This window comes from Lepisosteus platostomus, chromosome 14 (genome assembly GCF_059453375.1).
Source record: "Lepisosteus platostomus isolate fLepPlt1 chromosome 14, fLepPlt1.hap1, whole genome shotgun sequence".
NCBI lineage: Eukaryota > Metazoa > Chordata > Actinopteri > Semionotiformes > Lepisosteidae > Lepisosteus > Lepisosteus platostomus.
The window spans coordinates 17,234,390-18,386,095 of NC_142624.1; the positions used below are offsets into that span (position 1 = coordinate 17,234,390).

General features: G+C 37.3%; 15 protein-coding genes and 3 long non-coding RNA genes across 47 annotated transcripts; 6 read left to right on the plus strand and 12 right to left on the minus strand.

The window, feature by feature from the left end:
* The first annotated feature begins 5,609 nt into the window (after window positions 1–5,609).
* tmem169b (transmembrane protein 169b) lies at window positions 5,610–14,223 on the plus strand. 6 transcript variants are annotated; one of them, XM_088607273.1, is made up of 4 exons: window positions 5,610–5,952; window positions 6,950–7,106; window positions 7,426–7,769; window positions 9,316–14,223. In XM_088607273.1, exons 3-4 carry the CDS (start codon window positions 7,475–7,477, stop codon window positions 9,951–9,953), a joined length of 933 nt encoding a protein of 310 aa, XP_088463399.1. In that variant the 5' UTR covers window positions 5,610–5,952; window positions 6,950–7,106; window positions 7,426–7,474; the 3' UTR covers window positions 9,954–14,223. The 6 variants fall into 6 exon arrangements, with proteins under 6 accessions (XP_088463399.1, XP_088463400.1, XP_088463394.1 ...); XM_088607268.1 differs by having other exon boundaries at window positions 5,611–5,952; window positions 7,367–7,769; XM_088607274.1 differs by lacking the exon at window positions 6,950–7,106 and having other exon boundaries at window positions 7,423–7,769.
* A 1,677-nt stretch (window positions 14,224–15,900) lies between these two features.
* On the plus strand, window positions 15,901–42,976 carry LOC148648909 (DNA repair protein Ku80-like). 2 transcript variants are annotated; one of them, XM_088607276.1, is made up of 21 exons: window positions 15,901–16,015; window positions 17,597–17,710; window positions 18,151–18,334; window positions 18,818–18,866; window positions 19,107–19,229; window positions 19,890–20,072; window positions 20,633–20,747; window positions 21,449–21,587; window positions 22,795–22,907; window positions 23,456–23,518; window positions 23,751–23,888; window positions 29,024–29,114; window positions 31,801–31,928; window positions 34,364–34,554; window positions 34,681–34,771; window positions 35,258–35,327; window positions 36,733–36,842; window positions 38,620–38,716; window positions 39,371–39,438; window positions 42,065–42,139; window positions 42,481–42,976. In XM_088607276.1, exons 1-21 carry the CDS (start codon window positions 15,998–16,000, stop codon window positions 42,493–42,495), a joined length of 2,175 nt encoding a protein of 724 aa, XP_088463402.1. In that variant the 5' UTR covers window positions 15,901–15,997; the 3' UTR covers window positions 42,496–42,976. The 2 variants fall into 2 exon arrangements, with proteins under 2 accessions (XP_088463402.1, XP_088463401.1); XM_088607275.1 differs by having other exon boundaries at window positions 42,065–42,976.
* LOC148648910 (D-serine dehydratase) lies at window positions 41,044–61,815 on the minus strand. Of its 10 annotated transcripts, none has more exons than XM_088607282.1 (9): window positions 61,705–61,815; window positions 58,411–58,482; window positions 54,306–54,463; window positions 53,037–53,317; window positions 52,154–52,334; window positions 49,833–49,954; window positions 48,686–48,875; window positions 47,149–47,254; window positions 41,044–45,673 (listed from the first exon to the last, which is right to left on the minus strand). In XM_088607282.1, the coding sequence occupies exons 3-9, from the start codon at window positions 54,452–54,454 to the stop codon at window positions 45,584–45,586; spliced, it is 1,119 nt and encodes a 372-aa protein (XP_088463408.1). In that variant the 5' UTR covers window positions 54,455–54,463; window positions 58,411–58,482; window positions 61,705–61,815; the 3' UTR covers window positions 41,044–45,583. The 10 variants fall into 10 exon arrangements, with proteins under 10 accessions (XP_088463408.1, XP_088463404.1, XP_088463409.1 ...); XM_088607278.1 differs by having other exon boundaries at window positions 54,306–54,478; XM_088607283.1 differs by lacking the exon at window positions 61,705–61,815 and adding an exon at window positions 61,426–61,680.
* Window positions 61,816–68,521: 6,706 nt separating this feature from the next.
* col6a2 (collagen, type VI, alpha 2) lies at window positions 68,522–119,936 on the minus strand. 3 transcript variants are annotated; one of them, XM_088607289.1, is made up of 29 exons: window positions 119,732–119,932; window positions 114,257–114,348; window positions 112,448–113,052; window positions 110,484–110,504; window positions 105,748–105,813; window positions 103,332–103,385; window positions 102,682–102,726; window positions 102,289–102,315; window positions 101,303–101,329; window positions 101,136–101,180; window positions 100,423–100,476; window positions 99,818–99,880; window positions 99,338–99,400; window positions 98,505–98,558; window positions 96,614–96,649; window positions 95,103–95,165; window positions 91,530–91,592; window positions 91,022–91,084; window positions 90,290–90,352; window positions 89,904–89,954; window positions 87,877–87,912; window positions 86,314–86,376; window positions 85,546–85,608; window positions 85,197–85,232; window positions 85,055–85,100; window positions 84,657–84,809; window positions 83,528–83,980; window positions 83,117–83,155; window positions 68,522–70,627 (listed from the first exon to the last, which is right to left on the minus strand). In XM_088607289.1, the coding sequence occupies exons 2-29, from the start codon at window positions 114,324–114,326 to the stop codon at window positions 70,026–70,028; spliced, it is 3,024 nt and encodes a 1,007-aa protein (XP_088463415.1). In that variant the 5' UTR covers window positions 114,327–114,348; window positions 119,732–119,932; the 3' UTR covers window positions 68,522–70,025. The 3 variants fall into 3 exon arrangements, with proteins under 3 accessions (XP_088463415.1, XP_088463414.1, XP_088463417.1); XM_088607288.1 differs by having other exon boundaries at window positions 114,248–114,348; XM_088607291.1 differs by lacking the exon at window positions 68,522–70,627 and adding an exon at window positions 70,831–76,765 and having other exon boundaries at window positions 114,248–114,348; window positions 119,732–119,936.
* LOC148648912 (uncharacterized) lies at window positions 95,200–96,607 on the minus strand. Its single transcript, XR_015926563.1, has 2 exons — window positions 96,306–96,607; window positions 95,200–95,736 (listed from the first exon to the last, which is right to left on the minus strand). It is a non-coding gene; the product is annotated as an uncharacterized LOC148648912 (long non-coding RNA).
* A 59,526-nt stretch (window positions 119,937–179,462) lies between the features above and the next one.
* col6a1 (collagen, type VI, alpha 1) lies at window positions 179,463–245,190 on the minus strand. Its single transcript, XM_088607292.1, has 36 exons — window positions 244,920–245,190; window positions 237,665–237,794; window positions 236,485–236,685; window positions 230,214–230,373; window positions 229,468–229,590; window positions 228,872–228,892; window positions 228,757–228,777; window positions 227,924–227,968; window positions 227,182–227,235; window positions 225,622–225,666; window positions 225,310–225,336; window positions 225,021–225,047; window positions 224,871–224,915; window positions 222,637–222,690; window positions 220,358–220,420; window positions 219,131–219,193; window positions 214,389–214,442; window positions 213,756–213,791; window positions 213,131–213,193; window positions 212,256–212,318; window positions 209,634–209,696; window positions 208,971–209,033; window positions 206,158–206,208; window positions 205,879–205,914; window positions 201,094–201,156; window positions 192,682–192,747; window positions 190,205–190,240; window positions 189,241–189,277; window positions 188,327–188,335; window positions 187,521–187,654; window positions 187,001–187,110; window positions 185,608–185,788; window positions 184,738–184,740; window positions 182,465–182,636; window positions 181,709–181,738; window positions 179,463–181,259 (listed from the first exon to the last, which is right to left on the minus strand). Exons 1-36 carry the CDS (start codon window positions 245,005–245,007, stop codon window positions 180,655–180,657), a joined length of 3,042 nt encoding a protein of 1,013 aa, XP_088463418.1. The 5' UTR covers window positions 245,008–245,190; the 3' UTR covers window positions 179,463–180,654.
* A 59,091-nt stretch (window positions 245,191–304,281) lies between these two features.
* Window positions 304,282–347,075, minus strand: LOC148648914 (E3 ubiquitin-protein ligase MARCHF4-like). The gene is made up of 4 exons (XM_088607305.1): window positions 345,166–347,075; window positions 326,522–326,677; window positions 324,213–324,405; window positions 304,282–304,906 (listed from the first exon to the last, which is right to left on the minus strand). The coding sequence occupies exons 1-4, from the start codon at window positions 345,670–345,672 to the stop codon at window positions 304,479–304,481; spliced, it is 1,284 nt and encodes a 427-aa protein (XP_088463431.1). The 5' UTR covers window positions 345,673–347,075; the 3' UTR covers window positions 304,282–304,478.
* Window positions 347,076–347,143: 68 nt separating this feature from the next.
* smarcal1 (SWI/SNF related, matrix associated, actin dependent regulator of chromatin, subfamily a-like 1) lies at window positions 347,144–374,939 on the plus strand. 4 transcript variants are annotated; one of them, XM_088607297.1, is made up of 18 exons: window positions 347,144–347,234; window positions 350,677–351,000; window positions 351,603–351,972; window positions 352,480–352,530; window positions 352,638–352,898; window positions 354,188–354,238; window positions 355,075–355,258; window positions 356,351–356,501; window positions 359,183–359,344; window positions 362,797–362,862; window positions 364,576–364,716; window positions 366,125–366,343; window positions 367,351–367,421; window positions 368,400–368,502; window positions 368,964–369,146; window positions 371,162–371,262; window positions 371,398–371,494; window positions 374,624–374,939. In XM_088607297.1, the coding sequence occupies exons 2-18, from the start codon at window positions 350,692–350,694 to the stop codon at window positions 374,843–374,845; spliced, it is 2,742 nt and encodes a 913-aa protein (XP_088463423.1). In that variant the 5' UTR covers window positions 347,144–347,234; window positions 350,677–350,691; the 3' UTR covers window positions 374,846–374,939. The 4 variants fall into 4 exon arrangements, with proteins under 4 accessions (XP_088463423.1, XP_088463421.1, XP_088463422.1 ...); XM_088607295.1 differs by lacking the exon at window positions 347,144–347,234 and adding an exon at window positions 349,534–349,648; XM_088607296.1 differs by lacking the exon at window positions 347,144–347,234 and adding an exon at window positions 349,534–349,648 and having other exon boundaries at window positions 350,680–351,000.
* Window positions 374,515–410,731, minus strand: LOC148648916 (thioredoxin domain-containing protein 6-like). Of its 3 annotated transcripts, none has more exons than XM_088607303.1 (20): window positions 410,458–410,731; window positions 410,141–410,184; window positions 409,664–409,721; window positions 408,801–408,904; window positions 407,738–407,809; window positions 406,695–406,811; window positions 406,311–406,386; window positions 405,910–405,992; window positions 404,942–405,034; window positions 403,820–403,974; window positions 403,086–403,285; window positions 402,691–402,835; window positions 397,910–398,017; window positions 395,867–396,018; window positions 390,591–390,735; window positions 388,535–388,773; window positions 387,681–387,734; window positions 386,768–386,845; window positions 386,413–386,505; window positions 374,515–374,795 (listed from the first exon to the last, which is right to left on the minus strand). In XM_088607303.1, exons 2-20 carry the CDS (start codon window positions 410,171–410,173, stop codon window positions 374,791–374,793), a joined length of 2,010 nt encoding a protein of 669 aa, XP_088463429.1. In that variant the 5' UTR covers window positions 410,174–410,184; window positions 410,458–410,731; the 3' UTR covers window positions 374,515–374,790. The 3 variants fall into 3 exon arrangements, with proteins under 3 accessions (XP_088463429.1, XP_088463430.1, XP_088463428.1); XM_088607304.1 differs by lacking the exon at window positions 410,458–410,731 and adding an exon at window positions 410,310–410,451 and having other exon boundaries at window positions 386,768–386,839; XM_088607302.1 differs by lacking the exon at window positions 410,458–410,731 and adding an exon at window positions 410,310–410,451.
* Window positions 381,896–384,563, plus strand: LOC148648917 (uncharacterized). The gene is made up of 3 exons (XR_015926565.1): window positions 381,896–382,041; window positions 382,449–382,547; window positions 383,566–384,563. It is a non-coding gene; the product is annotated as an uncharacterized LOC148648917 (long non-coding RNA).
* A 90-nt stretch (window positions 410,732–410,821) lies between the features above and the next one.
* On the plus strand, window positions 410,822–798,699 carry vps8 (VPS8 subunit of CORVET complex). Its single transcript, XM_088607294.1, has 46 exons — window positions 410,822–411,008; window positions 414,647–414,715; window positions 414,843–414,973; window positions 415,513–415,609; window positions 418,851–418,883; window positions 419,122–419,176; window positions 420,446–420,570; window positions 427,651–427,737; window positions 429,253–429,320; window positions 444,533–444,686; window positions 445,832–445,891; window positions 447,601–447,708; window positions 450,374–450,454; window positions 451,852–452,022; window positions 455,270–455,344; window positions 458,377–458,412; window positions 460,311–460,401; window positions 468,477–468,523; window positions 468,628–468,717; window positions 470,658–470,704; window positions 480,836–481,058; window positions 489,961–490,050; window positions 496,905–496,956; window positions 499,211–499,253; window positions 505,780–505,852; window positions 530,274–530,393; window positions 530,920–530,991; window positions 540,738–540,857; window positions 541,283–541,339; window positions 544,638–544,720; window positions 546,846–546,930; window positions 547,623–547,721; window positions 548,020–548,109; window positions 558,455–558,501; window positions 590,534–590,678; window positions 593,141–593,230; window positions 594,888–594,930; window positions 595,282–595,394; window positions 596,739–596,820; window positions 602,579–602,661; window positions 641,084–641,164; window positions 667,344–667,513; window positions 674,794–674,965; window positions 705,846–705,899; window positions 737,179–737,259; window positions 798,479–798,699. The coding sequence occupies exons 1-46, from the start codon at window positions 410,937–410,939 to the stop codon at window positions 798,620–798,622; spliced, it is 4,209 nt and encodes a 1,402-aa protein (XP_088463420.1). The 5' UTR covers window positions 410,822–410,936; the 3' UTR covers window positions 798,623–798,699.
* Window positions 798,700–865,502: 66,803 nt separating this feature from the next.
* On the minus strand, window positions 865,503–866,118 carry LOC148648919 (uncharacterized). The gene is made up of 2 exons (XR_015926462.1): window positions 865,997–866,118; window positions 865,503–865,965 (listed from the first exon to the last, which is right to left on the minus strand). It is a non-coding gene; the product is annotated as an uncharacterized LOC148648919 (long non-coding RNA).
* Window positions 866,119–867,340: 1,222 nt separating this feature from the next.
* On the minus strand, window positions 867,341–901,749 carry LOC148648920 (UPF0524 protein C3orf70 homolog A-like). 2 transcript variants are annotated; one of them, XR_015926564.1, is made up of 3 exons: window positions 900,511–901,749; window positions 867,531–870,099; window positions 867,341–867,450 (listed from the first exon to the last, which is right to left on the minus strand). XR_015926564.1 is itself a non-coding variant. In XM_088607293.1 (2 exons), exons 1-2 carry the CDS (start codon window positions 900,692–900,694, stop codon window positions 869,468–869,470), a joined length of 816 nt encoding a protein of 271 aa, XP_088463419.1. In that variant the 5' UTR covers window positions 900,695–901,749; the 3' UTR covers window positions 867,341–869,467. The 2 variants fall into 2 exon arrangements, 1 of the variants encoding a protein (XP_088463419.1); XM_088607293.1 differs by having other exon boundaries at window positions 867,341–870,099.
* A 15,492-nt stretch (window positions 901,750–917,241) lies between these two features.
* ehhadh (enoyl-CoA, hydratase/3-hydroxyacyl CoA dehydrogenase) lies at window positions 917,242–956,993 on the minus strand. 2 transcript variants are annotated; one of them, XM_088607300.1, is made up of 7 exons: window positions 956,375–956,993; window positions 955,543–955,646; window positions 954,491–954,660; window positions 953,783–953,894; window positions 947,248–947,352; window positions 930,322–930,663; window positions 917,242–919,308 (listed from the first exon to the last, which is right to left on the minus strand). In XM_088607300.1, the coding sequence occupies exons 1-7, from the start codon at window positions 956,446–956,448 to the stop codon at window positions 918,056–918,058; spliced, it is 2,160 nt and encodes a 719-aa protein (XP_088463426.1). In that variant the 5' UTR covers window positions 956,449–956,993; the 3' UTR covers window positions 917,242–918,055. The 2 variants fall into 2 exon arrangements, with proteins under 2 accessions (XP_088463426.1, XP_088463427.1); XM_088607301.1 differs by lacking the exon at window positions 955,543–955,646.
* A 35-nt stretch (window positions 956,994–957,028) lies between these two features.
* On the plus strand, window positions 957,029–972,429 carry tmem41aa (transmembrane protein 41aa). Its single transcript, XM_088607306.1, has 5 exons — window positions 957,029–957,395; window positions 962,960–963,113; window positions 964,687–964,848; window positions 966,318–966,456; window positions 966,611–972,429. Exons 1-5 carry the CDS (start codon window positions 957,232–957,234, stop codon window positions 966,829–966,831), a joined length of 840 nt encoding a protein of 279 aa, XP_088463432.1. The 5' UTR covers window positions 957,029–957,231; the 3' UTR covers window positions 966,832–972,429.
* A 5,414-nt stretch (window positions 972,430–977,843) lies between these two features.
* igf2bp2a (insulin-like growth factor 2 mRNA binding protein 2a) lies at window positions 977,844–1,079,237 on the minus strand. Of its 3 annotated transcripts, none has more exons than XM_088607309.1 (16): window positions 1,078,697–1,079,233; window positions 1,077,456–1,077,516; window positions 1,010,891–1,010,939; window positions 1,007,526–1,007,577; window positions 1,002,144–1,002,207; window positions 1,000,743–1,001,033; window positions 998,663–998,797; window positions 997,809–997,931; window positions 996,124–996,259; window positions 993,774–993,908; window positions 992,832–992,900; window positions 990,209–990,325; window positions 987,735–987,809; window positions 987,123–987,254; window positions 986,917–987,030; window positions 977,844–983,739 (listed from the first exon to the last, which is right to left on the minus strand). In XM_088607309.1, exons 1-16 carry the CDS (start codon window positions 1,078,869–1,078,871, stop codon window positions 983,644–983,646), a joined length of 1,824 nt encoding a protein of 607 aa, XP_088463435.1. In that variant the 5' UTR covers window positions 1,078,872–1,079,233; the 3' UTR covers window positions 977,844–983,643. The 3 variants fall into 3 exon arrangements, with proteins under 3 accessions (XP_088463435.1, XP_088463434.1, XP_088463436.1); XM_088607308.1 differs by having other exon boundaries at window positions 990,209–990,328; window positions 1,078,697–1,079,227; XM_088607310.1 differs by lacking the exon at window positions 992,832–992,900 and having other exon boundaries at window positions 990,209–990,328; window positions 1,078,697–1,079,237.
* A 9,678-nt stretch (window positions 1,079,238–1,088,915) lies between these two features.
* tra2b (transformer 2 beta homolog) lies at window positions 1,088,916–1,100,669 on the minus strand. 2 transcript variants are annotated; one of them, XM_088607312.1, is made up of 8 exons: window positions 1,100,525–1,100,669; window positions 1,097,194–1,097,345; window positions 1,096,845–1,097,010; window positions 1,096,155–1,096,343; window positions 1,095,604–1,095,719; window positions 1,095,308–1,095,460; window positions 1,094,949–1,095,022; window positions 1,088,916–1,090,646 (listed from the first exon to the last, which is right to left on the minus strand). In XM_088607312.1, exons 1-8 carry the CDS (start codon window positions 1,100,555–1,100,557, stop codon window positions 1,090,636–1,090,638), a joined length of 894 nt encoding a protein of 297 aa, XP_088463438.1. In that variant the 5' UTR covers window positions 1,100,558–1,100,669; the 3' UTR covers window positions 1,088,916–1,090,635. The 2 variants fall into 2 exon arrangements, with proteins under 2 accessions (XP_088463438.1, XP_088463437.1); XM_088607311.1 differs by having other exon boundaries at window positions 1,095,308–1,095,463.
* A 25,111-nt stretch (window positions 1,100,670–1,125,780) lies between these two features.
* senp2 (SUMO specific peptidase 2) lies at window positions 1,125,781–1,149,718 on the minus strand. Of its 3 annotated transcripts, none has more exons than XM_088607314.1 (18): window positions 1,149,228–1,149,718; window positions 1,148,518–1,148,573; window positions 1,147,904–1,148,019; window positions 1,142,724–1,142,808; window positions 1,141,603–1,141,681; window positions 1,140,880–1,141,039; window positions 1,140,437–1,140,543; window positions 1,136,635–1,136,672; window positions 1,136,356–1,136,413; window positions 1,134,614–1,134,695; window positions 1,134,374–1,134,460; window positions 1,132,809–1,132,961; window positions 1,132,485–1,132,616; window positions 1,129,215–1,129,418; window positions 1,128,365–1,128,444; window positions 1,128,020–1,128,104; window positions 1,127,836–1,127,931; window positions 1,125,781–1,127,739 (listed from the first exon to the last, which is right to left on the minus strand). In XM_088607314.1, exons 1-18 carry the CDS (start codon window positions 1,149,395–1,149,397, stop codon window positions 1,127,677–1,127,679), a joined length of 1,851 nt encoding a protein of 616 aa, XP_088463440.1. In that variant the 5' UTR covers window positions 1,149,398–1,149,718; the 3' UTR covers window positions 1,125,781–1,127,676. The 3 variants fall into 3 exon arrangements, with proteins under 3 accessions (XP_088463440.1, XP_088463439.1, XP_088463442.1); XM_088607313.1 differs by having other exon boundaries at window positions 1,132,809–1,132,964; window positions 1,149,228–1,149,716; XM_088607316.1 differs by having other exon boundaries at window positions 1,132,809–1,132,964; window positions 1,149,243–1,149,714.
* Between the last annotated feature and the right edge of the window lie 1,988 nt (window positions 1,149,719–1,151,706).

The following is a 1,151,706-nucleotide window of genomic DNA, read 5'->3' on the forward strand; positions in this document are numbered from 1 at the left end:
AATTACAACAATTCTGCAAAGATGAGTGGGCCAAAATTCCTCCACAGCACTGTAAAAGACTCACTGCCAGTTATCGCATACGCTTGATTGCAGTTGTTGCTGCTAAGGGTGGCCCAACCAGTTATTAGGTTTAGGGGGCAATCACTTTTTCACACAGGGCTATGTAGGTTTGGATTTGTTTTTCCCTTAATAATAAAAACCTTCATTTAAAAACCTTTGTCTAATATTTCAATTTGTTTGATGATCAGAAACATTTCAGTGTGACAAACATGCAAAAAAAAAAAGAAATCAGGAAGGGGGCAAACACTTTTTCACACCACTGTACATTCTCTCCCTTTCTTTCCCTCACATATGTCTTTTGCATCCCTATACCCCATCTCCACCTCTGCAGTTCTCCCTCGGTCAGTCCTGCATGGAGGTCCTAGCCTCCTTGTCGTATAGCCAGGAGGTAAGCTCTCAGACAAGCGAGTTAAGCCGAATATATAATGACTATAACACTCAATAAATCTTTCAATGTGCTTAATTCTTGAGTGTTAATACTAATGAATATATCTTACACATGCAAATTTCTCATTCTTATTTTTTTCCCTCAGTAATCTCAAATACTTAAAAAATATATGAAATAAATAAAATGAAATAGCATTACATTGCATGAAGTTGTTGTCTTATTAAACTGAAATAATCAGGCTTTGCAAATCAAACAGCTAGGCCTTGACTCACATATGCTAAGCACAGTAACATACTGAGAAAATGTTACTAACAGGAGCACATGATACAAACAGGAAAGGAGGAACAAAAGGGAACCAGAAGGTAGACCACAGGATGCACTTGACTGGGTTCTCCAGGATAAGATAACAAATAGTAAAAACAACTGTTAGAATGAATAGCCTTTTGTAGAATGAGTAAGCATTGTGACTTAAAAAAGGTGTACCTGAGCAGCTGCGTCTGCTTTTGAATTTTGAGGTGTTAGTTTAATGGGACCTTGTCGCTGATATTCTCTCTCTCTAGAGAGTGAATAAAGCTGGTTCTCAAGTTTCTGATTCTTGGTGTGGATTCTAAAGCCATTAGAAAATAGTAGAATCTAATGAAATACAAAAGTGTAAAGATATTGTACATAAAATGTTTTATGTCAAGGGTATGATATATCCATGTCCTAGAAGAGAAATATACTTTGCAGGCAGATAAAGACATAACACATTACACAATACCACAATAATATACACTTACCTGTGTATGGTGCCTCAGTCAAGTTTTTGATATTAACCAAACATTCAACCTTGAAGACTAAGGAGCTTTAAAGGCAACTCAGGGATAAAGTTCTATTAAGACACAGATCAGGAGAAGGGCATAAAACATTTGAAAGAATCTTAATATCTCTTTGATTATGGTGAATGCAATCAGAATTGTCACGATCGCTAACCCCTCCTCTTAAGGGTGCTCCAGCCCTTCCTTGTTCACTCCCATTGTCTGTATCTGTTCCCTTTTCCCGCTCCCCCTTAAAAGCCAGACGCGGACCTCACTCCTGGTTCCTCATTGATTTCCGCATCATGAGAGCCTGGGGTCCTGCTGTGTCTGGCTCTGTTATGGTTTTAACTTTCTGTTCCTGATCCCCTGCCCCGCCGGTCCCGACCCGGCTCATGGTTTTAACCCCTGGATGGATCTCCTGGCTTTGGACTCTGCTCTCCCGTTTGGATTCCTTGTTTGGACTTTGGCTTTGTTTGTTCGCCCGGACTCACTTCCCCAGGACACCAGCTCACCTTGGACACGCCCCCCTGTACCCTGACCCTTTCCTGCATGTCTTTCTCCCTCGTGGATCTTCACTATTCCGGATCGCGTCGTCAGCATAGGGCCCGGAAGGAACTGCTACGTGACAAGAATGAAGCATTCCTTTCAAACGAAGCGGCCTGACAGGGAGGAAAGTGGTTAAGGATGCCTCTGTGAGGCCCATGATGACTTTGAAAGAGTTACAGAGTTCAGTGACTGAGATAGGAGAATAACAATGGGACAACAATCACAGTCACTCCATGAAGTTGGCCTGTGTGGAACTGAACAGTAAAACTTCTCAAATCCCACAAGGAGACTGTAATACTGAAAAAAATGAGGCAGAAAGTTTTGTGATCAGACAGCTGACTAAAAAGTGTAAATACATGGTCTAAATGCAAAAAATTTAATCTGACACAAACACAAGATAGTGCATCACTTAGTCAAGACCATCTTTTTTGTCAAGCACAGTGATGACAGTGATGATTATGTTACAATTCTGCTCCTCATTGGCAGAGACTGGGAAGCATCTCAAGACGTAGATGGAGCAAAGTACAGGCAAATCGTAGAGGAAAACCAGCTTCAGACCTAAAACTCTGTCAAAAAACACCTTTCAGCAGGTTAATGTTCCAAAGTATAAGGGCAATGCTACACTGGAGTGGCTTAAGAATAACAAAACAAAAATAACTTGAGTGACCCCGTCAGAGTTCTGCCTTGAATCCTATTGGTCCATAAGTGATACCCAAATCATTTTAGAAAGTTTGTGCAAATCTGCAAAGACAAATGGGTAGAAATTGTCCAAGCTGGTGTGCAAAGTTGGTAGAGACTTACCCAAAAAGACAGAGGTACTTTCACCAAATATGGAATCAACATTTTTCAGTGTTTTCTCTTTAGTTTCTTCTGACATTTACTGTAACTTAGAAATATTTATCTTACTCTTTATTTAGTTTGAGCATTTTGGTTTTTAATAAAATATTGGGTCATAAAAATGAGTATGCATTATTTTGTAATTTCATAAAAATAGAACACCATAGGATTGGTACTTTTGCAAGGTACTGTATCATATAATTTTATCATATAAACTGACTAAGAATCCTTTATTACTGAGGTAAAAAAATAGATGTTAGAGAATTCCTGTTTAATGTATTAGAAGTAATCCTTATGTTAGGGATTTCAATTTATTATATGTTGTGTAAAGAGAGCAAGGGCAGTGTGTAGCTTTAAAATGTACATTTGAAATGGAACTTCTTCATTTCTTATAAAATCTAAAATATTATTTGTGTTTTAAATCAGTACAATAATTCTGAAAGCATAATTGGAAACACTGAAAGAAAAGTTTCTTGATCATGGTTAGTACCTCTGTTACCTGTGTAGGGGTTTTGTGCATTTACTGGGACAATTATTAATTGTAGCAGTAAGTCACAAAATGATTCTTTGATGGCTATTAGAAAACCGATCTTTTAACTCGGCAACACACACACACGGATACTAATACACGACATTACATTTATTAATACATAAAATGTGCATATAAACATACCAGACCTTAAGAGTGAGGGTTAGCAGAATAAAAAAGGTATATATTCAATAACAAAGAGTTACAAACCAAGAGAGACATACATTCAGTATACTATTCATTTATACCGTTTCGTAAATGAACTTTGATTACAACTTCTACACTAGATACTCAAAGGCAAGTACATCACTCATAAGAATTAAGTTGATATCAACTGGGTTGAGGTAACAATTGAATTCTCGAGCTGTAATGCAGAATGTTGAATACTCATCCAACCTGTGTGGATTCAGATCTCCAGCGGAAACAAGGGAACAGCGACAGGCTGTTGCTGCGTCCAATCGGCATCCTCTGGCCTGGTGGCAGGCAGTGCTGGGTCGGCATGAGGTGTGGGAGAAGGAGGGAGAGAATTCTGCTGCGGCACGCTGGCAGTGGGCTCTCTTAAGACCGGCTAGTAAGTCCCGGCTTAACTAGCAGAGATTGTGCACATGAAAAGTGACTGCCGGTTCAAGCAAGTCACACTCTTTAGATGAGAAGAAGACCGGTTCGTTCCCGATGTAGTGCTAGTCCTGAATCCTGAGATTCAGCTGTTGACAGTTCCGACCGTAGTTCACTCGTTGATCAGGCAAGCGTTCGCGTTGGGGTACTGGCGGTTCACGAGGCTTGTTGCTGGGCTAACCTCGGGCGGATCCTTCGGTCTCGACTCTTAGAACAAAGTAAAGTCCTGGCACTCGGACACACTGGCCGTCACGTGATTGTCCATCTGAGTCTGAGAATGCCCTGGAAGGGCACTTTCTGGGCCCTGTGCTGCCTGTTTTATCTGGAGGAACTACAGTCGTTCATTGGTTGAATGTTCTGCGGGCATTCAAGACCCACATGGGGTTACCCAGCCCTACCAGTTCCTGATTGGCTGATCAAGGTGGAGAATGAGTAACCATGCTCTCTGACATTAGGGTTGTAAACAACCTGGGATGAAACTCTCCCTTGGAATCTCCCAGACAGTAAGGCGCCAGAGATGGCCATTTATTAGGGTGGCTGGAGAATCTCAGCCTTGGGAGTTGTTCCTTATCAGGAAACTCCATCAGATAGAAAAACACCTCAAATCTGCACCAAATGGAATGGCCTCTCTGTATCCAGCACCACTGAGATGAAGGAGAGAGGGACTGGCAAGGGAGCAGCAAACTTAATACCTGTATTATTAATAAGCCTTGCTGCTACACCTGGTATACAGTAGAGCCAAAGGTGTGAGTAAATAGTGGTGCTAGTCATTCAAGCAATTAAAAACATAAATAATGTGTTGCCCTGAAATGTTTATGTCCTGTAACTGTCAGTCATCAATGGGTTAATTACAATGTGGCTGTATGTTAATATATCCAATATACAGTATGTATGATCCGAATAAGGTCAAAATTCAACTGAAATAAAGTACAGAATGAAGAGTGTTCTAAAATCCATAGCTGTTTATGGCATTGTAGAATGAGTGCAGTTCCAGCAGTTTGTTTCTTGTGAAACAACTAAATTACAGTAAACCACAGTTTATTGAGAACATTTTAGAACTGTATTATTATATAATAATAGTCACTTACACTTATATAGTGTTTTTCTGGACCCTCCACTCAAAGCACTTTACAGGTAATGGGGACTCTCCTCCACCACCACCAATGTGCAGCATCCACCTGGATGATGTGACGGCAGCCATAGTGCACCAGAATGCTCACTACACATCAGCTAGAACAGAGGAGAACAGAGTGATGAAGCCAATTCATAGATGGGGATTATTAGGAGGCCATGATTGGTAAGGGCCAATGGAAAATTTGACCGGGACACCAGGGTTACACCCCTACTCTTTTTGAGAAACACCCTGGGATTTTTAATATCCACAGTCAGGACCTCAGTTTTACATCTCATCCAAATTGCAGCTCACACGTGCTTAGCATCAGTGGGTTATCAATTGTGAGTTGCAGAGTGATATGACTGCTGGCATAAATTAAGTGTAACTGTGAAATGGATACATATTTAACCACGTGAGCCTCAAGACGATATTTCTTAATTCATTTAATAAAATACATTTATAATGAATACTAAAAAATACTTTACTTATAATACTATTGCATAGGTGCAACGGACGGACTCGCGATCTTTAACGTTGCAATATACTGTATACCTTGATTTGATCAAATACCTAAGGAGAGCACAATATAATTAGAATAATTGTTTTTGTCATTTGAAACGTTCTTCTGGTGCATTATCTAGATAAAAACAACGATTTTGGAAACAAAGTTTAGGTTTGAATGCCACCTGCTTCTTGGACCGAAATTCCAATTATGGGGGACTGCGTTTATAAATAACAGCTTTCAAAAGACTTGATTTTTTCTTCATCTCCAGGCAGACACATCCCCGAGCCTCGTTATGGAGTACATATTTTTTTTGCACAAGATCTGCGTAACTACCCGATTGGGCAGGACCAGGGGTCGGAGAGTATGAGGGGCGGGCTGAGCACGACCCTGATATCCGACTCTCGGGCTCCTTTGTGCGGCTACTTACAGAAGCTTGGTTCGGAGGCGGAGAGTATTCTGGGTGTTGCTGCATTTCGTGAACTGTTTGCGGTCATAATTAAATGAGAGTGACAATACAGCTGTCAGACCTGATTTAATAGAGTACCTCGCATTCTTTTTAAGGTAAGATGCTACGCTTTAAGTAGAAATGAAAAAAAAAGTACTGTTTTTCATCTACCCGAAACAAAAGAGTGGATGTTGGGGTGTGTGAGAATGCTTGTGAGGGGGAATCAGATGTTGAGATTGCTTTAATGTTGTCTCAGATAATCTTTTAATTTCCCATTTATCCCCGTATAAATAATTAATTCAGCCTTCACTAATTAAAGGAGAAATACGTAATGAATTGCTTATGTATTTTAATTCTCACCATATATAAAAATCTTGCGTTTGTCAGATCATTGGGACTGTATTTCGGGGTTTTCTAACATAACCTAAAAAAATTACTGTACCCTCCATAACATTGATAATGAATTAGTTGAAAGAGGCTTGGGCTCATCTACTAGTTTATGGTTTAGAGTATATTGCTGTATAATGAATGATAATTAATATGTTGGTTTTTGCGTTAGGCAGAATATTACGCTATTTTAAACAGCAAGATTATCTCACATACTCCCATAATACCTTGTAGGGATGCGTCGAGATGCTGTCCGTCACGTTAACAGTCAACAGAAGCCTAAAACGAAATGTGTATTTTGGAGAAGCTTCGGATTACATGAATTGCGATATTTAATATTAAAGATTGGATATATCTGGTGATTTCAGTCACTTCACAGGAGACGGGACAACAAGAAAGGATGCGGAAGCGGTCTAGTGTGCAGTGGACCCGGGGGGAAGATAGGTTATGTAGAATGACTAGTTGTTAGGTAGAAGAGGAAGAGTTCCCAGTTCTATTTAATTTTTCTGCACTCTTGTTTCTGTAACTACGAAAGGGGAAAACCTGAAGGGTTTTGAAAGTGGATCATCTTAAAACTGCTGAACACTGACATACTTTAAAGTGTTTTTTGGAAAAATTGCACTTTCACAAAGATTATAATATAGTTTAAAGCTGCTCTAAACTATTTTGTTAAAATAATACCTTCTTAGCTTTTGACAGAAAATTGGCAATGTCTTTGTTTTCCAGAACATGGAAATGCTTCTCGTAGAATTGCAATACTGTTTGGAATTCCTCTGCATCTCTTTTGGGCATTCAAATTGATGAATCAAATTATGAGGATGGAAAGACGCAGAAGGGAAAGAAACACCCCCTATATGTTTGTTGCTTAGGATTTCTGGTGCTAGTGAGTTTTTACTTGTCTTGCAGAACATTGTAAATCACTAAATATGTGAAATAGAAAATTAATTGATTACTTTAAATAACCTTGCATCTGTAGATATGAGAATATGAAGTAATATTTAAGTGGTTTTCTCCTTCAGATTCAAATTGTGTGCAAGCCTGTGGATTGTAAGAGCTGAAATTAATTTAATAAGTTTTATTGCCTTTCAGTGCTGTGTGGAAAGGGCTCCTTATGAATGTCTCTTATTGTACATTGTGATACAGCATGTCTGTGAATGGGCCAGTAATCCAGTTGTGCAGCTGTGCACTTTGTGGTCTAGCAGGATGGAGCCTGCTGCTGTCCACTACACTGCTTGAGAAGTTGGAAAGGCCATGAGGGCAGACACGTCCCAGGGGGAGCTCAGCATGGAGCAAATGAGTCGTCGGGGTGCTGAGAGTCCCAGACTGGCCTCCCTGCGGAGATCGGAGGCCTCAGGGTCCCTTCCGGAGGAAGAGGATACTGGCACAGGGAGGAGGAAGAGGAGAAAGAAGGAGCCCCGGCCAGAATCCATCATTGTGTACCGTTCAGAGGTGGAGAAGGACGCAATGGAGGGCCAAGAAGCAGAGGAGGGGGCAGAGAAGAACTCAGAGGAGGGGGCAAAATTTCTTAGCACTCCTAGTGGAGAAGGTAAGAACAGTATTTTCCTGGAGCCTGTGGCTTGAGAACTACATGGAAGTGAGGAATATTCCCATTTAAGATGGCATACTTCAGCAACTCTTCGTAGAACTTATACTGCTTTTGGAAGAGTAATAAGGGAGGGCAGGTGGGAGCACCAGACTATATAAATGCAGTAATGTCTTAGTAAAATATCTTTTATCTTTGGGAATGTTGGAGAGTATATGTAGATGTCATCATTTTGTTCATCCTAAACAGAGTAAATATAACTTTTGCTCACCCTCATATTTATTTGTCTTGTGTTTTTTGTATTTGTAAATTGCATTGCAATTGTTGAGAAGTTTATTCAAAATGGGCACCAACTATTGCAAACATTCCAATACTATTTCATTTTTTCCCTTTATTTCCTATCTGCAGACAACTCTTATAAAATGGTTCTTCCTGCCAAAAGTTTGAGTCATTACTGTGCTTCACTACTGTTTGCCACTAATTGGTTCTCTTTCTATCTCACTTGCAAGCAGAACATTATGCCTGGCAGCTACACGATTTACCACAGATCTCTCAGAACTATTAGAATTCTTAATTAATTTCAGTCACATTCTCCTTTTTACCAAACATCGTCAATGGAACACCAATTTTAATGTATTATTAATGTTTTACATTATGGCCTTTTGCATTTCTAGATAGTTGGAGTTTGGATTTATTGATGAATTCCTGTTGTGATTTTGCTTATAGGCTGAATTGTAAATGGATACTTTTCTGTGTCTTGTATACATGCTTGTATTATTTGGAAGAACAAGCATGAACAAGTTCACAATATGTGCAGATGGGTGGAGAGAAAATAGTACTTGGCTTCTTTTCTGTTGGTTGACTTGGTAATTGTTACATACCGAAGAGGCAATAAAAGGCACATAGGTCATTACTATTTCTAACAGTAATTCTAACATGACCTACCAGTTGAGAAATGGTCACTGGGTGGACATTAAAAGAATGCAACATCTTCACACCCAATGGTATTTCATTAAATCCAAGCTGTTTATCAGAATTTAGAAACAACTGACCATTTTTTTTCACATACCAAAATATCTGATATTCTTATATTCAGACAGAAAGTGAAGATTTATTGCATAATTTCCAGGTGAGTCATTAGTTTATCTTTCCATATAGATGAGGCTGAAGAAACTAGAACAAAACTTTGACAAAACACTCCAGAAAATTCCCTCATCTAAAATATTTTGTTTTCTATGCACCCTCCATGGGTATTTTTTTCTGACACAATTTATGAATAAAAATTAAAATATATTTTTCTCATTTAGTACTTAGAAAACAGTAACACCTTTATTTTTCTCTCTTCAATGTCATCTTTCTTATTTTTCTCCGAATTAAATGGAAAATATGTAACTACATGTAACCATATTGCTTGGTTGTGAAGACTTAGAAAAGCCATGGTCTTTCTCAGTGTTACTACATATGAGAATGGCTTGAGAAGTTCCCAATCTACACAGAAGAGACTTACTGGAGTCTAAATGGTGATAAATGGTCTGCTCTGTCTCAACAGGAGGCTGGAGCGTGCCACCTGATAGCCGCTATGTCACTTTGACGGGCACCATCACCCGTGGGAAGAAGAAAGGTCAGATGGTGGACATCCATGTCACGCTGACTGAGAAGGAGCTTCAGGAGCTGGCCCGCTCCAAGGAGACTGCGAGGGGTGAAGGAGAGAACGAGGGTGGTCAGGGCTCCAAGCGCTCCTGTAGGGTGGGAGTTGGGCAAGGCCCTCACGTAGTACTGTGGAGCCTGTCCTGCGCCCCCGTGGTCTTTCTGCTATCCTTTGTCACTTCCTTTTACTATGGCACCATAACCTGGTACAACGTGTTCCTGGTCTACAATGAGGAGCGGACGTTCTGGCACAAGATCATCGTCTGCCCTTTTCTCATTATCTTCTACCCCATCCTCATCATGGTGGTTTCCCTGTCCTTGGGGCTTTACACGGCCATCACACAAGTGTCCTGGGCCTTTGGTGAGTGGTGGGTGGCTGTACGGGATCTAGAGAAGGGCTTCTGTGGATGGGCTTGTGGAAAGCTTGGCTTGGAGGACTGCTCCCCTTACAGCATTGTAGAATTGCTGGATTCAGACAATATTTCAGGCAGCCTGCAGGGGAAGGTTCCTGCACAGGGTCTTCAGACCTCTTCTGTATGATAGAGCTGAGCTTTGGAGCACAGCCTGAACATCTTCTGTTTTGTGTTCACAATGAACTGAGACCCAAGCCAAATAGCTGGCTTTCACTTTGAATGTCATCCCAGTTCTACTAGCAATCCACCAGGCTCTCAGGCTACCTGTATCACAGTTGAACTGAAAAGGGTGGTCTACCATCTTTATATGAATCAGACATTGTAACTGAAAGCAATTTCCAACTAACATTTTTCATCCACAAGCAGAATCCAAATGCATTTTAAGTTCACATCTCTGCTTGGAGTTGATTTGTGTGGTTATTGAAACATACATGGGAGAATTATGTCGATGAGAGAGAGTTGAAAGCCACAAGGTGGTGTCATGGAAGTGCTTCAGGGTACTAATGACTACATAGGTTGTTATATTTCAACCACACATAGAAGCTGCATTGTCTTTTCCTAGTGATTCAACCTTGATTTTTAGCCTCTTAATTAAAAAGAATTACGGATGAAGTAGGCCTTTGATTCAGTTAACAATTTATGCCACACATCTCATTCCGTCTCACATTGACTGGCAATAAGGAGACATGGGCAAATGAGGAAGAAATCACAGTTACCAAATTTATATAGATGACTTTTTTGGTGCTGTGAAACTGAGTACTTGCATATTTCAGAATACAGATAAATTCCAATTAGAAAACAAAACTAATGTGAAAGTAGATGTTAATATACAGTATTTATGTCTAGACTTTCAGCTAGGAAACTGAAGTGCTAGGAAAGATTTATTGGTTCTCCATCATAAGTAAAACATATCACTTTTAGTTTTTTTGTTGAAGATACCCTTTCACAATAACAATATTACCTTCGCTTTGAGTGTCTTGGAATGATACAATAATACCTGTTACAAGCTAACAATATTTAAAGAGTTGTAAATTGGTCATATTCAGAAACTTCTGTTTTAACATGAACTACAATTATGTGTCATTACTCATTGTCACCTTAGCAAGGAGTGGTTGAACAGTTCTAGAGAAATTAGTAAAAAGCTTTATAAAGTAGTGAAAATACAGACACTTTGTTTTCATGATGAAAACACGAGATCTCTTTTCAAACGGTTTTTCTCATATATTTTGATGCCATTGAATTCTATCCTTCAGGAGCCTGGATAACACTTCAAATTTCATTAGGACTACTCTACATATTTAACACACTTGCAGATTGTAAATAACATGTTTTTGTATATATTGAAGGGGGAAATGCTTTTGAGAGCACATTCCTTGGGAGTTTTTTTCATGGAAGTTTTTTTACATTTTATGGACGTTATTTATTAATGTACATTGTAATGAAACTTTGAGTATTTTTTGGTTGCTTTCTCCATTGTGAAAGTCAATTAGTCGATTCCTGATGAGCTTCATAAGGAGTGAGTTCAAAGAGAGGCGTTTCATAATTTGTCCTGTGCTGTAGCACAACACAAGTAAAGAACAGGATTACAGCACAAAGTACTTATGTGAATGGAGGATATCCCTCTAATTTATGTGAATAAATGCAAATGCAACTGTACATTCACTTTACATAAGGGTTGCTTGAGGGTTGCACATTCTGACACAGTGGTCACTTGCACTTTGGTTTTTATAACCACAAATAATGGCACCTCTCACCCTAAAACCCCACCTACCATGTTATTTAAACCCAAAGCTTTTTTTCATAGTGTGTTGTGGTTTTAATTTTCCCTTTCTTTTTTTGATTCTGTTTGGTAAAATTCTTGTGTGGATATTATTTAATAAAATTGTTCCATTATAAGTCATTTTGATTGTCTGCTAAGGGCAGTGATTGATAAAGATGTTACCTTTTGTGAGATTTTTGTGTTCTATGTTTTTGATAAAAAATGGACTTGTTTTCTTTTGAAGCCTGGATATTCCTTCCAATTTCACAAGATACACAGACTGAGCTGAGAGGCTGATCTTGGATCAGACCTTGATTACTATGTTGCACCAGAGTTTAAGACTTGCTCGTGTGAGTTTCACTCCCCTCAGCCTGCTGTTAACGTACAGTGGGACAATTTAATGTTTCACCTAGGAAGAGAGATAAGTTCTTTATCTTTAATGTAGTCACTGCACAAATGAGTGCCAGTATGGGACACCTGTGATTTATATGCTTGTCAGCAGTTGGTGTCTTGAGGTATGAAGTGAATTTGTTTTCCTAACCCCAGAAAACACCATTCCTTGCCTTTTGTTCTTGAACAAAAGCTTTGGTGGATTGTTCCTCACAGTGCTTCAAGAACTTCAATAAATGTTTGCTCACTTGACATTTTACAGACTCTCTTTGAAGTTGTATTTTCAGATAAATGTGCTTTCAAAGGAAAGAAAGGAAATGGCCAAAATAATAAATATATTAAATATTAAATCATATACTAAATAATTATATATATTAAATTATAGATTTAATATAAAATCTTTCAAATCTGTTTCCAAAATTTTGCTTTTACAACATTAACAATTGAAGAATTTTAACTTAAAATCAGTGTTTAAGAATGAACTTGATTTTAGATTGGTTATTGTTTTAATACTTCAACTTATAAATAGCTATTGAGATCAATCAGTATATGAATACGGTTGTTATAGTGAAATAAGACAAAGAAGTTCTGACATTTAAGTCATTCCTGGCTTTCGTTATTACAGCAAGCCAGAACAAACAGGATTGGAAAAATATAAAAGTTTGCTGGGTTAAGTCATATTAACTCAAAATCCTATATTTGGAGAGGTTATTCAAAAGGAAATAGGCGGCCTTGCAATGAAAGTGTGTTCAGGAGCTCTAGTAATTGTAGCTATTACAGTATATAGTAAAATTCCCCTGAGAGGAAACAGTTTACCAGACATCATCTTCCAAAGCAATCTGATATCAGATATTTAAAATTAAGAGATAAATGGGGCCTTTCTTTTTTAATGCTAACAGGAGCTCTGATTATTGATCTTCAGTCCTCTGGAGAACTATGTTATCTTTTTAGGTACTTAAACTTAAAAATTCTGGAGAAGTTGGTATGAACAAACAACGATTAGTGTTGCTAGAAGTTCATGTTCATGCGTGAAGAGAGATATTCTTTTTCTCAGCACAAATTATTTCCAAATTACATCACCATTTGAATTTCAGACTGACTGACGATATTTGTTTTTACAGTATTTATCGTTTTCTCATTACTTCAATTTTATGTTACATCTCTTTTTTCCCCATTTAAATTTCAGGATTGTAAATGAGGTGTTTGAAATAAAAAGAGTGAAAGGTTACTTAATCAAAATGCGTTTGGAAAACCAGAGGCACTATAGGCCTGATATAAGGGGTTTGCCATCAAGCTATGACTGTAGTGTGAAAGATATTATACAAACATTTTAAGCCTGAATTCACTTCCCATTATCAATTGGACTCATTTGAAAGATACCAAGTAAAGCAGACTGGATTTGGTTTTTGGCTTCAAATAGTCACAAAAAATGATACCTATAATAAGCAAATTTGAAACTACAGTAGGTTTTCTATCGGTTTGGATAGTAGTATGTCAGAACCCCTCAGAAAGGTGTACCTCTGAAAGGAGGCTGTTTCCTCTTTTTTTGAGGAGATACAGAAAACAGATTTATCCAATGAATATGCAATCAAGGAGTGGCAAAAGTGACTCCTCATTCCATCACTTTGATGGGTATTTAACTAATTTGCTGTGCTACTGCTCATAATGCTGTATTGCATGTAAGATAGGAATCTCATGATAGGATATCTGCATTATTAGTGAATATTCTAACAAAGTACCGTTGTCACCCTGACAGGGATATATTTTAGATGAACAATTGTGCTCAGTGAGAAATTTAGAATGCAGGGAAACTGCAGTAATTCTTTACCTACCCCTTTTAAAAAGGATTTTGACCAGTTAATATTTGTACCATATACCATAATGAAACTGAAGAAATTTACAAAACCTGTCTCTTTCATTGTGTGTGTATACTCTTGATGCATTTTATTGCTCATATGACAATGCTGAATCTCAAGCTATCCTGCTTGGATAGTTGCGCCTTGACAGCAACAGTGCAAATCTAGTGCAGTAAGATATTGTAGCGTCTATGCGATGCTTGGTATAGCAAATGTACTGTATTGTTTTCACTATGCACGGCTATGGTAAACTGCACACTGATTCAGTCTGCTTTTTAAACAGTGGAGGGCAGCCCATGCCCTGCCCAGTCTGTTCATTTGAACTACTGTACTACAACGTGAGTGTAATTTTATTGATAAAAATGGGAAATAAAGCTAAGTTTAAGCCCACAGTGATATTGTTTTTCTTCACCCTATTTGTAAATAGCACAAATATTTAATTCATGCAATAATCTTTCACTGAGAAGAGTATGAAGTGTCCATGATTTAGCCTATTCACAGTTTCTGCTTGTTCTCACACAGTTTCTGATGGAGCTGCACATCCCATTTTCATCCATAAATGATTCTTAATCAATATGCTCATGCTTTTTTCAATTAAAACTTTATAACAACTTTCATAGCTGTAAAGCTTTTAAAGCTTTACAGTGTTAAAAATATTAAAAGAAGGGAAGCATGGTGGTGTGGAGGGTAGCATTGCTGCCACACAGCTCTGGGGCCCTGGGTTGAATTCCAGGGGTGTTATCTGCATGGAACTTCTACAATATGTTGCCCCCGTCTTCACAGAGGTTGTCAGGTGATCAGGTTTCCTACCACTGTCCAAAGACATACTGGAAGGTAAATTGGCTGCTGGGAAATCTGGCCCTGGTGTGAGTGCTTGTGTGTCTGTGTTTGTAACTATGTACCTGTGGGTATATCCTACCTTGTGCCCATTGCTTTCCAGGCACCAGCTCCCCTGCCTCCACAAATTGGATTAGGTGGTTAGAAAATGAATGGACCAAAAATGAAAAGTGAAAATTAAACTAGAACTTAAAACTAATTAAGACTTAAGTAATTGAGAATATGTGAACAAATAACTAGAAAGCTTGGTTGAGGAATTCCAGAGTTTGAGTGCTTAACATAAAACTCCTGCCACTTTCTGTAGAAATGGGACACCTAGCAAACTGGTTCAATTGTGAAATTACAGGGGTGAAGGAGAGCCGTAAAAAAAAAAGAAACAGATTGAACCTAATGACATGAGCAATAGAATTTATAGTCTGTTCTGAATCTCCCTGATATCCAGTGGAATTGGACTATTGTTTAGGTTGCAGGATTTAGCTTGTGTTTTAATAAAAGACAGACAAGGGTATTCTTGACAATACTGACGGAAGTACCAGACAGTACCGATGACAATGTTCTGACAATACCAATGGAAGGAACAGACAAACAAGCAAATCTAATTAACTAATCTGAGTGCTTGAAATGATCTCCCATCTGCACTGACAAAACAAAGTCACCACATTGACATTTCCAAACTCAATAAATTATTTCTAATACTTGTTGAAATCTTTGTCTGAATAATAATTGGTACTGTGTATATTAGATAAGACTGGTTTAATTTGGGCCTTGGAAGGCTGGTGTGTGTATGTATGTTTTCATCTCAACACTTAATGACCTGAACTAAATTATTCCTAAATTAAAATTAAATGGTCCAATTTACCATTACCTCGCTCTTCGAGTGCTGCTGCATGAAATAGACCCAAGAAAACCTGCTGACGCCTCCTCTCTTGAAACAGGATTGTTGACTATTCAGCTGCAGTCTGCATCAATTTTAATTCACAGTTAATAAAGAGCAGACAGGTTCCGGAATAATTTGTCATCCAATTTTTATTTTTTAATTGTTTTTAAAATATAAACAATGAATTGAGCAGCGAGGTCAAACAGTGACCGTAGATGCTACCCTTATATAATGATGTCAGATTCTACCTAGTCATGATATACTGTACATTACTATATATCCAGTCATCTCGCTAACCAATATATATCCACAGGCAAGTTAATATTTTTTGGCTTTGAAAAATAATTCCACAATCGGTATTGTAAACGTCATTGCAGTCCAGGCGGTCCTATTATCATGACGAACAGTGTTGTACCCCGGATTCAAAACAGAAAGCACTCCAAAAAGTAAACATGGCGCGATCCAATAAGGTATGAAGTGAATGTCGACATTAGTTTAATTGGTTATATATATATAGTTTCTTTTTGACAAAGACAAATAGCAACATTACTTTGCATTAGAATAGGTTTGAATTTGTTTAAAAATGAACGGGAATTATCAGTCTTTAACGTGCTAAGAAACTGGAAGCAGTGTGGGCTTAAAATGCACGAATTGGTTAATTTATATCGGAACGATTTATATGAATAATTTACTTAAGATACCGTGTAGTTTGAAACCGTACATAGCGGTGTAGCTCAATGCTGATTTAGAGGTTTAGGACGATTATAGTAGTATACCGTCTTTTTGAGCAGCTTTTTGCTCATCAGTGCTGAGTTTCGCTTTATTTAGTATAATTCATTGAAACAGCCTCCTTTGATGATAACTTTCGCTGTTTTTACTGAATCAAAGTTCAAAAGCTTCATGTGAACAAAAATATTACAAGTTTCATACCCTTTTGACTTTGCAGATTACTGTATTTTAGGTTTATATGAATAGTATTTTCTGACTCGAAAATGTAGAACATTGGTGGTGCAGTGGTTAGTGTTTAGTTGCTGTCTCGTTGCGTTGAGACTCTGGATTCAGTTCCAGACCTGGGGTCCTATCGGCGTGGAGTATGTAGGTTCTTATTTGCATGGGTTTCCTCTGGGTTCACAATTATATTTTTGGACTGTGGCACGTTAATTGGCGTTTTGGAAAATTGTTCCTAGGTGTGAGTGTGTGCGTGTTTGTGTCTGTGTATCTGCCCTGTGATGGTCTGGCATCCCATACAGAGTGTACCCTGCCTTGCAGCCATTGCTTGCCGGGATAGGGTTTGGCTCACCGGCGGCCCTGAATTGAAAGAGGTGGTTACAAAATTGATGGATAGATGTTACCAAACTTAGGCTATATTTTCCCCTCAACAGTAACGAATTTCACATCTTACAGCCTTCCTTGCTGTAGCTGACAAGTCCCAACATGTAGCAATGTTTGCACCTGTTGACCTCGCCACCTCGTGGAACAAAACGGTATATCAAACGCTTCAGTTGTGGAGTTTAGTCTTCATGATCATGGTACTGTTGTAATAACCTATCTATGGGTTTGGCACCTCCTTTGAACACACTTAGATGAAGGTGATTTGGAATGTTTTTAAAATTGGACCGAACTTCTATGATTTCTTATTCCACTACAGGTTCAAACAACATCCATCCAAGTTCTATCTGCTTTTTTAATCAAGGATCGTGGGGGAGCTGGAGCTATGTTTGCAAGCAACGGGTACAAGGCAGGGTACACCATGGACAGGACAACCAGTGCTTCTAACAACACATGATGTATTTTCATATAAAACTAAGTCTACACTGACCTCTCATATCTGTAGACAAAAATCTTCATCCAGTTTTTGATATTCATAACACAAGTTGGGACATGTGAGACAAAACGTACTGAAACAGTAGAAAGCTTAATGAGGTATAAACATTGTTGTATTTTTGGGAGATAACGTAAGATTGTGTACAGCAGCTCTCATGTCATGGCAGCTAGTGCTTACTGAATTGTGTCTCTTCCTAATGTCTGTTGTTTTGTGAATATCTTTGTAGTCTGCTTTAGTGCTGTGTATGGATGTGGGGCTATCTATGAGTAATTCTGCCCCAGGACAAGAATCTCCTTTTGACCAAGCCAAGAAAGTCATTCAGAAGTTTGTACAGCGCCAGGTAAGCACTCTATATGTGTTACTCTAGGTTTTGTTAGAGAGGAAGGACGCTTATGCATGAAGATGCTATGCAAAACTCTTAATTTTATTTCGTTTTGGTCGAATGGTTCACAGCATAATATTATTGGCTGCATGAAATCAGGGATTAAGCCCTTAATTTGGTATTTTTACTGATTCATTAAACAGAATTTTTAATATTTAAGAACAGAATGTTTGAAAACCTAGTCAACAGGGATTTAGATTAATTTGATTTCATACAGTACCTTTTAAGATACAAGACAGATTGAAATGAAAATCAAAACTTATCATTTTAAAAATAACTTTCAACCTTCTCTGTATAGTAGACCTTAGCTGACCAATGAAATATGTATTTGTCTATGGATTTTCATTGCGAGGGCTACTTTATGTGACATAGTATGTTTGTGCCTGTATCCTTTGCAGGTGTTTGCAGAGAATAAGGATGAACTGGCTCTGGTGCTGTTAGGAACAAACCAAACCAAAAATTCTCTGGCCTCTGATGGTCAGTATCAGAACATTTTTGTTCATAGACACCTCATGATTCCTGACTTCAACCTGCTAGAGGAGATTCAGAATGGAATTCACCCGGGGGACCAGCAGGCTGATTGTATCCTTAACACTGCCACTCTATTGTTCAACTAGTAGAACAGGCTGTAGGGGTGCAAATTCTCAATAACATGGCGATCCTAGGTCTCCAGTATTTAGAAAAGTTAATGTAATCTTGTGTATAGCCTACTTCCCAGTGTCAGTGTCTGTATTTGGAGCAGGTACAGTAAAACATCAACAGGTACAGCAGGTACAGAGACATTTTGGAGTTCCATTTAGTAAGTGTTTTTTACAATCTCATGCAAGCAGTGTGATTTATTTGTGTGTCTCTGCTGCAGTTCATTGATAATTAATCTTTTTGAAGAACAACATAATGCCCCTTGTGCAAGATCCTCTACTAGTGCCTTTCATTTTTCTCTAGAAATTTCTTTCATACGGTTTAGAAGACGTGCCTCTTGAGGGAAGGAAGGGAAAACAGCGAAAATAAGGCAGCAAAAATAAAATGACCTTATTCACTTAAATGCCTTGACATGCTTTTTTCCAGTTCTTGATGGCTTGATAGTTTGTATGGATCTCCTGCAGAAGGAAACACTGTAAGAGTGCTGGTTACATTCCAAATCTGTAATTAAAAATGACGCTTCCTTTATTTTATACTTTCTATATAAAGTTGTTTTCTTTCACACTGAAAGCACAAATTGAACAACACAAGACTGGTCTAACCAATAGGTTTTTCAATAAACTTAATAATCAGCAAATTACTCTTCTAGATTTACTGAAAAAGGCAGTTGTAAGTGAATATAACTTTTGACATCTTTCTGCTTTTCAATACACAGTGGGAAGAAGTATGAGAGGCTGAACATTGTAATGCTTACAGACCTTTATAGCCCAGCTAGCTCGGACCAGCTGGACACCATCATAGAAAACTTAAAGAGAACTGGAATCACTTTGCAGTTCATGTATGTATATAATGCCCTTCTATCATTGCCCTACATGTGCTCTCTAATAGGCCAAAACTATTCTTTGTGTATTTTGTTATAATCTAAATTTCTCCTTCAATCAAGTGTTGCAGTTCTTCTGGTACATTTTCTCTGGTTTTGTACCGAATGTAGTGAAGAGATATAAACATTCTTTTCTATTATGTCAAGTACATTTTTACCAAAGGAAAACCATCTTTTTGTCTAAAACATCTTGCTGTTTCTTAGTAAATGTTTAAGACCCTCAAAAACTATAAAAGCTACTGGTGACTAAAAAAGTGATAACATGAAAAGTTGTTGTGTTACCAGTAAATTAGTATCTGGTAAACAGAAACATTATTTTAGAAAAAAGAAAAACTGCTAATTTGGTATGTTATGCAGACTGTCCTGTTTTGAGTGAAGTGTGATCACCCTGTTTGTAGTCTCTGTGTTGATTTTACTTTTAATGGCTTGAACATAGGTGGGCCGCTTGTATCTAAGACCCCTAGATTCTCCAGTGCTTTGATTTAGTTCCTTTGGCCTCACATATAAAGGTGCTTTTCCCTTTTGACTTTAAATGTAAGTTTACAGTCATTGGATTTTTATGGTAAGGGAGTCGGTTGATTACAAAAAGAAAACTAAGATCCCCACTTCTTCCCTCAGCTTGCCATTCCCTCTTGACTTGGAGGATGCGAGTAGAAGCAGTGGGGATGCAGGGGATCCCAGGTCTCCTCATTACTCTGGGAAAGGGTTGACACAGGAGCAGAGAGAAGGCGTGAAGATAGTGAGACAAATCATGACCTCTCTGGATGAGGAAGATGGTCTGGACGAGGTTCATACCTTCAGGTATGAAAAACACACCAGCCGTCTGGCAGTCACTGACATGTAATCTTGTAAATAAATGTTTTCGATTTCTCAAATTTATTTTTCTCAAATTTGCTCTGCAAAAATATGTATATACTAATTAATTCCAATGCTCATTGGTTGGGTTATTAATGCCTGTCAGTGTATGTTACTAAGAGTAACAGGTTTTCTAATGCATGGGGAGGAGGCAAGCAAGTAAATGGATTTTCAAGATCATATTGAAATTACATGCTTAAAAGATTATAGCACTCAACATTGTTACCATTTTCTGATTTTGCAGAGGATCGTATCTGCTGTGAAAAGGAATAGTAGCGTGACTACTGAGATCAAGGAGAATGTATAAAAAGCTGTCTTACATCTTCCAATTCTTGTTTTAAGCATTTTCTGTGTTGACTGCATTTGTAATAAACTGTCTGGCCCCCAGAGTCGAAGGACTGCTAAATGGACAGTCAACTAAGCCTACACTTAAGGCTACACTTAAGACTTTCCTTTGATTTGGAAGGTGACCCATTGGTGACAAATCTGTTTCTGTTCCCTTACAGTGAGGCTATAGAGCATCTGTCTATCTTTAAAAAGATAGAAAGGAGGCCGATGGCTTGGCCCTGTCAACTCACTATTGGAAGCTCGATCTCCATCCGCATTGTGGGCTATAAGGCGGTGAGTTGCATGAGCCACAGTTTGTCACAGTCAAGAATTAAAGACTCACTGGACAAAAGGCTGGTATTATAGAGAAGTGTTTCTTTGTCAGGGTTTATTATGAACGTTATACTCCCATCAGCTTTGATCCAGGGAACTTCATGTTTAAAAAAAGTTTAAAGTCTGTCTGCTTTCACACAAGAGCAAGCCACTGAAACTGCACACAAAAAGCAATGTTTGCCTTTTTGCAGTTTTATTGGCATATCATGTCATTTATAAGTCAAAAACAGGAAAAATAATAAATGGAATTTTAATTCCATTTGGGGCAATTAATTTGCTGTCTACATAAGCTAGAGGAGATATGTTCTACCTTCTGCCTACCCTGTTAGGCACTGTGTAGACATTAAACGTAGAACTGTTTAAGTACTTTTTTTCACATCTGAAATGCAGTAATTGTGCTAACATAATGAAATCTTTGTTAATGTCAACTTGGACTTAAAAATCAATGCTTACATAACTGGCTTAGTCGTTTTATGAAGATTTCGGGTCACTGTTATTTATAAGTGCAGAAGTGTTGCCCTAGTAAAATGCTCTGCTTTATAAATGAGGTCATGATTGTAAATGTGAGATCTAGTTGACTTGCCTGGTTTTCTAAAGGTTTATCTATTCTTAATATTAATGAGGAGTACGGAAGCTGTGTTGAAGACTGTGTATGATGGCAGGTGACCGAGGAGAAGATTAAGAAGAACTGGATGATAGTGGAGGCTCAGACACACAAGAAAGATGACGTGAAGAGGGAGACTGTGTACTGCCTCAATGATGACCAAGAGACAGAAGTTGCCAAGGATGACACTATACAAGGTGGGACCCAGTGAGCTTCAGATTAACTGTAAAACCATATTGTTCTAAAGCAGTAATTAGTTCCTTCTTTCTGCCTTACACTAGCAGAGATACAAAAACAGTAGGATCATTTTGAATTCTTTCTTCCTCAGTGTTTAAGTTTTGTAATATGTGCCCTGCATCATTTTTGTGCAGTGTTTAGGTATGCTGACCTCTAATTGGTCTGTTCCCTGTTCATTAATATGAACATGTTTTATTCATTTATCCAAGAGAGCAGCTGTTTGTCATGCTTTGTGGGTGGGTTATCTATAAATCCATCATGACTAAAGATCTGAAGACAATAGGGGTTTAGACTAGTTATCTCAATTATTAATTGATGATGTTAAGTGATCCACTGGAATGTGAAGTAAAAGAACCAGTAGCTAGAAGTGGTTTGCCCTAGGACTGGTTATTGCTGTTTTTGAGAGATTAGAAAAAATAATAATGTTTGTTGCAAGAGAGTGGCTTGGAGGTTTGTGCCTCACAAACAGTGTCCAGGGTTTGAATCCAGGCTGCACTACATGAAGCTTACATTTGTTCATGTGGATTTCTCTGGGTAATCCAGTTTCCTCCCTTCTTCCAGGCTCAAGCAAATTAGGCTGCTCCAGTGTGTTTGTTCCCAGTGTGATCAAGGGGTTTTATTCCCAACATAATCAGACTTTATTTGATTAGAATAGACGAAGGTCAGCATGAGGAGCCAAAGGGCCCTTTCTAATTTGTAGCCTTTTTTATTATTTTTTTAGGTTGATGTCTTTTTCAGTTAAGGATGAATTTCTCAGTTTATTGAGCTCTCCTTAATGGCATCATTGTGTCATTGTTATTTTTTTAACTTTGGTATTTTTGTTTTTACACTCAAAACAAATTGGAATCTCTGCTGTTTTCTCTCCAAATGAGCGCATATGCTCATTAAAAGTTTGAGGAGCTCCTCTTTCAGGCATATTGAAGATTTTTCCATTTATAGTGCTTTCATTTGTAAGGTCCCTAAAGTAACCTTCAAGATACTAGCCCTTAAGGTCCTTAGTGTGCCAGTGGTGATATTTCATGTATTACTTGTGACTCTTCAAAATAAAGTAGAAACTGTGTGGTGCCTTCCTCAAACTTCATGTGAAAGTTTCTCATACCCTTAATAATGGGATTTGTACAAGAGATCAAATCTTGTGTTATATATACCCTCTGACTCTCTCTGCAGGTTTTCGTTATGGAAGTGATATTGTTCCCTTTTCTAAGGTGGACCAAGAGCAAATGAAATACAAGTCTGATGGAAAGTGCTTTGCTGTGTTGGGGTTCACAAAGCAGAATCAGGTATCTGTTATCCCTAAGGATTTTGAAAGAACTGTGGTACAGCCCGATTTGGGTTGGTGTGTAAGAGATAAGGTTGAATGGTTTGTTTTGTTTATTCAGTGAGATACTGTAAAAAACATCTCAACAGAGTTCCTGGATCAGTAAGTTGCTGGCTTTCATCCTGAAAATAGTTTGGTGTTTGTTTTGAAAGGTATAAAAACAAGGATATGCCATACCCCTTCCAGGTAGTTGTATTGTTTAATAATGTAGCATTGTAGTAAAGGATATCTAAAGCTATTTTTTCTGAACCCGATTTTAAAGACATAATATTCTTGTACCTAAATCAAGATGATTTTTGGATTGCTTTATTCCTTATGAAGCCAGCCAAGAAATAACTTAAAATCTGTTTTTTCCTGTGCATGGTCATCAAGTCTATAGCAGTCGGCATTGCCAGTCATATGTTTATGATTAATGCATATACATTTCCTGCCAGTTTTCAATTTTTTTCCTGTTAGTCTCAATAAACCACATTAAAACTCTTTATTTTCTTTCATTATTTTCTCATGCAGTTCCAGCGTCACCTTTTCATGGGCAGTCAAGTCATAAAGGTGTTTGCACCCAAGGGTGACGAGGTAAGAAAAGGGAGGTGGGAACTTTTTGCCTTGAATCATTTTTATATTGAAAAATTATCATTCAGAATTGTATGACCAAAATTACAGCAAAGAGTTGTTGAAAACTCAGGATTATTTTAAAGAAAGTAACCTGTCTGTTACTTTTTACAGTATGTGTGATTGGGCTGTGTCTCCTAGTCCCTGCATATGTTTTCATGTTGGGATTTGTGCTGTCATGCTTGTGTGTCCTCAGCATGCTGCAGTAGCTCTCTCGGCCCTGATCCATGCTCTGGATGAGCTACAGATGGTGGCAGTGGTTCGCTATGCCTATGACAAGAGGGCAAACCCACAGGTTGGCGCAGCGTTCCCCTGCATTAAGGACAAGTATGAGGTGAGCAATCACTTCTGGTTCTTTCTTTACTTACTGCTGCCTGTAAGCTCCACTCGAACTGGGAAATGCAGTGTCTTCATGAACAAAGGAGTTTTCTCAGAAATCTTGGAAATTGTGCTAAATTGGCTAATCAAGCTGGTAATTTTTTACGTTTTTTAGTCTTCTGCTGTGAGTGGGGTATGTACATTTCTATGTAGGAAATATGAAAATGGGAATTAATATTTGGTTAATACTGCTTTGGGGGTTATATGCAGAATGTAACTTACTCTTACACTTACAGATGCAGCCATTCAAATTGCGTGGTAAAAACTCGTACCATGCGAAATTATCTGCAGAATAGCGCGGGATACTGCAGTATATCATTGGCTGTCCAAAATAACCAACAGATGGTACTTGTGGTGCATTGGTTGTTAGTGAAACGATTGCTTCATTTAATCTCTTTACTGTGCTGCTTTTAATCTCTTTAAATCTGCTTAATATTGAATATTAAAATGGAATTTTACAACTAAAGGGAAATATTGGTAGCTGAACATAAAAATAAGAGCATTAAGTCTTTGAAAGTCATAAGCGATATTAATTTAGGAATATAAATATATTAGCAAAAAAAGAAGAAAGAAAACACAACGTTTCGGCCATGGAGCCATGGCCGAAACGTTGTGTTTTCTTTCTTCTTTTTTTCCAGCATGGAATAAACCTATTACTTGTTCCTTTGCAGCCTACGCATGCTGACACAGCTACCCACCTGAACTACTTTATTAAAAGCTATGAATACATGCGCTTGTTATCCCGGAAAAAAACAGCATACTTTTTAGAATCTGCTTAATAGGGAATATAATATGGAATCACGCATCTTAAGAAATTCATAATATTAATTTAAGGATCTAAATATATTTATATAGCTCAAAGTATTACCGTAGTCCACTTTCTTTGTAAACATCTGCATCAATATGACTGATTCATTTGTGATTACTTGGAAAACTTGCTTGTCCTTTTCAGCTATAGCCTAAGTTGCTGAGCAGTTTGTCAGCCTAATGGCTTCAGTGCGTGACTCGCATTCTGGGAGCTGGGGTTCGAATCCTGCTCACGGCATGAGTTCTCCTTTAAGAATTACGTTACGGTATTTCTCAATATCGTAACGTGTTCAAAGTTAAATTAGATCAACAACATGAATAGGCAATTGTGTATACTGTCAACATTGGGAGTAAGAAGCAGTTCAACCGGTTTCATTCAAGTCAATTCCAAATACCTTATTCATTGGTGGTGAGCGTTCTGGCGCACTATGGCTGCCGTCGCATCATCCAGGTGGATGCTGCACATTGGTAGTGTGGAGGGGAATCCCCATTACCTGTAAAGCGCTTTGAGTAGCATTTTCAGTAGCATGCCCCTGTTGTGTTTGTCGCTCTTTAACATAAGGCAGTCAGCAATCAAATTTCCTGTTGTTTCTAAACACTTGTTTTTCTGTACTGTAGTTTTAAAACTTGAACAAAGACATGCCACATGCAAACAGCACGATCCTGTATAGTTTTAAGGGCACTACAGTACAGCTTGTGGGAAATACAATTATTTGTACTGTATCAAAGTCTAACTTGTTCACAGCACCCATTACAAACTCTGGGCGTTTCATTGCCTATTGCAACCGTATCGACAGCAGTGTAGTTAAAAGGAACATGTCAAAATGTTTCCAAAATAACCACAAGTGAAAAAGTTTATTTGAGGGAATCAATAATAATAGACAAATTATATAAAAAATCCCAAGGTGTTTCATAAAATTATTAAATTATTATTCTTGTTGCTGCTGCACTGCTGGGCTTCAAGCTTTGAGTCGCCTACATCTTCGACTAGCTTGCAGAGAAAGTCATATTTTTTATTTTATTTATTAGCACACTGAAAAACAGAACCCGTTGATTTGCTATTAGTTCTTGCTTTGTGCTCGCTGTCTGCTCCTGAGGCTGGGACAGGAGATCACACACTGCTTTTTAATAGAAGCGCATTAACTTGCTAATGCGTCTGTCACATTTCCTGGTGTATTGTCAATTGTCAGTGTTTTGGTATGTTTGATTCAGAGAAACTTTTCCCAGATATTTGCTCATCAGTACAGTACACTGAATAATGGGGACTCTCCATTATAAGCGTAAATATAAAGACCCAAAATAAACACAGTAATAAATAACACTGACCTTTTTATTAAGTGATAGACAAAAAGCAGGGCAATGACTTTCTCTGCAAGCTAGTCGAAGAAGTAGGCGACTCAAAGCTCGAAGCCCAGTGGGTGCAGCAGCAGCAACAGCAATTAATAGGGTGTATTCTTATAATTATAATCGAGAATAAAAAAACGGTATTAAAAAGACAGCTGAAACTTAAAAAGATGCGTTATTATAGTTCAGAGTCAATTGTTTTCTCTGGTTTTCATAACCTTCGCTTATTAAAATGACTATGAGACCACGATTTTTCAGATGTCAATAACTTCACGAAAAATGACACAGAGCCTTCAAACCACAGGCATTTAAAAGATATCGATTTGTGAGAATTGTCACAGCTTTTATTTAAATGATATCCAGTACCTGGTTGCATATTTGGAAACCTTAGTTTTTAAATAAAGCGGATTATGCTACATATGTGTGCATCTGTTGAAGCCTTCTGAAGTCTCTCAAAAAACATAAAAATGTAACGTAATTGTAAATGTAACCTCTATGACTAAAGTGCCAAAGAGGAGTGGCTTAAGAATTCCTTAAGCCAGAGCCGAAAAATACAGAGACGAAAAAGTTTGGTGCCGTTTTCTCTGCTTTAAAGTTACTGTAACACATACGGCCGACAGACACTGTGTAAGAGCCGGCTTACCAGAGCGGTGACTTCACCGCCCTTCCCTGTAATAGCAGGACCACAGCCGCTAGGCTGGGTAGAGATCTCTCTTTAGCTCACCAGGCTGGGTCCCTGTTGAGTGACACAGGAGTCCTGGGTTCGAGCCCCCAACGGTGCGGGGCCGACCTGATGCAGCAAGGGTGCCCGCCTGAACCCCGTTGCGTTACAGTACCCTCCTCGTGGAAGAATTTTCACTTCGAACGTTTTTGCCCACCAACTAACACGCAGACACAAACTGAATAACACTACAGCATGTATTTGCAAGAAATAGCGATTACAAACATTTTAAAAAACGTTAGATCACAGTAATACACTTGTATTAAAACTAACACTCTATGGGCACTACACTGTGACTTCACGGGGGAAATGTCACATAGCTAAATCACAGCTAGATACAATTTTATGTTGCTTCTTGAAACCGAATATCCAGACATATCAACATATTTACTAAAATTATCCATCTCAGTAATCTCACTGTGCGACCCGGTGCTAACTCAATTCTCACACTCCCATTATAATAAAAAACAAGAGCAAGGTGACTTTCTGCTTAAAACTACAGAACAGTCTCTCGTGCAAACTCAACAAAGGTTTATTTTTATAACGACAACCCATCCCCCGGGAGTCTCACCTCCCGCTTTTCCACACACACCAATCACAGGAAGTCGGATACACAGATATACTGACACAGTAGCGCACACGCCAATGAACGGCAGTGTGATGTATATTGTAGAAATATACTGTATATACAGTATGAGACCGTATGGTTTCAAAGCCACTACAACAATACAGTATTTGTGAAATATTTTCTTTATCCAAATTTAAAGTTAAATTACTCGTTGATGAAATTTATATTAAGACAAAATATAGATTTTCTCAATGTGAATGTAAACCAGTGAAAGAGGCACATCGCGGTCACAACAACCTATAATAGTGGGCTATTTTTATAGATTCAGCTATGTAAGAAACAAACTGAAAGTAATGCGCTGATCGGGTTTTGAACCGCCTGGGTACAGCGCGCTACTTTACAGTCCATGAGCGTTCTATTGTAAATTACCACTATAAGGACAATAAAAGTTTTTGTTAAAAAAACAAATGTAAAAATGTTTCCAAAACAACCACTTGTGATATTTTAGCTGCTTAGTTACATGATTCCATACTAATTTTATTATCAAGTGGTATTAAATCAGTACAACCTTTTTTTTTACAATAACAGCAAGTGGTATTCTTACTAGGTATTCTTAGAAAAGGATAAAACATACAATAACTTTTTATGAAGTGCAGTATATAAACTGTAAAATGCCTGAACAAGCACATTGGAACCATAATTCACCGTACGTCATCATGTTAAAGACTTTGATGCAAAAAATATTTATGAAGAGGGTGGAATCCTGTTGTGTACGTTTTCATATTTAGCCATCACTACCATCTACTGTGTGTACATTAGGTATGTATTACATTACAGTATTGTTATTTGCCCTTGGATTTTCTCTATGTGGATGTAAGCATGAAAGAGGCACATCACATTCACAAGCTCCAGTATAATACCAGTTTAAAATTAATAAGAGTCTAAACAGTGTACAATTTAAATTCTATCATTGGAAAAAGATTGTTCCTCAACAATGAGCGGGATTCGAAACCAGGCATTTTCTGATGACAGCCCAAATGCTCCACACACCACGATCAGTTTTCACAGCTCCACCTGGGCGTTTTAGAAAGTAGCGCACTCACTTGACTGAAAATTTCTAAAATGCTGCGGTCTACCGCAATCTGCTGCAGTCTCGTGCAGTCTCACGCAGTGGCTGGACTGCAAACTACTGCAGCATCCCTCGCGCATTCTGAATTGCTGGTTATAGCTCTTTTCTGGACCCCACACAAAGCACTTTAGAGGTAGTGGAGACTTCCCTCCGCCACCACCAATCTGCAGCCCCACCTGGATGATATGACGGTAGCCATAGTGCACCAGTTTGCTCACCACACAACAACTGTCAGTGGGGAGGAAAACAGAGTGATGAAGCCAATTCATAGATGGGGATTATTCGGAGGCCATGATTAGTAAAGGTCATTGGGAAATTTAGCCAGGACACCAGGGTAACACTGCTACTATTTTGAGAAATGCCCTGGGAGTGAGGACCACAATTTTATGTCTCATCCGAACATCTGGACCAGAAGTGCTGTTACTGTACCATTAGCTACAATAAATGTGATGTGCTTTGATATCCTTTGTCATGGCTGTTGCTTAACATGGTGCTGCTTGTTGCATCTCTCTGTTTTCTCAGTGCCTGATGTACGTCCAACTGCCATATATGGAGGATCTCCGGCAGTTTATTTTCCCATCTCTAGAGAACAGCAAGAAGTTTGCTCTATCAGGTATTAACCTTAGACCAGTGGTTTTCAAGCAGAAGTACACAGGACAACTGTTATGACCCCAGGTGTCTAGGGGTAAAGGGGTGTAACATTTAGGATGGGTTTGGATGCAGGTGGGTTTCTGGTGAGGGACTTGGGAAGCGTGACAACAAAAGTTTGTGCAAAAGTGATTTATTTAAAAAAAGTGAATAAGTGAAAGTACGTAAACAGGACACAATAACACACAGGGAAAATGAACTTGAGCAGTGCCAAAGGAAAGAACATAACAAAACTAAACGGTTGTTATAACTAATACAATGAGGTCTAACCTAACTAACCAAAACTAACTAACCCAAACAAACAAAAATAAAAGGGTCTTCGGCGTCTTCACGCACCCTAGCTTCCCTACACTGAACTACCCAGAACCAAAATACACAAGTGGCACACGCCTCTAACCTAGTGTGTCTAGACAGAAAACAATCCTATGAGTGAAATATATATCCGATGATCTTACCTGTTACCTTTTCCCCAAGTGTACAACAAGTTCACAGTTAAACACAAACACGAGTGAGCAAATTGCACAATGGAGGAAAACAGGTAATACGCAAATACACAATACACAATCCAGGAATGCGGTATAATGAGAACAAATAAGGAGTAATAAGCAAGGTAATATAAACACAAACTAAATAAGCAAAAACAAAGCCGAACATAGCAAAACAAGCAAAAGCACGAGCAATAAAGATTTGTAAGTTGAGCCGGAGCTCTCGAGGTTGGAACTTCTTCGATATTGAAACTGTAGATCTTGGGTTCTGATTGGCCTGGAGTAGAGATGATAATGACTTCACAACTGCAGCAGTGGTGTAGTGATGGACCAATGGGGGGGGATTACCTGAATACAGGAAGCGAAAAAAACAAAACAAAAACACGGACACGCACGGGGACGTAACAACAACTCGGTACTGCCAAAATGAAAACATATTCAAAATAATAAATATCTAATAGAATGTATAGAAACCACTAGCATATCCCGTGAAATAAAATGAAATGAAAGAGTCAAACAGTGAGTAATTAAGGTAAAGGGGATGTGAAAAAGTAAGTGAAACCTTAGTTTCATTATCTCAGTTAAGGGAATAATTAGAATGAGATGTTTAAGGTAGGCCTTCGGGGCTGTGTTTGGAAGGCCCCACCCTATGTAAAAATCAGAAACATTGTGAGTTTCATCTTCATCATACGGATGTGTGGAAACAAGTAATACCATGACCTAACTAAATCTCTGAGGACTGAGGACCTAGAAAAAGAGTTATTGATGCTCATCATTCCAGAAGTGATTTCTAAAATCATATCTAAGGATCTGGGGCTCCACCAATCCATTCTCAGTGTACAAATGTAGACGGTTTAAGACCATTTATCAATCTCTTGAGAGTGGTTGTCCTTCCAAAATCTCTACTAAAACAAACTGGAAAATCATTAAGGAAGAACTCCAGAGCAACATCCAAGGAACTGCAGGAACTACTCTCACCTTTGGCTAATGTGACTATTCATGACTCAACTTTTATCAGAAATCAACTGGAAAAATGGTGTTAATGGAAGCATAGTGAGGAGAAAACCACTGCTGTCCAAAAATAGCAATGCTGCCCATCTGAAGTACATCAAGGAATGCCGAGATGATCCATAAGGCTTCTGTATCTGTGTTCTCTGGACAGACCATCATCCCACCCATCAAGCACAGCGGGGAGAATGTGAAGGTTTGGGGTTGCTTTGCTGTCTCAGGACTCGGATGGCTGAGCATCACTGACACAACTATGAATTCTGCATTGTATCAGGTGATTCTAGAAGAAAATGTCTGGCCTTCTCTCTGTGACTTGAAGCTGAATGGAAAGTGAGTCTTGCAGGAAGATGGTGAACCTAAACATACAAGTACACCTACAAAAGAAATTCCAGGTTTTACATGGCCTAGTTAGAGTCCAGAACTAAACCCTATCAAAATATTGTGGCAGGACTTGAAGTGAGCTGTCTAGGCCTCAAATGTCATGGAGTTGAAGGAGTTCAGTAAGGAGGGATTGTTTAAAATTCCTCTAAGCCAAGGGATTGTGAGAGACTGATAACTGGTCAAGGTGGGGCCGCCAGTTACTGAATCTAAACATTCACATACTTTGTCACATATATTGAATGTTTTATCATTTAAAGATAAATTACATTGCTTTTGTCATTTGTTTCATCGGGTTATCTGTTCCTAGGACTTAGAGTATGATCTAATAACATTTTAAGTTTTAAATATAATAGGATTGTGTCTACTTGATCTGAAATTCTGGGACAAAATGGGTACAGCTTTAATAAACAATTGAAAACCCTTGCCTTTGAAAGCTTTGGATTGCTTTAAGTACACTGGACATTATCAAAGCTAATGGGGAAAAATGTCTGGTCCAGTAAACATCTATCTAAATCTTTATGGAAATAAGTTTTTCAATAACTTTCCATACCATTCCGTACCAGCGCAATGTCCTAGCATTTTATTTATGCTGCACTTTTTAAGCTGTTTTTTTATGCTACTGGTATATACACCTTTTGCATCTTGACCAGATGTGATTGTAAGTCAGTGTGTAAAGAAGTGACTAACAAATTACTGTGAGTGAATGATGTAAAGAATATGGTATTTTTCATTCCTGGCTTAGTTCATCTTCATGTTTCTTTCATTTTTTGTTTTCAGAGGAGCAGCTGTCTGCTGTGGATTCGTTGATTGACTCCATGATGTTGGTTGAGGAAGAAGATGGGGAGACAGCAGACCTTTTTAAAGTGAACAAAATGGCAAATCCACAATTCCAGAGACTCTTCCAGGTACACCTTTAAATCCCTAATTTTGTGGAAGCTACTGGGGGGAATTAAATGTGACAAGCTGTTGAGAGGGATGTTACAACCTTGAACCTACGATACAATTGAGTTCTTTTCAGATGAATGGTATTATTTAGTACATATGATTTTAGGGATAATTAACACAATCATGCCCAGGTTTGTACATTGGTAGCATATTAATATGGAATTCATAAATTATTCCACATTTTGACAACCTACAGCTGAATTTTAATCACATTACAAAATACAAGACATCTTTATTTTGATTGTATAACCCTGATAGGGGTGATGTCATTGAGGCTGAGCATAAGTTGTATCACAGTAGAAAAATGTATTCCTTTAATAGTTTCTATACATATAACAGCATCATATTAAATATTGATTAAATATTAATATTTCATACTTGTCAGGCTTCCCAATATTTTAACATGATTCAAGTGTTTTCCAAAAATTGCATTCTGGAGGGAAATGTGAAATGAATCTAAACATAAGCCTGTCATTACAGCGGTTTAAGACTCTCGCTATTCCTGACAGGACCAAACTGCTTCATGGACTGTGACATTGATGTATTGACCACATACAGTATAATATTGTTGATTCCTATATATGGATAGATTGGTGGTGTCTGTACTAGAGGTCACAAGTTCATATTCCATGAGGCAGTTAGGTCCTTTAAAGGGAAACCACAGTGCTATTTTTATTTTTTGGGGCATTGAGTGCATTTCAAGTTTGAAAAAGTAAAATGTACACAGTAATATCTAAAATTTCAAATTTACATAGCAGATAGACAAAAGTTCCAGGTATGCATATTCAGAATGAGGCAACAAAACTTCCGGTGATGTGAAGTGGTCTTATTACATTGTAAATTAGGAGGCTTTGTGACTACATCTCTTTTTAAATCCAATAAAAATATTGCACTAAACTTTGAGATGTTTTTGCTGACAAATGCAACTTAATTGTTAACTCTGCATGCAGATCACTTTGTAACATTTCTGCAGTGAAACGTCTGCTGCACAGCTTGTATGTATTTGCTAGTACATCGCATTGCGTTAGTCTTTACAGTGACTAGTGAGGAGGAAGGGCTGCTTCACGCTGCAATTCGTTTAAACTCTTGCTCTCACCTGTGGGGAGTCCGGAGCTTTTTGACAGCATCGCGACTATCCAGTACTTACACAAAGTTCCTGATTTTGAGCTTAATTCGGTTAAGTTTCTAGCCGACTGTGATTGGGATTCCCCAGCTGTGTGTTGAGGCCAGAGGTCTTTCAGCTCTCAGTGACACAGCAAATACCGTGTGTGGTTACAGCATTCAGCCTGAAGCAAGGCCTGAAAACACACAGGTGGTTATTCAAAATTGGGTGGGTTTATAAACAAAATAATTGGAAATCAAAAGTCATCAAAATGACACGTTCATATTTAAAATTATAACTTTAATTAATAATAATAATGCATTTATCATTAATAAAAAAGAATAGTAGTTATTTCAATTTATTATAATAGTTCCTAATAGTTATTTAAATGTAAAATGTGCCTCCAGAGTGTAGATATTTGGATGATGGTTGAACCTTAAATCATTAGAGGATGCAAACAAGTAAGAAAATGCATTTAGTTTTTATTTTATGTAATATTACATTGATAATTTATGTTGTTAATATTGATACATTGAAATTTAGTGTTTCGCTCGACACTCTGTTATGAGGCTGCTAGCTGTAATTAGTACTAGTAAAATAAAAATCTACATGCAAGATCTGTGTTACAAATGATAATTATTCCAAACAGAAAGCAGGGTGGTGCACTGCTGTCTTGCAGTGCTGCGGCCCTGGGTTTAATTTCAGACCTGGGGTGCTATCTACGTGAAGTTTCTATGTTCTCCCCATGTTTGCTCCAGGTGCTTCAGTTTCCTCCCACAGTCCAAAGACACTGGTAGGTTAATTGGATTCTGGGAAAATTGGTGTGAGTGTGTGTGTTTATATCATTTTGGGCCCTGAGATAGACTGATGTCACTGAGGTACATCGTGCCTTGCTCCCCCTGATGCTTGCGGGATGGGCTCCAGCTCCACTACGACCCTATATTGGATGAAGTGGTTAGGAAATGAATGGAATGGTGAATCCACAGCAGTTGTTTAAAAACATGTTCTAGTGAAATAAATGCAATTGCCTGACCTGAAGATTGAAAACGTACATCTTTTCCGCATAGAATTAATATCCAAATGTTCAGAAATGTCAGTTGTCGGTATTCAAATTTTCCACACCTTTCTCCATCTCGGCCTCTGTTTTTTCTTCACTGCTTTCTTTTTTCTCTTCTACTTCCTTTCCTTTGTTTCTTCCCTTTTTTCTTGCTGCTTCTCTGCTTACTCTGTCTCTCTCTCTTCACCTTTACCTCTGTCACCTCTCTACCTTGGCCCTTTCCACCCTTTCCCCAGTGTCTGCACCACCGGGCCCTCAACCCTTCTGCTCCGCTGCCCCCTGTGGAGCCCTGGCTGCAGGAGGTGCTGGAGAGACCCCAGGCTGTGACCGCTCGCTGCCAGGCCTCTCTGAAGGAGCTGCGAGGCCGCTTCCCGCTCAAGGAGGCCATCCGCAAGAAAGAGACCAAGACCAGTGCAGATATATTCGGGTACAAGTCACCAGCCTGTTAGATGGCATATCATACAGATAGTCCTGTCCCATTTCTGAGTTGTTCATGCTGTGTGTTTGTGGCATTTTACATTTTCTGATGACAACACACTATTCAATCCTATAGTAATGAAGAGGAGCCTGACTCCAAGAAGCCAAAACTAGAGAAGGATGAAGAATTCAAACTAACTGAGATATCAGATGGGACTATTACTGCTGTAAGTAGGAAGAACACTGGTTCTTACAGTACAGTGGTTTCTAAACAAATAATGTATTTTCTCCTATGTTGCCATTGCCTGTAGGTACCGAAACACCCTTTGAACTTTCTAATAGCACTGCGTAACTCTGCTATGGGGCCAGTGGAAATGAGCAGTGGTTTAAATCTACAGCTACACACCTGTACCTAGGGCTCAGTAAGGTGGTTAAGAGGAGATGCTGATGGAGAGATTTAAATAATAATAATTGCTTATGCTTATATAACACTATTCTGGACACTCCACTCAAAGAGCTTTACAAATAATGGGATCTCCCCTCCACTACCACCAATGTGTAGCATCCACCACCATAAATAAACTCACATGCTTTATTCTCCTCTAATGCAAAACAGTTGGCAAATAGCATTGCAAGTATAATTAATAGCAAGACATTGAGAATGTGATGCAGATCCTGTGTCTTACTGATTCCTATTCTCTTGCTGTGCTCAGGTTGGCAGTGTAGATCCGGCCCGGGACTTTCGTTTCCTTGTCTGCCAGAAGAGCCTTCCCTTTGGCCAGGGTGAGAAAGTTTAATGGACTTTGTTTTAATGATCTTAATAATGGAAAAAATGTGCTAAGGGGGAATAAAAAAATACCAAAATAACAAAACTGTTGTCTCCTAAAGCAGTAGCCTGAAAACGGGCTGGATTTATTCTAAAAAATACTAATTGCATTTACAAAAAACAAAGACGGTAAAGTAATGTGAACTAAGATGAGAAAAATATGTAAGTAATTTCAGTAAAGTGCAAAAATGATAAAACATCTTTGGTAAAACATACCCTTAAATATATGTTAAATGTATTATTATCTGGGGTACCTTAAAGGAGTAGGTGAATTGCTTATGATGGGTGTTTTTGTTTGGTACGCTTTAGCAAATTTGAACAAATACACTAAAATGCTAACAATGTAAACAAATGCACCAAAAATAAAACGAGGTAAAAATAAAGACTACAAAGGATAAAAATTCAGGAATATCAATGGTGCCCCATTGGGGTAAGTTAGTAGCTTATGAGGTAGATGCTTGTGAGGTTGTATATGTATGATTAAAAGGCAAATTAACAATTTCCATTGAATGTGTTGATTGCAATTGCAAAAATCAAAAGTCAAAAGATCCAAAAAGTATATATATATATTGTTTTGGGGTTGAAAAACATAATTTGTGATTAAACAGACATTCAGCATTACAGTTACCCTTTCCACTGTATTAGTCCATTTAACCAAGGATTAATTGTACTGGAGTGCTTGGACATGATGTTGCAGACAGGAACATATATGGAGGCCATTTGGTCCATGTTGCCTGTTTTGCATTTGGTAGCTAATTGATCTGAAGATCACTTCCAGCGTTTTTCTTGATAGAAACCAGGGTTTATGATCCAACAACATGGCTGAGTAGACTGTTGCATTCTGCAACGGAGTTCTTCCTGTTCTGAGTTAAATGCCCTTCAACATGCCACCTGTTCTGGTGAAGAATTTTACAGGCTGTAAAGAATCTACAGCACTAAATGCCAACAGTGTAGTGCTTAGGCTGAAAAATTTACAGAAAGCATAAGACAATAAAGATATTAATTATAGAGTCACAATAATCTGTATTTGGATTACAGATCTCTTTTGGGTATAGGTGAGAGAAAAATGACAGAGACGGACTACTGTGGAGAGTCCAACTTTATTGTCAGAATAGTCAATGCTGCACATAAGAAAAACAAAATATTACCAACATTGCAAGAAAAAGTTTGTGATCCCTTTGGAATTACCTGGACTTCTGCATTAATTACTCATAAAAATGTGGTCTGATCTTCAAGTTTGACTCTCAACTGGCCTATCAGATGAAAATAAAGGAATAAAAAAATATTCCCTGTTTAAAGATAGGATGACTGATCTGTGAAAAGAGTGATTATCTTTTTCTTTTGGCTTGATATTTTCTGCAGTGTGTGAGCAATTGACGCACAGGATTGAGCAGCTGCTGTGCAATAAGAGCACCCAGCTTTACTTGAAGAGTTTTTCCTGTATCCAGGCCTTCAGAGAGCAGTCTATCCAGGTAATCATGGTACAGAATTGTAATTGACCATCAGCGGAATACAGGAGCTCATTGTAATAGGACCATCATTTCATCATCCTAAATTGTTGTGTTGTCACATTTTGATGGTGCTAGTATACAGTATGTTTTTGTTAAATACCAGACCTTAAAATCTTATTCCTTTTACAATTGTGGGATTTGCAGGTGTTTATTGCTTGATTGTCTTACCAGGTCATTTAATGTTTACAAGACGTTTCTAATAAAGGATCTGCAGTATAATGGACTGGATGATCCAGTCTTAATCAGCCTGTGGAAGAGAAATTGATAGGCGAGAATCAATAAGTTCTATATCTGTACTCAGTTGAAGGTGATGCTAGCTTCTTGATCCTTGTTTTGAGAATCCTGTATCCTATATGAATTTCCTGTATTCAACAAACCACTTTTTTACAGTGAGAACAAAGATGTCAGTTTAGAAGATGTTTGCTGAGCAGTTTCAAAATGTGGCAGAAGACACTGAGAAAAAGAAACAATAGCAGAGAATGGACATCACATACTTATGACGTAAAAAAATGAGAAGGAAATAGTAGATGGTGTAAAACATCTCTGTCCTGGGTGTGTGTGTCCTCTGATTGGAAGCAAAGTGTAATCTTTGCTGTCGCAGGTGGACACTCCCCTGCTGTCCTGGATTATAGACTATCTGACCTGCAGGCCACAGTATGCACGGCTACAGAGCTGTGTGTCCGAACAGATTGTTAGCAGTACAGGGGCTCCACAGGGGACTGTCCTTGCTCCATTCCTGTTCACCTTTTACACCTCTGACTTCAGGTACAACTCTGAGACATGTCATCTGCAGAAGTTTTCAGATGACTCTGCAATTGTGGGGTGTATTAGAGAGGGGAGGGAGGAGGAATATAGGAGCTTGATTACCAATTTTGTGGAGTGGTGTCATCTTAACCACCTCCAGCTTAACACCAGCAAGACCAAAGAAATGATCTTCGACTTTCGAAGGAATAAGTCTCAGCTGAACCCTGTTTCCATCCAGGGTGAGAACATAGAGGGCGTACATTCCTACAAGTACTTAGGGGTACACCTGGATGATAAGCTGGAGTGGTCTGGTAACACTGATGCCCTGTACAAGAAAGGTCAGAGCCTACTCTATTTTCTTAGGAGACTCAGGTCCTTTGATGTGTGCTGCTACACATTTTTTATGAATCAGTGGTGGCGGCGGCCATCTTCTACGCTGTTATGTGCTGGGGCAGCAGCATCATGACAAAAGATGCAAATAGGCCCAATAAACTTATCAAGAAGGCTGGCACTGTGTTGGGGATGAGCCTTGACCCCATGGAGGTGGTGACTGAGAGGAGAATGCTGACCAAGCTCACAGCCATCATGAACAACACCTCTCATCCGCTTCATGGGACTGTTACTGGGCAGCGGAGCACATTTAGCAATAGACTGCTCCAGCTACGGTGTTCAAGGGAATGTTTCCGCAGGTCTTTCCTCCCGGCGGCTGTTAGCCCTTCATTTGCTCCTCTATGGACAGCATGTTTACTCCATTGTACTTTTTGGACAATCAGACAATCTGTATAAACCTATGCACATTTTGCACATATTTTATTGTTTTTACAGTGACTATGATCAGCACATTTTGCACACACCTATGTATTTATTTTTATTTATTTTGTTGTCTTTTGTTTTATAACTTTTCTAATTTCTGTTTTGCTTGTCTTGGGCTGGACTGCTGTAACACATCAATTTCCCTACGGGATTAATAAAGTATTATCTATCTATCTGACAGGTTGGGGAGCCCACTATCTATAATGACTATCTGCAGTCCCTGAAGAGAAGCATCCAAGACAGAGGCCTTCAAGGCTTTTGGGAGCTGCTGGTTAAAGGTAGGGAACTTGTGGGATATTTGGGATAATCTGCAGTAACTGAGTGAAGAGCACCATCATTATGAAAAGAGCTGTGTTCAGCAATTTTTGCATGGGAGCAACTAGATCATGCAAGCAAAGCAATATTCTGCAAGCCCGTGCAACTAGATCATGCAAGCCCGTCTACATTCTATGGGTGACAGGGCCTTCTCCTGTTATGCCTCCAAGCTCTGGAACTCTGTCCCCAAGGATATCAGAGAGTCACCTTCTCTAAACTCCTTCAAATCCAGACTCAAAATCTTCTTCTTTAGAAGAGCCTTTACTTAACTGGTTCCATTCTTTACCCCTCTGCTCCTACTATACTGTACTTAGTACCACCATCCACAGTCTCCTCTGTGTATTGTAATTGTGTTTTATCTTGTTTATTCTTATTTATTGTTGTTGTCATTCTGTAAAGTGCTTTGAGAAGCCACCTTTAAAGGTGCTATATAAAATAGTTTTTTATTATAATATTAATTGATAAAAAACATTAAATTTTATATTAATATATTAACATTCAGTTATCAAATGGAACAGTCTGTCCTATTTCATGTCTTGTACCCATTTTTTGTTTTACTTTCCCAGTAGAGAAAATATTGATATCACTCTTTAGAACTCCAATATGCTTATTTGCAGATAATATCTCCCTGATCAGCAAAGATGAGGTGGAATGCAGTGCAGTATCAAAAGCAGAAGCTGATCAGGTACCGAACACATTTTCATACTGCTGTAAATGTATTATCTTCTCATCCTGAACAATGTCACTTCTTTAAGTACAGTAGTTTGTTAAATAGTACTTGTTTCAAGGAGGTGCCAAGTACATAAAGGCTACAAACAAAAAGAGACTATTTAGCCCATCTAGGTTATTTGCTTAGCAGTAGCTAACTGATCTCTGAATCACATCTAGATATATCGGATGACAGCATATTGATTTTAACAACATGGCTAGGAAGTTCGTTATTAACTCCTACTACCCTTTGTGCAAACAACTGCCTCCTTTCTCCATGCTGGAGAAATCCATTACAATTACTAGTTAGGTGTGTAAGACATTTTTTAAATAAGCAAATTGGAGAAAGTGCATTATAGAGAGAAAGTTTTACTTTACATATTCACCATATACAGTACACATAGATCACAATAACTGATGACGTTTTACAATTTTCCCCCAGCTTCTTGTAAATTTTAAAAGTAATCCCTTGTAACTTGTGAAGTGATTCAAAATTGTGAAAGCATGGTTGTAAATAGCAGGTCCAATCAATCTTTATTTTCTATAATGGCCTTTGCAACAGTTTGCCACAGAGAACTTTATAGAATCACATAGTAATTGACTATATTGTGCAGAAACAGTAGACCATGTGGACACTTGGAAGACAAATAAACATCTGGAGGTACCTAATTAATTTTAAAATTTAGGTTAACTTTTTTCAGCATCGAGAGTGACAATAGTTAATTACAATTGTTATAGCAAATGCACGTATTAGTTTATTTTCTGTCCTGTGTTGAAATATTGTCTGGTTGTGTGAATCAAGCAACTTGATACACTAGCACAACACATTGTATTTACATATTGAGGCTGAACCTGTAACAATTTATATATATATATGGAAATCGTTCTTTCTTTAAAAGTGTAATCTGTGTTTTGTATTAATTTTCATACATTTTTGATGTCAGAAGGGCAGGTTATTTATGGCTGAATGGGGCCTGATAGACAAATACGGCTGCATGTCATAAGCATAAGGGAAAATTTACATGTTTCAGGATATGTCCCCTAGAGAGAACATATAGAATAAAGACAACATTGTGTAAGTCCAACAGCAGAGCCTTTTGGAACTCCACATGTAACTTGATAAAAAAGAGTGTCTATCATTTATCTGAATGCATGGGGATATGTTTATTAGGACACAGCTAGAGAGGCTGCTAGCATTTCTAAATGGTTATTTGATGGACATTGGTGTAAAAGGCTGTACTTAGATTCTTAGTATAAGAATATGAACATAACTGAGGGGTAGCTTAGAAACTACAGTATGTAGGCAGAAAAAGTACTATAGTCCTGTAGACAGCAATGAGTTGGACTGAAAGTTGGCATTTAAGCTGAAGCTTGTGCGTTTATTGGTACAAATGGGGGGTTATGAAAATTACAGAATAGAAAATGACAGAGCTGATAAATCAATAAGTAAAATAAATGATCATAACGCCTAAATACCAAGGATTTTGCTAAGAATATACCTGAACAGTTGGTTAGTTAGAATCATGCAAGTTCTTTGTTGTTTGGCACAACTTTGGTGAAAAGAGTAATAATTCAGGCACACTTGGTTGAACAAATATTTATTAAAAGTGACAATACACATTTAACTACATACAACTAAACAAACACAACACACATTACTCTTTACAAGTTTGCAGAAAAGGCGTTCTAGAGACCTACATGTAAAACCACCCAGAAAAACCCCAGACTGCTCCAAGTATACAAACTCAATGCCAGGTCCCATTTTTCACAAGAAAAGAGAACAGCCTTTGAGGTTATGACTTTTGAGTTATTTTTAATAATGATAATCATCATCATAATAATTCATTCCTTACACTTATATAGCATTTTTCTGGATACTCCACTCAAAGCGGTTTGCAGATAATGGGGATTCCCCTCCACCACGCATCAGCTATCAGTGGGGAGGAGAACAGAATTATGAAGCCAATTCATAGTTTGGGATTATTAGGATGCCATGATTGGTAAAGGCCAATGGGAAATTTGGCCAGGATGCTGGGGTAACACCCTTACTCTTTTCAAGAAACGCCCTGGGATTTTGAATGACTACGGAGAGTCAGGACCTCACTTTTACATCTCATCTGAAGGAGTGTGCCTTTTTACAGTATAGTAAAAAGTCACTATACAGGGGCTTTAGGACCCACACAGACTATAGGGTGTGTGCTCCATACTGGCCCCACTTCCAGCAGCAACCTTAGTTTTTCCCCGGATGTTTTTCCCCACACCTGCATAGCTTCAGTGGGGTGTCAGTTGCGAGTTGCAGGGCTATTTAGCTGCTGGCCATATTGAAGATAGATTGAGTGTATGTTAAAAGGTTCTTTGTTGCTGCTTGGTAACCAACAGTTATACTAAAAAAAGCTTTAGAGAAGACAGACAGAAGACTGAATGTAAATATATATAGTGTTACAGCACATCCTGTTTTTATAATACTGTTCTTTCAGTACCATTCTTACTGTTTTTCTCACACTACCAGCTGTGACCAGCAGTACACTGGAAACTTCAGTGTAAAAAAGCAAAACAGAAATGCAGTCCTGATAGCTCATCTTGCTTTGTTTTTAACCTCACAGTTCTTGGCGGCAGAGGAGAAGCCAGCTCTGGAAACAGGACCTATTGCTGAAGAAGAAGGAGATGTGGATGATCTGGTGAGTAGAAAGTTCTGTGAAGTATTCTTCTGTGCCTCTTCTCTGCCTTAATGACTACATTTTGTTTAATAATTGCTGTCATTCTTTAGTGCTGTACTCGATCTGTGCTGGAGTTAAGCTACATGTCAGGAGTTCCTCTGCAGTTTGTGAAGAAAGTAATTGAGCAACTAACATATCAGACTTTTATGCTCTTTGAAAGGGCATTTGATTAGTATTTTCATACATTTAAAGTTTGCAAAAACAAATTCAGTCATTTGTTGTATTGTGCTGTCCAGATGAGCAGAAAATTATTTCTATTTTGGAGGGGTATCGTGTTCTGATGTGCTCTTCTGTCTCCACAGCTGGACATGATGTGAGCCAGAGAGCGATCTGAAGAGATGGGCCCCCAGACCTGCTGTCATTAAATGGCTTTCTAATGTCTGCTTTTCCTGTACTTTCCTACAGCTTTCTCATTTGAAGGTTTCACATCTATAGTTCTGCTGAAATTTAGAGAAATTACAAACACTTTAAACACTATATATAGTATTCAGTGATGGTACATTAAATAATAAACAGTGTATCTCCATGAACAAGACGGATTAAAATAATTTCTAGAATGAGTTTCGACTGGCATATTTCTCTGGAGATAGCAGGACTATAAGAAACTTTTGGAAGCCGAAGGCTTTCTTACTTCACTCTTTATTTTCCTTAAATGTTTAGTTGGGTGAATTTGTCTGTAAATCTTGTAATTTTAGTTATTGATGGTGAAAGTTTTCAATAACTTTCAATAGCATTGCTGGTTTAAACAATCAAATGAGATGTATTTTATATGAGTTAATAAATTTTTTTTCACAAAAAGCATTCTCTGTCCCTTATTTGGTGGAACCTGGCTCTACAGATAGTGAACAGAAAATGAAAACTCCAATGTGATGTCACCAATGTAAAGTTTTGGCCACCACATGTTGCCAGTACAGCTTGTATGCAGAATGGCAAGAAGTCTCCTGGTGTCTGAATTTCTGCAGGAGCATCATTAATTTTATCCTGGTAGAATCAAATTACACTTGGTTGATTCCTCATCAGCAACATTCAATGTCATTAGGTGCCATGCCAGAATATCCCATAAATGCTTGTTAAGGTTCAGCTCTGACTAACAAAGCCTGTAACATGGATAACATTGCTCATCAAACCTATGGTCAACCACACACGTTCTGAGGAGGAGGGGATTATCATTTTGGAAGAAATGGTGCAACATAGCGTGTAGATATTTATTCAGTACCACGAGGTAGCCATTAGCACTGACCACGTCTTCCAAAGGAATGAATACATCCAAACTATACCCATACCCTTCACTGGTAGAACCAAGCACCCAGTGTTGTTGAATTCCTTAAGCTGGCACCTCATCTGTTTATCACAAGGTGAAGAATGGTTCATCTGACCATATAACATTTCTCCACTGCTTGGTAGTCCATAGTCTGTGCTCTTTACACCACTGTACTTGAAAACATGCATTACTAGTGATGAGTGATTTATGGACTGCTAAATGCACTCCAGATTTAAAATTGTAATTCTTGATCTGCACCTTTTTGCTTGTTTTGCTTTCACGTCAAATTAATGTACAGATACCATGTTGTTCATGAAACATCATTAAGTTCAGTTGCTTTGATCACTGTACCCACATTATGCCCCAACAATCACCCTCTCACAAGGTCTCCGCTTGCTGCCATCCAACCATAATAACAGGCAACCAGGCCTGTCCACTATTTTTATACATGACCCTAAGCATGCTGGATTCAATTAGCCACACCTACAAATATTGCATTCAGGCACATGGCAAAGACAATACAAGCCTTAAGTTGCTTCAATTGAATATTTGCATTTTGTTTCTAGTCATAAGTGTGGGATTTGACTTCCCTTAAAAAATACAATGGTTAAAGCTCCAACATTTTTAAGAGCTCAAATTAATCTTAAATCAATGAAGGATTTGATTGTGAAGGCTCATTTGGAATAAAAACCAACAGGTATGTGGGTCACCAGGACCAGCATTGCGAACCCCTAGTTTAGAGTGTGACACATAGCAGATAACATAGCAGACATACTACACATGCTGGTGTGTCAGTTACAGTTACAAAAGAAAGTAAGGAAGTTAGACATTTTTCAACAGTAATAATAGTAAGTCTATAATATTTATTTACAGATCCAAGTGCTCATTTTTCAGTCCTCGTTTGGGTTTGCATAGTCATCTGGGTATATAATATAATTTTGACTTCAGGACATTAGTAAAGTGGCTTTAGTACTTCTATGCTGGACAAGTCACACATCAAACGGCATGATCATCACCTATAGTATTAAGCATACAGTAGAAACTTTAAACAATGTACAATATTTTAAAATGTCAAAACAAGGAACTGAAAGTATTAAAGAATATTTGAAAAGGTTAAATATATTTAATTATGTTTCTCTAATTTAAAAAAAATAAAAAAGGTAATGTCAGCAAATAATGTAAAAATTAGTACTGGACTAGCATTACTAAATTATAATGGCAGAGGCCAACATTTACAGGACAGTGAACCACAGGGAAAGGGTTCTGTCTGTATGATTTAATGAGAAAGTGAGCCATTATTATTTTAAGATTCAGAATGCTTATATCTTCAAAAACATTTATTTTAGCATTAGCTGTAGAAAAAAGACGAGAGCATGTTTGAATGCTTGCTTTCTTGTGGAATGTCTGTTTAAAATTAAAAGCTATAGTCATCAACAGTCTATATAAAAGTATTAATGTGGTAAAGGGATAAAGTAATTTCCATTTCTATTTTACCAGGCCATTATTGGTCAGATATTCTTGTGAAGTGTTACAATGTAGAAAAATATTTTTTCACTATTCATTAACTGCTGTTTCTTCACCAAAAAGCAATTCTGATTATTATTTTATATACATCATGAAATATTAAAAACATTTTTATGGTGTTATAGACCAGCAGTGTTTAGAGTTCACGACTTATGTTTAAGCAGTACATTTCACTCAATGGAAGTGGAAGGCTGTGGGTTCGAATCCATGCTGAGTCACTACTGTTGTACTCTTGATCAAGGTACTTCAATTCAACTGAGTGAAATGTACTGCTGTGTAAATCCGTACAAATGTAAGTTGCTTTGAATAAAAGAATCAGACAAAAAATTAGTAAACATAATGCTTTTTAAGAGTAATGCAAGTTTTGTAGTCACAATTTCTGTGTTAGTTCTTAATTACTTTATATTTTAATTAAACTGTAGTGGCGGCAGGGACAGTGAGATGAAGACAACAGACAAACAGGCAACCAAGTTGCCTAAATATAACATGAACTCATCATCATGAGGACATCATGGGTCAAAAGGTTGACAGTTTTGTCATTTACATTTACAAAAAAAGATTACTCTTCTATGTTTATCAGCGTTAAGTGGGTCACATGCTTTTCGCACTCTCACATTCATTTACCATCCCCGAACTGGTGCCCATGTGTCCACAATCTTATTCTCTGACTGGACAAAATAGACAGGGTGCATTGCGGCTGTGGCACATGCCTGTAAAGACACACAGAAGTGGAATTATAGTACTAAACGTCACATTAGATTAAAGGTTAAGAGAATTCCTAGGCTGAAACTTTCAATATTGGCCAAAAATGGAATATAAATTTACACGAGTTAACAGAAATATTTAAGCCAAAACAGACCTTCCTTATTTATCATATTCTCCCTGCTAGTTTTATTCTATTAGCATAGCACATTAATGTTTTACCAATGAGAAAACATTATAATTCAGCCATCCTTAACTAGTTTCTTTCAAGTTGAAAATACTGATTCCATATCGCATATATCTTAGTACAGGAGCCTGACATGCTTCAGTAAGTTCAAAAATTGTATTAGAAATCTGAAAGCTGTAAATATTTACAGTTTTTTAATTGTTTTGGCTTTTATCTTAACTGTAATTCCAAATAAACTCAGTGTAACACATTAAAATCAAGAAAGAATAAGATTTGGTATTTTAAGTCCCAAGCAAGTATGGCCAACTAATGGAGACAGGTGTGCTTTTCTTACAGACTTGAAAATCCAAGCGCAGTATTCCTGTAAGGGTCTGGAAAAAGTCAGAGGCAGACATAGATAGCTGAAGCAAAATGAAGAAAGATAGAGATTGTGGAAGCAGAATGGAAAGTGGGTTCAGACAAGACTGGAATGCGAGCACCGTTTTTTCAAGGGCAGGTGTAGACATGGGGCTGTGCTGATATACAGAAAAACTGGCAGGAAATGATGCCACTTGTCTGGTGCTGAGAAAGTAACTGGCTGCTGAGAGGCAGAACAGGTTCAGGATAGACTGCGAGCCTTTTGGATGGATTCAAGCAGAGTATCCTTTGGTGACGTGCGTTCGTTTTGCTGAATGCACTACTTACATTGGAAGGTAGCTCAATGACAGGGCACAGTATCAGTGATAGAGCAGGGTTTAGGTATTGTGGGCTGATTGATAAAGTACCTATTAATTGGTTGAAAGGAGCTGGGGCAATCAGCTCAACTGAGTTCAAACAGCATTCCTTCTGGTTTCCAAGGAAACTGAGGTCTGCCAGCTTTGGCTCAGGCATAACGGTGTCAACAATAATAATGTTTTCATGTAGCTTTTTGTAAAGATATACTTTGTATTGCGCAATACTATGTGAAATTAATTGTTGTTTCTGTTCACTAGAATGCTAAAAGACTCATTTCCTGATACTTTTAAAATTTCATTATATTAAAGTCATAATAACAAGATGATAAACCATGTACTATAATATATTACCATAATGTAACAGAAAAAAAAACTATTTGCTTTTGACTAAAGTCATAGTTAAAATTAAAATATAGACTTTACCAGGAGCAATCCCAATTAAAAATGCACTAAAAACACAAATAACAGTGTTCATTACGAACTTCAATTATTAATAGTAAACACAAAGCTTAGCTCAGGTCAATGTAAAGCACAAACAAATATTAAAACAAGGGAACAAATATCCTTCTAAAAACACACTTACGTGGTAGGGGATAATATAGAGAAGGCTGCCCAAAGGAAATTTGTCAAAATCCAGTTTCCCAGAGATTGGTTCTATCCTCCCATGCTCCTGGGTCATTGAAAGCAATCTACATAAAATAAAAATGAGATGAAATTACCTTCAACTACTGTACATAAAAAGCCATTTGGCAACATTGTCAAAGAACAAAGCAGTGTAAGGCGATCTGTACATTGATCCATACACAGAAAATGCAACAAAATGCAAGAGTCTAGGTTTCAAATCAGTAGCTAATTGGGCACAATGTTATTTAGGAACAAGCAAAAGGTTTATTCCATGTTGAAAAAAGAAAGGAGAAACAATGTTTCAGCTGTGGAGCCTTCATAGGTTGTGTTTCCTTTCTCTTTTCAGCATGGAATAAACCTTTTGCTTGTTCTTTTGCAGCCTGACACAGCTACCTACTTGAACTACAATGTTATTTACATGAGCACACAAGTTTGTTAACAGCAAGGATAGTACTGTGCCTGGTGATAACTACTGAGTCTAGCTGTTTCAAAAAACATTAGGTGCTTAGTGCTATGTTTAGAAAAAATAGTGTAATCAATACATAGCTTTATTTTTCACTATGTCTCACTTGAGTAATGAAAAGTGCTAGTTTGCTAACTTTGTTCCTCCTCTATCCTCCTCCATTTTCAAACTGAATTGTCGCACAGTAAAATGAGCTTCACTGGCAAGATCAAAAATGTTTTGAACATTTCGAAGGAGCGATTTCGTAGACTGCCTGAGTACTGTGTCCATAAGAACAAACTGGCCAGTGATGTTATTAAATCGGATCCTACTGTCGTAGTACCCAAACATGGCTGCATAACCTACAATCATTTATAACCATTATGTTCTTAGGCAGCTCACGAAATTTGAAAATGATGACAACTTTGTTTGAATTTTGAACATATTTTTTCAATTTATTTGAATATGAATGGAATTCACAGGTTAGCAATTCTACTTTGAGATCTGCCAAAATTAGAATTTATAACAGATTTGAACACTGACTTGTCAAGATTTTGTTAAAATAAAAAAAGGATAATTCCTCACACACTATAATATGCAAAACCCTAATTAAAATAGAACAAAATAAAATGCAGACATTGCTGTCACAAATTACAGCAATTGATGATTTTCTTCAGATCTAGGTTACTTGTATAGCTCTGAGTATTACAATGGCTGCGTGTATAATCAGCTCAGTTTATAAAAGCTCTTTCCATGTTTTTAACATGGGCAGCTGTGTTTGAGAAAGAATCAATAATGTGTTCATATAATTGTCAAATTATCTCAGGGTATAGTTACATTAGCAATGTAACTGTGCATTTAGTGCACCGTTGAATCAAGTATTCTTGAACTTTAGATACCCATGAATCAATTTAGGAGGTCCAACATCTATGTAAATGTAAACTGTGGTAAACTTATATGTGACCTCTTATTGTGTCTAACATTTGCTCTAATCTTCCCATTCACGGGTTTAACACATCTCTCACTTCTGTTACTGTACACATGTGGTTCTTACTTCAGTTCGGGATGTCCTTCAATCACAGCATAGCCTGTAGGCAGGCAACCCCGGCTATCAAGACTTAGAGCTGCCCAGCCACAGTCCACCAGCAGCTGATTTCTGTGAGTGTAGTGACCTATGACCCTGGTCAGCACTCTTACTGCTATATCTTCCATCTTACAGGATCCTATTACAGACTGTTGCACATCTAGGGTTAAAAAAAGAGCAAAAAACATGGAAATAAATAAGTCACACTTCACAGGAGTTTCAGAAATGATTTCAACCAATTTTACAATTATTTTAATTACTAATTGCTTTATTACAACTTATTATTATCCATCCATCGATTTTCACTCCACCTTTCCTGGTGAGGGTCGCGGTACACCTTATTATTATATTTTTTAGAAATGGTAGACTTATTGTATATACAGTAAGTGTACAGTATTTCCCCTGAGTGGATTATCAAATTTCCTGCAAAATCAGACAGTTTCAGAAGAAAATCCTTAAAGAAATGCAAAAACAAATTCACTGAATTAAAACTTAAACCCTTGGATCTATTAGGGTTTGGTGATTCAGTGGCTCACATGATAATGCTTTCTAGATAATAAAACTCAAAATAATCCATTTAGACCACACAAACAAAGACTATTGCAAGGAACTGTGCAACCAACATGCACATGAAACTTTCATGTTTCTGAATGATCTTTGTAAAATACAAATACAAATCAAAAAGAAACCTAGAAAATAGCTTGTTGGCCAAAAGTTGTGTTTCATTCCACGATTAATTTTCTTTACTTAAAAGCAAGGATGTTATGGCAGAATGGATGGATGAAAAATCATTTTTTACCCACCAAATGTAATCTAATAATACTGCTACATTTATGGTTTTTTTTTAAATCATTGTGCAAATGTAGTCATCCTTAAAACAATGGGCATTACTTTCATATTATTTACCAAAAACCCATCCGTACATGTCTTTTGTAACTGGACTCCTCAAGGCCTTCATATTGCCATAAAAATATAATATTTTAATCTTATTCTTAGTCTAAAATCTAGTCCTTTAAGACTTGATACAAACAGTACACATTTTAACTAGTTCTGAATCCTGGAGCAAATGAAGAATAAACTGGATTTGACAAAAAATGAAAGATGGCATTTAACCCACCATAGAAGATATAATTCCCAGGATGCACCTCACTTAGTAAAGCCATGTCTGAGACAGGGTGACTGCAGGAAGGAGTAGACCCAATGCTGGATTTAGGACAGGGAATTCCTGCAGCCTTGAGTCTGAAACATGGAAATATCACAGAGGACACTGAGATAACACATATTTCTATGTTATTAAAAGAAGCTCCCTCATACATATGAAAATATTCTGAGACCAATAGATCAAAAAGTTAACTCTACAGTTATCTTCATTACATGAGTCTAAGGAATCCTTTATTTGTATCACTTGCATCACACCTTTCCTCAGTCTACATTCAAAAACTTTCCTTTATTCCCAATGGTTCTGGTTAATACTGCCATAATGTTAGTTTCCTGATATCTAGATTGATCTTTCCTAAATGACCTATCACGTAATGCAAATTAATGGAATGTCTTGTCCAAGCACGAGAAGATCAAGTGGCCCATGTCACCAAAGGTGACGATTGTAAATTGTAAATTGTGTTATGCTAAATGTAAGGTACTCCCTGTGTTCTCGTGGATTGTCTTTGTGTGCTGTGATTTTACCAAATGAAAACCAGTAAGTTTGGAGGTTAACTGGTGTCTCTAGACTTTTCCTGTGTACAAGTATATCTGGATCCTTCCCAGACATTTGATGTCTGTGCAAGTGTGTCTGATTTGTGGAGATCTTCATTAACTGTCATTCCAGAAATACGGATGTTCTAAAATTCAAAATCTTTAAGAAAGCAGTTCCACTCCACCAAAAACAATATGCAAAACAACTGACAAATCCAATTAACTTTTTAAGACTCAACAGGGAAACATGAACTAGAGGTCACCAGTGAAGTGGAATTGTATTTAAATCTCAGGAGGCATTTCTTTACATAAAGGTATGTTGGAATATGGTTCAAATTATGCAGCCATGTAGCTGAAGCCAAAATCCTAGCTTCTTTCATGAAAAGGCTGAATGAGATCCTTGGAATAATTAGCCACTAAATACGAAATGGGCTAGAAAGGCCATATGCCATTCTATTGTTTGTAACCTTTTTATAATGTCACAATAACTGGATACCGCACTTATTGAGATGACTAGACCCACACAGGGCTCAGAGATCGGTGAAAAAGCACACTTTTTCAAGGTCTATAAGGGGAAAGGGACACAATCCACCAGATAGCATGTGCAGCTTGGTGTAAAACTTACGTTAGATGCACAGCTTGTACTGCTTTGGTGGCGATACATCCTACTAGCATGACTGTGGCTTTCACAGTCTCACTTTCACATACTGATTGGCATCACTGATGATACTGCTGTTGCATGTCTTTGTTGTATGACTTCCTATGAGGTCCATATTCACTATTTACTTGCTGGTTTATCGTCACCGTCATCTGGGTTTACCATCATATATGCATTTAGCATCTTCATTTTTGTTAGAAAACTGAATAACAATATTGTGAATAAGCTGTAATCTTTTGATAATGTAAAGGACACAGTGTTTGTGTTTTCTCTCTTCTCTTTTCAGTATGGAATAAACCTATTACGTGTTCCTTTGCAGCCTATGCATGCTGACACAGCTACCCACCAGAACTATTTTGATAATGTATTTGTGCATCACCTGTCACAAGGTAACACTAATTACTTAAAATTACTTGTGTAAGATTACAGATGCCTCAACTCTGGTTAAATAGAGGTTTACTGTCCATCAAGAGGTGCTGGGAGTGGAGCTTAAGGTATTTAAACTGGCACACATGGTGTAGCAGTCGGTTTCTGTCAAGTTAGTGTAACCTGCTCTGTATGCTAGGCCTGTGAATCTTAAAACTGTTTTTAAAGCAGTCCTTGCAGAACCTACAATTTTGGTATTTGTTGATTGTCTTTTCTCTGTATTTAACTTATGGAACACACAGAACTTCATACATGGTGGTAGGATCACAACCTGCATAATGAATTAACTTACGTCATGTCTCCTTGGTGAGATTTCAGTGGTACAAACCTAGATTTTGCCATTTTCCTGATAACTTTGTTAATCTGTTGCAGTTATAAGTGCTAAGTACTGTATCTTTTGTTACTTAGTTTATATAGTAATGTACAGAATAAATTTAAAACACAACTTCTGGTACTTTTTTTTTTACTGAAACTTAGAACTTTAGTGCTATGGATAAATGACAGAATTTTTTTTTTACTGTAGTTTCACAAAAAAATAATTTTCTAGAGCCTAAATTCATTATATTAATGAGCCAAATATTCATTAATGGGAGCCTTCCTCATTCATACAGTAATCCTGAACTGTTTAGGTTATGCAGCAGGTAAAGAACTGCAGGCCTTACTTCTCCATGAACTCCAGTGTAGCGGTCGTGGTTGCCTGGGCAACTGCCTTGATTTCATGTTCTCCAGTGCAGTGGTATGTGTTCCCACAGTGAGCATAAACCCCAGTCAGCTCTATGCCCTGGCTCCCGGAAATGGCTTTGGCAAGATGAAGAGCAGCAGGATCACTGTAAGGAACTCCAGCTGTAGAAAAACAGTAGCAAGAAAATAAGACATTTAAAAAGGCTGGGGTAATATTTATCTCTGGGACTACACACTGATGTCTTCCACATATTCTTAATAGTATTAAAATATGAATCTCCTCAGGTATTTTGATTCCAGTTGACTTTATCTAAATGACTCCTTAGTACAACAACAATCATCATCATAATAATAGAAAAAAAAACTACCATTTATTTACAGTGATACAATCATGCTATATGGTAGTGTTAACTTCAATAGCCATTAGAAAAGTTTTACATATACAAGTCTACAGTTTAATAAAGTACCATACTTAAAGAAGTCTTTGTTTTACAGATGTTCTTGATCTAGCTGATGTACAAAATACTGTTTACTTTTATTCTCAGTGGATTCATAAAGAATTTAAAATGCTTTCTATGGTGTAGGTAGTTGTAATAGTAGTTAAGTATCATGTTAATTGTTACTAAAATTAACATTAATTTACAGCTTTTGTGGACAAGTATTTTACTGTCGGTTTTTGCAAAAAAAAATAGAAACTATTTTTTAAATAGTTTAAAAAATAGTTTTGCAAAAGATAGGTTTGATTTAATTTAGTAGTTGATTTCTTTCTTTTTTCATTGTGTGTGTGTGTGTTACAAACAATCACTTGCACTGGTGTGAAACCAGTGATCTGGTTTACAGTTGATAAAATTCTCTGAACCTCACCTCTCCCGTTCTCGCAGTCCAGCTTCAGCCAAACATGCCACACTTTCCCTGTGCTCAGAGGGCAGCTCCTCAGCTGCTCCAGAGCTGCCAGACTGTCCACCAACACATGGAACAAGCTGAGGTGCTCAGACAGCTCTGCACACTTCTTCACCTTGTCGAAGGGTAACGGGTAGGCGTACAGGATGTCGTCGTAACCGTGCTCGGCGTAAAAGGATGCTTCCGCCAAAGTGGACACAACGATGCACCGGCGCGTACCATTGGTCATGATGTCCCCACCCTCACTGAGACAGGATTGGTGGAGGCTGATGGGTGCTAGTTCACCAATGTGTCAGGTTTTACATTTAGAAAACTCAAGTTTTGGTAGTTGTATCATTGTAGTTTCGAGTTTTACAAACTTTACTTCAGTTTGTCTTAAGGCTGTATCCACCAGATATTCCATTTCAGTTTGACACTTTGTTCAGTTTGAACTTCGCTTTAAAAAAATCACAAATATCCTTCTAAACCAGTTCAGATTTGTGATACACATGCAGTGGTTTTGGCATAAAGCTATAAAATACTGCCCTTTAAATCGCCATTACAACGTTTTAATCTCTGCAGCCTAAATAATAGTTATGTATTTATTGCAAATCATTAAAAATTTAAAACATCACAATTGTGATTGGAAAGGAGCCAACACAGCTATTTTAAGATGGACTAATGTGCCATCGTTTGTCGTGTCTGGCTGGATGCATAAGAGAACAAAAAAACATGGATACACTTGAGGCAAACTGGGCGAGTGGAGAAACAAAATACAAGTTAAACTGGTCTATGGATCATCAACCAATCAAATGTTTTGCCATTCCCATACATTTGCCACAGAGGATTTTGTAGTTTCATATAGCAATTACCAATAGCTGACTATTGGGCATAGAGAATGGGGAAAAAAAGAAAACTTCTTGGCATCTCAGACTTACTAAACAATGCTTCCTTATTCCCAGATTTTTGTTGTTTTAATTGCAAAACTGAATTAGCTAAAATAAATAATAAAGGAGTCAATCAACTGCAAAATGCAGAAACCAAAAAAGCCTCTATTACACTTTATAGATGTTAGGATTATTTTTTTGCAGACTTGCAATGCAAATTACAAAAAAACATTCCAAGTTGAAACCAAAAAAGTCAATTAAGACATCAAAACATTTTGAGGTTGTTTAACTCACATCCAGTATCTTCAAATATTATTAAACAACTACAGCAAACTACATAGTGCAAAAATATTTCCAGATATCTTACATAGTTTTGTGGGTTTTCATGTGGGGTCGAAGTTGGACTCCTAGTTTCTTAAATCTGTCCATCATCACCTGGGCATTTTTCTTCACTTTAGGAAGGTCCACTACAAAGGCTGGAGTTAGGAGGTCCTGGGTCGCTTTTGGCACTGCCATTGTGAAGCACTGTCAACAAAGAAACTGTAAAACAATTATCTACTTTATTTAGTGTTATTTAGCACTTTTACTGACTGGTAAGTTGCTAGTTATTTTTTCACATTTCTTAGCAAGACACTTTTTAAGAACTGGTAAAACTGATCTGGCATCTGATAAAATAGCCTTAATCCCATTTTCAGTTCTTTCTTTGCTTGCTAGAGCTGTGTTCATTCTCATTACTCTGAGTTAATCCAAATGAGAATCATATTTATTCACGAAGTAGATTTAATGGACAACGAACTTACTCTGAGGTACCTGGTGCTGCAAAAAATATATACCTTACACAAAAAAGACTAATAAGATAATTAAGATCACATAACAAGAAATTCTGGTTAAGCAAGGACAACCCTAGGAAAGAAGTTGTTCAAATACCAGATGGTTCTGGTTTTAAGGTAGTCTTTCTGAGTGAAGTTTATTAACAAACTGAATGAAAAAAACCCTGTTCCTACTCCCAGCCTACAGAAGACTTCTCAAACGCACCAAGGCTTCAGTTATAACTGTAAAGACATGGACCAAAGAGGCAGAATCAATGCTTCAGGACTGTTTCAAGTGCACAGACTGGAGTGTGTTCAAAGATGCAGCCTCCCACGGATCCCACTCTGATATTGACATGTATACATCATCAGTCACCAGCATTTGCTGATGTGACGAGCGTTAAAAAGATACGCAAACTCCCAAATCAAAAACCTTGGATGAACACTGAGATCCGCTCCCTGCTCAAAGCCCGTGATGCAGCCTTTAAATCTGGTAATGAGGAAGAATTGAGAGTAGCAAGGAAAAAATTAAGAGCTGGCACAAAATCTGCCAAGAAACAGTACAAATCCCAGATAGAACACCGTTACAACACCAACGCTAACCCACGACGCATGTGGCAAGACATAAATACAATCACAAGCTACAAGAACAAAACAAGCCCTGTAAGCGCTCTCTTCCAAACAAGCTTAACACCTTCTACGCACGCTTTGAAGCTCATAACCCTGAACCAACCACCTGGACCACTGACTCCCCTGCCACCCCAACCCCCACACTATCCAAGCTACATGTGTGGAAATCACTAAGTAGAGTGAACACACAAAAAGCTGCTGGACCTGATGGTATCCCTGGCCTGGTACTCAGAACATGTGCCTGGCAGATAGCTGATGTCTGTACTGACATCTTCAACCTGTCCTTGGCCCAGGCCACTGTACCTAGATGCTTCAAGATGAACACGATTGTGCCAATACCACAAAAATCAGCACCCACATGCCTGAACGACTACCACTCTATTGCACTCACCCCCATCATAATGAAGTGCTTCGAAAAACTACTTATTCCATACATCCAGCCAGCATTCCAAAAACACTTGATCCTCTCCAGTTTGCCTATTGCACAAACCACTCCATGGAGGATACAATCTCTATAGCTTTACACACCACACTAACCCACCTGGATAAAAGGAACACCTATACAAGAATGCTATTCATTGACTTTAGCTCAGCATTTAACACCATCATACCCATAAAACTTTCTACCAAACTCAGGGCTCTAGGTTTAGATACCACCCTCTGTAGCTGGATCCTAGACTTCCTCACCAGCAGACCCCAGACTGTCAGGATTGGCAACCTCACCTCCAACATGCTCACCCTTAACACTGGTGCCCCTCAAGGCTGTGTGCTCAGCTCACTGCTTTACTCCCTGTTCACCCACGACTGTACAACCAACTCCAGCACAAACACCATCATCAAGTATGCTGACAATACCACAGTTGTGGGCCTGATCACTGACAACGATGAGACTGCCTATAGGGAGGAGATAAAACAACTTGCAGACCGGTGCTGAACCAACAACCTATGTCTCAACATCAGCAAAACCAAAGAGCTATTCGTTGACTTCAGGAGACAAGGAAAAGTCTATTCCCCATCTACATCGAAGGGTCTGTGGTGGAGATGGTGAATAACTTCAAATTCCTAGGTGTTCACATCTCTAAGGACCTCACATGGGCACTCAACACCTCCAGTCTCATCAAGAAGGCACAACAGTTGCTGTACTTCTTGAGAAGGCTGAAGAAAATACGTCTGCATCCACAGATCCTCACCAACTTCTGCAGATGTATGGTGGAGAGCATACTGACCAGCTGCATCACAGTCTGGTACGGCAACTGCACCGCATCCGACCATAAGGCACTGCAGCAGGTGGTCAAAACTGCCCAACACATCATCGGCAGTGCCTTACCATCCATCCAGGAAATCTACAACACCAGAAGTCTGAAAAAAGCCACCAAAATTATGTCTGACCCCACTCACCCCAGTCATAACTTGTTTGTCCCCCTACCATTTGGCAGAAGGTTCCAGACACTCCAGTCGCACACAACTAGACTCCAAAATAGCTTCTTCCCCAGAGCCGTCAAGCTGGTGACGCCCCCACTACCTCCCATCATACTATGATCTCTCCTCACTTCTTCCTGTACCTACAATGACTGTACTCCAACACCACTACATATGACAGCTGAATGTTGTCTTAACTGAATTGTACTTAAAACTGTATTAGTTGTAATATCTATTAATCACTGTACTATTTCTGCACTGTTCCCTGAATTACTTTTGTACCTTTTTTTGTCCTGTTGTATTCTTGCTCTGTTTGTGTATTTGCAGTTTTGATTACACTGTTATTACACTGTTATGTTATTGTGTTACTGTCTATTGTCTTATCTTCTGTTCTATTTATATACTGCACCTGAGTGACTAATGAGAAACACGTTTCACTATACTATGCACCTTTGTAAGTATAATGACAAATAAAGTTGAATTGAACTGAAATAGGTGGTAACCTAGGTGGGAGGGGTCATTTGCACTCTTTCCTGTACCCTCTCTGCAGAGGAAGCAATACACTGCAGTTTGTCTTTGGAGTGGGCAGATGTGTTGCCAAACCAAGCAGTTATAGAGGCAATCAGAATACTCTCAATAATACTGCTGTATTGAATTTGTTGGGAGAAACCAAAGTTTTTAAGTTGGTGCTAAATGTACACTGTGTGCTGTGGTTTCTTTGTGATACTGGTGATAATTACAGTATGTCCCATTTAAGGGTATGAGAGATCATAATTCCTCAAATCTTAAAGGGAAACAGCAGTCCCAATTTCTCAGACTGGTTATTAAGTCTCTGAAACAAAAAAAAAATTAATCGATGGCATCACAACATCCGACAAATTCCGCATTAAGCACAAATTGTGAACTTCGTAAAAGTACTGTATGGTCACTATGTTGTGACGATTAATTTTAGAAATAGAAAGAATTAATATAAATGAGTGCATTTCAAACCACAATAAAAGAAAAATGTATCCAATAATGTAGAAAAAAAACTACATCACAAAATAGACTATATTTCCAGACATACGCAGGGCCATATTCTGCAATTCAGAATAAGGCAACCAAACCTGTGGTGAGGTGAAATGGTCCTCTTACATTGTTAACAGGCAGGCTGTGAATACATCTTTTTCAATACCATATAGAAATATAGCTCCCAACTGGTTTGCCGACAGATACTTTTAACATGTTAATACTGCATGCAGATCACATTGGAACATTTCTGTAGTGAAATGTCTGCTGCACAACCTGTGATGACATTATGTCATCACAGTAACTAGTGAGCAGGAAGGACCACTCGCACTTGCCCGTGGCGAGACCAAGGATTTGCGATCATATGGAAACTATACAGTATTTTCACATGATTTTTTCTTAATTCGGAATTTGCAAAATTTTGTAAAACCATCAATTCCTAATTTAATAAGAATTTAATAAGCAGTCTGAGAAAATGGGACTGTAGTTCCCCTTTAATATATCAGTGAACACTGGGCTAACAGCTCTGCACAATACTTCAATGAAGCAGGGGAGACCAGGTCAGGTCCAACAGTTCTCTGCCTTGCAAAAGGCTTTTGTACTTACCGTTTTTGATAATTAGAGGTGGCTGTCTTCAGGACAGGAGCAAACTGAGAACTCAATGTGTGCTACTTGCGGCTGAAGGGAAGAGAGAAACAATGAGGTAGTAAAATTTGAAGAGGTCATCTGAATACATGAACTATGATCATCATTATGGAGCCGCTGTTTTTCGACCTACAAAGAGAATTGTTCAGTCTATCTTGCAGTTACAAATCAGCTATAACACTGGGAGCTTTTTAAAATAATTTGTGATAATCTGATGGCTCCTCCAAAGAGTTGTAGAACAATTATTTGCCAGCTGCCATTCTAAAGTTTTCCTATAATGGACTTTTGCATGTCTAATAGCTTTGTTTACTTGACATTTAACTCTTCTGTAAATGTTTCAGTAAGATTTGCATCTCCAAAGGTTCCAAAAATTAAAAATGTTATTTGACAGCATTCACAATTGCGTAAAGAAATGGGCAGATGACATTTTAAATTGGCACATGTGGAGTGCGCACAATGTATTAATATATTTGTATTCAGAACGATAAAAATATATTGCTGCTCTAGAATCAGTGCAAAATAGGACTGACAAGGTACATTCTCAAGCTTAAAGGAAAATCCATCTGTCAGGCTAAAATAAACATTTTTGACAAAGTAAACCAATGATCTTCTTCAGAATCAAAAGTGAAGTATGAACTAGAAAACACAAGTATGAAATTTTAAAACTGAGAACAGAGTCATCCCCATATATTTTGCAGTACATTTCTTGAAACAATGAGGCTGCTTTGGATGAGGTGACAAAAATTTGTGAGGCCCTGCTTTGAGTCTCACTAGTGTGAGTAAGATACCGAATACTGTCTGATGAATGACCAAAACTGGGAAAGGGCATTTTTTTCCAAAAAAGAATGCGAGAGTCTTAGCAAAGTTATCGGAGCCAATACTATAACTTATTCAGAAAACAGCTACATTATGATTCACAGGTCAGCTAGCAACTGAAAATCAAACTGACTAAGGATGTCTGCCATTTCAGTTTCAGCGCCTAATGTCCCGGTTTGATTTTCCCACTCCATGTGAGCAAAACAAAAACCTCCCATGACATCCAGTTCTTTCTTTTACTTTAGAACGCTTCTTTTTTTCCTGCTACCGATCCATATACAGATCCATATGTAGATTCTGTGAGCCTTGATTTAACAAAGGATACATTTCTACAACTAAACCTCTCCCACTCTCTATATGCCATGCTTCTGTGATTCCAGTTATGTCGCAATCCCATTCTGCTATCTTCTGGGTCTTGTTACAAGTACAAGTAGGAAGCTGCATCAGCATGCCTTGGCTGCAAGGGAACAAGTAAACAAGTACAGGCTTATTCCATGCTGAAAAGAAAAGAAACATTTCGGCTGAGGAGCCTTCTTCGGGTGTCCCACACGCCCAAAGTTCACGAGGAATAACAACACCCCAAAATCAAAGCGTGGCGAACTATTGTGGAGTGAATATTTGGCTTAACCCGCTTGGCTGTGGGCCGACCTCCTGGCCATAGGACAAGGAGGCCAGGACCCCCCCGCGAGGTAACCAAGGGGCAGCTGCAGAGGTGGAGTTGGGGTGGAGGTGGGATGCAAAAGTCTCACGCGAGGGAGAGAGATATCATATTTGGTATTTATAGTGTTCGGTGGAGGACGGACGAAGGGAGTGATTGCTAATTGCTGATGGCTGGAGAGGATTGAGAGTGGTTGCTGTCATCCCTCCAGAACTTTAGTTAAATAAACTCCATTTGTGTTTCTTTTCTTCTCTTTTTAGCATGGAATAAACCTTTACTTACTAATATTTTACTAACACTCCATTTATTTACTATAAGCACACTTACTTGGTACTTTTTACCTCTTGCCCATAAGTTCTTTTTCTGAGTTCTTTTACTTTTCTTGTTTAAATACACCTGGTTTAAACTCTGCACAGACAAGATGAGGGGCCTTTAGATTTTGCACTTCATGTTACAAAAACTAACACTGTACCTTTCTCCTAAATATATTTTTGTTTGCTCAGTGTGAGCATAAACTATCTCAACCCAAAAATAAAAAAAAACACTTTCAACTGCCATATTTCAAATTACGTGGCATGAAACCATATCCACCTACCAAGCCAGGACTATGAAATATAAATTAAAAAAAAGTTAAGCGCATGGTTTCTTTATAGAATTACTACAACTGGTTTGCTGTGTTCTTTCAAGAAAATTAACGTCAAGAAGGAGTACATTTCTGTCTGGCAGCAGTCTTATGAAACATGAAATAACAAAATAAAAAATATGACTATTTAACAGTTCCTTATATTAAAAGATATCATTTAAATAATAAAATGTGGATTTTAAAGGCAATTAAGTTTATTATACCCCATGCCCAGCTTTAGTTTTATGTTGTTCCCTGGCATTGTTATGAAATAAAATAACAAGTGATCATACTAGCGATAACACTGGGTTATCTGTATAATGTAAGTGGAAAGGAGAACAACTGAAACGATTGGTACAGATTTCTAATCCATAAAAAGCAAATGAATGCCTCGTCTGGCGGCTTTTATATTTTTGGCATTATGACAATACAGACATGTATACTTTATACAATATTGTAGTGTATGTGCATTTACTTTACACCTGATGCAGACGTCCCAGGAGTACGCGCACTGATATACTGTAAGATTGAGTGTTGTAAATTGGGCAGTTGTATGTTTTAAATTTTCCAGTTGGGCTGCAGATCAGACTCTCTGTACTAATTAATGTGGTTGTATTTAAGAGTATAAAACACAACAAATATCATAATTCGGTTATCTCCTTAAAACTAGCGAGGAAAACGCTGTTTCATGTTTACGCTCAATCCTGCATAGTCAAGCATAACAACTACAATATTCCAAATTATATATATATATATTTAAAAACGCATTCATTTTTAGTCGCTTACACAACGCAAATTGCTATGCGATTTATTGTCTACCTGCCCAGGTCGTTCCTCCGATATCCATGATACCAGGATTCTTCATAAAAGAATTACGGACCCCTCTGTCATTATTCCTGCTCCGCAGCGGTGAAGCCTGATGTGTTTGGGTGTGACATTCTTTTTAAAAATAACTACGATTGTAGGACACTTAGGCCATTAGGTAGCTACCACAATAATATTTTAGCTGTCAGCTGTTTTTTTTTTTTTTTTTGGGGGGGGGGGGGTGTCTAATAATATGTTTTTAAATAAATGTTAAAAATGTGTTACAAACGTGATTAATTTTACGGTTGTTTGTCGTGGTAAACAAAACATTTAAAAAAAGTTACTTTTTTCTTACCGGAGGTAAAACATGGTTTTTCAAGTTGAAACAAATGAACTGAGCATCTGACCTTTGCATTAATAAAAAAAAAAACAGACCCACTGAAGTTCCGGCTACGGCAAGTCCAAATAGACAAACCAAACTATCACTCCACATTTAGAGAAGACAAATTATTGTACATCTATTGTGCTCAGGTTAAACTAATTACAAGAATTGTGAGTCTTTGTGTCCTTTTTGTTGACAGAAGTATTTTATTTTTTATATTTTCATTTACATCAGCAATTTATTTTTTTAAATTTAAGTACTAAACACAGTATCAGTTTTTGCAAAGAACCCCAGAACAAAGAGAAAATACATTTTAATTGCTTCTAAGCTGTCTTGTGCACCAATGTAACACAGAGACCAGCTGCCAAAACAAATCCTTCAGGATTTTTGAGAGGTAGCCCAAAATGGTTTTGGACCCTGTAGGTGGTTGCCTTGACGTTTGAGGTTTTGGCGTTGAAAGAAGTTTGTCTTTTTTTTCTTCTTACTCTTTAACAATTGGAAAAATCTGCCTATTTGTTTCCCTGTCATAACGCAGAATGTTTTGGTTGATCCATGCTCAGATTTTTATCTTTGTCTGGCTAGTCAGGACATGTGGCAGAACAAAAGATAAAAGCATACAAAAAGGCATGAGCCCCACAATCATAGCTGTTTCTTTGAAGTGGAAGGTCTGTATTATTAATAAGCATTGCCACTACACTGTAAAAAGGCACTGTCCTTGGGATGAGATGCACAACTGAGGTCCTGACTATCTGTGGTCATTAAAAATCCCATGGAGTTTCTTGAAAAGAGTAGGGGTTTAACCTCGGCGTCCAGGCCAAATTTCCCATTGGCCTTTACCAGTCATGCCCCCTTAATGATCCCCATCTGTGAATTGGCTTCATCGCTGTGTTATCCTCCCTACTGATAGCTGATATGTGTATTGTGCGCACTCTGGCTGCCGTCACACCATCCAGGTGGGGCTGCACAATGTGGTGGTGGAGGGGAGTCCCTATTACTTGTAAAGCACTTTGAGTGGAGTGTCCAGAAAACGTGCTAAATAAGTGTAAGGAATTAATATTATTAATAGCTTTTTCATTTGCCAAACCTTGATAGATGGCTACAGGTGTTTTGTTTCTGATCTGAAATCTTTTCCAGGGCTGCTGGATGTGCTTCTGATGTTCTGATGTTCTGTTTCTTTCAGTGTTTGTTTTCCATGTTCCAGTTTCAATGTGGTTTCGGAAGGAATGCACAATGTTTACCACTGTACTGAATAGCAACGTACCGTAACAGGCAGATTTGACATACAGCTCAGAAGCATGTTTATAAAACTGCTTGTGTTCCCCTTTTACCCCAGAGTTCATCTTCTTTACTTTTGGTGCTGAATGGGGTAAGTATGTTCCTTGATTTAACCAAGTGATGGAGTCTGCAAACCAGTCAGTCCACTTCCTTTCTTTGCCTGCAAATGAATACTCAGAAATGTCATTATGTTGTAAATGGGAGGTGCTTTTGCAATTCTGGTTGTGTCCGCATGAGTGTATATGGTATATGTGTTACTAAATAACTTAATAAGTGTTCTTGCAACACATACAGTATACCGAGCTGTAATCTCCTTTCAAAACGTGTTGATCACTTAGTTCAGGCGGAGACTTTTCACTTTAGCTTTAGTCTTCCAAGTCATCTATAACTCAGAAAAAGTCAGAAAAGTCAGTCTTTAGTTCTAAATTCTTCAAATACAAATTCTTTGATAACTGTATGTGATTATGCCTTATTAAACAAGAAAATAAGTTAAAATAATTCTTAAGGTAATAAAATGATCAAAAATGTTCCATAGATTTGTTGACTACTCTGTATATAAAAATAGTTATACTATAATAGTTATATATTATGAAGACATTTGTGGTAGAGAGCTATTATTTGCAAGGCAGCAGGGTTTTACATTTACCCTACCCTTAATTGATTTGCTTTTTATTTAATTTGAAAATAATAACTCTAAAATTAAATTTTGTACACTGGGAATTTTGTACACCTCATCTGAATCCTAATAGGAAAACTGAAGTGTTTACAGTATGAAGAAAAAAAAGCAGACCACACATTGCTGATAGAAAATGTGAAAAACATTGGAGATGCGGCCAGTTTCACTGGAGTGGAAATGTTTAACAATAAGATTTTGAAGTATATAAGCTCCTTGTGAACATCTACATGTACACCGGATAAAGAGAGACAATTGTGTGACTCTGTTCTTTTTGTTCTCCAAAGAAGCTTTTTTGTAAGAGATTAAACCTCTTTCTAAACTTTCACTGAACTGTCAATGCTCCATTAATTTTCCAGGCCCTCATGCAGCAAGGCATCGCCATTGCATGAATGATGCAGCCACCGCTTGTTTTCTGCCATTCTCCAATGAAACCCTGATATGTGAAGCACCTGGTCGATCATTGTTATATGCACAGTTCTTTCCCATCTAAGCCATGGAAAACTGTATCTCCTTTAGATTTGTCTGGTGGCCTCTGTGACTAATACTCAGATACTGTATCACCCAGATACTGACTAATATCACCCAGATACTGTTTTTTGGAGGATACCCTGTTCTATGCAGATTCACAGTTGTGACATATTTTCTCATTTCAGCTTTTGTTGTGTTTTGTGCGATATCCAACACTTATATTCAACACAGGAACTTTTCTTATACCCTATACCTTCTCCTAGTTGGTGTTTTTCAACAACCCTATCTTGGATTTGTTCTGAATGCTCCTTTGTCTTCATGATGTAGTTTTTGTTGGAAGCTGTACTAATCAATTCTGGGACCTCCCAGAAATAGGTATATTTAACCTGAACTGATGTTAAACACCTTAATTGCGCAAGGTGGATTCCTAAATTGTTTGCACTATAGCTTAATTAAGTATGTCATAGCAAAGGCTATGTTTGTCATATGTAACAATTTATTTATTGCTTTATATTTATAATTAAGGAGGATCTGTAGAATTTTGTTTTTTGTTGATCAATGGCAAAAGATCCCAATTAAATGCAAATTGATTCCATATTGTAACTGTTATGCTGCAGCCCAATCGCAGTTCTCAGTGCACTAAAGATGTTTCTATAGAAGCGGCGAAGTAAATTCTACTGAAGTAGTACTACTGAAAACTCTACTGAAGTAAATTCACTTTCTATTCTTCTAATCTAGGTAACCACAGTGTCATTAAATGAATAACCTGCGGAGGTGAACTTCTCATATAAAACACACAAAGACATTTTTCTCCAAATATATCAAACTGCTCACAGAGCAGTACAATTTATATGGCAATGAACCTAAAGGAACGACTGCACTACATTCACAGATTCACAGGACTTTTATGTGAAATATGTACTTTATGTTTTTAAATGTAACAGACTTCCAAAAATTGAGAGTTGGTAGGAATCGAATATATTGTTGGACAATTTGGATATAAATACATATTATGATGATTTACATAAACCAGTACTAAATCTCTTTTTTATAGTTTGTCCATCCATCCATTTTCTGACCACTTTATCCAACACAGGGTCTCAGGGGAGCCAGTGCCTATCCCAGCAAGCAACCTGGCAACACTGAACAACATACCAGTTCTTTGCAGGGCACACATAGACACGGTCACGCACACACTCACACCAGGACAGATTTTCTCAGAAGTCAGTTAAACAAGTATGTCTTTGGACTGTGGGAGGAAATCTGTAGCTTGTTTCTTTCCATATATATTATTGAGGAGCAATATCGGTAATACAGGAAATGTCTAGGTGACGTCATTGCTGCCCAAGGAAACACCACTAGTCACTGAATTTAAGGGTTCATGTTTATTCACACAAATATATTTATGGTTGTATTGTTTGTTTAAATAAAAGAAATCAAAACATATTTTATGTCCTTGTGTTATATGTTTAATTAATCGATCTTCATTTTTATTACGACTTTAATGAAGATCTATTTATGTTTTTTGTCTGAAATATATGAGAATGCAGAAATAGGGGGTTCACATACAGTATGTTTTCTGTTATTTTCTGCAGATGGGAAAACACACATATAAAGCAGCAAACCTGGACCAATGAATTGCATATCTTGATAGAACTCCAAACTATCAAGCATAGTTAATGATACGGCAGTGATTTGGAAATATGGTCTAGAATAAAAGAACTGCATAGAATGATATATAGTGTTAAATATGATTAACTATAACATGAGAAGAAGTCAGACAATAATGTACAGCTTGTCCTAAATGATCTTAATCTTCCAAAATGATTATAATCAATTTAACCAAATGTAAATAAAAATTAAATGATCACTTTGGAATAGCCATCTCAGACACTTTTTTCTTATTAGGTCACTGTGGAGCTACCAGCTATAGTCAAATATCATACATGCAACCTGATCCAACTTTAGAATGTTTGCAAACAAGATTGCACTAATGTATCAGCTTACAGATGTAGTGAACTAAGAACACCTATCACAAATGTACTACAGCTATAGTTTAGGGCAAAGGCAGTCATGCAAAAGCTGAGCTTTGTAAAATTTATTGCAGATACCTGTTCACTATGGCACCTATTGAACCATCTTTATAAAACTTGCTTCTTGTGTAATATTAAATTGACTGACCCACTTAATAAAAATAAATCAACTTCCTGATGAGCACAAAACTCTTAGTTTAAATTAAGAAGTAGTGGTAGCAAGTCGTGGTTTCTCAGTGCACTAAAGATGTTTCTATAGAAGCGGCGAATGACCAGACCAATAATTAACAGGGAGATCTGATGCAGGCAGGAGAAGGAAAGACAGTCTGTTTAGATCTAATGTAATGTAAGAATGTTTCTTTATTAGCCCTATACAATTTCTTGCATTAGGAATTCATCTTTTTGCATACCCCAGCTTTTCTCCATGGAGACACAGACAGGGAGAGAAGCTTGGGGTCAGAGTGCAGGGTCTGCCATTGTATGGTGCCCCTGGAGCAGTTAGGGTTAAGGGCCTTGCTCAGGGGCCCAACAGAGTAGGATTCCTCTGCCAGCCATGGGATTTGAACTGGCAACCTTCCAGTCACAGGCGCAGATCCTTAGCCACAGAGCCACCGCTCCGCCCCTAACTCTGTGTCTTTGAAAAAAGAAAAGGCTCCCAGCCAAAATAAAAAGCAGGAATAGGCTGGCAAGCTGGGGCTGTAATAATTTCAAAAAAATAAAAAACAAAAAGGCAAAGAAAAAATATCAAAAGTAAAAAGAAAAAACTTGAAGGGGTATCTGCTGGATCGTTGCACAGGAAAAAAGTGAATAGAATGTAGCTGATTTACTAGCAAAAGAGAAACGAACACTCGCACAAGTGGTGAGGCTCTAATGACGGAGCAACAATACAGCGGTTTGGTTTGATTGAAAGGTGTCCCGATCTAGTTTGAGTGGCAAGTTGAAATTCAAATGGAAATTTCCCTGTGGAGATGTTCACCAAAATATTACAAAAAAAGCTCAGCCCAATGGAGAAGGTGCCCAATCATCCTGAAATGCGGATACGAAGCAGCCCAGATACGTTTCAAGGTCCTGATTCACCCGTGCACTGTTGGTCTCTGGGTGGTATCCTGATGAAAGGTCAACTCTTATTCACAATTTTCAACAAAAGGCCTTCCAAAATCGGAAAATGAATTGAGGCTCCTCCTGTCAGATAGATTCGTAGATGGGAATCCATGGAGCCGGAACACCTTTTTGGTGAAAATTTCAGCCATTTGAACTGCAGATGTTAGTCTATGCAGAGGTATGAAGTGGGAAGTTTTGACAATGGTGAGAATTATGGAATACCCCCGGGAATGGGGAGTAATGAAATCCGAAGAAATGTGCTGCCACGGTTGATCAGGAATGGGCAAAGAGAGTAGTAGTCCCACTGGTGGTCATCTGGAGTCCTTTGCCTAATTACACACTGGGCAGGCATTCTCATAGGGAGTCACGTTGGTTCTCATGGACAGCCACCAGAAATACCTGCGGAGGAGCTCCAGTGTATGGGTACAATCAGGAAGTCCTGCCTGTCTAGAAGAATGACCTTACTGAAGGACATCCTGTCTGGCTTGTGTCAAGACATATTGTTTATCAGGCAGAATGTTTGAGGGGGCCGGTTCAGTGGCCTGGGCTTCAGTGAGTTTTTGTTCAACTTCTAATAGTGTCACTAGAACAATTCGATTAGGAGGAATGATAGTGGCCGGTGCGGGAGGAGCATCTTCAGAGGCATGCATGCGAGAAGGGGTTATCAGCTTTAATGTTTTTGGTGCCTGGTTGATATAGAATCAAACAGGGATAAGAAAAGGAACACTGCAATATATTCAAGACTCTTGTGGTCAGTATATACTGTACCACGAATGGATGTTGTGCTCATTCCAGCAGGTGTCTTCATTCCTCTAGGACCATTTTTATTGCAAGAAGTTGTCAGTTACCATCATCATAGTTTTGCTCCACCAGGGACAATTTTCAGGAGAAGGTGGCACATGGATAGTGTTCGGTTCAGATCCTAGGTGCTAGGACATACCTATGTCTGAGGTATCTACTTCCACTTTGAGGCTGGGAAGGGTATGGATCTTGGAACACAGGGGCTAAAATAAACCACTTTTTCAGCTCTTTGAAGGCCTGTTGCGCCTCAAAATTTCATTTCCCTTGATTTTCGAGGGAATTTCGAGAGAAGATAACAATATCAGTGAGACATGTCACCACAAATTTTCCAGGTTTCACCCAGTCTTGTGTTGTATAATTAAGAGTGTCACCCATGTTTTATTTCAAATATATTAACTTTTAACAGACACGGAAAAAATCTTGAATTTACCATATCTTATTGTTTTAAAAAACGTGTTTATTCTGTGAGTGCAAACATGGTCAATGTTTGCAAAAAAATTAAATGTGAGGAGTACAGGCTTCAGATTGTATCAGTTACATATAAAAAAACAAATTCTTGATGTGTAAGTTTTGTAAGTGCTTTTCTTGCTGCAAAAGAATAAGTCTAAAAAAAGACCCAGAACCAAGAAAAAAATAAAATCCTATACAAAGATGCCCATATCCTAATGACTTAGGTAAATGTTAGCTATTTAAAATGCTTTCAACAGTGAATGCATTGATAATTATATTATTAAAAATTAAAGGTAGGAGGACTGTATGAATGCATATCTGTAATTTTCCAATGCTGGAGAGTAATAACCACTGAGACATGCTGAACTCAATGTGACATGAAACCAAGGTCAAAGTGAATGAGTGGTTAACTGCTTTTAAGATTAATCTGGTAAATATCATCATTATGAATTATTAATGTAAATCAGTTTGTATTTCATTCTTTGTTGAAACTCTGGACTGGCGGCTTTCCATGGCAATGTTTTCACAACAATGCATTTTATACAGTTTTATGTCTTTCTGTTAACACAGGCCAAATAAACCTTGTTAAACTGTGATATGCGACTTGCATAATTTCATGCATATGTTGCTGGTTTCAGTCAAGCAGTGTATATTGCAATTGTGCCTATAGCATTTAAATAAGCACTTATATAACCATATAATCATGTAGTACAGTATAACACAAAGATACTACAGGCATAATAACAAAAAATATAATTACCACAGGGCACTTTCTTCAGCTTTCCAATTAATTCTGTGATTTAAAACTTATTTCAAGTGCCAAGCGCTCAAGAAACAGGAATGTATGTTAACATTATTCATGTCCAAGGTGTATTCATGCTTTTCTAAAATTTACAAGATCCTTGTATTACTAAAACATTCTTATCTGAAGATTTATCTTAAGCACACTCATAAAGCAGCTCCTGTCCATAATTTTAGCTCATTATCAGTGCATGAATAAATTCATAATTCAATCATGTTTTATATATGAATATCTGAAAATGAATCTTAATATGTTTCTGTTATCTTTAAAAATCATAGCAGAACTAATGACATTTTCTCTCCAGAGAGCAGGAATCTCTTCTAAAATGCTGTCTAGGTAAAAAGCTGTAAGCAAAACCTATCCATTCAAGAGAGTGAATTACTTTTTCACAAAAAAAAAACAATTATGGAAAAAAACTATACATCGATGTATTAGTGGTAAATTATGTATATGTTTATGGAGAAAAACAAAGTTTACATTTACATCTCCAGTCTTCCTCTACCATAGCACCTCAATGAAAGTATTAAAGAATAATTTTAAGGCACTGAACAACCCTAAAAGCTTGTAATATTTTCCTTTGACTAAAAAATCCCTACAAAATATATTTTAGAAAAGGGTATAACATGGGGAGTGTTATTCTGTGCATATTTCTTTCTTGCTTAAAAAATGCAGGTTGGTGATTTTCACACTAACAGATCCACCTGATGAAACGGTCAAAGAAGTTGGCGTTTGAGAGCTGAGAATACTCCTTCTCGTGGAAAATGGCCGACCTGTCTCCCAGTCCAATTTGCAAGAGCACATCATTATCCACATCGCTACCAACAGCAATCACTGTGGGCACAGCATCTGCTCGCCTCATGGATATCTCGGCCTCGGACAGGCTTTTCTTGCCTGTGAAGCCGTCAGTGATGAAGACGAAGGAGAGCTCAGCGTTGCGTCTTGACAGCCGGCTTCCCTGGCTGTTCACGATATTGTTCATGGCGTAAATAATGGCAGTGCCCACATTAGAGGAGGACTCCAGGTACTTCATCTGACCAAGGCTGTTCAAGATGGTTGTAAGGTTGTAGGTCAGAGGGAATATGGTCTGTGTCTCATTCTCTCTGCCGTACTGCATCAGGGCCACTCGTGCGTGCTGCTCATCATTGTCACGACTGGCCAACACTAGACTGCGTGCCACTCTCTCCACAAAGCCACGAGCGTGCTGGAAGTTCTTCTCTCCAATCCTTTCAGAGCCATCCAATAGGAAGACCACATCCACAGGGCGCTGGGTGCAGGCCGATACCGCCATTTCTGAAGGACATAAACAGGGTTAATTTTTGTGCACGTATGACTGATAACTATTAAGAAGCTGGAACTTTCATTTAATCCTTTTAAACCACTTAAAGAAAAGTAATCTTTGAACAAACAATACCACCACAATGCCTACCACTTTGCAGATTTCAGAGGGATGAAAAATGTACTTTTAAAAGCACATTAATATAAAGTAAAACACATTTTTGATTTAGGCCTTTATTCATACAGTATGCAGTCATACAATATATTAAAAAATATATAGGTCTAAATGACCATTCTACACAGTTTTTCAATAAATGTTTTTCAATGAATAAACATTTGTTGCAGTCAAGGACATTTTAAATCATTCAATATACATAACATTCTAGACAGGTTGCAACATGCTATCAATATATTAACATAATCTATTTGATTTTTTTTTTAAAGTACTGAAGTAAATTCACTTTCTATTCTTCTAATCTAGGTAACCACAGTGTCATTAAATGAATAACCTGCGGAGGTGAACTTCTCATATAAAACACACAAAGACATTTTTTCTCCAAATATATCAAACTGCTCACAGAGCAGTACAATTTATATGGCAATGAACCTAAAGGAACGACTGCACTACATTCACAGATTCACAGGACTTTTATGTGAAATATGTACTTTATGTTTTTAAATGTAACAGACTTCCAAAAATTGAGAGTTGGTAGGAATCGAATATATTGTTGGACAATTTGGATATAAATACATATTATGATGATTTACATAAACCAGTACTAAATCTCTTTTTTATAGTTTGTCCATCCATCCATTTTCTGACCACTTTATCCAGTACAGGGTCTCAGGGGAGCCAGTGCCTATCCCAGCAAGCAACCTGGCAACACTGAACACCATACCAGTTCTTTGCAGGGCACACATAGACACAATCACGCACACACTCACACCAGGACAGATTTTCTCAGAAGTCAGTTAAACAAGTATGTCTTTGGACTGTGGGAGGAAATCTGTAGCTTGTTTCTTTCCATATATATTATTGAGAAGCAATATCGGTAATACAGGAAATGTCTAGGTGACGTCATTGCTGCCCAAGGAAGCACCACTAGTCACTGAATTTAAGGGTTCATGTTTATTCACACAAATATATTTATTGTTGTGTCGTTTGTTTAAATAAAAGAAATCAAAACATATTTTATGTCCTTGTGTTATATGTTTAATTAATCGATCTTCATTTTTATTGCGACTTTAATGAAGATCTATTTATGTTTTTTGTCTGAAATATATGAGAATGCAGAAATAGGGGGTTCACATACAGTATGTTTTCTGTCATTTTCTACAGATGGGAAAACACACATATAAAGCAGCAAACCTGGACAAATGAATTGCATATCTTGATAGAACTCCAAACTATCAAGCATAGTTAATGATACTGCAGTGATTTGGAAATATGGTCTAGAATAAAAGAACTGCATAGAATGATATATAGTGTTAAATATGATTAACTATAACATGAGAAGAAGTCAGACAATAATGTACAGCTTGTCCTAAATGATCTTAATCTTCCAAAATGATTATAATCAATTTAACCAAATGTAAATAAAAATTAAATGATCACTTTGGAATAGCCATCTCAGACACTTTTTTCTTATTAGGTCACTGTGGAGCTACCAGCTATAGTCAAATATCATACATGCAACCTGATCCAACTTTAGAATGTTTGCAAACACGATTGCACTAATGTATCAGCTTACAGATGTAGTGAACTAAGAACACCTAACACAAATGTACTACAGCTATAGTTTAGGGCAAAGGGAGTCATGCAAAAGCTGAGCTTTGTAAAATTTATTGCAGATACCTGTTCACTATGGCACCTATTGAACCATCTTTATAAAACTTGCTGCTTGTGTAATATTAAATTGACTGACCCACTTAATAAAAATAAATCAACTTCCTGATGAGCACAAAACTCTTAGTTTAAATTAAGAAGTAGTGGCAGCAAGTCGTGGCTTCTAAATATCAAGGCATTGGTCATCGGTTATTATATGAATATTAAAATCATTATAGAATGTTCAAAACGCAGCAGCAGGAATAATTGGTTAGGGTTCTGGACCCGGCTCTAAAAAGATGTGGACTCAAACCCAGGTGAGACACTGGTGTTATTCCCTTTAGCAAAATACTTCACCCAATATACTTCAGCTGTTTAAAAGAGTGCAAATATAATTAACTTTGTATATATAAACCAATAACTAAATTTAAAAAATCATCTGAATAGATTATAAATTAAAGTCAGGTCTTGAATTGGTTCCTTAATCACAAAAATGTTTTATACTGTATATTCCTCTAGGGTAATTCAAATGTCTGAATTCCCTGATTTGGATTATGCCACAAAATAAGCTATAAGCCTTGACTAGGAAACTACATGGTGGTACCAGGTACTACACTCTGCCATAGATTCATAACTAGTGAATCTTAACACACCCATCTTTGTGATTTTCACTTAATCTGAATGGTCTGCATACTTAACAAATGCTTCACTGTCTTATAGAATGGTAGGTTACAGATCTTTAACTGGAACTCCCTCTTGTCTTCAAAATTTACTAAAGTTCATTGTGCCTTTTTACATTTTAAAAAGTAATACTTTTACCACATTTAATAAAATCTACAGAGTAATACTAAAATCTACAGAGTGAACTAAAAATTATCCACAGTTGTACTAGATGATATTTTCAGTTGATTAAATCTGTTCTGCCTGATACTTGCACTTACACATCATGTTATGTTATTAATATTTGTATAAAATAATATTGTTATAATACTTTGTTAATCCTTCACTGTTTTCTGTACATCATTGCCATACACCTCTTGGCCAGGTTATTATTGTAAATTAGAAATTATTCTCAAGTGCTATATCTTTCCCAATAAAAGATTCAACTAAAAAAGAGATCAAGGATGGCCAATGATGTGCTGCTCCTTGGGGAATCAGTTTTAGCTAACAACAGAGGCTTAGACGTGAAGTGGCAAAGTCTGGAGAACAGAGCTCAAAGTATCTGACACAACTTCTTCAAGGCTCTACTGCTCCTGCCTACAAGTCATACTTTATTAACATCACCCCAGGAGATAACTTTTTATTTTTAGTGTGGACTTAATCGCTGCTTGTTCCGTTGCAGCTTGTATACTCATGCAGCTGAGCACTCTAACCTCTTTAGTTTTATTTATATTTATATTTATTACAGTATTACTTAGGGTCATCATTTTTTTCATTTGAAGAATGTAATAGTAGTTATTTCTTGTTTAATTGTACTTAGTCCAAGAATGGAATGAAAGCTCATAAAAAAGCACATTCTGAATTGTGATCTCTTTGAAATTTGTAACATGTTTAGTACTTTCTTGAGGCTACTGTCATTTAATTAATAGTTATCAGGTGAAGGAAATAATACATTCATGAGCAATTATACTGAGATGTTAGGTTTTTCCTAAAAATGTTGTATTTTTACTTTGTGTAATGTCATCAAGTGGAATGTTAGTGGGACTTTTGCTTCAGTAAAAAAAAGATTGGGATATTTCTGCAAAAAAAAAACAAAATTATGTTTAGTCAGTTTTACATTTTCATGATAAGATGCTAAGTTTGATATTAACAAATTGTTTTAATTGGAGAATCCAATCAAAAACACATCTGAATAAATATATTACCCCCAAAACATACATTTAGCCCAGGGATGCCCAACCTTTTATAATGTAAGATCTACTTTTTCATTTGCCAGTGGAGCGTGATCTACCAGTGTGAACTTGAAGCTCTGATATAGGAAAAGCAGACTGTGGGCACATCAGTACAATAACAATACCCATCACTAAAGCAACAGCAAATAAAAGCAAGTGATTCATGCTACAGTGAACAAGTAATGTTTTTTAGAAAAAATAATATCCTACCTTAATATGAGCATTGGCACTAAGAACCTTACTTGAGAACACTTGTAATTTTTTTTAATGTGTTGACACTGTTGATCGTGTCAATTTTTATTTTGTCCCTGCAGCTCGATATTCAGCAGTTCAGTCAAGTCTGTGAGGACTGCTAAGCCCAGAAGCCACTGGTCATCCTCTAATTGGGCATATTCACCATGTTTAGATGACTTGAGAAGATTTCAGGCAACAGCTGTCTGAACCTGCCAAAAATGTTTGTTTTTTAAATCTCCAAACAGCAAGTCAGCAGCCTCAGCAAATGCATTTTTTATTACTTCTCAATCCCTGAATGACTTTTTGCATTTATCCAGGACATGGCTCACACGGAACGATGCGATGATTGCGGCTTTCCCTCTTGTATTAGGCCTTGTGAAAACCGACTGCTGCAAGTTGAGATTTTAATCCTTCCACTTTCTTTTCCCTAACTCAATTTTAGCTGTAATTTTTTTAAATGTTGTTCTATATTTCCCTTTTTCGCTTAGACGCTAGAATTGCAGATTTTAATGCAAAAGTACAAAAAAATAATCATGCTCCCATTCCTTATGGGTTTCTTTGCTTCATCATTTTTGTTCAAACACTACAACTATCAAAAACTTATCAAACTGTTTGGCGAATTTGTCACGGCCTGTTTCGCTCCACTATGCACTGTAGTGAATGTGGGGTTGGTGAGGCAATAGCCAACAGAAAGATCTTGGGTAGCGAACACAACACTCTTCACTTACGGAGCTCCTGTAGCCCTTTTTTCCAGTGTCAGCCAGCCCTCAGGGACGACACTTTTACAACCCATTCGACGAAGGTTAAACCCATACAAGTGCAGTAAAATGTAAGGCCTTACACGCACAGTTCTGAATGAATTTTAAGGCTATCGAAAAAAATAGGTCAAATAGCTCATTTATTTTTTTGCCAAACATTCTTGCGATCAATCGACTGTAATCTTTCTCTCTTCCTGTCTATATACTTCCACATATGGACACAACATACTGCTGATTACCAAGTTGCAAACAAATTGCATATAGGGCAATTTTTCTTTTTTCCTAACTCTGATCTCTATAATATCCATGTTCATACCGTACATCCTGAAATACCTTAACAAGCTGCAAAACTATTCTTTTAATTACTTCAAAGACTAAGATGTATAGTACAGTAGTACTGTAGCTTCTCCACAGGGAAAATATGTTCCATCTGAGAAATCAGTTTAGCTTATTTTCGAAACAAATGCTAATTTCTCTGAACATTTAAACGATTGTACTGTATGAATGCTTTTTTGAAAATGATCTGTAAAATCTAGTTTTCTGGTATATGAATGCATCTTATTTAAAATATAAATGCAGAATTATATTTTAAAATTCATTGTTTGCTTTACTTTCCTGCCCAAAGTAACTATATTTATACAGGAATGGCACCAACAAGCTCTTCTGGAAATACTTTTCTATTTGGCAAGGAACAGGACAATGTTCTAATGGCATTTAGTGGACAATAATAGAGATGTGTTCAATTTTCTACAAGATCCTAAAGGAAAATATTGTAAATACAGTAATTTGAAACAGGAAGCATATGTTCAGAGAAAAAATGTTTACAGGCCAGCTTTCAAATTTTTGCTACTGTACAATGTGTGCTTTGTAGTATCACCAAGTAAAAGCTAGGATAAACTGTGAACTGTTTCTAGAGAAAAAAAATGCTTAAGTTCTCTTTATTTTGCTCTTCAAAATATTTAGAGCGGTTTTCTAAAAACTGAGACCGAATTTGGCTATGGGGCAAAAGGTTTTTTTCTGATTTGGTTAAGCAGTACACTAAGAATTTGGTAGCACCATCGATGGAAAATATCAGATTTATATCAGAGGCCATAAATTTAGAGAGAAAGATTACAGGGAGGATGTTCACCAATCTAGCCTTTCTCCATCTAACATAAACCTAGAGCCACATCTGGGTCCCCCATGATGTCCCCATATGCAATTCTGAAAGTGTCAATGAACAGATCTGTCCATTTCTGCCTCTCTTCTCCATTGGCGAACTTGGCTCGCTGGGCTGTATATGCCAGGGTGGCCACCAAAATGGGGTAGTTGTCTGGGTCCTGGCTGGTCTTCAGGGAACTTAGCAACTGCAAGACCGCCGGTATGGAACTGGGGACAGAGGTGTTGATCCCCTCCTCCGGATTGAGTTGAAACAAGGGGTACCCATTCCATGGGGTCTCCACATCTGAAAGTGAGTGTTAAAACAATAGTTTTAAGTTTCCTAACACAGCCCTCCCCCACCACTGTGGAAGCTACTGACCTGTTGCGTGGTGTTGACAGAGGCATTTATGTTATTTTCTGTTATGAATCTGCCACAGGGGTTAACTAATAATGTCTGACTTTGTATAGATTTCAAATTTGTTTTGGGTTTTGCCATTAATACAAAATGATGGACTATCAGGTGCAAGTCGAACTATCAGTAAGAAAAAGCAGCTCTTAACTTCATGCAATGATTTATGCTAAAACAGTAAAAGGTTGTAATACCAGTAATACAGATACTGTATGCATCTGAACAAACAAGCAAAAACTGCACATCTCCATTTAGTTGCAAAAAAAGTGACAATAAGTAGAGTCATGCTACCTGCAGCTGTAAAGCAGGTTGAAGAAAGCAGCAGAGCTTTGTTGCTTTGAGCAAAGAAAAACTGCTGTGTTCTGCTCAACTAGTTTATAGGTGTTATAACAGGTATGGGTTTTACAGCAGCATGCAAAGTCCAAAGTCTTAAGAACACATCATAGAGTATGTGCATAAACGTTAGCCCTCAAGGATAACACTCTGTGATCCTGGAGTATTCATGATTTCTCTAAATCCTTAGCAGAGGAAGACATTGAAAACTGTTTAACTGATTCAGTTTAATTAGTAATTATCTCACAGAGGCTAGTAAGAACTGAAGTAGAAGGAAAATTTGCAGACACCAAAGACCTTTCAGAGTTTTGTATCACTGCCTTTGGTTATAGTTTGACATATTAATGAAAATGGTTATGTTAATCACTAATTATGATATACAGTAACACTAGTACTGGCATTTCATTTTTTGTTCATCATTCAATAAGGTATTGCTTTTACCAGAGGAGGAAAAGGACAAGGCCATTCCACCCATCCAGTTGGTTAATTTATTAGTAGTAATTAGTAGTTAATTGATCCAAGGATCTCCAGTTGTTTCTTGAAAGAAACAAGGGTATCAGCTTTGATGACAAGGCTGCGTAGGTTGGTTTCATACTCCAAAAGCCATTGGAATAAAGAAGTACCTCCTGTTCTCAATTTTAAAAGCACTTTCGTGCAATTTCCTCTTGTGTCTTTTGGTTTGTGTTTCACTGTTCATTCTGAACGTATATTCTGAGCAGACTTTGTCAATGCCCTTGAGGATGTTGAATACTGGTATCAGCTACCTTGTAGTCTTCTCTGTTCAAGGCTAAAGAGGTTCAGTTCCTTCAGTCAGTTGGTGTAAGACATTCCCTTAAGTCCTTGAAAGTCTCTGGTTGCTGATTTCTGGTTAGCTTCTACATCAACAGCATCTTTTCTATAATGTTGCGACCATTAATGTACACAATATTCTAGATTAGACTTTATTAATGTGTTATACAGTTTTAATACAACAGCGCTTCATTTAAATTCTAGGCTTTTAACTGTATGACCTACCTTTTATGCCTTTATAATTGATTCCCGACATTGTATAGAAGATATAAATGATATGTTCACAAGAACACCTAAGTATTTTTTAATAAATAGCCTCTTCTAGCTCTGCATTTTGTATTTATGAATTATGTTTTTACTAACTGCATATGAAACCATACACTACATTAAATGTCATCTGACAGATTTAAGTTTTATCTAAGTATAAGTTTTATCTATATATTTATTTATTTTCACCTGCTTCTACAGTGTATTCCTAATTTGATACTGGCTGTAAATCTGACTAGTTCACTAATTGCCAGTACATTAGAATCTAAATTACTGAAATGTAGTTCTAGTGCAGAGCCTGTCTTTTTATTTTTTTCTTAATCTAAGTATTGGAGACAGGATATCACATATTCAAATCAAGTGTAAAGTTTGGTGTACATGCACATTCATATCTGTACTGCCAGCAATAATTATGACAAAGAATGTATAGAAAAGTAATATAATATAGAGGATTATATTTCAGACATATTCAACAATTTTTGCTGCCAGAAATCTAGTGATTGAACCAATTCACTTGCAACTTATTTGTTAATAAACATTCAACATTATACGAGACTGTATAAACAAACATCAGCTATTCTGAAATGGGGTATTCTGGAGACTCAATGTAATAAACTGAATGAACCAATTTGAAACAACCTTTTGGTGAGGTTCACCTACTTTTTGTATTTCTGCCATCTGTCGGCTTTCCTGAAGTAGTAAAACTTAGCTTTGATATTTGCTGTGAAGTTTCAAAATACACTTCAAAGTATATCATATTATGTGTTTTCACCTCTGCTATTTTTACTCTACCATGATTTGTCTGAAGATAGTTTGTTCAACACAGGTGTAAATGCTAGGTGCTCTAATAAATTCAATATACCAGCCATTAGCCATAACCACCATTTCAGTTTCAGCTGATGTGAGGGGAATTAAAGTCTCCCAAGATGATAACTTCTTCTTTTGAAGGAGTGTTTTTAATTTATATCTGAATTTAACAGATTCTAAACCTACTCTCAACACCAGGCATTTTAATTACTTTGGGAAATCTAACCCCAAAAACCCTTGAGAACCTTAATTCATCTAGGTTACATTACTGTAAATGAATGCACCTCTTTTATTTTGTAATTGGGTTCTCAGTTTTACTCTACAACCTGTTTTTCTCCATGTAGGTTGTTTTTTACTCTCCTCACTTTCCATTCTAGTTTAAATGTTTTTGAATTTCTCTGTGGATTACTGATGTCCAATTGAGGCCCCGGAGAGCTGGTGTATTTAGATGTTTTTAGATCTCTTTAAAACAACAGAACAAGAAGTGCTTGGGTACGTTGTATATCATGCTTTTCATCTTGTTTCCAAGCTCTTTGAATATATTCCGTATAGAAAGTGTACCGTTTATGGGATCATCGTTTGTTTCACCATGAACAAAAACTGGTCTTTGGGCACTCTTATAACCACCTCAGTTTAGTGAGAGAGAGCATCATTTGCTTAGTAAGGTCCTGGCTGCATATTTCACTTACAATGAGAACAGTGTCTTAAACAGCCACCAACTTTTGTTTTTCTCACAGTTTTGGTGGCACAGGCACTGTTTGAAATTGTTGTGGCAGATCTCTGAACTTCAGCATCTCTAATAGCCTTGGGCTTCCAGGTCTTGAGCTTCTGAGTTCTGGAGTACACTTGTTTGTAAATATGATCTTAAGTAGTAGGCACTTATTCAAACTAACGTAAATCCCTATCCAAAGTCTAACTGGTATTACATATTCAATGGGACGCATCAATTAACCTGATTCCTCAATTAATAATGCCACTTAATGATCAGAATATCTTCCTCTAGGAATGCAAAACTCTAAACTACAGCTCTACCAACAGTAACAGTAAGATTTGGTGAACCCACAAATGGTTTATAAACCATCTAAAACAACAACAGAACCTGTTAGACCTGGACAAATTTAAACACAATTGGTATTCATCTACATCATACCCATACTAGTCATGTGCAAATTACTGCATTGATGATTATGATTTAAATTAGCTGATTTGTAAAGCAGGTAAGGACATCTCACCTACTAATACACTGTTGGTCTTGATTTGGTGTTAATGTACAGGTACTTAGGTTGGTTGTGTTATAATTACTGTGCCTATTCTGATCTGTAATACTTATCCCTCATTTAAAAAAACGATGAAAATATAACTAAACCACATTAACAGAATGAAAAATGTCAGTCATACAAAGAGTCAACTTACATGTAACACAAATTAACTAAATTTCTCATTGGTTAATATGTTCATGCATAACATATTTATCTCCAATTATGCATCAATCATCTTTAACCTGCACTATAATAATGGAATATGTATGCATGTTCATTTCTTTCAATTCATCTCAGTTTTATAGCACCATATACATTTTTTCCTGTACGACCAAGCACTGTCCATCTGTCATTAATCAAACTGGCTTTCTAGTGAGAACAAACATTAACTTAAATGTTATAGATTGTGAAGGCATGGGTCTAGACTTCATTTTATGCAGAATTATTAACAATACTTTTTCAAAAACAAATTAAAGGTAGGACATTCACAAAGGCAATTCTGTCTAACCTATGTTTTTACATTCTAGCTTTATTGCTTCTGGAAAACTCACACAATACCAAGGCATATACAATTAGCTTTTAGAAATTAAAAATATTTTTTTGAATTTAAATAACAGTACAATTTCACTCAATAATGCAAGGATTGAAGTTTGAATACATAATGTAACCTTTTATCCCTATTTTTCAGTAGAAAAATGTATCAGAATATTTATTATAGCATGAGCAAGGTTAAAATAAGAGCAGCAACATTCACAATTCTCATCAACAAAACAGAAGCCAAAAGTTTTCAACATTACAACAGCAGCAACAGCCTTGCATGGCAACTAATAATTAATATATTCTCTACTGAGAGTACAATACATTATGTCTGTAAACCAGACAGTTTTCTGAAAGCACTGGTAATGCTCAGAGTGTGTTTTATCCAGAGTGTGCATGTGGATAAAAGTAGATAATTGCACTGTAATATGGACAAACCTGAAAGCAACACACAACAAGCACATACAGTCACGTACACAAGTAGTGAAATTAAACTGCTCCACATAATTCTAAACCATGGTCATGCTGGCTGTCTGTCTACACAGAACTTCTAGAAACTGCTATTTGTTTTCAAAAAGACAGGTGGTGATGTAGTGGTTAGGGCTATCAACTCATGTGCAGGGGCTTGTGAATTCAAATTGGTCATGGAGACATGCTGCATCTTTACTTCATCCAGACTTCTTCAGTAAATGAACAATAAGAGAAGACAATGACCATTTATGAATGTGTTCCCACCCCTTATACAAGACCAACCAACATTTATAAATGTGTGCATCTTTCAATAACTCGGTAAATTAGTTATCAGTTGTCAACAGGGAGCTTTTTTACTTTACTATTTGAGCAGAGAAACAACCGATAAAGTAAAAAATAAAATAAAAGAGTTATTAACTGTGTATTATTCACAAATAATCAACATAATAAGAAATATAACTTTAAGGTGCTAACCACTTTATGCAATACAGGCTCACAAGGGTGCTGGAGCCTATCAAGGCAGGATACACCCTTGCCAGGATGCCACTCCATTGCAGGGCACACACAGTCAAACCAGAGCCAATTTTCCAAGAAGCCAATTAACCCCCCCATAGGTCTTTGGACTGTGAAAGGAAACCCATGCAAACATGGGGAGAATATACAAACTCCAGGCAGACAGAAGCACAGGAATTGAACCCAGACCCCCAGCACTGTGAGGCAGCGATGCTATCCACTGTACCACCATGCCCCACATTTTGCAAGCCTTCAAAAAGATATTCTTACCTTGATTGATTAAAAGTAAATAAAACATTTGCCACAGCTTTCATTTTAAGCCACTGTTCATTCTGTAGGTTGGTGATGTGTGCTGTTGTTTTTTCTTTGGGGCTATTGGTAGTGTGTGAATCCATAATTTATACATGAACATCCTATATATGTAACAGAGACTCTTTTACTTTCTGTCCAGCCATTTTACCATTCCAGATGAACTTCAGAGTACCAAATGAGCTTGATGAGCCAAATGGGTTCAGCTCATCTGTGTTCTTTCTGATGTTTTAACTTACGTGATTTCTTTCCAGAGACCATACTGTCAACGATGCAATGATTTGGATTTTTGAAATGCACTTTTTGTTTTGTAATGAGTTCATGTATCTTCAGGTGACGCTGCAAGGTTTTGGACCTATTTAAGAGCCTCAGCACCCTTTGTCTATACAGTATGTCTGAAATCTCTCTTTTTATTGTGTTATTGTGTGGTCAGTAACATTTGATCATTTCAGATAAATAGATACAACAAATATGCCCATTAGGCATTAGGCAGGTAAAACACATAGTGCCTCACATAGTTAGTGAAATAACACGAAACCAACAGAAAGCATTAGTTAGACTTTACCCACTGCTTCCTGCTATGATTTGTCTACTGAAGCAGTTGCACTACTCTTTAAGCAAAAGTGGTGTTTATATCAGATACAACTACAGTAGTTATTTTGATTCCAAGAGTATTTATCAAATTATTCATCCAAGAGGGATTTACCTTAGGAGGATTTGTAGATTTCTTTTCACTTTGACATTATATAGTGTTATGATGTGTTGGAAAACAATTCCACTTAAATACATTATGATTCCATATTGTAATTCAACAAAATGTGAAAAAGTCCAAGGGTGCTGAATACTTTTGATAGTCACTTTATAACAGATTGAAGACAGTCCAAAAGTATTTTTTTTCACTTGTCTTTAGCAAAGTAAAGTTGTATGAGTACCAGTGGTCATGAAAAGTATTTAATCTTACCTGTTTTGCAGGGAAGGTCTGGACAAACAACATAAGGATCTAAAAAACAAATGTTCACATGCGATTTTTAATAAGCCTCTGGTCTAAAATAAATTGCATGAAATTAATTCTAAAACTACTCTTGTAAATTTCGACATATTGACATGCATAGCATATAGGCTAGGAGCTAAAAAAAAATTCCAAATAATGAATTAAATTTGAGTAAAGTGAATTTAGTATATAAACTGTTAAATCCTTTAATTTATTTAATAAATAAATACATCTGATTTATTATTAATTCTGCATGTTTAACTACTACTCAGGTATAGAAAACAACAAGCAATGATATGATAAAAAAATGACTTAATGTACACAGCACAAAGTAAAGGATATGAACCGTCTCTTATCATTTAAAAAAAAACAGTCCCCTACCTGGGCACAACACATCCCCCATCTGGTCAACAAAATCTTCTGCTACCAAGTCTGCAAACAGGTTCATCCCAGTGACGCGGCTCTTGTCCTCACAGGCGATGGACACCAGACTCTCGCTCTCCTGCCTGCGGTGGAACATGTCTCCAATGCCAATGGCATGGACAGTGATGTCATTGCCGCACAGAGAGCGCAGGAGGGTATCGTCATCCCGCGGGTCGAAGCGCCCGTCGGTAATGACGACTGCGGACACTTTCGCTTTGGCTCGCCTGCTGCCCTTAATCAGGTTGTCATAGGCGAACTTCAGGGCAGAGGGGGTCCAGGTGCCCCCGGCGATCCACTCCAGTCTCTTCACTGCATCCTTGAAAGAGGCAAGGGAATCGATCTTGGAGTCGTTGAGGTGGATGGCCTGGAAAGTGCCCTCATGGCTGTACTGGACAATGCCAACCCGGGTTCCTGATGACACATGGAATTGTGAAGAAAAGCAACTTCAGAAGTCATTGATCTGTTTTATCTCAGCCTTTCTCTAATACACAGTGGGAGAATAACAGGCAATGCGTCATTAAAAATTGTTTGTAATAGGAATTACATTTGTGTTTCTGATAAATGTGTAATCATAAGAAGATGAATACCAAATGTATTATAAAAGAAAACAGAAATAACATCCACTCATAATCACTAAATGCTTATCCTTATGAAAGCTGCCGTAAGCCAGTATCTATCCCAGATGCGCAGAGTGAATGGCAGGAATGAGAGCACATGGTTACTCACATTTCTGGATGCCCGGATATCGCTGGGTTACTGAGAGAGGGACAACATAGACTATGCAATCAATTCAAGCCAGCATGTCTTTTTGAAGGAGAAGAAAACCAGAGTACTGTACCTGGCAAACACTCCTAACAATAGGGGAAACATGCAAACTCCACAGAGACAGACATTTGAGACAGGAATTGAACACAGGACCCTGGGGCCATGACGCAACATCACTAATTGCAGCACACAGCAAAAACATTATGTGTTTTATTCTAAATTTGCAATTGGTTTTACTTTCTTCAACAACCCTTTGATTTTCAATTTGCTGTTAACCTTCGAAAGTAGTCTAAATAAGTCCAAGAGGTGACTCAGTTCTGACCTGCTTCAGAATTGGGATCTTTGGCAATGGACCCTAGTCTGCTGATGACATTGATGACAAAGTTCTTCTCCAAGGTGAAGTTGGTAAGTCCCACACTCTCCGAGCTGTCTATCACAAACACAATGTCCAAAGGCCCACAGCGCTTCTCACAGTCTGTTAAGAAATTGAGATTTTTATTTTAAGAAGTAAAATAATAAGACTGTGACCATGGCAGAAGTGCTCTACAGAGGTCCTATAGTCTAAAGTCTTTGAAATGTATATAATAATGTGAAATAACTGAAAGAAGTAGTAAAAATCAACAATTGGTAAAACCAGTAAAGTGTGCATTTTTCCCTGTTGCAAAAACAGTAACTAGACCTTCTGTAAACAGGCCAATGACCTGGGCCAAACAAACTCACCACAGCATCCACATGTCTCTCTGACGTAGGTCATGACATCACATTCCTGAAATAAAGTACAGGAGAGCTCTTTAGTACCATTTGTTCTGTGCTTTTAATTTGTTACGGACTTACAAATTGAAGCATAATACTGCTGACTCACCGTGAGACCAGGGTCACCTTCAGGACCAGGTTCTCCCTGGAAAAAGAGAAGAGACCATTATGGTCCTAAACTTGTACTGCACTAATCTGTAACACTTGAAATTAAGATATGTCCTTATTCAGCCTTTCCTAATTTAATTTAAAGTAACTTGGTAGCTCAAATCAATGGGAGCAAATACTATCAAACGTAAGCCTCATTACATGTGGCCTGAAGGATATAAATAGAAATTCAACTTGTTCTGATTTTCTGGTGCACATACAATACAATTTGGCAAAACATTAATTGTTTATGACAATGAGCTTAAGAGCCCAGTGTCCTGCTGTTAAGTACTGTATACCACTGAACTTACATCTGGTCCTGGATCTCCTCCGATGCCTCGTTCACCAGGCTCCCCTGCAGAGCCTGGGTCACCCTAGGTAGGAAACACTTAATGACTTAATGGCCACAAATCGCCAGTATTCAGTCAGCATTACTGGCTCTTAGAATGTTAAAAAAATTAAATAAGGTCAAACCTATATGTCTTTATGACTGGACTGTTATCTTAAAGGATATTGGCAGTATATGTCTTTTTACTCACCAAACAAAAAAATAAATAAAAACAACAAGAAAAAAGTGACAAGTTTACATTTGTTCCCTAAATTAATTTTTAATATATATATTTTTTTAATTCTTCAACCCCCACTCGAATCTCTCTTTCTTTAACACACAACTTTCTAAAGCCAGCATGTCTATGTGCTGATGAACAGTGAATAGCTGGGGTGTGACTCATTTTGTTTGCCATAGGAAGGGATTTGAATTATAATGCAAGTAACATTTTTTTCCTTCTCTTGTAAAATGTAAATTTTTGCTTTGAAGGTGTGGAGTAAGTTGTATAAATAACAAATATTAATTGCTTCTTCAATGTGTCATGACTGCAAGCTTTAAACAACAGAAGGTGAAAAACGTGCAAGGGTCAGAATACTTTTTACAGCAGTATGTATGTCTATAGCTGCTGTCTGGCAAACTATCAGTTTGCCAACCTAACACAGTACCTAGACCTAGCAGTGCCATATGCATAGAGCTAATCTGACCTACAGAATGGGAGAGGTTTTAATTTTCACTTAATGCAGTATCTTACAAGGTCTCCTGGAGTTCCTGATTCCCCAGGCAGTCCTTTCGGCCCATACTCCCCTCTTCCGCCCTAAAGAAATAATGTTACATCAGGCCACTGGCATGGATAATTCCATAGTAAGTGAAGTTAAACATATTCAACAGACATTTGAGACAAAACAACTTTGGGCTCTTGAACACAACAAAATAAACCTCATACTATACATTTCATTTTTTAAAATCTGTTAGTCTTATGTTTCATTTCAGGCAAAGCCATCTAGGTTCTTTTTGTTTTTATTACTTTGCTTGGCCATATTTCCTACCAACTGTACCTTCACCTTTAATAATAGCAAATTATATATAGATTCAAATGCAACAATTGCAACACAAACAACACAACAAAAGCAACAAACATTAGGTGTATTTGTATTAACATTGATCATCAAAATCTATTTCCAACAAATTTTAATTACATATGATCATATTTAAAGTGTAAGTACATTAAATTCTCTCCTGCTTTCTGTCAGGTCCACCAGTGCATGTCAGCACACAAATTTTAAAGTATTTGAGTTAGACATAGGGAACTACAGGGTCCCATGGAACTGGATATTAACAAAAACAATTGGATTACATTTTTGTAAGTACTCATAACGCCTGTTGAACCAACAGCACTTACTGCTGTTTTAGGCATTATACCCTACAATGTTTCCTGTCTGAATCTTTTGCTGCACTTGGTGCCTGGCTTAGATTAATTGGAATCAAGCTGCCCTGCACATCTATGGTGATGGGCTTAGAAATATGAAGCAAACCACAAAGACAGTGAATTTAAAGCATATACTGTAATTTGCATGGACATTGTGGATGAATTCTACAACTGTGTCCCCTCAATACTTTTTGAACTCATAAAACGAATAAAAGGAATGCCACAAAGCAATACACACGCAAAAAGTTTCTTAGTTACTAAATTCATTGCAGAATTTGATAAATTATTTTCATATTTTATGTATTTAATATTTTGTATTTATTTTAATAGCATTTAATAATTAAGAAAAATAATGAATTTGCTGTTATTCTGGACTGATGTGACCAAGGGAATGCTCAGAAAGCAGTAATCAAAATATAATTAATTTTGTTACTTGTAGGCTCATAGCAGTATTTTACATTTACAGATCATAATAAAGACTGTAAATGAGAGACTGGGACCATCTAGCTCATTTGGTAGTTAAGAGTTAATTGATCCATGGACCTCATCCAGCTGTTTGTTAAAAAAGTGGCTTCAAAAAATACACTTCCATACAGTTTTCACTTGTGTTTCACTACTTACTCTGAAGTATTTCCAATGAGCAGACATTGACAGTACTTTTGACTATTGAATACTTGGATCAGGTCTCCCTGTGGTCTTCATGTTAAAAGACTAAAGAGTTCCTCTTCCTCAGTGGTTGTCAGTGTAGTACATTCCCCTTAACTCTGGAATGTATCTGGTTGATCTTCTCTGGACTGATTCCAGAGCAGCAGTATCTTATCACATGGATTGCTCCATCTTTCAATTCATCTAGATGCTTAAGGAGAACATTATGTATGTGTCACTCACCTGTGGTCCTGGACTGCCTGGTTCACCCCGATCTCCCTGCAGATGAAGACATGTAGATGTTACTTAGTTGTTAGTATCAGAAGACATGGTAAGCTGCATATTATTCAAACAGAGTATCTCATGTGTCTAACATCCAACCCAAGAGACATTACATGTAAGAAATTTAATAGAAACCTCAACTTAAAATTACTGGAATTTTTTAAATGATAATAAAGATCCATGTACTGTATCTGGGTCTCTTAAAATGATGTGACTCATTTATTATGTTTCTTTTTTTACAGTATATCCTAACAATTGACAGCAAAATATGGGCAATCATTGACATTTACAACTGTAAAATACATAGCCTAGCCCTTTAGCTATTTGCACGTGTCATAGTTGGGGAATTGTTAGTGACATCTGCAACATTTGCAAATTTGCTTATTCACAATTCAGTCTGGCTGACAGGGTCTTGGATGGAGGAAAAGCAGAGTGGGATGAAACTGAGCTGAAGATTGTTAAGAACGAAATCCAAATTAGCAGTGCAACAGACTAGGATCATGAGATAAATCTAGCTAGTGCCTCTACCTAGCAGCCTCGCCCTGCCCCCTGTCCACTGCCCCACATCTGCATCTCGCCGTCTTCTTGCTTTTGTAATGTAGAGATCGCTTCCAGTTCTATGTTGGCTGCATGGCGTAAAACTGGCTGGAGAGGACTATACATGCTAACTGACAGTTTTACTGGCCATTTAATTACATGGGATGTGCTAATCACAGAGCACGGTATTAACTGTAAAGGCAGAGGGAATGTGAAGAATATATGAGGAATATGAATATGCTGGATGCAGAGAAAGGATTCATGTAGTTAATTGTAGCTGCTTAGCAAGTTTGAGATTACTGTTGTTTGTTTTAGTTGATCAATGTTCTTTTAATCAACTTAAAGCCAATTCATTAGTACTTTTATTATTATATAAGGAGTGTTACTTATGCCTTTTAGTTATACATACTTTATCCTATAGTACATTATGCGACTTGGTTATATATGCAAATGTGTCTGCTTCTGCACCAAAGTATAATATACACTGTTCTCCAATTTTCTCCATAGATAGATACTTTATTGATCCCATGAGGGGAAATTGCCTGGTTGCCACACACCAGAATCTTCTGCTAAATGAGACTAAATTCTTTTTGGTTAGAATTCTTTCAACAAGTTTTAGCAATTTTTTTCATCCTGTTTAAACTTTCATTAAACATGTACTGGTGAATTTCTCTTCTGAAATACTATTCCTTGGTTTATTCTAGAGATCTAGTTTATTATGAAAGGACTGAGTCTTTTCCAGACATTTAAGAATAATTCCTTGCATGAAGTCCTTTTCCATAGAAACCCAAAGCACTTTATATACAGGAGGGGCCCCACTTTATCTAACACTGAAGTGCAACAACCAGCTATGTGAGGACCAGCAGCATTATGTGCAGCAGCATTATGTGAAGCAACACTACAACACCAGAAATCATGTAGAAAAGACAGAAATGGATTCACCTGTTGAATTAAGATGCAGCTTTAGGAAGGTTAACCGTATATACTCAGAATTGTGTTAAACAGACACTAGAGGAACTTTCAAATTACCATGAGATCTTAAATGAGCAGGTAGTCAGGACCTTAGCTTAACGTCTCATTGGAAAGCCAGCACGTCCTACATCACACTGCCCCTGGCTACCATACTATGGAATTGCAGTTCCTGGTCCGGAGGGAAGAGTGAAACCTACAGGTCCACAAACACCACTTACAACAGCAATCTGATTGTCCTTAGAGGAGAACTCTTAAAGGAACTCTACTCCACCTTTACTGACTGGACCCAAGCTTGCTTAGCTGCTGTGGTCTAATGAGATCAGGCTTCATAGGTGGCAGTGCTCCTAGTGCCTTCTGTGTCACTGATTTTCTGTACTTGTATTAGATGTACTATATGTGCATTTTCATCAGTTAACGGTTATTATTCTTCAATTTAAGCACAGTAAATTAAATAATAAGGGAGACTAAAATGACTGTACCGGAGGTCCTCGGGATCCTGGATAGCCAAACCCAGCTCTTCCTTTGTCTCCCTAAACAGAAGAGAGACAACCTCTTTACCGATTAAACAAGCTAATTCACAATCTCTCATTCCTCAATCTCAAACCAAATCTCAAAAGCCTATAGAGTACAAGTATAAGAAATATGTATCATAACATCAGTAGACGTTTTCTTAACAAAATTATTATGATCAATAATTGTAATAATTAGCCTATTAAATGAATTAATGCAGGCTGAAAAGAGTCTCTTCCATAGAGCTAAATTTGATCTCATTCTAACCACATTTGAGATGAAACTGCAAACACATTGGAGAATAAAAGTAAGTAAAACTTCTGCTCTGGTCTGCACTGTAAATCAGTAGATGAACCTTTGGTCCAGATGCTCCAGTCTCTCCCCTTTGTCCTGCATCACCCGGATCTCCACGGGAGCCCTAAAGAACAGGCAGAGCCACACTGCTGAGTTAAAATCCATGAGTTCTTCATTACAGTAGTCAAATTAAAATCACATTATTCTGAACAGTAAATCAGTAATAGTAATCTTTGTGCTTTATTACCCATGTTTATGAAAACAATAACCAGCTGCAACACAAGAACATTTTAAATGACTTGCATTCCCTTTTAAGTGCTACAGTAAGTAACTTTTTTTGTCTACATGGGTCTCACTGATACTGTACATTAAGGATATGGACTGAAGGCTAATCATTCAAATTACATGTGGTTGAGCTTGCTTTAATGTAATGTTTTTGCTATAATACAATTTTCACTTTGGCACAAATAATCTGAGACTATTTGAACTGTAAAGTGTCATTTAACTTTGTGATAGTTCAACCGCAATGTTTGGTGTGCTTGTAAGTGAAAGAGCAGCAGTGGGTTCTGTGTAGTCCATACTACAATGAATGAGTTCCTAAATTCATTGTTTCATTATTTTTATTCCATGTCTTCTATTTCATTTATATTATCTTCCTTTTCCAACATGGATTTGAATAGTAATCTCAGAAACAAACCAACAGAACCGAAGCTGTGTTTTTCTGATAAAGTTTAAGGAGAGGCATGTTGTCCATAGATAGTGACAACTGACAATTTTGAATGTTTTGACTCACATTCTTCCCACGCTCCCCGAAACCACCTGGGGGCCCCCTGGGTCCTGGAAGTCCTATTTCTCCCTTTTAGCAAAAAAGTAAGGAATAGAGAGGAAAAGATATATTACTTCTTTTGATTAGGTAAAGTCTCAGAGATGCCTAATTACCAACAACCAAGTACCAATGTATCAGTATACACAGAAGATTTCTTCAGCTTTACTCAATCATAGACATTTGAAATTCAGCTACAAGGCCTTTGCACAGTAGTTTTCCCCTGCAAAGAACAACATCATCACCACTTGGCAGGTAGATTTTGTTGGCCTTTCATAAAAAATGTATTTATTTGGTGACATTCCTTTAGTATAAAATAAATTATCCCACTACACTTTAACTGGCAAACAAGTCTTCCGTTCTTCAGTAATTTACAATGCGGTTTTTATGCCAAGTCAGGCACAAGAACACAATCTTTTCATCCCCTGAAAGATCAGACAAAGCCTGCCGAGTCCCCACAATCCTGGTGATATTTTACCTTACTTCCTTTGTTTCCCATTTCACCTGGAAGCCCCCTCTGTCCTTCAGGCCCCTGGTCCCCCTGTAAAAAGACAATTAAATATTTAAAGCTCATTTAGAGAGATCCAGGGCACAATGAAAACATGTGTCAGTATATGGCAACAACTTGGAGAGCATGAAGGGCACTATTGCCATCGATGACTAAGGGGCTTATACAGTATATGCAAAACCTCTGAGGATCATGTCTAATATTTAAGTTATTTCTATATATTGTATAGATGTATAGAAATATTTAAGTTATTTCTATACATATATAATATATGTAACATAAAGCTATTCATGTGTGTTACCCAGGGGTACTCATTTTTTGTGTTTGAAACATTTACTTGTAAGTAGCACATTTGGAGCAAGGTAATTCACCTGACATATCCCAAGTAAAATTTAAAAACGTTTACTCAGTTTGTACATACTGTAGGTGTTTGTGACTTCAGTCTCCTCTGCTCATAAACCAGATAGTTTTATTAAAGTTAGAAGTTCTTTTCTAAGGTTAGTGAGTTACTGTATGAGTCAGGAAGCCACTGAAAGAGTAAGGATGGGGTGGAGAGAAGGGTGTGAGAAAAGATATGCAAACAGATGTTCAGGTGGCGAGATACTTGCAGGAGATACAGTATATGTGATGGACGTGGTTATAATTTGACCTCCTCCTAAAAGTCTGTTTAAAACAGCATTTAGCTGCACATATTTAAAAAGATCTTTAGCAGCAACTTTAAAAAAATGTAGCGCAATTTTTAGTGCAACAAAATTCTTTATGAACTCTGAGCCTTGTAAAATGATCCTCTCCTCTACCAGTGACAAACTAAATAGCTAAAATTAGAATTTTCTTGAAAACATGAAATGCTTCAATATAGTTAATTCCAAAAGGTTATTAATGGTACTGTTATCAGTTTTGAAATCATTATCAAGGTGAATGTTTTTTGTGATCAACATTTTTATTGAATTTTCAAACAGATTTATGATCAAAAAACAAATAAGAACCAAATCTAAGTTCATAGTTACTCACATTGAAATGTGAGTATCAAGTATTATTTGGTAAATTTTCTGGGTTTTTACAGATTTATAGAATTGTTTTTTTCACCACTGTTTCACCCCCAGCCCAAATTAAAGTAGTTAACCAAATAATCATGTTCTAAGAAGCGCAGGCAAGGATCTGATTGAAATGTACACCAATCAGCTTGCCAACATAGTACAGACTTTAGTCCAAAGGTTGTTGATAACTGGACAATCCCATAACATGTGACACCCAGTGCCTACAGAGGTGGTCTGACACATTGGCCCATTCTGAATTATTTGAATGGTGGCATGTCCTATGAATTAATTTAAAGTGAAATCTGAGATTTTGTACAGTTTGTAGAGTTTAAAATCATATTTGACTATATTGTTTCCCAGTCCAAGTGCAGTCCACACCTTTCCATCTCCTTCTCCCATGTTGTTTCTATTGGCTGTTTTTTTCATATATTCTCCGTGAGAGATTTCCATATGCTTATTACTGATCCTTTTGAATTGCCAGGAGAATCAATCCAACTTCCATTTGATGTTGTTTTTTGGTAGGGCATGTTCCATGGTACCTCATTATCATCGCATTATAATCTCAAATAAAGGAAATTAAAAAAGCCTGAAAGATTGTATGCATTTTGTGCTTATTGAAATGTACTGTATGTAAACTGGTGTCATCATAAACACATTTCAACTTGCATATGCCCTTTGAAAGCCTTGATGTGAATATGAAAGGCTTTTGAATCTGAAAGTTGACATAATGGTTTGATGTAGTAGTTCAGGTGGGTAGTAAATACTCCAATTTCAGGGCACCGAATGCTACATTTTTACCATGGAGATCACATCTCTTTACACCGTCATTGCCCATAATGACGGCCTTACAGCCCTCAAGCACACGCTGGACAAACGCACAGTGCTTGATCCACCCACCCACACCCTGGTACGCCTTGCAGAATTGGTCCTCACACTGAACGCATTCTCTTTCAATAATCTTTTTTACCAACAGGTGAGTGGAGTTGCCATGGGCACCAGAATGGGACCTAGCTATGCCAATATTTTTGTCGGCAGGGTAGAAGAATGCTTCTTCGCTTCCTACACTGGCTATGTCCCTGACCTCTACAAGCGATATATTGATGACTGCGTCGGTGCCGCCACATGCTCCAACGATCAGCTTGAGTGCTTTCTGCACCATTTCACCAACTTCCACCCGTCCCTCAAACATATCTTCCACTGCTCTTCCGTTTCTAGACATCAACTTCTCCATCAACTACCCCCGACTCTCCACTTCAGTTTATTACAAACCCACTGATTCACACAGCTATCTCTTGTATAGGTCATTTCACCCCAAACACACTAAAAATTCTCTCCCTTTTTCACAGTTCCTTCGGCTACAACGATTATGCAGCGACGACATCGACTTCAAGAACCAAGCCCTCAAAATGTACTTTTTCATCAACAGAGGATACCCCAGCAGTGTTATTGACAGGGCCCTTGCCCAAGCCAAAAATACCTCTCAGACCATCAACCCAATCAGGAACTACCGCCGTAACAACTGCATTCCTTTGGTGCTTCCCTACCACCCTAACACACTTCCTATTCCCAGGACTATTAACGACAACTTTTCCATCCTACAGGATGATCCCTCCATTGGGGACCTCTTTTCTGACAGCCCATCATCTCATATCGCCGAGCACCTAATCTGCGCAACCTTCTTGTTCACAGCTCCCTTGACCGCCCTCAGCAACCATCCACACCAGCCAGTACACATCTAACACCGCACTCATTCAAGGCCCTTCAGGACAATTCTGGATCACCCAGAGGGCATCTTGTACCTCCAGCAACCTTATTTACTGTATCTCTTGCAGTAAATGCTCAGCCATCTACATTGGAGAAACAGGAAGGAGACTCAGAGACCGCTTCAGAGAACATGTCAGGGATGTGAAGATTAAAGATCTCTCCAAGCCCACAGTTTCTCATTTCACCTCTGACGGCCACGACCACTCTAATCTCTCCGTCTGTGTTCTCAAAGACGGTTTTCCAAATTCATACATCAGAAAGACTACTGAAACCAAACTTATCCTGGAGCTAGGATCACACATTCCCCCTTCTCTTAACGACAGACTACTCTTCTTTAAAATTTTCTCCATTCATTGGAAGTTTCATTTCACACCTCTCTACACCTATTCTGACTTCACACCTCTTGATTGGCCTCTCTTTCTGTCCCCGGCTCCCGCCTCTCACTCATCCTCCCTCCCAGCCTTTGTTCTCCCGCTACATTACCTTTGCTTACTGCCTTGTCTCTCTCACACCTGAAGAAGGCTCCACGGCCGAAACGTTGTGTTTTCTCTCTTCTTTTTTTCAGCATGGAATAAACCTATTACTTGTTCCTTTATATTGGTTTGATTTATCCTAATCTATTTGTGTTACATATGGTTTTACTGCCAACACCTGTACAATGGAGGTACAGTATGTGCCATTACATTATATCCCTCTTCCCTCATTTATAGATTCTTTACACTTTTTATATGTTTATTGTTACCTTTTCTCCTCTTGGGCCGACTGTTCCAGGGCTTCCCTTGGGCCCGAAATCCCCTCTTCGTCCCTAAGACCACATTAAAGACAAAGCAAACATTGAGTTTTTCATCTTTCTGTTCAATTAAATGACTGAGATTAATTAATTAATTAGAAGGAATGCCCTTGATACAGTTCAAATTAAAAAAGCCAACTAAGGTGCAGAGATTCTGTAGTACATGATACATAATGAATGTTAGTGTGTGTTGATGTTTCGGTACAAGATTAGCGAAAAAGGAAGCTACAGGAAACACACATTGCAAGTTAAACTAATGGACACTATATTCAAAAATCTTCCAAAACGTTTTTCACTCTAACACAAAGCAATTAGAGTGAGATAATTACTTGTTAAATTTCTATTAAAGGACTGATGACTGATTGCCATTGGTCTGATTACCATCAACAAGATAACAACAGTTAAAGTAAAAAATACTTGTTATGACATTGCTTATAAAATGAGATGCTCTGCTTTAACGATCATCAGACTTGTTTGCAGACACCAAGAAAGCAAGTGTGTTAAGAGATTGATCCTATCCAGGAAGGCACAGGGTGGCCACCATATGTGACTACAATGTTCATTAGATGCCCCTCTAAAACCATATCTTGACTGCTACTACATGAGAAACTCCCAGAAACATAAAATCAGTGGAAAGACCATTTTAAGAGACACATTTGAATGAAAATTCCACTGCATACTTGGTGACAAACCAGGGTAAGTATTTTGTAGGTTAAACATCAAAATAGTTATCTTTTGTAGAACAGGTAGCATTTGAGATAATGACATGAACAAGTGCACCAAGACGTACTGTATGCAGAGTTTTATTTCACTAATGCACTAGTTTGGCTCTTGATATACCCAATGGAAGATGCACTTGGAGATGCTGCACTTAACTTTTGAGAGTTGCATCATCCAAGTTAATGTTTGAGGTGGCAGAAATGTAATAATGTGAGTCGTTATCTATTTTAATGCAAGAACACCCCTACTAGTCCTAAAAGGCAGATTATTTGATAGTGATATATTATTGTTTTCATTCTGGCTGTTTTCCATTGTTTTTATTGAAAAATATCACGAAATAGCCATTCAAATGTAACTGTTAGTGTTACTGTTACAACATTGTTTATGCATTGATTATGCTCACAAATTTGTTGAATTTATGTAACAAAATGAAACAATGCATGATGTCACACTTTCATTTTGTATCAGTACTGAAATAGGAAAAATAAAGTTCTTGCTATGTTATTACTAGAGCTTAAAAAATAAATAAATCTTCCCTTCCTCAACATTCATGTGACAAATAAAAATAAAAATGCTTCAACATAATCTGAGGAAAAAAAAAACTAACATTTAAAGTAAATACTGTTATTTGTGAAATGGTTCAGGTTGCACATACAACAAGTATGTTTATGGTACTACTACCAAAAGGGTAAAAACACAAATCGGTAAAAGTTATAGTTTGTTGATTTAGAATGTCACCATACAGGTTCTCCCCTTGGTCCAGGAGTTCCTACAGTTCCCTGGAAAACAGATAATTTAATTAACAAACAGATTAAAACAACATGTATAATTTATGCCAAGTCTAAGTCTATATTCAATTCAATTCAAACTTTATTGTCCCCTAGGGGAAATTTGTTTTACGGCACATTCAAACACAACACAATGACAAATAAACATCATCAAAAGGGAAAAGAATACAGTAGAGTTACAGGAGAAAAGAAACAAGAGACAAGAAAGTTACTTTGTATTGTTTAAGAGTGTGATTGCAGTGGGAATGAAAGATTTCCTGAGACTGTTGGTTTTACACCTGGGGGCACAGAGGTGTCTCCCAGATGGGAGAAGTGTGGTATTCGCAATGGAGGGGGAGAGACACACATTCCATGATGCTTTTCGGCTTTCTTAGTCACCCTCTATTTGTAAAGGATGCTTAAGCTGATTTGATTATTCCCGATTATTTTGCCACTTATATTCACTAATTTACCCAGCCTACTACAGTTACTGGTACTTATGTTGCCAAACCAACAAGTGAAGCAATATGTTAAGACACTTTCAATGAATGTGTATATAGCTTGCAATACCCCCTTGTGGCTACGCTGTCTTTGGTAGCAGATATCTTTAAGCATATTTAACGATGCATGAACTGAACTGTGTTTGTCCTGCTCCATCACATTAGTGAATCCATTAAACATTTAATTTCTGCAAAGCTCTTATTTCATTTACGGCTTTTAGTTCAAACTCTTCTGATTACTTTGAGTAAATGGACTATATAATATAAGGCAGCATTAAGGTTGTATTCAGATGTTTTTTTAAAAGCATTGAAGGCAGGCCCTACATTATGTCTGGTCCTTGTGGATAGCAGTCTTGAAGGATTTGAAGCCCTTCAGGAGAGCTATTTAGAGTTTAAGTTTAACCCTACTGTATTGTTCTGAAGTGATTTAAGGAGATCCATGAACCTGATTGACAGTGGCTTTTGAGGACTGTACCTGGGTAGCCATTATTTATATCAAGTGGTGTTAAAAGCTCACTATCAATAAATTGGCTTAATTGAATATTATTAAATTAAACTGAAAACATCAGACTTGTACTACAGTACAACACCTAATTATCTGATTTGTATCTGCCTGTGCTTTGGTTTCAAGAGTCAGATATCACATCAACCTATATAGGTTATAATATTTATAATAATAATTATATAATAATATTTAACCAGGGATTTCATGCACTTAATGAAATATTTTTATTTAATGAAATCTCTGGTTAAGAATTTTGAGGATTTAGTTAAATCAAGGTGGGTGAGGTAACTGTCCAAAACCAAATTCTACTGTTGAAGACTGGCATAGTCATAGATATGTGTTCCGTTCCATGGAAAACAATTCCAATATCATCAGTGTTGTCTACTGATACACGCCTACAATCTTTACAATTCAGTCTGTCAGTTCAGGTTCATCCATCTCCTCCATTGTGGCAGCAGACACCGGTCAATTTGGCCATATTTTATTGCATTCACCCCTCCATCCTTTTTAAAACCCTCACACTAACATTATTCATGTACATTTTTCGACTGCATACAACTCGTAGCATATTGCACAGTAGCTCTCACAGTGAATGTGATATGGGTTGACACCTTCAATGACTCCTTTTCTCATTCCTAAGTCATTAAAAATGTATTTCACTAGTCACTTCACCATCTGATGTAGAACAAATTGATTTCACACTAATAGTGACTTAACCTCTTACTCTCATATGTGGGTAATTAGATCAGGGAAAACAACTTCCATGAAAAACAATTAGAAATTATAATCTATATTGTTAAAATATTTTGATAGAAAATGTCCATACTTATTTATGTCCATGCTAACTGAATGAAGATCTTACCTTTGTGCCTTTTTGTCCAGGTAAGCCAGACATCCCAGGACTCCCTCTTTCACCCTGAGTAAAAAACAATATTCTGTTAATGCTAGAAAGTAGAAACACAGAAAAATATGTAGTACATTTTAAGTTTAGAATAAAGAATTATTTTAGTCTTACTCATTGTATTTGCGATTGCCATTTGCATTTTCTTTTTGTCTTGGTTTGCAGTTACAAACTACACAACCGCACAGAGGGGGGAGTGAGGAAGTGTTGGAAGACTCCTCCGACATGTGGACATTTGGACCATTGTATCTGTGATGTCAACATGTCATTGACTACACACCCTTGTGCAGGAGGTTGAGTGCTTAGTAATAGGACTGCAGGCTTGCATGCGCCTGGGATGCTGTGGGGGTTGTTGTGGTGCTGAGAGCCAAATGAGCCCTACCTGACCACCCTGCTTTTAATGGATCTGAGCTGAGACGGGAAGGACATTGCACAATCACCACATGACTCTTTCAACATTGTACTGTCATGTTTATTTCACAGGAGACCTGTTTATCACACTAAACAGATTCCACCAATGAATATCTCTTTTGCTCTTTTAAAAGAACAACAATTAGTCTGATAAGTCAAACACTAACACAAACACCACACAAGTTTGGGAGTATGCTGTTTAGTTTTCAGAACATTTTGTTAATGCCACTTCTTTTTAAAAATATATTGCCCATATACTTTACTTACTGCAAAAACAACCATTTTTCTCAGTATAAAATTAAACAATTTTAGAATTAATCTCAGCTGTGAAGATCAATATTGTTAACAAATCTGAACAATTCTAGTTCACACAAATTTCCTACACTTTGGCCTGGTTCTCCAGGTTGGCCAGGGGGTCCTGATTTCCCAGGTCGGCCAGGATCTCCCTGAAATTCACAAATCACAACACCTGTTAATATCAACCTTGCTGACAGACACAGTGAAACAGATAACCACTCAACACAACAGGGACATGTCTTTATTCCATAATGCACGTGTAAAAGTACTCATGACGTAAAAAATATTCAACTAGATAACCTTTCAGATTGACCTAGCTAAACATCAGCTTTTACAGAAGGCATAACACATTATATCTAAGAACGAGAAGGTAATCACTGCTTAAAGAATTCACAATACATGATTCTTTAATTGTTTTACCATATATTTAAATCTGGATTCTTAATTGTTGAAAATGCATAAGTCTTCTTTCCATTTCCCTTGTGGTCAAAATGCCTGTTAAATAAATTGTAACAATTAAGAACTGAAATCTCTTGTGCTTGAGCTGAGAGATTACATTGACTGACCTTGAGACCACTGTCTCCTGGAGGTCCTCTGTCACCTGCATTACCAGCATGGCCAGGAGCTCCCTAGAAAAGCCAGAAAAATATAAGCCAACTTGTTACATTTATATTGTGCAACATTTAAAATATCCAAAACTTTTCCTGCTTTATCCAATACAGGATCGCGGTGGAGCTGGAGACTATGACATCAAGCAAGGGGTACAAACCAGGACCCACCCTGGACAGGACACCAGTCCACTGCTGGGCACACAGACACGAACTCACACACACAGGGACAATTTCCCCAGAGGCCAATTAACCTACCAGTATGTCTTTGGACTGTGGGAGGAAACCGCTTGAACGCTTGAAGAACATACAAACTCCATGCAGATAGAACCCCAGATACCAAGCGAGGCTCCAAAAAATACCTCAGAATGAGGCAGATTCTAAATCTTGATAATTATTACCATTAGGAGCATTACATACTAATTTTATCATCCATAACTTTGCAGTCAACATATTGGAGTTAATTAATTTTAGAAAATTAAACACATCTTTTTTCCCAGTAAAGGGACCTACTGCCTTTGCCTTAAAATCAATTTTCAGACAAAAATGTTTATTTCACATACTTTGTCTCCGGGATCTCCTTTACAGCCTGGAGGTCCAATGCGCCCAATTTTCCCCTGAAAGACAACAGGGAGAGAAGGTTACATTCCAAGACAATGGAGTAAAATGCAGGTACATAAAGGATACCAAAATGTCCTGGCTTCCTAACCTCACCTCCCTTGAAATCTACAAACATCAGGGAAAGTGCCTTTTGAGTCTTACCTGAATGACACTGTCTATCTTAAGATTCCCACTCTTGTTATGGACAGGAACATTCCATAAACGACTTAAGCCAAGCATTTTCACTGGGAGTCATGATAAAATTCTCAGCTTTTTTTATCCTGAGACGTTTCCCCTAATCATTGGAAGTCATTTTGATGAATTTAAGTGTGAACAACAACATACACCTTATAGGTGAACCTAACTGAGCTAACCTACAGTTACAGTCAGGCATGAGGCTATTGAAGTGTTCAGTACAAATAAGTATACACATTAAAAACAAACTCACCCAGAACTATGGCCAAATTACATGTTTAAGTGCCACACAGAAAACTGTTTTTCTAGTTTGGAATGATACAGATATGAATGCACAGACAACAATTAGACGGGCACTGCAAGATAGTCAGGTCTTTGTCTCGTTTGAATGAGACAGAGTGTCCACTTCAATGCAGTACATTATCTACTGCTAGTGCTTGGAAACTAGATGTTTATTATCACAGCCACTTGAAAATCTCACCTTCTGTCCATCTGTTCCATTACGCCCCGACAGGCCGGCAACACCCTAATTAGATAACAATGAAATAAAAATTAATTAAATGCAAATTAGCAGATGTATAGTATGCAAACGATTAAGAAAAAGAAAAACTGTAATATTTGAAATTCAATCTATAACAAAAGTCTCACCTTTTTGCCTTCTGATCCCAATTCACCCTAAAATGACACAAAGATAAGAACAGATTACCAACCAGCAATTGAATAAAAGAAAATAATTTTAAATATGAATAGAAGCATAATGCTATCGACACTACATATATTTGGTCTATGTTGTTAAAATTAAGATTAAAAACATATAGATATGTTTCTTAGTTAATATTTCTATCAACATTTAAAATAGTATTTATGTTAATGTTCAACTGTAAAAAATAGTGAGTATATCCTACAGTACTATAGACAAGCAGTACTACTGGTAATGACGGTGCTTTAACTGTAACATAGATTGGCAAAAAATTCAAAACATCAGAATTTTGGATTTTGGGGTCTACTTCTGACATTGCTCATTTTCTAGTCCTACACATCTTGTTTTCAGCCTGCCTTGTTTCCACTGTGGTGGTGGGGGGGTTAAATCTCCAAAGCATGGAAAGGAGACGAGATTGGGAGCAGGATGATCCACCTTACCAGCAGCCAGTTTTGTGTTTCAGTATTATTTATTGTGCTTAATGTTTTTACACTGTAACATGACATTTTGTTTACCAGAAGTACATTCTTTTAGGATCAAAATCTACTATTGTTTTAGAGCATGTCATGTCATATACCGAACAGCTTTATACCATATGGTGTCGCGGGAAGCTGGACCCTACCTGGCAAGCAACAAGCGCAAGGCAGGGTACACCCTGGACAGGGCGCCAGTCCATCGCTGGGCAAGTGCAAGCCAATCATATATGGGGACAATTTGGAGGCCACAATTAAGGCTGAGGGGGCAAATTTGGCCCGGACAACAGGATAACTCCCTACTCTTTTTGAGGAATGCCCAGGGATCTTTAGTGACCACTGAGCATCAGGACCTCGGTTTAACGTCTCATCCAAAAGACGGTTGTTTTAGTTCTCATAATTATGATTTTTACACTTTTACATTTCTAGACTTTTTTTTTACAATATGAAGGACATCTTACCTTTTCGCCTTTCAAACCAGGGATACCCTAAAACAACACAAGGAAATAATATGAAATCAATGTACTGTACATCTAATATTTCCTCAAAAATGTATCTTGAAATTCAGAGAGTTCCAGGCTTAATTGTATAAATATTAAATCATATTGTTGTGTTTTAAAAGTAAAAAAAAAGTTCTAAAACTGCACTGTTTAAGATGTGTCTATACATCTTCCATGTAATTATATGGTTTTGGTTAGTAGATACCCTTATTTAGGGCAACTTTCTGCATTTACAATGTTTCATATTAAGTGTATTATCTTCAAAAATATCAAAATAATTCACTGCATAACTCATTAAATGTTCAACATATTATTTATGCCATTATAGTTATTCACCTAAGATTACACACTCACCTTTGGACCTGGATAACCAATAGGGCCCTCAATACCTTGGTCACCCTGGAAAATAAATGCTCAGGTGTTAGAGGCCAATAATATTCATTAAATACAGTACTTTCCATAAAATCAAGTAAAATGTTTTTCTTCCTCAGAGAGGTTTCTATCATTTTTTCCTGTATCTTCTTAGCTTGTGTGGAACAACACAAGTGAGCTCAATATGTTACACAGAAAAAGTTCAATTTTTAACTATTTTATTGCTTTTTTGAAAACAAACAAATAATGAAAAGGACAGGTTTGGGAGGAGATTATATTGTAATCTCACCACTCTGCTCTCTTACATATAAAAACACTCATAATTGTGCCTGCTGGAGCACCTGTTGTGTACATCTTTTCCAGCACCCCTCCTTCCATCCTTCACTCACACTAGTTCATTCCCCATAAGTGGGTTTTGTCTGCCTCAACCTTACAATCTGGGCTGGCACTTCCATCAGCCAGGAGAGCTAATGCCAAACATCAAAATATTATGTATGCTATCCCGTTACATTCCTCATTTTGTTGTGTTCATTAACATTTGACCAAGCTACTGAAGTATAATTATTTAAAAATCGACAGCATTCTGTGTCCGGTGCAGTTTCTAGACAGCGGACTCTGAGGAAAGAACTTACCTGTCGACCCTTTTCACCTTTTGGTCCAAGTCCACCAATATCTCCTTTTGCTCCCTAGAGGGATTGAAATAATAAAGACTGATATGAGATTGTATCTCAATCCTAATGACATACTGTAACAATACAACAGATTACGATAAGATTTCAATAGTTACATACAGGTTACTGCCAAAATAAAGGAAAAGACCAACATAAAATGTAATAGGGTGTTGATCCACCATGAGCCACCAGAACAGCTTCAGTGCACCTTGGCATAGATTCTACAAGTGTCTGGAACTCTATTTGAAAGATGCAACACCAATCTTCCACAAGAAATTCCATCATTTGGTGTTTTGTTGATGGTGATGGAATATGCTCTTTTAGGCGCCACTCTAGAATCTCCCACAGGTGTAGAAATAAGTTGAGATCTGGCCACTGGAATGGCCATGGCATATATTTTATCAGTTTTCATGCTCATCAAGCCATTGAGTGACCACTCGTGTCCTGGATTCAGGATAGAAATGCTTCACCACAGGATGACGTGATCACTTAGAATGACTTTGTATTTATGGCATTTACCTTGCACCAGGGGTTGAGTGGACCAAAACATATGTTAGGAAAATGCATCTCACACCATAACAGAGCCACAGAACACTTCACTGTGGGAAACAAGCAATTGAGCCTGTATTCTTTTGTGCTGCACCCCGAATTTTTCTCCTGCAGTACATTATTATCTGCTGAAATGTCATGTTTGCCATATCAAAGAAAAAGCATATTTATACCTTTGTGGGTCAGCACATTGGTTCAGTGTTTAGCATCACTGTCTCTCAGTGCTGGGGTCCTGGGTTTAACTCCTGCCTTGGCTATCTGCCTGGAGTATCTATGTTCTCCCCATGTTCACATGGGTTTCCTTCAGGTGCTTCAGTTTCCTCTCACAGTTCAAGGACATACTGCTAGTTTAATTGGCTTCTGGGAAAATGGGCCCTGATGTGAATGTGTGTGTCTGTGTTTGTGTCTGTGTGCCCTGTGAAAGACTGGCTCCCCTCTAGAGTGTATGCAGCCTTGCAGCCATTGCTTGCCGAGAGGGTCTTGCTCTCCTGTGATCCAGTATTTGAAAAAGCAGTTCCAAAATGGATGGATACATACAATGTGTATAAATTGTACATACAGATAATTTAGTAATTTATATTTCCAACACAGTTAACTAACCCTTTAATGTGTGGCAGCTAATAATAATTAATAGTTGCTTACACTTATATAGCGCTTTTCCGGACACTTCAGTCAAAGCTCTTTACAGGTAGTGGGGATTCCCTTCCACCACCACCAATGTGCAGCATCCACCTGGATGATGCAACGGCAGCCATAGTGCGCCAGTATGCTCACCACACATCAGCTATTAGTGAGGAGAACACAGTGATGAACCCAGTTCATAGATGGGGATTATTAGGCCATGACTAGTAAAGGCCAATGGGAAATTTGGCCAGGATGCCTGGGTAACACACCTCTTTTCGAGAAACATCCTGGGATTTTTAATGACCACAGAGAGTCAGGAACTCAGTTTTACCTCTCATCCGAAGGACGGCGCCTTCTTACAGTATAGTGTCCCAGCATTTCTATACATGACCCTAAGCATGATGGGATGTTAAGTGCTTAATATACTTAGGAACCTTACCTGTGTGAATCACCTTTCATATCCTTCATTTAATCAAGTGTTTCCTTTATTTTGGCAGTTACTGTACCTGTTCACAATTCAGGAAGTTTAGCAAACTTCTCAGATGACTTTTCAGTCAAACCTACACACCTGTACAGAAAACAACTGAACTGATGCTGTGCTTGTGTGAGAAATGGACAAAAACAACATAAAAAAGCATTGAAGGGGGAAATCCTTGTGAAAGTTTACCTCTGTAAATGTGTTTCAGAATTTTTACATTTTTTGCTGTCTTATTTTAGTGCTACTATAGTTGTATCATTGTTTCACTGTGCCTTCATATACAGTACACTTCACTGTAAACATAACAAGAAGTAAATATTCCTCAGAAACATTTAACAGGATATTCCTATCTCCCAATGTAGTAAAGAACTACATTGAAAAATACTGTATTAACTTGATGAAGAGGAGCAATGCCAAAGTCCTCTCCAACCCTTCTGCTATGACCCACAGAGTACATTTGTTCGAAAATGCCTTTTTCTAATCAAACTTTTTGTGGGTTATTCATTTTCTACTGGATTTGGAATGAAGAGTTCAACTTTTAGAACCCTCTGTGAAGGATATTTCCCTTTAGTGAGCATTATTAGTTGAAGGCATTTAGGTTTGTGGCTTTTATGCAGTACCCAGAATTCCTACACACCATGTTATTCAATTGAGCAGTAAAGGTAAGCAATCTTAACCCATTATACTTTGTTGGACTGCAGTGAAAAAATCAGGCACTGGACTTACCTTCTGACCTCTGTAACCCTTTGGACCAGATGGACCGGGTTTTTCCAAGCACTGTAGTCTGTAACACTGTAAATATGTTTAGGGAAGACAAAATTAGTTAAACTTAGTTAAAATTTATTAAGTTTCCTGTGTTTGTGTACAATTAGACTTAATTTATTAGGATATTTATGGATACTTATTCTCAAAAATCTAAAGAAAAAATAATTCATAAATTATTTGGTACAGTATTTAATTGTGCACTAAACTGGAAAGCCTTTATCTTAACTTATCTCCTCTGTATGAAACAGTGAAGATTACACTTCGCTGTAATCTTAATTTGAAATTAAGGGGTATTAGACCCAAACAAAATTCTCCTTAAGCCTTCTTAAGACTGCTGTGAACATTTAAATTAATCAGATATTTAAACATTTTACTTAACTTTTTTCATTTTTAATTAAAAAATAATAATTAACTTTTTTTAACCTTAGGGTTGCTTAGGGAGTTCAGGTATCAACTTTTGAGCATTTTTTGTTAACTTTATCAATCTTTTTTTTTTAGCATTAGCTGTGACGCTTTGTTATAAATGCAGTGTCTGCTATTTATACTCAAAATTAAATTGTGTGTCTTAGGGAAGTGCAGGTGTGTTATAAAATACTGAAGTTTAAAAAGACATAGATGTGTAGGTTAGACCCAGATTAGCAAGTGAAAACTACTGACATAAAATTTTGACCTAATGTGAATGAAAGTTAACTGCTGCAAATGTAGACCGATTTTTCCCTTCAGGTATTCTGCATGCTTTTAAACCTCTTACATTTGTTTTCATAGTCGATCTTTATAGAGCAGAAGCAGTCTGCCTTGCCATAATAGGAGTTTGTGTTAAATTAATTAATTGATAATTAATTGTGTAATTAACACAGCTGCTGAAGTAATGCAACAGAGAAAGCTATCGATCAGAAACTAAAAGACTACTGTATATTACATTGACATACCAATTGTAAAATTACAAAGATACATTGTGTCTTGACCTTATGACCTTAGAAAATATATTCCTTATTATCCTGGAAGTATAGGGCATAAAGTGGCACAATTTCCTAGACAGGTTACCAGTACATGGCAGGGCGTAAACATTCACACACAAAAGCCCACAGGAATAAATTTAGAACTTGGCTACTGAACTTGCACATTCTCCTATGTAAAACATCAAACTCCCATCAAACCAGTGGACAAAGGAGGAGCTGTTGTGGTTTGGCAAAAAGACCTGTACATTAAGGAAGCCTCCAGACAATTAACTGATACTTCTGCCTACCATCCTCTCCAACAGGATCCTTCCACTGACTACCAGAAGGAAGTGGTATCCAATATGTCTCTTCTTATCAGCAACCAGGAGCTCCCCCAGGAGGTGAACTGTCTCATCATCGAACATCCCCAGGTATCCCAATTCTATCTCCTTCCCAAAATCAACAAACCCGACACCCATGGACACTCCATTGTCTCAGCATGCGATAGTCCGACCACACTCATCTCTGCTTTTCTCAACAGCCTTATGAGACCGCTGGTTGAAATGCTTCCCTCATATATCAAGGATACTAACCATGCCCTCTAACTTTTCAATGATTTTCAATTTCAGGGTCCAGAATGCTACATTTTTACCATGGATATCATTACTCTCTACACCAGGGGTGCCCAACCAGTCTATCGAGATCGACCAGTCGATCGATCGCAAGAATGTTTGGAAAAAAATAGATGGGCTATTTGACTGTTTCTTTTTTTCAATAGGCTAGAAATTCATTCAGATCTGTGCATGTAATGTCATACATTTTACTGCCCTTATGTGTGTTTAACCCTTGTTGAATGGGCTGTGAAAGTCTCTTCCCCGAGTACTGGCTAACACTGAAAAAAAGGCAACAGGAGCTCCGTGTATTGTGTGCTACTCAAGAACGTTGTGTTGGTTATTGCCGCACCAACCCCCCATTTGCTACAGTGCATAGTGGAGTGAAACAGACTGGCTGTGACAAATTTGCCAGCAGTTTGTTAAGTTTAATTGCCTATTTGATCGTTGTAGTGTTTGAGCGAAAATTATGAAGCAAAGAGGCCGAAAACAAACCATTACCACAAGGAATGGGAGCATTATTATTTTTTTGCACTATCACATTCAAATCTGAAATGCTAGAGTCTATGTGAAAAAGGGAAATATAGAACAACATTTAAAAACTGCACACAAAATGTATGATGTGGACTTTCCTAATAGTGAGTTACGGAAAAGAAAAGTAGAAAAATTAAAATCTCAAATAGCAGCAGATTTCATGAGGCCTAATACAAGAGGGAAAGCAACAATCATCATCGTTCCATGTGATGCACGTCCTGGCTAAACACAAAAAATCATTCAGAGATAGAGAAGTAATAAAAAGCATTTGCTGAGGCTGCTGACTTGCTGTTTGGAGATTTAAAAAACAAACACGTTTGGGGAGGTTCAGACAGCTGTTGCCTGAAATCAAAGAGTTTCTCAAGTCGTCTAAACATGGCGAATATGCCCAATTGGAGGATGACTAGTGGCTTCTGGACTTAGCATTCCTCATAGACTTGACTGAACTGCTCAATGAGCTGAATGTTGAGCTGCAGGGACAAAATAATAATGTAATCGATATGATCAGGAGTGTCAACACATTCCAAAAAAATTATACATGTTCTCAAGTAAGCTTATCAGTGCCAATGCTCACATTAAAATAGGATATTCTTTTTTCTAAAATGGCGAACATTACTTGTTCTCTGTAGCATGCGTCACTTGCTTTTATTTGCTGTCATTTTAGTGATGGGTATTGTTATTGTACTGATGTGTTCACAGTCTGTTTTTCCTATATCAGAGCTTCAAATTTACACTGGTAGATCATGCTGGACTGACAAATGAAAAAGTAGATCTTACATTAAAAAAGGTTGGGCACCCCTGCTCTACACTGTCACTCCCCATCACGATGGTCTTACAGCCCTCAAGCACATGGTAGACAAACGCATAGTGCTGAATACACCCACCCACACTCTAGTGCGTCTTATGGAATTGGTTCTCACACTTAATGCATTCTCATTTAGTGGAGTCGCCATGGGCACCTAGGATGGGACCTAGCTATGCCAATATTTTTGTCGGCAGGGAAGAAGAATGCTTCTTTGCTTCCTACACTGGCTTTGTCCTTGACCTCTATATGCATCGATGACTGCATGGTGCTGCTACATGCTCTAATGACCAGCTAGAGCACTTTCTGCATAAAGTCACTAACTCTCACCCGTCCCTCAAATATACAGTTAACCACTCTTCCATTTCTAGATGTATACTTATCTATTAACCATCCACTACTCTCTACCTTGGTCTATTACAAATCACAGATTCACATGGCTATCTCCTGTACAACTCTTTTCACCCCACTCACACCAAAAACTCTCTCCCTTTTTCACAGTTACTCAGGCTACGTTGACTGCAGTGAGGACATGGATTTCCAGAACCAAGCACTCAAAATGCATTCGTTTTTCATCAACAGAGGATACCTCACCCATGTTATTGACAGGGTCCTCACCAGGGCCAAATACAACCCTCGGATCATCAACTCGACCAGTAACTCCCAGTCTCACAACTGCATTCCTTTGGTGCTTCCCTACCACTCTAAAACACTTTCTACCCTGGGAGCATTATTAAGAACTACTCCATTTTACAGGACGATCCCTTCATCGGTTCCCTTTTTTCTGACTGCCCAACCATCTTTTCCGACCACCCAATCTAAGTAAACTTCTTGTTCACAGCTCCCTTGACTGCACTCAGAACTCATCGCCTCCAGGCACCTTCCCCTGCAACAGTACTCGCTGCATCACCTGCAAATACATATCTAACAACACGCTCATTCAGGGCCCCTCAGGTCAATTCCGGTTCACCCAGATGACATCCTATACCTCCAGCAACCTCATTTACTGTATCTCTTGCAAAAAATGCCCAGCTATCTACGCTGGAGAAACCGGAAGGAGACTAGGAGACCGCTTCAGAGAACATGTTAGGGCTGTGAAGATGAAAGATTTCTCCAAGCCCATAGTTTCTCATTTCACCTCAGATGGCCATGATCACACTGATCTCTCTGTCTCTGTTCTCAAAGAAGGGTTTCTCAACTCCCATGGCAGAAAGACTACAGAAACTAAACTCACCCTGAAACTAGGTTCACACTAAGTTTTGACTTTACACCTTTCTTCACCCCTCTCCACTTTGCGCTTCCTGAGTGGCCTCTCTGCTTCTCCCCCCCCCAGCTTTTGTTCTTCTGTGCTATTTAATCTTTGCTGTCTGCCCTGTCTTTCTCACACATGAAGAAGGCTTCACAGATGAAACATTGTGTTTCTTCTCTTTTCAGCATGGAATAAACCTATTACTTGTTCCTTTGCAGACTATGCATGCTGACACAGTGACCCACCTGAACTATCCTCCTATGTACACCATTTTACTGTGTTACTGCGACCAATCTCTTAATTATTTAAATGATAATTAGCAGAACACAGAATATTAAAGAGCAGGTTGTATTAATGTACACCAATGAAATACATGGGACCGCAAGTCATGTTTTCCCAAATTACACACAACAATTATTTAAACCAGCATGTTTTTGGAAGACTGGAGGAAACTGGAGTACAGCAAAATACATAATGAAATGCCACAGAAACTGTACCACCACACACAAAATCACTTCCTGCCTTCACAGGCACACACACTCTAAAAAATTATCATCTCCTACCTCAGAATAGGCTTCATGTTGCTGTAAAAGAAAAAAGATATATAGTGTTACATAAGTGTATACCATTCACATTTTTAACATAGTTGCCAATTTTTCCAAATTTTAAACCAAGGAAAAAAATCAAATGAGCTAGCTAAGCCTGGAAATAGTATTGATTCACTTCAAAATAGTCAAAATCTAGTGTGTATTACATCAATTTTTCTCCCCACTGCAAAGTTATCTAGAGTTTTAGAAACAATAGTAACAGGTAAACTACATTCCTGGAATGGCAGATCTTTTATAACTTTTTAATGTAAATTATAAATCATGCATCAAAAATGTGAAATAGAGTAATTTTAAAGCTTATTTTATATATATTTGTATGTTACAGTTATAATTGAGTCACCAGAGAGTGAACACACTGGAAAATCATTGAATCTACTTAAGCCTCTTGTCGTGAAATATATATAAAATAGAAATATATATAAAAAGAAATTGAATTTAATTAAATTGACTTAAGCTATAAATCCAAAGCTATAAAAATGCAATTCTACCAAGGTTCTTTGTTAACAAATAAAGTATAAAAGTTCTTAATCTCAAACTGTAACTCATTTTAGTCAAAAGCTATTTCATTAAAGAATTGCTATTATTGAGAAAGAGCATTAGTTCAGGACATTTTTCAACTGTCCTCACAGGGTGTTTAAGTCATATCCAGGAAAAAATGTGAACTTTTCACCTTATAAGAAGTGTGTAAAACCAATACTGAAGGCTGGTTTGATTTAGTTATGCATCCAATTTCTAAGCCTAGAATGAATCCATATTTCATGCAGTTCAAATAATACTTTTCCTTGTTAACAAGTGAAAAATTATTATAAATAGTATGCCTGCAAATTACTTATGTATATTACATATAATAGAGATTTAAAGTTGCTAATTAATCTTTGAAAAATGTAGGCTTAATCATATACACTAACACTCTATAAAAATACATACTCGTTTTAAATTTCTTTTGACTCATAATTTCTCCCTCTTCATTTGCCAAAAAGATTTGTTTATCCATCATTCCTCTCTTTTATACTCTCAAAGTATCTCTATTCTCACACGCTCCTCCTGTCTTGTTCAAACAGCATCTACAGGATCCACCCATTCTTGACAACTTCCTGGTATAAGCCCTTGTTCTGTCTAGACTGAACAAACTGAGATCTCTCTAAAATGGCCTTCCTGCTTAAATACTCATTCTCTCCCGCTATTCGAGAACAATCTAGAATCTTCATCTGCTGCCTAATTCTTCTCACAACCAATGTAAGAACATCTGTCCTTAGCCTTCACTCTCCTCGTCCCTGTGGTCCCTTCTGTCTCACTTGTCTTTTTATACTGCTTCTGAGTACACTACTTAGCTGTTTCTTGTCTTCATCTTCCTACCTCTCAAGCCAGTTTGTTCTCCTCCCATGCACAACTGCACAACTTAAAATTGAACCTATCATGAACTGCACCTATAGTTAAACCTGTTAAATATTCTCTAAAGGTTCTCTTGATTGCTTTTAAAGCTAAGGAAATATCACAAGATCTTTACATGTTAAATTGTGTGTAAAAAGACCCACCAGGTAAAAAGTTGCTACAATATATGAAACACAAAGGATACTAAATGTAGTTAAGATACAACACTCTTATTATTTTCCACTTATTTAAATAAAGTGTTATCTACAAACAATACGACAGTGAAAGTACTGCAAAAACAGAAAAGAATCAAATCCTATCCCATAAACTAAAAACATATTTTAAGCATTTACATTAAAACCACTGCAAATTGTCTATTTCAGGTAAACATGGACTTCTCAAGGTTTCTGAGAATTTTTTATTCTTTCAAGCTTCTAATCTACAACAAGATTAAGTTCTAGACTCTAATCAGATTCTAATAGCATCTTAGTACAGATGAAACTGCACAACATCAGGTATGATAACTTTACGTAGCATTCTGCACTTACCATGACTTTAATGATCCGATCCATGGTAGCTTCATTAACTGCCAGTGTTGGACCATCAATGGCCCGATAAGAATTGCGGTAAAGTTCAATTGGAGTATTGGCAATCTCTTTAAGCCCAGCTTCATCATATCTCTCATTTCCTGCCACTGAAAATAGTCTGATACCCTGGTCTCTAGCCTCTTCAGCCTTGATTTTCATTCCACGGCAGGGGCTTCCTGTCACATGACCATCAGTAATCACCACAGCAAAGCGAATGCGGTTATCCTTGGATGCATGCTTAACCACCTGGTCTGTCATGTTGGACAGAGCACAATCAGTGAAGGTCCCCCGGCCCAGGTATGAAATACTCTTGAGACGCTGGATGAAGGCATTGGTGTCACTGGTGATCTGGCTGAAGATCTCAACTCGATCGGAGTAATGCAGCCCTCCTAGTTCCCATTTAAACTCGACAGGCCCTCTAGACTGCAAAGGTTCCAGTTTTCGAACAAACTTTTCTGTGAACCTTGTAATGGAGGTTACCAAACTGCCAGGTGGTGGAAGTTGCAAAGCAACGGTCTCAGAGGTGTCGATGACAAAATACACGTTAATGGCACACTCAGTCTTTTCTAGAGGAAGATAAAATAATGGCAAACACTTAGTTCCTTTACCAAAGTAATCTTCTTATTTTTATATTCTTATAGACAAACAAAAGCTTGACAAGCATAACACTGAGCCTTTAACACACAAAGATGCAATTATTTTAATCTTAGTTATTGCATAATGAAAATAATACATAAGAATGAAACAAAAAAACAAAATAGACGACATCAGTTGTGGCAGAAAATTAGAACAAAGTAACAGATGAGGTTTTTGTTGAAATACATACTGTATGAATTTAAACAATAAACAAAATGTATAAGGAAAAGATAATTAAACAAGGAATCTTTGAGTGAGACAGATGAGAAGGAATTGCCCTAAATGAGGAATAAAGCACTGCATGTGCTCACAGCAAAGCTGAAAACAGTAAATAGCTATTTATTTTAATTGACAACTTCATAATTGCCTAGGAATGCTGAGTTTTGTGCAGTCTACTTCAGAGTTTCCCAGACATGGTCCCTGAATCTTTTTTCAAACCACCCGAGCTCTAAATTTAAATAGGCTTTGTTGTATTCTTATATATGTACTGTACCTTGACCGTTTACTCAATGGAACCCTGTAGTCCTAAGAATGCTCAGTGTAGAAGTGCGTTACACCGCGCCATTCCCACTTACACAGCGCCCGTGCACACCATTAACTAATAACCAGTTAAGAGCTCTTTAGAAAACTATGGGTGAGCAGTAATTCTGAGACCATTTAAACTAAATATTGTTTCTAGCACTTCTTAACAACATCAGAAAAAGTAGAATATTTTGATAGTAAGTACTGAGTAGAGAAAATGCTTAAAAATAATACAATTATTTTGATTAAAGTTCCTATAAAGTCTAATTGATTAAGAGCTCAGATGGAATGGAAATTGAAAGACACAGGATCAGCAGGACCAGTCCTGAGAAATCATATTTTATAGTATTTCGTAAATATGGATTGCCTTTCCTTTTATTCAGATCATCTTTATTCTACTTACCATCTTTTTCTGTCTTCTTTTAATCTTCTATTTTAACAATTGAATCTTACTCAATATTTGCCAGATCAATATTCATTTTACTACTTATCATTTTATTCTCACAACATTTACTTCCAAATCCAAGCACATGAAATCACAATATCACACACTTAACCCACTTTTCTGTTTACCGACAGAATCACAAAGACCAAAGTACTTACTGCTACAACCTTGATTGGATGCCTGGCCATGTGTCACAGCTCCAAACAGGAGACATGTTAAGATGAATTTTAATAGCATTGTTCGCCGTTTTCCTCCTTTTCTGATGGATTTAAAAAAGAAATAAAAAACATAAGTCAAAGGTAAGGATACAAATTGGAACATATGAATATTATAGCTTGTAGTCCACTGTTCCTGTGTTGTGTGCTTCCTGATTCAAGTCTTCGTTTTACATAATTTCTGTCTTCTTTGTGGCACTTGAGCATTGCTTTATCTTCTAAACCTTTTTTCCTTAGTTTCCTTCATTTCTATTTTTCTTCACACTATTTCAAGAGGCCTGTACTGAACCTATATTATTCTCTAGCTCTCCACTGGCAGTCTTTACCATCTTCATCTGCACTGTACCAACGGTCCTCAAAACTGCTGCCACATTGTCTCTCTTAATGGGTATAGGTCTGAAATTTGACTTGTTAAGTCAAGTCTGGTGTTCCTCAGGGGTCAATACAGGTCCCCTTGCTCTTCAGCATTTACTGTACATGTTTCCACTTGGTCAGCTTTTAAGATCACATGGCCTCAGCTATCATTTCTATGCTGATGATACTCAAATATACATCCATACCAAACCTGACACTGGTGTGGCTGTCTCTATTCTATCTAATTGCATCTCTGACATAAAAATTTGGATGACTCAAAATTTCCTTCATCTTAACTGCGACAAGACTGAAGTCATGCTTATTGGCACCCCCCATCAACTTTGTAAAGCCAATCCTGTAACCCTATCTGTAGATGGTTCTGTACTTGAGCTTCAGTCTAAATTGAAAAAACTTGGGGTTATATTTGATTCTGGCTTAACATTCGACCCACATGTGCAGCATATTGTCAAAACATATTTTTTTCACCTCAGAAATATTGCTAGACTATGCCCTATGCTATCACTAACTGTGGCTGAAAAGCTGATCAACACATTTGTGTTCTCTCGAATTGACTACTGTAATGCTCTACTCGCTGGGGTATCTATCTACTCTGAACAAGCTGCAGTATGTCCAAAATTCAGTAGCCAGTATCCTGACCAGGTCTAGTGCAAATGATCACATTACCCCTATCCTGGAGTCCTTGCATTGGTTTCCTGTCAAATTCCGTGTGGACTTTAAAATCTTCATGCTCACCTACAAGGCTCTGCATGGCTTGGCACCTCAGTACCTGTCTGAACTATTATCGCCCTACTCCCCACCTCGCAACCTTCGCTCTTCTAATTCTGGTCTCCTTACTGTCCCCCAAGCCCGTCTACATTGTATGGGTGACAGGGCCTTCTCCTGTTATGCCCCCAAGCTCTGGAACTCTCTGCCCAAGGCTATCAGACAGTCACCTTCTCTAAACTCCTTCAAATACAGACTCAAAACCTTCCTCTTTAGAAAAGCCTTTACTTAACTGGTTCCATTCTTCACCCCCTCTGCTTTTCTTAGTACCACCATCCATGGTCTCCTCTGTATATTGTAATTGTGTTTTATCTTGTGTATTCTTTTTATTTATTGTTGTTGTCATTCTGTAAAGTGCTTTGAGAAGCCACCTTTAAACGCACTATATAAAATAAAGTTTATTATTATTATTATTATTATTGTTATTATTATTATTATTATTTTTCTCTCCTCTTAATCTCACTCTGTTTTCTCAAAACGCCTTCCACCTCTCTCTACTTGTGCCCACTCTTTTTGCTCTCTGTTCTAACCCTAGAGGCCTCTGTAATTACCACTTTGGCATAAACATAGAGTTTGATTTCTGCTTGTTAGCTTGCATTACAGTAAGTCACAATGGATAATGGTGTCTACTGATAATAACAACTGCATATAGTGTTAAACAATATTAGCTACAGGTGAATTTAAGCACTGTATTTTAAGAGGAAACAAGGAATGAGGGAGTTAAGCGATATTTATTTTAACTACCATAGCTCATAAAAATATTTTTTTCCTCAGGTACTTTTTTTTATATGACTGACAGATCTTTTAACAGCATAGACTACCAATGGTCAATGTTTTGGGGTATATTTTGTACGTACTAAAGACTGCACTGTACAAGGTCAGGAAAGAGCACATTTGCAAGAATCACTCCACTTGACCTAAATGACACAGCCTAAGCAACCAGATACCAGTATGTGTTATTTTTTCTTTGTTCTGACCTTTGTAGCCAGAATATAATATAGTAGGAATGTAATATTGGTGAATGCAAGGACAATTGAGAGGTACAAATCTTTATGTATGAAGTGCTTCCTATTTCAGTTCTACAAGGAACTTCCCCTTGCCTTCTTTTTTCATAACAGGTTCATTGTTGGCCTGTTGCTGAAGCACAGCAAGAGGAGTCAACAGGAGTCAACAGTGATGACACTGCATAAACTTCTAATTGCTATTCATGGTTTCCATTTTTAGCCTTATTATGCAGTACATCTGCTTTACTTGCATGAAATACCCTAAATTCTACCTAAAAATGCATTTGCAAATTTCATATGTATTTCATATAGCATTTGGAAAGGTTTAGCAGCCTGATGAGATTTTATGAGATGGTGACCTGCTGGCCAACACACACACTTCAGAGTTCTGGTGGATGACTAATAAATGCCTACAAGTTAACTGTAGGTTTTAGCACAAGGACAAGCATAATAATAAACAACAGTAAAAACAATATTTGTTGCCCCTTGCACTCCTTCAGATCTACGATAACCATAGTGACACAGCATTATATCTCTCCGTTTGGGGGCTTGAGGCAATGAGTCCTAGCTTTGAAGATTCCCAGGGCTGAAAACCCAGTAGATGCATCACTGTAAAGAATGAAGTACCACATCTACCAGTGCAACATTAGGTACCCCAGCATCAGAAGTTGGTTGCTGACACTAAAATGCCTTGATGGTAAGCTTCTGTCCTCCATTCCCAAACCTTCTTGAAGACAAAGTAGATGGATGTGCTGTAAGTATATGCTTTAGTCTGTTTCTATGCTTGGTGCCAAGTTCACTTACAAAAGTAGATCCTTTCTACATTGTCCTAGTTTGTGAAATTACAAAATGATGCATATACAGTATGTGGTTTTAAACTTAACTTAGTCTTAAGGTTTAAATACAGTAAATGTCAGCAAAACTAAAGAGAAAAAACTTAAATATCTTCACTGTAAAGTTTAACTATTCAGACTCATTAACTAAATATTTGATAGAAACACCTCTAGCAGCAATTATAGTTGTAAGTCTTTTTGGGTTAGTATCGACCAAATTTGCACAAAGGCTTGGTACAAGTTTTGCACTTTACTCTTGGTAGATTTGCTCAAGCTCTCTCAAGTTGCCTTGGGATTTCTTATGGACAGCAGTTTTTAAGTTGTTCCACAGATTATTAATAGGTTTCAAGTCCTATTACCCCTACCTCAGGACTTTCACTTGGCCACTGAAGAATACTTACGTTCTTATTCTTAAGTCACTCCATTGTAGCTCTGACCGTCTGCTTTAGATAAATATCTTGCAAAAAGCAAATTTTTGTCCCACCCAAGTTTTCTAAGATTTGCCAGTTCTTTATTACTGTACATCTATATTTTTATCAATCTTGACATAGCCCCCAGTCATCCCTGCTGATAATATACATGCTACTACCACCATGTCTGACAGTAGGGATTGCCACATGATGACCACAAAACCTTTTGCCATAGTCACATGACTTAGGAGATTTGTTGCAAATCCCATGAGCAGTATGATATTTATTCCAGCTCCCTTTAAGCCCCAAATGTGGAGTAACAAGGATATTGACCCATGGACATTTTCTCCCATGTCTTTCAAAGTCACCATTGGCTTTACAGTTGCATCCACAATGGACGTCTTCCCTGCCTGCAATTAATATCAAATATTGTTACTTCAATGTGTCATGACTGCAGCTTTGAACCCACAAAATATAAAAACTGTTGAAGAGTCTGAATACTTTTGCAAGGCACTGTAAAAAGTGTAGATTTCTGTGCCTTTTCATGTGATCAGTTCCAAATGTAGGTGTTTGAAAATAAATATTACATGGATCCCTTCTCTTTGCAGTTTTATTTGTCTGCAGTGTTCACAGATACTCATAATTTGTCACTATCTGGTTTTGCTGTGACAGATGAAGCCGTGGAACTGACAGATATATTTGGCTCTGATCCTTCTTAATTCTGGACAGAGGAGAATTCAAACTACCGCATCACTCTGTCAATGGGAAATATTAAAAATTAAAATATTATTTTTTTGGATTCAGTCTTACATTTCTGATTATAGAAAGAAGGTTTGAACTAAATGGACACAGTATTCTAAAAGAATGTCATCTATGGAACAAATGATGGGAAAAGGATATAATTTGCAGCAGTGCATAGATTTTTCATGTAGAGTCCATAATATAAAATATGATTCAACAAGAGGTATTCCACAAAGCAGACAAAACTCTGAGACTACCACGCAATTAAAGATTGATTAAATATCGCCAGGCCCAACAAGTACTAAACAAATACCAAACTAGACATTAGTGAAATAATATGGAATATTTAACTGCTGAAGATTTTTCAGGAGCTTATCATCCATGTCCAGCATCTCACTTTCTTAAGGAACAAAGAAAATCTTAGCAGAAACACCTCCATGTCTAATAAACCAAAATGTTACCTTCTTTAATATCAAGTTTTTGTATTAATTTCAACAACAAAAACGCCAAAAATAAAATATGTATTGAACACTTCTGAATTTGTTTATCTAAGTTGGTTTTGGAAAACTAAGAACTCCTTTTTTTAAAAAAAATACACCTATATATTATCTAGGTCATAGAAAAATCCAGGTTAATTGAAGGAATACTGAAATCGGCTTTCCGATTTTTCTATTGGTAATACCCATTTTCACAAGAAAAAAGATTCAAATAAGTCAAAATGTATCGTTTTAAAACTATACAGTAAAAAAAAAATCCAGCATTTTTAAACAGCATCAGCAACAGTCATAACTTTGATGGCTTACTGAAAATTAATTTTCTTACTTTTGATATTCGTTTAGATTGTGTATATCTGTCTGTTAAAGTCTCTAAGAAAGAACAATTACCTAAATTATTTTAATGGGCCCCAATAATACTCAACGTAAAAATTCTGGTTTCTCTGCGACAGCGTTAATAGACAAGAATAAGGCTTTAGCCGCGAACGCATTAAAAACTACATTGTAAATATACGAATTTAAATGCACAGAAACATCTAATTACAAAGAAGTAGTATTTTAAATGCATTTCTTAAAAGTAGAGGAAAGGTTATCAACACATACAGTAATAACATTTTGAACAACATTTTGAACAAAGCCAGCAGCAAAACAGTGCATTCTAGAAAAAAAAAAGTTTTCTACAATGATTAAGAATAAAGTTTGTTTTTTAAAAGACAAGATGGCTTAAAAGTTCAGCAGGTTTTTAAAAGGGATGCTTAAAACTAAAGTCAAATAAAAGCCAAAAAAATCTATACATATATACACATACCTGCAAAAAAGGGAAAAAAAATCTTCCCCCAAAAAGGAGACCGAAAATTCTTGTTCAATGTGTATTAATTTTAACTCCTCATTCTGCGAAAGTGTTGTAGAAGTTAGGGGGAAAAAATAAAAAAGAGAGAAGCAAGTCTGGGAGTGGTTGAGGCTTCTCTACCGAAGAGCGCCTCTGTCTTTACTCCGTTAGAAACTACTTTTCTCGCAACGGTCCCTCCTCTTGCTGAGCGCCCCCAAATTTTTTCAATATGTATTTTTTGATATGCTCATCATCCACGAGGGGGAGCTGTGGATCTACTGTTTTGAATGCGATAGAACCACATTGCTAAAAATCGCATATCCTGTATCAGTATTTATGCCGCACCAATCAAAGAAAACGTCGAGATTAGCAACAGGGTCTTGATTCTCTTGAGACCAGAATCACAGAGAAAATTTAGAAATAGAAAGGCTGTCCTTTTAGGGAGAGCTGATCTGGCCTCTTTAGGAACTTCAGTTGAAACAACAAAAAATAAAATAGAAGTGTTCAAGAAATTAAAGGACCTCCTTCACAAAAGTTCTTCTGTGATATCTTATTGCACGGGAAACTTTTGTGAATGTGTGCCATTAAGTGGTCTTTTGTGTATGTTTTACTTCAAGGTTTTACTTCAGATATTTTGGGAGTGTTCACTCTCAAATAATTTAGAAGCAGTATGAGAACAACTTAATTTTTCTTGCTCACTTCTATGTCTAGTCAAATGTGACATGTTGGGAAACTGTAACTTAGAAATGCTGAAAAGCTTTTAATTTAAGTAATCATTTGGTATTTCATATGCCTTGTGGGTGTGGGGAAAAAGGTGACTACATTAAAGTGGGATTAACAGTGAGATATGGGTAGACAATATTCTGGATATACTGCATATCCTCTTAGCAGCATGTGGTTTCTGTCATCACATCAAAAAAAGAACACTGACTCCAGACTAAATTAAGCTAGTTTTAAACGGATTTTAATATTCATGCCATTAAGGACATTTCTGTCCTAAAGACAGAAAGCGTGGCAAAGTCAAAACGTACACTTGGAAAGCACACTTAGTTTGCGAAAACTAAGCAAACTGATTTATTGCTGCCATTACATCAGCGAGACAGGAAGAACACATAAGAGCAGGGGGGATCAAAGATCTCTCTGTAACTGATCATTCCCCATTCCACCTCTCCATATTAAACCTGTCTTTTTGTCTATGTCGGTCTTTTGTCTTTTTACAAAGTTCCAAGACATCAGAAGCCAAGATGACCCTCAAACCTGGAACACACCTTTCCACTTCTCTCAGTTTTAGACTAATTTCTTTTTTGAACCATCCATTTACAGATCTCATCTTTTCACAATTCTTCTCTAGATTTCCAGTCCTATTCATGTGTTTAATATCTCTGTTGAGAAGGCTCAACAGCTGAAACATTGAATTTTATTCTACTTTTCAGTGTGGAATTAACCTCTACTTGTTCCTTCTCACCAAAAATGCCGTTACTGCAACAGCCATTGGTTTTGCCAGTAAGAACCTGCTAAAGCACAATACATGTCCAGCATTAACCTGATTAAAGCATGAATTCCTGAGACCTGTGGTATAGAATTGAAAAGAGAAGGCAGCCTTGGTGTTCTTGTAACTGGCATAGCAAGAGAGAAAGGGTGGCCAACTAAACTCCTGATCTAAATGAAAAAAAAATGCTCAGCCACTCTTTCCTTTGAAATTCTTGTTTGTGACTTTTAATTTTCTACAAGAAAATGTCTTTCAAATGGGTTAACAAGTTGAATCAAGATGTTTTATATAACTCTATGCTAAGCATGTTCCAAATGAGTTACCTTTTAATAATATATGATTTACTCATTTTAAAATAAAAAAAAATGATTTTTTTTTCAAGCTGTTTATTTCTTACTATGGTTGAGAACACATGCTATTAATTAAGACCTTAAGAAGAGACATCCACGCTCTGTTTTTGAGGCATCTGGTTTTCATCTCTGTTCATTACACAAACTAGTACTAGCTAGATTATAAAACATTAGAATAAAATATTACCTTTTCAAACTGACAAAGAAATTGACTGGTAAAATTCACAGCAAGAGGAATAATTAACTTGAATACCTCTGCTTTCTCACCTTAGTTTATAATTGCTAGGATGCTAAAAGCCTTTTTTTGTTGTGTGTACAAGCAAATGATACGTTAATCTACTGTTTTCATCAAAAGTTGATGAAAACGTTCTAAAACATTGATCATTATATATAATACTGACAACCTAAGGCCCATTTCCCACTTTAAATGAACAAGTTATTATATACATATGCTAGTTTAAAATACTTGTTTGCTTCTGAGATTCCGAGATCTGTCCCATTTGTTTCTAACAAAGTTTTCGGAGGGGCTGAAGCCTATCCCTGCAAAGCAGAATACACCTGGGATGAAACACCAGTCCATCACGTACAGACACAGACAGTTACTCCAGGTCTAATCTTCCCAGAAGCCAATTAACCTACCAATACTGTATATCTTTATACTGTGGGAAACCTGAACACCTAAAGAACATAAAATCACAGATAAACACCCTAGGAACTGAACCCAGGACCCCAGCAGTGAAAGGCAGCAATGCTACCCACTGCACCATCATGCCACTTCTACTTCTGCTCATTAATGTTTTAATTGAGATCTGCTGAAATCTCTAAATACATGGCAAAAGATCTTGACATTTCTTTTTAAACTAGTGCCATTTCTGAGATTTAAGCCTAGTTTAGAAGTGGTTGGCAAATGATGTTACCAATGATCAGAAAGTTGTTTCTAAAGGATTTGGGCATGTCGAACACAAAACACGAAATTCTTTGTTGTTTTTCAAGTTCTGATTAAATATTCAAAATAGCTGCCAAACTGAAATACAAACACAGATTATACTGAAAGCTAACGTCTTCTTAATGCAAGAACCAATCATATTCTCATGTTCCTTACTGAAAATTGTTCTTTGAATTAACTGTTAACTGTACAGAGACCTCAAGTTGTAGGATAGAGCCCACCTACTCAAGGCTGACTTGGTTTTTGTGATGCCAATGATGCCACCTCCTGTCACGATCATAATCCCTCCTCTTAAGGGGCGCTCCGGCTCTTTCACATTTTGCTGATTACATGCACCTGCCACCAATTCTGCCCCTTCTTATTTAAGCCTAGCTTTCTCATTATTCTGGGCTCAGAAGTGGGAGATGGATGCCCAGAAGCCCCCCTACCAGCAGGTCCAGGAGAGATTAAAATGCTTGGAACGCCTGGCCTCGTCATCCTGTTTTTATTCCCTGTCCCTGTACCAGATCCCGTTCTTGTTTTTAACCTTGTCTTGTTTTCGTCTCAGATGAATTACCCGGTTCTGGACCTTGGACTTTGCACCGGATTTCCCCCCTGGACTCCTTGGACTTGTCTGCCTTGGCCCCTCCCCCTGAGCACCAGTTCACTGTTGTCATGCCCCACAGTTCGTCAGCCTGCCCTGATCCTCGTTGCCTCCTCCCCATTGTCCAACTCCACTTACTTCTGGATTACACCATCTGCATAGGGTCCTGAACTATGCTTCATGGGAACCTGGACCGGCTCCCGTTACACCTCCCTTCTTTCCAGTGCTGTTTAGCCACTCTTGGATTTGGTCAGGGTCCACTTGATTGAATGTCTGCTTTGACCTCTTCACCACAAAGTTCCCATTGTTGAACTCTGCCTGATGTCATCTGTAAGTTGGTGCATCTCGCTGATGAACACTGTGCCCCATCGAGCGTAGTTCATGTGATTACACCTCATGAACCATGGACGCATCAGCTTGAAGGCTTGCAAATGCAGTTCCCAGAGGCCATCTCTCAGTGCGTTGGTGAAGAGAAGAAGAATTTGTATCACCTGCATGTACCCCCACCAATACTGGACGTTTGGGCTGTCACAGCTTGCTACAAATGCAGGCTGTGTGTCTTTGAATTCTTTGTTTGCAAGCAGAGGGACCAAGCCATCAATGTCATCTTTCTGTGTCTTCACCTACAGTATATTTACTTGTACACGTCTTGGTTCTTGTCTCTGATGAACTCAACAAGTTTGGGGACCAGGATCCTCCACATTGTCACGACTATAGTCCCCCCTCCTTAAGGGTGCTCCAGCCCTTTCACTAAAGACTTCATTCCATGCACCTGCGCCCTATTCCCTGCCCACCTTATAAGCCAGGCGCTGACGCTCTTCCGGGCTCTGCATCTGATTTCCATATCGTGCGAGTCCGGGACCAGGAAGCGCCTGGTCCCGTTAAGGTTTTAATCTCGGTTCCCGTTCCTGTTCCTTGTCCCTGTCTGCCGGTTCCGACCCGGCCTTCGTGGTTTTTAATTCCTTCGTCGGATGGATCTCCTGGTTTTGGACTTACCCTTGCGTTTTGGATACTCTATGGATTACTCTTGGATCGTTCGCCTCGGCCACACCTCCCCCGTGCACCAGCGCACCTTGGACACGCCCCCTGTCTTCAGCCCTGTTTTCCTGCATGACGTTTCCCCAGTGTTCCCCCACTCCGTCGGACTGTGTTGTCCGCATAGGGTCCGGAAAGAACTGTTCGTTACAGAATGCAGAGCCTACACCTGGACCCCGCGGACGGCACCCTGGCAGCCTGGATTCCATCGGTTTTTTTTTCTCCCTTTTTTTTCTTAGGGCTTCGGAGCCGCCCTGAAAAGGAGGGGCGTACTGTCACGACTATAGTCCCCCCTCCTTAAGGGTGCTCCAGCCCTTTCACTAAAGACTTCATTCCATGCACCTGCGCCCTATTCCCTGCCCACCTTATAAGCCAGGCGCTGACGCTCTTCCGGGCTCTGCATCTGATTTCCATATCGTGCGAGTCCGGGACCAGGAAGCGCCTGGTCCCGTTAAGGTTTTAATCTCGGTTCCCGTTCCTGTTCCTTGTCCCTGTCTGCCGGTTCCGACCCGGCCTTCGTGGTTTTTAATTCCTTCGTCGGATGGATCTCCTGGTTTTGGACTTACCCTTGCGTTTTGGATACTCTATGGATTACTCTTGGATCGTTCGCCTCGGCCACACCTCCCCCGTGCACCAGCGCACCTTGGACACGCCCCCTGTCTTCAGCCCTGTTTTCCTGCATGACGTTTCCCCAGTGTTCCCCCACTCCGTCGGACTGTGTTGTCCGCATAGGGTCCGGAAAGAACTGTTCGTTACACACATGGCTTGCAAGGAGATCTTGTGTGTTCCCATGTCTCTGTCGTAGGATTTGCCTCATAGCATCTGTTCTGCAGTTTGCAGTCCCAGTATGCCACTCTCTATCCAAGCTTCTTGCAGTCCTGAAGACTGAACATGTTTTCCTATGACCTCTCGGAAGCCCAGTGCAGTGTGCAAACCACCTAACAATAAGAAAGTTCTGATATTCAACTTGAGCCCACGTGAGCTCCATCAGCTTGCAGAACGGTGCTTCGTCAACAGTCAACACAGTGTTGACCAAGCTGTCTGGCGACAAACTTGCACTGCAGAATGACTGTGTTGAGGGTGTCAATTTCATGTGCAGGTGCCTGTACTATTGGCATGAAGCCAACAATTGTCATTTCGGGATCAATGTCATGGTTGAGTTGATTGAAATGTGTCCATCCTTTTTCTTTGCAGTCATTGCCATTCTGTCATTTCAAGAAGAATGCCATATCCTTTGCAACAGCCACGACTGCCTGCTTACTGTCATCTTCTGACTCTTGAAACCATGCTTTGTTTGTGTTTGCCACTGTTGCTGGTTGTGCTTTCCTCTCTGTAACATGTGAAGGGATGTGAAAATTTTCTCCATTACTGCAGGGGCTTGTTTTCTGTGAAGGCTCCAGAATTTCCATTCCCATAGGTACCTCTGGAACTGTTGTCAGCCAGCTACTTGAGTTGCATTGAAGCTGTTTTTACCATCAAAGCTTGTATCATTGATGTCTATATTATCACAGGTGAAATACACAAACCTGTTGGGTACAAAGTTTGGTGGTATTACTGCACTTGTGACAGTGTTAAGAGTGCTTTCAGCCAGGGCTGTATCCACTTGCAAAATGTTTCTGTAGCTGATGATATGCCCTGCATTGAGGAACAGTTTCACAAATTCTTTTGGTGTAGAGTGCTTGCAAGACCAAGATGCTTTAGGGTCCAGTGTTTGCCATCACTCACATTGTAGGCAAGTTCCTGGGCTATACTGAGCATTCTTGTCTGAAACCTTGCTTCCTTCAGACTGGAGTCGCCACACTCTGAGTCATCTTCTTCTTCAAGATCATCCTCCAGGATGCTCTGACTGCAAAACATGAACACACTCTCAGGTACAGAAGACATCATTTTGTCTTCACTGACAACAAATCCTCTACAGATTGGATGAGAAAGGATATCAGATCTCAGTTTTAAAGCCAAATGCACCATCTCAAGAAAGCTTTCTTCTGGGTTGTATGCTGGAATGTGCAAAGTCTCTTGTTCTTCAGACATTAATGCTGAAAATGGCACATTTGCAAACTGTACTGGAATAAACAGAGTCCGGGTCTGGCTGGGTTATGCAGTGGTAGATATGTAACTGAAGCTTGTTCTTGAGTGTAGTTCTCCTGCTTTTGAATGACTGGGGTATCTCTTCATCTGCTATTTCAGCCAAGTGACAGTACTGATTCCACACTTCAGACCATTCAAGTACTTATGCTTTTTTAGCATTTTCCTTCAGTTTTCCTATCAACCATTCCGTGGCCAAACCAGTTCTCTCACAAGATGTTCATTCTACTTGTGAAGCTTTTCTCTGAAACATTATGTGACATGAGAGGTGGTATTTACCTTCACTTGCTATAAGATCATTTATGCCAGAAAAAGGCACATGCGTTGCACTTACAAGCTTCCAAAATGTAGTTGCTCATGTTGAAGCCATGTTATCCTAAATTGCATGCTGTCTGTACTCCCACCTCTAGTTCACCTCCTGTACGGACTCAGGTTCTCTACCACACGGCATCCCATCAATCACATTACTTTTCAGAACCAGATATGAGTGTGACAGTGTGAATAGACAGAGTATTGCAACAATCACTAGACCTAGATTAAAATTCAGACATTCCTTTAGGGGCTCCTGTGTTGACAATTTAATCTGCATTCCACTGGTAAACCTAAATCAATTAAAACATGAAACAACCATAAAATGCTCACTATTAAATGTTCGCTCACTAGGCAACAAATCAATTCTGGTTAATGATATGGTGCTTGACACCAACCCTGACCTGTGCCTACTAACAGAAACCTGGCTTAGGCCAATGACACTATTCCTTTAGTTGAAGCCTCACCTAATGGCTATACTTTTTTAGAGAAAGCTTGTTGCTCAGGGCGTGGAGGTGGCCTGGCAGACTTCTTCGGTAAATCTCTGAGAATTGAATTAAAAACTATTAATGACTTTAACACATTTGAAGCAATGCTCCTTAAAATAGCATCAGAATTATCTACATACATTCTTTTAGTGTACAGACCCCCAGGACCCCATTGTTTCTTGCCGAATTTGGTGAACTGCTCTCTGATTTAGTTATTAACTTAGACAAAGTTGTAATATTGAGTGACTTTAACATACATATGGACATACAGACAGACACCTTCAGTGAAAAGTTCTTGTCTCTCCTTTACTTTGTAGGTTGTAGTCAGCATATAACAGAACCAACACACATATATAATCATACACTAGACTAAATTATCACTCACAGAGCTGATATTCATCATGTACTAGTCCATCCCATCAATAACTCTTTTTCTGACCACTCTTTAATTACTTTTAAGATTCGACTGCCCTTGATAGCTGCCAAGGAGGAGACTATTACAACTCGACATATTAACGGGGGTACTTCAAGACTAAGGTAGTCAAAACCACTAGACACTCTCCATGGTGTAATGATCATATACGATCCCTTAAACAGGAGTGCCACAAACTAGAGCACAAATGGAGGTCTACTGGTTTGCAAGTATTCAAGTCAGCACAAACTGATAGCCTGCAACAATATGAGAAAGCCCTATATAGAGCTCGTTCAGCTTACTGCTCTGAACTTATAGATAGCAATAAAAATAACCCTCGGTACCTATTTAAGACAATAGCTAATCTAAAAACTAAGACAGATTCTATAGCATCATTTAACTTTAGTAGTGACGATTTCATGAACTTCTTTTAACGATAAAATTAACACCATCAGACTTCAAACACAATCAAATAAGCCGCAAAGAAATCTGGTACAGACACAATATGAGCACCTCTTTAGTGTTTTTCAATTAGTTAAAGAACAAGAACTCAAGAAATTTATTTTTAAGACAAAGTCAACCACCTGTCCGCTAGATCCCATCCCCACTCAGCTAGTCAAAGATTCCCTCGAAGTACTGGCAGGACCTATAATTAGTATAATGAACATGTCCCTTACATCAGGTGTTGTACCTGACTAATTTAAGGTAGCGGTTGTTAGACAGCTCCTTAAAAAGTCAAATTTGGATCTGCAGGTTCTTAACAACTACAGGCCTGTTTCAAACATCCCATTTCTATCTACAATTCTTGAGAGAATAGTTGTGGCCCAGCTGCAATCGTATCTGGATTTACATAATATACTTGAGAAATTTCAATCTGGTTTCCGCACAGGCCACAGCATTGAAACTGCATTAACAAGAGTTGTAAACGATATTCTGTTAGGTACTGACATGGGGAATGCAACAGTGCTTGTGCTTCTAGATCTTAGTGCTGCCTTTGACACTGTTGACCACTCTGTTTTGTTACACAGGCTTGAGTTTGAGGTTGGCTTATCTGGAACCGTCCTTAAGTGGTTTACTTCATATTTAAGTAATCGTTTTCATTATGTTCAAATATCTAATAGTTGTACTGCTTTATCAATGTCACCAGTTCAATTTGGGGTACCATAGGGATCAGTGCTGGGACCAATATTGTTCTCTCTTTAAATGCTGCCGCTAGGTAGGATAATATGAAAACATAACATAACTTTCATTCATATGCCGATGACACGCAAATATACATTTCGTTTACACCAAACAACAACTCTTTGTCACGCCCGACATCCCTCCCTAGATAGCGCTCCACTGCTCTCATTATTGTTCGTGTCATTTAGCTCTCCAGGTGTACCCTTTTAGTGTTATTATTTAAAGACCAGCTCCTCCAGTCCTCGGGGCTCATCATTAGGGTAAGATGTCGCGAGGCCCGCCTAGCACCAGGAAACCCTACGTCCGTCTCCTGAGGGCATAGGCCTCATCCCCGAGACCTCCCGCTTCCTGAGCCCGGGGTCTGGAGGATCTCGCCCCATCACCCTTGGACCTCCATGTTTCATTTGTCTGTGTGCTCCCCCCTCCCGATTTTGTCGTGTCCCAGGATGGATTTCTAGCTGATGGACTTTCAGACTGTGCTTTGACCTGCCCTTGGACCCGTTTGGATTTGGATGACCTGCCCTTGGACCTGTTTGGATTTGGATGCCGTTTTGTCTTCCCCATACACTGTCTCACGGAATGTCACTATTATTTTGTGCACTATTAAACCCCTGTGTGTTCCTTTTACCACGCCTCCTGTTTTCTCCAGCTCCTACTGCATCGCATAGGGTCTTCTATAAGATCTGACACGGATTCCAGTCCGTGTCTGTTACACTCTTCTATTATCACTTTAGTTAATTGCATTAATGAAGTAAAGACTTGGATGTGTGAATACATTTTGTTACTTAACTCAGTGAAACAATACTGATAGGCTACTATAACTTCAGCACTTAACTCAGAGGATTTAAAATTTGCCTCAAAGACTCAGCACATAACCTAGGTGTCATATTAGACATAAGGCTCTCAATTAACTCTCATGTTAAAACAGTATAGAAAACATGCTTCCTATAGTTAAGAAATATTGCAAAACTACGGCAGTTTCCCTCCACTCAAGACGCAGAGAAATTAATACATGCTCTTGTATACAGCAGGTTAGACTAATGTAATGTCCTATTATCAGGGAGCACCCACCACTCTTTCAACACCTTACAGCGAATTCAGAACGCAGCAGCTAGAATTGTTACAAGGAGCAGAAAGTACGACCATATAATCCCTATACTTAGCTCACTTCTTTGGTTTCCTATCAGGTACAGGGTGGACTTCAAAATCCTTCTATTTACTTACAGTATAAGGCTCTCAGAGATCAGGCACCTGTCCATCTAATGGTATTTTTTAATGTATACAATCACCCGCTTAGATCACAGAATGTAGGTCTTCTTCATATTCCACGAATTAATAAAAAAACAGTTGGCGGTGAAGCCTTTAGTTACAGGGACCCTAGCTTATGGAACAGTCTCCCACCCCATATTCGGGATGTCGAGTCAATCTCAGTATTCAAATCCAGACTGAAGACCTATTACTTCAGCCTAGCCTACTCACACCTTACATCATAGCCTACTGCACCATGGCTGCTGGTGCTGCTCTACATGCCATTGTGTCTCTATGTTGGCCCACCTGGTAGATACATCTGTTCTGACCAAACTATTCTATTCTCCTCCCCACATGTCCAGATGGTGCCCGGGCTGGGTACCATCTGAGTTGGATGCTTCATCACTGCCATGGATCCAAGAGAGACATTGTGGATATAGCTGTCGTTTAGGAGGAATTTACTGGTCTACAGAGATCTGTACACAGAAGACATGATGGCTGGATGGATTAATAATAATAATAATAATAATAATAATAATAATAATAATAATAGCATACACTTCTATAGCGCTTTTTTCTGGACACTCCACTCAAAGCGCTTTACAGGTAATGGGGACTCCCCTCCACCACCACCAATGTGCAGCACCCACCTGGATGATGCGACGGCAGCCATAGTGCTCCAGAACGCTCACCACACATCAGCTATCAGTGGGGAGGAGAACAAAGTAATGATTCCAATTCATAGATGGGGATTATTAGGAGGCCAGGATTGGTAAGGGCCAATGGGAAATTTGGCCAGGACGCCGGGGTTACACCCCTACTCTTTTCGAGAAACACCCTGAGATTTTTAATGACCACAGAGAGTCAGGACCTCGGTTTTACGTCTCATCCGAAGGACGGCGCCTGTTTACAGTATAGTGTCCCCATCACTATACTGGGGCATTAGGACCCACATGGACCGCAGGGTGAGCACCCCCTGCTGGCCCCACTAACACCTCTTCCAGCAGCAACCTTAGTTTTTCCCAGGAGATCTCCCATCCAGGTACTGACCAGGCTCACACCTGCTTAGCTTCAGTGGGTTGCCACTTGTGAGTTGCAGAGTGATGTGGCTGCTGGCTCGTAATACCCTCATTGTTTCCTTTTTTAAATTATATAATGTTAGCATGCCCAAAGGGGCTGGGCAACCAGTTGACCTTGGACCCCTAGAGGTTTTTTCTGTCCTTACTAAGGAGTTTTTGGTTCCTCTCCTCCGTTGTCTTCTGGTCTTCTGTTCTGTATTGACAAAATGTATCGTCAATTGTATTATTAAGCACCGTGGGGCAACCTTGTTGTGAAAGGCGCTATATAAAAATACATTGAATTGAATGTTGCAACAGATTTCACCCTTTCTTTGACATTGCTCTTGAAAAGACATGCATAACTGTCAGTTAATAGCATCAGCAGAGCTTCTCAGAACTCTGGAAGTGGATGACTGGCTCTTTTCTTCAGAATGGCTTGTACTGCACTGATTTGACCCCTCCAGTGTGGCCAAATGAGTCTTACCTGAAAATGTGGAATAACATGATTTGTGATTCAATACATCTGAGTCACAAGAACAGGCTGCATCAATGCGATCAGTCCCGCTTCTGTTTTCATAGTGTCTCAACTTTGTTCTAGTCCTTGCCGCCAATTATAATACATTTCTCCCTGCTTCAGTACATTTCGAAAGTTCTTTCTGGTGCTTTCCTGACATATGAAGCAGAGTTCACTGGCTACTGCTTTTATCCTTTTTAGGCTGCAAACAGGTTCCTGTCACACCCTGTATACCTAGAGGGTGCTTCTCTTCTGTCCTGTTCCTACTGTAGTTCCCTGTGATTATTCATGTCTTTCCGGTGTGTCTTGTTGTGGTGTCTATTTACTTCCTGTGTCTGGTCTGCTCCTGGCTCAGCATTGAGGGGACGGATGTCATGAGACCCGCCTAGAACCAGGTCACCCCATGTCACCCCGTGGCCTGAGGGCATAGGTTTCTATACTGACATCGTCTGACCCCCTGAGCCTGGGCTAACCTCCGTGTTGCCCCTTTTGCTGCTACGTATAGGGTCTCTACTGCTCTCCCTGTCATTCCACTGCTTGCCCTACGGAAATCCGTGACAGTTACATTTTAATGTTTGAAATATCGCTTCAGTGATCTGCAAAAAGCATCGTCATGATCGGGTTGTTAGAAATATATTCATAAGCACAAAGTTGTTGCTTTTCTTTACCTTTTGGTCTGAGTTACACAGTATAACAAAATATATACTAAAAGCATATTTATATTAATGTTTTGTAGCTATAATAATTATTTTAGCTTTTTTGTGTGCTCAAGTGTAGAATCTCTGGTTTCCTAACTCAGCCTCAGCCATGTTGGATTTCTGGTTGCCCTGGAAAACCTACACATTTTTCATGTCATACAGCAGAAATGGATTCAGTACAAATTAATCCTTTAGACAAGCATGCATGACAGCTGGTAACACGAAATGCCCAACAGTTCATGTTTTTCAAAAAACAGCGCTAGTCTATATATGCTTATTTTACCTTTATTCAAGTAAAACATCACAAACCTTGTTTTCCCTCTCTAAGATTAAATAATGTTTGTGAAATTCCTGTTGACACAAACCAGGGAAGAGTTTTGCACTGACAATGTGTTACTATGCCTGGGGAAACTCAAAACGTTTACATTGGTACTATACAATTGTTTTTTTTTTTCAGAGCAGACAGGATTTTCCAAGTTACTTCTTCAGAAAGACAGAAAGACTTGTGATTTTGTTACCTCAAAATGCCCAAATGACCTATTGGTCATTTGAACCAGATCAGAGAGTCCTTAGGCAACAAAATATTTTGATATCTATATATTAAATGCAATAGAACATAATTTCTTATAACCCTGTTTAGCAAAGGTTTTGCCATTTCCACAGCAAAAGGAAAACAACATTTCCAAGAAGGTTAGTATACTTCTTTTATCCAGCTTTAAAGCAACATAATTTATGCAGTGTAAGACTGTCTGCAGACAGGAATAATACCAAAGGCTGCTTCCTAATTCATCTCTTTGGACATCAGAAACTGCCTGCATCTATCTCTGAGTGGTCTAATCTGAGGGTGTGCACAGTTTGGCATTTACTGTGTTGTTTTTTCCAGGGACAAGAAGAACTCTGGGCACTTGAGTATGCAGTAGTTTAAGTTCTGCTAGGAGCTAAATAAATGACTGATTCACAAAACTACTTGGAAAATCTTGCTACCACTTGAATTGCTTGTCAAAGACAAGGGTTTGTCTGTTATATGGTTGCTGAATGTATAGATTGTATTCTGCCAATTGAAACCATTGACAGAATTGTGCATTTTTCTTTTCTGACGTCTTTTTCTAAGCTCAGAATTTCATTTTTTCCCCCCAAAATAGCTTCTTCATTAAACTGTAACTATATTGTTTCTTATAGCAACAAATTAAAAACCAAAGATTTGTACAACTAAATATTCATTTTATAAACCTTTACCAAATATAATGACATAAATTTCTAAATATGTGATGTGGAAATGTACTCATACACATTTATTCAAACATATTCAAACAGTATTTTGCAAACCCCTCCTTTGATTTGATGAAGACCTATCACTTGATTTTTGTAGGTTCTTAAACTACTAGTAATTTAACATCTCAGAGTACGCTGAAACAGGTACTTTGAGTTAAACCTGTCCAAAATCATTATGAAATAACTCTGAATAATGTTACAGCTTTTTAAAACAATATGTATACTGGAATCTCAGTAATACATACACGTACATATAAATTTCACAAAATGTAAGATACAGCTACTCCATTCCTTCAATATTTGCTTAAATTGAAATTTTAAATTTGGAGACTAAGTGAGAAAAATCTATGCTTTCTCATTAAACTATTTGCAAGTTAAAAAAACAAACAGAAAATAGGAAATGTTTAAGACATGGTAGCAATAATATTATAGTATTGATGATTTACAATCTAGTTCCTCTAGGCTTTATGTGCTTATGATCTTTTTTAGCTCATACCATAAATGTTTGCTAGAGACTGTGTTAATCAATCAGGTACAGTGATTTTCATGCTCTCTTAAACTTTTGTTTGTTAAATTTGATGTATGCTATGTACTGCATTGTCCACTTGGGATCAAATTAGAGCTTCATGAAGGAACCACATTTTGGGTGCAATATACTAGTAAATATTACAATTTATTTATTCAGTCCTTAACTAGGACACCTGGCCCAGAGCATGCAAACCAGTTTTGAAGGGGAACAGACCCAGTTATGTTCTTCAAAGAAGGAACTGCATTCCCTTTAAAACATTCATGTAACAAAAGCATTCTTTCAGGACCCTATGCAGACAACACAATCCGGGGTAGAGTGAGGAAAACATGAATGAAAACAAGGGGCATGTCCATGGTGCGCTGGTGTTCGGGGGGGGGTGTGGCTGAGGCAAACAGTCCAGAAGTGAGTCCAAGGGGGAATCCGAGATGAGGCAAAAGTCCAATCCGGTCCATCCAAGACAAACGGGATTAAAAACAGTCCTAGGTCGGGACTGGCACGGGAACAGGAACTAAAAACTTGACGGGAAACAATGCAGAGCCCGGAACAGAGTGAGCGTTTAGCTTTTAAGGTAAACTGAAAAGGGGGCTGGAACAGGGAGCAGGTGTGGGAGATGAGTAAAAAACAAGGAAGGGCTGGAGCGTCCTTAAGAGGAGGGGTTTACAAATGTGACACTTCAACTTTGAATTTTCTGGCTTAATCATGTTCCTACTGAGTATTCACAGACTCAGTTTGCATTTCATCCCATCATATCATGTTGTCCATTTTACTTAGGCATCAATTAATTGCTGGTTTGCAAATTTACATCTTTTTTTACATTTTACACAAAAAAGGGTACACAGTGACAGTGCCTCCACCACTGAAATTTTCCGATTCAGAATATTTGGGTTTTGGTTTGAAAAACACTGTAATATACAGTAGGCCTGACTGGTCAAAGAAAAGGTCCACTTAATGTGTGTTGTTGTTTCTTCTTCTTTATACTGTACAATATGTGTAATTGGCTACTTTAAAAAATATAACAGTAAATAAGATAATTCTATTTTTTCAGAGTTCTACATTTTTCTACTTTTTTTTCTCTTGTAGTTAACATAGATAAAACACAATGAAGTGAGTATGAAGACATATGTTTGTCCAGAAAATGTATAGCCTATTCCACACATTTTCTGTCTAGCCCACCTCAACACCACCGACCGACTACAAAGAGGCTGGCACTGCATATATTGCCATGGAAATCTGTCAGATTAATCAACTCAATCACTTTAATTTAGCTGTATTTCTGTGATGCCAGTAACATAATAATTTAGCCTTAATGTGGTAACTTCTATCTCTAACATTTAGGTATAACTACTTAATTACCTTGTCCACTGTTTTGTTTTTCCTCTTGAGTTCTCCTTTTGACTTTCTTCCCCATGTGTGTTTCTTTTGGATTTTCTTTGGTTTCTGCATTCTTTCATTCTTGTTAAATGTTTCTAAGTCATTGTACCCAGACAAAAAGTGTCTTGACAGCTTTGAAATCTATTGCACAGCTCTGGCCTGTTTATCATTCTGCTGTATCTCTTTGATCGTATTTATCAGGTTTCCTAGTCAGGCTAACTCTCTTCTCTACAACTGGTCTCTACAGGCATCCCACAAGGGATAGGGAGGAGATAGGGACAGAAATAAGATGGGTGGAAAGGACAAAAAATCTAAAATGGGTTTAAAAGGGTGCTAAAAAGAAATTCCAAATGAAGTGAAAAAGGTGTCAATCTATTTGTAATAACACATTAGTGTTAGATAGATAAATAAGACTGTATTGATCCCGAAGGAAATTGATGTGTTTACAGCAGTCCAGTCCAGGACTAAAATTATACAAAATAAATATAAAATAAATTAAAAAAAATACATAGGTCTGTGCAAAATATGATGATTATAGTCACTGTAAAAACAATAAAACATGTGCAAAATATGCATAGGTTTATACAGATTGATTGTCCAAAAAGTACAATTGAGCAACATGCTGTCCATAGACTAGCAAATGAAGGGCTAACAGTCCTAGCCTAGGGCAGCGTTATACACCCTGACAGCCGCAGGGAGGAAAGACCTGCAGAAACGTTCCCTTGAACATCGTAGCTGGAACAGTCTATTGCTAAAAGTGCTCCGCTTAACCAAGTTTAAAGATAATTTTGGCTTCTGATGCCTTTCTAATATAGGAAGCTTTGAAACATTGAATCACTGTAATTATGACTACAAGAGCCTGTTTCAAATTGTTGACTGAAAAGATGTTCACTGCTCTGACATGTTCTCTGTAACATGTACAGTATGCCTGTCTTCTTTCAGTTTGACCAATATGACAGCATTTCTGCACAAAATGCAGTAAATGAGAAAGGCTGGACAAGCATTATCTCCTTGAATCTTGAAATGGCTAGTGGGACTATTCTGCACAGATTATACTGCAAAGGAAGTGGAAGACTTGGATAGTAGCTGTGGCCTGTAATAATAATAATAATAATAATAATAATAATAATAATAATAATAATAATAATAATAATAATAAACTTTATTTTATATAGCGCCTTTAAAGGTGGCTTCTCAAAGCGCTTTACAGGATGACAATAACAATAAATAAGAAGACTACAACAATAAATAAGAAAATTTCACAAGACAGGACACAATTATAATTACAACAATACAACAATAACAATAGAGGAGACCGTGGAAGATGGTATTAAGAAGAGCAGAGGGGTGAAGAATGGAACCAGTTAAGTAAAGGCTTTTCTGAAAAGGAGGGTTTTGAGTCTGGATTTGAAGGAGTTTAGAGAAGGTGACTCTCTAATATCCTTGGGCAAAGAGTTCCAGAGCTTGGGGGCATAGCAGAAGGCCCTGTCGCCCATACAATGTAGACGGGCTTGGGGGACAGTAAGGAGGGCAGAATTTGAAGAGCGGAGGTTGCGAGGTGGGGAGTAGGGCGATAAAAGTTCAGACAGGTATTGAGGTGCCAAGCCATGTAAAGCCTTGTAGGTGAGCATGAGGATTTTAAAGTCTATGCGGAATTTGACCGGAAGCCAGTGCAAGGACTCCAGGATAGGAGAAATGTGAACACTTGCACTAGACCTGGTCAGGATTCTGGCTGCTGAATTTTGGACATACTGCAGCTTGTTCAGAGTAGATTTAGATACCCCAGGGAGCAGAGCATTGCAGTAGTCAATTCGAGAGAATACAAATATGTTGATCAGCTTTTCAGCCACAGTTAATGATAGCATAGGGCGTAGTCTTGGGATATTTCTAAGGTGAAAAAAAGATGTTTTGACAGTATGCTGTACATGTGGGTCGAATGTTAAGCCTGTAAAGGCCACTGTAGCCAAGAAGAATGTGTAGAATTCACACAAAGCTGATGTTTCAGGGTCTGTTTCTGCCCAGGTCTTCTCAGTGTTGTGCATTTCTTGGAGAGAATGTCCTGTCATTTGCTTTGATGAAACATGAAGAAAGCAGGGAACATGTCAGAGCAGTTAAAATTAAATATCCCCCTTGGCAAATATCCCCCATTTTACACTCCTGATCATAATTAAGCTGAACATTTTGTCTTCTTGCTTTCACAAGGATTCAAGAACTCCTATATCAGAAAAACACCAGAAGCCAAAATTATAAACATATTTGTCATATTCATCCAGCACTCAACAATTGACTAATCACTTTCTAATCCCTCAGTTAATTTACAGATTGCTGTGTCAGAAATTAGTCGCAATTTCTAGAATTAGTTATGCAGATCTAGAGATCAATTTCTTTCTTTCCTCTTCCCTCCCCCACCTCTTTATCTGATTGTTCAGCTCTCCTGCTCTCCTCTACAAATCCGGAGAAGCTGGCTTCACAGCTACAACATGTGTTTTTGTATTTTTCTTAGAGGAATTAATCTCTAATTTTCCAAGTGAGAATAAGGCTTGAAATTTTCTTTCATACACTGTTTTCATAATGGCTGTGATTTTATGGGTTTGAGTTATACAACACTATATTTTTCCACTATGTGCATGAGGAATGCAACAATCACATTTTCAGAGACTTTAAAGTAGCTCACTACATGATTTAATTAATTATCGCACTTCTGCCTTTTTCAAATACTTTTCCATCCCAAATGTGATAAACTACGGACAGTTTTAAAAATATGTGCTTAGTTCTGCAAAGCTTTCCAAGGTGTGTTTCAGTGTGTTTATCCAAAAGTTATAGCAGACTAATCAAAGTTTATATTTATGGATGAAACATCATGCAAGATTTAAACCTGGAGGTGATAATACATGAAAATGTATAAGAAGCTTTCCACACACATCAGTAGAACAGTGCAAGCAAACTGTGTAAGAACTGGGATTTTGGTATTTCACCAAAGCAAGGGTTATGCCTACTATTTTTTTTTAAGTTTTCATGGACTTTGAAAAATATTCCAGTATAATCTTTCTATATTGTAGTGGCCACAAACTTAACATCTTCCAGTTATTACCACAAAATGTGGCTTTGTGTTTCATTGCTGCAGCCTCCAATGAAAAATGGAAACAAATTGCATCATGTTGAAAAAAAAAAATTAAGCACTGAAATGTACTGTATTGAGAACTGTTAAGGTAGATAACTCGCGCACAGGGTCCAGATGATAAACCTCTGTAAGTGGCATACATTTGTCTCTTTTAATTTAGAAAAGTGATTATGAAGTGGCACAGCATCCAGACCACAGCTGTTAACTGAAAAGAAAGGACTGCTGTTAAAATTCAGTGTAAGTCAGCCAGATTGTGCTCAAGCAGCATATGATTTATTCTTGTTTTCATATTTGGCAAAAGGGTATGGATTTAAAAAAACCACTTCTTCGGCACAAGCCCTTCTATGATAAAGGGGCCATTTGCCATAAAAGGCAGTTTGTTGGGAACACACAAGGATGACTCAAGTATTAGGAATGACTAGAGCTCTGTTATAGACTACACTATGCCAAGATACATAAAGGTATACAGTATGAAGGAAAACATTGCAATTTTGTATCTACAGAGGGGATGAATATAATAAAAAGAAAAAGAACATCATAAATGTTAAAAAATAAGAGGAGACTTATTTGGGTGCTAGTACCTATTTGACCTCACCCTGTCCCTCCTTGAAAAAAGCCAGGGTTCAACCACATAACTTGAGAGCTTGTTCTAGATTCTCACATCCCTTTGTGTAAGAAGGTGATTGTAAAACCTATGACATCATGACAATATTAATAATAATTACATGTTTTTATACAGTGCCCTTAAAAGCAATCTCCTGAAAGGAATATATAATAAAAACAAAAATCTTAGAGCATGGAAAAAATCGAAAACTGATATGGGGAAAACTATAAATAATGTTATATTTATGAGATGCTTATTTATATACAAATAAGAACAACTTATTTTTAAAAATATTTTGACACAAAGGTACTTTAATTGAGGTATGTTTGATATTTGTGAAGAGCTTCAGTTTATTATATATTCAGTATTTCATTGAAAATTAGTAATCTGTTCATTCTAAGGTACTTTCTCTGGAAAATATTTAATTTGTATTTAATTTATACTTTTAAGATATCTAAAAGTCCTGTTCAAAGCCAAGTACGAAACAAAATAAATTCTAATGATCTTGTAGGAAATAATTCATTGTTGTCTTGTTCAATCTAACATGCTGTACATGTACAGTATGTTGAATTTTCTATGTATTATGTTAAAAAGCTTTAGATTAAAATGTTCCACTGAATTAAAAATATTTGTAAAATTGGATTATATGACTTGATAGCGCCCTGGATAATTTTTTTCATAGGAAAACACTTCAAGCATAGAGTTGATAGTATTTCTAAATTCATTTATAGTATTTTTAAACATAAATCACGCTTATTCATCAGATGCATGAGCTATTTGCCGGATCATAAGTGAATGAATTACATGTAGATTCCTCCATCATTTCAGCCTGCAGCTGAAAACTGTTACAGTCATAAGGACAGACCCACCCCCAACTCTTTTCTTCCATGAATATACTAACTTTGTTAGAAATAAACAGTGAGATATTTTGAGGAACAGGCTACATGACTGAATCAGAGGAAAAAAGTACCTAACTAATGACAAAAATCTGTGAGCAACTGCTTGTGTTTATTCAGTGGAAGTGACGAAAGAGTTCCCTTGATACAGTAAACAACATTAAGTGTATATATTTGTATCCAAGGGCACGCCTTTTCCACAGGAATGGACATATGAAGAGATTACCTGTAGACCTCTTGTCTATCAAATGTATCAAAGATGAATGAGCTAGTTTTAGAGGTTAGTGTTAATAAATTCACTAAGCACTTAAACTGAGACCCCACAGGCTACATGTCCAAAGAAATATACAACAAATATATTATTTCCTCAGTGTGACTTTCTTCAGGAAAATAACCCCAATGCCTGTTGGAATCATATGCTGAGGTACTTGGCATCTTAGCAGCGACTTGCATTTTTTACAATCAAGTGGACCAATTAACAGGGTATGAGCTATGGGTACCTTAAGATTTGGACATGGAACTATTTATGATAGAATTATTATTACATTTACAGAACAGTTCTCCTTTTGTTCTCGTTGGATTTATTTTTTATTCTAAACATTTAATTTTAAATGTAAATGTTCTTTTAATTGACAGAAATAAGAAGAGGAACAGAAGGAGTTACAGGTACTGTATGTACTAATTACTGTATTTCAGCGTTGTGATGTTTGAAGTTAATGCCTATTTTACAATTGATTGTTCATCTCTCCTATTACATTGCTTCTTTCTGCTCAAATTGAACATTGATGTATATGAAAGGAATTCGTGAAGAAGGCTCCACGGCCGAAACGTTTTGTTTTCTTTCTTCTCTTTTCAGCATGGAATAAACCTATAACTTGTTCCTTTGAAAGGAATTCTTGCCATTCTTAACATTAATGTGATTCAAAGCAGAGATAAGGGGCAGAGTGCTTTCTCATTCTACACATGGGCTTCTGTTGTAATTCCAGTGACACCTCATTTGCCATATCTGCTTTTAATGTCAAACTCTGGCTTCTGCATTCTTACCAGTTCTTCGTTTTATTTGGAAGTTTTTGATAGAGTAGTTTTTGCAGATTAAGGGAACTAAAAATAGCCTTTGAGTTCTATAATGTAAAAAATGATTAATGAGATGTTAATTAAGTATTATATTTTAAAGCTCAAGTAGCAGTATTCTGAAGAATACAGTTATATGTACATTATCTTAACTGTCTGAGTAACATGCCTGACATTTTTCTTTCTGTTGTTTACAGTGAGAGTTGAGGTCTAGGGCTGGCTTCCAAATTGGCTGGAGGACAAGTCACACAGTATTTTGTTAGATTGGTTTTCAGTTTTATTTATTACAGAGCCATTCTTCATGAGCCGTATTCCCCACTATTTACACAGTTTAGAAATATGTTTCTTTGTGCTATATGGTGGTAGTGTGGTTTAAGCATCTTTAAAACTAGTCAGTTTAAGGGAGTGTCTGTCAGTTTAGGGGAGTCCTTAAAAGATCTCTGTTAAATATATTTATTGGAAATTAATGTTATCAGCTTATTAACTTTCATTTTGCTGATGAGTTTGAATATCATTGAAATATATGCATATGTCAGAAGTTTATTTACTGTAGGTGGGCATAGGGATAAAGACACTTGACAAATAGATTTCAGATCATTCTGTATTGCCAGTATGCTACTGTACCAAACATCCTTTCCCCACTATCAGCTTGACTGTCGAAATCAGTATTTAACATCAGAAAGAACAACATTGATGAATCATACAGCCCAGACAAAATAGAAAGCAAAAAAAGAAGAAAATGAAATAACAGAGAAATGTAAGTCACAGAACATACTCTTTTAAATCCTCAACGTGTTTAATCAAAACATAATTTTCACTGCTGAACTGTTGGAAGACATTCTCCAAGTGTCTTTGGTAATTTTGCCGCCTTAACCATAATTAACCATGTCTCTTTCTTGAAAGAAAATGTAATCAATGTAATCATAGGAGCTTCTTCTGTAAATATTTAATAGGATGTAATCAGTTCTGTAAATATTTAGAGCGATGCAGCCTCTCAGCCTATTCTGACCACCTACTGATGCTCTGTACTCAACACTCTTGAGTAAGGTATAAGAGTAAGTATAAGAGCGTAAGTACAGTGCGGAACAGCAGCAAGTTCTACCCTACTTTTTTAACCAACTTTACCTCTGTTGGCTTTTCTCAATTCATCTAAAAAAGGTCTGAGTGAATCAGGACCTTGAAACAAGAATGACCAGATTCCTATATTTGTGGTTTTCATCCAGCTGAAATCATTCTTTTTCAATGCAGATGCCACTGCTTAAGACTAGACGTATTGACTAAAAAGGACTTCTTACAAGACTGCTCCCAGTTCAAGCCCTTAATTTGCTACTGGCTTACTTTGCATTACTCTGAGAAAGTTACTGAACCTCCTTATGCTTCATCTTTATTGCAGACATAGACCTAGAAAGTCACAGTAGTCACTGTTTGCTGGGAAAACCCCAAATAATCCCAATCTTGTCCCTTTTTTTTGCCACTACTGTAGGAGTCACCATGATCCTGGTTCAAACTTTAGAGACCTGCGCTTTAGAACTTAGTCTATTCATTTACTTTATAATGCTTTTCTGAGCTGGTATAACACAATCTTTGAGGTGTGTTACTTTCCCTGAGGTCTTACAATGTTTTAAAACTTTTTCTCTATCCAAGGTGGCTGACAGGACATGCAGCTCACAAGAGGTTAGATGCTGGCAAGCTTTGGAGCAGGAATCATCTGTGCACCCTGCTCCAGCCCACATACAGTACATGGAACACTGAACCAAGAAGAGAGAGATATACAGTAAGTGGGAGAAGTCAGAGCATGAGTGACACAAGATTGCAAGGCCTCAAATCAACCTCTACCCCTGCACCTGCTGATACACTGCTAAATCAGACTCAAAGCTGAAGATGTCAGCTACACCAACTACGATACCAGTGCCCAGACTGAAGACTGGCTGCTTGCTACTACACCAGCCATGCTAATACAGTGCAAGCTGCTTATGCACCAATATAGCCACAGGGATGAGGAGTCAAGCCACTCGGCTGCCTTACAGGCCTAAGGGCTGAAGACCAGCTGTGCTGCTCCCACACCAGCAACGCTAACAAAGTGCCTGCTATTGCTTCACAATTCTAGCCACTAAGCCACCTGGCTGCTTTACAAGCCTTCTGGCTAAAGACTGGCTATGCTCCTACCATGCCAGCCATACTAAGACAGCTTAGGCTGCTGACAGTCCAGTACAGCCACAAGCTAAATAAATACACTGATCTGTTTGATAAATGTTTGGAACTGAGTGTTAGAAACAACTGTTAATGAAACTGGACAGTAAAACTGGAAAAACTGAAGACTGGTGTTAACTTACAAACTAGTGGTTCATAATAAACCATTGTATATCTTGAAAATATTGAGCTGACTGCTCACTACAAAATTCTGTGTATGTACACTTTTCAATAACCCTGTAAGGTGTGGCTTGTAGTATGAGCTGTTCACAGCTTAGCAGTCGAAATGGTTTGGCAGAATGGAAATGTGTCATATGCTTAGAAAAAAGAGGCTTTGAAAAAGAAAAGGCGTTGTAGAGAATGAGGTGCATATGAATAAGAAACTCTTAAGGTATAAATAAAATAAACGAATAAATAAGACAATTGTGATAGGCCTACAGCTAACCAAATGGTTCATGTGACCTGAACCCATGGAAATCACAATGGACAGCAAAGAGTTTGTGCTAAAAGATTTCTATTTCTAAAAAACTTCTCTATCAACAAAGACACGTTCTAAACCAACCCAACACCGACTAACACCATGAGTCCTTTTGTAAAACAAACTAGTCCCAATTAATCCCATGTGATAATGTGGCTCTCAGCCCTTTACCAATTAACTAATCGATCATTGCACCACAGGTGACCTACCTGCATAAGACAATAGGTCTTAACAAATGGTAGTGGCAGGTTAGTTGAAACTACAATCCTAATTAATGGTGGTTGTTTTCCTCCCACATGTAAAGTAACATGTATCCGTGCAGATAGCGGGTTGAACAGGAACAGTTCCTGTGCTTTCCCCCAGGTTTGAATTTCCCCCAACATAAATCTTCCCTTTTCTTTTAACCCACCTCCATCCCCCCGACTTTGGAGGACTTCTTTATTTTTATTCTTATTTTTTTCACTCTCTCATTTTTGTTCTTATTAGACAATAAAAAAATTCACACAAAAAAATAATTTAAAAAACCTACTAATATTCTTAACATCCAGTGCCATTCAAGTAGGTCTCTAATGGGCCCCAAACATTCCTATACTCATTAAGTTTTCCCAGTAAATTGTGTGAAATCTTTTCAAATTTAACTTGTGATACAGCCTCTTTAACCCATTCTTTGTAGGACGGTCCTGTACTGTCCACCCGTTTTTGCAATCTTATTTTTTTAGCAATAATACAGAGAGTCAAAAAAGTATTTTCATATACATTTTATATAACATAGATCTTCCTGATGAAGTCCACAAATCCACTGTTGGCCTCTGGGGGATGTGTATGGTTCACCCTTGCACTGCTGACTGGTGTCCAGTATGGTGAATGCAGGGAGATCACCCTTGCCATTTGTGCAAGCCTTTCCCTTTTGGCAGAGAGTGCAGGAAGAGTGCCATTGTTGTCCCAAAAACACTATCTACCTGACTAGTAGATTAGTGTCATTAAAGCCCATCTGGAGAAAGAAAGACATTCTTGCTAAGGGATAATGTTTTAATATTCTGATGTGCTTAATATTTCATTTATAAAGAAATATAAAGAAAAGAAATGATGTGGTAATATACAAAAACTGAAAATAAATAGTGAAAAAAATAATTTGCCAACTAATTAGAAAGACTTTTCCATTTGTTTCTTTGATGCTCATATTAAACATTCTGGGCTACTGTACAGTATATCTCCATTCTCTACCCAGTGTGCATTTAACTTCTTTTTCAAAAAAACAAAACAATGCTTCACCGCCCAACACAGTAGAGCCACACTCAGGGGATTTTCTAAATTAGGGAAAGAGTTTGGTTGTCCACGAGGAAAGCTGTGGACAATAGTTTATGTACAATGAAGTGGACGTTTTGGCTGCAGGCTACATAAGGAGCAAAATATTGATTAAACATAGAAATTGCTGACCTTAAGGAATGCTTATTTCAGCATGTGGAGCTGAAGTTGCAAAGGGAACCGTGTTTGGCTAGAAATGTGTCCATGATTTGAATAATAGTCCTAACTGGAACATCTTTATAAGTCTACAGTACACAGTCTAGTGGGCGTTGCTCTTTAGCGACTGGCAGCACACCCCTTTCCTCTCTTGTTTTCATTTACTAAACTTCTGAGGGATAAATGTTTTGATAATCTGATATTCTCTCTCATCATCCAATATACTTTATATTTAATTTGTAGAAAAGCAATGATGTGTTAATAATATACAAAAATTAAAATAAAATAGTGCACTACTGCTCAAAGCTTCTCTGTTTTTTAATTATAATTCCTTAGTGCACACAATCCATGCTCCCACTCACTGCAGATATGTTCCAGGTGTCAGCATTCCAAGAGCTGAGGCTGCAGCTGGGAATCGTTAACGAAGTGCTGTTTGCCAAACTTTTTTTCTCTGCCAAGGCAGTTAACAGAGGCAGAGTTTCCATCTGCAAGCCTTCCATGGGGAGAACAAACTTATTGTAGACTTCCAAGTGAATCTGAGAAACCCAACATGTGACTGTAAATGGGAAACAACACTTCTCAGTAAGATCTAAGCTATATCGCACATGCAAACTGCAAGAAGCTTGTTTTTGATCATGTCTTTATATGTTCACGTCAGATAAATATTGCAATCATTTTGATAATAACAATAATATATAGCTTTGTGCATTTGGAAAAATAAATGAGTTGCAACACAAACTTGTCTCCAGTCAAATCTAGTACAAAAAAAGACCCTCTCACACACTTAACAACTGCCGAAGATCACTTACCTCTCAGTAAAGTAAGGCATGCACAGTGCTTAAACACAAATTAATAGAATGCAGAGAATAGGTTATATTGCTTATTTAGATTTTTTAATGACCTGATGACAGATTTTATCTGAGGTTTATACAGATTTTATACAGTTTTGTTACTGCACAATTCAGTATATAAGATAAGATCACTTCATTAGCCACATACATATTTCTTGCATTAGGAGTTTGTCTTTTCACATACCCCAGCTCACTCTCCATGAGACTCACAGACAGAGAGAGAAGCTTGAGGTCAGAGCACAGGGTTACCCATTGTACAGCACCCCTGGAGCAGTTGGAGTTCAGGGCCTCACTCAGGAGCCCAACAGAGTAGGATTCCTCTGCCAGCCAGTTAAGGATGCAGATCCTTAACCACAGAGCCACTGCTCCATCCTATATAAAATGTATATAAAATGTTAACCAACTTTAATTTCAATTGAAATCAGTGTGAAAAAAAATACTTTTGTGAGAAATAAGAGGCTTCCTGAAAGGTCAGAACTGTTTTTTTAACAGAAAAGTACTTTTCTGTCTTTTGCCATACAGCTGCACTAGAATTTGAGTCATGCTTACAAGGAACTAGAGACTTTAATCACAACTGGAATTCAGCACTCAGAATCTGTGCACCATATAGGCTCTTCAAAAATTTTAATTTATAAAATGAAATTTAGCATTCCTCCTAGAATAATGAATTTCCAGAGAAAATGAAAGTAATGAAATCCCCTAAGCTGTCACAATAAACAATTTATCCAAAAAGCCTCAGCTAGCTTCCTTATAAATATACTGTTTCTTAAATGATTTTTTCTTTAAAGAATTTTGGCCCATCTGAGTAATAACTGAGTATCTGCCTTTGAAGTACTTTCATTCTTAATCAATAAGACTCCATCAAATCTTCATAGTTTAGAATATCTTTATTAAATATGGGAGATTAATGAAGTGATGTTTTTGTAACGAAAACTTGCCTTGTCAATGTTTAGTGAAAATAACTGCCTACTGCAACCTGATTTTAAATTGCATAATGGACTATACAAGCTGAGCTGGTAGTACACTTTGTAATGTTATTCTCTCTCCTTGTGAAACCCAGGTTTATAAAATACAAAGTCTTTGTGAATTTTGTCAGAAAGTGCAAATTAAAACACAAAGAAACCCTTAACCTACTGTATGGAATACAAATCTTAATTACCAATTTTCGTAATTACCATTTTCTTCAACCCTTCCTATTGATATAAAGTCCAGATTTATTTCTTTTTGAAAGTACGCAAGAGGCCCTCTTTTTTATCAATTGCCTTCATTCAGCTGTGTGCTAGGTGTTTGGTTAAGACCTAAACATTTATTAAAATACAAAGAACTGGCTGTTAATCTGCATTTTGACAAGTATCTTTTTTTAAGTTTCAGACACCTTTGAATTTTTCCAAAGACATTTTTGGAATAATAGAAAGCTTCACTGCATTTTCATTTGATCTTAACTCTCACTTTTTGGTCTTACAGTAATACAATCAAATCCCTGCTGTTGCTTCTACTGAAATCTGCTTGCCATTTTACCTAGTTATCCTGACTTCTCTAACACTGCCAGGTTTCCAGGGAAAGAAATGTAGCGATACTCCATACGGACAGTTCGCTTGGAGATTGAGAATTTTTTTAAATAATGATCTATTGCTCCATATCATTTTCTCTTGTTCTCTGTTGATGAACATATTCAGATGTTTGGTTTCACTGGAACACATAAAAGGGCAAAGCAAAACAAACATCCATTTTGTTACTGCTTCATTCAATTCAGGGTTGAGGGCGAGCTGGGGCTTATACTTGCAAGCAAAAGGTGTCAAGCAGAATATGCCTTAAACAGGATGACAGTCCATCGCAGGGCACACACAGAGACACGCAAACATTCACAGCAGGGCCAATTTTCCCAGAAGTCCTTTAACCTGTCAGGATGTCTTTGTACTGTTGAAGAAAACTGGAGCACCCAGCAAATACCCACATGAACTTGAGGAGAACATACAAACTCCATGCAGGTAAATCTCCAGGTCCAGAAGTGAACCTAGGGCCCCAGAGTTCAAAGTCTGCAATGCTAACCATTGGACCACTTGCAAAACCAATATATAATGAAAAATATAAAATTACATGAGAGTGTAATTTTGTGTAAAAAAATCCTGATCCTCACTAACATTGATGTATCAGTCGTTATTGCAATTACAGCTACATCTTATCTATCTTTAATGTTTTATACAATGTTATAAACTACTTAATCTGTTTTTATATATGGATGTCTGTGGAAGTGAAATTAGATTAGATTTCTGTTGCACTTTTCTTCCCTAATGAACCCGTGCAGAATTTAAACATCAATTATGAAACAAAATGATCATAATGTCCAGCACCTGGATTTATCTATAATTACGATTCATATCAGAGGATATTAATTAGTGTATTGATCTTATTAATCAGATTTGTTTTCATGTAAGACAGTGTTACCAAACTCTAATTTATAGCTGAAGAATTATGTTGTGCATCAAAGACAGCAAAGGTTTACTCATTTACTTTGTGGACACCTGAATTGTGAGCACTTTATAGATGAGTAAATCTTAGTTTTTCTACAGGATGTCTTTAATAGTGATATTTTGTAGGATTCTTTATAGATATTCATTTGTTTTCTTAACTCCAGCTGCAAATAATTTAAGAAACCAGTTATATTGGGAGAATGCCAGTTTGAATTGAAAAGAGAAATGTTTAAAGTGTTTAATGTAAAATTACCATTTCAAAGATGCCCTGAATTACAGAGAAATGGTTTTAGCATGAGCAAATACAATTAATATATAATGCATTGTAATATATAATTAATATATAATAACATATAATAACATTTCTTATAAAAAAGTTTACCAACAACACATCATACCAGTAAAACATAGCTACAAATAAGCTGGGGACATGTTTAGGCAAGTAGGAAATAGAGAATATAGAAGGAAAAATAAAAAAAAGGTAATTAAACCGCAATATATCAAATATAGTTATAATTTGAGACGTGAGTTCTAGCACAAAAGATCTTTATTCTCTGGCAAACCTCTCACAACAGTATAATAAATCGGACAAACAGGACAAACAAATATTTATTAACAAAAAGAAATACACAAGCACCCAATGTTACAAACAGACAAAATAAAAGTTCCACTAGTTACAAAACAAGATATCTCAGAAAACTAGAAAACCCAGACTACTTGCCTTGTAATCTGAACTCATACATAATACCTAGAGGCCAAAAAGAGAAATACCCTGCATTGTAAATTAACAGAACATGACCCAGTGCTAAATATCCATTCTTAAAACCTGGATGCCCAAATTTGAATGGGAATCTACTGTATCTCCCTATTCCAAAAATGCATCAGAGACTAGGAGAGAACATCTTTAGCCAGAGGATTTCACAATTAAGGAAAGCGATGACAAGCTCTCTTAAAGAAATTACTTACCTATACATTTGTCTCCAAAACTGATCAGGGCAAGATCCTCTTACCTGGAATGTTTCTTCTCTCTTCCGCTCCTCTTTCTCTCTTTTCTTCTTTCTGTTCCCTGTCTCTTTTATGCTGTGTTCCTGTGTGTTGAAGCTCTAATGATTTACCAAGGAGATAATTATATTGAGTAATTCACCGGAAGCATCTCTTTGATTCTGGCTTCTACTCCTTGTCTGGTTATGGTTATTATTGTCTGGAAAAAAATATATTGTAAAATGTATACAGGTACTCCCGAAGTTATGTAAAAGGTTACATTCTTCACAAACTTACATAAATTGAAATTTCTGTAAGTTGGAACACATTCTTATAGCGTACACTCATACACTCACACCACTTTTATCATTATCATTACATGTAGCATTCCACCCCCCCCCCCCCCCCCGTTCTGGGTTTTTAACCTTCCTTGTCCCAACAAGCTGGTCACTGATACCATTAACAATATTAATCCTAAACGGAGCTCTTGGACTCCCCCTTCCAGCCGTTTCCCACCAGTTGATTATTTTATTAACCAATGCAACATTCAAGTTCCCAAGACTCTTTCCACACCCAGGAAACACAGGTCTAACCTCACCCAAGGAGAAACTCAGGCGCTCCAATCTCTCCGCAACAGGGATGATATTGTCATCAAACCAGCAGACAAAGGAGGAACTGTTGTGGTGTGGCAAAAAGACCTGTACATTAAGGAACCCTCCAGACAATTAACTGATACTTCTGCATACCGTCCTCTCCAACAGGATCCAACCAATGACTACCAGAAGGAAGTGGTATCCACTATCTCTCTTCTTATCAGCAACCAGGACCTACTCCAGGAGGCAAACTGTCTCATCATTGAACATCCCCAGGTATCCCAATTCTATCTCCTTCCCAAAATCCACAAACCCGACACCCCTGGACGCCCCATTGTTTCAGCATGCAACTGTCTGACCCCACTCATCTCTGTTTTTCTTGACAGCCTTATGTGACCTCTGGTTTTAATTCTTCCCTCATATATCAAGGATACTAACCATGACCTCCAACTTTTCAATGATTTCCAATTTCAGGGTCCAGAATGCTACATTTTTACCATGGATATCATGTTTCTCTACACCAGTATTCCCCACAGTGACTGTCTTATAGCCCTCAAGCACATGCTAGACAAATACACAGTGCTCGATCCACCCACACACACTCTAGTCTTGTGCGTCTTGTGGAACTGGTTCTCACACTCAATGCCTTCTCATTTAATAACCTTTTTTATCAGCAGATTAGTGGAGTCGCCACTGGGGACCAGGATGGGACCTAGCTATGCCAATATTTTTGTCGGCTGGGTAAAGAATGCTTCTTTGCTTCCTATACTGGCTTTGTCCTTGATCTCTACAAGCGATACATCAATGACTGCATCGGTGCTGCTACATGCTCTAATGACCAGCTAGAGCACTTCCTGCATCAATTCACTAACTCTCACGCATCCCTCAAATATACAATTAACATATCTTTCACCTCTCTTCTGTTTCTAGACATTAATTTATCTATCAATCCACAACTCACATCCTCAGTCTATTATAAACCCACAGATTCACACAGCCATCTCTTGTACAGCTCTTTTCACCCCACTCACACCAAAAACTATCTCCCTTTTTCACAGTTCCTCAGGCTATGTCAACTCTGCAGTGACATGGATTTCCAGAACCAAGCACTCAAAATGCATTTGTTTTTCATCAACAGAGGATACCCCACCGACAGGGCCCTCACCAGGGCCAAAAACAGCCCTCGGATCATCAACCCAACCAGTAACTCCCAGTCTCAGAAATGCATTCCTTTGGTGCTTCCCTACCACTCTAACACACTTTCTATCCCCAGGACCATTAATGACAACTACTCCATTTTACTGGGCAAACTCTCCATCGGTTCCCTTTTTTCTAACCACCCAATCATCTCATACTGCCGACCATCCAATCTATGTAAACTTTTTGTTCACAGCTCCCTCAACCACACTTGGGAATCATCCCCACCAGACAACAGAACTTGCTGAATCACCTGCAGATACATAACTAACAACACGCTCATTCTGGATCACCCAGATGACATCCTGTACCTCCAGCAACCTAATTTACTGTATCTCCTGCAGAAAATGCCCAGCTATCTACGTTGGGGAAGCTGTAAGGAGACTAAGAGACCACTTCAGAGAACATGTTAGAGCTGTGAAGATGAAAGATTTCTACATGCACATTGTGTCTCATTTCACCTCAGACGGCCGTGATCACACTGATCTCTCTGTCTCTGTTCTCAAAGAAGGGTTTCTCAACTCCCATAGCAGAAAAACAACAGAAATGAAACTAGGTTCACACCATCCCCCTTCTCTCAATGGCTGACTTATTTTCATGTAATCTTCTCTATTCTCATGCAGGTTTTGCCTTCACACATTTCTTCACCCTTCTCCACTTTGCACTCCCTGAGTGGCCTCTCTGCCCCTCCTGCCCCCTCTCCTTCTGTGCTATTAAATCTTTGCTGTCTGCCCTGTCTTTCTCACACCTGAAGAAGGATTCACAGCCAAAACATTGTATTTTCTCTCTTCTGTTTTCAGCATGGAATAAACCTATTACTTGTTCCTTTACAGTAAGTACATATTTGACAAGTAAATAAATATAAGTATATAAATACAATAAATGCTCAAATCTGGAGTTAATATGTTACTGTTCATTACAGTTCAGACCCTGAATTGGATAAAGGGGTTAGAAAATGGATGGATGAATGGATAGATGGATAAATACTTGCACTTACATATCTTCAATATAATCTTTTTGAAAAATAATATTATCCATTTTCTGTTTGATAAGGATTAAATTTGCTGTCTTAGAATAGAAGAATTGAAGACCTTCATCTTTCATTCATATTCATCTCATTTGGGATGTGTTCACTATTTAATAAGGAAGCATAAATAAAAGATGCCCATCTATTCTTCTTCTTGAGAAGAAATTAGCTTCATTCAGGTCCAAGAGGATAGTGGAAAATTAAATTTATTCAACAATTTGAGAATATGAATTTCTGTCTACAGTACAATTAGGATTGTGTCACACTATCATATGAACATTTGGATTGAGCACAGGAAAATACAGACCTTATTTATTTATAGCATAAATCTTTGGCACAAACCTCTCCAGTCTTTGCAGATGTAGGATATTAAAAAACTGTTTTATGTGATCTGTGATGCATTTCCTTTTTCCACTGAATTTCATGAATCTTAAAAGTGTAATCTTTTCTTAAGCATTTTTTTGTGCTGTAGTATGCGTTCTAGTGAATTCACATATGTTTTCCAATGTGATTTATAATTCTAAATCATTCTTTCAAAAATAAGAAAAAATAATTTTACATACTGTTGCTCTGAGGCCTGTAGTATTGTTTTAAAACCTTAAATACTTTACCTCTCAGAAAGAATTTAATGTACTTTGCAAAGAAAAATAACAGAAAATTATTAGGTTTCTTAAAAATACTACTGGTACAGTAATGTAACAAAGGTGGCTATAGCAAAACAGAATTTAAAAGACTCAGTTACAGCAGTTTCAGCAATCAATTATACTACATATTTTTTTACATATGGTGATTGTAAATAAATCATTATACTATTTCCTTTAAATATAAAACATCTTCAGTTTATATAACCTACAAATAATAAAATCTAATGCACGCTCTTCAGAAGCACATTTACTTCTAGAAACAAACAGTGCAATAGCAAATCAATATTGACTATACATACTTCTTATTTTGTGTTTTACAGTATATACCCCTAATAGAATAAATTCTGCTTTTGTAAAAAATATCAAAGTAAGCTTTTATTGTAATCTTTCTTAAGAGTAACCTTGCAATGTGCCTTTATTATCAGAGAGCAATTTCTTATTGCAGATGCTTCTTACCTTGAATCTCCTAGAAGTTTTAAACAGCAACATCACAGTGAACTTCCTTCAAAAAAAGAATTGATTAAGATTTTGAGAATCCATATCATACACATTTAAATCTAAGTGGCCTCTTCACAAAAAGCGGGTTTCTGTTGACTTATGAACTGTCTCATGCTTCAGTGCAAATTGATTGCTTGCTATTTATGCAATTATTCCCCTTAATGTAATAATTACTGCTAAAAAAATACAGGTGTTAGCTGCTCTGTTATGCCAATTACTGGTGTTGAAGCTGATCATGAAATAAAGTCTGTTTTAACTTAGTTACTAAGGGCAGTTCTCAGTTTGAAGAAGGAAATATAGGGTTAAAGATGATGGGTAATTTCAAATGTTTGTTTTTCTATTTACCTGTATTTACTTAAAATATTTTTTAAATAGATAGATACTTTATTAATCTTGTGAGGGAAACTGCAGTGCAACAGCAGCCTGGCACAGTCAACACAGCACAGTGTAACGAAATGATACAATAATACACAATACAATACAGTAAGTACAGTCAGTGAGAAGTGCAGTAAAAAGGTTTTTAAAAAAAGTATACAGAATTGCTCACATTACAGAAGATACAAAACAAACCAGAATGTACAGTACACAAAAGATGTATTGCACATTATAAATATATTGCACAAATCCCTAGCATATGTTGCACAAAAATCAGTTGTAAACAGGAAAACCCTCTGTAAACGGAGAAATTCATGTTTAGTCCAAAAACAGGTCAATGTTGCCCCTCTATCACAGTGGATGAGTTGTAGGGTCTTATGGCAGAAGGCAAGAATGACCTTCTGTAGTGCTCCCTGTCGCACCATGGTTGGATCACCCTATCGCTGAACGTGCTCTACATTCTCACAAGCATGTCATAGAGGGGATGGGAGATGTTGTCCATGATGGCCATTAATTTGGACACCATTCTCCTCTCAGGCACTAGTTCCACGGGGTCCAGATCAGACCCAATTACAGAACTTGCTCTTCTGATGAGCTTGTTCAGCCTGTTAGTATCCCCTGCTCTAATCCCAGAGCCCGACCACACCACCGCGTAGAAAATGGCACTCGCTACAACTGTGTATGAATATGAATATGAATATGAATATATGAAGCACCTTACTACACACAATGAAGGACTTGAGCCTCCTCAAGAAGTAAAGTCAGCTCTGGCCCTTCATGTACATGGCCTCAGTTTTCCTAGTCCATTCCAGTCTTTCATCGATGTGAAAGCCCAGGTACTTGTATGAGTCAACTATCTCCACGGTACTCCCATGGATGCAGACAGGAGTATGTTGGACACTCTTCCTCCTGAAGTCTATCACCAACGCCTTCGTCTTTGCCACATTCAATTGCAGGTGGTTCTCCCCACACCACTCCACAAAGATGTTAATCAGTCCTTTTTACTCTGCCTCCTGCCCACCCTCAATACATCGCTCAATTGCAGAGTCATCTGAGAACTTCTGCAGGTGGCACGACTTTGAGTTGTATTTAAAGTCCAAAGCATAGATGGTGTAGAGGAACTGTCCCCTGAGGAGCCCCTGTGTTACTCACTACCTGTTCAGACACACAGTTCTGCAGTCTCACAAACTGTGGTCTGCACATCAGATAATCGGTGATCCATGAGATCATGAAGGCACCCACTTGCATCTCCTCCAGCTTCCTACCTAGTAATAAGGGCTGGATAGTGTTGAAGGCACTGAAGAAATCAAAAAACTTAATTCTCACAGTGCTGCCAACCTTGTCCAGGTGGGAGCAGGCCCTTTGCAGCATGTAAATGTTTGCGTCATCCACACCAACATTGGGCCGGTAGGCAAACTGCAGGGTTTCCAGTGATGAACTAACCAGGGGTCTCAGGTGGGTCAAGACCAGCCTTTCCACTGTCTTCATGATGTGAGAAGTTAGTGCTACCGGTCTATAGTCATTGACGATGGTGGAGCGCCCTTTCTTTGGTACCAGGACCAGGCATGATGTTTTCCAGAGCACAGGGACTGATCAGCACAAGCCCTCAAAACTGTGGGACAGACGTCATCTGGTCCTGTGGCCTTGCCCTGGTGAAGCCTCTTCAACTCTTCAACAGCCATGATGGTCAGACTGGCCTGGGGGATGGTGCTGATAGCAGTGTCAGCACTGCCAGTGCTAAGGGGGGAAGTGTTGGAGAGTGGCAGCTGTGGGGGATGGGGGAGTGAGTAGCTGTTGGGGGTTGTAACTTTAAGTGACTGTGGTTTTGGGGGGAGCATGTGGCTGTGGGGGAATGAACGGTGAGCCACAGAGGGCCCTGAATCAAATCTATTAGAACCCTCACACCTGAAGAAGGCTTCACAGCCGAAACGTTGTGTTTTCTCTCTTCACTTTTCAGCATGGACTAAACCTATTACTTGTTCCTTTGCAGACTACGCATGCTGACGCAGCTACCCACCTGAACTAATAAAAAACTGGTTCAGCTCATTGGCCATCTCCAGGTTCCTGTAAATAACATCCACAGTCTGTCTGAAGCTAGTAATCTCTCTCACACTGCTCCATAAGTCCCTGACCTTATTCCTTTGCAGCTTGTCCTCTACCTTCCTCCTGAATGAGTCCTTGCTCTCTTTAAATGTATAGCTCAATCTAATAGAAAACAAAATATATTTGCTTGGGATTTCCACATGATTATTCGAAGCTCTAATATCAGAGTTCAGATCAGTACACAACATTGTAAAATTGTGCGCTTTCATGCATCATTTAGTGTAATTTTTGTTAAATTGTAAATGTCTATTCTGTCTCGAACAGCATGTGGTAGCAATACGGTACTTACAATGCTTCACAGCTACTTTACCATTTCTCTAAATAATGTTAAATGTAGCAGTAATAATGCCAGAACACAATGCAGCAGAGATTATACAATATTATACTGCAAAAAAAAATTATTGTTGAAATTGAGGTTATAATTAAAGCTCACTTCCATTTACCTAAGTATAAACTTTCACAGTGTTTGTTGCCTTGCACTTCATTGTACTGTGCAATGCATCCCATTGCCAGCCACTGGTTCATTTTGAATTAAGACACTTTTTTGCTTCAAGATCCCTTCTATTTTCCTCCTATTATTGCACACCCAGAACCTTCCTTAAAGTTGGGTTCCCTCATTTATTGTTGTCTCCTGACCTCAGTCATAAGCATGGGCTTGGGAAATGCAGGTTTTCAAGAAATCTATTCCCCTTTCAAACTTCAGCTCCCTACGTCACCAGGCCTACAGCTCAACCCACAGATTTCCTGAGACCTACTTTAGATCTGCTTTCTGTTCACAGTTACCCCTCCACCCTATTGTCACGATCAATGTTACAATAGTAACATTAAGTTCTCATGTATGTTCATTTTACTATACAGTAGATTCAAACAATATAATTTATGACCATTTATTTCAATCATATTACAATCAAAACTACTGACTGAAACAAACAAAAAAAGAACAAATACATGTAAGATATACAGGTGAGTTTAGTAATGTTGTTGTGACCTACCAGAGTCTTAGTAATTTTTCATCAGAAAACAGTTGTACTTATTGGTACCTCTACCTTGTCTATAATAATAATAATAACAACAACAACAACAACAACAACAATAATAATAATAATAATAATAATAATAATAATAATAATAATAATAATAATAATAATAAAATAAATAATAATAATAATAAAAATAATTACTTACACTTATATAGCGTTTTTCTTGACACTCCACTCAAAGATAGATAGATAGAAACAAAAAGACAACAAAAAGACACAGAGCTGCTGTAGCAGGCTGCCACTAACACGGCGCCATCTTGATATACGCTATATCAAGCGCTTTATAGGTAATGGGGACTCCCTTACACCACCACCAATGTGCAGCATCCACCTGGATGATGCAACGGCAGCCATAGTGTGCCAGAACGCTCACCACACATCAGCTATTAGTGGGGAGGAGAGCAGAGTAATGAAGCCAATTTATAGATGCGGATTATAAGGAGGCCATATTGGTAAGGGCCAATGGGAAATTTGGCCAGGACACCAGGGTTACACCCCTACTCCTTTCGAGAAAAGCCCTGGGATTTTTAATGACCACAGAGAGTCAGGACCTCGGTTTTACGTCTCATCCGAAGGACGGTGCCTGTTTACAGTTACTATACTATAAGTTACTATAAGTAGGTTCCATCTTTCAGAGAAATTCTTCATGTGCAATCTAAACAACAAGGTCATCTTTTCCATCACATATTTATTTTAGTACTGACAACCACTGCCCTCATGTTGAAGCGTTCTTTTTAAACCAATGTTGTGTAATCACCTTTTTTTAAAGCTAATAGTAGCATTTGTCTGCTTTGTTGTGTGAATAACATCTGGTTTCACCCCTAGTATGGCAGTTATAGGGTCTGTTAGAAATTCTGTTGAAAATGTCACTTATTTCTCACACCTGAAGAAGGCTCCACGGCCGAAACGTTGTTTCCTTTCTTCTCTGTTTAGCATGGAATAAACCTATTACCCGTTCCTTTGTAGCCTACGCATGCTGACGCAGCTACACACCTAAGCAGTGATATGTTGTTTTTCACCGTCAGTTTTTGTTCTTATTGTGCTTAAATTGTGCTACTAAGACAGTTAAAACTCACATTCAAGAATATTTGCTAACAACACAAAATAAATATGATTTCTGAAAACCTTATACTAGCCATATTTCTGGATGCCAGAAAAACCTGGCATGAAAATGAAACAAGGTCCTCTCAGCACTAATTCCCCAAGCTGGCAGTGCCTTATATTAAAATATGATCATATTAGTATTCATTGTGCCACCCTACTTTCATTTAGCATCTTTTAGCAAAGTCTTATGCTTGATTATTAATATTTTATTTCAATTTTAAGTATGTTAAATTTGTATTGCAACCAACTTTAACACAACCCCATTGTCTTTGTAAGTAATGGTCCATTTGTGAGTGCTAAAATTAATCATTTTGAAAAGGTTGTGTCTATTGTATTTACTTTTTGAATGTCTAACCCCCTTTAAACATTTAATTCTGAGTGAGGGTTTAGATTTAGATTTTAGGTTTAAAATAGGTTTTTAAAATAGTAAATAGACTTGGATAAAGCTGTGTACCTGACAACACAAAGCAACATGTTGAACGTTTCATATTTATGCATCAGACAGACTTCAGTTGTATTCCATCAAGCTGTTATAACATTACAGTATGTCCAACAGTGAAAAATAAACAGACATCCACCCACATTTAAATTAGTCTAATCATAAAGTCATTTCTTTTGGTTATGGCATTTAAAGACCCTGACTCAGATCTTCCTGAAACTCACCACAGAAAACAGGAAGATTTCCTACATTCATGATTTATTTGAATTGCTCTTTCCTTTGAAGATAAGATGCATGGCTCTCATAGTTATTTACATAAAGTATATCTGAAATGTTGGTTAAGTGGTATCTCTGGTACTATATGTGAAATACTGTAGAGGCAAAACAAGAAATAAAAGAAGAAATTCATAAAACATTCAGTATTTTTAGGGATTGAGATGGTGTTACTGTTTTTAAAGTCTGCCATTTCAACAAGAATGGAAAACAGATAATGACACTGCAGCCATTGCCGACCAATGATCTGAAATCTTCATTTGAATACTTCAAATTACGAATATTATATCTGGTCAGATACTTCAAGATTTTCTTGACTAGCTGTCTCATGCTTCTTTTCCTGTTTTGTTTCTTTTCCATGAGGTTTTTGCATTTATTTTTATTGCTAGTATTTTTTCTTAGTTAAAAATGTAATTACAAAAAACCTTATATCTACAAGCAGTCCTTTAATAATCTTTTTATATTTTAAGTCCAAACCTTCAATCTCACATTGCCCATAGTTTCCAAACATTGAAGAAAAGAGAATTGTTCTAGAATAGATGGCCATATTTCAGAAATATATTGTTGGGGGTTCAAAACACATCCTGAAAAAAATGCAAAAAAAATTATAGTAATATATAATGATGGCCTTAAATGAACCAGTTAACAAAATTGACAAGACATTTATGGCAGTAAAGGATGTTACTATTCGCTTACGTTAAGCAATTAGCAGAATGTAACCAAACACCTTTTTCTTACTTAGTGCTAAAGAGAACATGGAAAGTGTCCAGAGGATGAAAGTAAAATTGCAAGTTCACCAAATTATGTTTTACACAGAAACAAAGTGGTGCCACAGATCAAAGAAGGACAGCTCAGTTTTGAATTATCTTGATTTAAAAGAGGCTGAAGTAATAAAGGAACAGAAATGTCCAGGAGCTGGGAGGCGCCTTCTAATTGGCCTTGGGGAAACAGGGAATCATATTCATGGACTATTAACTGGGATAGTTCTACCAAAGACTTAAGATAGAAATTGCGCCCACTGAATCCAGAATTGAAAATGTAGTACTTCTCTGTATAGAGGGGGAAAAATAGAATCAGCTAACCACAGACCAATAAGTCTTCCCTTACAATACAGTACATGCAAAGTCATAGAGACAGTATTTAAACTTAAACCACAACATTTTTGTGTCATGTGGTGTCTGGATGATAGGTGTTATTCAGCATGTACCAAACAGTATACAGTATGACAGTAGAAAAAGGTGACTCATTTAGTAGCGTAATTGTTTAATGGCAGCAAAGGACGCAAGCTGACATTTTTATACAAGTTTCCAAATTATGTTTGGCAAGATTCCACACTAAAGGTTCATTCATAAGTTATTAACTGTTGGAATCAAAGGAAATATATGCAACTGGGCTGGAATCTGGTTGGTGTGTGCAGAATACAGAATATACTAATAATGGAGTGAAAGCTCTAATTTGAATTAGAACTATGCAATGGTGAATGCAATAGTATGATTGAAAAAACACTTTGTAAACTGCAGTTAATTTACCCAAGAGCAAAGTAATACAGCCACATAAATATTTACTAGCTAACTAATACAGTGTCGATCGTAGTCTCCCTCCAGCTCATGATACAAAACCTTGACTTCATCATTATGGGTAATTATAGTTGCATCCTGAAAAGAAAAGAAAGGAAATACAACTTTTCGGCTGTGGAGCCTTCTCCGGGTGAAGAAAGCTCCAAAACCGAAACGTTGTGTTTCCTTTCTTTTCTTTTCAGCATGAATAAACCCATTACCTGTTCCTTTGCTGCCTATGCATGTTGATGTAGCTACTGTACCTACTTGAGCTATTATAGCTTCATAGAGTACCATTGCACTATATTTACTTCTTAAACAGATTTTTTTTTTATCAATTTGAAACTTTCCTAGCAGGACTTGAGTGAAGTTTTCAGAGGGTCCATATTTTTGTTGTACCTGGCCAAAATGAAAGAAGCACTGGCTACTATACAAAGGGGTTGATAATCAGATTACTTAATTGTTGGGGGTTTACACGTGACATCACCCTTTACAGAAAAGGAGATCCCAAGCTTCTTGCATCTCTGTTGTACAATTTGCTCCCTTTAAAAATGTATTTGGGCACTCTTGGATGGTGTAAGCATACAGACTGGATATAGCTTTAGGGGTGGTGGTATTATAAGTCATTTGGACTGAAACACAGACCATACAACACCATACTGAGCCCCTGAGTCACTCACTCTTTAAATTTCCAAGTGGTTTTAATTGGCTTATTGTGGGAAGCAAGGTTTCCTTTCATTCGCCTCATCAAAGCCTGGGGCTCTAAAGAAGAGTAAAAAATGCAGACTATTGTGAATCTACAGTTTTTTTTTATGGTCAAGCAGGGAAACAAATTAAAACAGGCAGTGTCCAAACATTTCAATCTTGTCACAAAACTTTGACTAAATTAGTAGTCATGATTTAAAATAAAATACATTGCCTCTTGACATCATCAATGCAATTAGTATAAAAGCTGTTTGATTCTCTAGGAACCTTTAAGAAATTAATGGCATTTGAAATGTGTATTAGCAGTCAAAGTTAAGAAGAGACTGAGACAATTGTACTGCAGTACAAATAATAAAGGACATTCTTAATTTGCATTCTTACTCTGTTGCTTTTGCTACTAAATGGTTCCACATGATTGGTATTAGTAATCTGGAAACAGAATGAGCCGCCCACATACACTCACTAGCTAAGGGATGTCATGGACATTTACAATTGAATTTTAAAAAAGAACACAAAAATTCACATTATGTGGCTCCACTGACAAAAGTTTTGTGAAGTGGCAGCCCTTTATATAATTTTCCAAGGTTCCCTGTCAGACTATTCTGTTTTCTCTTTTTCTTCCACAATTTATTAGCTGTATACAGTAACCCTATTTCCTGAGCATTCAGGTTTTGATTATAAGAATTTACTTCAGAAATATTTTCAATTTAGCTTCATTTATGTATTTTGTGTATTTGCGAAGGCTTCAAATACACGTTACATTTCTGATGGTGTTGCATGAGCTCGGTAGAAGAAGCCTAACGCTGCAAAATGTTTTGAGTGTAATTTATGACCAATTAAAGCTTTGTCTCACAGTGATGGCTGTGATGAATTCATTTAGAATTCACATTTATTTGCTTAATGTTGAAATGTATGTATATGAACATTTAATGGTTTTATTATGTTGTTGTTTTTTTATTTTTTGGTTTACAATCCAGTTAGTCTAGCAAATATAATTTGTCTGGGGCCTCCTGAGTGGCTTGGTAAAACTGCTTACTTGATTGCAGGTTAAGCTCTGTGATCATGGGTTTAAGCCTGACCTATTAATAAAGTATTATCTATCTATCTATTATTATTATTATTATTATTATTATTATTATTATTATTATTATTATTATTATTATTATTATTATTATTACACCTCACCTGAAGAAGGCTCCACGTCCGAAACGTTGTGTTTTCTTTCTTCTTTTTTTCAGCATGGAATAAACCTATTACTTGTTCCTTTGCAGCCTACTCTTGCTGACACAGCTACCCACCTGAACTACATAATAATAATAATAATAATAATAATAATAATAATAATAATAATAATAATTGCTTACACTTATATAGCGCTTTTCTGGACACTCCACTCTAAGCGCTTTAAAGGTAATGGGGACTCCCCTCCACCACCACCAATGTGCAGCATCCACCTGGATGAATACATCGGGTAGTTAGCCATGGCTTTCTTAGCTCTCAGCAACACATTAATTCTTGCACCTTCCTAGGTGCTTGTCAGTGCCATACGTTTCTTCAAGTGTGTGGGTCTGAGGAGTCTGCCTACACTTCCACATTCCCCCCTTTGTGCAGTGTTTGGGTGGACAGCTATATAAAATAGTATATGGTTATAGTATAGTAACTGAGACAGGAAAAACACACAAATGACTATTTCACAGGGGTGGTATAAAACAATAATGAATATATCTAAGATAAAGGTAATTGTTTTTTTTCCCTATCAAAAAGGACAAAAATCAAAAGGCTTTTGAAGCCACAAAAATTATACTGACATGACATACTGTACTGTACTGGCAGGTTAATTGGTTTATAGGAAAACTGGCCCAGGTGGGAGTGTGTGAGAGTTTGTGTCTATGTTTGTCTGCCCTGAGATGGGCTGCCAGGTGCATCCTGCCTGTTACTTGTTGGGATTGGCCCCGGCTCCCGTGTGACCCTAAATTGGATAAAGTGGTTAGAAAATGGATGGGTGGATGAACATATTCAGTCTTTATTAATTTTGTTTGTGCTTGTAGAATGTAAATACTAATGTTAATACCTTCAGTCTTTCAAAGAGTGTGAAAATGTGGGTACTTGTCCTCTGATGTCCGTAACAGATTCAATTTAAATTGGCCCATCAGTTGAACAGAAAATGAAAATAGAAAAACACAATAACTATGTCAAACCATGAAACTAATCAGCTTCATTAATTTATGGTAAATATGTCACAGAATGTGGGCCGTTGAAGCAGTAACAGGCCCACAACAGATTAATCGGGTTGTGTTGATGGTCAGGATTATGTAAATGTGACAGCGGAGCAGGGAACAATTACAGTAGTAACAATGGTCACACCCAGGTCGTCCAGGAATAAATTAGGTACTGATGCACGGAGGTGTGAGGGGTTGCTGACCCAGTTTGTCAGACCTTGGGCAGAGGGGGGGGAGTAAAGCAAACAGAGAAGTGAGAAGTGCACATGACACCTAGGACTCCCAGTTCTCAAATGTTCCAAGTTTCCTCCTGGGCACACCCGCCACTGACTGAGACAATGGGCAAACCCCTGAGGGGGGAATTTCTAATGGAAGGGATAAAAATAAAAATCTGAGCCTGAACAGAGGCAGCTCTTGATGAGCCCCTCAACACAAGACAGGCAGTGTAAGGAAAGCCGTAGCCTGCAAGACCACAGAAAAGATTGTCCCAGGAACTGCAGACCAAGGGAGATATGAGCAGAGGAACGGAGGTGCAGAGATGTTTAATACTTGGAGGCAAGGAGCAAAGAAACTCCCCTGGTGAGTTGATACTGAACCAATGTGAACGCAGTGGAGCCTAAAGGAGGACTCCTGATAATCCCAAACAGCCCAGAGATTGGAGAAATTGGACTGTGTGGCATCCCTCTTCTATGCATTGCTGTCCTGCTCTGTAACACCAACTTTCTAATGCCCTCTCCTCATCACCTAAAAGGACAGCTGATCCTTAGGAAAACATTATGACCCTTAGAAATACCTTTTGTTGCTGCAAATACTGTTTTTGTTGTGTTTTGTGGTGATAATAAATGTTAATGTACTTAAAAATCACCTATATGATGCTAATGCTTGTTGCTGTGCGCCCATTGGTGATTCTGGGAGATGAACAGACCCTGTGGTAAAGCCAGCAGCCATATCACCCTGCAACTCACAACTGGCAACCCACTGAAGTTAAGCAGGTGTGAGCCTGGTCAGTACCTGGATGGGAGATCTCCTGGGAAAAACTAAGGTTGCTTCTTGAAGAGGTTTTAGTGGGGCCAGCAGGGGGCGCTCACCCTGCGGTCCATGTGGGTCATAATACCCCAGTATAGTGACGGGGACACTATACTGTAAACAGGTGCTGTCCTTTGGATGAGACATAAATCCAAGGTCCTGATTCTCTGTGGTCATTAAAAATCCCAGGGTGTTTTCTCGAAAGGAGTAGGGGTGTAACCCTGGTGTCCTGGCCAAATTTCCCATTGGCCCTTACCAATATGGCCTCCTTATAATCCGCATCTATAAATTGGCTTAATTACTCCGTTCTCCTCCCCACTGATAGCTGATGTGTGATGAGCGTTCTGGCACACTATGGCTGCCGTTGCATCATTCAGGTGGATGCTGCACATTGGTGGTGGTGGAGGGGAGTCCCCATTACCTGTAAAGCGCTTTGAGTGGAGTGTCCACAAAAGCGCTATATAAGTGTAAGCAATTATTATTATTATAAAGTAGAGGGGCCCTAGCACCCCATTTGTATTGCAAAGTGGCATAGTCATATACGAGGCAGGAAATCATTCTTGTTTGAGGGGTCACATCACTGTGAAAAATACCTGCAGCATGATTTGCTCTGTGAAGTCCCAGAAGTCTGCAATAGGTTACTGTACATAAAATGTACAATACATTAATATTTTTCATAAGCTTGATTGGGTAAAGGCATACACATTTCTTTGTTTAATACACCAAGATTTATGAAAATCAGCATTAGGCTTCCCATGGAGCTATATTTTGTTTTTTTACACAAAATCAAAAATCAGACTTGATTATTTATGCTCATAATTTCTTTTTAAATATATCTATTTTCAGACCTTTTAGTTTCGAGCTTACAAAATTTATGTTGATCAAACCAAGCGAGATGGATGCCATTAATCAATCAAAATAATTTTTAATAAGGTGATATGTGAATAAGAAAGTTACTAAATATATATATTTTGGATTCCCTAAGCATAATATGCTGTTAAGTTTCCTAAAGGTAAGAAATGACTTTTATGTAATATAAGGATAGCAGTGCAAGATATTTCATATTTGAAAGTGGAGAAGCTTGAAATTTCACAAGTCATTTACAGCTGGTACAGGGAACCTAGCAATCACAGGATATTCAACACGATATGATGTTTATCATACATTGACTAACCATAGGTATCACACAAAACTTACAATACCATCTCAGGGTACTGAGTCTTACAATTACAAATACCTGTTTCTATATAGAAGAGAGAAGTCAAGAGCCTGAACATGAAACTTATTTTGCTAGTGTTACAGCCTTCAATGTGGACTTTTTTTGGGCTGTAATTTTGGCAGTCCTTTTGTTATTGGAACTAAATATTGCATTATTATGTTTAATTCATTAACAATAAACAAAGAGAAAAGAAATTACACTATGCACCAGCAACATTCCATCTTACAGTAAATGAAATGTCTCATGGAGGTCTTCTTTTTTAATTGTTTACTTGAAGTTTTCTTGTGTGATACTGATGCATGTTAAGATTACAGCTACATTATTGAGCCAGGAGACTGATGATAAAGGCACATTGAGGGGGATTCTTAAAATTTGCAATTTTCTGGCAGAATGAAGAAGAAATGTTCACCACCTTCAGCAGACACAATGACTCCACAATTGAGACTTCTAGATTTTTATCTTGCAAGGTGTCTGAGAAAATGTCATGGTGTAGTTTCAATTTGTTCTTCTATAAGTCATGTGCATAAAAGTCTATTACCTTTTTTACTTCAACCTTGTTAATGTCAATTGCACAATTCTTCATGTACTTCAGACTAAAATCTTAACTCCAGAACACTTGGTATATTGAAATTTTGTTGAATACATCCAATGCATACAGGTGTAGCGAAAACATTAAATTATTTCCTTCACCAATTCCTTAATGCTTTTATCATACTGGATGTATCAAACACTTTGCTCCAGGCTGAAACATCTGTCCACAGATCCTCAAGTCCATAGTTTCTCAATTCCCAAATTGTCTCATTCCGAGATAAAATAAGTCTGCGAGCTGCATGAAATTTGTTAAGCTGAGTAACAAATCTATGTGCTGTTGTTACAGTGTCTTAAGACATAGATAGATAAAACTTTATTGATCCCGAAGGGAAATTGAGGTGTTACAGCAGCCCAGCCCAAGACAAGCACAGACATCAGAATAGACTAAAAATTAAAATAAGTACAGCAATACAAAATAAAATAAATAGAGTTAGGTGTATGCAAAATATGCTAATAGTCACCATAAAACAATAAAATATGTTCAAAATGCACATAGGTATATACAGATTGAAAGTATAAACAGTATAAACAGTATGACATGCCTCAGAGTTGAAGTCAGAGGTGTAAAAAGTGAACAGGAATGGAGCAAGGACAGTCCCCTGTGGAGCTACAGTACTGCTAACAACCTTTTCGGACACACAGCTCTGTAGCCATACATACTGTGGCCTGCAGGTCAGATATCTATAATCCAGAACACCAAGGGAGTGTCCACCTGTGCCGTCCTTAGCTTATCTCTCAGTAATGGAGGATGGATGGTGTTAAAGGCACTGAAGAAATCAAAGAAATTAACTCTCACAATGCTCCCCATCTTCTCCAGGTGAGAGTTAGCTCTGTGTAGCAGACAGATTACTGTGTCCTCCACCACCAAGTGTGACCTATAGGCGAACTGCAGGCGGTCCAGTGCTGTACTCACCAGCATTCTGAGGTTGTCCAGTAAGAGCCTTTCCAGAGTTTTCATCAGGTGTGATGTCACTGGTCTATAGTCATTCAAGACTTTAAGGTGCCCCTTTTTGGGTACTGGCACCAGGCAAGATGTCTTCCAGAGCACTGGATCCCTTTCTAGTCTCAGGCTCAGGTTGAAGATGTACTGCAGCACTCCACCCAGTTGGTCCGTTCAGATCTTTACCACCCTAGAGCTGACACCGTCAGGACCTTCTGCTTCCCTGCATGGAGTCTCCTCAGCTCCCTTCTGACCTTGTCAACTGTGATGGATAGGCCGAAGAGGGTAGGGGAAGATGGAGTAGGAGGGATTTCATGATGGATGATGGGGTGACTGAGGACATGAAGAGGGTGTCTGGGGTGAAGGCTTGTGAGGTGAATTGACAGTGGACAGCTTTTATCCGGAGATCTTCCTCATGCTATTCCACACTTCTCTCACATTGTTCTCTGTCAGCCTGTCCTCCATTTTCCTCCCGTAAGCCGTCTTGCTCTTTAAAACTCTCACCTACAGCTCTTTCTGCACTCGCCTCAGCTCCTCCTTGTCACCTGCCCGAAAAGCCCTCTTTTTTAAAGCCCTCTCTTATTTAACAAACTGACTAAAAGTAGGCAGAGTAGAGGAGAGAGAAACATAAGTAAAATCACCAGTTATGAGGAGCAGGGCTTGTGGGTGGTGAGTTTGTCGTCCAGCTGTAACACTGTGTATGACGTCATACGCTGATGCTACGTCGCAGAGGGCGGGACATACAGTACACCAACACAACAATAACATGCGAGAACTCTTTAGGTAGGTAATATGGCCGCAGGCTAACTGCTAGCAGCTCAATGTCTGGGGTGCATAGCTGTTCTTTTAGCAATATGTACAGTAATATGACTAAAGGTACACCATCTGTTATTTACAAACACTGCCAGCCATCATCTTCTCTGTTTACTACTCTCCTTGATTTTCTGATCTGGTGGCACCATCTGAAAACCCTCTATTGTAGCATTAGCATCTGGAACCAGTTCGTTCAACCAAGTCTCTTCAAAGCACATAATACAGGACTCACGATATTCCCACTGGCTCCTCGTCAGCATTGATAGCTCCTCCACCTTGTTGGCAAGAGATCATACATTCCCTATTATGATGGAGGGTAAAGGAGGTTTATACCTTCTTTTTTTAGCCCGACACGTTGCTCCTGATCTACAGCCTCTACTTCATTGTATTAGTTGTCTGGGGATCTCACCCGAGAACACTGCTGACTTCTGTAACATGAAGAACTGGTTTCTGTCAGGAAGAGTTATTTATGACATTTAAGACCCCATGCAGATGACACGATCCAGGGATTAGTGAAGAAAACACAGGGAAAAAGTCATGCAGGATATGGGAATGAAACAGGGGGGGGTGTGTCCATGGAGTGGTGGTGGTCAGGGGAGGTGAGGCCGAGGCAAACAATCCAGGGATGAGTCAAGAGGGAAATCAGAAAACAGGGCAAAAGTCCAAGGCCAGGCAATCCTTCCGGGACAGACGATTTAAAACCAGAACCGGGTTGGGACCGGCAGGGGAAACGGAAACAGGAACAGGAACAGAAACTAAAAGCATAACAGAGCCAGGGGCATCCAGGTCCCGGGCTCGCATGATGCGGGAACCAATGCAAAGCCTGGATTAACGTCAGCTTCTGGCTTTTAAGGGGGAACTGAAAAGGGGCTGGAACAAGGAACAGGTACAGGAGATGAGGCAAACAAGGAAGGGCTGGAGCGCCCTTAAGAGGAGGGGTTTGCGATCGTGACACTCTGGTGTAAACAAAAGAGCCCAGTTTGCCCATAGTACATGCCGGTTTAAAAATGTTGCTCAGAGACTGTCATAACTCCGAAAAAAAAATTAGAGTAAACGATATTCAAAACTAAACTATATAAACTAATATAAGCTACAGGTAGTAAACAAACAAAAAGACACACAAATCACAAAGTAACAAAGTAACCGGAGCTGCTGCAACAGCCTGCCGCACTCATGGCGCCATTACATGTTGAAACCTCATTGCTGTCTATTTCATCCAAAAATATTATCAGCATACTGTCGTTAAAAATATACCAATCTCTGGGACATCAGCCACAGGCACAATCTTTTACAGCTGGAAAGTTGAGTAGCAGACACTGTTTTTTTTATGGATTCAAAACTGGACAATTTTTTTTAAAGAGCTCCTGGAGAAACTGATCAGCTATCATATTAGGGATATGTTGCTACTGCAATATTTGTTGCAATACATCTTGCAAAGCATAGCTTAAGAAGTACATACACAGCCCTTGATTTTTCACACTTGAACATAACTTTTACAGTGTTATGTTACCTTAAAAATACCTAGCTTAAATCCTGAACAGCAGCACACCATCCTTCACTATGCAAAACATTATATGATTATGAGTGAGAGTTGTCTCCTAGATTAAAAAAAATAATGCATACTTAGGTGCTTAACAAAATCGTCAACTATTTCTCCACTTACGGGTGCAAAAGATACACTTTCTCAAAGAAATGTACAAAACTGTACATCACTTTACATCAAAGAGAATATTCCATTAATGAATACATTAAATTTCCATTTTCACAGGTTCTCTGCAGCCATATTTTACATTTGAGTACATCAAGATGGCAACAAATATGATGAAAATCTTTCAAGTGTGTTTTGACTGCTAATGACTCGTTCTCTCTATGTGTAGAAGGCACAGTGTTTGCCACAGCTGCTGTTTTACAGCACACATAACAGGAAACATGATCTTTGGGACTACTGTATTCTATCCATGTATACTGCATGCCTCATCTCTCTCCAAAACATCTCCTATTACTTTGGTTTTCTTCAAGGTTTGCGTTGTTCATTGGCACTAGGACATGGTAGTTTCCATTGTTTATTCATCTCTGTTCACAGCAAGTTTTCTGTGTTTTCAGTTTTAATTCTGTGCACAAATTCAAAAGGAACAGCAACACACAAGACTCCTATGCTTTGTGAATGAGTATTTTAGGTAGGATAAGGAACTCCCCAAGGAAGTCGTTGTCGTTGAACATCCTTATGTAACGAACAGTTCTTTCCGGACCCTATGCGGACGACACAGTCCTACGAAGTGGGGAAACACTAGGGAAACGTCATGCAGGAAAACGGGGCTGAAGACAGGGGGGCGTGTCCAAGGTGCGCTGGTGCACGGGGGAGGTGTGGCCGAGGCGAACAATCCAAGAGTAATCCTTAGGGAAAGTCCAAAACACACGAGTAAGTCCAAAACCAGGAGATCCATCAGAACAAGAATTAAAAACCACGAAGGCCGGGTCGGAACCGGCGGACGGGGAACGGGAACGGGAACAGAGGTTAAAACCTTAACGGGACCAGGCGCTTCCTGGTCCCGGACTCGCACGATATGGAAATCAGATGCAGAGCCCGGATGAGCGTCAGCGCCTGGCTTTTAAGGTGGGCAGGGAATGGGAAACAGGTGCAGGGAATGAAGTCTTTAGTGAAAGGGCTGGAGCACCCTTAAGGAGGGGGGACTATAGTCGTGACAGTACGCCCCTCCTTTTCAGGGCGGCTCCGAAGCCCTAAGAAAAAAAAAAAGGGAGAAAAAAAAACCGATGGAATCCAGGCTGCCAGGGTGCCGTCCGCGGGGTCCAGGTGATGGCTCTGCATTCTGTAACGAACAGTTCTTTCCGGACCCTATGCGGACGACACAGTCCGACGAAGTGGGGAAACACTAGGGAAACGTCATGCAGGAAAACGGGGCTGAAGACAGGGGGGCGTGTCCAAGGTGCGCTGGTGCACGGGGGAGGTGTGGCCGAGGCGAACAATCCAAGAGTAATCCTTAGGGAAAATCCAAAACACACGAGTAAGTCCAAAACCAGGAGATCCATCAGAACAAGAATTAAAAACCACGAAGGCCGGGTCGGAACCGGCGGACGGGGAACGGGAACGGGAACAGAGGTTAAAACCTTAACGGGACCAGGCGCTTCCTGGTCCCGGACTTGCACGATATGGAAATCAGATGCAGAGCCCGGATGAGCGTCAGCGCCTGGCTTTTAAGGTGGGCAGGGAATGGGAAACAGGTGCAGGGAATGAAGTCTTTAGTGAAAGGGCTGGAGCACCCTTAAGGAGGGGGGACTATAGTCGTGACACCTTAGGTATCTCAACTTTATCTCTTCCCAAAAATCCAACTCGACACCCCTGGACACCCCATCATCTTAGCACGCAACTGTCCCACAACTCACATCTAAGCTTTTCTTGACAGTCTTGTGACCACTGGTTGAAGGGCTTCCTTTATATATTAAGGACAGTAACCATGCTCCGCAACTTTTTAATGATTTCCAGTTTCAGGGCCCCAATTGTTTTATTTTTACCATGGACATCACATCCTTATACACCATCATTCCCCACAATGATGGTCTTGCAGCCCTCAATCACACACTGGACAAACACACAGTGCTTGATCCACCTACTCACACTCTTGTATGTCTGACTGAATTGGTCCTCACACTGAATTCTTTCTCATTCAATTACCTTTTTTTATCAGCAGGTCAGTGGAGTTGCCATGGGTACCAGTATGGGACCCAGCTATGCATATATTTTGGTTGGCTGGTTAGAAGAATGCTTCTTCACTTCCTTTTCTAGCTTTGTCCCTGACCTCTACAGGCAATAAAATGGGTGACTCTCATTGCTGCCACTACTCTTCCATTTCTGGACATGAACCTATCCATTTATGACTGTCTACTTCTGTATATTAAAAACCCACAAATTCACACAGCTATCTCCTGTACATCTGTTGTCACTCCACACATACTAAAAATTCTCTCCCTTTTTCACAGTTCCTCAGACTCTGACGATTTTGCAGTGACAACATGGAGTTCCATAACCAAGCCCTCAAAATGCACTCTTTTTTCATAAACAGAAGATACTGTACTCCACCCATGTTATTGACAGGGCCCTCACCAGAGGACTCACCAAAAAGAGTCCTTGGATCATCAACTCAATCAGGAACTACCAGCCTCACATCTGCATTCCACTCGTGCGTCCTTACCACCATAACAGCCTTTCTCTCCCTAGGACCATTGACTACAACTTCTCCATTTTACAGGATAATCCCTGCACCGGTACCCTTTTTTTCTGACCATTCCATCAGCTCATATCACCAACTACCTAATCTGCATCACCTTCTTGTTCACAGCTCCCTTGACCGCCCTTAGCAATCATCCGCACCAGGCACTTTCCCCTGCAACAGAACTCGCTGCATCATCTGCAAATATATATCCAATACTACGCTCATTCAAAGCCCCTCTGGACAATTCTGGATCACTCAGATGACAACCTTACTTACTGCAGAAAATGCCCAGTACTTTACATGGGTGAGACAGAAAGGAGACTGGGTGACCATTTCATGGAACATAACGAGGCTGTGGGAATCAAAGGTTTCTCCAAACCCCTAGTTTCCCATTTCACCTCTAATGGTCATGATCATTTTGATCTCTCCATCTGTGTTCTTACAGAGTGGTTTTAGAACTCTTCTTTCAGAAAGACATCCAAAACCAAAATTATACTGAAACTATGATCACACCTTCCCCCTTCTCTCAACGAAAGACTTGTTTCCTTTTAATCCTCTCTATTCATTTGCAAGTTTTGACTTCACACCTCCCGTCACCTCTCTTGACTTCACATCACCTGAGTGTTGATACTGATTCTCTCCTACTCCCACTTCCTCCCCAAATTAAAACACAACTTTAGTCGGTATCCATGGTACCCATGCAATAATACAGGCTACTACAGTTTTAGATTCACTTTGTAATGCAAATTAAAGACACGTCACAAAATGCTTTTTAGGGAAAAACATATCAGAATAATTAAACAGGATGTAATAGTATTCAGCAAGTTTCACAATATCAAATTTAGTTGGAACATTTTTAGATAAGATTAAAACGGAGTGTGTACAGTATGTGAAAAGTAATGAAGGTTTCAACTTCCTTTGTATTCACTGGAATGGGGACTGATGCAGCTGGAACAATTGCCCCATTTTCAGTTGTATAGTCCCCACTGGAGTCAACCTGAAAGCAACTGACCCCTATTACTTGCCAGACAATCTGAGCTAACTGGGGAAAAACACATTTCCAGTACAGTCCAAACAACAGTTTTGGGTGTTCCTTTCTCAGAAAACACAGACTACTAGCGAGGTTATTGCAGTGAAATGTAAGTGAGTAAATTACAATTAAATTAAAGAATTGGTACTTATCAGAATTCTTGCAATAGTTTGTGTATATAAATATAATTTTTCTACCTGGTACAGACAGTATCATTTTTTTTATCAAATAAAAGACAAATGCTTGTTTGCAGTATACAATATATGATTTAAAGTCTTAGGAAAGGCTACAAAAAGAGGACAGCATTTGGCCCATCTGACCTATTTGGTCTGTCCCATTTGGTCTTTTTTATGTAATGAGAAGTCCACTGCTCATCTTAAACTCTTGCAAGATTGTTTCATTTTCTATAATGTGTTTCAGGAGCTTTGTTATTTACCTATGGTCATTTCGTTTCCTTTATTCTCTTTTCTCAGTCTTGGATCCACATTGATCCACATTCAGTGTGCTCACTCCTCTGTCTTTTGATTTCTTGTCCTAGTTAAATGATAGTATTGACTAACCTCATTTGCTCACCCAGATATGTTAAAAGAATAGGATGTTTTGGGCCATTGTGGGACAGTAATTTAAGCAAATGAAATGATGGACATGGTAATTCCATCTCTTCGTGAGTTTGTCTACAAGATTATATTTTATTCAACCAGATTTCCTGCAGATTAAAAGATAACAAACCCAATACCCCATTCCAGAGTTATGCAAGGCTCAATTGACTTTACCTAACCCCCTGCCTTGGGTCCCATAATTAAATTTTCAAGATTAAAAGAAGTTACATTACAAGCATTAAAAATGTGTAGTGTGGTAAATTCCTTCCATGGATGAGAACCATTAAGGGACGATAAACCCTGTGAGATTACTGGAAGTCTGATCTCTAGTCCCTCCTTCCACATTTAATATAATGAATGGTAATTCTCTATGTGTATTAACACAATGGCTAAGAAAGGGTCACTTCCCACTTACATGGGAACCACTCCCGTATGTGACCTGGGGAGAGGGAGCAATGAAATGCTGTGATTAAAGGACACTAACTTGCAACTTTGAATAAATCAGGCACAATAAAAAAATAATTCATAAAAAAAAAACTTTATCACAACATTTTACAGGTTACTTAAACTAAAAAATAACTAATCCCTAGAAGTATTTTAAAATAGGAGTATGAATTGAATGCCTGCAGACCTGAAATGGCATTTCACAAGTAATACCATCAGTATTTCATTTTTATATTCCATGTTCTGGTACTGTACACAGCTACTGTATACTCCTGTTAAAATGAGGGAGCTGACAATCATTGTCACAAATATTGTTTGTTGCTTCACTTGTTTTGGCATCATCTGTGAAATTCAGTAATTTATTTCAGTAATTTATCATTAAAAATACAGAACACTAATTAGGAAGAGCAGTGGTCATAATACAGACCACTGTTGTATTCTACTAATGGCATCACCTTAATTGGAGCATTTATCTGTACTGCATCTGTTTTTTAACTTGATGAACCAAAAATTAATCCAAACACACACATTTTCTTGAATGCTTACTGCCAGCAATTGATACATATTTTTAAACTAAAATCTCTGACAACACAAAAATAATTCTAATGTTAGTTGAGCAAGATTTACCATTTCTAAAACAATATGATGCTTATACCCTAGAATTCAATTTCCATATACTTATTTCTCTAGTTTAATCATCATTTCCATAATCCTAAAGTAATACTACTAAGATGTATGGGTCTGTGATTGTTACCCTATTTATGAATGGGTATGTCAATGGTAGCTTCCTAATCAATGGGTATTATTGGCTGTCTTGAGTATGTGTTGTTTATGCTACTTTTTGCTAATAACAACATCACTTATTTCCTTAAGTATATTTGGTAAAATTCCATGAGGCCATGTAGATTAGTTTTAATTTCCTGTAGCACTTTAATGCTACAGTAATATAATTTAATATGCATCTAAGTTTGTCCTTCCAGGATGTTGTTGGTTTCATCCTTGGTAAATACAGTACCTGAATGAAAATCTTATTAGAAGAAAGCTTCTATCCCACAGCCAAAGAACTCCTAAACTCCATCGCTTAAAATCTCCTACCCCTACTTACATCCATCAGTTTTGCACTGAATTTTCTTTGTCAATGTTATATCATCTGTTATGTAATTTATCATGTGAGAAAACACAAGTAAGCATTTCATTTTACTCAGGTACATACTGTATAAGAATAAACTTGAACTTGAATTTGGTTTTAATTTAATTAAAAGTTATGTACTAAATGCACATGGTAATTTGGTCAGTGTGGTAAAATGTGATGGTTGTTACCCTTCTGTCAAAATTTCACAAGTCAGGCATTAAAATTAAATTGTGTTTTTAAACAGAAGTACAAGAGTAGGGCAAATTCTAACCACCCACTTCTGCTCTCCTATGGATAAATATTTCACTTGCTGACCACCTCCTTTGTGCTTCTTTCTTGCATGTATTATGATTTTGCATTTGCCACTTGCTCTCAGATGACACAGACCTTACCATGCTTTTCTCCATGGCTTTTCTTTTTCTTCAGCTTCCATCCTAAGGAAGCCAAACTCTTGTTTTCTACAGTCTATGTAAGCCATTGAGCTCCCACTGATTTGAAACTAAACTGAAGGTAACAAACACATTCTTGCCTGTTTCCCAGCGGCTGGCCAACAGTAACCTGTTCTTATGGGGCTGCAGCAGTCCACTCTGAACATTTCCAGTAGCTGAATCAGACCAGTATCTTTTTTTTCAAATGCATCCTTTTTACCAAAGAGGCCTATTTAGTCAAACATGCCTGTCCTTCTCTCCTGATGTCCTTTTAAAGTCATTCCTCATGGAAGCGCCAGTGCATCTGTGCTGTTAGATTGCAGCCCTTCCCCTCCACGATGCTTGCTGATGCCTGCTTCCCTGTGTCATAGATATTGACCCCTAAATGCAGGAACTGCATTTAAAAGTTAGGTTTGTAACTGACTACAATTTTACCTAGCAAATTAGGGTGCCAGGAGCCATTTTTCTCCTTTTGATCTGTCAGAACCACAAGTGCATTCACAGACCTTAAAAGACAGTAATCTTAAATAAAAATCATTTTTTACAGTCTTCCCATTACCCAAGACCATTGAAACAAATTATCCACAAGACACACACACACAGACTATACAGTATGAAGACCCTCATGGATCTCAGTTACTAAGACCCAAAAGTCCTAAAAGAGCAGTCCAGCTTCTCCATTCTCCAAGAACATGACCTGACACAACTCCTTCTACTGCAGCAAGAAATACTGTGTAGTGCAGATCATTCTCTTCAGTCAGAGCAACCAAAACAATGTGGTTCTTCATGCTCACCCCACTACCTTATTTTTCCAAGTCTAGCTATACATAGTGGGCTGAAGGAAGACAGTGTTAAGGCCTTCTTTTGCTTCTCTGTAGAGTTCTTAGTGTCTTAGTCCTCTTCTGTGTCCACTTTTGCAATGTATGTTCCTCTCAGTTCTTTCCTTTCAAATTGAGACCTCCTGACTGGGGCTTATAAATACCTCCTAGCCAGGGCACAGGACTTCTTGGTGGAGTAGGAATGCCCCTTTGATGTCCTAGGTGTGGGCCAGCTAAAGGCTCTATATCAATTTAATTTAACAATGCATTGTCTAACCTTTCCTTGTTCTGGAGCCTGTTACAGTACCAGCATCCAGCCACCAGAGGGCACCTACACGGTTATGGCCTACTTAATCCACTCTCCCCTTCAGCCTACTTAAACCCTGCTCTCTGTTTCTACCTTGCTCAGTATTGGTTGTACCTGTTAAGCTATACATCAGAGCCTCCTTGCAACTTTCTCTCTCCATGCTAACCGGACGAGCTTTGGAGTGGGCAACCACTCTGTTGGAGAGAGATGCCCCCGGAAGTATCTGACTTCGATCTTTTTCAGGAACAACTAAAAGCGATTTTTCACCATGCGGCTCCCAGACAGCATGTCGCTTACCATCTTCCTACCCTTAAGATTTCGGGCATCACCACCTCTTCATCCTAGTTTTTTCCAGGGAGTACTTTGCGTCATCTTCTGACCAACCCATGGAACTCAGTCATGCATGATTATCCCCCGAGGAAAGGGAAAGGCGCGGAAGAGAAGGTTGCTGTTTATACTGTGGCTGCTATGGACATTTTTGGGCCCAATGCCCAGCTAGACAGAGACGGACACAACACTCCCCAACCAAGAAGGAACTGCTGGTGAGTGAAACCCCTCTATGCACTAAACCGCCTGAAGGACTCTTTATCCCCACCACTCTCTGCTTTTATTGATTCAGGGGCAGCCGGGAACTTTTTAGATTCAACTCTAGCTTGAGCCTGGAACATTCCTTTGGAGCCTCTGGATACTCCTTTACGTGTTCAAGCCTTGGAGGGTTCTCCCGTGACCCCAGGATTAATTAACTGGCAAACAACCTTACTCACCCTGCAGGTTGGGGCCACCCACTTCGAGAGTATTAGCTTTCTACTTCTGGACTCTCCGACCCATCCCCTCTTACTCGGCTTTCCATGGTTGAGCTCACATGAGCCGCACATTTCTTGGGCTCAAGGTGAGCTACTAGCGTGGGAACCACTATGTCAACTTAATTACTGTTGCCTTCCACTTAAACTGGCTCACACGTCACTAAGAGAACACTCCGAGATACCTCCACAATACACCAATTTAGAGAAAGCTTTTAGCGAGCAAAAGGTCACGTCCCTATCTCCCCATCGACCCTACGACTGCACAATTGATCTTCTACAGTGAACACTGCCACTAAATGGGAAAGTCTACCCACTTTCACGTACTGAATCAGAAGAGAGAGTCCTCTCAGTCTGTGGCCTCGTTAGAAATCTTACAATCCCATATCCCATGTCACCTCTGAAGTGTGTGGTAAATAACAAGTATCTATGAAAGGAGCAAATTCAATCTATGGAAAGACAAATGCACCAACCCTTAACGTAGACACTGGTCATTCAATATAAATTTAAATTCAACATAATCCCTGACATCTTTTCCTCCCACACCCTTTTTTTCACGCCCTTGTCCAGTTCATTCTTTGTTCACATTGGAATTAGCATTCTAAGTATAGTCACATGTATCTCTCTACAACTATTGCTAATAACTTTAAATGTATGACCATCATCCCTAAGTCTTGGCACCACACGGGTCCGCTGGCAATTTACGGTTGCCACCCCAACATTTTCAGAAGCTATCAGCTGGATATTCCCTCATTTAAAACTTCCTTTTCGTCTTCATTTTTTGTGGGATTTCTTTTATTGAGGTTTTGCCCTCTAGAGTTCTTTCAAACTTATTGTTTTCAGAGTTTCCTTCACAGAAAGAAAACATGCTTTCTCCCCTTTTTTGAGGTTTGTAGAGATCATATTCAACTCTAAAGTTTTATTCCTCCGTGCCACAAACCTGACTTTAAATAAATCTTACCTTTTCTTTCTGCTTTTATTCAATGACTTTAAACATTTTCATTCACTTAACTAGGGGGTTTTCTAATCTAATTTTCTTCTGCTCTCCTACGCCTGTCTCTTCCGGTGAGTATCCGCATTGTGCTTCTTTCTTGCACATCTCTTTCCACCCCCATTTTCACCCATACAGCACCTTCCTGGTTTATTCCTCTTGATGAAAAGGGAGAGGAGTCCCATCAGCCTCAACATCATGGGCACGCTGCCTTTCCCTCAACCAGGCAAGTTACACAAAATAACCTTTTAATATTTTTCCTCTGTATATCATGTTACAATTTCTCTGAGATACAAAATGCTGATTTAAACAGCATGTTGGGAAGAGGTCAAATTCTAATTACATTTGGAGGTACACACAAGCTTTCTCCCATATAGTAATAATAATAATAATAATAATAATAATAATAATAATAATAATAATAATAATAATAATAATAATAATTTTGGATTCACTGATCTCTACAAAACCTCTAATTCTTTTCCAATGAATGGAAGACAAACTTCTGTAGAAAATACAGCTTCCAAGTAAAAGCATGTGCCGTCTTTTGAATATTAAGGTTTGTATTTACCAATTGACAACCTTAACGTCTCTTGTCAGATTTGTGACTTTGTGTTTTGTGTTTTCTCTAGTTAAAATAAAAGATGAAAGAAAACATATACTTTTAAGATTCAGACTCCAGAAGTAATTTTTATGAGATTTCAAATATTAAATATTTAAAAGCTAGAAAATGCTTGGGGATGTGCATAGCACAGTGTACAAAAACCTTGTAAATAAAACTTGTTAAACTTTCCCTTAGAACCTTAGAACACATTACTTAGAACTTTAGAATCAACATCTGTGACTGAGAACATTACAATACACTGCACAATATATATTTGGTGAAGGAACTTTAATTGTTTATTTAGTTGCAGTAACAAAGGATTTACATAGAAAGGTCTTTTCAGTGACAAATGAGCTGTAAAGTTTTCACTGTTTCTAATGTCTTAAAAATGTTTAAAATGTGTTTAAACTTCAAAACTTAATCTTTGTTAATTTAGTATTTGTTTTAAAGCACCATTCAAATCCATTTTTATTATAAAAATTAAAAAAACAGGGAACCCTGAAGTAGCACCAAATATTCTAGTAACAAAATGCAAAATGTTTTTGTCTCTAAAATGTAAATACAGGCATATAGTGTGCAGAAATGGAAAAAATGAGTGGGAGCGAAAAGCTACCAGGCACAATTAATCCTATTGATTCTATATAATTGTAAATGATTTCATAAGTTCTGGTCACAGCACTGTTTACTCACCATCAGCACAGAATGTATCGGAAGAAATTTACTGTATAGTATGTACTGTACGTAGAAACACAAAATAGTACTGTAGTGTAATTTCAACAAATAGCTATTGAATACAATTATACTACAAATCAGGTAACTTTTGGAGTAGAAGAAAAATATCCTTGTAATAAAAAAACCCACAAATAAATGTTGAAACAATTAAATACAGCATAAAAAGTCTCATTATTTTCCATTTGTTTTTTCAACCTACATTTGAATTTCTGCCTTCATTAACATACTGCACATGGAGCTCTGCATTGAACAGAAAATAATTTCTTTTTGATCAGCAATGCAGGTTTAAAACAATTAAAAATCATCAGACTCCTTATGACTTCTCTTTTAGTCAAATACTATATAAACTGGTTTCAGACGTGTTAAGTCTCCCATTCAAGGAGAAGTTTCCTACTTTCATATTGCCAAAATACTCACATAAATCTTTAAATTCTGTCACTCCCTTTTCTCAGCTCCTTCAGATAAAATGTATATGAGTTTATGTGTACCATTAGCAAGCTACCCTTGAAGGATGCTTTGATCTGCTTAAAAATAACTGGTTACTTAGAATGATTTCCATATTTTGTTTTTCTTACAGACATAAAAAACCCATGAATTATACCTTTTTAATGTTTGCACAAAATGTGTAAAAATAAAAGAAAAATACACAAAGTCCCCTAAAGGATCTAATTATAATTTGCACAGAAAAGCTTGTGGTCAACTTCCCCCCCAGTCTACCCAGCCTTCAACCCTCTCAATTCAATGACATTTTTCTTGACACAGTTTGATAAAACACCCCTCTCAACAGAGAAGGATAGTCAGGAGCCCTGAAGAGGTGACGCTGGGCATAGGCAACATCGTAGGGTCTCCCCCGGCTGACTAAGTGGCGCAGGTTTGCCTCATTCACTTGGTTGCCAACTGCTAAAACATACAATGTGATCCCTATTGCATCAGCTTCTCGCACTCGCTTCTCTATAATGCTTTCTGTGATGCCTTGGGATCGCCCGTCGGAGAAAATAAGGATCTTCTTTTTGACCCCAAACCTGCTCCCTGAATACTTTGATATCAAGAAGCTGAGGGCCTCCGAGACATCTGTGGCTTCGTTGAGGAACTGGATTTCATCAATCCTGGCTGCTATTTCGGTGAAGTTCTCCGAAAAGGGGACTTCAATTTTCTGCTCATCCCTGCCACTGTACTGGCCTATAGAAACCCGCACCTCAGCATTTGACTGCTTCTTTGCATTGAGGAAACGCTCTGCCAGACGCTTCACAAACTTCTTTTTGGTCTGAAAATTGCGGCTTCCAACACTGGTAGAACTGTCCATCATGATAGTGATGTCTGCATCACTGTCAAAAGCGACTGCAATGAAAGGGAAGGGGGACAATTTGACTGTGGCATCACAATATCTTTGATGAACAAGGAAGGTAACAATGCTTTATGAATGAAAGTTTCTATAAAACAAGCCAATAAGCTGGTTCAAATTAATTGGTGCACTTTTGTTAACAATGTATGCAAACAAAACTAGTGATTTATTCTCAAACAACCATTAATGGATACCCTAAAAAATATACAAAAAAATCACAGTTGTATTTGTTAATCAGATTGCACTAATTTCTATAAAATGTTGCCATATTTTATTTTTTGTCACTAGGGAACTTGAATTCCAATATTGTCTCTCTCAAATATGAATTGATTATCTCATTTCTGGAGATTTCAAAACTTTATTTTTGTGTTTTCCTGAAACTGAAAATTTTAAGATATATTCATGAGATTGAAGAAGGTACTGTATATGCAGGAAATATTCTTACTTGGACAGGTGTAATCTGGGCATTTCTTCTCTGTAAAAAAAAGAACAATGAAGAACAGAAATCATTACAACCAGGGTGGGCTATTCATGGTTTTGCTAGTGATAATTTAAGTAATGTATCAGTACGTCACAATTAATTTATTTGCAAAGGTTTAAAATATGCATGTGTTTTTTAGGTTAATTTACTCAGATTTATCAATCCCAATACCCACAACAACCTTTCAGGCTCAGTTGAATACATCTGGGAACTCTAGAGTATTTACAGTGCACCCAAAGCTCCCAAATTGAAATAATAAACATATGCAGTCTTGTCAGAATGCACTTTGCAAAATGATATCCACACAGCATAGAGGAAAAGGCCAAAGCCACTTACCTTCATCCATTCTGGTTACTGAACACTAAAGCCATCAAATAATGTTTGATATTTGTTTTCCCAGCTAGAAGTGTTATGATCCCTCATTTTCATTTAAATTATTTTCTTAAATGAAATAAATGTCTTTGGATATGTTAAGGTAAGATTAAAATATGAGAGAACGGCATTAACAAAGTCAAACCAGCGTTTGTTCTGAATGAACAGTGAAACACGAACCAGTGGGAACAAGTGGAATTGCATATTTCATATGTTAAAGTGAAAGGGAAGGCAAATCTTGAACACACTTGTGCATTATTCTAGTTCATCTGGCAATATCTTCTGGAGCTGGGGTAAGAAAGTTCTGATACTAAAATATTTTGAAGTGAAAATGCACATATGATTTACCTTGACAGATGTGTGAAGTTAGGTTCAGTAGGAAGGACTCATCCAGAAGCTCCGCGTAGTTGTCTCTTTGCAGAGTGATACCAGGTTTTGCTGCACTAGCACATGTCATTTGGCCAAGTTGTTCTATGTTGGGTGTTTTCCGGAAAACATCCCCTACACCGACACCCACCACCTTTAAATGAATAATTCAAAAACATTTAGGTAAAATTTAACACTTGGCAATTAAATAAGGCAAAAGGAATTTAATATACAGTGCCTTGCGAAAGTATTCGGCCCCCTTGAACTTTTCAACCTTTTGCCACATTTCAGGCTTCAAACATAAAGATATAAATTTTTTATTTTATGTGAAGAATCACCAACAAGTGGGACACAATTGTGAAGTGGAACGAAATCTATTGGATTTTTGAAACTTTTTTAACTAATAAAAAAATGAAAAGTGGGGCGTGCAAAATTATTCGGCCCCCTTGCGTTAATACTTTGTAGAGCCACCTTTTGCTGCGATTACAGCTGGAAGTCGCTTGGGGTATGTCTCTATCAGTTTTGCACATCGAGAGACTGAAATTCTTGCCCATTCTTCCTTGCAAAACAGCTCGAGCTCAGTGAGGTTGGATGGAGAGCGTTTGTGAACAGCAGTTTTCAGCTCTTTCCACAGATTCTCGATTGGATTCAGGTCTTGTCTTTGACTTGGCCATTCAAACACCTGGATACGTTTATTTGTGAACCATTCCTTTGTAGATTTTGCTGTATGTTTGGGATCATTGTCTTGTTGGAAGATAAATCTCCGTCCCAGTTTCAGGTCTTTTGCAGACTCCAACAGGTTTTCATCCAGAATGGTCCTGTATTTGGCTGCATCCATCTTCCCCTCAATTTTAACCATCTTCCCTGTCCCTGCTGAAGAAAAGCAGGCCCAAACCATGATGCTGCCACCACCATGTTTGACAGTGGGGATGGTGTGTTGAGGGTGATGAGCTGTGTTGCTTTTACGCCAAACATATCGTTTTGCATTGTGGCCAAAAAGTTCGATTTTGGTTTCATCTGACCAGAGCACCTTCTTCCACATGTTTGGGGTGTCTCCCAGGTGGCTTGTGGCAAACTTTAGACGAGACTTTTTATGGATATCTTTGAGAAATGGCTTTCTTCTTGCCACTCTTCCATAAAGGCCAGATTTGTGCAGTGTAAGACTGATTGTTGTCCTATGGACAGACTCTCCCACCTCAGCTGTAGTTCTCTGCAGTTCATCCAGAGTGATCATGGGCCTCTTGGCTGCATCTCTGATCAGTCTTCTCCTTGTCTGAGCTGAAAGTTTAGAGGGACGGCCAGGTCTTGGTAGATTTGCAGTGGTCTGATACTCCTTCCATTTCAAGATGATCGCTTGCACAGTGCTCCTTGGGATGTTTGAAGCTTGGGAAATCTTTTTGTATCCAAATCCGGCTTTAAACTTCTCCACAACAGTATTACGGACCTGCCTGGTGTGTTCGTTGGTCTTCATGATGCTCTCTGCGCTTTCAACAGAACCTTGAGACTATCACAGAGCAGGTGCATTTATACAGAGACTTGATTACACACAGGTGGATTCTATTTATCACCATCAGTCATTTAGGACAACATTGGATCATTCAGAGATCCTCGCTGAACTTCTGGAGTGAGTTTGCTGCACTGAAAGTAAAGGGGCCGAATAATTTTGCACGCCCCACTTTTCATTTTTTTATTAGTTAAAAAAGTTTCAAAAATCCAATAGATTTCGTTCCACTTCACAATTGTGTCCCACTTGTTGGTGATTCTTCACATAAAATAAAAAATTTATATCTTTATGTTTGAAGCCTGAAATGTGGCAAAAGGTTGAAAAGTTCAAGGGGGCCGAATACTTTCGCAAGGCACTGTAGATCCTGTATAGGTGCAGATTTTTGCATGCTGGTAGTAAAAACAATCACTAAATATTAAGAGGTAAACACTGAGCTGAAAGAGCTATGAAAAGAGCTATAACTAGAAGAGCACCGAGCTATGAAAAAGCCCTCAATGTTTATATGTACACATTGTTTTCATTTTGTATACATTTTCCTATAGGGAAGCAGTAAAAAGTAAAATGTTACAATGTACAGATGAAAGGACTAAAATCAAATGATTTATAATAAAATTGGTAATGTACTAGACCTCATTTAGAATACTGTGTAATTTTTTTTTCACCACATTAGAGAAAAGGTGTTGTTGTGTTAGAATCTGTCCCAAGGGTTAACTTGATACATTCCTGGGTTTAGGTAATATCCTATACCAACAGGCTGAACTGAACATTTTTAACAGAAGAGACTCTGAAGGGATCTGCTGCAAGTATTCCAAATCCTCAAATTCACTGACAATGTCAACCCAGGTGCTACAGTGAAACATGAACCAGAAGACACAATTGGAAACTACATGGAAGTACATTTTAAACTAAAAGAAAGGAGACACTTCTTTACTTATAGATATTGAACCATAAACCCTACCATGTTGTTGAAGCCAATACTTCCTTCAACTAAGAAGATGAAATCTTTGAAACCAATAGCTACTAGCTACTATATGAAACAGGATAAAGGGACATATGTTGCATATTAGCAACAGTTTAACCCTAATTTCCCTTCACACTTTATTGTGTAAAACAAATGCTATCAGCTGTAGATATGATGCTCTGTACCCTGTAGCATTCCTTTTGCTGTGTGGAGATCTAACAAAATGTCGCAGGACATTTTCACAACACTTTCCATGTTAGAGGTCTCTATGGCTTATACATGTAAAATCTTACCAACAGTTTTAACCACCTTTCTAAATTAAGGAGTGATATAGTAGTTTAAAGATAAAATATAAAGTCTGTTATAAATACAACATTTGATGTACATTAAAGCACTAACCCTGGTATAATTTCGCACTTTTTCATTTTTTAAGTGAAACGGTAAAATGAAGATTTAATGTATCGCCTGATTACTGTCAGATTATAGCTGGAGTCCCAATAGGTAGGAAAAAGGTTTCTATTTGATTTTCTAACATTAAGACTTGTTTCCTTTTGTTACTGTATATTGTGATGAACTAACTGTGGTTGAACACATGTTAAGGAATAAACCTCCTACTAAGTAATAAGGTGCTTGGATTATAGTCTTTTTTTGTACCTGGACATTATGGTCACACAACACTGAGAGCTTTGTGGGGTCTCGGCTAGTGTCAGAGCGTCCATCGGTCAACACCAGGACCACCCGGTTATCCTTCTGTAACTGAACAATGAGGTTGTCCAGTGAGAACTGAAGTGCTGATCCAGTGTAAGTGCCGCCAGCTATCCACTTCATATTCTTCACAGCTCTGAAAACACAGCCATGTTTTTTAGTGTTAAATATTTAGTGCCAGGGTTTGTCACCATTTCAGCTGATGAGAACCCAGTTGTGATACAAAGTGTTTTGGTAACGCTAGAACACTACCTGCTGTACTTCTTGATTGCATTACTTAAACAAATGCCACCTTGATGGCAACATTGACTAAAAATGCTCTTGGCTGTAATTATTACAAAGAATCATTTGGAACAAACTATGAAAGAACACCACATTGCAGCTGAGCCTTCTTCAGGAGAGAACACAAAATCACTACCTTATTTTTCTTTTTGTGTTTTATCTTGTGGAATTAACCACTGCTTTTTCCTTTGTAGCCCTCATACTGAGACTTTATCCATCAAATATCTCAACTAGTAGGAAACAATCACATTTCACAACTATTGTGGAATGAGACAGTGAGAATCAAGCCTACAGTATAAAGCACAACAGTTTGCATACTTGGCCACAGAAACAAGAAATTGACTTTTACACATGTACAAATCCCTTGTAAACATAACATTATTATATTATTATATTTTATTAAATATGATGCTATCTACAATATGTGCATAAACAGTACATCTCATACCCACTCAACAAAATTATAACAATTAGTATACTGTACATTCAAAGTTGAATTAAACAGTGCCTCAATATTAAATAGATTTTAAGAGTGCATCAATCATAAGTTAATCAGAAGTTTTTTTAATTTAAAAAAGGAGACAGATTTGGACTAATGTGTACACAGTAGTTTATCCTCCTATAAAACCTTTTATTGTGTATGCTTTAGCATGCTACTCTGCTTTTCCTTTGTCTCCTACAGTGTGTGTTTTACAATGGATAAAAATGCTTGGTCATTACGTGAATATTGTATACACTTAGCTACCTTTATGCATGTTAATGCAACTAATGACATCTACACAGATAGTAGTTATTTGTATTACACCACACAAAACATTTTATTGTAGAGGAACACAATCGTATTAAATACGAAATGACAGTACTGAACCCTCCCTCTCCAACACAAATAATGAGACAGTTGTTTCAAAATTTCATTCAAAATTTGCACTCTGTGAAGGGGGAATTAGGAGTGTTTCATGTTTTTTTTTTAAACGCCATTAATATTGCATCATTTCACTTGTACTGTAAATCAGACTGGATATCCAATTTCTCACACAATACAAAAGACAACAATACATTTACTTACGCTTTTAGTTCTCTGATGGATGTAATGTTAGCATCTCCCAATGTTATAAGTTCCTGCGTATATTCATGGCTGTATTGAACAACGCCAACACGGGACTCCTGCCCATCAAACTGGAAGATTATTATAAATCAAGTTAGGAAAGAGGTTTATGTGCTGGGGCATTATATTGTCCCAGTAGTGTTTGTTCCTTGTTTGCAAAAGTAACTCCTACGTATTGTATATACAAGATAGCCTATCTGGCCGAGATTCTAGCTCAAAACATCTGCATGTACTTCCACATACAATTAACCTAGTCAGAGGTTACCATAAATCCAAGGTTAAGTGGATTCTAACCAGGTGAGAAAATTCCTCCTTAACATGAATAAACATATGCATCTGGACTAAACGGTGCTTTATATTTTAAAATAGTTTTTACTGAAGGTTATTCAACAAATTAAAATAAGACTGTATATACTCACCCATGTATTAAACACTTAAATTAAGACAAGCAACACAGATTGATAAAAATTAAACATTTCACCTTGACTCGCTCATCCTTGCTTAGTCTGTCAATGACCTTGACAATGAACTCTTTAGAAAGCTCAAAGTTTTGATGGCCAATGCTCTCTGAGCTGTCTACTACAAAGACAAGGTCAATGGGTCCACATTTGCATTCTAGGAAGGAGAAAAAAAAAGAGTTTCTGAGGCATGTGGTAATTTGTGGTTAACATCTGAATTTGTTTTTATACTGTATATGTTGACCATTGTTCTCCATCTCAGTTTTCTTTGACAGTGCATAGGTTTCATATTACACTTTCACATATTAACATAAATCAGAAATGGTTTCTTTTTTTCCCTCAATTTGTTTATGACTTCAGTACATTTAACCAATCATTATATCTGAAACAATAAATGTAATTGATTTCTTTTAAAAGATGTAAAACGACTGGCAATTTTTTAAAGATTTCCAATACAAAGCACGACTTAAGAATGTATATAAATACAAACACTGAAGATTGTCATACTAACCCAGTTTGGAAACTAAAGTTTTGATCACTATTTGTTGATTTATCTTGATTGCAAAGTGAAATAAATAATGTATGGTAGGCACAGACAAAATGTAATTTCTTTTCTGAACCAGATTCCCCACTGCTTTCTGGGGAATATGGTTCCCCATCTTAACCAATCTTACCAAACTCTTTCAATACCTATGTAACCTGGATATTATTGTCACCTCTTTCATATACTACAGAACTCATGAATACATATTGCTCTTGTAACATGTAATTTTATTAAGAAATTCAGAGTGTGCTGATTTTAAGACTTAAATGAAAAAATGTTACTCACCACAACAAGCTGTGAAAAAGGAAACAAGATACAGTGAAAATGTTGTAAATTTTTGTAACACAAATGTCAAAAAGTTATTTGAGGTATCACAGAGAATTTAATACCTATAATTACAGTATATAATATCATATTTATGCTGTATTATATCTGAAAATGATGAATAAGAAAATGAAAGGTTAATATAATTAACGTATTTATGTAAATGCTTATATAATGATGTACATGATGTGCTGTGCAATAGAATAAAATTGATAATTCTAATTTGGTTAATTTGGTGACTGATTTTGGCAATCACATCTCATATACTGTTGTGTTATATATATATATATTTTTGATGGTCTGTAATTTTAACACATTTTTCATAATCTCTGAGTGATACCTGCTGTGATGTCTATCACTCACCTTAGGAAAACTTAGATTAAGAACACATTTCACAGTTTCTGCATTAAGGAATGCAAATCAAATGCAAGCTGAAATAAAACAGGACCATGTTTTTTTCAGATTTTGTACCAGATTAAACTGTTAATAACTAAACTAAAGGATAATGATATCATGGTGTTTTATGTTTCCGAGTGTCCTGCCTTGTGCCCTTTGCTTTCTGGGATTGACTCTAGGCTCTCCCACGACCCTGATGTGGGTGGAGTGGTTACAAAATAAATGGATGGACATTTTTGAGTGCTTTCTCATTAGCATGTGATTCTTAAAAATCACAGCTTTTAAGACAGTCCAGCTTTTAATGTCTTTTAATGTCTTCAGTCATTGCAGGAAAATTTAGAGGAATACTCATACGTTCTATATTAAAAGAAAACAAAATGGCTTTCTCACATATAGTGTAAGGCTAGTAGTTTTTTTTGCAAGAAAACAGTGGGTAAAATTAGAGCCCAAAATAAGGAGGTAAACAAAATAAGACTCACAGCACATCTTCATGATGATATCCAAAACTTCACATTCCTATAAAAGAAAATTATTAAGTAAGAAAAACAAAAAATGCCAATTATTTATTAAGAACATTTGTTATTCTGTAATTATCTTAACTCTTAAAAACATTTATTGGCATTACCACATATTTAGACTAGATGTATATGTCATCCAAAAGGATATGATGGAAGAATATCGAAGTTGATCTTGTTTTTGTGAATTCATAACCTGGATTCCGTAGGTATAGTATATATTCCCATGAAGACCTCAGGAGGTAAGTTAAGACTTGCTGAAACATTAAGCAGCAGTTGGAAGATTCTGCAGCAGGAATTCTGAATTAATGCTTCAGTATGGTATTCGGAGACACTTCAATGTAGGTGGTCCTATACTGTACTTTATCCTTTTCACTTTTGGCAATATTCATAAAAGTAAATATATGAACTCTGGTCATCTAAGTATATTTTACTCAGATATGTTTAGGAAAAAAAAAGTCATCTTACACATTTCGCCGAATCAAAATTATTGCCTTTTCTTTCTCATTGTGTGTTGTATCTCAGGATTCCACATGTTCTGTAACTTAAAAATCCCAGGACTCACTTCATCCACCATTTTGAGATCCTACCTGCCTGCTGCACTGCAGGCAGTTTGCACCAGCACCTCACTATACAAGTACATAAGATGGAGCTGTGTTGAATGACTTCACTAGTTAGACTGGGGGGAGTATACTATATTCTAATTAATTTTACAGTAATGCATACAGTGAATGCCATTAATGAAGCCTGATTTTGTTAAACTGTCAAAAATCTACCTATTACTGCAGTGTATGTTTTTGTTTCTTGTTTCCACTCTTTTTGTTCTAATTTCTATAATGTTGTGCAGATCTATCAATCTTTTATTTTCTAAAAGTGTAGGGTTTGCACATGAAGTGAAAATTATTAGTTATACAAGCGGTATACTTACATCAGCACCTGGAGGGCCAGGAGGGCCAGGTGGTCCCTAAAAAACAATTAAATTACTTTAGCATGGAACAAGATCAACATAAACCAAGACAGAGCTGAGCAAACCATTAGGGAACTGGTGTATACTGAACTCCTCTCAGATAAAAGATATTTTGTATTCCTTCATTCTGTGATTCAGTTGTTAAAAACAATCTAAATTACAGAAATTCTCATACATTTTTCACTACAGCTCTTCTAGGGAGCTGAGATACTTTTTCTTGTTTCTTCTGCTACTCGGACCTCTGTTTCTATCAGGGTGCAATGCTGATAGCTACAGAGGCATTGTTCTACACGCAGGACCAGCTGATCGCACTAGTGCGTCTGGCTCTACTCACTGGAGAGAAGCCATTAGTTCCGGAGGAGCTGAGGAGGAAAAGCCGAGGCTGTAGGGCTGGTGCGACACGAAAGGCGAAGAGAAGGAGATTTAAACCCTATTTTCCTTCGATCATTATGGGAAATGTGAGGTCCTTAGCGAACAAGATGGACGAGCTGGAAGTATTGGTGAGGAGTCAGAGGGAGTACAGAGTAATGCAGTATCATGTGTTTCTCCGAGACGTGGCTGCAGGAACTCTTTCCGGACTCGACTGTTACCATTGGCGGCTTTCAGACGGTGCGGGCAGACAGAAACACCACCGAGAGCGGTAAGAGGAGAGGAGGGGGGCTAGCGGTGCTTGTCAACAACAGATGGTGTAATCCTGGACATATTCATGTTAAGGAGTGCTTCTGTAACCCGGACACTGAACTGGTTGCCATTGGAGTGCGTTCATACTATCTGCCGCGGGAGTTTACATGCGCAATCTTTGTTGTTGTTTACATTCCGCCCACGGCAAACGCAGAGGCAGCATGTGACGTAATACACAGTCACAGCCAGGCAACAAACAAAGCACCCTAGAGCTTTTATGGCTATTTCAGGGGACTTTAATCACGTCTCTATTTCCACCACTTTGCCTACTTTCCACCAGTTTGTTAAGTTTGTTGTGGCGAGCGCCATTTTCTACGCAGTGGTACGCTGGGGATCTGGGATTAGAGCAGTGGATTCTAACAGCCTGAACAAGCTCATCAGAAGAGCAAGCTCTGTCATTGGGTCTGTCCTGGACCCCCTGGAGGTAGTGGCTGAGAGGAGAATGGTGTCCAAACTAGAGGCCATCATGGACAATGTCTCCCATCCCCCCTATGACATGCTTGTAGAAATGAAGAGCACATTCAGCAATAGGCTGATCCATCCACGGTGCGACAGGGAGCGCTACAGGAGGTCATTCTTGCCTTCTGCAATAAGAGTGTACAACACATCCACTTTGCGTCTGGGCAGAGGCAACATTGACAGTGACCTGTCTCTGGACTGAACAGTAAACTGCTACATCTGTTCTTTTTCTTTTTCCCATTTACAACTGTTTTTGTGCAATATATGCCAGGGACTTGTGCAATACATTTATATTTATATTGTGCAATACAACTTTTGTGTACTGTTCTGTTCTTGTTTGTTCTTTGTGTGTTCTGGACTGTGAGTAACTCTTCTTAGTGCACTCCTCACTGAAGTGATTGTATTGTATGTATTGTCTTATTATTATTGTATCATTCGTTACACTGTTGCTGTGTTGTATGTGTTAAGCTGCTGTTGAACTGCAATTTCCCTTAAAAGATCAATAAAAGTATCTATCTAATTATTGTGCAACATTTTGTAGGGAGCTTGGGATCCAGTCAGAGGCTTTTACAGGTAAAGTAATGGTAGTTTCATTTTCAATTTAGGAATTTTCAGATCACAAAGAGGTTTCTAGATATGAATCACGGGTATAAAACGAGGGATGTCTGCATATAATTTTTATTTTAAAAATAGAACTTGGCAATATATGACCATAGGTTTTACACGATTTCATCTTTTAAAATTCAATCAATTCTTATTCTAATATCCAGAGTGGTCAAAATGCTTAACACATCAAGTTTACTCTTAAAGAGCAAGAAGAAGGGTTTATTAAAATGCTGTCTTATACATCACTTTTTCTAAAAATGTAAATTATAATTTTTCTTTTCATTGTTCAGCATAATAGTTTAACTCACTTTCAAGATGTTACTATGGACTATGCCCTTAAGGACATTAGGAGGACATGAGGAGGACATGAGGATTGTATCATGATACTTAAAGCTGCAAGAGTAACATCGTTCTCCAGACATAACATTAATAGGAACTCTTTTAGTGGGTATTTCTTGAGCCAATATAAAGGACATCAGAAAGAGTGAAACCTCTAGGAAAGTGCCACGAGCTATTTAAACTCAAGTCTCTAGATGTGTAAAAAATGTGAGGCAATTGTGCATTTATTTCCAGAATCACTGCTTCCATTTCTTGGTTTCTTTTTAAGTTATCTCTTGTGTGTGCTGCTAATAGCAGTTCATGTGAAAAGGACAACTGAAACTCTGAATACCAGATATACTCAGATTACTTACAGGATTCCCCTCGGGTCCTCTGTGGCCCTTTGGTCCATTTGCACCTGGAGGTCCAGGGATATTATTCTGAAAGATAATATGAAAAAGATTATATCAGCTTTTAGACCACTGTACTTATAGATCGAGTTCCCAATATTAAATACCAAATAATGGTAGGATACAGTTTAAAGTTTTTGCATAATTCAGTCAGCACAACAATCAGTCAGGTGACTGATATAATCTGTAATGTATCACTTTGTGTGTGGGCCTTCCAAAATAAATAAAGAACTATTAATGTTAGATTCCCAATTATAAGATAGTGTTTAATTGGCTTGCTTAACTCTACAGAGGAAAAAAAAGACAGATGAAGCCATCTAGAATGTGTATGAAATCTCATGTTAAGCAAACTGTGACAAACCACTGTTTTGCCCAATGTGCTGCAATCAGCCTTTCACTGATCAAAACAGATCAATGGGTGGCAATGGTGTTGCATTAGCTGTTACTGAAATAGCAACTTTGTTTAGTCTAATAATCACAAGTCTGGAAAACATATTTTATATGTCATATAAACATAAAAAAGACTAGCTACTGTTTTAAAATGAAGAGTATAGTACAGTATTTTTGTGTACTGTACAATACTGTACAGTATTTGTTTTTTCTAAAAAGGCATTACATGCCATGAACAGAGACTGCATTGGTGATCAATTTCTTAATTTGCCTGGTTTTATAGAAATTCTCAGAAAACAAAAAATTTCATGGAGTAACTATACTAAACATCTGAAATTGCTAATATTGCAAATTGCCGTTATCCTATGAGGTAAGCACCACTGAAACAGTTAATTTTATTTTAATGATGGCTTGCAAAACAATGGTGTAAAACATTGCATGTATATGAAAGCACTGTACATAAACAGTGGTAATACTCTAGTTAATGTACAGTATGGCTATCTTTCATTTTCACAGAATTTTTCAACCTGTGTGGGACTTCGTGAAATGTAGCTTTTGGTATGCAATTATTTGACTCATTTGGTGCCACATTAAGAATTCCAGTACAGTACATGCTTTTCTTGGTACTTTTCCATTTTAAATAAACCCTTAAAAAACATATAATTTAATTATTTTAGAAATGTAATTAATACATGTAAATGTCATTCACAAAATCCAAAGGTATTTTAAATATTTGTCTTTTGTTTTTGCCCTCCCATCTCAGAGCTAGTACTCAAAATAAGGGTTGGATCTGCAGGACTCAATGGAAGCCTATTAGCACCAGAGAAAAAAAGATTAGATTTAAAGTAAATGCAATAATTATTGAGTAAATAATATTGCCCTAATATTCTATATACAGTATATACTAATATATGTTGAAATATATAGTATGCAATAATATCGCTGTAAAGTAAATGTAAAGTTGCATTTTCAAAAAATATGTTCATACTCCCCTTTGTGCAAATTAATCAGTATAAAGGAGCATGTCTAGTGTCTTTAGTATATAATACATAAAGTATAACACTCTGGGGATATTTCAGAAACCAAGATTACTCAGTTAACCAAATGTATAAAAAATTACTTTATTATATAGTCTGTTGTGAATGTGATAGTTTTTTTTTTAGGTTTACAGACATATTAATATAATTTAGATTTTGTCTTAATGCTAATTATACAATCTAAATGATAGAAGGAAACCAAAATAGAGATGAAAAGAGTTTGTACTTAGTTTTCGTCAAGTCATTTATATCTAAAGGGAAAATTTGATACTGGGAATACAGTTGCCTGAAACCCTGTTACTCTACTTAGCATTACAAACCTGAGCACAGATATGAGAAAAACACTGGATCTTGAGTGTGGGCAGGTTTTTCATAATGAGCTGTATTTCATGGTCACTGGATTAAGATGCATTTTCCTTTGCTGTGGTTTTGCTGGTGTGGATGAAAGATTCAAAGCTTGTGTACTAAGTACAGTGCAAATGCACAGTTATTCACATTGTTTATGCAGGAATAGCTTTAACTGGATAATTTAAAACAGGGTTTGCCTTTGTGAAAGTGGAGTTATCCTAAAGTAAATTTATCAGGTTAATTTAATCTGGGGAAAACCTTGAACTAGTTAAAACTGCTTCATGAATTAGCTCACATGTGACTGTCTCTGCAGAGTTTATATTTTCTGCCTGTTCTCCCTTCAACCTATTAGCTCCTTGGTATGAGTGCATGTGCTGTGTCCTTAACCAGGACATTCTGCTGGCTGTTTAAACCAAGTTCATCCTATGTAATGCATTGTAGATATCTAATGAATTTGAATTAAAAAATGTTCTTCTGATTTTTCTGAGTGTAATATCAGATACAGTGCAGCCCCAATACAAATGGTGAAGTACAATAGTTTCACACAACAGTGCGAAATGCTTCAATGAGATGGGCAGTCACTACTCGATTGCAGTACATTTCATTTGATTTTTCATAGCAGCTAGTGACAAGGACATATTTTTTCAGGAGAACTTTGCAAAGCGCAAAAAAAGCTTAGAGAGCACCAAAACCCTTTACAGTTTGGTGAGACTTTTTATTTGAATAATACAGTTTCAGCACACAGTGTTTACTTGAATTCACTTTACATTCACTATCTCTTAAGCCCAAGGCTGCTACCAAAAACCAAATGCATGCACCACAGATGCTCCACAATTGACTAACAGCTGCCCAGTATACAGTAATTTCAAAATACTGCATCTCCATTTGTACTGGGGACATATCAGAATTTTTCTTTCAAACCACTGATGTTTCAATGACCACTATTTGTGATTTTTTTAAATACTAAATTGTATATTTAAATTAAATAACAAATTTTATTTAAATAATATCTATTACATTCATGAATTTACGTAACCTTAGCTGTTTGTTTCTGCACAATTACATATATGCTAGAATATTGTGTAACAGCAATGTACATCAGTTCATAGTGCAAGAATGGCTGTTCAACAGGTATTTATGCAAATGACCTTATAAATCAGAATATCACAAACTCAAAATACTGTAGATTACAGTTACTTCTTGCATCTTGTGTAAAGATCTAACCAGCTTGGTTCTCCTCCCTCCCCTTGTTTGCCCGTTTCTGGGTCGAAAGTAGAACCCACCTCACCTATACCCCTAGCTTACATATGTTTTTTATGGAGGCTTAATTGTTCACCCCCATGCTGTCCTCATCTGTGCCTAGGCAGCTGCAGTGAAGGGCTGCCATCACAGTTTATCTTTCCTTTCAACTGGCGTCCAATTGGTCATGTATAGGCCTTCTGCTCTTCATGAAGCTGTATTTTGCAAGCAAAAGCTCTTGTCAGCATTATAGTACCAGCCTGCTCTTCTGTTTTCCCAGAGCCTTTTGCTGCCCACCACAGAATTCCAATCCAAGCTAGAGTAGCTGGTCCTGCAACTACTGCTAGCTGACCTAACATTTTCGTTAGGTACACGCAAGTTCTGCATGGTTCCAGCAAAACAGCAGCCAAACCGTCTGGTCTAGTTCTAACATTAAGCTAAATGTTAGCAGTCTGTGTCTGTGTTTTGGGGATTCTTTTGGGGGGATTTCTGCGCATAGATAAGCAGTTTCATCAGTGTCAGAGTTTGACCAAACAATTGAATTGGGGTTAAGGGAAATGCATTCATTTTGTAATAAAATGATTCTATTCAAGGGTAAAAAAGTATTATGTTTATAAAATAAGATTTTTTTTGGTTTTGAAGATATTTAGTAAGACGAAAGGTAGCCAAAACTTTTACCCTTCATTGCAGCAGCCACTGATTTTTTTTTCTCCTACAAAAATGAATAAGACACCAACTAAGCTGTGATTAAAAAGAACATCTTGTTGACTTTGTCTTGATGTACCATCTACAAAATAGAGAGAAGATGAAGGCTTTAACATTTTGACATCTATTTATTTTGATTGTTAGGTTTTAGATTTTGAAATTTATTGTACCATTCCTTCCCAAAGGCAAGACATCAGTACTTTTGGAACTGTTTCTCTGAAAAGGCTCCACTGTTCCATATCTTTGCTTAAACCCTGGCAAGCACTAATGAACAACCATTTGAATTTATTTTCAAGTTACTGGCCACCCTTGGCATACAGTACATGTGAGTGGAACAGTAATATACCTCTGCTGAGAGTGTGTGTGGCCCCTCATTTCAAAAACTGGCAGTAAATATCCATGTTTCTAATGAAGTGTAATCAAAATAGAATGGAGTGTTACAGATCAGAAATAAGCAGTTTAGCAGCCATCTTGATATAAGCAGGTATCTATTTCTTCTTATCCTGATCTATGCTTTTCAATAACTTTATCCTTGACTTACTTTGAAAGCATGGACTGTCACAGATACAAGTGTTTTTATTCTGAAATCATGAGAACTACTATAATTGCACATAGATAGCAATTGTGATTTTTCAATTTTCTTTCACATTAATTATCTATTGACATCATTTTGTTACTTGTTTTGCATGGCTGTTTATAGAACAAATATGAATTGCTACTTCAGAGTGCCATGACTGCAAGCTTTATAGGAATAAATTGTGAAAACCTTTATAAACCAAGGGTCTCAAATTTTTTGTGAAATGCAATGTATATGCAAACTTTAAAGGCACAAAAAATTAATAGCACACAATTTCCATATTTCTCATTTCTTGTTAAAATTCAGCAAGTTCTATCTCATACTAAGCAGCTGCTGATTTTCTCTCAACTTGGTGCATTTTTCAAGTTCTCTGTTTCTATTGAGGTCTTAAATCAGAGAAGCAAATTATACTTTAGCTTTATATTATATTTATGATATTTACAAGCCAATGTGTGAAACTGTGCCATGCCTTTTTTATCTAAAGTATCTCTTTAAGCTCCAATCTTGCCTCTTTTTGAGACTCCATGGTTGACTTCAGACTGAAAATCTGGGGGTGTACAATCTTTCATAACATCTGTTAAATGACTGCGGCCATTGCCAAACAAAGATCAAAGCAGTGTCTGGATATAAACCATATGAAGCATTTCTTCAGTATGTTAGCTAACATCTAGAAACTGCCCCAAAGGAATAGGACAAAAGAAAGTGTTCATGTTTTTTTATAATTAGACTACTTAAGCTAGATGTTTCTCACACAGATCCATACTGTGATTCAAATAATAGGAAAGTTTGCAAAGCTAATCAAATCCTATTTTATTTCTTTATCCAAAAAGTCTTTAGTTTTCTAAAATTGTAAACTTGTTTTCTGGTTTGCTAAATGGTCCACCAATCAGAGCTAAATTACTGAACATAGGTAAAATTCTGACTGAGCCAGATCTTCCAGGACCAGATTTTCATACACAAGTACAATTGACATGATGTGTGATTGATGATACTAGTTGTCTTTGAAACTTTATAACTATACACACTGTTTATGTATATAATGGAACATGCAGTACATATTGGCCAAAATATATTGAGAGGCAACAAAATACAGTAACATATTATTTAATGAAATCATGTACCATTACACATCTTTTGTCACACATCAGAATTAAAACTAAGGGGATGTTTTGCATGTTAAAAAATGTTCTGTCTGTATTTCATGGTCACTGGACCATGAAATACACTGGTAAAAAAACTGGTAACAGGTGTGCAGCACACACCAAATGACAGGTACATTACAATCATATTTAAATAATGAATATCGCCATTTATCAGTAAGATTCAACAACAATGATTGCAGAGGGAAGTCTAGCAGGAAGTTGGTTGTACTGTAAAGTATATAATTTAACTGTCAGCAACTATTTCATGTCTGTTAGACTGTTAGAGTGTTGGTAGTATAAATTAGAATTATAAATGATCAAAAATCATGTAAGTGATCACACCTGAAGAAGGCTCCACAGCTGAAAGGTAGTGTTTCTTTTCTTGCCCTTTCAGTATGAACTTTGCCACCTATGCATGCTGAAGCTGCTCCCTCCAATGTCATAAAAAATCATCCTTGTCCTGATATCCTACACGTCATCACAATTCTGAAACTACCGGGGTGTCACATTGTTTTTTTATGTTTTAAGTGGCCTATCTTGACTTCTACAATATTCCCCTCTCTGGGAAGACAGCACAATACTTCTCCTTCTACACTGTTCTTTACTTGGCTCTACTCACATAAGTCACTACATCGTTTCATCAACTCTTCACTCTCAACTTTTATTAATCATCAGGCACATCAGTATTCAACTCGATTATGTCTGCACTGCTCAATTTCTAAACTTCACTAAAATCTTCACTGCCACTTCCTCTTCACTTCCACTCTTTATAAACAATCCATACATTTTCTAATTACATTTAGGTTGCTCTTTACTTTCTGTCTCATATCATACTCTGAGGGTGCTCATCTGTACACTGATGCTAGGCCACAGGGAATAAGTAGTTGATGCCATCTAGACCTCTCCTCAGCCAAGGCATTAAACTGAGGGGGAATCTAAATGAGAAAAAACATCATGTTGACAAAAGATTCTAATTTTGTATCCATCATTCCTTCAGTTTGAAAATGTAATATTAAAAATTACTTTTTTATTTAAACTACTTAATCAGACTAACAAAGAAAAAAATACAATTCTGATTTATAATGATGGTCTTGACTGTACCCATTTATTCATCAGGTTGTTTTACAGGAACATTTTGAGTGAAATCTTCCTCAAGATTACAATAGCAGTGCTCTACCCATGATTCAGGCCCATAAACTTACCAGCCACAAGCTCTAATCAGTAAACTCTTGGATAGCATTAATTATCAAAGGTTTTGGTGGTAAAAAAGGGATAAGTTGAACTTTCAAAATCTAAACCTACAATGTGATTGATTTGTTTATATTTACTAATATAGCTATATTACTATACACACCTCCTTCACTCACTAATAAATTTGTAATGCTTTCCAAAGCCATATGAGATATCAAGGCTGCAGGGAATGACATGGAATCGAATGAATAAGGCACAAATCGCAGTCTACTGCTTCACTGAAGATATTTTTAAATTGCCCTTGATTAGAATGTTGCATGCATCTTATTTTCATCTTGTGGCTGCTTATATTTAAGACTATGACTCCATATTGTGTGTTTCACTAACATGAATATAAAATAGGGAAAGACAGGAAAACTCTAAAAACAAATGTAAAACCTGGGATTTTCTTTCACATATGGTACTGTATTTGTTTCACAGAATATTCTTCATTTAAAACCCTGCAGCATTGTTTAAATCAGAAACTGATGGGTATTAAACGTATGGTAACAATTAAAGGCTTCAGGGCCTATTGGCGCAAAACAAGCCTTTTGGAATTATAAAAAAATAGCAAGAGTGAACTTTTCATCTGCCTGCTGAATGCATAATGCATTTCACAGAAAATCAACTGACTGAAATAAATTAAAATCTTGGTTTAAACATTATAAATTGAAAACTGAACGAGCTGAAGTAAAGCTGATCACACTTCAATGGAGTAAATCAATGTTTATTGAGAATAAGTTATAAGGTTTTAAATCCAGTACACAACCTATTTAAAAAGAATACCTCATGGTGCCCTAGTTTCAATTGCTTATATAAAGTTTCATTTTGCTGAAATTAGTTGTATGTACTGTAACATTATTCAGTAAAACTGTTTTAAAACAATACAATAAAGACAATGAGAGTGTCCTTGGCTAAAAACTACAATCATATGTGTAAAATAAACTTACATTTTCTATCATGAAATCAATCAAAAAAGTAGTTCACAACTTATATCTTCATTATACTAATAACTGTTAACTTGAACACAAAGCATTACGAACAGTAAATACTAAGCTGTGTTGCAATCCAAGTCTAGCATTAATTTTTAGTATTTAAAAAAAAATAAATTTCTGCCTTCTTTTTCAGATTCAGATCAAAGTGCCTCAGAAAAGCTTTTTCTTATTGAGGTCTTTTTTCTGTTTGTTTTTATAGTGTATAAGTCAATATTTTTAACTAAGGATAAAAAAAACCTCTTTCACCAGAAATGTTCAAGATCATTACTCTAAATTAAGATATTATTGCATAAGATATAGCACAAACAGTGACAAACAATATTAGCTGAAAATGGTAGCATAGAAAGATGTCTGAACTACCCTATCTAATCAAACTTTTGAGCAGGCTGTGTAAAAAGGAGGAAAAAGGACATTCTCAAAATTCCTTGTGTAAGAGAGAAGGCCCTCCTCTTCCTTTCAGTGATCCAGTTTCTCTTATTCCCATGGAAACACAACATACACAACTCCATGAGCTAAGAGTATTGCATTACTAATGGACACTTACCTTATACAGTGGATAAAACAGTGAATAAAAATAGATTTTGCTTACTTCTAATATTTAAACTTTGTGGGAAAATTTCATTTTATGAATAAGTGTATTTAGAACCCAACGATGAGTCATTTAAACTAAGTGAGTCAAAATAAACTAAAGAACAATTTAATTCATGACTCACATCTTCACCGGGGACTCCTGGCTCTCCTTCATCTCCTTTTGGTCCAGGGTAGCCCTTTGGACCCTGAGAAAAAATAAACAAATAACGATGTCTGATCTGATACTTCGAACTTTGTTGTGGTTTAACAATTTCCGGATGACCTACTGAGTTCTAGAAATAGCTGAACAATCCTCTTGGGTTTGGAACGCTTAAATATCCTCATAATAAACAGGCAATGAAGGTTTTATCAAGCAGTCTAACATGAATAATTGTTCATATACTAAAAACTGGAACTAGATGTACATGTAATTATATTTCTTTCAAACCACGAGAGTTTTAGAGAGGCACGCAGGTTGACTTATTCACGAATGGAATAGATCAGGTAAGATGGCTATCTTCTATTCAGCAAAATATTTTTTTAAACTTAAATTTGAGTAGAAAATGTAGTTGGCCTTCTTGGTGTAGTTTGGACTGCAGTACAAAATTCCTATCCAAGTTGTCTGTAGTGTCTGTAGTTGTATTTCTACCTAATCTCTCTAACAGTGTGCTTGGCTAAAAACAAGAAAAATAGGTGTGAAATAAACTTACATTTTCTATCTAATTGACTTAATTATTGGTTTAACTTTCAATGCACCACCTTTTCCTACTTATTTAGGTGTTGAAGCTATAAAAGACCTGCTGGACTATTGCCCCCAGGACTTGAGTTCTGCACATTTGGATAATGTCCCAGAAGTTTCCTGTGAAGCCTGGAGTTAATTCTGTAGTGAAGTCTGTAGTTTAAGAGGAGCAGTTTGAAAACCGAGAAGAAAAAGTAGCTCAAGATTCATACAAGATCTTTAATCTTTTCTCATATTTTTAATTCTGTTGTCCCTGGTCCCTACTTGTTTTTTCAAGTGAAAAAAAGTAGGTCAGATGGTAGTCTTGATCATGTTTGCCAGTTTGATTGCCTAAACTGTTTTACAATAGCAGTGGTTAGATTTTTAAAAATAGGTCAGTAGATTCTTCTGGTTTAAGGAAAAGTCTGATGATATCTGCGATGTGTAGATAAGACTGAAACTATTTTTCAAAACATTCAATCAAGAAATGGGTCAGGGATCCATCCTGATTAAAAGAGAAATGACATATCTTTAATTTTTAATGTAAGTGCCCAAGCGATGATTCCTAGCCACATCTGCAACTGACTTTTATCTCTCAGAGCTTGCCCCATTAATGAAACCTGTACAATTTGTAATTCCATCAAGTATTTCTAAATAAATACGTTGTGATTTTCTAAGAAAAAGTACTGTAATTCAGACAGCCATTTTGTTTTACTCTCTCAGGGAAGATGACTGCTAAGTTTGGAAAGGATTATCTTAACAAGTTTTCAACAAAAGCTGTTGGGGCACTTTTCTGCCTTCCTACCCAGTGGCTGATTTAATTGGATAAACAGTAACCTCTAGAGGATAGGTCTTCTCTCTACATTATTCTTTTTTCATATCTAAGGTCAGTACTCTCCCAGTCATGCTTAAATGAGAGTAAAAACGAAACAAAGTTAGACTGTAGTCTAGACTGATGTGTGGTCTGGGAAAATACAAAAATGGGTATAAAAGTATTACCCTTTATTTAGTTTTCCATTAAATATAATAAGAGGCTTTACTTTCACATTGCTGATTTTTTCCTTATAACAGTTCAGCAGATGAGCTAATTAGCTAATTCATTTTAAGTTTTCTACACAGAATGTATATAATGTCTCACTGATGGCTTTTGGAATAAAATAGCTCCTTTTCTTCTCTTTCCTACAGACAAACTGGAGGTAACAAAGAGGATATTGAGAAATAGATGACTTATTAATTAGGGGTGCTAGAGAGACAAAGAGATAGGTATACAGCAAGGGCCACATGGAAATGAATAAACAGGATAAAGATTTACATCATGGTGTTTATGTGTATATAATATGTATGTGGTTTCAGTGTGTATGCTTATGGTATGGAAGTCATTAGTTCACCAGCAGATTTAGAGAATCAAATTTTCCAGTTTGATTTTTATGTAGGGTGTGTTTCTTTCCATGCACATATATCACATACAGTATGTTCTATTAATATATTTAACCATTGGAAAATGGATAGTTGGTCTCTGTTTTTCCAGTACAGAAATATTGTTTTCTTAGCGACGATTAGGGCAGAGTTTAGGTGCAGCATTTTTGTCTGGGTAGTAGAATGCCGAAAGATCGCCCAGCAAAGATAGAGAAGGGAATAGAGGGATGCTTAATTCAAAAGATAACTGCTGAACTTCTGGGCAAAGCCAGATGGCATGGATGTAATAACATTACTCATAGTAATTACCGTACATTGTGTGTATCAGTATTGGTAATTATATTAAATGTATTTTTGCAGATTTATTGCAGAGAGGAATGTTTTCAAAAAGACAGTTGACTTAATGTTAGTTTAGAGTTTATACAGTTTAAATTCATTACAATTTTTTTCGATAAGTGGAGGAGATTGGAGTGTGTTGCTATCTATATCAATTTTTGCTTTGATCTTAATTTTAAGTTGAAAATATTATAGATATTGTTTTCCCTCAGTACCGTATCTCTGGACCAACTTTTGAAAAATAAAGAATGTGATTTTCTGAACAATGTTGCAAATGCATAATGCCCTTTTGTTTCAATGGACTGAAGACATATTGGTGAATTTTCATAAGGGGATATGATGAAATCTTTGATCTTTTTATATTAATTCTCTAGCTGGCTGTCAGTTGTACCAATTTTTAACAGTTGTGGTGGTTAACAATTTTTACTTAAAATGGTAAATCTCTGATAGATACTTCCCTGCATTCAGCTTGTCCATATTTTATTGTCCTGGTAGGAATTCAACCATTTGGTTGGATATGGGTTGACAGACAGCAATGAAGGCAATCAAGGGCCTTAAGGTGTCCATAAGCTTAGTTTGTGTGGGGTTGATAGCTTTTATTCTTTTCCAATAAAACTTTGTTATGATAGAGCTGAGTGTGTTAAACCAATTGGCTGTGAGTTGAATTGTAATCCTTATGAACAGGTAATTAATTTTGGGTAGTATTGCCATCCTGACTGTGGCAATAATTCCAGTGATTGAAAGAGGTAAATTCATCCAGCAGTTTAAATCATCCTTGATTGTTTTCAAGAGTGAGATGAAATTGAATTTAAACAATATAGCTAAGTTGGTGTAGATATTTTTGCCTAGTTATGTGATGTTGCTTTAATTGAAAGCATGGGATTTTGAGCTGTAGCATTTCAGTCATTCCCACACAGGAGTAACATTACACGTTTATTCCAATTGATAGAATAATTACATATACTTGAGTAACGACTGATAGGTTTAGTGATACCTGGCACTGCTTTAGTTGGGTTTTGAAAGTACAGTAATACATCATGTACATTAAGGCTGATTTTATGTTTTGTATCATTTATTTTAATACTGGTAATATTGTGCCAGCAGCAATTATATCTGCCAGCAACCATATCACCCTGCAACTAACTGGCAACCCACTGAAGCTAAGCAGGTGTGAGCCTGGTCAGTACCTGGATGGGAGACCTCCTGGTAAAAACTAAGGTTGCTGCTGGAAGAGGTGTTAAGGGTGCCAGTAGGGGGTGCTCCCCCTGCAGTCTGAGTGGGTCCTAATGCTCCAGTATAGTGACACAGGATACAGGAACACTACTGTAAAAAGGTGCCATCCTTTTGAATGAGGTGTAAAACTGAGGTCCTGACTCTCTGTGGTGCTACACATTGGTGGTGGTGGAGGGGAGTCCCCGTTACCTGTAGAGCGCTTTGAGTGGAGTGTCCAGAAAACCGCTGTATAAGTGTAAGCAATTATTATTTTCATTTTGGTTTATTGCAGTGGCCAAGGGTTCAATAAATAATGCAAATAATGATGGAGAAATTAGGGTTGTCTGATCTCTCTGTATAGTGTGAAGCTTTGTGATATTGTGCCATTGGTAGATATTGTAGCCTTAGGTAAACTGTATAATATTTTTATCCAATGTTATTGTTGATTTCCTCAAACCATTTTTTTCTATGTGTCAAATACGAATGTCCAATTTACTTTTTTAAATGCCTGATCTGCAATTAAAGATAAAACGACATAAAAAATTGTATTATGCTATCATAAGCCCCTTAAAATTTTAGTTTAGTTGAGGATATTTGTCAGGATCAAGGACAAGTCAAACTAAAAATGAAAAGGTTCACTTTGGAAGAATTAGACTGTATCTGTGAGTCTATGATTTCTTTATACTACTATTATATCTGAACATACAATGCTGTAACAGACTCTAAAACAATTTGCATTGTCAGCATTATACTGTATTGTAATACGCTACTTTTTATTTTCTCATTCTTTATGACGTTGTCTTCTATCCAACAATTGTATAAATCTCACTGCAAATGATAATTTTTTTCAAAGAAACAAAATTGTATAGCAATTTCTTCTGAAATTTTAATCAATTTAATTTAAGATAACAGTAAAATCTTGACTGATTGATTTGTAGAATGTGTTAAATGTGATGGAATAGCTCAAATAATGAAAGTTCATGTTATATTGGCTGTTCATGCACTGTTTACTTAGGATAGTTATGTTTCAGTTTAATTAAGGCTAATGGAGACATTTTAGTAAATTTCATATACTCCTTAAAAACAGAAGTGTTTCATGGCACAAAAGTAGCAAAGTAGCATTCTAACACCTAATAGTCAGAAGATGTCTAAGACTTTTGCACAGCATTGTAAATATGGATAGGGCTTTACAAATTAATTTTTCTACTAGAATCATGGTATTTGAAAAACATAATTGAAGACTTACTTCTAATCCTTGTTCTCCTCTACGTCCTGGATAACCCTGAGGAGAAAAAAATGCTCATTTAAATTATTATTCTCTAAGGATTTTTATAGGAAATACTCAGGCTTTCATAAAATTTCAAACTTGTCAAATGTTAAATCTAACACTCAGAGGTGAACATCATCTACTAAGATGATGCAAGAAGCTAGAAGACTCAAGCAAACAAGAATCTATCATCAAGCAACACGTTTAAAATTTGATATAAGGGCGCTGCAGTTTAACCCAAGGCAAACAAAATTTTACCTGGAAGCCAGGGAATCCTTCTGTCCCAGTGCCTGGGGAACCATCTTCTCCCTAACATTAATGAAAATGTATAAAGATTTTCAAGAATCAAGATAATGCTCACATATGCTTTACTCCCACAAGAGCTGTTATAGTCCAAATTCATTTTGCTAATACAGGTATCTAATGATCAAAATTGCAGTTGGACACATTTTTATGAACACAATTCCATAAAAAATAAACAAAAATAAATTAAAACCCAAGAGGCAGGATGAAGAACCACCCTAATATTCCACAGCTCTTGCCTCTTAAGATGAGAAAGCTCAGATACATTTAGTTTTATCTAAACTTATTTCAGTTAAGAAAGTATCATGTTTCTCTTCCCATTGAACTAAAAAATGAAATAATATTCACTAAGTGGACTACCCTGTCAAGATAAACCAGTGATAAGCAGTATTTGATTTCAGTCACATTCAAAAACAACTAGACTATTTTATTTCATAGAGCGTGTTAATTGTGTGAAAAAAATACTTCTAGAGTGAACGTTGTTGTTCATGAATGAAAAAAACATGTTTTCTCAATAGGGTGGCATGGTGGCAAAGTCGTTATGACTGCTGCTTTGCACCTCTAGGGCCCTGGGTTCAGTTTCGGACCTGTGTATGCCCTGCAATGGTCCAGTGTTCTGTCCAGAGTGGATCATGCCTTGTGGCTGTTGCCTAACTGGATAGGCTCCTGCCACCTTGAATTGGATGAAACGGTTAGAAAATGAGTGGATGGATGTTTTCTCAATAAACAACACAGAGTGCCTTGTATTCATAAAAAGTATTCAGACCCTTACATGGTTTTCACATCTTATTACTTTAGAACTCACAGTCATGACACTCCAGAAGTAGCTATTAATATTTGTTAAGGAACAAGCAAACGTTTATTCCATGCTGAAAAGAGGAGAAAAGAAACACAACGTTTTGGCTGTGGAACCTTCTTTACCTGAAAAAGGCTCCACAAGCCTTGAAATAAAATGGAATAAACCATCACTTTGCATCCTATACATGCTGACGCAGCAACCTACTTAATATTTGTTATATACAGTACCTACTTCACACATTCTAAGCAAAATAGAAAGATAAAATGCAAAAGTCATGCAAGGCTGTATAAGTATTAGAAATCTTTGCTGTGGAGATCCTAAATTAAACTATTTTAATGTATTTATTTAATTTATTTTAATAAAATTACCTTAACAAACCACACAATTACTGTAGTTAAGTGGCCTCTCTCTGTACCTCTCAGTAATAATGGTCACAGACCTGCCTTTGAATGACACCTCAATTGGGTAGAAAATATTAAGTAGAGATTTAATCATGAAAACCAAGGATCTTTCAAAAAAACATTCAGGATTGAAGCTGTAGAAAGGCACAGACTAAAAGAAGGGTATAAAAAATTCAAAGACTCTTTGTGTGGGTGATTTTGATCATTAAGAAGTGGAGAACACCTAGACTGCCTAGTGAGCAATCTAGGAGGAAACTGTTTATGGATGCCATGGTGAGGCCAAGGGTGAATTTGAAAAGGCTACAGAGTTCAGCAGCTGACATACAGTAGGAGAAAAAGTCAATGGGTGAACTCTATTACAGTCACTTCACAAAAGAGGTTTGTATGCAAAGCGTTGCATCTGAAGAAAAACCAGCATACTGTATCCTTCGGTCAACACCAGAACTACTGTCAAATATGGAGGCAGCAGCATTAAGTTATAGTTTTGCTTCTCATAACTGAGACTGTGGAAAGATTTGTGGAAAACCTTGAAACCTTTGTCCAAGCAACTTAAAAAAAACAGCCAAGAAGAATGGGCAAAAATGCAGTATACAAAGTTGGTATAGACTTACCCAAAAAGACTTGCTAAAGAGCATCTTCGAATATTGAATTACTGTAACTGGTCTGATTCACAACATTACAGATTTTTCTTTAATTTTGGCTGACATTTATTGTAACTTATCTTACCTTTGATTTATTTACTTTGCGCATTTATGTTTTGAATAAAAGGTTATATTTAAAAAGTGTACAGTATATGCACCGTTTTGTAATTTTGTAAACAGGATAAGATGGTTCAGAATACTTTGCAAGGCATAGCAGTTCATCAAATGTATCAACAATTAAAACTTCATTTTGCCTTTATCCATCCATTCATTTCCTAACTGCTTCATCCAATACAGCGTCGTGTGAAGCCACAGCCTATCCCAGCAAGCAACGGGCACAAGGCAGGGTACAGTCAGGACGGGACACTAGTCCATTGCAGGGTACACACAGACAAAGACACAAACACACACACAAACACCAGGGTCAATTTTCCCAGAAGCCCATTAACCTACCAGTATGTTTTTGGACTGTGAAAGGAAACTGGAGCACCCAGAGGAAAACATAGCAAACAAAGGAAGACCATACAAACTCCACGTGGATAGCACACTAGGTCTGGAACAAGGCAGCAGTGCTATCCACTACATCACCATACCGCACTATAGTGCCTTTAATTTTTCATTCAAACACACCTTTTCAAAAATGGACCTGTGTACTTCAAAGAGGTAAAACGTAGTTTCTGCAAACTACATTTTTGTCTGTGTTGGACTTATTCAACCTTATAATTTTGTAAATAATTACTAATCAAGTCTGTAAAACATGCAGACTAAATAATTTGCATGAGTGAATTTTTTAAGCTGTCATTCTTTTGATTTTTATTTTACAATTTTAAATTTAATTTTTAAATTTAAAATTCAGTTTTTGATTTTCTTTTTCTTTTCCGTTCATCGCTGGCAAGCTTTTGGTGTGAGGCCTATTCTGATACTTACTCTTTGTCCCATCAGTCCAGGATCTCCAGGGGTGCCTTTGGGTCCTCTTGTTCCTTTCAAGCCCTGAAATAAAAATGGTTAAGATACGTCTTAAGCTAAAAAAAAGTGATTTGGAAGTCTGTTTCACTTCTAGAAAAATCACAATTTGGAAAATCTTGGAACTGAAAAGCAAGACATTTTTTAGACACCTTTAACAAGTAGACTTAGCCCTGCTGTTATTGGAAATATCTTGACATCAGTATGAGAATTTGTATTATTTGAATGTGATTTGATTTATTTTTAAATATTAAATTTTAATATTAATTTTAAATATTCTAATATTTGGACAAATGCAGACAATATTTCTATTAATTATTATTATTAATAACAACAGTGTATTATAAATTCAAAATATGGAATGACATTATAATGGCAACATTTTCATCAAAGAAGTCAACCCAGTGGATAGGGCTGAATAAAATAAGGACTTATTTGTCCAAATTCAAGCAGAACAGTGGTGTGTGAAAGACACTCTAAGGCCTTGTTGTAGAAATGAAGGCCTTTGAAGAAAAGTATCTGGTTCCTGTTTCCATGACATACTGTATGATGTGTTTTCATTCCAATCAGTTCACACGATTTAAAGAGGATGTAGGAGGCTGTGTAATGTTTTTTTTAATAACTTACCTCAGGTCCTGCAGGTCCCTCATCTCCCTTGTACCCTTTTGGTCCTAGGCGACCAGGTTCACCCTATAGCAGAAAGGAAATATTCCTTTATAAAACAGGTATTTTACTAACAGTACTATGAGCACATTTATATCCTTTATTATCTGTTTGTTTTTAAATGCAAAACATTTATTTTGCCTCAGCTGCATAACATTAATTGTTGCTATGGATCCTAAGATGATAATGGAGCAGACAGTTGAAGCTGTTGGTTGAATGCTACTGTATACTGTATACAGTAGCTCACCTGAATTAATGATCTCTGAATGGTCAATTAATGCTTATAGTTGTCAAGGCCTACAGTCTCCAATAAAAAGTACCACAGAGACCCCACATGTATCTAAACTCCATGCATAACGAGCCCTGTGTGTAATTTTTAGCAGTTTTTATAATGCCAAACTTAATCAATAAAAACAAACTTTCTTTCAATCCATACTCAATTCAAACTGTTTTTCTAGTTTTCACTGTCGACCTTTGTCTGTTCCTTCTGTGGACTATTTAGCACTGGTTTATATTTTATATATCCAGTAGTAAAGGAGATTAATTAACATTTAAAACACACATCAGTGTCCTACATTGCACCGTCTGTTTTGGGGGTAGGTGACTGGTCTTACAGGAAATAATGGTGTTCTTACAATGTATGGATACATTATATACACACACTAGTGCTAAGATTATTTTTAAACTCACCTTGTCTAAATAAACAGCTAACTTAAGATGTTTACTTTAAGTAATGAATTTTATCACCTGTATAGGTCCACTGTTAATTTAATTAAAGTTAAAAAATGAGTTGTGTTTTTTAGAGGGAGTGTGCAAGAATGGAGTAATACAGTTCTCAACTTACATAGACAAAATAAACCCAGAAAATACCATAGTGGGAGAGCTGTATGTTTTTAAGAATAACACCTGATGATAAAATTCTGTTTAAAGGTCATAACGCTCGAGGGTTATCGCTATGGTTCCTTTCTCTCTTTTCTTCCTGTCCGGATATCAATGTTGAAATTTATACCTACAGTAAAAGCTTTACTAAACATTTGGTACTTTTGTATTGAGACTTTTGTATTAGTGTTTTCACATATAAAGTTGAACCTAGTTGTCTACTAGGCCAAGTGTACCCAATTACAGTGATTACTATTCCTTACAGACCTTACAACTTATTGTTTGAGAAACTGTTGTGATAATGTGAATTTTAATTAATGACTGTTAACATTTATTTAATCACACAATTGCTAGCAAAATTTAAATGCTATAGCACAAAGTCCCTATATCTCCTTATATCTCTATTTCACGGTTAACAGGAGAGTTTACAGAATCATATGAATAACAACCATATGTTGCTCTTACTCTTGTATCTGACACTATAGCTTTTGTCTAAATTTTAAAATTATCATAAAAGTTTTTTATCACATGATCTGTTTCCTGTTTTCCTGTTATTTTCCTCAGATGACAGAATATTATATTTCTCTCCATTGGTGTAGTGAAACATAATACATTTTCATTTCAAATTTATTTTCTTTTAAATAGCCTTTTTGCTCTATTGATAGCTTTCACTTCAGCTTTTGAATCATGTTAAACTATTTTATTAAAATGTATAAACTATCACACATACTGTACATAATAAATGAGACATCAGCTACAGTGTAATGCAAAAGAAAGAGTCAGCTATGATCAAAGTGATACACATTTCTCTGTAGTAAAAATACTATGATTGATATGATTTAGAAGTATTCTCCAGTTTAAGGGACTCTACCTATAATCAGTAACTTTCTAAAAAACACAAAACTAAAAACAGAGGTCTGTTATTGGCAAGCTAACGAACAGAAAATAGAGAGATCCAAAAGATCTATTTGTTTCCTATTAACATCATTTGTTTTATTTTTATAGTGATTTTTTAAAATGTATTTATATTTGTAACACAAATTATTCTCCATACCACAAGATAAATCTCACCTCCGCATTATATGCTGTTATTAACAGCCTGTGCCTTTAAAGCATTACATTTCCTCCAGTTTTATTATCTGATATGCTTGAATATCTTTCAGTAACCTCTCAGTGGTAACTAAAAGAGTGCCAAAAACTCTAAGCATAAACATCTGCAATGTGTGATAAAGTTGTGATGTTATGTTACAAACTAATACATCTGTAAATGACAGCAGCATTTTAACTGTTTTCAGTTGAACGCATGAAAGGGCATAAGTTTGAATGCAAACATATTTTATTCAAATCTACTTTGTTGGTAATTGCTCACTTCAAAATATAAATGATTACTCAAAACACATGCTGGTATTCCTGACAATTCTGGTAAAGTTAGTCATTTAAAAGCAATAAATGAAGCAAGTATTGTTAAATAAATCTCCCATTTCAAAAACCACCACACAACAAAATCCAACAGAATTAATTAATAATACCCTAGCTGTGAACTGTTGAACAGGTTTGGTAGAACTTCCTCACAGACACACAGAAGCCTGTTTCACTCACTTATTCAATGAATAATAGGACTATACTCTAACAGGCTAAAGCGCAGTGTTTAAAGAAGAAGGGCTGTACTTACAATAGTCAATTAGTTTTGTAATAGCAGTCTCTTACCGGGTCTCCATTTATTCCCACTGGTCCCTCACGCCCTGGTTCTCCTGGGTTTCCTTTGTCACCCTAGGTAATACAAGGAAGTAAAATACGTTCATTGTAGACATTTCAATGACTAGCATTTTGAAACAATAACCCTCTCCTAAAACATCTATTTCTTTGATTGCTCAAACACACTCACCTAATGCAAACAATATAGGTCTCCACCCAAAATATAATAATAGTTTTTCATTACTGATGGGCATGTATGACATATTATATATTGAATAAAATTGGAAATGTGGAGATTTGGGGAGTCTGGGCAGTGCTTTCCATTTTAAAGGTTGTTGCTCTATCTACATTATATACTGCACACTCACTTTCATAAAGACCAAATATTTTGGGGGGTGTTCTCAGATTGTATATGATGAAGGTGCCACCAACTTATAACAATATGGTAATTGTTAGGGTATCCCCCTCCAAAAAAGGTGGGCACTCATGAAATTAGACTGGTGGTCTACCCTAGGTTTGTGAGTGATGGCATTACACAAGCTTTCCACACAAGTGAAGTTCCTCTGGGGCCAGTATTTGTGAAAGAAGACAGGAAAAGATTGGCATTTTGTGCCTTTTCACATAAAATATGCACATACATTCATAGCGAATTATTCTATATATAAAAAAAACCTAAAAAATTTAAAAATCTAAGTAAGTGCAAAGTACTTAATCACACATTGCTAGTGCAGAAGACAACTGTGTTGCAGAGCTGAAATAGGGTAATGAGTTCAATTAGGCCATTTGCCATTTTCTGCAATAACATTATGAGAGCACAGTATAATTTCATTTTTGAGGAGGGTTTCATTTTTCCTTGAAATAATGGAAAAGGAAAAAGACAAACTCACAGGCTCTCCTCTGGGTCCCCTGACTCCTGGACGCCCCTGTGGTCCATTCTCCCCACGGCCACCCTGAGAATTAATCATGACTCAGATTACAAGACAAAAAAACAGCCTTATCTTTCCTATCAATCTTACTCCCTAGTAAGTTATTCATGTTATGACAGCTGATTTTTGGTATGTTGCCATTGTGTTGTTTCTCTCTCAGTAAAGCCAAATTTTAGCATACAACCCAAAAGCTGTGTGCTGACAAAATGAGATTTCACAATGAGTTTTAGTATCACACCATCACATTAATTAAATCCCTTTGAATATGGAAACAATGATTCTAGCAAGTGAGGTCTCTGCACATTTCACATGTAAGAGCATAAGGTTAAATTAGGGAAAATAACATCACTTACACTGAGAGGATCCATTCTGCTGTTTTTGGATTCACAGGAAAAGGCTGTTTTGTAGTTTTAAATATGCTTTGTAACTTTAAATATCTAAAACACTTCATTTGTTTCTCAAATGGTAATGAATTAATAATATACTTTTACATTCTGATAGGAAGAGAATGAACCAAATGTAGGAGAGACTTTACAGACTTAAGGAGGGATACTATTTACTATCTATTTTTTAAATTGAACTCTACCTTTTCTCCAACCTCTCCATCTGGACCAGGTTCACCCTAAATACATGAACAAACGTGTTAGATTAATTAGAACTCTTCAGATATGAGATAAGATGTATATGTTTTCATTATACATTTAATCTTTCTCTCTTTGTTAACATCTGGCTATCAGGGGACATATTACAAGTATTCAAAATCCTCAGATTTTATATCCAATGAGTTATGGGAATATGAAAGAAGCTACTCAGCCATGTTGTTGATGCTTATACCCTGGCTTATTTCAAAAAGCTACTTTTAACTACTAAAGTAAGTAACAAGTAACAAGATGAGACTGAATGACCTCTCTTTTGTATTTGTTTTTATGTTCTTATCAAATAATCTAAAAACATACAAAGCATATACACAAGCAGAGTTGCTCAGTTACAATGCAAAATATCATAATCTGACAACTCATTAAAAAATGCTATCATTCACAATAATTATGGTATGTAGTAGTTCAGGTAGGTAGCTGTGTCAGCATGTGTAGGCTGCAAGGGAACAAGTAATAGATTTCTCCATGCTGAAAAGAGAAGAAAGAAATGTTTCGGCCGTGGAGCCTTCTTCAGGTGTGAGCACCTAATTATGGTATGGATCACATCCACAAAGACCACTTACATCATCCCCTCTTTCTCCTTTCTCGCCATTACTTCCTTTTGGTCCTGGCAAACCCTAAATAAAACAAAATACCGGGGATCAGGTTTAAACAAGGAAGCAAGGATGGAAGAAATTTAATATATTAAGTGTGCTTTCTAAAGCATCCAAATTTAAACTTGACAATTCTCTTTCCAATATATGATAGAAACCAATAGGTGGTGTTCTAGGGGAGAAGCGGGGGGTGCTCCACCCCTTCCTCTATCATTCAATTATCTCTTTCCTATTTAAACTCTAACTCTGCTAACACACACATCTAGAGTTTAATTCAACTTACTTGAATTCGGAATGCTAGACCTATAATGGCTCGAAGGCCTAATTCTCCATTATCTCCAAACTGCCTTTCTGTTCTCCACCACCTTGAAGATTCTCCACACCGTTTGTTTTCCGCTGTTTCGCCATCTCGACCTTCTAATTTTCAACCCAATCCTCCTCTCCCCCGTCGCCGGTGCTTCTGCTTCTCCCATCCAGCCTCCCGCATTACGTAGTTCAAAACACCACCGCACCACCTCGGATATGCCAACGCGTCTCTTTTACAAGGACTGTTTTTTTCCAAGGTTCCTCAGATCACTGTTTGACGGATGTATTCCTATTCCTCCTCACTCGCACCGTTTAGCCCCTTTTTTTCTACTTTTATGCAATTTCTTTCCAGCTCACCCAGTCCTCCATCCTTCTCTTTCTACAGCAGTACCTGCAGCTCCACCTTCTCTCAACTCTCCAATTCCGCCTCCTCCTCCTCCACAGCTACCCAGCTCTTTCTCTTTTTCTGCAGATTCCCAGCAGCTTTCTCAAACTCTCAAACCACTTTCTCGCTCTGTAGCCAAAATTAACTCCCGTCTGTCCAGGCTTAAAAATTCCCTTCATTCAGCTCTGCCTCTTTCAGCACCACCCATCTCCAGTCTCTTTTTTTATCCCCCACCCTCAGTACAGACAAAGCCTCAGACTCTAAGCTGCTCTCAGGCCACCCTCATTTTTGCCGCCAAATCCTTGAAGGTGAAGATGTCAATTACGTTTCTCTCATCTCTGATCGCAATTACTTAGCAGTGGAATCTGGAGATCTCCAGTTGTTCTAAATCATGGAATCCACGTCTTCTTAAGTTTCACTCTTGGCAATTTAATTTTGAATTTCTCCAATTTTCAGGGATGCCATCTGTTCTTCCCACCCACTCTGGTGCCACTAGTGGACTTCTACTGCTTATCTTTGTCTGTTAAAGTGGCCCTTTATTTTGCCGAATTAAATTTTCAGTTTGAACCGATTTCAATCAATTTATTTTTTATATAGCACCTTTCACAACAAGGTTGCCCCCAAGGCGCTTAACAATGCAAGTAACCATACATTTTGTGAATACAGAACAGAAGACCAGAAGACAACAGAAGAGAAGAACCAAAAACTCCTTAGTAAGGAGAAAAATAACCTCTAGGAGTCCAACTGGCTACCCAACACCTTTGGGCATGCTACCAGTATATAATTTAAAAAAAGGAAATAAATGAATGAGGGATTAATTCGCATTCATTTGTAATTTATCCACTCTTCCTGTCCTAAGGCACGCCCCCTTTTAAATATTCATAACCTAACGGTCTCGCCCTCTCTAGAGTGATCCATCCTGTTGTTCCAAAATGATTCTCTTCTTTCTTCTAAGTACATACACCCATTTTTATTCCCATCCTGAAACGCACCCTTCAGGATCTTCGCTCCCTTTTTGTTAACTACCTTCTAGATATTCTTCAACATGTTTCAACTGGCCCATTTTCAATTCCATCTTATTGTTGTCCCAATCTTCCTACCTCTACTCCTGAGCTTGAGATGATTGGCACCTTTATTCAAGCTGATCTCCATAAGGTTTTCTTGGTGGCTCCTTCCTAGAGTCTCCTCTTTGTCATTCTGGACCACCCCTTTTGGTATTGGTTTTATGTAAGCTTTGCAGCAGAAAAGCCCTATCATTTAGATATGGTTAAATTCGCAGCTCACCTTCCTCCCTCTTTTCTTATAGAATTCTGAAATTCTCACTAATATGATTTGTTATCCTATTTGGCGCATTAAAATTATGATATCTGCATTATACCTCAAGCCAAATCTTTCTCCCATCTTCTCGCTTTCTACAACTTTTGTCTCTTAATGCCCACGTTACTACATCGGCTGACATTCGGATGGATATGAGACTGTGGATCTCTACTCCGTCTTCAGAACTGCTTATCTCTTCTACAAGAATTGGTATTCTACTCTGCATGACCCCCCCCTTCTCTCTAATGCTTTTGTCAGTCTTTCAGTAATATTCAATGTTCAGTGGTTTTCGCTCTCTCCCTGTATAATCGCCAGCCCTTCTAGAGCTCTACCCTATTGTTGCTGCCATCCACATCTGTGATACCTCAGGACCAGTGATCAATCTTATTTCTGATATCAAATCCACTACTTCCATTACCGATAAAGGAAGATCCTCTTCCCCTAATTTCAAGTTTCCTTCGCTGTCTCACCTGGATTTCCTTCAGCTCTAGCAAAGCTCACCTCCCTGGCCTTTCCAATGCTACAACCAATGCTATTTACAGTTACCCAAATCCCTCATCCTCATACCCATCTCAGCTTTTTTCTGCTTCAGGTTCCGAGTTCCACATTCTTTTGTCGTCTAGAATCAAATCTCCACCCAGCTTCAATGGACATGTTACTACATGCTTTATCCCCATCTGCCCACACAGCCTACTCTTCTGCCAGGACTGCACACTCTACCTATCCCCCATTCCACCGGCTGCCTTTTATTTCCATTTTAACCTCGCTCTTCTCGCTGTTTTCCAAATGCAACAGAATCTTACCTCTGGGATTAAGCTCTCCCTCACATTTCAGTCTCTTTAATGTCCTCACTGCTTTCTATTCCAGCACTCCATCTTGCACTTCTTGGAATCCAGAGACAGCACCTCTAAGTGTTCCTTCCATGAAGCCTGTCTCCTCCAACATTCTCCGCTTAATACCCGAGACAAGGCCATTTTACCCCTTCAAGGATGCTTTTATGGATGCAATGTGTTTGACTGCCGCAGATTCTAAGAGCCGCAATTTACCAGTTTGTCTGTATTCCGTTTTCCAAAATTGAGTGACTTGACAGCCTCTCACTTTTTCTATGCTCTTCAAACTGATCCACTTTGTTGTGGATACTTCAGTACCCAGATACATGTTTTCTCCTCAGTTGTGAGTTTCAATCTCCAACACTGGTCTCAACTCTCAGTTTACACTCCTCGTTTCCTCAGAATTGGAGCTGCCATCTCCACTGCCCAAGCTATCCCGGATATTCAACTTATTTAAACAACGGGCCAGTCGTCCTACTCTGCAGTCCACCTTTACATCAACACCACTCTCTTAGGCATTTCAGCTACTCATTATCTATTGCTAGTATGCCCGGAGTGGGGGTGTCTGTTCCGCCGGGGCCACCAGAGGTTTTCCCCTAAATTGGCACAAAGGGTTTTTTTCCTCTCCACTGTGCGGTCAGGCTCACACATAGCCTCTTCACCTTTCTTTCTTGTTCTTTTCTCTTGTTTGTTGGCAAACACTTTGTCTGTCCTCACGGGTGTTAGAAGGGAAAGTGTTGGTCCGGGGTCCATCTTTGTGGGGTAAGTGAAGCTCACTTCCCCAAACTTAGGATGACAGCGCCACCTTCACCTTTTCTGGGGTTCTCAAGCGTCAGCCAGAGGGGACCCCCAGCCACATTATTCTCAGGAACTAACTAACTAATTATTGTTCCCTCGGTCCCTCAAGGGCTCATCCTAGTAGCGAGGCAGCGCCTTAAAGCAACTCTCCGGAAGTCAGGGGACTGCTTTCACTTTCTTCTTGAGCAGCTTTTTCTTCATTCTCAACCCCTCGAGCAGCGCCTCTTAAAGTGATTCCTCCAGTCAGGGGTTCTTTTTCTTCCCCCTTAAGGGATTCGTTCCTAGTTCTGAGGCAGCACCTCTCATGCGACTGTCAGCGAGTCAAGGGGCTATCTCTTCCTTCCTATCCCCTGAGGGCAGCGCCTGGTCGTGAGGCAGCACCTCTCAAAGCGACTCAGCGAGTCAGGGGAGTCTTCCTCTTCCTTCCCTACCCCGAGGGTCTAGCTCCCAGTAGTGAGGCAGCGCCTCTCTACCGACTCTCCGCAAGTCAGGCGTGTTCATGTTTTCATGCCTCGGAGGCTGCCGAGTCAGCCAACCCAGTCGGCCACCAGGGTTCCCCCGTGCGGACTGGGTGCTCTTTTCTCTACTTTACTAACCCCTGCTTCTCCTCTTGAATTGTTTTTGAAGAATTCAGTGTTGTATGGTAGTGTAAGCTGTGTTGTGCGGTAGGGCACACAGTACAGTAAATTTTCAACCCATTTAAACCTGCCAACACATTAAATGTTCTTTAACTGTCAAGCTAACATTTTATACCTATTACAGTACAGTACAGAATCAATGTCTTCTATGAGTAGAAGTTTATTCTAGAAAATCTACGTATTGTAAATATCTGTAATGTACAGTTTCGTGGTTGTTTGCCTGTACAAGGCTTTTGTAGTGTTACTGGGTCTTAACATAATACTACACTTCTATACACTATGTTTTATAATAATGAACACAGTTGTATTTCACATTTAAACTACTGTTGAACTGGAAAACAATTTCCTACATTTCTTCTTCATTCCATTTTATTCTTCATACTTTAATAAATGTTTGGTGTAGCAAACTCCAAAACTAGTAGCCATCTTTCCTTTTACCTTGACTCCAGGTGCACCGTTGTTTCCAGGTCTTCCCCTAGTTCCGTTTCTCCCAGGCTCACCCTATATAGGAGGATACATTTGGTTTGGTGAGGACAGTATTTATATCCTGTTTGACATCCCGGTCAGTTCCTAGTGATCTGCCACTCTAAAAAGTAGCTCATCTTCTTTTATTTTATTTATTTTATATGTCAAACTGCATGTGAATCAAACTGAACTCTGTGAACATGACTGTGCAGTGTCCTCAGTTTGTCAGGTATTTTGGAGTTTACAGCCCACACAAGCAGCAGGCAGACTCCCCTTTACAACAGTATGGCCACTCACTGCAGTGGACTGCAGTGGAATGCAGGAAGTGACATCACTAGTACAAAATCACATCTAATAGCATGATATTACTCACAGCTACTGCTTCTACAAACACCTAATTCAACCAAATTCTGCCCATAGATGCAAATGAACAGGGGAAAGGTTTAGAAAATACATCTTAGATCCATGCAGCATTTATTTTGGGAAAATGTCCCCATTTGTGACTATAACATTCTTATCGAAACCCAAGAAAATGAAAACTGTAGCCCATGGAAAAATGTTAGTAAATCATACTTTTTCCTATCTTGAATATTAACTGTGTAGTTGGTAGCACATTAAGGTACATGTCCTTTTTGCATATTTTGCAAAACTATTTGCAGTAATAACTCTACAATTGTTGGCTTTTAAGCAATCTATACCATTTTTATATACAGTATAGATGCAGCAGCAGGATACAGCCATGTGCATGCAAGTAGTGTGCTTTTTTTCTTTTCTAAACAACCAGGAAAAATGGATAAATATTGCCACAACATTACCAATACTATAACACGTTCCATGAAGAGACACTTCCAAATGATTAAATGTAATAATGTTCCTGTCTTTAGTATAAATCAAGAAGCAGTATGTGCATTTTCAGAATAAAATTGTACTGTACATTGACAGCACAACCATTACGGAAGTTATGTTCCTCATTGGATTTTGATTATATCACAAGATAAATCATGTTGCTTCCCAAGGAAAAATATTTGTTTTTAAATGCCTTTTCCTGAGCATCATCATATACCCTAGCTTGATAACTTAAAAGCAAAAAATCCTTTTGAAATTGAAAAACAATACTGATATCTTTTATTATCATGCACATAACATATTACTAAAAAGGAGAATACATGAAGGTGAGATCATAATCAGAATCATCCTTACCCTTTCTCCTTTTCTGCCATAGGGCCCGGGATCTCCCTTAGGTCCTGGATCTCCCACCTCACCCTGCAGTTGGGAAAAGAAAAATGTTTTCAAATGACTCCATTTCATCTGTCTATTAGTCCCTTGAAGGGACTTATGCTAACATATGCTAGCAATATTAACTGTATGTTTGTCCACCCAAAACAACCTCAAATGGTTTCTCTTTATAATAGCATAACATTAGTACTGGACTGAAAAAGTAAATTAAATTAAAAAATGTGATGTTTTTTTTGTACAGAAGAAGCTTTCACTGTCTCCAAAACTATTTATAAACATATTTTGTTATTCTTCCTTTTATCCATCGATTTTCTAACTGCTTTATCTAGCTCAGGTTGCCGTGGAGCTGGAGCCTATCCCAATATCCTCATTTTATTGGACTTGTTTCTTTATATCTTGACTTAAAGCAGCCACTCTTGAACAGAGAATTAATTCTTTTTTTTCCAAAGTGGAAAGATAGTTTATCTTTTTAGCTTTTTATTGTTTATATTAATTTTGAGTAATTAAGTTACTTTTAGTACAAATATATAAATATATCATATGCTTAAATACAGGTATGGGTAACTTTATTTACAAAAACTGTTTAATTGATTGATTGTCTCTGGCTGTCTATATGCCGGACACTGCCTTCAACAGTGCCCATCTGTAGTCCGTGTTCCCTGCGGCATCACAGTATATATAAGCAGTAAGTCAACTTTGTTACTCTCTGCCTTGTGTTCATTTGCACTCCACTTATTTTTCAAACTCATGTCTTCTTGTTTGTAAAAGTACAACAATTCCAACAACTGTGTGTGGCAAAAAATTATTTACTATTTAGGATGCATATCCTCACACGAAAATAGACTTTTCCTGACTGAGAATAAAACTTCCAAGAAAAAAGATCAGCAGGGCCAGACGTGATACGCTATGCTTTTAGCAGGAGATATTTTCTAATGTGAGAGCTAGAATCTGCTAATATGGAAAAAGAGCAGTTAATGATTACAACATTGTTCAAAAGCATTTCTCAGTGAGCTGGATTCAAACCTCAGTGTATCACACAAATGCATCTTGAAATTATTGTGCACAGTGGAAACAGAACTGAAACCAGAACAAACACCTTTTTGCCACCAAGGAAACAGACAAAGAACATAGTTCAGTTCTAAGTAAAAATAGACCAATAAGCCAGATTTCTATTACTCATAATATTGGGAACACAATATTTAGAACTAAAGGGGATGATCATCTAAAATAATTCTAGGACCACTGTTCTTGCTCATTTATATTAATGATCTTGGCATAGATAGTAAAGTAGTTAAGTTCAAGAACAGTACCTACATTTGTTGAAATGTTGCAGAAGGTAGGTATTTTTAGGCCATAAAGGCCAAGGGGGGGAGTGGGGGGCAAGGGCCACCATTTTTCTCGACCATCCGACACTGGAGCTGGAGGTGAAGGTGATGTGGTTAGCATCATGCTCCAGCTGGCCTATTACCCCCAGAAGGATTTATCCCAAGTACTTATTTGGAAAGCAGGCTGAGTGACCTGGGAGCCGTCTGGAAGGAATCAGAGCAAGCTACGTTGCATGCCCCATCCTGGGATTAAACCTGGGACCTTCTAATCAGGAGCTAGACGCCCTTGCCATCTGAGCTACCACTGCTGCAATGTTGCAGAAGCAGCAGATAAAATTCCAAAAGGTATCTAATTTAAAAAAAGATCAAATTCAAGACTGAACTTGAAGAGGCTACTTATTATTTGCATGTTCTATACAATTCGGAGAAACAATACTGTGTACAAATACAAAGTTAGGATATATTGTATATTTAAAAGCATAGAATTTCAGTTCATCAATTTGTTTATGTTAAATCATGTCAAAATTGCATTGCAAAATTGTGTGTATTGTAAACTATGTTACAGAAAAATATTGTTGCTCTGGAATCAGTCCAAGATGCATTCCAAGACTGAAAGGAATGTCTCAAACAGAGAAGAGTATGAGGTTAACCATATGGATTTCTTTAGAATCAGGAGTGAAACATGAACTAGGGGACAAAATGGGAAACCGAAGTGCATTTAAAACTGAGAAAAGGTGGTACTGTGTGACACAAGAGAATGTAGAACAAGTTACTGAGCAATGCTGTCAATACCCTGGCTTCTTTGAAGAAACGGTTGGATGAGATCTTCAGATTAATTAGGTACTAACTACCAAATGGGCAACGTGGCTCTCCTGTCACCATTCTTATGTTTGTATGTATTTAAACACACTGACGTACATCAGGTCCCGGAGATCCTTTGCATCCAGAAAGTCCGGGGTATCCAGCCTCACCCTGAAAAGAAAAATATTTATTCACCATGGATATGTTTATTAAAATATTAATTCTATGGATAAAACTCACATGCTGAATATAAATCAATATCAGTTATTTGTCTTTCTTTATATGAGTGAAACCAACTGGAATCCAACAAAATATGCCATATATTTTCTTCACATAAACATTTTTAGTCAACCTTTCTTACAGAAGGACTACTGTATGCTGCTGAAGTAGATTCCTAGGATCCTACAAATAGATGGATGATACTGTATGCTTATCCATTAGCTATTTGCATCCAATGGTCTTCTCTCTTTTGCGACCATTCATCAGTTCTTTAGGAATATAAACCAGCCTTCCCTTGATTCCTGGACACCTAGTTTATGATTTTTTGCTATAACACAGCTTGGATTTTTAAACCTGTTTTTTCACACGTGTTCTACAAATGGAATTGCCATAGAATGCTCACACATTTTATCTGGTCGTATATCTTGTTAAATACAGTACAATGATGACTAGGGTTTTTATCATAAACAAACAATAGTGTTCTTACTTTGATTTTCAATGCTCTGTCATGGTATGAAATAAGACCTTCAGAACAAATCCGAAGGTTTTACACGTAAATTGAGGTTTTTGTTTACAAATTTTCATCTTATGGCTCTTTTTTGAGAAGCAAAGTATATTTGGAAATTGAGGTATGGGATATATTGTCCTCTAACATAAAGGCAACATTTTCTTGTATATGATTATGAAAACAAAAAGCCAATAAATAACAATGAAACCAGTGACAATAGTTCAGTGAGTCCCAATTATATGTTAGGGTATATGTTACTGGAAAAGTAGTGACTTTAAGTGAAACAATGTACAATGGGGAATTCTCCCCCATAAGAATACATGTAAATACCAGAGGTTAGGGACATTAAGGTGATTATTTCTCCAGTAAGAACAGGTACCCATATTTACCATGTCCTTAAATCATTTTCCTTTATATAATATAAGCTATTTTATATATTTATGAGCAATGACACACACAGGAAAGCACTGTATTATAACACTATTATTAATATAACTATTAAAAAGTATTTGTTGTAAAAAACAGAGACACTTTTAATGCTCAATAACTTGCTATGGTTTCAGAAAACGTCAACTGACATCAAGACTCTTTAGAGCTTTACAACATTAACACAATTTCTTACTTAAGCTGTTTTCATTGAAGTGTCTTATTTTCCCAACTACTTTTTGTAGGTCATTGTACAAGCTTTTGGCTTTTTCCCAAAAGAGGGCTAAGCTGATCAGAGTTTTGATTTTGGAGACTTTCAATTCATAATGATGGCAGTTGTTCATTTTTTCCATTTTCTGACTCCTGTGCTGAGATATTTTTACTTCTGCATGATTTAAAGTATGCTTAGCCTGTCACGCCCTCTGCAGCCAGAGGGCGCTCCTTCTCTGTCCTGTCCCTAGTTTCCTGTCTGCTGTCCTTCCGGTCCCTCTCTTTCTCTTGGGCTATATATTTCCGGGTCTTTCACTCTGTCCTGGCTCAGCATTGTCGTTCGGATGTCCTGAGATCCGCCTAGCACCAGGGTGCCCCACGTCCGCTCCCTGAGGGCATAGGTTTCTATATGGCATTCCTGAACTCTTTGCACTAATGAGCCTGGGCCTTTTTCCCGTCTCGCCGCTACGCATATGGGTCTTTTTTCGCTCTCCTGCTCCCCACGGTTAGTCCCTTTGGACGTCCGTGACATAGCCTTACTCTCTATTTCAGCATTTTAACTGTTGTTAACTGTATTATAACTACTAAATAGTTATAACTATTGCAAACGGAAAATCCAAAGTGGAAATATCCTGGGACAACTGGTGACTTAAACGTGGGAAAGATTTGTGTGAAACTCTGTACAAGAGGGAGACTTCTAACAGGGATCATCTGTAATGTTCTGAGATTTTAATATAAAAATTCTTCTTAAAAAATATTGGGTGAAAACCTGTACTAAGGCATTTGTGTTTGCTTTCTCATTTCATTGCAAAAAGCTGTTTTTTATCTCATTCCGTATATGTAGTACAAATTGAGCACCAAGAAATTAAAAGAGATATTATTTACTATTGATAGTAGAGTTCTGTGCTAAGAAGCCATTCCAGTACAGTATATTCATTTTTGCCATGTCAGCTGATGCCAGGGCAAACAAACTCATAAGATTACTGACCTTTCCGCCATCGACTCCATCAATTCCATGTCTCCCCTTGTCACCCTAAATAATCAAAACAAGAGAGGGTGTTGATTGACATTTAATAGGTAAATGAAAAAAAAGACATAACAGCATGTGTAAGCAGGACTTAAGATGCACATTACTTACTTTGTAGCCCTTGGGACCCCTTTCTCCCTGGAGAAGAAAAGCAAAAACAGTGAAGACAGTTCAGTACCACTGTGCCACAAGGACCTTTTTCTAATGTCAAGTTCTCATTTGCTATTTGTATCAAACTGGAAAGATGTAAAAGATGTGCTTTGAGACTTCTGAAATGGCAGAAGAATTAACTATCATTTTTTGCACCATATAGTATTATTATTCTATGCCTAACCAAGTAATCCAAATGTTTTACTTAAACTGTGAAACACAGACATTTACATATTTGCACAGTACTTACCTTGTCACCACGGGAACCTCTGTCTCCCTGTAAAATAAATAATCAGAAGTTCTTAATATATCCAAATTAACATATTGTTGTTACAGAATGACTTTGTGTCTCTCTGTTTACAATATATTCTCGATTATATTTTAAAATATTTTTCAAAGTATTTATTATTTTACATAATACCACCTTACAGTACAGTATGTCCAGTTGTGTCTCTTTTTGGATGCTAAGCTCTGTTCTTTTTCTTATTGTTTGTCTTTGTTGTGCATTGGAAACAAAGTTTTACTTTTACTATATTTCATAGAACAATGAATTAAAACATACCTTCATGCCTTGATAACCAATTGGTCCAGGATCACCAGGTCTTCCCTGTTAAGATTCAATTAACAAAATTTAATAAATGTATTACTGCTCTTATAAAAAGCGACATTATTTTTACTCAGGTCCACATACATTACTGAACCACTCTTGGTTTGCTCACAAACAGGAAAATAGTTCAACAGTGATAGTTTAATGAACAGCTATGGATTACTGCAAATAAAGGCTAAGGTTGTCCTAGTTTGTTCCTGTAAATAAACAGAGAGACAAAGTGATAGTAAAAATGTAACTGATCACAATTAATTTCTTATATTCAAGAAAGAAAAGAATCATAGCCGTGATCTAGGAATAAATCCAAAAATCCACTTCACGATCTAATGTACATTAAAAACTATCATTGCAGGACAATCTCCTGTCAAGCAGAAAATCGTTAATTTGCAATTGGCTGGTTAATTGATGTAATCGTGAATTCAGGCCCTAGCCTGTTTAATTAGAAAGCCCACTTCCTTCCTATGATTAGCTCATTCAGCAATGACAAGGAAGGTTATATCTTCTTTTAGCTTACACAGTCATTAAAAAGGTTCAAAATGTTGCTTTACTAAAAATGCCTGATCTACAAAATCCAAATGTGCAGCAAACCTGTTAGTGGTATGCCTAAAGACCTGTGGTCTAATTTGAAGAGTTTCAATACTCTTGAGAAAGCAGCGTAAGTTATGACAGTATATGTGCAATACGCTCATTATGCACAATAAGATCTGTTACACTCTTCTGCAGCTTATACTTCCTCTGTGACCAACAGATGGACCTGATGTCACACATGAGGTTAATTAATTAAATAAAAATGATAATGTCCATGAAAGTCATGGATGAAGGTCAGTCCTTTATTCTTTCAAGCTTCTAAAATAAAATGCTTATTGTTTTGTTTAATAAGGCTTTACTACCTGCTAATTGGTTGAGTGGTTTGCACAATTGTAGGTCATGTCTGTGGTATTAGTTAAAAAAGTGAAGATAACTCAAAATTGGAAAACCTCTTGCATTTTGGATTGTTCAGCACATCAAAATAAGCATTTTAACATAACCCTACCAATAACATTAATGTATACAAGAGGACTTCATTGTGGCATTTGGTACATAGTGCACATAAATATTTAAGATAAGCATGTATATTTATTTGATTGTATTTATTCTATTTATTTCTTCATTACATTTTTAGAGTATAAAATGTACACAATCTTAATTTGATTGCATAATTCAGGTGTTAATTTAATATTTAATAGATTATTATACAGTACATGCATACTTTTATTTAGCTAACATTTAAAACAGTTATATAGTGCAGCAGTGTTCCATACACTCTTTCCAACAATATGTCCATCTACTGTACACTAGAAGTGGACAGAGGAATTGTCCCACCCCAACAGAAGGGCACACTTTTGGGGTATAATGCACTACTGGCACTACTGTATTTCCTCAGGAACACTTGCTTTTCTCCAGAGGGACTACTGCCATCCCAGGCACTCAGTGCCTTACAGCAGGAAAGACAGAAAGGGTAGGAGTGTTACTTACCGCTTCGCCTACGTCTCCCTTCTCTCCAGGTAGTCCAGACCTCCCTGACTCACCCTGGTGAAGAAGGACACATCAGTACATCTGCTGTTTATCTCAACTCACATAAAATGCATAATTTCTACTGCATTTCTACAATTTAAATCTTCCCTATGACCTGTAAACTTGTTTTTATCAGCTTTGGCTGAGCACTTATTTTCTTTACTACATAACTGTATAACTGTATGATGTGCTTCATCATGTTGCATTCCAGGCTTGGTCCCCTCTGACATTAAGCATTAGGTTTCTGATGTTCTGATTATAAGCACTATGGATTTCTTCAATCAATTTATAATTAAATCATGTTTAATTAGATATATTATAATATTATCTTTTATTATGAGATGCCTTGGATAGAACTATCAGTCATAAATGCTATTATTGCAAATTGTATTGTTATGCATAATTGATATTCCATAAAATCGGCCAAATCTGTTGAATCAAGGAGATCAGTCTACATAGCACAAACGTTCCAGGCCATTAACATAGGACAATAAAGAAGTAATTCAGCAACAGCTAATATGACTTTCCAAATTTAACAAGGAATCAAAGAGAATTCAGCAATATGGACATTGTTGGTTGCCATAAAACACAACATTTTTGTTATATTTTAATAGGTTTGGGCATTCAGGGAACATGGAAAGATTTTTAAGGTATTGCAGAACACTCATTCTGCTAAAAATATTCTTGTACTTTAAGCACTCACCTGAAATCCTTCGTCTCCTTTATTTCCAGGAGTGCCTCTTTGTGGCTAAAAACAAATTACAATAAAGTGTTAGTACCTGCTAACGCAACTAGACTATTCAACACATGACAGGTGTGCTGTATCTGAGCCTTTGCTAAGCCTTTGCTGGGACTTGATCTCACTCTCTGACAAGCTCAGTACATATCTGGATACATCTAGCCAGGGTATACTGTATAGAGCCACTCCCTAGACAGTGAGCTCCAGTACATAAAATGACCAGGTCCTCAGGAGAGTCCAACACTGTCTTGAAGATGTCACTTTTATAACATGCTCGTAAAGTAAATACATACACATTTAAGATAAGCAAGACTATTCAATAAGAAGATTCATTACATTGATAAAGTACAAAACATGTTAATTTTATTGTAAAATTCAATTAATATTTAATGCATTATATATACATACTTTGATTTTGCTGACATTTAAGATCACTTAGTGGAGCAGTTTTCCATACTCGTCATCCCAAGATATGTCCATCTACTCTAGAAGTGGATGGAGAACACAGTGCACTGAGCACTGTTATACACAGGGTGTGATTTAGTCACTGCCAGCAGAATGACAGACCAGACAGGGCTACAGTGGGTCAAGGTCTTTTTCTGGCACAAGGACAAAATCAAAATACACTATGACACTGCAGCAGTAATTCAATGCTATCCTGAGTCCGACACCCATATGGTAAATTATTTAAAGATTGACTTCTATTTGTTCAGTGATATTTGGGCAGGGAAACAAAGTTCATATAGTTTCTAGCTTAAGAGAAAAGACCAGTCATTTTTCCAAGTAAGAGAACGTACCTGACACTCAAAGGAACAGCACTGCAAAGAGAAAAGAGAACACAACACATTAGAAAAACAATGAATAAAGCAAATATTGTAAGGGACACTGTTAAAAAGAAAAGTTAAGACATACCACTTGTTCTGACTCCTTGACCTAAAATAACAAGAGAAAGAAAAAATTAGCATGACAAAGTTATAATTAGCAATTTAATGCTTACACATGCCTTGTATATGACTCTTGGATCCTTGCATTCATCTGTTTCTCTTTTAAACCAGGGAGTACTTTGACACTTTCATTCAGTGTATCAAAAAGAATCCTTTAAATGAGAAAGTAGGGTTTAAACTAAAAAACGTCTGATTCATACAGTAGTTGGGAAATGTGGCAAATTAAATGATATACTTGTTATATAGTGCTCTTCTTAAAACCATATGCTAAGCACATATAATGAGAATATTCTACCATTTTTTCATAATGAAGCATGAATGAACATAAAACCAGGTAACATTTAAGCACAAAGAGCTGTATATTCAGTAAGCAAAAACAAAGGATATTATTAAATACCCAGTGAAAAACAAGTGTTCAGACACTGCCAGAAACAACTATTTGAGGTAAATCCTTAAAACCTCTGGCTTTCTGCTTTGTGGTACAGAGCCTACACCTGAGAATCGTGTTTTTTTAAAACAGAAAAACTATACTGTTGCTTGGGATAAAGACAAAACAATACTTGCCATGGTGTCAATAATGGTTCTAATTGTATCTTTTTGATCCTGTAGAGGGGAACCTATGGGACCTGCTGCAGTGAAGTTCCGTCTGTAGTGGTAGTCAGTTGCAATAATGTTGAGCCTTGTTTCCTTCACAAAAATAAAGAGCGTTGAATGTAAAGCTATATAACTTATGGGTAGAATTAAACTATCTGTATAGTAGTAAACAGGTCACTTTATCATCCTATTTAAGCTCCTGATCAATTAAAATATTTTTTATTGTATTTTTAAGTTTTTTTTTCAGTAACATTATGAAGATTAAAGATTCAAGATTTCTTTATTTGCCATATACAACAAGTGTATTGGAATGCTTACTCGTTCAGCTGTACCCAGTAACATTACAGAAATTAAAAAACGTATTTAATAATAATACCTGTATAGTTAATAAAAACATTTTAATCTGAAATCGAGGAGCTTCCATATTGACACTGCAGCTATGACTCTAAACAATATATGAATAATTTAAGCATACATTGAACCTAGAAAAAAATAAGACTTTAACTTCAACAGACAAAATATCAATATCTACAGCAAAGACAAGTTAAAAAATAGAATTTTTAGAACATTCTCTACAAATTATTAATGTTTTATCTGTTGTAGAAGTCTGAAACAATAATAGATGGTAAGAAGTCTGTATATTTTCGTATAAGTCTGTATAAGTCTGTGTATTTTTCCACACCACTTCACCCAAATATACAATATGAAATCCATACCAGGTGATCAGGTGAGATGGCCACAGCAAACACTTTTATTCCGAGGTGTTTTGCTTCATTGGCAGCCTCTTCCAAGCCACCACAGGGCTCTTTGTAGCCTTCAAGGGGATGTCCATCAGTCACCACAATCATGTACTTGTTCTCTCGATGATGAGACCCCCTGCCCCATGGCACACAAATACACTTCTTTTAGGCTCTGATTTAATGTGGTAGAAACCCAGAGATGCAAAGAATAAGCACAGTATTCCCTTCTTATACGAGCTTAATTTGTTCCTCAACAACTGCTCATAAGGTGAAAACTTGGATAACAGACATTAAATTCCCATATTTCTGTGTTATAATCATCAACTGGATCCAGAACTCACAAATATTCCTTCAAACAGTCAAACTTCACTTTAATACAGAACGATATCTAAGTATGAAAACAATATCATTCCTGGTTAATTATTTGAGTAACATGCTTAAAGTCATTAGTACAGTAGATGCATAAACTAATACTCTTTCTCATTTATGATCCAGTATAATACAGTATTTACATCATTATAGTTATTAGCTAATGTATAAACATGAGGTTCTATACTGTAATATATGCACTTGACACACACAAGTCTTTGTCAGAACAAAGTTAAATTACAATAAAAATTAAAATGTAAATTCCTCATTCGAGAAAAGAAGAATCTTGGAAATGCTTTAAGAGAGCCCAGCTCGTAAGACTCAAAATCCACTTGTTTAATCACAGGAATTACCACATCTCGCTTAAATGAACCCTTACATATAGTAAGTATAGTAGTTATGTATAGTAGTTTCTCATACAGGATCATACAATAAGGATTACTGTATTGACAACTGTCAATCTTCCCATGAGTTGGTAGGCAACACATGTCTGTTACCTGTACTGTTCTAACTATTTAACAATGTTCAGCTGCATCAAATGTCTACTGCCAAATTTAAAATAAACTCGCTCAAATATTATTATTTCCATAGGAGTAAGCTTAGAAAGTTGTTTTACAGAATACTGGTTGAAAAATTCTTATTTATTTAAGGTTCTGCCAAAAATCCAGTTTAAATGAACGGAATTAAAGCTGAAATGATAAGTACTATAGGATAGTGAAAATGCAGCTAATCCAAAATGGTGGACTGCACATGATGGAAGTAATAGAACAGCTTACAAATATATTATTTCTCATGACAATGTGTTTAAATAATTTACACCAGCTTAATATACAGTATGAGATCCTTCTTTAAAGCTTTTAATATGGAACTTGCCCTTCAGGTTAATGGCAGTACTTTCCATAAAGTGCTGACTGACACAATACTAGCCATGGTTTAAAAAATCATAAAAACACCTTCAAAATAAGTGTTTTTGTATAGGGGGACTGATGTTGTCAATATTCAATTTATACACCATTTAAACACAAGTGATAAAATCAACCTTAAAAAACTTGATGAAGTTCACGAACAATCTAGCCTCTGCATCTGTGTCTGTTTCAGGTCCTGTATGATGTTGCTTGCCCTCACATATCAGACAAGGCTTGTATGTACATCTGTGTGTCTCATACATTCTGTGCTTGTTGTTGTGCTGCATAGTGGATACATGTTGACTCTACTGCATGTTTTTAAAATATGGGAAGTCCATCATGAAGTACAATCACACATCAGTTTTAATCTCTTTGGGTTTTCTTTTCATTCTGAGCTACAAGATATACTATATCTAATATAATAAGTACTTTCCTTCCTTTTGTTTTTTCAAATGATGACATTGAAAGTTCACAAGACCATAATAACCAATTGCATTATTTAGAAATAATATCCTTCAAAATTCATAGTCAGTCTAATTATTTGTCCTATATGATGTGCAGTTGGCTTCCTAGTCAGTTTGGTCATAATACAGGCTAAAGATGGAGTCAGGACTTACACAGTTCATTACGCATCTTTGGGATCACAGAAAGTTTCTCTCTACTGGTGACACCAATGTCAAAAAAGTCTAGCACTTTTCATTATTTATTCCAGGGAGTGGAATTATTTGTCTCAGACAAATTCCCTTGATTTCCCTTTTTGAAGTGCTCTGTACTTGTAAACACTTGGGAGAACCCTTAAAAATATGATGGATCTGCACGTACCCTGGCAAATTCAATATAGGCAGCATGGCCAACAACTGGGTTTAAACTTTTATATATCCACCCAAGTTTTCATTCTTTTATTATTTACTTTTTATAATTTTTTCCCTTTATTTCCCTTTTTCTCTGTCTTCTTTGTTTTTATTTTTTTCTTCCCCTACATACATAACCATCTACGGGCAGGGGTGCCCAATCAGTCGATCGCGATCTACCAGTCGATCGCAGAGTGCTTGCCAGTCGATCGATCGCAAGAATGTTTGGCAAAAAATAAATGGGCTATTTGACTATTCACTTTTTTCGATAGCCTAAAAATTCATTCTGTGCATGTAATGCCATACATTTTACTGCACTTGTGTGTGTTTAACCCTTGTCGAATGGGTTGTAAAAGTCTCTTCCCTGAGTGCTGGCTGACACTGGAAAAAGGGCTACAGGAGCTCCGTAAATGAAGAGTGTTGTGTTCGCTACCCAAGAACTTTCTGTTGGCTATTGCCGCACCAACCCCACATTTGCTACAGTGCATAGTGGAGCGAAACAGACCGTGACAAATTCGCCAAACAGTTTGATAAGTTTGATTGCCTAATTGATAGTTGAAGTGCTTGAACAGAAATGAAGCAAAGAGACCAAAAACTTACTGTTACCACAAATGGGAGCATGATTATTTTTTGCATTCAAATCTGCAATGCTAGCGAAAATGGAAATATAGAACAACAAATTGCACACAAAACGTGTGATGTGGACATCCACTAAAAGTGAGTAACAGAAAAGAAAAGTGGAAAAATTAAAATCTCAACTTGAAGCAGTCGGTTTTCACAAGGCCTAATACAAGAGGGAAAGCGGCAATCATCGCATCGTTCCGTGTGAGCCATGTCCTGGCTAAACGCAAAAAGTCATTCAGGGATCGAGAAGTAATTAAAAAAGTGTTTGCTGAGGCTGCTGACTTGATGTTTGGAGATTTCAAAAACAAACAGTTTTGGCAAGGTTCAGACAGCAAGTTTCAGACAGCCTGAAATCAAAGAGTTTCTCAAGTTGTCTAAACATGGTGAATATGCCCAATTAGAGGATGACCAGTGGCTTCTTAGCATTCCTTACAGACATGACTGAACTGCTGAATGAGCTGAATGTCGAGCTGCAGTGACAAAATAGAAATGTCCTCGACATGATCAGAAGTGTCAACATGTTCAAAACAATTACAAGTGTTCTCAAGTAAGCTTCTCAGTGCCAATGCTCACATTAAGGTAGGATATTCTTTTTTCTAAAATGGGGAACATTTTAGTGATGGGTATTGTTTTTGTTCTGATGTGCCCACAATCTGTTTTTCCTATATCAGAGCTTCAGATTCACACTATTAGGTCGCGCTGGACTGGCAAATGAAAAAGTAGATCATACATTAAAAAAGGTTGGGCACCCCTGATCTATGGTAACCCCTTCATGGTGCAATTGCTCTACGAACGGACTTCCACAGTGACTGATTCTACTGCCGACTACTCACCGCTGGAATTGTTCAATTGAGGACTTTTTAACCACCTGCTACTGCCCTGATTCAGCATTTCCTTCCAAGTTTTTGTAGCATCGTCATTATGTGACAAAAAAAAAACACCACCAAAATGTTTCTAAGGTACTCCTCACAGCAGCTAAGATAACTGAAACTTAATTATTTCCTTGAAAGAACCAGATATGATTACTGCCATAATATTGGGATCCTGCGACCAACACATTACATTCACTGCAGCACGGGATGCTGTTTCATTCCTTCGTCCACCTGTGGAGTGACTATCCCTGCCTCTCGGTGCAAGGCTGCAAGATCATCCCGCATTGGCACTGACCTAAAAAATTTACTCTCTCTACCATGCGTGGAACCCACTCCGCTGCCCTCTGGCCCACATTACGAATAATAAGGCTCTTAAAGTGAGGTTATTACAGAAAAAAAAACATGACTTTCTGTGCTTACCCGAAACCTGGCACAGACAAAATAATGGTCTCCTGTTCAACCAACTAGTCCCCCAGGGTACGGCTTGTTTGACCTCCATGGTTTCATGGGTAGAGGTGGGGGCATTATTGTTATTTACAACCTCCTGTACAGCTTAAGTCCTGTAACTGTACCTCTGTACCTCTGCTCTCTTCTCTTGAAATCTCTGTCTCCGTTCCCCACTCTACTATCATCGCCATGCTCTATGGACCCCCGAAACCTAATGAAGCCTTTTTAGGTGAGTTTGCCAATATACTTAGGTTTAAGAGGATCCCTATTCCTGGTGACTTTAATATTCATACAGTATTGACTTACGGTCTTTCAATTTAGTTAAGGATTTCTTAGCTCTGTTGGAATGCTTTCATCTAACCCAGTTTGTTCTTAGCCCAACACACAACAAAGGTGTTAATAATTAATAACTGATTTAATTATTGAGAATGACTCAATTGTTTCTCATTTTTCTTCCCACAAACAAGGCCTCTGATCACTTAACTATTCTCTTCAATCTAGAATTACCTGTTTATAACATCTCCAAACTGCCCTGCCACATTACTTGCCTCATCGCAACTTTGCAACACGTTTTTAGATTTCTTTAGCTCTGAGATTGACAACATCTGGCATTACATTCTCTCCACAATGCATGTCACATCCTCCCTGCTTGCCTAACTTTACTGGTTTCCTTCTCTCCAACTTCTCTCTTCTTGACTCTGTCTCCATTAGTAAATTGGTTTTGCATATGAAATTCACCACCTGCCTATTAGATCCCATCCCCACCACTTTATTTCAATCCAGTTTTACTACTCTCTGCCCCCTTGTACTCAATATAATAAATGAATCCTTGAACACTTGTGATGTACCAATGGTCCTCAAAACTGCTACCATGAGCCCTGTGTGAAAAAGCCAAACATAGCTCTAGAAAATCTTAACAATTTTTGCCTCATCAACCTAACCCTTTCTTGCAAAAATTCTAGAACGCGTTCCTGCAAATCAGTTCTATAAACACCTCATCGCAAATAACCTTTTCAAACCCCACCAATCTGGTTTCTGACAACTTCAAGCACAGAAACTGCCCTGGTCAAAGTCACTAACAATTTTCTAATAGCTTAAATTCTGGTTCCTCATTCTTCTGGATATCAGTGCTGTTTTCAACACTGTTAACCATGATATATCACTTACTCATCTTGAGATGGTGTTTGGAATCACTGACATTGCTCTTAAATGGTTCAAGTCTTACCTCACTGATCACTGTCACTTTGTCTTTCTTGGCAGATTCAGCTCTGAAATAGGACTTGTTAAGACTGGTGTTCCTCAGGGTTCAGTACTGGGCGCCCTACTTTTCAGCATTTACATGTTTCCCCTTGGTCAACTTTTAAGACCGCATGGTCTAAATGATCATTTCTCTTCTGATGATACTCAAATCTATATCCATACTAAACCTGACACTGATGTGGCTGCTCTATTCTCTCTAATTGAATCTCTGACATAAAACATGGATGACTCAAACTTTCCTTAATCTAAACTGCGATAAGACTGAAGTCATGCTTATTAGAACCCCCCATCAACTTTGTAAAGCCAATGCTGTAACCTTATCTGTGGATGCTACTATACTTGAGCTTCAGTGAAAATTGAAAAACCTGGGGGTGATATTTGATTCAGGCTTGACGCATGAATCATATGTGCAACATATTGTCAAAACATCTTTCTTTCACCTCAGAAATATCATCAGACTATGTCCTATGTTACCGCTAACTGCTGCTGAAAAGCTGATCAACACATTTGTCTTCTCCTGAATTGACTAATGTAACACTCTAATTGCTGGGGTTTCAGAAGCCACATTGAACAAACTCCAGTATTAATCAAAATCCTCATGCTCACCAAAAGGCTCTGCCTAGCTTGGCATATCAGTATGTGTCTGAGCTACTATCGTCCTACTCCCTACTTCGCAACCTTTGCTCTCTAACTCCTATCTATTCCCAAAGCCAATCTACTCCCTATGGGTGAAGGAGTCTTCTCCCGTAACACCTCAAAGCTCTGGAACTGTATCCCTAAGGATATCAGAGAATCACCTTTCCTAAGCTCTTTCAAATCCAGTCTTAAAACTTTCTTCTTCGCTGAGAGATAGAAACACACAAAGACTTGTTGGAACTGGAATTGGTTATAGAATAACAATCATTTGCCAGCCACTTACCCAATAAGCAGCTCTTCAATACCACTCTTGATGGCGCAGTCAGTGTGGGTGCCCTTCCCGATGTATTTGATGTTCTTCACATTTTGCTTCAGCTGCGATTTTTCACTCGGCATTGAGCTGAGTCCTTGAATGACTTCTATTACATCACTGTAGTGTAAGGCTCCAGCATTCCACACCAGATTCCGATCACAGCGGTAGAAACTGGCAGCAACACATCAGCATTAACAGACATACAGTAGAACATTTTTTCAAAAGTCCCTTCAGCTGGGCAGTTCTCATACAATCTAGAATGCCACAGCCCTTTTAGAGTAGCTATAATTCTAAAGGCACAGATGTCTATTGCATTAAAATCAAAGGTAATATGATATAACCATTAAGGAAATGGCTGGAAAACTTTGCCACCCTGCATGATAAGCATGTGACTGAATGTAGATTAAAAAGATTATTCACAAACATCCTGACATTCTATTTCATCTGATAAACCCCTTATTTAGCAAGATGAATACCTGCAACTTATACATTTAAAATGTGTTTAAAAGAGCTTTACAACCTTGGCAGATAAACATGATACCAACAAACCCAAAATTCCTGAAGTGACAGTATTTAGTGTGCCTCTTTCATAACATACAGTATATATCTTCCCCAGAAGAGCTCTATACATTTTTTATGAGAATTCATAAATCTGATGATGAGAAAGTTTTTGGAAGAAGGTATATAAACACAAATCAGTTCAAGGAAGCCCTACAAAATCCCAATAATTATAAAAAATACATATATTTGATTTTATCTTACTGATAATTTAAATGAAATGCAATATACCCAATTTAAAATATGCACAACTAAAAATGAGTACTTGCAAAGACCCAAACAATCTCCATTCCCCTATTGATACCTTAATGAGCCTTAATAATAATTGATCATCTAGCTTCACTCAGAGCCGGAGCTTATGTGGGGCAGTGTGCCACAGAACAGGCAGCCTGGGAAAATGAACAACAGCCTATCCAAGTACACGAGCTGTTATGGATGAAGGTATAACATGCCCTCTTTTTATAATCATTGAAATTGGTCTTAGCAATCACATAATTGCTTCAGTTTCATTTTTAGCAGCATTCTGTTTTGTTTTATATGTTGTTTTACATACATAAATACTCCGAGATAAAAAACACTATTCAATAGATACCTTTGTTGTAGCTGGTCGATGAAAGACACAGTGAAACCTGTAATCTGGCTGATATAGTATTCTGGAGGTTTGATCCTCAAGGCCACACTTTCAGATGTATCCAGTACAAAGAAAAGATCCACAGGACAGTCTGAGTGAGAAAACAAAATTGTTGGATTTCTAGAATGCAAAATAAAGCACTTCAATGTGGTTTACTCTGCAGACATGCACTAATGTACATATACGGTATGAAATGTGTCCTGATAAATTAATTAACTCTCGGCATGATCTATTTTTTATCGCATATTCATACACTGTTCCCAGCAGAAAAACTAAACATCAGAAAAACTAATTGTGCAACATGATTATGAAGATATGGGCCTCAAGATGAACTAAAAAAATAAATTAATTAGACATCTACCACATTTTCACACCCATTCTAAACTTCGAGCAGGATTAAATAATGCTGAGGAATGCACAAGATATGAAAAGTGACCTTTATCATAATAATAATGAATTATGAAAAGGTAATATTGTTGAGCTGTACAACACACACTTTGATTGATTGAATGACAAATGCACTACCTTCCATGAAATTTGGTCACTCCACCAATCTTAACAGGTATACTGTATATCATAGATGTATTAATAACATTTAAATGTCTACAGCACTTATAACAGGGATATAACAGGTGTAACGTGTGATATTGCAGTAAAAATGTTTTATTTTGTTAATGTTTTCTAAATGTAAATTTTCATTATTTTGTGTTGTAAAAGCCTACATAGTCTGTTATGTTTTCCATATGACAGAGGTAGAGAAATATGCTATGATTTCTGGAAAAGAGTAGTTATTTTTAATATTATCTTTAATTCGTTTTTTTTTTATTCTTTGATGTTATTCAGCATTTTATAACAACCTCATTATGAAAGCTAGAAACGAAGTCAGTTATTATCTATTATTCTCTTTCCTAATCATACCACAATGAAACAAGCAGTTTCAATGGGTTCTCATTCAGTCAAGACTGAGTCTTCAAGACTGGTCTTGAAGCCAACGTTTTAGCCAGCCAAGCTTAGCAATACCTGCAAGCATAAGGTTTGTCTTATCTTACAGTATGTGAATAACCGCATTATAGTTCAGTACCCTCCCTGTTTGTTGTATTAGAATTGTAATGTTCTACCTATTTCATCTTGTCTTATGACTACTGCCATGTTTTGTAAGTCTTGTCACCTAACTCCTTCCCAGTATTCTCATCTGCATTTGGATCCATCTTTGCATCCTTTGCTTTCTGTGTGGAGTGATTAATTTATTTATTAAAGAATCAATAGCACCTTTATATAGACATAGGATAATACAAAATGTTTGACAACTTGCAAGTCTAAATTTCTCTGCTGTCATAAAACACATTAGATTAGGTTTGCAACAGAAAAATTGTTGTTAAAATATCCCTTCAGCTCTTTAGTTTAGTTTTTAACAAGGAGCATGTGAGGGATGGCTTTATACTGTAAATGAGCCAGATGTGAAAACTCCTGCCATGAAAGTCAATGCCTTTATTTCTTGAAAGAAGCACCCCTTCACCCCTTTTGTCATCTTGTGCGGGACCACAAGCCATAGAGCAGGATCCACTCCAGAGACTCAGTGCCCAAAATGTCCAGGCTTGTAGACACGGCAGCTACAATATCATCGCTTCTGATTTATCCTCGACCCACTCCAAGCTCTGAGAAATGAGGATAATGGCTTTACAACACCAGCAATGTGGTATAAAAATACCACTACTATGTCTCTGAAGACAGATAAGTAAACACTGATGCTCTAAAGGTGAAATGAAATATTTTCTTTTAGAACCAAGGTCCAAGTGGTGTATCAGAAATGACAAAGGACCAGTCAACATTATTATTACAGAGGCAGTTTGAATTGTGTATAGTAGGGGCAGAAGTGTAAGGACATACAAGGTGACTGTTAACAAACAGAAGTCTTTCCCACATGTGAAGGGCATTTGGTGGTAATACATTTAAAAGCAGATTAAATACATTTATTTTATTTTATTTTATTCTGATATTAAACTCCAGTGTATTTCAATGTATTTTAATTGAATTCCTATATTACAGTTCTCTAGATTTCTCTGATGGGCAGGGTTAGCTGCTTCTGACAAAGCATCATAATATTGTTCCACTGTATCTGAGCTTGTCTGTAGGTCATTAGGCCCAGTCTCTTTAAAGACAATGGAAATCCACTTCAGGTGGGCATCAAGGAGTTATAATTCATGTTGTAGTCATCAGATTTTAATATCTATCTTTGACTGGATGCTATATTGGAGGTTTAGAAATGGCACAATGAACATTCAGTGTCAGAAACCTCAGCTATTTTTTATTAACTCCCTTTTTAAAAATCTTATATACCTTGTATAAAACAATTTGCTTATGGTTCCAAAAAAGATCAATTCACTGCTCAGGCTTTATTTGTCTTTAAAAATTAGAAGTTATGTATAGACATTATAGAGACTAATGTTTGCAAAATACCTCCTGATTTCCTTTGTGGGACATGGACAATCTAGTGTTTAGGCTGTTTATATACACACCAAAATAGCTTAAAGGTTAGGCTGGCATAGAAACCAATAACTCAAAAATTTAAAGATAGCATCTGTGCAGAATTAGCCTAATTTCTGCAAAGTACAGAATTCAAGAGAATGGCAGAATGAGGAAACAGTGAGTCATTTCAAGAAACCCAAAGTGAACAAGCACATTCACTTCGGTGAACTGTACAGTTTTAGAGACCACTAAATGCAAAGAACTGATATGATCTTTGACATCATCAAGAGTAATGGTGCTTCTTATGACCATGCAGAAGATTTCTTGATGATTTCTGTTGAAATGCCTTAAAGCATTTGCATACTTACCTGATGCTCTGTTTCAATGAAACAATCAGTAACTGAATACACTGACATGGGATCATTACAATGTAAAACAACATCTCCATTGCTTTCTAGCCACAGAATCAAAGGAAAGAATAAGACTGCCACACTGCACAAACAACTCTGAATATAGAGCACTGGAGCCTTTTTGCCTTCTCTGATGAGTCATAAAATGATCTGCAAAATGAGCCCTTGTCTCTTGAAGATACAGTTGTGGCAGTGATAGATTAACGGTATTAAAAAGGATCTTCATGACTTGACAGAAGCCAAGCAAACTTTTTTCTACATTTTGCAATCTGCAGTCACTGCTGGTTGGAGCTTTGTTTAAATGGTGGTCCTAACAGATCCAACAACATTTCTGAAGATGCAGAAATACACGACAGACAGACTGGCCAGCAATACCAATCCCAATGAACATGAACTGTTACACTCATGGCAGTGAATACATGGAAGTATTCTGACAAGCTCAAGTTCATGTTTATGTGTCTTTCTAGCCATGTGCAAGTATACAGTGGAAAGAAATATCGTTCCTCCTGGTCCGTGGTAAATACAGACAGGACACTGACATAGACATTGTAGACAGGATACACATAGTGCAAAGTGCAGATAGTGCAAATTACTAAGGCAAATACATAATACAATATACACAACACACTGGGGGGATTTAAAGCCTGTTTCTGGAATTGGGGTGGGTGTTAGTAGATTCCAGGGTTGAGGAGCCTGACTGCCTGTGGGAAGAAGCTGTTACAGAGTCTGGTGGAGCTGGTCTGTACACTGTGAAATCTTTTCCCAGATGGTAGGAGGGCAAAGAGCTTACGGGAGGGGTGTGAGGGGTCATCTACTATACTGGGGGCCCTGTGTAATCAGCGTTTGTGATAGGTTACAGAAATCAGATAGTCGCTGCCAATCAGTGGTGGCAGTGGCTATCTTCTATGCTGTTGTGTGCTGGGGCAGCAGCATCATGGCAAGAGATGTAAATAGACTCAATAAACTCATCCATAAGGCTGGCTCTGTTTTGGGGCTGAGCCTTGACCCCCTCGAAGTGGTGGCAGAGAGAAGATTGCGGACCAAGCTCACAGCCACCATGAACAACGCCTCTCATCCACTACATGGGACTGTTATAGGACAGAGGAGCACTTTTAGTAACAGACTGCTCTAGCTACGGTGCGCAAGCGAACGTTTCCACAGGTCCTTCCTCCCGGCGGCTGTCAGGGTGTATAACGTTGTCTTTGGCTAGGACTGTTAGCCCTTCATCTGCTCATATATGGACAGCATGTTGAACTAATGTACTTTTTGGACACTGCATTAATATACTATTTATAGTGTGGTACTTTCAATCTGTATATACCTACTGTATACCTACTTTATACCTACTGTATGCAGATTTTGCACATATTTTATTGTTTTACAGTGACTATTAGCATATTTTGCACACACCTAACTCTATTTATTTTATTTTGTATTGCTGTACTTATTTGAATTTTTAGTCTATTCTGATGTCTGTTTTTGCTCGTCTTGGGCTGGGCTGCTGTAACACTTCGATTTCCCATCGGGATCAATAAAGTCTTATCTATCTAAATGGAAGGGAGGGAGGCTCCAATGATCTTTTCAGCAGTTTCCACAATTCGTTGCAGGGTCTTGCGGTGTGAAGCGTTACAATTCCCAAACCAAACAGTGATACAGCTGGTCAAGGGGCTCTCAATGGTGCTTCTGTAGAAAGTGGTAACAATGGGCGGGGGCAGGTTTGCACTCCTCAGTCACCACAGGAAATAGAGACGCTGCTGTGCTTTCTTGGCCAGAGAGGTGGTATTGAGGGACCAAGTGAGTTCATCTGTAATGTGTACACCAAGAAACGTGGTGCATCTAGGGAAAGTAAATTCCCTAGAAGTAACTCCCCTGAGAGAAGACTTTAAACAAATTTCCAGAAGATCCTGATTGGGAATCTTGTCATTATCAGGCTTGTCCTGAAACTTAGGTTTACTTATGTCTTGTCTCATTACAAATATGGGCAAATATTGATTTCAAATATGGCTTTGGACAATCTAAAAAGAAAATCAGCCTTTATGAAACCTACCTTATCTTTCATAAATTTTAGAATGTGTTGTAGCAATTCATCCATCTCATTGCAAACAACCTCTTAAAAGCCCTCCAATCTGGGTACAGATGATTTCAAAGCACTGAAACTACCCTTGTTGAAGTTATGAACAACCATTTTATGGCAAGTGATTCCGGTTCTCTTTCTGTCCTTACTCTTCTTGACATCAGTGCTGCTTTTGACACTGTTAACCATGACATCCTGCTTTCTCATCTCGTCTTGTTTGGTGTCTCTGACATGTTCTTAAATAGTTCGAGTCTTACCTCACTGATTGCTGCCACTTTGTTTCTTTTGGGATTTTCAGTTGTGATGCTGAGTTTCCTACAGTAAGTCTATTGTCAGAGCTCGATACTGGGCCCCTAACTATTCAACATTTACTAGTTCCCAACTAGTTACTAGTTTTAGCAATTAAAACCACATGGTCTTGAATTATCACTTCTACATCGATGATACAGTACTCAAATCTAGGTCCATAATCAACATTACACTGACGTATTTGTTTATTACTCTCTAATTGCATCTCTTACATAAAATCCTGGATGACTCGAAATTTCCTTTATACTGGGTCAAGACTGACAGTCTTCTGATGCTTCTCGGCACCTCTGCACTAAGCCTATCACTGAATGGCACTGTACATGAGTTTCAATCTCAACTAATGAATTCAGTGGTGATATTTGATCCTTGCTTGACCTCTCACCCACATGTGCTAAATATTGTAAAAACAATATTCTTCCATTTCAGAAATATTGCCAGACCATGTCTTATATAGTCTCTGACTGTAGCAGAAAAGCTGGTCAACAAAATTTGTGTTTTTCAGAATATATTACTGCAATGCTCTACTTGTTGGGGTATTTAAATCTACACTGAACAAACATCAGAATGTACAGAATTTGGCAGCCAGAATCCTGACCAGGTAGAGTGCAAGTGATCACATTACTCCTATCCTGGTGTCACTGCACTGGCTTCCTATCAGGTTTCATGTTGACTCATGCTCACCTATAAGACTTTATATGGCAACTCAATACCTACAGTATCTGACTTCTTATCTTCCAACTCCTCTTCTTGCAATCTTCATTCATTAGACTCTGGTCTGTGGTTTGTCCCCCAACATTGTTTACATTCTATGGATGACTTCTTATTATACCCCAGATCTCTGGAATTCACAGAGTCACTTACCCAGAGCACAGTTAAATCCAGACTCAAAACCTTCTTTGGAAAGGCTTTTATGTAACTGATGTGTCTTGCATCTTCTGCTACATTTCTAATCCCTTGTGTTTCAATATGCCAATTTTGTTATTTCCTATGTATGTTACTGTTGTTGTTTGTGTTGACTGTGTTTTTTTTTACTTTTCATGTAAAGTGCTCTAAGTATATATTTTTAAAGGTGCCGTATAAATGAGGCTATTATTATTATTATTATTATTATTATTATTATTATTATTATTATTAGGTGGGCCTCAACATAATACATTTCCTTAATTCTTTCGTCAGGAATAGTTTGGTATTTAGTACTCCTTTTTCCACTCCTCATATCTTTGAGGTTTTTTTAGGAATTAATAATCTGCAGTTTCTATATACAAATCTACGCATAGTGAGCACTCGGCGTTTCCTTATACTCGACTACCACTTTAAATTGTTAATTATCTGCACTCAGATCCACCATTTCCTTTTCTTTCCTATGATTCTTTTATTTTGAGTAGAGTTACAAAAACACCTTATCGATTACCCGATTGTTTAGTTGTGTATGGTTTGCAAAGCGATCACTTCCATAAGGAAAAACAAGATACTAATTTAAATCCTTTAAAACATATTTGTCACACTGCAAATTAAACTTGTTTATATTTTTATAAATGTTTTCGTTCTTAGTTTTTAATCTTTTTAATTTGATTTAATTTTTTATTTTAATCAAGTATTTCCCTGTTCCCTATACTGAGATATTATTTGCAGATTTGCAAATACGTAATTACTTCATCGTTAAAAATTAAAGTTTTTTTTAATTATCATGTCTATAGAACGTTGATTTTTTAACGATTCCACAGACTTTGTTTTAACCTTTTTTACCTTTTTGTGAAAATACAGTTATTGCTAAAAATTGTGGCAAGCAACAATCCAGGGTTAAATAAAATACAGACTTCACAAAAGACTACAACAAATATTCATAGAAAAACAACTTGAACGAATCCATATCTTTATCAATTTAGTTTGGTTTCAAATTGAATTCAAATGTGGCGTCAGAACAAAGTCAGTGACAATGTAAGAATGATTTTCTTACCTCCATAAAACGTTTTGGGAAGGACCTCTTGAGTTAGCGACCCTGCCCAAAAGCCCAAAAAAGTTAGAAAAAATGTCGAATAAGTCATCTTTTTTCAGTGGTCCTCATGCAAGTAAGTGGTGAATTAACCTACAAGACGGTTAAATATTCTTTTGAAAAAAAAAACTTAAAACTAAAAAAGGATAAGCATCGGTTTCAGCCTCTCCGTTTGCAGTAGGGAGAGGGAGACAGAAGACGCTACTTGGGAGAGGAGGTCTGATCGTGAACTTCTCAAACTACAGAGGGCGGAGGAACAAGTCAACTTCTCCAAGTGTTGTATTCAGGATGAGCTTTCTCATACATAAAAGCGTATCCTTTTTTTTTACAAAATAGTGTATTTTACAGATAGTTAAAATGAACTAAACAGAACAAATTGGTACTCAAAATAACTCACAAATTCACCAGATGCCTGACATTGTTTTAATATAACAATAGTATTGATTACACTCTCGATTTAACATTCTTTTTATGTTTTATGATATAATGCCACTAAAATTTAAGATGGGATGCTTATTGGGCATTCGTATTACTTGTACACAATGTTAAAATGAATTAAAAAATTATTTATGTAATTATTCCTTTACAATTAACCACACACACTTCAACATGTTGCAGCACCAGTATTTATTACAATTACAAAAAAAAAGACAAGCAATAACAGTCTGAAACTAATGTGAGTGACTGAACACACTACACAAATCAGACCAGTTTTGCAACTCATATGCTTTAACTATGGGAACTGTCAACACAAATTCAGAAGGTATGATTTAATCTACAATCTGAAATCACACAGATTCTATTTCTGAAGCACAGAAGGCAGAAAAAAGAATGATGTTTAATAACTTGTGACAGACTATTTCATTTAACATCAACATTCACATCACCAAAAATATGTATTTCTGATGTTCTTAGTTTGCAATTACTGTTCATTAATGATTTCCTCTAGTAATCATGATTTTGTATGGTAATGTTAACAACACAAAAGTAAAAAAAATCCTGTTTCCAATATTGTTATGCATAAAGAGATCAGAATATTAATAACCTTAAAGTTAAAAGGGAATCAATTGTATTGTTGTCATCACTGGTCAATAAACACAGTCTAAGATCATCCCTGCTATATTGAAAGTGGAGATCTGGTAATCTTCTGAGGAATTAATTGGTCAGTCTGGTTCAGTGAGGGTAAGTGCTGTTGTCCATTTGGATAGGACAGAACACAAAAACATTGCAAGTAGGAATGTTTGTTCTTGCATTATTGCCCAGTTACCCACCTCTTATATTATATTGATTTTAGGAAACTAATTTTGTCTTCTTTGATGTAATAACAATGAAGAGTACAAACATATGACATGTCAAAGCCTGACACTTTCTACCCATTTTTTCCTGCAGTAAAGATGTGGACAAATTACCCATATTGTTTATTTGACCATATTTTGCCACAATGTGAATGTATAAACTTAATAAGGTTGATATAACAAGTTTTAAATGTTCTGAAAACCAAAGTTAAAACTTGAATATACCGAAGCAAAAGAAATTTGCTGAATATCCATGTTTCTGCCGGTCTTTAGGCTGAATGGTTTTCCATGTGTTCCAAGAAACATCATACTAATTTTTGTAAAACAATTTAATGAGAGCGAGATTTAGTGTGCATATATTCCATGGATGATTTTACCTATTGTACACCTGATCAGGAAATGTGTTGTCCTCATATGCCCTTTTCTTTTCTATCTCAGTAAAAAAAAAGTAAAACATGGAAACATACATTTTTATTGCAGTAGTTTATGGTTGACCCTAACCTCATCTCCGTGAAATATAGTGGGAAAAATCAATTTTGTAGTAGGTTTTCCCAGTCATATCTACATATCAACATATCAACCTAAAATCAACATATTGACCTATTCTTGATTATATACGGTATATATGTCAGAATTACTTGCAAGAAAAGGGAGTACAAAGATATCATTTAAAAGATTATAAATATTTCCTTGATTAAGAATTGTGTGTTGCCTTTTGGAATACACCATGTTGCCTCTTGTATGAGCTACTGGTCAGAGAATGTTACCATCATGGTACCATTTCCAACAGCAAAGGTCAATCTGGGTGAATGACCACTGCAGCTCTATACCATTATTCAGACATTTGTCCAGTTGGCAATTACTGAGACAGCCTTCATTATCTCTTAACAAGGGAATTATTTTAATTTGTGCCACTGCAAAACAATCCATTGCTGTATATCTCTCATGAAGCTGCTAATATCATCAGAGGGTCCACCTCCATTATAGTAAAATGAAAAAGGTCTGAATGCACATCTCTTGTTTTCTGAATTTGGAGTTACACTTACTACATATTACCTTTATGTAATACTCATCCACACTTCTCAGATTAGTTTGGCAAGCAGTAACAAATGACAGGCTGTTCATAGAATAGTGTGAACATAATGAGTGATAGTAAGTAGGACATGAGACTATAGACCAAGTGTTTTCAGTCCCTGTAATGCAATTATGTGAGAATAATGTTTCCAAGAGGGAATCATACTCCCAATATCCCCGTATAATTTGACCATGTGTCACATTAGGAAACATTTTTGGTGTCTCTTTCACTGTATTAGCCATATTACCACCCATATTAGCTACTGAAATTCTGCAAAACTGTATCAAAACCCTTTACAAAATAGGTATAAAACAGTTTTTTGCTTGAATGCTAATAATCTATTGCATTTACAAGCCATACATATAATTACATACAAGAAATGTTACTGCTTGCTATTTATTAAATCAATTAAGTATTTTTTGTGAAATTCTAAATTTTTCTTCTGTGCATGAGTAGAATATGTTGTTTTGTCATGCTTGATCTTGCATGCTGTACCTCTGAGTGTCTAATAGAAACAGCTCAATAAGCAATGAGGCCACCTTCTCAGCTTGCCAGAGGCGTTTCATTGTAATAAGCTCATTGTACATAAATATCTCTGATATTAACAACATGTTGATGTGTCACAAGTGAACAAATGAATGAGCATCAGGAAAGCCAACACTCTTCTGCCTGTGCAGTTCTAATGTGTGAAATGTCTGTATAAGTAATATAGATCCTTACTCATTACACTGCTCTGAATAGTCCCCAACAAATTAAGAATTATTTGTTTTAAGAATTAAAACTGTTTTGTCAGGTGTATTATCAATACCATTTATGATAGAGTTGAGGTTCATTTCAGTGGTAGTGTTAAAAGGTTTGCAATTAGTTATTTAAAACCTTAATATATTTAAATTAATTTGGTGCTGATAACAGCCTCTTTTCTATCAGCCGTGATCTTGGGTTGTTAGGAGTAGATTTGTTTGTTGCTTATCCAAGTTCAGCTTATCTCTTTAAACCATGAAGCAAATTTTTGAATTTAGAAATCTGAATTAGTGGCACAGCATCCCTTTGGGCTTTCAGTTAAATACTTCCGGTCATATGGTAAAAGTAGCTTTTTACCAGTTTCAATCGCAATAGGACGTGGAAGGGAACAAGTAAGAGGTTTATTCCATGCTGAAAAGAGAAGAAAGAAAACACAACGTTTAGCCTGCCGAGCCTTCTTCGGGTGTAAGCAGCGAAACGTTGTGTTTTCTTTCTTCTCTTTTCACCATGGAACAAGCCTATTACTTGTTCCTTTGTAGCCTAAACATGCTGAACCCACCTGAACGACAATAGGACTTGAATTCCTCTTTTAACTCTTTTGGTAATTTTTTTTTTCAAAAGAAAAAGAACTATTTGAGCATGCCTCTTAAAAAATCAAAATGTCACTATAGTGCAAATTCACAAACACCCATGGCTATACAGGGTAAATGATACACAGCTTTCACTTTTTAGACAAATCCACAAAGTAAAATATGGGACTTTTCAGAGATGTTGTGAAATCCCAGGGTACACCGTGACTCACTGTCATTTTATTTTTGGAAATGGAAAAGAACTGGAAAAATATTCTAAATTTAATCAACAGTCTTGCAAACTAACAGTGAGTATATAACTCTGGGTTTCTTCTTAACATCTAAGTTGCATAAACAGGTTAAATAAAAAATGAAATTGTGCTGCCATCAGTTACACACAGGATCCAGTTCCAGAACAATAATTTAAAAGCCACAGCCCAAAACATTTGTTGCACTAAAACACTATAGCAGACTCTTTTGATAAAGAAAATTCATTTCAAGAGAGAGCTGTGTAAATGTTGTCACAATGCAGTCTTTTCAAAGAAAAAATACAGTCTTTATTTTTATTAGCTTTTTTTTTACAAAAATACAACATTACTGCTCAGTTCAACATCTTCAAAGTAAGAGGAAATCAAAGGAATGTCTGAAGCACAGAAGATGCAGCAACAAAGAGAAAGGATTAGAAGGTCTTATAAAATGGCTGATGATAACCTCCTGTTTTTCCATATGTGTCTGCCGTCTATGGGGGAGGCTTGTGAACATCTGCAAAATTTCAGCAATAAATGCCAGAGTAACAGCGTGACCCCCAGCTTTGCCAGAAAAAGAGTGCTTGCATCTCATGCTCCGTTTTCTGAAAGAGAAACAGTGCCATCTAGACAATCCACTGACTCACTGACAGTGCAGAGCTGAGTTGAAGATTGCAATGTCAACAGCTGGGAAGTTGCACATGTTCATTTCTTTTTAATTTTTATCTATGTGAAATACGTCTCCATAATCCCTTGATATTGGAATGAAACTAAATATAACTGAATTAACTGGTCCAAAATCAAATTTGTTTGGAAAAATGAAGATTTTTAAGAACAAAATCAAGATCAAAAGTCAGCAAAAGGTTTTTTTAACAGAAGGCTGTCTATATTGAGAAAATAACAATAGTTACAAACAAGATGAGACCACAAGACATTTCTTTTCAGACAAGGTTGCAAGGTATCAACTGTGTAGAATAGAGTCTTGCTAACCAGCTCAACAAAAAAATAATCAGCAAAAATTACTAGTTTTCTAGTGTTTTAACCAACCTTGGAGATAAGTTGTGTTTTGTTTTAAAGTTTGAAATGTACATTTATTTTTTTAAAAAAATATTTTGAAATAATACTTCACTTAGAATAGCAAGATGTGTTTTGTATGCATATCAGCTCACACAGTTTCAAACCCCACTACCACACACAGGAGAATGAAGAGGTGTAGGCAGACTCTTCCACACTGCCCACATTTAAGCCATTTGTCTGCTAGCACATTACATGTTCATATGGTAATTGGAGGTGAGGCACATTCCTTACTAACAGCACCACCTGACTGCAATTGCACAGGAGACAGGTTTTAATGTGCTGTTAAAGCCAGCATCACACTACACGACTTTTCCTAGGATTTTCAGTCATAGCCTTCATTTACATAATTGTAAGAAAATCACAGCACCTGTTTCTGTCGGTTGTGTAGTGTGACACCCACAGCAACACAGTCATAGTGCTCTTAACAGCCCTAAGACTCCTTGCGACTCACTACGATAAAATTAAACTGGTTTGATTTTCTCATAGCGAGTCGCAAGTCGTAAGGGTGGGCTCTTGTGTCTGCAACACTCAACAGCCAATGAGCGCTCAACTGGAAGTACAATGCATACAATGTGGCTGCAAGGAAAGAAGGAAAGGGAGTCTTTTGGACTTTGCAAATTGAGGAGAGACCCATCGAACTTTGGAGTGACCACAGATGTGTGTTCGATGTATCGTGTTTGGCGTTTTGTGTTTGATGTTTGATTACTTTTGTGTGGTGCTCCTCTTGTGTTCCACATTGATTGGCTGCCAAAATGAGGTGACCTCGCAGTATTTTCGCGGCGCAATACGAGATTTGGAACCACAATGAAAAGTCCCGAGGGAATCGTGTAATTAGTCACCTCGAGATTCAACAATTTTAGTTATTAAATTTGACATGCTCTCCAACTAGAAGTCGTGTCGAGTAGTGCAGTGTGACAAAGGCTTAAGAGTGGCTAATCCCCAGCCTACAGTACCTAAACAGCTCTCAACAAATTGTCCACCGCTGCTTAGAGAGTCCAGGCCACAGAGAGTTGGTGACCCAAGTTTAAACTCTTGATCATAGAGCTCAGCTATGGAGAGCACCTTTAATGTGGATGAGCCACTAAGGTGTGGTTTTCAGCTACAAATATAAATTGCAGAATATTTTGATCAACAGTGCTTGATAGTTGGAATAGCATTATTTTTTTACAAGAGTAACAAAGGTGTTTTTAGATCTCTTGCTCCTTTGATATTTGTGCTGCTTTTTTCTTTATTAACAGAAATATTATATTAATCCAGGTATCATGCAGTTTAATGGCTATAAAACGTCACACTGAAATAATAAGAAGATCTTGAATTAGAGCACATTTGTAAAGAAAGTTTTAAAACAGTTTTAAAATAGTAATAATAATAGCAGGTGTCTTTTAATTTGTCTTTCTAAACTTTATAAGCAGGACAGGGTCAAAAGTAGTGGTGAACTTTCCAAATTATGAAAGTGGTAAACAGAATAAGAACTCTGTGCAAATTATGAAAGTAGACAAATGTGTCAAAGATTAAATTCCATCTTAAACTATTATTTGTAATATTCACAATATATTACTAACATTTCGTAGCCAAAAGAGAGGAGCCGATGTGGGCTACACTGGAAACTTGAGGGAAATTGGCAGATTTTTCCCAGAAAGCCAGCACAGATTAATTTCTATCAAAGTTCTACTGAATGAAGAGCAGCTTTGGTTAAGCTTGCTGCATTTTTCCAGTGATCTCACTTAGACGTTTTTTTTTTAATTTTATTTTAGATTTAACAAAAGAACATCTGGAAATAATACATCTTTAACAACCTCATCTCACTGTAAATCTAGGAAATGAATTGGCTGTGTTTCAGTGGATGGTGGAATTAAATTCAGCTGGGGAACTAAGCGGCTGTGTTTATGGAAATGAATGACGTTAGAGCCTCTTGAACTGTGAGCTGTGCCCAGTAAAGAAAGGGATTCTGGGAAAGAGCTCTGTTACAAAGTAAGGCTGTCTCCAAATCTTTGAGTATAGAAAACCATAAACTCTAATCCTTCAGTAGCACAAAAAGTTCAGTTACTCTGAGTCCAAAGCCACATGTACTTATAAAACAGAATGTGAGCGATTTGCAAATAACACCGTAAATGGCATGTAGTGAACAATAGATCTGTAAATAATACACTTTTACAGTACTTTTTTGGACACCACACTCAAAGCACTTTATAGGTCATGGGGACTCCCCTCCACTATATAATGAGTGGCATCACAAGCACTAGACAGTTGGGCTGTATGGTACAGTGGGTTTTGCTATTTTACACAGCTAAGGCACAGGGTTTTCCGGATGATCCAGATTTGATGAGAGGGGCCAGTGTGTGTGATGCAAGTGAACAACAATCTGGCTGCTGGTGTGGCAGGAACCCAAGCATTGATTAATAAAGACAGAGCCGTCCCTGGCTAAGTGACATAGTTAATAATGATTGGGTGACACGGAGTGAGTCATGTGAATGCTCCAGTGTCTAATTAGTGAATGAGGATTAGGGAAGATATACAGACGTGTTAAAGAAAGATCTGGGTGGGTGAAATCCTGAGAGAAGAAGAGCAACAAACATAAAACTATGCAGTCTTCCCTGAGACCAGCTAAAGAGCTAGGAGCCTGGAGGCCCGTACGAGAGCAAATATGACATACTGTACTATTATTTCATAGACATGGAAAATTAAGATAACACAAGCATGGCTGTGATTATAGTGCAGAATGTGCTGATGTTACAGCCCCTCAAAAAGACACAAGGATATTTAGAAGCTTCACTAGAAGAATTTCCAGAAATAATACTGGCCTTTGCTTTTGGTGATAAATTAGTTGAATAATCTTACCAAAAGCAGTAAGTAGTTAGTAAGTAGTCTTCCATGTATTTTATGTGTAAAGCTTAATAAATAGCACACAGTACCTTGAGTTATTTTAATCTATTGTATATACAGTACAGCATCCTCAAAAAATGAATAGAACATGTTCACAGATATTTTAAGTGCCTTGTCTTGTTGATCTTCCATGTGAATTTTAAAACAATATTCTCTGTATCTCTTTGTTTCTTGTATTATTTGAAGACATGTCGATCTACTATAATACCAGAGATTTGCAGAGTATAGTCTATTTCAGGTGGTTATGAAATACAAGCATCTGACTCTCGATGGACACACTGCCAACAACACTGCTGATGAAGCCAACGTTCTCAGATTCAGCAAAAACAAATACTACACACTAGAATCGGTAAACTGGATTTACCAGTACAGGTTCGTACCTATGTAGAACTTGGTCAATGCAGACTTTTATATATGTACACAGTAAAAACGTTAAAAAATTTTCAGAAAAAATAGTGTTTGTCATGTATTGAGAAATATGCCTCTCATGAGATATTGCATGAAATTGCACAATTGTCAGCTGTACTGACAATTCATTGGAATCCATTATTGTACAAGACCAAAAATGGATTCCAATGAACATCACTAGTTTTTCTCTATTTAATTTCAATTCTGTTAATATTAGATGAAATGGTTGTGATTTCAGCATTCTTCAATAAACATATTTTAATAACACTGCAGTCCAAGATTTTGTATTTTGTAAAATTTCATAAGCAATTTTTTAATCTATTGATCTGTACCTCAAAGATTGTAATACATTTAGAAGCAAAACTGAATAGAGTTTATAACGATGGAATTTATAGGGAACATGTAGCAGTGTGAGCAATGTTTGAGTGTCTAATGTAATATTTTCATGTATTTCAAAATGCATAAATACGGGAGGGACAAATAAGTGTGTCCAATTTGCTGCTATCAAATACAATCAGCTATTTCAATTAGATAAGAGTACATATGCAGGGTCAGTTTAAGGTTTGCAGTGACTCAGAAGGAAATTGAATGTTTTTGCAAACATGATTGCATTTCCTGGTGAGCTATTGCCTTTCTAATCCCGATGGATATTTTGTAATGTCTCCACTGTTAAATAACTTTCCTGACAACAGTGTTCTTGTTTGCTAATTTTTTTTCATAATCATGAGCAGTTAAGATATAACTATGATAAAAGTCTCTTGTTAAAAAAATCTATTCTCTGATTTTAGAAACAAAACAAGAAAAAAATGAAAACCCTATAATTTTGATAAAGAGGCACAACACAGTTGTCTCCCCATTAATAAAAAAGGCTAAGCTTTGAAACAGGTTTTGACCTGTTCACATGACCAATGCTGCAAGTCAACAGTTTCTCCAGACCAAAGTCATTTTTCAGGTAAAATGTATGTCCAATTAAACACAATGACTGACATGCTAGTGAATCATATCTTGAATAACTGTTTTGATAGATCAGTGGGCCTGCATAAGTATATAATAATATGGAGTAGGCTGTCTTGATGTCTAATTAATACATGTCTTGTTCAATTTCTCATACATACAGTACCACTTACATCACTCTCACAATGTCTGGGTCTTAATAAAAACGTGAGATGTTCTAATCAATGGGACATCTAATCCTCAAATCACGATCTAGCAAATTTCTTCTTCTGCGCTGCAAAATGTCTTCATCTTTATTACTCAAACCAAATCCATGTGAAAGGGAAAAAAAATCTATTTTATGACAAAACTATTCATAGGGAAGAGATGCATTACTTTTCGCCTTTTAAAACCTTCTAACGAAAATTCATTTGACACCCTGCAATGTCTTTAGTCTTTAATGGAATTGAATGAGAAATACCTGGGATTGGATCTTAATTAAAAGAACAGTAATTCAATATTTTTTCACCGTTCTTTTACAGCTCTGCAAAACTACAAAATCATTTTACTATTCTGCTTGCAAAAAAAGCCTTTACAGTGTAAACCTCAACAACAAAGAGTGAATTATTTAGCCGCTTAAGAACTTCCTGGGCTGTTTCAGCGGGCTCTTTTCACTCATTGTCTGTTTACTCGTACAGCCAGTCCACTGCTGTTAGCTCTCCAATTCTGCGGTTTGGACCTCTGGCTGGCTTGGAAAACCCTCAGCGCACATGTGTTTTTGTTGAGTATGCAAACACAGCATACCAGGAAGCACAGTGGGTTGTCAGAGCCAGCATGAAAATATTTGTCCTCTCACCTACCTACAGTACACCTACTGGAGAGACCCAAAACATTTAATAAGGAGGCGGCCAGCTCTCAGGTGTGAGGGAGCATAACTACCGACAGCTAGCTCCTCTCAGGCAGTGACTCATGTTGACTTCCTGTTATGGTACTGGATAATACATTAGTGCAGTCACAGCTGTATTTTAATAAACATGCTAGATGGTATGATGTACATTACTAAGTCTTGTTACAATTAACCAGGGACAGATTGCATAGCCAAAAAGAGCTTAAAGCAAAGCTAGGCATTCTGCTGTCAGTAAAAGTTAATAGATAAAAGAAGAAACCTTGTTTCCGCCTTTGAGTCTTCATCAGAAATGTTGCCTCTTCTTTTCAGTGTGCCGTTAACCTTTACTTAGTGCTTTCCACACTCTGCACCTCCATACTCTGCAATCAGTCTTTGTAAGTTTGATGCAGATGTACTGTACTTCGGGGGTAATTCAAGTTACTGTACAAAGCCCTTTCTATAGTCATTCTGGCCTTTTTGAACAGATGTTATAAATTAGTTAAACTAATTACTGTTATGCCCCAATGAGCTCCAGCACTGCTGCATTAGCTCCATCCGCACATGCTGGAGACTCAATGGGGCCTTCCTCAACGAGATCAGGCCTGGCCTATCAGGCCAATTAATGAACCTCGCACAGTATTTAAGGATTCCATCATTCCTCAGGGCTCAGACATTGACCGTCTCCGTCTCCGTCTCCGTCTCCCAGAATGTATGAGCCACCCAAGTCTAGAGCCAGGAGGCGGCAAAAGAAATCAGGACGCATCGCCACTGATGCAGCACAATCCCTCAGAACCCTGCTCCAGGAAATTCTTCCAGAGACTCCACAGTTAACTCCTTCTGCCTCTTCCATGGATACGATACCCTCTGCCTCAAGCCCTGGGCCTCCCCAGTTGCCAAGCCAGCCCACAAGTCAGTGCTCACCTCAGGTGGTCTCAGCCTTTCCTCAGCAGCAGGTTCCAGGTTTCCAGATGCCAGGGCCTCACTCACACCTCGGAACCCGGATCTTTTTTGCCCCAGGGGGATTTGCTTCCCAGCCTCAGCCCCAGATTCCAGCTCAGATGCTGCCTCAGTCTCAGGATACAGGTCAGTGGCCATCTTTCCCACCATTTCCTGCAAGAGGGGATGAGCCAAGATTGCAACCTCCAAGCCCTTTCTCTGGGGCTCCAGACCAGTGTCGAGGCTTCATCACGCAGTGTGAGATGGCCATGTCTCTGCAGCCCTGAGCATTTCCAAGTGATGCCTCCCAATTAGCCTTTAGGGAAGAGCTCTGGCATGGGCTACAGCATTGTGGTACCGAGGAGACCCAGTTTGCCAAAATTATTCGGCCTTTATGCAAATGCTGCTTCAAGTTTTTCAACCCCCAGGGTATGCAAAAAGGATGGAGCATCAACTCCTTCAGCTGTCACAGGGCAACCTCTCTGTTAGTGATTATGCTATTATATTTCAGACCCTAGCCTTGGAAACTAGGTGGAATGAAGAGGCCCAGTGTTCATATTTTTATCATGGCCTCCTTGAAAGGATCAAGGGATGAACTCCCGGACTCCCTGGAGGAGCTCATATCACTTGCAACTCAGCTTGATTCTGGGAAAAAGACTCGGAAAAAACTCTGAAACGGGTGAGACCAAACCTTCACTTACCACTTCTAACTCCCTTGCCTCAGACTCCACTCTTGCAGGCTTCAGACTCGGAAGGGCCCATGCAAATTGGGAAAACAAGACTCTCGGTGGAGGAAAGAGAAAGAAGATATCGAGGTAAACTTTGCATGTACTGTGGAAAGGAGGGCTATTGGAAAAGGAGTTGCCCTAAGTTATTGGGAAACGGGGTCCGCTCAGTAAAAAGGGGAGGAGCCTTGCTGAGCAGAGCCCTTCAGTCTCCTCTAGTCACAGATAAACTTCTGTTACTAGCCTCTCTCCACTGGGCAGACGGTCAATTGCATCTGTCTGCATTTATAGACTCTGGGGCAGCTGGTAACTTTATTAATGAAGACACCTTAAAAAGATTACAGATTCCTCTAGTTCGCTGTAATTCTCCCCTTAAGGTCCAAGCTCTAGATGGCTCCCCTATTGGGTCAGGCCGAATCTTTCGACAGACTATCCCACTATCCCAGACTATCAAGTCTTCAGATCGGCTCTTTCCATCAGGAATCTAAGCAATTCAATCCAAAGTCTCAGCAATTCAGAATTGGCCTACTCCCAGTAACTTGAAACAGATCCAAAGTTTTTTCGGCTTTGCTAATTTCTACAGATGCTTCATTAAAAATTTCAGTTCTCTCATAGCTCCCATTACTGCCCTGACGAAGAAGGGGACAACGGACAAACAAAGGACAGTGGAACCCCCAGGCTCAAGAAGCCTTCGAACTACTCAAAAGAAAATTCATTTCTGCACCTATTCTGCATCACCCGGACCCGGAGCAACAGTTTGAAATTGAGGTGGACGTATCTGAAGTCAGGGTAGGTGCGGTGCTCTCTCAACGGGTTGGCTCGCCCCCAAAATTGCATCCCTGTGCCTTTTTTTTTTCCAGAAAGCTCACACCAACCGAAAAGAATTGACATTGGCAATGGAGAGCTCCTGGCTATAAAGCTGGCACTGGAGGAGTGGAGGCATCTACTGGAAGGTGCTAAATACCCATTCCTCGTGTTCACAGACCATAAGAATCTTGAGTATATTCGCCAAGCCAAGAGGCTAAGTCTGCAATGGGCACGCATGGCACTCTTCTCGCGTTTTGACTTCTCAATTTCCTACAGACCTGGGAGTAAGAATGGAAAAGCAAATTCCCCATCTCGAATTTTTCTACCTGAACACCTTCCAGAACAACCCAAAACCATCATCCCGGTGGAGAAAGTCATTGGAGTTACCATCCTAGACGTGGAAAGGACTGTCTGTGAGCCACTCCGTGGCACCACCCCTCCTCCTGAAACTCCACCAGGTAAAGTTTTTGTACCTCCACAGGCCAGGACAGAGGTACTGAAATGTGGGCACTCTTCTAGAGTGGCTGGACAACCTGGGGTCAAACGGACGTTGGAACTCATCCAGCGGAAGTTCTGGTGGCCTTCAATGCGCACGGACATGGAGACCCTCATCTCCAACTGCACTCCCTGCCTGATGTCGAAGGACTCCAGGCAAGCCCCAGCTGGACTCCTCCAATCCCTCCCACCCCCAGAGCGTCCGTGGGAATCCCTGTCCGTGGATTTCATCACAGGCCTCCCTAGACCCCGAAGACAGTCAGTCGTCCTCACAGTATTGGATTGATTCTCCAAGGCAGCTCATTTTATCCTACTGCCCCATCTGCCGACTGCTTCTAAAATGGCTGACATTTTTATTAAGGTGATCTTCCGACTACACGGATTCCCTAAAAACATCTCGGACAAAGGTCCCCAGTTTGTCTCCAGATTCTGGTGAGCCTTCTGCTGAACATTGGAAATCAGGACTGACCTGTCCTCCAGGATACCACCCGCAGACAAATGGAACGGGCGAACCAGGACTTGGAAACTTACCTCAGGTGCCACGTATCGGCATTTCAGAATGATTGGGTGCAACATCTGCCCTTTTTAAACCACCTCTCCTTCAGATTTCTGCCCACAGCTCTGGAGTACCTGCCGCAGACCTAAGGACCAGAGATCTGGAAGGAGTCTGAAGACTTGTGCAGGCAAATCTTCGGAGGGCCAGCCGATGTCAGGAAGCCACTGCTAATCGCTGCCAAAGACAACACCCTCCACTCCGGGTCGGGCAGCGGGCCTGGCTCTCCACTAAACAGCTCCAACTGCGGGTACCCTCCAAGAAACTGGCACCTCGGTACATCGGCCCTTTTAGAATCTTGGAGCAGGTGAATGCTGTCACTTACCGCCTTGCGCTCCCCAGGACACTCAGCTCAAAGACCTCAACAGCATTCCATGTTTCTCTACTGAAACCTGCACCCGCACTAGCGATACCTGGTGAGTTGCCCACTCTCCATCTGGAGGATTTGGAAGAACCCTGGCCACGGGAATTCTTGACTCCAGATGGGTCCAAGTAAGTTTACAATACCTTGTTCATTGGCGGGGGCATGGAGCTGAAGATCGGTCCTGGGTCCCAGCGAGACAGTTGACAGCTCTACGACTAATCCGGGCATATCATGCGAGGTTCCCCAGAAGGCCTGGTCCAGTGCCCGGAGGTCCCTCCTTCGAGAGGGGGCACTGTTATGCCCCAACGAGCTCCAGCACTGCTGCATTAGTGCCATAAATTGCCATCGCTCATTCCGCACATGCTGGAGACTCAATGGGGCCTTCCTCAATGAGATCAGGCCAATTAGGGAAACTCGCACAGTATTTAAGCCCTGAGGAATCATTCCTCAGGGCTCAGACATTGACTTGCTTACTCTGCTTCAGTCTCTAAGTCTTCGCAGCTATTGCTCAAGCTGTTTTCTTAGTTTCAGCTCTGTTGATCCTCTTCAGTGCTGCCACCAAATAAATTACCTTGATCGCCACATATCTTGGCTCATCGACTAATTTTCACCGAGCCCGTCTCAACCCCTTGTCGGGCCCGGCATAACAATTACATACTGTAAGCAGAAAACTTTTCTTAACCAGTTTTGAAGAAAACACAATAAATAACTTACACTATAAACAAGAACAAGGAGCACACATTTTGCAAAGATATCATGTATTTTAAATGGAAAGTAATATTGTGAAAGGTGAGTCTGTTAACTTCTAATAAAATACCTTACGTAGTTTACGTGTCTAGCTAGAAAATGTGGCTTGTCTACCATTCACTTATTACATGGATCTGACAGGCTCAAAATCAAATGAAATACAAATGCATTATTACAGTGACTTGATTTTGTATACCTCTGTTTTGAGACTGCTTATCCTGCTCTTTTTTTCTGTGCTTCCTTTTCTCAGCTCCTGATATACGGTAAGTCCTTTTGAAGGACAATGTGCATTTACCATTTGGAACGACATGATTTTGTTTTACAACATAATTTGCACACAAGTAAAAGTTCACTTGCATTGTTTCATTATATATGCATTAGATATAATTAAAAAAAAAGATCATTATATAATTTTCCAGGTGGGTAGCTGCATCAGCATGCATAGGCTGCAAAGGAACAAGTAATAGGTTTATTCCATGTTGAAAAGAGAACAGGTGTGACCCACCTCACACCTGCAGAAGACTCCACAGCTGAAATGTTGTTTTCTTTCTTCTCTTTTCAGAATGAAATAAACCTATTATTTGTTCCATTATATAATTTTCTACTTTCTGAAATTTAATGAACAACATCGGTGTAGTAGCTCCTGAAACCACACTGATATTGTAATCTTACAGTGATGATGAGAGTCATTTACTACTATATATTAACAGTGAAATAAACCAAGACATTCACAGCTAATAGTATCATAATTTATAACTAACAAACGTTAACAGCCTAGATTAGCACAGCAGCAACTGAAAGAGCTACTGGAAGGAATTTCTGATTCATATTTGAATGTGTCAATTAAAAACATATGTTCTGTTGCACATTGAGGGGGGCCCCTGGTGGCGTCGGGGCCCTAGGCAGTTGCTGAGCCTTCCTAAGCCAAGGGCCTGCCCTGCCTGTGATAGACTTGTCTCCTCCAGGGTGTGCCCTGTCTTGTGCCTTTTGCTTGCTGGGCTAGGCTCCAGCTCTCCTGCATCCCTGTTTTGGATAAAGCAGATGAATGGACACAAGTTAAATGAAATGATAAACAGGTACAGGCAGGCTGCCATTTTCACAGTAAATTATATTAATTAGATGGGCACTTGGACCATTGTTTTCCACCATGGAAAATCTAGTCCTGAAAATAGTCAACTTATTTATTTACAATTTTTTAAAAGGCATTCTTGAAGTCGTTTTAGAGTGTTTGTAACATTTTAAACCTTCTTTGTGATGTTTAAAAGAAGTTCTGAATGTTTTATGAATATGAGTAACTGACTGTACAATGTCCCTTTTATTTTAGATCTCCACATCAACAACTCAGTCCTTAGTTGTGTATGATGCTTGTTGGAATTATTTTGATTGGAATTGAGCCACGAATGGTAGTACAAGTCTGTCCAGCCACATGTGTTACATTTGTTCCAGAAATCAGGAAGGAGATTGTTCTTATTTGCTGTTGAAATAATGATAATGCTTAAAGCACGTGAAGTTGAGGTTCGGTCTAGACTTAAGAAGAGCAGTTGGTTGACTGTATTTTCTACTCTTTGGAACACAGAAATCCATGCATGCGTTACATCTTAGTCCTCAGGACAGCCTGCTCGCATGTTAAAAAGATTTTGGGATACATGTGTAGTTGTGTGTACAGTGGAGTATAGAAATTCTCTCACAGGGTAGAAGAAATATATCACTCATGACTCATGAAATCCTTATTAAACAGTTCTATATCTTTAAGTAATAATACAGTGCAGTTATTGAGGTCTAAAGTCCATAAACTCAACATGTTAGATCCAAGTGAATGGAACTACAGAATCCTACAGAATGTAGCTCTGATTCAAGATCTTCGACATGTATCTCTTGCCCTTTATCATGTTTATGTCAATTTTAGGCCAGAGCTCTTTATGGTATCTTAGCACAACTTATTCCCCCTAACCCAAGACTGAGTGCACCATAAGAAGCCTTATTTACTGTATTTAGATGAGGGAATTAATGAACTAATAATGCACACTTAATGCTATCTATCATGTGTGCCCCTTTGACTGGGATACTGTACATCTTTTCATATCATGAATCATGGGAAACCATGGGAACAGGGTCACAGCCTGGGAAGGCACTTTGGTGCACCCAATCAAACCTACCCCCACTGTCTTTGTGAGGTGGGAAGTCTTGCAAAATTCACCACAAAAATGCTCCAGGCCTAGACCCGGAAGACTTGTATATAAGTTATACATTTAAGGTAATAGTCACCAAGCTACCATGCCACTGTCAAGTGGAAAAAAAGGAAAAAAAATACACAAACTATCAATGCAACTGTTACGGTACGTCTTTCAGGACCCTATGCAGACAGCACAATCCGGAAGGGAGTGAACAGACATGGGGAGCAGATGAGGAACTGGGCAGATAGACAAAACAGGGGGGGCGTGACGAATGTGCTCAGGGGGGCATGGTCCAGGCAAACAGTCCAAAAGGGAGTCCAAAGGGAAACCAGTGCAGGCAAAAGTCCAGAGCCAAGTGATCCATCCAAGACGAACAAGACAAAGGTGCACAAAATCAACTAAAATGTGAATGAGCCGGAGGGCCTTTAAGTGGGAGAGATTACAATCGTGACAGCAGCACACTTTTCTTGTTTTTTGATCCACCTTGGTTTCATTGTAGAAGGGGATGAAATGTGCTTTAATTAAATAAGCAGCAGTGCGTTCCTGAAATGTATGGAGATCTTTCCCTGCCCAAGATGGCAACCATAGCTACTGGTAAGTAATAGAGTCTGGAGCAGGTGTGCACCCGACTCCAGTCTAGATAAATAGTTTACTGCACAAGCAAGTGGCGATGGCAAAAGTACAAGGGTGAAGCAGGAGCTCAGGCCTGTCAGGGAGGTCGGCAAGACAGGGGCTCTTCACTATCAGCTTTAGAGATGAGGAATTAAACCACTTAGATATAAAATAAGCAGCAGTTCTACTGCCAATGCTGCTGTATTACAGCATAAACTGCTATATTCCAAGCTTAAGGTTGAAATCACAATCTGTAAATTACAAGGATAAATGTTGAGACATAAATGATAAAAAAGCCAACAGAAACATTCTTGTTTCTTAAGAAACTCAACTATTTGAGAGTAGATAGAGCTATTTTAACACTTTTCTATTGTTTATTGAAAGTGTCTTAACTCTCTCACGTACTACAAAAAAGGTTGTCTAGATGGACAAGAACATTATGGAGTGTGTGTCTCACTCCCTCTATTGTGAATTTACACTACTCCCATCTGGGAGACAACTCTGTGTCCCAAAGTGTAAAAGTAACAGACTCAGGAAATCTTTCATCCCAATATCTGCAATATCTCTCTCAGACAATGTAAAGTAACTCTCTTATCTCCTGTCGCACTATTGTATACTATTGTCTTCTCTGTTGGTAGTATTTGTCTTCCTTGTTTTTATTGTCATATGGACTGTGCTGTAAAACAGATTTGTCCCCAAGCTTGAACTGAATTAAAATGACAAACTCCGCAGAGATAAAACAAGACTTATGAAAAAAAAAAACTAAGTCTGCAAATGTTTTCATGAAATTCATCCTGAAACTAGCCTTCCCTAGGCTTCCTCCTATGAATTTTTGGCCAGCATTTTCTAAAAGTGAAAAACTAGGTAAAAACCTCTCAGGAGCCAATTAGTTCTCCATGGTGTGATCAATCTGGCAGGTGGAAAAGCATGGACAGAAAGACATCTGCCAGGACACAATAGGATATCTGGTCAAAGCAGAAAAACAGACAATTAATAAGATACTTTTTATGTAGTGTTGAATTGTTTGCTTGTTGGCCTCTGGCCTAGGGTTCTGTTCACTCTTTGCACACTGGGATTTATTTGTGCACAAAAAACAGCTGATAAATTACTTTTGTGATTATTTTAACAGCTTGCAAAGATATTATGAATACTTTATTAAAATTACAGATTTGGATGCTATGATACAGTACATTGTACTGTAATTTATGTCACACATTTGGTTATAAACATAGCCAGTGATTGGCTGCCAGTACAACAATCCTGCTCCTTAACATATCATTTATAATATAGTTTAGAATTACTAAACAGTCATTGGCTGTTTGTGCAGATGATTTTAATTTACTTATCATTGATTTTGAAGAAAGATGTGAAGACGGGGGTTTGAATTTAATCCTTTCTGTATGGGGTTTAGACTTCTAAGTCACAAGCTGGGGTTTATGGCAGGAAAGGTGTAACGAACAGTTCTTTCCGGACCCTATGCGGACGACACAATCCGACGAAGTGGGGAAACACTGGGGAAACGTCATGCAGGAATACGGGGCTGAAGACAGGGGGGCGTGTCCAAGGTGCGCTGGTGCACGGGGGAGGTGTGGCCGAGGCGAACAATCCCAAAGAGTAATCCTTAGAGTATCCAAAAACACACGAGAAAGTCCAAAACCAGGAGATCCATCAAAACACGAAGTTAAAACCACGAAGGCCGGGTCGGAACCGGCAGACAGGGAACAGGAACGGGAACAGAGGTTAAAACCTTAACGGGACCAGGTGCTTCCAGGTCCCGGACTCGCACGATACGGAAATCAGATGCAGAGCCCGGATGAGCGTCAGCGCCTGGCTTTTAAGGTGGGCTGGGAATAGGAAACAGGTGCACAGAATAAAGTCTCACGTGAAAGGGCTGGAGCACCCTTAAGGAGGGGGGACTATAATCGTGACAAAAGGGGGTTAACTGATAAGGATTGCAGATGCAAGCTAGGAACCCCCCTGGGTGTAATCTTAAACTGACCATTTGTCCAGAACATCGTAAACTGGCCAAATTCCATGAACCCCCCTCTTTACCATCAGACCGAGTGACGTCAGAAATGGAGAAGAAGACACTATATAACCCAAAAGTTTGTAACAGTACGGGGAACAATACTTCGGTTTTGTTGTTTCTTGCGGGAAACAAGACTTCGGCTTTATTGTTCCTTGCATGCAATAAACTCATCTGTTATACTTCATCTCGGGATCAAGAACCTTATTCGTTCTGTTACAACAAATTTGGCGTAGTCGGCGGATGCTCCAGAAGGCGCGGAACTTCCCATCGGCAGGAGAGACGGTCAGCGCGCACATTACTAAGAGGTAAGGACTCCTCTTTTATTTAAAAGTCCCGACTCTCTCTGACCGATTGGGAAGTCTCTGCTCCCTGCGAGAATCGCCCGAGATGACAGAGTAAACGTGAGTTCCAGAATTCCTCTGGCCCGGGGAAGACACCGGTGTATGTAATGGGTTGTTTGCTGTAAGCCCAGAATTTAGTCTGGCAGGCGGTCTGCGGTATTGTGTACAGGCGTTCGAAGCTGGTGTATGCCTTAATTGCGCGTGGAGTTTTTGAATGGGTTTTGGACCCTTACCGCGAAGTTCAGGACTGGTGTGGGCCTTAATTGCGCCCGGAGTTCTGAAGGTCAGAACTGGTTTGGGCCTTAATTGCGCCCGGAGTTCTGAGGCTCAGGATCGGTGTGGACCTTAATTGCGCCCGGGGTTCTAGAGCAAGTGGTGCATTAAATGCACGTAATTCAGGACTGGTGTGGGCCTTAATTGCGCCCGGGATCCTGAGATTAGCTACGCCTTGATCGTGCACGGATTGGCGTGGCGTGGTTTTTTGTTTTAAAGGGAACAGGAGTAGAAGAGATACATATGTATGTATGTATGATTTTGGTGTTTTCCTTGTTTGTGAATACATATACACACACACGACACTGACATAAACACACCTCATAATAAAAGAGCAAAGCATTAAGTAGCAAGATTTAAAGGATGTTGAGACCCGAGAATCGCCCTGATTGAGCTCAGTGCGTAAGTCCACCCCGGGGCAAAAGCAGCGATGCTGGCGTTTTGGGAATGGTGAATTACTGATCAAGAAAGGGGGTTTTCGAGGTCTTGTTCCTTACCTGTGAACAGTGTGGTGTAAGTCCTCTCTAAAGTCTCTGAGAGGCATTTAGATCTGGAGGTAACAGACGCCCTTAGCTGAATGAGTGCCGTAATGCACAGGTTTTTCCAAGTGAAAACATCCCCCTATTGAATGAGCTGTTACCTCACACACGACAAAAGTAAATCTTAAAGAAACCAAACATGTGTGCTAATTGGGTGTTTGAGAAAGTGGTGGAAGTATCTGATTACATATCAGAAAAGTGTAAGTTAACTGAAAGGGAAGAAAAATATAGGAAGAAGCTGAGTCTGTCAGAAGGAGTTTGGGGCGAAGATGCCTGTAAAAAAGCGTATGAACATTGGAACAAAAACAAAGATTTAGCTGCAGCCCTGGTGATCGGCCGACACCTGAGGTGGCAGATTAGCATGAAGGAGAAATCAGAATGGGATAAAAAAGAGAAGGAGTTCACAGAAAAAATAAAAGCGTTAAATAAGAGGAAAGATAATTTATTCGCGGCAAAAGAGGAACTAGAAAAAAAGCTAAAAGAGGCAGTACAGGAGAATGAGAAACTAAAGAAGGAATTAGCTCCTGGTCACGCTGCACTGGTTAATGTGCTACAGCCGGCGACTAAGTTATATCCTGCTCTCCCACAGGGGAACAAACAGGCAGGAAACGAAAATAATTGGGATCAATTCCCACAGTGGCCATATGGAGAAGGGGGGACTGATTGGGATAACACTTGGTATGAGTGTGATAAAGACGGATCAGGGTCTCCCCTGTTAGGGGGAGGGCGCCCTCAGATCTGTACTCTCACTCGAAGTGGGAAAGGACTTGATGTAGCAGGGGCTGGCGCCGTTGATGACAGCGCCACTCTAACTCCGTCTTGCACCCCGCCGAGGGGGTCCGTTCTCGCACCTACCTTCCCTGAACCCCCAATACGATCAAATCCAAAACCGGAGGATATTGACCGGTGGGCTAGAGAAGTACCGCACCCAAAATTAGGGATGCAGCGAACCTGGAGTGCGCTTCAGGAATTAAAAGATACTTATGGTTTCTCCCCCCTGACTGCCGCTATGATCCTCAGAAGGACAGGGGAAAAACGTGTCGGAGAACTTAAACAATTGTGTGAGGATAACGGCAGGGGAGGGCGATGGGAATGGGTTTGGCGATGGCTTAAACAAAATTATCCACCAAAGACAGATTGGAAAAAGATATCTGCGTGTCAGCAAAAAGAAAGCGAGGATGTGGCTGACTTCACTGACCGCTTCGTCACACTCTGGCTGGAATGCTCAGGACTAAGTGACTAAGATGATGTGAATAGCGACGCCTCTGCTGTGATTAAACAAATTTATTTGGGCGGTCTTAAGCCTGATATAGCCAAAGCCCTTCAGTTAAAAGAACCCGAAATAGGGCAGGATACGAACAAACAGTTTGAGGAAATAGTTAAAATGGCATGGCAAATCGAGAGAAATATGTATGCTAAGGTGCGGGCAATACAAACAGGGTGGACACCCCCCATACTGAAGGGTGGAGCTGGCCCTGACACCCGACTAAGTCCAAAAGGCGAAATTACAACTCGGTGCCATTATTGTAAAAATTTCGGACATTGGCAAAAGAATTGCAAAAAGCGATTAGCCAGTGAAGCCAGGATTGGAAGATACCGCGATCCCCCTTTCAATCCCTCAAATCGAGAGGGGCACAAAAGCCTGTTGTCACAATTACAGGATTTGAGCGAAGCAGACAAACGCGCTATCAGGGATCTTTTAAACTAGGACTCCCCCTAGTGGCCTCCCTACGCCTATCTCAGGAGCTGAGTGAAAAAGAGCTCAAATTACAATGCACGATTAATGGGATTCAAATGTCACTTGTATCTTGTTTATCTGAACAGTCAGCCAAACGGTGTGGTGTCATGTTCACAGGGAGGGAGCTGGAGGCCACTGGTGTAGGGGGCAATCGAATAACACTCAGAGAAACTCAAAAACTCAAGATTAGACTAGGAGATGGGGAGGTAACATTTAACGCTGTCATGTGGGTAGGACCTACCCCAGATCTGTTGGGATGGGATGCTCTGAAATACTGTACCTACAAGGGTTTACATTAACCGTACATGAGGAGAGGGTGGAGGTAAACATCTGGTCCCTCCAAAAAGAGGAACTAAAAGGGCATTCAATTTGGACTATGGATAAGGACGAATGCGTGCTTCTGGATATGGAACCCGCCACATTTACTGGGAAATCCCCGCCATACACAAAGCCATATAAAATCAACAAAGAGGCGGAGGAAGGGGTTCGACTAGTAATACAAAAACTATTGACTCAAGGCATTGTACAAAAAACACATAGTACAAGCAACAATCCAATATGGCCCGTAAAGAAAGCCAGCAGAGCATGGCGATTCACGGTTGATTACTCAAAAGCTAATCAACACATCAACCGTCTCACCCCCTTGGTAGCAGACCCCTCTTTTCAACTACTGACCCCTGAACACCTGGTGTTTTCAGTAATTGACATGGCTAATGGGTTCTGGTCTGTTCCTCTACACCCAGAGGTACAAGATTGGTTCGCTTTTGTTGTAGATGGAGAACAATATACTTGGACCAGGTTACCACAGGGGTTTCATAACAGCCCCACCGTGTATCACATGGCACTTCGGAGGCATCTCCGGGAGCTGCCTCAAGTGTCCTCCGCCGTTATCCAATATGTGGATGATATTTTAATCGCGTCTCCTGACGAGGAAACCCACAAGAAGGACCTCCAAATTATTCTCGACCATTTGGTTAAAAAAGGACACAAGGCTAGTTATAGAAAAGCACAGTTATGCCTAGACACCGTAATTTACTTGGGACAGAAGATTAGTCAGGGAAAAAGGGAATTGACAGAAGATCGGGCCCAGGCAATCCGAACACACCCTAGTCCCAGAGAGGACACTCCCGAGGCCAGGGGCAATAAGCTGGCAGACTGGACAGCACGTCAAGCTGCCCTGGGGCAATGGGGGGAGTGGTCTATAGAAAAACCTCTTCAGATTATTTCAGTTTGCACAGTGAACATACAGGCACTCCGGACGGAACAGCTCAGCGAGCTCCAGGCCCAGGCCCCAAAGATTGAGAAATGGACCTGGATGGAACGCAATGTGGGGCTGCAGAAGGATGGGACCTGGAGGTGCCAGCGTACAGGCAGACCCGCCTGTCCCAAGCTACTAATGCCCTACCTGGCACTGCAAATACACTCCACAGGGCACCCAGGTGTTAGCCAAATGACTCGACGCTTTGCTCAGAGCTGGGTGGGCACAGGCTTCACACCCTTCGCAGCTGATGTGGTACAACGCTGTGGAGAGTGCCAAAAAGCCTCTGGAGCACCGCCGGTTCGGGCTCCTAATCTTCGACGTCCTGCACCCGAGGGGCCCTTTAGACACTGGCAAATAGACTATTGTTCACTGCCACCCTGTAAAGGGAAAACAGGCCTCCTAGTGATGGTGGACCAGTTTTCTAGATGGGTGGAGGCTGTCCCTGTCAAGCGAGAGACTGCGCAGATAACTGCCAAATATCTCGTGACTGAAGTAATTCCCCGATGGGGACACCCGTGTCGCATAGACTCAGACCAGGGCACACATTTTACTGGAAAAGTGTGTCAGGTGGTGGCAGACCTACTAGGGATCAAATGGGACCTGCATTGCCCTCATCACCCGCAGTCCTCCGGCATGGTGGAATGGGTGAACCGGACTTTGAAAGCCAAATTGACAAAGTACCACCTGGGAGGGATCCCCTGGGTGGATGCATTGCCCGCCGTACTGTGCAGCATCCGGGCTGGGACAAATCGAATAGTGGGGCTGAGCCCGTTTGAGGTGATCACGGGGCGTCCCATGAGACTGAGTGACTCTCCAGGACATGACAGAGTAGGCTTGAGTATACTAACTGATTCTCTGTTACAGTATTGCAAGTTGCTGACAGAGGCCACCCAAGGAGCCCGCGAGCAGGTCCTGGAGGCGTGCACGACCTCATCCCAGGAGAGTGGGTGTGGATCAGGAAATTTCCCTCACAGGTTCTCCAGCCCAGGTGGGACGGACCCTACCAGATCCTGTTGACAACCGAGTCTGCGGTTCGAGTGGAAGGAAAAGATCGCTGGATCCACGCGTCACACTGCCGACGAGCCTCATCCCCAGTTACAGACTCTGAATGAAATCATTTCTGTTAATAACGATAATTGTTGCTGTAGGACTATGTTCCACAGGGATTAATGATCATCTCTCCCACAAAGGAGAACATGGAATTAATTCCTTTTTAGGCCTCTCCTATCTGACAGCTAAGAAAACCAACCAAAGTGCCTGCTGGGTGTGTGCCGCATTACCCAAATATGTACAGGGTGGACTTCCTATGGGGGCCATTCCTTGGCGTCTCGAGGAAGTCATAGGCATGATCATTTGGAGGGATAATTTAGGAGATTTTAATATGACAAACTATGGGGGTTGCCATAACACGACTTTAACCTGCACAACATTACAATATCTACAGGAGCGAGGCTTAGAGCCCACGAGTTTCACAGGCTCTTACGCTCCTAAATATAACAGAAGCCATACACCACCATACCTGACTCTAAATAAGGAACGTGAGGGAAACATATGTTTTCAGCACACTAATGGTCTGCACTTGGTTGGATGGAGTCGTTGCAACCTTACCATCGCTGCAAATATATCCACCTCTACCTTCCAAATTCCAGGATGGGATCGGCACACCCCACAATTCGGTATAAGCTTCTTATTTTCAGAGGCATGGGGAGCGCCAAACGTAACATACTTCATTTGTGGAAAACGAGCCTACCCATGGTTGCCAGCCCAGTGGTCTGGCTCATGTTATTTAGGATATGTGGTTCCTCATATCCGTGTTCAAACCCACAGCCCCTTCGGACCTAACCACAGACCACAAAGAAAATTGGCTGATTGGGAATATTATTTAGGTATAATATTTCCACAAGCCGGCAAGAACTTTCTGAGTCGAGAGTTAATTCAAATGGCCTCGACTTTAGAAGAATTAGCAAATTCTACCTCATCTAGTCTGAAGGCTGTTAATGATGAGATGGTAGCCCTCAGAACAGTGGCCATGCAGAACCGACTAGCTTTAGATTATGTACTGGCGACCCAAGGAGGAACTTGTGCAGTAATTGGCACTGAATGCTGCACATATATTCCTGATAATTCTGAGCACATCTCAGATCTGGCCCAACACATTTACAATGAGGGACAGAAATATCAGGACTATTATACTGAAAATTGGGGAATTGGGTCTTGGGTAAAGTCTGTGTTTGGGGCCTGGGGTGGAACCTTTTTACAGTGTTTATTTGTAGGAATAGTATTGTTTATATGTATAATTGTAATCATCACGTGCACAAAAACATGTATCGGCCCTGACATTGTATGTATAAAAATAGGCTACACTGACGTATGCCATATTTTATAAGGGGGGAATGAAGAAAGATGTGAAGACGGGGGTTTGGATTTAATCCTTTCTGCATGGGGTTTAGACTTCTAAGTCACAAGCTGGGGTTTATGGCAGGAAAGGGGGTTAACTGATAAGGATTGCAGATGCAAGCTAGGAACCCCCCTGGGTGTAATCTTAAACTGACCATTTGTCCAGAACATCGTAAACTGGCCAAATACCATGAACCCCCGTCTTTACCATCAGACCGAGTGACGTCAGAAACGGAGAAGAAGACACTATATAACCAAAAAGTTTGTAACAGTACGGGGAACAATACTTCGGTTTTGTTGTTTCTTGCGGGAAACAAGACTTCGGCTTTATTGTTCCTTGCATGCAATAAACTCATCTGTTTTACTTCATCTCGGGATCAAGAACCTTATTCGTTCTGTTACAACAAATTGATGAGTTACACTTTTCCTACTGCTTGTTTTCTGTTTGTGAGAATATTGAGTAGATTTTGGCAGTGAAGAAGATGATGCAAATCCCTATTTGTCCTTCAAAAAAAGTGGATGTGTATCACCACTATACTTTATAAAAGATATTTAAGTATTAAGTATTTTCCTGTAGTGAAACACGATTTTATTCACCTTGGAAGGTATACATTATATAGAGAATGTACAGTATTAACATTATACTGTATATAAAACATTGTATGTACTGTATATATAATGTTATATAGGAGCGTGAATGTTTTACAAAGGAATATATCCAAAAGCCATTTAGTAATTGGTCTAATTTTATATTTTGCTTGGCTACACTTTACCACAAAAGGAAAAATCCAAATGAACAATTACTTATCTAAATTGTTATTGTATTACTACTCAAGGAGAAGTTTTAAGTTGTGAATTTATAAAAGTATCAGTACAAACTGTCATGATCGTAATCCCTCCTCTTAAGGACGCTCCAGCACTTCCTTGATTTATTCTTTATCTCCTGCACCTTCCTATGGTTCCTGCCCCTGTCCTATAAAACACAGACGTTCCTGCCAATCTGGGCTCAGCTTTGGAAGATGGATGCCCGGAAGCCCGCCTACCCGCGAGTCCAGGAGTGACTCGACAGGATAGGCTTCACAACAGCGTACTGACCATCTGGGTCCGGGACTTGGAGCACCTGGTCCCGTAACCCCCTTTTATTTCCTCCGAATCTTCACTGGATCCCACTCCGGCTTTTGACTTCGTTTGTCTGTGTCAGGATGAATCACCCGGCTTTGGAGATTGGCTTTCCCAGGATACTCTAACAGACTCCCTTGGACTTGTTTGCCCGAACCCCCCCCCCGAACACCAGCGCACTTTGGACACACCCCCTGTTATTCTTCCAGACCCTATCCTACTCTTTTTCTCCCCCTGTTTTCTCACTCCTTTCCGGATTGTGCTTTATGCATAGCGTCCTGAAAGACGCTTTGTGACACAAACAAAAAACGGCCAAGCTGTAAAGTTTAATTCATTGTTATTCTTCAATTTGGACGATACCTTTATCCAAAGTAACTTATGTTCGTTATATAGTATTTATACCTGAATATTTTACTGAAGAAATCTGAGTGACATTGCTCAAGGGAATAACAGCAGGGCCCCCTCACAGCGGGGAATTTGATGCCATAACTTTCCAGTTGCATATCCACAATTCCACATCTTTGCTATAAATGGCTCTACATTTTTATATTTATATTCCACGTATGCTTAGTCATTTCTAAAATTAACACTATTTTAATATGCCATTATCATCACCACCCCCTTTGAAAATGTGTACTTTTTGCTGTTTGACACTCTGAAAATAAAAACACATTAAATTAGGCTTGTTCCATTTTTATTTACACACAGTAACCCACAATAGCCAAGTGAAAATAAAATTCTAAAACATTCTGAAAATTAATTAATATCACAACAGTAAAATACCTTATTTGGATAAGTGACAATTGTAAAATTGTAAAATTGCTCAGGTACTGTATAACCAATCACCTTACAGATCACATAACAAACTAACGGGCTCCCACCTGTGACCAATTGTGGTGATTTTGATTAGTTCAAAATAAAAGCATCTGTTTCTAGAGGATTCCACTGCTTGGAAGTGCATTTCAAAGCAAAGGATCCACTACGGGTGGAAAGATGCTTTCAAAAGAACTTCGAGTTGTGGAAAGGCACAAGTCAGGAGATGGTTATAAAAACATTTCAAAGGCTTTAAATATCCCATGGAGCACAGTCAAGACCATCATTAAGAAGTGGAAGGCGTATGGCACCACCCAGACCTTTCCTAGATCAGGCTGTCTCTCCAAACTGGATGACCGAGCAAGAAGGAGACTGATCAGAAGGCTACCAAGAGACCGATGGCAACTGAACAATCTACAGGCCTTTATGGTAAAGACTGGTCATCACAAATGCTCCACAAATCTGGTCTGTATGGGAGGGTGGCAAGAAAAAAGGCACTCCTTAAAAAAAACCCCATGAACTCTCATTTATGTTTTGTTAAAAAGCACCTTAAAGATTGTGTGGCCAAGTACTGTGGTCAGATAAGACCAAAATCAAACTCTTTGGCTGGAATGCAAACCGATACGTCTGGGGAAAACCTAATACATCTTGCCATCCTGAGAACACCATTCCTACAGTAAAGCACGGTGGTGGCAGTATTCTGTTGTGGGAATGTTATTTTTTAGCTGGGACTGGGGCACTTGAAAGGATAGAAGGTAAGATGGATGGTGCAAAATACTGGCAATTCTTGAAGAAAACCTGCAGCCCTCAGCCAGGAAGTTGAAAATGGGAAGCTTGTTCACCTTTCAACATAACAATCACCCAAAGCACACTGCTAAAGCAACCGTACAGTGGTTGAAGGACAGGAAGGTGAATGTCCTTGAGTGGCCTCGTCAGAGCCCCAACCTAAATCCCCTCGAACATCTTTGGAATGACTTGAAGAGGGCAGTCCATCAATGGTCACCACGTAGTTTGACTGAGCTTGAACAATTCTGTAATGAGGAAAAATACCTCTGCCTAGGTGTGCAAAGTTGGTAGAGTTGTATCCAAACAGTCTCAAGGCTGTAATTTAAGCAAAAGGTGCTTCCACCACGTATTCACTAAGAGGGATGTTCTCTTATCCAAAATAGTTATTCTACTTTTTTATTTTTATTTTTTTTCCAGAAATTTTGGTTTCTTTTTTCACTTTGATGTTGCAAGTTTGCACATTTAATTTGTAAAATTAAATGTAAATGTAATTTATTTAATTTGTAAATAAAACTGTAAAAAATTTGATTTTATTTCTATTTGTAATTTAGGGCAACAAAAGGTGAACATTTTGAAATGGGATGTTGACTCTCTATATCCACTGTATTCTTAAAACTTTTTTTCTGTATTGAACAGTATACAATGTCCAGATACTGTATAAACAGATGACCTTTTTTAAAATAAATATCCATATTGACATCCTTATTAAAATCCTAAATAAGATTCTATATTAATCTAATTTAGTGATACTTAATAACATTACTGATGTTATTTTAGTCTATGAAAATAGGATCTCAGTCTTATATTTCACCCCCATTTGACGTAGGCACAAGGAGGTTAAGTACTGTAACTACACTTGTAGAGACAGGGATTAAAGAAGCCCTTTACTTCAGACACTGAGCCGCCTAGTTTAATGGAAACCAAAAAAATGGTTCGACAATGAAAGGTTGCCATTTTGCCCTACAGTATATCATGCTACCAATGATGTATGGAAAAGTAGAAAATGTAACATTCAATACAAATAACCTCCTTGGGATAGATTATTGTATAGTACAATTGAGAACCCCTAGATTTGGAGTAAAAAATATAAGTAGAATTGATGTTAATATACCATTATGTGATATTCATACTTTTTTATTATAAGTTTATTGTCATTATTTTCATACACAGGTATATGGTATAAGAAAATGCTATTTAGCTAGCTCTCACATAGTAACTAGTACAAACAATAATACAATTGTGCAAAAAAAGAAGACAGAGACAACAGGCAATGTGCAAAACAACAACAGGTAACAGGTTATGTGCAAAACAACAACAGTTGTGCAAAATCATACATCAACGGAAAGAAAAAAAGGATACAAAATTATGAGAGTAAAAGTCTTGACATGTGAGGTAAAGGTAGAGAGAGGCTGGGAGTTTAATAGTTTGATAGTTTTTACCCCTGCACTGTCTCCAAGTCTGGTAGTCTTGGCCTGAATCCTCGGCACCATTTTCCATATGGTAGACGGTCAAACATCTGTAGCTGGGGTGTGTGGGGTCTTTGATGATGCTTAGATCTTTCCTCAAGCACCGTCTGTCATAAATGTCCTATATGGAAGGAGGGCAGCCCCAGTGATGGAATGGGCAGTTTCCATCACCCGCTGTAGGGCTTTGCAGTCAGAAATACTGCAGTTGCCTTACCACACTGTGATGTAACCTGTCAGTGTGCTTTCTGTAGTGCATCTTTAAAAGTTAGTGAGGATCCGAGGAGATATCTTAGCCTTCTTCAACCATCTTAGGACATACAGGCACTGTTGTGCTTTCTTAATTAGACAAGCAGTGTTGAAAGACCATGTGAGGTCCTCAGTGATATGGACGCCAAAGAATTTAAAGTTACTGACCCTTTCCACTTCAGTCCCATTGATGTGGATAGGAGCATGACCGTTTTGCAGTTTTCTGAAATCAAAAATCAGTTCCTTGGTTTTGCTGATGTTGAGGGTGAGGTTGTTGTCCTAACACTACATTGTAAGGAGATTGACCTCCTCCCTGTAGGCCCTCTTATCATTGTCTGTGATCAGACCTACAACTGTGGTGTCATCTGAAAAATTTATGATGCGGTTGGTGTAATGTTTGGCCTTACAGTCGTGGGTGTAGAGGGAGTAGAGCACTGGACTAAGCACACAAATCTGTCGGACCCCAGTGTTCAGAGTTTGTGTGCCGGAGATGTGGTTTCCAAGCCTGACAGTCTGGGGTCTGCCTGTCAGGAAGTCCAGAATCCAGTTGCAGAGGGTAATGTCAAGACCCAGTGCACTGAGTTTTTGACTAGTTTCGCTGGAATGATGGTAAAAGCTGAGCTGAAGTAAATGAATGGTAGTCTTGCGTATGTGTTCTTTTTATCCAGATGGGATAGGGCATTGTGTGTGGCAATGGTGATTGTGTCATCTGTGGATCTGTTGGGCTGGTAGGTGTATCGGTATGGCTCCAGTGTTTTCTGGAATGGTGTCCTTAATGTGCCCCATGACCAGCCTCTCGAAGCACTTCATGATGACAGGTGTTAGTGCCACCGGTCGGTAGTCATTAAGGCATGTCACCTTAATGACTACCGGTTTTCTTGGTTTTCTTTTGTTTTCTTCGGTATTGGGATGATGGCGGTTGTCATGAAGCAGGTGGGGATTACAGCTTGGGCCAGGGACATGTTGAAAATGTCTGTGAATACACCTGCCAGTTGATTGGTGCAGGCTCTGAGGACGCAACTGGGTATGATGTCTGATGTCTAAAAGTGTTTGTTGATTGTAAGTTATGTACATTGGGGAGAGAGAAACTGAGAACTAAGAACAGTAACAATAAAAAAAACAATAAAAAGATCCATCTGAGAGGGCTTGCTGGGCTGCTGCCTGTGTGGGCTCCGCCTCCAACTTTTTTGGAGGTCTCCATTTTTTTATTTCTTGTTTATATTGTTTTGAAAATAATCCTTTATGGATGATAAATATCTCTCAGAGCAGCATCATATTTCTAGAGGAATATATTTTGCTTTAGTACTGCTCGCTTGGTTCCTTTATGTGTAAATCCACTATAAGGGTGAACAGACATCCCCAATTTAAAATAAATCTTTCCACTGGTGCATGGTAGTTAATTGGAATTGATTTAGTTAAAGGAATGTAACAAATATTGTGAAATTACAAAGGGTAAAGGATAAATGGTTGCATTTGCAAAATGTTTATTCTGCATTAAATGTATTCTGATTTTGAAAAGGAAGAAACAGACTTGTAATATTATATAACTAAAAAAGAAAATATTAAGCTGTTGTACAACCTCTTGAATGATCTTTCTGTAAACTGTGCTATTTTTTAACTGAGCTGTTTCTTTCTAGTATAAAAAGAGGCAGCAACAACAAAGTTTATAAATACAGCTCCTATTCTTAACAATTAAACTTTAAGTTTGCTTCAAGCTAACCAAACTCACTGTGTCAAGGCACAGGCATTAAGACACGCCAGAGCTATATAGCCTTTAATTTTAACAACCATAGGTACCATAGAAACTGCATGAGAGTGGCCACTTTGGGAACATTAAACACCCCTCTGCTAGGACAAGATGAGAGCTTTCCCAGTAAAGGAGGCTGGAAACACCATGGTCAAGTTCATGTTATCACCAACTAGATTCTTTCCTTTTCTTTGCACCATAAGCACCTAGAGGGACCCAAGTATCACATAGAGTCGGCTGACCATGACTTCCAGGAGTTAAACTGGCTCCAGTTAGGAAGTGGATCAAAGAAAGGGTAATGTCGGTAGCTAAATTTCCCTCCATGACTCACCACTTAGAAAATTAGAGACCAATTAATTAATTATTTCTATTGGTTGACCAGGACTTGATATATTTTCTGTTCTTGATTTCATTTTTGAGTTTTAAATACCTAATTTTGTGACTGTGGAGCAGTAGTTATGTGGATGTTATAACCTCAAGCAGGGTGACATTTATTACAGAATTGTATATTTCTCCAAAATTCCAACCAAACCTTTTGATTATTTTGGATAAACAGTGATAAGGACAGGTGTTCTTTTTAAAGAAGATTTACCTTTTATTGTTGTAAGAGTTCTGTGAATTTACTGGGATAATTTACAAATTGTAACAGTAATTCACATGGTGGTTCTTTGGCTATTAGGATTCAATCGTCACAAAAATCAGCAATACCCACATGGGTTCAAATACACAAAATACATGTATTAATACATAAAATTGTGCATATAAAAACATATGACAGTCTGCCTGGATACAGACAGCAGAACGTATTGTGAAGGTTACCAAGATGCAAAATACATCACAATAACAAAGAGATACAAGACAAGGAATTTGCATTTAGTAAAGGAACAAGTAATAGGTTTATTCCTTGCTGAAAAGAGAAGAAAGTAAACACAACGTTACGGCCATGGAGCCTTCTTCAGGTGTGAGGATTTGCATTTAGTATACCATTCGGCTATACTATCTCGTTAATCGGTCTCATTAATACAGATTCTACATTAGATACTCATAGGTAAATACATTACTCATACAAATTAAATTGATATCAATCTGTGTTGAGATAACAATTGAATTCTCAAGGTCATTAATGTCGAATATTGATTTATACTCATCCAGTATATGGATGCGTAATCTCCTGGCACGGACAGCAAAAGAACAGCTGACAGGCTCTGTCAAAGCAATATCTAATCCGTAATCTTCTGGGTTGATGCCCACCAGTCCTGGAGTGGCTCGAAGTTGTGGGGAGAAGGAAAGAGAGTGTTCTACTGTCAGCTTTGCACTGGACCTTTGTTACTCTCCAGGGATCTGCAAGTTAACATTGAGCTAAACTATTGGATGTCTGTGCACAGAGATGACTGCATGGACTGCATGCAGAGCAAGTCATTCTTTGTGTGGAGAAACTTGGTTTGCTCCCGGCGTAGCGGCTAACCATATTGCTCCTTTGATCAGGCGGATACAATGGTAGTTGCTAGCAGTTCACGGTCCTGCTGCAGGCTTGACCTCGGGTAGAATTTACGTTTGGGCTCTCTCTGGCTCACCACTTGGGAAAAAGTCCCAACACTCAGACAACATCATTGGCAGTCACGTGATTGTCAGACAGCCAAGCTGCTCAAGCAAGTCTGAAGGAGCGCGAGAGTGAACGGAGGAGAAATCTCAGAGATCTGTGCAATGCCTTTTAACTGGAGGACATATGGTTGGTGATTGGTCAAGAGGTTGCCAGACAGTTGGGGTCCCCATACCTTGCAGGTTCCTGATTGGTTGGTCAATTTTAGGAATGATTGACCATGACCTCTGACTCTAGGACCACAATCCAAATGTGGTTGGGGTTTCACTAGACAACCAGGCGCCAAGAGAGGGCATCTATCATGATAACTGGTTGCATCCCAATCCTGGGAACTGTTCCTTATCTGGAAGACAAACATCCCTAAATCAGTGCACAAACATGAAAAGCTCCTCTGTGGCTTGGACTACAGAGATGAGTGAGATGGGCCTCACTGGGAAAAGCACAGCAACACTTAATTCAGTCGTATTAATAAGCATTGCTGCTACATTGTGTACTTGCTACTGTAATTCACTATATATAATGAAGTTTGTTTCTCCATTAACTGAAGAATTTGTTATAATTGGGAGATTAAAAAATGGAGAATAAGCAGGAATTGATCTAGGGGATTAGTCAATAAGTAAAATAAATAATCATAACCCCCAACTTGTAAGGATTTCTCCAAGAATATACCCGAGCAGTTGTTATGGTTAGTGATGTGAATTCTGTGTTCTCTGAGTCTGCTGTGGTGAAAAGAGTAATAATTCAGGCATACTCAGTAAAACAAATATTTTAATAACAGTGACAGTGACACACACCACACTGCACACAACATAAACATACAACACACGCATTTCTCTATTTAAACAGTATGTATAGACTAGATGTTTCAGAGACCTACGTCTAGACCACACAAAAAACAAAAGACTGCTACTCTTAAATAATCCCTACAGAGGCCAATACAGCCTGCAGTTAAATCTCTCTCTGAAAACCTGGAACCAAATAAATGGGAAGCCTTTCTCCTATTCTAAAAATGCACCTACCTGGCAGGAAAGGACGTTTTAAACCAAGGTATTCTCCACTCAGGAAATCCAAGTAACCTAAAAACACAAAATAGCAAGCTCTCTTTAGCAAGGTTCAAATACTTAAGACAAGGAACTCTCCCATAGTGCAAGGTTCAAGATCCCCTCCTGTCTCCTCTCTCTTTCGTGGTCTTTCTTTACTTGTCTTTCTCGTCTTTTCTTTACTGTGGTCTCCTTCTGTTTCTCCTCCCTGTTCCCTGTCTTGATCTGATCTTATATGATGTCTTTGTGGTTTGTTGAAACCATTTAATTTAACCAGACTATACTTAACTAAGGTAAAGCAGAAGATTATTTTGATCAGTGTGTCTCAGGCCCAGAACAACTAAGTAAACACCCCTTATATGAAGCTGTAGGAAGTGGAAATGTTGACACAGTTAGGTATTACCCATTGTGTACAGATCTCCCTAGTCATCTACCTCAGCCTATAACAATATTAATCATGAAATTTTGAATGTTTTTTATTCATGACCTAAAAGGCTCTTTGACTTTTCTTTTCCAGTAAAATGTTACTTGGCCTAAAACAAATGTTTAAATCCCACCTTATAAGAACGTAGGTGGTTAGTAAAATACACATGAACCCTGGATGTGACAGCTGTGATTTTAATCTTCGGGATTTCAAAAAGTTAAGAATGGCCACAGAGTTTCTCTAAAATCAAGACTAAAGAAAATAGGGAAGTCAGCCAATGTCAGATTGTTTAATACTTTATGATCTCAGCTGAGAATCTAAATTTCTCTTCTGCACCTAAGAGATATCATAGGAGATGGAGGATGGGTTTCAGTAAAAAGCAAGGCAACTTTCCATTAACTTGCCCTAAATACACAAAAATAAGTGAAACCTGCCCCCAAAATCATGAATCTCAAAATATAGTCATGTCTCTTACTCCTGTTGGGTGATGTTGAGAAAACTATGAAAGTGCATTGCTCCCACCAAGGAAAAATAAATCTTGTAATTACAAGATAGCAAATTAGCTCTTAATTACAAGATGGCAAGGATAATTTCACCTACAAGCTGTGGGCTTAGTGTTCCTGACAAAGTGCAATGCTGCAAAATGTGCACAATACTTTCCGCTCATACCGTACATCATCTCAAATAAGAACAAGTGTGCCCTGGAACAGATTCTACTGCTTAAAACTGAAAGTCAGATAATCATAATGTAGATATTGTATTATAATTGTGCTAACATGAGATCATGTGTGTAACTTGAGATTGTATATGTTTAACATGTACTGTACACCTTACCATATACAATACTTGGTATACTTCATTGTGCTTTGATATCCAGTCATTATAACCACAAAATGTAAAAATAGCGTTGCAGTTCCCTTTTAAGTGTCACACATCTGCTTTAAGAAATTTGGTCCATATTTTGCAATGGTTGCTCCTCAACTCTTCTTCTCTTCTAAAGAGATAAAAATAACGCAAGGTTGAAAAACAAAATGATGACACACTTTATGAAATGATATGTGCAAATAAATCTATAAGATTGACTGTAAACACTTAATAGTATAAAGAATATTAATATACAGTTGTAATTCCCAAAAAAAGTACAGCAGAATTCAGTGACCAGTGCAAAAGCCACAAGCTTTTTGCCAACAGACGATAACAAAAAAAAGAGTCTGACATCTAACATTGTATTGTATGTTTAAGATTTTTTACTGCATGACTGACTTTTGGGTCAGCTTCAGTTAACTAAGGCTAAGAATGATCTGGTATTTTACTCCAGTATGCATGGTTACAATTCATGGTTACATTAGTAACGGCAAGCCATCTGGGTACTAAGGCTACAGACAGCTTCAATTCATATTACCATCATGACCATGCTTGATGGTCAGGATGTGGTTCTTACGTACAAAGGAAATTTTGAATTTTCATCTCCAAATGTTTTATCATTCTGACCAAAAAGTTCAAGTTTTGAGTTGTCTTTCCAGTCTTGTGTCCAGGTGTTCTTTGGCAATCTTGAGACAGGCAACAATGTTCTTTATAGAGAGCAATGATTTCTTTCTGGCTGTCCTCTCATGAAAGCCAGACATTAACTGATATACAGTGAGCTGCAGAAGACAGAGACCTTGAGATCCTTAGACATTATTCTGGGCTTCTTTGTGATTTCCTAATTTATTTCCCATGTTGCTTCTGGAGAAATCTTGACTGGTCCTGGTTGCATTACCTTGGTCTTGAATATTTTCCACCTATCTGCTAGTGGATGAATGGAGCACCATATGTTTAGAAGAGGGTTTGAAGCCCTCTGAGCATGAGCTAATCCTTTTTTTGATATACTCTGAAATTACTTTTTGATATGACACATTTCCACTGTGTGGAACACCACTTTCTGGGGTTTACTGAACACCAAATTCACCAACGTTTTTGACATTTATTTACTCTAGTACCAGGATACCCACACTCGTCCATCTTTTCTTGTTACAGGATGATTTAACCTCCTGATTTAATTAACCCATTAATTAAACTAGCTGTTTTGTTTGGGGGTTTTTTTGGAGCTGTGGTAGCTCAGATGGCAAAGGCATTGAGCTCCTGAGCAGAAGATCCCAGGTTCAGTCCCTGGTAGGAGCAAGTGATGTAGTTTGCTCTAATTCCTTGCAGGCAGCTCCCAGGTCCACAGCCTGCTTTCCAAATGAGTACCAAGGGTTGATCCTTCTGGTGGTAATAAGCCAACCAGAGCTGACCACATCACCTCCATGTCCAGTGTCAGATGGTCAAGCAAAATGGTGGCCCTTGGGGTTCCCCCCATGGGCATTTATGGCCTGAAAAGGAACTGACTTACCTAAAGTTGGTGTTTTTATGCATTAATTCACATATACAGATTCTTAATTATTCACTTTTTCCCACTTCAAAAACAATGTGTCTCAGAAATGTTGAATTTATTAAATATAAACCAATTTTATTATTTAAGAAAAGATCCGTTTGAATTAAATGAAAAGATTCACAAACACTTGCTCTGCACTGTAGCCAAATGTAATATAATGTAGGAGTGATGCTTTATTTCAACAAGAGGTACAGCACTGTATTTCACTATGTTGAACTGTGATATGCTCCGTTGTATTACTTAGCATTATACTGTACTGTATGTACTGTAAAGAACCTTCGAGAAATTAATGGGATCACTACAGATCTAAAGATAATAATTTATAGAGTATATCACTCAAGCCAGGTGAATACTTTTATCTACTGGAGTAAGAAACAATTTGCCAAATAGCAGCCAATAATTTGATATGTTTGCAAATAAAAAAAAATGGAATTAGAACAGCATTAAATACAACTGAAGTGTGTTAATGCTGTTGGGAAAGTATGTTTGCACAACAGAAAGACTGACATCCTTTAGAACTAATTTGTAGGTCAAAGTGTAGCAGAAGCAGCACAGGTTTTTACTGTTTTAAAAAAAAAAACTATTTTCAAGTATACAAATACTGATACATTACTTTTAATACTTTAATACTTCAAAAAAGAAAGTGGTCCTACAACCAGTGATCTTTTTAATATACTGTATACGATGTGGAGAATCCTGGAGGTACTCTAACAGCCAGACTACATCTGTAGTGGCTGCAAAAAAAAATCCAGATCCTACTTGAAAAAGTTAATCCACTGGAGAAGTAACTAAAGGAATTCAAAATGTTCCAAAGAATTGGAGAGTTGGCAAAGCCAACATTTAGGGAGGTGTGCATTGTGGTCAGCACAGGAAGAACACAAAAAAACAGACTGAGAGAAAGTCCCAGGTGGTAAAAGAAAATAATTTTCAAAACGTCATCCAAACAATAGCACCTACAGTACCATTACATCACAAAATAAATTTACTGCACTCCCTTGATTGAGCTAATGGTTAGAACACCTCCATCACTGACCTAAAATCTCAAATATTTGTAAAATGATTTTAAAAAACCAACAGGATCAGGTTACAGAAAAGAAGAACAATGGATTGCAAGAACAGATAAAAATAGACATTATAGTTTAGGTGGGTAGCTGCGTCAGGATGCATAGGCTGCAAAGGAACAAATAATAGGTTTATTCCATGCTGAGGCTCCACGGACACGCTCTTTCTTCTCTTTTTAAAATAGACATTAGGCCATTTAAGAGGCCCATCAAGAGGAGTAAGGGGTGGATCTTATAATATGTAACTAAGCATTCATTGTGTAACAATTAGTCTTACTCTTTGATATTGAATGTAACTTTGCCTTTACTTTTGTGATGTTATATCTTGGGTGATAATAGACCAATATTCTTAAAACTGCTAACAAGAAATTCCCAGTAGAAAATGCAGTTTGTTCTTTTGTAAAGATTTTTTCTTATACCATATCACTTCAGTTAATGTTCTTAGGGCTATATCACTAAAGTACAAATAAGTGTTATAACAACAGCTGATGATTCAGTGCCTGACCAACTACAGGCTTCTATGTGAGGTTTGACGCTCATAATACGGACCCTTCACACAAAATGCCCAGTGAGACTATGGAATTTGTGCTGCAGCTGTCTGAACAGGAAGTGCAGAGAGCTTTCCGAAAGATGAAGCCACGCAAGGCTGCCGGCCCTGATGGCATCCCCTCCTGTGTTTAAAAGGCATATGGAACACAGCTGGCTCCTGTCTTCACTGTAATATTTAACATGTCACTATCCCTGTCTACTGTCCCACTGTGCTTCAGAAGGACTATTATTGTGCCACTGCCTAAAGCAACCAAGGTGTCATGTCTGAATGACTACCGCCCGTTGGCACTCACCTCAGTAGTCATCAAGTACATGGAGAAACGGCAATGGGACACATCAACAGTATTGTCCTGGACTCCCTGGACCCCCTGCAGTTTGTTTATAGGAATAATAGGTCAGTGGACGATGCTGTCTAATGGGCCATTCACATCACTCTTGAGCACCTGGACAAGAGGAACACCTATGCCAGGATGTTATTTATTGACTTCAGCTCAGCCTTCAACACAATTGTGCCAGGCAGGCTGGTGGTCAAACTCAGGGGTCCCAGATTCCCAGTACTCCCTGGTGTCACAAACAGTTCTTTCTGGATTAGTGAGGAAACACTGGGGGAAAAGTCATGCAGGATACGGGAATGGAGACAAGGGGCGTGTCCTTGGTGCACTGGTGTACGGGGAAGGTGTGGCTGAGGCAAACAATCCAGGAAGAGTCCAAAGAGATTTCCAAAAACAAGAACAAGCATGGGTCCATGGCCAGGCGATCCATCTGAGTCAGGAGGTAATAAACAGGAACCGGGTCGGAACCGGCAGGGGGAATGGGAACAGGAACAAGAACGGAAAGTTAAAAGCATAACGGAGCCAGACACATCAGGACCCAGGCTCACATGAAACGGGAGTCAATGTAGAGCCTCGATTATCATCTGCGTCTGGATTTTAAGGGGGAACTGAAAAGGGGCTGGAATAAGGAACATGTGCGGGGAATGAGGCAGAACTAGGAAGGGCTGGAGCACCCTTAAGAGGAGGGGTTTGCAATCGTGACACCTGGTTGATGTCTCATTGGGCTAGGGCAAGATTAATGGATATAGAGCCAATTACCTGAATTCTTGGAGGAGCACTGCTCTTCTATAGTACACAGTTACATTTTGTCTTGCCCTTTTAAAGGGTCCAAGGTTATTATCTCCATAGAAAGAGGTAGAAAGAGTGGCAGAAAGAGTCTTCTTGAAGAAATCTTTGAGTGGCTACAGCTCAGGCAGCTTGAGCCCTGAATGCTATAATCCTCTTTCCAGGCCACCCACCTTCAGGAACCTTTCACTTGCTCCATCTCCCATTGACCATGCTGGGAAATAACTATGCTATCCCTTTGGTAGCCCTCCTTGCAACTTTACTGGATAAAGTCAGGAGACACTGGATGATAGTCCTTCTTGTCAATCTAAATGGGCCAGTTTTGCAGGTCTGCCTTCGTAGATCCTGCTTCAAGTGTACATGTTGTCACTGGCATTAGGAAGATAAAGACCAAAAAATCCCACCATGTGGATTTGACACATGAAAATAATTCATTTTTGGCTCTTGATCTACTGTGAAGCTCCATTCTTACAAGAATATTATTCATATTTGTGGTGTGTAAAAAGTACATTTAACTGTAAAAAAAGTACATTGTTAGCTACCATTGTCATATTATTAGTTCAAGTAATAGGTTTCTTCTTTTCTTTTCTTCTTTTCTTTTCTTTTCTCTTTTCGTGTTTTCTCTTTTCTTTTTTTCAGCATGGAATAAACCTATTACTTGTTCCTTTGCAGCCTACGCATGCTGACACAGCTACCCACCTGAACTACTACATATTATTAGTACACCTTGTCATCAGGGAGACACAACAATTTCTCTCCTGAGGAGATTTATGATCCTGAGTGCTAAAAGTGGGGATTGCCTGTTTTATGAGGGTATAGCATGCCATGCCATATTCTGCTCTTCATCCACAACAATACTATAAAGCTATTTTATTCTTGCAGAGCCCCTCCAGTGGGTTGAACAAATATAACAATAAACATTCTGTTGTTTTGTTCCAGTTCTTTAAATAATATTTCTGTATGTTTTTGTCCATTATAGTGACACGTTTGTAAGCGTAGACCTAATAAAGAGCAATGGTGTCACTTTTAAGATGTTAGACTTTCTTCAGTGACTACATGTTCAGCAGGATGCTGTTCGCCTGATGTAATTTGCAGCCAGAGAAGTTACAATTAACAAGAGCTTCTATCACATCAAGGTGTATAGAAATGCCATTGTCAAGTGACAGGAAGTGATGTAAGATACTTCTGCCTCAAGTACACAAGCATGCTGCCCATGACAGAAGCCATTATTTCAGTGTAATTACACTTTATATCTTACAAAACTTGCCAGTGTTAATTAGATTAATTAGGATTAATAAGGATAATTATACTTAAACATATTGCCTAAACAATTGTAGCATTATGTAGTTAGATACTGTATTTATGGAACTCTACCACATGCTCTGTTTATAGGATATACTTTACTTTGTAAAAAATACATTTGGAGGCATTCTTCCTATTTTTATTAACTAAATGTATTGTAAGCCAGATTATGTGTGTGGTACAGAAAAACAGTATGTCTAAAACTCCAGATGAAATTCTGTTTTTAAAAGGAGAACAGGACGGTATTTAGGAGAATAATCCATTAATTTCAACAAGAGTTACATTTTTCTTATGGTGTAATGGAAAGCAGTTTCAGGCACATTGTTAAGCCTTGGCTCATTTATCAGCTACCATTTTTCTTCAAATGTGTTACCGATAGTAAAATCCAAACTCTGCAAACAAAGAGTTTAAGACCTAATCAAGCTTTCGCATTTTGAGACAAAATTTATAATTAAATCCAGATTAGTATTTTTTAAACCACTGCCTGCACCATGACAGTGTCATCAATCTTGTTGCCAAGGCCCCAGATGGAGCACATTAACATAAATAATGTTCAGTTTAAGGCCATTATTGTTTTTTCCTATTTTGATACCCATATTCTGTTTACAGAATTTCCACACATGTGCATTGACATGCATAGTTCTTTGCTTTGATTTGTTTAATGCACAGAGTAAACCTCCATTTCATGTTAAACGGAGGCTTTGCGTTTGGTATTTACTTGTTTGTTTTCAAAGCTACATTCAGGAAATGTGGTGGATGGTCAAAATAGCCAAGGCATTCCAGAACTATAAGACTAAAGCATTGATTACATAGTGTTTTAAAAAATCCAGTCTTGATGGCCTTAACTGGTTATTAAATTAGATAGCATGCCAAGAATTATGCACTGTATCCAAACAACATTAATTAAAACAATGTGTGAGTCATTCTAAGTAAAAATGTGGTTTTAATTGTGTATGACTGTGATTGCTACTGAACTAAAGCCTCAAATTCTGCTTTCCCATAAACTTTTTGTTTTTGTGTTGTGTGAAAAACAAAAAAGTTTAAGTTACTTGCTAGAGAAAAGATAATTCACTTTGTACTGCTGTTTCCAAGGGGTTCTAGGACTCCCTTCTTATCCTGTCTTGGTGTAGAAGGCATTCGTGAATGTTACATTTAAGATGTTTATGTCTAGTACTGGAAAGTTTTTTTCTTTCTTCCTCTTTATCTCCTTTTTCAACAGCTTTAAATCTATTCCAGGAAATGGCAGAGTTCCAAATCAACTCTTATATCAAGGCAAACATGCCTGGGTTGAACTGGATTTGGTAATTGGCGTAAACAGTTGTGATTAATTTCCTCTAAACTTCGGCACAACCCTGTAAAGCAAACCCCCGGTATATTCCACTGGCCATTTGGGAAGCAAACCTACAAGAAAGGGAAAGGGGGACCTCTAGTGGTACATATGTTAAAAATCAGAGAAAATATTAATGGCGATTTCACTCTAGAGCAAGTGTCTGAAGCCCTGGTCCTGGAGATCCACGGTATTGAAGGCCTTAGAGGCAGCCTTCAATGATCAATGAACAGAGATCTGGAATGCATGTTAACTCCCAATAATTAAGACACTAATTGATCCAGTTATTTAGAGCAGACAGAATGTCAAACAAGAAAGTACAGTATTGTGGCTTTCCAGGATGGAGTTGCAGACCCCTGTTCTAGAGCATATTTTGCTATTGGTTTGCTGAAAGGTTTTATATAAATGTCAAGGTACAGTATACATTAGGTAGAGAAACATATAGCAAAGGGATTCATCAGAGATTAAAAACGTGAACAAAATTAATTCTGTATCAGCCTATTATTGGGAGGGAACTTTAAGTTACAATAAAGTTATCCGTTTCCTATGGGAATGTTTGAAAGTATTTTGCAGTGTTATGTAATGTAGTGTTCATTACAATTTTAGTAAATACTATTGACACAGAAAGGAAATGTATTCAATGTCAGTAGAGTAATATTGTACATTCTCAATATACTTTGGATGTCTTGAGATTAAGTTCTGATGTTGCCAATATCTGCCTTGCAACTGGAACAACTATTTGCTTTGTACACACCAATAATTTTTTGTCTCAGCTATGTGTCACTTTAGACCACACATGCACATTTGTTGATTTAAACCAAACCTTCATCTTTTCATTTGTAGTCATGAGGAAGGCTTTGTAGTGCTGATCTTCTAAAAAACACCCTAACGCTCCTCCCAATCAATGTGGTTGCACTGTATTTAGAAATAGTTATGTTAAAATATCACCTAGACAAAGTATTGAAAATTTTAGTTTAAACTAACTTCTTAATATGAGGAAACAATATAATAAAGTCTTTGTTTTGTTAATTGTCAGATTTTGAACAGTAATTAGCTATTTCTTTAAATGGATATTCATAAAAATCTCAAATATTATTTTCTGCAGGAGATATAGATCTGGTTTTAGGCCACTTTCTTTGTGTTTGTATGTATAGATTTGTATGCTGCATATACATTATATGAGAGAAAAATTGCTTTTTTTTTTCAAAATAGAGTCTGTATCTTCCATTGTAGGACATTCGTGTGTGCCTGTGTAGGACTTGTCCCTGTGTGCGTGTGTCTGGAGATGGACTGAGGTCTTGACTATGGTGAAGACCAACTTTGCACTCTATGATTCTGATATAAGTTATATTTGCCATAATTCTCAACAGGAATGAGCAGCTTTCTGATAACTGATAGATAATCCCCCCCCATCCTTTGTGCACAAAATTATATGGTTTTAGATCATGAAAAAAAAAAACCTGTGATGGTCAAACAGAAAGCACATCCAACAGAGATTATATTTTAATATTTCCTCACAGAACAATACCAAACAGAGCAATAAGAGGGTTTGGATTAATAGGTTAACCACATAATTTTGGAACAGGTTAAAATATTGATTGTTGTATAAAGTATTTGGTTTGGCCAAAAAAAAAAGATAACCTACAGTATCAACTTTAAGCTGAAGTAAGATGAACTGTAAGCTGAAGTGCAGAAACCTAGCCTTGATATTTGTGGCTGTTGTTGTATTTGTTATCAAGGAGTATAACTGTATCATTCTTTTGTGTTTTGTCTGTGAAGGTAAAAACAACATGGCAGGACATATTGGCAGAGGAGATCAGGCAGGTTGCCACTCGTGAAATTAGTAAACCATTCAAAGATAAGACCAATGAAAAGAGAATCTGTGTGGCAGCATTTGTCTTCGACATCAGTTTTCAAGGTCATAGCAGGAATGAAATCGAATACTGAAAACTTGTCATCAAGACTAGAATATTCTTCCATTTTAATAAGACCTTATAAGTTTGTATCATGTGTCTAACTGTGCCAACTCATGACCCTACTGATTTATTTATCCTTCACAGCTTGATGCCTACAATGTGCCACAAACTCACAAATGGGATTGAGCATTTTCTTGTAAATTAGAGTCCCCATTGTGCATCTCCTACAGTGGTGAGAAAAGTCTGTGAACTACTTAGGTTTGTTCATATTCTTATATATATTAGATATGAAGATATTCATGCAAGTCTTAAAAGGGCAACCTGATTAAACATAAAACAAAAACATATTTGGATTATTCAATACAATGATCCAACAGTGAAAAAGGTGTGTGAGCACTTACATTCAGTTATAATTGGTGGTACTTCCTTGAGCAACAATAAATTCAACTAGATATTTCCTAATGTTGTCTATCACCAAGACAATGATTTACAAGAAGAATAAGAAGAAATTTTGCATTCTGGATTGGCCCAGTCGAAGTCTGCACCTTAAGTACAGTTACAGGAATTGTGTGAAGGCATTGCTTCTGAATTAGGTGCAACCAGTAACTGAATGTTATAATTTACATATTTATTCACATGAGGATATACAATATACAATATATACGGATCCTTCCGCTAGGATTCAAAAAGCTAGAACAAATAAATGGCAGTCAGTAAAATAAATATTTTGAGATTAAAAATTGGCAATGTTTAAGGAGAGATTATGTTTAGTTCATGTTACATCCTCTCTGCAGAATAGTTATCGTTCTGTTGAAGTGTTCTAAATCCTCTCAGTCAGTTTTAAGAAGAGCTTGCTGGAGACTTGTTTACAGAAAACAGCAAGTGAATCATTAAAAACTCAACGGGGGGGGCAAACTCATGGAATGCTTGCTGCACGTTTTTGAAAAAAATAAAAGTAAGAAAAGATAGAAGATAGAAAGGAACAGAGCAAATAATACAAAAATAAATGTTCAAATTGGGCTTTTAAATGAATAGAGTGACAGATGTATTTGGCATAATGCTGATTCACTGTGATTTTTTTTTTTGTAGGAATACAACTGTGAGCTTAGTGAAGGTGCAAATATTTGTATGTTGTGGCCCAGGACCTGAAACAGGAAAGGAATGAATTGAAAAAAAAATGCTAGTATGGAAGACCCAGTGTTGGATACGTGCTGTCTGGACCTGGGCAAGGTAGGGAGGCCTGCAGTAACCTGCTCTCACTGAACTGAAATGATTATTACACTACCAGAAGATTGTTCACTGCCCTGTGCACTAAGAAGAAAATAGCGTCCTGGAGGAGCTGGTTCCAAGCAGGAAATATATATAAAGATGTTCAATATGTAAAGACAATCCACCCTGTTCACTAAAAAGCTCAAAGACCATTAAGCATGAATGTACATATGTATGATTTGTCTAATTTGCAATCCTTTGTTTCTACTGTGTACCTGATTGCAATCAAATCTGTCTTAAGAGGCAAATCTATTGTATCAGTTTAAGGGTTTTTAGAGCCCCTGCTGTTTAATATATAAAGGTGAAAATACTTGTAGGTTTTGTAAAATTTTTCTGTGTATTTTGGCTACTATGGCAACCATGCAACCATTGGGTATTGATCTGAGAACTGAAAAAATAACCAATTAATGAATTATTTCTTGTTGAAACTTTATAATGATGAATAATACAGTCATCATAAACTCATTTCATATTGTAAGGCGATGGGTTCGGTGAGGATGGAGACAAGAACTAGGCGCTTTATTAGTTGGAGGTGAGTCCGTCACAGCAACAGCCACAAAAGAAGTAAGACAAGACAAAGCAGGGTACAACACATTAGGGTCATTTCGGGTACAGGTACGTGGGTATAGGGTGGTAAGTGGGTACAGGTATAAAAGGGGTGCAAAACTGGGGATAACTATTTAACACAGTGTACACCCGTTCAGGATGGTCAGCGGCACTGGCCAGTGGCTCCCCTAGTCCCCGTCCTGGCTCCTACTTCTGTCCTGCTCTTCGGCCGCAACGCCAGGCGAGGGCGCCACAATATACAGCATTTTTAAATGTTTTTCTGTATTGTATGTTCATTTCATCAAACCTTCTCTGTGAAATAATTAGGACATTATAAATCACTCAAATACAAAATAGACATATTAATACCCATTTCCTGGAAAATGGCTGATTTTCAGATTTATAGATTTGAGCAGGTTCCGGCAAGAGGAAATTTGTTAAGAAAAAAAGAGACCTATCTACAGTATCTACAGTATAAAACAATACTATTATTAATTATATTAATGAAAGAGACTACAGGTTATCAGATCATCAGTGACCTTTTGCAACAAATTCCCTAAATTACAGTAGATTCAAGGTATTTCCAGAATAAAATGCATTCTTAAAGTTAATCTAACATTTACAGAACTCAGTAATCTTAAAAAATCAAGAAAGATCTTGACAGAAACCTTTCTTGTTTCAATCCTTAAGATATAATTACCATTATAAGCTTTTTACAGTGTTGTCCCACTTAGGAGAAGCACAGTAATGTGAGCCTCATGAAAACATTTGTCTAATAATGCTTACATTAGATTTTCAAAGTCAGTATAAAATACATTGAGACATGTTTGCAGAATAATTTATTCTGTGATTTGAAAGATCTACAATCTGGATGGAAAACTACTGTCAAAGTGCTTGAAGATGTCAAAAGGACATTTAATCTCATTCCACTCATTTCATGCCATTGTCTCTGTGCCATTCCAGCAGTTTTATGTGGGCATTAATTCACTGACAATTCAGGGAAAAACAGAAACAGTCAAATGAAGTTTAGTGATGTTTCTGAGTAGCAGGACATGTGCAATTGTAATTTATTAAAAAATCCAATCTGTAAATTGTAATTCTGGACAGTGAAATATTTGCATATTTTTAAGTCTTTCTTGTTGGCATGTTTGACATGTACACTGCAATTGTATTTGAGCGTATTCCATAGGGCAGGCATACTGTATGACCCTTATTTTTTGTATCTTCATTAACCATCTGCAAAAGATTTAAAGGAAGAGGATTCCCCAAAAAATTACACATGCCTTCCATTTCTTGCTTTTACTGAAGGCTATGCACTGGTCAACAACAATAAAAAAGTGTCAGGTTTTTTAATTGTCACTGTGAATGATGGGAGAATTCATGAAGAGTCTTGTTGAATTCCTTGTACCATTAATGTACTAATGAGCTGATGAATCAGATTAGCCAATCTGCTTACTTTCATCTCCGTTTATGATTTCATTATATTTTAGTTGCCTCCTTTCATGCAAAAACTGTACTTTCTTTACAAAGTACCATTCACTAGGAATAACAACACCAGTGAATTAAGTGTACTGAAAGGATTATGGAGTGCTTTAGTCAACATTTGGCTTAACCTGATTGTCATATTGTAATACATTGCCTGGAGGTTTTTGAAGTTTGCACAGACCCATAATGGCTCAAATGAATGCAGACAATTGTGTGTTCAAAAAGATCAAAGTGCCTTTTTCTAATATTAAATTTCCCTTTAGCCTGTTAGGAAGATTGATTATAACGTACAATACACATAAGGTACATTGCATATGCAATACAATCTGTCAGCATATCAAAAATTGGCCTGAAAAATATAGGGCACTTTTATCAGGTAACTTACAGCCCCCCCAATCTATTTTTAGTAATAATAAACTCCTAACATATAAAATTCAGCATATACACTTTTAGGACTATTTTGAGATTTCAGTTCCACTTTCCTATTTTAAAAAATACAATAGATTTAAAAAATAAGTAGATTCTTATTATGAAGTGGAGATGTCATCTCTTCTTCATTGGCTTAAATTAAGATCAAACATCACTGTAAAGATTTGTAAGCTAACTTAATGTTAGTAGAAAAATATAATTAGGAATTTTCCATTCACTTTATTTCAGTCAAAAGCTGTTTCCTGACCTGACATAGTGCTAGCTGACAAACACCAAGCTTATCAGCAGGTGAGAAAGTAGGTAAGAGAGAATAAGACATGTTTTTCTGCATGGTTCAGACTGCAGCTATTTGTGTGTACTGTTCTTTTATTTGAAATAACAGACTGTCATTTTGCTGTCTCACAAAACTACAGTAAGCTACTCAAGGTTAGTTAAGTAGCTGAAAGTAGGTTTGATTTTTTCATACCTGTTATTCTTCAGCAGCATCACAGGTACCTCAGTGGTCTGTAGTAAGATATTGACCAGAAATGATCACATATGGTGTATTCTTGAGATTGCAAATGTGGCATCTTGGCCATTACTTTTCTTAATGGCTCTGAACAGTAAATTAAATATTAAACAACAACAAAACTCTTGAGTGGCCTTGGGAGGTAAGGTAAGAACAGTTAACATTTCTGATAGTTTCCATTATAGTTTGATGTTTATGCCTTCAAATTCACACTTTATTCTTAACATGTAATAAGAAGGAAACTGAGAATGCGTTCTTGAGCAGTGCCTGACAGCAGAATTTCCAGAAATCATTTTGAATGCAAAACCTAAAAAAGTAGGTCAGTTACTGAATAAAGTCCTTAGAAGACAAATCTGTATTGATGATATTCAACATTTGCTGGCAATTCATTTTGTCCACTGTCTGTATTCGTTATACTGTATATTTTCTAAAAGCATTTATAATGTATTAAAGCATTATGCTTTGCAAACAGTCTACGCAAAATCTTTGTGAAGAATTTTCTGTTTGTTCATGGGTTTGTATGTGAATTAGGAAAACCAAACAGTTTGTTGTAATAATATACTGTAGTGAGATTTCAAGCCCAGAAAGAAAGGCACAATCTACAGCAAAAACTGTCCTGGAAAAAGAAAAAGCACCACATTATGATAAATCACAAGTTGTTTCAATATACATACATCCTATATAATGTAGAAGGTAATTTTTTTTTAATGTTAAAAATGTGGCTTGTTTAATATTTAAATGTGGCTATTTCCTCTTACTGTCAAGTTGGATATTAAACGGCTTGGCACTTCTGTGAATGGAGTGTATCACTAACCTAGCCAGAAAAATAATGGGCCCCACAAATATTTTGAGAAACAGTAACAGCATTTATTTCCTGTTCATCTGTAACAGCAATTTCTTGAAAATAAACTGTGTTCAACCTATAATGAAGTGTAGTAGTTAAAGTATATTTCAGAACAAGAAAGAAAAAAAATACATACCAACAAACTGATTGTGATTTTTGTATTAAATTAATGTCTTACTATTAACAAGAACACCACTCAGACTGGGTGAAGTATTGATGTGTTAACTCAAAACACAAATTAACCTACAAGTATCATGAAAAGTCACAATAAATAAAAAATATATAGGAAAAAAAGATGAATCAAGCTATTCTAATTATTTCTTCAGGAGCTTTTAACCTGTATGAAGTGTGCAATGTGTTTCATGTGCACTACAGTATATGATTAAAACAGAAAGGAGCTGTGCAATTCTATGCACAAAAAGATTAGGTCATTAAACATTGGGTCTGAAAACTACTGCCAACCCAGATCGCATGCAGTGAAATGAGTGTTGATGATGATGATGATGATATTATTATTATTTTCTATTTCATACAGCTCCTTTAAAGTGGCTTCTCAGAGGAGATAGCAGATTGGGGTTTGGAATACAGCAGGAAAGCAAAGGAGCAGACCAAGGTCCAGTTAAATAAATGCACTTTTAAAGAGAAAGTTTTGAGTCTAAGTTGAAAGAGCTCAGGAAAGAGATCTGATATCCTCTGATATCCTTAGGGATGGAATTCTAGAGCATTAGGACATAGCAGGAGACGTACTTGTCACCCATAGAGTTGAGACTAGCTTGCGGGACAAAAGGAGACCAGAATTAGACTAACTAAGGTTGCGAGATGGTAAATAAGATGATAGTTACTCAGACGGGTACTGAGATGCCAAGCCATGTAAAGCCTTATAGGAGTGCATGAGAATTTTGAAATTGGAAGTCACTGCAAGGACCTCAGGATAGGGTTGATGTGATCACTTGTAGTAGATCTACCTGGTCAGGATTCTGACTGCCAAATTCTGGGCATATTGTAGCTCAAAAGCTGGTTAACACTTTTGTTTTCTCTTGTATTGATTACTGTAATGCCCTACTCTCTAGGGTATCTAAATCTACATTGAACAAACTACTGCACATGTGGGTCAAATGGACCTCCATGCAATGGACCTTTGTGGTGTAACAAGCCATACCTAAAAAGGACATAATAACCTGGTAATTCAATTTCTATAATAATAATTTAATTGTTTAATTGAATCTATATGCATGTATTAAATGTATATATACATTCCACATCCCATGTTATCATATAAGGAAGCATTCACTTCATCCACCAATGAAGTGCAGCACCTACCCCATTGATGCCCAGTGACCATTACGTGCCAGCGGTCATACTACACTGTAGGTCAGGTAGAGAAGTGACAAATACCTTCATCACCCGAATTTAGGACAAACTTTATATTAGCCAGATTGTCCAAACCCAGGGTAGAACATAGCTAGGACACTAGGTTTAACATCCCTACTGCTATGAGCAGTGCCATGGGATTTTTATTGACAAAGCAGTTAGCACCCCAGTTTAACATCTGATCTGAAGGATAGTCTGATATGCTAAGCAAGTCTAGAGAGTAACTCAATGGGAGACCCTCATAGAAAATCAGGTTGCTATAAGTAATGTTGCTGGAACAATAGGTGGCGCTCTTCACTCTGGACCAGAATTTCCAAGATCACAGTGCTCCAGTATAGAGATCAGGGACACTGATGTGGGAGGTTCTGTCCTCTGTTTGATGTTAAACCAAGGTCCTGGCTACCTGGTCATTAAGGAGCCTATGGCCTTTATCAGAGGGTGAGTAACCCCAGTGTGCTAGCTAAATTCCACTCTGGGCAATATACTGTAAGTGAATTGTTTTGGGATCCTTTAGGATGAAACATGGGGGATGAAATATAATTATTATTAAACACATACTGTATCTGTGTCACTGGGCACTGCAGATAGAATGTGTGTCACGTTTCTTTGTGGTTTTCCAATTGAAGATCCATTTGACATAAAGTTTATTATAATTTGCTTGGAGAATGAAGTAAAGTAGATTGTGTTGAAATACATTCTCATAATTGAATTTCCGAAAATAATTGCTAAAGGTTTGAGATTTAATATTTAAATAACTTTATCTTGAACAGCATTGTAATTGTAACTGTTATATTTGATGTTGGTAAAGACCATAAACATTTGTACTTCATCAAAAAATAAAGTGAGAAAATGGATTCAAAATACATTGGTGAATATAAGGAAAAGTGTAGACAATATAGTTTATCACTCAGTTTCACTTTATGTAACAACTTCTATTTTACACATTTACAAATGTAAACACAATAAGTCCACCTTTGTTGTGGTCTCACCCATCTCTTGCACAGTCTGCACTAGGAACATTTTTGGCTTGATACTAAAGAATGAAATGTATTGTAATAACCACTGAGAGATTTTCATTGGTTCGGTTTTTGGTGATGGAAGTACCAGTGACCTTTCAGAAGCTATCGTGTGTGAAAACAGAGGAGACAGTTTCAAGCAGCCCCAGATTTTCGAGATTTTGCCTGGTCTTGAAACACAATCACTGTGCAGTGAAGATAATCCAGAGCCAGATTAAAGTGTGATACTCTGGTCTCACTTCTCACTGATGTCTCTGTACTAACATTGCATCTCTTGACAATGCAAAAATATCTAGAAAAAAGCAAATGTAAATTCTGTCACAGTACCTTGTTCAGTATAACATGCAGAAACAAAGATGTTCCAGACCTTTTTTTTAAAAAAAAATGTTGGTTCTTCTGGAAGCTCTTGGACAATATGGGAAGCAATGTTGGTTTGGAGACGGCATTTGTGAATTTGCTTGAGTGTTCCATGTGAAATGCCATTTTGTAAAGGTATTGAACCTGCAGACTAAATGCAATGGCAATGGTATAGAATTTAAAATAATTTGTGGCACCATGAAGAAGCTACTCTGACACTTGCATTTTATTCATAATGCAATAAAACTGCAGTTTTACTCAGATAAATGTAGTCACCAGAGTTGTCATTTATTATACCATCTTATGATCTCTGTATCTTATTCTAAAAACTCAAATATTTGTTACTGTGCTTTCTCTCCAACATCACTTTTAAATTTAATTTGTCTTTCATTCATGGTCGTGCAATGAATGAGGACACCTTCAATATTTCAGAACAACTGTTGATGGAAATGGCAAGGCCAAAAAGCAATTAGACAATTTCTGTCAATAGTATGACATTTATGAAAAGCAAGTGAAATCTAATGTATGAAGTAGAGAGAGAAATTTGGCCCACATGACAGTGTTTGTAGCAGAGAAAGCTCTTTTAAAGCAGCAATTAAAATTGCTCTTCTGGAAATGATTTTAGAAGAATTTGTTTTATGTTCTTATCTCAAAGTGGTAGAAGACGTTTTAAAGCATGTATAGAGTCGCACATACAATATGGAGTTTCTAACAGTAATTCAGGAGATTAGGTCAGATCCTCCAGCTTCCACTCTCTTACCTTTATGTATACAGTACATGAGATACTTTATTATCTCATGAATGTTCCCCTTGAGCCATTCTCACCCTCATCCAGCAGATCCCCATCTCATTCTTCACAAAAAAGCGGGGGGGGGGGGATTCTGTCAGGCTCATCCATATGGTTAGCCTGCTGTTCACTCAATTAGCTAAGTTATACCAAACGAACTGACTGTACCATACCAAACAGAAAGAACTACTGAATTAGGGTTTGATTTTAAAATTCAGCCCTGCACTGCACTGGTTTACGCTCTTAGACTTAACACCTTAATTAAATTCTTAAATCTTTATAAAATATTTCATAATTTTGAAATGCTTGGAGTGTGCAGAACAGGTTTCCATTGCTAAGGTATACTATGAAAATAGTAATACTATTATTCAAAATGGGTTCTCGATGGTCCAAACAGAGTGAAATGAACACAATTCATGTCCATTTGTTAAATCATTCTACCATTCTCAGTCACCCTAAATGCCATGACTTATATCCGTCTCCATGCAATACAAAAAGAAAAAAAAACTCCTCTCTCTGTGCTCTTGTGTGTAACCTGAACCTTTTCATCATTTTGTCTTGTTGTCTCAAGGTGCACGGTGACAAAGACAGTATGCCAAATTTGCCTTGCAAGGAACACAGTTCAATCCTCTCCCCCATGTATCAAATGCCTTGTTATGAACCTCATTCACATTACTTTATGCTTATAGAACTATCCATTTAGGTTTACAAAGGCACTAGTTCTGTGTTTACATGCCTTTGTGAAAATACAAAGTGACAGTGCTGGCTCAGCATTCTGTGTTACCTTTTACAGCATTCTGGACTGAACCCCCTGGATAAAAATAAGATAGGTTCAAATTAGAGGAGCCCACTCAGTCATTGTTTGGTTTCTAGTAGCTAATATACACTTGAATACACCAGAATTCACTCATATGGTATGTGGCTTGTTTACTAGACCTTTGATGAAACTCTTATTTCCACATTGTTCCACATTTTCAGTTCTAGCTTCAGTTTCAGGTCTAGCTCCTCCTTAAGCACGACTCTTTAGTGCCTTGAAAAGACACACTGTGAACACCCTAATTTTATTAAAAGTCCACTAGAAGATGAGAAAAGAGAGTAATCTACACTAATTCATCCAAAGCAAAATTTTTATATTTCTCACAAATATTTGGAAAATTGGATATATTTAATCGTTCTTCCAATGATGTACTCCCCATCAAAATTGGCAAATAATAGTTTAAATTATTCAAAGACAGAACTGAAGGTAACCTGACTTTAATTTCCAGATATTACACACATGCTGCAAAACCCTGCTGCGGTATTCGACAGGCTTTAAAAGATTCTACAGAAGTACTGTCATTTTTGAATATTTGAAAATAAAAACAAACTGCAGTGTTCACATTCTGGGTGGGTGCCATTCAGTACACACTTGATTTTGCTATACAGATGTTTTCAGGGATTCAAATAATATGTACATCTTTTAGATTTTTTTTCTAAATAATGTTTAGACATTTTTGTACCAAGAGAATATTTTTACAGAAATTTACAATATTGTATCAATATGTGGCATAAAGCATATATTTGCACATTATTGGAGGGAAGGTATTGATTTAATGACGTGGACATCTAAACAGCAAAGAAAGTCAAGGAAATTAAGCTTACCATGTACTAAACACTATACCTCACCAATTCTCAGGTCCTTGGTTTCTTTGCCTTGACCCAGATGAAGGGTCACAGGTGACTCAAAATAAACCATGACAAAACACCAAGCAAGTCTCACCTTCCAAGGACAGTTTCTCAGAAAACTGTGACAAGAAGTCACGACAAATAGTTAAAGAGGGCACTCACTTGCTGTTATCTGTATTTGTTTGTCTTATTGCTTCAATATTCTCAGCCAATTTTTTATTGGAAGATCCCAGTTCTGGCAACGTGGCTTTGTGATTTTGATCCAATTGATCCAACAACTCTTTCTGTGCAGCATTGCCTTCAATATCAGCTTGACAATAGTTTCACTCAATTTCGCTAACGGGGTGGAGTTCTGTCCAGTCCCTAAGTTAAATATTTTCAATAAATATATAATATTTTATTTTAAATAAAAACCAGAGGGTTATTTTTAATAATATTTCAAAAGGATTAAATTTAAACTTTGGTGTGAAGTTAAATCAACCAGTTCAGAAAGTTCAGTGGCTTTTCTATTACACAGGTCTCTGCAAGTAAGCCTAGGTAGTGAATTGTGCATTGCTGGATATTGAGCAGTGTTAGGTCCATATGATGTATCTTCCAGCTATTAGGATGAAAACTATTAATTTAAAAAATGAAAGGAAAATTACTGTACTGTATTATGAATACAGCATATGTATACTGATTACTGATCAACTCATCCAAATATCTAAAGACCTTGACTGTTGAATGGGGAGAGGCATGTGGAATTGATTACATTAATAGGTGTTCATAGTGAATAGACTTAGAAGAAATACCAAAACATTTAAAGATGTTTCCTGAGATACCACTAGACTACTGTATTGAGTGGTAAACCCTGAAAATAAGCAAGGATTCTCAGAGAACTTTTTGGTAGGTCCAGAATTAAAAGTAACAGTAAAAGCACACCAGGCTGAATTATATGGCAGTGGTTTTGCTCTGGATGGAAAGCACCATTAGAGTAAACTTGAAGTAAGACTTCGTAAAATGAGATTGGGAGTTCCATTAGTACTCCCAAGACACACAAGCAGCAGCACTGAAGTAGCTTTCACAGTAAGCGGTAACATATGTAAAAAATGCATTAAGTCTGAACAACTGGCTCCAGGGATACAGGCCTTGGTAACAGTGAAAATGACCTAGTTCCAGTGTTGAGGGATATGAACTAAACATTACAGGAAAGAACATGTTTCAGGAGGAGCTGACTGATGTGTTCAAAATCCTCCAAAACAATAACAAGTCAGCAACAATTAGTCATAAATCCATAAAAAAATCATAAAGGAATATGAGCACCTAATATAACGATATTATGACAGTAGGCACTTTTACACAAAGGGTAAAAGCAGTTGTTGAGATCAATATTCAAGATCCACTGGAACTGTATAACAATTTGTTCCTAACATTCATCAATAGGTGGAATGCTCTCCTTTATTCAGGACAGATTTATTAGGACAGTCTCCCAAAAAAAATTCCAAACAGAATTTGTTAAAAAAAATAATAATTGTGCTGTGTGTCATTCAAGATGCTGTTTTTTACCTTCAGAATCTATTTCTTCTTCAAGTCCAATCTTTCTCAAAACACAGGTGTGGCAAATGTGTGTGTTAATCTTTCTGGACCATTCTGGACCAGATCCACCATTGTTCCCCAATTCATTTAGAAAACATCCAGTACTTTTTTGTACTGTATAAGGCAGTGTTAATTCCTTAGCAGATTGAACCTTTACCATTTGTTGTTTTAAGAATTCAGTTATGCCTTGGCATCACAATCTGGTTATGTACCAGCCTTAACAATAACCTGTTTCCCCATCAACATGAGTTCCCTTAACTCAAGTATTATATAGGCGTTATTTTAGCAAAATGGCCATTTTATGTTTTTATCACTATATTCCATGTCCCAAACAGCTCTTATTTACACATTTGAGTTGCACTGTTGTGTAAAAGGCAGACATTGGACTCTTACTGTATTCCTTGTATTGTTCTTTCACACTTTTTCCCTTGAACCTGAATTGGGTCTTCATTTTGTTATTTTTTAAGCCCTAGTTAAAAAAAAATATTAGAGGGAGTAACAGTAAATATCCAGTTTTAACTTAGTCCTGTTGTTTTGGAATGCAGTTACAGATGCCATATACTGTAGCTATTGAGCAGATAAAATAAAACCCTGAATTTGTCCCTGTTTTCCACCAAAGAGCTCTGACAAATTTATATTCTTAAAGAAATTTAAAAACTGAAACTTGTGCACTGTGTAAATTATGCACTGATTCAAGATTATATACAGTATAAGAACCTTTAATCAATTTATACCTAAATAATGAAAACAGAGAACTGAGCATTTAAAAAAACAGTTTGAAAATCAAGCCTTCTCATCCCAGGGCTAAGTCATATTAGAAATTATAGGTTATGATAGGTTATTTTCACAGGAGAAAAAGCATTAAGTGTCTTCAATCAGGTGTTTCAATGCAGAATCACTACACATACAGTGCAAGTATTTAGTGTTAAGAAAGGTAGACTGTATTCACAAGAATCCTTGCTGATTTAGAATTAATTATTGTAAAACTAAGCAAAAACAACTGGGTAATATACATGCCATGAATATATTGGCTGCAGTCCTATCTCCCACGGGAGAAATGTGATTGATAGCATTACAGAACTCTTCCCTTTTAAAAGAGCTATAAAAGTACTGGATTTCACTTAGAGTGTGTGCATCAATGACTATAAGTAAGTCAGGAAATTTTGAGATTAAAAAAATTCTGGTCTACTGCTGCTGTTGGAAAAAAGTGATGAGATATTTCTAGATGATTTGTGCATTTTGTGCTTTATGAGCAGGAGAACATTTTGACGGGAGAATTAAATTACATATGATTCTTCAGAAATTTCATTAATGTAAAAAAGTTAAGTATTGGTTACCATCTTCTCATTCGGTAGAGATCTTTAATATATGATCTATAATATGTGAACTATTATTGTTACCTGTGTTCATCTGACATTTGCTCATAAATTTATTTAATTGCTCATTAGCTAATTTAACTCCGGTTGCATTCAGCATAAGTATTCATAGAGCTGCGATACCTATCTAGTTTTTTGTGTGTTTTCAATTTGGCAAGGACGTTGTTTTGGGCATAACTAGGCAAATGTCAACTTTCATGGTCACAAACTCCATAACAACTGCTAGTCCTAGAAAGGAAAAAAAGTTATTTGTGAAGGCTGCAATATTAATGGAGACTAAAATTTTGTCAGGAATTTTGGGGGTCTAATTGAAACTATTTTAAAATGTTCAAAGAAAAAACAATTCCACAAGTACAGAAATGTGAACTTGTTCCCCATTGTTCTAGCTACTGTATGTCAAATGGTAATGAAGTGCAGGCTTCAGGCACAGTGAAACTGCAGTCTGTCTAGAACTACCATTTATGTATCTTGAGGATTTACTGCAGTATTAAAGGTGGATGTATCTGAAATATAACTGAACAGTTAACACTGATGATGGCTCATCAGGACATTGTACAGTATACTGAGTTTTGAGTACAGATCCCAAATATGCTTTTCTTTTTCTTGTTAAAGTAGGTTAAATCATTATGCTCTTAGGAACAGCATTTTCTTGATGCACGTTTATTACAAAGTTTTTGCTACATGTATTTTCAGAGACTTTGAATTTTTTTGTAAATTGCAAAAGAAAGGCCAACATCTTTAAGACAGTTTTTGTGCTTTGAGACTAGAACAAAATCAGTGTCTTGGAACTTCATACAGTATGAAATAATGGGTAGCCTTGGAACACAAAAGGACAGCAGTCTTTTTGAACACACAGCACGATAGGAGAACCATAGAAAGACACTACATTTTAGAACAGCTATACAAACTGCCACTAAAGCTACAGTTCCACCTGAATTATTTGAATCCCTGAACCATTTTAATGTGACCTTATTCAATGGACAATTACCATCGGAGGTCATTCAGCTTTTCATACAACCTTGGCACAAAAATGTGTAAAGCTATAGCCAAGCCACTCAGACACAACAATTCAGTACTCCTCAGATCTTCATTTTTATTTCACTGAAGCCAAAAATTCTTCATCTCCCATTTTGCCATGTTGTTGTGTTCCCTCCTCTTATTTAGCCTTCCTCTTTTTATTTCACAAAGCAGGGAAAAGAGAACTTTATCCTGGGCGCCCTTCTCTCCCCCATGTATTATAAGGCCTCAATGGAAAAACAGAATCCTCAGACTGTAGTTACTCGCATCACCAGCTCCCGATTGCTGTTGCTGGGCTGGCCCCTGGGCTCCTGCTGCCTGAGGTGGCTGAGGAGGTGCAGGATAGAGTATGCACAGTGGTGGTCAGACAGGGATGGCCCATTGCCTTGAGAAGAACCATGGGTTAGCCCCATTGTCATAGTGGCAGTTGCCGTAGGGGTTGCAGAGGTGATGGGGGCAGCAGTGGCACCAGTATTTACAGAGGAAGTAGATGTGGAAGCAGCCACAGCTTGGCTACTCCCTTGTGTGGGCAGTGACAGGGTCCTTGTGCTGGTCCCAGTCTTTTGGTCCTCACTGTCCTTCATCTTGTCATAGTTCAGCACCTTCCACTGCTGGTTGACAGCCTGCCAGCGATTGAATATGCGGTACACCGAGGGACCTTCATGGATGATAAGAGCTGAGGAAAAAACAGCAAGGAAACATGACACAGACTGGTATATTCATTAACCGAATTATAATTGTATCAGTACCATGATTTCTGTAATATGCAAGAACTATAGTAAGTTTACTGATTGTGATGATACAAATTATTTTTATACATGCAGAGCTGCATATAATTTGCTTAGTATTGTCAAGAACGGACTGGACAGAGGAACCCCCTGTGGTCCCTTGGGTTTCCAAACATACAGTACACTCCCTTATCTTTTCCCTCTGCTTTCATTATCATATGTAGCTGTGATTGAAGACTGTCCTAATGAATTGAGCATAGCTACCCCCTTGAATAACAGCTGCTCCTCACTATTGTGTTGCGAGCTGCCCTCATGGCCTTATTACCGAAGATAACTGAAAACTACAGCCCTTCTTGAAATATATTGAGCTTATTGCTCATTACTACCAACTTGAATGCCAATAAGAACATTGCAGTCCAGAAATAACTTAATATAGGTATTTCATGTCAAAGATCAAGCATTGTGATATTAGTAAATTCAAAGTTCTTAAAGAGTATAAGCTCATTTAAAATATATGACATCAACATTTTGTAGTGCAGCTCGCTTTAAAAATATATAGTGGCACCTGTGTGTTTTTTGGAGAATGAGATCACAGGCGGCTGTTTCTTTCCTTTGTCGCTATCCAATCAATTAATGGAACAGCAAGTAAGGTATATTGGAATGATAAAGCTTCCCATTCAGCAAACTAAAAAATTAATATGATGGAAGCTGGCTTTACATTTTAAACATGTGTATTCAGTTCCTGACTGGTCTAGGCAAGTATTAATAGCAGGGACCTTGACAAATGGCTGACAGTTGAATCATGTATTTTTTGTGATACCACACAACAATTTATTACTTGCTCTAAATCGATCTTTCTTCACTTCTGTTTTTTTTTCCAGGTTTTGATGCAAAACTTTTATGTTAAAGTGATAAAACATAGACCAAATAAATACAAATTTCTGTAATATGCAAGAACTATAGTAAGTTTACTTACAACGATACACTACAACACAATACAACAAAGCTTATGAAATAAAGTCAAAACAAAAAATAAAATCATTAGTGTGTGCTGGTCTGATGTGATCAGGCCACTAATGTCAAAAGTTTAAATATTCACAACGAGATTTTCCTTGGTAACCTCCTTACCATCTAAAAATTGCATATTGATTTCTACCACTGAAAATCAGAAAGCTGGAAAATTAAAAATGAAAAAGAAAACATGCCAATGATGTTACTCATTATTTTTGTCAAGCGTCCTCCAAGTCAGCATGTTTGCAGATATGCCTTTGTAACAAGCAACCATCTGCTATTATGTTAAGATCAGAACCTTTTCAACATTTACCTCACAAAATCTTTCAGATGTCACCTGGATTCATTCAATTTCAAGTCCTATCAACAACTCTTTTATTATGTAATTATTTGTACAGGGGAGTTAAATTCAATTCAATTTATTTTTATATAGCACCTTTCACAACCAGGTTGCCCCAAGGCAAATAAAATTAACAGATGGAGTAACATCTAGGAACATGGTGTATGGAAAGGACTTACTTACCGTACTTCAAGTTGGGATTTTTTGTTCAAATACATTGCAATAATATCTTAATCATGACACCCCTTTAATTTGAAATAATTTATTACATGGAAATATTGTTGTTTTTGATTTTGCTTATAGACTCATGTGGTAATTGTAATATCAGAAGATAGGGAAAACAACATTTTCATTAACAGGCTTTCTGTGTAGTTAAAAGACTAGCTTATGAGATCAGAATTTTCTTTTTGTTGCATTTCTTACCCCTACCATTAGCCATATCAAACTCTGGAAACCATCGTGTTTAACTAGATAGTCAGAATTCTAAGAAATAAACAATTTCAAGTTGCCTCATGAAGAAATACTTAAGAGGGGGGAGATGATGAATCAATGCTCGGATCCATGGCTGGAAACAGTAGTTATTGTAGAAAAAAATCTTTGTTTTATCCTAAGAGTAAGAGAAAGTATAAAGTTTACCAGACTACTAGGATATACATTTATTTAGACTAGGGTCAGATATAAAAACCTCTTTAACAGTCTCCAAATATTCCTAGATCTTGTACTGAGCAGTTGTATTTTAAAGCTGCTGTAAAGGATTATGTTGGAAACATTGCATAATAAGGAGTCATTCAGTGTATAGAGATTTGTGGACATTCTTGGAGTACCAGAAGACTTTGACAAGTGTTAGGTGTGCAAATTGGGAATATGTAGCTTGTAAAGCGTTGGAGAGATGAGTAGTCTTTATAGGGGCTTTATGGAGAAGATTCGCTATATTTACAATGAGCTAGAATGATGAATTTATTCCAGAATACTTCAAAGAAATCAAGTCAATGTGTGAAAGCATAACAACTAAAGGTTGACAGAGATTTTAATATGAATTCACATTTAAAAACAGAATACATATACCCATAAAATTCTAAACAGATAGTAAATATTTTGTAACATGAAACGTATGACAATCAAATACTGTTAAAATACCTTACAGATTTACAGATAATATCATCTAAAGGGTTATGCAGAATACTGTATACCTGTACAGTAAGTAAAATAAAAACTGAATATCAAGTGACTACTGAAAGTTTCTAATGATATGTCATTGCCTGCTGAATTACATTCTACTCATGCTTTAACCTAAGTGAATAATATCGGTATTATCTTTATGAAATTATGGAATCATATTGGAATGTGCATTTATCTTCCCACACACTACTCCAAATGGGCTGTTTCATAAATGGCATGTCTTTACTGTTTACATGTCTCCTAGGATATACTGCATCAATACTCAGAACTGTGTCTTCTCTTTCCTGAGCGATGATATAGTGAACTAGCCAGTCATTTTCCTAATCACTATGTGGTGACAATTTAATCTCTGTAAAGTGTGGATTTAATGACAGTGCAGTCTGTTGCCGTCGCAGACAACACTCAATAAATCTCTTTTGTTTCGACAGATGCTTAATCAGACTTGCACTTTCTCCTATGTTTTAGAAGAACCACATTACTGCTATTACTTGAACTCTAAACACACACACAAACATCCATTCATTTTCTAACCACTTCATCCAATTCAGGGTTCCAGGAGAGCCAGAATCTACAGTAGCTTAGCAAGCAAAGGGCACAGAGCAAGGTACAGCCTGGATGGCACACCAGTCCATCATGGGGCACACACAGACACAAACACGCACACACTCATACCAGGACCAGTTTTCCCAGAAACCAATTAACCTACCAGTATGTCCTTGGACTGAAAGACTTGGAAGAAACCCACGCAAACATGGGGAGAACATACAAGTCCATACACAGATAGCACCTCAGATCCATAATTGAACCCAGGGCCAAAGTGCAATGAGGCAGCAATGCTAACCAAATGCCAACCATATCACATCATGCAAAGCATACACAAGTTAAAACATTGAAGCCACAGACAACCTCCTGATCACCCTACAAACAACAAAACCCTACATTCAAGTCCCTGGCACTCACAAACAATGATAAACTAAACTACACACATTGCTGCACCCTTATAAATATCCCCCACACATAATTACATCAGCAAAGGAAAAAGGAAAACTAGGTTGTTACTGTAAGAAGTGTGTGTGAAACAGCAGGGGGAACCTGGAACAGATTTTTCAAACCATTTCCCTAGTACAGTATGTCAACAATGGTTTGTAGGAGGCACTGTCCTTTGGACAAAATGTTAAACTTACTACCTTTTCATTAGGTAATGTTCATAAGAGTAGGGGTTTTAACTTTGGTGTCCCAAGTAAATTTCAACCTGGACATGGACAGTCTGTTCTACATCAATTCCCCTTAAATGTATTTTGTAGAAGAAATCCTCATTTCGCTACCTGATCTGCATTTTCTGGGAATGCTGGCACAGAATGCCTTTTTTAACTGTTTCCTCAGCCAAACTAGTGAATACCAGGCAATCTAAGAACTCACCATAATTCATCCAATTGCAAATTGATAAGGGGTTTGTCTGATCTACAGAACTCACTGTTAAACGAAAAGGAAAAATTGAGCCCAATATATTTCGATTTAGTTAAGTACCACATAGGATAATGAGAAGAAAAATCTATATAGCTTATTCTTTCTTCATATTTATCATGATATTTGGCATAGTTTATATACTACCATATGTAGCAATCCTTATTTATGAATTTGTGTAATTCTGGATATTTTGGGCAACATTGTTGTAAGTTTGGTATTCATGCTTGGGGAAATGACAGTTATTGAAAAGGGTAGTAAATCACATATTTTTTGTCTTAACGTTCATGACTTTTTAAATTAAAAAATCCCAATCAACAGGCATGTGCAGATGTCCACAGATGGACAACACACACCCATCTTTCCACTACAAGTCGCTCTGATAACAATAACTCGACTCGTCTGTGTTATTTAAAAGATGGTTATGCAGTTTAGCTGAAATGGAAATCATTAATTTGCTCAACGGTGGAAACGATTTATGGAGTGATTCTCCATGTTGCTGTTGCAAAAACATCCCATTTGATAAAATGAAGAGATCAATAAGAAGCTTCCTGATTGAGCAAACAAGTATTGAGTCTAAGTCACGTTTTGCACATCCGTGCTCTGAATGTAAATGTTTTATGGTGGTTTTATCTCTTGTTTTGTGAAAAAGTTTTCATGTTAGTGTTTGTCATTCAAAGAGTAGAATCATTGACAGCACCTCAGTCTGATTGGTTAATTAATGCATTACACCTGAGTGCATAAACAGCCCTTCAGCTTGTTTGATTACAACAGGAAGGAGCTGAAGAGATGACTAAGGGCTCTGTCTTGACTTCTGTGCTGACCCCTGTCTTTGTATATTTGGAACTGCGAGAGCTGCTGTTCGTGTTTAATTGACAGGGTAAAGAAATCCCGGACTGGAGAAACCTACTTTCCAGAACCAGTGGATCATTTTGCATTCATTTTTTCATCCTTTAAAGAGATTAGTAGCCACTAAGTAACTCTGAACAAACAATGTTCTATTTAGAAATGGTAGATTTTTTCAATACCAGATCTTCTGTGGCAACTAATGGATATAGATTTGCAAATTTACTATTAATTCTTGTTGCATAATTTTGCTACATTAGTTAAAAGCTGACACCACTCAAGATAAAGTCTGAACTCTGAGAAAAAAATCAGCAAGATGACAAAAAGAATGGCTTAGAATTAGTTTCTGACAAGTAAGATTTGTTCTTCTTCTATGCCACAAATAGAAGCCGTTTGAGTTAAATATATTAAGAGTTTCTGCCTTTCAGAATGACATCACATCTCCAATTAAAAAGTACACATATTTTACAGAGGGGGTCTCATTGTTGAATAACACTTAACATCAATAGGGGTACAGTGAAAATCAGGTGATTAGTGTGAAGCCACCATTGGAAGTAATTCAAGCTGTAAGTCTCTGATGCATACTTTGCACTAGGTTGCAGATGCAGTCTTATAGAATTCTGTCCCATTTATCTCATCAAGTCTGAACGAGCATGTGCCTTTTCTCTGCTCTCTATCCTAGATACTACAACATATTATTCCAACTCATCCTACAAATTTTGAATGGGTCTCATCTGGAAAATATAGCATGTGTTTCAAGCAGCATGAGGAAATATATTGCCATGCTGGAATGTTGTCATATTTGATTAACACAAAGGAAGGGCAGAAGGTGATGTCTCAGGACGTGATTAATGTAGTTTGGAATTCAATAGAATCTAGAACCTCCTGCCCAGGCTTGGATAATGATGTATTGATCTTAGAGAGGTGTTATGACTAGTGATCTTCCAGATAATAGCGTCGTAGATCCACTGTATAGATAAATTCAATATTTATCTGCTTTGTCTTTCTAGGTTAGAAACCACTGAACCTTTTTTTGTTCCCAGATGGTGAGCAAAAGTTCACTTGTTTGGTCAGACGTATGACATAAATGTTTCACACATCAACTCTTCTAGTAGTTAAACCTGTCTTCAGATCTGTCTCATCTCCACGTGCAATTTTTTCCATAGAAAGCCTTTCCACTCTGATTGTTTTATGCTATGAAAACAACCTGCTTTCTGGAGCTGCCATGATGCCATTCTCCATGCTGCCTTCCCTTGTTCCTCATCCTGTCCTGAACACCATTCCTCCTCAGAGCTTAAGTACACCTTCTCCTCCAGGGCCAACTTTTGCTCAACTCCCTATGCCTATCTTTTGTCTCATGCCACCTGACATTCCACCACTAGGAGTCCTTTCTTTCCTGACCTCATTCTGCCAGAAATGAGAAAGAACACTGTAAGAACATTTGCACTATCCTTCATGTTGTCACCAGAAAACTACAGTATAGCGCTGCTTCTTCTTTTAATTGCTCGAAAGAAACCAATTACTCCAGTGCCCATGCTGAACTCCAGCCTGATTTGAAATTATTAACTCATCATTAATAATTTTCTGAACTTTTTTGTCAATTGTTCTTACACCTCATAGAGTGTACTGGTAAGGTAAGTATTATTTCAAATTCTGTCTCGTTTGCAACTGTTGCTTCCAATAACCTCTCAGAAGCGCTTTGCTGAACCTTCCTTCCTTTCTCTGACTGATACTCCTCCCACTAAGACTCAATTTTTCCAGATGGCTGAGTTTCTTCAGACTGGAGAAAACCTTTCCTTTCCTTTGAGTCACTAGGGATCATCCTTAATTCTAACCTTTCCACACCTGCTTGCCACAAGCCACATTTGTCTGCATTAAAACAATTATCAACACTTCCTTTCTCTCTTATTCAACTTGACCTCCTATACCTCAGTCAATTAATGTACCATCTCTCAGAGTTCACCTTTATTTTTCTATTTGACCTTGCTTCTTCCAATGTATATCTACATCACTATGTTAACCTAGATACCAGCTGCACAGGGGAAATTAACACTGTGACTCCTGCTCCCAGAGCAAAGGAATGGCATAACATTTCTACAATGGCTGACTTCTGTCCCATGAAAGACCTCACTCTTTTCACTGGACCCACACCGTCCAAAGCCCTTTGTGTCATTCAGAAAAAAATAGTTATTCTGGCTCTGATCCACTTAAGGTCAAATTCTGCCATCACTCATTCAATTGTATATCCATTGTGCACATTAGAAATAAGGGTTTCCCAAAGTACTTTAAATCTTTGAATATTGTGAACCTATTGTGAATCTTCCCAAACATCACACCTGGGTTTCTATCTGTAAACCATTAAAATTCTTCTTTGCAGGAGCACACATTCCAGTTCACGAGGAATGACAGCAGCCGAAAGGTTGGGAGAAATTAGAATCATTTATTGGGATGTGGAGATTTGGCGTAACCCGCTTGGCTGAGGGCCAACCTCCCGGCCGTTGGACGGGGAATATAGGACCCCCATGCGACCAATTGGGCAGCTGCAAAGGTGGAGCAGGGATGCAGAAAACGAATTTGATATATATGGAGACCGGTTGTTTACGTCAGAATTAGTGGGAATTGCAGCAGCTGTGTCGAATGAGCTCGGCTGCCTTCATTCCTCCCTAACTTTCATAAAACTCCATAAATTCAGGTTGTACAACTTTTCAAAAGTCATATTCTAGTATCTCCTCTGCAGCATCTCACTCCAAACCAATTAATGACTTCTAATCAGTCTCTGCAGTCTTTCTAAACCTCCTTATCCCTACGATCAATTACACTCATCTCAGACAGCCATCCCATCCAACCCATTACTTTCCTGCAAATTGACAGTGAATTGCCACTTCATTCCTCAAAGTCAGTTTCAACAACACAATATTTTATTCATTAAGGGTGGAGATTCGCAGCCACTACCTTACAGATAGATTGAAGTTTTCCTCAGCCAGGTGAGTTACTTACTGTATAAAGATCCTTCATTAAAAGCAAACCTCTTCTCTGTTTTAATTAGTGTTTAAATAGAATAATGAATGATATATTGCTGTGTCAAACTTTTCATGTAGACTTCTAGGTCAGTGTATATTGTATCAAACTCTGTCACTGACAAGCATTGGGTATGATTTCATGAATAAAATATCACATTTTTAAATTTGTAAAAATTTGTAAAAGCTAAAACAAACTGATAAATTCACTATAATTAATAATTTATTAAGAAGAGACAAGTGAAATGAATAATTTCTATGGTAGATCTGAAGTACAGCACTTAACATACCTCTAGAACCTAACTCTTCCCCCCTACCCCCATTATCATCTGTGACTCCTCTGGTAGGGCTAATAACACAAAATGACAAACCTCTGGACAGGAAGGAGGTCACAGTGTAAGTAAGCTGGAGCAGTCAGAACTATCTCCTGCTCAACCAAATAAGTAATCTTTGATTTCAAAAGGGACAAGAATAAACTGTAACCTCTTGTGATTGATGGATAGTGGAGAGGGTAGATACTTTAGTTTCTTGGCAAACAATCTCCTCTACCTTGAAATGGGAGACTAATGTACACCAGATAATGAAGAAAGCCCATCAGAGACTCTTTTTTCTCAGGCAACTCAGAAAGTGTGGTGTGTGGTGTAAGAGGACCAGAGGAAGGGTCATCCAGGACAGGTATTTTAGGAACGATCTGCTCACTATACTTGACTTAGACCTGACCAAGATGGCCGCTAAGAGAAACCAGCTGACCTGCAGATGGAAAGGGTTCAGTCTGAAAGACAACGAGACGCAGGTGGGTCTCATCAGGAATCAAAATATATATGCCCTGGAAACAGTGAACTGTCGCGGTAGCCAGTAGGTGAATGCGTTTTGGAGGAGATAGTGGAGTTTGGTTGGTGTGGATAAAGATTTAAGGACAACGGATTTACGGACTAAATAAAGGATAACGGTATACGGCTTGTGATTTGGACTTGGCGCGGATTTGTGGGATTTTACGGACTTTTGGAACACTGGCTGAATAAGGATAGAGAAAACGGATTGCAGACTGGTTTGGAAGATGGACGAACGAAAGAAAAGGCAAAAACTTCACGAAAATAAAAGAAGAGTGTGTGGTATGAGTACTTTCGTACTTATTACATTTACCTATTCCCCCGGAGACACCACAATTGGTGGAGGATGCGGGCAACCCGCTGATCGGGACTAAGACTTGTGGAAATAAAAAGTTGACTTTTTTTTTCTCTTCTCTCTCGGTTTGGGTGTGAACTCTCGCTAAGAACAATGGAACAATTGATACAACAATTGTCCCAAGCCACCCTAACCCAGTTCCAGGCTTTAAAGGGACAACAAGAAGCCATACAGGCACAGCAGGAGGCTAATAAGATTCAAACGGAGACGAATCAACTAATTATAGAAGAGCAGAATTTGGTGAGAGAGGAATTGCAAAGATTAGGAGAAGAAATTAGACGGTCCTCAGTAACAGGGAGAGAACCCAGTAAGATGGAAGAAATTGGGCTTCAAAAGATGACAGAGCTTGATGATGTGGAAGCATATTTAACCACTTTTGAGAGAACAGCTGCCAGGAATGCATGGCCCAGAGAGCAATGGGCAGGGAGAGTAGCGCCTTATTTAATTGGGGAAGCCCAGAAGGCTTATTATGATTTAAAAGAAGAGGATGCTGAGAACTATGGAACTCTAAAAAAGGAGATTTTGGCAAGATTAGGGGTAATCACAGCGATACGAGCAGTCCAGTTCCATAACTGGAAGTATCAAATAGACAAGCCCACTAGATCTCAGATGTTTGACCTGGTACATCTGGCGAAGAAACCAATAGACCAGGCGGTTGATTTAGTGGACCAACAGCATGCCACAGAAGCCTTGATTAAGGAAGAGAGAGGGGAAAAAATGTCCCACTAAAGTACAGGGACCATCGAGGTCCTCCACAATTTACGACATCTTTTCAGGAAAGATCGGTTCAAAGGCCCCAACCATGGAAAGAGTCCCATAAATGTTTTAAGTGTAATGAAGAGGGACATTTGGCCAGTAATTGTCCCACCTGGGGTGAACCTATGCAAGTGGACACCAGAGAGGAAGCCAAGTGCAACTACCTCACGGCGAGCGTCCCATCCTGTGAGGCTCCCCACATTGCTAAAATCAAGATAAGGGAAAAGCCTGTCGAGGCCCTGTTAGACTCTGTAAGTATGGTGACCCTGGTGACCTCTACAGCACTACCTTAAGGAACCAAGGACAGGCAAGTGGAGGGGATACCTATTACGTGCATTCATGGGGAAACTAAGGTGTATCCATCTGTGAAAGTTTCCATTATTATATAAATGGGAATGTATAGTTCGACTGTAGGGGTGGTTGAACAATTGCCTTACCCTGTGGTGTTGGGACTGTCCCCACTTTCTCCAAATTTTGAATACTGTCCAGTTGGTTAGGCAAGATCCGCTCCCCTGTCCAGGAGATTCGGACGATAACACAGATTCCCCTGGAGAGGCGAACCAACCAGGAGAAGGCTCAGAACTTGGAGATGAGTTCTTAAATATAGATTTACTGGACTGGGAGCCACCCGAACATCTAGGTAGGTTTGGAACGGCCCAGGTGGAAGATGGGAATTTAAGACATGCATGGGGACATGTGAGAAAAATTGAGGGGGAGTTGTGTAATAATAATAGTCCCTGAATTACCCTTATTTTATGGTAAAAGACAATCTCCTCTATCAGGTGCAGAAGAGGGGACAAAAAGAAGTGGAGCAACTCCTCATTCCCCGAGCCTACCAGTCGAAACTCCTCAGCTTGGCCCATAGCCACCTCTTGGGAGGACACCTAGGCGTGAAGAAAATGGCTGAAAGACTACTTTCTCGATTTTTCTGGCCTGGAATATACCATCAAGGCCATCGAGAGATATTGTCGGGAATGCCCAGCATGTCAGAAAACTGCCCCACAAACTTATTATAAAAACCCTTTGATTCCCCTCCCAATAATAGATACTCCTTTTGAGAGGATTGGGATGGACTTAGTGGGACCCCTGATTAAAACTACAAAGGGACATCAGTATATACTGGTGATAGTGGACTATGCCACGAGGTACCCCGAAGCCATTCCTCTGAGGGCAGGTATGGCCAAAAACATAGCTAGAGAGCTAGTGCAAATTTTCTCTAGAGTGGGAATCCCTAAGGAGATCTTAACCAATCAAGGGACTCCTTTTATCTCAAAGGTCATGCAAGACCTAAGTAAGCTTTTGGGTATTCATCAAATCAGAACCTCAGTTTATCACCCGCGAACAGACGGACTAGTGGAGCGCTTTAATAAAACCCTGAAAAGCATGCTGAGGAAGGCCATGCAAAAGGACGGCAAAAATTGGGATCAATTGCTCCCTTATCTAATGTTTGCTATCCGAGAAGTACCGCAGGCCTCGACTGGGTTCTCTCCTTTTGAGTTATAATACGCTCGGAGACCACGGGGATTATTAGACCTGGTCAAAGAGTCCTGGGAGCATCAACCTTCACCATTACAGACTGTCATTGAATATGTGGAACAAATGAGGGAAAGAATAAACATTGTTGTTCCCATTGTGAAGGAAAATCTGGAGAAGGCCCAGGCGCAGCAACAGCAGATTTATGATAGGGGAGCTATAGTGCGAGAATTTCAGCCAGGGGACAAAGTATTGCTATTGGTCCCGACACCCGGAATGTAAATTCCTGGCCTCCTGGCAGGAGCCTTATGAGGTGGTGAAAAAAATGGGTCCGGTCACTTACAAAGTTAAGCAACCTGACAAACGACGACAGCATCAAATCTACCATGTGAATTTACTAAAGAGATGGCATTCTGCTCACCCACTTCTCCCCTGACCCTTTGGAAGAAGAAACGGGTGCTGTCGCCGTGTGGGGACCTGGCTCCAGCGCAGAAGCAAGAACTACAAGAGTTCCTGTCGCAAAACAAAGATGTTTTTTCCCAAAGTCCTGGTCGAACCCACCTCATTCAACATAAGATTATCACGGAACCAGGAAAAAGGGTAAGGCTGCCCCCTATCGAGTACCTGAAGCAAAAAGGAAACTAATTAAGGAAGAGGTAGAAAAAATGTTAAGAATGGGGATAATAGAAGAATCCCATAGCAAGTGGGCTAGTCCCATAGTACTGATACCCAAGACTGACGGAACTTTTAGGTTCTGTAATAACTTCAAAAGATTAAATGAGATCTCGCTGTTTGACGCATACCCTATGCCTCGTATAGATGAGCTAATCGAGCGATTAGGTAATGCCTGATATATCAGTATGCTAGACCTTACGAAGGGATATTGGCAAGTACCCCTAGCCGAAGAAGCTAAAGCCGAGACCACGTTTGCCACCCCGGAGGGGCTATACCAGTATCGGGTCCTTCCGTTTGGTTTACATGGCGCTCCTGCTATGTTTCAGCGATTAATGGGCCCAATACTCAGACCTCATCGAGATTTTGCGGCTGCCTACCTGGATGACGTCGTAATTCATAGCATGACTTGGGAACAACACCTACTACACTTGGGAGCAGTAACCGGAGCTTTGTGAGAAGCAGGATTAACCGCTAATCCAAGCAAATGTTGTCTAGGGACCCAGGAAGCCAATTATCTCGGTTATATGATTGGGAGGGGAATGATCATGCCACAAGAACAGAAGGTGCAGTTAATTAGAAACTGGCCTAAACCTTCTACAAAGAAGCAAATAAGAATGTTTTTGGGATTAGCAAATTACTATCGCTGGTTCATTTCAGGATTTGCCTCCATTGCCGCCCCATTGCACGATTTAACAAAGATGAGTTGCCCTGAAAAAATTAAATGGACAGAAAGGGAAGAGAGGGCCTTTCAAGAACTAAAAAGGACTTTATCATCTCAACCGGTCTTACAGGTACCTAACTTTAACAAAACATTCATGGTACAAACTGATGCATCTGACACTGGGATTGGAGCCATACTGTTGCAAGAAATTGAAGGATTGGAGCACCCTATTTTGTATATTAGCCGTAAATTAAGCCCTGCAGAGAAATATTATTCCACAATCGAAAAAGAATGTCTTGTGATAAAATGGGCCCTGAATTATTTAAGATATTATTTATTGGGAAGACGATTTATCTTGTATACTGACCATGCGCCACTAACCTGGTTGTTAAGGAACATGGACAAAAATGATCGGATTACACGATGGGGGTAATGTCGTTGCACTCTCGCGAATGCATTGTTTCTTTTCCAGACAGCCCGAGGACGGGGCTGATCTCAGAGGGAGGGTATGTAAGAGGACCAGAGGAAGGGTCATCCAGGACAGGTATTTTAGGAACGATCTGCTCACTATACAGTACTTGACTTAGACCTGACCAAGATGGCCGCTAAGAGAAACCAGCTGACCCGCAGATGGAAAGGGCTAAGTCTGAAAGACAACGAGACGCAAGTAGGTCTCATCAGGAAACAAAATATATATGCCCCGGAAACAGTGAACCGCTGTGGAAGCCAGTAGGTGAATGTGTTTTGGAGGAGATAGTGGAGTTTGGTTGGTGTGGATAAAGATTTAAGGACAACGGATTTATGGAATAAGGATAACGGTATACGGCTTGTGATTTGGACTCAGCGCGGATTTGTGGGATTTTACGGACTTTTGGAACACGGACTAAATAAGGACAGAGAAAATGGATTGCGGACTGGTTTGGAAGACAGATGAACGAAAGAAAAGGCGAAAACTTCACGAAAATAAAAGAAGAGTGTGTGGTATGAGTACTTTCGTACTTATTACATTTACCTATTCCCCCGGAGACACCACAGTGGTAAGATGTTTCAATCTGTTCTGGAAGAGCATCTACCCTGAGGTTATTCGGTCTCTTAACTCAACAGCATTATAAAAATATTTATTATAGTATTTATTGACTAAAACTATAATAAATAGTAAATATATTATATAAATATAATAAATAGTATTATTGATTTTTTTATTCTATGTGTAGCAATGTAGCATAATATTGTATTTTGTTTATGATACACATTATATTATTTAAGGTTTTTTCTTTCTCTTCTTGTAACTGTCTTTTTCAAAGGGTTGGTTTAGCAATAAATTGACTTTGACTTGAAATATGAAAAGAACTGTTGTTTAAACACTCATTCTTCAGAAAATTTGTCTGGCAAACTTGTGCACTGTAGGAAGTGTTATGCATCCCACTTAAAGTGACTTATCAGTTTCTTGGTGACTTTCCATGGCAAAAACCTCTGGCATTTAGATAGATGTATGAAATTTGCAGCTGGTAGGTGGGTGGCCTGGCTTTTTTATTCTATTCATTTCTGGGTTGAGGAAACACAAAGTACATTCTGCACCATGGCCCATCAAGTCAATATCTGGACCCACCTTCTTGTTGGAATTTTCAAACCTAATACTGAATGGTTGCTTTTGTTAATCAAGGAGGGTTCTTGAATATACTCTACATAAAGCCACTGTCACATACTGTTTCGATGGCCAATGAGAAACAAGATAATCCCTCAAATTATGGTAAGAAGTGCTGCATAAATTGAATTAAAATTGAATTGAATTCCAATATATGGAAACAGTAAAGAAAAGTATTTAAAGAAACCTGGCAATCTGTCCATGTTCCATATATTTATCCAAATCACAGTCCAGTGATTCTCGAGGAGCCAGGCATCTAGTACTTTCTCCTGGACCTTTCATTGCTTAATGTCTTTCTTTCTAGTGGGCAGTAGGAGTTCATAAGACCTGACAAGATCTTGCCAACTTGGTTAAAGTAGAAAAATAAAGAAAAAAAGAGCCAGTCAGAGCCAGAGCCAGGTCAGATCTTTATTTCAGTTTTCTTACTTTTATTTTTTTGTGCCACACTTTTGTCTTTTGGCTTGGTGGATGGAGTCATCCGATTTCTGTGGTGCAGCAGCTACTGGGTGCTGCAATATTAAGGACTTATCTTTGATGCATATTAATGTATTTTTCACCTACTGTGATGCCTTATTTGTTTAAATATTTTTTTTTCTTTCAGAGGTTTGATTAGGAAGGATAAGAGTAAAAATGCTGGAGAGAACTGTTTGGAAATGTGCTGTCTGTACTCTAAGAGGGGGCATTGGTGTTATGACTCCAAGTCATGATGGAGCGTTAGACAGAAACAAAATGCAATGCCAAAGGTGTATTAATGTATATTTATAATTAATAACTAAAAATATCAAATTATATAGTTGTCCTTAATCTTGCTGTTTAACATACCGCCAACCTGCTACACAAAAAGACACGAAAAAAAGAATAGGAACCTCGACTAGGAGCACCTATCAAATCCCTTCTCCATGCCCAATCTGACTAACATGCCTAATTATTTTGTGTTGTCCTGTAACTTATGCAGTCTAAAGTAATTTACACAAATATTTTCAGATTTTGTTTTTTGTTTTCAGTTATGCTACTACAGATTTTAATAATCTCCTAACTATGTCACTGCTGGAATTCACTGATTTTGATATTGTATTAATGCTAATATGAATCATATACTTAAGGATTGAACACTCTGGTATTGACTTTAATGAGAAAACATGTGTTATTTTGTGTGTGTTACTTTGTGTGTTACAGAAGGTGTTTTACTTTGTCTGAGTGCTTCACCTCTCAAACAAATAATTTTTAGATATAGACATAAACAAATCTCCTGAACTGAGTATTGTTTTCCCCCGGCATTTTTCTGTTATGCACTGCAGATACGTTACCTACTGTATGATCATACATATCATTCTCAATGCCAGTTTCTGCAGGCTTGTTTTTCTTGATGCATTTGTGACTAGTGCAGCTCTGCTCTATCCCTGCCCAAGGTTTCCTACAGGCTTAGAGCCTACAGAGTGCCTTTGAGCAGTAAATATTCTACAGTACTGTACCTAGGCTTCGAGAGAATGATGTTACTTCTGTAACATACTAAGTAACACTGAGTCTTGCTAAGAGTCATGAACTCTACAATTCAAAAAGACTGGGTTATCAGCCACAGGAGAATTCTACTTTGCCTAAGTTTCATGTGGGTAATGTTGCTTCTGTAACATGCTCACACTCAGAGCCCTGTAACACACCCTAGTGCCCTACAGCACTTTTAATACAACTCTACTGCAAAATGAGACTTTCTGGATGCAGTATCAAGCTAATTGAAGGAATTTCTTCATTTTAACCACAGTTTAGTCAACCACCTAGAAATGTTATGTGATGTAGTCATTTTTTAAAAGATACATTATACTATACTTGCCTCACAACTGTATAAATTACATCTTCAGAAATTACTTAATTGAAAAGTTGGTGTTTCTATACAAATTGATTCTTCTAAGGTCATGACATTGAAAAGCAACATTATAGGAAAAATAATTAAATCCACTAATTAGACATTGCTGTGCATTTCTTATACATGAATCTAAGCAGTCTTATTTAATGGGCAGTTCACCATAGCAATTACAAGCTCCAGGACTCCACACCAATGAATGTTTTCCTGTTATTTCTATGATTAGATCAACATTACTGAAAAGGGATAAAGATCCTGACTTTTTGCAAACTCATCACATTTCACTGATTTGCTAGGAAGCCAAGGTGAAGGCTTTTGATTGTCTTAAGTTTGGTTTTAGATTATATGGGTATGGGACCAGGTTTAATCAATATGGTAAAACAAACGTTAAGGATCCTGTGATCATCAAATTAAATGCTTACAATTAAAATAGATCAGACTTTGAAGGAATAAAACAGTTTAAGATAAGTAGATACAGTATATACAATGGATAGCAACAACTTAAATTCCTCTTCAAGCACAGAACAAATGTATCATGAGAGTAAGTAAATGAAAACATAGAAAGTGGCGGTCTAAATGGTTCTATATTTCAATTAGGAAAAATATGTTAATAAAATATCAATAAAAATAGTTAAAAATGATCCAGTAAAAAATAAAGGAATACTGTATAATGAATTGCATAGTCAAGAGAGGGAAATATTGCAATGGAGTATAAAACTAATAAAAGATTATTTCCGCATTACAACAGAAAAACAGTGAATGCACACTGATCATTGAAGCAAAATATATCTGATATAATGTGAAACTTCTAGACCTTGAAAGTAAAATGGATGATGTATTAAATTAATACTTCACTCAAGTGTTTACTAAGGAAGAAATCTACAATAAGTCTCTTATAGCAGTTGTTCAAGAGAGGGGTTGTACCCTATGACTGGAAAATTGCTACTAATGCTCATCCATCCCAACCATTAGTAAACTGACCCACGTAATTATAGTTGTACTTCTGTTCCATGGAGAGTTATGGAAACAATTATTAGAACTAAACTAAAGGGTAATTTAGAAATAAGATCTAAGCAACGATAAACATAGAAAAGGTAAAGTAGGTCTTTCTTAATCAATGAAGTCAAAGTCACCTATTCCATTGTCGCATTTAATTTTTTTGGGGGGGGTTCCTTTTGTTATGGGTGAGACCATTGTCTATTTTCCTTTTTTCATTTTTTTCTAATATACGATGAGTTAAAATTATTTAAAACGTTCACAAAAAATAAATGACTGAAAAAGATTTTATTGGCAGCCATGAAGAATTGAAAAAATATATTTAATGAATTTAATGAAGAGCATATGACAGATTACTAAAATGCATACCATAAATGAGGTCATTTCAATGTCTATTTGGTATCTTAACTTGCATTACATATTCACATTGTGGCAATGCATTTTCTTAATTATCCCAAAAGGTCAAAACACCACTTTATTACAATCTGTTTTCCAGAGTTGGTCTAGGAAATGCTTTTTTACAGAAGTGAGAGTCTACACTGGCCAAGGCTCCTTGAGCCTGTAAAGATAATGGGCCTCTGGAGACAAAACAGTATTGAAAGCAGTGGGCTGAAGGAGACAGGAAATGTAGGCCTCACTTCAAGGTTGCTACAAATACTAATAACTGAAGAGTCAATACTCCAGCTCCTGACTCACCTCCTGGGATTTAACTATAACGAAAAAATTAAACAAGAAACAAGAAATTTAAAGTCCCATATAACATGAGGAGTATGCCTGAAGCTCTTTTGAAAGACAGTACATTGAACCAGTGAATTGTGTGGCTTAACATGCAAGAAAATCAATGTTTTGGACAAGGAGGATGACTCATAAGACTTGGTCTTCTTATGCACTCAATAAGTGACCATAATTTAGGAAACATTTCTTTTCACCATATCAGTGATGAGCAGGGTCAACTCTGGGAACTCAAGGCAAACATTAAATATGTTCCTAGAATGGGTTTAAAAAATACATTTATCTCAGTAAAATCACTAGTACTGTGCATTTCACAAATATACAGTACAACTCAGGCTGAACTTTGTGTAATGGCCCTTCCAGTTTCATGCCCTCATTTGCTTGTGTTTTATTTAATTGTGAATGTCAATTATTGTCTTTGAGAAACAAATGCTGTTTCAGGAAGAGTACCGTTTTGAAGTTGTATTGCCGAGACCTACAGTAGCAAGTCCTGGAAGAGGAAATCCTTTCTGCCATTATTCATTTCTTTCTTTTTTAAAAACAAGGTATGATCAGCAATCATTTATCTGTTTTATAGTCTCCCAATTTGGAAATGACTAGCTATTTACATAATATACTAGACTGACCATTGCCACCTCAACTCTGAGGAGAATGCATTTCTTCAATGTTCCAGTTTTCATCAAACAACACATAACCTTATAGAAGATCTACAGTAGCACCGATCTGAAGAGTGATACAGGCCACATTGGATTTCTACTAGCTCACAGGTGCCTTGTAAGACTCAGAGGGTAGCTACGTCTACACAAGGAAAAAGATCTCTTGCATCCATCCTACTTTACCAAAACTTCGGCAATTGTAAGCCACTGCTTCAGATTTCCCAGTCCCCGCTGACATAGCCCAAGCCTAAACTAGTGAGATTTAAACTTAGTGGCTGAATAAACGAGTAGTGTTCTGAATAAATGCCTTTAATCGGCAGTCCCAACTGAATCTAATGAAGGCTCACAGACTGTGATTCATAGCACCGAGGTTGGTGACTCCAGTTCCTTGTCCTGACTTTTGGTGTATCTGAGCTCTGTGATTTAAGTCTTGATTCAAAAACGGAGATGACTGGATTTTATTTTCTTCTCTTAAAACAGTAATGGATTTCAGGTTATGATGATAAAGAGTTGTTTCAAGTATTCAACTGCAATAAACTGTCTAGTGATAAAACTGTTACAAGAAAGCTTAATCACAGTTATCTAATAATGGATGCTATATCTTTAATCAGGTATGCACTCAGCTGGAACAAGAAACAGGATATGGGGAATTAAAAATATTGTCTTAGAGCCAACATTTTCTGGGTGTTTCCTAGGTTATTTTTTCTACTCTGAGCATCCGCATTCAGAGAGTCCCACAGCAGATAGAAAAATAGCTCACCGATGCAGACAATGTCCATGAAGCCATACATGCCATAGCAGATCTGGAACAGAAGGTCCTGACGCTGCCACCTGGCAGAGGGGCTGAGGGATGACCAGATGAGCCAAGAGATGCTGGCGATGAGGAACAGAGAACCCAGAATGGCAGCCGCAATTTGGACCTTCTCAATCACTGTCAGAGAGATAGCCTGCCACTGAAAAGGCACAGGTCCACGATCAGTGTCAAGGTCAAGCAATAAAAATGGATTGCCTTAGTGAACCTTGAGTGGTTCTCAATCTTGGTTTTTAACCACCGAGACCCTAAATCAGCCGTGCTTATTTCTATCACTAATATAGATTTGCTTGCTTGTTTAGGTTTTTTATTAACTCAGGCCTTGGTTTAAACAATACCCTTGTATAGTGATGCTCCTTTGTCCTCTGGGTTTTGTATAACTGAATTTATAATCACAGGTTAATTTATTTCAACTCTCTGTTTGAGGCTTTTTAAATTTGTTCACAGCTCATAAAAAGTTAAATGATATTTCTAAATGGTATGAACCCTGTGTGGATCAGTGAGCTTCAGGACTGCCTTCATTCAGGTGTGTCTACTGAAATATAAACCATGAATTCAAACAGAAGGAAAAACACTGATTTACTAAGGAAGATGTCTGATGCAGTGTCAAACTGCCCATGTCTGCTTACCATCAGCTGAGTACCTTTTAAGTTGAACAGTTTAGCCACAAATAAAGTTTAATTGAAAATTGGAAGAGATAATATGAAGTTATGTTTGCTGAAGCTGTAGGAAATAATGCATTTGGGGGTATTTTTGAAATCAAGGACTGTATGCATTAATTAAAGGTTAAACAAGCAAGCAGTTCCAGGCAGCAATTAGCACTGGTAATTAAGGCCTGGCTGGAACATAAACATAAACCAGCAGACACAGGGCTACTCCAGGACCAGGACTAAGAACCACTGCCCTAGACAAAGGAAGGGAAACTCTTGGCCCAGGATCCTCTGGTATTTATTTCCTGGGGACTATGATACCAGTCTGGTGAAATGATCTGGATAAGATGTAAAATTGTTCTTCCAGTTCTGAAGCACATACAGTACTCATTGAAGATATTTCTTATGTTTTTATATTCTAAGATGAATTACTTAACATGAATAATTAACCTGGAACCTACAGTAGGTTTAGGAAAACAATTGACAAGAGCTATCATTTTTGTAGATGATAAGAAGTTTGTATGCACTGTATGTAAAAATTCTTCAGTACCTGTATATTTTGATTCTACTGAAAGCTGAACTGGATGTTGTGAGGAACAAAATGTGAAAAATAAAACAAATTGTTGCTTGCACTTATTAACAATGTTGCATGTGTTTCATTTAAATGTAAAGTCCTTGCAGGACCTGACTTGTGTTCATTCTAATTTTACTCTTTGCAGAAAAATGACTATTATACAGTATGTGACATTTTGGGATTAACTGAAAGGCAGAGATAACTTCAGAAACAGATGTTGTGTTATGTGTCGAAATTTTGTATAAATCATAATGCACATCCAATGAGCACTTCATAGTAACATTAGAAAGTGATCAGAGCTATACTCCAGAGCAGTGTTATAAAAACTACAAAACCTTTCTGAAAACTGCTTGAATTCAGGGGACCACAGGAGGATGCACTCTATTTTTGTTTTGGGTGCTCTCTGAAAAATAGTCTTTTTTCATAACAAATTCAATCTCATTTAAATCCCCCTGAACTGTGCTGTGACTTCTTGCATCCTCTACATCCTAAGCTCTGAAAAGCAAAGTGGTCATATTATGTCTGTGTACATATGTATTTGGAGTCATTAGCGATCATCATCATTTCTCATGAGAAAGTTTTCAGAGAAGTGCCTGAGATGTTAAGGATAGAACATTAAATATTTGTAGCCAATAAACATTGTCCCAGAAAAAATTAAAATGATCATATGCTTTCAAAGGTTTCCGAAATATTACTTATTACTCAAATATTCTTATTTTTTCATTTCAGATCTGTTTTTTATATTAAATATTACTGGTAACTTTGCCAATGGTTGTTAAAATAAAACTGTGCCTATTAAATGTTGAGTCAATGCAATGTATTTGTAAACCTAAGTTTTTAGATAGCCTCCTCTCATTTTTCTAAGTGTGTAACAATTAAACACAGATATACAAGCCTAAACATTGAACTAAACAATGGCATAATTTTGTCAGAGAAGTCTTTTGAATCTAAGTGCAAACCATATTTCTGCTGACAACAGTGACCAGTTTTCCACACTAAGTCTTTAATCTTTCATGTTTTCTTGTGTCACTGACCTGTAGTGGGTTCTTAGTGCTGATAGCGATGACCTGATACTTGTAGTAACAAAGCTCGCAGCTCCAAGATCCCCTCTCGCTGATCCACTTGATGAGGCAGGGCTGGTGTGTACAGCGTACCGACCCACTGCAGCGGCATGGGCTCAGCAGCTCCCCCTACAGACAGAGACACAAAGTGTGCAAACTGTGTGTAGAAGACTTAACCCTGTTACTAAATGATCAGGTTTTCTATTCTAATCAGCACTGAATCATTTATTGTAGAATTTTTACTCTTCTGCTTTAAACATTAACAAATTCTGGACCTTTTATTCAGAACCTAACTTAAGAGTACTTAAATTAGGTATTGTGCCCAGCAGTCTGTGTAACATTGACATTATTTTTAGGAAAAGTATTAAAAACGCAGGCTTTGCTTCTGATAAGAGCAAAGAAAATGTAAGCTTTCAGGCAATGATATTCATATTCCTATTTGCACTTTCTTGTTGTTTAGTCTTTTTTAGTTTGTGCTGGTTCACATCTATGCCCATGCCTGGTAAATTCAATTTGACTTTTGATTCTGTTACGGATGTTGGAAGGGCAAGCCGTGGAATGGCCAGGAGAGCAATAGAAACCCTATGCATAGCGGTAAAAGGGAGCAACACGGAGGTTAGCCCAGGCTCAGGGGGTCAGAAGATGTCAGTATAGAAACCTACTAACCTAACCTACACTGACTTGGGGCGACCTGGTACTAGGCGGGTCTCATGACATCCACAAGACACACCGGAAAGACATGAATAATCACAGGGAACTAGGAACAGGACAGAAGAGCAGCGCCCTCTAGGTATACTGGGTGTGACAGATTCATATTAAAGGAGCTCAAGAAAGGGTTTTTCATTCACAGGCATTTAAGAATAGCACGCTGCCTTTTCTCCATAACTTAAAATAATATGGATTAGTTGTTTGCGAGTAGTAAGTCATGATTATACACATATTGGTTTTCTGTTACTAAATGCTTTTGTAATACCTCTCTTCTTAATAGTTCAAGTGGGTAGCTGCGTAGGCTCCAAAGGAACAAGTAATAGGTTTATTCCATGCTGAAAAAAGAAGAAAGAAAACCCCAGTTTTCTGGAAAGAAAGAAAGAAAACAGTGTTTTCTTTCTTCTTTTTTCAGCATGGAATAAACGTATTACTTGTTCCTCTCTTCTTAATTATTGTGTATGCAGAAGCACATTTACATCATATATTTTTGTTCTGATGAAATCTTTAAAGTGTATTGTTTTTTGTCCTATCAAAATACAATACTCCATCCAAGAGTACTCCAAGAGTCTATCACTCTTAAAGTGAAATGTGGTATATCTAAACACTATTTATATTAAAGTGAGTCACCACTCACTTTCAAGATATCAGCTTGTATTTGATATGGCTTTGAGTCCTCAAGGCTAGTGTCTGTCAAATATCAATCATGAAAAGGCCTAATAAACATCCTGGCACACACAGGCGCTTATGTCTCATCAAGGTTTCAAGGAAGACAATTTCCTAGTAGCCGATATTTGGATATCATACAGAGACCTGTCTTGAAGACACCACTCCTGCACCCAATTTTCTGATACTGTATCTGAAAAAATTAACATAGTTGACTTAAAACAAACATCCAAAGACAAGCCCAGATCAGAATAACATAAAACACTAATAAAAAAAGAAATACACTGTCACTTAAGTGTTTCTCTGCATATCAGTACACTTAAGAAAGCTTTTAATATTGCAGTATGTGGTCTTAAAGATAATACATTGGTGATGCACAAAACCTCCCTCAAGCTAGTCCCCTACTGGTTCCTTTTTCATTTAGTCATGATAATTCAGACCATTAATTAATATTTTGATTTCATGGACAAAAACATGGAAACATTAATTAGAGCACAATGTAAAATACATTTTACTGCATCACAGATGAAACTGTGAACAATGTATGTTTACATATGCTTTGCTATTGGGTATGGGACATGAAAATCATTATTCCAGATGATATGGTAACCTTGGATGAGAAACTCTGTGTTGAAACCACTGTATTGAAGAGTGATCATCCAGCCACAAAACTTTCATATTAAACAATGTAAATAACTCCAGCTTGAGTACTACTCTTGAAAGAGCAGAGAGAAAGACCACAGGGAGTGTATCAGAATACATATAACCTCAACAACTGCTGGGACAGAGCTGGTAAGTATTTTAATGAGATGTGATTACTGCTGTGAAATTAAATTTCTTGCTGCCGGAGTTGGTTGCTAATAGACTGCAAGCTCAATCCTCTTCATAAAACCAAAGGCTGTCAATTTTGAGTTTCATGATTCCAGTTCATGGAAAGGAAAGCCATGTCTTTGTACTTTGGCAGTCTGTGGCTGTCAGAAGCAAGAGCATTTAGGTAGCAATTATCACCAAGAAGTTGCAGGGACCAAACCAGCAAGCACTTGTCAGTAAAACCAGCCATGTTGTCTTCCATGAGATTGTCCTGCCTCAATTCCTGCCTGCCCCAATTCAGGGGAAATTCTGAATTGGACAAAGACAGCAGGACCTCGAGCCTATCTTGGCAAGCAATGGGCAGAAGACGGGGTACACCCTGAACAGGATGCCATCACATGTCCATTGCAGGGCACACACAGACATAAACACAGATACAGTATGTACATTCAGACCAAGGCCAATTTTGCCAGAAGGCAATTAACCTACCAGTATGTTTTTGGACTGTGGGAGGAAACCAGGGCACATGGATGAAATTCACATAAACACAGGAAGAACATACAAACTCCATGGAGATAACACCTGAGATAGCACAGATTGAAATGAGGCCCCCAACATTGTGAGATAGCAGTGGCAACCATCTTACTGCCCTCCCAAAGCATTGTTTGATTTTTTTTCTTCAATTCTGACACTGATGAAGTGAGTGAGGAGGCATAAAGAATATCTGTTTTACAAATCATACAAGGTGACATTTCTAGTACAGTGCCACACCTCACATCATATATATATACAATACTAAGTTTTGTTGCCAGAATATTGTTTATTTGAACGTATATTCATTACTGACATTAGAAAAAATAAAACTATGATTTCTGATATCTACAGTCTAACTGGTTCATTGTAATTTTAAAAAATACGTATTTTTCACATGAAACTTTTAGTAAGAGTAGTAATATTTGTCAATAGCAACATAGAGATCTTGCTTCGAATCGACTGATACAATTGTATTTTTATAATCTTATAAATCTGAACTTAAAAATATACTATTTATAAGCCAAGTTCAGATGACCATGCTGAAGCATGATGAAAAGCATCTGTAGCACCCAACTCATAAAGATGATATGGTTAAAAACTACAAAAGCTGATCTACTGTACATTCCACATCAACTCCACAGTGCACACTTCACATGTAGGAGACTACAATGCCAAAGTATAATTATGTTTTGCCTATTAAAGGTAATTACAGTTCTGAGATAAAGATAAGGGTGAGGAACTGACACATCATTAAATCTTTAGATTTGAAGATTTAGTCATTTTAATGTGCGTTGATACCTTGTGTAAACCTTCTGTAAAGGAACTGAACAAGCATCAGAAACATACTATACACTGACTTAAAAACACAATACAAGTCTTGTTTGTCTCAGAGCTAAACTGAATGAAAGACAACAGTTAAATCAACATAAAACATGCTACATATTCACACAGATGTTCTGTGAAAACATTTTTATCTCTTGTACCTTTCCAAGCATTACTTTTTTCAAGTCATGAACACTGTAAGTATTGCTCCAGAAAGATGTCTGTAAAAGTACAGTATAAAAGTCCTGGGAGATCTCTACAGTCATTGATCTAGATACTGTAGTAAATGTGAGCCTTCCTGCATGTACTTTTCAGTGTGAAAAAAATTAAACATATATACTGTATACAACATAATTCAGGTGCATAGCTGCGTCAGCATCCATAGGCTGCAAAGGAACAAGTAATAGGTTTTTTCATGCTGAAAAGAGAAGAAAGAAAACACAAAGAAACACAACGTTTCACTGCTTACACCGGAAGAAGACTCCACAGCCAAAATGTTGTGTTTTCTCTCTTGTCTTTTTAGCATGGAATAAACCTATTACTTTTTCCTATATACAACATAGACTTGGATTTGTTCTCCACTGCCTCTCAAAGCTATCTTCTGTAAATTAAAAAGAAGAAAACATTTTTTCAAACATCCTTCATGTTTCCCCACTGTTTGTTGAATAAACAAACAATAAAGCTAAACCTTGCTATCATTAAAATTTTAAATGTGTTGTAAATAATATTTTGTACATTGTTCTAGAATTCCAGCATTCCATTTTATTAAGAAAAACTTTTTACTCCATTCAGCATAAACACGTTGTAACGAACAGTTATTTCCGGACCCTATGTGGACGACACAATCCGAAGAAGTGGGGAAACACTAGGAAAACGTCATGCAGGAATACGGGGCTGAAAACAGGGGGGTGTGTCCAAAGTGTGCTGGTGCACGGGGGAGGTGTGGCCGAGGCAAACAATCCAAAAGTAATCCATTGAGGGAATCCAAATACACAAGAATAAGTCCATAGCCAGGTGATCCATCCAAACACGGAATTAAAAACACGAACCGGGTCGGAACAGGAACAGAGGTTAAAACCTTAACGGGACCAGGCGCTTCCAGGTCCCGGACTCGCACGGTGCGGAAACCAGATGCAGAGCCAGGATGAGCGTCAGCGCTTGGCTTTTAAGGTGGGCTGAGAATAGGGATCAGGTGCACAGAATTAAGTCCAAAGTGAAAGGGCTGGAGCACCCTTAAGGAGGTGGGACTATAATCGTGACACATGTGTTCATTTGTCAACATGCAGGAGTACCCAAAAAAAACAAACTCTAAATATTAGATATCAATTCTTCAAATTTTTTTAAATTACAGTAGAGCTGAATCCACCAGAGCCTAAAAGTTTTACCACAATATAAACAAAATGTCCATGAAAAACTTTCACCAATTTGTTTCGGAAATAGGTACAAACAAAACAATATATTGTAGCACTCTCGGGTTTACGTGGGTATATGCCCTCACCCCTGCCGCCTCAGGTCAGCCTCCCAGCCGCTGGGAACTCAAACCCAGCCCTCTGGCATCACTCAACAGGGACCTAGCCTGTTGAGCTAAAGGGAAATCTCCCGTCAGCCTGGCAGCTGCGGTCCTTCCTATTCACAGGGAAGGGCGGTGACGTCACATCGCTGGTAAGCCGGCTCGCACAACCTCTAATGTCAGCCGTATGCGTTACAATATTAATTGATACAGCGCAGCATTTATTGATGTCCAAACACTATGAGAATAACATATCCAGGATTAAATTCAATCTTTCACCAGTAATTCTGTCTGATATAGAATTTAATTTGGCTTTCCTGATAATATCCAGTTTTTCAGCAACACTTTTACTGAACATAATCCTAGAAACCCTAATATTGATTGGAAAAGGAACAGGGCCATACTGTACTACATGGATCTGAAGTTAAAGCACTAAATTAATGAAGTGCTGTTTCATTCTTTCAGTTTCAAGAGAATTATACAGTAAATGAGACAAGAAATCCCTTGCATTCCCAGGTATGTTGTTTCTGCAAGAATGCCAACAATAGTTTCGTGTTTGAAGATATTATTTCTGATGGCATTTGGTTTTTATGAAAACTTTTCTATAATAGCACCAACAGAAAGAAAGGCACCATTAATGTGCTTGCTAAATTTACATCTGCTCTGTGTGAGATGTCCAGGCATGATGGTCTGAGCATCCATTGTTATTTGTTTTGACTGCTAGTTTGAATCACACTAATTTCAGATTTTGAAACTTACAATAGGTGCAAACACTAATTTTTGCACAGCTTCTTTTAGCTCAGGAAACCTGGATGTGACCAGCCTCTCCAATAACCCCTCACATCAGTCATTCACATACAATTTAAATTGGTGGGTCAAAGATGTCACTAACTTTGAACCAGCAAGTAAGAAGCAGATACTGTATTTACATTCATACACAGAAGCTGGTGTCGGTATATGATATACTGTGTTCATACAGCTGTTAACTTTGTAGAAATCAATTCAATGCTTTAAAGATCTTCATAGGTTCTTTAGTAGCCATTTTGTGTTAGCATACCAAAGAGTACAAAGAAGAAAATCCTTTCTTCTTTAGTGATTATTTCTACACATTTTCAATTCTAATGTTGACCCAGATCTTAAACATGAAATGCAATTATCAGGATATTATCATAATATGTATATTACTGTACATACAGTACAGTACCAATTTGTTTCTATATGATATGCATTCAGTAAATTCTTATATACTGTGCATATTTACCTTGGTGGATAACTCTTCCCAAATTATTTATAGATAAATAATTATTTAAAATGTTTTTCATATCTTTTCAATTCTTCATCATTTCATCTTAAATCTGGCTCATAATTCAAGGGAAAATGATATTTAGTTTTTATTATGTTCCAACATTTATCCAGAACTGTTTAATACATATTCTTATTTTTTATTTTATTATATTTTTGTTTGTTGACACATTGTACAATTGTGTTCAAACTACGAACTAGTGCAGACCTCATCCCAAGGAGTATGACATCCCAAAGAACAAAAGAATTTTACAAGTTTACAATTTGAAAACCTAAGTAGGATATTCTATTCACAATCCACTCAGTAACCACAAAAAAAACATAAAAACATAAAGAAAGAATAAGTTTTGCATTTGGCACTTGCTCTCATCTAATGCTATCTGGTGATAAGTGTAAATCTGAGTGTGAACTACAGCTAAGCACCTTTGCAGCCTATCAGCATGGCAACAGGGATGGAGAGTAATTTATGTCTGACTAGGGGGTGACTCATGTTGGGAAAAAAAAAATACATTAAATTTTCATTCCAGAGAACCGCCTTGGCATGAAGATTGCCAGTGTCTTAGCTGTTCTCAAAGAACATTAAGAGATGAACAGTGACAGACTTGCTAATTGTTCCCCTGCAAACACCCAAAAGACATCCACTAGGTGCTGTCCCTTTCACTCATTTACTATAGAGGGCAGTTTATCTTCAGGGCAGTGCAAAATAAAAACCTAGCTCTTCAAGCACCCCCAAAATTTATGCTTGTGTAGTAAGCCTGTTTAATCTTTTAGAAAAGATATTTACTACTTTTTTCATGTTTTGTTCTATTGTTTCATACTACAATCATACAGAATGTTTGTTCAAATTCTGATGTCTGATGCCATTTGTGTTCAAATCATGTTTGCACTATTTTACTGCTATTTAATCTTATAAACAGATGAAAACCACATGAATACAAAAGCATTTTCTTTTTGTTGATGAGTGGTGGCATCTGGAGAGGCTGTAATGTGGAATTTATGTAAATTTGACACACCAGCTCTTTGAAAACCATAGGAGAACTATATTGACAGCAATGGTAAAATGAAACCTTTCAGGTATTTTCTTTTTGTCAAATGCAAGCTACAGTTTTAGGGTTGCACAGTGATACATTACAATTCATAAGTGACAGAAAATAGTGACTTTTACTGTTCAGTGTAGTTTTGCTATGCTTCATTAACAACCATCATTGTTGCTCTTGTTATTATTAGTAGCAGTCCCTATTGCAATCAGCATCTCTGATCCCTTACATAAGGGGTTTTAAACCCTGTTCCCAAAGCAGTCCTAAATCTTTATTTTTATTTTTGCATCTAAGCACTCAATTTATATCTCATTGGGGGTAATACTCTGCTTTAACCAAGCCTTTTTAATGATTCAATATAAAAATATGTAGTTCAATAAGGTTCAATACAGCTTCATTCATAAGTCTGAATAAAAAACAAGAACTCCTGGATTTTACCAACACACACAATTACAGGACTGCAAACCTTTTCTCCAGTGCAGCTCTGTTTGCAGTTAGTCATTTAATGTCATTCAATGAAAACCTCAGCTTAGCCAAGCAGAACAGTTTGATGGAGAATGCAAATCTTCCTCTCAAGGTACTTTAGGAAAGAAAGAATGCCAGACACTCTTTATAAATGTATATAATTAAAGAGAAAAAAACGTTGTTTTGCAATCCTTGCTCTGTTCTGAAATCTAGGGTGAATGTGCTTTTGACTGGGGAACTGCTGTTTTTTTACATGAGTCTAGAACGCTAAATAAAACTAAATGCTGATCTGAAAATTGAATAGTTGGATGCAAAATAGATGAAATCTAAAAAAGTGAGTTTTAACCTCATGTCTACCTTGGATTTATTCATATAGGGATTTTCTTTGTAATTACAGTATCCTGTGTGTTAAAGTAGTTATCTATAATTTGAGCTCATGACAATGAACTCCAAATTCCAACAAAGACAATCTGCAAAAAGCATTGTTATATAAAAATGATCAATTGTGAGCAAAAATGTCATTTACTGAAATGTTTGATTTAGTACATTTCCTCTTTACTGTTCTCTAGGAGTATCTATTTCTGCTTCCTTAAAAACAATCGAAGCAATAAACTAAGAGAAAAAACAAAACACACTTCAGGAACATACTGTACTGTATACCTAAAAGCTAATGTAAATAAAAAAGCTGAGGGAAACACTACACGTGTGTCAAGTACTTGTCCATTTCAAGAAATACATGCAGTTCTATTTCGGGCAGAGAAACATAGCATGTGAATTCACCCATTTAATATTAATACAGTACAGTATATGGGAGGTTATACTTAAACGTCCTATAACAGTGTATTATATAGTGTACCTACTGTATAGGGCTCAATATCGTAGATGGGGTGTTTATCAGAGCTATTAAGACTTATGCCCTACGTGTCAAAGCTCATACGTTTAGACCTACACTCATGTTCACAGTGTTAAAATGATCCCAATCACGTCTCAATAGTTTTTGGTTTAATAGAGTTACTATCCAAAACACACTGTGATGGATAACTTGCTGGAACCCACCACTCTTCACAAAATCTTAGTGCTTTTCTTCTTTGCAGCTCTATGTAGTTATGGTAAGGGCATGAAACATTTACAGGTTTTGTGAAAATATACACCTACTGTACAAAGGTATAAATTTGACTACACTGATATTCATATTAAATCAAATCAAAATCCAGGGTGAGTATGAATTTAGGGAAATAACTGGATACACTATAGTCAGTGTCTGCTGTGTTAACACCAGTGTTTATACTGTATAGTTAATTATAGTGAAAATGTCTTAGAATTAATAATAATAATAATAATAATAATAATAATCATAATAATAATAATAATAATCATAATAATAATAATAATAATAATAATAATTAGGCATCTCCTTGTCACGAAGCATCTTTCAGGACCCTATGCAGACAGCACAATCCGGAAGGGAGTGAGAAAACACAGGGAAAAAGACTAGAATAGGGGCTGGAAGATGAACAGTAGGCATGTCCAAGGTGCGCTGGTGTTCGGGAGGGTGTGTCCAGGGCAAACAAGTCCAAGGGAGTCCGTAAAATAATCCAGGGAAAGGCATTGTCCAAATCCGGGTGATCCATCCTGACGCAGACAAATGGAGTTAAAAGCTGGAGCGGGATCCGGCGAAGGGTCGGGGGAATAAAAGGGGGTAACAGGGCGAGACGATCCCAGTCCCGGAACTAGATGGTCAGGACGCTGTTGTGAAGCCTATCCCGTCGAGTCACTCCTGGACTCGCGGGTAGGTGGGCTTCTGGGCGTCCATCTTCCAAAGCTGAGCCCAGATTGGCAGGAACGTCTGGCTTTTATAGCACGGGGGCAGGTGCAGGAGATAAAGAATAAATCAAGGAAGGGCTGGAGCGTCCTTAAGAGGAGGGGTTTACGATCGTGACACTCATACTCTGACATTAAAAATAACAATTGACACCTACTGTATACCAAGATAAATACTGCAAAGGAATAATAAAATCATATTGAAAATTAAATAGCTTTTAATTGTTTTCTTCCAATTTGTAACTTAGTTTTCAGAATATACAGCACTTAGAACTCAGATAATAGGAATAACAAACCTACCTTGTGTTTGTATGAGTTTTTTAGTCTTCGTTTTTTTTTGTGTTTTGTGTTTTTTTGTTATTATCTGATACATTATTTATTATGCTGATAATTATTTCACAATTAACTTGCTATATAAAAACAAGGTGCTGCACTGAAGATTTCATGATAAACGGTAGGTTATCACTTGCTGCTATTATAAAATAAGAATGATGCTATATGAGTAATTTCAACAATAATAAAATTAAAATATTAATATAGTCTAGATGTCTGGCTTACTTCTCTTTCATTTTTTTTAATGGATTCTCCTACTAAAAAATATACCTTTCTGATTATGCTGCTGCACTGTGTCCAAGCCAAAAATAATACATTCTAAAGCTCAACTTAAAATAATTATAGGCAAATAAAACTCCTTGTCACAGCCAGCACTACTCTACTAAAACCATGACATACCAGAAATAATAATAATAATACACTTTTTATTTCTCTCGAATGTATATAATATCCTAACTACACACTACACACCACACAAAACAATAAAATAGGCCCTGTATCATCCATGCATGAATATGAAGTTTTATGATGTACAAAACAATGTAGTGCATTATCCAAAAACAGACACTATTTAAACATAGTTGAAACTCTACAAACAGCAATGAAAAATTTACAATACACTAAATATCATCAACTTGTATATTTACAGTACTGACTAAATTTTGTTGCGTGTGCATCATTAAACTGATCTTCAGACATAGATATTTGATGTATAACATTAGCAGCAAACCTGAATAGATTATGGTTGTTTGTACTGTTGTTGCTGATTTAGTATGTTGATTTGAGAAGCACAACATAGATAAGATATCAAAGCATTAATAAGATAACTTCATTAGCCATATACATTTTCCTGTATTAGGAATTTGTCTTTTTCACATACCCCAGCTTGCTCTCCATGAGACACACAGACTGTCACGGATATCAGAAGGGACGAACCGTGGAATGGCAGGAGAGCGGAAAAAAACCCTCTGCGAAGCGGCGGAACAGGGAGTTAGCCCAGGCTCAGCAGTGCAAAGAGTTCTGGAAATGCCGTATAGAAACCTATGCCCTCAGGACATCTGAATGTCAATGCTGAGCGAAGGAGAATCAGTGACCCGGAAATATATAGCCCCAGAGAGAGAGACACTGGAAGGAGAGCAAAGCACAGGAAACTAGGGACAGGACAGTGTAGGGGTGCCCTCTGGCTGCAGAGGGCATGACACAGACAGAGAGCAGTTTGGGCTCAGAGTGCAGGTTCAGCCATTTTACAGCACGCCTGGAGCAGTTGGGGTTAAGGACCTTGCTCAGGGGCCCAATGCAGTAGGATTCTTCTGCCAGCTGCACGATTTGAACTGGCAACCTTCCAGCCACAGGCGCAGATCCTAAGCCACAGAACCACCACTCCACCCCAATAAGTGATAATAATTGAAAGAGCTGTAGGAGACAGCAATAACCTGACATGTGCCCACTTTTGATCAAAAGCAAAAGGTACAGGAGAGCAAAAATATGACAGCCTTCTTCAGCACAGGAAAGCTTAAAACAATTTTGTTTCCAGAACCTTATTGTGTTGATACTCCCATTGAAGAGGCAGCTATGACCAATGTGTGATCACTGGGGTGCAGAGAGAAGATCAAGATTTGGGAGCATTTGAGCTTCTGCCTTTTATTAATTCTCATTCACCACTGGGAAAGTCACAGACAAAAAGCATTTTCTCCACTTGTATTCCATGCAACCAGCACACAGAATTAGGGCATCCATCAACAATAAAGTATCTGATTTGTAATCTTTTTCTTTTTTCAGACTTCAGAAAGCTTTCTGAATCAGTCATATAACCTCTCTTCTCACTGGGGTTCCCCAGAGTGTCATGGAGTCCAACGGGTTCATTAGCTTATTTAAAGCAACACAGCATTTTCCAAACAGGAATACACATGCCAGTAATAGGTTAACAATGCCATGAAGGCGCTCTTCATAATAATGATGATCTTATCTAGCTAAGGTCTCGGCTCTTAACTAAGGTCTCAGACCTGTCCAAAATAACAGACCTGTTCTGCTATTATCCTCTTTCATGACTTGTAAGTCCTGGATTTAGTTTTGACTGTTAGCCTTTTCTGCTTCTGACACCTGGTACTATAAAACTTGGACTACTACCTCCATAAGGATATCATAATGTATGACATTTGTAATTCCCTCATTGTATTTCCCAAACATCATTTAACTACATAATTGATTAATTATAATAACCTTGGGCAGGTGCTAAAACAATGATGCCTGCAATCTCTTTTGATGAGAGTCAGCAAGCTAGGTGAGGACACAACAGTCTTTACCTCCTTAAAAAACCTTTTACACTATCTTTGTTTCTAGCTTCCCTCATTAATTGGTCATTCTTGATATTGATCTTCAAATACTACTACCATTTTCTTCCATTCTTACTAACGTGAATTAAAATTCAACTGTTTTGGTATCACACAGTTTGTTCTCTATCCAACAGATAACATCACATTAAAGGTCACACCTTGGACTTTGAAATTGAGTTATTGCAAAGGACTCTTTGATTCCATACATTTTTATGTTGAACTTGGTCTTTCTGATCACCTGGCTGTTCTTTTTGATCTAGAATTTCCTATCTCACATTCTTCAACTTTACATTCTGTTCATTTTCACAACTGGCGATCAGTTGACCAGAATAGGATTGCTTAATCTGCTCTTTCTCCATTGTCTTGCTTTCCTGTCTCTGACACTCTGGATGACAAATCTTTAATAGTTCTCATTTAACTACTCTTGATACCTTAGCTCCCCTTAAAACTCAATCCATCTCCTAAACTCCTATACCCCAAGGTATACTGACTGCATTCAATAAAGGCAGTCTCGTGCAAATTGGAACATAGTTGGCATCTTTCTGGCTTGAATGTATATCCACAGTGTTGGAAGGAGTACTTGATTGAATACAAAGATGCAATTGAGACTGCTAGATTCAACTATTTCACCTATATCATTGAGCATAATCAAAGCAATACCAGATTCATGTTCTCCATCATCAAACTACATTACAGTACCTGTCTCATCTCAATGTCTGTCTATTTTTGCTGGTTCTCCTCTTTCTTGATTTTTCAACCCTACACTGCATGTCTTAGTATTATTTTGCGTATAAAACCCACCACCTGTCTAATAGATCCCATTCCTTCTGTTTCATTTATTGTATATCCTGTTTTCCAGCCCTCTTCTCTAATGCCCTTGATATAATAAAGCACTGGAGTGGTACCAACAGCCTTTAAAACAGCTTCAGTCATGCCTGTGCCTAAAAAACAAACAATGGCTCTCCATAGTCATAGTGCTGCAACGCTAAGACATATCCCTCACTAAAACTGGGCTAGAAACACTGATAGACTAGGACTGACCATACAGTAGCATTTTATCGTTCTCAAGAGGAATACAACTTTTACTAATGTTACCCTGATAGAAAGACTCCTGAATTTCAAAATGAGACAGGGTATCATTGAAAGTGTTTTTTAACAATTCTACTAATTTAGTAGCGAGTAAGGCCAAAGATGTTTTAAATTGTTATTTGGGCCCAAGGGCATATGACAATAAAGGGGGTCACTCACTAAGACTTTTACTTTTGTCTTTGTGATTCAAAATGACCTAAAGGAATGGCTTATATGATTTGTTATTAGTCCTCCAATTCTGCTGCCACAGGTCCCACTCGTAGGCAGAAGTGCATTCTTCACTTAATTCTTTTTGATCTATTTTCCTGTGATTACTGGTGTTCATGGTGCCTTGCTTTTTCACTTGAAAGTTCACAGAACTCACTAAGGGACTTCTTCTTTCAAGCGCAGTCTGAGGCTAATATTGTCACACCCTCTGCAGCCAGAGGGTGCTCCTTTTCTGTCCTGTCCCTAGTTTCCTGCTTGCTGTCCTTCCGGTCCCTCTCTTTCCCTTGGGCTATATATTTCTGGGTCTTTCACTCTGCCCTTGCTCAGCATTGACGCTCGGATGTCCTGAGACCCGCCTAGCACCAGGTCGCCCCACGTCCGCTACCTGAGGGCATAGGTTTCTATACGGCTTTCCTGAACTCTTTGCACTAACTAGCCCGGGCCTTTTTCCCGTCTCGCCGCTACGCATATGGGTCTTTTTCTGCTCTCCTGCTGCCCTCGGGTAGTCCCTTTGGACGTCCGTGACATATATGCTCTTAAATATCTGCTGGTCAGGCTTCTTCACACAGACTAGTCTCTGTAGTATGATGAACGGGCATTACACTTGATGTAATTCAATGGCTAGGAACTGATTTCCAGTGTGAAAGCAAAGTGTAGCTGTAATATGACTGATTAATCACTAGATTGTTTCCTTCTAGAGGAAACAACTGATGAAACAACTTCATAACAAATGTCTGCAGGTTTTATAGGTCTCTTTAAGCTGGGAGAAGCTGGTAAAATGGACACTAAGGAAATGAGTCAGGTCATTATGAACCAAGCTGGACTGAACTTTGTACATACACCAGTCTTCCAGGTCTAGGATTGGGAATCCCTGATACAGACAATACTCTTAGCAATGCTCTCAGTATGCAAATACTTTCTATAGTTAGAGCTGATTTATGATTTTTATACTGTAGAATCTAATTTTAATTTCATTTAATGGCTTTTAAGCCACAAAGAAAGTAACATAACCTCCCTCAATAAACTAGGTGTGGGGGTGAGGGAGTGAGTCTACTGTATAGTATGTGGATTTTGAAAGAGCTAAAGCTTGATTTGCTCCCGCAGTGTTTTATATTAACAGTCCAAGTGTGAGTAAATACCCTTTTAATATGAAGCTCACCAAGTGGCAGTTACATTAAAAAAATATATTTTGGGATTAAGTGACAACATTGCTGTCTGACCTGCAAAGCTAGAATGAACTGGCTTTGGAATTGGAATTGCAGCAAAAATAATATAGGACAAGGCACACCACAAAACCCACCAGATTGAGTCGAAAATTTCCACTCATTTGTTATACAATTACTGTACCTGGCTAATATAGTGTTTGAAAACTCAGTAGATGCACATCCATGCTAGATGTACATTCTCTTCTTAATTGTATATGTCAATGAGTGCATTGTTCCTGAAGAGCATTTTATATTCAATATTATCAGTTGGCTCTGAAGATAGTCTTTTTTTCTGTAGAACTAATTACAGTCATACTCTTGTTTCATGTATGTTTTAAACAGTATATCACTTGAGCCACTCCATCCAAAAATAATTGATTGTTTCCATAAATAAAGCTGTAAAAGACAATTATTTGGATTTTGTTTTTCTTGGGGGAAATTAATAAACTTGACTTAGATAATAAATTTTGCAAACTGAAGAATACCTGCAATACTTATAATTGGTAACTCAGAGATTTTGTTGAAAGAAATGGTAGGAAGTGATTCTCTTAACAGCCTAGGGAAATATTTTTTTAAACATTGCCATGATTTCAGATATTATTTCCTGCTATTGTTAAAATACAAAATTGGTTTTGAAGCCACAAAGTAATATAACTTGAGTGCATTAATTGAAACAAACTTACATTAAATACACATGAACATCAGGACAAAACAACTTCCAAGTAGATCAGTTTTAATAACTTCTTGAAAAACAAAAAAAAATCAAACAATCATACTACACAAGTTCTCAAAAAAAAAAAGACAGTACAGGTATATCTGGATAACACGGTGAGATCCAGGCACATACTGTATTTTCTTTGTTAATTGGTTTCTGAAATCAAATTGCACTTTGAATGTTAAACTATTCTTGTATATACTGTAAGCAAACCAATATCAAGGTTAAGAATGATATTTTCATATAGAGGGTTTAGTGAAACTTTGTAAAGCCTTTTTTAGGGGCTTATGTGAACAGAGCTTTACCAATCGACAAATTCACTTCCTATCAGACTCAGCAGGAGCTTTAAGAATCTGCTTCTTGTGCCATAATTGGTTAAAATTTAATGATTCAGTTTAGCTGTAGACTCTATATTGAACTTCTTCTCTTGAAGTGGAAGATAGAAAAAGGTACTGTATGTGAATAATGCCAAAATATAGTAACCAAGTAGCAAGCAAAGAGGTTAATGAACATTTAAGAGATGAACTGAGTATTTCAGAGGACTGACATAATTCTCTCTATCTCAAAAATTTCCGAAGCAACTGTGCCACAAATTAACTTAAACAATTCAGGGTTATTCTTTGAGGACTGAAACCTTACATTGATTTTTGAGCACTGAAGAGATGAGAAGTAAATTTAGAAAGAAAAGGAACTGTGTTTTTTTTTAAATATTTGAGTAGATATTTATTTCAGTACCTGCACTTGGGCTGGCAGTACTTGAATCTCTGGGATGTTTTATTTGGCTTAGAGAAATGTATCAGAACCTCCCTCAGTTATTAATGTAATAAGGTTAATCCATCTTTGAGGGTTCCAGGGAGGGTAGCTTTCAACTGAAAAATACCAGGAATCTGGTACCCCCGTTGTACAGTAGATAACACTACTTGATGCACTTGATATTTAACATGCAATTATTCTAAATAAACCTTTGCATTTCAAACATATGTCTTATTTGTTATGATATCATTAATCTGTTCCAGGAGCCATGTGGCTATACAGTCCTTGGAATCTTTTCTGACTGCAGGTGGTGTATTAACTGTAATTACCTGTTATATTTATTAAAAATGGTGTCAGGATACTACATTTTAAAGCCTGCTAGTTATAACATTTCACATTGGAGCTCATCCTAATCCCAAACACACCAACCTAATATGTACAGTACCACTCGATGTTATATATTTCTCTAACTCATTGTCCCAAACATTCCAGTATCATTGTAAAGTCTCCTATACATGCAGAATTGTAAGTTAATGTTATAAAATTACTGTCTTATACAGTACATTATTCAATTATATCAAACCAATAGTTTTTCAGAGGTATATAGCCGTCCTCATATGAATGGCACTCAGGTAGTGGCATACAGGTCTCACCCTTGTGGTACATATTAGTAACACAGGTGAAAGAGCTTGATAACTACTTATTTAGTGTGATTTTTTGTGCTTCTTGTTAAAGTCCTCGGTCACTGAGAGGCTGCTGTTATGAGGATAGCTTGAGGTCTCATTTATTGAGAACTTCATTTTTATGGTTTTTGGGAATATCAATCTTTTGAACATCAAAGCAAAAAAAAAGTTGAAATGTCTACCACTGAAACACCTACAGATGATGAAGTGCTGTTTCTCAGTCCATGTAAATGTTTTATCAAGTGCTGCAAAAGTTGCTGACATGTTAAGAGAACAAATTAAATGATCCTGATGAGTGAAGCTCTGAATTTTCATTTGTTTGTGTGGATCTGAAATCAAAGCTCAGCCAACCCTACAGTCAGAATTACATTAAGTCAAAGTAGTTTATATTCAAACCAAGTAATTGGAGCTATAAAAGTGGAAGTAAAAATGAAATAATATTCAATAGTAACAAAATTTTCTCAGTGACAAACCATACATATACATTTGAATTAAAACAAATAATATTTGTCATGTTATTACAAAAATGTATAATGTTCCACTCTTCAGTTTAAAACATATAATCCTTGAGGGAATACAAAACACTCTGTAATAGTGAGTTGATGATATACTGCACACATGCCAAGTGATACTTTTCGGAAATCATTCTGAGTGAAGTATTTGACCATTCAACTGAAGTGCTTTAGTTTACTTAAGACAGGATCAATCCATATGTTCCAAAGAAGGTTATTTTGGCAGTTTAATTTTAAATTCTCATTTATCTAAAAACAAGCTAGGATAATTTACTGTACTTTTATCTATCTGCTGTCAATATAACACAGAATAACACATTATATACAGTAGTCTCCCATTTTACACTTTATGAAATTTTCCTTTGCAGAAAGATTAAGCTAGTGTACTTCAATTACATCCTGTGAAATCCTAAGTATGCTTCCTAAGACCAGAAGCCTCTACTTTTGCAAGTGTTTCAGATTTATGCTTTGCTTTATCAAGCTCACATAGACACCATTATTTTCTTAAGAGATTTAAACTGAAAGGTAAATAAGCCAAATGAGATTCACACCACACGAAAAACAATCAGTCAAAATAGTAATTTTACTTTATGACAGTGTGACTTATTACTTCCACTTTTTAGTATTGTAAACATATAACCACTATGATTGATCTTGATGGACTTCTCTCAGATATAGGAATCTCAGTCAGAGGCTTATCAAAGGACAATGCCTTGCTCAGAACCTGGGATATGAAGTTTCAAGGCCATTCAGAGAAAATGTTAAGGCAGTTTTATCCTTAGAGTGTACAGTAAGTCTTCTTCAATTTATTAAAGAAAGTGTTAAACACCACAAGGACCTGGTTATAACAATATTTTGAACAGATATCCAATTGTATTTTTTTCTGTTTTGGCCACAGTAAAAGCCGGTACAAGTAATAGAGTAATCAATGTTTTCAGTGGCAGAATGACAAATGACAAAATGCTCAAGAAAACATTTTCCGATAGAAATTGATTGCTTTTTGTTGTATGCTACATGTAACATAGTTTGGTATTATATTCAGACTGCCCATGACAGTTTTAACAGTAACCACATGTACATATACTGTTGCTGTGCGCCCACTTTCCCCGGCATACCTGCTCCGGTCCCTGAAAGCATATCCTGCATACGGGTGTTCTGATGCCGCTGTCGGTGCAGCTTTCTAGAGAGAGTCGCTCATCTGATTTCACCTTGGAGAAATCATCGGAGGAGGTGCTGCTCACAAGGGAGACCGACTGCTCTGGCGCTGTGCCAGCCCAAACTTCCGTTCTTTCGTCCTCTTCTTCTTCCCCCTCCGGTGCAGTGGCTCCCCCTGCTGTCTGTGCCGTCCAGCCCTCTGCCCTTGGGACACTTGTCAGCGTGTTGTTGTTGTCCCCGACGCTGCTGGCGCCAAGGAATCCATTCACATGGCTTTCCGTGTCCCGGCTGTTCATGGGGAGGAAGGAAGGTGGCGGGGCCGAAGGTGCAGGTGGCCTGAGCAGGAAAACCTTCAGGTCACTTAACAAGACGCAGCAGCGGCCCTTGAGCAAGCCCTGGTGGCGCAGCATTTGTCTGTGACTCAACAATCCACAGCACCATAAAATGATACCGACCGCCAACAACATGTGCACTTCTTGTTTAAAATTATGGATACAAGTTTAGTTTTGATGAACACGTGCCATGCACGTTAAATAGCTCAAATCCAAATCTCGAGTGAGAAATCTTTTCGAATCCGATACTTTTTTTCCCTGTCAGTTATAAGTTGGTTTTGTTTAAATTGTTTTCGAACGGCATACTATTTGGATTTAAACAACGTTCTTAATTCGAAATGAAACTAAAAGTTTAGTCTTTTACACCAATAACTGTTACTTTTCCGACTAAGTTACCACGGTTGTGTAGTGTAAAAATATTCTGAGGTTTCATTCAGACAACAGAATCAGTGATGGAAACAGATATGTATTTTAAGTTTTTCGTGGAAGGTTTGGGGGAGGAGCCACGTAGGCTACCGGTACATTCACTTTTAAAAATCATATCCGACTGGTAGACTAGTGGTGTGTTGTAAGATAAAATACGTAGAATCCACACTTAAAATCGGTGGTTAATGTAAGCATAATAATAAAAACCTAGACGTGAAACCATATACCTAAATAATCAAAACAGCAGCGCAATTGATGGCAAATGAGAATGCCACTCCAAAAAGCTCTTTTCCCAAAGGTACTATGTCTTTTTCAGCACATAACCATTTAAACATGTCTGGATGTCAGAAACACGCATCGTCCCATTTTTGTATTCCAATGCAGGTTTCGTTGCGTATTTACAACGGAATTACTCCACAATCTGTTTTAAACAATGATTTTTTATTTGTATTCCAGAAGTGCCAAGGAGCTCTTGCCATTTGATCACCGCTCATTTTCTTGCAGACGTCTTAAAAAGATGCCAACATACTGTAGCACGATTGAATAAGATCGCAACAAACACAACTGTTCGTTTTCGTAAGCATCCGTTACTATGATGGGAAGATCATTCTTCCGTAATTTTTATCATTTTTATATAGTTAACCTTCCGATTTGCCTGGGATCGCTTACCGTCACCAGTGTCCAGAAGAGCCCCAGTCCCATTCTGTTCTGAAATGCCAATTGTTTGCGCCTCTCTTTCAGTCGTTACCTTCCTTGAACCCAGTGGTCGATATTATTATTCTTGCTGTTTCCCAGATCGTAATTATGTTTTACCTTGCTTTCACCAATATATGTCCACGCTTTTGATTCCTGTAGTGCTACAAAATATAAACCAGGTCCGTTGCAGTTGACCCGGAGTTGTTGTCGGTTCCCAGGGTAGTCGATCATTTTAAACATAACATCCTCTGTGAATTCGTTAAAATGCTAGACAAAACAAAAACTGCATGTGTATCCACTTTACTGAATACCGTTAATTTTCAGGCAAGACTGAAAAACCAAGACCAGTCTGTTATCTGTGTAGTGTTTGTTATTGGCGGTAGCTGGCGGGTGCTGCAGTTTCAGCACCATGATTCCTGGGACAGCTCCCAAGTACGGCCGCGTCACACAGCAGAGAGGTGATGCAATGGGGGGGCTTGAATGGGGGGAAATTTCGGCTTGAAGAAGCAAATAAAAAGCACTTAAAAGGACACTTAACATCAAGGAGAGAACATAATCAAGGAAATAGTCTAGATGTAAGTCCTCTGGAACAGGTATTCTTTTATATATGTTGTATTAGTGAACCACACGACAAAACTGAGAATTGACTATGGAGGAGGTATTTGCTTTGGGGATGGAAGCCAGAGACAAAACAAAAGATATAGATTATTTATGATAAGAAGTGTGTTTCTCAGGTAACTCGTGTTTTGGACCGGACAAACATGTATTTTAATATGCTGGGGACAGAAAAGGTTAGAAAATGTAACATACACAAAACCAAATTGAGCTTTCAATAGCTGCGCAAAGTGTATTTGTTGGTGGAAATGTTTATACTGTATAAACCAACTGATAAAGAGCTACGTTAAAAACTTCCATCATTGTTGTTATAAAACATGGATGAACTGCACCGGGATGTCGTGACAGACTAAAAATACATTTCAAAACCTGATCGATATCCTCAATGCAGCCCGCGCTGTATTAGTTTGAATGCATATATTAAGCAGCATTACACCCACACTAAAATGTGACATACCTAACAAACACCCTATATTATTATGTGGAAAGCAAAACGGCAGTTGCGATTTCTAAACATATAAAGTATCTAACTAAAGCAAATAAGTTGTTATGTTGTATGCAAAGTTAAGATAATTAATAGCTCATAAATATCAGAGCACCAATACACAGGCAACTATATATGTAACTACGTAAAAAAATTAGGATGATTATGATCAACTCTGAACATATTATTTAGAAAATTGTCAATAAAGTAATACTGCAACTCATTAGTATCCCTCAGATTGTTTTCTAAGCATCATAATCTGTACCTTAATTCAGTGATGCCAATATAAGCAGGGTCGATTTTAAATAAAACTGTGTCCAATGGTAATTATAATAATGTAGAAAGCAGTTTCTGTCTTCACGTAGCCATTTACATTTTGCCCTATAATTGTATGAATCAATGTTGCAAAAATACAGAAATTATGGGGACAGTATAAAAAGAAATCACCACTGTTATTATTATTAGAATGAATTATACCTCATTATGTTAGGAAATAGCTGTCTCTTTTTGTGCCTGCAAGATATTGTTAGTATCGCTATTTAGCGACTAATGTGATCTGTCAGCTGACAAAGTGAATTCCCAAGAATTCGGCTTGACATCCCAGAATATCCAATAAAGTCATATCAATACAGTGGCGGCTATCTGCATAACGTTTCACATTGAGCTATCATGCATTATATCCTCCTGATAGCCAAGAGTCAGGATTACAGTATAACTTCACGTTAACTTCAGCACTCTGGCGAATTGTACACAGGATAAGACTGAGGTTCAAATGGGCCTGCGATCTCAAATAATACAAACTTAGTGGCAGCCCCTGCCTGTATTATACCCTCCCCCAGCGCCACCCTACTCCATACACATACAGTTATCTAATACATATAATATTATTATAATAATATTTAATAATAAATTGTATTAATATTGGTAAGGGGTTTGAGAATCTCAATACACTTCAAGCACCAAGAGAGAACGATTTTAGCATGTTAGCTTCGTAGCAACTTGTCCTAAGCCTTTTTAGCACGCCAGTATTATAAAATCACAAAGTTTTAAATGGTAGAGGGATCTTTAATACGTTCAGTTAAATATGTATGTATCCTGTATGTCGTATACTGTATATTACTTTAAACAGATGACGCAGTAAATAAAACTATAAAAATATGTATGGATTTTAGCGCAGTTGGATTCAAAATATGGTCTATTGTACTAGTTTTTCATGCAAGAATTCATACGCGAAAGACCATCTGAACTGTGAAAACATCTCAGCGGCTCCTTCTAGGCATTCTACATTGATTTCATAATTAGAAATGAACGCCCATTTTGATAGAATTATATTCAAAACTTTCATCGAAGGTCGTGGAGAATAATATTTTACGGTTAATACTGCAATCTGATTCACTGTGATGAGGCTTTTAAAATGGTCATAAAATGTTCTGCCTCAATGAACAATAGTCGCGTTTTTCAAGTTTAACGTACACATCGAATAAACGGAGAAGGTAAAGCTATTGCTTAATAGGCTGTCATAAACAGTACGACCGAATTCTTTCCATTTTGGAATTATAAATATAAGGTCTGCTTTAGACACTATGTTTGCATTGTGCTGTAAGTGTAAAAGCCAATGATCAAACCGTTTTGCTTTCCGTACGTTTTAAAGCACACTGTAGGTTAACATTTTGTCGAAAAGTGTACGTAGTTTGTCATTATAAATAAAGTTCATTTAAACCCTTTCTTTCTATTGGCTGCAATATGTGCCAATTATGCGATGCAGCTGTTTTCTGGATACGCCTCATCCTGTTTTCTCGTACTGGAGTGGTATGGCGAAATTTGGTGTTTAGCTTTTACGGTGCAGCATTGACTTAAACTTAGTCACAATGGCTTCGCCCAAATATTGAGGTATAGACATTAATTTATACTCCAGAATTACAAGGGATTGTATTTTGCATGATTGTATAGTTCACAGAATGTCTGCCGATCAAGGCGCCAAGTTTAAAAATGATTGGATTCCGGGTTTTTGTAAACACGTTTTTTTTATTGAATACATTTGGAAAACAAGTTTTCTAGCGCTCTGTTGTGGACTCCCATCAATAAGCTTTATTACATTTTTTATTTTGTTTGTGTGTAACGATCTTTATAATATAGTCAATTTTTAGAACGTTCGTATGCCTTTTGGCAGGTATAAATTGTGACTGTTTACATTTGTCTTCTGTAGCCTACAGTGAGAGCTGCTGTACATGGAAGATATTTTAGAAAAAATATTTTTCTATTACTTATTGTAAATACTGTAAGTTCCAGCGCAGATTTTGTACAAAGTTAAGCAATAACGTTATCTATCAGGTTTTTTGATAAATGCAAAAAAAAAAAACAGAAACGGAACTTCTGAGTATATTTATTTTAATATAACGCCAAGTCACTGTGATCACTTTTATTTGAATAAAACTCCTTGGGATATGTTGATCCCTCAGATGCATTTGACGTAATTAGAAATTATTCATCTCTAGTGTTTTTCCCATTGAAAGGTAATTGTGAGCTTTCAGCTAGAGTGACATCGTGGTGGGCTGATTCATCTTTCAGTTTAATTCTTATCAATTAGTAAATTAACGGATTAAGAGATAATCGGTACGTTCTTAGAATCTGTTTTTTATATAGCTAGTAAGACTGTGTCACAGTATATAAAATGACACGGAGCAGATGTTTGCATTTACTGTAGGATACACATGAATTTGTTATTTACTGTACGTTCTTTAGGAATGAAATGGTACAGTAGATTAAAGTAACACAACTAGAGTTAATCGTTTAATGGTGAAATTAAGTTACATCTTAAGGAGCTTCTTTAGATTGTAACTGGTGACATGCTGTTCATATAAGATTCTCAGAATTAAAAGTCACTGATGTACAATCTTTATGTTTGGTTTTAAATACAGTAGTTTTGGATCCATATGACACCTGCAATGTCAGACTGTCTGACAGACGAGCAGCAGAGGAGGATAGAGGAGAATCGACAGCGAGCTCTGGCAAGGAGAGCTGAGAGACTAGCCCAGTCACAACAGAAGCACTATGGCCCTCCAACTGGACAGAGTGACCCTTGTGTCCCTGCACAATCCAAAGGTCCAGCTATAGGGTCAGGTGCTAACCCACCAAAGCTACTGAAACAGACTGCCAGTCTCCCACAGACTAACGTGGGAGGCCACAGTGCACTGCGAGGAACAGAAGAAAAGGCAAGCAGAGAGACACTACAAGCACCTTGGGTAAATGTATAACAAAGATATCCTCCTTTTTTTTTGTCTTAGGCTCTTGTCGTTTTAATTCTCGCAGCCCCACTCTCCTGTATTTCTAGATCAAAATGATTTTGTCATTGTCTATAAGAACTGACAATTTAATGGACTGAAGTAATCAGTAATGTGTCAAAGGTATGGCTTAGAATATATGACCAGCACACTAATATTTCTGTGTATAAATTTGATTCAATTCATCTTGTGTTTTTCTTTTAAGAAAACAGTTCGTAATTAAGCATACTGTTGATTGTAATAATGATAAAGCTTTAATTATCTTTAATTAATGTCCTGTGAAGCATGCTGTTATTGACATCAAGCAGACTGGGCAAAAGTAGGAATGATCTGGGGACCGCAATGAACAATTTTGACTCATTGAAAGAAGTAAAGAAATCGCCAGCAATGTCCTGAGGTAAAAATTTAGTATTGAGGCTTCTCTGGAGACAAAGATTACAATTAAGATGGATTAGTGAGCCACTTTAGTTATCTATCAGTTTTCTCAATAGGTACAGGTATTGAAAGATGGTAAGTGAAAGATAGTGTTTTTTTCTTAGGTCTAACTGTTTTACTTCTTTCAGGCTTCCCAAATAAAAGGTAATGGCATCTCAAAGTTAAATGCTCTCAACAAAATGGACTCCAAGGAGGAGTCCTCTACAGCTCTTAATTCCATTGAAACGAAGACTGAGATGGCAGCACAGGAAGCAGCTGGCTCAGGCACACAAGCGACCAAGTTTTATGGGACAGGGGTGAAACTGAAAGAAATTGTCCTCAGCTCTGAGCAAATTTCTACTACCATTAAAGACAATGCAAGCACTATGGCTACAAAGAAACCTGCCTGTCTGGTGAAAGGAAAGTGTGTTGCACACACATCTGAGCGATTTCGAGTAGAAGTCAGCTATAATGCAGACCTTATCATGGTGTTCAAGAGCATGTCCTCCAGGAATTATGGTAAGCAGGGGTATTCTTGTGTAGAATAGACCTGTATTATAGATTGTTTTCGGTTTTGCATTGTGTACTTATTATCATCATTTTAATGTTCATACATTTTCTCCATGAATGCACTCCTAGAGAATGTACTGTAGAGTCTAGTACAGTAGTGTTTTTGCTTGATTTGGTTTCTGTGGTTGAAAAAAGATGCGTTCAATGGCAATGTTGTAATTTTAGTATGCTTTGGTGTGCTTTATATTTGTTTTACAGAAAATAAAAAATAGTTTTTTTAAATTAAGAGCCCACAAAATGGTGAACGATTTTAATACAGTTTATTGCCATTGCTGCAGTGTGTTTTTGCTGCATAAATCTATTGTTTTGCATAAGGATGTGAGACACATACTCCCTAACATACATAAGGGTTATCTAGTCTACAGCAGGAGGACAAAAAGCTCCAGTAATGCTCTCAGAAACACATTTTAAAAATTTAGATTCAAAATCTCATATTCGTTATTTTGCTTCTGGTAGATCCAGCAACAAAGATGTGGAATTTTAACCTGGAAGACTACACTAATTTGAGTGAGTATTAATCCTTGCTATTGATATCAAGGGTTTTCAACCCAGGGTTTTGTTGTCTTACTTCTTGGTGAATGTGCTGATGCTGAACTGAGCTGTCCTCTGTGCAGTGGAGGAGGTGAACAAGCTTCCCTTTGTGGCGCTAACACCCCTCGAAGGAATGGAAAATGTGGATGTCAAGGCAGCAGTGGGCAAGTCAAGAGATGCTGCTGCCCTGGGTGCCCTCCTGAAGTTATGCAGCAACTGGCAGAAGCCTGGTGCCACAACTCGGGGCCATTGTGTGCTGGTGTCGCGCACTCGCTTTGAGGTGGAGGTAGGCTACCAGGTGGATGTCATTGCTGCCTTCAAGCAGATTCATTCCAAAAGCTACGGTAAGAATGGCAGGGGCTCCTGCTGCTGCACTTTAAAAAAAATCATGAAATAAAGCTGCCTTGTCCTTGTGTCACTCAGCTCTTTTAACTTGAGCTTTTTCAGTTAAGGACATGTTTCTAAAAAACATTTCTTTCTTATGAATAACAAGCTAAGAAGCACATATTGTGTTTCTGATGATCATAAGTACTATAGACTTGTGAAGGGAAATTAAATTGTAATTTCAAATCAACAATTATAATGTCTTATAAAAGTGTGTCTAGAATTTAGAATTTAGAAGTATTTAGAAGATGTGGCTACAACTGCATTGATGCCAGTTCAGGTTGTTTGGCCCTCTCAGTGCATTGGACCTAAATAGTTATACTGTAACATGATAATAGAAGTTCTGGAAGAAAAAAATGGCTATTTGAAGACTTTCATAAGTATATTCTTCATAAAAATATTTTATTTATTTCCAAATTAATATTTGACAGCAGTTGGTTATATTATATTTACATATAATTTTTATATTGTGCTGTAAATGTCTAATAATGTTTACCTGCAGTCTTCTTCATTAGAGACTTACTGTAGGAGACATTTATTGTGGTATCACTAAAACATATTTCTGATTGGAAAGGATATGTCTTCACTTGATTGCTTATGAATGGAGTCAATAAAGTCAGACTTAAATTTCCTCTTTGTCTTGTAAATGACATGAGGTTCCCTTGAATGGTGTCAGTTTTGGAATCTGTTGCATAATTTCTCCCTTGCTAAGGTAACAATACATGTTATTTACCCACTGTTGCCAATCCCTTGTGTTAAAAGGACATTTTTTTGTTGTTTGTGCTGCCTACTGTGTCATAGAAATGATATTCTTAATCGTACAGTATCTGGACTCCATTTTGCCTTTGACATATAAATATTGATATGTGACTTGTCAAAGATAATGCTAATGATAACGACAACTGATTGAATGCAGTAGCTTTAAAACTCTTTTCCATATCAGGAATCTTAATTTTCTTTGTTTTGTTTAAAAAGGGATAGATCCAAAAACATTCCGTTGCATAATTAAAGCAGTTCCTATTGTTGAACGTACAGACAGAAGTAGTTTTGAATTCACTTCAAAAAGTATTTGCAAAATAATTTTCAATTACATATGTGATACATACATCAAAATACATGTCAAAGTGGAATCTGTATTTTAAGTTAAAATGGGCTATGTTTAAATTATGAAGCAATTATGTATAATCATACATATGATACATTTCTCATATATCAGTGTACACTATTTCTTATATATTGAATTTTTTAGACATGAAGACCAGAAAGTGGAATTTTCTCTTGGAGGATTACAAGGAGCTAAGTGAGTATATCTGAATGCTCTTCCTACTTTTTGAATTAAAGGAAACAAAGTTTAGCTGTTGAGGGAGGAGAGAGTCTTTTGCACATAAGGAATAATCCGCTTTCCCTTGCCTAGGGAAAGTGGATTTACACTTTACATCTACAAGAAATGGATCAGCAAATGTGATTAATAGTTTAAAAAAAGATGTCATTCAAAATTCAATATATGTTAAATAGTATTAAGCTTGATGTTAGATTACTTTTTCATTATTGATATATTTTCAGTTTGATGGTAATCCATAAATGCCAAGGTGTAAATCAGGTGTACAGAGTAGCGTAAAATCAGCAAAATCATCCACACGATTGTTCCTCTAATCGTTTATGGCATCCAAGCTTTTTTCTGTTTTTTAGTTAAAAAAATATCACTCACCTTACCCAGGGCAACTTGTACATATGAAATGAAAAACTTGCATTCATGATGATTGCAAGAATTTAATTTTCTGATTTTTACTTAGTAGATAGCAGATTTGGATTTAACCTGAAACCTGGAAGAATGTTTACAAACCTGTTTCATTGTTGTATGCCCTCATTTATTTACCACAGAGATGTGGTTGTTCCAAGACATGTGTTTTAACGTTTTATTGATTTATTTGACGTTAAATTTGATTTATTGTACAGGTGTGAAAATAACATGGTCTTCATAAAGCATAACTGTGCACATCTCTTCATAGATATAGGGGTGAATTCATAGGGATGAACTGTTGCAGTCCAGTTCCGTTCTGGTGTCCTTGCAGTGGGAAGTGCCTGTGTGCAGTGCAATGGCTCAGTGGGTAGTGACTGTCTCTTTGCTGTGTCTAGTGGAAACCTTGTCCAGAATTCCAGCTGTGGAAGTGGAGCCACTGCCTCGCGCTGTCCTGCAGACCTTCAGCCCCCAGTTTGAGCGGAGTGTTTCCAGCTTACCAGAGATTCCTGAGGCGGACTTGTCTTCTGTCGACTCTAGCCTGACACGTAGCCTCATGCCCTTCCAGAGAGAGGGGGTCAAGTAGGTTCAGAGTTGCAGCTTTTTAACCATCTTTTAAAGCAAGAGCCAAGGGGAAAAAAAGACTTATTCTCCTGTTGTCTTAACTCCCTTTGATTAAGGGAGAATGATGGGGCGTTTTTTTCAGACTTTTTGTCGACTCAATGGAAGTTCTAATTCAGAAATAAGTTTTGCAGGATTTTTCTTCTGGCTCCACAATTCTGAAGTTTCTTTACTGTATAATTTTACTGTATAAAGTCACAGTGTCTGCTTGTCATATACAAATGTAATACGTATTTACATTAGTATAATTTACAAAGTAATTGATTGGACGAATCTGCAGAGTAAGCTAAAAGTATCCATCTTGGTATCTGAAGTCATTTTCAGTTTTATTCTTTTCGGCCCGCTGTTTGAACTTAACACTGCCATGTTCTGCTCTGTTATGTCCTGTTATGTTAGTTACATTGTGTTGATTGTTCTTTTTCTTTCTTTCACTGGTTTGCTTTTTGTTTATCAATGCTGTTATGGTCACTGCTTATGAAATCAGTGAAATGGTGCCCATATATGACCTCAGCCATTCTGATTTTAACCATTTTCCTTTGTAATTATTTGTCCATGGGAGAAAATATGAATAACCAGCTATTAAGGAGACAAAATCAGCCCATTTTGTACCCCCATTCCTACCATTAGACATTCATACTCTCATCACTGATAAATGTAGAAGGGTGATATTGTGTTAAAATGCCAAGACAGAGTTGTTAAAATATTGTAGTTGTGTTAAAAGAATAGTTATGAAAGTGGTAGTTTTGGACCTTTCACCTCACTTATCTCAAAACGCTTCAACTAATATTTTTTTCATTTTTGCATTACTTTATCTTTTCAAACCAGTCCTTGTATGTGGACTCCCCATGGTTTCTATGAAGCTGACATATTAGAGAAACCAGGGTTTGTGTCATGGATTGGTTCTTTGTTGAGTTACCTGGTTGAGATGTGCATTTTCTTTGAATAACTATGACAGCATTAGTTTTGATCAGGAATATCATTGAATCCAGACATGTACAGTATGTTTTGAAGTGTAAGAACAGGTGTATGACAGCAGCTGTTTGTCTCCTGCAGCTTTGCAATATCAAGGGAAGGCCGCCTGCTCCTGGCTGACGACATGGGCTTGGGGAAGACAGTACAGGCTATTTGTATAGCAGCATACTACAAGAAGGAGTGGCCCCTGCTGGTAGTGGCCCCCTCGTCTGTGCGTTTCACCTGGGCAGAGGTATACTACACAAAACCACATATCCTTTTGAAATGGATAAGCTATAGATTTTGATAAGCCATACTTAATATAAATTACAGCCTTGATCAGGTGCTCCTCATTATACCTCCATTTGGGATATATCGTGGGAATTCTCAAGTCCCCCAAGGCAAGTATGTTTTATTTCAGTATAGATGGCAAAGTCTAAAGACCTCTACAAGTGGGTACAATATGTTGGCTTCTCTAGTTTTGTTATTGGACTCTTGTAATCATCACTTGCAGTGTCCTGCAACAGCAGTTTACAGCTTTAAACAGCACCATTTTAGTGGAGATAACAGGAGTACACTGAGATTTATTAACCCACTCAATCTCTGATAACTCTGGCATCCTGCAAAATATAGAGCAGGTGCTGAATTGAAGAGGCAAGTTGCAAGGATGAGGATACCTACCAGGTTGTTACATAAAAGGGCTGAATGTGGCAAATCAAAGATGGCTTATTCAATGAGTGTGGAGTTCCAGGAGGAACAGAGGTGCATGTATGAAAGAATAAAAAATATGGGTTAAGGAACTGGGCTGGGTGGAAGCTCTAGTTATGCAGCACCTGAGGGAAGAAGAAATCGCAGATTTTGTAAACAGTGGGGAATCAAATGACGAACATGAAGTCACAGATTGAATCAGAGTATCATGGCGATGATTCCTGTAAAGTAGCAGTAGCCAAACTGAACGAAGTTCTTGAAAATGTTAATCAAGTGATGACCTTTTTTAGGCCATCAGATAGACAGTGAAAAGCTTCATAAATTGTATTTGACCGGTATCAAGAAAAATGTACTGAAAAAATGCTGTCAGGAGTTTTGGCAAACTAAATAGTCTATTTGAAAAAGATTCAGAAACTTTAAGTACATTACAGTAACCTTATTAGAAGACTCAATAAAATAAAAGGGGAATATGCACTTTTAATAGTTCATGTGCTTTAGTCGTTGTTTACTCATATAGAAAAAGAAAGGGGTTCTGAAACTAGGTACAGTAAATTCCACTTACTTAGTTCCATTAATAATGCAAGTAGCTTATAACAGAAGTGTATACTGTAGGTTTGTCTTGTCACACCTGCATTATATTAAAGTTGCACTATATAAGCGCAATTTAGCTTTTTTGACAGATCTCATAAACATATGCAACTGATCACATTAACCAAATAGGTCAGTTACTCATTTTTCAAAAGATCAACAATAAGCTCTCTGATTATGCAAAATTTAAAAAGTGTTCTTTCTGAGAACTGCCTGCAAACAGTTTAAAAGTTACTAGTTATGAGCATTTCAGTTTTGTATAATATGATTTAGAAGTTCATTTATATTAATAAGAGGTGCTTTCATCTATGAAAGTCATCAGTTGTCTTTAGTGTAAATCGGAGAGGCAGGGAAGGGAATCGGGAATGAGTAATAAGATGTAATTATTTGAAGGAAATGGAAAGAAATGCTCTGAAGCGTGGAGCAACGAGTTTCCCTGTTTGGCCTTTTGTCACAACAGTGTAAGTACACACAGAGAACCAATCAGTCACAAATAATAATGGCTACTTTATTGAACTAATTTTTATGCCGTTTCGTATATCTTAATTTGTAATTCAGAATTTTTCATAGAAAGCCAAATATCATCTGAAGTCTTTGTAAAAAAATCTCACGTTAACTTGTGCATGCACATGTAGACTGCATCAAACTATTTTCTACTAATTTTCCTTTTCTGAACAGCGTCATAATATTATTTTGTACCTTAGATCAATTCTGGAAAAGACAGAAAGCTTACCTTTAATTTTGCTTGTTGGTGAAAAGGGCAGATTACTCACTACATGGTATATAAATTAGTTAAGCAACTAGCACAAGGCAAAGATCATTGCCTTCTTGTTTTATACATATTTGAGAAGATTAAGCTAGACACCAAAGGTTAGTATTTTGGGCTAAAGAAACATTAGTAAAATAGGTTGCAGCCAACTGTTTAAAATGTTTCAATACTAATCTGCTTATTTTAAAAGTAAAGGGAGATCTCTTGTCAAGAACCTTGCCAAATTAATTATTTAAAATAACCTTAACAGCAAGAAAATGAACTTTGTTTAGCTCCCACTATTGTATATAAGTGGTGGCTCTGTGGCTAAGGATCTGCGCCTGTGGCTAGAAGGTTGCCGGTTCAAATCCCGTGGCCGGCAGAGGAATCCTACTCTGTTGGGCCCCTGAGCAAGGCCCTTAATACTAGCTGCTCCAGGGGCGGCGTATAAATGGGTGATCCTGTGTTCTGACCCCAAGCTTCTCTCCCTGTCTGTGTGCCTTTGTGTCTCATGGAGAGCAAGTTGGAGTATGGCAAAAAGACAAATTCCTAATGCAAGAAATTGTATTTGGCTAATAAAGTGATAGTATCTTATCTAAGCCTCTATAGAAAATTACCTTTGAGTTTCTTGCACACGTTTTTGTTTAAAAATTGAACATCCACTTCAAATGTCATGTACCTCCCAAATGATTTGGTTCAGTATGACCATGACTGACTTATTGTCGTCAGTGTAGCGTGTAGGGCTTTTTGCACCAACTGAGCTTTTCTAGTGGACATTTCAAAGCTGCTGAATGTAGGAAGGTAGCTATTTTCTTAATCTTGGTAAGTCTGATGCAAACTATTAATTTCTTCAGTTTTGAACGTCATCTGCCCTTTCTGTTTTCTTTCAGGCGTTTCGGAGATGGCTGCCCTCTGTGAACGCAGACCGCATCAACGTCATAGTGAAAGGCAAAGACAGCCTGAGCTCCGGACTCATTAACATCATCAGCTATGACCTCCTCAGCAAAATGGATAAGCAGCTGCCAGCGACCTCCTTCCGCATCCTCATAATAGTGAGCTTGCATCTCTCCTTCAGTGTGCATTGCAGCAATTAAAAATACTGTATATAAACCAACTATTACTGTACAGAGGTCAAATCAATCAAATCATCATATTTTTTTAATCAATATGTAAACTTCTGTTCAGTATATGGTATAAAATACTTTTTTGTCTTTCTATTCTCAAATTTTGCTCATCAGCTTCAATGTTTTAGACTTTGTGATATCAGTGTTGCAGAACTGCAGTTTGTCTGAATTTAACATTTTTGTTTGGCCGGTTTTTAAAAAAACTGCATGCACTGTTTTTACTTATCTTTTTGTTGAATGTGAATGCTTTAAAGAAACAAATGCTGCCTTCCTGAGAAAGAAGCATTGTGAGAATTGGTGCTTAACAGATGCAACTATAGCATTGGTTCAGTGGGTTGTACTCAGGAGTGCAATTTCATATAAAAGAGTGAGAAATGGGGCTTGCATTGGGGTATTGACATTACTAGTACTTTTTAATAATTAAAAATACATTTTTACATAAAATGTATTTTATGTGAATACTGTACATCTTATGTATTTAAGGGCCATATCACTATGCAGCTCACAACTGAGTACAACATTAAGCCTAAGCAGGTGTGAGTCTGGTCAGTACATGGATGCGAGACCTCTTGGAGAAAAACGAAAGTTGCTGCTGGAAGAGGTGTTAGTGGTGCCAGTGGGGGGCGCTCACCTTGCAGTCTGTGTGGGTCCTAATATGCCAGTATAGTGATGTTAACACTACACTGTACAAAGGCGCTGTCCTTTGGATGAGACATAAAACCAAGGTCCTGACTCTCTGTGGTCATTAAAAATCCCAGGTCGTTTCTAGAAAATATTTATGAATTGGCTTCATCACTTTGTTCTCCTCCCCACTGATAGCTGGTGTGTGGTGAGTGTCCTGGCGCACTATGGATCCCGTCACATCTTCCAGGTGGTGGTGGAGGAGGGGAGTCCCCATTACCTCTAAAGCGGTTTGAGTGGAGTGAAAAGTGCTATATAGGTGAAATGAATTATTATTATTATTATTATTATTATTATTATTATTATTATTATTATTATTATTATTATACAGGAGTTTATTTTAAAATTATAGTTACAGAATACATAACATAGTCTTAGTGTGAAGCTAAGGCACAATATACAGTGCCTAAGAGCTACCGTGTAATCAGCCGTAAATCAAATTTTGAAAGTCTGTATGGAGAGACCAGATTTTCTCTAGTTTTCCAATACAGTAGATGCCTTGATCAGTGTTCAAGCTCAAAGACAAAAGCATCCTGCAGACCTTTCATGTTGAAGAGTGTGGAATTTAAAATACGTGCAATTTTAAAATTCTTATTAATAAAATTCATATACAAGTTAATGGGAGTAATGTAGATATGGACTAATTAATGCCATATCCTGTTAGACCACCAAAAGTATGAAAACATTGTCTGCATATAACAATATCCCATCTGGGTGGTGCAATATTGAGGCATTATTTTAAGCATAAAGGGGCTTAAAAAGTAGGTTGAAAGATGGTCTTACTGTATGTAAAGGTTCAAAAGAGAAGTCAAACAATAAATGGGAAAGTCGGTTTCCCCTAGAAATATCTAGCTTAGAGGAACACTTGTTGCCCAAGTATTAGCATATTAAATTTTTACCACATTAATGAAACTCTGATCTCAAGTTCATAAAATCTAGACCAAACCATAGATTCTCTCACTCAAACTGATCAGAAGCCTTCTTGGCATTTATTGAAAGACTGGTGCAAGGGGAAAAGTAAATTATTTGGTTTAGTGATCATAAATACATTGCAATCACCACACTGAGCTCAGACATACAGTTTTTCAGGGCCGTAGATGTATGTGACTGGCTATTCATCTCCATCAGCTTTGATTTGTCAAGTATATGATTTATGATCACATTCATGTCTGAGCCCAAAATATAAAAGTCAGCTAATTCTAACAGGAATTCAGACAGGAGATGATAAAATTGGGTTTTAAGCATGAGAGGTGCATAAACTGAAATGAAAACAGTGTTTTGCCTGAAATATTTGATTTTTAAATGTCAGTCTACATAGTTTAAAACCCCCTGACCCCAATATAGAAATTTCAGAATTGCCTTACCATGTAATTAAATCCCATTTTGTTTTGCTTTCTACTGAAGGTGTTGCTGCCACATTGTATTAGCAAATCTACAAGCATCCAAAGCTTCCAATGACTTGTTTGTATCATGACATTGTGTATATTTCTCCTATGCAATACATCTAAACAACTAGCACTTTTGGTGGGAGAGTTTAGCCCTTCATATATTCCATGACTACATTGAAGTCTTACAAATAAGTATCGGAAATGAATTCAATAGTTGAACAGTTAATAAGTTTACAGCAGAATGTAAGCTACAGTGAAGAATGATGAAATGAAGAATAAGGAGAAAAGGCAAAATTATTAGTTTTGCTTTCTAATAGAGTAGCAATGCCCCCTTCCTTCCCCCAGTGCAAACCAATTGTAAGAAGAACGTCTCCCTGGCACTGATGTGGATGATGCTGTGGGTTCACAAGGCAGGATTGGATCCCTCACTGATTTCCTCACGCTTGCAGATCTGTTTCTCTGCTGGGCTGGAATGTAATCCAGCTAGAAGTGTAGCATGGATATGTTTGCTGAACAAAGAGGGCTTTAGGTTCTTTCAAAAAGGAGCTGTCTGTCAGTATACTGGAGAAAACTTAAAAAAAGTACTCTATCTGCTATCATACTACAATATGAATGGCAGGTATTCAAGATAATGCACGTTTTTGGATAAAGAATTACAAGTAGTTAATGGGCAGGAAACAATTCATAGATAAGAAATGAGGGCTCTACAATAGAGGGATGGTGTCTACAATTTTGGGCCCCAATACTTCACACTTTACATAGGTTACTTGAGTCAGGTATTTAAAATTTTCTAAAGTAGACGAAAAACATATCACAGGGCACATTTGTTATTGGGATTGATCCCCTGGCTTTTTTCAAGAAGCAAGTGTATGAAATTCTCAGAATCTTTCTCATATTCTTGAATAAGTCTTGTTGTGCCAGTATTGGAAACCACTTAAGGATTTCTTTGTTCAGGAATACAACCAGGTCATCCTATCCCTGGCTCAGATCCATCCAGTCAGCTCACAGTTTGAGTGTTCAGTCTTTGATTTCTCCTCATGATTTTTGCTTTCTATTTCAGGCATCTAGTATCTTTTTTGTTGTGAATGACATTCTTTCAGTGTTTTCGTTGTTTCAGAAGAAGTAGGGGAGAGAAAACAAAGTGTGAAAATACAATACAGTGGTCGTTAAACTAACTGAACTCTGCACAGCAATATCCAAGAATTTCTGAAAAGAAGTTTATTTTAATATTTGATTCTAGGGTTAATAGCTATCAGCCAACAGTTAAGTTATTGTTTTGTCTTTTCATAATATTGTTTTTTCTGGCTGCAGGATGAATCCCATTTTCTCAAAAACATGAAGACTGCTCGCTGCAAAGCTGCTCTGCCTCTCCTTAAGGTACTGCTGATTTATTTCCCTTTCTTTGAAGACTCTCCCTCTGTTTATTACCATGTAGAGTAATGGAGCCATGCTCTGGATAACTTATTTTATTGCAATACTGTCTAATAATGATTTTATAACTTTCTGTTTTGTTTCAGAAGAAACATTTATTATGCACAAAATAACATCAGGATTGATGTTGATGTCTTTGATGAGGATTGATGTTTTCAACATTATATGTTTATAAAATCCTGTAGTTGTCTAAAAGATTTTATTAAACTTACCTTATGGTGGCAAAAATATAGCTCATTCGAAACCCTCTTTTATGAGTAATCTTGTTTTATGTAAAATGAAGTCTTTTTGCCTATTGACAGTAAGCTTTTTAAAGCCAATGCATTTTAAAAAATGCATTGATGTTTGATGTTTTTATTGAAGAGCAAGACGCTGGCCACAAAATACAACAGTGCCTCAAATAGCGTATCATAGTTCCATATTAACTGATTACTAATATTGTATTAGTTTATACTGTCTGTTTTCTTATAGTTACCTGATTTTCTTTGTTTTGTATTGCCGAAAAATCAGAAATAAAGGAAGCACTAGGTGAAAAAGGAATGGATTAGGTACTGTAGTTTGTCTTTTCATTCTGTGGAAAAGATATCTATGCTTTCTCTCCAATCTGAACTTGTCATGATCATTGGTTAAAATTTCTTAAATCCATATCCACATGTTAATCTTTAGATTTGGTTCTATTGTATTTAATGGCTTGACTTGCATAATAGCTTGTTTACAGTGTGGTGCCTCCGGGGAAAAGGTTTATGTAATAGGTACAAAAGTACTCAAACCACACACTCTCTTTTATTTTTCGGGAAGTTTTCTCCCTTCCTCCCGTTTGTCCGTCTTCCAAGCCAGTCCGCAATCCGCTCTCTCTATCCTTAATCAGTCCGAGTTCCAAAAGTCTGTAAAGTCCCACAAATCTGCGCCGTATCCAAATCACAAACCGTAATCCTTTATTTATTCCAAAAATCTGTTATCCTTAAATCTGTATCCACACCAACCGAACTCCACTATCTCCTCCAAAACACATTCACCTACTGGCTTCTGCACCAGTTCACTGTTTCCAGGGCATATATATTTTGTTTCCTGATGAGACACACCTGTGTCTCATTGTCTTTCAGACTGAGCCCTTTCCATCTGCGGGTCAGCTGGTTTCTCTTTGCGGCCATCTTGGTCAGGTCTAAGTCAAGTATAGTGAGCAGATCGCTTTTTTTAAATATTCTGTAATGACATTAAATGAGCCCTGAGCCTTGTAAATAAGATGTCTCATATGATACAGATTTTCCTTACAGTGTCAGACATAAAAATAAAAAGGCTGCACGCAGGCCAATGCTGAACCTAGGGAGTAACAGATCAGCAGTTTTTCTAGGCCACTCTTTAAAATAAGCCATTTTTAAAGGCTTTGAAGAAATTTAACTTATCATCTATTTAATAAGAAAACTGTTCCCTTCAGTCAGAAGTGGACAGCTGTGGATGTGAAAGCCTGTAAAATACCCATACTTCCATTCCAAGTGATAAAATTAGCTTGCTAAATCACTTGCCAAAGTTGCCAGTATTTTTGTCTCTGTAGTGATAGATTATTTAAAGATGACTTACTAATCTTCTCTCTCCAAGACCAAAACAAGTAAGCAATCTCACTCAGGATGTTCATGCTCTTGGAGTGACTGTTCCTATCAGGTTGCCAAAAGGGTGATCCTTCTCTCAGGCACTCCAGCCATGTCCAGACCAGCAGAACTCTACACGCAGATCCTGGCTGTGCGACCCTCCTTCTTTCCACGCTTCCATGAGTTTGGGGCACGCTATTGTGATGCCAAACAGGCATGTTTTTCATTTATTCTTCTCTTGACAGTAATAATATGACAGTGTTTATGCCAATTGCAAGTTTTATGCTGGAAGGTAGCATTAAAGCACTAAGTTCTGTAGATACAGGTTATACATTCCAGACTAACATCGCTGCTTGGAGAGTTAAAAATTTCATTCTAATAGGAGAGTTTGGGGCATGATTGGGTTGCCTTTGTGAGGGGTTTAATCCACCAGACAAGACTACTATAATTCAGTTTTGTATAGAGCTGAAACTGTTACTTCTCTTGAGAAAATTTTGTCATTTAATTCATATTAATCTCACAAATTGACAACAGCATTAGCGAAACTGCATATGTGCAGCCTATGTGAAGTGTTGTAATAGCTAATCTATGACATTTACCACTCAAGTCTAATTGATTGTCAGGTGTTCCTCCTCATTAACATCATATTTTCCTTTCCAGAAATCTGTAGAGCTACAGTAAATATTTTTTGTACTACAAAAAATGAACAATTTTAAAAGAAAAAGCTCAGTCGCAATGGAAGATCACCATAGAATTGTTTCTGTGTAAAGGAAAGACAATCAGTGAAAAGAGAAGAAACATGCTTAATTTAAAGACCTTTGCACAGCCGTTTATATTATAAAGCTGGCACATCACATTTTCCTAAATTCTTATTCAAATTAAAGTCTAAAAGTTACACAGCCTAAAGAAAAGGGCATTGGTGTACATGCACATTTCTTAGTCTTTGCTTTATAGCAGCAATTGAATCACAGCCCCTGGGGTGGTTTTCCAATAGCCAATTAGCAGCAGTAGCAATAAGAGACTCTGTCATAATAAGGCTGTGGAGTCTTTCTTTAATTACCTAGATTTATAAGCCTTTATTTTCAACCCTGTTGCACAACAAAAATGAATGATACTCAGATAAAGCTTTACTGATTGATGGAATAGTTTTGATTGTGTAATGAAATAATTTTTCTTTAGAGAATTCCCTTAAGCTGAAAATATTTTTAAAATATAGCCTTTGATTTTTCCCAAGTTTCTTTGGATGCATATATTAATAAGTAAGCAACAGCATAATTTAGTAATGGGGGGGGGGGGAAGTACATTTAAAAGAAAAACAGTTCAATTTGATTGCTTCATTGTTGGAATGCTCAAAATATTTGCCAGCTATGAAGTTTCTTGTTCGATCCTCAGAAGTAAAACATGAATGTAGATTCAAAGAGTAAAATATTCAGTGAAGATTTAATCAGTTAAACAGAACCATTCACTGGTGAATGTACTGTAATTAATCCAAGTGATCTAGTGACAAATTGATCAGTAAAAGCTCACCATCCACTACTGAAAGGAATTGTTTCGTACAGGTTGGGTGAAAGATCAGGACATCTTGCTGACTAACATGCATCTCTGCTCTTCACTTGCCACAGCTTCCCTGGGGCTGGGATTACTCGGGCTCCTCTAACCTGGGCGAGCTGAGGCTCCTGCTGGAAGAGTCAGTGATGCTGCGCCGCCTCAAATCCGACGTGCTCTCTCAGCTCCCCGCCAAGCAGCGTAAGGTGGTAACTGTGACCACCGACGGGATCGCTGCCCGGGCCAAGGCTGCGCTGGCGGCTGCCGCCAAGGAGATGGCCAAAGGGCACAGAAATGTACGTTGGGCATGCCTCAGTGTGATTTTGGGTCGCAGCTATAAAGAGTAACCATGGGTCATCAAGTATGTACATCTAAATAAAAGTTCTTCTTTTTAGTTTTGGATTAATACACAATGGGAGTGTATCCCACACTGTAATTTCCCTCACGGGATCAATAAAGTATCTGTCTATCTAATTGTGCATGTATAAAATATTTGACACTAATTTTTTGTGTCCAACATAAATTTCATGTTTCACAATCAATCAGAAGGCATGGCAGGTTGGATTCTGTCCTTGCCGTTGTTATATTATGTTGGGGAATGCTTTCAGCCCCTTCCAGACTTCAGCCATGGCCTTGGCCTTCTCACCAAGCAGGCCCTCCCTTTGCGCTTCAGTGATATTGATGTCTTGACTCTGGACAGGGTACTCCATCATTTGAAGGACAGCTGTATGCGTATCTAATGAAATACAGTGAGAAACTGTGCTCAAAAGCAGGTTGACATACCAGTTTGGGTACAAAAAACAAATTCTGCATTCTGTATTTCTACTTATTTTAACATCCGTCAGACTTCATTTTTATGATAAAAAGTTGTGTTCTCACATACTTACACCCAGCATATCTTCTGAGCTATTCTGAGCTGAGCTATTTCATCAGAAAAGAAAGAAACTGGCCTCTGGTAGAGATTTATGGCTAGTAAATATAACCAAGCCTGCAGGAGAGTGATCCCTCTAAATGAAACCACTGTGAGCAAAACATACTAGAGTTGCTAAGTATTGAAACAGCAAAACAAATACTGTATGTTCATGAAAATTGCCTTAACTTAATTGCATTAACTTTCCTGTATATTCATAGTTATATGAATAAAACAGTAGTTTTTTAAACCAAGATTTTTAAGGTTTGTGAAAAGGGTTTCATCTTTGGCTGTTTACGTCATGCTAATAAGTCTGTATTGCCTGTATCATGGATTGTTTTGTTTCCTTTCAGATTTTGGCATATTAACATAAAAATTATTTTAAATCTGCAGAAGCAGCAAGAGAAGGAAGCTCTATTGATCTTCTACAATCGTACTGCAGAGGCAAAAATCAGAGCCATTGTGTGAGTGTAGACCCAGTGCCGAATTAATGTGAAGCTATAAAATAAAATGCATCACAAAATAGATACTGTATGCATTATAGAACTCAACTTGGTATTTCTAGTACCCTGTATTTCTACCACAAGATGCTAATATAGCCTCTTCGTAAAGCAACCAATTGAGCCATCATTAACAATCATCCCATTGCTTTATTTTAATCATCTCAATTAATCATACAGTGACTGCAAATTGTGTGTAAATGTAAAACATTTGGTGCATATGATTACTGACATTTGTCCAATCATGCATCTCTGTTAATTAATACATTTGGTTCAGTAGAATTTCAGAATATGTCAGTTATTGAAATTAATTTATTTACCATTTCTACACACATAATTTAACAAATAATTAATATTTTAAATAGATTTCTTATTTTCAGCTTTGATTGCTAATTTATATATAAATAGTGAACTGAATATGTAAATGCTGTAAAATGTTTAAATTGCACAGTTTATACCTAAAATGTAAACAATTAATTATTGATGGTTATGGCCATGTGGAAAAATTACTGTATAAATGAGTTAATAACTGAAAAATACCTTTTAGCATTTCATTTTAATCAGGGAAATTTGTCTGTTTTATTCCCACATTCAATGAAGGATTATCCTTTTTCTGTTTTTTTTTTTTTTACTGTACAAGTGATAGACATTTGACAATTTCTGATTTACGATCAGTATCAAACCTTGGAAAATTTAATCTTTTAACTGGAGGACTTTTAGTTCCAAACTACACACTTGTTTTAATAACCTGCTGCCTTTATTGAGTCATAAACTTTGAATACAAGCTTTTTTTGGACTGTAATGATTAGTCAGTTTTTCAGAAATGTCATGTACGGTTTTAATCTAGTTTCCTTTAATTTTAAATTAAGACATAGGAAGTACCAGCGTTCAGGAGGCTCCCTGTGTATCTTCATTTTATATCTGTTTCATTTGTACTTCCAGGGAGTATGTTATAGATCTACTGGAAAGCGGCCGAGAGAAGTTCCTGGTTTTTGCACACCATAAGCTTGTTCTTGACAGCTTAACGAAAGAACTGGGAGATAAGGTGAGAGCAGAGTATTAGTGTGAATGGAAACAAGTCTGACAGCAGCTAAGAAAGACTTTGAGGAATTTGTTTTAACACTGACATGCTTACCATAGATTCAGATACTGCAGCTTCTTAAATATAAACATAGGATCTTTAGAAAAAGAGGCACATTTCTGCAAAATGCAGACTTTTGCTTAGGACAGTGGTCTTCTGTCCGTTTTGAGGCTGCAGAAAGTTCTGATCCTTTGTATTTTCTGTTTTTTCTTTGCTGAGTCTAATTTGTCTTCAAGGTCTAGTTTCTAACGTCTGGCATTTACATATTTCTTTCTACCCTTCTCAAGGATTGATATCCCTCTTAGCCATGTAATTTATCCCTCTAACTCAATCTCTCTCACCCACTTCCCTTTTTGTCTATATCCAAACCCTCCAGCAGAGAGTATTCTCATTATTAGTTAACTTTATCTCTTTGTCCCTTCCAGGGGATCAGCTATATCCGAATTGATGGCTCTACATCCTCAGCAGATAGACAGAGCCTCTGTCAACACTTCCAGTACTCTACAAAGAGCTGTGTGGCAGTGCTCTCCATTACTGCTGCCAACATGGGACTGACACTTTCATCTGCTGATCTGGTGGTCTTTGCTGAGCTTTTTTGGAACCCAGGGGTAAGACTGACTCCAACTGTATTGTAGTGAGAATCTTAGCAAAGATATACTTAAATATATACTGTGGGATATTCTTAAAATTAATCTTTCAAACTCATACCATGTTCTGTTACTGGCAGTGAAATCTGCATTTTGGCACCTCTAATCTGTCACCTCATTTTTTAAGGGTTACACATGCTTACTCAGTTTTTCATACTGTATACATAACTTTGATAGTTTTCTGTTTCTGGGTGATTGCAATTCATGTTTTTGAAACATGTTAATATTTTTCATTTCAAGACATTTTTGTTTTCACATGTGTACCAAACACATTCTTTAGGATAATACCCTGCTCACGCAATTTATTTAATGTGAAGTGGCCCTTGGTATGATAATGATGATGATTTACACTCCATGAAGAGCCCCAAGCAGATGTGAGTGCAGTTGAAGAACAGCTGGTGTTTGTTTCCTTTCATGCTGGCTTCTAGGCACACTCTGTTTCCAGCAAAGTTAGCTATTTATTCAAAGAGGTTTGAGAATGAACATATCAAACCACGGTCTTCCACATAGAGGTTTTTCAAATGAAGTAAAAGTGGTTGTTTTATTAGACATGGACCTCTAGTTAACCTTGAAGACTTTCAATTGCAATTAGTTATCTATCCGCCCCATTAATTTCAATTCACAGTGTGTTTCTGAAGAGCAGACAGATTTCTGCTTCTTCCTTGAGGTCTATTTTTAAAGGTCTCCTTTTTGGTGGTATAAAGTATTGTCCTAACACAAAACCTTTCAAATATTTTTTTACATCTCTGATCCATACAGAATCTGAGACTCTTGATTTCCCTAGTGTTCCTGAGACTTTCTTTGAATGGTGTTTCATCTCCATCTCTTCAGTCTATTCTGCCCCTCCAGAACTCCCTCCAGTGTGTCTCCATTAATGTTGTGTTCATCTCCATTGCAAGGATGGATTATTAGTTGTGCAAGTTCCTCAGATTGAGGGAATGTAACTTGGCACTACAGTTGCTAGTTACTTTGAATTCATAGAAACCACCCTGGTTTTGTGATCTTTCAAACAAAACTTTTGCACCAGAAATGATTGTGTTGCCATAACAAAGGTGTTGCATACTTATGCAATTGAGAACCTTATGATTTTCTTTACATGCCATCAGCATATTCTGCCTTTATAAATTTAGATTCAAAATATAAATTCGTATTTAGTAGTGTCATGATTGCATGCTCTAGTGGTAACTTAATGTGAACATTCTAGAGGGAATGAATACTTTGTAAGTTAGTATAGACACAAATCTGGCCCTGGATCTAATGTAGAAATATAGTCACTTAGAAAAAGTTTCTTGTTCACAGCTGAATTGTGTTAGTTAGTTAGTTCACTATTATTGTCGCCCCCCATACTATTGTATACTGTATGCCCACATTAAAAAACAAATGTTTTCTGCTGTTACATTTTAAGATATCTGAAGTGATGTTGGTGGGTTTGCAAAGACTTTAGCTGAAGTTTTACTTCCATGGGTCTTAAAATAATTTGCTTCTGAAATAAAGAATGTGAATGGTTTGATATTGTGATGTATCCTCATCTTATCTTACAGATATTCAGTCTTTAACTATTGAGCCTGTAGTTCACAATAATAAAAACAACATTCTTCAGTTTGCAGTATGTTTGTGCTTTAAAAAGAATCAAATATCATGGCTAGTTTTCACCAAGTTTCACTCAAATCCAGTATCTTGAAAATTTATTTTATTTTAGATTCTTAACTGGAGAACATAGTATGCCTGTCCCTTATACCGCTGGACTCTTTAGGTTATCTGTTTCTTCATATACCGCTACATTGCATTGAAGATGGTCCACTTTCACCTTGTATAGCAAACAAGAAGTTCTTTGCCCATGCTCAATAGAAGTTCATTGCAATTTAGAAAATGTGTTAATTTTAACACATTGTTGTTACAGCTTTGACATACAGTAAGTATTGTTGTTAGCCTAATTAAGCAGATGCTGTACCTAAAGCTTGTGTCTTATCCTTCAGGTCCTGATCCAGGCAGAAGATCGAGTCCACCGTATCGGACAGACCAGCAGCGTTAACATTCACTACTTGGTGGCCAAAGGGACTGCGGATGACTACCTCTGGTAATTACAAACTAGTGCATACATTCAGGTTTCTGTTGAGCTAGCTTCAGGATATTTTTCTTTGTAGGATCAGCAGGAGTCAGCAGCTGGAATAATGCTTTCTTTTATCCCTTTCTGTCTCCCTCCTCATCCCAGGCCCATGATCCAAGGGAAGATGAATGTCTTGGAGCAGGCTGGACTATCAGAAGCCAACCTTTCCGAGAATGCTGAGTCTGCCAGTTTCTGCTGCAAGGTATAATTTCAGATTTAGTCTTCTAAAGAAGGCCTTTGAGGTGACCCTGACCATTTTTAGATATTCTAATTTTTTTAACAGAAAAACAGTTTCTCATAAGCAAAACGTGTGTTAACTGAATTATCTGGTTCTTAGGAACCTAATGATATGGAAAGATGTTCCTAAGAACAACGCCAGCAACTCACAACTGGCAACCCACTGAAGCTAAGCAGGTGTGAGCCTGGTCAGTACCTGGATGGGAGACCTCCTGGGAAAAACTAAGGTTGCTGCTGGAAGAGGTGTTAGTGGGGCCAGCAGGGGGCGCTCACCCTGTGGTCCATGTGGGTCCTAATGCCCCAGTATAGTGATGGGGACACTATACTGTAAACAGGCGCCGTCCTTCGGATGAGACGTAAAACCGAGGTCCTGACTCTCTGTGGTCATTAAAAATCCCAGGGCTCTTCTCGAAAAGAGTAGGGGTGTACCCCGGTGTCCTGGCCAAATTTCCAATTGGCCCTTACTAATCATGGCCTCCTAATAATCCCCCTCTATGAATTGGCTACATTACTCTGCTCTCCTCCCCACTGATAGCTGATGTGTGGTGAGCGTTCTGGCGCACTATGGCTGCCTTCGCATCATCCAGGTGGATGCTGCACATTGGTGGTGGTGGAGGGGAGTCCCCATTACCTGTAAAGCGCTTTGAGTGGAGTGTCCAGAAAAGCGCTATATAAGTGTAAGCAATTATTATTATTATTATTATGTGCTTCTAAGAAATTTAAGTTTGTCGTGCGCTATGGATTCTTTCATTCACCGATGTTGTTATGGAAGTCTATTTTACCTGTGTAAACGGGGAAACTGGGAAATCTGAAAATATTCACACAAGCACAATTTCCCATGTTTTTGGTATTAGAGTTTATGTTCCAAAAATTATTTTACTTAAATTAAGATCACTCTGTTGCAACAACATTAACATTTGAAGCTTAAATTGTCAGACCTTTGTTGATAAAAAGAACTATAACTGTGTAACATTTTTGGCTTTCAGAGAACTTAAAGATCAAGTTAATTACAAGTTCTTGAACTGAAGCTCTTACACTCTGACATACACATTTTGCTCTTCTTACAAAGCTGAGTTTGATTAATCAAAGAGAGCTTTTCATGTGCTGTAATGCAATATATTTATAGGTTTTACCAATACTAGTGTTACTCAAATCTGCATACTTCACCCATGCTGTTAAAGGTTACATTGGGTTGCAATTACACATAAACATACTGTACTGTACATCAGGGGTGCCCAACCTTTTTTAATGTAAGATCTACTTTTTCATTTGCCAGTCCAGTGCAATCTACCAGTGTGAATTTGAAGCTCTGATATACTGTAGGAAAAACAGACTGTGAACACATCAGTACAATAACGATACCCATCACTAAAATGACAGCAAATAAAAGCAAGTGACTCATGCTACAGTGAACAAGTTCCCCATTTTAGAAAAAAGAATACCCTATCTTAAAGTGAGCATGCACTGAGAAGCTTACTTGAGAACATTTGTCATTTGAATGTGTTGACACTGCTGATCATGTGGTTTACATTTTTATTTTGTCCCTGCAGCATGACATTCAGCAGTTCAGTCAAGTCTGTGAGGAATGCTAAATCCAGAAGCCACTGGTCATCCTCCAATTAGGCATTTTCACCATGTTTAGATGACTTGAGAAACTCAGGCAACAGCTGTCTGAACTTCGCCAAAAATGTTTGTTTTTGAAATTTCCAAATAGCCAAGTCAACAGCCTAAAGCAAACACTTTTTTTAATACTTCTCGATCCCTGAATGATTTTTTGTTTAGCCAGGACGTGGTTCACACAGAACGATGCGATGATTGCGCTTTCCCTCTTGTATTAGGCCTCATGAAAACTCGTGAAAACCAACTGCTGCTAGTTGAGATTTTAATTTTTCCACTTTTCTTTTCCATAACTCACTATTAGCGGGAAAGACCACATCACACGTTTTGTGTGCAGTTTTAAAATGTTGTTCTATATTTCCGTTTTTCACGTAGACATTAGCATCACATATTTGAATGCGATAGTACAAAAAAAAATCATGTTCCCATTCCTTGTGGTAAAGGTAAGTTTTTGGTCTCTTTGCTTCATTTTCGCTCAAATACTACAATCAAATAGACAATCAAACTTATCAAACTGTTGGCGAATTTATCACGGCCAGTTTGTTTCACTCCACGATGCACTGTTGCGAATGTGGGGTTCGTGTGGCAATAACCAAGAGACCGTTCTTGGGTAGCACACATGACACTCTTTATTTACGGAGCTCCTGTAGCCATTTTTCCAGTGTCAGCCAGCACTCGGGGAAGAGTTTTACAACCCATTCAACAAGGGTTAAACACATACAAGGGCAGTAAAATGTATGACATTACATGCACAGATCTGAATTAATTTTTAGGCTGTCGAAAAAAGAAACAGTCAAATAGCCCATTTATTTTTGGCCAAACATTCTTGCAATCCATCGACTGGGAAGCACTCTGGGATCGACTGGTTGGGCACCCCTGCTTTACAACATATGTACAGTAGATCTTCAGATCAAGCATCATCATGAAGTGATTACTAAAAATGGCCTAATGGAATTTAATCTCAAAGCCTTGCCTTGTGTCACTTGCACAAAGGTTTGTTGTGCATCAAATACATGTTTCTACACAGACATTTGGACTGCTGTGAACATGATTTTGAGCCAGTACATGCCTTAGACATAGCTTGCAGTGTGGAGTTGAACAGTGTTTTATTATATCAATATTATTTTGACAGGATTTTGCATGTACTCAAAGCATAAGCTGAACATATCACATAAGATCACTGTAAAGTGTTTTTCTTATTTTGAAGCAGATGAATTTAAATCAAATGGCTAATGAAATTATTCAAGTTCACATCAGCAATGGATCATATCACCTATACTTGTTGCTCCCTACTGATTTTGCTTCATTCTCTCAAAACACCTTTTCAGTAGAATAATCATCTCCAGGAATGAGACATTAGAGTAAATTCAATAATATATTTTGTACTTTATATCTTAATATACTGTAATGTTTTAGGTCATCATACAAAAAAGGCTCACTAGGATCTTTAAATAAATTTTAATTTTAACTTTCCTAGGACCCTCTGCAGAAAAGTATTGCAGAGATGTTCCAGCGGTCCTTTTCAGAGGAGGGGGATGACATGGATGAGGCTTTGCTGCTGGAAGCTGCTGGTCCATGGGAAAGTGATCCCTCTGGAAGTCCGTCACATGCCTCCTTATCCATTGAGAATCACCCAGGAAGCACTTACTCTGAAAGTCCAAGCAAAAAAAGACGCATTGAGGACTACTTTGGCAAATGACCTTAAAGAAGGAGAACCCTCAAGAACAATTAAATGTACATTTATTGTATTATTTTTCTTATACAAAATATAATAAAAAAGTGTTTTACTACTATTCAGTTTGTAAACTCCTGAGTGATAATACATTTCTATGTTCTTAGAAAAGGCATTGTTTTCTGACTGAAGCAAAATACTAACGGTTTTCATCTCTCTGGATTTTTTGTGCCCCTTGGAAATATATTTCAGTATCTTGATTTTTGTAAGGCTTTAGAACAAACAGCCTTTTCTATAGCATGATGAAAACCAATGGCTGTTCTATTGTGTTCTTGTTCTTCATAAAAACAAAAGGAACTAAATATTGGTGTAATGGTGTAATTAACAATAATTGAATTTGTTTATTGCTTTCCTTCCCAAATGATCCCAAAGTTCTTTACAGTATAAGCACTTTTCAGCACCTACCTGAGTGACACACAGCAGCCCCACTACATGACAGATCAGAAAGGCAAGCGAGAAACTTCAAAGAGGAAGTTTATGTAGTTCAAAATGAACTCTAGAGTTAATGAATTAACACCCCTAATATTTAAGACTTTCAAGAACACTGAGACTTTCAATGACCTAGTTGTCAGGACTGCAGTGTAACATCTCATCTGAATGTATGTCACCATACTGGGCCATTGATTTAGAAATTGTGCTCCAGAGGGAAGAGTGCCACTTGCCATTCATGCTTGTTAAACCTTTGCAAGTTCCACTTTATAATCACGTGTTGGGGCTGCAAGGTGTTGAGGAACTTATTGAATTTTGGGGGGAAAACTTCTTCACCATAGTAGCACCATACAGTCTTTACTAGTTTGTAGAAGAAATATTTTTTTTTACTGGAATTGGGATTTGCTATTGTAAGCTTGAATTGACCCGATCCATCCAAGATGTACTGTGGGTGTTTTTTGCATGCAGGAAAACTACCAGCATATGGAAGAATTTTATCATAATATTACCTAGTTTTGCCAATATATCCTAATGTTCAGTTGACAATGTCCGCTGATTAAAATGTTACTTTCAGTTGCTCTGATTCCAAATGCCACTGGATTGAGTTTTTCCTGGTGAAATCCACTCACAAGTTTAACAGAATCTGGTTGTCAACCATGTTTTACATGTAGCTAGCTAGGATTTTACTGTAGCTTTATAATACACATTCCAAGCCCACTACTGTAGAAAATGGAGTGATTCAATCATCAGTGATAAAATGCCTTTCAGTTGTCTTTTGATAGCATTAAAGAAGTAACTAGGATGTTGATTTATCACTCTAACTCCTGGTATGTGTTTTGTTCATTAATAGTATGTTTTGGGGGTAATTTTACAGACAATAATGTATAGCAACATCATGAATTGAGTAGATCTCTAACCACGAGTCTAGATGAATAAAATTTAAAGCAGTTGAAGTAGGAATTTGTGAAAAGGGTAGGCTTTCTACAAAGTATGTAACTGCTCTGTTGAATTCACTATTCACTAGAAATTTTCCCTTCACATGTCAGAAAATGTGGTAAAATTTAATTTATAAATTTTCAGTTTTTTTATTTTTTTTAAATAGTGTATATATGGAAAGGCATTAAAATGCAAGGATGACTTTTGCAGCTAATAATAATTGTTGTGTTTTGAATACCTTTTAGTGTAATTTACATTGACATTATGAAAACCCTTTTAATTACTGTAGTATTAATAAGTTTTTAATTTGTATTTTATTAAATTTAAATTAAACCATATGTTTCATGTACACTTCAAAGCATGATAAGGTTTTAATGGTCAAAAAGGCTATTGTCCAGGCTATTGTAGTGTCTAATCTAGTGTTAAACTGTATACTGCTCGGGTTAGTGGTAAAGTCGGAGGCAAAATCAAGGGCTCCGAACCAGCACAAAAGCGATCTACATCTGCTGCGTTTTCTAATCATATTAGACTGTCTTATATTATGCAAAGGAACAAGTAATAGGTTTATTCCATGCTGAAAAGAGAAGAAGGAAAACACAACATTTTGGCCATGGAGCCTTCTTCAGGTGTCAACCACGGCGTGTGTTTTCTTTCTTCTCTTTTCAGCATGGAATAAATTTTACTTGTTCCTTTGCAGCCTAGGTGTGCTGATGCAGCTACCCACCTGTCTTATATTACACAGTCTTTAATTTAATACGGAATTATTAAAAATTAACTGATGACTGCAACTAAAATGAAGCAATTGTGACAATTTGCATTAAAAGTGACATTTCAGGAGCAGAAGGTGGAGTGCCAACCTGTGATATAAATGGAGTTTTGTGGAGTTTGGATTCACACTGATGAAGGCTAGGGAGCACCTGTGATGTTAGTGAAAGCAACACTTTCAGGTGAGCTGAGAACGAAATCTGTACAGTGCCTTGCAAAAGTATTAAGACTCTTGCACAGTTTTCACATTTTGTTACTTTAATGTGTTCAAAGGAATTCTTGACTTTCTATTTTTGGGTCGGGTATGATAAATTAAGAAGACTAGTACAGTATACTTGAAACCCTATTTTAGGGAAACAATTCATTATTTTCATTATTTTGTTTCACTCTTTTCACTCTTATGATGCCTTAACTAGATGTTTTTAACATCATATCCAATTTCCCATCAAAACTGACTTTCATATTATGAGGAGCACTTTTAAAAATCTTAAAAATCATGTGCATGATGTATCAAAGTTGGTGAAGAAAACTACCAATGGCATCTACAACACCGAGAACTGAGAAATCTCACCTTTTCTGAGGCCTTGGCATTGGAAATCAACCTTGAAAGAAAATAATTACAGTAAATTCACTACTTAGTCATTTTGACTAACATTTATACTATATATGTTAAATCTAGATGGAATTGTTTTAACGGCAGTCTAACTAGCTATATACTAGCAGTGAGTCTCTGCAGCTATGGATGTTTTACTGTTATTAGATCACCACAGGACTCCTGAGTATATAAATTCCACATTTTGCATAGTGTTTCTTTTGTTGAGGCAACTATACTGATGGCAAGTATATTCCCGTCTGACTTGAAGAAGGTAGTGCTGTACATGCCAAAGAGTAAATCTTCTGGCTTTAATGCCATTCTTCATGAATTTTATCTTAATATGTTGCCTCAAGTTTACTTATCACAATTAATATTGAGTTTTTGCTTTTTGGAGAGATATAAATACCAAATTTGGCATCTGATTTGCTTGGAAGATAAAATGTGTGCTGAACTACAGGTTTAAATGACCAACATAGTTCATCAGACACACTTAATCAAAAGGCAGCTGCCATCTTCTTCACATTATGAAAGCAACAACACTGTCTCCCCCAGTGAGGTTGTTTTTGATGTACGTGTGACATTAAATGTATTTAGTTTTGAGGGCTATATTTACTTAGAGTACACCTACAGTATAATATCTAGTGTTAATGGATGCTTTTTCCCTTTAATCAAGGTCTCCAGGCCTAACTGGTGCAAACAGTAAAGCAGGTGCCGATTAACAAAGGTTGAACTGCACTGCCCAGAATTATGTGTTTGACTAGATACCCATTAATAACAAAGTCAGTAAGGTTGCAGAACAGACTTTAAGATAACCTGGGTGGTGGATACAGGGAGGAAGCACTAGAACAAAGGAAGGAGAGACAATGCATCACTACACCTGGTCAACAGCATGCGGTCAGTTCATTAATTAGCCCCCAATCGTTAGTCCCGCCTAGACCCCCTGTAAGCTCCAGAACACTACTGCCCCTTATTTGAGTCCTGAGCTCTGTCCATGAACGGACTATATAAGCCTTAGCCAGGAGGAGGAGGATTTGGATGCAAACACAGATTGCACCACTGGACACAGGGGCTGACTAACAGATGAAAGGGAAGGCTCAGGCATCTTCTTCCTCCCCCTTCCCTGTATTGGTTGTGGAGAGACAGGGTAGGGGGAACATAATGAACCACATTGTTTGGGATTGTCAGTTCAGAAGAACTATCATGGGACTAAATGGAGTTTCTTTCCATTGTTCACTGTCACGAAAGGAGACACGCCAAGTTGCTGGATGGAGTCATTTCAGAAGAATATGTTACTGAATTTCTCTTTGGTTGTGGATTACTGGGATCCAGTCTATGTGACTTTGTGAGTATGTCTGCCGCTTGTAAATGGGTCGTTTCTTGTGTCTGCGAGAAAAATAAAAAGGGCAATTATGTAGCATAATGGTCATATACTGGTCTACACTGGTAGTTCTGGGACATACAAGGAACCTGTTGCATGGAGAAGGGCTGTAGAACCCTTAAAAATAGATCCAAATTTCCTGCAATTTGGGGTCACTATCCGTCACACTGGCTGGAATTCTCTATTTCCCCACAATCATCCATCCATTCATTTTCTAACTGCTTCATCCAATTCAGAGCTACAGGGGAGCCAGAAAACCAGAGCCAGAGGCTTCCCCCTGGATGAGACACCAGACCATTGCAGCACACACAGACACAGACACACACACTCTCACACCAGGGCCAATTTTCCCAGAAGCCAGTTAATCTACCAGTATGTTTTTGGACTGTGGGAGCATCTATAGGAAACCCAAGTGAACACAGGAAGAACATATAAACTCTATGCAGGTCCAGAACTGAATCCAGAGCTGCACAGCAGCAATGCTAACCACTGTGCTAGTGTTACAGGCATACCCTGGTATACTTTGGGAATTTGTTCTTAAAAAGTGCACCATATAATGAATCAATGTACGACAAATACATTCCCTTATGGTTTAATATAAAAGAATGGGGTTAGCTTCAGAAACATCAGGGGCAGAGAGGGGAAAACCAGGGCCGAGTTGGACACCGGGAAAAGAGCACTGAACACAGGGTCCAATATCGAGTTTGAAAAGCAAGACCAACATGAAACAAAAATAATATTTTTTTTTGCTTTAGCTTTCCAGCTTGTCTGGAGCATAGTCCACGTATAGAATTAATGCAATAAAAAGTTATGTGAATGTGACAGAAGAAGCGTGTTCTCATTTGTTCTGTCTAGTACTGCCTTTCCTGCTTGCTGCGCGAACATACTGAATGCAAAAAAAAAATGTGAGGCAAATACAAAACCAGAAGTGTATTGTTCTTTTTTTTTGTTCCATCCTGTTTTTTTCTTTCCCATTTGTTCTTTGAATCACAGTCCATGTAATAAGTACAAAAAATGCACAAAAGTTATATATATCAAAAGAATGGTTGCAATGATGATGAATGATGAATCACAGTAATGACTGCAATATAAAACAGCTGGGCAAGATTGGCTTGTCGTTATCCCTCCGAAACCTCAGTTAAAAGCATCCATTTGTGGTAAGGTAATAATTTTATATGATAATAAACATACACAGGGCATTAAAATGAGGGTGAAATTAGGTATACCTGATTATGTAGATAGCTCAACTTCGGAGTTGTTTGCTTACTATTTTTAATGATATTGGTGATCTGCTGGGGTATAAAATCAATGCTGACGAAGTCATCTTTATATCAATTAATTTGTGCAGTGCACAGAACCTCCCTGAAACTATGTCACTGAAACCTTGAGGTCCAGTTGTATTCTTCTTCACATGCTGCCACAACTTGTAACAGTTTTAACACTGACACTGAACGGCTCAATTCAATTTGCCAATTCTCTTCAGGCTAGCATCTCTAATAAATATGAATGTGGTTTCTTGTTTGAATCTTTTTAATTTCAAGATTTTGCTCCCTTTAAGCTACTGGGATAGATTAAACCCAAAAATGTCTGTGGAAATGAAAGCAACCTTTATTAAGATCACTACCGAAAACAGCATGAAAGGTCTGTGGGAGACTGGCTTTGAAAAACTTTTTTTTTATTTCTCTGCTTTGTTTTGTGAATGCTGTCTTGTTTAACCCTGTCACTCCTGTATCTTATTGTCTGCTTGAAAAATGTCTGATCTTTCACAGACTTCAAGATTTGATTTATATGGGAATACCTCATAGACATTCTAGATTATCCACACACTGTAACTATACTATAAAGGTTTGGCATTCAACAGAAAGCTTCACACAATGATAGAAGACATGGCATGGCTTTCTCCTATTTTTGTATTCTATTAATAGTCATTAGTTACTTACTGGCAATACCCTTTTTATTTTTGATATTGCAGTGACAAAAGAATTCACACAAAACATGCATTTTCAGTGAATCAGTCAATACTCCGTCCAAGACTTACAGGGAACAATATAACTGGCAGTGGCTGTCCCCTATATACAGTATAATCAGTTTGATTGACCCCCTTGGGGTCAAGAATAAACTTTCCAATTTTTGATTATATAAAACGATACTGCGATTGCTTTACAGGGCCTAGCAGATAATAAAAATCACAAGCTTATAAACACCTCTGAAACCATCCATCCACTTTCTAACACTTTCAGCCTGCACAGGACAGCAGTGCAACAGAGGCCACACACAGACACAGACACAAACACAGACACACACATGTACACCAGGGTCTGGTTTCCCACAAGCCCTATCAATGGAATGTGGGAAGAAACTGAAACACCCAATGAAAACCCATGTGAACACAGAGAGAACATACAAACTCCACGCGCATAGCATCCAAGGTCCAGAATTGATCCCAGGGCTCCCGATGGATGGAAGGAAGTACAAGAAGACATTTTGAAACCATAGATTAAAAACTTAGGAAATTCTGCAAATATTCCTTACTTTTGTATAGAGAGGATCTTTTTTCAAAAGTAAATCAAATTCATTGTTCTTTTTATTAAGAAAGGCTGCTTCAATAAAAATGCAATAAAAATGTTTATTTCTGTATATTATATTGATTAGTTTATGTTTTTTTTATCTTTGTATGTAATTCGTACAAATTCTGATCTTATGTATATGTAATATACAGTATGGAAATAAAATTTAATTGTATAATAGAAAACACCAAACTGACGCTTCAAAATTATTATATTTAATATTTCGCTCAAGACTCATGAAAATGAATGACTGTTGCATGTCATGGTTGGAGACACAAGTTTTAGACGAGCCTGTCCACCATTAGAAAAATAAAGAAATCTTGAATTCAACTCGTCACACCGCGTGACCAGTCTTTTCCAGCGGCCGCTCGAATTACAGTATGCGCCTGTTGTCACGGATACCACAGTGGACTCGCGGTGGCACGTGAGGGTTCGAAAAATGACATTCAAACAGTGACCGGTTTTGTCGGGGGCCTAACTAAGACGCTGCGAGGTACATTTTGGATAAGTGTTTTGCCTGCATATCTAATTGGGCGAAATTAGTTATCTAACTTAAAGTTGTGTTTGGCTGGAATACGCGCTCATTCTCTGTTTTATTACGAATATTTTCTAATTCACGTACTGTACGTAGTCATTGCTTCACACGTATTTAACAACTGAAGTTATTTCTATATTATGTTCTTAAGATTAAACAATATCAACTTTTAAAAAATATTTACCATTTTAAATTCATTTTTTAAAAGACAGTTTTATTGATAATAACATTGTCTGAACAGCTGTATACAATTCAACTATATAAATTCTAATTAGAAAATAGCTTTGCTTGAAAAAGTACGTATTGCGAACATTCAAATTTGAGCTGTTGTGCCTACCCTTACTAAAAAAATAATATTTTGTCAGATTTAGGTATCTACGCTGACATGTCTGATAAAATTCAGCAGGCTCGCCCTTGACAAATTGAGAAATTAACCATTACTGCAAAATTACTGCAAAAATCAAGTAAGTGTAACCATGAAATAGCAATCATGTAAAAAGGAATATAATAAGATTGTAATCTTACTCGTTATCCCGTTAATAAATATCTTAAGTATGCCTGACATTTTTTCCTTGTGTCACCTTTGCACATAAAATGTCAATCACATTTAAGACCAACATCAGACTACCGAAACTGCAAATTTGATCTCCAGCACCCTTTGAAAGGCAGCTGGGATATTTAATATATATTTATGTGCCTGCTCTTCCTGTAACAATAATAATAATAATAATAATAATAATAATAATAATAATAATAATATTTTGGATTACTTTTACAATTTATATACAGTAAGAGATTAAAGAATAAATGACAAAATACCTAAGTAATTATGTTTAATGGTTTTGAAAGCGTAGCCATCTAACCACAATATCTTACAATTTCCAGTAAACTATTAAAATACTGGCACAAGGAGCTGCTTCTGAACTCACATGAAGTACCTTGGAAGATCTCAGGGAAATGGCAAAAATTTGGTTCACGAAATGCAATTAGCTCTGATGATGGGCAAAGTTTTTCTGCAAAGGTTTACACTTGTATTTTCCTACTTGTTAATTTTGTTCAGTAAAACCTAGATCTGCTGTTATTTCTGTATCTTGTATTGTTTCACTTTATTATATTTTGTTGAAATATGAATTTGTGTATTATACCACTTTAAATTTTGTGTTCTGTGTTAATTTTTACATTTCAGTAGTTGTTTCAAATGTAAGTAAGCTTAGAGAAAGGCATCAAGTACAATACATTATTAATTATCAAATGCCTATTACACTTCAAATGCACTTTAATATAAAACACATGGAAAATGCTTGGACCCTAAGCCAATTAAACCAGATTTTCCTACTTTAAAACCTACAGTATATAACCAAGATTTGTAAATTCTTCCAAATGACATAGATTTTTTTATGTTTGATGCTTTTTCTGTAGTACCTTCAGATAAGCCATCACTAATTGTGCTACTTCAATGAAAAACTATTGTTGTTTCATTAGACATATGAAGAAAAGACATCAACTCAGCAATGCTACCAACAGAAATCAAATACCTGTACAACCGTCTCTTCGCAAAACTATCAGATGAAGGATTCCAAGATGTATGGAGTATTGGCGGATTTATTGTTGTCTTTATATTCTGTACCCTGGTTATCACAGTGACGTTGGGAATAATCATCAGCTGGTGCTTCAGTGAGGGCTACAGGATTCTGTCTAAGAGTAACAGAGTTCAGGTGCAGAGCCGTTTGCCTTTTGAAAAGCAAGAGGCCATCATTGAGGAACGCAGATATGTGGCGCAGGGACTCAAAAAGAGTGCATACAAGAAGACTAAAAGCACTAAGCTGGGAAAGGAGGCAGTTAAAAGCACTAAAGGGAAGACCCCACCTACCTACCCTATCAAATCAAAGAAGCCAAAACATTAGATGGTAACCTGAGTTACTGAGAACCTGGGTGTACAAATGAAAAAAATAAAGTATTTAGATAGTTACCATATTAAAACTCTTTTAATATTATTTTGTGAGTGTTGGATTGCCCATTACTGTATTTACCATATTTCCTTAGTAGTTTTTTGGGAGTAGAATCTAATTACCAAGTTCTAAAACATACTAAACTTTTTTGATCTTGCATTTTTTATTCTCATTAATGTAATTGTATATTTATGATTTTCAAGAGTTGAAATGATTTTCAGCATTCTCATTGAATTCAAGTAAAAGGAAATAATTCAGTAAGTGGCACTTGCCAATCCATAAACAGTGTAACACAGCCTTTTCGATTCCATTACAGAGGGTGGCAAGATTTCAATTATAGGACAATAGGATTTTTGGTTCCACCATATACTGCAGTAAAGCTAAAACAGTAAAAACACATAAAAATGTTTCAGCCTTTACTAGATTGTTTCACTTAGTTCAATTACTTTGTTAAATTTTTGTTCCAATTCCATGCTTTGATATATAAAGAATGTGACTGCATAATAAAATTAAACCTTGTTTATAGAATCAGCTCTACTGTATGTAAGTGAATTCTGATATACTTATAAAATTTTGTTTTACATTGAGACCAAAATAATGTCAGTTCCTATTATATCCAAAATAATGTACAGTGAAGCAATATTTGAGGAATATAATATAATTATAGTACTGAAGTTGTCTTGTCATACTGTACTTATGATCAGCAATATATCTGCATTTCCTTGTTAAAATACTGTGCATAAAACTAAATCCTACAAATATGCAAACATACATTTTTAAGTTCAGTACTGATTTTACCTTTAATAAAAAGAACCCTCAAATATTTTCCATTAAGTGTTAAATATTGACAACTTTAAATGACAAAAGGAACTATTAAAATTTTCCCCAGAGCTGGAGGTTATTAAAAATGTAAGAGAATATTTGGCTGATTTGCTCCCTTTTCTTTCAAAGACAGGCTCAAGCTGTCAATCTCAAGAGTGGCATTCACATTTCAAAATACATTTGTAATTAAAGTACATTCATCAGCTGGTCATCATAAGATTATTCTGCTTATTCATTCTGATTATAGCTCTTTTAATGTACTTTGAATACAGATATAGTCATTTCAGGGGCAAAACCATCAAAGACTGGCATATAATGATTTAAACTTAATACTTAAAATTCCCATTGGTAGTAAAAAAAATCTGAAATGTCTCTGTGTGGGTTGGGACCTTGGATTTCCTAAAACTAACTTATCAAAAGCAGAATAATGCATTCAAAAAAGTGTCTGGATGATTACAATATCGCTTTAACAGCACAGTTTCAGTATGAAGGTTGTGGTGTTTTAGGATCTTATTGTTACGATTGTTCTGTACCTATAATATAAAAAGAGATCTGGTGTGAGCTTGATTTGAAATGTCAGCATTCATGAAATGGCAGAAGGGTTACTTGCATAGTTTTTTTAAAGGGCTACTGGGCAATATATCATAAAACATTAAAGCATTAACCACATGTATATATATATAATTTATTAGCAGTATAAAAATAGCCATTAACACTTTCTAACCTGATCTTGTCAGCTCCCAAAAGCTAAGCATTACTGGTCTGGAATAATGGACCTATACAAAAACTAAGCTACTGTTATAATTGGTGTTGGTGGACCAGTAGATGACATTCTTACCTTTGTACCAGAGCTTCCAAACTATAGACCCATATGGTGACCAGATATACCATGCAATAAGAGGTGCAATGCTTTAAACAAGATGTTAAGCATCTCACAATGACAGCAGTCCTGAGTGCCTGGTCATTAAAGATCCCTGAGGCACTGTTGGTAAAGCTAGGGATATTAACTCTGGTGTTAATTTCTAACATTTCCTGTTTGTTTTTAGAATAGAAAGAGAATAGAGAGGTTTATTGGGGGGGGGGGGGGGAGTGTCCTTTTCTGGCATCAAACAATTTTGTAAATTTTGAATTTATTAGACAATCAAAACTCCAATCTTCAGGCAATGTTATATTTATAATAATTCAGTAGTGAGCCCCAATAAAACAGCAGAAACAGCACAGGATCTTAATACTATCAATGATATTGAGTGGTTTATGTTAATATTTGAACTTTTATTATATAGTGCTTGATTGTGTTCCATTTAATAAAATCTACCCAGCTAAACACTGTATATTTTCATGGTCTAGAGATAGCTGTTGTTAGTTGGAACTAAGTTGCGAAAATTTACTGTAGAAATAGTGAGATAAAATGTTGCCCTAACATTTTGTAGATACTGTAAATACCATATTTACATGTGCTAATTACGCTGAAGGACTAACATCAAGAAAATCACCCTCGATCACAACCACTGATACTGCTGTAATGTAAAAAAAATCATATTCTAATAAAATTTCTTACCATTCTCAGTGTCAGTGACAGGAGGAACCAGTGCCTCCTCATCTTTTGCATCCTCCTCGGTAGGAATATGTGTTTGCTCTGTAGTCTCTGCTCCTATCAGTCAAGCAGGGTAATGATATCAAAATGACCAGTCATTATCGATTATGTTTTAATTTTATGGTTATAATTATAATATTGATTACCACCCTGTATGAAAAGCAGTATGAGACAGAATGGAAAACAGCAAGGACTTGAATAAAAATTTAATTAAAGGTTGATTATATTGATTAAAATATAACATATGTCAATTCTTTCAAAGATTGACAATGCATAAATTTGGCTGAAAAAAGATTATTTAGAGAACCACTGTTCTGACCTTCTTCACTGTGGCTCATGGTGTCCTGAGGCTGCTCTTTATCCTCTGTGGGCATTGGTTCATCTCTGTCCTCTGCACCTTCAAATAACAAAACAGAAATGTAACCTAAAACAGTTAATCTTGACAAAGCTTAAATGTGTTATGATTCCATCTTCTATCCGTCAGAGAGACCTCAAGAACTGGCTACTGGCAAGGCTGTGCAGCGCAGCAGAGGTGCAGACCATGCAGACGCCTGTAACCAATCATGAGCTGACCAGTGTACCTCAGGCTCCATGCCTCCCTCCCTCAGCTCTATATAAACTATGTTCTCATTCCCTTCAGTGCTGTGGTTAGAGCTTGGGATCTCACTTACCTGGTTTTTCGAGAACCTTGTGTCCTGTCTTATCTTACTCCTGTTCTATTTTAGTCCTTGTTTATTTTCTTGTTATTTTTTTCTCATTATTTTCTCCGAGTTACTCCTAGTTTCCTTTTCCTTCTTGTGTTTTGTTTCTCTTTGGAATGCCTTCTTGGTTCCTGAATTTGGCCTGTTTCTGGACTTTGAGTAAAGATTTAGTATTTTGGTGAGTGTTTAGAAATCTGTCTGTTGGTACCTGCACAGGGTCCATTCCCCTGTTCACTATAGCTGTCTAGGCAGATCCTTAGAAAATTGTTTCAGCTTCACCAATTTCAAGTATATAAGCCTACTTTACCTAAACATTCTTGCTTAAAATTCTTTTACTTCTGAACTGCAATGAACATTCACTCAAAAGTTGGTTCCAAAGATGATTCAAGAATGTGCAGATGAAGTCTTGCATTAATTTTGACTAGTTTATGTAGACATAATTGTATTTAATGTGTGCTCAGTTGTCCCTCATCTTTTGTTATTCCAAAGTAGGATATAAAAAATATTACACTATCCTTAGGTTTAGATTACCATTCCATAGGGCTTTTTCCAAATGATCCACTCTCTCAAGTTCAGGTTCTTTGCCTGGAAAGAAATAATGACAAAAGGAGAAAACAGAATCTTCCAGTGCCACCTAACTTAAAAAATGGTTGAATATAATTGGTAATAGCATTTTCTCTTAATGTGGACTGAATAAGAAAAGTAAAGTCAGGTGGACATGTCAATACATAGTAGGTGAGGATTTACAGTGAGGAAATGCTAAACTACAGATCAGAGAAGATTAATATACAGGAGGCTTCTAACCTGCTCAACAAGTAAAGGCATTCACTCAAGCGCATGTTCAGCTCTATGATCACAGGTTACAAACCTGGATAATGTCATCAGCAGACTGTGCCCAGGTTTCTTAAAGCAATGGTGCACAATTGGCTGCTTACTGGCGAAGGCAGGGTGAGATAAGTGAGCCCTGCAGCTTCCTTGGTAATTGTAGCTATTCAGTAATATCAGTGAGGGCTGCATTCTCCCCCCAGACACAGCTGAAGTTCTGCTACAGAGCTTTATAACCTGTGATGTATTAGAAAGTTTGACTCTTGTGTGTGAGTTGAGAACACTACTAGCTATTCTAAATTAGGTGGCTATTACAAAAAATAATTGGCATTTCCAAACAGACTTTAGAACTTGTTAGCATATTTCTCCATTTTTAGCACATTCTTGTTTCTAATAAAACCCAGAAATGTTAGGAATAAGTCTTAAATTTGCAGAAAAAATGCCTGTATACTGCCTGTAGTGCTACTCTTTAAAATGCAGTTTAATTGCTATGTACATTAAATATTAGGATTGTATTTACGAGACTGAAAGGAAACATGGATAGTATCCATTGGAACTACCTTGGAGGGGCCTGTCCAGCTCCTCTGTGATGTCGCCAAAGAAGAAGTTTATCTTTTCATTTGCATGTTTCTGGTTGGAGGAGCCATGGACAGAGTTCTGCAGTATGTCTTTGGCAAAGCGAGCCCTCAGTGAGTTCGGTGCTGTCTGCTGGGCTTCCCTCGGGTCTGTGGGACCCATCATGGCCCTCCATTCCTCCACTGCATTCTCTTTGCTCAGAATCATCACCAAGCATGGACCTCTGGGGTGCACACACAACAGAAGACTTTTTGGAAAAACCAAACCTAGTTTTATGCTCTTAAGTGAGTGCCTTATTGCACCATGCTTCTGTTCTCACTATGTTCACTTTGTACTGCACATTATTCTTTTTTGTACAGGTGAATTGACATGATAAAAGTTATAGAATATTTGGCTATAGAATAAACAGCTATAGAATATTTGGGTTGTAATAAATTGAATACATTTTGTGCCAAGTGGCCTTTCAATTCAAATTTAAAGATATATGTAGTATAGTTTATCACTTTCAAATGACTGAATGAGCAAACAATTGTAACAAGCCCACATGATAACATTATTCATCAAAGAAAAGAAGCAGAAAATATTATGCATTAGATGTAATATTTTAATAGCACAGTGGTATAAATTTTATTGCCCAGTTCTTAACAAGCTTGTGACAAGATTCGACAGATGAAATAATGTTTTCCAAAACTCTTGTGTGTTAGATATTGTTGTCCTGCAGCAGACTGGATTTTATATGGTGCGCTAAATCTTTAAAGGTGCTGGTATTAATTACAATAGCTATCTCTTCATGCAGAAATTCATTTAATCTTGGTTGGCAGTTCCAATTAAAGAAAGCCATTAGAAGACAGAACTTTAAATGAAAATGCCAAACTTCCACAGTATATTGTGCCAAACGTATATAACAATCTTCACTGTGAATGGAAATGTTATGCACAAGACAAATATAGATCCTATACTGAAGCTTATTAGTACCACGGAGACTAAAAGCCTTGTTTATTCAAATTGCGTTCATATGAGAAAAGTATCTTTTTTATAGGAGAAAATTATTGCATTTAAACCCAATAGTTAATTTGTGAACAATGAATAATATTGCCCCATGCATAGTAAGAGTGACTTTAAGAGCAGTAAGAACAATAGAATATCGTCACACTCCTCTTTTTGGGAAATAAATAATCTAAAGGAGAACGTGTTCTGTCTTTTGTTTTCATGTCAGTTTTGTATACTGTGTCAGTAAGCAATCACAAGTTAAGAGGGTATTGTTTATGCCGTTTCTGTGACAAGTAGAAATACCAGGGCATTCCAAACGTGTTTTTCTTGATGTGAAGCTGCAGAAACATGTACTGTACATGGGTTTTTGCCGACTCTTTAAACATTGAACGGAATACATTTCCGATGACTTGACAATCAGCTTCACATCAAGAAAAAAACATACTGTACGTTTGGAAAGCCGTGTCATTTCTACTTGTCACAGAAACAGCAACAAATACACTTGTTTAACCTGGGAATGCTTACTGACACTGTGCTTCATGTATACAAAAGGACAATATTACTGGGGCGGAGCGGTGGCTCTGTGGCTAAGGATCTGCACCTATGGCTGGAAGGTTGCCAGTTCAAATCCCGCAGCCGGCAGAGGAATCCTACTCCGTTGGGCTCCTGAGCAAGGCCCTTAACTCCAACTGCTCCAGGGGCGCTGTACAATTGCAGACCCTGCGCTCTGACCCCAGGCTCTCTCCCTGTCTGTGTGTCTCATGGAAATTGAGCTGCTGTTGGCTGTTGTGAGATGTTTGCCAGAGAAGGCAAAATTGGAAATAATAAACTAATTGTTGAGAGTTTAGGGTCGAAACCTCATTCTGGTCTTTCTAAAAACAGAAGTCTTTAAGTCTAGAAGTACAAGACCCAAAAATTAAAACTCAATTGCTAATTATACTGTATAGGCACTCTCAAATACAGTGCATACCATAGACACATATTGCATTGAGTCTTCAAAGACCTTACACGTTCAGCAACCCCAACATGATCATTAGCTACAACACTCACCGACACATGAAGTCAACCAGCTGCTCAAAGAAAGGCTTGCCTCTGTGCTCTTTGTAGAACTCCTCAGCCATCTCTTTGGATAACATGGTCTCTTTCATCTGGGAGATTGTGAAGCATTCCTCTTGAATTTTTCCTAAGATTTCATCTGGAAAATGAATTGCGCCATGGAGATATTGGGGGTTACATAGTTATATTGTAATTTTAAACTAATGATTTCATCAATCACACAAATACATTAGGTGATCTTAAAATAAAATGTACTTCAAAGAACTGTCAAATTTAATCCAGCTCAATTTAAAATGATCATGAAATTTAGAAGTGAATCTTCACGATTTAGAATGATTTTAAAAAATCATTTACATAAATTCTGAATCCATGATTGATTGTTATTTATTAATTTACATGCCTAAGGACAGAATAACTGAGGTTATTTCATTACTGCACATCTCTAGCCTAGGCAAAATTCAAACATACAGTATATGAATTAGAATGATGGACACTGATCAAGTCAGTTGATTCTTCCAGTTCTGAAAAAAAAGAATGGAAACTGAAGACCACATTTGTCTTCCAGAGAACAGGCATATGATTGAAATGGTTGATCTTACAGGTGCCTGCTCTGTCTCCTGGTATCTTAATGCAGTTCTCACCTTATATGTGAGCAGTATGGGAGTCATCACAGCAGACAAAGGCTATGCCAGATTAACAGCTTTACCAGCTTTACCAGACACATCCCAGAGGAAAAGTACTGTATTTCAAATAGTAGCCCAGTCTTACAGAGGGGAGGTCATTAGATTCACTGTCCAACAAAACTTTAAGACAGTTCCTAATAAACCAATTACCATGCACATGAAGTTCTGCAGCACTGAGATCTGGATTGATGGCAGACAGGAGAGGCAGAGCTCTGATTGATGACAGCAGTGCAGCAATCTACAAAGTCAGGATTTATTGCTAGTACTTGCAACAATAATTTTAACTTAATCATTTTTGTGCCCTTTTTGTGTCTTTTGAGCTACATTTGGATAAACTAGTTTTCTAAATTTTTAAAAGTGATAAATAGAGGACCTACAGTACAGCCAACATTTTACCTTTATTATTATTTTTACAGATATGGTTTTATAAGGTGTAAATAATGGTAGAACAGACTTTTTCCAAAAAAAGAGAGACATAACCTTGAAGATTCTGGCTTTTAGAAAATCAGACAAAGAACACTGATGTCCAGTCACTTAATAGGGTGTTGGGCCACTACGTCCAGACAATACGGTCTGTATGAACCATGGCATAGAGTCTACGAGTAGCAGGAATTGTGCAAGACGGATGTGACACCATTCTTACATGAGAAAGTTAATCAACACACGCCAAGTTAATGTAAATAGAAAATGCTGTCTCAAGCATTGTTCCAGAATATCCCATAAATGATCTATTGGTTTAGATGTGGTGACTAAGAAGGCCATGACATTTGGATAACAGCAGTATCATGCTCATCAAACCATTGCATGACCATATATGCACTGTGGATGGGGGCATTGTTATCCTGACAGGAAAAAAAGCTGCAACACAGAGTAGTGGTTAGCACTGACCTTGCCTTTTAAGGGAACGACTGCACCCAAACCATGCTAGAAAAATGCATCCTACAACACTATAGAAGCACCAGAAACCTTCAGTTTTGGAACCAAGCACTCAGGAGATGTTTTTAGATTGACACTGCATCTGTTCTCATGTGTCAAGAACATTGTGAAGGATTCAACTGACCATATCATACTGTATTTTGCCACTGCTTGTTAGTCCATATCCTGTGCTCTTTGCATCACTGCACTTGCAAGTGCACAGCCATGTTTGATAAGCAGTTTGTGCACTGCTTATCAAATTACATTTAGTATACAATAGGAGTATACGCTTCTGACCAATGTTGCTTTCTGCTAATGTCTTCCCCTTTGATTGCCATGCTAACATCATCTTAGACACTGTTGCTCGTGAAATATCAGTAAGTTGAACTGGTTTGGTCACTGACCAAACTGACCTCCTTCTGCAACTGTCACGCAGCAGCAAGCTGGAGCTAGTAGGACCCTGTGTATAGCGGTTTCCGGTGAAGTCCGATCAGGAGGTAAATAGGATTCCAAATAAAAAATTAATCCAAAATGAGAGGCAAGGTTGAGGTCAAGTACAGTAACTAGGAGTCAAAAGCCAGTAGGGACAGACGAGAGAAAAGTAATCTTCAGGAAAAGGCAGTTGAAGAGCAGCTTGGCGAGGAAAGCCTAATAGTGAGCGAGGTCTAAAAGGAGAGTGTGGAGGCGCTTGTGTGTCTACGTGCGGTTCGTGACTGCAACTGGATTCTGGACTTTCTGACTGAGAGACCTCAGACAGTCCGGATTGAAAACAACATCCCTAGTACCACCATACTGAACACCAGAACCCCCCAGGGCTGTGTACTCAGCCTGCTCCTGTTCATGCTGATGACTCATGACTGCACTACTAAACACAGTGCAAATCACATCATCAAGTTTGCTGATGACACGAAAGTGGTGGGCCTCATTAGTAACAACGATGAGGTACCATACAGAGAGGCGGTGGAGCAACTAGCGGACTGGTGTTTCAACAACAATCTGTCTCTGAATGTCAATAAGACAAAAGAGATGATAATTGACTTCAGGAGGGCCCACGCTGATCATTCTCCACTGCACATCAACAGCTCCCCTGTGGAGACAGCTAGAAGTACTAAGTTTCTTGGTGTGCATATCACAGATGACCTCACTTGGACCTTCAACACCACCTCCCTAGTTAAAAAAGCACAACAACATCTCCACTTCCTGCGGCAACTAAGAAGGGCAAACCTTCCCCTCCCCACACTATCCCTATTCTATAGAGGTACAGTACCATCGAGAGCATCTTGACAAACTGTATCATTGTTTCGTTTGGGAATTGTAAGGTCTCAGACTGCAAGTCCCTGCAACGAATTGGCAATATGGCAGGAAACGTCTTTGCCCTCATACCATCTGGTAAAAGGTATCGCAATATACTGGCCAGCTCCACCAGGCTCCGTAACAGCATTTTTCCACAGGCTGTCATGCTCCTCAACAAGCTCCTGGTACCTACTGCACCTACTCCAAATCTGGACACTTTGGCCTAATGTCAGGCATACTGTCTGATGTATCCTTTGCACAATCCTCTAAAGTAAATTGCACTATGCACATTGCACTTTATGTACCCTGTACCCTGTCAGAAATGTCTATATTTACATTGTCTATAGCATTGTCTTGTCAGTGCCTGGTCTGTATTCGGACTGTAGACCTGGAGAATGATATCTCGCTCCTCTGTATACTGTCACGATCGCTACTCCCCCTCTTAAGGGTGCTCCAGCCCTTCCTTGTTCTGCCCCATTACCTGCACCTGTTTTAGTTCTCGCACCACCTTAAAAGCCAGACGCAGGCCTCACCCCGACACTTCTCATTGAATCCCGATTCGTGAAAGCCCCGGGGTCCTGCTGTGGCTGGCTCCGTTATGCTTTGAACCTCCTGTTCCTGATTCCCCCCCGCCGGTCCCGACCCGGCTCTTGGATTTTAATTCCTTCGGATGGATCGTCTGGCATCGGATTACTCTTCTGTTTGGATTCCCCATTTTAGATTCGTCTTTGTTTGTTCGCCCCGGACTCACTTCCCCTGAACACCTGCTCACCTTGGACACACCCCCTTGTCTCCAGACCCTTCTCCTGCATGACATTTTCCCTATTTTTTCTCACCTATCGGATCGTGTCGTCCGCATAGGGCCCGGAAAGAACTGTACGTGACATATACTGTATATAGCTAGAATGACAAATAAACTTGAACTTGAAGCTCCTGTCAAACGCAATCCATGAATCGCCATTATTTCAAAGTTATTCGGGTCTATTGCATCTATGCTAATTGTAATTATAGGCAGCAGTCCTGTCAGGACATTTTCTACATGACTCTAGGCATGTTGGGATGTAATTTGCTTAATCAACACCTGTGTCTGCATTTTATAGACTGGGTGTCCCTCATTTCCTTAAGTATTTATGTATATATGTAGTGTCTATATGCAAGTGCAATTTGGTGAAAAAGTAAGTACACCCCTTTAAGAGTTTATTGTTTAACATATCTAGACATACGTGACCGTAAACTAATCCTGATCTAGTCTTAAGTGTACAGTACATAAAGCTAGCCTTATTTGATGCATCCTTAGTTCTACCATGTCAATTGAGAGGGTATGTAGAAATAGGTTCAGCAAAACATTTGCAAATGATTAGTTGATCCTCAGTGATTTCCACCTGTATATAAAATCAGAAACTTTGTGTGTTTGGTCTTAAGTACTCAGGTTTGTGGTAACACATAATGCCCAGATCAAAATAAACAGATCTGAGAAAGAATTGTTGTGGCTAATCAATCTTAAAGAATTAAAAATACATTTCCAAACAATAAGAAGTGTTTCATGCCATGATAAGAAAGATAATGTACAAATGGAGGAAATTCAAGATCAATACCAATCTGACCAGGAGTGGCTGTCCTACTCTCCAAATTCTCTCCAAGATCCATGGGGTTCCCAAATAACTCCAGGGCTACATGCATGGATCTATAGGCCTCTCTCACTATGGTAAACGTCAGAGTTATGTGTCCAGACAATATGTTTTGGACAGATTACTTAAAATTGGAATTATCAGGCCTATAATGCAAAATTTAGCGAACACCAAACATGGCCCTTTAACCAGACGTACCTCATACCAACAATTAAGCACCATATTGTGTAGATGATGGTTTGGGCCTGCTTTGCTACCTCAGGAACTGGATGCCAAGCTATCAGAGTTGAAGCAGTTCTTGAATGAAGGGTGGGCCAGAAGTCAACCCAGGCGAGGTGAGAGACTGACTCTTACAGGAAAAGTTTAATGCATGTTATTGGTGCTAAAGGAGATACTTCAAGTTAATGAATCAAGGGATGTACTTAATTTTTCATACAAAGATATTGAATCCTGGCAGATTTTTTTTAAATAATGACAAAGCAGAATTTTTGTGAGTTATCTGTTAAATGAGGATTTATCTACTATCAGGATTTAGTGAGGACTAATATGTCTAATACATTAAACCATAAGCTCTTAATGAGGTGAACTTACTTTATATAAAGTACATGCATTTTTACAACCATGTTTTTTTTTAACATTATTTTTTATAAACTAAGAAGACCTAGCCATAGGTACACACAATTAATAGAAAGGCTCTGTACAAGCAGTTGCTGTGAGCTCTGTCGCTTGCTGTCCTGGAGATAGCCATTACCTTTGTGTTCATTTAATGCATCTGGCTTAATGACAGCCAGGGTCTGTTCCTTGGGGAAGAAGAAGCTGAGCTCCCTGGCTGCCTCTTCACTGGTGGCACTGCCATGGAACTGGTTTATCGGTACACTATCAACCACGAATTGTGCTCTTAGGCTGTGGAGTGACAAGCAGAGAGGCAACAAAACATCATTTTTTTCTAATATACTTTTTGAACATTTTTATGATATTATGATTTCTTAGTAGTTTTAAATCTTTAAAGTAGCAGTTAAAGTAGTTCTTTAAAGTACTGTATATAGAAGTTTTAAATCTTAAGTTTTTTTTAATTATCAGTATGAGAAGAGTTACATAGCCATTTCCAAACAATATGAAGGCCATCATATTGTATGTAAGAAAGATAAGGTAACTGTTTAAACTTCTGTAATATGTGTACAGTACATAAATGTTAATTTGAAATGATTTTTTCAAAAAAATATTTTTCATTGATCAGCTAATTTTCACCGATTCGGTCTGTCAGATTATTAGCAAGAACAATGAATATCTGTTCAGTGTTCAATTTAATATGCATGATCATTATGCACCACTCTTAATCTCAGCAAATTAGTACTGTACGTTCAATTTAACAGTTAGTCATTCGATTTAATGGGCAATTCAAAATACAATTCTGTCTCAAAGTGCCTCACTGTAAATGGAATCGCATAGTCATTCCAAATAATCAAAGTATTACTCTCCATAGACTACACATTTAAGTAATAGAACTGAGAAACAGTTTTTAAAATAAATAAAAAGCAAAAAGTCATGATGCAACTTCATTACTTTCACTTTTCTCTGTCTCCTCCAAAACGTTAGAAATTATTTCACTGACTTTTAATTGATAAGAAATGTGCAATAGTGTTTTGATAACAGATTACTTTGCACATGTTTGGAACACTAGTTTTTGATACAGAGTTTAAAATCCAGCATAAAATGTGTTTATTAGAAATCTTTGGGAACAATTTTAAGTGGAATAGCAAGGTCAGTTTGCTGTAAGTACTGTCTCCCTGGAGTTTTTGATTGACTGATTATCTGGCATGAGAATGTTGCCAAATGCCTCTTTCAACGTGCACAAATAATCAGTAAATCAGTTTCCTGCGACAGACACCTTGAGCTATATACAGCTGAATACATTCGCTAAGACATTTTAGTTCAGCTTTGGAGTCAGCTCAAAGTCAAAGTAATGGGCCGTTTGGATGGCTTGATGCCTTTTTTTCAGCTGTTGTGCTACATTTTATTTTGAATTATGTTTATTTTCTTTAACATAGTTTTACCTTTTTCTATGCTATTCCTTAAATGATAAACTTACAATGACAAAGTTATGCCTTTTTTCGTTTTCAACCTTTACTATGTGATGAACTACAGTATGTGACAATGTTTTTGGGTCCTTTATTTTTATTCATTTAAACAGGGTGTTATGCCCGAGCAGGCACCGGTGATCAGTCCCACATGCACATGTGGCAGACATTCACAGCAGGCATCTAATAAGTTTATTATCTCATTATAAGTTCAATTTCCTCTAAATCCGTCTTCACTCAGGGCTCTCATTAGATGAGCTGCTGTGCATTTGCTACTGTACCTTGTAGTTTCTTTTCAACAGTTACCGTCTACTGTTTGTGCTTGCTGTGTTGTTTCAGTGCTTGCCCTGTTCCTACTGTGACGGTTCTTGGTGTTTCCGCCCTTGACGCTCCTGACCTGCCAGTTCGTCCCTCAGAGCCTGGGCGCGAACCCGGGTCTCCGGCGTCACACAACTGGGAACTTGCCAGCTGAGCTAAAGGAGAACTCCCTCAGCCCGGGCGGCTGAGATCCCTGTTATACGCAGGGGTATATTCATTACACTAGCTACCACCGCTTTTCAACCCTGAGTGTTGGGTTTATATATTGCACATCTTTCCCTTCTTTTTTGGCCACCTTTTCTGTTGTGGTGTTCTCCTATATTGATCTGCCGAACAAATCTATAAAATCTGGACTGTTGCAGGTATCACAAGTGATGCCATACAGTTTTTAAGCAGACCTGTCAGGTGCCTCTTCTTTGGCCTTTTCAATGTCTTTAGGTCCCAAGATGTTTCTCCAGGTTTCCACAGCTCCCTTCTTTGCAAGAGCAAGTGCCAGAACTGGACCACTGTAGCAAAAGAGACAACATGGGTGAGGTCAGACAAAGCCTGTGACACAAATGGGCAGGGATGCCTCTCAATACATGCTGTAACTGTGTTTCGCAATACAATGTGTATTAGGTGAACAAACAGTGTGAAGTTCAGTTCATTTTGAGATAACAATTAAACTATGGACAAAGGTTTTTGTAGTAGTCTTTCTTATTTAGCACAAGACAAAGCAGAACCCTCCTTTATTGCAGAACCAGCAGAAGAATATTGGACAGCTGTGACTGCATCCAGGTATTCATCTCTTTGTATGGACTTTTAAAAACCTCATCTGGATGTACAGTAAGACTGACTGGTGTCTAATTTAGATTTGTATATATTAAATATTCACATCGTAATCCTACAGAATTGATCAATTATTGCACACAAGTATAGGTATGAGAAATATTAATTTAGTACAGTAATTAAATATTAATTCATTAAGATTAAGATAAAATCTTTCACGCATTTATGAACATTGATGTGCATGAAATGGATCTACAAGCTTGACAGTTAACTAAGCATTATAGTCAGCATATTTTAACCCTATTAATATCTAAACAATGAACAATTGTTCAGTCATATATCACATATGTAGTCATTATTGTATTGGTTTATTTAGCATATTTTATTATTAAGAAAAAATGTGCATTGTATTCTTTGAGTACTGTATGTGTTATTTCTAACAGCCATAAAGTACACTTGGAATTTACTGTTTCAATTTCTAATTGTTTCAGTAATTCAAACCATCCAAACACTACATGTGTAAAGTGTGAATTATAATACTCCTTGGAATCAATTCCAATATCCCTAAATTATACGGGTACAGTATGTGGGGTAAGCATGTGCTTATCTTCAGAGCTCCTAGTATGTACTGTATACTGAACTGATGTGGGACAAATTTGTACACTGCAGAGCAATCTTTTTTACAAACCTAATGACCATATTGAAAGACCCAATGGGGCAAGATCCACAGAAAGTCTTAGGGGACTCTTGTGCTATATAAACACTGTCACATGATGCTACATATTGATCATTATAAATAAATTATAAACTGCTGTGTTTGTCTTGATGACTTTAGAAGAGAAATAAGAGGTTTCTGTGGTAAAGAATATACAACCACCTATGGAAGACAAAGCATGCTGTAGGTAAAAGAGGCTGTAATGGATGTTTGATAATGTTGGATGGAATTAACATCACCATGGGCTTTCATCTAGGAAAGACAGTGCAAAACTGCCAAACGTGAGTTCAGAGCCACATGGTAAAATAAACTGTTACTAGCGTCCTGGAAATGTATATTGCAAATGTGGCATTGCAATCAAGTGGGGAATAAGGACAGCCCTGCATCGTCATGGGTAATTACTACCTTGATAAGAGATGACGTCATCACAATACCACTTCCTAAATGCCATCATCAAACCTTTTTAACAGAAGCACATAAAGAGCAGACTGTCACAAGATACCTATGAAATGCTAGGTATACTTTAGCTAGACTAGCCAAAGCCTTATCCAGAGATTAAATGTATGGTTGTTACTAGAACAACATAATAAACCTAAACCTAAATAATAATAAAACATAATAAACATAAATGTGACCCGGGTGAGCTATATCTTTATATGATAGAAAGATTTTCTTTACTAAAGGGAAACTATATGGAATTATCCAAGAATTAAATACTCAATAGGCTTTGATCTGTCTTTTACTTTAAACACAAATTAATTGATGCATACCTTTATCCTGGAACAATGTTATTGGAATTAAATAAAAACATTCATTTGTAAAATACAGCTGGGATATTAAATTATCAATAGTTTTATGCAGATCTATTTTGAGACAGCTGCATTACCTCCCTTCTAACCAGATCTCTGCTATGCATGGCTGGATTTGGTCAATACTGGAATGGTAGACCACCAAGGAAAACTATGTTGATTGTGTTGGACCAGAAGGAGACAATCGTCCCTCTGGACCAGAGTTTTTAAACCAATATCCAGGTATGGTGACAGGGTTCAAATTGCTTTAGGAGGTACTGTCCTTCAAATGGGCAATTAAAGATTCAAAGGCATTGTTTGTAAGATTAAGGGTATTATCTCTAGTGTACTGCCAGACACAAGTGTAATGCTGTGTCATCCCAGAGATTGCTGCAGTTCAGGGGTGGACTAAGTGGGTCCCCTTATAAAGTTTAATATCATCTGTGATGGAAAAAAATGTAGAAATCCAAGAAATTAAAATTGCATATCCTTAACATTATTAATACTTACAAGAATAAATTAAAGCTATAGAAAATTCTGAATCATATTCAGTGGCTGGCCCCAGCTAATGATGTTAAGAAGTCCAGTCTATCAAGCTGCTGGCTGCTTTCCTGTCAATGTCACCATCAGTCACTTAAGCACTGCACTCCAGGGAATCATTAGCATTTGCTCTTGCTTAATGTTTAACATTTACACATTTTTCATGCTTTTATTATATTCAACATTGGGCATAAATGTGTAGTGTACCGTCTACTTATCCAGACGGTACCTGTAAGACAGCAGCATCATTATTACCAACTTCTACAGTATGTGTACAACAAATGAGACTAGACTAGACTTTGGAACATGTGGACTGATCTGCCATAAAAAAGGTTATAAAATAAAACGGAATCATCTTGTCATTTCTTTATAAGCATCTCTTAATTTTTGAATTTTGAATTTCAATCTCCCATGTACAATAATAGGTTGAAATTATTAGCCAATATCATCACATTAATCAAACAATAGTCATTGAACTAAATTAATGTTTTGAATAAGGATGATTATCACAAGCAAATGTTTAATACTTTACCAGTTCTCAATAAAACAAAATCAATTTGGTTAAAAATAATTAAACAAAGTATTGTTTCAGTCTTGATTACTGCCACAAAACTGAATTAAGAAACACTGACAAAGTTCTGTACTACTCCATCTTCAATGTGATTTCAAATAAAGGTAACTGTATAATGTGGTAAAACCATGCTGCTACATTAGACTGCTATAATCCCCAGACAGTTCTCTGTATGAAACATGTCAGCTCAGAGAAACCAGCCCATTGAATAACTCCTCTTGTTCCTTTTGCATTCCTGTAAGGTGGTCAGTTAGAAAAGGAACTATTAAATGTAAATTACATACAATTAAAATAATAAAAAGTACCAAGAGTAGTTATGTTCTTGTGCTGCACAACATATTCATTATAATTGAGTACAGTACAGTAACTGAATCTTTAAAATAGGTGGGTCTCAAGCAACAGACACCAGCCTTAAGATAAAAACAACACTCTTTATTCAGTGTGGTTAAACTTCCACAAAAACATCTTACTGCTTCTCAAATGCTGTTTTTTGAGGAACAGGTAAAGGATGAAAGGTAAAGAAAAGAAACACAACATTTTGGCTGTAGAGCCTTCTTCAGGTGTGTTGAAGAAGGCTCCACAGCCAAAACATGTTTCTTTACCTTTCAGCATAGAATTAACCTTTACCTGTTCCTTTGCAACCTAAGCATGCTGATGCAGCTACCTACTAGAATTTTTAAAATGTCTTAATATACTATCTTTAGCCAGGCAGCTAAGTGGCTTACTGGTACAAAAAACAATTTTCCTTCACTCCAATAAACTCCTAGTAAAAGGGAAGCAGTGGCATTTGAGAATTAATTTATTAGACAGTTAGGCACATGTTAGGCACACGTGAAAGGGAGTTTCGCATAGTGGGTTTCCTGTCTGGTTTGAGGCCTCCTTGAATGAGGGCACTGCACAGATTCCTTGCCAGACTTTAGGCTGATGACTCTGCAAGATAAATCTAGGGTTTTAGCTTATAAACATAAAAGCACAATTCATAAGGATTGTAATTATCCTTCTAGGAACTGAATTAGTACTTCTGTACCATGTATGTCAATATAATTAAATATAGAACTTTTGTCAGTCTGAGGGATATTGATTCTTCTTGGTGAACACCTAAGTGAAATATTAAATATCCCGGCCATATCCCTTTCGGACTTTTACAAGCTTTATATTTGTATCAGTGAGAGCACTGTTTCCTATACTTTATATTTGCTTACTCTTAGGATGAATCTGTTCTGTATTTTGAGAGTTTTGTAAATTTCCATTTCCATATGAACTCATTTAAGTACTCCATAGTCTGCTTTCCTGGTTTGGTATCTACTTACAATATATAGTTTTATAATATACTGTACATACAGTATATTGAAGCATAAAACAACCACTTACCAGTTCCTTAGTACCAACATCATTGTACTTTTTGGACATCAGTCTGATTCTCTGATAAACCTATGCACATTTTGCACATATTTTATTGTTTTTACAGCGACTATGATCATCACATTTTGCACACACCTATGTATTTATTTTTTATTTATTTATATTTATTTTGTTGTCTTTTGTTTTATAACTATTCTCATGTCTGTTTTTGCTTGTGTTGGGCTGGACTGCTGTAACACATCAATTTCCCTACGGGATTAATAAAGTCTTATCTATCTATCTATTGCTGCTCTTAGCTGTTTATCTGCTTCTTTCTTGATTGTTTGAAGTCTATTTTTTCATTTCTTGAACAATCACAGAAAATGAGCTTTTATCTGATATTAGAAACCTACCAATATGGAAAATGCAGTTGTTAGCTTGTGCTGTAGGTGTTACCTGGTCATATTGCTGAGTAGTGCTGGGAAGTAGTCCTTGCCCACATGGTCACTGTAGAATTGATGCACCTGCTCCTCTGTCAGCATCACTTCCTTCTGCATGGCAATGGTGAAACCTGACTCCTGGATCCGCTGCAGGATCTCTCCTGAAAATACATTAGTCACTCATATACAAGTTTTATCACCATTGCAGATTTAGGGTATTTAGGGTATAGAGTATGTATGCAGCTTCAATACAAAATTAAATAATATATCACAAGACAAGCACAAGATATATCACAAGATAATCATTATAATTGATATATAATTGATAGCACACCATCATAACTCTGTGTTTGTGTTTGTGTTTGTAAATCTGCAATGTGTATCTGATTTGTATTTCATTTGTTCTTTTACCTTTTTTCTCTTTTACGATTTCTGGTCGGATGAGGGCCAGCGTCCTTTCCACTGAAGCCTCCTCTTTGTCATTTATGTTTGTTTCGGCAGCTATTTTGAAGTGGGGAAAGAAGAAAGCTAGCTCTTTGCTGGCCTGTTCACTGTCAGTACTGCCGTGGATGGCGTTAAAGAGAGTCTCTGTGCCATACTGGGCCCGCAAGCTGTGTGGGGAATAAAAGAAAAGGTTATACCTAGGGACAAAAATGTATACTAACCTTTTAAAAATACTGGAGAGAAAGAACTATAGAGAGCTAAAAATGTTTTTTCTAAATGTATTTCAGAGAACTGTTTTGATTTTAAGGCTGAGTTAATGTCTTTTTGACTAAAATTATTCCTCCATTCAATGACATGGAAGCATCATCTTTTATCACTGCAAATGAGAAATGTTAAATAAGTTTTACTGGACTGAATTCAGAGCAAGGCCTTCTAGTGACATTACTCAAGTATGAAATATAAAAAATATTTACTGTAACTATTTGAAAAGTACATGACTGAAAACCCAATCAGCCATCCCCTTTGTCATTTTTTTCAGTTAAGACGTAATGTTGTCTAAAGGAATGTTCAATCTGCTTCAGCAGTGTCAACCAAAATCATCTAAAATAGTTTATAATATATATCTATGAGAACCAATCATATAAGCTCACACTACTGGAGGATTGAGGGCAAGTTAAGTATTACCATACTCTCAGGCTTACCTCTCAGGCTTCTCCCTTCTGGCTTCCTCAACATCAGTGGGGCCAATGAACTCTCTCCATGCTGGGATGACATCTTCAGAGCCCTCTGGCTTGGATACCACTAAGACATGCGAGGGACCACTAGACATGAACTGTACCAGTTCTTCAAAGGATGGCTGAAAAAACAAAAACATGTTTAATTACTCTGTTTTTTTTTCTCTTGGAAGCTGTTTTTAACAATGTACATGCAGATTGTTTTTGGTGAACCTGCTTCAAGAAGTTACCATCTCAGAAAAGAAAAACTTTTATTTTATATAAATTTATTGACATGTCATGTATTCATAAGCTGCATGATAAGCAAACTTTATATATAGTCAGCAATTATTTCACAGTTCATGTTCAGTATCAGTATGTTTTAAATACATTAAGTGTACAGAGATGTTTTCGGTTCCCAACAGCAAAATTGCCAATGTCAGAGTATTAGCACTTTTGTTGACATTTAATACCAGTGTCAATGAGTGCACTTTTTCCTTATTTGAAAGCCATAAATATAAAACCTTTCTTCAAGTGAAGTAAAAACTCATATTACCCTGTTTCAGACAAAATATGTGTTGTATTTTATTTCACCCCCACTTAAAGCTCAATCAATACTTTGGTTCCTTTGCGAAAATAAAATCATTGGTCCACCCTTTGTAGCAAAAAGAGTAGTATAACAAACCAACACAGTGATATATTTTTAAATATACATTTACAGGCATAATATTGGAATCCACCCCAACTGTTATTCACTGATTTACTACGCATTACAAATCTTGCTAAACTATGCTAATTTGGTAATGATATTTATTATTTTTCCGGTGTAACTCTGGTAAATTGTTTACAATAATACATATTTTACACTACTCACATAATTAAGCATCATACTGTATACTTAGTTTCTCTTTTGCTGGGGAAACAAATTTAGAATAAAAATATTACAGTCCATGTGGCAGTTATATGACTAATTGATAAGTCTAAAAATTAAAATTAAAACATTAATAATGTTTATATCAGTGTGTTATACAGTAGCAGGTATAGTATTTGAAAATGTCCTTGTTCCTGCTTTTTTATGCTACTTCTAGCTTGTACAGGTTTCCTGGTTACCTCTGATCTCTTGTGTTGGTAGAAATCCCGCACCTCAGTCTCAGTCAGAGTTCTTTCCTCACGGGCTAATATCTCAAATCCAGCTTCTTGAACCTAGTGGTACAAAAACAATCTTTCTTACACCCTTCTTCTCCTCCTCCCCGGGCCACTTGCCCCCTCTTACTGAACCAGCTTTCCGCCTCTTCACAGCGATCTGTTTTTTGACTTCACACCTTTTTGTCAAGGGGGGCTACTCCCCCTCTTAAGGGCACTCCAGCCCTTCCTCGTTTCCCCCATTGTTTACACCTGTTCCTTATTCCAGCCCCTCTTTAGTTCCACCTTTAAAGTCAGATGCAGGCGTTTGCCCAAGGCTTCTCATTGAATCCTGCTTCGTGAGAGCCCGGGGTCCTGCCAGTCTGGCTCCATCATGGTTTTAGTTTTCTGTTCCTGATTCCCTGCCCCGCTGGTCCGGACCCGGTTCTTGTTTTAATTTCAGATGGATCCCCTGGTCTTGGACTCAACCTCCCGTTTTGGATTCCCCCTTTGGATATACAGTACCCTTGGATTGTTTGCCCTGGATTCACTCCCCCTGGACACCTGCACTCCTCGGACACGCCCCCCATCTCCAGACCCTTCTTCTGCATGACTATTTTCCCTATTGTATCCTCACAATTCCGGATCGTGTCGTCCACATAAGGCCCGGAAAGAACCGGATCGTGACACTTTCTCCACCCCTCTCCATTTTGCACTTCCTGAGTGGCCTCTCGCCTTCTCCCTACTCCTCCTCCACTTTTCCAGCTTTTGTTCTCCTGTGCTATTTAATCTTTTCCGTCTTCCCTGTCTTTCTCACACCTGAAGAAGGCTCCACAGCCAAAACGTGTTTGCTTTCTTTTCTTTTCAGCATGGAATAAACCAGTTACCTGTTCCTTTACTAAAAAAATACTTGTGTCTTATATGAAATGTTACAATCAGTCTGCACTAGATCTTACCTTCATAATAATTTCATGTGCTTTTCCTTGTGCAACCGCATCTGGTTTAATAATGGCCACAGTGTATGATTCGCTGATAGGAACTGCAGCAAAACAAATGCATAGCTTGTTTATGGTGAATTAGAGGTTGGGAATCCTATCCTATACTCTACTGCAATGATCAGGTAAACTATACCCAGAGAAATATCAATTTTTGTTATTGACATTTTTACATAATGCAATAGGAATTATATCCTATATCCTACAGTATGCAAAAAATACTTTCTTTTACATTAGCACTCATACTTGGCGACTTGTGTTTCACTGTAAGTCTTATCTAAAATCATAGTAAACTTTGCAGGATTATTGATACAAAACACTTGAGTTGGACAGAAGAATCTACCAAAGTTAAGACATCCTACCAAGAACATCATCCTCAGTTTCCTCATTTTTAATCACCTCCTCTTCTTTATCTTCAACCAGACCTTCATCTCTTATCTAATTCAAATAGTAGAACACAGAGAAAAATGAATTTTCATATAGTAGTTTACAATACTCCCCAGAAAAAAATATATTAAGCACACATCATCTATGCGGGATGAGGTTTTACCTATTACCATTATATCAAAAATCGATAGGGAAAGTAGACTCTATTACACACTATCAAATGACCCAGCTGAAGAAGAGGCTGAAATGTGTGTAACATAGTAGTTTTTCATTAGCCCTCATTAGCCATAAAATGCTTTCATTTTATGCAAGTGACCTCGCTGTCTTTTTTCCACGCTCTCATGTCGGCAGCGTCTTACCACTTTGCGCTCAATGCCCTGCTCCAACACTCTCTTCTCTGCTGCCAGCTGGTCCACAACTGTCTTCTGAAGGAAGGGAGCATTGGCCCCACGCACAACTGACACCAACTGACCTCCCTGAAAATCACACGCACACACACCACTCCGCTTAAAACCTACAGGATATGGCATGTACTGTATATACACAAACAGCCGAGATATTGAGAAGAGGTAGAAAACTCTATCCAATCCTGGTGTGCCACAAGGTCTTTCCATTTTTTGTTACACTTGAGAACTGAGCTAATTAAACTATTTATTTGCATAACATACTCTTCCAGATGATGAGATTGGTGATGTCAAAGCACATTCTTAAGACAAAAGAGCAGACAAAGGGATAATTCTTTCCAGGGGTTCCTAATGTCAGTGATTCTTAAACCTCGAGGACCACATTCTTGATGTTTTTTTTTTCAATTCTAGCAGAGCTTAATTACATAATTGAACTAACAATCAAGTTGCTTGATTGGAATGTTTGTAAATTTTTGTCTACTCAATTATTTCTTAGGAACCAAAATGAATAGGGGGGCAACCTACTATACATATTTACAGTTAGAGCTGTAAACAGTCAAATATTCAAACTGATAGTATTAATAAATTAGTTAAGGTGCAATTGGGTTACTGAGAGTTTGATAACGAGAAAAAGCAGCAGGTGTATCATCCTTCAGGACCTGGATTGGGATCCTCAGATTAAGTCAATTCTCATCAAATAATTCAAAACAGCAATTTAACAGTCAAAATAGAATAAAATGGAAGAAAAAAACACTTGATACTATATACTATATAAGAATAAGACCAGTTTCTATATAAGTTTCCATGTCTATGTATTCTTGTAATTTGTTTTTTTCCATCAAATTTATTTGTATTTTGTAGATCTTCTCGGTCTTATACAGTATCTTTAGGAGACAGATAATTAACTGTCTTTCTGGTCTTTATGAAATGTCTGTGCCATGTCATATTCATGGATACTCAACTGTATTTTAGGGGTGACCTTGTTACATTGCACTTACTCCATAAAAGAGAAATGTAGGTTCACATTTTCCACGGTACCGTTCAAGGGCATCAATGCTGTCTGCCTCTGCCTGAAAACAAAAAAAGAAATCCAGATGAGCAATAACTAGACATGGTCCTCTTACTGTAAAGACACCTTTATGCCTCCTTGATTCAAAAATGAGTTGCACTCTACTAGGGTGAATTTTGAATTATTTTATAATAATAATTGCTTACACTTATATAGTGCTTTTCTGGACACTCCACTCAAAGTGCTTTATAGGTAATGGGGACTCCGCTCCACCACCACCAATGTACAGCATCCACCTGGATGATGTGACGGCAGCTACTGTATAGTGCGCCAGAACGCTCGCCACACATCAGCTATCAGTGGGGAGGAGAGCAGAGTAATGAAGCCAATTCATAGATGGGGATTATTAGGAGGCCATTATTGGTAAGGGCCAATGGGAAATTTTGAGCTACTGCACAGATATAGCATTTTATTTGTAAATTAAGTACAATAGTTACATTTTGCTTTCAAAAACATCCTCACTTTGAAAGATATAGCTGGTTAAATTATCATTAGATATCCTAATTTAAATAAATATATATTTAAATATACATATCTCAAGATAATGGATTCTTCAGAGTATATAATGAAAATAAGAAACGTGGAATGCTTTGGGGATATCCTGAAATGATTTCTGGATATACTAAAATACACATTTACATACGAAACATTTTGGAAAATGAAAATTCTGATGTGTCTTGTCTGCAACTGCCAATTAAATATTTCTAGTTGATTAAAAATACTTGCTCTCATTTAAACGTTATATAGAGGACTTCATTTCAGTTAAGGATGGTTATTCTTCTAACTTTTGATTATTTAATGCTATTATTATATATAATACAGTATATTTATTAATTATATATATTATATCATATTAATATATTTATACATTATATATTGCTATTATTATACAGTAACATTAAGATATTATCAGGAAAAGGTACCTTACTTCAAACAAACAAAAAAGAAAAAAAGAAAAACTGAAGGACAATGTGTTCTTTACTTGGACTTACCGTGGCAAAATGCAAGAGTTCGTCTCCCAGTTCATTTTTAATTTTCCGGAAGAGGCTGACAACAGCTCGGCAGGGCCCGCACCAAAGCTGATAAACGTCCACCGCTGTGGGAAAAGGAGTGAGAGTGTGGAGGAAGCACTGAGGAGGAATACACTGCAGCTTCAGCATTGGCAGTGCTCCTTTATAATGCACATCCTGCCTGTCTGCAGTCGCTAAATAAGCTTCCTTTATAATTAACTTCATGCCACCATTAATAAAAAATACAAAAAATAATCATTTTTCTTTTCAGTTTCTTTGTTTTTGTGACTTGCCCCCCAGACTGTGTGGTTGGATTTGCAGACTCAGACTCTGCTGTCGACTGAAAGTATCTTATACTGTAGCTGTATTTTTAACCTCAGCAAAACTAAAGTAAAACTATGCACTGTGTTTTGTAATTAAAAGCAGATTTTTTTTCTTATCATTCTTTAACTAGGTTCCATTGGCCTGTTTTCCCTTGTGGGCTAAACAGTGAAAAACAATTGCACATCTAAGTAATTTAACACAGAATAGGCTGTTTGTCCACTGGCAAAACATGGATTAGTGTCAATAATTTTCTGTCCTAGTCTCTTTTAATACAGAGGAACAACTTGTTTTCCTTTTTAAATATTAACAGATATTATTTGCTAGATGCCAAAAACTATTTTTAACATATCCATATCTACAATACAGTAAGTAATAGGCAAATAAATAACATTATTGGGATATTAAACCTGCCAGCAGCTCCAGTCACTTATCTGCCATCCTTTACATCAAAAACAATAGTGCTTTATTGAATTTCATTTAAGTCATGCCAGCTAGAATAAAACTACTACTTTTGTATTTACCAATCAACCCTTTCATTGCAAGCATTTCGTCCCATTGTTCCTGGTTGGTAATGGCCATCTAAAAAAACAATCAACAAAAAACAATTGATACCAGTCTTATGACTCATTTTACTTTGATGATACACAACGTCCCTGTATTACAGATTCTCTAAAAATCATAATGATTTTTGTGTTCAACACAAGAATGTTTTCAAGACTGGAATCTCCTGTATAAAGATTTAGCCCCCCGATATTGTTGTTCGATTTTCCTAGACAAGTGGCCTATCGTTAACGTTTAAGACAGATTGATAATAAAAACAATAATTAAGGGAAAACAGTTGCACTTGAGAAGTTCTAAAAATTGTAAACATATTTATGAAAAAAATGAAAAAATTAGCAGCTGTCTGTTTATTTTCGGCCTTTAAAAACAATTCTACGGCACTGATACTAGAATAGAATACTATGGGTTCTTTATTACTGTATAAAAATAATACATACCTGCAGCGCCAACTCTTTCTTTTTTCCAGCCATAGCTAAATGTTCTATTTAATGCAACAAAATCAAACAAACCAAAAGTTACTAGGTAGTACCCAAAATATACAGTATAAACATATATATAAAAGTCAAAGCGTAAAATCATTTGAAAGTGTTATTAGAATGTTCATACTTGCAATGCAATATGACTTTTCTTCGGTATGCAGAATTATAAAAACATTCTAAATTAATGTAGAAAACGTATTTTTTTCTTTCTACGAGATTTAATTAAACCCTTTTAAATGCTGTCAAAAAGATCTTTGCATTGCTTAGAAACATACAGTATTTAGCGTTTCCCGTTGCTAAGCAGTTCACATCATGTGACCAGAAGTCGCTGTAGTGTAACCTGTTTCGCGAAGTAAATAAAGTGGTTGGTGCATGCATTCAGGGAAGAGAAATAATTGGACGAGTCTGTAAAAAGTCCTCCACACTATATGGTAAAAGGGAAAACAATGTTATTTCAATGCCTGGACAAAAATAAAACCTTAAAAGGTTAAGTTAAAATAAATATTCAATTTTTATGTGGGAGTGTGTTGAAGACATTTGAGAGATTTGTATATTTAATAAATACACCCAAAACGCCATATCATTTTCTTCTGCGCAGTGTTTACCAGTGAAACCATGACGTATCCCACAAAACGGATGTCGTCACATCCGATTGTAGTATCAGGATGTCTCAGTGGCTGTAGCAGCTTAATACTAAGACTTCTGGCATATTTATTTTATTCTGCTGTGTGTATATATTTCTCCTTGGGTAAAGATGTCGGAATCACCTGAAACACAGAGCCTGGTTTCTGCGTCCTCACAGCTGAATTTGATGGACATTGATGCGGTTAGTATTTTGTGTTAAGACGATGTTATGAGTATGCGGCGTTTTTACTACAAATTGCTGGTAATGATAGCTGATCAGATGCATTTTGTGTTTATAGTGCAGGTCTATGGCATGTGACATATTCTGCAAGCAGTGGACAGACCCATAAGAGTGAATTCGAGGCTTTGTTCCAAAATTTATTGAAGCTGTGTTCCTGCAGAACTTAAAATTATGAGATACTACTGTGATTTATGCATTTTAATTTAATTGTTGTTGTTCAGAACCTGTTCAGGCTATCGTGGATATACACTAAGCTGGCACTTATCGTATTCTGTAACTGTCTTTGATTCGTTGTACCTGTCCATGTCAGTCTGTTGTACTGCTCCTACATACAGTATAACTCAATGTTACAGGAGTTAAAATTCAACGCAACAAATACTGTAATTCTTTCCATTGTTGTAATCACAATGTATCGTGGAAGAATACTGATTTCTGTGATCATGCTTGAAACTGTCACATTATGTCTGCAGCTTTTTTGATAATGGTCTGCTTTGCATGTTTTACTTATTCTTAAACATTTGCTGGATAGGGTTGAAATTTACAGCTAAAGTTACAGGAAGTTACAGCTAAAAGTATGGCACTACATGATTTGTACAATTTGCCTCCTCCACCAAAAACAGCAACTTACAAAAACATTTGTAATTTTATTTTTAACAAAACAAATTATCTTCCCATAAAAAAATGATTTTTCAGTTGGTGTCACTACAACTTTATAGTCTTGTTGACCTGACTTTTCCTCACAACACACCTAGGAGCAATTTTAAGGTGTCAAAGTGTTACAAGTTGTTTATTGTTCTCTTTCAATATGGACTGCAATCCACGACTGACTCGACTCGCAATTTAGATTTTAAAGATAGATAGATAGATAGATACTTTATTGATCCCGTGAGGGAAATTGCAGTGCAACAGCAGCTTAACACACACAACACAGCCACAGTGTAACGAATTATATACTAATAGTACAATACATACAATACAATACAAGAGTTACTCACAGTCCGGACACACAAGAGGAAACTAGAACAGAACAGTACACAGAAAATCGTATCACACGTATGAATATAAATATAGATGTAACCATAGATATAAATATAAATATAAATATAAATGTATTGCACAGGTCCCTGGCATATATTGCACAAAAGTGGTTGTAAACGGGAAAAAGAAAAAGAAAAAGAAAAAGAAAAAGAAAGAGAACAGATGTAGCAGTATATGTGTATATGCGTTTAGTCCAGAAACAGGTCACTGTCGCTGTTGCCTCTGCCAAGACGCAAGGTGGATGCGTTGTACAGTCTTATGGCAGACGGCAAGAATGACCTCCTGTAGCGCTCCCTGTCGCACCGTGGGTGAATCAGTCTATTGCTGAACGTGCTCTTCATTCCTGCAAGCCTGTCATAGAGGGGATGGGAGAAGTTGTCCATGATGGCCTCCAGTTTGGACATCATTCTCCTCTCAGCCACTACCTCCAAGGGGTCCAGGTCAGACCCAATGACAGAGCTCGCTCTCCTGATGAGCTTGTTCAGCCTTTTGGAATCTACTGCTCTAATCCCAGAGCCCCAGCACACCACTGCGTAGAAAATGGCACTCGCTACCACCGACTGATAAAACATGTGTAGCATCTTACTACACACATTGAAGGACCTGAGCCTCCTCAAGAAGTAAAGTCGGCTCTGTCCGTTCTTATAGATGGCCTCGATGTTCTTAGACCATTCCAGTCTATCGTCGATGTGCACTCCCAGGTACTTGTACGAGTCCACCATCTCCACGCCACTCCCATGGATGTAGACAGGAGTAGGTTTGACCTTTTTCCTCCTGAAATCTACCACCAGTTCCTTTGTCTTTGTAACATTCAGTTCCAAGTGGTTCACCCCACACCACTCCACAAAGCTGCTGACCAGTCCTCTGTACTCCTCCTCCTGCTCACCCTTGATACATCCAACAATCGCAGAGTCATCTGAGAACTTTTGCAGGTGGCATGACTTTGAGTTGTACTTAAAGTCCGAAGTATAGAGGGTGAAGAGGAATGGAGAAAGAACTGTCCCTTGAGGTGCCCCTGTGTTACTCACTACCAGTTCAGACACGCAGTTCTGAAGTCTCACAGACTGTGGTCTGCCCGTCAGGTAGTCAGTGATCCACGAGGTCATGGAGGCATCGACTTGCATCTCCTCCAGCTTCCTCCTTAGAAGTAAGGGCTGGATGGTATTGAAGGCACTGGAGAAGTCGAAAAACATGATCCTTACAGTGTTGCCAGCCCTGTCCAGGTGTGAGTAGGCCCTTTGCAGCATGTAGATGATCGCATCCTCCACACCAACACTGGGCTGGTAGGCAAACTGTAGGGTGTCCAGTGATGAGCTGACCATGGGTCTCAGGTGGGATAAGACCAGTCTCTCCAGTGTCTTCATGATGTGAGAAGTCAGTGCAACTGGTCTGTAGTCGTTGAGGACAGAGGGGCGCCCTTTCTTTGGTACCGGGACCAGGCATGATGTCTTCCAGAGCACCGGGACTCTCTCCAAGCGCAGGCTCAGGTTGAACAGTCGCTGGAGCACTCCGCTCAGCTGATCAGCACAGGCCCTCAGAACTCTGGGACAGATGTTATCTGGTCCTGTGGCCTTACCCCCGTGCAGCCTCTTCAGCTCCTTCTTCACCTGGTCAGCTGTGATGGTCAGCCTGGCCCGGGGGATGATGCTCATAGTGCTTTCAGTGCCGGAGGTGTTAATGGCGGAGGTGTTGGAGAGTGGCAGCTGTGGGGGATGTGTGGGTGAGCAGCCGTCGGGGGTTGTAGCTGTAGGCGGCCATGTTTGTGGGGGGATGGAGGAGGTGTTGGGCAGTTGCAGCTGTGAAGGGTTAGGGAGCGTGTGGCTGTGGGGGGATGGGTGTTGCGCCACAGAGGACCCAGAATCAAACCTGTTAAAGAACTGGTTCAACTTGTTGGCCATCTCCAGGTTCCCTTCTGTTGCAACCCCAGCCTGTTTGAAGCCAGTGATCTCTCTCATGCTGCTCCATACATCTCTCACCCTATTCCTTTGCAGCTTGTCCTCTACCTTCCTCCTGTAGGCATCCTTGCTCTCTCTTAACTTCTGCTTTAGCTCCCTCTGTACACGCTTGACCTCTTCCTTATCTCCCCTCCTAAAGGCTCTCTTCTTGTCATTCAGAAGAGCCTTCAGGTCGCTGGTGATCCAGGGTTTGTTATTTGAAAAGCAGTGTACGTCTTTGGTGGGGATGGTGTTGTCTACGCAGAAGTTAATATAGTCAGTGACACAGTCCACCATGCTGTCTATGTCCTCCCCATGTGGTTCGCACAGCACATCCCAGTTGGTGGCCTCCAAAGCACCACGTAGATCCTCCATAGCCTCCTGAGACCATCTCCTCACGGTCCTCATGGTCACAGGTTGGCGCTGGACAATAGGCTTGTATAGTGGTGTAAGCAAGACAAGGTTGTGATCTGATCTGCCAAGGGGGGGAAGGGCTGTGGAACTATATGCATCCTTAGCATTGGCATATAATAAGTCCAGTGTTTTGTTTTCCCTGGTCGGGCACTTAACAAACTGGTGAGACTATTAAAGAGACTATAGTGATGTTTTTATATCATTGCCTTTCAGATTGATGACAAAGAATATGACATCCCTCAAGTTGATACCCCTCCCACTCTGGAAAGTATATTAAATGAGGTATGATTTGCTTATCTTGTAGGTGCCACATTATGCTTTAAGCCACATACCTGTAGGTTTTGGTGCTAGTGTCTAAAAAGCAATGGACTTCTTGTTTGAGCCATTTGCTCTGTCAATTATTTTTCAGCCTGAAGATGAGGATGAACCTTTCATCCTGGAAGACACCTCCTTGATGAATACTGAGAACATAGATGCTCATTCCTGCGAAACGTCCTCTCTTGCCAGCTCAGATAGTGGGGACCGCACACATCTAAAAAGGTACAGCGCTGTACAGATATGCTCAGACAGATATGGCAGAATATAAAACCATAACAATAAGGCAGTCAACAAATAAGGTTTCATTCTTAATACATATCATACAGAAGGATCTGTAAAATCGTTCTTAGTTTTTAAGTTTGTTAATCTTTTGTAGTTTTATTTGTTTTAAAAAGTATGTCATTGCAAGGAAGCTGTGGGGTAAAATGTATGTAGTTGGGTCCTTTCATTTATTGTCAAAGTGTGGTCCTTCTTCACTTTAAAAAAACACTTATTGCTTGCTTTCTGGAGTTTATATTGAGAACAATCAGTTGCTTTTATGAAATAATATTGGATGTTGTCTCACACAAGTTTTCTCACAACAGCAGCTTTATTCTCCACAGATTCGTTTGAACAATAATATATGGTGAGCTGGTTACTTTTTAACAAGATGAACATAGGGGAGAATGTGAAGATCATAGAATATATCACTTTATAGTATTAGATAATGCAGAAATCTGTGTCTGCTGTGCATAATAATTCTCCTCTCTGATGTTTTTCAGAAAGAAGAAGTTAGCTGAAAGCAACATCGCGGTCCATGGCTCAGTTCTGCGTCGTGGCACGTTGAAGGGAATCTCTGCACAAATGGTGTCTGCTGCTGTGAGTTTCTGGGCTTGTCAACTTGCCCAGCAGGGGATTTCCTATCCCATTTCCTCATACATTCATAGTGTGTGATTTTTGTTTCAATACGGGTAGATATAGCCAATTCAAAATCCTGAGGAAAGCTAGTGTAAATGTATGCTTTAGGGCAGGCATATACAACCCGGCTCCTGCAGAGCCTGGATTCATCAGCTTCTGTAGGTAACCATCAACTTATAAAGACCTGCAACATTTTAATTGTGATCAGTTGTAAATGGTTTGTTAAATTAATTAATTTTCAGATTCATTTATAACATAAATTGTTAGCCCTTGTGGACCAGAGTTCTGTTATTTGAGGACATTACATTATGCTTAATTGATCAATAACATACCAGTGTTTCTGGTTTGTACAAACAGGTCATTAAGGATAACTCATACCTTGCCTTTAGCCCGTACAATTAAGCAATGTTCTTTCTTTCCAAAAATGTATTACAGGAGATCAATTTGCAGATGAACTGTTACTGTGACACATTGTAGCAATCCATCTGTTTGTGGAGAAGGAATTTGGATACTTATGTGCATCCACTAGTTAATCTGCAACCTAATTATGTAGTGTAAAAAGTTCAGAATCCTAGGATAACTGAACTAAAGTAAAAAAAAATCCTCCTGGCCTAGCTGGATCAGGTTTTCAAAGTCATGAGCAACACCAATAATTGCTTTTCCATCCTTTTTGACTTTCAAGTGTAAAATCTTATTTTGAATGTTTGTACTGTATGTAGTCAGGTCTGCCCAGGTTTCTTTACCTAGTTTACCAAGTCTGGGACTGACCCCAGGGAGCCGGTGTGCAGCAATGTTAGCCACTGCACCACTATGCCATGCGGTTTTTGTTTTTGTCCAATACCTGAATAGAATAAAATTAGAGAAAAACCAATAAATAAAAGATAATCTTGTTCTTAGAATATATATTGATGTTTCAAACAAGCACAATTCCCATGTACTGTAGGAGCATCAGTACAACATTAAAGCAGCCATCGATACACAGTTTCAGAAAACTTACATTTCTTTATTAACATCTTGATACTGACTTTTAACCTTTTGCTACTGCCTATGTTTCTAGTCTGTTTGCTGCTTATTCCTATTTTATGCACCATATTTTAACTTCTTTCTTTTACAGTTCTTTGAAAGTATTTGCTTCATTGCAGATTTCCAGAATTTTTCCTTATCTTCTCCACTGAATGTTTTGAGAAACATGTTTGTCCTAGTTTTAAATAACAGGTATCTTAGCAAACTAATAACAGCAAAATCTGGTGCTTGTTTAATTTATTTTATACACAAAGCTATCCAGCTATGCCCTCTAGTTCAGTCATTCTAATTCAGTTCAGTTTATTTGTCATATGTACAAGTGCAATAAAGTGCTTATTAAAGGGTATAACTAGGGCCAGCTGTGTAAATACTTTATTAAACAGTCAGGGCTGTTTCCATGTTCAATATAAAACTCACACATTTAGCTTTTATCATCACATTGAAGTGTTTACCACATGGAATCTAGTGGTACATTATGTCCTGCTCAAAAGATATTTTTGAAGACCTCAGAAAAAAAGTAATTGGTGCTTATCAATCAGGAAAGTTGCAAAACCACTTCTAAAGCTCTCGCTGCAAGAATGCAGCACAAAATTGTCTGGGAAGCTACAAAGAAAACCCAGATCTTCAGACTGAGAGGCCTGCAGGGTTCTGGAGGCCTCTCTCACCTCAGCTAGAGTCAGTGTTCATGACTCCACCATCAGAAAAGCACTGGGTAAAAATGGGATTCATGGGGGAGGAGCAAGGCAAAAACCATTGCTTGCCAAGTAGAACATTGATGCTTATCTCAGGTTTACCAAAATGTACCTGAATGACCCTAAACACTTTTGGAAGAATGTTCTGTGCACAGACAGGTCAAAAGCGGAACTTTTCAGACTGCTTGGGTGCTGTTATGTCTGGCAAAAACCAAACACTGCTGGTTCACAATAAGAACCTCATTCCAACTGTCAAATATGGTGGTGGTGGTGTCATGGTTTGGGGATGCTTGGCTGCATCAAAGATCTGGACAACTTGCTGTTATAGAAGGATGCATGAGTTCTGCTTTGTATCAGAGAATTCTAAAGGAGAATATCAGGCCATCAGTCCATCAGCTTAAGCTGAAGTGCGATTGAGTCATGCAGTAAGACAGTGATCCCAAACTCCCAAAGCAAGTCAACATGACTAAAGTTGCTCTGAAATGAGCAGTTCATGCTAAATAACCCTAAAATGTTACTGAGGTGAAGCAGAGTTTTCCCTGGAGGAAAGGACCAAAATTTCTACAAAGTGATGTGAGAAACTGATCACCAATTACAGGAAGCATTTGGTAACAATTATTGCAGCTAAAGGTGGTGCAGCCAGTTACAAGGGGAAGTTAACTTTTTCACACGGGACATTGGGTGTTTGATGACTTTGTTTATGAAATAAATGAACAGGCACCCACCTTTGGTGTTATTTGTTCACTCAGAATCCATTTGTATATTGCTAAGACCCACATGAAGCTATGATAACATTCAGGACCGAAAATATGGAAAAATTCAGAAAATCTGAAAAGGGGTGAATACATTTTCACAGAACTGTACTTAATGGTGTACATTTTTCCTGTTATGTATTTTGTTTAAAGTTTCTAAATGAAACGTTAGCTAAATACAATAAAATACAATAATTTGTGTTTTTGTGGTGTTCTACTATATTTATTCCCACTTATCAAGAGTCACAGTCATTTCATTAGTTGTTAAATTTCTATGATCAGGAATCCTGACAGATTTTATTTGAAGTGGTGCTGCAGGCTATTCAAAACAATATATTTATAAACAAAAATATGCTTTATGTATTTGTATTCCCAGCTTTGAAATATAGCCCTCATGTTTAATCAATATTAAACCTTCTGATATTGTGTGAAAAAAGGTGTAATCAACACTGGTCCTCATCAACACATACTGTTAAGTACTGTTATGACATCATGTTATGTCAGAATGGGCATTAAAAGATGGTTGCAAAAATCAGGTTTCTCCCATGTGGATGTATTTAATGTTATATTGTTATAGATTTTGGATATCAGGATGCAAAAGCTTTTGATATGTAGGGGAAGCATTGTTAGAGAGAGAGCATTTTTAAATTCTACCCCAAAACTGCTGGTTGTAAATTGTTAGCATCTAAGTCGGTACAGAGTCTAATGTTGGTGATAAAATGTTTGTTTTCACAGGATAAAGTGGATGCTGGTTTGCCAACAGCAATAGTAAGTAATGGGCTTCTTTCTCTAGTGATGATTTTGTATGGAACAGGTGACCTTGTACTTCCAGTCTGCAAGCAACCAAGTAAATCGTAATTGATTTTAGGAGGACAGGGTACAGGCAAAAAAGAGTGATGAATTAATCACACAGTGACTGAGAACTAAGGCAAAAAACAAATTTGATATTGGTTCTTGTGCAATTTGATTTTTCATTATGTTCAGCATTTATGTTATTAATTTCCAGACAGTATCTAATGTAATAGCTGTGGGGACATCACATGGACTCGCCCTTGTGTTCGGTAAGTACAAACCGGAATGTGTACCTGGTTTGATTTATTATGGGTGAGAGAAAAACTTAGCTTGTCTTGCTTATAAATCAAAACAGTTTATATCACCGCAGTTCAATGAGGCTGCTGCTGTTTATTATGAATAATACAGCAAGCATTCTAGACACCTGAAGTTTCTTCATGAGAGAACAGCATGTAGTACAGTGCATAAATATGAATTAGACAGCAAACCAAGGAACATCACAACAGCCGGATTCTATCCACTTGAGATTTTGGTTTTGCCAATTTGATTAGATCCACACCATTTGTTTGAGAGTACAATGTAATCTTCATATTACTGTCAACCTTTAAACCCATTTTAATGTATTTGCTTTCACATAACATGTTCAGTGTGAGTTATATTGTTATAAGTAAATTTCATGCGGATATTTTTGTCTTTGCTTACTAACTGCTTTCCCCTGGCTTTTATGGAATAAACAGGAAAAGGTATAGTAGATTGCTGGATATTTTTCCTTTGTCACCTGCCATTTTTTCAATTTATGTAGTTGGTGATAATGAAAACAAAAAGGAAGCATCATCAGCTAAAAGCACCAAGCATTACTTCAATACTATATATACATTAGCATATCAGTGTCAGTTGCCTTACAGTTTGACTCAGTTTGATTGTTTCCTTTTCATGTTTGTTTAAGAAATAAGGATACACTTTTTTCAGCTTTCACAATAACAATAGGTTCACCTTTAAATGATGGCATTTTAAAATCTTCCTTTATGTGTGATATTTTGAGTATGGTCAAGGTGAGCAAGTGGATAATTCCTTTATGGTAGATGGATGCTCTGATGGTTAAATTATTTATTGGGACAGTTAAAAAATGATCATCAATGAATTTCCAACGAAGAAAGTGAATACAAGACACTTCAACCTTCATCAGATTTAATATATTTGGATCAATAACTAACCTATGATGTCTGCAGATTAAACTGGGACTTGATATTGTATTTTTTATTTGCTTTACTGTTTTTATTAGCTTTGGGGTTTGGATGAAAAGAGTGAACCTATTTTTTCCTGGTATTTGAAAATAGCTGTGAGCAGAATTGGGTCAAACTCTGGCTTCCCACTAAAAGTGTTTGGAGGATATTTAGAACTCAGTGCCTGTTGGATGGACTTTTTTCTGTTTTTTTATTTAGTAAAATTTTATCACACAAATAGCTGTGCATGCTGGTTCAGGACCCCACTTGTCCTCCATGCCATTTTCTGAGATGGTTTATCTCTGTCTTTCCTAGACCCCAATCAAGCTCTACGTCTGTGTCTGGGCAGCACAGCAGTTGGGTCACAGTATGGCGCTGTCTCGGCTCTCAGCATCAATCACGACTGCACCAGGCTGCTCTGTGGCTTTGCCAAAGGACAGGTAAGCAGCAAAGGCCATCTGCATTTACTGGCATACCACCACCACCCACCAAACCCACAGATCTCAGAATGACACAAATCTGAAAACAGTTAATAGTGAGACAGCAGTTGCACTGAGCATGAACTCATTCTTAGCACATGGGAAAAAACAGTGAGCAATACAGTAGCAAATGGGTACAGTGAGTACCACTGTAGTGCAGATCTTCCAGTCCTGACCAAATGAATGATTAGCCATATTTTATAATGGAAAAAGATGGAAAAGGTCCTGGAAAACAGGATTTTTAGGACTTCATTCTTGTTTTACTTATCTAAAATAATTTTTGAGATGTGCTCATTTGAAGTGCTTATATTTAAGCATTGTTGTACTAACACAGGTTTTTTGAAGTTATTGATACACCCATGCGACAGACATAATAATCTTGGTGTCATTTTAAATTGCATTTTTTCCATGCCCCAATATAAAAATGTTTGAAGTTTGATAAGTGTCTTTCATATTTAAAAATATGAATATTATTCTTTCAAAAAGACCATCTTGGTATGCTTTTATTTATCAGCGTGATATGCTACAGACATTAAAGTTTGAGCACGGAAAATTAGAACCCCTGATAGTTTAAGTGATAGGAACTATGCGACAGATGAGATATAAAAGGGGTAGAATTTGCAATTAAAAAAGTTTCTCTATACTAATTAGGAATGAAATATGCTGGATGGCATTTTTTAGTCATATTGTCTTTGTTTTTCTGAGGCTGCAGAATCATATTCTCATTGTTTGTGAGGCTTGACCCATTTCACCCTCTGGCATGAATTACGTGCTTTAAGTATTGTTAGAATGTCCAAGAAAAACATCAATTTTAGGATATAAATGTGAATGAGCAGGTCAGATATGTTGTGTAAAACCTCCAGCCAGGTCATCATTTCCCACTCTACTCTATTGTGACAAAGCACTTGATGTCTTTAGAGCATTGGCCACGCAGTGAAAGACAGATTTTTATTACAAGTTATTTGAAAATTAATGTAATAATCATAATAATAATAAACTTTATTTTATATAGCACCTTGAAAGGTGCCTTTCTCAAAGTACAGATAAAATACAATTACAATATACAGAGGAGACCGTGGATGGTGGTACTAAGAAGAGCAGAGGGGTGAAGAATGGAACAAGTTAAGTAAAGGCTCTTCTAAAGAAGGTTTTGAGTCTGGATTGGAAGGAGTTTAGAGAAGGTGACTCTCTGATATCCTTGTGCAGAGTTCCAGAGCTTGGGGGCATAACAGGAGAAGGCCCCGTCACCCATCCAATGTAGACGGGCTTGGGGGACAGTTAGGAGACCAGAATTAGAAGAGCGAAGGTTGCGAGGTGGGGAGTAGGGCGATAATAGTTCACAAAGGTACTGAGGTGCCAAGCCATGCAGAGGTGAGCATGAGGATTTTAAAGTCCACACGGAATTTGACAGGAAGCCAATGCAAAGACGCCAGGATAGGAGTCATGTGATCACTTGCACTAGACCTGGTCAGAATTCTGGCTGCTGAATGTTGGACATACTGCAGTTGTTTAAAGTAGATTTAGATACCCCAGCGAGTAGACCATTACAGTAGTCAATTCGAGAGAACACAAATGTGTTGATCAGCTTTTCGGCCACAGTTAGTGATAGCATAAGGCATAGTCTAGCGATATTTCTGAGGTGAAAAAAAGATGTTTTGACAATATGGTGCACATGTGGGTTGAATGTTAAGCCAGAATCGAATATCACCCCAAGGTTTTTCAATTTAGACTAAAGCTCAAGTACAGAACCATCTAAAGATAGGGTTACAGGACTGGCTTTATGAAGTTGATGGGGGGTGCCAATAAGCATGACTTCAGTCTTGTCACAGTTAAGGTGAAGGAAATTTTAAATCATCCAAGTTTCTTTTCCATAACTCAAAGTTGTATATGCACTGTAACTTATGGGTACTTAGTATTGTTCTAACCTTACCGAATGTTTTAGCTTTAACCTTAATAACCTTTAGGTTCTTAACGCTTTAACCTTTAGGTTATTAACATTCACGTTACAACTCTTCATGAATGTTGTGTCAGGTATTTTCTGAAGTAAAGAGTTGTGTTGGACTAGTCATTTGGCCAATCAGCATCTTTGGTTTTGGAAAAGGTGCTTCATAAATAACGTATTATTGTTATTATTGTGCACTGATATCTTGCTTTTGCCGCAGCTCTCATTATATTTTTCTAAAAGATGTGGCACAAATTGGCAACATGTTTACAGTTTTTAGAATGTGATACAGCCCTAAGAACTTGTACTGGGTTGATGTTGTCTCACTTTACACACATGACAATGGAAACAGTATCAAAGAGGTGCACTACTGCACACTTATGTTTCATGCAGTCTGAAATCTTTACAAATAAGAGGATGAACATGATCCTTCGTTGAAATGCAAACTGTGAGAAGTCACAGCAGATCAGGTAGAAAAGTAAGAGACTGCTTCACCATTATAATTAAGGGGAATCTATAGGTGAGCCCAGAGTAGAATTTAGCCTGGACAATGAGGTAAACACCCCAAATCATTCAAAGGATGACACCCCCTACAGCATGCGTATAGGAGTATTGGTATAGAAATTCTGAGAGTCCAAAGGTAAGAGTCCCACCTACTGGTCCACCAGCACCACATGCAGGAACCTGGTTTTCCTCAGAGCTCTCCAATCCTGTTCTCTTGATTCTCCTGAACCTTGCTAGGATTCTGAGCTTCTGACCAGATCCGTTGTCAGTGTCTTGGACCAGATCAGCAAAATGTATGAATACTTTTACGTGCATCTTTCAGATTGAGCACTTTGTCACAGTTATCATTGGCTTGACATTGTGGTGTGTGGGGCAGACACACACTGTGTAGGTCCCACTTTCTCCATCAAGGACACAATTACTTATTTTTAACTTGGCAGACTTGAAAAGCTCTGCTTACCTCTCTTTTCATGGTTAATTATATTTAAAATTCAAATATGGTACTCTAAAATTAAACAGTCTCTGGACAAGTGTTCTTTTCTCTCTTATCCAATCAAACATGGAGATGAAATCCTTTCCCCAGAATTTATTCTGCCATTTTATTTCCATAAAATGTAATTTCAATATCAGTTTACATAGCTTCCTTTGTATCAGATGTAAAACCAACAGACCTTTGTTTGCAAATAGAGTGGAATCTTTCTGAACCTATATTTATGTTCTGTGAAAAATGCACTAAATGCTTTTTGTATTTTCTGAATGGTCCATGTTTGGCCACAGTATTGGTATTTGAATTATTTATTTTTATAATATAGGTTAATTAATAGTTTCCCTTCATGTCTTAATTATATTCTCATCATATCTGTGCTTGATTCAGTATTTCAAATGATGACAGTGGGGCCATTTTCCCATCTTCTTTTTTTCAGTTTTCCTCAGCATTTGCCTGATTTTTAAATGTCTCTTCTATGTTGGAGATTCTTGAATAAGAGACAAGACTTTGAGATTTCTAAGGTCTTAATCATGTCTTCTGCATCTCATACTTTAACAGTAGGCACATGTGCAGTTTTAGGATACAATTGGAATGGGGGGGGTTAGAGCCACAAATTAGCCAGATCTCTAAAACCTTTCTTGGTTTGTACTTTGTAGGCATCACAGTTACAGTGTTTCTGCTTAAGCCTGTAGAATTTTTTTTCCACTGGCCTCTTCTACTAAGAGGCCTTTAATACTCTAGAACAGTAATTCCCAACCTTGGTTTGGAAGGAACACTCTATTTGCAGAGCTCATTTTTCATTCCAACTTGAAGTCTGTATCTCCAGTGCTAAATGATGACGGAATTGATCTGTTTTCATGTTCAGACTTTTATTTTTCTTGTATCTTTGTGTAATCTTTAGTGTCAAAATCTCTGGTTTTAATGGAACAGTTTCCAACAACTTCCAACAAAATTTTACACAACCCTTTCTCAACCTGCCTGCCATAATTACTGACTGAACAGCTTTTACTAGTTTATCAATTGCTGATGAAGAGGTCTGTCGAGAATGACTCTTTATCAGACACTCCCACAGTGAGCATTTTTTAACTTCTGACCAGATCTACTTTGTTACTATATAAACAAAACACCTGAACAACGGCAGACCTAAAACTAAAAAAAAAAAGAGAGTTTCTTTAAAAGAACACCTTTTAAGATCTATATACCACATGTATAAAACTAAGAGTTTGACTGAAGCAAAAACCAGAATAGACATTGTTTGTCCAGTACCAGAATTGGGAACCACTACTTTAGAACTACTGTAGTTTCATGTCAGTATCAAAAATATTACAGCAGCAGTTGAAGTATCTCAGCCAGGGTTGTCTAAATTTTCACTAGATTTGGAATAATTGTCATGCATATCAGGGCTTTAAATTTGTCATGGCCAGTAAGGGGAACCAAAGTGTTTTGAATTTCTTGTGCCTGATAAATGAGCCTCATTATATAATTGGTCAAAGCCCTTAAACTACCGGTCTCAATCTGTACTCTGTGTGTACTGTTATACATTGGAGTCTGTAGAACATCCTACTGAAAGAAAGAAAATAAGATGGCATTTATGAACAATTCTTATTCACATTTTTGAAATATTAAATATTAATAATTTCCTAACAAACCTTGAAGACAATGTATGTAAAGATGTTGTGATATCTTCAAAGAAACCTGTGTAGGTACTATACAAATATTTACTTTAAATGTAAAAAATGTGAGGTATCTTGTAAAAATCTGATTGACTTCAGTTCATGTGAGAAAAGTCCTGAGATTTAATTGAGTATGGTTTCTTGAGCTGTGTAATACTACTATATACAGTACAGTGTATTTGTAGTTTGCAACTGTGTTTCAGCTTGTTCAGGTAATTTTAGGTTGTTGTTTCTGCATCATTGCACAAAAGTTCTTACCTGTAATCTACCAGCAAATGTGAAAAAACCACTTATACCACTTATTAGTGTTGTAGAAGATCATCTGCTTGTAGTAGTGTAGCTTTGCAGATTTTCACAAATAAACTGACACAGATACAAATTAAGTTCCAGGGTAGTTTCTGGCTTTATTATTTAATTATGGTTTTTTTAATGTTAAAAGTACTATACATGAAAACATAACACTATGCTCATATGCAGCCTTATTCATTATTGACAGTGCTTTGTCTGCTTGCTGGAACTGCTATCCTGTATCCCCAAAACATAAATTATTAATACTCTCACAAGACTTAATGAAGACTTAGACTAACAGAGCCATATTTATGACCTGCTTTCTTCTTAGTTTACTGGAACATACAGTACCATCATAAACAGCTATACTTAATACAAAACCCAATGTGAAATTTAAGCAATACCAATTTAGTCTTTCATTGCTGCATTGACGCCCCCTAGTGGCTGCACCTTGGTCATTATACCTCTTCTCTGCAGCTTCTGAGGGCTATCCAAAATGGCAGTGTTGCTCATTTCTGGTCCTGGATGAGTGCACATCTGTGGGTTTTTATTCCACTGCTGCTCTTAATGGGTGGATCAGTTTAAGTTTTTGCAAAGGTCTGTTTATGTTTTAAAGAGACCTTAAAACCTACAGGATTCTGACTCTCAAGGTCTAGAGTTGTGCACCTGTGCACTACAGTGTAGAAAGAAAGTCTCTTGCAAGCATTATAATTGTGAGATAAGTTCAAGAAACACACTTAACATTTAACACACTATACTCTTACGGTCCAGGAAATAATATGAATACAGTGCCTTGCCAAGGTTTTTGGAGCCCTCCTGTGGTGTCCCATTTTGGGAAATTACAAAATGATGTGTACACATTTTTTAAGCTTAATTTTTTTCAAGACAAGTAGATATCAGCAAAACTAAAGAGAAAAATATTAAATATGTTAAGTTTTTTATTTTATTCTAAATCCACTCCATTGTAGCATCGTACTTGGATCACTGTCTTGCTAAGTGGTATATTTGTCTCTAGGTTTTAGGTCTGAAGCTGGTTTTACTCCAATAGTTTAAAGTATTTTGCTTCAGCTATGTGTCCATCAGTCTTGACAAACATTCCAGTCCCTGCTGATGAGAATTAAAATATAACATAATGCTGCCATTACTGTGCTTGACAATAGGGATAGTGTTGACTGACTTCAAGTTTTGTATTATCTGACCACAAAACCTTTTGCCGCATGTTTCCATTATCACTTAGGTGCTTTGTTGTATGTGGGATTTGAGATGTTTTTTTTTCAGTTCTATACTTTTGGATAGTTGGGATTTTGTTTACCCACGGACATTTCATCCCAACTCATTCGCGGAGCACTGTAACTCTTTCAAAGTCGTTGTTGTTCTCACAGTGACATTCCTAATCAGTTTCCTCCTTGCCAAGCTGCTTAGTTTGATCTAGTCTGACTGGGTGCCTTCACTTCTTAATTAATTGACTTAACCATGCTGAAAGAGATATAAAGGGTATTTGACATATTTCTATACCTTGCTCCCTATAGCACCTTATAGTGCTACTGTATATCCCAGAGTAGTTTTAAAAGTAGTTTTATGTTTGAATCTGTGTATGGAATTCACTGCCTGACTGAGGGAGTTTACATAGATGCATTCCTTCTATTTCATTATTAGAACCACTACTGTTGCACATAGTTTACAGTTCACAATTAATTGTGTGACCCTTTTAGGACACATTTTTTACCTTAATTAATCTAGGTGTGTCACAGCAAAATATTTGAATGCTTATTCAATCATGAATTTTCCATTTCATAAACAAACAAATTGTCTGTTTATCTCTTTTTTTTAGTCATTTGCTTTGGATGTTTGTAGTAGGTTATATTTATAACAAATGTATATACAGTATTGCTATTTCAAAGTGTTATGACCAGATGCTTTTACTCTGACCAGATGTTAGGCTCTGAATAGTTTTGCACGGCACCATACTGTATGTCAAATGCATCACATTTACAGCTGGAGCCAGATTGGATATGTTGCTTACTATTCTTTAAACCTACAATCCAGTACACAATAAGGTACATGTATTTTTATTTTTAAGTGGTCAAATATTTCAAAAGTGTTGCATGAATCATAGATTTCAGTTTTTGATTTTTTTGTGAACTCAGATGACAATGTGGGATCTGGCAAATGGGAAACTGCTAAGGACCATAACAGATGCTCACCCTCCAGGAACTGCTGTCCTTCATGTCAAGGTAACTCAAAATTGCTTAACTTCCAGGCCCTGCTTCCTTTAATGAAGTTGTATTTATGGAGACTATAAGTGGGAAACAAGCTAACAATGCAGACAGGTTTATAAAATGTCACTGACTACAAAGGATACAGGCTGCTGTAATGGTTATTGCATTCTGGCTGCAGTCCACAAACTTCTCAGCTATGTAAAGGCAATGCCACAAAGCCCGGCACTTATTATTTTCACTATATATGAGAGATCACAGATCTGAATTTTTCTCCTGCAGTACATTATTAACTGCTGAAATGTGTTTGCCATATCAAAGAAAAAGCATATTTATACCTTTGTGGGTCAGCACATTGGTTCAGTGTTTAGCATCACTGTCTCTCAGTGCTGGGGTCCTGGGTTTAACTCCTGCCTTGGGGTGCTATCTGCCTGGAGTTTCTATGTTCTCCGCATGTTCACATGGGTTTCCTTCAGGTGCTTCGGTTTCCTCTCACAGTTCAAGGACATACTGCTAGTTTAATTGGCTTCTGGGAAAAGGGGCCTGGTGTGAATGTGTGTGTGTCTGTGTTTGTGTCTGTGTGCCCTGTGAAGGACTGGCTCCCCTCTAGAGTGTATGCAGCCAAAATAGATGGATGGATACATACAATGTGTGTAAATTGTACATACAGATAATTTTGTAATTTATATTTCCAACATATTTAACTAATCCTTAATTAATTAATTAATAATAGCTTACACTTATATAGCACTTTTCTGGACACTCCACTCAAAGTGCTTTACAAATAATGGGGACTGTCCTCCACCACCACCAATATGCAGCAGCCATAGTGTGCCACTATGCTCACCACACATCAGTTATCAATGAAGAGAACAGAGTGATGAACCCAGTTTATAGATGGGGATTACTAGGAGACCATGATTGGTAAAGGCCAAGAGGAAATTTGGCCAGGACACCGGGGTTACACCCCTACTCTTCTAGAGAATCGCCCTGGGATTTTTAATATCACCTATTAGGACCTTGGTTTTACATCTCATCCAAAGGACGGTGCCTTTTTAGAGTATAATGTCCCTATCACTATACTGGGGCATTAGGACCCACACATACTGCAGGGTGAGCACCCCCTACTGGCCTCACTAACACCTCTTTCAGCAGCAACCTTAGTTTTTCCCAGGAGGTCTCTTATCCAGGTACTGACCAGGCTCACACCTGTTACTAAATGCTCCACAGTTATTAAATGCTCCAGTCTCTCTGGCCTCCCGAAAGTCATAAGAGAGCTTACAGTGCACATGAATCATATACAGGGAGATGTTGTTCGGGTGTTTTGTGAGTCTGTGCAGTTCTTAGCTAGGTATTCCTTTGAGACCTCAATTTGAACTGTTCTGACACGGTCATAGAGAATAGGGCATCCATTCATTCATTATGGCCTGAGCAACCACTTGTGAAAAATCTTAAGTTTTTCTTGGTCTAGTAAATTAATGAAAGGAAGGCTATCTTGATTGGAAGACTTACAAACTTTGTACTCTGTTTTAGTTTACAGATGACCCGACGCTGGCTATTTGCAATGACAGTGGTGGATCTGTGTTTGAGCTGGCATTCAAGTAAGACCTTCAAACTCCTTAAATAAAGTATATGTATCTGTTTATGCTTATGCCAACATCTAAAGAAACTTGTAATTTTTAACCACAGCTAATTCAAAAAGTTATCAGCAAAATTGCAAAATCTTTCTGTAGCAGGTGCACTGACATTTTATTGAACAGACATAAAATAAATACATTTATTATTCTGAATAACCTTTGCCATCAATAAGACTGATCAGCAGGGGCTAATGTGAAGGTCACAGCCTAGTAGCATGTGTAGCCATCATTGGGAGCCATAAAAGGTGTATATCAGTAATGCATTCTTTGCACCAGGTTGCTGTCTTGAGGAATTCTGAAAGATACATTGAATTAATATAACAAATGTGTAAAAGTAAAAAGTATAAAGTGATATGTTTAATACAAAGTGATATGTTTCTTTTAATATTCAGTGTATTATATGTATATAATCTGATTCACTAGAACCAAGCTCTTTGCGGTTACTTATCTAGTTTTAAAATATGCTGACAAGATCAAAGAGAAACCTTTAAAGGAGCCAATTAAGCTTTATTCATTTGAGATATGGCCTTCTAAAGTAAATATAATTTCAAGAACAAATTTACCACAATCAAATGTAGAGTGCCATGGAAACATATTCCAATCATGGGGAAAGCAGAGGGGCAAACAAAGGAACAGTTAAATAAAAGCCCTTCTAAGAAAGAAAGTTTTGAAAGAGAGGATGACTCTCTGATATCCTTAGGGATGGAATTCCATATCTTTGAGGCATAACAGGAGAAGACCATCACCAATACAGTGTGGATGGGCTTGGGGGACAGACAGGGCCCGAAATTAGATGATTGAAGGTTGCAAGGTGGGAAGTAGGATGATAGTAACTCAGATGGTACTGAGATGCTAATCCATGCAGAGCTTTATAGGTGAGCATGAGAATATATGATATTCAGCTTTAAAATGATAATTTGACCATGTGATCTTAATAGCTGACCAAGTGGGAACATGTAGATGCTGAAGATTAGGGGATCCAGTATTGAGCCCTGAGGAACACCAGCAGACCAGTCCAGTCCAATTTCAAAACTAAAACCTGTGTAATTGTTAGAATCCAGTTTGGAGGGGTTCAAAGAGCTTATTTGCAATGAGATGGTTTTTGTAACCATCTCGGCATGTTCAGGATGTTCCAAAGCAGAAAGAGGTGAAATGGGATAGACATGAAGTAGTAATGGGATCTAGTTGGTAGGCGGTGGATTTCATATGTGAACCAAGTTTACTTAGGCATGCAGAGTCAAGTAGAGAGAAGCTAGAGAGAAGGGAGCCATTCAAACTAGGCAAGCAGGGAGAAGGTGTGGAGATAACATGCATTGTAGAGATAATGTGATGCCATATGTTGTGGATCTTAGAGCTAAAGAACTCTAAAAGTGTGTTGCAAAGTTAGCATGATGTGGTGGGGCAATTTGGCTTAAGCAATCTGTTGGTGGAGTATAGGTTTCTAGGGTTGTTATGGTTGATCTCAATAATGTGGGAGAAGTAGTTGGATCTAGCAGACTCTATTGTATCATTGTATTCAGACAAGTGCTGCTTCCAAGACAATGAATGCTTAATCCAGAAAAACACTACCTGCATTCAAATATGTTGATTGTTGTGCTGATGTAGTCAGACCACTAAGTCAATTCATGGTAGAAGTACCTTATTAGACCAATAAGTTCCAATTTTGGCTTGCCTTGTTTACAATTTCACTTAAGTGATCTGTTACAAACCCCATGAGGAATTTGAGTAACCGGGATTTTGTTGGGCATCTTTTTCAATCTTAACCACTGAACTCCTTGATAAGACTCCTCATTTTCTAGTCGCTCAGTTTGGAGGGACAGCTTGAAAAGGGCAGTGTCTGGATGGTACAGTACACGTTCCTCTTAATGATCAAAAGGTTATTCTCTGACTGAATTGTTTTTATACCTCCCTCTCTTCTAAGCTGTGCCATTATGCTTTGTCCCAGAGTTGTTTTCAAAGCGCATTGTTCTTTAAGGCTGAATTTCTTATTAGACTTTACTATCTTACTGACGGACCTTACAGAGGGTGTATTTTGTCTGAAATTATGTGATCCCCTATGAACATTTTCATGTTTGATCTTTCTTTGCAGTTTTTGCTGACATTTAATTTATTTTTCCCATAAAACTGTGCAGTTTGATTTTTCAGGTTTATTAAGAATAATACTTTGTAATATTTGTATACATTATTTTGTAATTCATTGTAACAGGACATTAACAGGTGTAACAGGTGAATACTTTTGCAAGGCACTGTAGGTTTTAAACAATGGTCAGTAAGCAGTCTGTTGCAGAGATGCTTGCAGTATGGGTTAAGGGCAGCAGGTGGTAGTGTTGTACTGCCTTTATATTTTTGTGAGCGCTCTAACCTTTGCTCACTCTCACATGCTCAGTGCTGTTTTCACAGCTCCCTGAATGATACAAACCCTTCCAAATTTACCCATCAAACCTCTGATGTTATAGGATTATTTTATCATAATTTTGTATGTTTAGTATTTTAAAATTAAATTGTAAGATTTTAGATTTAATCATCCTGTGATCATAATATTGCACAGAGCAGAGTCCTGCTTGTTATAAATGATTGAATTCTAGAAAACCGTATGGTCAGATTTATTAATATGTATAAATATTTTTTTTAATCAAATTTAAAAGAAATCAACAGTAACTTTCCAGTTTCCAGAGCTACGTAGAGGCATCTGAGGTTTTCCTGTTTCCCTGGAGTATAAAAAGATGTAACACAAGGAAGATATTCAGTAGTAACATGCATCATCATGGTTAAGGTCAGAAAGCTCTTCATAGACTCAAATTGATCACCGCAGGCTGGAGGATATTTATGCAAGAATCTGCAAAAAGCTGAAATTACCACTTTCAATTGTAATATCCATTATTAACACATTTTAGGCAATCTACATGAGGAGGAGACTAGTGTATATGCCACCACAAGCTCTGAAACAAGTAGCCTAAGAGGCAACTGTACAGATGCAGCCATTCAAAATGCGCGGTACAAACCCGCGGTACGGTAATCTACCCACAAGCCACCGCGGGGCACCGTAGGGCTGGCCAAAATGACCGACAGGGGCACTCGTGGTGCATTGGTTGGTAGTGAAAAGATTTAATTATTTAATGTCTTAATGTACTGTGCACATTTTAATCCGCTTAGTTTAAAGATTTATATGGAATTTTACCACTAAAGGGAAATTTTAGTAGCTTAGCATAAAAAGAAGAGGAGCATAACGCATCTGAAGGTCACAAACGATATTAATTTAGGAACATAAACATTACTGTATGTACGTAAACTGTACTGTGTATGGCTGGTCTTGGTAGTTTAAAGAAAAAATACACACCAGTCTTCCATTTCTCCCTAAACATTTTAAGCATGAAAGTTTTATGAAACGGTACCCAAATATGAGATTGCTGTATAGAATGAATTTTAATTTAAAAAAATTATTTAACACGAAAATTAAGCGGTTTACATCTTCCGCCTGAGAACAGTCACCCGTTGCTACCCAACGCAGAAACATAGCCACTAACTAGCAAAGAGAGGACATTAGCTAGCCAATATGATAAAGAAATAAATGATTATTTTGTTTATTTCTTTTGCACATTTATTTGAACATTTCCATCGATTGTACAAGCACTTGGAAACTGTCCAATCCCTAGTTCATCAGGCATTTTCTTTAACGCTGCGGGCATTCTCCCGGTCTGGCGCCGGTCTGTGTCTTCTAGGATATAATGCCAGCGAACTCTTGTTTTTATGTCCACTATAACAGACAATCTCCTTTGCTTTTAACCGAGCGTCTAACCCCTCTGATTGGAGAAAAAAGACGTGCTGGTTTGCTATACATACTGTACGAGGAAGATTATTTCTTTCTATTCGAAACGTGTATTTTAAAAGTTTAAGAAGTAAAAACCTTACAGCGTACACAGATTTCTAAACTGATCAGGATCGTAATCTTTGTCTTATCCATAATAATGTTCCCCGCTCTGTCCAGCAAATTAATAATAAACTTTATTTTATATAGCGTTTTAAACGAATAAGTAATTAGATTGCTCATAAACCTAATCACTTTTTCTACATAAACACAGCGTAATTGCTCTCTGAAAATGCTTTTTCTTTTTATTTAGGCTCAGATTTCAACTATAGATCGTATTATTATAAACTTTCATGGAAAAATGTCTTTAATTTAAACCATGTTTGCTATTAATTCATTTAGGGCTAGAATATGTTCATTGTCTTCCAATCGTGTCGAGTTGACATTAGAAGCTTGCCACGCCCGGACTGTTACACCAATGTTAAAGCGATTTCATTGAGGAGCCTAGCTTTCTTAACTAGTAAGTACTGTACTTCCTTGGTTTTGGAGGGGGGAGGTGTCTTTCGCTGGAAATCTCGCCCCCTTCTACTTTGAAAATACCTGTGAAACCGGTTTAATTCGTCACAGCCAGCACTCCCGCAGAGAGGGGGGTTGTACTCGTTAATGTCTTAGCTGGAACACATCATTATATCTCATTTTGTATTTCTATAAAAAAATCGTTTGCCCAGCTTAACACTATTGTTGTTATTGTTTTTATCCTGTAAAGCGCTTTGAGGAGCACAGCTTTCTCACCACTTAGATTACTTTTTGATACCATCCTTACACAAAGCAGAAACGACTTGTATTTTCCGATGACATACAAGTGGAAAGATTACAGATTTTAATCGTCTTTTTTCTGAACCAGGGAAAATCTGATCATGTTTCTCTATAACAATAATAAAAAACTTTATTTTACATATCACCTTTAAAAGTGGCATCTCAAAGCAATACAGTAGATGTAAACCACAGATTACAAAGTAAATACCCAGACAAACGCAAACGCGTTTTTAATAAAATGCTTTTATTCATTCAGCAGAGAGAGAGCATAAAACCTGGGCGTAACAGCTGTTCCTTTTTCTGATCACTTGCTCTCTTGATAAATGTCTCACCTGTCCTGGTCTCCTAATTTGCTGATTATGCCTTCTGTGATCCACTCCTGCCCTCACATCTAAAGAAGACTATTTTAAATTTCTTTGCGCGGTCCATTGTGCAATTAACCCTTGTATGTGCTGTCCTTAAGGTGATATCACATAAAGGTGATATGTAAAATAATGTTTTTTATTATTGTTATAGAAAAAAATGATCAGATCTTCCCTGGTTCAGAAAAAAAGATCTAAAGTTTGTCACTAGTATACTTTTAATACAGTCTTTGCTGTGCTCTAGAGGATCCTTGTGATATTTCGAGCTCTGGTTGAATGATAAGTGTCACAGTTTAAATAAATTTCATAGTTGGAAATTATGAAATAATGAAATTAAAAGCAAGGGAGTTTTTATGTCCGTTGCAGTTTTTTTGAATCCCTGGCGGAACACATTCCATAAGAATCAGCGCTTTTATATATCGCCTTTAAAGGTGGCTTCTCAAAACGCTTTACAGGATAAAAACAACAATAACAGCAACAACAACAGTATTGTATTTCATTGCACTTTGACAGATCGTCCTTAAATCAATTGTTGACTTTTCTCTCTTTACTACTGGACTTGTTTGGATTGACTGAGCTCCGTTCTGTACCACACAATGATCCCCCCAGAGTCTCTTCCCCGGGTGATCTGGGTTTTTTTGACAGAGGGTAAAAAAACTCTCTCTCTCGCTTACCCAAACCCCCCCCCCCCCCGTGTATTGTCTGTTTTTTTTTGTGCTGTCCTTTGACAAAACAAGGCTCGCCAGATAATGTGAATCGAAACCTGTTTTTCTAGCTTTTAAAGTCGTGCGATGTGTAAGCGGGAACACATCATTATATCTTACATATGAAAAACACATAATATAGCTCCCAAACAATAATCCGTCAATTTCAGGAAGACTAAGGGAGGTCTGGCTTTTTTTCTGGAAAACCATAACTCTGGTCTTGTCCAGATTGACTGTCAGCGCCCAGGTCTGACAGTGCTGCTCCAGCAGTGCCAGGTTCTGCCGCAGCCTCTGTTCTGTGGGCGACAGCCGGACCAGGTTGTCTGCAAAGAGCTGGAACTCGATTTCTGTAATTAATGCAGATCAGTAAATCAAGGGACAAAACAATTATTGCGCCCGGCTCCTCAATGGGCTTTGACGTGCTAATGCGTTGGTTTAACAGTCCGGGTGTGGCAATGTTATTATTGTTATAGAGAAACATGATCAGATTTTCCCCGGTTCAGAAAAAAAGATCTAAAGTATACTAGTTTGTCACTCTTCTCATCCCCTCTTTGCTAAATGGCTTTTGAATAGAGTCACATGAAGAGAGAGGTGAAACAGCCCTACACAGCCCTGTCGCAGTACACGAATATAATTATATCTTATTAATTTCTTTAGATACGCAATTCTTTTAATACAGTCTTTGCTGTGCTCTTGAGGATCCTTGTGATATTTTGAGCTCTGGTTGAATGATAAGTGTCACAGTTTAAACAATTTTCGTAGTTAGAAATTACGAAACGCTCTGTTAAAAGTAAGGGACTTTTTATGTCCATTGCAGTAAAAGAAAATGCCTGACAAAGTAGGGCATGGACAGATTCCAAGTGCTTGTACAAATGTGCTAAAGAAATTATACTTTGAGTTTACAGCTTGTCCAAAGTCATTCATTATTAATACTATTAGTAATATCTTCGGTAAAGGCTTTGATGCATAAATATTTCTGATAAAGGTAGGTTGTGTACTTTTGTCCAACTGAGCAATCTTGCTTTCATAAAATATACCAACTTTTTAATGACTGATGATTAACATGCTGTAATACACAGTTTAAATTTAAAAGCTAAAATGCTGTACATGAGAGGTTAAGCTTTATTGGCTCCTCCTGGCGGTTTTACAAGGTGATGCCGGATACTTTCCGGCATGACATCAAATGACGCGATTTACCCCGTGATACTGCATGATACTGTGACACGCCCACCGGGGTATACCGCAAAATACCCCACCCATTTTGAATGGCTGCATCTGTACAGTAGATGGTTCAGAGTTATTTTCCATCTACAGCTTCTGGAGTCAAAACAGAGAAAATCAATGACCTCCAATGCATACCAGGACTCTTCTTTCTGAAGACTTTCAAGCTTATTGACATTAAACAAAGTAATCGTTCTTGACTGGTCAATGTCAATATTTAATATACGTCTGTGATTCTTATTTAACATGTCACTCCACTGAAGGAAACAAAGGGTGTAAAGGATTTAGTGCATTCTAAATGAAGGAATGTTCTTGTATTTTCCCTCTGAAGTGCCACAATCTCATAGCACACTATAGGAGGCTAGTCAATAGAATCCCTCCCAGGGGAGCATTTATAAACTACAGGGATGTGAATAAATCTGACCTTTGTGTTTTCTGGACTTGAATTATTTATGAAAAATCTGACTTTGCTCTGCTGTTAAGATTGCTGTGTGACATTTTAAGATTTTTTAAGCAAGAAATATTGTGTAGTCTGTAAATCTTTGTTATTTTTATCAGGGGTATGAATACATTTGAAGGACACTCTAGATTTCTTGTTTTCATACCTTCAGGCACTACCACATGTTTGCTAAAGAAGATTTTTATGTAACAGAAGAAACCACTGATAATACCAAGAAGTTTGGTTTAAGTAAGATGTTCAGGTTTTTCATTGTTTTTTTTTGTCAGGGACACTTTTAAAAACTCTGTTTAGATGTATTTAACTGGAGACTGAGCTCACCTAGAGACACATGAACCTCACTTTTGAGGGATAAAGTGACTTAAATTTGTGTATTATACATCAGCTTACCTTTTTACATTGTGCCTGAAATAATTCACAGGAAGAGATAATAAATAAGCCATTGGAATTTAAAATGGACGATTAAAAGAATGGCAGCTCACCTTTCTTTTCCCTACATTAATTCACTGCTCTTAGCTAATTTTTGTACTGTATAAAGCTGCATCAGAGTAATCATATATGGTAGACTGGCCTGATTTTGAGCTATAAAAGTTAACTCATCGATATTTCATTTGAAGTTTTATCTGTTGAAGATAAAGACTTTTCTCACTCTCAGCATGAAAAAGATATAAGTTCTATATTATTTTGTATAATACCGATCCTAGGACTGAGTTAATTGTGAACATCAGTTCAAAATCATTGCACTTGCTGTCTCTAGTAAAAAGTGACTAAAACTAAGACTAAAACTAATCTTAATTTTTATTTTCCACCTGGATATCCATAGATAAGGAAGTGACAGTTGGATAATAACAGGCTAGAGACATGACAGTCATTCTGAATTTTGGACAGACATTTTAAAAATGAATGCTGAATAAGTCTTTTTTACATTTATGCAACACTAGGATTTTTCCACTACAGCTTTCAAAGCCATTTCCAGAGATTTAGGTAGCCTTGATGGTGTAGTAAGTTCATATTTCATTTGGCAGTAAATGTCACTGCATTTTCGATGCATGGCCCTATCAGTAAATAGCCATGTCTTCAGTTGTGACTTAATTACTGTAGGTATGACTTTGACATTGTCATTTGTATTTTTGAAGACACCTCATTTCATCCTTACAAGTCTTAACATATAATATTTGATCTGAATGGCATTAAGGCCTTTCCTTGTAAGTGCTCTAACCCTTTCAAGAGGTGTACAGTGGATATAAAAAGTCTACACACCCTTATTTAAATTGCAGGTTTCTGTGATGTAAAGCCAGAAATCAAGATAAATCACGTCAGACATTTTTCCATCTGTAATGTGACCTTGGAACCAACAAAATTTAAGAGAAAAACAGATAATTATTCGGAAAAATAATTTAAATTAAAAAACCCACTACACCCTGGTTGCATGAGTGTGCACCCCACCCCCCCAACTAATACTTTGTGGAAGCACCTTTTGTATTTATTACAGCAGTAAGTCTTTGTGAATAAGTCTCTATCAACTTTGCACACCTGGACATTGCAATTTTATCCAACTCTTCCTTGCAAAAAAGTTCAAGCTCCATATTATTGCCAGAGGATCTCCTCTACACAGCCCTCTTTAGGTCATTCCACAGGTTTTCTATGGGAATGAGGCCTGGGCTCTGACTGGATCATTGCAAGACTTTGATCTTCCTTTTCTGAAGCCATTCCTTGGTTGACTTGGATGTGTGCTTTGAGTCGTTATCATGTTGGAAGGTAAAATTCCTCTTCATCTTCAGCTTTATGACAGAGGCCAGCAGGTTTTGTGCCAAAATATTTTGATATTTGGAGCTAGTCATTATCCCATCTTGACTAGAGCCCCTGTCCCAGCTGAAGAGAAGCAGCCCCAAAGCATGATGCTTCCACCACCATGCTTCACAGTAGGTATGGTGTTCTTTGAATGATGAGCTGTGTTGTCTTTGCACGAAACATATCTTTTAGAATTAAGGCCAAAAAGTTCACCCTTTGTCTCATCAGACCATAACACATTTTCCCACATGTTTTAGAGTGATTGAATGTATTCTTTTGCAAAATTTAAACAGGTTTGGATGTTCTTTTTTGTGAGAAATGGCTTCCGTCTTGCTACTTTACCCCACAGCGCAGACATGTGCAGAACACGGGAGATTGTTGTCACATGCAAGGAGTGACCAATACCTCCCAGAAATTTCTGCAACTCCTTTAATGTTGCTCTAGGCCTCTTGGTAGCCTCCCTGATAAGTTTTCTCCTTGTCCTGCCATCAACTTTGGAGGGCTGTCCTGATCTTGTCAATGTCCCTGTGGTGCCACATTTTCTCCACTTGTTGATGATAATCTTTACAGTGCTCCATGGTACATCCAGTGCCTTTTATATTCTTTTATACCCCTCTCTGATCGGTACCTTTCAATAATAAGATCCCGTAGTTGTTTTGTCAGCTCCTTGCAAACTATGGCTATCCCAGTAGGATGCAACCACGAAAGTTTCAAGGAAATCCTACAGGAACAGTTGATTTTTATTTGGGGTTAATCAGAGTCACTTTCATAGATGGCAGGTGTATGCTGCTTACCTTTGGACATGATTTTGAATGTGATTGGTTAACTCTGAACACAGTTACAGCCCCCATTATAAAAGGGTGTGCACACTTCTGTAACCAGGGTGTTGTAGGTTATTTTATTTAAATAATTTTTCCTAATAATTATCTATTTGTTTTTCTCTATAATTATGTTGGTTGCAAGGTCACATTAAAGATGGAAAAATGTCTGACACGATTTATCTTGATTTCTGGCTTTACATCACAAAAACCTGCAATTTCAATAAGGATGTGTAGACTTTTTATATGCACTGTACACCTCTTGAAAGGGTTAGAGCTCTTACAAGGAAAGGCCTTGTAACAAACAAGATTCTGCTGTTTGAATCCTGTTGTGATTCTCTCATTTTGTTCTTGTATATTACTACATTAACACTACTACTGGAAGTCATAACTAAAATAAACAAAAGATGTCATTTTGACAGCTCTGTCAAAAACAGTGTTAATATTCTCACGACAGTACAATTGTAATCAAGCTAATATTCTGAGGACACATAACATAAAGCACTTCACCATGAAAACATTGTCATGTTTTGTAATGTAAAGAAATATGAAAAGAAATTGGGTTTATTTAGAGTACCTCTATAAAAAGAGCAGTTGTAAAAAAGGTTTAAGTAATTTAAATAGATATATTACATTACATTTTCAAAATAATAGTTAAATATAAATTGTATCTAAAAAAGACCCAAGGGTTTTTTGTGTAAGATAAATACAAAGAGAAAAATATGCAGTAGTTTTTTGTTAATGCTGTAAAAATCCACATCAGTGCTGCATCATGTGGCATAAGTCTACAGTCTTTTCTAAAATGTTCTTTTACTAAAGTTACTAAAATTACTGCAACAGACCTCCACCTAGTATGTTTTCCATTTCCATTCCATAAGAAGTGTATAGGGTTGGGTGCTAAATCCAACACACAATGTATGTTATGATGCGCCTATAAGATGAAAAAAGACGCATCCCTTGGCCAGGCTGATGAATCCAAAGGACAGTGAAGGCCTTGAGACTGACGAGGACTGTCGGGGAATTGCTGAGGCAGGACAGAAAGTGGTTGCAGAAGGGACTGATCTGTGAAGATGGTAAACACAGCTTGAAGGCTGATTAAGGCGGAGTGGCTGCGTCGACCTTGCGGGATTAGGGACTAGAATGGTAGATTTGTATCAATGGCCTAGTTTATCAATGAAATCAACAACAGATGGGAAATCTTTCCGGCAGGTTTCAGGCTGAATATCTGTCTGAGAAGCAGGTTAGTAAATGCTGAGAGCGCTACCTGGTACGGAAGGTAGCTCAGTGGCAGAGTACTGGATCAGTGCAGAGCAGGATTTAAATATCTGGGACTTGATGGAATTAGAACTTGTTAATTGGAGGATGTTAGTTAGGGCAATTGTCCCAGGCGAGTCCGATCAGCTCCAGTAGGTATTTAACTCCGCATGAAAATGCTCCCGTTTTCCAAGAGACTGAGGGCTGCGAACTCTGGCATCCATGGACATAACAGTGTTATTCGGGCATAATACATGATTAGAACAAGTAATAAAAGAGACTAAAAACGCAACGTTTCGGCTGTGGAGCCTTCTTCGGGTGTAAGAAAGATAGGGCAGTCAGCAAAGATAATATAGCATGGGAAAACAAAAGCTAGGAGAGAGGAGGAGGCAGGAGCAGGGGAGAGGCAGAGTGGCCAATCAAGTGGTGCGAGGTCGAAACAGGTGAGGAGAGGTGTGAAACGAAACCTACAAATGAATAGAGAGAATTAGAAGAAAACAAGTCTGTCCTTGAGAGAAGGGGGAAGGTGTGAAGCAAGTTTTAGGATAATTTTAGTTTTAATGTCTTTCTGCTATTGGAGTTAAGAAACCCTACTTTGAGAATGCAGACTGAGATATCAGTGTGATCTTGTGATAATCACAGGTGAAATGAGAAACTATGGGCTTGGAGAAATCTTTAATCTTCACGGCCCTTTCATGTTCTCTGACGTGGTCTCTGAGCCTCCTTCCTGTTTCCCCACTGTAGATGACTGGGCATTTAAGATAAAATAAGATCACTTTATTGGCCATATACAATTTACTTGTATTAGGAATTTGTCTTTTCGCATACCCCAACTTGCTCTCCATGGGATACACAGACAGGGAGAGACGCTAAGGGTCAGAGAGTAGGTTTTGCAGAGTCGTCATAGCCGAAGTAACTGTGAAAAGGGGAGAGAGTTTTTAGTGTTGGGGGTAAAATTAGCTGTACAGAAGATAGCTGTGTAAATCTGTGGGTTTATATTAGACCAAAGTAGAGAGTTGGGGATGGCTAATGGACAGGTTTTTGTCTTAAAACGGAAGAGTAGCGGAGGATGTGTTAAATGTATATTGGAGGGACGAGTGGACATTGGTGAAGTGATACAGAAAATGCTCTAGCTGGTCATTAGAGCATGTTGCGGCACCTACACAGTCATCAGTGTATCGACGTAAAGGTCTGGGACAAAGCCAGTGTAGGAAGCGAAGAAGCGTTCTTCTACCCAGCCAACAAAAATATTGGTATAGCTGGGTCCCATTCTGGTGCTCATGGCGACTCCACTAACTTGCTGGTAAAAAAGCAATAATTCATTAACAAGTCAACTCTTGCAGTTCAGATGTAATGTTTTTTCAGATCCAAATCTCATGATGTCTCACTCCATGTAGTATGTACATTTGGTAAGCTAAGTACAGTAACTGCATCCCTGTATTTTCCAGCTAGTTAAAAACTTCATATGCTCAGAAGTGTCACTACAGTCCAGGGGTTCTAGTGTTAAGCAGCTAAAAAAACAACTTCTGAAAAGAGTCCTTGTGACAAATTTGAGGGAAGGAGAATCATAGTATATCGGCACTCACCAGGCCTCAGTGTGAACAATATCGTAGAGCACTGTGCAGTTCCAATTTACTACTCCCTTTCTGATAGACATGGTCTGTGAACCATGAAGCATGGCAAAAGCCTGACTGCGTAGGATCAACAACAGAAAGATTTCTGAAATTTTCAAGAGATAAAACTGTAGTTTGATATACTGTTTATGTATATGTTCTCTGATACAGCATATATGAGCATATGTTAGTATGCTCAGTTAGTATGCCGAATGAAATTAAAATAAAACTCAACAAGTCATGAATACCAAACCAGATCATCAGACTTTTTCAAATTCTGACTTGAGCAGTCCCTGACTTCTCAAAGTAAATATCAAGGGCCTTATTCGACCTAGTGTAAGTGTGACATCCCCAACAACAGCAACATGGACTGTACTTCAAGATAATGCACTCAACCAGCGATAAGAACCTGCACATTCCTGGATTCACCCTAGTTGGTGCAATTAACCACCTGCACTATGGCATTCTCACTTTTGCCATAACTTGTGATTTTCAATGTAGTGGCGACTTTGCCCAACACGTATTAATGTCTCTGGATTTCTCTACTTATCGAGGCCTGTACAGTTAATGTGCACAGTCTGTTGGTTACCTTACATCCCTAACTGTGCCACATTCAGTGGTCTACTCTGGAGCCTTTGGTTTTTTTCTGTTGGAATGGACCTATGAAATACATTCTTCCGGTGGTGGAGCCCTGGCAAATTGGGCATCCTAAGCAGAATTCAGACTCTAAACAATGTGGTATTCTTCATTCGGCTAGGTGGCAAACACCCGTCAGCCCCACCCAGGAGTTTATCAGCACATACTCTCTTTCCCTTCTGCATCTCCCTTTACTAGAACTGCGAAGAATAATTTCCTATACTACCAGAATCGTCCACCTGTGATCTCGCATCCAGAGCTTGTCTAAAAATAAATTTAAAACAGACACAGCTAAACTCAATAAGCCAATTCTGAGCCTATACACCTCTTGCAATGTTGTATGTTGTGAAAACACCCTGACCCTTCAGATCATCAATGTGTGGGCTACTGAGCCTACCTGCTCTCTGAATGGATGCATTTACTGGCTCAGCCTGTTGTTTGAAAAGACCTCAGGAGCTTCCTGACTATGGCATCCTGTCTGCTTCCCATTTGAGTCTATTGTGTCACTTTTATGTTAGAACTGATTAACAATGATTGGTAAAAAGAGGTACTTTTTTAATATTTCACTCATCTTTATTCTCAGTATGAAATAAACAAATGTACACAAGCTCTTTGTGCTAGACACACTTCACTGCTGCAGTCACTGCTGGTTACTGTCTTAAGATATGAATCCAATATGAAAAGACATGTTTCTACTCATGATCTATTGAGTTTTCCTATTTGTTTTGTATTTGGAAGCATTGCAGCAGATCTATGAATAGGAATTTAAAGTCTTGTTTAATATGAGATATAGGATGTAAATGTGTTCTGTTATGTGACTTTGTTAGAGTAGTCATGAGAATTGCAGTTTTATTATTGATTTTAACGTCTTTGTCCATTCTTTAATATTCTATGACAGTGACTCTAGCCAAGTGAGAATAAAGCCTGGAGTGATAGAGCAGTGACTCTATTTATGTGATAAACTTTTGGTAAGACGTTTAAGCGTCTGCCTTTTTATCTTTCTCGATAGAAGCTTTGACTTGTTTGACTTTGAGCTGTCAGATTATTAGTGACTGCAACACAAAGTTAACTCTAATTGTGTATTGATTAAGATGTTACATCACATCTTTAAAAGACGTGTCTATGTTTAATACAAAAGGTCCTTTCAACCAATTTTGAATGTGTAACTTGACTTATTTGTGTTTTAAATTTGACTTTTATTTAGATGTGGGAAATATTGTGCATAGATATTTCTAACCACAAAATTTAGTTTTTTGTTTTATCTTCTGAAAAGGTTAAAGTGACCTGTTACTCATAGCTGTAAAATTAATTTTGAATGTTCGGGGCTGTTATGATAATTTTTTGGCTTTGAATTTCAGTATCTCAGCAACCATTACAAAAAAGAGTAAATTACCAAAATGCAGTAATACAACTTTATAACTCTACTTTCCCCATCAGAAATGTACTCCTAATTTTCCTTACTGAGGAGACTGTAGATTTAGGGACATGTTCCTCTACAATCCAGTACTGAAAGTTTTGATTAATGTGGCTCCTGTAGCCTGTGACCTTAATGTATTCGAGCTCAATTCCGTTATGCTCACTTTGCTAAACCTCCTACATTGCAGTAAGTTAGAACTGAGTGGTCTGAGTTCTCCTCTGCTGTTGTTACACTGTGTTCTGCAGACCCATTTCACTCTGCTTTTATTTGTTTGTTGTCCAGGAGGGTGATGGGTATGAGGACTTGTGATTCACGCTGCCTGTTCAGTGGCTCCAAAGGGGAGGTGTGCTGTGTGGAGCCACTACAGACCAGAGGGGAGCTCAGAGACCACCCAATTGCACAGTCCTCTCTGTTGGCCATGGCCTCACTCACCAAGGTAATGTAGTCCACAATGTAGGCCAAGGGCTCCCCTGATACTTACATGAGGTCTGGAATTGTTCTCAGACCAGGAGTGCCACAAGTGTTGAATTGGTACCTGGCAGTAACATTGACATTGTCATTGTTGGTATGATGGTACTACTATTTATTTGCTTAGCATGCATCCTTATCCTGGTGTTTTACCTATTAGTAATGTTCAGAATGAGAGAGAAATTCTCATTGAAGTGACTAATCTGTAGGTTTGAGGGATCTCATGTAAATCAGCATGTATTTTGCTTTAAATTTTCATGTTTATTAAGTTTTTATGGAGCATATAATAATCCTGACACTTTTAGGGCTTTTCTGGACACTCCTCTCAAAGCGCTTTACAGATAATGGGGACTCCCCTCCACCACCACCAATGTGTAGCACCCTCTGGGGATGATGCGATGGCAGCCAAAGTGTGCCAGTATGCTCATTACACATCAGCTGTGAGTGGGGAGGAGAACAGAGTGATGAAGCCAATTCATAGATTGGGATTAATAGGGGCCATGGTTGGTCAGGATACCGGGGTAACACCCCTGCTCTTTTGCGAAACATCCAGAGATTTTTAACGATCATGGAGAGTCAGGACATTGGTTTTACTTCTCTTTTGAAGGACACTGCCTTTTTTACAGTATAGTGTCAGCGTCATTATAGTGGGGCATTAGAACCAACACAGACTGCTTTGCTGTGAGAGCCCGTACTGGTCCTACCTCTACCAGCAGCAATCTTGGCTTTCCCAGAGATACTAGATAATAGTTTGAGATAGCAGATAATAGGTAATTCAAACTATTTTCTGGTTTCTGTGACTCAGTACTGAATTTTTAATCTAGCTGCATTTACAATTTGCTTGTGAAATATATTATTACTGCTATAGTTTTTGTACATTTTTGGCATATCTAATACTATATTTAAGGAATACCAAAAATTCTTAATGCCATTTATTTAAACATGGTTTGGGAATTTTAACCAGAATGTGCTAGAAAATGTACTGGTAGCTTTAACAATCTTGTTGAACCTGTAGACTCCCTGAGAGTGCCATTACTGTATATTGTAATTCTCTTTTCAAATGATTTAAAGTTGAAGCACAAAGAAAAACTGTCACAGTGTACTTTTTTTCAGATTTTAGTCATTGGGCTTAAACCATCTCTGAAAGTATGGATGACATTTCCATATGGAAAGGTATGTACAAACTGTTTCTCAACAAACATTTGTGAAAACTTGATATAATGATATAAACCAAATGTTTTGGCTTATCAGTCCTTCAAGTCGTGGCATAATCCCAGAATCTGTTTAATTCTCATTTCAGTCCTTAAGTTTACTGCTAAATGTTATTTGTGTGTATGCTTTTGCTGTCCAAAAGAGTATTATTTTCAACAGATAAGGGATGTATTTAGTGTATAATACTCACAATTATTATACACCCATTCCTTGATTTGTTACTTAATAACTGTTCATAAAGTGAAAATTTGTCAACCAAAAATGAAATTCCCTTTACATATAAGACCTTAAGATCTGTTCTCAAGCTCTAGAAAATAATCCAATATTACTTATTATACCCTAACAGAGCACTGAATCATCAAAGTAAGAACACTATTGCATGATTGCATGACTATCCTAGTAAAGTAGTTAAAAAGATAAAATGATAAGATAAAATGTATAAAACACAGTGCAGATGCACTAAGAAACAGTGTTGTGGAATGATATATTGGGAGGTAATGCTATGAGGATAAATGATATGATCAGATATGAGGAATTCATTTTAATTGTAGAAACAAATTATTTGAAACCATGAAAAACAGTTACGAAACAGTTACGAAAATACATGCTTCATTATAAATAAATTTCTTAATGAGGGTTTTCTGAAATCAAGGGATGGGTGTATTTAAAAAAAACACAGTTAATAATGATAAAGATCACCATGTACTCAGAGAGCAATAAACTAACCTGGCTTCAATGGAATATAGTTAAGACACAATTAGTCCTTCTTGAATTTTAAAGGAAAACATATTTTTAAACACCAAAAATAATTACATGGTGAAGTTTAGTGAAATCTCCATTACTGACAAAGGCCAATACTGCTGTAACTGAATGTGTTAACTTTTTATTATAATAAAATAATATAATTTTGGTCTTTTATTTTTTAATGTGAAATTATCCTGAAAATCCTACCCGATGCAATGTAGAATTTACATTTGTACACTTTTTGGTGGTAACCAGGAATTTGTTTAAAAAAAATAAACCAATAAGACAAAAATATTTTAGTGGTAAATCTTTTAAGTGAACTTTTAATGACATGTATCTTTTTTATTTTTTAATTAGAAAAAACAGTTTTTACATTCCATTTATGAAGCACCTTATACTTTTGTACCATTTTTCAGACAATCCTGGTGAGGGGGAGGATTCACTTATGGATCTCAAATTAAGTGACAGAGCAATAGAAATAGCTGCACTCAGTTTGAAAGCTTTATGAGTCTAGCATTTAGAGTGCCATTAAGTAGAATGTCACTTCTATTATTTTTCTAGAAAGGCATCATTTAATAAGTATTAGTTTTGTCAGAGAGGGTTTTGCTATAATAATATAATGTCATTTGTTCTCTGCAGCATAAAAGCTAGGCACTCTTTTTCTCATCAGTGTAGTTAAGCTTTTGAATTCACATTAACTTTTTTTTATTTGGTTACGGTATGCTTTAAAACAAAGACAAGTGAAGGAGACTCACTCTAAAACTAAAACTGGTAAACTATGGGTACACAAGGACACAGGAAAAGTTGAAATTTAAATTTTAGCCATGCCAAGTTTGATGTAACTAGACTGAAGAAAAAGTCTTAAATTAGAAATGGTAAAGCTCTTCTCTCAGTTGCAGTTTCTCTTTATGTATTGTTTTATGTAGACGGACCCAGCCAGTGTTCCCCAATTGGCCTGGCAATTTGTTGCCATACAGAAGACCGTAAACCCCATGCTGGCCTTTTGCAGAGGAGATGTTGTCCATTTCCTTTTAGTAAGTTTTTCCCTTTTAACTCTATTCTTACTGGGTTCTGTGGAATCCATGGAGGTGGCTAAAAGGTATGCTATTGGTGATGGATTGATTAATTTATTTTGTAGTATTGTCTGTGAAACTAATTGTCATTTTGCTAAGGAATCTTGTTTATGGAATTACAATTGCAGATTGCCGTCTGTATACAGTGGCTAGAACCCTAATATAATTATGGAATATACCAATTCTTACCACATTACCCTAGTTTAATCAAACCATTGGGTTTTTTAGATGCATTGATGTATAAAGTTGAAGAATATAAATAGGAATCATATCATCACTTTGAATAACTGCTTATCCAATTCAGGGTCGTGGTGGTCCATAATCTATCCTGAAAGTTTTAGGCGCAATCCGGGGATACACCATGGACGGGACACCACATTAAGGTCAATCACATGTCATACACAGGAACACTAAACTAAATGCAAACTCTACAAGCATAGCACCCCAGGAATTCAACCTATGGTCCCAGTGCTGCAGAGGCAGCAATACTAAGCACTGTGCCAACATGATGCCCTAAATAGGAATCAGTATATGAGAAATTATAAGAGCACATCCGGTTTATGCAGCTCAGTTAAAAATCAGGTGGTTTATTCGGTAAATAAACAAGGACAAGAAACTCAGTGAATCTGGTCTTCATACAGGTTACTGGAAATAGATTATGCCATGGTTAAAAGAGACAATAGATAACCTCAGGAAAAGAGTATGTGATGCTTATCTGTTTAGAGAGGGTAACAAAACCGTAAACATGTGGGGTCCCACTAGACCACTGTGAGTAACATAGTCTTCACAGTCTACAAATGGAAAATATTCAGGACTACAGTGAGTCTAACTATGACTGTCAAGATTTCCTCAAGAGCAATCCAGAATATCATTCAAAAAGTCATAAAGAATTCCAGGCTAACAAAGGACCTGCAGGCATCAGTTTCTGTGTTGAATTGGAGTGTTCACATCTCAGTCATCGGGGAAGACTGGATGGGAACAGTTTCATGGGAGAACAGCCAAAAAAACCTGTTCTTTCCAAAAAGCTCACAACAAAACTTAAATAATTAAGTGTTAATTAAATAATCCATATATATTTATTATGTTTTATGTTATACTTTTAACCAGATTATCTTTTATTAAGACTTTCATTATTTTTTTAGGTCTTACATATTCAAAAATACCAACATGTTTTTAAAAACAAATAGTGCGGTGCTGAATGAAACAGTCTTTAATTGTGAAACATAACACGTATAAGTCAAGTACAAGTATTAGTGAAGCAGCCACAGACTGTTGTTTTTATCCTTTTTAGAGCTCATCTGTGTGGTATTGGTATAGTGGTCTTAAAGTCGTTATGAGAGTTAGAGTGTCTACAAAAAAGAACTGACTTCTTTCTTAAACACTCTATACCTAGAATAGGTATTGACAATTGTATTAAACTAAATACCTTTATTTAGTTGAATATTTCTGCTCTACTGAGAAAAGGCCATTTTACTATAGCATATAGTAAACATTCAGGTAACTGCCAAAATAAAGGAAACAACAGCCACCACGAGCGTCAGAACAACTTCAGTGTCCTTTGGCATAGATCCTCCAAGTGTCTGGAGCACTATTGAAGAGATATAACACCACTCTTCCACTAGAAATTCCAACATCTGGTGTTTTGTTGATGGAGGTGGAAAACACTGTCTCAGGTGCTACTCCAGAATCTCCCATTAGTATTCAACTGGTTTGAGATCTGGTGACTGGGACAGAATATAGTTGACATTGTTTTCATGTTCATCAAATCATTCAGTGACCACTCATGCCCTGTAGATGGGGCATTGACATCCTGGAAATTTCCACTCCCATCAAGATAGAAATGTTTTACCATAGGATTATCGTGTTCATTCAGAGTGCATTTGTATCTATTGTCATTTACCTTGCCCCTCTGAGGGGTTGAGTGGACCTCAACCATGTTAGGAATGTGTCTACTTTCTGACAGTGTTTTTGTAGTTTTGTACTTAAAGGGTTAAAAACATGTAACTCTGAATTCTAAGTGGCAATTAAAGCAGAGGCTTTCATACCTGGATCTCCTTTATGTGTTGGTTTCATTCAGACTAAGCTCTCAGTTACTTCAGTGAGGCTTGAAATAAATTAATTGTTTGTTTGATTAGACAATTTTCAGGTCGTCAAAGTTGATGATTATGTACATATTTTACTATTACTGTGCAATTTCCAGCAGTTTAAGAATAGAAAAACTATTAATTAAGTAAATTGTAAATTTATTGAAGGTTTTTTTTTCAATTCTGATTATTAAATATCACAGCAGAGACATCAATATTTAAACTTTTACATTTTTTTTAAGGAGAATAACAATGAGTGTAAGAAAAAGAAATGAAGAATAGAGTTAAGAATGATCCTGGAAAAATTAAATTGATATAATTTGGAATGAAACCTGACAGATAATTTTTCCAGGATCATGGATAGGAAAAAGCCCTCTTTTGCAAATAATTTTATCCCTATAATTTCTACACAGTAATAGTTATGTGACTTGGTCTTTTGATCACAGAATTGTAAGATAATGCATCTCGTAGGATTAAATCAACAGTTTTAGTGCTTCCTTTTTCTTTAAGGACATGTGTGATTTTTTTCATGTTTTCCTCAGGTGAAAAAGGATGACTCTGGTGCTGTCCATGTCATAAAGCAGAAGCAGCTTCACCTCAACTATGACCTGATCAGTTTAAAGGTATGTTAAGATTGCTCCTGTCTGAGTCTGTCTAGATCTAGATGGTTTCCCTTGTCTTTTGGAATGGGGCTTTTAATTTGTCTTCATCTGTTCTGAAGATTGAATTGAGGTAGGTACTGACAGCATAGGTCATATGTCATCATGATTTAGCCTAAGAAGAATTGAAAAACCAACTCTTGTTTCAATTAACTGCATTCGTATTGTGTCATGTCCAATAATAAGATGCAGTTGGAATGGAAAGAGATCTGTTTATTTGTTTTTTAATCAACTAGATGGTGAGTATCAGCTTCACTGGCTGTGGATAATGCATAACACAGGGTTGTAAGCTGAGTCAACATTCACCTGATAATTCTAATTAATCCACGTTGCTGGAAAATCAAAACAGGTAAAATGCAGAAGGAGTGATATGTCAAAAACTAAAAAAGTAATGCATTTTGACCTGTGTGAGATGAGTGCTCAGTGAATCAGATGGCATTTCTGTCTTGCATTTAAAAAAACACATTTCAATAAATAGAAAAATTACCATTGAGAATTTTAGAACAGCATAACCACTTTTTTGTCTAAGTTATGGATGTAGTTATAGACATGCTAAGGCCGAATGGAAGTCAGACCTGCATCGAATCTTGTATTTAATGAATGGGTGGTCACTCAGGCTTAACAGCTACACAGATTGTGATACATATTTTATAATGCTTTTGCATTTTTTAGAAATGGGCTAATGATTTTAGAACGTCTTTATCTTCCTCCCTACCACAATTGGGAATGCTGTCATGCAGAGGGAGTCAAAGGTTAGACAGACAGTTTATTACACCACTAACTATGAGTTAAATTTTTAGAATTGACTGAAATTTATCGAATTTCTTTTCAACTAATTGACCTAACTGGTATTGCTGAGGTTGTTGAGATTCTGTTCTGGCTGCCCTCAATCAAGAATCATGCACTGTTAGATTGTAGCACCATGGTAATCATTGCTTGCTAGGGTTTTTATTGATTGTGTTTACTCAGACTATCATTTTACAAAATGTACTTTAAATAATGTCTGAGATATTCAGTTTGCTATTATTATACAGAAAGGTAATAGTTTTCTGTAAAGAAAAAAGAAAAGGAACTTAATGTATTATAATTTATGTATTTGTATCACAACAAATTACAGCCAATATTAAAAAGGGCAGACGTCTTTCTTCATCTATAAAACACACAAGAACTCCTCAATGTCAGTGCTACAAAGATTGTACAATAATTGAATTTAGAGTATGTACTTAGATCCATGTATTTGTAAATGCATGGTTATGTTAGGGTTAAGACTGGAATGCTGAATATACTAATTTTTCTTTTCAATACATAGCAGTGGGGATAACAGTGCCCTCCTGGATCTTTATCTGTGTTTTCCTTGATAGTGGATTAACTCTCGGACGCTGGTGCTGATGGACAGCTCAGAGAAGCTACATGTGATTGACAGGGCCAGTCAGGAGGAACTGGAAACTCTGGACCTTGCAGAGGTGCAGCTTGTCTACAACAGTAGCCACTTCAAGTCACTGGCCACTGGGGGCAACGTCAGCCAGGCACTGGTAAGGGGAGACATTCCTGAGGTCTTAGACCCAGTCCTTTGGATTTATGTTCGATAAACACCCTTTTTTAGGGTCTTTTACAGTTTTCATTGGAAGTACAGCACCTGGAAAATGCTTTTAGGCCTTGAGGGGAAAATGTACAATTAAAATGCCACAAAAGTCTGAAAACACATTTGAAACACTAAAAATACACATAAACTGCTTAGATTTGCCACAAGTTATGGTAAACAGCTGCCTGATGTTCACAATAAGAACTCCTACAAATGAGATTAGTTTTTTTTTGCTCTAACCTGATAAATTATATCAAAACTATTACAATATAACCACAGTTTAACTGACCTCGCTTTAATGGATTTCTGATTTAACACACAGAATCTGCTAAAGGTGGATGTTGTAATATCAAAAATACTGCATTTCCCCGCGGTAACTGATGAAATAATCAAAATGTCCAGTTGAGCGATATCTGGTCTGGACAACAGGCTTGCTTCATTCTTAAAAATAGAGAAAATAGAATTAATAAAAGTATAAGTGAGTTCTAAAATACATTTATTGTGAAATATTGTTAAATTATACAGTGAAAATATACACTGAACAGTAATTGTGATTACATCACAGTTTGACATTGTTTGACATTGTTTAAATAAGAAAGTCTTTGTAACATGATGCAATTCTTTATGTATTTACTACAAAAAAATCACAGTACAATAAAATGAGAAATACGGAAGAAACTTCAGTAAAAAAATACATGTAAAAGGCATGAATATAAATGTAGGCAGAAACGTAGACATGTGGTTTAAAATGGGTGCTTTGTATGCTTTAACAAATTTTATATGTGGTAGTTAGGACACACAAGCTTGTACTGTAGATTTATGATAAAGAAGACACAGGAACAATATTCATAGACTGTGTTAATTGCAATTATAAAATAGTCAAAAGTTCCAGAAAGCATAAATATGGTATATATATATTCTCATATAATAGTGTTTTTTTTGGTCTGAAAAAGCATAATTCATAATTCATAATCAAAAAGCATTTGGCAATAATGGACACTCCTTCCTCCCTATTAGTTCTTTGAACTGAGGTTTAGCTGTATTCTTCTTATAATCATTCTACTGTGGTAGCTGATTTTGTACCTTGTTTATTGGTTTAGAACTCTTTATGCAAAGTTTTAATCGCAAGTTCATAAAGAAAGGAACCTTCAGGACTTTCTTTATCAATGGCAACTTTTGCTTGCTAAAGGTTTACCAACCTGGTAAAAAAACCTGTTTTATATTTTCCCCCACATTGTAGTTCTAAAGATATACTAGGAATTGTGTGTTTTTGGTAAATGGAAGACTGAAGTTTCAAATTCTGTTTGGGGTACTTTTGTGAACAAGAATCTTGTCTCAGTAAAATACCCAACTCTTTAAAAGTGTACAAGTGTAAGTTGCTTAGGATAAGTAATAATAAAACAGGTAAAAATGAAAAATCAAACCCATTTCCTTTTTAGAGCCTTTGGACCACTTTAAAATTTCATGCCAACCTACTTAATGATTCCCTGCTGTCATCTGTGTTCAGACTTCCATCATCTAGCCCTCTGTGAGCTCTAACTCATCAGGAGGAAAAGTCTCATTAATGATTTCAGCTTAATTTTATTCCTCATAAAAGGATTTAGCAGTTGGGAAGCAATTTCCAATCCTTTGAATATCCCCAAAGCTCCTTGTTAAGTTACTTCATCAGTGAAAATGTACATGATTTCAGTTTATCTCCATGCCAAAGCTCTGACAGTAGACCAACAATGATATAAACATAATCTGATCAAACATCAATACTGTCACTTAAAACACAGAAAAATGATACTGCTTCTTTTTGCTATGACCTATTCTAATGTGCTTTGAGAAAATGGTAATGAGCAAATTAAGGAAAATACTGGTTTTACTAGAAATCTTTGCTTCTTACTAGTATGGGATTTGAGAAAAATAGTAGGCAGATCTACACTGATGAGAAATCAGGTTATCTCTTATCTAAAGGATGTTTTGTTTCTCTTCTAAATTATTTATGTTTTAGCTGTTGATGACACAAAGTGAGAAGTTACTTAAGTTAACTTAATGCGAAACATCCAGTCATGGATTATTTGCCATTTATGTGTTGGAATTTCATCAGGTCACTTCTGTACTTAAGATCATGGTTTCTGGAACACTTTACATGATTCGGGGCACTTTCTCTTGAGAGAAAGTGAAGAGGGTTCATAATGAAGCTGATAATGAGACTGTGTGATGACTGTAGATAGTATTATTGTCATTCAGTACACTACAGAAGGTCAATATAAAGGACAGGAGTGTCACAGCACCCTCAGTAGACAGGTTGTGTAGATGGAAAGTTATGAGTGAAAAGCTGACCTCTCAGATACCCAGTTTAAAGAGACATTGAGCTTGATTGACTATTACTTAGTGTCTTCACGTTGGTATCTGCTCCTGAAATTGGATGAGAATGAAACTCTGTCTTTCTCTCTCTGTCTTGCTGTGGCCATTTTTCCAGCTTGAAATGCATTATTGCAAACCCGTCTCAGTCAGTGACTAAAATGTGTCTAGAAATTGCAAAGTTACCGAAGCTGAGCAGTGTTGTTTCAACTGTAAACCTTAAACAGCCTCATAATTGAGCTTTTGAGCCCTTAAGAGAGACGTTATACATTTTAGGCAGATTTCATGTGATTTTAGAGGTGAGTAAAAGGCAAACCATAGCATAACATTTTGGTGTGTTTCTAAGCAGGGCTATTATGAGCAGTGGACTCTTAAGGATATATTTATTGATCATAAAATCCAGTATTGTTTGTCTTTTTACTATTTCATTTTTTAGTTTCTTATCATTGTAGACATTTATTTACACGTGCATGCTTATTCATGAAAATGTCCCTGGAATTTGGTGTCAGGCTCCTAGTATTGATGTACATGTAAAAGTCTGTTGTTAAACTTGATATGTTCATATACAGTAGCTTGTTTTAATTGTGGATTTACATTCCTGGATTTATAATTTGTTTAATTATTATTAATGGATGTAAACACTTCACATTTCAAGCCACTTTAAATAACGGTTACATCTAAGATCTAATGTTAAATCTGAGATACTCATTTATACACAGGTCCATTTCTGATTATATGTTTGAGCCGACTGATAGTTGCTACTGGGATTAATTTTTCCCGTGTACATTTAATTTGTCTGTATATGAATTTTAGGTCCTAATAAAAGTATTCTCTGTTCTCTTTCACAGGCATTAGTTGGAGAGAAAGCATGCTACCAGTCTGTCTGTAGCTATGGAGGTCAAATAGTGTATCTGGGAACAAAGGTAAATAAATTTAGCACTTTTACCACTTACATTTCTCCAAAGATGAACAGTGTTTGCCAAGACCCTGGTAAATCTGTCTTTGATTTTAGATTAATAGCCTTTCACTGAAGATGAAATGGGTCCAAAACTGGTGTAATGACAGAAGGGAATTATAGATGCACAATACTGCCCTGTGCAGACATTTTCACCTTGGTGTTTCTGTGACACATTACTGCCTCTTATTCTTTCCCCTTTATTATGGAGAATTCTAATTGGTCACATGATGGATGGCATAAGATGTATTTACACTCTATTCTATAAGCATTCTCCTAAGACTTTGATACCAAAATGGTATGCTTGCATTTGTATGAAACGGCAGATGGTGTTTTCACCTTAAGAAGAGCTGGAGTAATATCTGTGGCTTTGTGAGGAAGCCACTTTCTTGGCTTGAATCCCTAACCCAAGAGTGAGGCCTTGAGGCCTCGAGCCAAGATGACTTTCTGGTAAATCAAAATTGCTGCAGAATGAGAGACGGCTGTGCTGATTGTGTCAAGACCAGGGTTTCCCAATCCTGGTCATGGAGGCCCACATACCTGCTGGATTTCTTTCCTGCTGAGGTTAACTGCTTAATTGAAACTTTAGTCAAATTATTAAATTGCATTTATTTTTTATTCTGCTTAAACCTTTCGGATTTTAATTTACTTATGTAATACAGTAGTTAAATTGCAGCTGCCAACATACATCTGATTTATCTGGAGGCTTAAAAGACCGTTTGGGGAGAAAGGGATTCTGTCTGTCTAGGCTCCGGGAAGGAGAGAGAGTGAGGGCCTTACAGCTAGGAGTTCTTGCTAGAAACAGATTGGGCTGGTTAACAGGCCTGTGGAACACAACAGGCTGGAGTGGTTTTAAGAAGATACAGTGAATACTGTTCTGAGGTGCATCACAGGCCATGAACAGGCAGGTTGCAAGGTTAAGGTATTTTCTGACACAATGGTATAGTGCACTGCTGAGGAACAGGAATATTTGCTGGACCAGTGCTGACTGTTAGCACCTGGCAAAGTGGGGCATTGCCTGGCAAGGCAATGATATCTTCTCATCACAGAAATGAGAGGAGGAGTATAGACATAACCGAGTGAATCACAAGTACCCTCTGTCCTAAGAGCTGCAGACAGAATAATTGGTGGTCTCAAAAGGGGAAAATAGAGTGAGCTGCAGAGTAAATTGGGTGAGTCAGAATTAATATTCCATGAGAAGAAGTCTCGAGATAATGTGATGAATAAAAGGAAAGTTGTGTGTGTGAGAGTTGATACCATGTAAGATATGAAGGTGGAAGGATCCCCTAAGGGGTACAAAACTGAGTGGCTCAAAAATAGTAGACCAAATTGTGACGTGATACATTAGTGGAAAGTAGTTTGAGCGAGGAAAGTAAGGGGGTAAGAGCTGGGGATGTCACACTTGCAGAGCATTTGCAGAGAATGTGCTCCCATTACATTCTTCACACTAAGACACTGTTATTTATGTATGGCAACAACACCAGTTGTCATAAACAAGTATAGTAAACATCTTCACAAATCAGTTCAAGTGTGAAGAATATTTGTATAAAAGTAATAAGTGTAGTTTATTTTTGTGCTAGGAAAAGTTAAAATATTTTAGTTATCTGTGCTTTCGTTTTGACTTTGTATACTTGTTGGCATAGTGTGCACCCTGATTATTTTCACCGCTGACACTGGCGTATATGATGAATGCAGTATCATTAGCAAGTAATCTGGGTTATCTGGAACATGTTCTTTACTTTGCAAAATATTTTTGGTTGCAACATACACAATACAATTCTACAGGAATGTGACCTTTTTTATTGCTTGGAATAAATCAGTATCAGTTGACAAGAGACACTTAATTGAAGCTAATAAATATGAACAACTGTGTACTCAGCACTAAGCTAGGGGAATCATACTTAAGGTGGCTGAGGTAACAGAACATGAAACGTATACATTTTAATCAGGTGGTTTCTTTGTAAAAAAATGAAATCTGTGCTAGTTGATTAGAAATGTTTCTAGTTTTTGATATGACACATTTATGGTTCTAGCTTGTATCAGTCATACAATAGCTCATAAAGGCATATATTACATGGTGTCAAACAGCGTGCTACAAATCCCAGAGGAAGTGATTTTCCCATTTCAAGAGGCTTTCTCCATATTTATAATTTTATTGCTTGTATAGAGTTTGGCCACAGCTTTCTACTTCACTGGATCCATCTCTGAAAGCTATAACAATAATGAAAAAAATGCCTCAATTTAAACTGTTTTGAAATGTGTTTTCTGAAATTAAACTACATTCCTGTGTAGTTTCTTGGCAATTGACAATAAGGTGGTGCCTTGAGGAGGTTAGAATTTTAAGAGCATCCTTTTTATGGTTACTGATAAATGCAAAGAGAAAAGCCAACTAAAAGTCTACTAAAATGATGTACTACAGTGTGTTAGTTTCTATTTTGAAAACAAAAAACACTAAACACAGAGATGCTTCATGCCAATATTCAATCAATTCAGTCAATCCACATTTCAGTTCCAAAGGGAAGAAGCAGCTGCCCTATTAAACGCAGTAGGGGTGTATTGAGTGACTTTTATAATTAATGCTTATCAGTGCTTTAATGAGCACCAACTGTCAGTCTTAAAGCTATTTTCAAACAGTTTCATTACGTGCTCTGTAGAGTTCTGCACACGCTTTGACATTTTTGCTTGTCATGCAAAACAGCAAATCATGGATTAAAAAATGTGCAATTAATTTTGAACTCAAAAGGAAGTGACTCTTAAACTAATACAGAGTTAATTGATTGCTTCATCTTGCCATAAAAATATCTCCCTTTTTTTTTTCAAAAAAAAAAGAAAGGTTCATTTTTGATTAAGGCAATATAGTTGAATTTCAGGCTATCACATTCCATACCACTTGGGGAGATGTCTTAATTATAAAGAACAAAACATATTTTGGTGCAACTTTTCTGTTTTGAAAGGAATAATGTTGTAATGGTCAGCTAATATTCTTTTTTTTCTCCACAGTCAGTTCATATTTTGACTCTGAGAAGCTGGAGAGAGGTAAGATAACCTTACATGACAGGATTACAGTCTTTGTTGCAGTAAAGTATGCTGTACTTTATCGGGCTGTTGTTATTTACTACCTTTAACACAGTTGATTTCTCCTTCAAAATTTGCAGTGCTTTAACTTTTTCATAACTTTGTATAAACTATATATACTGTACGTATAGAAGTTTATACAGTAGAAATATATTTTTTGGAGGCTTTGCCTACTTTTTTTTATTAGAGGACTTCTTGCCTGCAGGGAATGGAAATATAATTGAATAGGAGTTTTTAGTGTTTTTTTCAATATGCATATGATGTAATAGTCATGTACTTCCCAGGAATTATATACATATATCATGTAGTAAAGCTATGTATCTTACATTTGTTTTAATTACAAAGTGTTCCCTTCTAAAGTAATTTCTTTATACACTTTGTGCTTTTGTGGAGCAGTTATTGGCAGAGAAAGATACCATATAAAGTAATAGAAAATACTATATAAGTAATAGACAAAAATGGAAACACCAAGGTAAAGTCACTTAATCAGGTGTTGGTCCATTATGTGCATCCAGTGTGGCCTGTACATGCTGTGGCATAGAGTCTACCAGTGTTTGCAATTCTGCAGAAACGATATGGAGCCATTCTTCCTTGAGAAAGTCAATTGACTCGTGCCTGGTTGATAGAAGTGGAAAACGCTATCTCAGGCATCATTGCAGAATATCCTGTAAATGCTCAGTTTGGTTCAGATCAGGTGACTGGGAAGTCTATGGCATATGGATAACATCAGTAACATGCTCATCAAGCCTTTCGGTGTCCACATGTGATCTTTAGTGGGGGCTTTAGTGTCATCCTGCAAGACACCTTTCCAGGAAAGTGATCACTGTGTTATTAAGTAACAATTAGCATAGGCCTTGATTTCTAAATGAATGCTTGCACCATCAATGTAACAGAGCCATCACAACAGTTCAGTGTTAGAAGTAACACTGGTGAAGCATGATTCATCCGACCACATCACATTTTCCCACTGCTCTGTAGTCCACTGCCCATGTTCTTTGGATGGAAAAACATGTATTGCCAAGTGAGCAGTTTGTATACTACTTTTTAGAGTTTTCAGTAGATGATATGTCTTTGATCTGGAATTTATCTGCATTTGCATGCCTGGTTTGCCTTCCACTTTAAATAAATGCGTGATTAACACAGTCCCGAAGTTTGTGCTTCTGTCATGAAGCTGACTTCACTTTAGACACTGTTGCTCTTGTAAGTTAATGCTGAATTCCTAATTCAATTTATCATGCATATTAAGATAATATATAAGCCTTTGAACAGTCACCCCTTTTCAAAGTCACCGAGGGCTCCTAGCCATGGAAACCATCATTATAGGCAACCAGGACAGTCCAGCACATTTATATGTGATCCTAAGCATGCATGTTTCCATTTTCTGTCTCCTACCTGTAAATTATCAATATATAATACATTACAGATAATGTTCTTAGAAAGAAATTACTTTCTTTTTTTTAGTCATAACATTAATTATTATCCACCTGGTTACCTTTATGTTTGTAACTAATGTGAGTCAAATTAAAAACTTATAAAAACTTGCCAAGTTTTTACAGCTGCGTGTATAAAGGTCCTCCTATATATGTCCATGCCTAGGTGATACATGATACAGGCTTATATATTATCTTTATATGCATGATAAATTAAAAAACATCGTCATACAGTATGTTCTTAACTGAAAAAAGTGCAGATTTAGATCTTGGTGCACAATGTTACCTTAAGATTTCAATTTATTCTAGATGGGTGGATAGGTTACCTGGTTTGAGCTACATGATGGATTTGTCACAAAACATTCAAATAACATTTTCTGTGAATGCACTTACCCTGCTGGAATGACAATTGGTATTGCTTTATTGCAGCGTGTGGATTACTTAATGAAGCAAGAGAAGTTTGTGGAGGCGTTGGCGCTGGCGTGGTCATTCCACGAAGGCACTGCTAAGGCCGTGGTGGGTAAGTACCCTGCAGTGAGCTTTCTTAGTACTATTATTAAGTTCTCTGGTAATAAAAACATTTAAATTCCTTGCTTAACAAGTAAATTAGTCTTATTAATATTACAAATGAGAGGGAATGTCTGCAAATGAGAGAGAACAGTCCATTTGGCTCATTTAGTAGTTTAGTAGCCAAGTGAATATAAATTTTTTACCAGCTGTTTCATAAATGTGCCTCGAGTTTGAGCCTTCCCAACCAGGTTACTTATGAAAGTAAATTAAGGAGGTGTTTTTTCTGTCCTAAATGAAACCTTAAGTTTTATATTGTGACCAAGTACCCATGTTTCACTTATGCGTGTGAAATTGTTCCCCTGGGTTGAACCTGCCTACTCCTTAGGATTTTGTATGCAAGGATCAGAATCTCCTTTGTTAGAGACCAAAGACATTTACAGTATCTCCTTCAACTTGTCTGTATAAGACGGTCTCCTGAGACCAGAAATCATTTTTGTTGCCCTTCTTTGAACTCTCTCTAAGGCTATTACATTATATCTTGGTGGCTGCGGTATGGTAACCAGAACCGAGCACAGCTTTCTAGATGAGGTCTTATTAGTGCACTGTAGAGATGAAGCATATCTTTTCTGGATTCAATTCCTTACTTTCTACTATATACCCAAGCATTCAGTTTACTTTTTTTGCTTCCTCATATTGTCTTGTAGAAGACATACAGATGTAGTCATCTTGAAAACATGTCAGAACTCATGTTTGCGGTAAACTAAGTGTGATATCCCATGGTGAAATTCGGCTTACTGAGTTTAACCTTTCACTGCCCAAAGAAGATTGACAGGATGCACTTGTGGTGCATTAGATGTTAGTGTTAAATATTTAATTAATATTAGTAATAAAAGTAGCAATAACGTGAATGAACCAGCATCTTATAGAGCTACTGTACTAAACTTTACACTCTGGGGCTGTTTCACAAAAGAAGATTACTCTGGATATATAAAACAATAGTTTATTGTATCGTCAGTTGTGAACACATTTTTTCAGGTTAACTTCCGCATTCAAATAATTTATATTTTGTCTTTATGTTAATTTAAGTAACAATGTGACTTAAAACTATGTAAGACAAATTATGCCATCAATTAATAAAAAATAATAATAATAATTCCTTACACTTATATAGCACTTTTCTGGACACTCCACTCAAAGTGCTTTACAGGTAATGGGGACTCCATTGTGCAGCATCCACCTGGATGATGCGACGGCAGCCATAGTGCGCCAGTGCGCTCACCACACATCAGTGGGGAGAAGAACAGAGTGATGAAGCTAATTTATAGACGGGGATTATTCGTGTCAAATCATGGCCATGTACTTAATAATAATAATGTAATAATGTTTCTTTATTAGCCCTGTACAATTTCTTGCATTAGGAATTCGTCTTTTCGCATACCCCAGCTTTTTCTCCATGGAGACACAGACACAGACAGGGAGAGAAGCTTGGGGTCAGAGCGCAGGGTCTGCCATTACAAACATACAAAATACAAACATACAAAAATACAAATTCTTATATAGTATTTATATTATTTACTATATTTTATGTGTATATTTGCTTTTAGATACTATTTTTTAAAAGCAAAAATGTATATTTTTCATACTTTTAATTTCAAAAAGTTATATTTGTTTTTTGTTGCCCTTTTTTTATTCTTTTCTTTATGTTGCCACTTTGTGGTGTAATGGAAAATGTAACAACCAATAAAGTGACCCCTAGGCCAGCTAAAGAGATGAATATTAATAAAAAATACATTCTTCTCAGTTTAATATCTGACATGTCCCCAATACGATGGTGATGCAATAGTTTGAAAAGCTTCTGTAAGCTGGTCAGCAACTAAGTGATTGCAGTGCATCTAGTTTGGTTTTCTGTAGTAGCTAGTGTCAGCTCTGTGAAGTTGCCCTCCTTCAAACAGCACAAATGATGAAAACCACTGCATTCATGAGTGCTCTGTTTAAGCTGGTTTGTGCAGTTGAAAGTAGCATTTGCGCTGCTTTCATTCCCGAGATACTGTACTGGCTTTAAAACCACACAGTATCGTAATGTATTTAAAAGCAAAAATACCCATAAATGTATAAAACTAAACAGAAGCCAGATTAATATATAAATTATGTTAAAAAGAGCATGTGAAATCTTAACAATAGCAAGTGATTAAACCTCTAAGGCAGAGGTCTCATGTGTGCTAACTGATCTGCCACATTGGTTCCCAGACTGGGTGTCTGTCTTTGCTGTGTAGGAAATTTCACACTTTGTCAATAGAAGGATTGTGAGGCTCTCTGAGATTTTTGCTGAAGCTTCCTTATCACGAGACCTGTGCTGTCTTTTCCTCCTACTTTGTGATCTTTAGTTAACTTCCTCGTAGATATATGAAAACAAGTTCCTAATATGCCTTGCTTAGAACATTTTTTCACACCTGTGACAAGTACGGTGAGCCTCTGAAGAGCTCTGTCTGAGTGATTGAGTCATTAATTGATTCAGGGAACTGGAGATGTGATGAGCTAAGGAAGTCACATGTGACAAGCTGTCCGTGCCTTCTGTAATTATCACACCAAGGTGATTCTCACAAAAAATGCTTACAGAGTGCTGGATAAGATGGACTGGTGGGGCAATTTTTGTTTCCTAAAGGTGATCAAATAAAAAGGAATAATATGAAACTGGATATTTACCAAAGGCAAAACCAGAACAGGTACTATCACAATGTGACATCCCCCTATTATTTAAGTTATTAAAGAAAGTAGAAGAAGAGGTCATTCTTGTGCATTATCCTGTCTAGTGAAAGGTAATCATTTTTTACCCTTTGTTCAAAGTTGGGAAGCTGGTTGGAAACAGTTATTATGAAAATGTATTCATATATATCACATATACATATACAATATATCATGTATCACAAAAAAATAATTTTATCATCGTATTTCAATCATTCTTTCTCACAGGAATGTATTAATGATGACTTGCTAACAAACTGTTCAAGCTGTCCAGCCCAAAGCAACATTACCATTTTGTTCTGTTCTTTAACCTTAAATTTAAATAATCTCTAAATTTTTAACTGAATAGATCAGTATTTTTGCTTAAAAATACTGCCTTTTTCCAAATCAGAAATAAAATCTGAAATGTGATCTCCTGAGTGGTTCAATCTGTAAAGGTGATTGCTTTAAGTGGAGGCTTAGATCCTTTGTCTACATGTGTCGTGTCACTAGCTGTTTGTGACCAGGATTCCTCAAGTAGAACTGTACAATTTGGAGAGTGCTTCTAAGTAATGTTGCTTTTAGGCAGCCAGGGCTCTCCTGATGAAACAGCAATTATTGTGACTTGCTCTTCACTTTCAGGCTTGCTTAGATGTTGCTTATTCACATGTCTCTGGCATTAGCCAGTGCTATAAGTGTAGTGTGTATTGCTGTAAATCAATTTGGAGGTTCTATCATGTGAAAAGATTTGTGACTCAACTCACCAGTGGAGTGTGTCTTCTTGTTCTCATTCTCCCACCTCCCCATAGTCATTGATTTGAACCAAGATGTTAGGAAGCAATTGATTATTAGTGGGTGGGGAAAAATGTTTGTTGTCTTCTGATTTTTAAACCACATTATAGTATATTCGGTTGTCATTGAATAATGATTTTGTTTTCCCTAAAAAATATTTTCTTTAGCAAACAGTGGCTCATGGTTTCTGTAACATTAAGAGAAGTAGAGAGCACATGACTACCCCCTTTGAATGGGATGGCAAGCAGTTGCACAGATCACAGGGAGCAAAGCTGCTCCCTATTTATACTGATCCAGCCATTCAGAATACACAGAGGATAATGCAGTACGTTGTGGTGCGCACGCTGTGTGTTACTGCATGTTTTTAAAAATATTCAGTTGAACTTGAACTTTATGTAACCGGTACATGTACTGGTACAATGGAATTCTTACTTACAGAAATTCTCTCGATTGTTAAAAAAAAAAGTGTAAAAACACAAAGTGCAGACAGTCCATCAAGACAATACACAAACAGTAGACAATTTACAAGTAAACAGTTTGAATGTAAACAATGACTGCAATAAATAAAATTACAATGAGGTGGATGGTGTAGGTGTGGTCCGAGGGGCATGGCCAAATGTGTTTGCCAATCGCACTGCTTGTGGGTCAAAGCTATTGAAGAATCTGGTGGTAAGTGTCCGTATGCTCTTGTATCTCTTGCCCGTGGGCAGTGGGGTGAAGAGCTCATGCCCGGGGTGGTGTCTGTCCTCTTTGATGGCCAGAATTCTACCATGGTAGAGGTCCTCATAGAGCTGTTTAGTCTCTGTGAGACCACAGCTGATGATCTTCTGGGCCACATTCACCATTCTCTGCAGTCCCTTTCTCTCTTGAGAAGAGGTGTTGCTGTACCACACAGTGATCCCGTTGGTGAGAATGCTCCTGATCGTGCAGGGATAGAAATTCACAAACACAGATAGTGGCATCCCCCACCAACCTAAAGCTTGTGACTCTTTCCACTTCTATTCCATCAATACTGAGTGGGCTGTGGGTGTGCGGCCTGTGTCTCCAAAGGTCTGCTGTTCTTTTGTTTTACTCACGTTCAAGTCCAGGTTATTGCTATGACACCACCTCAGCAGCTGTACGACTTCATCCTTGTGAGCGGGAGAGAACGTGGAGTAGTAAAGGTGGCTGTTCAGTAATAAACTGCAAAATATCCCATCTGTACCAGCAGAGTGTTTAACCACAATCTGTAAAAAATTTTCACACTTACTGTAGTGGCTTTAAAACCATATGGTTGTATATATGGTATATTTTTATAGTATACAGTCACACTTCGGTTCATTGACATGTATGCTACTGTGTCAGTATATCTGTGGATCTGACTTCATGGGATTTGCGTGGGTGGAGCTTTTGATTTAATTAAGCAGCAAGTCACCTTGCTCTTACAAGCGGCTCTGTTAGCAGAGTTTGTATTAACACACTGCTCCCCTTTGAATCAATTTTTATTACCTTTGTCTGTCCGGGGGGGTGGGGGTTGGGAAAGGTGATGGAGAGTGAAATAAAAGCCCACACCCAGTTTCTCTTCCCCCTACTACAGTGTGATAATGTGCTAGCTGGCTGGCACGAAACAATCCCTCCCGTTCTCTTTCCGAGCATCCTGGAAATGGTCTGGAGGTTCATTCATGTTATTATGTTATTATTTACATTAATATTAATATTTGTTAAGTACGATTATCAGAAATGTGAATATAGTTTACATAGTATTTTATTGTGAGAGAATCACAATTATATTTGTCATTGTATTAACAGTTAAAGATATTTCACACCTGAAAACACAACACAACACAGTTTTTATTAAACTGGGAGTGTGAAGATTGAGTGAGCACTGGGCACTATTTAACACAGTAAGATTACTCAGATGGATAAATTTTAGTAAATTGTTAACAAAACTGGATTTTTGGTTTCATGAGGCAAGATAAAATTGTATCGAGCTCTGAATCAGCTACGTGACATTGGTCCAGTGAAGTTTTCTTGTAAGGGGGTTAGTGGGCAGCGTCTCTCACAAGTGTAGTGTCCATAGATAGTTTTAATATAACAGTTGTGGTGTCACGGGGTTGAACACCATCTTGGGCGTGGTCAGGCTGCCATTCGCCCCTGTCATGCCACTTTTTAAGCTCTTTTGGGGTCCTTTTCTTCTTCTTAACCCACATTCTCCTCAGAGAGTGGTGATCACACTGACCCCCTCCTTGGGGTAACAGGATACATGACTCCACATTCCGTTACTTCTGGGCCCGTTGCATTTCGAGTCTCAAGTTCACCTAGTTCATCCTGTTGTCCTCAGTGCTAGGAACCTCCTGGTTCCAGACACCAACATAGAGCCTCCTGCTTGTGCTCCATTAAGCCACTGTCTCATACACAACCAGTGCCTCAGACTCCTAGATCCACCTCCAGCCCTGACGTCCCCTCCTGACGCCACCAGGTTGGGCTATACAAACACACACTACCTACATCACGAGTCCCTTCTGCACTGAACACTGTGCCGAGACCCAACACACTGTCCCTCTCTACAAACTCACACTCACAACCTCTCTGGTGCTTCACTTTCATGCCCCTAGGTTGTGAACTCACAACCTCCAGTGTATCTCACTCTGTCCAGCTACCATCTCCCAGAGGGTGTAGTTAGTACTCGCTTCCCCGATATCATATATTGCCAGGGGGAGGATCCCTCTAGGTCGTTCCTGTCCATCCCCTCACGGGATTACTGCAGTGGCTAATCAAGTCTTTGTTCACTCATACACGACGGCATGTTCTCCTAGCACCTCCCTGGCTAGTAGCGTCTCACACCAACTACTGTCATGCTTCAGTCTGGATCTCTCACAGGAGAGCCTCCATATTCGTCCTCTCACCACTGCAGCCACAGCAGTGGCTTTAAAACCTATTCCCCCAGGAAATATTCAGTCTAGTTTTAAACCACTCCCACACCAGCCATACTTATGCATGTCAGTTGTGGCTTCCACGGCAATGTGTCTCCCTTAATCTGAGTCTCTGCCCCTCACACAGACACTCCCCTGCATTACACCACACAGTGTATTACTGTAATCTTGATCTTGCAAGTACGTTTTTTGAATGTTTGTAATCGCCTTTCTTGCAAATACACTTTATATTGTTATTCAGTTTGTGTCTGCATGTTAGTTGCTGGGCAAATGTTCAAGGTGAAAATTCTTCCATGAGGAGGGTCCCGTTAAAGTGGAGAAGACGCCACTGAAACGTTTTGCACTCCATCTATTTAAAGTCCTGGCCAAATACTCAGACAGTACGTACAGTTAAAATTCAAACTGAACTAAAAACTTCACATTCCAGTTAACATGGCGGTAACACGGATCATTGAGTTTAACCAACGAAACAGGGCAAAAAATCGGTCACATGTCTTTGAGACTGCGTTTCAAAAGCTTCACCTATTAGCAACAATGCAAAATTTACAAGATAGGTTACCTTAAACTGTGAGCTACTTGCCTCTGTATGTTGTTTAAGCCATTCCTATTTGACTTTTTTGTCAGAGGTCGGAAGACGACCCCCCTCCCTTCCCTCTGGCTTCCTGACTTTAACCATTAACCATTCTGTGTCCAATTGGCAGCACAGAGGGTCAGGAGAGACACAGACAGAAAAAAAATAATCCTAGCTAAAATACAGTTATATATTTTTGTGGTAAAGGGAAGCAAAACATCAGTATTTACTAATACTAATTTGTGTAAGATTCATAGTTGAAATCTGAGCCTAAATATACAGTTAGAATCTCAAAAACAGAGCAATGTTGGAGATGTGTAATTTTTCTGGAGCAGAGATAAAAATAAAAAATAAATGGTTTTTGGCATCTCAAAATAATTTCGATCAAGGTCTCCAAAATGAACAAGAAAAACATTTTCAGAGAGCAACTACTTTGTGTTTACATAGAATAAGTAATTGAAACTTGAGCAGTCTAATTTTTTATTCATTTGAACAGTGAAATTTCACCTGCAGAAGATCACACCAGAGATGGCACTAGCTCTGCTTGCTGTAGGAGTTCAGGAAAGGGTGAATTAAGCCATGTCAAGTGCAAGAATTCTGTGAACAGTAATAACAGTTTAAAATGTACAGAGATTAATGTAAAGATTCTGGAAAAATGTTGAATCTGAAGTCATTTTACAAACTGTCTGGATAAGGCAATATGAAACACAGGAACACAAGCAAATACCTTATAACAAACTCCTGTCATCCACTTGCAGGGTTTGAATTTACTAGGCAAGAGTGGTCTCTGCTACAGAAGGCCTAGAGAAGCCAAGGCTGCTATGTAGCCAGTCTAAAGTTATGGGGCATGGGTGCAAACCTCTCATGCTCTTGGAAAGCAGTGCCAGCACAGAACATTGTTGAGGAGTCGTACCACAACTCACACAAATCCAGAGAGGTCTGTTAGTATTGAAGTCACCATTCAACAGAAGGGTTTTGCTTGGCTTAAAAAGTAGGCATTCACTAATTAGATTAATTAATGTATACATAAGCATTACACTCATAAGAGCTGGAAAACTTAATTTGTTAACTTTCTCGCTTTATTTTCAGGATTATATGGGGATCCAAGCAAGAAGAAAGGGGTGGTAGCCGACAAGGTTAGTTTAATTGAAAAAAAAAACGTGTTGTGTCAAATGCATTTCAATTAGGACTATTTGAGGAAGACTGACAGTTTTAATTTTAATGTCTTAATTTCCTCTAGATGGTCGAGATCCTTCTTCTGTATGCAGATCGTTCCCTTAAGAAGTGCCCAGAGCAGGGGAAGATTCAAGTAATGGAGCAGCATTTTCAGGTATCCACATTTATCTTTGTCATGCAGGTGAACAAAATTCTTCAGGTCAAAGTGTCAATAATCTGATATACTAATGTACTCCATTAGTTAGTGATGCAGATTTCTCTAATTTATAATTTTTTTGTACCAGGAAATATTTAATCAAATGCCATAAGTTATTTTGAGGTTACAGAGATGGAGACAGTGGCTTGGTGAATATCATATAATTGAATCAGTGACAAGCCAGTGGATTTTAGCTTATGACTTGAATTTTTAGATATTTAAGTCTTTAGCAGATTAAATGGAGAGTTACTTGCACATATGTCATAACATTATCTGCTCAAGCAAATTTTAGTCTTTTCTGCAGTTTTCCTTTTCTCTATATAGTTTTGTTCACAGCATAAACAGGAGAAACTGTGTTTAACGTTAGCACTACTTTTAATCAGTCCAGATCAAACAGTAATTAAACCATTAAAAAATGATAGACTAGAGAGTATGCTATTTTTTAATTAAATCAAAAAGAAAATATCAGCCTGTTTTCTGAGGTTCTTAAATAAATAGAACTCGGTGTGCATTTTATAAAAATTCAAATCCTTCAAAAGATTGTGTAACAATCTTTACACAATAAGAAACCTATTCTGATAAAAAATACATTTTTAACCTTTTAACCTGTCCAAGTAATTTAGGTGTACAAAATGTTGACACATAACAGAAAACCCAGTCCCACAATGTATATAGGCTCAAGTACCAACTCTCCTGTCTGAACTTGGCAGGCAGAGTTTTCAGCTGTCCATCGGGGTTAAGCGATGCGGAGGTGCTTCAAAAGCAAGAGCACATACCCTTGCGCACAGGTAGATTGCTGTCAGACAGATTCGCATTCAGAGAAGATGTAGAAGTGGACTTGTCACTGAATCAGAGGCTGGCAAAATGGTTAATTGTCATGCTTGTCACTTTCGAGTTCCCATGTCTTAAAAGCCATGTCGGTGTTAATGTCCCAGCATGAGTTGCTTGAATAATCCACCAGTGGAAATCTCCCAGATGTTTGGATATCATTTCACAAAAGAAAAATAAAACTATCGCCCTACTCCTCACCTCGCAACCTTCACTCTTCTAATTCTGGTTGCCTGTCTGTCCCCCAAGCCCATTTCCAATCTGTGGGTGACAGGGCCTTCTCCTGTTATGTCCCAAAGCTCTGGAACTCTATCCCCAAGGATATCAGAGAGTCACCTTCTCTAAACTCCTTCAAATCCAGACTCAAAACCTTCTTTAGAGAGTCTTTACTTAACTGGCTCTGTTCTTTACCCCTAAGCTCCTACTGTATTTAGTACCACCATCAACTGTCTCCTCTAACTGTGTTTTCTCATCGTGCATAACTTGTGAATTTTTTTAATTGTTGTTGTGTCATTCTGTAAAGCACTTTGAAAAGCCACCTTTAAAGGTGCTATATAAAATAAAGATGTTATTATTATTATTTTTATTACTACTACTTGTATTCCTACATTTCAGGAGCTAAGGCAATAAGCTTCAAGATTGTGAAGTGAGAATTGGGGATTCCAAATCTTTTGGATATTAAGTAGAATATAGCTATAATTTATAAATTAACGAAATATATATCACTTTCAGAAAAAGCCAGTAAATTACTGTGTACTAGATAAATGCAGAGTGGTAAAAACATAAGTAGACAGTACTGTGGATGACCAGAGTTGTTTGACTTAAGAAAATAAATTAATTAGTAACATAATAATGTAATAATGTAATAATAGTAACATCAAGCTTTGCGGGAATCACATCATTGTTAAGCTTGTAGAAGTGGTTCTATTTTTGTAAAGCTTTCAAAAAACCCTTAAAAAGAAATGCTCATACTTTACTTGAGTAAGTTTCATTTTAAGATTCAAAGTTTTCTGAATAATGTCCTTCCTGGGTGTAGCCTTACACTGTTAATGTTGCTGTTTGTTCTGTAGGACATGGTACCTGTCATGGTGGATTACTGCCTCCTTCTCCAGAGGACGTAAGTGAAAAACAACAACATAACATTTCCTGTATTTTCCTCTCCACCTCCCCCTTACTTTTCTTAATTAGTCTTTCAACTGAGGTACTCATTGGAATAAGAAGCACTTCTATCATACTGATTTCCATAGTTTATGGTTGTGCTAGATCCTTTACCTTCATTTATTCATGATGAATATTTTGATGATCAAATAAACATAGATATGAAAACAGACTTTGGTCAGTATTTGTTGTTTCTAATTTTCAGTTGTGGATCTGACTGCTAACTTCAAAACATTTGAAACTGAACTTCAAAACTTCCACTGGGATTTGTTGTGCAGTTGAGCTATATTGTTAAAAATACTGCTCATTAGTTTGTGTCCTCATTTATCTTGTGTGTATCAAATATCATTGCCTCAAAATCATTTTCTAAGTATAGCCTAGAGTTTTTTACATACATCGGACCTCTGTGTAGACCTTTGTTTTTGCTCGTAGCTGATAGATTAATTTTAAAATACTGCTCATTTTAATTTGGTAAAATATAAGTATATACATTTTTATGTTCAGTTTCAATCTGTCAGAAAAGACTTTTCATGGCTTATTTTAAGATGGTATGCCTGGGAGGCAAATCAGTGTTGCTCAATGCTGTGATGCTCATTAGTAAAAGTCCAAGTGCATCTGTTTGCAGCAGATGTCTTTTTCTGGAACAGAGAGAATGACAAATAACAGTCCATGTTAAAACGGCAATGTAGAAAAGAACAAAAGAATATTGTTACTAATGCGGGGGTTACGAAAATGGAGAAAATCAGGATTTGACTAAGCAGTTTTGTCAATAAGTAAAATAATTATTCATAACCCCCAACTTGTAAGAGATTTCTCCAGAATATACCCAAGCAGTTGGTATAATTCTTTATTCTCTGGCACAGCTTTGGTGAGAAAAGTAATATTCCAGTCACACTTTATTTATTACACTGACAAGACACAAACTACACTACACTCAACTCATACAACACACAAGTTACTCTATGTACAGTATTTGCAAACAATAATAATCAGTGGGGAGGAGAACAGAGTGATGAAACCAATTTATAGAATGGGATTATTAGGAAGCCGTGATTGGTAAATCTGGGTTACATCCCTACTGTTTTCAAGAAACGCCCTGCGTTTGGACAGTGCCTTTTTATAGTATAATGTCCCCGTCACCATACTGGGGCATTAGGACCCACATAGACTGCAGGGTGAGTGCCCCCTGCTGGCCCCACTAACACCTCTTCCAGCAGCAACCTGTTTTTCCCAGGAGGTCTCTCATCCAGTTACTGACCAGGATCACACGTGCTTAGCTTCGGTGGGTTGCCAGTTGTGAGTTGCTGGGTAACATGGCTGCTGGTGAAACAACAAGGCGTTTCAGTGGCCTAAAATTCTAATCATCCAGAAAACGTCTATAAGTATGAAACTATGAAACTCATAATGTCTACAGAGGCCAAATACGAGATAAGCTGCCTTTTAAATAAATGTGATACAACCTGCAGTTAAATCTCACTCCAGATGCCACAAAATAAATGGGAGCCTATATCTCTGTCCATAAAAATGCACCCTAAGCAGAAAACGTGTTTCTAACTGGGGTTTTACCCAGGAAGCCCAAGTTTCCTAGAAACACAGAATAGAATGCTCTATCTAGCAAGGTTCAAATGCTTAGCTCCAATTGGGTTTTGTTTGGACAATCATGAAGTAGGGGCTCTCACCTAAGCTTCAAGTCCCAACTCTTCTGCTCTTTCTTGTTCTTCTTCTTCTTTTCTCTATTAATGTTCTTCTCTGCTCCTTGTTTCCCCTCTCTTAATGTGCTCCTAATGTGATCTTATATTGTGTGTTTCTGTACTGCTCATTGACAATCATTACCCACAGCACACCTAGGTATGCCAAGGTAATACCAATTGTATTACAATTGTTTTTGCTGAATGGACTCCCCAGACCTGAGCAAAAATCCTCTCTGCTTTTAAGCTAGAAGTGTTTACTCTTCCAAAAGTTATCTAAAATCTAAGAGACACTTCTCAGTCACCTAAAACTCTAACAGTATCTTACAGATGAAGAAATCAGTGAGAATGTAGCTAATATTCTGTAGTTAATAATATAATCTTTAAACAAGTAACCAGTTTTAGTTAATATGGAACCTGTCAGACACAGAATGACATGTTTGTGACAAAATACCAAGCAAACAAAATGCAGTAGCATATCGTCTCCTATAGCACGGAAGCATTTTTAGAAAAACAGACGATACATTATGTTGGAGGTTAATCATTTTAATATGGGAGGGTACAGGGTATCTCTGAAATACACCTTAAATGCAGTTTGGAAAGCTGTTTCGTGATTGAATCATTAACAATAATTTCTGTTTTAGTTATCATGGATTTCCTGTTCCTCAGGCACCTGCTCTGTCTCATTCAGTTTGCCCATGGTTTTCTGTTGATGAACAATAAAACAAATGCTTTTACTTCTTATACATATTTCTGGAATCAAAGCATTTTGGTCCTGTATGATATAACTGGCTTGATATCTTTTTATCTGGAGTAACCCCCCCCCCCCCCCCCCCATGCTGGGTGTGAATACTGATAAAAACTGGGATTTTGTTTGTGGATTTTGAGTGGCCAGACCCATGTGGAACCAGTTAAAGGGATATGGGGGGGCTTTCCTTTTAATGCAATGACAGAATCATGCCAATTCACTCTACATTCACTAGTTACTCTGTTCTTCACTGCTCTTTACCATGTATGATGGTTGAAGTACAGATCATACATACCAACTCCTGCAGTTGAAGGTACATAACAATATATTGCAGAAAGCATTAAAAAAACTAACTTAAAAAATGTTCTCTTCAACTCCCCATATAACCTTAAACACTTAATGCTGCTGCTCAGTTCTGAAAGTCATTTCTCATTAAGTAGCTTCTTCCTCCTGTATTTCTTTTCTCATTATTTTAAGTAGGTGATACTTTTCTTGCACTCTTGTAAAGCACACACAACCAACTGAATGTAGACTTCATTCTAATTTTATTCTCCTAATTCATGTGTGGGCAGCATGATGGTGCAGTGGTTAGCATTCCTGATTCGCAGCACTTTGGCCCAGAGGTCAAATCTGGACCTGGGGTGCTGCCTGCATAGAGATTATGTGCCCGTGCCCTTTTGATCTGGTTCACCCGCAACTCATAATTGGATAAAGCAGTTAGAAGTTGGATGGATGGTTCATGTGGCCTTATGTTTACTTTTTACTTTTACTGTTCTGTCGAATCCTTGATTTCAAGCATGTCTAGTCAGATTTAACTGGAGGATAGCACTAGATTACATGTAGACCTGCACTGACACTCCGGACATTATAGAACACGCCAGTGTTTCTTCCTAATACGGCAAAAGTTGTGTGGTGTGTTGCGGTATGCAATTCACTGGCCAAAGATGATCAATAGGTGGCACTTGTGGTGCATTAGATGTTAGTGAAACGATTGCTTCATTTAATCTGTTCTCTACTGTTATGTTTACATCCACTTAAATCCACTTTATAACTAAAGAGAAATTTTGGTATCTGAAAATAAAAACAGAAATATAACATAATATATACCTAATATAATGCAACTTACAGAAACAAGTATTAAGGAAACAATTTGATTATGACAAATGTATTTCACATATACTGTACTGTAGTGGCTTAAAAGCCATACGGTCTCATATGTAATATATACCTAATGTACAAGGTAGACTACATGGTAGATAGTAGTGGTATATAAAAACAAAGTACACACTGTATTCAACTGTCTTCATAAACATTTAATGCATCAAAGTCTTTAACTCGGTAACTTACGGTGGTTATTTGGGAATGTGTTATATGTGTTTGTTTTACCTATATAAAGTTTATATACTTCATAAAAAGCTAGAATGTTTGATCCTTTTCTAAGAATACATAACAAGAACACTTGCTGTTATTGATATAAAAAAGGTGAAATACTGATTTAATACCACATGTTAGGGAAAATTAATTTGGAATCACGTAAAAATGTTAGCAGTTAAAAAAATCAATTTGGATAATTTGAAAACATTTTAATGTTCTATTTAGTTGGTCTTTATGTGTTGCAGTTTTAGATTTTATTTCCTAATTAACAGTAAATATGTAAATTGTAGTTTTAGTGTTGCCAAAGAATACTGTCATCCATTAATATATCACACACAGTGGACCAATAGATGGCACTCTTCCCTCTGGATAAAAAAAATCCAAATCAGTGTGGAATGATGTTAGCATGACTACTATATAAGGTGCCATCTTTTTAGTGGGACAAACTGAAACTCAAAAAAGGTTCTGATTAGATTTAAAGTCCAGTGGCACTGTAAGGGCATTGGGGTTGTTAATGGCACTGGGGTTTTGAACCTCAAGGTCCTAGCTAAATTCTATAGACTTGCACAGTCAGCATTCTTTTACCTTAGTTTACTTAGTAAAGCAGTTTCTCTCTTCTCTTCCTGATCTTCTGTTTAATGGCTCTGCTGGTGCATAATGGCTGTTGCATGTCACTAAGATGGGGGATGCACTATTAGTGTTGTTTATAGTGGATCACTTCAAATATTAATGTTGCTTAAAGATCTTTTGGGATGGAAAATACTATATAAATGCAAGGGATTTTTATAGTTGAAATCCTATAAAAGATTATTATATTTGTTCCAATTTATTATTGATTCTTACTGGCTTGATTTACTGAATGCGAAGTTTTGATTTAGAACCAATGTTTTAATATTGTAACAACATTAATACACTGTTCATTCTGACACAATTGATTAAACTATGCAGGCCATTCCATTATTTGAAGGTCGTGAGGAAAATGTTCAACAAATAACTTTGCATTCTTTCATTACCCTGTGTTGAACTTATGTACTTTAAAACCATTAACGTTTGGAGACCAAAAGGGCTCCCTTTGCCTTAGCTTACAAATGTGAAAAATTCACTCTGAGAAAATGTCTGAGTTGCATTGTATATTCACTCTAGCTTTTCAAGTTGCAGTACAGGTTTTTCCTAATTGATCTTTTGCTTCCACCTGTTTTTGTTCTCTTGTCATTAAAACATTTTTCATTTAAAGTGCAACTCTCAAATTGTTACAGTGTTTTACTTTTTTCCTACATTTTAAGATTTAAAAAAAATCTAATGGAAACTTGCTTGTGACCATTACCTATCCCTTTGGGAAATAGACATTTTAGACAGTTGTGAGAAAATGTTTTATGGTGTTCTACAGATTTTTAACATATGTTCAGTATTTCAAGATGTGGAGAATGTATTTGAGCTTTGTGCTTTTCCTTGCATTTTTAATTTCTAAATTGACTTTCTAAGGGATAGTGTCTCAACTTTTTTTAAAAACAGAAAATGGAATAGGTCTTTGTGACAGAAATGTTCAGAAGGCCCTTATTTCTCTCCTGAGGCAATTATCTATGTGCGTGAAAGGTCCTGGATTTGCTGGTCTGGAGCACATCAGTGTAACTGTGTGCTGGTTGATAGCTGTGTAGCATCCAGAGAAAGGTGATTGGATCTGGCAGTGTGAAATTAACTGTCTAGAGGAGCTGATATCAGCTTTATTTAAAACACAGGCTGATAAAAGTGTCTAATAGAAAGACTTGTCAGAGTAACAACATTTTTTCTACTGAAATGTATGGGGTGAGCGGAGTATTTAGGTTATTTTAAACAAATATCCTGCATATTGGGATTAGAATCCTACAACATTAATGCTCTGGCGCAATAGCAGAAAAATGCAATGCTGTAGAAATGCATTTACTTAAGTGAAAGCAAAATGCCTGCTGTAAATTTATTATTTTTTACTTGGCGAGGCAGAACAATCAGTTCTGCCTGTCCTTGCCCTTATTTTCCAAACCACATTGACATTTCATGCATTTTGTCTTAATGTGAAAAGGACATCAGTTTATGTCATTAGGAAACAATATTTTTACATTCTGATTAATTGACCTTTAAGGTAAAACATGGTGTCCATTGAACACTGTGTCCAATTTCTATTAAAACTGGCATGGATATGAATTTACAGACATGTAATTTATTTTTATTTTTTTGCCAGAAGTATATTTTTCCCCAAGGACTCTTCGGAATTATGTAAATTCAGTAAAAAGTGGTTTCAGTTTTGAGGTGTTGGACTGACAGTTTTGAATATTATTACTCACAAACTTGGGATTCAGAACAAATTGGAGGGTCTATAGCCCAAATAGAAACCAATAAGGACATCGTATGCTTTTTTCCCTTTATCAACAGTGTTATATCCAAACATGTCATCATGTGTTGTCTGCATTTAAGAATCTGTCTGATCTCCTATATTTTTTAAACAGAGTTTGGCAGCATCAGATATCAAGTATTGGTGACTAATATTAACAGAATGACATCACTCTGTCTGAATTCCTTTCAGGTATCCCCATTTCACATTTTGATGAGGTTACATTTTTAAGCCTTTGAAACTGTTAATCTAAACAAAACGTACTTCTCGCCTGTTAGTGCTCATTCCTACTCTCTTATCTCACTGTACTTTTTATTTTACTTTTTTCAACAAGACATTTCATGCAGTGGTTTCAACTGGAATTTTATTTGCTCTTATCTTACAATTACTTGCTTTTCTGTCATAGACAGCTCTCTAGTCTTCATCTTTGTTCATGCCTTCTAACTCAAGAGGCAGATGCCTTAATATGACATTGTGGGACTTGAAGTTAGACAACACAGTTTTTCATTGAATTAATTTGCCGAAATCTGAATTTTGTTTTATGTATATGCATGTTTACATAGATGTAAAATTGAATTTTCTGGTATTTTGTGGGTTTGATGACCATCTGTTTGTGTAAAATAAAAAACAGTGAATTGTACTGCAGTATATTGCCCCCACGTCCTGCCTCTGGAATTTTATCTAGTCAAGTATCTGCTTTTATCAGCACTTACAATTGATAACTTTACTACAGCCAGCTTAATATTACAACTTAGTACCATTTTCTATAATGTCAGCTGCTTGTGTTTTGTGTTTCAACTTCTGTTATGTCAGGCTTAAGTCACTTATTTTGGTTTTATTTTTAGTGTTGCACTAGTAGCTCTAAACGGGTGAATCAAACATGAAAACAAAGTCATTTTATGGTCAGTATTGACTCCAAAGGCTAATTTGCTTCCCAGAGCAGGCAGCTTTCATCATCCTTTCATCTGTGGTCTCCACTCTTCAGATCAATAAGAAAGGTTGCTCTGCACAGAGTTTAATGGACTCTGTTAAAATGTGCGTGTCAGAAGAATGAAAATAAAAGGACTTTTTGTTCATTTTTATTCAGCTTTATTGAAGACAGTCAAGTATAATGTCTCTTAAATTTATCTTAATGTTCAAAGATAAATCGATGCCTGAATTTTAGAGCTTTGGTCTGTATTCATTTCTTCTTCTCTGATAGCTTAAAGTTTAATTGAAAATTGTAAATTCTTACTACCATAAAAATGATCTGGAACAAGAACAATCTTTAAAATATTTATCACTGCCCATCTCAGAAGTAGCTTTGTAGATTGCAATGATACAGAATATATTCATTTTAAATAATGGAAATAATTATTATTTTGTAAAAGAAAAGGACCATTGGAAACTCTTTATATTTATCTGTGTGTCCAGTTGTGTTCTTCCTAGATTTCTTCACCAAGAATGAAGTTTGATGCTTTTAAACCCAATTGTATTTGTATTGCCTAAATAAATTTGAGCAGATGTGTTAAAGTGGGAAAAAAACTGAACCAGAAAAGGACCTTACTGACAAAGCAGATTATTATCCTTGGCCCAGATTAGACAGTAGGCCATATCACTTAGCTGACAGGTACTGGGAATCTCCAAACTGACAGTGCAGTTTTGCCAGAACAGTACCAAGGTAAATTATATGCTAGTTACAACCATTCAAAAATTCTTAAGAAAAGCAGAATGGTATACTAAACTGAAATATCCAACATATCATGGGGCAGACGCAGTATCTGGGAGCTTGGCCTGACAGGTGCTAATAGAAGAGGGTGACATTTATAACAGGAAATCAGAAGGGGGGGTAGGTGGATACTTCAGCTTTGTTCTGAGTAATTGTTGCTAATTTTAATATTTTTTAGTGTATTGCAAGCATAGTACCACTTGAAGGACAAAAAAATGCTGTTTGAAATATTGCATTTTAGCTTATAATAATGTTATGTTCTTTCATTTGACACTTTGCTCACAACATTTCAGTTAATATACAGTAGATTCCAGTGTCTCCTCTGGTCGTGGAAGAATACTGTATCTTTTGTTCCAGACATTTTCTGTGAATCAGGGGCAAATTAATTTCAGGGCACATCTGTCAATTTTGCTTTTGCCTGTTACCAATTTCTGAGTTTCTGAGAACTGCCCTAATTCATGTGTATTCAGGTGTAGCCAATTGGACCAGTGCAGAAGGAAAAAAATCATCACAGGAGTCTTTGCATTTCCACCTATTTCAGTTAATCAACAATTGATCAACTAGTTAGAGCTGTTCAGTCAGAAATAATATCATTTGAGTTGATGAGAGGTTGTGTAATGTTCTGTATGCTAATGTTGATCAAAATAGTACCATTGAAGTAGGGTATTTTTGTCAGTCAGGACTAACTGAAGACATTATGAGAATAAAAATCTAAACAAGCAAGAAGATCAAAAAAGTTATCATTTAGCACTAGATTTTGAGCTATGCTGGAATGAAGTCCAACAATGTTCCTCCAAGACCAAGGTTAGGAGCCACTGATATTTTCAACTGATTATTAGAGAACAACGTACTGTAGGTTAAATGTAAAACGTAAAACAATGAGATAGGTGTGTTTGATTTGGTAATAAACCAATGTTAAATTACTGAAAACTGAACAGGATGTTATTGGGTGTCTAGATGACTTCTCTTTGATCTGAGCTGTCTCACACATGCTTGATACTATATATAGTTGTGTGCAAAAGTTTAGGCATCCCTGGTTAAATTGTTTAATCAAATCTCTAACTGAGTGACAACCTCTACATGGTACAAAGTTACACCTAACATCTTTCTGCAAATTATAATGTAAAATTACAATTAATTACCATTTTTAAAGTTTGGGAACCCTTCCATTTGATTAATTACAGCTTTTTAAAAATCAAAACTTGATTGACTCATTAGGCCTTAAATTAAGTCAGGTGAATGCAATTCCAGGGTTAAACAAGTACTCTGACCAGACCTGATCAGGTTGTGATTGTTGTTCTGCCTACTTTCCAGCAGCCATATCACCCTGCAACTCACAACTGGCAACCCACTGAAGCTAAGCAGGTATGAGCCTGGTCAGTACCTGGATGGGAGACCTCCTGGGAAAAACTAAGGTTGCTGCTGGAAGAGGTGTTAGTGGGGCCAGCAGGGGGCGCTCACCCTGCGGTCCATGTGGGTCCTAATGCCCCAGTATAGTGATGGGGAGACTATACTGTAAAAAAGGTGCTGTCCTTCGAATGAGACGTAAAACCGAGGTCCTGACTCTCTATGGTCATTACAAATCCCAGGGCATTTCACAAAAAAAGACTAGGGGTGAAACCTGGTCCTGGCCTTCACAATCTTTTAAAAATCTGAAACATACAGTGCACACAACAAGACCTCTGAGAAGAGTTCTGCAAGGAAGAGTGGGAAAAAATTCCAAAAGCAAGAATAGAAAGATACAGGAAACTTAAGGAAGCTGTGATTTTTGCGAGAGGTGTTTTAAGTATTGACAGTGTTCCCAAACTTTTTCATGTGCCCTATTCACCTCTTATGATCTTAAATATTTATAAAACTGTAAATACTAATCATGCATTAATATTTGCAGAAAAATATCATTTTTAAGTTTGTGCCATGCAGAGGTTGTGCCAACCACTGAAATATGCAGTTTAACCAGGGGTACCTAAACATTTGCACACAACTGTACCTTCCAGCCCATTTCTTTGTCCTTTACTCTTTACCTTATTTATATAGTTTGTCATTTACGAAATACTTTATTTATATAACAGTTCCTTATGTTAAGTATGGAAAGGTTTGTGTGGTGTATAGAATGACTTCCATTAGTTTAGTGTTACTGTATGTGCTGCTTCTTCTGTGACACCTTAGATATTTGCTTAAATGGATTAACTGCATTGTTTCCTGCATAGGGACCTACTCTTTAACCAAATCTACCCCAAGCTGGTAGAGAACTCGGTGGCCCGGGGAGTGTTCCTGGAGTGTCTAGAACCATACATCCTCAGTGACCGGCTGAATGGCCTCACTGTCCATGTCATGAAGGACCTGCTCTCTCACTTCCAGGACAATGGAATGATGGACAGTGTGGAAAACTGCCTGGTCCACATGGACATCACCAGCCTAGACATCCAGCAGGTCAGTGTTCTCTGCTTAGCCCTCTGCTCGTATACACCACATTTCTGCTCTCACCTTTACTCAGTGTTTTGGATCAAGGTGTTGTTGTGGACCTGTACCTCATATAGCACTCATATATACATAGAACTCATTTAGCACTTTTCTGGACATTCCGCTCAAAGCGCTTTACAGATAATAGGGACTCCCCTCAACCACCACCAATGTGTAGCATCCACCTGGATGATGCGATGGCAGCATAGTACACTAAACACCAGCTATCAGTGGAGAGGAGAGCAGAGTGACAGAGCCAATTCATAGTTGGGGATTATTAGGAAGCCATGCTTGTTAAAGGCCAATGGGAAATTTAGCCAGGAACCCCGGAGTAACACCCCTACTCTTTTCGGGAAACACCCTGGGATTTTTAATAACCATAACCATAACCAAAGTCAGGACCGTGGTTTTTACATCTCATTCAAAGGACGGCACATTTTTACAGTATAGTGTCCCCGTCACCCACTGGCCTCTCTAACACCTCTTCCAGCAGCTAACATAGTTTTCCCAGGAGGTTAGCATCCAGGTACTAACTACCTGCTTAGCATTAGTGGGTTGCCAGTTGTGAGTTGCAGGGTGATATGGCTGCTTGATTATCATTGCTTTCTCTTAATGCTACTGTTGTTGGTAAATTATTTAGTAATTTTCTTACAGTTAAAACCTTTCACCATGTGAACCATCATTATTAAATACAGTACAACCTTTGTACTGGAACTTCATAAGTGTATAGAATATTTTGGGATTTACAATCATTGCATTGTTACATCATTGTCTTGTATTGTTTTATAAATATGGAAATTATTTTTTAACTTTTTATTTAACGATGAAAGGATTTACAAATACAACATATGCAAAGTTAAACAATTTACTGCTTTCATCTTTCATTTTATGATTATATAATTAACTATTTACATTATGCTGTCATAGGAGGTTACATCTAGCAATATAATCAGCAAAATCACAACAAACAACCAACAATTTAGACAAAAGACATTCTCTTTCACAGAAGAAAATCAAGTCTCAATGGAGCCACAAACCCAATCCAGGCTTGCCAGTATTTTCTAAACCTTTCCACTTGTAACCTAAGAGAAAATATGATCTTTTCCATTATATAAATCTCTTTCACAACATTGACCCATTGTTCTGGTGTTGGGGTTTTTTTAGTGAATCATTTTCTTGTGATAGTTTTCTTACTGGCAGCTGAGTAAGAATTTATCTGGCCTTTGCATCCATGTAGTCAAAAATAAAATTACTCAAATACATGAATAAGCAGCCACCTGAAAATCATTTCATAATGTCATAAACAGTACAAGTGTGTGTGGATTTAGTGCAATGCAAAGTATACGTGTTTATAAAGCTTCATTTTCAATATACCGAATCGTCAGTGTTGGGTGAGTGACTTATGATCAGTGGCATAAATGAACGGAAGAATTAAGAGCAGTTTGGGTCTTTTTAATTTAACATCCATAAAGAAATCCTGCTTATTCAGCACTAACTCACACAACTGCAAGTGTTACTGAGCTGGGGAAATCAAACACTGGGGAAAGTGTTTCAAAACAGTCTTTGCCAAGGCTAGTCACCTATTACACCTATCTGAACTCAATCATTAGATGAAGCGAGCTTTGAATGCTAGTCAGCTTTTTTTTATTTATTATTTACACTGACCTGTCCTGTTGAACCTGAATCCCTCTATTACAGTACATATGCCAGTTCGTAGGGTTGATTAGCCACATGTTCCGTTTTAACTATTTGGTTTCCAGGCTAAACTTAGTTCCTACAGTTTGGTGTACGTTGTTCTTGAAAGCCCTATATTTATGTCATTATTAAACCCCTGTCCATACATCTCAATCATCGTTCTTTATTATTTCCACTTACATTGCTGCTTTATTTTAAAAAAGGTAACACTTTCCTTCTGCGGTTCATCCTTACCAACACACATGCTTTTGTGCCTCTGTGTTTTCAGAAGTGAGTTTCTCTGCTTTTGAGCTGTTGCTCTGTTTGTGTTATGACTGGATCTTTAGGCTCAGCTGGTTATTCGCATGGACCTTTACACACAAGTCCATTAGGATTGTGCAGGCTGACGGGTGCAAGTGCCTGTGATTGATTCTGTAATCAGAGCTCAGCGCAGTGCTGGCTGGGCCATTCTATAACAAAGATGGAAAGGGGGACAGAGCACCCAGCTGCCTCTCTGCCCAGTTACCCAGCGCACTCATGACATGAGAAATGATATAGATTAGCCTCAGATAAGTTCTGCAAATTGCACAGCTGGGAAAGCTTTTATGTATTATTATGGATATTGAGAGATCTGTTTAACTCTTCTTGACCTGAGATGTGGCTATAGCCACAGAAAGAAGTATAAAATACTGTGGCAGGAAATGTCCACTAAAACATGAGATCATGGGATGTGTAATATTATTGAAGGACTGTGAATTGCTTATATTATCACTAATATAATTACAGGTAAATATACAAATGAGGTACAAACTTCCATTGTGGCTGGACACACTGATGTTAAATACAGATGCAGCCATTCAAAGTGAGCGGTACAGACACGTACCGCAGGTAATTGGCTGCGGTATCGCGTATCATGACGCATTATGACGCGGTGCGTGATTGGTTGACCGACAGGGGCACTCGTGGTCCGTTGGTCTGTCGTAGAAAGACTTACTGTAAACGTCTTTACTGTGCCCGTTGTAGATATTGAATTTTACCACTGAAGGGAAATCTTACTAGCTGAGCATAAAAAGAATAGGAGCATACTGTAACGCGTGTGAAGGCCATAAACAATATTAATTTTGGAACATAAACATACAGTATATAGCTGGTCTTGGTACTTTAAAGAAAAAAATACACACCAGTATTCCATTTCTCCCTAAACATTTTAAGCTTCGAAGTCTTTAACTAACGTGATACCGGAGTCAACAAGCATACTTTTAGAATTTGATTAAAAGGGAATATAATATGGAATCGCGTATCTAAAGAATTTAATAACGGTATGATTATATCCGTGTACTGCGACAGGGCTGTGTAGGGCTGTTTCGCCTGCCTGTTCATGCGAGCTGTCTTGTATACTGGTCTAGGTGCGTGACTTCCAACTGGCAGGTTGTGTGTTCGAATCCAGCTGGTGCTGGACTTTTCTTTTAACAAACATTTCTTCAAAAAAATAGAATAGCGATATTATGGACAATCAATTGACTTTTATATTTCAAAATATCGCAACATGATCGATATTTGCGATATTTTGAACATATCTTCCCTTCTGACAGCGGTTCCTGCTTCTATTGTGTGTGTGTGTGCAACAGAGTAAATTTTTATAGAGAAATGGAGGCTGGACAGTATGCGTTACAATATAAACATTTATATTGATTTAAATCGTGTTCTGATTTAAATCGCAAACGCGTGTTTAATTATGTGTTTTTTAATCATAATCAGGCTAATGCATTTCTACATTTTCTGTATGAACCAGCTTAGAGGTTCATACAGAAAGACAGCTTGTGTTTAAATTGAGTGTAAGGTAATTTATGCTTCTAAAGTCATGGTCAGCATTTATTATTGTACTGTGCTGTAAACTTTTTCTGTGCCCAGTCACATTATTTTATAGCGTTTTTATTGCGTTATTAAATCCGGTGGCGCTGTGTGTTAGTTTCCTGACTCCCATGTCACATGGTCTGTGATTGAATCCCATGGAACTATGACTTTATTTTTTAACAAACATTTCTTTGAAAAAATGAAACGTTTCCCTTGGTCAGAGATTAAATAAAACCTCATCCAAACTATACTTTATCACATTTAATTATTGGGTTAGCTTTTTATTGAGCCAAAATGTTATAAATGTGTGAACGTCTGTAAAATGGAAATATTTATATTTTTCTCTTTTCTGTTACCTGCCTGACAGCATTTTGTATCCCATTCTGTATATTACTGGAAAATATTAGACCCAACCTAAAGAATTCATGGGGGTAGTGGGACACAGTACTGCAAAGAGTCTCCTAAAGGGACAGAGCTATTAGTACTTATGTGTTTGAGTCTGGAGAATATAGTAAACTCTAAACATTAAGGGAATGCATGGAATCGGAAAATATAAATTGCATAGTACACAAGACTTAACTGGTTTTATTCTAGGAAAGCAGACAAGACTGAGTCATGGGACTCAGAGGATCCAAGGCTAGACTGAGTATAATAGGCTTCGGGCTTCTATTGTGACATCTACTGTAAATTACAGAAATGTTAAAAGTAAACAAAATAAAGTAACTAAAATGTGGTCTGAAATCACCCCTTTAGACACCCCTTTTACTTCACTGGTGTCAGATATGAAAGGAAATAGTCTCCCGTTCTGTCTGCTGTGTGTTGCAGCAGAGGGACTCCCTGCAGCTGAAAGGGGCAGAGTAACTTGCATGCCCTCTAGTACAGTTTACACATGCACGACTTTAAAAGCTAGCAAGACAGGTTTCGATTCACATTAGCTGGCGAGCCTTGTTAAAAAAACGAATGATAATGTAACATGCCACTGTTCATGAACAAAGTTATACTGAGATTTCCTAAGATACGCGATTAAAAAATAAATAAATAAAAATTTGAATCTCCTGCGGAACACATTCCATAAGAATCAGCGGTTTTACAGTATATATCACCTTTAAAGGTGGCTTCTCAAAACGCTTTACGGGATAAAAACAACCAGAACAGCAGCAACAACAATATTGTGTTTCGTTGCACTTTGAAAACCAAGTAATAACTTAACTATACAGTGCGTGCAAACATTTCGTATGTTGCTGTCGTGAATGCCTGCGTACCCATAAGTATCTTATTTGCCTTGAGTCTGTCTACAGTATCTCTGTCCCACTACCCCCCTCTCTCCCTCAATTCAATTCAATTCAAGGTGTTTTATTTGCATGACAGATGGGTACAATTCTTGTTGGGAATGTATACTTTGATATTTACACCCGGCGCGGCACCGAGGGAGCGTCTGCATTTATAACTTGGTTTTTAAAATTAGTCAAGCAATATGAAGCTCCTTTTACTTTTAAGTCCCTTAAATACATTGAGCACAGCTTTCTCACCATCCTTACACAAAGCAGAAACTGTCCGATGACTCACAGTTCAAGTGGAAAGATTACAGATTTTAATCGTCTTTAATTTTGTCTTTAATTTTGCCTGTGGAGTGTATCTTATTAAGCTCTAAATTGCATTTTGAGCGCGGTTTTTGACTTTTTTTTAATTGCATTTTGGGCGCGGGCAGCACATACAAGGGTTAATGAACTGCGCCAAGAAATTTAAAATAGTATTCTTTAGGTGTGAGGGTAGGAGTGGACCGCAGCAGGCATAATCAGCAAACCAGGAAAACAAAGAACAGGACAGGTGAGATGTGTATCCAGAAAGCGAGTGATCAGAAAAAGGAAATGGAAAACGCAGAAAAAGGAAACGCTTTACAGGATAAAAACAATAACAACAGTAGTGGCTGGGCAAACGATTTTTTTTATCGAAATACAAATTGAGATACTGTATAATGATGTGCATGAACAAAGGTATACTGCAATTTTCCTTAGATACGCGATTAATGCTTCGTAGGAGGAGGCGGTCTTTTCCTCTTGTCTAACAGTCTGTCCACAAACAAAACATTCCTGTTAGACAAGAGGAATTGAAAAAAAACAATTTAGTCAATGAAAACCGGTGTGTGTGTCTCTCTCTGCTGGATGTCCCTCTCACAAACTGCTGAATGAATAAAATAATTTTATTGAAAACACGTTTGCGATTGTCTGGTATTTAATTTGGTCCCTTTTAACTGTTTCGATCTACTGTATTGCTTTGAGATGCCACTTTTAAAGGCGATATGTAAAATAAAGTTTTTTATTATTGTTATAGAGAAACATGATCAGATTTTCCCTGGTTCAGAAAAAAGATCTAAAGTGCTACACATAACTTTCTTAATTCGATGTATTTAAAGCAGTGAACTACTGTAGTTGTCACATAACATTCAGAAATACAATCACGTATTTGACAAATAAAAACGATTATAATCTAATCCTTCCACGTTTGATCCCAAAATCCCAAGAAATATAAATCTTGACAGGTAGAAAGCTATGCTGAAAGTTTATTAAGATACTTAGAAGACAAAGATACTGTATCAATTTATGTTGCATTAGCCTGATTATGATTAAAAAAACACATATAATTAAACACGCGTTTGCGATTTAAATCAGAACACGATTTAAATCAATATAAATGTTTATATTGTAACGCATACTGTCCAGCCTCCATTTCTCTATAAAAATTTACTCTGTTGCACACACACACACAATAGAAGCAGGAACCGCTGTCAGAAGGGAAGATATGTTCAAAATATCGCAAATATCGATCATGTTGCGATATTTTGAAATCTAAAAGTCAATTGATTGTCCATAATATCGCTATTCTATTTTTTAGAAGAAATGTTTGTTAAAAGAAAAGTCCAGCACCAGCTGGATTCGAACACACAACCTGCCAGTTGGTAGTCACGCACCTAGACCAGTCGGCTACAAGACAGCTTGCATGAACAGGCAGGCGAAACAGCCCTACACAGCCCTGTGGCAGCACACGAATACCGTTATTAAATTCTTTAGATACGCGATTCCATATTATATTAGCAGAAAAGCTTAAAACTACCACTTTTTCACACGCTATTTCACATGCTAGTTAAATACTTTGATGCTTAAAATCGTTAGGGAGAAATGGAATACCGGTGTGTATTTTTCCTTTAAAGTGCTGATTCCTGGAATCTGACTGGCTGACACCCCTCTGAAGTGGTTCCATAAAATCTGGTATACGGAAAAGAAAGCGTTGATAAATACAAGTGTCTTTTAATACACTCTTTGCTGTGCTCTTGAGGATCCTTGTGATATTTTAAGCTCTAGTTGAATGATAAGTGTCGCATTTTAAATCATTTTCGTAGTTAGAAATTATGAAACGCCCTGTTAAAAGCAAGGAAGTTTTTATGCCCGTTGAAGTAAAACAAAATGCCTGACAAAGTATGGCTTGGACAGATTCCAAGTGCTTGTACAAATGTGCTAAAGAAATTATACTTTGAGTATACAGCTTGTCCAAAGTCATCCATTATTAATACTATTAGTAATATCTTCAGTAAAGGCTTTGATGCATAAATATTTCTGATAAAGGTAGGTTGTGTACTTTTGTCCAACTGAGCAATCTTGCTTTCATAAAATATGCCAACATTTTAATGACTGATGATTAACATTCTGTAATACACAGTTCAAAATTAAAGGCTCAAATGCTGTACATGAGAGGTTAAGCTCCCCCTGGCGGTTTTACAAGGCGACGCCGGATAGTTAGCCACGTGACACACGTGAACTGCGTGATACCGTGACACGCCCACCGGGGTATGCCGCGAAATACCTCACCCATTTTGAATGGCTGCATCTGTACTATCTTTCTAGTTTTTGTTCTAGCTTCTAAATCATTATATAGACTTTTCCTTAGTGTGTTTGCTTAATATTGGAATCAAACAGTTGATCATCAGTTGATCAAGACATATTGAATTATATACACATTCATGTACAAATGTAGGAGATTAAAATAAAAATACTGGTCCTATTATTAATACATGATCCACTGTAATAGTGGCTTTATCAGAAACAGAAATCAGATCCCATACTTCTAATGTTTCTGAACTCACGCCTTTCCATCTAGATAAGGTATTTTATTCAGATGTAGATTTGAAGCAAACAGTATTAGACAGTAAAAAAACATAAAGTTCACCTGCTTTTCAAAAAGTCAATCAGAAATATTTGGGATCAAGATTGTAGACTTCCAAAGTATGCCCATAAAGCACAGTCAGACCTTGTATTTATTAAATTTATGAAATTTGCATAAATGTGATCTTGAAATTTCAGCAAAACACAATGGGCTTTAAGTCTGCTTCAGAAAAGGGAAAGAAATTGCTAAAAGATCATCAACAGCTGCAAAAGATCAAAGACCGTGCCAGCAAATTTGCATTCAGCAGAGGTTCCGTAAAAAAGATATATAGATAACTGCAATCCCTACAGAATGAGCCTTTCATACGATTTCTGGAAACAGAGTAGGTAAAGTAACAGAAGAATATGGGTGATTTTGTCCACAGCTCCACACTTGTCCTGTAATGCTACAAGAACTTAGTTTCTTTAGGAGATTGAGATTGGCATGACCTTTGTAGTTTAACGAGATATTTAAGGAAAGGTCTCAATCCCTCCACCACCAGCCTCTCCTGATTGGTGCTTCTCCTTTGAGCTGTTCCATTCCTCTAATTTAGAAAAATGAGCAGTTTTTTTGTAATGCCAGTACAGTTGAAACGGACCTCTTGCTATCAAACAGTATAGCAAATTGTTGCAAAGTTAAACCCTAAGCTTAGCCATCTTTAACATACTGATATGTGGTGTATGTGCTGCTAGATCATACAGCAACAAGGTCAAATGATATGAAATGCAAAAAGTCTTTTCTATCCCCAAGAAATGATTGCTAGTGTTACATTTGTTCCCGGGTGTAGTAATAACAATGAGATTAACTCTCTGGCCTTTACAAAGAGGGAAAATGAGATATGAAGAACTCAAAGTGTTTCAAATATGATGTCACAAGGGACCTTCTTTAACACAATGGCCTCTGTCAGTAGGAAGACATGTTTACCTATGGAATAATAATAAATAAAGAAATACTAAAACAAGCAATGGTAAGAGTGACAATGAACAGTTTTAGTAGTTTACAAAGTATTGTGAATTGCCTTAAAGGCCTTCCATGTGTCTTTGGCAGATCACAAATCTTAAAAACATCACAGGAATGCTTAGTGTCCATCAGGTAACAATGTGATTTATTAAAAGATTGAGTATTGACTAATCATGTTTGCTTTCAGGTGGTAAAATTATGTTGGGAAAACCAGCTTTATGATGCCATGATTTATGTCTATAACAGTGGAATGAATGACTACATCACTCCGATGGAGGTAAGTACTTCTTTAATAAATTTATTAAAAGTTATTTTAACAGAAAATGATTGGATGTTTAGTGCTTTCTGAAATATGAATACCTTTAAAATACCAGTCATGCAGTGTGTGGCAAATCTAAATTGGGTTGAAAATATTTTTTTTCAAATATTGAGACTGTTTGTACAAACTTGTTTGCAGAAGCATATTCAGTTGAAACATGACTCTACTTTTTTTACAACTGGTATTAGCATTTTCATTTGCTCGCACCTTCACCTCAGTATGTAATGGCCATTTTAAAATTCCACTTGGAACAGAGTGTGAGAATACCTTGGAAGGTGAACCCAGCCAGATGGATGAAGTTATTAGTAGTACGAAATAAATGGAAACTTGCATCCCAATTTCTCTCCAGATTTTGCAGCTGCCATTTCCCAAAGTTATAGGTATGCTGAAAGCTTGAGTGTTATCTTTTGATCCATTAAGTTGAGTCTGAATACCTTTTCATTCTCAGACTATGTCATGTTTTCATTTCACGTGCCTATGATGTTGAATGCTCCCTTATTTAACAGCTTCAAGACCATTTATTATCCCGTTGTCTTTTTCAATGCAATCACTGAAGCCTTCAGTGTCTTTCCTTTGAGCCAGTGATTGCCAATAACCTTTAATCTTTAAAATTTCTCTCTAGCTTTTGAAGAATTTTTACAGCGAGTCTTAGAGGTTCGCAAATACAAGCCTCCACTATTGAAAGTAAATTGATGTTCTGTATAGCAGCCAGTGATAAAAGCTTGGAGAAAATGCAGTTATGGGACTGGTGGGGGGGGAGAATTTGCAATGGATTGAGTTAAGCCTTACAAAAAGAAAGTGTGTAACTAGTTCTTAGTTCAGGAAACACAAGCATTAATTTTAAGAGAGACAGGGAACAGGGTTTATACAAAGATGACTGAGGGCTTTTGAAGATATAGGGTTAAAGCAGAACGAATGAGAATCCCCAGCTTCTCTGCAAGTTTATTTAGAATAAGTTACTATGCACTTACGTTGGCGTCTTTCCAATGGAAAGATCCACTGCCTTAATGATCTTTTTCAGAGCTGGCTTTTCACATTACAGGCTAGAAAGCAAATTCATAAAATCAGACAGGCAAGTAACATTTTTGAAAAACTGATGCTTCTCCTTTGATTAATCAATATCATCAGCTATTATGCATGAACAATCTGGACATTGGGAGAAAAAGATTAAATTGTCCAATCAAAGATTGACATTTACAATTTTAAGATCATGCTTGCTTTGTTAATGGCCAGAGCTTTAAAAAGTTCCTCAGTAGAAAAGCAAATGAAGGTCCTTATTGTTAGTTAATGTTGATAAGAAATTCTTATTTAAAAAAGGAGACAGAAAGCACTGTGTGTGTGAGGTTTCACAGGTGGTTTATCACATTATGTTTGCTCATTGGTTTCAAATTGTCAAAGGTCAGATAAAAAATAAGATATGATGGATGAACACTGTAGCATAAATTTATTATTTTTTTTAAAATTATCTAGCTTTACTGTAATGTTAACTCAGCTAGTCACACGTTAAAATGTATCTCTGGAAAAATAATAAAAATGTGTTGAGGTGTCACTGAAATCTATGATGTTAAGGTAGGTCTTGTTATTGGAACCGAAAGATTGAGTTGAGGGACAGTGATCTGTTTACAGGGAGCTAGTCAGAAGCAGTTATTTGAGATGGCTAATGCACTTTTAAATTGCATAGAAAGTTGGGCCTTTTTTGCTAAACATTTTTTTATTTTTCTGAAAAAGTCAAGGGAATAAAATAAGATCCTGACAATAAAACATCTCAGACAATATTTTATTTTTTGAGTTTGCTTTCTGTGTTTTGCAGACATTTAACATTTAGCACAAAAAAGCATAGTTTGAGCATTTAAGTTTTTAAAATAATTAACTTATGCATCATTGCATCATTTGTAATTTAGCAAAATGGAAAGGGGTTGAATACTTTTGCGTGGACATTTTGTACAAATCAGTAGCATTTTTATTCTGCTGTATCTGCAGTTGCTGCAGTATCTGAATGGCTGTGAATGGTGTGCCATCTGAATGGTGTGCATTCTGAATGGCTGGATCTCTATACTGTGTAAAAGGGCAGTAGGCTCTGACAAGTTCAGTTCTTGTCTAGAAATCATTCTCCAGAAAGCAGTAGGGAATAATAATGTACCCTCCCTTGTCACCTGACCAATTGGAGAACTAGGACATTATGGTGTGAGATCAGAGAAGTCTGATTCTGATGAGAGTAAATAGAGATGCTGCCCAGCATTTTGTAGAGAGCATTTTCATCTGCTTTTTTTTTTTTGTTACTGAATGGGATAAAGAAATCTTTTTTTTCCATCTCGATAAACAGGTTTCCCCCTCCCCTGCACTTAAGCATATAAGTGATCAAGACAGATAACCAGAACTGTACTATATTTCTTACACCAGACATATTTTTTATCCATTGTCTATCTGTTTTTTTTTGTGTGTTCCAGTGTGTGTCATATAGACCAGTTTGTCTACTGTAGCTCCGCTAGAACTCAGAATGTCATCTGTCTGCAATGATTTGTTTTCCAAATCTGATACATATATTTGTTTTCATTTGCCTTCAGTTACTCAAATGTTAATATTCTTACATTTGTGACTGAATGCTTTATATGCTCAGATACTTGTAAAAATGCGATGCAGTGTGACTTCAGAAAAACTGCACTCACCTCATGTAAAATGTTAAGGAAAAATAAAGTACAACCCAACTGGAGCAGCCACAGGGCATGCGGTGAAGTATTAATAAACATTCTTCTTCAGTGAATTTGATAAAATTGACTGTGATCTGACCTTCTTTAAGTGAAGGGGGGGTTAAACAGTGTTGCAGAGTTGATCATTTTCTGCATCCAAAAGAAAAAATCAATTATAGTTACAGGAAATCCATCATATTTTCATGAAGAAAATGGCATGCAATCATTTTTAAATGATGTGCACTGACATGTTATTGGACAGACATGAAAGATTAATGATTCATTATTGTGATCAAGATGTGTCATCAGTACTGCCAACTGTAAAATGCACAGGAGAGGTGCCACACCAGAAGCTTAACCAGCAAAGGTGCTTGCTGATGCACAGCTGGTTGTGCAGTGCTGAGTTTTGGGTGGGATTAGTCAGTGAAGGCTCTCTTGGCACTCGAGTTGCAGACATGGTGTCTGTGTGGGCCGGATCCTCTGAGCCTCAGGTCAGGAGAATGTGAAGCTTGTGATATGTTAAAAGACGAGTAATTTGAAAGCAGACAGATCAGATGAGTTTCCTTACACTTTCTTGTTCTCCCATGTGCGAGGCTGCAGGATTCATTGCTGCCAGCTGAGATGTAAACAACATGCAATTGGCTATTACAAGTTGGGGTTGGTATAACAAAAAATAATTGGTTATGAATTTTTTTAACTATTCACAGGTTTGTAGCATCTGTTAGAAGTAACACAAGCTGTACACTCTATGTATAATGCAGCTTTGCATCCGGTTGCAGACGGTGTCTTGTGAGAGTCTGTCCCATTCCTCTCGTAGAAGCTAGACAGGCATGTGTCTGTTCCCTGGTCTCTAAACAGGTAATCTCAGCTTAACACGGAAATTTTCAATGGGGCTCAAGTCTAGTGAGTTGGACATGCAAGTGTAAATGCCACATTCTCATCTCACTACACAAACTTGAAGACATACAGGACTTTGTCCTGCTGGCATGTTGTCACACCAGAAATGGGGGCAAGTTACAGTCTTACAGTCAGGTTTCCATCGAAAACTTGATGCAGCCAGTCATTTGTGGTGCAGTGGAACTGGCGAGACAGAAATAAAGAATGATAATAGGTGAATCTTGGCAAACTGTCAGTTTCCCAGATCATGACTTATCACCGATTGGCTGGAATGTCATGCCAAATTAGAAATTGTTGTGAAAATACCACACAAATTAGTACCAACATACTGATGGCCCAAAGACATTGTGTTTTATAAATAAGATTTATAAGGTCATTTTTGTTTTTGTTTTTTATTTTCACCAAGGTTAACATGCAACATGATAAATCCTCTCATCTTCTTTGCCCAGTTAACTTCTATTTTATTCAGTTAACTAACTATTCAGGTGATATAATATTATGAAATTGTCAAGAGTCCCTTGACTGCTATAATAAATTAATTAATTGAACAAAAGCAGTTAATCAGCATCCAAAAAATTGTATACTTAATTTGTTTTAGGAACATACATACACACTACACAAACTTGAAGACATACAGGACTTTGTCCTGCTGGCATGTTGTCACACCAGAAATGGGGGCAAGTTACAGTCTTACAGTCAGGTTTCCATCGAAAACTTGATGCAGCCAGTCATTTGTGGTGCAGTGGAACTGGCGAGACAGAAATAAAGAATGATAATAGGTGAATCTTGGCAAACTGTCAGTTTCCCAGATCATGACTTATCACCGATTGGCTGGAATGTCATGCCAAATTAGAAATTGTTGTGAAAATACCACACAAATTAGTACCAACATACTGATGGCCCAAAGACATTGTGTTTTATAAATAAGATTTATAAGGTCATTTTTGTTTTTGTTTTTTATTTTCACCAAGGTTAACATGCAACATGATAAATCCTCTCATCTTCTTTGCCCAGTTAACTTCTATTTTATTCAGTTAACTAACTATTCAGGTGATATAATATTATGAAATTGTCAAGAGTCCCTTGACTGCTATAATAAATTAATTAATTGAACAAAAGCAGTTAATCAGCATCCAAAAAATTGTATACTTAATTTGTTTTAGGAACATACATGCCTAGATAAAGATTTTAGTTTCTTTTGGTACTTGTTATAACATTATGAATGTTTCAAGGACGAGGGAAAGATTATAGGATCTGTAGAATTGAATTTTGAGAAGGCCCCATAATGTGGTCAGAACTGAGAGATTCAGAGCTGCTGTCCCAGCTGAAATTTAAAATGACCTCTTTATTATTCTGAAGGACATATTTGAAAACTCTAGCCTGCATACATTCCACCACTTACAAGGTTAATATTTTCTTCCGGATTTTTTTATACCTCAGGTCTTGTTAATTTCTTCGTGATTCTGGTGTTTCTTGGGATTCACCTCTACTCCCTCACCACTATATGATCTATTTAATAATATCTGTTTAATTAGGGTTGCTTCCACATAAGTACACAGTTACACATATTCTTCTTTCTCACAGTATTAAGCCCCTCTCAGTGTTATCAGTTTAGAATTTATAGTTGAAAAGGGGGAACCTTACTTCAGACTGGGAGGTGATCTTGGAAAATATATCTGCATCATTAAAAAAAATAGTTTACCATCTTGTATAATTCAGGTCATATGCAGCTTGATTTATGATTTATGAGATCAGATTATGTTACAAATAAACCATAATTAACAATTCTGTACATCCAGGGTAATCGTCACTTATTTACTTGTTTTGGGACAAAACTTTCTCTGGAGTATCTCAGTTAACACATTCAAAGATTGACAAGGGATATTTCTTAGCAGGAATGGCTGTAGCAAATAAATATTTTCTGAAGAGATGGATAGAGCTTGCTATTTCTTTTTTGTGAATTTGGTTAGGATATTTACATGATATTTTGCTTCTAGAAAGGTCCATACCATGGCAGCACTGAGCCACTATCATTACGTTGACAGCTTGCATCACTGCTATTGAGATACAATTCAGATTCTTTGTATAGTATGTTTATCTCCCTTTTTTCTTCCTATTTTTTTTACTAAAACATTGAAAAGTACATTGTGTTTTGCTAGACAAAGTCTATATGGTCAGATTTATTCTCTGATTGCTTTCATGTTTCCTCCCCTTTGGGGAGGTTGGAGCTTAAATAAAAATATAATGTTAAAATAACACATTTCTTTCCATTTTATTAAATAATGAAATAATGAGATAAATTAATGTTAACTGGGGCATTAAACGTTTGTTTAACAAAAACTGTGCTCCAGTTTTTGTTGCATATACTGTACCTTGTCCATTTATATTTTTAGTGCTGGAAAATAAAATGTTTTTATATACATTTAAAAAATCTTTTATTTTTGGATTAAGATAAAAACTGTCTACAAAGGACACTGCATGCATTTAGTCTTCAGGTGCAGGCATCTGAGACTAAAAGAGATAATCCAACAAATTCTGCTGATTTGTGTTATTCTTGATAACAGTTACTGTACTATCTTTATGTCCACTCAAACATGCTGACCTTACTGGGTCTACAGTCCCCTGTAGGAAAAAGAATTGGGTATGAGATCATAACTATCTCCGTAGGAGGTAGGTATGACTCAAATGGAACCTCGAATCAAATGGTACACATTTTTCATTTTAAACATTTTTCTTTTGTTAATGTAGGACTCTGTTTTAGTCTTAGCTACATATTGTTCACCACAAGCCAAATTTACCATATAAAATTCCACTGTAGAAATATTTGAGCAGTATTTCCTTTTGGAAAATGCAGCAAAATGTGCCTTTTATTATTCCATAGCCTTTTATCTCTGGTTCTGTTGTGTTTTTTAAGAAATACAATGAGCACTACTTTCTGTATTAATACCACAAGAAGGAATTGTCTGTTGCAAGTCAGCTCTGCCTGTCAGAGCAACCCCAGGCTCAACTGTGATGTCTGTGCTATGTGTCACATCACTAGTTTAGCCATTTGGGAGATTGTTCTATTACTTTCTGAAAAAGCTGTTAAAGGTTTACTAACTTTTGTTTTTCAAACCATGAAGCTGTTGTAACTCTTCAAGCAGACATTGATGCCTATTTTTTACAAGTGAACTATGAAAATATGTATTATATATTTTGCTCTTTATCTGTAATTATGTTATTTTTCAGAAACTGTTCCAGGTAATTGCTCCCCCACTACAAGCAGGCAAATCTCTCTCAGGTAAATCTGCAGTTTTCTTACCAATAACCAACTCCTTGTCCTGTGAATATTCATTTCCTGGAAACGATTTGAAATGTTTTTGCAAATTTTCATATAATCAAGAGATGATTTGACTGCATTTATATATTTTTGAATAAGCCCAGAATTTGTATTATAATTTGAAGAAACTAAAACCCATGAAATGGCAATCCTCTATGGCAACAGGATTTTAAGAGAATGATCGACATGGATTTCTAAAAGGCAGATGTTTTTTGTTTTCATTTGAACAAGCAACAGTAGCAGTGGCTACAAACAAAGCTTATGACATGGTATATTTACATCTTCAGAAGGCTTTTGATCATTTACTCATATAAAAAAAATATTTTTTCTGTTTCAGGCAGTAGACATTCATGGTACTGTGTATTTGGACCTGGTTAATGAATAGGAAACAAAGAGTATAAATACATGGGGTCAATGCTTTGACTGAGGCAATGTAATTGGTGGAGTAGCACAAGGATCTGTATTAGGACCACTTCTCTTCTTTATATAAATGATCTAGATTCCCCTATTATCAGTAAATCAATGAAGTTTGCAGATTGTAGGATGATTAGGAAACACTGTACAAACTGCAAAAATACAAAATAATTATAGATAGAATTTAAGACTGGGTAAGCAACTGGTGAGTGACAGAGGGGTGTTATGCAGGTAGCAAAACATAAACTGTAGTTACAAAATAGGAAACACAGAGCTTGAAGAGGCTATACATGAGAATGTTTATGTAAGTGCAGTATTTTCAAATCACAGGCATTTTGGGGGTAAGCAATGCAAAAGCTACAAGAATGTTTAATATATAGTTAATATAATAGAATTTAAATTAAGGGATTTTAACTACAGTGCTCTAGTAGAAGCACATGTAGATTACTGTACACGGTTTTGGTCACAAAGATAGGAGAAAGTAAATCTGTGCTCTGAAATCAGATACATTATAATTCTGAAAGCAGATATGTTCCTGCACTAAAATGATTGTCATACACTGACGGGCTAAAAAAACTTTTTGTCATTTACTGACTAGACTTCTCTACCATTGGAGCTGATTCAAGCTCTTAAATTCCCCTAAGGCATTGAGTAAATAATTCCTCTGAGAACCAACAGTGCACATTAACTAGATGACACAAGTGCAAATTATGGGGGGAGGGCATTTAAAATTGAGAACAAATAGCATTTATTTACATAAAGGATTGCAGGAATATGGAACAGACCACTCAGCCATGTTGTTGAAGCTGATATCCTTCAAAACACACCTGAAGGACATCCTTGCTCCCTTTAAATGTAAAAAAAAGCTAGAGGGAGTGAATGGATGACCACTTCTTTTTGTAACCATTCTTATCTCCTTAAAATAAACTAAGAATCTAGTGAATTTCTTCAAATCCTGGGGTTTTCCTTGTCCTTGAGATGAGATGGAGAGGTGATGAAATTATGTCAATAACTGATTGCAATTCACCATATTTATTTTGTTCTTTTTAAAATATTGGAAAAGAAATATGTTTTCATCCTTGTCAAATGAATACGTGATATGTGTCAAGTGTGGATAGTGGTTTTGTGATAGTGGGGTAGATATTAAAATAAAGAACGGCTGTTACTTAGCATTTTATTCTAACACACAGAAGGTTTTAAACCATTGCATCTGAGCAGTGTCTGACTTCTTTTGGCAAACAGTTCAAGTTAGCCAGCTTCTGCATCTTTGTTGCTGGCAAATTTATTTCTACTCTGAAGATAATTCTGTGGAATCCAGGAAATAAATGTAAAAGCACCACAGTCCTAAAAAACTGTGAAAACTGATAAGGAAACAAAACTGATATTTACCAATATAGTTAGCAATATGTGATGTCTGTGATGGTATATTCAGCTTACCAGAACTCACAGATACAAGCTGGTGACCCATATGTTGTTTTATTTCATTTCATATTGTGTTTCTATTTAAATGTTTTACATTGTGTTTTGATTTTACACTGTATGCTAACTGTTTTTGTGAAATTTGTTTCTAAATGCGCATCTTACAGCTTATGTGAGAAGAAAAAAACACATAAATCAAAGTAATTATTGGATTTCTGGTGTTTTTTTTTGTTAAAAAAATGTACAGAACATTTATGTGCTAGAACAGTTAGTCCACATATTATCAAATAATGCAGTGATTGGAATATTAGTGTGTGTGCACAAAGTTGTTTTCCAGTGAAAATACTGTGTTTCAATAAGCATAATTTTGTCTCTCTTACAGATGACCAAATCATAATGGGCAATAAGCTACTGGTATACATAAGGTAAAACAAATTATTTACTGTTTATGTGACTCCTTTATAATTGTTTAGCATTTTCAATCTGTAGGCATAAACAGTGCTACTTATCCTCAGTTCTCTACCAGGTACCACTAATAACTAATAAATACCTTTTTAACTTTGCTAGTTAAGAACAGTATTACTCAAAGCTAAGTAATAGTAATCCAGAGCTTCATTTGAAGGACAGGAGTTTGGATCCACAGACTGAAATATAAATAATGGTTTTGTTTTTGTGAAATATAGCCCATCACAAAGCTTGCTGATGTCCACTCTCCAGACCTCTTACAATCTCTTTCTGACTGTGTCTCTCTCTGGTCAAGATCACATACTCATAGAATGGACACTGAATGCCATGATGCACATCATCAATGGAATGCTATCCTTCACCCCAGAACTCCCCTGGTTCTCTGTCGTAGCAAGCATCACTCTACACTCTTTGATTCGCATAAAATCCAAACAGTTCTCAATAAGGTCCAAAATGCTTCTCACCTGCCAATACATGAGAACATATTTTTATTATTATTATTATTATTTTATTTTAGAGAACAGATAAAACCATTTTATATACAGAGAACATAGCACAGCACTCCTATAATACACATTTACCAATATACATCACACATGAAAATATAGTCTGTTCTTATCTGTTCCCTTAATATTTTGCAGTGTCTCCAACATTAAGAATTTTCCCCAGTATGGTGTGCCATCTGCCTCGGAGTAATAAATAACCTAACTGTTTTTCCCAGCAAAACTCTCTCCATATGGGAGTCCAACTCCATTGGAATTTTGCAAATTGTAAACCACTGTTCATTTGAAATCCTAACTTTACTTTCTTTTTAACATACACTGTAGAATGTGATTTATTTTCCATAAAACCTTTATATAATCTAGATGTAATACCCATACTTGATTTTTACTTGTAAGATTCCATAACTACTTATACCACCGCATCATCAACAATATCTAGTTCCTGCTTTTTAATATCACTATTAAAATAGTGGCGGACTAGGAGGTGATTCTGTTTTAAAAAACTGAAAGCTTTGTAACTGTTTTTATTACATTATAGTATAAAACGCTGTTATTCCTTTTGCTATCCAAACTTTAAATTATCATCTCATTTTTTTGGTTTCAACTCTGTATCACAGGCACACCATCTGAGTGCCTTTACTGCATCACTTAAGTGATACTCTTTTATAAGAGAATTCCATATCTTTAGCTATGGATTATGTATTTTTTAATGAGTTTATCTAAGTTCTTGCCTAATAATGCCTGAATTGGGGGGTTACTCACAAAGGATGATTCAACGTCTTTCCTCCTGATAACTGGATTGCAAGAATTAATCAAGGGTTTCATTTGAGATGCATAATAGTAGTCTTTCAAGTTTGGAAAAGCCATTCCTCTTTTATCTTTGGAAAGTTTAAATGTTTTGAATCTTACTCTTGTTTTAACCCCTGCCATATAGATCTAGAAATGATCTTATCCCATTCCCAGAAATTTTTAGAGAAAATTCTACAGGGAGCGTTTGAAATAAGAACAGTAATTGTGGTAACACATTTTTAATTTTCTTGCCAACAGCTTCAGTGACCTTGACCCTGACTCATAATATTCCTGTCTAGTAAATCCAATATTTTTAATTGCCTTACCTTCTTTTTATGAATGCTCAGAGCAATAATTCTCCTCCTTATAACTGGCTTTAATGTGTCTCATATCATCTCTAGTCCCATTTCTCCACTATCATTCTCTTCCAGAAATGTCTTTATTTCTTTTTTTATTTTATTTGTTCTTTAATTTGTGGATCGTTCAGAAGACTCAAATTCAACCTCCATGTTGTATTTCTACGATTGTTACTTAATTGTGGACAGTGACATAGGAGCATGATCTGAAAAAAAAATTCTACCAATATCACAATATCCTACGTCTATCTCTTTTATATACAAAGAAATGACCAAACTAAGAGTATACTGAACGAGGAAAGGAATAGTGGTATGACTGTGCCCACTTGGATAGAAATCTATCCAAAGATATATGAGTTGAATCAAGCCTAGGATTCAAATGTACATTCCAATCACCTCCACATATCATTATACCTTGTGCATTTGCCATCAAGGAATCCTACTCTCTTGGGCTCCTGTGCAAGGCCCTTAACCCCAGCTGCTTAACCCCCAGGGGCGCTGTACAATGGCTGACCCTGCACTCTGACACCAAGCTTATCTCCCTGTCTGTGTGTCTCATGGAAAGCAAGCTGGGTTATGCGAAAAAGACAAATTCCTAATGCAAGAAATTGTATATGGCTAATAAACTGATCTTACCTTCCTTAATCCTATGTGAAACTCTGCAGTCTCTCAGCCTTCTGGCAAGTAAATAGTCACTCGATCTCGTCTTCCAATGTAGGAGGATACGGTATAACTTTAACTTTAAATCCGCTCTCTGCCATATCCTTCGTGGCTTCTGCTCCTGAATGGAACAGACAAGTGGCATCTTCATAGAAAATCTGTAGTCTCGCTGGAAATGTAATCTGAAATTGTATTTTTGTTTGACTTCAGCATATTGTTTACTTACTGTAGGAGTATTCAGTCCGTGTTTTGAGTAGTGCTGGTGTCTGGGCTTATGGGTTTTGGTACTAGCGCCCTTTTAATTCTGAATTCCATGTCCTTTGGCAAGTCGAGTTCCCCCCACAGAAGATTTTCAATGAAAGTAGCCGTGCAGCGTCCCTCTGATTCTTCAGGAATACCATGATTGCGAATCAAGGTCTATTAGTTTCATTTCCAGAGAATTTTGTCATCTCAAAAACTGCTTTATCACCATTTATATTGTTAGTACCCTTGTTTCAACTTCTTCTATTCACCCCTCTATCTTATTCAATTTTTTAATTAACTTTACTTAACTCCTGTTTAATATCCATGAGCTGCTGTTTTTAATCTCGTCCGAATTCTCATAAATTCCTCCAGTATTTTCTGGAGACTAATGTCTTGTTCATCTTGTTCGGAACTCGCTGAGCTATTTCGACTATGTTCAGGAGGCGCTATTTCAAAATTCTCCACAGCTGGTAGCTTTCTCCTGTTTCTCCTCAGAGCCCCTTCATAATTATTATTTCACAAACTTAATGTAAAGAAAAAACAGTATTTTTAGGGCTTTATTACAAAATTGTCGGGAGACAATCTGTATTACACCGCCATTCTAGTCTGCTTCCTAACCAGACGTCTATGAGGACATATTTAATACAACTAAGTCACGAGTCAATCTGGAACAAAACCCTTCATTTAGTGCAGATTCCACCTGGGCTCAAGAATGGGGATCACCGGACTTAATAAGCAAGAACCACCTCATCACATGCCCTACCCAACAACCTCCTGGCTTTCACCTTCCAAAAAAAAAGTGATACACTCTAAACCTCTTTAGGACTGGTCATAATCCATGTTTTGACAACCTCTATAGATGGAGAATCGGTGTTCGGTGAATCGGTGAAGAACTAAACGCACTCAACCAGGTGGACCAAAAGCTATCGCTTGGCTCAGGGACTTGGCATTTAATAATTAATAATAATAATTGCTTACACTTATATACTGCTTTTCTAGACACTCCACTCAAAGTGCTTTACAGGTAATGGGGACTCCCGTCCACCACCACCAATATGCACCATCCACCTGGATGATGCGACGGCAGCCATAGTGCACCAGAACGCTCACCACACATCAGCTATCAGCAGGGAGGAGAACAGAGTTCTGAAGCCAATTCATAGATGGGGATTATTAGGAGGCCATGATTGGTAAAGGCCAATGGGAAATTTGGCCAGGACACAGGGTAACACCCCTACTCCTTTCGAGAAACGCCTAGATTTTTTTTACCACAGGACCTCGTTTTTAGGTCTCATCCGAAGGACGGTGCCTTTTAACAGTATTGTGTCCTCGTAACTATACTGGGGCATTAGGACCCACACAGACCGCAGGGCGAGCACCCCATGCTGTCTCCACTAACACCTCTTCCAGCAGCAAACTTAGTTTTTCCCAGGATGTCTCCCATCCAGGTACTGACTGGGCTCACACCTGCTTAGCTTCAGTGGTGCTAAGCCAGTTGTGAGTTGCAGGGTGATATGCTCTGGGAAGGTTGGGGATATTGAGTCCACTCCTCCTCATTCCTCACTGGGAAAGCCAATGCCAGAGTGCTGGATAGGAGACTCTGCCCAATGTTCAAACCTCAGATACAGGATTAATAAAGCAGAATCCATTCTGGCCATGGAACAGTAGACCAATTCTTTGTACTTGTATGGATATTTGAGGAGGCATGGGAGTTTGCCATCCTGCTTACATGTTTTCTGGACTTGGAGAAGGCTTACAGCCATGTACCCCAGGGTATCTTGTGGGAGGTGCTGCAAGAGTATGGGATGTTGAGGCTGCTGCTACGTGCCATCTGGTCCCTATATATGCTGGAGTAGTGTCCACATTCTTGGCGTTCAAGGTGCTCATTGGTATTGGTATACAAGTCAAGCCTGTTCAAGGTGGATATTGGACTCTGCTAAGAGTGCGTCTTGTCTCCTCTCCAGTTTGTGATTTTCATGGACATATAATAAAGGCACAGGTTTGAAATTTATCCTGTTAAGGGACCTGAGGGTTGCATCTCTGCTGTTTGTGGATGCTGTTGTCCTTTATATGTCATATGACTGGTATCTCCAGCGAACACCGGAGAGGTTTGCAGTTGAGTGTAATGTGGCTGGGATGAGCGTCTGCGCTTCCAAATCCAAGGTTTATTGTGTCTCCTGGAAAAGAGTTTGCTCTCTCCAGGTGAGGGGAGAAAACCTTGCGAGTAGTTTTAAGTACCTCAGGGTCTTGTTCCTGTTCATGAGTAAGGTTAGAGATGATCGTAAGATTGACCAGCGGATTGGTGCAGAGGCTGCAGTAAAGCCGATGCTATACCGAACCATGGTCGTGAAGCAGGAGTTGCGTTTGTAGACGAAGCTCTTGTTTTCTGGTAGATCTTTGTCATCATCCTCAGCTATGGTCGCAAGTTTTAGTAAAGTGACTGAAAGAATGAGATCACAGTAACAAGTGGCAGAAATGAAGTTTTTCCATAGGGCTGTTGGGCTTACTCTCTTTGAAAAGGTGAGGAGGTTGTAGTACAGTTGTTGCTCCTCTGGATTGAGATGAGCCAGTTAAGATGGTTTGAGCATCTGGTGAGGATACCCCCTGGGAAGAGACCCCATGGCAGACATAGGACACATTGGAGGCATTATAGACTTTTTCCTTGCATCTTCTAGACAATCAGAGTCTTCGACAATGTGAGAAGCAATTCAAAAGGAACAAAAGTGCTAGGATATATAGTCATAAGTGTAGAATTCCAATCAACACACATTATGCTAAATTTTATCTTTTGTGTCTGGTTCTTTCTTATTTCTTGGTGTTTGCTAATGCATGCAGTTAGGCAGTTTTCAGGGATATTACTTCAAGATGGTCCTATGTCTGTAGCTCAGGCCACAGCATATTTTGGTTAAGCAGCATCTGTGTACCAGAGGACACAAGTGGAAACTATGTGGAAGTGTAGAGGGGATATCAAAAGTCTACATACCCTTTTTGAAATTTCAGCTTTTGTTGATGTAAAGACAAATCATGTCAGACCTTCTTTCACCTTTAATGAGATATTGTAATCAACAATATTTAAGTAAAAAACAAATGGATAATTTTTAGGAAAAATAATTAAAAATAAAAGAAAACATTTAAATCCTTGGTTGCATAAGTATACACACCCTTTAACCAAAATTTTGGGGAAGCACCTTTTGCTTTGATTACAGCAGTAAGTCTGTTTGGATAGGTCTCTTATCAATGTACCACACCTGTATTTTGCAACTTTTATGTATTTAAAATCTAGTACACTATCTAGAATCACTTATTTATCAAAAGGGTTGTGTGAGTATAGGACAAGCTACCCAGCCATTTTGTTAAAGTCAATACACTGGATTGTTTTAAGAAGCAGCCAGGTGACATCTTTGGATCAATTAACTACTAAATACCTCAAGAGCTAGATTGTTTGAATGGCCTCTTCTTGTTTGTAACCTTTCTTTTGTTCTTATATTTCCAATAAATGTTTTCATGTGTTTCATTTGTTTGGCTTCTTGCTTCAATTATTTTTACAGAAACTGTATGCACAAATAGACATAAAATTTAAAAAAGGAATTTTAAGGAGTTCTAGTATTACTAAATCTGTGTAGCTGTAGAATTAAAAATGACCAGTTTTATCCTTTGATAAATATTGCAGAATATAGCAACTGTGAGAGGCTGAAATAAATAATGGGCTGAAGGAGATTTAGCCTTACCAGAGGCACAAGAATTCAATGCCACTTAAATACTTAAAGAATCCTTGAGCAGACATAAGAACACATGTGAGGAGCAGCAGTCATTTGACCCTTTATGAAATTCCTGATTAAATCTGTAATCAGAATTTTGTGCATCTGCGATAGTTAAATAGGTATAGTGAAAGGTTCTGTTTTACTTTTTACAACATTTCCTTTTTTCTCTCTTAGCTGCTGCCTGGCAGGACGTGCTTACCCTCTTGGGGACATTCCTGAAGATCTTGTTCCTCTAGTAAAAAACCAGGTATGTAATGTGGGGACCTCCTATTGAAACTCAGTAGTGTAAAACTCCATAAGGGATTGCTTAGGTAAAAGCAAACATTGGCACTTCTCTTACACATGCAAGAATATTCGAATGGGTAACATGTCAGTCAGTATCCTGGATAGCATATGTCACAGTGTTTTTATTTTTCTGAATAGTCTGATACAAAACTGCATGACTTATTAATAATAATATCTCTGTAAAACTGCCAGGAGGGGTGGTGAATCTTTAAAGTACTGCAGCTGTATAAGTACTGCCTTAAATGTGTACACAATACTGTAAAAAACTAATATGTAGAACATACTGGCCTGTTAACTGTATTGATTACAGTATACAGAACTATTAGTAATTGTGAATAAGTAGTAATTAAAATATAGATCATTTTACTTTTATATTTTATATTTTAAAAATATATTATACATAGTGGCTTTAAAACATCGTATTTAGAAGCAAATAAATGCATAAAAACAAAAAAGGGGCAAGATTAAAATAGGTTCTGAGTAGTGATTTAGATTACTTTTTTTGGTCGTATGCCATAATTTACATTATTTTTTGTGTTTGTGTAAATAGTCAAATAAAATGTCTCAAATATCTTAATGTAACCACAAGAGTTGTTGTATTAGCCTTATAAAGGGAAAATTAGGAAACACTTGCATTTTCTTAATTTAACTAGCGTGTCATAATACTTCATAGCTGTGTCAATATTTTTGACAAAAGTGAAAAAGTAGTCTAAGGAGTTTCTCATTGTATCCTTATTTAATAGATACAAAATTTCAAAAGACAATTTGTTAAAGAAAGTACAGTCTGTGCATTGGTCTGGAATCAAACCCAGTCCTCCTCTGTGGCAAGCAAGAATTCTACTACTGAAACACCATTTGTCCCTCTGATTGGATGTGTAGGACACATTAAGGCACAATATAGATTATCTCAATGTGCATGTAAACCTGAAAGAAGCACATCAGTTCACAAGAAGCCACAGTAGAATAATAAACTATTTTTCCATATATCAAACTAAGTAATGTTGTTTTTGTACTGTTACTCTCTTTTTTAATTAATTTAATATTTGAAATACTGGAGTGTACAGTTTAAAATGAATAAAAGTCTAATCAGTATACAACTTAAATTCTATAATTGGGATTCAAAACCAGGGGTTTTCTGGCGACAGCCCAAATGCTTCTACATGCCACGTTAAGCTTTCACTGCTCAACCTGATGGTTTCACAAAGTAGTGCACTATATACAACTGAGTATTTTTAAAAAGGCGTGGTAAGCCGCAGCACCTGAAAGGCAAAGTACTTATCCCCTGTGCATTCTGAATGGCTGAATCTATATGTTCTCTCTAAATTGCGGCTTTTCAGGCAAGCATGAAAATGTTTGTCTTCCTGCCAAAGGTGAGCAATTCTAAGTCAACCTATTATCACAAGGATACTTGTGATCACAAGCACACTGCCTGTTGTTGTTTTGCACACTGCCTGTTGTCTCTGTCTTTCTTTTATTATACAATTGTATTGTTGTTTTTTGTACTACTTATCATGAGAGCTAGCTAAATAGCATTTCGTTATTACCATATACTTGTATATGAGTATAATGAAAATAAACTTGAACTTGAATACTTACCCAGTAGCTCTCACAACATGCTTGATTTTGCAGAAGATAAGACTTGATTCATGTACAAAACATTTTGCCATAGTTCATAGGAGTACTTACTAAGGCAGCGTTATCCATGAAAATGCTCTAATAAATGGTGTAATTGAGTTGTGAAGTTCAAACAAATACTGCTTAACAAAACAAGTAGTCAGAACAGTGTAGATACAGAGGAAATCACTTTCAGCTTTATAGTTAAGACAGTTACAGAGGCAAAGCTCCTCTTTCCAATCTCTTCTACACAAAGTTAAATCTTATTAAGTGTGATTGTACATGAGCTGTTGCCTTAACGAGACTGTGCTTGAAAACTCTAAAACCTCAGCTATATTTTGAATAGACTCTGCAGCTTTTTTTGTAAGGGTTGTAATGAGTAGCAGCTGTCTCATTAGTGCTTTTTAATCTCTATAGTGCTCCTCATGCACACTCTCCTAGGTGGCATAGTGGGTTTTAACATGGGAGAATCCTTTATTTTTCCCATTGTGCAGTGTATCATGAAATTAAATACGGTGCCTAGAAATCCGTAATGTAGAATAAACCAGAAAAAATAGATGACATCTAGTGTATAAATTACAGACCACATGGTATATTTGCTTTGTGTTTCTTTTCTTAGAATTTATTTCCCCAAATTTGTCTTTGTCTTATGCACAGAGAAATTAAGAACGTTATGTGACAGAGCATTTCTGATCTCCTTTCATTGAAGTCATCTATATAATTAACATATAAGAGATTTTCCATAGGGGTTGATATATCCTATATTTCTTTTGCAAAAAAACTTTGAGTTGTGGAAAGGCACAAGTCAGGAGATGGGAATTGTTGTAACAGAAAGAATAAGGTTCTTGATCCCGAGATGAAGTTAAACAGATTAGTTAATTGCATGCAAGGAACAATAAAGCTGAAGTCTTGTTTCCCGCAAGAAACAACAAAACCAAAATATTGTTCAAGGTGCCGGTACAAACTTTAGGTTTATATAGTCCTTCCTTGCTGCTTCTGACGTCATTTGTTATTATGGTGAAGGGGGGAGGTCACGTGTTCGGCCAAATGGTCAGGGATTAAGTCCCCAGGGGGTTCCCTAGCTCTCCTAGCTCGCATCTGGAATCCTTATCAGTTAACCCCCTTTCCTGCCATAAACTCCTGTTGCTTAGAAGTCTAATCTTCATGCAAAAAGGACTTAAAGTTAACATTTGTATCTTTCTTCAGTATTAAAACATTTATAAGGCTTTAAGTATCCCATGGAGCACAGTCATGACCATCATTAAGAAGTGGAAGGCGTATAGTACCACCCAGACCTTGCCTAGATCAGGCCATCCCTCCAAACTGGATGACCGAGCAAGAAGGAGACTGATCAGAAGGCTACCAAGAGACCGATGGCAAGTTTGAACAAGCTACAGGCCTTTATGGCAAAGACTGGTCATCACAAATGCTCCACAAATCTGGTCTGTATGGGTGGGTGGCAAGAAAAAAGGCACTCCTTAAAAAAAGCCACATGAACTCTCATTTATGTTTTGTTAAAAAGCACCTTAAAGATTGTGTGGCCAAGTGCTGTGGTCAGATAAGACCAAAATCAATCTCTTTGGCTGGAATGCAAAACGGTACGTCTGGCAAAAACCTAATACATCTTACCATCCAAAGAACACCATTCCTACACTAAAGCACGGTTGTGGCAGCATCCTGTTGTGGGAATGTTTTTTTTAGCTGGGAATGGGGCACTTGTCAGGATAGAAGGGAAGATGGATGGTGCAAAAAACAGGCAAATTTTAGAAGAAAACCTGCAGCCCTCAGCCAGAAATTTGAAAATGGGAAGATGGTTCACAGAAAATGGGAAGATGCACAATGACCCAAAGCACACCGCCAAAGCAACTGTACAGTGGCTGAAGGACAAGAAGGTGAATGTCCTTGAGTGGCCTAGTCAGAGCCCCGACCTAAATCCCATTGAAAATCTTTGGAATGACTTGAAGAGGGCAGTCCATCAACGGTCACCACACAGTTTGACTGAGCTTGAACAATTCTGTAAGGAGGAATGGGCAAATATTCCTCCCTCTAGGTTTGCAAAGTTGGTAGAGATGAATCAAAACAGACTCAAGGCTGTAATTCAAGCAAAAGGTGCTTCCACCAAGCATTAACTCAGGGGGGTGTTCTCTTATCCAACCCAGTTACTGTACTTTTTTTTCAGAAATTTTGCTTTCTTTTTTCACTTGGTTGTTACAAGGTACAATTTGTTAATAAAACTGGCAAAAAGTCTGATTTTATTTGTCTTCTTTTTAGGCTTTAGGGCAACAAAAGGTGAATATTTTGAAAGGGGGTGGTGACTTTCTGTACCCACTGTATGTTTTTGTGTTATTTGTATTTGTATTCAGTTGTTCAGAGACCCACTGACCCAGTCACCCAGGTGTGACTGGCAGAATAAACAGTAAATAAAATAATGCTGAAATGTGAAGGCAATGTTGCTGCATTTTACATCTTCAAACTTAAAACCAGAACAGCTTTTGAAAGTTCCAACTGAAGTGACTGTTTAATTGGGATTAGTCACTGTGGAGTCCTTCATTTGTCCTCAACTTGAGCAAAACCAACATTTTCTCCAAAGCTTCCAGAGATTCTTTACACAAACTACAAAAGCATTAGCTGTTCTGTTCCTCTCTAGTCTCCTTTTTTACTTCTGATTGTCTTTTTGTCCCTCACGTTTGAAACGTCACTTTGTAATTTAAAACCATGCCTTTTTGTATTTGAACTGCAATGCCACTTCCTCTTTGAATGACATGATTTGTCAGGAGTTATGCAATCAGTAAAAATAGAACAGTAACCAGAGAATTGGAAAAAGCAGTTAACAGATACAATTGTTTGAGTTTAAATGTATAGGAAGGAGCTTTCTCAGAAAAAAAAAACACTCCTGAAAAGACAGGGAGAATAAAGAAAACTTTTCTGCAAAAACCCTTTACCTAAGTTGCCATGTCTGAACGTATCAATTTAAGGTATATTTTAAGGTATAACTATTCATGTTTTTCTGTCCAATGTGTTTAGAAGTGGCTTTAAGTCTACCAGGTGCAAATGATGAGTTCAGTGGAGGAGGCTCAGAGATATTTTAATCTAATCCGTATCCTGAGATCCTGTTGGGCCTTTACATATGTTATCTCAGATTAGGATCCTATACTCAAGGGATTAAATTATTTGAGGAGATCCAGACATACCTGGATTACTATTAAGGTTTGATTGTACCATTTATTCAGAGTGATATAAGATATTACTTATAGAGGTGTGAACTGTTGAATATTTACAAATGCTAACAAATGTAAACTAGAAGGATTACTTTCTGGTTTTGGTTCCTCCATTCCTTGGTATAAGTAAAGGTAGCACTCAGGAGGGCGATAAACTATTCATGTTCTGTAGCTTTACTTCGAAGAGACCTACTGAAGTGAGGATTTGTAATGCATTGTTAAGGATTTGCCTTGTTTTCTTTTTGATGAACTGACAGAATAGTTTAATTGGTCTAAACGGGAAAAAATGGCCTCAAGATGGAAGTGGCTATTGCTGTTTTGGCAAACACAAATGATTCCATCATGGTTTGCGGGATTAAATTAAAGCTTTAATTAAGTACAAAATGTTTTTCTTGCATTTGGACAAGGAATGTGCAAGGAAATTGTCTTTCTAGAACACCTGTGGGCAAACTACCTCCCAGCCAGTTTTAACTGGCCCTTGAGGTAAAAAATAAATTAGTCAATGTTTGCTGTATTCCACTTTGTTTGGTGCCGTTTTTTCTTACATCTCATTATTCGTGCTGTTAGATGGCACACAAACATTTTACCACAGTGATTCCAAACTGCACCTAGGGGAGGCCCCATTGTCGATCAGGGGCATCTCAGGTAAAGCCAGTCAAAAATGTTATTACAAGCAAAACCCGCTGTTCGTGCACACAGAACATATGAGCCGCGCACTACCTTGCTATATTGTGTCATGTGATACTGGCGATGTACCAGTTGACCGCAGTTTTGACCGCAGTTTTGGTGTTTCATGTTTCTATGAGTGGTAATTTTGTGAGTTTTTTGTTACACGATTGCAATTAGAGGTTTTTAAATTTGAGTAAAAAAACGTGAAGGACATGGAACATAGTTCTAAAGAGAAACGGAAATGCAAATACAGAAAGTATAATGACAGTTTCTTGAATTTCGGTTCAACGTGCACAATTGTGGACACTGAAGAATGTCCTCGGTGTGGTGTCTGCCTTAAAGTTTTGGCTGCTGAGAGCATGCTTCCCAATAAATTGAATCGTCATTTGGAAACTGTTCACAGTAGTTTGATAAGTAAGCCTCGTGAGTAATTTTAATGAATGAACAGAAAGCTGCTTTTTCTAACTAAACTACAGTGTTAAAAAACATTGATGTTAGATTTATACATTTTTATTTAGTCATTTTATTTACATTTTACAAAGATGTTGACAATTTTTAATTTTTTTCAAATTGTTTGCACATTCAAATAATTTTAATAAAATGTGTTCTCAGGTATTTTTACTATTTTGATCAAGCCTATTGGTTTTGAAAATTATTTTAAAAACGTTGGATCAACTTTGTTTTTATTTTGACCCATCATTTCCTTTTCAAATTTATAATCTTTTGTCAAATATTGTTCTGCCATATAACTTATTTTTGAGACAGGGGAGGCATGTGGAAAATTTGACAGGTCAAGGGAGGCATGGACCCAAAAGGTTTGGGAACCCCTGCTTTACCAATTTGATTCACCAGTTGGAGTGAGTCCATCGTACTGTGAGGGAACCTGTGCTTAAATGAGTGGACTGAAGAAGCCAGAAAGTTGACTGAATGCAGAGTGTGCATATAAAATTGCTAAACAAAGCAAGCCCTCTCTGAAGGGGGGCTTTTGAAGGAGTGTATGATTGAAACCGTAGATATTCTTTGTCCACAGAGCAAGAACAAATTTGAGAAAATAAGTTTATCACGCAGAACAGTTACCCGTCAGGTCGAGGTAATCGTTGAAGACTTGGCTTGTGAGTTGAACGTCAAGTTTTATTCAATTTATATTTTATTTTATTTTTTCTTTTTCTTTTCTTTTTAGTTTATAAAATATTTCTCTCAGGTTATCGTTAACCTTGAACTAATTAGATTGATTAATTTATCTAATTAGATAAATGTTGGATTCTAAACTTATATAGGGCATAGGCTATCTGTAACAGCAGCCTGAAGTGGCCCGCTATACAGTTTCAAAATTTAATGTGGCCCTTGGGACAAAAAGGTTTGCCCACCCCTGTTCTAGAATGTTTGTTAAAAAGCTGTGTAATTGCAAAAGACAATATATGATTTTCATTGCATGTCATCACCATATGACATAATCGTAGTCTGGTGTAGTAAAATGTTCCTTGCTGAAAGGGAATTGGCATAAATGACCCAGATCAAGGGAAAAAAGATGATTAAATTAAAGAGTGCAAAGACACAAAAAGCAAGTTTCTTTTGATAGATTTGTGCTATGTGCTCAATGTATGTTTGGTCAGTTCTCTAAGCAAAAAACAGTGGTTGGATTTTCATTTTCAGGCAGCCTTTCTTGCACTGTAGTTGTTTCTTCATCATTGGAGCAACTAAGATTTCTCCTTTATTCTGTTCACATGGTCAAGTTTTATTGTATGCAGATATTTTGGACCATTTTTCAGCTTCAAGAACACACATCCCCTAAGTTGAAATGATGGCTAATGATTTCACTTTCAAGAATGTAACCTTTGTATGACACTGAAATGGCATGTTTAGGCCCTGGGATGTGATGCAGAGACAGAAGCTTCTGTTGGATTATTCAGCCTCATAGCTCAGAATTTTCAATTCCGTGGCAAGTCACGTTTTCCTGAGCTTTAATGATTATATAAAGGCTTGATTGATAAGCAGAACTGACTTCCCTGTTTATTCCAACTGATCAGTATTCTGAGCAGAAGGCAGAAGTTTTGAAAACACAGTAAACTACACTTTTGGAAGCATGTCTAAGTGCAGCTGGTGACAACTTGATAAAATGTTGCTATTGTGATTGAGCAGCTAGTGTGTTTAAGAATTAAGGCATATAAAAACAGTTCTGCCTTATAGCTAGGAAATAATTTAAGATGATATATTCACAGCACTCTAAATACTGCAGTTTAGAACAAATATTGGGGAGAGACTATAGCTCCTACTTGTTGCATGTACAAATACGGGCATGTAGCCTTTTTTCCTCTGGGACATTTGACATATTGTTGCCATTCCCACTTTGCTTTCATCTCTGCTACTCTTGCCATCTCAGCTACTGTTTTGTCTCCTCCCCTTACTTCTCTGAAGTCTTCTATTGTTCCTACTAATGTGTATTCCAATAGACCCCTACCACCCACCATCTTTCCATCCCTGTTTCTTCTTTTTTTCCTCTTTTGCTGTCCTTGCTAATGTCCACACCACTGTGAGAAAACAACCTACAACTCTGAATTTAAATTCAGTTTTTTTAACCCTTGGGTTACAGGCCTTGGTGTCTTCCTTTGAGTCAGTGTTAATGTAATCGCCAGCTTTAAATTTAGTCATTTTCAAGCCGACTTAAGTATCTGTTAGTCATAGCCACTTTCTATTCACCCACTTTTAATTAAAATTTTACTTTTAATCACATTTTTGTCAAGAAGTTTAATTTATGTGTATAATAAAATGTATAAACGTATAATAAAATGTGTTTCTAAAAAAATCTTTAACAGTCTTTGTTGCACAGTCTAAAGGGTATCGATATATCAAATACAAGAAATATTTGTGCAATAAAGGGTTAATAATAAATCTTATATAGGCCCATAGAAATCTTTATTAAGATAATTTTTTATTATCTTAGTTTAGAGTATTTGGTTGGAGAATGACAACACTGAATTTGCAGTAACTTTAGGGGATTTATCGTTTGTTAAAATATTACCATCAGACAGGACAATTAATATACACATTCTTTAAATCGCTGGTATATTATTAATAACTATCCATTTTGATGCCATAATATTTCAGCGTGCTACATCATATTACTATCATGCTAACACAGTGACAGGCCTGTGCTTTATTGTGTCCCAGTGTTTTCACTTCACACCAGTGACGAAAATGTTCATCAACGACCTGTTTTTTCATTTTAGTTAACAGACGAAATGCTAGTGAAAATAAATCTACAATGACGATGGCAAAGACTAAATTGCTTTACATTTTTGTTTGAGTGAATTAAGATTAGACACAGTGACCTGTATGACTAAACCTCATGGTGAAATAAAATTTGTCACGTGAAGTTCACTGTTTGTGCCTTTACATTCCATAAAAGGTACTATTACAGGGCTGTGCCTGTAGGTGGTCTGTGTGGTGCCTCGGGGCTATTACCGTGCAAGAATATCAAGTATCGGGGGGGTGTCGTTTTCTCTGTTCTTCTCTTTTGTTTTCTGACTGTATCTTATTTCCAGCCCATCTTTTTCCCACCTCATGTTTCTTAATTGATTGGTACTCAGATAAACACTGTACGAATTCGGTTAAACATAAAAACTACAGCACCTCACTTTTTTACGAAAAGAGAAAAGCAGCAGAGATGCAAGAAATGCTTGTGGCACTCCATGCTTTCAGCTGGAAGACAAAGATCTGGAGTCAGCTGGTGGGCTAGCTATTGTAAAACTGAACATCATCAGAACATGGCCATGTTATGAATTGAAATCTAAAAATTTGAAGTGCCATATGAGACACTTTAGTATTTAAACTTCCATTTTATACACTGTAGCTAGTTGACAAATTAACTGAAAAACTAAGCAAGAATAAACCATATTTTAGAGTTTGATATTAGGAAATTACTATTTTTGTCTTGGCTAGATTAATGTGATAGAAGTGTCAGTGACAGTACTGATACTGGCAATACTGAACTTGCAATAACTAGTAACAATAGGGGAATTACTGCACGAGTTACTTAAAAATATAGGACAAATAATATATACATTCTTTAACTCGCTGGTATATTATTATTGATAACTAACCCCTTATACACCATAATATTCCAGTAAAAAAACTACCATAGTCTAAGAGTAGGCTGAGTGCTAAGTACGGTGTGCTAGTATCATGCTAACAAAGTGACAAGCCTGTGCTTCAGATATGTCACAGCACTTTCAATTTCTGTTCTTCTGAAGAAATAAGTAAATAAGAAATAAATGTCTGCACGCGCTGTAAGATTTTGATGCTACGATAATATGTTGTGGCCTAAGTTAACACCCAGCCATGTTAACAATCCACATGTAATTAAAGACCATTATTTTCTAAAAGCTGTTACATGCTATGAAATGTATTTATAATTTAAAAATGTATATTAAAAATGTTTTTTATTCCTGTTACATGCTGTGAAATGTATACCACACTTTTTACAAATTCACTTTAACATTTTGAAAATAAAATATGTACAAAAATCACATTTCACCATGCATAGTGTGTTAGACCAACTCTCACTTTTTAAAAGACTAACTTACTTCCTAATCTCTAGCCAAGACAAAAAAAAAATCAATTTCCTAATACGCAAACTGTAAAAAAAATTCTTGCTTTGTTTTCTAGTTAATTTGTTGACTAGCTACAATGTCCTAATGCAAGAGTGTCTGGATGCTCCGACTCATATGGCGGTTCAAATTTTTAGTCGTTTTCAAATCATAATATAGCCACTTTCTGTTTATCTTCAGGAATGTTTTCAATAGCTTTTCCTGGTTTTCTCATCCTACGTGAAGTATTGACTTCAGATCTTTTTCTTCGGCTGAAAGTATTGAGTACCACAAGCGTGTCTTGCATCTCTTTTGATTTCTTTTCTAAGTGAAGCGCTCTAGTTTTAATATTTAATCCAATTAGTACAGTGTATACATTGTTTGTCCGGGTACCAAACAATAAGTATTCATGAAATGAGGTTTGGAAAAGATCAAATGAAAATTGGGGACAGTTAGAAAACAAAAAAGGAGAGGAGAGAGAACGGCACACCCTGATACTTGCGATTCTCTCACAGCAGTAACCCATGGCATCACACAGTCCACATGCAGCAGCTCTGGGATTATACCCATTACTCTCTGTCTGACAAACGGCAGGCTGGCTGTAAAACTCTGAGGCCCCCCTACAAACACCACAAATGATGAAAGCCACCCCATTCATTTGCTGATGAACAAAGGTGAACCTCATGTGATGAAATTTGTTTCAGTATGGGTTTTAGCCGGACAGATCATTTAATCTTGTCTTAATGCACTCAAACAATAATGGAAGACAATTTAGTCTTTCATAATCATCGTGGATTATTATTGTGAGCATTTTTTCATCATTTAATTAAAAACAGGCAATTGAGAAACATTTTCATCGTGATTTTCATTGACTAAATTAACACTGTTTGAGGGCTTACACATTTCAGGCTTCTGTCTCTCAGGCTTGGTCATCAGGAAAGGCTACAAACACAGGGGACAGGTTGCTGGTGCCCATCCTGTGCATCCACTGCCCCTGTCTATGGTAAATTACTACTTCATTTTCTATCATGACGCTGCAACCTCCATTCCTCTAGCTTTAGAAACTCAAATGGTCTTTGCCGTTACAAATGCCCTGTCTCAGCCACTGCTCCGGAAGATGTAAAAACATTACAAGGCAGTAACAGGCCTCCAGGTTATCCTTCCTACTCTCTTTCCTATTATATTTCATACACACTTACGGTTAGCACCAGAAAACTAATTTTTCTTTTTATCAGTAACTTTTTCATCTTCCTGTCAATTTCCCTTTCTTTACTGACTAAGCAATTTTCCCTCGTGTTTCTCTGCATCTTCTGTGCAAGACAGTGATATTTTATCCACCTCCTGCTCATCTTTCTCATTGGCAACCGATTTTGCAAGGTAATAACATTAATTTAGCCTCCCTTTTAACTTATTCAATTGATTCCATAAATATACATACAATAGATTGCAGCTCTTTCACTGTTGTTCTGAAATCTTTTGAACAATGCACCTTTAAAGCTTGTAACCATTTTAAATTCTGCTTAGCTTTTATCAGTTATACATAATGTAAGATATGCTCCATTTACTCCAAACGCAGACATGAATAAGTTATTAAATGTCAGTAATCGTAGGTCTATTTCCTTGCTTCTGCATGTTTTATTTTTATGAGTAGGCTTCCACAGCTTTTTTTCTGCTAAAGTTGCAGCTTGTCCACAGATGTAGAATCAAGACAATGTACTGCTAGGGCCCTTTGATTTTGAGCTACACTGTTTCAGTCATGCTAAAAGATATACAGTATAGCCAGACCTTTTCTCCCTCCATTCTTCCATTTCTAAATGTGTCCAGCTCCTTTTTGCCAGCAGATTTTCTTTGTCCATGCTAGAGATGGAGATGCTCACAGTTGTCCAGTTGTTGTATTTGGGAGGGAAGGTGGTTTATAGCAATTGTAATACAGCTGCCTGAAATTTGTCATCTTGCTGGCCTTTGCATAATTTTAGTTATTGCAGAAAGGGCAACACTTGCTACAAATGACCTTGGCATCCATCCCCTGCTGTTTGATTAACAGTTAGATTACTAGCTCTACATTCTACATCATACTTCAACTGATCTCTCAGTTTCACTTATTCAATTAAGAGGAAAAATGCACATACAGCTAAGTTGATATCTCAAGAAGGAGTTAGTTTCCATGGTTAAGTCTATTTTCTCTTCTGTTAGCCTTTGGTTCTAGATGTAGTCTCCAAATTTTAGAATCTGTGTCTATAGCCATCTGCTGAATATTCTGATACTGTTTTTCCCTTCAATGAGAAAAGATTTGGGTCCTTTACTGTTCTTACATTCTGGATACTAGAATTGATTCCAAATGTTTTGTTGCTTATCTACTCTGTGAGAAAATAAATTGACTCCCTAATTACCTCCATTCCTGATATTTCTGTTTTATTTTTTTTATTTTACCTCTGCATTTCATATGCACATTCCATAGGGCCACGTTTCTCTAGATTCTAAAGCAGAGCAGAGTCTCTAGCAGCTGTTTCTGCTGCATGGAAACAGAATTTTATGCTTTTGCTATAATCTGATGCTTTGCCATTGGTGGAATTGGTGGTATTCCTACTTTTTATTCAGATATTATTAAATAATATTAATAAATCTTACTTATTAACATAGGTTTATTTATAATAATGCTTTCTGATAGCATTCTCTTATTTTCATTTTAATGGATTTATCTACAGAGGCAGACTTCAAGTTTAATTTCCTGCACCTTCAGAGTTAACACTCATTGCACTCCTTTGTTTCAAATTCTACCATGTTAGAAAGGCTAGTTACTCACATACTGAGTGCCAGTTGAACAGCCAGGAGAAGTTCTTCAATTCACATTTCAGCAGTCTTTTCCCTCTGACCAGTTTTTCAATCTTGTAAACAGTGTTAAGAAGCTAAAAAATCTTTTTAAAATGTACAGCTTTTCTGAAACACGGTCAGTGTGGGAATGCAGGACAGTGAGTTTTTGCATTGTGCTAAATGCACCATGCTTAGCAAAAAGAGAGTAAGTGTACTGCACAGAGTTAGTCAAAATAATGTTACAAGCTGAAAAGCAACTTTGTGAGTGTTTATGCAACAAATACACTGTAAAAGATCTTTTGTGATTTTTGTGTGAAGTGCTGAGTTTAAGCAAGCAGGTAGTTATGGTAGTGCTCAATGTTTACCAGAAGAGAGTTTACTACTGTTTCAGAAACACTGAAGAGTGCAGGACATGTACCAAGGGTAGTACACAATGCAGTGTTCTGCATTAGGTTCTAACCTGATTGTCATAATTAAAAAGCTCTGTTCTTTTTAGTAAACCTCTTCAGGTTGTGATCTTAAAAATCACCTCCATGTTTCATCTTATCAAAGTCGAGAATCTCCACTACTTCCTGAGAAGGTACCCTTTGCACAAAAATATTCTCACACAGAAAACTCTGCAAAATAATAGTCCGCAAAAATATACATACAGGTAACTGCCAAAATAAAGGAAACACTTGAGTAAGTGAGGGATACAAAGTATATTGAAAGCAGTATGAATATTGAAAGGCATGGTTCCTGAGGTAATTAAGCAGTTAATATCCCAACATGCTTAGGGTCATGCATAAAAATGCTGGGCAGGCCCAGTTGCCCATTATTGTGGCAGCAATGGCTAGAAGAAAAAAATCTCAGTGACTTTGAGAGATGGTTGATTATTGGGGCAGATTTGGCAGAAGCGTCAGTGAAGAAGACTAGCTAAGGTGATGTTCATATGGAAGTCAGAGGGAAAGACATCATCAGCTTGGGGCAACTTTGGATGAAAGTGCGTGCTCCTCAACCGTGGTGTCCATGCATTGGTTTAGGATGCAAGGCAAAACAAACTAATACTTTGAATCAGTTGACTGCAAAAGTCAATTTAAGATGTGAGCAGGCATTTTCATCAAGTACAGTACACCAAGAACGTCACAGAGTGGGATACTATAGTCAGGTTGCAGTGCATAAACCCCTTATTATATGTAAGAATGCACTTTTGTGAGTTAAGTAGTGCACAGAACAAAGGCAATAGTCAACTGAGCAGTGGAAAAAAGTTAGATGAGTCATCCTTCACTCTGTTTGCAACAAGTGGAGTTCATGGGTGCTGCACGCCAAGAAGAAGCCTGAAGCCCCGAATGCTTGTTTCCCACAGTGAAGGGTCCTGGTGGCTCTGATATGATGAGGAGTGCATTTTCCTGGCATGGTTTAGATCCACTGAACCCCTTAGAGGGGCAAGCTAATTACAAAGCGATTCTGTCTCGCTTTGTATCTATTTCTATCTCGATGGGAGTGGAATCTTCCAGGGTGACAAAGCCTCCATCCAGAGGGCAATTTATCACTGAATGGTTAGATGAACAAGAAGACGATGTAAACAATATGGTGTCCCAGTCACCAGATTTCAGCCCTATTGAACACTTATTGGAGATTCATGAGCAGCGCCTGAGACAGCATATTCTATCACCATCAACAAAACACCAAATTATTAAATTTTTCATGAAAGAATAGTGTTGCATCCCTCAAATACAGTTCCAGACTCTTGTAGAATCTATGCCAAGGCACACTGAAGCTATTCTGGCAGCTCGTGGTGGCCCAACACCATGTTGATTATACTAAACTTTATTTTATATAGCGCCTTTAAATGTGGCTTTACAAGTTCTTCACAGAATGACAGTAACAATTAAATAAATTCACAAGACATGCACAATGAGAATACACAGTGAGAGGAGACAGTAGATAGGGGTACTGAATACAGTAATAGCACAGGGGTAAAGAACAGAACCAGTAAAGTAAAGGCCCTTCTAAAGAAGAAGGTTTTGAGACTAGTTTAGAGATGGTGACTCCTTGATATCCTAAGGATAGAGTTAAGGATAGAGGCATTAGAGGAGAAGGCCCCGTCACCCATAGAATGTAGACAGGCTTGGGAGACAGATAGGAGACCAGAATTAGAAGAGTGAAGGTTGTGAGGTGGGGAATAGGTTGATAGTAGCTTAGACAGGTACTGAGGTACCAAGCCATGCAGAGCATGAGGATTTTGTCGACACAAAATCTGACAAGAATCCAGTGCAGGGACTCCAGGATAGGAGTAATGTGATCACTTGCATTAGACCTGGTCAGGATCCTGGCTGCCAAATTTTGGACATACTGGAGTTTGTTCAATGTGGATTTATAAACACCAGCTAGTAGAGTGCTACAATAGCCAATTTGAGAGAAGACAAATGTGTTGATCAGCTTTTCAGCAACAGTTAACGATAACATAGGACGTAGTCAAGCGATATTTCTGAGGTGAAAGAAAGATGTTTTGGCAATATGTTGTAGTTAGAGCATTGGCTTTACAGAGTTGACGGGGAGTGCCAATAAGCATGACTTCAGTCTTATCACAGTTTAGATGAAGGAATTTTTGAGTCATCCATGTTTTTATGTCGGAGATGCAATTAGAAAGAATAGAGACAGCCACATCAGTGTCAGGTTTGGTATGGATGTAAATTTGAGTATCGTCAGCATAGAAATGACAGTTGATGCCATGTGGCAGTACATATCCATTTGATCAGCCTTTAAGCAGGACAAATTATCTCTAGTTTAATTAATTTCTTTAGATACACGATTCCATATTATATTCCCTATTAGTCAAGTTCTAAAAGTATGCTTTTGTTTACTCCGATAACGAGCGTATTCGCAGAAAAGGTTAAAACGATCACTTTTCACAAAGTATATAAACCTAAAGTAATATGGTCAGAAGGAGCATGTAAAAACGTTTCCGAAATAACCACATGTAAGACTTTGATGCTTAAAATGTTTAGGGAGAAATGGAATACTGGTGTGTATTTGTTCTTTAAACTACCAATAACAGCAATATACAGTTTACATAATATTTCAGGTGGGTAGCTGCGTCAGCATGCGTAGGCTGCAAAGGAACAAGTAATAGGTTTATTCCATGCTGAAAAAAAGAAGAAAGAGAACACAACGTTTCGGCCGTGGAGCCTTCTTCAGGTGTGAGAGAGACAGGGCAGTAGGCAAAGGTAAAGTAGCGGGAGAACAAAGGTTGAGAGGGAGGAGGAGTGAGAGGCGGGAGCAGGGGACAGAAAGAGAGGCCAATCAAGAGGTGTGAAGTCAGAATGGGTGCAGAGAGGTGTGAAATGAAACTTCCAATGAATGGAGAAAATTTAAAAGAACAGTAATCTGTCGTTAAGGGAAGGGAGAATGTGTGATCCTAGCTGCAGAATAATTTTAGTTTCGGTGGTCTTTCTAATGTATGAGTTCGGAAAACCGTCTTTGAGAACACAGACGGAGAGATTAGAGTGGTCGTGGCCGTCAGAGGTGAAATGAGAAACAATGGGCTTGGAGAGATCTTTAATCTTCACAGCCCTGACGTGTTCTCTGAAGCGGTCTCCGAGTCTCCTTCCTGTTTCCCCAATGTAGATGGCTGGGCATTTACTGCAAGAGATACAGTAAATAAGGTTGCTGGAGGTACAAGATGCTGTCTGGGTGATTCAGGACAATTCCGGATCACCCAGACAGCATCTTGTACCTCCAGCAACCTTATTTACTGTATCTCTTGCAGTAAATGCCCAGCCATCTACATTGGGGAAACAGGAAGGAGACTCGGAGACCGCTTCAGAGAACACGTCAGGGCTGTGAAGATTAAAGATCTCTCCAAGCCCATTGTTTCTCATTTCACCTCTGACGGCCACGACCACTCTAATCTCTCCGTCTGTGTTCTCAAAGACGGTTTTCCGAACTCATACATTAGAAAGACCACCGAAACTAAAATTATTCTGCAGCTAGGATCACACATTCTCCCTTCCCTTAACGACAGATTACTGTTCTTTTAAATTTTCTCCATTCATTGGAAGTTTCATTTCACACCTCTCTGCACCCATTCTGACTTCACACCTCTTGATTGGCCTCTCTTTCTGTCCCCTGCTCCCGCCTCTCACTCCTCCTCCCTCTCAACCTTTGTTCTCCCGCTACTTTACCTTTGCCTACTGCCCTGTCTCTCTCACACCTGAAGAAGGCTCCACGGCCGAAACGTTGTGTTCTCTTTCTTCTTTTTTTCAGCATGGAATAAACCTATTACTTGTTCCGTTTACATAATATGTTTATGTTCCTAAATTAATATCGTTTATGACCATCAGATGTGTTATGCTCCTCTTCTTTTTATGCTTCCCTTTACAACTAAAATTCCCTTTAGTTGTAAAATTCCATATAAATATTCAATGCTAAGCGGATTAAAATGTGCACAGTAAAGAGATTAAATGATTAAATCTTTTCACTACTGACCAATGCACCACGAGTGCCCCTGTCGGTCATTTTGGTCAGCCAATCACGTACCGTGGTACGCCGCGGTGGCTTGTGGGTAGTTGCGTGTGGTACGGGTTTGTACTGCAAAGTTTGAATGGCTGAATCTGTAGGTTTTTCCCTGTTATGGATACAGATAATGAGGTTGCAGGCCGAATGTATCCCAGGTGTGAGTAAGACAGTAAAATTGCAAGTCTATTTCTCCTTCCTGGAAGAATCCAGAAAAAGCAATCATTGTCTTTCACTTGTGTGTTCTTGGGACTAATAAAAACCTAATTTGTGGTACTTTGAGCCAGCAGTAGTTGAAAGGAGTTTTTGTGTTTTTTAATGTGAGGTCTATTCAGAATAAATGTTCAAAGGGTGAGTAAGTAGGTTTTGGTTTTCTTTGATTTCCGTAGCTCACTATCGTGAGGTCTGTTTAGAAACAATTTTCATTGACTGGCTGTTAAAGAAACATGGTGAGGGGGGATTATTTCTCTTTGAACCTTTCTTCCGGCCATTTGAGTATGGATTTAATTTAAATAGCTGTTTTGCTTTGTGAAAGTACACAGTGCTGTTGTCAGGGGTAATTAATGCGTGGTTCATGGTTGCTTATGAAAATATCAATATTTTAATGTTACAGTTAATTTATATTAATATATATTGTCAACTTTAATAAGGATTGCTGTGTTATTCTCCTTTGGATTTGTGTTTCCTGTAATGTTTTATTATGGTTAGGAGAACCTAACACAGAGTACCGAAGGTGTTGCCACCACAACACTTTACATATTCTGGCTTTCACCAGATGTAATTGTGACCACATTGAAAGGCATTTACTGTATGTGAACGTAAGGGGAGCACAGAGAGAAAAAGTGAATTGTTGGGCATATTCTAGAAAATGTCTTAGTCTTTAATAATAAATATGCAATTATAAGGTTAATATAGTAGAGTTATCTTTAATGCATTCTTTGACTACATTCTTTACAAAAGCACATTATTGACATATTTATGAAGTCCTGTGAATAAAATGCAATTAGAATGCCAGTGGAATGTGCAGTTTGTATAAATCTGCAGAAATTAACATGAGGATCTGATAATGAAATGGTTAATGTTTACGCATTTGCAGATTCAAATACAGCATAGATGGCAATGATAAAATCAGTTTTAGAGTACATTTTAATTTCAGTGCATTGAATATTAACCCTGGGTCCCCATTACATGATCTCTCTTAAGGTGTGGCATGAACTTTACACACATTCAGAATAGTGCCTTGCAAAAGTATTCAGACTCTTCCTATGGTGTTCCATTATGTGACATTAAAAACATATTCATGCTTTTTTTAACTTATTATTTTAATCAAATAAATACTCAAACTGAAGACATCTAAGGGAATAATAAGTTACAGTCAATGTCAGCAAAAACTAAAGAGAAAAACCTACAGTATGTTGATTGCATAAGAATTAATATCCATGAACATAATATTTAGTAGAATCACCTTTGATAGCACTTAAAATCACAGTCTATTTGGAAGTTCTACCAACTTTGCATACTATCTTGTACAGGTGGGAACTCGCAGCTATTGGTTGCCCTGGGAACATGCAGCATTCCCATGAGCGATCTTAATTTTCCTGGCACTACTAGAACACGCTCAGGCCATTTATTGGTGCCCCTGTCATCCAAAATGGATGATTTTCCAATCCAGTTCTCCCTATTCATAGCCTGTTACACCACTGGAATGGTGCCTAACATTGAGCTACTTCCAGTAGTGCTAATCACAGTACCGACCAGTGGCATCTGCTCCTTCTTCCATCCACCCATCTACAGCACAGTCTCCACACCTCACCCTGCTTTGAAAACTGAGTTCATCTTCCACACAGTATAATTCCTGTCCTCCATTAACCAGCACAGTGTCCAACCCTCCGTGGATGTCTCCGGAGAGTGCCGAGCTCCTCCAAATTTGGTTTTCTCCACCAGCCACCGAAGATTGCCCAACCCATGCCTGTCAGCTTCTGCTAGCCAGAGTGTAGATAGATTTTTAATGGGATTCAAGGCAGGACTTTGAGCCGATCAAGGACATCTTCTTTCATATTTGTGTGCCACTCCAGTTTCATTGTCGTCTTGTGTTTTGTATCATTATCTGGTAAAAGGTGAATTTTTGTCATTGTTTTAATGCTGAAACAGATTTTCCTCTAAGATGTGCCAGTACTTTGCTCCATCTCTATCAATCCTGAGAAGCTTCCTGTCCCTGCTGATGAGAGGCAAAACTATATTATATTGATACTGTGCTTGGCAGAGGAATTGTATGAACTGGGTGATGCACTGTGCTGTTTTAAATTATGTGACCCTTGCATTTAAGTCAGAAGCTTCTATTTTGTTTTTGTCTGACCACAAAACCTTTAAACACATGTGTGCAGTATCAGTTAGGTGCTTCATCCTAAACCCCATGGATTTGAGATGTTTTTTTCCAGTTCCATATAACCCTCCATTTTGGAGTGTCAAGGATATTATTGACCCACTAAACTCTGTAACTTTTTAAACCTTGCGCCTTGTAGCACCTGTAACTAGGTTCCTGCTTACACAGCTGCTCAATGTAAAGGGACAGAGGGACCTTGATCTTGGAATGGTCTAAGTGCCTTAAATTTGTAATGATCAAAAGAGATATTAAGATTCTTTGAAATATTTTCATATACTTTTCCATATCTGCACCTTTATACAACTTCATCCCTGAGTTGTTTTGAAAGCTCCATGGTGTCCATGCTTGAAATTCACTACCTGACTAAGGGACTTTACAGAGATAGGTGTATTCTTAAATCATGTGAACCCCTATTTTTGTACATAGGTCACGCAAGCCCATTAAGGTGAGTTTGTGCACATACATTAAGTTTGGTTTCCCACAGCAACTGTGAATACTTATGCAGGTTTATGTGAGGTTTCTATATTTCTTTCAATTATCTATTGGCTTTTTTCTTTTTTGTTTTTTTCTTTGAATGTGTGGAGTAGTTTGTTTATATAATAGATATTACTTCTTTAAAGTGTCATAACTGCAAGCTTTAAAGTAACAAAATGTGAAAACTGCTGGTGTCTGAATACTTTTGCAAGGCACTGTATAAACGCACGTACATACCTATACTCACTTGTGATCATATTGAAAAGTTCTGATTATGCACTTTATTGATCTTGTTTTGTGTTGGTATTGTTTGTTCCTGTATGTTCTTGTCTGCTGTCTTGTGCCATCACACCATCTCGTCCTCTCTCTTACTTGTTGGTCATTGACCATTTTGTGCCGGGTTACAGACTCCTACTCCACCACACAGAAATGGAGACTTGCTCTATTTTGTCTGAGGGCTGTGGTGGGATTATGGTTTATATCCTGGCACTCATGCTCATGTTGGAGAGTCTGTTTTCAGTTTGGGTCTGAGCTATTACTAATGCCATACCTTCTTTAAGCTGCATTTTTCTGCATAATGGAATTCTGTTTTTATACTTGGCAGAGTAAGCCTTTGGCAAATCCACTATTGTTATAGTTTATTAGGATTTTCATGATCTCTGTGATACTATCTGGAGCTGTCACAGGTGAGTTTATCACAAGTAGATAAATAAATTCCCTTCCCAAGGGGTTGAACACCTGCCTTCTACTATACTAAAATCAGACAGACATTTTCAGAGTGGTGTAGATGATAGAAGCCAGGTGTTCTTCAGCTTTGGACTTTCAACTGTATAATTCAGGACAGCATTTATATATACAGGTTATAGACAAAATAATGGAACACCAAATATATAAAAATGTATTAACTAATAAAAAGTTGAGCTGCCATATGCATTCGGCAGCCTCACCCTTCTTCAAAGTACAATGACTGCAACTTTTTTAACTGTTTCTAGTGGGCTATTGGGACATCCTTCTAGAAGGAAAATGTTCAGTTCTTTGAGAGATGGAAGTAGAAATCCACTCTGTGTTATAGAACATCTCCCAAAGATGTGCAGATCTTGTGATTGGGGAGGTCATGGAAGGTGTTTGACTTCATTTTGGTGTTCATGAAATCACTCTTGAATTTGTTCAGGTGGGTAGCTGCGTCAGCATGCGTGGGCTGCAAAGGAACAAGTAATAGGTTTATTCCATGCTGAAAAGAGAAGAGGCACTCTTGAATTTGTTTAGCAATGTGTTTTGGGAAGCTATCATCTTGGACCGTTTTGAGGAAACAATTTTTGGCCATAGTGTGCTACAACTTTACGGTGCCTAAAATGGCTTTGTATTTCTTGGCTGTAATTTCACCATGGAGAGTAATAATCAGACCCGAAGACACGATGCTATCCATAGCATAATGGAACCACCAATGTGTGCAACGTATATAAACAGGCAGTGTGGATTGAAGGCTTTGCATGGCTTTCTCCAAATATCAACACATCCAGATGTAACAGAAAGAGTAAGAGACAGACCATATTACTTTTGTCCACTGCTCAGAAGTCCAGTTTTTGAGTTTATTACACCATGTTATGCATCGCTGCGCATTGGCTTTGGTTACAACCAGTTTCTTATTGGCAGCCCTACCATAAATAGGAGATTTGTGAAGCTTATGATGTACCCCTTTTTTTTTAGACAGGTTTAAAGATGTGTAGATATATGGTAATTTGTGAGTCCTATTAACTGTCCATCTGTCTCTTTCAGTGAGCTTTGGCTTGCTGTTTTCCTTGTTTGACATGTACTGTCATGATTTTTGACACTTTTCCCTTTGATACATTAAGTAATTTTGCTGTTTCTGTGACTGATGCACCTGCAGTTGGGACACCAACTATTTGACCTCTTTCAAAATCTCTTAGATCTCCCATGTTGCTTTAGAAACTCACATATTAAAGTGTTGATTCTAAGATGTCTTTAACAGTAGAAACTAAAATCACAGACTAAGATTTGACTTTTGGTGACTGTGGCTTATATGTCACTACTCCATTGTTATGGAATGACCTTCCTCACACTCTAGGAGAGACAAAAATTCTTTGACTCTTCAAATCCAAACATAAAAACTTTCATTTTTACCAAGATCTACAGTATGTCTGATTGCCCTGCATTCCATCTGTACAAACCTGTATGGTATTGTTTGTTTTTTTTCTTCTTTTTACTTTTCATTGTATTTTTTCTTTATCACTAAAGAAATCCTTGGGTTTGAAAAGGTGCTTCATAAATAAACGCTATTATTATTATTAAATTTGTAATTAGCATTTAAATGAATATGAAACACATGTAGAATTGTTTTAATTGTGGTTTAGTCGCTTCAAAATGTCCTTTTTCATTAGGTATTTCCACCTGCTAAAATAATAATAATAATAATAATCAAAATCATAATAATAACAATGATAATAATTCCTTATACTAGCACTCCATTCAAAGTACTTTATAGGTAATGGGGACTCCACTCCACTTCCATTTAGCCAAGACACCCCAACTCTTTTTGAGAGTTATCTGACCTTTCCCTTTATCTTTGAGCATGATATTTAACAGCAAAAAGGACAGAACCCCAGCCTCCTTCAGTACTTACCCTCCCTAAAAGGCACTTGTCATTTGGAAAGTTGTTGAGGTATAATTTGAAACAAAGATCCTCATTCAAGTAAACAGGTCTGGTTGGCCTTTTTTCTTATAGAAGACATATAATTTCAGTTAATGATAAAAACTTAACAATTGCTAGTTTTAAGATCAAACGCTGAACAGTTGATTTCTAAGAAGCAATTCTATGAGCTGATACCATGCATCTCCATTTTGACTAGCAATGCATGCGAGGAGAGCATCTTACCTAGTTCAAAGGAATCATATTCCTTTAATTTATTCTTATTTAGGCAAAGGATGCAAAGTGTCCGATTTCTTTGACACACGAAATCTTAGGTGACATATTGTTGTAACCTACAAAGACAGATAGGGAGATGATTGAATATTCAAACATTGAATATGATGGAAGGTGGATGGAGATCTAAGTACTAACTATTGTTCCTGCTCATGAGTCAGGCCTTGTGCTTCTGTCTGTGTGGAGTTTGCGGATTCTCCGTGTTCATGTGGGGTTCTTTGTACTCACAGATTGACAGTTTGAAAAAAAGTCAGTTTAATTATTTGTGTTTTTTCAACAAACAGAAGTTTAAACTGTTGTTTAAAGGAAATTATAGAAATTGGTAAGTCATTTGGATTTGTGTTTTAGATAGAACAGCATCTTGGTTTTTTATGTTGCTTCCATTCTATTCTTGCATGTAGTATCTTTTTATATATTGGGAGGACACGGAACTTAATTTTTAAAACACGCATGCCCTGAATGTGAAACAGTGGAATACAGTTTAACATAGTAAAGGAGAAACATTATATTAAAATACAACATAACTGTATACATAGTACATAGCATGTACAACTGTATATATCGTGTTCAATAATCTTGTCCCAGAGATTATAATCAAGAAATCAACATTAGTTATAACCAGAATTCATACTGTGTTTCTCTTGACTGTGACATCTTGCATATATGGTAATGAATAGTTTAGTCCTGTTATTGCACTATGTGAACAATTTGATTATCCAAACTGAAAAAAATTGATTAAATTTTATTTTATTATATCAAAACTTTAAATCAAACCCTGAATTCAGTACAGAAAAGTACAGAAAGTAGCCTACTGCCTTCACCTGACTAATTATCTACCTATATCAGAACAAGTCTGTCATTTCCTAAAATGAAAGTGAAGTTTGCAAAACATGCAGATTAAATATGTTTGAAAACTGTGGGGTTTTAATGATCATCTTCCATTATGTTTATGTTTGTCAAGAGGCAATAAAAATGTCTTTGTCCCATTTTGACTGTAAAGTAATTGTAGGCAGCTATTGGAATGAAACCTTTTAATACAGTAACTGCTAATTAATTGCAAATTACTGTGTGTCACCCTTCTGCCAGTCCAAGAATGCATGTGTGAAAGTATGATTAACTAATCACCAGAAAAGAGCCTTTTGGTCTTATTCTCATCACTGCTCTTATCATTTTCATTCTTTGTGTGGCAGGTGTTTGAGTTCCTGATCCGTCTTCACTCCACAGAGGCGCCCCCTGATGAAGAGATCTGCCCTTACATACGCACACTGCTGCACTTTGACACCAGGGAGTTCCTCAATGTTCTGGCACTGGTAAGAACAAAAGTCCCAGTCTTCACTCAAAAGGGGCACTCAACATAGAGTGTGTAGGGTTAGTGAAAAGTCCAGATACAAAGAAGAAACTAAAGAGAAATCTATCATTTAAGTTTAAACTGTTAACCTTGACAAAACAGGTTTCACTGTGAGGACAATCTCTAAGCTGACCTCACATTTCACTGATCACCTCACATTTTGTAACATTATGGACTAAAATAAGATTCTCCATAATACTTAAATGTAAATCCAGTTCAGATTCTACATATTTTATGGCAAACCACATCTGGATATTTTACAAATTATGCCTTAGTGAATCAGAAAACTATAGGTTAAGAGTATATGCATACCAAGTATATCTGCCTTTTTCTCTGTGGTAATAATATCTGCTTTAATAAGAAAAAAATAGAAGGAAGTAGGATTATTTAAAATTTTACTGTTTTCCTTAATATTCATCAGCATCCTTGGTCATAGCACTGTACTGTATTTTTTATATCTTGGGCTGTATTTTGGTGTCATTTGACAGACTTTCGAAGAATTCAAGAATGACAAGCAGGCACTTGAATACCAGCAGCGAATCGTGGACATCCTGCTGAAGGTACTATTTAACTGTTGCTTTGTGTGTTATTAAATGATGAAGTGACTAAGTTAGCAAGAAACTAATCACAAGAAACACATTTCAAGGGCCTATTCTGACTCCGTCTCTTTCTCTTTTTTGTTTTTATATCTATCCTCTCCATGAGCCAAAATCATCATTTTGCATGGATTTTCCCCATGCAGAGAGTAATTTTTAAAAATGAAAAATAACTCACTTTTAATTTAATAATACACAGTGTTGCTGTGCTGTCACATTTTTAATGGATGAAACATGTACTAAATAAATAAAGCTCTAAACTTAAGAACAAAGTGATACTTTTTGTGAGTACTACAAAATCAAAAAGAAGTACTAAGAGACAAATTCTAAAACATAGAAAGAATAGAAAGCAATCATTCACAGAGTCATTGTTCTGAAGTTTGGTAGGCATTGATTTAAGTCAGCAATTGATGGTACAGTAAGTATTAAATTTTTCTGTCTTCTGCTCTGAAGAACTCACTGTTGTGACACCATAGCTTTAGTTAGTTTCAGAAGCTGTCAAAATGTTCAGTGACATTTTGACTGACATACAGTATGCTACTCTTCCCATTACCCATGCATATTTGTACTTTAAAAAATGTGAGGTGGAAATGAAGCTGATAAAAAAAAAATGTTAAAATGTTGGTAGATATTTGCTGACACTTGTCCCTGTGCTTTTCACCACAATGAAGTTAGTGGAAGAGAATGAAAATGAGCAAAGCTACTTAAAATTGCTCAGAATCCTGTTGATAGAGTCCTTCTCACAGTAAAAAAGAGCCAGGATGTTAACTATAGTGTTTTACTGCTAAGTTCAGATCCTGTGTCAGCAATCACCCGGCAAAAACTCTTAGCCAGTTGTTCATTTCTAAATGGTGGTCTTCCATCACCTTAGAGAGATATAGTATGTTGCAGTGGGGACTAGTTTATGAAATGATTTGTTACAGTGATTTTTGCTTTGCACGTTTCATACTATTTAACTGATTTTTGTCCTATCACATCACATCACTGACTGTTTCCAGGTCTACCATCTGGGGAATCCTGGTCACACTTAGCTTGAAACATGACCCAGACTTAGATTTGTGATATAACTCATAGTCTGTTGTCAGGGACAGCAGATCGTTTGCAATACATGTCTAAAGTCTATTTTTTGTTTATAAGATACTTTCCTATAGTTACCCTATCAGCTACATATTTCCTTTATTCTATATAAATTGAGATACATACGAGAGAAAAAGAAAACAGCTTCCTTTAAAGCAGCAATGTATGTCGGCGATTGCAGGAATGTGGTACAAAGGCTGGCTGGATGTAATTGAAAGCAGCAGCATCTACTAGATGGCTTTGTGTGTTTATTTGCCACAAGATGTTGCATGGCTGTTTATCTGAGGGACATCAGCTACAGGGTTGCTAAGAAGCACTGAAGAAGCAGCTAATTATCTGCTGTGTGAGTTGTGTGACTGAGGTCGTTGGAAGATAATTTGTTTGTGTGCAGTTGTAGAGGTGGTGTTGTAGCCTGTGAATATTGTCAGGGCTCTGAGAAAGACAGACTTAAGCAACAGATGTACTTGTGAGCAGATGTAAGGTGAAAGATTGTGAAAATACAGTATGTGTGACTCAATGGTGTGGGGTGGGCTTGAAGGGCCACCCACTGATAAGTTGTGAACATGTAGCTGTGAGACTGGTGAGCTCCCTCAGCCTAGACACAGAAAGGATGCGTTGCAGGTTATTCTCTCTTGGCTCTGCCAGCGAACTGCTTGTTGTGCATTTGTAGTTGCTGAGACCAGAGAGCAGGACACTCAGCTGGAGTCCCTCAGCCCTGATATAGAAAGAGAGAGATGTGAATTATACTCCTGGCTCTGCCGGAGAACGTGGGTGAAAACGAGAGAGCAAGAAGAGTGGGGTGAAAGACTCCAGCTCTGTGATGCAAAAGGTGACTGTGAGGCAGAGGTGGCCTATCCCAGGCAGAGGCGTCTGCCTTTCTGGCATGAGTTGCTTGTTTTTGTGCTGTTTTGTGCATTCTTGTGGGGAAAAAAAGTTGTTACAAATGGGGGTTACAAAAATGGAGAATAAGCAGGAATTGACAGAGCGGATTAGTCAATAATAAAATAATCATACCCCCAACTTGTAGGTGCTTTCTCCAGAATATACCCGAGCAGTTGGTATAGTTAGAGGCACATTAATTCTTTGTTCTCTGGCACAGATTTGGTGAAAAGAGTAATGATCCCGGCATACTTGGCTAAACAAATGTTTATTAACAATGACAGTGGAACTACACACACAACATAAACATATAACTCAAATGTTACTCTACGTACACAGTATGTACAGACAAAGAATTCCAGAGGCTTAGCATCCTTATCACCCAGAAAAACCCAGACTGCTACTAAGTACTTGACTCTTAAATAATCGCCATAGAAGCCAAAGAATAGATAAGATGCCTTCTAAGTAAAGCAGAATGCAATACAGCATACAGTTAAATCTCTGTCTCTAAAGGCCGTCTTTAACCGAGGTATCTTTTACTCAGGAAACCTAAGTTCCCTAAAAACACAGAATAGCAGACTTTTTCTAGAAAGGTTCCAATACAGCATGTTTCTGGACAGTTGACTGGTACTTAATCATTTACCCAGAACTTAATTTACAAAGGTAAACCAAAGTAAACTATGATGTGCTTTGATCACAGACTCTAGACCCCTTTTATCTCTGCTTTGAGTCTGGAAATCTTTACACTTCTAGGTGTTACACATCTCATCTGAACTCTGAGAGACACTCCCTAGTCACCTACAGCTGTAAAAATAGTTTGTTAACTGTGTTTAGGGGCTTTGAGTTATATGTAATGTACATAAAATAAAATGAGAATTAGAAGATCATGTAGAGGTCAGTTTGCAACAGACTCTCATGGGGTAGGCCTGTCTGAAACAATCTCCTATTAACATCCCATTACATTTTTATAAACCATTTTTGGTAGAGAAAGTGGGTATTGTTAAAGCCTGGCTGTATGTAATTGGAGTGTTTCACTTTATAAAAAATAAAATAAAATTGGTTTAAGAGATATGAACAGAGATATGATTTTAAGTCATTCACATACCATTATTGAAACATCACTATAATATATTAAACATTTGTTTAAAGCAATAAGGCATGAATTTAATATAATAATAATAATAATAATAATAATAATAATAATTGCTTACACTTATATAGCGCTTTTCTGGACACTCCACTCAAAGCGCTTTACAGGTAATGGGGACTCCCCTCCACCACCACCAATGTGCAGCATCCACCTGGATGATGCGACGGCAGCCATAGTGCGCCAGAACGCTCACCACACATCAGCTATCAGTGGGGAGGAGAGCAGAGTAATGTAGCCAATTCATAGAGGGGGATTATTAGGAGGCCATGATTAGTAAGGGCCAATTGGAAATTTGGCCAGGACACCGGGGTACACCCCTACTCTTTTCGAGAAGCGCCCTGGGATTTTTAATGACCACAGAGAGTCAGGACCTCGGTTTTACGTCTCATCCGAAGGACGGCGCCTGTTTACAGTATAGTGTCCCCATCACTATACTGGGGCATTAGGACCCACATGGACCACAGGGTGAGCGCCCCCTGCTGGCCCAAAATTGTTATATACTAGTTTGATAATAATTAGTACTGCACAATGTAAAACACTCTGAAAATATTCAGCTGTTATAAAAAATAATGATTTTGTTTAAAAAAAATGTTTAAAAAATGTTTTGGTTCCAAAAGTCACATGTACTGTAGGTGTTTTTGCTTTAGTTGTGTAATAACTGGCTTAAGCTCCCTAGTATTTTCTTTAACTTTGTTAGATGTTATGATTTTCTTTGATATAGCTTACTTTTTTATTGTGATTACATAAATGCGAGGGAAAATGTACATAGAATCATCTGGCATATATTTATACTCCTGATTGTCTTCTTCAATCTTTTTAAAGAACTTCATTAGTTACTTTGTTGACAAGTCAGACTTCCTGTTTTCTGTAGCGAACATCAAAGGACAGAAACGATTTTTTAAAATTAAAGAACATTAGATAAAGGGAAGAGGTACAAATTAATCTCACCTGCCCGAAATAACTGGGGAACTTTCTTCTGTACAGGACTCATGATAATTACTCTAATTAACTTCTTCTCAGCTACTGAAAGAGCAGAGAGCAGACTGGGTTGTTTGGAACGTGCCCTTGAATCTGAATTCATGCTTCCTCTTCAGAAATCATTCTCTCACAAATAAGAGTACCTCAGTTTTCTGCATGAACTATCCTTGTCGATCTCACTGCTACTGGACCGATTTTTGATCAGACTAAGCTGTTGAAGCGCTATTACTAAAGGTCATCATTAACCATACAGCAATCCAATCTAATCAGCTCTCAGAAATGATTTTCACCCTTCTTTTCTGTATTCAGTATTTTTATCTTCAAATACTGGGCTGTTGGACTTAAGGGTCACAAGATCTTCTAGTTTATGTCATATGTATGAGCTGTCAGCACTTTTTAATTGCTTTATTGAACAAATATTAACTCTTTTTTGTGGGTCTTAAGACTGCTTAATCGTCCACATTAGAATTTTCATTAGCAACTGTACAGTATATCAGATGAATTCTGTATTTCTGGATTGAAAACATAATTTGTCTTATAATAGCTAAACTTAACATTTTTCCAAGATAACATTATGTGAAATATTGTTACATCACTGCTTGTGCAGTAGAGATGTCCACAGGTGTACAATCTTTTGAATTTTTGTGGATTAGATGAAGAAGCAGTCACACAATACAAAAGCTTTACTCCTCTCACTTCTCCACTGCACGGCCTCTCAAGTCTGAGACCAGAACAGACCAGTGCAGACTGGTCCACAGACTACTCTAAATAACAGTTGACCATACAGTACTTTATTATAAATGTACCACTAAATCAATGGCAAAAATGTTTCCTTAAAATGATTTTGTATTAGGGTTCTATTAAGTTAAAGTAAAGCCCCAAAAGGCCCTTCATATCCCCATTTCTTAGTTCTATCATGTAGATGTTGGAGATCTGAGACTTAAGTGACAGTTAAGACAGTTATGGCAGTTGTAGCAGAAGCTGAAACAGTAACATAGTTAAGCATGATTTCTAAACATAGCATTTCCTTTTCATAATTCTTTTTATGAATACTGTGATTATATTGTTGATTTCAATTATTTTCTAAGAAGAGAAGCAGATAATATTGCAGAATCTACACCTGTAAAAAAGAACATTTTGAAAGAAATATAATAAAAAGGTGTGTTCCATTGCTACTAAAAGTCACTTAAAACCGTATTTCTAGGAATCATATCATAATGCTGATGGTACTAATTGAGGCTTGTGAAATACAGTACAAACCTCCAGTGGATATAAAAAGCCTACCCTTATAAATCATGTCAGACATTTTTCCCTCTTTAATGTGACCTTGCAACCAACAGAATTCAAGAGAAAAAAATGAATAGATAAATATTAGGAAAACTAATTGAAATTAAAAAACCTACAACACCCTGGTTGCATAAGTGTGCACCCCTCCCTCCAACTAATACCACTCCCCCCGTTATTGATATCTGAAACACCCTGTCTCAAAAATAGGCGTTTTAATAATATTCACATTTGCTCATTCATATTTTCTATTTACTGAACACGTTGTGATATATAAAAATAACATTTTGACTGCTAATTTTGCTTGAAGAATTTAAAATGTCTGTATAGAAGTTTTATTTAAATGAGCAGAAAGTCACCTTGCTCTTACAAGCGGCTCTGTTAAGGAGAGTTTGTGTTAACACAACCCCCTTTTTGAATGGGTGGTTGGGCAGAGTGATGGAGACTGAAAGACAGTAAATGACACCCGCACTACCACCTTTTTTCCCTCCCCCCTGGTGTGGGATGATAATGTGCCAGCTGGCACGAAACATTCCCTCCTATTTTAGACATTTCAGCCTCCGAATCAAAGTGGGTGAGAGAGAATAGGAAGAGACACAGAAAAAAGTGTATCCTGTCTTAATTTCAAATTATATTTTACTTTTAAAATGTTTAATTAAAAAGTAAAAAGAACTTACAGTTTATACAAAGACTCTAAGCTGATCGCTCGTAAGAAAAATCACCTTTTTTTCGACAATAAAAAGTGTTTTTAACTATCTAAACCCATTTTTTTGTTATGATTTCTTAATTTTTATCGAGTCCTTCAACTCGTTCACTAGTGATTATTTTGGAAACATTTTGACATGTTCCTTTTAACTACATTGCTGTCGATGCTGTTGTAATAGACAATGAAACCCTCAGAGTTTGTAATGTAGGGCCCTCTGAAGGAGTTAAACTTTGATGCAGGACAAATAAATGTATTTCCCACAAGCTATACTGTAGTGGCTTTAAAACTATACAACATCACGCTGTATGCATGTGGCAAGTCTTTGTTCAAGTTTTAAAACTACAGTATGGAAAAACGCGTTTTAAGAAAAAATAGGACATTTGATTGCTGGTTGCCTTATTTTAAAGAGCAACAATGACAACAGAGCATGCTACTGAAAATGCATCCCCAACCAAGCAGAACTGTCTATTCTACATAAACACAGCGGGGTGTAACACTCCTAGCCTCTGTGAGAAGTACGGAGCTGCTTACTGTACATATGCTCAGCTACCAAAATTTCCCTTTAGTTCTAAAATTCCATATTAATATTTTAATATTTAAACATGCACACTAGAGAGATTAAATGAAGCAATTGTTTCTCTAATAAACAATGCACCACAAATGCCACCTGTCGGTCATTTTGGCCAGCCAATCACTTACTGCAGTATTCCGCGCTATTCTGCAGAAACTTTTGCAGTTTTACCATGCATTTTGAATGGCTGCATCTAGATAGCAGAACAACGGAAACCAAATGGATCCGAAGTTTGTTTCATTTCAAATTTTTATTAATTTTACAGAGAAACACATAAAAAACAGCATATTATAATTATTGTTGTAATTATTGTAGAGTTGTTGTGTGTGCTTTCCTTAAAGAAAAACTCAGACTTGTACAGGTATCAGCTTCAATGCAACTTGCAATTTATTTGCTTTTACATACAATATATTTTTTAAAGCCACTATGTATATTTTTCACAAGTATAAAATAAAATTGTTTTCTAATTAGTTTTTACACAATTACTAGTTATTCTGTAAACTGTATATGATGGAAAAAAGAAAAAATCTATTAATATTTCTGTACTGTACATTGTAATTGTTGCAGGAATTTACTAATGGGTTTAAAAATATATTTTTATTATTATTAAAATAAGATTTGTGTGACAGTCACATTAACGATTCGCTGTGCCACCAGGTAGGTTTAACAGATTAAGTGCAGTTCTGCATTAGATTATTTGAAAAAATAAAAGAAGCATTACACATTGATGGTTTCCTTACTGCAGCACTTGTTGTGGTATGCCACATTTTAAATGCCAAGTTTAAATTTTAAATCACACCCCTCGAGTGATTCAGCATCATGTCAGATCACCTTGACTTTTAAACTGTAGCCGAGGTATTGCTCAAGTTTTAAACATGCATCTCCCCTACTGCCTTGTAGGTTTCCGGAAAGCTTCTTTTATCTTTTAACTGTGATATGGAGGGAAAGGTAATGCACTGAGCTGTTCTTCCTTGCAGTGAACTTAGTCAAATAAAAAAGAGAGTAACTGTTGCACTGTTTCGTGTTTGATTCTCTTGATTTTGATCCATTTCTTCTGGGTGTTGCCACAGACCTGAGTATGATCATTTGTGTCTAGGAAACCAAGTGTTAAGCTTAATGTCATCCTTAAGTAATTTTAAAAAAACTCAGTTTCTCTGAAGACATGGTCAGTGTTACAGTTGAGAACTTAATCTGCTTTAAGATTAACAAAGGTCTTGAGGGAAAAGTAGCTGGAAAGGCTTGATCATCTTCTCCATGTTTCTTAAGGCTGATTTCCTGAATGTTTTAATCACTTCACTTATGATAGGATTGGGGTTATGATTTAAAATTGACTGATATTAATAGTTTCGAATAGCATAAGCTAAGGTTTTGAAGTGTGTGAATAGGAGGGGTTTTGGAAAAAGTTGGATGCTTTTTTCAAATTTTAGAAAAAATGTCATAGCAGTTCCATGTCTGCCATATGAAATCATGGCTTAACAAAAGATTGTCTAATATTTTTGTTAGTTATATTGTTACTAAAAGTTGGAAAAAATAGTTGTTGATTATACTTGTGAGACATACATTTTAGACTATGATGTGATAAGATGAAATGTATCACTAGGCCATGTTTTAGATTGTATGTCCAAAGTCCAGATAATCAAAGTCCAGAACTTACTGGTAGGTTAAGTAGCTTCTGGAAAAAATTGCGCTGGCATGAGTGTGTGCATGTTTGTGTCTGTGTGTCCTCAGGTGGACTGGCTGGTTCAGGATATATACTGTACTGCATTGCACCCCTTGCATGCTGGCATAGGCTCTAGATACCCCATGACCCTGTACTGGATAAAGCATTCAGAAAATGGATGGATGGGTTGTTATCAAATTGTGACTTTTCCATTCATTTTCATTTCAAAGTGTTCCAACCCTTTACTATGGCAAACCTAAACTAATTTTAGGTGCATTCAATTTCTATAATGATCCACAAAATTAGTTTCTTACTGTGTGCAGTAATAATGGTTTTCTTAATTTCAGAATAAAAACACCTTTTTCTGTGAGGTCAGGTAGTGAATGTCATCCTCTGACGGCAATTTGTTTTGTGGCATAGTCCAATACATCGATACAAACAAAGAAGACAAACATTACCAACAGAGAAAAATGTACAATAATGTTACAGGGAAAGAACATGGTACAGTAGTGTTAAAGCAACAATGCTCCAAAGATATCCCAAAAGGTGTTGTGGTGAGATAAGATGAAATTGGAACTTTTATTAAGTGTTATGTTTGGTGTGGGTCCCACATAGTGCATTTCCTATTCAACAGATCATGTCAAGCATGGTAGTGGTAGCATTGTGCTTTGGGGATGCTTTTTCCCAGCAGGGACTAGAAAGTTAGTTTTGATTGAATAAAAAATGGATGGAGAAAAGTGTAGGAAAATACTGAACTAAAACGAGGGTGAAAATTCACCTTTCAGCAGGAGAACAAAGCTGCACTTGAGTGGCTGAAGAATAAGAAGGAATGACCTTGATTCACCCAGTCCTGACTCAAATCATATATAAAATCTATGGAAAGACTTTAAAAAGTGCTTTCAGTAAGTGTTCCCCAAAGAACGTGAGAGAGCTGGAGAAAATCTGCTAAAACTACAGTATAGCAAACCTTGCACCAAACCCATGTGCAAAGACTAACCCAAAAAGACTTGTAGCTGCAGTTACTTCCAAAGGTTCTTCCACCAAATATTGTGTTCAGGGTTCTGATTTTTTTATTTTTTTTCTCTTTTGTTTTTGCTGATTTACTCACTGTAACTTAAGTCTCCAGTTTGAGGATGAAGGTTTTAAATAACATACTTTAAGTTTAAAATATTTATATAGGTTTAAAAAAATGTATGGATTGTTTAATTTCACAGAAATGGGACAACATGGGAAGGGTCTGAATCATTTTGGGTTAGTGTAGATTGTAGACACTCAGGTTAGAGTCCTAAAGTATGACTGAAGTTTAAAATGAAGTAGATATTATGTTGTTATCAAAACTCACAGTGTCTGACAACATCTAAATTGATTGACACTCTTTGTTAACCCTGCCCTTTGTCCTTTTCAGGTGATGGTGGAAAACTCGGATTTTACCCCCTCTCAGGTGGGATGTCTCTTTACCTTCCTGGCCCGGCAGCTGGCGAAACCTAACAACACACTGTTTGTCAACAGAAAACTATTTGACCAGGTAATTAGTGTTGACTCTCATCATCTGCTGGAAACTTTGAAATGGCTTAGAAATATTTTAGCTGTAAATCCTCACAATTCATGATGATTTGCTTGAATGGTACATCAGCTTCTTTAGCTTTACCCTGAAAGGATTTTACTTTCAAACATCTAGTTCTAAGGCAATTGTGTGCTGTCAGTATACTATAATGTTCAGAGCTATTCAACAATTAACCCTGTATTTCTTAGTGACTAGTAACTTTATACAACAATCCCAAGTCCTTTTGGCTTTAATTTAAGAACAGTGAGAACTATGGGCATGCACAATTATTTGTTTTGGGGAGGAAAGAGTCCTTATTCTGTTCTTTGCGATTTGAAAGCTATATTTTTAAATGTGATCAATTTAGAATGATAATGGAACTAAATTGGACATTTTATTTTTAACAGGTACTTGAATTTCTCTGCAGTCCAGATGATGACTCTAGACATACAGAGCGACAGCAGGTAAACACCAAGTATTGTATTATAGAGAAAGTAACTGATTTGGGAGAAATAAATGTCATATTTGAATACCAAGACCCCTTCATCATCCTTCCAGGTGAACATAGAGGTAGTGGAAAAAAATGAACACCAGAGTAAATGAGTGTTGCAGTATTTCTTTCCTGCTGGGATAGTTTTCTTCTAGGACGGCAGTCCTGTCATCCACAGAGCGCAGGTTGTTGACCAGTGGTTTGCTGAGCAGAACTCTGACGTTATCCATATGTCATGTGTCACCAGATTTGAAACCACTCAAACATTTGATTTCTCTAATGCTTTACTTAGTTCTCCACTTTTATAAAACTGGTGATTTACAACAGCTGACCTAGTCAATAATCTAAACACTGCGTTGACTAGTACTTTGGATAAACTTGCACTCCTTAAAACTCGGTTGGTTTACTTGGCTCCTCTCCATGGGATTCACCTGAACTTCAGAATCTGAAGCTAGTTGCACAGCATCTGGAACGCTTAGGCAAAAAATCCTCCCTAGAGGTTCACACTCAGGTTTATAACAAACACATACAAGTCTACAGAGCTGCTCTAGCTTCTGCCAGATCCTCCTGTATCTCTGATACAGTTAGCTCAGGACTAGGAAATCATAAAGCACTCTTCTCTGTCTAAACACCCTGACAACTCTGCTTTCTCTGCCACCCCTGACCTCTGTGTTACATTTTTGCATTTTTTTCAAAGATTAATGCAATACAACTACAATTATCTGAATTATGCCTCAGCATTGCAATGAATTTGGACAACTCGAGCCATAGTTTTTCCACTGACTTTCCCCCTGTACCATAGTTTTCTGAATTTAGCTAAACTTAATCCGATAAACATACAAAAATTACCATCACCTGTAAAACAACTTCCTGCTGCCTAGATCCCATCCCTACCTCTTTATTGAAAGCTTGCCTTCCAGACATCTGCCAGTTATATGTCAACGTCATCAACAGTTGCCTTTCCCTGGGTGTGGTCCCTAATGTCTTAAAGACTGCATCTATCACTCCTATACTGAAGAAACCTGGTTTGGACCCTGATGTAATGAACTACAGACCAATCTCTAATTTACTATTTCTATTGAAAGTTGTAGTTTGATGGCACATAGACTACAGGTACAGATGATAGCCAATGACTTTTGTGCCATTTCTGTCTGGCTTCCTCTCAAATCATTGCCTCTGACTCGGGGGTTATACGTAATCTTTTCCTCCTCTATCTTTGTGCTGTTTTGATACAGTAAATCATTCAGTGTTGCTCAGTCGCCGGCAGGCATTCTTGTCTATCAGTGGTCCTGTCTTTAACAGGTTTTGCTCTTATCTAATTGGCAGGCATCATTTTATGTGTGCCAGTTCTCATAAGTCCCCCATGTTTCCAGTCAATCATGGCTTCAGGGTTCAGTCCTGAGGCTTTACTTTTTATTATTTATATGCTACCTCTCAACCAGATTATACGCAAACATGGTCTTCAATTTCACTGTTATGCAGATGACACTCAGATTTATGTTAAAACCTCTTCCCCCTCCTGGTCTCCCCCCACAGTCACTTCTCTTGTTTGCGTGACATCAGACTGGTTGGCATCAAATTCCCTGAAGCTAAATTGTGACAAAACAGAAATTTTACTGGTGGGCAGCAAATCTCAGTTGGGTAAACTTAAGGATTTGACAGTAATGGTGGATGGTTTCCCTATTCATGCGTCAGCCATAGTCAGGAATCTGGGATTCACACTTGATCCTCTCCCGTCTTTTGAGATACATGTGAAAAATTTGATTACGACATCTTTCTTTTACCTTAGAAATATTGCGTGCATCATGCAATTTTTATCAATGCCCAATGCTGATTTCCGGATCCATGCATTTATAACATTAAGGCTTGATTTTTCCAACTCCTTACTTTACTTTCTCCAAACTCTCTTCTCAACAAGTTGCAATATGTTCAAAATTGTGCAGCTACACTACTTGCTCACATCAGACCCTGGCAGCATATCACTTCTAACCTTAAGTCTCTACATTGGTTGCCTGTAAAGTCACATACAGTAATCAATACAAGATCTTGATGCTGACTTTCAAGGCTCTAAACAATCTGGATACGTTGTAATCTCTGAAATCCTCCATGTTTACACCCCCCGCTGCAGGCTCTGTTCAGTTGAGGTCGGTCCTCTTCTCATTGTCCCCAGGACTAAATCACGGACTTTTGGTGACTGTGCGTTTTCTGTCGCTGCTACAGTGTTGTGGCACCGACCTTCCTCAGACTTTACGAGAGACAGCTTCTTCAGCTCTATTCAAATCTAAGCTTAAAACTGATCTTTTTTTGGATAGAATTGTTGTCTCGCAGCACTGGGGCCCTGGGTTCAATTCTGGACCTGGGGTGCTATCCATGTGGAGTTTGTATGTTCTCCCCGTGTTGACATGAGAATCCAAAGGGTGTGTCCAAAGACATACTTGTACATTATTAGGTTTGTGGGAAAACTGGCCTTGATGTGAATGTGTGTGTGTGGTGTACCCTGCTTTGTGGCAGTTGCTTGCCGAGACAGGCTCTAGCTCCCTTATTACCCTGAATTAGATAAGACGGTTAGAAAATTGATGGACACATAATGTTACTTGCCTGGTAGGGACTGACCTCTGCCAAGGATTCATTAAACAGAAGTCAGAATTGATCTAAAAAAAATGATGTATTAGTGGATTCTTCAGTGTTGGTAATGTTTATATTTTATAAACCATCCCCAAAGTAGTATTACCCTTTTTATCACAGTTCTCTGTTATTGTGCACCATATGTATATGAAATTTGCATCACAAAAGAATATTTCTTGTGGTAGATACACTGAACAGCTGTAAGAGAGGGCTCCCTGCAGAATTCTGATTGTGAAAGACTGCATGTTGAAGGGGTTATAAGAATGCCAACTACTAATTTTTGATTTTCAGTGAGGGTCTTCGTTATTGTAGTTTCATAGTTACACTAGTGGCTATCGGCTCCTGCCTTTAAGTTTTGGATGCATATTTGAGATTTCTTAGTTCCTATCCAAAGGCAAAACAAACATGCAGAAGTTTTGTTTTTTTTTCTAACTTGTGAAGGCCACATCTAATTTGTAAAAAACTATATAATTTTTCTAGCATTATTTCTTCATTGCTTGTTGCAGTGCAATCTCATGGTGATCATGAGACTCAAGTACAGTGTACTTGTCTGTAAAGCTTGTGTGAAAGGTATATAAAGGGATTATAGCAGTATATTCTAAGACTCTGTTGATGAGATATCTGAGTCTTTTTGCATGTGATCCAAGGTTCTACTGGAGCTGCTGCAGGTTGGAGGAGTGGCGCAATTTGATGAGAGCAGGCTCATCATTCTAGCGGAAAAGGCTGAGTTGTAAGTATTTAATCCTCAAATTGCTTAATGAATGCCTTCTGTCATCTGTCTTGGATCTATATCTATCCCAATGCACTGAGGTCTATTTCCAAAAAAATATACTATATTATTGGGCTCTTAGGTGCAGGACATTATCTTTCAGCAGTGTAATTTGCACATAAACAAAGTATATAGAGTTGCAGATTATGTATCTGTATGTCTGGCCTTTAAAAGCCTTTAATAAACTGCTATAAAGGTACTATATATTTGCAATTCTCATGAAATAGACCTTCTAGCGTTCATATTAATGAAGTAGTAATTTTGAATATCTTCCTCAGTTTTGCCCTCTGCTGGGTTCAGTCATGAATTATCATGCAACATTAAGGGAGGATTTAAATGAACTCATAGTTGCATGGTGTTTAACTTGGAGTATTGTGTGATACAACAATATTCCTCCTCTGCTTAAAGGGGAATTGCAGCACTGTTTTTACGTTTGAGAGTTATAAAGAATTGATTGGCATTGATTAGCGCATTTCAAACCACAATGAAAGTACAATGAAAGTACAGAGTACACACTAACATGTAAAACTTCCAATTTACCCAACAAAATAGTCTAAGTTTCCAAGTATGTGCAGCACCACATTGCCGTCATTGTCTGCGATTCACAACAAAGCAACAAAATGTGAACCAGCCCTATTACATTGCAGCAAGCAGGCTTGTGAATACATCTCTTTTAATCCAATAGAGACATTGCTCTTAATTGTAAAAACACATATTTAATGCAAATATTAATTTAGGTATTAAACATAATTATGATACAATATATCACATAAATCACAAAGATAGATTTTTTTCTATTTTTCTATCATGCACTGATATCACCCTCTCACTGCATTCCCTTTTAATTGGTTGCTTTTTATAAGCAAAAATAGTAGGAATGAAACCTGATTTGAGCAAAATGTATGGTTCAGTATCTGTAATGAAAATATATAATATTCATTTATATATTAGAACTGTCAGGTTTTAGAATCTTGTGAACTCCAAAGCAGAGAAAATTGACAATATTTACAAATATACTGCATATAATGTTATGAAACCAACAAATACAAGGTGACATGCTTTATCTAGACTGCCAATTGGAATGTATGCAATTGAATTTAACATATGGATTTCTAGATGGTTATGCTGACAACTACTTACTGTACTTGTTAACTCTGAATGCAGATCATGTTGGAACATTTCTGCAGTGGAATTCCTGCTGCACAGCCTGTACTCATTTGCATGTACTGTATATTGTGCTGAATCTTTTGTTGAGAAACTTGTTGATGGGACCAACATCGGTGTCCATGTTTATCTGTTGGCTAGTTTAATATCCCTTGGAAAAGGGAACAGTTTGACTTTCTGGTGACCCAATCCTCTGTTTAGTATGCGACCACTGTGTTCTGAGGATTTAAAGGATTAACAATGTTGGAGAAAAATGTTCCCTTTTTTACAGGGATAAGTGAGTAGGAAGGGCTGTTTAACGCCCTCTCTCTCTCATCCATTGGAATCACTGGTGGTTTACCACAACACACAGTTGTCATGCAGTACAGTTCTATATACAGTACAGTGTCATACAGTACAGTTGTACAGTACAGTACTATACAATACTTTCACAAACATAACAGTTTTCTGCTTCATTTGAAATGTGTACAATTTTGGTGTACTGTCAAATAATTTATTTTGTTTCTGAGATTTCATACCCAGTCGAGAAATTGCGACTGTAGTTTGTCAGTATAGTTTGTCAACACCTTAACGGACTTTTGGAAAAACCCTCCAAAACCCTCGAAACTGACAAAGTTGTAGTGAGTTTGGTACAGTCTTTCAACAGAAACTGCCTGGCACCTGAACAGCTTCTTCCTCATAGCTGTCACCCTACTTAACCAGAACACATTAATACAGGATATAGTGTGCATATAATTGTGAACCTGTACATGTTCTCTGTATGAAATGTGCATGTACAGTATCATTGAATTGTTTCTGGCTATGTTTTCGCACCAGTACACCAAATCAAATTCATTGTACATGTAATGTACAGTACATGGCAAATAAAGCGATTCTGATTCTGATTGTGGAATTCACACGTCTGTCACATTTTATATTTTAGTTACCAGATCTGTGAATTCATGTATGAAAAGAAGCACATGTATGACAAAATCATACACTGCTATCTGAAGGACCCTTTGAGAAAGGTGGGTTGAAGAAATCATTTTTGGTTTGTTGTTTTTTGTACTGCAGTTATTTTGTATTTATGCTGAAGCTCTTCTGCCTCCATTAAACACATTTCAGTGACATTTAGAAAGCTAAAGCTGCTAATTTGAAATCCTTACTAATAAATGAGTAATTTTCATTGTATTTGATCAAGTTAATAAAACATGCCATGGAAGAGTTGTTTTTTGCTTTTAAATTCAGTCTTGACTTCTGCAGAGTGACTGTAGTTTATTAACTACGCTGTATTTTTCTTTAGCTCCATTTATACTCTTTACAAAATGTTTTGATTTTACATTGCATAATTTAAAGTTGCATAATTTAAAGTAGTTATTATTCACATGGGCCTAACAGTAGTTCTTCATCTCCTATAATAAATCAACGAGATAAAAGGTCCAGGGGCACCGTATAAATGGCTGACCCTGCGCTCTGACCCCAAGTTTCTTTCCCTACCTCTGTGTCTGTGTGTCTCATGGAGAGCAAGTTGGGGTATGTGAGAAGACAAATTCCTAATATAAGAAATTGTATATGTCCAGCAAAGTGATCTCCTGAATAAAAACAATGTGTAGTTGATATTTCCAATGCTTGAAATTATGCAAGATTTATAATATATATTGTATGATTTTGCAGTTAATCTAATCCTTTAAACATCTTCTTTTTCCTTGTCATGAAACAGGAGGAGGTTTTTAACTATATCCACAACATCCTGTCACTCCCAGGATATAGTGTCGAGGAGAAGAAGTCAGTGTGGGACAAATCTATGGAACATATTCAGGTGCAGTACTACACACATCACAAGTGAATCCAGTGTAAAATGCTGGGGCAACAGTACATTATAATATCTCAATATCTCTGCTCTAGAAGAAGAAAAATATGTAACAGTACAACCCATAAATTGCTGGATGTTATCTGAATAGTAATAAACAGGTATTACCAGGCTAAATATAACTACACACAAGATGCCCCAAAATAAACTCAGAAGTACTGACATTGTTACAAGGCTAAACTGTTCTTATAATTGCAATCCAAGATCACTGATTTTTATTTTGACTTAATTGCTCTCTTCTCTGCAGGGGCTCCTGTCCATTGATCCTTCAAAGGCAGCTGATCTGGTTGCAATCCACTTTGCAGACGAGGTTCAGCCCATCATTGACAAGCTGGAGGTAAAATGCTTTGCTACAAATGTCTTCCCTATCTTAAAGAATTCCACAGAGTGATCATCAAGAGCCAATGTGAGATTTGCTGAGATTGAAAGAAATAGCCAGTACTGCTTCTAATGCTGGGTGGTAGTGATTTGTCACTCAAAATAGAAATTAGAAGGGTGATAAGTGTGAATGTTTTATTCTTGAAACAATACAAGAAAATTGAGTTTGAATAACTCAATTTTAAGAAGAAGAATGAAGTTTTTACCAGTAACTCAGTACAAACACCTACCTTCTGAAGTAAGTAAATTGGGAAATAACATTTTTTATATTTTCGTATAATATCATCCAGCCACTATATAACCCTGCAACTCACAACTGGCAATCCACTGAGGCTGAGCAGGTGTGAGTCTAGCTAGTATCTGGATAGGAAACCTCCAAACCTCCAAGGAAAGCTATGTTTGCTGCTGGAAGAGGTGTTACTGGGACCAATAGAGAGCACTCACTCTGCGGTCTGTTTGAGTCCTAATACCCCAGTATAGTGACGGGGACACTACTGTAAAAAGGCGCCATCCTTCGGATGAGACTTAAAGCTCGCTGTGGTCATTAAAAATCCCAGTGAGTTTCTCAAAAAGACCAGTGATGTTGCTGCGGTATCCTGGCCAAACTTCCCCCTGGCCTTTACTAGTCATGGCTTCCTAATAATCCACATCTGTGAATTGGAGTCATTTCACCAAAGTGCTACACATTGGTGGTGGATGGGGGTCCCCATTACCTGTAAAGCACTTTGAGTGTAGTATCCAGAAGAGGGCTATATAAGTATAAAGAGCTGTTACTATATAATTTCAGTCACCAAAAATCTAACCTTAAAAATTAAACTTCTTCCTTGACTAATCTATGAGGAACATAGGCAGATGCATATAATCTCAGAGATTGCTATAATCAGGCTTCTCGTTTTTTTCTTACACTATAATGAGAATATTATGAGCCAAAATACATTGTCTCATATTTTCAAGTGACAGTCAATTATTAAAACTAACATTCCAAACTAATGCTCTTGAATGCAAATATATAACAATTTGGTCACAGTTGTTTTCTTTCTGCTTTCACAGTTTCAAACTGGAAAATGTGGATTTTTTTTTCTAAAAGAGCTTACCTAGCTTCCTTCAGGAAGCTGTAATTCTAATTGTTGATAAACTATAAGAAACCCACTTGATCAGACACATCAGTTTGCTCTTGGACTGTTTGGAAAGATAATGGTATCTAAACCTGCCGACCCCAAATTTAATTTTCCAGAATTCTAATCAGTATTCATTGAATATGAGACAGCCTCAAATGTCTTGCAAGTAACTGGTTGGAAATGTTACAAGTAGAATTATCTTAAGATATATTTAAATTAAGAAGTATACAATTGATTTTGTGTTATCATTACATTGCTGGGTATCTACTAGTTGAAACCTGTTTTTAATCCTCAGTTATCCAAGACCAGTGAGCTGGCAGTTTTGAGATTTATTTCTGGATTACAGTTTCCATTAAATTAAGAGAAAGATATTTGAATCATTTGTGATTTATTTCTTCAGTGTTTTGCAGTTTTGGTTTTTGCTTTAAAATTGTCACTGGAGTGAGAGTGAGAGCTCTCCTAAAGTTATTAAGAAGGCATACCGTTATTTACTATACTAGTTATTTAATGCCTTTTAAATACAGAACATTTTTCATGCTGTCCTGAACTACGAAGTCACCTCATGATGAATATGCATGCTGAGTAGGCTTGCAGTGCTGCTTAGTAATTAGGTGTAAAGAGTAGAATATGATGCATTGTAGTCTACTGAAAGATCTTTGAAGCTTATTCCATGGGTCTTAAGAGATGAAAAACTTGAAAGACTGTTCCCCTTCTGCCTGCTGCCTGCAACGTTTGCCAATTCCATAGGTCGTTAGCATTGTCACTTTACAGACCTCATTGCAAAACATTTCTTTCAAGTTTGGTCTGACATAAAACAGCTCTACTGTGCCTGTATACCAGTGTGTTACACCAACATAATGATATGTTATAAAGGTGTTCTCTTGATAAGCAAAATTATATTTTTCTGTATTTTCTTTCTGGGGTTTCACCAGGCTATGCCAAAAGCATTTAGTCCATATCCAGAATGTGTATATTTTATAATTAATGTAGAAAGTGTTTTTTTCCTTTATGCTCACAATAGAAACAAAGCTACTTAACTTCAAAAAGGTGATTAAGAAAGTTGTGCTGTGCACAGAAATCTATGTTTCCAAGTATTGCTCTTACTGTACCTTTCGATGTCCTGAACCCATAAAAGATTATATACAGTATGGTTTTAACACAGCGTTCATTTTCACCATAATGTTGGGTGAAATGGTAGTCCATTATCAAAGTATTAATAGGTTCCTGCATGCTCCAGGTACTGTTAAGAGCTTCTCATTTGTCACTTATAACAGATAAGATGTTTAACTGGAGCAAGATCATTTTAATGGAAACATGGAAACAAGTTAATCAACAATAGACTAATAGTCATAGTAGTAGAGATTTAGTGTTTGTAAATTTATATATATATGTTCAAGCTGTATTTTTGTACAAGTATAGAAAATTAATGGAATAATGGCGACAAAATTATAAGAACAGAAGAAAGGTGCAAACAGAAGAATGACATTCTGTCTGTCTAGTTCATTTGGGTCGGTTAACTCTGACCTGACTCTCCACCTTTTTCCTGAAAGAAATTAGGGTGTGAGCTTCAACCTCAATACTGGGTAGCTTCTTCCAGACTCCCACAGCTTCCACAGAAGTTCCTCCTGTTTTCATTTTCAAATGCACTTTACCTTATTTTCTCTGTTTCAGTGATAATTCTGAAAAAGGTCCAAACATGGAGTATTCCTATTTGAAATCACAGCTGAAAACAAAATTTGTGTAGGCTGCTTATAATATTAGCAAAATGTCCTAGCCTGATAGTGTTTGGTAGTCTTTAAAGCTTTATAGAAACAGTTATTCTGTGGTATTGTAATTGTGTCTTTCTATATTTTAATATTAAATACAAGTCATTATCAGTCTCATCATTTATATGCACACCAAAAATGTTATGAATGCATTTAATCTGTTCTAGAAACTGGAATATCACGTGAAACATTTTTCTAGGTACTGAAATTACACAGTTACAGTACCTATGCTAAAATGGAATGTTGTACCTATCAAGTACATTAATGTACCTTAATTTAATCAAGTTTTGTTTGTTCTGAGTCTATAAAGATTTCCACATAACTATCAAACCTGACTTTTTGCCTTGCCCTATTTTTAGATCACTCTGCAGCATATAACAGTTCAAACAATTCTTAAATCACCAACATCATTAGCATAGGTTTGGCCTGATTCCTTTCTGTTTGTCTGAGATAGCTATATCTCCTTAAACTAACTTACAGTAGTTCTAATTTACTCTATGTGCTTCCAGCACAGGATGCTGTTCTCAAGATTTCAATTCTGGGCTTCTTGCTGTTTATTGAAATCCAATAATGGATTAATGTACATTTTCTAAAAATAATCAGTGAAAATGCATTAACTGCCTCTAAACAATGATTAGCAAAATACAGCCCCATTAAAATACTTTTATTGACAGATCCATTTTATAGTACAGAAGAGGAAAAAACATGAAAACATCTTGATTTGCTTTGCACAATTATTTTCATTATCCTGTTTTCTAGAGTTACTGTTAAATAAATATGTATTGCATTTTGTATAAAATGATATTCCATCCACTGTCTAATTAAAACACATCCTGTAAGTTCTTTGAAGAAATATATTTCTGATTCTGGTTATACATCATTTACTTAAGAAACACTGGTGTCCTCATTTTTTTTCTAGTTGGTCATTATGATTTGTTTTATTAAATACATTTACCTGAATATTTAATTTGCTGACAGTAATACATGTTATGTTTAGACATGTTTCGTAAGAAAAGAAAATGTTTTTTAAACTGATTTTTTTCTATGACTAAAATATAAAAGGTCATAAACAGTTAATTGTTACTATTATGACTACCAGGCAAGGACACATCACTATTTTTATCCATACAGTTAATACAATGTTTTTTTTATTTTGTTTTTTGTTTCTGGGCTCTGACTTTGAATTAGAGATCCATCACTGTTTAGTTACATTATTGCTGTACCACTAACTTTCACTGTTTATAGAACTACTGTACATCAACAAAGAGCTAGACATAAAAACATGTCCTTGTAAAAAAAGAAAAGAAGATGTTCTCATTATTCAGTTTTTATTCATGAGATGGAAAAAAAGCACTGTGATAAAGGCTCCTCTGTGTCTGAATGTTGCTGACTTATATCTTTGGGCTAAAAAAGTTGCGGTGCATCTTGTATATACTGTTCTTTTTTCTAAATGGTGTGTGCTTTGAGAACTACTTCCACCCCTGTATAATCTGAGAGTTCCTGGGCAGAAGGAGAACCCTAACCCAAAGAGTATAGGTATGCAGAGGTGAAAACTTGGTAGTATCTTCAAATGTGGTTGAAGTATTATATAATGGCTTTTGTCATATCCACCTGTACCTTGTTAAAATAGTTGCTAGACACATGGTCATTATTTTTGTATGGATATATATATTCACATTTACATAAATGTCAGGGTAATTATTATTCTTTATCGTGGAAATAACAGTGTAGGGGTAAGTGTAACTTATTATTATCGTGACAATAACAGGCTTTCTAATGAGTGAAAATGGGACGGCAGTAATCTATGAATTGGTTTCCAAACCTGTAAGAATGTTATGCAATTATTGTCTCAAACGTTGTGAACTCACCTATTAGTGTTGGGTTATTAGTGTTGCTGGCCAGAAGAAGCGCTGTTGAATATGAATTTGCAGGATCAGGAGCCTTCGTTAGTTAGGCAAGGTATCCTTGGGATGCCATACAGCAGTGTACTTTGTGTCTGGGAGATGCCTGTGAGATATCAGTTTCAACAGTGAAACCCTCATCCCTTTGGCTTATGAGAACTCTGTCATAGGTGCTTTGGCGAACAAAGTATAAAAAAGAATGCAGCAGGTTACTTAATAGTTCACAATTCAGAGGAATGCATACAATTCCCCATCCATCTAGTGCAGATATGGGAGGTTGTAACTGTACAGCATGTCAAATGAATTGACAGCTGTTTAGATACAGCACTAAAAACTTAGATATACTGTAGTATTTAATTCAAATAACTACTTCTCAATCTGTGATAGTTGTTCCATATATTTGGTTAAATGATCCCCCATAGCATGCATAAACAATGATTAATTCTGAAGTTAAAGTACTATATATTAATATTTGTATTTTCCTTCTATGTGATACTGTAGGAGTTTTTTTTTTCAGTCTGCAGCAGACCGAAATGACAGACTACTTTATTTTTTATTTAGTTTTTTCTACTTGTATATAATGTATGTAATTTTTGCTACATTGTAACTTGAATGTACAGTAATCTGAAAATGCAGTATGTTGATTACTCTGCATAGTACATACTGTATATTATATGAACGATTCTAAATATTTTAGGAATTCTGTTTCCATACAGAAAATGCATTAGTTTAATTCATAGCCTTACAAGTGATATAAGTGTGGTTTTTAAGTGATTTAAGTTAAGGTTTATTGTTAGTTTGCTTTGATCACCCTTTTTATAGATGGCTTCAACATTTGCAATTTTCCAGTCACTGGCCATTATCACTGTCTGTGACTGAAGGCTTATGAAAGCCTTCTATTATCTCTCTAAATACAATTCATTGAATACCAGAAGGATTTGGAGATTTGTTGATGAATACCTGACTGAAAAATTAATTTAATATACCACCATTTCCCTTTCATCATATTGAAGTTTTCCATTTTTATCTCTCAGTTGCTTCGTTCTTTGGTGTTTATATTTTGTTGTCATACAGGAAAAACCCTTTAGTTTTTATTTTAGATGTCACCGCTGCTAAGCAATGCCTCACAGACCACTGAAGGTGCTTTCCAGAGAAATGAGTGCTGTGGAAATCAGCACAAATACAGGCAATTATAGCTGCGGTTCAATGGGGCTGTGTTCCCAGGAGCACTGTTTCTGGGCTTCATTTGGGTATCGTTAATGGCATTACTGATATTTTTACTACGGAACAGAATTAAAATCCATGTTTTTTTAAAAATGGAGTTTTAAATGTAGTCACAGTTACAAAAGATATCTGTAAAATTTGGATCTTAAAATTTTACTTTCTTTCTAGCCTTTCTACTGTTTTTACCTATGCTAGTAGTTCATTATACACATTTTCTTTAACTAGATCCTGTTTTAATAATTGTGTAAAAAGTACTTTCTTTCACCATATATTTTTCTTAATTGATTTATTAATCATTTGGGTAACTGCTTTCTAACCACAGTTATTCTGTTTTTCAAGCAAAATATCCTTTAAATGTATTCATTCTCTGCTTGTTCCACATCTATGCAAGTCTTTCTACTTCTTTTAAGAACTGTCTCATTCCTTCAGAGCCTACTTTCCTGAAATTGTAAACCTACCTGTGCAGTTTCAAAACATGCTAGTGAAAAATTCAGATTACAGTCACAGCTCCTTAAATGAAATTAATTGTTTATTAGGTCTAGTTGACCAGATAATGTAGTAAACAATTTATATAAAAATTCTTCTGTACACCATAGCAAAAACATTTTTGATTACTCTTATTTTTATTGAGTATTTGTTTATGAGTCTAATGGTTTAAGGTTTTATATGTGTACTTAATTAACTTTGCATTTGAATTACAAAGGCTTTGTTTTGTATAGAAGAGGATAGCACGTACAGAATGGAACTTATATACTACAAAGTATTTTTAGAAAACAGAGGGATCATTACCATAGAGGCCCACAAAAGATATGTACATCAACAAACTCTTCCATAGTTTGAAAGTTTAAATTGAGTTTTAATGAGCACATCTTCTAACGTCAGTCACAAATTTGCAGCTCAGCTTTATTTTGCTATGTTTATGTCATATTCATGAGTTGTGCTTGCTGGTTTACTTTCTGAATTTTCTTTGCCTGTTATCAAATTTTATTCAAGTCCATATTTATTTGGGAGTACAAATATGCTAAAAGTATGAGTGGCACTATTTTAAGCATACAACATTTCTTAACATTTACTTCCTTTAGGGTTCAGGTAGTTTTAAAAGTCAGAGAACACATCTTTCATTTGTCCAAAGACAATACAAACAGCTTTGGTGATCTCAAAACACTATAGTACCCCTAGGTATCCAGTTTGGCAGTTCTCCCCAGATTATCTTAATATTAAATTTGCACATTTCAAGGAGTCATATCATATCAAGGTGTCATATCAATGAGTGATGTCTGCCTGAAGATGTAAATGATATGAAGATCCCTGCTCCAGAAACAACATCCCTCTTTCTTGCTGTTCACATCATAAAAGTTGTTTTATGTGGGAGTGGATAGGACTGGAGTCTAAAACACTTTTTATAATATCCTTAAAGTGATGTTACCTGAGAAAAATGTGTATTCCTTGATATGCCAGGTCTAAGTTTTCTGGGATTGAGTGTTGATCATTAAAAAAATGCAATAAAGAACAGATGGCATACAGTAATATAAAATTGTGACATCCCCAGAGACTCAGCGTCGTAGTGATCTGTCTTTTTATGGGTGGTCCCAGAAAAAAACACCTAGCTCCTCCTTGAGCTTCTGGGTAACTCTTTTCTAGACCCACTCTGTTACTAATAACTAGATAGTTTCACAATGCCTTAGTACTACCTAGGGTTCATTTACAGTAAGGTCCCACACAGAGGCCCACACAGGTCTTTCTGGTTACACAGAATTAGCTACAATACAGGATTCTGTATTTTTATCTTCTCTTTGTATTCCACATGGGCTTCTCTTTTTCTCACAGCACTGTAGCCAGTTGGAGAAAGCCACAGCAGCTCTTGCACTTTCTGCTGTGTTTAAAGAAATGCTGCATTGGGAAGCAATTCCTGAAGAACTTTTACTGCAGGACCATAGAAAGTGTGCACACTAGTGGCATCACTGTGTGGTACAGCATACTACAATGTACTACAATGCATAACAGAGGTGCACTACAAAGGGATGTGGCAATGGCACAGAGGATTGTAGGATGTGATTTACCATCAATCAGTGAGATACACACCATCCAGTGTCGCAATAAAGCCCAATCCATCATTCAGGATCCCAGCCATTCTGGCCACAAACTGTTCTCCTCCCTGTGCTCTGGCAAGCGGTACTGCACTAGACTCAAGAACTGCCTCTATCCCACTGCAGTAATAACAGCTAACTGCAGTTCCTTTAGACCACCTGTGGGCAAACTACCTCCCCGCGAGCTTCATCCGGCCCGCCAGCCAATTTAACCGGCCCTTGAGGTAAAAAAACAAATTAGTCAATACTCGCCATATTCCACTTTGGTGCCGTTTATTCTTACCTTTCATTATTCGTGCTATTAGATGGCGTATGAACGTTTTTCCACAGTGATTCCAAACTGCATCGCGCCACCTAAGCATTATACAAAGATGTTGATTTTGTTTTTCAAGTTGTTCGCAATTATATTATTCAAATAATTTCAATAAAATGTGGTGTCAATTGTTTTTACTGTTTTGATCAAGCTTATTGGTTTTGAAAATGATTAAAAAATGATAAAAATTGGATCAACTTTGTTTTTATTTTGACCCATCATTTCCTTTTCAAATTTTTAATCTTTTGTAAAATATTGCACTGCCATCAAACATATTTTTGACAGGCGAGGCATGTGGAAAATTTGACAGGTGAAGGGAAGCACGGAACCAAAAGGTTTGGGAACCCCTGCTTTACCAGTTTGATTCCCCAGTTAGAGTGGGCTCATCGGACTGTGAGGGAACCTCTGCCAAAATGAGCGGATTAAAGAAACAGAAAGTTGACAGTGAATGCTGAGTGTTTAACGAAGAATGAACTGCAGAATACATTTTCAAAGAGGTTGGAACAAAGGCTATATGTTTAATTTATAAGGAAAGTCGCAGTGTTCAAAGAATACAAGCTTAGTCTGCATTTTTCTACCAAACATGCTAACTATGCTAGCAATCTGTCACGCGAAGAGTGGGCTAATAGAGCTTCCAAACTAGCCGCTAGTTTACAGGCTCAGCAAAATGTATTTTTCCGCCTTTGTACTATCCAAGAGGCCAGCACAAAGGCAAGCTACCTGCCTGCATATAAAATTGCTAAACAAAGCAAGCCACTCTCTGAAGGGGAGCTCTTGAAGGAGTGTATGATAGAAGCCATAGATATTCTTTGTCCAGAGAGCAAGAACAAATTTGAGAAAATAAGTTTATCACACAGTACAGTTACCCATCAGGTCGAGGTAATAGGTGAGTTGAATGCCAAGTTTTATTCAAGTTTTATTTTTTTATATTTAAAATATTTTTTCTCTCAGGGTATTGTTAACTTTGAACTAATAAGCCTATGTTGGATTCTAAACGTATATAGGGCATAGGCTATCTGTAACAGCAGCCTGAAATGGCGCTGTACAGTTTCCAAATGTTGTGTGGCCCTTGGGACAAAAACGTTTGCCCACCTCTGCTCTACAGTCCTTCAAAAATGTTTTATAAATATATGTTCAACAAAAATATGTTCACTTCAGTATGTAAAACACAAGATTCTGTTTTACATCCAATTGGATATCTACCTATGTGTTTTAAAAAAGTACATTTCTTAAAATGTGCAGTACACTGTATGCAGATATACAAGTGATCACTTCAGGTTACTCTTTGTGTAAGTGATCTGCACACTGTGCAGTCATTTTTCTCCTTATTCAAGCAAGTTAATCTGTTTCAGGTGTGTAGATCACTCAAGAACTTTCTCAAGTGAAGCTGTGCATCCTGCTTCCAAGTGTGGTTTCTTAGGTATAGCCGAATCTCACAGTAATATTTTCATCATTTTTTTGTGCATCTTGATTCAAACTTCTATTAAATATGTAGATTTCTCAGTCTGGGCAAGCCCCTCCAAAGCTGTTCAACCTGGTTGTTTATGGGATACAATGCTGTGACATTTGAAGTGTATTTGAGCCACAGTGGAAGTCCCCACAGCTACACCTTGACCAGATTATACAGCTTGGTGAGACCAGTAAACAAACATTGGGAAGCAGGACATTGCTTTACCCTACATACTGGGTAATGGGACTTTTCAAGCATGTTCACCATTTTGATGTCTTGTTCTATTTTCTTTCTCCAGAACTTGTTATTACAGTATTATTTTTCAGACTGCAATGAAAATGTTTTTTTTTGTTATGTTTTACAGCTTCATACATCTTATGCTGCATTTCTATGACTTAAAAGGCATAATCGTCTGACAGCACTTTCTGTTCTGTCTGTTTTCCAGGATGATCATTTGCTGTTCCAGTTTTTGAAGTGTCTTCTTGATCCCAGGTTTGTTTGACTGCTTTAATTACTGTGCCATGACTGTTTATATTTCCTGAATTTTTTATGTGTTACTAATGTGTCAGAAGAAGGTTGAGCAAAGGTTTTAAAGTTTTATTATAAGGCTCAGGAATGACTAATTTTAAGTCTAGGTATGAGAAATACATTTGATTCAGTCTGACTGCCTACCTTCTACCTACTTTTATCTTTGCCCTGTTAAAAGATATGTACTGTGCCTTATAAAAGTATTTCACCCTTCCAATGATGTCACATTTTGTTGAAATACAGATTATGTGAACACGATTTTTAAAGTGAATATTTTAAAAGAACATAAATGCTCTAACTAAACACATTTCTGGATGAAAAGGGTAAATATCAGCAAAAACTGCAAAGAAAATTCAAAAACAAAAAAAAAAGAGTTTGATTTCATAGGTTTTCAATAGTCAGTACAAGGTGAAAACACTTCTGCAGTAATTACAGCTGCGAGTCTTGAATGAAGATCTATTCCTTGTATCACCACATTCAGGAGGAGAATGTCAGGCCATCCATTTGTCAGCTGAGTAGAAAGTAAATCTTGCAGCAAGACAATGATCCTAAATATACAATCACAATTACAACAGAATGGCTGAAAAAGAAAACAAATCATCTTTAGGTTTGGCTAAGTCGAAGACCATACTTAAAAGCCATTGAAATGTTATGGCTGGACCTGAAGCAAGCTGTTCATGAAAGAAAACTTTAATTTCACCAAACTGAAGTAGTTTTGTATGGAAGAATGGGTTCAAAATTCATGAAAGACTGATAAACAATTACAGGAAACATCTAGTTGAAAGCATTGGTGCTAAGGTAGGTGCCACAAATAACAAAATCTAGGGGTTCAAGTATAATATTTAATGTTTAATTGTGTATTAAAATATGTTTTATGTCTGTGTTACAAATAATCAAATTATCTTTATCTTTTATTAAAACTTTCATGAGGGTCAGATTGTATTTTAGGTCTAAAGTACAGTATATGAGAATACAGACCAGTTTAGGGGCTTCTCAAATATTTTCTTGATACAGTATAGTTTTGTAAGTGCAATCAAATTGAACTATTTTAATTGACTTTATTTTCCTATTTACTAAAGTGTGCGGGGGAAGAAAGGTCTGAAAAAGAGCAATTTTCTTCTTATCTCCAAGCATTTCTGTTTTGGTATTTTTGCTTGACACCTAAATCTTAGCAAGTGAAATAATGACAGATGCTGCAGAGTTAATCCTACCACATGTCTCTGTTTTGGTCTTTGCTAACTGATAAAGTGGAGATTCCTGAAGTTTGTAGAAAGATTTTTATGGATTTTAAATACCTAAAAAGAAAAGTCATATGGTACAGGGAAAATGTCAGGAATTTCATTGCGTTTGGAAACACCATGTGCAAAATGACATCATAATAACTCTGCTGATACCAATAATAATTTTTTTCATAATTTTCCAGAATTGCTACAACAGCAGTATAATATAAATGAAAAGGTATGTTAGACCATAGCCTATAAGCTTTTATCTGTTGGATAAAAGACTGTCCTCCTCAGCTGTTTTTTTATTCAAGGGACATTGTATGCATCATACTGGAAAAAAGGATTTTGTTTAGTTTTGTTTGGGTTCTGAAAGCAGTCTGCTGCTGTTTCCCTAAAAGAGTGCTGCTGCCTCTTTCAGGGAAGTTCACCTCTTGGCCAGTGACCCTGATAGTATGAGAGATTCAGGCTTTTCAAGCTGAGTAGCTTCCGTTTCGGACTTTCAGTACATGCTGCAACCTGGAGCTTTTCAACAAGTTAAAGCATTTTTCTGTAAATTAATTTTAGTTTTATGGTTAGGCATCCTCCTCATTTTTCTACTTGTAGCATTTTAACTGTCTCAAAAATAGTACATTACATTGGTCTATCCAATGTATTTTCACCACAGATAAATGATAGAATGCACTGTAGCGGGCAAATACTTGAGTCTTTCCATGCAGTTTCAATTTCCATTCCAATTCTCTTCACATCTGGAACCTGTGTTTTGTCTCCTGTTTCAGTTAAAAGTGAGAAGACTGTAGTGCTCTCACCTCATTTTGTAGTTGAATTACTCTGGTCCAATTTGACACCTCAATAATCTTTACTGTATAAGATCATTCCACTACAAGTTCTCCTTATGCACAGTACAAAAACACAAGTAGGGTGTCAGAATTCTATTCTTACAGTTACGGGAGGATCTCAGCTATTTTTATCCATCCTGTAATGCTTACAACTATGCTTGGAGTCATCTTGACCTAATGCAGTTTCACAGAAATTGAAATTGGAAGTCAAGTTATCTTTCCATATGATTGCAACAATATAAATCACTAATATCTTTAAAGTAATGAATACTTTTATGGAAGTTTATTATGAGTGGTATCTTTTTGCAGTTTATTCTACACTGAACCATCCCAGCAAGCAATGACAGAGATTCTTACTGAATTACCAAGGTCTGCCTATACTTATTTCTGCAATTCCAATCTATTAAGTGAATTATATTGTTTCGAGTATTAATACCTTTGTTTGAGATTGTAGCTAAAGAGAATATATCGAAGTTTGATTATGTATTAGGGAACAAGTCCTTTCCACTTTGCTCCAAGATCACACCTACAGTACATTCCAAATTGCCCACATCCAGTAGTTTTAAATTCCTAATAATTTAAATTCAAATGATAATTCCATTATTGCATTATACATGTGAGTAGCAATATCCTGTGCTCCAAAATAGTTTTTTTTATAATATGGTGAATTATGATTCTGGTTAGGTTAAGATGTAGAAACACAACTGTGCAATATTATATTGTTTTGATGTGAATAATTTATTTCATATTAGAAACAAGAGGCTTTGGACAATGTTTTTTCCGAAATAGAACTTCCTGTAATAAAGCTTTTGATATTACAAGTAAGGAGCCAGTTCAATGACCAATGCCTGGTTTTAGTTCATCAGTGGGGAATTAGTGTGCTGAGATTATCTCTACTATGTATCCTTCTTTTCTGAGACATTTGATTATATTTTAAATATAGCATTGGTTGCATGAGCTTGACTGGTCATTTCCAAAAAGTTCCAATGTCAAAACTGTCAGGTCATCTGGTGTCTCCACTGAATTGGGAGCTCCTTGTTTAACCACATAACCCTGATGTACTGTACAAGCACATCAACGACTGTATTTCCATCTATAGTGTCTAACAATTCACTTTACTCCAGTGTCAGAACACCTTGACAAGACAGGGAACAGTATAAACAGATGAATCTTTAAGATATTACTAAAGTAAATGCAGCACTGCAAAAAAGAAACGTGTACTGTATATTTGAACTTTTTCTTTAATTTCAAATGCACAGCTGTGACTAACTGCAACTCTTTTAAAGAAATTAATATTGGCAAACTTGACACTGTTGTTTTGTATATTGAAGGAGTTTTATTATTACTATTAGTTTAACATTGCATTGTTAGTGACAGTCAGTAACCTGTGTGTTGTGTGCTAGAACAATGTTCTTAAGATTCACATTGAAAAGTAAGCAAGGGGAAAATAGAAAGCAGCCTTATGTCAGTTTGGAAGTGTCCATCAGAGTATTAGCACAGTCTGGCTAAATCAGACTGGAAATGGTTTGGGTGAGTGTAATTAAAGAAAACCTAAATCCAGTACTGGCATGTACTGTAAAACAAATGTGCTTTCTCTAGACCAGGACTACCCAGTTCCACTCCTGAGGACCACTGTGTCCACAGGTTATCATTATAATTCAGCTCTTAACGACACAATTCAAATAAAAATTGGCATAATTGGCACGTTTTTCCCAGTTCTTAGAGGGGTGTTGTTGATTTAAAGAGACCTGCAAAACCAGATGGACTCTTACTATACAGAACTGTATTTGGCAGGGTTATAGACTTTGTAATTTTGTTTTTACTGAAATACCAACCCCACAATACCAGCTTTTATGGACAGCACCTCTTTTTTTAAGGATACTGGGATCTAGTAGTGGGGACTGGAGTCAAAGGAAGGGCAGTGCTCAATAAAGCAGAGTGCGTGTCATGGCACAATAAAGAGTCACAGCTTCCTTTTCACATAAGACGTTGGTTCAATATATGCATGAAAGCGTTTGCAGGTGCTGTGCTGTATCTACAGTATGTTGGACTGTCAGAACATCCAAATGAAAGAAAAAAGCGTTCTTCAGTCTAATCTTCACTTGTCAAAGAGCCACTGGTCAAAGGGGCAGCACTGCACTTTGTAAGAAGGAAAAACAGCAGGCCTAGCCAGCAGTCACTCTAAGACCTTATCTGAGGATACACACATGGCATGTACAGTATATATATATATTTGAGTAGGCTGCTATGTTCTAAACGAATACAAGAAAAGAAAGCAAAAATAATGTTTCTCCTCTATCTGACACCAAGGTCCCTAGGAAAGGGGAAAAAGAATAATGAACTTTTAATGAATTGTGAATGTTTGGTTTATTTGTATCATTTGTATTATGTAGGGCAAATTTGCATTCAGGGATTTAGCAAATAATAAAGCTTTGGAAACTGTAACCAAACAGCCAGTTCATTTTTTTCACCAGTGTGTAATCAATGAATTATTATAGATACATATAGGTATAAAACCTCAATATATATACAGTGCCTTGCGAAAGTATTCGCCCCCCTTGAACTTTTCAACCTTTTGCCACATTTCAGGCTTCAAACATAAAGATATAAATTTTTTATTTTATGTGAAGAATCACCAACAAGTGGGACACAATTGTGAAGTGGAACGAAATCTATTGGATTTTTGAAACTTTTTTAACTAATAAAAAAATGAAAAGTGGGGCGTGCAAAATTATTCGGCCCCTTTACTTTCAGTGCAGCAAACTCACTCCAGAAGTTCAGCGAGGATCTTTGAATGATCCAATGTTGTCCTAAATGACTGATGGTGATAAATAGAATCCACCTGTGTGTAATCAAGTCTCTGTATAAATGCACCTGCTCTGTGATAGTCTCAAGGTTCTGTTGAAAGCGCAGAGAGCATCCTGAAGACCAAGGAACACACCAGGCAGGTCCGTAATACTGTTGTGGAGAAGTTTAAAGCCGGATTTGGATACAAAAAGATTTCCCAAGCTTCAAACATCCCAAGGAGCACTGTGCAAGCGATCATCTTGAAATGGAAGGAGTATCAGACCACTGCAAATCTACCAAGACCTGGGCGTCCCTCTAAACTTTCAGCTCAGACAAGGAGAAGACTGATCAGAGATGCAGCCAAGAGGCCCATGATCACTCTGGATGAACTGCAGAGAACTACAGCTGAGGTGGGAGAGTCTGTCCATAGGACAACAATCAGTCTTACACTGCACAAATCTGGCCTTTATGGAAGAGTGGCAAGAAGAAAGCCATTTCTCAAAGATATCCATAAAAAGTCTCGTCTAAAGTTTGCCACAAGCCACCTGGGAGACACCCCAAACATGTGGAAGAAGGTGCTCTGGTCAGATGAAACCAAAATCGAACTTTTTGGCCACAATGCAAAACGATATGTTTGGCGTAAAAGCAACACAGCTCATCACCCTCAACACACCATCCCCACTGTCAAACATGGTGGTGGCAGCATCATGGTTTGGGCCTGCTTTTCTTCAGCAGGGACAGGGAAGATGGTTAAAATTGAGGGGAAGATGGATGCAGCCAAATACAGGACCATTCTGGATGAAAACCTGTTGGAGTCTGCAAAAGACCTGAAACTGGGACGGAGATTTATCTTCCAACAAGACAATGATCCCAAACATACAGCAAAATCTACAAAGGAATGGTTCACAAATAAACGTATCCAGGTGTTTGAATGGCCAAGTCAAAGTCCAGACCTGAATCCAATCGAGAATCTGTGGAAAGAGCTGAAAACTGCTGTTCACAAACGCTCTCCATCCAACCTCACTGAGCTCGAGCTGTTTTGCAAGGAAGAATGGGCAAGAATTTCAGTCTCTCGATGTGCAAAACTGATAGAGACATACCCCAAGCGACTTGCAGCTGTAATCGCAGCAAAAGGTGGCTCTACAAAGTATTAACGCAAGGGGGCCGAATAATTTTGCACGCCCCACTTTTCATTTTTTTATTAGTTAAAAAAGTTTCAAAAATCCAATAGATTTCGTTCCACTTCACAATTGTGTCCCACTTGTTGGTGATTCTTCACATAAAATAAAAAATTTATATCTTTATGTTTGAAGCCTGAAATGTGGCAAAAGGTTAAAAAGTTCAAGGGGGCCGAATACTTTCGCAAGGCACTGTATGTGCATATTCTGTTTGGAAAATGAGCAGCATGCCTTTAAGAAGCACATAGGTGCTAAGAAGGGAAAACAGCATTCTGTAAAAAAGACTGGCACAGGCCGTCTGGTCCATTGTTTTGTGGGTCCCTCTCTGTTGTGCCCTTTGTGGTTTTTGTGGTTTATTTGTGGTTACACTTGTTATGCTCTTTATAGAGGACAGGTTGTTTCTGGTTTGTTTTTAATTCTGTCTTTTATCCTATCATATATGATGGGGAAAAATCAATATGTCATTAACCATAAGCTTTGCAAAAATTATGTGTTTGCATTTTCTTAGATTCATAAAAACATCTCAAACCATTGGAAAACAAATTAGAAAAGCAATCTAATCCAGTAGCTACAGCACGTCAAAAAAAAGTGTAAGAAAATGTCAATTTCACTTCTGTAATATTGGGTTTTCAAACTCTGAGTTGCAGAGACTGACTCTGTTTAGATAAGATTGTATTCTTATTCCTTCTTGAGATTGGATTTATGCCACTGAATATTGAACAGGACACAATTCTAATAGACGTTTGGCAAGAAATAAGTTTACCTTAAAATAAGATCAGGATTGCTGAATTTTTCTTTCTGTCATTCTATGTCTATGAGATCTTAGTGTACTTTCCTGACCCATGCTGAATGATCAAAGTGTACCATAAGCAAATGTAAACTTAAGAACCACATTGTGTCAGGAATGACAGGTTTGGAAACCTAAGTGTTTTTCATTTTGGTTATTATATCTAGTATTCATCCTCAGCTACATGCCAGTACAATTTTAAGACAGTGCTGGTGGAAAATTGCTCTTTTTCTTTTTCTCTCCAGGAAAAGCAAGACCTATAAAAATCCAAAGTATTGATCATTCTGTTCAATTGGTGAAGCAAATTCTTACTTCTTTACCTTATCTACGATGTTGTTATATTACTGGTTCTTTATATTGGATGTGACACGTCTGTGATCTCAGAAGTTCTGTAAGTTTGTAAGTAGGGATGGTGGACAGTGGAAGGCACTCCTCTCTCTGGACCTGAATTTCCAGAAAAAAACAGTGATTATAGAGAGTGGGTAGTAGAAGGTGCTGTTCCTCAGATGAGACATGAAACAAGAAACTCCAGCCCGCCGTTTATTATTCAGTCTGTCCATTGTTACTAATAGACTAGATGTCTTACTACATACATATTGGCTTTTCAGAGATAGCTGAAAACACACAAGTTATGATACAGATGCAGCCTTTCAAAACAAGCGGGCGATACCGCATTATAATGCGGTGCGCTTGTCACGGTGTAACTCAAGTTACTGTATAATACCGTATATTCTCGCATAACACCGCATGGTGCTGCAAGTAAAATAATAGTATCCAGAATTTCCGCAAGGTGGAGCTAATAAAGCTCAACCTCTCATGTTTGAGCTGTCGCCATCAAAATCTTTACCGAAGATATTACTAATAGTATTAATAATCAGTGACCTTGGACAAGCTGTAAACTCAAAGTATTGCCCTGGTACAAATTCTTTGTAACCGTCTTTGTAAATGAAAAGATTTTATTTTTTCATTGACCGTCTTTGTAAAAGTAACACCACAGCATTTCGTTGATCCAATCACGCATTTATTTCCAATCATGCAAAGTACAGTAATTTTTGAGAATCTCAGATTCACCATGCCTTTCACATGCTCATAAAAGATATTGATTTAGGAACATAAACATATTACTGTGTACAAACTGTACTGTATACAGTATGTACTGTATATGTATATTTAATGTCTTTACTGTGTCCGTTTTAGTATTGAATATTTATATGGAATTTTACCACTGAAGGGAAATTTTAGTAGCTGAGCGTGTGAAGGCCATAAATGATATTAATTTTGGAACATAAACATGCAGTATTACAGTATGTTAACTGTATATGGCTGGTCTCGGTACTTTAAAGAAAAAATACACACCAGTATTCCATTTCTCCCTAAACATTTTAAGCATCGAAGTCTTTAACTAACATGTGAAATAACATGTGTATAAAAAGTGGTAGTTTTAAGCTTTTCTGCGAATACGCTCGATACCGGAGTAAACAAGCATACTTTTAGAATTTGATTAATAGAGAATATAATATGGAATTGCGTATCTAAAGAAATTAATATATTCATGTACTGCAACACAATAGTATACACTGTTCAACTGTACAATGTCTGTTGATACTGTATGTGTAGGGCTGTTTCACCACTCATCATGTGACCGTGCAAGTGGCGCAATGGTCTAACTGCCCGACTTCTAAGCGAGAGGTCGGCTGTTCAAATCCAGCTAGCACCACGATTTTTCTTCTAACAAACATTTCTTTGAAAAAATAAAATAGCAATATTATGGACAATTACTTGACTTTTTATATTTCTAAATATCACAACATGTTCGAATCTAAGTCATTTTTTAATATCAACAAATAGTCACCATCTTTCCTTCTGACAACGGTTACTGTTTCTGTTTCTGCTTCCTGCTTCTATCGTGTGGGGATCCCTTTAGATCTCCCTTCAGATTTAAAAGGTTATTAATAATATCTTCGGTGTCGCATCTTCCCGGTTTAGCTTATCTTTTGCTGCCCACGCATGCTTACACAGCTCCCTGGGTAAACTATCACAAAGCTTTAGAGAACTTAACATTTTTATTATCAACAAATTGTAAATACGACGTAAATTTTTTACTTGAGTGTATGGAGGATTGTCAGCTGTCACTGAGATCAGACCCCCCCTCTTAGGCTGTGCAAATGCCTGTATCTTTTTCTTGAAACCTCCTACAGTAACGAAATTTCTTGCATTGTACAGCTTTTCAGCTCAATATATTTATCGCTTACGCCTGACATTGGAGCTGTTCGCCTGCGCGGTTATGTCACCACATATCCCTCTGAATAGCGACTGAATAGGCAGTAAAAACATTTGTCTGTCTTTCCATGGGGGGAAGGGGGACAGTCTTTGATTGGAAAGCACAACTATTCTACTCTGAGAATGCCCATTGTCTTTTCACTGTTAAAGTTGTGTTAACAAAAACCACAGTATGCTTAAGTATGCTTAAGAGTTGTCAAACCGGTTTTTATTTATTTTTCGGCACAGCCAGCCGGCTGTCAAGTGGTCTTATGGAATGTGTTTTCTTTCTTCTTTTTTTCAGCATGGAATAAACCTATTACTTGATTTTTATTTGAGCCCGGTTCCGCCAGGGATTTAAAAAAAAGCACCACGTCTCTTCCCGTTAAAAAGAGGAAACACTTTACACTTTAACTCTTATGTTCACAGCGAAATTTCACCAGAGCCACTCATTAATAGTTAATGCTAACACCCAACTTTTTTAACACACGGCGCCCATGTGTATAGTACTAAAAATAAGATAAACTCTATAGGCATTCACAATAGTGACTGTCAGAAGATAGGACACAGCGACTCAGACACCCGTTGAATGGAAAGGGGCACTTTAATCAGCAGAGAGAGAGAGACACACACACTGTTTTTCATTGTCAAAAGGTAATTGTTTTTTACTTTTGTACAATTTTTTTTACATTCCTCTTGTTTAACAGGAATGTTTTGTTTCTGGACAGACTGTTAAACAAGAGGAAAAGAGCACCTCCTTCTTCGAAGCATTTCATAAATCCGATCACGAATTATTTTCCAGCCGCACAAAGCAAGTGTTGAGAATCTTCGATTCACCATGCTACTAATGGTTTCCAGGAGATTGCAAGGCAAGGCATTTTTGCCTCTGGACCCATCGAAATTTACCGATGTGGTCCATCCCCAGTAAATTTCAAAAGTCACAAGATTTAGAATTACAAGGGCGGCGTGGCAGTTGGCTCTCGCTTTCCCATCTATACCAGGAAATGTGTCTAATGCATTAACAAGTTAAAAAAAATTGCATCAGAAAGCCGGGCGTAACAATTGTTTCCTTTTTCTGATCACTCACTATTTGGATACTCGTCTCACCTGCCCTGTTCTTTGTTTTCCTGTTATTTGCTGTGTATTTCTGCTGCGATCCACTCCTGCCGTCACACCTAAAGAAGACTATTTTACATTTCTTTATGCGGTTCTTAGTGCAATTAACCCTTGCTAGTATATTTGCAGTCTTTTGAAAGTCTGTGCTGTCCTTTGAAAGCGAGATGATCTCTGGTTCTTTGATAAAACAAGGCTCGCCAGATAATGTAAAAAATACATTTTTTACCTCACTTGCATCCAAAAACATGATTTCTTCTCTTAACATGTCTTGTAAAGATGACTCATAGCTTGGCTTGTTTTTCAGGAAGTTAAAAAAACACTTGAATTACTTATCCAGTCTCTCGAAATAAAATTATTTTTCAAGCAATGTAATGCAAGATGCTTTCTAACGTCGGGCAGTGTGTTTTTTTTAAATCTAACATTGATAGATTAAAAAATAATTCCTAATAGCAATTATTTACCTGCATAAACTTATAAAGGTTGTATTTTTACACAGTGAGGAGGTTTTAGTTGTTTTAGTTATAGTTGTGCAAGCTCTGGTGAGTGTGTCTTTTTTGATGAGTTTCAAAGGGAAATAGGTTCATATTTGTCTTCCCTGATGCAAAACACTCACATTTATGCGAAGACAGAGCCATTTCCTCTTGTGAAGATTCCCTGTGTGAACAAAATCTGAACAATGCTGATTTTAGGTACAGCTAAAAGTAGTTTTTGTTTTCTGATGCCGTACTAAATGTGTCTGAAAATGGTTCTAAAAACGCAAAGGAATACATTTTATTTAATGGAACAAGTAATAGGTTTATTCCATGCTGAAAAAAAGAAGAAAGAGAACACAACTTTTCGGCCGTGGAGCCTTCTTCAGGTGTGGAGAAGAAGGCTCCACGGCCACACCTGAAGAAGGCTCCACGGCCGAAACATTGTGTTCTCTTTCTTCTTCAGCCTACGCATGCTGACGGAGCTACCCACCTGAATTTTATTTAATGCCAATTAGCATTAACTTTCAGAACAAATGCAGATCTAAATAAATAAATCACCTATTTCATGTTATACTTCTCAGCCCGTGAGTGCTAGAAATGATTTTTAGCTACAACATTTTGTGCACTGCCAACATGCGGGCGGAGCAGTGGCTCTGTGGCTAAGGATCTGCGTCTGTGACTGGAAGGTTGCCAGTTCAAATCCCGCGGCCGGCAGAGGAATCCTAGTCCATTGGGCCCCTGAGCAAGGCCCTTAACCCTAACTGCTCCAGGGGCGCCTTACAATGGCAGACCCTGTGCTCTGACCCCAAGCTTCTCTCCCTGTCTGTGTGTCTGTGTCTCCATGGAGAAAAAGCTTGGGTATGCGAAAAGACGAATTCCTAATGCAAGAAATTGTATAGGGCTAATAAAGAAACATTATCATTATTATCATTATCATTATCAAGTGAAAAATTTACGTCGTATTACAATTTGTTGATAATAAAAATGTTAAGTTCTCTAAAGCTTTGTGATAGTTTACCCAGGGAGCTGTGTAAGCATGCATGGACAGCAAAAGATCAGCTAAACCGGGAAGATGCGACACCGAAGGTATTATTAATAACTTTTTAAATCTGAAGGGAAATCTAAAGGGATCCCCACACGATAGAAGCAGGAAGCAGAAGCAGAAGCATTAACCATTGTCAGAAGGAAAGATGGTGACTATTCGTTGATATTAAAAAATGACTTAGATTCGAACATGTGATATTTAGAAGTATAAAAAGTCAATTAATTGTCCATAAAATTGCTTTTATTTTTTCAAAAAAATGTTTGTTAAAAGAAAAGTCGTGGCGCTAGCTGGATTTGAACAGCCGACCTCTTGCTTAGACCATCGCGCTACTTGCACGGTCACATGACGATTGGTGAAACAGCCCTACACATACAGTATCACCAGACATTGTAGAGCGTATACTATTCTTGTGTTGCAGTACATGAATATAATTATATCGTCATTAATTTCTTTAGATACACGATTCCATATTATATTCACTATTAATCAAATTCTAAAAGTATGCTTGTTTATTCCGGTATCGAGCGTATTCGCAGAAAAGCTTAAAACGACTTTTTATACACGTTATTTCACATGTTAGTTAAAGACTTCGATGCTTAAAATGTTTAGGGAGAAATGGAATACTGGTGTGTATTTTTTCTTTAAAGTATCGAGACCAGCCATATACAGTTTACATACTGTAATACTGTATGTTTATGTTCCAAAATTAATATCGTTTATGGCCTTCACACGCTTTATGCTCCTATTCTTTTTATGCTCAGCTACTAAAATTTCCCTTCAGTGGTAAAATTCCATATAAATATTCAATACTAAAACAGGCACAGGAAAGACATTTAAATCTTTCTACGACCGACCAATGCACCACGAGTGCCCCTGTCGGTCAACCAATCACATACTGTGGTATGACGCCTAATGACGTAGCCAAATGCCTGCGGTATGTGTTGTGCCGCGCATCTGAATGGCTGCATCTGTATGTTGAGGTTTTCCATTATATTTACAGAAGGAATATATGCAGTCTTGGTGGGAATTTTATGAATCCATGCCTGATGCTGCAGCACATCTAATAGTTTGTCTGGAATATTGAATAGGGCTGTATGTTTATTTGCAGTGTATCCTAGACACGACACATCTGGTGTGGATTGACATTTGGCAAGTGCTCCTCTACGCATTAAGTACATCACATTAAGTAGTTCAAGTTTTAAAGTGATGTTCTCCTGTAGGTGGATTGTATTTTCAATATCAATCAGGTCAAAGTTCTAATCCAATGTAAATTAACATTGTCTTGTGTCTGTAATAGTAAATTTGCAGGACAGTTTTTCGCACAGGTCATTTTATAAACTGAGCTCTGTGGTTGCCAGCTATTTGCTATTATCTGGGATTTATTTTTTAAAGCTTCTTTAAGCACCTGTGTCCAGTTCTCTTTCACCACCCAGCACTTTCAATTTGCTTTCATGTGCTTTACTTTGTAATCTGTAGACAGAAAGCATCCAATTATTAGTCAAACACTTTACATCAAAACTGACACTACATATTCCATACAAAGAGCTTTTTGTCCTGTTTTGCACAGACTAGAGAATAACATTTTAAAATGATGTGGGATGTGCTTTTAAGTTTTCTCTGTAAAAATTCAAGTACCAATATTTTTTTAGTGCTCTAAGTGCAATATTTTTTCTGTCTCCTGCTAATGTAATTGGTCTTAAGAACTCACTTTGAAAAACCAAAAGGCATTTTAGCAGCTGATATTGAAATGGTGCATATGGCTAATGATTCTTTTCTTACATGGTATGTCAGAACACCTGCTAGACAAAGTGTTTGTATTGATTTCATATTTTGAAGTAATCTAGACAGAGAGGTGCAGGTGAGAGAACTACAGATGCGGCCATTCAAAACGAGCGGGGTATGCTGCTGTACAACATGGTGGGGGTGTTGCAGTTAAACGCGTCATAACGCGTCATTTCGCGTCATACCGCGCTGTACCGTATGCAAATTAGATTATGTTAATAGTATCCGGAATCACCTTGTAAAACCGCCAGGTGGAGCTAATAAAGCTTAACCTCTCCTGTACAGCATTTGAGCTGTCACCAGAAAACATCTGGTTTCGAATCCTGATCACTGCTGAGGGACAGTCTTTTTTCAATTAAGAATTTAAGTTGTATACTCTTTAGACTTTTAAATTTAAACTGTGCATTACAGAATGTTAATCATTATACATTAAAAAGTTGGTATATTTTATGAAAGCAAGATTGCTCAGTTGGATAAAAGTACACAACCTACCACCTTTATCATAAATATTTTAATTATGCAGAAATATTTTATGCATCAATGTATTTGCATTACTAATATATTAATATTACTAATAGTATCAATAATGAATGACCTTGGACAAGCTGTAAACTCAAAGTATTACCCTGGTCCACTTACAAAAAGTAACACCACAGCATTTTGTTGATCTGATCACGTATTCATTTCCAATCATACAAAGTAAGTTTTGAGAATCTCCAATTCACCATGCCTTTCACATGCTCATAAACAATACTAATTTAGGAACATAAACATATCATGTAATCTGTATATGGCTGGTATTGGTATTTAAAGAAAAAATACACACCAGTATTCCACTTTCTCCCTAAACATTTTAAGCATCAAAGTCTTACATGTGGTTATTTTGGAAACGTTTTTACTTGCTCCTTCTGACCGTATTAAGATTATATTTTTTGTGAAAAGTGATAATGTTTTAACCTTTTCTGTGAATTTGCTCGTTACCGGCGTAAACAAAAGCATACTTTTAGAATTTGATTAACAGGGAATATAATACGGAATTGCGTATCTAAACAAATTAATAACGATATAATTATATTCATGTACTGTCTGGTGGAATAAACTGAAGAGTTAGTTAATGCAACACGGAATTATTAAGAATTATCACCTCTTTTTACACTTGAGAACATTCCACTCAGTGGGCAATGCATTGTTATCTCACTCACCTGGTAATTCATTTTACACCACGGGAAGACAGGAGAATGTGATTGTACTATATCTGTACGGAATGTGTGTTGCATTTACAAAATTAAAGTGTTTAAAGTGTATAATTAAAAAGTAAAAAAAACCTTAAAGCTTAAGATTCTAAGATGATCACGAGGAAGTGTATTGTATATCTAGTGGTCTAACCCCATTTTGATTAAATTCGCAAACGCGTGTTTAATTAAATGCCTTTTTTGATTCACAATCTGACAGTGCAAACCGGGATAAAGTTAGCTTAAAGCTCAAAAATGATTTTGGGACGCCTGTAGCATTTTCATGAAACCTCCTAGAGTTGTGAGAACACTTGCTTTGTGTATAAAGTACATTGTGACTATTTTCACAGCCTTCACATTGTCGTTTTTATGCCATTTTTTTTACCATGCACGAATATTCTCATGTCCCTATCTTCGCAAGGGAACCAGTGCAAATTTTTAACTAATTTAAAACTTTAAATGACAGTGGGCACTTTCTACCCCCTCTATGTTCTCAGAGTAGAATAGGCTAACCTTCTGATGAAAAGACAGTCCACCCTTCCCCCCACGGTCAGGAAAATTGCCCGCAGGCACTTAAACTTAATAGATAATACAGAAAAGAAAGCGTAGATAAAAAAGCTTGGATTCCTTTATCGTATTGGTTAGCTAATGTCCTGTCCTCGTTAGTTAGATCAACGAAATGCTGTGGTGTTTGTCAAAGAAAAAAATAAAAGTATTTTCGTTTAAAAAGACGGTTAGAAAGAATGTGGACCAGCATAATACTTTGAGTTTACAGCTTGTCCAGTCATTCATTATTAATACTATTAGTAATATCTTTGTCATGCTGTACATGAGAGGTTAAGCTTTATTGGCTCCTCCTGGCGGTTTTACAAGGTGATTCTGGATACTTTCCGGCATGACATCAAATGACGCGATACACCGCGTGATACTGCGTTTTGATGCGACACGCCCACCGCGGTGTACCTGGCTTTATGAACTCCCACCTGGGGTTCAATTAATTAGGGTTATTAATTATTAGAGTTCATAAAGCCTGAATTATGTACTATGCCTACGTTTGCGAAACACCTTTGCTATTTAATGCTACTTCACTTTCTCGGGCGTGATTTGTTTAGGCAAAAACCAGGCTAATAGGCTTGTTTTGTGATCTTCCTAATATTGTTAAGCCCAGTGTCAAACTGTTTCCATATGAAAGGATTCATATGAAAGGCAGTGACGTCACTGTCCTGAGGCGTGTGTGTGTGTGGCAGGTAGGTTTAGCCTTTGCCACTAATGAAACCACTAGATAAAGACGTATAGAAATCCCTACATTACAAACTCAAAGCGTTTCATTTTGTCTCAAACAAACTCAGATTAAATTAGATATTCTGTGTAAGATTATGCCACGTGTTATAGCAGGTGACTTTCCAGAATGAATAATAATCGCCACTGCAATGCTCTATTCAGGTCAACAACAATGCAATTTGCAATTTCCTGCAATATCGCCACCCCCAACAAGAGCAATATCAAATTGTGTCAAAGGTGCAGTTACATTATGATTGTTGAGGGAAAGGGCATTCGATGCTTGCAAGCTAAAAGTCCGTTTAATTTAAAATCAATTATGAATTAAAATTTTTGTGTGTTTTTTGCATTAATGGTCTAAAGATCAGTAAAAGTTATCCCCTCGGCTACAGAAAAGCTGAGGAAATGCACTGAGGCCATCAATGCATCTTGAAAGCCAATTATAGTTATTGAATATCTTGATGCCTAATCATTGACTTCAGCAGACATGGTATTTCTGGACCTGATGCCAGTCTTTTAATTATTTTTAAACTGTATTACAGCATCGTACACATTAAAACATGAAAAAGTGAGTATATTTTATAAAAGCAAGATTGCTCAGTTGGACAGTATAAAGCAAGTATGATTTTAATGTTTGTAATCGCTATTCTTGCAAGTACAAACATAAACTGGAATGTTACAGAACCCTAAACAGACAATACACACTTTTAGTTTAGCAGGATTTGCGCAATAAGCACATTGTTTAATGGGGATGACATTGCCCACGTCTATTATCACTGTACAAGACTACTTCAGCCTGCATAGTGTGCAAAGGAACAAGTAATAGGTTTATTCCATGCTGAAAAGAGAAAAGAGAAAACGCAACATTTCAGCTGTGAAGCCTTCTTCGGGTGTGAGGGTCTTCAGCTCAAAATGAAACGCTAAAAAGTAATGTAGGCTCTGAACGGGTTAAACTTTGAATTGGGCTTGTTTGACATCACTGCCTTTCATTTGAAATCCTGCTTGAATCCTGCTAAACAAAAAATTAAACACAAGAAGAGAAGAGGCTCGTGAAATTTCTTTGTGAACTGAAGAGTTAAAGTGTAAAGTGTCTCCTCCTTTTAAACTTGTTAATGCGACACGGAAGATATTACTGTATTAATGATGTAGCGTTTTCGGCTCACATGGATTTGCACCCTACACCCTGCGGTACTGCTGTGTACATACTTGAACTTGAACTTTATTGCCATACGTAACCGGTACTGGTACAATGGAATTCTTACTTACAGAAAGTCTCTTGATTGTAAAACAAGTGTAAAAAACAAAACAAAGTGCAAACAGTGCATCAAGACAATATACAAACAAACAGTAGACAATGTGCAAGTAAACATGTAGACAGTTTGAATGTAAACAATACAGACGTGTAAACAATGACTGGAGATGTGCAATAGATAAGAAATCATAAAGAGGTAGATGGTGATGGTGTAGGTGTGGTCCGAGGGGGATGGCTAAATGTGTTCGCCAATCTCACTGCTTGTGGATAGAAGCGATTGAAGAATCTAGTGGTAAGTGTCCGTACACTCTTATATCTCTTGCCTGAGGGCAGTGGGGTGAAGAGCTCATGCCCGGGGTGGTGACTGTCCTCTGTGATGGCCAGAATTCTACCATGGCAGCGGTCCTCATAGAGCTGTTTAATCTCGGTGAGACCGCAGCCAATGATCTTCTGGGTCATATTGACCATTCTCTGCAGTGCCTTTCTTTCTCGCGAAGAGGTGTTGCCATACCACATGGTGATCCCGTTGGTGAGGATGCTCTCGATGGTGCAGCTGTAGAAGTTCACCAACACATGTATTGGCATCCCCCATCGCTTGAGGGGATGTATAATTTGTGTATAATTTATACACAATATAACTATACACAATATAATATAACTGTTTGTGCTACAGTACCTGAATATTATTATATCGTTAATAATTTCACGATATAAATTTTAACGATACAGTACACTGTATAATTTAACGCTACAGTACACTGTGTACATATAGTACAAACATGTTGTGATATTTAGAAATATAAAAAATGTCAATATACTGTAGTGTCCATAATATTTGCTATTTTCATTTTTCAAAGACATGTTTATTTGTTAAAAGAAAACTTATAGCAATTGCTGGATTTGAACACCCGACCTCACTGACTTAAGTCAGTCACTTAAGCTGTCACACCACTGATCCAGTCATGTGACATGCACTGAAACAGCCATACACATATCAATGGAAAGTTTTATACTACTGTTTGTGCTACAGTACCTGAATATAATTATATCGTTAATAATTTCTTTAGATATGCGATTCCATATTATATTACCTATTTATCAAATTCTAAGAGTATGCTTTTGTTTACTCCGATAACGAGCGTATTTGCAGAAAAGGTTAAAACGATTAATTTTCACAAAGTATATAAACGTACAGTAATATGGTCAGAAGGAGCACATTAAAACGTTGCCGAAATAACCACATGTAAGACATTGATGCTTAAAATGTTTAGGGGGAAATGGAATACTGGTTTCTATTTTTTCTTTAAACTACCAAGACCAGCAATATACAGTTTACATAATATGTTTATGTTCCTAAATTAATATTGTTTATGACCTTCAGATGTGTTATGCTCCTCTTCTTTTTATGCTCAGCTACTAAAATTTCCTTTTAGTTGTAAAATTCCATATACATATTCAATACTAAGCAGATTAAAATGTGCACAGTAAAGACATTAAATGATTAAATCTTTCCACTACCGACCAGTGCACCACGAGTGCCCCTGTCGGTCATTTTGGCCAGCCAATCACGTACAGCGGTATGCCGCGGTGGCTTGCGGGTAGATGCGTGCGGTACCGGTCTGTACCGCGAAGTTTAAGTCCAATACAAAGATTTACAATTTCAGGAATGGAGGTTAATAAGGAATGAGAGAGACCTTGAGAGAAGTAGAATGGGAGAGTTTAGATATGGAAACAAATTAATGATGTTCTGCATTTATTTATTCATACATTTATTCAAAGCATACGTGAAAGTTAGGACAGCAATGGCCCAAATGGTTAAATCAGGATGAGGAACCAGTAAGGGAAAAGAAAGCAATTTATAAAAAAGGAAATAAGAAAATCCAAATAAACAAAGATATAAGAAGGGCACACAGAGACAGAAAGGATTATTGCTTTAATACAGCAAAATAAAAACAGAAGATAAAGATATAAACATAAGAATTAATAATACTATTTTAACAGTCAAGGAACAGAGAACATGCTTCAGGCTTAGGAAAGACAAAGTTTTGGATTAAATATTAGCATAGAAGAGAAAGTGCTTCTAGTTACATTCACTAGAAGCACTTAAAATAATCATATCTCCAGAAACTGATAGGATTTTACTAATTATCATAATTAATTATTATTAAGAGACAAAGCACTCTATCAGCAATCTCTCAAGACAGGGATAATACCTACTCACTGGAAAATTGCTAATCTAGTGAGCATCCATATAAAGTGATAAAACCAAACCAAGAAAGTTTAGGCAACTAAGTCCTACTAAACAGAAGGGTCAAACTCTATTTCAACAAGGTTTTAAGTCTGCTTACATATTGGTGATATAGGTGTTCAACTTGTTAAGTTAACAAGCAAAAATTAGCAGTGGTTGCACACAGAACATATGATACGGTATATTAGTAGAATTTTGATAAAGATGAAAGAAGCCAGGATATCAGGATATCAAAAAGGTATATTCTCCCGTACTCCCACAACCCTTTATTGAAAGAATTGCCTTTCTCATTGCACTATCATAGTTTCTAATTGTGTCCACTGGTGTGTATTTCACTGCTGATTTGGAAGTCTAGTGCATTGCCTTTGCCAGGTCCTTAGAGGATTGTGAATACTTGAATCAGGTCTCATAAAGGTAAAAATGATTTAGTGTAGGGCATTGCTGTAAAGCTCAGCTGGTTACTTTTTTCTTGACTCTAGAGCCACATTATTTTTATTGTATTATGGTGGCTAAAATTGTACATAATATAAAAATATAATATTGCTTGATTTATGTGAAAAAAGACAAATTTACAATACAAGAAATTGTATATGGCCAGTAAAGTGATCTTATCTCATTTTATTTAAATTCTACACTTTTAACTACTGTATATGTCCCAAATCACTCTTTTAACACAACCCAACATGCACATTCTATACAATATATTTCAGCAACATTTACATTTGACATTTTAACTGACTATGTCATTTCTGTCCACATGTATTCAGCTACACCGATTTAATGTGTTAGCATTAAACAAATTACTGGATGATTTAATACAAAGCCTTCACTATATCCAGGTTCGTCTGAGAAAATCTGCTTTCAATTCCTAATGCTGTTTTGCCTTGAATGTTTAACATCGGCCTTCTAACTGTCAGACGAAAGTCAACTTTAGATGATTTTCTGGAGCCTAAATGCTCTGCTGTTAAAAGTACTAAAGAATCAGAAAGCCAATGACATGTGGCTGTCTTTCTCTTTGAAGTAGACACATCAACAGCCACACTGCAGTTCTTAGTCCATAATCTTAATCCTTACAAAGCTTTTTCAGTACATCCATTAGTGCCTATATTTCCTTACTAACAAATCATGGCTCAACAGATTGTGACTGAATGGCATTTGTTTGCCTTTAAAATACCAAAGGCTATACAACCTTTATATCATGTTAATTTTAACACCTTTTTTAAAAAGGGGGGGAAATTATGACTCATGAAACTGCAACATGATAATAATAATAATAATAATAATAATAATAATAATAATAATAATAATAATAACTTCTTTGCCTGTACTATTTTCTTATCAGGAAAACAAAAGGTGTTAAATTTGTGTTTCAGTTAAAGGTTTTGTTTAGATTACATCTGCTGATAAGAAATGAAGTGGGTGGTTGTAACTGTGTAAGTGCAGGACATGCTTGCTGCCTAATGCCAATGTCTGCACTAAAACCTTCTAGGATCCTGATCTATAATATATTTTGCATCCATTTGATCACTCATCTATAAACTCACTTCCAAGTGATACAGGAAACATGAGATGGGAAAAGTTTTGCAAAGAAAGATCACTGACCTACTTTATAAGTCCTATGCTGTAAGACCTTTTTGTAGAAGCACTGGGCCTGAAGTGCCCCAATCCAGTACTGTACATTTAATAAGTCACTTTAAAGAGTTTATTTATAAAGATGGAGAACACGTTTTCAGTTACCAAAGTTATAAAAGTAGAATGCAATTAAAGTTACTGTTGTCCTTTCCTAACATAAAAGGCATTTATTTGAGATCTGAAACTGGATATCTTTGGTTATTTTTTTTTAAGTACCTGTTCATTTCTGCTGGGGTTCAGATGAGTATAGTTGACATTAAACATGTTCCTCTCAAGATCTTTAGTTGTTTTTTTTGTTTGTTTGTACATGCCTGTGTAAAAATATGCATGAGCAGGAGTTGTAAAAAGCTTGCAACATTTGCAAAATGTTGATGTCCCAAGTATCTTATTTACTGCTTACAGTAGACTGGAACCTAAGATGAACCGAAGCCCTGGGCGAGACAGCCAAGAGAATCTGGAAAACAGCAAGCTGCTCACAGACTGGAAAATAGCCTGGGAAAACTATAGAAGTTCTTCTGCAGGCTAGTGAAATAGGTGAATAGACAAACAGATGATGGGGTGAATCCAGAGACATGATCAGTGAAGACAGGGTCTAGAATACAGGGAGAAATGCAAGCAAGAACGCAGGTAATGGAGCTTAGGTCACTCTGAACTCTGAACCTGGAACCCAAAGAATTTTTAGAGCAGCCCTAAAATATTCCTCAATCACCTGGAGGGGCAAGATGGTAATTGCCTCCAGGTGATCCCTGTCTCCTGTGAATTGGTATCCATGCCAGCCAGCACTGAGTGACAGGTAGATGGAGTAGACACCGGCTGCCACACCGATTCTAGCAAACCCTGCAGAGCAGCGGCCAGGGCAAGCCTGACTTCTTGTAACACTAGGCTTTAGACTGCAGAATGTTTACACCCCAGTATATTCATGTGCAAATTATTTGAACCCAAATATTAATATTCCTAACATTTATTTATTATTTTTATATTTATTGATTATATTAACTATTTTTTCATTAATATGAGCATGCCATTTTTATAATTTACAGTATACAATATCCTACTCTATACTGTAAATTAATTAGTATTACAATATCGAAAATGTACTAGAATACATAAAAAGTATTTTAACATAGACTTTCTGTATTTTGTCTTATCTGTTCTATATTCCATATATAAATTCTGAGTGATTTTGGTTGTTTCCATGGTAAAGCTGATTATTCCAGCAGTGTGACTCTCTGAAGCAGTGATTCTCAGCCTTTGGTACACAATCCCTTTCAGTTAATACAAAACCACAATCTCTTCCCCCATTGGTGTGTGGGCTAATCATTTTATTTAAAGATACTTTAATTTCAGTTGATCTTTGTGAACTCAATCTAACATCAATCAAAAAAATTAGTTTACTTAGAAACATAAGGAAGCAAATTACAGGTGGTATGATCCAAATTCACATCTGAGCCTGAGTTTATTTCATTTAATAATTTGCCTCAAACATTGTTAATGTGAGCTCTGACACTGCATATTTGTCACAGGCTTTGAAATTCTTGGCTCTGTGGAAAGAAACAGCACAGAGCAAGTCACTTTCAATATCGAGTCTGTTGTGGTACTTATTTATGATCATCAATAGTGCATAAAATCCAGTCTCACAGATGATGGATGAAAATGGGATAAGGGAGTCCAGAACTTTCTCGCCTGTATTTGGGTAGACAGGAAAGAATTTCGGCAAAACTTCTCAAAGTTAACTGATGGACGATGTCTTAGGCAGCGGTGTTGAATTTTAGTTCCAAAAACTCTTCTTGGATGTTCTCTGGCGTGGACTGACCTTCACAAATTAAAGGATTTCTCACAAATTTCCAAATAGGAATAGTTTTCTGACATTACTTCAGGAAAGTATCTGAGGAATTCATCATGGAGATTTTGCTAATCCTAATTTGCCACACCAGTTGAGAACACCTGCTTTCAAGCTTTTCCACATTCATGTAAACCAGTTACTTTGATGACAGAGAAGAAGACATATCTCTTTAATGCAGACAGACCATTGTTGCTAGTAGAGGTGTATACTGATTATCACCAGTATCCATGAATCTTAGACTAAAACAGTAATACATAGAAGGATATAATTTTCTAGAAACAGCATAATTATGACCATATTCTCATAGTTACAGAATGAGAAATTATACAAATTGCTCATGATCTTACCAGAGAGGAAAAGGTTTTGGTACTATTTTGATCAACACACAAACTTTGGCAAATGACAGCCTGAGCAACTTTAAAGAATCCCACATAGGATATAGAGGACACATAGTAAGAAAAAAAACAATTGAAAACTTGTGGGAGTAAAACTTCTCCTTTTGTATTTAATGTATATGTAATTAACACTTCTTTTTTGGGGGCTGATTACGCTTAATTTTTTATTTCCAAAGTGCCAGCAGAATACTTAAAATACTGTTATTTTTAGAATTATATGTGTATGCGTATATTAATCCAACCGTCTGTAAGTCTTTTGGGAAACTTAAAACAAGGAGGGTTCCTGCATGCCTTGATAGTAATTTGCACTTGGCAGTTGGGTACAAAACTGGTGGAATTAGAAGCAGAATACAATTGTTTGCTCTGATGCCTGCTGAGAAACCTGCTGGAGGTTTAGAAACATGTTATTAAGTTTATCAAATTGACCCCGCAACCAAGCTAGGCAGACAAGAGTCCAGCAGACCTTCTGAAATAAGTCACACTTGGGAGAGCTCTGTGGAGCAATTTTAAAGTTTTTTTTTTGCATTTAAATTTTTATCAACATGAACCCAGATGGAGTCGAAGACTCCAGAGAGTGAAGGACTAGTCTAAGACTCAAGTGATGAACAGTATTGATGACACAGTACACAGAGCCAGCTGTCTTTGTCTCCTATTTTTTACATAACCAAATACTTTAAAAAATAAAGTACGCATGAATAAAACTCACAGGAACATAACACTTTGTAGTTGTTTTTTTCAGACTACATACATGTACAGTTCAATTTCACTTTAAGCCAAATTTTAATAGAGCAGATTTTTGTTCCTACATTTTTGTTACTGATTAGATCTGTTAAGAAAGTTGTATGCAATTAAAATACTTTTTTTTTGTATTTTAAATTTTGTGCTTTTATTTTGTATTCTTTTTTTGTAGGCTGAAGTTGTTTTGTTACAAGTGCTAATTGCTTAATTTAACAAATCATATTCAAATGATCACCAGTATATTTTGTCAAGCCTGGAGAAATTGGTAACAAAATTTACATATAGAGGTTGCTGGACACGTTGGGAGACACTTGCCTCAGGCCTCTAAAGAGAAAAGCAAAGTAAAGTACAACTTATAGGAAGGTATTTCTAAAATTGTGTGTTTACATGTGTTAGCAGTTCAGGATCCTTCAGAAAAACAGCTGGATGAGGTACTTGGATTAATAAACTACTAGCAACAAATGTGCAAGATAAGCCAGATCTTATGTACATGTATATAGGAACATAGGAACAAGTAATAGGTTTATTCCATGCTGAAAAAAAGACGAAAGAGAACACAACGTTTCGGCCGTGGAGCCTTCTTCAGGTGTCAGGTGCTTTCCATAGGAACATGATGGACTTGTGTTTCTATGCTGATATTTGCTGCTACACACAGATACAGTTTCTGAACTTTGCAGGTGTCCATCTAATATTATGATATGGATGCAAAATTAAAGTTAACTAATGCTCATAGGCTTTCAGCACCAACCTTGCAAACTTGGTGACTTCAATATTGTTGCTGATGGTGGTGGAACCAACTCTTTGATGGAAGTTAGAAACTGCCGTTACTATTATTGGTTTTGGTGTTACTATTGACTCTGTATCATCATTTGAATTGAATACTAGGAACATCACAAGGGTCTCTCTTCCTCCTGCGTAACATTGCTCAGTTAAGACCCTTGCTCTACCAGTCTGATGCTGAATTATTAATGTCTTTATTTTATCAAGATAAGACTCCCATGTGGTGCAGTATCTTTTAAGGTAATAAATAGCCTCGATTGCAATCAGAATTCAGTGGTCCAACATACCACTTTACTTTGATACAGAGGACTAAATAAATCTAAGAAGAAAACTACAACTAGCAACAGAATCATGCAGATAATGCAAAACAGAAATAAATATAAAGTATAAATAATGCTCATGACAACACTACTCCTAACATTCATTCATAAGGAATTCATACTCCTTGTTCATATTAATGAAAAAAAATACCAGTTTGGTTCTTTACGACATGTTGGTCAGAAGTGCCTCTGTTGAAACTGCTCATAATATGTGTAGGTAGGAATGTGTATACAGTATGTGTACTGAAGCATCATTGCTTCTCCAAACATCTGGAGAGAAATAAACAAAGACACTTACCACATGTTTCCATGTTCTTTCTTCTTCTGAGGATTTTGTGGTCAGAAATATGCAGTTATTTTTCTTATAACACAGCAACTTTGCTGAAATGATTAAAATTCATTGTTAAACACATGCTTGCACCATCTAAGTTAACATGTCCAGAGAAAATGTAACAAAAAGAAGGCAAACTGAGAATGTACAGATCTAGCCATTCAAAATGAGAGAGGTGCGCTGCGTTAAAACCATATACCGCATGTTAATTGAAATATGATAATAGTATCCTGAAGCACCTTGTAAAACCGCCAGCTGGAGCAAATAAAGCTTAACCTCTCATGTATAGCATTTGAGCTGTCACCAGAAAGCATCCTGTTTCGAATCCCTGTAACTGCTGAGGGACAATCTTTTTCCAATTAAGAATTTAAGTTGTATACTCTTTAGACTTTTAATAATTTTGAACTGTGTATTACAGCATGTTAAACATTAAACATTATAAAGTTGGTATATTTTATAAAAGCAAGATTGCTCAGTTGCACAAAAGTACACAACCTTCCACCTTCATCATAAATTAATTATGCAGAAATATTTTATGCATCAAAGTCTTTCACTTGGTAACTTCTGGTTCTGGTTTTAACATGCTTGTTCTGACATTATTAAGCTTATATTCTGTACATCATAAAAAGTCATAATGTTTTATCCTTTTCTAACAATATGTAGTAAGAACACCACTTGCTATTATTGTAAAAAGATAAATGTTGTAGTGATTTAAAATCACTTGATAGTTATTTTAATATGGAGTCATGTAACTAAGCAGCTAAAATATCACAAAGGGACATTTTGGGAACATCTGACGTTCCCTTTTTTTAAAAAAAATATTATTGTCCTTATAATGTTAATAGGCAATGGACTGTCATGTAGTGCGCTGCACCCAGGCGGTTCAAAGCCCAGTCACAGAATTACTTTGTTTCTTATATAGCCGAGTATATAAATAGTCCACTATTATAGCTTGTTGTTGGCTACGGTGAGTGTGTGTATCTGGATGAATTGTTATGAGTAATGGATTCATGATTTAGGACTCTTTTGAATGAGTTTTAATCAACTTTGTCAGTGTAAAAAATTACTGAGTGTACTTTTTCCTCTCCCCTGGTGCAAGGTGATTATCCGGAAAACAAGTTTTTTATTTTACTGAGAGTGTGAACCTTGAATGAGCACTGAGATGCACAATGAGATTAACACAACGAGATTACTGAAATGGATCATTTTAGTAAATATGTTGACAAATATCAGAATTTTTGCTTTCACGAGGCAAGATAAAATTGTATCGAGCTGTGAATCAGCTACATTATGTGACCTTGCCCCCGTGAATCTTCTAGGAAAGAGTCTTAGTGGGCAGCGTTACTCACAGTGTAGTGCCCATAGATTGTTAGTTTTAATGCATTGTACAGTATAACAGTATAAAGCAAATATGTTTTTTTAAATGTTTATAATCGCTATTCTTGCAAATACATGTTGTATAGCGTAGAAGACTGCACCAAATGTTTTCGGCTCTGTATGTGGCTCAAGCCATTCCTCTTTGGCACTTTAGTCATAGAGATGGGAAGACGCCTCCCCTCTCCCCATTACCTCTGCCTCCCAGACCTGTTCCCATTTTTAAGCATTCTGCGTCCGAATCGCAGTGGGTGAGAGGGAGTAGAGAGAGAAAGAAAAAACTGAACCCTGGTTTAATTTTAAGTGATATTTTACCTTAATTTTTTATTTTATAAGTTTGTATCTTACCTATTTTATGATAGTCAGATTTAACCTATGTTTGAACAGTCTTGCAAATTAATGTTTTTACAAGATGTGGAAGAAGTGCAACAATTTATCACAGTGTGAATTTTAATACAAATTATTGATTACTAATAGTTTATGCACCTGACACCTGACTTTATTTAGATATATGTAAAATATTGGACTATGAAATAACATTCAGAAATACAATTGAAAATAGTCTGATATTTGTGTAGATGAAACTTTTCGAAAATTTATTTTTAAATAATTAAAAACGATAAAAATGTATAATCTTTCCATGTGTAATGTCATTCGAAAGCCCCTGCTTTGTTTAACGATGGTTTTAAATATAAAACTAACTGGTGAGAAAGCTATGTTTAATGATAATTAAAAGATTTTAAGTTAATTACATTCCATTATTAAGGTTTAAAGGCAGACTCAGTGCCATAAACACTGCAAGCTGCAGAAGGGTCTCCTCACGGCGCCGCCTCTTCTCTGACTGAGCTCAGTGGGCGACGCGCTATTTTCTCAACTGCCTGCTATTTTGCTTCACACCACGGGAAGACAGGAGAATGTGATTGTACTGTATCTGTATGAAATGCATGTTGCGTTTTCTAAATTTAAGTGTTTAAAATGTTTGATTAAAACGCTAAAAAGACGAACAGCTTACACAAAGATTCTAAACTGATCACAAGGAAGAAAATTCACCCGTTTTTCGTGGATTTCGTGTTTTTTACTAAAACTGTTTTTATGGGTTTTAATGTCTATTTTAGGCACACATGTTATTGTTCCTATTTTTTATTTTCTGTAACATTAAAAGAATCGGTTGCCCATCGTGCCACACAATATTATGTTACATTTTTATGTTTTTGAGAGACTTCAGAAGGCTTCAACTGATGCATAAAAAATATAGCATAATGCCTTCTCGCGTTATGAAGTCACTTGCACTTGGGATCCACTTTATTCAAACTAAGGTTTCTAAAACTGCAAAACTGCAGGTACTAGATATTGTTTAAATAAAAGCTGTGAAATTCTTCATAAATTGCGATCTTTAAATCTATAGGTTGCAGGCTCTGTGTCATTCACCTTTTTATTTAATTATTAATATTACTTAACATTGCATATACTATGATATATAAAAAAAACTAAAAAAATGTTAATATAGTGTACATAATATTTACTGTTTTATTTTTTTAAAGTCTTTGTAAGAAGAAAAACGAACCGGGTATTGAACTCGGACAGAACCCCTATTGACAAACCCACTGTACCAATGGGCTTCTCGGAAACACAGTTGAGAGGAACAGCTTAAAAATGTTTCTAAAGTAATCATGCATGAATGAGTCAAATTAAAAATAAAACGTGTTTACAAAGAAAGTGGATTACAGTAATACTACCAACTATATAAATACATACATTAAGATCCTTAAATTAATATTGTTATTAATTTCTTTAGATAAATGATTACAGTGCCTTGCGAAAGTATTCGGCCCCCTTGAACTTTTCAACCTTTTGCCACATTTCAGGCTTCAAACATAAAGATATAAATTTTTTATTTTATGTGAAGAATCACCAACAAGTGGGACACAATTGTGAAGTGGAACGAAATCTATTGGATTTTTGAAACTTTTTTAACTAATAAAAAAATGAAAAGTGGGGCGTGCAAAATTATTCGGCCCCTTTACTTTCAGTGCAGCAAACTCACTCCAGAAGTTCAGCGAGGATCTCTGAATGATCCAATGTTGTCCTAAATGACTGATGGTGATAAATAGAATCCACCTGTGTGTAATCAAGTCTCTGTATAAATGCACCTGCTCTGTGATAGTCTCAAGGTTCTGTTGAAAGCGCAGAGAGCATCATGAAGACCAAGGAACACACCAGGCAGGTCCGTAATACTGTTGTGGAGAAGTTTAAAGCCGGATTTGGATACAAAAAGATTTCCCAAGCTTCAAACATCCCAAGGAGCACTGTGCAAGCGATCATCTTGAAATGGAAGGAGTATCAGACCACTGCAAATCTACCAAGACCTGGGCGTCCCTCTAAACTTTCAGCTCAGACAAGGAGAAGACTGATCAGAGATGCAGCCAAGAGGCCCATGATCACTCTGGATGAACTGCAGAGAACTACAGCTGAGGTGGGAGAGTCTGTCCATAGGACAACAATCAGTCTTACACTGCACAAATCTGGCCTTTATGGAAGAGTGGCAAGAAGAAAGCCATTTCTCAAAGATATCCATAAAAAGTCTCGTCTAAAGTTTGCCACAAGCCACCTGGGAGACACCCCAAACATGTGGAAGAAGGTGCTCTGGTCAGATGAAACCAAAATCGAACTTTTTGGCCACAATGCAAAACGATATGTTTGGCGTAAAAGCAACACAGCTCATCACCCTCAACACACCATCCCCACTGTCAAACGGTGGCAGCATCATGGTTTGGGCCTGCTTTTCTTCAGCAGGGACAGGGAAGATGGTTAAAATTGAGGGGAAGATGGATGCAGCCAAATACAGGACCATTCTGGATGAAAACCTGTTGGAGTCTGCAAAAGACCTGAAACTGGGACGGAGATTTATCTTCCAACAAGACAATGATCCCAAACATACAGCAAAATCTACAAAGGAATGGTTCACAAATAAACGTATCCAGGTGTTTGAATGGCCAAGTCAAAGTCCAGACCTGAATCCAATCGAGAATCTGTGGAAAGAGCTGAAAACTGCTGTTCACAAACGCTCTCCATCCAACCTCACTGAGCTCGAGCTGTTTTGCAAGGAAGAATGGGCAAGAATTTCAGTCTCTCGATGTGCAAAACTGATAGAGACATACCCCAAGCGACTTGCAGCTGTAATCGCAGCAAAAGGTGGCTCTACAAAGTATTAACGCAAGGGGGCCGAATAATTTTGCACGCCCCACTTTTCATTTTTTTATTAGTTAAAAAAGTTTCAAAAATCCAATAGATTTCGTTCCACTTCACAATTGTGTCCCACTTGTTGGTGATTCTTCACATAAAATAAAAAATTTATATCTTTATGTTTGAAGCCTGAAATGTGGCAAAAGGTTGAAAAGTTCAAGGGGGCCGAATACTTTCGCAAGGCACTGTATATATTATATTCCCTATTTAGCTGATTCTTAAAAGTATGAGGTTTTTTACTGTGATAATGAGCGCATATATTCATAGAAAAGGTTAAAACCTGGAATACAGAGGGAGTTTCAGAAATTAAACAGAGGGCTGGCACACCCTGTCTCAAAAATAGAGATTTAATAAATTGAAGTTTGTGAAAACAGTGACAAATCACAAGCAGTTCGAAATGATTAGTTGTTATTAATAAATCACTTAACTTTGAATGTGTTGTGATATTTAGAAATACTAACAAATCCAATATAGTAGCTGAATATAAAAAGAAGTTGATAATATTTACTACTTTAGGTTTTCAAAGAAATGTTTGTTAAAAGAAAACTCATGGCGAGTGCTGGGTTCAAACACCCGACCTCCAGCATGTGAGTCACACGCCAAAGTCATTACAACAACGCGCCACTTGACAACTTAAACTATAACTGAAAAGGGCAGGCAAAATGTTTCCAAATAATCGCGGGTGAATGAGTTAAATTGATGCAGATGTTTACAAAGAAAGTGTACTACTGTAATAATTTGAGCTATATGAATATAATTTTATTGTTATTCATTTCTTTAGATATGCGATTCCATATTAAATTCCCTATTAATCAAATTCTAAAAAGTATGAGTTTTTTTAGTATGAGCACAAGTGTTCATTAAAAGCTTAAAACATTATAACTTTTGATGAAGTATATAAACTTAATATAGTCAGAAGGAGCACGTAAAAACTTATCCAAAATAACCACATTATGTAACCGAATGAAAGACTTGAATGCTTGAAATGTTTATGTAGAAAGTGGAATACTGGTGTGGATTTTCTATTTAAACTACCACTACCAGCCATATACATTTTGAATATATATTTATATTCTTAAATTAATATTGTTTATGACATTCAGAGACGTTATGCTCCTTTTCTTTTTGTGCTCAGCTACTGAAATTTCCCTTTAGTTGTAAAATTCCATATTGATATTCAACATTAAGCGGATTAAAACACGCACAGTAAAGCGATTAAATTAAGCAATCGTTTCACTAACAACCAGTGTACCACGAGTGCCGCCTGTCGGTCATTTTGGCCAGCCAATCACATACTGTGGTATAACGCGCTGAAATGCAGATAATTTCACACAGTACAGGGTTTTATCACGTATTGTGAATGGCTGCATCTGTATCTTAACAAAGCTTTAAATACTTATTTTAGTCAACAGCTATAAAGCAATGGTCCCCACTGATGCTTGTAGTAACTGTTTGTTCAAGAATGCAATGAAAATCTGGGATAAGTTTCTCTTATGCAGCATAGTAAATATACACATATACTGTACACATCAATCTACTACTGTATATTTGTGGTTTGTATGTGCTTTTTGAATATTTGTAGAATATTGAACTAGTTCACTGCTCTTAACATATTATGCACTGGTTTGATAAGACACTGGCAGGTTTATCTTATCTCCTTCTGTGTGATTTTCCTAGAAATTCTCATATACTGTATAGTGGAGTCAGAAACATTTAAAGTGACATTACTTCATAATAGCATTTCTTATCTAGACTAAGAAAACCAGGGCCATGTGTTCATTGGCAGTCTCCATGTGGTGCTGTTTTTGGTAGTTTTGAATAACTGATCTCTTGTTCTGTTCCAGGGAAGCCACACAAAACCAGAAGCTGCTGTGCCTGAGCCCTGACCTACATGAGCTCTACATCAGTCTACTGTGCCGATTTTGTCCAAGCAAGGTCACTCTATTCTTACAGGCATCACAAGACTACCGCTTAGAGGAGGCCATTCAGGTGAAGTCTCTTTCCTTAGGTTTCTTCGTGGTCTTATATTGATAGGGCATGCTTCAGGTGGCACAACATTAACTTTGCTGCATATAATGTGAAAACAAAATAATGCAAAATAAATAAGAGTTCATCATTACCCAGATGTGTCCCAACCATAATAAGCCAATCTGTGTAGTGTTCTCCATGATTAATACATAAATGAATACATAAATGCTAGTTGTATTTATTCTCTCTACTGCAACTAATTCCCTGGGTCAGAATGTAATAATCACGGAGAGCTCAATTCCTGACTAAAAGGTTTTATGAAGATGTACAGATGCAGCCATCTAGAATGCACCAAGTTTACCATGTAGGTATACCATGGTAGACATGCAGTGTCCATAGACTCCAGCTCGTTATCACTTTTTTATTTTTTTGAATATTCTGATGCAGAACTACATGACTCCATAAAACTGCCAAGTGAAGCAGTGAATCCTTAAAGTACCACAGCTCCTTATTTTACAAATCGGTATAGTATTAAATGTTTATTAACCCATTAATTCTACAACAGAGGCTTTCCTGTGATAATCATACTGTATATATACTAGTGACAAACAATTTAATTATATACAGTTATTACATTGTTGAGACAGGATGTTGCTACATGTACCACGTTGCTACCACAACTCCTAATAAAGTAATGTGTGTCAACACTGTATAACTGTATAACTAAAATTATTATCTTTTCTTAATTACATACAGCATATAGAATTATTAGTAATTGTGTATTAATAGTAATTTGAAGTTTTATTTTAGACTTTAATTACAAGTCTATAAATATCCATAGAAATGAGTAATAATGGCTTTAAAAAGTAATAATAATGGTTTTAAAAATGTATTTAAAAACAAATAGACACATAAAAAACAAAAAGAGGCAAGATAAACTTTTTGACTAGTGATTTGAATTATTTTGTCATGTACAGTAAGTTGCATTGAACTGATACAAGTGCTTACTTTGATTAAGTCTTCACTATATTTATATTTATATAGTGCCTTTAATACACATACACAATGAGTAGATACAGCAGAATTACATGAATATATTAAGTTGCATTTAGTTTTAAAGAAAACATTAACAGGTCCAAACCAGGCTTCATTTATGGCATGTTATCCCCTTTACAAAAATACTGTACAGCCACATGCATTTTGAAACGGTAGCTAGGTTATGTGTTTTGTATCCTTATACATAGCATATAAAGTTAGCTGCACTTTGATCTCCTATTATGTGGTGTATTTTGTCTGTGTGCAAATTAAAGCACAGCCAATCTGAAAGAGTAGTTAGCATTTAGAGGGAGAACATTTCCACCTGTTTGGATAGGCTGTGCATTGAATTAGCCACTACTCTGGGTAAATTAAGAGGGCTGGATTATAGGACTGTTAAACTCTGTCTCTTGCTCAGAGCCTATTTTTCGCACTGAGCTTCACAAACCTTCACCAGGATTCCCCAAGTGACAGCACATAAACATATGAACGATCTCTGAGTACTTACAGGGATGCAGCGTCAGCAAGGAGGTCCCCCCTCCTGCACTGTTGAATCAATCAAGACAAGTGGCTCAATAGTAAATGGGTGGAGTCTGCCAATACTTCCGCTTTCTCCCTCTGGGAACTCATGGGAGTCATTTTATAGCTGAATGTGAATAACACAAAATTTGCCCTGATAGGCATTCCAGTATCAGGCAAAGTGCTTGATGGAGACCTTCTATTCTTCACCCTATTGACACTATCACCACATTATTTATTGTCCAGGTTTCTCAGTAAGGATAATGACTTAGAATTATGTTCCAATAATTGGATTGTAACAGCTTGCTTTTTTGTTTAGGGAATTTGTGTGTCAATAAGCTCTTTCAGATGTGTAGTATGAGAGAGACTGTGTCTCAGAACTGTGCACATTATCCACTCTACTGCAATCAAAGAACAATTACACAACAGCTTATAGCTTATACTGTAAGAAATACAGATTCTTAATTCAAAATGATTGGGTAGAAAAACAAAATAAATGTTGTTAGTCTCACAAAGTAGGATGTTTTTCCCAAGTTTGCCTAAATATTGTTTTGAATGCTGCCTCTAAGAAGCCAGTTGGGGTTCAAGTGAGTCACACTTCAGCAAGTCTCAGATGTTTATTAAGATAATAAAAAAAATTAGAAATATAAGCGAAAACACTCTATAAATGTAAACTGTAATTTTAGTTTACTGTAAGTTTTATTTTTGTCAAAATGTGTCCTCTTTGATGATAATCAAGAAATATTGATAGACCATTCAGTTAATGTTGCATTCAAGAGCAAAATTATTTTTAAAAATGGAAGGGTAATTTTTAAAAAAGTATCTTTTTGTTTAACATGTAGAAACCTCAGAGTTTGCTCCTTGTGAGTGGGTTTGTGTTAACGTTGTTTTCATTTCAAGCTTTGTTTTTATTATTTATTGGCTTTTAGATAACAGAGCAACACCTCCTGCATGAAGCAACAGCATACCTGCTGGAGAAGAAAGGAGATGTGCACGGAGCTTTCCTTGTGCTGCTAAAGGTAAAACCACAGAAAAAGAACTAAGCTGCCGGTGGTGTTATTTCTACCTTAATTGCAGAAGGTGCCATGCGCATCAAGCAAATGAATAGTAAAATGATAAGATTTTTTAAATGTAGGTTTAACACTGCCATTACGTTTGAAATGTAATGCCCTGAAACCAAAATAAATAAAGCAATTTAAGGTCCTGACAGTAGTACAAATATAAAGATGAGAATGAAAAGCAGAATTCGGGGTTGGAGTCATTCGAGGCTTTCAGTGCAAGGTTAATGCAACTTGCTTCTCTGCGAAGATTTGGTGGAGAGATGCCACTGAGAATCGGTAGCAGTTCAGTGGGTGTAGGTCTAATGCACTCGGTGATAATGCACATGCTGTTGTTCAGGGCTTTGTCTACCTTCTTCCTGTGGCTGCTGTTGTGCCAGGTAGGAGAGCAGTACTCAGCTACCGAGATGGCTAGAGAAAGCACAGAGGTGCATAAGATGGTGAAATTTGCACCCCAGCTAGTGCCAGCTTGTCTTCGCAGGAGGTTGTTCCTTGCTTGGATTTTTGCTTCTGTTTGTTTGAGATGTTGCTTGAAGGTCAGTGAGCGGTCAAGGACAACTCCTAGATATTTCGGGCTTTTCTCAAATGGAATAGTTTTGTCTTCGCACTTGACGTTGATTGTTATGTTAGCAAGGCGATTGGCGAGGTGGAAAATGCTGCTCACTGTCTTGGTGATGCTAAGTTTTAACCTCCAGTCTTTGAAGTAGCAGTTCAGCTTGTTCGGGTCAGTCGGTAGTGTAGTTTCTATTGCTTTGATGTCTGTGGAGCAATGCATAACAGCGATGTCGTCTGCTTATATGTACTTTTTGGCAGTTGTACATGGCAAGTCAGCTGTGTAGATGTTAAACAGCATTGGCGCCAGCACCGAGCCTTGCGGGACGCCATTCTTAAGGTTAAATTTCCTGGAGGTGTCGTTGCCCAGTGTTAAGATAAATTATCTGTTAGAGATTAGTTCTTGTATAAAGAGGACCATTTTCTTTTTTGGGATGATACAAACTCACGGGTGTAATTGCTGCTAAAGGACTATGTACAAAGTATTGACTTGAGGGTGAATACGTTTGTAAATGAGAAATGAAAGTCTTTCATTCTGGAGAAACGAATGTTCTTGGTTCATAAATGTGTGGATTTTATTGTGTTATTAAAGGGGGAAAAATTTTCAATGTGTTAAAATTTGGAGGTGTAACAAGAAAAAAATGTGAAAAACGTCAAAGGAGTGAATACTTTCTGAAGGCACTGTAGGTCAAATGTATGAATGATACTAAACTAATGCAAACTCACAATAGATAACTGAGTCCACAAATAATTTCTATATAAAATAAATATACATTAATAAGATTTATTAAAATCACTCCTTATGATTAAATACAAATATACTCCCTTTGCAGTGCACTTAATTTTGTAGAAGTCAGAAGAATCAGTTTCAGTTTTGTGGTAGCCAGTGATACGTGGGAGACTACAACAAAGGACAAACTGATGTAAATATCTTTTGAAACCCTATATCTGTCTGTAATAGTCATAAGAGTAGAAATGTCTTGACCAACAATGATAAAAGTGTAAGATGTGTGTTGCGACCATTTCAACTCTACAGCTTAAAATAAATATCTTCTCTGTTTTTCAGACATTGAAGAACAAGCTTTCAGCACTTCCTCTAGAGAATAAAGGTGAGAAAAGTTTCCTATGCTTAGAAGATAAAGAAGATTTTAAGTTAGGTATTTGATTGAAGTTAACGAAGATCTGGATCAAAATCATTACAGTATTTATGCCTACTTACCTTGCCTCCCAGGACCATGTAGCACATAAGTCTGCACAGTGTCTGTGCTTGCGATATTTTAAGTTGAGAAGGAAATAAGTTGAGTCCAAATCATATGCAACTTGCATTAAAGCATTTTTTTCTGCACCCAAGAATTTTGAATTGTGAATTGTGAAAACTTGTAAGCTGTCAAAAGTAGGATTTTTAAATATTTTTTTGTGTTCCTCCATGTCAAATGCTTAATTGTAGTGGCTTTCTTTAGGCGAACCTTCAGCAGATGAAGAAGAATCCCTGCTGAGCGTGGAGGCAGCTTTGGCAGAGGCCATTGCTCTGTGCCAGCGGAATTCCTACAGTCTCAACCAGCAACAGAGAGAGGTAAGGACAGATAGCCATGTCAATGTGTGTTTTCACATCAGGTTTGCACAAGAGCTTCACCTTAGTCACACTAAAGTATTCACAGTTCTTTATCTGTATCTGGTCTTTTCACTACTAATAATGTGGGTTACAAAAGACCCATATTATGGTATGCTGATATTTCTATGTTTACTTTATAACAAAACACAAATTGGAAAAAGGATGGTAGTTATTAAGTACTTAAGGGTGTTTAAGTACTGTTTTTTTTCTTACTGAAAGCAGATGAGTTTAAACCTATAGGTAACAAACTGGATTTTGGAGACTCATTGATGAGTAACAAATATTCAAACAGCAGAGATGTTAGAGTAGAGGCATAGGAACATAGGAACCAGGATCCAAAACACAGATGGTAGTTCTCATTTTAACTTCTTACTTAGTCACTTAGAGTCGTAGTGAAAAATATTGGCACACTTGCACTTTTTGCAAATAACAATTTTTGGTCTCCACAATTCCTTATTTCACTGTTAATATTACAGAACCTTTGTTTTTTATTTAGAACTTAATATGTCCTTTTAAATCAGAAAATAAAAAGAAATGGCATTGACAAACTTATTGACACCCCAGACTCAATATTTGGTGGTCAGCCTTTGGTCAAAATAACTGCAATCAAGCGCTTCCTATAGCCATCGATGAGCTTCCTGCACCTCTGTACTAGCAGTTTGGCCCACTCTTCTTATGCAAACTGCTCCAGTTCTCCCAGATTTTAAGGGTGCCTTCTCCCAACTGCTGTTTTCAGATCTCTCCAAAATCCAGAATTCACCAATTCTGTCTATTGGAGAATGTTTGGAAGATCTGTGAAAATCAGTCTAGCTATAGACATGAGGTGGAGAGATGAACATGTCCAGTTTGAAGACCTGTATGTTTAAAATAAACGTTAGGTTATCCAAATGTTATGTCAGTTAGGTTAGGATGACATTTTCCTTGATAAATGTTCTGATGTTTTAAGTTACTCTAAGTTAATATGGGAAAATAAAAAAAAGATTTCACATACTGTAATACCATTCTATCAACTGGCATTTATTGCCGGAAACATACCAGTAACCAGTTCGCAGTTATAAAACTAAATAGTTAACTGTTGTTGTTTAAAACATCTATAGTTGAAACTGTGTAATCACTCCAAATTCAGAAATTGTTCCATGCATAATTTCATTTATTTAAATGGATTGAATTACAGTTTTACGTACTGTGAAAACATCACATTTTCTAAAAATATATATTGAATACATTTATTCAGTATATACTGTATGCCAGCATCATTAATCAGTGCAAGTTAACAATGAATCTCTGTTATTTTACTTCTCGCAGATGCTGTGGTTTCCATTGTTAGAAGCAATGATGTCACCTCAGAAGCTACTAAAAGGGTCAGCCTTTCGGCACACTTCAGAATGTAAGGTTATTTGACCTGTCATTATTAATAAAGATTAAGATGCTGCTAAGACAAATTAGACATTGGAAGTTATCCCTAGGGCTTCTACATCAGAGGTGCACACCTTAATTGCAATGTCGATTCTCAACTGATAACACTAAGAAAAGTATGTAATGACATACAGATGCAGCCATTCAAAATGCACGGTACAAACCCGCGGTACGGTAAACTACCCACAAGCCACCTCAGGGCACCGCGGTAAGTGATTGGCTGGCCAAAATGACCGACAGGGGCACTCGTGGTGCATTGGTTGGTAGTGAAAATATTTAATAATTTAATGTCTTTACTGTGCACATTTTAATCCGGTTAGTTTTGAATATTTATATGGAATTTTACCACTAAAGGGAAATTTTAGTTGCTGAGCATAAAAAGAAGAGGAGCATAACGCATCTGAAGGTCATAAACGATATTAATTTAGGAACATAAACATTACTGTATGTACTGTACGTAAACTGTACTGTGTATGGCTGGTCTTGGTAGTTTAAAGAAAAAATACACACCAGTCTTCCATTTCTCCCTAAACATTTTAAGCATGAAAGGTTTATGAAACGGTACCCAAATATGCGATTGCTGTATAGAATGAATTTTAATTTAAAAAAATTATTTAACACGAAAATTAAGCTGTTTACATCTTCCACCTGAGAACAGTCACCCGTTGCTAGCCAACGCAGAAACACAGCCACTAACTAGCAAAGAGAGGACATTAGCTAGCCAATATGATAAAGAAATAAATGATTATTTTGTTTATTTTTTTGCACATTTATTTGAACATTTCCATCGATTGTACAAGCAGTTGGAAACTGTTCAATCCCTAGTTCATCAGGCATTTTCTTTAACGCTGCGGGCATTCTCCCGGTCTGGCGCCGGTCTGTGTCTTCTAGGATATAATGCCAGCGATTTTTTGTTAAATTTGGGTTTCCAATAACGCCGCAGCAAACTCTTGTTTTTATGTCCACTATAACAGACAATCTCCTTTGCTTTTAACCGAGTGTTTAAGATTTTCCTAAAATTAAAATGATTTACTTTATTTCCCTCACGGGATCAATAAAAGTATCTATCATCTGTCTACATAAACTATCAGACAGAATTCTTGGGTCTCCCTATACCAGAGATTATGGTAGGGATTCAGAATGGTGATTGGCTGACACCATCTGACATCCCTCTGATAGGAGAAAAAAGACGTGTTGGTTTGCTATACATACTGTACCAGGAAGAGGATTTCTTTCTATTCACAATGTGTATTTTAAAAGTTTAATTAAGAAGTAAAAACCTTACAGCGTACACAGATTTCTAAACTGATCAGGAGGAAGAAAAATCACCCGTGTTTCGTGGTTATTAGCTGGTTATTAACTATCGAAACCTGTTTCATTTATTTTATTTTTATTTAGATTAAGAGTTCCCATCACCCCCATTCCCATTTAAATCACACACCCGTGTTTAATTAAATGTCTTTTAACGTAAATCGTTATCTTTGTCTTATGCATAATAATGTTCACCACTCTGTTCAGCAAATTAATAATAAACTTTATTTTATATAGCGTTTTAAACGAATAAGTAATTAGATTGCTCATAAGCCTAATCACTTATTCTACATAAACACAGTGTAATTGCTCTCTGAAAATGCTTTTTCTTTTTATTTAGGCTCAGATTTCAACTATAGATCGTATTATTAATAACCATAATAACGACCAACCAACAAAAACAACCATATAAACATAAAACCAACCAAAAACATAGATAACAAACACAATACAAAATCAAATATATCAAACCATTAAACTCTCTCAAATTCCTTCAATTATCATAATCCCGCCCCTTATGCAAAACCAAAACCCTCCTCCCATCCCACTTTATTATAAACAAAATCCACCTCAATTTTCAACATAAAGCATTACACAAAATCAATACCTCAACACTCCATACTCAACAACAATAATTCACAAACAGCCAGAACATGTAACTCCACATTCCCAAATAGACCTCATTTCCAAAGCCCCGCCCCTTATGCAACACCAACATCCCTCCCCTGTTCTCTCTCTCCGCTGGCGTTTGTAATCGTTTTTATTTTTTTATAAATTTTAGCAAAGTCATGTATTTTAAAAATCTTAAGATTTCTAGATTTATGTCTTTATTTAGTGGTTTCATTAGTGACAAAGGCTAAACTTTCTTGGAAAAATGTCTTTTATGTAAACCATGTTTGCTATTTATTCATTTAGGGCTAGAATATCTTCATTGTCTTCCAATGAAAGAGGAGTTCGTTTCGCCGTAGTCGGGTTGACATTAGAAGCTTGCCACACCCGGACTGTTACACCAACGCATTAGCATGTTAAAGCGATTTCATTGAGGAGCCTAGTTTTCTTAACTAATTTTCTTGTACTTACTGGGTTTTTGAGGGGGGGAGGTGTCTTTCGCTGGAAATCTCGCCCCCTTCTACTTTGAAAATACCTGTGAAACCGGTTTAATTCATCACAGTCAGCACAGGTTGTATTAGCAGTGCATCGGTATACAGTAGATGGGAAAGCCAGAGCCGACTGCTACGCCGCCCACGTGTTATGCTCTTCGTTAATGTCTAAGCCGGAACACATCATTATATCTCATTTTGTATTTCTTTAAAAAAAAATTGTTTGCCCAGCCTAACAGTATTGTTGTTATTGTTTTTAATCTTTAAAGCTCTTTGAGGAGCCACCTTTAAAGGCGCCATATACAATAAAGTTCATTATTATTACTATTGTTAATTTGCTGGACAGAGAGGTGAACATTATTACACAGAAGACAAAGATAGCGATTTACATTGCATTGTGCATTGTGCTGCTGTAATACAGTTTTAAATAATTAAAAGTCTAAACAGTATCAGCTTTATTTCTGGGTTTTAAATAAAGGCGATTTAAACACGATTTAAATCAATATAAATGTTTATATTGTAACGCATAGGTGACTATTCATTGTTATTAAAATGACTTAAATTCGATCATGTTGTGATATTTAGAAATATACATTTGTTTGGTGCAAGTGAAGTTTTATTTAATCTCTGAGCCATACTGATTCTTATGGAAGCCAGTTTCCGCCAGGGAGTAAAAAAAAAAACACACTATGGTATTCTCTCCAATGCAGTGCAGTTAAAAACATATATGAATATCGTTTATGACCATCAGACGCTTTATGCTCCTTTTCTTTTTTCCAGTGGATTGAACAGGGAGAGGCATTTCATGATGTACTTTTCACTGATGAAACAACAGTGGCTCTGGAACAGTTTTCAACCATGTCATTTTATAAAAAGGGGAGATATGTGAACAAGCAAAACCCAAAACAAACATGTATGTCATACGGCGTACGCGTTACTGAAGCTAAAAGTTTAGCCTTTGTCACTAATGTAACCACTAAATAAAGACATATAGAAATCCCTACGTTACAAACTGTATATGGCTGGTATTGGTAGTTTAAAGAAAAAATACACACCAGTATTCCAACATTTCGGAAACGTTTGTACATGCTCCTTCTGACCATGTTACTGTTTACTGTTACTGACCATCTTAAGTTTAAGTGCCTGTGGGCACTTTTCCTGTCCGTGGGGGGGGGGGGGGGGGTGGACCGTCTTTAATTAGAAGGTTAGTCTGTTCTACTCTGAGAATGTAGGGGGGGTGGAAAGTGCCCGCGGTCATTTAATTAGTATTAAAATTCGCACTGATTCCCTTGCGAAGGTACGGACATAGGAATATTCGTGCATGGTCAAACAAATCAATTACAGATACAGTACAGTCACATTCTCCTGTCGTCCAGTGGTGTAAAACGAATTAGCAGGTGATTGAGATAAAAATGCACCGCCCACTGAGTGGAATGTTCTCATTTGTTCTCAAGTGTAAAAAGAGGTGATAATTCTTAATAGTTCCGGGTCGCATTAACTAACCTCTTCAGTTTATTCCGCCAGACAGTACATGAATATAATTATAGCGTTATTAATTTGTTTAGATACACAATTCCATATTATATTCCCTGTTAATCAAATTCTAAAAGTATGCGTTTGTTGGATAACAAGCGAATTCACAGAAAAGGTTAAAAGACTATCACTTTTCACAAAGTATATAATCCTAATATGGTCAGAAGGAGCACGTAAAAACGTTTCCCAAATAACAACATGTAAGACTTTGATGCTTAAAATGTTTAGGGAGAAATGGAATACTGGTGTGTATTTTTTCTTTAAACTTCCAAGACCAGCAATATACAGTACAGTTTACATACAGTAATATGTTTATGTTCCTAAATTAATATCGTTTATGAGCATGTGAAAGGCATGGTGAATCGGAGATTCTCAAGAATTACTTTGTATGATTGGAAACGAATGCGTGATCGGATCAACTAAATGCTGTGGTGTTACTTTTTGTCAATGAAAAAATAAACTCTTTTCGTTTGCAAAGACGGTTACAAAGAATGTGGACCAGGGTAATACTTTGAGCTTACAGCTTGTCCAAGGTCATTCATTATTAATACTATTAGTAATATCTTCGGTAAAGACTTTGATGCATAAAATATTCCTGCATAATTAAACTATTTATGATAAAGGTGGTAGGTTGTGTACTTTTGTCCAACAGAACAATCTTGCTTTTATAAAATATACCACCTTTTTAATGTTTAATGATTAACATGCTGTAATACACTGTTTAAATTTAAAAGTCTAAAGAGTATACAACTTAAATTCTTAATTGAATAAAGATTGTCCCTCAGCAGTGATCAGGATTCTAAACCGACGTTTTCTGGTGACAGCTCAAATGCTGTACAAGAGAGGTTAAACCTGGCGGTTTTACAAGGTGATTCCGGATACTATTAACATAATCTAATTTGCATACGGTATGATGCGGTAAACTGTGACACGCCCACCGTGTTATACTGCAGCATACCCCGCTTGTTTTGAATGGCTGCATCTGTAGCATATATTTTATTTTTTTCTTGATTTACAGTGTAGTCTTATGGTTCCTTTTTGTTACTTCAGTTTTGCCAGGTAACCATACCATTAACTTCACTTCTGAAGAGCCTCGTCAAGGCTGATAAACTGTTGTGCAAGCTTGAGTGTCCTGTGCTTCCTTAGTGGGCTTCAGGGCCCTATAGATGATTACCAGCTCATTTTTCCTCACAAATCCTCCCTAACAAGCTTTGAGTATACATCAGTCCTCACAGTATACATATTGCTTAAGCAGTTAGTTATAATTTCAAATGGCAATCTACGCAGTTACCATAGTAGAATAGTGTGTACAAGAGGTAATTAACCAAATAATTAATTAAATAACAAGAAGATAAGGATTATGTAAAACAATTTTGAAGGTAGTTTGCCTCAGATATACTGTATTTAGGAATGATTGTGCTGCTTGCTGAGTAACCTTGACAGGTTACCTTGCCCTAAGTAAACCATCTAACCAACTGGGTGTGATGTTAATATTGACTGTAATGAATAGTTCAGTCAACAAAGCTAGAAACTGGCTTTAGAAGGGTTATAGACCTGGTTACAGAAAGTTATGAACCTCATATCAAATAACTAACCAGGAACTCCTCTGCAAACATTATATATGTGTGAAACGATGTGGCCTCTTGGAGAAAATCCTTGTCAGATGTATATCATTAACGTGTTCTTCTCCCTGTGTGTTTTAACCCTCTTTTCCATATGAATGCTTTTAGATGATATACTGTACTGTACTCGTATGTCATGCTACAGGTTATGTTTCTCTTTCAGCACTGAAACAGCTTACGATGCAAGTTCTGAACAGCATGACAGGCTTCATTGCTCTACCATTGATAATCCAGCGCATCTTGCAGGTCTGTACTGTCTGGATTTCCCTTTTATTTCTCGCCAGCAATGTTGCAGAACGTGCACAGGTGCTGATGTGCTTTACTCAGCCTTAAAGCTAGTGGTAAAACATATCTCCACCATGTTCTCAATCCAGTTTCACTTTCTGTACAGCCAGCCTTTGCATGTGGCCCAGGTCCTGGGAGATCTTGTTTAAATCCATACTATAGTGGTAAAATTGGTCATGTTCACTTATTGTTATCCTAAACTAGAGATCTAGTAACTTAGCCTTAGCCTTGCTCTTGCATAATCTTGTCTCAGCTCCTCACCGGCTTGGTTACCATGAAATTGTTGTTTTCCGCCAAGCTTGGTCGATACTTTATGGTTTTGCAAACTATCCAAATTTGTTCTGTGGCATTTAGCTGACTGCATTTCTTTTTTTAGTATTATAAATATGGTTCTCTGGGGTGACTCTAGTCTGCATCTCTCACAACTCTCCCAGATCACTCCAGTACGTCCTTTAATGACACTGTGCGCTACACAGGGTCCTACTGCAAATTGTTATTAAACTGAACCATCACAGTACTGTCAACAGAAAATCTAGCATTCTTGTTTGATACTTAATCCCTTCTGGGACTATAAATTATTCGCAGCTACCCACTGATATCTGGATAATGAGTATCGTATCTAATAAGTCACACAAGCCTTCTTATTGGAAAGGTACATGTTGAAAGTAGGAAAATAAACAGAACGTTTATTATACATTATACGGTATAGTTCACATTATAGTTCATTGACCTGTCTATGATACTGTTTTGGTATATTGTGGATATGACTTCATGTGAAGCCCTCTACAGGTGTGAGGGAGAGAGGTAAAGTAGTAAAGAAATAAGGCATAGGAGAGAATAATACAGAGTAGGCAAGAAGGATCAGGGAGCAGTGGGGAAATGGGCCAAAAGCAGGAGAGAATGAGTATCCTATCTCGGTGAGAACAGGAGGAAAGATGTTTAATGATCAGTAGGTCTGCAGTACTTATACATGTAGCTCCTTTGCTCAGCTCTCACATGTAAGGGTGTGTAAGTATCTGTTTTGAAACCACACATTCACATTTGCCTAATCTCTCCAGTAACTTTAGTCCCGACTAGCCCTTTCTTTATATGGCTTTCCATCCATATCCGCTCTCTGTGTAATAATTGCTTCCTTGCTATAGTACATACAATAGAACTAATGGCCAAGTGAACTGAAGTCACTTTTGGAGGCAAATTAAAAATTTGATTGTACTACACAACAAGAATTTATATTGTACCTTCAAACCTAATTTATGGTTTGTGACTTTTAGGATATGCATGCCAATTAATTCAATTCAATTCAATTAAACTTTATTGTCATTAAACTTACACAGGTGCATAGTATAATGAAAAGTGTTTCTCATTAGTCACTCAGGTGCAGTATATAAATAGGACAGAAGATAAGACAATAGACAGTTACACAATAGCAATAAATGTAACATGTAATAACATAACATAAATAACATGTAATCAAGTAATCAAAACTGTGCAAAATTCCGCAAACAGAAAATTTAACAGGACAAAAACAGTGCAAGGTAATTCTTGGAACAGTGCAAAAAAAATAGTATGGTTAAAAGTAGTATGGTTAATTAATAAATATTAAATATTATTATGCCTGTTACAATTTTACTGGGCTATCGAGGGGACAGTACAATTTTGGCTTACATGTGTGTGGTGGTGTAGGAGTACAGTGGTTGTGGGTACAGGAGGATGTTAGGAGAGATCATAATAAGGTGGAAGGGAGTGGGGGCGTCACCAGCTTGACAGCTCTGGGGAAGAAGCTATTTTGGAGTCTAGTTGTGTGTGACTGGAGGGACCGGAACCTTCTGCCAGATGGTAGGGGAATAAACAAGTTATGACTGGGGTGAGTGGGTCAGACATAATTTTGGTGGCTTTTTTCAGACTCCTGGTGTTGTATATTTCCTGGATGGATGGTAAGGCACTGCCGATGATGTGTTGGGCAGTTTTGACCACCCGCTGTAGTGCCTTATGGTCGGATGCGGTGCAGTTGCCGTACCAGACTGTGATGCAGCTGGTCAGTATGCTCTCCACTGTACATCTGTAGAAGTTGGTTGTTGGTTCGGCACCAGTCTGCGAGTTGCTTTATCTCCTCCCTGTAGGCAGTCTCATCGTTGTCAGTGATCAGGCCCACGACTGTGGTATCGTCAGCATACTTGGTGATGGTGTTTGTGCTGAACTTAGCAGTACAGTCGTGGGTGAACAGGGAGTAAAGCAGTGGGCTGCGCACACAGCCTTGAGGGGCACAGGTGTTAAGGGTGAGTGTGTTGGAGGTGAGGTTGCCAATCCTGACAGTTGGAGGTTGGAGGTGAGGTTGCCAATCCTAACATTTCCATTACAATTAGTGTAATGGAAATGTTTTCATAATCAATCAGAGACTACTAAGCTGTTCCTTTACATGTCACCATCTTTCAGGGAACCTTTGTTCTGGACTGGAGGATTCAGTTTAGGTGTCACTGAGAGGCTTCACTAGGAAGAAACCATTACATTGAAAACAATCAGGTGTAATCACTCAGTTAAAATTATTATTATTATTATTATTATTTTATTATTATCCTTGTATAGAGCATTTCTGGATGCTCTACTACAAGCGCTTTACAGGTAATGGGGACTCCCCTCCACCTCCACCAATGTGCAGCACCTACCTGGTTGATGCGACAGGCAGCCAAAGTGCGTCAGTACACTCACCATACAAACAGATCTAGCCATTCAGGATCCGTGCCGGCTTCTGCATCATTTTGCAGTGCGCATGACCTAAGGCACCATAACACACCCCAAATTCTTAAATCTGTTTTTGGACGCATTTCTTTTTAAAACCACCAGGTGGTGCATTGAAAGCTTAGCATGGCATGTGGAGCATTTGGGCTGTCACCAGAAAATCTTTTTCCATTTATAGAATTTAAATTGTATACTGTTTAGACTTGTATACATTTTAATCTGTGTTTTACATTATGTGAAATATTAAATTAGTATTTGTATTTGCATAAACAAAATGACTCCATTTTATATATTTAAAAAAATATTATTATACTGTGGCTTCTTGTGAACGCAATGTGCTTCCTTCAGGTTTCGGGTTTATTTCCCTATTAAGATCATTTATATTTTGTCTTAGTGCAAATTTCAGTAATGCATAAATTTTAATTATAAAAATATGTTTCACATATTGTATTGTATTGGCTCTAAAACCATACAGCACCATACTGTATACACAGTATAGTTAAGCGGTATAGTTCACACTAGAGTTCATTGGCCTGTCTATGCTACTGTTTTGGTATACTGTATCTGTGGATATGACTTCATGTGATTTGCGTGTGTGCCTCGTTGAGAGACAAGAAAGCACTGCTTAAAAAATCCTGATTGGGAGGAAAAAAGTCCTGTGTATGATTTTTTTCCTCATTGCAGTATATAGCCTAAAAATGTGATTTAACAAATTGGAATACAAACTATTCCACGAATAAATAAAAATGTGTGTTCAATTTATTGTAACCCCAAAAACCGCAACATGCTATATAAGTATAATAATCACAATTCTGAAAAGTACACGGTTTTTAATACAATAATGACAGCAAGTATTCATAGAAAAGGTTAAAACGTTATAGCTTTTTATAAAGTATATAAACTTAATATAATCAGAATGAGCACATCAGAACTTTTTCAAAATAACCACAGTAAGTGACCAATTGAAAGATTTTGATGCATAATGTTTATGAAGAAAGTGGAATACTGTTACGCTTTTTAAAATTTAATTAAGCGAGTAGAACTTCAATTATATTCACAATTGTATTAAAAGATACCAATATTAACACAAATCCAAAACCTACCCCTACGAGCTGTATATATAGTTTGTATTATATATTTATATTTATATTCATATTAATGATTTAATGAATATTAAATTAATGAAGTGTTTCACTAACATCTAATGCACCACAAGTGCCACCTGTCTATCATCTTTTGCAGCCCTAATTCCAGGTGACGGGGTTTTACCGTGAATTTTGAATGGCTACATCTGTAAACTATCGGTGGGGAGGAGAACAGAATGATTAACCCAATTCAGAAATGGTGATTGTTGGTAAAGACCAGTGGGAAATTTGGCCAGGACACATGGGTAACATCCCTACTCTTTTCAGAGAAATGCCTGAAACTGAGATTGAGAGCCTTATCAGCTATGGAGAAAGCTGATGCGTGGTAGCTGCAGTATACTGAGTGAGGTGCTCTTTGAGAATAGGAGACAGGTGAATAGAAAGAGACTGCGAGAGAAGTAGGTACAAGAATTATAGTAAAATAATTATAGGTAAACCATTATTATTCTTTAAAGGTTTGGAATTTAGTTCAACTTCTTATATAGTTAGGTAAACATTCTATAAACGTATGTTTAGAACTCTGATAGGATCAGAGAAAATAATTACTGAAAACCAAGCCTTGTAATGGAACTTGAAATAAATAAGTAGTTTATTGACTGATGGTATCAGCATAATGTTGCTAGTTAGTGTCTGAATTCTGGAATCTGCTTCTTCTGCCTATTGAGATTATTTATTTATTATAATTATTTATTGGTGTTTCTCAGTCTTAATGCCCAATTTTAAAAATTACCAATGTTAGTTCTGGTACTATAACATGCAAGTGCTTGCGGATCAAACGATCAGAATTTTAAAGTTTTTTTTGCATTATTGAAGTTGTCCTTTGTCCCCATACTGTATTTGTTCTCAGCCTAGCTGTGCTTATATGTTTTTTGTTAAGCATTACTTATCATGTATGTTTTCAAAGAAATAATATTTGAGTAAGTCTGTACTGTAGTAAAAAGCAAAAGCTAAAGTATTTTGTATTGCTTCACTTATTCCATACAGTGCCCTCCAGAATTATTGGCACCCTTGGTAAAGATGAGTTAAAAAGGCTATGGAATAATGTCTTTGTTGTTTGTCAGCTTTATCTTACACTGAAAATATGAGAGAAATCTAACCTTTCAGTGGGGTAAAATTATCCAAAGAAAAAAAATCCTGATAAAAAATAAACATTTTTCTCAAAAACACCTCACAATTATTAGCACCCCTGCATTTAGTACTTTGTGCACCTTCCCTTTTCCAAGATAACAGCACTGAGTCTTCTCTGATAATGCCGGATGAGGTGGGAGAACACATACACATGCAGCCATTTAAAACGAGCGAGGTACAACGTGGTACAACGTGATGAGCGCGTCACATCATAACGCGTCATATCATCTCATACCGCATTTTACCGCGTGCAAATTAGATTATGTTAATAGTATCCGGAATCATAGATTTATGTTAGTTTAAGTGTCCTGTGTAGCTTACTAAGTGTGTAGTCTTCTGTTAAGGAGTTACCACCCTAAACCTGTGTACATGTTCTGTCGGTCCCCCTTATGTGTGTGTAAAATCCTGTGGTTGGTGTTATTTTTGAGAGGAGAATAAAAGCAGTCGCTTGTTTTCCTATCTCGTCTCCACTTGTCCTTTGTCCTGCATGAACCCGTAAGCGCTACATTATTAATAATGAGTGACCTTGGACAAGCTGTAAAATCAAAGTATTACCCTGGTCCACTTTCTTTGTAACCGTCTTTGTAAACGAAAATACTTTATTTTTTCATTGGCAAAAAGTAACACCACAGCATTTCGTTGATCCGATCACATATTCGTTTCCAATCATACAAAGTAAGTTTTGAGAATCTCAGATTCACCATGCCTTTCACATGCTCATAAACGATATTAATTTAGGAACATAAACATATTATGCAAACTGTATATGGCTGGTATTTTTATTTTAAAGAAAACATACACACCAGTATTCCATTTCTCCCTAAACATTTTAAGCATCAAAGTCTTACATGTGGTTATTTTGGAAACGTTTTTACGTACTCCTTCTGACCATATTACGTTTATATACTTTTTAACCTTTTCTGTGAATACGCTCGTAATCGGAGTAAACAAAATCATACTTTTAGAACGTGATTAATAGGGAATATAATATGGAATCGCGTATCTAAAGAAATTAATAACAATATCATTATATTCATGTACTGTAGCACAATCAGTAGTATAAGACTTTCTGCATCAAAGTTTAACTCGTACATTACAAACTCCAAGCATTTCATTTTGTCTATTGCTACAATATCGACAGCAGTGTAGTTACAAGGAACATGTCAAAATGTTTCCAAAATAACCACAACAGAACGAGTTTTGATAATAATAGAGAAATAATAAGAGAATCTCCATTACCCCCATTTTGATTTAAATCGCAAATGCGTGTTTAATTAAATGCCATTATTGATTCACAATCTGACAGTCCAATGTAAATCGTTATCTTTGTTAATTAACTTTAAGCATAGCTTTCTCACCATTTAGATTTATTTTTCATACCATCGTTTAACACCGGGGTAAAGTTAGCTTGAAGTTCGAAAAGGATTTTGGCATGCCTGTAGCATTTTCACAAAACCTCCTAGAGTTGTGAGAACACTTGCTTTGTGTATAAAGTACATTGTGAATGTTTTCACAGCATTCACCTTGTCGTTTTGATGCCATTTATTTGACCACACACGAATATTCTTATGTCCATATCTTCACAAGGAGAAACAGAAAGCCTTCAAACCAAATCCATTTAAAAGACCACGACTTGTGAACATTTTCACAACCCCTACATAAACGTATCAGTGAGCTAATTATTTTTTTCTGACACTCGGGGAAATTGATCTGCAATTACTCACCATCTTTATCAGATTGTGAATCAATAAAGGCATTTAATTAAACACGTGTTTGCGATTTTAATCAAAACATGGGGTAATGGGGTTAGACCATTAGACATGCAATACATTTCCTCTTGATCATCTTAGAATCTTTGTGTAAGCTTTAAGTTTTTTTTACTTTTTAATTATACATTTTAAACACTTTAATTTTGTAAACGCAACACACATTCCATACAGATACAGTACAATCACATTCTCCTGTCTTCCCGTGGTGTAAAATGAATTAGCAGGTAATTGAGATAACAGTGCATTGCTCACTGAGTGGAATGTTCTTTTTTACAGTGTAAAAAGAGGTGATACGTGTCACCTCTATAACTTTTCAATTTACAGAGAAATTCTGCCAGGCCCTCACAAAATTGTCCAATAATACTCTTCTTGTGTCTAATTTTTTAGTTTAGCGGGATTTGCGCAATAAGCACATTGTTTAATGGGGATGGCATTACCCACGTCTATTATCATCGTACAACACTTGAGTCGGAGTGTCTGTTAATAAAACAGGGCGCTTTGCAATACATATACTGTAATTACTTTGAGTGGTTAGCTGCGTCAACCTGCGTAGTCTGCAAAGGAACAAGTAATAGGCTTATTCCATGCTGAAAAGAGAAGAGAGAAAACTCAATGTTTCGGCTGTGAAGCCTTCTTCAGGTGTGAGGGTCTTCAGCTCAAAATGAAATGCTTGGAGTTTGTAATGTAGGGCGCTCTGAACGAGTTACACTTTGATGAGGTCTCGCCAGCGCGGTGATGTCACTGCCTTTCATATGAATAGGAGGGACCTGGTCCATCAGGGTTGAAGGCAGATCACACTGTAGCTCGACTGGCTGTTTCCCTGTTGAGTGACGCTGGAGGCCCGGGTTCAATTCCCCTGCTGGTAGGGCATGAGCCCGAAAGCACTACATTATTAATTCTATCTTCCGTGTCACATTAACTAACTCTTCAGTTTATTCCGCCAGACAGTACATGAATATAATTATATAGTTCCATATTATATTATATATTATATAAATTCCATATTATATTCCCTGTTAATCAAATTCTAAAAGGATGCTTTTGTTTACACCGATAACGAGCGAATTCACAGAAAAGGTTAAAACACTATCACTTTTCACAAAGTATATAAACTTAATATGATCAGAAGGAGCATGTAAAAAAGTTTCCAAAATAACCACATGTAAGACTTTGATGCTTAAAATGTTTAGGGAGAAATGGAATACTGGTGTGTATGTTTTCTTTAAAATACCAATACCAGCAATATACAGTTTGCATAATATGTTTATGTTCCTAAATTAATATCGTTTATGAGCATGTGAAAGGGATGGTGAATCGGAGATTCTCAAATCTTACTTTGTATGATTGGAAACTAATGCGTGATCGGATCAACTAAATGCTGTGGTGTGGTGGTGTTACTTTTTGTCAATGAAAAAATAGTCTTTTCGTTTACAAAGACGGTTACAAAGAAAGTGGACCAGGGTAATACTTTGAGCTTACAGCTTGTCCAAGGTAATTCATTATTAATACTATTAGTAATATCTTCAGTAAATACTTTGATGCATAAAATATTTCTGCATAATTAAAATATTTATTATAAATGTGGTAGGTTGTGTACTTTTGTCCAACTGAGCAATCTTGCTTTCATAAAATATACCAACTTTTTAATGTATAATGATTAACATTCCGTAATGCACGGTTTAAATTTAAAAGTCTAAAGAGTATACAACTTAAATTCTTAATTGAAAAAAGATTGTCCTTCAGCAGTGATGGGGATTCGAAACCGAGTGTTTTCTGGTGACAGCTCAAATGCTGTAATGGAGGGATTAAGCTTAATTAGCTCCACCTGGCAGTTTTACAAGGTGATTCTGGATACTATTAATGTAATCTAATTTGAATGCGGTATGTCTTGATATGATGCATTATGATGTGACACACCCACCGCAGTGTACTGCAGCATACCTCGCTCGTTTTGAATGGCTGCATCTGTATCAGAGCAAAGTGAGACATTGTATTTATGAAATCACATGGGATGATTGAGTTTATATTTTAGTCTACTTTGTTTGAAATATGATCATATTATAGCTCAGATGATAACCTTAATATTAACTCATTTTCAGACAATCTTTCCATGTTGATATAGATATTGTTTCATTCTATAGTATGAAACAAAAAAGTAATTATTCTGCAGCTTCACCACTTTTTTTTAATGTACAAAATTTTGTGTATCAAAATAATTAAAATTAACAGCACACTTATTTTCTAACAAATTACCTTTTTAAGTCAGTAAATAAATAGCACAATGTGGGTATTCAAATCTTTATTGTCTGTGAAAAGGTTCCAATATTTATAGCCAGCTAACAATAATCTGAAGTAAAAACTAATTCTGTCTCCTTGGTCAGAATGAAGTTCTGTATTGAGGGGTTAAAATTACAATTTACTAAAAATGGCCAAACCGAGTAAGTTGATTTGAAAATGTAATGAATCCAGTTACATGAAAGGTGAATTTTATGTATTATCAGTTATTTTTCTATGATCATACAATGAGTTTTATGTGAAAATCTTACTTGTCTGTGAGCAATCATCAAATAACTAATTGCATTAGGTCAACCAAACATGTTTACTTCCCAAGCAGACAATATAAATCTGCCCCATTTTGTTAACTAACTGTAGAAGTAAACACTTTAAATGAAGGATCTAGACATTTCTTGAAAGACCTGACTTCAACAGCATGGCATTATTCTGGAAATGCCAAAGCATAGGACTTTCAACATCTCTTTGCTGGAGCCTACCAATCTTAACAGTTTTATAGACATTCTGATCTATACTACATTCTGTATTATTCTAATTTGTACTAAATCGCTCATGGCATTTATTACGGTTAAGTATCAACCATCCTATTTACCAAAGGAAGTTAACTACAGTTATTATTGTGGCTGTGTACATCCCGCCCAGCGCTGTCTCCAAAGAGGCACCACGAGTCCTTTATGGGGCCATCAGCGATCTGCAAACTGCTCATCCCAACGGCTTTGTCATTGTTGTCGGCGACTTCAATCACACAGATCTTAAATCAGTTCTCCCTAAATTTTATCAAAATGTTAACTTAGCAACCAGAGGGGTGAACCCACTGGACTTTGTTTATACAAATATCTGTGACGCATACAAAGCTGTTCCCTGCCCCCACCTGGGCTTCTCTGACCACATCTCTGTTATGCTAATCCCAGCATACAGACTGCTGCTCAAACGCACCAAACACATTGTGAAACAGATCAGAGTATGGCCAGATGGAGGACTGTTTTGAGCACACAGACTGGAATATGTTATGGGAGGCTGCTACCTTTGATCATCTCATGAACTTAGAGGAGTATGCAGCATCTGTGACTGGCTACATCAGTAAGTGTATAGATGACGTCACCGTCTCCAAATCCACCATCACACGGGCCAACCAGAGGCTATGGCTGAGTGCAGAGGTCCGTGCACTGCTAAGAACCCTTGATGTTGCATTCAGATCAGGAGACAAGGCAGCTCTTAGGATCAACCTGTCCGAGGGCCAACATGTCCTGTGCCATCAGGGAGGTTAAGCGCCGTTATGCATGGAAAATCCATGGCTGCTCCTCGACACTAGAGGAACGCAGCACATGTGGCAAGGCATCCAGGCCATTACTGATTACAGGACTACCCCACGTGCCAGTGACAGTGATGCCTCCTTCCCGGATGTGCTGAATAACTTCTATGCACGGTTTGAAGCAATGAACGTTGTGCCTGCGAGGAAAACCACACCTCCTCCTGATGATCAGGTGCTTTGCCTGTCTGCATCTGATGTGAGTAGGACACTAGCCAAAGTTAATACATGTAAGGCTGCTGGACCCAATAATATACCTGGTCATGTGCTCAAGGAATGTGCAGAACAGCTAGCTGACGTCCTCACAGATATGTTTAATATGTCCTTGTGCCAGGCAGTCATCCCTGTATGGTTCAAATCCACCACTATTATACCAGTGCCGAAGATGTCAGCTGTGTCCTGCCTCAATGATTACCTCCCCGTGGCAATCACATCAATTATCATGAAGTGCTACGACAGGCTAGTCATGGGCCACATCAAGTCCAGACTCCCTACCAATTGGACCCCCTTCAGTTCGCATACTGCCCCAGCTGGTCTACAGATGATTGACTTCAGTTCAGCGTTTAATACAATCAGAAGCTGATAGGAACATTAAGCTTGCTGAACCTCAACATCTCCCTCTGTAACTGGATTCTGGACTTTCTGACCGAGAGACCTCAGACAGTGCGGATCGGTAATAACATCTCCAGCACCATCACAATGAGCACCGGAACTCCCGAGGGTTGTGTGCTCAGTCCACTTCTGTTCACATTGATGACTCAAGACTGTACGGCCAAGCACAGTTCAAACTGCATCATCAAGTTTGCCGATGACACGACACGATAACAACTAGCGGAAGTGGAGCAACTAGCGGACTGGTGCACAAACAACCACCTATCTCTTAATGTAAATAAAGCAAAAGAGATAATTATTGACTTCAGGAGGGCCCGTTTTGATCACTCCCCAATATACATCAACGTCTCCCCTGTGGAGACAGTTATAAGCATCAAGTTTCTTGATGTACACAGTACAGATGACTTCACTTGGTCCCTCAATACCACCTCCATAGCTAAGAAAGCACAGAAGCGTCTCTATTTTCTGCGGCGACTGAGGAGGGCAAATCTTCCCCCACCCATGCTTACCACTTTCTACAGAAGCACCATTGTGAGCACCTTGACCAGCTGTATCACTATTTGGTTTGGGAAATGCAACACTTCAGACCCTGCAAAGAATCGTGGAAACAGCTGGAAACATTGTTGGAGCCTCCCTCCCTTCCATTTCTGTCATCTATCACCTTGTCCTAGTTAAAGATGATCCTATTTGGCAGCTTTGAGTTCAATTAAAAAAACGTTCACTTTCCCAGATAAAGTCCTCTGCATTTGCTGGTCTTTCTTTAGATTACATGGACTATCATTTTTTTTTTTGCAATTTCACACTTATTCCTAACCTTGTGTTCTGTGTAAGCTTGAATTCTGTTTTGTCCTTGTTATTTAACCCATGGCTTAAATCTTTACCAACCACAAGAAACAGTTCTCAAACTTACATATTCATTGCTTAGCAGTATTGAATCTTGAATATAACTTGCCTCAGAAATGGCCTTTTAGATTTACTTTATTAAATCTAAAACAAAAATATTTGGACCCTTTTTGACATTGACAACAGGTGCCAGAGCTATAATAATAATAATAATAATAATAATAATAATAATAATAATAATAATAATAATAAGCACTTTTGGTTGAGTTTATGAAAATCAATACTTTAAAATTACTAGAGATATTATCTTGAAATCAAATGAAAGAATATAAAATGTGTTGGTTTTTTTTAAATGCTGTACCTTGTAAAAGTATAGTCCCTATCCAGAGAGTTAACTTTTTAGCATTTAATTTAACATTAAAGCAACTGATGCAAGGCAGGATACACCCTGGATGGGACACTTATCCACAGCAGTACATTATTAAAAGTGTGTAAATACTTTTGCAATGCATTTTATATATATACAGATGCAGCCATTCAAAGTGCGCGGTACAGACACGTACCGGAGGTAATTGGCTACGGCATCGCGCATCATGACGCACGATGACGCGCGGTACCGCCGTACGTCATTGGTTGACCGACAGGGGCACTCGTGGTCCGTTGGTCTGTCGTAGAAAGATTTACAGTAAACGTCTTTACTGTGCCCGTTTTAGTATTGAATATTTATATGGAATTTTACCACTGAAGGGAAATCTTAGTAGCTGAGCATAAAAAGAATAGGAGCATACTGTAACACGTGTGAAGGCCATAAACGATATTAATTTTGGAACATAAACATACAGTATATGGCTGGTCTTGGTACTTTAAAGAAAAAATACACACCAGTATTCCATTTCTCCCTAAACATTTTAAGCATCGAAGTCTTTAACTAACGAGATACCAGAGTCAACAAGCATACTTTTAGAATTTGATTAAAAGGGAATATAATATGGAATCGCGTATCTAAAGAAATTAATAACGATATAATTATATTCATGTACCACAACACAAGAATAGTACACGCTGTACATTGTCTGTTGATAATGTTTCTGTAGTGCTTTTTCAGCACTCTGCATGTGACCTTGCCGGTGGCGCTATGGGTTAGGTTCCTAACTCCCACGTCCCACGGTCTGTGATCGAATCCCACTGGAACCATGACTTTTTTTTATCAAACATTTATTTGAAAAAATGAAACGTTTCCCTTGGTCAGAGATAAAATAAAACCTCACTCGCACCAAAAATATTTATATTTCTAAATATCACAACATGATCGAATTTAAGTCATTTTAATAACAATTAATAGTCACCTATGTGTTACAATATAAACATTTATATTGATTTAAATCGCGTTTTGATTTAAATCGTAAACGCGTGTTTAAATATATGTGTTTTTTGATTCACAATCAGACAAATGCAGCATAAAATGATATCTTTGTCTTCTAAGTATCTTAATAAACTTTCAGCATAACTTTCTCCCCGTTTAGATTTATTTTTCTTGGGATCTTGGGATCAAACGTGGAAAGATTAGATTGTAATCGTTTTTATTTTTCAAAGTGCAATGAAATACAATATTGTTGTTGTTGCTGTTATTGTTGTTTTTATCCTGTAAAGCATTTTGAGAAGCCACCTTTAAAGGCGATATATAAAAGCGCTGATTCTTATGGAATGTGTTCCGCCGGGGATTCAAAACGTTTTTTTATTTTTTTTAATCGCGTATCTAAGGAAATAGCAGTATAACATAGTTCATGCCCAAACAGTGGCATGTTACATTATTAATTTGGGTGTCTCCTCTTGCCAGAAAGCTCTAAATTGCATTTTTTGACTTTTTCTAAATTGCAACCCATAAATAAAGCTGATACAGTTTAGACTTTGAATTATTTTAAACTGTATTACAGCAGCACAATGGACAATGCAACGTAAATTGCAAAAATGCACTTGGAATCTGTCCAAGCCCTACTTTGTCGGGCATTTTCTTTTACTGCAACGGACATAAAAACTCCCTTGCTTTAAACAGCGTTTCATAATTTCTAACTACGAAAATTATTTAAACTGCGACATTTATCATTCAACCAGAGCTCGAAATATCACAAGGACCCTCAAGAGCACAGCAAAGACTGTATTAAAAGAGTCGCGTATCTAAAGAAATTAATAAGATATAATTATATTCGTGTACTGCGACAGGGCTGTGTAGGGCTGTTTCACGTCTCTCTTAATGTGACTCTATTCAAAAGCCATTTAGCAGAGAGGGGATGAGAAGAGTGACAAACTAGTATACTTTAGATCTTTTTTTCTGAACCGAGGAAAATCTGATCATGTTTTTCTATAACAATAATAAAAAACATTATTTTACATATCACCTTTAAAAGTGGCATCTCAAAGCAATACAGTAGATGGAAAAACAGTTAAAAGGACCAAAGTAAATACCAGACAAACGCAAATGCGTTTTTAATGAAATGCTTTTATTCATTCAGCAGAGAGTGAGAGGGACATCCAGCAGAGAGAGACACACACACCGGTTTTCATTGACAAAAAGTAATTGTTTTTTTACGTTCCTCTTGTCTAACAGGAATGTTTTGTTTGTGAACAGACTGTTAGACTAGAGGAAAAGAGCGCCTCCTTCTACGGAGCATTCCGTTGATCCGATCACGAATTATTTTCCAGTCGCACGAAGTAAGGGTTGAGAATCTCCGATTCACCATGCTACTAATGGTTTCCCGGAGATTGCAAGGCAAGGCACTTTTGCCTCTGGACCCATCGAAATTTACAGACGTGGTCCACCCCCAGTAAATTTCAAAAGTCACAAGATTTCGAAACACGAGGGCGGCGTAGCGGTCGGCTCTTGCTTTCCCGTCCAATGAAAGGCAGGTTCCTTTTGCCGAAGTCGGGAGACATCAGAGGCTTGCCACACCCGGACTGTTAAACCAATGCATTTGCACGTCAAAGCCCATTGAGGAGCCGGGCGCAACAATTGTTTTGTCCCTTGATTTACTGATCTGCATTAATTACAGAAATCCAGTTCCTGCTCTTTGCAGACGACCTGGTCCTGCTGTCGCCCACAGAACAAAGGCTGCGGCAGAACCTGTCACTGCTGGAGGAGCACTGTCAGACCTGGGCGCTGACAGTCAATCTGGACAAGACCAGAGTTATGGTTTTCCAGAAAAAAAGCCAGACCTCAGGGAAACAGGTACAAATGCATACTTAACAACAACACATTAACACCTAACAACGGGAGCAGGGCCGAATTAGGCCAGTACCCACTATTGTTAAACATACAGAAAAGAATATTAAAGTATTGGCTTTAGTATTAGCCATACAGAACATTAAAGTGCCCCTTTCCATTCAGCGGGTGTCTGAGCCTCTGTGTCCTGTCTTCTGACAGTCGCTGTTGTGAATGTCTGTAGAGTGTATCTTATTTTTAGTACTATATTTTTATATTATATTCCCTATTAATCAAACTCTAAGATTATGTATCGGCTTGTCCCCCCCTCCCGCCCCTCTCTGTGTACAGTAGAGCCTCCTGTCCAGCCAGCACATGTCCACAGACATTCACAACAGCGACATATCATAAAACGTTTGCACATATAGTTAAATTATTAGTTGTTTTTCAGGAAGTTAAAAAAAAACACTTGAATTACTTATCCAGTCTCTGGAAATAAAGTTATTTTTCAAGCAATGCAACAAACGTCGGGCAATGTGTTTTTTTTTAATCCAACATTGACAGCCACATCTTAAATCTTGTCAGTCAGCTCTTTTTTCTCTATTTGAATTGTGGCAATTCAAACAACCTGAGATAACAAGTGGTCTCAAAGTCACCGAGCTCACAGAGCTTCAATAACAGATGACAATTCCCTTAGTCCTTCCTTAGTCTTCCTGAAATTGTCGGATTATGAGTGAATAAAAGCATCTTATTAAAAATACGTTTGCGTTTGTTTGGGAGCTATATTATGTATTTTTCATATGTAAGATATAATGATATGTTCCCGCTTACACATCGCACGACTTTAACAGCTAGAAAAACAGGTTTTGATTCACATTATCTGCCGAGCCTTGTTTTGTCAAAGGACAGCACAAAAAAAACAAACAATACACGGGGGGGGAGGGCAAGCAAGAGAGAGTTTTTTGCCCTCTGTCAAAAAACCCCAAATCACCTGGGGCAGAGACTCTGGGGTGATCATTGTGTGGTACAGAATGGAGCTCAGTCACTCCAAACAAGTAGTAAAGAGAGAAGAGTCAACAGTTGATTAAAGGACGCTCTGTCAAAGTGCAGTGAAATACAATATTGTTGTTGTTGCTGTTATTGTTGTTTTTATCCTGTAAAGCATTTTGAGAAGCCACCTTTAAAGGCGATATATAAAAGCGCTGATTCTTATGGAATGTGTTCCGCCGGGGATTCACAATTTTTTTTGTTTTTTTTTAATCGCGTATCCAATTAAATAGCAGTATAACCTTTATGTGATATCACCTTAAGGACAGCACATACAAGGGTTAATTGCACAATGAACCACGCCAAGAAATTTAAAATAGTCTTCTTTAGGTGTGAGGGTAGGAGTGGATCGCAGCAGGCATAATCAGCAAATTTGGAAAACAAAGAACAGGACAGGTGAGACGTGTATCCAGAGAGCGAGTGATCAGAAAAAGGGACAGCTGTTACGCCCAGGTTTTCGACGCAATTGTTTTAACTTGCTAATGCATCAGACACATTTCCTGGTGTCCTGGTATAAGCTCATCAGTATGGTGTAAGTTTTATCTGTACCATACCATACAGTATATAGGTACAGAATTCAAGCCGCACCACTGTATCGCTTTGGTAAGGAGACAGACAATGGCCAAAATCATGAAGACTCTCTCACACCAAATAATGAAGATGAAAAGAAACGGAAAGTCAACACGGGACATTGTACAGCATTTGGCTTCGATGGACATCTTCGTTTCTGAAAGCACAGTGGGACGACATTATAAAGGGGAGAGGAGGCAAAGAGAATCTAAACCGAGGACGATTCAAAGGTAAATAACTTTCTAAAAATACTTTTCTTGCATGTAAATACAACTATGCACATTATTTTTAAAACTAACTGTTGATCTCTTTTTTCTCAAGTCCTATTGTGCGAGCTATCGACAAACTGACTGATGAAAATGATGAGCTACCGGCGATGCAAGTCCAAAGACGGCTATGGGCTGACCTCGGTGCGACCGTTAGTCCGACATCGATAAGAAGAGTGCGCAGGAAGCTTGGATGGAGATACAGAAAAACCAACACATGCCCCATGATAAGGCTAAAAAACAAAGAGGAAAGACTCAAACAAGCGCTCCAATGGATTGAACAGGTGGAGGCATTTCAGGATGTACTTTTCACCGACGAAACAACAGTGGCTCTGGAACAGTTTTCAACAATGTCATTTTGCAAAAAGGGGAGATATGTGGACAAGCCAAAGCCCAAACATCCACTGAAGGTTCACGTCTTATCTAGAAGATGCCCGGGACCACTTCTTATTTTCGAAGGAATTATGGACCGTGAATTCTTCAAGGAAGTCGTGGTCAAACAGCATGCCGCCCCATATATCAGGGAGCACTTTGGATCAAGGCACCGTCTCTTTCAAGACAACGATCCGAAACACACAGCAGCAAGGGCGAGGCTTGTAGCAGAAGGAGTGAACTGGGTGAAAACTCCAGCCGAATCCCCAGATCTAAATCCGATAAAGATCATTTGGCATTCGCTGAAAGAAAACTGCTAAGCCCGTCACAAAGCAGGAACTGATCGATGCGATCTATAAATTCTGGGAGGAAGAACTGACCGAACAAAATTGTAACAATTTTATTAACAGGCTGTTTCGTGTTCTTCCTAGGATTGTTAACCGGGGCGGGGGACATTCAGGAATGTGAGTCTGAGAAAGAGAGTCTTACGTTTGTGGACAGTCTGTCAGACAAGAGGAATGTAAAAAAAAACAATTACTTTTTGTCAATGAAAACCTGTTTGTGTGTCTCTCTCTGCTGGATGTCTCTCTCTCTCTGCTGAATGAATAAAAGCATTTTATTAAAAACGCGTTTGTGTTTGTCTGGGTATTTACTTTGTAATCTGTGGTTTACATCTACTGTATTGCTTTGAGATACCACTTTTAAAGGTGATATGTAAAATAAAGTTTTTTATTATTGTTATAGAGAAACATGATCAGAGTTTCCCTGGTTCAGAAAAAAAGATCTAAAGTGCTACACCTAACTTTCTTAATGCGATGTATTTAAAGCAGTGAACTACTGTAGGTGTAACATAACATTCAGAAATACAATCGAGAATAGTTTTGTGGTGTTTGTATAGATGAAACGTTCCTAAAACATATAACATAACAAAATTAAAGACGATTAAAATCTGTAATCTTTCCACTTGTACTGTATGTCATCGGAAAATACAAGAAGTTTCTGCTTTGTGTAAGGATGGTATCAAAAAGTAATCTAAGTGGTGAGAAAGCTGTGCTCAATGTATTTAAGGGACTTAAAAGTAAAAGGAGATGCTTCATATTGCTTGACTAATTTTAAAAACTAAGTTATAAATGCAGACGCTCCCTCGGTGCCGCGCCGGTTGTAAATATCTAAATATACATTCGTCCCAGGCAGAGGCCGAAAAGCACCCGGCTGGGGTGCGCGGGGAAGAGCAGGACAGGAGTGAAAGTGGTCAGGGCGGGGTTTAGGAAGGCCGCCGACCAGTGCGGCTGTCCCACAGTGAAGCGGGCGTACAGTCTGGGCAAGTATAGATTACACTTTTCTAAAACGTTTTTGAAAAATAAAAACGATTACAATCTAATCCTTCCACGTTTGATCCCAAAATCCCAAGAAAAATAAATCTAAACGGGGAGAAAGCTATGCTGAAAGTTTATTAAGATTCTTAGAAGACAAAGATACTGTATCAATTTATGTTTCAAATCAATATAAATGTTTATATTGTAACGCATACTGTCCAGCCTCCATTTCTCTATAAAAATTTACTCTATTACAAATTTACAATTTGTTGATAACAGAAATGTTAGGTTCTCTAAAGCTTTGTGATAGTTGACCCACCCAGGCAGCAAAAGATCAGCTGCACTGGTAAGATGCTACACCGAAGATATGATTAATAACCTTTTAAATCTGAAGGGAGATCTGAAGGGATCCCCCCCCCACACACACACAATAGAAACAGGAAGCAGAAGCAGGGACCGTTGTCAGAAGGGAAGAAGGTGACTATTCATTGTTATCAAAAATGACTTAGATTCGATCATGTTGTGATATTTTGAAATATAAAAGTCAATTGATTGTCCATAATATTGCTATTCTATTTTTTCGAAGAAATGTTTGTTAAAAGAAAAGTCACAACGCCAGCTGGATTTGAACACACAACCCGTGAGTTGGTAATCAGGCACGTAGACCAGTGGGCTACAAGGGAAGTTGCATGAAGAGAGAGGCGAAACAGCCCTACACAGCCCTGTCGCAGTACACGAATATAATTATATCTTATTAATTTTTTTAGATACGCAATTCTTTTAATACAGTCTTTGCTGTGCTCTTGGGGATCCTTGTGATATTTCGAGCTCTGGTTGAATGATAAGTATCTCAGTTTAAATAATTTTCGTAGTTAGAAATTATGGAACGCTCTGTTAAAAGCAAGGGAGTTTTTATGTCCGTTGCAGTTTTTTTGCAACATGAATATAATTATATCGTTATTAATTTCTTTAGATACGCGATTACACATTATATTCGCTTTTAATCAAATTCTAAAAGTATGCTTGTTGACTCCTGTATCACGTTAGTTAAAGACTTCGATGCTAAAAATGTTTAGGGAGAAATGGAATACTGGTGTGTATGTTTTCTTTAAAGTACCAAGACCAGCCATATACTGTATGTTTAAGTTCCAAAATTAATATCATTAATGGCCTTCACACGCGTTACAGTATGCTCCTATTCTTTTTATGCTCAGCTACTAAGATTTCCCTTCAGTGGTAAAATTCCATATAAATATTCAATACTAAAACGGGCACAGTTAAGACATTAAATATACATATACATACATACTGTATACAGTACAGTTTGCATATGGTAATATGTTTATGTTCCTAAATCAATCTCTTTTATGAGCATATGAAAGGCATGGTGAATCGGAGATTCTCAAAAATTACTGTACCTTGCATGATTGGAAACAAATGCGTGATTGCGAAATGCTGTGGTGTTACTTGTACAAAGACGGTCAATGAAAAAAAGAATGTGGACCAGGGCAATACCTTGAGTTTACAGCTTGTCCAAGGTCATTCATTATTAATACTATTAGTAATATCTTCGTTAAAGACTTTGATGGCGACAGCTCAAACATGAGAGGTTGAGCTTTATTAGCTCCACCTTGCGGAAATTCCGGATACTATTATTTTGCTTGCGGTATTATAGGAGAATTTACGGTAACTAGCGGTATTTACCGGTAACTCGCGGTAGACTGCGTAAAGCGCACCGCAAAATAATGCGGTATTGCCCGCACATTTTGAATGGCTGCATCTGTATATTGGTTTAAACATGTTGAAATTTTTATTCTAATATTGAAAATTGGTTCTACAGTCTCTGCACTGGAGCCACCTATTCCCCTATCTGAGCTAAAGAAGGGGTTCAGAACCTAAGATTATAATTTAAAGAAGGCCATTTGGCCCATTGATCTTGTTTGTTTGCTAGCAGTTAATTGATCAGAGGATCTCATCCAGCCATTACTTGAAAGAAGCCATTGTGTCTGCCTCCACAACATTATGACCTGCATGTAAAACTCTAGGAATAGTGTCAGAGTGATTAGGAACAGAACTATAGTACTCCTACTGGCACTATCCAATCCTTAGTGTATTGCAAAGTATATGTAAACAGTAGTACTACTAGACATGTAGTAATCGTATGGATGTAAAGTTTCTTGTGGTAGAAAAGGGTGGGGAAAAATGTTGGATTGTGTACTTAAACCTATCACAAATTTGGCCTCAAATATACATGTATTATACTATTATTTAGGTATTGAATAATTTAGTAACTAAAAAGCACAGAAAACTTAATGTGCTGTAGGAAATGCTCTCATGGGCTGCATTTGGCCTGCAGGCTTTCATTTTTCCTCTCCTGCTCTGTAGTCAAGTCTCCCGCTGGTTCCATATTATTGAAACAAAATGAGCTGTTTTCAGATGCCCCTGAGGGTTATATATGAACTTTAAATTGAAGAATGTTAATTAAACCAACGAGCAGCGTTAAAAAAGCACATTCAGGTGCCATCTAGTAATTTCCTGGAACAGTGACCTGCTGACCCCCTTGAACAAACAGAAACTTCAGATTTCATTTCAGTATCCCACAGGAATCCTCTTTTCTCTTAATTAAGCCCTTCTTTTTTTTCTAAGAAAAAGTACAATAAGGTAATTTTAAACGGAAAAAAATATGAAAGTTTAAGCGACTGCAGAGGAAAATTTCAGCAAACTCTTGTTTATTATTTTATAAATTTAGAATATCTCGACAACATTGTGACCTGCACATAATACTGTTTGTTAATATAATTCGGAATTACATTGTTTCTGCTGTTTTCTGCTGATTCTATCCCCTGCATGTTAGTGCAGGAGCAACCTTTGAAGTTGGTCCATAGCAGGTGTTGCAATGCATTGCAGAAACAGCACAGAATAGCAGTTAAGGCTGTTAGGTCAGGAGCTGTACACATTGAACACATTGTTTCAGTGTGGATTTTTTTCACAGAATATATTCAAGAAGAGCAAATGCACTATGCCCCCAGCCCAAAACAAAGACATTTTTGTGCATTGGCTTTGTTGCACATTTGTTTATCTTCCTTGTACAAATATTATTTTTATCAGCACTGTCAGAACCTCACTCTAATGAGTCTCCCTGTGTAATGCGTTTTTAATGACTGTTAATGAGGCTGCCATGTCCTTGGTGGTTTCACACAAGGGTCTGCAGCTTTCTTTATAATTCTGTTCTTGCCTGTGATTGCTTTGGAAATCAGACTACTGTCCGTGGCAGGAGATGAACCCATACTGCGCTAAGAAAGGCAGCATACCCCTTGGTTTGGGATAATTTATTTATCTGCTTAGCATGGAGCTCTGTGTGTGTCTACCTCAGTCTTAAATTATGCATAGCAAAATAAAATTGCTTACATAAACATGAAAGCACATAACAGAGTCTGACACCCCTCTGGTCGACTGTTTAACCTTCTTTGCAGATCCCCATTGTTTCCTATGGTGCTAACCAGACATTTTATCTTTTTAATTAGCCAGACTTAAATGGGCAAAATTCCTGTTACTAGAGTGGGAAGGAATTTCCTGTTAAATCAATGGCATTTGTTTCCCTTGACACCCAGCACACGATAGAAGTTGTTTACTTCATTTACTGTACTGTACGTTATCAGAGGATTCAGACACTCATAACAATATTGCCAAGTCAGGCCGTTGAATTATGTAGCAATTTTCCAGTTGTTTCCAATATAATTCTCCTATAAGCCTCATTACAGAATTCACAAAAAGAGATGAGCACTGCTAGACACTTGGGGGAAAGGAGAGGTGCGGATATAGAAATGATGTTCCCTCCTATGCACAGAAAGCTCTGTGCTGGGACAGAGTTCATTGCTGCAGACGTTTAAGCCTGTAATAGTCCAGTTAATTGTTTAACATCATTGCACTGAACATTGCAGCTGTTGTCATTCCCTTAAATTAGATTAAATTGAAATTATATAGAAATACAGTATAATTAAAGTATATGAATTGCTGATAAGCTTTCTATCAAAGAATAAATTGAATTATGGTCAAGTGTGTTGGACTCGAAGAGAAAGCTACTGTATATAAAACTGTTTTTTGGACTCGAGGAAAAACCTACAGTATACAGTATGAATCTGGATAAAAGGTATCCCAAATGAAAGTCTTGGGCATGAGTACTATTCTGGTTTTTGTATGACTTGCTGGTGATTTGTAAAACCATAGTCTAACACTTGCAGTGTTTGAATAAGTCTTTTGAAATCAGTTTTTTTTTTTACTTTTAATTAGTGGCGATCTGCTAGTCCTGAAACCTGTGCAACATTATTGTAATGTAAAATATTTCAGCATTCTCCATCCATTAAATCCATTTTCTAACCACTTTATCCAGTGCAGGGTTGTGGGGAAGCTGGAGCCTATCCCAGCAAGCACAGGTTCAAGGCATGTGACATTGGTTCATCTCAGGGCAAACACACATAAACACACCTCTGACACCTGAAGAAGGCTCCACGGCCGAAATGTTGTGTTCTCTTTCTTCTTTTTTTCAGCATGGAATAAACCTATTACTTGTTCCTTTGCACACATAAATACGCACACAAACCAGGGCTATTTTCCCCAGAAGCCTATTAAACTACCAGCATGTCTTTGGACTGTGGGATCACCTGGAGGAAACCCACATAAACATGGAGAAAACATACAAACCCCACACAGGTAGTACCCCAGGATTTGAACCCAGGGCTTAAGTGCTGTGGAGCCTATCATTTACACTTATTGATTTTAAGGAATTTCATCTGCAACAACTGTTATTTATGGTAACAGTTAGCATTATGAACAGGAAAGACGGCCTGAGTGGACAATAAATTGTTGGTAAAAATAGGGGCAATCTGAAATCAATTTCCCCATTACTATTCTTGTATTTGAGGGAATATTGAATAAAACAGTGTGACTTATTATTGAATGTAACTTAATATAAGTGCCTGTACAAAAAAAAATCCATGTTACCTGTGTTACCACTCTTTGCCACCTGTTTTGCCTCTTACATGAGAAATCGAATATTTAATCATTCAGAACTAGCATGTACAGTATCTATCTGTAAGTATCTGGGACCTTTATAAAAGCACTTCCTTCTACTTATCGCACAAACATTCCCGTCTTTATTCTTTAAAATTCTTTCCATGTTAATGACCATGAATAAATGGTTGTTGTTTCCAGCATTAATTCCTTTATTCCAACTTTAACTGGTTACAAAATAAAGCCAAGACACATAGTTATGAATATTCTACTTCAAATTCAGTAGTAAATCCTATTCATCAGATATCATTTGCACTGATTTTAGAATCACATCACAGGCTGTTCAGGTTCATAGTTCCCCAAGAAACGTTCTGTGCACTAGGATACAATCATGAATTCCCTCATTAGAAAATTCTCAGTTTCTGTTAGGATTTTATTTTGTCTTATCAGTTGTTTTTATTTCCTTGAACGTTGCCATACAGTAATATGTGAAGATATGCTAAAATTCTATAAATTCTTCAGACACCAAAATGGTTGCAAATGACTTTGGGTCCCCATTAAAAAAATATAAAATAATTCACATCATGCAATGTTCTTACTTTAGTACATCACGTACTAAAAACTGTAGCTCAAACTGAGAATACTGACCAACATCTGACAGTATACCTGGAAGAGAAGTGAAAGGACATGCTAAAGTGATTGTAAAGGATAATTTTTTCCTCAAACATACCAAAATGCAAAATGCAAAGAGCAAAATGCTTAAATAATTAGAGAATAACTTGATGATGTTCCTGAATTAATAAACTCAACATCTGTCTTGGCACTTCAAATAACTTGTTGCGTTTCTGTGGCGTTTTATAGTATATAGATTGGGTAAGACTACCAATGTCAAACAATTAAGCCATGCAGTGTACTTTAAAGCTGGGAAGACAGAATTTGGTTTGTAATATAATATTTGTTAATGTATTCATTAGGCTTGGTTGATATTCAAGGGAATCACCCAACTACTGTCAGAGAAGACTTGTCCTTAATTGTGCATCACATTCCTTATTTTTATTGTTTTCCATTTTATGTGTGGAAATCTTAGCCTCTCCAAATGTCTCTTTAGGCAAATCTAGAAAAACCTGCAATGAAAGATGGCTTAACCATCTTCTAGACAATCTCTTCAGATCCCAGGAACTAAACAAGGCTGGGCCTGTTTAGTACTAAGATAGGAGACTTAAGGTGAATACCAAGTTATTAGTATAAGCCGAGTTGGGGGACCAGTAGATGGCGCTCTTCCCTCTTGCCTAGGTTTACCATCTAATGCCCATGGTGACCAGGGACACTATAACCGATGCTTTCCTGGTGTCAAGCTTTGTGAATCAGTGAGTTCAGTGGTATGGAAGACAGCATCAGATAATAATAATAATTGCTTACACTTATATAGCTTTTCTATATACGCTTTCTATATCTTTTCGAGAAGCGCCCTGGGATTTTTAATGACCACAGAGAGTCAGGACCTCGGTTTTACGTCTCATCTGAAGGACGGTGCCTGTTTACAGTATAGTGTCCCCGTCACTATACTGGGGCATTAGGACCCCCATGGACCACAGGGTGAGCGCCCCCTGCTGGCCCCACTAACACCTCTTCCAGCAGCAACCTTAGTTTTTCCCAGGAGGTCTCCCATCCAGGTACTGACCAGGCTCACACCTGCTTAGCTTCAGTGGGTTGCCAGTTGTGAGATGCAGGGTGATATGGCTGCTGATCAATGCAAAAGTGCTGTATAGCAATGGAGGAAATTAATCTGTCTATGCAGCCTCGGCTCTATACCTAGAGGTACAAAAGCCACTATTGTTAGGGCAGGGTAGTGAGATAGGATTAACAGTAGGGGTATAACAATTCATTGAATTCCACCAATCTATATCACAGTGTTTTTCAGGGCAATATATTGATTTGATATCTATAATTTCATATCTATATTGGGATACATTGCATGGGGCTTACAATACAGTATATCAATGATCCAGAGCTAGAACATAATACCGCACGACACAAATTAAAACACTCATTTCAAGCTGTGTTTTAAAGTTCAGTTCAGGGTGTTTGAGATTTCAACCTTGGTAGATTACATGTCCATATTTAAGATGTAACTGGTCCCATGTTCCCTGTTCCAAAACTCAAGGCTGCATGATGTAACAGTGCTGCCAGCTGTATCAAATTACTCTTGAAAGGCTCTCGCATAAAAATAATCGACAAAAAATTATTTAGAGTGGCCCCACCGCCCCCCAGCACCCTCCCCCACTTTAATGCTTGCCAGACCATAGATCTTTCAGCACAGCTGTACGTTTATGCATATTTTGATTCTTCCCCTTCCCTTTGTCTGAAGCAACACAGCCTTTTTAGTGTTTTGGCAGATATTAGTGCTAGAATGTCCTGGAATTTTATTACAACTAAATGTTTCCTGTCAATTTCAGAGTAATAACACAGATTGTTTATTAGTTCCTCAGAGAAATTGTTTTAGCACCATAAGAGTATTGAAGTATGTGGAAAAAAGGTGTTGCATGCTAATTCAATAGGCTTTTACGTATTTTTAAATGAAAATGCAGCACTTAGGTTCAAATGTTAGACAGTCCTAATTAAGAAATGTGTTTTAAGTGTAGTTGCTCCCTTTGTTTTTAGAGCTGAAGTGTGAAAATGTTTGGGATTTGTTGGATCAAATTTTTAGCATGCTGGTAAAGACAACCAAAAGATGGAGCTCAGGGGAGATCCATTCTCAATGAAAACAGTTCCTTTTGTGAAAAAAATCCATCTTCATCAGATTTAATTTCAATTTCAAAAGGTAAAGGAAACACTGTTAAAGACACATTCAACTGATATTCATTACTTAATTTACATTAATTCTCTATGTATTAGATTTGCCATGTTGACACTTTTATTTCAGTTGTATTAACAGTGCAACTGCTTTATTTCCAAAATACAGTCATCTTGCATCTTGCTAAGAATCTTGTCTGTTGATAAAGACATGGCAGTGGAAGGGTGGAAGGTGGATTACTACTTTATTTGTTTATTTTCTAAAAGGATATCAACATTTTGGATCTGGGGCTGAATATTTATTGAACTAATATTGAAACTAAAAAAGGTTTTCAGCACATGGAATACTAGTTGATGTGCACAGTGTAAAGAAATGAGTTATTTCACCTTAGTTTGAAAGGTTTAAGGTAAAGATCTTCCCTCTGACTGACGTGATAGATTGAGCTTTAAATCATGTATTTTCTTTGTTAAATCTATATTCATTTTACAGATTACTTTATCACTACCAGACAAGATAAATTTGAAACATGTATGACTATGGCAGTTTCGCACCTGCCAATGATGATAATTTATTTTTTAATACATGTTAGCTTTACATATCCCTTAGTTAAAAACTAAATGAAAATAAGCTAAAAAAATAAGATAATTTTTATACAGCTTGATTTGAATAAAAAAAAAACATTGCTGTAGAATGTTATGAATATATTTCATTCAAAATATAGATTATGACTCTTTATGGCATGCAGGTTAGCTCTGTTGCCTCTCAGCTGGTCTTTGGTCTTACATTCAATTTTGGACTGCATCTGTGAGGAATTTCCTATTGTTCTCATGAGTCTTCCCCAGGTACTCTACTTTCCTCAACACTTTTCAAGGGCATGCTGGGTAAATTAATTGGTGTGTATGAATTACCCTGTGAACACACCCTATATATCACATACAGGGTGTAGTACTGCCTTGCATCATGTGCTTTTGGTAAAGGTTCCGGTTTGCGACAGCTATCACCAGGCATCAGTGTCTTTCTGATATTGAATCACTGTTTAATGTCACTGAATCAGAACGAACACTCTTCTAAAATGTTATCAACTGATAATCTGTAAATTGTTAAGAATCCTTAAATTATTTTATAAAGGTAATTTTAAGCAAAACATCAGTCTAGTTAGAAATTCTTAATTGCAATGGAATACGCATTTGAATACAAGTTTGCCATAGGGTTGTTTTTTCCTGTTTTCCATTTTTATTTGTTTCTCACATTTTTCAGTCTACCTTGGGTTCTCAATCTTAACACAGATGTACAGGTCTCAAGGCAAGACCACAGAAGGGACAGCAAAATGTTGATCTAAACACTACTTAAAAATTCCTAATCAGTACTTTAACAGCTTTCCAATTAGTCCAGGTGGGTAGCTGCGTCAGCATGCGTAGGCTGCAAAGGAACAAGTAATAGGTTTATTCCATGCTGAAAAAAAGAAGAAAGAGAACACAACGTTTCGGCCGTGGAGCCTTCTTCAGGTGTGAGAGAGACAGGGCAGTAGGCAAAGGTAAAGTAGCTGGAGAACAAAGGTTGGGAGGGAGGAGGAGTGAGAGGCGGGAGCAGGGGACAGAAAGAGAGGCCAATCAAGAGGTGTGAAGTCAGAATGGGTGCAGAGAGGTGTGAAATGAAACTTCCAATGAATGGAGAAAATTTAAAAGAACAGTAATCTGTCGTTAAGGGAAGGGAGAATGTGTGATCCTAACTGCAGAATAATTTTAGTTTCGGTGGTCTTTCTGATGTATGAGTTCGGAAAACCGTCTTTGAGAACACAGACGGAGAGATTAGTGTGGTCGTGGCCGTCAGAGGTGAAATGAGAAACAATGGGCTTGGAGAGATCTTTAATCTTCACAGCCCTGACGTGTTCTCTGAAGCGGTCTCCGAGTCTCCTTCCTGTTTCACCAATGTAGATGGCTGGGCATTTACTGCAAGAGATACAGTAAATAAGGTTGCTGGAGGTACAAGATGCTGTCTGGGTGATCCGGAATTGTCCTGAGGGGCCTTGAATGAGTGTGGTGGTGGCTGTGTACTTGCAGGTGATACAGCGAGCAATAGGTTTATTCCATGCTGAAAAAAAGAAGAAAGAGAACACAACGTTTCGGCCGTGGAGCCTTCTTCAGGTGTGAGAGAGACAGGGCAGTAGGCAAAGGTAAAGTAGCTGGAGAACAAAGGTTGGGAGGGAGGAGGAGTGAGAGGCGGGAGCAGGGGACAGAAAGAGAGGCCAATCAAGAGGTGTGAAGTCAGAATGGGTGCAGAGAGGTGTGAAATGAAACTTCCTATGAATGGAGAAAATTTAAAAGAACAGTAATCTGTCGTTAAGGGAAGGGAGAATGTGTGATCCTAACTGCAGAAATTAGTCGATGCACTTTCCAATTAGTCGATGCACAGAGCTGCTGGAAAACCAAAAGGCAATACATTTGAAATATGTGATGGATGTGCATTTAAGCCACATTTTATCCAGACCTATACATGAATTTTAAAAAAGCAATTAAAAAAGGCATATGTTTCTTTGACACTTGCCACACATTTTATGCATATTACAAATAGTCTCCCTATCAGTTCTCAGTAGCGAGTCCATGCCCAGTGTAGCCGTGGATCCATTGTCTTTTTTCATCCTTTCCACATACTGATATATAAATAGATAATAAATGGGCTGCGTAAAAACTGCTGATGTTGTGCCTGGCATTCGTTTGTGCGATAGGCCATAAAATTGCTTGTTAGCAAACTGCTGTGGACTCTGCTTGGTGCTTGGACCACAGGGAGTTGGAACAATCGGAACATACAGACATTGATAACATTCTCAATAGCATGAGCAGTCATTGTGGTGTTTCAAGTAAAAACATGTTTGATTTAGAACTCACAGCTTGGGGCCCGAGCCACAACTGTACATGTTTTAAAGCTTGAAATTTCTAGCCGCAATCCTTTGAATACCATGAAAAATGGAGACCTAGTAGGATACTGAAGTACCTAAAAGCTTACTTCAGTCAAGTGGTGTTTAGGTTATGACAGCAGAAAAAGCTTTCCAATTTCAATATTTAAAGAGTAAGCTGCAGTATCAGTGCCTTTCTACACATTAACTTATACAAATCCTCGCATATATTATATATTTCTCAGGAACATATGCACCCTGAGGACAGACTTCTTTCTGAGACTGTAAGTCTAGAAAAAGAAAAATGATTAATTCTGCTTACAGTTCATTAAACTGAACACTTTGGCAGTCGTTTATTCACACTGTGCTTCACATACTTGAGAATGGCATAATGTTCTATCTTTCACCCTTTATTTTTTAACCACTGCTAGTTCAAACCCTCACAGAGATTATGATAAGCCATGAAGAAATAATCAACAGTGTGCTTTTGTCCAGTTGCTTGGAAAAATTCACTTTTTTGTATTAGCTTGAATCACAGAGAAACCTCTTCAGCATGAGCGAAAGTCTTTTGAATTGTTGTAAGTGGCGTGGCTCATTGTGCAAGGCAATTTGTTGTGTGATACCTAAGTTCTAAGTACACCAGACAGAGGGTGTTCAGAGAGGCTTCAAAAAGGACACAAAGTTACATCAGGAACAAACTTCATTGTCATTGCTTCTTCAAAATGTAGTTGATGAATTCTTTGAAATGCTGAGAATCTTGAATCATGAATTCTGAATTTCCAATCCTGGTCCTGTCACTTTAGTTTCTTTAATACAGCAGAACATGAAGAGCTGAGTGAAGCTGTTAAACTGGCCCAAGTAAGAAAGTAACTAGCTGGTTAAGTCTGTTAAGAGCTGAGTGGGACTTAAAACCTGCAGTCACAACAGTCCTATCAGAATAGAACTCCCCTGCTGTAGATAATCGTATTCCACTCAAAACATGTACCTCTGTTATTATGGTGATCTCTAATCTGGAGAGTTGTGAGATCTTTGTAGTTTGCTATTGCTTCTCTTACACTCATAAGAAATATGAAGTTCATCATATATAGTGCAGTCCGTAAGTATTTGGACAGTGACACAGTTTGTGTTGTTTTGGCTCTGCACTCCAACACATTGGATTTGAAATGAAACAATGAATATGAGGTTAAAGTGGAGAATGTCAGCTTTAATTCGAGGGTATTTCCGTCTATATTGGGTGAACCATATAGGAATCACATCCCTTTTTATACATAGTCCTCCTATTTTAGGGAACCAAAAATAATTGGACAATTGGCTGCTCAGTTGTTTCTTGGCCAGCTGTGTGTTGTTGCATCATTAGTTCATGCACAAAAGAGCTAACAATAGGTCAAGAGTTGATGCTAGAAGTGGCATTTCCATCTGGAGTCTGTTGCTGTTGTCTCTCAACATGAGGACCAAAGAGGTATTAATGCCATTAAAGCGGGCCATCATGAGGCTGAAAAATCAGAATAAATCAGACATAGCCAAAACATTAGGTGTGTCAACATTAGGTGTGTTAAGAAGCAAGAACGCACTTCTTAGCAATAGCAAACAACCTAGTAGACCACAGAAGACCACAATAGTAGATGACCGTAGAATACTTTCAATTGTGAAGAAAAAAACATTTTTCAACTGTTGAACAGATCAGCTACAGATGCAGCCATTCAAAATGGGTGAGGTATTTCGCGGCATACCCCGGTGGGCGTGTCACAGTATCACGCGGTATCACGCATTTCACGTGTGTCACGTGACTAACTATCCGGCGTCGCCTTGTAAAACCGCCAGGGGGAGCTTAACCTCTCATGTACAGCATTTGAGCCTTTAATTTTGAACTGTGTATTACAGCATGTTAATCATCAGTCATTAAAATGTTGGTATATATTATGAAAGCAAGATTGCTCAGTTGGACAGAAGTACACAACCTACCTTTATCAGAAATATTTATGCATCAAAGCCTTTACTGAAGATATTACTAATAGTATTAATAATGGATGACTTTGGACAAGCTGTATACTCAAAGTATAATTTCTTTAGCACATTTGTACAAGCACTTGGAATCTGTCCAAGCCATACTTTGTCAGGCATTTTGTTTTACTTCAACGGGGCATAAAAACTTCCTTGCTTTTAACAGGGCGTTTCATAATTTCTAGCTACGAAAATGATTTAAAATGCGACACCTATCATTCAACTAGAGCTTAAAATATCACAAGGAAAAATACACACCGGTATTCCATTTCTCCCTAAACATTGTAAGCTTCGAAGTCTTTAACTAACGTGATACCGGAGTCAACAAGCATACTTTTAGAATTTGATTAAAAGGGAATATAATATGGAATCGCGTATCTAAAGAATTTAATAACGGTATGATTATATCCGTGTACTGCGGCAGGACTGTGTAAGGCTGTTTCGCCTACCTGAACATGCGAGCTGTCTTGTAGCCTACTGGTCTAGGTGCATGACTTCCAACTGGTAGGTTGTGTGTTCGAATCCAGCTGGTGCTGGACTTTTATTTTAACAAACATTTCTTCGAAAAAATAGGTAAGCGATATTATGGACAATCAATTGACTTTTATATTTCAAAATATCGCAACATGATCGATATTTGCGATATTTTGAATATATCTTCCCTTCTGACAGTGGTTCCTGCTTCTATTGTGTGTGTGTGTGCAACAGTAAATTTTTATAGAGAAATGGAGGCGGGACAGTATGCGTTACAATATAAACATTTATATTGATTTAAATCGTGTTCTGATTTAAATCGCAAACGCGTGTTTAATTATGTGTTTTTTAATCATGATCAGGCTAATGCATTTCTACATTTTCTGTATGAACCAGCTTAGAGGTTCATACAGAAAGACAGCTTGTGTTTAAATTGAGTGTAAGGTAATTTATGCTTCTAAAGTCATGGTCAGTATTGTTGTACTGTGCTGTACTGTGTCACATTATTTTATAGCGTTTTTATTGCGTTATTAAATCCGGTGGCGCTGTGTTAGTTTCCTGACTCACATTATTTAAACTGCGACACTGATCATTCATCTCTAAATAAACTTTATTTTATATAGCATTTTAAGCGAATAGGTAATTAGATTGCTCATAAACCTAATCACTTTTTCTTCATAAACACAGCGTGATTGCTCTCTGAAAATGCTTTTCCTTTATTTTTAAAGTAGGCTCAGATTTCAACTATAGATCGTATTATTATAAACTTTCCTGGAAAAATGTATTTTATGTAAACCATGTTTGCTATTAATTCATTTAGGGCTAAAATACGTTCATTGTCTTCTAATCGAGTCGAGTTGACATTGGAAGCCTGCCACACCCGGACCGTTAACGCATTAGCACGTCAAAGCCCATTGAGCCAGTATTGGCTTTAGTATCCCCCCCTTCTCCCCTCAATTCAATTCAATTCAAGGTGTTTTATTTACATGACAGATGGGTACAAGCAGTGTTGGGTACTGTATGTATATTGTAACGCTTACGGCAGACAGGCACTGTGTAGGAGCCGACGCACCAGAGCAGCGCCTGCAATTTTTATATTTATAACTTAGTTTTTAAAATTAGTCAAGCAATACGAAGCATCTCCTTTTACTTAGTGCCTGAGCATACTGCAACGCGTGTGAAGCCCATAAACGATATTAATTTTGGAACTTAAACATACAGTATATGGCTGGTCTCGGTACTTTAAAGAAAACATACACACCAGTATTCCATTTCTCCCTAAACATTTTAAGCATCGAAGTCTTTAACTAACGCGATACCGGAGTCAACAAGCATACTTTTAGAATTTGATTAAAAGGGAATATAATATGGAATCGCGTATCTACAGAATTTAAAGACCAGACAATCGCAAACTCGTTTTCAATAAAATTATTTTATTCATTCAGCAGTTTGTGAGAGGGACATCCAGCAGGGAGAGACACACACACCGGTTTTCATTGACAACATTGTTTTTTTTTCAATTCCTCTTGTCTAACAGGAATGTTTTGTTTGTGGACAGACTGTTAGACAAGAGGAAAAGACTGCCTCCTCCTACGAAGCATTTCGTTGATCCGATCACGAATTCTTTTCCAGTCGTACGCAGCAAGGGTTGAGAATCTCCGATTCACCATCGTACTAATGGTTTCCCGGAGATTGGGTTAAAAAAAAACAAAAAACATACTAACAACTGTGCCATCCTACTCCTTAGTTAATACATTTTATTATTCATAAACAGTTAACATTGTTAGCAAAATATTTTAAATTATATTTAACCCTATTTTTTCTTTAGTTTTGTATTTAACTTATTATATGATAGTCAGACTTAATGTATATTTGAACAATGAAAATATATTTTTACAAGATTTTACATTAAGCACTTAAAATTAATATGGTTAATAATAGTAAACTGTAACATGCTGTAACAAGATCGGTTACAAGAAGAAAATGCTTTCAGAGAAAATGTTTCAACCAAACTTATTCCCACACACCCCGCCCCCACTACCATTAGAATATACACAAACATTTTAGCGTTTCATTCTGAGCAGAAGACCCTCACACCTGAAGAGTGCTGGCTGTGACGAATTAAACCGGTTTTACAGGTTTCAATCACAGACCACGTGACATGGGACTCAGTAAACTACAGTAACACCGTATTTGATAACGCTTTAAAAACGCTATAAAATAATGTGACTTGGCACAGAACAAGTTTACAACACAGTACAAAGATAAATGCTGACCATGACTTTAGAAGCATAAATTGCCTTACACTCAATTTAAACACAAGCTGTCTTTAGCCCTCTAAGCTGGTTCATACAGAAATGTAGAGATCTAGGCTCAGAACACACAGCTTCATTAGCGAATACATATGCAGGACAACTAGAGAAGACGTTTTACAGAGGGTGGATTTTTAGAAACATCCCATCAGACATCCCATCATATTCACAACGTGAAATCTAGAAAATAATATTACGTAACCAAAATCCGCAATATGGAAACAGAACCTGTGTAATTGTTGATAGATGATGTACTCGTAACATTTTTTCAAGACGAACTACAACATTTAAAAAATGACTTGTATGTACTTGATATCTCTAATCAATCCACGGGTCCCAGCACAAAACGAAAGTAAAACGCATACCGTTTCTCGCTTCTTATTGCTCAAAAGTAATTTGACCGTATGAAATGCATAATATAAACCTAGAAACATATACGTGAGCAGTACTTAAGCACTGTAGTATCGGTGTTAAGACATACCTCTCAAATACTGTAAATCAAGTTAAAAATATCTCAAGACCGATTCTGGTCGTAATGAAACCATGCAAGGGAGTTTTTATGTCCGTTGCAGTTCTTTTGCAACATGAATATAATTATATCGTTATTAATTTCTTGAGATACGCGATTCCATATTATATTCCCTTTTAATCAAATTCTAAAAGTATGCTTGTTGACTCCGGTATCACGTTAGTTAAAGACTTCGAAGCTTACAATGTTTAGGGAGAAATGGAATACCGGTGTGTATTTTTTTCTTTAAAGTACAGAGACCAGCCATATACTGTATGTTTATGTTAAGATTTCCCTTCAGTGGTAAAATTAGATATGAATATTCAATACTTAAACGGGCACAGTTAAGACATTAAATATACATGTACATATTGTATACAGTACAGTTTGCATACGGTAATATGTTTATGTTACGCGATTAAAAAATAAATAAATAAAACTGGAAGGTCCAGCACCACCATTATGTTTATATGGTTGTTTTTGTTGGTTGGTTGTTATTATGGTTATTAATAATTCGATCTATAGTTGTAATCTGAGCCTAAATAAAAAGAAAAAGCAAGTGATTAGGTTTATGAGCAATCTAATTACTTATTCGTTTAAAACGCTATATAAAATAAAGTTTATTATTAATTTGCTGGACAGAGCGGTGAACATTATTATGCATAAGACAAAGATAACGATCCTGATCAGTTTAGAAATCTGTGTACGCTGTAAGGTTTTTACTTCTTAAACTTTTAAAATACACGTTTAGAATTGAAAGAAATTCTCTTCCTGGTATAGCAAACCAGCACGTCTTTTTTCTCCAATCAGAGGGGTGTCAGATGGTGTCAGCCAATCACCATTCTGCGTTGGGTAGCAACGGGTGACTGTTCTCAGGCGGAAGATGTAAACAGCTTAATGTTCGTGTTAAATATTTTTTTTTAATTAAAATTCATTCTATACAGCAATCGCATATTTGGGTACCGTTTCATAAAACTTTCATGCTTAAAATGTTTAGGGAGAAATGGAAGACTGGTGTGTATTTTTTCTTTAAACTACCAAGACCAGCCATACACAGTACAGTTTACATACATACAGTAATGTTTTAAATTAATATCGTTTATGACCTTCAGATGCGTTATGCTCCTCTTCTTTTTATGCTCAGCTACTAAAATTTCCCTTTAGTGGTAAAATCCATATAAATATTCAAAACTAAGCGGATTAAAATGTGCACAGTAAAGACATTAAATGATTCAATCTTTGCACTACCAACCAATGCACCACGAGTGCCCCTGTCGGTCATTTTGGCCAGCCAATCACTTGCCCTGCGGTATGCTCCGGTGCCCCGCGGTGGCTTGTGGGTAGGTTACCGTACCGCGGGTTTTTACCGCGCATTTTGAATGGCTGCATCTGTACACTCTACAGGATGTAGGCATATATGTGTCAAAGACTACCATAAAGAGAAGAATACACCAGCATAATTTCAGACGGTTCACCACAAGATGCAAACCACTGGTAAGAAAGACCACAGGCCAGGTTACAGTTTGCTGTACCAAAGTGATGAAAAGAAGAAGTATGAAGAAAAAAAGGGAACAGCTCATGATCCAAAGCATACCACCTTATCTGTGAAACATGGTGAAGATAGTGTCATGGCTTGGGCATGTATGGCTGCCAGTGGAACTGGCTCACTCTTCTTTATTGATGATGTGACTGCAGACGGCAGCAGCAGGATGAATTCTGAAGTGTACAGAAGCATCTTATCTCCTCAGATCCAACCAAATGCTTCAAAACTCATTGGACGGCAATTCACCCTGTAGCAGGACAATGACCCCAAACATACTGCTAAAGCAACTATGGGGTTTTTCAGGGCCAATGTTTTTGACTGGCCAAGTCAATCACCCGACCTGAATCTCATTCAGCATGCATTTTACTTACCGGCGACAAGACTGAAAACAAAAAGCATCCGAAACAAGCAGGAACCAAAAATGGCTCAATTACAGGCCTGGCAGAGCATCACCAGGAAAGATACTCAACGTCTAGTGATGTCGATGGGTCGCAGACCTTAATACAATAGAAAAGTTGTGGCAGGACCTGCTAGTTCATGCAAGAAAGCCCACCTAACATCACTGAAGCAGTTCTGTAAGGAGGAATGGGCCACAATTCCTCCAAGTCGATGTGCAGGACTGATCAACAGTTACCGTAAATGTTTGATTTAAGTCATCGCTGCTCAAGGGGGTCACACCAGTTACTGAAAGCATAGGTTCACATACCTTTTCTGACAAAGACATTTAATGTTGGATCATTTTGATCAGTAAATGAATGAAAAGGTATATCCTTTTGTGTGTCAATTGTTTTATTGGGTTCTCTTTATCTATTTTTATGACTTTATATTTTAGGTCAAATTTATACAGAAATTCAGAAAATTCTAAAGAGTTCATAAACTTTCTAGCACCACTGTATAAAAAGGGCTGTGATTCCTGTATGGTTAACCCAATATAGATGTAAATACCCTCAAATTAAAACTGACATTCTACACTTTGATCTCATAGTCATTGTTTTATTTTAAATCCTATGTGCTGCAGTACAGAGCCAAAAACGGCAACTGTCTAAATACTTATGAACTGCACTATACGCGATTCCATATTATATTAGCAGAAAAGCTTAAAACTACCACTTTTTCACCCACTATTTCACATGCTAGTTAAATACTTCGATGCTTAAAATTGTTAGGGAGAAATGGAATACCGGTGTGTATTTTTCCTTTAAAGTGCCGATTCCTGGAATCTGACTGGCTGACACCCCTCTGAAGTGGTTCCATAAAATCCTGTATACGGAAAAGAAAGCGTTTATAAATACAGGTGTCTTTTAATACTCTTTGCACTCTTTGCTGTGCTCTTGAGGATCCTTGTGATATTTTAAGCTCTAGTTGAATGATAAGTGTCGCATTTTAAATCATTTTCGTAGTTAGAAATTCTGAAACGCCCTGTTAAAAGCAAGGAAGTTTTTATGCCCGTTGAAGTAAAACAAAATGCCTGACAAAGTATGGCTTGGACAGATTCCAAGTGCTTGTACAAATGTGCTAAAGAAATTATACTTTGAGTATACAGCTTGTCTAAAGCCATCCATTATAAATACTATTAGTAATATCTTCAGTAAAGGCTTTGATGCATAAATATTTCTGATAAAGGTAGGTTGTGTACTTTTGTCCAACTGAGCAATCTTGCTTTCATAAAATATACCAACATTTTAATGACTGATGATTAACATGCTGTAATACACAGTTCAAAATTAAAGGCTCAAATGCTGTACATGAGAGGTTAAGCTCCCCCTGGCGGTTTTACAAGGTGACACCGGATAGTTTCCGAAAGAGAGTCAAATGACGCGCGATTAACCACGTGACACCACGTGACACCGCGACACGCCCACCGGGGTATGCCGCGAAATACCTCACCCATTTTGAATGGCTGCATCTGTACATACTGCAGTACATCCTCAGAACTAATGAAAATTCCTGTGACCCATCAACATTCTTGTGAGGTTACAGGTTAAGGAATCAGTCTTTTCAGTACTTTTTTTAAGGTGATGATCATGAAAAATGTCAAATTGTCTGTTTTAATCAGTAGGTTTAAAACAGTAATAAACTGGGTTCAAAAGATTTTGCTAGAAATACCACATCGTTTTTTTATTGTTACAGTAGATGTCTGCTTCAAAGATTTTAAAAAGATGACAGTTTTCCACAGACAGAATCTTTGGCAGCATCATTTCTTGCAGTGAATTTACCTCTAAGGCTGTCTCTTTTTATTCTTTCCAGGACCCAGTCTATGGCAAAGGCAAGTTGGCTGAAATTCAAGGATTAATTCTCGGGATGCTGGAGACCTTTAATTATGAACAGGTAATTACTTTAGAACCCTTCAACCAAATTAAAATGTTGTCTTTAAATGAAACAAAGGCTAATGTTTCTAAAATGCACTTTACATTTCTAGAAAGCTGTCAGAAAAAAGTACTAATAAACGTTAGTTTGATCAGACCTGCTTTCTTCTTCAATAAAAGAAAAGCACACTGTATGGAATTTATTATTGCAATCAGTTTTGCACATTTCTAAGCAAATCCTTGCCATGGTTTGAGGCCAAACACCCCGCATGAGTAAAAAAAATCTGGAGAGCGACACAGCGTGAAAGATGGTAACTACAGAGAGATGGGATTTTTTATAAGTAAATTTCAAGAAAGCTAAAGTGAAAATAAAATAATACCTACTTTTTTGCCAGGGTTTTAACTGAGTGGAGGTACAAAAGTGGGTTGTGTAGTATCTTTTAAACATGAAATTATGGTTGGTGATAGGTTGTGATGTTTTAATTTATAGAGTCTTTCCCAATCCTGAAGGTTCCTCATTGATTGGTCATCTTATGTTTGAATGACGGTGACCTGCTGCTATGATCATGTCTGTCCTGATATGATGTATATATCATGAAAATTACAGTGATATCATGGTCTCCATTAATGGTGTCCTGTTTTGTGTCACAGACTCAGAATATGCTGCTTATCAGGGAAGTCCATCTCCATAGCATTTCTTCAAGCTTGAATCAGTAGTGCTAAAAAGCAACGTGGTTAGTGTCAATTCCAGGCCACTGCGAGGGCTTTCAGAAAATCCTTCTAAACTTTTAATTCTTTTGCATATTAATAAGCCTGCATGCCGTAACATCAATGCCTAAGAGTTTTTAAGATTACTGTATATTACTCTAACCACTGAGTAAGTTACATATAACTAATTAGAAAGCAGTTAATATCAGCATGTTCATCAGTCACATTCTGAAAATACATTTTTATACAGTGATTCTAATTGCTTTTTGAAAAAATGATTGCATCCTGATTGATTAAAATACCATGTTTATGCTTGTTCATTTAAAGAAATGAATTTGACCTCAAAGCAATTAAAATGGATTAAGGATGTGAAGGATTTTTTTTTGCTTTGCCACATCATTAGAAATTAAGTGGATACAAGTTTAGTAATGCAGAAATTGGTTCAGTATGTATTAATTGCACAGGGAGCAAAAGGTAAAGCTGGTTTGCAGATCATGTTCAAAAAGAGACTCATGTTTATAAGGTGTAAGGCAGAATACTGCAACAAACCCTTTGGCATGATGACTGCATCTCGCCATTTTATTTTTTCAATATATTTTTTATATAGGACTGCAGTACTCTGTAAAATTGCCAGGTGGCCCAGTGAATTTTTAAGTTTTTATTAACCAATTTGTGCTTTCCTTCACTAGTACTATACTGTATGATTTAATTTCTTTAAATACAATGATTAAGCACAACTCCATGTAAGATACTGTATGTCACTGTCAGTAGTCATTTAAAACTAACAGCATTATCGTTTTTTTTAATTACATACAATTAATAGAATTATTAGTAATTATGTATAAATAATCATTTCAAAACAATTTTTAAAAGCAAATAACTGTAAAAAGTAGCGATTTGAATGACTTTCAAAAGATGACTTACGGTCATTTACTGTAAGCTACATTGTCGCTGATACAAGTCTGCACTTTGGGTTTATTTGGTTTCACTTGCTCTGCAAGCAATTATTACATCAGTAATTTTATTTTTTGTTTTTTTATATATTAATTTGTATATACTATGTAATGTTTCCTTGCAGTGTAATAGAAATGAAATTTTTGATCAAATATACCCATCACTAGACAGTGCTTGTAGTTTTTAATTCAGTTCGTCCAATCAGAGCTACACATTGGTGGTTCAGTGGTAGAATCTGTGCCTCCCACACAGGAGGCATTGGTTTGATTCCCATCCATTGCATAAATTGTACTTTAACAATTTGCTCCTTGAGCATAATAAATACTTTTATTATATTTACTCTCATAATAAAATGTAATAAATACTACAGATACTATGTATACTATATTAAAATTTTAATTAATTTTACATATCACAGTATGTTAAATATTAAAATAAGGTGTCATGTCATGTCATTTGCCAAGCTGCTTTGTACCATACAGTGTCGCGGGAAGCTGGACCCTACCTGGCAGGCAACAAGCGCAAGGCAGGGTTCCCCCTGGACGGGGTGCCAGTCAATCGCAGATATTAATATAATATTAATAATAAATGACATAATTACATGAATGAACTTACATAGTGTAGAGTTAACAGACATGTTAATACTGCCATAAGGGGAGTAAAGAAAACCAGTTCTACCGGTCATTTGATCACCAGACCAGCAATCTCTGGGATTCCCTTCAACAGAAATTGCAATTGAGGCTTTTACATGGATATTTGCTACTATTTTTGAAACCATGTATATAATATTTTTTTATATAGTTACTGTATAATCTAATATATATATTTGTTTTTGCTGCACTTTTTTCTTCTTTTTTTTTCATGCCAGGACTAGTGTTTGTGGTGTTTTTGTTCCTGTAGAGGTTTAAAACCATACAGTATCATTGTGCTTTTTAAAATAAATAAATGTATAGTAACAAAAGAACATTTAGATTTGAAAGAATCATGTACAGTACTTTGCAGTAAGTTGAATTGCAACTAATACAACTCTGCACTTTATTTAAATATATTTAAATTGCTGATATTGCAATTTGCTTTTGAAGTACAGTATGCACAAAAACATTTATGACAATATAATTTTGATGATCACTTGAAAATTGTGGTGTTAGTAAAGGAATATACAGTACTGTAGATGAAGGCAGTCTGCAAGAAGTCAGCAGCAGATTTCAGACAGCAGGGAATATTTTTAAAAACATAAAGACGAGACTAGGCCATTAGACTAACTGGTTTTTTGGTCAATTAAGATAAGAAAGATACGTGTAGCAACTTTTTGAGAAGGGGGGAGCTGAGAAATGATTTCATGAATGTTCACGATTTTATAATAAATCAAATATGCATTTTTATGTATTCATGGCATAATTTGTTTTACACTTTTTAAGTTAGATTGTTAGACTATATACTATCCAGCCAAACATTTACTTTAGAACAAAAAAAAATCAGAGACTTAACTTAGTGGCTGCGCAGTTCACATAAGATTTTCCCACTATTATGTGTGACTATTGTGCATCATCATTTGTATTGGATATGTACTGTGAAGTATTGTATTGAAGATTACACTGAGAAGAAGATACAGTGGTGTGAAAAAGTGTTTGCCCCCTACCCAATTTCTTATTTTTTTGCATGTTTGTCACACTGAAATGTTTCAGATCATCAAACAAATTAAAATATTAGACAAAGATAACACAAGTAAACAGAAAATGCAGTTTTTAAATGAAGGTTTTTATTATTAAGGGAAAAAAAATCCAAACCTACATGGTCCTGTGTGTAAAAGTGATTTATTTGATGTATTTAATATGATTATATTACAAAAATAATATACATTTTCAAGACATATATATTGGACTAAGAAAAACATATTAATTGAAGCTACTATTTGTGTTAGCAGCACTAGAGCCACCTACAGATCCAGCCATTCAGAATGCGCCAGGGATACTGTAGTAGTTTGCGGTTGAGCGGCTGCGCGAGAAAGCGGTACAGTGCGGGAGACTGCAGCATTTTAGAAATTTTCAGTAATGTGACTACAGTTCTTTGTAAAACCGCCAGGTGGAGCTGTAAAAGCTTAACGGGGCGTGTGGTGCTTTGCGGCTGTCACCAGAAAACTCGAATCCCGGTCAATGCTGAAGGGCAATAATTAGAAAAGGATAGAATTTAAGCTGTACACTTTTGTTAATTTTAAACAGTTATTATACTGTAGCCTGTGAACAGGATGTGCCTTTTTCAGGTATAGATTCACATAATGAAAATCCAAAGGTAAATTTTGGTAGCAGAAAACAAAACAGTACTGTAATGTAATACTGTTCACACAGAAATCTAATGTACGCACAGTAGATGGTAGTGATAGCTAAATATGAAAACATACACAACAGTATTCTACCCTCTTTATAACAGTGTGTTATGGTTTTAACATGCTTATTCTGACATTATAAAGTTTATATACTGTACTTCATAAAAAGGTACTCTATAATGTTTTATCCTTTTCTAATAATACAAAAAGTAGTAAGAACACCACTTGCTGTTATTGTAAAAAATTACTGGTTTAATACCACTTGATAGTAATATTAATATGGAATCGTGTAACTAAGCAGCTTAAATATCACAAGTGGTTGTTTTGTAAACATTTTGAAATTCGTTTTTTTTTACTTTTATTGTCCTTATAGTGGTAATGGGCAATGGACTGAAATGTAACGTGCTGCACCCAGGCGGTTCAAAGCCCAATCAGAGCATTACTTTCGGTTTGTTTTTTACATCGCCGAATACATAAAAATAGTCCACTATTATAGCTTATTGTGAACAAAATGTCTCTCTTTCAGGTTTACATACGAATTGAGAAAATCTATATTTTGTCTTAATCCAAAACTCAGCAGCCAACAATTTAACTTTAAATTTAAAACTTTAAACAGTATATTGTACAGTGAAGTACTGTGCAGTCCCAAGATTTACTCTGAGAGGTTATTTCTGGCAAAATTTGCTCCGGTGTGAGTGTGTGTATCTGGATGAATTAGACATGCTAGTTTCATAATCAAGGATTTCTTCAGTGAATTCTTTAAGTAAAACAAAGGAGGTAAGAAGGGTTATTTTTACAATTGCCAGTAATTGGAGAACAGCATATCAATATGCCACATGTGTAGAAACAGTTTATTATTATAGCTTGTACTGTATGTGCCTATTTCACAGGTTTACATCCGCATTAAGAACATCTATATTTTGTACAAATTACAGCAACAAGTAATTTAACTTTGAATTTGGATTAAGAAAAATATTACACACATACTATATGTATATTTATATATAAATATTATATATTAAGATTTATACAGTATATGATCATACTGCTGTTCATTGCTGTGTGCGCTACTGGTTCAGTATACAGTATGTGGATCTGACTTCCTGTGATTGTGTTCCTCAGTTTAACATCTGATACGTCCCAGTAAACCAAAAGACTAACTGCTAGACTAACACCAGAATTACCCACAATACAAACTCCAGTACCGTAATATTTGTAATACAAAGGACCACTACAAACAACGAGTCCCCAAAAATGCTACAATCCAACTATAGTTACGGCAAGGTGAAAGTGGGAAGCTGATTTTAAAGAAAATCAAAAATAAGAAACAGTGGCATGTTCCTGCCTAACTTAGACATTGCATGACTTTGAAGCTTAAACTTTAAACGGTAGAACCTCAATTATATTCGCCATTGTATTTCCAGTTCCAACAGATACAAATCCAAATCCAAAACCTTTTAAAACAGAAGCTGTTAACTCTACTTCACAGCTGCATGTCAAGATCACGGTGCCCAGCAGCTCTTTTGTTTGCATTACACTGTGAATCCCTGAGGCATGCCGTCCAAGTTTTCGTCATTTAATAAAAAATCAAACAGATGAGAGAAATGATTGCAGTATCTTTTGAGAAGTTGTGTACAGATTGCAAATAATCTGATTTTGATAAACCTTAAAGAGCTAATTTTGCTTGAAGAATTTAAAATCTGTCTGCCTGTCTGTATTGAAGTTTATTTCATTGAACTGTTCGGACACCTACGTAGAAACCCCATCTAAATTTAAGGTCTGCTTCTTTCACGGTTTTGTTATGCGAAATGTTCTTCCACTTGTGATTATTATTATATTGTCTTTTATAAAACCCATATTATCGACACAGGTGCTGCTGCTGTTCATAGCCTCTCAGTAATCGTTCTCTAGTACACTGCTATGAGAACGTGAATGTTTTCCATCCCCATCCCCCAAACAAAACTGTCTATTCTACAATAGAAACACAGCAGGGTGTTAACACTCCTAGCTGTTGTGACAAATAACGTTTCTTAAAGTACGGAGCTCTGTTACATAAAGTGGCTGCAATGGAATATGTAAAAGTTAATTCCAAGCTGAAAATAAAAAACTCAACGTGTCTACTCTATAACTCTTCAGTTTACAGATATTAATAATATCTTCCATATCGCATTAAAATTGGAACATTTTTACAAGTGTAACCACCTAATCCAGAACAGATAGCAATCTCACCTACACTATTTGGTTACATTTTTTACGATTTTGACAGACTTCAGAATGCTTCAACTGATGCATAAAAATGTAGCATAATGCGTTCTCCCATTATGAAGTCGCTTCTGGGATCCGCTTTATTCAAACTAAGGTTTCTAAAAATGCAACCAGGTACTAGATATTGTTTAAATAAAAGCTGTGAAAATGAATCGTGATCTTTAAAATACCTATGGTTTGAAGGCTCTGTGTTATTTTTCACAAAGTTATTGACATCTGAAACATTTTGTCTCATAAATAGGAGTTTTAATAAGCGAAGGTTATGAAAACCAGATAAAACAAATGACTGTGAAAAAGATGCAAGAAGTTTTAAATTATTATTATTATTAAATTAATACTGTTAATAATGATCAGACACATTATTATAGTTTTAGTGGTATTTTAATACCACTTTATTATTTTGTTATTATTATCTATACTATTTTGTTTTAAGGCTTGTTGTAAAGGCTTGTGTAAAATTGCTCCACTGAATTAAGTGTTTTGAATTGAATTGAATGAAACCAGTTGAACTGGTTTTTACTCCCACTGTTGACAGTGTTCACAATTGCTCATTTCACGTTTTTATTTCATTATTAATATAATTGAATATGTTATAATATATAAAAAACAACACATTTTTAATATAGTGTACATAATGTTTACTATTTTATTTTTTTTAAAGGAGTCTTTGTTAGACAAAAAACTTCTGCCCTTAGCAGGTATTGAACTCGGTTCTCCTAAAACACAGCTGAGACTAACAGCTTAAAAATGTTTTGAAAGTAATCATGCGCGAATGAGACAAATTAAAAATAAAAACATGTTTACAAAGAAAGTGGATTACAGTAATACTAACAGCTATATAAATGTATAGTATATTTAGATCCTTAAATTAATATTGTTATTAATTTATTTAGATATTCCTATATTATATTCCCTATTTAGCGGATTCTAAAAAGTACACATTTTTTTACTGCGATAACAAGCGTGAGTATTCATAGGAAGGGGTTAAAAGACATCATAACTTTTTATAAAGTATATAAACTTAATATAGTCAGAATGAGCACATCAAACCTTTTCCAAAATAACCACAGTAAGTGACCAAGCGAAAGACTTTGATTCATAAAATGTTTATGAAGAAAGTGGAATACTGTTGTGCATTTTTTAAACTACCACTACCAGCAATATATAGTTTGTATAATATATTATGTATATTCCTAAATTAATATCATTTATGATGTTCCTCTTATTTTTATGCTCAGCTACCAAATTTCCCTTTAGTTGTAAAAATCCCACATTAATATTCCGTATTAAGCCGATTTAAACATGCATGGGAAAGAGATGAAGCAATCATTTCATTCACAACTAATACACCACAAGTGCCACCAGTCTGCCATTTTGGCCAGCCAATCACGTACTGCGGTATTTCACGGTATTCTGCAGATAGTTTCTTGTGGTACTGGGTTTTACAACAGATTTTGAATGGCTGCATCTGTACTGTATCTATCTGTTTTGAGTAGTGAAAGGATGATTTTGGCACACCGTGCAAATTATAGTATAATGTGGCATGCTTTCCTATAACTTGTACAAATTTGACATGCAGTATAGACAGCTGCATCTGTAAATCCCAATTTTGATTTAACACTATTTGCCCTTGAATCTGGCAGAATTTAGCTAATGTATGAAACAGGAGCTGCATTTTAAATGATATAAGCAGTAAAATATTTTCTTTCCATTTAAGTATCAATAATTGCATGAAGCAAAGATTGATCAATTATAGATAAAAATGAAGGTTAGACAGACACATGTAGGATGACCAGAAAAAATGAAATGTGAAATAAAAAATGTTATGAGTGATCAATAAAGCTTTTGAATTACAAATGTGATATAAAGGACAGCTTGGCTGCATTTGTAATTAATTTACTTTGTAAAAACAATGTATTGCTTCTTGGAGGTTAAAATGTGAATTAATGCCTTTTTTTTTCTTATACTTAGAATTAAAGAATTTTCCAAAATTAATGCCGCTTCTTCAAGGCAAGTGAACTTCAGAACAAAATTACTATCAAAACATTTCTGATTGATTTTATGTTGTTAATGAGAAAAGGCAGGACTTAATCCTCTCTTTATCAGAACTTTACATGATGGCTTCTATCTGTTTTCCAGCAGCCCAGGGGACGTGGAGTAACTAATAAGTATTGTGCCCCTTAATGTAGGAAGATTACTAGCAAAATAACACTGACACTTTTCTCTGTGTTAATTCACAGTTTACTGCAATCAAATTATTTCAGAATAAGTGATAAAATGAAAGTTTGTTTACCTGTGGTTGTTTTTTGAAGAATTCAAGACATTTGCAAGTTTATTGGGGTTCATTGTTTCTATAGAAATGGGTACCTCTCTGTTTCTTGTATAAGAATTACTGGTTTGAATAAGCATGTTGTTTTCTTTTTCTGAGTTGAGAGGTACCAAATTCAAGAGTTATCTACTTCTCTTGACATTAGATCAATTTGTTCTCCAAGTGTAGAAAATTGATTTTGATAGAGAAAACATTCTGAATCCATGCCAGCTTGTTCAGTTTATTTCCATTTCAATCAACAGAGAAGAAGCATATCTCTAACAAAATCGCCACAATAATGGTCTTTGATTATGTGTATAAAACAAGTTTATGGTTGCTTTAAATCTGCTGGAGAGATTGTGGGATAAAGTTTTCAATGTAAAATTATTTTCATGTTACTCCTTTTTAGTTTCCAAACAGCCACCAAATACTGGGCCAATGTAGGCTTTCAGTTGTATGGCTGGATTTTGGTTGAAGAATGTTGTCCGAAAACAGAGTTTCCATCCTTTTTTCAGATGTTAGCCTTTGTCTGTTGAAAAACTTAAAACACAGCTTTACCTGTGTTTTATAGTTTACATTTATCTTTAATAGCAGTAACCTTGTTGGAAATATATGTGTATCAGTCTCAGAAGTTATATTTGTTATTGTTGAACAAATTGTTTTAGGATAATGCAAATTCTAGTAACAACATGAAACTGAAGACCCTGCAAGTCAAGATTACAGGCCAGCACTGGCCTGCCTTATTCAGGTGTACTTTGAGCCAGGAATAGGCTGATATACAGAAAATGAATATGCTTAGCTTCTGATTTTCTGTGATCTAAGCTACATCCCTAGAATCCCTAGAAATTCATACATTCTGATTTCTTCTGGCCGTGGTATGGCCCTTGGATTAAGGAAGAACATTCTTTTACTATTGTGTGGAATGCCTGATTCTGCTGTTATTCAGTTCAGAATGTCCTCTTTGCCTGCAATTCAGGTACAAAAGGGTTGCTTTGTCTAAAGCTTGTTTGTGCGGCTTAACTTTTAATTACTTGAATCCAGTCATTATTTTCTTAACTACACCAATTTACTAACTTCCCCTAGCTTTTCAAGTGGTTTTAAGCCCCAGTTAGCTCAGTACCCAGCAGCTTTCATAAAATAAATCCTGTTATACACAATCAACAGATCACATTAATGAAAATGTCTGGCAACTTACTGTAGGTGCCTGTGCAGTTTTTATATAATTAAGTTCTGTTTCTTATAACTGGAATGAAGGACAGGGTATTTGAATTGGGTTTACTATGACAGGTTCTAAAATATTTGTTTATAGACTTTACTTTGATTTGTCTGTTCACATTGTATTCCAATTATGCAATAAAGTGATAATTGCTATTTTGGGTTGCATTTGAATGTGTTTCTTTCAGTTCTTCCCTAAAATTAACGAATACAATTCTTGAAGCTATTTTTCATTTGTGGTAATAACTGTATTAATACATTTTATTTCATTAATTCATTTTGAGCAAGCCACATACAAGAACATAATTGGGAATGGAGTTTATCAGAGCATCTTATATTGTATTTTGGATCCACTTGTGGACATACTGTAAATGGAAAAGACTGGATAATGTTAAGTTTCTTTTAATTAATGTAATGTGTTCCTTTCATCAACTGAATCACATCCCATTGTAATTAAGGCTATGCATTTTTCACTACCTACTGTAATTGTTTTAAACTGCATTTCAGTCAGTCAGCCTTAAGAAGTCAAAATAGCCTTTCTCAGTAATCATTAAACAACCATTCCAACATGTTAGTTTAATCAGTTCAGTTATACTTTCTCTTGTCACAAATGATGTAATCAGCAGAGAAGATACTGTAGATGGGCACCATGGTGGCACTTGGTTAGATTTGCTTACTCATAGTGCCTTACAGCCCTGTTAGTTAAATTCCAGACCTGGCTTGCTATCTGTGCTTCATATAAATTTCTTCTGGGTGCTCCAGTTTCCTTCCACAGTTCAAAAACATACTGTATGTGTCTCTCTGTGTTTGCCATGTGATAGAGTGGCATCCCATCCAAGGTGTTCTAAGCCCTTCACTGATTGCTTGCAGGGATAGGCTCTGGCTTCCCCATGACCCTGAATTGGAAGGTCAAGTTCCTTGAAATACAAATAAAATAAAATTTCTCATAATTAAAGCAATATTTACTGTACTAATGAACCAGCTTAATGGATTGCATCGATAATTGATGGGGTAGCACTGAGGTTCAGAACTGTTATTACAATCTTAAAACACAAGCGTTAGATAAATCCCACCTTTTTTGTATCATACAAATACATAAATTCTGTTAAAAATACTATGAGATCTCAAACATTTACAAAAATCCAAAAATTGGGAGTCTGAAAAGAGTTACTTAATAAATTGTTTTAAGTACAGGACAAGATTATTTTGAGCAGAAAAAAACATGGTGAGACACATCACCAAACATGGTTAATGGAAATATTTAGCAATAATAAAATTGTTCTCAGCAGGGTACAATACACACTTATGAGATAAATTAGGAAAAGAGGTTATTTATAAACATGAGAAGCAGCACAGGACCTGACATACTAATATATCTTGATTCCCAGATGTGAAGCCGCTGGTAATTGAGAAACTAACAATGATTACTTGTTAGTGATAAATGTCAATTACTTAAGCACAAACATGGAACTTAGATATTTAAGAAGCATAGTGGCCTTTAAAATGTGACACCAATTAGCATTTTTTTTAAAGGTCAGGCTGTATATTTTTTGTATTTTTGTAAACTCAAAACAATACATTGTATCTGTGAAGAACAATACAATTTCCAAGTTTCTACAAATGTGTTGTTTTTTTTTTGCATTTCTAAATGCAGCAGCTATTTAGACTGGAGATCAAGGTATTTTCAGTAGTCTGTAGAATTCTAAACATAAGTTCAGCCTGGTGATTAAAGAGTTCAGTATATACTGTAGTATATTCAGGTGATTTCTTATAACACACATATGCAGTTATGACAAACTATTCTCTTACCTCTATAAGCCACAGTGTAAGTGAATAGTTTAAAACAGTTCTGAATTGGGAATTAAACCTTTGAAGTCTCAAAACCCATAATTTAAAAATATGGAAAAATAGTTTTCTATTAACAGAGGTGTGACATTGGTGTCCAAATGGAAAAAAACACTTTGAAATAATACATTTAAAATGTCAAGTGCCATATGTGATACCCCATTTCAGAGCTTTACAAAACAGAGAAATTATAAATTATACTACCTTAACACCACTCTTGAGCACCTGGATAACAGGAACACCTATGCCAGAATGTTATTTTATTGACTTCAGCTCAGCCTTCAACACAATTGTGCCAGGCAGGCTTGTGATCAGACTCAGGATTCTGGGCCTTAGCAACTCCATCTGCAACTGGGTCCTGGACTTCCTGACAGGGAGACCCCAAGTGGTGAGGATTGGAAACGAAAACTCATTACTCTTATCCTCAACACAGGGCTCCCCCAGGGCTTCTGCCTGAGCCCACGGTCATATTCTCTATTTACACATAACTGTGTGGCTAGGTTTAACAGCAACCGCATCATCAAGTTTGGTGATGACACCACACTAATCGGTCATCAGCAACACTGACGAAACCACCTACAGGAGCAAGGTAGCACAGCTGGTGGAGTGGTGCCCTAACACCAACCTCACACTTAAAAAAGACAAAACAAAAGAGACTATTGTGAACTTCAGGAGGACGTCACACACCCATCATCATTCACTGGGCTCCAGTCGAAACTGTCAGCACCTTCAGGTTCCTCAGCATCCAGATCACTGATAGGCTGAGCTGGTCAGAAAACACTGCTGCCATCCTCACTAAAGCCCACCAGCACCTTCACTTCCTGAGACAGTTAAGGAAGTGAGGGATGAGCAAGACAACACTCTCCACTTTTTACCGTAATACAATTGAGAGTGTCCTGACCGGTGGTATTACGGTGTGGTATGGTGGAGCCACAGTACAGGACAGAAAAGCCATATAGAGGGTTGTAAGGTCCATGCAGAAAATCATAGGGACCGAACTACCCTTCATCGACCGGATCTATCTCAACCGCTGCCACAGCCGGGCTCGAGCTACTTCGGGACCAATTTACCCTGGCTACGATCTGTTTTCTCCCCTGGGTTCTGGTAGGAGGTATCGCAGTATCAGAACACTGACTAATAGATTCAAAAACAGTTCTTCTCCCAAGCGTCCCATCCAAGGTGTCCGTATCATAAACAGCTCAAATTAGCACCTGCACTTTAAGGTACTGCACTGTTTGCACTATGTCCTGTCTTTGCTTTATTATAATGTCTATTGTCTAAATGTATTTGTCCATGTCTGTTTGTAATTTCTGCCTATTTTTTTCTCTACTGTTACTGGGTACAACTGAACAAGAAGAAAGCATTCCAATACACTTGTTGTATATATGGCAGATGTGTATTGAGTCTGAGGCACTGCAGTTAGTTGTTGAGAATGTCTACTGCAGTGGGATAGAAGCTGTTCTTGAGTCTAGTGATCTGTGCTTTAATAGTGGGGTACCACTTGCCGGAGTACAGAGGGGAGAACAATCCTAAAAATAGAGATACAGTATTTTTATTAGCTCTTGAGATCAAAATAGGTAAACCATCTTTAAAGTTGTTGGTAATTTTGAATTATAGTTTTGTGCAGTTTGCAAACTATTCATTCTTTTTGCACAAATCATTCCAGCGAGTCAAGATGAATCAGTTTAGTTTTACTTAGATCATTGATCATTGGAGTCTTTCGGCTTAGTGAGATTAAATGAGCATTTTAGCAAAGTGAGTCAACACAAGAAATGTCATGGACATGATAAAGGTGCGTTGTTTCGTTAACTGTTACAAACTAGATACTGTAGTGCTGTTCCATTCAAGTGATTTGTTGAAACAAATGAACACATTTTTTGAATCCATTCATGTAAGTGAACTGGATCAATTACTAATAAATAAAAAAAACAGCTGTAGTGAAGGTATCCTATCCATTGTCCGATTTTTCCAATGGTAAATCAAAGTGTGAAGACACAGGAAACAAAGTAAAAGTAGGTTCAAGCTTTGTAAAATACAGAGGAAATCAATAGGAAAGTTCATTATTATGCTGGTACACTTTCACAACTGTATCGCAAGTTATTCAACGTCAAGGGGACTCTTTTTCTGCTTTCTTTTTTAATAAAACAAATCAAAAGAAACAAAGCAAGTACCCAAGCTATCCAAGCCTTCATGTCCAGGGAAAAAAAGAAAATCTTATTGTCTGCCATTAGTAGATGTCTTTGATAGCACAAACTTGCATTTCGGCAAATTTATTTTTTCACGCGCTCTGTTCTTATTTTATTCTGATTGCATGATTTTGGGTCCATTATAGATTCAAAGACTTTGAATCACACATAATTAGCCTCCTGACTTTATTCCTTGAATTGCATTTTTTTAATAATTGAGGCAAGTGTTATCACTGGCTTCCAGTTTTGCCCTTTCAAAAACAATGCAGTGAGTCTTAACAGCAGGAGTGATTATGCCGGTAACCTTGAGGTGACGTTATCTATTTAAATGATGCTTTGTACTAAGGAGCATTAAGTCCGCATGTTGTCTGAAGCAGTGCGCAAGGAGAGAAACTGAGATAATTATAATTACAATAGATGCTTCATTTTCTGAAATTACAAATGAATGTGTTCTTTCAAAGAATGATGGGCTAATTTCCACCCATGATAGGAGAGTCTCAAGTAAAACAAAATGAAGTAATAAGTGTTTTTTTTCAGCTTGGTGCCTGTATTTCTTGGGGATGAAAATATAACATTTGAGAATTGCAAATGACAACAACATGGACTTTACCAAAGTATTGTTTGAATCATAAGAGGAATAGCTTATGTTATTATTTCTAATTATTTATAATTTTCCTTTCCATACATGGATATTCAAGTGCTTACTACTGTTTTACAACATTTAATAATAAAATATTGTTTTAAAGAGTAGTTTTCATTTTAAAAATGTCCCAAAGCACTGTACAGAAAACATAGAACAAAATATCACAAAATAAAATATACAATTAGGTAAAATCATATCAGCAGTACTACAAATGCCACAGGTAAAGCTTTATATCAATAGCAATGATAGAATGAATTTCAAACAGAAATTCAGCCACACTGATCTCGGCCCTTTTACCTTTAGTGCATAGTCTGGAAAAATCTATAAGTAAGAGATTAGCGTGAGAGGATCAAAAAATGTAAAAATGTGTATATTCTGTATTAGAGGTCATAAATGTAACTGGGAGTGATTTTTTTCCAATTTTGGACAGCCAAAAGGAGAATTCTATTGGAATTTAACAGGAGGGCAGTACAGAGTCCAAGGTTTTATATGCCAGAATGAAACCTTGTTTGGGCCCCTACAAATCTGTAAATGTGGTCTATGTAAGGTTTTCTTACATAATGATGCCCCTGCTAAAAGGGAATTACAGTAGTCCAGTCTGGATGTGACATAAAATCATGCATTTTTGCTCCTCCACAGGCATCGGCTGTGGGATAAAGATATTCACACGATGAAAGATATCCATCATGATAGTATAGTATAAACATACAGCTCAACAGTTAAAGTGCAATCAAAGATGACCCCCATGTTTTTATTTTGTTCAAACACCATTATTAAATAAAGTAACCACCAAAAGAACGATAATTTCCATTGCTGATCTTTCATGTTTCCGTCACCAAAGCATTTGTCATTTCATTGATATACACGCCAGTTCGGTCTGAGATATATTCTCTATGATAGCACACAGCACCTGAGCTGCTGATACAGTACCATTACACAGTGAGACGTACATTTTAATGACAGCACAGTGGAAGTTATAATGACTTTCAGTAATGCCATGGATCACAACCAAAAGTATTTCAGATTATTTATTTCATTGTTGTGCCAAGACATTCATTTTTTCAATGTGGGTTTAAAAACAACTTTGGATTTTAAAAAAATCATTAATCTACTTCTGCTCTTTAGAAGATTTAAACTGTGGTAAATTAGTAGTTTTAATGTTAAAGTTGGTACTTACCTCAGTTTTGTTGCTGGTTGATACCTTCAGTCACTTGGTTCGGGTGCCTACAGTATGTGTGCTTGTAAATTCACTGTATCCAAATGGGGTTGCATGTAATAATGGCATGTAATTGTTAGTATTAGCATTTAAAGGTCAATGACTTAGTGCTCAATAACCATTTAATTGCTGTAAGAAGATCCAAGAACAGTACAATGTCATCCTTAATGATTATTATACATTAAATCATGCTTTGCATTATAAAAATACCTTTTCCCTTATTTGCTCATTTATCTGCAACCTGTTTTCACACACTATTAAACCATGGTGCTTGGTTTCCTGCATATTATGTCAAACAGTGATTTAGTTAAAATGTCTTTGTCACATTCTGTAGTACTGACTTGGTTGCTTCAACTTTCTGCTGACATATACCAGCAACAGCAATTCCAGGGAGAGTTCAGAGAGCCTGCATTGCAAAATGGTTTGCATAAAAATCTCTCAAAAATGTGAAATGCACACATGCATTTAGGTCTTGCTCAGCATTTCTCCAGCAAAAAATGAGTGAATTAGTCGTGATATCAACACAGTACTCAATTTAATTTACTTTACTCTTTGTATTAGTCCACCACAGGAACAATAAAAAAAAACATTTTAAAAAGGAATCCGAATTCACCTGCCTGATAGACAATCTGTTGTGTTCTTTCTGAGGTACAATAATCACATATCTATCCTGACAGCAGTTAACAATTCTACATGCATGGTGATGCTATTGTTTTTACGTTTAGAGCCACACTGATCAAAAGTAAAATCAGTATTGTGACAACCTTCCTGCTTGCCTAGATGAGAACAGTATGCCATTGGAAGCTTTATTGAAATTGCCATGCTATGTTTAGCTCACTAATAAAGCAATTGCGGCATGGTTTACTTTGAGTAAATGATTGGCAGTAAGAGCTTTTTATAATGTCTGTAACCGCTAATTGCTATGCGTATGGCTGCTTAATTGGTGAGCTCTCAAAACAATGTTTCTGCTTTTTCTGATTATACCGGCCCTAAATCTGTCCAACTTCTTGTTGCATTGTAGTTAAATTTCTTCATTGTTCTTCTGCTCACTTTGGGAATTACATATGTTATGTCACTTTGTCAGTTGGAGAGAGAGAAAAGCAGTCTCGCTGTTGTTCTTTGACTTATATTTCAGGGTAACATTTCATTATCCTTTTATCTTGGCCAGATCTTCAATAAGGAAAGTTTCATCTGACAGCATGAGTGACATTGATGAGACCTAACTATATAAATGGCTATTGTTTTTAGTGTTACATGCTGCTTTTCCTAGCATATTAGAGAAAAATGTCTTTGCTTGGGATGGGAAGCATGTTCTAATACCATTCTCTTCACTCAGTGAGTATCTTCAATTGTCATGCCTCTGTGCCTCTGTTTTTTCTTGTTGTACATGTTTTGCTCATCCTTAGAAATGGCCTGCAAAACAATGCTTAAATATAGCACAATTTAATCTTACTTTAGAGACGACATAAATATTTGCTGGACTTCAATCAATAAGTGGTCAAATTGTATGCTTTTTTCTAGAAATATTTTTGTTTGCAGCTTGCATTAATATCAAAATATGTTATACTCATAACAAATAATGTGTATCTATTTTGTTCTAAAATGTGGAAAAGAACCAATTGTATTTTCATGAAGATCCTGTTTCATATAGAGTGGCATTACAAATGCAACAAATGAGTATTCGGAGTTATAACATTTGTTATAGTTTTAATATCTCATTAAACTCATGTTTTCATAATACTTTTATTGTAATAAAGTTGCTAATTTAGGAGATGGTGCTCATTCCAAGAGCAAATTGGGCTCTGTAATTCAGTTGTCACAAGTTTAAACCAGGCATAGATTTTTACTAGCATACTTTGAATGAAATTCCCTGGTTGGCAATCACAACTGGCTTAATGCCAATTGTGGGATGAGATTGTCATTGGTCAGCTCAGAGCTCTGTCAGCTCCATGCAACTTCTCAAGTGTGTGGCTTTCTTTAAGTGAAATAACCATAGAATGTTCTAATTCTGCAGTTGGTTCCTGATATTCATCACTGTAGAGTTTATAACATGTCAAAAAACAAATTGAAAAAAAAAAGAGAACTAGAAAATAACAACTTTTTGTGAGCTTAAGAACAGGTGAAAAGTCTTCATTTTGTGCATGGTGGATAAAGAGATTCCTTTGAATAGAGTAGTGTAGAGTATGAGTCCAGTAGGTAACTGGACTCATAACTGACAGGTTCAAGTTCCCACTGTGAACACTACTGTTGTTCTCTTAATCAAGTTACTTTACCTTAGTTGTGCTAGTCCACCCAGCTATAAGTTGTCTTGAACCTGCTTGGAACAACATTCTATCCATTGGGAGGAAATACATGATTGCAATCAACACTATCTGTCAAAAATCCCCCTTTCTGGTAGGATGGCAAGGGGTCTCCACTTTCAGGGACGATTGGACAAACAGTTGGTGGTAATAATATTTGTAGGCTATGTAGGGGAAAACTGCCAATATCATAGGCCAGGTTTGCTTGTGATTGCCCAAAACTAATAAATAACAAGTTTGGACCAATTGCATACACCTAATGATGTGTGATGTTAATCTACTATTGAAATCACGAAGGAAGCCAGTTTTTAAATAGTATTAAATATGTGGAAAAAGCTCTGTTTCAGATCTAAAATTATATGGTTGGTGACAGGCAGATATCATTGGCAGTCATCTTTGTGCTTCAGGTGAGGAGTTTTGTTAAAGATAAAGGCGCATAACAAATAACAACATTGCCTTGCCTTTGTACTATATAATTATGCATATATCCAGTGCTATGTCCAAGAATTTTCCATTTTGCATATAAACGAGAGACCATATGACACAAATTAAAAGGTAAATCAGGTTATAATTTCAAGTCAAAAGCACTAACTTGATCATTAATTCTAAACCGTACACACTGTATGATGATCACATATAGATGACTCCACTGAATATCACACTTAAATCCTCTGCTAGGGAAATATAGTACTTCAAAGTACAGTACACTGCCTCAGAGAAGCTGATTGTGTGTACACGTGTGTGTCTGTGTGTGGGGGTGTGTTGAAGAGGAAGTGCTGTACCTCAGTCCTGATAAAGCAGCGCTGCAGATGCTACCATGACAAATCTGCATTTACTGATGGTTACACTTACAAAATTGAAATAGAGTGGCATCAGCAATGCTTGACAAGCGTAACTTCTTTAAAGTGCTGGAATTACGTCTGAAAATTGGAGTTGGGCACCTTCTGTAAATCTGCTTCAGACAGCTACTGATCAACCCAGATCAACAAACTCTGTATTCTGGAGAAGCTCTGGAAATGTATGGTAGACTGCAGATAGCGTGCTAAAAAATGAGATTTTATGTAAGATATATAACATTAAGATGTTCTGTCTTATCTTTGTTTGGAATTAATTTATTTTAATGAGGCTTTGTGTAGCCAGTCACCTTCATGAAGGGTACATGTTCAAACTTTAATAAAACAGTCATAATCCTTTACAGTGGTTTATCTAAAAGATAAATAGATATTCCACTGTTGTTAAGCTATATAAACAGTTTAAAGCTCTTTATATCATTTCTATATAAGCATTCTTTTTTTGATAAAGTATGCATGGTGTTCATTTTAAATGTCCTTGCTGTTTTTAAACATCAAATGTAGACTTCACACAGTGAAGTGAATGTAGACTTCACACAAATTACTTTTGTGAAGCCTTGGCATCCTATTGTTGTTGTTTTTTTTCTTTTTCATAAGAAGATGTAAGCCATGAAGGAATACTTTTCTCTAATACGTTTTTTTCAAAATGAGGAAGTAGCATATGATGCTATGGAAAAAGATTGTATTATATTGGAGTAGTATTTTGTTTTGCTTTATTTAGTACAATAAAGATAAAACAGCTGACGTAACTGGTGATTTGAATAAGATGTGGTTTAAGTCAGTTTTTTTACAGAAGGCCAATGTTTCTAGCTTTTACACAGTTCTGCCACTATTTTATTTCACTAGCATATGATTACATTGTCTCTTTGATCTGTGTCTAATCACCTTTGAAATAGTGAAGTTTGGATTTTATAAATTTATTTTTATAAGGAAGTTTTCTAAATTTTTGAATGTTAACTATTTTAAAACAAGGAAGACACCACTTAACAATTTAAGGGTATTGTAGAAATGTATTACAGAAGAATGATGTTAAAATGAATACAACTTGTGCCGGACATTAGGTTTTTAAGAAATATGGAGGTAACCTTAGAGTGGGTTTTTAGGTTTTTACATTTTTCTTCCTCTTGTCTTGATTAAAAGAAGGCTGCACAAGGCCTACAATTACTTTTTAAACCACTTATCCCTCACGAAAGTAAAAACCTAAAACTTTGTTTCTGTGATAGTGCTGTTAATCCAGTCCACAACAGATATAAATTGGCAAGGCTCTGTCAGAGAAGTTCATTTATCAGAAGGCTTTTTTATGTTTGTAATTTTGTGTGCACAGAGTATTAACTATATAAATTATAAATTGTACCTGCAGACAATCCTTATTTGAAGTGCACAGGGTTGTTTTATAGTGGTTCACATATAATTACTCCATATACAAAAGGAAAGAAAATACATGAAAGCAAAATGATATTTCAGGAAAGGTTTCACTTTAAAAACATGATCTCCCGTGTTGCTCTTGCTGTTGCAGTGAATTGCTGTTATTATAAATTACCATTCATGATATTGCAGTGGTCCTGCTTTATTTTCCCTAGCTGTTTTGGTAGATGAGTAAGGAGGGACAGGAGAGCGAAATTGCAATGTGTCAGCTCTCAGATTTCTCCATGCTCTACCACTGCAAACTTTGGAGGGCAAAGGCTGTTTGCTATTGCCAGTGGCAAGTACACATCATAGATTGCTACCCTTCTACTTTAGGCAATGTTGCACATGTGACTCTTCAACAGTAGTGGAGAAAATAACATGTGAGACTATCAACCATGAATATACATTCCAGTGTAAGGGTAGGATAGCACCAGGTTTAAAGTATTTTGGCTCAAATTATTGCCTTTAGAGCGAAGCAGAATTGGCAGGTTAAAGGACTCCCATATGGCTCAATCCAAAAGGGCATCTACATGGAGAACATGCGAGGCCCTTTTGTCCTGAAATCACTAGGTAGAAATAGTTGACCAAGCTCTCCTGATCTTGGGCAGACTTTAAGATTGCCAGGGTTTCCAGTGTTTGGCCATCAACAGCATTCCCTTTGGCTGGTCTGGTTAGTTTGAAATGTTAAATTTCAAGTGTTAAATTTGAGAGCTGTGTCATTTTCTCCACATGATGGATTAAGCACTGTAGCAGCAGGGCCTATTATTTAACTTAAATATTAAGTGTTTCTACGAATTTTTGTGTGCCTTGACCAAGCACCCTGGTGTGTTCTATGGATGGCACAGAAATAGGGGTAAAGAGGCCCCTCTGATAAGAGACATCAACAATCAACGAAATTAGACAATTTGACATCCAGAATATCCAAGTTTATTTTGCATAAAAGCCATAGCCAGGACAAACTATGTTTCCTTGTCTAACTTGTGCCTAGATCTCAAGTAGACAAACTGTGCACGGACTGTTTTTAAAGACCAAAGTCAGCAAGATACTACTTTGGTAGAGCTGCCTAAGGTCAACGCATGCTGTTAGCCAATGCAAAGCAAAAGCTCTTTCTTTCTCTTCTCTGTCGGGACCCTTCCTGCACAACGATGCTGCTAGGGAAATCCAGACTAGTTCCATATGTCAGCACTAAGTTTAAACTCATCAAGCATATTTGACAAATTGTTGAGTAAAATGTATTTACATAAAAATTCTCTAGCACCCTGGTTTTCAAACTATGGTACTTGTGGTACGCGGCGCACCCCCAGGTGGTATGCCAGATGACCATTAAATTTGTTGTGTGCACTGAAAAATTGGGCCGGGTTTTCATATTTTCTATTTTAATCAAATGAGATTATGTGTCAAATATGCAGCCTACGCACTGTACTACGATACAGTGCGCTAATACTTGATTGGACACAAGAGCTACTGTGTAATTCTGTACCATTGTATAGGAATGCGTGCTAGGAACGTAAGGGGCCAATTGTATTTAAAAAAAGTTATCTTCAGCAGATAGGGAGGTTGGAGAATGTGCATGGTTTTGGAACACTGGCAATCTTGTAGCACAGGAAAATGTGATAGATAACAAAAACAATTTAAGGACTGTTCTAGGTTAATTTGAGAAAAATACACTGAACGTCTCCGTGTTTCGCTCCCATGCGCAATAAATAAAAACTTCCTTTAACTTCTGAGATGGACTCCTGAAACAGAAACGGGTAAAAATGCAAGCTTGCGGATTGCTAAAGCAGGTAAGCCCAACACTATTTGTGAAGAACTTTGTTTACCATTGGAAAAAGAGCTGACATGTATTGTGTGGAGCAAAAGCTGCTAAATAGTTCGACCTGCTGTCCCCTTCAAAAGACACAGTCACTCATAGAATTATTAATATGGCAGATGATGTCAAAAGTACGCTGATAGAGCACGTTAAGTTGAGCAGATGCTTTTCACAGCAATTAGATGAGTCTGTAGATGCCTTTTGGCCAACTTGCTCGTTTACGTTAGATACGAGTTTGAGGGTAAGACGCTACCAACAGGAACTACGTGAGAGCACATATTTCAGCTTCTAAATGAATTTATTGAAGAGAATGGCGTAGACTGGATGAAATGTGTAGAAGTTTGTACAGATGGTGCTAGAGTGATGACAAGCAGACACAGCAGTGTAGTTGCACGAATTAGAGAGGTTGCTCCAGATATGAAGTAGACGCACTGCAGCATCCACCTCGAGGCCCTGGCCATCAAGAAAATGGCTGAGGATTTAAAATCTGTTAGACTTTGTGATGAATTGTATCAAGGCTCGACCAATGTATTCACATCTGCTTTGCTCGACTAAACAGGCTCACTCCTCTCACTGAAATGGTGCTTTTTTATTGTTGTTCCTGTTCTCATTCTGTAAAGTGCTTTGAGAAGCCACCTTTAAAGGCACTATATCAAATAAAGTTTATTATTATATTTATTATATGTGTGTGTGAGTGTGTGTGCGTGCGCGCTCATGTTGGTCATTGAGATTTTCTGTGGTTCCAATGAGAAGATGATTTGTAGGTGGTACTTTGGTTTGATCAGGGGTGGTACCTTGTCCAAAATGTTTGAGAACCACTGCTCTAGAACTATTATTGAAAACACACAATTTATGTTTAGTTCACAATAGTAAATGCATATTTACATGTGTCTGAGAACATAAATGTGATTTGGTTTTATGAGGCTGAAAGAACCTATGAGCTAGACTATAGTCAATGTGTATTATTAACTGACCGTTGTAATCCGTTCAACATTCAAATCACAGAAGATCGTTTCATATATATATTATGTTTGTTGTTTGCAATGCATGTTTCAGTTATACTCAATACAATTATATCCGTGTGTGAGACTGTAAATTTTTGTTTCATTATTTCCTAAAAATCATCAAGTACTCTCACAATTTTCTGCTATAATTTTTATTTGTTACAGCAAATTAAACCCCCCCTATCTCATAAATCACTTTAGGGTCACAAGGTTTAGTAAAAAAGACAGAGTTGTACTGTGCATCTTTTGGATTGTAAACTCATCAAAATAATTTTACATCCAGATACATTTTGGTATTGCAGAGAGATCAGTTAAATCAGTGCAAACAATTACAAGATGGGTTTTAAAGGCCTTTGCTGTCCTCAAACTTCACGCTGCAGTGCTATCAGCCATTTAACATAATTTGCTTTTTATCACAACAAATTGTTGTACTTTGACTCCGTTTTGTGTAACAGGTTTGTACAGTATGCGTTAACATTTCCTCCAAAGACTGATCAAAGCTGATCAAAGAAATTGTGACATCTCTTTATGACAGTTTCCATCAAATATGACCTGATACCATTTCTTTAAGTCTTCTTTGATTTTAATCACATCATTTCAGCACCGATCAAGCAATGGAAAATGTTTTAGCTATCCATGTTTCTCTAAAATAATTTAACAAAACACACAGAGAAAGTGCATTGCCATTCATGCTACTTCATACCAAATTGAGATATCAAATCACTGTTATTTGCATCACATTATTTGTTCAATGGAAAGCCTAAACATAAAAAGAGAACTAATGGAAGGTTTTCAATTAAAACAAGAATATGTAACAGAAATGTTAATTCATTGTCTGCTCTTTCTCCAACCTAATTGCTTTTTTAATCTTCTGAAATTGTGGAACCACAATAAAATAATTTGCAAATAATATAGTTGCAAATCAGCACTGAATGGTAGTTGTTGGAATACACCCACTTCCCTTGTTATGTAAGGGCTCCAATCTGCAAGTGTTTATTTAACCCAAATTTTTTGTCAGTCTATGTACTGAACATAGAGAATTACCTCCCAATATATTGCACGGGTCCTCCTTTATTTCTGTAGCTTTGTCAGTAAGTGAGGAAGGAGGGACAGGAGAGCGAAACTAAAGGCCTACAGGGATTTACTTTCTTTTAATGGTTAAGAGGCAGCTCCGTCAAATTGCCCCCCCTACAAACAGCAAAAATGATAAAACCCCTCTCATTCGTTAGTGCTGTGTTTGTGACGGTTTGTGCTATTGAAAGTAATATTTGTGCTATTTTCGTTTCCGAGATATAGCGCCTTGTTTTTTCGGGGTCATAATGTCACTCAGTCCCCCTACAATGTCGTAGGAGAACCAGACCGGTCTCCTTCGTTGGTGCTGCGTTTGTGCTGGCTTTTACCGTTGAAAGTAACTTCCCTGCTGCTTTCGTTTTCGAGATATAGCGCCTTCTTTACCTTCTTTTGTGAGGGTGTGACATCACTCAGCCTGCCTACTACGTCTTATGGGGAGCCAAACTGGTCTCATTCATTAGTGCTGTGTTTGTGCCGGTTTGTGCCATTGAAAGTAACTTTCCAGGTGCTTTCTTTCCCAAGATATAATGCCTTCTTTTTCGCGAGGTGACCTTGCCCAGCCCCCTTACAACGTCGTAGGAGAACTGGACCGGTCTCGTTAGTTATTTCAGCATTTGTGCCGGTTTGCACTGTTGAAAGTAGCGTTTGTGCTTCTTTCATTCCCGAGATATAGCGTGTTCTTTTTTGGGAGATCACGTGACCATGCACAGCAACCTTGACCTCTAGTGACCCCATCTACCAAGTTCAAACGTTCTGTTATTGGTGGCAGAGTAACAATTCTGCAAGTTTGTTTCTCTGTTTGCCCAGGTGGGGGGCAGCGGTGGATTTTGCATTTAATATCAGTATCTTCTGCGTGTTTCTGAGAACAGGAAAATTAAAGTGGTAACCAATATCATACCCTACTCAGAAAACTTGCAGGTATAGTCTCAGAAAGCAAACATTAGCAAACAATTGCATTTACCTCTACAATTAACCTGTACCAGAGTGATAGAAAGAAAAGTATGGAGAAAAAATGGAACAGCTCATGATCCAAAACATACCTCCTCATCTGTGAAACATGATGAAGGTAGTGTCATGGCTTTGGCATGTATAGTTGCCAGTGGAACTGGCTCACTTGTCTTTATTGATGATGTGACTGCAGACGGCAGCAGCAGGATGAATTCTGAAGCGTACACAAGCATCTTATCTGCTCAGATCCAACCAAATGCTTCAAAACTCATTGGATGGCGCTTCACCTTGCAACAAGACAATGATCCCAAACGTACAACTGAAGCAACTATGGAGTGTTTCAGGGCCGAAAAGTGGGATGTTCTTGACTTGGCAAGTCAAACACCCGACCTGAATCCCATTGAGCATACATTTCACTTACTGCAGACAAGACTGAAAGCAAAAAGACCCCGAAACAAGCAGGAACTGAAAATGGCTGAATTACAGGCCTGGCAGAGCATCACCAGAAAAGATACTCAGCTTCTAGTGATGTCTATGGGTTGCAGATTTCAGGCAGTCATCAATTGCAAAGGATTTACAAACATGCCAAATTTTCTTTAAGATTATGTTATTGTGTCCAATTACTTTTGGCCCCATGAAATGGGGGAACTATGTATGAAAAGGGCTCTGATTCCTATATGGTTCATCCAATATAGACGTAAATACCCTCAAATTAAAGCTGACATTCTGCACTTTAACCTCATAGTCATTGTTTCATTTCAAATCCAATGTGCTGGAGTACAGAGCCAAAAGAGCAACAATTGTGTCACTGTCCAAATACTTATGGGCTGCACTGTAAGTCAGAAAATACTCAGAGTATACATAGAAGCTAAGTAATTCATTTTTATATTTTCAGGTTATGTGGCATCTATGAAGAATGAAAATTGTGTTTTTGTATAGTTTTTAATGACTGGATTTCCTATTTTGCCATTTATATTTATTTTTAATCACTTTTTCAGGAAAACATGAGATTAATCAATGTCATAGCACAAACGATATACAGTACTGTTTTGATTTGAAATTGGGATTTTACAGTGAAGCTGGAAATTAGCACTTCAGGCTCTGGTCTCTGTTCATTTGCCTGTTTTCTTTCTGTGTATTTTGGTAGACCCTTCTAGAGACCACCACCAGTCTCCTAAACCATGACCTGCACTGGTCCTTGTCTAACCTGCGTGCCGCTGTGAGCCGTGGCCTTCACCCCCGTCTGGACCATTGCAGCATCTGCCTCCAGCAGTACAAGAGAAGGAGTGAGGGCGAGGAAGAGATCATCATCTTCAGGTAGGGCAAGCTGTCTGTGCCGTGGGTGCACGAAAGCCTTAGGCTCTCTTTTAATCAAATCCCTTTGTATTTTATGATTATTTTTTACCAGTCTACTTGTCTTCTCTATGTGTAATTTTTACTGAATATCAATAATATATTACATCAGCATGCCGGGTTAGGCTACCGTCATCCCCTGTGACTCTGTTCTAGATAAAGCGGTTTAGAAAATGGATGGGTGGAATTATTGTCTTAATTTTGTTTATCACCCTTCATAATATCTCATAATGGTATAAGCAGAAAAGCTGAGACACAGAAGCATTAAATAAAGCAGAGACTTAGAAACATAAACATGCAGTGCCATTAATCACCTACAATAGCCGTGATATTAAAAAATGCCTTTTCAACAATGATTTAGATCTAAAAACAGACTCTAGATATGGCTTTGGGAAGAGACTTCCGTAATTATGGGGGTAAATATAATATGTAGAACTGAGTCTTATCTTAATGATAGAAGACAGAAACGTAATGATCATAGATTAATATGAGATAGAGGTGTGATAAAGCGTAGAAAGTCCTAGACATACAGTATGACAAAAGCAGACCATTTAGAACCATATAGTTTCAACACGAGGAGTCAATTCTAAACATAACAGTAAGTCCTTGACTTACCTTTTAACTCTACTAACTAAATTGAGTGGATAGCTTTAGGGCATGTAGCATATGTTTGGAGTTTGGATTAATGTGACATATTAAACACTAATTTTTCAACTGAACATGTAAGAAAACATATAGTTTATAACATACAGTGTGATAGGTAACATTGTTTCCTTTGATTGCATTCTTGTCTGATTCTAGGCTGGGGCATCTTTTGTGTAGAGCCCACATATCTTATAGTCACTTTAAATTTCCAGATTCTTAAGAACAGGGAAAGCTTTCATCTTGTCCTAATAAGCAAATAATGAGTTAAATGAGTTAAAGGGAAATCTTCTGATCATGCAGGACTGTAGTTGTACACTCCTGGTTTAGAATTTGCATGTAGTCCCTGGGTCTGTCCACATGCCTCCACAGCTCAAATACGTGCTGACTAGGTTAATAGCTTTCTTTAAATTGTCATTGTGTGCTTGTGTGTGTATGCATGTACCAATGGATTAATGTCCAGAGTTTAGACCTGCCATGCTACCTCTTCCTCCAGAATAAGACGCTTTAGTCATAATGGGTAGTGACAATGCATAAATGTGAATAAAGAACTGATTGAAGTATAGAGTACTGATAAGAGAGCTACATCAGATTCTAGTCAGTGAGATCATCAAAGGGAGACCACAGGAATCTATTTTTTGTACTACTCTCCTGAATTTACATCTGAATTATACTCTTTTGTATTACTCTTGTGAATTTAGACTCTGGCATAGTTAGTAAACCTATAAAACAGACGTTATCCTAATATAGTCGGAGTTGCAAAAACTATAGCAGGTAGCTACAGATGAAAAATATGTAGTGAATCTGGACCGTACACAGCAGGGGGCTTTCAAACAAAAATTGTTTATTGGAAGCTTCCAGACAGCATGGTTCAACAATGTAAAATAGAATATGTATTAAAAAAAAGAATATGTCAGTAAAATAACTTATGCTTTTCCAGTTATTGAGGTTACCACAACAAAAGTTGAATATGAACAGTAAATTATCTTTGGGTCTTTGTAATCCCTCTGTTTTGCTTGAACTATAGAAACTCTAAAAAAATAGTCAGGGGTCATCTGTTCTGACACCTTAGCCATCTAAACAGTTGTTACCTTGGTAACCAAACAAGCTTCAAATGAGTGTGAGATATGTGAATTGAGAACTTTGGAGTCAAACGTTCTGATTTACCAAATGAAAATGATGTGTAGCTTTATGGAAGGTTTGTGTCTATTACAACAGCACAATATTCTATAGCATGAAAGCAAACTAGATAAAATCACTGTTCTTTATGCATTAAGGTTTTGTTGACAATATGTTTTGCCTCACCATCCCCACCTGTCCCAGAGTTCACCAGCCATGTCTGATCTGAGCTCCCAATTTAACAAAACAAATATTACAGATTATGGGAATAAAATCATTTTAGATTAGAACAAAAGGGCAATATAGAGACTTTATGCAAGTAATACAAAGACCCAGGGACATGAAAAAATTAAGGTTAGGAGCATTCATGGCTAGAAACATGAGACACTTCTTCACATATGGTTGCAGGAAGATGGAACCAACTCTTGCCATTTGTTGAAACTCATTCATGAGACCGTTTAAGAAATGTCTTGTTGGAATTCTTGGATCAATAAAATATTAACAATCAAGCAAACAAAATAGATTAAATGGCTTCCTCTTGTTTGTAACCATTCTTTTCTTTTGAAGGGAAATTTGTTGTTGAAACTCAAATACAGACAGTTAAGAACATTTTTGGAAATCTCAAAACACTGCAAAACAGTCAGTTATTAACTAATTGAAATCACATATAAACTTTTCCTGATGAGAAACATGCAAGTAGATATTTTGTAAATTATAAAATAATACACTATTAATATTTTTAACATGGACAGAATGTTAAAATTTGGGACTTGGGACTAATCTTGTTTCTTTTTTTTCCTGATCTTAACTTCCATGCTAAAGGTACAAAGGTTTTCAGATGAGACAGACAACCCACATATATAATCTGTTTTGTTGCAGCTTTCTGTTACATAAATTACTGTAGATGTCATCCAGTCGATAGTACAGAAACATCAAATGCAGCTTCAAATTTAGTCTGGAGTGTGGGTCTTAATGGAATCTGACACTGTAATTAAGACTTATTTGATTAAGGATAGTTTATACATACTACATCATGAAATCCTGAGGCATACCAGAATTTACCAAGTATATAGCGTATCAGACTGAAATATCTGAATGTTCATCAGACACTAAGTGATGCTTACATTGAGAAGGCACTATACAACCTCATCTAACCTCCATGGGCATCCTTCCACCCTCACTGTGAGAATAGGTAAAAACCAGCTTGAAAAAATAAATATATTATTTGGTATTGTGTTTGGCAGGAGGAGTTTTCGGACAAAGCAGAAAAATATTGCATCTGCAGAGTCTTTGTTGTGCTAGTGCTGTCTATTATTTTGCTAACTTTAATGCCAAATAAAATGTGATTTACTGTATAGGTAACCCCTGTTTAATTTTAGGGTGACATTACCACTTCAGCTGAAAACAGTTCACCATTAAATATTAATAAAATGCTAAAGTAGATAATAACTAGTGTAGAATTTAGTAAGGACTAAGAAACTAAGGTATCAGATCTTGGCAATCTGTTATAATAGCAGTTTGTGAGGGCTGACTGAATTCTGAAGCATTTTTTATTTGTTTTTAATTTATTTTATGTAGAGCTTTCATTTCTACTAGACAGGAGGCAATCTAATTTTACACAATTCCTGAAGAATTACACCAACATGCACTCTAAAAATAACACTAGATGGACATGCAAAGACTATTTACTGTTTCTATGTACGAAATGAAAGTGAATATTTTAAGATTTATTTTTCTTTTTTTGGTTCTGATTATTTGCACTTTTAATTTGAAGAACACCATTCTGAGACATTACTCTGGTGCTTCACAGATCTTGTTTCCTTTAATAGTAAGGAGATGTATTATGTTTAAAGTTTTACTAAATTTTCTTAATATGTAATTATTTTCCTATTCTTTGTTGTGCACCTCCTTCAGCCCTGAGAGGTATAATTAAAATAGTTTTATAGAAATTTAATAAAGCTTTGAATGAAGGATACGATAAACATATTGATTTTTAACCATTGTACATAGCGTGATTCTGCATGAGGCAGCTCATAGAAGGGACACGTTCTAGGCAGGTCCCTGACCACAGATGCATCCCACACACAAGTCAGAAGTCAGTCTATCCTTTATTTAAATACAGCTGTATACATTACCAGCTCTATGAACAGCACAGAAAGGGAGGTGGGTATATTCTATTAAAGGTGGGTAGCTGCGTCAGCATGCGTAGGCTGCAAAGGAACAAGTAATAGGTTTAATCCATGCTGAAAAAAAGAAGAAATAGAACACAATGTTTCGGCCATGGAGCCTTCTTCAGGTGTGAGAGAGACAGGGCAGTAGGCAAAGGTAAAGTAGCGGGAGAACAAAGGTTGGGAGGGAGGAGGAGTGAGAGGCGGGAGCAGGGGACAGAAAGAGAGGCCAATCAAGAGGTTTGAAGTCAGAATGGGTGCAGAGAGGTGTGAAATGAAACTTCCAATGAGTGGAGAAAATTTAAAAGAACAGTAGTCTGTCGTTAAGAGAAGGGAGAATGTGTGATCCTAGCTGCAGAACAATTTTGGTTTCGGTGGTCTTTCTGATGTATGAGTTCGGAAAACCGTCTTTGAGAACACAGACGGAGAGATTAGAGTGGTCGTGGCCATCAGAGGTGAAATGAGAAACAATGGGCTTGGAGAGATCTTTAATCTTCACAGCCCTGACGTGTTCTCTGAAGCGGTCTCCGAGTCTCCTTCCTGTTTCTCCAATGTAGATGGCTGGGCATTTAAGAGATACAGTAAATAAGGTTGCTGGATCTCTTTACTACAGAGATACAGTAATCTCTCCCGCTACTTTACCTTTGCCTACTGCCCTGTCTCTCTCACACCTGAAGAAGGCTCCACGGCCGAAACGTTGTGTTCTCTTTCTTCTTTTTTTCAGCTTGGAATAAACCTATTTGATATGCTATTAAAGGCAGCCAAGGTGGTTCACAGAGGTCTTTGTCTTCAGTCTGAGGAATTTTAGTGCAGCCGAGTGGCTCAAGTCTTCAGCCCTGATCCTGGCTTAGTAGTCTATCAGCCTGTCCGATAGCAGATGGTGATATGAAGATCCTGTGTATCTCTTATTCTGGCTTCTTCTCCAGTATATCTCTGTCTTCCTGATTCGATGCTCAGTGGCTTTATCTGTGCATGAGCAGGATGCAGAGGGTAAGGGTGATCCTTGCTCCAGTCATTAACTTCTTGGGAGCTGCATGTGCGGTCACTAAACTTTGGGTAGAGTAAACCTAAGAGGCCTTGATAAAAGTGACATCTGTCAAGCGCTTAACCCCAAGTGGCATCACAATAGTTATTTGGACAAATAATTTATAAAGTAGTTAACCAAGGTCCACCTGAAGTTAGTGGAATTATATTGTGAGTGGGTCAAGATTGATCAAAATGGTGTGTTTTGGTAACATTTTGAGTTTTGGTTCTTTGGAGACTGTGTACTGTCTATAACCTTCTCATACCCTTTTGCAGTTCTTTTGTTGCATCAGAGGAGGAAATGAAATAAAAGAAAATGTTGTTTTTTATGTTTGGGTTAAATGGCTGGAAATGGAGGAGTCACTTAGCTCTAAGGGCTGTGAAGAACAGTTCATTCTTGAATCATTTCTGTATTGAAAAGCTTTGTAATTATTGATTCAATGTTGAAGTCAGAACCTTTTGTAAATAAAATACCTTGATGCACTTAGACCACACTTGGGTCTAACACAGTGGTTCTCAAACTGTGGTACGCGTACCGGCAGTGGTACGTGGCGTGCCGCCAGGTGGTACGCCAAATGACCCTGGAACTGTGTTGTGTGCGCTGAAAAAATCGGGACGGGTTTTCATATTTTGTATTTTTATACGTGTCGAATACGCAGCCTACGTACTATGATACAGTGCGCGCTAATACTTCAGTGGACACAAGAGATACTCTGTAATTCTAGACCACTCTATAGGAATGCATGCTACGGACGCAAGTGACCAATTGTATTTAAAAAAAAAGCTACTGTATCTCCAGCAAATAGGGAGAAAGGAGAATGTGCGTGATTTTGGAACAATGCCAACGTTGCAAACACAGGAATGCATAGAAATGCGTGCTACGAACGTTGGTAATCTTGTGAGCACAGGAAAGCGTGAAAAATATTTAAGAACTGTTCTAAGTTAATTTGAGAAAAATACACCGAGCGTCTCTGTGTTTCTCTCCCATGCGCATGAAATAAATACTTAAAATAAACACTGAAATAAAAACGGAAACGTGGAAAAATGCTAGCTTGCGGATTGCTAAAGCAGGTAAGCCCCACAATATTATGTGTGGAGAAAAAGCTGCTGAACAGCTCGACCTGCTGCCCCCCCCGAAAGACACAGTCATTCATAGAATTATTGAATTATTGAATAGGATTATATCAAAAGTACGCTGACAGCGCGCGTTAAGATGAGCAAATGTTTTTCACTGCAATTAGATGAGTCTGTAGTCGATTTGGCCAATTTGCTCGTTTACGTTAGATACGAGTTTGAGGGTACGTCCCGTGAGGACTTTCTGTTCTGTAAGCCGCTACCAACAGGAACTACAGGAGAGCACGTATTTCAGCTTCTGAATGAATTTATCGGAGAGAATGGCATCGACTGGATAAAATGTGTCGGAGTTTGTACAGACGGTGGTAGAGCAATGACAAGCCGACACAGGGGTGTAGTTGCACGAATTAGAGAGGTTGCTCCAGAAATTAATGGTTTCATTGCAACATCCACCGCGAGACCTTTGCCGTCAAGAAAATGCCTGACGATTTAAAATCTGTTAGACTGTTGTGAATTGTATCAAGGCTCGAAAAATTAATTCACATCTGCTTTGCTCGACTAAACAGGCTCACCCTTCTCACTGAAATGGTGCTTTTTTATTTTTATGTGTTGTTTTTTTTTCTGTAAAACACTTTGAGAAGCCACATTTTAATATATCAAACAAAGTTTATTATTATAATATTTATTAAATGTATGTGTGAGTGTGTGTGCACATGCGCTCATGTTGGTCATTGATCATTTCTGGGGTTCCTATGAGATGGTGACTTGTAGGTGGTACTTGGATGCTTTGGTTGGATTAGGGGTGGTACTTGGTCCAAAAAGTTTGAGAACCACTGGTCTAACATATTAGACCCAAAAGACATTCATTGTGTCTTTTAATAAAGAAATATCCTGATGCTTGTGGTGACCAGTAGCACTAACTGCCAGAAAAATTCTTAAAATTGTTTAGCAAAGTATAGAAAAGCAACAAAGTGACATTAACCATACAACGTACAAAAATTGCAAGTTATGATATATAATTTTCTAAAAATATACAAATCATTATACATGGTCTGCTAGTGGCCAGACAGCACCATCGTACAACTATTATATAACGGACTATAATGTCAACTATATATTTGTTGAGATTAGAAAAGGTGATGTTTTTTTGCCATTGTCTACGGCACTTCTGTACTTGCTTATTCAGTTCGGTTGCTGTTGTGTTGCTGTATGTTTCAGCTGCGGGCACCTCTATCACTGCCAGTGTCTGCAGAGTAAGGAGTGTGGGCTGGCAATCGAGAGACCAGGTGGATGGAGCTGTTATAAATGTACCTCCAATAATCAGGGTGGGCGCGGTGGAGAAAGAAGTGCCACAGATGTGCATCGAGGACGGAGCACCTCTCTCGCACAGGTCAGTACTTTAGGCAACACACTAACTACAGAGTTCACTGTTACAGGAAACAAATAGACTGTAAAAACAACAATGACAATTGTTATTTGTTCTCTAACCTGTCAGTGGTCTGGTAATCTCATTTGTAAACAGAGCTGTGAGCACTTTGAACTGATCAAACCTCTTATGACCCAGTGTTCTTCTTGAAAGGTGAGTTATATAACCAAATATAGGAAACCTTTCAGCTTTGTGTCGCAGTCAATTTAGAAGATTAATCAAATTCACAGATTAATAGCTGTAAATATAAAAGACAGGGAGTTAGGGTGTTACTGAACTTTGGTTTATTTCTGAAGATCTGTTTTATGTAGAAAAACAGCTAAGGTAAACAAATTTCATTTTTAGTTTGATTCTGAGGAATATTGTTTAAACCAAGAAAAGCAACTGTGTCAAAGCAACACTCCATATGGAAATTAAATTTGTATTCAGAGATTTTGTCTCCATTATCTGTTTTACATAATATTTTTATTTCAAAACACTGAAGAGAGAGCACCAGAAGAGGATTGAAGCCACAAAGCCACAAACTCGCTACATAGAGTAAGGCTCTTTGTGCTCCATGGATTTCAACATCAGACTTCAGTGAAAATCTCACATGGAAAGTTACATTCTTCACACGGATGATCCTCTTTATTAAAGGAGTTTAAGACACACAGTTCAAAGAAATAGCTGCAGTCCGAACCTAGATTCAAGGAATAAGGAGCTTAAACTTAAGCCATTCATAAAAGTACTCCTGTGCCAGGGGCAACAGAGAAGCCAGAAATTGTGCATGACTTCAGGCATGTTCTCTGTCCCTGGTCAAACAGGGTCAGAGGTAGGGCTTTATTCGAACCTGACTGTTCAGAGGAAGAAAAACCTTCTAGAGGTGAACCTTCTGGTGAAGCCCTGATTCTGAGATCCAGGGTAAAAGGAGAAATCACCACTTCAAGGCAGAGGCTGTGACAGGAGCACAGCCCTGGGAACATCAGAAACACAAAGAAAAGATAAAAAACAATTGTAGATAAAAATAACTTAACAGAAGAGGTAGCAGCTCAGTGGGGCTATCCTACTTACAGATCCAGCCCTTGAGTGAGGTACGCTGCGTTAAAACGCGGTGGACGTGGTGCAACATACTGGAACATACCACAACATACCACATGTTTTTTTTAAATAGGATAATAGTATCCAGAAGTACTTTGTAAAACCGCCAGATGGAGCTAATAAAGCTTAATGTCTCATGTACAGCAATTGAGCTGTCGCCAGAAAACGAGTCCCGGTCACTGCTGAGGGACAATCTTTTTCCAATGAAGAATTTAAGTTGCATACTATTTAGACTTTTAATGATTTTAAACTGTGTATTAGACCATGTTAAACATTAAAAAGTCGGTATGTTTTATAAAAGCAAGATTGCTCAGTTGGACAAAAGTACACAACCTTCCATCTTCTTAATAAATAATTTAATCATGCATAAATATTTTATGCATCAAAGTCTTTAACTTGGTAACTTATAGTGGGTTCTGGTTTTAACGTGCTTGTTCTAACACTATAAAGCTTATATTCTGTACTTTAAACAAAGTTATAACGTTTTATCCTTTTCTAAGAATACGTAGTAAGAACACTTGCTGTTATTGTAAAAAGATAAATGTTGTAGTGATTAAACATCACTTGATAGTTATATTAATATAGAATCATGTACCTAAGCAGCTAAAGTATCACAAGTGGATGTTTTGGAAACATTTTGACATTTGTTTCTTTTTTGAAAAAAAACTTCTATTGTCCCTTGTAGTGGTAATGAGCACTGTAATGTAGCGAGCTGCACCCAGGCGGTTCAAAGCGCAATCAGAGCATTACTTTCAGTTTGTTTCTCATATAGCCAAATACATAGTCCACTATTATAGCTTATTGTGAACTTGATGTGTCTCTTTCAGGTTAACATCCGAATTGAGAAAATGTATATTTTGTCTTAATCCAAATGTAAGCAGCCAGTAATCAACCAACAATTTAACTTTTAATTAAATTTAACATTTAATTAAAAAGTTTAAACTGCTCCATGTAGTGCACCACCTGGAATTGAACCCAGTCAGACAGTGTCATTCAACAGGGAACCAGCTAACTGAATTATTAGACGTGATGGTTTTGTGTTTAAAGATTTCTTCACAGTCATCTTTAAATTAAATGAGGGAGGGGGGAAGGGTTAATTTTTACAATTTCCAGTAATCGGAGAACAGCTTATCAGCACAATGGGCAAGCGAAAACTAAATAAAAAATAAGATACAATGACGTTTTCCTGCCTAAAACATTGCATGACTTTAAAAGCTGTAAAAAACTGGTTTCAGTAGTTAAAAAAAAACGTTTTATGCGCGAAAAACAGGTGTTTTTTCTTCCTTGTGATCATCTTAGAATCTTTGTGTACGCTTTAAGATTTTTACTTTTTAATTAAATATTTAAAATACTTGAATTTCATAAAAGTTGTACTGATTTAATACCTCTTGATAGTAATATCAATATGGAGTCATGTAACTAAGCAGCTAAAATATGAAAAGGGGACATTTTGGAAACCTTTGACGTTACTTTTTTAAAATATGTATATTATTGTCCTTATAGTGGTAATAGGCAATGGACTGTCATGTAGTGTGCTTCACCCAGGCAGTTCAAAGCCCAATCAGAGAATTACTTTGTTTCTTACATAGCCGAATATATAAAAATAGACCACTATTATAGCTTGTTGTTGACTATGGTGAGTGTGTGTATCTGGAAGAATTGTTATAAGTAATGGATTCATGATTTAGGATTTCTTCATGGAATTCTTTGAGTTAAAGGAGGGAAAAGGGTTATATTTACTCGTGGGGGTGAGATATTTTGATTTTCGCTACAATACTATAATGAGTCCCTAAGGCATATTGTTCAAATTTTCGAATTATAAAAAATAAACCTTTGTTGAGTTTGCACGAGAGACAAAAGGTACCTTTTGAGAAGTCGTGTACTTCTTGCATAGTAGCTGATTTTGACAAACAGCTAATTTTTCCTGAAGAATTAAAAATCTGTCTGTACTGTAGCTTTATTTAATTGAGGAGAAAGTTACCTTATTCTTACAAACGGCTCTGTTAAGCAGAGTTTGTTTTAACACACCACACCCTTTTGAATGAGTTTTAATCATCATTGTCAGTGAAAAAAATGACCACAGGCACTTTTCCTTCCCCCCGGTGTGAGGTGATAATGCAGAAAACAAGTTTTTTTTATTTTACTGGAAGTGTGAACATTGAGTGAGCATTGAGGCGCACAGTGAGATAAACACAGTGAGATTAGTGAGATGGATCATTTTAGTAAATACTGTATGTTGACAAATATCTTACATTTTGCTTTCACGAGGCAAGATAAAATTGTATCCAGCTGTGAATCAGCTATGTGACCTTGCCCCCTTCTTTTGGGAAAGAGTCTAAGTGGGCAGCGTTACTCACCGTGTAGTGCCCTTAGAGTGTTAGTTTTAATACACTGTACAGTATAACAGTATTAAGGAAGTTAATTAAAGTTTTTTAAAAATGTTTATAATTGCTATTCTTGCAAGTACATGTTGTATTCAGTTTGCTTCTGCATGTTAGCTGGTGGGCAAATGTTCGAGGGGAAAATTCTTCCACAAGGAGTGTACCTTTAAAGCAGAGAAGACGGTACCAAAAGTTTTTAGCTCTGTATGTCGCTCAAGCCATTTCTCTTTGATACTTTAGTCATAGAGGTGGGAAGATGTCTCCCCCTCCCCCTTCCCTGTTCCTGCCTGACCTGTTCCTATTTTTAACCATTCTGTGTCCGAATCACAGATGGTGAGATATAGTAGGGGGAGAAAGAAAAAAGTGAACCCTGCTTCAATTTTAAATTATATTTTACCTTCATTTTTTATTTTATCAGTTTGTTTTTTACGTATTTTTTGATAGATTTAACGTATGTTTGAACACAGTCTTGCAATTTAATATTTTTACAAGATGTGGAAGAAGTGCAACAATTTATCACAGTGCGAATTTTAATACTAATTATTGATTACTGATAGTTTATGCACCTGACTTTATTTAGATATATATAAAATATTGAACTGTGAAATAACATTCAGAAATACAATCGAAAATAGTCTGTGATATTTGTTTAGATTAAACTTTTCTAAAATTTATTTAAAAAAAATTAAAATGTATTATCTTTCCATGTGTAATGTCATTAGAAAGTACAATAAGCCCCTCCTTTGTTTAACGATGGTTTTAAATATAAAACTAACTGGTGAGAAAGCTATGTTTAATGCTAACTAAAATATTTCAAGTAAAAAAAAATGATTTACATTCCACCATTAAGTTTTTATAAAAACGCTCAGTGCCATAAACACTACAAGCTACAGAACGGTCTCCTTACGGCGCCGCCACTTCTCTGACTGAGCTCAGTGGGCATTGCGCTGTTTTCTAGCCACCTGCTAATTTGCTTCACACCACAGGAAGACAGGAGAATGATTGTACTGTATCTGTACAAAGTGTGTGTTGCGTTTACAAAATGTTTAAAATATGTTTAAAATGTTTAATTAAAAAGTTAACAAACTTACTTTGTACACAAAGATTCTAAGCCGATCACAAGGAAGAAAACTCACCCATTTTTCGTGGATTTTGTGTTTTTAACTAAACCTGTTTTTAAAAAAACATGTTTACAAAGAAAGCAGATTACAGTAATACTATCAGCTATATAAATGCATATGTTTATATCCTTAAACTAATATCGTTATTAATTTCTTTAGATAAGCGATTCCATATTATATTCCCTATTTAGCGAATTCTAAAAAGTATGAGGTTTTATACTGCGATAACGAATGCAAGTAGTCATAGAAAAGGTTAAAACATGGAATACAGAGGGAGTTTCAGAAATTAAGCAGAGGTCTGGAGCACCCTGTCTCAAAAATAAAATAAATAAAATAACATTTTTTTAACTTGAAATATTTTAGTTAGCATTAAACATAGCTTTCTCACCAGTTAGTTTTATATTTAAAACCATCGTTAAACAAAGGAGGGGCTTATTGTACTTTCTAATGACATTACACATGGAAAGATAATACATTTTATTTTTTAAAAAAATAAATTTTAGAAAAGTTTAATCTAAACAAATATCACAGACTATTTTCGATTTAATAAATTGAAGGTTGTGAAAACAGTGACAAATCACCCCAAACATAATACAGTTTTAAAATACAAGCAGTTTGAAATTATTAGTTGTAATTAATAAATCGCTTAGCTTTGAATATGTTGTGATATTTAGAAATATCACCAAATTCAATATAGTGTCGATAATATTTAATATTTTCGTTTTTCAAAGAAATGTTTATTTGTTAAAAGAAAACTCATGCCGAGAGATGGGTTTGAAACTTCAACTGAAGCCATTACACCAACACACAGCTTAAGCTACAGTATAACTGAACAGGGCAGGAAAAATGTTTCCAAGTAATCGTGGGTGAATGAGTTAAATTGATGCAGATGTTTACAAGGAAAGTGTACTACGGTAATAATTTGAGCTATATGAATATAATTATATTGTTATTAATTTTAGATTAACTACTATGATTCTAACGCGATTCCATATGATATTCCCTATTAATCAAATTCTAAAAAGTATAAAGTATAATTCATAGAAAGAATAAAAACATTTTAACTTTTTAATAAGTATATAATCTTAATATAGTCGGAAGGAGCACGTAAAAACTTTTCCAAAATAATCACAGCATGTAACCAAATGAAAGACTTTGATGCTTAAAATATTTATGAAGAAAGGGGAATACTGGTGTGTATTGTTTAATTAAACTACCAATACCATCCATATACAGCTTACATAATATGTTTATATTCCTAAATTAATATCATTTATGACCTTCAGACACGTTATGCTCCTCTGCTTTTAATGCTCAGCTACCAATATGTCCCTGTAGTTGTAAAATTCCATATTCAGTAATATTCAATATTAACCGGATTTAAACATGCACAGTAAAGAGATTAAATGAAGAAATTGTTTCACTAACAACAAATGCACCACGAGAGCCACCTGTCAGTCATTTTGGCAAGTCAATCACATACTGTGGTATTTCGCGTTAAACTGCAGATAATGTCATACAGTAGGGGGTTTTACCACACATTTTGAATAGATGCATCTGTATGACATTACAGGAGCTGGCTCCAAGATCAAAAGGGGTGAGTCCTCTTTTTTTTTGCCAAGACAAACCATGTGAGGAGTAGCTCTAAGAGAGGAACCAGAGAACAATGACTGGAGGACAAGTTTCAGAAGAGAAGATGTTTTGAACATCAGTACTCTGTGTAGAGACCAGGGGAGGTAAAAGAGCTGTAGATAACCAGATAAAAGATGAGAGAGGAGCTGACAGAAAGAGGAATCAAGTGAGCTTGATACTCTGTTAGTCCCACATCCTCTTCAAGGAGTGGAGAGAGACACACATTTTTGATCCTGGAGAACACTGTTTAATGGCTAGGGACAGTTATGAAAAGCCTGCAGCTAACTACAAAGCCTGTTGTAGTGCAGAGGAAGTATAAAACCGCACTGAGAGAAAGAGAAAGATTGTAACAGGGAGGACCCATAAGGAAAAGAGTAAAGTGGAAATCCTAATGAACAAACAAGCAGCAAGTGGCTAGATGACAAATCCCAGGCATAACAGAAAAGAGCTATTACCTCTTAGTGGTGAAAGGAATAATCAATGATTACAGGCCAAAAAAGAGTCAGTCAGTCGTGATGCACAGCTTTGATAGAAACCTAGAACTGTATATGTTAGATATCTGGATTGGAGTGACATGGCAGTAGCCATAGTGCGGCAGAACGCTCACCACACATCAGCTATCAGTGGGGAGGAGGGCAGAGTAATGAAGCCAATTCATAGATGGCTTATCTATGAATTATTGGGGGGATTATTAGGAGGCCATGATTGGTAAGGGTCAATGGGAAATTTGGCCAGGACACCAGGGTTATACCCCTACTCTTTTCAAGAGCCACCCTGGGATTTTTAATGACCACCGAGAGTCAGGACCTCGGTTTTGTGTCTCATTCAAAGGACGGCGCCTGTTTATAGTATAGTGTCCCCGTCACTATAGTGGGGCATTAGGACCCACATGGACCGCAGGGTGAGCGCTCCCAACCTCTTCCAACCTTAGTTTTTCCCAGGAGGTCTCCCATCCAGGTACTGACCAGGCTCACACCTGCTTAGCTTCAGTGGGTTGCCACTTGTGAGTTGCAGGGTGATATGGCTGCTGGCTTAAGAGTTGCAGTCTAGTTCCTGGAAAAATAGTGGTGCCTAACGGACATTTGGCTTTTGTGCCAGTGTGTTCCTAATTATTTATTTGAAGTTGTTAAGGATGAATGTTTTCTAAAGCACTTAATAGAGTCTTTAAACATCTTGTATCATAAGGACCTGTTAAAAAGTACAACACCTAAAATTTGATCAAATTTAGATTAAAACATAGTGTAGCTATTTTAATTGCTGAGGGTTTGCTTGATTCTTGAATTGAATGGAGAGGTTAGCTGAGAGGTTCTTATCCTTTCACAGGGAAAACTAACATTTGTAAGAAGGTTTAATGATTTATTATTTGTTATATTCCCTTGACAAGAAGAAATGTATATGCCAGTACTGTATATCAATGACATATAGCAACACAATCATAAGGCAGTCTGTAAGAACATTGTATTTACATATTTCCAAGATGAGCTTTACTTACTGTTTCAGAGTGGTGGTGATGAAGAATGAAAGAAACTAGCTGGTGGAAAGGACAAACTGCTTCATAGTTGGTTACATATATTTACCACCACATTTTTTCATACCCCTCAGTTTTTATTATGTTTAGACTTTAATACTCTACTATTGTAGTCTGTGGAGTTGTAAAACAAAGTTTTAACTCTCTTGGTTTTCAATTCTTCAATTAGTTGATTCAATAAGAATCTTAACGTTCTTGAGATAATGATCAGTAATCATGGAGACAGCTTCAACATCAAATAAATACTTTAATTAGTACAGAAATTAATACGTAAAACAAGTACCCTTTCTGAAAATAGGAAGGGGAGTTACCAATGCTTGTGTCTGTAAACAAAATTTTCAATTTAAACCTGAAAATCAGATTTTTCCCTTCTCTTAATCAAAGCATCTGCTAAATATTTCCATGCTGTTACTAACTTAGTTAACATAGAATAAATCTGAGCAGCCTTGACCTTCTCTTCATAGTTAGACCTACAGATTCCTTTTGTATGACAGTGTCTATTCAGTTATGTTCTGTCATGTCTCTGTGTTAAAACCCAGTGTTTTCAGACTTCGGTTTACATCACATTCACATTAAATTAACACATTGAAAGTGGAGAGGCTTTTATTAATAAGCTTGAGCTAAAGCCATTATATCCAGTTTATACAATTTTGAACTACTTTTTTCCACAAGAAGCCACTTGAGTCCCTTTACTTTTTTGTAAATTCAGAACATACTGTACCCACCTTTTTTAAAAGCTCACTTTCTGTAGTTATTTCTGTAGTTTTTTAAATGTCACTGTGGTACTATCCCTTAAGACATTTAGACTGCATTGTGTATTTCTTTTCTGGATCAATTCACTCACTTCATTTTCTACATTATGCTGTTTCACTTAATGGTGCATTATCAGACTGCTTTGCATCTGTAAGCCTTAAGCTTCCCTTGTTAGTCTGACTCATAGAAACACATTACCATTCTTGAGATTCAGAGTTCACGTGACCTTGTTACCTGTACTTTATACCTGTACTTTAAGAGACTGCTGAAGAAACTGTTGCATTCCCCCCTGTGTGTGAAACCTACTATATTTTAGGAGCTAGAGAAGCAGAGGAACATGGAAGATTCTTTATATAATGTGTATTATTTTATCAAGGTTTAACATGATAAACATCATTAAAACACAGAAACAAACAACACCCTGTGGAAGAAGAACATGTTACAGTATGCAGATCATTTGCTCATTTTCATAAAAAATAATGTTGGTGGAGTTTAAAACATTAGATTCTTAGTTCTACCTCTCTTATTTTATTTGTTTACATGCACCTGGATATGCACAAACCCACCCAACTAACTCTGGCAGGCAAACAAATCAATGATATTCAAAAACTGTGCATGTACAGAAAGATCATTATTGACAAGAGACAACAATTATCCATTGTGTTTTGCAGTGACAAGTAAATAAGATAAGATCACTTTGTTGGCCATATATAATTTCTTATATTAGGAATTTGTCTCTTTTGCATACCCCACCTTGCTCTCCATGAGACACACAGACAGAGAGAGAAGCTTTGGGTCGGAGCATAGGGTCAGCCATTTATACTTCGCCCCTGGAGCAGTTGGGGTTAAGGGCCTTGCTCAGGGGCTCAATGGAGTAGGATTCCTCTGCCAGCTGCGGGATACGAACTGGCAGCCTTCCAGCCACAGGTGCAGATCCTTAGCCACAGAGCCACGACTGCACCCACCGCCCCACTACTATTTTAAGTAGTAAAGTTAATGTGCTAAAGTTCCTGACTGAATGACAGCATCTACCAAGACAAACGAGTTTAGTGACAATTACTGCTGGATAATCATCAAAGCATTTGTTTAGTGAAAGACAGGATACTCTTGTTTTCACCAAACGTAAAAAGGTTAAACTAGAAAAGCATATCAAAGACTGATTGAGTACGGTTCTTGGCCATATTGCATATGCAAATATTGGGACATAAATATTGTGTAATGGGAATTAAAGTCTTAAACGTATCTCTACTCTGAATTGTGACTCAATCTCATAGTCTATTGTAGGGTGACATCAGCAATGCTATTATACATTTATATAACTGGATGGACAATGTAAAGTGGCGAATAGGCATCTGGACTCATAATAGGAAGGTTTTATATTACTCTGAGCAAGGTACAGTAGTTTATCTAGATTGCTCTAGTCCTCCCAGCTGTTCACCATTAACCTTCAGAATATTATGCAATAATAATGAAGTACAGCATCTGAATCATTTCAGTACTGCCACTTTCATAAATTTCCGTGATGATGATGGTATACAATTCAGTGGTAATGCATCTCTAATTTAAAACATTAATCAATATAATTTTTTGTGCTATGTGAAACTAATTGCATCTGAAGATTTAGGACTAGCTAATTAAGATTAGTTCTGTTTATATTTAGACAGTATTGTAGATCTAAGAAATTGTCATTCATTTATTTTAGGTGACTGTTAATGTAGTTGTGTTGCATTATTTTAGCTGATATTAGCAGTGCTGCGAGCCTAGAGGTTTAAAACAACATTACACTGTATTGCAACACAACTACTAAATTGCAAATAGGTTGCAAATAGGTCCTTTTGTGAGCTTGAATTTGTACAAGACACCAGTATAAAAAATTAAATGTTGAATTACAAATAATGTATACACATTTTAAGTTAATATTTTTAATTAAAATATTATTGCTCAAATGTCACACTTTTACATGTACTGTGAAAAATCAAAATACAAAATATGTTAATTGTATCACCCCATTTGCTAATCACAGCCATATGTATGTTTGAAAAACAAACAAAAAAAACTTTCTTAAATTAACTGACTTAAAGTAACATCTGTTTTGACAGGATGCATGGAGTGCAGGGAGAATTTCTGGTCAGGACTGATTATTACATAAAGGAGATAATATTTCACTGGTTACAACTGTATGTGATTGGGACAAGCAATACCTTGGTTAAACAAGTCAATTAATGGATCAGCAACACATGTTCTCCAAGTCTTTAGAACACCATACTTTGCAGCTGGTTTCTGACAAGGCAAATAGAAAGCAACCAAAATGTACAGAATCAGATCTGTAATGAGGGTGGGTTGAATTTCTGCTTTAATCCAAAACCAACATCAAAATTAAAAGAATTATCTCTTCAATACCTAGTTCCTATATTATAAAATTATTTTGGTGTGAAAATGCATTCTACATACATAGAAATAGATACATTTTAAATTATTAAATGTGGATTTATGTTTTTTTACATACAATAAAACCATTGGGATTAAAAAATAAGGTTTTCATCTTAATACAGGAAAGAAATCAACATTAGTAGCTGTACTACAGTATATTTAATGCTCTGTTTATTTTATCCACAAGACCTCGTATCAATCCTAATAATGCGTATGACAAATCAGATCCACTGTTAGATTTTTTTGTTAACAACAGAGAGGTAATGATGCTTCCAATTACTGAAGCAGTATATCCTCTTGTCAGTGGGACTGTGAAATTATGGTAATGCAAGGTATTGGATATTTGGGGTAAAAGCGTGGCTTGTCTAAAGCTGTGAATAAGTACTGTATAAGTGAAGCAAATGTCAAATTAGGTTAAAAGGATAAGGAGTTTATGTTTACTGATTACTTTTGTTCAGCTATGGTAGATATTGCAAGGAAGCAATACGATATCTAAGAAAATACTTAAATATAATGGGAAGACTGTAGAATTAATAGAAATTACATTCAATTTGTACAAAGCATTAGTTACACCTTACATGGCCTGTGGTGATCAGTTTTGTCACTTGTGTTCACCTCAATGCAAAAAATATGTTTCTGTCCAAAGGAGTGCAATCAAGTCCTGGGTTAAAGGTGTTAAATGTTGCACATAGACAAAGAAAACTATTTTTATAGCCTGGAACAAATAAAATATGAGTGCTATTCAAAAGCCTAAAGGAGCATTCAAGGCAGAAAATGGACTTTACTTATAAGAATGTGGAAATCTAGAACCAACTCCTTTGTCCTGTGATTGAAGGTGACTCTGTTGAAGGTTTAGACCATTAACCTACAGATGCAGTCATCTAGAATACATGAGGTGTCAGGCAATCATTTGTCACCTCTACAGATGCAGCCATTCAAAGTAAGCGGTACAGACACGTACCACAGGTAAGATGACACGCGATACCGCGGTGCGTGATTGGTTGACCGACAGGGGCACTCGTGGTCAGTTGGACTGTCGTAGAAAGACTTACTGTAAACGTCTTTACTGTGCCCGTTGTAGATATTGAATTTTACCACTGAAGGGAAATCTTAGTAGCTGAGCATAAAAAGAATAGGAGCATACTGTAACGCGTGTGAAGGCCATAAACGATATTAATTTTGGAACGTAAACATACAGTATATAGCTGGTCTTGGTACTTTAAAGAAAAAAATACACACCAGTATTCCATTTCTCCCTAAACATTGTAAGCTTCGAAGTCTTTAACTAACGTGATACCGGATACGTCAACAAGCATACTTTTAGAATTTGATTAAAAGGGAATATAATATGGAATCGCGTATCTCAATAATTTAATAACGGTATGATTATATCCGTGTACTGCGGCAGAGCTATGTAGGGCTGTTTCGCCTGCCTGATCATGCGAGCTCTCTTGTAGCCTACTGGTCTAGGTGGTTGGGTGTCCGAATCCAGCTGGTGCTGTACTTTTCATTTTTATTTATTTATTTTTTAATCGCGTAACATAAACATATTACCGTATGCAAACTGTACTGTATACAGTATGTATATGTATATTTAATGTCTTAACTGTGCCCGTTTAATTGAATTAAAAAAAAATATTTAACACGAACATTAAGCTGCTTACATCTTCCGCCTGAGAACAGTCACCCGTTGCTACCCAACGCAGAATGGTGATTGGCTGACACCATCTGACACCCCTCTGATTGGAGAAAAAAGACGTGCTGGTGTGCTATACCAGGAAGAGGATTTCTTTCTATTCAAAACGTGTATTTTAAAAGTTTAAGAAGTAAAAACCTTACAGCGTACACAGATTTCTAAACTGATCAGGATCGTTATCTTTGTCTCATGCATAATAATGGTCACCGCTCTGTCCAGCAAATTAATAATAAACTTTATTTTATATAGCTTTTTAAACGAATAAGTAATTAGATTGCTCATAAACCTAATCACTTGCTTTTTCTTTTTATTTAGGCTCAGATTTCAACTATAGATCGTATTATTAATAACCATAATAACAACCAACCAACAAAAACAACCATATAAACATAATACCAACCAAAAACATAGATAACAACCACAATACAAAATCAAATAATCAAACCATTTTACACTCGCAAAGTCCTCCAATTATCATAATCCCGCCCCTTATGCAAAACCAAACCTTCCTCCCATCCCAGTTTATCCTGTTTATCATAAACAAAATCCACCTCAATTTTCAACATAAAGCATTACACAAAATCAATACCTCAACACTCCATACTCAACAACGATAATTCACAAACAGCCAGAACATGTAACTACACATTCCCAAACATACCTACTTTCCATAGCCCCGCCCCTTATGCAAAACCAACATCCCTCCCCTGTTCTCTCTCTCCCCTGGCGGTTGTAATTGTTTTTATTTTCAAATAAATTTTAGCAAAGTCATGTATTTTAAAAATCTTAAGATTTTTCTATTTATGTCTTTATTTAGTGGTTTCATTAGTGACAAAGGCTTAACTTTCTTGGAAAAATGTCTTTTATGTAAACCATGTTTGCTATTAATTCATTCAGGGCTAAAATATGTTCATTGTCTTCTAATGAAAGAAGGGTTCCTTTCGCCGTAGTCGAGAGCCTAGCCTTTAACTAGTAAGTACTGTATTTACTGGGTTTTTGGGGGGGGGGGGGGGTATCTTTCGCTGGAAATCTTGCCTCCTACTTTGAAAATACCCGTGAAACCGGTTCAATTCGTCACAGCCAGCACTCCTGCAGAGAGTTGGGTTGTACTTGCAGTGTATACAGTACACGCGTTATGCTCTTCGTTAATGTCTGTGAAGTTTTATTTAATCTCTGAGCCATACTGATTCTTCTGGAAGCACACCAGTATTCCACTTTCTCCCTAAACATTTTTAGGATCAGAGTCTTACATGTGGTTATTTCGAAAACGTTTGTACGTGCTCCTTCTTACCATGTTACTGTTTACCGTTACTGACCATATTAAGTTTAAGTGCCTGTGGGCACTTTTCCTGTCCGTGGGGGGTGGACCGTCTTTCATTAGAAGGTTAGTCTGTTCTACTCTGAGAATGTAGGGGGGGTGGGAAGTGCCCGCGGTCATTTAATTAGTATTAAAATCTTAGTTATCTTTCTAGTTCACAGGTTTGCATGCATAATTTAATTTTGAAAGCCACTGAGACATCAGGTACTACTGTTGTATTTATGAAAAAGAAACAAAACAAAAAACATACTAACAACTGTGCCATCCTACTCCTTAGTTAATACATTTTATTATTCATAAACAGTTAACATTGTTAGCAAAATATTTTGAATTATATTTAACCCTATTTTTTCTTTAGTTTTGTATTTAACTTATTATATGATAGTCAGACTTAATGTATATTAATGTATATTTGAACAATGAAAATATATTTTTACAAGATTTTACATTAAGCACTTAAAATTAATATGGTTAATAATAGTAAACTGTAACATGCTGTAACAAGATCGGTTAAACTTCGAAGAAAATCCTTTCAGAGAAAATGTTTCAGGTGTGAAGAACAAACCTGTTCCCACACACCCTGCCCCCACTACCATTAGAATATACACAAGCATTTTAGCGTTTCATTCTGAGCAGAAGACCCTCACACCTGAAGAGTGCTGGCTGTGACGAATTAAACCGGTTTTACAGGTTTCAATCACAGATTGGGACTCAGTAAAGTAACACACAGCGCCACTGGATTTGATAATACTGTACCTAACCAAAATCCGCAATATGGAAACAGAACCTGTGTAATTGTTGATAGATGATGTACTCGTAACATTTTTACAAGACGAACTACAACATTTAAAAAATGACTTGTATGTACTTGATATCTCTAATCAATCCACGGGTTCCAGCACAAAACGAAACTAAAACGCATACCGTTTAGCGCTTCTTATTAGTTGCTCAAAAGTAATTTGACCGTATGAAATGCATAATATAAACCTAGAAACATATACGTGAGCAGTACTTAAGCACTGTAGTATCAGTGTTAAGACATACCTCTCAAATACTGTAAATCAAGTTAAAAATATCTCAAGACCGATTCTGGTCGTAATGAAACCATGTTTCGTGTATGTTTTCTTTTTCATCTTGAAATAACTCATTTCTAAATACCTTTTTCACTGTTAACATCTTGTAGCAACTTTGCGACAAAATATACACTCTGACAGTTCATCCTGCTACCAACATTAAATAAAACAAATCTTAAGATTTCTATATTTATGTCTTTATTTAGTGGTTTCATTCGAAGCTTACAATGTTTAGGGAGAAATGGAATACTGGTGCGTATTTTTTTCTTTAAAGTACCGAGACCAGCCATATACTGTATGTTTATGTTAAGATTTCCCTTCAGTGGTAAAATTAGATATGAATATTCAATACTTAAAGGGGCACAGTTAAGACATTAAATATACATATACATATTGTATACAGTACAGTTTGCATACGGTAATATGTTTATGTTACGCGATTAAAAAATAAATAAATAAAACTGGAAGGTCCAGCACCACCATTATGTTTATATGGTTGTTTTTGTTGGTTGGTTGTTATTATGGTTATTAATAATACGATCTATAGTTGAAATCTGAGCCTAAATAAAAAGAAAAAGCAAGTGATTAGGTTTATGAGCAATCTAATTACTTATTCGTTTAAAAAGCTATATAAAATAAAGTTTATTATTAATTTGCTGGACAGAGCGGTGAACATTATTATGCATGAGACAAAGATAACGATCCTGATCAGTTTAGAAATCTGTGTACGCTGTAAGGTTTTTACTTCTTAAACTTTTAAAATACACGTTTTGAATAGAAAGAAATCCTCTTCCTGGTATAGCACACCAGCACGTCTTTTTTCTCCAATCAGAGGGGTGTCAGATGGTGTCAGCCAATCACCATTCTGCGTTGGGTAGCAACGGGTGACTGTTCTCAGGCGGAAGATGTAAGCAGCTTAATGTTCGTGTTAAATATTTTTTTAAAATTCAATTAAACGGGCACAGTTAAGACATTAAATATACATATACATACTGTATACAGTACAGTTTGCATATGGTAATATGTTTATGTTACGTGATTAAAAAATAAATAAATAAAAATGAAAAGTACAGCACCAGCTGGATTCGAACACCCAACCTGTCAGTTGGTAGTCACGCACCTAGACCAGTAGGCTACAAGAGAGCTCGCATGATCAGGCAGGCGAAACAGCCCTACATAGCTCTGCCACAGTACACGGATATAATCATACCGTTATTAAATTATTGAGATACGCGATTCCATATTATATTCCCTTTTAATCAAATTCTAAAAGTATGCTTGTTGACGTATCCGGTTTCACATTAGTTAAAGACTTCGAAGCTTACAATGTTTAGGGAGAAATGGAATACCGGTGTGTATTTTTCCTTGTGATATTTTAAGCTCTAGTTGAATGATAGGTGTCGCATTTTAAATCATTCTCGTAGCTAGAAATTATGAAACGCCCTGTTAAAAGCAAGGAAGTTTTTATGCCCCGTTGAAGTAAAACAAAATGCCTGACAAAGTATGGCTTGGACAGATTCCAAGTGCTTGTACAAATGTGCTAAAGAAATTATACTTTGAGTATACAGCTTGTCCAAAGTCATCCATTATTAATACTATTAGTAATATCTTCAGTAAAGGCTTTGATGCATAAATATTTCTGATAAAGGTAGGTTGTGTACTTTTGTCCAACTGAGCAATCTTGCTTTCATAAAATATACCAACATTTGAATGACTGATGATTAACATGCTGTAATACACAGTTCAAAATTAAAGGCTCGAATGCTGTACATGAGAGGTTAAGCTCCCCCTGGCGGTTTTACAAGGCGACGCCGGATAGCTAGTCACGTGACACGTGATACCGCGTGATACCCCGGTGGGCGTGTCATGGTATGCCGTGAAATACCTCACCCATTTTGAATGGCTGCATCTGTACATAAACAAATCTTTTTTTGTTATGGATAAACTTGCAAAACTTTATCTTTAAGCATTCAGATGTAAGTGTTACATTTAAGGAGTTTTTGATATTATGTTATAATCTACAAGATGTTAGAAGGACAAAGAATTCCTTCTGTACATCTATGGATGCTCTTCTTAGTCAACAGTTGCACTGACTGCCTCTGGTCAGGAATTGATGTCAAATGCCATAACACCTTCCTGTTGGCTGGTCAGCAGTGATGGCCAGTCACATCTCATCTCCTCCTGGCCTCCAGTTTAACTACTCTGTCCTGTTCCAGAGCGGACATGAGGCTCTCTCCGCTGCCTTCCCCAGACTTCGAGCTGCTGTCTTTCTGTCCCTCCCAACCAACCCAGCAGCTGTCAGCATTCTCATCAGTGAGGGTGCAGGGAATGCTCTGCATCCAACCTCCACCAGGAACAACCACATCTGCCATCCTTCCCTCTGCAGTCTTGTACAAGATCTTCATATGTAGCACCCTTCCTCTCAAAAGACTCCTCTTGTCCTTCCTCTCATTGCACTGTTAGCTCAATGAGGATGATTTTTCTAACTTCTAGGTACCACATCTGGCCTTACGGATACAAATTGTACAAATTGTACAAATTCTGGGTACTGCAACCTTCCTCCAAGCTCCACACTTATTTCCCACGATGGCATCTATGCAATATTGACCATTACCCTTATACACTTCTTACCCTCCTTATCAAATGCAACTGCATTTGTAGATCTACCATGAGCTTGCCGTTTCTTCTGTTTCTCTTTCACCAGGATGTCTGCAGGTGTCATCAAGACATTGTTAAGGCACCATCTGTACTGTACTTCCCTTGGAAAAGTGCAACTCTGCACCCAGAGAGGATATGTGCCATGCTCCTCTCTCCATAGAGCCTGCAAAGTGGGTCTTCCCTCATACCCCACTTGTACAGAATTGTTGGTGAAGGTCTCGTAGACTGGTAGCATCAGGAAAGAAATGCAAAAGGGCTCCAACCTCAACTATTCTGTCCAAGTCAATCTTCTTTCAGGAAGATTCCACTTTGTCCCTGCTTCCATTACTCCCAGCTTCACTGCTCTGGACATTTGGCTCTCTTCCTTCCAATTCCTCACTTCTTCCTGTACCATAACTCTACTCTCCTTTATGGTGGCTTTTCTCCAATGCTGGGACTGTGTTTCCTGCCAGAGTTTTAATGCACTCTCTGCTTGGATCACAGAGTCCGTAGCTTCCCGTAGATTCTTGCTCCTCTAACAGGGCTGTCTCTAGCATTTCTAAGGGACATCTCGACTCTGCATTTTGCACATCTTGAATAATTCCACAATTGAAGAGGGAATTGCTGCATTCCTGATCTTATAAAAAGCAACCCTGATGTGAAGCTTGTAGGGATTCCCTGCCACTTGAGATGTTGAGAACAGCCAATGTTGTTAAAGCAATGACTTAAATTTCAGTGGGAGTCCTGATCCATCAATCATCCTGAGCCACTCACTTGCCTGCTGTTCAGTGTTGCTGACATTTTTCCTTTCCGATAATGTCTTGTCGAGCCACTTACCCTGGCAAACACTGAACAAGAATAGTGTGCATGGGAGGATAGCAAGGAGGAAGCCACTACTCTCCCAAGAAGAACATTGCTGCCCGTTTAAACTTTAAAGCTAAAGACCACCTGGATGAGCCAAAAGACTACTGGATGAATGTCAGGGTATCCGTCCATGAACTAAAGCTCAACAGAAGGTGGGTCTTGCAGCAAGACAACGACCCTAAACACACGAGTCAATATACCAAAGAGTGGTTGAGGCAGAAGAAATTTTGCATTTTGGAATGGCCGAGTCAAAGTCCAGACCTCAATCCAATGTTGTGTCAGGACCTGAAGCAGGGAGTTCATGCAAGAAAGCCCACCAGCATAACTGAGTTGAAGCAGTTCTGTAAGGAGGAATGGGCCAAAATTCCTTCAAGCCGATGTGTGGGACTGATCAACAGTTACCGTAAACGTTTGGTTGGAGTCATTGCTGCTCAAGGGGGTCACCCCAGTTACTGAAAGCATAGGTTCACATACTTTTTCTGACAAAGACACTTAATGTTGGATAATTTTGATCAATAATGAAAGAAAAAGTATATCCTTTTGTGTGTTATTTGTTTTATTGGGTTCTCTTTATCTATTGTTATGTCTTAGATGAAGATCTGATCACATTTTAGGTCAAATTTATGTAGAAATTCAGAAAATTCTAAAGGGTTCACAAACTTTCTAGCACCACTGTATGCATTTGCCAGGTCCAACCAGACCATTGCCAGATCTCCTTTACTAGACTTTACGTCCTGGATCTGTATCAAGAACCCCGTGTGCTCTAAGAACCTGAAAAGCCTGGGATTCCCAATTTCTGTATAGATGTGTCAACATACTTATTCTTGGTCATGTACAGTATGTTGTCAACCTTGTGGATAACACTGAGAAGAAGACCTCCCCCTCCATGCTAAGAAGTGAAATAATTCTGAACTGTCCAATGGATGAGAACAAAGAGGCCCTCTTCCCTCTTCCATCTTGATGGGATTGTCCCTTTCTTCCATATTGTCTGGAATAATTTCCATAGCCTTTGAAGCAGTTTTGGACAGTTCTTATATACAGATGCAGCCATTCAAAATGCGTGGGCGATACCGCATTATTTTGCGGTACGCTGTACGCAGTCTACCGCAAGCTACCGGTAAATACCGCGAGTTACCGTAAATTCTCCTATAATACGACAAGCAAAATAATAGTATCCGGAATTTCCGCAAGGTGGAGCTAATAAAGCTCAACCTCTCATGTTTGAGCTGTGGCCATCAAAGTCTTTAACGAAGATATTACTAATAGTATTAATAATGAATGACTTTGGACAAGCTGTAAGTGTAAACTCAAAGTATTGCCCTGGTCAACATTCTTTTTTTCATTGACCGTCTTTGTAAAAGTAACACCACAGCATTTCGCAATCACGCATTTGTTTCCAATCATGCAAAGTACAGTAATTTTTTAGAATCGATTCAGCATGCCTTTCACATGCTCATAAAAGAGATTGATTTAGGAACATAAACATATTATCGTATGAAAACTGTACTGTATACAGTATGTGTATGTATATTTAATGTCTTAACTGTGCCCGTTTAAGTATTGAATATTCATATCTAATTTTACCACTGAAGGCAAATCTTAGTAGCTGAGCATAAAAAGAATAGGAGCATACTGCAACGCGTGTGAAGGCCATAAACGATATTAATTTTGGAACATAAACATACAGTTTATGGCTGGTCTCGGTACTTTAAAGAAAACACACACGAAACATGGTTTCATTATGACCAGAATCGGTCTTGAGATATTTTTAACTTGATTTACAGTATTTGAGAGGTATGTCTTAACACCGATACTACAGTGCGTAAATACTGCTCACGTATATGTTTCTAGGTTTATATTATGCATTTCATACGGTCAAATTACTTTTGAGCAACTAATAAGAAGCGCGAAACGGTATGCGTTTTAGTTTCGTTTTGTGCTGGGACTCTGCTTTTAACAATGTGGCCGTGGATTGATTAGAGATATCAAGTACATACAACTCATTTTTTAAATGTTGTAGTTCGTCTTGTAAAAATGTTACGAGTACATCATCTATCAACAATTACACAGGTTCTGTTTCCATATTGCGGATTTTGGTTACGTAATATTATTTTCTAGATTTCATGTTGTGAATATATGATTTGGGCAAACAGAGCCGCAAAGAAGTACATTCTGGGTTGTTGTTTTGTTTTTTTTGCAGTTTTATCTAGAACAAGCGATGCTTAAACCTTTGTCTGATTCTTGTGAAACTATCCACACGACAGTTACAGTACCTAAGAGTTGACTTCAGTGATGTCACTGATGGGATGTTTCTAAAAATCCATCCTCTGTAAAACGTCTTCTCTAGTTGTCCTGCATATGTATTCGCTAATGAAGCTGTGTGTTCTGAGCCTGGATCTCTACATTTCTGTATGAACCAGCTTAGAGGGCTAAAGACAGCTTGTGTTTAAATTGAGTGTAAGGTAATTTATGCTTCTAAAGTCATGGTCAGCATTTATTATTGTACTGTGCTGTAAACTTGTTCTGTGCCTAGTCACATTATTTTATAGCGTTTTTATAGCGTTGTCAAATCTGGTGGCGCTGTGTGTTAGTTTCCTGACTCCCATGTCACATGGTCTGTGATTGAATCCCATGGAACTACGACTTTATTTTTTAACAAACATTTCTTTGAAAAAATGAAACGTTTCCCTTGGTCAGAGATTAAATAAAACCACACTTGCACCAAACAAATTTATATTTCTAAATATCACAACATGATCGAATTTAAGTCTTTTTAATAACAATGAATAGTCACCTATGCGTTACAAAATAAACATTTATATTGATTTGAATTGCGTTTTGATTTAAATCGTAAACGTGTGTTTAAATATATGTGTTTAAAAGCGATATACTGTATAAAAGCGCTGATTCTGATGAAGTGTGTTCCGCCGGGGATTCAAAAAAAAATCTTTTTTAATCGCGTATCCAAGGAAAATTGCAGTATAACTTTGTTCATGCACAAACAGTGGCATGTTACATTATAATTTGGGTGTCTCCTCTTGCCAGAAAGCTCTAAATTGCAACGTAAATTGCAAAAATGCACTTGGAATCTGTCCAAGCCCTCCTACGAAAATTATTTAAACTGCGACACTGATCATTCATCTCTAAATAAACTTTATTTTATATAGCGTTTTAAGCGAATAGGTAATTAGATTGCTCATAAACCTAATCGCTTTTTCTACATAAACACAGCGTGATTGCTCTCTGAAAATGCTTTTCCTTTATATTTAGGCTCAGATTTCAACTATAGATCGTATTATTATAAACTTTCTTGGAAAAATGTATTTTATGTAAACCATGTTTGCTATTAATTCATTTAGGGCTAAAATACGTTCATTGTCTTCCAATCGAGTCGAGTTGACATTGGAAGCTTGCCACTCCCGGACTGTTAAACCAACGCATTAGCATGTTAAAGCGATTCTATTGAGGAGCCCAGCTACCACTTAACACTGTACTTCCTACAGGAAAATACCTGTGAAACCGGTTTAATTCGTCACAGCCAGCACTCCGGCAGAGAGTGGGTTGAGTAAAGTAGAAGCAGGCGAGATTTCCAGCGAAAGACACCTCCCCCCCCCCCCCTCAAAAACCCAGTAAGCAGTAATGCTTTAAGTTGAAAATCGAGGTGGATTTTGAGGATGATAAAGAGGATAAACTGGGATGGGAGGAGGGTTTGGTTTTGCATAAGGGGCGGGATTATGATAATTGGAGGAATTTGCGAGAGTATAATGGTTTGATATCTTTGATTTTGTATTGTGGTCATTATCTATGTTTTTGGTTGGTATTATGTTTATATGGTTGTTTTTGTTGGATGGTTGTTATTATGGTTATTAATAATACGATCTATAGTTGAAATCTGAGCCTAAATAAAAAGAAAAAGCAAGTGATTAGGTTTATGAGCAATCTAATTACTCATTCGTTTAAAACGCTATATAAAATAAAGTTTATCATTAATTTGCTAGACAGAGCGGTGAACATTATTATGCATAAGAAAAAGATAACGAAATCTGTGTACGCTATAAGGTTTTTACTTCTTAAACTTTTAAAATACACGTTTCGAACAGAAAGAAATCCTCTTCCTGGTACAGTACTGTATGTATAGCAAACCAGCACGTCTTTTTCTCCAATCAGAGGGGTGTCAGATGGTGTCAGCCAATCACCATTCTGAAGCCCTACCATAATCTCTGGTATGGGGAGACCCCAGAATTCTGTCCCATAGTTTAGACAGATGATAGATACTTTTATTGATCCCGTGAGGGAAATAAAGTAAATCATTTTCATTTAAGGAAATTATTAAACATTCGGTTAAAAGCAAAGGAGATTGTCTGTTATAGTGGACACAAAAACAAGAGTTCGCTGGCATTATATCCTAGAAGACACAGACCAGGAGAATGCCCGCAGCGTAAAAGAAAATGCCAGATGAACTGGGCGTTTGCCCAGCGTAGTTATAGTGGACATAAAAACAAGAGTTCGCTGGCATTATATAATTATACGAATTACACTAATATAATTATATCTTATTAATTTCTTGAGATACGCGATTCTTTTAATATAGTCTTTGCTGTGCTCTAGAGGATCCTTGTGAGCTCTATTTCGAGCTCTTGGTGAATGATAAGTGTCGCAGTTTAAATCATTTTCGTAGTTAGAAATTATGGAACGCTCTGTTAAAAGCAAGGGAGTTTTTATGTCCGTTGCAGTTCTTTTGCATCATGAATACAATTATATCGTTATTAATTTCTTGAGATACGTGATTCCATATTATATTCCCTTTTAATCAAATTCTAAAAGTATGCTTGTTGACTCCGGTATCACGTTAGTTAAAGACTTCGATGCTTAAAATGTTTAGGGAGAAATGGAATACTGGTGTGTATGTTTTGTTTAAAGTACCGAGACCAGCCATATACTGTATGTTTAAGTTCCAAAATTAATATCGTTTATGGACTTCACACGCGTTTCAGTATGCTCCTATTCTTTTTATGCTCAGGCACTAAGATTTCCCTTCAGAGGTAAAATTCCATATAAATATTAAATACTACAATGGACACAGTAAAGACGTTTACTGTAAATCTTTCTACGACAGACCAACGGACCACGAGTGCCCCTGTCGGTCAACCAATCACGTACCGCGGTATCCTGCGTCATCTTGCGTCACGATGCGCGACACCGTAGCCAATTACCTCCGGTACGTGTCTGTACCGCGCACTTTGAATGGCTGCATCTGTACCTTATTCCAACTGGGCCTTGGGTGGGCCCTGATTTTGCCTTTTTTAATGCCTCTTTGACTTAATTCAGGATGGTTCACTGATGATTAGCTCCTTTGTTGGTGTTATTACTCTACTAATCTTTTGGTTCTCTTTTTTTAAATTCCTTCTTCTGGACGTCTCCATAGGTATCCCTCCTTTTCTTCTTTAGAGCACATCAGTTGCCCTGACCTGGTTTCCCCTATGAGGATCATAGCAAACCTGAATGGATCCTCTACTCTCCTTTTTTCTCTTCTGCCTTCATACATTAACAGCCCTGCGCATTCTCCAGAGCTGATACCTCAGTATATCCCCTGCTGTTCCTCCTCTTTGGCTCTCTTAAATCTGTTGTTCAAGATATTGATCTCTTTTCTCAAGTGATGTATCTCTTTCTCCCTTCTATTCGTTTGCTTTCCTATTCCAATATTACACTTCTTTACTTTTGTATCAAAGCTCCTCTTTGCCAAGTTGTAAGTTATTACTGTAATTGTATGGACCTTCCATTCAACTGTCCCAGCTGGAGTTGCATCCAGTATGTGTTACACCCTGACGAGCTCCAGCACCGTCACATTAAGTCCACCAATTACCAATGCGCATTTCACACATGCTGGGGACTCATTGGGGCCATCCTCAACGAAAGCAGGCAAGGCCTGTCAGGCCAATTAAGGAACCTCGCACAGTATTTAAGCTCAGACATTGAGTCTCTAACCCTGGCTTGTTTGTTTGCTTGTTTTCAGATTCTCGGGTTCTAAGGAATTTTCCCTGTGTTTCCCAGTCCCCAGTCCTCAGTTTCCAGTTCCCTCTGTCTTTATTGCCTTTTACCCCCTTGTTTTTCCTCAGTCCTCAGTCCCTGCTCCACCTGCTTCAACTGCGCAGCTCCTGTCTTGCTGACTCTCTGTCTCAGACCTGTTTGATTTCATCAAGCGGTGTCGTCATTGAATAAATTATCTCGATTGCCGCATATCTTGACTCATAATTCACTCTAATTTTCACCGAGCCCGTTTCAACACCTTGTCAGGCCTGGCGTAACAGTATTCTATTGACATCTTCATCTAGTTGTTGCCATTCTTTGCTGTTGTTGTTGCCTTTGGCCAGTTGATCCTTTCTCTAATTCCTGGTTGGGACTGGGTCTCTAGGGTAGCGTCAGTCAACCTCCTTTCATAGTTCAGGAGTGCTGGGTCATCTCAAGTACTGTGGGGTGCTTCGTGACTTGAGTCCTCCATTGTCTTACCAGTTACTACTGCAATTATGCACTGCACCTGTGCCTCCACTTTCCCATAACTGGTCTTTGCTTGGTGTATCTTCAATCCTCTGATGTTCTTACATACAGTTGTGAGAAAACGTTTGTGAACCCTTTGATATTACAGTATCTAGATTTCTGCATGAATGGCTCCTAAAATGTGATCTGATCTTCATCTAAGTCATAATAATAAATACATACTTTTTCCATCAATTACCTCAATTTTTTAAACCCTTTGTTCAATAAAGATATGGAAATGTAAAATGTTGTGTGTGTTGTTTCTTAAAACTCTTTATTTAGATGTAGATCAGATCACATTTTAGGAGCCATTCATGCAGAAATCCATATAATTCCTAAGGGTTCACAAACATTTTCTCACACTGTTGTATCCATCCTATAAAATCTCTCATCCACCCCCCTCTTGGGAGAGTATGGGGGTATTCCTCAAATTCTGCTTCTGTAGCATCCCTAATCCCCTCTTGCGAGTGCTGTGCATGAGGTTGCTGGCCCCATATACCTAGGCCAATCTTTCCTAGATATCATCACTGCTCTTCTTCAGTTGCCTTTTAGCATTTCCTGGAAGTTACTTGGTATTCAAAGAATTGCTTCTTATATACATCTATTGATGCTCTACAGTAGTTGGGTTGACTATGGCTGTTGGCCAGGAATTGATGTAATCAGATGGAACCCAGCTTTCATCTGGCATTTCAATCTTTATCTATAACACCTTCCTTCTGGTGGATCAGCACTGATAGCCAGTCACTGCTCATCTCCTCCCAGCCTCCAGAAAATTAATCTGTTAGTTAAACTTTTGTGTATAAGTAAATATCTTATACCCACAACATACAATCTCACGCCAGCAGCCATATCATCCTGCAACTCAGAACCGACAACCCACTGAAGCTGGTCAGTACCTGGATGGGAGCCCTCCCGGGAAAAACTGCAGTTGCTGCTGGAAGTTTGTTAGGGGGGACAGTAGGGGGTACTCACCCCCCAGTTTCTGTGGAGTCCCAATGCCCCAGTATAGTGACAGAGACACAATACTGTAAAAAGACACATAAGATGGTTGGCAGTAGCTCTATGTCAGAGCACTGGTAAAGCTGTGAATCAAGCCTTCATGTGGTAATTAATTGATGGCTTGATTAGATGATTGGCTGCCTGATTGAAAGGCAACAGGATGAACAGACAGGCAGCCCAGTCTTATCCTCATAGGCATGGCTGGAAGGTGAACACTCATGGGAATGTGAAATGTTCCTACCCCGGGAGTGACAGTTCTGATTTGTAATTACCTCTGGCACTATTGGTTTGTGTCATGTTTTTGTTCACCCAGCTTAGATACCTTTTCCAGTTTGTATTATTTGTTGTTAAATTGAAGTTTGGAAAAAAACATTAGAGCTTTGTGGAGAGAATGAAAGCTTACAGATTGCCAAAATCATTTATAGTTTGCTGATCATTTTTCGTTGGAAGATAACATTTCAGAAGACAGGGTATACTTTACACTAATGATTTTGTAAGCCCATATATTATTAAAACTGCTGTTTGTATTGTAGCTCAGTGTTAAAGAAACTAAACCTCTGTTCATATGGTTGTGATTCCTTGTGACCGATGCAGTTTTTTACTGTGTAGGTGATTCTGAGCACTTGAGTGAAGCAACATTGTCTTACAGTAAGGAAAGTGGTAACACACAAGTTACTGTTTTTTACTGTTGACACATGTTTTAACATGCATTTTAGATGACTGCATCTGTATTTTACAATTAAACAGGCAAAATGTGCAGCTTATGTTCTTATGTTCAATGATCAGAAAAACGTAAATCTGAATTCGAAGAACTGCCTTTTTTTAAATTTCTGTTGCAAATGTCAGGCTGCATAGTATTCACTATCTGCTGCATTCTTACAGTCACAAGCAGCCCTAGTTCTGCTTTGCCAGGATTGTGGTAGGACTGAGACAGTTCTGTGTATGAAAGGTTTATACTTGCGAGATGGAATTGAGGTTCCTGTTTCATAGGAGAATGAGCAGTGGCATTTTTACAGAGAGCCTAATTATTCAAAAGCTAAAACAACTGTACTTCAATCAGTGACTGGTACTTAAAGGACACAATGGGAGGTAATTAGGGATGAAATCAATAATAAATCCACCTTCAGTTCAGTTAACTTCAGGGTTGTTGGTCTGATTACACATTTGTAACATTGCTGTTGAGTTAGCAATAGTGGTTTATTTGATTTTTCATTGCAGATGAAGGAAGCTGGTAGTGCAGGATAGATGTGCACAGGATTCAGAAACATTTATCATTTATTATTTATTATCATTTAATCTATTTCCCTGCTGTACTTCTTTAAATCCACTTAATATGGAATATGCATATGAAATAATGTAATTAAAGGGAAATTTTAGTAGCTGAAAATAAAAAGTATTATGTCTCTGAACATTATAAACAATATTAATTATGAATATAAATATATTATACATACTGTTTATAGCTGTAGATAAGTTTTCCACTTCTTCATAAACATTTTTGCACAAAACTCAATCACTTTTTGTGGTTATTTTGGAAAAGGTTTGACATGCTCGCATTAACTATGTAAACTTTGTATACTTTATAAAATGTCTTAATGTTTTAACGTTTTCTATGAATACTTGCTATCATTATTGTTGTAAAAACATTGCAGTACTTTTTTAAATCCAATTAATAGGAAATATAAATATGGAATCATGTAACTAAAGGGCAATTTTGGTAGCTAAAAATAAAAACTAACAAAGTATAATAACGTCTCTGAACATTATTAACTATAACAATTTATGAATAATAAAAGGTAAAAAAAGATATATATATATATCAGTTGCTAAAAATACAAAATAAGGTACACAACAGTATTCCACCTTCTTTATAAACATTTTCATTAACATCTTTAACTTGGTCACTTGCTACGGTTATAAAAAAAAAAACTGTTGACTTGCTCCTTTAACTACATCTAAAGGAAAATATAATGAAAATCACAGTGACACCTTGGTGCCTCAGTGGTATAATTCTGCACTCTTATGTGATGGGGTCTGGGTTCAATCCCAGTCAAAACACAAGTTATCTCTTTAACCAATTGTTCCATTGAAATAATAAAGACTTTCTCTGATAATAAGATAATATGGAAACGTCATTCACATATCTGTCATTATCTGTGTACCAGTCCAGTTAGAGCCACCACTGTCACTATGGCATGTGTTGTCCCGAACAACCTTGCTATCGACTGGGTTGATCCACCTGTTCCATCTTTAAGAAGTCCGTCATACTCTGGCAGTTTCAGCACCATTATTATTAGATCACAACCACAGAGCAGAGTAAAGGTTTAGTAGTTCCAGTGGAAGTAAACCTTGTTCCACTTTATTTTTTCAAACAAAACATTTCTTTCTCTCTAAGGTTGCCTTACATTTGCTGCCAATATGTAAATCCTCAATATTCCTGCTTTTCCCTGAGAACCAATAAGGATATGATATCTAAAAATTCACTATCACTGTATATGTTCTCTGTAGAGGCGCTACAGTACATGCATTAGCTCAAATATTCCCCTTAGTGTTTCCACTTAGCAGACAGTAGCTGCTAGTTCACTTTGCCTGCTAGGGGGTTAACATCAGTTGGAGAGGATACAGGTGCTGAAACAAACAGATTGCTCACAGGCACTGAACTCCAGTTCCCACAAAACCTATTGTGCAACTTCCTGGCATCTGCGTCACATCTCTCATTGTGTGTTTTTTTGTTTTTTTACTGTAAAGTGCTTTAAAAAGCCACTTTTAACAGTGCTATATAAGATAAAAGTTTATTATTATGTATTTCCTAGAAGAAACTGGTGAATTAAAGCAAGTAAAGATCAGTTTTGTATATAATGTTAAAAAATTCTCATAAATTATGATGCCTGGGGCTAGACCGGGGAGTCAGTCTTCTTATATTTTTCTAGTGTCCTAAAGAAAAAATTAAATAGGAAGTAACAGAACAAAGCAAGAAAGGAGGGCAGAGAAATTCCGAAGTCATGCACAGTGACAACTGACGTGACCTGAAAGTAACTTTTTATTCAAGATCAGGAAAAGAATAAAGTGTTAATATATTGTAACGCTTACGGCCAACAGGCACTGTGTAAGAGCCGGCTTACCAGAGCGGTGACGTCTCCGTCCTTCCCTGTGATAGCAGGACTACAGTTACTGGGCTGTAGAGAGATCTCTCTTTAGCTCACCGGGCTGGGTCCCTGTTGAGTGACGCGGGAGTCCCGGGATCGAGCCCCCGACGGTGGGGGTCCGACCTAATGCGGCAAGGGCGCCCGCCTGAGCCCCCGTTGCTTTACAATATGTAGCTTTTTTTCAAGTTCCTTAATCATGAAACAATCACTTAAAATAATCTATCCAGATACACACACTCACACTGGCACCAATTTTCCAAGAAAGTTTTAACTTCCCATTATGTCTTTGCACTGTGCAATACCGTGCAGCAATCAACAGCAGTATGATATAATCGGTTTATAAATATAATGTACAGTAAATGTACAGTAAATGTACAGTAAATACAGTATGGTACTGTATGATTCTAAAGTCACCACAGTACAATGTAAAAATGTTTATAATCAAAATATAAAATAAAATAATCTGCTTCCTAATTACTTTTCACTTAAATTAGTATTAAGACAAATATAATTTTTATATATTTTAATGTGGATATAAAGCTGAAAAAAACATTGCATTCACAACAGCCTTCTACAGTAAACTATTTTTAATATATTTGGCTAAGTAATCTTGTTTTATGAAACAGCCCTTCTTTTAATTTAAATATTATATTATTATATTTAATATTTAACATACTTTTCAAATATTGCTGGTCTATATTTGTGATACGGTAGCATTTCCAATGTTGTTTTGGAGATTTCTGATGAACTACTTAAGTCAACTTGGTACATAGTACCCTTAACAAAACATATAATCCAATGTATTTGCAATTGTCCTCCATCAAATACTGCATAGCATTACACTTAAACTAATATAACTTGACTAAACAAAGCCAGATGGTAGGAATCATCTTTAAAGGTTTGTTGCACACAAAGTCTGTAGTGGCCACTTCATTGAAACATGTCATGGAAGCAAAGTCAAGCGGAACTAACATCTGCAGATTTCTGCCAGTAAGTTTCTTTCTGTTTCTGATGATCTGCTTGACATAATATTTATTCTGCCTGAATTTCTTTGCTTTTTTCTAATGTGACACTTCCAGGGTGCAGATCAGTAACATGTATTTTTTAACAGACAGGTCTCAGGCAACACACACACACACATCTTAAACTTAAACAAAAGAACAGTGTTCCTTTTATATTTATGTTACATTTAAACTTCCAAAACAAACAAACAAATCCTAGCTGCTCTTTGAGCTCTACCTAAACTACTTATGTATCCTCTATTAATACAGCCACTCAAAATATTTCCACAATTTTCACTCCAATGTACACAGGCCCCTCTGTTCAGTCATTGTTTCTTCCTTCATCTTTAGTGGATGTTAAAACCATCTTGACTAAACCTGCCATCCTCTCATATTCGTATAAACAGCTGAACAAATAACTGCCCAATGATTCCTCTATGCATCTGTTTTGGTAATTACATTCGGGAGGTAAACACTGTGGCTTCTGATTTTATGGATCCTTGAATTGAGTTGAGGAATTGAATTTAATACAGGAATGCTAATTTAATGATTTAACTTTTAATTGGTTTCAGAACATCACACGGCTTTCAACCTTTGCATATTTCACTCTTTGGTGCCCTGTGAGTAATTTGTTTTCCATAATCTTTGTTTCAGATTAAAGTGACATCTGCACATCACGGAGCTCACGGTGACACTCATGGAAGAAAGGTAAATGTGATTTGTATACTGTGAAAAGTTAAAGTCCGTTCTCTGGGGTTAGTTACATTAATTATGTGGAATTGGTTAATACATGTGTACAGCATTTTTTATTCCAAAGGATATTTTAGAAGAGTTACTGAAATTTCATGAAGTACCGACAACACCTCAGATCTTAGTTTTTTAGTAATATATAATGCAAAAGTATTTTTTTCACTTTAATCTGCTGTCTGAAGGACAGCTCTCTGGCCATGAAGGAAATATATTACCAACCCCCCTCCCACACACACAAAAACGAAATGTGCCATGGGACAACTGCAAGGACAGCAATGTGGAGGTGAAGTGATATAAAACACCAAACACTGGAAGGGAATTGTTACTGAAATAATATTACAGGAGAGGAAGCATTTTAGTGGAAGGAGTTTCGTGGTTTAACTCCTGAACTTTAGTTTGTGGATTTTGTTATACATTTCTCAAAATATTGCTCTTTTGCCATCATTCATAGCATTTTATTTAGTTTTATTTCTCAGGCCTTAAAAATTATAACATGGCATCTTAGAAATGCAGAAGAAAGCCTTTTTATTATTCCCCTTCCCTTTACTTTATTAAGTAATTAATTAGTGCTTATGTTATTCTGTAACTAGACACTTATTTGAAAAGGTTTGTGCTTTAAAATAAGAAATTGTGTTATCAATTATACAAACAATAGTTGCTTGTCATTTTTTCTTCCTCTGCTTTTTTGCTTGACATAAGATTGTGGAAAGGGGAATGATGACTCATCTTGAAAAGAGAAACAAAATTGCCTTGTCTTGATAAAATTCATCAAGCCAGAGTCACTGATCTGATAATTTCCCAATTAATGTGCCTGTCTCCAACCTTCCTCAAGATGAGATAAATTGTCCAGGAGCCAGTATCCTGTAGCTTTGACAACTGATACCTTGAAGGCTCCTGTATACTAGATGAGCCCATATCTCTAGACCTTACAAAAAGGCGATGAGATACATTGTTTGAGCTAATTTAAAACCATCATGAGGGAGTGTGACAGAGATTGTTCTTGTGGTGCTAGCCTTTTATCTGTTCTGTCATGCACTGTAGCATCACTGCTGTTCATTCAGTCTCTGTTAATGTCAGCACAACTGTGCAAACTACAACTTTGGAAACAGCATGTGAATATCTGCTAAATGTTAACAATTGCCACAAGAAAAGATGTATCTTTTTTGTTTACCAAAATTGTATGCAATATTCTAAATGAAGCCTTACTAGTGTCATACACTTTTAACATAATGGCCCTAGATTTAATAGAAAGGGTGTTCCTACCTTTTATTTCTTTATTTCCGACCTTTTCAGTGGCAGAGAAAAGGTTAATTTAATTAAATTAATTAAAATAAAAATATTTGTCAGGTACAAAGCTACAGTATATACCGTCAAGCAAGCAATGAGAAAAATATCACCATGTTGTGTTTGAGCTACTTTTTTAAATGCAGCAGTTCTAATATGGTTGTAATTACCCTTAAGTTTCAGTTGGTATTATATAATTAATCAGTAGCAGGATTATTAATTATTTTGAATATACATTTAGTGAGTTTCATTGTCATTTCACTTTCATTTTCAGGAAAGAGAGAAGTAAAATGTATATGTGAAAATAATGGGAAACCTTTAGAAGATGAAAGGGAAATGGATGAAGTAATGATCAATTATCTGATCAAGAGTATCCAATACAAATCAGATGAGAAGCTACCATTATTAGCAATTAAAGCTACTACTTAAAGCTCTAAGGCAATTATAATGTTATCGGAATCGTAGAAACCTGACTTACCAAAAATGATGGAGAGGATGATTCTTAAGAATCTCAGAATCAATGTGTGTCAGACTAGTTAAAGAAACATCGCAATGGCATAGTGATAAGAGTATGCTATAGATGAACAAATTAAGATTATAGAGTATAATTCTACAGTGTCTAATGAATGAAGAATTTCTGTGCACAAAGAAGAAGCAGCATTTATTGGAGACTTCAACTTTCCTAACTGAAATGGTCAACATGGCTCATGAGAACTTTCCTACCCAGTTTGTCACAGCACATACAGGCACTAGAAGAGCCTGAGTTAGAGGAAGCTACTTCTGAAAAAGACTTAGGTGTTTATGTTGAGATATCATTAACATCTTCTAGACAGTGTGGGGAAAATTTAAAGGCGTGGAATGTTAGTATATGTAGTTAAATATGGGGAATATTTAGGGCAATGATGTTAAAAGTGTATATCACACTAGTAATGCCTTATGTAGAACACTGTGTACACTTTTAATAATAATAATTCTTTACACTTATATAGAGCTCTTCAGGACACTCCAGTCAAAGTGATTTACAGATAATGTGGACTCCCCTCCACCAAGACCAATGAATAAAACCTTTCTGGATGATCAGACGGTAGCCAAAATGCACCAGTAAGCTAACCGTACGTCAGCTATCAGTAAGAAGGAGAACAGAGTGATGAAGCTCATGAATGGGGATTATTAGACCATGATTAGTAAAAGACAGGGGGAAATTTGGCCAGGACATCAGGTTAATGCCCCTACCCCTTTTGAGAAATTCCCTGGACCTGGTTTTTAGTTCTCATCTGAAGGATAGTGCTTTTTTTTACAGTATAGTGTCCCCATCACTCTATTGGAGCATTAGGACCCACACATTAGGACCGCAGGGTGAGCACTCCCTACTGAAACAGACCACGGATAAAGGGAGATTTCACCAGTTAGAGTTGTGTACTATAGTGGAATACCACAAGGATCTATATTTAACAATAGGAATACAAAGGTATTTTATTTATTATTAGATCAGGCAATTTTAAAGGTGCACCCAAAATCTCAACCTGTGAATGGACTAACTGAGTAGCAATTTCAGCAGGGTTCAGTGAATTATGTTGGTCAAGTATATGCTGGCTTCAGAAGTGTAGTGATTTACTGTACATAAATTAGAGCACTTTACAGAAATTCTCAGGGCTAGAGAATAGAGCATTGTAATTGTCCTTGATCATCTCAGTAGAAGGTACTCGGTAGAAGGTACTACTGAGGTACTTGTTTTATTTTAGTCTCATGTACTAAGGTACAGTATTGAGCATGTGCATAATAGGGCTGACTTGCGTATTAAAAATTCTGCTTTAGTACTCATGAGTTTTTCAGATTTACTTTTCAGAGTGGTCAGATTTTCTATTACCAGTTGCAGAATTGTACTTTCTAAGAACCCGTTGTTGTTTTTGCTCAAATTAGAAGTATAATCAATACAACAGCTTCTAATAAAGCATTATCAAGCAACCTTCAATAAAAAATGAGAATTCATTTTAGGATTATTCTTATGTTTGTGCCTGCAGAACTCCAAGGATCTGAGTTAATTTTGAAACTTTGGAAAAAAATCCTAAAGAGTATATATATATGATCTGTATAGTTTTCTACTGTTGGTTTGAATTTCAATTAAGAAAAATCCTCAAGATACTGTAATTGCACAGGAAGGTTGAAACATTACATTGATACTGTTCTCTATCCATTCTGTACCAACTCCAAAATAAGTCTATTGAAATACACAGAAATAATGAGTTGAGAATATGTTGCAATTCAAACTGTGGAAAAGCTATGCATATTAAAATAATTCATACACAAAAAGTAATACTTCAAGAAAAGTAGCTTAATAACATTTGCATCATGAGTTTACTAATGAAAATGTTCTTAAAATTTCACATGATGAAACTTTTGTTTCCTGGATCCTTTATTTCTTGTTGATATTTGTTTTTTTATTTGATTCGACAGGACCATTGTCCGTATGGCTTTTAGTTCTCAAATATATTGTCAATCTGAATGTATACTGTAGCATACTGGTTATTAGCCTTCTATAATTATATGCAGTTATCTGCAAAGCCATTATTTAACAAGAGACTAATTACTCTTATGTAAGTTGGAGGCAAGATATAGTTAGCTTTTAGCCTAGTCCTTAGGCAGTACTTCTACAAATATATTCCTGAAGCATTGTGTCCTGTTAGAATAAAAGGATTCTTTGTTATGTATAGCACAGGGCTTGTATAAATATATGTATATAAATTAATGTATATCTAGGTTTGCAAGCAAGGTGTCTTACAAAGAAAAGTGATAGTTCCACCAAAGGAATAGAAATAAGAGAAAGGAAATATTTAGTTTAACTCTTCATATATCATAGCTAAACTGGTAAAAGAAAATTCCCAACACTGTGCAATGGAACCAAAAAAACACATTATATACATTTAGATTTAAACTGAAGTATTAATCTGCAAAATGGTGGGTGGTACAATTGCTGGTGAAAACTGGAGTAGTGAGGTTCAAAAGCATGGATATTAATACTGTGTTAATCTATGTTAAACATTACAGGAAAGAATGGAAAACCTATTAATAATTATAATCCATGAACATCGTAACAGGTAAAAATTTGATTTTTTAGAATCCCAAGTTGTAGAAACCCTTTAATGATAAGGATTTTTTTTCTTTAGACACTGCCCTGGGCAACCAATCAACTTCATATTAGACAGGAATACTGGGATAGATAATTTATTTAAATCGTGACAGAAGCTGAGATACCGCATCACCAAAGATGGCAACCTAACCTATTTTATAAAAATTAAAAATGTTCTTTAAAAATATGGCACTGATTGAATTGCAATTTGACAGATTTATCACATATACCAACAGAAGAAATCTATGTAAAATAGAGTTCCTGCACAAACCACAATTGCTACTTAACAACAATTGTATGTCCAGACATAATACCGCTTTTGTCTTGGGAACACCCTTACCCCTGTGTCTTTTCTCTCCTTTCTATTCCTTCTTTCTGTGTGTGTTTTCTGTCTTGTTTTTTTATTGATTGTCTAAGAAGACTGACTTTGTGATTTAACAGCCATTGGAGTTAAAAAATAAGACCATTTTCTGTTGTGACTATCTCAAGTGAGACAGTCACAATTAAGGCTGCCAATAGTTTTTGTGACTGGAAATTCCTTCACCAGCCAGACAGCTCTTAAATAGTATTATGTACACACATACATATTTTTTTTTCTAAGCAGATATAGTTATTAACCATAGGGTACCATCCAAATGGAGTTTGTTTGTTCTCCCTGTGTGTGCTTGAGTTTTCCCCTGTTCCTCACACAGTCCAAAGACATACTGGTAGGTTAATTGGCTTCTGGGAAAACTGGCCCTAGTGTGAGTGTGTGCATGTTTAGTAGATGTGTGTGTGCCCTGGCGTGCTATAAAGGATCCGTGTGCTATCATTACGCTTGTTGCTTTCTGGGGATAGGCTTTGGCTATCCCGTGACCCTGTATTGGATAAAATGGATAGAAGATGGATGGATGTTTATTTATATCATGAACACTCTGTATGACTACTTGTACAGTTGCTTCTTACGCAATGGCAATAGGAGCCAAACTGGGGGACAGCAACCAGGGCTGGCTTAATACTGCCTGTCTCAGAACTGAATGGGCATCATTATGTGGATTTTGTATTTTATATGTAAAGTATTTATAGTTAATTTTTTTTAAAATACTAGATTTTTTTTGTAATGAGAGGTCCTTTGTATAGAAAATAAGCATCACCATAACCACAACATGAGATGACTGTTTAAGGAAGGAAACCTTAACCTGGTAGTTTTTTTTCCAGAAACAGGCTTTTAGTTAATAATAGTTCTTAAAAACTTGTAAACTTTATACAAAATAAATTTATAGTGTCTTTTTTCAAGTGGTGATATTTTCCCAGTTGTGACATTTTTTATAATTTTATGTGTGGACTTTGGGAACACAGTTCCTCAAATAAACATTGTGTTCACGTATATGATATTGAAGCTGTGCCATCATTTACTTTTTTTTCCTTTTCTGGACTTGATCATGCCATATTAACTCTTTTTCCTTTTTCGAATGGGAAATGTAAATATACAGTGGATGTAAAAAGTCTACACAGCCTTATTGAAATTGCAGGTTTTTGTGATGTAAAGCCAGCATTCAAGATAAATCACCTCAGACATTTTTCCGTATTTAATGTGACCTTGCAAACAACAAAATTCAAGAGAAAAATAAATAATTATTAAGAAAAATAATTGAAATTAAAAAGCCTACAACAACCTGGTTGCATAAGTGTGCACCCCACCCCCCACCCCCCGAACTAAAACTTTGTGGAAGCACTTTTTCCATTTATTAGAATAGTATGTCTTTGTGAATAAGTCTCTATCAACTTTGCACACCTGGACTTTGCAATTTTATCCCACTCTTCCTTGCAAAAAAGTTTAAGCTCCTTCAAATTGCCAGGGCATCTCGTGTGCACAGCCCTCTTTAGGTCATTCCACAGGTTTTCTATGGGATTGAGGTCTGGGCTCTGACTGGGCCATTCCAAGACTTTGATCTTCCTTTTCTGAAGACTTCGATGTGTGCTTTGGGTCATTATCTTGTTGGAAGGTGAAATTCCTCTTCGTCTTCAGCCTTCTGACAGAGGCCAGCAGGTTTTTTGTGCCAAAAATAGCTAGTCATTATCCCATCTTTCTTGACTAGAGCCCCTGTCCCAGCTGAAGAGAAGCAGCCCCAAAGCATGCTTCACAGTAGGTATGGTGGTCTTTGGATAATGGGCTGTGTTGTCTTTGCGCCAAACATATCTTTTAGGATTAAGGCCAAAAAGTTCAACCTTTGTCTCATTAGACCATTTTCCCACATGGTTTGGGGTGATTTGACGGGCTTTGATGTTCTTTTTTGTGGGAAAAATGGCTTCCGTCTTGCCACCCTAGCCCATACCCCAGACATGAGCATAATACATGAGATTGTTGTCACATGCAAAGAGTGACCAGTACCTGCCAGAAATTCCTGCAGCTCCTTTAATGTTGCTGTAAGCCTTTTGGTAGCCTCCCTGATAAGTTTTCTCCTTGTCCTGTCATCAACTTTGGAGGGCTGTCCTGATCTTGGCAATGGCCCTGTGTCTCCACTTATTGATGATAGTCTTCACAGTGCTGCATGGTACATCCAATACCTTTGATATTCTTTTATACCCCTCTCCTGAGCGGTACCTTTCAACAATAAGATCCCGTAGATGTTTTGTCAGCTCCTTGCGGACCATGGCTATCCATTAGGATGCAACCATGAAAGTTTCAAGGAAATCCTACAGGAACAGCTGATTTTTATTTGGGGTTACTCAGAACCACTTTCATTGATGGCAGGTGTATGCTGCTTACCTTTGAACATGATTTTGAATGTGATTGGTTAACTCTGAACACAGCTACAGCCCCCATTATAAAAGGGTGTGCACACTTATGCAACCAGGGTGTTGTAGGTTTTTTAATTTCAATTATTTTTCCTAATAATTATCTATTTGTTTTTCTCTTGAATTTTGTTGTTTGCAAGGTCATATTAAAGATGGAAAAATGTCTGACATGATTTATCTTTATTTCTGGCTTACATCACAAAAACCTGCAATTTCAATAAGGGTTTGTAGACTTTTTATATCTACTGTGTACCTACCTGATATGTACCATTACCTTAACAGTTTTTACTGAATCCCATGATCTCTCCCTGTTATGTTTTTAATGTGCATTCAAAGATTTCACTGTTATAAAGAGAAGAGTCATCTGAAGAGTTGTTCTGGCTATAGCCACTGAAATGCTATTATCTGTCTCTTATGCATTTGTAGATCTAAAATATGTGCTCTGCAAGGATAAGAAGTCTTTGACAGTATTTTTTTTTTTACTTGAAAAGTATTTTTTACTTATCTGCTTCTGGTTTTTCTCTGAAAATCTGAAGCCATTATGAAATAATGAACAATTTAAAACTAAAGCAAACCTCCGACTGGCTGATTTTCCAGTGAATGCAGTACAAAGCAGACAAAGCTGCCAAAACAACTGTATAGAAAATGTGTCAGTTAACCAGGCAACAAAACAGACCTGTCATCTTTATTGTGCTGGAGGCTTTTACATTTACATCCAGCTGATGGCAAATGCAGCTAAAAGCTAGGTCAAGAGTTCCCCAACTGTGTGTTAATGATTGTTTTATGAAATATGTTCTAAAATGGGAACATTTTCTATTCTGAAGAAGACACGGCTAATTGGCGAAAGATAATATGCTGTTAATCATTAATAACTGCAAATAACGTTTTGTCAAGGAGAAATAACAAGATGTAGTAAGCAAATCTAATGTTACCAAGATCTTAAAATTCTGCTACCTTAGTTGTGTGTTACCTCTAGTTGTGTTCCTATGCCATGTTTAATCACACTTTGGAAAACAGTTCTAATCTGTGTTGTTTTTCTTATTTTGGTGAGACTCTTCGGTATTGTAAGTGATGTACTACAGTATATACAGGTACAACCAATCTTATACACTGGACAGAAAGCAGTATTGCTTTAGTACACAGAATTAAAAGTTGCTTTCTCTGGTGGAATACAAGCTTCCATGGATCCTAAAAGATGAATTTCCCCAACCTCCCCCTTTCTCTGTTAACAGATTTTTTAAGAGGCTTATTTTTGATCTGTAAAATCAGTTTTATGTAATATGTAAAGAATCTTCTGAAGGCAGCCTCTTTAAGAATATTGACTTGTGTTGCTGAGCTCCCTGAGGCAGACAGTGTCAGAGCTTTTCCGCTACGCCTTCTTTATTTATTTCAATTATTAATCTGGAAGAACAAGCTCTGAGGAATGTCACATTTCATCTGTGTGAACATCCAGGGAGGCGCACTCTCAAAAGCAGCAGGTACTCATGCATACTTGAATGCTAGCGTATATACTGTACGTCAATGCATTTCTTATAGGAGCCTGGGCAAATGGAAAATTAAAATATATTTCAACATTATGGCCTCAGTCAGTTCTCCAAGATTATTTTGAAGTTTCCTAGGTTGCTGAAAGGTTTTCATTTTTAAAAACCAGTAGTGAATCTCCTGACAACTGATTTTAAGCTTTGCTTCTTCATAACTGCCTAAGGGCAGCAGAACTCTGATTTTCATTCTTGTGCTGTTGAAGAAGTAAAACCCACTGACATTTCATTCAGTAACTACTCTAATAACTATTCAGAAGAGCATTTGCAAAGTTTAAGTGTTTGTAGTTTTGTAGAGAATATAGACAACTGAAGGGAATCAACACAGTTCTAAATACACAATTTGCATGTTCAAAGACTTTAAAAATGGACTATTGTAGGGAGAGTTGTTAGACTGAACTGTATTGTGTAGAATTACTAATAGTACTTTTTCAAATGACATTTTTTATTTAAAATGTAATGAACAATGTGAACACTGTTATATGTGAAAAAGGATGAAAATCAGGAAGGAAAATATGCACATTGAAATTAATAGAAATTCATGGATTTGCATAAGTGTTCAACTCCCTTTGTCAGTGGTCATTAGAAGCAACTTTGGCAGCATTTGTGGCTTTCAGTATGTCTGGATAGGTTTTTCCTTGCTTTGCGGAGCATAACAGTGTAATTTTGCCTTTTCTTCTTTGCAAAACCAGTTCCAGTTCTGACAAGTTCATTGGGGATTGTTGATTGATTACAACTGTTAAGTGTCTTCAGAAATTTGCCATTGGATTCAAGACAGGAATTTGACTGGGTCCTCTTCTTATCAGACTATTTTGGTATGGCTTTGGCCTTGTTCTTTGTGTCATTCATTGTCCTGCTGAAATGAGCATACAGTATATTGACTCAAAAAGGCTCCAATTTAGCAACATGAAGGGGTCTTGGCTTATTGCTGAACCAAGACTGACCTGAGCTAACCGCCTGACTTTCTGACCTTTACACCTTCTAAGGCTACAAGCTATTACTAACTGATCAGAAAAACGTGACACAGCATATAATAACGAGTGTTTGGAGAAGTCACACACTTTTTAAAAATTTCTGTGCACAGAACTGTGAAAGAGAAAGGGTTTTCCGGCAGGTGGAAAGAGTGGTACTCAAAATGGAAACCGTGTATGAGTGAGCCCCACGATTGGTGAAGGAAACCTATAGTTACTCATAAAACACTCACAAATTGCAGGCAGTAAGCATTCAAGGTAATGCATTCACTTGGAATAAGAACTGTTTAATGGACAGGAAACATGTGGTACATCCGACTTTCTGAAATAATGTGAACACATTATTATTACCACTCAACTAATGCTTTGAGCAGAGAGTCCAGAAAAACTCTATATTAGTGTTTTGCTTTAAATGTGTGAAGCAGGTTTTGTATGGAAATGTTACTCAACTTCAAGAATAAAACTCTGTCTTTTCTGTCGGGAAAAGTGAGTGAGAGAATTAACCTTGCCTATCCTCCTTTCTTTATCGCAATAAAAAAAGTCACGATTCATCAGAATCGTGTGTGGTTTTCTTTGTGGAGTCTAACAATTTGGTGCCGTCACCCAAGTCCTTCTAAGCTTTTGTGTGTCGGTGCAGAAGGTACTTTCCCGACTCCAGCCTGCACAGAAGACAGGGGTAACCTCCAATACTGGATGTACAGTAGGGAGGAAGGGATTCTCCCTTCTGAAAGCACACATTCAACCCACCAGGTCTTTTGAGGAAAAAAAGGATTGGGAAAGAATTTAACATTATTCTGGTGATTCGAATCGTGAAAGGGATTTGGGAGGTCTGTTGTGCAAAGGTCCTCTCTGGGGCTTCGGCACTGTGGAATGTGAATTACTGAGTACAGAAGAAGATAGCAGGTAAAATAAATCCACAGATATGCTCCCAATCTGTGGAGGTTTTCTGGACAGAGCTCATGGAATATGGGCAGAAAATGAATATGAAACAATACTACTAGGGAATAAGATGGCTTTAGCTAAATGGAATCTTTACAGAGTCTAACATGAGAGCTTATGAAGAGAAATATGCCTTTTTGCCATCAATGGTAATACCACATCCCACAAATACAAAAAGGGGCTCATGTGTGGCAATTGAAGTGCTATACAATCAGGTTGCCACCAATCACTTTCGTGACTCACAGTCGCCAACATCATAGCCTGTCATTGAAGGACAGTGTTTTGCTGTAACATCTTGGAGTTCGAATGGAGTAATATGTTTCTTTTGATGCTCAGAAAATATGTTATGTCCTTGACCTAGAGTAATTAGCTTTCATGGTAACATTAACTGCAAAAAAAAAAACAGGAAATCAAAAAGAAAATCCAGAACATATGATATTATTAAAATTCGGATTCTATAGAACATTAAAACCACCCTGCACTAACGTGTTGTTATACAGAGGTATTTAAGAATCCAGTGAACCCCTCAGGCTGGCATCTTGCCTTCCAGGTTTTTAGAGATCTGTTATCGTAGCACTAAATGTTCCTGAAAGGAGAGCCCCAGTGTCTTTGTACTATGTGTTCATGGTCCATAGCGGATGTTGTTGAAAAATTGTTTATGGTCTTTAGGCTGCGGATGACAAATTAACTCCAGATCACAATCTGTTAGCTGATGTGGCATTGCAGGGTTGTTTTATTATCATCCTGATAATTGATTCAGATTTAAAAGTGTGGCCCAGTGCAACTGATGGCACCAGGATAATCCATCATCAGTTTAACAAGTGCTGTAAAGGGAAAAGCACAGCACATTCGGTAATCCCCTCATTGAAACTGCTTTAGTAGTCTTTATGCATAAAATATACACAGATAGGCAAAGAACTACTTGCTGTTTCACATTAAAGTTGGAAAATTATGTATCATGGTTTCATATAAGAATAATATTGGGCTGGCTCGTGGTAGAAAATGATGTTAACCAAATCTTTTTTCACTCACAGTAGAATCCTTTGATACCCCACTTCATTTATGCCAGGACATATTTGGAGGTATGTTGAGGGACAGGAATAGGTTTTTCTTTACTGTATATGACCTTATCTCTGTATCTTTAACTCTGGAATGTAATAATATGAAAGTCTTACTGATCTTTTTGCTTATATCCAGTCTATTTACCAAATGTGTTCTTGAAGTAAAATTTGGGGAAAATAGCTATGCCTTATTAATTTACTGTGATTGACCCCACCTCCAAACGTGGTGTTTTGAGGGATATGAACATATAAAAAGTAATCAAAAAAAGATATAAAAAATGATTGTGATGCTTGACAGTGAAGAAGGCTTTAATGCAGGGTTTTTATGGGTTTCATTACAAAAGGTCTCTTAAACAGCCTCAACAGTCTGCAACCAAAAACCCAAACACCAATTAAAAACCAGGAGGTCCCGTGTGAGAATATGCATTTTTAACCCATCACCAGTAATCTAATAAGCTAATAATCACATTTGTATCTGATAGAGGCCTTTAACCTCCTCTAATAGTGATTTGACTATTACAGTATAATAGACCCCATCAAATGCTGGCCTGTCAAACTTAACATGTAGAATACAGTATATTACTGTATCCCTCCAATCACTTCATTAGTTGCAAATGCAGTTTCATGTTTCTGTTAAATAAGACAAACTTTTATCCCACTCACTGGTTCCCTTTATATCTGTCTTTCATTGGCCCTATTAACTCTACCTAAATATATTGGTTTCAGTGCATTCCATTCATTTTATAGGTAGCTATATCAGCTATTATATTCATTTATTTGGAACAAGAAGCTCCCACTTTTCTTCCGGTTGTCTGTTGTTGCAAAAGCAGTCACTACTGTTACAGTTACTGTTAGCTAACATTTGGAATTTACTTCACTGGTGGAAGCCTTGATCTGATCTATATAGACCTACGTGGTTATATACGGTAGTGAGGCAGCCTCTTGACATTTTTCCTTATCTTCCTTGCTTCTTTTTACCTTACACCAGTCTTCCAACCCATTAGCGCACCACTCACTCAAGACAGGATACAGTTTTGCTGTCCTTTCAACTTTCAGTGTCCTATTCCCCCATGACAAATTAATGTGGCTTTCCATGTTTGAATTAGAGAAGGCGTTACATCACTCCAACACTCATTCAGTTCAATTCAGTTTACTGTCGATGTACAAGTACAATAAAAAGCTTATTTGCATGTACTGTATGCTCCAATACAAAGCCATTAAGGAAACACCAAAAGCATAAACACAGAACAGCAACAACAGCAAGTTAAATAACATACATCTTAGAAAAAAAAAACATCAGTGTGAGCCAGTGGTGGGGGTAGAGTCCGGTAATCTGGCAGCTTGTGGGAAGAAACTGTCTCTGAATCTGGAAGTCCGTGCCTTTATGCTCCTATAATGCTTACCAGAGGGGAGTGGGGAGAAAAATAAGGAACCAGGATGAATGGTATCCTTAACGATACTTCCAGCCTTCCTGAGACAGCGAGTTGTAAAAATATCTGAAATAGAGGGCAGCTCATATACTGTACCATGCATTGCAAAAGTAATCAGACACATACGTGGTTTTCACATTTTATTGCTTTAAAGTGTGGCACTTTGAAGTAGCAAATCATATTTCTTATGTGCTCAACCTGCTTCACATATTTAAAGCAAAACACTAATATAGAGTTTTTCTGGACTCTCCGCTCAAAGCATTAGTTGAGTGGTAATAATAATGTGTTCACATTATTTCAGAAAGTCGGATGTAACATATGTTTCCTGTCCATTAAACAGTTCTTATTTCAAGTGAATGCATTACCTTGAATGCTTACTGCCTGCAATTTGTGAGTGTTTGATGAGTAACTACAGGTTTCCTTCACCAATCATGGGGCTCACTCATACACGGTTTCCATTTTGAGTACCACTCTTTCCACCTGCCGGAAAACCCTTTCTCTTTCACAGTTCTGTGCACAAAAATTTTTAAAAAGTGTGACTTCTCCAAACACTCGTTATTATATGCTGTGTCCCTGCCTCCCACCCACATCTATGTCATACACCACATGTCTCCCCACCCACCTCAGTGTTTTTTTGTAGATTTTACACATGCATGCCATGCATACATGCTTTCAGTGCTTTAAGTACTGTATATTCATTTTTTATTAAGAATAGAAAGCTGTGCAAAAAGGGCAAGAAATGTGATAAGTGGATATGAAACTGGAGGTATTACTCTTGTACGCAGAGAATCTTTTAACTCGGTGGGTAAGTTAATGTACTGCATGTAAATGGGTCAGGCATAAGCAAAGTAAGAAAAAGTGAAGTTATATTTTATTATTTTTATATGTTGAGTTACACTGTTATTAACGTCAATGTATTTATATTTTTTTTCAGAGAGAAGTGTGCAAGTTATGTTTGCCATTGATGAGTTTTACATGGACCGTTAACAAACTGGGGGTTTTCAAGAACCCCCCCATTGTTCTCAGTGAGGACAGGGTTGTGCGTACAAGATTTAAGAGCTTTCTTTTAAACGTTATATAGAACCTTATATATATATATTCTGTTTTTTAATCACTAAATGCTGTTCACCCAGATTCTATTTCCACAAATTATGAGAACAATAGAAGAAGCTACCTGTGTTGTGATCCCAATTTGTTATTTTTGCATTCTTTGATTCTGTAACAACATTTTGTGTCTCTTTGAGGACTCAGCTTACTGTTTCCACCTACTACTGCAAAACAATTATACATCTTATTGCTGTGCGGACTATTGCTAAGAAAGACACGTCTTAGAAAGTCAGATGAATAAATGTTCATCCAAATCAGACTGAACATAAACACAGCCCTGGTATTATACTGGGCAACTATCTCATTCACTAGCAGCTCCACCACTTTTATATTCTGGTTGCTGTGGATACTTTTAGCTTGTGCAGACTTATATAGTTCTCTTATTTTTTAATAACACAATTGAATCTTTGCCCCATCTTTTGTAGCCAGTGTTGCCTAGGTGCACTAAAATGCAGTGCACTAAGAAACATGTTCTCATTATCTCATCTGTTATAAGCAGTTACAGTTAAACACATACTGTAGCTCTTGTAACAATGTTCTAATGGTTTCCAATGCACGCTTCTACATTAAAGGCACTCACCTTTGTGAACTTACTGTACTTGTAGTTGATTCTAATGGAATACTGCATCCTTTTAGACACTTCCTAAGTCTTTGTACATTTCCTGGTAATATTCAAAAACACTTCACAAATAGCTAGTGGTATATTATTAGTTTGAAGCAATTACAAGGCCACATGTACCCATGTTTACAGTATGTTGTTTATAATATTACAAGTATGGCACTCAAATCTGGATTACTAAGGTGAAGCACTGTATTTAGATGTTTTGTTGAAGTTGCTCCTGTGTCAGTTGTTTGAGGGCAATATGATGAATCTGTATATGTTACAAAGTGTGTTGTAACTGCAGTGGCCACTATTGTTCAGATACAGTACAAGGAAACAGTGATTGTTAGATTCCATACATTCTTCTGTCTTGAAAATGCTTCAATTGCCCAGCTTGAGTTGGATGTGTAATTGTGAACTGAGAAATACTGCTCTCCTGGGGGAAGTCACATACTGTAATGTTCAGTTTGAACATTACATAAATCTTCCTGTTTATGTTACATTTTTAGCATCTCAGTTTAATTGGGCATCTTTTGATGTGATGTAAGTGGCATTGATAGTAGATTTATCACCTCCTAGAGTTTCTCAAATCAGTATTTAGATGGGAGACCTCTGTGGAAAACCAGGTTGCTATTGTAAGTTGTGTTGGTGGACTACTTAAAACAAAAGGAACAGTTCCCCAAATAGTGACAAGGGACATGTGCTGTTATATGTACAGTCCTTTTAATGAAATGTTAAACCAAGGTCTGGACTACTTGGTCAAAGATGCCAATTATTGTAAGAGTAAAGGGAGTTAACTGTTAGGTGATTAAAGGTGTTGTTTACACACATACACCAAACAATGGAGTGTGTTGTTTTTTTATAGTCACAGTATATTGTGATGAAGTGAGATGATTAGAAGCCTTTAAATACTGTATATAAAGAATGCACCCATAGAGTGAAAATCGAATGCAGAACATCAAATCTGCTGATCGAATATTTGGATTCTGTATGTTACTTATAAAGCTTTTTTTAAAGATGTCTGTCAAATCTCAAATGAGCTCCATGATTTATGCAACACAAATAAGGTCCGTTACAGAAAAAAATTAAATACTAATTTAAAATTACAATATAATATTTTATGTTTATTTTTTAATGTGAAGGCTACCCTGGTGTATTTTAAGCATTCAGTGATCCTGATTATTATTTTGACTGCTTTGAATTTTTTTTGTAAAAAAACATGTGGTTCCTGTGTGCTGTTATTAGTAAATGCTGTTAGAGGGTAAGTTATTCCCTGGCGGCAAAGCAGATAGAGAACAATCTGTTTAAGTTGCAAGGTCGAGGCGAAAGGATTGTACTGTATAAGGTGAAGTATTATTTATCAGTATGATAGAGTACTTCATATCCAGACTTTATTTTGGCAATGAGCAAGAATTACGCCCATCAAAGCTATGTATAATTGGTTTATTTAAATAAATAACCACAGGAGTAAATCAGTAGGGCTGACTTTGTATAATGAATTCACCTTCAGTGCCCCATTTTGAAATGTTTATGGTAAGCAAACACTGGCTGTGTTGAAGCTTGACAGTTTGATGTTGCGGAAGGATTAATTCCTTTCTGCTTTGCGAATAGTAAAATAATTTATGTTTACAAGACATTGTGCAGCTACAGTTTAAAGCACCCATGATGCTGGAAAATGTTTTTAAAAGGAAATAACACTAGTCTGATTTAAACTTGAAGCCTTGACAGGCTCAACAAAGATGTATTTCATTGCTAGGAGAGAATTTTGTAGCCTTCAGGTTCTCAAAATGCTTCAGGATAAAGAAATCACCATCTTGAGTGGCAATAACTGAGTGGAAATTGTCAGTCTGCAACTTTGCTGCTTGACATGACATGACATGATAGAGATATTGCTAGTTGTAACTTTACTTGTCCTGAGCCCAGTAGATATATTACTTAAAGTGCTATTCAGCTATTCAGGGCATTATTAACCTGTGGAAAATTTAATAAAAACTTTAATAAAATTATATTTTTAGTATTAAAATTTCTTTGGCCTTTTACCTCAATATAACAGTTCTTAAACGTAAAAAGCTGGGAATACAGCAATAATTTTTAGTAATGAAAAACAAAGATATGTTGTACAGCCAATATTTAAAAGATGTCCTATCTATTTTCACTGAAGTTGGTTTCTTTGCTTTAGGCTCCTCAATCCATCTTTTTCTTTTAGTTTGCTTTCACCATGCCAGATTATAAAACTGGAAACCAACCAATCTAAATTAATCATACTCCTTTGATAAGGGGACAGTGTTTGTCACAACCAAAGGCAGCCAAACACTAACCGAACCATGTCATTCCTGCTCCCAGTCACCACAGCGACTTCCTGGCATTTAAGTGCATGAACAAGTTGGTTTACACAGCAGTCTTTCTTCTTCAGGTTATTCAGAGTACATGAAGTATAATAAATTCTAACTCATTTAAAAGATGGAGTTCATCTTACAGCAGGAAACCAGCAAAAAGAAAAGTCCTCAAAGATAACATCTCCTTTCCCTCACCCCTGCCACACCAACTGTGATGTGTCTCACCTGATTCTTATGCCCCCTGTTTTCTATTATTTCTGCCTTTTTAGATACCTTAGTTTAATAACTATGGTATATTTAGTGATAAAACAGATGTTGCTCAATTAACATTATGTATGAATGATTTAATATATATAGCAAATGCTTTAAATGTTTTAAAACTTAGACTTCTCTTGTATTGGAAAAGAACTTCACATACAGTAAATCCAGAACAGCTTGCAGGTAATTCAACAGTTCACCACTTGGTGTCAATAATACTAAGAAATACACAAATTGAATTTTTAATTCACAAATGAAACACCGATATAAATGTTTTACAAGACCGATGGTGTTTATCCATTCCACTACTATGCATATAGTACATGTATGCAGTGTACAGTGCAGGACAGTGTGCCCCCTGTTTTTACCTTGCTCACCCAAGAGAGGTTTAAACACATAGGCCAGTTCATTTCAGTCAATGACTTATGTATTACATTGTCTTTAAGAATTACTACATTAACTAGAGGAAACAAATCCAGATTCATTCTCACAATTTAAAATTGCCACCCTTGACCAATTTAACACTTGAATCAAATGTTAAACAATAAGTGTCTTTTATACTTCCACGCAATATACTGTTTTGAAGTACTTAACACACAGAGGTAATCAATTTTTACCTTTCAAGTAACCCTTAAGGTTAATTGCATGTCCAAGAGGGCAGATAGCTTCATTCATCTCATTGTGTTGTCATGAGAGTGAAACACTACCGACTAATGTGTCAGAAGGCCCCAGGTCAAGCTAGAGTATCCAATTTTTATTACTGGCAGTCAGCAGAAAGAGATGCTGTCAAGAAAAATTAGGATTGTGTCACCGGAAAGGCCTCCAGGCAGGTGTGAATATGTCCACCAGGGACTGCAGGAGAGGCAATGTAAATGCTCCAGAAATGCATTGAGACAAGTCTTTGCATTAGAACAGCTGTTGGTCTTATGAGTGTGTCACCTGCTTATGGTTGTTTCATTGTATACCTCCTTGCAATTGTGACAAAAAATAGAAAGATTCATAATTTGGTTTCAAAAGCACAGTTGTACAGAAAATAGTTGCTGTAAGTCTCCCAATCATCTCCATGTGCTAAAATATGACACTGAGATGTCCCTTTCATTCCCTTCTTTTTTGTAATTTGCTCATGCAGTAACCTTGTCCCTCACATCTCACAGGGACACTTACTACCTTGTCTGTACTTTTAAAGTAACCAAGAAGGCCCACATGCATTGTACATGATTCTGCACTGTTGTAGTATTACTGCATCAGATCTTTTTTCTTGCAGGCTCACCTGAGCACAGGTCGAGTTCTATGATCTCAGGATCGAGCCTAGATCATGTCACTAGCTGACTATGACCTGGATTCCCCAAGCAGTGGTACACAATTTTTACAAATTGGCTGAGAATTTCTGAGGGTGGGGTGGGATTAGTCAGCTAGAGCTATCTCGGATCATGGCAACACAGAAACCTCTACAACCTGCTGGGTGTTAACAGGCATGAGATGATGTCAGTGGGGGATGCACCTCTCCTATTATCAGCACTGAACTTCTGTTTTGAGTCTTTGTTGTCAGTAAATGTTAAAAGGCAAGTGGCTTGAAAGCAGTGAGTTGGAAGAATCGATCTACATTGCCTCATTCTCCCTCATGCGCAGTTGCAGGATTCTTTGCCTGGAGCAAACACACATCTGTCTATTCCACATCAGCTAGTTATATAACAAAAAATAATTTGCCATGCTAATTAACTTTACTGCATTGCCTTATTAACAGTAAAGAACTCTAGAAAGGACGTGAAAGTTCTTTACTGTTCTTTACTTTTGTTTCAATAAACCACAAAGGGGCTGCTTGTAAAGTGTGGAACAAATAACAGTATTTGCATTAAGTAAACAGACAGAAAGTGATTTAGTTCTTTACAAAAGTGACATACCATCTGAATTACTGCAATGCAATACTGTTTAAATGGCAAGGTTGGCAAATTGTTTTATAGCAGCAAACACATTTCCAATTCACTTTTTGTTATTTTTTGGGGAATATTTAAAAAGCTAGCTGCCTCCCATGATTGTACTAAATGTCATTTTTAATGTTTTCTCTAATTACAATTGTGTTGACGTTTAATGTTAGGAAGCCTTTTGTTGCTTAGGTGACTGCTACTGGATGTAGAACCTGTGACTTCGTACTTTTAAACACATTTCATGTTTTTGCACTGTGTTTTATTAATCTTAAATAGATTTAAATATGATTGACATTGAAATTATGATACTGTATTTAAGACTTTAAGAACACATTTACAAGGTGTTGTGTTCACTGACAATTACAAATCCATTGCATTTCATTGCAAATTTTCATATCTTTTGTTAGTTAATGCTCTTTCCGATTGCTTCTTAGAATTATTTTTTAATAATATTAATTTTTGCAGCATTTTCTTTGAAGGCCAGTAATTACCTTGGTAGCTCAACAGGGTTCTAAATTACTTTTAATTATTACTTTAAAATTAATTAAGCAACCTATATCCACTTCTGATTTTAAATTAAATTTAATTTATAAGATTATAGGATGTATTAAAACTATATTAATTCTGAATTTACCTTATTGTGATATGTAAAGTTACAAAAATGTAATATAATTTGGTAATACATAATTATATAATTCTATACTATATCCTAATAAATGTATATGAATCATTATAATCATTATCATTGTATTGATATTTAACCAGTATTTAACAGTTGCATTATTTTGAGAAATTTTCCACATGAAAAAATAACCTGAATCTATACATCCATTCTTAAAGTATATTATGTATATAACAAAATAAAAATATTTTAAAGATATTTTAAGTCCAAATGACTCCTCCAGTCAAGAAAAATGTATTTTAGCATTCATTTATTTTCTTGATCTGACCTAGTCTTAAACAGGACTGACTGTAAGTGTGATTAGGGTAAACTTTCCATTTATATATAAAACTGCTTAATCACTTGCAATGCATTGTACTCATAATTAACTCTGAGTAATAGAGTGTTTAGAGATTCAGGCTCCATAAAGATTGTATATTTAAAATAAAACCTATGTGGATAAACATGGACTTTATTTATTTTTGAAAGTGCATGAAAGTGCAGGCAAGTATCAATTTTGTTATCTTTTTTTTCAGGAGCCTAAAATCAGGAGCTTACATAATCAGAAACTTTAGTGCCAGTGCTGATTGTCTTCTGGTTGGTTGAACTTGGGGCTGTAAAACATGCCAATGCTCATACACATTTCAACATCACAACCATGTGGCTGTATTTCTTAAACACCCTTACCTTCTGTAGTACACAAAGGCATGGCTTGGTGTACACAAATCCTTTAACCTTTCCACACATCTCCTACGTAAACTATGTACAGTAACTTTATCAAAGCTTTATGTTCAAAGTATTCAGTTTCTATAACTACCTTATAGGAGAGGTTCTAGAAATGCCTCCCAGAGTGAAAGATGAGCTGTCCTCCCCTGATATGTTCAGGTCATTGACTGTAGGAACATCAGTGAGGTTACTGAGAGAATGCCATTTGGCCCATACATCTTGTTGTTCCTAATATAGCAGCTATTCGGATGTCACAGTGTGAGATTTTGATTGTACGATTATAGTCTCAGGAAATGTCATGATTTTTACTTTTTTTCAGGTAATTTATCATGAGACACTATGGAGGTAAAAAAGACACAAAGCTTTGCATAATTATACACATATATTTATTTTTTTAATAACATTCTTTTGGTCCCGCAAATAAAACATGTAGGTCTACTAAATATTAAAAACATAAATATAATAGGGAAAAGTAGGCACATTTAAGAATTTATTGTAACTGCATTTAGAAACCAAAAGTCATAGAGGTATCCCCACAAAATGAACTCGAATGAAAACAAAGGTAACGTTAAACATACACAGAGGACTGCCTCTGTGAACTGCTCCTGCCAGGGTGAGCCCTAACTTAAGCTAACTAATGTAACGTTAGCTGGTTTCTTTTTTTACCTTGACTTGTGAATAGAGGGATTGATGGTGATCAAGGAGATACTGAAGCAGATTAGACGTGTTTGAAATGCTCCCACACTGCTGATTTAAGGCGCTTTTTTGGTGGATATAAAGCTGTCCCTCTGTCATTTTCACAGCACGTCTGCTCTCTGTAGGCTAACTTAGGTGTTCTTGGACTAGCCAGCTGTGCCGTGCCAGGCACACCACACACATACTGTACGTGACTCACTTGTTAGAGGAATGTTTCAGGGCAACATGGAACGCGGGGCTTCTAAAATAAAATTTTCCCGTAGTTTCTAAAATTCTCATGGTTTGGAAACCGTGATGTTTTTAATCACGGTTAATAGTGAAACCAGTTTATCTAAACATCCCTACTTGGAAATGCTGATTAGTAGCAGGTTTTTCCAAGCCAGTTACACAGGAAATGACAATAAACTTTAGTTGTAGGACCAGGATATATAAATTGAAATTATTCATGTTTTTAGGTGTTTGGGAAGCTTTGCTGTTTCTGTTGCACTAGGCAGGGGGCAAAAAGAGTAACAAAATACAAAAGCATAGATTTTGTGCTCCCTGGTCAACAGAAAATATCTATGAAATCATTACAGAGAGCATACCATTTGTAAGGCTGCATAGGGGAACTCACAGTAGGGGAAGAGGCAGGTCCCTGATCACAGATACACTCTGACATGTCTGAAATCCAGAGTTCACTTAATTTGCAGGGTAGTTTATTTACAATGCTGCCTTTTGGTTTGGCATGGCAATTGGTATCACAGCACAGTGTGTGGTATTGTAACACAGTGGTTTATATTATTTCACAGCAGCTGGTATTGTAGAACAGTGGCTTGTGTTTTCAGCACAGGGGCTCGTAGGCACAGCCTTCACAGAGTCTTATTGGTGCGTTTGTGCAGCTTTTCACAAACATAGACTTTACTCTTTTGTCTTTACAATGTCTGGATCTCCAGCACCCTGATCACAGACACACTCTCACACCACACTGAGTTTCTTTCTGGTGCTGGCCGTCATCTGCAATCTTGTGGCCGACGACTGCAGTTGGCCATCGTGGTCAAGAGGAAAGCTTCCACGAACTGTAAGAGGCTTCAGGGGAAGTAATGCCCCTCATGGCATCACATTGCCCATTGTAAATTCATTAATAAAAAATGCTGCTTCGTAATTATAACTGCTGCCACTATTCCCATGCCAAAAAAGCCAAACATGGCTCTTGACAATCTAAACAATTTTTGCCCCATTTCCAATTTACGCTTTTTTGCAAACATTCTAGAACATACTATTACAATTCAGTTATATAACTACCTCATTACAAATAACCTTTTCAAACCCCTCCAATCTGGTTTACAAAAACTTCACAACACAGAAACTGCCCTGGTCAAAGTCACTAACAGTTTTCTAAAAGCTTCTGATTCTGGTTCTCTTTCTGTCCTCATTCTTCTTGATCTCAGTGCTGCTTTCGACACTGTTAACCGTGATATCTTATTTTCTTGTCTTGAGACTGTGTTTGGAATTTCTGACACTGCTCTTAAATGGTTCAAGTCTTACCCCACTGATTGCTGTCACTTTGTCTCTTTTGGGAGATTTAGGTCTGAAATTGGACTCTTCAAGCCAATTGTTCCTCAGGGCTCAATACTGGCTCCCTACTTTTCAGCATTTACATGTTTCCAATTGGTCAGCTTTTAAGATCATATGGCCTAAACTTGTATGCTGACAATACTCAAATCTACATCCATGCCAAACCTGAAACTGATGTACTAAAGTCTTTCTCAATAAAATGATTGATTACGTAATGACAAAATATCAATTCTGGGCTTGGGGTGCTGTCTGCGTGTAGTTTTCCAATGTTCTTCCCATGTTCGTGTGGGTTTCCTCCGAGTGCTCTGGTGTACTCCCACAGTCTGCAAGACATACTATCATACTGGATAGATAAATTGGTTTCTGGGAAAACTGGCCCTATTTAGATTGTGTCTGTATTTGTGTCTGTGTGTTCTCTGCCTTGAACTGGGGGCAGTTCCTATGTGTGTCCTACCTTGCACCGATTGCTTACTTGGATAGGTTCCAGCTCCCCCAGGTCCCTGTATTGGATAAAGTGGTTAGAAAATGGATGAATGACCAAATAAACCATTTAAAAGGATTAATCCAGTTTTTAAATACATTTTAAAAGTAAATACATCTGTGGAGCTTATTAACAGGTCCGGAATGAGAGGTAATTCTGTGAACCCATTTCTGTCAGGCTTTGTTGACAAGTCTAAAGTACAGGTACGCTGTGAGCTTTTTAAAAGTTCTCTTTTTGCTGGACATTAAGGGCAAGACAGCTAGCTGATAAAATGGATCATTTTGTTACTGGTTCTCTTGATCTTGATTCAAATGTAGCAACTTAAATTCTTCTTAACTTAAATTCCCTGGTCTTTAACAGGTATTAGAAAATTCCTGACAGAAAGTAATGCAATTATTATAAAATTATTGTAAAATTACTGCAGGTGGTTTACTAATTTTGCATAACATTAACTTCTTTCAATAATCAAATCCTACAATTACCAGTCCATTTAGAATTTTTCAGGGTAACACCCTCCTCATATTGTACCTGTATTTTGAACAAAGGTACATAATGCACCTCCAAGACATTAAAGGTCTGTGGCACATCAAACTTGTAGCAGTCTGAAAAATATGTCACACATTTCCCATGATCGATTACCCACCAATTTTTAGACTGCTTGAAATTATACCCAGTTTATAATTATAAACTGAAATATATGAAATTATAATTAAAATTATATTTTATCCTTTCTATTGGTTTAGTGTGCAGACTTTTATATTTTTATTCATCTACAGATGCAGCCATTCAAAATGCGCGGTAAAAACCCGCGGTACGGTAACCTACCCACAAGCCACCGCGGGGCACCGGAGGGTACAGCAGGGCAAGTGATTGGCTGGCCAAAATGACCGACAGGGGCACTCGTGGTGCATTGGTTGGTAGTGCAAAGATTTAATCATTTAATGTCTTTACTGTGCACATTTTAATCCGCTTAGTTTTGAATATTTATATGGATTTTACCACTAAAGGGAAATTTTAGTAGCTGAGCATAAAAAGAAGAGGAGCATAACGCATCTGAAGGTCATAAACGATATTAATTTAAAACATTACTGTATGTATGTAAACTGTACTGTGTATGGCTGGTCTTGGTAGTTTAAAGAAAAAATACACACCAGTCTTCCATTTCTCCCTAAACATTTTAAGCATGAAAGTTTTATGAAACGGTACCCAAATATGCGATTGCTGTATAGAATGAATTTTAATTAAAAAAAAATATTTAACACGAACATTAAGCTGTTTACATCTTCCGCCTGAGAACAGTCACCCGTTGCTACCCAACGCAGAATGGTGATTGGCTGACACCATCTGACACCCCTCTGATTGGAGAAAAAAGACGTGCTGGTTTGCTATACCAGGAAGAGGATTTCTTTCTATTCAAAACGTGTATTTTAAAAGTTTAAAACCTTACAGCGTACACAGATTTCTAAACTGATCAGGATCGTTATCTTTGTCTTATGCATAATAATGTTCACCGCTCTGTCAAGCAAATTAATAATAAACTTTATTTTATATAGCTTTTTAAACGAATAAGTAATTAGATTGCTCATAAACCTAATCACTTGCTTTTTCTTTTTATTTAGGCTCAGATTTCAACTATAGATCGTATTATTAATAACCATAATAACAACCAACCAACAAAAACAACCATATAAACATAATACCAACCAAAAACATAGATAACAACCACAATACAAAATCAAATAATCAAACCATTTTACACTCGCAAAGTCCTCCAATTATCATAATCCCGCCCCTTATGCAAAACCAAACCTTCCTCCCATCCCAGTTTATCCTGTTTATCATAAACAAAATCCACCTCAATTTTCAACATAAAGCATTACACAAAATCAATACCTCAACACTCCATACTCAACAACGATAATTCACAAACAGCCAGAACATGTAACTACACATTCCCAAACATACCTACTTTCCATAGCCCCGCCCCTTATGCAAAACCAACATCCCTCCCCTGTTCTCTCTCTCCCCTGGCGGTTGTAATTGTTTTTATTTTCAAATAAATTTTAGCAAAGTCATGTATTTTAAAAATCTTAAGATTTTTCTATATATGTCTTTATTTAGTGGTTTCATTAGTGACAAAGGCTAAACTTTCTTGGAAAAATGTCTTTTATGTAAACCATGTTTGCTATTAATTCATTCAGGGCTAAAATATGTTCATTGTCTTCTAATGAAAGAAGGGTTCCTTTCGCCGTAGTCGGGAGCCTAGCCTTTAACTAGTAAGTACTGTATTTACTGGGTTTTTGAGGGGGGGGGGGGTGTCTTTCGCTGGAAATCTCGCCTCCTACTTTGAAAATACCCGTGAAACCGGTTCAATTCGTCACAGCCAGCACTCCTGCAGAGAGTTGGGTTGTACTTGCAGTGTATACAGTACACGCGTTATGCTCTTCGTTAATGTCTGTGAAGTTTTATTTAATCTCTGAGCCATACTGATTCTTCTGGAAGCCAGTTTCCGCCAGGGAGTAAAAAAAAAAACACACTATGGTTTTCTCTCCAATGCAGTGCAGTTAAAAACATACCTCTGATGCTGCTCCTAAATGAATATCGTTTATGACCATCAGAAGCTTTATGCTCCTTTTCTTTTTTCCAGTGGATTGAACAGGGAGAGGCATTTCATGATGTACTTTTCACTGATGAAACAACAGTGGCTCTGGAACAGTTTTCAACCAAGTCGTTTTATAAAAAGGGGAGATATGTACACGTTACTGAAGCTAAAAGTTTAGCCTTTGTCACTAATGTAAACACTAAATAAAGACATATAGAAATCCCTACGTTACAGACTGTATATGGCTGGTATTGGTAGTTTAAAGAAAAAATACACACCAGTATTCCACTTTCTCCCTAAACATTTTTAGGATCAGAGTCTTACATGTGGTTATTTCGAAATCGTTTGTACGTGCTCCTTCTTACCATGTTACTGTTTACCGTTACTGACCATATTAAGTTTAAGTGCCTGTGGGCACTTTTCCTGTCCGTGGGGGGTGGACCGTCTTTCATTAGAAGGTTAGTCTGTTCTACTCTGAGAATGTAGAGGGGGTGGGAAGTGCCCGCGGTCATTTAATTAGTATTAAAATCTTAGTTATCTTTCTAGTTCACAGGTTTGCATGCATAATTTATTTTTGAAAGCCACTGAGACATCAGGTACTACTGTTGTATTTATGAAAAAGAAACAAAACAAAAAACATACTAACAACTGTGCCATCCTACTCCTTAGTTAATACATTTTATTATTCATAAACAGTTAACATTGTTAGCAAAATATATTTTTTCTTTAGTTTTGTATTTAACTTATTATATGATAGTCAGACTTAATGTATATTAATGTATATTTGAACAATGAAAATATATTTTTACAAGATTTTACATTAAGCACTTAAAATTAATATGGTTAATAATAGTAAACTGTAACATGCTGTAACAAGATCGGTTAAACTCCGAAGAAAATCCTTTCAGAGAAAATGTTTCAGGTGTGAAGAACAAACCTGTTCCCACACACCCTGCCCCCACTACCATTAGAATATACACAAACATTTTAGCGTTTCATTCTGAGCAGAAGACCCTCACACCTGAAGAGTGCTGGCTGTGACGAATTAAACCGGTTTTACAGGTTTCAATCACAGATTGGGACTCAGTAAAGTAACACACAGCGCCACTGGATTTGATAATACTGTACCTAACCAAAATCCGCAATATGGAAACAGAACCTGTGTAATTGTTGATAGATGATGTACTCGTAACATTTTTTCAAGACGAACTACAACATTTAAAAAATGACTTGTATGTACTTGATATCTCTAATCAATCCACGGGTTCCAGCACAAAACGAAACTAAAACGCATACCGTTTAGCGCTTCTTATTAGTTGCTCAAAAGTAATTTGACCGTATGAAATGCATAATATAAACCTAGAAACATATAGGTGAGCAGTACTTAAGCACTGTAGTATCGGTGTTAAGACATACCTCTCAAATACTGTAAATCAAGTTAAAAATATCTCAAGACCGATTCTGGTCGTAATGAAACCATGTTTCGTGTATGTTTTCTTTTTCATCTTGAAATAACTCATTTCTAAATACCTTTTTCACTGTTAACATCTTGTAGCAACTTTGCGACAAAATATACACTCTGACAGTTCATCCTGCTACCAACATTAAATAAAACAAATCTTAAGATTTCTATATTTATGTCTTTATTTAGTGGTTTCATTCGAAGCTTACAATGTTTAGGGAGAAATGGAATACTGGTGTGTATTTTTTTCTTTAAAGTACCGAGACCAGCCATATACTGTATGTTTATGTTAAGATTTCCCTTCAGTGGTAAAATTAGATATGAATATTCAATACTTAAACGGGCACAGTTAAGACATTAAATATACATATACATATTGTATACAGTACAGTTTGCATACGGTAATATGTTTATGTTACGCGATTAAAAAATAAATAAATAAAACTGAAAGGTCCAGCACCAGCTGGATTCGAACACACAACCTGCCAGTTGGTAGTCACGCACCTAGACCAGTAGGCTACAAGACAGCTCGCATAAGCAGGCAGGCGAAACAGCCCTCCCGCAGTACACGGATATAATCATACCGTTATTAAATTCTTGAGAAACGCGATTCCATATTATATTCCCTTTAAATCAAATTCTAAAAGTATGCTTGTTGACTCTGGTATCACGTTAGTTAAAGACTTCGAAGCTTACAATGTTTAGGGAGAAATGGAATACTGGTGTGTATTTTTTTCTTTTCATGATAGGTGTCGCATTTTAAATCATTTTCGTAGTTAGAAATTATGAAACGCCCTGTTAAAAGCAAGGAAGTTTTTATGCCCGTTGAAGTAAAACAAAATGCCTGACAAAGTATGGCTTGGACAGATTCCAAGTGCTTGTACAAATGTGCTAAAGAAATTATACTTTGAGTATACAGCTTGTCCAAAGTCATCCATTATTAATACTATTAGTAATATCTTCAGTAAAGGCTTTGATGCATAAATATTTCTGATAAAGGTAGGTTGTGTACTTTTGTCCAACTGAGCAATCTTGCTTTCATAAAATATACCAACATTTGAATGACTGATGATTAACATGCTGTAATACACAGTTCAAAATTAAAGGCTCGAATGCTGTACATGAGAGGTTAAGCTCCCCCTGGCGGTTTTACAAGGCGACGCCGGATAGCTAGTCACGTGACACACGTGATACGGCGTGATACCCCGGTGGGCGTGTCGCGGTATGCCGTGAAATACCTCACCCATTTTGAATGGCTGCATCTGTAACTGTCACAAGGCTACAAAACTTTAAGATAAAATGCGCTATGTAAATAACATTAAACACCTCAAAATTAATTTCCTCTTTCAAAACATACTTATAATCTACACTATATTCTGTCACATTCCTCAAGGGAGAATTGGAATTGCACAAATCCACAGCATATCAGGTGAAGCTAGACTTATTTAAAAGCTGCTCATAATTCATTGATTACTCACAGGTTTAATTAATTGATTACACAGATCTTTCATGTATCACTACAATAAAAAATCCTACAATGTTAACTGATTTATAGGTGAAATAAGTGGCCATTAGTGTCCTTTTCAGTGGATATTAAGGAAGCAGTTTGAGAGAATTAATGTCTAAAAGTATTGGTGTATCATTAATACCTTTAACAGGTATTAGAAAGGGACGGAGCGGTGGCTCTGTGGCTAAGGATCTGCGCCTGTGACTGGAAGGTTACCGGTTCAAATCCCGCGGCCGGCAGAGGAATCCTACTCCGTTGGGCCCCTGAGCAAGGCCCTTAACCCTAACTGCTCCAGGGGCGCTGTACAATGGCAGACCCTGCGCTCTGACCCCAAGCTTCTCTCCCTGTCTGTCTGTGTCTCCATGGAGAAAAGCTGGGGTATGCGAAAAGATGAATTCCTAATGCAAGAAATTGTATAGGGCTAATAAAGAAACATTACACATAATTTCTACTGTATTTTATTTCCACAATCTGTATCTGTATTTTATTTCCACAACAGATTTCCCACACTAGTAGTATTTTTTTACAATGACCACTTTTGTGTTTACATTGTATCTTGCCTTCTTAATGAGCCTCAGCTGTTGCATTGCTCAGATACTCACTCTACAAGATAATATTTCTCTACCCTTTTTATTTTTTTAACTTGTGAAACTAGTCATTTGTTAGTGTTTTGGATACTTATTATAGACACTCTGCACATTTAAATTGAGATGATAAAATATTTAATATTGTTACAGCTTTAGGTGACTTAGAATTGTCTCTTAGATTTGAAAGTTTGTGACACTGGGAAGAGTAAACACTTCAAATGTCAAAGGAGAGAGGGAGGTCTGGGAGGTCCCTTGAGCAGAAACAATAGTAAAGTTTATCTTAACATACCTAGGTACCTTGTGGGTTAATGATTGCAAAGGAGCAGAATAGAAACAGACAATATAAAATCAAATTTTATTAAAAAAAAGAGGACAAGAATGGGGAAGAAAACACAAGGAGAAGCAGGGAGAAGAGAGAGGAGTCCGGAGGAGTTGGGGGCTTAAAGCTTCTGCCAGACGAGAGCCCCTATTTCTTGATCATCCAACCCAAACCTGACTGGAGCTCAGTATTTTAACCTCGTTAGAGAGAGCATGCTAATCTTTGTTTTAGGGAACTTGGGTTTCCTGGGTAAAAGATACCTCAGTAAGAAAACGTCTTTCCTGCTTAGGGTGCATTTTATGGATAGGGATATAGGCTCCCATTTATTTTGTGGCATCCGGGGTGCAGAGAGAGAGATTTTACTCCAGCTTCTCACTTATGTGGCCTCTGTAGGTATTAAGGGTTTAATGCGTAATAATAATAATAATAATAATAATAATAATAATAATAATAATAATAATAATAATCTTTATTTTATATAGCACCTTTGAAGGTGGCTTCTCAAAGCGCTTTACAGGATGAAAGTGTAGTTGCAGTCTGGGGTTTTCTGGGTGACAAGCCTCTGAAACACCTTGTTTGTAAATACTGTACATAAAGTAACTTGTGTGTTGTATGTTTTGTTGTGTGTAGTGTAGTTTGTGTCTTGTGTCATTGTAATAAATATTTGTCCAACCACGTATGTCTGGATTATTACTTCTCTCACTAAAGCTGTGCCAGAGAACAAAGAATTAATGTGCCTCCATTGTAACAATATCATATAATCTTTGAGCTAGAATTGAAGTTACTCTAGGCCTGCTTTTTGGTCAATAATATTTAGTATAAGTAATACTAATACTAAGTGATATTAATAAGTAATAAGTACTATAAAGTAAATAAAGCTTGAAATCAAAATTGAATTGATTGTTGGAGTCTAATTTGGAAGATACAAATTGCAGGTGGAGTGGATATGATTGAGTTGTTACTAATCAAGCATATTGTGTTTAAGCAACTCAGATTGAAAACGATGAAGAGCTGCGCTGATTCTGTACTATATTGAAGTGAATTTAAAATGGAGAACAGCAAGGCTGGGTGAGATCCACTAGCTCCTAGTAACCAAACATGCTAGATGGGTCAAATGGGTGGTTTCCTCTTATTTGTTACATTTATTATGTTCCTATGAATGCATCTTGTAATGACAATGAGTCTGAGGTGGGATATCCTGAGTGTCCCCACTGAAAGGACAGTCAGGTAATATCTTTAAGCAGTAATCATTACATTGACAGAAGTGTCCTGCTTTTTTTGTTTCAGTTGCCCTCAGAAACAATGCTAGATGCCCAGCAGTGCCAAGCCTGGGACCAGCTGCGCTGTATCTACAGAGGACCTTCAAGGGTAACACTCCTCTTAAACTAATTCTGGGAATGCCTGGTGAGACCTACTGGTGGTGTAGTGATAGAATAACAGCTCCTTTTTAGTTTTTTTATTACTTCTAGGCCACAGCAGGCAGATTTTGGAGCAACATTAAAAATGCATCTACTCTTAATAGAATTAAAAGCATGTTACATAATAAGTTAAATATACCACACACTTACTCTTCCCTTTCTCCTTTACTACATTTTCCTACGATTCATTGAAGGTTTTTTTCTTTCTGTTGTAATTGATTGGCCTTCCAAACTTTCCTCATTAATTGTGTAATTTATTTTTAAAAACACCGAAGTGTTTGATATAATGAATAAGAAACAACTTCTTGCATTTGTAAAAGTGCATTTATTAGTGTATAATGAAGTATACAACTACTGGCAATTCATATTAAAGCTTATGTATTTATATATAGCGTGAATATGTGCATTTTCACACTATGTACATACTGTATACAGTATATCTCAATCATTAATAGTTATTTATCTATCCCAGTAACCTTCCTCTCCTTTCCTTTAGACCTGCGCACCTCCAGCAAACTTACACTCACCAAGCACATTAAGAATAGCAGAGATTTTGGTAGGATATGCAGGATTCTAGGAAAAGTTCTCAGGGGCTGAGCATTGCAATGAAAGGATTTTCATAACAACCATTTTCCTTTTCAAGTGCTGTTAAGGTAAATACTTTGGCATTTTCAATGCAGACTCTTAACATTCCCAGTAAAATTACATGTCTTAAATGCCACCACAATAATGACTGAGGAGGAGTCTAGAACTGGACGATTATCTTTAGAGCATCTGAGAGTCTGACTATCTGCACCTTCCAGTGGTGTAGAATTCTCAGAGAATGTAGAGCGTGGATAGGATCATCACTGAGGAAATAGAGTGAAGGTTCCCAGAGTAAATTCAGTTCAAATATAGCAGGATAAGAAACTTTAAGCAGGTTTTTCTGTGTGGTTGAGCTGAGAGCAAAGATGCTGTATAAACCCAGAAACAGGAATACAATTTTTTATGACCTAGCACCAAAGGACGGGATTAGACCACATAATATACAGCTTTACCAGTGTCTCCAAGAGACTGAAAATACTGCTACAAAAAAGACCCTGAAAGTGTGTTTGCTTTTAAATGTTTATGTCAATTCCTACTGCTGTGTGATTCTGAATGCATGCTTTCTTTCAATATGGTATTGCACAATCTCCTTTTCAGACCACCTAACATATTGTTGTCAGCTATTATTGTCATTTAAAGTTCAAATCTGTGCCTCTACCACTTATCTATACCACTATTATACCACTAATCAATATCCCAAATACTTTTACCAACCTTTACAATTCATGTTAAACATCATATTATTTCCCCTTTTGTGTTGGTAAATTCAGATAGTTTGCTAATTACTAAACAAATGAAATCTGATCTGCTTTTCTCTATTTAGTTTGCAGACTAAGATGAGCTGTTAAAATCACAGTTTCCCTTACCCCCTGAAATTTGAATGCCCTTACTCACTGAAAGTAACTCAGTACAGTTGAAGAGACAGACATATTGCAGAAATGTGTTCCACAGGAAGCAAAATTCAATTGTCTTTTGGCTTTTTAAATGTTGTATTTACCTAATTTGTGGATATACAATACAGATTGATAGGTGGCATGTGAAAGCATTAGTACTGTTTTGCCTTCTGATCACAATCAGAAGGAGTATCCTGTGGTTGTTAGCTCAAAAACTACACTTACTTGGAGGTAGCAATGGAAGGTTAGTCTATCTTTGAGACTCTGTGGCAAAATTATTTACAGCGTGGTTGCGCACCAGTTTCAGTTTTACGTAATGCAGTCCAGAGTCCAGTGTAAAGGAATTGGATAACCTGTAATATGATACTTGGGCAACATTTGCTTCATGCTACAGATGCAGCCATTCAAAATGCGCGGGCAATACCGCATTATTTTCCGGTACGCTGTACGCAGTCTACCGCAAGTTACCGGTAAATACCGCGAGTTACCGTAAATTCTCCTATATTACGACAAGCAAAATAATAGTATCCGGAATTTCCGCAAGGTGGAGCTAATAAAGCTCAACCTCTCATGTTTGAGCTGTCGCCATCAAAGTCTTTAACAAAGATATTACTAATAGTATTAATAATGAATGACCTTGGACAAGCTGTAAGTGTAAACTCAAAGTATTGCCCTGGTCAACATTCTTTTTTTCATTTACCGTCTTTGTAAAAGTAACACCACAGCATTTCGCAATCACGCATTTGTTTCCAATCATGCAAAGTACAGTAATTTCTGAGAATCGATTCACCATGCCTTTCACATGCTCATAAAAGAGATTGATTTAGGAACATAAACATATTACCGTATGAAAACTGTACTGTATACAGTATGTATATGTATATTTAATGTCTTAACTGTGCCCGTTTAAATATTGAATATTCATATGGAATTTTACCACTGAAGGGAAATCTTAGTAGCTGAGCATAAAAAGAATAGGAGCATACTGCAACATGGTGAAGGCCATAAACGATATTAATTTTGGAACATAAACATACAGTATATGGCTGGTCTCGGTACTTTAAAGAAAACATACACGAAACATGGTTTCATTATGACCAGAATCGGTCTTGAGATATTTTTAACTTGATTTACAGTATTTGAGAGGTATGTCTTAACACCGATACTACGTAAATACTGCTCATGTATATGTTTCTAGGTTTATATTATGCATTTCATATGGTCAAATTACTTTTGAGCAACTAATAAGAAGCGCGAAACGGTATGCCCAGGGCGTTTTAGTTTCGTTTTGTGCTGGGACTCTGCTTTAACAATGTCGCCGTGGATTGATTAGAGATATCAAGTACATACAAGTCATTTTTTAAATGTTGTAGTTCATCTTGTAAAAATGTTACAAGTACATCATCTATCAACAATTACACAGGTTCTGTTTCCATATTGCGGATTTTGGTTACGTAATATTATTTTCTAAATTTCACGTTGTGAATATATGATTTGGGCAAACAGAGCCGCAAAGAAGTACATTATGGGTTGTTGTTGTTTTTTTTTTGCAGTTTTATCTAGAACAGGCGATGCTTAAACCTTTGTCTGATTCTTGTGAAACTATCCACACGACAGTTACAGTACCTAGGAGTTGACTTCAGTGATGTCACTGATGGGATGTTTCTAAAAATCCATCCTCTGTAAAACGTCTTCTCTAGTTGTCCTGCATATGTATTCGCTAATGAAGCTGTGTGTTCTGAGCCTGGATCTCTACATTTCTATATGAACCAGCTTAGAGGGCTAAAGACAGCTTGTGTTTAAATTGAGTGTAAGGTAATTTATGCTTCTAAAGTCATGGTCAGCATTTATTATTGTACTGTGCTGTAAACGTGTTCTGTGCCTAGTCACATTATTTTATAGCGTTTTTATAGCGTTATCAAATCTGGTGGCGCTGTGTGTTAGTTTCCTGACTCCCATGTCACATGGTCTGTGATTGAATCCCATGGAACTATGACTTTATTTTTTAACAAACATTTCTTTGAAAAAATGAAACGTTTCCCTTGGTCAGAGATTAAATAAAACCTCACTCGCACCAAACAAATTTATATTTCTAAATATCACAACATGATCGAATTTAAGTCTTTTTAATAACAATGAATAGTCACCTATGCGTTACAAAATAAATATTTATATTGATTTGAATCGCGTTTTGATTTAAATCGTAAACGCGTGTTTAAATATATGTGTTTAAAGGCGATATACTGTATAAAAGCTCTGATTCTTATGGAGTGTGTTCCGCCGGGGATTCAAAAAAAATTTTTTTTAATCGCATATCTAAGGAAAATTGCAGTATAACTTTGTTCATGCACAAACAGTGGCATGTTACATTATAATTTGGGTGTCTCCTCTTGCCAGAAAGCTATAAATTGCATTTTGAGTGCGGTTTTTGACTTTTTCTAAATTGCAACCCATAAATAAAGCTGATAAAGCTTAGACTAACTGTATTCTACACTGTATTACAACAGCACATTGGACAATGCAACGTAAATTGCAAAAATGCACTTGGAATCTGTCCAAGCCCTCCTACGAAAATTATTTAAACTGCGACACTAATCATCCATCTCTAAGAGAGCGTGATTGCTCTCTGAAAATGCTTTTCCTTTATATTTAGGCTCAGATTTCAACTATAGATCGTATTATTATAAACTTTCTTGGAAAAATGTATTTTATGTAAACCATGTTTGCTATTAATTCATTTAGGGCTAAAATACGTTCATTGTCTTCCAATCTAGTTGAGTTGACATTGGAAGGTTGCCACTCCCGGACTGTTACACCAACGCATTAGCATGTTAAAGCGATTTCATTGAGGAGCCCAGCTACCAGTTAACACTGTACTTCCTACTTTGAAAATACCTGTGAAACCGGTGTAATTCGTCACAGCCAGCACTCCGGCAGAGAGGGGGTTGTACTCGTAAAGTAGAAGCAGGCGAGATTTCCAGCGAAAGACACCTCCCCCCCACCTCAAAAACCCAGTAAGTACAGTACTAGTTAAGAAAGGCGAGGCTCCTCAATGAAATCGCTTTAACATGCTAATACGTTGGTGTAACAGTCCGGGCGTGGCAGGCTTCTAATTTCAACCCGACCACGGCGAAAGGAACCCTTCTTTCATTTGAAGACAATGAACATACTTTAGCCCTGAATGAATTAATAGCAAACATGGTTTACATAAAAGCCCTTTTAGCCTTTGTCACTAATGAAACAAAGGTCACTAGCCTTTGTCACTAATGAAACCACTAAATAAAGACATAAATATAAAAATCTTAAGATTTTTAAAATACATGACTTTGCTAAAATTTATTTGAAAATAAAAACGATTACAAACGCCAGGGGAGAGAGAGAACAGGGGAGGGATGTTGGTTTTGCATAAGGGGCGGTGCTATGGAAATGAGGTCTGTTTGGGAATGTGGAGTTACATGTTCTAGCTGTTTGTGAATTATCGTTGTTGAGTATGGAGTGTTGAGGTATTGATTTTGTGTAATGCTTTATGTTGAAAATTGAGGTGGATTTTGTTTATGATAAAGAGGATAAACTGGGACGGGAGGAGGGTTTGGTTTTGCATAAGGGGCGGGATTATGATAATTGGAGGAATTTGCGAGAGTATAATAGTTTGATATATTTGATTTTGTATTGTGGTCGTTATCTATGTTTTTGGTTGGTATTATGTTTATATGGTTGTTTTTGTTGGTTGGTTGTTATTATGGTTATTAATAATACGATCTATAGTTGAAATCTGAGCCTAAATAAAAAGAAAAAGCAAGTGATTAGGTTTCTGAGCAATCTAATTACTTATTTGTTTAAAACGCTATATAAAATAAAGTTTATTATTAATTTGCTGGACAGAGCGGTGAACATTATTATGCATAAGACAAAGATAATGATCCTGATCAGTTTAGAAATCTGTGTACGCTGTAAGGTTTTAACTTCTAAAACTTTTAAAATACACGTTTCGAACAGAAAGAAATCCTCTTCCTGGTACAGTCGCATGAAGAGAGAGGCGAAACAGCCCTACACAGCCCTGTCGCAGTACACAAATATAATCATATCGTTATTAAATTCTTTCGATACGCGATTCCATATTATATTCCCTATTAATCAAATTCTAAAAGTATGCTTGTTGACTTCGGTATCTCTTTAGTTAAAGACTTCGATGCTTAAAATGTTTAGGGAGAAATGGAATACTGGTGTGTATTTTTTACTTTAAAGTACCAAGACCAGCCATATACTGTATGTTTAAGTTCCAAAATTAATATTGTTTATGGCCTTCACACGCGTTGCAGTATGCTCCTATTCTTTTTATGCTCAGGCACTAAGATTTCCCTTCAGTGGTAAAATTCCATATAAATATTAAATACTACAACGGGCACAGTAAAGACGTTTACTGTAAATCTTTCTAAGACAGACCAATGGACCACGAGTGACCCTGTCGGTCAACCAATCACGTACCGCGGTACCCCGCGTCATCTTGCGTCACGATGCGCGACGCCGTAGCCAATTACCTCCGGTACGTGTCTGTACCGCGCACTTTGAATGGCTGCATCTGTATATGTAGAATGGTGTACAACATGAGTAAGATGGAAATGTTTAAAACATTGTATCTCACTCTAAATGGGCATATTGAGACATTATAGCGTACCTAGTTATGTCATATTGACCATATGAAAATGAAAAAGGAGAAACTCCCACAAAAGGCAATGAACAAAACCCACATGTATTGTAGAAATAATAATAATGTTATTTTTTGTTGAGAAAGCTTCACCAGATTATGGAATTCACAAGTTTGTTGCCCGCTTACACCCGTTAAGCAAATATGTTCTCAATTAACCACAAATCAATATTCTCCGACTATGTGAATCTACAAAAATACCTTTAAGCGTTTAATTATTCATTAGGTTTATTAATTCAACTCCTAGTGGATAACAAAACTCCTAGTGTCTACAACAAATACATACAGTACATTAGGCATAAAGAAACACTAAATGTCTTCAAAAATAGCTTCACACTCCATCTGTAAGGGTCAATTGTAAATATTACCTCAAAATTCTCGTATTTCCACATAAGCACAGATATATTCCAGGTAAGCATACAGTAATATTCCTTTTTAAAATCATAATTTAAAGGTCTAATAAAATTGGTATGCAGTACATTTTAAATGGTCTTACACTAGAGCAAGCACTCATGTTAGGACTCTTAACTAGCCTTCTTGGAAAACAGTGGTAATAGAATTTTAAGTCCCGTTCACTCTCTTCAGCTCTCTTTTGGGTGGTAATGTTAATATACTGCTGAAAAAAAAAGTTTTTTTATTTGTATCTTTTAATTTTTTAAATCTAAGGCCTCAATGAGCATGGGGATCAAAATATAAAAGCAATGTAATAAATTTTCAATTGTTATTGTTTTTATTGTTGATTTTGATTTCCTAAGTTCAAAACGCAACTGTTTAAGACTTTGCATCTGCCAAAACATTGTGAACTAGATTTTATATGCATCAGTTCTACAGATCTAGCCATTGAGAATGTACAACGGAAAATGCAGCACACTGCTTAAATTAATCTGTATAAAGATCCAGCCATTCAGTATGCAGGGGATAATCCAGTACTTTGTTGTTCAGGTGTTGTGGCCTACTACAGCTTTTTAAAAATACTCAGTTGTGGGACTGCACTACTTTGTAAAACCGCTAGGTAGAGCAGTGAAAGCTCCTGGTTTCCAATCCCGCTCAATGCTGAGGGACAGTCTTTTTCCAATTATAGAATTTAAGCATTTATTTAACTTTATTTCTAACAACATTTTCTAACATAAAACAATGTCACATTAAAATAATTAATTTTGAGTTTCAGTGCTTAGAAATAAAAATATCACACCTGAACAACAAAGTACTGGATTATCCCCTGCATACTGAATGGCTGGATCTTTATACAGATTAATTAATCCTACATTATTTCAATGTAGGATTTGTAATAATAATAATAATAATAATAATAATAATAATAATAATTGCTTACACTTATATAGCGCTTTTTCTGGACACTCCACTCAAAGCGCTTTACAGGTAATGGGGACTCCCCTCCACCACCACCAATGTGCAGCATCTACCTGGATGATGCGACGGCAGCCATAGTGCACCAGAACGCTCACCACACATAAGCTATCAGTTGGGAGAAGAGCAGAGTAATGAAGCCAATTCACAGAGGGGGATTGTTAAGAGGCCATGATTGATAAAGGCCGATGGGGAAATTTGGCCAGGATGCCGGGGTTACACCCCTACTCTTTTCGAGAAACACCCTGGGATTTTTAATGACCACAGAGAGTCAGGATCTCGGTTTTACGTCTCATCCGAAGGACGGCGCCTGTTTACAGTATAGTGTCCCCTTAATATAAACATAAAATTTGGAAAATTAAAAAAAACTTGACAAAGTTTGCGTCAAATTCTGGCCTTCTAGAATTCTGGCCTTCAGGAGGTCAGAGTATGCTGTAGTTCATATTTCAGTAAAATGAACAACTGCGTAATTATATTGTATTTTTCAACATCAGCATTGAAGCTAAAAATGCTTGCAAGTTATGAAAGATCTGATATATTTGTGGTGGTTACTAACAGTGTTGCCAGGTAACTTCATAAGGCACAATCTGATTCTGTGGCTTTCTTAATGCGCTTTAGTGGAACTCAATCTGTGTCTTATTAATTGCAGTCCTAGGTATGATAACAAACATGTTTGGGCATACAATTGAGTCTTCAGGGGGATTTTGAACCAAGACAAAGGATCTCATAGCCATGCATTCTAATAAAGGAAGAGTTCATATTAGCACAAAGTTACACATCTATGGTTTTCAGGAGAAAACATTGGCATGCAGTTGACCTCTTGGGAAGAGCAGGCTTTAACAGATCCTGCCAAGATAAAAAATAACCATTAACTGAAGTGAAAATATCCCATCTGTTGCCCCTAACAGTTACAAGTCATTTGGCAGCAGAACTTTTCTATTATTATTAGAGTTAAGATGATAGAGCTGAACACTTCTTTTTTATTAAAAATATATATGGGCCATAGATTTGAGTTTTAATCTTAAATTCTTTTTGTTTGTTTTCAATGAGCTGTACAAAGACACACCAAATTCATATGGCACTATGGCAAGTTTTGCATTGCAAACCCTCAACAAAACTATGAATACATACTATGTATGTATTAAAAATGATAGAAAATCAGTGGACTTGTGGCCTTTAAGCAGCAAAACAACTGTGCAAGTAATTCAACAGTTTAAGAAGTTATTTATTCCTGTGGTGACAAGCTCTGTATAAATAATATCAGAATTTATTTTAAGGCATCTCCACATACGTGCCACTGATTCGACAGAATGGATAAAAAATAACTGTAATCAATATTTTCCCAATGTTATTTGAAAGCTTAACATTTTGTGTTCAGTCATACTTGTTCAAGAGAGAAAAATTAAAAGAAAATCTCACAGTAGCTACTGTATAAAAACTTTTGTAGCTTAGCATATTATGATGTAAAATTCTGTCTGCGGCTTGTTATTAAGATATTTAACTTAAAATCTGGTCAAAGATGAGGCTGATTTGTTAACCAAGAGAAACGATTATGGTCATGGTCTTCCTGCATTTCACGAGTGCAGGCCTACAGTATGTTGAAAAAGGCCAATGAGTATGAATGCTGTTCTCTGTATATAATCATCAATGCATCCTATGCGGAGCTACTTATTTATTTCATGTGAATGCCCAAAGCACAAGCTGCTCTTTCACATTATTTTGTTCTAGAGTGCCCTGGTCTTCTTCTAGAAGCTCTTCACTGTTTCTCTGTGGACTGTATGTTATTCTTTCACAAGACATACTGATTTACATATGAAGTGTCAATCTTTCATTTCTGAAAAGCACTTTTGAAATACCTTTGAAAGTAGATTTCCCTGTGTGCATTATTTTAAATTTAGCCTTTATTTTTTTACAGTTTTGCAGACTCTTAAGTGTTGATCTTCCAAAACCTAATTTTAGTTTTGGAAAGTGAATCTAGGATTATTGCTCATTGAAGTCTATACAATTGTTCCTTAGTTTCCCGGATTAAAATGTTTTCAGTCTTACATCAATTATATTTTCTAAATTCTTTAATACTTGGAAAAAATTGTTTAAATTCCTATTTTTTTTTCTGTTTAAGACGTTTTAATATACGGTATATAAATTGCTAGAAAATTAATTATACAGGTATGACTGTAAAGCTCTTCCACCTGGAATCTTATCGTTTCTGTTGATTTTCTGTATCTATCTTTATTTCGTGGAACCTTTATGAGTAATAGGTGTTTTAAATTAGATCAGCTAAGGTCCAAAGAGCAGCTAGCATCTCACAGTAAAATGGAAATAAAACTTTCCTGTTTCCAAGCGAAATGCATTGGGAAAAGAAGAATTGGACACCTGTGAAATTATGATTCTGTTCTCAGCTTAACATGTACTCTGATTTATCTGTCAAGTAAAGAGGGGTGCCATCTAAAATGAATAAATACAGTGGGATTCCAGGTAGCGTCAAGGCACTCCTTTAAGTAGGTTGGCCTTGTAGTTCAGGCATAACTGGTTCAACCCTGGGCTTTGTCATTTATCAGCTGTTACTGGGACATTCCTTGCAGTAGCAGCATAGTCATTCAAGTAACTTCAGTGTTTGGGGGCAGGCATTGGCCAGGGTTTACTCAGCCTGCTGGGCAACAGTAACCTTTGAGACTTGCCAGGAACCTGTGTGATTGCCCTTGCCGTGTTGATAGTGAGTGGTGCATCGCTCTTCCTGTCAGTGCTACCTCTCTTTTTAGGCACATTAGCATGTTGAAGTGAAAGCACTTCACTCTTTTTATGCACATTCACTTTCACTTTCCATGTGCTGAAGCTGCTTGACACTTGAAAAAAAAGAATAGTTATTGGCAACCACACATTTATTTGTTTTTTTTACAAAAGTAGCATTTATTTATTAATTACTTGTTATTTATTTCTTACTTGTTATGTGTTACTGATTCTGTCAAGTTGTTTGTCCTTTGTTTTATTGTGTATACATTATTTGATTTGAAAGTAGTTTCATAAAGTTCGGTGAATCCATCCCTCTGTCACATTTGCAATGACATTTCAATCACTAACCTGGCAAGCATTGAGTGCAAAGTAGAATACAACCTGGATTTGTCGTCAGTCCATTACAGTGCATACAGACACGAACACACACTGACATCAGGGCCATTTGTACAGAAACCCATTCATCTCCCAACATGTCTTTGGACTGTGGGAGGAATCGGGAACACCAGGAGGAAACCCACACAAACACGATGAGAACATGACAACTCCATGCATAACAACCCAGAGATTGAACCCAGGGCCCCAGCACTGAGAGGCAGCAGTGCTAACCTGTGGAACATATTGCTGCCCTAATTCTGTGTATTTTATAAATCTATATTTTTTAGTCCGATATTAATAATTAAAATGCAGCAATTCACCAAAATGATATCCACCATGACTTCCAGTGTTGTCTTAAACCACACAATATACCATTCATCTATAGGAATTGATAAAATAGTCATGAATCTAGAGTTTAGGTCACAGAGAATTAGAAGGTTATATTAGTGAGGAAAACTGTGTGAACGCCTGATATAATTATATATATTAGACTTTGTTACCAAAATAACATTGTTTAATCAATATTTTATCAAAAGGGGTTTACATTTCACAGTTCAATGTGATGAGGTGCAATAGAGGTAGAAAACAAAAGCCTTATATAATGGTCAGTATGTTTCTGAGTTTGACATTCAACATACAGGATAAGGGAAATACATAATGCCACAATCAATAGTGATCAGAGGACCTCAGAAAAAGAATAGGTTATGCGCATCAGTGTGGAGAAGTATATACAGTAACCCCATTTCTAAACCTATGGTGTTCCATCCATTGGCAGAGAGAAATTGAAAATATGTAAGACCACAATAACTAATTCCAGGACCGGTCATTCTGCGTAGATCTCCCCAAGAGTACCTCATGAAATCATCTAGGAAGTCACAAAGCATCTCAGAGTAAGGATCTGCAGGGCCTCTCTTTTCATGTGGCTAATGACTGCTATGGCAGAGTTCATGTCTCAACCATCAGGAGAAGACTATACGGAAATTGTTTTCTTGGGCGGATAGCCAGGAGCCACTGAACAATCCACAAGACTACTGGAACAATGATCTCTGGACAGACGAGTCAAAAATTGAACTTGTGGGTGACAGTGAGCAATGTTTTGTGTGGGGAAAACAGAAGAACCTCATCCTGACTGTCAAGGAATGGTGGTGGGAGTATCACGGCTTAGGGGTGTTTGGCTGCCTCATGCCTGGGATGGCTTGCCAACACTGATAGATAATTTGTCATTCTGCCACAACATTATATTGAAGAACAATTGGGTCTTCATTTCATAAGCTAAATTTGAGCCAAAAGTAGGTCACACAGCAAGACAACAATCCAGAATAAAGAAGCTAGATCTACAACTGAATAGCTGAAGAATAATACATTTTGCATTTTGAATTGGTCAAAGTGCAATTTGAATTTGAAATTGTTGAAATTTTATGACAGGACACAAAGCAAGCTGTTCATGCAAAGAAACCATAAATCTCACTGACTTGAATCAGTTGTGTAAGCCAAAAGTCCTAAAGGCTGATGTGAGAGACTGATAAACAGTCACAGGAAACATCTAGTTGAAATCACTGCTGCTCAAGAAAGTGTGATCAGCTACTGAATCTAAGGGTTTCCATATTTATTCACATGAGGATTTTTACTGTTGGATCATTTTCTTAATATAATAATCTTAATGTATTTTATGTTGAATTATAATTTACAGGTTATTATAAAATGAAATATACAAATACTGTATTACCAAAATCAACATTTAACTTAGTAGCACACAGCTTGGTAAATATATTTTGTATATGTTATATTAATACATTTTTTATATATTAAATTGTATGAGATATTTGTTAAATTAAAAAAGAAAGGTACTGCTTCTAGTTCTTGATCTAAAAAGCTTTACCTAATGAAACATTTCCCATCAGTTTTGATATAAATATGGACTTCCATCTATCCATTTAACTGCTTTATCCAATACAGCCTCACAGGGGAGCTTGAGCCTATCCTATTAAGCAAAGACCACAGGGCAGGATACAGCCTGGCAGGACACACACAGACACAAACACACACACTCACAACAGGGCTAATTTTACCAGTAGGAGTAGGAAATCCACAGGAACACATGGAGAACATAAAAACTCCATGCAGATAGCACCAGGAATTGTATTCAGGACTCCAGTACTGTGAGGCAGCAATGCTAACCACTGTTTCCCTGCATACAGAAATGTGAAATTAAATAAGAAATACAAGTATTTTGTGCTTTTTTTCCTCCAAATTTCCTAACATGGTCATTTCAGCATGACATGGTGTATACCTCAGAAAATAGAGAAAAAATCTGCAGATTTTATCAAAAATATAAGTATATTCAAACATAAGTTTTATTTCAGCTGTTTAACCTTGGTAGTTATTGTGTTCGGTGATGTATAGCACAGTGAAATATTTAAATTGGTATTTCTGACTTAAGTATTGGTTCCATTGTGTACTGTATTGATGTTTTGCATTAGATAATTTTTAATGTTTAAAGACATTAAAATGTCTTTAAGGTCACAAGTAAGCTTTTTCTGCAATAAAAGGCTTTTTTGCAGCTCATAAATTGTTATCTATAACTAAAAATGTGCTGTCAAATCTGCTGTAAGGAAGTTTGGACCCTCTGTAAAATAGCAGAAGTTCTTTTTTTCCCCCTTGGGGCTAATTTGTGTGTATTGTGTTTGAAAAACTACAAGGATATGAAATTCATCACAAGTGAGCTAAGACAGGTGATGCCTCAGAAGAAGCATCTGCTGTTAGTTAAGTTCTGAACGAGAAAAAATGCATATTCTCTTTTATACAGTACTTATTTTGTCTTGCTTTTGAATTCTGGAATTCATTATGTAAGCAATACCTTGTTTTTGGTGGATGACGTGATTCACATTGAAAAGGTATCTGTGAAGTATTGTTTGTGATCATTCTATTTGACATTGTTTCCATCATAAGAATATGATTTACTCTAGGATTTTCTGACACATACTGTATACTTCAGGTCTCCACTAGGTCTGTAGGACTAGCTTGTTGTTTGCTCAAAGGTGGAATTGGTACCAGAAGTACCAGAATTGTTTCATAATTGTACATTAACGTCTTGCAAAAACAGAAGGATCAACTGAAGACATCTGTAGCGCTAATTATTTGAACATAAGGAATCTTTAAAGAGTGGCCTTGAATCACAGCTGTTAGAATATGGAATGTTCTACTACTGTTTTCTGCACCAGGAGCTCTCTGTCCATTTCTTTACATAATCAACCCCTTAACTGTGTTTTTTTTTCTGTTTGAGTGTTGGAGAGTTTAAGTTAGTTATGAAATGCATTAGATGAAATGCATCCTCCAACATTTAAGAGATGAAACCCATTTCAGAATGCAAATGAAGGTTAATTAATGGTGCAGGTACGTAACTGAAAACTCACCTAGAAGAAAAACAAGTGGGTGGACCTCCATGATTTTTTGAAAACCCCAGGTTTAGGCAACTGAATATCAATGACCAAGAATTGTTCATTCTTAATTGGTGTTCTTTTGTAATCAACCTGAAGGCAGGGCTGGCATAGTTTATGGAGAAGAGCTCTGTGAGAAAGAGTTTATGGTGTCTGCAAATTTTTGCAATTGGCAGACTGCACTAGAAGCAAGTTGAATACTCACAAACTAGAGTATTTTTTTTGGATTGAGCTATTGAAAGATGATTATAAATGACCTGTTTTTATTTTTTCAATCACTAATTTAATAATAATTGAACTACTGCCACAAAAGCCTGAAAAATACATTTTAATTTTCAAAATGGTTGACTAAATGTATTCTTCTGTGCATCAAGTCTCACCTAAAGAGCTGCTTATTTCCCGTTACTGTCATATTGATAGCCATAGGATGGCAAGCAGACATGAGCAAGGTTTTTTACATACTGAAAGTATGGTATACAGTAGCTTTTGTAGAAATTTGTAAAAAGCGAGGAGCAGTGTCGTGTGTGGGCCTTAGGTTTCATGCTACATGCTGTGACATTAAGCTTTTTGCTTAACTCTATTACCAACACTCACTGCATACATTAGTTAGATATCTAGTATAATCTTAACTGCTATTCATGGAGCAGGGAGGTTGAAGAGAATTTTGGATTTCCACATCCCTCCCAGGACCAAAAATGAAACAGCTTTGTCTTTGTCTTTAGCCTTTTATCTTCTTTGAAACAGTAAAGATAAAGCATTTGTTTCTAGCTAGTGCTTTTTATTTTCTGCTTTCACTTTCATCTTTGTTCTGATTTACTGAAATGCTGCAGGCCAGCTTATAAATACTGCCAGATATTCTTGTTAACAGTCTTTTCTTCAGCTGGACACAATGGGATGAGTACTGTTTTATTATCAACTTTAATTTTGTCTACAATCTGTCAGTTTAAGAATAATATTTAGGACTACGTTTGTTTCAATTTAGTCAAAAAGTGATACATTATGATTTTTGTCATCTTTTAAATAGCTTTACTGGAATACAGTGACAATACAGTATGTACTGTATATGGAATACAGTAACCTGAAAACACTGTGATTAGTCCTGGATTTGCCATACTTGTTATGACCCCCTACTACCAGAATTCTGGATATTTAATCCCACTAACCACTGGTTAATTATTTAACATCTACTCTCCTGTACATTGCACATACAATATGCATGCATTTTTATTTAAAAATATATGATATGATCAAAAACCTGGAAACGTAGAGGGGGACCCTAGTTCACATTTTGGAAAAATTGGGTGAAATTAAGGAGGCAACTGAACTCTTGGTTGCTAGCTATAGATAGATAATACTTTATTAATCCCGTAGGGAAATTGATGTGTTACAGCAGTCCAGCCCAAGACAAGCAAAACAGACATCAGAATAGTTATAAAACAAAAGACAACAAAATAAATAAATACAAATAAATAAATACAGATGCAGCCATTCAAAATGCGCGGGCGATACCACATTATTTTGCAGTGCACTTTACGCGGTCTACCGCGAGTTACCGTAAATTTTCCTATAATGCCGCAATTAAAATAATAGTATCCGGAATTTCCGCAAGGTGGAGCTAATAAAGCTCAACCTCTCATGTTTGAGCTGTCGCCATCAAAGTCTTTAACGAAGATATTACTAATAGTACTAATAATGAATGACCTTGGACAAGCTGTAAACAAAGTATTGCCTTTGTCCACGTTCTTTTTTTCATTGACCGTCTTTGTAAAAGTAACACCACAGCATTTAGCAATCACGCATTTGTTTCCAATCATGCAAAGTACAGTAATTTTTGAGAATTGATTCACCATGCCTTTCACATGCTCATAAAAGAGATTGATTTAGGAGCATAAACATATTACCGTATGCAAACTGTACTGTATACAGTATGTATATGTATATTTAATGTCTTAACTGTGCCCGTTTAAGTATCGAATATTTATATGGAATTTTACCACTGAAGGGAAATCTTAGTACCTGAGCATAAAAAGAATAGGAGCATACTGTAACGCGTGTGAAGGCCATAAACGATATTAATTTTGGAACTTAAACATACAGTATATGGCTGGTCTTGGTACTTAAAAGAAAACATACACACCAGTATTCCATTTCTCCCTAAACATTTAGCATCGAAGTCTTTAACTAACGTGATACTGGAGTCAACAAGCATACTTTTAGAATTTGATTAAAAGGGAATATAATATGGAATCGCGTATCTAAAGAAATTAATAACGATATAATTATAACGATATAATTATATTCGATCACAGACCGTGTGAGGTGGGAGTCAGGAACCTAACCCACAGCGATAATGTTGATAATGTTTCTGTAGGGCTTTTTCAGCACTCTGCACGTGACCTGGCCGGTGGCGCTGTGGGTTAGGTTCCTGACTCCCACCTCACACGGTCTGTGATCGAATCCCACTGTTTTTTTTTAACAAACATTTCTTTGAAAAAATGAAACGTTTCCCGAGTCAGAGATTAATTAAAACCTCACTCGCACCAAACAAATTTATATTTCTAAATATCACAACATGATCGAATTTAAGTCATTTTAATAACAATGAATAGTCACCTAGGCGTTACAATATAAACATTTATATTGATTTAAATCGCGTTTAAATCGCCTTTATTTAAAACCCATAAATAAAGCTGGTACTGTTTAGACTTTTAATTATTTTAAACTGTATTACAGCAGCACAATGCACAATGCAACGTAAATCGCTATCTTTGTCTTCTGTGTAATAATGTTCACCTCTCTGTCCAGCAAATTAACAATAGTAATAATAATGAACTTTATTGTATATGGCGCCTTTAAAGGTGGCTCCTCAAAGCGCTTTACAGGTTAAAAACAATAACAACAATACTGTTAGGCTGGGCAAACGATTTTTTTTAAGAAATACAAAATGAGATATAATGATGTGTTCCGGCTTAGACATTAACGAAGAGCATAACACGTGGGCGGCGTAGAGGTCGGCTCTGGCTTTCCCATCTACTGTATACACTGCAAGTACAACCCCCCCCTCTCTGCAGGAGTGCTGGCTGTGACGAATTAAACCAGTTTCACAGGTATTTTCAAAGTAGAAGGAGGCGAGATTTCCAGCGAAAGACACCTCCCCCCCTCAAAAACCCAGTAAGTACAGTACTTACTAGTTCTAGTTAAGAAAGGCTAGGCTCCTCAATGAAATCGCTTTAACATACTAATGCGTTGGTGTAACAGTCCGGGCGTGGCAAGCTTCTAATTTCAACCTGACCACGGCGAAAGGAACCCTTCTTTCATTTGAAGACAATGAACATACTTTAGCCCTGAATGAATTAATAGCAAACATGGTTTACATAAAAGCCCTTTAAGCCTTTGTCACTAATGAAACAAAGGTCACTAGCCTTTGTCACTAATGAAACCACTAAATAAAGACATAAATATAAAAATCTTAAGATTTTTAAAATACATGACTTTGCTCAAATTTATTTGAAAATAAAAACGATTACAAACGCCAGGGGAGAGAGAGAACAGGGGAGGGATGTTGGTTTTGCATAAGGGGCGGGGCTATGGAATTGAGGTCTGTTTGGGAATGTGGAGTTACATGTTCTGGCTGTTTGTGAATTATCGTTGTTGAGTATGGAGTGTTGAGGTATTGATTTTGTGTAATGCTTTATGTTGAAAATTGAGGTGGATTTTGTTTATGATAAAGAGGATAAACTGGGATGGCAGGAGGGTTTGGTTTTGCGTAAGGGGCGGGATTATGATAATTGGAGGAATTTGCGAGAGTATAATGGTTTGATATATTTGATTTTGTATTGTGGTCGTCATCTATGTTTTTGGTTGGTGTTATGTTTATATGGTTGTTTTTGTTGGTTGGTTGTTATTATGGTTATTAATAATACGATCTATAGTTGAAATCTGAGCCTAAATAAAAAGAAAAAGCAAGTGATTAGGTTTATGAGCAATCTAATTACTTATTTGTTTAAAACGCTATATAAAATAAAGTTTATTATTAATTTGCTGGACAGAGCGGTGAACCTTATTATGCATAAGACAAAGATAACGATCCTGATCAGTTTAGAAATCTGTGTACGCTGTAAGGTTTTTACTTCTTAAACTTTTAAAATACACGTTTCGAATAGAAAGAAATCCTCTTCCTGGTACAGTACTGTATGTATAGCAAACCAGCACGTCTTTTTTCTCCAATCAGAGGGGTGTCAGATGGTGTCAGCCAATCACCATTCTGAAGCCCTACCATAATCTCTGGTATGGGGAGACCCCAGAATTCTGTCCCATAGTTTAGACAGATGATAGATCCCGTGAGGGAAATAAAGTAAATCATTTTCATTTTAGGAAATTATTAAACGCTCGGTTAAAAGCAAAGGAGATTGTCTGTTATAGTGGACATAAAAACAAGAGTTCGCTGGCATTATATCCTAGAAGACACAGACCGGCGCCAGACCGTTGGACAGTTTCCAAGTGCTTGTACAATCGATGGAAATGTTCAAATAAATGTGCAAAAGAAATAAACAAAATAATAATTTATTTATTTATCATATTGGCTAGCTAATGTCCTTAGTGGCTGTGTTTCTGCGTTGGGTAGCAACGGGTGACTGTTCTCAGGTGGAAGATGTAAACAGCTTAATTTTCGTGTTAAATAATTTTTTTAAATTAAAATTAATTCTATACAGCAATCGCATATTTGGGTACCGTTTCATAAAACTTTCATGCTTAAAATGTTTAGGGAGAAATGGAAGACTGGTGTGTATTTTTTCTTTAAACTATCAAGACCAGCCATACACAGTACAGTTTATGTACATACAGTAATGTTTATGTTCCTAAATTAATATCATTTATGACCTTCAGATGCGTTATGCTCCTCTTCTTTTTATGCTCAGCTACTAATATTTCCCTTTAGTGGTAAAATTCCATATAAATATTCAAAACTAAGCGGATTAAAATGTGCACAGTAAAAACATTAAATGATTAAATCTTTTCACTACCAACCAATGTACCACGAGTGCCCCTGTCGGTCATTTTGGCCAGCCAATCACTTACCGCGGTGCCCTGTGGTGGCTTGTGGGTAGGTTACTGTACCGCGGGTTTTTACCGCGCATTTTGAATGGCTGCATCTGTACATACAGTGCCTTGCGAAAGTATTCGGCCCCCTTGAACTTTTCTACCTTTTGCCACATTTCAGGCTTCAAACATAAAGATATAAATTTTTTATTTTATGTGAAGAATCATCAACAAGTGGGACACAATTGTGAAGTGGAACGAAATCTATTGGATTTTTGAAACTTTTTTAACTAATAAAAAAATGAAAAGTGGGGCGTGCAAAATTATTCGGCCCCCTTGCGTTAATACTTTGTAGAGCCACCTTTTGCTGTGATTACAGCTGCAAGTCGCTTGGGGTATGTCTCTATCAGTTGTGCACATCGAGAGACTGAAATTCTTGCCCATTCTTCCTTGCAAAACAGCTCGAGCTCAGTGAGGTTGGATGGAGAGCGTTTGTGAACAGCAGTTTTCAGCTCTTTCCACAGATTCTCGATTGGATTCAGGTCTGGACTTTGACTTGGCCATTCAAACACCTGGATACGTTTATTTGTGAACCATTCCTTTGTAGATTTTGCTGTATGTTTGGGATCATTGTCTTGTTGGAAGATAAATCTCCGTCCCAGTTTCAGGTCTTTTGCAGACTCCAACAGGTTTTCATCCAGAATGGTCCTGTATTTGGCTGCATCCATCTTCCCCTCAATTTTAACCATCTTCCCTGTCCCTGCTGAAGAAAAGCAGGCCCAAACCATGATGCTGCCACCACCATGTTTGACAGTGGGGATGGTGTGTTGAGGGTGATGAGCTGTGTTGCTTTTACGCCAAACATATCGTTTTGCATTGTGGCCAAAAAGTTCGATTTTGGTTTCATCTGACCAGAGCACCTTCTTCCACATGTTTGGGGTGTCTCCCAGGTGGCTTGTGGCAAACTTTAGACGAGACTTTTTATGGATATCTTTGAGAAATGGCTTTCTTCTTGCCACTCTTCCATAAAGGCCAGATTTGTGCAATGTAAGACTGATTGTTGTCCTATGGACAGACTCTCCCACCTCAGCTGTAGTTCTCTGCAGTTCATCCAGAGTGATCATGGGCCTCTTGGCTGCATCTCTGATCAGTCTTCTCCTTGTCTGAGCTGAAAGTTTAGAGGGACGGCCAGGTCTTGGTAGATTTGCAGTGGTCTGATACTCCTTCCATTTCAAGATGATCGCTTGCACAGTGCTCCTTGGGATGTTTGAAGCTTGGGAAATCTTTTTGTATCCAAATCCGGCTTTAAACTTCTCCACAACAGTATTACGGACCTGCCTGGTGTGTTCCTTGGTCTTCATGATGCTCTCTGCGCTTTCAACAGAACCTTGAGACTATCACAGAGCAGGTGCATTTATACAGAGACTTGATTACACACAGGTGGATTCTATTTATCACCATCAGTCATTTAGGACAACATTGGATCATTCAGAGATCCTCGCTGAACTTCTGGAGTGAGTTTGCTGCACTGAAAGTAAAGGGGCCGAATAATTTTGCACGCCCCACTTTTCATTTTTTTATTAGTTAAAAAAGTTTCAAAAATCCAATAGATTTCGTTCCACTTCACAATTGTGTCCCACTTGTTGGTGATTCTTCACATAAAATAAAAAATTTATATCTTTATGTTTGAAGCCTGAAATGTGGCAAAAGGTTGAAAAGTTCAAGGGGGCCGAATACTTTTGCAAGGCACTGTAGGTGTGTGCAAAATGTGCTGATCATAGTCACTGTAAAAACAATAAAATATGTGCAAAATGTGCATAGGTTTATACAGACTGATTGTCCAAAAAGTACAATGGAGTAAACATGCTGTCCATAGAGGAGCAAATGAAGGGCTAACAGTCCTAGCCTAGGGCAGCGTTATACACCCTGACAGCCGCCGGGAGGAAAGACCTGCGGAAACGTTCCCTTGAACACCGTAGCTGGAGCAGTCTATTGCTAAATGTGCTCCGCTGCCCAGTAACAGTCCCATGAAGCGGATGAGAGGTGTTGTTCATGATGGCTGTGAGCTTGGTCAGCATTCTCCTCTCAGCCACCACCTCCATGGGGTCAAGGCTCATCCCCAACACAGTGCAAGCCTTCTTGATAAGTTTATTGAGCCTATTTGCATTTTTTTTGTCATGATGCTGCTGCCCTAGCACACAACAGCGTAGAAGATGGCCGCTGCCACCACTGATTCATAAAAAATGTGTAGCAGTGTTCCACACACACCAAAGGACCTGAGTCTCCTAAGAAAATAGAGTTGGCTCTGACCTTTCTTGTATAGGGTGTCAGTGTTACCAGACCACTCCAGCTTATCATCCAGGTGTACCCCTAAATACTTGTAGGAATGTACGCCCTTTATGTCCTCACCCTGGATGGAAACAGGGTTCAGCGGAGACTTATTCCTTCGAAAATCGAAGATCATTTCTTTGGTCTTGCTGGTGTTAAGCTGGAGATGGTTAAGATGACAATACTCCACAAAATTGGTAATGAAGCTCCTATATTCCTCCTCCCTCCCCTCTCTAATACACCCCACAATTGCAGAGTCATCTGAAAAATGAACTATCAGTTCATTGGAAGACAAGAATGTATTTTTTAGACCCAAACATTGATGCTAGAAAAATCCTACCCTTTTTTCACAGGGTGAAACTAGAACTACAGTAGAGCAAATGTAGAATAAACTAGCACTGCAATTAATTACTGGGAAGTCCCATTTCCAGCAAAATTACTTCTCTTCCCAATCTTCAGTACTGTACAATGTTTCCAGACAATGGAACCTGGCTCTCAGAAAACATTTAGGTGGTATTTGGGGTGCAGAATAACTGGGCAAGAAAGTGTGGTTAGCTGACCCTTCTTTGTAAGCACATCATGGATTCAAAATTGCAGCAATTTCAGGAAGCTGTCAGTGGTACTTAGCGGATGGCAAATTGCAAATAGTAGTTGGATGTCAGAGAAAGAATGCATTAAACTAATCGGTAGGGTGAATGAAAGTCTGGCATTTTTCATGTGTGCAAAATCACTCACCTGAGCTAAATACAAGTTCATTTCTTAGAACAGACCTATTGTGAGCTATTTACAGAAACAAATGTTAGCTCTAGAACAGCCTTTTGTTCCTTTTATCATACTTCTGAGTCAATCCGCACGAAGACGGCAGTTAGGTTTCAAGCATCAACTGTTTCTTTGACTGGAAATGCACAGATGTCTGAGGACCCTTCTGAGGGAATGAACATCAGTAGGTTGTATAGCCAGTAAAGGAGCCAGCTAGTAAAACAGCACTTAATCTGCATTAGCTGTCCTCTCCCTGATTAACATCCCTAAAGGTAGTGCTTCATTAATTGAGCAGAGGGAGCCATAAAGATTTAAAATATAAAGCTGTTCAATCATGCATCATTAAGCACTACTTAAGCCTGCATTAAGAGAGACAAAAATGTGTGTCTTTTGAATGTGTGTGTCATTTAAACAACAAACTTAATTGAAATGTTAGAAAAAAAAATCTTCCATTTTGAATAGAAAAGAGATGGTTTAAGATGGTTAATTTTTGCTTTTAAAGCATTGACGGCTACATTTTTCAACTGTTTTAAAAATATATATGGGAATGTTATGTACCCAACAATTCACTCTAAAAAGCTAAGGAAATATATCTTATAATTTGATCATTTACATTGCTCTTCTATGTTTAAACTACCAGCTATGTTATTTATTGATAAAAAAATGAAAAAATTTAAAAAATAGACAGGAGCTCACTGACTGTTCTGTGGCAAGGTTATGCAAAGGGCTTATGGGATGCATGTTTTAATGAAACCAGTAGTAGACCGACATTCAGAAAAACATGTCTTGCCTTTACTTTCTATTTAATATTTTGAATGAGATTTCACTGCAAGTAGGGCATTTGATTTCACCTTAATTATGTGATGTCTACAATTGACATACTTACAGCATATCAATTGGAGCACCATCAGTGTTACAATCTGACAACACGGGGGAATTTGCAAATTAAAATTGTTATTTTAGCCTGAAATATTGGCCTGAACATAAATTTGAATACAGGAAACCCCGACCCTGTCTGGGCTAGTGAAGGCTTTAATCTTTGTTCAGCTAATGGAAAAAAAAATTATGCTGGTATTAAAAGGTTGCCCTGTAAGGGACTATGGCTTATAGTGATGTGAGGGCTTTTAATTTACTGAAACAATTAGAAATTGGAATAGTAAATTGTGAGAGTGCTTTAATGGCTGTTAGAAATCAAACACAATAAGAAACAGTCTCAGACAGATTCTAAATATGGAATATACAATGTAATATTACAACATCAAAACATGCATTGCAAACCAACAAAAATAATATAATTCATTTGTGAATCAATTTGCCCTGATACAAATGTTTGTTTGCTCACTCAGGGATTACAATATCAGAGATAAAATATATCAACTAACAACATTTGTTATTGTTTATCTCATAGATTATCTCAGTTTCATACTGTATGTAGTTGTTTCTATTCATATTCTCAAAGAAGTAAACCTGCATTTGCCATCATGAACGAAACTTTATCAAATGTGTTTGAAGTAACAGTTATCTCTCCAGATTTATAATGTGAATATAGACATATCATACTCAAAGATCCATTGGCCAAATGTTTCTCTAACTTCCTGCTCAAAACAGAGCTGGGTGGGGCAAAGAACCAAAGCATGGGAGGAAGTAATTTGCTTAGCTTCTCCAAGAAAGTCAGTAGTCTGCTGAACCTTGGCTTTTTAAAACAGTTTCCACACAGTACTTTGACTCAGGTCCAGCTGCAAATAAGACTGCTGGGAGGAACTTGTATCTGTTCTGATATCAGAATGTTGACAAAAGATCCAACTGCCAAATTTTTATTTAATCCAAATTTTATTGATGAGGCAAAAATAACAATTGGTTAAATAGAGACTCACTTCCTCTCAGCCTGCCATCTTAAATAAAATTAAAGTCCTGAGACGAACTGCTTGCAATCATTTACTGTAATTGCTAATGTCAGATTGCCAGGTTATATTGAGAGAGAAGAGGAGGGAGAGAGTGAGCACGAAAATGAGTTGTGCAGTAATTTGTAAGGCAGGAAATCAGAATTATTGGTAAATTATGATATCATCAGGTGTAGTCCTTCAGTCCATACTGCTTTCCTTCTTGGTTGGTCCTCCTTTGGATGATTGACAGTAACCTCTGACCCATTGTCTTGGGTAGAAAAGGGCAGCAGACTGACCAGATAAATGCTACACAATATATCATTAGGGAATTTCAGAATGGACCAGTTTAGAAATGTACTGGACTGTGTCACAGACTTGGGATATGCTGCTTAACAGTGAGGCTCTCTCAGGCAACATTCTTAGTGCTTGACCCATAGACGCTAAGGTTATTGTCTGATCAAGGAAACAGAAAGACCACAGATACAGACCACACTGACCTGGAAATGTTTTAAAGAATACTGAGAGAAAAGAAGAGTTAGAGGAAGTCAGCAGTTCAGTTGATGGTGATTATAACACTGGTGATCCCCAAGAAAGAATTTTCATAGAACATCAAGGATGTCAATATTCATACCATTTCATACATATTGTTCAAGTACAACCAGGATCTAGAATCTGGTTACTTGTTCCATTACATAGAGGCAGAGGACATGCTAATAACATAACATGGCTGTTGTCACTAAGGTAATAAGTGAAAGGTTCTAACATTACATTTTAAAGCACTTTTACTCCAGACCACAGTTTTAGCTGTATAAAACAATCTCCCGAATTTGGACTATGTTCAGAAAGAAATTTCACTTAGGCTTGTTGTGACTCAGAAATCAATTGGAACTGGGCAAGAATTTGTGAAATTCTAATGCAAGACTAAGTGCCAGGAAGAAATATTTTGGATTAAAGACAAGCTTATGTGTAAAATATCATTTAAGTTACAGCATGTAATGTTATTGCAATATACTTTTTGTTGTCATTCCATTAGGGTCTAAGGTCTGCTATTCTCACATATTTTTTATTTGCATTTGTATCACTAATTCATAATAGTCTTATTAAAGTCTTGTTAGTCTTAATAAACCACACATTTTTGTTTAAATAGTATTTGTATTTGTCCTTTAATTACTTAACCTAAATGAGTCTTGGCAGTCTATAGAATGCCTAGAAAGTATATAGAATATACAGATAAAGTATACAAGTAAGCAAATTTGACAATAACATACAGTATATTCAATATGCCAGCAGCTATATCACCCTGCAGCTCTCAACTGGCTACCCACTGAATCTAAGCAGGGTTGAACCTAGTCAGTACCTGGATTGGAGATCTCCTGGGAAGCTATGGTTGCTGCTGGAAGTGGTGTTAGTGGGACCAGTCGGGGGCGCCCACCCTGCGGTCTGTGTGGGTACTAATGACCCAGTATAGTGGCAGGGACACTTTACTATAGTGGGCACCATCTTTCGGATGAGACATTAAACTGAGGTCCTGGCACTCAGTGGTTATTAAAGATCCTTGGGCATTTCTCGATAAGAGTTGTGGTTTGGCAAATTACATAACATAGCATATATTGAATATTTGTATTTTGTCCATATGTGATACAATAGGAAATTAAAGCTTTTGCAAGGCATTGTACAGATGCAGCCATTCAAAACGAGCAAGGTACGCTGCGGTACAGTGCTGTTGGTATGTCGCATCAGAACGCGTCATAATGCGTCATACCTTGTCATACCACATTAAACCACATGCAAATCAGATTATGTTAATAGTATCCAGAATCACCTTTTAAAATCGCCAGGTGGAGTCAATAAAGCTTAACCTCTCATGTACAGCATTTGAGCTGTCACCAGAAATCAGCCGGTTTCGAATCCGGCTAAGGGACAACCTTTATCCAATTAAGAAATTTAAGTTGTATACTCTTTAGACTTTTAATTTTAAACTGTGTATTACAGCATGTTAATCATTAAACACTAAAAAGTTGGTATATTTTATAAAAGCAAGATTGCTCAGTTGGACAAAAGTACACAGCCTACCACCTTAATCATAAATATTTTAATTATGCAGAAATATTTTATACATCAAAGTCTTTACTGAAGATATTACTAATAGTATTTATAATGAATTACCTTGGACAAGCAGTAAGCTCAAAGTATTACCCTGGTCCACTTTCTTTGTAACCGTCTTTGTAAACGAAAATACTTAATTCTAATACTTTATTATAAATTTTAATAATTTAAATACTTAATTGACAAAAAGTAACACCACAGCATTTCATTGATCCGATCATGTATTTGTTTCAAATCATACAAAGTAAGATTTGAGAATCTTTGATTCACCATGCCTTTCACATGCTCATAAACGATATTAATTTAGGAACATAAACATATAATGCAAACTGTATATGGCTGGTATTTGTATTTTAAAGAAAACATACACACCAGTATTCCACTTTCTCAATGAACATTTTAAGCATCAAAGTCTTAAATGTGGTTATTTTGGAAACATTTTTACGTGCTCCTTCTGACCATATTAAGTTTATATACTTTGTGAAAAGTGATAATGTTTTAACCTTTTCTGTCAATTCGCTCCTTATCGGCGTAAACAAAAGCGTACTTTTAGAATTTGATTAACAGGGAATATAATATGGAATTGTGTATCTAAACAAAATAATAATGATATAATTATTTTCATATACTGTAGCACAAATAGTAGTATAAGACTTTCTATTGATATCTGTAAGGCTGTTTCACTGCTGTTTGGCTGCTTTCTTCGTGACTGCATCTGTGGCTTAAGCATGTGCCTTATATGTCTGAGGTCTACAGTTCAAGCCCTGCTGTCGCCATGAGTTTTCTTTAAACAAATAAAGATTTCTTTGAAAAACTAAAATAGCAAATATTATGTACACTATATTGAATTTGTTGGTATTTCTAAATATCACAACATGTTCGAAGCCAAGTCATAACAATAAATAATTTCAAACTGCTACTGATATTATTACTGATAACAAATATTATCGACACTATATTGAATTTGTTGGTATTTCTAAATATCACAAAACACATTTTAAAGACCTCGACTTTTTCACAGCCTCTACATAAAACTGTCAGTGAGATCATTATCTTTTTGAAAACCTCAGGTTTTTCATCGATGCGTAATTACGCACTCACCGGAACATTGGGGGACCGCTGTGTACACACGTTCACAACAAGAGTAATACTACTCAATACGGCTTCATGCGATAAAAACCATAGGAAGCAGAACAGCGCACTCTCCCATTATCAAAGTTTGTTCAATTGTGGTTCTTTTGGTAACATTTTGACATGTTCCTTGTAACTACACTGCTGACGATATTGTAGCAATAGACAAAATGAAACGCTTGGAGTTTGTAATGTAGGGATTTCTATATTTATGTCTCAACAATCTTAGGAAGAACACAAAATAGCCTGTTAACAGCCTGTTTTTTGCCTAAGAAATCACGCCCGAGAAAGTGAAGTAACATTAACTAGCAAAGGGAGGACATTCGTTAGCCAATATGATAAAGAAATAAGTGACTTGTTTTTTGTTTATTTCTTTAGCACATTTATTTGAACATTTTCATCAATTGTACAAGCATTGAAAAACTGTCCAATCCCTAGTTAGTCAGGCATTTTCTTTTTCACTGCGGGAGTGCTCCCACTGGTGCTGGTCTCAGTGCCTACCAGGATATCACTCCAGCACTTTGTCATTAAAATTGGGTTTCCATTAATGCCGCAGAGAACTCTCGTTTTTATGTGCACTATAACACATATCCCTTGCTTTTAACCGAGCGTTTCATAATTTCTAAGAATGAAAATGATTTAAACTATGCAACACTTATCATTCAACGAGACCACAAAATATCACAATATCACATGTTTACACTGTTAACTGTTCAGGAAAGGGTGAATGAAAGAAGTCATGTCAAGTACAATAATTCGGTGATCAATACTAACAGTTGTAGGAGAAGAAACAAAAGATAGTGAAAACTAAAATTCAGTCTACAAATTAAGACAAAAGAAAAAATTAAGGATGTTAAAGTGCTAGAGGTGTAAAAAATACAAAAATTGAGCAAAAAGTTTTAGAAATGGAGCAGGTGTTACTTTGAAATAAGCAAACAGAAAAAAGCCATGACTAGACATAGTGCAGAAGAGGGATGCAGGAACACTTGCTTAGATATACAAAAAAATCACAGAAAGGTGTGTGTTACAAAAGAACATGCAAACATTAAATAGATTTGGCGGAGAGGAAACAGAAAATTAGCACGCATTAAAAACAGTAATTCTGTCAGTGAACATGGTTTCACGGAGGGCTTCTCAGATTGTTGGGCATTCAGGTAGATTGCCAGGCGAAAGGATTTGTAAATATATTTTGTTAAAGCAAGTCAGTTCTTTGTAACACATTACAAAAGTAAGACATGTAGGACATTTTTCCAAGAAAGATCTGATGATGAGGAAAAAAAATCGCCAGTTTTTTGCGCATAAAGAGCGGTTATTAACTATTGAAACCTGTTTTTATAGCTTTTAAAGTCATGCAATGTCTAAGTTAAGCAGGAACACATCATTAAATCTCATTTTTAATTTTTTTTAATGAAAAAAATCATTTGCCCAGCCTGGGGGGGGGGGGGGGGAATCTGCTCTCATTGACAGCTGACACTCCTCCAAAATTAATAGCGCCAATGTAAACGTTGTATTTACAATTTGTCAATAATAAAAATGTTAAGTTCTCTAAAGCTGTCTCAGTCAAGTATGATAATTCACCCAGGGAGTTGTGTAAGCATGCGTAGGCAACAAAAGATCAGCCAGTGTATTTTTTCTTTAAACTACCAATACCAGCCATATACAGTTTACATAATATGTTTATGTTCCTAAATTAATATCGTTTATGATCATCAGACGCGTTATGCTTCTCTTCTTTTTATGGTCAGCTACTAAAATTTCCCTTTAGTTGTACAATTTTATATATAAATATTCAATACTAATCAGATTAAAACGTGCACAGTAAAGAGATAAAATGATTAAATCTTTTCACTAACGACCACGGTCATTTTGACCAGCCAATCACATACCGCGGTACACGGCAGTGGCTTCTGGGTAGTTGCATGCGGTACAAGTTTGTACCGTGCATTTTGAATGGCTGCATCTGTATAACAAAGGGTTTGTCAAAATTTATACAAATGCTCAAATGGCTTCGATTTAAGTAAAATTACAATATTGACTGCTGAATTGAATAATTGAGTACCTCTTTTCTGAGCAGCTTCTGTAAAAATACTTATTCGGGGTACACAATACAAATAATTAAACTATTATTTATGCTTTCTAAATTAATGAGTAGAAGTTGGACATAAAATGTCAATAATAATGCTGTATATTATGCTCAGAATTTAGTTAAAACTATGAATATATGACATTTTATATAACAGCAAAGTACCAAGGAAACCTAGAATATCATAAATCCCTGCGCATTTCATAAAAATGCTGGATATTGTTAAGCCAATGGTCATTATTTTGACAGCTGTAGAAAGCAAGAGATTCGAGCCTGAAGTGTCCACTCGTCAAGCCAAGCTTTATTGTATGCATACAAGGAACAACACATTTAAGGCTTATTGTTGTATTGCTCAGAGGGGATATGGCTCTGCACAGCTTATATATACTTTTCTCTACACCCTCCCCCTCCTGTCTTTGAGGTATCATTCTCAAGAAACTCCAGGACTCAGAAAGCACTTTAAACATTCCTTCCTTATCAGGAGTTTAGTACAAACATTCCCTTATCAGGGAGTTTAGTACTGAAGATGGGAGTTCAGTACAGGGAGGGAGAAGCATCTGTGCTAAAGCAAGCGTGAAGGATAGGGTTTAGCATGTGAATTCTGCAGGAGTTCAAAGCTCCAACCACTATATGGATACAGAGTAACATACAGATTCAGCTAGCAGGCTCCATCACAGCTTACATATATGTTTTGTGTCATCATAAAAAATTACAAATACAGAATTTGTGTTAAAAGCTTTGAAAATAGAGTCTCCTGACAAATTTAGTTTTTAGCACAGTGTAGACACCGTTTCTTCTACCTTTCCACCAGTTCCTGTTGTAAAATGAGTGCAAACATGTTGACCTTAATTACACTCAATAATGTGTAAAATAAAAACAAGTTATTTCTGATGCACTGTTTTCAAAAGTGGCTTATAATTATAATGTTCACTCATAAACTCTGTTGAATATGAAACGTTAAAAATTAAGTGTTAAAAACTAGAGCTGTAGCTATTCATGTTTTTGAATAGAATTTGCCAGAACCAAAACATGAGGATGCCATTTGACCCAAATAGTTTATTAGTTGTTAGTAGCTAGATGATCTGAGGATCTTATCGAGCCTCTTCTTGAAAGAATCCAGGGCATCAACTTCAACATCAAGTTAGATAGTTCCCATTTTAAATGTGCTTCCCTCAAGATTTTACATATGTCCACCGGTTCGGGATTGGAGCAGATTGAAAGTGTATCACCTCTGTATGTAAGAAAGAAGTGACAGTGTCATTCACCACTGAGTTGAATGTAGTTTTTAGTTTCTGTATTGACTTTGATATTTAAAAGCACGGAGGTCCTATAACAATATATATAGAAATAATCAGTTTTGTTCTGACTCCTGTTCATTTCTCCCTGCTAAATTGATTCTGTAGTTCCTGTGTTCCAGAGGTGGACCAGTTAGTAATGGACAGCAAAACAGGCCGGTAATTGTGGCTAAATAGAATAGATGGTCAGCACGGCTAGTAGTGGAAAATCCCTTTTTATGGTCTGGAGGAACCTCAGCTTATTTTTATACTGTATTACAATGCTTAGTGGCCCAACAGATATTTATAATACAGCAAAAATCTAGTAGGTTGAGCTACACAGTGAACCTGATACAGTGTACTGTACAGTGTAAGGTACGGTATAGGAAACAGCACAGCACTTAAGGCAAGGTGCCTTTTCTAACCTCCATCATCTTGCAGTACAATATACATGAGTAGAACAAAGTTTAAAAACATTCTGTATTCTTAAGTATTAAGCAGCACAATGCCAGTGGCTTTATGTGATCTAAGGTAGAAAAAGGTCAAGAATATATGAGAAAGAAAAATAGTCAGAATTGTGACTATAAATCATTAGAAACAGGTTAAATCCAGACAGACCTTGTGTTCCAGGTCAATGTGAATGAAATATATGTCATGTAGACATTAGGAAAAATAGGTAGTCTCTCTCTAATGTGACTGTAACAAAAATGCGGCAGACAATTAGAACCTGTATATAAAACTATACATAGTTAAACTGCCTCTTTCTGGGTTTGGGTGGTGTGGCTTTACACGGGGGCGTGTTCAGTGTGGAGGCAGATCCCTGGATGAAGGGTGATGTATTGGCTTAGTAGTAACAGCTGTTTTGGGCTGCTTGAGGATGAGCCACAGCTGGAAAGGCTCTTTAAAAGCACACTGATCACCCGCCAAGGAATGAGCAAGGCAACCCCCGGAAGGAGAGGAATTTTTACCAGCAGTCCCAGAGGGGATTGTACCCGAGCATAAAGCTATCGTTTTTCTTCTTTTTATTAATTTTTTTGCCTGTCCCGTTATGTATCTCTACCTGGGCAGGCTGACCTTTTTCACACGTCACGTTTTTGTTTTGTTTTGGCCTTGCGCTCCCTGCTCTTCCAGACTGGATCCCGTTAAATAGGGTAAGTCCAGTCTGGTCACCGCTGTGCTAAGTGGTTCTTTTTCCCAGGCTGGACCCCTTTAAGCCCAGCCTGGATGTCATGATGCACAGTGGCATACTGTACATTTCTTTTTGCTTTTTGTTCTTGTTTTTCACCTTTATTGTGATATTTTCGGTTCTTGCTAACCTCGCACTGCTGCTTCGGTTCCTCAGTAGGGATGTTGACTTTTTACCGGTGCTCGCCGCAGCTACTCCCACTCCCACGGTGTTACAGTGGATATTGATCTAAATCACATCATCAGACATCTACAGTAAATCACAAAGCACTCTGATATACTGGAAGCCATCTTCAGACTAGAGACCAGAAAAGGATTATCAGCCAAGGCAGAGAACCATTTTAAGCCCTTAGTTCTGTTACTCCTGGGATTGTGTGGAAGAACTATTGCTAGAACTTCAATTTGCAAGCTCTACACTATACCATCCTTGCTCTGAGGACAGACTTGTATTCTTCAGTTTGGTGCTACTTATTACCCAAGCATGGAAATAAACAGCAAAAAAGAACACTTTAGAAAGGTAAAAAATATATATTTTACTCATTTTCCTCTTGATGTTCCTGATGATCTCTGTGGGGATTTCAATGCACTATTTTTTTTCATTGCCACAGGTAAGGAAAGAAAATAATAAAATTGAAAATTGAGACAATAACAATAATCAGGTACTTAACTGTACATCTTTATCTGTCTGTTACAATAAATTGAAAGTGTGAGCAGGCTCCAAGTGAGAAGATTTAATGAGGTTTGTGGGACAAAACCAAACAATTTCATCAGCCAGGCCCTTGGGGATTAACTTGTTTAATTAATATGTTACACTCCAAGGTCTGATTCTCAAGATTTTTAATTAAAATGGAAATAGAAGCAAAAGAAAAATGAAAACAAGTGTAAGTTCCTTTTTATTTGGATTACCTTACAAAGCTGTATCCTCCTTTTGTGGTGCCCTGATACTACAGGAAAGGAAGTGGATACAAATGCAGCTTGCATGTTGTTATGAACCTGAACAAACAAATTGTCATTTAACATTTATGCAGTTTCCAAATCCATGAACATTTACTATCATAAGCTGTGTTTCTTTATTAACATGTGCCTAATGAAGCTCATGTAAAGTCATTTTTTTTCAATCTGATTTTGTTTTAAGTTGAGAATTGAAAAAGGAACAACATGCTGGGCAGAACATTCAGTATGTACTACAGAACAATATGTGATTTGGGTGCTTCTAATAAGATCATGAGATTTCATTAACATAAGTGAAGACCATATGGCTGGGCTCACTCTAAATGATAAATCTGTGAGGTGATTGCAGATGACACCCTTGTGTTTTGTTGGTTTTTGAATTTTCATTCTTCAATATAATCAAAGTGGACAAAACCAAAAATAACCAAATGCCACAGGATCTATGGAACTGGAACTGTTGCTTCCAGAATGGAAACATTTCATAAAGTTCTAGATTTCAGTGCTGGACTGCCATTTGCTTGAAAAATATAAAGAGATTTATTGCTTTGAACACCAAGCTGAGGTGTCGGTTTCTGGACTCAACACTTACTTTTAATTTCGTTTACCATGGTATGGTTGTTTTGGAATTTTATGTACACTGGTGAGGTAGGACTGCAGATCTAGTTGCATAAAACAACTTACTGTAAGTATTGAATTCTGTAGATAATGCTTTAAATATGAATGTTTTTTTCCTTTAACTTGAGTACTAAGCACAGGCGTTTTAAGGAGTTTCTCTGTTTCATGCAACATCATTTATATTAAGAAACGCTTCAGGGGAACACCAAATGGAAATTTAACTTAACATTTTTTACACTACTGTCTCTAGGTCTGGTTGGATTTATTTCACCAAAGGCCTCAGTTTCTGAATTAAACTCATTATTTCCTTTGGTGTGTGTGGAACACTGCTACACATTTTTTATGAATCAGTGGTGGCAGCGGCCATCTTCTACGGTGTTGTGTGCTGGGGGAGCAGCATCATGACAAGAGATGCAAATAGGCTCAATAAACTTATCAAGAAAGCTGGCTCTGTGTTGGGGATGAGCCTTGACCCCCTGGAGGTGGTGGCTGAGTGTCACGCCCGACATCCCTCCCTAGAGGGCGCTCCACTGCTCTCATTATCGTTCGTGTCATTTAGCTCTCCAGGTGTACCTTTTTAGTGTTATTATTTAAAGACCAGCTCCTCCAGTCCTCGGGGCTCATCATTAGGGTAAGATGTCGCGAGGCCCGCCTAGCACCAGGAAACCCTACGTCCGTCTCCTGAGGGCATAGGCCTCATCCCCGACACCTCCCGCTTCCTGAGCCCGGGGTCTGGAGGATCTCGCCCCGTCACCCTTGGACCTCCATGTTTCGTTCGTCTGTGTGCTCCCCTCTCTCGGGGATTTTAACTTTGTCGCGTTCCAGGATGGATTTCCAGTTGATGGACTTTCGGACTGTGCTTTGACCTGCCTTGGACTCGTTTGGATTTGGATGCCGTTTTGTCTTCCCCGTACACTGTCTCACGGACTGTCACTATTATTTTGTGCACTATTAAACCCCTCTGTGTTCCTTTTACCACGCCTCCTGTTTTCTCCAGCTCTTACCGCATCGCATAGGGTCTTCTACAATATCTGACACGGATTCCAGTCCGTGTCCGTTACAGAATGATGAGCCTATGCTAGACCCCGCGAGCGGTAATCTGGAACACCCGGACCCTCATCTGGACCTTTTTTTTTCCCAAGATGCCCTTCCTGTTTTCCTGTCAAGATCCATTCCTGTTTCGCTGGACAAGGTATTTTTTGTGGATTTTTTTTCTAAAGGAATTCTTGGATTTTTTTTTTTCTGGACTGTTTTGTTTCTCCGTTTTTTTTTTCTTTCCCCGTTGGAACTATTTTGAGAGTGGACAGCCCTACCGTTTTGTATATAGTATTCTCCGGTTTTATCTCTTGTGTATATAGTGATTCTGAATTTCCTTCTCTGGTTGTATATAGTCTGTGCTTGTGATATTCTTGTTGATAGTATTGCCCTTATTTTTAATTGTGTAGGGCGTCAGGAGCCGCCCTTGAAGGGGGGGGGTACTGTCACGCCCGACATCCCTCCCTAGAGGGCGCTCCACTGCTCTCATTATCGTTCGTGTCATTTAGCTCTCCAGGTGTACCTTTTTAGTGTTATTATTTAAAGACCAGCTCCTCCAGTCCTCGGGGCTCATCATTAGGGTAAGATGTCGCGAGGCCCGCCTAGCACCAGGAAACCCTACGTCCGTCTCCTGAGGGCATAGGCCTCATCCCCGACACCTCCCGCTTCCTGAGCCCGGGGTCTGGAGGATCTCGCCCCGTCACCCTTGGACCTCCATGTTTCGTTCGTCTGTGTGCTCCCCTCTCTCGGGGATTTTAACTTTGTCGCGTTCCAGGATGGATTTCCAGTTGATGGACTTTCGGACTGTGCTTTGACCTGCCTTGGACTCGTTTGGATTTGGATGCCGTTTTGTCTTCCCCGTACACTGTCTCACGGACTGTCACTATTATTTTGTGCACTATTAAACCCCTCTGTGTTCCTTTTACCACGCCTCCTGTTTTCTCCAGCTCTTACCGCATCGCATAGGGTCTTCTACAATATCTGACACGGATTCCAGTCCGTGTCCGTTACACTGAGAGGAGAATGCTGACCAAGCTCACAGCCATCATGAACAAGCCGCTTCATGAGACTGTTATTAGGCAGCGGAGCAGTTTTAGCAACAGACTGCTCCAGCTACGGTGTTCAAGGGAACGTTTCCGCAGGTCTTTCCTCCTGGCGGCTGTCAGGGTGTATAACGCTGCCCTAGGCTAGGACTGTTAGCCCTTCATTTGCTCGTCTATGGACAGCATGTTGCACCATTGTACTTTTTTTGGACACCCAATCTGTATATACCTATGCACATTTGCACATATTTTATTGTTTTTACAGTGACTATGAGCATATTTTGCACACACCTATGTATTTATTTTATATTTATTTTGTATTACTGTATGTATTTTAATTTTTCGTCTATTCTGATATCTGTTTTTGCTTGTCTTGGGCTGGGATGCTGTAACACATCAATTTCCCTTCGGGATCAATAAAGTCTTATCTTACTGATACTGGACTATTTTAACAGTTTTCTCTTGACCCTTTGAGAGTCAGAAAACCTCTGTGTTTCAACCCTTGAGGACCTGAGTTTTTCAAATCTGGTGTAGATGAAATTAAAAAAAGCTTTTAGTCTGCCTTGGGGCAGTATGATATTTAACATTGCTTTAGCACAGCTCTGGGGTACAGCATTAAGTTACAACCTTGGGCATCTGTCTTTGTGGAGTTTACTTCTTCTACCTGATTTTATAGTGGGTTTTGAGTGCCTGCTCCAGTTTCCCCACACCTTCCAAAGGCATGCTTGCTCGGTTTAAATACAATAGCTGTTCTGAATCGTCCTTCTCTCCATGTCCCTGTGATGAACTAGTGTCCCACCCTGCAATCATGTGCTCACAATCCCACATTGTGCTCCGTGGTTGTAAAACAGGCTTCATCTCACCACAATACTCTCTAGGATAAGTTGCTTACTGATAGATGGATTGATATTCTTTCATGGCATGTAAATCAGTTGATCTTACTTTATTTTGGGGCCAGATTTTAGATCGCTATTGCTGTATGCTGTTGGTATGTCAGATTTTTACACAATGTGTCACAGCTGTTATCATGATGAACTAATATAATTTCATGTCACAGATGCTGCTGAACTGTTAATTTTCATTTCAGTTTTTCTTGGCATTTATGTAGAGGAGGATATTGATGGTGTTTAATGGCTGCAGCTGATATTTTGAGTTCATCTGTTACATTTTGTATGACTTTATAGATTAGTAATGATGTCAAATTACAAGACTGTCAGCCTGCGTTTTCCTGTGTTAACAATTCAAGTCTCATGGGATTTGAAGTTCAGGCGTTTCTCCCTTCACACTGCATTAAGGCCCCTTCTTCCAGTGGCTGAGGGGCTGACCTCAAGGTGCCCCAGTTTCCTTTGATTGCAGAGCAGGTTAAAGAGAAGACCTTAGATGATGTACTGCATATTATAGCTAACACAAAGCAGTTTAAGTTATGTGTTTAGAAAATAGACAAGTCACTTTAAAATAACATTTATAGTGCAATAATAAGCTTCTTATGATCTAGTACCTTTCATTAATTACAATAATTGTGTATAAATATAAAATTGTGAGCCTTTTAAAGTAAATTTCACTGTGATCTTGTTTCAAGCAGCACTTAAGTACAGACAAAGAGAGTGACTAAAGAAGAAATTATCCAGATTCAGTTATGCACTTGCTGTATTATGAGTACTTTTTATGTTATTGCAAGAATGTCTCAATTTGATATTGATTTTGAAACAATGCATAGTTGAATATGATCATAATATTGTGTAAAATGTGACCTTAATAAAATAACCATCCATCCATATTCTAACTGCTTCATCCAGCAAGCAACAGAAACAAGGCGGATATCCCCTGGATGAGATGAGAATCCATCGCAGATCACACACGACAGACACAGACATGCCCACACTCACACCAGGGACAATTTTCCCAGAAGCCAATTAACCACACTACATGTCTTTTGAGTATAATATGAAAATGGAGCACCCAGTAAAAACCCACACAAACATACAAACTCCGTGCTGCTAGCACTCCAGTTCTAGGCCCTAGCGTTGCAAGGCACCAATGCTAACCACTGCACCACTGTACCTTGTCTCATTTAATTCAGAAGATTCAATTCAGTGTAAGCTGGCTGTAAGCTGTAAGGAAAGCTGGTTCCATTTTGTTCTAGAAGAAAGTTAACCTGCTAGTGTGGACATACTAGGCCTAAATATGCAAATAAAAATGTTGTAAATTAATGTTGTTTTTTCTTAAGATAAGGGTTTTTTTTACTTAAGAGAAATTATGCTATGAACAAACTGGAAGTAATGATTTTATAGGATATTTTTGACAAGATAACAGTTGAAAGAAAGCAGTATTCACAGAGCTCAGGAAAACATCATTTTTATTAAAAGCAGGTCCAGAGTCATCCAATCTTTGCTTTTCATTTCACATCTGGTCCTTCAGGACATATCCTTTGGCCATACAGAAAGAAGAGGGATAGCTGTCTTAGGGGAAATCATATTGCTAATCCCCAGACTCCTTGCTATATGATACGCTTTATTTTGTATTATATAATTGTTTCACTCTGTCTTTTCTAGAACATAGTCTAAAGGTGCAATAAAATTGCTTTTTGGTGCTTCTTTAGTGACCCCAGGAAAGCCTGACAGAAGTGTTACAATTGCCACATTACATTTTGATGACTTTTCTACTTATCTGAAACACATTGGGGGTTTGAGCCATGACCTTTCATTGCAAATGCTGCCTGTTAAAAAATAAAAGGAATCTACACTAGAAGTCCATGTTTAAAAAGTCCTTCAGAGGCAACTGAGAACTGCTGGTGAACTGGGTAGACCAGAATTTTTCTGATTGACTTCACATTACATTATGGCCTACATTCATTTTTGCCAGGGCTATGCAACATATACCATCAAAATAGATGTACTGTAACTCTGTCCTTGCAGATTGTAACAGCATCTGGTTTCCTGTCTCTGGAGTTGTGTGTTATGCATCAAAGGATCATCTTTCTTTTCAATATAAAACAGAACTGCTAAGATTTTAACTTTTTTTCTGTGGTCAGTGACTTTTCAGTGATTTAGGAGCCTGCTCTGTATGTACTCAGATTAAAGATAGCAGTCCTCCATTGCAATGGGATTGCCGTTCAAAGACAATCTAGGATATCTCTCTTCGGTAGCTCTGGTAGAAAAATTGCTTTGAAAACTAGGCCTAAGTCATTTGTTATTCTAAGGAGATAATCTCTGCTGAATTCACAAAAACATTCAGTTCTTAATAAAACTTCCATTGTCTTTTTTTCCTATGTGTTGTATTTGTAAAGTTAGTTACATAAAGCCTTATCTGCAGCCTCATTTGGAGTGCTGGCAGTTTTGGTGTAGATGTACCAAAAGGTTTCCTTGCCAAGTAGTGGGTGGAATTTTTAAAATGATATTGCTGGTATTAATTAACCAATGGTTATTAAGTGTTGAGTTTGGCATTTTTATTGAGTTGTTATGAATATTCAGTTATTAGGAAATTGTGCTATGATTTACAGTATTTTTGTTGATTGCTGAATTTTATACTGTATGTAATGTTTGTGTGGGAGTTTCAAAGACATATGTGTTAATAATCATGATTATCTGCTCCTAACAAATAGATTAGCAAACAGTTATATAATGCTCAAAATAATTTAGTTTAAAAAAAAACTTTCTTGGAGCAGACATTGCAACTGGTAATGTTCACGTTTATGCTCAGTCACCTAAGATTGGCTACTGGCTTGGAAAACACACTGGTCTTATACAGGACTGAGAATATTTTTTTTATTTTATAGTTTTACCAATGATAATCTGAAATCTTAATTGTGACTGAAAGGTGCTGCTATTGCCAACCTCTATCAAACTCTCCCAGAATATCTAAAATCTCATATACAAAGGTGTTGTGGTGTACCCCTGTATACAAAGTTGGTATCAGGGTATGTCCTGTGTCATTTCAGATGGTCACAAGTAACCTCTCTAAACCCCATCTACCACTTTTCATAACTGCATTGTTGAAGTGGTTTAACCATACCATATAGTACTGTTCACATATTAAAAACTAGTTTTATACTATATCTGGATTTCCCATAGTAATCAGAAGCATTGACTGCACTCCCGCTGCACTCAGAATTACTCCTGACTGTGCAAATACTGTACATATAGAAATAAGAAAGGGATTCATTCTCTAAATCAGGGGTGCCCAACCGGTCGATCGCTTGCCAGTCGATCAATCGCAAGAATGTATGACAAAAAAATAAATGGGCTATTTCATTCAGATCTGTGCATGTAATATCATACATTTTACTGCCCTTGTGTGTGTTTAACCCTTTCGAATGGGTTGTAAAAGTCTCTTCCCTGAGTGCTGGCTGACACTGAAAAAAAAGCTACAGGAGCTCCGTAAATAAATTGTTGTGTGTGCTACCCAAGAACGTTCTCTTGGTTATTGCCACACGAACCCCCCATTCTCTACACTGCATAGTGGAGCGAAACAGACTGGCGGTGACAAATTCGCCAGCAGTTTGATAAGTTTGATTGCCTATTTGATAGTTGTAGAGTTTGAGCGAAAGTGATGAAGCAAAGACACCGAAAATGTACCGTTATCACAAGGAATGGGAGCATGATTATTTTTTTTGTACTACTGCATTCAAATCTGCAATGCTAGCATCTATGTGAAAAAGGGAAATAGAGAACAACATTTCAAAACTACACACAAAACGTATGATGTAGACTTTCCCGCTAAAAGTGAGTTATGGAAAAGAAAAGTGGAATTAACAGCAGTCGGTTTTCACGAGGCCTAATACTAGAGGGAAAGCAGCAATCATCGCAGCGTTCCGTGAACCACGTCCTGGCTAAACACAAAAAATCATTCAGAGATCAAGAAGTAATTAAAAAAAGCATTTGCTGAGGCTGCCGACATGCTGTTTGGAGAAAACAAACATTTTTGGCTAAATTCAAACAGCTGTTGCCTGAAATCAAAGAGTTTTTTAAGTCGTCTAAACATGGTGAAAATGCCAATTAGAGGATGACCAGTGGCTTCTGGATTTAACATTACTCACAGACTTGACTGAACTGCTGAATGAGCTGAATGTTGAGCTGCAGGGACAAAATAAAAATGTCATTGACATGACCAGCAGTGTCAACACATTAAAAAAAATTACAAGTGTTCTCAAATAAACTTCTTAGTGCCAATGCTCATATTAAAGTAGGATATTTTTTATAAAATTGGGAACATTACTTGTTCACTGTAGCATGAGTCACTTGCTTTTATTTGCTGTCATTTTAGTGGTGGGTATCGTTATTGTACTGATGTGCCCACTGTTTGTTTTTTCTATATCAGAGCTTCAAATTAACACTAGTAGATTGCACTTGACTGGCAATTGAAAAAGTAGATCTTACATTAAAAAAGGGTGGACACCCCTGCTCTAAATGCTTCCATAACAACTAGCCTATGCTATGTACAAATTTTCCTGCATCTTCTCATGAGTAATATTTGGACAAATTCCTGTGTGTTTGCTTTCAGTTATCAAAACCTCCATAGTTTTTTAGTATATATGAGATGAAAAAATACTAAGTTCATTGAATATCTTAGTACAGTATAGTGAAAATATAGCACTTGTTAATTTCCTTATTATATCTACTAACATTGAGGACTGTAAGTTATATATCTAAGTTATATGTTCTTTTGCATCTGATGTTGCTATCCTTATAATTCATTGTAAAATACAGCATGCTGCAAATTTGGTAATAAATTGTGACTTAAATTTGATTTAGCAGTAAAATCAAGGTGTACTTTTAATCACTAATATTTTAGTGACTTTTTAATGTTACTTATAATGTACAATACACAATGTATAGTATGTATAAATAGAACATCTGTCAAAAACAAACATATACAGTATTTCTAGATGGAAAATCAAGTTTTATATGATATAGTCAATTTTCAATTATTAAACAATAATTTGGATTTAAAATTTAAAATTGCTTAATAGTTTTTTCTCAAGCTGTGCAAAAAGGAATGTAGACACGATGCAGTTAACTTGTCATTCAAAACATTTATGGATGACACCAGTATGATCAGTCAGAATAGAATGTTCAATCAACGAGTTTCCAGAAGATTAGTTCAAGATCAGTTCTCACTCCTTTAGTTTGCAGGAAACAATTGTCCCATAACACCGACTCACTGCACAGATGCTTAGGTGTTCAGCAGTGTGAAGTGCTGATAAATTTGAATGCTTTGTTCCACAACGTGGTCAGCTAATTGTCTGTTGATTACATTTTTTACAGGTAGTGCTGTAAAGGAAGTAAAGTACTTCTTTTTGACATGCAGATAAAGGTTTGTTGAATGGTAACTAATGATCTGATGATGAACTTCTGTGCAGGTATTGATGAATTTGCATATGATACATCTTCATGTATTGCATGAAGCCTTTTGTGGTAATGTTGTTAATAAAATCGGTGCTATGGCATTTTAAAACTTGTGAAACATTTGAAAATGGAGAAACATTTCTGAATTATATACAAAATATTGATCTAAACCCAGATTTTCTTTGCATGATCAGTGGTAAGAAAAAAATACTACCATTATTATCTGTGACCTAGCTGGCTGATTGTGACCTGTGCTGTAGATTTGTTTTGTATTCTTCAATTCTACAAATAAAATAATACAGTTGAAAAGGAAATCAGGGACTGTGCAATATGACCTCTAGAAAGTGTTTTGATGAGCTGCAGCTGTGAGAGGTGAGCATTATTAGTAGTGAGAAGTAGTGTGATGTAGCAAAATGAGAGTGTTATTGTGAGTACAGTGATGTCAGAGTGTGGATAAGCAATATTGTAAACCTGTTAGAGAGTGAGATTTTGGTTATGGGACTATGACGTGTTAGTTCTTCTGTTAAATTAGTTTATTGTAAAACATGAAGGGAAAAAAAATCCATAGAGCAGGCAATGTGGCTGATGGCTCTGCTGTTGCTGAGTGGAAGTCTGGTGTATGTCCATTGTAGGGCCAGAGAAGGTCATGTCAAGGAGAAAGTACATGCAGACTGATGTGTGTCAGACTGTGAGTTATTTCAGGCTGTGAGAACTGGTGTGAGTTCTTGTGTAGCGTTATTGTGAGAATGTGAGTAAGAAAAGGTGTAAATGAAAAAAAACTGGAAGTGAAATAAAATTGAAATAAGGTTAAGCATGATTGAGATGGAAAAATAAAATTATATGCAGAGTGTCCTGTAACAAACACACCTGGGTGAGGTGGGGCCTGTCTGATGCTTTTATATATATATTACTTAAAATGTCAGCCTATTTAAAAAACAAGAAGTAAAAGTAGGAAACTGCGTCAGCATGCGTAGGCTGCAAAGAAACAGGTAAACGTTTATTTCATGCAGAATAAATAATAATAATAAAATAAACTTTACCTGTTCCTATTTAAATAACAATCCACCAGAAGGGTGAAGTTACCTGTTTTTCCCAGTTTTCTCTATTCTTAAAAAAAGTGCTCGCTTTTTTTAAAAAAATGGATGTTTACATCTGTTTTCTGTAAGAATTCTTGGGACGTTTATTTATGATTAAAAATTTAAAAATTAAGTTTTTGAGTGAAAATAAATAATAAAAATATCAGCAATTGAAATTAAAGGCTATTTAGTGCTGAAGTTGAAAAATAGCAGAAGCATTTATTAGGTTTGTGTGCTGTAAAATAGTATGAAGGCATGTCAATTTAATATGAGGCAACCTGACATACAGTACAACATTTCAACAATTACACATTAGCACGCAGGGCCCAAAGTCACAATCTCGTTAAGGCTTGTAATGACCTACAATAAATCCTCAGAGTTCAGCAATATACAGTGGTATATTGATCATGCTTTTCTATGGAAATATTGAAGGTTGATTGGAAAGAACCATTAAAAAATTGTGGTTTTCAGGACACTGCAGTGAGGCGGTATTCTAGTAGTTTTCTAAGGGAAAACATTTTTTAACAAAGTTACACATTGCATGTTCAAACAGTGAATGTCCTTGGAAAATTTGTAGACTGCACTACAATGGAGTCTGGACTATAATCTGGACTAATTGTGCTTTACAGTGTAGTACAGTATGGTTAATATTTATCTACTGTCTCCTTCAATGATCTCTTATGTGCTTTCTTCCCAGAAAAGGACGTAATGGGAAGTGAAGGAGTTTAAGTAATGCTAGAAAGACAAAGCACAGTAAAAGTGTAGAGAGAAAATAGAACGCTATATGAACAACATAATAGCAAATAATTTTTAGGTATATTTCGTATTATTTTTTTCACTGAATAAACTAATGTTTTACATTTTGCAATATAGTGAGAGCATGACAGAATATTTGCCATACAGTAGTGGTCAAACAGTTCAATGAACAATCAAACAGTTCAATCACACAGTTCATGCTATTGGTTCAATACAGTAAATGCTATTGGTTCAGATAGTAAAATGCATTTAAAATAATTCAAGAATATGTTTGAAATTACCAAATTTCTGGGTGATTTGTAAAACATTACAACCCCCTTAATCCAAAAATAGAGTTCATGTGTATTCATAGATAGGCTCATTAAGTCTTGAGGTTTGTGTTGTTTTCTGCTGAGTATATGGTTTCTAATGAAGTTGTTAAATTATCTTGATAATTCTGCTGTCTTTTATTAGCTGTGGTGCTTATTTGCTAATGAGCATTTTTTTCTCTTTTATGTTGTTGAGTGGAAGAATAATAAAATCTAAATTAATAATGCTGACAAATATGATACATATCTCTGTAATAAAACAACTGTCTTCATCAAAAACACTCAGTATCCTCATTTTCCCCTTTGAAGTACTGTATGAATCTAATTTTGTCTAGAAACAAGTTTTTTATTCAGATGCTTATTGTATTACGTATGTACAGTAAGTTCATACCTATTTGTGTTCCATCTTCTGACCTGATTGTTTACATTTTTGTAAGATCATTCACATAATAAATAGCTGAAACAACAGATAAAATATTTGAAAATTTACAGACACTTCAGTGTACAGTTATTAATATTTTTGGATTAGACATGTGGCATATAAATTGAAAAGTAAAGGATAATATAGGAAAAGAAGATCCAGAACACAGGAAAACTGGATGTAATACTGTCATGCTGTATGATTTCTGCCTTTTCACATTAAAACAGTGAAATTACAGGATTGAGGTAACATGTAATATTAATTTCTGATGTATTTCATATGCAGATGTACAGCAGATTAACCCTTCTCTGCTTCTAAACAAATTACTTAAAATGAGCTTGAATTAAGTACAGAGTGCTCATATCCAACATTCCTTGACAAGCTCTTAAACTTTAATAGAGGGAAGACATTAACAAAGGAAAGACTATCAGAGACAGGGAATGAAGGGAGAGCAAGTTACATGTAGCTAGACTGTACATGGGGAAGACAGAGAAAAACTGGAAGACTGAATGTAAGATAGTAGGAGGCAAAATAACTATTTGGCAAAAACATTTGTCAAAGCCTAAGCTCCCTGTCACTGTATACACAATATATAAATATATAATTATAATGATAATGTCACATTGTTGTCACTAAATCAACAATCAGCTTCATAGATAGCACAGATTCTGACAGAGTTTAGAATAAACCTCATTTCCTCACTGTGCCCTATAGCTGCGTCCCACCTTTTCCCTATTCTCTTAATAACTCAGTACATCATTCTATCTACATACAAATGAAGTAAATCTCTTAATAATTTGTGCACACATTGCCTTGCAAAAATATTCACACCCTTACAGTGATGTCCCATTTTGTTGAGTTAGAAATAATTAATACAATTTTTTCAAATTATATATTTTTAATAAAGGATTGAATGCTCAAACTGAACACTTTTTGAATGGAAGAGGATACTGTATACTGTGTCAGCAAAAGCTAAAACATCATTTACATAAGTATTCACCCCCTTTGCTATGACAAATCTTAATCTGAATGCTTAGCTGAATGGCCTCTCTGTACCATAATAGTGGTTCACATTAATTCAGAATAAAAACACCATCTCTGTGGGATCCCTCAGTCGGGTAGTGAATTTCAAGCAAATATTCAACTAGTAAGACCAACAACTCAGAGATAAAGTTGTAGAAAAGCACAGATCAGGAGAATGGGTATGAAAACATTTCAAAGATCCTGAGTATCCTTTTGAGTACAGCAAGGTATTTTTTTAAGAATAACTAATTACTAACTAGACTCTGCCTCAATCATGGTCTCTGCATACTGAGCAGCCAGGCAAGGGTGAAACTGGTTAGGGATGCCTCTATTAGGCTAATACCGACTAAGAAGGTGTTAAAGAGATCTGTGCCTTAGATAGGCGAAAACATCCATGAATCAACAATATCCCACCGAGCATGTACAGCCTCATACACTATATTGGCATTTGTAACATTCATGGCCAAGTGTCCCATTGAACTACATTGGAAACATGTCCGTCTGTATCCCTCTCCCCCAAATAACCACTACATGGTGGTCATCCTTTGTCCAGAAAAAATAAATTTCAGGCATGTCTTCACAGAGAATCTCTACACAACCAGGAATTTTTAAAGGACTTTGGACAATTCTGGTTACACTTTTTGTCATTCACCCTCATCTAGGAAGTGTTGATGCCATCTCCTTTTACCTTCAGTATTGTTCATAATAATCATCAACAATGTCCTACAACAATAACAAACACCCATTGTTTAAAGCGTTACTAACCACTATTTATTAGTGAAAGCATTTGAAATTTGGCTCAGCTTTTGATAATAAAACCTTTACTTTTTTTCTTCCTCCTAGGATGGATGGATGGTTATTTTTTGTCAGTAGACTCTATACACATGGTGGCGTATGATAAAAATATGAAATTTTATAAACAAAAATAAAATGTTACTGAGGTCTCGGGTGTTGTTAATTTACAACATCAAATGTTCCAAAACATTTATATTCTCTATCTCTTCTACATAACATTTCAGAAACTTTTGAACATATTTTTTTTGGAATGATAATTCTGGTTTCAAAGCTTTAAAAAAGTAAAAAAAAAAAACAATGGAATAATCCCTTTTTCCACTGCAGTACACTTCATTTGCAAGGACCTGATTTGCTTAGCTCCATCAAAGACCTTACTCTCTACTGATATCACATTGGAATCTCACACAAAGCAGACAAAGACAATGAAATGTGAAATAATGAAGTAAATTAAGTGGCCATTGAAGGCTCAAACATCATTCAGGGTTGGCAATACTGTGAAAGTGAGCAAACCCTTAAAACAAAGTGCTAAGAAAAACAAAAATGTACATTAAAGCTAGCCTGAGTGTCCTTTTATTGATTTTTGTCAATTTTGTGGAAGAGATTTTAGCCAGATGATCTCAAACTCAGATAACTAGAATCAGATAACTTTTTCTATATGAACAACCAAGGTATAACAGTAGAACAGATTAAGAGCAGCAAAACAATCCATATCAGGATTGCAAATTTCTTCAAAACCAGAAAACAAAGTACATTCTAGCACCTGCATCTATTAAATGCAATATTGTATTTACAATTTATTTTCTGTAGATTACTTTCCATGATTAATAGTTAATCATATGTAATTATTTAAAGTTAAAGCATTACAGATGAAATGTACACAACCGAAACTCACAAATACAAAAGGATATGGATCAGTTACAAAATCAAGGTTCCAAGTATAGAATCCAATGTTACAAAACTATGTCAACTTGCTCATCTACAAAAAAAAATCCAAAGGTGACTTTACTTTATGAAGAAAGTAACAATCACATACGATGGAATGATTTTGGTGATGAATATTTAGTTTTCCCGCATTGCAGCATTTTTACTCTCAATAGCTTAGACAGTAGTCTAAAAAGTAGTAAAAGTAACTGTTCAGTATGGATCCCATCAATGTCATAGAAATTTCTTCAGGGATTTTAATTGTGGCAGATGTGGTTGTGACTCAGCTTGGGCCCATAAGCAATCCATTTCCTCATGGTTAGTCACCTGTCTGCTTGAAACACATTGCAACACTCTTTACGTGTAACAATCTTATTAGAAAAGCTCAATAACCATTTAAGTTATTGTGTAAGAAAGAAAGTGAAAGAACCAGACCTCAGTGTAGAACTGAGCAGTCAAGCCAGTATGAAGAAAAGGTTGTCACTTAACTCACCAGTCTGTTTACATTCAAACTGTTTACTTGTTTACTTGTACATTGTCTGCTGTTTGTTTGTATATTGTCTTGATGCACTGTCTGCACTTTTTGTTTTTATACTCAAGAGACTTTCTGTAAGCAAGAATTCCATTGTATCCGTACATGTACCGGTTACATATGGCAATAAAGTTCAAGTTCAAATTCATTTCAAAACTTAAAATTTTAAGATCTTTTCATTAAGATGTTAAATTCTGTAACTCACGTGGAATAAATAAGAAATCATAATGGTGAGGATGCTCTCGATGGTGCAGCTGTAGAAGTTCACCAACACAGATACTGGCATCCCCCATCGCTTGAAACACCTCAAGAAATAAAGGCGCTGCTGAGCCTTCTTCATGATAGAGTCAGTGTTCACAATCCGGGTTAGATCTTTAGAAATTTGAATTCCCAAAAACCTAAAGCTGGTGACTGTTTCCACTTCCATTCCATCAATACTGAGTGGGCTGTGTGTCCTGTGTCTCCGAAAGTCCACTATTAGCTCTTTCGTTTTATTTACATTCAAGGCGAGGTTATTGCTATGACACCACCTAAGTGGCTGTTCGACTTCATCCCTGTAAGTGGACTCGTCATCATCACTGATCAGTCCTATAATAGTGGTGTCATCCACAAATTTAATGATGCAGTTGTTGCTGTGTCTTGCTGTGCAGTCGTGAGTGAACAGGGAGTACAACCTTGGAGCAGTCTTGTGGGGTTCCAGTGCTCAGGGTGAATGGTGTTGATGTTTTATTACCTATCCGAACCACCTGTGGTCTCTCGATTGGAAAGTCCAGCAGCCAGTTGCAGACAGAGTTGCACAGACCTAATCCCCTGAGCTTTGTCACCAGTTGACTGGGTATGATGGAATTGAATGCTGAACTGTAGTCCACAAACAGCATTCTCACATACGAGTTTTTAGTGTCCAGGTGTTCCAAGGCTGTATGTAGAGCCAGGGAGACAGCATCTTCAACTGATCTGTTGTTCTGGTAGGCGAACTGCAAGAGGTCCAGGGACTCTGTAATGGAGGAGTTGATGTGTGACAACACCAGCTTCTCCAGGCATTTCATCACCACAGAATTGACAACCTCTACTTACAACTTACCCTTTAATTCCCACGCTTATTGTTTTTCCTAGTATTCAGTAAGATAAGGTAAGGATGTTTTGTTTCTCAGTGATACTGTATATTTTTGTGTAGTTCATACACACACATGACATGATAAATTACCACTTAGTATAGAATTTGTTTTGGTGGCTTTTGAGAATTGTGGTCACTAGTTACATCAGATGTGTGGTCATATAGTTACATGTACAGTAAAAGGAATTTGCGTGTATTCTGGGAAAGAATACTGGAGCATTTTTGACTGTACCTTGCAATAAGGATATTATGTACATTATCAGTTCTAAGAAATTTGTATTTGCTTTCAAGCCAAGCAGACATATGTACTGTTGAAGGAGTTGCTGTACAAGTGTCACAAACTTTCTTAGAACAAATCTAGTTGTTTTTATCATCTGCTCTAGTGTCTGATTTGTATAGCTGGGAAAGATAACTGTATACTGTACAGTATATAGAATGATAAACATTGTATACAGTATATACAGTTCACTTTCCCAGTATGTATAAATACTTTGCACTGAAAGGTGAAATCTTTATGTGGATGAAAATCTATGCCCCTTTGGGGAAAAAAGTTGAAAAGTGTGACATGCAGTGTTTTCTTTCTCAATTGTGAGATTAACATCTTTCCATTTCTGTGATTGTATCTAATCATTTTTCTCTAAGGGAAGTTCTCTTCCAAAACTATTCTATTTTAAAATATTGTTCTTTTATTGTTATTTACAGGATCATCCCTACTTCAGGGAATGTGCATAGCATATGTACTGTATAGGAACAAGTAATAGGTTTATTCCATGCTGGAAAAAAAAAGAAGAAAGAAAACACAATGTTTCGGCCGTGGAGCCTTCTTCAGGTGTGACCCTCACATCTGAAGAAGGCTCCATGGCCAAAACATTGTGTTTTGATGCTTCATGTTTATCTCATGGAGTTTTGGATATTTTCTCATTTCAAAATAGGTTCTCTAGCATGGACATACTAGAATGATGTTTAGATTAATGTAAAAGATACAGCATACAGTGTTAAAGTATACAAATAATAATTATAATAATTGTGCTGAAACATGTTTACATAAAAAATAAAGTTTATTACACGAAACAAGAATAAACAACTACAACACAGGTCATGATTGTGGATATTCTTTAAAATACATTTGAGTTGCATTGCTGTACCCTGAGTGTGGTTTGGTTGGATTAATGTTATTCAGTCACTACGAATTTGTTCGGCAGTATAATACTAATTCTTAAAACCTTGTTGTCATTAATTGGTCCTGCTTACATTAAGAAGCTGTCTTGACAACCAAAATTATCACCTTGCCTTTCCAGTGGTTTCAGTTTTTGTTAATAGGGGGTCCATTCAGTGTTTCTATTAGGGATCCATTGAATTGCTTTTTCATTATGCTGACCAAATGCATTTAAATTTTCATATTCTATAATCTTTTCCCACTTTTGTCACCAATCTATGTTGGTCATGAATAGAGAATATAAAACTTTACATGAATGCTGTGAATGTGTTCATACTGCAGGTATCTATAAATATTCCAAGTCCAACATTTAGGTCTAAATCCAAGTCTCTCTAATCTTTCAGCAAAGGAATTTCCTTTTTGGGCTTTTTTTCTCAGCTTAATTAATCATTCCCAGAATCACATGGTTGTATTGCACATATGGGAAGTCATACAGTGTTTCTCTCATTCTGCCAAAGTCTTCCAAGTAATATTCTTATTAATTTATTGGGTGGTGCTTTTATCCAAAGCAACTTACCTATTTTTCTTTTTACTACACACTTCTGACTACAAGTATCTTTTCTGATGCAGCAAATCTAGATCCTAGGGCACTGTAATAGTTTTGTCATGCTTTTCTAAAAAATGCAAGAAACATTAAGATGAACTGTGAGGGGAAGTGTAAGTCATGAGCTCATAGAAAGAGCTGCACAATGATAAGATGCCACTTTTGGGAAACGTTTGGCAAAGACAAACACAGACATTGGGTAAAGATGGACATCAATGTGCATTAAATCATCAATAGTACAGTAGCTATGAATATTGCATGTCTGTGACTGTTGCTGCAGTCCCACCAGGAGACTGACTTCTTGCTGTAGGCTGTTGTTCTTTCTTGCCTGCCTTTGCCAAAATAAATCACTTCTACAAAATCAATATCTCAATATCTTCTTTAAAAGATAACCCCCGTAGGGCCATTACAATGTCTCAACCATGTGTTAATGATTTTCTCTTTAGAAATTTCTCTGTGCTGTTTTTTGCCATCTTCAAATTTTAACACTCAATAAAAAAGAGGATTCCCACAGTCACTTACCCAATAAACTTCTTCTTAAATTGCAAGAAGAATGTTGAAGTCTAGGAAGCACTGATTCCTGGCTCAGCCACCTGTGGTCTCTGCCTTTGGGTTCTAATTGAAGGGCAGTATTGTTCAAGTGCCACTGGGACTGCACTAACTGAATGCTACAGCTGACCCTGACCAAGCTCACAAGGGAGACATCGGTATCAATAGACACTGTTGTCTAGATTGCATTGCAAATCTGCTTCTTAGTGCTGAAAAAAAAACAGTCCTCTAGCTTTTTTTTTAACTTAAAATTAACTCTAAAAATCTTGAACAGTAATTATTTAGACCAATGACAACAATAATTAATTGAGTAAATTAAATAACTCTGAGTCAGGTTGAATGAAAACTGTGAGACTCCTGTAGCCTTCCAGAAACAGTAGGGAATAACACTGAAATATTTTTTTAGTTCTAGATAAAAATAATATGTAACTGACTGTTAGCAAACTAGAGTTACATAGCTTTAATTGAAATTTCTCTACAGTATGTTAGATATAGATAGAGAGAAAGAGAAATCTTCTAAGAAAAGATTGTAACAGAAAAAAAATATGTTAGTAAATTCAGATGCAGATAAATTCCAATAATGTGAGTGTAATAAAGACAGATCCTTTACTGACTGGAGTGGCTTTCAACAGCTTTATTTGCGGGATGACCACCTGGTCCTGTGAACAAGAATGTCAGTGCCATCTTAATAAATTAAATCACAGTTCTGCAGTTGCTAAAGAAACAAAAATATTAATGTATATGCAGATATGTCCTCACTTGTGCCTGCATTTATGACAGTAATTTATGGAGTAATTTTCACCTGCTTGATTTGAAGAACAATGCCAGGGGATGAGACATGCCTGGCCTCCAAAACAGACAAACTAAGTGGAGCCCCTCAAATGACATTACAGAATAAATGCTAATCCAGCAGTGATTTTGCTTAGCTCTGCTTCTGTTGGAGCTGATTCACCTTGGCACTCCTTACTTTAATTAAGTTTGATTGCTTCAAATACACCTGTACAAAAGAAGAATATGTGTTTGTCTGCCTGGCCAGACAGAAGCATCCAGAGCACACTCTATAGTTGTGCATCCTGCTACTCTTCATACTTAAGGCAAAAATGAAATGAAAACAGCATGTAATCTCTCAGGCAATGAGAATATTGCATCATATGTACAGTATGTGAGTTCAGAAGATAAGTATAAAACAAGGCCAAAAATTCATTTTATATTATTATGAATCAAGGGGATATTTGCAGAGATAATGAAAGATTAATAGCTGTGCATTCAGGACATTAAGCAAGGAAACTGGTAGTAAAAAATTCAACTTAGGAACTAGGAACCATGAACTATTTAAGATGCAAAAAGTCATATAAGAACCATTGAAGGGAGGATGTAAAAAACCTTCTCTCACTTTAACGTGACCAAAGCTGATCTTTAAAACCAAATGCCAGTCTATCTTATACTAACACTAATACAACAAGAAGAGATTCTAGGATATTTAACAGAAACCGACACTAATAAAGATACAAGTTGGAGCAAACATAGCCCTGTTTAGAATAACTATTGGTAGCAAAGGCTGAGTTCCGGTGCTGGAATTTCCAGGGGTCCGAAAGATACGGTAGAAGCTGAGGCAATATGGACACAAATTCATAAGCATATGCACAGACAGGAAAGTTGGAAGCGGGGAAAGGTATTGTGTTGGTAAGACAATGGGCTCAAGACTAAGCAGATAGAAAGAGTGAACCTATAGTAGAATGTAGCAGAATGAGGGAAGGAAGATCAAGCAAATGAGAAAGCAAGGTTGAGATGCCATCACTGTCACTGAAGTGACATGGACAAGATGGCAATGTCCTTAGGGTTAATTTTTTTGCCAGGCATGGAGGACATATACAGTATTTAAATGCTGTAATTTTACTAGGATAGTGACAAAGGGATTACAGGCAAACAGGGTTGTGTGAGAACTTTATAAATGCCATCCATTATATTGTTACAGCTGTTAGGTGACTGAGAAGTGTCTCTTAGATTTTAGATAAAGTTTGTAACACTTGGCAGAGTAAACACTTCTAACTTCAAAGCAGAGAGGATGTTTGTTGAGGTCTGGGGGGTCCCTTGAGAAGAAACAATTGTAAAGTTTACCTTACTTGGGGCCAGCAGGGGCAGCTCACCCTGTGGTCCATATGGTTCCTAATGCCCCAGTATAGTGACGTTGTCAGGCGCCGTCCTTCGGATGAGACGTAAAATTGAGGTCCTGACTCTCTGTGGTCATTAAAAATCCCAGGGCGTTTTTCGAAAAGAGCCTCTGAAATGCCTAGTTTGTAAATACTGTGCATAGAGTAACTTGTGTATTGTATGTTTTGTAATTTGCCATGTAGTTTGTGTTTTGTCATTAATAAATATTTGTTTAACCAAGTGTGCCTGGGGCAAGCATGCACCTTGCTCTAATTCATTCAAGATGGTTCCCAAGTCTACTCAGTCTCTTTTCCAAATGAGGACTGGGGGTTAGTTAATCCTTCTGGGGGTAATAGGCCAGCTTGAGTGTGATGCTGACCACATCACCTCTACCTCCACTGTCTGATGGTTGAGAAAAATGTTGGCCCTTGCCCCCCATTCCCCATGGGCTTTTATGGCCTGGAAAGGGACCTACCTTCCTTCTGCTTTTGAAGACTGTGGACAGTGGCTGAAGTAGCGTATTTGGTATATAAGGAGTTCAAAGGGATAATGCTTACATTGTCTTCACTCACTGATTATTAAATTTCATAAATCAGATTTTTAAAATAAGTAATTTGATTAAATGGCCAGATACCAAATTTAACATTTATCAGCAGTAATGAGAAGGAGATGTTAGGCTTAGGACTTCAACAGCCGAATGTCAGTGATAAAAAAGCTATTGCAGTTTTAGATGGTAGAGCACTGCTTGCAGCATACATTAGCAACAAAATCTTATCAATGCATGTTTGAATAAGATTCTTCAAGAAGGCAACCTTAGAAGTAGCGGTAGAAAACTGAGTGGCTGTTTGGTTGGGAAATAATGGTCTAAAATTCATATTTGTATGGGATGGGAATGAATTGATAGGAATTGGGATATGTCTTTCTCCCAAGCTTTTGCTGCGGCTCTAATTAATGTTTTTGATGTTGAAATATAAATGAAAGGACAAAATAATGGAAGTAGAATATAACAAGTGTAGATAAAAAAGATAATCATTTTAATAATAATAATTCTAATAATAGAATTGATAATTAATTCCTAGGATTTTTAAGTTAAAAAAAGCAAACATTGTAATGTTTTGTTGTTGCTTGTACTTGATGGATCCATTTGTTTTAGCACAGTTTTCACTGTCATTTTAAATCCCTTAGCCACAATGCACACTCCTGCTCTGTTTCAATCATTTTAACCTTGTGAAGGATGTTTAGGAAAATTATAGAATAAAGAACGTTTTTTACACTTGGACCTAAAAGCTCTGTGTGAGTCTACAACATTATATTTTTCCTATGTTTCTATGTGAAAGGTTTCATACGGAGAAAAAGAGTCATATAGTAGTGTATACCTGCTGCTATGCCGTGTGTTCTACTGCTTGCCTTCTTGGGTTGTTTGTGAGCTCTTCTGTGACTAATGCTGAGAGCTCTGCTGTGCCAGCAAATGATGGAATTTAAAGACCTAAAATATCACATGCCTTTAATGTCTTCTCTACAGAATACTGTGTAACATCTTGAAAGAATAGTTTTGTGTCATGTTCTCACAAATGTTCCATGTTCCATTAGCCACTTGTTAAGTAAATTCCTGGTTGCATATCTTGTGCATTTTGTTTTGCTAATCTCCTGCTGTATCAGTATAATGTACGCTTGACCAAGATAAGTTGACAGGGTCTAGAACTCTTAATTCTCAATTGGGCCTTCACTGTAAATATCCTCATATCTTAGGTTCTCTAATCTATTTTCTCTTTAAGGGCACAAGGGTTATGTGATTGTCCACCACAACCAAATAGTTTCTTCTGAGAAAAAAAGAACTCTTATGGTTGAGTATGAGTGAATGAGAAAAGTCTTTCATAAGCCCAGTAGTTCATAGAGTCAGAGTGTATCCCACTGTCTAGTTAAACAACAGGTTAAATTAACTTTCCTGATTATGTAATAATAAGACCTGTATCAGGGCTTGAACATTGGTAATGAGTCTCATACCATTCTCTGAATGAAACATAAGAAATTTTGCAATTTAGCTAAACTATTTTCAAGGATCCATTAGATCACCCAGTAATTTCTTGAAAGAAGTAATTGGAATTGTTTTGATAACATGGCTAGGTATTGTTTTCCAAACTCCCCTAACCCTTGTGTAAGTGCCTCCTTTTCTTAGTTTTAAATGCTTTCCCCATTAGTTCCCATTTGTGTGCTCTGGTTCATGTATAACTGCTGATTTTGAAGCTCATAGAGTTACGTTTGTCTGCATGTTTGAGGATTAAGAATACTTGAATCAGGTCTCCTCTGATTTAGTTATTTTAACCTGTCAGAGTAAGGTACTCTAATTCTAGAACTTATTCTAGGACAGCAGTTATATACCCAAACAGAGTGGGTGAATAGCTGTATAAGCTATTAGGCATAGCAGCTAAATAGCTGTATACGACGTTTGCAATGTTGATTGTGAGTCTTAATTTGAAATTAAATTCTAAATTAGATGAGATCAAATGAGAACACGTGCTAAATCACACCCTTCAATAGAACTGTAACTTCCACAACTTGAAACTTGCAACATGAAAAATAACAAAACTGTCTTTTGAACTTCTTCCAATCACTGCAAAATTTGTCTTCACAAATGTGTGATCTAAGTGATTGAATGCTAATTCTAGTAGTAATCATGGCACATGGCAAAATTGCTGCTTTTAATTGCTCTCATTCAGTTAGTATCATGGAAAATAACATTCTTTAGTTGCTGGAATGATTTAAAATGCATCACAAGTACCATAAAAAATAGAATGTATTATTCTGTGAATCAAATTATGTAGATGCAGCTACTCAGAACGCACAGTACATGTATTACTTCCAAATACCTCAAACGTAATGTGGCATATTGCATTATGTAATTCACAGGCCAAAGACAATCAAAAGCTGGCAATTGTGGTGTGTTAAATGTTAGCGAAGCGATTGTTTGATTTAATCTGTTTCTCTACTGTGCATGTTTAAATCTGCTTAATATTAAATATTAATATGGGATTTTACAATTAAAGGGATATTTTGGTATAATGTACCAATTGGTATAATGTAATATATAATAGAAGTATAACATAATATATACCTAATGTAATTGTAGGCCAATGTTCAGGACAGTCCCAAATGAACCAGACCAGAGACTGCAGTGAGAAAAATGTCCTTCCTTTATTCACAATGTGTGCACGTTGAGTTCCACAATACAAGTACAAAGCAAGCGTTACAGATTAAATACATTTTCAGATGGGGGTGGCTGATTATTCTACCACCTACACTATCACTTTCTATCTTAATTGGTTAAAAAGTTAGCAAGTGCAGAAAATGATCACTATTTGACCATCCCATGTACCCTCTCAGTTTACATCCCATAATACAAACTGGGATGATTCAAAATGATTCTAATACTAAAATATAGTTACATATATATTAGTAACATATAAGTGATAATAAGATAGTAATAGAGTAGTCGATATTAATCATCTGACAATCAAAAGTTAAACTAATACCCATGATCATTAATGGTGATTCCAGTACAGATGAGTACATTAGATTAATGAATTATAAAATGAAGTTAAATCAATCAGCCCCTTCATGTAATGCAAATTTCAGCAACAAGTAATCAATTTAAATTTTGTTTTAAAAAGTATATAAAGTATATAAACTTTATATAGTTAAAACAAGTACATCCAAAATAGCCACTGCAAATTACTGAGTTAAAGACTTTGATGCTTAAAATGCTACTGAAGATGGTGGAATACTGTTGTGTACTTTTTTTATATTTAGCTTTCACTACCATGTACTGTATGTGCATTAGGCATATAGTGTATTACATATGAGAACGTATGGCTTTAAAGCCACTACAATACAGTATGTGTGAAATATATTTTTCATATTCGAAATTTAAATTTAATTTAAATTTAAGTTGATTACTCATTGCTGAAATTTGCATTAAGTCAAAATATAGATTATCTCAATGCGGTTGTAAACCTAAAAGAAACACATCATGTTCACTACAAGCTACAGTATAATAATAAACTAAATTATATATAAAGGAACAAGTAAACGTTTTGGCTGTAAAGCCTTCTTCAGGTGTGAGGGTCTTCAGCTCAAAATGAAACACTTGGAGTTTGTAATGTAGGGCACTCTGAACGAGTTAAACTTTGATGCAGGACAAATGTATTTCCCTCAAGTTTTACTGTAGTGGCAGTACAGTAGCAGTTTGAAATTATTCATTGTTATTAATAAATCACTTAGCTTCGAACATGTTGTGATATTTAGAAATATAAAAAATGTCAATATAGTGTCCATAATATTTGCTATTTTAGTTTTTGAAATACATTTTTTTTTGCTTAAAGAAGACTCATGGGGACAGCTGGATTCAAACCAATGACCTCAGGCATGCAAGGCACACACAAAGTCACAATGACAAAGTCATTACGCCACACATGTAATCATGTGGGAATGAGTGAAACTGATGTAGACATTTCCAAAGAAAGTGTACTACTGTGATAATTTGAGGTACAGTATATGAATATAATTATATTGTTATTAATTTCTTTGGATACACGATTCCATATTATATTCTCTATTAATCAAATTCTAAAAAGTATGCGTTTTTTTACTGCGATAACGAGCGTAAGTATTCGCAGAAAAGGTTAAAACATTATAATGTTTTACGAAGTATATAAACTTAATTTTGTCAGAAGGAGCACGTAAAACATTTCCAAAATAACCACAGTATGTTACCGGATGAAAGACTTTGATGCTTAAAAAGATTTAAGACGAAAGTGGAATACTGGTGTGTATTTTTTTAATTAAACTACCAATACCAGCCATATACAGTTTACATAATATGTTTATGTTCCTAAATTAATATAGTTTATGAGCAATCTCTAGGAAACCATTATAGCCATGGTGAATTGGAGAGTCTCAAAACTTACTTTGTATGATTGGAAACTAATATGTGATCGGATCAACGAAATGCTGTGTTGTTACTTATTATCAATGAAGTATTTTCGTGTCGCAACAGTTAAACTGATGCAGACGGTTACAAAGATAGTGGACCACGTTAATACTTTTAACTTAAATTCTGTCCAAGGTCATTCTTTATTAATACTATTAGTAATATCTTCCGTAAAGACTTTGATGCATAAAACATTTCTGCATAATTAAAATATTTATGATGAAGGTGGAGGAAGGTTGTGTACCTTCGTCCAACTGAGCAATCTTGTTTTTATAAAATATACCGACTTTTTAATGTTTAATGATTAACATGCTGTAATACACAGTTTAAAATTATTAAAAGTCTAAAGAATATACAACTTAAGTTCTTAATTGGAAAAAGATTGTCCTTCAGCAGTGACCAGGATTCGAAACTAGGCATTTTTTGGCGACACCTCAAATGCTGTACATGAAAGGTTAAGCTTTATTAGCGCCATCTGGTGGTTTTACAAGGTGATTACGGATACTATTATCATAACTGCGGTATGATGCGGTATAACGTGTTATGACTCGTTTTGAAGCACCACGCCCACTGCGTTATACTGCAGCATTTTTAATGGCTGCATCTGTAAAAAGGATGGGATGGGTCCATTCTTAACTGGAAGATTAAAAAAATAAAGGCCATAGTTAATCATGTACATGTACATATTTGTATATAGATGTACTTAAAGTTAATTTTAAACTAAATGTTTCTTTATTGTTTATCAATATCATGCCAAACTTGGATGGAGGTAGTTAGTGGTGTGGGTAGTAAGCAGTATGGAAAATGCATGAGTCATGTGCCCACAGTCACTTCTAAGATGCACAGCTATTTCTGGTCTTTTAACTCTCAGAATTTTATTTATTGTCTGTTAAGGTTGACAATTTTGTTCTTTTCATTGTTTCTGTAAAATGACTTACATTTACGTTGTTCATACAGTACCTTTGTTTTGTAGATTGTTTAACATTTTATACAATGCATAAATAAGGTATGTAATATTATACAATATACAAGGTACAGACTAAGACATTAAATAATGTTTATACATTTATTCACTGAGTATGACATTATGGGAAATGATGGGTGGCTTGAAGAACACTGAGACAAAAAATTTCACAGCTGTCAGTGTGTTACAAGTGATACTTATCACCCCTGCAAACCATGTTGTATATTGTATATACTGTATTTGCCTTTAAGGAACAGAACAAAAAATGTATATTCTTGAGCTTCGTTAAACCAAAACCATACAAATTAAGAGCACATTAGTTGAAATTAGGAGAACATTAGTTGAAAATAGACCTGCATATTTTACTAAATGAATTAAGATAATAACTTGATGGATACTTTTAAAAACAGCAGGAAGATCAAAGACGACAAGTAGTAAATGTGAGAGAGTATCACCATCTAAAAAGGGATCATTAGCATGAAATCCAGACTAGAAAGACACAAGCGGGTTAAAATCAGTCAAATATATCCTTAAACCCACTAATTAAAGACATTTTGTTTAATTTCTAAGACAATGGTTATTAATTGTGTTTGGCAATCTGGTGAAACCAAATCCAAGGTGTTTTTATTGAAGCCACCTGTATCTTTTCAGACCAGGTTTCTTGCAAGCCCTCCGTGAAGTACCATAAACCAAAAAAGGGTGAAGACTAAAATGCAAACAATATTGTAAAACCTTGTGAATAAAAATAATGAGGAACTGATCAAAGCATAAGGACCAAATTTTATCTTGATCCAATCCCAATGTTTTTTAGTATAGATATTTCACAGTATCAAATTTTCTACTGAATTGAAGGATTATGTTGGTAGTTGCAGAAAACATTTTTGTACAATTGATGCATCTTCCTCTGTATATCAAGTTTGATAACTTCAAATTTAATTTGTAAGAGTGTAGTATTGACTATATGTTTGACTCATGACAGTGAATACGCATGCAATCAAATGTATTTTTATATTTTTTTGCATTTTCTTCAGCAGGCACTTAACATCTTTCACCCATAAAACATGTTCAATTTGAGCATTCGGGCTTTGACTAAAAATGTTTGCTTCAAATTTGTATACACCATTTGTAATTCATCTAATGAAGACATTATTAAAAAGGATTCATTTGACTACTTTTGCAAGTAACTGTGCATGACAGGGCTTAAGGGAATGTTCTACACTGACAGGCTGAAGGAATTGAACCTTTTTAGTTTTGAAGAAAGATTATGAGGAAACCTGATGCAAGTTTTCAAAATTCTCAAAGGCTTTGATGAAGACAACCAAGTAGACTTCTTCAAAATAAGCAGTGGAATACAAACCAGAGGACACAAGTAGAAACTACTTTTATCCCAATAGTTGTAGGACTACGGAACAGAGCTACCCTGCCAGGAAACCCAGGACACAGATTTGCACAAGCACTGTGGTGTGTCTTTGGCCAAGATGAAGTACCATTTATACTATATTATGAATTCATAATCAATAGGGAAAAATGTAAATTGCTTAAGATATGCTAGAATATTAGAAACAACATGTACCCTTCATAAAATCCATGCATACAGTGAGATCAATACATGTTTCTAGAAGTGAAGAAATATGAACCAAAGGTTAAAATGTATTTGTTCTATGCAGCCTTTAAATAAATTATAAATAAAATTGAACATTATTCATTAAGTGCTTCTCTTTGAAGACTGCAACATACAGTAGGCCTAATTTTACTCAGTCTTCTTCAGACTGATTTGTAGCCTCACATTCATAGAATTTATTGGTGTTTCATGTAATAAGTTTGACATATCCTGCCCTCTTAAAAAAGGAAAAATTCAATTTTCTTGTGTTAAATGGAGGTGCCACAAGACATATTATCTGCTGTAGTAACCTCATGGATCTGTTGTGTTGTCTTTCAGCTTGCCATCCTCACAGAGATTTCTAATTCCCGTGGCAACGAGAAACCCAGCCTGCTGAACCCAGCCAATCATGGAAGTGGCAGTATCTTCCACAGTGAAAACTTCCAGCTCAAACTCTCTCCCCCTCCGGTTGTAGAGGAGTAGTGTGGCACCAGCCACAGTACTTACTTGAGCCTCTACAAATTGTTCTTTACTAATAAAAACACTATCTTGTCTATCAACTTTGTCTAAAGGTATTATTTTCTTTTTCACTTGTTGCAGATTATTTAAAATTACTACAGTAGATCATAAAGAGAAGCGACATAAAGAGAAGCAATAATTCAAAAAGACAGACTTAAGTACTGTGTAGGGGTTTTGTGCATTTACTGGGACAATTATTAATTGTAGCAGTAAGTCACCAATGATTCTTTGATGGCTATTAGAAAACACAACTTGCGGGATAACTCAGCAACGCACACACATGGATACTTATACACGAGAATACATTTATTCATACATAAATCTGCATATAAACATACCAGATCTTAAGAGGGAGGGTTAGCAGAATACAAAATATATGTATTCAATCACGAAGAGTTACAAACCAGGAGAGACATACATTCAGTATACCATTCATTTATACCATTTCATTAACAAGCTTTGATTATAACTACACTAGATACTCAAAAGCAAGTACATCATTCATAGGAATTAAATTAATATCAACTCAGGTTGAGGTAACAATTGAATTATCGAGCTGTAACGCAGAATGTTAAATACTCATCCAATCTCTTTGGATTCAGATCTCCCGCGGACACAAGGGAACAGCGGCAGGCTGTTGCTGCGTCTAGTCGGCGTCCTCTGGCCCGGTGCCAGGCCATGCTGGTCCGGTGTGAGGTGTGGGAGAAGGGGGGAGAGATGTCTGCTGCGGCGCGCTGGCAGTGACTCTCTGAAGACCGGCTAGTTAGTCCTGGGTTAACTAGCAAAGATTGTGCACACGGAAAGCGTCTGCGAGTCCAAGCAAGTCACACTCTTTAGACGGGAAGAAGACCGGTTCGATCCCGATGTAGCGCTAGTCCTGAATCCTGAGATTCAGCTGTCGACAGTTCTGACCGTAGTTCACTCATTGATCAGGCGAGCTTTCGCGGTGGGGTACCGGCAGTTCACGAGGCTTGCTGCTGAGCTAACTCGGGTAGATCCTTTGGTTACGCATGGGCGACCTCCAGTCTCGACTCTTAGAACAAAGTAAAGTGCTGGCACTCGGTCATGCTGGCCATCACGTGATTGTCCGAGCTGAGACTGAGAATGCCCTGGAGGGGCATCTTCTGGGCCTTGTGCTGCCTCTTTTATCTGGTGGAACTACGGTCGTTCATTGGTTGAATGTTCTGCGGGCATTCGAGACCCACATGGGGTTACCCTGCCCTACCAAATCCTGATTGGCTGATCGAGGTGGAGGATGAGAGTAACAATGCTCTCTGACATTAGGGTTGTAAACAACCTGGGATGAGACTCTACCAAGGAATCTCCCAGACAGTAAGGCGCCAGAGATGACCATTTACTAGGGTGGCTGGAAGATCTCAGCCTTGGGAGTTGTTCCTTATCAGGAAACTATCAGCCAGAAAAAACACCTTAAATGTGAACCAAATGGAATGGCCTCTCTGTATCCAGCACCACTAGGATGAGGGAGAGAGGGACTGGCAAGGGAGCAGCAAACTTAATTCCTGTATTTTTAATAAGCTTTTCCGCTACAACTGTGATTTCCACAGTTGGATCAATGCTCTTTAGGAAGTTTTGAGGGATGGAGATAAGTCAAAGGGTTCAGTCATTGCATTTTTATGGAGTCTGCAGGCAAGTGGTTATTCATCCTTTTCAAATGTTTTTTAGATGCCCTTCAGATGGGAACTACCCTCGGATCCTCTTAGACTGTATTTACTCTAACAAACACAGAGACAATCAAAATATTTTAATTAGGCATTTATGATGGTTAACATTAAGTAAAGATAATCTGGTTTTATGTAATCAGAACAACAAGATGTTTACTTGGTAAGTTTTAATTAAAAGAAAAGCTAATCTTTTCAGAGTTTTTCAACTCAAAAGACATTGTGTTGCCTTATGTATGTACAGTATGTACATGTATCTTTAAGCTGGCAAATTTGAAATCTCTTAGCACTGTGGAAGATTTCTATAAATGTAGGAATTACTTGTAACAATATTACCACATTAGCTTATGTAAATACTAAATATTATTTTGCTTTATATATTTTATTTTTAATGCAGAATTATAGAACATTTTGTTTTTCAGTGCAGCAACTAAACAAACTGTACTGCTTTGAGTCTGTCTTATTTTAGCCGCTAGAGGGTGGCTTAGGGATACTCCAGAAAGAGAGCTAAATAGATATCCACATTTCCCCATGGTTATGAGAGGAATCAACTCCACCTTATTGCAGTCTGATTCCTCTATGATTCAACACTCAGCAAGAGTTGTCTGTTCTTGTTTTTGGATTGACCAGTTAAGTCTTATTTGATACCTGTGGTCAAAAGGTTCAGTCTCTTGTGGAACCTGTGGAACCTGAATTGCTGCTGTGTCCAGTGCATCACTTGTTAAGGAAGCAATCCTGGTGAAACAGGATCTGCCAATTAGAGGTTCCAGAATATAAAACGATACAGAAAGATTAGTAGAATAAGGATCGTATTAGGGTAGGGAAGGTTTTTTTGCATCAGTGCTGGTCTGACCTCAGTTCAGAAGTGTTCCACACAGTCACTCCAGAGTGGATTAATAAGAAGTAAGAAGAGAATGAATGCCCTTGAGTTGCCCAGCCAAAGTCCTAAATTAAATCAAATAGAAATCAGCGAGAAAACTACAGCGAGACATGGTAGATTGGACTCCCTCAACAGTCTTCAGCAAATTTGTGAATAAATGGAAAACAAATTTGAAAATTCCTTATTAGTAATTCATCAAAATATAATGTCATTGGTAGAGAATATCTGCAACCATTACCAGTCCACTGCTCAATGAAAGTCTTTCCATCGATTCATCCATGACCTTCTATCTAAAGTTCTATCTAAATCCTCCAAATTAGTCCTGGAAATGTATTGATTTAATCTCGTCATCATATGAGAAGCTCTTCTTTATAGTTTTTATTAATTTACTTTACTTAACAATTACCTTCTAGAAGTTCTCATTAACATTGTGATCACTTCACTCTCGCAATGGTGTCACATACAACTTTAGTTTTATTTTCAAATTCCAGTCTGTTAAAAAAAGACCTTTGAAATGTATTTCATGTTGAAGGTCTTCATTGGAGTGCTGTTATGTAGCTGTGCATTATCATTGGATTACAATTGTATTTTTAAACACTAAGATTAAAATTTATTCCAGATAGTTCTACCATTTTTGTTGATTAAACAATATACAGGTTTTTTTTCATTACATATATGAAAATGCAAAGAATATGATTGCTTGCTAAGAACATTTAATTGTGCATAACACCTGTTGAGTATTAATGTTTATAATAATGACACACTGTATTCTGTTTTACAGACAGTAGCAAAAACTGAATTGCATATTTTCATACACTCTAATAACTCCCATTGTCTACCTACAAAATTGGGTATATAAAGTAATATCTGATGTATTCATATAACAGAATGAATTAAAAATTAGTTTTGGTTAAATATCTTACAGTGTTATACTATAACCATGATAAAATCATCCTGATCAAAGTCAGTTGACAAAAAGGAAAACAGTCATCAAATCTTCACAAGTTGAGGAATGGCCAGTTAAGAATAAAAAAAATAACAGAATATAACACATTCCATTGTAATGCAAGTTATTAAAAAATATAAGGCAACTTGGTAAAGTGGTAACTGCAGTCTTGTGCCAGGAACAAGACACAAGTATAGGTTGTATACTATATTTGTCTCTCTTGGGCTTAAGTCTGGTGTTCCTCAGGGCTTGATACTGGGCCACCTACACTTCAGCATTTACATGTTCCCACTTGGTCAGCTATTAAGACACATGGTCTAAATTATCATTTTTATGGTGATGATACTCAAATACATGTCCATACTAAACCTGACACTGGAATGGCTTTAAATGAAATTTCTTTCATTTACACTGTGACAAGATGGAAGGCATGATTCTTGGTGCCTTCCATTACTTACGGTATGTAAAGCCAAGGCAGTAACCCTATCTAATGATGGCACTGTACAGTACCTGAACTTGCGGGTGGTATTTGATCCAGGCTTGACAATGGACCAACATGTGCAAAATACTGTAAAACATCATTCTTCCACCTCAGAAATATCACCAAACTATATCCCATGTTGTCACTAAATGTAGCTGAAAAGCTGGTCAACACGTTCATCTTTTCTCAAATTGATTGCTGTAAAGCTCTACTCACTGGGATGTCTAAATCCACTGAACAAACATCAGTATGTCTAGAATTTGGCAGCCAGAATTGTGACCAGGTTTTGTGCAAGTGATCAAATTACTCCTATCCAGAGTCTTTGCACTGGCTTACTACTGTATCAGGTTTCGATAATAATCTGATAAAAACCTCATGCTCTTCAAAAACCTCATTCTCATTTATAATGCTCTACATGGCTTGACACCCTAGTACTCTCTTGTCTGTCCCCCAATCCCATCTACTTACTATGGGTGACAGGGATCTGGGATACTATCCCTAATGATATCAGAGAGTCACATTCCCTTAGCTTTTTCACATTAAGACTCAAAACCTTCTTCTTCAGAAGAGTTTTCAGTTAAGTGGTTCTGTTTCTGCCCCTTTGTGTAATTTTAATGTCTCTCTCATTATGTGCTTCTTTTCTTACTTTAAAGTGATTTGGTTGTTTTTAAAGGCAGTATACGAAAGAAAGATAATGATGATTATTATTGTTATTATTATTATCATTCATGTAATTTTCATTAAAAAGACAAGTGGGTCAGGAGGCACCAGTAAGTCCCAGATTGTTACCCTTGAGATTTCTAACACAAGCTGGCAGCTACAGAAAAATACATCAAAATCAACACCAAAATTATTAACTCCACATAAAATAAATGTTCTCTTTCCAGTCCTCAATCCAGTCGAACATTTGTGTCTCTCTAAAGAGAAGCAGTTCACAAATAAAAACCAAAAGGTCTGCAGGATGTAGAATAATTCTACTTAGATGATTTGACAGAAATACTGTATGTCATCAGAAGCACCAGAACCTTATAGCCTCAGAGAAGGCATCTTGGTGAGTTTAATTCATGCCAGAGGAAGATTTACAAAATACTACATGAGTTTGAATAAATATGATCCATTTGTTTTCTGGATTTATTAATCTTTGTCTTTTTTCTGTGTAATGCTATTAAGATTACAATTGTAAAGCTGAGGGAGACACAGACATCAGATGGGCATTGATATAGATGAGGAAGCACGCAGACAAACCTGCAGACAGTTACTCAGTGACTAATAAGTCAGTTTAATAAGCTTTCTAAATGATTGGGAAAAATAAACTAAAAGAAAGCCTACAGTAGCTCATAGTTTGTACTCTTGACTGATTTAAAGTTTCCTATCTGAATATCAGGGGCCAGTAACTTGTCACCAGTATGTTTTTCTTTGAAAAACACCATATTTCCCAAACAAAAGAAAAAATGTTCTCTCCAAACTCCATATGCTCTTTCCATATTCGTATTTCATTCAGCTCTCTCATCTGACCCTTAGTCTTAATCCAGTTCAGGTCCTCTTTTGTAGTTTTTAAAGTTTTTGTATCTTAAAATTTGGTTCTTACTAATTCTCTGGGATTATGACATTCTTCCAGGCTTGGGTTATGGGTGCATTTGTCTTGTTTAGCTTCAGGCCTTGCTGTGGTTCTCAATGGATTATAAATAATCCAATTACTCACAGTAAAACAAGGCACATGGAGTGTGGTCACCTTCTTTCACTCTGTTAAATTTCCTTCACTACAGGCCCACCTGCTATCAAATTGACTGTTGACTAGGGAGGAACTGGGCGCACAACTATCTCCTAACCATCTATCTAACAGCTATCTCCTGTTGCCGACATCATAGATGCTGGCGTTCTCTCATGGCCGTCTAAGCACTAGTCAGAAAATGTATCCAAAAACTGAATGATGTCTCGAGAAATGTACCATCCCTTGAATATGACGATGCTGGCGGTATTACACAATATAACATTTTTAACCAGCACTCATCTCACTCACTCATCCAATCCATATTTTTTTCTGTTACATGATGTTTTTGTTAGTGTTTCTCAAAGGTAATAATAATAATTGCTTACACTTATATAGCGCTTTTCTGGACACTCCACTCAAAGCGCTTTACAGGTAATGGGGACTCCCCTCCACCACCACCAATGTGCAGCATCCACCTGGATGATGCGACGGCAACCATAGTGCGCCAGAATGCTCACCCACACATCAGCTATTAGTGGGGAGGAGAGCAGAGTAATGAAGCCAATTCATAGAGGGGGATTATTAGGAGGCCATGATTGGTAAGGGCCAATGGGAAATTTGGCCAGGATACCTGGGTTCTGCAGGGTTCTTTTCGATAAACACCCTGGGATTTTTAATGACCACAGAGAGTCAGAACCTCGGTTTTACGTCTCATCCGAAGGACGGTGACTGTTTACGGTATAGCGTCCCCATCACTATACTGGGGCATTAGGACCCACACAGACCACAGGGTGAGCACCCCCTGCTGGCCCCACTAACACTGCTTCCAGCAGCAACCTTAGTTTTTCCCAGGAGGTCTCTCATCCAGGTACTGACCAGGCTCACACCTGCTTAGCTTCAATGGGCTGCTAGTTGTGAGTTGCAGGGTGATATGGCTGCTGACTAAATGAGAAACACAATGAATAAATCTGAAGGTCACCAATAATGTAACGTGTGCACCTATATATGCATAGTTAGGAGCATTTTTTTCTCATTAGGATTATACTATTTTGTGAGTCTAGTATTATATTCTTGAGTTGCATGAGAAGAGTTTTTACAGAGTCAACTTTTACTTTATATTAATGTAGCCCGGGAAAGAATACACCGTACTACAATAAACTTAAATGGGGATTCTTTTTATTCTGGATAGTACATTGTGCCCCCACTGCAAACTTATCAGGCCCCTTGCTCGTAGTTTTAGAGGCCTTTACCTTCACCGAGCTCTCCTCTCTATTCCACATATATGCTTCCTCACGCACTTCTATCAAGGCATATTCTGGTTTGTCCCTCACATATTTCTGGAGGTCCCTCCTAAGTACAGGATCTTTGACTCCCTCTATGAACTGATCTCTAAGCATCTCTCTTTCTTTGGCCACAACCCCAGGAGCTTGTTTCAAGATCAAACTCCAAGCTTGAGACAGAGCATGTGAAAAATCACGAATGCTTTCACCCTCCTTTTGCTTTCGGCCATAGAAATCATTCAGCAACTGAGTTGCAAGTACTGCGCTTATCTCCGAATGCATCTCTGAGATAGCCAAATATATCACTGATTTGATCTACACCACGCAGGCAAACCTCTTCTAAGGCTGGACCTCTCAGAAGAGATATAACAAAATCAAACTTCTCAACAGGTGACTGGTTATGAACACGCAATATCCGCTATACTTCTTCAATGAAGTCATGAACTGACCTGCCATCTTTTTCATAATCACCACTAAATGGAGAAATATGATGTTCCCTAGGGACGTAGACATAAGATCTTGAGGAAGCATTACTCCAAGCAGCAATATTTGCCATTGCTTCTTCATGCTTCCTATTCAACTCCCTAAGCTGAGTTTGCACATCTGTCTCATTCAGAGTTTCCTCCTCTGAGAGAGAACAGTTATCTGCTTCTCGTGACATTGCATATTGCACTATTTGCCTGTAGAACTCAGTGACTGGCTACAGAAAGTGAAAAATAGCACTAAAGTCTCTGCCAATGTGAACAGTCCGGAATGCTGGTTCTGCCGGCAATCCTCTCCTGGGTCCCAGCTCCGGACGTCCAGGATGCTCACCTGGGTCCCCTTCCCACTTCTCTCTGCGCAGACCGGACACCCGCAGTGCAGCCCTTCACCACTACCGTATTTTTTATTTATTTTACCTTATACTGCATCCAAGGTTTCATCCAAATGCTCAGAATACCCCACTTCTGGTGCCAAGATTTGTAGCCCGGGAAAGAACACACCGTACTACAATAAACTTAAATGGGGATTCTTTTTATTCTGGATCGGCATGAAATCATAAAAATGAGTGGTTGTATTATTTTCTGTTACAGAACTTAGATTGGATGCAGTATAACCTTTAACCCAAAAGCTTCACATAGATATACATGGAGATATACACACACCAGGATGCACAAAGGGCTACTAAAATAACAATTTATTGGCAATTTCCTCTTTGATCTCGTCTTATCCAAGACACACAGAATATCACAGTCTTCTTTTAACATGCTCTCTGCATTCACATCACACGTAGCCACACACCATGATCAACTTTTCAATGTCCACTCCCACAATTACTGGCACGCTGACGTCACTCATACGTGCATGTCTTAAAGCGACAGCTACCAATTTCAGTGTCAGATTTCAAATATCCCCTCCATAACCACCTAGTTACATTAACACTCACTCCTGGTACTGAAGGTGTCCCATTGTTAGTGAAAAGGTAACAAATATGTAAAATAAGAGTCACACAATTTCAGAATCTGTCCCTTACTGTTTTCTTGTGCAATGCACGTAAAGGCCCTATGTCTCCAATGAGGGGCTATGAAAAAAGCTGAAAGTTGATAGTGTCTTTTTAGATCAGATACAAAGTGACAGCTGGATTTGCTTCTTGTCCATTTGATGTTGTTCTATGTTTTTGCCAGAGGCTAATTAGCCTGGAGTCTCGTAGTGTCAAAGTGAGTCTGAGTTCTGGGGAACTGGGATTCATTATCCTAATGAGGGGAATACACACATAAAATACTGACTCTTTGAATTTCTTCATAGCTAAACATCTTGTATTCCAAAATGCTGACCAGCCTGCTTTGGAAAAAAAAGCAATTTGTAGTCCTCTGCTGGAAAGAAGCCTGTTACAATGTGCCTATTATCAAGCAAGCTATCCAGGACTGTATGGATTTTAGAAGGAGCTGCAAGAATACACTTTGGTTTGCAGGCAGGGGCTTCTGATGATCTCAACCTTTAAAGCCACAAGTTTAGAACAAATGTCAGTCCCTACACTAAAGAGGATCTAATCCACGCAATAACATTATCTGACTGTGACCACAATGCTATCAACAGATAGATACTTGTGTGTAGATCTTTTATAATTATTGTATTTAAAACTGTGTGTGCATGGATGGTTTTATTGTAACAGCAATATAATTCAGTGTTCTTAATGACTAGTGTTTTAAAGAACCTGTAAAAGTGCTGAATAAACAAAAATAACACTAACAACATAATCATGCACAATTGACTGAGTGCCGTTGAAGTTGGGTTTGTAATTGAACGAGAATATACTTGAGGGGCTGACATACAAGTGAATTTCAAGTGTGTTATCATGCCCGTACTTCGTATGAGCCCTCTGCCCTTGTGGGATTGTGTACCTTGTCTTCATTTCTCCGACACTACAGACAAAAATGTTGGCATAGCTGGGTCCCATTCTGGTGCCCATGGCAACTCCACTGACCTGTTGGTAAAAAAGATTATTGAAAGAGAATGCGTTCAGTGTGAAGACCAATTCTGCAAGACGTACCAGGGTGTGGGTGGGTGGATCAAGCACTGTGTGTTTGTCCAGCGTGTACTTGAGGGCTGTAAGGCCGTCATTATGGGGAATGACGGTGTACAGAGATGTGATGTCCATGGTAAAAATGTAGCATTTGGTACCCTGAAATTGGAAATCATTAAAAAGTTGGAGCGCGTGGTTGGTATCTTTGATTTATGAGGGAAGATCCTCAACCAGCGGTCTCATGAGGCTGTCGAGAAAGGCTGAGATGTAAGTAGTTGGACAGTTACATGCTGATACGATGGGGCGTACAGGGGTGTCCGGTTTGTGGATTTTGGGGAGGAGGTAAAATTGAGATACCTGTGGATGTTCCGTGATGAGCCGGTTTGCCTCCTGGGGGAGCTCATTACTGCTGATAAGAAGAGAAATGGTGGATACCACTTCCTTTGGGTAGTCAGTGGTAGGGTCCTGTTGGAGAGGGAGGTAGGCAGAAGTGTCAGTTAGTTGTCTAGAGGCTTCAAAGATATATAGATCCTTACGCCACACCACAAGACAAAGGCGGACAAAGGAGGTGCTGTTGTATTTTTTTCCTTTATTCATAAGTACAGTATTTAATTCAACTTTATGTAGTACTATAGAAGAATAATAAAATAATTTATTATGTAAAAGTTCAAGTATTTTAATGTTGCTTTCACATTCGCAAGCACTACAGTACGTGTAGCTGGTATACCACATTGAAAATCATTAAAATGTTAAGATAAATGTTGAAATGAATGTAATAATAAAAATTGTTGTGCATTGCTCAAAACACACACAATAATTAATTGTTTCTAACAAGTTTCAAATAAGGTTAAATTACATTTAAGTGCTTAATTGGTCATTACAGTGTTCTCTTTATACAGTACTTAAAAATGTGAATGTACTGTAAATGTGAAATTGAGTTGGCATGTCATGGTCCTTTTAATGTTAATAATAGTTAATAATTCCCACTTAGTTTCCATGTTTTAAGGTACACATTAAGGATGTTACACGTGGGCCCCTGTATTCCTTTTTTAGAGGTACTGGTGTGTTTGCTGACTGGTTATTTTAGAATACACCATGGTCAGTGGTTGGGCTCCCAAATAGTGCATCATGGAAGCACGCAGACACTTTGCGTATGCGCTTGTGCCACTGCTTTACCCATTCAGAATCCTAAACGTCGCTATCTGAGGGAATGAGAAATGAAAAAGCTTTAAAGAAATGTAGTGGAGTAAAAGTAAAATGTTTTTTCTAAACCATCATACTTGAGTTAAAGTCAAAGTATCCCAAAAATAAAATATTTAAGTAAAGTACAGATCTAAAAAAATGTCACCTCTGCTTTTCATTGTGTACAATTACCAAAAAGGCAAATCCTGAAGCAGAAGCTTTGAATGAGATGCTGTTTGCTAATGAAAGAATAAATGAGGAAAAACTGCAGGTTCATATGACCAGACTGAATACTGTTTGTGAAGAGGACGATATGAAGATTAGCATAAAAACCAAGATGATGAAGGTGAACAGTACACCCGGCAACCTCAATATCAACATCAATGACACTCAGCTTGGCACAATATCAACATCAATGACACTCAGCTTGGCACAATACCAACATCAATGCCACTCCAAAAGTGTCAGAATTCAAATATCTCAGGAGCATCTTCACAAATGATGAAGAGTCAAGGAGTCAAGGAAGAAATAGAAATAAGAATATGTATATAAAAAAATGTCAACTATCAACTTGCACCTCTCCTGAAACATCCACAAATCCCCATGTAGATTATTTCGTCTTCATTCCCACTTTGACGTACTGTCAAAGACACTGGACACTGAGAAAGAGCCTAGAATGTAAACTCACCACCTATGAAATGAGATGGGCCAACAACAAGACCAGCAAAGACAAAATGCAAAGTAGAATGCAAAGGAACAAGTAAAGGTTTATTCCATGCTGAAAAGGAAACACAGCATTTTAGCTGTGGAGCCCTTTTCGGGTGACACCTTTGCAGCCTACGCATGCTGACACAGCTACCTACTTGAACTATAACAGTAGGATGTCAGGGTACAAGGTGAGAAGTCGACCAAGAAAACCCTAGATTGAGGGCATCAAAGAGATGCCGAGAACACATGGCATTTCCCTTCACATGACCTTCTTGTTGGCTTCTATCCAGAAATAATACCTTTTGGTTACATTATTATAGTTCAATTATTTTTATTTTCAGCTACCAAAATGTTCCTTTAGTTAAATGAATACATTTAAACAAGTCGGCTTCCATTACATGAATGTAACAGTACTGTGCTTTGAAGTACCATAAATTCGTTCATTGTATGATACAGTAGTTTCAATCTAGTTGACCCAGATTCCATTCATGTCTTGCAATCCCCTTTTCAGAAAAAAACTGTGCAGCCACATTACATTTTAAAACAGTAGCTAGGCTACAGTATGCATTTTATGTTTATACTGTATACCATATCAAATATGGTATATTTTCAAGAAATAGATTATAGAAAAAATAGATTAAACAAAGCTACAGTTTCACTAACATCTATTGCAACACAAGTGCTACCTGACAATCTTCTTTCAGCAGTTAAGGGCTAAATTTGGTATGCCAGAACAGAGCGCAGTATACCCCAGTTTGCTTTCCGCTGACGTGACTTTTGGATCGCATTCTAGATGGCTACATCTGTATACTGTACAGTATATTGGTACACACAAATTGTTGTTTTGGATAGCGTAATTTAAAATGAATTCTAACACATATTTCAATAAGTTTTAAAAGTTATCAATTCTTTTTTTCACAGTTTATTCGTTTTAGCCCAGTGAATCAACAGATTTGCCTGTATGTGCAAACAATTGTCTTTTTCTTCAAAGAGTGCATTTTGTTCTATAATTCAATTAGCATTTTTATCCATGAAGAGCTTGTTTTTCAAGGGACAGATGTATAGTTTCACTCAATTCTATACAATAGCTCTTTCTAAGCAGTCAACTGTGCATCTACAGTGATCCACCACCCACCCTCTAAATACACACAGCACTAATTTGTGAGGTGAAGTCACTATTGTTGGCAGGGAAAAAATGCAAAACATTATCTATCTCTTGCATGGGATTCTGTTGCTTCAACAATGGTGAATTTTTATTGTGAAATGTATCACTTCTCAAAATCTGTCATATGACACTGCTGTTAACTGACTCCCCTGTAAGATTCACAATATTATCTATTAGTAAAAACAAGAATATTACAATTATTTTTATTCCAGAGGCTGAAGTTAAAAAATACTTTACTATTGGTTCAAAAGTGAAATCTGTGAATATTGAGTTTTTCACACTCAAATAATCAATTAAGTGATAAATTAGACATTTTAGAATTTGATACATTTGTCACAATCCAAGCAAACACTTTTTTAATTTTCGGAAAGGAAGAACTATTTTGTAAAGGAAGAGTTATGCCTTATAAATTACTGTGAACATTGGTTTAGACTGCAAAAGAATGTGTCTGACTCTGAATTTCCATGTGTCCTTCCAATTATTTATAGAAAGGCAGAGCCACAGTATCATTCCTTGTGGGACATTTATTGTGAGCAGTTCTGTTTCAGCCATTTACAGTTTTTTTTTGTGTTTTTGGAACACTGGTGATTGTCACACTCAGATTGCATTGTTTCACAGTAAGCTTCATTCTTTTTTGTGGATATCTCATATATTTTTCCCTCTTCACAAGTAGACATAGAATTTCAGGGGGATACAAAATTATTTGAAATACTATACTATTGATTTGGTACTGTGGATGCTTGCTACATCAGGAGCAGCCCAAGAGGTCAGACAAGTGCCAACAACAAGAAGGTTATTTCAGAATGCTCCGATACTAATTTCTTTATTCATCCAGATAATTGCAAAATAAGCAAGAGAAATGGTTCTACAGTCACCAAGTGCCAAGAATGTAATTTTATCTAATCATTTCAAAAAATAATTTTCCAACCACTGCCTCTGTGATTCTTTCAACATTAAGGAGGACCCAATTTAATTTCACACTATTAATACAATTTTACATTATGCATTCTGTAGCAATGCAAAGATTTAGCAAAAAAAACTGCTTATGCTGCCCCCTGATAGCTGTTTAAGATATTTTGAATGAACTTGTTTAGAATACTCAGCAATTCTGAACCATGTCCTTAAGATCTCTTGCTTTCTCATATCTGATGGGTTCATCACAGTTAGAAGATACTGAGGGGGAATGCAGCTGCTCACACTTCAAAGAGGGTACTGTATTTCATAATGAACTTTTCACTCCTCTCATCTACGTGCAAACACAATCGGCTAACAAAAGACCATCATACATGAATAATAAAACCAAATGTAATTCCTGATGTGAGCAATCAGCATCCTTTCTGAGTATGCAAAACTCTATTGAGATGTAAATGCTGGGGGACAAGGTGGGGGGGGGGCAGATGAGGGGAAAGCGCGGGCGAGGTGGCCCATGCAGGAAACAGGGTCAGGATCAGCAGATTACAAAGCAAAGGATGCACACAGATAACCATCTGCCAGGCTTCTTTGAAATCCAGCACCTCCATTCAGACAATATTAGTATCTTGTGTCTGTCTGTCATGAGTTTTCATCACATGCTTTTGTAGACTGCTTTGCCTTACTGGGATCCTGTCAACACATTTCCAGGCCCTTTGGAAAGACACAGCTGTTCCTTTTTGCAATTGTTCTCTTTTTTATGTTTTTACTGAGCAGAAATTGGAGAAACACAAATACGTGCTTGCTGTATTTTGATTTTAAATGTTGGCTGACTTATTCTCTTGTTTCCGCTTTGGCTATTAGTTATCTTACCTCATTCATTTGGCACTTTTGAAAAAGGAATAGAGAGAATATTAAATGAGAAATTAATATTAATGAATTACATTTGTGGTGCTCCAGTTTGTACAAATCTGTTCTGTGGCTACCTTGCTGTACACATTAAAGCAGTGTTGTTTAAGCAGTTTTAGCCTAAAAGGTAAATTAATATCGAATAAAATTTTTCATACAAGAAGAAACACACATCAAACAAATAACAAATAATATTTCTAACAGAAAAGTTAGAAATAAAACATTACTAAGAGAATAGAAATTGCTTCGGTATTCAGCAGGGACATACTTTTCAGTATCCCAGATGTCTATGGACATTGTAGTATATGGTAAGTAGGGAAGTGCTGAGCTGCTTACAATAATATCAAGTGTCACATGTTCGTCTTCACTAATCATGTACTGTATACAATGAGGTTAAGGTCATGTTTTTATGCCCAGGTCACTGCTCATCTTGAAAAATCCCACCATTTTCTGTGACATAACATACACTACCAACCTTTCATGAGGTGGCGTTATATTTCAAATTATGAAATGCCCTTCTAGTGCAGATATTGATTCACACTGCACAGTGTTCTGCATCCTTTAAACAAAACCAGCCATCTTTTAACTGATAATTGTTGGCACCGCAAGCTCTTGGTGATACTGACAATGGTGTTACAACATGTCACAATGCCTTCTTCTGTGAGGGTGATGTAAGCAAAAAATATATTGGTGCTGCTCTCACATGACTGAGAGGTGAACCAAGGTTTAAGGCGGAACAAGCAAGCAGGCATAGTAGCCATTTGTAGGAACAGAATACGCCATCCAAGCTGAAGTCAGGGGCAACAGAGTCTTTAGCCAGTAGCGACAAGAAAGTACAATGAAATCCAGAAACATGTCCAAAACAAAGGGGCAGTTCAAAACCAAAAATGCCAAACAGACTTTAGGGAAAATTCAAAACGCAAAGTTAAAAGCCAGGAAGAGATATACAATATAGAGCACTGGAAAGATAGGCATGAATGCCGAGACTAGAGGAAAGACTAAGACTGAGCAACAATGAGTGGTGAAGACAGATCTTAAATATCCTTTGAGAACAAGGTATGTACTGGTTAATATCAGGTGGGACTGATTTTCTGCCAGTTCGCATTGTAATGCTAATTGATTGATTATTAGTAGTTGCAGTTACACTGGTTGCCTCGGTTACTTGAATGTGTCTTCTGATACTGTAGTTTGCTGTGAGCGGCTATGACAAAAAGGCCATGAGAAAAGTCCATATGAAGGCAGACATGCAGTAGCACTTTAGTGCAAAAGTATTTACTGAAAACCCAAGTGCAATATGCATTATATATGCAGTGAATCAGAAACAAATAACAAAAACAATAACATAAGCTTTTTATCACAAACTTCCATTTTCCAGAAAAGCACTAATGGGTTAACAAGCATTTTTATTATTAAAATAAGATTGATCTGACAACCATTCTTAACTGTGGACTTTAAGGATTCATTGCGCCGCCTGGTAGTTTTACAGAGTAGTGCAGTCCTGCATCAGATTTTTTGAAAAAATAAAACCGGCACAGTGCTCTTCATAATGCTTCAGCGCTTGTTGTGATATGCTTCCTGACACCTCATGCATATTAAATGCATCTGTGCATCAAGAGTGAGGTAGGAGGTCTCATTGTTGGTGGCCAGATAAATGAACAGAATTTGATTAAATGAGCTAATGAGCTGTAATTGCACTGACAGGTGCCAACATGTTCCAAATGAAACATCAGGTGCCATCAGACCCTTGAGGCATTTAGTTGTGCATGCCATGCATTAATTGCACTTTCAGGTTCCAATAGATTAATGCTGATTACAGAGATACGTTGTGGTTATAGAAATCAACTAAGATTGTGTCATGTTGTTAGTTGACCATCAGCAACAGATATGAACATATATTCTCCCCAAAAGTAGTTATATGAAAGTTCAGAAATGTCACAGTCTTATCAGTTCTCATTACCGTATGTCTTATCATATTTTTTCAGGTACATAAACAAATAGAATGAGATTTTAAAACATCAACAGATTTGAGAGTTCCATAAAAAAACACAACAATAAACTGGTTAATACTATTAATTAGTATTAACCAGTTCCAGTACCAGTACCAGTACCACTCCCACACTTGGGAGTGGAGGATGCAGTCATCTATCTGCTACACAGAGCTAACTCTCACCTGGAGAAGACAGGGAGCATTGTGAGAGTTATGTTCTTTTTCTTCTCCAGTGCCTTTCAAACCATCCATCCACCCTTACTGAGAGATAAGCGGTGCAGGTGGACACTCCTCTGCTGTCCTGGATTATAGACTATCTGACCTGCAGGCCACAGTATGCACGGCTACAGAGCTGTGTGTCCAAACAGATTGTTAGCAATACTGGTGCTCCACAGGGGACTGTCCTTGCTCCATTCCTGTTCACCTTTTACACCTCTGACTTCAGGTACAACTCTGAGACATGTCATCTGCAGAAGTTTTTGGATGACTCTGCAATTGTGGGGTGTATTAGAGAGGGGACGGAGGAGTAATATAGGAGCTTGATTACCAATTTTGTGGAGTGGTGTCATCTTAACCATCTCCAGCTTAACACCAGCAAGACAAAAGAAATGATCTTCGACTTTCGAAGACTTTTCCATCCAGGGTGAGGACACAGAGGGCGTACATTCCTACAAGTACTTAGGGGTAAACCTGGATGATAAGCTGGAGTGGTCTGGTACAGTAACACTGATGCCCTGTACAAGAAAGGTCAGAGCCAACTCTATTTTCTTAGGAGACTCAGGTCCTTTGGTGTGTGTGGCACAATGCTACACATTTTTTATGAATCAGTGGTGGCCATCTTCTACGCTGTTGTGCGCTGGGGCAGCAGCATCATGACAAAAGATGCAAATAGGCTCAATAAACTTATCAAGAAGGCTGGCACTGTCTTGGGGATGAGCCTTGACCCCCTGGAGGTGGTGGCTGAGAGGAGAATGCTGACCAAGCTCACAGCCATCATGAACAACACCTCTCATCCGCTTCATGGGACTGTTCCTGGGCAGTGGAGCACTTTTAGCAACAGACTGCTCCAGCTACGGTGTTCAAGGGAACGTTTCCTGCGGCTGTCAGGGTGTATAGCGCTGCCCTAGGCTAGGACTGTTAGCCCTTCATTTGCTCGTCTATGGACAGCATGTTTACTCCATTGTACTTTTTGGACAATCAGTCTGTATAAACCTATGCACATTTTGCACATATTTTATTGTTTTTACAGTGACTATGATCATCACATTTTGCACACACCTGTATTTATTTATTTTATTTATTTATTTTTATTTATTTTGTTGTCTTTTGTTTTATAACTGTTCTGATGTCTGTTTTGCTTGTCTTGGGCTGGACTGCTGTAACGCATCAATTTCACTACGGGATTAATAAAGTATTATCTATCTATCTAATTACACTGTGGCTCTAGATTTAATGTTATTACATACAGATGCAGCCATTATTTTTTTAATTACATACAGGATACAGAATTATAAGTAATTGTTTTATAAATGGTAATTAGAAAACAGATAATTTTATTTTAACATTTGATTATTAAATGACTAAACACAGTGCCTTTAAAAACATATTGTATTTAAAAACAAAAAAAATGTTAGAAGTGACTTGAATGAGTTTCAAATAATGACTTTTGATTGCTTACTGTAAGTTGCATTGAAGATTATACAAGTCTGCACTATATAAAGTGTTTTTATTTTCCCTTCATATTGTAACGCATACGACCTCCATTGCTTGTGAGATCTGGCTTACCAGCGTGGTGACGTCACCACCCTTCCCTTTGAATAGCAGGGACTGTAGCCGCCAGGCTGATGGGAGAGGCTGTGTCCCTGTTTAGTGATGCTGGAGGCCCGGGTTCGAGTCCCCGAAGGTGGGGGACTGACCTGAGGCGACAGCGGCGAGGGCGCCCACGTGAACCCCAGAGCTTTACAATATATTCAAACCTTTCCCACTAAAACACCACAATAATTAAACAAAATTATAAAATGCTATTTTGTAGTGTGTTTCTCAATAATTTTGTTTTCTTTCTGCATTTTATATTAATTTAATTTCATTTCAAAACACTTTGGGTTCATTTGGTTTCACTTCCTTTATAAGCAATTATAACATCAGTCATTTTAATTATGTATTGTTCATATATACAGTATATAATACATTATGTATGTTTGCATTTGAATGGAAAATTAAATGCTTAGTTGTTAATTTAGCTCATCCAAATAAAGCGATTTATTGGTGGTTTATTGAATGGTAATTTCTTGCCTACCATGCAGGACATCTGGGTTTGATTCCTGGTCAATGAAGAAGTTGTATTTTTAACAAATTGCCCCTCAGGGGATGATCAAGACTCTAATAATAAAATACAAAAAATAGTATGCGTACTATATTGACTTTTTATATATTTTATCAATCATAGAATGTAAATGTTAAATTAATAATAAAAGTAGCAATAATGTAGAGTTACTGTACAGATGTGACATTCTGGGGCTGTTTCGCAAAGTGAGATTATTGTATAGTCTGCAGCAAATGAGATGTGTTTTTTTTTCAGAATTACATACACAATAAAATAATTAATACATTTGTTAACTCTACAATACAGAGGTTCATTCAAGTTATTGCTTCATTTATTACTATTTTAATATTTTACGTACTGTGATATATAAACATAATGAAAATGTCAATTTACTATACATATTATATGATTTATTAGAAGAGAAAGAGTCTTTATTATGTCTAATGGGTAATTTGTTTAAAATACAATTTTCACATTGGCTGGGAATTGAACCAGGACTGGTTCAGACAACCAACAGAGAAGCTACCAGCACAGGGAAGGACTTGTAGGATGTCACCACAGTCAGGCAGCTTAGGGACTCTCAATGTAGATGCCGCCAGGAAGTTGCTCCATGGGTTTGATGGGAATTGTAGTTTTCAAGCCTCTCTGCGTTTTTTACACCCAGGTCTCCTTAAGACAGGGTTACCAAAGCATTATGTAGTACATCTTTTAATTCTCCCACATAGCTCTGATGAGAGCAATTATCAAGATTAAAACTAAATGGCATAATCAAATATATTGATGGAAAAAATAAATGCAACATTTTCTGGAATGTGAATACTATAGTTATAGTTTATATACTTTCACAAAAAGTTGTCAATTTGTTTTAAGCCCTTTGACCAGCAATACAGCTTGTGTAATGAGGCATTGCAACTTGCCATTCACACAAAAGCTCGTTAGGTGCACTTTTACACAACAAGCTCCAGGTGGTGATCAGGTTACCTATAAAAAGGCCTTAATTCAAAGCTTAGTTCACTGCAAGAAAAAGGCCACAGTCAGTTTTCTGTGCATTCCATAATGTCTTGAATGTCACCAGAAGCAAGGGAGAGGGCCATTGGCATGCTGCAGGCAGATATGCCAGCGTTTCCAGACACTATGGAGTATGTAGCTTCACTGTGTCCTGACTGCAGAAAAGGTTTCAGCAGACCGGAAGGACAGATGACCGTCCAAGATCCAGTCACCCTCAAGTGACACACTAGAGTAGGACCGACACATCAGACTGGTACACCTGAGAGATTGTTTCAGATCTTCCACCCGTACCGCTGCTGAAGCTGCCAGCAGACACAATGCCCGCATCAGTGCCAGGACAGTGAAGCTCCACGCTGCTGGCCTAAGAGCAAGGTGACCTGTCAGAGACCCTCTGCTCACACCCAATTGGCTTGGACCAGACGGAGGCTGCGATGGACTCGTCAGCAGTGGCATCAGATCCTCTTCATGGATGAGTCACTCTTCAGCCTGTTCCATGCAGGCGGGAGGGCCAGAGTGTGGAGGAGGAGGTGTTGCGTTTCTTTTTTCCATCAGTATATTTATCAACAATAAATACCATGCTCATACAATACACACAGCATTACAAAAAATACAGCTGTTTACAATCAGTCCATTCCTGAGATTTAATTCCTATAGGCCTATTAAAAACCCAGAATTTTGCCCCTGTAAAAACACAACAACAATACCTTAAACAGTCCAAAAGGAAAAGAAAACTTTCCTAATAAATCAGAAAAATGCATTCTATCCAGGACTAAATCTTCCTTCCTAAAACATGGATGCCCTAATGTGAATGGGAATCAATTACCCTATTCTAACAATGCATCACTAAAATAGGATATAATTTGTTAAGCCTGAGACCTCCACAGCATAGGAAATCACACTTTTCTAAAAGAAATAAGACTGAAAGCTCCTATAATACTGCTCAAATTACCTCGATAGAATCTCATTCTCAGTATGGTTAGAGAAAGGTATACTGTCATGCTCTGTTTTCTTCTTTACTGCCCTTCTTCTAATCTCTATTCTTGTCTTCGTCTTCCCTGTTGTATGTTGTAGTCCATTCCCATGGAGGCTGGTTAAAGTCTAAAGTTGCACTATTCAGGTGTTATGAACAGTATGTTTATGAACAGTTTTGCATTCATGGGCAGTAGCACACTCTTGAGAAGGAGAGTGGACTCTCTGGAGTGGACATTTCTGTGATTCAATTTTGTTTTCCACAGCTATTTCCCATGGCACTTTCATATTTTCAGAAGTGTATCAAGAAACATAATCACTTGGGAATGTAGTTTAAGTTTAGGCCTTGGGATCTTATTGTTATTCTCCCTTTATTGACAAAACCCATTTCAAAAGTTTGGTCAAACTGCAACAGTGTTGAAACAGGCTGGCAAATGTGCCTGGCTGATGAAATATAGAAGCGTTCAAAAGCAATGCAATGCATCAGGGAGAGGTAGCCAGGGCTACAACCAGGAAGTGGGAACCGGGGACAGTGAGGGCTCTGAATGAAGAGGCTTGGCACTCTTCAGAAGCTGATGCCATAGGAGCAGTGGGGTGGACGATCAACCAGAAATGGAGAGAAAAAGGGGAATGAAGGAAAGTGGAACAAGCAAAATTTTGAGAAAAGAGGAGGAAAGTAAAAAGGGGAGAAGAAACATTCACTGATTTTCAGAGTTCCAGGGAGGATTGACAAAATAAGGAGAACTTAAAGAAATGCACAGAGGTAATAGCAGGAGCAGGGCTGCTTGTTTTCCATGGAGAGTTTGAGGTTGAAGAGGCGAGAAGCGAATATTGTCATGGCCTGCAGACGATGAACACGATGAAAGTTAGGTCTTAGTAACATGGTTTCTAAGTTATTTTAGGAAAAAGTCTACTATGTTCATAAATAAATGTTTCATACAATAGAACCGAAGCCTATTTTGAATATCTTTTTTTAACACAAAGGTAGTTAAAATCAAGTGTGGTCATTGTTCTTGCATTGAATTCTTCTCTGACAGAAAATCTGCATTGAGAAAAATCTAAGCATACTGACAATATAGAAAGTACTGTATGACCCCAGCCTGTTTTCTATGAAGGCATTTTAATATTTTAATTTAAACAGGGAAGGTCATAACATATTTTGAGGCTTGTTCAAACTGGTATGTTTGTTTTAGGGCCAAATTAAATATGCTGAGGGAGTTTCAACTAAAAATAACCTGTGACCAATTTTTAAACAATTTAATGTTTCTATTTTAATTATTAGGATGTTTTAATTTAATTTAGGGCAGTAAATTCCTTATGTAGTATCTGCAAGTATTTTACTTACCTGTATTACAGGTATGACCTCTGCAAATGTCCATTTATTTTTCAGAAATCAGCACACCACTTTTCAGATGTGGGTAAAAACATAATTAAAGCGCATTGATTCTGATAGCTTCAGAGATTGTAGATGAAATGTTAGAATTTATATTTATATTGTACTTCTACAATATTGAAAGTAAATACCAGATGGGTTTTTTTTGCCTTAAAATCATTCAGAGAACATCTTAAGTACAAAGCAAGCAATTAACCTGGTTCACAAAACATGCGTTCAATTAGAAGAAGTTAATGAGTTACACAGAAATCAGACATAACAAAGCACCAAAGGGATACAAATGGAGAGTCTTGACTTGGATTTCTCTATGACCTTTTCAATATGCCCTCTTTTATCAATCTGAACCCTTCTTTGTTCTTTGGCACTTCCTCTCTGTCTTCCAACTACAGTACTTTCATGACTTAATCTAGTTGGTATTTCCAGCTGGTCATGTAATAAGTCCTTACATTCACACGAGCGCTGACTTAAACTGCCAGTGTTGTCAACACTGAAACTATTGAATCTCCCCTGCTAAAACTGCAGTAGAACTCCTTATAGCAAATTAACATTCTCCATGTAATGAATGGGGAGTTTTGTTTTAATATTTCATTTTGATAAAAACATACACTTAATGTAATATTTAGATGCATGTTTTGTAAAGCAGATTTGCTAAAAATAACATCACTAGCATGAAGTTACCATGCTAGTGTTTATTAAATAGCCTCCATTTAAAAAATATTTAATGACTCAGACCACTATGCAATGGCAATCCTATCACTTTCAAAAACAAATTATTAACGTGACAAAAGTGTCAGAACTAAAGTGATACTTTAGTTCTGCCAAAGCATCTGGGTACTACACCTGCCACAACAGTTTACATACAAAATATATACTTGAGGTTCACAGCACAAATCTCTAGATGTTTCAACTCTACAATGCCACATCAACTTTGCATTCTGTCTTCTCTCTCTCACTACTAAATAGAACATTTCTGCATTCCTCTATATTTAACATTTCTAGATAGATACTGAAGAAAGATGTGAAGACGGGGGTTTGAATTTAATCTTTTCTGTAGGGGGTTTAGACTTCACAAGCTGGGGTTTATGGCAGGAAAGGGGGTTAACTGATAAGGATTGCAGATGCAAGCTAGGAACCCCCCTGGGTGTAATGTTAAACTGACCATTTGCCCAGAACATCGTAAACTGGCCAAATACCATGAACCCCCCTCTTTACCATCAGACCGAGTGACGTCAGAAACGGAGAAGAAAACACTATATAACCCAAAAGTTTGTAACAGTACGGGGAACAATACTTCGGTTTTGTTGTTTCTTGCGGGAAACAAGACTTCGGCTTTATTGTTCCTTGCATGCAATAAACTCATCTGTTAAACTCATCTGTTCATCTCGGGATCAAGAACCTTATTTCTTCTGTTACAAGAAATTTGGCGTAGTCGGCGGATGCTCCAGAAGGCGCAGAACTTCCCATCGGCAGGAGAGACGGTAAGCGCTCACATTACTAAGAGGTAAGGACTCCTCTTTTATTTAAAAGTCCCGACTCTCTCTGACCGATTGGGAAATCTCTGCTCCCTGCGAGAATCGCCCGAGATGACGGAGTAAACGTGAGTTTCTGAATTCCTCTGGCCCGGGGAAGACACCGGTGTATGTAATGGGTTGTTTGCTGTAAGCCCAGAATTTGGTCTGGCAGGGGTTCCGCGGTATTGTGTACAGGCGTTCGAAGCTGGTGTATGCCTTAATTGCGCGTGGAGTTTTGAACGGGTTTTGGACCCTTACCGTGAAGTTCAGGACTGGTGTGGGCCTTAATTGCGCCCGGAGTTCTGAAGGTCAGAACTGGTTTGGGCCTTAATTGCGCCCGGAGTTCTGAGGCTCAGAATCGGTGTGGGCCTTAATTGCGCCCGGGGTTCTAGAGCAAGTGGTGCATTAAATGCACGTAGTTCAGGACTGGTGTGGGCCTTAATTGCGCCCGGAGTTCTGAAGGTCAGAACTGGTGTGGGCCTTAATTGCGCCCGGAGTTCTGTGGCTCGGGATCGGTGTGGGCCTTAATTGGCCCGGGGTTCTGGAGCTGAGTGGTGCATTAAATGCACGTATAATCCAGGATTGGTGTGGGCCTTAATTGCGCCCGGGGTCCTGAGATTAGCTACGCCTTGATCGTGCACAGATTGGCGTGGCGTGGTTTTTTGTTTTAAAGGAAACAGGAGTAGAAGAGATATATATATATATGTATGTATGTTTTTGGTGTTTTCCTTGTTTGTGAAATACATATACACACGCACGACACTAACATAAACACACCTCATAATAAAAGAGCAAAGCATTAAGTAGCAGGATTTAAAGGACGTTGAGACCCGAGAATCGCCCTGATTGAGCTCAGTGCGTAAGTCCACCCCGGGGCAAAAGCAGCGATGCTGGCGTTCTGGGGATGGTGAATTACTGATCAAGAAAGGGGGCTTTCGAGGTCTCGTTTCTTACCTGTGAACAGTGCGGTGTAAGTCCTCTCTAAAGTCTCTGAGAGGCATTTAGATCTGGAGGTAACAGACGCCCTTAGCTGAATGAGTGCAGTAATGCACAGGTTTTTCCAAGTGAAAACATCCCCCTACTGAATGAGCTGTTACCTCACACACGACAAAAGTAAATTTTAAAGAAACCAAACATGTGTGCTAATTGGGTGTTTGAGAAAGTGGTGGAAGTATCTGATTACATATCGGAAAAGTGTAAATTGACTGAAAGGGAAGAGAAATATAGGAAGAAGCTGAGTCTGTCAGAAGGAGTTTGGGGCGAAGATGCCTGTAAAAAAGCGTATGAACATTGGAACAAAAACAAAGATTTAGCTGCAGCCCTGGTGATCGGCCGACACCTGAGGTGGCAGATTAGCATGAAGGAGAAATCAGAATGGGATAAAAAAGAGAAGGAGTTCACAGAAAAAATAAAAGCGTTAAATGAGAGGAAAGATAATTTATTCGCGGCAAAAGAGGTACTAGAAGAAAAGCTAAAAGAGGCAGTACAGGAGAATGAGAAACTAAAGAAGGAATTAACTCCTGGTCACGTTGCACTGGTTAATGTGCTACAGCCGGCGACTAAGTTATATCCTGCCCTCCAACAGGTGAACAAACAGGCAGGAAACGAAAATAATTGGGATCAGTTCCCACAGTGGCCATATGGAGATGGGGGGTCTGATTGGGATAACACTTGGTATGAGTGTGATAAAGACGGATCAGGGTCTCCCCTATTAGAGGGAGGGCGCCAGCAGGTCTGTACTCTCACTCGAAGTGGGAAAGGACTTGATGTAGCAGGGGCTGGCGCCGTTGATGACAGCGCCACTCTAACTCCGTCTCGCACCCCGCCGAGGGGGTCCGTTCTCGCACCTACCTTCCCTGAACCCCCAATACGATCAAATCCAAAACCGGAGGATATTGACCGGTGGGCTAGAGAAGTACCGCACCCAAAATTAGGGATGCAGCGAACCTGGAGTGCGCTTCAGGAATTAAAAGATACTTATGGTATCTCCCCCCTGACTGCCGCTATGATCCTCAGAAGGACAGGGGAAAAGCGTGTCGGAGAACTTAAACAATTGTGTGAGGATAACGGCAGGGGAGGGCGATGGGAATGGGTTTGGCGATGGCTTAAACAAAATTATCCACCAAAGACAGATTGGAAAAAGATATCTGCGTGTCAGCAAAAAGAAAGCGAGGATGTGGCTGACTTCACTGACCGCTTCGTCACACTCTGGCTGGAATGCTCAGGACTGAGTGACGAAGATGATGTGAATAGCGACGCCTCTGCTGTGATTAAACAAATTTATTTGGGTGGTCTTAAGCCTGATATAGCCAAAGCCCTTCAGTTAAAAGAGCCCGAAATAGGGCAAGATACGACCAAACAATTTGAGGAAATAGTTAAAATGGCACGGCAAATCGAGAGAAATATGTATGCTAAGGTGCGGGCAATACAAACAGGGTGGACACCCCCCATACTGAAGGGTGGAGCTGGCCCTGACACCCGACTAAATCCAAAAGGCGAAATTACAACTCGGTGCCATTATTGTAAAAATTTCGGACATTGGCAAAAGAATTGCAAAAAGCGATTAGCCAGTGAGGGCAGGATTGGAAGATACCGAGATCCCCCTTTCAATCCCCTCGAATCGAGAGGGGCAAAAAAACCTGTTGTCACAATTACAGGATTTGAGCAAAGCAGACAAACGCGCTATCAGGGAGCTTTTAAACTAGGACTCCCCCTAGTGGCCTCCCTACGCCTATCTCAGGAACTGAGTGAAAAAGAGCTCAAATTACAATGCACGATTAATGGGATTCAAATGTCACTTTTATGGGACACTGGGGCTCAATTATCGTGTTTATCTGAACAGTCAGCCAAACGGTGTGGTGTCATGTTCACAGGGAGGGAGCTGGAGGCCACTGGTGTAGGGGGTAATCGAATAACACTCAGAGAAACTCAAAAACTCAAGATTAGACTAGGAGATGGGGAGGTAACATTTAATGCTGTCATGTGGGTAGGATCTACCCCAGATCTGTTGGGATGGGATGCTCTGAAATACCTACAAGGGGTTACATTAACCGTACATGAGGAGAGGGTGGAGGTAAACATCTGGTCCCTCCAAAAAGACGAACTAAAAGGGCATTCAATTTGGACTATGGATAAGGACGAATGCGGGCTTCTGGATATGGAACCCGCCACATTTACTGGGAAATCCCCGCCATACACAAAGCCATATAAAATCAACAAAGAGGCGGAGGAAGGGGTTCGACCAGTAATACAAAAACTATTGACTCAAGGCATTGTACGAAAAACACATAGTACAAGCAACAGTCCAATATGGCCCGTAAAGAAAGCCAGCGGAGCATGGCGATCACAGTTGATTACTCAAAAGCTAATCAACACATCAACCGTCTCACCCCCTTAGTAGCAGACCCCTCTGCTATTTTTCAACTACTGACCCCTGAGCACCAGGTGTTTTCAGTAATTGACATGGCTAATGGGTTCTGGTCTGTTCCTCTACACCCAGAGGTACAAGATTGGTTCGCTTTTGTTGTAGATGGAGAACAATATACTTGGACCAGGTTACCACAGAGGTTTCATAACAGCCCCACCGTGTATCACATGGCACTTCGGAGGCATCTCTGGGAGCTGCCTCAAGTGTCCTCCGTCGTTATCCAATATGTGGATGATATTTTAATCGCGTCTCCTGACGAGGAAACCCACAAGAAGGACCTCCAAATTATTCTCAACCATTTGGTTTAAAAAGGACACAAGGCTAGTTATAGCATAGCACAGTTATGCCTAGACACTGTAATTTACTTGGGACAAAAGATTAGTCAGGGAAAAAGGGAATTGACAGAAGATCGGGCCCAGGCAATCCGAACACACCCTAGTCCCAATACGGGGAGAGAGCTCCGATCATTTCTGGGTCTGTGCAATTTCAATAGAAATTGGGTTGATGCTTTTTCTGAAAGGGCCAAACCACTTACAGACCTATTAAAGGGGGGAGGGAGGTCCCTTGATCCTATTGCTTGGAGTCCTGAAGCTGAATATGCTTTTAATGATTTAAAACAAGCTCTGTTACAGGATCCTGCATTGGGGTTTCCTCAGACAGATCAACCATTCTACCTCTACGTAAGTGAAAAGAATGGATTTTGGACAGCTGTACTAACACAGGAACATGGGGGTAGGTACCGCCCGGTAGGGTATTACTCTGGATCCTTGGACGAGGTAGCCAGGGGCTGGGGACCATGTCTACGAGCCGTTCAGGCCGTCTGTCTAGCAGTACAGGCAGTCAATAACATAGTGCTAGATCAACAACTGATTGTTCGATGCCCACATGCGGTACACACCCTCATGTCCCTGAATCGGGTCAGTCAGGTTAATGCGATACGATGGAGCAAGTGGCAGGTCTTGTTAGAGGCTCCAAATATTACCATTGAATGTGAAGGAGCTCTAAATCCAGCCACATTGTTACCTGACCCATCAGAAGCCTACATGTTAGAACACAGCTGTGATGTTTGGGCAATGGGAGAAGATGAGGGCATCAAAATAGCCGAGCAACCACTAAGGAATGAAGACCTCATCCTCTTCACTGATGGAACTTCATTCATAAATTCTAGTGGGGAGAGGAAAGCGGGTTGGGCTGTGACTACAGAACATGATATCCAATGTGGGGGAAGATTTGAGGTACCCACGTCAGCACAGCGAGCTGAACTGAAAGCTTTGGTGGAAGCCTGTAAATTAGCAAAAGGCAAGACCACCACAATATACACAGACTCACGATACGCATTTGGAGTATGCCATGACTTTGGAAGGTTATGGAGTAATAGGGATTTTTTAACCTCTGCTGGCACTCCGGTAAAGAATGCAGATCTGGTGTCTGAGCTGCTTGCGGCTCTCCAACTCCCAAAGCAGGTACCTGTAGTCAAATGTAAGGGCCACAGCAGAGAGGACACTCCCGAGGCCAGGGACAATCAGCTGGCAGACTGGACAGCACGTCAAGCTGCCCTGGGGCAATGGGAGGAGTGGGCTATAGAAAAACCTCTTCAGATTATTTCAGTTTGCACAGTGAACATACAGGCACTCCGGACGGAACAGCTCAGCGAGCTCCAGGCCCAGGCCCCAAAGATTGAGAAATGGACCTGGATGGAACGCAATGTGGGGCTGCAGAAGGATGGGACCTGGAGGTGCCAGCGTACAGGCAGACCCGCCTGTCCCAAGCAACTAATGCCCTACCTGGCACAGCAAATACACTCCACAGGGCACCCAGGTGTTAGCCAAATGACTCGACGCTTTGCTCAGAGCTGGGTGGGCACAGGCTTCACACCCTTCGCAGCTGATGTGGTACAACGCTGTGGAGAGTGCCAAAAAGCCTCTGGAGCACCGCCGGTTCGGGCTCCTAATCTTCGACGTCCTGCACCCGAGGGGCCCTTTAGACACTGGCAAATAGACTATTGTTCACTGCCACCCTGTAAAGGGAAAACAGGCCTCCTAGTGATGGTGGACCAGTTTTCTAGATGGGTGGAGGCTGTCCCTGTCAAACGAGAGACTGCGCAGACAACTGCCAAATATCTCGTGACAGAAGTAATTCCCCGATGGGGACTCCCGTGTCGCATAGACTCAGACCAGGGCACACATTTTACTGGAAAAGTGTGTCAGGTGGTGGCAGACCTACTAGGGATCAAATGGGACCTGCATTGCCCTCATCACCCGCAGTCCTCCGGCATGGTGGAATGGGTGAACCGGACTTTGAAAGCTAAATTGACAAAGTACCACCTGGGAGGGATCCCCTGGGTGGATGCATTGCCCGCCGTACTGTGCAGCATCTGGGCTGGGACAAATAGAATAGTGGGGCTGAGCCCGTTTGAGGTGATCATGGGGCGTCCCATGAGACTGAGTGACTCTCCAGGACATGACAGAGTAGGCTTGAGTATACTAACTGATTCTCTGTTACAGTATTGCAAGTTGCTGACAGAGGCCACCCAAGGAGCCCGCGAGCAGGTCCTGGAGGCGTGGGGACCACCACCTGAAGGAGGGCACAACCTCATCCCAGGAGAGTGGGTGTGGATCAGGAAATTTCCTTCACAGGTTCTCCAGCCCAGGTGGGACGGACCCTACCAGATCCTGTTGACAACCGAGTCTGCGGTTCGAGTGGAAGGAAAAGATCGCTGGATCCACGCGTCACACTGCCGACGAGCCTCATCCCCAGACCCAGAATGAAATAATTTCTGTCAATAATGATAATTGTTGCTGTAGGACTATGTTCCGCAGGGATTAATGATCATCTCTCCCACAAAGGAGAACATGGAATTAATTCCTTTTTAGGCCTCTCCTATCTGACAGCTAAGAAAACCAACCAAAGTGCCTGCTGGGTGTGTGCCGCATTACCCAAATATGTACAGGGAGGACTTCCTATGGGGGCCATTCCTTGGCGTCTCGAGGAAGTCATAGGCATGATCATTTGGAGGGATAATTTAGGAGATTTTAATATGACAAACTATGGGGGTTGCCATAACACGACTTTAACCTGCACAACATTACAATATCTACAGGAGCGAGGCTTAGAGCCCACGAGTTTCACAGGCTCTTACGCTCCTAAATATAACAGAAGCCATACACCACCATACCTGACTCTAAATAAGGAACGTGAGGGAAACATATGTTTTCAGCACACTAATGGTCTGCACTTGGTTGGATGGAGTTGTTGCAACCTTACCATCGCTGCAAATATATCCACCTCTACCTTCCAAATTCCAGGATGGGATCAGCACACCCCACAATTCGGTATAAGTTTCTTATTTTCAGAGGCATGGGGAGCGCCAAACGGAACATATTTCATTTGTGGAAAACGAGCCTACCCATGGTTGCCAGCCCAGTGGTCTGGCTCATGTTATTTAGGATATGTGGTTCCTCATATCCGTGTTCAAACCCACAGCCCCTTCGGACCTAACCACAGACCACAAAGAAAATTGGCTGATTGGGAATATTATTTAGGTATAATATTTCCACAAGCCGGCATGAACTTTCTGAGTCGAGAGTTAATTCAAATGGCCTCGACTTTAGAAGAATTAGCTAATTCTACCTCATCTAGTCTGAAGGCTGTTAATGATGAGATGGTAGCCCTCAGAACAGTGGCCATGCAGAACCGACTAGCTTTAGATTATGTACTGGCGGCCCAAGGAGGAACTTGTGCAGTAATTGGCACTGAATGCTGCACATATATCCCTGATAATTCTGAGCACATCTCAGATCTGGCCCAACACATTTACAATGAGGGACAGAAATATCAGGACTATTATACTGAAAATTTGGGAATTGGATCTTGGGTAAAGTCTGTGTTTGGGGCCTGGGGCGGAACTTTTTTACAGTGTTTATTTGTAGGAATAGTATTGTTTATATGTATAATTGTAATCATCACGTGCACAAAAACATGTATCACATCTTGCTATAACCGTGGAACGTACAATGTCATGGCAATACATACCTGTTCGCCAAGAAAGGAAAGATCTGCCCTGACATTGTATGTATAAAAATAGGCTACACTGACGTATGCCATATTTTATAAGGGGGGGAATGAAGAAAGATGTGAAGACGGGGGTTTGAATTTAATCTTTTCTGTAGGGGGTTTAGACTTCTAAGTCACAAGCTGGGGTTTATGGCAGGAAAGGGGGTTAACTGATAAGGATTGCAGATGCAAGCTAGGAACCCCCCTGGGTGTAATGTTAAACTGACCATTTGCCCAGAACATCGTAAACTGGCCAAATACCATGAACCCCCCTCTTTACCATCAGACCGAGTGACGTCAGAAACGGAGAAGAAAACACTATATAACCCAAAAGTTTGTAACAGTACGGGGAACAATACTTCGGTTTTGTTGTTTCTTGCGGGAAACAAGACTTCGGCTTTATTGTTCCTTGCATGCAATAAACTCATCTGTTTTACTTCATCTCGGGATCAAGAACCTTATTTCTTCTGTTACAACAATACTTTATTGATCCCTTGAGGGAAATTGCAGTGCAACAGCAGCTTAACACAGACAACACAGACACAGTGTAACGAATGATACAATAATAATAATACAATACATACAATACAATCAGTACAGTGAGAAGTGCACTAAGAAGAGTTACTCACAGTCCAGAACACACAAAGAACAGAACAAACCAGAACAGAACAGTACACAAAAAAGTCGTATTGCACAATATGACTATAAATATAAATGTATTCCACAGGTCCTGGCATATATTGCACAAAAACGGTTTTAAACGGGAAAAGAAAAAGAACAGATGTATCAGTTAACTGTTCAGTCCAGAAACAGGTCACTGTCAATGTTGCCTCTGCCCAGACGCAAGGTGGATGCGTTGTACAGTCTTATGGCAGAAGGCAAGAATGACCTCCTGTAGCGCGCCCTGTCACACCGTGGATGAATCAGTCTATTGCTGAACTACTAGATGTATTCTCTATATACTACAGAACATTTCCTCAATACAGTAATTTCCCTCCAATCCAAAACAGACTTTCTATTTCTGACTGTTTTCCTTACTTCCAGACTCCTATAGCCTTATGTAAATCAAATCAAATCAAATCAAATCAAAGTTTATTTATCAAATGTACAACAATACGGCGTGCAGCAGTAGTTGCTGGCAATTCCACACAATGAAATAACTGATTGTGTGTTTTTCACATCTTGGCTTCCAGCTACAAACCTTGTGATCTCCCACAAGAAAGAAGTGTCAGAAGGCAGATTCGTCCAACCAATCAACCCCCCCCCCGGTTAATGTCCACTCATCTTTTAATTTGTAACAAATCACACAGTTCCGAAGATTCAGCACTGATTACAGGAGTGGCAAATCCCGTTATGCCTGAGACACAAAAGCACAGGTGTTTTTGTGTCTCAGCCAGTTGTGCAACACTTAGAGAATCCCTGTCACAGTAAGCTAGTGATCTGACCTAGGTTTGAACCCATGACCATAGCTCCATCTGCTCTCAGGAGAGTGCCAATACTTGGAAAAGCCCTTGAAGCACCCGAACAGTCTTTCTGGGTCTGACATTTCTATGGCCCTGCATACGTGCAGCTTTGCATGCATGTTCACAATTTATCTGGCTGGATGAATGGGAAAGCCGGGACAGGGAATGCTGTATATATCCCCGGATACAGATGAGTGGAGAGTTCAACATGGTGGATTGTTGAGGAAATCTTAGCCCATTACAGTCCTAACAAGGATTTTACTACACTACTTCAATTTTTGTTGTTAGTGTAGACTTTGGCTGACAGCCATGTGTGTTATCTGTGTTATTACTGAATAATTAGGCTGTTTGAGTATCTTTATACTGTCTCTGATTCCTGAACCTGAAAATGCTGCTACTGTATATATACAATATATTGCATGAATTGGCCTGGATTTATGTTTGGATATTCTGGCCTTTTTTACATTCTTGGTGTACGTTGACTTGAGCTAATTATATGCTCTTTCATATTTCAGTCTGTTGAGGATTTAATGATATTTCTACAATATGAGTGTGCCCAGCCATTCACTGCTTGAGTTGTAGAGTATGTCACTGTACTATGCATTATAGAGCCTAATAAGTATTTTAAAAATATATTTAATTATCACATGCTGGGCAACACAGAGAATTTAATTAAGAACACTTCATTTCTGCATATTTTTAGAAAGCATGATCCAATAAAACTTAAAATGAGTGTTCATCAGGACCTTGAGAAGGAAGTTGGAGAAAGCTTAAAGTACTGATGGGAAAAAACTGGACTTAGAACTCCAAAATGTCAAGAATCTAAATGCTCTAGGTAAGACTTACTCTCAGTGTCAGCTCCTTTGCTCCTCAGTGGTTCTATTGTGTTAAGATTCATTACATCTTGGCTGACACAAAACCTGCACACAAAGGTTTAAAAATCCATCTAAAAATAACATGGTAGTATTAAGGTTTCAATATCAATAGTAGAGGTTAAAAGACTGGTGACCTTACAAGTTCATTTCCAAGAAGAATACCAATAATGCAGGCTGCACAGTTAGAGGGTAATTTGTATTTCCTTCCAGATATGAAGTTGGCAGTAAAGAATTAATAATAACTGAAGAGAAAAATATTTCTGAGTTATGTGTGGCTCTAATACTACGTTCCTGCATGATAACCCTTGTAATGGGCACATTTATTTCAGCGCTCTTAAAAGAACAAAATCAGAAATACAAATGGTTTGCTTGACAGTTGCTTACAAAGAAGAGATTCTTAACATGACAGGATGATAATGAGAAAACTAAAACTTATTAGCTTTTAATTTCTTAAAAATACTTCTAAGTAAATTTCACAGTACTTACAAATTGCAAATAAGAAAAAAATACAACTAGACCTTGCTCCACTCGTTTATTATTTCCATTTAATTCCTGTGGGGATCGCTTAGCACGTTAACGCATATATGATTAGACCCCAAATTATAGGCATACCTTTAAGTTCCCAACTACTGTACATAGTCCCATTATACTCAACCTCCACCATTTCTAGGCATTGCTCTTCTAAATCCTAGTAAGACCTTCGGATTAGCACAAGAGGTTGGACCACAGATCTCAGGCACATCTTCAACTGCCTAAGCAAAACACATTAACCAGTTTTCCAGAAAGGAGACCCATTGGCAAGGGGGATTAGAGCACAGTTGAGACCCAAGATGAGTGATGTCAGTGTCAAGCTGTGCAATGACTTCTGTTAAAGTGTGGCACTGTGGTGCAATGGTTAGCATTGCTGCCCTGTAGCAGTGAGGTGGAATATTTGTAGAGTATGTATGTCCTCCTTGTGTTTGTGTGAGTTTCTACAGGTGCTCTGGTTTTGTGTCTGTGTCTGTATGTGACTTGTAATGGACTGGCATCCCATCCAGGGTGTATCCTAGTGGCCTTTTTTTGACTGGATTGGCTCTGACTCCCCCACAACCCTGTATTGGATAAAGCAGAAAATGGATGGATGGATGCCTCTTAAAGGGGCACACCAAAGTCCCAAGCCAACTTAGCCATTTCATCAGTAAACCACATTCTACATAGTTTGCTTGAGGCATTTATTGAATAATAAAGCTATCTAGCCTAAATTTTATTTGTTTTCCCAAGTTTATTATTTAATTTTTCAGGCAAAGCCCATTTGTCCTCATCTTTGAGTCTAAAGAAGTCTAGAGAAGTGTTTTTCAACTGGTTTACAATGGCACTGTGATGCGTGTCATTAACAGGTGTACTATGGAAGTCTGTAAAAAATTACACATTATATATACAGTATTAGTTATATTTGTTTTTTGGAGTAACCACAGTGCCATGTTATAAGTTTGGTATGTACGTGTGACAGAGGTGAGTCTGTATGTTTGTTTATGTAGGAATTGTAATTAATTTTCTATGAGGAGCGATTACCTGTTTCAGGTTTAATGTACTCAAAAAATAAACAGAAAACGTCTGAGTGAGGCTGAGCTTTATGTTTCACTCTCACTAATTCCTGCCAGCATAAGGCAACTACAGTATGCATTCAAGGTAAACTCATTTTAAACATTGAATTTTTGTTTATAATATTAATAATAATGTGCTTGGGTCAATGACAAGCACTGCACAGGTTTTATACTTAAGTGTGTCATGGGATGGAAAACGTTAAGAAACACTGGGCTAAAGTACAGGATATGGTTCATAATCAAAATAATTACATTCAAGAATATGTCCACAATCATTTTGTAGGCATCCCATGTTCTTTTTTTCATATGAATTTTGTCCTGAATTAAAAATATTGTTTAGGAAATCCATGATAAAATCCTCCAGAATTTACCCTTCAAAGATACTTCTTTAGTATTTTGCAACATCTCAATCTTAGACACGTTCAGACAAAATTTGAATGCTTTTCAGTAATTCATCAAAAAATGAATTCCTTCATATTTTCATGGATTTTACTCCTTACCTTTTGATGTAGAACTGAAATGATGAAAGGGTGCTTAAATAATTTAGCTACAAAAGAAAATTGCTTAAATAATGGAATGCCACTACAGTATGTGTAAACTAATCTAGATTCTATGTGACCTGATGTGAAACAGTCTTCCTTTTAGCAAGGTCTGACAAATATTGTCACCTCCTAAATAACTAACATTTTAAAAGACATGCTGTCTAACCTTGATGGTCAATATGTAAGACCTCATTCTCACTCTGAAATAACCTCAGATATAGACAATTAAAGAAAAAGAGAACACTATTACATTTTGCTGGAAGTATTTGTTTGTCCAGACTGGTGAAAGACTCAAAAAGCTATGAATATTTTATTACATTGAAGGTAAGAAAATGGAAAATGGATGACTTTGCGGCGACATTCCACTACGTACAGAATAAAGCACATTAGTACAGAATTACAAATGAGTGGATTCAGATCAATATAATAAGTAACTTATTCTTTCAGTTTATCCAAGATTTGGCCATACTTCCCCATGGGCTAAATAAAACCAGTCAAATGCTGTTAATTCAAATTATCAAAAAAGTCACCTTCAAGAGAAACAATACCATAGAGACAAATTTAATATTACTTAGGAGTCCTAGTCCCTTTTGCTATTTGGATGGATCTTATGTGTGCTCAGTACATATTTCTATATTCACATTTCAACATGGGTATTAAGAGTAAGCAAATGGATGGGGAAAATATCAGACAGTTAAACTCAATTTAGAAGACATTTTTCACACCATGATGGAGATATATTAAGCTCAGGAATGTTATAAAATACTGGAAGGAAGATTACAAGTCTACTGGACTATCTATAAGCTCATAAAATGAAGCATTTACTGTAGTATAGACCTGGACATGTTACACAGGCAATTTTGAATATAAACGGCTTTGTCTTAAACATTTTTCATTTCATTTTTAAAAAAAAACTGCTTATATAATTATTGTACAATGCACTAGTGACTACTGTATAACTTTGAAAATAAGTGTTATAATTTTTGTTTTGTTAGGTTGTCAAAAGCATACAATATTTCTTTTTCACTCCATGTGGTATTGCATGAACTTCCATGATGTATTTTCTCTCCTTTCTTTTGCTTCAGTTCTTTTAAAACATTTGTGAATTGTGTGTTTAGGGTTGAATATAAGTGAGCAAGGAAAGTATAACAGGATTGTATGAGCTTCACTGTAAATCCATCCATTTTCAACCACTTTATCCAATACAAGGTCACAGGGGAGCCAGAGGCTATCCTGGCAAGCAATGAGCGCAAGGCAGGATACATCCTGGACGGTACACAAATCCATCACAGGCTTCAGTGTACAGTGTTGTTTTGGGGAAAGGCAAGTGGTGTCTATGGTGACTATTTTAACAAAACCATGATGGTACAAAAAAGAACAGCAAAAGCTTAGATTTCTCAGTTTTCACACATATAGTTCCCCTGCTTTTGTAAATGATGGACCATGAACAGATGCAGCCATTCAAAGTGCGCGGTACAAACCGCACAGCGCGTCATAACGCGTCATACTGCGGTACGTGATTGGCTGGCCAAAATGACCAACAGGGGCACTCGTCGGTCGGTCGAAGAAAGATTTAATCATTTAATGTCTTTACTGTGCACGTTTTAATCCACTTAGTATTTAATATTTATGAGGAATTATACAACTAAAGGGAAATTTTAGTAGCTGAGCATAAAAAGAAGAGGAGCATAACGCATCTGAAGGTCATAAACGATATTAATTTAGGAACATAAACATATTACTGTATGTAAACTGTACTGCATATGGCTGGTCTTGGTAGTTTAAAGAAAAAATACACACCAGTCTTCCATTTCTCCCTAAACATTTTAAGAATCAAAGTTTTATGAAACGGTCCCCAAATATGCAATTGCTGTATAGAATTAATTTTAATTTAAAAAATGTATTTGACACGAAAATTAAGCTGTTTACGTTCCTCCGTCTCAGAATATAGTCCCTCGTTGCTACGCAACACAGCCACAAGTAACTAGCAAAGAGAGGACATTAGCTAGCCAATATGATAAAGGAATAAATGACTTTTTTTGTTTATTTCTTTAGCACATTTATTTGAACATTTCCATCGATTGTACAAGCACTTGGAAACTGTCCAATCCCTAGTTCGTCAGGCATTTTCTTTTATGCTCCGGGCATGCTCCCACTGGCGCTGGTCTGTGTCTTCTAGGATATGACGCTGGCGATTTGTTGTTAAAATTGGGTTTCCAATAATGCCGCAGCAAGCTCTTGTTTTTATGTCCACTATAACAGACATAATCTCCCTTGCTTTTAACCGAGCGTTTCATAATTTCTAAGAGTGAAAATGATTTAAACTATGCGACAGTTATCAAGAGCTCAAAAATCACAAGGATCCTCATTCCTATTATTATTATTATTATTATTATTATTATTATTATTATTAATAATATTGATAATATTCTTCCTCCCAGAACTTGTAAATTGTTGTTGTTATTATTGTTGTTATCTTGTAAAACGCTTTGAGAAGCATACTGTCCAGCATATTGTATTTCATAGCACTTTGACAGATCGTCTTGTTATCAACAATCACTTGGCCTGGAACCAAGGACTGATCACGCCCATCTATAAGAGTGGAGATAGACTCGATCCCAACAACTACCGGGGCATATGTGTGAACAGTAACCTGGGGAAGGTATTCTGCAGTATCCTGAACACATGAATACTGGCCTTCCTTACTGAACACAATGTCCTGAGCAAGAGTCAGATTGGCTTCTTGCCAGATCACCGCACATCTGATCACATTTACACCCTACACTGACTGATAGACAAACACGTCCACCAAAAACACAAAGGTAAAATTTTTGCCTTCTTTGTCGATTTCAAAAGAGCATTTGACTCGATTTGGCATGAAAGATTGTTTTACAAACTACTCCAAAGTGGCATAGGGGGCAAAGTGTACGACATAATTAAATCAATGTATTCAGAGAGCAAATGTGCAGTAAAAATTGGAAAAAAAAGGACTAAATTCTTCAACCAAGGCCGTGGGGTGAGACAGGGCTGCAGCCTGAGCCCAACACTGTTCAATATCTATATCAACGAATTAGCAGGAATGTTGGAGCAGTCTGCAGCTCCTGGTTTCACACTACACGACACAGAAATCAAGTTCCTGCTCTACGCAGATGACCTGGTCCTGCTGTCGTCCACAGAACAGGGGCTGCAGCAGAGCCTGGCACTGCTGGAGCAGTACTGTCAGACCTGGGCACTGACAGTCAATCTGGACAAGACCAGAGTTATGGTTTTCCAGAAGAAAGCCAGACCTCAGGGAAACAGGTACAAATTCACACTGAACAACAACACATTGGAGCACACATCCAGCTACACATATCTCGGTCTCACCATCAGCTCTTCTGGGAATTTTGACCTGGCAGTGAAGGCACTGAGAGAGAAGGCACTCAGGGCTTTCTACCCAATAAGAAGGAGTCTCTTCAACATCAACCCACCAACAAGAATCTGGCTCCAAATATTGGAAGTGTAATCCAACACATTGCCCTATACGGCAGTGAAGTGTGGGGTCCCCTCACAGACCAGGATTACACTCAATGGGACAAACACCCCACAGAAACTCTGCACATGGAGATCTGTAGAAACATCCTCCGTGTGCAGAGAAAAACTCCTAACAACGGGTGCAGGGCCGAATTAGGCCAGTACCCACTATTGATAAACATACAGAAAAGAATATTAAAGTATTGGCTACACCTAAAAAACAGCAACCAAAATTCCTACCACCACAAAGCCCTGCTGAGCCAAGAGCTGAGCCCAAAACAGAGCCCCCTGAGCCAGCTGGTCCTGAGGCTCACCGACCTGAGCCACACCGACACTAACCAGCCTCAGGACAGCACTGCTAGAGCACCACAACCCAGACTCAACCAGATCACAGCACAGATCAAACAGCAATATCTCACACACTAGGACACACACACACAAACACAACATAAACTGGAATGCTACAGAGCCCTAAACAGACAATACACACTAGCCGAATATTTGACCAAGATAAGAAACAACAAAAAGAAACAGACCCTGACAAGTAAAGGCTCAGTGACCACAGCCTGGCCATAGAAACTGGGCGACACAGGCAGACCTGGCTACCCAAAGAGGATAGGCTGTGCTCCCACTGCCAGCAGGGAGAAATAGAGACAGAGGTGCACTTCCTAATGCACTGTGACAGATACTCTGGGATTACAGAAACATTCTTCCCTAAATTCAGAAATCTAATCCCAGAGTTACCACACTTGCCAGAATCACAACGGGTCCCAATCTTACTGGGAGAGGGAGGAGGTGTCACGATTATAGTCCCCCCTCCTTAAGGGTGCTCCAGCCCTTTCACATTAGACTTAATTCTGTGCACCTGATCCCTTTTCCAGCCCACCTTAAAAGCCAGGCGCTGACGCTCATCCTGGCTCTGCATCTGGTTTCCGCACCGTGCGAGTCCGGGACCTGGAAGCGCCTGGTCCCGTTAAGGTTTTAATCTCTGTTCCCGTTCCCTGTCCGCCGGTTCCGACTCGGTTCATGGTTTTAATTCCTTGTTTGGATGGATCACCTGGCTATGGACTTATTCTTATGTTTTTGGATACCCTCTATGGATTACTTCTGGATTGTTTGCCTCGGCCACACCTTCCCCAGGGCCCGGCGCACTTTGGACACGCGCCCCTGTTTTCAGCCCCGTATCCCTGCATGACCTTTTCCTAGTGTTTCCCACTTCTTCGGATTGTGTCGTCCGCATAGGGTCCAGAAATAACTGTTCGTTACAGGAGGGAATTCAGTTGAACTGGCAGCCCAGTATGTGATCTCCTGTCACAGCCTGAGGAACAGTGAGTCTGTCTCCCAATAATGCTCCTTCTGTCTACAGTATATGTAAATATTTTATGATATGTCTTTGTTGTAAATGGCTGCAATATGTCTGTAGATTTTATTTTACTTTTATTTTTTGTTTTGTTTCATGTGAATTTCAGTATTTTTATTTGCTTTGGCAACACTGATTGTACCCATCGGTCATGCAAATAAAGCACCTTGAATTGAATTGAATTGAATTGAGAGAGAGAGAGATTTCCATTTAAATCGCAACGCGTGTTTAATAAATGACTTTATGATTCACAATCTGACAATGCAACGTAAATCGTTATCTTTGTCTTCTGCATAATAACGTTCACCCCTCTGTCCAGCAAATTAATTATAGTAATAATAATAAACTTTATTTTATATAGCGCCTTTAAAGGTGGCTTCTCAAAGCGCTTTACAGGATAAAAACAACAATAACAACAACAATATCGTATTACATTGCACTTTGTCAGATCGTCTTTAAATCAATTGTTGTCAGAATATCCCCCCCTCCAAACAAGAACAAAATTGCAACAATTTTATTAACAGGCTGTTTCAGTAACTTAAAGTATATATCTAAAGTAATAATTTTACAATATATGTAAATGTTTTATGATATGTCTATGTTGTGAATGTCTGTAGATTGTATCTTATTTTTAGTTTAGTTTTGTTTTAATTATTTTAAGCTGTATTACAGCATCATACACATGTTTAAAAGAGAAGAGAGAAAACACAACATTTCGGCTGTGAAGTCTTCTTCAGGTGTGAGGGTCAGCTCAGAATGAAATGCTAAAATGTAATGTAGGCTCTGAACGGGTTCAACTATGATTTGGGCTTACTTGCCCTCACACCTGAAGAAGGATTTATAGCCGAAACATTGCAGTATTGTATTGCAGTAAATGTTTATGTTGGAACGCATACAGCCTCCATTGCTTGTGAGAGCCGGCTTACCAGCACGGTGATGTCACCGCCCTTCCCTGGTTCTAGCAGGGACCGCAGCCGCCAGGCTGATGGGAGATTCCCCTTTGGCTCAAGAGGCTGGGTCCCTGTTGAGTGATGCTGAAGGCCTGGGTTTGAGTCCCCGATGGTGAGGGGCCAACCTGATGTGGCAGCGGCGAGGGTGCCCATGTGAACCCCGTAGTGTTACAATATCATTATATCTAATTTTTTATTTCTTTTTTCAAAATTAAAAAAATCGTTTGCCCAGCCTAAGACGGGTTGGGGTCTGCTCTCATTGACAGCTGACACTCCTCTATACACTCAAGTGAAAAAACTAATAACCCCAATGTAAACGTCATATTAACAATTTGTTGATCATAAAAATGTTAAGTTCTCTAAAGCTTTCTCAGTCAAGTATGATAATTTACCTAGGGAGCTGTGTAAGCATGCGTAGGCAACAAAAGATCACCTAAACTGTGAAGATGCGACACCAAAGATATTATTAATAACCTTTTAAATCTGAAGGGAGATCTCAAGGGATCCACTCGATAAAGGTTCCTGCTACTGGAGCGATTCAGAGGGAAAGAAGGTAACTATTCATTGTTATTAAAAAATGACTAAGATTCAAACATGTTGTGATATTTAGAAATATAAAAAAGTCAATTAATTGTCCATTATATTGCTATTTTAGTTTTTCAAAGAAATGTTTGTTAAAAGGAAATTCATACGCTAGCTGGATTTGAACAGCCAACCTCTAGCTTATAGGTTAGGCACTTAAACATCAAACCACTAGCACGGTCACATGACAAGTGGTGAAACAGCCGTACACATATTAATAGATACCCTATGTGTACAGTATATACTACTGTTTGTGTTACAGTACATTAATATAATTATATTGTTATTAATTTCTTTAGATACGCAATTCCATATTATATTCCCTTAAATTCTAAATCAAATTCTAAAAGTATGCTTGTTTACTCCGGTATCAAGCGTATTCGCAGAAAAGCTTAAAACTATCACTTTTCTCACAGAGTACTGTATACTGTATAAACGTACAGTTACTGTATGTGGTCAGAGGGAGCAAGGAGCATGTAAAAACATTTCCGAAATAACCACACATAAGACTTAATGTTTAGGGAGAAATTGAACACTGGTATGTATTTTTTCTTTAAAATACCAAGACCAGCCATATACAGTACAGTTTACATACAGTTATATGTTTATGTTCCTAAATTAATATCTTCTATGAGCATGTGAAAGGCATGGTAAATCAAAGATTCTCAAGAATTACTTTGCATGATTGGAAACAAATTCGTGATTGGATCAACGAAATGCTGTGATGTTACTTTTTGTTAAGGAATAAATAAAGTATTTTCGTTTACAAAGACGGTTACAAAGAATGTGGACCAGGGTAATACTTTGAGTTTACAGCTTGTCCAAGGTCATTCATTATTAATACTATTAGTAATATCTTTGGTAAAGACTTTGATCTCAAACGCTGATCAGACAGCTCAACGCTGTACATGAGAGGTTGAGCTTTATTAGCTCAACCTGGCAGTAATTCCGGATAATATTATCTTACTTGCGGTATTATGCAGATTATACGGTAACCCGTCCGCGACATGTGGACTGCGTTTTAACGCGGTATAGCCTGCTCGTTTTGAATGGTTGCATCTGTACATATGCATGAAACACTTCGCAAAAACTATACCTGAAAAAAGTCTGATCTCGATTTTCAAAATATATTTTCACTTTTTGCAAAAAATATGTGTGAACTTATGTAGTATTCAATTCAATTCAACTTTATTGTCATTAAACTAACACAGGTGCATAGTATAATGAAAAGTGTTTCTCATTAGTCAATCAGGTGCAGTATATAAATAGGACAGAAGATAAGACAGTAGACAGTAACACAATAGCAATAACAGTAACATGTAATAACATAACATAAATAACATTTAATCAAGTAATCAAAACTGGGCAAAATTCCGCAAACAGAGAAAATATAACAGGACAAAAACAGTGCAAGGTAATTCTTGGAACAGTGCAAAAATAGTATGGTTAAAAATAGTATGGTTAATTAATATTAAATATTATTAAGACTGGTACAGTTTTACTGGGCTATCGAGGGGACAGTACAATTTCGGCTTACGTGTGTGTAGTGGTGTAGGAGTACAGTCATTGTGGGTACAGGAAGACATTAGGAGAGATCATAATATGGTGGGAGGGAGTGGGGGCGTCACCAACTTGACAGCTCTGGGGAAGAAGCTATTTTGGAGTCTAGTTGTGTGTGACTGGAGTGACCGGAACCTTCTGCCAGATGGTAGGGGAACAAACAAGTTATGACTGGGGTGAGTGGGGTCAGACATAATTTTGGTGGCTTTTTTCAGACTCCTGGTGTTGTATATTTCCTGGATGGATGGTAAGGCACTGCCGATGATGTGTTGGGCAGTTTTGACCACCCGCTGTAGTGCCTTACGGTCAGATGCGGTGCAGTTGCCATACCAGACTGTGATGCAGCTGGTCAGTATGCTCTCCACCATGCATCTGTAGAAGTTGGTGAGGATCTGTGGATGCAGGTGTATTTTTTTCAGCCTTCTCAGGAAGTAAAGCCGCTGTTGTGCCTTCTTGATGAGACTGGAGGTGTTCAGTGTCCATGTAAGGTCCTTAGAGATGTGCACACCTAAGAATTTGAAGTTATTCACCATCTCCACCGCAGACCCTTCTATGTAGATGGGGGAGTGAACTTTTCCTTGTCTTCTGAAGTCAACAATCAGCTCTTTGGTTTTGCTGATGTTGAGACATAGGTTGTTGGTTCGGCACCAGTCTGCAAGTTGTTTTATCTCCTCCCTGTAGGCAGTCTCATCATTGTCAGTGATCAGGCCCACAACTGTGGTATCGTCAGCATACTTGATGATGGTGTTTGTGCTGAACTTGGCAGTACAGTCGTGGGTGAACAAGGAGTAAAGCAGTGGGTTGAGCACACAGCCTTGAGGGGCACCGGTGTTAAGGGTGAGTGTGTTGGAGGTGAGGTTGCCAATCCTGACAGTCTGGGATCTGCTGGTGAGGAAGTCTAGGATCCAGTTGCAGACGGTTGTATCTAAACCTAGAGCCCTGGGTTTGGTAGAAAGTTTTATAGGTATGATGGTGTTAAATGCTGAGCTTAATTCAATGAACAGCATTCTTGTATAGGTGTTCCTTTTATCCAGGTGGGTTAGTGTGGTGTGTAAAGCTATAGAGATTGCATCCTCTGTGGAGTGATTTGTGCGATAGGCAAACTGGAGAGGATCCAGTGTTTTTGGAATGCTGGCTTTAATGTGTGGAATAAGTAGTTTTTCAAAGCACTTCATTATGATGGGGGTGAGTGCAATAGGGCGGTAGTTGTTCAGGCATGTGGGGGCTGATTTTTTCGGTACTGGCACGATGGTGGTCGTCTTGAAGCAGCTAGGTACAGTGGCCTGGGCCAAGGACATGCTGAAGATGTCGGTACAGACATCAGCTATCTGCCAGGCACATGTTCTGAGTACCAGGCCAGGGATACCATCAGGTCCAGCAGCTTTATGTGTGTTCTCTCTACTTAGTGATGTTGTAACAGAAGAAATAAGGTTCTTGATCCCGAGATGAAGTAAAACAGATGAGTTTATTGCATGCAAGGAACAATAAAGCCGAAGTCTTGTTTCCCGCAAGAAACAACAAAACCGAAGTATTGTTCAACGTACTGTTACAAACTTTTGGGTTATATAGTGTTTTCTTCTCCGTTTCTGACATCACTCGGTCTGATGGTAAAGAGAGGGGTTCATGGTATTTGGCCAGTTTACGATGTTCTGGACAAATGGTCAGTTTAACATTACACCCAGGGGGGTTCCTAGCTTGCATCTGCAATCCTTATCAGTTAACCCCCTTTCCTGCCATAAACCCCAGCTTGTGACTTAGAAGTCTAAACCCCCTACAGAAAGGATTAAATTCAAACCCCCGTCTTCACATCTTTCTTCATTCCCCCCTTATAAAATATGGAATACGTCAGTGTAGCCTATTTTTTTACATACAATGTCAGGGCAGATATTTCCTTTCTTGGCGAACAGGTATGTATTGCCATGTCATTGTACGTTCCACGGTTATAGCAAGATGTGATACATGTTTTTGTGAACGTGATGATTACAATTATACATATAAACAATACTATTCCTACAGATAAACACTATAAAAAGGTTCCACCCCAGGCCCCAAACACAGACTTTACCCAAGACCCAGTTCCCCAATTTTCATTATTATAGTCCTGATATTTCTGTCCCTCATTGTAAATGTGTTGGGCCAGATCTGAGATGTGCTCAGAATTATCAGGAATATATGTGCAGCATTCAGTGCCAATTACTGCACAAGTTCCTCCTTGGGCCGCCAGTACATAATCTAAAGCTAGTCGGTTCTGCATGGCCACTGTTCTGAGGGCTACCATCTCATCATTAACAGCCTTCAGACTAGATGAGGTAGAATTTGCTAATTCTTCTAAAGTCGAGGCCATTTGAATTAACTCTCGACTCAGAAAGTTCATGCCGGCTTGTGGAAATATTATACCTAAATAATATTCCCAATCAGCCAATTTTCTTTGTGGTCTGTGGTTAGGTCCAAAGGGGCTGTGGATTTGAACACGGATATGAGAAACCACATATCCTAAATAACATGAGCCAGACCACTGGGCTGGCAACCATGGGTAGGCTCGTTTTCCACAAATGAAAGATGTTCCGTTTGGCGCTCCCCATGCCTCTGAAAATAAGAAGCTTATACCGAATTGTGGGGTGTGCCGATCCCATCCTGGAATTTGGAAGGTAGAGCTGGATATATTTGCAGAGATGGTAAGTTTGCAACGACTCCATCCAACCAAGTGCAGACCATTAGTGTGCTCAAAACATATGTTTCCCTCACGTTCCTTATTTAGAGTCAGGTATGGTGGTGTATGGCTTCTGTTATATTTAGGAGCGTAAGAGCCTGTGAAACTCGTGGGCTCTAAGCCTCGCTCCTGTAGATATTGTAATGTTGTGCAGGTTAAAGTCGTGTTATGGCAACCCCCATAGTTTGTCATATTAAAATTTCCTAAATTATCCCTCCAAATGATCATGCCTATGACTTCCTCGCGACGCCAAGGAATGGCTCCCATAGGAAGTCCTCCCTGTACATATTTGGGTAATGCGGCACACACCCAGCAGGCACTTTGGTTGGTTTTCTTAGCTGTCAGATAGGAGAGGCCTAAAAAGGAATTAATTCCATGTTCTCCTTTGTGGGAGAGATGATCATTAATTCCTGCGGAACATAGTCCTACAGCAACAATTATCGTTATTAACAGAAATGATTCCATTCTGAGTCTGTAAATGGGGATGAGGCTCGTCGGCAATGTGGCGCGTGGATCCAGCGATCTTTTCCTTCCACTCGAACCGCAGACTTGGTTGTCAACAGGATCTGGTAGGGTCCGTCCCACCTGGGCTGGAGAACCTGTGAAGGAAATTTCCTGATCCACACCCACTCTCCTGGGATGAGGTTGTGCCCTCCTTCAGGTGGTGGTCCCCACGCCTCCAGGACCTGCTCGCGGGCTCCTTGGGTGGCCTCTGTCAGCAACTTGCAATAATACAAAGGAATGGTTGATCCATCTGAGGAAACCCCAGTCTCAGCACCTGTAAGAGAACTTGTTTCAAATTATTACAGGCGGCTTTTGCTGCGGGAACCAAGGCAATCTTATCCTTGTACTGCACTCCCCCCTTAAGCAGATCTGTTAAGAGTTGTGCTCACCCTGTAAAAAAACATTGCACCCAGGCCCTGTTAAAATTTCACAATGCTAGACACAAAAGGGCCTTATCATACCTGCTTCTATTAGACACTCTAAAGCTGAAGCAACTCAGACTTGTGGGTTTCCTCGTCAGGGGAAGCACTCAGAATACCATCAACATACTGAGTGATCACAGCCAGTTAAAGCCACGTGATACCCTGTTCTGGATAGTCATTCTTTGTAATGCATAATATTCCAACCCAATAGATCTGGAATAAAACCACCCATTAAAATCTGGTACTCGGCAAGTAAAACTTGGTGACCCAATACTCCTGTGGCCTCCTGCCGTCTTCCCATATACATTAATCTAGAGCACACTGTCGAACAGAGGAGTGAAACAAGCATGACAGTAGTGCTCCAGTATCCCCTAACAGAGAAACCAACACTCCATTAACAGTACATTTTTAACCACTGGACTGGGACAGACTTAGGGAGGCTACAAGGGATTTACAGGATCTAATCGTTAGGTAAACAGATTTTCTCACAAGACGTTATTCTCCCCAGTCTTGATTCTAAACCTACAGCGTTTCAGCATGTCTGGTTTCGAGACATTCGAATAAAACCAAATTGTTTCCATTATTGCAACTAATTGTATAAAAATACAAAAACTGTTTAACTACTTTTACGTCCACCTGTACTGTACTTATACGTTTCAGACGCTCTTATATTTTCCAATCTCCTTAAGTTGATTTTCGTCAAGTCTCTTTAGTTACGTCTCTAGCCAGTCCCGCTGGCTAAACACACTCACACCGTCATTTAGTAGACCAAAACTCACAGTTACACACATACATGCCGGCACACAAATTCATAAAACACACATACACATTGAGAATATATTTTTCTCTTCGTAATACAATGTGCTGTATTCTTGTTTTACTTCTACATTAATCCTTTTAATTCCTGAAGCGCACTCCAGGTTCGCTGCATTTCTAATTTCGGGTGCGGTGCTTTAATCCACCGGTCAATATCTTCCGGTTTTGCATTTGATTTTATGGGGGAATCAGGGAAGGTAGGTGCGAGTGCAGACCCCCTCGACGGGGTGCGAGACAGTGTTAGAGTGGCGCTGTCATCAACGGCGCCAGCCCCTGCTACATCAAGTCCTTTCCCACTTCGAGTGAGAGTACAGATCTGCGGGCGCCCTCCCTCTAACAGGGGAGACCCTGATCCGTCTTTATCACACTCATACCAAGTGTTATCCCAATCAGACCCCCCTTCTCCATATGGCCTCTGTGGGAATTGATCCCAATTATTTTCGTTTCCTGCCTGTTTGTTCCCTGTGGGAGAGCAGGATATAACTTAGTCGCCGGCTGTAGCACATTAACCAGTGCAGCGTGACCAGGAGTTAATTCCTTCTTTAGTTTCTCATTCTCCTGTACTGCCTCTTTTAGCTTTTTTCTATACTCTTTCGTAGCGAGTAAAGTATCTTTTCTTCCGGGTTTTTGTTTTCCCCGTAAACACACTTTTAAATCACATCCCAATTTCTTTTTTTTTCTCATGTATCTGCCACCACTGGTGCCGGCCGTGCACCAGGGTGGGAGCTACATGCTTGTGCTTTTGCCAATCAATACTCATATGCTTTCTTTACAGGCGTCTTCGCCCCAAATTCCCTCTGACAAACTCAGCTTTTTCCATATTTTTCTCCTTCTTTTCCGTCAAATTACACTTTTCCGATATATAAATGGACCCTTCCACCACTTTCTCAAACCATCAGTTAGCACACATGTTCGGTCTCTTTTACTTTTGTCGTGTGTGAGGTAACAGCTCATACAGTAAGGGGATGCTTTCACTTGAAAAACCTGTGCATTCCTGCACTCATTCAGCCAAGGGCGTCTGTTACCTCCAGATCTAAATGCCTCTCAGAGACTTTAGAGGACTTACACCACACTGTTCACAGGTAAGAAACGAGACCTCGAAAACCCCCTTTCTTGATCAGTAATTCACCATCCCCAGAACGCCAGCATCGCTGCTTTTACCCCGGGGTGGACTTACGCACTGAGCTCAATCAGGGCGATTCTCGGGTCTCAACGTCCTTTAAGTCCTGCTACTTAATGCTTTGCTCTTTTATTATGAGGTGTGTTTATGTTAGTGTCGTGCGTGCGTATATGTGTTTCACAAACAAGGAAAACACCAAAAACATACATACATATATATCTATCTCTTCTACTCCTGTTTCCTTTAAAACAAAAAACCACGCCACGCCAATCCGTGCACGATCAAGGCGTAGCTAATCTAAGGACCCCGGGCGCAATTAAGGCCCACACCAATCCTGGATTATACGTGCATTTAATGTACCACTCAGCTCCAGAACCCCGGGCGCAATTAAGGCCCACACCGATCCTGAGCCTCAGAACTCCGGGCGCAATTAAGGTCCACACCAGTCCTGAATTACGTGCATTTAATGCACCACTCAGCTCCAGAACCCCGGGCGCAATTAAGGCCCACACCGATCCTGAGCCACAGAACTCCGGGCGCAATTAAGGCCCAAACCAGTTCTGACCTTCAGAACTCCGGGCGCAATTAAGGCCCACACCAGTCCTGAACTACGTGCATTTAATGCACCACTTGCTCTAGAACCCCGGGCGCAATTAAGGCCCACACCGATCCTGAGCCTCAGAACTCCGGGCGCAATTAAGGCCCAAACAAGTTCTGACCTTCAGAACTCCGGGCGCAATTAAGGCCCACACCAGTCCTGAACTTCACGGTAAGGGTCCAAAACCCGTTCAAAAACTCCACGCGCAATTAAGGCATACACCAGCTTCGAACGCCTGTACACAATACCGCGGAACCCCTGCCAGACCAAATTCTGGGCTTACAGCAAACAACCCATTACATACAACGGTGTCTTCCCCGGGCCAGAGGAATTCAGAAACTCACGTTTACTCCGTCATCTCGGGCGATTCTCGCAGGGAGCAGAGATTTCCCAATCGGTCAGAGAGAGTCGGGACTTTTTTTTTTAAAAGAGGAGTCCTTACCTCTTAGTAATGTGAGCGCTTACCGTCTCTCCTGCCGATGGGAAGTTCTGCGCCTTCTGGAGCATCCGCCGACTACGCCAAATTTCTTGTAACAGAAGAAATAAGGTTCTTGATCCCGAGATGAAGTAAAACAGATGAGTTTATTGCATGCAAGGAACAATAAAGCCGAAGTCTTGTTTCCCGCAAGAAACAACAAAACCGAAGTATTGTTCAACGTACTGTTACAAACTTTTGGGTTATATAGTGTTTTCTTCTCCGTTTCTGACGTCACTCGGTCTGATGGTAAAGAGAGGGGTTCATGGTATTTGGCCAGTTTACGATGTTCTGGACAAATGGTCAGTTTAACATTACACCCAGGGGGGTTCCTAGCTTGCATCTGCAATCCTTATCAGTTAACCCCCTTTCCTGCCATAAACCCCAGCTTGTGACTTAGAAGTCTAAACCCCCTACAGAAAGGATTAAATTCAAACCCCCGTCTTCACATCTTTCTTCAGTGATTTCCACACATGTAGCTTGGATAGTGTGGGGGGTGGGGTGGCAGGGGAGTCAGTGGTCCAGGTGGTTGGTTCAGGGTTTTGAGCTTCGAAGCGTGCGTAGAAGGTGCTACGCTTGTTTGGAAGAGAGGGGTCAGTAGCGCTTACAGGGCTTGTTTTGCTCTTGTAGCTTGATATTGTATTTATGTCTTGCCACATGCGTCGTGGGTTAGTGTTGGTGTTGTAGTGGGGTTCTATCTGGGATTTGTACTGTTTCTTGGCAGATTTTATGCCAGCTCTTAATTTTTTCCTAGTATGGCAAAGTACTTCATAAATATGTCTCTGAATCTCTTCTCAAGGCATGTTTATCTTCTTACTCATCACAACATGGATGAGACTCTCTTCAAATTGAACAATAATTAAAGTTTTTCACATACAAAGAGCTTCTGAAATTTGTGTTTGAATAAATTATACCAAAATGTCAAATAAATACATAAACTCATAAGGGGGCAGAACTATTTTGAGCATTGTAAATCTTATTATAATTTAAAGTAGTCATGCAGAAGCTGATTAAAAAGCATCGATTAACTTTGAGTTCCTTTGGGCAAGGGGATAAAGTTCCACATTTTGTTTCTACAAATATAATGTTGAATTTAAATTACAATCGACTTAGACAAACAAGTTTTGGTACTGCCTGCATATTCAAAAGATTTTATATGATATGGTATAAAATATAATCAAACAGTAAAATTGTGATTTTAGTTTTACATCAGAGACATTATGTTTTGTGTTGATCAATGGCAAAAAATCCAAATTAAATACATTATGATTCCATATTGTAACACAATAAAATGGGAAAGGAGTCCAAGGGGGGAATTGAAAAAAATTGAATTGAAATCTAAAAAATAACCACTGTCCCTCAATGTGCAAATATGACCCCACATTACATTTATTTCTAAAAAACAACATTGAATCAAACGTCAACATTACAAAACTACATTTTCAACATTTACACTTGTACATAATTACATTATGTTTTATTTTGGATTGAAGACGGTATTAAGTTAAATAATTTGCCATGCTCTTGCCTTCCCTTGAGACTTAAAAAAGGGTATAAAACATTCATAAGCTATAATTCAGTTTTTTAATTTTATAGATGGTTGTTTTATTATACAAGCAGTATGAGGAGTTGCTTATTTCCATAGTTCTCCAGGAAATAGGTCAACATTTGACAAGCTTACCTCACATTCCCCAGCACATACAGAAGACTGAATGATGCCTGCTTTTGTAGCTTTTTGAATGTCCACTTGTCACTGACAATGTGAGCTTGTATGACTTGACATAAAACAGAAACACTGGAATTTTATTCAAGAGAAAGCATCTGACCTCCATGCACCTTTTTTTAGCTCAGGCATGTCCAATCTTGGTCTAGAAGGGTAGTGTGTCTTCAGGTTTTCTTTCCAACTCAAGACTCAGGAATGATTTATCAGAATCCCTAATATAATTGAGGGAATTACAACTTCTTACCATGATACCCTTGTTTAATCAAGACCAGTCTTTTCTTACATAATCACAAGGTTGGCAATTCAATTTTTCTTTTGAGAAACAATTGCTGTGTGTAGCAGAAAAAAAAACAAATAATTAATAATCAGTGTATGTGAAATACAATACAAAAGTAAAACAATAGTTTACATAGTATAATTAAGGGAATATTTAGAGTCAGCTGTTTAACTAATTGAATAACAAGTATCCAATGACTGAGCTGTGCATCCCTGACATTTACAATGGTCAGAAACCTTGGTTTTCACCATACATGTTAGTGGAAACATGTCATGCCACTATCAAAAAATATGTCAGAGGACCCACAGTGACTCTATTTAGGACCTGCCAAAATTTCACCAAGACCAACCCAGAAAATCATTTAGGAATTCACTAGGAGCCCCAGAGTAACATCAGATGTGGGCCTCTCTTTCTGTGGTTAATGTCAGTGTTCGTGCCTCAACCATCAGATGATAGTTAGGGAGGATAGTTAGGAAGACACCATTGTTCTCTAAAAAAACTTTGCAGCCTCTCTCAATAGCATCTGGATAATCCACAAGACCAATAAAAAATGTTCTCTGGAAAGATAAGCCAAATTTAAACATTTTAGCCACAATGAAAACCAAACACTGCCTTCCAACGGAAGAACCTCATCCCAAACCATCAAGCTTAGTGGTGGGAGTACTTTGTTTTGGGGCTGCTTTTTTACCTTAGGTCCCAGACAGCTTGCCATCTTTGACAGAACCATAAATTTAGTGTTGTATCTGCAAATTATGGAAGAGAATGTCAGGCCACCTCTCAGCTCACCTTCAACTGAACTGAGCCAAAAGTAGGACGCAAAATGATATGGCAGTATCTGAAACAAGCTGTTCATGCAAAAGAACACTCAAGTGTCTTCAGCTTCAAGCAGTTCTGTAAGAAACAATGGGAAAAAAATCATGAAGGCAATATGAAAGACTGAGAAACAGTTAAAGGAAACATCTATATGAAGTATCTGTAATTAGCTCTGCAGTAACAGTAATAGTAATCTGCTCAGGGAGGTACCACCAATTACTGAGTTTAAGGGTTCACAGACCTACAGTATGCACAAACATATTAACTGTTAGATTATTGTGTAAATTAAATAATCGTGTATATATATATTGTGTCTTTGTGTATACATACAGTATAATCAAGTTATTTTCAGATTTTTTTAGAGAGACCTAAATCTTAAAAGAATATGGACCAACTTAAGGGGCGCTTTAACTCTTCTGAGTTAAAAAAGAACAAAGTATACTAAACATAACATTTTTTGCAGTGAACATATTAAAGTATTTTGCATTATAAAGTAGGCATGTTGCCTTTCTTGTATTACATGGTGAAACTTAAAATCTCATTTGAAAATAGCTTTCCAGCCAACAACTCTGAATATATTAGCTCTTTTTAGAAATACTTTTTCTGAAGTGTTTTTAATAAAAATACCTCATTTTGTGTTATTAAAAAGTGATGGTATAACTAAATTAATAAACTTTGTTCTTTTTTTGCTTTTTCATATTAACCTATATTATGGTTCCCGATACAGGATCACTGACTCAATAAGGAACCTACATTTATTCAAAAATGACTCTGGATGTAGTGAGTACATTTGAAAAAGCTAGAATTAAAAACCTATAGGCAGAGACTTTGAAAAGGAGGCTCCTTACAGAATGCAATATTTGCACTGTGCAGCTTTTCGTTATTGTATTGTTTTTCCAAAAGGGCATTGATGTACATGGCAACAATAATATAGGTAAGGAGAAAGCAGAATAGAAAAGAAAGAAGAGATTCATGAAAGAATGAATATACAGTGCACATCCAAGGGTTATATTAAATTCACATGATCATGACTGAGTGAATTGTTACACATTCCGCACGCGTCTGACCCATCTCATATTCCCACATGCAGACTGTTTCCCCACTGACAGGGAAAAGATTGCCTTAATGGTCTCTCACCTCTCCGGTCGAGCCTTGGACTGCGCTACTAACCTCCTCGAATCTTCCTGAGACCGCAGACATCAACCTGTTTTCGGCTGCCATGCATCCATTCCCACCATTTGGCCATCTTCCGTCTCACCTCTCTCACCCTCATTTCAAGACTACACCATGGAATTCTGCCTTTTGGCTTCCCAAGTCCCCTGGAATCAGGGGGCTCTCATCCACCAGTTCTGCCACAGATTCTCCAGTGAATTTAAGGATCACCTCACTTACCTGCCACTCAACATTCATTCCCTGGAGAACCTCATCTTGCTATTTGGAAAAATTGGTATCAGACTTCAGGAACGCATTTGAACCCCCTCCCTTTTCTCCTCCCACCCCTCTCCACACATACCCCCTCACTAGACTATCTTCTGAGGAGAGGAACCGCCGGCTCCATGAAGGGCGTGCCTTTATTTTGGGGCATCTCCAAGCTTCGTGCCCAGTCCGCCCCCCACATACTCCCCGGCCCACCTCTAAGGTCAGTATCATTCCTACCTCCTCTTCTGCATCTGGTCTTTTTTTCCCCGAAATAATTTCCTGGGATTTGGCCATTACAAGTACCAGGTGATGCCTTTCAGTTTGGCTAATCCTCCTGCCATATTCCAGGATTTAATTAATGATATTTTCAGGGACATCATTCAGAAATATGTCCTGGTCTACCTGCACAATATTATTTTCCCACAACTTACAAGACCATATTCTTAATGTCCATGAAGTCCTCGCCTGACTCATTAATAATAAACTGTATGCCAAATTGGAGAAATGCACCTTTCATGCTGCCAGGATCCGCTTTTTGGGCTATATAATTTTTCATTCAGGGTTGAGATGGACCCTGCTAATGTAACCGCCATCCAGGACTTGCCCACCCCCAAGTACTTAAAACAAGTGCCGTTTCATCAGAAACTTTAGCTCTATTGTGGCAACCCATCACTAAAGTCCGATGTAACGGAATATGTGCTGGTATGCCCCACCTGTGCCAGAATCAAGACCTGCTGGCAGAAGAAGGTAGGCCTCTTGCAACCCCTACCCATTCCCACATGCCTATGGTCTCATCTCACTGTTGACTTCCTTACAGATCTCCTGAAAAGCCAAGGTAAAACTGCGATCATGGTGGTTATCGATCGCTTTTCTAAATCCGCACATTTTATCCCTCTTCCCTCCCTTCCATCAGCCCAGGAAATGGCTGATCTTTTTGTCCTGCATGTTTTTTGACTCCACGGCATCCCAAAGGATATCATTCAGAGGTCCACAATTCTTATCTAAGTTTTGGAAAGCATTCTGTAAACTTTTGGGGGCATCCTCCTTGCTCACTTCTGGATATCACCCTGAAGCTAACGGCAGGGTGGAGAGAATAAACCAGGACCTTCTAACCTTCCTCAGAGCTGCCCATGATAACTTGGTCTTCCTTCTCCCCTGGCGGAATATGCCCCCAATTCGCTTTACACCTCCTCCACGGACATGTCTCCATTTCTTTGCTTACTCGGCTATCAGCCCTCACTCTTCCCCAACACCATTCCTGACACTGATGTCCCCGTGGTTTGGAAATATTTCTCCCCCCTCCCGGAACTATGGAGGAAAGCCAGGACAGCATTACAAAGATCATCCCGAAGACAGAAGATCTCTGCCAATAGACACTGATGAACCTTCCCCCGACTAAGATGAGGATGGTTTGTCTGGCTTTCTTCCAGGAACGTTCCTCTCCGGCAACCCTCCAGTAAATTGGGCCCTCGCTTCATAGGGCCCTTCCAAGTACTCTCCCGAGTCACACCCATCTCTTACTGCCTTGCCCTCCCTCCCACCGTCAGGATTAACCCCACCTTCCATGTGTCCATCCTAAAACCTTACCACAAATCCCCACTTTCTGGACGTCAACTACTTCCACCTTCCCCTCGACTCATTGATGGCTCACCTACCTATATGGTAAATAAGATCTTGGACACCCAATGGCATAAAGGTTCCCACCAATTTTTGATAGACTGGGAGGGTTACGGTCCAGAAGAATATCGTGGGTTTCAGAGGCTGACATCCTGGACCGAAACCTCATTGTATTATACAGTAGGTATGTTGCCTTTCTTGTATTACATGATGAAACTTAAAATCTAATTTGAATATAGCTTTCCAGCAAACAACTCTGAATATACTGTATGAGCTCTTCTTAAAAATACTTTTTCTGAAGTGTTTTTAATAAAAAAAACCAGTATAGCAATTGGATGGTATAGCTAAATTAATAAACTTTGTTCTTTTTTTGCTTTTTCATATGGACCAATATTATAATTCCCGATACAGAATCACTTACTCAATAAGGAACCTACATTTATTCAAAAATGTCAGAAATGTAGTGAATTGTTACGCATTTCACACGTGTCTCTGACCCATCTCACATTCCCACACACACTGTTTAACAAACGCTCATGCCGCAAGTAATGTACCTATCACCATTCACTCCCGTCACTATTTCAGTTCCCCTTTTTCCTCACTTCCCTGCTCAAGATTCTCCTCAAGCTCCCTAGTGCACGTCATTTTCTCTTGCTGTCTCGTTGGTACCAGACATTCTTGCTTGCCCCCTCATTTACGATTTAGTCTTGTGATTCGGACTGTTACTCTCCTGCTGTCTCAACCATTATCAGACCTTCTTGCTTGTTTCCTGGATTACATTTTAGCCTCGTGATTTGGTTTTGAATTCTCTCTCTCTCCTGAATCCTGCACAGGATCCATACTCCCTTCCCTGCCTTCTGTTACAGTGAATAATATTTTAGTGATAAATAACAATTGCACTCAGTGTGCCATTACTGCCTGATGAGGGCAAATGTAAACTACTTACAGTACAGTCTTCTGTGTTGGTAGTTTCTGACTTCCTTGTTTTTATTGGACTGTGCTTTAAAACAAATTTCCCCTAGAGGATAATAAAGCTTGAATTGAATAAAGTAAAAATTACCAGCCTCAGAAAGCTGTTTCATTTTTATTTGGACTCAACAGTGCATTATTGCTAACCAGTTAGGGCTTATACTGTACATGTACTGTATGCAAAGTGATAATTACAGTACTATTCATAATTTACAGCAACTGCATACTCTTCATAAAAACAAATTAACCCTTATAGATGTTTATTGTTGACAGACAGATAAGACAGGTAATTGGTGACTCAAATTGACAATGGAAACACCTCATAGATCCATGACAGGATTTCTATAAAAAAACATCAGAAAGAGTGTACAATACTGAAGAATTTAAAGAATGTATTAACAGAGGAAGTTTAGTAGTTTTACACAAACTATACAGTAGGTCTTTTTCTGATGGTCTTTTCAGAAATGTACTGCACTAATACTTTCCCATCTCGATTTAGCTTCGAAATGTCATTCAGATGATACTTCTGACAGATATTTGGGTTATGCAACAATGTTCTAAGTAGGATTAAAGACAAAGCATACACAGATGCACATATATTTTTAATGTTATCAAAAGATTTTTGTAATGTGGTAAACATTCAAACAAACAGAACAATTCTGATACTTCAACAGGATTCTCTAAATGCTAAGCCTCCAATAAGTATTAAAACCTCTCTGATAGGTTAGAAATTCAGCAACACAGTAAATGAGTAGACTCCAATGGTCTTATCATCTAACTGCAAATTTTGTTAATGCAGAATACTTGAATTAAAGTACGTCATTGGTACACTGCGGAAAACCAGTGGACAGACTTCACAGACATCTGCTCTTTATTGTTCATAACTCATAACTGACACAGAATGGCAAAAACTTGCCAAGGCACCCAAGTGCCGTACAGCGGTAACCCCCAAAACCCAAAGCGCAACAGCATCCTAAACCCCAAACAGAAGCTGTGAGCAACATACTGTAACAGTCGTCTAATGCCTTTTCAAAGTATCAGTCTTCAGAAGGAGTTTAAAATCGTCATTCTTTGTAGGTTATATAGAGAGAGTCACTATAACCTTATGTAGTTCTTTGAAAAAGTAGAGTTAGATGTATGGTAATCTCTGTAAAGCATACAGAAAAGTAATGGGAAAAAAAGCTAACGAAAGTTGTTCCGACAGGTAAATATGTTAAATTAACTTGTTAAAATTAAACTGATGCAGGTTTGAGTTTGGTAAGAGAATAGTCAGGAATACAACCGTGCATACAACATGATTTAACAGTTGCTGTATTTATTTTAATTATCTGTTGTCTTATGATATTAATAATTAATAATTGCTTACACTTATATAGCGCTTTTCTGGACACTCCACTCATTGCACTTTACAGGTAATGGGGACTCCCCTCCACCACCACCAATGTGCAGCATCCACCTGGATGATGCGATGGCAGCCATACTGCACCAGAACGCTCACCACACATCAGCTATTAGTGGGGATGAGGACAGGGTAATGAAGCCAATTCATAGATGGGGCTTATTAGGAGGCCATGATTGGTAAGGGCCAATGGGAAATTTGGCCAGGACGCCGGGGCACGTTACGGCACCTGTTTACAGTATAGTGTCCCCGTCACCATACTGGGGCATTAGGACCCACATGGACCGCAGTGTGAGCACCCCCTGCTGGCCCCACTTACACCTCTTCCAGCAGCAACCTTAGTTTTTCCCAGGAAGTCTCCCATCCAGGTACTGACCCGGCTCACACCTGCTTAGTTTCAGTGGTGAGTTGCAGATTGATATGGCTGCTGGCATGATGTGTTTAAAGATTATCAAAACCTCCTTAAATTAGGTTCAGCCACAGCTATATAAGAATATATTATATTATTTATTAAGCTCTATTAGTGGCATGGTGGTGCAGTGGTTAGCTTTGCTGCCCTGAAGTGCTGGGCCCTTGGTTCAATACCAGATCTGAGGCACTATCTGCTTGGTGTGTGTATGTTCTATATGTTTTATGTTTATATGTTCTCCCTGTGTTAGCGTGGGTTTTCTCTGGGTGCTCTCCCATAGGCCAAGACATACTTGTAGGTTAATTGGCTTCTGGGAAAACTGGCCCTAGATGTGAGTGTGTGTGTCTGTGTATCTGCCCTGCAATGGACTGGTAAACTGTCCAAGGTGCCAATTAGAAAAATTGATTGATGTATTAATCACTATTACTTTTTGTTTTCCCCTCCATATCCGGTTGTCATTATCATTATAATTCAGTTATTTTCTCTGCTAAAGGACCCTATCACTCTCACTGATTTCTGGAAAAATGAGAAGTTAGAAAAAGTGAGAAAGTAAGTTAGTGTTACTTCAGTAAACAACACTTCAGAGCAATGTGCAATGGTAAGTTACTTCTGAGAATTAGATTTCATCTGGAAAAGAAACTAAAGAAAGTTTTTTTTTTTAAGTTCATTAAGCCTGAGAAGCAATTGTGGCTTCCTGCAAACTGTATACTAAGGTCTATGAAGTAAAACAGATGGCCCTTATTGATTAAAATAATGTATATTTCAAATATGTTTCTTCCTCGAAGTGTAGTTAGAATTGAATTCATACTACATTGAAATCTTTTTTGCTCCATTATATAAAGACAACCAACGGGCATTCTGTACACTGCAACTTTCTTATTTCAAAATTGCATTTTTATTCATTTTGCCAGTTGGAATGTAGCTGAGGTTAACAAAGCAGGTCAATTGAAATAAAAATCAAATTTGTATTTAAATTAATTCATTCCATACTTATATGTATTTGTCACAGAATGAAGTGGGGGTAGGGAAGTTGCTTGGGGGCTGTGTTTATTTGAGTTATGCTTTTAATGGCCAGTATTTGTTTTGGGCATGGTATGTTTTTTCTCTTTTGTATCTGCTTCCATCTCTTTTTAAGGTCTTCTTGCCACCCTACCGCAAACAGTAACAGCAGAAAACAACTATTACAGATTGAGTGGCACACTGTTTGCCTTAAAACTGGTCAGTTTGCACACAGTCAAAGGTGACGCATAAGATGCGTCAGTGCTGAGCATGCTGGGACCACACGCTGGAACAGAGAGAGAGCAGAATGACAAAAGAGAAAGAAAGAAGTGACAGTGTACCATTACACCTGTCAATCAGTATATACTGTAGTCAGTTGCACAAGGTTGTGTACAGTAGCCTAGCCCCCATGATCACCTAGACATTCCTACTGTACCTCTCATTTTAGTCCTGTAGTTTTAGCGCATCAAAGGTGCACCTGAAGAATGGACCAGCTGACCAACTAGATGATATGTAATACGTGGCCATTGGAGGTCATGGGGTTTGGGAGATCTTTCCTAGTTTACCCTGTTTTGTTGTATATAGCCAGGCCAGGGGAGGTATAATGGAATATATTGCTTTGGGACTAACAAGTGGCTCCGAGGGATCTGATAACATATACAGGATGAACAGTCCTATCACTGGTAAAATAGCTGACTACAATACCTACAAATTGACTATTGTGACATACTATCAGAGCTAGATTTACCATACACATTCTCTTCTGCTTCAGAAATGTCTGAGCAAAACAGAAGCCTTCAGTCCAGTGTTAGTAATTGAGCATTCATTACATTGAAGTTAAAAAACCTGGCAGAAAGAGGAAAACTGCTGTCATTGCCATGAAGATCATGTCCTGTGAAACATTTTCTATTAAGGCTTAAGAAGTGTTCTGTGCTCTGGGAGAATGCATGCACAGATTGGTCCAAGAGGTGGGAGGTCTAATATACCAATCAAATGGTATCCGTTATCCAAAGTGGTGTTCTGTGTTAGGAAATTATGTAGCAAATGGTACCCGCTCTTAGTGGTGACACACTGGTAGTCTACCAGGAAAACAAATAAACATGCAAAACTAACACATTCTATAAGAAAGGTGGGTAAAGGCTCATGTCAGAGGCCTCAGAAGGCAGCAGCCTGAAAACTGGTAGCCCAACTGACCAGTTAAGATGGAAGGTTAAGAGAATCTTACAGTCTTGGCCAGGAAGTTTGAATTGGGTCACAATGATACCTGGGACCGGTCTTGTGTGATGTGAAAGAAGAGGACCCTGACAAATAGCACTTGAAACTCACCTACCCTGCAGACAAAGGTATAAAGTAGTTCAGGTGGGTAGCTGCGTCAGCATGCGTAGGCTGCAAACGAACAAGTAATAGATTTATTCCATGCTGAAAAAAAGAAGAAAGAAAACACAATGTTTCGGCCGTGAAGCCTTCTTCAGGTGTGAGAAAGACAAGCCAGTAAGCAAAGGTAATGTAGCGGGAGAACAAAGGCTGGGAGAGAGGAGGAGCGAGAGGCAGGAGCAGGGGACAGAAAGAGAGGCCAATCAAGAGGTGTGAAGTCAGAATAGGTGTAGAGAGGTATGAAATGAAACCTCCAATGAGTGGAGAAAATGTAGAAGAAAAGTAGTCTGTCGTTAAGAGAAGGGGGAAGGTGTGATTCTAGCTGCAATTTCCTAGAAATTTTGGTTTCTGTAGTCTTTCTGATGTATCAGTTCGGAAAACCGTCTCTGAGAACACAAACAGAGAGATTAGAGTGGTCATGGCCGTCAGAGGTGAAATGGGCTTGGAGAGATCTTTAATTTCACAGCCCTAACATGTTCTCTGAAGCGGTCACCGAGTCTCCTTCCCGTTTCTCCAATGTATATGGCTGGACATTTACTGCAAGAGATACAGTAAATAAGGTTGCTGGAGGTACAAGATGCCATCTGGGTGATCCGGAATTGCCCTGAGGGGCCTTGAATGAGTGTGGTGTTAGATGTGTATTTGCAGGTGATACAGTGAGCTCTGTTGCAAGGGAAAGTGCCTGGTGTGGTAATTGCTGAGGGTGGTCAAGAGAGCTGTGAACAAGAAGATTGCGCAGATTAGGTGGTCGGCAATATGAGATGATGGGGTGGTCAGAAAAGAGGGCCCCAATGGAGGGATCATCCTGTAGGATGGAAAAGTTGTCGTTAATAGTCCTGGGGATAGGAAGTGTGTTGGGGTGGTAGTAAAGCACCAAAGGACTGCGGTTGTTGCGGCGGGGGTTCCTGATTGAGTTGATGGTCTGAGGGGTGTTTTTGGCTCAGGCAAGGGCCCTGTCAATAACACTGCTGGGGTATCCTCTGTTGATGAAAAAGGAGTACATTTTGAGGGCTTGGCTCTGGAAGTCGAAGTCGTCGCTGCATAATCGTCGTAGCCGAAGGAACTGTGAAAAAGGGAGATAGTTTTTAGTGTGTTTGGGGTGAAATGAGCTATACAGGAGATAGCTGTGTAAATCCATGGGTTAGTAATAAACCAAAGCGGAGAGTCGGGGGTAGTTGATGGAGAAGTTGATGTCTGGAAACGGAAGAGTAGTGGAAGATATGTTAACCGTACATTTGGGGGATGGGTGGAAGTTGGTGAAATGATGCAGAAAGCACTCAAGCTGGTCGTTGGAGCATGTGGCGGCACCGACGCAGTCGTCAATGTATCGCTTGTAGAGGTCAGGGACATTGTAGGAAGCAAAGAAGCATCCACATCTGTCCTCAAAGGGCCTTGACATGATGGAGACATTGATAGCCCTCTGTGATTGAAGTCTCACATAAAAAGTATTTTAGATAGAAATGCTTTTAAGATGCCAACAAAAATATTGGCATAGCTGGGTCCCATTCTGGTGCCCTTGGCAACTCCACTCACCTGTTGGTCAAAAAGGTTATTGAATAAGAATGCATTCAGTGTGAGGACCAATTCTGCAAGGCGTACCAGGGTGTGGGTGGGTGGATCAAGCACTGTGCGTTTGTCCAGCGTGTTGCTTGAGGTCATTATGGGGAATGACGGTGTAAAGAGATGTGATGTCCATGGTAAAAATGTAGCATTCGGGACCCTGAAATTGGAAATCATTAAAAAGTTGGAGCGCGTGGTTGGTGTCCTTGATGTATGGGGGAAGACCTTCAACCAGCGGTCTCATGAGGCTGTTGGGAAAGGCTTCCGAACTCATACATCAGTAAGACTACAGAAACAAGAATTATCCTGCAGCTAGGATTATACCTTCCCCCTTCTCTTAACGACAGACTACTTTTCTTCTAAATTTTCTCCATTGGAGAAACCTTCATTGGAGGTTTCATTTCATACCTCTCTACACCTATTCTGACTTCACACCTCTTGATTGGCCTCTCTTTCTGTCCCCTGCTCCCACCTCTCGCTTTGTCTTTCTCACACCCGAAGAAGGCTCCACGGCCGAAACGTTGTGTTTTCTTTCTTCTTTTTTTCAGAATGGAATAAACCTATTACTTGTTCCTTTAAAGGTATAAAGGTATTGAAGCACAGAATACATGTCCAACAGTTCAAAGAAAGTCAGCATGAAGACTCTCAAGACCAAAGGAAGTTCCCAAGAGAGTACTGAGTCCCTGACTTTGCCAGGTGGAATCTTCACAAGTACACTGGAGTGCAGACTAGTGCCTGGGCCAGAGCTAGGTCTGCTGGCATCCCCAGTTCAGGAATCAGATTCAAAGAAACAAGATCTCCAGAGAGTCCAGAAAGCCTACTGCTCTATGTGCCAATGTCAGGAAATTAGTCTAGTGTCACAATTGGCTAGACAGGAAGTTGATCAAGACTGTGAACCCAAGCCTAAAGGAACAGCACTATATGGAGTTTACTGCAGTGCAGAATGGAATCCAGCTCCTGCCACAATGCTGCCAGAGGCAGTAGACCTAAAATATGGCACAAATGATCTACTAGCTGGTCAATTAGGTTGGCTATTCCTAACTAACCCATAGTTAGAAATGAGTGCTCTTCAGTACAATATCTGGTCTAATATCAGTGAGTCAAGGACAACACACTGATGATGCCAACCTCTGAGGCTGGTGGCTCAAGGGCACGGTGTTGGGTATTCAGGTCTGCTATCCAACAACTGTTGGGTAGGGCAACTCACTGGAGGCTAGTAAAAAGCAGATCTGTCTCAAAGGGCCTTGACATGATGGAGACATTGATAGCCCTCTGTGATTGAAGTCTCACATAAAAAGTCTTTTAGATAGAAATGCCAGTAAGATGCCAATAAAAGAAAAAAAAAGCCTGAGGAACTAAGGATCTTTCATGAGAAAGCATGGCCAATAATATCCAGAATGTATGCAGAAAATAGAACAGGCCAAGGCAATTTAAATGATAAACACTGTAGAAGGCTTTATGAGCATATTGTCAGGTTAGCGATGAGACTTAACATAGATTAAATCTTATCCACAGCTTCTAGAGATGAAGCTGGGCAGACCAGAGGGACATTGCAGAGTCCCATTGACATAGCAGCTCAGCAAAAGTCAGTAACATACTGTAGCACTTTCCCATTCATAATGAGTGCACTTCATCTTTAAAATGTATACCACTGGGTCTGCATGTATCACTCAATAGTGGGAGGAACTAGTTTAAAACCATATTACGTGGTTGGATCCCCACTTCATTGTCCATTTGTTTTAGTAGAAGTTACTAATGAGTAGAAATCTGTTATTGAAATGTGGAATATCTCTGCTTTAAAAATACTGACTGATTAGAACTGCATTTTATGAATTTGAAATTAATCAAAATAAATGACTGTTGTGTAGCTGATTTAATCCTACTCAGTTTCAGAAGATGTGATTTTGTCACTTGATTCATGCTACTCTTGGCTGGTAAATTGTGGATGTTAACATCTCCATTATTATATAACATGAATACACAATGAGGAGAGAAATTATCCTGTAAAATGTAGAGAATTAAAAGGGTTATTAGTAATAACCTTATATAACATATATAACCTTTCTATTTTAGCAGACATTCTTAAATTCATTGATAATTGGCATTTGAAAATTCTGTGGATTTAAAAGGAAGGTAAAGACAGCTTATCCCATGTTGCATTTAATGTGTTTTAACAAGTACTAACCCATTTCAAATTATCTCTGGAACAGAAAACATATTTTAAGGGTAGAAGCTCAAAATCAAGCTGAAAATCTCTTTTAACTACCCTCTCATTATTCACCACTGCATGTAAAGATTATATTTAAATTTATTTCTTTTCAGTTAATGTAGTTCCTGCTTAGTCACATTTATCCAAGAGAGGTCCTGCTGGGATACAACAATGAAACCATCAGATCAGCTCATTTTCCTACAAATCTTAGCGGTTGAAGGCATTCAAAGCATATAATTTCTTCATTCCATGAATTACTGTTCCACAATATTTCATCATAGACACTGAAAACATTATCCGAATACATTTATTTTTTATACTAAGTTACTGCCTTCTGATTCTAGATTTATTAGACATTGATAGAGACTCAAAGAATCAATACAAGCCTACAGAGAGCAGTTAAGAAGAACGAAAACTAAAATTCATTCTCCTTTACTTGATATTTAAATCCATTTGCTACCTCTTGTAAAGTGCTTATTGAGGCAAGAAAACAGAGCAACATACTGTAGTCCAGATTTGTAGTGAAGCATAGAAATCATTAAATATATGTGGCATAAAATAAGTGAATACAAACATCATCAGCACTGTGATGGCCATAAAGGTTTGCCAGTTAACACAGAAGCATGTGGAAAATGTACTCATTAATTCAATTAACTTTTATTAAAAAACTATTACTCCAACCATTACTTAAGTAATAGTGCCTTAATGTGTTATTTGAAAACATAAGAAAGGTTACAAACAAGAGTTAGTTACAAACAATTAGTTTGTAGCTAATTTATCAAAAGATCTCATCTTCCCATTTCTTAAAAGAAGCCCAGCCATTTGCTTCAACACCATGGCTGGATAACTCTCACAGCCTATGGTCTTGGGGGTGCTGATAAGCAATTACTGTAGAATGAGTGTCATGTGCAGTGCAGGTGTGTAGTATAACCTTCAGATCCTCACAGTGCTGTGTGCTGATTAGGGCTGAGAGCTTCCAGAGAGTGGCTGCCCAGTCCTGGTCCTGGAGGGCCAGAGTACCAGCAAGTCTACACTCAATTCCAGTCCTAATGTCCTAAATCAGCTTGTTTTCAATTTAGTGTACAAATTTAGCCACTTCTTGTAATTATTGAAGTGCTGCTACATCAAAGAGACAGAAAACCTGAAGACGCACTAGTCTTTTAGGATCAGGAGTGGATAACCTTGTTCCAGAGTTTAAAAATAGATGATGAATCCTTGCCTGAATGGTCAGCAGAAATCCCAGTTTTGACAATAATAGTTACTGGACTGAAAGTTAATATTGTTAGTCAGTTTTGACAGTACTATGATTAATACTTAAAAATCATTAAGCACTGAAGCCTGTGTTAACTTGATTTTCTTTAACTTCAGATTTAAAAAAATATCAGATTTCAACACAATTCTGTTGTCTTTTCATGCCAACACCAACATACAGAACTTCCAACCTTGACAATGTATTATGATGTCTTGATTAACAGCTGTTGTGAAAGGTTCAGGTATGCTTACTTTCCCAGATTCAATTTCCCATCATTATTTAGCACTATGAAAACCTTTTACTCCTAAATTTATACAAATAATTTGGTGTGCGAATAATGGTTAGATGGATAAGAAATCATTCTGTACATTCCAATTTTTAAACCATCTAGTTTTTGAAACCATAGGACAATATTTCGATTTTATTTTCTCCTTGGCGTTTTTATTACTGTTGTGTGAACCAGTAACTATACCATAAAACATGCCTTATGTGAAGTTACTCTGCTTAAAATCTATAATTATTTCAGTTGTTGCATAATTTGACAATACTCTATCAGTGACATGCTAGCAGGAAAAAGAGGCACTTCAGTGTCCTTGGACTTCAGTGTTTGATTGATTGATTCTGAGTACCCTGAATTATGAAATTAAGGAATGAGGTTGTGCATAATGTAATTCAGTGTGCTAGAGGAAAATTACCGGTTTCCTGTAACACATTCCTGTGTGTAATGTACAGTACATAACCATTTTTTATTGTTGTTTTATAGTATCATTTGAAACACACATTTTAAAGTGATTTTCCTATAATTTCCTATCATGTACTGTCACGCCCGACATCCCTTCCTAGAGGGCGCTCCACTGCTCCCATTATTGTTCGTGTGATTAAGCTTTCCAGGTGTACCCTTTTAGTGTTATTATTTAAAGACCAGCTCCTCCAGTCCTCAGGGCTCATCATTAGGGTAGGATGTCGCGAGGCCCGCCTAGCACCAGGAAACCCTACGTCCGTCTCCTGAGGGCATAGGCCTCATCCCCGACACCTCCCGCTTCCTGAGCCCGGGGTCTGGAGGATCTCGCCCCGTCACCCTTGGACCTCCATGTTTCGTTTGTCCGTGTGCTCCCCCCTCCCGGGGATTTTAACTTTGTCGCGTCCCAGGATGGATTTCTAGTTGATGGACTCTCGGACTGTGCTTTGACCTGCCCTTGGACCCGTTTGGATTTGGATGACCTGCCCTTGGACCTGTTTGGATTTGGATGCCGTTTTGTCTTCCCCGTACACTGTCTCACGGACTGTCACTATTATTTTGTGCACTATTAACACCTGTGTGTTCCTTTTTACCACGCCTCCTGTTTTCTCCAGCTCTTACCGCATCGCATAGGGTCTTCTACAAGATCTGACACAGATTTCAGTCCGTGTTTGTGACATGTACAGTATATTGTCAACTGAATGTACGGTGTAATTGCTAAAAACAAAGAATCCATATTTGCAGCTACCATTTTGTTAACAGCTCACTCTGCATGAAGGTCCTAGCCTTTATGTCCTTTAGCAAGGTGGACCTTGCTATCCACAAATGCATCTAATTTTCACTGTCATTGTTACTTGTTATTACGTTTTACAATGTAACAAGGTCAAATTGTCATGCATTTATCTGTACACAGCTACACGTACAATAAGAAGGCACTACCATCATAATATAAGGCATTGGTAGTTTTTCTGACACCGAGATATTGAATATGGCATTGGACAATTCAGTGTCAAGCTCTCAGAGCCTATAGATGTACACACCTGCTGTTTTCAAATGATCTTCTCACAGGTGCTTCATGAAGGGACAGAGGATAGAAGAGATGTTTTCCAGGAAAGGGCTAGGAGGGTGTGGACCAATATGTAATAATCCTGCATGTACAGTATTTGTTCTTTCAGATGCACTGAAGGAATTGCACCTTTTTGTGGTAACATGCCAAATTCAACAAGGAAAGCCCCATCCAGGTGGACTTTATAAGAGTTGGTTTGGTGTGCCATCTGCCGATAACATGATATCTGGGTCTCTGCACTTTGTGAGCCAGTGCTGAACTTCAATCTTTGTTGTACTATTTGCATACAAATTATGCTGCAAATAATGGTGTTTGGCAGCATTTTCACCAATACTTGGTGTCACCACAGAGACATGGAGCTTTTAGCCTACAGTTTTATAGTGTCCTAAGTATAGAAAAACCACCAGGGAAACTCAGTTCTAACCATGAGAGGTCTTATTACCTTATTTATTGAAGTGCCCTTATGTTTTAAGGATATGTGTTTCAGCCAGTGGACTATTTGAAGTACATTGGAATAGGCAAGTTAGTATAGTGTTTCAATATGCAATGAATTTGGTATCATTTAAGAGACGAGTCTACAGGTCATAATGTCGTATTCTAAAAATATTGAAAAAGATATTTGTTTGCTTCACATCATTAATACAACTTAATGTAAGATAGTATGTCTGTTATATCTTATCTGTTATTGTGTGGCTATTAAGTTTTTATACTTTTCATTTTATATTACAGAGAAATTCAGGGAAAAAAACAGTAGGAATACTTCTTCAGATCTTAATTTTATATTATTTACAGCATTAAAATGTGTGGAGTTCAGATTATATCTATCACAGCAAGATTCTTCAGGGAGAAAATTGAAAGCCATAAGAGTTCCTACAAAAATAAAGAAAAAAAACGGTTAATATTTCATATTTGTTTATAAGAAAATAATAGTAACAACAACTAAGAATCACCATAAAAGAAGATCAAGAACCCCATCATTGAGATTTTCATGTCCAGCAGACTTGAAAGTCCTTCCTGAAAATTTAGTAAAAAATACATTGGTTTACACAACCACCATTCTTTCCATGTTTTATTATCTACTAAGCACTGGGAGCTATGTATCTTTGTTCTGAAATGGTAATTTGTCTCTATAAATCAGATTAAATATTCTCATATAAAGTATAACTTTTCACTTACAGATGATCTTTAATGATCAGCAGTAACAATCTAAGAACTGCCAATTCAGGAGAACAAAATTCTAGTTTAAAATGATGCTGGAGGTTCATTCATTCTTTCCTGATAAAAGCTTTGTGCACATACTGTATACTGTTAATAATCTATGTTAGAGGCAACACTGGAGAATACATTTGGTGTTGTCTTTGAAATTGTTAGTGTATCATTTTAATTTGGTCAGCTTCTTCATGTCAGGCCAGTTGATAAACTTCGGTTTCCAACTAATTGCTTTCATGCATATTTCCATTTATTGAAGTTTTTATTCCTTTGAGGGTTTTCAATAAAATCTTCCTTTTCTGATTTAAGTTTTCCCTGCATGCCTGGGTTAGGTGGTGTCATCAATCCAGAGAAAGCCGTTTCTGCCTTTGGTCATCTCTGTTTGCCAATAAGGTCATCTGCTTCGTATCCCAACCTCAAACCAGTGTTCACCAATCCACTGGGAAGAAACCTTGATCCTTTACTTCCTTGACACTTTTGCCAGTCACAATCTCCAAACACAAAGCTTGACAGCAAGTTTCCATTGGTTACACTCAAAAGCCTTTGACAAACAAACAGGATCTTCAAATCAGCAGGTGGGTTGACATTTTCATTTCATTCTGGGTCCTTGGTTGTGTAAAAGCACAAATCTTAGATGCCAGTCAGGCTTTTACTTTTCTGCAATGGAGACACCGCAGGCAGTCGTTTCAAATGTTCTGCTGCTGCTGCAGACAAATGAGAGAGAACAAAGGCAAAAGCATCTCCTTGATGTAATAAAATACATGTTGCATTTCTTAAAGCATGACAAGCAATTGTGAGGTGAATCGCCCTCTCGTAGATTGCAAAATCAGATATGTTTGGCTTTGAAACAAAATCCCAAAATTATTTTATCAGTGATATTGAATGGGTAAGTTGTTTTTATTATTGATTAACTACTTTTTGTGTTCATATTATATACTGTATGGACAGCAAATAGACAGAATGCCTTAATACATTATCCTTTAACACCATCTCATGTTTTTTATTGCTTCTTAATTAAATAGAAAGGTTGTGGCCTTAAATCAGGTTAAACTCTGTGAAGAATTAAGCTACATTTCATTAACATTCCTCATTAATGTATCCATGCCACATGCATGATTTAGCAGGTATTCAGATATAACTAATGATGGTTCTCTGGACGTTGCGCCTTTTTTTCCTAATCTCTTTCAAGTTCTTTTCATTCAGTTTGCTTTACTATGTCATCTTTCTTCAGGGAAAGTTCAAAACACAGTGGCAGTAAATGATGAGTGGTATTAAGCCTCTTGACAAGTGTGCAAAACAGTTTACAGTTTAAATTTGGTCATATACATACATTTGTTTACTTTTGAATACAGTCTATGACATCTTATCACTGGTATGAAGTACGAGACCATGCTAAAAATCCATATTAAACAAACCATGCTTGGAATTGTGGATACAGGAAAATAAAACAAAAGGACAGAAAGAGGTATATCCAGAAATAAAATCTCAGTAGGCAAATGCGCAAACATGACAAGCAACATAAGCACAGTGAGGTCTGTTCTGTTTGGAGTTGAGTAATATATATGAGCTAGAATATTTTGGTAAATTCTTCAGACTTTTCACAAGTCTTTTAACTACAAAACTAGTGGTAGTAAAACTAAAAACAGCATCTCCTCCAGGGAAAGTGGGGTTATAGGGGTCAAACAGTCGTTTCTATCTTTTCAATGATTTCCACAGTTGATTTTGAAGGGGACAGAAGGGTGCATTCGTCCTGGTCCCAAATGCTGCCGGGACTGGAGTCCTCATCTGTGCTCAGCTCATCATCTTCCTCTTCCTCTTCATCCTCCGTGTCCTCATCGCAGGACTCCAGGTAGTGCAGCCCCAGTGCATTGATTCCAGAATCTTCAGAACTGGAGGGTGAGGAGCAATGGTCCATTTTGGGCCCACTGGCCTTTTCCCTGCCTCCGACTCCAGGGGCTGCTGCTGACATTGTCTGTTGGTAGTTTGAACTGGGACGGGCTCCCTGGACAGGTGGTTGGGAAGGTGCCTGTGCAGGCAGAGGTGCTGACACCTGAGGTGAGGGTCGCTGTACATAGCACATTTTGCCATTGATGCGTTTCACCTGGTAATCATCAATGAAGAGCTCAGAGATCAGGCAGTACTTGGGAGACTCTGGGCAGGGCGGTGGCTGGAAGCATGGGGCTGTCTTGAGGAAGCGTTCAGTCAGGGACACAGACAGGTTGATGGTATTGGTATAGTCAGAGGGTGCGGCTGGGACCGAGGTGCTGGGCAGCTGACCCACATTGGTCATAGGCTGGTAGACATATTTACCTACAGAAGAGAAAAAGAGTCACCGTTTACATGAAGCAATATGAAGAGAAATGTGAAAGAGAGGAAAAAACTGAATCACCAACGAAAGCTCCATTGTTGGCATTTGTATGATGTTTCATTGTCTAAATCTTCTTACACATTCACTAAAAAGACCATTATTAAATAATTGAAAAGGTGAGCACACTTTTTTGTGCTTGAACACACCTTTATTTTTCTGTAGTTTGGACAAACCCTAATTTAAGGAGGAGAAATTGTATAATCTGTATCATTATGCTTTATTGAGAAGAAGCTTCTCTTAACAGCTGCAAGAGATTCTTGGATACATTTTCAGTATATTTATAATTTTCAGTTAGAGTAGAGGGAGGAATTAAATGGTCAACTGGGTAAACTGCAATTTTTTCTCATACATAGGTGGTAAATGGGTGAGACAGGCTTTGACCTCTTACACATTCCAAAACTCCATTTAGAATTTATGGGAGGTGAACATTTCTATTCTCGAGTTTTAAAAAAAATCAGAGAACTGGCATGCAATGCGGTGTATTAAGTGAGTCTTAAGGCTGAAGGCATTACTATAGTAATTTGCAGTGGAGGTAACCATTGTGTACCCGAGGTTTGACCATTTAGGCTCAACATTTTATTTAATAGAAAGTCATTAATTTTTAATACTGTGCCTGCAGTTACATTGAAAGGAAAATTCCCCATGTACAAACCAAAGCTGTTTCAGATACCACAATTCCCAGTGCACCCAAGTTCCACTACAAATTCAGTAACTCTCCTTGAACACAAATGTTAAATCTCAAGGCTTCTGTGAATTTGTGCAACCTGTGTTTTAACCCCTTTACGCTAAAATAGAGTATTTTAACAGAAGTTTAAAATCCATGGAACATACTTGGTAGTTAGGGTGATAACTATGATTGAAGATTTCCAGATCACGTTTGCTTCTGTACACTAAGTGCACTAAGTAAAATTCCATCCACAAGCCTTTATTTTGCTGTTTCCATCAGCACTTTCCGACTGAGACACAACTGTACAGCAAGATCTGTGTAGGCTAATAAGGCCCTGGATAATCCATCTGTTTTTCATTATAACTGCAAGACTGTCATGGAAGGCCCCCAAGATGGCTCTATGATAAAGTCAGTTTGTTTTCAGAATTTAATAACAGAGGTTTTGTAAGCTGTTTCTGACAGATCCTGGTCAGTTTTTGCCAATGTTGGTCTTTGCATGTTAGGGTTTCTTTGTTAAGCAAAACAAAAAAATATGACCTTTCTTTATGACCAGTGGTGACCACTTTTAAAACACAAATACATGTTTGTTAAAGATTTATCAGCAATAAAGATTTAGGGTGCTGAGACATCCTTGAAATACTACACCTGCTGTAAATCTGCATTGAAGAGGTCTATCCTAGAGCCCTAAGAGAAACATCTGATGATTTTCCATTACAATTATATGTATATAAGATCAGTTTTAGCCTTTGACAGAGAAGAGGGCAAGATGGAAAAAGTTAAATATAGGAAAAGTATTGTAAAAAGGGGGAAAAAAAGCTTATGTTCAAATACAGGCGCACTGTAAAAGCCTTCTAAGTAACACTGACATCCAATGTAAAGTATTTTCAACTGAAATAAGAGATCTGACCTGTTTATATATGTCATCTTTTGCAGATGGAGCATTTCTAACTAATTACTTTAGGGTCACAGGCTGTATGACTCATTACCAGTGAACATAAATATGTATGTCCTGCTAGCCTTGTATAATGAGTTGGAGAAAAATGCCTTTGTACTGCAAAAAGGTTAGGCTATTATGTTGAATTTACTGCAGAAAGTGCCACTGGAAAATGATCCTAGTGACAGAAGGTCATATTTACAGGCACTGGCTCTATCAAACCTTAAATGTAACCAGACATTTCTGTTGTTGTGGTGTCTCTTGCCCTTGTATAAGTCTGAAGAGACAGTGCTTTTTAAAAAATGAATCTGACACTGGGAATCTCCTGGCAGCTAAAGGGAAGTGTTCTTAGCAAGAAAGGCTGCAGCATTCATTATTTCAAACCATAAAACATGGAAAGAGACACGCAGGACAACTAGGCAACACAAATACTTGAATTCCAAGGTTTTATTACAAATGCCTTATTTCCATTCATTCAGCCATTTGTCTTGTATTCAGTGCATCTTTGATCAGTCTGTCAGTCTAATCACTTGAGTTTTCAACTATGAACTGCATCCCAAATGCAGTCTAGGGCAGCATTTGTTTGCCTGCAATTAGTTCTTTGCACTCCAAAAACTCATAGAGCAAGACCTCTTGAACATCTCTTGGGTCTTGGGTTTTTGTACAGCATAAAAATGCCACTGAAAAGAGGTATATCTTGTCTTTCTTATGAATGTATTCATGTATATAATTTATTAAACTTCTGTGTATACTCCTGCTTTTTGATATAATACTATGAATGTAAAATTAATTTCTGTTAATTGGTCATAGGCTGGTAGACATATTGAAATACTGCAGAAAAATATCACACTGTCTTTGTACTGAAAACGTTTATATATCTTAACTTGTTCATGAAAATATGCCAGAAACACCCAGTCCTCACCACACTGAGCACAAAAGAGCTCAGCTACTTTTAAATGCAACATAAGATTTGTCCATCACACTGCCAACATAATGCATATTTTGTTTCAGTTGTATGACTGTCCAGCTGCACACTGATTCTACTGTTAGATACTGCTTACTGTAATTATTATTGCCAGCAGCATAACTTTTCTGATTCTCACATTTTACAGGTAACATTGTACAAGCGCAGGTATTATTATTATTACAACAGAAAATTAACATTCACAGGAAAAAAAGGTGCTTTCAATACAATAAAAAGAAACTATAAACAATATAAACAAAAAATTAAGGTCAAGTTTAAAATTCTTTTAAAATAAAGATATATATCAGCTACAGTATACAGAATCCTTTAAATGAACACCTGATTCTAGAGCACCTGTGAAAGTTCGTATTGCTGGTTCTAAAACAAGACTGTTCACCTGTCAAAAAGAGGGATTCCTCCTGCTCTGTTGGGCAAAATCATGTCACAGCTGGCTAGCAGAGAGAGATCAACATGCATCTCTTAATCTCCTCACATACTACTTACAGAAAAGAACCTTATTCCCTGGCCTGCTTTAATTCTAGTCTTGCAGCTTTAATTCCTTACTACCAAGCATTTTTAAAATCAGTCTCTTCCCTTTGCTGTAGAGCATTCCGGTCTCTATTAAAATCAAATGATTCTCACTCAGTAAAAGAATGTGGTCCTTTTTTAGAATCTAGTATCATTCGTTGGACGAATTACATTTTTTCTAAGATTCAAACAGCTTTTCCTTTCACATATTATACAGTGAATAACTGAAGTGTGAGAAAACAATTGTGGCAAGGTCCAGTTTAAAAGATTACACAGCAGTTGTGAATATTGATTAATTTCTCTGTAAGGTCGTATTACACTCCTTTAAAGTACAGCTACAGTATTGCTATTGTAAACTGATTTCACATTTTAAAGAGTACACTGTCTCTCTTGCTGCAGCTTCTCCCTATTGATTTCCTCATTCACTTTCGCTTCCTCCTTCTGGAAATGGAGTGTGTTGATTTTTAACTGATTCAAGTATTTTCACATGGCCTTTGATGGAGAAAAAACAGCAATGTAGAAAAATGTGGTTCAGAAATAACCACTTTGTCTAAGACTGAGCATCCCCCTTGCTACTGTACTGTAACTTCAAACTCTGATTTTAATCAGTGCTTACAAGGTGAAACGTAATGAGACAACTGAACAGAAAAGGGCAAGACCAGATATAAAACAGTTTCTAACTTTGCCCAGCATTTTTGGATCTTAAGTTTTTGAAATGCTGAAAAATCATTATGGGAATTATAGAATATTCTATTTTCATCTCCATTTTAATTCTGTGTTGTTATCTACTTCATGTTATATTACTACAGCAGGCTGGAAAGACTTGTTTCATTTAGTTGCTTTGATTTGACATATTTGGAAGAGGGTAAACAAGTCATTTTGAGCTTTTATAATCAAGAGTCAATTAAACACAAGTTTGAAATTATTATCCTAACACACAGGTGGGAGACCTGTAATGTAATCTGTCATGATTCCTGTCATGGAAACAACAGCCTCTGTACAGTATATGCACTCTGTGTTGAACACAGCAGATGATTAAGAATTAACATCATTGTGTATTGTCCACTATATATTCAGGGCTGACAAAACAAATCACTAAATGTGTAGGGAGACATAATGATACCTTTTTAGCTGACAAATTTTGTAAGAAATATTTTGCATCAGTACATGTGTATTGTTTTAATTATAAAAAGTGGAGTATTTATTTCCAAAGTCTGGAAACACTTTGTACTGTATATTATAGTCCCTATACCACTGTTCCAAAAGGGTCACACTCGAAAGCAAACAGGGAACGGTGGTGTTCATATTAATTTAATTATGTTCTTCGTAAATTATACATAGTTTAACATTGAAAAGTAATATATAAAAATTATTTTCTTATGTTAACAAACAACCCCTACAAAATGGCAACCTATTTTGGAGTATGGAACAAGTAATAGGTTTATTCCATGCTGAAAAGAGCAGAAAAGAAACACAATGTTTCAGCTGTGGAGCCTTCTTCAGGTGTCATACACTTCCCTACACAAATATTTCATTTAAAAAAACTTTTGCAGCTGAAATATACAGAATAATCTTTTTGCTTCACCTAGTTTTAGTTACAGAAGGTTACATCATTATCTAGTGTTGCACAGCTTGATATTATTCTGTGTTCGTTTTTTAAATTAACTGGACTCTTAAATTAACTTCTTTTAGGTAAATCACTGTGATGACTCTTTAAATCGAGTGCTTTAGAGATAAAAATGGAAATTGAGCTGTTGGTTATGTGAAAACTAGAAGAAAATGATAGTCTGCAAAGAGCCATTTGTCATCTTAGCCACTCTCCACAGCTTTTCTTGAAAAGTTCAGTATTTCAATGCCACAGTATGTTAAAAAATGCTATATTTGAAGAAGACGTGCACAAAGAAATCTCAATGCGTGCAGTTACACTGAAACTTTGCATAGATAACTATTTTAATGTTTTTATACCAATTTATTTCATTTTTCTTACATATGATTATTTTTTGTATTTTAAATGTTATTCTTTGATCATATGCAGTACTCATTACTCCATCTTTGAGTTTAAAAAAAAATAAGGTCTTATTACTTCCAATGAATGTTGAAGATGGAAAAATGCTAAGTGAAGGACACTATTTTAGACTGTAGTATCGGACATTTTAAACTTTTTTTAAATAAAGATATTTAGAATCCCTCTTGGGGAATCAAATTGGCCGTTCACCCAAAGTCCAGACATATTTCCAGAATACTTTGTGTCTGGGGAATTCTACTGGCACAAGTCCCAGGCTTCAGACAGATTGAAAAAATGATCATTTGCCTGAAAATTCACTAGAATTACTGAACAAGATCTTGTATTGCCAGGGATTAAGAAGAGAAAACTCTCTACAAAGAAACATAATTTGCACATTATGCAGGGCATATTCATTTAAATATATAATACAATGTTTACAAATGTTAAAACTTTAAAAATGGGTTCAGATCAATATAAATTCCAAATACTTTGTATTCCAATTGATAGCATACAATCAGACAGTATTATCAATATTGTTTATAATATATTATAAATACATCAAAACTGATAACCTGGAAAATTACACAAACCCAAAATATTACACATTACTTTATAATACTTTTGTGTGATAATTCTGAAAGTACCAGGCTAACAGTTTGTGTCTTTGTTGTCAATTCCCTGCTACTAAATCAATGACTTTGGATTCATTCATGGTTTAAATGTTCTTATATTCATGGATACAAAAACTGTATCAGTTACAACCACCTGAAATTGCTTCCTTAAGTCTCAAGTCTTAACCACTATCTGAATGTGTGTCCTTAATTTTGCCATCCCAGTAACTCTCTCAGCTTCCCTAATCCCCCTTTGCATCGGATTCTCTATTTCTGGCTGAAACCAAGTCTTCAGAGAGTCTCTAGTGAATAGTATATTATCATCTGAATTTATTCTAGCACTTGATAAACAAAGTCGCTGTGTGTGGATTTTCTAAGATTATGGTTAGGCTTTTTAAGTGTCAGCCTTAATACCCGGGATTTCTCATAAATAACCACAGTGCTCTAATAAACCCTGCTCCTCTTCTCCAAGGAAGCAGGTTCGTTTTCTGTTCCTTATTTATACATCAGTTAGTTCAGCTGTAATCTTGACAACACAGGGAACTTTTTCCTGCCAAAAGCCCACACATGAAAACTCAGGGCTGGCAGCCACTTGACTTAGCAGTCTTAAGAAATGTCAGTGATCTGAGTTTGTGCTTCCCATCTTATGTACACAACTGTTGTGCCTCCCTTTGATGATTTGAAGATTCAAGCTTGTTCTGCTTACAATTTGCCATAAGGCTGTAATTTGTATGGAAACAGAAGTTTTATTAACACTCATACTCACAAAGGTCAATACAACCTTATTTGGGCAAAAGAAAGGGGTCTTTAACTACCAACTGCCTAACAATAAAACTATACATAAGGGCACACTCATAGTTTATTTCATTTTGTTTGGAACATTTATACAAATTTTAAAACACCTTGTCATGATTAGTGTGATCCACAAAATTATACAAGACAAATAAAATAAATATTCTGCAGATAGTTTCCAGAACAGGTCAACATCTCATCGTTATATAGAGAACCACAAAGGTATTAATTCACTCAGCCTTAGCACAAAGATTACATCTACTGCCTTACTATAAAGTAAAAAGAACATTACAGATTTTTAGCCTATATCCTTATACCCCTAGTCTGGTCACATAATGACTCACAATATACAGTTAACTAATTTGAGCATTCTTATTTTGATTATTTTGATTTTTAATGCAATTTTCCATGCAATTTCTTTAGAATTACTTTTCTAAATCACCCCAAAACCAAGGAAATAATAATATTGTTTTTAATATGGTAGGCCATATTATAAATATATTATAGGTGGACCTATAAACAGTGGCTCCATGTGCTATGTGCTTCCCTGACCACCTCAGTTGGCCATTTTGTCCTGTAGCTCACTAGCAGAACTGACAGATGTGGTGCAGGTAAACATCAAGGGCTTTAGAAAAAGAATTACTGTGTGTTAATGAGTGCTTGGAATGTCAGCTGGTCTCTTCAGAATACTGTATTACGAAAACCTTTCACCGTGTTGGAATTAAATTTGGTATACATATAAAGTATAGTACATACCAGAAAGTTAATGCTGGAACATTTAGAAGCAAGTTGTGAGCTTGGGTGACACTCATGATGTGACTGATCTCTGAATTGTATTCTCTTTGTCCACAGTCCAATTTGAAAGTGGACCAAACCTTAGCGTTGTGCAGTTCTCACAATACGTTTTGTGAGTCGGACAATTAACTTTAAAATTTAGAAAAAAAAATGAATAGCTCTGCTAACGCTGTGCTTAATGTGATAAGATTTAATACAGGGGAGATAAAAAGAGACTTATGAAAATAAATTTACAAACAAGTTGGCAAATTTGGTCAATTCTACCATTGTCCGAGTCATGAATACATTAAAAGCTTTTTGACACAACCTCTGTTTTATGACCTAGTTTAATTTAGAATCATGGTTGTTCATAATGAATACTGAATATGAATACTGAATTATTTATTAGAGCACTCTTTTAATATAGATTTATCCCCGAAGAAACTCTTAAATAATTTTGCATGCCATGTCTACTGTTGCCAGCCATGATGTCTGTCACTGTTGCAGAAAACTACCACAGGTGAATGAGTAAGTACAGATTGGACTCTATGTCAACCAATTGCCAACACAATGATGGTGTCTTATCTAAAGAACTGCATGCTGGGAAGCTAGACTGAGGCTACCAAGGTAACTTCATCTATGACCCTTCATCTATGACTGGAACCAAACCCTCAGGAAAAATAACAAAAAAAAACCCTCACACAGGCTATATTGATCATGTTGCTTTCCATTATACTAAAACAGATACCTGGATAACCTGGGCTTGCTGTTTGATGTTTAACATTTCTTATTAGGCAAGGACATTGTTCCGTACAGAGAATAGTTTTTCTGTTATACAAGTTACAAATCAGTGCAAGTAATGAGGACAAATTACTTATTACTGCAGCAGGGTTATTTAACATTGAATACATCAGACCTCTGTGTGCAAGCAGCCACAATATGTACTGTATAATAGTATAACCAGCTAAATAAGAGCAAAAAAAGAAAGACAATAATTAGAGGGAATTAACAACTAAATATCCTTCTTCTACATTTACTCCTTACAAATATTCATGTCTTCTGAATGAAGATAAGCACTATAATATCACCTTTCACTGCATTGTTTTGATTTTGAATAATGCTTGTTCCATTCACAAGGGAACAGTTCTCTGCATATAAGCAATCTTGCTGTGCAACTAAAAAGACTTTATTTTAAGGTGTTTGATATCATTTTTCAGAACTGTATGAACTCATTATTGATAGTGCCATAGAATGATGCCGACTGAGGTGATTAACACTTAAAACTGAACAACAGCAGCAAAAAGGAAAAAAAGGGTGGGTACAGGAAACCCCACTTTGTTACTTTTTCCTGTTAAGGGTGCTTCTCTGTGCCATCGTATGTGTATGGAACTGCATAAGAACTGTATTGGCAGACTGGATCAAATGAATTAAAATACTCACTTTCACTGGATCACCTAATGGGTTGACCTGAGAACCACTGTATCACAACCAAATCAAATATTAATTTCATACATCCATACCACTTATTTATTTTCTATTACTGTGTATACAGATGATGTTGTGGGTGAGAGATTTAAACTTTCCTTAACAGTTTTCTTAGGATGTTATCTACTCTGTTCTGTTACAGAACCCTAAATTAAGCACACAAATTACGTTAATCATATTTGACAAGGAAGTCTGGCCACACAACAGTAAAGTTGCTTGAGCAGCACATTTGCACACATTCTGCAGTCCCAGGAACGAGAAAAGCCAAAATAATAATAATAATAATAATAATAATAATAATAATAATAATAATAAGGCCAAACCAAGGAATAATGGTACAAAGATTTGTTACTGTATGTATGACTACCATGTAACCATAATTAAAATAAAATAAAAATAAAATATTCTTACTACATATACAAAGGGTAGATTAATCTACTTTTATTGACAGGCCCTAATAGACATGCCAGGCAGATAAGACAACTAATGGAAATTTACTATTATTGCCATTTACTATTGCTGTTACTAAACTGGCACTATAAAGAGAGGGTATATGGGTTTAAAACTGCAACAAGTTCATTAAAAAGGCTGGAGTGTGCACTTCTCTTCAATTTTTAAGCTGTTTTTGAAGGATGTGGCTTATTAAAACAAACATTTGAGTAACATGTCATGTACAATTTATTTAGATTTGAAAAAGAGTTGCAATCAGACACTATGGATGAATATATCTGACATTAGAAGTGGCTAAACACAAAAGAATATCAGTTTGATATAGTAAAAATGAACTTTCTTTTTTTACCTACTCAGTCCTGAATTTAAAATCCAAGCCATTAATATGTGCACTATAACAATATCCATGCCTAACCACCAGGCTCGTGTTAAATAAACTTTGTCCTAATAAATCTCATTCTAACATTAATCACAAATGCATTCAGTCATTCTGACGCAGAGCGTCAAACTAGACTAAGGAAAGTTAGCAGCAGAGTTGCAGAATTAGGATTATAGCTGTCTGCAGCTTTGTAAAGTGGGCCATTTGCTGTGTCTTGTGAATCGCATTTTATTTAGGTACCCCTTTTCCGTCCATGTGTCTCAAAGCAAAAATAAAAAATAGATAATCCAGATGCAAACTAAATGTGAACCTCACAGCCTTTTATCTTCTTAGACAGAAGAGTATTTCTATGAGGACTAATACTGGAATATGCATTTTTATTGCCATATTAAACAGCCAATGATAAAATCAATACAAAAATGACAAAAGGTTCTTGCTCATCATGATCCTTAGTGAAATGTTTTTTTCAGGATTTATTGCCTTGTACCTGTTTTAGGTGTGAAGAGGAAAAGTGATTCAACGACACTAATCATAAAGCAAATGACTCAGTCAAAGGAGCTTGTTATAGCACTTCACCCAAATACACAGATTGAAGACAATGGTCACTGTGCTGTAATCACCTTAAAGTCTTTGCTAGTTTACATTTAGCTTAACATTTCTGATTTCCTTTTTCTTCAGTTTTTGAACTGAGACATAGCATAAAAAAGACACAAATATTATGCTACAAAGTCATATATAGTACGGCATGTACAGCTGCAGAACACTAATACATTATTTGTTGTGTGTTGCATTTCCTGTCTTTGGTTCCTGAGTTAATGCTTCTTTTTGAATTGGATTGTGACATTCTAAGTATTTTAGTAGAAACAGGCTCTGCAATGGCTTGTTACAGCTAAATCAAAAGAAAAGACTGGAATGTGTTCTGATAACTTTACAAAAGCACCATGCTTCTCCAATAGGCTGTAGCACACAAATGCAATGCTGTCACAATTGTTGTTTGTTTCCTAGCAATAACTAAAGAGGTCTTTTTGAAACATCTGTGAATCTGTGAAGCGCTTCTTGTCTTTTCGTCCCACACAATTATCTTATTTTAGCAGAGATCTGAGCAACCAAAAAATGCAAACATTTTAATTCAGAACGGTTTTCATCAGTTGTAGGGATCTGTTTTAATGTGTCATCTGCTTCTCCACCCAGCCCCAGTTGTTCGATATGGAGCCTGATGTAATTCATAAAGGAAGATATAAAATCCGAACAGGTGGTACTTTGCACAAATGTCATCTGATAAGCCTTTAATCTGAGAAAGCATATTGCAAATTACACTAAATTAATAATACTTAATTAGCAATACTAAATGATGCTGAGGTATGGGAATTTTTTCATCAGCTGTGAACCAGATTACATCTTCTTCTTCTTCTTCTTCTTCTTTTTCACAGCCTTAGTCCCAGACTGTCCTGGGGTCAGCTGCTTTGGTTGCTCTTCTCCACTTGTCTCTGTTGAGCACATCTTCCTCACTCACATACCTCCATATCTTTTCTCACACAATCTATCCATCTCTTTCTAGGCCTGCCTCTTCCTCTTTTACCTTCCACCTCAAATTCCATTACCTTCTTTGTTACTTCCTCAACGTCCCTCCTCATGATATGTCCATACCACTGTAACCTCGCCTCTCGCATCTTCTCAGCCACATCCACCACCCTACATCGTCTATGGATTTCTTCATTTCTGATCTTATCCTTCATTGAAATCTGCAGAATCCATCTCAACATCCAAGTTTGTAAAATAAAAGTTTGTTCATTTATTATAACATTGAGAATAAAACTAGAAGGAACTACTGACAATCCACGTCTGTAAATGCTTCTGTACCAGGGATACCTGGATTGTTACTAAGAGCTCTTATATTGTACCACTGTGTTGCTCACACTGATGCTTGTGTTTAGTTACTAAAGGCACACCTTTCTTAACCATGTCTGTAATTCTACTGATCTGAGGATCTGAGGCTTCAATTAAGACTTGTCCCTTTACGTGATAGGATGTTAATTTAACTAAGAATTATTTCTTACAGAGAACACTGAATATAACTGCAGCCTGAAAGTCTTTTAGGTCAGAAGTATCTTATTTCATTATATTCATCTTTATTATTTCATTTTTACAATTATGAGTCTGATCTGCCCTTCATACCATTATCCCTGAAAGCCTGGCTTTATACATTCCAGATATTTGATACGAGTAGGTGTTTTTGTTTCAGCTAGCTATGGGGAGGAAATGCATACTAGGAGATTGAATAAATTAACAGCATTCTGGACTATGCTATCCCCCACCATCACTCCTTCCTCTCTCAAAAACACAACAATTCATTATTTTTGCATGCAAAATCGCTAGAAGGGAGATGACTTAACAGACCCTGCAAGAGCATGATGCCTACAATCCAAGCTATAGCAGACCATGCTATCTATGATTTTAAGTTGGAGGGTTTCTTGCAAAATGGTCCATTTTCTTTTTAAGAGTAACCCCTTCACATTACAAATTTGTTTTTCCTTGTCATCTTAACCTGAATTATGAGCCCAACCCTTCTAGAAAATGTTTCTTGAAAAATCCATGTAAAAAAAACCCCATCCAGCTTTTCTGTGTAGAATGGATCACAGGATCTTTTTCTACCCAAACTAAATGAGATGTTTAAAAAAAACACTTCTGCATGAAAAAACAAATGTACATCAGTAAATTATTTAACAAAATGACAAATTCAAATGGTATTAAAAAAGGATGCATGTGGTTTACTGGAATTTCATGAAGAAGAATCTTTAAAATAAAATGTATAACTGATAATTCTGTTCATGACTGTTGATAATCCCAAGGGGAATTCTAAATGTGCAGCCTTCATCTACTGATGGGCAGCAGAAAATCTGTTCAAGTGATGTAAAAGAGCAAGTTCAAACAAGACAGCACAGAGTATGTTTAAGCCTCAGTCATTCTTGTAGGTTTAACATTTTAGCCTCCTTAAGATAAATCTGAGAAAGTATATTTTCTGAAAGTATACATTTTCTGGCTGCTGAAAAACAGCATGCAGATATGGATAAAACTGGATAGCACAACAGCATGAATGCATGTTTTATCAACGTACATGGCTTTATCATAAAACTTGCTGTTTCCACTCTAGGCCATTAACATAAGAGCCTCTTTCTTATATAAAGACGTTTTTATTTGCTTGTTAAAATGAACATGGCTTTTACAAACCATAAAATAGTCCTTTACAGCTAAAGTGACCAATGTCTTCGTGTTCTCCAGAAATGCTTTTCGCTACAGTATCTCTATCTAATAGCCCATGTAATATTCTAATACTGCATCAAAAATAATAATCTAATACTGCATCAAAAATAATAATGTAATACTGCATCAAAAATGCATTGAGGAACACATTGGCAAAATATAAAAAAACAAGTTATTTCTGGACATAAGTTATTAAAGCTCTATACTTTCATGAGGGCTGAAGAGAGTCAAGGAGTCTCTGAGTTTCAAACCACAATGTAATCAACCATAGGAAATCAGTGTGTTCAAAAAGAAAGGAATCATTAGGGACTTCTGAAAAGACAGTTATTTCCATCTCAAAGGCAACAGTCTGCAATATATATACCTTCATACACAGAGAATCGCCAGAGATAAAGTATAATATGATAATCATGGCACAAGCTCTCCCAGGCATCTAAAGCTTCCCTCCTGGAGTGTGCTGAGCAGCATCTATACACTCCGTGCAGCTTGTACACATCAGTGACCGGCAGTGACTAATTTTCCAGCCACATTAAAACTGATAATACACCACAATGTTTCTGCCAAAGCAGATTAAAAAGGAGGCATAACGAGCACAGAATTTCAACAGTACAGTTCCAACTGTAAATTGTAAATCTATGTATATAACTGTGCGTTTTTACATAATGTGGTATTTTTTCTGCAGTGTATGTATTTTTTCTTTATATATGACAGGGATTTTTAGCATGAAGGGTTTGACATTTTTAGGACTGTGTGTTTTTCATTCTTTTTTTTTCAATAAAGATATGAAATTGTTTTAATGAGCCAACCTCTGACAAGTACCTCCAGAGACTAAAGAGCTGCTTATTTATTCAAATTTTGTAGACTATAAAAACTACCTGCTTGTTTACAAAAGCCATGTGTAATACTAGCTCATGCCCTAATTGCTTCCCAGGGAAGAAGAGAAAACACTGACTCAAATACAGATAGTCTCAATAGTAAGAGATACAAATAATCTTGTGAAACACATGCAATAATTAAGAGATGAGACATAATTAGATTTTAACACTAATTTCTTTATTTTCAGCTATATTTTGCATCTTAAAATTGATTGTAGGAATGCATATGAAAAATCTGTGTGCTATGTAATAGACATTTCTATATGGCTTCCTGGCTTTATCATGTTGTGCCTTGAGATCTAAAACAATGATACAATTGCTGCAATATATGATACCACTTCTTTTTAAACTATTTTAATCCCACAGTACTTTACATTTTTCATGTAATGTTTTACCTTTTCTAGCTGCAAGGTATCAGCATGTGTTTTCTAGATTACTAAAATGTATTCTGAAAATATTTTAATACATTTTATGGCATTTTCAATCTGATTTCTGTACCAAACTGACAGACTGCTAAATGAAACAAACCCTGTTTTCCCTAGGGCAAGCTGACAGTAAAGATAAGTTATTTCTTCTTATCAAGTTGTCAGGCTTATGAAAATCCTTTGATTTGTATTCATTGTAACAGAACTACTTCCACATACAAAGAACTGGGGCCATGCTTTAAGGTTCCCTGTAGCAGCGTTGATACACATACATAATGACAAAGTTGAGACAGTGAAGACAAAAACCAGAAGTTTGAGGAGTACTCTACTGGAATACTAGACTGAAAATCCAGGAAAGCACTTCTAATGAAGGTTAAATGAATATAGGCAAATCTTTAATCATGAATTACTAATTACTGTTAAGTAATTTAGTAATTCATGACTACAAAAAGTGACTACAAAAAGTCGGGCTTAAAATTCGTAATAATTTCAGGAGGCACTGTTGAGCAGTATGATGTGAAGATGCAAAATTCATAAGAATTTCTTTGCCCATGAAATAGCATTAAAAAACTAGGTTTGTGCGTGGAAAGTCACATTACATTTTTATAAGGTATGAAAAAGTGTCTTCAGCCCTTCACTGCCACCCACAGAAGCAGTTTCAACTGGAAAATATCTACATATTCCACTTTCTGACACCACAAAGCATAAGAGAATTACTGTACAAGCTGATCTGTGGTACCATGGGATTAAAATATTCAACACTTACAACATTCAAACAGTTAAACAATGCACAGTTCAAGAGAATGTCAGCACCAGATTCAGGACTCAAGATTCTACCAAGATGCCATACAGTATGTTAGCATTGAAATCTGAATTTCTAATTGTTCACAAATACATGTCACTTATTGAGCTAAGCAGACGAAGAATGATACTTTGTCTGTTTAGACACACCCGAAGAAGGCTTCACAGCCGAAACCTTGTATTTTCTTTCTACTCTTTTCAGCATGGAATAAACCTATTACTTGTTCCAAAGAATGATACTTGATTACTTTGGAAATTACTTACTTTTTGCACACACACCAAATGCATGAAACTAAAATCACAGACATGATGGTATGTTTAGGGTGATTATCTTTCTGGAATATTGAAATCTGTCCAATCAGTGTTCTCCCAGGTGAATAAACATGAAGGAATGGAAAAAACACAGCAGTACTTCAGCTGATTTATAAACCACCTATTTTGCAAACCTAACACCACACTGACCCTCTAGAAAGTCCCTTCAATTTGATTTATGGTCATGTGCTCCTTTTCCCTTGCTGCAAAGCTCCAAACCACAGTCTGTGTGTGTCATAACAAAAATAAAAATCAGATAAACAATATTTGCCTGTTTTTCAGGATTTTCAGCCATAGGCATTTGTCATTAGTTTTTCAAGCAAAACTGGATGCTTTAACAAAATTGCATACTTTGGACTATTGTAAATAGCTTACCATGTATTATATTTTACTAAGTAAAAAATAATATATGTTAGAATCTGCATTATAAAAACTTTTTTAAAACAATTCTGTCACAAACATTAATCCTGAAGGTAAAACTAATGTTTATATCGAAAATTTAATTTGTGCCTGTGTGGTTCAAATACAAATACAGTATGTAACATCTGAGAAAACAAAAAAAATGCACAAACTGATCTTAAAACCATCTTTCTTAAAGAAAATTTCATGTTAAAGCAAACACCATGATATTCAAATAAACCAGCTTACACAAGGAACCATATTCTTTCTCCAGATTTCATCTGCAGCTTTGATTGTAAATGAAAACATTAAAAATGTCAAGGAGGATGCAAAGTCACGGGTAATGACTTTTGTTTGAAACCCTTTTTTCTCCTGTCAAAACAAACAGGAAAGCACTTAGGACATTTCTCCTTGATATTATACAGACAAGGATTTAACCCCTAGAGCATACATCTTTGTTCAAGAGGTATAGAATCAGTACAATATAAAGTACTTAGCCCTGACTCAAATACCAATTTTGACAATAATATTGTAAAGAAGGTAATAAACAACTTCAGTGGGCTATAAAAGGTACAGTGCCACTAACCCAAAACATCCAACGTTTTCTTAACAAGGACTCATGGAGATCTAACTGATCATCTCATTACTACGAAGTAATTGGAATGAAGAGAAGTTAACATCATACAGTAGATTAGTAATCAGGAACCAGGTACGACTGTACCCAATGCAACAATTTATTGCAGTACTTAAAAAAGTAAATGTCCAGAAACTATAATACCACAAATAACTGAAGCTTTCTTCTTTGAGCACCACTGCCACTACAGGTACTTGGGATCTTTGCTTATTTATAGCATGGGATAATTGTTAAATAATTCATGTTTCCTCATTTATTACGCCACAGTGGAAATCAAGTTTAAAAATATGGACTTCTTATACAACATGTACAGTATACCACAGTTTATTTTCTTGTTGTCTTTCTCTCTATAAATATATAAAAATGAGATTGTTTGCTTTTGGGCTATTTTAAATAGTGGAGCTTTACAAGTAAAATTGACAGTTTTCTGAAAATTGTGAGTTGATGACTACTTAATTCAACTTTCACTTTAAAAAATTCCAGGTTTCAAAGATCAGGAATATATGTGACGCTTGTGCAAAGCTTACGACAAATTAATATTCACACTGTATTCTGCACTTACAGCGGATAGCTCATGAGAAAGGGTAATTCAATTTAAAGAAAGCCAAATGTGTATATGCTTTGTATGCCACAGTCCTTACTGGTTATGTATTAGTACTTGTTCCTGGAATATCCCAGTCCAACAGACTTTGTAGGTTATCATCAGTTTTTTAACATATGGTACAATTATAATTTTGACCACATTAGTTGGTAAAAGCGCCTGTCTAGTAAACAAGAGATCCTGGTTTCAAATCCCAACAGTTGGGCGGTGTGGTGCCTCTGTGGCTAAGGATCTGAACCTGTGGCTGGAAGGTTGCTGGTTCAAATCTCACAGCTAGCAGCGGACTCCTACTCTGTTGGACCCCTGAGCAAGGCCCAGGCTGCTCCAGGGGGGCTGTACAATAGCTGACCCTGTGCTCTGACCTCAAACTTCTCCCTCTTGTGTCTGTGTTTCATGGAGAGCAAGTGGGGGTATGTGAAAAGATGAATTCCTAAAGCAAGAAATTGTATAGGGCTAATAAAGTGACATTATTATGTTAAAAGGGTAATTTGTTGAATTAAGAGTTTTTGAAGTAATTTAGAGATCAATTAATACTTCAATCTAAGAATTATTAATTCCTCAATGAACAGAGTTCTCTTAGCAGAACATATTACTTGTTTCATCAGTTGCTTACAGTTGTTACTAATCTTTGAAAACAGGGAAGAAACCATAAGACTACCTGGATTGGGGATCTCCAGGACCAGAACTGGAGACTCCTGTACTAGAGTCCTATAGGGTGTGGACAAAAAAAATGAATCATCTGGGTAAATGGGAGACACCAAGTATATTGAAAGCTCGGGCTTCCACACAGGTATGGCTCATGCATGAAGCAAAAAATGCTACAGAATGGTACACTTAGGGCCATTTGTACAAATTCTGGATATGCCTGGTTGCCTAGAATTATGCCTATCATGGCAGCTAGCACTGCAGCAAAAGGAGACTTCAGAGAGAGAGGAGTGATATTTGGAGTGCAAGTTTGCTCCTGGGCTTCAGTGACCAAGACAGCTTGATAAAAAAGAGTTCAGGTGGGTAGCTGCATCAGCCTGCGTAGGCTGCAAAGGAACAAGTAAAACGTTTATTCCATGCTGAAAAGAGAAGAAAGAAAACACACCATTTCAGCCGTGGAGCCTTTGTTCAGGTGTCCTCACCTGAAGCATGGAATAAACCTATTACTTGTTCCTTAATAAAAAAGATATCTTAAGGTGGCGTCCACATGGAAATCTGAGGTAAAGATCGTCGGCAAAGGGCCACAGGGGGCAGAAGCACGTACTCAAAGATCATGACACTCATGCAAATGCGAGGCAACTAAAAATCGATTGACTGCAAATTTCAACCTGAGAATCTTTAGAAATTGTTATGCGTGTCTGGTGCCAACCTAAAATCTGAGTTCTGGGTTCCAATAGTGAAGTATTCTGATGGTTTAGTAATGTTAGGGGCAAAGTTTTAGAGTGTGAATGGACCAAACACCCTTCACACCTAAGGAGCTTCACCTTTTCTTGTACTGTACATACAGTACCAAACAACTAAAAGGTCTTTGGATCAAAAGGCCCAGACGAGTCTGTAAGATTAATCTCCGAACCTAGTCCTGGAGAGCAAACGTTTACATGTTATACAATGGTCACAGATAATTCAATATTAGAACAATGGTCACAGATAATTCAATATTAGAAAATAAAGATTATTGTCAACCGCTATATAGTAATGCAAACATTCTCTGTGGCAAACTGCTGTGAAGGGCTCTATAGAAAACAAAAGACTGATTAAATGAAGATTATAATGGACTGAATAAAATAATATAGTCCTAAGGAGCAATGAAAACCAGAAGTGGCTCCTTGATAATATAGTGAACTTTGGTCTACAAAAATGAACAGCAGCCTTCAGATCAGCCTACAGTATTTAATGTATTTTTCTTAAGACTGCAGCATTTATTCTGGTGTTATGCAACACTTTCCTATTCGAACCTCAGAATTCACATTATAGTGCAAAAAACAGACTCTGGGACTTCTAAACCTGACAAAGAGCAATAGGTACCCTGGAGAAGAAGAGGGGTAAGAGTTTACTTAAATTTATTGAGGTCACAAAAAATTGAACAGTGCTTTAAAAATAAATTTAAAAAGCAAAACCTCTGATGACACAGGCATTTTTCTTATCTTAAAATCCTGTACATTTAGCTCCCATTTTCTGTTTTTCTACTGTATGTGATCTTCGTATGTATTTTTGTGATTATTATATTGTAGAAATAACAAATGTTTAAAAAGAATGCAGATACATCCATTATCCTTGTTTGTGTGCCAAAAACTGATTAGATTATTTTTTCTTTGGGTGGTGCTTGACCTGGGTTATACTTTATCCTGGCAATGCCATAATAAATAAGACAATCTGGGGAATGCATTGAGCAAAATTGACAGCTTCAGCAAATAGGGTTTTTGTTTTTCTCAATGCTCCTGGGCATTCTATCTTGTGCATTAATAACCATGGTTGTAATAAGACTTCACCCCTTTTCCACTTAGGTAAATCGGGTCATAGCAGAGCCTGAGGCTCTAGGCTGCTAGCTTTTAGCTTTGGCCTCAGGTGCATCCTTCTATACTAAATAAGCATCAAGATTCAATACTCTCACTTTGCTGAGGCCACTAACCAAATTGTTGGACAGTTCAAAGATTGCAGCATAGTTGCACAGCAAAGGTTGGAGGCTCTCAGGGTACCTTTTAGCATCTTGTCTGTGGGCCGCAGACGTCATTTTCTTTGTGCACTCAGTAAAGACTAAACATTCAGGCACTGAGAAAAACACTTGCAACATTGCTGTTTTAAAAGCTAGGTTTCGCTCCGACAGCCTCATTCTCCAATCTTTTTTTAGCTCCAGAATTCAGGATTTTATAATCAACATTTTAATCCCTCTGATATGCCTGCATCATTGAGATCGAATTGTTTTAGCCTGCCCTCACAGCTCATACTACACAGCCTAAGGATTAGTCTTGCTCTGCTTATATTACTGATGTTAGGGCAGAGTGGCTTAAACCTTAACAAATAAATAGTAAGACGTATTGTTTAGTAGTTGAATCCCCCGTATTTTCAATACTTCATGTTTTGTAAGCTAATGAACCTTTATAGTTAAATATTAAAACAGTGAACAAGTGGTTCTGCTTTGTTATGTTCATTTCAAAGTACCCAAGTAGGTTTTTTGCCATATAACTCTTAGAAAAGATACAGAATTGTGCTGTATTATATTCACATGAGGAAAAAGTATTTACATAGTGAATAAATTAAGTTTACAACAAAAGTTCAGCTGGGTTGACAGCCACCTTGAGTTCAATTTGTCTCAGCTGCTCTTACTTAATCATTCCTAATGTCCTTCCATCCGTTTTCCAACAGCTTCATCCAATTCAGGGTCACGGGGAAGCCTATCTCAGCAAGCAATGGGTGGAAAATGGGATAGACTCTGGACAGGATAGCAGTCTATCACAGAGCACACACAGACATGCACACACAGGATCAATTTTCTCAAAAGCCAATTAACCTACCAGTATGGCTTGGACTGTGGAAGAAAATTAGAGCACCTAGCAAAAACCTACACAAACACAGGGAGAACATATAATCTACACAAAGCTAGCACTCCAGGTCCAGAATTGAATCAGGACCTCAGCACTAGGAGGCAACAATGCTAACCACTGCACCACCGTTCCACTGTCGTTCTTTATGTATTTTCCCAAATAAAACTATATCAATTCTATACGTAAGCCTATTTTCCTTCACATTCATCTTTTGCATCCCTCTTCTACCCATCTCCACCTTTGCAGCTATCCTGTTTAACTCATCAGTACATATAAGGGTCTTAACATCCTCATCCTATAGCCAAGTGGTTGGCCCTCAGCCAATAGGGTTAAGCCAAATCTCACTATGACCAAGAAGTTAGTAAATATTTCCTATACACTTAATTAATGGGTATTTTTTCTCCTTGTGAAAAAGTACTGATATCTATTTACATATGTACATTTTGTTTTTCTATGGTGGCTGGTTGGTTCAGGCTTTTCCTCTTAACCTCTAGTATCAGAAGTAATGGGATTGTCAGAACTGGGAACTGGGTGTACAAACTGCACAGGCTCACAGTTAAAATGGAAATGTTACTTCAATTTCAGCGACAAATGGAAACTGATATTTTAGTGTCACTTCAAATTCAGTTTTGTGAAGTTTTGGGGAAAAGTAGAAAACCTATACTTAGGACTTTGCATTGAAGCTGACTAGCCTGTGTATTTACTTAAATGTTTCTTTGAGTTTAAGAATGGCATGTTTATTGTGCTTTTTTCTAATTGAACTTTTCCTTTTGCCAATATTAATTCTAATTATCATTGTATTTTAGCAGATGACATAGATCTATTATCCACTTTGTGCCTGGGAAAATGGCGAAATATAGTTTTACAGGCAGCACGTTTCATTTTACTACAATGATCTATGAGAAGTCTTCAAACAAAATGTTTCAGTACTAGAAATTACCACATAGTATTTTTACAGGGTTATAAAACATAATACTGTATTTCTGCAGGTTTGTAAAAGCTTTAGAACTCATTTAGGACAAATGCATTCTTTCAAGTTATTTCCATGACTTTTTGTAACTTAGTACAATGCATTCTTCAGTTTATCATAGATACAGTACATGTATAAGTGTATATACAGTATGAAGTGCTACACTGGGAGTTAATTTTTCAACATCTGCTTTGAGTTTTGAGGAAAAGAGGGATTAGTGGATTTATTCTAGTGTTTCTGCAGAAAAAAATAAACTTTTATTGAATGTAAGCCTGCATTTTCAGATTCAAAGTCCTAAACTAACCAATTATCAAGGCACGGTAGAGCACAACCTGTTTTGAGGTCAAAATGAACATTATGTCTGATCTCATGATTGATCAAATACTGCTTCAGAATACTTCTTAATACAACAGCTTTATGTTATAATATTATGTTACAATAATAATACAGCTTTATGTTATAATATTATGTTATAATAATAATAATAAACTTTATTTTATATAGCACCTTTAAAGGTGGCTTTTCAAAGTGCTTTACAGAATGACAACAACAATAAATAAAAAGAATACACAAGATAAAACACAATTACAATATACAGAGGAGACCTTGGATGGTGGTACTAAGAAAAGCAGAGGGGTGAAGAATGGAACCAGTTAAGTAAAAGAGTTTAGAGAAGGTGACTCTCTGATATCCTTGGGCAGAGAGTTCCAGAGCTTGGGGGCAGAACAGGAGAAGGCCCTGTCACTCATTCAATGTAGACAGGCTTGGGGGACAGTTAGGAGACCAGAATAAGAAGAGAGAAGGTTGTGAGGTGGGGAGTAAGGTGATAATGGATCAGACAGGCACTGAGGTGCCAAGCCATGCAGAGCCTTATAGGTGAGCATGAGGATTTTAAAGTCTACACGGAATTTGACAGGGAGCCAGTGCAAAGACTCCAGGATAGAAGTAATGTGATCACTTGCACTAGACCTGGTCAGAATTCTGGCTGCTGAATTTTGGACATACTGCAGTTTGTTCAAAGTAGATTTAGATACCCCAGCAGGTAGAGCATTACAGCAGTCAATTCGAGAGAACACAAATGTGTTGATCAGCTTTTCGGCCACAGTTAGTGATAGCACAGGGCGTAGTCTAGAGATATTTCTGAGGTGAAAAAAAGATGTTTTGAAAATATGCTGCACATGTGGGTCGAATGTTAAGCCAGAATCGAATATCACCCCAAGGTTTTTCAATTTAGACTGAAGCTCAAGTACAGAACCATCTACAGATAGGGTGTCAGGATTGGCTTTACGAAGTTGATGGGGGGTGTCAATAAGCATGACTTCAGTCTTGTCACAGTTAAGATGAAGGAAATTTTGAGTCATCCAAGTTTTTATGTCAGAGATGTAATTAGAATAGAGACAGCCACATCAGTGTCAGGTTTGGTATGGATGAAGATTTGAGTATCATCAGCATAGAAATGATAGCTGAGGCCATTTGATCTTAAAAGCTGACCAAGGGGAAACATGTTAATGTAGACTTAACAAGACCAATTTCAGACCTATATCCATTAAGAGAAACAAAGTGACAGCGATCAATGAGGTAAGACTTGAACCATTTGAGAGCAGTGATAATGTTTATATATAATCTATTTTTCTGTTCCTGAGGTGGTTTATGGACATATGGTCTATAGACCCAATAACATTTCAAATTAAGCACAGAGTAGTCATTAAAAGAACAATTTATAACCTTTTCATTTGAAGAATTTACAATATAATATGCCATCCATGTTACATAATGGGAGCCTGTAATTAGTCTGTATTACTGAGGTGCAACTACAACCAGTACGTGTTCTAATACAATCATTTTTGCCCTTGTGATCTTTCAGTGAAAACTTGGTAAGAAATATAAACTGCTTTTCCAAGAAAAGTTGAAGAAAAATAATAGAATAAATTATAATTATAGAATTATAGAATTTTAAACAGTTTAAATCATAAGCATTTTAATTCCTGAAAATCTACACAGACTGAAGAAATATTAATACACTGGTTTCCAACTCCTTATACTGTATATACTGCAGAAATGGTGAAAAGTTCAAAAGTACAAAAAACAATAAACATATTCTCCCCCGATCCCTACAAAAGGTGATGTTTTCTGATGAATACTGGTCCTTAGTCCCATTTTGGTGTATTTTTGACTGAATGGTGTAATGGTTTAATAAAAAGACATTAATGCTACCTTTAAGTCACCGTGTTTTTTTCAGTGACAACCTCACTGCACAAAGTTATGCTTACAGTACAAACATTTCAGGCCTAGGGTGCTCTGAAGAAACATCAGCATCAATGTAAGATATTATTCTTTCAACATTATACTGTATAACACAATACATTCTGCTTTAATCTGGTGTCATATACTGACCCAGAGTAAAGTTTGATTTTAAAACCATCAGCCACCTACAGTAGGTTGGTTTTAAAATCAACTTGAATGAGTTAGCTAGATGTGTGTATGAACATCAACCGGTGGCAAACACAACTCCCGATCTGTCAGCAGCTTTACAAACTGAAAAGAGATCTGTGCGGAACATCTCAGTCAGTCCATGCAAAGCTGTTTGCATGCTACTTTTCAAAGTAATAGCGGAAGCACCATGCATTGACATTTTATATAGCAAAACCTGACAAAGTTGTACCATGTGACATAAATTATATCCACAAGAGACTTTCAAATACTCTTTCAGGCAGAATGTCATTTCCCTGGACACCAAGGCAAAAAGGGCTGAAGGGTACAATCATGTTTACAAATATGAAACTGCTAACAATCTTCTATGTGAAATCAACAATATTTTGTTGTACATAATACATAGAAAAAATAACTACTTTAATAAAATCATCTCACCATTTCCAATGTTAAACAAATGCTGAGAACTCAATTAGATCTCAATAATTAGGTCAAAGACTAATTCATTCCTTTTTCAATATTACTGTGAACACATTAAAATCCTTACAGTATAGGTAAAGGCTCAGATGCATTATTCTAAAATCAGAGATCCTAGTCCTGGAAAGCTTCTCCTCAGCTGGCAGTTACTAGAAAATCAATTATTTGTTTGATCTCTGTTTTATCATTAGTAAAATTGGAGGTAGATTAATTTCTAGCCCTGAGAAACTCTGAAGGAAACCAAGTGAAATCCAGAACAAAACATCAGAAATTAATTTTTTAAATAATTAGTTGAATTTGCATATGTAATAATTTTCTTTCACAAGTCAGAATGTTTTAGAATTGAGGAACAAAGATCAGGAAATCAATGATCCTGCATTGAAGAGACTAACCATGTTGAGGTTCAAGATGGGACAGGAATAAAAGCATATTGACTCCTGATCTTGGAAATCTTATAACAGTATTTGGATCATCACTGGGACACAGATTGATCTGTTTATCTGTGTGTATAATCAGTGTTAACAGTAGATAGGCCAGATGTGTTTTTGTGAAATTAATTTACAACTTCTTTTTTATCTATATATTTTCTAATAAATAACAGACCTCTATGATGCTGAAAGTAATTATGTTTAGGCCATAATATTTTTAGAATTTGCCTCTGACATTAGCTTATTTTTATTTCCAAAGGAACTCATCCCACAGAGCATTTAAATAAAACCATTAAATATTATACCATTATTCCAAAAACATTAACATGAAATGCTGTGCTCAAAAGCATCTGGACTACGTAATGTACAAAATCCATACCTCAAATTACAATGCTATGCACAGATTAACCTTGGAAGTCCCTAGACTCTATTTTCCACTGCATATTCAGCATAAACGGCTGGATACAGAATTTAACATCACTTACAATACAACACATTGTTGCTGCACGAAATATTCCTTAGGCTTTATCCACCAGGTGGGGTTCAGATAATCCTGGTCTGCTCAAATGGCCACATCAGATTTAAATCTGCTAGGGGAACATCCTGTATGTAATCTAGCCAAGCAAGATTAAGACAGCACACTGAATAAAAGAACCATACAGTTAAAGAACATAGGATGTATGTTAATCATAAACATACAACAGATGGCATCTGACAATACAATAAAATATTCTCAAGACCTATTATTCAGGTTTTCAAACAACTATCCCTTGTAAAGTAATAAAAGCCCGTCTTCTATTTCATTGCTCTGTATAACAGATTTCTACACATGCAATAAACACATGTTCTGTGCTGAAGTATTGTTTGATACCCTTAAAATGTTACTGTGTTGCTTCACCGACTGACAGGACCAGAAAATATGACCCTGAAACTGAATTCCTTTTATCTGCCTTCTCAGCTCACAAACCTCAGATGACCTGCATAACAGGCTGCATTATAGATTTGTGCTATTTATATATTCAAAATAAAATATGTATAAGCACAAAAGAGTCCTTGGAAAAAAAACACATTTTTTTACATCTAATCCTAAGAAGCTCACTGGAAGCCTCCACATGCAAAAAACAATACGAGCGTCTTCAAGTGGGCTTGACAACAAGAATTTTGGTTTGTCTCTGACATAATGTCTATTTATAATGAGAACAGGCTTGCATACAGTTATCATGAAGTCTTCTTTAAGTGGTCTGCAACTATAATAATGTTTCTGCCCTGACTTGTTACTTACGGGAATTAACAATGTCAGGCAAGGAAGGAAAAAGTTACAAAGAGCTGGGTGCCACAGCACGTTAAACAAAACAAATAATTTTGCCAGCATTTGCTTGACATGAAAATCACAGTGCATGTACATCAGTCAGTGATTACTGTATGTTGTAAGTGCATGTGTCTTAAGCCTCAATGGTTATAAAATGTACTAGGCAAAACAAATGGTTGATGAAAAAGGGATAATGAGCAGCTCTCATGGACAACATCTCAAATACTACTCTGCTACAGGGGTTTCAAAACACATTATAGGGCCAGATTGCAGGATTTCTGTGTGTCTTGAAGTCAGTAACCGCTCACATTAAGTACAGTGAGGTTATGTGCTCCACAAACCTAACTCAAATATGTAAAATTTATTTGTAGTTGCACCTATAGTAAACTAACAATAAAAATGGTAACAGGTCAGTAAACTTTACTACCTGTATGTAAAACACAGTTAGCTACATTACAAGCTACTGTACACTACAGCTATGCAGACCATGTGTTTTTCACATTTCAATTACACTTGTCACTTTTTGTGGGTTTGCTAGGATTTGTTATGGTGTATCTTAAAGTGTACTGTGCAGCAAATATTTGGTATACACTATAGTTAATACAAAACATTACATGCTAATCTAACAAAGTTGTTTTGTTTCCAGCAAGGTATTTTTCTCCTTAGCACTGAGTTACAGCATAATACTCTGGGGATTTTTTGTTGGGAGATGCATTCTTTTTGTGCAAAACAGACATCTGTTTCTCTGCTTACTTTATGAAGGGTGTAACATTCTCATCTGAAATGCTGGGTTCATTTAAATTTTTCTTACTTCCCCTTTTAATGGGAAAAACTAACCACCAAATGTGGACACAAATTTAAGAATATAAATTATATAGAACCCATACATTTGTCTTTTGTCTTTAATTGGGTGCAATCTGTTTCAGCCATCCCCTAAGAGAAATGGAATAAAGATGTAATTTAATTTATTTATCCCATCCGGCTGAGGAAATGACAATAAGACAGTAAGTACAAAGTTATCAGAAGCCCCAAATAAGTAAATGTGATGTCATAACACCATCAGAACTCTATATGTACAGTTTGAAATGATCTTGTTTCAAGTCGTTCAAATCGAAGGAGTCCTAAGGATTTGATTGTGGGGATTAGGATTCCACACTGTGCAGTGGAAGATGCTGCGATGTTCTAACATAAGAGTCCAAAAATTTGTGACACTGAAACTGGTTTTAATTAGCACATCTTGAAGGTGGTAATCTGACAGATCTTATCAACAAACAGAGGGCAGGATGGTGTGGCTGACAGAAATAGTCGTAAGAGGCAGAAGGACTAGAGAGCAAGTTAAGGAGGGATGGGGAGTACAGAGCCTGGTAAAGAAGCTACTGAAGGAGCTACGGATGTTTGCTGCCAAATGTCACGATTGTAGTCCCTCCCCCTTAAGGGCGCTCCGGCTCTTTCACTTCAGACTTGATTTTGTGCACCTGCCCCATGTTTCAGCCTCCTCCCAGCCCACCTTGTAAGCCAGACGCCCACTCAGTTCGGGGCTCTGCATTGATTCCCGAATCGTGCGAGCCCGGGACCTGGAATCACCTGGCTCCGTTATGGTTTTATTTTCCGTTCCTGTTCCTGTTCCCCGCCGGTTCCGATCCGGTTCCTGTTTTTATCCTGTCTAGTCTCAGATGGACCGCCCGGCTTTGGACTTTTTGGATTGCCCGTTTTGGATTCCCCATTTGGACTACTTCTGGATTGTTTGCCCCGGACTCACCCCCCTGGACACCTGTGCACTTTGGACACGCCTCTCGTTTTCATTCCCGACTCCTGCATGACTTTTTCCCCTGTGTTTTCCTCACTCCACCCCAGATCGTGTCGTCTGCATAGGGCCCTGAAAGAACTTGTGACTGCCAGCCAGACCGCAGGCAGAGAGGGGACAGGGGCTGACCGTTAGGGCACTTGTAGGAATGCCAGTGAGGTCCAGAAGATGGCTAGGACTAGTAGCAAGCAACAGCAGCAGCTGGTGTGGATTCAGAATGCAGGACGCTGGGAACACCTCTGGAATTGGTCTTCTTTTAGGGAGGGTGGAATAAGAAGAAATTGCAGTTGAATTGAGGTAAAAATCATCACTGGTGAGAGCATAGGTGATATCATGTCAACAGGTACAGTGTACTAGAGTCATGAAACTAAACTAAGATGAACTGAAGTGGGTGAAGTCAGACTTTGACTTCTTCTCAAGCTTCCATTTAGAATTCCATTAACATTATCTATACTCCACTCAGAGACAGAGACAGATAGTGAATATGGTTTGATTTCTAAACAGCCAAAGGTGCCCAACACAATGCACATATCCTAGAGTGACAAAACCAAATCTTTGTACATAGGACTGAGAAAACCTGCGTAGTGTGAATTTTAAAATCAGGGATCACTTACAGCACTTGAATTTTATTCACATGTAGTAACTCTTCATCACAGCTGATTGGTGGTGCACATGGAGATGTCTTTATTAGTGGTGAAATGCAATTCTAAATACATCAGCAAAAGTACTTTTAATATAGTATTTTATGTCCCCTTCTGTTCTGGGCCCTGATCTAGCAAAGGCAAATTGCCAAAATAAATTTTTTAGACATGCTAAGGTCTATAGAAGGAACATTATTACTCTCTGCTTTTTCCTACAGGACTTTTTTACTTGTATTGATACCTTAACTGATCGATTAAAAATTACAGTTTTACTAGTTTATAAATTACAAACTACAATGATAAATTACAATTTCAAATAGTCAAACACCACTGATTGTACCATTACATTTTCCTAACTACAAGTTCAAAATGTAGAGGTGAGAGTCATTGGATTTATTTTTATTAAATGTTGCTTGTTTTTTGACTGAATATACTTCAGTGTTTTTCCTGAGGTACCTGAACTATTTTAAACTGACATTTTCAATTATTACATTATTAATTATTCATTCGAGTATTCAGATTTATATATTATTAATATATTCAATAGAATCTTTAATTGAATGTGCTTACACTTTAGAAGTTTTTGTATGGTTATTTCAAATAATTTGTTTATTCATTAACCAACTGACTGAAACATGCGATTCTCCCACTGCTACATATGGGCGTATGGAATATATTCAGAGCAAATCAAAAATATTTACAATCAGGTATTAACCAGAACGTCGTATGCTTTTTATAACAGTCTTTGTTGTCATTTTGAAGGCAGGTGAAATTCCAGTTGTAAATGTCTTTCATTTAATTTATACACTTGACAATTCAATGTAATGGTGTTTTGATGTTTAGGTGACACAATTTGCTACAGAGGGCAGTTCGGGACGTGTCCGTGATGAAAATCAGGATTTATTTTCATCTTCTTGCAACGATAATTCTTAATACTAGCCATCCCACGTTCATGTAAATGTTTACCTGTTATTGTTCTTTTTCTTCTAAAATGTTAAGGAGATGTGTACGTCGTTAATTTAGTCCGTGTTCTGTAGCTTACATGTGTACATTTTCTGTTAGTCGTTCTGTGCAAGGAAGAATTAATCCAGCCTATGTCTCGTGTGCAGGTTTACTTGGTTTCTTCACTTAGTTTTAAACAGTGGAAATACGGCAGCTTACTAATAATTATTCGCCTTCTCGTTTAAAACTGAAATAACCGATTTTGTAACACATAAAACATATCACAGCCTGTTTACTAAACAACCATTATTATTATTATTATTATTATTATTATTATTATTATTATTATTATTTCTCCTTTGCATTGTCAAAGTACATTTAAGAAAAAGCTGTGCTAAATATAATAGGTTCCCGTGGCTGTTTGCCAACATTCATTTTTCTTAGATGTCCATTAATGTGTTTTTATTTGTAATGTTTCAACATTGTTATTCAAATAATCAAATTAGAAAAGAATGTATATAAGTAGACAAAGATTCTTCGTGGAAATGCAATCTACATTTTGTTTTTAAATCTTCAACTTCAGATTCATGAAATATTCAATTTTGTTTAATTTGGGGGAAAACATTTCAGAAAAGCGCAGTTTTGTTCCAAGAGATAAGTACATTTTCAAATAGACGAATAACTAAAATGATCCGAAATCAACAAGGAATTCTAGAAAAAGTAAATATGCGAAAAATGGCATTTTTAGTGAGCGATGGCCCGTAAGCACGACAGTAGCTACATATTTAATGAGTCTAAAATTGTTTAAAAGGTCGATTCGATACAAATTAAAAGAAAAACACCGTCTTTTACGTTTAAATTGTTTTTTTTCCAGACGTTTAGGACTGAGATTCCAAGAAGAAGAATGGATCTGAAACCCAGTACTCACAGTGACACCACCCTAGATGACAGCACCAGTGTAGTTTGAAACACTTTCCGTGGCTGTGAGTTGCACAGATAGAAAGCCCGTCACACGGCAGAAAGTCGGGTCTCCCGGCGCAGCTCTTTGCCAGCGCCTGTGCCTCGTCCAACTTGTCACTTTTCGGAACCCTCTGGCTTCCCGAGGCAGTCATCGCACAAATCCCAGGATCGACCCCGAACAAAGAATATTCCCTACTCGAGCAGTTAGCGCATAAATGACGAACGGGAAAAAAAGAACGCCCTTGTCAGCTGGTATTATATACAACAATACCTCATAACGTGCGCTCAAAAAAGGCGTTTTGGTGACACCTCCAAATTACCCATAAAGGATACAATAAAAACACGAGTCCTGGTGTTCTGCAATATGAAAGTAGAACCGCTGGCAATTAAAAAAACACACGCTATTGTCAGGAAATGGCCGATTCGCGAAAAAATACAGTTGATATATTGCACAACCGTCTTCGATCTGTATTTTTAAGTGTCGGTCGTTAATTCCAACTCGGTGAAAAGAAAGTCCCCATCCGAGGATTAGAGCGCCGAACTCCCTTAGCCGTGCTTTCGCTTCCCCCTCTGATGCTTCTCTGTTTTAACTTTATCACAACTCAGCAGTTAAATGGGAAGTCAGGGGGTCCGGTTACTCGCCAAAGAAGTGTGCAGGGCTTAACCCAGAGGTCTGTTTTTGAATCCATACGATTTAAAATAATGTTTTTCAGAATAGTTCATAAGATGTAACATTGTATTGATATTGGTGCCGAAACTAGTGTCTTAGCCTCGGTATCGACAGCTTTACAGTTAAATTCCTCTTCACCAGCAAAAAAAAAAAAGTATGCTACCTGGGTGCCTTGTGTACAGATCTCATCAGTCTCGCTCAAACCGGGATCCCAAGCGCACTCATCACGAAGATAAACTGGATGTCCGCAATTCAGATAGTCATTAACACTGAGGTTGCATAAAGGTGCCAGAGCACAAAATGAAAACGGTTAGTTGCAGCATCTCTAATAACAGTCTTACATTGCCGAGTAAAATAAGTTAAAAGTTGGATGTTTTGCAAGACCGTTTGTAAATCCGTTTCTTAAAAGTCGCTTCGACTGTGGCTCCTGTTTACTACTACGAGCTGCTGAAAGATTTCTATTGTAAAAAAAGAAAAAACACATTTCGACAGGCTACAGTTTTGAATCCCGACCCTCCCTCTCCGTGTTATAGCTAGTACCAGAAATGCAGCCTGGCCCCGGAATATGAATACCTGAATAACTTGTTTTTTTGAATACAGCACAGATGCACCAGCGGGTGGCGCTGCGGAAGTACTAGTCATGTCCACTATAGACTATAGCCTGTAACTGCACTGGATGAGCACTAAACTCAGCAGTCTTCAAACACACGCTTGAAACATGGATTGTACTGTAAATGTGTCATTCATCTATCTTTCATACCTGTTTTTTCGGAATGGCACAGATATCCATATTCTCCAAATTTACGTTTACATCATGATCATCAGATATTGATCTACATATACTAATAGCTATAATTTTAACAAGGCACTTCACCATGACATGGGATTAACAGTGTTATACAGTATATGGTTAGTCTCTCTTTAAGATTATTTCATTAAGCATGGAGTACCACATTTATTTTATATCAAGTGTAGTTCAGGCAATGCAATTAATCTGCCTTTCATGCTGCAGGACTGAACTCAAAGAACCTTATAATACAGTTTAGATATACTAGGCTCCAATAAGAATTTTGTTATTATTTTAAAACCACATCACATATGCAAAATACACAGGCCTGTTGAAGGCACTGTAAGTATAGTGCACAATCTTCATTCAGAAGTCAAAGACATATTTTTTTTCTGGTACAAAGGTATTTGCATTTTGTAGGTGTTGTACCTACATCCATGAAAAAATCTAAAATAAGCAAGTAACACTAACATAATTCAGTTCAAATCAGTGAAACATTTTGAAAAAAATGTCTAATGGATCATGTATTGTACTGTAAATGTCAAGGGCGTAGTATCATCCCTCCCTCTTCCCCATTTGAAAGAACAGGTGTTTTAAAAATTGCTGGAGGCCTTAGGTATAACTGTTTTTGGTTCTTTTCCATATGGTCCTCAGCATGATGATTCCTTAAAAATTAGACATAAAATAACTCTCACGCAGGGAAATAAAGCATTCTTAAAAGCTAAAAATGTCTTTTTAATGTCTGCTGCTGCTTTACAAGTGTGTAAAATAACAACCGTGTTGATCTTAAATAATGTTGTGTCATAACCCCGGGAAAATGTCATGCTCTGGTTACTGTAGAACTTTTAACAAAATAGTATAATCTTTAGACTCCTTAAAATGCTTCCATTGACTTTGTAGAGCTTAAGTGTGCAGTGCCTTGCCATCTTCACCTCTCCAATGGTCCAAATCTGTTGAATGACAAATGATGTCTATGTAACAGGACTGAGCAGGTTAATGACATGACATCAGCCCCATTGAAACCTACCATAGATAGTGTACCATAGTGCTGCAGCAGACTAAGTGGTCTTTTGGCACAGACTAAACCTAAAAGACAATTGCAGACAGATGTGCATGAGCAAATCAATAATTATTATGTCCCCATGAGTGGAAAGAGGAAAGATTTGCAAAAGTGAACATGAATTTAGGAGGGGATACAGATTTTCAAGGGAGTACTAAATTGGATATCATGCTGCCAGGGGTAGATCAGAGCTACAGTACATACATTGCAGATACACTTTTCTTAAAGTGAATATTTTTAATCAAGCCCTGAATGTTAAAACTAAATACCTTTATAGGTTAACTACTAAGTTAAATGTCAACAAAAACCCAAAGAAAAATCAGAAGCTAAAATATTTTGATTGCATATGTATTAACTGTCTTTATCATTGTTGTTATGGTGTTACGATCCCTGCCTCCCGGCTACGGAAGAGGCAGAAGAAGGCGTAGCCTTACTCCATTAGTTTACCTATCAGTTTTCTTATTCACCACCACACCCCCGTCTCATCCTATACTTAAACATCTGTCTTTTCCTACCTCCTCGCTCAGTATTGGTTTTCCTTTCGAGCTTCCTAGTTGCGCTACTCCTTCTTCTGCCTTGTGTCCTTCTTGGTTTTCGGTTTACGTTTTTTTCCCCTTTTGACTACGGTTTTTCGGATCACGGCTTGGCTTCGGTACTCACGCTCTGTTTTGGATCTCAGGCTTCCCCTGGACTATCGGATTGCTCTATTGTCTACGGTTTCAGATCACGCTTTGGCTTCGGTAACTCGTTCCCTTTTGGATCTCTGGCTTCCCCTGGACTCTCGGCTCGTTTCTTCGACTACGGCTTTCTTTGGATCACGGCTAGGCTTTATCAGCTCCTGCAAGTGGGTTCATTCACTGGTTTCGGTTTCTCTTACCGAATCCGTAACATATGGCAGCTCTCCATAAAAAGGGAGTTAATACTTATTTAAAACATTTTGATCCCCAAGATTACTTTAACAAATCACACAATCAATTGTATGTCATCCATGTGTGCAATAAAAAGGGGTTCACATGTTTTCAGAATAAATACACCCACCTTTGTCATGTCCCTCAGTCAGGTAGTAAATGTCAGTAAAACTTCAGCCATGAAGACCAAAGATCTTTCAAAAGAGGAAGAGGTGTTAGTGGGCCAGCAGAGGGCCCTCACCCTGCGGTCCATGCGGGTCCTAATGCCCCACTATAGTGATGGGGACACTATACTGTAAACAGGCACCGTCCTTCGGATGAGACGTTAAACCGAGGTCCTGACTCTCTGTGGTCATTAAAAATCCAAGGGCATTTCTCCAAAAGAGTAGGGGTGTAACCTCGGCGTCCTGGCCAAATTTCCCATTGGCCCTTTACAATCATAGCCTCCTAATATTTCCCTGTCTATGAATTGGCTTCATTACTCTGCTCTCCTCCCCACTAATAGCTGATGTGTGGGGAGCGTTCTGGCGCACTATGGCTGCCGTCTCATCATCCAGGTGGATGCTGCACATTGGTGGTGGTGAGGGGGAGTCCCCATTACCTGTAAAGCGCTTTGAGTGGAGTGTCCAGAAAAGCACTATATAAGTGTAAGCAATTATTATAATTATTATTATTAAAACAAGTCAGACCTAAAAACCTGAAACGGGGATGAAAGTATTGATTTCCCTGGACAGTGGTGAATTCTACGATGCCAAAAAGGGTCTCCTGCTAATAGACTTTAATCATCCAGGAACATCCAGGTTCCAAAAGGTTGATAGTAGCTTTTGTGTCAACCTCAGACTCAAAAGAGCCCTGTTACAGCTTTAAATTTCTAAATGAGAATGAGGGTGTACATCTATTTTTATCTGGGAAAAGAGGAAGAATACAGCACTTAGACTGATCACTCCCTGGTGAAATGGAAGAAAGCAATTTACACAAAACCAGGACTAAAGTTCTCATAGTATGAAGATATGGGCTTTCAGACATATCATTAACAGAATATACAGTATGTGATAAAACAACTGGGAAATTATGACCATGATATAACAACTCTCTAAAGGCTTATTGATAGAAAAAAAGGGCTTACAGCACATATTAAGCTTATAGATGGATTCAAAGCAAATGAATAAAAATCATTACAATTTTAAAAACTTTGTTATGAACAATATTCTATGACAAAACATATTGTTAAAGACTCAAAACATATTCTTCACTAAAACAAGAGAACACATAACAGGGCTGCATGAAGACAGCATACAAAGTACAGATTCAAAGTTAAAAGAAGAGAGTACTGTGCTCTTCTGAGATCTGCAACATACAGTACACTACAAAAACACTACAATTTTAGAAAAATTAACCATGAAGATGAGAGACAGTTTATAGAAATATGCGGTGATGCAGGAAAAAGCAGGCGACTAGCAACTAAAATCATAAGCTTTGCAATCTAGAGGGGGCCAGTCAACCCATATACAGTAGGCAGTTTGTTTGCTAGTACTGTAGCTAATAGATCTGAGGTTCTTTCTTGAAAGCAATGGCAATCAACATTACATAGCAACATGCCTGTGGAACATGTTCTAGACTCTCAGCAAACCTTTGCATAAAGAAGTGTCTGATGTTCTCAGTTTTAAAAGCACTTCCCCTTTGCTCTTTCCTATTTTTGAGAAAACAAAAAACATCCTAAAAATTAAAAAAATTATTAAAATATACTGACCTATATAGTTTAATGGATGAATAAAAAATGTTTTTAAAAAGAAAATAGTTTTGGAACCTGTAAACATAGAGCAATAGCAAAATAAAGACAGAGCACAGTGAAATTCAAACTCAGATCAGAAAAGGATATAGTGAAAGAAAGAAATACAATATTAAAATGTCAGCAAACACACTAAAATTAATTTCCATTACTTTAACGGCAGTGATAGAAAAATTGGCATTTATAATTTAAATTTGAAAGATGAAAGGCAAATCAATATTCTGACTTGGAGTTTGCACAACTAAGATGTATTTATTGTAGTAGTCCAGGTGGGCAGCTGCGTCAGCATGCGTAGGCTGCAAAGGAACAAGTAATAGGTTTATTCCATGCTGAAAAAAAGAAGAAAGAAAACACAACGTGCAGCACAACGCCTTCTTCAGGTGTGAGCAGCCTCGGCCAAAATGTTGTGTTTTATTTCTTCTTTTTTTCAGCATGGAATAAACCTATTACTTGTTCGTATTTATTGTAGGTGCCTTGTGTCTTAATGGGTTAAATCTTTGAAAATACATTCTGACAAATTAGCAGAATTTTATGTTCCTGTTTAGATTTTACATTTATGTGCTTGAGGGGGAATGGAGGCATAATGTGTTTAGAAATATAGTGTTACCACAGATATGCAACTGTAACTACAATCTAACCTTTTTATGAAAGTATGCTAAACATATAACAATGATGGAAATATGGAATAAAGGGTTCTTCAATATTAAAATCAATTAATATTAAAAACCTTGCTTATGATAATCCATTTCACAGTGTTATTTTATAAATGATATTCACTACAGATAACGTTTGCAAGATTTGACTTTGCTTTTTGTTGTGCTACACACATACAACCTCTAGAACAAGAACACACATTTTAATAATTCTATTAACACATTTTATATGTGGGTTTGAAATCATGAAGTGATCAAAACAAACCGTTTCAAGGCAAAGTAATCTATACTTAATTTACTGCTTAATTAGGCTTTATACTGTACAGTCTAAAACCCTACAAATGTAGTCTGGCTACTGAAAGGAATATTGCATTTATACTTTACACATTTTATCATTTTGCCACAACCAGACAACCAGACATTATTTGATACACTACAGGTATCTATAGATTATATTTGTTTTTCAAAAGAGCACTGCAATTGAATCAGAATTTGCATTAAAGAGGTTCTTTCGGAGATGATTCATTAGATTATTGCAAAGGATTAGACACACGTCTTCCTATAAATTAATGGAGTTATTCCACCTGGACATAATAATCAGCACTTAAAAAGTAAAGTGCCTCCAGATCTTTAATATTGGATCAGATTTCTGTATTATCATACACTTCTAGCCATCTAGCTTTTTAAGAGACTCTGGGTTTTTTTCCATTAGTAGTTCACATATATGGATGATTTTTGCAAAAATAGTTTTCTTTAAGTGAAATCTATTTAAAGAAAATTATTGAAAATGATTTTCATGAAAAGGCAAAGGAGCATATCCTTCAGAAGTCACGGAAAAAGGCAATTTCAGCATGTCAGATAACAAACAATAGGTTATATACAGTATGTAACTACAACGCACCTACATTTGCTTGTTAACATGGCCCTGAACATCATGTACAGTCTACACATGGCAAAACTACTCTGTTATGCCCAGCCAATGAAACCTGTAGTTATAAGTAAAAGAAAACTATGTTTCTTCCACAGGCAGTCCAGAATTGTGTTTTTAGTTTTGAATACTACTCATTTTCAAAATGTTATTTTCCCTTCAGCTGCACAGTTTATCTGTATCTAGCTGAAATCAGTACTGCCCCACAGCAGCTCTGAGGAAGCAGCCCACTCTCCTTTAAGCAGAAATCTTATGGCACTGTGTACATGATGATGTGCTGCTGGCTGAAGTCATATCTTCTTCTACTGCTACACATCTGCCCGCCTTATTACAGAAATTAAGTGGACAACTGTTTGGACTTTGAATGGTCTGTTAAGGAGGCCATCCCTGGGTTTAATTTTTTTAAGGTTTCAAAGTTTGGAAATTGAATTACATAGCCAGCTTTTGCAGTTTGTTTTTACATGGAATAAAATATTTTCTACAAAACAAATCAGACACCTTTATTATAAACAGCAAGAGAAATTGGCTAATACAGAAAGAAAACAATGTTAAAAGGGCATGTTTGTTAAAAAAAACTAGGTAAATACTAGGTAAATAAAAAATACAGGTGATGTACTGTAGGTATGAGTATAAAAAGAAAAAAAAAACCTGTAATCTAGACCCTGGCTTCATAAAACACATTACAAACAAAACATGGGGCTACAACATACGAGTTGGGCTTTACTGACGGAAATTATTACTTTGTCCTTCTTTGCTAATAAACATTGATACCAAAGTGCAATGGAATTTATGGTCTGAATTTATCTCTCAGTGATGTAACTGAAAGAAAATCCCATTCAGTTCTGATTAGTTCATTATTTATTGCTCCTTTGCTCCAGTCCAATTATATTGTATTCAATTGGTCTTGCTGAACTATCAATAATGTTGATTTCCTAGCTGATGGAATGGCAATTCATCATCACATTTTTAGATCACACCATTCATCAAGCTCATAACAGTTTTTGGTGATGTAATGAGACAAGTTCTGGGTTTTATTAGATTCAGTGATCCATTTACATGACACTGCTAGAAAACATATCTCACCTTCAAGACCCATGCTGCGAGAAGATACAGATCTAATTTAGTTTAATTCAATTGTCTATTTACATTACCTTAAATCTTTCATGAGTGTTATTTTACAGCATACAAGTTGCTAATTGAAACAAAACTGTACTGCACCTATACTGAAACGTTTTATAGGTCTAAGTGAGCAGATAATATAAAATTGATAATTTTTTTAGAATTTTCTGCATTTAAGACAGCCTTGTAATGAGAACTACAGTGATATAAGGAATGCATAGACACCATCAATAGACAAATTGAAATAGTCATGATCCCCAGGATCTTCAGTTTACAACTATAGCACCTGTGTATTCATAACCTGTCTTGACGGTCAATCATGAAAGATCTTAAATTTCTTATATTAAATTTCTTTTTCTGGCGCAGAACTATGTCTGGGTTTTTGTATTGCTGTAAACATGTTTAATGTTAACAGTAGACAAACTGTAAAAAATAATCTGTTGCCTTTGTATGGTACTTTTAATTGAAAAAGAGCTACTTTGGGTGGAAGTCTGCACATGCCTTATGTGCCAGATGCCATATATCCTAAAACATTTTAGAACAGCATTATTTGCTCTTTGACCTGTGGCACTTAAAGAAAGATACTGGTTGTGCTAATTTATTATTACCACCTGTTTCCTATTAATTCAAGAACAACTGCAAACAACAACTGTTATTCAAGCTAGGTTGAATAATATGAGCAGAACTGAGAACATAAGAAGAATTACAAATGAGAGGAGGCCATTCAGCCCAACCAGACTGTTTAGTTGGTCCAAGGAGCTGATCCAGCTGTTTCTGGAAAGATACTGTGTTCCATACTCCCTCAACCCTTTGCGTAAAAAGTTTTCACTACGCCAGTATTCCCTGGTTCAAGTTCCACTGTTTATTTTTGTACTCTGGTTACAGGTGGAGTGGTGGCACTGTGGCTAAGGATCTACGCCTGTGGCTGGAAAGTTGCTGGTTCAAATCCCCCGGCTGGCAGAGGAATCCTACTCCATTGGGTACCTGAGCAAGGCCCTTAATTCCAACTGCTCAAGGGGTGCTGTATTAATGGTTGTCCTGTGCTCTTCTGTGGTCTGATTCTGCAGCGAAGGTAACAAAAATTGTACCCAATATTCTAAATGAGGTCTAGTGCATGTTACAATTTCACACAATTTTAACTCCTTAGTTCTAGCGGGATTAAACTATACAAAATGATCAAATACCTATAAACTGCTACACCCACTTACTGTATGCAAACAACCATTTTAATCAAGAAAATCAACTGATCAGGTGAAAAAATGAAAACTTACTTAACCCATTTAACAAAGAGCGGAATTCAAGAGTTATTTAGCAAATATGTTGGAATTGAACAAGAACACCTCCTCTGTGTTCAATGGGTTGAGTATCACCACATATAGTAATATTAGAATATTGCCATAGCATCTTAAGTTCACAAGGTGTCTGGAAATAGGTTTAATATCCCATCTGAAAGACTGAAATCATTGGTATGTGAAGTCTGGTAACAACATCTGCCACTCAGTTTGTTACTGTAGAGAGCCAAAATATGTGTACTATTTAACCCTACAGCATTTTGTGGAGAAATTATAAAAGAAAATTCACATGCAGATATGACAAAGGCTGAAAATGATTCAGTAAGTAGAAGTTCAGGTGAAATAAATATGAATCAAGTAAACAGATTAATGAAAATCCTTGAAAATCAAATGGGAGCTGTGTCACAATATTTTATAAGAGAATTCCTTGAAGCAAAGCTGTGCATTAAACATTAAAGTGAATTTTTATCAACTGGTTAAATGCACTACCATTAATAGGGCTTCTTATTTTGCCCTTGGCTTTCTTCAGACTAGGTCATACAGTTTCCTTAGATCCCAATCTTTCTGAATATTGGAACCATATCATATAAAGCCCTGAGGAAGGTCTGAGATTGGATTCTAGTATCTAAATTCACCCAGTCTAGAGGAGCCCTTGTGAAAGGAAGATACTAGAATGACATCTACCTAATTTATTTCTACAGACAACAGAAGAAAATGCTATCTGATGCTATTCTCTCTTCCATGCATGATTTACTCTGAAAACTGGTTCTGGCTGCTGCTTTTAAATCAGACCCGAGTTGAAAGAAAACCCATTTGCAATGATTTTGTATTAGAAATTGGCATGCCCATATTTGCTTGTCTCTGAAGTGCTGATTCCAAATGGATTAAACAAGCATCTATAAACAATTGATACACACGCCAGCACCTGTTTTTCACTGGCCAGGATGAGGTTTTGCTATGTATCACCCTTTATTTCAAGGGGTAAATCAGATTCATAAACTGGTTATATGAGCTCAAACGGGATTTCATTTTAAAGCTTTAGCACTCTTCAGAATTAAGCACTGTATGTTATAGAATGGGATAAACGGACATTCCAAAGCAGAAAATTAACATTTCAAAATACTGTGTTCTGTGTGCAGTATGTACAAGCAGGTTAAAATAATAAAAAAGGGGGAATGAGCACAATTTGATCGTTTTTTAAAATCCTTTGAATGTTTTTTGTTTTTCATCAGAGAAGTAAAGCATAACTGAAGTCTTTTTTAGCAATATTAAAACATAAGACATTGCCCATTATTTGTGCTTTTTAATAAAACTGAAATTTAAATTATATGGCTTATGAATTTTAACCATTTAATAGACATTCAATGCCTACCTGTGTCCCCACTCACAGAGAAATTGTCTCTGTGTATTCGCCTTCTTCATTTTTTAATTATTCATTTTAGTTTATTGCTAGGCATTGTAGGACAGCAAAAAATGTATTGTGTTGCAATATTTACCTAAAATCAACCATAGCCTATCATAGCCTTTTTTTAATAAAGGAGGTAGCTAAATTGCAAAGAAAACTGTTTATAATTGCAGCCGTGAGAGCAAATGATTTATATAGCAGAGGATTTTTTCTGGAACAACCAAAATGATACACTGTGCTCAAGTCACAGCTGCAAATCCCATCTAGGATCAGAACTTAGAAACCAATTGTTACAAGTCCAAAATCAAACCACTGCCAACCAGACATGCCTAATGAGGTAGAGTAGCTATTAATGAGATAGATTAGCTATTTTATGCCCTATTTTAACATTCTTGCCTGTTAAAATCTTGCCCCAGAATAGCTGTGCCTGCCACCTCTGCTCTCCCCCATCCCTCTTCCCCTTTTCTGCAATCCCTCTTCTCTATGCCTTTCTCACCTACAGTCCCAGCTTTTCAACCATTTTATATCTTTCTCACTGCATTGGGCCTGGACTCCTCGTTCACAATCCTGCTGGCCCCAACGCCCGGTGCTGATATGTGACAGGGCCCCAGCCCTCTTGGGCCCCCAACGCTGAAATCCAGTGAGAGGGCTGGATGCTCACCGCTCCCCACTCCCCACCACAAGCTTCCTCTCAAGGAAGCTCCTATCCACCCTCCAGACCATCACTAGATGAATATCAATTTAGCTTCTATTTTTTTCATCATCCTTGGGTTCTGTGGGGAGTCTGTCCCAGTCTCAGAAAATTGACTCACCTTTCAGTTCAACAGGCTTGATTCTGCTATTAGCCTTACATGTCTTTTTATTCTTATTACTTTCAGTATGCCACTGTGCCTTTTTTTATTGACACATTATCTTAATTTTTCAGGAAACTCGTGTGAATACAAGATGTCAAGCTTAAGGGTATGCTATGTTGTAGGTTTCACAGGAATGCCTGTAAGCAACTGCAACTGCAAGAGATTCTCATTCGAGTCTGTTGTATTGCCAGTCATATGGCTGGCAATAGATATATAGATACTTCATTAATCCCATGAGGGAAATTGCAGTGCAACGGCAGCCTGGCACAGTCAACACAGCACAGTGTAACGAAATGATACAATAATACAACAATACACTACAGTAAGTACAGTGAGAAGTAGTGCAGTAAAAAATGGAGTATACAGAATTGCACACAGTACAGAAGATACAAAACAAACCAGAATGTACAGTACACAGGATGATGTATTGCACATTATAAATATATTGCACATCAGATGTAAACAGAAAACACAGCCGTCAACAGGGAATTCATGTTTAATCCAAAAACAGGTCAATGTTGCCCCTGCCCAGACACAAAATGGATGAGTTGTAAAGTCTCATGCTAGAAGGAAAGAATGACCTTCTGTAGAGCTCCCTGTCACACCATGGTTGGATCAGTCTATTGCTGAACTTGCTCTGTATTCTGACAAACATGTCATAGAGCTGATGGGAGACGTTGTCCATGATGGCCATTAATTTGGACATCATTCTCCTCTCAGCCACTAACTCCACGGGGTCCAGATCAGACCCAATGACAGTACTTGCTCTTTTGATTAACTTGTTCAACCTGTTGGCATCCCCTGCTCTAATCCCAGAGCCCCAAAACACCACCGCGTAGAAAATGGCACTCGCTATAACAGACTGATAGAACATATGACGCATCTTACTACACACATTGAAGGACTTGAGCCTCCTCAAGAAGTAAAGTCAGCTCTGGCCCTTCATGTAGATGGCCTCTGTGTTCTTAGTCCATTCCAGTATATCATCAATACTTGTATGAGTCCACTATCTCCACGTCACTCCGATGGATGCAGACAGGAGTAGGTTGAACCCTCATCAACTCCTTCGTCTTTACCACGTTAATTTGCAGGTGGTTCTCCCCACACCACTCAACAAAGTTGTTCATCAGTCTTCTGTACTCTTCCTCCTGCCCACCTTCAATACATCCAATAATTGCAAATTATTTTTTAAGTAATTAATTATACAACATCACGTGTAATTCAGCTTTCAGTAGCCATACTGCACATATGCACTCTACGCATTGTTTGTGCCCCACGTACGGCACAATGGCGAGTGTACCAACTGAAATCTATTTCGGACATTAGAAACACAAGGAGGACATTTCTCATCTGGTTATAATTAGTAGTTGCTTAATGTTTCAATCCCATCTATCCTTTTCTTAAAGGATCACACAGTCAGCTTCATTCACATCCTGTAAGTTGTAGACTCCTACTTTTCACATTTCTGTGAAAAGATGTGTCTCCTCTTTTAAGTCTTAGATGGCTCTAAATTTAATTTGTTTAATTTGTGTTGCAAGGTCCTGCACTACTCCTGATTTCTGATTTTTGTTTAATACACTCAATAATATTTGTCTTTAGTGTTTTTGTTTAAGTTGTTTTATTGTAAAGACCCTTGAGATGATGTGTCTAAAATGATCTGTATAAAATAAAGATAATTTACAGTATATGTCAAGAATGAGAGAACTTTTAAAATGATCTCCCTTAATGTGAATTATATCCTACAATATATTCATACACTTTGTTGGGCTTCTTTATTGTTTCCCTACACTGACTAAATAAAGTCATGTGTCTAAATATGAATTTGAATTTCAATTTTTGCTTCCCTGTGTGTTTTAACTTGCACTTATAAATGTTCAATTTAATTTGCAAGGTGTCTGCCCCGTCCTGGATAATGGTCTAAGTTTGGCCTTTTTACAGTCCTATTGTATCAGTAAACTAACAGGTTTACTCACTGTACCATAGTCTAGATCTCTGACATACATCAGAAAAAACTAGAATTGATCCTTGTGGTTTGCCACAAATAACAGTAACTCTAGTGTGAGCTAATTCTCCTTATCAGTTGCCTTTACTGTATGCTTTTTATCATTCCTATCCATCTGCACACATTATTTTGGATGGACTTCTGAAGCTATTACATTTGAGGATTAGCCTTTCATGTAGTTCATCAAAAGCTTTCTTTAAGTCGAACTTTATCATGTCATTTGCCCTGAAGCAACTGTATATACATACTTGCCCTACGAACTTGAGTAATTTATACACAATATACCCTTCTAAACTTTTTCAAAATTAATTTATTTTTCATTATTAGATTTCTTAATTTCTCAAATTAATTTGAATCTAATTCACACTAGTCTATTTCTCTTAGGAATACACCTGACAACAATGTATCTCTCTTCTACAATAGCTTGTCTTTGTAACTTGAAAAAAGCAGATAAAAACAAGGGCTTTCAAACATTTGAGCCTTAACATTTGTAGTCACAGTTTCCTATCCCAGTATATGCGAGGAAAACTAAAATCCCCCCCATAATATAATTTTGTCCTTGCTACATGTAGATCTGATTGTTCAGTTTCTAAAACATCATCTTGATTGAGTTAGGTGACATTTTGGTTTTAAGTTTGATCCTTAAAGATGCAGAAGAATTCTTTCCAATCCTCTAACATTTAATATGTTCATGTATTTCAGTTTTTGTTACCATTTATCTGTGACTACCCCATTGGTAACCAATTTAAGGCAGCAATTCCCAGAATGAATTATACACATTTCAGGAAACTTCAAATTAATAGAGAGGAAATACAGAATTCCATGGGGATAAAAAATCAATACACTAAAAACTCTTAACAGAAACATTCCTTTGGAAAAAATAACTTAATGCAATACTGTATATCATCATGCTTAGAAAAGGGTTATATAGGGTTTTAGAAATGGGTACTAAAGGCAACATAAAGCAAACCACAATTTAATTTCATTTTGTAAACCACTTTTGATGCCCCTATCCATAATTGGAAAGATGATTATTAATTTTAAATTTTAGTCAATAAAGTCAATAAATGAAAGGTTTTACAGCTTTATAGTGTAAATGGCTGGAGACAGATGAACAGATGCCCTGGAGGAAGAGAAAAGAGAAGCCATCTAAATGATTTTTCTTTGATTTGAAAATGTAAATTTAACTCACCAATCTGGCTAAAGGTCAAACTGGGTGACTACAGAGAGCATTTCAAATAATTTTATGAAAAAAGTACTGTAACCTAATTATACGTAAATCCATAAATGCCAAAGCACCCCCTAGAGAAAAAGGGTATTAACAAAGCAATTTACAGCTAGTGGACAGAATAATGGAAACTGGGTGTGTTGTTCCTTAATAGGGTGTTGGGAAACTCCACTCATTTTCAATGACAAAGAGTTTACCAGCAGAAGGAATGGGGGACTATCTTTTCCAACTCATGCCTGGTTGATGGAGGTGCAAAATGCTGTCTCAGGTGTAATTCAAGAAAATCCCATACATATTCAATTGGTCTGGTGACTGAGACCTTGACATATGGATAACATCAGTGCCATGCTCATCAAAACATTGGGTGACCACACATGCTGTGTATGGGTCTGTAATATTGGAAGACACCCCTCCCTGCTGGAAAGAAACATTCGATGAAGATGATCACCCAGTACCTTTAAATAGTGATTAGCACTGACCTTGTCTTCTAAGGGAATAAGTGCACCCAAATCATGCCAGGAAAATGTGCTCCACAACATTACAGAACCACATAATGACTTTCTTAAGAGGTAATGTACTGTGATTAGTGGAGTACCCAAGGGACCAGTGATCTTCCTAATTGATATTAATAATTACATTCTGAAATAGTAAACTAGCCAAGTTTGCAAATTATAACAGACTGATTAGAAACATTGTAGACACACCACATTAATCTACAAACAATTCAGATAAAGTTCAACATTGGGCAAACACCTAGCAGATGGCATTTATGGGATATTCTAGAACGACAGTAAATGACCTGAGACAGCGTGTTCCACATCCATTAACCAGGTGATGAGCTGATTGACTTGAATTGATCTAATCTCGATTGATTGAGTTGATTGAGTTTAGTTGATTGAAGAATGGTGTCACATCCCTTCTAGTGAATTCCAGATGCTAGCATGCCTTACTTGTGATGGCCCCGCCCCCAACTAAGTGGCTTTGTTGTTCCCATTTTCCTGCTCATTGTACATCATTTGTGAAACATAGAATATTATATTAAACACTAAAAAAAATAACAATTGTCTAAAGTAGTCAGTCCTAATGAAGTCCTGAATTACATGAATAAAGATATAAGTTTTCAAAGACTTTTCTATTTAGATTAAATCAAACTCAGTTGCATGCATTTGCTTACTATAAAGGAATTCCTGTTGTTCACTTATCCTTATTGTTTCCTCTTCTACTTACCAATGTAGCCAATGTTATTCTTCCCAAGGATCTCTTGTAGTTGTTATATTTGACCAGTGGAAGACATCCTTCTGATAATTCCGAAATGGTGGTCCAACAGACAGATCACAGATCAGCCTTCATCTTCCTCCACCATCTACTAATAAACTTATTAAGGCAATAATAGCAAAACTAAAGATGACAGGGAAATAGGGTCTCATAGGGTCTCTTCGCAGTGGGCTGTTTCCAGTACACCTCCAGAAGGCGGCGCTTGGGAGGCATCCTCACCAGATTCCCAAACCACCCCAACTGGCTCTTAATCCAGAGGAGCAACCACTACTCCAGGGTCCTCTCAGAGTGCCAACCCCAGCAGCCATATGGAGAAACTTCATCTCTGCCACTTGTACCCATTCTCATTCTTTCGGTCACTACCCAAAGCTTGTGACTATAGGCGAGGATGGGAGTGTAGATCTACTGGACAACCAAGAGCTTCACCTTGAAAACTGAACTCCTGCTTCACTGCTATGGTTAGGTACTGTACATTACTGCACTATTGCAGGTGCTGTACCAATTCGCTGGTCTTTCTCACGATCCCTGCTACCCTCACTCATGAACAAGAAGACTTCAAGGTACTTAAACTCAACCACGTTGTTAAACACTGGGTCTTGTTCACAAGTGAAAGTAAAGGCGACCTGAATTTAGATTTGTGTACTTAAAATGCTTATCCAAAGGCATCTACAGCTTGCTAGTATGCCACTCAATCTCAATCATTTAGCAGTTAAAGGAAAATCAAAGCTAAAACAAAACAATTGATTTATTTTTATTTTATACACTGCTCTTTCACATGATTTCACAATCTCACATGTATTTCAGATTCACGCTATAAAGTGCATTGTTAAATACATATCATATTAGGAAAAAAGTACAGGTAATCACATTTCAGGTAAATGAAAGTGCCCAGAATATACTATACTATGGCACAGAATTATTATGAGTTTCAGTTAACTAAGTAACTTAGTATTTTTCATCAAATATAAAGCAAGCTTTAATAGCATTTAATGCATTTAAAAGAATTTTATAGCAAGCTTTAATTGTGTTTATAATACATTTAAGTTTGAAAATATCGTTTAAATAATTTTGTTCTGTGATTAAACGTGATTTAAAAATGATGCCCACTCTCTTAATTCTTTGCTTCCAACTCAATATGTCCTCTATTTCAGAAACAATATCTTGTTCTTAGTTGTGGAGGGGGCATTTGATGGCTTCAAACACCTCAGATATTAAGTATCACAGGTCAGACTACTCATGGTCAAATTATTTTAAAACGCAATAAAAATGAAAAAAAAAAAACAGAATTTAAATGTGTGCTAATGGTGCGTTGTGCACTGGTTAATGTAAATTCCCCAATTACCACAAAGCATAAATCAAGCAATTGTTTAATGTAGCTGAATACAAAAGTAAAGTATACTGTAGTCATTAAGGAAAGGCTAAAGCAAACATGAAGGCTTTCTCAGAAGATAAGCCTCTTATGAATCTCTAAATGTAGTTCAATTGTGCCCGCATTATCCCATAATGAACCAAACAGCTGAGACCTTTTCCACAGGTGCGTCTTTTAAAGGTGACTTCTATGTTTCTTGATCACCTGTCCCCACTGCTGTATCGGAGGGCTCCCACTGGCAACCAGCTTCCTCAGCAGGCCACTAGGTTCTAGCTGGGGAACATCAGGGTGAGCCTGATGGTAATGCTCCAGCTTCTCTAGGACTCTGGGCAGCCCCACCATACTTGCATAGAACATGGGCCCCCCCCCATGTCTTGGCCAACTGTACCCAAACACATAGATGGCATCAATGTCCTCTGGCATTGCTGCAATCCCTTCTTCCAAGATGCAAAAGCCCTCATTGATGAGAGAGTAGAGACAACGCTCCAGGATCTCCTGGGGGTGAATGCTCCGTGCACGGATGCCATGTATATTTCTGTACTCTTCCAAGAAGGTCTCAAGCCATGGATCAGGTGTGGCAACTCTGCCTCCTGGCTTGTCATACAAGTACCAGCCCCAACCTGACTTCTGGCCAAACCGCCCTTTCTCACACAGGATATCTGGGAGAGGGCTATACCTGTGTCCTGATCGGATGCGTGGTGCTGCACCAGAGGGTAGTATGAGACCTGTCAGCCCAAGTTCCTTCCGCACCCTCCATCCCACATCCAGTCCTGAAAGGTCACTCATCTTGAAAATGCCCATGGCAAAGCCAAACTCTTCCAGTACCTGATCAACTTGCTCTGGCCTGGCTCCTTCTTCCAGGAGGAAGTATGCTTGCTCTGTGTAAGGCCTCAACATGCGGTTTCCTACAAAACCTGAGCAATTGCCCACCAAGACTCCAATCTTGTCAAGCTGCTTTCCCAGCTGCATTGCTGTTGCCACCGTCACAGGGGAGGTGCGAGATCCACGGACAACCTCCAGCAATTTCATCACATGAGCTGGAGCAAAGAAATGTGTTCCCACCACCAGTTCAGGCCTGCAAGTCACAGAGGCAATCTCATCAATATCCAGCCCAGAGGTGTTGCTGCATAGCAAGGCACTGGGCCTGCAGACTGAAGACAGCTCCCTGAAGATCTGTTTCTTCAGATTCATGTCCTCAAAGACGGCTTCAATCACCAGGTCAGCGTCACACAGGTCCTGGAGGTTGAGGGTAAAGTCGATGAGCGCCAGTGCTGGTGCCCTTCCTAGTTTCCTTGCGTCTCGTTCCACCATGGCATTGACAGCCTTCCTCCCCACCTCAAGCTGTTTCTCCCCCATTTCCACAGCAATGACCGAGATACCTGCTCTAATCAGGGAAACAGCAATCCCCTTCCCCATGGTTCCTAGCCCTGTAGAAAGAACAGATACAGTATTATAGCCGTTATTAAATGTACATTTTAAACCTAGTTCAAGTAGGTAGCCTGCATAGGCTGCAAAGGAACAGGTAAAGGTTTAATCCATGCTGAAAAGAGAAGAAAGGAAACACAAACAATGGGAATTTCTGCAAGAGATGCAGTAAATAAGGTTGCCGGAGGTACAAGATGTCATCTGAGTGATCTGGAATTGTCCTGAGGGGCCTTGAATGATTGTGGTGTTAGATATGTATTTGCAGGTACATATCACATATCATATGAAGCATTCATATCATATGAATACATTTCACCTGCAAAATGCCCAGCTTTCTACAACGGGGAAACAGGAAGGAGACTCAGAGACCGCTTCAGAGAACATGTTAGGGCTGAGGATCAAAGATTTCTCCAAGCCTATAGTTTCTCATTTCATCTCTAACGGTCATGATCACACTGATCTCTCCGTCTGCATTCTCAAAGAAGGGTTTCTTAACTTCTTTTGCAGAAGTACATCTAAAACCAAAACTATCCTGAAACTAGGTTCACACCTTCCCCTTTCTCACAATGACAGACTCATATCCTTCTAATCCTCTCTATTCATTTGCAGGTTTCAACTTCACACCTGTCACTCTAAACTGTAAGAACCTGTGGTAAAGGTGAAAGAACCCTATGAGGAGCTAACAGGAATCAAGTCAGACTTCCAAGGGACGTAGGACAAAGTTTGAGGTCGAGGTAGCCAGGCTAGGTCGGGAATCCAGAGGTCAAAGGCGGGGGGGTATCCAAATCCAAAAGACGCAAGGCAAAGACATAGTCGAGGTCGGAGGCAGAGTAGGGTCAGGAATCCAAAGATCGAGGCAACGAGGTGTCCAAATCCAAATAACGTGAGTCAGAGACGGAATCTGGATCAGAAGCAAGCAAGGTCGGTATCCAGTAAACAAAGACGAAAGAAAGCGCACAAGAGAAAGTGAAGGCTATCTCAACAGTGAGCGAGGAGTAAATGGAGTGAAGGGGTATATATGAGAGAACGGGGAGTGACGGACTAATTGCTAAAAGCGGTGCAGGTGTGCACGCCGGGAGGTGCACGCGGGAGTATGATTCGTGACAACACCTCTCTTCACCTCTTTCGACTTCGCACCACTTGAGTGCCCACACTGCCTCCCCCTGCTCCTGCCTCCTCTACACTACCAGCTTTTGTTCTCCAATGCTATATAATCTCTGCTGACTTCCCCGTCTTTCTCACACCCGAAGAAGGCTCCACAGCCGAAACGTTGTGTTTCCTTTCTTCTCCTTTAGGCAAGGAATAAACCTTAAATTGTTCAATTTTAAACCTACTCTATCACGTGCAGTACTATGAGATTTAAGTTCAAGAACAGTTAATTAGACAGCATGGTGGCACAGTGGTTAGCATTACTGCCTCGCAGAGCTGGAGCCCTGCATTTAGGACCTGGGATGCTATCTGCGTGGAGTCTGTACAGTATGTATGTGTTTGTGTGGGATTTCTCCCACAGTTCAAAGACATGCTGGTAAGTTAATCGTCTTCTGGAAATTGGCCTTAGTCGTGCGTGTGTGTGTATCTATGCGCCCTGAAATGGACAGGCGTTCCTTCTAGGATGTACCCCACCTTGGACCTGTTTGCTTGCCAAGATTGGCTCTGGCTTCACATTTCACACTACAATGCTCAATTGGATTAAGTATTTAGAAAATGGATGTATGGAACAGATAATCAAACTATTACAGCTCTGTCAAATTAATTATATAAAGTAATGGAAAATAATATGCTGTTATTTAACTTTTGTATCTTTGTAATATGTCAGTGCCTGTATAACAAAGAATGTCTGTAATAAAGAGATGCACTATAACAACATTATAGAAACACTGTTACATTGGTAATACCCCAATATCTGCAGACATTGTGTTAACATATAAGAATCAGGGTGACATCACAGATTTAAAGCAATTAAAACTGAATTTTATCTGAAACATTTTATATCAAAGATTTTTGCTCTTCCATTACTTAATCCTAAATTGGCATAACAATCTAAAAACACATCCGTTCAGAAATAAATTCATACCTAATATCAGTCACTAGCACTGCAAAAGATTGGAAAATACTTGTACACATCCTGTAGGATTCATATTTTGTTGCTGGTCAACATAACACTACATGTATATCAGGTAACTTTTGTGTATTTAGTATAATCGTGTTAAGTGTCTACCTGTATACCTTTAAAGGATACAGATAAGAAGTTAGTACAGATTGGATGAAATTCCCATAACAGAATTTTCTGCTGTTCTTTAACTGCTTATTTTATCTTTAATTACACAGTTGACTATGTTGTTCAAGATCACTTCAGTCATTCAATGATGAATAGCAAAGAAGCAAAGATTCCAAAATTCAATCCATTCCCAATTCTAAATCCCAAAGCCAAGTATCTGTGCTTTGCAGCAGGTAGGTGCAAAAAAAGCCTTTTGGCTGACAGAAACTGCCAAAAGAGACATGCTTGGATGTGGCAATTTGTGGACAGGTTGTTCTTTTCTGAATCTGAACCTTCACACATCCTAAATGTGTGAAGGTTGCCTGTCATTGCATTGTAGCTCAAGTAAACAAATCAAACATCTTTTCCTCCAGCAGACTATTAGTCTTAAAGAACTGACCTCAAATGCTCTTGTAAATTACTCATAGCATAAAAGTTTTCCTGAGGACTTGAAAAGCACTTGGCTGAGAGTCTCTTGCTCCTGCACATTTGCAAGGAATCCATATGATGTTTTTTTCCAGAACTGAAGAAGCAGTTTTCAAGTTGCAAGAGCTTTTCCAGAGAAGAGAGACAATTCAGTGATGCAAGATTAAGTGGTGATTTGGACCAGTGAACCTTAAAAACATGATGCCTCAGGCTTCCATGTAAACACAGGAATGCTTTTCTGGCAACTTCATCAGGAAGGAGTGCATTTTATTTTCAATGGGGAATGGAAGTAAAAAGGTCAACTTATTGTCTGTTGTACCAGCAAAGCGATTTGCTCATATCTGATTGAGGAACAGCTTGAAAACTAAAGAAGAGAAATCCACAGAGGACTGCAGGGAAGCAGAATATAATTGCCTAAAGGAAAACCTTAGTTTGGTGAAATAAAAATGTAAAAAAGCCTCAATTCACCTAAACTTACCTCCAGTCATGAGTTTTGTCAACCCCTGCCCCCCCCACACACAAAAAAAAACTCTCCAAGGAGAAGCCACAAATATTTCAGCTATTATACAGTGTAAGCCTTATTTCCAACTGTTAAATTTAATACAGAAACATCCATATCAAAGGGACATGTTGTACATCGGAAAAATAAAATTAAAGGGTATAGGAATCTTAATGGATGTAATTCAAGACAGATTATTATTAAGTGGTATTATTTGTAGCCACATTTATGGTGGCAGCAAAATTATAAGAGACATAAACAGAATACATTAAAATACACTTAAGTGATCTACAGTACTAGTCTTTTCTGTGGGTTGCACAGTATATGATTAGTTTAATATTCATGGGGTATTTTCTTTCATCTGATGAGTGGGTCGTTTTCAGGCAGTCTTGTGAAGAATAAGAGTACAACATTCAAAAGCTAGGTTATGTCACTCTACTGTCAGGACAGCGGTAGAATAACCTTAGACAAATTAGTTAAATTTCTCAACTAAAAACAAGACAAAACTAAACTGACATGAAACTACTAGAAACCATCCCCTTCTTCCATAATCCAGTATGAAAATCTTTCCAAAACTCAATCTCAATGCAGCAGCAATAACATTGCATCAGGAAGAAAGCAAGGCTTAAATGATCAGTTTGTTCAAACGTAATTTGTATCTCAACTGTATGATCAAGTTTTGTAATGCCAGTGGAAAAAATCTCAATATTGTAGCAGGGTATGTCTATAGGTTTTGCAAAGAGAGCTGCAAGCCCTTGAAACTGAAGCACATTCATTGCTTTCTTTGCAGAATTAGATGGACGTTTTCTACATGCGGTTTAATGAGATGGAATTAACAAATGAAAATGTATATGGAACATTTTCAGTGTCATAACTGCATAAAACCAATTCAATAAACGACTTCTATTATTCTAGAAGAGAGGTAGATGGAGTGATGGACACACATCGCACATTAAGATAACTCTGCTTGTACCTTTGTATAAATGTCTCTTATTTTGTGATCCTGTTCTGCTTTATACTGCCAGGGGCAGCCTGCTGTTTAGAAGAGCAATAAGAGACATTTATACAGAACTGTTAACACAGCACAACTTATTCTCAAAGGTGTAAATGCAGAGACTTAATTTCAGGCAATCCTCATGGAGAGAAATTAGTCTTTCCGTGTTCTCATTTTATCTTGATGACTTAATGCAGAATATTGAATTAACCAATTGTTTATTTCTTTGTCTAGTTTTAAAGCTAAAAGTGCCATTTTTGTTTTTCCTAGTGTTATTTTATAGCTTGGTTTATGGCATGATTTGTAATATAATAAGCAGCCCAGGGAAGCAGTTGGTGAATTGATGAGGCCTTTCTGAATTATTTGTTTACATTAACAAAGAGCTGCTACGCTATAAAACACAGCTTAGGCAAAGGCATTTTAAAATCAAATGTACTATAAAAGCATGTCTCCACACAGACCATATTTATTAGTTCCTCCCTTTTCTTTTCCAAGCAGAACTCATGAAATGGAAAGATAGTGGAACTGGATGAATCCCAGGCATGCTGGCAGCAAAATGATTGGAGCTCGTCTTACCTATTACTAAGTGCCCTTCCCTGGTCCTACCATTAAGTGCTAGGTCTATACTATGGAGGAATTCATGTCTGGGAATTAAGATAAGCCAATTCGTAGTGGCAGCTGAGCTTACCATTGACCAGAAATCAAATTGTTATCCAAACCTAAAAGTCTAAAGACATTTTCAGCAGGCAGACCTGAAGATATCTGCTCCTGCCTGGAATAGTGATTTTTTTTTTAAATAATACCTGCATATTTCTTGTTTTTATGGTACACAGTCTGGGGCACAATCTGAAACATAGTTACATCTTCATTCATAACATCTGCCAATGGGATTGTTTCTAAAACAACAGTCATTCTATGCATCAACTACAAACACAGATTTTCACAGCTCTGGAAACTAAACTAAAATGTTTTAGAAGAAGTATAGCATGTCACTGTTCCCTTGATGAGACATGTTATAGTACTGTTAACTTGGGGCACTCAGATCTGCCTCAGAGTATATTGGCCAAAACAAGTGTCTTGCTGTCAAAAACACTTTTCTTTCATTATTTCTCTGATGCAGCTCGCTGATCGCTGCATTTTACATAAATGTTTGCCTAAAATGCCTGGGGCGATTCTCAATGTTTTCCCCAAACACTGCTCGGATGCATATGACACTGGCAAGCACAAAATAAGCATAAAGAAGAAAAAATTAAAGCAAAGGGCAGGTTCTGTGCCCACTGTGTCAAGGCACAGGCTGTCATTTTGGCACTCATCACCCCCTGTCTATCACATCTCTTCTGCACTGTCTTTCTCTCTCCTTGCCATTAGCACATCCGGCCCTACAAAGCAATGAGCAGACAATGCTTCCCCCCTATGAGACAAGACTGATATGCTCTGTAGGCTCAGTTCACTGGATTAATAATAAAACAATCATCCATCTACAGCAGAGGGGAGCCGCAATAGGTACAAAACAAGAGAGGAGAGCAGACACCACTCCTCATCCTGCCGCTATCCTCGGATCCTTCACCAGAAGAATGCCGTCACTTCATTCAGAAACATAACACAAAGGACACCTCCCTGAACATCTCAGAAAAAGTAGTTATTAGAATAGTTACACTCATTATCATGCTTAAGGTAGAAGACAACCGTTTACACTGATGGTACAAGGAAATTATACTGAAATACAACTGCAGACTTCTGCATTTGTTTATTTTCAGTTCAAAACTGAGCAGGTGGTTTGGTAGATGTGAGTGCCAAAGGAGGAATGCTGGGCATGTGGGAAAAGAGGTCAGTCTGAGGGTGAAGGCATCTTGTGCTGAGTGCAGGACACCGACTGACTGTGCTGACTGGAAGCTATGCGTATGACTGGAACTGAAGCAAAAACAAGCTGCTGCTTTAACTCTTTACTAGACACCAGAGCTGCTGGTGTAAATGGTGGATGTGGACAGTGAAGAGTAAGATTAGTGTTCTCATTAGCTGCCTCATGCTGCTTGTTAAAAATATTAACACGCAAACACAAATAAAAAAGATATAGACGTGAAATAAACTAAACTTTCAACCCAGCTGCCAAATTTAAATACCAAACCTACAGTCAGCAACATTCCATTGAGCAAATGGGATTACAAAAAATAATCAGTTAGCCAGCTATTAGAATGTGATATTGGCTCTTTTGAACTTAATTCAGTAATTACACTGATCTTTAAGGATGCCTGCAAGGTTAAGACCTGTTCTTTAGTTATTTACTTTAAAGACTGACAAAAGACTTTTTCATATAAATTCACAGACATGTACTTGAGGTGCAATTGGAGGAGAGACACATCTGACACTGACAGAACCTGATCTCTGTAAGCACCCAGAAGGGCTTAGGAGTTGCTGGGAGTGAGAAAGCCCTGTCAACTACTCCTATCCTACCAACAGCAAGTGCCACATCTTGGGAAATCCCAGTCACAGTCGGTTAGCGACATGACCAAGGATCAAGCCTGTTTTCCTGGAGCTCAAGATGCATTCAGACAAGAAGGAGAAATAGAAAACTTTAGTTTTTAACCAATAATGTGGTCTTAAACAATTTCACTTTTTACATTAAAGTTGTTCTTTTGTGCTTTAATATTTAGTTTGATGTCATACAATACACTCAAGCAACAAGCAACAAAAATGGTACATATGAAATATGTTTTTTAATTTGTTATTTGTTTACCCTCTCCCCAGGTCATATAACATGCCTTATATAAATTCAACTTTAGGTAAAAACCCATGCTTACCATAAGACAATTCTTGGGTTCTGGAATGTTTATGTTAAATAAAGAGCAAGCAATCCAGTATGTTTCGTTCATGGATTAACAAACTGGAGCATTTGCAACGGTCATCAGAGATCCATTTTGCACTTCAATCTCTTTTTGTTTTCATTGGAAATCATGAGTAACCATTATTATTAAAAATATAATAATAAACTTTATTTTATATAGCACCTTTAAAGGTGGCTTCTCAAAGCGCTTTACAGAATGACAACAACAATAAAAAATACATCATATATGCATGATGAGAATACACAGTTAGAGTAGACAGTAGATGGTGGGACTAAATACAGTAGGAGCAGAAGGGTAAAGAACAGAACCAGTTAAGTAAAAGCTTTTCTAAAGAAGAAGATTTTGGGTCTGGATTTGAAGGAGTTTAGAGAAGTGACTCTCTGATATCTTTGGGGAGAGAGTTCCAGAGCTTACGGGAATAACAGGAGAAGGTCCTGTCAACCACAGAGTGTTGACTCTATGAAATTAAAACAAAGAGAGACTGAAGTGCAAAATGAATCCCTAATGACCGTTACAAATGCTCCAATTTGTTAATCCATGAACAAAACCGCCAGCAGCCATATCACCCTGCAACTCACAACTGGCAACCCACTGAAGCTCAGCAGTTGTGAGACTGGTCAGTACCTGGATGGAAGAGCTCCTGGGAAAAACTAAGGTTGCTGCTGGAAGAGGTGTTAGTGGGACCAGTAGGGGGTGCTCACCCTGCGGTCTATGTGTGTCCTAATGCCCCAGTATAGTGATGGGGAGACTATACTGTAAAAAAGGCGCTGTCCTTCGAATGAGATGTAAAACCGAGGTCCTGACTCTCTGTGGTCATTAAAAATCCCAGGGCGTTTCTCGAAAAGAGTAGGTGTGTAACCCCAGCATCCTGGCCAAAATTCCCATTGGCCCTTACCAATCATGGCCTCCTAATAAACCCCCTCTATGAACTGGCTTCATCACTCTGTTCTCCTCCCCACTAATAGCTGATGTGTGGTGAGCGTTCTGGCGCACTATGGCTGCCGTCGCATCATCCAGGTGGATGCTGCACATTGGTGGTTGTGAAGGGGAGTTCCCATTACCTGTAAAGCGTTTGGGTGGAGTGTGCAGAAAAGTGCTATATAAGTGGAAGCAATTATTATTATTAATTATTATTATTATTATTATTATTATAGACAGGCTTGGGAGACAGACAGGAGACCAGAATTAGGTGAGCATGAGGATTTTGAAGTCTACACGAAACTTGACAGGAAGCCAGTGCAAGGACTCCAGGATAGGAGTAATGTGATCACTTGCACTACACCTGGTCAGGATTCTGGCTGCCGAAGTTTGGACATCCTGGAGTTTATTCAATGTGGATTTAGGGAGAATTCTCCAGATTCGGGAGAAGACAAATGTGTTGATCAGCTTTTCAGCCACAGTTAGTGATAACATAGTCCAGCAATATTTCTGAGGTGAAAGAAAGATGTTTTGACAATATGCTGCACATGTGGGTCGAATGTCAAGTCTGAATCAAATATCACCCCCAAGTTTTTCAATTTAGACTGAAGCTAAAGTACCATCCACAGATAGGATTACAGCATTGGCTTTACAGAGGTGATGGGGGGTGCCAATAAGCAAGACTTCAGTCTTGTCACAGTTTAGATTACAGAAATTTTTAGTCATCCATAGTCTTATGTCGGAGATGCAATTAGATAGACTAGAGACAGCCACATCAGTGTCAGGTTTGGTATGTATGTAGATTTGAGTATCGTCAGCATAGAAATGATAGTTGATGCCATATGATCTTAAAAGTTGACCAAGTGGAAACATGTAAATGCCGAAATGTAAGGGGCCTAGTATCGAGCCCTGAGGAACATCAGGCTTAACAGGTCCAATTTCAGACCTTACTCCCCCAAGAGAGACAAAGTGACAACGATCAGTGAGGTAAGACTTGAACCATTTGAGAGCAGTGCCAGAAACTCCAAACACAGTCTCAAGACCAGAAAGTCAGTTATCGTATTATTGCAATCATATCAACAAACTAGTAAGTGACTTTATTATTTTTTTATTTCCAATATTTTATTTTGTGTTTAATTACTGAACAGTACAGTTTAGATTAATTAAATGTTTAATTAAGTGTATTATAAATTTGTTATAATATAATTCTCTCCAAAGTTTTATTTCTCTACTGTACTGTATATTATGTGTATGCTATATTTGGTGTTGAAATATTAGGATAATATGTATAAACATCTTGAAATTAGAGGATCATTGCAATGTTATGAAGTGTAATTTGATATGTGTGCTCATGCAACAACTAAAAAAAGGTCACTTCCAACTTCAATAAAATTAAGGCTAAAGACTTGCGCAACTCATATATAACCTGGGAAGTGGGTATAATTTATAATGAAACAATGTTAGTATACCCCAGCCATTTAAAAGCAATTTCATACACATTTCAGTTCAAATAAATGTAATCTTTGATCCTTGAGCACATATTACCAACCTGACCGCAGCAAAGAAGTCATTTTATGGGTATGTCTATGTTCACCCTTTGCTTCAGTGGCTGCATCTTGACCATCTTGTCTAAATCTAACCTCAGGGAAAGGTATTTTATGGTCTTTTGAGGTTTCACTTAAGCTTTGCAAGATCTAGGCTGTAGCTTCAAAAGCTTTCAAAAAAGTTAATCCATTGAATCCGATTCCAGCAAAAGTTACCACATCATGAAATAAAGTTTGTACAGTATATTTCCATAACCAAGATATAGTAGATTAATAGGTGGGTAAACATAAATTCTCTTTTAACACAGACACTTTCAAAATGGGAAGACACTGCATTTAAGATGAAAAAAAATCCAATTTAGTCTTGTACCACTACAAAACCTTTTGCCACTATTATTGAGAACAGACCAAGGCCTCTCAACTAACTGCATGGCTCGTTAAGGTACAGTACATTTGTGCACCTAAATAAATTAAAGGATTTCAATATTTATGCAATTATGACATTTTTCTTTAATATTATCTATTATTTTCTGTCTGTTTTTTGCTGTGAATGTGTAGAGTAGGATGTTTTTTTTTAAATATTAATTTCTACTTCAAAGTGACATATCTGTAAGTTTAAAGCAGTAATGTTAAAACTGTGTAAAGGTCTGAATATGTCTGTCTAATCAAAGCGAAACCTCAAAGTTCAAAGTAACTCAGCGGACTGAAGAGATCATAACTGCACAGGCTATAAATTAACTACTAGATCTAATGCAGTTGTTCAGTTTTCTCAGGAATTTAACACATTTATCAATATAAGATATTTCAACAATATTAGGTTAACAATATGTAAATTGGGGGGGTCCTTAGCTGCTCAGCCAGTGAGCTGCTCCTTCGAAGAAAAGATCGGTTTGTACGATCCAGACGTTGCACATTTAAGTCCTTGATAATGTCAATAGCTCAACGTATTATGGATTTCCCTCGTTTCAATGGTCCTTTAATGAACTAGGTTAGTATTAGTCAGGGCTCTTTTCTTCAAGTAAAAGTGTTACCACTATGACTTCCTGGGTGCCAACAGGTTAGTAATGATAACATCATTGAGGTGAGTCCAATCAGTCACTGTTGAGCTTGTAATTCTCAAAAGCTGAATAGCTCAATTGGTGGGTGGCTCAAAGGAGCTTGTCTGCACTGTCTCATTATTCTCACGTTGCTACAGAGTTTATTCACAAGATGTAAAGACACAGCTAGAGATTCCAAATTGGGTGGGTATACTATAAAAATATTAGATATATTCTTTTAAATGACATATATGTTTGCCTGTATGGATTCCTTTTGGGGGGAGCATATAAAAGGACAATATGGCTAGACTTAACACTTCTTTTTTTTAAAGTGCTTGATTGGGTCATTACAGTTATTCAACATAAATACCTGGCATCCTAGGTGTGCATCATGACTCAATAAAAAAACAGCACTGTCCTCTGATTTCAGGAAACACAATCTCACTAGAAAATAAGATCCCACAGGTTTTATGTGCAGTGAATGTTTTCTCACCTACCTATGACACCTGCCTTGTGGAAAGGTCTGGGCCTGGTGTTGTGCCAGCATGCTCCACTGGGCATGCTCCATTTCCCCACAGCTCTCTGGGCAAAATGGAGGTACTGCAGTGCACGGGCCTGGCCAGAGTTAAATAGGGTGGCCATCAGTGCCTTCTCCATCTCCATGCCCTGGGTGAAGGACAGAGTTGCTGCTGCCCTCAGGGCCTGCACACAGGCCACGGGCGCCATGGCCCCTCGTGAGCTCTGTCTGATCCTCGTCAGAGCTTCCTCCAGCAGACGACCCAAGTCTGGTGGGCAGTGAACCAGCCATGAGCTCACCCTCCGAGGGCCCAAGGGGTGGCCTGCAAGAAAAAAACAAATCTTGGCTCACAATGTCACCACACATCTAAAACACGCTGGCTTATCTCTAATACTACAATTTGAACTTGTAGTTTTATGCCTACACATTGCACAGAAACAAGGACCACTTGTCACACAAAAGCTGTTAGAAATATAAAGTAAAAGTCAATGCAAAGATGTTAACTGTTGCCTTACAACATGCTTCAGTGCACTCAAGTGGCACCCAATGAAAAGAAAAATAAATATTAAGCCCTTTCATTGCAGTTTACTATCTTGTTTACTTTACAGTTTTGTAATATAAAAGCACGCAATTGTCAGGTAGCTTTCCTGGAGCTGGATAACTTATTTTCTGAGCATGTACTCACGTTTCAATTCAGGTTAGGTTTCCATAACTGTTTCTAAAAAAACGATTTAATGTCCAAATCACTAGTAAAAGCCTGTTATGTTAGTTCTTTTGAATGTTTAATTTCCTCGCAAATACTGGCAAGCCTCAACTGATAATCAGTTTGCATCATAATAATAATAACAATAATAACAATAACAATAACAATAATAATAATAATAATAATAATAATACTTGCTTACACTTATATAGTGCTTTTCTGGACACACCACTCAAAGCACTTTACAGGTAATGGGGACTCCCCTCCACCACCACCAATGTGCAGCATCCACCTGGATGATGCAACGGCAGCCATAGTGTGACAGAACGCTCACCACACAACAGCTGTCAGTGGGGAGGAGAGCAGAGTAATGAAGCCAGTTTATAGATGGGGATTATTAGGAGGCCATGATTGGTAAGGGCCAATGGGACCAATTTGGCCAGGATGCTGGGGTTACACCCTTACTCTTAATCCCTGGGATTTTTAATGACCACAGAGAGTCAGGACCTCAGTTTTACGTCTCATCCGAAGGACGGCACTTGTTTACAGTATAGTGTCCCCGTCACTATACTGGGGCATTAGGACCCACATGGGCCGCAGGGTGAACGCCCCCTGCTGGCCCCACTAACACCTCTTCCAGCAGCAACCTTAGTTTTTCTCAGGAGGTCTCCCATCCAGGTACTGACTAGGTTCACACCTGCTTAGCTTCAGTGGGTTGCCAGTTGTGAGTTGCAGGGTGATACGGCTGCTGGCAGTAGTAATAATGACCGAAGACATGCACAAGTATGCCTAGGACATCAAACAAAGGACTGGAGCTGTCCCAGCTGTTAACACACACAGGTGCCAGGCAATTCTGCTGTTCTATAAGGTTAAAACTTCAAACCTACCCAGTGGCACACAGCCAGCTGAGAAGCACTATTGCAGGAAAGTTGATTAACTGGTACATCTGAGATCTGGACATAGAGTGCAACCAGGTTAAGGTCTTTACATGATCTTTATATGATCAGTCACACTGTAACTTTTGCTTGATTTCAGAAAACAATATCCATATTTTCAATAATCACCTGGGGAGGTTATTTAGAGTTTGAAAAACTCAGATAAAAAATGATTTGATAATGAACTGACAGAATGAAAAAGAGGTGGGCCTGTATATATGTTGCCAGTTGTCCTGTTCATAAAGGAAACAGTAGTGAAAATGGTTAAACAACATTTGACAGCTTTGTTCAAAACTTTAATTTAATTTAAAGGCAAAAAAAATGTATAGAACCAGCAATGGACACATGTCCTGTCCAGGGGAAAGAAGAGTTACAGTATGTACTTTCTGCAATTGTAGTCAGGTTAAACAGCTTTTTGATCAAGAAAACTTGGAAAAACTGTGAAATTATTCTTTAAATTCCAACATGAATGGAATTATCACTTATTTTAGTGTATTTCTTAGTTTGCTTTAATTAAATTTGTTCTTTGCACTTTAAACCGATCAATTCCATAATAGTGTCTAATGTTGCTTTACGCTGCACAAGCCTCTGAGTGAGCACACATACCTTCAGACAGTTTTTTGACTTTCTATTTATCTTCCAAGACTTTTTGCTTACAGTTAAAAAAAAAGACAGTAGTACTGAAGATAATATTATCGAATGAAGAAAAAGTAGTGTGACTTTTGAGACAATGTGAATTTTCAGTATAGGAACAGTTTCATCCTGGTTGCATAAACACCTACATTTTGAGCAGGAGAAAGGAAACCAAGAGAGATTCCTGGATACACATCAATCTCTGCAAACACATCAGACAAGATGAGATCAGCACACTAGCTGAAGAAAATGATGTGGATCAATGTCTTTCTTAACCTTGTTAAAAGGCCCTTTATGTTTCTTCATTTGACTCTTTGTCCCTTCTTACAAGATTACACAGAGCTGTTTAAACTTAAATCTATAACATTTTATTGAATCTGTTCCATATTCAGCCCTCAGATACAGGAGAAAAGTGGGTCATGGATTCTACACTTAAAAAGGTACCATCAGTGCTGAACAGCAGTCACTTGGCCTCCTACTAACAAGAATACAAAGCTAAGGTACAGAAGCACTTGTTGCTCAGAAACTTTGCATCAAAACGCATTACTGCGGAAAAATGACTTTACCACACCATGTTATACTGCCCAAAGAATCGTGACTGTCTAAAAAAGCTCAATAGGTGGCAACTGTGGTGCGCTAGATGTTATGAAAACATTAGCTTCATTTAATCTTTTGTCCTTCTTCGTTAAATCCACTTAATATGTAATACTAATATGGAATCACGAAAATAAGGGACATTTTGGTAGCAGAAAATAAAAATAAGTTTTCTGAATGTCATTAACAATATTAATTTATTATTTTAAATATAACATATTTACATAGCTGCATTGAATTCTTGAACTCGGTCAAGTTGTGATGCTAGGGTCCTGGGTTCAATTCCCGGGCAAGGAATTTATTATTAGTTTTACAAATCACAGTGTGTTAAATATTTAAAAAATAATTAAGAACACTGAATGAACATTAATGAGTTAGCAAAATGTGAATATTGTAAATGGTGGGAGTAAAAAACAGTTCTACCAGTTGTTCAGAGAGAATAAGAATTTAATGATGCCTTTAAACAGAACAACTGAGGTTTGCTTTTATAAAACTAATCATTAAAGCCACTATGTATAATGATTTTTAACAAGTAAAATTTAAAATAAGAAAGAATGGTATTAAAAAGAAAATAAACTTTTAAGATTAGCAATGTTATGCAACAATCTCCCTCCTCCCCTTTCTTACCGACTTTGACCGGAGAAGATGAGATGAAAGAAGTCCAAGAAAGAAGATGAGAAAAAAGAAGTCTAAGAAGAAGTCAACAAAGATGAAGGCAAAGATGATGAAGATGAAGAACAAAACAAGGAGAACAAAAATATCCTATCATTCATGCGCAGATGACTGTAGTCCACAGCTGTGGCATTAACAGCTACCATTCCATTTCCAAATACACTTGATATGCATCAGTTGCATCCATATAAACTGCAGTAATAATAAGAGAGACAAGGAGGGGAGTTCACTGTTGTTAGCCATAGCAATAGTGAAATATAATGTGTTTTTTAAAGCCACTTATATTTTTACAACTTAATAAATATATCTTAAATAAACTGTTTGCCTAATAATAAAATCTAATATGTATACTATATTGACATGTTATATTATTTTATTATATTATATCACTCTGTTAAATATTCACTTTACATTCACAATCTCTTAAGCTCTTAGCAGCTGGCTGCCTAGCGCATAAAAATGTTTTAAAAAAGAATCATGCAAGTGAAACTTGAAATGATCTGCTACATTTGTGGATATTAAGCAGACCGTTTTGTTTCTGTTAGGTGTTGCAATGATTACTGACCAAAACATTTCAAAATCTCTGACATGCTACAAATTGTTGATGTGAAAGCTGCACAGATTGAACTGTGAATGTAAGGCTTTGAAATGAAATGTTAGGAAGGGGTGATAGGGATAGGGTGATTTGGTATCCCTTGATATTACAATGGATTATTTAAATGCATGTCTCTATTTTTCAGTTTCTATTTACAGTACATACTTTATGTAGCTAATTTGTAACATGCAGTATAAACGTAAAAAAAAAACATTATAATTAACGAGGTATGCATGTCTGCAATATCAATGTAACTACAAGAATTGCTGTTTTAGCCTTAAAATAGGAAAATGAATATAATTATTCCATTATTAAATTAAATACAGTACATACAGTAATGATGAGTTTTTCCTAGGGGTTTTCTTTAATCAAGAAAGGTTGAATCCAATACTCATACATGATGTATACAGTAATTAGAACCAATTTTGAGTTTGTGTTATTCACTTTTATATTGTCATATGCAGGTATTTCACATAAATACCTGCTAAATGGTATTTCTTACAGTGAGCTGATAATGGTGCAAAAACAAAAAAGTTAAGCTTTCTAAACAAACAGGTCATTGATATTACCATATTTACATAAAATCTGTTAAAAAATAAGGAATAGCAGTCTATTTCTGGTCTGTCATTGGGTTGAAAGAAAACAAAAGTACAGGATAAAGAAATGCTCAGTTCTGACACACACACAACTCGTAATTTTAAGGTTAATTTTACAAAGCTTAAAACACGAGATATAAGATAACACAGAGGTTCTGTTTTCCTGATGTCTAATTTAGTGACAAAGTAAAAAGAACAAGTAAAAGTCTGTAGTGGCAAACTAACTTTGAGCTGCAAAAGCCCCAAGAGCTCATTCTAACATTACTGTATACTGTATATGAACTGATCATTTAAAACACAACAAATACATTACAACATGTTCTCTAATACAGCTTTTTATTTTAACAACAGTCCTTCTGCTAAATTAGTGATATGTTTTCACCTTGTGTGATAATGTGTTATCATGAACATTTCCAAATCCATTACTGAATTCATCTACAGTTTCTAGTTCAGTTTTTTGCATTTTCTACGTACAGTAGGTGAAAAACTCCCAAACGCTTTTATCTATTTTCACCATCACACATGCAGAAGGAATTCACATGGGACCCCCTTTTTGAAAGTTTTTTTTCTAATATTAATTTAATATTTAACACATTGTGATATATAAAATCAATAAAAATGTCAATATAAAATGAAATTAAAGATTACCCCCATGGGGCTTGGCATTGGCCAGGATTCGAACCTTGCCGTTCGACAGGCAAGAATTCTTCTACTGAACAAGCAATCTCTCAAACTGACGAGGTATTCTGGTTTCTCATATTGTATACATCTTTCACATTTTAACCATTCTAAGTCATCCTTTGAGTCATTCAAAACTACTGAGCTCTTTTGATAGATATGTTTTTCAAGCCACTATTTATAACATGTTTTACAATCAAAATCTAAAATAAAATGATCATAAAGTACTATTCATGCACAAATCCTAATAATTATGTATACTACATTTAATAAAAGTAACAAATTATGTTAGTGTTACTGTACAGTATGGCTAGCTCAAGAAAGCACTAATGCGTTAATACTTTACTGCACAGACACATGGTATGTTAAGAATTCACTGCACCATCTGGCTGTTTTACAAAATAGTGCAGTCCTCCATCAGATTATTTGAAAACATAAAAAGGTGTTGGGTGGCATGTTCTATGCAGTATGGCTGCATCTGTACAAAAGAACTATAGTTAAAATGCAGTGTTCTAAGTGCCTGACAAGAAAGCTACAGTATATTTCATAGCTAAATGGAACTGCACAATTTTAACCATAGCTATTGTTTTTTACTAATTCTGTTCCTCATGTATTTATTGCTATGTACTATGTTATATTCAGTACAGCAACCCAAATATTTAATATGACCATTTGGATTCCAATGTAAAATTTGCTTTAATGTTTTGACTTATACTGTAGGTCATCCATCCATTTTCTAACCGCTTTACCGAATGTAGGGTTGTAGGGGCACCAGAGCCTATCCAAGCAAGCAATGGGTATACTGTAGGTCTGTAGGTCATTGCAAGCTGTATAGGGAAGTGTGAAAAATACAATTTATAAAAAAAACAATAGAAGAGAAAAAAAGAATACAATTTCCTAATTTAATAACTTTCAGAGCCAAGGTATCCAATAATATGATTGCTCTGCTCATCACGTACTTTGAGATGAAGCAGAAAGATGAAAAATATATACAATGAATGATAAGACAATGGCTGCTGTGCAGCATTACCATCTTGTAACTTAATCTCATCAAATCTCAGGAGCTAAGCAAGGATGGGCATGGTCAGTACTGGGACGGGAGACCTCCAATAAAAAGGAGGTTGTTGCGCTAAATGGTTCCGGTCGCCCACTAGATGGCGCTCTTCTCTCTGGACCAGAATTTCCAATCCACTGCCCAATTATGGTGACCAGACATACAGTACGGTGCCACAGTGTAAGAGGTACCATCCACTAAGGTTAAACTGAGCTTCTATTGATTTGGGTATTATAGGTTCCATGAAAAGAGAAGAGTTGATAACCCCAGTGTCCTGGATATTTTCCACCCTGGTCCTACCTAGTTCTAACTTATTTGCTCTGTAGTGGATCTGCTTAAATCTAATGATTACTGCATATTCCCCAAGTGGTTGATGCTGGACCTCAATGGTGCATAAAGTGCAAAGCTATATGTGTAATGTTGCTGTTCTCACCAACTGGGGTGCAGAGACTGGAGAAGGAGTGAGCACAGAGTGGTGTGGGAGCGCATACAGGGTTGGTAAAGCTAGTGTATAATATCATGGTCAATAATGCAGAAGTTAAAGCCAGTGATTCACCCACAGTGGTACAGTGGAGGTAAAAACAGTAGTCAATAGTCCAAGCTTGTGTTCAGAGCAAGACAAAGATCAGGTCAAAGCACCAGGAAGGGAAAATCAGAAAATTAAAGTCAAACAGAATATTCAGAATCGAAAGATCAAACACTAACAAGTGCAGATGCCAACACTTGAGGCAGAAGAACTTGATGACTGAGCATTCCAGAGTAGGAGAATAAATTAGCCAAGGAAATTAGGTAAGTGATTATTTAATTGACAGTGGATGGGGGTGGAATAGCCTCCATTCCCATGGGCATTACAATATGTGAAGTCATTTGTAGCATGAAAGCGGTTCAGAAATAGTGGTGATGGAGGTCAGGACACCTCTTGAAAATTCTTATGGTACTTTCCTCTTGGTGCAATACCATATCACAAAAAACATTAGTGCAAATGAATTCTGAATATTAACAGCATAGTTCTGCATCATAAATCCCACCTCTAAAAAACATTTTTACTCCATTGTCTAAAGATGCCACCATTTTATTTTTTTTAATGATATTGTGTTACCCATAAAAATAAATATTGTCTATGAACAAATCCTATTCTCATCCACAATTCAGAGCATATAGTTCTTTCATTTCCCATTATAGTTCTTCTGCTATCTGCCAAGGGTGCACATTTTACTAAGAGGGGGATAAAACATTTTATAGTGAAATAGCCAAAAAAGATTCCAGTGAACTCAGAATTTTAAAGATGAAAGAAAATAAATTATTTACTTCAAAATTCTAGTACACTGCATTATTTCATATTTCATATTTTTTTATATTATTTTCTCCTAAAACTATTTAACAGTATATCATGAAACACAGACCAACAATTCACATGACATTTACTAATTGTCTTTATCAGACTCTAAATAATTACTCCTCTTAATTCAGTGGCAATTACTATGTGGTTCAGTAGTTCTTATAGATTAGGCATTAAATATTATAACATTAATGTTTGATAAAAAAAGAATGGCTGCAGGTTAAAAGGATATGCTGAAAATACTACTGTGTTACCCTACTGATGTTCGAAAGCAAATATGGAATTTTTCATTTCATTTTCAACTAGCCTTAAGGGCAAATTTGTTTTCTAAACAGCAATTAGGATGTAACTACAGTATGCATCATATTCTCTATGAGGAACTTGCACAGCATGAGGGTAAAACTGCTTTCCTACATACTACTGAGAGCTACTAATTCCAATTTAAATACAGCACGTAAGCAGATATAACCCTTAAAGCTTAATAAGACCTCTGCAGGACTCCTTTGTAATGTGCTTCCAAATGATTATTAACTCTGAGTATAATATTAGATTCCAGCCATGTGTAACATGAAAACATATTCCAATGATATAGCCAATAAAGAAAGTTATTTTGTTTCTGTTATTATTCAATTATAGAATTACTTTCAATTTTTCTTTTTTTGAATAAGTGTGTTTTGAGAGAGACCCTATTCAACTGCTAAATACTACAAACCACTGTGACATTACAGTATGTGTTACTGGACACTGCAGCACTGTTAATCCCGCTTTTAGAGAAAATACTACTGTGTTTTCTGCTCGGATGAAAAGCATCAGATTTTGCAAGCTTCCTTTCCACAGAGACATATGGATTCCCCCTGGACTGATTTGGAAAGACCACTTTCTGTTACACACGGGTCCCCCAGGCCTATTGCTTGTCACAGGAGACCATCTAAATTTGGTTCCAGTGGTACCAAATAAAACTGATCTTCCTCTGTATCATTCCAGTCACTAGCTCTACCAACAGCAATGTTATGTTCTGTAAACCTATGGCACTTATTGGATCTCAAATAAATTAAAAAAATGTGCGTTTCACAACCCCAATCCTCCTGGCTCAAACTGATCTAACATCTCCACAGAGCCAATACTGGAGAAACCCTAGCAGTTTTACAGAGTGATTTCAATATCTACCCCAGAAATCTCTCCAGTACTCTCTTCGTGTCTGCTGATTAGCTCCTATCTCTTCCATGATTAAACAATTCCACATTAGGTTGGATTTAACTTTTTGCCATTTCAAATCTCTCCTCTCCACCCTGAAATTGTTCACAGAAGTATAGTTTTTGGTCAAATGCTGTATTTGAGCATGTGACCCACTACCACAAAAAAAGTTGCTCTGCTTGAAAGCTTTTTTTAAATGGCAATTTTCTATCACTCACACATTCTATCTGAAGACATTTCCTCTCAAAATGAATACACTGCTCACTGGTAATGGAAGGAAGGATGAACAAATTAAAATCTAAGCCACTGTATTACTGAAGAGTAGAAGGATCATGATCAGCCTACACAATCATTTAAAAACTCTAAATCAGTGTTGTCCTTATGTAAATCTGCATTCATGGAGATCTGTATTCAACCAGGTTTAAACACTTAAACAAAGGTGACATAGTATGTGATGGAAAGCCCTCACCAACTACTGATGCCTCATAGATTCCTGTCCCTTCAGAATTATAGTTCTAGGCTACTTGAAGTAAGCAATTTCCTGGCTTACTGCAAGTAGCCTATCTCTGGCTCCCAAAAGGAAAAGAATTTTTTCAAGTGAACCATATTTAGATCTTGTCATGCAGAAGGGTATGGGTTCATTTTTCATTTCAGTCGACCGGAAAGTTGCACTACAAAGCAGCAAGAAGAGCTCACTTGCCTACTTGAAAGGTGCAAGATTTAGAAAGATTTTAAGTAAAAGCCAAAGGTGGACAATGCAAACAGAAGTTCAATTGTGCCTGCAATACATTTTTAGGAGCAGTTACAGTATGTGATCTTTTATTCCACTCTTATAAAAATACTCCAGTTCAAAGCAATTTCCCAGAAGCATATTTTGTATGCATTTTCAAACAAACATTGCTTGCTGTGCCATTTACAAAAAACTTAATTGACTGCTGTAACAATAAAAGAATGAATGCTTTCTTGAGTTTTTTCAGAAAATAGTGTCTAACATGAATTAATAACATATTTCTCTAACCATAGACTGAACCTCAATGGATATTTTTCAGTTTGCTTTGCACTTCTGATGCTGATTATACAGAAATGTCATTGTCTAATTCAATGCAGAACTGAACTTATTTGTGAACAGACAATGCCTTCCCTCAAGAGTAAAAAAATGCCTGCAGTTACTAGAAAAAAACAGCAAAGGAAGGCATCTATTAGAAAGACTGTCATCTTTATGTGCAGTCTGGGAAACACAACAAAAAGGTTATCCCCTGCAAATCCCAGAGAACTGCAGTTATTAGTGAGCTGTAGGAGGCGGAAAGGGAAGAGGAGTAAAACTGAGATGACTAATGTTAGACAGAAACAGAACAGGCCGCATGGTTCTTGTGTGTAAGTACCCCAGGCTAATACACAGACCTCCCTCCATAAGCACATTCCTCTGCCAGGCTGGAATCAAGGCAAGAGGCAATTATTTTAACAAGACAGTAATCAGAGTTGACAGAGGCTCTGTATACAGTGTATATGATAGTTATCTTCCCATGACAAATGTCCCTTTTCACCCACAGAGCAAAAGCAGTGTCCCCTACCTCCTGCTGGCCTTTGGCATCTATCTGCCACTCAGCATTTCCGAGGAGCCTAGAAGCCATCCTGAGGCAGTTGTAAAACAAGATAAGGAGGCATTTGGTAGGATGCCAATTGATGTTGTGCAAATATTATTTTATGTGTTTTTCTTTTTAAAAAATCTTTAAAAATAAAGATGTGGCCTTCCTAAAATGCACATTGACTTTCTTGATGTTCCCCAGACGTCTGGGGGTAAGGATCTGCTGCCCACCTTCACCTGACTTTCCCCAGACACACTGCTTTGTGGTTGTGGTTGTGTGGAGCTTCGCTTCTCTTGCTCTGAGCTTCAACCCCCAGACTGGGATGACTGCATTCTTCATTGAAGCGGGCTCAGAACCCCAACAATCAGGTAAGCAGAAATGACGCCACTCATGGGATTCAAAATCTGTTCTTAATTAAGAACAAATAGCTGAAAATAAACATAAAGATATATAGTTTCCAGCTTAGTCTCCACAACTACATATCTCAGCCTCTGACTACATACAGAAACTGTACAGGTTTTATAGCTGTCGGTACATTAGATAGCCAGGATACATTGATTGACGGATTAATCATTCATAAGTTCTTCTGCATCTTCATAATGGTCAATTAATCAATCACCATCACTAAGAGCTTCATGCTCCAGCTCGCCAGCCTATAATTAGGGATGTGTGAACAGCACCTGGCCTGTCATGCAGATCCATTTACAAGAGAACAGACTTCTACTGGTCAGTCTTTACCACTTTCCATCACACAGCCAAGCCCCTGTATATTTACCTCGATCTATTATAAAGCTTTGTAACACATTTAACACCCACATAGTTTCATAATTAAAATATCGAGAAAGAAGTCAGGCATGGTTGGTTCAACTGCTTTGGCTTAATAATTTGAACAATACTTTTTTTACTGTGGGAGATAAAATGACTCCCATTTAGGTATTAACAAGGTAAAGTGTTTTTAGGGTAAACTAATTTTAATTAAGAACGTATTTCTATCCTTAATTCATTTCTCACAAGTCACTGAACAAGAAGCAAAAGCCACACAACTAACAAACAATCTGCTTTCAATATTAGAAGATCCATTAGATAGTAATATAAATGGATTCATTCATAAGAGCTTTAATGGCAGTTAGACAGGCAAGAAATAAACACCTAAAAGCGTCTTAAGGCAGAAGAGAGACTAAAAGAAAACAAATGTCATTCGTCCACCAGTCAAAACTACAGAGGCTTGAGTGGCAACACTGAGAGATGAATTCTGGTAAGAAAAGACTAATGGGTATGAGTGCAGTTGTCAACCTTCCTCCAGGGACAAACAGTGGAATGAGTTTGGTAATTTCCTGTTTGTCAGAGGAGACACGGGAGCTCCACCATCACAATATATACAATGCTGCAAGAATGGCCAGATATTATAGACGGAGTTTGACCCTGGTACGCAGACCTTGTGAATATCTACCTCCACAGCCAAGCATCCTTAATGCATTCTTAATTATTTTGGACTCAGTATTTACAGAGTGTGGCAAAATAAACCCATAAAGACTCATTACTCATATGAATGAATATGATCATTTACCTGTTGTATTACATGATTTATTGCCAGTCACATCTTGAATTAGGGCAGTGAATAAAAGAGAAATTCCATGCCACTCAAATGCATACAGTACAAGAAAAAAATATTTTTCTTTAAAGCATCTTCTAATTACATGCTGGTAGAGAACAATTAAACAATACTGAAATTCTACATGGGGGTTACCCTACAACCCAAATGCAGCACAATTATGTCTATCAAATAGGCATTGCATATAGGTATCGTAGACAAAAAATAAAAACTAAAAAATATATAGTGCAGCTAAATTCCACACTTAGTTCTTTCTCTAGCTTTAAAAAAATAAATTTAATGTGTCTTTTTTCAGAGCCAGGAGATTCCCAGAGTAATGAATTTGTAACATCTTACGCAGTTACGCAGTTTTCCTAAGGAAAAGAGAACAAGCTAAATTCACTATACACTGAAAATGCACACTTAGCATTTTAAGGGTAAGATAGACCTTTCCTTCAACTCTTTTTTCTGTCAAATCTGTCGAAAAGTGTTATAATAATTCTCTCTGTAGCAGTGGGTGAATTTGTCTGTCTATTCATACAACATTTGTGCATTTTTTTTTCTCCCCAACATTTTAGAGCGAAGCCTCATTAGTACCAACCCTGTAGCTGTTGGCACTCTGTGCAGCACTCTCTTAGAAACCAATTCAGCAATTATTACAAATTAAATACTTAGAATAAGAAAAAAGAGAAAGTGATTAATATTCCAATAATGTTCATCTTCTTTAACTCCTTGAATAATACATCAAAAGAGTAAAGGAATTTTGATCACAACTGTCAAGGATATGAAACATTTATTTTAACACAAAACCAGAGGGGCTCTCCTCTCTTTCAGTTGCATACATACACTCACATTATGTTCTCCACCTCCTCTAGCATTCAGACATGCAGGATTTGCCACTAGAGCTTATTAACAGGTTTTTATTACCGGAGGACTCTTTGCATCCCTAGCGTCTTCTGACATCAGTTTTGGCATGCTATATTTCAAGAGGGAGCCTCGAACACCTCTGAACATAATACAGAAAAAATGTGTTAAGGCAATGCTGTTGCAGCAAGTGCCTATTGAGAATACTTTGTTCCCTGTCATATCTACAACATAACAGTCACATAACATCGTTTGAAGGTAAAAAACGATGAACATTTAAAAAACTACAATGAACACTTCTGGCAGTGGAGTGTACTGAAACAATGAAAACAGGCAAAGATGCTGAAAGTGTTTTCTCAAATCTGAGGATAGCATGATAGTTGATTTTTATTTATTTGTAATATTGTGAAGTGGTTGTTGGACCTTTACACATCAGGCTCAGAAGTTCTTTAATCACCTTCATTTAAGTATTCTCAGAGGTAACGGTTCACAGCGCTATTACAAAGATGGTTTGTAATGGGTACGTTCTTTAACTGCGGTGAAAAAGCAGCATTGCTTCTTAAAGTGAATGACTTAGATACAGATAAACCTAGGCAGGAGGACAGACAAGAAAAACTCTTATCTCTTTACTTCAAATTGAACTAACCATTCAAAGGCAATCCTCTGAGGGCTAAAGTTTAGCATAAATGCTCTCTATAATCCCATGCACACAGTGCACTAAATCATATTTTCCAGTATGTTTAAGTGCCAGTCAACTCATAATAGGCATTAAACATATCTGGAGAGTAGAATTCTGATAAATAATTAACACTGCCATCTGTTCAGTATCTTGGCTTTTGCCTCGATAAACTATCCATACTCTCAGAATAGCAGTAATGTTATCTGGAACCAGTAAAGCCAATAAATGTTGTATTCTTCTTTAATTTTCGCGCTTTCCAACAGCACCTTAATATGGTCCAGGCTGTGAAAAGAAGTGAAAACTGTTACAATATGAAACGGACAGAGACACCACTATCCAGAAGAATGGTACTGAGAGTTTAGATAACATCATGAAGTTCTGGATTAAATTACAATATTATTCCTTAAGACTTCATTTATTAGTTCTTACATTAGGGACACCTAATAGCAGATTAAAACCAAAAAACGAAAAACTGGAATTTGAAATGTATCCCTTATTTTGGAAAGACTTTGCTTCCCTCTACTGGTTACAAATTGAAATTCAATCAATGATCATATAGGATACTATACCACAACAAAAACTTGTTTCCCTAAATTTCAGCACCAAAGGATTACATGGGTTATTATAAAAATGACATAGTTTTGCTAATAACATCCTGCGCAACGCAATAACTCTCTTAATAACTTATCTAAATTATAGTTCACATGGCTTCAGATTGCAATAAGTTTAATCTTCTTAAAGAAATTCTTTGGCTCCCTTTGACCAGTAATGAGTACTAAAGCTTAAAAAACACTTCTAAACTAAGTGGGCAAAAGTATGTCCTATAAGTAAAAAGTAATAGAAAAGTCAGAGTTTCACAATGTAGGGTTTCACTTCCTAAATCGTATTTTAAAAGAGAACATTCACTTATTTTCCTGTTAATTCACTTTGTGGTGTGTTAAGAGGAATTTCTTAAGTCTCATGTGTGGTAAAGTCATTCTTTTATTTGTTCTGCTTACAAACTGCAATGCCAAAGACTGCTCTTAAAATGTCCTCTCAGAGACAGGTTTTCCCCGGAGTCTCTCATCCAGGTACTGACCAGGCTCATACCTGCATAGCTTCAGTGGGTTGCCAGTTGTGAGTTGCATGGTGATACTGTATGGCTGCTGATAAATGTCCTTTACAGTTATTATCCATATACAAATTTTGTGTCATAAGGGAGTGCTTAACATCTGTCCAGTATCAGTTTTGCTTTAAAAGTTTTGCAAACACTTTCATTTCCAAATAAAACTAAATAACAAAACAAAATCCTAATTTTAAGTAGTGTTAAAGCAGGGTTTTGCTAACATTTTTAAATTTGTCTGTTTTTCTTTCTAGATTTATTGATTTGAAATGGCCAGCTATTTTTTTCTTGAAGTGAAGTTACACAAAAAAGAATACAAACACTGCCCAAACCTAGACATACAGTACATGTCTTCATGGAGATCATGATTTAAGCTTTTTACATTTCATAGTATTTTACTTGCCACCATCCATGCAAAGTGTTCCAAAGGACTTCCTAAAATCTAAATTCCCAAAGCCATCATGCACAAATACAAGCTAAAATGCTAACTACCATATGTCAATAGATCTCTTGAAATTTATGAATAGTTGCATAATGTTTATCATAGTATAGTTTATCAGATGTTGCATAATGAGAACAGTCCAAATTGTATATCAGTAGCTCATCAACCACATAATGTTATTGACTCAGACAGATTTCTTGATGTCTGGAGTAGTTCTGTAGCTGAGAAACACAAGAATAACAAAATACAGAGTTTAAGTCATGAGGTTTCATAAAATCACTTAGGGCAAAGAGCTTGATATACGAGTGGAGCCACAATTTCCAAAAGGATCAACTGGAAATCTATATAGTCATTTAAAAAGTCATTATTTTAATTAACACCCGGAGGGCAAAAGATTACTTTTGTCTGAAGGCAGCATGTTAACAATCAACAGACCATGTGGCAGAACCCAGGAAACCACCTATGTGAGGAAGAGACCACACTGTGTGGATGATAGAGGGTCACTACAAAGTCCCTGAACCATAAAATACTTTCATTAATGGATTTTTTATTTAGTTTTTTGTAACAATTGCTTTGCACATCCTATACTAGCATTATTGCACCTTTTCTCATTTTTTTTATACCTGCGCTAAATATAAAACCTTCTAAACACCACAAATTATTTTAGAAGTGTATACTTAGAAAATAAAAGTCTGAAGCATTTTTGCTATTGTTTCTAGGTTACACTAAAAGACATTCCTAGATGAAATAACCCTCTATTCAGCAGAATTACTCTCCTCTGTATGAAAATGATCTGTTCTCAGTGAGAACGCTGACAGTTGAGAGGCAAAATTCCCAGTGCCGAACCCAGTTGTGATCTTGCCAAGATGTTATGGTGACTTTTATAGTGACTTGCATTGTTTTAACCAGGAAATGTGGTGTTGGAGGTATGATGTTGTTAATTGAATGCAACTGGTGTAGATGGTAGCCTTACTCTGCAGCAATTATTTAACAACATCCTTTAGATGACAGTTACTTCATTCAGTGCATGAATCTAGAAAACTTGATTTTTCAAGAAAACAATGCAAAAATAATTGAGTTCTAAGTTTTCAATAATATGACTTAAAGAACAAAATGCTGTTGCTAAATTTCTCTTCTGACTTAAGTCCAATAAATCATTGGAGAAGCCAACTAACCGATTCCATCAACAGCAGGTGAACACGACTGTCCAATATTTTACTGGACTCAGGTCAGGAGAGAAAACTGGCCGGAGTAAAACTTCCAGAGCCACATGGCAGCAGCTGCACAAGAAGAGTGGTGGAACAGCCTACAGCAAACTGTCCAGAGGCTGATCAGGTCTGTGCATCAAGATCCAGGAGTGTGTTGATAACTCAGGTCAAACTTGACACTAACTGCTGTAAGGTTTCTATTCTGACAGTTTCATAACATTTCAAACTTTATCATGATTCTTTGATTTGTGCATCTGTTTGCATTTGCTGGGATTTTATTCAAAAAATTAGATTAGATAACGAGTGTTGCATTTCCTCTTTACATTAGCATATTTATTGAAAATGCTACAGTATGCACACCCTTAATATATTCATTTTTAAAGAGCAGATCAGTATCTGTATCCATAAATATTTCATTAATATATCACTCTGTGATCCTACCGGCTATTGAGCGTGCAAACTCCACTGCCACCTCTCTGACATTCCCATCGGTCACTTTGTCCACTATCCCCAGCTTCAGGGCTTCTGGAGCAGACACATGCCGCCCTGAAAGAAAAAAAAGAGAGTTAATCTGTCTGGGGAGGAAGGGGAGTCACTTCCAACCCCTAATTCTTAGTCAGTTTGTTTCACAGACTTTAAATCACACACTTCACATCACTGGGAAGACCTCTGGGTGGCTGTGGGTTAGGGTTCTATCTAAGATGTGTAAGGACATCAGTATTATATTATATATAAACATACTGTACATATTATAATACATTATAAAAATGAAGGGATTTTAAGAAGACAAAAAAGAACATACGATTTTCTGATGTTAATTAAAATAGACTTCATTCTGCAGTGATACACCACCAGTCCATTAGCAACTTAGATGAAATGACAGAACTCTGCGATTACAGTAAAGTAGAATCCGGAAGGTCTTATTTATAATAATTCCAGTACGTCTCATACTAGTTAAATTAATTTGCAGCTTCTCTTGATGAGGGAATACATACAGTATTTATGCATTCCAATAAAGTAATGAAGCAATGAAAAGTAATGAATATATGTATGTATACATATATTTAATATAAAAAAAGTGTGAGAAAGAACTTGAGGGATTTTAATCAAAACATTAGCAGTATAGCCCAAAGTTCAGATCTGTATACTGCATGAAATCAAAACTAAGAAATTCAAGTTCTCTGAATCTATCTATGTAGGATCAGGAAAATGTGTGTTTCTGAAGCATCCATTCTTGAAACCATTTTAAAGAACAACTTGAGTTTCACATCCTAACAGAGCTTAGATGAAGGATTAAGTAATATTTAGGATTCAGTTTCTTAGAAGCAATATTTTGGGATCCCTGGAAATCCTGAGAGACTGTGCTAGTGGTCAGCAAAAACAAATTATTTTACCCCAAAAGAAAAATGCTGAAAATCTTACACAATGCTACATTTTTTTCCAATAACAGATGTGCTTCAAACCATAGCTATTCTTATTCATATTTATGTAGTACAAGAATACCAGTAATGTAATCAGCTAATAAAACATAAAATAACTAAACATTCAAACAAAGTCTATTAGAAATCCAAATATACTGAAGTATCAAATATCTTGATATTTGGTCAAACAGGATATGCCAATATACTAGATATATATAATATATAGTATCTGTATATTCTTATATAGTGCTTCAAGTGGGTAGCTGCGTCATCATGCGTAGGCTGCAAAGGAACAAGTAATAGGTTTATATGTATATTCCATGCTGAAAAGAGAAGAAAGAAAACACAACATTTCGGCTGTGGAGCCGACACCCAAAGAAGGCTCTACAGCCGAAACGTTGTTTTCTTTCTTCTTTTTTCAGTATGGAATAAACCTATTACTTGTTCCTTTTTATATAGTGGCATAACATGTATAGGTATGCAAGTATATATATATAAGATCTAAATGGAAAAGTGGAACAGTGAAGGTAAGAAAAAAAAAACTTGGGCAGGAAGGGTAAAACCACGGGTTTTAACAAGGGTAAAAACAGGTTGATCCAGCCTTAGTTTAATAAATATTTATGTATACTAGAGATAATATAGGTTTATGTACAGTATGTGGATCCTCCATAACCGCACTACCAGACAGTAAGTTCCGCTACACAAGGTAATCATCCAAACCTTTGAATGCATTTTGCAAGGTGTCCACATATACAGTACAGTATATGCAAACTGCTTGTCATCTCAGGGTGCAGTTTTACACTTGAGCGTTTATTAAATCACACAATGTAACACATAGGTTAAGGAGTATAAACATAAAATGGGGTTCTGTTGTATTTGTTTTGATTCTTTCAAAAGGACATAAGTTATTAATGGCCAGCTGTGTCGCCCACATGAGTAGCAGAATTTCAGTTTCAATGCAAATTAATTATTTGAACTGGTTTTGAGAAGATTCAAGTTTTTCTACTGAAGAGTCGTCTATAGACTGCTTAGCTGCTGGCTGTGATATAGTGTAGAGTGGGACTGAAGAAGCCTAGTCAGAGCTTAAGTCTTTTGTTATGCGTTTTCTGTTGTTTTGCCTCACATTTTAAATAAAATTATCACTTACTTTTACCTGCTGTTTTATCTGTTTTCGTGGGAGACACCTAAGAAGATCCTATAACAATCACCTGGGTGTGTCACATTATTAATACGTTTTCTGGACACTCCACTCAAAGCGCTTTACAGGTAATGGGGATTCCCCTCCACCACCACCAATGTGCAGCATCCACCTGGCAGCCATAGTGCGCCAGAACGCTCACCACACATCAGCTATCAGTGGGGAGGAGAGCAGAGTAATGAAGCCAATTCATAGATGGGGATTATTAGGAGGCCATGATTGGTAAGGGCCAATGGGAAATTTGGCCAGGAAGCCGGAGTTACACTGCTACTCTTTTCGAGAAACACCCTGGGATTTTTAATGACCACAGACAGTCAGAACCTCGGTTTTACGTCTCATCCCAAGGACGGCGCCTGTTTTACGGTATAGTGTCCCCGTCACTATACTGGGGCATTAGGACCCACATGGACTGCAGGGTGAGCGCCCCCTGCTGGCCCCACTAACACCTCTTCCAGCAGCAACCTTAGTTTTTCCCAGGAGGTCTCCCATCCAGGTACTGACCAGGCTCACACCTGCTTAGTTTCAGTGGGTTGCCAGTTGTGAGTTGCAGGGTGATCTGGCTGCTGGCTGATTAATGTTTCAATCAAGTCCAAAACTGACCAACCAGCTTGAAGGCGAAACTTTCAAAGGTAGCTAGCTACACTACATTAAAATTTACTTTTTTAAACTGGTCTAATGGCATCATTTTTTTAGAAAAGCAAGACCAGAGTGCTTTTAAATCCTTATTGTAGTGTTGAGTCCACATCCTCCTCTACTTTATCAACCTAGTTTAAAAATTAATGTGAAACTAACGGTAGATTTTTTTTCAACTTCCAGTACCGTTATTCTAAAATTAGAATCAGTACCCTATCATGTGGAAACAATGTGCAGTATGGACTGTAGGAAAGACTAACTGAACTCCGGAATGTAAAAATCAGGGTTTTTCTAAAAAGGCTTAGCAGCAGGATCTTGGTAAGATACCAGAAATGCATTCAAATTCTATTGATGAAAATATGCACATACCACTTTTTTCAAAATAAGTAAGAGAGAGAGCCTTTATTATCCCTGAGAGGGCAATTTGTTTTACAGCAGCAGTGTTGGTATACAGGCAGACGGAAAAAAAAAAAACACAACAAGAACGCCGATATACGTACATATTTGCAAAGAAGTTAAGAGTTAAGTAACAATATGGCTACAGGTATGAATGAGAGCTTAAATCTGTTGGTTTTGGAGTTGGTGAGTCAGTATCTGCGTTCTGATGGGAGAAACTGAAAATTATTAAACAAGGAGTGTGAAGGATCGTCACAGACAGATTTTGATTTACGCAAAACACGCGTAAGGTAGATGGTGGAGAGGAAGATCAGCACCACTGACCTTCTGACACATTTTCACAAGACTGCCCACTTCGTTCTTGCCAGTTCTAGCCAAACCAGCAGATCAGGATAAACATTAGAACAGATTCTAGGAAGGACCGATTGAACAAAATCAACAATGAATCGTCAACCTTAAAATACTTAAGCTTCTTTAAGAAAAAAAGACACTTGTTTTTTTGAGGATCAAGTCAGTATTGGCTTTGAAATTGACCTTGGAGATCAGAACAGTCCCCACGCAGTTGTATTGTTCTACAAACTCCACTGAATCTCCCCTGATGTAGGTTAGGGTGGGAGTGGGGGGGGGTTTCCTGAAGTCAATTATCATGTCTTTAGTCTTGGACACCTTTAGCTTGAGGAAGTTTTGTTCACACCAGCTGGCAAACTAATCAACGATTTGTCCGTGGCTCCACTTGTTAGCTTGCAGCAGGCTAACAATGACAGAGTCATCTGCAAATGTGATCACGTGTTTTGAGTGGTGATAGCTCTTGCAATCGTTTGTGTATAGGACAAAGAGTAAGGGAGACAATACACATCCTTGGGGGGACCCAGTAGAGGAATGCTTTTTGTTAGATAAAACATTGTTGACTCTCACCCTCTGAGTTCCATCTGTTAGGAAATCGGTAACCCATCTGATGAGATTGAGATCAATATAATATAATAATAATAAGTTAAACATGAGTTAAAAGCAAATGTGTAATTCAAAGCAGTTTCTTGGCTTCTATCAAGAAACTGTTTAATGAGATCTGTGGATGATCTGACGGGCTACAAAGGCCAAATGGCCTCCTCTCATTTGTAACCTTTCTAAAGTTCTTAGTTTCTAAACTTTCTAAAGTATTAATAATCTTGAATCTGTAAAAGACTTGACGTCTCTACCCAGCCCATTACTTTTAAGGCGGCATATATTGAATCAACAGTATTTGAGGCATTGGTTTTAATTAAAAGGAGAAACCAAAATCACATTAAAAGTCTATACTTTACAGTGCTTGCTTGCACATGTGTGGAGAAACAGGCAACGCAGTACAGAGCCAAGATTTTTTTATGCATGAGTGAAATGCATAAATACTTCAGAATGGCTGCGTGGGCCAAGCTCAAATGGCCTCCTCTCATTTGTAACCTTTCTAAAGTTTTTAGAATGGTTGTCAAAAGCAATAGTTATATTTCTGAATGCACAATGTTAAAATTCATTCATACCCTGGTAATCAGTATTTAGTGAACCCTCCTCCAGCTTTGATAACCTAAAGGAAGCATTTCCTGCTGCTTTTGATAGTCTGCTCATGAGCTATATTTAACTACTGCTCTATGGCTGTGACTGGCCGTTTTGCTTTTCCTCACTGGGTTTAATGCTTTTTGTTCTGCTGCTACCAAGTCTCTTTTTGACCTGTCTTGATCTTCATGACAGAAGGCACCAGATTCTACACAAAATATCATGGTAAACTTTCTGCTTATTAACATGAACACATTTGTATTCTTCTAAGAACACAAATGTGTTCATCTTTTCAAGAATCACAATTATTGCCCTTGGATGTGTATTATCAACCAAAAAGCACTTTTCTCATAGCACATTTGGATAAAACATTATCCTGTTCATTGTGAAGTACCAGCTACAATCTTGGACACCTGTAAGGTGAACTTAACCAGATGACAGACACCTGACCTGAAGAAACGACTTATTTGTTCCCTTTTCTGAGATACATTTTTCTTCAGAAGAGAGAATTACATGGACAAAAAAACTGAACCAGTTCTGCTTCATTGATGAGTCTAGAAACAATCTAGGCAGTTGCTCCAACACAAGGACCTTCCTCTGCCAGTGTAACAAGTGGTAGAGAATGTGGGCACCTGAGTAATCCAACACAGTATTTGTACTTGGACTCCAAGACTCCTGCCCCTAGCCCTAGTACCACCCATTATCGACTTGAAAATGACAACCAATAATGATGTCAAAGCACACCTATTTGCAATATATGAGTAGAAAAACACTTAAAAGCTAAAGTAATTTCAGGTTCACTTTCCCAGTTATCTCTGACTGTTTCTTTCAGCACTGACAGGCTTAAATTTCTCCTGCAGGGTCCTCCCTTGCCAGGGTTACAATAAAATGAATACATTTGAATTTAGAAATAAATTTCATTTTATTCATAGTAATGCTGTTTATATATTCAGTGCACCTTTAAATCGATATTTATTCATCAATATTAGAAATTCAGCTGACACGATGGTAGTATTTAGCAGTGATAGCAATTCTCGTAGTGCTCTCTGTGTGGGGATAGCATGTTCTTCCCGTGTTGGCATCAGTTTCCTCTGGGGGCTCTGGTAGCCTCTCGCAGTCCATTTTTGATTAACCAACCATGCTGAGATCTGTGCTGGTTGCTGGTTGCTGGTTGGTTAATTGGCGTCTGTAAAAATTGGCGTCTGTAATGGACTGGGTACCTGTGAGTGTATCCTGCCTTGCTCAATTGCTTGCCAGGTTAGACTCCAGGGCGTCCCACAACCCTAAACTGGATAAAGCTATTGGAAAAGTGATGGATGGATAATTAAAAATATATATTTCCTTTGCAAAATCAACATTTAGTTGGCTGAACTAGTTTAGCTCCTCCGGAATATGAGTAAAAGTGTAGACCAATGTACTTAGTCTAGATTGTCTTTGCATTTGTAATGAATTTGTCTTCTAGTTTAGTATGTTACAATTGTACGGTGACACTACATGTATGAATTGTCCTTAAATATGGAACTGCACTGTAGGAAATCTAATTACACCTTAACAAATACAGTTAGCGAAGACACTGCTTGGTGGTCTCCCTTTCCTAACTAGAAACTGTTACAAGTCTCATCTCTGGTGAGGAGACAAAGTAACCAGTTATATAAGTTACAGAGAACTCTGCTTACAAATATTACCTTTTCAGCCTTTCACATGTTAGATGATTTAACAAAGTTACAAAATTAACTTTCTACACAGACTCTTATTTCAGAACTTTATACGCAAGGCCCCAAAGTCACGTTGCTATGGTTACCTGTAGTAATGAGTTCCAGAGCAGCAGGAATCCCAGTGAGCCGGGGCAAGCGTTGTGTGCCCCCTGCAGCCGGAAGAAGACCCAGCGTGACTTCTGGGAGCCCCACCCGAGCCTACAGCACCAAGAGCAGGAGAACAGTATGAGAAAGAATGACTTCAGCAACGGACGTCTACCTCCCACTAAAACACAAACGTCCAGATAACTCTGATCACTAGGTACTAAATGAAATTAGACTAATGCAGATATAAATGTCAATTCACTGCACAAACTATTCCCCAAATTAGCAGTAACTTGTGCAGAACTCAAGTCATGTTCAGGAGAAAACAGACAACTCCATTTCCAAAGAGAATTTTCACTCTGTGAAGACCTATTTCTCACAAAAAGTCCTGTTTATAAACATGATAGTATACAATAAAATACGTGACTTATTCAAGTTCTGAAAATAAAAATATACCCAAATAGTATACACAGAAAATAAAGCGAAACATGTTCAACGTGTCACACAACCAGAAACACAATTTTTTCTCTAATGAAATAATTTGTTTGCAGTGCTACCTGTGACCTACTAGCTTCTCCAAACACCGAGAAACCAACAGACCCCTCACATTGTGTAACAGTTTGATACATATGAGGACTTATTGGCATCTACTGATTATACTGATGGTGCCTGAAAGAGAAGAAATGTCCTAGCTTGCTGGTTGACCTTACCTCCGAGTGAGCGATGCGGTAATGACAGCCCAGAGCCAGCTCCAGCCCACCCCCCAGGGCCACGCCCTCTATCGCTGCCACCACGGGCTTTTCGCCGCCCTCAATCTCGTCGATCAGGGGCACCAGGGCTGGGCCGGACATCGTCCCCGAGAATTCCCGGATATCCGCCCCTGCACCCACGAAAAACATGACAGCAGCTTCTGGTCAGCAAAAGAGACCAAGAACACTGCCTACAGTACATTTCAATGGCAATTACACTAATAGAGGATGAAAAGAATATGAACTGGCAATATTTTTAAAACATTTTTATGAATTTGCACATTTTTTAAGAAAACAAATAAATGGGTTTATTATAGGCCTCTCATATATGAATGGAATTGCTGCTAGGTCATTAATATTTGCTTTTTTCCAGTCTGGTGAAGCCAGACTTAAAAGCATTCACAGTTTCATGTGCACTGTTTCACATACCATGTTCAAAAATAATTTCCAGCTAAGCTGTGTTTACAGCACTTTCAGGGGGATAAAATCAATGTTACAAAGTCCAAATAGGTACATGACCTACCTATTTCAATAAAATAAATGCGTTTTTATTGATTTCTCATTAAGAGAAGTAGATTTAAAGCATAATGTTTTAAATCCAATGTTAATTTAAATCTAAATGTTTTTAATGAGTTTGGCATTCCTTGAATATTACTGCTTCCAACGTAATTCAACTGTTTTCTCCAGACTTGAGCTTAGGCTTTACTTAGCTTGTGCCTACTGTTCTATCAGCTCTAGCAATGGCTAGTTGATGTTTGTACCTGCTAAACAACATCTGAGTGTTCAGGCAAAGCCCATATATACTGAATATCAGCTTGGACCACACCTGTCAGAATTACTAATATATCACAGGCATTTGATAACTTATTTTAATGTTCCAAGTTCATTTTGTTTACATAGCTCATACTGTGCTCATACTAAGCTATATTTTTCGAGCTAAAGAATGGGCACTCAACTTTCAACCAAGAACCTAACTGCCACTTAGTCAATAACAGACACAGTCCTTTCCTTACCAGCACAAAACATCCTGTTGTCTCCACACAGCACAACAGCTTTTACTTCTGGGTCAGCACCAGCTCTGCTTACTGTCTGACTGATGGCCTTACGTACTGTGGAGCTGGAGGACATTACAACAATCCACATTATCAACATTGCAGTGTTCCCAATGTACATAGCACAGACAGATTCATACAGTGAATTCATACCTCCTAAATTATAGATCTGCATTAAATTAAGAGCACTTTTCACAAATTAAATTAAGTGCAAACCTTCACAAACCAGAAGGTTTTTTTTAATCCAACGAACTGAGTTCAAACTGGTGAAGGCTATTACATAGTATGAACTTTATATAATTTCCCTCCTAGTTTCTGCAAGAAAATATTTTGAGGGCTTTGTTAAAGGGAATGTTGATTGACATCATGAATAAACAGACGGACAAGAAAAAAGTGAAGGACAGTTCACAGTTCAAAGACTACATTACCCTTCATAACTTATATAAAGTTTTAAAAGAGGCAATAGGTGTACCATATGTTTCGTGGTGATAATTTAATCATGTTAATTTATGACAGACATTTATTTTATAAAGCCGGAACACGCAGCTTGAGGGTGAAAAGAATGTTGCAGCTCAGTGTACAGTATAGCTACTAAGGGCATGCACACCGTTCTTGCACAGCTAGTGCAGATGTCTATAGCAGCACACTTATTTTACATAGTTTGCCCAGTAACCTATGAAAATATTTAACTAAAAAATCCTTACAGTACTTTTCCTTTCAACTTTAGTCTGTTGCGTTGTCAATGACATTACCAGCAAGAATACATAACTATTTTTACTTAAATTAAGCTTACCTGAGTGCATTGACGGGTGGGTTAGTCAACGTTATTACAGCAACGGAGCCAGGAATGCGAGTATAAACTGCCATTTTGTTTTCCACAGAGACTGATAATACTATCGTTCCACTAACAGATGCGCTAGTGAAATACCTACGAAACCTTGAACTTTAACCAGGTGAGATCCTCACCGCAATACGTAAATGTAGTCTGCCAACCAAAACATTTAACCTTATGTTTGTTAGTTGCCCGAAAGGAAGATATGAGTGCACACAGCTAGTCAGATAGGTCAAACTCTCGAGTTTACGCAAGTAAAATTCCACACCATTAATTTTTTTGATACCTTTTAAATTTCATCTTTATGTAGATATTAATGGAAGTGAATCGGTTTTCTTGTTGAATGAGTGTCTATATCTAATTGAGCAACGCTTATTGTTAAGAAGCAATACATTTATTGATAAAAGAAACAACCGTTCTCTGCAACATGTTTAAATCTGAGGTTGTAGCATATACGTAACTTCAAAGTCCACGTTTAAAGCTACAAGGCCATGTGCATCTGACGCAAAACTACGCCAGTACCACACTGACTTTACATTGGACTTTGACATCGAGTAGCGTGATGCTACTGTAGCTACATTTAGCGACGCTAGCTTGGCAGAGATATTTTGACGGATATACGTGATCCGTCTTACTGTTATCAGTCCGACTGCTCTTAATGTTCCCCTTTATTTTTGTTACCACAGTAATGTAGTTCCGCTGTCTGTACAAGGATACTGTAGGGAGAGGTTAAGTTGCTCAGTGCTCAAACAACATTGCTGTCACTCTGTAAATTCCGGAGCTAGAGATTTAGCCTCTGAAGTGCTAGCCCTGGGACCATGCGATCTATATCGGGGTTAATTTTACTGGTCACTGCGGCTACTTTCTATCTCTACCTTCTCTCCACGTATTTGCCCCCGGGGCCGCATCACCCTCGTACAGGGGATGAGCCGGTCAAGTCCAATGAAAACTCGGACCCCGACTTGGGGTCGGAAGAACATAGGTAAGTTATAATTGATACTGCGTTCTTGGTCAGACAAAGACACCGCTACTGCAAGCATTTTGTCTCATGTCTCATCCAGACTCATGCGAAATGTCATAATCAAAAGTTGGCACTTTCATGTGTTTTCTCGTTTTGTGGTAGTGACCATTATGGAATAATGTAAACATTAAAATTTGTTTTTAGTACCGCGGGGATTGTTGAATAATATTGTACTACGTTAACATTTTTTAAGGTTGGGTATTTGGAATAAGCTTTAAAAGTAAAAAATCAACGACGTGTCTTATGAAGGAAGATGTCTGTAGTTGATGTTGTAAGGTTTGAGAAAATAAGTTCATTTAAAAAATAAATGCTCAGTGAAATGTAATAACTGAGTACACAACGAACGCGTAATTCTATGATTTGTAATAATGCTTATTTATTGACACTGTCACCGGGGTGTTATAATCAATATAGACTTCCATCTTTAAGACTTGAAGGGTACAGTAACTACTTCCCAACTACACAGAAGAACCTTACATATACAGTAACAGGCTCCCGCTTTATTTAAATGCCACTAGCATGTATTCTAAACATGGCTGTATTGGTTTTGAAGCCATGCGTTTTAGTAAAACTTTTACTATAGAGCTTCAACTATATCAATTACTAACATCGCGTATTACATCTGTTTGCATGTTAAAAATGGTACGTTTTACTCTTATGCTGCACGTTTTATTTGCGTAAATAATAGCAATAATAATAAGACTTTTCTACTGTAATAATACGGGTAGCAATGCATGCATTTCTAATATGGAAATAACTAGACCCAGTAACGACATTCATTTGACTGTACGTTCGCTTTTCCTGGACTGTTGTAGCGGTAACACTGACACCTTTTATTTAATATTTAAGACATCGGTGATGTCGAATAGTCAGGTTTTACATACATTAAGTTTTGAAGATAATGTTCAAAAGCAAGACAAGCACTATGGGTTTAGAGGCATCATGGTATTGATACAATTGATTTTATTTATTTTTGTTTCATATTCTTAGTTAAACATTTTTGAGAAATGTGTTGCCAAATTTGGTGCTGCCATTAAAGGTTTGATGGTATGAAAGAAATCAGAAAAATCAGTCTCCAGTTTGTATGTAATATCCTGTTTTATGTAACCATGGACAGGGTTAGTTTGTAATGTTACCTTATTATTATGATATAAAAATAATGTGTATCACCACCATAGCCCTACTCTTTTAAAGTTACGAAGTGGCTGACAGTCATTTGTATTAAGAGGAAAATATAAAAGTAAGGCCTACACTATGAAAGCGATTAAAGTAAGATCTACATTGCTCTACACACAACATACAGTAAGTTGTGATGTTTATGTTTATAATATCTTGATAGATTTATGTTCTTATTATTTCCTTTCACAGGCTGACACAAGATATATAAAGAATGTATAGCTCAAATTCAAAAGGAGTAATGTAATATGGTCAGTGATTTTCTTCCCCTCTGTGATGATCACTTATTTATAGCACCACGTAACTGTAGATCTTGCTCTTGATCTTGCTTTCTGCTGGGGTTTTCCACAAGATCAGACACCTGTTTTGGGGGGATGGCCATGTTTCACGAAGTTAGTCCCCATCATGTCTAATCTGCAATCCGCCTGATCCCATTTGCAGCACTGCCATGCAAGTTTTCCCACCAAATGTGCTGAGCACCATAATTCCACGTGCTCTAAAACCCGTTTGAGCCACACCATCTCAGAAGTGATAGTGATACGGTCACATAGTATTCAACACCTGTTTTGAGCTAGCATATCTTCCTCAAGGGTTGGGTAAGATTCATAACAGATCAGTCTCGGATTTCGTTTTGTTGAGGGCTGTGTTCTTGTTAGTTTGTTTGGAATTTTAACCATAAAAAATAAACCAGCCAAGATTACGCAGTGGTGGTATATAAAGGGGAACTGCTTATGTCAGCCTATCAAATCATCCTTCATCCATCCATTATAAGAAAGCCACTTATTTTTGGAAAGGGTTGGGGACAACCCGGATCTACTGTTATCCCAAAAGCAAAGGGTGCAAAGCAGAACTACACCTGGATGGGATACCAGTCCATTCCAGGAGAAAATCAAACAAGTCTTTGGGAGAAAACCTATGCAGATAAGGGGAGAGCATGCAAACTCCATACAGAATGCACCCCTGCCTGGCATATATTCAAGAGCTGTGAGGGAGCATGGTCAACTGCTATATCTCAGTGCCAATTTACCAGTCTAATCAATCCATTGTGAATAAAAAATTCCATAGAAGGAAACATTCCATAATGTAGGGAGGAAGGAGCAAACAGTGAGTAGACAACTGCATGTGTTCCCAAAATGCTCGTGTGAGATTTTATTTCAGATTTTGTTAACTAGAGGGTCTCCACCAATGAAAAGTTGAACTTTACTGTCATAAGACACTCTGTGGTGTAGTCCAATATTTATTTTTTAAATGAAGTAGCATGGGCAGTCACAAGAATGTGCCTGAGCAGTGCTGATCTGATGAATAAAAGAAAAGGAATTTTGTTGTTAGTAATTAATCAATAGCATAATCAAGGGTTCCATTCTGTCTGGATTTCCTGTTCTTCAGGCACACATCCCCATGCATTCACCTAGAACTGTATTTTTAACAAATCTGGATGAACAAGTTTTAAACTTCATATTTATTTTATTTATTTTTGAGTATTATTTCTTTCGCTTTTAAATTACAGAGTGAAATTTAGAACCTGTGTTTACTCCCCCAGAGGGATCTATGTTTCCAGCTAAAAAGGAATACAGACACATGCAACATGCCACTGTGACCTTGTGAAAAGAGAATGTCATTATGTAATCATTTTGGGCTCAAATAAAACTAGGTCACTTCAGAAAGGACCTGATTGGAAGTAGACTTGCTGCATTCCCATGAAACACAATGTTGTACTTGCAATACCAGAGAAGGATTCTTTGTTATAAAACAGTGTGTTGTGTAAAAATTATCCCAGACACACTAAAACTAAGTGAATGAGTAATAACAGTAACATTTTCTTTGAAAGGTGCTATAAGCATATTAGGTAAAGCCTCCTTATTCATAAATCCCTTTGTGCATTTTTGTTACTGCAGTGTTATTGGGTCATACTGAATCGTAGGCTAAAGATGACCTTTGACTGACATTGTGGAAACATACTGTTGATATGCTATCTACTGTATTGGTGATGGAGCAATGGGTAACTTTAAAAATAATAAAAGTAGAGCCCTGGACAACATGTTAACTTGTACAAATTAAGAAAGTGGTTCACGACATCCAGATGTGTGAGCTGAAATTCAGTTGTAATTATACATACCCAAAGAAAGGGGCCACACGTCCTTAGTATAGATCATGCAAGTTTCAAGGACTATTCAGTAAGTGATGATTATGCAATAATTTTAAATTTTATAAATAATGGATATTTCTATTACCATCATGAATGTGGTTTTCATTACAATTACAATTGTGATTACATTACATTACACTTACAATACTGCCTTTTGCAGTTATTCATATTTTAGAATTTAAGTTATCAAACATCCCTATGTGAATTTCAACTAAATTAATAACTGCAGTTCTCTTAATGTACATAATGTATGGCTGGAAACTGCATGATTAGGTCTATAATAAATAATCCACTTGGGAGCCCCATCAAAGATGAACTTCGTCACAGTATAACAAGAGGTAATGTGTGCTGCCACTTTTAAAAGGTGCCCACTGATGTTACGATGTGAGAAAGCTGATCTTTCAAATCAGGAAGTGATCTGTATGTAAATCTGAGACTTGAGCTTTCCCTCCTTTGTCGTACTCTTGTCTAGAGACCTGTCTGGTTTCCATCCCTCATCCTGTAAGACTGCTATGTCTTCTGCACTAATTCCAGCTGAGTTCTTAATCGCATCCTAATCATTTCCTTAATTCTTTCAGTTTGCTTTTGGTAAATTCAGCGTAGAATGGGATTTGTAATTTGTAATTTGTGAATTTAAGCACTCCCCTTGTTAAGGTGTGTGAAATACAAAAAACTGGACCCCAGAAGGAACTTATTTATTGTGGGAATGTTTGATCATTGCACTTCCCACACCTGTTCATAAATTGATCACCAGTTAATATTTATTTAATCAGAAAAAAAAAGGTAAAGCATGTTGAGGAAAGACTGTTTAAGGTTTTATAGGCTGACATTGGTAACAGAATGCTTAAAGTAGGGTTTTCTTGAAACTCAGACTGAGTGCAGAAACAAACAAACTGAGTTTCAACAACCATGCAGATGAATTAAAGGCATCATTAGCACTTAAAATTTAGAGCTCAGCTGAAAAAAACAGTAGATTTCGTCATTCCCAGAACCAGGTTTGGGATAATAATAGAATAATAGATAAATTCTCCATAGTATGTTTAGTGGCTCCTGGTTCATTCATTTCTTATTGATACTAACTTTTCAGTGAAAGGTAATTCGGTGCCATTATACTGTACTCTCTGGTTTCACTTCAGCAATGTCATTTTTCTGGAGTAGAATCTGTCCATCCCTTTACTTGATATACAGTGATCAGACAATCACTGAAAGCATGGAAAAAAGACAACAGAAAATTCTTCATAGCCAGTTTTCTAGTGCCTGGTTAAAAAAGAAAGGTTTTAATACAATTTTTAAAGAGTAAGACTTAACGTAGTATGTAACACGAATATATTTGCTCTGAAAAATTGGCTCAAAATGAGCTATTATACTGTATATTCTTAGTCATTTTAGAGTATGTGGCAAGGAAGCACCTCACAAACATGGACAATGTGCAGTGCATTTTCATGAAAGTATCACCATTTTCATAGCTTTGTGCTGTAGTTCTTTACCCTTTAAATTCATGGCCCAACATGTGGCTACTGCTAGAAACGGGAAACAATATCCTTGGTAGTTTATTTATAGGTACCCTGTAACTGTAATTAAAACCAACCATGCTTAATCACACCACTCAAGTAGAGTTCAGATGTCTTGAGGGTCTTCAGAAGCAGCCAATGGGAAACATGAACGTGGCTCAGTTGTGTCTGGTATAAAGATACCTTAATATAGAACCTACTGCTAAGGTTTCAGTCAGTTTCATCAGAATATAACAGAAGATGTTTTTGATACTGTCTGTGTTAGAGAAGGCCATGGTAACATTCCTCACTTCTATTTTTGACCATCGGCTATCATATTTCACAGACAGGGTTTTTTTACTTTTTAAGCATTTTTTTTTACACAGTGGCTACTTTAGAAGATTTAGGATGCCCGTATTATGATTAACCAACAGGACCTTAGCATCAGACCTACATATTCAGCATGAGTTCACTCAAAAATTAAAATAATTCTATAAATGTGTAATTTTTGGTTAATAAATCATATCACCTTTTTCATGGCGCGGTGTTTACAGATAAACTTTTATACTACGGGTGCCCATTGCAGCACGTTCAAACTATTCCTTAAATCTGTATACATTAACAAGAATGCACACTGGTGGCATACAGCTTTAGCAACACCGCTATATTCCTCTTGTGCTTCTTCAGCAGAACAAAATGTGGTCTTTTTCCAGGACGCTGAAGTTTCCCTCAGACCTGGAAGAGTTGCGCGAGCTGGCGGAGTTGCTGCAGTTCTATAAGACAGAGCACACGGGTTATGTCTTGCTGCTCTTTTGCAGCGCCTACCTCTACAAGCAGTCCTTCGCCATCCCTGGGTCCTCATTCCTGGTCAGTGTTACAGCAGTACTTAGTCTTGATCCAGCACCTGAGACACTCAAATACACCTGAAGAAAAGCGCCATTGTCCTGTGTTTCAATTCTTTTCAGAAGCCATCAGTTGTATCTGTAACACACAGCTGTAAATTGTTGTGTGACGTGTGAGCTTTTGTACAGGGACAGGTTGCTGAAAATAATATACTGCCTTGTTATTAACTTTAAATCTTAAAGTTGTATTTGCTTTAACTAAGGCATTGACCTCAGCTACTTTGTGTTTTATCTTTGCAATGAAGATCCACTTACGGATTAAAAAAGGAAGTGAGTCTCTACAGTGAGTGTGATTCATACGGCTCAGCGGCCAATAGTCAAGATACAATCAAGGAAAATGGGAGCTTTTTCCTAGAATGCCAGTTATGTTTCCGTTTTTATGCACTCTCAGTTTTGAATCGCAGATCACTACAAACCATTTACTGCACAAGGATAGTGAGAACCTGCAGGTAGTATGCTCACCTGTTGGAGACATGTGGTATAAGACAAAGCTACAAACCTTCACAGGAGATGTAGCACCAACCCGATGAGGCCCTCACTGACAGCACGACCAAGCCAAGGAAACCTCAGGCACCTTAACTCACTCAAATGTAGTGGTGCTTAGTGAGCCTGTTCACAGACCAATTGGGATATACGAGTTTGAGTTTCTGTTTCTGCCTTTTTTTTGTAAAGTGACTCGTCTGATGATGATATAATCTTTATCATATCTAACACCTTTCATGAAAACTTTGGTAGTGTTATTATTAGACATAATTGAAGATCTGTTTTTGTATTAATAGTAAATATATAGTAGAGATAGTTATAATATAAGTGATTAGATTTGATTAGAAATGCTGTATTAGATGTACAGTATAGTCATTCACAGGAATCACTGTGCCCAGTTATCCAGCTCAGGGCCATCTGTTAATGAAGTCAGCCTGCTGAACAGAGAGTCTTAAGAGTCTTTGGTGTCTAACACTCTGTCATGGGTTGCAACAATTAGGTAGAAGCTGAATAAGGTGTTCCAGATTAAGGAGGGAAAGGAACTTGTAGAATCTCTTAAAATAGAAAACACAACACTTGAGCAGGATTGCTGAACTGCTTAAGGTTCCTAATTATACAGCTCTTGTTTCCTTGGGGAGAATGAAGGCTGTGACACCAGAATTGTTCCAATCTGGTTTTAATCTTTAAAGCCTCTGTCCTAATTCCTTTGCAGTATTAATACTAATAACTTCATTTTCTAAGAAAAATTACAAGCAAGTGCAGGGACAATCAGGGACATGTACAAGAGTGTTATAGGTCAGTTTGAAGGGGGAGTTAAGGAACTGATTAAAAATAAAACAATGGTTAGGTGTTTTCCCCTTATTAACCCCAGTTTGTTCTACCTGCTTCCTTTCCATTCTGAATTATGTTCTCAGGTACTTGTCCTAACACATTCAGTATCAGGTGATTTAGGTCACTTTGAGCTTTTTACCTTTTTATTTAGATGATAGTGTGCTATTTATGCAGATCTTATTGCTGTTATTGCAGATCACACTGACTATGATCTTCTCTTGCAGAACATGCTAGCAGGAGCTTTATTTGGACCCTGGCAGGGCCTGCTTCTGGCCTGCCTGCTTACTACTATGGGATCCACTTTCTGTTACCTCCTGTCCAGAACATTTGGGAAGCAGCACATTGTCAGACTCTTCCCTGACAAGGTCGCCTTGCTGCAGAGGAAGGTATGTCACTTCCCAGTGAATCCACTCATTCCTGGGCACCAATCCACAGATTTATTTCTAAAGATAGGCCTGCCACACAGGAAGGCTGGACCAAGGGTTTTGTGGAGGCGTATAACCAGTTCAAATTTCATCCATTTGCATTTCGCCTCACCAACGCCTATTTGAACTCACAACTGCAAGCGTACAGGTGTGGATTCACTTCCCAGGTGAGACACTACAGTTGTATCTCTATTGAGTTGGGCCCCTCACTCACATTGTTTCTGGAAAATACCCAGCCGTACAAATGGATAATACTGTAAGTGACTTGGGTTAAAAGCTTCAGCCAAATAAATCAATACGTTTTAACTGAAACATATTAATAAAATATTTTATTATTTTATGCTGTTATTTTGGTTTCAAGGACAAATGAGATTCAATCCTTAAACTGATTCAGTCATATTGGGAAGCATTTGAATAAAATAATGTATAAAACTCTTTATATACATCTTAAAATCATCATAGTGGTGGTGCCTTTAACAGATATGTTTCCAAAATGCACAGTGACTTAGAATATTTTATATTAAGCCCAAAATCACAATTAAGAATATGTATTTAACATTATAACATATCTATAAATGTTAAACTTTAAAAGTATACTGCTTAAAAAAAAGCAGTGGTTTATCATTGTTCCAAGAAAGTATTATCCTGATCTGTTACAGTTAACATTAAACCTGTAATTAATAGAAATGCCCACTAGATGACAGCAGTGATACATTAATTAAATATAATCCCAGTCTTCATTGTTCTTAGCAGGGTTCAGTAGGAATTTTACTATATTTTTTTCAAATAATATTAAGTAATACAAATTTCCCCAACATTCAGATCACAAAACCACAATAACTGTTCTGCTTAGAAACCAATTTAGTCATGTTCACCTTAAAGTTCAAGTTTTTGCTTTACATAAAACACCATAAAAGGAAACTTTTATCTATAGGGTTTATGTCTAGTTGCTTAAATACTCTTAACTCTTCAACACACGTAACAATTTAAAATGTTATTCCCGTGACAAAACTTTACCCACATGTTCAATTTAAAACATCTTCTTTTAATAATAACAATGTCAAAGGGTATTAAAGATTTTTTATTGCATTAAAAATAACCAATTAGAGATTGTTCATTTTAGAATAAAGCTATTTCATTCAACGCATATATATACAGTATATATCCGTATATGTATACAGTATATATACGTATATGTATACAGTATATATCCTGTATATCCTACCCTCCAGTCAGAACAAAAACACCATTACCAGTTACCAAAGTCAACAAACGAAAATGGGTACCTTTGAAACATGAGTATTTTGTGTGCCACAAAATTATATACATTTCAAAACCATGCCTAAACATTGGATAGCCAAGAAAAAGGCATATATATTTGTGAATGAACTTGAAGGAATGTTTTCCCCTCTTATCTCTATTTCTGGCAGGTTGAGGAAAACAGAAGCAGTTTGTTTTTCTTCCTGCTTTTCCTGAGGTTCTTCCCCATGACCCCCAACTGGTTCCTGAATGTCACCTCCCCCATCCTCAACATACCCATCACTATGTTCTTCTTCTCCGTCTTCATCGGTAAGGAGATGTTCGCACAGGAAATCTAACATACTGTACAGTGTAAGGACCTGTCAAAAGACATTTTAATATCGCAATCTGTTCTGTGGCCACCCTGCAGCTTCTCACTTTCAATGAAAGGCCTGTTTTGTAACAGTGCGTCTTCTCCACACAGGTTTAATCCCATACAACTTTATCTGTGTGCGGACTGGCTCCATCTTATCAGAGATCTCCTCTCTGGATGACATCTTCTCCTGGGGCACCCTACTGCAGCTCCTGGCTATTGCCTGTGTAGCCCTCCTCCCTGGTGCCCTCATCAAACACTACAGCCACACACACCTCAAACTGGATGGCCTAGACCAGAACGGCCACCACCTGAACAAGAAGCTCAGATGACCATTTCAACCTTTTCTCCTATCGTCTTGTTTTCTTTTTTAAAAAAAAAGGTCTTGGCTCTTTTCATTTGTCTTAAAATTATGAATGTGAAGGATATGTTGACTTCTATGTCTCAAACCTACATCTGAATCGAATCTTTTAAGTTTAAACAACTTTGTAGATTTGATAACGCCATTGAGGGCTTTTTTATTTGGCCCCTGCTTGGAAGAGAGTCTTAATGACCATTTTTCCTGCAAGAGAAAGTTGGGTTTCTTTGTACTTTCTATGTGTCATACTGAACAGGATTGTCTGGGACATGTTTGCTTAGTGCTTGTTGTCTCACATGTTCTGTAAGCTGTTGAAACGCAAGCTCTGTCAGAAGATGCTGTTGGCATGACAGGAACTTAAAGATGTCTTTGGTGGCTTTTTCCACGCCAGTGACATCATGAACCCGAGGACCTTAGGAGGCTTCTGGGTCTTTTGAGGCCACAGCTACGGAACTCGGTCATTACAACAGGCTATGTATCTCTTTTAGTGGTTATTCATGCTCAACTGTTTGTTGTTGCTGCCAATCCTTATGAGCACTTATTTCATGCCAAAGCACAGAAAGAAAACTATATACAGTATGTACATATTTTTATTTGAAAAAATAAGTACGGTAGTTGCAGTGTGCACCCTTATTTATTATCAATGTTTTTGATGAGATTTATTTCCTGGGAAATACTGTAATGTGAACATTGAATGTATTTTCAAAGGCGTTTTATAGCTTTTAATTTTAAAGGAGAAACAAAGTGGGAAAACTTCATTCTTTGAGCTTTTCACCCTGTATGTTGGCAAGAGAAATGTTGTGTAAGTTGTGAATTGGTGCAAAAAAAGCAGAATGACTAGGCAAAAAACAGTAATGAATCTTTGTGTTTTTGCAGTGCAGTTTGCCTGCCCTGTGTTTTTTTTAAGTAATCACATTATGTAAATCAGTCTAGCAGTGCAATGTATTCTACCTAATTACTATCTGTTCATTTTAGTCTCTTATTTCACTTGTGGGCTGGACAGTATTGCTACATCCTGTCTCTTTGCCTTTACTGTCATTTCCCCACAGATCTTAGTTTGTTACAGAGAGGAAGTGGAGGAGCTGTGTTTTTTCACTGAACACTTAAAAGAATTTATAAATCTTGGGAAATCTCCCTAAAGAAAGGAGTCAACCTCCAGTGATAGAAGAATACAAATACCCCAGTTCCTTTATTTTATTTTTTATGTTTTAGATTTGATCTAGAGAGCAGTTATTTTATGAATTTGGAAACTGTTTCAGTTAAAGTAAAAGATAGCCAAATAATTTACAGGGTTATTGTCCTTGACTAATTTATTAATGTTTTTATTTAGTTAGCTTTTTTTTAATGTGGTTGGTTGCTCTGGTTTTGTCCAGCAGGAACATAAAACTAGGGCAAAAAGAAAACAAATGTTAATTTGGCCTTTCTTTAAATACATCTTCATCCCTCATTTCCTTCAAAAAGTGCTGTGGCATTTTCTAATTTAAGCCATGTATGAAGACAGAAAACAATATTACAGTGGCTTTCACAAGGCTTCAGAGATGTACAGTAAAGATGATCTGCCCTTAGTCCATTGGAGTTTGCATCCTTGGCAGAATCCCAGGTACTGTTTAATGTAGGACTGTAGGTATTAATTTATTTTCAAAGCACATGCTTTTAAGCTGTGTGATGTTTGTTTCTGATCCCTGTAACTGCCCTCATCGAAGCAGAATTCAGAAATGTCACAGGGTCCAGATGCAAAACAGGAGAAGCTGCTTCATCTTTTCTGCTTGCCCCTCAAAACCATTCTGCTGTTTTTGAACTTTGCTATTAAGCGAACACTTTGACTGTGATGTTGTGATCTAACTCAGGGTGTTGAAGTAGCAGTCAGCTGTAGGGCTGTGCATTTGCAGTGTTAATCTCCAAGCAGCAACAAACCTGTTAGCCCACCCTGTGCTTTCTGTCTGTTAATATTTGATGTGACAGATATTCAGGCATATTCAGCCCAGAAATGCAATTGGTAGTTATTATTATTATTTTTTATCAAGACATTAAAAAGCTTGTGGAAACTGGAAAAAAAGGATGCATAGCTCCAATCAACAACAAGGTTTTTTCCTCTGTGTTGAAGCCTCACTGCTCCTATAGCTAAGTAAAGCCTCAGCTTTTGATATAAATGTATATCTGTGAAGTCTTAAACCTGCTCTAATTATTTGAATTGAAAGGAACAACACCCTGACTGCAAGGAATGAAAATACCGGTAGCCACCCTCCCCCGTCCCCTTTCTCTGAGGAATGAGCCACGGAGCTACAGCAGTGCTGCAAGGCTGATGGGGAGGAGTGCCAATGCACAGGCAGGTGTGCTAGAAACGTTAAGCGTTAGTGAGCAGAAGCGAGTAAGGCAAGGGTTTGCCTTCCTCCAGAACTTTGATCACAAACTCCATTAAGTATAGGTATTTTCCATTTCCGGGATCTTAATTATATGTTTGCATTTTTAAACTTGAATACAATTGTTGCAGTACCAGGGAAAATCCATAATAATAGGGTAGGGCAGTGTAATTCTGAAATTTGTCATGTTTCCCCTGCCTGTGTTCGGTTTTTTTTTTAGACTTTGACTGTTGGTCTACCTGCCCCTGTGTTTGTTTTGGCAAATATATACAGTATGTGACTAATAGATTCATATGAAAAAATAGGGTTTTCCACTTTTTTAAGGAAAGGTTTTTATATACAAACTTGCATTTGCTATTTGTCTTTTGGTCTCCCATGTACTTGCTGTGAGTACAGCCATGCTTCACGTGAGAGCAGCTTTTTTGAATATCGCTGTGGGAAAGAGAAAGGAAGAATGGTAGTGTAGGGTGGTGAAGAGTGACACTAGGGACTGAGAAAGAATCATAAGCTGCCTAACACTAAAGTGCCTTAAGTAAAAATACTGCCATATCCTTTACTCTTTTTAACCTGCTACCTCAGAGTATAGGAATGCTTTTCAAATTATTATAGAACAGCCACTGATTGAAGAATTTTGTATATAAACCAATATGTAAATACAGTTAATGAATTTTAGATACTTTAAGTCATGATATAGAAATAACTTTCTTCACAGCGACCATCGGATGTTGCCATTGAGTCTTGTTCCACAGGGTCTGCCAACTCTGGCGCAGGGACCCCCAGCTCAGTGGACATTCAGCCTTTTGAATGTTGGTCCCTTCTGCTGTCAGATCAGAGTTTTCTAGCGAAAACCGTTTGCTGTACATGTGCATCTGTTTTACCATTTTTTTCACTTAGATTATTCTCACAGAACAGGGTAATTTACAGTTTCTTTCCTCTAAGGAAATAAATTGTGGTGGCTTCCTCTTTGAATCTGCTCAGTTAGAGTAGATTCTGTAATATGTTTTGGGGCAGAAATCAAAACCTTTGAATGCGTCACTTGACCCCTTATACAGTACATAGGATGTAAGTTACTTTAAAGTTTTGTGGGTTTATTTGATGGCTCCATTTGCATGGCAACATTAATCTTATGTATTACATGCAGTACACACAAACCCACTTTTTAAAATGGGATCTCTTGATATTTCTTCTCTATTAAGTACTGCTCATCGTAATATGGTAGTATGCTCCCCCACTGTCTCACTGTAATGTGAGAGGTCTGTGCTGAAAGTGCATTTTGGAGTGGTCTGTCCTAAAAATGATAAAAATAAAAATTATTTTATTTTCTGTTAGGTGAAATGTCACAGTATCTGATTTCTGCCAATATATCTGTTTTCTAATATACGGTAATTCATGATGAGCGCCATTAACTGTAATTCAGATCTGAAATCCAGTTTGTGTAAATGGTGTTTGTGTTTTACCATGGCATTGACTGCATTTTAATATGGCAGAATGGAAAATACTGTGAGATAAAGAGAGATGAACATTTGTAAAGTCCTGTGTACGTACATTAACAAGTGTGTGCATTTTTATGTACTTGTGTTTTTTTAGAAAATTGCAGCAGTGCACAAACCCTTCTTTCCTTGTGTGCGTATAGAGTTAATCTATATAAAAAGTGTGTAAATATACAGCATAAATGAAATAAATACACTTATGGTAGGCATAACGGTGTAATTTTAATCACTCCACATAAGGCACAGTTAAGTTTAGTTGTTGCATTTTTCAGGGCTAATTGTCTTTAATGGTGCTTGTTAAAATGTTTTTTTGAGATCAAGTATTCGATATTGGTAGGAAACAGGAAGATTGTGAGAAAATGTTTGATTACAACACATGGGTCTGTTTTTACAAAGTGAGTATATATTTTTTCAATAACTTAAGTTTTCTTCTTATAAAACCATGAATTTCTGGTGTTTTTTGTATCATAAACATCTAAACTTCAGATGTACACAATATTAACATTGTGGAATACTGAAGGGGAATTTAAAGGCTTAGTTTATATTTCCAGTTGGGAAATGGGATGGTGGAGTACAGTATTCCATTGTTAAAAGACTTCAGTGTATATGGATACTAAAGTGAGCTTCTGAGCAGCGTTTGTCTTCCCACTAAATCTCCCCTGCCCGCATTCACCAAAACAGTCCTAAATCATTTTTGTTGGAAGCAATCATAGCCAATAAATTAATTAATATTGCATCCTGTTTTATTAAACTGTGGCACCTTGATACAGACAGGTTATGGGAAATAAAACCAAATACAAATAAAAACTCCAAAACATTTTAGTACCTAGTAGCTTGGTCTGCTGTATCCAGCAGAATATTCTATGGGGGCTCAAAACTATGGCCAAATCACCCCATTCTTTTCAGCAACAGCAGAGGAGCAAAGTCTTGGCCAAAGTATTGATCTTGCTTGAAGTGATTACTCTGGACAGTTTCCCAGTGGGAAATCAGCAGTAGAAAGAATACATATTCTGTCAAGCAGCAAATGTTTAAAATGTTTAAAATTTGTCTTTAAGTTATCGTTGAGTTGCATTTGGTCGAAGGCAGAACCTTAAGCCCCAGTGCCAATGCAGTAGCAGATTCCTTGCATGATGTACAAAACTTTGAAAAACAGACTCATTCACTGCGCATGAGATTCTCTATATAGTTATTACGATTGTTCTTAACCTAATGGAAAACTCAGAGGCTGTATTAAAATGGTAAGTTTGGATCCAGAAGCATTGCACATGCAGTACAGCACTTTTGCTTCTGGCTAAAGTATAGTGTAAGCTCAGTGTCATCCTTGATCCAAAGGTTAATTTTTACCCTTTGTTTCAGCTTTACTTATTTTGTTGTAAATTATTTCTTTTGCATTGTTGGATCCAGCAATTTTTGGAGGCTGTGAGGTTTTTTTTTGTATTATTTTAATGTGATAATTTCCTATTTATTTTGTGAAGAGGATTTCTTAGAAGTCTTAAGTCAGGTGTTTCTGGGTTTATTTTTAAAATAGAATTTTTCCTGTTTATGGATTGGTTTTTGTGGTTTTCTTCAGCTTTATCCCAATGTTTACCCAAGAGAATACTGTAGATCTTGTAGGCTTGTCAGGATGCAAAAACAAGCCGTGTCTTACTGAGTTTGTTTACAAGTACACAATTGATTTTATTATTTTGTAAGAAAATAAATAATTGATTGATGACATGCTAACTAGGTTAATTGGTGTCTGTTAATTGTTTGTGTGTGCTCTGTGATAAAGTGGTGTTACTCATCAGATGGATGGCCTTCTGCCTAAGAATTAATTCTTCTATTTTTAGAATATGACCCAAAATCACATTACTGTATTACTGTATCCACAGCAAAGGTAAGGACATATACAGTCTATGAACATCCTGAGCATTAATGCATTGTGAAGGCAGTCATACATCTTAAATCAACATATTTCCACAGCAACAATTCATCCCTTAAAAATCAAATTCTAGTAAAGTTAAGCCACACTACAAAAAGAAAGTAGGGACTAATAAATGTGAAATATGGGATAAATAAAGTACATCCATTCTTCTATTGAAGAGTCTTATTGTATATTTCTGAACTGTTCAGCTGAGGAAGTAATACATAATTTTTGATGGAGTTCAAGTGTTCCCTGCAAAATTGGATTGCTTCTGAAACTATGTAAATAGAGTAGTCATCTGTACTGATTTTAAGGATTATTTCAGAAAAAAATTAAAATAGTTTACTATTCATCAGACATTTTATTCAATGCAATTTTACCCTGAAGTACTCTGGTTAAGTAGTTTATTCTAAGAGATATGCAATGATTCCCGCTCTGGTTTCCTTCCATAATCCAAAGACATTCAATGGCTATGAAAAGTATTCACCAACCTTGGACTTTTTCACATTTAGTGTTACAATATAGAATCACAATGTATTTATATGGGTTTTACGGTACAGAAACCCATAGCTGGAACTAGTTTCAAGTGATGCGGTGAATGTAGGGTAATCCAAGACAACAGAAATCATAAGAATAACATTAAGATAGGATTTAAATGAGAGGCCATTTAGCCCATCTTGCTCATTTGGTTGCTATTAACTTGTTGAGCTGATAATCTAATTCACAATTCTGTCAAGTCTAGGGAACCATCTTGTGTAACAAAGTGCTTTACTACTCTATGTCCTAAATGCACTTTTTGAATTTCCACTTAGGATCCTTGATTTGTTGTTGGTCTTAATGTAGCCACTTAAATGACCTTATTCAATACATTTCCGGATTTTTTAATACATACATCAGGTACTCTAGTGATTTTCTGTGTTTGGTAAAGGGGGTACTATCAAAATTCAAACAAATGGCTGTGGTCAATACCAATTTATGATTAACATCTATGGAGATGTGCTTGTAATGCAATCATTTAAACATGATTAAGATGAAGAATTTTGGGCTTGGTTCCTGTGTAACACTGAAATCCTTACTTGAGTCATTTCTTTTACTTCACCTCAGGTGTTCCCATTTTCTTTTTCCATTGGTAGTAAATCTGGCTCCACAATCACCATGGACACTTTTGAGACAGCATAGGATTGTAATGTTGCTCTTAAACCATACTAACTTACATCACAGCTAAATTAAAAATTGCTGTTGCTTAGTAACCATGCATAAATCAAATTATACATTTTGTTATCTGCCATATGAATGAAAGGCATCTCCAATTACTTTTCTTGTAATCTTTTAATAATTTTGTGCAGTGACCCATAAATTGCTATTTACCTTCTGTCAATGTATTGTCCTAATTTGCACTGACTCACCAGCTGTTCAGTCAGTTTGATTGGTAACAAGACCATAGAACATCTAATCAATTTGATTAATTTGCTCCACAATGCAAGCAGCAGCAATTTATCTGGTAATGCTTGATTTACGTTTTGATTTTTTTCATCTTAAAATCCCATCTTTTCTCAGCACATCCTTAGGCTAAACAGTACTACTATTTGTGCTATGTCATCGGGGCACCATAAGAAGAAATGCACGACATACACTGAATGCCATGACTCACACATTGTTAAACGTTGCACTATATTTTAACACTGGATACATTTTAAGGTCAGTTAGGAAAACCTGGCTTACACTTAAGCAGAGAGTATGAGAAAGACCATCTTCATGAGGTTGTGTTTGCAAAAGTGGTTTGGATACCCCCTAGAAATGAACATCTGCAAGTGGGTCCCCGGAGAGTGAAACTTCCTTCCTTTCAGCTCCCAGCAGTCTGCCGCGCACTACCTTGCTGTGACGAGTGGGACACAGGGCAAAACATTGCACTGATCCGGAAAATCATCTGAAGGGACCTCCTAGGTCATGGCGGGGTCTTGTTCCCCCCATGTGCACGCACATACAGTAAACACGTACACGGATGCACATACACACAGAGGGGGGCTGTGATGGGAGGAAACAAGCTTGAGCTTGAGTCTGGGCATTTGAAAAAAAACGTATATTTAGGGTTACGGATAAAGTGACATCAAGATTGGGTTGCCAGATTTTATGTTTCCCCAAAAATTCATCCACCTCTCCAAAATATTGTCCAACAGTTGAATGTATTGTAAAATGCAAGGAGGGGGAGCTCAAAGACAAGTGTTGTTTCGAAACAATTTAACATTTAAAAATAAATCATTGTTGAAGTCTTGTTTTAAAGTACAAGGTGCTACATTGAGAAATGTCATCTAAATCTATTAAGCTTATAACTGTTTTATTAATCATAAAAAGGGGATTTGATTGTTCTATTTTTGGACTTTTGAGTTTTGCATCTATTGAGGCAGTACACACTGTATGTGTTAATTTTGTTAATATTCTCAAATTTAAAATGTTTACACTTTCACTCCTGCAATCCTCATTTGTACACATTCCAAACACTTGGAAAGAATACCCAACTATAAACTTTATATGCATCAATATTTGAGCTGCATCAGATAACTATGCCATCAGATAACTATATAAATATGCCAGCAGCCATATCACCCTGCAACTCACAACTGGCAATCCACTGAAGCTAAGCAGGTGTGAGCCTGGTCAGTACCTGGATGGGAGACCTCCTGGGAAAAACTAAGGTTGCTGCTGGGAGAGGTGTTAGTGAGGCCAGCAGGGGGCGTTCACCCTGCGGTCCATGTGGGTCCTAATGCCCCAGTATAGTGATGGGGACACTGTACTGTAAAACAGGCGCTGTCCTTTGGATGAGACGTAAAACCGAGGTCCTGACTCTCTGTGGTCATTAAAAATCCCAGGGCGTTTCTCGAAAAGAGTAGGGGTGTAACCCCGGTTTCCTGGCCAAATTTCCCATTGGCCCTTACCAATCATGGCCTCCTAATAATCCCCCTCTATGAACTGGCTACATTACTCTGCTCTCCTCCCCACTGAGAGCTGGTGTGTGGTGAGTGTTCTGGCGCACTATGGCTGCCAGGTGGATGCTGCACAGTGGTGGTGGAGGGGAGTCCCCATTACCTGTAAAGCGCTTTGAGTGGAGTGTCCAGAAAAGTCCAGAAAACACTTATAAGAGTAAGCAATTATCATTATTATTATGCTGGAATCGTATCTGACAAGCAGTTCACTAAATCTTACTGAAGTTCAGCCATTCTTGTTCAGTCCAGAATGTATGAACATGATGCTTGAAAGCTCAGCTCCTTTCAGTTTTGAATATTGTCATTCAGAAGACACTTAAGAGAAAGCTCTCTCTACGTGTGGCCTTCATATTGGCAAGGCTAGTAGCATTGGAGCTCCTGAAGCTGGCTTCCATCTGTGTCTGTGAAATCATTCACATTCAGTCAGAAATCTTGTCATTTATAGGACAGGGTGTCATGTTTCTCCATTGTGTATGTACAGTATGACATTAATTGAAACACTGGTCCATCACACATGGTCTATAATTTAAAATCAGTATTCACATTCAAATATCACATTTCATAGTGTTTCTTTGTCGAGTTCAATTAATCAAGTTGCTACTGCTGATATGTTACTAATACAGTATGTAACATTGTTTTTGTTGAAACTGTTGCTTTAGTACAGTATTTAACAAAAATGCAAAGTAGAATTCATGCATAGTATGAAAATGAATGAAAATCATTGGTGGTTGTTTTTCTTAAATGCTGTACTAGACAATACAGTACGAGAAGCACATTGTTAACTGTTGTACAGTACATTTAGTTTCTGAGTTTAAACCTCTGAAACTGTTTGTTAAACAGTTTACCAAATCTGTTATAGTTGTGGTATTTCAGGATGCATTTGTTTTAATCAGTTGTTCTCTGTTTATGGTCATTCATTATCATGTCTAAATAAACTGAAATTGCTGTGAAGTTTTTTATATCTTCCTTGTTGATTTCTTGGTGGTACACAATGAGGCTTGTGTCTGTATTGCACTATGCACCTTCAGATTTGTACACTGCTGTATTCACATTTGCCTTTTGGGTACTTAGCCATTTTGTGACGTTCCTGTGCCACCAAATCTACTAAGTACTTTCAGCAAATATGCTGACCATAACAGTGTCAATGATAGCTGACAGTTGTCTGTGCTAAACGATTACCAGATACATTTCCAATGATTAACCTCTTCTAACCTATTAACCTAATCCTTCTAATGGTTTGTGATGATGCAACAGGGTGTATTTAATATTCCCTAGTAGAGTTAATGTGGAACATAACCTAATGTACACACTGTAGCTTACTATTGATCAAATACAGCTAAAAATTTCACATTAACTTGAAAACCTCAAGTGAAATTCTTGAATTATCATTACAATTGTCCAAACCTTTTCCAAAATATCGGTACTTACCCAGGGTAACTTTTATCTGCAACAAGATAAAAAAAAAAAAAACCAAAAGGACAGGATCCCAAATCTGTCAGCCATGCCTACAGGACCTGTGTTATACCACTGATATATACTGTAGCTTCTAAGCATCTACAGTATGACTATGAAATCACATCTTTGGGGCTCCATGCCAAACGCAGCTTCAAAGTTCAGGGTAATTGTTCTTATGTTAATTATCATTTAGGAGTTACAAGCAATGGAATGCATTTTGTAATTCTACAATGTAAGCTTTTTTTCCTTTTGTCATTCATTCTTTTCTGTGGAAAACTGTCTGAAAGGAAATGCTACTTTGGATAAATTATTTTACTATTATTTTTGGGTCTTGTAGTGGATGCTTTCTGTGTCAGGTGCAATTTTTTTATTTTCTCAGGACATCACAGGATACTGGACTGTCTAGTAGTGGCCATCAATCAAGTACTTTTTAAGTGTTTTTCATTTACACACTGAATGTAAAAGTGCTGTTAAAATAATAAAAGTAAATCGATGAGTGTGTATATACTGTATATGAATACAAATACATTTTAAGAACTTTTTAAGTGTTTGTTTTGGTACAGCAGAGTACTTGGCAGCACTGAAGGGGTAATGCACTGCTGGCAGGATCTAAATCTGGTGAGGGCCTCAACTCAGCCACGGGTGGTGATTGCTTCTTTTATTGTACCAAAAAATGACTATATATTTTTTTTTTAAATGGACCAGCTTGGTAGGCTTGCAAAGAGAAGCAAGGGGAATCAGAAACATAAAAAAATAAGTAACACCAAACCAACACTGAGTGGCACAACTGACAATCATTTCAACATCTGATGACTTTCTTTATTGCTCATATCCAGGTTGGTCTGCAGTACAGTTCACCCACAATTTCAAAGTTATTGGCTGTTACCATAAGGAATGAATCACCTCCTAAACCAGCATTAAAAAGCCTTTGTATGTTTATCACAGGTGTCAAATGGTAACTGATGGAAAGAGATTTTTTTTTCTGAGGTTTCGTAATAGAATAAAGAGACCTCCATTGGTGAAGTTCTGTTTAGGAATGAAACCACCTAAGCTTATTACAAATGTATGTGAAATGTTTTTACACCCTATGACCTTTGTCTCATGCAATGTCTTATTTATTTAAAAAAGTAAAGGAAGAAATCTATTAAGGAATGAAGTCCTAAGTAGTCACATACTATTCTTGCATATCCTGCTAAGAACCTCTACATAATCAACTTGCTTTTTAAGTCAGTTTTCTGCTACATCTGTGACAGCCTCTGTAACAGATAAAAGTGATTCACAAGGAACTCTATATTCAGGTAGTAATGTGGGGCAAACAAAGGCTGCTTTTTTTTCTAGTGCTGCTTCCTTCTCTACCTAGATCAGAAATGTCTCTCAAAATGCAATTTATGCTTTGTTAATCCCTGCATGCCTTTAAAAGCCAAAAGTGCTCAATGCTTTTACTCCATAGAACTCAAATCTCTTTCTCAATAAAAGAATCACAGATTTGGATGGCAGATTGCCTGACCAGCAGTTCAATGAGAACATCGTTTTGAGAAAATGTAAAAAATTTGAGTTCTGCACTACAACAGAAAAAATATTGTAAATTCCAATCAATTTACTGATGAGCATTCCCTCCTTGGGTAGCAATTTAAAACTCCTAAGATCTACAAATCCAGTTTGTCAAAACACGAGGATATGAGTAATGCACATGTCAGATTTGCTTTAGTAGCAATCAAAATGTAGTGTTAAACTTCAAATGTAATTTTAATAGGAGAATCCTGCCAAGGGTTTTCATCGTGTGGTTTTCAGCTGCATTTAAACCTCCTGTCAGCCAAATCAGCTGTAATTTGGAAACTGTAAGGTAGGAGGCATTTCTGCAAGCAAAAACAAACAGGTTAAAAAGAAGCTTTAGCTTTTTTCTTCTACCCCTATATTGCACTACATCATAGTACTGTACTTAGGAAGACAGATGTCAAAATGTTTTGATTGTTCACCAGAAATGTTGTGTCTTAACATTAAGATTAAATATATCTAAGTTCTGGATGAGAAAAAGTTGAGACAAATCTCTTCAAATCAAACAAGAAAACCCTTTAAAAACTAAAAAACAACTAAAATAAATTCCAATCCCTTGTGTATAATGCTAGCATTCACAATCTCATTATACATTGGAGCATTTTCCAAAGCAATGTCTCAGGAGTTTTTCCATTCCAAAGCATTCTAGTCAATACAAGATATTCTGCCCAGACCAGACTTCTTGCACATAAAACAGTGCTTCACTGCCTTCAATGTAAAACATCTTCATCTTATATATAATTTTCTGAAAGGCAAAAAACAGTAACTCCTTCTAAAAGTTAAGTACCTAAGAAATGTTATGAACAACTGATAGCTCTTCTGCCTATTTCCTCACCTCATTATTAGTAGCTTATTGATTCAAACATTTAATCAAGGCAAGTTATAAAGTCTTTGTAGAATATCTGTGCTCAACACGGTTCTGCAATGTTACACTTGCCAGGAAACAAATGACAAATTATATGAACAGCAAGATTCTGTAATTGCATTCCTCTGTAAATTATGCATAGTTTACTTCACTTGGCTGTTTCATGGTTTTTATGAAAATCGGTTACAAATGAGCCAATTTAATGGACTCTGGGTAAAGTAATCCTATTACAACCTTTCTTTTTTAATTAATTTCCTGATGTCTGTGGCTCTGAGGATATCCCTCTAGTTCTGGAGGAGACTCTTCGTAGTCTATTTTCTCCAGATTTACACTATAAACTATATAATCTCAATTAAGTCTCTTGAGAATGGGTTACTAGTGTCTGCTTCTGTGCACAGGTGCTTTAATTTTCAACTTGGGCTATTGTAGTAGCTAGTTTTGGATGTTTTCAGTGTGTCTGGGAATTCCCTTCACTTTCATTTTGTCACCTTGCCTGTCTAGCTACAAATCAAGGAGAGAAATGCTGGTGTCCTGCATTTGGAGTTTGTGCTTGTACTTCATCACTGAGTGCTCTGAGATTGCTTTCTTCTGTTTTGCTTTGAGAAAAGACAATAGAGGGCAAGAAGAGAACATGCATAGCAAAATGTGTTAAAGCACAAGAAACATCATGCAATTTTCAGAAGCCTGATAAAATTCTACAGATTACAATGATTGAAATAGTAAGTCAATAGTTTACCTCTGTTTAAAAAAGTATACATACAGTAAAAGCAAAATGTCTGCTCCTCATTGAATGATGTGAAGAGCTTAAATGAACAGACATATTGCCTTTTAATTCATAAGTTGAATTCTCCTTGATAAATGCACGGATTTGTAAATTCAGTTTAAAACTTGGGACCGGATTTCAACATAATGCTAAAGCACCTCTGCCTAGTGTCCTTGTTTGGCCTTATTGTGCAGAGGTTTCCAGTGCAAATCTGGGCTATGCCATTAGCCGTGTGTGACTGGAATTCTGTTAAAATGTTGACATATAATTGTCACAGTTCCAGTGTGACTGGGGGAGTTTTCATTTGCTTTCTGGGTGCACCAATCATCCAATCAAAGAATGTGCACAAACTTTCAGTCTGCAAAGATACAGTATAGACAACCTCAATGCACAATGTGGCTATAAGAGTTGTATCAGTAAGCCAAACCTATGGACAATGGGCAATTTCAAATGTGTTACAAAAAAGAAACTTGCTAACAAATTCATATGATTAAAATGTGTGTAGGTGATGAAGAACCATTTCTTTGGAAAGTTCCACACAGAAAGGAAGCTTCACAGAGCATGCAAAGTACAGCAGAAAACTGCCTTTAAAAGGCTCCTTCAGTATGTTAAGTATTTTTAAGCAAGTTACCTGACACAGCTGTCTAAAATGTCACTGCCATTAAGTCTCAACGTGTTTATGTCTCTATACAGTATATGAACTAAAGGGGAATGCTGGGTTAATGGGAAAACAGATCAGTTTGCATCAGTCTTCTATTGTACATCTATGTTTACTGATATACATGTATTCCTCCGATACACAGTAACAGCCAGACCACTAGTCTATCATAACACACTATAGTAAATGCTAGTGTTATATACACATTAATGTACTTTCTGTGTTTATATGCATGTTTTAGAAGCTTTACACCATTCTCCGAGCATAGGTTTATCTGTGCTAACTGGTAAAAACAGGCTGGGTCACAAATTTTGTTTGCTAAGTATATTTCTTTTTTCACATAACACTATTTGCAGTGAAGAAAACTGGTATTGCAGTCTGTTGGTACAATAGTATTTTGCTGTTGTTGATGTTTCTTTGCTCATGAAATCAGTATACATTATCACCTTTACTCAGAAACACTATGGGCATGTATCCCTTCAATTTCGTTTTCATAATTTTGATATCCATGGTTTAAAAAAAAAAGATATAGAGAGTTGTCCAGCTGGAGGGGGGGGTAGAATAATTGCAATACAGTTCAAATAACCCATCCTCCCTTGACAACCAGCATGGACCTAAATGTTTCAACTAATTCCTTTTTTTTCTTGTTCATTTTTTTTATTAAAAAAATAAAAAAATGCTCAAAACTATCAGATTTACAAGGCATACAAAATCTCGAAAAAGGGAAATTAAAGAACAGACTGAGGTACCCTAACACCTGAGGTAGATCACAATATTGAAATGCGCACTGTTCCATGTCCTGGGCAAATTATCTCTTTATTTCATTTTTATTTATGTATTTGTATTGTTCTCATTATCATTATTCATCATTTATATTATTAATAGTCATGTTTTCAAAAATAAAACACTTCCCTTCAATTTCATATGGCAGTGTCCTACCAAACAAAATATACTTAAAAAAAAGATGAAATGTTTTTTGTTTTTTCTTCTCATCACAAAATAGGAAAAAAAATATATTTATAAATATTTCTCTCTATATATATTTACACACACAAACTTGTGTGTATTCGTGCTAAACCTTAAAAAGTCTGGAAGATATAGCTAAACCGATAGCTCATGACGAGAGAGAATGTTTCTCCAATCAGTAACATTTAAGGCAGCATGTTTCCATGGTGATTATGTAAAGCACAAGAACAGGGCCATCCGTACCTGCACATCCAACAAACAATTGCTTGGGATGAAAAAAAAACAAGAAAACAATCCTGCTGACCAACCATATGCTGGAAACGGATGGGGAAAAAAAGGCTGCATATTGTACATTCACAGTTGTCAGGCCATGACAGAACGCTCCCTGACCGAGAGGTTAAAGCCAACTGCTAGCATGTGGTTTAGGGTGGATTACATTAAAGAGAAGGGCTCGAAATACTATTTCACCTTCTAGTACGTACCACAGCTCATGCAGTGCCTCCTCTCTCCCCCTCCTCCATAAAGTCAACGTTTAAAGTACAAAACTACAAACCATCGTGGCCCTGTGTCACATTTTTTTTTTCTCCATAGTGCTGTTTTACTTGAATGTTCAATGTAAGGCAGAGAACGTGTAGCACATTCTATTAACTATGGCCCTAGATTGCTGCATTAACAATTGAGGAGCGTGACTTTAAGACGTCAATTTGGATGCAATTTTTGTGTACATCTTTTTCTCCCTCTTCAAATAGCCTATTCGGAAACTGCTTCCAAACTTTTTTTTTCCCGGACAGTGTTTTTAAATTAGGACAGGTACCATCTATTTTTATGTCGTCATTAATTGTTGTTTGTGTGATTTTCATGTTATCATGATCCATATGGGGAAGCAGAAGCCATCTCAAAAACATCAGAATGCTGCTCGCTACTGCTCAGATGAAAAAAAAATTGACAGTAATGCAAAAAGCCCATTGAGAACCGTTAAGCAAAGAGTATGTAAAAACTGTGAGCTACACAGAGATGAAAACTTTAAAACATTTCAAAGGGACGTTATCCCTTGTGTTGGCACACACACAGGCTAAGTAACAAATATCCATAACAATCCACTAGGTTTCCTAGAGTTTTTTTTTCTGAAAGTTGACTCCAAATGCAAACAAATATTAGATATGTTCAAACTGCTTGCTGAAATATCTTTACTGCCCAATATGAACCACTCATCTTAATTCATGTCTAGAAAGCCTATTTTCATCTATGGAAAAATAACCTTTGTTATCTTTTGTTTAATATATATTATAATTTCTAATATATATATATTAATACTGCTAGGGCTAACGACACTTGGAAATATGCAATCTGAATGTCAGCACCCATTGTAAAAATCTGTTTGCTCAGCCCTAACCTTCCCCTCCCAGACCCCATCCACCACTACAACATAATGTACAAATTTGTTAATATCTTTTTCTGTTTAAGTTAGGCCTATGTTAGTCCAACTAAAGGGATAGCGTTATAAAGAATGACAGAATTCTTTATGTTTAAACTGGAAAGACTGCAGATGCCCTCTCTGCAGTTTTCATTCTTCCTTATTTTTAGTTTTTTATTGTTTTTTATGTATTTAACATAATCTTCTCCCCTCCGCATTGGCAGTGCACGCAAAGCCCCAGCCTTTGGCTCACACATTTCCCTAGTAATGTTCTTTGGTTTTGTTCCCCATTTTGCTGGTCTGTCTCATCTGTCTGTCTCTCCTCCATTGGAAGGGCTACATTCATCGGCTGTTGCTCGCAGGTGCCGCCCTGGTGTTCACTTGGAGTGGTGCGGCGTGGGAGCTCCCTGCTGGTGTTTTTGTTCCTGCTGTTTGACCTGCTGTATAATCTCCCTGATCTTTCGCTGTGCAGTCTGAAGACAAAACAAAGGCACCAAAAATAAGATCACTGATGCACATGCAATTTTTCCACAGCACAACCACAACACTCACGCTTAAAGGTCAAAATGTTACTCAAATTGGGAAAGTATAAATGAATAATTATTTGCATTTATTAAGAACTTTTCATCTCAAAGTTTTTAAAGCACTTTAAATATGTGAGGGGACCAACTTAATGCAGCTTTGTAGCACCCGGAATAAGTACAGTTGTGCCAGCAGCTCCATTACACTGCAGATCAGGAGGAGATGTGAGAAATTACTTTGCCAATTGACTTAAGGGGTAAAATGTTGGTAGGAGAAATTGTGCAAATCTGAAGAGCACCTCCTACAGAACAATGTTACTGGACGCTGGTCCAAACCAATGGGTATTAGAGGAAATTCTGGTCCAGAGGAAAGAGTGCCTCCTACAGGTCCACTAACATCAATTTCAACAGCAACCTAATATTTCTTAAAGGTCACCCATCGAAGAAGTACTAACCACAACTTGCTTAGCTTCTGAGATCATGAGAGCTTCTGTAAAATATTATCTCAAGTTGCATGTTTTAGCAAACTTGTAAATATGCAGATGCATACATTTAAAAAACTGCAATTCAAGTAGAATATCTCTTATTTCTTCTGCTCTGGCGTACATCACCAAGTGCCAGTGTGTAACTTCTAGAATGATACCTCAGGCCATATTCATCAAACATTTACGGTGAGTGAATTTTGACATTAGCTGAAGTGATGCAAGATGTTCTACTGACATCTCTCAGCAACATGTAGTTCTCCAGACAGATGCATCTGCATACAATTCAAAACTATTAATCACAGAATTTTTGGTAAACATAAAATGGGTGCCAATCTCACATGGAAAATGTTACTAATATTTCAACATTTCTTTTCCCTTGAGTAGAAATTTGACCTTTAAGATGAATAAACAATCAACTTTGATTCTGTGCCAAGTTTACTTAAGAAATATGATGTGCATAACGGTAAAGGTGTACTGTATCTGTGTTCTGCATTTAAAACTCACTCTGACCACCAAAATCATTTCTATTTGTAAAAGAAGCTCATGTCTAAGATAAAGAAGACATTCTGGATAAGTTCATATAACATGTATAAAAAATAACTATTTCTGAGTGTTTCTTTTTTCACACAGTGTTTAAATGATGCCTAAATTTGATATGCAAAACTGTTGTTTTAATGATGTGAATTAATAGAGAACACTCTTTAGTTACAGTATATGGAGTATATACAGTCTTGTGAAATCTTGCTTTTTTTTTTCAAAAAGGCACATGAAAACCTGCAGAAATGTGTATATTGTCACGCCCTCTGCAGCCAGAGGACGCTCCTTTTCTGTCCTGTCTTTCATTTCCGGTTCTTTGCTGTCCTTCCGGTGTTGCTCTCTCCCTCTGGGACTATATATTTCCGGGTCTTGCACTCCGCCCTGGCTCAGCATTGACGTTCGGATGTCCTGAGACCTGCCTAGCACCAGGTCGCCCCATGTCCGCTACCTGAGGCCATAGGTTTCTATACGGCACTCCTTAACTCTTTGCACTAATGAGCCCGGGCTAACTCCCTGTCTCGCCGCTACGCATAGGGTCATTTTTGCTCTTCTGCCTCTCCACAGTTCGTTGTGTTTTTCAGACATCCGTGGCAGAATGCTGAGCCCTTTTTTCGACCCCACGAGCAGCGCCTTTTGTTTTTCCGCAGTTTTTTCTTGTTCTCTGGGCTGTTTTCTTTTTCTCAGTTCCTCTATTCTAATCGCTGGATATCACTCCGAGCATCTGTGTCTGTGAGTGGGTTTTCGTACATGGCTCTCCTCAGGTTGTTCATTCCGATATCAGTGATTGAATGTTGAGCTTGCTTTCCTATTCTTATTGCTGGATATCACTCCGAGCTTCTGTGTCTGGAGCGGGTTTTCGTGCCTGGCTCTTACTGGTCTTGCTCTCTCCGATATCAGTGATAGAATGGTAAGCTTTCTGCCGTTCCTCCATTCTTTTCGCTGGATATCACTCTGGGCATCTGTGTCTGTGAGCGGACTACGGTCTGGCTTTCCTCAGGTTGTCCACTCCGATATCAGCGTTAGAATGTGAACGTGCCTATTGCCCAGTCTGCTGTATTTTTTCCCCGGGTTTTTGTTTTTTTATTCTTGTTTTTTTTGCCTTTTGTTTTGATTTCTCTTCCTGGTTTCCTCTCCTATTTGGTTCCCCCTGCTCCCTGTGTCTCGGAAATGTGGTTCCTAGCTGTGTTTTGTAGTTTGTCTCCCTGTTGTCCCTGGTTCTTGTTTTTGTGCTTTGTGCTTGTATTTGGATTCCCCTGTTCCCTGTTTCTTGGAACTTTTGGTTCCTTCTTGTTCTTGCAGTTTGTCACCCTGACTCCCAGGTTTATGTTTTTGTGGTTTGTGCTTGTGTACGTCTTTTGTTTTTGTTTTTTGTTTTTGCCTCCGGAGCTCTACCTGATCCCCCCCTTCCTCTACCCAATAAAGGTTTATACCCCGGAGGGGGTAGCTCTCAGCCGTGGACTCCCGGAGGTTTCCTTTCAGTTAAATGAGGTTTTTCCTCCCCCCAGTGCTGTGCAGCTCATTTATTTGAATGGATGTCAGGAGCCGCCCATGAAGGGGGGGGGGGGGTACTGTCACGCCCTCTGCAGCCAGAGGACGCTCTTTCTCTGTCCTGTCTTTCATTTCCGGTTCTTTGCTGTCTTTCCGGTGTTGCTCTCTCCCTTTGGGACTATATATTTCCGGGTCTTGCACTCCGCCCTGGCTCAGCATTGACGTTCAGATGTCCTGAGACCCGCCTAGCACCAGGTCGCCCAACGTCCGCTACCTGAGGGCATAGGTTTCTATACGGCACTCCTGAACTCTTTGCACTAATGAGCCCGGGCTAACTCCCCGTCTCGCCGCTACGTATAGGGTCATTTTTGCTCTCCTGCCTCTCCACGGTTCGTCTCGTTTTTCAAACATCCGTGACATATATCTGGCATAGTTTGGACTTTGCATGTTTTATAAAAACTAAAACTGGTGACATTTATTTCCATTTCCAACCTGAACCCATAATAACCACTAAGATTAATGTATTTATACAAAATTTTAAATTCAGCATTTTCCAATGAACTAATTTGCCAGTGAAGCACAGCCCTTCTCTGTAAGTCACTGTTTTGGTGAGGTGTACCTGACTGGCGAAGAAATGCCCAATAATTTTTACAAAGACTTCGTCATTCTCGTCTGGAGTTTGGTCCCGTGGTACAATGACCTCAGCATTGGTGAGGTTCTGCAACTCGTTTACCTGCAGAGGTGAGACAGACACTGAGTAAGATCAGAAGAGATGCAGAAACAGAGGAGAACAGTCACACTCCCAGTGTCTCATCTACTATGTACCGTTTTGCCTCCTTTGCCAATGACTCTTCCAGCTGCAGATGAGGGCACTTTGATGTGGGTCTCCAGCTTTACCTCTTCCTTCGGACTGAAGAAATTCTCCTCTTTCAGCTTTCCAAATATCCTCCCTTGAGCCTGCGCCACAATAACAAAGAAGAAAACTAAGCCAAATTAAACCAATTTTTTTTAGGTTTAGTATTAGGGTTAACCATTACTAACGATAATCATTAGTACTTACAATTATGCTATAGAAATCATAAATTGCTCTTCACAACAATATACTGTATGCCATCCAAACTTGCCACAAACAACTTTTTCAAATTTTGTGGAAATGATTCAACCCTACTAGCATTCATGTTAGGCATATGAACAAGGTTTGGCAATTAAATCTATTATGTGTTTTATTGAATATTAAACATAGGATTAACCAGGTTGTTTTAATGTATCACATCTACAAACCTGCAACGTGAAAAGGTAGTATGAAAACAGAAAATAGAAAAAGGAATCACTTTTTATACTATCTGGGCAATGAAATTCATTATTTCTGATCTGTACACTCCTCTAAAGGTCAGACCTGCTACAGTCTAGACCAGATTCATGTTAGAACTCTCTCACCTTAAACTGTGCTTCAGGGGGTCCAGTAATGATGACCATCCTCTCGGTAACATCAGGACTTTCTGCTGGGGCAATCTGAAAAGCACATTGACTTTAGATTAGATCTCCTTAACTAATTGAGTTTCTTTACTCTTTCATTTCAGATTGCTGTGACTGCACTTGATATAGGTAATAGGGTACTTCAAGACATCACCACTGAACTGCTGCAGCCAATTCTTTCACCTTAGTGGCTCAACAAGCAAAGATTTTCACTCATAATACATGAATAACCCTGTAGTCCACAGTGTGAAGCACAAAAAGGAGACACACAATAATAGAGAGGATGGATGAATGTAAAGTCGGATAGTGTTTCCTTGGTGCACACACTACAGTGATCCTTGGGGCTGTGTGGGTTCACATGTCCTTGCAGTGCTTTCTAACAAAACTGTCAGTCCTCCATCCACAGAGCTGTGATGCTGTACTTGTGTCAGGAATCCTCAATGAAAAGGTATACAGATCCTGTGCAGACGCAGGAGCAAGTAGATATTGAGACAGGCGAACAATCCGGAACGTCAGGCGAGATCGTAGTCGATAGGTGAAAGGTAGATCGAAATCCAGGAAGTACAGAGAGAAGCAAACAATCCAAAACAGAAGGCAAAAGGGAGTTCAGTATCCGGTAAACGAGATTCAGAGTAAACGCGAGGTAGAGCTCTCAAAGAGAAGACTCAATACCGAGCAGTGGGAAGCAGGTTAGGATGGTTTAAATAGTGCTGCTCGCTGCACAGTAGAGCGTATGCTGATGGATTAACACATGTGGCGGCACTTCTTATTATTAACCCGCTGCTGGTACTGGTTAGTTTGTGAGTTGATCTCCGCTGGCTGGTGATCGTGACAACTTGCAGATTACATGGCCTAACAATGAATGTTTTGGATGAAAGGTGTATATTGTATGAAAGAGTTGTAGCGGTAAGAGAAATTAAGCTTTCAGAAGAGTGCATACGAATACTACTTAGTTACATGTAAATTAAATCCCCTGTACACATCAATTATTTACCATATTGTTTGCACCTCAAGCACACAATTTATCATCATCAGTGCATTGTGTTCTTTGAGGAGACCACAAGAGATGTCCTCAGATTGCTTGCAGGTGAGACAAAAATGTTTGAAATGCCATTTTAGAGTTGAATGACATTAACAGCAGTTTTGAAAAATAACCTGAGTCATTACATTCTTTAATAGAATATAACCCTGGTCAGAAATGTAGGCAAAATAAAATGAGGTTAAAGGCTTTGGGTAAAGGAGAGAGCAGGGGTTATATCATTTGATTAGCAGCAGGAGAACACCAAATACATTAGGTCCCCCACTGACAATTATTCTAAATTCCACCAATTGCACATGATAGCAGTTATAATAATGACTGCAAGCTGAAGTTTATCCCCAGAAAAATATAAGCTTTTTGATAAAGCAAATAAGGAAAAAAACAGCCACTAACATAAACAATCTGTGCCTAAGAAATTCTATCAAAATCAAAATCAAGTAAGATGCCACAACTACAATATCATGTACAGTATGCAGCTAAGTCATACTTTCTTAAGAAAACATACAGTAGGTTTTATTATGTGAAACCTTATTATGAAAAGTATGAATTAATCCAATTTTTCTAGACAGGAAAAGCTTTAAAGCGTTCCAATTAGTGTATCTACTAGATTTGTCAGTGGGGATTTTTAGGACAAGAGAAGAAGGAGGTCATCTGTTAGGTGTTTGTTGGATGCCTGACGAATTAGTCATTTATCAGTAAACAGGGTTTTATTTAATTCCTGTATTGAGACGCTTTTCTGCTGAAACCAGCCTCATCCTCCTAGTCCAGATGTAACCGTGAGTCAGTGTGGTGATGGGCATGATAATGCATGCATGGGTGAGTCAATGCCTGACTTCAAGTATCCCTCCATATTTAGACTGCAGTGATTCAGTACCTATCCATTCTGAAGGGGGTAGCAGAACAAGCAGCTTAGGAAGCAGAGTACTGGAAAAACTGACGTTCTTGAAGGGCATTATCCATGGGATGGGGAGGGCATGGAGATTTTATGGTGAAAAACAACAAATGCCTCACCAAGAAACCATAACATATGAAGTTAAGACACGGATAACTGCTAGTACTTTTCAAAGAAGAACCACAGGAGGAAATGAAGTACTGTTTCTTGCTAAAAAATGAGCAAATGTAAAAAAACGCAAATGCACAGTGAATTGTAAATTACATTCTTGGTATCTTTTCCCTTTACTAGGGCATGGCCTTAAATGTGTCAGCAAATTCTGTGTAACACAAAAAAGTCCAAGGGTTTTAACTCAACATTCTTTAAATAACTGACCACAGCCAGATAAAATACTTGCCTAAAGGCTGGTTTATTCTGTGCATATATTCTTGAAATATAAGGATGAAACTTTTGCACAACAAACCCTGGCTGTTTCGAAGTGTAGAGGAGTAAATGGACTCTTACCCGAATGGAGGCTCCTGCAAATCTGGCCAGCTGTTTGATATGCTGCCCTTTCTTGCCAATGAGTGCTCCAACAGCCTGAGTTGGAATAAAGAGGTAGACTACCTCCTGCTCAGGAACCTGCTGAAAGAAGAGACCTTAAAGAGTCAGCAAGTTTACACAAGATGTTAACTACTCACCAGCGCTTTGGTTAACCCTTATGCAGTGCATTCCTAAAAACTGAAAAATATTATTGATTTTAATGATTCACAATTAACTAAATACAAGTTGATAAGTCCAATATTTCTTCACTCTTTCAGAGAAATCTCACATGTACTTTAATGATCACCCTTCATTATTGAGCACTTGGCAATTCTTGTTAATATATCCATCCATCTTCTACCCTCTTCATACAATTCAAGCTCACTGGAGAGCAGGAGCCTTTCCTGGCAAACAATGGGCACAAGGCAGGATGCATGCTGGACAGGATGCCAGTCCATTGCAGAGCACACACAGAACCAAACACACCCACGCACACCAGAGGTTATTCTCCAAGAACTCAATTGACATACAGTACCAGTATGATTTTGGACTCAGGTACCAAACTAGAGCACCCAGAAGAAACCTTCTAGACAGTCTAGACAGTTTATATAGTTTATAGAGTGGCTGTGACCACTGTCTATTGTTCTGTTATGAAACTCTAGGTTTTGAGAAGCAAAAAGCAGCCCTAAAGCTGCAATCAAAGGAAAAGTTCAAAAACACATGGGACAAAGAGGTATGGAAATGTGCAGCTGTTAAAAAAGTTGTCACTTCATGACAATGAGTGAAAAGCAGTGTGAGAGGTTCATGATTCATTTTTACATCTTCTTGTCATAACATTTACACTGAACGTAGGAGGGGAAAAAAGAAGCAATGCCTGAATTTTTGCAGACAATGTATCACAGTCCCAGAGGCACCGGGACTAACCACCAACCCCCCATCCCTCCCCCAAAAATAGTCCAGTTGTACATTAAACTTCTCAAAAACAACCAGCCAATGAAGTAACATTACTTTGCAGAAGGTCAGCTTTTGATAGCGGGACTATGAACATTGAAGGTCTATTAAGAGCTCCTCCTGTTTCACTAATGTATTTCAATACTTTTTAATGGGTTTTTCTTGTAGACCATAAGGTAAATACAATAATGACCGTTACAATAATGGGAACAAGACCTCCAAAAAATTCCAAAAATTCGACCAATGCAGAATTGACTGCTATAGGGCTGCAAATCTTTGGCCCCACCTGTATGGCACAGGGGGAAACACTACAGGGACATAGACAGTGGTATCCAGATCTAATTCATGTCTGTTAACATTGTTGTTGAAATCCCTCCCCAATTGGGAATCTCATAGTGGGTATACAAAGTGCCTTTGCTGGAGATTTAAGATGTTTTAATAGTTCTTTGAAAATGTCAGCCGTAAATCTGTCATTCACTTGCAAAATACCTCTTGTGATCCTAGACAACAAAAAATCCTTTTTTACTGATATCCTGCCAAGAACGTTCAGTAGGGTGAAAAGGACAGAAGATGGGGGGTTGAGGTTAATGTGGCAGTTTTAGTGAATTGATTCAATCTGTTTTGTTCTTTCAAAAGAGCAATTCTTACTAATAATATACAATGAGCCTCAGCAGGGCTGTATAAGTCAATGATTTCTGTCTTCATTTCTGTGTGTGGGAAAGAGAAAGGTTTTTCCTTTTTTTGGTCTAGTATAATATGGTGCTTTATACTGGGTAAGGTCATATGATACAGATTAAACATGGAAAGGTCTCTCATTGGACTTTTTTATTTTAGGGGGGAAGTCCCTCTCTTGACAGTATACTCCAGATATCCAACCATCTCCACCAGGTTTACAAATTGCTTTACTTTGCAATACTTATTAAAATGTCCTGTTTTTTTTTGCAGATCCACATTATGACATCTCAGAGCTTTTCTTGTCTCAAACAATTTGGTATGGATGAGCTCTATTAAACATTTACCATCCACACCAAGAGTATGAACAACAACTGAAATGCTTCCTTATGAAAACAGCAGTTGTGTTCCTTTGAAATAATGCACTGCATACAATGTGTAGCTGTAGCTTCTGTACAATTTAATAATGCTTTATGGGCAAATCTGTAATTTTTCTGTCTCAGTTTCTCAGACAACTAGTGAAATCATGCAGGGAATTTGCTGCCAACTCCTATCATTAGAAAAATATTTTCTCTGTTTTTTATTTACAGTGGTAGCACAGCGGTATTAGTAGCAATTGCAGAGAAGACTATAACATTCATTAAAGATTTTAAAATTAGCCATAAATCTTTTGATACATGATGAAATCTAAACTGATGCTGAAAATAACCATTAGGACCTGTATACTCCACATAAATAGCTCCTTAGGTTTAGCTGTGTCACTTAAGCTGCTAATAGATAACTGATTATAGTTTTAAAGGCAGGGAGACCAATGATAAGTAAATATTGAAAGATTGAGTGGCAGAAAAGGTCATGTTGATATAACCGTGACCGAGATAGAATTTGGGTGTAAGAGTGGGTTTGGGGCACCGCTTCTTGTGGGCAAGTACAGAGGGCACAGTGGAAAGAGAAGCAGAGACGACGGGGAGCCGGGGGCACTTACTGAGTGCTGATGGGATAAGGCGCTGGCAGGAGGGACCCCATACAGACCACCCAAATGCGATGAGTGACTCTACAGCAGCAGAGAAACTACAGTCAGCACATTTGTTCAGCATTCTGACCAAAATGACAAAGCTACACTCTTTTTACCCAAAAAACAACCCACACAGCCTCCTCCCTTGCTCTCTGCACTCTAACCATTTAGAGTGGAAACATACCACAAATCACTGGATAAAAGCTTCACACCCTGTGCATCCTTTGACTGAGTCATTTTTGTCCTATAAAAAAGGACAAAATAAAATTTGCATTTTCTATTTCCTCCCCTAAACACAAACTCCCCTGCTGTTTCTCCATGACTGTGATCCCGAACCACAGTTCCACAACATCATGTGGGGATGCAGCTATTGTGTCAGACAGGTATTGAACTGGGATTTGCTATAACCAAGAACTGTAGTTCTTAAAACCAGACATACAGAACAGCTGCTCCCACCTTCTTTAGTGTTGCAAGTTTCCAACAAACTGACCTTCTACTAAGTAAGAAATCAAAAATGAGTAAAAGCTATGTCTTTCCATTTGAAAAACTACGTGGAGGCACTGAAGGCTAAGTTTTGTGGACCTGAAAAAATATAGAAAAAGAACTCAGGATAATAACCATGATTTTCAGACCTCAGTAACACCAGTGTCACTGCTAAATGCGTTGCATCCAAAGGACCATGACATTTTACATTTATATGCATTACAATCTAGGATATATTATTTCTAGGCTTGTTATCACCTGTCCCGATGAGATTTATAGATAAAGGCAAATGTTTGTTATTTTGTTTGGGTGGGGGGGTGGGTTTAATATGGCTGAAGAGCAGCCTTTGACACACATTCTCAAGACATTCCCAGGTGCCATACAGTTGGGTATGGGTACGAAGGAATGGCGGAGGTGCTGTGTACTCACTAGGAAAGGGGTGTAGCCAGCAGCGGGACCCGTGGCAGCTCCGCGAGGTCCAGCTGCAGGCGGAAGCACCGACAGTCCAGTCGAGAAAATGCCTAGAGCATTCAGGTTCAGCCCAGGGATCAAGTTGGCTTGTTGCTGCACCACAAACAAGACACCAGTTAACCACACATTCTCTGAACAGGAACTTAGCAAATAAAAATATTTCACCTCCATTAACTGCTGTTCTTTCTCTAAATATATAGAAATACACTATACAGACAAAAAGTCATTTTAAAATGTTCCGCTAGATGGCCCCATCGGCTAAAAAAATCACTTTTTGAAAATGTTACTTTTTCATATCATAAAAACAGTTTGATTGTAAACATGCCATAAGCAGCGCTTTCTCTCCCTAAACCAGAGCGAAACTGAAAGATGAATTGAAGCATGTAAATCACAAGGCAGAACGAGAGGACCTGGTGCAAAACGAAAACCAAAGACTGTGTGCACAAAAGCAGTGGCAGCAAAAGTTAAGAAATAACATTTTCATTACTTCCTGAAACTCAGTGGATATTCTATCATGAAAATTAATTACATCTTCCTAATATGTGCTTCACCATAAGGCTGACAGAAAGTTCTAACCTGATTTCAGGTGATACTGTAGCTATGTAATGGCTATAAAGTCCCATTCTCATACAGCAACACTTGAACTGCAGCTGTCAGCCATGAAATCTAGTAGGGTTAGACAACTCTGGAGGTTCATGATGTCAGACTACTGGCCTGGACAGACATGTGTGGTGCCAGAACAACATATTGAAGGAACTGTACAGTGTAGTCTTCTGTGAAAACACACAGGGGAAGTATGTGCAGCATAACTACAAGGTTTTGTGAAAGGAATGCACTGTTAGCAAGCAGCAAAACATATGCAGTTTCTAATACGATTTCCAGGATGGCACATGTTGTAGGTTATAACTGTTCTGCATGACATCATTGGCTTATTCATTATACATGTGATGAATAGTCTCAGTGTAATATCTGGACTGAAACAATAAATGGTGCTTTGATGCTACAGGGATAGAAAAGTACTGTACTGTAAAAAGACTTGCCCTAACAGATGTTACTGTGACATCCCAAATATTTATTTTCATTTCCACATCTCAATACAAGACATGATAGGGATCAAACGATCAAGGATGTCAGGACGCTTCCTGACATGCTCATTTGTCATCATCCATGATGAGTTACATGAAGGTGACGGTGGAGTCACACAAACTATAATACAATGTGAGTTGCGACTGGATAATGCAAGGCTGTCAGGCAGGGAAAATAAGAAGAAATAGGTGGGGATCCACTTCATCTGCCACTGAAGTACAGTACCCGCCTTCGTGACGAGTAGTAGTTGTTCTTTGTACCAGAATCCCCACTACAGAGCAGATCAGGTGGAGAACAACTGAATTAAGGGGGACTTTAGAAAGCCCAGACTGTACAAGACCAGAGTGCAGATCACCCCAACAACTCACTCGACAGGCAGGGTAGGGCTAACTGCACAGGTTACATCACTAGTATGACTAACAGCATAGCAAAGCAATGCGATTCATGCTACAGGGAACATACAGCCCACTGTCATGCAATGCTGCACCACACCTGTCTGTCCAGACATTAAGATATACACTCCACAACATTAAACCACAATACAGAAATGACAGACGTTACTTAAGAGTCTTGCACTCATAACAGGCATTTTGTTAAGGCAGTGGACAGGGCACAACAGAAAGAAAGTTATGGGCAGTTCTGACAAAAATAATAGATTTTCATGATGTCCAGTGCCAGAGTTACACACATCTAAGAGATACTATTTTTTGCAATTGCAATGTAATATAACTGTAATAATTATCTCATATTGCTTTAAATAAAGAGACCAATCTAACAAAATAACAATAATAGTACAGTAGGTACTTATGTTTTAGGTTGCCTTGCTTTTAGCACTGTTTCTAACTTCAGAACATGCCTTATTGCTAAACACAGCAACCCTTTAATAATAGCTAAATTTTATAGTTCATTTATAAATGTATATCTTTCATAAGAAAATGATCCAGCTTTGATCATTTATTTCTTTTTTTACTATTTTGTGGAATTTGAAAAAGTACTTTAATAAGTGTATTACTTCTTAAAAGTTAAGGAAAGGGAAATTAACAGGTATTTGATTACATCTTTTTCATTCTTTTGTAAAACACAAATAGATGGAAATTATAGGGAAAATACAATTAAAAGGAAGGATTGTAACTTATTGTAAAATCAGTAACAGTTGTCAGCTTTCTAAATTGTACATTATGACACTTTCCCACCATATTCAGAACAGAAAATGCACACTTACATTTATAGCAGCAATGTCATTCTCATAGGCTTCTCTAAGTTTCTTCATGATTTCTACTTCAGCCTTACAGCAGGCATCAATACTGCCTTTTACAGTAATGGTCCTCTCTGGGTTGTAAATGGTTAAATCTTGTAGGCTGAAAAAGACACAGGGATAGTTTAAAAAAAGTGGCTTACTGCTGCCAATCTTCCTTTCCAAAATGTACAGGAGAAGGACACCTATGGCTTTTCCAATCTTTTTCACTGTAAGACTTCATTCTACTAAAAATGTTAACAGTCTAATTTGCTCTTAATCAGGTTCAATTAAATGATTAAGAACCTGGCAAAGCCCAATGTCCTCTAACAGAGCTCAGCAGAAGAGCCAGTTTTGTCCTGCCCCTGATTCGTGTATCATTCATTACAGAAAGCAGAGTACACTGTAGAGTTGATATTGAGTATTTACAAAATGAGCATTTAAATTTTCTATTTGAATGCCTTTGTAATCTTTTACCTGAAAAACAACATATTCGGGGGAAAACAACACATTCATTTCTAAGCATTAAGAAATGTTTTGGCAGGATAAATGTAGAGATTGTCCCAATAGCGTAAACCTAAGTCCACACTGTATGTAAAAGAAGGTAAAACGAGAGACATAACTAACATCCAGCATTAAATCTGACAAAAACAAACTGAGGTAAGTCATCCGTCAACCTTTCTTCCTCTGGCTCTTCAGCAATCTTTCAGTGGTCTCATTATGGTTTCCTTTGCACAGATGCAGAGCCATTCATTAGCCCAAATGGATGAGGGTTAGAAGACACAGCCCATTAAATAGCTGTAATAAACATGTTTCTAATGCATCTCAGAGACTGGAGCAGTTTAATCAGTTGGGCATATATGGTTTAAATAAACGGAGCTGCGAGGTGTCCACATGTTCGCAAGCTAATTAGTTCTGCTAAAAAGAGTCAATAATCTTTCAAATATACAAGGGAAAACAGATTGGGTGGCATTAACTCATGATGAATTAGATTAATTTATCTCACCTAAAGTAGGGGGTTTATCCATCAATAACCCTTTTGTGTGAGGCTTTCATAAGAAAGCTGAAGTAGCATACATTCACTATCCATGAAGTAGCAACCATTGAGTAATTATTTTTCATCTCTTATTTTTTTGACTGTTCTATACCATTCAAAAGAAAATTAAAGAATTGCAGTACAGTACTATCTTAGAAAAATGTGTAATGTGTGTAATGTCATTTTTATATAAATATATTTTATTAAAATTTATGTTTAAAAAAAACTTGCTACACTTGCTGATACAGAAAAAACTACACACTATTACTGTAACACACTACTATTTATTCCTATTTATACAATTAAGATGCTGCAGTCTGAACAGTTTCAACAGTTTTGAAACATTGCTTCAATTCAATATTTTAAGGGCTACAGATGTTTTTCTTTCTTCCAACCTACTTTTGGCAGGATCCAGTCCAGTGTTATCCTTTGCTAGTTTTTCTGAGGAAAATCTAAGGTGTCCTTTTCTATGGATACCGACTTCCTATCACAAGCCAAGCAAAACCACACCGATCAGATGTTTTGCTTCCAGGAAAAAGGACATTGTTCTTCTTGCATCCTGTAAACATAACTGACGTGATTCAACTCAATGTTGATAATACAGATGCAGAACAGACCTTATCAAACTGACACTTACGAGGAGATAGTTATCTTGGTCCCAGTCTCTTGTTCAATTTTCTTCAGATTTCTGCCCTCCTTACCAATCAGTCTCCCGACTAAACTGTTGTGGGCAAGAATTTTCAGTGGAATCTCCTCAGCTCTGAGTAAAAGGAGAAATATGTTTAACACAATCTTCATAAACCCGTCATTCAGAGCCTGTTTCTAGATATTTATCTTCAACCCAGTAGAGGTTAGCAAAGGGAAAACATTTCTTACAAGCTCTGTTATTAAAACTCTAAATCTATTAAGGTCTAATAAATATTCTATAGGAATGGTATTTTATGTTGTTAACCCCAAAATATACATTTCATTGATGTAGGAAAGCTACAAATACATGAATGAAGATAAAAAACCTACAAATATATATTTGTTTCTTTACAAAGTCTTATTTTACTTCATGTTTTGTTTTTCTTGTGTGTGAAGTATTCAGGTTAAAAGATCCAGACACATTGTTAAGGTGAATGAATACCTTGGACTCCTCCACAAAATGGCTGCCAATTACCTACTGCCAATTCAGTAATCTTTCTTATGTTCAAAATGTTTATACTTTTGTATGTAGAAAACCCACAGCACAAAATGAATTTGAGCCCATGAAACATGTGTAAAATGGAAGCAAAATGCAAGATCTTGTTTATGTAGTTCAGACTATTTAATTTGGGTTCGTTCGGTTTTATCCTTTAAGTCTCTGCCTCAAATGTGAGAAAATGGCCCTTCTGAGAAATGACTATATGGGCTTGCGAGCTGAAATCAGAAATGTCAGGGTATCCCTTACATCTTCCCTCAGCTGACACATGCTAGACATGTAAGATGTTTTAAGATAGTCAGACTCACGTCTTGGTCTCACTGGCCTCTTTCTCCATGATCTCCATGATCATTCGGCAGGCAGAGGAGGTTCCCTCAGGAGTGGAGTGAATGGTGATGGGCTTCTCCGCAGCTCCAGCATTCTCCTTCCGATGGATATCCACCCTGGAATACACAACACACCCTCATACCTATTCACAAATGGGTCCAAAATGAGCCAAAATGAACCAAGGGATTAGTAATATTTTATACAGTCAGAATAACCCTTTTATAACCATGCTACATACTTAGGGGTATAGAATGCAGCAACTGTTCCTTTTGCTTACTAACAGTTGCTATCATGTAATTGTATGAAATGTCATTGCATTATTAAAATCCATTCATCCCATCCATTTTCTAATTACTTCTTACAGAGTCATGGAGGAGCCAGAGCCTATCCTGGCAAGCAACAGGCACAAGGCAGCATACACCCTAGACAGGACTAGAGTCCACTGCAGGTCACAAACACAGACACAAACATGACACACTCACACCAGGGCCAGAAGCTAATTAAAGGGAACTTGTAGTTCCAATTTCTCAGATTGGTTATTAACTCTCTTTAACAAAATTAATTAATTGACAGTATAGAAAAATGTTACACATTTCTAATTAAGCACAAAGTCTTGAACTTTGTAAAAGTACTGCAAGTTGCAATCTTGTTGCAAACCCTAGGTCTCGTCACGGGCGAGAGCAACCCTTCCTGCTCACTGGTCACTGTAATCACTAATGTAATGCAATGTATGAACAAAAAAGTACAAGTGGTGTGGCAGACATTTCACTGCAAAAATATTCCAACGTGATCTACTGTACATGCAGAGTGAAGAAGTAAGTAGAATTTGTCAGCAAAAGTCTCAAACTCGAACTCAAGAGCAATATTTCTGTTTCATTAAAAGAAATGTATTCACAAGCCTGCTTCTTTACAATGCAATAAGTCCACTTCACATCACCAGAAGTTTTGTTGCCCCGTTCTGAATTGCAGAATATGGTGCTGTGCGTACCTGGAAATTTTGTCTAATTTGTGATGTAAATTGGAGGTTTTACAAATTACTAAGGACATTTTATTTTTAATGTGGTTTGAAATGCACTCATCAGTTCTGATTCTTTCTAACCCTGAAATATGAAAATAGCATTGCAGTTCCCCTTTAACCTACCAAGATCTCTTTAGACTGTGGGGAAAAGACAGAGTACCCACAGTAAACCCCAGGAATTGAACCCAGGGTCCAAGCACGGCAACCACCCCATACTAAAATCCATAAGTTCAGAAATAATTTATATCAATGTACCACATATAATGCTACAGAACTGAAGGGTACGCACACATTAATACAAATTGATATACACCTTGAAGGTCCATACTGCACAGTATATACGGTACACATGCCCATTGTGTTTTTCTTTGGAAATACCATAAGTATGAAATATCAGCTTCCATGCTGAGATCACAAGAAAACCATCTAGTAAGTACAGTATCCTATTGCTCTCTGCTGGATCCTTTTAATTAGCCTCCAACTGAAAAAGTCATTTTTTCATTTGAAATGAAAAAAGAGTGGGGACATGAATCCTGTCCACTCCTCTAAAAATTACATGAGTGACACATTCTTCTGTCCAGGTAATTTTATTCTGAAACCTTCTGTTCCACCTAAAGATAAAGACTTTTATAATCCTGCCTATTCTAATTTCTTGACCTCAAATCCATGCAAAAATGCCCTGTGGTCAAACAACAAGAGATGTGTATTCCAATTTCTCTTCAGTACACACTATGACACTGTTTACTCTTACTAACATTTTCAGAAATTAAGGGGAAATATAAAACATTAAAAATGTTTAGTATGTTAATGATTGTGTCAAATTTAAAAGAATATGGATAGGCTTCCTGTGAACGATGTTAATTTTTTGGAAGCAGACAGACTCACAGCACAATTATGGAGACAATGGAAGAATGACATGATGTGACAAGGAGTATCTCCGTTCTGTCTCAGTGGAACACTACCTCTGGGGAGTGCTGTTTCACAGCTCTGCTCAATTGGACAACAAAAATGGTGGTTCTTCCGCAAAGGCCACACTTACTTACTTGGACTGGGTCTGCTTGGTGACATTCTTGATGGTGAGCCCTTCTTTGCCAATGATGGCCCCCACAAACTGTGTGGGTACTAGCATGCGCAGGGGGAAGTCATGCTGCTTGTGCCGGGGCCCAGCTGGGCTCCCTGAGGGCCCAGCCTGAGAAGCTCCCTGGTCACGTGACTGCCGGCCACCTCGTCGAGACCGCGAACTCTGTGGCGGGGGTGCAGCATCCACATCCAGGATGTAAGACACTCGGAAGGAGTAATCCTCAAACTGGTGCCCCGTCAACTTCTCAATAGCCCTGGGGTGAGAAGGACACCGATCGACTGATTAAGACTCCTAGAGTGAAACTCAGAGTGTTTGATAAGCATAACAAGATCTGGCCAAATTTTAAGTTTTCTCAATAGCCAAGTTTAAGAATGGCCCATAACGTTCAGATTCTATCACAAAATGAACAGAGAAGTGACCACTGCTTTTGAAACTACAAACTTACAGGACATTTGAAAGTTTTCTATATATTTCATAAAAAAACGCTATACTCCTAGTTCTGTATATTTCTTTGCTTCCTAATGGCAATAAATTCTAGTTGGTAAAACCCTGTGAAATACTTTAATGTATCATCCAGCATTGGAGCTGTCCCTCAAAGATGGTCAAGAGGGACAGTCACACAAAAAATGCCCCTGTGCCCCTAGTGGAGGTGGATAAATACACCACAAAGCAGCGTACTAAAATCACACCATTAATTGGATAAAAACATAAGAAAATTAACCAAGGCTTAACCTTCAATTGGATTGACACAATACACAAAAATATATTAAGAAAGGGTTAAAAACGCTCAGGCAAAAATAAACAGAGGTTTAACCTTTACAAACAGGGTGAGTAAAAATAGTAAGATTTCTAGGTTTAACTTGTATGTAAGTCTTTTTTATTAGAGGAAATATGAAATGTACTTTACAGCCCACTACTGTAACCATATTACATATGAACCATATTAAGCATTTAAATCCCCTTATCCCCCCCACATGACTGGGCTCTGGATCCATAGCACCAACTACTAATTTTTCTAAAGAAAAGAGCTCACTTAAATATAAATTAATATAAATATAAATATAGGTATATATAAATACATACATTTTGAATAAACATACATAGAATATAAAAAAAGGTGCAAAGGTCTACATCAGGTTCCAAACTCCCTGAACTATCCTTATCGGTGATATTAATTGCTGCTGTTAAATATGTTGATTACAGAACTGACCACCCAGTAATGGAAAGATTAGTTTAGTCTTGAAGGGAAGATCTGAACAGTGGAATTAGCCCACACAATGGGATCATATTCATTATATTTCATGATAAAATGTGAAAATGTGTAAAAATCAAAACACAAAAGGAGAAGACCCTCCTGGCTTACACTTTTGCTTGCTCCTTGGCTGCATATGTGACATTCACAACAGCTGTATCTGTGTCAGTGTTAACTGTGGGAGAGAGAAAAAAAATCAGGTCATTTGTCACATACTGTAGGTCTTGAGGTCTGCCTGTTGTTTGAGCAGCTGTGTGAAATTAAGATCAGCAAAGGTCTAGCAGTTTTCTCCCAACCTGCTCTAACAGTAAATACAGTTCAGAGGCACCTGTTAAACTTTGGAAACAAGATGTTCATTTCTGTTGACAGTGAGATCAAAACTTAACTGGACAGGAGATAGATAACAGTAGCAAAAAACAGTTTTAAATCAAAATACCCACCTCATTTATGAATAGCACCCACAGAACAGATAATGGAGAATTACTCACAGAAATACAATATTGTGCTCATTGTCCATATGGATTGTCCTTCCTGAGTCATTTCTCTACTGTTTCATTTTTGTTAAACTAAGCAGACCATTGACAGAAGCAATAACTTGAAACACTACATTCACAATATGTTCTTAATCCTCCAGATGTCGTTTGAATATGAAAATGCAGGGCTGTGATTTAATAGGTCAAAATTAGAGTGAACCACTGTATTGACCTCTGAATTAACCTCTGGATTATTGATATGCATGGATCAAACACTAAATTACTTCCTACAGGGCTGTCATTGTATATTACTTCATTATATAGTTTTATGAGAAAATACATTGCTCTGTGCCATTGTTTTCATTTTCACTCGGGCATCATAGTATAAAAATTAATTCCATGAAAAGATAACAAATCAGTTAAAAGAAGTTGCTCCAATGTTTTGAATTAGTATTTTTGGAATGTAGGATCTTGCAAACTCTTGCAAACTAATGCTGTGCATTATAATGAAGACTGTGTTGTGAAGGGGAGTAGTATCAGGGAGATTTTATAGTATAATTACTGCTACCAGACTCATTTTTATTTAATTTTGGCTCTTGGAGGGTCTGTAAAGGCCTGGGGTTCCCCCCATAATCTGCTTCCTCCCAAAGTAAAAGGAAACTGAAAGACTCTCTAGAAGTGGCTAAAATGGCCGCTCTGCCACAAATGTCTATGGATTAGCAGCTGGTGATAAATGGCAGTGGTGTCCTCCTCGGATGGAGCATTGACTGAGAATTTAAAACACTTATTCTAAACATATCTTCTAAAATTATCACAAAACCATCATTCTTGGGGGGAAGGGAAGTGGTACTCTGTTAAATAGTAAGATTATAGACTTAATTCAGGTCCCTCTATCTCTATCCCTCTATTTTTATCAGATGTTATGTATTTTTTATATATTCAAGACTTTAATTGCTATTTGACATTGGATTTGGTTTTTGATACATGTAATCTGACAAATGTTTCTATTTTGCCCTGGAATGTGTGAGCTACATTCATGTACTAAAAATGCTAGCCGTTGAATGCTGCAAATGAGAAAAAATATATGTTGATAATAATCTCATTTTAAACAACAAGATGTTTGTAGATTTGCAGATAAGTATTACCTCTCTTCTACAGAGAACAAAGTAGGTTTTAAATTATTTTTTTTATTTCTTTATAAGTGTAAGGGGGTGACGAACTGGGGAGAACTAGTTTCTGAGGCATACAGACATTTTTGTAATTCAGTATATATTTCTGATTCTTGGTGTAGGAGATACACAGAATATATTTAACCTCTCAGCCAATTTATAATAACAGGCACTAAAAACGTAACTTATGATTTCAATACTCATTTGCTATACTTGTTTGATATTGTTTTACCACAGTTCTCATTTAATGTTTCCCCACATTATACCCATGACTACAGATACTGACCCACCCTATGTAATACTGTAAATAGATACTGAGGAGGCTTTTCATCATCTTGAGTGGGACTATTTATGTTTAGTTCTGGATTTTGAGGATTTGGCATCAGGTTTCATTAATATGGATAAAATTGTATCTTAACTTTTTCAGCTATAATGCTGATGGGCAACAAGTGATCTCTCAAGTTTGCCATTCCTATGGGTATTGGTCCACTTTGACTTTTCTTATTCTTCTTGTCTTTGGCACCTCCAATACTGGCTGCTTGTCAATCTACTAATTTTATCCTCCTTGCTTTTAATAATATTCATCATTGTGTATTTGCTGCTTTATGTAGAAAGTCTTACAATGCCTCCCTCATTTGCTGCTATGTTAGGTGGTTTTGGTGCTCTATAGGGTATACAATTCTAAATGGTCTAAATTGGTATTACTCCCATTGTTTTAAAGTTGGGAAGGCCTGCTTACATCTGGCTGTACCTGATCAAACACTACAGATATCTTGGCATTGAGATTTACAGTATGCTCCTCTGCATTCCAACACAATAACAACTTCAAGACAGGTGCCAGCTTGAACAGATGGCCTTGTTACCCCACTTCTCTTCAATTTTACACCCCCCCTTATAAAAATGTATGTGATTCCTTGCTTACATTTTTAGTTGTATGATTTCACTTTAAACCCTCCTTAGGCTACTGGGTTGAATCCAGGAATTTCAAAATTCACGTGGAAAGAGAAGTGATAGTAAATTCTGCCTCTCTAAGTGAAATGTGAGCTGGAGACCTTGCTTCGCCAAATCTTCAACTTTATTTGTAAGCCTTTGTTTTTTTTCCAATTTGTGTTTAAATTAACCTTGAGTCTCCTGTATCACTAAGAAAGTCTCAAAACTGAATTCAAAATATGATTTATACTGAGGAAACATATATTATAGGTCTGCATAGGGCCCTGAAAGAACTCGTTCGTTACAGGTGTTATGCTGTGGCAGCTATTTCAGAGTTCTGAAAGTGTACAGAGGTGCTGGAAAAATATATCTCGTTGTTTGTACATTATTCTGTTATGATCTTGGGTGATCATGATACTATGCTGAGATACAACTAACCTTATTTAACAAATAACATACAAAAAGTCTACTTTGTCATTATGTATTTAAAACATAAGTCAGCATTCAATATTTTGTGTGAAAGTGCACACCTTGACTCACTAACTTGCGGTACCATTTTTAGTAGTAATAACTTACTTAAGTAATAACTTAATTAAAAATTTCCTGTAAGAGTTAATCAGTCTCTCACATGACCTGGGAGGAATTATGGCCCACTCTCCCTCAGAGAACTGCTTTATTTCTGTGATGTTTCAGAACTTTCTTGCATGCACAGGTTCCACCACAGCATCTTTCTAGGGTTTAGGTCTGGACTTTGACTTGGCCACTCCAAAATCCTGAATATCTTTTTTTGCAAGCCATTCTGTCATAGGTTTGCTTGTTTGTTCTAGAATACATTGAGTATAGTGAGGAATTTATGGTGGACTCAATGATAGCAAGGCACCCAGTGTAACTGTGCTTGTTTTGGACCCTGTGCAGACGGTATAATCCAGAAGTGACTGGAGAAGGGCTACAGGGAAAACATGGTGAGGAATGGAAGGGATGGCGAACAGGGGGTGGTGTCAACAGTGATCCAGATGCATGGGGGGAGCGCAGGCAAACGAGTCCAAGACAGTCCAAATAGGAAAACCGGGGAGCAGCCCATAATCCAAAACCAGGAGATCCATCCAAGACAAGACACGGACAAAAACAGGGAATGGGGACATGGAACTAGGAACATGAAAGTTAAAAGTAAAGTAACGAGACCAGGGGCTCCGAGCCCCAGACTCAGCTTGGTCAGGACTCCGTTCGGAAGCCTATGCCCTCAAGCCGCGGACGTAGGGCGACTTGATGCAAGTCGGGTCTCCAATCATCCATCTTGCAATGCAGAGCGATGAGCTTCAGAGGAACGAGGTTTAAATAATGGACGGAACAAGGGGCAGGTGAACGTGATAATGAAACTAAAATACAAAAGGGTCAGAGCGCCCTCTAGAGGAGGGATGAAGATTGTGACACCCAGGTCTTGAGGCAGCAAAGCAGGCCCAATCCATCAACACTCACCATCATGCTTGATGGTTGATTGAGGTTCTTCTGTTCAAAGGCAGTATTTAGTCTCTCCAAATATGATAAAAATATTATGCATTATGGCCAAACAAATTCACTTTTGAATTTAATCTTTCCAGAGCACATTGTTCCGTGTTTTCCATGAAAGTGCTGTTTTGCAAACTTAGGCCATGCACCAATGTTCTTCACAGAGAGCTATTCTTCCAAGAACCATACTTATTCAATCTTTTCCTGTTGGTTGACTCATGAACTCTCATATTTGCCATAGAGACATAGGCCTGCAGATCCCTGGATGTAACCTTGGAGATCTTTGAGTTCTAGGAGCATCATATTTTCAGTCAGATTTTGGAAAGAATTTAGTAGGATGGCTGCTCCTGGTTAGAATGGCAATGGTCTTGAATTTCCTCCATTCCTACATTATCTTTCTAACTGTGGAATGATGGAACTTCATATTGTTTACAAATGCTTTGTTACCCTTCACAGACTGATAAGCAGCAACAATTCTGTCTCTAAGACTGTCACAGTCTTATCACTGACTGTCTTTTGATTTAGGCATGAATTGTTATCACAGTGCTTAAGACAAAAGTGACAAAGTTTCTAATTTTATATACAGGTGGAATCACTTCCTGATGATCAGCTAATCATTTGCTAATCATGTGCTCATGTTTTAGTGCACCCGTCCTTAACTGAGATGATAGATCTAATGGTGCACAAACTTTTGCAGCTAAACAGTTGTTGTGGTGCATTTTAAGTCTTCATATTCCCTCCTTTGACATCATTGCAGTCTGGCCTACTTTGATATTATTTATATGAAACATTCTACTGTAAGGATACATAGTGTCAGTGGTGAGATAGTAGAGGCTTGCAGTGCTGCTGGTGGTGCACTCAAAGACCTGTTCCACTGATGTTCCATTACACCTGTTAGAAAGTATTTTAATGGTCCTTAGATCAAAACCTGGAGGGCTATATAATTGAGGGAGATATGGGATAGCTGCAGGAATTTAATGCGGAGTGAGAAAAACATTAATACGTCATCATCTATTTTTTTATTTTATCTTGTCTGAAGAAAACTGTCCATCCCCATGGTACAAACCAGTTCACTGCTATCTACTACTCTGAATGAATATTTAAAAAATAACTGCAATGAACATGATTTGTCTCTGTTGTTCTCAGGCCAGTGCCAAGAAATGCAGCAGTAAGTCACATTGAATAAAGTGAACTAGTCAATGCTAGAGGTGCACAAGGGGCAAGACACATGAGGTAATATATGTATATTACAAAATACATACAAATGCAATTAAAAATATTGTCAGACACTCATATAACCTGATACCAAGTAGGAAAACAACAGGATGCAAAGTGCCCGTTTCAGCGATGTTTGGCAGAAATACTCTAAAAGTATTATTACATTCAGCCTGAAGTTTGTAATATGAATATGTTACCTTGTTCCACGTTTTCTACAGTGCCATACTGTGCTAAAAGACTATCCAAAACCTATGAAGAAATAACAAAATACAATCAGATCACACATATCACTCATTAATACTATCATACACATTGATGCTATGAGTTATTATCATGTTATTTTTTTCAACTTTTTTATTTTCCAAAATTCATTAATCACAAGAACAACATATACAACTAGAGAGAGAACTGAGAAACTCTACACATTTAAAGAAAACATAAAAAGAAAATAATATGAAAGAAACATGTCACGATTGCATCATTTATACAAACCTAAATAATTTAGTTAAGCAAAATTAATTTAATGAGGCCAGCTGCCAGCGGCCTTTACCGTGGTCCCCATGTATGATTGGCTTGCACTTGCCCTGCGATGGACTAGCGCCCCATCCAGGGTGTACCCTGCCTTTTGCTTGTTGCTCGCTGGGTAGGCTCCAGCTTCCCACGACACCGTATGGTATAAAGCAGTTTGGCAAATGACATGATAATGACTTTTATGAGCCATACAAATAGCTGAGTGGCCTCTTTATGCAATAATAGGAGTTCACATGTTTTCAGAATAAATACACCTGTCTCTGCAAGGTCCCTCAGACAGTTAATTTCAACCAAAGATTCAACCCTGAAGACCAAGAAAATTTAAAAAAATCGCAGAGGTAAAATATAAAAGCACAGCTCAGGAGAAGGGTATAAAAGATTTTTAAAAACCCTCAGTATCTCTTTTAGAATGGTAAGTTCTATCATTAGCAAGTGTAAAGCACCTAGATACGTCCTAGATCAGGCTGTCCTTTCAAACTGAACACTTGGTCAAATAAGGAAAATGATTAGGGTTGCCACTGTGAGGCCAATGGCGACTTTGAACATTCTACAGGGTTTAGTGGCTGAGATGGGAGAAAATATCCACAGGTCAGCCATATCCAGTTCACTCCATGAAGAGGGCTTACATGGAACTAAAAAACATCTGAAATCCTGCATAGGGTTTACAACAAACCATTACATCTAACAAAAAACCAATATTGTCCATTCCTCAGTCAACACCATCCCTACTCTCACACACAGTAGTAGAGGTGTTATAGTATACTTCTGCTCCTCATCAGCAGGGATTGGGAAGATTGTTAACACAGATGAAAACATAGATGGACCAAAATACAGGCAAATATTAGAGGAAAACCTGCTTCCAACTGAAAAAGAAAGACAAAAATTAACTTTTCAGTAGGACTCTAAACACAAGAGCTACATTTGACTAATGTAAGAAAAAGAAAGTGAATGTCCTGATGTGAATGTTAAAAGTCCTGACCTGAATCCTATTGAAATATGTGGCAAGACTTGAAAACAGCTCTCGATAAGTGATCCTCAAGCAAGCTGAGAAAGATTTAATAAATCTGCCAAGATAAATGGGCAAACATTGCACCAAGCCAATGTGCAAAGTTGCTAAAATGACTTGCAGCTATAGTTGCTGCCAAAGGTACCTCCACTACTTATTGATTTCAGGGGTCTAAATACTTAAGGAATCAACATATTTCATTATTTTCTTTTTTTTTGCTAACATTTACTGTAACTGACCCTTAGAAGTCTTTAATCTAAACCTTAAAATTTTGATTACAATATTAAGTTTAAAGTATATATGCATTATTTTATAATTTAATAAAATGGGACACCAAAGGAAAGGTCTGAATAAATTTACAAGGCACTGTATAATATACAAATTTTTGGAGCATTATTGGTCCTTCTTCTAGTAGTTTTAAACTATCACTGTGCGCTACTTATTTTAGCTGCTAATGATTCCTGCCTGCCTGAATCCTTAAAATAAACCTGCCTCACACCCCTGAAATCCAGGTTAACCACTGTGTTGTAGACACAATGTAACCCATACATTATACCAGCCAAACATGCTGCACGTTACAGCACAGGGGCACAAAAATAAGAAATAAATCAAATCAAAAGAAAAAGTGGGTCAGCTTTTACAGCAGATGCCTCAGAGGGATTCTGATTTGCAGGCAGCAACTCGGCAGCATGCCTCTTTCTAGGAATTCCTAAAAAACAAACAGCTTTGAATAAAATATAGAGCTAAAACACACCTACTCTACCAGGTTTGGTGGTGCAAGCTGACTATAACAGTAAAGACTGAAACAGGTGTGTTTGAAGAACAACCAGCACTGGTAAATGGAATATTAAGAAAAGCTTGGTTTACAGTTTTGAACCACAAGCAGCAGGGTTTCAAAAACTGAAGCTTTACACCTCCTTACATGTTGCTACTTTAGTCTGTCACAACCTGGAAAGAGTAAGATGTAGTTTATAAAGTCCAATGCACTAACTGGAAGAAAACTGCTTCCATTCAGTACAAAAGGAGTCTTCTCTCAGTCTGACATCATTCAAAGCTGCTGAAGAGGCATCTCTGTCTAAATATTTGTATGATAGACGGTACTGTAGAAGCGATTTGTAAGGACTGGGCTGTTGCAACTCTTTGCTTTTAATAAGGAATGAGCTAGGGAGCTGCAGCAAGGGTGACGATGTGGGTGGTGGAAGGGATGTAAAAACAAATCAATGCAAGCCAGTAGTATTTATGTTGGTAGGTGGAAATGGGCAAAGTTTTGACCTCCTCTAATCTTTTCTTTAAAACTCTAAAAGTGGTATCCCATAGAGATCACCCTCAAGAATGCTCTCATTTTGCACTGTATAGATGCTGACAGATATATAAACTGTATAGAGCATATAAATCAATGAAAAACTTCACTTATGAAAAATAAACAGTTGTAGCAAATGTACTGATATTAAACAAAGTATATTTTTTTACACTTACTCGCTCTTAAAAAAATACACATAAAGGGTCTAAATGATAAAAGTGACAGATCAAATACTGCTAGAAAAAACTATTAAAAAGCTGCACTATAGTTACTTTCCTAAGGTTTTAAGAGCAATCATTTGCATGAAGTGTTGCACATTCAAAAGAGCTAATATGATTTTTTTAAAGCTTTTCAGGCCCAAAAACTAAAACATGACACTAATAAGAAGGTGCATAAATGGTAACAAGAATTCAGCCAGATTGGATAAAGGAATGGCAACTTTGGCATTGAAACTGCTTAAGAAACCATACAGTGTCTCGCAGAGGAGTCTGCTCAACATATGTTTTCCTTTTAAAAAATGAACAATAATATTTGGCAAGAAAATGTTAGACAAACAGATATTGACAACAGCAATCTCAAATTTAATATTTTCAAGCAATAGCTCTATGAAGAAAAAAACAATTTTGAAATTGCACTGACCAAGGTTGTGCTTATTTTTCTATATCTATGTAAGATAAAGGGAGTAAAAACAAATTCATATAAAGAAACAAAACTGAAGAACTGACCTCCCACTGAAGGTGAGGGGGAATGTTCCGGATTTGAATCTTCCGACTCCTGAAAAGACAAAAGATAAACAGTTCAATAAAGCAAAATTGCAGCTCATATGTTTATAGCTCATATGTTTACAGTCACGAAAACACCAAGGTCTACAGTCTCAAAACATTAAAACCTTCCTGGATATAGATTTCATTTATAATTTACTTTTCATAAAAGATTAAGAAAGGTGTCCTGCTTCTTTAAAATGACAGTTACATTAATGAAAAGAGTAAAATTAAACCTTAATGAAACACAAAGCCTGTAATAACAAAAAAATATCTGTATTTCCTGAAGCTTCACATTCACCAAATTCAAAATCAAGCTATAAATTGAAAGCATCAGTGAAAGGCAAGCACTCCAACGTTATTTATATTTTTGAAATTTAAATTTGGGGTGTGCTCAGGCATAGTATTTCAAAACAGTCTAATTCACAAAAATGCTGATAGCAGTTACAGCCAAAAATATAAGTAGTGGTTTTCAAGAATAAACCTGGAAATGAAGACATAGCTGTGATAGAAGTTTTGAAAACTTATTGCAGAGCACTGCTTCACAGTATATCTGTGGTGCAATTACAGTCCGCTGTGTCCTAGACTGCCTTGCCATTTTTCTGTCAAAGTTCCCACTAGGTGGACACATTGAAAACTTAACTGCCAAGCTGAAGCAGAGATCGCACACAGAATTTCAGGGGGATCGCAACTGGACTACTTCTACAATCAAAACTCGCCAGTGCTTTGAAGGATCCTCAGCACTAGCAGGGGTACTGCTGCAGTGGGTGAGCAGACACCGTTTGAAAACACAAAACCAAATTTGGGTGAGAAGTTTAACAAGATAATGTTTAGCAGAAAAATAATCTATGTAATGAGGCAGGACTTAGTGTCTTAGCTTAATCTGTTGTTCGTTATGTTCTACAAACTCTGAATAGAAATTAGAATTTAATCAAAGAATTTGCACCAAGGGACTGCTTACATATCATACACAAAGAAAAAACATCTATCTATCTGGAGGACTTTCACTAATTAGGCTTTCTGACCGGATCCGCTCATGTGTTGTGTCTTCGGTAAAAGGATATAGAAGGTAGTGTACAAAATACTCTGATATTTTAGACTGCTTCTTTTCTAATTAAATGTTAATGTTTTTAATTTTAATTACATTGTATGATTCACTTACACTGTTAAGCTATTCATAATCCTTGTGAAGCCCTTTAGGAAAGCTACAGTTCTGTCAAAAGTGTCTAAGAAGTGCAGATTAAAATGTGTTCTGTGTTTGCTCAAAAAGAATGAGCGTTAGCCGCAGCTTAGTCAGCAGCAACACTGCTCAAATCCAATAGGAAATTTACAATGCTCTAAAACCAAATCGACGGAAACCAAGTAACTGCTTGTGATGCCATTATTAGTGTGAAAGCTGGGTTCCATAGAGGGCTGTATAAAATGGATCAATACAGACCATAGATAGGTTCTCCATTTGAAATGCTGTTCATTTAATAATTCCTATTTTGGAAGGTTCTAACGGGGACAACAGAGTGTATTGAACAAAATGCAATGGATTAGAAATTCACATACAACTATAGCTGTACTTCTAAATTCTGCAGAGACGATTGTCAAGACCGGTCTCAGAAGTAGTTTTATGCCTTGAGTTTAACACCTTTAATAAACTTTTTTCAGCACCGCAGCTTTCTTGTTGTTCTTCAATACCACTAGGATGTGAAAGACAGCAAATAGGAATTTCCTGCCAGCTATGACTAAATTGCTGAATAGCAGCACAATGTGAATGAGCTTTTATAATTGCACTTTAAATTAAAAAACAGAAAGTCATAGAGAAGGCGTAGTCTTGGAGAACTGGGATTGTTACATTCCACCCATTCTCTGGCGAATTGCTGGCTCACAGGGGAAAAGGAGTGTGGAAAAAGGAAGCTTACTGCTCTTTCCTATCCTTTTTATGCCTATTAACCTTTTCCTGAAACAAGGGGAATTCCTGTGTATACTGACTTCATCTGTGTCTTGCAGATCCCAATCAAAACACGCAAAAAAATCTTCCATCTAAACGTGGATACAATTTGCTACATTTGCGTGTTGCCATATTATGTATTCTGTTTTGCACCAAAGCACCAAAAGTCTAAAAATAAATACATTCACAAATGGCTTCTCATTCAAAGCAGTTAAAGGTCTTCATTATTATATTTTCAAAACCTCTTTGCTGCTCTGAAACACACCTTGCTTTTTAGCTACAGCTACATCAGGACTTAAAAGTCATTTAATATTTTCCAGGTAATTCTACTGGCACAACAAACTAAATGAAATTCAATGCAAAATGCTAAATGAAGCTGCAAAAATGCACTTCAAACAATTTCATCTGGATATTTTATACATGTTGTAGGTGAACTGGTAGCACAGTTTTATTATATATTGTAATGGTTGCTAACAAAACTACAGACATGATGACGTAGCCGGAAAAGCAGATCATGATGACTGCAGCATTCATATTCAGCAAGACAGATAAATAAAGGCACTAGGCATATCCATGTCTGGATGGAAAACTAGAGAGTTTACACACCCCTGGCTCCTGTCACAAAAGGTCTTGTGAAGTAAGGCCTGCAAGAACTCCAGTTTGTCTTGAAATGCACTGGTACATTCAGGCAAGTGAAGGGCAAAAAAATACACAAGGTAAGCCGCAGCCGGTTGATACCTAAATTATCCTCGGCAACATAATTCTACCACAGAAACTGGACGGAGGAGGGACTGTTTAGAGAGGAATTCTATCCCTGCTGAACACCTACAGCGCTGCTCGTGAGTAAGTGTAGGGCTGGAGCCGAACACAGTGTGCCAATGGTATAACAAGTGGACTTCCCCTTCATCCCACTGCTGTTGCTTACAGCTCTGTGGCTGGGACTCAAGCCCACGGAAAATGTGACTGCACTGACTCGCTGCTTCTAGTGAGCTCTTCATTTTCTTCATGCCTGTGGTGACTGCTTGGATTGCCTGTCACTGGCCCCTATCCTGGGCCTGACAGCCTGCCAGGGTGACTCTCGCATTATTGGTGATTTATGCGTCTGTTCCTCAAATTCAATTTGAGAAGCCTTCTTTCTTCTTTGTATCTTTATATATATATATCATTCAGTTTCATCGACCGTGGTGGGCGACCAAAAGCCCTCTATGTTTTTTCACTGTGCTTCACATTTATTTGCAAGTAAGGGCGATACCAAGAAAAAGAATTTGGTTTAAAATGCTGATTGAATTAAATGGTTACCTAATGTTTGTTGAATGTAACCGAACTGTCTGCTGCGGGTTTACAAATTACTGCCAAATAAAAAAAATAACGATTTCTGCCTTTGAATATCAGAGGGTGGCCGTATTCATATGAAAAGCTAATATTTACTGCACACAACTGCAGTGCTTAAGGTATTGAACTATTTGAGGATACACACTTGCATACTAATGTGCAAATGCACATATATTTGCCAAAAATCATTTTAACCCTCCACACTCCTGTTTAAAGTGTGTTTAGATTCAGCTATTTTATGTTTACTAGAAAGCGTCTTATACTACTCATGAAAGATTTTCAATTTCAGGTGAAGCTTCTTCTAAAATTCCAGTGTATAAATACACTAGTCACGTGAATTTAGCAAGAGGTGTTATATATTTGTTATTTATTCCTAAACTGTGCAGCTTCTGTCATGCTTATGTTTACTTGGTTATGTGAGAAGCTGAAATGTTTCACCCAAACCACCACAAATCTACTCAACTAAACAAATCACAAATTATTCATTTTCTTGTGTGTATGTGTTAATACAATTAAACACCCAACAAAAGACTAGTTTTTCAATTATCTGTAGAGTTCCCTTCAGAATTCTGCAGTCTCAGGGATCATGAGACAACCATGATCAGTAAGGAAGAACAACCTGAGAATTATTAACTTCTCTTTTACAGTTGCAGCGAACAGTACAAATTTGGACCAACTTTACCAAGGTTTTGCAATATCCTGAAGCAGATGGCATAAGATCCAAGATTTATCGGTTCACTCATGCAGTAGCTACAGCCATTCATTCCCTTTAGTGCTGTTATTTTGAAACTTACATTTTTTAAGCCTATAATGGCAAAGAGCTTTTTTTGTAAAGACAAGAAAATTCATACACAGTTGTAAGGATAAAGTCTTCTTTAAAAAAAATCAGCAGTCAGTACTAAACAGATTTATTACGTGTGCACATGGGAAAGGAATATACTGTAGCAATTCAAAATTCTTCAGACAGCATTCAGGTTTTAATACAACGGACAGACGTTTTCGTAAGGAACAGACCATACTTTTACCATGCTTATTCATTATATCTCCTAAACAGTACAAGATCACAATAAAAACAGGAGACATTTCTTCTTATAATTGTATTTCTGATAAGTAAAAAAATAAACAATGGAACAACCTAAATAATTATTCTACATCAATGTCTCTCCATCAAAATTTTAGCAATCACAAAAAAAGTCTGATAAAGTGATATATATGCAGAAACTGTCTAGATCAATTATACATGTACAGTATTTTCAACAGAGTTAAAATGCTTTGTTATTAGAAGCAGGCTTCAGGTGCGCATTATGTCAGAACTCCTCCTTTGATGGTTTTTACTGGACAGTCAGGATGTCGCAGGTGCTGTACTTCTTGCATGTCCATCATGTGCTAACATGCTGCCCTCCAGCACTGCGCATTCTCAATAGACATCTCCATGTGCTGACTTGGAGTATCACACTTAGGCTTACAACTATGGCCTAGAAACAGGGCCTAATTTGACTTAAATGAGAACATATGTGACCAGGTTTTGATGTTCTGCTGGAGCCAGTTGAGAGGGATGCCATTAGGACATGTTATTAATTGTTTACAGAAATTAATTTGCCGGGTGTATAGCCAGCATATTTGAGTCATGTCTGCTATCCCCACAAGGGATGCACCAGGAGATCTGCCAGGCCGCTACTCTAACAGCTGGGACTGTTTCCCTCCAGGCAGCCAGCTCTTGCCCTGGGCCTGGCCTTGGGCTGCACAAGTCCCCTGCCCAGAAGCTTCCAGAAGCTGGCAGGCCAGTACTACAGTAGCCACAGTGACAAAATCTCTGGAGAGGGTTGCTAGCACTTCAACAGAATTCACTCACTCCAAGCCCCCTACCATTTAGACTCTACACCTTCACTTTAACTACATAATATCCAATCACGACTGTTATGTATTTTTATCCATTTTCTTTTGTTTACATTTACTAATGGGCAGCATGGTGGCACAGAGGCCCTGGGTCCAATTCTGGTCATGGGATGCTAGCTGCATGGAGTTTGCATGGTTTTGATGTGTTCACGTGGGTTTTTGACGGGTACTCCAGTTTCCTCCCACAGTCCAAAGACATACTGGCAAAAACTGGGAAAAACTGGCCCCATGTCAGTGTGCCCTGCGATTGAAGTATCCCATCCCAAGTATCCCATGTCCTGGGTGCATCCTGTCTTTTGCCACTTGTTTGCCATGATATGCCCCATTTTCACTGCGACCCTGTATTGGATAAAGCGTTTAGAAAATGGATGGATGGACCTTTACTAAAGGCAGGGAATAACTGTAAATCCACAGATTATTTGTCTGGGCTTCAACATATGATTTCTCAAAACATTTCAGCACAGAACCTGTTTTTTTTCATAATGGAAGCACCTGAAGACTGGATAGTAGAGTGGATGAAGCTAACAAAAAAGGCAGAAAATAGCAAAAAAAAGGACAATAAAGCAAGACGAGAACAAAAAGGACAAAGAGAAAAGGGCAGGGGAAGACAGAATTTCCTTTTTAAATAAAATCCCAAACCTGCTAAAATCATACATTTAAAAATACATATTATTTTTATTTATACAGTGTTATTCCCCACCCCTCTCTGCCACCACCTCAAAAATTAGGAACAGCTGAAGAAAATAAGACTCCTCTCCTCTTTAAAAATAACATTGTACAGTTGCATAATGCCAGAGAGAAAACAGATGAATGTTGTTGCATAATATACTCCCTACACTGTGAAAAAAGGACTGCTTTGTAGAGCCATTAAGACTCAGAAACAGCAGGTGAACAGCAAAATAAAAAAGGGTGAGAGATTTCCACTCACATTTTCCCGTTAGATGGGGTTGTGAATATTTATAAAACTATAATCCAAAAAATGAAGACACCCTGCTGACCGATACCAGCCACAACTGATTTAGAATAAGTTTACAGAAAACACTAGTATTGCGGCAATCCTTGCTTTTTACATGTTAGTACATTATCACTCGCCAACTTGTTCTGATTTATATCAACGTTTTGCATTTTTGCATGAAAAGAATTCTAAAGAATGCCAACCTATTTTTTGTATGGTCACTAATTGGTTACATTGAATCACTACAAAAAATCAATGAAAAAACACTTCACGGAAGAATTAAAGCACTCTGCTTAAATAACACCTGGCAGGCTTAACAGAAACATGATTAGTAATCTTTTAGTAGTCTTTTAGGTTAGGTTAAAAGGCATTTAGACTTTCTCCATGTGTAGGCCTATCCGCAAACACTATCAGAGTTGCTCAAATTTTGAACACCCCACCCCCCACCCACATATGTGCAGTCCATCTATGCAGCCCATACTTGAATCTGAATATCAGGCAGAAAGGTACCAGAGCCACTCTTCACAGGAGACAGTAATGAGGTACCATGCCTCATGGCAAGCAGGGGTCAATGAAGGATAATGTAACCAATCAAACTGTCCTGCATGTCCTTCAGAGGAGGGAGGAAACTGGAGCACTTTGAAGAACACCTACATGGTTATAGGGAGACCATGTAAATTCCACATAGACAGGTTCTCAAGGTGCTGAGGGCAGCAGGGCTATGCACCTTGGCAATGTGATTGCTCACGTCCCCTTACTGTTGGAGACCCAGATTCTAAGTAGTTCAGAAAAACTAGTCAATCATTTAAAAATGACAGTTATGTCAGATAAACAAACTACTCACAGGCTTGTCTCTGATTAACAATTCACCCTACTTTTCAGTTCAGGCATCTGAAAAGCATCATCATTTTCCGCTTCATAATGATACACTTAAACTAATAATCATGCCAGATCAATGAAGCAAAGATGTAATGATTCCCAAGAACAGGTCTGTTTAGAACAAGTATATTATTTTTTATGTTTGGCATCGTTTTGAAATGTTTATTATCGCATTATTCCATTTCATTCCAAAAGCATTTTTGTCCAGTGTCCTATCTGCACTTCATATTCAACCTGCAGTGCAGTCTTCTTCTTCACACCTGCAAATACTTGCAGAGCAATCTCAAATCCATGATTGCTCGGGAACAATATGGTGGGCTGTGAAGCCCCTATTATTTGGGTTCCCTGATGGAACACATGCACTGGAAAACACAAACCCCACTGTCTTAGCTGATTGATTGTCTTAGCCACTGATTGGAATATATGTATTTTGTATATCTTTAATTAGAGCTTTGCTGCAAAGTAGCACTTTGGTGGCACCAGAATGCCAGATTAAGAGGTACTTAAATCTGGAAAATTACAGGAGTGAAACCAAGACAAACATTTCCTTGACCTACAAGGGATGCAGGAATTCTCCCCAACAGACAGGCTGCTACTCAAGCCCATTAAAATCCACAGCACGCGCCCACAGTCCCTAAATGGGGTGTGCTTAAGAGAGGGGCTGAACTGGCTAACGCCCATTGCTGTAGGATCTTAGAACCATGATCAGAACCCCAGTGACCACAAACACCATCTAAGGGGAACAGCTCATAAATACCTAAAGATACAGGGAAACAAACTTCACAGAAGCTGCCCTTAGAAAACTGGAGATCCAGTTGAAATGTTTATGCTTGTTTACTGCATAACCAAGCAAATTTGTGGCTAAATCATCCCTGCATATTCACACAGTCTGTGTTACACAGCAGATGATGCCTTTTGGATTAAGAAAATGAGCATTCTTTTAGTACAGAAGTATACATTTCAGCCCAACAGGATATACAAGTTACAGGAGTATACATATAATACATATTTATATATATTAATACTTGTTAAAAAAGAGTGTGTAACATAAGTTAGTTAAATTCTGTCAATAAAATTGTAAAGTTTAAACTTCTTTCAGTCTTGTTTAAAAACTGCAGTCTTCACAACAAAAGTGAGTCAGATGTGTTTACCGAAGTGAGGAAGCACAACACAAAGAATTTGGGCGGAAAAGTTATTACATTAAATAACAGAGAGCCTGAATGAAGGCTTACATAACTATGGGAAAATATGATTTTTTTTATCTGTCACTAGGTTAAAGTAATTAAGATTTTTCTTCTGAGCATTTCTAGTGATTAGAGAGATGTAAGTTGATTTCTAAGGTATCAATGTTTTTTGCCAAGTGAGGTTTTTAAGCTTTCCATTTAAACTAGGTTACATGTTACAGCTGTAATTTTTATTTCAGTTTCAATTTCGAATTTCAAATTTTTTCTAGGGGATTGACTTTCCTTTTTCCTTTAAATCTTTATTTGAGCTCAGTGTTTTTGAAAAGAAGATAATTATTTTCTCTCTTCAAAACGCAAGACATAAACATATGTAAATTGTTCAAATAGAATAGTCATGCAAAAATGATTAATAAGGCACGCATCAAATCTCACACTGGGAAATAACAACTACGTAATAAATCCAGAATTAGCACGTATGAACAGTAAATGGTATTCTTAGATTTATAACAAAATCCTGTGAACTTTCAAAATCTATAATGTCTACCCTCCATACCATACTACTGCATATCAGTTTGTATTAAGGGTAGGTATATTAAGTTACTGCACTTTAAAAATGAATGTCTCTTAAATAATAATGAAACTGTTTTAAAGGAAGTATGAGTCATGGCTCAAAGTAACCTCTCTATCACAAGGGCTAGGTTGCCGTGCTGATTGCAATGCTGACCTGTAAACAAGTACGAAGCACTTTAAAAACACACACATACAGGAAACCCAAGTCGAGCTTTTCAAGCAGGCGGACATTTATGAATGATGACTCACTGGACAGATCGATGTGAAACAACAACAGCCTTGCTATGACTCAGGCACTGGTGAGGAGGCCACCTTTAACAATACTCGATACCCATGTCCGGATTCAGTTACTAAATAAAGTCGCTAAGATCCCGAGGTAACTTGAGGAAAGGCCAAGAATCTTGCAGGACTTAAGTCCTTGGCAGCCAGAAAAGAGACAATGTGTGAGTGAGGAAGGAATGCACAGACAGAAATTGGCCACTGCCAACTTTTAAAAGTTAATGGAGGGGTTTTCCGAATAACTGAAAGACAAATAATACACACCATGTGCAGCAACAGTTTAGATACTGTATATCAGGTTTGTGTGATACAGTGCTGATAAAAACCAAAGACAAAATTAAGGTATATACCTAATATCATTTTTGAAAAGATCTCTAAGCGTACTTTGTGTTATAGGAGCCCTTAACAAATGCTCACCTAAACTTTACAGGACTCCTAAATAGTCCTTTAAAGTAGTATAGTCTTACATGTCTTACATCATATAGTCTTACATGATTTGTTTCACAAAATGTTACATGACTCAAATCCTGAATACCTGCACTAATCTGTAAGGATTTTGGCATCAACACTTGGCTTTTGCATATTATGTGTTTTATAATGTTTCTTTATTAGCCCTATACAACTTCTTGCATTAGGAATTCATCTTTTTGCATACCCCAGCTTTTCTCCATGGAGACACAGACAGGGAGAGAAGCTTGGAGTCAGAGCGCAGGGTCTGCCCTTGTACAGAACCCCTGAAGCAGTTAGGGTTATGGGCCTTGCTCAGGGGCCCAACAGAGTAGGATTCCTCTGCCGGCCGCAGGATTTGAACCGGAAACCTTCCAGTGACAGACACAGATCCTTAGCCACAGAGCCACCGCTTATTTCTCCTCAGCAAACAATAAAAAGCATATATTAAAAAGAGAAACAATTAAGTAATTAGTATTAATATCATTTTAACTGAAGTTTGAAGTTATAATGACCCCATTCTCTCCCCACCTATACTGTCTTGAAAAAGAAAAGGTGAACCATTGTGATGTGTGATAATATGTTGTAGTTACAAAGGTTATGTCAGAAAGATCAAAAATAGGTTACTTATCAAGTAAGTTAGAGCAGATATCCAGCTTATAAATTTTGTACCTTTTATATGACCTTTAATTTATGCACTCAGAAAACACATCTTAAGAAAATGAAAGTGACAAGCCACTCTATGATCTAAAATATTCTGTTTGTTTGAATACAACGGATCTCAAAAAATTCTCAAGATATTCATTTATAAAAGAACTGAAGCCCAATAGAAAAGTAAGAGCTGTCTGTTATAAACTATCTGGATAGGGTTTAAACATTTTTATGTACAAACAATACAATTAAGTCATTCTCATATTATAGCATTAGACAAAACTCATAAAAGGACAAGGCACTGCAGCAATTAATACATAATTAAAACTCTCCTCACTATACAAAATATTGAAATGTGATATAGGTGTAAATTAAGCCAAGGGAGATAAATGTACATACAGTATGTATGAATCACAAGAGGCAAATGCAAAATGTATAGTTATCAACACTTAAAAAACGAATTGCAAAGAAAGATAAAAAGGGCAATACATTTTTTTGTTAAATGTAAAATTCAAAACAGTGTTTATCTATGCACCTATTTTTCATGAAAACGAGTCAAATATCCCATTAATGGGATAGTAGAGGGGTTTGCTTCTCTCTGTATCATCCGAAGCGGAGGGAAATTTAACTTGGGAGACTTCAAGACAGTCTTCTATAAAACAAATTAATTATGTTACTGTAACAGGAGGGAATAACCACATTTTCTGTCATCCTATGTGATTGCTAAAATTTGATTTTAAGGTCGTGCCTCACACATACGGTAGAAGACGCTTTAAACCAAACACAGTTTTGCACAATTAGGATACTGGCCACTTTTTTCCTTCTTTTGCAAGTTAGACTTTGACGTGTTGCCGCTGAAGGAGCGTCACCCTGGTGCTACAGCTTGACAGAAGGTGAATTCACTCGTGAATTCCAGGAACTCACTCTCTTGTGTACACACACTGGTACTTGGGAACCCCGCAGAAACAAAGAAACAAAAACATAAAACTGTCTCTCTAACTTGGTAGACATCTTTGGTTTGGTGTAAATAAAGAACTATGGATAATAAAACAAAATAAGTGGGCCCAGTTAGTTTTATATAATACTGTGACTGTCCATCAAGTCTACATTTATCTTATAAAAGATGTTTTACATTTAGTCAGGGGAAAGTTTGTATTTTTTTCTAAAGTATTATTTTCAGGTCATATGAAAGTTTTGGAGACTGTGTTAAAAACTGTATGTCCATTAATGAATTTCACACACCACTGAAATAATCTCTTCCACACCCGATTGTGAGTTTGATCCAGATGAAATATAGCATCACTGAATTTGTCCGAACAGGAATATAAGAACCATTCAGAAACAAACAGAGATTTCTGTTGTTTTTTTTTTATTTATAATTCATCAGGATTTAAAGTGTTGTAGATAAATATAAATCCAGCAGGGAACTACTAAGTAGTCCCTCCATTAAAAAAGAATAGGGCAGATCCAGGAGTAGAAGTGAAGACCCCAATTTATTATTGGAGTTTTTAAGTTCTAGTAACTTAAAACACTGCTATTGCATCCTTGAGCAAGATGGTTTATCCTGATTACTGGACTCAGTTACGCTGTATGAATGGGTACATCTAGGCTGTACATCTAGGTTGTAAGATAGCTGCTAATGGATCCAAGGGTCTCATCCAGATGGAAGCCAGAATATTGAATTTAACAACTTGGCTAGGTAGCTTGTTCCATACTCCAACAACCATTGTGAATAGAAGTGCCTCCTGTTCTTGAACTTACATGAGCTTCCAAGTCATATCCACTGGTATCTTGCCTTTCACTGTTAACTGCAAAGAGGTCCGCCAGGAAGACTTTGACAGTGCCTTCGAGGATTTTCAAAACTCTGACTAAATGACCAAGACAACCCATAACCTGGATTCAAACAGGGGTAGCTGGAGCCACACTGCAGAGCAGTAACCGGCATACAAGCACGGTGAACTACCCTGAAGGTCCTGGTGTGCCATTCAGATGGTGCTATCCGCACTTAGAAATCCAGGTGGTGCTCCTTCCATTTCTTGCCACTGCTTGAGACATCGGCATCAAGGCTGTTTGAAATGCTCACCTCTGCTTAGGCAAACAAGCTTTACTGAGTCAGTGACTATAGCTTCCAGACCAAGCTTCATTTCTCTGGAATTCGTTTCATAAACTAGTCAGAGTCAAAACTGGTTGTTGTTTTTTTAAAGACATTGTCATAATGTGCTATACTGATCTATATTAACTTGTATAGATAGGGCTTACTGTCACAGAGGTAGGAAAGGGGTATAGAAGACAACCCTGATCAAAATGTTAAAGATGAATTCCTTGTTTCACTATTTATATTCCCTATTTAAATTAAAATTAAGCAGGAAGCATTTAACCAACCACATTCATATTTGGCCAGGTATTCTTTTCCTGATCTTACATTGTTTAGACCTTCAATACCTGTTAACTCTCACTGGGTCTGTATGATTTGCCATCAGACTGTAAAGCTCATCCTAAAAGCATATATAACAGCAATTTCAACAAAAGTGATTCTAATCAACTCCAGCAACATCTCATACTTATGTTCTTTCTAACAACATATCATACAAGCCTTCAATCTAGCACTACAGCGAAAAAGTATTTCTTCCTCCATGGTGGATTCCCTCCACTTGCAAAAGAGAAACAAATTAATGATACTACAAAACCACGTTTTGACTGAAGGGATTTTCAGAGTCTCTAAATGAACAGGCCGAGGTAGTTCTCAGCAGTTTTGTATCAAAGCCAGAATATATTCCTTACACTAAAGTGTTTCAGATTACACCCCAGAGTGAGAGGCTTTTATAAAGAGGGACTCTGGGGACATGTTTTCAAAGTACAGCATCTTATGTTGTGCAACTCTTCATTAAATGGTACTGTGTAGTAAATGACAAGAAGGGAAATTACAAAGAAGTGAAGAAGCTTGAATCTTAGCTGTATGTTACTTTTAAGCACCACAGTGGCTTTGACAATCTCTTTTGAGTTTCTTTTTTGTCTGAAGAATCCTCTGAAAGTAATACTGTGTGAGAAACATTCTTGAAGAAGTCTCTTCAGACATCAAATAATTAGAATAAACTTTGTATATTACAGTACAGCATCCTTAAATGCATATAATGCAACTTTAAACCCTTGCTTCTCCAGGCATTGTTGACATAATCATTGCTCATATTAATATAGTAATGTGTATATTACACAGCTTCTGAAGGCAACAGAAATTCCAAATACATGGAAAGGTTAAACATCAATTGTTTGAAAAGGCCCATTGTTAACACAAAAACTGTAATGAAATCTAACGCACATCACAGCAACACAGACCTTTGACTGAAACAAATAATAATAATTCCTTACACTTAGTGTATATATGTCTTTTCTTGACATTTCACTCAAAGTGCTTTACAGGTAATAGGGACTCCCCTCCACCACCACCAATGGGAAGCCCCCACCTGGATGATGCGACAGCAGTCACTCACCACACATCAGCTATCAGTGGGGAGGAGAACAGGATTCATATGGGTATTATTAGGGGGCCATGATTGGTAAAGGCAGAAGAAATCTCACCAGGACACTGGGGTAACACGCCTACTCTTTTTGAGAAACGCCCTGGGATTTTTAATGACTTTGGAGCATCAGGACTCCAGTTTTAAATCTCATCCGAAGGATATTTTTTACAGTTTAGTGTCCCAATCAGTATACTGGTGCATTAGTACCCACACAGACCAGCAGCAACCTTGGTACTGACCAGGCTCACACCTGCTGAGCTTCAAAAGGTTTCACTTATGAGATGCAGGGTGATATAGCTACTGGTTATATTTTAACTGTACTCCATCAAATCCCACTGTAATATGAAATGCAGGGCAAAATAAATTATTAATCATTCAATAAATATGAAAATATCAAGCCTTAGGAGCAATTTTAACACAATCCAGAAAAAACATTAGTTTATCCCATCCAGAGGATTTATAAATGTAAGATTCGGTAAAGATGTCTTCAACCCTCATTCTAACAAAGGTAAATAAAACCTGCTTTGTAACAAGAGAGCTCTTTTATCAATGCTATCCATAAAACGAATTGTCATAGTTTGTTTTATTTTATTTGAAACATCAATAAAATCTTGTTGAGTATAATAAACTTTTTCAAACTTTCTTTGTACGACAAAAACTGTAAAAAGCGAATTAAATTTGTCAGAGCAACCCATCGTCTCTATGTATACTGGACTATGAAGGCAATATTTACTTAGGCTTGACACAAAAGTTATCCCTACTGTCTTTCTGCAATGTGTAAAGTGATTATCATCTTACTATAATATAAAAACATATTTTTTCAACCAGTATCTTTATAGTTCTATATATAACTTTTAATAAAAATAAGTTGTGAATTCTTATTTTGATTTTAACCAACACCAAATTTAAAATAAGTTGTTTAGAGATACTCTTCAAAACTACTGCAAAACCAAGCAAACAAATTATATTTCAGTAGTAGGATTAGATCCTAATGAATGTGAGAGAAGACAAATATGTAGGAATTATTTGTCTCACTGGATAAGCTACCCAAGCCACCCAAAATGCCCCCCAAAACTGACCGATGCAGAATCTTTTTTTAGGTGTTCAGTGGCTGGATCTCCAAATGCAACTGTGCTAGGAAATGCAGCAAGCATCAGAGAGGACGAAGCAGGAGGCAGGCATGAAGCAACGGAGAGATACAGGAGCAGCTAAGGTAACCTTTAGTAATGCTGAGCATGAGAGAACCATCTGTCTCTGACTGAAGCACACGCCGAAATGCAAGAAAAGAAATCCTGTGTGAGAGATTTATATGCATATGCGAGTGGAAGTATGTGAGATTAGGATCTAACTTTCTTTGTGAATTTCCGTAGTAATTTATGATAGAATAATTTAATTTCTGTAATTATTTATGATATAATTCCATCATTTATCAATATTTATATTATTGGTGGGTCTAAAATAATTTATTCCCACAGAAATCTCAAATAAACTCATTTTCTAATGCTGTTTATGTATATTTAGTCACCAATGTTTGCGTATTCAAATCTTTTTTATATTAGTGAGGTTCAGTGTTTAATATTGATCCCATTGTCCTATGACTACCAAAATACTTTTTCACAATATACTGCCCATAATGCAGAGACCAGTTTGAGATTTGAAGTGTGAAATAAGACCTGACAATATGTTTTATGCTGGATCGTTTTGACTACCATTACAGATGGACAGAAATCTCCATGAAGACCAAGAAAAAATAATCAGATGTCACAAATCAGAACACCAACTAAAATGGTGGCATGCTTTTATGCTTTCTATAAAAAAAAATATTTTTGGAGGCATTAAAATGAATTAAAGGGTGGTTAGTAAGGCTTTGGCACAGACACGTAATGTGACATACATTATACACCCAGTCACAGGCGCACTTCACAGGCTCCACTCTAAAGTTTCACTTCTTGATTTTATTATGAGCGGTTCTGAAGAGAAGCCAAAGTTCTGCAATTGTCACATCCAGTTCCAGGCTGCTGTGACACCTCTAAGCTGAATTAGTCCCGTTTCCAGCTTCGTCTCTAAAGCTCTTAAGTATATAAGTATTTTAAATCTTCATAAGGAAAAGCCACACACGCATTATTACCTGAGAAGTGTGTGTGTCAAAAAACATTCTCCTCCTTAATCATAATACAGAAGTTTGGTCAAACTCTAATTACTGCCACAAGGTGATGATGTTTCTAGGGATGGTGTATTTAAAGTCTGTTTGGTGTAACTCACCTGGCTGGGGAAATGGCAACTAGATTATCCCCTTGTTTTGTGAGGAATATGTCCAGTGCAAAAGTGAAGATGGGGTGGAGCAAGGGGTGTCAGAAAAGAGGCACAAAAGGATACACAGAAGGCGAGATATTCATGCTTCTCATGAACAAACCATTTTACAAGACTTCATTTTGACTTATGTTTTTAAATGTATGGTACCACTAATTGAAGGTATTTCTTGGAGCTTTGAGATGATTGTTTTAATAGTTCTTAGATTAAATAATGTTTATTACAATTGTTGTTATGGTAACCGTTTATTATTTTACCAGTTTAAAACAGATAATACTTTTTCCTGTTACTGGAAGACTATCACCAATCAAAATTATTTTAGGATATTTACATATACCTTCAAACATTTCTTAGCACTCGTCAGAAAAACAATATTTAAGGAATGTGTTTCAGCATCTCAGATATCAAGAGTCATATACTGTTTTGCAACAACTGCAACCTTATACAAGATTAATACAATGTGATAAATAAAATAAAACATAAAAACTATTAAAGGTTTGAACATTAGGTCCACAGTTATAGAACATTATGTAATCTGAAATGCAATGTTAATTGTGCTATATTTCTTTGAATGGCAGACATATGATGGGAGTTCTCTAACTCTGTCTTCCCAAAAAATATCTGTTCCATTAAAACTGCAACAAAACATAATTAAAATTTTGATGAAAAGCCACACAAGGAAGCCAGTTAGATGTCCCTAAAGTCAATTTCAACAGTGTTACAACAGTGAGCTGTGACCCCTGACAACGTCTACTAATACAGCTACAGTAATTGACTCTATTTTTGTAATACCTTGTAAAATCATTGTTTTGCAACTCATTACACCTATAACTAATGTGATACAGCTTCCAATGCTATGCCTACACCCATATCCCACATTCTAAACCATTAAGAAGAACTAGGTAAAGAAATATGGTCACAAGGAATGCGGCCATAAGAGATGACCATGTGTATGTGCTTTTTAATATTCATCTAAGGTAATCTGCCGTCTTGTGCCTCACTGCTTTCTTCTCCCTCTCTTTTTAGAGCTTGACAACACAAACCCATGTTATTATGCACTTAAATAACAGTTCAAACATTTTTTGAAAACCTACTAGCTTCAAATTTATTATTAAAAGTATTTAGTAATAAACAGGAGACATAAAGAGAATATAATGTGGTGGGTATAGGAGTGTCATTTCAAGAATGTTTATTATAATGTTAAACAACCTTTAATGTTCCTCATAAGTCCAGAAGTTCTAACAACATTAAATGGAAATTAACTGAAGTTCGGGAGGGATATCAATGACAAGTTAATCACACAAACCTGTACATAATCACCATCATTACAAATTAGCTACATATACCGTATACAAGAAACACAAACATACTGTACATGCATATGTATGCATACATTCGAACCAACTTTCAAGCTTTTCTACAGGTATTATCATAATCATTTGCTCACTGCATCTCTTCCTTCCATTTGTGTTTCTGCGTTGGTGGTTTGGTTTTGGGGTTAAAATGTCTTATTTTGGGGGTTCAAGCCTCCTCCTCCTATGGCCAGGAGACTACCCATTAACCAAGTGGGTTAAACCAAACCTATTTCACCAAGTATTCCAAACATTCACAAAGCATTCAATTCCTGGGTGTTGTTGTGCCTAGTGGAATGTACATGAGACACTTCTACATCTGGCGATTGATGAGGTACTCTGACTAAAATGCGATTGTTGCGTAATTTTTAGTTAGTAAATGTGTAATGAATGCAGTGCAAGAACAGAGGCTACCCATGCAGATTTAATTTCTCACCTTGATTAATTCTAGAGTATTTCACTTCATTTTTTGGTTTACTCTGTTTTAAATATCCGCCCATAGTATGCCTTTCTTTTATCAGAGAAAAGGTTATCAGAGACAGCTGGGGAGGGTGGTTAGAACAACCCCCCTTTCATCCTCCTTCCTTCTGGCCAATAGATCTTCTGTTTTCTGTTGTACTCATGACAATTCCCGCAAAACAACATGGTCAAACAGCTCAAGGCCACAGCTGCTGAGAACAATGTTTACTATTAAGAACACTCACACTGAATTCTTACTCTAACCCGGCAAGGTAAAATCAGCCCAGAAATGTGCAAAATTGCCAATTCCTGTATTTCAAAAATCCTGGACATACACACATTCAATTTTGTGAACAAACGTGCTCATGGATCAACCATTATACAACTGTTAATGTAAAACTTCAGCAATAAGACTGTAGGGTCTCAATTCTTCCTGGGGACAAGTGCAGTATAACCTTGCCCACAGTGGAAAAAAAGATTTTTCAGCATGCAGTGTCCCAGGTCATTTTAGGCCTCTAAACTCTGTAAACAGACACAATGGGTCATGATTAGTGAATTGATTCGATTACTGGTCAAAGTTTTAGAATTGTACATTCTTGCGATGAATTGTATTTTTGGTATATAAGGGGCTTCACAGTGTAAGCTGGTGGTTGGACTCCTTTCATGGCACTCTTGAAGTAATCTACTTTATTGTGCCCTGACGTGGTCAGCCATCTTATTTAGGTTGGGGCCTGTCACAGCATGTTTGTGGTTTTTACGTCTGTTTGTATATCTCCCAATACCACAGCATCCAGTGTCCATGTGCTACAAGCAATCAAATCATTTGAATCAGGCTTTAATGAAAGGACATCTTGATTTTTTTTTTCAGGAATGGTCAAAAGCCCTCTTAAAATACTGAAAGTAGCTGAGGGCAGCTCGTATGATACTCATTCATCTACTCAAACACTATAAGAGCTGTGAAACCTGAAATCTGCAGATTTCAGACAAATAAGGGTTGCTTAAACCATTCAAATGAGTTCTTCCCACACTTTTCACATACTTTTCAGGGAAAAACACTAATGACAGTGAAGAACACCACTAAAAGGAAGCACTGTTTAAGTTGACTTTGGTATACAATAGCTTCTTATTTAATGATCAAACTAAAGAATCTGAATCATTAACAGTTCAGATCCCAACAGAGGGAAAGTGCTGAGTCCTTGAATTCAAACATTTTTTACAGACTGAAATCCCTTTCATTTAATGAAATAACTTTAAAACACAGCTGCCCTCGGCTACTTTCAATATTTTCTGAGCTGATATAAAAGAGGGCTTTTGACTCTTTGAGTGTAAAAAAGAAAAATGAAGATGCTATTTCATAAATGTCTTAGGGAAATTTGCAACTCTGAACTTGAAATTAACTCCTTTGCTTCTATTTTCAAAATTCTATTAATTAATTCCTGTTTTTTTTTTTTGCAAAATGGAGTATATTGACATCTTAAAATGTCATTATTATTCAGACTGCTAAGAGACAAAATATTCCACTCATGGAAATGTATGTCTCAATATTTCTGAAGATGAAAAAATAAGACCTCTATAATGGAACAAGTAATAGGTTTATTCCATGCTGAAAAAAAGAAAAGAGAAAACACAACGTTTCGGCCGGGGAGCCTTCTTCAGGTGTAAGAGAAGCCTGCTTGAGGTGTCTTCTTTTTTTCAGCATGGAATAAACCTATTACTTGTTCCTTTGCAGCCTACGCATACTGACGCAGCTACCCACCTGAACTACTATAGACCTCTATAATGTTTGTTCACATTTCTCAGATTACCAAAGGGTGACATGATACACAATCCCAAATATTCTGCAGTTTCTGCTTTGTTGTTGTTCGTGGTAGTTATTTATGTTTTGGTAGTGATGGTAAAGGGGAGATTAAAGGAAACTAATATTGATTTATGGAAAATCATTTTAGGATTTATGCAAGATCACAGAGGTTTAGGACTTCTCATTCTGTAGAGAACACACATAAAACAGATGTTACGAAACCTACTGAACATATTTAGTTAACATAAGATAAATGACACAGGTTTCATTTGCTTACTTGCCATTTTAAACTTTCAAACAAAATATGAACATTTTAATATCCAGAATTGTCCATTAAAGTTTTGAAACTGGTCTTGTGTAACCACTTTTATCCATGATTTCTGAATGCATGAAATATATACTATACCTCAGTTTACATTACATGATAATGGTACTTCTGGGATTGTATTTTTTGACAATGTGTGTGAGTGCATTTGATTATGTGTGTTATTTAAAGTGGTCATCAAGCATTGCTGGAATTTCAGAGACAAAAGGGTTGTACCCTTTCAAAGGATTAAATATTTGGGCTTTGATTTTATTTAAGAAAATTTGGTTTTGTTTTCAATTCTGGAACAACCTATACAGCTGTTTCCTAGAGACCCCTCACAACCTTCAGAATCTGTAAAAATCAGGAAACTCAGGGCCACGGGGACCTGCATAAGACAGTGAGCTCAAAGTGGAAAGGGCTCTTCTCAGTAATACTTTAAATAAACAACAGGGCACATCGAGCTACACAAACATTAAGCAATTATTTGTGAATCACAATACAATCTTTTATAAGTATCACTGCACAAAGTTAAGTGATTAATATGCTGGGATTAACCTCAGGTACTGTGCGTGTGGGTCTGTCTTTAAAACTGCCCTTGGATGACATTTATGAATTGCCTACAAACACCTTAATTCTCATTGATGCCTGCTGTTAAAAAATAACATTGGTTGTTCAACAATTATGTACAATGCAAGGCAGGATGAAGACAAAACAAGTGACATTGAAGTGAAGACTATCGAAACCCTTCAGCATCTTGCCTCAATTCAGATTCTACATCATGAAGGGAAAAACGGTTGAAGTATATTTGAAGGCAAAAAAGAGGATGGTTTTATATTTTTGTACAGCATGTCTAAATATGTTTCCTTCAATTAGCTAGCCTGAAAACAAAATTACTTTAACAAATGTGTTTATCAGCAAGTAAAGGAAAAAATCTGCACATACAGACATGACTTTAGTATGATTGCGGCACTACGAGACTTTTGAACAGGAACTGGCAACAGCACTACAAATTATATCAAAACGTCTTTCTGCATTCCGACTTCTGTCTGTAAATTTATAGCGTTACAAAATACACTAAATACTGTCCTTTCTTCCAACAATACATTACTGTGAGCATTTACTGCAAATCAGCAAATCAATAAATAAAAATAATAATTTCACAATGTTTTGCAACATTTAAAATGTGATACTTAAATACTTATTTAATAATTGGAGCTTTAATCAATTGCCTTCTTACAGACTGTAAATGACTATTAACATTCAATTTGAAAGAAGAGTTTTACAAACAAGTTTAAGACATACAGATCTACAGAATAAAGACAGCTGAACAACTAGGATTCTCAACAGTTACTAAGCAGGAAATCTTAACTGCCTGTGTAAACAGTTATAACAGGTTACTCTTGATTGTGTGGTTTGTTCAGAAACAAAACCTGAGTCACACTTATTTAGATAACTTGTAACCACTGTGTCACAAACCAATCTGCTATGCTTTTAAAGTTATGAGACCATAAAAGTGGTTCACAATTTAAAAAAATTAAAAAGTACTATTTGAAACTTCCCATGGCACTCTGTATACAAGAAAACAAGTTTTACCCATCATAACATATGTATGATGTTAACCATTGAAAACAAGACACTTCTGTAACTTTGAATGTAAGGTAATTTGAATGAAGTATTTTAAATAGAGCAGACAAGTCTTATCCCATGCATATATATATATAAATGCAAGTACATGTGTATATATAAAAAAGTTAGAATTAATACTTGCTCTGTTCCAGGTTACATTGATAACATTGACCCAGATAAGTGAGCTAACTGATTGCAACAGGGCTTTTATATAAAGATGCACACTGTACTTGTAACCACAATGTAGTTGAGTCCTCTAAAATAAATTTACTCTGTCTAAAAATTCTAAAGAGGTCCTGTCAGTTCTTGTTCAGGTAAGTATTTAACTTTCCAACTGAAACCATACAAAACTAAATTATGGTCAATTAAAATAATACTGTTCATTTTCAAATACTCTTCCTGGTTATCTGAAAACACTTATCTTTCAGGCAAGTTTAAATTACCTAAAGTCTAAATAAGAAATCATTCTTGAAGTCTTACTGCATCTTATTAGCAGCAAAGTTTCATCAATGCCTGTGAATGAAAGCATCAGTACTTAAACTTAATACAGTATATGCCCATCTCACCACATGTTCTTGAATTTGTTGAATGAACAATTTTGGCACCATTTTGATAATTGCATTGTAGTTATGTCAGCTTCAAGTCATGCAGCAAGGACAGGCTTTCAAGGCTGTAGTCTGCTGTAACACATCACTACTAGAGAAACACCTTTTTCCAAATCTTCACATACAAGTAGAAATACAGTACAAACTCAGACCAGCTCACTATTGCTTCCCTTTACTTGTACAATGTGTTTAAATGTGCTAAAAATCTGTAGAACAATTACAAGTTTACATAAGCAAGTGAAGAACAAGACAGACAGTATGACAACTTAACTGCATTCTGTTGTTGTTATGCTCATAAAGAATCACAAGTCTTCAAAATTGCCTTACTGCTGAAGTTGATGGGTAATCTTTTAAACCTATTTTATAGCCTAATTCTATATAAAAAAATGTTTTAATATTTGTGTCAGAACATCACTGGGTGCAAACATTACACAATATAGTTCTTAAAAAATGTTATAGAAATAATTTCTCATAGAAATGACCAATTAAATCCTGTTAATATTACCTCACCCAGCAGATGGAGCTGCACATTTATAACAATCATTTTTTTAATTTATTGTATTTTATTGCTGTACACAAATAATAACAAGAGTTATTTAGTAAAGCATTAGCTGAGGGAAGAAAGGAAAACAGACAACAGTGACCCTTTTTTGTTAAAAAGGGTAGTTTATGTATGAACGCAAAGATTTGTAACCTTTACACAATTATCGCTGATAATGTAAATGTCTAGAGAAAATATTGTCTCTTTTTATATTCAATTTAAATCTTTTTGTAACGATGTTTAATGCTCAGGATTCAAATTCACAAATGGATAGATACACATTATTCTAAAAATAACTAAATGAGAGAAGGCCTGATCATCTAGCCTGTTTAATTGGTTATGTCCTGTTATGCTAGTGTATCATCAAAGACCTTTAAATGAATGACTTTTTCTGTCAAAGTTTATATTGACTAGATTATGATTATTGAATGTACCAAATAAAACAATATCTAAATTTTATTTTTCACTCCCAACAGAAAATCTATGGTAGACTACTTTTCTACTACTATTGAGAGTAATAGGCTTCGTTTCTTTTAGACATATCAACCACAACAAAACACAATATAAAAATGTAACAAAAGCATGTGAGGTAGCTTTTTGTGCTAGTCCTGGTTGCACTCCTGCACCAGCAGTGTACTGTACATAGTGGCATTGGCTGATATCAGACTGATACCAGCAGATGTCATGAAAAGAGTGCACTGAGTGAAACAGTTTTAAAGCCCATCAGCATATTCACGATGCAAACAACAATTACTTGTACAACAGTAGTAGTACCTCCAACAAGGTGTTGTGCAACAATATTTTTTGCAACCACTTAAAAAACACACCGCACTGACTGCTCTTATGATTGCTGTATAAAAGGTTTAAAAAATTCTCTTTCTGCCATGGTATACAGGTTTCCATGGGTTGGCAGTCAGAACCAAAAGGGATTAAATGTTAATCTGGTTTATTGCAATTGAGCCCAACGCTCAGATAACCTCAAACTCATGTTCTCTCTGTCACCTGCCAGGTTCAACTACACTGTGTTTTTCCACAATAACATAAGAGAGTATTGATTTTTTCCCAGCCTACAGTTCTGCATTTGAAGAGTTATTCCCAGCCAGTTCTGCATTCATACTTATTTATATGATATGCGGCTCTGTGGTGTAATTACTTCTAGTTGGATTAGTAACAAGTTACCTTTATTGAACTTGATGTGGCTTACATCACAGGGCTACGTATTGAAATTTCTGAAAGTGCGGTAGTTCTTCTGGCATGGTATAAACATTATTTCACTTCTGGTGACAAGCAATGAAAGAGTTTTTAAGAACAAACAGAAATACTTCATGATTCACCCATACTGGGCTTAAATGTAAGACATAGGCAAGGACAGAAAAAATGTTCTGTATGGCAGTAACTCATTAAGGTTGAGTCTACTGGGAGATGAAAAAATAGTCCTTACTGCTTAAATTAAAAAGATTAAAAGTAAGGGACATCTTCATAAATTTGTAAAAGTTAGTTTTCAAAATGTGTGAACAATTTGATAATTAATCATATGTTTTATGTTGATCTCAAAAGACGCTCCAGATACAAGTAAGGGAATTCTTAAAACATTTTGGTGTTCTAAGGTTCATTTCTGTATTTTGTTTGTTGGTCCCAATCAGATGTAAAACTGATCCTACAATTGGGCTACACTGGCACCTTCTGTTCAAGGAAATCAATGCAAACTGAAAAATCTGCTTTCAAAAGAAATTATCAATTGTCCTCAATCTATCTGTTTAAATTAATCCTATTAAAATATATATAAAATAATCCAGTGACTGTAGCAATAAACACAATAAGACATTCAGAAAGCGAGAGGACATTTTGAATGAAACAATGACCATATTTGTTATTGTCTCAAAAAAAGATAAGTGAAAAGTGATGTTCTATTCCAAAGGATTCTGCCACAGCAGTGATTGAATATTTATTATTATTCATTCAGAGCAATTATGTACCCTTATAATAAATAAAAGGTCCCAAAAATATATGTAACGCTCACAGATTTTAATAGGTCTTGAACCTTTTAGTAAAAAAACAAAAAACACTTATTATCCTTTTTAGCATAATTAAACTGACTAGAACAAAATTAGCAATGAAATAACTACATAGACTTAGAACTATGTGGCTATTTAAAAAAACATTTAGAAAATGCCTGATTATGACAGGTTAGCTAACAAGTGTTAATGGAAGTTTAAAATGTTTCTAATACGAAACATGAGCAATAAAAGAAAATAAGATACATTTTTAAAAGATAGCCTGGATTGCAAGTTTGCTAGTTACAGAAAAACTGGTAGAATCTGGAATTCATTAAATGACATGCACCCTCTTTTAGTTCAAACAGGGTCTTCTAGTTAACACTGCTGTCCAGTCTGTTCAGATAATAGTGCTTAATTAACAAATTACCACTGTCTAATTAAACGTGGCACAGCTCGGGGAGGACAGACAATAGGTCCTCGTGTTTGGCTTGCCTGGGATATGGCTAACTAACACAGTTACAGCGCTGGGCTGATCTCTGCTTTCAGAGGATAACAATACTGGACTGGCAGCTGCAGCACCGTCAACACACAGCATGCCCCTCCTGCAGCCAATCCCTGCCAGGCTGGCACGGCCAATCACAGGAGAGAAGGCACAGCCAATGAGAAAGCTGCTGCAGTTCAACATGGGTATGAAGAAAAGATGGAAGAGTAAAGACAAAACACACTTTAAAAACAACTAAAAAAAACACATAATTCATTACAAATATGAAAACAGTACCCACTCAGCTTTCAGGTCTTACTTAATTAACACCTGGGATTCACATTTCCTAGTGGAGTTCAAGTATCTCTGACAAATAATAAAGGAAAGATTATTAGTGCTATTAGGGAAGCAGGATCTTGCACGCCACATCAGTTGAACCCTTGCTTCATATACACATGTGGACATATAATACCAAGTTCCTGTGAAAGCTAAATTTTAATTATGGTTTCAACTGCCGGGAGTAGATAAAGATTACTGAAAAAATTATCAACATTATTCTCTCTTTCACATGAGACAGATATAATACATATTTTAATACAAAAGGTGTCATTTGCTTTTTGCAACTCCTGGAGACACAGGATAGCAGCACAGTTCACAGAAAGGAAGGAGTCTTTGGAAAAATTAAAGGATAAACATGATACTTAACATGCATTTTGCCAGTGTATCAGGCTGCAAACTACTAAAACACAACACATTGTTCAACAGTGTATATTATTTCTTGCTGACATATTTTTATTTAAGTTTTGAATCCAGAATTTTCTGTTGGTTTTCTGGAACCTCACAGCAAGGCAATCCACACTTAAAATCAAACAGTTTATTTAATTTGTACATCATTCAAGCATGCCTTCCACCTACTTCTCATTAACATTGGATTACAATCACAGTAATACCCAGTTTTTATCCTGGAATGACAGGTGAGTGCTAAAATGATAACCTTTTATATCAAATGTCTTACCGTATTCCTCTAAAAACACATTTGGTACATACATGTATTGATTGCTAAAAGTCTAATGTGTGCTTCAATTGCCTAGAAATGCTGTCACAACAAATACTTCTCTCCTGTCCTGAAATTTATTTATTTATAAAATAAATTTCAAACTACATACATCACCCAACAGCAAAGGTTCAACCCAGGAATGTGAAAGCTGCCCACTTTCTATGCTATGAAGCTAACTCTACAAAGAGGAAAATTACAAGTCAGTACCAGCTCATGCTGACAGCAGATAGGGTCCAGTGTTGTCCAGTTGGGCTGTGCAGCTCCTCTTCATGATGAAATGTACAGGTTGACCCATGTGACATTCCATTCCGTCACCCTCTCATCCTTTAATCTCTCAGGAGGGGGATTAGAGCTCTCAGGCCAGGCCTTGAGGCTGGGGTCCTGTCAGGTCTCATTTTGTAAACCTTTAGGCTGAATACTAATAGCCTACAAGTTGAGTGCAGGGTTAAATGAACCTGCAGTTACTGCAGCTACTTGTCAGCCAACAGCATTAAATATTTCATGGTTAAGGATGACTAGACATCCCAAGTTCCACGGGACTTGGTTGCAGTTTTTTATTAACTTGATCAAATTCCCCAGAAGGTACATTTGCCCTATTTTTAATCGCACATGATATAGCTTTGACTAAACCACAATAAATTAAACCTGTGCCTTTAAATTAAAACACAGCATTTGAAAATAGGATATTTTTAGCAATGTAAAATTATCCAGATATTTTTAAAGATTTGTAGCAAACTTGACATTTGACATTTAGGGCCTGTATTGTCACAACAAAGCTAAAACAAGACTTCATTCATAATGTTGTGTGTAAAACAGTAGTTGCTGTCAACTATTGTCAATTAATCTGCAGATGCTGAAATAAAATTGTATTAACATTATATTCACCAGATCTGAAAAACATCTGTACGTAATATCTATAAAACTATATATAAATGTGTGTTTTCATATGCATGTGTGTCAGGGATCAAAGCTAAAAAACTAGTGGCCTTATTCGTTGAGCAATAGAAAGCAGAAAAGTGTGCTGACAACAGCATTCAAGTTCCTTATCAAAACAAGATCGATCAGAACGAGATGTGAAGCAGTAACAGAAAATGCACGACGTCTCCATCATTCTTCTCAAAGCAGCTCATGCTATCGTAGCAGATCAATGCAGGCTGAAAAGCAATAGTATAATCGCCATGCATTAAGTTTCCATAATGCTGGGGGGGGCTTAACAAAACTGGAATGGGTTTTCAGAGCAAAGCACACAAGAACAATACGTACAACACCATATATAGTATATCAAAATATATCCAATAATCCATATCCAACATAATATAAGATGGTACACATGTTCAATTAAAAGTAGCAGAATGATTAAAGTTAAATGCACAAACACAAAATCATACAGGATCATATTATAATTTTTGTAAATCATAAAGATAACCGTAGGGTCCTTGATGTATTGACACATTTCATATTACAAAAATATTTCTACAGTTTTAATAGAGTATTAAGGGAAATAAGACGGAATATTATCATATATAAGACATTCACAGAGGTTTCTGTGCCTCTAGAAAACAGACATTTCTGCTTTCGAACTGCTTGCACGTTGCATTCTTTCTGCTCACTCACTGGATTTAGAAACAAATGCAAATTGAATGTATTCTCATAAAATGAAAGGGTCACACTTTCAGAACACAGAATATTTAGTTAACACTACTTCAGGTAAAAAATAAACCAAAGCCCACATTTTTGCCAAGTAAAATGCCAGTCCACCTTGAAGAGGGAGGATATGATGAAAGCACTGTAACTTATGTTTAATTTTCTTAATAAGAACTGATATTAATAACATGAAATCTTAAAAAAAAAAATTAACGTGTTACTTCTGCACAGAAGAGGTATAGGTCATATCACTATCTGACTGGGACCAGCATTTCCCAAGTAATAGCGAACAATTGGCTGAGCACTGCTAAGGGTGGGATTAGTCGCAACACAACAATCCCTGCAGCCTTGGTGACGTGTGAAAAGATACACATTGAGCAAGTCGGGAGAGTATGCCTACACTTCCTCATCCTCCTCTTTGTGAGGTAGTGGGGTTCAAAGCTGTGACTGGAGGTCAAGCAAACACCTGGCTATTCTGCATTGGGAGCACAAAAATAATTGTAAAATACTTCTGCATTTTTAGACACAAAAGGTATTCCCTAGCAAAATGAAAAAAAACAAAGATCTTCATTTTCTGAATATAGCTTTTGTGTCAAACAGAAAACATACTAAGCCAATAGTAATAAACGAATCCATAGATAAATACATTAAATACATACTGGTTAAAATGGATGATTTAATTGACCATGACTGCAAAACAAAACAAATCTCTTTGAAACGGCTACAGTAACAGATGTTAAATAGTTAATGCTTGGGTAGTATATCTTCTAAAGTACAATGAGCCTAGAAGCATCAGAATGTGGAAAAATGACAATAATATAGCACATATGATGTTCACTTTACACACTAACAAAAACATATCATATTACTTTGCCTTTTACCACATAAAAAATGCAAAAACATCTTCCCTAATTTTGTAACACATTTATACTCATTACTGATTTTGCCCTGGTTGTGTCATTTGAATTCCTCCAGAAGAATAATATGTTACTGAAGCAGGAACAGCCACATGAAGGAAGGAATAACATTACACTTTTCAAAATACTTCAGTTTGAACTTTAAAAGTTTTGAGATCATGAACAGTAAACCAAATTAAAAATTAAATAAATATTTAGCACAAAAATGCTAAATTATTCCAAAGAATCTTATTTCTTCTATAGCTGTTTAAACCGATCATCTTTCAAGTAAACAAAGATGTAAAATTGTTTGCCTTATTGCTCTTCAGGTCAAGAGGATTTATAAAAAAATCAAAACATTCAATAACTTGCAAATGTTGCTTTGAATAGTGAAAACGGCACAAAATGTTTAAAAGTACAGTCTCCTTACCCTTAATTAAGAAACTACTTACTCCCACAAACACAATCAGACTCAACAGGCATTTATTTAAGAAACACATTAAAGCTATTAGACCTTTTCTTCTTTTACAAAAACTAACCCCTCAAGGAATGCATTGTATCTTTTTGGCAAAAAAAAAACCACAGTAGTCGTTAATAACCATATGAATAATTACAGGAGGAAACATAATTGCAAAAATACTAGCCGCCCCTAACCTTCAATGTGTTTTAGGAAAAAACACACCAGACAACATGCAAAACCTATTTTTCAAATATAAACTTGGTTTTCTTCTAATAGGTTTCATTATAGCATATCCTATTTAAAGTAAAACACTAGATAAAACTATCTACCTCTTGTAAATTCTACACTACTCTGTATACAGGGTGCCTTTATATTAATGTGATGTTTATATTATTCATAATGTTGTTATATACGAAGATAGAAGAACGGGTGTTTTTTACCCATTAAGCTAAATTAAAGATGGAAATACATGTCTTCAGACGTTGGTAACCCAGAACCCAGTGCTACACCTGTTAGTTAAGATAATGACACCCCAAGTGAATAAAAGAAATTAGAAAAGAGGGAATTCTGTTGTGACTGTATGAGATACCTCTTGCAGAAAGTTTGAAATTTGCAATTAAGTCCTAACTTTCTGCAAACAACATTCTATACTAGTGTTCTTTCAAACAGGCCACTGATGCATATGGCAGAAGACTGGCTTGTCACCTGATTGGTGAATCCAAGTGAACGTCACTTGTGAAGATACCTGGAAGGCAGAGTACTCCAGGACAATCAGCGCAGTCTTTACAGGCAACAACACGAGGTTTTATTTAATTTCACCTGACATGTGATTAATGGAACTTGTCAGATGTCAGATATTATTTTATAGTGAAAAATAATAATGCATTATTTAGTAGTATCTGTATTTGTCTATTTTTATGCACATGTACTGCACTTAATATGGTGAAACTAAAGTTCACATAGGCATTCCATTGAATTATGGAATTATGTTGGTACATCAAGTACCAACTTGATGATAACTGCCCCCCACATCTTTTCAAAAAAGGCTAGTACATAGTTCTACATGGTGTAGCATTGTATTCTAAGCCATTTAAAATACATGCCTGCCCACTACATACAGTTTGGCAAAACCCTCAGCTGCTTTTCCTGTGCCAATCACAAAGTCTTACAAATGTTGTCACCTCCATAATAAATATCAAAATCACACTTTTCAAAGGTCATACGTTCTGTAGTTTCCCCCCTAGCTCTCATCTGCTGCAGGTTCTGTAAGTACAGTCTCCATTATTCCTTGTTTTATCGGCCATTGCACCTACTATAACTACTTTAGCAATCATTGTCTGAGAAAACAGATCTAAGCAAGAGCTATAGTGGCAAAGCCCGTTGGTGCTGTGTAATGTTGTCATGAGACCTTTTTTGAGTTTTGACCCCTGTGTGTACATTGATACACTTGTCACAAGCACCCTTTGCAGTAAAATGCAGGAAGAAACAAAATAAGGTGTAAACAATGACAATTTAAATTACTTCTTTAAAGTTTGATTGAATACTAGATGAATCAAGATTAGATCTTGTTACAATGTTTCACAATATTATTTCCTACATTTCTAGGCACATGCATATGTACAACAGATTACAATGTCTGGCATAGAAAGTGACTATAGAAGTGCCAGCCTTTCTGATAACTAAGCTTTCATAAGATGTTAATTATGTTGTAAGGCTCTCTTCAAAACTGAAATCCACCTCCATCCCCCCACCTGGATCATTGCTGGATCATGTGACTCGTGTGCAGAAGTGGTATTAACTGCATCACAGCTTTATCCTTAGGTGAACCATCTTAAGGCTGTCTATCACTGTAGTTCCTCTTACAACATAGACACTAAAGCGAAGGAGATAGGTAAGAGGGAATTTAAGATAGATAAAAAGAGATCTCCCCATTTTAGGGGGATCGCATCTACTGTTCTTGAACAAAGCACATTGAAGAAAAATGGTTTGAGGAGACGAGTTCCCCTAGTGACTGAAGAATATTTCCATGTTGCCCCAATATGTAACACACCAACTGAGCCAGGATTAAGTTCTTTGAGCCTCCCACATCGAATTTAATTGACATGTTCTCCAAGAAAAGACCAAACTGAAAGTAATCACACGCAAGGGACCTGTTGCACAGCTCCAAACAATATCACTCTACAAGTGTTTCTCCATTTAGAAAGTAATATGCAGAGAAGTAAAGCCAAGTATGTTTCATGTGGGCACACCCACACACGACTTAATGACAGATATCGCCAAGGCTGTATTAAGTGGAAAGCAAATGAACTCCAGTCACTGTGGGTCCTGGGACATGTTGAGTGTGTGTCTCCACATTATTTTAAAAGAAACTGTAGAACAAATGTTGTTGCACCACTGCTTTTCACACTGAAAAAAAGGAGTTTTCAACTGAGGGATTTTACTCCAGAGAAAACCAATAAGAGTTCACCAAGTTCTCTTGCCACAGATATTTCACATTGCGAAAACTAAATATGTAAGGAAAAAAAATAGAATACCAAGTTTGCAGGGGATCTGCTACACAAGAACAAAATTAGATATCCAAAACCCTGTGCATTTGGACAATTCGGAAAGTGGGAAATTCCTTCAAAAAGAAAAGCATTCTTGCCATGCTGCAAGGTGAGAACATGTAGTAAACCATGTCAGAGGGTAGAAGTGACATCAGTGGCAAATTTACACATTTTGCATATTTGTGTTGGCTTTTCATGTACCAAACTTTACCAAGCCAATCTATTTTTTCTGGTTTTACCAAGTTTTACTATATTGTGTTTTACAACTGCACAACATGTGTGTCATTAACAGGTTTAATAAACATTAACAGCATTGATTTGAGTGGAGGTATACCCTGAGGGACAAGTGCAATGGTACATAATATGTGACAAATTCTGTTAATCTATTCCGCTCGGTAGTTCAGAGCTAACAGATACAAGGATCTCATCCTTGCAGTAGTGTCTTGAAAGAAGCCAGCATTAACCTCATGGTTGAATATGTTGTTGATTGGTGCCAAAAAGGAATGAAGCCAGACAGGGACTGAAAAGGGACAGAATGGATATCAAATTAATTACAAATCGAGAAAACTGTCAAAACATCCTTTTTTCACCTCAGAAATATCGCTGGACTACGCCCTATGCTATCACTAACTGTGGCTGAAAAGCTCATCAACTTTAATGCTCTGCTCACTGGGGTATCTAAATCTACTCTGAACAAACTGCAGTTTGTCCAAAATTCAGCAGCCAGAATCCTGACCAGGTCTAGTGCAAGTGTTCACATTACTCCTATCCTGGAGTCCTTGCACTGGCTTCTGGTCAAATTCCATGTAGACTTTACAATCCTCATGCTCACCTATAAGGCTCTGCATGGCTTGGCACCTCAGTACCTGTCTGAAATATTATCGCCCTACTCCCCACCTCTCAACCTTCGCTTTTCTAATTCTGCTCTCCTTACTGTCCCCCAAGCCACGTCTACATTGTATGGGTGACAGGGCCTTCTCCTGTTATGGCCCCAAGCTCTGGAACTCTCTCCCCAAGGATATCAGAGAGTCTCCTTCTCTAAACTCCTTCAAATCCAGACTCAAAACCCTCATCTTCAGAAAAGCCTTTACTTAACTGGTTCCATTCTTCACCCCTCTGCTTTTCTTAGTACCACCATCCACAGTCTCCTCTGAATATTGTAATTGTGTTTTATCTTGTGTATTCTCCTTATTTATTGTTCTTGTCATCCTGCAAGGCGCTATATATAATAAAGTTTATTATTATTAAAACAGACAAACAAACAAGAACAAGCAAGAGAAATCAGTGTCTCCGATACCAGGGGCTGGCTTTCCTTACTATTGTTAAAACAGCTCTCTGTTGCCTCCTGCACTTTTCATTTGGGTACGTGTGCCAGCTATAATAAGAGACTATGCATCTCTCAGAGTCTCCGTATCTCAGGGCAGCAAAGCACACTACGCCCACACGCAAGCTCATTGAAGGACCCAGCTGCATGCTGGTGCTTTAAATAAACGCTCCACTTTCACTTTCATTTCTCGCTACATTGCTCTGATTCTTCTGCAAACACAAAAAAAAGTTGTAAAAATGAAAGCAAATGATCTGATGGGCACGCAGGAGAACAAAGAGGCTCAACCAAATCAGATTTGTGTACGCAGCTCTTTCCTTTTTTCCCCCTCTTTCAAAACAAATCCTATTTAAAGGTTTCGTTAGAGAATAATAGTCCCAATAAGTATTTGTGTACCAGATGCACAAATAACAATTAGAGACCTCAGAAAAACAGCCACTTCACAAATCTTTTAACAATACAGTAAAAAAGGCAATACTGAAATAAATTGCATTAACTTTCAAATCACATGAAAGCATGCATACTGCATGTATTCCAACTCTTAACCACTTTCCAAATGCAATACTTCTTGCAACTTGCATATAAGAAAAACTGAAAGAAACTGTCTCAGCTTCTCACATCCTCAGAAGCGACTGAACATAGTCTGCTCCAGAAGTTCTGATTCACAATCTAAAAGCCTGACATTTCTACAATGATCTCTGCATGGAGCTAAAAACACAGAGGCAGGCAGCAGTTTGGTGTACATAATAAAGTCTTGGCAAAATCTACAGCTTACAGCACAATAAATAAAATAGAAAAGACCAAGGTAGTGAAGAACCATCAATCCTTCAATACATCACTCTGATAAAGATGTACTGTACAGTAGATGGACTGATGCAACACACACATACAGATCAGTAAATGTGAAGGTTTATAAACAGCTGCTGATCACACCATCTCTGTTATTTATGCGTCAACCAAACAGACACTTGTAAAAATCTGCAAGTGTTTAAGCTTGAGCATACACTCATACCACTTCAGCTTAAAGAGTTTTTTCCTTGTGCTGGAAAATGCTGTTTCCTGCTCTTATGGCTTTACAGTTGTGTGATCAAGACACATTGACAGTAAAAAGCCTGCTCTTAATGATATAGCACTGTGTTTCCACTTATGCTCTTAAAAAAAAACTTTGGACGAAAACTAATGTTGCTAACTCTGGTTCATGAGGCGCCCATCCTTTTATGCAGACAGAATACCTTGGGGTGGATGACAAATGGCAGAATATTGTTCTGACCTCAGTGACACATGTCTATTATATTGTCACAGTGGGCCTTAAATGCATAAAAATGTTCTTCTGTTTTTTTTCTTAATAAGAAACTAAACTAATTTTTCCTGCAGGTCAGTTCCTTTATTTTAGAGTTGCTTTTTTAAATAAAGGACTTTCTTTTTAGGGAAATTACTTTCCCAGTGTTGCCCAGTAAATGTCATCTGATCCCTAACATATGGGAACTGTAGTATGAATGTGCTAACCGTAGGGTAACATCTTTACTATCAGTAACCTGGCAAAGCTCAGAAATGCAACACTTACAATGTGGAAACTTCAGAAAAGCATGCAAGTACAGTGAGATTTGATACCACGTATAACATATCTTACAGTATTCATAGTGTTCCATCCAACTCTATGTCTACAGGATATTCTGTAGAGGATGAATCTCTCAGAAGAAACAGAATTGGTAAACTAAGCAAAACCACAAAGCTTTTTCCAACACACCAAAATCTGCTTCTTATGGAAGGTACAGAGGCACAGAGTCACATAAAAACAGTCAGTGATCTGGGGTAAAAACGTTGCACTTTTTAACATTGAAGCACATACAATCTTTGAAGGTGTTTTGAAAATATGGAGAAGCATAAACAAATGAGTTATTGGTATAGATAATAAAGACATGCTGTTTTCCATTCTGTACCTTCTGCGAGATATTTACATAGATATGCTCTGGTAATTACAAAGAAGAGTAGCTCATTTTGGAACAATTACATGACTGTAATTTACTGTCACTTTCTGAACACGACATCTGTACAACATGAGCCAAAACCCTTAGCCTTTGATGTCTCTGAAATGGTGAGAACTGTGTACGAACTTAATAAAACAGTCAGACTGCATATGAATTCTAAACATATGAATACATTGACCACACAAGGAAAACAAAAACAAACAAAAATATATTGGTGATTATAGAAACGTTGCCTCGTATTCTGAAATTTAAATTGTTCTTGAAATGTAACACATTTAATTAATTAACTCTCGCTTATATGGTCCAGTACATCTGCCAAGGTTTTAGAACCTAAAACTCATTTGATATCTCAGTGTTATTTACCTTTTGCAGATCTGTCACAGCCTTTACAGTGTTGTGAAAGCAAAATTCCTAATTCTCTTTTGATAAGATATAGCAACCATTCCCCATGCAGATTTAATCTCTTTTAATTTTCATTTTAAAATGTGTACACTCATTATGCTGGATAAATAAGAAATAAAAGCATATACTTATGGTTCATCCTGCAGTGCTTTAACAAACACTGCAAGCATTATTTTTTCATGAGCCAGTAAACAACACGTACTGTAAGCGTGCAATTGATAAATGATGCAAATGTGTTCTTTCGCTGAAAACCCAGGACAGGGGGAGGAGAAGAGGAAGAGGGTTGTTCTGGTTCCACTTATATCAGATAAAGTGGGCACGGTGTGTGGCCCCCACAGGCTCTGAAAAATACTCCTGCTCTTCAATGGCCATGGTCACCAAGTCAGCAAAGCTGTTGTTAATCATGTCACATCACTAACTGCAACTTCCTAGTTCTGTTGTTCCAACAGTTGGGTTTTACAGGAGAGAGAGAGAAACAAAAAAAAAACATAGCAGCACATTTGAGGCCCAGTTGGCACAGCTGCCCATGTTGGCATTACTGGCGTTTGGCAGAGCTCTTGCATTGCACTGAGAGAGCACGGATGCCCAAGCTTCAAACACAGGAAGGCTTCTCCTCTGTCTGAAGTACACAGGCCATCTGACAGTGTTGCAGTGGACATCTGGGTGTTCCGACTGGACACAATAATGGTCACTCAACATCCTCCTAGAGCTGGCTCACCCTCAGACAGTCGCTCCCATTTACTACACTTCTTTCAAACAACAAAACGCAAGGTTGAACAGCAACAGATTTTGGATAAAAGACGTGAGAAGGATGAACAATACAAAGAAGAAATCCTGGCTGAGGTAGGAGTAAGTGAAAGAACTAAATTTCTAAAGAGATTTTTCATTTTTAAAATCGCAAGCGTTTTGTCAGCTCCAACACAAAACTGCATTTAGATTTATTAAGATTACGGAGGTCCATTATAAAACAAAGAAAATATAATTTTTTCATGTTGTTTTTTAATTAATAAAAAGAGAGAAATCAGTCGAAACGCAATGGTAGTACTTTGGATTGTGTTTGCATCACCTTTCAAAAATGAAGGTATTTGTTTTTTCAAATAAGATCAACATTAACAAGGCAGAGTAATGTTTAATTTGAAGAAATAAGATTCTGAGTAGTAACGTCTTTTTACCAAATAGAGCTGCTTTCAAATTATCCAGATCAGCTGAATATTATTGACTATTTTGTTATATTATTGAAAAAATAATATTTCAATATTACTTATTGACACTGAAGAAGCATTAGCTCATTCTTAGAACAAACAATAGACCTTAATGTATTCATTTATAACATCTAAATCTTGGTTTTACTCCTGAAAAAATACAACTTGGCTGTGACCAAAGACATACTTCCTCAAAACAACTGTGACCAGTTCTGGCAAGCATTATTAGGATAACTTCAGATGTTGTAACTACGTATGGAGCAGAGGCCGATTACAAACTAGAAATCATATTTAATTTGTAAAAAGAGGTCTTAAATTGCACCGTCTAGTTTTCATGTTTTCTGTTTTTCATAAAAGTATTACAAATTCATTTCACTACAATTTGGCCCTGTAAATTGTCACTCAGTTCTCTTCTACAATAATAAGACCAGTGCAGGACGGTTACTTGAACATGCAGTTTCCTCCAAAATGACAATGTTGAGACATCTGCATTTTTTCACACTCTGAGACCTGTAGGACATAATGGTACAGTTGCTTTTGAAGAAAGACTGATGTAGCTCAAGTAGACAACTCTGCAACTCCACAAAGACCCTGGCAAAAAAAAAGCCACAAGGGACACTGCTGCAAGGCAAGCCAAGGATTCCTTGACGAATACAAGCTCCTCTGAACGATGGTGGCTCTTGGCCAGTTATGCACTGCAGCTTGGGGAATCAACTGGACAAAGCTGATGAGACAAACTCGGCTAGCAATGTCTGAACTAGAAGGCTTATCCTATAAGCTAAATAAATGCTGCTGATGATTGGACGTGGTCTGGAAGTCCCTGTAACAAAAAGGTTCAACTTGTGTTAACATGTTCATCTGTCCATTTTATTGTTTTGCCTTATTTGATATTTGGGCATTTAGGAAAGTTGCTCTCCTGTCACACCAGCACCCCACACAGTATGAAGAAAAACCTGGCTTTTTTTAAGAGAAGGAAACAGAAATAGCGATATCACCAAGATAAGCCTACAGCACTTTTGCTTACCCCACTATTTTTGTGGATACTGTAGTTTTACCACTGAGTTATTAACTGCAAAGTACAAAGAACTGTTTTGTGGTTGTGGAAAAAAGAGGAAGAAAGGAGCTACTCATCACCAGCATGAAACAAAGCATGGACAATGGAGTGTTGCTTAAGGGAAGCTGGGGAGCATTAAATGCCAGAAAACATTTTTTCCTTTTTTATGCCTATTTTTTTTCTCTTAGATAATTTTTCTTAAACCCAGAACCTCTGCTGATTTACATCTGGTGACCAATGGCAGTCCATGGCTCCCCAGTAACTTTAACTTTAATCAGAGTACGCAGAGATCCCATCAGAAGCCCAATGCATCCTAGCAACATGGGCTTTGTTTTCCAAGACAATATAATTTTGATCAACTGCAAGAAAATGCTTAACATTAACAGATTCAATTGATATTAAAGGGGAAAAACATTCCATGCTGTGTTGGACCAGAAACAAGCAAGCTGGAACGGCTCCCACTCGTAAGATAGAGTCTGCCGTTAACATCGGCTGCTCCAGGTTTAAAATCTAAGCACAAGCATTACAGAAGTGTCATTTCCAATTTGCTCAATCAGTGAATTGGTGGGCATCTGTTGTTTTTGAACAACTGATCCTTTGAGGGATGATTTGGAGAACTGTATATGACAACTGCCTTGAGGGAAAAATGCTGCAGTGTATTTAGCATATCTCCAGGAAAGTATTATCAGTGTATTTTGACCATCATTATATACCTTTAAATACCCCGTATTACAGGAGATACTGATCATTTTTTATAGTATTGGGGAAACCTGCAAACATTAAATAGGGATAATTTTCTAAACCAAAATATAAAGCTTATTTAGGGGACATTCACATGAATTTCACTTTCTTATACAAACTTTCAATGACAAAAATTACCACCTCAGAACTCTTAACAAACTTGTGTGCATTGGTCAGGTCTTGCATTTTTTGTGTTTTATCTACTGGTAACATCCACCATCTATTTTTCAACTGCTTTATCCAATACAGGAATGCAGGGAAGACAGATTCTATACCAGCAAACAATGGGCACAAGGCAGGATACATTCTGGACAGGATGCCAGTCCTTCACAGGGCACAGACACACAGACCAAGGCCGATTTTCCCAGAAACCAATTAACCTGTCTTTAAGATTTCAGTTTGTCTTTATACTTTGGGAGGAAACCTACACAAACACAAGGAGAACATACAAACTCCGTGCAGATAGCACCCTGGTAATTAAACCCAGGGCCCCAGTGCTGTGAGGCAGCAATGCTAACCACTATGCCATCATTAACCACAATATGTTAGCTGTTCAGGGACGGATGGATCAAGACAATGGATGATTAACCCTCATCAATAGGAAAGGCATCTTCTTTATGTATTTAAAGACTGGCTCTGTCACTGTTGCTTGGGTGTTAATTTGAATATAAAAAAACACTGCTAAATGGAGCAACTTTGTATCCTAGCAACATGACTGTACTACCACAATTTCATTTTGAGAATTCTTCAAGTGTGGCTTTATGTTCACTTCATATTTAATGGCATGGGCGCAGCTTTCTCAATCAAAAGAGTAATGTAAACAAAACAGATTTTTCATGTTTGTATGTTCTTCCTCTTCTGATGTGCATCATCAAGTAATGAAGAAAACTGACTGTTGCATCAGCAAACTACCTGTTAAGTAGACAATATTTCGTTTTTTTACACTAAAGACATTGGTTAGGGTTGCATAAATGAACAGCAAAGTGAACTATGAAGACAGTCTATAGTTTACTTATTGTAGTTGTTTATTTGGGATAGCTCATTTATTGCACTGCACAACATATAAAAAGTTACAGATATTTCTGTATATTTCATTGAGACCAATGTGCTCAACACAATAAAACACTCTGTAAATAAAGAGATTGCTCAAAGAATTTAGCAATCAGCAATGAAGCTCAGTGCAAAGAGACATTTCCGCTGAACACTGACCATTTCCTAACCGCTGTAGGGAATCAAGGCAAAAGCTCCAAGTTGGATTTAATTTGGTAGGGCTATTTTTTGCCATATCTATTGCCCCAACAAAAAAATGACTGCACGTGGAACTACAACTACAACAGATTTACAACTAGGATGTTTTCTGAATTGGATACTGGTAAAGCTAACTTCTTATTGTAATATTTTGTAGACTGAAACAACTTATCCACTTAGCTCTTGCATTGAATGCAATGTCTACTATTAAAAAACAAGGATTTCTTGTGAACATCATAACACACAACAAAAAGTAGAAGCATACATGATGTTTGTTGTTTTGTCCTTTCATTCACTAATGTCTGACCAATGCAAAATCCCTTTGCAGTCTCGAACTGTGAGTTAACGTGTCTTGCTTGATGTAAATTGTCAATTAATTTTGTTTAAAAAATCCATTTTGTCCCAGACTGCAGGAAGCCAAGTGAGCTTATTACTCCTTTGGAATCCTAATGATTAAACATTGTACATCTGAGAGCTCTATCATGCTTAGTGTCATATCAAAGTGGGAGAAGAGGACATAATTAGTCTAATTAATATTTTCATCCCATTTTCCTCATTTACAGAGCTTTACATTTACATAGCTTTCTGTGAAAAACACATTTAAAAGCCACACAATAATAATGCTGCTGTACAAGAGGAATGTTTTTCAAAACTTGTACATTGATTTAAATTTTTTCGAGAGTTTCAAAGTAAGTGAAAGTGCTGTTTTCTTTATTTAAATATGAATTATTCTGAAGAAAGTCCATAGTTTTGCTTATTTGCTTCTCCACTGAGAAATTGCCTAAAACGTTCAAGCAACTACATAGCAACTACAGGTATTTATGACTGTGTGCTTTCACACTGCACTTTGAAATATAAATGCATAAAAAACCAAGTTAGATTCCAATACTTGTTTCTTACTTTTTTTTGTACAAAAGGTTAAAGGTAATAAATAAACTCTCTAATTGTAACACATTATATTCATAAGAGAGTGTCATTACTGTACCAAAATAAAAATAAAACCAATCAGAAAAAAGGCTCAACATCCTGGGATGTATAGACACCAAATTGCTGATTTTTTCAAAAATAATATACAGGCAGGGGTTTGGATGTGATTCCATAAACTGCAAGTTTATGGAATCAGTTTAAATGATCAGTTTTTGCAGTTACCAATAAATGCTTTTTTCACTTGCGGGACCTGGAACAAAATTTCACAAATACCTCATGGATACAATTACAAGCAGTATACTAAATTTTTACCTCTTAATTTCCCATATGAAAGCCTACCATGGTAAATCATGGTAAATGTACCATAGGAATTTGGTATTTTTACCATGGTTATGCTGTGGTTTGACCCATGGTTTCTGTGGTTTTACTACACTGGATCTGAAGAATGCTTGCAATGGTACGTCATGGTATTCCCATGGTTCAATGAAGTAAAATTTAGCACAAGCATACTGAAACCCTGAATAGCCACAGAAAATTCATGGTCAAACCACAGTAAAACCATGGGAAAAACTGCAAAAATTCTATGGTAAATTTTTCACGATAAACTGTTGTAAGGGTTGTATAGTCAGTGTTGTGTAATTTCAGATTAAGTACCCAGTGACTGAAGCCTATGGCCATCTGTGTGCTGTGCAGGCATGCTGTGCACAATGAAATCTTTACAACATTAACAAAAAATAACTGAAAACAGTATACTACTTTTGAAACTTTTCTGGTGTTGATAATGCCTAACATTACAATATTATTACAGATAAGGATGTCTGAATTCAGAATTATTACTTGTGAGGAGTCTGGGTGACATTTAGTGGACTATAACTAAAATATTACAACATAGAATGTTGTTGATGGCAATGCTTTAGTTCTTCAACTGCTCAGCAAACAAAACGGAAAAATGTGAATTAATCATTATTTAATCTTTTCCTCAATGAAGTATCAGCTGAAAGTCAGCTTTTTACCATCTATATTTCTGTGACTGACTGCCAAAGGGTTAAAGGTAAGGCTAACTGCATTTGTACAGAATAATTATTCCTAGACGTCATAAAATAAAACCTTGATTCGAAAAACAAGCTGAAACTTCAAGTGACTGTACAGCATTAACCGTAATGCTATGCCATGTCTTATTAAGAATAATTCCAATTCAATACCTGATTCCTAGCTTCCACTCATGATTATAGTAAAGTGACACACTACTGTGAGCATGGCTCTGAATATATAACACGCCTTGTGTCAACAGGTTTTACAGGATTATTTTAGAGACAAATATCATGACTCATCAATATCCATTATGAAATGTGGACAACTAAAATTCTACCAAAAAAGAGGCTGTAATAAGGTCACTAGATTCTCCAAGTGACATAAAAACATAAAAATTATTCAGAGACCAAATAATAAATCTGCATGCACTGAATATCTGCAATATATGACTGACATATCCTGACACTAGAATATATTATTTATTGATAATATCTTAAGATAAGCTTAGTTAGGTTAAGTGCCTAGACTTAAGTGCTTATTTTCACACAATACATTATCTTCAATACCTTTTTAAACTGCTTTTATTGTTAATCTTTTTACTGTAATAGTGTGGCATCCAAAACTAGGAAGCATGAAAATTTAACTTTCACACACAAATAGTACAATCAAACTGACAACTGTGAAAAAATATATTTAAATATATATGGCACAAACAAAACCTTTCTCATAAAGTGGCTGCAATCAGTTAATCTGGCGAGCAGATTTATTTTTGGTATTTGAAAAATGTCATGTGGTTTTACAAAATTCCTACAAGCAATATATATAAAAACAAATTAATATCAGACACAATGTTTACATAAAAAAGGTGAGTTTATAGTGTTAGAAAACATAGAATTCAAAACCATACTGAGCCTGTTGTTCTGTTATCAAAGTATTTAACAAGGCTTTTCTTAAAACAGCCTTATTAGAACATATGTTAAAGGGCCTAAATTTACCAGACTAACATTTATTGCATGTACTCATTGACCGATATTTACAAAGAAGGAGACTGGAAAAGCCATTTTGTCAGCATCTTGGTTACAAAGAGACACTGTCACTGCAAAACTGTGAAAGAACGTTCTGCAATCCTGTCCAGCATTTTCACTTTTGGATCACAATGAACAATTTGGGTTTTTTGGGAGGAATATACAGAACAGCAAACCACCTTTGACCAACCACAGCTAACTTGCTGCACTCCAATACAATACATAAACAGCAAAGTCTGGCTGATACCCGAAGAAGTGAAATTGCAGTTTCAGGTATGATGGCATATTTTAAGGGTTTTAGATCAGAAGTATTAAGGTAAGATCAATCTAAAAGACACAATATGTCTAATCTGGATCACTGCATTTTAAATACAGTAAATTCTCACTATGTTACTAACAGACAAAGCAGATGCAGAACTAGTTCTTAAGGATTCCACTCTCTCATCAGGACAAGTAGCATGTTCTACTGGACTGCTGGCCTGCACAATGTTCTCAATGCACTGAGCAAATTAAATATCACCTGCCATTCAATATTACAATAAATTACATATTTCTGCAATTCAAATCCTCATCATACATTTTTATACAATATTTTTAAAAAGAAGATCAGTAAATATATATTTTGTTCAAGAAGACACCTTCTTTACAGTATAAAGTACTCCTACCTCTGATCACTAAAACAGAATAATAAAACGTCTTGTAGCAAACAATAGCTTGTAGCTATTTGTGGGCTTCAAACAATCCAGAAACCGTACAGAATTTATTTTTAAACAAATATTTAACTTTTACAAAATGAGAGAAAATTTTGACAAAATAGGATCATCCCACTAAAACTTTTATCTCTGCCAAATATGCTTAGCCGAGTGAAAAGTGTTTCTGTAGTGCTCAGAAAAAGTCTTTTAAAACCTAAGCACTCAAAGAGAAGTGTATTATGTCTTTTTGTTTTTCTACCACAGGCATTCTCTGCTAAATTAAATCCATCTTGTAAAATGCCAGACAATCTATAGTAATGATCTCAAAGGGCATAAGCACACAGAAGGGTACAATAATATAGTAGTCAGAAAACATGAGAAACAAGCAGAACAAAAACAGAACACTGTCGTTCGCTTCCAGAGGTATAATCAAACCATCAACTGAAAGGAGAGATCAACGTCTAAAAATGACTGCCTTTTGAGAATTTTTGCCAAAATCGAGACCATTTAATCCCCTATTGTGGATGAATGTACATTTTGCAGGTTTAGTAGGACATCAGATTTAAGCACTCTGCTTAGGTAAAGTTAGCATGTTATTTTCTTTCCATGTCCTTCTTCCTGTTAATCTGGTTATACAGGAAAAATGATTCTGTACTACTTAATTACTCCCCATCAGGCAGAACGAGGGGAAATCATCACTGTTTCGGTGCAGCATCCAACACAGGCTTGCAGGCCCTTTTGAATTCTTGGGTGTACTGGTAGAGCTTCTATAACGCAAGTGACTTCTGTGCTTTCCTTTTCTTTATAATGCACACACAGTTCATGTAACTCAAAAAGTGCCTACACGTACATGAAAGAATATAGCATTTGCCCCACCCAGCCAGTGAAAATGTTTCTCAGGGTGTAGCATTTCTGTGTATAGTACTTATGGTTTGTCTTATTCTTAAGTGAGAACACTTCTGCTTAAATATTTGTCCGTTAATTTTAATTATTCAAAACAAATTTCTTTTTTATTTATATTGAATGAGAAACCCTGAACAATCAAGTGTTGTTAATTCTGTCAAAACATCTTTTCTTCTTTAAATATATGTATAGGATTTTTGACAAATCTGATACTGTACATGTAAAATCATTTCGCAATAAATGAATGCACGATTAACATGTGGAACATTGTTAACTGTGATTCTATTGTTATGCTGAATTAATATTACAAAATAATAATGGAAATAGATATGAGGACATCTGTACTAGACAGTTTTGCTGATATATTATGTATCAATTCATACTTACTATTTTCTGTTTATCAACTGCATTCCTATGGCACTAACGCAGTCTTGGTCAAGCACTATCATGTCACTATGTGTCATGATTTACTAATATCCTCTACTGTGTTGAATTTTAGTATTTTAAGACAACTGGAATAACATCAATTTAAAAATAAAAAGGTTCAAATCATACTATTAGTACTTGTTACACTAAAGTATTCTAAAAGCATTTTTTCTGAAAATTACTTCATATTTTGGAATCAGTAAACATATTTTTAGAAAGGACCAGTTCAATTTCTAAAATACTTTAGAAAATTGAACTGCTTTTAATGTTGCTTAAAAGTGGGCACTTTCAAAAGCACTTATTAATGTTTTTGGCACCTATCTAAATTGAAAGTTAATATTTTCTACAGTTTCCAAATTAATTTTCTTCCTTGATATTAAAATAAGAACAAACCCTGGCCTTCCCTTATATGCTCAAGAAACATTTAAAGTGACACTATTTTTTGCTGAAGGTTATTTTTTGCCCTTAACCCCAACTGCTCCAGGTGCACTGTATAAATGGCTGACCCTGCACTCTCTCCCTGTTTGTGTGTCTCATGGGGAGCAAGTTGGGGTATGCGAAAAGACAAATTCCTAATACAAGAAATTGTATATGGCCAATAAAGTGATCTTATCTTATCTAAACACTGTGCAATAAAAGGGGTCTTAAACAACAGAAATCATCACGGATGAAACAAAATGACACAAGCATATCAATATTATTTCATTATCCTATGTCAATTTTCCTATAAGATCACTTTATGGGCCATATACAACTCCATGTATTAGGAATTTGTCTTTTTACATGCCAAAACTTGCTCTCCATAAGACACACAGACAGGGAGAGAAGCCTGGGTCAGAGCACATGGTCAGCCATTTATACAGCACCACTGGAGCAGCTGGGGCGAAGGGCCTTGCTTAGGGGCCTAACAGGATTCCTCTGTCAGCTGTGGGACATGAACCAGCAACCTTCCAGCCAGAAGTGGAGATCCTAAGCCACAGAGCCACCACACCGCCCCACCTAATCTAACACCTGAATAATACTGGTACTGACTGCTTTCATTTTCCACACCTGGATAAGAGAAAAAAGATACAACACTATGCTTAACAACCTTTAATATCAAAAGAGGGCATTTTAATATCCAAACACTAGTTACGCAGACTGCATAATTTGTAGAAAGACACGATATTCTTTTGTTTCCTCCACAGCAACTGACATTCCAAAATATGCCCTGTTGTGATAGAAGAGAAAAACCTGCAGAAATAAATTACTCTCAATACTCAGAAGGAACATGACAGCTGCTCCTTTAGAGATGAGCTGACACTCTTTTTAATCCATTCAATTCATCTGTTCCAAAAGGGCTCCAGTTCCAAACTACTTTTAGCCATGCCATGTGAAGTTCAGCAGCAGATTGTATTTTGTAAGCACATTTCCAGCGAAATGGGGCAAAACATCTGGAAGGCTTTATACCAGCCAGCATATATCAAAAGGGCACAATGTATACAAAAGTCACTTTTCTACAGCTGAGGCAAGAAACCATGAAGAGCCACCCTTTATTTGTCAACATTTTTCCTTGAAGTGTTCATTTTTCTTTTAACCAATGATTATGACATTTACATTAAGGGTCTCCAGAGATGTCAACCAGCAAACCTTGGCCACTACAGATTAGTGGTCATTTGGTTGAAACTGGGATATGTCACTAATCGACTGTACCCATAGAGCTCTTGGATTTGCCATAGCATGGCTAAGCATGAACAGGTGCAAAGTTATCCAGTTTTTCCACAGCTAAATGTATCTCTGCTTTTGGTGACGTGAACTTGCAGTGTAATATAATGATAGAATTTACTTTTATTTTCTAAATGCTTTTCTAAGTTAGTACGAGTGTTGTAACTCTAATCTATTTTGATTTATACCTCGCAATCCAAACTGGACATTATAAAGGACATAAAAACGTTTACAAATGAGAAGACATTTAGCCCATCTAGCTGATTTGTTTTTTAGAAGCTAATCAATATGAAGATCTTGTTTAGCCATTTTGTGAAAGAAGCCTGGGAATCAGCTTCAACAAAAAGGCTGAGCGGCTTGTTTCATACTCCCACAACCCTTAGTGCAAAAAGTGCCTCCTGTTCTCGGTTTTAAATGCACTTCACTCCACTTGTGTTGTGTTGTGTTTTCTGACTTTGATTTGTTTGCCCTTCTCAATGCAGTTTGAGGATCTTGAATACCCGTATCAGTCAAGTATCCAATGACTTTTTTTTTAAAAAGATGAAGGTTTTAAGAAAAGGATATTTATAATTAAGGTATGTCTCTAACTTATAGTTCCAAGTGAATGCAGCATCAAAACCAATTCACAAAATACATACAGTACAAACTGCATCTATGGTAGATAGGATGTTATGTCAAATTCTCTGTCTTCTTTCTCTATTAAACTTCATTCATTGTAATTAAACCCTTATTATAGTAAATTTTCAAAGAACAATATTTCTGGGGATTCCTCACACTAAAGGATTACTGATTCTCATCTTCTCATTCCTTAATTTTTTAATCAATACTATTCTGTCTGCAAGATTCTGAATTGACTTTTCTCTTAATATTCTCAGTCAAAACCATTATGTATTACATTACAAACTGATTATTGCAATAGTTCTTAAAACTGTTTGCCACCAATTGAAAAGAGCACCATGGGACAAATTAATATTCGGAAAATATAGTTTAATTATTTAATATAGTATATTTAAACACAGCATATTTGAATGTAATGGGTAATAGTATTAAAATGCTTAATTTCAGAACATAAGAAATATGTAAGGATTATTCTGGTTATCTTTAAAAAATAACATTTAATTTGGAAAAGATAACACAACATTTGATAACAAATTTAAGCATTATCTAAGCCTTATACATTTGACTCCTTGTTAGCTTGTACCTGCAGGATTTCTACACTTGGTTGTTTTACCTTAACATTTCTATGTCCTGTTTTAAGCAAAAAAACTTTAGAAAGCTTCAGAAATTCAAGATGCTCTCCATTTTCTGACAACTGATAGAAAAACCAGCAACATACTTAATGTATGTTTCAACTGTACATATCATATACTGTACATATCAGGGCTGATTTGCATTTTTCCTGAACCATACAGTTTCATATCTTTCTGCTCCTTTTTTTACAGTTTCCACACACCCAGTGAATTGCCTTAGCAATCTTTCGGTTTTCTGTGCATTGTATGCCCATTTAGCACTGCAAGCAGCCGGTGCTTTCCACAAAACCCTCACAAGCAGCATCCCTTCAAAAAGAATAGGAGAAAGGTCCCAAATAGGAGGAGGCTATCTGGCCAATCTAGCCCTTTGGTATTTAGTATCTAATTGATCTGAGGGTCTCATCCAGCCATTTCTTGAAACAAGCCAGAGTACTGACTTCAACAACACGACTGTGTAGCTTTTTCTAGACTTTTTCTAGATTTTCAATTAGCAAAATCCATTTCAAAATACACATTAAGAGTCTAATATATATATTGATCACTCAGGACAAATGAAGAAAATTCTCAGTCGTTTTCATGACAATTTCGTGGTGACCCAAGATTCTGTAAGACTTGGCATGAGGACTGGAATGGTTCGGTGGAAATAGGCTCTACAATAATTAAAAACGACAGTGGACAAAAGAGGATATCATCAAAAAAAATAGAAATTGCCGTGGCCTTTTTTTTTTAAAAAGAGGGTGCATTATCAAACTAGTATTATTAATAATCAAACCAAGTATTTAAAATGAATTCACCATGTTGTGAAACTTCACTATACATGATACACTGCACTGGTTAGGTGGCACACTGCCTACTGCAGGCACCCAAGTGTGTTTCCCAGCAAGTTTGCTCATTTAAAGCAAATCGCTGGACATCATTGATTTAAGTTTAGTCCATATTGTTAAGACAAGTATCACAGGTAATTTTAAATTGGTGTAAATGTTGGAAATACTATGCAATATTTATAGAACACTACACTCTAAAAGACATAATTAAATTTAAAGCAAATGTTCACTTACCAATAGAGGTGGCTATAAACTGCTTTTATTGCAACTGAATAAAAAGCTTTCCTATTGAAAAAGACTGCATGGAACTTCTCCTGTGAAACTGCACTATTCTGGAAATCCAACTGGTACAAAGCCACCAACAATTTCACTTGTATGAAAAATTACTTGTATGTAAATTGGCATGAACACAATGCTTATTTTACTTTCCTTATCTGGCGATCGGCTACCATAATTAAAGTAAACTTGATCAGTAATTCCACATAATCATGAAATTCATATAGATAGGTGTAGCTGTATGTTACGCATGTTGTCTTCCTGGAAGCAACTATACAATAGCAATTACAAAAATCTTTTGAAGCCAGCAGATATTGTGGAACAACTGCCATTTGTAATAATGTACAATAGACTGTGTAGTACAACATATTTAATCCACAAGGTTATTTATACACAGATGTGATTTTATTCATATTGTTACAACACAGGTTTCTACTGGTCATGGTACTGAACCCTGAATGGAAAAATATACTTTGTTAAAAAAAATTGTTGATCTCATCTGACACTGATAAGATATTACTATGTTTGTGTCCCTCATGTACAACGTCAGCATCAATCATTTTGAAGGAGAACTTCAGAAATAATATAGAGGATGAATTTTAAAGGGAAAGTTGCAAGTGACTCATGGTTAATGTTGAATATTTCAAAGTATGTAATTGATTGAAAGTAGTATTTTTCTGAGAAATTCACCAATTTTTTTCCAGCTTTTCTGTCATAAGTGTAAATATGCCAGGCCACCTTACAACTCAAGTGTGAACGGAGGGGCAGAAATATAATTCTGACCTAACTTTGAAGTGCCTGATAAGTCTGTAAATGTTGGGTTGATGCCTAAGTCTTCCCCAGCACCTATGAACTCACAGTGCTGTCTGTCACATATGATTGTGCACTCCTTCTGACACCCTACATCTCTCACCAGCGCATTTTTTAGATTGGGATAAAAGTAGAATGTCTTAATTCCTCCTTTACTACAAACTACTAAGAAGGCTGTATCACAGTAAGCTGATTAACTGTTGTCAACTCTAAGTAAGGGAGAGAATTAAAAAAGAAACAACAGAGGATTTTAAATTCAAAAATACATAGCGCTTCACTGCTGTGAACACAGGTTAAAATCACCCACAAAATCCTGAACTTTTACTTTTGGAAAGCAACTAAGTGACTTTTATCATTTAGGAAATATTGCTAAAATTTGAATGTTGCTAACCTAACCTTGACTACATCAATGCCCTTTTCAGTAGTTAAATTGTCATACATTTGCAGTAAGCTCAAAATGCCGGTGCCAGACGTTTGACCCAGAAAATGAAAAAAAAAACATTGAAATTGGTATTGAGATGCAATCCAGTAAAAACCACTAAAAGTAGCTAAGCCAACCCTTTCTACTCCAAAATTATTTATCGATACTTCTCAACATTTTTGCAAACACAAGCCATGGATTGGAAACAACTAAATTTCTAAACAGACACACACAAAAAATTCAACAACCTATTTGTTTAAAAAAATATTACCATAAATATTATTAACATTGATTAATATCGTAGTATTCTTCACTATAGAAAGCTCTTTGATATAGATATTAAGAAAAGGTCAACACAAACACAATACAGTTTGATTCTATTACTGCTGTTGTAGCTGGTAACCCTGAAATCATCTGTGCAGGAGCCTGTTGCTTTCAGTTGCCAAAAGGAATCACAGCCTAAACTTGATGAGCACAAAGGCCAACTGATGATATTCAAGCACATTTTATAAAATACTTTTGATAAAAAAATGGATTTTGAACCATCTAAAACAAAAACAGCCTCTTCAGAGATAGCACAAAGCTGATCTGGGGAATGAGCTGTAAGACTGAGAAAAAACACACATGGGCTTTTTGATAACCCATCTGGTAGGTGACACTTACAAAATCATTCAGATATTACAGGCTCACAAAGCAAGCTTGCAATGCAATCGACAAAGTTCAGCGTCTACAGTGCAAGTGCTTATGTTCACTGACTGTAAAAATGAATTCATTGTGTTTGGGGTAAAGTTACCATATCATAAACATTTGGTCAAAAGCAGTTTCATACAGTAGTGCATCCAACTAAGATTTCTTATGATTCAACTGACGAATGGGCTTTTTTAGATATGCAGATATTAATTAAAGCAGTATAATCCTTCACTTCGAGGTTCATTAGGCAAAGATCACCAAATATCAGCCGACAAAAAGCACAGAAGTTAATGCTTTGTATATTGAATTTGAAGGCAAGATTTACATAAGAGACACTTCAGAAATGTACTACAGTCCACAGGAATGAAGAACTCTGGACACACAGAAATAGAGCTTCATATAGGGAATATGACTTGCTGTATGAAGTTGTATGAAGGGGGCTAGAAGGAAAAGTTGATACGGCTCTGGCAAACTCAACAATTCAAACACTTATTCAATACCAAATATGCCTTTGACTTAGCCATTCTGCAATTATACTCCTCAGTCCCCATATTTATGATTTTTTCACATAATTACTATGTAATTAAAACTGAAAAGTGCTGCTCGCCGCCTGCACTTTTTGTTCTTTTGTTTAAATAAGCATTCTCACCCAGAACACATTTGATAGCGTTCTGGAATGTTTCATAACATGAGAATTTCCTTTTTTTGTAGGGATGTCTGGGTGTTAGTTCTTCTTTGTAAAGCTCCTGGTGTTCCAGCTCCTTCATTCCTTACTATACACCTATCCCCTTTGAAGACTGCTATGGGTTTCCATGGCAACTCAAAGAATTCCTGACTTCAGCCATAATGAAATATAACACAGAGGCTTCCTACCTGGCCATGGACGACAACACTAGTTTTCTAAATTTGTCTTCAAATCCAGATGACCAATAAATGCAGGGGCTCGATCCTAGCCACAGGGAAATGGGGTAGGAGCAACACATTTATGGTAGCCAGGAATAAAGAAAAATGTCTTTGTGGTCGCCGGATAATTTATCTTCATCAACAAACACACCTTACTAAAAAAGTTAACTGAAAAAAAATATCTGATAGGGAAGGAGCAGGTTTTTTTTTCATTCTCAACACTACAAACAAATATGATACAGCAGCAGTAAAGAGGGGATTAGATCTGCTGCCCCATACCACCCCAGTTTGATTCTGGCTTTTAGGAGCCTTCTATATGGGGCCTGCGTGTTCTCTCCCAACCTCCGTGCGGTTTTCTATGGGTCTGCTGATTTCCTCCCACATCCCATTTTCAACGCAAGCCCCCATCCTGTGTGACTCTAAACTATCACCCATATGAAAGTGTGTGTATTCTGCGATGGAGTGGTATCCCATCCAGGGTGTATCCTGCCTTTTATCCATTGCCTGCCAGGTTAAGTGCTGGCTAACCACAACCCTGTATTAGACTAAGCGCTGATTAAAAAAGGATGAATGATCTGAAATTAATTTAATTTTCCAAAGATTTCTATTTAATAATGGGAGTGAGGACATTAAGACATAAAGTGTTGACTCACACCTTGTCTTCAGGAAAAATATAATAATAATAAAAGCATCATTTGCATCAAATCCATTTGATACTAGCAATGAAGCTATACTGTTTTGTTTCTACTTTTTTGGCAGCAAACCTTAACAGAAAAATACTGTATCACATTAAATGGTGCTTGAGCATTGCAATTAAAAGACAATTGGAAATCATTAATAATAACTGTACAGTACTGGAAAATATAAGCCTTAAGCTTAGTCATATTGTCCTTGCACCTCTGTGCACTCTGTATACAGATGGGGCTCCTTTCCTTATGTCTCAAAGAACAGGGAGTATAGCCTCACAGCATGCAAGAAGCAAGCACACCACATTTGTTCACTAAAAGTGGAACCAGGAACTGGGCATGTGAGTCTGGTACTGTGAAAGCCCCATCTTGTGCAACTGTATTTGTTTTAACTTTCATTTTAAATACAGTACACTTTCAAAGCAGTGTGGGACAGGATGTTTAAAAGCAGAATGCAATGACTTGCATGGTGAAATTCTTTTCTGCTTAACAAGTAGGTAGCACTCATGGGGAGCTTACTATACTAGCAGAGGGAGAGACGGTTGTGAAATGAATATCTTTTTGTTGCTATTGCGCAACTTACATGCCAGCCAGTTCCCATCACTGAGTGTCAGGAAGTTGAAGGTGCACTCTCTGAATGTGGCACTAAACCACAGTCACAGACCTCTGAGAAAAGGTTAGGAAGTCAAAAATTTCTGACTGCTTCTTCATCCTCCTTGAGGATCCCCAAAGTCCAGTGGATTTAAACCTTTAAGCTCCCAGCAGAAGTCAAGGTCAGATGTCACACAGCACTGCACCATCAAATGCAGAAAATTGGTTTGGGAACTGGTGTTTTACTTGTCAGTAAAAACAACAGATGGAACACAGACAGAGACACAGCATATTACCATGATAAGTGTGCCTTAAAAAACAATTAATACAATAATAAGGGGAAATATTCTGTTGCACAATGTTTTTATTACATTTAACCTGGAACAAAATAGACATTACAGCCCTTATCCACATACTATACCTTCGAAACACAGGATTTTCACATATGTAACAATGTTATTGTTCCATATTCCATTTCTGAGAGCACATAAAACTCTGCTTGGTTGCCATGGTGCCAGGTTTACTCAGTTTTACAAACTCAATTAAAAGTAATGCTTAAAATATTGACAGTCATATCAAATCAAAAGTCTTACATTTCTGTAATTCAAAATTCTACATTCTACATTCAAAATATCTTTTTTATCTTGTATAGCTGTTTGCACTTAAAAATTAAACTTCTTCCAGCTTCAAAATGCTAGAAGTACTACGTAATAAAACAAGTTTTTAAAAAAGAAATATGGGACTCTTCGGCTAATGAAATACATGCGTGTGTATACTGCTACCTTCAAAAAAACATTTTAACAGATAAAAATACACTTGTACAGTCAATCTAAATTTAATTGTACATTATTTTCATTTCAACTTACCAACCAATAATAAGTACACAGAAAAATAGCAATGAATTCCCAACAAATGAATCCAAAATTAAAAGACTTTTTAAAAATTTGGTAAATTTATATTTATCAAGGGATCATATAACAAAGTTAAAAGTACAACCTATCATTTTACAATTAAGTGCTCACTACTGCTTTTTAAAGTGGCAAATATGTTACACATTATGTTGAAATGCATAATGTAAAGGAGAATGTACAAAAATAAAACATAATATTTAGTAGTCACCCCCAAATAGTTTGCTTTTGTCCCAACATACTTCCTGTGCTTCTTTGTAGATTTAAGGCACCAGCAGTTTTGATTATAAAAAACGTCTAACATATAAAAACAATTCTACATAAAACGTCATTATTATAAGTGCCAATCAAGAGAAAAATAAAAACATTTACATACAAAATGTATTAAAACCATTATTGTTGTATTTCAGTAAAAAAAAATGATACCGTTTGAAACTAAATTTACTAAATTTATGAATGGAAAAATATTAAATATTCAGTGTTAGAGAAAATCCCAGCAGTTACAGGTATACATTGTCTAGACATCATAACTTCATCAAGAAAAACAAAAACAGGACAAATAAAACAGCTTTTTAACTCAAGGCAGGAATATAGTCAAATTTTGTGGATGTCATTGTAGAAGTGCAAAGGTACAAATATAGCAAAACATGGTCGTTTTTTGCTGAATTGTAAATTATAAAGCCATGTTTTGTTGAGTTAGAAGAAGCTGAAGTTAATTTTAATATTTTTAAAGTGTGTACCACTTTTGTCCTTTCCTCAGAAATAAAATCTTACTTGCACTCATTTCCTTCCTGGGGCTGGTGTTTTGTTTTACCCAAAATGTTCAACCTACATACGTTGACAATCTTCTGCTGTCCAAATTTAACTTAATAACCGAACCATCCTTTTGAGCATTTTAATCCATTCCAAATCTGCCTGTTAAAAATTAAGTAAGGACACTTTTTTGAGAAAAGTCCAATAAACTGAATCATCTTTCTCAAATCAAGAAGTCAAACTAGAGGCACAGTTACTGGATGACTGGACACATATTCATATCTGATTTGTGCTCCAGCTCCTACCCTGGTTTCCCCAAACACCATGACACCAATTGATAAGTCTAAAATATGTCACAATAAGTTTATTTTACATATTATATGTTGCACTGCCTGAACAAATCTTCACAAAAAGGTTCTGAAATTTATTCAAATGTAGCCAATTTATAAAACATTTTTTTTATATTTTAGCTGTTTCACTAAAAACCAAATAGAAACTGAGTTATATATTAGTACACACTGATTCTTTGTTTTCATGCAGACTGCAATATACTTTAACTGCTGTGTCCTGTGCCTGTAGAGGTTTATCACTGTGATAATCTCATATTCCAGGATCATATATTACATATAATATATAGCATATATAAAAAATAAGAACTGGCTTTCCTAAAATCCAAGTCTTAATCTAATTTACTCTCGCATCATACCATCTCTTACCAATATGCTTCAGATATACTTTATCTTTTAAACCAATAAGGTCAACAAATATTTCAAAACACAGTCACTCCATAAGATAATGTCTTCTGACATACTGTAGTCTGTTTTAGAAGACTACAGTATGTGACCCATAGTCAATGACATCTGTGGGCAACTGAGGAAATTAGCTTCAGTGTCATGCTACATACAAATGTATAGTGGTGTTACACAGAAAATTAAATTTCATACCACGTAAATTGTACACCACCCTGCCAAGTGCAGTTATATTAAATTAAGAATCAAGCAAATATCAACAGGATGACATTCAATATCAGAATGTGATCCTCAACTTCACAGACAAAAATATAATTCTTCATGATGTAATGTTAATTATCACATACACTATGGGCATTATTGACAACTACCTATACCCTATGTGGAGACCCACAGGATAAGCACCCTACCTGCAGTTTGAGAATCCAAGCTATATAAACTCAAAGTAGCATTAACAACACAATACAGCATAAAGTCGGGATACCTGCATTTGCACCAATTGTAGAGAATACCTCTGCAAAAGCAGCAATATTAACTAAGACACAAAAAAAGAAAACTGTGTCTGAAAATTACCATTTCTTCAGAATTTCATTGGTCTCAGGAATAAGTGTAGACTTATTTTAAATCTTGAATATAATGCATTGTGGGGTCCAATGTTTTAACACATTGTTAAGAATAAATCATAACAAAGACATAAATGTTTGCTATATTTTCTTTTACAATTTGTAGAAGGGGTGTAAATTTTTATGATGCTTTACTAAGTTAAACAGTAAATAACATAGAATGTAAATCTGTTCCCTTACTAATCACAAGACCAAACCTATGATTATTAGGTTTATCTTATAAAGGATCTTATAAAGGATTATTTCTTTATCTTTGTATTTTATCACTAACATAAAGAAAAGTATTATACTTGAATACTTTAATGAATAACAATAAATTCCAGCTAATGTTATGGAATGTTGTCATTGTTTATTTTTGTAAAATTTCATTTTAACTTTATGAAATGTTGGTCATGTTTCTATTCAAAACCTACAGAAGAATTACTAACAAAAGAAAAGTCCAACTTATTTGTCAATGGATACAATAATACTCTCAATTCTTGCATGTAAGAAACATGCATGTAATAGTTGCGGTTATTATATCCAATTACATACAAACTAAAAAAAGTTAGATGTCACTAGCCACATGGCCTTGTTTAAATGGAACAATAACATTCTATATCCATATTAATCCTAAATTATTCCAACAAGTCTATTGTCAATTGATTACAATTAAGTAGATCCATTATGTGACTAATATTTATATGAGTGGTTTCATACCAGGAAATTGATCAGATCTTTCATTTTGTTTATTTTATTTGAGGTTTAAGTGAATGCGATGTTATAACAGGCCCAGTTTGTCATTGTAAAAGAGGCTGTGTTAAGAACACTTATTTAAACATTCTAAAAATATTTCAGAACTACTAGATATCAATGGGACAAATGACTACCATGTCTGAGATTTTTTTAAAGATTTCTTATTGTTGCAAAATAAATTAGGATACAGCTGAAAACATTATAAAACTAAAGTACAACTTCACACTGGTCAGCAAAGTAAGTTAACGGCAGCTAACTGGACATCATCTAATAACTGACATTTTACAACTTATTCATAGTAGATCAACTGACAGATTGTGATTTGGCACATAGTCCTGCATTACCCATTTTCAATGTCAGGTGTTTAATGTGTTTACCCAATAATAAAACCCTCTTCCACCTGGTATTTGGTAAAAATGCTGACGTTTGTCACAGAAGTGGCACTTTTAGCCTGGAAGCTCAGAAAGCAATTACGTGAATACTTCTTAAGACTGAAACTATGTGGACTTAAAAATAAGCAGAAAATACGAAATAACATTTCTACTTCAGTAACCATAAATGTTTCTTGTCAAGCTTCTCTAGTTCTGCCGTTCAAAGGCTAAACAAAGCAAACAAATACCAAGATAGACACATGAAACAGGACTAAACTCAATCCTAGGCAAGGAGGATTTTTTAATCTATTTTTTTAGTTAACCAACAATAACACTACCAAGATTTTAAGCAAGATCTTCTTCCATGTCAAAATCTTTCTAGACTATGACTCTTCTCCTTGTGCCACAGACAATCTGCTTTAAGAAAACATCCTTTCCCACTCCAAGACCATTCCTGCTGTTTCATTCCCTATCCTGTTACCCTCTTTTCCTTGTTCTTTTTTTACATTCTCTATACATTTGGATTCACTTCCTATCTTTAGAAACTGTCCATCTTTAAACATTCATTTTTAAATATCACCTTATTTAAAGATCTTCTAGAAAAACATCAATGAAAATGTTACCGTGGAACTTCTGGTAGATAAATTGTGATCACGTTTTAAAACAGCTGAAGGTATATTTATAATACTAAAAGGAAGCAAATAAAAGAACTGTCATCCCCAGCACCAAAAACATGTGGCATGCTGTTTTAGGCTATTTAATCAGAACAATCCAAAAGATACATATTTACCAAAATTACACAAATACCTATATTAGGATAATTTGCTTTATTACACATTATAACTGTAGACTGGATAGCGCGTATATAGCAGAAATAACATAATAAATTAAGACTTTATTTTTATTACTTTATAGGATGTTTTTCTTTCAAAATTATTTTACAGTCTATACTATTAAAATTTTATATCTACATTTTCTCCATACCTGTATTTGCTTCAAAAAAGTACCTGACTAGTATCAACAAAAAGGGTTTCTTTCGATTTTTAGGTCATTTTAGGTTGAGGTATTGTAAAAATATAAATAATATATACAATTTCAGTTTTATTCTCATAGATTTATATATCTAAGAAATTATTTTAAGAATTTGTTTGAAATATGTATAAAAACATTTTATCTCACATGAATGTTTTCTTAAACCAGACACAATTCATTATAACCTTCAAAAACATACTGAATTTACTGTTATTTAAAATCTTTCTGAAACTATGTGAATCACTATAAAATTTGAGACATTTGTTCAAGCTAATTTTTCCTTACAACTCCCTGCAATAACAGCAAGGCAAAGTCTGGGGTTCTGCTACACCAGTCTCTGAGCCCATGTCTTAATCACCTTACAAGGTGCAGTTGTTTTGTCCCCATTTCAAAACAGATAAACAGGAACAAGTAGTTTTCCTAAAGGGTTTACAGACATAAAGAAAGGATGGAATATCCTTCATTCATGCCTCTTCATAGAGCACAACTGTGTTTCCAAGGAAGTGCTCAACATTGTTTTGCCTAATAATAAACTATGCTAAAGAAAGTGCACTGATTACAGAGCGCCCGAATCCAGGGTTTCTTAGCGCTTACAAGCCCTGTCTCCAACATGTCTAGCTGAAGTCACATCCACTGTCTTCATGTACCACAAATCATACATTTAACTCATTTCAAGTATGATATTTAAATATTAAAACCCATCTTTAGACAATCGGCAGAGGTCAAGTTTGTCGATGCAGTTATGCAGTTTATACATTCTCTGTACTCTTTAAAGTAAGGCTCCTCTCACCTCAGACTAATTTCTTACTTATACAAACCAATTACTTTCCAAAAAATGTCAGTGTTCCATCCACTTTGCTTCACACAATAATAATTCAACAGCTCTCTCTCTCCACATACTGCACTACTACATTCATGTATACACATATTTAGAACCTAATGAAATGAAACATGCTACAGCCAAGCTGTTGACTGGTTCTACTACCAAAAGCCTTTTAAACAGTCATTCCTTGTGTTTGTAAATGCTCAATAAATAATTTTATTTGCAATTCTGTGGGAAGTGCTGTAACTCAATCATATTTCCCCTATCTGGGTATCTCACAGAGTCTTTTTAAAGATGCTACAGCTCCATGCCAGTGTATAATCACTAGCAAATGTAGATGAAGAAATCCATAATTTATTTTATCAGCACTCAGTGTTTTATTTTTAAATTCTATTTTTGTTCCCAAGTTTTGCCTCTTCAAACGTTTTTTTTACAAAACTTGATGGGAGACTACTAATGCAATTGTACATGGTTGAAAAACAGAAAAAATTTAGAGATCAATGGAAAGACGATGAAGATTACAGAGTTCACTTAGCTATTGAAAATTACAAGGCATATTCATCACAGAGCAAGATTTAACCAAACTTGTGGCCCTTTAAGACCACTATAATGCCAACTGCACAGTGTATTTGGGAATAGACTACTGAAAGCACATCTAATCATTTAAAATAAAGTCAGAAGAAAAAAACTTAAATTTCTACCTCTCTAAACCTCTGTTAAATATTTTTATTCTTTCATTTTATCATTATTAGATTATTTTCAAGATAGAAAATGTATTGAAAAGAAAAAACTCAATGTACGTGATCTAGATTTATCTGCTTAGTCATAACAGCTTTGTAACAAGGTTATTTGACATGTGATTAAAAATAACATTGTTTTGTACACAAAAAGGCTTAGCACTCATTAAGGAGTAATTCTCTACCAACTACACAATATGTAAAAGACACATTATTCAAACTTTTAAAGCTTTTCAACTATTTTATAAAGTTGATATAATATATTGATTAAAATACTCTTGGCAATGAAATCATTATTTTCACTACTATTTCTCTTAAACAGATTTGCAACAGAAATATAACCATAGAAAAAAAAGGTTATTTGCAGGCATTATTGGTTTGAAAAATTATGTATAAATCTGAAAAAGTATTAGACCTAACCTCTCAAGACAGAGATAGACTGTGGTGAATGATACTTGTTTGACTAAATAATTTCTGAGGTAAAAACAATATATTCCACATATATACACTTACAAATAATATACTGTATACAATTTTACAATCTTTCTAAATTTACCTCTGCTTTCTATAACTTTAGCAAAGCACAAGTAATTGTAAATTAGAATTGCTACATGTTATCATTTGGTTGATGACTATATTTCAAATGATAAAACATGTTAATAATCCAGCACTGGTTAATTAAATAAAACAAGATTCACACATGAATACAGGAATCTCACTTTGATCTACATAACCAGTTCAGTTACATATCACTCTACAATACAAATGTTTTAAGCAAGAAGTCAGAATTCATCAACAGCCAGGATGCATAATTTCATATTTTAATAGTATTTTTTTCTCTTTTAACAATGCTGAAATGCCTTCAGTTATTATTTAAATTATTGATAACAGAAGATAATATCACAAGAACCAAAACTATTTGAATTTCCAGAGAAACACTATTATGAGGTGGAGAAAACACCTGTAACTGTATAAGAACAAAGTGAATTTAAAAACTTTCAATCCAATAAAATACAAAAACTAAATTATTAAGATATATTTCAAAAAGGTACCACTTAACCTTGTTTTCAGAACAGATAACAAAATGTGTTTAATAACATTACTTGAAAACATTTAAATTCTAAGGACTTGATTTAAGTTTTAATTTACTGATCTTTAAGGTTTCCAAACTTCTGTTAAGACTAAATAATTAGAAACAGAATATCACATAAATAGCACTGACAAAGTATCCATCTTAGCAGCACTTGTAATAATATGCCACTTTCAGATAAAAGTGATTACAAATCACCTGTGCAAATTAATGTGGTTCTTAAAAACTGGATACTAAGAATGATTTATAAAGAATCACAAAAACTTATTCTGTAAGAAAACTTTTCTTAAAGATGCATTTTCTCTTAAACTGAGAAGTTTTGTATGGATATTAATTAAATATAAATTAACAGAAGAACCAATTAATCATTTATTGATGTAGAAACTCATTTAAATTATATTTATATGAACATTTTTAAATGTCTTCATATTAAAATGTATTTAGAATTTTCAAATCCTCAAAATATGTATCAAAAGGCAAAAACACACACAGAAGCAGGCTAACGTAAAATATTCACAGGATTACAGAACTCAAGAACATCTAGGCTCTTAGACACTTATACTAGATGACCACTATTAATAATTTACATTTAAAAGTGTCAAATTGTGTATTAACATTGTTCAATGTAATATCTGGTTTTAAATATCTTATAAATAGTAAAGGAAACCAGAAACCCTAATTTAAAAGCCACCTCTCAAAAATAATTAGAAAAGGCTTAATCATAAGCACTCTACCAGTATAGTTTTTGGTATGGAATTTGCATGGAATTGAAATAAGCGTTTATTTTAAGCACCAGTCCTCTTCTGTGGGACATTTACTCAGCTAAAAATACTGTTTTGGGGATCACTCAATATTACTTTAACTCAGTAAAAACCAGGATATGGTTTAATCCTAACACCACTTTTCATTCCAGTAACAGAATATTACATTCTTGAGACAAAGGGAGACATTTTGTCAGTCTCATCTCTTGTAGTCTTCTTCCTATTTATGTAAACTTCATTCAAATGCTAAATCTTTCTGTCTGTGGGCTGAGTCAAATACTGTACCCTTCCCGCCCTCCCTTCCCCCACTTCCAGCACTCACACTGTACCACAAAGAAAGACACATTTTATGTATCAACACAAGGACAGAGAAGAAGTGGGAAACTCATAGGGGCATTGACTGAACAACAATTGTATGATATGCATTAAGAGCTCTAGGCAAAAGCAAGTAGGGATATCACACACACACAATAACACAATTATCTCATAAGAAGCTTTTCTTCTAATATGTGAATTTAAAAAAAATGGAAATTAATAATTAGATATGGAACTTAATCAGGAGTATCTATTAAAAAAGGAAAACAAAAAGAATGGCACTAAAGGTTGCATGCTTTTGTGAATTTATCAGATATTTTCAAGTACACACCAGGGTGTTCTTAAGTAAATATCTTGTAGATAGTTTTTTATTTTGTTCTTTTTAGAACAGTGTTTAGATTTGAGACAGTGTTTCTATTGCTTTGTAGGGCCACGTGTAATTTTTTTAACTGCTCACAAGAGCCTGCAAGCCTCATTAGGATAACAATATAAGAAGCTCTCTTTGACACAATTTCTGTACAATTCTTGATATTAACCGGAATTGCCAATGTAAAGGAGGAAATCAGGTCAATAAACAAAATACATAAGGCATGTGTAAATCAAATGTCGCAACGTTTAAGTCTAAAAAATAACTTGTTTTCATTTCAGACAAAAGTACTTCTTAGTTAGAAAATTAGAAAAAAATGAAATAACCACAGTGTAGTAAGCTTGTTGTTGGTTAAAAACGTTTTAAGGACAAAATCTTTCAATTATTGAATTTATTGTGGTGTACAACAAAAAAACACCTTGTGTTTTTCATTTATTTGCACACTGCAGTTCAACCTACTCTAAACACACCATTCATTTGCTCTAAATGGGAGAAATAAAACTAAAAATATCACACACTTCTGTTTACTGAAAAACATTTACTTTATTACACATAATATATGAATTTGGGAATGGAACATTTAGGTGTACCCTTCTTTTACACCAAAGCTGAAATTATATATGTATCGGACCCCCTGCTCTTAATTTAAATCATGATGACATGTTGAATTTGCCTTTTCAGAATAAAATTCTTTGTAAAATCAGTCTGGCAGTGAAAACAATTTAGAGTATATGTTATTCAGAAAAAAAGAGCGAAACAAAAAAATACTGAACTTTCTTAAGAATTTCTATTAAAAATAATTAGGAAGTAGGTATATTTGAAATTGTCTCAGTGAAAACAAGGGCTCTGTCTTTAATTGAAATTTAAATCCACTAAACCACTTGAACCTTTGACATCTTAAGTCATGCAAATGTCATGAGATCAGATTTGTCACCCCTAACCAACGCCTGAACACAACTGATGAATCACACCTGGAAGGAGGAATTAAATCTTTTAGAATAATGTGATCCATTTTCAAGGATGAAATAACTTGATTCAAATTTTTTTAGGGATGGAGGGGATGTCACACTGTGATTTCAGCCTACTTCCCTTCTTAAAATTTCACAAATTAATTAAATTTCTTAACATGGTCAGATACTATGGATGTTGAGTATATTGCTATTTCCACACTGCACTATTCTTATTAGAATAATTATGTGATAATCCAGATAACAATTGATCAAAATAATACAGATTTTTTTGTTTTTCACATTAAAAGTGAATTCGCAAACAATTTCTTACTCACAACCTTCCAAAATTACCCCTTTATAAAAAAAGTCAATAGCTCTTTTGTCTGAGTGTTGTTTCAGCATACTCACTTTTTATAATAGAAATGTGGCACTTTCCTTTAAAATACATAAAAGATTAACAAGCTATACGTTGCTGTGGCAACAAATGTATTTACTGATATTCTTAACTTCCACAATCGAACTTATTTTAAGACGCAATTTCCACTAAACATCTCAAGACACTTTTGAAAATGGTAAAAGGTGTGACATTGTTATCTTTTAATAATTCAATTGTTTTGCTTTGTTAAAAAATTTAATTCTAATTCACTTTATAGTGCAACACCACACATACACAATAATTAAAAGACAATGGTAACAGAGAATTGAAAGCCTCAGAAGGATTATATTCAAGTGCAATTTCATTGTAAATAAAGGAGTGAACACCTCACAAATTGTTTAAACAAAATCACCTGAAGTAATGCTAAAACTGAAAAATGCTTGTGTGTATGCATATAAAAACTAAATATATATTCTAAATATATTTCAAAGAAAAATTCTGGGAAATGTATATTTTCTCAGTTAGCTGAGTTAACTTTATTATTAACATAAATTATTCTAATCAATATTTTAAAAGTATTTCAAGTAACACCTACAGATGTACCCATTTTAAAGAAAACAAAATATTTACTGACATAAAATACACAGCATGTGCTCACATACAGCTCCAAAGAGACGACTGGGAACACACCTCTGTCAGCCACAAGGCGTCCAGGCATTGTAACCCCAGACATTGCCTATCATTTATTATAATTATCACTCTATTATTTCATACCCTTAATCATCATTCTTCATTTTTACAAAGAAATGTTTTTTACGTTTACACTGTTAATTTCATACTTCACGTCAAAGAATAGACTTGATGTTAATGCTATCTTAATTAGCAATACAAAAACAGATTTTAACCACAGAGAGAAATGTCCACTTTTCAGTTTCATACACATGGGCTAAAGTCCTGATCTGCATTTAGCTAGAGGTATGGAACTGAATCCTAAACGTCTTTAAGGTCTGAAGCAAACAGTGTTGGAATATGTGTTTTAAAGAGACCATGATAAGTGACCTGGCCTACATCTTTCACCGCCATGGAGCACTCTTTACCAATGAGGCAATGATCAAGCACTACACTCGCACTCTCTGAATGAGTAATCCAACAGTCGCCACCCTGTCAGGCCCGTTTGTGCCATTACAGCTGCCATGCTTCCTTTTAAACCTGGGCTTTGGCCATTTTAAAAAGAATTACATGGTGTACTTTACACAGGAACAGCACAAATGTTAAATGTCATTCGCAGAAGGACGAGGAATAGATGTTCTCTAGAAGAACTTACAAACTTTCCTCAAATGTCCTTTTGAAAAAAAAAACCGTTATGCTGTATATTCAGCAGTTCATCGTTCCAGAAGCCGTTTCACCCATCTGATTTTATTTGAATATATTTTAAACAGCAACTAAAATATTGTATTTCAAGGGACAAACGTAATTACCGGCAGTATATCAATCTGCAGTAATAATCTTTTCTAAGACATAAAATAATTCGAAAAATATACACCACAAGCTATATGCACACAAGTGCCGGAAAAAGTTACAGCATGGCAAAATAGTAACTTTCACAACCGTTATTTGTTCTTTATTTTTCTCAACACTACGTGCTAAAAAATGATTGAAAAAGCGTTCATATTAATTTTTAGAAAACAAAGCTCAATTTCAACAATTGAGTGAATTTAAAATGTGACTAAAAGTCGTAAAATCACCATTTCGCTAAAAAAGTCAGTATGTCTTGATAAATCATTAAACTCCGTCACAGACCACTCTAAAATAATACTACGGTTTATGATCTTATTATAGAACACACCTCAAAAGAATGCTACATGGCATTATGGAACGCTGTGTAATTCCGCTGAATGTACTGTATAATGCTCGGACTTCCACACACCGCTCCCTGCTTTAATATTAGAGTGTGTTTCAATATTATGTTTCTATCTTTTTAAATTGTAAAATAAAGTATCCGTTGAAAGTTTCCTACATTTAGAGCGAGGCCCACCGGTACAATGAGTATAGTTTCGCACATTGACCACTAAGGAGTGTTCCACCACAACAGTTTACACATCTTTTAGAACGATTGTTTCCTTTTTCTATTTTCATAGAAAATAATTTTCTATTCTGTTCTTGCACCACATTTCTTGCGTAAAGTAATGGTCTTTTAAGAATGCTTTAAAAAAACATATACGTTAAACTTAAAATTCAACATTTGCATTCCAGTGTATTGCGTCTTTGGGTAAAAAATAAATACTTAAGTCTTCCTGCTGCACAAAAATTTAAGAATATATACACCAGGTTGGTGGAAATCACTGTTGGATACATATATTTAGGAAAATGTCTGCAAGTTACATGACTGGTTTAAAACATGTTTGTAAATGTTAACTTACATATACCTTACATATACATCAAAATGAAAAATAAACTAAATACCGTAACTAACATGTTCAAGCAATCAGCTTTGTGTACATGAGTTCGAAATAGTTCAAGTGTGTCAAAAGATTTTCCGAAAAACAATTATTTGAGTGTGTACCATTACTTAAACGTTAATAAACTTAATACTTGCTCATTGTCTGTTCTTGGTTTGCAAAACAATAGGTGGTGGGTTTATAAAAACAAGAAACAAACACATAAGTAAATATAAGCACTCTTTATAAAACAGGGTAACAAACAAAAGAATGTAACAATTACTTCTAGAAACATGTTTAGGCGTTCCAACAGGAAGTATTTCATTAAGCTGTTTTGCTACCGTTTTTCGTTTAAGAATTATGTTTCTTCTTACATTCAACAACCAATGAAAATACAAATAGTTATAAGAGCAGAAAACTAGTCATATACAGTTTATTTCAAACATCAGGCTATTGAAAGAAGGCTTAAACGTTATCGACGCACGTAAACAATACCTCAGGGTTACATAATGAAACCATTATTTAGCAAAACAACAAAAACGTGGCCATATTCTATCCTAACTGTATAGTCACCGTCGCATGTAGGCAGAGCACAGAATGATATTTTCACAGTTTATTAAAAAAACAAGTACATAAATACTGCATATCGTTACCTTAGTTTTTTTGGAACAGAATAGTCTACCTCAATCACCTTCCCGTGCAATTCGACTTTGCCTGTGGGGAAGAAAATAGAAATATATAATAACAATGTAAAGGTGAATTAAATGTACATCAGGGATACGGTGTGGGAAAGCTATCTATTTCTGTAAAGTTTTTCAAATTGAATTTATGTTTTAAATGACATGAACAGGTTTTGCTCCTTAACTCCGCATATCCGAAAACAGGGAGACTCAAACTTATAAACAGGAAAACTTGGGGAAAAAACTTCTTGAAAAATAAAACATTCGCGTTAAAGCTCTCTATACACAGAGGCGGTGTATATTAAGAGTTTGACAAACAAATATGAAAATTTTTTAATTAAAAAATTAGAAAAGCGGCGCCAAAAGGGGCTGATGAGCTCATATTTAAAAACTCACAATGAAGGACGGGCAGCCATGCTTTCCACTCCCACCTCCCACTTAGCGAAAGGGATAGATTTTTTTTTCAAAAAATAATAATAAGAGATCTAAAAGGTAAGGCAACCAAGAAGACTCCAGTCTTCTTCACTACACAAGCTTATTTTCCCCTGCCTGTTGATAACGTTGTGATTTAATTAGACTATGGACAGGGGCTAAAATGTATTTTTCTCTTTTCGGTGCGATTGTGCATAAGTGGCCTGGCGCAGCTCGGAATTGAGTCTCACCTCGTCCCCCCAGCTACCTGTTTATCAGCAATTTCCTCCGGACCCCCATCACCTACCTACAGGACACCTCGTAAAAACATACCCAGGCATCAGTGCAACAAGGATGTGGCACCTTCTTTCCGGTTACTTTCCCTGGGTCTTTTCAATAAAATCAAGACAAAAAATAACTGAAAAATAATTATGCCTACCGAGCATCAGACCATCCCATGTATTTCTATGGGTGATTGCTAAGTAGCGCCCTTGAAGGCTAAAGTGACTTTAACATCTCTGTGTTTTGTGCGTTAGTGGGGCTGCGGATTGTGTTCTTTTTCGTTTTATTAACTCAGAATGCATTGGCTGATCTTCAGTTTGTTCCATTTTGAGGACCGTGAGTTACTTACTATCTGAACTCGGCACTGATGTAACACACCACATACGCCGTCCCGAGCTGGATTCAGCTGTGGTCTCCCCTACTTTATATCTTTTCCAGGAATTATTTCTCTGATTTCTTTTTAGGAAAAGATGTGGCATGAGGAAGGACTAGGTGCTCCATGAAGTTTAAGATGCACTTACCAGACAAAGTCTCAATGGCTTTAATGGCCCAGTTTTGGTCGGGGAAATCCACGAAGGCATAGCCGGATTTGAGCAGAACCTGATCGGCTAGAGGGAGCTTCCTCTCCCCGAAGAGCTGCTTCAAGTCTTCGACGGTGACTGAAGGGCTCAGGTTCCCGATGTATAGTTTGTTCATGATCCAAAAGAAAATCCCGAGATGGAACCAAAATTGGAGGAAAAAAACCAGGAAAAATGCAAAAGTAAAAAAAAAGAAAAAATAAAAAAGAGAAAAAACCTGCAAAAAAGCAGCAATCACCCCCCAAATCCACTCGACCCCCCAGCTCCAACTACGCTCTTGGCCAAACACTCTTGACTGGGGTAGAAAAAAAGTGTCGCTACGACGCTACTCGAGAGCTTACAAGCACCGCCTCTAAATAAAATCTGCCTTAAAATATCAGAAAAAAATGTTTGCAGCCCGGACGTGTTTGTGGATACAGCATCAATGCTCAGATCTATCTGGCATGTAGATGCCAAGTGGCACCAAGATCGCAGTAGTGACCCGGTGTGAATTAATCAATGGGTGGGATGAAGTGGCACCAGGGTTCTTCTTTCAAACCTTAAATAGAGCTAGTGCTGGTGATAGCCTACTTTAGTACCCAAAGAAAATGAGTGTGACTGGTATTAATGTGTGGTAGGGACAGCGCTGGCAGAAACTAGAGACCAGTTTGCACGCTCATGACCCCCTCACCCCCCATTCCCCCACAAGAACATTCAAATATATATAATAAAAAAAAGAAATGGCGACCTTTTCTACATATGACATATAAACCATATTTTACCTGCGTTTCTCTTCGAGAACGTACTTCCCAGGACATTGCTGTTTAAACCCCTCTTCCCATACTGTGACAATGACAGTCTTTACCTACTCTTAAATTGGGGGAGGTAGTAATTTCTGTAAGTGTTTTGGCAGCTAGGGACTTCGGAACCATGAACAAGGATAGAAATGATACTGCTGGCGCTAGTTGATTTTGCCACTGAATGCTTTTTCCTTTATTCGCTCTGTGCGTCTTGCACGGTTTGTCAATCCTTTTGAAGACTAGATTGATTGAAAGGGAAAGAGGCCGGGTTTCTCACTTGAATGAGGCTTCAACCAGCCACTCCGAGAAGCTGAACACAATCTAGGTAGTGGGGGGAGGGTGGACTAGCACTTCTCTCAAGCTGCAAAGCACGCCTCCCCGCATGGTAAATTAACTGACAGGCTGCTGGTAGTTAAACTGGAACATTGAGAAACCTACGAGAGCTCTCCAGAACATTACTTTTAAGTTTGTGCGCAAACTGAAAACAAACGTATAAGCTTTTCCTGTGAGAGGGAGAATAGAAAAAATACTCTAACGGTTCTCTTTTAAGGTCTTTCTGTTGTTTTATGCTTTCGGAAAATTTAATTTTCCCCCTTAGATCAAGATTTATCGAAATATTTTCAGGTTTTAATATTACACGCTTTTCTAGGTCCGAGCTTTGATTTTTCTTACCCAAACAATTTGAATATCTCAGAGATCAACAATCCACTTAGTTGCTCTTAGTGCGAAACGATGAGGGGTTGTTTAACGTCTTGGTAATAATTGAATAGGTGTTTTGATATTTTGGGGAGGCATTGTGCATCTCAATACGAGTAAATAATCGTGATATAAGTGTGAATCGGACATGGAATAAAATGTATTTATAACTAAATCAGTCGGACGTATACCTACCTCTGTTAACGCGTCCAAATTTCAGTTCAAGGGATGAAGCACTGGAGATGGTGGCTACAAATACCGCAAAATCGTGACCACAGTAGACGTTTATTTGTTGGCGATATCACCATTGCCTCTTCTTTCCTAACAAAGCAGAGGCATTATAAATGGTATTTGGAAAAAAATGTAATTTAGCATAAAGCCATTTAGAATGGCCAGACGTCTTTAACCCACTGAAAGGGCCAATTTGATGTAATTTGTATAGCAAGGTCTTCAACATAGTCGTATCAACAGTCAGTAAATGTAAATGATAGGATTCAAATTTGTCATTGCGTCTATTCTACCTCCTAAAAAGATCGGATTATAAAACTGAGAAAATACACATTATGGTTTAGGAAAAATTGTAGCAGTGTCTATTTTCAGACACAACTCGTCAACTTCCTGTGAAAAAGCATTGGTATTTCCAGTCAAGAATTTGAGCGATGAGCAGAATGACTACTGCTTGCTGTGCTAATTAATTGCACACGCTGATAAAATGTAAAATCAGTAATAACTTGTCTTGAACGCGTGATTTGGTATGAAGGGGCAATTCGTTTGCTAAATTTGTACACTTGCAAAACAGATTTCACAGAACTGGGGGGTATCTGCTGCTTTGTCCCGGGTGTTTCGAAACCCGCTCTGCTTGTAGAATCCCTGGACAGGGAAGACATGAGCACAAGAAGAATGAGAAATTCTGGGAGCGTCTTAGAGTCTTTCACCGCCTCTCGGTTTTCTCAAGTACCTAAACATCTAACAGCCCTTCGTTACCGTGGTAATAGTTCTTCACTGCACTGAACGCAGGAAATACATAGACAATTCTTCCTACAGTTACCGACTGAACGAGCGCAGAGCACTAGACCCAGACTTACACCTTCTCCCGCTGTGACAGTCTCTCTCTCCTATTGACAGTCTACCATAAGGACACTTATTTTTTTTGTCCTGTACTACAGCACACAATTAAAGAATCACCTGAAAATGATCATTAAATACCGACTGACAGCTTTCTCTAGAGGAGCAAAACATTTAGTGTCATCGAAGATACTCATAAACTCCAGATCGTGATACAGATGCAGGGCCCATAAAACTGCTTGAAAAGCACCGAATTCAAACCGATACCTCAGACAGGTTTTTCAGGTGAAAATGGTTTTCGGTCGTATTTAAGTTGAGGAATACATTTTGAATAGTGGTACAAGCAATCATTCTTGAATGGTGAATATTGTACTTACATACAAAGTGTTTTCAGCATTATTTCTGAACTAAAATTAAATTGAGCATTTTAAATGCGGCAGTATGGCTTTATAAAAAAATGGAAAGCACAATAGAAGAGCTCTTTACATTATGAAGCTGCCATCTTATAGTTTAACACAAGGTGGATTTTATTAGAGTAAATTAAACAGAAACAAAACGTTACTGTTTATGTTAAACACACGCATTATTAAGTGAAGTTGACTTAAATTAATTAAAAAGTATAAAATTGAGAAGACGTCTAGTTTGAGGTTTTATGCTGTACGTACTTTTCTACCTATACGTCAGGAGAACGTAAGACTTAATGGCTGTAAAACTTAAATTAGTTCAATGTCAACACTTTCATAGTTAATTGACCATTTTTCTTAAATGTGAAATCGACAGTTATTGTGTTTTGTAGCTCATTAGATACTAGCCTTTGTCAATTAACTAATTTTACCATTGTGCTGAAATAATTGAACTAGCGCAGGAGGACGTCTCTTCAAGACTTTCCCTGTCAAGCTGTCCGGGGTTTTCCACAGCGTTACAGCGGACTCTGTATCAAGGAGAACTGAGTACGCTTTCACGAAGTTGCACTGTGTGCTTTTTGTAGTCGTTCTTCCCTTATTCCTTGAGGGTGTGAAGCTTTCACGGACTTCCCTGTAAAACCACAGCCACCTGACATGCCACGGGAGTCGCTGTTACACAGCAAGATGACAACATTCTGACCAAACCATTTGTTGGTGGTCACTTGGTGCTATTTTTTTATTCCTTTATTTTACTAGCTAAATCTCTTGAGAGAGAAAAAAACAATGTGCAATGACGCATCTAGAAGCGCAGAGTGTTTACTGAAGCAATTTGAATGAATTACCTTCCACATGCACCTTCACTGGTTTTAGCTTTAATAACTGTGCTGAATCGTTACATAATAATTAAAATCAAACTTATTAATATTCGATATCAAGAGTGCCTTGCAAAATTATTCAGATGTGATAAATCTTTTGCTTAATATATATTTTTTCAAAACCTGAATGTAAATTGAATACCCCTAAGGGTAACATAAGATAGGGTACATGTCTGCAGAAGCTCAAGAAACAAACTGAGATATGTCGTTTGCTTTCAGACTCCTGAACTCAGTATTGGTGAAATCACCTTTGGCAACAGTTACAGCCCAAATCTGCACATTCTTCTTGGCAGACTTCCTCAAGCTCTCTCAGGATACTCGAGGATCATTTATAGACAGCTGTTTTCAAGTTTTGATCAAAATAGTGGAATTTTCACCTGTTTTAACTCTTTACTAGACTGAACCAAATTTTCTTCAATAATTTACTTGTACTTTGCTTTATTTTCCTTCATCATAAAAAGCTTTCTAGCCCCAGTTAAGAAGAAGCATCCCCTTAAAGTGATTCAGTCACATGACTGCAAGGATGGTGTTGGCCTGAAGATGGACTGTGTTAGCTCTTCACCAGAGTACTTGTCGTTAAGACACAAAAAGTTCCATTGTGATCTCATCTGACCACATTTTTACACGGTCACCCAGGTGCTCTGTTGCAAACTCCATGTGGGATATGAAAGGTGTTTTTCACTTTTTCGCTGCCATATAGTGGAGCTTTGTGGAATGACCAGGATATTGCAGACTGATGCACATTTTATCCCATCTCAGCCACTGAAATATGTAGCCTTTTCAAAGTTACAGTACTCGCAGCATCATCCCACACCAGTTCCACCTGGATGCTCAGTTTGATCTAGGGAGTGTCTGGGCAGTAAGATGTACCTTCCATTTCTTGACAAATTGTATTGTTCTTATAGGGATATTCAGAAACTTCAGTATTTTTTGTAACCTTCTCCTGATGTGCTTATCACAGACTTAATCCATGCCTTACCTTGCTTCTTAGTCTGCATGGTTGAGTCTTTGCTTGAAATTCACTCCCTGACCAAGGAACCACACAAAGACAGGTATTTCAACTAATTGTGTGGGTCATTAATGTAATTTTGAACACATTTGGGAATGCCACAGCAAATGATTTGAATACTTAAGCATAATGGTGACCTTAATATTAAGAGCAAAAAAAAGGAAAATCTTAAAATGACTAAAATCAAATCCAAATGAGTATGCATTTTACATGATGTAGAAAAAAAACAAAGTCAGAATAAACATGAACTTAGGCAGCTGCCCCAATACATCTCAAATAAATTATTATACAAAGAGTTAGTGAGCTCAGCAGTTCCAGATGTCTTGCAGTTATTGTTTAAAGAGATATGCAACCAAATACTGAATTTTACACTCTGAAATTTAGAGTAAAGGTGTACTTATACTTATGGTCACTTGAAATCATTGGATTGAATAAAAAGTATGTTTTTTCCTAATATGATCAAATGTAAGCATTGAATTACACAAAAAATATTTTATTTTTACAACTTATTCATATTAATCAAGGGATTATATATATAAACTGCTTGAATTAATGCAAAAAGTAGGCTTTGATTTTGAGGTGTCAATACTTTTGGAGGACACTAATTATTTCTGTTGAAGTAAATAGCCTGTTTCTGTCATTTGTCTAATTAGCTCTACAGTTCTGCACAATAAACAAAGGTTAACCACACGTCCATGTTTAAAGTTAAATATCACAGCAGGCATTTTAATCATTCAAAGCATATGGGTACAGAACAATTGAAATTTAAATCCTGTCCATTGACATTAATATTGACTTCAGCTACTGACAAGTCTTTACAGGATCTAAACTGTTGGTATTGTATATGGTAGAGCTGATTTTGGAAATCGAAATTCTTCCACACCTCTAATTAATATCATTAACTATGACGCAATGTTTTGGCATTTTTCTCCTGTACCCAAAAAACACTTTGCATAGATATACGAAGTTCCATGGAATGTGGATTTATACGCCCACAGCAAGAAAACCGTGTACAAAGTACTGTTTTTCAATCTGTAAAACAGCCTGGGTAGAGTAACATTATCTTCAGAAATAGTGAATGACAAGATTTATTCCAGCAGTCAGCAGCCATATCACCCTGCAACTGACATCTGGCAACCCACTGAAGCTAAGCAGGTGTGAGCATGGTCAGTACCTGAATGGGAGACCTCCTGGGAAACACTAAGGTTGCTGGTGGAAGAGGTGTTAGTGGGGCCAGCAGGGGGCACTCACCCTGCAGTCCATGTGGGTCATAATGCCCCAGTATAGAGTGATGGGGATAATATGCTTAAAAAAAAAAAAATAGGCACCGTCCTTCGGATGAGATGCAAAACCAAGGTCCTGACACTATGTGGTCATTAAAAATCCCAGGGTTCTTCTCAAAAAGACCAGCGGTGTAACCCTGGTGTCCTGGCCTTTGGTCCTGGCACTATTGGTTGGCCTTAACCAATAGTGGTCTCCTAATCCCCCTCTATAAATTGGCTACATCATTCTGTTCTCCTCCCCACTAATAGCTGTGTGGTGAGCATTCTGGCGCAGTGTGGCTGCTGTCAAATCATCCAGGTGGATGCTGCACATTGGTGGTGGTGGTGGAGGGGAGTCCCTATTACCTGTAAAGTGCTTTGAGTGGAGTGTGCAGAAAAGCACTATATAAGTGTAAGAAATTATTATTCAACCATGCATTTTAATTATTTTTGTCCAAATCCATGATCAATATTTGCAGGTATATATCTGGGAAGCAGAGTTAATTACCTTGCCCAAAGTTATAACAGCAGTGTCCTACCAAGCATTTAACTGCATAGCTTTTCAGTTCTTTTTTTTCAGTCCTCAGTCCTAAACACTACTCCACAGTAGCTCGTTACATATGGGGTAACCTTATTAGCAACAACTGTACTGTGATTCAGTCCATAAGCACAGTTTGACAATTTATTTTTGTCTATTAGCAGTTCTTAAGGCTTGACAGTCATTTCATCTTAAAAGCAGCCTCCAGGTTTCTTAATTTTTTTTTCTAGTTACATTTATATGAAGATTCAGATAATGTTCCTGAAGTGCAATTCATTTAATGTGAATCATGTGTCTTAAGAGATGTTTCAAGCTTAACCAATGTGTTGGTGTCCTTCCTTTTGACTTAAAATACAAAGCTGCAAGAGCTGCCATCCTAACAATTCAGTGGGAGTGAAAATTTGACAATGAATTGTTTACTCAAAGTATTCAACATACAATGAATATAAAATGTGTTCTGTACAGTAGATTCTGTATCAGGGATACACTGAACATTCTGACAACTTTTGCACTTATCTGGAACCAAGGTCAATGAAGTGCTACAGTATTATGTAAATACAACTCAGTGACAAAAGCAGTCAGCGTTAACTGTTAATACATTTAATATCACATGATCTGAATTTAAGAATTACTTTCATTATGGCTGAGCTTAAGTACCACAAGACCAGGAAATCATTTAATGTTTTTAAACTCCAGAGGTATAAGTATAAAACAATTTTAAAGAATTTCCATAATGTACAAAGCTTTGACAGCGACATCCTTTGCTTTTAAATATGGTACAATGTAATCCTACTCCATACCTGTAACATTCTGCCCAACAAAGCCATTCCATACACTGTAAAGAATTAACAGTGAGAACTGAGGTCACATGAATATAAATTTCATATATTATTAAAAGCCCCAAATTTACAAGCAGAGGAAAAGAGGGACCATAAGATATCAGACTTTGGGCAGGTATTAAACCACCAGATAAGGTCAGCCAATGTTTGATTTTTTTTTAAACATCAACATTGGCTGAAGTGTGAATGATGTATAACCAATGATAAACCACTATCTTATTTAATTTACCCTGACCATTAAATCTGGAAGAAATTGAGCCCCCTCCATGGGTTTATACCGGAATAGATATGCATAAATTCAACTGTACATAAAAAAACACTGATAGATTCCACAATAAGACTTTTGAGTTATGGAAAGTTTACATTAGAAGACCAGGTACAGGCACTCCTTCTGCAAATGAATAGCGCAGATCAAGCATAATGAGATCACCACAAGCATCCATCAGGGATCCATTTTAAGCTTCGTCTTACTTTGTTCATGCAAAGATACAGCATCCTAAGTATATCTCACCCTCTCCAAAGTTACATTTACATTGTATTTTTCCAAGCGTATGCTTTGAATTAATTTTTAATTATGCCAGTAACTGGGTGTAAAAACGTTTTTTCATTAACCAAAATGTTTTTATAAATGGGCATTCGCAGTGTTCATACAATTGCTAAATATGAAAGTCACTTCCAGCTTTCCAAAGAATTATGGAACACAATCTTTATGCATGGCAGGGTGTACCTACAGTATCTAGTATCTAGTATAGTATATGGCCAGCAGCCATATCACTCTGCAACTGGCAACCCACTGAAGCTAAGCAGGTGTGAGCCTGGTCAGTACCTGGATAGGAGACCTCCTGGGAAAAACTAAGTTTGCTGCTGGAAGAGGTGCTAGTGGCACACATGGAGGCGCTAACCCTGCAGTCCATGTGGGTCCTTATGCCCCAGTATAGTGACGGGGACACTATACTGTAAACGGGCGCCGTCCTTTGGGTGAGACGTAAAACCGAGGTCCTGACTCTGTGGTCATTAAAAATCCCAGGGCGCTTCTTGAGAAGAGTAGGGGTGTAACCCCGGCGTCCTGGCCAAATTTCCCATTAGAAATGGTCTCCTAATAATCCCCATCTTTGAATTAGCTTCATTACTCTGCTCTCCTCCCCACTGATAGCTGATGTGTGGTGAGCGTTCTGGCGCACTATGGCTGCCGTCGCATCATCCATGCGTGGTGGAGGGGAGTCCCCATTGCCTGTAAAGCGCTTTGAGTGGAGTGTCCAGAAAAGTGTATATATACACTTTTAAGTGCTATATAAGTGTAAGCAATTATTATCTAGAGCAAAGAAAGTTCTGCCTTCTCAAATGGTTATGAGAACCATCATAAAGTCAACCCAAATGTACAAGGTTTGCACCAGAAAAGTGTAAATACCTGGCTGTACTGATTATATTAAGCCAATAGACTAATATAAGAATTATAATTCAGTTGTAGTAAGAAGTCACATGGCCACTTTGATCACAATCATTGAATAAGTCATGGCAAAACTGGGAAAGAGCAGAAAACATTCCCGCCCCCATAGTATCAGTAAATATTTTCAAGATATTCATAGCCAACATCTGCCAGGTCCAGTGTGGTACTGCTTCCACTTTTCCAAACAGTCAGCTGCTCCCTTTGTCTTGGTGAGTACACAATTTTAATCACACTTGGAAAAGGTTAACAAATATTACCCTTTGTAAGTGCTTTTTATTCCAATGTATTTAGCTTACAAGTTACCAAACTTTCCCTAGCAAGCTTTGTTCATTCAGTATACTGAGAACTTGCAGTTTGGTGTTCGCAGATTCCCATCTTATACCTGACTTTTTAAAAATAGTTTTTTTCCCAAAACTGTTGAGATGGGAGTCTTTATATTCATCTTAATTAACCACTATTGGCGATATGACACATATACAAAATTAAACTTTTAAATGTTGAAAAGATCTCAATGTTAACTACAAGAGGAGAAAAGTTAACAAACTTAGAAACTGGACTGTCCAGGAAGTTTTATAACCATGAAATTAATTTCTGAAGAACAGGAACAAGTATAAACAGTTAAATAGCCAATTTGTTCAATTTAACAAATTTGCTTAGCCAAATTACAAGTGTTCCCAATTTTCACAAATAGAAGATTTACAACCAACTAGACTTTAGATTTTTCAAGACCAGGAATGGAAACATCCAACTATATCTACACCCAGGTGTGAAGGATAATTGCTCATGAATGAAATTTTGTTCAAATACATTGAGCTCAAATAAAGATTTAAAGGAAAAGGGAAAGTCAATCCATCAGAAATAAATGAAATAAAAATTACAGCTGTAACATGCAACCTAATTTAAATGGAAAGCTTAAAAACCTCACTTGGCAAAAACATTGATACTTTAGAAATCAACTTGCACCTCTAATGTCTAGAAACCCAAAATGAGGCTAACCCATTGATTTCTACATTCACTATTCAACCATGATTCAGCATTCAAGTTTAACTACTTATTTGGCTATTAAACAATCAACAAATAGCTATCAATTTCCAATCAACTTACCCAATATTCATGTAATTTCTACCTTCATCACGTACACTATTAAAATATAACTCTAAGAACAGTTGAACCAACATTAATATGTTCTTAAATGAACATGCTACAATGAAATTAAATAGACTGGACAAAAGAAAACAGAATAAAATGTTACATATATCAAAGATTTTATTAATGTAGGTCAATGATTTTTCATTTTTTTATATCAGAGGAAGGAAAAGAAATACAAACATTAATCTTAACATTGGCATGAAACCTCAAGATGACAAAGTCGAGGAACATATCTGTCAGCAATTCTAAATTTCATCTTAACTAAAAAAATACAAATAACAAACTGATTTTAATAAAGAACTTAATACAAAAGTCAACAGAATTAACACTTGAAAAGTTTTCTGTACTAAAATAACTTTTCAACAGAGCAAACCTAAAACTCAGAAAGTGTAAAGCAGTTTATTGCTCATTTACTTCTGACTTCAAAGCATATGCACACTGATCACAGATTACCACAGAAAAGCTCCACACTTGTACAACCTCTAGAAGTTCATAATTTAAAAAAACATTTTACAGCTAAAACAAACAGAAAAGCATCCATATGAAAACAATAAGGTTAACCTCTGCAGCTCCTGATATTTCAGGTAGATAAATTCAAAATCAAAGGATGTCAAAACAGATTAGAAACTCAGCTGACATTGATACATAACCAGACTCCTGCTATTCTTACACCATCCACCGCTCCAGGGTTGCCAACGTTGCAAACTGTTTTACTGCCACACAGATCTCAAGTGGTCAATGGCGTTACAGAAAATATTTTACGTACATTTCTGCTTATAGTGTTTGTACATCTTTGGGCCCCCAAGTGACTCAATGAGCAGAGGTACTCAGGGAGCAGTTTGGGCTCCATAGCACCAAATTACTACTTAAAGGCTGAGTAATCTCACTTTCCCTGGGTATCCCAGTCAGTTAATAGCTGAAAAAGTATCACTAAGTGTACATAATTTGTAAGCTGGCCAGGGCACTTGTGGTGCAAGCCATTGCTTTTGTAAGTTGTCAGTGCAAGTCTGTGTGCATCTAGCATTAGAGATATACACTGCTACGCCAATGAGCACTGCTTCGCCATGCTCCTCAGTTGTGTTGCAAGGTACATCTACACATCCCCATTCTCCTTGTGCAGACAAAGATGCTGTTAGTAGATATGCCAATGAAACTGGCAATTTGAAATAAAACTAAAAAATGTTCAAGACCTCATGTTACAAAAACAGCGAGCCACTTGTATTCTATATTCTGACTCCAACAGAACACATGACCTTTCGAGAAAAACAAATTGCATGGGGGTTAGACTCAAGTATAAAGGAAGAACTAGGGGTTACAGATTGAGCTTTTAGGATTTGGGGGGAGCATTAAAATTTTAAAATTAAATTAGAATGGAATAAAGCAATAGAGTATGTCCTTTAGTTTTTGACCATGCATTCAATTTTATTATGACAGATGTGGAGTATGTACATTAGTTAAGGTGAAAAAGTTCAGAAAATATTTCACTAATGTCTGTTCCACTGTTAAACATGCCTGTGTTGGTGAAAATCAGTCTCTTGATAAACCTATTAAATATACTGTTGAACACTGGACAGAAATTAGTCATCTATATATAGTAAAAGAACAAGCAGTGTAATTTTAGGATATTCACACTGACTGCAAAAAGGAGTGCAACAATATAAAAACAGCACATTTGATACAGATTCAGGGACATTTAAAACTTAGAAACTGACTTAAAATTTTACTTTCACTGACTGCCCATAAATTTACAAACAGCTGGCAACCCTTTTCCCCTCCCAACAAAAAAAATCTTCATTGAAGGTAGTCCACATCACGCCCATTAGTAGTGACCTACAAAGAAAACACAATATTAAGAATGTAAGGTATAATAAATCAATGGCATTTCTTAAATGACAACAGCTTCCATAATTCACACCAATTCACAAAACATAAGTATCAACCTCAAGATAAAAGACCTTGATCTCCTTAAAAAACACCTTGTTTAATATTCGTTAAGTATATAGACAAAGCCTTTTTTAAGGCTGAATTAACGAAAAGCAGATTGGTCAAATGTCAATTCAGCAACAGAATATGAAGCGGTCTGAAATATAAAAATGGAAGATAGCCACTCCAGTTGTAAAAACAGAGCTCTATTTCTTACAGCAAAGGAACAGTTAAGAACATAATGAATACAAATAAGAGGTAATCGGCTCATCCAGCCTATTTACAACCCATTATAAGGATTGGTTATAACACCTGCCATTGAAAACCTGGCAAAACTCAAATCTATCACCAAAAAAGTAAGACCTTAAAAAAAACAATCAAGACATTAGGTAACAAATGAAGAGGCCATGCGACATCATGCTCATTTAAGAGTTAGAACATTGTATGCAAGTTACCATCTTTAGTTTTGGTAGGAAAGGTCCTTTTGTCTTTATACTGTGACCTGTAATAAACAATTCTCCATGCTACTAATGCTTGTTCAATTCTAAAGCATTTTTTTAAATAAAGTTAAAGCAATTTGCAGTTCTTATCAATGCCCAGATCAGTGCTCTCCAAACTTTTTAAGCAAGATTGAGGTCATTCGAATTTAAGGGTAACCCAAGGCTTTAGTTTTAAAAATCTAAAATCAAGTATATATTCAAACATTTCTAGTATTATACTACTGCTTCAAAGTCTAGGTTAAAGCTGACTTATGAGACTGCTAGTAACGAACAGTCCTTGCACTGGCATCAAAGATGCCCATCTTATTAAGCCCAAATACCATCAATTAGGAGAATGCCATCTCTCCGTAGGATATGGTAACAAAGTAATCATTAATTTTAAAAAAGCACAGGGTACTTTGTTCATAAATCCCTCAAGCTGACTTTCAGCTCTACTATCAAATCATCCATATCAACTACAACACTTTGCAAATCTAACCATTGGTGGAATTTGGTAGTCAAGCAGCAATGTCTACTTGAAAGAACAGATTTAAAATGAACATGATTTGTTCCATCAAGTTCTGAAATTGCCTGTTGAATTCTTCTGCTGATTTTTCCAGGTGTGTACAGAAGTTATCCAGTTGGACCCATGTTCAATTTTTAAATTACATTTTTTCTAGTTTTCTCTTCAGACACAGAAGTGCTGTAGCATATTACTAAACAGGCAGGACCACAAACCATCCATTCCTTACAGTTTGCATTCCTGATTGTTCAGTTGACATTCAGTCTGTAAGGAATCTCAAGTTTAGCATCCAGACATTACTGGACTGCTTACTGCATGTTTTGTTTCTTGGTTTAAGTGTTGATTTGAGGCATCACATCAAAAACTCTACAGGAAAGTCTTTAATTTAATACTTCCTGGTAGATTATACAGTAATTGAAAAGAGGAAATCGGGATTTTTTTCTGCAAAATAGCCTTATTTGGGCCAAGCATGACAGGTGCAGTAACAGCTGTGAGAGAAACTAGTTTGGAAAGATTTTTTTCCAATCACATGCCTTCTGCACTAGTAGATATTCCAAGTTCTTGTGTTCTCTTTGTGGGTCAAAAGGGTGAGAAGATCCATTTTGTTTGTACCGTAGGGCTATCAGTCATGTCGACAGATTTATTAAACTGCAATTATATTAAGCATTCTCAGTCCTTCAAGTCTTCCCATAGTTGTAGAAACATCTTAAAAGGTTCTACTTGCCCTGCTACTGTGGCAGTGCAAAATGATATACTGGACTGCTGCCATTTTTTCTTTACCTCATCCATGAATAACTGATTTCCTACATATAGCCAGCAGATGGTAAATCCACAATGTCAATGGAGACCCTACCATTTGCTGTTGGATTTTTAAAATAAGCTCTTAAAACTACTTCCTGTTAACTTTGTAACTGTAACTGTAAAGATGCTGTTTAAGGAAAAACTATCCTTGAATTTACTATGATAAACTGTGTAGTGTCATTTCAAATCCCCCCCTTTACTTACAAATATACTTTGATATCACACTGTTTAACAATTGTAAACAAATAAATTATCATTCTACATGCAAGTCAGATTTGGATATAGAAGCATTTACTATGTTTTTGCTAGCCCAGATGCATTCATGGCCAATATAAATAATGGCATCAGCCTACACGTGAACAAGGCTGGTCACTTTCCTTGTATTTGAACTATACTTGCACTGACTGGACATACAGGTTCAAGAAATACAGCAGCAGGGTTACAGTCATGTGAAAAATAAAGTACACCCTTTCAATTCAATGGTTTTACATATCAGGGCATAAATAATTGTCTGGTCCTCAACTTCTATAATTAGACAAATCTAGCTTCAGATAACAGAAAACACATAATAGATTTCACTAGCCAAAATGCAGAACCCATGTGGGAAAAAATAAGTACACCCTTGCTTTGCAGCCACAGGACCTGGGCACCTTGCAGTCATCAAGTTGACCATGAACTCCTCTTTATACCAAAGTATTCTAGAGACAAATGTGAGGCCATCTGTCAGACAGCTAAAGCTTGCCTGAAATTAGGTCATGCAACAGGACAATGATCCCACGCACACCAGAAAAATCTACAAATGAATGGCTGGAAAAGAAAAGAAAAGAATCAAGGTGTTGGAGTGGCCAAGACAAAGTCCAGACCTCAACCCCATTGAGATGCTGTGGCGGGACCTTAAAGAGAGCTGTGCATAAATAAATGCCCTCAAACATCAATGAACTGAAGCAATGTTGTAAAGAAGAGTGGGCCAAAATTTCTCCAAAACGATGTGAGGGACTGGATAAAGTCATAGAGAAAACGATTACTACAAGTTATTGCTGCTTAAGGTGGTTCTACAAGCAACTGAACCATGGGTGTACTTAGTTTTTCACACATGGCTTTTGCATGTTGGCTTATTTTTTGTTAAATAATGACAGTAGAATCAGTTATGTGCTGTTTGTCGGATGAGCTTAGATTTACCTTATTGTAGGACCTGGTAAGGATCAGATGATTATTTGTTATGTCCCGATATATAAAACTATGGAACTGAAAGAGGGTGTACTTTCTTTTGCACATGACTATATATAATCAAATTGGTTGAACAAACCTAATTAGCTTAACACTAAAAAAATCATTAACATTTGGTTCATTTAAGTATACATACAGCTTTAAAATAATATTTTTTAATATTCCACACCCAGAGCAAACCTTAAGTGCCATCTTAAATGTGGATATAGTAGCTGGTTTTATATTTCTGAATGTATAACCTGTCACATGGAAGGGGTCAGTAGTTCAAAGTCACACAAGGTTCTGGTACTATCATGCAGCTCTGCCTTCAGGTATTAAAAGATGAGGGACTGAGAAACTGCTACAGATCCTACAACAGACTGGTCAACTCATCTACTGGTTGGAGACCACTGACCTAGAGCAATACTTTCCAAACTGTGAGCTGCACATTAGTGTGCTACAGAGCCAGGAGCGATTGTTTTAAGTGTGGAGATAGGAGCTGTTTTCAACATTAAACAAAATATAAATATAAACAAAATAGTTATGTTCATTGACGTAAGCTCACATTTCATGCAGAAATTTTAGGAAAACAAGAAAGTCTGAAATGTAATTAAAATTGTAGACTAAGTTCCAATTTTATGTTATTTCATGCAATATTGGTGCAAGTTCTAAAATCATTTGGTGTGCAATAAAAAAAACTTTAGTATATTAAAACCATACCATGACCTGAAACTCTTTGTGAAGCAACAGGCATTTGTTACGTGGTCACATATTCACCTCTACCCTGATCCTAAAAATGTCAAATATGAAATAATAATAAGAAATAACTAGAAATAATTGTAATAAAGAAAATTAAACTTTGACACACATTAAACTATCCAAACTTTGCTGGTCATGGAAATACGGACTATAAACAATAAGCACTAGTTATAAACTCTGTCATCAAAATCAACCACATATTAGAAAACTACAACTATACCTGCTTAATACATCAGATTATAAAAAAGATCACTACACAAAAGGATGTCTTGTTACTTCAAGAGGAGATTAAGGGTCTAACCAGTATTTTCTGGGACATTTACAAAGTTCTTTCACCATTGTCAAGTAAATTAAGGATATAATGGCTTTTTCTTTTGGACACACTTTAGAAACGCACTAGCATTTCTGTATACAGTCACAATGAAAGCAAGGTCAACTTACGTGGAGAGTAAGAGCGTGATCGGGATCGAGACCTGTATGGTCCACGGCTGTAGTATGGAGATGGGGACCTGCGTCTGAAATAAAAAAAAAATCAACATTCACTGACAGGTATTGTTCTCACACTGTGGTAATTACAACAAGATTTCCACCTAAGAAAAAAAAAATTTAGCAGATGCAAGTCCAAAACCCTATCTTTATTTAACACTACAGATAAAGATTTTAATTGACAGAACTGAACATAATCTAGTAAAAGCAATAATGCAGCAATATGTGACTCATTTAAGTTCTGTTACATTTAAGTACTAATAGCTGTAAACTCTAGGACATCAGCAGAAAACAGAACTGAGGGAGCTCTGTACCTGTAAGACCTGTAATAGTCCCGGTCATCATAGCGATCATAACCTCGATCGTATCCTCTGTCATAGTAATCTCGAGATCGCCGAGAGCCACCGCCGCCACCGCCGCCGCCACCACCGCTGCCGCCACCACCACCGCCGCCGCCGCCGCCGCCACCACTACAGAGTTAAAGAACACTTGTAAAGACTAAGGGCATTCATTCAATGTTTGCATCCATAAACACACTTTTCAGTGGTTTCAAGTTCTTGATGTTAAATGAGTATATTACTTTCAACAGATTTGCAAACAAACGTCTTACTAGGTTGGCCTCCCCATGTAGATTCCAGGGGTGGGTGTGTGAGGCCTCTTTGTTATTGAGAAGTCAACTCTGATTCTGCGTCCGTCAAGTTCCATTCCATTTGCTCGCTCCTTAGCCTATCAAAAAGCATGAGTTTTTCTAGTGAAGTTCACAAATACTCCCTTCCGAGCAATAAAATTGCAAATGAGCATAACTTCTTTGAGACAGTGTGGTCCAGATCCGAGATCCAAGCTGTTCTCAGAATAAACACTTTCCACAATATTAAATTACATGTGCTTATGTTATTACACTGGCCTATATATTCTGGGTAGCAAAACAATTGTAAATATCTGATGTACGTGTACAGGGGGATGACAAGTTTCATGACAATTAAAATAGGGATTTAGGAGATGTTTCAACATATTAAACATGAAACACCCAGAACAGTGTTAAGCCCATCCACAGAGCCAACAGACACCTGCAGAATGCAAAGCCCACAAAATAATGCAAAGCCCACAAAATAATGCAAAGCCCACAAAATAATACAAAAAAAACAACCCCTAAATACTCACTTCTTTAGAGTCTTCCTTATTCTCAAAGTACACAAAAGCAAATCCTCTGGAACGTCGAGACTGCTGATCATAAACTATGTTGACGTCTGAGAGTGGCCCATATTTGGAGAAAACCTCCCGTAGATCTCGCTCAGTGGTGTAAAGACTGAGACCAAAAACCCCAAGGCAGTTGTTTGGGTCAGGATTTGCCTGTTTAAATTAGTTAGGTCAAGAAAAAAACATTGAAAATCAGTTTAAGCACAATGAACTACTCAGCAGCGGGGGGAAAAAAAAAACTGCAACTATTATACCACAGACATAGCTAGAGTCCCTAGTATATAATGGCTATCAAAAGTATTCAAACTCCTTAAACAGTTTCATTTTCTTATTACAATGTCATAAGCAGTTTCACTGCTACAGTAAATGAAATTAAAGCAATATCCTGCTATAGCATTTAAGTCTCAACTTAATTTAAACAAAACAAATTCAAATGAGAAAAACAAACAGCTGGAAGTCAGTCCATTAAAGCTTTTACTGTAACAAAACTAGAGCCCTGAACTTTTCAAAGAACATCAAAAAGAAAACTTCAGTTCATCCAGGTGTTTATCATTGTTCTAGATTAAGCAGTGCAAGCTGACAAAACAATGTTGACTATACAACATTGAGCTTTCAGTAAACTACTGAGTTATTTGACAGTAAAGCGGATCTTACCCTGTTTCCAATATGGCGCCTGCGGTTTGACATGGGCGAATGGCTATGGCTACGTCTTCGCCGATAGTCCCCGCTGTACGACCTGCTCCTGGACCTTCGACGATGGGAACGTGACCGAGAGCGCGAGTGAGTGTAGCGCCTCCGGGAACTGCGATGAGATCTAGACCTGCAGATATAACAGCACATTCCACATCAATTATGTGGAAGAATTTCCCCAGACATTTAACTGGACGACTCATTTGCTTTCTCATGCATAGATGACAATTTACAAGGATGCCATATTAAGCCAAAAGATACATGAACAAGAACAGAAGGTTATTTTCTATGTACTAATATGTAGACCACCGACCTGGACTTGGACCGTGATCGTGAGCGAGACTTAGACTTGGAGTGCTGGGACCCATCCTTGGAGTGAGAGCGAGCTGGAGACTGAGCTGGGGAGCGGCTGGCAGACTTGACCGACAGCCGCGGACTCACACTCCGGGAGGCAGAGCGGGAATCCTAAAGCAACCATTGAGATTTCAATCAACACAGATTCAACCCCATGACATCCAAAAGGAAAAATTCTGTACAAGATACTCCATAAGGGCTCATTTTTTACTAAAGAAAATCCCTATGTAAAGCATATTACAATAAAGGTTTTTTAGAGAATATGTAATTTAAGAGAAAACAGGCTCAACCTTTAGGGAGTGAGTTTTTATTAAAAACTCATGACATTAAATTCAAACTAAGGAAACTACAAAAACCTGACTAACATTGTAAATCGAAGGTAAATTTCTAATGAGTAGATTTCATTCTAAAACAAGGGATTAAGATAAAAAGAAACCCTGTATATTCATATTTAATTACATAGATAATGCATGCACGCTTATAAAAATTTTACAGGGACACAAACAGACTAATAATTACTTAGCGCAGTGATCTTATCCCAGATTACTTCTGATCTTAACTTCATATACATTTCTTTTCTTCTTTCTTCAGTGTCATATTCTGACTTCTTTCATCTTCCCCATTTCTCATACTGCAAATATTCTACATGTGGAAACTTCTTTTTTTCTTAAAATTAGCATGCATTCTCAAATTCAGCTTCACACATTTGAGCTTCAAATTATTCTTATTAAAAACTTGTCATTTGACTTCTTCCGCAATTTTCCTCTTCCAATCTTAACCTTAACAAAAAAAGAAAAGGATGAAGCATGTGTAAAAACTACAGATTCATAAAAAGCAAGAGCCAATGTAAAACAATGTACATTGAAGTCAATTATCCTGGTACCCAAGTCTTTAAACAAAGAAATCCTAGACATTGAACAATAATGCCATACAGAAAGAGTTTAATAGAATTCAAACATTAAACTATCTTAATTTACTGCTCTTGAAAGTCGGCTTGGTCTCCTATTGTGATGATGTTAAGTGCACCACAAAATCCATTACATTTACCTCTGAAATACAGTACAATAAAGGGACATGACATTTTCATAATGAAAAACATTAAAGTCTCTCACCTACACATAACTTCCTTATTTTTCTCATAAATTAAAGATTTCTTTTACTATCCAGAAAATCTGGATTAGGCCATTGCCCTCTTGGGTTTTGCATCCTTACATAATTCTTACCAGAGTAAATGGAGTAAAAAACTTACATGCTGACCACAATTTCAGAACGGTGTCCTATAATATGGAACATACACCTGAATTTTGTACATTCTGTACACCACTTATACAAATAATTAATGTAATAACTGAATTAGACTACCTTTAACATAAACTGGTCTTTTAAGTGAACACTGAAATCAAGATGATTGTTTATTCAAACACATACACTGAAAAGTAAATGGAAACAAGTATTTTAATAATGGAATCACATAAAGAAATATGTATTTGAAATATTGCCAAGTGATTTTTGCAAGTCAGATATAAACAAAAGATCATTCAGATTTTATCAACATCATGACAACGCAGGAAAACAAGCTGACTTCTTGATCAAATGTGCCTTCTATTCAAAATGACTGCATTAACCCTCAAACCTGCAGTTAAAGTAAATGTGAAAGTAAAAAGCTGTGTTCAACTTCTAGCTCTGACAAGATGAAGACTTTAAAAACGACATTGTAATTAAGAGTGAAATATTAAAGACTAATATAATTCAGTTACCTATCCCCCAAAAAGGAGTTTACGTATTATGTCCTCACTAGGATGGCGGGAAAACAAACAGATTCACAAACTACAATTTTAAGTTGCTGTTCTCAAGATTATCAAAGAAAAAAAGTACGACACACTGTCCCTTTGGTTTTGAAACGCAAATTCCCTGTAGCACAAAACTGGCCTTTACCTCGCACACAAACCAATGCAATTTTCCCCAAAAAATCAAAAACGAGGAAAGCAAAAAGACCAGAAATTGGTCCTGAAAGTAACCATTTCAATACAACAGTCCATGCAGACTCCCCGGAGACAAATGTCCATGAGCAACTAAAAATGAGCAACATATATGCGACATGCATAGGACAAATGTGCAAGTAGTGTTAAAAAAAAGTTAACGATCTTCATGGGCTCAATTTCTAAAACTCTAGCAACTGCGAAACAGTTCACACACCTACTTCCATTACTCAGGCAAAGAAAAATATGTCAATTTAAACAAAACGCCATCGAAGGGGAAGGTCCTAGGCCCTAAATGTTCCTTCCCAGCTTCCTGCAGTAGAACTCCTTGCGTAAAGAAAGCTGAAGCTAAAGTTAGCCTTTTCGACCTGCATGGGAAAAACGTGTTTTTGGTAAAAGAAAATATTAGGGGAAACCTGGACTTGGTGTTCGAACACGATCTATGAATTTTGAGTCAGCAAGGGAAAAAAACTATTAGGACTCGACTTGATCTTTCACCGCAAAGCAAGTAAGCGGAAACGAGGCGGTTGGAACCAAAACATTGGGCCGGCTGTTTTCGCGGACTGCAGGGTACCTGGGCCCGATACCAGATATAAGAGCTGTTAGACATCCGAGTAATATTTTGTAGTCCCCTTGTCTCTGTAATACATTAAGGTAACATTTGCATAGTTCTGATTCGGGCATTAGCATCGCCAACATCGACACATCAACATCACGCATTAGTAAGTATTCCTTAAAGCACAATTCCGAATGCAGGAATTGTATTTAAATTTAATGTCAAACATATGTTCATATATATTTAAAATGCTTCTCACAACAGGACACGGCTCTCCAACGGAAAGTGGAAATTAGACCCATTTTCAATACGCCATGTAAAATTTGTGATTACGTAATTACTTAAGCCTACACAATAACCTAATACTGTCAAAACTACACTAAGCCAAGCACGAATGTATGTATTCAAGGCAAAAAAACGCGAAAATTACCCCCGTAAGAACAGGAATTTGGTTTGAAATTATTGTTTTAATGCGTCTTATCCGCACGTCCAGCAGGACTTCCAAATCTCCTCCTTCCTGCAGCTATTCCTCCTACCAGAAAAACAGAAACACCTAACTGACAACCCGGACAACCAATCGGCACCACAGAAAACAGCAGGAGCGACGAATGTTCGAGACGCCTGCCTTGGGCCTAAAGAAAGAAATGGCGGCCCAACAAACCAGTTGAAATAAAAAAATCCCCATAGAAATCATAAACGTAGTTTCTTCATATGAATAAATTAAAAATCCTTGTTAAATACTTCATGTTACGCACCCGCTCAACAAAATCCTTCTCGTTGTCGCTCATGTCTTCTTGTTTTTTTTAATTTTCTGCTCTTTCTACAACACAAACGACAAGCTTCAACCTGCCTGTTCTATCGCCTTTCTCCTACCACAATGCGTCCTACTTCCGTCGGAAGTGACGTCCATGAAGAAAAACGCGCGGCTTGATTAGCTCCGCCTTATGTTTCTGTGAAGGGGGATCTGACTGTGTGATGTGTTTATCAACGTTTTAACGATGAAAAAAATTACAAGTTGAATTTTTGCAAAATAATTAAATCACATTCTGCTTCCTCTTTCATTTTACAATTATGTTTTTCTATATAATTAACTGTTTGCATTTTGTCAGCATATATGGGAGATTATATATGGAAATATAACACAGTAAAACACAATAAACAATAATCCACACATAAATTGCCTCATCTTCTTTCATAGAATAAAATCAGATCTCAGCGGGATAATAAATTTAATTCAGCCACGATTTGCTATACCTCTCTGTAATCTAAGAAAAAAGTGATCTTTTCCATTATAAGATAAGGTAACTTTATTTGCCATATACAATTTCTTGCAATTTGCCTTTTCACATACCCCAACTTGTTCTCCATGAGACACACAGATAGGATGAGAAGCTTGGGGTCAAAGAGCAGGGTCAGCCATTTATACAGTGCCCCTGGAGGAGCTGGGGTTAATAATAATAAAAATTGCTTACACTTATATAGTGCTTTTCTCGACATGCCACTCAAAGCACTTTACAGGTAATGGGGACTCCCTCCCATCACCACCAATTTGCAGCATCCACCTGGATGAAGCGACGGCAGCCATAGTGCGCCAGAACACTCACCACACATCAGCTATCAGTGGGGAGGAGATCAGAGTAATGAAGCCAGTTCATAGATGGGGATTATTAGGAGGGCCAATGGGAAATTTGGCCAGGACGCCGGGTTACACCCCTTATTTTTTACGAGAAACAACCTGGGATTTTTAATGACCACAGAGAGTAAGGACCTTGGTTTTACCTCTCATCCGAAGGACGGCGCTTGTTTACAGTATAGTGTCCCCGTCACTATACTGGGGCATTAGGACCCATATATGCCACAGGGTGAGCGCCCCCTGCTGGCCCCACTAACACCTCTTCCAGCAGCAACCTTAGTTTTTCCCAGGAGGTCTCCAGGTACTGACCAGGCTAATACCTGCTTAGCTTCAGTGGGTTGCCAGTTGTGAGTTGCAGGGTGATATGGCTGCTGGCCTTACTCAGGGCCTTGTTAAGGGCCTTGCTCAGGGGCCCAACAGAGTATGATTCCTTCGCCAGCCACAGGATATGAACCGGCAACCTTCCAACCACAGGCACAGATCCTTAACCACAGAGTCACCGCTCCGTCCCCAAATTAAATCTCCTTTACAACATCAATCCACTGTTCAGATGTTGGGGGTTCTTTAGTAATCCATTTTCTTGTTAAATATTTCTTACTGGCACCTAAAATAATTCCTAGCCTTTACTTCCAAGAAATCAAAAGTAAAGTTATCCAAATACAGCATTCAAATAGTAAAGGTCTAAATGTATGAATTTCTAATGTTGTATTTACAGGCATGACCAGAATATGAGTAAATGAGTCGCCACTTGTTCTCTGCATAGCCCCCAACAATCACCTCCTTTCTCTTTTGCTTAACTTTAAGGGTTGATGAAAAAGTCATTTTTTTTTCCATCAAAAGCCTATCCAAAGTTGTGAACTCATGGAGCTTTGTTAAAAACTGCATATGTTATTCTGCAGAATTGTATTTTAATTTTTCCCCATTTTGTTTTTATACATTCTGTTGACTCTGTATTTTGAATATATACAGTGGCTTTCAAAAGTATACACCCCTCTTGGGCTTTGTTATATTTTACTGTTTTATTTAACAGATATAATTGTAAGAAAACACTTTTGTTTGTCAAAATGAAAACAAAATTCTACAGATCATCCTAAATTAATTAAAAATATTAAACAGAAAGTAACTGATATAAATCAGCTTGTATAAGTATTCTCCCCCTTTGAGACAATATTTGGTAGAGATGTAATAATCCACACATGAATTACCTCATTCTTAAATTGTTTGGCATAAATTACAGCCGTTTGTCTTCTTGAATAAGTTGCTACCAGCTTTGCATATTTGGACACTGCAATTTTTGCTCATTCTTGTTTGCAAAATTGCTCAAACTCTGAGGTTGAAGGGAAAGTGTTGGTGAACAGTGTCACGAATGACCCATTGAGCGAACGGGAAGATGAACCCTATGCAGTACCTTAGGGGTTAAGAGATGAGTGAGAACTCTCCAGAGGGAATGAGGGCTAGACGAGGGGTGAGGTCCCAGTCAAGTTCTGAGGTCTGTAACAAAGGTTGGTGAGAAGGTTTCCAATCGAAAAGGGCAAGACAGAAAACGTGGTCGCAGAGTACAGAGTAGAGAGTAGAGAGTAGAGAGTAGAGAGTAGAGAGTAGAGAGTAGAGAGTAGAGAGTAGAGAGTAGAGAGTAGAGCTCCGAAGAACGACCAATACCATGTAAAGAGCAAAGTGTTTAAGTATTGTGAGATGAAGAAGGTGCGCTGATTGATGAAGTGTCGTGGATGGCTGATCGACAGGAACGGTGTCGTTTGGCAGAAGTGCTCAGGGCAAGTGTGTAATTAGCGCGAGTGCACTTCTGTGTGAGAGTCTGGTGGGATGAGGGCGTGACAAACAGCAATTTTCAATTCTCAACTGCCACAGATTCTTTGTTGTTGTCCTAAGTTCTATGTCTCTTGCACACTCCAGCAGGTTTTCCTCCAGGAGTTTTACTGTACTTTGCTGCATCCATTTTTGCTTCTGTCTTCACAAGTCTTCCAGGTCCCAATGCAGCAAAGCTTCCCCATTGCGGGATACTGCCACCACCATGCTTCACAGGAGGGATGGTGTTCTCAGGATGATGTTCATTGTTACGCTTGCACCAAACAAGCATAACAAACTTGCACCATCTCAGCAAAGAAAAACTGTAATTCCTTTAGAGTTATCTCAGGCCTCTTGGGGGCCTTGCTCACTAGAGCTCTTCTCGCCTGGAAGCTCAGTTTTTGAAGATACCCTGCTCCTCACAGTTTCACAGTTGTGCCATATTTTCTCCATTTCTTTATAATGGACGTTACCATGCTTTGGGGGATATGTAATGCCTTGGAAAAATTCTTATACCCTTCCCCCTGACTGGTGTTTTTCAATAACCCTATCCCAGATTTGCTTTGAATGTTCCTTTGTCTTCATAATGTAGTTTGTGTTGGGAGCTGTACTAAACAACTTTGGGGCCACCTAGAGATAGGTATATGTATCCTGAACTCATGTGAAGCACCCTAATTGCACACAGATGGGCACAAAAAAATTCTGTGACTTTTAAAGACATTTGGTTGCACCAGAGCCTATTTAGGTGTGTCATAGTAAAGAGGGTGAATACTTATGCAATCACTTATTTTCAGTTTTATATTTTTATATAGGAGCATTTGTTGAATTGTGTTTTCACTTTGATATTATAGTTTGTTTTGTGTCGATGAATGGCAAAAAATCTGACATAAATACACCGTGATTCTATATTGTAACACTAAAATTTGAAAAAGTCCAAGGGGGTGAATACTTTTGATAGCCACTGTATTCAATATTATTATACAGTTTTTTTCTGGTTATTTTGTTGGCAAGAAAATTGTTGGTATGAAATTGTTAAACAGTGTATTACCTTGCTCTGTATTTGGTTTACTATATACCTAATGCCTAATTTGGAGGTATCTGTAGAAGACATTTTTCCAGATTAAATTGTTGTGATAAAGTTTCTGAATTTTTTCAGATGATTCTGTTTCATTATGGTACATATTGCTTTAGTTCTTCTCATAGTTCAAGTCTTAAAACATGTATCAGATTTGCCAGAGGAGAAATCTGGATCATAAGCTATCCATTTAAATATTTTAATATTTCCTCAAGTTGTAAGTTTTTATTATTTTAAACCTAATTTTAATTGGAACTGTTAGCCAGAGTATAGCTGGTTTATATATAGTCTCTGCCAGCGATCCTTCCTCCAGTTCCATCTGTATTGAAAATTTATCTATGATCAAAGACTCCATCTCCTTCCATTCTGCACTATAATTTTGATCATGCCAACAGATTAGATATCTAAGTTGAGTTGCTTTGGTAATATGATTTTAGGCAAGGCTAAACCACCTTTTACATTGGTTAATTCTAGAATTTTAAATTTACCCTTGTCTTTTTTCCATTCCAAATGAACCTTAACATCAATTTATCCCATTCATTAAACTCTTCTGTAGAAATCTCTACTGAAAGAGACTGAGAAAGGTATAATAGTCATGGCAGGACATTTATTTTAATTTATTTAACCTCTAGATCCCAATGAGAAAGGGAGCAGACTCCAGTCAGCTAGGTGATCTTTTATTTTACGAGTTAAAGAGTTTAAATTTGAATTAAATACTTTTGATGCCTTTTGATAAATGTACTTCCAAATATTTAATGGATATTGATAACCAGTTTAGCTTAAAATTTTCTTTTAATTGATCTGTTGGGTTAGAATTAAAACAGACAACTGCTGTTTTTTTTCTATATTCTTTTTATACCTCAATATCTGATCAAATATATCCAGGAGATCCACAACACTGGCAAACAATTCATTAGGATCATCAAAATACAGCAGGACATCATCTGTGTATAATTCTGTTCTTGTCCTTTGATTTTTATCCCATTAATTTTTGGATCTTGTCTAATCTAATCTGTTAGGGTTTCTATATATAAAGAAAACAAAAGGGGTAACAGGAGAAATCTTGTCTTGTACTTCTTTTTAAGCAAAATCTGTCAAAAAGATTTCCATTTATCTTAATCTGTGCTGTTGGATTTGAATATATTATTTTAATTGTTAATAAATTTCTCAGCAAATCCAAATTTCTATTATGTTTGACATAAAAATTCCCTATTGACTGGATCAAAGGCATATAAGCTAACCAAGATTGCCCCTATCTTAATAATATTTATTTATTAGCCCTATACAATTTCTTGCATTAGGAATTCATTTTTTCACATACCCCAGCTTTTCTCCATGGAGACACAGACAGGGAGAGAAGCTTGGGGTCAGAGCACAGTGTCTGCTATTGTACAGCACCCCTGGAGCAGTTAGGGTTAAGGGCCTTGCTCAGGGGCCCAACAGAGTAAGATTCCTCTGCCAACCGCAGGATTTGAACCGGCAACCTTCCAGTCACAGGCGCAGATCCTTAGCCACAGAGCCACCGCTCCACCCAAGCACCTGGCGATGCTGGGGATTGAACCCGGGACCTCATATATTTGAAGCATGCACTCTACCACTGAGCTACATCCACCTTTTGATCATCAAAAAGTTTCATAATATGAATTGTGCGTGCGATATTATCTTGTCTGTATATTATATATTTGTCTGTTCTGAATAAAATGTGATTTGATCTGAGTGTGATTTATTTTTAAGAATCCATTCACATTAAGAAATCCCATTTTAAACATCAGTACCCAATATAAGAATTTATTTATTATTATTTGAACACTCTGCTTCTGATTTTGGCTTAGGTGCTTATATTGATATAGCAATAAAAAAGCAAAAAATATTAGCGTATATAGAAACACATATAATTTACATCAAGAGGTGTTGTGTTAAAGTTGTATAGTGCAGTAGTAAGACCACATTTGGAATATTACATACAAATTTAGTCACCACACTACAGAAAAACATATAATTGATCAGTCAAGAGATGAGCAACCACATACAATTCCAATGGATTGTTGCACACTGACAAACTGAAAGAGCTTAATCTTTTCACTCTTGAATGCAGAAAATTACAAGGGAGATGTTATTCCAAAATTCAAAATCTGCAAAGGCTCTGACTAAACCAACAAAATGTCCGTCTTTGGATTCAAAAGTGAAATATTGACCAGAGGATACAAGTGGACACTACGGGAAAGTACATTCAAAATAAGAAAAAGAGAAACAAGCCATGTTGTTAAAGCTTATTTCAAGAGATGGATGGATAATAAACGTACTCAAGAACGACTACAAACAAGTGGAGTCTATTTAGCCCATCTAGACTAATTAATAATTAGTAGCTTATTGAATGAATTGAATTCAATCATAAAATTAACCTAGATGGCCACCCCAACTGTTATCCCTGAGCCTACATTTGAACAGGTATTCAATTAAATAATCTGTTTTCCTGCTATTGGTAAGGAGGAGGTCAGATTGCCACCACTTTGTCTCATTCAAAATAATATTTGTGTATTCTATCACATACTCATCATTCAAGCATGTTGTAAGGTAAATGTTTACTTCGATTTCTGTAGAAATCCATACTGTTAATGCATAAGTTTATAGTTTCTTTCTTTGGTATTAGAGTATATCATGTCTGTTGCTGAATCACTGTGCATATTATTGGACCTAACACCTTTTACTAAACTTAATCTATCAGCCTGCCTGTCTGGAAGAGAATCTGCATTATTCTCCATAACCAGTTACAAAAATAGATATATTACACAAATTAAATGATTTAGGTACAGTCATAACACGTTTAACGTTTTAACATTTAACAATATTTAGGATTAGATTTAGGATTGCTCCGAAGTAGCAGCAAGCACAGGTTACAGTGTAAAATAAAACACCCAGCAGTACATGGCTTTGAAACTTAGGTTTTAATCTGCTTTACATTATTTCATGTTTTTTGTATTCATTCAGATAAATAGTTATCAGTCTTTCACTTTGCACAATGGTGTAACTTACTTTCTTTTCAAATCTGTATCCACTCATTATCTTTCCAGGAACTCACATCACTGAAAGAAATATGTAGAGGAGAAATTGTGCAGACTGCAACACCATCTGAATGCAGAAGAAGCTAGTTGACCAGTATTAATTGCAGGTTTTCATTCCTACTCAGCTCTTAACAAGCTAAACCAGCTGGTTAGTGGCTTAACTGGAACAGCTCTTCAGCTGCTGCTACTTCAAACAGATATAGAAGTCCTGTAGACACACTGGCTGATGATTTAACAACCCTGCTTTTGTTAGCAGAAGTAGAAACAAGTGAAGAACAAATTAGATTTCTTAATTCCGATTCTGGATGATAAGCATTGACTGTACATGGACCATGTTACTGTGACAAAAAGCCATTATTTACTTCTTTAACAGGGCATATGTATACCACAAGTGGTTTTACTGGCTTTGGGGTATTTACAGGTTTCCCTTAGTAGGTTTCTTACAAATCCTAATTGTAGACATAAAAATGTTCCAGCCGAAAAGCTTTTGGAAAGATAGTGGCTGGAGGAGATTTGTCCCAAAGAGTTTTCCGGAGATGAACTCATACATATTTGTGGAAAAAGACTGCCGTAAATCACATCCTTTGCACTCTCTAATCCTTGAAAAAAAAACCCACTTATTTAATTTGTCTTCTTTTCATAGTCGAGGGCACATCAGCCAAAGTTAAAAATAAATAAGAAGTAAATTTGAAACAATACAACGAATAAAAGATGGCGTGTACTCCATATGGGGTCAGGCAGAGATCCAAGATTTAACTGCAGTTAATGAGGTTTCTCACTGAAACCAAATCTTTGACTAAAGCTATTAATTATTAAGTTACTTTAAGTGTGGCAAGAGGAACTGACTCTCTATGAAGATGGTCTATCTCAGGTTTCCTTTTGAGGTTTTCAGATGCACCTCTTTAGTATAAACACAATAGTGTTTTTTTAGGAACATTTTGGAAAAGATCACCTACCCTGTTAAACACAAACTGGGAGCTCAAACTAAGAGCAAACTATTGTGAACAAAAACTGCCATACGTATTTAATATGTTTTAAATTTCAACAACAGTGATAGTTACAATTTTATTAAGAATAATTCCTAATATTTTGGAATACATTTTCATCCCAGTCCAATTAACATGTAGGAGGGAACCCACTTTATCTACTACTGAACCCAGCAGAACCTATCTGGTGACGTACTACAGCCCCACTACAGAGGTGCCCAACTCTGATCCTAAAGGACCGCTGTCCAGCAGGTTTTATAGGTCTCTTTAAATCTCCAGCTTCTTAACAAGCAAAGACTTAAACTTGCCCAGTTTAGTAAATCTTGTATCATTTTCTAACCCTTTACGCCTGGTGAAGGCTACAGTGGTAACAGCCTGAGCAATCCAGACCACATTTCCTTTTCCCCAGCAACAGTCTCCAGGTCCTCCTGAGGGACTCCCAGGCATTCCCAGGCCACCCCAGAGTGTCCTGAGCCTGCCCCTGGGTCTCTTCGCAGTAGGCCATGCCTAGAGGGCATCATCACCACATGTCCAAACCACGTCAACTGGCTCCTTTTGATCCGAAGTAGCAGCAAGTCTATTCCAAGTTCCTCCCGGATTGCTGAGCTCCTCACCCTGTCACAGTGTAAGCCCAACAGACGTACTGAGAAACCTTGTTTCCTCTGTTTGTAACTGTGGCAGAAGGTGAGGATAGGGACATATCCTTGGAAAGCCAAGAGCTTCACCAGAAAACGTAGCTCCCGCTTCACACCATAGTTCGGTACCGTGTCCACATGCAGATGCTGCACCAATCTGCTGGTCAATCTCACGATCCCTTTAAAACTAATTCATGAAAAAGACCCTGTGGTACAAAAACTCCTCCACTTGAGGTAGCTCTTTGCTTGGAGAGCGCAATCCACTCTTTTCTGGGGAAGAACAATGACCTCAGATTTGGAGGTACTGATCCTCATCCTGACTACATCTGTGATGATCAGATGCTCATGGCTGTATTTTAGGGTTGAGTACCACCAGTTCCGCTTTTCTTCTCCGGGTCCATAAAGGCCCTAAAATATTTCCATACAGTCCTGAAGAAGGTAAACAATATTAGTATTTCTAACTTTCGAGTGGGTTGCTATGTCTAGTGCAGAGGGTGGTATCTAGACCTATAGCGCTGAGTTTGGTAGCAAGTTTTATGGGTCAATGAATAGCATTCTTGTATAGGTGTTCCTTTTATCCAGGTGGGTTAGTGTGGTGTCTAAAGCTATAGATATTGCATCCTCCTTGCAACAACTTGCAGACTGGTGCCGAACCAACAGCCTATGTCTCAACATCAGCAAAACCAAAGAGCTGATCGTTGACTTCAGGAGACAAGGAAAAGTCCACTCCCCTATCTACATCGAAGGGTTTGCGGTGGAGATGGTGAATAACTTCAAATTCCTAGGTGTTCACATCTCTAAGGACCTCACATGGACACTCAACACCTCCAGTCTTATCAAGAAGGCACAACAGCGGCTGTACTTCCTGAGAAGGCTAAAGAAAATACGCCTGCATCCACAGATCCTCACCAACTTCTACAGATGTACGGTGGAGAGCATAATGACCAGCTGCATCACAGTCTGGTATGGCAACTGCACCGCATCTGACCATAAGGCACTGCAGCAGGTGGTCAAAACTGCCCAACACATCATCGGCAGTGCCTTACCATCCATCCAGGAAATCTACAACACCAGAAGTCTGAAAAAAGCCACCAAAATTATGTCTGACCCCACTCACCCCAGTCATAACTTGAGAAGGTTCCAGACACTCCAGTCACACACAACTAGACTCCAAAATAGCTTCTTCCCCAGAGCGGTCAAGCTGGTGTCGCCCCCATCATACTATGATCTCTCCTAACTTCTTCCTGTACCCACAATGACTGTACTCCAACACCACTACATACACGACAACTGAATGTAAGCCGAAATTGTACTTAAAACTGTATTAGTCGTAATATTTATTAATCACCATACTATTTTTGCACTGTTCCCCGAATTACTGTTGCACTGTTTTTGTCCTGTTGTATTCTTTTCTCTGTTTGCGTATTTGCACCGTTTTGATTACACTGTTATGTTATTACACTGTTATTGTTATTGTTAAAAAGTAAGTATAATGACAAATAAAGTTGAATTGAATTGAATTGGCATCTTATAGCTCACAGACATTGCCATTGCTGGGTCATCTTTCTGAGGAACTAAGAAACAAAGTAAGAAACATCATGAAGCCTGGATTATTCAGAGACAACCCTGGAAAGACCACAGTTAATAAACATCACACTGTGCTCATGGAAAAGGGGCTGATCCAATATACAGTTCTGGCTCATTTGATAAGTTGATGATGATGATAATAATAATAATAATAATAATAATAATAATAATAATAATAATAATAATAATAATAATAAAATGGGAAATTGATATTATGTTAAATCTCAATATCCTCAAGCCCTCTGTGAGTGAGTAGTGTAGTCTGGTGGTGCTGGTCTCGAAGAAAGATCCAGTTTTGTGTGGATTTCATGTCACTCAACAGGATCTCAAATTCTGATACTAACCCAATGCCCCAGGTTAATGGAATGACTGAGAGACTAGAGAAAGTTGGTACCCTCGACTTGTGCAAGGGATATTGGTAAGTATTGTTAACATCACAGTTAACGCTTACAGCCTTTAAGAGACCTAAAATCATTTCAAAGTAATGCCTTTTCGAGTTGCATGGTGCAGCAGCAACTTTTCAACGATTAATGGACAAGGTGTTATGAGAAGCCAAGGAATGGAGGTGCTTACATCAACGACACGGTACACCTTGAGCACCTTCTGTATATGAGAGTTCTTCTATGTGAATTTCCCTTGAACTTCCCAAAAAAGACTGAATGTTTAGCTCGGGAGTCTGTATAGCCTACTGAACAAGTTTCAAGTTAAACCAGCTTCTATATATTCTTTTGGCATTTTTTAAATCTTTTTGAGATAAAAGATTAAACTTACATTTTTTTCTCTCATTCAATCTGGAAATTTGTTCACAATATTTTAAACATTTTTGGTATTTTCATATTGGAAAAACGAACTAACTTTTATTTCTTTTCCAATTTTCCAGTGCTGGCACAGGAGCAATTTTTCTGCAAGCCTGTCCCCCTTGAACATTACAAGGGCACAATGTCATCACAGCGTCACACTTGGCTGCGACCCCCTCCAGTGGGCGCTGGGTGAGCAAAAGAGAACAACATCATCCTCAAACAGCAGAGATGCAACCCTCAAGACTCTAAACCTGGGCTGCGCTTTGATATCTTGCTCATTAAGATCACAAAGAGGAGAGGAGACATCCCAAAAGAAACCATGATCCTAGTATGACTGGGTTGTTGCTGTTAACAAGTGGCGAGATCGGGAGAGACACTTGGTGGAGTCCAGCGCCCACCACGAATGAGCTCTCACTCTGAAAATACAGGCATGGGAAAGCATGCAGCAGCAGCCCCGGCTGTGTACCAGAATCTTCAATTTTCCTCCTGTAACCCAGGCTCAGCTATTGGGCAGACTCTCCTTTTTACCACCCTTTACAGGCCTTCCTGGGGAGGCTGAGGATTGTGATCCCTCTATAATAGGAGCACACACTCTGGTCCCTCTTTCTAAAAATAGGGAACACCACCCCAGTCTGTCAATCTAGAGGTACTGGCCCTGCCTTCCTTGCAACATTGAAGAGGAACATAAACCATAACACCCCAAATATGTCCAGCATCCTCAGCATTCCTGGCTGGATCTCATCCACCCCTGCAGCCCTACCACTACAGATCTATTTAATCACATGCTGTATGCTCAGCTACAGAGATATACCCAGCCCCACCAGAGGCACCACTGGATAACCCCAGTCGAGGTCAACACCAGTCAAGGCATCGACCAGGTGTTTCTAGGACACCCTCACTACCTGTGAGGTCTACCCAAGGTTATGCAGCTGATGCCCCATCTGTTTGATACAACTCACCACCGAATGGTGATCAGTTGACGGCTCTGCTCCTCTCTTTACCTGAGTGTCCAGAACATATGGCCTGAGGTCTGATCATACAACCACAAAGTCATCTTCAGCATTTGGCCTAAGGTGCTCTGGTACTAAGTACACATATGCGCAACCCTGTGTTTAAATGTGGTTTTTATTTGGACAGAACATAATTAGCACAGAAGTCCAATAACAACACAACACTCGGATTCAGTTCAAGGAATCACAGCCCTCCAGGCCTCTGTATAATTCCCCAATGTTGAAATTTCACAGCAGGACTACAGAGTCGGTAGGTGGCACCCAATCGAGCACTGTCTCTAAGAAAGCCAAATACATTGAACAGTTGTTCGTAACCCGGCTACCAGGCACTTGCTGGCCAACAGCACCCATGCCTTGCTCCAGGGGTGAATCCCAGGCCCTTCAACTTCCACCAATTTGCCAATTTGATGTCTCTATTTCATTAAAAGGGAGACTTTATACATAGATTTAAAAAATGTTACATCTATGTTTGTTCTGACATTAATCTTATAGCTTAAGTGGCTAATTCCATGCCCAACATGTAACCACTCTATGGGCTAGAATGGATACATTTAAGTACCAATTGAGAGAAAAGTATATGGGTGATATCCAAAATACCTGGCCTATACTGTATATAGGGCGAGGTGGTGGCTACGTGGCTAAGGATTTGCGCCTGTGGCTGGAAGGTTGCTTGTTCATATCCTGCAGCCGGCAGAGGAATCCTACTCCGTTGTGCTCCTGAGCAAGGCCTTTAACCCCAGCTGCTCCAGGGGCGCTGTACAATGTCTGACTCTGCACTCTGACCCCAAGCTTCTCTCCCAGTTGGGGTATCTCATGGAGAACAAGGTGGGGAATGTGAAAAGACAAATTCTTAATGCAAGAAATTGTATATGGCAAATAAAGTGACATTACCTTACCTTACTGGCCATGATCTTATCTTATCTATACAGAGAGAGTAGCCTATGAGTGATCAGTATGAGGATTCATTGAGATACCCTTGCAGTAGCTGGGACAGTTTTAAACAGTGTGGTACAACCTGGAATTCATCTACTGTTTTCCTCTAAAGACTGCAGGGCTACTTCTACTCAAAACTGAAACTTTACCACGTCCTCACGAAGACTGTTTCTAGAATGCTATTGTAATTTCTATAAGAAAATTACCCTGTGGTAGCTACAGAACATTTATAACATTTAGATTTATAACATTTCACATTTATAATATAAACAGTATAAGATACATATTTATAACAGTATATTAATTCATGTTTATTGTTTATTCAGTTTCTGCTTCAGGGATTTACAGCAATTCTGTAAAATTTTAATCTCCTAAGAATTTAAATCCTTGGAGGAATTGAAGAATGTATACCTATAAAGGCAGCTAAAATATTTACTGTGTCACATCATCATGAGAACATTGACCTTTTTGTAAAAACTAATAAATTTAGCATTCAGAAATGTGAAGAACCCTGCAATGCTGAACTTGAAATTAAACTTTTTTTTCAGCTTTTTCAGAGTTTTCAATATATATATGTTCCAATGTTTCAAAATATATACTGATAGAAAAAAGAAATGCAACACCTCCTCCTCCACACTCTGGCCCTCCTGTCTGTGTGGAACAGGCTGAAAAGTGACTCATCCGTGAAGAGGACCTGATGCCACTGCTGACGAGTCCATCGCAGCCTCTGTCTGGCCCAAGCCAGTCGGGTGTGACGTCTAGGAGGTGTGAGCAGAGGGCCCCTGAGAGGTTGCCTTGCTCTAAGGCCAGCAGCATGGAGCCTCACTGTCCTGGCACTGATGCGGACATTGTGTCTGCCGGCAGTTTCAGCAGCAGTACGGGTAGCAGATCTGAAACGATCTCTCAGATGGACCAGTCTGATGTGTCAGTCCTGCTCTAGTGTGGTCACTCAAGGGCGACCGGATCTTGGACGGTCATCTGTCCTGCTGGTGTACTGAAACGACTGCAGTCGGGACACAGTGGAGCAGCTTACTCCATAGTGTCTGGCAACGCTGGCACATGACATGCCTACCTGCAGCATGCCAAAGAACCTGTCCCTTGCTTCTGGTGACATTTGAGGCATTATGGATTGCACAGAAAACTGTGCAATCCACACAGTGTGGAAAGTGTGGTCTTTTTCTTGTAGTGACCTAAGCTTTGAATAAAAGCCTTTTTAAAGGTGACCTGATCAGGCATTGTTCCACCTGGACCTCGTTGGGTAAAAGTGCACCTAACGAGCTTTTGTGTGATTGGCAAATTGCAATGCCTCACTGCACAAGCTGTATTGCTGGTCAGAGGGCTTAAAACAAATCGACAACTTTTTGTGAAAGTACATAAGCTATAGCTATAGTATTCTCATTCCAGAAAATGTTGCGTTTCTTTTTCCCATCAGTATATATTTTTGTATTTTTGTGGTACTCTGGTTTCCTAGAATTAAGTGACTCAGCATTGCTCTGTGAGAACCCCAGTTTACTATTTTAGCTCATGATGTATGGATCACATATGCTGTGAAAGGCAGGTTATGCGTGTACTAATGTATAGGAAGGTATGGGGGGTGTTTCTCAGCTGAAATGAAGGTTTTGTCTTATGTGGCACCAGCTTTTTCTCCCCTTATGTTTTCTTTGCTCCCCCTTGTTTCCCGCAGAGAGTTCTTTAAAGGACATCCTTGCTCAGGTTTGTTTTAGTAATCCTGTACAGGTGATTTTGTCATTGTGCGCTTCTGTTCTAGGTTCTGATGAGGAAAGAAAAATAATCAAACTCACTGTTTCTGAATTATAAATAAAACAAAATGTAAGCATACCTCATGAGTAACTCTATGTAGTTCCATTACATGTTAAATTCCGCTACTTGCCTTGTGCTTGTAAATGAAATGATTACTTCTTGTGCTTCTTCAGAAAGTCATGCATATAAGAATTACAATGCTAGCAATTTGTTTCCAGAGCAGTTCAATAGTATGAATTCCTCCCAGACAGATTTCAGCAGTCAGCTTCCTGTTTTGATTTAAAGAAACAGATTCCTCTAAAAATTGTGTGGTAGTTTTTCTCACAATTGACTCATCATTTACACAAGTCTTGTTAAATGCTGTTTTCCCAGCTGAATAGCATTTGCAAATGGAAATCTTGTAAAGTAGCAAGGGACTTTTAGACGAAGGACTGCAGTCACAAGAAACAGCTTTGGGGCTTTGAAGTGTTTACTGGTTTTAGCTAAAGAGGGCACCAAAATGTAACCATTCACATGGCAGCCACAGATAACCTCCCACAGACATTTTAATGACTATTTTTTAAGGACGTGGGGTTGGTTTACAAGACTCTGCTTTGAAAGATTATAGTATGTGAGGCTGCAGTGGCCTGACTCATCTGTCTGCCCACTGAAGGTTAACCAGAGTTTGCGTTGTTCTTTTAATCATGTGGGCCATTGCCATAGTTGGTGAGTCTGGGAAAAGTTTTTTTTTTTCTCAGCTTGGGGACTGGGACATGTAGGCTGCAGTCACCCATATGTGTCAGACTCCCAGATCATTAGGGGTGACTGATGGTTATTGCCATGGTACATCCATTTTACAGTTAACAACCTTTACTCTTCTTATTTGTTTGGCGTTAGTATTAGGGTTCATCTAGGTTAAGTGGCACTAGGTATGATGGTTGCAATGATCCAAAAGTGTATGAAAATGTGTTAAATGGTTGGTGTAATTACACTGAGTAGATACCATTACATAGATCCCTACGTTTTATAATGGCGTTGAACCAGTTCTATTATAATATTTATCGTGGTATATACATTGTGTCCTACTTACATCTTCTTTTAAACTGCAAATTAAAATATGACCTACTATTTTCATTTAAAAGTACATTTCCAGGTGTAATAAGAACATAAGAATGCTCACAAACAAGACAAGAGTAAATTTCAGCCCTTTTGTTTATCTGGTTACCAGTATCTAAGATGGGATCGCAGAATCCCACACAGTATCATCCTGAAGATCCCAGAAAAATGAACCCTTGAAGTGGTTCCAGTTTTGAAGATATTATATGGTGTTATGCCACTTAACAGCTGCTGCATTCCACCCTGAGCACAAAGCACAAGCTACACATACGTTGTTATTGTGTTCGACAAAGGTTACAGAATCTACTGTTAGTGGATAGGTGATCCTATAAGCTTCCTCATTTGTCCATCTGGTGCTGTTTTTACTGTATGTGTTGGTCCTTGTTTTTTGTGGACAATATTTGCCAACATGTGGGCTTTCAGAGCGGGGGGATGTGAAATGAGGTAGGCCTGCTTAGTATTCACACAGATTTAAAGAACCTTCTGAGAGAAGAAGACTCGCATTTCAAGGTTTCAAGGTTGTGTTAGTGTGAGAGAGTGGTGACATCATTGACAAAATCTGACAGAAGCTTGCAAAAGCATTTTTTCCCTCTGCTATAGGAACTGCTGAATAATACAGTGGAGTCTTCTGTACCTGTTCCTTTATCACATTTAACTTAATATAATCTAATTACAAGAGACTTTAGGGCAGATTAAATGGCTAACATGAAATATACGTTGCATCACTGTCTTTCTTATTTTACATCCACCCAATCTGGAATCACCATTTTTTTCCTTTTTACCATGGTTTACACCAGGTTACTGCATGGGCAAAGTGAAGATGAATAGACATGCTCCTCTGACATGCCCATTGAAAGTGATAATCTGCTGACATGCTACAAGCTCATTGGAGTCTAAGAGAAGACTGGAAGGAATGGTGTATCTGTTACTAATGTCACTGCAAGCCTGCAGGCATCTGGGCAGTCAAATTAAATACTGGCTGACCATTCTCAACTACACTCCCAGTGGTGAGAACTGTATGTGACATGTTTTTGTCTATAAAATCATAAAAAAAACGATATCCCAAAAAGTGTCAAGTACAGATAACCAGTAGAACACTCACATAAGTGCACATAAGGGTTTGAGTTCTATGTTCCAAGCTTTGCAGGTTTGAGCCTAGGTAATGACATTAGCCATTATTGACTGGCTGCTCATCAGTGACAGTAGGGTGGGTATTAGTTTGCTTTCTCTGAAACAGCGACTTCTGCAGCTTCCTGGGAGCTTGTAGAGCTCAATCAGTGCTGTGCCTCCTATATGAGGCTGCATAACCTGTGGTATGTTGAAAGTGTAGTGGCTTGAAGGTGAATTGGGACACTTCCTCACTCTCCCTGTGTGCAGTAGTAGGGTTCGTAGCTCTGATCTGAGATGAGAAAAACATACAACTTTAGATTTTAGTCAGGAGGTTATAAAAAAGATTGTGATATTTTTTGTCTTAGTTTACTTTCTAGTGGGAAGCTGTCTGTATAACAAAATTCCCCATGGTCTCCAAATGCAAAGATTACAATTGTTTTTTTTTGTTTTTTACTCACTGTCCATGGAGACTGAAGCTAGAGCAATTAAACCCTCTAGCTCTGACTGGGATTTGTCCCTAAGCTTCCAAAAGAGGTTGTAATGCAGTGCAACAAGAGATCTAAGATGAGTGGGCAGGAAGGTTTAATTACTCTCTCATTTCCCTTGTGCCTGCAATACCAGGTTGTTAGTCACATACAGGAAGAACAGTGTATATCTGTTCACATTGAGTCTGAATGTGATGTACCTCACCAATCAAGAGGAGAAAATGAAAACTTTATCATGCCTACTCTCACTGTAGTATAATTGACAGCACTGGAAACACCACAATCATTTACAGATCTGTCTGTCAGGCCATTGCTGTGACAACAAGATCAGGAAGAAAATCAATCCCACCTGTGCCTACTTAATACCAGGCTTTTTAAGACCAACCTTTGAGACACTACAGCGTTCAATTTTAGTTTGTTCTCACCTGGTTTTGGTGTTTTCTCCTGCGATCTGCTTTAATATCAACTGTTGTTGTTTTTGACTTTGTTTTTCAGTTTACCCTGTGACTTGTTCTCTTGTGTCTTTTGGATTATTTCTTTCTTTCCATGGTTTTGTTTATCAGATTCCCTATGGTACTTTGCTTTTGAGTTTTCTCAGCTTTTACCACTGCCTATTTCCTGACTCATCTTCGGACTTTTAACAGATTGTTTACTATTTCATCTGCCAGCTACTTACTACTGCTACTGGATCCAGGATTCAGCTTCAGACTGCTGCAGTTCAAGTAAATGAAGCCTATTACAATCTTCAGCTGCAAATTAAATTTATAGTTAAAATTACAGTACATTTTACAAACCAAATGTCCACACCTAAACCACTGCACTCATGGCGGCACTCCTAATTCACGTCATTGCAAGTTTGATAGGTGCAAGGCAGGATACACTCATTGCAAAGCACATTCTGAGACAAACATGCACACACTCACTCCAGGGCCAGTTTTTCTAGAAGCCAGCTAACCTGTTTTTAATGTCTAGTCCATGTCTTTAAAAGTGTGGGAGGAAATAAGAGCACCTGCAGGAAACTCACGTAAACATGGGGAGAACATACAAACTCCACACAGATAACATCCCAGGTCTGCAATTGAACCCAGGGCCACAACACTGTGAGGCAGCAATTCTAAACACTGTGCTACAATGATGCCCAAGATTGCAATCTAGTTCTAGAAACAATGATGCCCAAGATTGCAATCTAGTTCTAGAAATGACTGATAACTTTTGGAATAACAAAAATGCTTTTTTAAGACCAATGAATGATGAACTAGTTAAAATAAAACCTTCAAAGTAATCAAAAAGCTTGCCATACCTATCCTGGCCTCCTTTTGGAAGCATCCCACACAGAAAAATGTGTCCTTAGAAATTTTTTCACAGTTCATAATCCCAAAGTTAAAGAAATCAAATAAAATGCATGTTCGACAGCCAAATTAGACCTTCAATCTAGTTATAAAATAAAGCTTTAAGCTGGAATTTGTCATTAAGCTTTGCTTTTTGTTATTTGTTGCCAACACATTTTTTAAATTGGCCAATATTCTTTTGAGAGACAGGAGCGTCTTTCTGTCTCTGGAATCAGCACCAGTGTCTCACACTTTTCCCCTACCCTAGACAAACTGAAGCTTATGCTCGACTACTCAGTTCATCCACTGTACAATGGAGACTTATAAAAAGCTCCTAAAGAAGGAACATTCTTATGATGAGTGTGATTAATAAAATAATACTGCCACATGCAGAGTTAATTAAGTCTGATATTGTAGGGCATAAATAAATAATCAGACTGAATGATTCAGAGTTCGAGCTAGACAACTGAGGTGACACATGACAATGATGATATCACAGTCTCCATGCTATCCGAGATGTAAAGCTTTCTTTCATGACTTCCTGGTAAATGTCTATTGTTTCTTCTGGGAATTCCTCAGGTTATTATTCACTCCAGCTAATAAGGACAAACAGAAAACATAAATCTGGTTAAATCATTCGGCTCTTCAGCAATAACTAGAAGATACTGAGAAAGAAAGAAAAAAGAAGAGTATTAAAATGGTTCTATGCAAACCAGCAAAACAAGACAAAACTACAATTTTTGTATCCCAAGCATATGTCATTACTAACTCAGTAATCTTATTAATGTTCTATTTTATTGTGATTTATGGTAGCTAGTTTATGATGTTGTAATGTTTTATGACATTTAGGTATTATTGCTGCCAGGTCCTTTAAAAACAGCCAGCACCCTGATTGTGTTGATGTTTTTATTTCCTTTTGATGAGCATTTAATCATGCTAGGGACAGATGTAAGACTTTCTGCAGTGCCACACCTCTCCCAATATATTTGCACTGCAGGTTTGTACAGTACTTCCTGTTGGACTGTCAAGTTGGCACATGTTTCAACTCAACATACTGCTTCTGAAACTTTTTCTTTGCCAGTTGAAAGGCAGAATTAGACCCTGTAAATATCAAGAACAGAAATGTTTGTAGAATCTTTTTTCTTTGCTGTTGAGATGCCATCAAATAATGGCAAAAAACTATTGGAAATGGAGGTGACCAGAGCTGTTGCAAGTATTGCTGAAATGGAGTGAAAAATCTTCTGTCCCCATCTCAATTCTGCTTTCATTCTAGATATACAGTATATCCTCTTCAGCTAGGCATACTGTAACATCAAATACATGGTAAAAATCTGCACCTATCTCCCTGCAAGACTTTGTCAATTGCATAGATAGCTACAGTATATTTGATGAAAGGTCACTAGGGCTTTGGTCACTACAGAGTGCCCAGAGGGTTTGGTGTTACTAGGGGTTTGATGATCTACAGATTCTATAAATGTTTGGAATTAAGTAGTATTCATTCACTATGTGGCCAAGAGACCTTGAACACAAAATTGTGAAATGTGCACACGCTAAATTTGAGCATTAAGATTGTGATTAAAAATATCCACTTAAAACGAGCTATGTATACTGTACATAATTTGTAATTCAACAAAATGAAACATTGTTGGAAGGCACTGTATGCTGTGCTAACTGTATTCTATTTTGTATGGTTCTCAGTAACTTTCCAGAGCAAAGTATATCTGCTTGTCCTGGTTTTCGAAATGACCCCCAGCACCACCGGTGAGAATTGCGCTGATTAATTAAAAAAAAAATCGGAATTGCTCATGCTACTGAAACCTTGTTTATCAGAATTATCACAGCATGATAGGCTCCAAACGTTATTTTTTACAGCTTTATGCAGTTTTAACTTACTTCCTTTCTGCAGGTCTGTCTTTTTAAAGGCAAACATAATTAATTGGGGGGAAAACTTTAGAGTGACACACTACTATGTCAACTCTGAAAAGATACTCTCAATCTTCTTCAAAAACTTTGCAGAATTGCTCTGCTGAGGTCTGACAGCTATGGGACTGAGGGTGTGAGGTAGTACTGTAGGCCTCAATGAAGGCTTGGGAGTTCCATTCCAGCTGTGATGCACCCCCCAGGAAGAGAAGTAGGAAGTACCTAGGGGAGCAGCACTAAGCTTCATGATCTCTGGTACAAAGAACAGGGGAACACATCACAAATGCTCTGAGGCAACAGAGCAAGCAGGAGAGCAGATCCCCTCTATAAAACCTTTCTGTGCGGCATTTGTCTAGAACAGGAACACCTTCATTGACTGTGACCAGCAATGTGTATCCTCTTTGAGGAGTCATGGAGCAAGAGGGATTTATGAACATTAACAATACACATGCACACACACACAAAAACAATGCTCTCCTAGCCAGGCCTTGTTCCTCCCTAATTAGGACTCCTCCAAGGCTGCGAATCAGACTGAGAAGAGATTTTTGTATACTTTTATTCTGAGGTCATCTCTGGCAAGCCCCGTTTGGCAGACCACCATGATTGGTTTTATGAATTTCAAACCCAGCAATTTTCAACCAGCGTGGAACATGCTGAGAGCTGTACCTCGTGTGACACTGACGCCCACAGCACTGCAGGGATCTTCCCTTCCCAGTTCCCTGGAAACGCTTGCTTTCCCACTGGGGTTGACCAGAAGAGCATTCCAGTGCTTAACACCTTCAAGAAATTGACTCCAGCTCAAAGAAGCTTTTAATCTCATTAGTGGGAAGTTTTATTGAACCATATCAAAGCTCACCTGACAAACAAATATACCACATTAACAATATGCTGATGTCTATTTTGGAATAGACAAAAACTGCAATACACTTATGACTGAATCTGTACTGAGATGCAAGTATTAAAACCCATTGATTTTCTATAAGCTTACTTGTGTGTGGCATTTTAAAATGCAACAAGTTCAAAGGGAGGTTGCTGGAATTTTTATTATAATTTTTTAAAAATATTAAACACTTTTAATAGATGAAGCGTCTACCTATGCAAAGCATGGAAATGTTGTTATATAACCAGTTAATGTGCTCTCCATAACACCCCAAAGGTATTGTATGTTGGAAGATATGGAGAGAGTACTTTATATGAAATCCTTTTAAAGTAATTATGACAAAACTGTATGTACAGTATGTTGAAAATTAATATCACACCTTGCTCTTTGGGTTTCTCAGGAATTAGCTTCAACTGGCTGTTCAGACTAGCCAAAACCTGCAGGGTGATCCTGCACAACTCAGCTGGGCCCGGCCTGTTGTTGTTAAGGACTCGGTTGTTCAGGGAATAGAGGTAGTTATCCACCTCTTTCAAATAGCAGCCCTGAAGCACCTTTTATCAGCAGCCCAGACAGATTTTTTTTATCACTGACAAAGTAGGAGGTTTAAAAAGGGTGGGTGAAGGAAGCATGCCTGAGGTCTTTTTCCATGGCACTCCATTGGAACAAAGCCATGAAAGCATTAGGCTGTTCCCAGATTACAAGACATGACAAGCTGTGGGAGCCCCATCATCTCACCACTCTGAGACCCTCTGTCAGCACACAGCCTGCTCCTGGCTGCTCTGCAGCTCTCAGTGGCCCGGCCCAGCTGAGCCCTCATGGACCTCTCCTGCACCAGTCTACAACAGCACTCACTCTGCTGTCAGGCCTCTTCACACCCCTCAGCTGTCCTGTCCAATCAGGAAGAGGAGGCAGATTGCATTTCCTCGCGTAGCGGATAGGAACAGAAGGAAATAAAACTGAATTATTTTCTCTTTTACTGAAAAAATGTCATTTGTTTTTAAATCAAAATGTTGTGCTCTAGAAATTATTTCAATAGAATTTAGGTACAAATGCATCCTGACAAATATGCTGATAAGACACCTGAATATTTATAAATTATCATAAATCATTAATATTCACAGGTGACACGATGCAAAAACAGTGGAAACTCACTATGTAAGAACATGTTGCTTAGAAGATTAGTTAGCCAATTTTGGCAGCTGTATCATCAAAACTGTATAAAAACTATGGATCAATTAAATTTAGCACAGATACAAATGCCAGTACATGGGAGACCATTTGCAGGCCTAAATCAAAACCTTAAAATGTGGCTTCAAGGAAGGAACAGTTATAGCTGTGTTTTGGAGAGAAACACCAAAAGTGATAAATACCAGAAAGCAATGGATGGGAACAAACTTTGCAAGTGAATTCAGACTTAACAAGAAGGTTCAAAGAGTACTGGGTACTACAGTAAATAATGTGGGTCAATTATCTTATAGTGGTTACTGTTATGAACCTCGTAACAAATTCACACAAAACAGCATTGCTGTCAAATGTTAGTCTGTAATGGAAAATCTGTACAAAATACCTCCTCAATATTATTATCGTAGACGACCACATTACACACTGCAATGGAATTAGGGAAATATCTAAAAAACATAACTTGTTTTTACTTTGTTCGCACCTTGTACAGAATGCTGGTGAAGAATAGATCTGTTGTCAAATGCTCAGGAGCCAAGTGATTCAAAAGAGGTTTCCTCCGGCTGACACAGCTGGAATGCCACCCATGGCGCCATTTAGAAAAATGCACCTAGCACCATCTTTGCATGTTCATTCAGCCATTTATAAACAATGCGCTTTTTTTCCAGACAACTGTGTACAAATTCATATTTTACTGTTCTCAGTGTTATCATGCATGGCTTCAACATAAGGCTGTTCATGAGGGAATATGGGGCGGAGGGGTGGCTCTATGGCTGGAAGGTTGCTGGTTCAAATCCTGCAGCCAGTAGAGGAATCCTACCCTGTTGGGCCCCTGAGCAAGGCCCTTAACCCCAACTGCTCCAGGGGTGCCGTACAATGGCAGACCCTGCGCTCTGACCCCAGGCTCTCTCCCTATCTGTGTGTCTGTGTGTCTCATGGAGAGCAAGCTGGGGTAGGTGAAAAGATCATTCCTAATGCAAGAAATTGTAAAGGGTTAATAAAGTGGTGTTGTTATTATTATAATTATCTGTAAATTATAAATCCCTCTTTTTACAAATTGCTCAGTAGCTTCTCTTTGGAAAAGCACGTCCACTCATTTCTTTTCTGTGCAGCAGTTGTCAGAGGCCTTGAAGGATCTTAAAAGATCAACAGATTACCAACTGAAAATTCTCAAATATTATTAGTGGGCAGTTTAAAAGTTAGCTGACATATTCAAACAACTTATGAATGAAAAGTGGAAATTGTGGACTGATGAAATCTGGTATAAATACAGATGAGACCATAGGAAAGTCATTGCATCATATTGCATATACAGTAAGAACGATCTACTCTAACTGTAACAGCCAAGATCGGTAAATGATTCTCCTGATTGAAAAATTAAATGATGACAAAGTGCGTGCATTAGAGCAGAAAGCACATTTTGTTAATTGCATGGACTCATCAACAGCATCCCCTGCTGTTCTTATTGAAAACCGCACCAGTCAGCAGCTGTGCAAGGTTTCCAAGCAGAAGGGACAGTTAGTCTTACTTTACTGTGTGATGTTTGCTCAGCTTGGTTCTGCATCTGCCAATAATGTGATAAATACTTAAGTTTAATTTATGCTGTCCAGTACTACGTTAAGATATGTAAGATGCTTCCTTTGTTTAACCTGTTAAAGAATCAAATATTCATACTGCATTAATAAAGCATGGGTCAGCTATCAGTTTTAATGCTCTACAGGTTAAATATTTATTCAACAACATGGAAATTACCCATAACTATAAACATCACCAAACAGATCTTTGCCAGTGTTTTTGTTTTCTACTGCTTTGTAGTATTCTGCCTGAAGTTTATTAGCACTATTAGAAAAAATGTAAAAAGAAATTTAACATGAAAATGCAGGTGTGCAGTAAGTATTTTCAGAAAAAATAAATTTAGACTTGTATTAGCTTTCAAAAGTGTATGTACAGTATAACAGAAAATGTCAAAAACAGTTACATATTTCTAAATGTAGGATTTTACATCTATGTTCAGTCAACACAGTGGTAATGACATGGACATCCAAAAGCACCTATATACCAAGGCTTTGAGAAACTACCACTAAATGTCCAATGTAAAAAATACTGGATAATTAAGTGTTCAGCAAATAAACTACAACTTATATTCTAAATGTAATTAGGTTATCTTTTAAAAATACCGATGTACACCTTCCTTGTTTATTAGAACATTGTTCTGGAAGTTTAAAGTTATGCATGAATATGAAGGTTACTCTATACAATCAAAATTATATTACAGTATATCAAGTATTCATACAATATTAAATGAACAATAAATTCATGAAAACCGTTAAACAATATTGGAAGAGGAAGGTATTTTCAGTATGTGGGAAAGGAATTATGAATTATAATAAAAAAAGAAGCACCAAAACACTTTGGCACACAAAGGATGCTTCATTTGATACTGAAACAATAATGATTATGTTCTTTGTATTACAATTGTATCAATAATTGCAAAGCTCTGTATTAAGTAACATTCTTGAATCAAAAATTGAGTCATTTTGTTTTGATATTGTTTACCATAATGACTAATATATATTGTTGGAAAAGTATGAGAAACTCATTGTGTCAGCTTCCAATGACTTCACATGAGTCACAGATGATAATTCAGTATGATCAAAGTTTTGACAATGGAAATTAACCCATCAGTAGAACCTTTTTAATGCATCAGATACAGATAAAGAATTCAAATGTTGTCTTTTTCTTCTCCTTTAATATATATAAACTGTACACAATGTTGTATGGATGAATATACCGTTTAGTTTTTACAGTCTCCCTACAATTTTAAGGTCATCCATTTCCAACAGCTCACAAATTTAAACCAACAAAACTAGAATTTGTTTACAGACATAGAATAAGAGTCAAACCAGTATTTATACAGCACATGGGTAATACAGACTCTAACTGCAAATAAATACTTGATAACTTTTACATATTTTAAAAGTAAGAAAGTGATTTCATTATAAATCAGTTGGAATAACTTTAACAAAAGCTACATTTTCCGGCATTGTCTAAAGTCAGGATACACAACCCTGATTTGATGTCTCCAGTTTTCATTCAATCCAAACTCTGAATAAGTTAATCATAAATTATTTCCTGAATTTGTGAAATATTTTCCAATCTGAACTCACAGACTATTTAAAAAAAACCCACTGAAACAGGAATGCCAACCTCTGCTATCCAACATAAGTACACATAAGAGAAGGCATTATTAAAAAATAGACCCCAACCTGCACAAGGCTTGCAACGAGATGATTGATGTTGGGTAACCCCTTTTTACAGTAGTTGCACATGTCAAAGTAGTGCTGCCTAATCTAAATGCACAGATGGCAAATGGTTTTCTATGTGCATGACCTTAAGACTTAAAGTTAAGGCACTTTCATTTTATATTAAGGAATAAATATACAAACAGAAAATCAATCTCTCACCTGCCTACAAGAGTTTGAGCTCAAGCTCTAAGGAGATAAGAGCTGAGCAGAAGATAAGTTTTTCCAAGTCATCAGAATCCATGGTTCCTTAGAATGTTATAAAATATTTATGGCTAATAAATATTAGTGTTTGTACCCAAAATGAGAAATAATTTAAGAAAAGTTCTGGTTTAAGTTTTTATGAAACAGTTACATCCAGAATGGTTGATCGAATATCACTATCTTGCATCCATTTCTCGACCTCATATTCAGTGAAAGAGGTTCTTGATATGTCTTAATGTAATTACCTACTGATCCAAATGGATGCACAAATGATTGTGAGAAACGTATGAAGGTTACATTGTACAAAGCAGTGGCTTCATATTGCAGTACCTCAATTATCATCAGCTTTTCATTCGGTTCACACCACTTGTTCTGACAATAAGGACACACATTCCCTTAAAAAAAACACTGAAGCACAGCTCGGATGGGATTTTCTTCCAAAAACTCATGAACTCTTGATAAGCAAAAGTGGCTGAAGCAGGTATGAACCGTTTGTTTTAGTTGCATAACTCCTTCAAGCACATCTTTATTTTTCACCTCAACAAACTGTTTGATTTTAAGTCTGTTTAGATGTGGGCAGGAAGAGAAGCCAAATTCTAAACTAAAATGCCAAAACAGTGGGAGAAAAAAGAATCTGATAGGCATATGGCACTGCTACTCACATTTTCATCTTCTGTTATTCACAGCAATAACACAAACACCTTCAGCAAGGACCAAATCTATTTTGATCTTGTTAGTTACAATGTGAGGTTTAGATGTTAGTACAGAACCTAGGTCTCATGAACAGAGAGTTTAACACAGAGATTCAATAGTAAGGGCTCATGGAAAAACAAAGAAATTTCTAAATTTCCACGGGTTATACTTTAGCAAGCAATATTTATTGCTAGGCTAATTAAATCTTTAAAAATGGTTTTATTGTGCCTCAAACAACAACAAATCATGAACAGTTAATAGGAAGTGCAATTTAAACCACAGAACAGAGAATGAGCTGCCTTTCACAGTTCTGTGCTTTGGTCTAGCAGCATATTGTACCGGTACTAACAAGTGCACAACAAAAAGAGGTATATGTTCTATCAATGGCAGTACTATAATGAACAATGTATCCTCTAGTGTGGACTTTTACAGCAATGTCTTGTTCAAGATCTCCCACATCATCCTCTTTCTGAAATATGGCATGTGACGCTGTAAGATACAACATAGTAGAAGGAGTTAGTTTACAACAAAATGGAAAAATAACTGTCCCAAAGCCAAAAACCACTTGAGAAAACCCCCAAGTACCTGTGTAAATGTGATAGGCCTGCCCTTGGCAATGTAATCAGCATATTTACATGCAAAGACTCCACAGTCACTGTTATTGTGCTGCAGGGGAATTTCCTAGCAGAGTGAAAGAGATATGAATTTAATTGGAAGCCAGACAGGTGTAGCAACCAGATACATAACCCCTTCTCCACATCATACTCACACTTGTCCTAGCACTGGTCACTGTCCACTTGGAAACACTGAGATCTTTGTTTTTCTTGCTTTTGTACTCTTCCTTTAGGTAATGCCTACAAAGAAGCATACACAATTTTTATGGACAATGCTCCGTTGAGAACATATTTCACACAAAAATACACCTCAGAATTACTTTCAGCACACCCAATAGCATACTGCCAAGTGAAAGAATCTTTAATCAACCCCCCAAAAAGTGAACATTGCAAGGTTACACATAATAAAGGAAGACAATGTCATGGCTACATTACTAATAATGGATTATTATTACAGTAATAACTACTGTGAAACCAACTCAAGATGATGCTGCACTTACAGTAGAATTTGGCAAATGTCTTCATTACTTTGGCCCACTGAGTCATAGTATTTCACAGTCTTCACTCTGAAGTCTATAACCTTAAAAATTGAATACATAAGGATAAATATTTTGACTGTTACAAGATAATACACTTCAGTTTCAGCTTTGTATTAAAATTTCATGCCTTTCATGTCTGCCCTGAGTGTGGAATACAAAAGTCTAACAATACAAAAAAAAACTCCATCTCACTGCAAATATAAACAAAATTTCTTCATGTTTTCTTCAGTAAACACATCTCAGAAAACATATTCAAAATTAAGTAAAAGATCCATTTGGTCCAACTATTACCTAAACATTCAAAGAATTTTAAAATAAACAACTGCATGCAGACCATTTAGAGCTTTGAACTGAAAATTAAGGAAAAAACTACTAATATTCATGAAAGAACTGGCTGAGCAGCAGTGACATGGTGGTTCATGCTGCTGCCTTAAAGTTCTTGGTTCCCTGAGTTTTGACTCATGACAGTGGCACCTTCTGCACAGAGGTTACATGTTCTTCCTGCGGTTGTGTGGGCTTTTGACTACCTGCTCCAATATCCTTCCACTCTCCAAAGGCACAGTTTAGAATGCCAGCATGGCTTTCTCTGTGCCCCTGTGATGGACTTGTGTGCAATTCTAGCCATAAGCTGTCATGTGCTTAGTCCCATTTTGCACCATATGTTTCTAGTATTGTCCATAGATCCCAAAAAACACTTAATAGGAAAAGCAGCTTTCTGATAATGGTTGAATGGATGAAAAATGGATGAAATGTGCTAAGATGTTGGATTATACTGTTAACAATATCAATACATAATAAAGACTAAACTTACAGCTAAAGACCAATGAACTCCCAAATGCAAAGGCACCAACACAATGTCCTTCTGAAACAAGTCAACTGTTTTGGTCCAGCGGCGCACTGCCTCGTGTCCTCCAGTGTACAGTTTGGGGAAAAAGAAGGTACTGAAGGCATAGACTTTCAAGGGACCTTCTCGGTCACTGCGTGCCATCACAAGGTTCATGTAGAAATTGATTACCTGAAAAAATGCACTATTACTTAATACAATGTGAGTGGGGGGGGTCACCTTTAGTCAACATTACTTTTAAAGGTTCTTTAAACTCCAGAGTAAGGGATTAAATGCAACACACACAAGAAAATAGCTCTTTATCCTACTTTCAATGGTAGCAGTTGCTTAATTTTGGCATACGATCATTTTTTTATTGCTCCTTTCATCAGCTTAGTGATTTTCAAGGCACTGTTTCACAGAAAGAAATGCGTTATATCCCCTGTATATCAATGGAAAAGCAAAAAACAAATCTGTTATGAAGTGAATCAGTTGCTCTTTTTCATCATTATAATATACAGTACACTGATTAAATGTATAAGTAGTGTTATAACAGCTTTAAAGTACAGAATAACAATCATATTAAGAATAACTGTTGAATGCCCTATGTATGTGTAGTTTATACAGTGTATAGTACGAATGGCAAAATGCAGGACTCCAAGTAAAGAGTTTACTATTTTCTCCAATATTGTTTCCAGATTTGTCCTTTAAAAAGTTGGAGACCAACATGGATCTCTTAAAATGTGTTAATTGCCAGACATGATTTTCCTTTTCAGTTAGGATTATTTTTAGGGTTAAAGCTCAATCAACACCAACTGTCTTATAACGCATCTAATTCAAATCACTTTAGATAATTAAAAGAACACGCTTCACAATGGGTAATAACATATGATGGGCTAATTCAGGTCAATCCCACTTTTTTCCCTATAGAGCCGCTGTGTCAGTATTCTCGATCTCTTTAAAACAGCAGTACCTGAAAACCTGTTAGAAGTTGCAAATTGTTCAAAGTCGATAACAAGCTTAATTATGTTGTTAAGGGCTAAGGTGGAATGAAAACCTGTTGACACATTAGTCCTCCAGGAGCTGTATAGGACAACCACAGGCTAGATGATTTAAGACTACAGGTGTTACATGTTTGCCCATTCCTCCTTAAAGAGCTGTTCAAGCTAAAATTGTGAGGGAACTATTGATAGACTGCAACCTTCAAGCTGTCAGAGTTTCAACCAGATTGAGGTCAGGGCACAAACTGGGCAACATGAGGATCTTAACCTTTTTATTCTTTAGCAACTCCACTGCTGGTTTGGGTGTGTGCTGAAAATCATTGTCATGTTGAAAAGTAAACTTTCTTCCCATTTCAGCTTCCTTGCAGAGGGCAACACGTTTTCTTCACGAATCCTGTCTGTGTCTTACTCCATCCATCCAGTTTCCCTTCAATCCTGACCAGTACCCCAGTACATGTTGCAGAGAAGGACTCCCATAACTTCTTGCTGCCTCCACCACACAAGGATGGAGTTCTGTGGGCGATGTGCTGTATTGGGTTTTCACCAAATGTAACGTTTGGCATTTAGGTCAAAAAGTGCTGTCCCGCTTTCATCAGACTACAAAACTTCCACTCTTGTTCTGTGTACCTCAAATGAGATTTGATGTGGACTTTTTTTGAGTAGTGGCTTTCTTCTTACCACCTTCTCGTAAAACCCAGACTTGCAGAGCCCGCACGATTGTTGTGACATATATACACTAAGAAGTCTCTGAGATAATGGCCTGCAAGTCCTTAAAAGTTGCAATTGGATTCTTGGTGGCCTCTCTGATCAGTCTTCTCTTTATTAGGTCATCCATTTATGAGGGACAACCTTCAAGTCTTGGTGGTACCATTCGCCTTCTACTTCTTAAAGATGATCTTGACTGTGTTCCAATGAATGTTTATGGCCTAGAAATCTTTTTATATCCATTCCCTGCTCTGTGCCTTTCCTCTACTTTATCACAGAGATCATCTGACAGCTCTTGTCTAGATGCCTCCTTACTTTGAGATACATTACCTAGTAGAGGAAACCTACAAGAACAGCTGATTTTCTTCTTAAATCAGAATCACTAAGGTTGAACACAGAAGGTGGATAATTAGCTTGTTGTGCGATTTGGAAGGCAATGGGCTACAGCAGAGCTAATTTACAATTGCTCTGACTATGGGGGTGATCCAACCCATTTTTCTAGACTTATCCAACCCATTTTCTAGATTTCCATTTATAATTACTTTTTCCACTTGGAGATTGTGAGTTACAATGCATTAATAATTCTGATTTAATGCATCTTGATTGCAGGCTGCTAGGCCACAAACTATGTTACTTTGGAAAAGATGTGTAGATGTGTTGACAGCAGATCTACTTGAACGTTAAAATAATGTTTCTGTAAGGGAAACTTTATCCTGGCTTCTAAAGGGATATTTATGTCATACAGTTACACTAATACAGAGGCATTCTATAAGTGGGAAATTACTATCAACTCTACATGAAACTGTGGCAACTTCCATGATTAAAAAACAAGACAGTGCACTCTTTGTGCATTTTTAACAAATGTGTCACAATTATCACAGTAAGGAATTCAGGCTTAACAGCTCTATCTAGATCACGGGGCATGAATTGGAAAAGCATCTGATCTCGCAATTAACTCTTTTTCTGAAGATATGTTAAGTTTTCCAACAAACATTAAAGGACAAAATAATAAGTCATGCTAAATACACAGTAAAAAGAATGGTAGAAGGAAAGGGAGCCTAAATAAGCAAGTCCTGTAAACAAGAATGTTTCTTCCAATTTTGCATGTAATCTGTTCATTTATTGTGATTTAGTAAACTGGGAAAAAGTTATTGAGCAAAATAGTCTAGGGCACCTTGACCTAGAAACATCATCACCTTCCCAAAGTACATCACTCCCATAATCACACTATGAATGCTGTCACAGGACACTCCAACATGTAGGAGTTACTGGGCACAATCTGACTACATCCAAGGTGGAGAGCAATAACTCTTTTTTTCCCCATTCAACTTCCTTTTTAATGGACACCTGTCAGTGTCAAACATTATAAAACAGAACTTAGAAAACTCACAGAACAATTCTTATTAATATTAATAACACAGATTGAGCCCTGAAAATGTTTTTTTTTTGGTACTGGTTTAAGCAATCTTCTGTAAAGCAGTGCTATGACACACACAACTGTTTAATACAAAACCATAGAACTAGACAAGCTACCCACTCCATGCTTGCATACCTCATCATTGAGCCAGTTGTGTTCTCTCAGTGTGCTTAGGTCTCTCTGGGTTATTCTCAGTTTGAAAGCACTGCAGAGCACCTTATCAGGGTCACCGTGACCCAGTGCTTTGATGATGTCTTCATTCATTTCCTTTAAGGACAAAAGGAACATGAATAATATTAATTATAGCACAAATGCCAGATTTTAGGAAATCTGTTTTGATACCAAGAAAACAATGAAGCTACAAAGTTAAAAAAAACGCAAATGCAGAGTACAAAGCTATATGGAGTACATAACTGTGCATCATGAGTCACTGGTTGGATGTTCAAGATCTTTACTAACTCGTGTCAGCCTAGGGAATTCCTCTGCATCCTTCATATTCTCCAGTGTTTGATGAGCACGTGCACCTTCCGGTTGTATAAAAACAGCAGATTCAAAGTCCATCAAATTCAACCTGGTAGCAACTTCGTCTGACAGATCCAAGTCCACAGGCTGCTTCTGACAAAAAGGAAACCATTACAGTGGTTTAAAAAAAAATTAAACAAGGGCAAGCAATGAAGTTTATCCAAATGTTTGTGATCCATTTTCATCTAAAGAGCAACTTTCAAATCCTCTAATTTTTAAAGTTAATCTTAGTGACAGCAAGACAACATTACACTGCCAGTACTTAAGCACACTTAAATATAAGAATTATTTTCTTTACCACAAAGGATAAATTAGATTAACTGCACTTTTCTAACATTATAGGACCACGGTTATGCCAGTGCACCATATAGGGGGAATACTGTTTTAATTACAAACTGAACAAATGACTTATGCATCCCAAAATACATTTAACAGGTCCCAACTTTAGCAGTAGTATAAAAAACAAGAATTTATTTTCTCTAAACCTACCACAAAATCACTTAAAAAAAGGTTAATGCAGGTTGCAAGCAATAACTGTGTACAGCACTTCACCCTAATGTTAGTCTTTAACATTTGATTTGAAATATTTACTGTCAGTGAAAACACCATTGCAAAGGTCACAAAATTAACAGCATTAAAAAAAAATCTCAAGATTAACAAAACTCTTCCTTAAAGGAGTACCAGATCTGTGCATTTTAAAATTTTTTGTACCTGCTAAATGTCTTTGTTCAGCTAAGTGTTAAATGTGATGCTTACAGCAATGTCAGTGCCATTTACTGTGTATGTTGGCCTGTAAGAGAAACGCATTTCATACGCATTATTTTATACATTAAAAAACAACACTTTCAAGTTGTTTACGCTATTTAAATTTGTTCGTATTTCATTCTTCTTCCACAGAGTCACTGAATCATTGATTTGGGTATTTGAGTATCGTTTCTTTGTTTCACCTAATCCAAAGAGTTGCATCGAATGTAACAATTGTGCCAATTCTTTGGCACCCGAGATGCTTCTTTACAGACGGATGTGCCTGCAGCAAAAGATCATTTTAGTTCAGGTACTAAGAGGTCCAACAATTTTCAACCCCTGAAATTTAACATCCACGTAAACTTCAGAAGTTTAGAGTTCTATAATACTGAAAAGATAAATAATGATGACTTCTATTTTTAACTTTTAAGCTTTTTACTTTTATTGCAAAAGCTTACTGCTGTTACAAAAATTCACACTTCTCATAGATTTCAGACTGATTACTACAAACATCTGGAGTGTTATACATAGATCAAGCTTTAACATATTTAACCAGCTAAACAATGAATCTGATGTTTTTTTCAGTTTTAGGTTTTTAGTTTCATTTTTTAAGTCACCATGCCATTACATTCAAAATTCCCAATTTGTTTTAGCCATATAGTATACGTATGCCTGCATAGAACTGCCAGACCTTTTCCACATAGTAACAAGAACCATCACTGAACCTCAAAACAAGATCAAAACAGAGTTTTACAAACCAGTGCAAGATTGTCTAGATTGGCCTTGACTCGCAGTGATGCAGAAGTGTCCATTCTCTCGCTGTACTTCGTCTGTACCCTTCCAACCTATACATATTGTGACAAAAATGAACACAAAGTAAAAGTATTAGTCAACAGTGACTTTCACCCCAGAAACTCTAAATCAAGTCAAAACAAACCCACTAAATATGTATTTTACACACCAGGTATTCGGAGCACAAAATGGCTCGAACTCCTTACCACTTCTTTTACTTCCAGTAGATTATCCACTTTTCTTTCTTCATAATCTTTAAACGAATTGTGAAAGCCGCTTTCAAGCCATCTGTAAACACAAAAGTGTGCCATTTAAAAACATGTCCAGTTTCTTTAATGTATTCCCCTTATCTACAGGGGGATTTGCCAACCCTGGTTCTGGAAAGCTCCAAAAATAAACCAGCAGGTTTTGGAGTTAACCATAAAATAATCAATTTCTACATACTTGGAGCTATTTGCCCGTGTGGATTCACTTAGCTACATCCTCCGTTTGGTCTCTGCGAGACAAAATCAAATGAACGAATCATCACAGAAAAATGAATCACACTGAATAAAAAAAGACTGAATCGTTCTTGAACTCCAAAGCTCTACTATGCAGTGACTAAAGCCAAGGTAAAACTGTAAAAACTTTGCAGGTTTCTGTATATACTCTTCTGGTCAAATATGAGGTAGTCCACAATTTGTCTAAATGCTTTTCTTACCTGTCTCATCAAATATAAAAGCAATTCCATATTTCCAAGAGAGGCAGTCAAAGGTGTTAATTTTGTTTTCACGTCTTTCTTAACATTTTGTATTTTTCAATTCATACACACCGAATTAAGAATCAAAATTTGTCCTTTAGGTCTCAGCTCACAGCATTGACTTCTGCACTACACAGGGAGAATGAGGGAAGTCATATAGTCCATATATGCACCTATTTGAGGCATTCAGCTATGACACTCTGCAAGCTTCACAGTACCCAACAGAAGTGTTTTTCTGACTGGAGGAACAGCATCTAACACGGTTGTCACGACAACTCTGGATGTTCCTGAAAAGACGCAGGAGTCGTTTATCTTCAACATTTTGATGAGACAACTGGCCACCTAATCTTTAACATATCAGGTCAATTGCTTTCCACCCCTTAGGAACTGCCGTTAACAGGTGGTTAAAAATGGCTCTGGCTCAAATGCAAAATGTCTGAGCCAAACAGTACTTCAAGTGAGTGTCTTTACCTTTTCTCCTTTTAAACCATGTACCTCATAATATACTGTTATATCTAAATTTGTTCTTTCTTCATCTTTCGACACAGAGATCCCATGATCACCACAGGTGATTCAAAAGTAATCTATTAAATAGCTGTACAGTCAAACAGTGCCGTCAAAGTTGAAGGCAGTTACACATTAAACATCCTTGGGAGATTAAACGAGATTACAATTTTTCAAAGGTTCACTTTTATAATGAAACATTTAAAACCACTACTTCTGTGAATGTAATATTCTTTTATCAAAACCATTCCCCCATCTAGAAATACAAATGTAGGCATAGGGATACCAGACTGTGATACCAGTCTAAAACAATAGGGGAAAAAATGATTTATTTACAGGGAGATTATTTAGGGCATTTCAGGCTAATCTGGTTCCTGTTGATTACAAACCTTGTGATCACTTATAGATATTCAAAGTCTGTAATTTATAGAAAAATAGAACAAGACAACCCAAAACTGATCTTGTTTAACTAGAAAGTTTTATACATTCATTAAATAATGCTTTTTTATAACTTGGTATTTTTTGTAATTGGTATCATCTTCACTGTTCTCCATGTACTGTATAACTTGGCAGTTTTTGCACACAAGAATGGTTGTTGTTCAATTTTAAATCACACAAGATAAATTCAGGAGAACGGGAGACTTCAGTTAAAAAACGATTTCAGGAAATATGTTTCTGAAATGAACCAGACAAGAAAAATCTTACCCTTCTTGACCACCTCTTGTCAAGCATCCATCTGTCCACAATGGAGTACAGGGGCTAGCTGCAGGGAAATGACATAAATGCTTATGGGCTGCATTAAAAGCCACTAATGCTCTTACTTTTTTAGAAAAAGACTAGCTGTTTGAAGAATAATCTATCCAAATATCTATTTTCAAAAGTATAAAATATTTTCCTTTAGGGTCTCTCTCATGCTTGGGGGATTCTTTACATAAATAACTATTCTTATCTCACTAATTCACAATTAGACTGATTAAGCTTTACCTGCTATCGGTGGGAGTTTGGTTGAAGCATCAGAGGTCCTACAAAAAACAAAAAACATTTTTTAAAGTAAAAATTATTACACAATTGGCTGAAACTATTTATTAGAACTTTTTTTCCCCGAGCAACATCCTGCTCTGAAACAAACTGAGCAGATATGATGCTAAAAAACTGTAGTTTTCCCCTCTTATCCTATATACTCTATAACACTGTAATTTAGTTAAACCTAACTTACACACATTTAATTCACTTTATATTTCAAATTAAATTATCAAAAAAGTAGTGTCAGTACCAGTCCTAGTACTATCACTTTTTCACTGACCTTTTCACAATATAAACTTGAGAGAATGATATAAAAACAAGAAACAAGAAATAAATATAAACAATAAAAAAGCACCATTTCAGTGAGAGGGGTGACCCTGTTCAGTCGAGCAAAGCAGATGTGAATTTATTTTTTGAGCCTTGATACAATTCACAACAGAGTCTAACATTTTAAATCGTCAGGCATTTTCGTGATGGCAAAGGTCTCGCAGTGGATGTTGCAATGCATCCATTCATATCTGCAGCAACCTCTCTAATTTGTGCAACTACACCGCTGTGTCGGCTTGTCATTGCTCTAGCACCGTCTGTACAAACTCCGACGCATTTTATCCAGTTGATGCCATTCTCTTCGATAAATTCATTCAGAAGCTGAAATATGTGCTCTCCTGTAGTTCCTGTTGGTAGCGGCTTACAGAACAGAAAGTCCTCATGGGACATGCCCTCAAACTCATATCTAACGTAAACGAGCAAATTGGCCAAATCGACCACAGACTCATCTAATTGCAGTGAAAAGCATCTGCTCATCTTAACACGCTCTACCAGTGTACTTTTGATATTATCCGCCATTTCAATAATTCTATGAGTGACTGTGTCTTTCAGAAGGGGCAGCAAGTCGAGCTGTTTAGCAGCTTTTTCTCCACACAATACGTGTCAGCTTTTTTGCCAACGGTAAACAAGTTTCTTCAAAAACAGTGTGGGGCTTACCTGCTTTAGCAAACCGCAAGCTTGCATTTTTCCCTGTTTCCGTTTCAGGAGTCTGTCTCATAAGTTAAAACGTTTTTATTTCATGCGCATGGGAGCGAAACACAAGAGACGCCCGGTGTATTTTTCACAAATTAACCTAGAACAGTTCTTAAATATTTTTCAGTTATTCACCACGCTTTCCTGTGCTCACAAGATTACCAGCATTCCTAGCGTTTACAACATTGGCATTGTTCCAAAATCACACACATTACTCCTACCTCTCTATTTGCTGGAGATACGTTTTTTAACTTGCGTTCATAGCATGCATTCCTATAGAGTGGTAGAGAATTACATTATAGCTCTGTGTCCAATCAAGTATTAGCGCGCGCTGTATCGTAGTACGTAGGCTGCGTATTCGACATGCATTAAAATAGAAAATATGAAAACCCGTCCTGATTTTTCACCGCACACAACAAAGTTCCAGGGTCATATGGCGTACCAGCTGGTGGCGCTCCGCGTACCACTCCTGGTATGCATATCACAGTTTGAGAACCACTGATTAACTGTGTTCCAACTCAAGCTTTAAGCCTTTCAGCAAAGCAATAATCTAATAATCACTGATTTCCCATAGGTGCATGATGTAATTTAAATTTGGATTCAGCAGGGTAATGAAAGGCCCACTGAACATGATAAATGCAGATGTGTTGGTTGACCAACTTAAATCACATGTGGCTATGTTTACAGTTATTGAACAGGTTGACAAACATGACTTATTATAAATGGGCAGCTCAGATCTGGAATCCTACAAATGTCAATCATGTATTTGTGATTCACCAATCTATACTTAGGGAATGACATTAAGGTCAGGAAAGGCATGACAATACTGCATGTACTGGCCACAGATTCCAGAGAACCTAGTCTGTACTATCGGACACCAAGCCAAAACAAATTTCACACACAAATTTAAATAACTTTAAAAACATTTACATTCTTTCTTTGTAAAAATATTTAGAAAATTCTCTAATAGTAGTTCAAGTAGGTAGCTGTATCAGCATGCATAGGAACAAGTAAAGGTTTATTCCATGCTGAAAAAAGAAGAAAGGAAACAACGTTTCAGCTGTGGAGCCTTCTTCGGGTGAGTCGGGCGTGCTTCTCCAATAGTATAAAAATGATCTAAATGCAGTTCCTCAAAGCTTAGCATAATATTACACCTTTTTGATCTAGACACTTGGGCATTGATCTAATGAGAAAAAAATATGGAAAATTGTATTTGCTTTAGCAAACTTAATATTGGTGCGTTTTACAGTACATCTCTTTGAAAGATATTATGATGTTATTAAAAATGCACGGCTCAGCTACATTTTCCAGAGTGCTGCCAAATGGGGGGTTCAATGCAATTAGCACCACAATGTTCAACAATCAGATGCAACATGTGTTGACACCAAAACAAACAGGTGTCAATTTCTCACATGCAGGTTTACAAATACTAAATATTTTTTAAAATTGCAGAGCATGCATTACTTGTCTCCCCTAGAATGCTCCACTGCAACTTCTCTGAAAAGCTTTCTTTCAGTTTTAGTAAACATTCTGCCAACTCCATTAGTCAGTGGGGTTTGTCATTTACTCAAGCGACATCTGGAAAACTTGATGTTTTTTTCTGGTATATTGAATAAGGTCCAAGATGACCTAATTGGAACAGTGGAACATCACCTACAGTATATTAAAATGCTTTGAATACCCATGGTGCAAGGAATTACGTATTGTAGGTGTGACGCAGGGACGACACTGGTTGTTCTGGTATTTGACTAGTATATGAAAGAAAAATGAATGTAGTTATCTATATGCACATCACAGGAAATCCTACACATCCATGCGTATATCAGGTGTGCTACGGTGGCCGTCACCAGCATAATGCAGCAGCAATGATGGATGATGGAAGGGGGATAACTTCTATTGTAAGGTTTTTAGAGTTTGAAGAGGCGATTGATGTAGATATTGCAGCAATTATTGTCACCCTTAAAAGCTATTTAGCTCTATGTATTTGTAAAGTAAAAATGTTTTACTTTGATTACCTTTGATGTTAGGAGTAATAAATCTCAGCCATCTTTTTCATGGCAAGTCAAACAAGGTTTAAAATAGTTGCCCTTGTCATCTAATCCAAGACTGTGAATGCTGCCCTACTTCCAGGAAAAGTCTTTCAAAATGCAAGATTGAGAAGCCTGGCTGTTGATAGGCTTTAATTCCTCAAAGCAATGGCACAACTAAGCATTAGACTTAAGAAACAAAATGTTGCATTCACTTACTACTAAACTAACAAACATGCAAGATGGGCAAAACAGCCTCCTCTCTTTTACTGATATTTCTTATATTCTTATTTTTTATATCTTAGAGGTCTGTAAAACAAGAGCACAACTTAATATTCAAAGTAACATAAACTTGCTGAGTTTTATGTGTTGCACACTTAGCTCAACCAAGTGATTCATATCTAAAAATTTCTAGGCCACACATTGACATATTACGTGTATTTAAATAGTTTTAAAAGCACACATCTACGTGTACAATTGTTTTGGTGAAAGCTACAAAACCTATTTGCTCAACAACAACTCTTTGATTGGTCTGATTCAAAGTCAATAAATCTCTCAATTTTTTTATCAGAGAAATAAAATTAAAGTATATAAGATTAGTTTTGGACATATGCATAAATAACTCTGTGCAGCTCTTATGCCACTTAGATGATCACTAACTCATTTGTTCTTGGATGAATGAATAAATAAAACCTTCAGAACAATGGAATACTTACATGTACTGCTTGGCCCTGCTGAAAGGCAATGGGTGGTTCTTTGTGTATTTGCTGGATACCATCTCTACTAACACTCTGTAATGTTTTTTGTCATTTTCTTTAAGAGCCTAAAAAAAGAGAACGTGGTTAATCATATATTCGCTCCTGTTAGTAGTCCAAAAAAACAACTGCACTGTCACACCACATACATTACCTGACTGGACATGTTTAGAGCCTTGGCAATCAGGTCTTCCAACAAAAGTTTCAGTACTTGAACATAGTAAATGTTTACAGCCTGTCTTTTCAACATGAGGAAGCTTTATTACTACTTGGTAAAGTTGTTCATTCCTTTTACTATGCTCCCTGCCATTCTGCCCAGGTAATGTACCTCAGGAAAGCTCAAACAAGCTGCTCACACTCACTGCTACCTAACACAGAAGAAAGAAGCAATCCTCTTGGCACACCTCTTCCACTGCTAGGCTGGGCCTGTGGCTTCGGCTGGGGGCCGCAGCAGAAGACATCATCGTGTGGTTAAGATGCAGCGGAGAGGGCAAAAGCTGAAGGGGTCTCCATGGATTCCTGCCTTTTGCCTTTTCTGCACTATATGTGCATAAGGCTGCACCACTGCAACAGAAAAGAGGAGACACCTTGGTGCAAGACAGAAAAAGCAAATAAGAACATAAACGTTACAAATGAATGGTAACCATTCCATTTATATTGCACATTAGGAGGATAATTCCTGAGTAATCTAAGGATCACATCCAAATCATTTCGAAGACTCCCAGGGAATCTGCTTCCAATAATGATTGGATATTTTGTACAAAACCTCCACAGCACTTTGTGCAATCCTTTTTACAGTCTTAAATCGGTTCCTAATTCATTTTCACCTGGATATTTAGGCTCTGAAGTAGTGTTCCTGATTGACTTTTTTCAGGAAATGAAAAACTGTTCAAGACTAAAGAGTTAGATTGGATAAATCAGACACACAAAGCTAGAGAATGAGTGTGAAAGAGGATTAAAACAGAAACTGGAGAAAATTACTCAAGTGGCATAAAATGAGAAACAAACATACTCAGCATTTGTCTACTACAGTAACACTTGACACTTGGGAAACTTTTTATTTATTTACTGGCTGCTTTGACTGTAAAGGGAATCTTTATATAGTACATATGGCATAAAATACTTACTTGTGTTTTGTAATCATCGGTACAATTTTAGGTTGAAAATTCTTCCAAGCTTTCTCTTTCTTACTGACGCCTGGATTATCTGGATATAAAGCATGTTTACACTCTGGTCAATACCAAATGTAAAAATTATAATTCCTCATTTATAATCAATTAATTTTAAAAGCACTACATTCAATAATGAAAATTATTAGTCATAATTACATGTCTGCCACATATAGTAGTAAATTCCATCCAATGAAACGGTTTCAATTAAAATTCTGGTAAAAGTGCATGCATGTTGCACTTTACTGTCTAGTGGAGAACTAATGTACAGCATATTTGAATTTGAATGTCAGGGACATGAATACCACAGTACATATTCTGTAGCAAAGTTAGCACAAGCGTGCAAGATGAAATGTCCCAAGTGTGACAATCCTCTATTACTAGTGAAACAAGGATGCTGATGTAGCAAGTAATTAATAGCAAGAAATGTATTTATTTCAGTTAGCAAAGAATTTTAAACACTTTACTAATTGTTATAAATAGGATCTGCACTAAATGTAAGTATTTGGCACTGCTTGGATTTTCTATGCTACATACAAATTTAAAACTTCATATGCTACATTACTGATTTTCAAATGGCTTATATGCCTATGGATATTTCACACTGAAGTAGCAGATCTCATTCGATTGGTGGTGAAAAAATAAGTGCAAAGATAAAACAATACAAAGAAAGCCTACCACACATGAGGTAAATAGAAAAATAAAATATGAACATTATGGTACTGTATACTGTAAGTGATCAGTGACAGGTTAGACTCCCCCTCCCCCATCAAAGCATCATGTAATGCAAAATTGAAAGGACATTTTGTACAATCAGTAAAGTAATACAATGTGACAAAGTATTTTATTGCAGGTTGCATCCTTAACTGCACAGCAAATTTAAACCCCAAATAAGCTGGTACTACATTAAAATATTTTTTAAACTTAAAAAATGATCTAATACACTTTAAGGGGTTGAACAGGACATAAAACATTAAATTGATATTCCATTTTAATAAGAGAATTCACAAAAGTTTCTTCATGAAATATATTAATAAGTGGGCTAGATCACTGCAGAAATATTTAAATGCAGTTCTTACCCAAATTTAACTCCATTCTTTTAATGCACTTATTTGGGCTTTTCTTCTGAATGTTATTATCCCCAGACAACGTAGCTGGAAGAGCCTTGAATAAAGTAACAGTTAACATTTTATACTATCATGTATATCGATTATTAATAAAATAATAAGAATTGATTTCAAACATGTGGAAAGTCACAGGAAAAGTTGGCCTAAAGGGCATTCTCATTTCATTTATCTTTTTCTTTATACCTGTACAATACCAAAACCTAGTTTACAGAGTTCTCGGACAGTTCACAAAAACGAGAGACAATTGTAAACTTATTCGTAAGCGAGTACTCAAGTAAATAAAATATCCAGAATCATGTTTTGTATGCTGCATTTTGTGCCTCTGTGACTCGTGGTTTGTATAACAGACTATAATCTACTATGGAACAGGTAACGGGTTTATTCCATGCTGAAAGGAAACAACATTTCGGCCGTGGAGCCTTCTTCAGGTCTGAGAAGGCTCCATGGCCTAAATGTTGCGTTTTCTTTCTTTTCAGCATGGAACAAACCCGTTACCTGTTCCTTTGCAGCCTATGAATGCTGATGCAGCTACCTACTGTACTTGAACTACTATGTACTATAGAAACTTGTTTTATTTTTAACCAGGTAAATTACTTCACCTTTGAGTTATCTACTTAAGTCTTTTATCATTGTAAAGCAAAGCTTTTTATTATGTATGATGCAATTTTGAATATTTTAAAATTGCTCTGGTTCAAAGCACACAATTTAAAAAACATCATCTTAATCATTGTGTCCAAGAAAGAAAAGTGGCATTTAATTTAGCTTTTACACAGATGTTTTTTTTAGACATTTAAATCCGTAATTGATACACATCCCTTGTAAATGTCTGTGTACAACATTCCTTTCACAGACTAAAAAAGCAGATGAAAAGATGTGCCAGGGTTTATAGTGCCTTAGAAAACTATTCAGACCCTTCCTATAGTGTCCCAATTGGTAAAATTGTTATGCATCCTGTTTTCAAACTCAGTATTTTATTAAAAAACTTAATGTTCACAATTAAATATTCTAACAGTAAGTCACAAAAATAGAAAAAAAACAATGTTGATTGCGCATATATTCAAACGTGAACTAAAACTTTCGACAACAATAACAACTTAAAGTCTTTTTGGGTTAAGTCTCTGCCACTGCCACTTTTGTGATTCTTCTTGACAGCAGTCAAGAAGACTTATGAACAGCAGTTTTCAAATCTTGCTACAGATTCTCAATAGGATTTGAGTCAGGACTGTGACTGGCCTGCACAAGGACAGTCACTTTCTTTTGTAAGCCACTCCAATGAAGCTATGGATCATTAGCCAGGTGAATTTCTGCCCCTGTTTAGGTCTAAATGAGGTCTAAGATTCTTCAGTAGTTTGTTTCATCTATGTTCCCATCAGTCTTGAAAGTTTCCTGCTCCCTGCTTGATTGCAGGTATGAAGATAGCTGAGTGATGCACTGTGCAGATGTTCAGATTTATTATTCCAGCACCATAAATAAATTCTTAATGACCAACTTCATAGTGCTAAAATGGATATTCAGTGCACTTGTGCTTTTCCACAACTTTATAGATGTTTTCAAACCTAATTGGTCTTTATAGTTTAATCTTTGCTTGAAATTCATAACTTGAATAAAAGACCTTATAGAAACAGGTGTATTTATTGTGAAATCACACAGGACAGTATTATTGCACACAGACAAAAGCCACTCAGCTGCGTGGTTCATTAAGATAATTTTGTGCACCTACATTAGATTTGCCTAACCAAAGGGTCTAAAGGGTCTCACCAGTTTTTCATTTTTATCTAATTTATGTTTTTTTTTCCTTTTTCTCCTCGATTACACTGATTTCTAATTTACCTATTTTCATCCGCTCCACGTTACAAATTCACAAATGCGACTTCCACTGCATCGTGAATTTACTCAACTGAAGACCTTCACCACTTGCTACCGCCTTCTCTGGATTTCCTTCCCATCTTCGATTCATTGATCATGTCTCTGAGGTACACTGCACTGCAACTTCTTCAGCTAAAACAAAGCTACTTTCTGGTCAAAGACACATTCGATTACTGCCGTTTTACTGGGATTTTACGACCGACTCGCTACACCCATCGCGGCACAGGACGCCGTTTTTTTTCATTCGTCTGCCTGCGGAGTCTCTATCCCTGCCTTTCGGCGCACGTCTGTAAGTCCATCACGTACCAGCGCCGATCTAAAAAATCTCCTCTCACTACCGGACCTGGACCGCACTCCGCTTCCCCCTGCATTCCCGAGACTGGCCAGATCAGCGCTACTCAACACCCGCTCAATTAACTGCAAGGCTCTTCTTTTATGTGACATTATCAAAGAAAAACAACTGGACCTTCTGTGTTTAACCGAAACATGGCACAAACAAAACGATGGACTCCTGTTCAAGCAACTAGTTCCTCCTGGATATGGTTTGTTTGACCTTCCGTGTCTTTCAGGCAGAGGCGGGGGCATCATTGTTATTTACAACCTTTTTTACAGTCTAAGTCCTATAACTATACCTCCTCCCTCTTCTTTTGAGTGTCTTGTTTTAAATGTTTCTATCCCCCCAATCTACTATTATTGCCACAGTTTATAGACCACCCAAACCCAGTGGAGTCTTCTTAGGTGAGTTTGCTGATTTTCTCTCATTCTTATCCCTTAAGTTTAAAAGGATCCTTATTCTAGGGGACTTTAATATACACATTGATTCAACCTCTTCCAGTCTGGCTAAAGACTTCCTTTCTCTTTTGGGATGCTTTGACCTTCCTCAGTTTGTTTGTACCCCTAAATATAAAGGACACACCTTAGATCTTATTATTGCAAATGACTCCTTTGTCTCCCACTGCTCTCCCCTTGATCTAGGCCTCTCTGACCACTTAGCCATTCTCTTCAATCTGGAATTACCCGTTTCTAACACCTCCTCCCCACGCTCTGTAAATTTCTGCAACTGGCGATCAATTGATCACCCAAGGTTTGCAAATTCTGTTCTGTCCTCCTTATCCTGTTTCTCTTCCTCTGACCCTCTAGAGGACAAAATACAGTTACTTGACAATGCTCTTTTACCTACCCTCGACACCTTTGCTCCTTTAAAAACTCGAACCATCTCCTTCTCTCGCCCTGCCCCCTGGTACAATGACCATCTGCGATTCATGAAGGCAGCCTCTTGCAAACTTGAGCGTAGGTGGCGTCTTTCCGACCTAAATGTACATTATCAGGCCTGGAGAGATTACTTATCTGATTATAAGGTTACTATAGAGTCTGCTAGATCCACCTACTTCTCTCACATCATTGAAAATCACCAAAACAACCCTAGACATTTTTTCTCCACCATCAACAGACTGCTCAAGCCAAACTGCCCTACCACATTACCTGCCTCATCACAACTTTGCAACACATTCTTAGATTTCTTTAGTTCTAAGACTGACAACATCCGGCATCACATTCTCTCCACTACGGATATCATTTCCATACCTCCTCATCCAACTTCTCTGGTTCCCGTCTCTCCAGCTTCTCTCTTCTTGACTCAGCATCCCTAAACAAACTACTGTAGTTACCGCATGAAACCCACCACATCTATTTTAGATCCCATTCTCACCACTTTATTCCAGTCCTGTTTCTCTTCTCTCTGTCCCATTGTCCTCAATATTATACATGAATCCTTGAGCACTGGCATTGTACCAACGGTCCTCAAAACTGCTGCCATTACCCCCGTGCCAAAGAAGCCTAACATGGCTCTCGACAATTTTAACAACTTTCGCCCCATCTCCAACTTACCCTATCTCTCTAAAATTCTAGAACGTGCTGTCACACTTCAGTTACATAACCACCTCATGACAAACAACCTTTTCGAACCCCTCTAATCTGGCTTCCGTCAACTTCACAGCACAGAAACCGCCTTTGTCAAAGTCACCAATGATCTCCTAATAGCTTCTGATTCTGGTTCTCTTTCCATACTCATCCTTCTTGATCTCAGTGCTGCCTTTGACACTGTTGACCATAACTTCTTACTTTCTCATCTTGAGACTGTGTTTGGAGTTTCTGACACTGCCCTCAAATGGTTTAAATCTTACCTCACTGATCGCTGTCACTTTGTCTCTCTCAATGGGTACAGGTCTGAAATTGGTCTTGTCAAGTCTGGTGTCCCCCAGGGCTCAATACTGGGCCCCTTGCTCTTCAGCATTTACATGTTCCCACTTGGTCAGCTTTTAAGATCACATGGCCTCAGCTTTCATTTTTACGCTGACGATACTCAAATATACATCCATACCAAACCTGACACTGATGTGGTTGTCTCTATTCTATCTAATTGCATCTCTGACATAAAAATGTGGATGACTCAAAACTTCCTTCATCTTAACTGTGACAAGACTGATGTCATGCTTATTGGTACCCCCCATCAACTTCGTAAAGCCAGTCCTTTAACCCATCTGTAGATGGCTCTGTACTTGAGCTTTAATCAAAATTGAAAAACCTTGGGGTTATATTTGATTCTAGCTTAACATTCGACCCACATGTACAGCATACTGTCAAAACATCTTTTTTTCACCTTAGAAATATCGCAAGACTACGCCCTATGCTATCATTAACTGTGGCTCAAAAGCTGATCAACATATTTGTATTCTCTCGAATTGACTACTGCAATGCTCTACTCGCTGGGGTATCAAAATCTACTCTGAACAAACTGCAGTATGTCCAAAATTCAGCAGCCAGAATCCTGACCAGGTCTAGTGCAAGTGTTCACATTACTCCTATCCTGGAGTCCTTGCACTGGCAAATGCGCTATATAAAATAAAGTTTATTATTATTGTTGTTATTATTATTATTATTATTAAATACTTACGCAATCATGATGTTTCCATTTTTCTTTCATATGAATTTTCAATTGACTCATTTTTGTTTCCTGCTTTGTGTGGAGAACTTTGTTGATATAGCAAAAATAAATGTTACACAAAGTGCAAGCTTTAAAACAACAAGGGTCTGAATACTTTTGTATGGCACTTTAGAGAAACACTTCAGAAACTAATAATACTCCTTAAACCTCCAATTGTCCTTTCTTAAAGATGGTATTGCTGTAAAAACAGTTTTGGACTAGAGAACCTGGAAAGAAAATCTACTCTTTGAAATGGTATTTAATTAAAACACAGAGTACCTACCTGAGAAGTGCTGTTCACCTTTAGGGTTTCACAGTGAGAAGCAGTAAAAGGATTCTGAAATCTGAAAAACCCGGTGACTCCCGTCAGTGTTTTTTTGACAATACTGACAGCTCCATCTAGGCAGAAAGGATTAAACATTACAAGACACCACATGTCAAAACTGGAGCATACTCACTTTTAATTTAGACAATTACTTGTGAGATTTGTTAGGCACAAAAAAGGGAACATTCTGTTTAGAATAAGTTGTTCAATATGCATTAACTGCTTAATAGAAAAGAGCAAACCTTTGCATCCATCCATTTTATTACTCAGGTTTAGGGAGTTTAAATGATTTACATTCCAAATATACAAGTTTATTTATTATAATTGTAACTGAACAAAACATGTTGCTGAAATGTAAATGCAAAGATACTTTTTCATATGGGGTAGAAAATTGTTTCTGGGCACAAGTCCATAAACAGGGTGATCAGATTTAATAACAGGCGTTATTAGGCCCAACTAAATTCGTTTTTAGCATATGAATTAATTTCCCCGACAAGCAAAAAAAGAAAACAAATCTAGAGATCAGAGCTGCATTGACAATTTCACCAGCGAGAGACAATCCTGAAAAATACCTCTTCTGGGCCTTTTGATCCCCGAACATTCAGTCTGGGTGTCTGATGTCTGGATGCTGGGAGGGGGAAAACACAGAGGCCATTTTAAAACCTGGAATAAAAGTTATTCCTCACTAAACTCGATGCTGTGGCAAACTAAGTAAGGTGCCATACCTGTACATTTCACCGGTATAAATACATGTCCTGCAACAGCAATAACACTGTGCCAGACTGCCAGATGAAAACAGCTTTTATGGGAAAACCTCTATTAAGGTTTTAGGTGGATACATTACAACCCTAAGAGAGGCAGGCTAAAATGTCAAGTTTGTTTTTTCAAACGTTTATTCGTCATTCAGCTATTTGACAAACGGAATTAATACAATAGTTAAAAATTGTATTCTCTGCCAAACAAATTCTAGCACCGATACAACTACGGGTAACGAGCTATCAATGCGTAAAAGTGCAATTTAACTTCACTAGCAAAGACAATTGGAAGGCAAAACGTCTTTAAGTAAACTCCACGACATTATCTAAGTTACGGTTTTTAAAACGCCGAAACAAACTTGGCATGACTCGAACAAATACGTGTTCGACACACTATTTCATTTCATTAACCATTATTGTTTCTCGTTATTCTTATCAAACTGCCACTTGACTTCGAAACAAAACATGTCAATAAAGAAAAAGTTAACGAGGCACTGGTCTGCACACCCGTCCCCCGTCGCTCAAACCTGCAACACACCGACCTCTGGTAATTTCTCTTAGCGGGACTGACGCGGCTCTGCAGCCGAGGAGCAGCGGCGGAACTCGGCGGGGTCTCGGTGCCGGACGGACTCCGCGTCCTTTGCCGGGAACGTGGAACAAAGAACGACGTGATGCCGTTAACTATCCATTCATACATATCAGAAAACCGCGACAACAAGGCCGCCTGTCCGTCTGTCACTGTCAGGGCCAGGTCTGAAGGGTGCTGGGTTGACCAGCCTCCGAACAGGGACACCAGTTCGCGTCACGACCGTCTCATGGTAATACGTCTGAAAAACTGAAATAAACTACCTGGTTGGTTAAACAAAACATTAAGATTTTACATCGTGGGGTTTCATTGGCTAACTGAACGACAACAATACGTCAAACACGCACTTCTCAATTTGCAGTACTAAACCCAGCCTTCTCAGTTCAGCACGGACCAAAACGCAATAAGGCCGAACCTCGTTGATGCGCATGCGTACCAGCAAGCGAGTGACCGAGCATAGCAATGCAAAGGTGGACATCCGCACCGCGGGAAGTATTCAGTTTGTGAAAATGCACTGTAAGGGTACAAATGTGTTTTGAAATTTAATTATATGTAGTTCTACAAACACTGTGAGTGATGTTTTATAGTGTTGCAGGTCAAACTAACAACGTGTGTTTTATTCAAGCTTTCAACGAGGCTGAAGCTATTTTACATCGCCCTGTGTGTTTTATTTACACACCAATTATTCCGTTTCGGAGCTGTCAGAGAAATCTATTTTTGCGAATATTATTTCCTGTTTAATAATATAAACTTTTAATCAAATAACAATTATATTTAACGTTCTAGCTTATTATATAAAACAATCGTACACACCAGGTTCATACAACTTCAGTCTAGTTCTACAATTACATTAATAATTACAATTACACCAATTATAAACTGAACTGTGTTTACAGTTAATACATTACACTTTATAATTAAGAAACCAAAACAACAGTAGAAAGCAGAACCATGAAAAACAGACTCCTCAGTCCTCTCCGCGTATACATAGTGTATTTGTACATAAACGGTATATTACTAACGTATTGGATGTCAGGCTGATATACCATTATATGGGTAAAATCTCGGATTTTCTTCTGCGGTCAACTGTCAAAACGTAAACTTTTTAGATAACAGTGTCGATGCAGTTGCGCGAATACAATGAAGTAGGTAGGTGTTTATTTTGAACACTCAATGAAGTAGGTTTATTTTGTGGTGTGTTTTTCAAATAAACACTTCATTTTTATAAATAGCCCTGTATAATTTGTAAAGTTAATTAATATTCGCAAATTGTCATGTCAAGTTTTTTTTATACAATTTTCATTATCACACATGATTAGAACTTACAGCTAGATACTTATACAGCTTGTTACAGTTTTCAAAACTGATCTGTTTTGATATTCTTCTCCAGGGAACTAAAAAGGAATGCATATAGTTTTTAATTAATGAAGTTCACTAATGTTTATCAATCCTTTTTTTAAATAATACCAAGAGACTTTTTATTTTCTGCCTCTCGACTTCTTCTCACCTCCTCATGCTGTATTTCTGTGATGAGAAGCTTTGGGGGGACAGAACAGGAAACCCTTTTTGCCACAAAGTCGAATTTGTTTAAAACAATTTAAAGTCCATTTAGTTTAAAGACCGGGGTTAAGGATTTGTTATATAGTTTTTCAGTCGTACCCTCATTAACAGCGTATCATGCTCTTTTTGCGTCTGCATCAAGCTAGCCTTAACAGGTTCAATCACTCGTAATTGTGTTCTTCACACTAAAAACAAATTTGTGACGTATTACAGTACTATGCGATGCAAAACATTTATACAGTCATATACACTCCATTATTTTCTTTATTTCATGAACTTTGCTTATGTTTCCCATATGTAGCCCACACTACAATACATGAACAGAAAGGTAAAAATGTGGAAAAAGTTGAACAACTGCCAGTTAGCTATCTCTCAGGACAAGACACTTCTCACAGATCATGCTAGTGCCTTTAGGTACACCTCATTATTTTGTTAACTAATTAATTCCTTAACCTTATACAGCACTTTTCTGGACACACTACTCAAAGCACTTTACAGGTAATGGGGACTCCCCTCCACCACCACCAATGTGCAGCCCCACCTGGATGATGCAACGTCAGCCATAGTACGCCAGAATGCTCACCACACACCAGCTATCAGCAGGGAGGAGAACAGAGTTCTGAAGCCAATTCATAGATGGGGATTATTAGGAGGCCATCATTGGTAAAGGCCAATGGGAACTTTGACCAGGATGCCAGAGTAACACCCCTACTCTTTTCAAGAAACACACTGGGTTTTTTAATGACCACAGAGAGTTAGGACCTCGGTTTTATGTCTCATCCGAAGGACGGCGCCTGTTTACAGTATAGTGTCTCTGTCACTATAATGGGGCATTAGAACCAAAACAGACTGCAAGACAC

What these genes read in the sequence shown, in the direction of transcription:
- igf2bp2a (XM_088607308.1), bottom strand. Translation starts at nt 1,078,871, where the DNA reads ATGAACAAACTATACATCGGGAACCTGAGCCCTTCAGTCACCGTCGAA. An exon ending in ATGACATTGCTGCTATAAAT is followed by an intron (nt 993,909 to 996,123) that starts GTAAGTGTGCAT and finishes TTTGTGGTGCAG; the next exon opens with CAACAAGCCAACTTGATCCC. An exon ending in GGCATTTCTTCGCCAGTCAG is followed by an intron (nt 983,740 to 986,916) that starts GTACACCTCACC and finishes TTTTGTCTTCAG; the next exon opens with ACTGCACAGCGAAAGATCAG.
- tra2b (XM_088607311.1), bottom strand. Translation starts at nt 1,100,557, where the DNA reads ATGAGCGACAACGAGAAGGATTTTGTTGAGCGG. An exon ending in CGATCACGGTCCAAGTCCAG is followed by an intron (nt 1,097,011 to 1,097,193) that starts GTCGGTGGTCTA and finishes TTATATCTGCAG; the next exon opens with GTCTAGATCTCATCGCAGTT. An exon ending in GGCGCCATATTGGAAACAGG is followed by an intron (nt 1,096,344 to 1,096,844) that starts GTAAGATCCGCT and finishes TAATTTAAACAG; the next exon opens with GCAAATCCTGACCCAAACAA.
- LOC148648916 (XM_088607303.1), bottom strand. Translation starts at nt 410,173, where the DNA reads ATGGCTGGAAAAAAGAAAGAGTTGGCGCTGCAG. An exon ending in AAAGAAGAGGCACCTGACAG is followed by an intron (nt 396,019 to 397,909) that starts GTCTGCTTAAAA and finishes GTCACTCCACAG; the next exon opens with CCTAAGAGCACAATTCGTGG. An exon ending in TGCATTAAATGAACACAAAG is followed by an intron (nt 390,736 to 395,866) that starts GTAATGGCTATC and finishes TTCATTTTCCAG; the next exon opens with ATGAAATCTTAGGAAAAATT.
- LOC148648914 (XM_088607305.1), bottom strand. Translation starts at nt 345,672, where the DNA reads ATGTTGTTGGCGGTCGGTATCATTTTATGGTGCTGTGGATTGTTGAGT. An exon ending in GCTTTCAGGGACCGGAGCAG is followed by an intron (nt 326,678 to 345,165) that starts GTATGCCGGGGA and finishes CTCTGTCTGTAG; the next exon opens with GGGGAGCTGCTGAGCCCATG. An exon ending in CATGGACATTGTCTGCATCG is followed by an intron (nt 304,907 to 324,212) that starts GTGAGCTATTTT and finishes TTTTTTCCTCAG; the next exon opens with CTCTTATCATCCATGAAGGT.
- col6a1 (XM_088607292.1), bottom strand. Translation starts at nt 245,007, where the DNA reads ATGACTTATTCGACATTTTTTCTAACTTTTTTGGGCTTTTGGGCAGGG. An exon ending in CTGGCCCTCCAGGTGCTGAT is followed by an intron (nt 189,278 to 190,204) that starts GTAAGTATACCG and finishes TTTCTTTTATAG; the next exon opens with GAATGTGAAGTTTTGGATAT. An exon ending in AACTTCACACATCTGTCAAG is followed by an intron (nt 181,739 to 182,464) that starts GTAAATCATATG and finishes TTTTTTTTACAG; the next exon opens with AGAAGAAATGCCCAGATTAC.
- vps8 (XM_088607294.1), top strand. Translation starts at nt 410,937, where the DNA reads ATGTCGGAATCACCTGAAACACAGAGCCTGGTTTCTGCGTCCTCACAG. An exon ending in ATTTGATGGACATTGATGCG is followed by an intron (nt 411,009 to 414,646) that starts GTTAGTATTTTG and finishes ATTGCCTTTCAG; the next exon opens with ATTGATGACAAAGAATATGA. An exon ending in CTGCTGTCCTTCATGTCAAG is followed by an intron (nt 427,738 to 429,252) that starts GTAACTCAAAAT and finishes ACTCTGTTTTAG; the next exon opens with TTTACAGATGACCCGACGCT.
- senp2 (XM_088607313.1), bottom strand. Translation starts at nt 1,149,397, where the DNA reads ATGTATGAATGGATAGTTAACGGCATCACGTCGTTCTTTGTTCCACGT. An exon ending in CCAGCCTAGCAGTGGAAGAG is followed by an intron (nt 1,140,544 to 1,140,879) that starts GTGTGCCAAGAG and finishes CTCTTTTTTTAG; the next exon opens with GCTCTTAAAGAAAATGACAA. An exon ending in AGCAGGGCCAAGCAGTACAT is followed by an intron (nt 1,136,673 to 1,140,436) that starts GTAAGTATTCCA and finishes TGTTTTTTGTAG; the next exon opens with GACCTCTGATGCTTCAACCA.
- LOC148648910 (XM_088607282.1), bottom strand. Translation starts at nt 54,454, where the DNA reads ATGGCAGTGCCAAAAGCGACCCAGGACCTCCTAACTCCAGCCTTTGTA. An exon ending in GAAGGACATCCCGAACTGAA is followed by an intron (nt 47,255 to 48,685) that starts GTAAGAACCACA and finishes TATTTTATGTAG; the next exon opens with ATTGCTTTCAATGACCCAGG. An exon ending in TCTATATTATCCCCTACCAC is followed by an intron (nt 45,674 to 47,148) that starts GTAAGTGTGTTT and finishes GTGTCTTTACAG; the next exon opens with GCATGTGCCACAGCCGCAAT.
- LOC148648909 (XM_088607275.1), top strand. An exon ending in TTGCACCCAAGGGTGACGAG is followed by an intron (nt 23,519 to 23,750) that starts GTAAGAAAAGGG and finishes GTGTGTCCTCAG; the next exon opens with CATGCTGCAGTAGCTCTCTC. An exon ending in TTGGGAGCTGCTGGTTAAAG is followed by an intron (nt 38,717 to 39,370) that starts GTAGGGAACTTG and finishes GCTTATTTGCAG; the next exon opens with ATAATATCTCCCTGATCAGC.
- LOC148648920 (XM_088607293.1), bottom strand. Translation starts at nt 900,694, where the DNA reads ATGACTGCCTCGGGAAGCCAGAGGGTTCCGAAAAGTGACAAGTTGGAC. An exon ending in TCATCTAGGGTGGTGTCACT is followed by an intron (nt 870,100 to 900,510) that starts GTGAGTACTGGG and finishes TCTCTTCTGTAG; the next exon opens with GTAAATATGTCTACCAGCCT.
- tmem41aa (XM_088607306.1), top strand. Translation starts at nt 957,232, where the DNA reads ATGCGATCTATATCGGGGTTAATTTTACTGGTCACTGCGGCTACTTTC. An exon ending in TTGGGGTCGGAAGAACATAG is followed by an intron (nt 957,396 to 962,959) that starts GTAAGTTATAAT and finishes GTCTTTTTCCAG; the next exon opens with GACGCTGAAGTTTCCCTCAG. An exon ending in TCGCCTTGCTGCAGAGGAAG is followed by an intron (nt 964,849 to 966,317) that starts GTATGTCACTTC and finishes TATTTCTGGCAG; the next exon opens with GTTGAGGAAAACAGAAGCAG.
- tmem169b (XM_088607273.1), top strand. Translation starts at nt 7,475, where the DNA reads ATGAGGGCAGACACGTCCCAGGGGGAGCTCAGCATGGAGCAAATGAGT. An exon ending in TAGCACTCCTAGTGGAGAAG is followed by an intron (nt 7,770 to 9,315) that starts GTAAGAACAGTA and finishes CTGTCTCAACAG; the next exon opens with GAGGCTGGAGCGTGCCACCT.
- col6a2 (XM_088607288.1), bottom strand. Translation starts at nt 114,326, where the DNA reads ATGCTATTAAAATTCATCTTAACATGTCTCCTGTTTGGAGCTGTGACA. An exon ending in AGGGTTACAGAGGTCAGAAG is followed by an intron (nt 103,386 to 105,747) that starts GTAAGTCCAGTG and finishes CAATCCCTCTAG; the next exon opens with GGAGCAAAAGGAGATATTGG. An exon ending in TCGGCCCAAGAGGAGAAAAG is followed by an intron (nt 91,593 to 95,102) that starts GTAACAATAAAC and finishes GTCTTTTTACAG; the next exon opens with GGGGACCAGGGGCCTGAAGG.
- smarcal1 (XM_088607297.1), top strand. Translation starts at nt 350,692, where the DNA reads ATGACACCTGCAATGTCAGACTGTCTGACAGACGAGCAGCAGAGGAGG. An exon ending in GCAAAAATCAGAGCCATTGT is followed by an intron (nt 367,422 to 368,399) that starts GTGAGTGTAGAC and finishes TTGTACTTCCAG; the next exon opens with GGAGTATGTTATAGATCTAC. An exon ending in CGAAAGAACTGGGAGATAAG is followed by an intron (nt 368,503 to 368,963) that starts GTGAGAGCAGAG and finishes TGTCCCTTCCAG; the next exon opens with GGGATCAGCTATATCCGAAT.
- ehhadh (XM_088607300.1), bottom strand. Translation starts at nt 956,448, where the DNA reads ATGGCAGTTTATACTCGCATTCCTGGCTCCGTTGCTGTAATAACGTTG. An exon ending in CCACCCGTCAATGCACTCAG is followed by an intron (nt 955,647 to 956,374) that starts GTAAGCTTAATT and finishes AATGTCCTCCAG; the next exon opens with CTCCACAGTACGTAAGGCCA. An exon ending in GTTTGCACGCTCAATAGCCG is followed by an intron (nt 930,664 to 947,247) that starts GTAGGATCACAG and finishes TTTTTCTTGCAG; the next exon opens with GCCACCCCTTGGGCCCTCGG.